Genomic DNA, 1,153,433 nt, shown 5'->3' with positions numbered 1-1,153,433 from the left:
CTTTATACAGTTGATATAAAATATTTTACTACAGTATTTGGTTCAGAATCTTTTTTTTCTAGACTTTCCTCCTTTAAAATTGGGTGCGTCTTATATTCCAGAGCGTCTTATAGGGCGAAAAATACGGTAGATTACATAAGCAGAGTATCCAGAAGTGCCCCTCCCCCCATCACACACAAGGGGGCATTTTTCTCCTATATAACTATACACGTTCACAAAATCAAACAGTAATAGAGGAAGAGGTGCGTCAGGCCCAGACGAGATTCCGCTCAGACAGAAAAACATTTTCACGTTTAGTTCCACTTTCCCCCATTGATTTAAAAAACACGAAACCAACCACAAACACATAAGGCTATAGGTGGGTTTTTATTAATAGAAGTTTGATGTGGTTATGAGGAGTTGTTTAGCCTTTGATCGATAGATCTGATATACGCGACTTTCATTACCTGAATGAATGAAATAACTGATGCAAAATGTAAATGGTGGCTTTGATTGATTGGGGCCAGTAGTGTATAAATGATTGGCTGGTTTCATGCATATTGAAATATACATCTCTTATCATGATCATTGGGCTTTGCATGCCCCAAGGTTTTTGTGTTTGTGTGTGTATGGAATATGCATGAAGTCTTCAAATAAATTGTATGCATATCATTATTAGAAATTATGGATGGGAGTTATCCCCACTTTTTTTCTTAAAGCAATACTGTCATGGGAAAACCCATCAGTTAATAGAGCTTCTCCAGCAGAATCCTGAATTGTAATCTGTCTTTCATAAAGACTAACAGATTTTTTTATATTGAATTTTGAAGCCATATTCTTCATTTCCCAGGGTGCCACAGCCATGTGACCTGTGCTCTGATAAACTTCAGTCACACTTTACTGCTGCGCTGCAAGTTGGAGTGATATCACCCCCCTCCCAGCAGCCGATCAGCAGAACAATGGGAAGGGAGCAAGATAGCAGCTCCCAGTAGGTATCAGAATAGCACTCAATAGTAAGAAATCCAAGTCCGGCTTGGGACTCCTCCAGTTACATGGGAGTAGGAGAAACAATAGGTTAGCTGAAAGCAGTTCTAATGTGTAGTGCTGGCTCCTTCTGAAAGCACAGACTCAGGCACACTTTACTGCTGCGCTGCAGGTTGGAGTAATATCCCCCCCCTCCCAGGAGTTGATCAGCAGAACAATGGGAAGTCCGGCTTGGGACTCCTCCAGTTACATGGGAGGAGAAACAATAGGTTAGCTGAAAGCAGTTCTAATGTGTAGTGCTGGCTCCTTCTGAAAGCACAGACTCAGGCACACTTTACTGCTGCGCTGCAGGTTGGAGTAATATCCCCCCCCTCCCAGGAGTTGATCAGCAGAACAATGGGAAGTCCAGCTTGGGACTCCTCCAGTTACATGGGAGTAGGAGAAACAATAGGTTCGCTGAAAGCAGTTCTAATGTGTAGCGCTGGCTGAAAGCTCAGACTCCGGCACAATGCACTGAGATGGCGCCTACACACCAATATTACAGCTACAAATACATTTGTTGGTTCAAGAATAAATTTTTACATTTTATTCATGAAAAGGGATATCATTTATTAATATTAGAATGATTTGCTAAAAAGGGATTATATATATATATATATATATATATGGAGTTTTCAAGATGTTTGGTTTCCATACAAGACATCCCATACCTGTAAAAGAAAAGAATAGTGATGAGCGATTTTCACAAGGCATGGATTCGCAGCAAATTTCCGCATTTTGCCATTGACGAAACTTCCGTGAAAATTTGCGCGGAAAAATTAGTTGCGCGGAAATTTTTTTTGTCGCGTGTCAAATTGGGCGCGGTTGTGTCAGAAAAAGGCACGGTCGTGGCAAAATTGGGCGCTGTCTCGTAAAAAAAGTTCGGGCGACAGAAAATAGACGCGGGTGACAGAAAATAGACGCGGGTGACAAAAAAAGACGTGGGCGACAAAAAAAATTGTACAACAAATGCGTTTTGCAAATTTTTCGCCGTTTCGCAAATTTTCTTGCCGTTTTGCAAATTTTCTTGCCGTTTTGCAAATTTTCTTGCCGTTTTGCAAATTTTCTTGCCGTTTTGCAAATTTTATGGCGACAGATTCGCTCATCACTAAAAGTGGAGTGTGATGTCACAGAGTCACTCAGTGCCACCCCAGAAGTGAAGCTATTATGTGGCAATCAGCAACTGGTTGATAACCTTTTCAATGTTGGAGAGTCCTGCCCGGTTTTCCTAATTTGGAGAGCCAGGCAGGCAGCTTTGAACCAGGAACCCTGGAGCTACCACCACATCTGAACCAGAGGATAGATCCAGGGTTCCCACTAGGGTTGCTACCTTTCCCCATCTGTAACTCCGGGCAGGGGGGCGGAGTGTGATGTCACAGAGTGACTCAGTGCCACTATAGGAGTGGAGCTATTATGTGGCAATCAGCGACTGGTTGATAACCTTTTCAATGTTGGAGAGTCCTGCCTGGTTTTCCTAATTTGGAGAACTGGGCAGGCAGTTTTGAACCAGGAACCGTGGAGCCACCACCACATCTGAACCAGAGGTAAGATCCAGGGTTCCCACTAGGGTTGCCACCTTTCCCCATCTGTAACTCTGGGCAGGGAGGTGGGGAATGACATCACTGGGCAGGCAGGGCAGTAACATCATGTGGATGGGGCAGTGTCATCACAGGGGTGGGACGTTGATGTAGCGATCAGCGATTGCCTAATTGCCTCGTCAATTTCAGAGAGTCAATTTTAAAGCATCAGCTGCAATTGTCTCAAGGTGTATGGCGCAGAATGCTACAGGGCATGGAATGGATCCACTTTGCTATTATGATTAAATTGTACATTGGTAAAATGTCCTTTTTTTACACTAGGGCAACACGCAATAAGCAGCACAACCAGAGCACTGACCAGGCCCATTTGGACTCCTGTAGCGCTATGAGTTGAACTGATTTTTTTTAGTGGAATAATAGACCAATTTCAGCTAATATAATTTCTTCTTTAGGATCTTCAAGAACCTATATAAATTCTTGTCCTTCAAAATAAGCTGCTGATCTTAATTTATTATAATATCATGTTTATTTTTCGTAAGACGTTATTTTGTGGCGCTTTTTTGTGGTCTTTTACAAACATTTTTAATGTAATATTAATGGTATGAGCCTCACACGAGAGATAAGCTCTTCCAGAGCATCTTGATCATGTCAATGAGTTATTATTATAGTGCTTAATTGCAGCTGCCTGTGTTTACAGAGAGAAGGATCTGGTTTAAGCGCCTAAAGGATTAAACATTTGACATTTTCAAATAATTATTTGTTTATTGAGTAAAAATAAGTTGCAACATGGCGCCAGTTCTGATCATCCCTAAACTTGTTACACAAAATACATTTTGAGCCTGGATAGTTCTGTTGTGGTTTTCAGGGAAAATGTTATTAGAGGGGACCCATCACCTTAAGAAATAATTCCAAATCCTTTTCTATCATGTTAGTTGAGCAAAATAAACTTTACTTGTATAGGTATAAGACAGGTACTGTTTTATTATTACAGAGAAAAGGGAATCATTTAACCATGAAATAAACCCAATAGGGCTGTTCTGCCCCAATAAGGGGTAATTATATCTTAGTTGGGATCAAGTACAGGTACTGTTTTATTATTACAGAGAAAAGGGAATCATTTAACCATTAAATAAACCCAATAGGGCTGTTCTGCCCCAATAAGGGGTAATTATATCTTAGTTGGGATCAAGTACAGGTACTGTTTTATTATTACAGAGAAAAGGGAATCATTTAACCATTAAATAAACCCAATAGGGCTGTTCTGCCCCAATAAGGGGTAATTATATCTTAGTTGGGATCAAGTACAGGTACTGTTTTATTATTACAGAGAAAAGGGAATCATTTAACCATTAAATAAACCCAATAGGGCTGTTCTGCCCCAATAAGGGGTAATTATATCTTAGTTGGGATCAAGTACAGGTACTGTTTTATTATTACAGAGAAAAGGGAATCATTTAACCATGAAATAAACCCAATAGGGCTGTTCTGCCCCCAATAAGGGGTAATTATATCTTAGTTTGGATCAAGTACAGGTACTGTTTTATTATTACAGAGAAAAGGGAATCATTTAACCATGAAATAAACCCAATAGGGCTGTTCTGCCCCCAGTAAGGGGTAATTATACCTTAGTTGGGATCAAGTACAGGTACTGTTTTATTATTACAGAGAAAAGGGAATCATTTAACCATGAAATAAACCCAATAGGGCTGTTCTGCCCCAATAAGGGGTAATTATATCTTAGTTGGGATCAAGTACAGGTACTGTTTTATTATTACAGAGAAAAGGGAATCATTTAACCATGAAATAAACCCAATAGGGCTGTTCTGCCCCCAATAAGGGGTAATTATATCTTAGTTGGGATCAAGTACAGGTACTGTTTTATTATTACAGAAAAAAGGGAATCATTTAACCATTAAATAAACCCAATAGGACTGTTCTGCCCCCAATAAGGGGTAATTATATCTTAGTTGGGATCAAGTACAGGTACTGTTTTATTACTACAGAGAAAAGGGAATCATTTAACCATTAAATAAACCCAATAGGGCTGTTCTGCCCCCAATAAGGGGTAATTATATCTTAGTTGGGATCAAGTACAGGTACTATTTTATTATTACAGAGGAAAAGGAAATCTTAAAATTCTGAATTATTTGATTAAAATGGAGCCTATGGGAGACAGGCTTTCCCTAATTTGGAGCTTTCTGGATTATGGGTTTCCAGATAAGGGATCCCATACCTGTACTATATAAATTGTACAGACAGAACCTGCATCCACCTATTTTGCTTGGAATCTATCACTCTCCCATACTCATAAAAAGAAACCTAAGAAGTAAGGGCTATCCCTGACATTAAGGACATTTGTGCCTATTAAGACTGACCGCGGCTAAGGCAGGGGATTTAACAAGCGACATAGTTATATACAGTATTTGTACACTGCAGAATGTTCAAATTATTTTTCCATGCTTAACAATATCACTTAGTTATATAGGAAAGGTGACAGCACAGGTCAGTAGGGCTGCCTATCATGAGATCTAATAAAAAAATATCCCCTAGATGTCTAATCCTGTCTTCCCTCCCTCATTTGAAATACTGACTGGCAGATACTAAAGAGACGGCTATGCAATTTTCCTCTCATACAGTATATGTTATTAAAATTAGAATTTAAACACGTTGCATGTTTATTATAAGACTCGCTCAGCAATTAAACATAAAAAAAAACAAGAAAAAAAAAAAAGGGAGACCTCTTGGCACCAAAGGGATTTATAAATATATAGTTTAGACATTTATATTTTGAAAAGTGCACATCAAAGTCTTTCTCCCTTCAGATGAAGTTCTGAGAATAACAAACATGGAAGGAAAAGGAACCAATGGCACAGACTGCGATTGCCGAAGACTTTGTATTTTTTTATACTGTGAGGGCGGCCAGGATTCAGCGCTTGTTTATCCAAGTAGGCAACATTTCCATAGTCTGAATTAACTTATTACATAGAAAAGATAAAGCGTGTGACTAAGCTTGTATGTTGATATTGTATTATATTGTATATTTTATGATGATATTTAGAAATGGAGACATCAGAGACGCATTCACTTACCCTTACACGGTGGGCAAAGTGCACTTTGGGGCTCAATCACGCATGTGCATAATGAGGGAGTGGGGAGATGCACTTGCATGCCAAACAACATGGCTGCCTGCATTGGGAGCTCCCTCCTGGTTGGGGACGGCTATTTCACCAACTGGAGTGCACTTTAAAGGAGAATGCAAGTCAAAATTTGAAAAAGCATACTGCCCAATAGTCCTCCTATTGTTTAGTACAGTGCTGTCCAACTTCTACGGTGCCGAGGGCCGGAATTTCTCTAGCATACATGGTGGAGGGCCGCTAATGGAAGCCAGTTTTGACCACTCCATTTTTTGAAACCACACCCACTTCAAACCACACTTATTTTATCACAATAGTGGTAGCACAGCAAAATCCCAAATGATTGGTCCTTACTGTGGGGATAACAACCATCATTCATATGTGAAAGAATTATGTCATATTAAGATATGCCCTTAAATTCCATATGCCTCCTCCTCCCCTGTGGATAGCAGAGCCTGTGGATAGCAGAACCATTTAATGGCTATTTCCAACTGCTAACAAACTCCCACAACAAACCCCTGCCAGGTTCACCTCCCACAAGCAGCATAGGGCAAGCAGAGTATGGCACACACAGGCAGCATAGGGCAAGCAGAGTATGGCACACACAGGCAGCACTCTGCCTGTCCTACCCTGCCTGTGTGTGCTATACTCTTCCTTCCCTATGCTGCCTCTGTGTGCCATACTCTGCCTGCCCTACCCTGACTGTGTGTGCCATACTCTGCCTGCCCTACCCTGACTGTGTGTGCCATACTCTGCCTTCCCTATGCTGCCTCTGTGTGCCATACTCTGCCTGCCCTACCCTGCCTGTTTGTGCCATACTCTGCCTGCCCGTGCCATACTCTGCCTGCCCTACCCTGCCTGTGTGTGCCATACTCTGCCTTCCCTATGCTGCCTCTGTGTGCCATACTCTGCCTGCCCTACCCTTCCTGTGTGTGCCATACCCTCCCTGACCTATGCTGCCTGTGTGTGCCATACTCTACCTGCACTATGCTGGCTGTATGTGCCATACTCTGCCTACAGTACCTATATCTGAGGTGTGAAGAAGTGAACAATGGGAGTGATTACAGTCTGAGCCTGAGGTGTGAACACTGCAGGGGGGTGAACAATGCAGGTATTAAAAGGTGTGAAAAACACAGGGGATTATATTTTTAAACAATACAGAGGGATTACAGCCTGAATCTGAGGTGAGAACCATGCAGGGGGCCAGTTAATCACAGTATGGATGCCATTTAATGCTTACTCAAAGGTAAGCCATCAAAGCAGCCAGACAGGTGGGGGGCCACACAGAGGGGGGTCGCGTGCCGCATGCGGCCCGCGGGCCGCCAGTTGGACAGCACTGGTTTAGTACAAACGCCACACTTTTGACTCACCTAATCACATATTTACTCAGTCACACTTACTGCACATTTTCTAGAACAGGCAGCCATCTCTAAAAAGGTATTCTCCCTTCCTTTCCCTCCTTGCTTCATACTGCACATATTTCATTCCCTCCCCCCCCCTCCCCTCTGCCAGATCCGCTTCTGATTGGCTGGTGGGCATGTGTAGCTCAGAACAGGAGACAGGATCAAGTTACACACATGCTCAGAGAATAGGAAGGCTGCCGCTGGCACCTACAGGAAGGGGAGAGAGATTTCAGTGATGTCACTGTAGGCTTCACACTGCTGTAGGCTGCCAGCACCATATCTCAGAGAAGCAAGAAGGGATCTGGGAATTTAGATATGCAGTAAGTACTTAAAAAGAATGCCTTTAGACTTACTTTTAATTAATATTAACCTTTCATTGTCCTTTAAAACAGATCAGATCATGGAGGCTTACCTGAAACAGCATGGGGAGCCAGTTTTGAGTTCCGGTCAAAAAGAATCGCTGCACAACACATACCTTATTGAAGACTAATGTTTAATCAAAGAAACGAGGTCTTTAAAAGAGACATAAGCTCAATAAAGTGAGCCCAAAATGTTTGAAGGTGTCAGTGTCACTTTATAAACTGAAAGCTTTGGCAGTTCCTTAGAGCAGTGGTCCCCAACCAGTGGCTCAGGGGTAACATGTTGCTCCCCAACCCCTTGGATGTTGATCCCTTGGCCTCAAAGTAGGTGCCCATTTTCACATTTTGGCTTGAAGGCAAGTTTTGGAGGCATGAAGACCAGGTGTACTGCCAAACAGAGCCTTCTGTAGGCTGCCAGTCCACATGGGGCTACCAATAGCCAATCACAGCCCTTACTGGTCACACCCTAGGAACTTTTTTCATGCTTGCGTTGCTCCCCAACTTTTTTTTATTTCAATGTTGCTCACAGGTAACAGTTTATAAAGAGGGAGGGTTACCTTGTTTCTGCACAAAGAGAAAAAACCCACAAAGGAAAAAAAAAAAGGCCAATACGTTTGATGAAACAAAGAGAGCAAGAGGTATTAATAATAAACATAAGGAGCTGAGTGGTGAAATGATTAGCTTAATGCATTACAAAACCTAATTCCCTGTATAAATTTAAATTAGCTTTCTTACAAAAAAAAGGATTGCAATTAATGTATCTAGGGTGATAATGCCATGGCAACTGCAATAAGTGGCACATAAGCTGTTTCCTCATTTGGTTGAAAGATTTCTTTATTTAAATGTTAAAGCTTTTTAATATATGAATGCTATGTATTATTATGTGCTAGCCACTCTACATACAAACTCCCTCCCTTTGGGAGACTGATGCATCTATACCGCACAATGAGTGCCTCTTTATATTTTATATCTATGTGCTTGTTGTCTATTACTGCATGCCACTTGGAAAGCAGAACTGGCATTTTGATCTGTTTCACACTTTCAAGGGAAAACATAATTCCAGATGGAAACCATCTTGGCAAATATATTCCGTTGATGACTTTAGTATCGGGTAAGAGACACAAAGTAAGAAGCAGAGTTAATAGCAGTCATCATTGCAGCCATTGAAGTCCCAGAGGAAACTACTGGAAATCTGAAACAAAGAAAAGCTGACAGTTAGCTTCAAAGTGAGAGAGAAATATGGAATTGCAAATGGTTGTGTGTGTGGATAAATCACTGAAAGAAGGCTGGAAACTGGATAGTGTGTACTACAAAGGAAGGGCTGTTCAGTCGGACAGAGAGGAGAGCAGCAATGGGAGAACATTAGCAGACTTACTCCTCCACCTCAACTGTGCGGCACTGAGGAAAAGCTCCCACACGATGAAGTGACTAATTGAACAGAATCCGATTCAGTCAGTTCTCCGTCTTTCAAAAGGTCAAGAGAGAAACCAGGTACTGAGGGAAAAGTAAAGTTTGTTGCTGAATAAGTTTAGTATTCCACACCACCGAGCCAACAAGAACAGATGGAAAACACTTCAAGCCTTTCCCTGATTTGTGACTTTTGGCCTTCTGTGAGCAAAGCAAGTAGAGTAGATTCAAACACTCTATACGGATTGGATGTAATAGATATTGTATAAAGGCAAGAATGTAGGGATATTAACAGTAAATATAATAAAACCATGTGTGATATGGATGAAACAATCAATCAACAAAGCACGGAACAATCGACAATTCAAAAACAACAAGTATCCACCATGAAAGGGCAGCACCATGTTTTCCTGTCCCCCACGAAGTAGTAGGATTGTGTCCAGGAAAAAAAACTCACTTTGTTAGGTCATTTTAGGAGAACAGCCACAACTTGTATTGGACTATGTCTGCCCTGCCTAAAGATGAATCAGGGAACTCCCCTGTATACTTATCAGTGCAGTAATCAGGGGCAATTCTATCCCTTTAGGCAGTGATACCCAACCAGTGGCTCAGGGGCAACATGTTGCTCCCCAACCCCTTGGATGTTGCTCTCAGTGCCCCCAAACCAGGGAGTTATTTTTGAATTCCTGACTTGGGGGCAAGTTTTGGTTGAATAAAAACAAGACTTACTACCAAATAAAGCCCCCTGTAAGCTGATAGGGTGCATAGAGGCCCCTAATAGCCAATCACAGCCCTTATTTGGCTCCTCCATGAACTTTTATGGTGCTTGTGTTGGTCTCCAAGTCTTACTCTCCACGAGTAAGAAAAGGTTGGGGACCCCTGCCCTAAGGTGAACTCCTACCTGCTGTACTTACCCTTCCAATGCTGGAGTGGGGCCACATCACAAGTGCAGAGAACTATTGCTGGATACTTACCAGGAGTGGCTTTTTGAATTTGAATGTTAATAAATCAACCCCTGCCAACTTGCAGGTTCCATATACAGTCTGTCCCTTTTAGCTTGATCCAGGGCTTAAAAATCTATGTGGTTTGGCAACTGCTAAGGAGCATACCTCCAAACATTTGAAAAGTGCAAAGAGGGACAAAAAGAAATGGTGAGCGTAGCGCGACTACATTTTTTAACCACACCCCTTTTTATGACTATATCCCCTAAATACCACTTCCATTTTACAAAATTTGGCAAGTTATGTAACATTTGAACACATTTCTGGGGGTTTGGGGGTCTTGTTTCATTTTTTATTACAGTTTAGCTTATTAGTTACTATTGTATCTCAATGCAGGGGGTAAGTATTCTGGGCTCTCTGCCAAAAGCTACTTATTTAATTAAGTTTGAGAAACTGTGTGTCTTTTTTTTTGGCGTTCAGTGCAGAAGATCAAAGGGAAATGAGGGACTTTTCAATAAGAAGACGAGACTGCGGGACGAGCTGATAATATCGGGACTGTCTTGCGTAAATTGGGACAGTTGGGAGGTATGAAGTAGTGGTGGTGGGGGTGATAACAAGACAGGACTATCATTTAATCTTGAGACTCGTATCTTATGGTGTATCTGGAGTAGAATCAGAGATGATGTGTTCCAATACAGTGTATTACAGGGTAACAGGGAGTACTTTCTCCAGACTAATGCTCCCGGCATAGTATCGTTGCTTAGGTCTCTAATTGCTGTAAGTGTCTCGCTACAAATCCTCACGTGTCACATATCTCAGAGTGATGCCGCTTTCTCTTTGCCACACATTACATTTTTCTTTTCCATTTTTCACAGTGTGAGTCTGACTTTTCCATCATGCTGTGTAAGTGTATGCAAATGGAAGAGCAGCTCAGCAGGGGCCCACCATTTTTATACTAAAAATCTAACTATGAAAAGTTATTGGTGCCCATAAATATCATATTTTTCCGAAATTTCTCTGGCACATGAGAGTCAACAGATGTGATCCATTGAAATGTTAAGAGACTTGTGTTGTTTCTCTCTCTATTATTAAAGTGACATTTGCTTCCTATTTACTTTTATGCAAGATGGGAAAGTTTTAGCAAACAAATTTGAAGTTTAAAAAAAGAATGATTGTATAGTGGAAAAGTGCTCTATATCAGGCTTTTTTTTATTAAATGGAACCAGTGAGCATCATTTACTGACGCAAGGCAAACTGGACCAGTGCAGTAACCCCTAGCAACCAATCAGAGATTTACTCTTCCTCATTCTGCTCTACTGACAGTAAGGTTCATAGTGTACCATACATAGACCCACAAACACACACACACACATATATATATATAAATAATGTAGGGTTGTGGTCTGACCGCTAGTGATGAACAAATCTGTTCTGTATCACTTTGCCATAAAATTCACGAAACGGCAGGAAAATTTGCGAAACGCATTTGTTGCCCCGCATGTTTTTTGTCGCCCGCGGCTATTTTTTGTCGCCCGCAGGTTTTTTTTACACGATTGTGTCCAATCTGACGTGGCAACGCCCTTTTTGATGCGACCGCGCCCAATTTGATTTTTCCGTGGCAAATTCTCACTGAAGTTTCACTGAATTTGCTCATCACTACTGACCACCAGTGTGAGCACACAAAACCTCTAGAGAGTATCTCAAAACCCTGTAATAATCCTGACCAACCAGTGGGTGCTGATTGGGCAACAAAATGAGCCTATGAGGTGGCAGCCCACTTAAGGACATTTGCCCAAGACTCAACACAAAATGGCGCTGGCCTGGACTAAACTGTATGCAGTTCCAGCTTTTCTGTAAGTTTCACCGAAAAGGGTCCTATTGCAACTGGTGTCTCAACCACATGCGGAACCAACTCTCCGTGATGTTAAGGGCAAAATCAGAGCAGCAACTGATGCCTTTACAACTCTCAAATGAAGGAAATGAATATTGACCTCTCCATCATAAAGCACGATTCAGAAAAACAAAGAGAATGAAAAACTGCAGTAGGGTCCCGCATCAGTAACCATCCCCATCCATCGGCTCCATTTGTAACTGACCAATAAGTTTATAAAGATTTTTTTTACAGGTCATACATGTCTTGTGGGTGCGGTTTGTGTGTGCTTACTAATTATGTTATGTTAACCATGCACCCAGGCAGTACCTGGAGTTCTCAGTGTGCAACATTCCTGGACTTTTTATATATATATATATATTTATTTATTTTTTTCCCACCAGGCATGGATTCGCGTTAAATTTCCCGCATCAAAAAAAAAAAAAAATATTGCGGACACATCAAAATAGGCATGGTTGCATCAAATCATCAAATTGGATGAATTGCATCAAAATGGGCATGGTGGCATAAAAAAAAGTTGCGTGCGACACCCGCGTTTCGCGCATTTTTCTGTCGTGTCATCAAAGTTTTCGTTAGCAAAGCAAAACGAAACAGATTCGCTCATCACTAGTAGAGAAATAATGACCCTTTCTATTTTATAAGTAGCCCAATTACTTTTGTTAGTATACTAGGGTTCATAAATACATATTTATAGAAATGTATATCTTTTGATTTAAACATCTATCTTTCTTCCACGTGAAACAGTTCTACGGCCCATTCTGAATGCACAGAAATAACAATGTGCAATACAGATATCTGTTTTTCTTTAAGTCATTATGCCTCCAAAAACACATTCAGCAGCTGTCAATAAAAACAAATACCCACCGTTACCATCACATAACCCTATTGTCAGTAGCGTCTCCCGTACAGAATAGCCACGCGGCACAATATATCTATAGCTGCAAACAAAACAATGTAATTGTAAGGCAATATAATATCCCAACTCGCTTTTGTATTCATAAAACTGCTTCCCACTGTAAAATACTGTACAACACCGAGCGGCAGTAATCAAACAGCGTTATCCTATTTTATATATTTATGCCGGTTTAATAATTTATTTGCCGAGAGACCCAACATGTTTAACTTTGCCTTGTAATGATTCAGAATCCGGCCGTTTTCATTCCATTTTATTCTAGTTACATTTTATGATTTTAAACCTAGAAAAATTTACGGAATTCTTTCATTATTATTATTATTGTTATCATTCGCAGCCTTTGTTCTTCAGCCAGTACCATTCAGATCACTTTAATTGCGTCTGTAAATTTGTTGTGTCTTCTGTCAACCGCGTGTATTGTTTTTTTTTGGTGTCTTTAAAGAATAATGTTTTTAATTATTTGCCATCTCGACAAATAACTGGGAGAAAGTGACATTTTGAGTTCAGCGAAATCATTGGTTCATAAACAAACGAATCGTGAATCACTTCGGATAATGCATTTTATGCTCTGCCCAAATGAGTAACTTCAGAATTAGGGAAACGTATTTAAAGACTCAGTCTAATTACAGCACCTCGTTGCTCGCCAACTTATAAAACAGACTGTAAATATAAAAATGATGCAGAGATCTTGGGAAATAAAATAAATCAATTTGAAGAAATTAACAAAACAAACAAGCAATGTCTTCATTTACCGACCGGTATTATTGGATTGACATTTTAGTTTAGCAAACATGGAAAGAAACATTATTTATTGATGCTAGTTCTATTTGCATGTCAATAATGCAGAGCATGTGTAGAGCCATCTGGGAAAAGTTTAGGTATAGGATTCATTATCCGGAAACTTGTTATCCAGAAAGCTCTGAATTACAGGAAGGCCACCTACCATAGACTGTAATTTAATCAATTTTTATTTTTTTAAAAAAATGATTCCCTTTATCTCTGTAATAATAAAACAGTACCTGTACTTGATCCCAACTAAGATATAATTACCCCTTATTGGGGGCAGAACAGCCCTATTGGGTTTATTTAATGGTTAAATGATTCCCTTTATCTCTGTAATAATAAAACAGTAACTGTACTTGATCCCAACTAAGATATAATTACCCCTTATTGGGGGCAGAACAGCCCTATTGGGTTTATTTAATGGTTAAATGATTCCCTTTATCTCTGTAATAATAAAACAGTACCTGTACTTGATCCCAACTAAGATATAATTACCCCTTATTGGGGGCAGAACAGCCCTATTGGGTTTACTTAATGGTTAAATGATTCCCTTTTCTCTGTAATAATAAAACAGTACCTGTACTTGATCCCAACTAAGATATAATTACCCCTTATTGGGGGCAGAACAGCCCTATTGGGTTTATTTAATGGTTAAATGATTCCCTTTTCTCTGTAATAATAAAACAGTACCTGTACTTGATCCCAACTAAGATATAATTACCCCTTATTGGGGGCAGAACAGCCCTATTGGGTTTATTTAATGGTTAAATGAATCCCTTTTCTCTGTAATAATAAAACAGTATCTGTACTTGATCCCAACTAAGATATAATTACCCCTTATTGGGGGCAGAACAGCCCTATTGGGTTTATTTAATGGTTAAATGATTCCCTTTTCTCTGTAATAATAAAACTGTACCTGTACTTGATCCCAACTAAGATATAATTACCCCTTATTGGGGGCAGAACAGCCCTATTGGGTTTATTTATTCGAGTTTTAAACTCGAAAATTCGAGTTTTCAAGTTTTTTTTAATTGCACGAGTTTCCCACTTTATTAAATAAGTGAGCATTCGATATTGGAGTTTAATCAATTTAGAAAAACAAAATCAAATTCACAAATTCAAACACTGATAAATAAGCCCCTTAAGGTATGAAGATCCAAATTACGGAAAGATCCCTTATCTGGAAAACCCCCAGGTCCCTAGCATTCTGGATAATGGGTCCCATACCTGCATAAGGAATCAAACAGGCTCTCTGTCTAGACTATAAGCTCACTCAAGCAGGGGCCTTTCAGTATTGTTTATGTCATTACGATTTCAGCTGTTTATTCCCCAAACTCTTCGGCGCGCTACGTATTTTGACTCTTTTTGAATAATGTATAACAACATTCGCAGTTTGGCAAGGCGGAACTTTTAGCTCGCAGCGTTCTTTTAATAATTTAGAATTATTAGCTCAGTTTAAAGCGTTGTAGTTACAATTTCTTTGAATACGTTTGGTTTTCAGCTGCTCCTGCCCAGAAGGTTGAAATTTTTATGTTGCGCTGCTCTGAGACCTGCAGGGTGGTTAAGGGTCATCATCTTCGTTTAGGAAGTAATCATTCGTTCTGTTAGAAAATTCTAACCACAGCGCTCTACATGGTTACTTTTAACATAAAATATTATGGGTTTTCAAGGCATGAAAGCTAATTTACTGCTGTCGTGGATGGAAAATGGGGCCCCTTGGGGGTTCCTTAGCCCAGGGCCAAAGTCTGTGCATTAAACATCTAGCTCAAGGTACAAGTAGAAGACAATAGTGATATGCAGTCTAACCTACCCAATCCCAACCCATGCCCAACCCCATTCGCCAATCCACCTATTTATAGACCCACACCTGACCTCTCCCACCTGGAGTAGATGCACACCTATAAATAGATTCTGCCCGAGGCATAGGCAGGGCATAGTAAGTTTGTGGGCAGGGAGGGTGGAAGGAAGAGTTCTGAGGTCTGAGCCTGTCTGTGACCCATAAATCTTGTGTGGATCTTGGCCCAAACTGCCTGACCCAGGGGTTTTGGGATGACCCTCACTTCACTACAAGACAACCTGGTACATAATTCCTGCCAAAGGCACGAGCTTGGGGACATTGCAGGGGACTTCTACATCCACTCACCCTTTATGCAGAGCTGCTGAATGCAGGCAGCAATGTATTCAGAACAAGGTGCCCCTCTTTGGAGTGCAAAGACTTGCCCTTTAGGGTAAAGCCTATTGGGTAGTGTGCATAGTGCAAAAAACAACTCAATCTGTGGCATTTTAGGGAACCGTAATAGTGGCGTGAATCTGCGTCCCCGCAAAATTCGCAAAACTGCAGAAAAATTCGTGAAACGGCAAAAAATTTGCGACACAATGTTACTGTGCAACTTTTTTGAAAAGAGCAACATTTTTGTTGCGGCCGTGACTTTTTTGACGCAACCGCAACTTTTTCCTCACTTGGCAAATTTCTGTCACAGCGAATTTTTGCGCTCATTTTGCGCTCATTTCCACCAATGGCTGAATGTGAAATTTCGCACAATTCCACGCCTGAATTGCGGCATTGTCGCTGCCTTCTTAAATGAGGCATACAGATTCTCTAGTGAATTTTAAATAAGGTCTATGTTCAATTTTTTGATTATGGAGGCGATTTTGGTAGCATGCACCTTTCTATGGATTTTTAACCATTTCATTTCCATGCTGAGCTTTTTTCCAGTCTTTCTAGCAGGCTATTTTTGATCTTTGATCAGGCTCCTGCAGATCTCCTATCCTACAAATGGAGACTGCATTGCTTACATGGGGCACAGAGAGAGTTCTTGCAAAACACTAGATGTGTTTCCTGCATCCTAGTTACTATGTTCCTGCCCCATCCTCCCTTTCATTTTGTAGAATTCTTGATGCTGACTTTGGTGATCTACTTCTGTGTGTCATCAGCCTCCAGGCTTAAAAGATATTGCTGATGTTTGCCACATGTCTCCACACTCTGGCCTAATTTCTCGGCTTTGCCTCCTCAACCATTGCTCGGTTTCTCCAGTAGTCAACACCATTAGTGATGAGCGAATCTGTCCCGTTTCGCTTCGCCATAAAATTTGCAAAACAAAAAAAAAATTCTGTGCGACAAATTTTTTGCAGCAATTTTCACTGAAGTTTCACAAAACAATTTGCCAATGGTGAAATGTGGAAATTCGCTGCGAATCCATGCCTGGCGAAAAAATTTGCTCATCACTAAACACTATACAACATATGCACACACACCCGCTCCATACCAGGAGATCTGGAAAAGAATACAAGTCACCAGTGGTCCATCAGGCCAATCCTTACTTTCATTTTACAAAAGCTTCTATAGTTATCAGACCTAATATCCCCTGCTTCTCGATATTATGCAGCATATGGGCTCTAGCCAATCTATACATAGATATATAGGCATAATATATAGTACATAGATGTGCTCAAATGTGCATTCAATTGAATTAGGTTCTCCTGGCCCTTTATGTATTGTACACTGAGAATACAGAAAAGATGACTATCAATTCTTCCACTGTTGACGAATGTAAACTCTTCCACTGTTGAGGAACGTCAGCTCTTCCACTGTTGAGGAACGTCAGCTCTTCCACTGTTGAGGAACGTCAACTCTTCCACTGTTGAGGAACGTCAACTCTTCCACTGTTGAGGAACGTCAGCTCTTCCACTGTTGAGGAACGTCAACTCTTCCACTGTTGAGGAACGTCAACTCTTCCACTGTTGAGGAACGTCAACTCTTCCACTGTTGAGGAACGTCAACTCTTCCACTGTTGAGGAACGTCAACTCTTCAACTGTTGAGGAAGTCAACTCTTCAACTGTTGAGGAACGTCAACTCTTCCACTGTTGAGGAACGTCAGCTCTTCAACTGTTGAGGAACGTCAACTCTTCAACTGTTGAGGAACGTCAACTCTTCAACTGTTGAGGAACGTCAACTCTTCCACTGTTGAGGAACGTCAACTCTTCAACTGTTGAGGAACGTCAACTCCCAGACTCTCCATGCTAAGCTGTTGATAATGACAACATTTGGGCCAATAACATTTTTGGGTCCCTTATGAAATAAAATAGTAATTGTCTTCATTTTACAAAAAATACAGCAAAATATGTTTTATTTTATTTTATATTTCATTTAATTTTACATTAAAGAAATAACAAATGTATTCAGCATTTTGTAATTAAAATATGAGTCTCCACAACTGTTTTCTTCTTCTCACACTTGATTTGTTCTCTGAATATATATTAGCCTTTAATTTTCAATTTCCGAATCATTCCAAGGGAGTCCTATAGCGCAATCACAGAAAGGTGTTGCATTTTTAATCACATTTGCGAATCCTGTTTGTATAGGAAGATACCTCACAATATTTGCATTCGTTTGAACCTCTGTGTAAAATGAGAGATTTACGGTTGCGGCGCTGAAAGGAAATAGCAAGGGATAAATCAAATCTATAATTTACAACTGCTATTCAGGTTTTTTTTAGAGCATGATAAAATGAATATCTGTTTCCTGTAATTAAAATGATCCATGCCTAGGAGAAGTTTCTATGTATTCAAGGATGTTAATGTTTTTTTTTTTTTAATTTAAAGTCAACAGTAAAGGCGGCCATACATGGACCAATTTCAGCTGCCGATATCAGTCCTTTAGACTCATTCGGCAACTTATCTGCCCGTGTATGGGCACCAATGACAGGTTTCCCCAACCAACATTTGGGGGCCGATTCACTAAAGGGCGATAAAGCGTTGAAAATTTTATCACTTCTTATTTTTTGCCATTATGACAGGCATCATAATTAAGAAGCGATGTTCTTTGCGTTATTTAACTCACAAAGAGCAATTTTCTTGCGTTATTTTCCGCTGCACACAATATATTTCGCCACTTGCTATATTAGCGCACGCTATTACGCACGTAACCATTACTTTCGGAAAACTACTGCTCTGAAAATGCCCATTTCCCTGCAAACTGGCGGCTGCATCACTCTGGGGCCAACACAGACTTCAATAAATCCCACTGCAAAGTCCATATTGTGTTGCCAAAAGCTCATGAACTGTACTTTTCTATAATTACCACCTGCCCCAAGTAGGGGTTAATTTTCGCACAGACTAATGCGATATATAGCGCGTCATAGGGGTATATTTATCATGCTGTGTAAAAAGTGGAGTAAAGCATTACTGGTGATGTTATCCACAGCAATTAGATTTCAACAGTTAGAAAATCAAATCAAAGCATCTGATTGACTGCTATGAGCAACATCACCGGTGATGTTTTACTCCACTTTTTACACAGCATGATAAATATACCCCTAAAGTGTTTGTGAATAGTGATGAGCGAATCTGTTCCTTTTCGCCGAAAAATTCTCGAATTTTTCAAGAGATCCGTGAAACGGCGAAAAATTCGCGAAATGGCGAAAATGTCGTGTGACAAAAAAATTGTCGCCCACAGCTATTACTTTGTCGCGCGGCTATTGTTTCGTCGCCTGCAGCTATTGTTTCGTCACCCACGGCTATTATTTTGTCGCGCGGCTATTATTTCGTTGCCCGGGGCTATTATTTCGTCGCCCGCGGCTATTATTTAGTCGCGCGACTATTATTTTCATCGCCTGCAGCTATTGTTTCGTCGCCCGCGGCTATTATTTTGTTGCGCGGCTATTATTCTGTCGCCCGCGGCTATTATTTTGACGCGCGGCTATTATTTTGTTGCCCGCGCCGATTATTTAGTCGCACGGCTATTCTTTTGTCGCCTGCGGCTATTATTTCGTTGTGCGACTATTCTTTTTTGACGCCGGCGACGAATTTTTCTGCAAATTTTTTCATCTGTTTCGCAAAACAATCCGCCAATGGCGAAACGCAGAAATTCACTGCGAATCCATGCCGGGCTATTATTTAGTCGCGCGACTATTATTTTCGTTGCCTGCAGCTATTGTTTCGTCGCCCGCGGCTATTATTTTGTTGCGCGGCTATTATTCTGTCGCCCGCGGCTATTATTTTGACGCGCGGCTATTATTTCGTTGCCCGCGCCGATTATTTAGTCGCACGGCTATTCTTTTGTCGCCCGCGGCTATTATTTCGTTGTGCGACTATTCTTTTTTGACGCCGGCGACGAATTTTTCTGCGAATTTTTTCATCTGTTTCGCAAAACAATCCGCCAATGGCGAAACGCAGAAATTCGCTGCGAATCCATGCCGGGCGAAACATTTTGCCCATCACTATTTAGGAATCATGTGTTAGTATTATTTCTATTCGCTAATTAACGCAATGCGTGAAGTAACAATTTGCGATGATGCGTTTTCTTTGTGCATGCATGCAAAATGAATTTGATGAATCGGGACTTATTTATCAAGCTCTTTTTAACGCAAAAAAGCATGTGATAAGTGTTAGCGACCTTTAGTGAATCGGCCCCTTAGTCTGATATTGGCCAGATCTCGACTGGGCCTGTTACCTTTAGACATGATGGAAGACTCTCCTTTTGAACCAGGTCAACTTTGTTTGCGTGACTTTAATACAGCACACAGTTTTGGCTCTCTTTACCTTCCTTAACTTTCTCTGCCAAAATGGCTGCTCTATTTCCTGTTCTTCTTTTCTTTACAGTATTTACTTTACTATCTCACACAACTTTATCATTTTACCTTAGAACACACTGTGTCAGGATCTGTGGGGAACCGAACCCTGGACTTTTTTGCTGAGCTACGATTGCACTTACCTACTGAGCCACAGGAGGCTCCTTGAGCAATATTGGGTCGGTTGGCCATATGTGCAATTAGCTTCTCTACCTACTTCCCTCTTGTCTCCACTAGTGATGAGCGAATCTGTTCCCTTTCGCTTCGCCGAAAAATTTGCGAATCTTTGAAAAGATCCGCAAAACAGCGAAAAATTCGCGAAACGGCGAAAATGTCGTGCGACAAAAAAAATTGTCGCCCGCGGCTATTATTTCGTCGCGCGGCTATTGTTTCGTCGCACGCGGCTCTTGTTTCGTCGCATGCGGCTCTTGTTTCGTCGCCCGCGGCTCTTGTTTCGTCGCCCGCGGCTCTTGTTTCGTCGCCCGCGGCTCTTGTTTCGTCGCCCGCGGCTCTTGTTTCGTCACGCGGCTCTTGTTTCGTTGCCCGCGCCTATTGTTTTGTTGCACGGCTATTGTTTCGTCGCGCGCGGCTATTGTTTCGTCGCGTGCGGCTCTTGTTTCGTCGCCCGCGGCTCTTGTTTCGTCGCCCGCGGCTCTTGTTTCGTCGCGCGGCTCTTGTTTCGTCGCCCGCGACTATTCTTTTTTGACGCCGGCGACAATTTTTGGACGTGCGGCGAATTTTTCCGCGGCAAAATTTTTTATCCATTTCGCAGAACAATCCGCCAATGGCGAAACGCGGAAATTCGCCGCTAATCCATGCCTGCCGAAACTTTTCGCCCATCACTAGTCTCTACCCATCTTGTTAACTACAGATGGTAATGATCAAACAATTTAGGGGCTTTATAAGCTGGCTCCTTACAACACAGAGTGCTCCATCATTGTTGTTCCTGATCCTGTTATCCATGATTTCTGATCCCTGACTCCTGATTTCTGCGTTCCCTGCCTGGTTCCTTGCTCCCGTTCTCCTGTCCCCACCTGGTACCCGTCTTTTGTGGATCCCCTGGTTTGACCTCCGGCCTGTTTATTCGACCTTGTTTGCCTGCTGCCTGCCACTGACCTCAGCCTGCCTTTGGACCTTTCCAGTCTTCTGCCAGCCCTGACCAACTTGTCTGTTTACGGACTCCAGTTACTTCCATTAAATCTATTTGCTTCACCTCACTTTGCTTTCGCTCACTATCCAGTCATTAAAGGGTGTTTGTGGGGTTACTCCAACCTGCTGGTCACCAGTGACCAGTCCTGACACACTGCCACCTAGTGGCTAAACTAATTTGTATTAACATTTCACATCCTTACAGCCAGGTTTGATTTTTCGTCGGATCACAGACTGCATCAGTTCATTGATGCGGTCTCCGATCTGACGGCGCCTATATCCGCCGTCACAAAACTAATTTTTTTCGAGTTGGCCAACCGAATTGCTGCACAAAAAACAGTGTAAAAAATCCAAAACCTGTTTCAAAGCAAAAGAAGGATCCTCCAGGGAAAGGAAGGGACATCTGCCATTGACTTCTACACGATCTTGACAACTTTTAGCTGGCGAATAGTCAGACTTTTTTATCTCTAAAATATCAGAATCGGAAAAAAAAATCTGAGCATTAGTAAATGGCCCCTTTAATCATAAATTATCAAGGCAAATATAAAATAAACAAGTATGGGATCTATCTCCCAGAAGCTTGGTTTCACAGCAATGCCATATCCCATCCTATGTCCTCTGTAAGAAGGAATAAGATTTACACACACCTGTACCTTTACACACTGTTCAAAGTGCAATTTTGAGCACAACTGCCATGTTTTTGTTCCACAATGCATTTCCCAAAATTCCACCATCATTGCAGATGCAAAGGGGCGATTCTCTTGGCACAGTTGTACTTGTGTCTGATTCACAAAAATGTATTCAACTGCACGTGCGCTTTGTTACAAATTGGGCACAATGGTGTAGAATATAATATTTCTGGTATCATTTACGGTGTTTGGTGGGGGAATGATGTCAGCCAAAATGCATTTCCCAAAATTCAAGTGTTGGCGCAAATGGGGGATTCTCTTTACACAATTGCCCTGTGTCCACCACAGTTACATCAAATTAGCCAAAATGAATGCAACTGTATGTATGCTTTATCATAAATGGAGACAAGTACATTTAATAAAACTGACTGTGGGGAAAAGCACACGTTGCCCACTGCACTTGATGACCCCCTTATCTGCAATCTAATTGCCACGATTAATGACTTTTCACTTATCATCAGTTGAGCCCCAATTGCAGGCCTTTATAAGGTCTAGTGATGAGCGAATTTTTTCGCCAAGCATGGATTCGCAGCGAATTTCCACATGTTGCCATTGGCGAATTGTTTTGCATTACTTCCGGAAAAATTTGTTGCACGGAATTTTTGTTTGTCACGCGTCAAATTGGGTGTGGCCTGCCTAAAAGGGGCATGGTCGCGTCAAAAAAGGCACGGTCACTTCACAAAAAATGGTCAAAAAAGCGTGGGCGACAAAAAAATTGACGTGGGCACAAAAAAAAAAGATGTGGGTGACAAAAAAATGCGTTTCACTAAATTTTCGCGTTTCGTAAATTTTCTTGCTGTTTATGGCGAAGCGAAACGGGACAGATTCGCTCATCACTAATAAGGTCTAATAAAACCCCAGCCATACAGCCAGCCATACGATTGTTGAGTACAGTTTTCTGTCCTTCAGTAAGCTCAACCACTATGGCTTTTCCAGGTTTACAGCAATATGTATTTGGACTTTTTTTTTCTGATTCAGATTTTTTAACCCTAAAAATTGCCAAAAAAAATTAATTTTTTTTATTTACTATGTGACAAAACTGCCAGCTAAACTTGCCAAGATCATATAGAAGTCAATGGCAGATATTCCTTCCCTTCCCTGGAGGATCCTTCTTTGCTTTGAAACTTTAGAGGTTTTTGGATTTTTGACACTGTTTTTTTTTTGTGCAACATATTAAAAAAGTTGACTTTTCTGTGACTTTATCCCACACAGACTTTTTCAATTCAGACTTTTTAGTAAATGTCATACATTCGGGGAAATTAGTTTATTCATATTTTTAAAAAGCAAAAAGTTAGAGTTCTACTAAATCTGCCCCTAAAAGACTTTACATTTTTTTAAGTAAATTTGAGCCAAATCCTGTGTCCACACCGGCTGATCTTTCCTCTTAGCACATCATTTATCACTTCTTTTAATAACAGTTTTACAGTCCCTGGAGATTCACAATGATCTCAGCAAACAATTAATTACCTGATGTTTATTAAAGGGCGAATTGTGTGCCATGAATTAAAAATTTAGCTTAGAAGCATTTCTGAGGGCATTTTCAGAGGTTAACTCAACTGAGAGCCATAAACATTTTTAGTAAAAAGAATTCCGAAAGGAGGGTTTGCTTGAGATATACGCTGTATATACTGTACATATAGTGGTTACTGAGCAGGTCCAGGTAACATATACTTTGAAAAGATTCACGAAACAGTGAAAATGTTGCATGTCAAAAAAAGCACGCAACTTTGCGCGACTAATTTTGTTGTGAAACATGGAAATTCACCAGGAATCCATGTGTCAGGATTCGATCACTGCTTGTCGTGTTTCTGGCAACCCGCATTTACCTCTTGAGCCACTGGAGGCATTTTGGGCTGATCCTGAATAAGGGGCACATTTACTAATCCACGAACGTCCGAAAAGCGTCCGAATGCGTTTTTTTCTTAATGATCGGTATTTTGCGACTTCTTCGAGCGCTCAATACGAAAGTCGCGACAATTCGCAAAAGTCGTACTGGCTATGAAAAAGTCGCGTCAATTCACGAAATTTGTAATGGCTATGGAAAAGTCGCGATAATTTGCGCAAGTCGTAACGGCTACGAAAAAGTCGCCAAAAATACGAAAAAGTCGCAAAATGTTTGTTTTCCAATCCAAATTTTTCCCATTCGGATTCGGATTCGTGGATTAGTAAATCAGCCCCTAATTCTCTTCTCTCTCTTCTACTATACTGTCTGCTCCCTTTCCTCCGCCCACCTCATTATCCTCATGTGTTTCCCATCTCCTAATCTTCACCCTTTATAAGCCTTTCCCTGACCATTGCCCCTGGCTTGGTCATTAAGTGTTTCCTGTTAGGGATGTAGCGAACATCCCCAAAAATGTTCGCGAACCCGTTCGCGGACTTTCGCCAAAACTCGCGAATATTCGCGAACTTTGCGAACCCCATAGACTTCAATGAGAAGGCGAACTTTAAAACCTAGAAAAGCCATTTCTGGCCAGAAAACTGATTTTAAAGTTGTTTAAAGGGTGCCACGACCTGGACAGTGGCATGCAGGAGGGGGATCAAGGGCAAAAATTTCTCTGAAAAAAACGCCAAAAAAAACCGCAAGCTATTCCTATGTATACGCAAAGGCGAAAAACCGAAGCGCAAAAAAAAAAACGCGGCGAACCCAAAATGGCGAACATCGCCATTAGTTCGCCGGCGAACAGTTCGCTACATCTCTATTTCCTGTGACCCTGCCGCTGTGTTCCTTGTTCCTGTGTTTCTTCTCGTGACCCCCTTCTGGTTCCAAGCTCCAGAGTCTTGTTCCTGCCCTTGCCCTGTTCCTGTTCTCTGGTACCCGTCCTTGTTCGGCTCTGATTCCCCGGTTCTGACCTTGGCCTCTCCTCGACTCCGCTTGTTTGCTGCTAGCCCTGACCTCTGGCCTGAATTGGATTACGTCTCTGCCTGCCGTTACTACTATTCAAGTGTGTGTATATTAGTGTGCACTGTTACCTTCTTCACTACGTTCATTAAAGTTCCTTTCACTAATCATCATGGCCTCTGACACCAGTTCTGTGGTATATGGTTACACTCCGGGTTACCCAGTCTTCAGGCTCCCACCTTCCTGGTACTCCAAGGCGTCTCCTCAGGGAGTTTCGTGACACCATGCCTGCCAAATTATTTTCGGACGTTCGTGGATTAGTAAATGTGCCCCTATTTGTGGGTCTTTAGAATATTCTCAAGTATATTCGTGTTCTCTCACTGAGTTTTTCTCAAATCGTAAAAAAACCGCAAACTCTAATTTTGATAAATCAGTGGAATTGGAGTGCAAATTATCAAAGAAAAAAATAAATGTCAATTGAATCTGACCCATTGTCTTATTGATGTAGTTCTCTCCTGATGGGCCGACAGTATGATCTGATCATTGCTCCAGGGTGGATCCGTTGGATTTTCCCAGAATTAAGGGGGCAAAGATCTACTAACTGTAGACACTGCCAACTTTAATATATGAACCTTTGCTTACACTATAGAATAAATATAGATAATATATATGTATATAGAAACAAAGTAATGCCTATGATACATGCAACTGATGTGGACTTTTCTACTACTAACATCTACATAGCTGGCCTTGAAACCTTGATTTCCATTGAATTCAAAAGGAAGTTTTCCTTATTTATTATATGAATCACTGACATTTCAAGCCAATCAATACACTGACTCATCAAAGTATATATAGACCATAGATAACCCCTTTTTAAGAAAAAAGTACCTTCTAAATGTGTTTTCCCCCTCTTTACACCCCTGCTAGTGTTCAGGATATGCCGATAATGCCTTGGGGAATCAATGAAGAGCAATGCATACCTAACAGAGTGTTATATAGTGATTCTCAAACAAAAGCACTTGACCTCAATTCATTCCAACTGGTTATCAAACAAGGAAAGGGGGTTTTCCCATGGGGGAGTAAAGACAGCACAGTAGGTAATGGTGGTGATAACTGCTGGATTGCCCAAGTGATTGATTGAATGGGGATGATTCTGCTCAGCTGTGAAAGTTAAACAGAATACAAGGTACGTTCACCACTTCTTGCTGATTCTCCAGTGTGATATTCACATATGGGGATACAGTACATAGAGCTTTTCTATATAACTTGACTTTTTTATATATATAATAAACAAGTGACCTGAGCCAATCTGCCTTGTCTACGCATTGCAGCCTCTGTGAACACATCATCTGACAGCTCAGTATATCATCTATTTAACACTGGAAGGTCCATATGTTATTTTTAATGAGGTGTGGAGCCCTTAGTACTGACTGTGCTTGAGGGAATCGTGTCAGATCTGAGATACCATCAAAGGCAGAACCTTAATTTAATCTCTTGAGAGGTTTTCTGCAAATCGGTGACTATTTCTTTCTTCAAATTATTTCGGTGGCAGAACATGTTAAATTGTCGATAGGAAATGAAATCGATTGTTAAGTGACTATTATACCTTCATCTTCCTTATACCCGTATTTTATTTTCCTCTTGTTTTCTATCCTCAGGATAAAGGGGTTACTGGCACAGACTGCAGTTCACACCTTGCCTAAGTAGCCATAGTTTCACTGGCATTACAACTCAAGCTCTTAATGACTTCCCATAGGCTCCATTTGTGCTTATAATTCCATTATAAATAGTGATGGGCAAAATAATTTGCCAGGCATGGATTCGCGGCGAATTTCCGCGTTTCACCATTGGCGGATTTCTCCACTTAACAGGTGACAAAATTCACAAATTTTCCAGGGAAGAGAAATGGGAGAGATTCGCTCATCACTAATTATAAGAAACTAGAAATATTGTTGCTTAGGGGCACATTTACTAACCCACGAACGGGCCGAATGCGTCCGATTGCGTTTTTTTCGTAATGATCGGTAATTTTGCGATTTTTTTCGGCGTCTTTACGATTTTTGCGTAAAAACGCGAGTTTTCCGTAGCCATTACGAAAGTTGCGCAAAGTCGCGATTTTTTCGTAGCGTTAAAACTTGCACGAAACGTTGCGCCTTTTAAGTTTTAACGCTACGAAAAAGGCGCGACTTTGCGCGCAAGTGTTAACGCTACGAAAAAATTGCAACTTTGCGCAACTTTCGTAATGGCTATGAAAAACTCGCGTTTTTACGCAAAAATCGTAAAGACGCCGAAAAACTCGCGTTTTTACGCAAAAATCGTAAAGACGCCGAAAAAATCGCAAAAAATACGAAAAAGTCGCAAAATGTTCGTTTCCAATCGGAATTTTTCCAATTCGGATTCAAAATCGTGTCTTGGTAAATCAGCCCCTTAGAGTCTCAGGAGACATTGGGGCTGATTTACTAATCCACAAATTCGAATCTGAATGGGAAAAATTCGGATTGAAAACAAACATTTTGCGACTTTTTCGTATTTTTGCGTTTTTTTTCGTCGCCGTTACGACTTTTTTGTAAATTGATGCAACTTTTTCGTAGCCATTACGACTTGTGCGAATTGTTGCAACTTTTTCGTAGCCGTTACGATTTGCTCCTATATTGTCGCAACTTTTTCGTATTGAGAAAAGTCACGATACTGAAGCTTGAATGAATCCGAAACTTTCGTACTCGGCGCAACGGCTCCGAAAAAGTCGAGACAATTCGCACAAGCCGTAATGCTCCGAAAAAGTTGCGACAATTTGCGAAAAAGTCGTACCGGCTACGAAAAAGTCGCGACAATTTGCGAAAAAGTCATAACGGCTACGACAATTTATGAAAAAATCGCAAAATACCAATCATTACAAAAAAAACGCATTTGGACGCTTTTCAGACGTTCGTGGATTCTTAAATGTGCCCCATTGACTTCCAATGTAATAAGATAGAAATAATAATATTTTTTTAAATAGAGTGACATACTGTAGAGGGAAAGGGTAAGTCATCTGAATAAAAATGTCTTGTGTCACTTGTACACGTATGGGACCTGTTATCCAGAATGTTAAGGACCTGGGGTTTTCCGAATAAGGGATCTTTCTGTAACCTGGATCACCATACTTTAAGAAGCCAAATTATCAACTTTCGGGATTTCATGGTTTTAGAGTCTTTTTTTTAAACCACGACTAAACTCATTTCCACGAATGTCAGTCATTAATCAAGAAATCCAAATTTAAAAAGCACGAACCAAAATATGCAGGAAAAATGCAAAAAACACAACTTTTTTTGAATTGTCACACAAATGACAGCGTCAAAACCCCCCAAAAAGCTTTAAAACCACAACGCAAATAAAGATCTTCCAGTTGTAAAAAGGACACCTGTCATTGACTTCTACATTATAGGTTTTAGATGGCATATTTTTGCTTTTAGAATTGTTGCCGTTTTGTCACATAGTAAAGGTGGCCATACACGAGCAGATCCGCTCGCTTGGCGATGTCGCCAAGCGAGAGGATCTTCCCCCGATATCCCCACCTACGGGTGGGCGATATCGGGGACCATTTAGGTAAAAAAAATAATAATCCGATCGTTTGGCCCTGGGACCAGACGATCGGATGATGTGGGCGGCAATGGGGCAGTCGGATCGGGGACCGCATCAACGAGCCGATGCGGTCCCCGATCCGACCAGATTTTCTAACCTGGCCGATCGAGATCTGGCCAATTTCAGGCTAGATATCGGTCGGCCAGGCCGCTCTGCTCTCCCCATACACGGGCCGATTAGCTGCCGAATCAGTCCAAGGGACCGATATCGGCAGCTATAGTCGGCCCGTGTATGGCCACCTTTAGTCACATTTTTTCCATGACAAAATTGTATTTTGGTGCAAACAAATATCAATTGTAACAAAAAAATCTAAAAAAATCTAAAAGTCTACTAAAAATGATTTAAACATGAAATAAACTCAATAGCAATGTTTTGGGGCCTGTTATGCAGAATGTTAGTGACCTGGGGTTTTTTCGAATACGGGATCTTTCTGTAATCTGGATCACCATATTAGAGGCCCAATCATCAACATTTGGATTTTTGTGGTTTTAGAGTTTTTTTGAAACCACTAGTGATGAGCGAAATGTTTTCGCCAGGCATGGATTCACAGCATATTTTCGGATTTTGCCATTGGCAAACTTTTTTGCGAAACTTCGCCGCAGAAAAATTTGTCGCACGTCAATAAAAATTGCGGTGTGTCAAATTGGGTGCGGTCACATCAAAATCAGTACAGGCAACAAAAAAGTCACGTGACAAATGTGTTTCGCGGATTTTCTGGCGTTTCGTGAATTTTCTTTTCGTTTTGCAAATTTTCCAGCGAAACGAGACAGATTTGCTCGTCACTACAAACCACGACTAAACTCATTTCAACGAATGTCAGTCATTTATCAAGAAATCCAAATTTAAAAAGAACGAACCAAAATATGCGAGGAGAAATGAAAAAAACACAACTTTTTAGAATTGTCAAAACTTTTTAGGGGTGTCAAAACCCCCCAAAAACCTCTCAAACCACAAAGCAAACTTCCAGTTGTAATAAGGACACCTGTCATTGACTTCTACATTATAGGTTTTAGATGGCGTATTTTTGCTTTTAGATTTGTTGCCATTTTGTCACATAGTAAGTCACATTTTTTCCATGACAAAGTTGTATTTTGGTGCAAAAAAATATGAACTGTACTACAGAGAGAAAGAAAATAACTAGTGACGGGCAAAATAATTCGCCAGGCTTTGATTCACGGTGAATTTCCACGGATGTTTAGGGAAACGGGCAACAAAATTGGCAGAAATTGGGAGAAAATTTGTGCTCGACAAAAAATTGTCCCGCGCGGAAAAAAATAAAAAAATTTGTTGCATGCATCGTTTTTTTGATGTGCACATCATTACAATTTTTTCACTGGTTCCTGAATCTTTTGAAAGATTTACACATTTTTTGCCTAAGCAAAACTGGACAGATTCACTCATCACTAAAATAACTTTTAAAAATATGAATTATTGGATTAAAATGGAGTCTATGGATGATGGCTAGTGATGAGCGAAACTGTCCCGTTTAGCTTCACCATAAAATTAGTGAAACGGCGAAACGCATCTGTCGCGCAATTTTTTTGGCGCCTGCATCTTTTTTGCCACCTGCGTCTATTTTTTTTTGTCGCCCACGTCTATTTTTTTTCGCCCACGTCTATTTTTTTGTCGCCCGCGCTTTTTGATGTGACCATGCCCAATTTGATGCAGCCGTGCCCAATTTGACTCGCAACAAAAAAAAATTCTGTGCGACTAATTTTTCAACGAAAAATTCCCATGAATTTTTTGGCTAGTGATGAGCAAATCTGTCCCGTTTCTCTTCACCATAAAATTTGTGAAACGGCAAAACGCATCTGTCGCGCAATTTTGTTGTCGCCTGCGTCTTTTTTGTCACCTATGTGTATTTGTTTTTGTCGACCAAATCTTTTTTGTCGCCCACGTCTATTTTTCCGCACGCGTCTATTTTTTTGTCGACCGTGCTTTTTGACGTGACCACGCCCGATTTGTTGCAGCCGTGGCCAATTTGACTCGCAACAAAAAAAAAATTCTGTGCAACTAATTTTTCAATGAAAAATTCCCGTGAATTTTCCGCGAAATGCGGAAATTCGCCGCAAATCCATGCCTGACGAAAAAAATTTGCTCATCACTAATGATGGCCTTCTCGTAAGGTGGAGCTGTCTGGATAATGGATCCCATACCTGTACTATAAATCTATGGCAGCAGAAAATGTTTTCCTTTAGCAAGCAGGATTCTGCCGGAACATTAAAGGGTATATTGTCTCTTTAATACAGTGATCCCCAACCAGTGGCTCAGGGGCAACATGTTGCTCACCAACCCCTTGGATGTTGCTCTCAGTGCCCCCAAACCAGGGAGTTATTTTTGAATTCCTGACTTGGGGGCAAGTTTTGGTTGAATAAAAACAAGATTTCCTACCAAATAAAGCCCCCTGTAAGCTGATAGGGTGCATAGAGGCCCCTAATAGCCAATCACAGCCCTTATTTGGCTCCTCCATGAACTTTTATGGTGCTTGTGTTGCTCCCCAAGTCTTTTTACATTTGACTGTGGCTCCCGAGTAAGAAAGGTTGGGGATCCCTGCTTTAATACCTGAACAAGACAGAATATCCGCACAATGCAACTGAATTGAAACAAGGAACACAAACATAAATAAGAGACCCAGGAAAAGACAAACACTTTAATATCATTATCACGAGCCCAAGTTGAAAACCTTATATAAATGGATAACGTGATTAAGGGAACCATTCTCTAAGATGAATATTAAAACAATCCATAAAGGAAATATATGGGAAGTGCCAATGGTATTTTACAGACCTTCCGCCTGATTCCTTACTAGAGATTCTGTATGCAAACTCGCGAGTTGCTGTATTATTTAAAGTAACTAATGTCTGGCTGAAAGTGCGGAGACACGTTCAGAAAGGAAATATTATGAGGTTATCCATGTGGGACAGCGATACAACATTGCACATTTTTCTTGCAAATGTCTAGTGGCTCCAATGTTTCCCAAACCTTGGAACACCAGACAAATGAATGAGACGACATTAGAATATATAAAAATATATATTAGTCGCCGCAACTTTGTGCCCAATGAACCTATCCCAGCTTTGCCCTAGTTACTCGCTCTCACCTTGCTCGCCCTTTCCTGGTTTATTTATATTTATATTTTTATATTTTACAGTGAGAACTGGTTTCAAACAGTACAATTCACTAAAATTTGGTTTTCATTGGATTTTCTCTGGCCTTGAAAGTCGTATAAACTCAACATGGTATGAATTCGAATTAAACTCGATCATTGCTATAAATTGTCATGATAATGCTTGAATCGTTCGTACGAAAATTTCGAGTTTGCATTAGAAAATCCCGAATTTAAGTAAGATTCGAGGTTAAATCGTTTCCACGAATCCTCTTTATTTTCCCAAACAGGAATTGCTCCAGCAGCCATTTTAGGAGCATTGGCGCTCTTGGGAAACAATAATGTGTTTAAGTTTCACTTGAAAATGAGTGAAACTGAAAACAATGATGGGATTAACTTCCCCTTGAAAAGTGTGAAATAGAAAACAATGAGGGGATTAAGTTCCCCTTGAAAAGTAGGAAATAGAAAACAATGATGAGATTAACTTCCCCTTGAAAAGTAGGAAATAGAAAACAATGAGGGGATTAAGTTCCCCTTGAAACTGGGTGAAACAGAAAACAATGAGGGAATTAACTTCTCCTTGAAACTGGGTGAAACTGAAAACAATGAGATTAACTTGTCCTTGAAAATGTGTCAAACCCAGGCTGTCACTGACTTCTCTATTCTAAAGGGCCGATTCATTAAAACACAAGTTTGAATCCCGAATGGGAAAAATTCGTATTGGATAAGATAATTTCTGAAGATCGCAAATATGATGAAAATGCTTCCGAAAAAATAGGATTAGTCACGATAATATCGTATTGGCGATCCGAAAGTAACGAAATTTTTGTACCAAACGATTGTAAACAGCGGCAGAACCTTTATAAATTTTTCACGCAAGTGTATGAAAAAGTCGCGTAAGGATACGAAAAAGTCGCGCAAGCGAGAAAAAATCTGCGAAAATTCGCAAGCGTTCATGTCTTAATAAATCTCCACCTAAGCCAAGTACTCAATAGTACTTGACAGTAGTGATGAGCAAATCTGTCCCATTTCGCTTCGCCAAAAAATTTGCGAAATCACAGCAAAATTCGCCAAACAGCAAAAAATTCTCGAAACTTGTTTGTTGTGCGTTTTTTTGTTGCCCGCGTCAATTTTGACGCGACTGCACGCCTATTTTGCTACAACTGCAACTTTTTTTTGACGCGCAACTAATTTTTCAGCTGCGAATTTTCTCGGAAGTTTCACGAAACAATTCGCCAATGGCGAAATGCGGAAATTCGCTGCGAATATAAGCCTGCCAAAAAAATTCGCTCATCACTACTCAACAGATCAAGCCTGTCAAATTATTTTTAACACGAAAAGTTAACTAAACATAAATAAATGTTTTATTTTTGTGGAAAAACTCGATTTTTTTGGGGAACCATTAATGAAAGAATTGAGTTCTGGCGAAAACCGATTCATATATCTCGACATTATCTAGAAGTAAGAAAAAATCTGACTTTGGTCCCTAAGGGGCTGATTTACTAATCCACGAATCCGAATGGAAAAAAATTGGATTGTAAACGAACATTTTGCGACTTTTTCGTATTTTTTGCGATTTTTTTCGTAGCCGTCGCGACTTTTTCGTGAATTGTCGTGACTTTTTTGTAGCCGTTACGACTTGTGCGAATTGTCGCGACTTTTCCGTAGCCGTTACGACTTGTGCGAATTGTCGCAACTTTTCCGTATTGAGCGCTAGTAAACGGCGGGCAAACCTTTCCGATTTTTTCGCGACGGCTACGAAAAAGTCACGACAATTCGCGCAAGTCGTAACGGCTACGAAAAAGTCGCGAAGGCGAAGAAAAAAACGCAAAATACCGATCATTGCGAAAAAAACGCATTCGGTTCGCGGATTAGTAAATTGGCCCCTACATCTGGTCGTTGGCTCTTTAAACTGTAACAAATTCAAGTATTATCCATTCCCAATTCGACTTACTGGGAGTATCAAGTACCGAGGGGTTATAATAGAATTAAATAGGAATCAAATAGAAACATATTGTTCTAGAGCTAAGGAACCACACAGATCAAGGAGGGCTCAGATGAACATTTAGATTCAGACAAAATCTGCTGATTTATTTGTATAATTTCCCAGCGCACCTAATGTTTTTATTGCCTTCCCATTGCATTCCAGCACATCACAGAGTTCCCTTTCTGCGCTATTTTCTATATGTAGATATAGTTGTCCCCCGTGTGTGTGCTTCTGTGTGTTTTGCAAGCAATTTTCTGTTATCTGGATGAGCGATGGCAAAGAACGACTTGCAAGCAGAGCGCTGAGTTATTGTGAAGTTCTGCACATTTCCGCTTTTTTCCAGTTTCTAAAGAAATCATCCCATCTTTCCGCTACTTTTCTGAGCTCCGAGGAGAGAATCTGGTGTTTCTGTATTACAGGCAGCTTTCCAAATTGCTGTTTTTTCAGCCCCAGAGTCTTTTCCAAAGGGCTTATCTTTCCCTCCCAGAATATACTTGAGTAATTTCAGTTCTTACCTTGAAAATGCTGCGTTTCCTTGATCCTTCGGCAGTGCGGCTGCTAGGGTTTTCTGGGAGAAGAAGAGAGAACTTGGAGCAATGGACTGGTTTCTCTTCTGTAATAACAAATGTGTTTATTCTAATGATACAGCAGTGTGTAAATTATACCCAATATGTTAATACGGTTGTATGAAATAAGTCTATAATAGAGTTCTGCTTTACTATATATATATATTTACACAGGTATCGGATCCCTTATCCAGAAACCCATTATCCATAAAGCTCTGAATTACGGAAAGCCCGTCTCCCATAGACTCCATATTAATCAAATAATACAGAATTTTAAAACTGATTCCCTTTTCTCTGTAATAATAAAACAGTACCTGTACTTGATCCCAACTAAGATATAATTACCCCTTATTGGGGCAGAACAGCCCTATTGGGTTTATTTAATGGTTAAATGATTCCATTTCTCTGTAATAATAAAACAGTACCTGTACTTGATCCCAACTAAGATATAATTACCCCTTATTGGGGGCAGAACAGCCCTATTGGGTTTATTTAATGGTTAAATGATTCCCTTTTCTCTGTAATAATAAAACAGTACCTGTACTTGATCCCAACTAAGATATAATTACCCCTTATTGGGGGCAGAACAGTCCTATTGGGTTTATTTAATGGTTAAATGATTCCCTTTTCTCTGTAATAATAAAACAGTACCTGTACTTGATCCCAACTAAGATATAATTACCCCTTATTGGGGGCAGAACAGCCCTATTGGGTTTATTTAATGGTTAAATGATTCCCTTTTCTCTGTAATAATAAAACAGTACCTGTACTTGATCCCAACTAAGATATAATTACCCCTTATTGGGGGCAGAACAGCCCTATTGGGATTATTTAATGGTTAAATGATTCCCTTTTCTCTGTAATAATAAAACAGTACCTGTAATTGATCCCAACTAAGATAAAATTAATCCTTATTGGATGCAAAACACTCCTACTGGGTTTACTTAATGTTTTATTGATTTTTTAGTAGACTTAAGGTATGGAGATCCAAATTATGGAAAGACCCCTTATCTGGAATACCCTTGGTACCCGGGTATAACGGGTCCTCTACCTGTACCAATAATTGAATATTGCTCAAAAATATCAAAGTATTAATTTTGTTGAAGAGGGGATAACATTTTTTATATAAGCCGAGGTACCTAATTTTACCAAAGAAAACTGGAAAAACGTATTGACTCGAGTATAAGCCTAGGGTGGGAAATGCAGCCGCTACTGCTAAGTTTCAATAATCAAATTATTAATAAAAGGACACTCAGCGTGACCCCCTGTGAACTCTACATAAATATATAATGTTGGCAGCTGCAGATTAGGGAAAGGTGGATGGAGGACCCTTTGACCCTCCTGCCTTGAAGAGTTACAGCACTGCTGATAACTTCAGGGAAAGAAAAACACTACAGCTGCATCCAAAAGCAGGTTTTTCTATGGGGCTAGGGTATATACATAAACAGAATGGAGTTGGAGCCTAAAATAATTTTACTCACCCCCATCTGGAAGGCTGTGCCCAATGCCTAGAACTTCTGATAAGCAGCTACTGTGAGCAAAGCACTGAATCTCCCACCAATCAGAGCTGTGTTCTCAACTGCTGCTTGTCAGAAGTTCTAGGTAAAGATCCTTCAGAGTAATAGGCTTCTGGATGGGGGTGAGAAAAGTTTGCCTCATAGTTTTCATGTTTATATTGTCATATATTGACTCAAGTATAAGGCGAAGGTGAGTTTTTCAGCACAGGGAATCATTTAACCATGAAATAAACCCAATAGGGCTGTTCTGCTCCAATAAGGGGTAATTATATCTTAGTTGGGATCAAGTACAGGTACTGTTTTATTATTACAGAGAAAAGGGAATCATTTAACCATTAAATAAACCCAATAGGGCTGTTCTGCCCCCAATAAGGGGTAATTATATCTTAGTTGGGATCAAGTACAGGTACTGTTTTATTATTACAGAGAAAAGGGAATCATTTAACCATTAAATAAACCCAATAGGGCTGTTCTGCCCCCAATAAGGGGTAATTATATCTTAGTTGGGATCAAGTACAGGTACTGTTTTATTATTACAGAGAAAAGGGAATCATTTAACCATTAAATAAACCCAATAGGGCTGTTCTGCCCCAATAAGGGGTAATTATATCTTAGTTGGGATCAAGTACAGGTACTGTTTTATTATTACAGAGAAAAGGGAATCATTTAACCATGAAATAAACCCAATAGGGCTGTTCTGCCCCCAATAAGGGGTAATTATATCTTAGTTGGGATCAAGTACAGGTACTGTTTTATTATTACAGGGAAAAAGGAAATCATTTTTAAAAATTAGAATAATTTTCTGGATAGTGGGTTTCCAGATAAGGGATCCCATACCTGTATAAAAAACAGCACAAATAAATATTTACTAGGTGTGACAAAATTTTTTTGGCAGATGCAGTTTTGCGGTGGAATTCGTATTTTCGACAGTGGTGTAAATGTTCTTGAATTCACTCTAGAATATTCTACCATGGCAAAAAAAACCCTCCCCTGTTAATAGCAGTAGTACAATTTTGCCAAAAATGATGTTTTTTGTGCCAGAATAAACCCCAGCAGCAGAATTTCTTAAAGCATTTTTTTTCTGATTTTTTTGCCCTTGGAAAAAATACTGAAAAAAAAACAATTCCCATTAACTCCAATATATTTGGCACGAGAAAAAACATGCAGAAAAAGGCACTGGTTTTGCAAGTTTATGGGGGAAGCGACATGGAGTGAACAGTAACTAATAGTAACAATGTAACTTGAAGTCAATTGATTAAAATTTTCAAATTAGTTAGATAAATCATGTCATTTAGTCTATAATTTGATGAAAAAATAAGTATTATTAAAACAATTGTGTAATTATTTAATCATTTTATTCAATGTAAAATACATTGATGCGTGAAAAAAATCTTTATATAAAGGTTCTACATATAAAAGGCTTTTCCATTACCAATTACATTGTGTTTGGTTAAGATTTGCTGGAAAAGCTTATTGGAAAAAAAAATATTTTTTCTTTTTTTTTGAGTAAAGATCTAACAGGAATGTAAAATACTCAATTTTTGGGGGTTTTTCATACTCATTTGCTATATACCTGGTACTTACACTTTATTATTAGAATATAGTCTATAGAGTCTAAAAAAAGACTCTGTAGATAGTGATGAGCGAATCTGTTCCATTTCAATTTGCCGAAAAATTGGCAAATCGTGACTTTGTGATTTATTATTAAATAGTAGTGATGAGCGAATCTGTTCCGTTTCAATTTGCCGAAAAATTGGCAAATCGTGACTTTGTGATTTATTATTAAATAGTAGTGATGAGCGAATCTGTTCCGTTTCGCTTCGCCAAAAAATTTGCGAATCTTTCAAAAGATCCACGAAACGGCGGAAAAATTCTCTAAACGGCGAAAATGTCGTGCGACAAAAAAAATTGTCGCCCGTGGCTATTATTTTGTCAAACGGCTATTATTTTGTCAAACGGCTATTATTTTGTCGCCCGCGGCTATTATTTTGTCGCCCGCGGCTATTATTTTGTCGCCCGCGGCTATTATTTTGTCGCGCAGCTATTATTTTGTTGCCCACGGCTATTATTTTGTCGCGCGGCTATTGTTTCATCGCCCGCGGCTATTATTTTGTCGCCCGCGACTATTCTTTTTTTAATTTTTCCACTGCAAATTATTTCATCCGTTTCGCTAAACAATCCGCCAATGGCGAAACGCAGAACTTTGCCGTGAATCCATGCCTGCCGAAACATTTCGCCCATCACTATTAAATAGTTTAAATGAGTGGTGTAAGTTAACATTTCACCACACTCAGTGGGGCCGATTCATTAAAACACGAGTTCAAATCCCGAATGGGAAAAATTCGGATTGGATACGATAATTTCTGAAGATCGCAAATATCACGAAAATGCTTACGAAAAAATCGTATTAGTCACGTATTGTATTGCCGATCCGAAAGTCACAAAATTTTCGTACCGAACGATTGTAAACAGCGGCATAATGTTTTCGAATTTTTCATGCAAGCGTACCAAAGAGTCACGCGGGCGTACGAAAAAGCCGCACAAGTGCGAAAAAATCAGCGAAAATACGCTCGGAGCGTTCGTGTCTAAATAAATATGAAGTTAGTCCGAAACATAACTTTTTCTTTACAGAATATAAATATTTTATAGCAATACCGGAGTTTAAGAACTTTTTTTTTACTGTATGTGAACCTACGATGAGGGGCAGTGATTAGATTTAGTCGTGAATACGCTAATCCACGTTACTTTGCTTCTGCTTCCCTTGACATTGACAATGTTATATTGTCTGACAATAATTATAGTATTTGATGAAGTGCAGAAAGGGATATTAAAATGTCCACTGAGTCAAAGAGGCAGAAACAATAAGGGAATTCAAAAATAATTAGAATAGACACTTAGCTAGCCGAAATATAAAAGGAGGACAAGGATCAGATTCAAACTGAATGAGTGCTGAACTAAAGTTTGTGATGAGATATTTGTTTCAGCAACTGCTCACAATCCAAACAATCCAAACAACTATATATATATATATTTATTTCTTATATACATTTTTGGGTAAAACTTGATGTACCGCAGAGCAGTGAACTTGAGCCTTCTAGAATACAGTACCCACACCTCTGATATACTGTATGCAATAAGTACAGGTATAGGACCCATTATCCAGAATGCTCGGGACCAAGGGTATTCCGGATAAGGGGTCTTTCTGTAATTTGGATCTCCATACCTTAAGTCTACTAAAAAATCAATAAAGTATTAATTAAACACAATAGGCTTGTTCTGCCCCCAATAAGGGGTAATTATATCTTAGTTGGGATCAAGTACAGGTACTGTTTTATTATTACAGAGAAAAGGGAATCATTTAACCATTAAATAAACCCAATAGGGCTGTTCTGCCCCCAATAAGGGGTAATTATATCTTAGTTGGGATCAAGTACAGGTACTGTTTTATTATTACAGAGAAAAGGGAATCATTTAACCATTAAATAAACCCAATAGGGCTGTTCTGCCCCCAATAAGGGGTAATTATATCTTAGTTGGGATCAAGTACAGGTACTGTTTTATTATTACAGAGAAAAGGGAATCATTAAATAAACCCAATAGGGCTGTTCTGCCCCCAATAAGGGGTAATTATATCTTAGTTGGGATCAAGTACAGGAACTGTTTTATTATTACAGAGAAAAAGGAAATCATTTGAATTATTTTCTTATAATGGAGTCTATGGGAGACGGGCTTTCCGTAATTTGGAACTTTCTGGATAATGGGTTTCCGGATAAGTGATTCCATACCGGTATTCTTCTCACCAGTTTCATAGTATCCTTATTCACAGTTTTTTGTTCTCCTTGAACTTTTCTTGCCTTCTCTTTGCTTTATATTTGTTTCATGCCTTCTCTTCACGTTACTTTTCTCTCTATTTTTTATGCAAAACACGATTTTATTATTGTTTTTCAGCTGCCGTTTGACACTGAACTCTATTGCGTGTCTGTTATCAACTTTTATTTCTAGAATGCTTTTCAATGCCAAATTCTTTTCAGCATTTACAATTTCATATGCAGAGTTTTATTTTTACTTTTAAAAAGGAACATAGTGAAAAACAAATTATTTTTTTCTTTATTTCTTATTTTCAATAATCACAGGGGCTATAATAATTAAGGACTACACTAGTGATGAGTTAATCTGAGTTAAATTTGCAAAACGGCGAAAAATTTTAGAAACGCATTTGTCGCACGTTATTTTTTTGTTCCCCGCATCTTTTTTTGTCACCCGTGCTCTTTTTGATGCAACCGTGCCCTTTTTTCACGCAACTGTGCCCTTTTTTCACGCAACCGTTCCCTTTTTTCACGCAACCGTGCCCTTTTTTCACGCAACTGTGCCCTTTTTTCACGCAACCGTGCCCTTTTTTCACGCAACCGTGCCCTTTTTTCACGCAGCTGTGCCCTTTTTTCATGCGACTGCAACCAATTTGAATTTTTCCAAGGCACATTTTTACGGAAGTTTCCCAAAACAATTCGCCAATGGTTACATGCTGAAATTTGCTGTGAATCCATGACGACCAAAAAATTTCGCTCATCACTAGACTAAACACACAAATAGAACTTTTCTTAAACCATCGCTAGTGGTTGGTCCCCAGGATTAGTTTACGACAAGGCTATAGATGCCTAAACACATCACTATAAGGATTATTTAGCTCTATCTGCAAGAGTATATACGGAAGAAAATGTATTTTGTAATTATCCATCTAGTCTGCTCCAACATGACACTGATACACCAATGCTATATCACTGTTATTACTATTTGGAACCATAAAGGAGATTTATAAGGAAAGAAAGAACTTTTTACAATGATGAACACATTTTTTCGCCAGGCATGGATTCGCAGTGAATTGTTTGCAAAACTTCTGCGAAAATTCACAATGAAAAAATTTGTCGCTCATCAAAAAAAGTCAAGATTGTAAGCTCTACAGGGCAGGGACCTCCTTTCTTCTGTGTCTCATACCACATGGCACTTACTCCCTGTGTATTTATACTTATTTATTGTATTTATTATATCACTTGTCCTCCCTGTGTGTAATTCTGTATATTGTAAGATTGTACAGCGCTGCGTACCCTTGTGGCACTTTATTAATAAAGTTATACATACATACATACATGTGACCGCTCCACAAATTGGCCGTGGTTATGCCAAAATGGACGCAATGAAATGGGCGTGGTCGTGTCAAAATAGGCGTGGCCGTGTCAAAATGGGCAAAAAATGTCATGCATTACAAAAGTGGCGTGACAAATACGGTTCACTGTTTTTTCACTGTTTCGAAAATTTTTCTGTCATTTCACACATTTTTTTGATGAAACGAAATGGGACAGATTCGCTCATCAATAATTTTTATTCATCAATATGGATAAAATATGCTCACATCTGCCTGAAACCCCACCCACTTTCTGGTAACCCCCTGCTCATTTTGGGTTGGCAATTTGGGACATTGCTTCCTAAATCACAACCATTAGGTGGCGCATGTGTCACAGCTGGGGCAGTTTGGGTAATTGTGTTTGCTGGGCTGTTATGGAAGGCTGTCATGGTGTCTTGGAAATGAAAAGAGATAGAGAAGCCACAGTTTTTTTGAAATGAGGTATAGAGATTTGCACTTCTTTATTTCACTGGTGTATTTGAGGTGCTAAATTACAAAAGTGCAGCGGCCCATAGAAACCAGCAAATGTTTAAACAGTCTAGTATAAGTTTTTCAAAGGAATTTATTGGTTGGTGTGGGTGACCAATAGCACCTACATTATAAATAAGTGAGCCTGACATATACTGTATAATTTGATTTTCTTAGCTAAAAATGTATACAAATGGGACCGTTGAAGTGAATACTAATATAGCTGATTTTCTGTTTAGTGCTGAGATGCATATTTACCAATATTGGAAAACTTAGGGACACATTTGCTAAAACTCATTTTTTTCTGGCTTTTAAAGTCGTCTAAACTCGACATGGGATAAATTCAAATGAAACTCGATCATTGCTGTATTTATAAAATGTCACAATCATGCTTGAATCGTTTGTATGAAAATTTCGAGTTGAAAATCCCAAATTTTTCAAGTTTCACTTGAAACTGGGTGAAACCGAAAACAATGATGGTATTAACTCTAAAGCAACTGGACTTGTTAGGTAATCATTGAAGACGTTTCACTACTATTTATTTATACTAGATATACCATGACCTGGATGGATGAAAATCTTCATAGTCAATGATGGGATTAACTTTCCCTTGAAAATGTGTGAAATAGAAAATAATGAGGGGATTAAGTTCCCCTTGAAGCTGGGTGAAACTGAAAACAATGAGGGGATTAATTTGTCCTTTAAAATGTGTCAAGGGCAGGCTGTCACTGACTATTCTCTACTATTCCTCTACTATGCCATAGTATGTAATGGTACTCAATGGTACTCGACAGATGAAATCTAAGTTAACTATCCATTAATAAATCACGAATTATGGAAGTTATTTTCGAAAAACTCGAATTTTTTGGGGAGCAATAATGAAAAAATTGTGTTCTGCCGAAAACCCATTCTGAAATCTCGAAATGATCTAGAACATAAAAATCCAACTTTATCTCAAAATTGCTAATAAATGTGCCCCCTAAATTCAGTGCCTTTGTTATACTGGTATCGGACCCCTTATCCGGAAACCCGTTATACAAAAAGCTCCGAATTACGGAAAGCCCGTCTCCCATAGACTCCACTTCAAATAATTCAGAATTTTAGAACTGATTTCCTTTTTCTATATAAAAATAAAACAGTACCTGTACTTGATCCCAACTAAGATATAATTACCCCTTATTGGGGGCAGAACAGCCCTATTGGGTTTATTTAATGGTTAAATGATTCCCTTTTCTCTGTAATAATAAAACAGTACCTGTACTTGATCCCAACTAAGATTTAATTACCCCTTATTGGGGGCAGAACAGCCCTATTGGGTTTATTTCATGGTTAAATGATTCCCTTTTCTCTGTAATAATAAAACAGTACCTGTACTTGGTCCCAACTAAGATATAATTACCCCTTATTGGGGGCAGAACAGCCCTATTGGGTTTATTTCATGGTTAAATGATTCCCTTTTCTCTGTAATAATAAAACAGTACCTGTACTTGATCCCAACTAAGATATAATTACCCCTTATTGGGGGCAGAACAGCCCTATTGGGTTTATTTAATGGTTAAATGATTCCCTTTTCTCTGTAATAATAAAACATTACCTGTACTTGATCCCAACTAATTAATCCTTATTGAATGCAAAACAATCCTATTGGGTTCAATTAATGTTTTATTGATTTTTTAGTAGACTTAAGGTATTGAGATCCAAATTACAGAAAGACCCCTTATCCGGAATACCCTTGGTCCCGAGCATTTTGGATAATGGGTCCTATACCTGTACTGGCATGTCTATCCTATGGCCCTAATAATGCCATCATATACTGCACGCTGGACATATGGCTATACCTATACAATTATTTTACTGTTTTAAATATTTGATTGGACTCATTTAATTCTAATTCATTTAAACCTTTTGCTTTCAAGAAAGGGACACGCTACAAGTTTCAATTATGGAAATACAGAATTAAAAAAAAAAAAAAAAAAGCAAGTGAGAGACAGAAAATCATGTACACAGTAATTATCCAAGTACCCAGTGGTGACCAATTAATAGCATCTGGATATTCCCGCGTGCTTATTTTATACGCAGCATGAACATGAATAGCCTTAAGTTACATAAGGAAATAAGACACCATCCAACAGTATCAGGAAAATCATATCCCTCTGTAACTTTCACACCATTTGTCGGAAATATAAAGCGAGTTCCTCAATGTGCTGCGGTTTATTGGGAGTATTTTTACATATGCAGTCATAAAAATAGAAAAAGTACTACAAATAAATGAAATACAGGTATGGGATTCCTTATCCGGAAACCCGTTATCCAGATAGCTCCGAATTACGGAAAGGCCGTCTCCCATAGACTCCATTTTAATCAAATAATTCAGAATTTTAAAACTGATTTCCTTTTTCTCTGTAATAATAAAACAGTGCCTTGTACTTGATCCCAACTAAGATATAATTACCCCTTATTGGGGCAGAACAGTCCTATTGGGTTTATTTAATGGTTAAATTATTCCCTTTTCTCTGTAATAATAAAACAGTACCTGTACTTGATCCCAACTAATATATAATTACCCCTTATTGGGGGCAGAACAGCCCTATTGGGTTTATTTCATGGTTAAATGATTCCCTTTTCTCTGTAATAATAAAACAGTACCTGTACTTGATCCCAACTAAGATATAATTACCCCTTATTGGGGCAGAACAGCCCTATTGGGTTTATTTAATGGTTAAATTATTCCCTTTTCTCTGTAATAATAAAACAGTACCTGTACTTGATCCCAACTAAGATATAATTGCCCCTTATTGGGGGCAGAACAGCCCTATTGGGTTTATTTCATGGTTAAATGATTCCCTTTTCTCTGTAATAATAAAACAGTACCTGTACTTGATCCCAACTAAGATATAATTACCCCTTATTGGATGCAAAACAATCCTATTGGGTTTAATTAATGTTTTATTGATTTTTTAGCAGAGTTAAGGTATGGAGATCCAAATTACGGAAAGACCCCTTATCCGGAATACCCTTTGTTCCGAGCATTCTGGATAAAGGGGCCTATACCTGTATTCTTATTTATCTTATTTAAAGACATATTGTCATCCTAAAGTTTCCTTTTTAAAAAAATGGTTTTATACAGTTTTCATTAGTACGGGGCAGTTTTCTGATCCACTGTAATAAAACTCTTTATATGATGTGATTTTCTTCTAAAAATTTATACAAATACTAATATAGCTGATTTTCTGATCTTCTGTTTTCTGTTCTAAAAGAACACATTTAGTGCTGAGATGCATATATACTGTACTAAGTATACTAAGTAAGCTTTATATACTAAGTAAGCTTTTATACTAAGAGTCCTCTATCAAAAGAAACACAGGATTTCTTGTCTCCTTTTTTTGTAAACACATTCTTGTGTATCTAACTTCCTCTCTCAGAAAAACCCTTCATTCCCGGGGCCAGAGTCTGCGCAGCTCTCTCCTCTCTCCCCTCTCCTGCTCTGCCCTCCCATAAGAATTCATAAAACTCACTCCTCCCACCCTTAGAAATGTGTAATCTGAGCTACCAGCATCAGCAAGCTATGAAGACCAAGCTAAAATGGCAGCGGCTATCTTAAACAAACAGAGAAACCTTCTAGGGCTCTTTACTCAGGTATGGTAAAGCTTTCTGCAGAATAAATATATTGTTCTTAATGGCATTAATGTGGCGAATCTATTGGCAGTAAAATTCCAAAATGACTTTTCTTCTCCGTTAAAGAAATTGAAAGCTTAAAAAAATTGAGAAATGCTCAATACTGCAGAAACTACCAAATATAATACAAAAAACGCAAAACCGGTTGTCCAAATGACTAAAACAATGCTCATATTACACTCAAAAAGAATCCCGTTAAGACATACTGTATATATACTGGATCATCTTCGTAATCCTATTATACAAAAGTGAAAATGACTGCAGCTTATCCTTTCCATTAGAACATGTTTCCAGCGATCGTATTACCTGCACCCGCTTCCCTTGTTCCTTTCAACTGATAATTAAACAGCTGGCTTTGAAAGCTATTTCTTTTTAATTGAATAAAAAGTGCGGCACATGCATGTATTCATTTCCATGGATGAAAAGCGGAAGCTTCCGCCGTATCTTTCCAGTTGTTTCTTTTTTAAAGGTTATTATTGTTATTGTTCAGGTGAGGATCGCTGAATTATTGGTTATAGCGGAAGTGTATTCATTCATGTTTTAGAACATAGGAAACGGAGCCAAAGCTTTTTGCTATGAAGAGCCCAGATTCCATTACATGAAAGAAGTCTTTGGCAAGACCTTGGCAATGGAACAAATATGATTAAAAATAAAAACTGGCAGCTTGTAATTAGTTATCTGATATTATTTGAAAACTTAACTTCACATAATATGAGGTCAGGATGTCTTCTAATATTTCTCTCTTAAGTCTATGCTCTGCCACGGTGTGTTTAGTCGCTTTGGTGTGTCCCTTGGGTCCCTTACTGACTCCATTAACTCATATATTGCATTGCTTTCCAAGAGACATGCTGGAGAGGCTTTAATAGGCATTTTGTTCTAAAAGGTGACTAGTGATGAGCGAATCTGTCCCGTTTCGTTTCTGCCGAAAAATTCCCAAATCTTTCAAAAGATTTGCGAAACGGCAAAAATGTCGCGCATCCAAACAATTTTTGGACGGGAGGCGAATTTTTTCATCCGTTTCGTGAAACAATCCGCCAATGGTGAAACGCGGAAATTCGCAGCGAATCCATGCCTAGTGAAACATTTCGCCCATCTCTAAAAGTGACGATGTGGAACTAATAGAATGTGTGATAGCCCAGCGACTGAGTTCCTGTACAGTAGGATCTAGGCTCATCATTAGTGACGAGTGAATCTGTCCGGTTTTGCTTCTTTGAAAAGATAGTTGTATGGCACGCCAGAAAAAAACTACAATTTCACCACGTACAAATTTGCTGCACGACAAAATACTCCACCAATGGCGAAACGTGGAAATCTGTCCTGTTTCACTTCACTGAAAAATTTGAAGCGGAAAATCATCAAAATGGCAAAAAACAACTGTAACATTTAATTCTAAAGGTGACGATTTGGAACTAATAGAATGTATGGTAGCCCAGCGACTAAGTTCCGGTACAGTAGGACCTAGGCTCATCTTAGTGATGAGTGAATCTGTCCTGTTTTGCTTCTTTGAAAAGATTCACGAAATGGCGAAAAATCGGCAAAAATGTTGCACAGAAAAAAAATTGATGTGCGTGTCAAAAAAACACATTTTTACACCGCAAATTTTGTCGCCCGTTAATGAGAAATGGCAAAAAAGTTGTGCATCAAAAAAAGTTGATGCGCACGTCAAAAAAACTACAATTTCTCCACGTAAAAATTTGCTGCACGACAAAATACTCCACCAATGGCGAAACATGGAAAAAAAAATCATCATTTGTGATGAGCAAATCTGTCCTGTTTCACTTCACTGAAAAATTTGAAGCGGAAAATCATCAAAACTGCAAAAAACAACTGTAACATTTAATTCTAAAGGTGACGATTTGGAACTAATAGAATGTGTGGTAGCCCAGCGACTGAGTTACTGTACAGTAGGATCTAGGCTCATCTTAGTGATGAGTGAATCTGTCCTGTTTTGCTTCTTTGAAAAGATTCACGAAATGGCGAAAAATCGGCAAAAATGTTGCACAGAAAAAAAATTGATGTGCGTGTCAAAAAAACACATTTTAACACCGCAAATTTTGTCGCCCGTTGATGAGAAATGGCAAAAAAGTTGTGCATCAAAAAAAGTTGATGCGCACGTCAAAAAAACTATAATTTCACCACGTAAAAATTTGCTGCACGACAAAATACTCCACCAATGGCGAAACATGGAAAAAAAAATCATTTGTGATGAGGAAAATCGTCAAAACTGCAAAAATGTTGCAGATAAAAAAAATTGACGTGTGCGTCAAAAAAAAGAGTATTTTTACACAGCGAATTTTGTCACCCGTTTCCGCAAAACAGTAAAAATCTTGTGTGTCAAAAAAAATTTATGCGCACGTCAAAAAAACTACAATTTTTTTTTTGACACAGGTGACAAAATTCGCTGCGTAAAAATTTGCTGTGTGACAAAATACTCCGCCAATGGCGAAACGTGAAAAAAAAAATCATCATTTATAATGAGCAAATCTGTCCTGTTTCGCTTCACTGAAAAATATGCGGCGGAAAATCATCAAAACTGGGAAAATATTACACATAAAAAAAAATTGACGTGCACATAAAAAAAAGAGTATTTTTACACAGCGAATTTTGTTGCCCATTTCCGTGAAATGGTGAAAAAGTTGTGCGTCAAAAAAATTTAATGCGCACGTAAAAAAAACTACAATTTTTTTAACACGGGTGACAAAATTCGCTGCGTAAAAATTTTCTGCGTGACAAAATATTCCGGCAATGGCGAAACTTGGAAAAAAATTTGACGTGCGGATATTTGCCGTGAATCCATGCCTGCCCAAGTACGTGCCCATCACTACTCATCATCCTCGCCAGTAACGAACCACCTTTGTTGTGATTTTTTTTGCTGCTGTTTATATTAGGACATTTTAACGACCATCAGTAAGAATTTCTGCCATACGCAAATCTGTTTCAGCCAAAATATGTGCTCGTCCCTAGAACTGAATAATAGACTTATAGGAACCAGTAACACCAAGTATAAAAGAAAATTAATACATACTTACCGAAATTTTCTTTTCCTGGTTAATAGATGGCATCATTTAACAAGTGGGTAATCTCCACCCCCACCTCTGACTGGACAGAGCACATGATTTAGTAATTAAAGAATAACACTCCCCTATATATGCAAGCCTCCCCCTGCGCGCCCTTGTCTTATTATTGAGCTATCTAGGGAGGGTCTTGTAAATGATGCCATCTATTAACCAGGAAAAGAAAAGTTCGGTAAGTATGTATTAATTTTCTTTTTTCCCTGGTTAATTTGGCATCATTTAACAAGTGGGATCTATTTAAGCAATCCCAAGGGAGGGTAAATATGAGAATCAAACCCAAAAGCAGTTGTATGCATGAAATTCAAAAATATTTTTATTTTGTTCTAGTCTGGACTGCGTTTAGCACACTTTGCCCAAACTCTGTCTCTGACGTTGATCTGACGTCCAACTGATAATGCTTCAAGAATGTCGCAAACGAACTCCAAGCTGCAGCTTTACAGACCTCTTCTGGTGGAACATTCGCTTCCACAGCCCATGAAGTACTCACTGCTCTGGTGGAGTGTGCCTTAATGCCCATTGGCATTCGTTTCCCCTTTGAAGTGTAGGCTCTCTGTATGGCCATTACTATCCAACGACTTATCGTTGAGATTGCTGCGGCTTGCCCTCTTTTCACTCCTGTCGGAATAACAAACAGCTGTTGTGACTTTCTGAATTCTGCTGTCCTCTTTAGGTATATTGATAGACATCTGACTAGATCTAATGTACTCCACTTCTCTTCCTGCTCTGATTGTGGTTGCTGAAAAAAAGCTGGTAGCACAATTTCTGAATTTAGATGGAAAGAAGTCATCACTTTTGGTAGAAATGCTGGATTTGCTCTGAAAATGACCTTATCTAGCAGGAATACCGTGTATGGCTCTTGAGCTGACAAAGCTTGTAGCTCACTTACTCTTTTTGCTGAGGTCACCGCCGTTAGCAGGATTGTCTTGTAAGTCATGATCGTGTCTGACACCTCCTGCAAAGGCTCAAAAGGTCGTTCCGTTAAAGCCTCTAGGACTAACGGTAGATTCCATGATGGAGAAATATTTTTTCTTGGTGGTCTAAGTCTAAGTACTGCTGCCATAAACTGAATGATCTCAGGTTCTTGTGCCCAAGCCTTCCCTGTAAAGGCTGAAATTGCTGAGACCTGCGCTTTCAAGGTTCTCATACTAAGGCCTTTCTCTAAGCCTTTTTGTAAAAAATCCAAAATCTGTACAATAGTGAACTGTTCTATTGTCACTTCTTTGCTCTGCAAATATGTCATGAACACTTTCCAAGTTTTCTGATACGTCTTATATGTGGTTCCTTTTCTTGCATTCATCATTGTTTCTATTACTGGCGATGAAAGACCTGATACCCTTAATCTTGACCTCTCAAACGCCATGCCCTGAGGGCTAGAGTATGGACCTGTGGATGTTGTACTGGTCCCTGGGTCAATAGCCATGGTGCCAATGGTAGCCTCATTGGTGCCTCTATCGCCATTCGCTTGAGCAGCGGATACCACAGCCTTCTTGGCCAATCTGGAATGACTGCTATTACTTCTGCTCGTTCCTGTCTTATTTTCCTCAATACCCTTGGTATTATTGGAATTGGCGGAAACACATACAGGAGACCTGAACTCCAATTCTGCATTAATGCATCTGTTGCCTTCGCTTTCGGTTCCCACACTCTGGAATAAAATTGTTTCACTTTCCTGTTGGATTCTGTTGCCATCAGATCTATGTCTGGCCGACCCCATCTGTGCACCATTCTCAGAACTTTTGAGAATACTCTTGGTGATGTTGCCAGGCCGAATGGCAAACATGTGAACTGGTAATGTCGATGGGCTCCGACTGTGAAACGAAGAAACTCTTGATGTGAAGATGCGACTGGCACATGCAGGTAAGCATCCTTTAAATCTATTGAAATCATCCAGTCTCCTGGTCTCACTTCTGGAATTATTGTGAACAATGACTCCATCTTGAATTTCTTTATCACCAAATATTGATTGAGTTCTCTGAGATCTAGTACTGGTCTGAAGTCTCTGTCTTTTTCTATAGCATGAACAGAGGTGAATAGAACCCCATCCTTCTCTGTGAGATGGGTACTTCTTTGACTGCTCCTTGAGCCTGCAGTTGCTCTATGTAATCCAACAAAATTTCCTTCTTTTTCCTGTTGTGTGGAATGGAGGAAATCAGAAAATGATCCTGTTGGGGGATCTCTGAAAATTCTAGAAGATATCCTCTTTCTATTGTTCTCAATACCCAGACGTCCGATATTGACTTCGCCCAGACCTCTGCAAAGTTTGATAGCCTTCTGGGAATCTTTTCGGTCTTCCCTTCTTCCAGGCCTATATGACCTTTGTTCCCTAAAGTTTGGTCTATCTCGAAAGGATTGCCTCTGTCTATCCACACTTTGTCCTGAAGAAGGAAAATTCTGTCTCCGCTCCTGAGGCAAAAAGACACTTTTCCCCCCTGTGACTCTTTTTATCAGGTCTTCCAGTTTTGATCCAAACAGCATGTCACCTTCAAAAGGCATATTGCATAAATTTGTCTTAGAGGCTTTGTCCGCATTCCAGGATCTCAACCATAGTGCCCGTCTTGCTGCAACTGATAATACGAGGGCTCTAGAAGACGTTTTGACTAGATCAATCGATGCATCTGCTACAAAGTCTGTTGCTAATTTAAAGTCTGCCAGTGATTTGACGATATCCTCTCTATCTACCCCATGTTTAATTGCCTTCTCCAGTCCATGAAGCCAGGATTGCATAGCTCGTGACACAGATGTCAACGCTATAGCTGGCCTACAAGAGGCTGCGGTTGCCAAATAACTCTTTTTCAGTACTGCTTCCATCTTCCTGTCCATTGGATTTGAAAAAGATGACACATCATCCACTGGGAGTACTGTTCTCTTTGAGAGTCTGGCTACTGCCGCATCCACTCTTGGAGGCTTTTCCCAAACCTTTTCCTGATCTGCCGAAAAGGGGTATAACCTTTGAATTTTACTCTGGACTGTAAATCTAGCATCCATCTTATCCCATTCCGTAGTAATAATCTCTTTTATAGCCTCATGTAATGGGAAGGTTGCCCGTTCTCTCTTCAAAATCTTAAAGGGGTTGCTTGTAGATGGTTGACTCTCCTGAGTCTCTGGTAATTTTAATTCTTGCCTAACTGCTTTTACTAAGGGCTCTACTTAGGCAAAATCAAATCCAGCAAACTGCTCCGGATTCTCTTCCTGTTCTTCCTCAGACAACTCTCCTGTTGAAGATTCCTCCACTGGTGATTCCTCTCTGGTGAACACTTCTCTTTCAGCCACTCTTTTTCTTATTTGCCTTGAAGTACTAGGGACTGTTGCTTCCTTTATGCCTTGAGCAACTGCTTCTTTAATCCAAGTCATGATGTCCACAGACTCTGTTGAAGTTTCTCCAGATAGTTTTTTTGCACAAGATTGACAAAATTTAGCATGCCTTGGTGCTGGATTATCACAAGCCGCACATCTTGGCCTTTCTTTAGTTCTAATTGGGGAAGACACACTGCAGAACAAGGGAGATATAAACAGAGAGAGAGCAAAAATAAACAAAAAAAAATCTTTTTTTTTTTTTCAAAAAAAAAATGATTGTACCGCCTATCCTCTCTGCCAGCACACTCTGGGCTATGGGAATGGCGAGACTCCATCTCTGTTAACAGATTAAAAAATATCCATCAGATTCTCCCAATAGAATATGTCTGCTTGTGTGTCTACTAAAAAAAAAAATCTTTCAGAGACCATACCTGTCTGCTGTATAGATGCGCTCCCAAAGACGCTCCGGTCCTAGTATGGCAGCGCCACGCGCTCGGGCTTACTTCCTTAAAAGAAAAAACGCCGTCGCGTCATAACTCCGCCCCCCGCGTGACGCTCCGCCGATGTCATACGCGGAAGTGCCGGTACTGCACAGCGCTACACGCGCTTCATCACAACTGCGTCGGCCACCAGGCAGGACGCTCAATGTGCCTTCCGCTGCTTTCCTACCAACAGGTAAGGAAGAACTCTGCAGCGCTACTTTAGTATTATAACTAGCCTGCTATTCAGCCACCAGGCATGACCTGCAGACTCTTCAGTGGGGACAGTACACTCCATGAACCCCCTGGAAAACGGAAGCCATACACCTATGAATTCCTAATCCTTTATCCAGTGTTAGTGGGACAGAGAAAAAAAAGACAAGGGCACGCAGGGGGAGGCTTGCATATATAGGGGAGTGTTATTCTTTAATTACTAAATCATGTGCTCTGTCCAGTCAGAGGTGGGGGTGGAGATTACCCACTTGTTAAATGATGCCAAATTAACCAGGGAAAAAACTATTAATCTGACTTGATGTTCTAATTATTTCTAATTTTGTACAAGCAATAAACTTTAAAGTAGAAGTTTCTAAAGTTCTGCTGTGTAAACAAAGCCCCTCTTGGCTTGTGTTCAAAAGAGCTTTAGCGTAACTGGCCAAAATTCCTACTAGAAAAATAACCAGGATTATAAATATATATACATGCTACAAAGGGTTTTTTTAAACTCTTTTATTGCTAATTCTTTAATGAAAAAACATGCTGGACTCAAAAGAAAGTAATACAGAATCATTCTCTAGAAAGTATAGAGTCCAGTCAGGGCACCCCTTAATTAAGAGGGACTATGAGCCTAAGGTGCTGCATGAACTAGCTGATAACCAGAACCCAAAGGCAACTCCATTGCATTAATATCCTAGTCCAGTGGTTCCCAACCTTCCTAATGCTGCGACCCTTTAATACAGTTCGTCATGTTGTGGTGACCCCCAACCATAAAATTATCTCTAAGACCATCGGAAATATGTGTTTTCCGATGGCCTTAGGCGACTCCTCTGAAAGGGTCGTTCCACCCCCAAAGGGGTCCCCACCCACAGGTTGAGAACCGCTGCCCTAGTCAATATAACATGCACAAAAACAACAAATGCTAATGCAGGGCTGTGCTCATAAGACCCCAGGGTGCATGCACAAATATCCAAAAAGCACACAAACCACACATTAACAATAAGATGACCCCCCACTGCCCACAACTACCCATTTAAAAGAAGGGATAGCTGTGAGCAGTGGGACTGTCCTGTAATAATAAAATTGATAAGATTGTGGTTAATTACTGTATATACTCGAGTATAAGCCTAGTTTTTCAGCAGCCAAAATGTGCTGAAAAAGTCACCCTCGGCTTCTACTCAAGCCTGGTGCCATGGGTCCCTCCAGACTAGCACCCTCTGTCCTTTGTGTGCAAATTAGGCCTCCCGCAACCAGACCCTTCAGTGCCTGTTGTTTTTGTTGACCCTCTTCTCCACTTACAGAGCTAGTTTACTGTTTTTCTTTTAAATAAATATTTGTAAACATATACCCCACTGATGCCTCAATTAATGTAATTTTATTGGTATTTATTTTGATTATTGAAACTTAGTAGTAGCGGCTGCATTTCCCACCCTAGGCTTATACTCGAGTCAATAAGTTTTTTCAGTTTTCTTAGGTAAAATTAGGTACCTCGGCTTATATTCGAATCGGCTTATACTCGAGTATATACGGTAATAGATATACCCTAATGTATGGTATAAAATATATTTTCCCAGTATTCATCTTTGTAATGATGACTAGGTACATGGCACTTTTTGTCACTGCTAGTGATGAGTGAATTTTTTTTGGCAGGCATGGATTTGCAGCGAAATCCTGCACTTTGACATTGGCAAATTGTTTTGCGAAACTTCCACGAAAATTCGCTGCAAAATGTTGTTGCGTGTCAAGTTGTGGACACTTAAAATGTGCGTGGGCACAAAAAAACAGGCGTGGTTATGGTAACATGGGCGTGGTTAAGTAAAAACATAGGGGTGCAACGAATCCAGGATTCGGTACAGGAATTATCCAAGATTCGGCCTTTTTCAGCAGGATTCAGATTCGGCCAAATCCATGCTCCTGGCCGAACCGAATCCTAAAAATCACTTTTGTCATGTAAACACGGAAGTTGAAAATGTAACCCTTGCGTACCCTAATTAGCATGTGCTAATGAAGATTTGGTTCAGCCAAATAATTGACAAAGGGTTCTGGGGTTCGGCCAAGTCCAAAAAAGTAGATTTGGTGCATCCCTAGTCAAAAATAGGCGCAGTCTTGTCAAGAAAATACACGCGCAACAAAAAAAAAGACACGCAACAACAAATTCATACAACAAATGCATCTCGCGGATTTACTGCGTTTCGCAAGTTTTTTGGTCGTTTTTCAAATTTTCGCCGAAGTGAAACAGGACATATTCACTCATCACTAGACACTGCCACTTGTTTGCCTGGGAGGCAGTGGTGTCAAAATAATAAGAATCACACTAGATCACTTACTGCTGATGTTTCCATCTTTTCCACAAAAGACTTTCCAAATGCCTGTTTCTACCAATTTTATAAGACAGCAAAATGTCCAACACAATCACCTTGTCTCTTTACGTTTCTCACACTGTCACGCTGCAAATGTATTTAACCCTAGTTCTATGAAACATACTGGGCCCGATTCACTAAAGTGCGATTTAAAGTGCGCTATTTTTAGCGTGCGTTAAAAATTTTATCGCATCTTAATTTTCGCGACTTTTCGCACGATTCACTATAAGCATACTTTTACGTGCGATATTGCATGCGTTATTTAACTCACGAAGACTATTTCAATGCGGTATTTGCCGGTACATGCGCTAAATAACGCACGTGAATAGTCGCCGCATATGAATGGTAGCTTAGAAATAGTGTATTTAAATTGTCGCCGCATATAAATGGTGTATATAAATATTAGCCACATATAAATGGTAGCATATAAATAGTAGCATATAAATGGTAGCATATAAATAGTAGCATATAAATGGTAGCATATAAATAGTAGCATATAAATGGTAGCATATAAATGGTAGCATATAAATAGTAGATGCTTATAAATAGTAGCCACTAGTGATGAGCAAATGTGTTCTGGTTTCTTTAGTGAAAAATTAGCAAATCTTTCGAAAGATCCACGAAACGGCAAAAATGTTGTGCGGGCAAAAAAATTGTTGCCGTGACTATTATTTTTTGATGCTTGTATAAATTTTTGGACGTGCGGTGAATTTTTGCGTGGCGAAATTTTTCATGCGTTTTGCCATTGGCAGATTGTTTTGCGAAACGCATGAAAAAATCCGCCGCGGAAAAATTCAACGCACGTCCAAAAATTCGCTGCGAATCCATGCCTGGCGAAACATTTCATCACTTGTAGCCGAATATAAATACTCACGCAAATGAACGCACGCCATGTTAGCCATACACGCCAATACTTGCGGAAAATTACTGTATTAAAATGACCATTTCCCTGCAAACTGGCGGCTGCGTCACTCTAGGGGAAACACAGACTTGAATAAATCCCTGTAATAAAAACAGGCTTACCGGCGCAACGGGGATGCCCGCCGCGCCGCCATCGGCGGGGACGCCCGCCGCGCTGCCCTTCCCTGGTGCCGGCTACTTCCTAGTGCGCCCCGCGCGCGCACCGCAGTGTTTTATATGCGCATTCGTGCTGACGTTATGATGTCTGCGCGCAATGGCGCGAAGTTTGAATATTTAAAGGGCTTCTGTTTACTTTTTCATTGCCCGTGATAGGATTTTGATCCTGGTGCTTTCCTGAGCCTTGTGCATTTCGTTCCTGTATCCTGCTTGTTGCCTTCCTGTGTTTTTGACCCGGCTTGCTCCTGACTATTCTGATAATCCATATCTGACCCCGGCTTGTACTTTGACTCCGATTTTGTCTCGTCCTGCTGTTTTGATTATCCGGTTTGACCCTTGCCTGTCTGACGATCCTTCTTACTGCCTGCCCCGACCCAGCCTGCCTGACTACGAACTTGCCTCATCCTTTTGTACCGTGATCTTCGGCCTAATTGACTTTAACTACAGTCGTGCCCCTTTGCTTGCCAGAACTCCTGCCTTGTTCCTCTCGTTAAGTCCAGGTGGCACCTGAGTAGCTGAGGGCTCCTCCCGAAGCCAAAGGCGGTCACAATACTGGTGAAGCCGAGCCGAGACAAGGGAACTTGGCATCTGTTCTGGTTTAGGGTGCCGACCGTGACAATCCCACTGCAAAGTCCATATTTTATTGCCAAAAGCTCATTTACTGTACTTTTCTATAATTATCGCCTGCCTGAAGTAGGTGTTAATTTTCGCATAGCCTAATGCGATATTTAGCGCGCCTAAGTTATACTGAATCATGCGATCGTATTCTTTTCAGCGCGGAAATTAACGCATGCGCTAAAACTAATGCGAAAAATACCGCATGTGAAAATGGCAACTTATCGTACACGATAATACTATGGTGAATCGCGCACTAATTATCATGACTTATTTAACGCAAAAAAGCGTGCAATAATTTTTATCGCACTTTAGTGAATCAGGCCCACTGTATTGATTTTCTTCCTCCCTTATAAACTAGAGTATAAGAGCAACTGAGCAGAATGTTATGAGGAAGATGGAGAAAGATGGAGAGACAGGCTAAAGTAGTTGTTAATCTACCTGGAAAACAGTTAGACTAAGCCAGTGGTATTACATTAATTAATTAAAACATGAAAGGCTAGACTGAGAGAGCTTACATAGTAAAAGCAGCTGCTAAAAACACAACTATTCAAACCTACAGGTTCCATCAAGGAAAATATTTTTATTGTTACATGTAACAGTGAAATGGAAATCACAAGCACAATACAAATATTCATTGCTTATAACTGGCCCTTATTTGTTGGAAAGCCATTTAACAATAAATATTTTCAGAGCAACACTTTAAAAACTGCTGCATGTTGCAGTAATGTCTTATTAGACAAACATAGGGGCTGATTCACTAAAGGGCGATAAAAATTATTGCACGCTTTTTTGCGTTAAAAAACGCAAAATAATGTGCGCACGATTCACCATAGTATTATCGCGTGCGAAAAATCGCCATTTTCTCATGGGTTATTTCTGGCACTAGTTTTACTGCATGCGTTAATTTCTGCGCTGAAAAGAATACGATCGCATGATTCACTATAACTTTTGCGCGCTAAATATCGCATTCGGCTATGCGAAAATTAACACCTACTACAGGCAGGCGAAAAATTATACAAAAGTACAGTAAATGATTTTTTGCAATAAAATATGGACTTACAGTGTTATTTATTCAAGTCTGTGTTTCCCCTAGAGTGACGCAGCCGCCAGTTTGCAGTGAAATGTTCATTTTTAATACAGTGATTTTCTGCAAGTATTGGCGTGTATGGCTAACATGGCGTGCGTTCATTTGCACGACTATTTCTATTTGGCTACAAGTGATGAAATGTTTCGCCAGGCATGGATTCACAGGAAATTTTTGGACGTGCGTTGAATTTTTTCGCGGCGGATTTTTTCATGCGTTTCACAAAACAATCCGCCAATGGCAAAACGCATGAAAAAATTCGCCACGCAAAAATTCACCGCACATACAAAAATTGATACAAGTGTCAAAAAATAATAGTCACAGCAACAATTTTTTTGCCCGCACAACATTTTTGCCGTTTTGTGGATCTTTCGAAAGATTTGCTAATTTTTCACTAAAGATAACCAGAACACATTTGCTCATCACTAGTGGCTACTATTTATAAGCATCTACTATTTATATGATACCATTTATATGCTACCATTTATATGCTACTATTTATATGCTACTATTTATATGCTACCATTTATATGCTACCATTTATATGCTACTATTTATAAGCATCTACCATTTATATGCTACCATTTATATGTGGCTAATATTTATATACACCATTTATATGCGGCGACAATTGTTATACACTATTTCTAAGCTACCATTCATATGCGGCGACAATTCGCGGGCGTAATTTAGCGCATGTACCAGCAAATACCGCATTGAAATAGTCTTTGCGAGTTAAATAACGCATGCAATATCGCGCGTAAAAAAGCGCGAGTATGCTTATAGTGAATCGTGCGAAAAATCGACAAAATTAAGACGCGGTAAAAATTTTAGCGCACAATAAAAATAGCGCACGTTTTATCGCCCTTTAGTGAATCAGGCCCATAGTATCATAATTAAGGAGATCCCAAGACATGGATGGGAACAAGCAGTAACACAGTCAGGGCTATAGCAATTTGCCATTCTGGCAGTAAGGCTTCTACAATAATATTTCATATCTCTAACGATGGTATGGCCCAATATAAATGCTGGAATTTATATAGTGACTTCAATGCAAGTTGGTCAAAGTTATGTGTCTTCCCCTAAGATTTTTAGATTTGTTCAGCTAAAGAGGGAATCCAAAGTAGGTAAATATGTCTATGAAGATTTTCATTCATCCAGGTCATGGTATATCTAGTATAAATAAATATAAATTTATTTATACTAGATATACCATGACCTGGATGAATGAAAATCTTCATAGACATATTGCCATTCATTTTGGAGAGAATACTCTAAAACTGGTTCGGGAATATGAAAGAACAGCAAGAAAACTCGCAGACTATCGGAACCATCTACGCTTCAATCTCAGATGCAGACATCAGGGACTCACTCCTTGTAGCCTACGCCTGGGTTCCACCGTAAAAGGTCACAGAGCCAGCAATATCTTACAGAAGGCCCAAAAACATCTACTAAATGAACGGGTTAGACAGATCAACTTCACCATTGAGGCCCTTAAACAGAAAATTGAACAACTGAAACAGACTCTGACAAAACAGCTACCTGATGTAACTCTGGAAAGGGTGGTTCAGTTCATTGAACATGCACAGATGGCCCAACACATTAAGAGTAAGGAGAGGCAAATAAGCAAGTTCACCAGCTTACTGTCACGTAGCAGCGGTTTGAGGACAGAAGAACTAACCTGGAGGCAGAAAGATGAGACATCCAAGAACACCAAAGATACATGGGTTAAGAACCTATCAGACAGGGTACTTACTCAGCCAGAAAAGGACGTGCTAGCCAAGGGGTTAAACTATGCAGTGACACCACAACACATCCCAGTGGTTGAGCTCATCACAGCCACAGAATCTGCCATCAATAACAACCATATAAAGGTGGAGGAAGCAGAACAACTCAGACTAAAAGTGTCAGCTGCATTGTCAAGTGCCAGAGCACCCCCCTCTAACCTTACTACACAAGAGAGGAGAGCTCTCACATCTCTCAGTAAGGACCCGAACATCACCATCCTGCCAGCAGATAAAGGGCGATGCACAGTTGTGCTAAACACAACTGACTATCACTGCAAAATGACCTCGCTACTCAGTGATAGCAATACATATGAACCTTTAAGGAGAGACCCAAGCAGCAGTTACAAGAAAAAGGTGATAGATTGCCTACAACAACTTGAAAAGGAGGAAGCCATTGATCGAGCTTTATACCACCGCCTGTACCCCAGAGAAGCTACACCATGCTTATATGGACTCCCCAAGATACATAAAGATGGAGCACCACTCAGGCCTATTGTCAGCAGCATCAATTCAGTGACTTACAGCATTGCAAAATACTTGGCCAACATCTTAGCCCCATTGGTAGGTAAAACAGTGCATCATATCCAAAATGCCAAAGAGTTTGTCACCAAGATTCAAGGAGTCAAACTAGAGGCAGAAGAAACTATGGTATCATATGATGTCACTTCACTGTTCACATGTATACCTACCACAGAGGCTACTGAGACTGTAAGAAATCGACTGCAGAAAGATGACACCCTCAGCAGCAGAACGAAACTCAGTCCCAACCAAGTATGTTTATTGTTAGATTTGTGCCTGAACACCACATACTTCAAATACAAGGACCAATTTTACAGGCAAAAACATGGCTGTGCAATGGGTTCACCAGTTTCTCCCATTGTAGCAAACTTGTATATGGAAGAAGTGGAAAGGAAGGCCCTACTCACATTCAATGGAACTACACCAAGTCACTGGTTCAGGTATGTAGATGACACGTGGGTTAAAATCAGATCCAACGAAGTGGCGGCCTTTTCAGAACACATTAACTCAGTGGACAACAACATCAAGTTCACAAGGGAGGATGTCCATGAGAACAAACTTGCTTTTTTGGACTGTTTGATATCCATTCAAGAGGGGGGTATCTTGAAAACAGAAGTATACAGGAAACCCACTCACACGGATCAATATCTGTTGTTCGATTCCCACCATCCGCTGGAACACAAACTGGGTGTCATTAGAACTCTACACCACAGGGCGGAAAGTGTAACAATTGATACAGAGTCCAAGGACAAGGAATGTAAACATCTCAGAGGAGCACTGAAAGCTTGTGGCTACCCAGACTGGGCCTTTGTCAAAACAAGAGCAACTAAGCCCAACAGGAACACCAAAAGGAATAACCGTCCTGAGGCAGAGAGAAGGCGCAATATAGTCATCCCCTATGTAGCAGGAGTGTCGGAGAAACTCAGGAGAATTTTCAACAAACACCACATCCCTGTGTTTTTCAAACCTAGCAACACACTGAGACAAAAACTTGTACACCCAAAGGATCCAACACCAAAGGAAAAACAAAGCAATGTTGTATACGCAGTCCAGTGTAGCGAGGAGTGCACAGACCTTTACATTGGTGAGACAAAGCAACTGCTCTCTAAGCGAATGGCTCAGCATAGGAGGGCGAACACTACAGGCCAGGACTCTGCTGTCTTTCTACACCTAAAAGACAAGGGACACTCCTTTGAAAATAGCAATGTCCAAATTTTGGACAAAGAAGACCGCTGGTTTGAAAGAGGTGTAAAAGAGGCCATTCATGTCAAAGTGGAGAAACCATCCCTTAACAGAGGCGGGGGACTTCGACACCATCTGTCTGCTACATACAATGCTGTTCTAACATCTGTACCCCGGCAGTTTCAGAACTCTTCACACATCCATTCATGCAACTCTAACAAGTAACACCTGTTTGAAGAGTTGCATGATACTTGGGTAATCCTTTCAAAGTAACTCCACAGCATTCACACCTCTGTGAGTTTCAGATGTCACCTTTCTGAAGAGTTACATAGTGCCATTGTGATTGGATTAGTGGAAGAGTATATATGCTAGGACTTCCCATACCAGTCAGTTGAACTGAAGAAGCTGCTCGGATGAGTAGTGAAACGTCTTCAATGATTACTAAACAAGTCCAGTTGCTTCAAATTTATTTATACTAGACAAAGTAGGTAAAGGTTCTAGGATTTTGTGAATTCTGAAAATATAAAAATGATATATAATCCAGGCGTAGATTTGTCAAGGAAAAAATGCAAGCAATGCATCACCCAACCAGAAATGCTGCTATATATACAGTGTGTCTATGTACTGGAAAACTTGGCTAACAGTGACCATTCTCATTTTATGTCTATTGCACAAACCAAGCATACATCATTACTTTATCAGCCTTACATGATTCAAAGGGTAGATTGGGCCATGAGGTATTCAGGAGGAGATGGTCATTCGTCCTCTATACAAAGCACTGGTAAGGCCCCTCTGGAATATGCAGTACATTTGGCCTCCAATGCTTAACTGGATATTAATGAAATAGAGCGGGTCCAAAGAAGAGCGACAAGGTATGGAAAAGTGTCAGTTATGAGGAAAGGTTGACCATACTGCCACTGTTTACTCTGGAGAACAGGGAATATGATAACTATGTATAAAAGGGACCATATAAGATGACTTTTTACTTATGTCTTATACTCAGAAGACATGGGGGCCGATTTACTAATCCACGAACGGATCGGAAGCGGCCAAATGCGTTTTTTTCGTAATGATCGGTATTTTGTGATTTTTTCGTCGCTGTCACAACTTTTTCGGAAATTGTCGTGACTTTTTCGTAGCCGTTACGACTTGCGCGAAGTGCCGCGACTTTTCCGTAGCTGTCGCGAAAAAAAATCGGAAAGGTTTGGCCGCCGTTTACTAGCGCTCAATACAAAAACGGCTACGAAAAAGTCACGACAATTCTCGCAAGTCGTAATGGCTATGAAAAAGTTGCGCCAATTTACGAAAAAAGTCGCAACGGCGACGAAAAATCGCAAAAGATACGAAAAAGTCGCGAAATGTTCGTTTCCAATCCGATTTTTTACAATTCGGGATTCAGATGGATTAGTAAATCAGCCCCAGAGTCTGCAGTAAATAATTAGATCAGTAATTTAATGATTAAATTATCATTATTGCCTAATTAATGTGTAGTTAGTGAACTAATGGCTCTAGCAACAGCCTATTCATTTAAAGAGGGATGTGTCTTGAATTACATAATATGCATTATTGATTTAAATGAGCTCCGTATTTCTGTAATGAAAGTAACAGTAACACCAAACAATGAAAGTATTTTTAAATAATGAAAATATAATGCAGTGTTGCCCTGCACTGGTTAAACATACAGTATGGGGCACATTTACTAATCCACAAACGTCCGAAAAGCGTCCGAATGCGTTTTTTTCGTAATGATCGGTATTTTGCGACTTTTTCGCGAATTGTCGCAAATTTTTCGAGCGCTCAATACAAAAAAATCTCGACAATTCGCGCAAGTCGTAACGGCTATGCAAAAGTCGCGACAATTCGTGCAAGTCGTAACGGCTACGAAAAAGTCGCAACGGTGACGAAAAAATCTCAAAAAATACGAAAAAGTTGCAAAATGTTCGTTTCCAATCCGATTTTTTCCCATTCGGGATTCGGATTCGTGGATTAGTAAATCAGCCCCTATGTGTTTGTTACATAGCAGATAAGATCTGTTGAATATAATGTTGTTTAGTGATGAGCGAATCTGTCCCGTTTCGCTACGACATAAAATTTGCGGAACGGTGAAAAAAATTGCGAAACACATTTGTTGCGCTTTTTTTTGTCACAGGTTTTTTTTGTCGCCCGCGACACAATATATATTTTCACTTTTATTTTTTGGTGTAACTGTTCCTTTAATAAAAGAACTTCTACTTCTTTTGGCTAGTGATGAGTGAATCTGTTTCATTGTAGTTTGCCAAAAAACTTGCGAACCTTTCTAAAGATTCGCGAAACAGCGAAAATATTGCGCATCAAAAAAATTGCCAGGCGCAACAATTTTTGTGATGCGCGAGACAATTCTTTTTGACAAGAGAGAGACAATTCTTTTGACGCACAGCAAATTTTTCCGCTTCAAATTTTGCTGCCCATTTCGAAAAAAATAAATAAAATACCGACAATGGCGAACCACGTAAATTCACTGCGAATCCATGCCTGGCGAATTTTTTCGCCCATCACTACTTTTGACCAATCAAAATCTGCCACAGGAATCTGAAGAACCTGTTTTACTAACTGCATGCAAACTAGTTTGGTTGGTGCAGTGAAACCAGGAATTTTTTTTATCTGCCAAGTATCTTCTCCATAAGGCACCAGCAAGATATGTTTCCACCACACAAATGGATCACCACTATTATTTAGGTGGCCAAATTTTTTTGGCTGTACATTGTCTATTGGCAAAAAATGCTGGAAAAAAGAAAAAAACAGGACTGGGGTCCCTTATCCGGAAACCCATTATCCAGAAAACTCCAAATTACGGAAAGCCTGTCTCCCATAGACTGCTGCTCAATCAAATAATTCAGAATTTTAAAATTGATTTCCTTTTTCTCTGTAGTAATAAAACAGTACCTGTACTTGATCCCAACTAAGATATAATTACCCCTTATTGGGGGCAGAACAGCCCTATTGGGTTTATTTAATGGTTAAATGATTCCCTTTTCTCTGTAATAATAAAACAGTACCTGTACTTGATCCCAACTAAGATATAATTACCCCTTATTGGGGCAGAACAGCCCTATTGGGTTTATTTAATGGTTAAATGATTCCCTTTTCTCTGTAATAATAAAACAGTACCTGTACTTGATCCCAACTAAGATATAATTACCCCTTATTGGGGGCAGAACAGCCTTATTGGGTTTATTTAATGGTTAAATGATTCCCTTTTCTCTATAATAATAAAACAGCACCTGTACTTGATCCCAACTAAGATATAATTACCCCTTATTGGGGGCAGAACAGCCCTATTGGGTTTATTTAATGGTTAAATGATTCCCTTTTCTCTGTAATAATAAAACAGTACCTGTACTTGATCTCAACTAAAATATAATTACCCCTTATTGGGGGCAGAACAGCCCTATTGGGTTTAATTAATCTTTAATTGATTTTTTAGTAGACTTAAGATATGGAGATCCAAATTACAGAAAGACCACTTATCCAGAATACCCTTGGTCCTGAGCATTCTGGATAACGGGTCCTATACCTGTATTAGTATGAGAGGGGCAGTCATGGTGCATCTGGAGCTCCATGGCGAGTCTTAAATAAAAAGAACTTCCATTGGTGAAGCTAAAATTAACTTTCTAACCAATCTGAAAATCAAGACAATACATTTAATTAGAAATACAAAAGCAATGTAAACATTTACCTTGTACGAACATTATGAAGAAGAATTACGAAGGTTCTCAAAAGTAAGATCTGGGCAAAGTCATTCACTGGAAAGGTGCAAGGACTAATGGAAGTCATTGTACTAAGGAAACTTATTTGTGCTTGAATGTCGGTCAAGGTGATCTGTCCCATAGTGTGCATATTTTATAGCTTACTATGGGGAAACCATTAAAAATGTTAATGAATGAAACATTCAGAGAGGGTTTTAAGGGCAGGACAAAGGGCTTACTACTGGGACCCTCACATTAGAAGCAGTATGTAAATGAACAAGCATAAAATAAGTACAGGTATAGGACCCATTATCCAGAATGCTCGGGACCAAGGGAATTCCAGATAAGGGATCTTTCCGTAATTTGGATCTCCATACCTTAAGTCTACTAAAAAACCAATAAAACATTAATTAAACCCAATAGGATTGTTCTGCCCCCAATAAGGGGTAATTATATCTTAGTTGGGATCAAGTACAGGTACTGTTTTATTATTACAGAGAAAAGGGAATCATTTAACCATTAAATAAACCCAATAGGGCTGTTCTGCCCCCAATAAGGGGTAATTATATCTTAGTTGGGATCAAGTACAGGTACTGTTTTATTATTACAGAGAAAAGGGAATCATTTAACCATGAAATAAACCCAATAGGGCTGTTTTGCCCCCAATAAGGGGTAATTATATCTTAGTTGGGATCAAGTACAGGTACTGTTTTATTATTACAGAGAAAAGGGAATCATTTAACCATGAAATAAACCCAATAGGGCTGTTCTGCCCCCAATAAGGGGTAATTATATCTTAGTTGGGATCAAGTACAGGTACTGTTTTATTATTACAGGGTAAAAGGAAATGAGTTTTAAAATTCTAAATTATTTGATTAAAATGGAGTCTATTGGAGACAGGCTTTCTGTAATTTGGAGCTTTCTGGATAACAGGTTTCCAGATAAGGGATCCCATAACTGTTCTTTTGTAAGAACTGTTCTATCACGATATATCCCAGTACTGCACAATAAGGGACTACTGGTCTGTTGGATCTCTAAGTGGAGGCCTTCATAATAAGAATGACAACTATTGGTTATTTTATTAACATGTTACCCAACCCAGGCAGCCCCAGCAGGTCAAGGGTAAACTTGTTGGATCATACGGAGCAGAAAGCAGCTTAACCCAGCAAGCGTTTGCTAAGTGAGCGCTATGTGGCACGCTCTTGCTACCTTTCTTTGCATTTTCCACACTGCTTTCTGCATTACAAATGGCTGCTAGTAACTACAATTAATACCCGCATATATACATTCTGCCTTTTTATTTGTTCATGCTTTGAAATTTTGATCTTTTATTAAATAAGTCAACATTCATGTTTTTGTAATTTGTTTATTCGTGGTAGAATAATACACAAAAATTACACAAATTTGAATTTTGATAAATCTTCCCCTAATTGTTTTTCTTTTTATTTCTGTTGGAGGCTCCAGTCTTTATGTTCTACCCTGTGCCTGTAAGGAGGCAGCAACCCTTAGGGATTCCCTAGATCAGAGGTTTCCTACCTTTCTTACTTATGAGCCACAGTCAAATGTAAAAAGACTTGGAGAGCAACACAAGCACCATAAAATTTCATGGAGGTGCCAAATAAGGGCTGTGATTGGCTATTAGGGGCCTCTATGCACCCTATCAGCTTACAGGGGGCTTTATTTGGTAGGAAATCTTGTTTTTATTCAACCAAAACTTGCCCCCAAGTCAGGAATTCAAAAATAACTCCCTGGTTTGGGGGCACTGAGAGCAACATCCAAGGGGTTGGTGACATGTTGCCCCCGAGCCACTGGTTGGGGATCACTGCCCTAGAACTTTCTAGAGAGGAGGGGGTCCTAGGTAATTCAGCTCTGAGATGTGACCAATTAGGGAAAACAGTGTTTAGGTGTGGGTTAGTCGAAACCTACGGGAACTGCCTTTGATTCAAATGGCTTATAATATACCATTATGTTACTCCACTCCAACAGATCATTATTTCATCTGTTTCTTGGCTCCATCTGTATTTGCTATGATTTACTTCTCTATATCTATTATAACTGAAATTGCTAGTATCACAATTATGGTTGTAATGTAAAAAAAAAATCAATTTTTCAATAAAGAGCTAAAACATGAAATAAAGTCAAAAACTTTTTATACAAAACAGCAGCAGTTCAAACTAGACCAGCAATGCCCTTTGAGACTGCTGGGATTGGGGAGGAGAGATGGAGAGATACCTAATACATTATATATACGTACATAGAACAATAGATCAAGAGATCCAGCATTACATTGCTAGAACCCAGGGCTTCCGGGCAACAGCGTACTAATTGAAAAGATAAACCGATACTGTATATGATTTTTGGTGTCCCCTTTTCATTACAAAAAGTCTTCCATCGTGAACATAATTACATCCGCGTAATGTAATATCACACCAAGTGGCAATAATGTTTAAATTCCTACACATTTAATAAACAAAGTGGCAGTCGGCTCCCCAAACAGTGGATATATGTTATAGCTGCAAAGAATTGTTATGCTGATTAATGATACCATTACCGGTAGTTCCAGAAATGACTTGGGTATAAACAATTAGCGCAAGGCTTTAGAGAATATTAGCAAAAATCTCTCATTAAAAACAATAAATATTAGAGTTCCTATGCTTGGGTTGGGGTCATTAGACAAATGAAAATGTAAGTCCCTTTTTAATGTGTTTAAATTGTGCAGAGAGAAATGTATATTCAATCATTTATCTTTTGTTTTTTTGCTAAATATTGCTTTATGGGAATAACAATTGTTTCCTTTGTCCAAAAGGTCAGATGGACCATTCCATGAATTAACAATGTGCTTGGGCTATTAAAGGTAGTAATCTTGAATTTTCACATGATAAAATGGAATAATGGAATCTAACCCACCCAAGCAATCTAATGTTTATGTAAATACAACTACTTCACAGAGAAAATATGACTACTACCAAGATATTTCAATCATTTTTTTTGCCCAAAACCTACATTTTACTTATATTAAGGGATGCACTTTGAGAAAAAAATACTGCTCAATATGGCAACTGATAGTATTTTTTATGATTCCATTTTTTTATCTTCTAATAGTGATTATTCTCCACTAGTGATGAGTGAATCTGTCCCGTTTCGCGAAAATGGCAAGAAAATTTGTGAAATTGTGAAAAATTAGCAAAACACATTTGTTGCACAATTTTTTTTGTCGGCCGTGCTTTTTTTGACGTGAACTTGCCCAATTTGACACGACCGTGGTTTTTTATGTGACCATGCCCAATTTTGACGTGACCACAACCTTTTTTTGACGCGCAACGAAAAATTTTTATGTGTGCCGAATTTTTCCGCAGCAATTTTTCACTGAATTTTTGTAAAACTATTCGGCAATGGCAAAATGCGGAAATTCGCTGCAAATCCATGCCTGGTAAAAAAATTTGCTCATCACTACTGGCCAGCCTTTCTTCATAACTGAGATGTTCTAAACCCCCTTTTTACCTTACCATCTTCCTTGGTCTCTTCTTTCCATAATTTTCCTTTCAGATAATGGAGATCAAACCAGTATTTCCTATTCAAGATTAGGCTTTATCATTGTTTTGAAAAGGGGGACATATCTTTTCCTAATCTATACCTCTAATACAAGGCAGCATTTTGTGGTCCCTCGGTGCTTACCGTTGCTTACTATTATACAAAAGTACTCCTAAGGCCATCAAGGACTTCACTAGATTAGACTAATTAATGGTGGACGTAGCCTGCATATTTTTATATTTAGAATGCATAACCTTACATTTAGCAATATTATAACTCATCTGCCACTTAGCACCCCAGGTTGACAGTTCAGATCCTCCTGCAAGAATGACACATCCTGAATGAATTAAATTCTTCTGGCAAACACGGATACAGTACATTGCTTTCAGTGACTTCCCATCATTAGTACACATATTAAATAAAATTGTACTCAATATGAAATCCTGTGGTACAACCACTCAAACACTAGTCTAATTAGAAAATGTATCACTGACAACTATTCTCTACACAGAATCCTTCAGCTACTGACATAATCTGTCCTTCATACCATGCTGATTGCTATCATATAACCATTACTATATACCATTACCATATAATGTCATTATCCATGAAATTATCTTCAATGACAAAAAACATACAGCAAGCCATTGGTATCATACTAGAAGTGTGGGTAATTGAGAGAAATAGAAGTACGTATGGGAATCCTGTTGCCATTCACATTGCTGTCCTGTGTCAGCCTCTGCCATATGTTTGGGCTATGCCTTCTGTGTGTGTCCTTAGCAAATTGTATCTTCACTATGTTTATATATCTTTTTGGCAAACTGATGTCCAAAAGTCACACACTTTCAGAATAGAAAGGTTCTAAACTGGAAGAGACATTGCATCCAATGGGCGTAGAAATTCCTCATAAAAGACAAAAAGAAAACAGTACAACTATAGGATCTGTTATCCAGAATGCTTGAGACCAAGGGTATTCTGGATAGGGAGTCTTTCCGTAATTTGGATCTCCATACCTTATGTCTACTATAAAAACAATAAAACATTAATTAAACCCAATAGGCTTGTTTTGCATCCAATAAGGGGTAATTATATCTTAGTTGGGATCAAGTACAGGTACTGTTTTATTATTACAGAGAAAAGGGAATCATTTAACCATTAAATAAACCCAATAGGGCTGTTCTGCCCCCAATAAGGGGTAATTATATCTTAGTTGGGATCAAGTACAGGTACTGTTTTATTATTACAGAGAAAAGGGAATCATTTAACCATGAAATAAACCCAATAGGGCTGTTCTGCCCCCAATAATGGGTAATTATATCTTAGTTGGGATCAAGTACAGGTACTGTTTTATTATTACAGAGAAAAGGGAATCATTTAACCATTAAATAAACCCAATAGGGCTGTTCTGCCCCCAATAAGGGGTAATTATATCTTAGTTGGGATCAAGTACAGGTACTGTTTTATTATTACAGAGAAAAGGGAATCATTTAACCATTAAATAAACCCAATAGGGCTGTTCTGCCCCAATAAGGGGTAATTATATCTTAGTTGGGATCAAGTACAGGTATTGTTTTATTATTACAGAGAAAAAGGAAATACATTTTAAAAATCTGAATAATTTAAAATGGAGTCAATGGGAGACAGGCTTTCCATAATTTGGAGCTTTCTGGATAATGGATCCCATACCTGTATATTGATCTTTTAATCTTTTCATTGATAAAAGATATTATGCAAACCCTACAGTACATGTTCATTTGGCTAAATAAATGATTTGGTGATTAAAGTAGAGTTTGTTCTACAGCAGAAATTCCTTCCATCCTTCCTTCCTTAGATTAGGAAAAATTGATGCATAAAATTATCAAAAATACTGCCACCAGTTGTCTGTATCCTGGCAAAACTGTTTGTATTTGTTTAATTTTTGTATTTTTTTCTATTTTGAACAACAAAACATCTGAATAACAACACAAATAATTTGTATTTTTCTCATCATAAAAAGCTTGAAAAATAACCCCCTGAGTTCTACAATACTTACATGCTGTTTGCCATCTAGGGGCAAATTTACTAAAATTCTCTGGCCTTGGAAGTCGTATAAACTGGACAAGTTATAGATTCAAATTAAACTCGATCATTGCTGCATTTATGAAATGTGTCTTGAAACTGGGTGAAACTGAAAACAATGAAGGGATTCACTTTACCTTAAAAACGTGTGAAATAGAAATCAATGATGGGATTAAATTCCCCTTGAAGCTGGGTGAAACTGGAAAACAATGAGGGATTAACTTCCCCTTGAAAACATGTGAAAAAGAAAACAGTGAGGGAATTAACTTCCCCTTGAAACTGGATGAAATAAACAACAATGAGGGGATTAACTTCCCCTTGAAGCTGGGTGAAACTAAGAACAATGAGGGGATTAACTTCCCCTTGAAGCTGGGTGAAACTAAGAACAATGAGGGGATTAACTTCCCCTTGAAGCTGGGTGAAATAAACAACAATGAGGGGATTAACTTCCCCTTGAAGCTGGGTGAAACTGAAAACATTGTCCTTGAAAATGTGTCAAGGACAGGCTGTCACTGACTATTCTACTCCTCTACTATTCTAAGCCTCCATAGGACTCAATGGTACTCGACAGATCAAACCTGACAATTTTTTCAATATACAAAAAGTTAACTAAACATTAATAAATCACAATTTATGGGAGCTATTTTCAAAAAACTTGAATTTTGGGGGGAAAATTTCAGAAAAACTTTAATTTTTCGAGAAACAGTATCAGAAAAATCTCTGTAAAAATAAAACTTTTGGATTTGATCCCAACTGAGATATAATTGTTACTGGATGCAAAATAATCCTGTTGGGTTTGATTAATGTTTTATTGATTTTTTAGTAGACTTAGGGGCACATTTACTATGGGTCGAATCCGAGTCCGAATGGAAAAAATTCAGATTGGAAACGAACGTTTTGCGATTTTTTTCGTATTTTTGCGATTTTTTCGCGCCTTTACGACTTTTCGGAAATTATCGCGACTTTTTCGTTACCAATACGATTTGCGCGAAAAAACGCGAGTTTTTCGTAGCCATTCCGAAAGTTGCGATTTTTTCGTAGCGTTAAAACTTGCGCGAAAAGTTGCGCTTTTTTCGTAGCGTTAAAACTTAAAAGGCGCGACGTTTTGCGCAAGTTTTAACACTACGAAAAAATTGCAACTTTTTGCGCAAGTTTTAACGCTACGAAAAAAATCGCAACTTTCGGAATGGCTACGAAAAACTTGCGTTTTTCCGCGAAAATCGTATTGGTAACGAAAAAGTCGCGATAATTTTCCGAAAAAATCGCAAAATACCGATCATTACGAAAAAAACGCAATCGGACACATTCGGCCCGTTCGTGAGTAAGTAAATGGGCCCCTTAAGGTATGAAGATCCAAATTACGGAAAGACCCCTTATCCGGAATACCCTTGGTCCTGAGCATTCTGGATAATGGGTCCTGTACTGGCAAAAACCCATTCGAAAATCTAGAAGTAAAAAGAAAATTACTTTTTCTCAAAATTGCTTAGTTAATGTGCCCCTTATTGTTTATATAGTGGAAGGGGGAACATCTACTGAGGCACCATTTTGAAATAAATTCAGTGTAAATGTCAGAAAAGCCCTGGAAAAAAGCCCCAGAAAAGCACATGTAGATCCACTGATTGCTTTTTTTTTTTTATACTTGAGCACTAGCATATTTAATAAATAACCTAAAAAAAAATAACCTAAACAGCCCCCAAAGTGACATACCTCTCTCCCTACATTGATTGGATGCCTTTGCAAGCTCCGCCCCCTTTCACATAGTGAGCATTCCTTCTCCTTTGAACGTTGAACAGGTCACAAAGCTGTCTACTATGCATGCCTGACTGAATTCCATTGGAATAGGAAGCTGCAAACATCATGGCAATCTGAACATATTTTTCAAACTTGGCAACTGTAAATGAGCCCCACCATTGTTAATATGCAAAGGAAGAATGCTCTATGCTATATAATGCTATATCTATAGGAGCTTTGCTTAACTCTAGTGATGAGTGAATATTCGCTGTGCCAAAACAATTACGAAACAGGGGTGTTGTGTGACCATTTTGTTGTGTGCAAATTTTTTTTACATGACGCGACCACACCCATTTATTTGTGACCACGCCCATCTTGACATGGACACACCCAATTCGCCATGGTCGCACCCATTTAGACGCAACCATAACTTTTTGTGACTCATGCTGAAATGTTTCGCGCCAAATGTTCGCAGACATTTTGCGAAATGATTCACCAATGGCGAAATGCAAAAATTTGCTGCAAAACTCCTTTTCTTAACCTTTTTTCATGGGACCCAGATAAATTCTAGGATTTAGCTTTGCTTTTGAATTGGTTTGATCTATGTCTCTAAAACATTTTTCTTGCTTTTTCCACTAGAAGAAGAAATTTTGGATAACAGGGGAAGGGGAGAACCACAGCACAAGGAACATTCTTGGGTTCTGACTCAAAGGTAAAAAACCCTGCTGGATAATCTAATATCTAAAGAGAATTCAATTACAGATTATTTCAACTAACCATCCATTGAGAGTAAAGGTTAACTTTTATTAATAAACAACATAAATGAAATGTTGAGTTATAAAGTGAAGCATCAAATCATATAATTTATCACCTAGATCTACCATAATAGACCTTTAGTCGTATAAAAGATACTTTTACATATTCTTGAGCTTCTTAGAAGCAAGTACTTCTCTTTTACTTTAAGAGTGAAGAGAAAACACTTTCATGTACAGATTTTTCCTCTCTAAATCAGCATTACAGTCTTTTGAAAATAATAATAAAGCTTAACGTTTGTTAATAAACAACATAAATGAAACTTTAAGCTATAAAGAGAGACATAAAATCATATAATTAATAGCCTGGATCCCACGTAATAGACCTTTAGTTATATAAGAGATTTACTTATTCTTGTGCTTCCTGGAACCAAACACTTCTCTCCTGCTCTGAAATTATTATAGGGTCAGTTTTCATTGAATAACATACTGTATATAGATGAATTTGATGAGCTGAATAGCCATTGGTGAATTGGCTGAGCCCTTGCTTGGTCCTCTTGTTCTTGTTCTCTTATTTATTTAGTAGCCATGATCACACAATTTATCTGCATTGTATCATGTATAATACACTAATCAGAAGGGTCGCATTCTTTCCTTGCTTTGAGCTGATAACATAACTGAGTAATTATGTTTATAAATATTTCTCAGCTTGCGAAGGAGCTTAAGTTAGTCAGTTCTGAAGAGATTTCAACAAAAATGGATAGCAAAGCAGTAAGGATAGTCTACTAGACTTATAAAAACCTTACACGGAGGCAGAAAGCATTAAGAAAGCATCAAGGGGGCAGGAATATTAGGATTTTCAGATGCAGGTATAGATGCAAGTTGGAACGTTGCGGGTCTGCAGGTCTTGTCCATATTTCTAATCTAATTACATAGTTACATAGGGTTGAAAAAAGACCTGAGTCCATCAAGTTCAACCCATCCGAGTAAACCCAGCACACACAACCCACACCTACCAATCTATACACTCACATACATAAACTACTGTATATATACAACCACTAATATTAACTGTAGATATTAGTATCACAATAGCCTTGGATATTCTAATTGTTCAAGAACTCATCCAGGTCCCTCTTATAGGCATTAACAGAATCTGCCATTACCACATCTCTTATATTAGCTATTTTAGCTATATTTTACTATTGGGATCGTGGATCGGGTTGCAGGTAAGGCAGTTGTGGGTCGAGTCAGGTAGCGGATCAAAGTGAGTAAAAATGTGGATTGCGGGGCTTGGGTCCAGGTCAAGTCTCAAAAATTGGTTCTGTGTAGGACTCTAAAACACAGTTCTTACACCAAATGGTCAAGACAAATAGACAAAATAGTTTAGATAGATATCTAAGCCCTTCCAAAGGTCACTTTGGAATTGGAAGTGGATCAATTTTCAATCGTCTAGAAAACATAAGTAATAATGTGTGTCTAAAGTGTGTATAAATAAGTAAAAATGCACTAATAAAGTATCAGAGATTTTAATGGCTCATTAGACCATTCCTGGATCACAACTGTATAAAGCTCCCAATTTACAGTTAAGACAGCATATGTTCCATGTACAGTAGGTGGGATATAATCACAAGTGTAGTCCTCACTGGAAATCTGAAGTAATAATTCGCCAGATAATTATCAATGCATTTCATTGGACTGCGGTCCAACTTCCTCAGGATTAAAGATGAGTGAACTATTTTGGCAGACATGGATTCACTGCAAAAATCTGCACTCTGCCATCGGCTATTTTTTTTGTGATCTTTCAGGACAAAAAAGGCCTGCTGACTTTAATGTATTTGGAGTGAGAAAAAAAGCTGCAGTTGCGTCAAACACATAGCAGTTGCTTTGGAAAAGTCGTGGTCACGTCAAACATACTGAGCCAAAAAGTTGAGTGGTAGCCGCATCTCATGAATTTTTTGCTGTTTCTCAAATTTCTCAAAAGTAACATGGGACTGATTTGCTTATCGTTGCTCAGGATCAGATCTGACCCTGAGGAAGTAAGACTGTGGTCCTACGAAATGTATTGGTAATTAGCTGGCAAATTATTACTTTAGAATTCCACTCATGATTATATCCCACCTACATGAAACGTATGCTTTCTTCAAAACCCACCAGTTAATAGAGCTTCTCCAGCAGAATCCTGCACTGTAATTCATTATTCAAAAACACAAACTGATTTTTTTATATTTAATTTTGAAATGTCACATGGGGCTAGCCATATTCTTCATTTCCCAGGGTGCCATAGTCATGTGATCTGTGCTCTGATAAACTTCAGTCACACTTTACTGCTGCGCTGCAAGTTGGAGTGATATCCCCCCCCCTCCCAGCAGAACAATGGGAAGGGAGCAAGATAGCAGCTCCCAGTAGATATCAGAATAGCACTCAATAGTAAGAAATCCAAGTCCGGCTTGGGACTCCTCCAGTTACATGGGAGTAGGAGAAACAATAGGTTAGCTGAAAGCAGTTCTAATGTGTAGTGCTGGCTGAAAGCTCAGACTCAGGCACAATGCACTGAGATGGCGCCTACACACCAATATTACAGCTACAAATACATTTGTTGGTTCAAGAATAATAAATGGTAGAGTGAATTATTTGCTATGTAAACAGTGTAAATTAGAAATTAATAAAGTCATGACGGTATCCCTTTAACTGTTAACTGGAAAACTGGAAATTGCCCCGTTATTACTTCTATTTTCTAGAAGTGTGAACATCCACCAAGGGAAAATACTGTAAGAAGACATAAATATCTAAAATAAGTAGGATTTCTCTTCCATTTTTCTGTAACTGTTATTGTTACAGATATGGGAGCTGTAATGTAGAATCCTTGAGACCTTTGCTTTACAGATAAGGGATCTTTACACAATTTGGATCTCCATACCTTAAGTCTACTAAAAAATTTCAAACATTAAATAAACAGGATTGCTATGTCTCCAATGAGGAATACATTTCTTAGTTGTAGGTACTGTTTTTTTCTTATAGAGAAAAAGAAAATCATTTTTTAAAAATGTGAATTATTTGATTCAAATAGAGTCTATAGGAGATGGCCTTCCCATTATTCAGAGCTTTCTACAGGTTTCCAGATAATGGATCCCATACCTGTGCTCTGTGATTGCTCATAAAATAATGCAGGCCTGACATTAAGGACAGTTTGATTATCGGGACCTAAAACACGAGGCCTTCAGAACTTATCCTTCTGACTGAACACAGGGATTTCTGCTTTATAGTATTCCTATTTATAATAAATGTACAATTCACAAAATATTTTATTGATCAAAAGAAAGAAGGATGAAAGGGCCCTTCAATCACGGAAGAAAAATGGCAAATGGAGTCATCCAACCTCAAGAATGTACAGACGTGAGATGTTAAAAGTGAAGTTCAAGAGGCAATACAAATAAAAGTCCTTGGCATTGAGTACTCAGTAAATTATGTGTTATATAAAGAATTAGATTGTATACCTACCACGATTGTCAAAATTGTACTGCATAAAATGGGCCTATAGAAAAATAAATTAATTAAATGTATTGTGACATGCTGACTGCCTGTACCCATAATTTTGGGGGAATTAGCTATGGTAGGCAGGTAAGCAGAGGATCAGGAGCATAAGGAACAGGGATACCACATGTGGCATCATGGTTTTCCCTCAAAAACAATAAACAAGTTTATTTGGGGCAAACTCCTCCCAACATAAACATAACAGTTCAGTTCATAAACAGTTCATCAGCAAACATGGTTATGAACTGTCCCTTCTTCTGGACTCTCACTTTCCAGGGTAATTCTCACACACTGGAAACTTTTCCCAGGGCTTCTCACCATCCCCAATGGCTTTCACACATCCACGGTGACTCTCCCACACGTTAACACTCTGGGCTTCGCCCTGCTGTCTCTCCACTCCTGGGATACCAGCCCACCAGGTTCTGGCACACTTTGGCTACTCACCAAGCCTCAACATTCTGGCACTCAAACACGGGGTCACGGCTCCCTCTGCTCCTCACAGTGACAGGCAGCACCCCTAGTCCCTCCTGCCCTGTGCCCTGTTCTGAGAGTGAACCCCTCTCTCTGAGTCTACAGCAACCCCCCACCTAACTCAACATAACACCCTTTTTATTTGTTGCTCACCTGCAGCCCAATCAGGCAGATACTTACAGTTGGCCAAATCAAAATGCTAAACTTGAGTACGGAATGGAGGACCTAAGCCACTTACCCTCCATTTACTCCAGGACTCGCCTATCTGGCTTTTCCTAAGCCGCTTGCATGACATTTTCCCTGGTGCTAACTTTACCCCACCATTAACAATGGTGGAAATACACCAAACAGTGTCCTTACTGCTTGTATGTCTCACAGTATGTAGGCAAAGCCAAAGTCTGTCCTGAATGGACTTGATTTCACTATATCAAATTACAATAAGCCATCTGTTGTACTGTATATAATGTTTTATTGACACTATATTAAAGAAGACCTAAAGGTATTAAAGAAGACCTAAACCCCCCAAAAAATATTGGTATAAATGCTGTATTATATACACTGAACTTACTGAAGCAGCCTGTTGGGGGGGGCGGTTACCATCTTGGGTTTTGTAAGGAGTGTCAGTGGCACTGCACATGCTCAGTGTGCTCTGGGCAGCTATTGAGAAGCTAAGGGGTTGTTCCAAATCATTAGGCAGAAAATGGAGCATTCATATTATGTCAGTGACTATACAATGTCATGCGAATCACATTAGCTTTACATTTTGACTATATTTTAAATAATGCCAATATATAGTTGGTCTCTAAACACAGGTAAGTGGCAATCAATAGAAAAAGATGGGGAGCTCTTGGGGGCATCTTGATGGACCCAGATCCTTGGCTAAAGGCTAAAGGCTAAAGTTCCCTTTAGCTGGTACAGTATGTACAATATGTGGTGTGTGTAGCCTACTTCTTTGTGAAGCTTTCATTTTCCATTAACTGTAATCTCCTAAGAAAAGCACAGTTACCCATAGCCCACAAACCTGCAGCCACCAGAAAACGTAACTTACTTGTCACTTCAGTTTATAATGACATTTATACACTTTGTATGAAGCCCTTAGCTCTGTTACCATGGCACCATGCATCCTTGGGAGAGCTATGTTGTGATTTAAAAAAGAACGAAACTTAATAGTTTGAGAATTGTAAAGTGTGGCCATGGGAAAATATGAAAATATAGTAGGAGAGCATCTTGATATAGGGGATAAAACAATTGTTTGTAATATAGTTACATAGTTAAGTTGAAAAAAGACCCATCAAATTTGACCCATATTGTAGTTCCTTATAATATATAGTGAATGAAGTACCCCCTATTGTAACATATAGGGATATTATAAGCCCCCGAGGAGTTCCTTATAATATAAAGTGAATAAAGTACCTCCTATTGTAACATATAGGGATATTATAAATCACCAAGGAGTACCTTATAATAGATAGTGAATAATATACCTCCTATTGTAAAATATAGGGATATTATAAGTCACCGAGGAGTTCCTTATAATATATAGGGAATAAAGTACCTCCTATTGTAACATATAGGGATATTATAAGTCAACGAGGAGTTCCTTATAATATATAGTGAATAAAGTACTCCCTATTGTAACATATAGGGATATTATAAGCCCCCGAGGAGTTCCTTATAATTTATAGTGAATAAAGTACTCCCTATTGTAACATATATGGATATTATAAGCCCCCGAGGAGTTCCTTATAATATATAGTGAATAAAGTACTCCCTATTGTAACATATAGGGATATTATAAGCCCCCGAGGAGTTCCTTATAATATATAGTGAATAAAGTGCCCCCTATTGTTAAATATAGGGATACTATAAGTCGGAGTTCAATGACCAGTATAAAAGCATGAGGCCTTCGGCCTTTATATAATCATGGAACTCCTCGGTGACTTCAAATATTCTCATATGTTACAACTGGGGGTACTTTATTTATTATGATATACAAGTTTGAGTGAGCCATGTGACAGAAATTACATCACTAAGCTCCGATTATAACTGATAACATCACTAAGCACAGTTTATAAGAATATAATTTACAGTTTGGCTCCATAGGGAAATTACAAAACTGTATATTATAAAGCTATAATTAACGGTGTCTAGAATTCCTAAATGGTCTTCACTTGTGAGTAGAACACAACTGGAAGGTATTTCCACCCTGGGAACATCTCTTACATTACAACAAAAAATTGCAACAAATTTTTTTGGTGCACAACATTTTTGCCATTTCTCGCAGAGGCAAAACGGGACAGATTAGCTCATCACTACTTATACATTTTAGAAATAGTTATGGATCGATTACAATCAGTTTTCTATAACAACCCATCCCTTGCGCCTTAGTATTCTTTGTTCAACAATAGTGATGAGCGAATCTGTTCCGTTTCGCTTCACCGAAAAATTCGCGAATCTTTCAAAAGATGTCGTGCGGCAAAAAAATTGTCGCCCACGACTATTCTTTTGTCACCCGCGGCTATTCTTTTGTCGCCCACGGCTATTATTTTGTCGCCCGTGGCTATTATTTTGTCGCACGGCTATTATTTTGTCGCCCACAGCTATTATTTTGTCACCCGCGGCTATTATTTTGTCGCCCGCGGCTATTATTTTGTCGCACGGCTATTGTTTTGTCACTTGCTGCTATTATTTTGTCGCACAGCTATTCTTTTGTCGCCCTCGGCTATTATTTCATCACGCGGCTATTATTTTGACGCCTACGACTATTCTTTTTTGACGCCGGCGACAATTTTTTGACGTGCACAAATTTTTCCACGGCAAATTTTTTCATCCGTTTCGCGAAACAATCCGCCAATGGCGAAACGTGGAAATTCGCTGCGAATCCATGCCTGGCGAAACATTTCGCCCATCACTATTCAACAAGCTTCGCCTCTGGGAATGAGCTTTTAAATGTTTAAGCAAGTAGAGTCCTTTAGTAGCAGGGTCGGACTGGGCCCTGGTGGGCCCCGGTGGCCCAGATCCGATTTCTGTTACCACTTCCAGTCAGGTGAGTGACGGGGGCCCCTGCAGGGGGTTAGGGGGCATGGTGGGGGCCCCTTGGGGGCCGTGCACAGGAGGTGGCCAGTGGGACACCTTGGGGCTGCGGGGACCCTTGGGAGGCAGCCCCAGTGGGCCCTGCACCCCCCCGGTCCGACCCTCTGTAGTAGTCTTTCCAATTGCCCACCCACGTACAATCTTTCAAGCATATAAATCACAAAAAGATGCAATGGTTGAATTCCATGGGATATAATAGAAACCCATATGCTCGTTTTGTTTGACATAAATTAAGGTTTGAAAAAAAAAAAAACAGTAAGCATTTTATAATTACTGTGATCCCAGGGCTTTATTTGGAAGCCCGCTGTTTTGAATCCTAATAATTTTAATTGGGCAGATGTTATCATGGAATTAGTGAATGGTGGTATGAAGTTTTTATATTTGATTGTATCTAGACGCTAACTTAATGAAGCCGGAGTTCTTACTTAATCTAAAAGAGTGCATATCTAATTAGCAGATGTAATTAATCATTCCTACGAACTATTCTCTCTTCACTCTCCTAATAAATTGAGCTTATCTGTTGATTCATTTTTTTTCCCTTCCTTATAGCAAGATTACATTCTTGGACAAAGTTGGTTATTTAAGGAATACTTTCTTCCCAGCGTGTTTCAAACGTTTGATTGATAAAAATACGAGATTTACATATGTATAAATAGACAAAGAAACACCATAAAGAAGTCTCAAAAAGCCATAAAAGTCCCCTTTACTAATTGCGACCAATAAAAGCATCAAGCAAACCTTTAAAATGTGTATTAAAAAGAAATCATGATTGAAAGAGCGACTGTGATATAATATATACAGTATATACGCAACAATAACCCTGGCGTATATGAGGTCACACTGATTGTGATGCAGTCCAGTGACATCACTGCAGTTGCAGACATACAGATGCAGCCAAGTTACTTTACCATGTTGTCATGTTATGTATTTTCCATTTCAAGGAATACTGTCAGGGGAAAACATGTTTTTTTCAAAACCCATCAGTTAATAGAGCTTCTCCAGCAGAATCCTGCATTGTAATCTGTTTTTCAAAAACACAACAAACAGATTTTTTTATATTTAATTTTGAAATGTCACATTGTGCTAGTTATATTCTTGATTTCCCAGGGTGCCTCGGCCATTTGACCTGAGCTCTGATAAACTTCAGTCACACTTTACTGTGTATACCCCCCTCCCAGCAGCCGATCAGCAGAACAATGGGAAGGGAGCAAGAGAGCAGCTCCCAGTAGGTATCAGAATAGCACTCAATAGTAAGAAATCCAAGTCCGGCTTGGGACTCCTCCAGTTACATGGGAGTAAGAGAAATAATAGGTTACCTGAAAGCAGTTCTAATGTGTAGTGCTGGCTCCTTCTGAAAGCTCAGACTCAGGCACACTTTACTGCTGCGCTGCAAGTTGGGGTGATATCCCCCCCTCCCAGCAGCCAATCAGCAGAACAATGGGAGGGGAGCAAGATAGCAGCTCTCAGTAGGTATCAGAATAGCACTCAATAGTAAGAAATCCAAGTCCGGCTTGGGACTCCTCCAGTTACATGGGAGTAGGAGAAACAATAGGTTAGCTGAAAGCAGTTCTAATGTGTATCGCTGGCTCCTTCTGAAAGCTCAGACTCAGGCACAATGCACTGAGATGGCGCCTACACGCCAATATTACAGCTACAAATACATTTATTGGTTCAAGAATAAAATGTTAAATGGCAGAGGGAATTATTTGCTATGTAACAATGTCATTTAGAAATAAAAAGTAGCCTATAGAAATCACAACAGAATCCCTTCAAGAAAGGGAAAAAAAAAAACAAAATTCACCATCAGCGCACGGTCTATGACACTTTCTGTTGTGTTTTGCTTACAAGTCTTTGCACTCTAGCACCATCTAGAGACAGGATTTAACACTCAATGGTGTCTGGACATGGTGAGACAAAATGTGAAAACTTTGTGGCTGCATATATAATTGCTACAGAGCTGTTCCATCAATGTGCTAGTACTGGAGCCAAATTTGAAATATTTAGTATATGGAGCATGTTTCACCTCAGGCACTAAAGCAGGATACGTTGGAAAATCGGAGCATGTAAATGTTTTGTGTATTGCATTTCAATGGTACAGGAGCAATTCTGCACTGTTTTACACCTCATAATTATAAATGAGCCCTACAGAATCAAAACCATATAACTATCACTTATAGGGCAAACACTTCACAATATGCCAATTTACCTACAAAACTCAATTCCATACAGCAATATGGGATCTGCAAGGTAGCAGACACACTAAGCTGAAATACAAAATGGCAGCAGAGGTTACTAGTGCCAAACGTATTAGCAGTGCAGTTTTCACATCGTGATTATGTTACGTAATGACGCTAGGCCACCTTACTTACCGTACACCTCATTTTTTGTAAAAATTATTTTTAAAGGCAAACTAAGTGCTGGCAAACTTTCTTTCTCTTTGTGTATAATTTATGGCTTTTTATCGTTTATAGCAGCTGGTCAACTCCAGATTGTGGGTTAGACCGAGCGCTGGCACAATAGTGTGTTTCTAGCAGCTGGTCAACACTACAGCGTGGGTTAGACCGAGCGCTGGCGATTTCTTTCTGTGTTTACCCTGCTACTTTTGGCTGAGAAACGCACATCACCAGCCACATGTGGTTTAATTAGCATACTGTACCAGTTACCATATTGTTATATGCAGCCCTGTGCTTAATGAATTATACTTGTTCCTCAGATCATCCTCACACCTCTAACTTGGGAGTCAGGCGCACAGTTACGCTGTATAAACACATTTTTTGCGCATTACATTTTCAGTGCATGAGCTGTTACTTCAGTGACCGTAATAAAATCTTGTGCCATGGTATGGTAAACAAAATTAATTCTAAGAGCGTTGTAATGACAAAATTATAATTACCCCTTATTGGGGGCAGAACAGCCCTATTGGGTTTATTTAATGGTTAAATGATTCCCTTTTCTCTGTAATAATAAAACAGTACCTGTACTTGATCCCAACTAAGATATAATTACCCCTTATTGGGGGCAGAACAGCCCTATTGGGTTTATTTAATGGTTAAATGATTCCCTTTTCTCTGTAATAATAAAACAGTACCTGTACTTGATCCCAACTAAGATATAATTAATCCTTATTGGGGGCAGAACAGTCCTATTGGGTTTATTTCATGGTTAAATGATTCCCTTTTCTCTGTAACAATAAAACAGTACCTGTACTTGATCCCAACTAAGATATAATTACCCCTTATTGGGGGCAGAACAGCCCTATTGGGTTTATTTCATGGTTATATGATTCCCTTTTCTCTGTAATAATAAAACAGTACCTGTACTTGATCCCAACTAAGATATAATTACCCCTTATTGAGGGCAGAACAGTCCTATTGGGTTTATTTAATGGTTAAATGATTCCCTTTTCTCTGTAATAATAAAACAGTACCTGTACTTGATCCCAACTAAGATATAATTACCCCTTATTGGGGGCAGAACAGCCCTATTGGGTTTATTTAATGGTTAAATGATTCCCTTTTCTCTGTAATAATAAAACAGTACCTGTACTTGATCCCAACTAAGATATAATTACCCCTTATTGGGGGCAGAACAGTCCTATTGGGTTTATTTAATGGTTAAATGATTCCCTTTTCTCTGTAATAATAAAACAGTACCTGTACTTGATCCCAACTAAGATATAATTACCCCTTATTGGGGGCAGAACAGCCCTATTGGGTTTATTTAACGGTTAAATGATTCCCTTTTCTCTGTAATAATAAAACAGTACCTGTACTTGATCCCAACTAAGATATAATTACCCCTTATTGGGGCAGAACAGCCCTATTGGGTTTATTTAATGGTTAAATGATTCCCTTTTCTCTGTAATAATAAAACAGTACCTGTACTTGATCCCAACTAAGATATAATTACCCCTTATTGGGGGCAGAACAGCCCTATTGGGTTTATTTAATGTTAAAATGATTCCCTTTTCTCTGTAATAATAAAACAGTACCTGTACTTGATCCCAACTAAGATATAATTACCCCTTATTGGGGGCAGAACAGCCCTATTGGGTTTATTTAATGGTTAAATGATTCCCTTTTCTCTGTAATAATAAAACAGTACCTGTACTTGATCCCAACTAAGATATAATTACCCCTTATTGGGGGCAGAACAGCCCTATTGGGTTTATTTAATGTTAAAATGATTCCCTTTTCTCTGTAATAATAAAACAGTACCTGTACTTGATCCCAACTAAGATATAAATAATCCTTATTGGATGCAAAACAATCCTATTGGGTTTAATTAAAGTTTTATTGATTTTTTTAGTAGTCTCACGGTATGCAGATCCAAATTATATATATCCGGAATACCCTTGGTCCCGAACATTCTGGATAATGGGTCCTATACCTGTATTTACTCTTGAATCTGTATTTTTAAAAATGCAACGTAAGAACGCCCCATTCTTATGTTGGTTTAAACTATCAGGAAAAGTAATTACTAAATTACTACCTCGTTATCTCTAGTAGACAAAACTGAATTCAGGTACCGAGATAACAAAACCTGCCTAACAGCAAACCTCATAAGGATAAAAAGGGTTAACAGCGAAATACAGTATAGGTGCCTTAATTTCCTAGGGGCTACATATTAAATAGCAATTACAAGAGGTTAATTATCCGTAATAACTGTAATATGTGAATTCAAACCTTATATGTCAGCGGCAATCAACAAAATGTATTTGTCAAGGTGTTTAAAATGAATTTCTTTCTAAAATAAATGATGAATAATTCAATTGTGCCTAGTTTTTCGAGAATATGTCAGGAAGGAGTAAACAAGGAAAATATTACCAGCACTTGTACCTTCCATAGTCTTTTGCAGAGATCAAACCATCAGCCACAGCTAAATGTCATTTGTGATAAGTTCTCTTGGGAATGGGGCTCATGCTAACAAATGAAAAGAAAATTTCTAAATGGCACTTGCATAGCAAATGTACAGGCTGCTCCCCTTAAAAATTATTTGGATGGTGACCTTTAGATTAATGGTATGTGACATTAATTTAATGTTACTCAGCACAAAACGAACGGACGTGTGTGCGGCAAAGCTGCTTCGGCGGTATTGTTAGCTTGCCCAGGAAGGCAGAAGTTATGGATAACAAGCAGATGATTATTCCAGCTGTATGTCATGTATATTACTCGGCCTCATTTATCAAATAAGCGGCAAAAATAAAGAGACAAGATCATCGAAATAGTTTGAATTTGTGCCAGATTATAAAGTATATTGTTTAGCCAAGTGTAAAGCTGACCAGACTGACCAGCTGATTTGAGCTGCTCATTGGGCCCCTTTAGAGTTGGTAGCTTACATGTCCATGTGTGGACCCTTCCAAACTGCCTCCTCAATAGATATCTGTCTGAAATCAGGAAAATCTATTGGGCAGGCCTACAATTATGATCCAATTGTTGGCCCAAGGACCAACTGATGGATCTGCTTGATTCCACCTAGAACAGGGGTCCCCAAACTTTCTTACTCGGTAGCCACAGGTAAATGTAAAAAGACTTGGAGAGCAACACAAGCACCATAAAAGTTCATGGAGGAGCCAAATAAGGGCTGTGATTGGCTATTAGGCAGCCTCTATGCACACTATCAGCTTACAGGGGGCTTTATTTGGTAGGAAATCTTGTTTTTATTCAACCAAAACTTGCCCCCAAGTCAGGAATTCAAAAATAACAACCTGGTTTGGGGGCACTGGGAGCAACATCCAAGGGGTTGGGGAGCAACATGTTCCCCCTGAGCCACTGGTTGTGGATCAATGACCTAGAATGTCCAAATCGGGCAATCATCTGCTTATTTGAAGTCTTGCCAAACGAGCAGATCTTAAAGTGTATGGCAGGTTAAGTCAGCAGCTTATAAGTCCATGTAAAGGGCCCTCAGCAGTTTTTTTTCTCAACCTGCCCACCAACATGGTGAGCCAAACTGGGATAATCAAGTGTAATGATCTACCTTGCAAGGGCCAAACATGGTGTTGCTTCAGTTTCCCTGTTTGCCATGAGTTTAGCTCAAGAAATGACAAAGAGGGCTGGATTTGTTAATGCGCCCCCAATACTCCCCCCGGTGTGCATAAAAATAATAATAGGCAATAAAATAATAGGCAAAAGTATGTTCAGCCCAAGCCCTGTGCATTAACCTCATACTAAATAAGGAATATATTGCCCCTTCAATGCCTGAAATAAGTTCTCTGTCACCTGAATGTGTCAGTAATTCAGTTTCAATTCACTTTATGATAAATGGGAGTCAAAATAAGATCATCATTAAGAAAAAAAAATATATATATGATATCCATCACTTTCTTCTCTAATTTTAACTACATCTCTAACACCCCCCTCTAACACCCCCCTCTTCCTATCCTGGGGTGATCAAGATTTGGTGATGAAAGTTTTGTCCATACTACAATGGTTGCATGGAAAATAATGAGACAAACCCGACATATTTCTTTGTTGCCCCCTGGACTGTCTGTGTCTCCTATTGGTGGTTTGAAGTTTCTGGGTCTCCTTCAAGCATTTTATCATTATAAGCGAGATCCATTCCTGAGCCGCTCGGCTGTATTTTACTATACTGTTTCCCATTGCCATTCATGTATCGATAATTACACCGCACATAACAGTCTGAAATGTAAACTCTGGCTGTTTGAGGTATGAAAAAAATGATCTGAACGGGAGAAATTGGCAGAATGTTTCCATTATTGTCTAACAAGAATATTTTGGAGTCCTGTGGGTACAAAATAATAGTATTTTCTGTGTTCTAACCAGCATCTTTTGTGGCAGATGATGATGGAACACGTGTATTTATAAATGCTGTTCCAATAGAAATGGCTTCATGTTGTATTTCAGAACCCAAAACCACATTGAAAAAAAAGCGTTCTTATAAAATGCTTGGAAATGGAAAAGAACTGATTTATCTGATTTAATTAAACATGACAAGCTGTGCCGTTTGATTGATGGACGCGGTAGGTAGGTACTACACAGATAGATAGGGTTGCCTGATTTTTAGGACATCTGTTCATTGTTTCCAAAATCAACACCTAAGCGTTGTTTTATAAATTATACCTTCAAATGGTCAGTTTCATGGGCAGAAAAGACATATAATTTACCCTTTGTCTCCGTTCCTACATATATTATGCACCCAACTACTGCAGGCAATCTGTATATTTCTAGATAAAGTAAAAGTAAAGTAAGCAGTGACCCTGCAAGCACTTTCCTCTTGTCTCTTTCTATATATATATATATATATATATATATATATATATATATATATATATATATATATAGCACCTATTTAGTACAGTTATGGTACAGTATATGTTATCCGGAAACCCATTATCCAGAAAGCTTCAAAGTACAGGAAGGCTTTTTTCTTTAGACTCAATTTGAATAAAATAATTCAAATTTTTGAAATCAGTTACTAATTATATCTTAGTTGGGATCAAGTACAGGTACTGTTTTATTATTACAGAGAAAAGGGAATCATTTAACCATTAAATAAACCCAATAGGGCTGTTCTGCCCCCAATAAGGGGTAATTATATCTTAGTTGGGATCAAGTACAGGTACTGTTTTATTATTACAGAGAAAAGGGAATCATTTAACCATGAAATAAACCCAATAGGGCTGTTCTGCCCCCAATAAGGGGTAATTATATCTTAGTTGGGATCAAGTACAGGTACTGTTTTATTATTACAGAGAAAAGGGAATCATTTAACCATTAAATAAACCCAATAGGGCTGTTCTGCCCCCAATAAGGGGTAATTATATCTTAGTTGGGATCAAGTACAGGTACTGTTTTATTATTACAGAGAAAAGGGAATCATTTAACCAATAAATAAACCCAATAGGGCTGTTCTGCCCCCAATAAGGGGTAATTATATCTTAGTTGGGATCAAGTACAGGTACTGTTTTATTATTACAGAGAAAAGGGAATCCTTTAAACATGAAATAAACCCAATAGGACTGTTCTGCCCCAATAAGGGGTAATTATATCTTAGTTGGGATTAAGTACAAGGAAATCATTTTTAAAAATTAGAATTATTTGCTTATAATGGAGTCTATGGGAGAAGGCCTTTCCGTAATTTGGAACTTTCTGGATAATGGGTTTCCGGATAAGGAAACCTCATACCTGTCTTAAGTACATATCTAGGTCTGTTAACAGAGCAGACAGTAACCCTTCCAACATCTTACTCCTTGGAAGATTTTCCATGGATCTTTATTACATTGTTATCAAAAGTCTTAGGGGCTTATAATAAAAAAGGCACTACTTTTGCCCAGAAGCAGTAACCCATAGCAACAAATCAGGAGGTAGAATTTACTGGTCACCTGTTAAATGCAAACATCTTGCTTGCTTATGGGTTACTGCTACTGGGCAAACTCAGTACCTTTTATTACATATGGGGGTTAAGGTTTAGTCTAGCCAGTGCTGCCATTTACTTATGCTGGTTGGCTATAGCTTTCCATATAACTTCCCTATCCCTCTTGTGGTTTTATCATTTTCATGGCAGGGAGCTGCAGGAATAATGTGAATAAGTACCCCTGTGGCACAATATGACATTATTAAGAGGTATGACCATCAGAAGAGGACCATAAATTAAATACCTCATAGTAGAGGCAACCATACAACTATTCAGAGTAGGTATTTCCTTGTACAGGTATAGGACCCATTATCCAGAATGCTCGGGACCAAGGGTATTCCGGATAAGGGGTCTTTCCGTTATTTGGATCTCAATACCTTAAGTCTACTAAAAAATCAATAAAACATTAATTAAACCCAATAGGATTGTTTTGCATCCCATAAGGATTATTTATATCTTAATTGGGATCCATTACAAGGTACAGTTTTATTTCTACATAGAAAAAGGAAATCAGTTTTAAAATTCTGAATTATTTGCTTATAATGGAGTCTATGGGAGACAGGCTTTCCGTAATTCGGAACTTTCTGGATAACGGGTTTCCGGATAAGGGGTCCGATACCTGTACTAAGTGTATTTCTTCAGGAACCACCCCCTAAATTTGCTTATAATCTGTACATATTCCCCTGCACTTAGGGCAATCCTGCAGGAACAGTTTGTTCAAAGAGCAGCACCATAATGCCCCTGTACAGGTATAGGACCCATTATCTAGAATGCTCGGGACCAAGGGTATTCCGGAAAAGTGGACTTTCCGTAATTTGGATCTCCATACCTTAAGTCCACTAAAAAATCAATTAAACATTAATTAAACCCCAATAGAACTGTTCTACCCCCAATAAGGGGTAATTATATCTTAGTTGGGATCAAGTACAGGTACTGTTTTAATTTTACAGAGAAAAGGGAATAATTTAAACATGAAATAAACCCAATAAGGCTGTTCTGCCCCCAATAAGGGGTAATTATATCTTAGTTGGGATCAAGTACAGGTACTGTTTTATTATTACAGAGAAAAGGGAATCATTTAACCATTAAATAAACCCAATAGGGCTGTTCTGCCCCAATAATGGGTAATTATATCTTAGTTGGGATCAAGTACAGGTACTGTTTTATTATTACAGAGAAAAGGGAATCATTTAACCATTAAATAAACCCAATAGGGCTGTTCTGCCCCCAATAAGGGGTAATTATATCTTAGTTGGGATCAAGTACAGGTACTGTTTTATTATTACAGAGAAAAGGGAATCATTTAACCATGAAATAAACCCAATAGGGCTGTTCTGCCCCAATAAGGGGTAATTATATCTTAGTTGGGATCAAGTACAGGTACTGTTTTATTATTACAGAGAAAAGGGAATCATTTAACCATTAAATAAACCCAATAGGATTGTTCTGCCCCCAATAAGGGGTAATTATATCTTAGTTGGGATCAAGTACAGGTACTGTTTTATTATTACAGAGAAAAGGGAATCATTTAACCATTAAATAAACCCAATAGGGCTGTTCTGCCCCAATAAGGGGTAATTATATCTTAGTTGGGATCAAGTACAGGTACTGTTTTATTATTACAGAGAAAAGGGAATCATTTAACCATTAAATAAACCCAATAGGGCTGTTCTGCCCCAATAAGGGGTAATTATATCTTAGTTGGGATCAAGTACAGGTACTGTTTTATTTCTACAGAGAAAAAGGAAATCAGTTTTAAAATTCTGAATTATTTGTTTAAAATGGAGTCTATGGGAGACAGGCTTTCCGTAATTCGAAGCTTTCTGGATAATGGGTTTCTGCATAAGGGATCCCATACGTGTACTAAACACTGATAAGTAGTAAATAGTACTAATGGTGATTTAAGTGGACAAAGATAATATCACCTCCCCTCTCACACTGTAACCAAAAGATCAGAACAGCTTCAAAAGTTTGGCATCAATGGGAATCTTGTCCTAATATCCATACTTTGGTTTTGAGGTTAATAAAGTATTCTTTTCTACTTCTTATAGAAGTGTTATTCATCAACTTCCAAAGATACACTAATTGCTAGCACCTTGCTCCCCTCAGAAAGCAAAAAAAGCTATTTTAGTATATCATTTATATTCCAGGTATTATAATATTACAACGATCAGCGAACTGCTGAGTAACTTAGAAGCTCAAAGTTGGTATAGAAAGTCCATTTTGTTGGCAGGTAACTCATCATCAGCAAAAAGTTGTGGGACTTTCTGCTTGAAAGTGGATTTTGAAATGAGGTGGCATAATGGGGTAGAGTTTCTAAGAGTCTTATGTTCCCTTAATTGTAAATGTGTCCCAATTTTGTCAAGATGTGTAATGTAAATACAACATACATTGAAAATGACCATTCTATTGAATACAATTTCTATTTATTTTTGGATGCAAAATTTAGGCATGAAATTATCCAGTATACTGTATGCCAGATAGTGGTTGAATACTGGTAAAAAATGTCTAAGGCAACTGGATTTAGATTGAGGATGGGGTCCATTTATCTCAGCTTAGCCAGTGAAAAAGAGGAGACACTACAGACAGATCAATATGTGGTTACTCCTATTACTGTTAATTGGAGCCTATGGAGTGGTGTTTCTACCATAGAACAACCCCGCTAATCTTCTTTGGTAAAACCTATCCTTTCTAAAGTATATTCATGGAGCAACTCAACAGAGGATTTAGTCCTATCACTGGCTTATCCTCATTTATAGGGGCTTCACTGATTTGTACTTCTCTTGGTCCTACCTACATGTGGCTTTGGATAGACACCTCCATATTAATGTGTTGCAAAAATCCAACATTCACTGCTTTATATAAAGTGTTAACAGACGTTTGCAATGTGAGACATACTGTATCGTATATCTATAAACCTGTGTAAAGAGAGGTGTTACAATACACCAGATGTCACCATATTAACAACACTGTACATGGGATAAATAATTATAAAGCTTTTAATGACTTTATGCAAGAGTGTAGCCAACTGGTTAATGTCACTAATGGACTATCCCCTCCTCCACAAAAATCAACCAGCCTCTTGCTCTCCACGTGCTTCAGCGATTGCATGGGAATTATACATTGACACCAAAATCTCCCTACTTCTGGGGTGATAATCCCATGTCAAAGAAAGAGTCGAAAAACTTATTTGCCTACAGAGAGATATTATTATTATTATTATTTATATAGTGCCATTAATTTACGCATCGCTTTACAAAATAGAGGGGTACAAAAGACATTAGAGTTAACATGTACATATAAACAATTCACAAAAATGTTTTGCAGTTGCATTTGGATGAGGATCGGAGACACTAGGGGGAGGGCCCTGCTCACAAGAGCTTACATTCTAAAAGAGAGGGCTGAGACATAAGGTCAGGGTAACTAGCATGGCGTTGGAGTTAATGTAGGTATGTAAAGTGACAGAGTGTTTGAGGGAAGATTAGGGGTGCTCAGCGGGTAATCTCATTTCTGAGGGTTTAGGTTATAGGCTTGAGTATAAAGGTGAGTTTTAAGAGACTTTTTAAAGGCTTGGAGAGTCTGGCAGTGCCTAATGGGACGGGGAAGAGCGTTCCAGAGGTTGGGTGCAGCGCGTGAGAAGTCCTGGATGCGAGAGTGAGAGGAGGCGATGAGTGAGGAGGAGAGAAGGAGGTCATGTGTAGAGCAAAGGTTATGTCTGTGGGTGTACTTGAGATCTGTCTTCCATCCAACTGAACATCTCTTGGATAAATTGGAGCACTGATGGCAAGCCAGTCCTGATTACCAACATCAGTGCCCAACCCCACTAATGCTTTTGTGGCTGAATGCAAATCCCAAAGCAAATCCCACCAACAGTGTTCCAATATCTAGTGGAAAGCCTTTCCAGAAGAGAAGTAGTTATGGCGGCAGCTTTATATTAGTACCCTTCATTTGGAAAGGAGATGTAGGACAGGCAGGTGTCATCATACTTAACCTAACAACTTAGCAGGCAATGTAGTGTTTATATACAATTTTATATAAAACTGTGCAGACTCAATGGTGCATTTAGCTCAGCTTTGTGAAACAGTTTTTTTTTACTGTATTCCTCTAGGACAGTGATCCCCAACCAGTGGCTCGGGGGCAACATGTTGCTCCCCAACCCCTTGGATGTTGCTCTCAGTGCCCCCAAACCAGGGAGTTATTTTTGAATTCCTGACTTGGGGGCAAGTTTTGGTTGAATAAAAACAAGATTTCCTACCAAATAAAGCCCCTGTAAGCTGATAGTGTGCATAGAGGCACCTAATAGCCAATCGCAGCCCTTATTTGGCTCCTCCATGAACTTTTATGGTGCTTGCTTTGCTCCCCAAGTCTTTTTACATTTGACTGTGGCTCAAGAGTAAGAAAGGTTGGGGATCCCTGCTCTAGGACATATTGTACAATACCAAGTCACCATTGAAGCCCACTATATTTGTAGCTGCACAATACATGCATTTATTTTATTGCAAATCAGCATTGGCAAGTAATTAATTAGACTATACTCCTGATAGTAGGTGTAACTTACATATAGTAACTAAAGATGTTGCTTCCGAGATGTTACTTCTGAGGATAGCACTCACATATACCCATCAATCGGGGTTGGTTTGATTAACATAAATGCTACCACCCTCCAACATATCTCTAAGGTGCTGGCCCATTTCTCTATTCCACCAGGGCACTGGTCTTGCATGAATATGCTGGATACCAAGGTTTTCCAGCATATAAGAGCCTTGCAGTAGCACAGTATTCGATGGGCCAGTACACAGATGGTTTAGAAAAAAAGACTTATTGACGTATTGTATTATCTCATATAAATCCAAGTTCCTTTTTGCAAGTGTCACTTTAACAGAGTAAGATGTGTTCCAAATACTGCTGGAGATTTTTATAGAGTAGCTATCATATATGTGCATGAAATAATTACTTTGACATTTAAACGTAAGGGTATTTTGTAGAAAGGCTTCCACTCTGAAATATTATGTGACATTCAAATTTACCTCTAATAGCTGGTGTTGTCTGACATTTTTCAAGAAAATAAAGAACATTGTATGATGCTGCATCATGCAATTAGTAGCAGGACGCTTCTCTTCCCTGTTGCTTTTGGTCCATAACTGTTGGTTCTGTTTAGAAAGTAAGAGAGAGAGAGATTTATCTTTCCCTTATTCTTTATCTACATAACATCCATGTAGGGTTATTACAGGAGTAATTAAAAGTATATTGTATTGTCTCTTGCCTTTATGACAACTCTAATCAGTCAGCTATAAGCTACTGTGTGGAAACCCAGCTTCTCAACTATGCTTAGCATTTCTAGCTTTAATTGCACTCTGATTGGGTTCCTTTAACTGGCTAAGTGGATGGGCATGTTGTGGGCACGCACTATGCTTCAGCTGAGAACAGTTGTAAGCTGTATTGGTGGAGAACTGGAGAAACCTGACCAATAGGCAATCACACTTCTGGGCAAGTGCACAGAGCATCAAACCATATACTGTATTTTTTTTTTTAATATGAGCTTCCACACTCTTTATATACAGTTTATGGTAAAATAAAACAAATATGGATATAGTCAACTGTGTGGTTTAGCCAACAACCATAAGTACTGGGTTTAGACAGACTACTGCTGGACTTGGATGTTGTTAGACTATTTCTGGGTTTATTTGGATGGGATTTGGATGGGATGAACTTTTTTCAACCCTGTGTAACTATGTAACTATCAGATGAATTAAGTCCCCATATATGGGTTTCCACCAGTGTGCTACCTATTAATACCTGCCTTTTATATAAACCATGCTTCCTAACAGTCTGAAAACCTGAATAAGATTACTTTACTTTGTTATACAGGTATAGGACCCATTATCCAGAATGCTCGGGACCAAGGGTATTCCGGATAAGGGGTCTTTCCGTAATTTGGATCTCAATACCTTAAGTCTACTAAAAAATCAATAAAACATTAATTAAACCCAATAGGATTGTTTTGCATCCAATAAGGGGTAATTATATCTTAGTTGGAATCAATTACAAGGTTCTGTTTTATTTCTACATAGAAAAAGGAAATCAGTTTTAAAATTCTGAATTATTTCATTAAAATGGAGTCTATGGGAGACGGGCATTCCGTAATTCGGAGCTTTCTGGATAACGGGTTTCCGGATAAGGGGTCCGATACCTGTACTTTGATATTTGACCATCTGCTCAGTGTCAGACTGGGCCGGCGGGGTCCTGGGAAAAAAACCTTGGGTGGCCCCTGCCCTCATGGCGCCACTGACAAAAGGATGGTATCCTGCCCGGGACTGGGGCGGGGGGTTAAATTTGCTGTGGCCGTGGTGGGAAAGAAGGCATCAGAGGGGGTACAGAGTAGAGGGGGCCTCATGGCTGGGGGGTTCTGAGATGGCATCTGGTGGGCCCGGCACATCCCAGTCCAAGACTGCATCTGCTTGTGATGAGTATTTGCCTATTATTTTGCCTTTTTATTTAGCAATGTAACCTTTTCTATTCCTTTCCTGGCCTGTTTGACTTTATTGTCTTCTCCATCTTAGTTCCTATATCTTTGTTTGCCACGTCTGGCCACTGGATATCTTTAGCTGTTGAGAAATGGGACTATATTGATATCTAGGTGAGCTTCCCAAAGAAGAAACCAACTGCTAAAGGCAAAAAGCACACTTACATTGGGTCCCCAATCCTAACCCTACTTTTTGGATAACAGAGGACTTGATTAAAATGTTGGCTGAAATGGTTTGCTTCTTGGTTCAGTATCTGGGGCTGAATTCCTGTTTGTTTCCAATTGGGATTTTTTCTGACTCTCTTGGGTTCAATGGTAACCAATGGGCATGTTGTTTAGCAATATCACAGTGCCATGAATATTACCAAATTAAAAAAACAGAACAATTGTTTCTAGTCGTTGTACAAATTATATAATTTAAAAACATCCTGTACATATTTTTTAAAAACTATTCTCTGAATACGTGTGGTAATCCTGAAATGTTTATTTCAATTAACAACCGTGCCCTATTTTATTTTGTTTTTCAGCTTGCGCACATCCTACAGTTCAGTTTCAATGTCTTTTCCTGAAGCAATACATTATGTAGAGTGTATATTACAAAGCAATGTTATTTAGCGAGGTATTGCCAGAAGGTATTTGAACCAATATGTCTGCTATTATTTATTTAATGCATAAGGGGATTAGTTCATTAGGCTGCAATATTTCTATCTCTGAGAAAAAAAGGCACATAATATCAGCCTTATATAATATGGAAGAAGCATTCCTCTGGTTAACCTGCATCGTGACTGCACTAATTTAGTGGGTCTGTGCTTGAGAATGAGGAGGAGGGAAAAATGTTATTTATTGCTGGGCAATGGCACTGATATGTGCAGGCTAAGTGCCTCTTTCAAACCTTATTTCAAGGTTTAATAAATTGAATATAAAAGAATAAATACCTTACATTAAGTAAATGATAATTGTGATGCAAAGTTTGGACGTCTAATATGATGGGTTGCTATGGGCAACACCCCCGGCGATGTGGGCTTACACACTCTAATAAATATGCCCATTATTACTGTCTCTCTAACTGGATGACTGGGTAGAAGGCCCATTGTTTATACCCAAGTATAAGTCTCTTATAGAGTGATTGACAGCTTTTCGTGTTCTCCAGTATCTCCACACTTTTAAAACCCCTCTTTTGTATGAGACTTGTGTTTCTATATATATATGTGATGTGACAAGTAGTGTTAACTGTACCAAGTAGGTGGGGTGTGTTGTCATTGGTCTAGAGTATTATGGGCTTTATGGGTATTCCCTCATTTATAAAGGATAGAGGGATTCCAATTTAAAGGAACAGTAACACCAAAAAATGAAAGTGTATAAAAGTAACTAAAATATAATGTGCTGCTGCCCTGCACTGGTAAAAGTTGTGTGTTTACTTCAGAAAGTCTACTATAATTTATATAAATAAGCTGCTATGTAGCCATGGGGGCAGCCATTCAAAGGAGAAAAGGCACAGGCACATAGCAGATAACAGATAAAACACTATTGTATTCTACAGAACTTATCTGTTATCTGCTATGTAACCTGTGCCTTTTCTCCTTTTTTCCAGCTTGAATGGCTGCCCCCGTGGCTACACAGCAGCTTATTACATAAACTATAGTAGTGTTACTGTAGCAAACACACCAGTTTTACCAGTGCAGGGCAACAGTGCATTATATTTTTATTACTTTAAAGCTCTTTCATTTTTTGGTGTTACTGTTCCTTTAAGCAGGGTGAGGGATCTGCTGGATACAGTAGCTTCACGGGAGGCCTCCGTAAAGGATCTAAACCCTAAAGCAGGTCAAACACCTTAGTAAACATCAGGGCCATTGACTAAGGGATTCAGCAAGTGTGAGTCTAGCAACATCTAGAAGAGTGTAACAGTCAGGAAAGCAAGTGTATGTGGTTATGCTCAACCAAAGTGCCACGATGAGGGGTTAGTACCCCAAGTGATGTCCGCCATAGTAGTGCCTGGGAAGCAACCACTGAAATAGTTGGTACTCTAAGGGCTGAACACAAATGCAGTTTCCACCTACCATAATCATATTCTTGGTTCTAAATTAAAATAAGTACCTAGGAAGTTGGTCTGACCATTCTAAAGGTACTAGACATGTACTTAAAAGGGAAATATAACAGAAATGAAAATGTAATATAAGCTACACCATACTCTAATAAGCATCACCATATAATCAATTAAAAATTCTGTGCCAGTTCTGAAATAATCAAGTTTATCTTCACTCTCCCCCTCTCAGCATCTGTTTTTCTTTATGCAGGAATTGGGTGTCACCTTTTTATTAATAGTTACATCCAATATATCTTTTTTTTGGGGGGGGGGGGGGCATATGTATTAGAGCTATAACAAGTAACTGATTCCAGCACAAACAAAACCTAGCAAAATAACTGACTCCGGCACAGATCCTGCATGTATAGAGACAGGAGGTTTGATTCACTAAAGTGCGTTAAAACAAGCGCTATTTGTAGCATGTGTTAAAAATGTTATCGCGTCTAATTTTTCGCGTTTTAACACACGATTCACTAAAAGTATATTTGCGTTAATTTAGACACGATGATGTGTTCGTTATTTAAGTAGTGAAGACTATTTTCATGCGGTATTTGACGCAACGCGCGCTAATCAATGCATTGCGCACAAATAGTCGCCGCGTGCGAAAAAACGCATGCCATATTAGCCATACATGCCATTACTTACGGAAAACTACTGTTCTGAAAATGCCAATTTCCCTGCAAACTGGCGGCTGCATCACTCTGGGGCCAACACAGACTTGAATAAATCCCACTGTAAGTCCATATTGTGTTGCCAAAAGCTCATGAACTGTACTTTTCTATAATTACCGCCTGCCCCAAGTAGGGGTTAATACTCACACAGACTAATGCGATATTTAGTGCGTCTAAGGGGCACATTTACTAATCCACGAACGTCCGAAAAAAGTCAGAATGCGTTTTTCCGTAATGATCGGTATTTTTGCGATTTTTCCGTTGCCGCCACGACTTTTTCGCAAATTTTTGTGACTTTTTCGCCGCCGTCGCGAAAAAATCAGATTTGGTTTTCCACCGTTTACAGTGGCACAATACGAAAAAAACGCGCCGGCGCCGAAAAAGTTGCACAATATAGGTTAAAGTCATGATGGCGCCGAAAAAATCGTGCAAAATACGAAAAAAACGCGACGGCGACAAAAAAGTCGCCAAATTTTCGTTTCCAATCCGATTTTTTCCCATTTGGGATTCGGATTTGTGGATTATTAAATGTGCCCCTAAGTGTTTGCGTTAGTATTATTTTGGCGCGGAAATTAACGCATGCGGTAGCGTGAAATTTAATGCACGCGATGCGTTAACGCATGCGTTAATACTTTAGCAAATCGTGCGTTTTTTTCACGTCAATTTTAACACAAAAAAGTGCAATAAAACTTATCGACCTTTAGTGAATCAACCCTAGGATTTCTTGTGATTTTAAAAGAGTGAGCTCTGATACATCTTCTAGGTGAAAGGAGCCCCCCAAAGGCTGTATCAGGTCTAACTGTCATTCAGAATCATACTCCTAACTCCTGTATGAAGAGACTAGATGCTAAGAGGGAGATAATGAAGATTAACTTAATTATTTCAGAATCGGGTCAGAATTTTTAATTACTAATAGACAATTTACTTATGAAACAGGGGACCAGGGAATGTGCATTGATCAATCCCCTTTTGTCTTTCTGTATGTTTGTAGTTAATTTGGCCAGATCAGTTGCACTTCCATTGTATTTGTATACTTTATTTAGCCTTGGAGTGCTCCCACAACCTCTTTTTGTGTATTTATGTATTTTAGCAGATTTAATTCTGCAGGAAGAATGGCCAAACTTCCATGTGGGTTCAGCACCCCCACACCCGTCCCTTTAATGGTGGTCTTATGCCTTTAAAAAGAATGGGTGTTGGTTAATGGGCAGTCTTCTCCTCTACAAGCCGCAAGCGGGGGAGGATTGGGCCTGGGGAACCAGGCAATCTCTCTCTATATAAGCAAAAGGCATGGGAGTGACTAAGCCCTCTGATTCAAACCAGCCCCCAGGTCAAGAATGGCAATAGTGCACGGGAGTGCCAGCATTTGAAAAATATGACCAGAGGTAAATAGATAGGACCACCATACGGGGTTTACCTTGACGTGGTATGGTGGCTTACCAATCTTCATCATAATTTTGTAACTAAAAACCCCTGTTTCTTGTCAATATACTGTATGCACTAGCATGAAACTAACAGACAATTTACTTATGAAACAGGGGACCAGGGAATGTGCATTGATCAATCCCTTTTGTCTTTCTGTATGTTTGTAGTTAATTTGGCCAGATCAGTTGCACTTCCATTGTATTTGTATACTTTATTTAGCCTTGGAGTGCTCCCACAACCTCTTTTTCAGAATTTTTAATTGATTATATATAGAAAATGACTTAATTCAACATGGTGAAACTTGTATTAAATTTTTGTTATAGTTCCCCTTTAAATATCAATTGCCTATAATTGGCGTTTACAATACGTACTATCTACATCTACAGGAATATAATTGTAAATGTACAATAAGAAAGGTTTCCATTTGCCGATAAGGTCTGTGCCACTCTTCTTAACTCCTAATTAGCTTCTTTTGTGCTACCAGAAAGCCTTGTACAGCAATGTAGATCAACATCTCGCTATTATTTCTGGCAAAAATATGTTCTATTTAGAGACACTTTTATTTATATTCTGCACTGTGAAATAAGTGTGATGAAATGTCACTGGCAAAATCGTATGTCCTTCAACCTACACATCACTTATAAAAACACCTCTGTCCCTGAAAGTCCTATGGCTGAAAATAAACCTGCTATACTTTAATTGGTCCCTTCAAGCTTTGAAAATTGCTTAATCAAGCACCATGTGACTTGTTTAGCTTTGTGTTAGGTCCTATGTATAATGAAATTAAATTTATAGCAGAAGTAAAGGCATAATCACAGGGGGTGCCAAATGGTAGGCACCTTCCCCCATGGTTAAAGTGCTCACCTAATACCCCAGGCTGATGCCTGCTCTCTAAGAACTGTGCCGGTCTAAGGTAATACTCAAGGAGCACCACGGTGCAATCCTCTTTCTCTTTTTTTTTGGATCTTCTCTTCATCCCGGGCCAGGTTCTCATGTGAAGTAGAGTAAAAAACTGTTTTTTTGGTGCTAAGTTTGGCTTTTCAGTCTGTTTTGCAAATGCAAAACCAGACCCAGATCGGGCCATAGAGAAGATCCAGGAAAAAGAAAAAGCAGGCAATATGGTGCTTCAAATATTTGAAGCACCATATTGCCTTCTTTTTCTTTTTCTTCTCTATGGCCCGATATGGGTGCATTTGCAACCAGACTGCATTGCAGTCTGTTTCATAGAAGATAAAGATTGAAAGGCAGAACTTAAGGTGGCCATACACGGGCTGATTTAAGCTGCTGATTTGAGTCCTTCAGAGATATTCAGCATGTTATATGCCCAGGTATGAGGACCCCCGATGGGCCTCCCTGATAGTGATGGACGAAATGTTTCGCCAGGCATGGATTCGCGGCGAATATCCGCGTTTCACCATTGGCGGATTGTTTCACGAAACGGATGAAAAAATTTGCCACGGAAAAATTCGCTGCACATCCAAAAATTGTCGCCGGCGTCAAAAAAGAATAGTCACTGGCGTCAAAAGAATAGACGCGCGACAAAATAATAGCCGCGGGCGACAAAATAAAAGCCGTGCGACAAAATAATAGCCACGGGCGACAAAATAATAGCCGGGCGACAATGCCAACCTGTCGCTGGGCATATTGGGAGCAAGATCCGCTCGTTAGGCATCTGGATCTTAATATGTATGGGCCAAAATGCACTTAATGTAATACTTCCATATAAGCCCCATGAGTATATGAATTTAAAAGAAAGATCAAATCATTTTTTTTAAGTAGTAGAGCTTGACCAAGATAACCACCTCAGGGTCCCAAATCAGTTTTACAGAACCCAGAGAGCCTCAATCCCCTACTGCTCGCCCCATGATGTTCCAATAAATGTTGGCTGATTGATGTAAGGTGTCTCTCAGACTCCGCAATCCTGTTTAGCCTACTCAGTGTTTATACATGCTCCAATAATCTTGTCTTCAATTTGTGAAAAGTCTTCCCTACATAATATCTATTACATGAAGTGGTTATAAGATAGATTACACTCTTAGAACCACAATTAATTGTTTAATATAATGTTTGGTACAAATATGTCCTCAGCATAGGATAAATTGGGCATAAACTTACATGCCTTATGTTTGCTACATCCGTACCTTCCATAAATAGGACTTTTTGTACAAAAATTGGTAAAATGGCTCAAAATCTGTCATGAAGATTAGGGGATCTACAGTAGCAGCTTTTTGGGCTATTACTCATATATTTTTCTTGTCTTCACCCAAAATGTGCCAATGTTTCTGTAGAAATGATGCACTCATTGGCCATTGGTTATTGTATGTACTAATAAGGCATATAGTAAACATATTTGATAAGTGTTTTACTATACCCCCTTTGGTGGGAGTAGGTTTCCTAAAAGGTCAGTAGACAATCTACGATCTGTTGTTATAGATATGGTCACATCTAAAAAAAAAAATCAACCCTCTCTCTACTCTTAGTTTATGTCAATAAGCATAGCAATGAACTCCATTTGCTCTCAGTCTCCAAGAAATAATGCCATATAATACCTGTATATAGAAATACGCGGCGTTTTTTGCTATTTCGCACTATTAGCACCATGGAAACGGGATTTGCTGAAAAACGCCATGTGTGACTTGTGCAGCGTTTTTAGGCCGAGAAAAAACGCAGCAGAAAAACGCCACGCAAACCCACATTGCGAACATACGCAAAAAGTTTGTGAACTTCCGAACACCCGATGTTCGCGTGAATTAGTTCGCCGGCGAACAGTTCGCTACATCTCTAGTTGCACACCAGTCTTTGTTCCCGTGCAGTTTTTATGGTGTGGGAAGTGCAGTTCTACTATTAAAAGCGTGTCTGAGTAAAGTCTCTTAGAAATGATGTAGGATGAAGCCTAGAGGTTTACTTTTTGCGAGTAAGGCTAGATGACATATATTTTACCAATCACAGGAAATTCTCTGTTAAAAAGACTGGTGTTGCCCTTCAGTCTTACCTTATTCTTTTTCTCATTTGTGATAGAAGATTGCTTTGGCCTTCAAGAGACTAATCAGCTCTTCCATTTTGATATCTGCTCTTGACCCTGTGATGCCTTCATGATCCTGCCCTGACTTGAATCATTCTGTCTTCATATGGTTACTGTCTTTTCTGTGAGTCCTGGATCCAGGGGGCTTTAAGTTGAGATTGCTTTCAGCCCCCTTCCTACATTTTACACAACAGTATATCCATGTAGAAGAAAAAGAGTTCACATTAGATTGTTTGGCAAGTCAAATTAAAGACATCTAATCAATGTTTAAAAGAAAAACAAGTGGACCAGAAGTCACAGTACATAATTAATGGCTAGATTTGGGTGAACCAAAATGATCTGACCAACAATTATATTTATCTGTCTGGTTTGGTTCATCTATATTCCAGTCCCTTGTTCTACCCTTTATGTGGCAAGTAACACAATACTGCATGTAGATAATAATTGTGTTGGCATATGTGAGAGGCCAAATTGCATTGACAGCAATGAGACTATGATAAATATACTGCGTATATAAAAAGACAACTTACCAGTTTGATTTAAAGGTAGTCAGAGTAGCTGTTGACACAAGTACGAAGTGTGATCACACAGTCCTTTGAAATTAAGAGTGCTTGAACAGGTACTTTTTCCATTGATTTCCCATGTCCTCTTGTCTTTACAAGGTTACATGTTGCCCTTCAATGTATATCTATGGAGCTTCTCTATGCTTTAGTGTGACCTTGGTTTGATATGAACATTGGTTTTACAGTAATATAAACGCTCTATAAAAACATTTAATACTGTGAAGCTATCCATGTAGTATAAAATGTTATATTTTCCATTGGGAAAAAGAGGCAGATGCAATCAGGTAGAATTCTTTAGCAGATACTCTACAAATGGACAAGGACAAGTCATGACTATTTCTCTGTGAGGGGAGCCAAAATGCCAAGCTCTGCATTTGTGGCTTGCAGTAGAGGCAAATTTTTAGCATTAGGGATGTCTGGGAAAAGGTAGGCTGAGGGGACAGCCTTTTCTAAAAGGGGTACGAGCCCAAGGAAAAAATGTGGGTAAAAACTAAGTAAGCTTTATCAGAAAGGTCTATGTAAATACAGCCATTAGCACTCACAGAAACGCTGCACTAGAGAATCCTCTATCAAAAGAATCACAGGATTTCTTGTCTCCAATGTTGTAAACATGTTGTTCGGGTGTCTGACTTCCTCTCTCAGAAAAGTACTTATTTCCTGTGGCCAGATCCTGCACAGTTCTCTCTTCTCTCCCCTCTCCTGCTCCCCCCTCCTACAAGAATGCTAAGAACTCCCTCCCCCCTCCCTTAGAAATGTGTGATCTGAGCTACAACGAACTGCAGGAAAAAAGCTACTTAAAATGGCAGCTGCTGTCTTAAGCAAACGGAGAAAGCTTCTAGGGCTGTTTACTCAGGTATGGTAATGCTTACTGCAGAATAAATACAGTGTTCTAGGTGGCACTAATGTGGCAAATCTATTGGCAGTAAATGCCAAAATGACTTTCTTTCTCCTTGAAGGAAGGACCAGCAACGGGTGAAATTCAAAATGAGAGCTTAATTGCTGTTCTATATATTTTCTATATAGGCTCTTGGCCTGCATAGGTTGCCTAGGGTGGCAGCTTTAAGGGGGGGGGGGGTGACCCCTCGGCTGCCTGTAGAGAAAAAAGCAACAGCCCACTCTTGGGTAATTCTTCCATGATTGGCAAATTCACCAATGGTGCTATGCTGTATATGCCAATAAGTAGTCCTATATATCTCTAAATGTTTTCATGAGTTATGGGGGATCTGCAAAATTTGGAGTCCCAAAAAGTAATTCTGAACCCCTAATAGTCAGAAAAAGCTGCTCTTACTGGATATCTAGTTACGACACCTGATGGTCACGCTCCAGTTGAATGAGTTGAATCTCATTGCCCAGCCACGCACAACATACTCTACTTAAATGGGCTTTTAGATTATAGGTTCACCATCTGTGCACAATATTTATAATACTTTTCAGTGAAAGCAATTGGAAATGGAAAATGAAGCATTTTTTTTTTTTATCAAACTTCTGTTTATGATGAACAAAAAAAGGCATTGAGAATTAAAAGAACAAACTCAATGAAATTACACAAAATTTGTCTCAAACTACACATTGTAAAGGGCCCCTTTCAAAGGAACATATAACTGGGATTGTCCCAAATTCTCACTGTAACTGACCTTTAGACAGACCTGTAACTGACCTTTAGACAGAGCTTGTCACTGCTCTATGCCCCCAAGGGGTACCAGCCGCAGTTTTGTGACAACCAATACACTATGGGGACCCCTGGGAAAAACTTCAGGGGGACACATCTCTCTCCTCCTATTTTTTGGGACGTCCAGGGTCGGATTGGGGGGGTGCAGAGCTCACTGGGGCTGCCGCCCAAGAGGTTCCGCACCCCCCAAGGTGCCTTCTCCAGCTGCACACCCCTAACCCCCCCCCAGGGGCCCTGTCTGACGTCCTCCCCTGAACGCGTACGCGAAACGCGTCAGGGGAGGACATCGGAGGCCAGAGGAAGCAGCAATAGGGTTGGTTCTGGGCTACTGGGGCCCTCCAGGACCAGGGCCCACCAGGTATATTCCTGGTGTCCCAGTGGCCCAGTTCGTTCCTGGACGGGGGTCTAGTGTTATGCCTAGAGTTCGTGTATGAGCCCATTAATACGTCTTTAAATAGTATTTATCTTGAAGGGGGTTAATACCCCGAAACATATTCCGTAGCACCATTCTGGATAAAACAGCCTGTTCGGTTCTGTACCGGTGACGGGTTTGCTGTCCCAAAGCAGTAATCCAGGCCAGCAGGGGTTAATGCACCTGGCTTCGCCGCTCAACTCTGAATAGAAATTTTCATCCAAAAGAAAACTCTGCTCCTACAACTGCAGCTTTTGCATGATAAAGCAGTTTAATATTGATTTTAAAGTAGAACTTTTGTCTTTTCAGCATTTCTATTTATAGATTGATGTAGGATCCTTGGTAAAGGAGAAGGTGCTGGAGCTGAACAAAAAAAGAGAAAGTTGTTTCACTCCGATGAGGAATATATATATATTAACTGTGGATTTAACTGCCCAGTTTTCCATTATTCTTGGTATACTCACACAAACAAGGGTTTTTACTTAAATAAATGATTTATGACAAACAAATACTCTCTGTATTCATTTCGGGCCACAGATCCGGAACCCTTTCCTTTCCCTCCCAAACTTCTCACTAGTTCTATCTCTTTTATTTGTATCACCCCTTCATTCTCTTCTATTGGTTCTGGCCCTTTTCCTCTCTAACTTCTCCCGTCCATATAATGAACTATATAGTGAACCATATGTTGGGTGTTCATTGGCGGCCATCACAGCCCAGGCCTATGGTTGTAAGTTGTTGAACACGGGAGGCCCAGGGTTGGACTGGGCCAGCAGGACATTGGGGTTGTATATAGTAGATAAAACCTGGTGGGCCCAGGTCCTCATGGGCCCCACTGACCCTGACCCAATCCCTGATGCTGCCACTCCTCACTGTCCTCCCTCCCCATATTGCAGCAAGTATAAGGTACATACTAGCATACTATAAGGAAGAAGGGGCTTGTGGTGGATGAGCGGGTGGCTAAAGTAGCAAGCCCAGTGGGCCTCTCACACCCCAGTCTGACCATGGGCAGGCCACATTAATATTGAATGGTAGTCCAACTGCTGAAGACACCTTTGCTGGCCTTCTTGGATTGAAAACACACTGGGGACTGGGTGGGTTATTCGAATAGTTATTAAATCTTCTGCTCACCTAGTCCTCAGTGCCGCCCCCTTGTTTGTGACATGAGCAGGGGAGGCTGGGGGCTGAAGGGCTCTGTCAAATCTCCTGACCACCCAATCTAGATGGAGAGATAGGATAGAGTGGGTGCAGAGCAGTTGGGCCTTGGATGAGAAAAATGCAAATCTAGTCCTGCAACTGCCTGCAGTCAGCAAAGTAGCAAATCAACTGCTGGGCATTTCCATGAAGGAGACCAAGTTATAAATAGGGGATAATGTACCCCCTACTGTAATTTCCACTTTCAAGTCCCACTTTGTTATTCATCTGTTCATTTGTTATTCAACATCTGCTTGTTTCCACCCTACAGTATCAGTCCCAGCTCTGGTGACATCCACTCCTCATGGTTTCCTCTGCCAGTGCTGTCGCCCCGTTATCTTCCATCAACCCCTTTATTGATGCTGCCATCCACATCTCACACCGTCAGGTCGCCTCTGCTTGTCCTTTATAGGAAGCTTTCTAGATTTTCAGGTTTTTCCCCGCAATAGATCCGTAGACCATTAAGAAAGACTAATAATGACCAGGTGGGTTGGTGAGCAACATTGGGTTTAGCAAGTGGTACAGTAACACGCACTAATGTGTGCATGTCACTTTAAGTTATAAATGATGTGTTCTGATGCCAGAGAATGTCGTTTATAAGGATATAATTTACAGTTTGATCAATAGGAAATTGATCCAACTTAGATTATATATGTATGGACACTGTCGATTGCGGAAAAATGATGCAGAATGGCATGGTGGCAATACTGCCTAGCAGTAGAGAAGGCAACACATAGACTAATACCGTCCAATTTCACATGTCTGGGGGGCCAGATTATTACAAAACAATGATGTCAAATAAAGAAGTCTATGGAGTTCTTGGTCATGCTTGGGTGCAACAAATCTCAAAGAATGCAGATATATAAATATAATGGTTGAAAAGGGGTTAAGGCAGGCAGCACTTATCATGGTCTGGAGACGGGAAGATGATCTAGGAGGGAGCACAGTATGAAGCAACATACTGAGACTGAACGGCACAGGCTGCATCAGAATAAACAGAAGCACGCTGCTGGATGCAAGAATAATTTACAAGCAATAAACACAGCACTAAGCCAATTTCCCAGATGCTCAGTTGGACATTACATGTACTGTATGCCTTGTATGTGCTTGTATGAAAGCAAGGCTTGTGTATTCACTGCACAGAGCAACGTGGATGGTACCTGCCTATAGAGGGCACTTCAGCATTTGTAATCATTTTGTTATTCCGTTACAATGAATATTCTATACCCGCCTGTTTCATGAACATTAGGAATGAGGAAAGTATTAAATAACACACCAATAGCAGAATATTTGTGTCACATTTATAGGCTGGTTTCTACTCACATTAAAAACAACATGTAAAATTTGAAGTAAATGAAAAAGTCAATGAGGTGCTAAAATGCCAAAAACCTTTTCTGCAGTAGTTTATAAATAATCCCACATTTAAGAGCAGAGATCAGCATATTTCAGTTCTGTAGCAGAGGCAGGTTCTTAACTGGGTTCAATAAAGCTGAGCAGCTGGTAGGGACAGACGTTCCACTGTCCAGTTTGTGGGTTTCACGTACTGTATTCCATCTAGCCCTTGGGTTGCAGTGATAGTGGGATTTCTGGAAGCCAAGTACACTTTGAGGGGTAATTTATGTTTACCCCAAGGATACAGAGTACAGGGCTTTTAGGGGAAAGGCAGATAGCAAGTATTGGGGTCTGCTGCCCCCCATGCTCCCTAACTTGAGAGTCTTGATGCACAAGTTGGGGGTGGAATTAGGGTCGGACTGGGCCCCCTTCAAGATAAATACTATTTAAAGATGTATTAATGGGCTCATACACGAACTCTAGGCATAATACTAACCCCCCCCAGGGTGGGACTGGGCCACCGGGACACTGGCCTTGGTTGGCCCCAGCAGCCCAGACCTGACCCTATTGCCGCTTCCTCAGTCCTCCCCGACGTGTTTCACATACGCACGTTCAGGGAAGGATTTCAGACAGGGACCCCTGCGGGGGGAGGTTAGGGGTGCGCCACAGCGGGGGATGCGGCCGGTGGAGGCAACTTTGGGGGTGCGGGGCCCCTAGGGGGGAATAGAGATCACATACGCCCTGTCCCCAGCCTGCATAAAGTCCTGTATTTATGGGTGAATAGCACTCTAGAATGCCAAACCTGTGCCCAGGGTGTAAAGTGTGGAGCATGGTGCCAAATGGTGAAAAAAAAAGGTTTGAACGTGTTATTTGCAGTTTGCAGCCTCCCCTGCACTTTATAAATTATCACTTTGGTATGTTACAGGTGTAGTAGGTTGTATTCAGCCTTTACACTGGTGTAAATTTGTAGAATTTTTCAGTTATTTACCTGTTAAAGAGATATACCTTTAGAAGGAAAACAGGTAAGTTTTCTGATGTTGCTGTGCTCAGGAAAGAGATCAGAAGCTTTAGATGCACTTTCCCACCTCCTTCCTGAGCAGAGCAACATCAGAACAATTCTCTGATTTCCTTCTAAGGGTATATCTCTTTGACTGAACAGTTATAGGAACTGACCAACAGGTGGCACTGTTACAAAATTCCTAATATTGGAAGTTAATAAAAGCTCTGAAAAATCTGTAAAAAGTGTTTACTTATCCTTTAATAATTAAAAAAAAAGACCAGCTGCAAACTGGCCTTAAAATAGTATACCTTATACATTTTTCTTAAGTAAACTAACCTTTAAAAACTCACAAAGGCTTGAGGGGGTATCCTTTTTGACATTTTCATAGCAATTTCCACCATCCTTTAGTATTTACTGTGCAGGACTAACAGGCACCCTGAGGTTTTGCCTGGAGTTAAATGAGGCTGAAAAAAAAAAGGTAGCGAGATAATCATATATCTGAAGAAGCATCACAGGGGGTCTCTGTAATATATGGAAAAATGTATTCCTTAATGTAAAGCATAATGCCATAGCAAATCAGTTAGGGGCTCTGGAACCACACAGGACATTTTATAAAATCCCCAGAACTTCAATCAGACTAAAATGTTTAGCAGGGGATGTTATCCATTATAAGGCAAGGGTGCTTTTTTATTAGAAATAAAAGGAACTGCCAGCCTGCTGTGCATCAGAGGGGAGCATATTAAATGCAAAAATCTGCAATGAATGGCTCATTAAAGCATTAGTGTATGGGAGAGTTAGATAGCTGGCGTTAGGAGTTAAATATATATATATATATATATATATATATATATATATATACACACACACACACACATATTGAATATCCAATATTGAAGTCCTATTAAATAAACCCAATAGGGCTGTTCTGCCCCAATAAGGGGTAATTATATCTTAGTTGGGATCAAGTACAGGTACTGTTTTATTATTACAGAGAAAAGGGAATCATTTAACCATTAAATAAACCCAATAGGGCTGTTCTGCCCCCAATAAGGGGTAATTATATCTTAGTTGGGATCAAGTACAGGTACTGTTTTATTATTACAGAGAAAAGGGAATCATTTAACCATTAAATAAACCCAATAGGGCTGTTCTGCCCCCAATAAGGGGTAATTATATCTTAGTTGGGATCAAGTACAGGTACTGTTTTATTATTACAGAGAAAAGGGAATCATTTAACCATTAAATAAACCCAATAAGGATGTTCTGCCCCCAATAAGGGGTAATTATATCTTAGTTGGGATCAAGTACAGGTACTGTTTTATTATTACAGAGAAAAGGGAATCATTTAACCATTAAATAAACCCAATAGGGCTGTTCTGCCCCCAATAAGGGGTAATTATATATTAGTTGGGATCAAGTACAGGTACTGTTTTATTATTACAGAGAAAAGGGAATCATTTAACCATTAAATAAACCCAATAGGGCTGTTCTGCCCCCAATAAGGGGTAATTATATATTAGTTGGGATCAAGTACAGGTACTGTTTTATTATTACAGAGAAAAGGGAATCATTTAACCATTAAATAAACCCAATAGGGCTGTTCTGCCCCCAATAAGGGGTAATTATATATTAGTTGGGATCAAGTACAGGTACTGTTTTATTATTACAGAGAAAAGGGAATCATTTAACCATTAAATAAACCCAATAGGGCTGTTCTGCCCCCAATAAGGGGTAATTATATCTTAGTTGGGATCAAGTACAGGTACTGTTTTATTATTACAGAGAAAAGGGAATCATTTAACCATTAAATAAACCCAATAGGGCTGTTCTGCCCCCAATAAGGGGTAATTATATCTTAGTTGGGATCAAGTACAGGTACTGTTTTATTATTACAGAGAAAAGGGAAATCAGTTTCAAAATTATGAATTATTTGATTAAAATGGAGTCTATGGGAGACATGATTTCCGTAATTCGGAGCTTTGTGTGTGTGTGTGCTCATTACAGAGACAGAGCCGAACAATAAAGATTGCTCATTTCTGGGCTCAGTAGCCGTATACATTTTATTATAACCAGGGAACACAAATGCGCACACACATTACATAGAATAATGGAGACTAGAGAGTATATAAAATAACATTGAATGCCATGAAGGAATTATATGATACGGGGCCATGTTCTTGCGCAAAGGTCACTGAGCTTTAAGATGATGAGCAATGCGGTTATTGCATCCAACAGACACTTGTAATGAATGGGTTGATGAGTTTAAAGACAGCACAAATTAACTTTTATAATGGTGTAGTCTGTTGGTTGATGGATTTTTTTTGGAGACCCTATCTTTGGTCAGCGCTTTCTTTAGTTTATAACAGGGATACATGTATAGAACAATATCAATCATAGTTAAGAATAAGTTAAGATATATATATAAGTAAATATTTTTTCTCCTCAAATCACAACTTGACTCAAGATTGGCCATTCCAGAGTGTCTAATGTTATGTAGTGATGAGCGAATTTTTTTGCCAGGCATGGATTCGCAGCGAATTTCCACATTTCGCCATTGGCGAATTGCTTTGCAAAACTTCTGTGAAAAGTTCGCTGCGGGAAAATTTGTTGCACGGAATATTCTTTGTCGTGCGTCAAATTGGGCTCCGTCATGTCAAAAAAGGGCGCGTGCGCGTCAAATGGGATGTGGCTGTGTTAAAAAAGGGTGCTGTTGCAGCAAAATTGCTCGTGGTCGCGTAAAAAAGCATGTGCAACAAAAAAAGTCACAGACAACAAAAAAAAAATTGTGCGACAAATGCATTTCGCAAATTTTTCGCCGTTTCGCAAATTTTATGGCAAAGCGAAACGGGACAGATTCGCTCATCACTAGAGTTATGTAGGGCAGGTAGCATTTACTGGTCACCTGTTTAAAAGCAAACATTTTATTGGTTGCTATGGGTTTCTGCTCCTGGGCAAACTTAGTGCCTTTTATTACATATGGTGGTAAGAGAGCAAATAAGCATTGGGCCTAAAGCTTACCCTTTATTATTGCTTAACAATGTGTAGTCTTCATTATTCATTGGTAAAGCATATTAGTCAATCAGTTGTTTTGGGGCCCATTACCCTTCAGTTGCAGGCTGAAAAGAGAAAGAATAGGGGGCTAATAGATTAAAATCTATAAAGAAAATTGTGGTTAAATAAAGGGACATTTTACCCTGAAAGTTCCTACATAATTGAGCTTAGTACAGAGCAACAGTTAAACTAGCAGAATTTTATGGTGTTTATTTTTTTATGTCTCTTTTTATCTATAAAAAACAGTTGGTTGCTACGCTATGAAAAGTTTAGATACCTGCTCAGATGCTCATATAACAGTGATATCAGATAATGCCTGTAAATTTGCAAGGCCAAACTTTTGGCTTATTTGTAGGGGATTATAAAGAAATAGGAGGGTTATGGGTGGTGAAAAGGAAGGTTGTAATAAGCCAGCCTGAAAGACAGTGGTAACTTACCTAAGGCTAAATATTCAAAGACTGATGGGCACCGTTTTTGTTATGTCTGATACCATTATTATTTTATAAAATGAAATAAAATACCACTTTGGTACAGAAAAGTCTGAAAAGTCATTGCAAAAGGTGCCTTTATTTACACACATAGACTGATCAAAGCTAATTTTTGTTTGTTATGGTTAAACTAACCAGCTCCTCTTTGGCTGATCCACAAGCATAGCATAGGGTTGCCACCTCTTTACCAATACTTTACCGGCTGGGATGGTCTGTTACATAAAGGGCATAGAAATGACACAAACGGAGTGGGGCCATGTCATCAGGATCATTGTAAAAAGAGAATATGTCAATTGAGCAGGTAGAAGGGGAGTTAAGATAGGGCTTTAGGGTGTATCAGAAGGGGATTTGGGGTGGAGTAGGAGGGAAGGAGGACCAGTTATTATATTACTGGTAAATTTGTTATACCAGCCCTGTTCTTGGCTGGTATTTTATTGGCTATGCCGGTGAAATACTATCTAGGTGCTACATTGCACAAGTGCCGTTGCCTATTGCAACAAGTCAGGTCTTTACTTAGGACTCGTGGCCAAAACCTATTGGTCATTGATTGCAATTGCCAACTGCACTTGTTCAATTTAGCACCTATCACATAACTTGCATTTGTGGTGTATATGATATGGGAGGAAGGCCCCTTCTTTCCAAATAACCTGTTATATCTCCACAAATGTGCAGAGCAATGCGGCACCTTCTATGTTATATCCAATGAAAGTCCTTACACCTGAAAGTCAGTGTCACCCAGCTTCAAGGGCCATGGAAGGGGGGAAAGATATGCAAAGCATTATAAATATACAACTGAGAATTAAACATGTGCCATAATTGTAATTTATGACTCTACTGCATGTGTCCTGAAAAATAAACAGCTTCTGTGGTACTGGGAATCAGAGCGCTCCTGAGGGGCTCTTTATTGCATTGCAATGGCACAGCGTGATGAATTACTGTAGTATAATCAAGAACAAGAGGTGCGAGAAATGGCTTCTTAAAGAAATGCTTATAGTTCATATTGACTAGAGATATCCCCGCCATATTGGATCCAAAAATAAGCTTTGCCAATATGCCAATAACTGACATCTCTTGCTGTCCTATTAGAAGAGAAAGCATAAGTGAACATTTAACACATACGTTCCTAAGCTTAGGGAATTATCCACTTCTTGCATTTGTAGGGGAGATAATAGGGCGGGACCCTGATGTCCAGACTTTGAAATCCATTGCACATAGTGAGTAAAATAATAAAAAAATAAATAAAACATTTTGGAAAAAAAAAACCCAAAACATTGAAAAAACCATACAAGGTACGTAAGGGGTGCCCTGTGCCAGAATAAGGGGTGTTTATATTGTAGGGACCCATAGGGTTAATACATCTCTATGGCTTTAAGCCCTACTAGTTCCTTCTTTGTCCTGTTACTGGGAGAGGCCTATGTATCTAGTGTGCCATTAGCATTTGTACCTTATTGGCTAACAGGGAGACCACTCCCTTGGCACTCTGATACAGTGCTGGGTAAAGGGGTGGGGCTCCCTCTTTGGCTGCATGTGTGGAAGTTCCTGTGAGACCAGCAGGGCCCCAGTAGCCATTATACCCTACAGGCTGCATCTCGCCCTAGTGAAGTGGGGGACAGGGATCCTGTGAGTGAGGAGTAGTGAGTATCAGGATAATTTATAAGAGCACTTTCTAGGAAAGTCAGACAGTGAGATTAGTTAGAAAGAGCAATTTTGGCTCCAACCTGGAGAGATTAGCTGGAAGTACCTTCCTTACAGGCACTGTTGCCTTAGAGTAGGACCGCGGTTAAGACACAGGTATCAGGGTAGTTTGTATCCCTGATCCATAGTCGGCTGTGAGGGATCCTTGGCTGCTAAGGGACACCCTGAGGATACAGATATTGCCTAGGCTACTCTCCGCAGGGAGGCTGTGCTAGTTGGTGGTCCTTACCTTCTCCACCCTCGGCCGAGGTGGGCTAGACCGGTGGACACAACATTTTTCTACCATCTGTGACATTATCCGATATCTCCTTTGTGTGAGTATCGCTATAACCCCGTGGATCATTGTCTTGGACAATAAACAATTTACGTTCTGGTTTACCACAAAAGAACCTTCTGGCGTCCATTCTTTCGTTTGCTTGCACACAGCCTAAGTGAGTTGTAGTCGCACTACATCCCAAGGATATTTCCCATGTGTGCCCATGTTTAGAGTCCTATATACACCATGCTCTAAAGCCATTCTAGCTGGTGATGCCTGTTTTTACAGCCAAATAGGGGTTACAATAGTATACCATTTGATATGCGTTGAATAAAATTGTAAATTGCTGAAGTCTGCAATTAATGTCCCTCAAGTTGCACCTACTACAAATTGGGCATCACATGGTCAGACAGTGAGTGCATCGTTTAATACATTTGGGGAGCTCACTGGGCAAAAGAAGTCATGTACGGTCAACATCAGGTGCTGGAAAATGCCTCCCTTGCATCTTGGTACTTTGGTCTCAAAACCAAGGGGCACAATAAGGCAGGAAAATGTAGCAGCAACTGCTTGAAATGTGTAACATGCAAAGATGCATGCTAGTAAATGAGCCCATATGTCCCTTTAGATCTCATTATCAGGCCCTAGTGGTTGTTCAGGTTCATTCAGCAGCCACGTCTAAAACAGCTGGTATATTCACTGTGTATCTGAAGCTGTATATAAACCAAGGCATATATCAGAGAACTGGGTAAATAGCGGAGAACTAGGTAAATAGATTAAATATCAGAAAACTAGGTAAATAGATTAAAGGAAAACTATACCCCTGAACAATGTAGGTCTGTATAAAAATATATTGCATAAAACAGCTCATGTGTAAAGCCCTGCTTCATCTAAATAAACCATTTTCATAAAAATATGCTTTTTTAGTACAGGTATCGGACCCCTTATCCGGAAACCCTTTATCCAGAAAGTTCCAAATTACGGAAAGGCCAACTCCCGTAGACTCCATTGTAGTCAAATAATTCACATTTTTAAAAATGATTTCCTTTTTCTCTGTAATAATAAAACAAGTACCTGTACTTGATCCCAACTAAGATATAATTACCCCTTATTGGGGCAGAACAGCCCTATTGGGTTTATTTCATGGTTAAATGATTCCCTTTTCTCTGTAATAATAAAACAGTACCTGTACTTGATCCCAACTAAGATATAATTACCCCTTATTGGGGACAGAACAGCCCTATTGGGTTTATTTAATGGTTAAATGATTCCCTTTTCTCTGTAATAATAAAACAGTACCTGTACTTGATCCCAACTAAGATATAATTACCCCTTATTGGGGGCAGAACAGCCCTATTGGGTTTATTTCATGTTTAAATTATTCCCTTTTCTCTGTAATAATAAAACAGTACCTGTACTTGATCCCAACTAAGATATAATTACCCCTTATTGGGGCAGAACAGCCCTATTGGGTTTATTTAATGGTTAAATGATTCCCTTTTCTCTGTAATAATAAAACAGTACCTGTACTTGATCCCAACTAAGATATAATTACCCCTTATTGGGGGCAGAACAGCCCTATTGGGTTTATTTCATGTTTAAATTATTCCCTTTTCTCTGTAATAATAAAACAGTACCTGTACTTGATCCCAACTAAGATATAATTACCCCTTATTGGGGGCAGAACAGCCCTATTGGGTTTATTTCATGTTTAAATTATTCCCTTTTCTCTGTAATAATAAAACAGTACCTGTACTTGATCCCAACTAAGATATAATTACCCCTTATTGGGGACAGAACAGCCCTATTGGGTTTATTTAATGGTTAAATGATTCCCTTTTCTCTGTAATAATAAAACAGTACCTGTACTTGATCCCAACTAAGATATAATTACCCCTTATTGGGGCAGAACAGCCCTATTGGGTTTATTTAATGGTTAAATGATTCCCTTTTCTCTGTAATAATAAAACAGTACCTGTACTTGATCCCAACTAAGATATAATTAATCCTTACTGAAGCTTAAACAATCCTGTTGGGGTTAATTACTGTTTAAATAATTTTATTAGCAGACTTACGGTAGGAGATCCGAATTACGGAAAGACAACCTGAAAACCCCAGGTCCAGAGCATTCTGGATAACGGGTCCCATACCTGTAGTATGTGCCATCGGATAGAAAACCACCCGGAAAGGCCATCTCCCATAGACTCCATTTTAATCAAATAATTTGGAGTTTTAAAACTGATTTCCTTATCTAATTAATGTTTAATTAATGTTTTATTGATTTTTTAGTAGACTTAAGGTATGGAGATCCAAATTACAGAAAGATCCCTTATCCGGAATACCCTTGGCCCCGAGCATGCTGGATAAATGGGTCCTATACCTGTATTTGCTTATAATGGAGTCTATAAGAGACGGCCTTTCTGTAATTCAGAACTTTCTGGATAAGGGATCCCGTAACTGTACTAAAGGTTAATCCAAAGGCAAACCACCCCTTTAACCCTTTCACAACTGGATTGCTAATGTTAGAGGACCAGCGGAACTCAAATTATACCATTAGGCCAATTTTGTATATTTGTTAAATTTTTATATTGTTTTCAGAAATACACAGACTTCATTGTATCAAAGTTGCTTTCACATTAATCCCGAGTGAGCCGGATCAGATCCTTTATTAACGACAGAATGTGTCCTACGGGGTTGGCAAAGTGAACTAGCCCTAACACCTACATATAAACAAATAACTAAATACCCTGCTTCAGCTAAGCCTTGAAACGACACAAAAAAAAACAAAAAAACAATTCATAAAAAAATAATCTAATTACTGGAGTGAAACAAAAAGGAAATAAAAAAAGCACATTCTCAAACTAGGGACCATTAAATGTTTAAGAAAAAGTTGCGCTGCCTTTGGAATAAAAAGGAATACAATCAGCCCGGTTCCTGAGGGTAGCTATTAAAATCACATACTGAGTGTGCATTAGGTATATGGATGGATAGAAGTTAAAAAAGGAACATTTAAGGAGACCATAAAAAAAGTAATTTAAATTACCAGCAATGCAGTAATACAAAACAATTCTTGTTGACACTAGGATGCTTGAAGGGGAAAATCATACAGCGTGAGCCTTTCTCTGCCAATTAGGCCGAGTCCAAACACCATCTAGAGAATAAGTGAGCCAGAAGTACAAGTGTTGTGCCCTCTGAGACTGTCTTTAGTCAGCTGGCATGAAAAGAAGCATAAAAATATTGTGCAGAATCAGTAGAGGGAGATGATGCCAGGACTAATATATCTGTCAGCTGCTTACTGCACAGACAACTGTCTGCTCTGCCACAAAAAGGGTTAACACCTTCACAGCCAAACGTTGGCGGCACACCTAGGGACACATTTATCAGTACGACAGGTCCGATTACAAAAAATTTGCGCGACTTTCTCATACTTTGAGACAATTTCCGCGACAAAATCGTATTTGACGCAACGAGCAAGAAAGTTTGGGATTCAGTCAAGCTTCGGTAAGGTTTCCCCGCCGTTTACGATCGTTTAGATACGAAAATTCCCCGACTATCGGATCGCCATTTGCAAACGATCGCTTCAGTATGAAAATTTCGGAACTTTGGGATCGTAAGTACGAAATCTTCGTATTTAAACAAACTGAATTTTCGGGACTTTTGCAATCATCAGAAATTATCGGATTTTGTGATTCGGATTTGTATTTGAATCTGGCCTCTAGGGGTTAATGAGAGTGCATAATATAGGCCAGATTCATTAAATTACGAATCCGAATCACGAAATCCGATCATTTCTGATGCTCCAACCTGGCCCAAGGAAAGTCACGATAAGCTTGAATGAATCCGAAACCTACATACTTGTTGCGACAAATGCAATTGCATTTGTCGCAAAAATTGTAGCACAAATTGTCGGAAAGTACGAAAAAGTTGCGCAAATTTATGAAAATATCGCAGAAAATACACGAAAGTTGTAAACTTTAGAAAAAATACGATTTTTTTTGTGATCGGACCTGTCGTACTTTGATAAATGTGCCCCTATGTGTTCATTATGCACAAATGAAAATTAAATAAAATGTGTTAAGAACATAGGGAACCCATTTAAGTGTCCAATCTACAGGCTTATTTTCTTTATATGGTTGCCACCTCACCCCTTAATACTGGCGACATATTTAATGCACATCCTGCATGGCTAATTAGCAATTAATTATAGGGCTGTAGAGCCCCATTGCATTTTATCCTGCGCTTCCCAGTAGCGGAACACACTCCACCTCAGGGGAACCTTTAGAGCTAGGGAGCTGTGCCACCCATACCCCTCTACTAGAAGGGACAGTCCCAAATTGTAGATCCTAAAGGGGTGGGTCCTGCTAGGAAGTGGGTTAAGTTTTGAGGATTACAGGTGTGTCTGGGCATAATCGGGCATGGCCGGGCAGATAGGGAGTTGGTCAGATTTTTACTTACCTACAGAGTTTAGTTGCGCATTTCCATGTAGCTTTCTTAAATCCATTTCATCTCAAGGGAACTCAAAAGTTAATGGAGTACATTCTTTTTTATGTTGTCTGTACCCACTGCGGAAACGCACCACTCAGCATTTCATTTGCATTCGGTGGTTCTGGGCTGGGCCATGGGTACAGGCAACTTGGGGTAGAATGGGCATTCCCTTGCAGTGGAACGCATAAAAAATAGGAACACGTGCATAAGGGCCCTAATACAGGTATAGGACCCATTATCCAGAATGCTCAGGACCAAGGGTATTCCAGATAAGGGGTCTTTCCGTAATTTGGATCTCCATACCTTAAGTCTACTAAAAAATCAATAAAACATTAATTAAACCGATTGGGATTGTTTTGCATCCAATAAGGATTATTTATATCTTAGTTGGGATCAAGTACAGGTACTGTTTTATTATTACAGAGAAAAAGGAATCATTTAACCATTAAATAAACCCAATAGGGCTGTTCTGCCCCCAATAAGGGGTAATTATATCTTAGTTGGGATCAAGTACAGGTACTGTTTTATTATTACAGAGAAAAAGGAATCATTTAACCATTAAATAAACCCAATAGGGCTGTTCTGCCCCCAATAAGGGGTAATTATATCTTAGTTGGGATCAAGTACAGGCACTGTTTTATTATTACAGAGAAAAGGGAATCATTTAACCATGAAATAAACCCAATAGGGCTGTTCTGCCCCCAATAAGGGGTAATTATATCTTAGTTGGGATCAAGTACAGGTACTGTTTTATTATTACAGAGAAAAGGGAATCATTTAACCTTGAAATAAACCCAATAGGATTGTTCTGCCCCCAATAAGGGGTAATTATATCTTAGTTGGGATCAAGTACAGGTACTGTTTTATTATTACAGAGAAAAGGGAATCATTTAACCTTGAAATAAACCCAATAGGATTGTTCTGCCCCCAATAAGGGGTAATTATATCTTAGTTGGGATCAAGTACAGGTACTGTTTTATTATTACAGAGAAAAGGGAATCATTTAACCATGAAATAAACCCAATAGGGCTGTTCTGCCCCAATAAGGGGTAATTATATCTTAGTTGGGATCAAGTACAGGTACTGTTTTATTATTACAGAGAAAAGGGAATAATTTAAACATGAAATAAACCCAATAGGATTGTTCTGCCCCCAATAAGGGGTAATTATATCTTAGTTGGGATCAAGTACAGGTACTGTTTTATTATTACAGAGAAAAGGGAATCATTTAACCATGAAATAAACCCAATAGGGCTGTTCTGCCCCAATAAGGGGTAATTATATCTTAGTTGGGATCAAGTACAGGTACTGTTTTATTATTACAGAGAAAAGGGAATAATTTAAACATGAAATAAACCCAATAGGGCTGTTCTGCCCCCAATAAGGGGTAATTATATCTTAGTTGGGATCAAGTACAGGTACTGTTTTATTACTACAGAGAAAAAGAAAATCAGTTTTAAAATTCTGAATTATTTGATTAAAATGGAGTCAATGGGAGACAGACTTTCCGTACTTCGGAGCTTTCTGGATAACGGGTTTCCGGATAAGGGATCCTATACCTGTACTGTTAAGAGCCCAAGCACATGAATATATTTTGAACCCTGTTACAAGGATACATAACCTGTGGCACCATTTTAGCTGCCCTGCTTATTAAAAGATGAATGGAAACTGGTTAACATTGCCACACTGGGCCCAAGTGCACATACCCTATGGAAACCCCTTGTTCTGCCATATTCCAGATTAGGGTTGCCATCACATGCCTTTAAAGCTGAATGAGGAATTAACTATTAATTTACATTGTAATACATGTTTGCACAATAACCAGGTGTCAGGTCATCTAAACAACCCCTAGTAGGGCAGATCTGTAGCCTAGGGGCAAGTGAATCTGCAGGGCTCAGTAGGAAGCAACTCACATGCAGACTAAGGTCAGCTCTGGTCCTATACAGAATGATCCAAATACCAGGTCAGGGCAGGCAGCTGGTAACAGGCAGGCAACAGGCAGGCAAGAAGCAGACACAAAATCAGGCAGAAAATTAATAACAAAACCTCTAGAAACAAACGCCATAATGGTGAACCCTTATACCAGTATATTCAAATATTAACTAGGGTGTTATTTTGAGAGAGGGGTGAGGTGACAACCCTATTCCAGTCACCAACACACCCTGATCCGCCCAAGCAATGCCCAGTCACACCCATTGTACAGATGATATCCCAGAGGGTGACCTTCTTTTGAGGGTGATTGTCAAATTAAACCTAATATTCAGTGATGCCCCTCCCCTCTAGGGCAATACATGGGGGGGGGGGTTAAATCTGGCAGCAGTAATAGATAAAGGGCACTAAACTGCTCACTATCATATTTACTTGGAAGCATTATTTCCCAGTTATAGATATAATGTTTGAATATGATTTATACTTTCTTTATTATGATAAACAAAAGTGAGTATAAAAGAGAAAGTCCCTAATGAGGGCAGCGCAAGCGGGTTGTATTTTCCCAGGTGACAAGACATCTCCTGTAAGCCGGTTCCACGTCACACCAGAAAAGGGCAGGGCAAGACTTAACAATCCTTGAGTCGGATTAGAAATGTATAGCTGGTCGACCTTAATATGTTCCGTGCCAAACACTTCTTGCTTTGACAGCTGATTACACCTCAGAGAAATCTGGTTTTCGCTCTCTATCTCCAGCCGCTCCCCCCCTCCCTCCTTCATCTAATGGTTTCTCCCAGTCTTTTAAGACTCCGGGGCTCTGCGCTTTGCCCCTCAGTCAGCTCGGAGCTGGCGGCGGTCGTGCTGATGTTCTGTCTATTCACATAGAATGACCTGTAATAAATACCAGCAAGCAGGGAGGAAAATAAGCCATAATCACGCCAAGCTTCCTGCGTCTTCCTCACTGAGCTTCATAACGGCTTTTTCACGCCTAGAGGCTGCTTGCTGGATCTCTCCAAGCAAGTGCACAGCAGCCCAGGCAGCAATGATTGGCTGCAGATTAATGAAAAAATAATGAAGCGTGTAGAAAAATATGAAGAGAGCGCCGGCATCGCATCTCCTGCTCTTCCCCCTGTACAATTAGACCGTACGGCGAGACCACGTGGTGTCAGGGAGCGGGTTTGTGACAGGAAAGGGGGGGTTTTACAAAATCAGTGATATTGAGACAAAATAAAAGTAGATTTTCTAACTATATTCACAATTCTCTCTCACCACTTCTGTGAATTTGTCTTTTAAACAGACAATTTCTGGATTTTATTTTCCTCAACATTTCATTTTTCTGAATTTGACCTTAGCTCAACCTCAACCTGTCAGTCTGTCATCGGGTGACTCTCATTGGGGGTACGTCTGTCTTGTACTAATGATTGTGTACTGGTATTAAAGCTCAAAAATTACCAGAGAGGCTTTGCTTTCCCTTTAAATAAAGATTTATACAATATTTTCACCCAATGCTAATACAGAACAGCCTTATTGGGTTTATTTAATGGTTAAATGATTCCCTTTTCTCTGTAATAATAAAACAGTACCTGTACTTGATCCCAACTAAGATATAATTACCCCTTATTGGGGCAGAACAGTCCTATTGGGTTTATTTAATGGTTAAATGATTCCCTTTTCTCTGTAATAATAAAACAGTACCTGTACTTGATCCCAACTAAGATATAATTACCCCTTATTGGGGCAGAACAGCCCTATTGGGTATATTTAATGGTTAAATGATTCCCTTTTCTCTGTAATAATAAAACAGTACCTGTACTTGATCCCAACTAAGATATAATTACCCCTTATTGGGGGCAGAACAGCCCTATTGGGTTTATTTCATGGTTAAATGATTCCCTTTTCTCTGTAATAATAAAACAGTACCTGTACTTGATCCCAACTAAGATATAATTACCCCTTATTGGGGCAGAACAGCCCAGAGTGGCGCAAAGGAAGAAGGAAAATCATGATGGTTCATGATGGCTCTTTGCAATAAAATAGTTCAGGCTGGTGCATTTATACATTGAAGAGGTGCTGGGCCTGGGAAGAATGATAGCACTTGGGTTTATTGGGGATGGCCAAAAAATAGCAACCTCACAGGTTTTCACATACTCGTCAGTTAAAAATATTCAGCCTTTTCATGATTTTTAATGTAATAATACGGTTTGGAACAGTTCCCTAAGCCCCGCCCCCTGTTCCCCTGCTGATCTGGCTGACTACTTTGAGACTCAAATAAAATGTAACAATAGTCGCCTGTCCTCAGCCTGCCTCCTCCCAATCCCACAATTCCCTGCACATGTGACATCAATAAGAAAAGGAACATCCCAGTGCAATGCATTGTGGGTTATGTAGTTCCTGCATGCTGTCTGTAAGCTGTAGAGAAGTTGTTACAATTTGTAACATCAGTGTTTTAGTCCCTCCTCCCCTGCCAGGATTTCAAATGATGCAGAAAGAGAACTGTTTTAGTTCAGAAGCCAGAGTTCCCCTTTAAAAGTTAAAGGGGACAGTACCGTATTTTCTATATACAGGGCCCTCTTTTTTTCTTTAGAGGCCGATCTCTGAAATATACCATTTCTGTATTAAAAGTGATTAGATGTATATTTTCTCTGGCTGCACTATACTGTTAAAACACAGCAGTGCTCAGACCCCCCCCTCCCAAATATGAAAGAGTTTCTTTATAGCTCGCCACTTTAACTGCTTTTGCATTGATTGGCTGTCGGAGCAACTTCTGAGTTATGAAGTATTTTCCCTCCTAACAAAAAATATGCTTGGTGTGCACCCAGAATTGTCTTTAAAATCTAAACATATAGATAATTACAAATGCAGAATGTGCCTGGTAGTAAATAGAATTAGGGTTGCCACCTCACCCCTTCAAGGTTGAAGACACACAGAGCTACTTAGTAGCAGCTACTTGTCGTGGCTACTAAACTCTTGAAAATCACCTGCCATAGACAATACTGAGAATTGCCTCTGCTAAAACTCACATAGAGACAATTATAGGTATTCGGAAACCCATTATCCAGAAAGTTCCAAATTTTGAAAATGTTCTTCCTTTTTCTCTCTAATAATAAATCTGTACTTGATCCCAACTAAGATATAATTACCCCTTATTGGGGCAGAACAGTCCTGTTGGGTTTATTTAATGGTTAAATGATTCCCTTTTCTCTGTAATAATAAAACAGTACCTGTACTTGATCCCAACTAAGATATAATTACCCCTTATTGGGGGCAGAACAGCCCTATTGGGTTTATTTAATGGTTAAATGATTCCCTTTTCTCTGTAATAATAAAACAGTACCTGTACTTGATCCCAACTAAGATATAATTAATCCTTATTGGGGGCAGAACAGCCCTATTGGGTTTATTTCATGGTTAAATGATTCCCTTTTCTCTGTAATAATAAAACAGTACCTGTACTTGATCCCAACTAAGATATAATTACCCCTTATTGGGGGCAGAACAGCCCTATTGGGTTTATTTAATGGTTAAATGATTCCCTTTTCTCTGTAATAATAAAACAGTATCTGTACTTGATCCCAACTAAGATATAATTACCCCTTATTGGGGGCAGAACAGCCCTATTGGGTTTATTTAATGGTTAAATGATTCCCTTTTCTCTGTAATAATAAAACAGTACCTGTACTTGATCCCAACTAAGATATAATTACCCCTTATTGGGGGCAGAACAGCCCTATTGGGTTTATTTAATGGTTAAATGATTCCCTTTTCTCTGTAATAATAAAACAGTACCTGTACTTGATCCCAACTAAGATATAATGAATGCTTATTGGAGCCAAAACAATCATGTTGGGTTCCATTACTGTTTAAATCATTTTTTTAGCAGACGTAAGGTAGGAGATCTGAATTATGGAAAGATCCCTTATCCGGAAAACCCCAGGTTCCCAGCATTCTGGATAATGGGTCCCATACCTGTATCAGTAAATTATCAGCAAGTAGCTGCTACTAGTAACTCCGTGTGTCTTCACCCTAATACCGGCCACATTTTGAATCCGCATCCTGCATGGCTAATTAGCAATTTAGATGCTTGCTACTGAACTGATCTGTGTGCAGACATGCAGCATACATCTAAATTAATTGCTAATTAGCCATGCAGTATGTGGTGTTAATAAGTGGCTGGTATTAAAGGGCAACCCTAAATGGAAGGTGCCACACAATTCATAGCAAAATAAGTGTCATTGTTTCCTATGAGGAAAGCCACATAAACTATACATGCTGGAAGAGAATAAGACCATTGGAAACAATGGAATTTATTTTCAGTCTTTCATAAGGTGCTTACATGGCACACTCCTAAGGAGGCATAAATGATTAATTTACCTGGGGCCATCTCTGCACAGAGGAAGCAATTAACCTGTTTGTTTTCATGGCTGTTACCTGTCCACCTTCCGTTGCATGCACAGTCACTAGAGAGGGGACATTATTATATTCACCACCATGGTCACTCTGCTCGAGTATGCTGCAACACAACAAAAAGATTATTTACACCGCATACTGATTGTTATTGCAGCATTGCAGAAAACACAGGAAAAAAGGTTATTTTCTTACATTGAACTGCATTAGAACGATCCGTGCTAATGGGTGATTGGTTGTTGTAGAATTACAGATTGTAATTGCATATTAGACCTGTATTAGTGAATTATTAATTACATTGAAACATGGTGACATAATAATAACCCCCACTAAAGCCTTTTGCACTTCAACTTTAATATAAAAATGATCCACTACTAGGTGGTCAAAATATGTGGATTTCTGGGAAAAAAACATTGATGAATACACGACTAAACAATGTTATCTGTTCTTAATAATAAATAAATACTTTGCTAAGGGCCCATGAGTATTTGTATGTATGTATAACTTTATTTATAAAGCGCCACAAGGGTACGCAGCGCTCTACAATCTTACAATATACACAATTACACACAGGGAGGACAAGTGTTATAATAAATACAATAAATAAATACACAGGGAGTAAGTGCCATGTGGTATGAGACACAGTAGGAAGGAGGTCCCTGCCCCATAGAGCTTACAGTCTAAGTGGTGGGGTAACATACAGGCACAAATTGGCAGATAAAAGTGGCCATACAGGGGCCGATTGTAGCTGCCTTGGACCGATTCGGCAGCTTATTGGCCCGTGTAGGGGAAACAACGATGGGCCTGCTCGACCGATATCTGGCCTGAAATCGGGCAATATCTATCGGGCAGGTAAAAAGTTCAGATGGATCAGTGACCGCATTGGCTCGTTGATGTGGTCCCCGAACTAAATGCGCCTTTAACAGTTGTTACAATTCAATTGTTTGGCCCCAGGGCCAAACGGCCGAATTAGCCTAAATTCCCCCGATATAGCCCACCTGTAGGTGGGGATATCGGAAGAAGATCCGCTCGCTTGGCGACCTCGCCAGGCAAGCGGATCTTTACGTGTATGGGGCCCTTAAGAGTGCACCAAGTAGGGCATTTGCCCTTAAACGCAGGACTAGGCAAAATAATGTTTGTAAACAAACTTCAGCTGCCCCAAGATAATAACACGTTGGGGCAGATTTATCAAAATGTAGAATTAGAGCTTTATACTTAAAAACTCACCCACATTCTATTCATTCCTATGGGATTTTTTAGAAGTGTATTTATGAAATGGTGAACTTTCACCCATCGATAAATATTTTTCTAAAAATCTTATAGGAATAAATAGGATGTGGGTGAGTTTTTACGTATAAAGCTCTAATGTTACGTTTCGAAAAATCTGCCCCCAACATCCCAACGACTTGTTTAAAGAGGTGTAAAATGACTTCATATAAACATACACAGTAAATAAGCTGACCTTACCTTTAAACAGGTGTGCTGCCTGTTGAAGCTTCGGCACAGACCAGCAGTATGCACCAGTATGTATGTACAGTATGTATATCTTTATTTATAAATTACTACTTATGTACGCAGCGCTGTACAGTAGAATACATTAATACAAACAGGGGGTTATTAAGATAATAGATAAATACAAAGTATAACAATAAATACAGATAGATACAAGATACAGTTGCAATAAGTTAAGAGTCAAAGACACAAGAGGATGGAGGTCCCTGCCCCGTAGAGCTTACAATCTAATAACCTAATTGTAGAATTTCCCTATAATGAAGATTCACCACCATATTTGTGGTGAAGATAAAGATTTCACCACTTCCACTCAGATGGAAGTGTATTCCGTACACATTGATAAGAACTTTGCAGGATATATTTTATAGTGGTTGCCGGTTAGGGTCTGTCCACTCTGCCTTTAAGAGATAACAGAAAACCTTGTCTATGTCAGGGAATGCTTATAAAAAAATCCAAGAGCTGCAGTGATATATTGAAGTTGTAACTACCTCGCAGAATGTGTTTTTATTTTTGTCCCCTGTAAAGATAAGGTGTCATCGCCTTATCTTTAAGGGATCACTGAATAGATGCCTTTACAAGCGCTGCAGTGATTTAAGGAGAGAGCTGAAGGATATATTTAGATGGATATGTTGGCGGAACATGGTGGCGCTTTATAAATAAATGTTAATAATAATAATAATGTTAATAATGGATTTAGATGGTTCATCTAGTTAGGTATGTTGGATTGCATAAACCTATTAAATAGCACAAATGGTTAAAGGGGGATCTTCATCCCACCGTTAATGAGGACGGGCTGCTCCGGAGTCCAGTTTAGGTAGGCACTGCGCTTGTACCCGCAGAGTGCTAAATTAGGCAATATTTCCTTCATTCCGAAGGGGGCAATGTGGTGTGTGACATTGTGAGTCAAGCGGTGACTGAGCAAAGAGGAGAAAAACACCAACAAGCTTGGAACACACATACCAAGAGAGGGAGGTAAAGGAGAAGAAATTCACTTGCAATCACTCAGAGGAGAAATGAGAGCGAGCAGGGCTGCGAGAGAAGGAACGGGGAGAGAAGAATGAGCCAGAGGGAGGAGGGAGAGAGAAGCACACACAGCTCTCACAAGGAAGGACGCAGCCAGTGAGAGGCGCAAAGCACTACAGAAAAGAGAAAGCATTGGAGGAGAAATTGCTACACACAGACCAACAAGCACAGAAGGTGCATCACCTCTTCTCCAATCTCATCAGAGCCAGAGTAGGAGAAAGCATGGGCACAGACAGAAAGTGCCAGCATTAGCTGAACGCAGCCAAGGATACTAAACCTGCACTTGAGCACTGATTAAAACCAGTGGAGCCCCTCAGGACAACACAAACTCAACCCCCTCAAATCTTCTCTCTGACCAGAGGAATCACAGGGAGCCGGTGGATGTGACTTACCCAAGGCTCGTGGTGGGATCATGAGAGGCTGTGAGAGATAAAGACAGCAATCCTATGGCAGGCAACGAGGTAAGGAGCTGACATTTATCTTCCCTCTGATGGATTGGCTTGGGCTCTCACTTCTGAATTGGTGATCAGATGTACCAGATTTAAATAGACAGACTGACTCCTGACACAGTGCCTGAGTCAGTGTTATTTTTTTCCCCCCCGTGCTTGTATCCTATCTAGTCAGGGTAGATCAGTCGTCTCCCCTCCCCGGCTTGGGTTCGGGAAGTTCATTTTACAGCAGTATCATTTTATTACAAGACATCTGAAGACTGCTCCCAGAGCAATCAAGTACTTTACTGGAAAAAGAAAAAAGTCAGAGTGGTGGAATAGAAGAAATAATGATATTAGGGATAAAAAACTCAATTCTCATCCGCAGGCACACTCTCTGCAGATAAGGCACGATAAATTTGTAATGGGATTTCTCTCTTACCAAAAAATATGATCCATGCATGTTGTATCTCATAAAATGCCAGAGTGGAACCTTCTGTGGATTGAGTTATTAACTACATAGCTAGATAGGTTGACTTGAAGAAAGAATAATAAACTCTACCATTTATATATATATAACTTAGTGCCCATGATATAATGACCGCAGTACCTGAATAGATACATCACCCATAGCAAGCATATTAAATAGTGAACTAACAGGTGTGCCTGCTTGCAACAGGGTAATTAAAGTACTGCATCGTTACACTGAGGATAGGGATCCATTTGCCATAGTAAGTAAACTCCATCCATGAACCTTAACTACAGGCAATGTGTCTGTTAATTAGTAAAGTATGAGAAAAGTGTCTATGCTTAAAAACTAACTTCTCACCTGTTTGCAAATTTGGGAAGCCGGAAAATTGTATGTGTTATTTCGTGCATGTCTATGGATGCCCTTTATTCACTCATTGTACTTGGTACTTAAAAGTCTTTCTACGAGTCGTGCATGGGTGGTGTTCTTTGACTCAGCAGAAAAGTAACATATTCTCCTTGGTCTTTATGGTCTAAGTTCCTGGATAACTGTAGATACCACAAGAAGTTCTCACTGTCTTGAGTAAATTCATAATGAGGGACCATACACCTAGGAATGCAGTTCTGGCAGAGGAATCTATCCGTGATAGCCTTTGGCTACATCTGTATATTTACTTTACTTGGCTAGAGTAACTTGTACTCAGAGCAAAAGGGTATACTCAGAGAAGGCTAGATTTGGATAGTTGAAGCTAATAATGAGTTGGTTACTTAAATAAAGTTTTGTAATACATGGCAGTCTCTTGAGAAGGTTGAATTTACTTAGCCTTAATTCTTCATCTAAGATGCTCAGTTCTAAACTTGCTTATACTGTATGTGCCACATAATGAAATATAATGAAGAATCAAATAACAAGGGAGTTAGGGTTTGTGTGTGTTAACACCTCCTTAATGGTAGACCCTTAGAATGGCATACTGCTAGAAATTCCTATAGTTTCATGTGACCGGTGTTTTCTAGAGGAACTCGTTCTGTCTCTTGTAAGCTACGTGTGGAGTCATGTGTCCTGTCTGAAGGTTCATTTTTTAAAAATTGCAAATCCACATTAAACGTTTAATGCTATTATAAATAAAGGAATGGTCTTTATTCTTTATTCTTTGGATCTGGGCAGTTCTGTCACAAGGTCCATTTTTGCTACTGGAAAGCATAAGTAAAGCCCATAGTAATTAAGTCAGTAATATATATAAAAGGTATGTATATAAAAGGTGCACTTTTGTGACTAGACTACTCTGTTTAAAGATATTAAAAAACTTGCTCTTCTTCCGGATCAGAACTGAATTTATATTGCATAGTAAATAGTTTAATATCTTAAAGGGGCAGTCACCCAAGTCCTACCATCACCTAAGTCCTAAGAGCTAAACCTTGAATTCTGTAAGTGAAATGAAATAAATGCATTTTGTCCTGTGATTGACTTTAATAGGTTCTGATCCCCATGATCTCCTAGACTGAACCATTTTTTAATGCATGACGTGGAAATAAGGGATTCTTCCACATCTTTAATTTTTTTTCAAACTGTTCTCTACCCATAAAATGGAAATGACTTTTTAAATAGTAAAAGCTCATTCATGTTGTTTAGTAATAAATGGATTCTGGTTTTGTGAGCCTCCAAGGACTTACAGTAGCTAAAGTCAAATCTCACACTAAAATTTAATGGAAATATAAAGTTTGCCAATTAAACTGGGAAGCTTTCTAATTTTGATGGCATAATACATGATTACTTTTGTATCCAGAGCCAATTTTTTTTTTTTTCCAAGGGATTGTAGCTAGGGTGCTTAAAAGACACATTTATGGAAAGATGAATAAAACGGCCATTAAAGAAGAAGCTTTAATATCCTGTGCAAAGCAGAGAAGATACGTCAAACCATAAAGTGCTGTACTAAGATATTTATCTGAACTCTTCCCATAATGCCTACTTAGAATGGAAGATCAAGAACCCGTAGCGGCTAAATCGATTTTGCATATGATCGTGTAATGAACTCTAATGAAGGCAGTGACACAGTTGCTGCTTGCTACAGGTGAAAAAGATGATTGAACGCTCTAGCTCTTTCTTCTTTACAAATTTGGACTGCGAGCTTGTTACACGACTGTCATCGGATAATTTTACAGGCAAGTAAAAAAAGCTGTTGGGAAGGATGGTATTCACATGTTTTATTCTCTTTTCTTATATTCATAAGATCTGCGAATGGTTCCATAATTAGGCTATCTTCTCACCAAAGTAGGACATTGTTTTTAGAAGGACTCTCTAGTGTAACCCAGGAAACAACATTTCTCTCTCCAATGCATCCGTCTGCACTAAAAACCCAAGTTTCCAATTGGAAACGTAGGATATGCTGAGTTAACCCAATAACAACCTAAATGTTGCCGCGTCCTGGTACGGATTGATTGTAAAACCACCGTAGAGGAGTTGGGTCTGATTGGTGCTGTTAGGATATTACAGTTAAGACTTTTCAAGAAAAATCAATGTTTGTGATTGAAATGTTAAATTATTTCAAGGCTGCCACTTTTAAAGATTTTATCCTGAAAGATTAGTCTACTTTGCATATAACTGATTAACAAGGTGTTCAGCCGCCGAGAGGAAGGAGACGACAGATGCAACTGATTTCATTTATAGATTGGCTTATACAGGTATGGGATCTGTTATCCAGAATGCTTAGGACCTGGGGTCTTCAGGATAAGGGATCTTTCCGTAGTGTGCATCTCCACGCTTTAAGTTTACTAAAACATAATTTAACCATGAAATAAACCCAATAGGACTGTTCTGCCCCCAATAAGGGGTAATTATATCTTAGTTGGGATCAAGTACAGGTACTGTTTTATTATTACACAGAAAAGGGAATCATTTAACCATTAAATAAACCCAATAGGGCTGTTCTGCCCCAATAAGGGGTAATTATATCTTAGTTGGGATCAAGTACAGGTACTGTTTTATTATTACAGAGAAAAGGGAATCATTTAACCATGAAATAAACCCAATAGGGCTGTTCTGCCCCAATAAGGGGTAATTATATCTTAGTTGGGATCAAGTACAGGTACTGTTTTATTTTTACAGAGAAAAGGGAATCATTTAACCATGAAATAAACCCAATAGGGCTGTTCTGCCCCCAATAAGGGGTAATTATATCTTAGTTGGGATCAAGTACAGGTACTGTTTTATTATTACAGAGAAAAGGGAATCATTTAACCATGAAATAAACCCAATAGGGCTGTTCTGCCCCCAATAAGGGGTAATTATATCTTAGTTGGGATCAAGTACAGGTACTGTTTTATTATTACAGAGAAAAGGGAATCATTTAACCATGAAATAAACCCAATAGGGCTGTTCTGCCCCAATAAGGGGTAATTATATCTTAGTTGGGATCAAGTACAGGTACTGTTTTATTTTTACAGAGAAAAGGGAATCATTTAACCATGAAATAAACCCAATAGGGCTGTTCTGCCCCAATAAGGGGTAATTATATCTTAGTTGGGATCAAGTACAGGTACTGTTTTATTTTTACAGAGAAAAGGGAATCATTTAACCATGAAATAAACCCAATAGGGCTGTTCTGCCCCCAATAAGGGGTAATTATATCTTAGTTGGGATCAAGTACAGGTACTGTTTTATTATTACAGAGAAAAGGGAATCATTTAACCATTAAATAAACCCAATAGGGCTGTTCTGCCCCCAATAAGGGGTAATTATATCTTAGTTGGGATCAAGTACAGGTACTGTTTTATTATTACAGAGAAAAGGGAATCATTTAACCATTAAATAAACCCAATAGGACTGTTCTGCCCCCAATAAGGGGTAATTATATCTTAGTTGGGATCAAGTACAGGTACTGTTTTATTATTACAGAGAAAAGGGAATCATTTAACCATTAAATAAACCCAATAGGACTGTTCTGCCCCCAACAAGGGGTAATTATAATAATAATTTCTAAAAATAAGAATCATTTCTTTAAAATGGAGTCTATGGGAGATGGCCTTTCTGTAATTCGGAACTTTCTGGATAACGGGTTTCCGGATAAGGGGTCCGATACCTGTACTTTATTTGAGGGATTTTAGTAGAGCAAACACAGTTCCTTGGTGGATGCACTGGCTGGCAATGTTTGAGTGAGGGGAAGAGAAACCATTTGGACATTTTGAAATATTCTTGATCATGTTGTTTGGCTAAGGATAGTGAGAAGGTGCAAAAAAAGTTGATCACATTCAGAAGAATGCATATGTTCATCTAATGGGCTACTAGGAGGTAAGGGTATTTGTACAGTAGAGTTGAAAGAATATTTGTTGGCTGGTAGAAATAAAGACAAGGTTGGATTATGTTACAGTAAAGGCTTATTCAAATGTAATTAATCATCTATAGATATAGAGAGTATGATAAAGTGCAGATGTTTTATATATTGGTTTCCCATTATTTTCCCACTCAGTATTCCAAGTGGCTTCTACTTTAATTCAGATTGGAATATTAACCTTTTAGTCCACCCGGCTATGCCTATTATAAATCATTGTGTTAATCACTAAAGCAGAGGTATCTGCCCTTGCCATTTAGAAACACCACATGAATCATTTTGTAGAGGATGCCGCAATAAAGGAGGATAGCGAATCTCATTCAACGTATTTTGTCTTTAGTGTAGACTCTAAGCCTTAAGGCTAGGGTTTAGATCTGACCTACACATACGTATGTACAGAATCTTTATGTTCAAATAAACAATTTGGAAACATGATAGAAGCACTGTGGATGGCAAATCTCATATAATTTATGTTTGTGCATTTAATGAAGAGTCTAAGCCTAGAGCTTAGGTCTTACATACACTGTATCTTCATGATATAAATAATCTGTAACTGTTACTACCCATTCTCTTCCAAGGCTCCTCTTCAGTATGGAATCCTCTCTCAGCTGCCAGAACCTGGTGTTGCCAGAATTAGAACAGCCCAATACACTAATTAGGATTATGAAATTATTGCCACAGGGGGGTTCTGGGGTACATTATCGTGCAGCTAGTAAGTAATTCTGTAGGGGTTTAGTTGTAATAGTAATGCAGATCAAACCTGGCTTTTATATTCCCTGAACTGAGGAACTGGAGACCGTGTATCTCTTTAGTAAACAGAGTCCCTACTAAATCCCAAAAATCCCAGTAATACAGAAGAACCCATAAGACATTCTAAGGGGGGGGGGTGAAGTTTGTTCTTTTCGGAATCAATTTGTATAAGATGTTTACCTATAAGTGCTATGATAAAACTATTTGATAGATAATGGTTTTTATTAGGGCAACAGGGAGAAACCCCTATTTGAGAACCAAATACATTGTGGATGAGCTTTGGGATCTGATTGATTATCCTTTGTACATGCAATTAGGTCAGGCAGGAATCTGTGCTGAGGTGTTAACTATGGACTGCAGACTAGGATGGCCAGACTGATATATATGACCGAAATAGCTTATCAACCTGTGCAGTGAATTACTTTTATTCTGTCAGTTGACAGTTTGCTCAAGAAGGGCCAAACTGGCAGATAAAATCTCATATCTTTACACCTTATAAGATTGGACCGACTATATCTCACATAATGTACAACCCTGGAAAGCATAGGGTATATTGATTTATTACACGATGCGTGGAATTGTTTTCCTATTTAATACACATAGGCTCCTTTTCCAAACACCAGAACAATTGTTTGTTTTCTGCTATGCACCAGTTAACCTATTGTCATCTCTGGTCCCACCAGGATATATAATAAACCTTCAGGTGGTTCAGTAGTTATAGCACCTGCTCAATCATTTATAGTAGGGATTTTTCTGGAGAAATAGATCTGACTGCAATGGATCATAGGAGATTAGAGGAGTGCGATGCCATTAAAATCCTTTTGTATCCTGATTTTGTACTGGAACTAGCTCATAATAATGCATATACCATAGGTTTTAATGCAGTCAGAACTATATAACATTGAATATTTTTCTGTATATGAGATGTGGGTGACACAAGCTATTCAAAAAGTCTGGGGCCCCCATATTAGTTGGAAAAATGCTTTAACTTCACACTAGCCCTGTTTATATGTATATACAGTATGCATTTGATACAACATTGGTATAGATTGCTAAGTATAGGTTGTGTGTACTGAGTTTACTTGGAAGGGTTGAACTTGATGGACTCTGGTCTTTTTTCAACCCTATTTAACTATGTAACTGTGTTATGTATGCTTGTATGTATGTATGTGTGTATATATATATATGTATGTATATATGTATGTATCTGTAAACCAGAAAGGGGCAAATGAAGGTATTTCATATGTTATATAATCATAACTCCAAGCATGTAAGCCTTTAGCTGTCGGAACCCAGTATTGGGAATTGTACTGGGGGGGGGGAAGGGGTTTGCAGGTTGCATATATATATTTATCCAAGTCATAGCAAATTTCCAGCCCATAGCAAATCAGTCAGAGATGAACTTTTTTTTAGCCATCAGATGGAAGAATAGTTAAAGTTCAATTTGCTATGTTGCCATGGGTTACTGCACTAGTGCTGTAAGTGTTAATATTTAATTTTCCCCAAAGTCTGACTTGTAGGTTATTGCTGTGTAGGTACAACTGAGAAGGAAGATGCTGCAGACTGCTTTTCCTCTGAGAACCAACTGTCATCAATAATGGCAGATCATTCTTTGCCTTATTACCTACCATAATCCTACCCTGATGCATATTTTTCTTCGCCTTATTGCCTACAATAGTTTCACCCTGACTCTGTTCATAAAGGATTTGTGCTACAAGGAGCCACAGTGATTTCTTCATCATGTCTGTAAAAGCCATTTATGAAACATGTAACATTTAATTAAACATTTATCAGCCCTCAAACATAGAACTCCCATTAATTCCACAGCAGCTCATTAAAAATGAAGGTAGGTAATAAAGTCAATGTTCTAAAACCTGTAATGTATAAGATATAATAGAAAAGGAAGGATAAGAAGAGAACTAGCTCTTGCATAACTGTAACAGTGGGTTATATATCAGATGATTGTCACCCCATGTGACGTGATTTTACATAAGCCATCGATTCTCTTTCTCTCTCTCTACATATATATATATTTATTTATATATATATATATATATATATATATATATATATATATATATATATATATATATATATATATATAACAGTCCACACGACAGCACCAAATATCAAAATAAAACAGCCAGCACCAAGGGTCTTTGTGTTTCAAAAAATCTCTTGTGTATTATAATTGCATGTACAACCGACGTTTTGGTCCTTTTTGGGACCTTTTTCCAGGTTTCGAGTTGCTGTATGTATTTGCACCTTGAAAAAGGTCCCAAAAGGGACCGAAACGTCGGTTGTACATGCAATTATAATACACAAGAGATTTTTTGAAACACAAAGACCCTTGGTGCTGGCTGTTTTATTTTGATATATATATATATATATATATATATATATATATATATATATATATTCAAATCAACATCTAACGTTTCGGCTGCATCCACAGCCTTTCTCAAAGACAATGTGAAACAAACAATGGTGCACTGAAAAAACCGAATTTGGCGCCAAACAATGACGTCATAGGTGTGAATACATTAGCATACAGTGTGAAAAAAATACATGCTGCACAGAACAGCCATGTTAGTTACTCATTTTCAGCAACTCCTTGATGTATATTTACCCTACTGTCCCTCATTATTTCTTATTCCTTGGGCCAGTTCGATTTTGTACATTTATAAACTTATAACTTGGGGATGTCTTTGCGACATGTGTGAGTTGCAGTTCAGCACTAGATACATAAGCGGGCTTTTTTAATACACACCCACTTTTCCTTTCCCCTGACAGTCCTTTTGTTTGTGTTCTCTGCCTAATCCATATTATCTTAACATTTTTTGTTGATTCAATGTGTTTTGAGAGCGTTTTTTTCACACTGTATGCTAATGTATTCACACCTATGACGTCATTGTTTGGCGCCAAATTCGTTTTTTTCAGTGCACCATTGTTTGTTTCACATTGTCTTTGAGAAAGGCTGTGGATGCAGCCGAAACGTTAGATGTTGATTTGAATAAAACTTCTATATTTTCTTAAGACCTGTGAGTGCGGACTCTCTCTACAGCTACTCCATCTATTATTTTGGGACTGCACCCAGGCTCCCTTGGACCTACTTATACGTGAGTGCCTGTCTTCTTGCAACATATATATATAGATATATATATAGTGAAATGACCCCAGGTGCATACGTATATATAAATATATATATATAGTCATCTCTACATGCAACATGTTGCTCGTCAACTCACTAACCCCTTGAAAAAAAAACAAAAAAACACATGTATTGCTAAACAGAAACAGAGTATTGCCAGTCCACAAAGAGGCTTTTCACAGCCATCACTTATTTGCCAACCCTTTGCCAACTTTTGTACATTTGCACCTGGGGTCATTTGTAGGGGGTGAACTTGATAGCCTTTTTGGTTGAAAAATCGATGACTTATGTAAAGCCACACAGGGTGACAATAAAGCACCCACTGTCTTGGATGTTGGCAATATGTGATTCAATAAGTTGTTTAACTTTTTTAAAGTTATGGAAAACTGTAAATTTATGTTGACCGTGCACCTCAATTTAAAGTTAGTTAAATAGTGCAGACCCAATAAAAGCACTCATGGACCATGGATCTCTTGGTAGGGAAGAAACATTGACTGTAAAGAAGCAATTTTTGCTCAGTTCTACGTGTTCCTATTGTGTTTTGGATATGAACTATTTTTGATCTCCATATTCTGCCCTCCTTATGTGTTTCACGCCATTGGGCTCTTCTAAAGAGCATGGGGATCATGTGGCATTGGGATGCACCTTCTTGTCATTTGATGATTGATACATTTTGATTATTTGCAACCAATAAATGTTTTTGTGTGAGACACTACTAAATTAATTGTTTGTGAATTGTAAAAAATTAACCATGTCCCATCACAAGCATCTTTAGGGCAGTTAAATTACCCTGGAAAAATGTATTGTGTGTAAAGCCCTAATATAGTGAATGAAGTGAACTCCAGTATCATATCCACAAGCTTTTCCACCACTGATTTCAAATATATATATATATATATATATATATATATATATATATATATATATATATATATATATATATATATATATATATGTAATAGAAAGAGTGCCGCACACATAGGGACTTGATACAAAAGAAAAAGTGGTTTTATTGAAAAAATTTCAATGTTTCAAGCACAATCTGTGCTCTTCCTTTGGTTTGTCCCTGAGGAAGAGCACAGATTGTGCTCAAAACGTTGGAATTTTTTCAATAAAACCACTTTTTCTTTTGTATCATGTCCCTATGTGTGCGGCACTCTTTCTAGTATATTTTTCTTTTTGACCTGCACAAAGGGCATTTGGACTTGTATAGGGTGTGCTCCTCCCTGTATACTATATATATATATATATATAATATATATGATAAAGATCCTACTGAGGACCAATCTATATGTGACATAATACATTTTTACTTTTTAATTCTGGAAAATTAAGTAAAGCGTTTTAAAATCACTTTAGTACCCCTGGATTTGGTCTTAACCCATTGTTTACTTTCACTTGTTCTGGTTGCTTTTAAACATACTCCAGTCATCAATAGTTAGATTATTAGTCTTGAGTCTATTAAAGGAGACATATTGGATAAATGGGGAAAAACCCTAATTTTGTAGGCAATTTTGAATAATATACGGTGCTGGTTTCCCTTTCGGCTAAAAATGAATCCTTTCTGTAAAAATGGCCCCTTTATTGGAGTTCCCTATAGAGCCTATCACTTCTCTGTCCGTGATTGAAATGAAGGGTGGGTGTGTCCTAACGGTCCCTGCTAGAAGCACAGTAGGAGGGGGAGAGCCAATCATAGCCCTGCACTAACACAAGCAAAGACAGGCTTCAGTTCCCTATCAGGTCAGCCTAGCTGCTGATTGGTTCCTATTCTACAGTGCCCTGTACTGAGAGCCCCCGGCTCATCCAGAGAATTCAGCCAGCAGGAAGTGGAACAGATGGGCGGGACTACTGGGGTTTTGGTGGAATTTCTCAATAAATAAAAACATCTTTTTTTTTTAAGCACAATCCTTCTATATCTAGAGGAGTATAATTCACTGGTACATAGCAGTTCAAAATCTCTGCTCTCATCAACCTCCCTCTTATAACTAGGGTCCCTCCATTTCATATTGGAAATAACAAAAAATGACATATTTGTGTGCTTGTATCTATATATTTAGGGTACCTGCACCACTGATGCATTTCATGACAGAAACATCTGGGGGCTCGGTGCATCATCACAAAATGTCGTTTTAATCGTTTATCACGTTGAAATACATATTTGTAATGAAACATTTTTAAAAAATAGACTTTCCAAGGACAAGTTGGCAGTGAGCATGCCTCAGTTCTGTACAATGCCCTAGGTACCAAAGGCCCACAATGCTTCTATGCATGACACACAACAAATTATTCATTGCATATTATTTATTTAGGGGCATCTAAAGAACAGTTCACAGATCTGTCTGCAGATTTATCCCTGGTAATAGGGTTTGTGTACTAAGTATGTCTTGAGCTACAGCAGCACTCTTTAAAAAGGGTCAGTGGACAACCATATCAATCTGAGCTCCATTTGAACCCACTCTTCTCTCATATCACCCTTTCACATATGCAGAGCACTTATATCATCGCTAACATGATGCGCACATTTGACACGAGTTACATTATTCCAGTTTATGATTATTATAATATACAAAAAAACTCAACATAAGTATGGACATAGGAAAAAAGCACAGCACAATATGATTAAATACTCACAATACTGTGCAAAATGCATTGGCTAAATCAATAGGGTCTGCTTCATTTGTTGTCTTTTAGAAAAAGTGAGATCTCCTATAACAAGAGCAGTAAAGGTTAGCATATAGAGCAGGGATCCCCAACCTTTCTTACTTGTGAGCCACAGTCAAATTAGAAAAGACTTGGAGAGCAACACAAGCACCATAAAAGTTCATGGAGGTGCCAAATAAGGGCTGTGATTGGCTATTAGGCAGCCTCTATGCACACTATCAGCTTACAGGGGGCTTTATTTGGTAGGAAATCTTGTTTTCATTCAACCAAAACCTGGCCTCAAGTGAGGAATTCAAAAATAACTCCCTGGTTTGGGGGCACTGAGAGCAACATCCAAGGGGTTGGGGAGCAGCATGTTACCCCTGAGCCACTGGTTGGGGATCACTGATATAGAGAATGAAAGAGGTCCAAAATGTAGAGTTGTAGAAAGTCAGTTTTTGTGTGCAACATATGGAAAGGTGTGGAGGTGTAGCTAAAGGTAAAATAGAAGGACCTTACACCTGATAGTAGGTAAGAGTGAAAGCCAAGAAAGAGAATTTAGGAGAATGTGGGTTGATATGAGTTTTGGAAAGATTCAAATAATTCTGAATACATATATAGATGTGTTCTGAATAGTAATGAGCAAATTGGCGAAATTGTCGCGTGTCAAAAAAATTTGTCGCCAGCGACTATTCTTTTGTCGCCCGTGGCTATTCTTTTGTTGCGCGGCTATTCTTTTGTCGCCCTCGTTATTCTTTTGTTGCCCACGGCTATTCTTTTGTCGCGAGGCTATTCTTTTGTCACGCGGCTATTCTTTTGTCGCCCGCAGCTATTTTTTTGTCAAGCGGCTATTCTTTTGACGTGAAAAAATTTGTGAAATGGCGAAATTGTTGCGTGTCAAAAAAAATTGTTGCTAGCGACTATTATTTTGTCACCCGCGGCTATTCTTTTGTTGCGCGGCTATTCTTTTGTCGCCCTCGGTTATTCTTTTGTCGCCCACGGCTATTCTTTTCTCATGCGGCTATTCTTTTGTCGCCCTCGGCTATTCTTTTGTCGCGAGGCTATTCTTTTGTCACACGGCTATTCTTTTGTCACCAGTGGCTATTCTTTTGTTGCCCACGGCTATTCTTTTGTCACGCGGCTATTCTTTTGACGCCCAACTATTCTTTTTTGATGCGCGACTATTCTTTTGACACGGGCGGCTGATTTTTTCATCCGTTTTGCGAAACAATCTGCCGATGGCAAAACGTGGAAATTTGCCGTGAATCCATGCCTGTCTAAACATTTTGCCCATCACTAGTTCTGAACCAGAAAGAGTGTGTAGATGTGCAGGACCTTGCAGTAGAATTGGTAACATTGCCTGAAGTGCAGAATCAAAATAGACATAGTGGTGAGTGTAATTAAAAGCAGAAACAGGATTTAGAAAGATGATGACTCCAAACTTTCCTTTGATGCTTGTGAGCAGCCGTACTGATTGCTGTCTCACTTGACTGAGTGGCATGAAAGCCGGATACAAAGAGTCCAAAAGGTCACAGCAGCTAAAGTTAGAAATTAAAGAGTAGACATCAGGCAAGATGGATCAATGGTAGCTTTTTTTCCTTAAAGAATTGTCTTAGAGGTGACAATCGAAATACACTAGTGGAAAGAGATCAATTACAGAGTCATGTAAAGGTTGGGGCAATTACCTCACCTTTGCTAGATCCTACATCATTTTCCAGTGACTGAACCATCTACTGTACCTTCTTTCCTTCCCCTCACAGTTATTGGAGCAACATGTACACAATGAATAGCAACGCCAGCTCTCATCTGCCCCAAATTAGACCCCTACAACATAGTTTCCACTAGAACAGCTAATGATCTGTTTTCTTTTTAATTCAAAGGTCACTGCTCCTTATGGATTCTGCTGGACCTATCTCTTTGTATCCTGTTCTTTGCTTAAAACTTAACAAGAATAAAACTGAATGATCATCTTTCCACCATCTTCATCTGTTCCCCTAACATAACATCCCTATCACCACACTCCCTTTCTACTTAGGAATTATTTTCAGCTCTACTAATTTGCTCTCCCCTTCCAGATGGTTCTAAAATTCCTGCTGCATTCACATAAGGAACATCTCAGATATATACATTTTCTTTCTAGAATAGTAATGTCACAGACTTATTTGTGGATTCCTTTGTCCTAACGTCACCCTCCATCATGAATATTGTTGGCAGGATCTTGCTCTTCTCAGCCAGTCACGGCATTTGCTATCTACAGTATCATATATAAAATTCTTGCATTAACTTTAAAGGAGAAGGAAAGGTAAAAACTAAGTAAGCTTTATCAGAAAGGTCTATGTAAATACAGCCATAAGCACTCACAGAAATACTGCACTGAGTCCTCTATCAAAAGAAACACAGGATTTCTTGTCTCCTTTTTTGTTAACATGTTCTTCAGGTATCTGACTTCCTCTCTCAGAAACATCCTTCATTCCCGGGGCCAGAGTCTGCGCAGCTCTCTCCTCTCTCCCCTCTTCTGCTCCCCCCTCTAATAGGAATTTATAAAACTTACTACCCTCACCCTTAGGAATGTGTAATTTGAGCTATAAGGGCTAGAGCTGCAGCAGGAAGCTACAAAGACCAAGCTAAAATGGCAGCTGCAATCTTAAACAAACAGAGCTTTTAGGGCTGTTTACTCAGGTATGGTAATGGTTTCTGCAGAATAAATATAGTGTTCTAGGTGGTACTAATGTGGCAAATCTATTGGCAGTAAAATGCCAAAATGACTTTCCTTCTTCTTTAAACTCTTCAATCTCTAAGTACAGCTCTAGATGCACAAGATCTTTTCTCCTCCAACCTCATTACTTCTTCCCACTCCATGACTTTTCTTGGGCTGTAACCATTATCTAAAACTCCAGGCCTTTGAAGGGGACCTGACACCCTTTTGAAATAATTCCAAATTCTTTTCTATCATGTTAGTTGCACAAAAAAAAAATCTTGTTTCCTTCAGTCCTGAAATTCACAATCAGGGCAAGCAGGCAGGCGTCATTTTATGCATGCTGTTATTAATACAAATTTTGCATTACCCCAAAGAGCCTGTGTATTTGCTGCATGGGGGACCTTATGCCTGTGCACAGGACACACAATTATAGACTGTGAATGAGAGGAGTATAGTGTTATCTAGGAAGTGCTGAATGGAAAGTGAAAGTAATCGACTGCCTCACCCATATGCTTGAGGCATTTATAACAGGCATGGATGTTTTAATTAAAAAAAAAAAAAATGTAGGTTTTATGTTTAATTTGCAAAGGACTTGACAGCTTTTAACGTGTGGGTGACAGGTCCCTTTCAAAAACTTGCTTCAACGTGACACAAAGCTCCCTTTTAAAAATTATAGAAGCAGTAAACATATATTATTAACTATTTATTGATCATGATGAGCAAATCTCCCCCATTTTGCTTTATTGAAAAATTGGCAAACACATTAAATCAATGGGCATTTTTGGAAGCTACAACACAACTATTTATTTTGCAAGTCTATCCCAAGACTCCATTAATTATATGTATCATCATTATTTATCTAGATCATCTCCCACACTGCTTTCGAGTAAGTGGGCATAACTGTAAAAAAAGGACATATCCCACACATAAAGTGTCAACCACTTCTATAATTTTTAAAAATGAACTTTCCACCAAACGCTACTGAATATTTAAAAATATAATTCCCTCAATTTTTTTTTCTGCATATGTTGCTAATATCATAACAAGGCTAGTTAGTTGTACCATCACTGATTTCCCTGGTACAGGTATGGGACCTGTTATGCAGAATTCTTGGGACCCGGGGCTTTCCGGATAAGGAATATTTCCGTAATTTGAAGCTCCATACCTTAAGCCTACCAAAAAATCATTTAAACCCAATAGGATTGTTTTGCCTCCAATAAGGATTAATTATATCTTAGTTGGGATCAAGTACAGGTACTGTTTTATTATTACAGAGAAAAGGGAATCATTTAACCATTAAATAAACCCAATAGGACTGTTCTGCCCCAATAAGGGGTAATTATATCTTAGTTGGGATCAAGTACAGGTTCTGTTTTATTATTACAGAGAAAAGGGAATCATTTAACCATGAAATAAACCCAATAGGGCTGTTCTGCCCCCAATAAGGGGTAATTATATCTTAGTTGGGATCAAGTACAGGTACTGTTTTATTATTACAGAGAAAAGGGAATCATTTAACCATTAAATAAACCCAATAGGGCTGTTCTGCCCCCAATAAGGGGTAATTATATCTTAGTTGGGATCAAGTACAGGTACTGTTTTATTATTACAGAGAAAAGGGAATCTTTTAACCATTAAATAAACCCAATAGGGCTGTTCTGCCCCCAATAAGGGGTAATTATATCTTAGTTGGGATCAAGTACAGGTACTGTTTTATTATTACAGAGAAAAGGGAATCATTTAACCATTAAATAAACCCAATAGGGCTGTTCTGCCCCAATAAGGGGTAATTATATCTTAGTTGGGATCAAGTACAGGTACTGTTTTATTATTACAGAGAAAAGGGAATCATTTAACCATTAAATAAACCCAATAGGGCTGTTCTGCCCCCAATAAGGGGTAATTATATCTTAGTTGGGATCAAGTACAGGTACTCCTTTATTATAACAGAGAAAAGGGATATCATTTTTAAAAATTAGAATTATTTCCTTATAATGGAGTCTATGGGAAATGGCCTTTCCATAATTCGGAACTTTCTGGATAATGGGTTTCCGGATAACAGATCCTATCCCATAACCAACTGACTCCAGCACGATTCTGAAATTTCAAATGCTTAGCTGCAAACCACAATGATCCAAGAGGAAAACAATTAGGAGGCAAGAAATCACTAATAAACCTATTACTAGTTCAAATGTTATAGAAAAAAAATAAGTAAACTAGTAAAAGGGAGTAACGGATTTAGCATCCCCTACTCATTTTCAAACATTATTATTTTCACGAAAAAAACCGTCCGGCATGAATTATTTAGTGAAAATAAGTTGAATGCTCAGTAAAACCATTTTCAATTGCGCCTTTCTTAATTATAAGTACGGAACACCCACTGGGTGCAGAATGTTTGAATAAACATTTTACATTACGATCTTTGTTTGGGAGAGGTATGTATATCATCTATTCTCTGCAGAGTAGCGCACAACAAATAACCAGCACAAACAATGACTTGGTGCTATAAAAATCATAATATTCAGCAGAGTTCAGCTCACATAGGAATAAAGATAAAGGACCCTCCTGGATATTTCTGGCATCTGCTATAGGAGCATCCCAGAATAATCTGTATGAACATTGAGGAGATGTGTGCAAGCTGCCCTGGTATATGGATATACTAATGTTACTCAAGACAAGAGATATGTTCCTAGTTTTGAACATATGAAACCTAGTTAAGGGAAAACTATACCCCAGAACAGGGTAGGTCTCTATAAAATATATTGCATAAAACTGCTCATAAGTAAAACCCTGCTTCATCTAAATAAACCATTTTGATAAAAATATACTTTTGACGTAGTATGTGCCATTGGGTAATCCTAAATAGAAAACTGCCATTTTAAGTACTAAGGGCCGCCCCCTGGGATCATAGGATTCACAGTGCTCACAAACAAGCCAAGGCACACATACATGCTAGGCCCCATCAGCCAATGAATGGGCAGAGTTCTGCCTTTTACTCCCACACTACTTCCTGTTACAGTTAGAGTTGCATCACTTCCTGTCAGGTGATCTCTGAGGGAGCACACAGCCCATCACTAAATGGTGGATCAAGGGAAAAGATGTAAAAGGGCAATATTTACTGATATATATATATATATATATATTCCAGTTTGGTACAGGTATGGGACCCGTAATCCAGAATACTCAGGATCTGGGGTTTTCTGGATAAGGGGTCTTTCTGTAATTTGGATCTCCTACCTTAAGTCTGCTAAAAAAATATTTAAACAGCAATTAAACTTAATAGGATTGTTCTGCCCCCAATAAGGGGTAATTATATCTTAGTTGGGATCAAGTACAGGTACTGTTTTATTATTACAGAGAAAAGGGAATCATTTAACCATTAAATAAACCCAATAGGGCTGTTCTGCCCCCAATAAGGGGTAATTATATCTTAGTTGGGATCAAGTACAGGTACTGTTTTATTATTACAGAGAAAAGGGGAATCATTTAACCATGAAATAAACCCAATAGGGCTGTTCTGCCCCAATAAGGGGTAATTATATCTTAGTTGGGATCAGGTACTGTTTTATTATTACAGAGAAAATGGAATCATTTAACCATTAAATAAACCCAATAGGGCTGTTCTGCCCCCAATAAGGGGTAATTATATCTTAGTTGGGATCAGGTACTGTTTTATTATTACAGAGAAAATGGAATCATTTAACCATTAAATAAACCCAATAGGGCTGTTCTGCCCCCAATAAGGGGTAATTATATCTTAGTTGGGATCAAGTACAGGTACTGTTTTATTATTACAGAGAAAAGGGAATCATTTAACCATTAAATAAACCCAATAGGGCTGTTCTGCCCCCAATAAGGGGTAATTATATCTTAGTTGGGATCAAGTACAGGTACTGTTTTATTATTACAAAGAAAAAGGAAATCAATTTTAAAAATGTGAATTATTTGATTAAAATGGAGTCTATGGGAGATGGCCTTTCCGTAATTCTGAACTTTCTGGATCATGGGTTTCCGGATAAGGGGTCCAATATTTGTAACATTCTTTAATAGGCCACTTAATATGATATAAACTAGCTGTATTCATTCTGGGGGTATAGTTTTCCTTTAAAAAGTGTCAGCTAAATGTAATGGATTTACACTAGGAAATTAATGAGGGAAGCGATACCTTTCTTGAAACCATCAGCAGGTATAAATACCCTATTGAGTAATATACCAGCAATATACACAATGAAAGACTTATGATATGTAAAGCCAATGATTGTATCTAAAACGTTTTTATACACATTAGGAATAATCAATTTCGTAAGCTTTTTTCCCCCCAATAATACCATACTATAGTTGGCTCTGTTTTGCACAAAACCTGGCGAAGACAAGATTGAAGAAAGCACTTTAAAGCAAATGCATGTGATATTATTAGCACTTTGTTAAAATAAGCCACTGCTTCACCGGAGCCTTTGTAAATCTTGGAAATAAGTACGCACTTGTTTCTTTTACTTCTCCTCCTGCATTGTTCCATTGACCTAGTTAGACCCAACCTCGGCTTCACGTTCTGTTTTCCAGCATAGCACTGGGCAAAAGCAATATTTCAGAATGCAGCAAGGGTACACTATTTTCTTTGGAGATATAACACAAACCAGAACACATTTCTAATGTACTTTTTTTTTGTTCAGCAGCCACTGCCTTCTCTGTCTCTTGGCATGAAAAGGAAAAGAAGAATTAATATTGTTTGCTAAACTGGTTATATTCACACACTTTGCCTCGGTGAAATAAAGCACTTTGTGATCTGCTTTTTGTTCTACTACTTACAGAATCTTTGGGTTCTTAAAAACAGAAGAGGTGAATAGCTAGAACGACAGAACAGAGTGAAACTTTCGGGTTAAAGGAACAGTAACACCAAGAAATGAAAGAGCTTTCAAGTAATAAAAATATAATGCACTGCTGCCCTGCACTGGTAAAACTGGTGTGTTTGCTACAGTAACACTACTATAATTTATATAATAAGCTGCTGTGTAGCCCCAGGGGCAGCCATTCAAGCTGGAAAAAAGGAGAAAAGGCACAGGTTACATAGCAGATAACAGACAAGTTCTGTAGAATACAATAGTGTTTTATCTGTTATCTGCTATGTACCTGTGCCTTTTCTCCTTTGAATGGCTGCCCCCGGGGCTACATAGCAGCTTATTTATATAAATTATAGTAGACTTTCTGAAGTAAACACACAACTTTTACCAGTGCAGGGCAGCAGAACATTATATTTTAGTTACTTTTATACACTTTCAGTTTTTGGTGTTACTGTTCCTTTAAGGGGTCTTTCTGTATGTGGAGCAGCACGGCTTAAAGATGTTGGAAAACAGGGAATTGGCCTTTACTTGTCCTTGCTTTGCAGAAAATGTACAGAGATTCTGTATTTTGTAGAAATGTACATTCTAACATAATATGAAGTTGGTTTTACCTTTTATTCTATAATATAGGAATTGTTTCATTTGTTTTGTTTAACTTTCTGTTTAGCATTTTCATCTAAACGACAGTTTGGCCTGAATACCAAATATAAAGTGCTGATAATGTCTAAAACCAGGGTCACTGATCCTAGCAACCAGAAACCATTTCAACTCCAGGTCGACTAGAAGCAGAATTTAAAGTCAAATATTGGGGAACTCCACCCAAACACAACTTAAGCTTTTTGAAAAGTAAACATAATTTCAAGCAACTTTGCAATATACATCAGTTAAAAATATGCAGCCTTTCCGTGATGTTTAATGTAATATAACATTGTAATCTAATGTAATCTGGTTTGGGACAGTCCCCTAAGCCCCGCCCCCTGTTGATCTGGCTGACTACTTTGTGACTCAAAATAAAAAACAGTAGTCGCCTGCCTTCAGCCTGCCTCCTCCCAATCCTACAATCCCCTGCTGCACCCTTGATGCCAATAAGGAAAGGAACATCCCAGTGCAATGCATTGTGGGTTATGTAGTTCCTGCAGGCTTCTTGTAAGATGTGGGGAAGTTGTTAAAATTTATAACATCAGTGTTTTAGTCCCTCCTCCCCTGCCAGGATTTCAAATGATGCAGACAGAGAAGAACTGTTTTGCAGCTGGATTTCAGTATATAAACATGGGATTGATTCCTACTGTTTGAAGGAACAGATTACAGTGATAGGTATATTAGGGGGCTGATTTACTAACCCACGAATCCGACCCGAATTGGAAAAGTTCCGACTTGAAAACGAACATTTTGCGACTTTTTCGTATGTTTTGCGATTTTTTCGGATTCTGTACGAATTTTTCGTTACCAATACGATTTTTGCGTAAAAACGCGAGTTTTTCGTATCCATTACGAAAGTTGCGTAAAAAGTTGCGCATTTTTCGTAGCGTTAAAACTTACGCGAAAAGTTGCGCATTTTTCGCGTAAGTTTTAACGCTACGAAAAATGCGCAACTTTTTACGCAACTTTCGTAATGGATACGAAAAACTCGCGTTTTTACGCAAAAATCGTATTGGTAACGAAAAATTCGTAAAGAATCCGAAAAAATCGCAAAATACCGATCATTACGAAAAAAACGCAATCGGACTCCATTCGACCCGTTCGTGGGTAAGTAAATCAGCCCCTAGGGGTTTCTGTGTTGTGTGGGGCTCTTTAACACATTTTGGTTTGGAAGCCAGAGTTCCCCTTTTGAAAAACAGCACACACAATAATAAATATATAATCCTGTGATTATGATATGTCCTCTGTTTACCAGATTTAAAGTTAATTTGGAGGAGAACATCTATTTTTTATTTCTGAGAGCTTATGAGCCACACCCCCAAAAGGTCCAATGTTGCCCATTTATGTCCTGGCCTCACTATATAAGCCTTGCCCCAGCCATTGTATATATCTGGATGACTACTGTAAAAATGTAGGTGGGTTTACCGCTCTGCATGGGCTACAGCATTGATATTTAGATAAACAATATTACACCTTAGGAGCAAATACAATTGTTTTCCCAGTTCGAGGTTGCAGTGCATTATATTTAAAATCATGCAGATCCCTTCAATGTTTTGGGGGGTACTAACCCCTTTAAATATGGGCGTTTGGGTGCATTTTTTGTGGTAGATAGTGATTATCCTATTTTTGTAACATTTATACCCAAATAGCCTGACTCTAAAAATAACCCTATAGCATTGTTTCTATTGGATATCTGTATAGCACTATGTTATAACTATAAGCCTGCAATCTCTCTGGATTAAGTCGGCTTTATGTATTATAGGACACATAGATTCAGATGTGAAATTAATTTCTGTGAGGTCAGTTATGTAATTTGATAGGTTATATGTGCCAGGGTATTTTACCGCGGATCATAGCATTGCATTATGGATATGGTTTCAGACCTGCATATAGAAATGTGCTTTTTATTTGCCTGTGAAATCCATTTTCTAATTGCTAAAACATCATTTAAACAGAAAAAAGTCCTATAAATACATAGAAATAAATGAAAACAATAATCATGTTCCTTTGGGGGGGTCATTAACTTACGTTCAGATTTTTCTTTTTTAATAATTTGGATTTTTTTAATGCCAAATAGGGATGAGCGAATCTGTCCCATTTCGCTTCTCCGAAAAATTCAAAACAACAGTAAAATTTGCAAAATATCAGCGAAACACCCATGACGCAACTTTTTTTGATGGGTGCATCTTTTTTTTTTTTGCCGCAATAGCGCCCATATTGACGTGAGCACACCCAATTTTACGTGACTGCACCCATTTTGATGTGACTGCGCCCAATGTGATGCGACCAAGTTCAATTTGACGTGACCTCCTTGACTTTTTTGACACGCAACAAATTTTTCCCCTGCAAATTTTTGCAGAAGTTTCGCGCAGGCCACCTCGCCCCTGCACCTCCCCCCCCCCCTAGCGTTTCAGCACGCATGCGCAGTTCCGGGGGAGGGGGGGGCGGCAGCTACGCGATAGTTCATTGCCCCCACCGCGTATTGACAAGCGGCGGGGGCAATGCAAAAGGAGCTAGGGGTAGGCAGGAGAGGCTGCTTGGCGCCCCCCAGTGTTTGCGCCCTAGGCAGCTGCCTCTTCTGCCTACCCCTAGTTCCGGCCCTGGTTTCGCGAAACAATTACCTTATAGTCACTAGTGCTACTAGTGTTGCAGAAAAAAGTTGCAACTTTTTATTATTATTTATATAGAGTTTACGCAGCGCTTTACAGAATAGAGGGGTACAAAAGACAGAACAGTGTACATATAAACAAATATTAACATGTACATATAAATAATTCACAAAAATGGTTTGCATTTAGCAATTAGAAAATGGATTTCACAGGCAAATAAAAAGTACATTTCTATATGCAGGTCTAATACCTTATCCATACATTTGGATGAGGATCGGAGACACTAGGGGGAGGGCCCTGCTCGCAAGAGCTTACATTCTAAAAGGGAGGGGTGAGACATAAGGTCAGGGTAACTAGCATGGCGTTAGAGTGTTACAGTGGTTAGTGAGTGTTTGAGGGAAGATTAGGGGAGCTCAGTGGGTTCTCATTTCTGAGGGTTTAGGTTATAGGTTTTTAGAGAGGCTTCAGATGGGGTTTTTTGCCTTCCTCTGGATCAACTAGTAGTTAGGCAGGTTATATATAGGCATTATGGTTGAACTTGGTGGACGTGTGTCTTTTTTCAACCTAACTTACTATGTTACTATGTTACTATGTTACTATGTTACGCATCAATATGGCTAAAACTCTGAATCCGACAATTTTCCAGCTAAAACTTGTCGAGATCGTGTATAAGTCAATGGCAGATTTCCCTTCCCTGGAGGAGCCTTCTTGGCAGGGAAACCTTAGAGGTTTTCTGATTATTGACGCTCGTTTTGTGTGCGACAATTCGAAAAAGTAGAGGTTTCGGTGCAATAATACAAGGTTTTGTGTCTTTTTTTTGTCTTTTTCAGTTCAGACAAGTTTATTCAAACTTTGAAATAAAAAATTAGAGTTTTAGCAAATCTGTCCCTTTATCATGGTATTTATTGCTCTATATGATATATGCATGAACACATCTCTTCCAAGAAGTCCTGTTTAGCTGAAGATTGTCTTCATCCTATGTATCCAAGCACAGAGCCATGAATCATTTCTGACCTCTCTCTGTTACCACTTCAGTAAGAAAACAATTGCATTGTAATTTATTCTAAATGGCTTATCGTGCATCTGTTGTGCAGCTCCAGTCCAAAAGCTCTGCCCGGTAACCTTTATATTCTGATAGGAGCTTATTTCTATGGATGATATTAGAGTTATTGAAGAAAAGACAGGATATAGATTGCAATGATGGGTCAGCAGTTCACTTGTGTGATGAGCAAAATGCAGTTTCAGGAGCATTTGTCATTTTTTCCCCCATAATGCAGCATTTTCCCCAGAATTTCAGCGAGTTTGTTTGCACCAAGGAGCATTGTGCCCTGACTAGTGATGAGCAAATTTTTGGCGAAATTTTGGCGAAATTTTTTTTTGTTGCACATCAAATAGGGATGTAGCGAACCTCAAAAAAAAATTTGCGAACCCGTTCACAAACTTACGCCAAAAAGTGTGAATATTTGCGAACTTTGCGAACCCCATAGACTTCAATGGGAAGGCGAACTTTAAAACCTAGAAAAGCCATTTCTGGCCAGAAAACTGATTGTTTAAAGGGTGCCACGACCTGGACAGTGGCATGCAGGAGGGGGATCAAGGGCAAAAATTTCTCTGAAAAATACTTTGTTGACACAGCGTTGTGTAAAACCGCAAAGGCAGCTGGCAGACCTAGCGGAAATACGCTGCGTTTTTTGCTATTTCGCACTATTAGCACCATGGAAACAGGATTTGGTGAAAAACGCCATGTGTGGCTTGTGCGGCGTTTTTAGGCCGAGAAAAAACGTAGCGGAAAAACGCCACGCGAACCCAAATTGCGAACATACGCGAAACGTTCGTGAACTTGCGAACACCCGATGTTCGCGTGAATTAGTTCACCGGCGAACAGTTCGCTACATCTCTACCGTCAAATTGGGAGTGGTCGCGTTAAAAAAAGGATGCGGTCGCATCACGTAAGGTGGTGTTGCATAAAAAAGGTTCGGTCTCATAAAACAACCACGGGCGACAAAAAAACGTGGGCAACAAAAAATAGATGCGAGTGACAAAAAAAGATGCGGGTGACAAAAAAAAAACAATTGCGCGACAAATGCGTTTTGTGAATTTTTTGCCGATTTGCGAATTTACTTGCTTCTCGCGAATTTTAGGGCGAAGTGGGACAGATTCGCTCATCACTAGCCCTGACGCTTCAAAATTAAACAACTGCGCTTGCACCTTTTTGTAAATGAAGAGCAATTGCACCAATGGGCAAGGCGTGCACTTTGACGAAATAACCTTTGATGAAAAAGAGGTTAAAGTGACTGAAAACAATGTGAATGTTTCAATAACTAATCATAAGTCTGAGAAAATTTATGGGGCATTTACTAAACTGCAATTTTTGGGGGTTTTAATGCAGGAAAAAAAATCGCAAACTCCGAAAAAGTTGCAACTTTTTAGAGATTTTATTTAATGTGTTTTTTTTCTGCAACAATTGCAAATCCAAAAACTCTCCACCTAAAACCTATTGAGGTCACGAAGTAGCCAATGGCACACGTCCCTTTTCGGGAAAATGTTTCTTTGCTTCAAACTCTTGGGATTTTTCAGATTTTTGTTGCTGGTTTTTGTGCAACAATTTGAAAAAGTTGCAGTCGTGTGGCAAGTCGAAAAGTTGCGCTTTTTTGTGACTCTTCTGTGACTTTTTCCTGCATGTGCTTTTTCACTGAGGACTTTTTGATAAATGTCTGACATTCGTGGGAAACAAGTTTATTCAGGGTTTGAAAAAAAAAATTGAACGGGATAAATTCGAGTTTTGGTAAATCTGCCCCTTAGATTTAGATTCATTTTAAAACATTCTAGCCAGTTTCTTTTTTCACGCTTTATCATATACCTGGAGGTGTCTGCATTTTCATGTGATTCTAGCTCAGTCTTACCCAAAAAATGAGTCAGAATGAGTCAAAATGGTTAGATATTATCTTATTCTCGTATCAAAAAATAATTTCTGATGGAATAGCGGATGAGGTAAGAAATAAAATGCAGTACTGTTCAAATAAATCATTTTTAAGAAAATGTGGTCATTACACATAACCGCATTAACTGTTGAACTGAATATGCAATATTAAATAAGATTGATTTAAAAACAGAAAGCTTTTACCTGCCTAGTTTCTTCTGGCAACGTTTTATGGTTTTTCATTGCTAAATTTCACTATTCAAGGTTTCAGAAAATACTAGTGTGCAGGGTTAGTCTGGGGGTGCAGGGCCCACTGGGGCTTCTGCCTCAGGGGCCCCTGCAACCCCCAATGGCCCCCGCCACCTTCACACCCCCCCCAGAGGCCACCAACACCCACTGACCCCTTCCCCCGAGTACGCCTAACTGAAACTTACCTGCAGCGCTTCGGGGGAGGGAGACCGAGGGATCGCGGGGTTCGGGTCTGGGCTGCTGGGGCCCACCCGTTTTTTTCCCGGTGCCCTGGTTGCCCAGTCCTGTGCTTGATCCCAACTAAGATATAATTACCCCTTATTGGGGGCAGAACAGCCCTATTGGGTTTATTTAATGGTTAAATGATTCCCTTTTCTCTGTAATAATAAAACAGTACCTGTACTTGATCCCAACTAAGATATAATTACCCCTTATTGGGGCAGAACAGCCCTATTGGGTTTATTTAATGGTTAAATGATTCCCTTTTCTCTGTAATAATAAAACAGTACCTGTACTTGATCCCAACTAAGATATAATTACCCCTTATTGGGGGCAGAACAGCCCTATTGGGTTTATTTAATGGTTAAATGATTCCCTTTTCTCTGTAATAATAAAACAGTACCTGTACTTGATCCCAACTAAGATATAATTACCCCTTATTGGGGGCAGAACAGCCCTATTGGGTTTATTTAATGGTTAAATGATTCCCTTTTCTCTGTAATAATAAAACAGTACCTGTACTTGATCCCAACTAAGATATAATTACCCCTTATTGGGGGCAGAACAGCCCTATTGGGTTTATTTAATGGTTAAATGATTCCCTTTTCTCTGTAATAATAAAACAGTACCTGTACTTGATCCCAACTAAGATATAATTACCCCTTATTGGGGGCAGAACAGCCCTATTGGGTTTATTTAATGGTTAAATGATTCCCTTTTCTCTGTAATAATAAAACAGTACCTGTACTTGATCCCAACTAAGATATAATTACCCCTTATTGGGGGCAGAACAGCCCTATTGGGTTTATTTAATGGTTAAATGATTCCCTTTTCTCTGTAATAATAAAACAGTACCTGTACTTGATCCCAACTAAGATATAATTACCCCTTATTGGGGCCAAAACAAATCGATTGGGTTTATTTACTGTTTAAATATTTTTTTTAGCAGACTTAAGGTAGGAGACCCCTTATTTGGAAAACCCTAGGTCTCGAGCATTCTGGATAACAAGTCCCATACCTGTACTTTCAAAATAATGCATTTAGCTATACATGTAAAGAGTGTTTTTATCATTTAGAGACCCATTACATTCTCTGCAGTTCAGTCGTTCTTTATCTCTGAGAATCTAGCTATCGTTTTTAATAGAATTTAGGCCACAGTGGTCTAAGATCCAATCAGAAACCTTTTTTTTTCATCACTATGGTTTTAAACCTTAACAGGATTAATTATCACAGTGATTGCAATAAGACAGCTTAGTAAGAAAAATAAATCTGTTCCGCAACTTTTTTTAAATATGCAGTTTCATGATAAGCGATACCTGCATAAACCAGAAAGCTGCCCATTGCTAACTAGAAATTCATAGACAATAAAATAGAAATATTTAGAAAAGCAAAATTCTGGAGTAAAGCTGGCCATTTAGGTGCACATTAATCAACATCTGAAATTAGATCCAACCAAAGAAACAATCACCTGCTCACTATTTATTCCTATTGGATTTTTTAGAAAAGTATTTATCGAAGGGCGAAGCGTTTGATAAATAGGCTTCTAAAAATCCTATAGGATTAAATAGAGAGTGGGGGATTTTTTTGTGTGGTGAGCTCTCATTTCACACTTCACATAGTATTTCCATTACTCTTTAATTTGCCTGGGTGAATGATTGTGCTGTATAAATAAGAACAATAGTACAGGTATAGGAACCATTATTCAGAATGCTTGGGACCAAGGGTATTCCGGATAAGGGGTCTTTCCGTAATTTGGATCTTCATACCTTAGGGGGCTGATTTACTAACCCACGAATCCGACCCGAATTGGAAAAGTTCCGACTTGAAAACGAACATTTTGCGACTTTTTCGTATGTTTTGCGATTTTTTCGGATTCTGTACGAATTTTTCGTTACCAATACGATTTTTGCGTAAAAACGCGAGTTTTTCGTATCCATTACGAAAGTTGCGTAAAAAGTTGCGCATTTTGCGTAGCGTTAAAACTTACGCGAAAAATGCGCAACTTTTCGCGTAAGTTTTAACGCTACGCAAAATGCGCAACTTTTTACGCAACTTTCGTAATGGATAGGAAAACTCGCGTTTTTACGCAAAAATCGTATTGGATCCGAAAAATTCGTAAAGAATCCGAAAAAATCGCAAAACATACGAAAAAATCGCAAAGTACCGATCATTACGAAAAAAACGCAATCGGACTCCATTCGACCCGTTCGTGGGTAAGTAAATCAGCCCCTAAGTCTACTAAAAATCAATAAAACATATATTAAACCCAATAGGACTGTTTTGCCCCCAATAAGGATTATTTATATCTTAGTTGGGATCAAGTACAGGTACTGTTTTATTATTACAGAGAAAAGGGAATCATTTAACCATTAAATAAACCCAATAGGACTGTTCTGCCCCCAATAAGGGGTAATTATATCTTAGTTGGGATCAAGTACAGGTACTGTTTTATTATTACAGAGAAAAGGGAATCATTTAACCATGAAATAAACCCAATAGGGCTGTTCTGCCCCAATAAGGGGTAATTATATCTTACTTGGGATCAAGTACAGGTACTGTTTTATTATTACAGAGAAAAAGGAATCATTTAACCATTAAATAAACCCAATAGGGCTGTTCTGCCCCAATAAGGGGTAATTATATCTTAGTTGGGATCAAGTACAGGTACTGTTTTATTATTACAGAGAAAAGGGAATAATTTAACCATTAAATAAACCCAATAGGGCTGTTCTGCCCCAATAAGGGGTAATTATATCTTACTTGGGATCAAATACAGGTACTGTTTTATTACTACAAAGAAAAAGGAAATTAGTTTTAAAATTCTGAATTATTTGAATTAAATGGAGTCTATGGGAGATGGGCTTTCTGTTATTGAGAGCTTTCTGGATAACGTGTTTCCGGATAAGGGATCCCATACCTGTAATTGTCTGGTTGAAAATTGCCAGATATCTATTGGACAGATTTGAAAATTTAGTCCTTGTGAGGACTGTGTCCTCTGACAATAGCCTGCATTAGTATCCATCATAATTTGATGTAAAGATTCAAGGTCCAAATGATCAGATTAGCCCAATATAGCCCAGAACATAGGAGGCCATATTGGGTAAACATCCACCTGTTTGACAACCTCATCAAAGTCTTCAGGTTTTAGGCCTCCTATTGATACCAATATGTCCCACAATTTTTTAATCAGTAATGAGTCCCAGCAGAAAGTATTGTTATAATTGCCCCTTGACATAGCAGTAGTGTTGCTGGTTAGTGATGGGCGAAAAGTTTCGCCAGGCATGGATTTGCGGCGAATTTCCACGTTTCGCCATTGGTGGATTGTTTCGCGAAACGTATGAAAAATTTCGCCGCGGAAAAATTCGGCGCACATCCAAAAATTGTCACCGGCGTCAAAAAAGAATAGTCGCGGGCGACAAAATAATAGCCACGCGACAAAATAATAGCCGCGTGCGACGAAACAATAGCCGTGCGACAAAATAATAGCCGCGGGCGACGAAACAATACCCGCGACAAAATAATAGCCGCGGGCGACAATTTTTTTTGTCGCATGACATTTTTGCCGTTTCGCAAATTTTTCGCCGATTCGCTCATCACTATTGCTGGTCCTGTAATCTGTAGTTATAATGAATACCAGAGAAATCTTTTGCTCTCCCAATGGACAATGGTTATTTGAGAGACAGTGGTACAGTTTTTCATGCTCTTTCTGTGGTTGTTGGTTGATGTTCACAGATATGAGATGCTATGTAGACATTTACCAAACAGATCAAGTTTACTCCCTTATGTGGCACAAATATACATCCATAGGCTGGTAGCCTCATATCCTTGGATGCTAAAGAGTTACATTTTGTTGGGGCTATTTTTACAACAATTTTAGTGAAAATATTGATCAAGAGACAAAGAAGGAAGGACACTGATTTTAACAGATCGGTAGCATAGATCATAGAGAACATCCATATGTCACTGTTACATTTCTAAAAACATGATGTATTTCTGGTCCAAGAAAACAGCAAAATAAATAGATTTTAGCTGTTTTAATTAGGCCAACACTGGTGCAAACATAAGAATATGAATTATTTCAATTTGATATTTAATGTTAATCTTTAAATACCCATTTTTGTCTGTACAAGGTGTAAGTTATTCAACATTATTATATGTGGAGAGGCATCAATTGGTGATTTAGGTATGATTGGGGGACGGTGAATGTTCCCTATCAGGAGGTCTGATCAGTTGCTTCCCCACAGACATTGTGTAGATGGTTATATACAGTATATATATATATATATATAGGATTTTTTTTTTTATATCCGGATTTTGGATGCTGCACCCAGGCAGAATTTGTGCTTTACACGTGAGTGCCAGTGATCTCTATTCTTGTGTATATATATATATATATATATATATATATTTATATATGTAAAAAATGCTGATGCACACCAGGAAAATTTAATCAAAAAAAGATACTTATTTTATTTAGATCGACGTTTCGGTCCTCACCAGGGACCTTTATCAAGATGTATATATATATATATATATATATTATATCGAGCTGAAACAAAGCTTAGCCATAAAATTACACAAAAAATATATAAGGCTTCAAAAACTCAGGGTTGTCTAATGATAAAATAAATGAATAGTTGTGAAGTTCAGTTATGAGATGAATTCTGATGAAATCAATTGGCAGATAATGTGGCTGTGACAATGGCAGTGCTTTGGCTTTACTAGTCCTTCCTACCTGTATTTACAGTACAGGTATAGGACCCATTATCCAGAATGCTCGGGCCCTTGGGTTTTCCGGATAAGGGATCTTTCTGTTATTTGGATCTCCATACCTTAAGTCTACTAAAAATAATTTAAAAATTAAATAAACCCAATAGGGCTGTTCTGCATCCAATAAGAATTAATTGTATCTTAGTTGGCATAAAGTAGAAAGTATTTTATTATTACAGAAAAAAAGGTAATCATTTTTAAAAATTAGAATTATTTGCTTACAATGGAGTCTATGGGAGATGGCCTTCCCGTAATTTGGAACTTTCTGGATAATGGTTTCCAGATAATGGATCCCATACCTGTACAATCAACGTTTTGTTATTAAGTTTTTAAATACCTTAAAGATTTTGCTTTGCTCATTGGAGTTGGAGATACAATTCCTTGCTTTTCCCCCAATACAGCAATGATGTATAATATAAAAATAATATTTCATACTGAGCCTCAGGCAGTCAGGTGCAACATGTGCTTAACTGCATAAGAATTCAGCCTCTCATACAGCTGAATAACTGGATAAAGCAGGGCTCAAGAGGGGTTCCATAGCCATATAGGACATGCTTTTTTTTTAATAAAAAGCCATAGCAGAATTAGAGTTAAACTCCAAAAAAATGTTGTGGCAGGAATGGTACACCGGAAGCCAGGAAGGAGGCCACATTCTACAATTCAGGACCAGTAGGAAAAATAATAGACAGACAAAAAAATGGAAAGCGGAACAGGACTGTGCAAACCTTGATCTACAGAAGCAGGAGGCCAGAGGAGTGGGAGGAAGAGGAATTATTGTAGGTAGTGATGGGCAAAATATTTCGGTGGACATGGATTAGCGGCAAATTTCCGCACTTCACCATTGGCGGATTTATTTGCGAAACAGGCAACAGAATAAGGCACAAAAATTGTCACCTGTGTCCAAAAAAATTGTTGCATGCTTAAAAAAATGACAAGTGTTAAATTTAGTTTTTTGCCCGAACAACATTTTTGCTGTTTAGCGTATCTATTGGCGAAGCAAAACAGGACAGATATATTATTATATACAGGTATGGGACCCCTTATCCGGAAACCCGTTATCCAGAAAGCTCTGAATTACGGAATGCCCGCCTCCCATAGACTCCATTTTAATCAAATAATTCAGAATTTTAAAACTGATTTCCTTTTTCTATGTAGAAATAAAACAGAACCTTGTAATTGATTCCAACGAAGATATAATTACCCCTTATTGGGGGCAGAACAGCCCTATTGGGTTTATTTCATGGTTAAATGATTCCCTTTTCTCTGTAATAATAAAACAGTACCTGTACTTGATCCCAACTAAGATATAATTACCCCTTATTGGGGGCAGAACAGCCCTATTGGGTTTATTTCATGGTTAAATGATTCCCTTTTCTCTGTAATAATAAAACAGTACCTGTACTTGATCCCAACTAAGATATAATTACCCCTTATTGGGGGCAGAACAGCCCTATTGGGTTTATTTCATGGTTAAATGATTCCCTTTTCTCTGTAATAATAAAACAGTACCTGTACTTGATCCCAACTAAGATATAATTACCCCTTATTGGGGCAGAACAGCCCTATTGGGTTTATTTCATGGTTAAATGATTCCCTTTTCTCTGTAATAATAAAACAGTACCTGTACTTCATACCAACTAAGATATAATTACCCCTTATTGGGGGCAGAACAGCCCTATTGGGTTTATTTAATGGTTAAATGATTCCCTTTTCTCTGTAATAATAAAACAGTACCTGTACTTCATACCAACTAAGATATAATTACCCCTTATTGGGGGCAGAACAGCCCTATTGGGTTTATTTAATGGTTAAATGATTCCCTTTTCTCTGTAATAATAAAACAGTACCTGTACTTGATCCCAACTAAGATATAATTACCCCTTATTGGGGGCAGAACAGCCCTGTTGGGTTTATTTAATGGTTAAATGATTCCCTTTTCTCTGTAATAATAAAACAGTACCTGTACTTGATCCCAACTAAGATATAATTAATCCTTATTGGATGCAAAACAATCCTATTGGGTTGAATTAATGTTTTATTGATTTTTTAGTAGACTTAAGGTATTGAGATCCAAATTACGGAAAGACCCCTTATTCGGAATACCCTTGGTCCCGAGCATTCTGGATAATGGGTCCTATACCTGTATTACATTAACAGAATCTTCAAGGCTGCTTATCAGTCTTCTGATTTTAGTGATTTTAGAGTTTTTTGAAACCACAACTACAGTAAGCACAAACGAATGTAAATGCAGAATGAAAACTAAACGAACATGAAAACCTTACGTGTTTTGTGTTTGTAAGAATCTTTATGGGCTTACAAATGAAAAAATCCCCCAAAAACTCCACAAATTCAACAAAGATTGTTACTATTTGCTAACGACAGCTCCCATTGACTTCTACATGACCTGGACCGCTTTTAGGTGGCAAACTTGTATATGAGTTGTGTTTTCTCTTCATCTTCTTGCTCAAGAAATATTTTTCCCATTACTGGAGATATTACTGGAAAGCTGGAGTTTCTCCGAAAATAGTCAATAGATGTACAGTAAATAAGAATCTAAAGCGAGAAATGCCACAATTCAGCCATCACTTAACCCCTGGCATTGTTGAGATGCAAAAAATACTTTCACTTTTTTTGCTTTTATTTCAGTAAAGGATTAACCTGATTTTGTGCGTATTAGCTCCTTGATGGGAGTTTTGTAATAAAAAGCTTGCCCAGTAGCAGTAACCCATAGCAACCAATCAGCAGGTAGAACGTACAGGTCACCTGTTTAAAAGAAAACATGGGTTGCTATGGGCATACACGGGCCGATTTTAGCTGCCGATATCGGTCCCTTGGACGGATTCGGCAGCTAATCGGCCCGTGTATGGGCAGAACCGAGGGGCCTGGCCGACCGATATCTGGCCTGAAATTGGCCAGATATCGATCGGCCAGGTTATAAAATCCAGTCGGATCGGGGACCGCATCGGCTCGTTGATGTGGTCCCTGAACCGACTGCCCCATTGCCGCGTGCAGAATTCGATCGTTTTCGATTCTATTTTTTTCTAAAACTTAGAAAAAATATGAAATTTTCCCATTTGGACCCAATCACAATTTGATAAATGTGCCCCTTGGGGAGTGAAAAAAAAGTTGCATGTAAAAAAAGTAGTGCGTCAAATTTGCCGCACGTGAAAGTTGCCTATTGACTTCAATATGTTTTGCAAATTTTTTAGCAGTTTTGCAGATTTTTCGGCTAATTATCATCAAAGTGTCAGCTTCACACACTCTTCCATGTCGTTAATAGCAATATTTGTATATTCAGAAAACCCTGTAAACTAAGTTAATATTTGATGGTGTATGTAAAAGTATTTTATACTGTGAAAGCTCTTTGGGCTCTAATAAAACTGCTTTATAGCCGTGTTTACAATGCATTGTCCCACCACACAGTCTAATAAAATTTTAATTGAAGAGTTGTAGATGAAAGGCCCTGCCTACAGTACAATGGCGCACCGTGAGCGAGTTGACTGGATACCGTATAACGGCGAATGGGCAAGGAGCCGCTCTGCGAGGTCCTGCGGATGGCCGGCAGCGTTCCTACAGCAATGCAAGTCGCTCTCCGTGCTGCTGAAGCTGCCTCGGCTTGGCCTTAGGCAAGAATAGCACACAGCAGGGCTCATTTGTAAAGTGTAAATTAGATCCATAGCAACAAGTCATCAGTTATATTTGATCTGCCTCGTGCCCCGTAAAGACGGGTTTGCTGCACAAGTCAGCAACTTTATGAAGTTAATGAGCCCTACATACTCCCGTTGCTGGATGGGATTTTGGAACACAAGTCCTGTTCGGTGAAGCCGGGAGTGCAAAAACCAATGAATAAATGTACAGGGAAAGTGTTCCTTACATACAGGCGCAGTGCAGCTACTGATTATGTGTGTGTCAGTGAGCTCTGCCATGTCTCTATTGGCAAACCATTTTCATATTAGCAGCCCCCTGCATATTATGTGCATTTAGCATCTGTACGAGGTCAGTGATCCCCGGGCACGCCAATATGTTCTACTAACGGTTCCTTTGTCTTACAAGTAAATGAGCCCCACACACTGTGGCTGCTGAATGCGACTCCGGAACACATGCTCATTACTCTAATGTGTGGCCTGAATAATTGTGAGAGTGCATAATCCCCTGGGAGATTCCCAGGCTTTCTACTTCATATCATTCCCATTAGCAGCAATGCTCACACAGTGCCCCTGTGTTTGTATGTTTATGTCAACTGTTATTTGGCTAAAACACACACACGTCTAGATAGATAGATAGATGGATACAGTAGATTAGATAGATAGATAGATAGATAGAGAGATGGTAGATAGATAGATAGATAGATAGATAGATAGATAGATAGGTTGATAGATAGGTTGATAGATAGATAGACTGATAGATACAGTAGATTAGATTGATATAGGTAGATAGATACAATTGATTAGAATGATAGATAGACGGATAGATAGATATGGAAGGATAGATAGATAGATAGATAGATAATTAGATAGCTAGACAGACATATAGATAGATAGACAGGCAGATAGATAATAGGTAGGTAGATATATTAGATAGATAGATAGATAGATAGATAGATACAGTAGGATAGATAAGATAGATAGATAATAGGTAGATAGAATATATTAGTATAGATAGATACAGTAGGATAGATAAGATAGATAGAGCAGATTAGATAGATAGATAGATAAATACAGTAGGATAGATAGATAGATAATTAAATAAATAGATAGACAGATAGATAATAGATAGCCAGATAGATAGAATAGGTAGATAGATAGATAGATAACAGATAGATAATTAGATAGACAGACATATAGATAATAGAATAAATAAATAGATAGATAATAGGTAGATAGAATACAGTAGATTAGATAGATACAGTAGGATAGATAGAGCAGATTAGATAGATACAGTAGGATAGATAGATAATTATATAGATAGACAGATAGATACATAGATAATAGATAGATAGATACATAGATGGATAGATAGATTGATAGATAGAATAGGTAGATAGATAATAGGTAGATAGAATGTCAACCAAGTGTGAAGCCATGTTCTAGAATAAACACCATATGTATATACAGATTGTGCCTAAATCATCTGATCGTACTCCCTTTTTCATAGTTGTTTTTTTTTTCCAAATTGATTTTGTTCCTTAAGAAGCAAATACTTTGTTTTTTTGTTTCATTCAATATGTTTCATTGTGCTTTTTAGATATAGGACTTATCTCAAAAATAACAGCTTATGCAGATAACTGAATGCGCCTATCCAACATTAAGGGGGGGGTTGGTTAGCTCTATAGTTAGTTTATGTATTTCTGCTTTATTTTTGTGCAGTGGAAGGGAATGTGCCGGGCACTCCTGTACATAGCGTGGGTTAGAGTGCATCCGGGGCCCTGACAGCCGGCAGCTACACTGGGATACAGATATGAAGCTTTTATGGAGGAATTGCTTTAATACCTGCTTTGCCGTTTAGGACCCCCTACTGTGCTCCGAATGCATAGACATGTCTTAGAGAATACTGAAGCGCGCTGGGTCGGCTAAGATATTTAAATCGGTTGTAATCTTCTTTAATTGGAAAATATTCCCTGTCTATAAATATGGATGATCCTCCATTCGGCTTCCCTCAAAGACATGAAGCTTTGAACCGTATTTTGATAACTCACAACTAGGGTTCCTCTAAGCTTTATTTGTCTTTTATTTTCTATGTCTATGTTGCATTCATTGTTCTACCTGCAGCTAGCTGAAAAAAGCCAATCACTTATTGGTTGCTATGGGCTACTGCCCATGGGCAAATTTGCCCAGTGTTGGTAAATGAGCCCCACTGTTCCTTCCCTACTGTCTACTTGTAGTCTCATTGTCTACCAGCAGTATGGTAGAAAAATGTGTAGGTTTTGGCCTCTAAAGGGGTTGTTCACCTTTCAATTAACCTTTAGTATTATTATTTATTATTATTTATATAGCGCCGTCAATTTACGCAGCGTTTTACAGAATAGAGGGGTACAAAAGACATAAGAGTTAACATGTACATATAAACAATTCACAAAAATGGTTTGCAGTTACACTGGATGAGGATCGGAGACACCAAGGGGAGGGCCCTGCTCGCAAGAGCTTACATTCTAAAAGGTATAGTATGCTGTACAGTGTGCTATTCTGCACAATTTGCAATTGATCTTTATTTTTTTTCATTATTTGTGTTTTTTGAATTACTTTGCTTGATCTTCTTCAACTCTCCAGTTGGGAATTTTCAGCAGCTATATGGTTGTTAGGGTCCAAATTACCCTAGCAACCAGGCAGTGGTTTGAATGAGAAACTGGAATAGAGTCGGAATAGAAGATAAGTAATAAAAAGTAACAATAACAATGAAGTTGTAGCCTCCAAGAGCAATAGTTTTTTGGCTGCCGGGGTCAGTGACCCCCATTTGAAAGCTGGAAAGAGTCACAGAAGAGGAAGGCAAATAATTCAAAAACAATTAAAAATGTAGACCAGCAGAAAATTTGCTTAGAACTGGCCATTCTATAACTTGCTAAGTGTTAACATGCTAAGGTTAAAGGTGAACCACTCATTTAAACTCATCAGTATTTAAGTGCTGAGTGTTTTCTCTGTGCATCTGCTTAAATCAGGGATCCCCAACCTTTCTTACTCGGGAGCCACAGGCAAATGTAAAAAGACTTGGGGAGCAACACAAGCACCATAAAAGTTCATGGAGGAGCCAAATAAGGGCTGTGATTGGCTATTAGGGGCCTCTATGCACACCATAAAATTCTCGAAACAGCAAAAAATTATCGAAAAGCATTTGTCGCACAATTTTTTTTCGTCGCCCACATCTTTTTTGTCGCCCGCGTCTTTTTTTCATCGCACTTTTTTGACGCAGCCGCGGGCAAATTGTGACGCGACCGCTGCCTTTTTTGACGCGCCCAATTTGACACGCAACAAAAAAAAATTTCATGCGTGGCAAATTTTCACAGAAGTTTGCGCAAAACAATTTTGCCAATGGCGAAATGAGGAAATTTGCTGCAAATCCATGCCTGGCGAAAAATTCACTCATCACTAGCTATAAGTCTAATGTTCAGTAGGACCCCTTGCCCAATAACCTGACATATTATTTAGAAGCTTGTTTTCACCATTACATTCCTGGCCATAGTTGAGACATAACAAGTGTAAAAATCAAAAAATCCCATCTTCCACATAATTTTAATCAGGGTAACCTCATCTATCTATCTATCTACAATATCTATCTATCATCTATCTATCTATCTATCTATCTATCTATCTATCTACAATATCTACAGTATATCTATCTATCTATCTATCATCTATCATCTATCTACCTATCTATCTATCATCTATCTATCTATCTATCTATCTACAATATCTACAGTATCTATCTATCTATCATCTATTTATCTATCTATCTATCATCTATCTATCTATCTATCTATCATCTATCTATCTATCTATCTATCTATCATCTATCTACAATATCTACAGTATCTATCTATCTATCTATCTATCTATCTATCTATCTATCTATCTATCTATCTATCTACAATATCTACAGTATCTATCTATCTATCATCTATCTATCTATCTATCTATCTATCTATCTATCTATCTATCTATCTATCATCTATCTATCTATCTATCTATCTATCTATCATCTATCTATCTATCTATCTATCTATCATCTATCTATCTATCTATCTATCTATCTATCTATCTATCTATCTATCATTTATCTACAATATCTACAGTATCTATCTATCTATCTATCTATCTATCTATCTATCTATCTATCTATCTATCTATCTATCTATCTATCTATCTATCATCTATCTACAATATCTACAGTATCTATCTATCTATCTATCTATCTATCTATCTATCTATCATCTATCATCTATCTACAATATCTACAGTATCTATCTATCTATCTATCTATCTATCTATCTATCTATCTATCTATCTATCTATCATCTATCTTATCTATCTATCCCTATACAATATAGTGTAATTCTAGATGTTACAATGGCTTTTGTCTATAAAACCGCGATTTATCCTTCATTTACAGTCCTTGCACGTTAGACATGGACCAGTACACTCCAGAGTTGGTTACCCAGTGTGAATAGCTGACCTCAGAAATACACCGATCAGACCAGCTTTATCAATCTAGACAAGACCTGAGCAAGGCAAAGCAAACAAAGATAATCAGGAAATCCATTGTGGAAATCAAAGGAGCTTGGGTGGTACATTGGATCAATGTGAATAGGGAGAGAAAGGAAACCGAAGAGTAAGACAACCCAGTCCATACTTGGTGGATATTTATCGGTTAAAGTATTTTTTATCCCTTCATTACAGTGTATGGATCAATGCAATGTATATATTGTTTGCCTTTAAAGCAGTTGTTCCCTTTAAAATCTTGTGTTAATCCGATTTGGGGACACCATGGTTCCGCTGAGATAGTTCTCTGCTATAATGATAATATGGATGTATTGTGTCTTCCCTGAAACATGATTTTACTCTTTCAAATTATAGTTTTCATAATCACGGGTTTCCTAATTTCTAGCTTCTAAAGTTTCTATAGTAACTTCACACTACGCTGGGCGTAGCAGACACATTTATTTACCCTTGCTTATCCATTGATAATTGTGTTTTAAGGACTTAATAAGCATTATCTGAGCAAAGATTCAGTGGAGGCGGAGATACCTAAGATACTAACACTTCCATTTGAGTTCTTACATTGCAGTTATGCTTATGCACCTGAAACAGTAGGGTGAGCAGCAAATCCACACAAATAAACACACAGATGTCTATCAGTTACATATACTCGATATACTGTGTATGCCATTGAGCATTCTATTATCAGTATAGGCCAGGGGTCCCTAACCTTTCCTACTCGTCAGTCAGTCAAATGTAGAAAGACTTGGGGAGCAACCATAAAAGTTCATGGAGGTGCCAAATAAGGGCTGTGATTGGCTATTAGGGGCCTCTATGCACCCTATCAGCTTACAGGGGCTTTATTTGGTAGGAAATCTTGTTTTTATTCAACCAAAACTTGCCCCCAAGTCAGGAATTCAAAAATAACTCCCTGGTTTGGGGGCACTGAGAGCAACATCCAAGGGGTTGGGGAGCAACATGTTGCCCCGGAGCCACTGGTTGGGGATCATTATAACAAAGAAAGAATAAGGACCACTAATGCATTATGTATTACATATTATATAAACTCTATTCTGCAGCAGTCGGTATAACCAATATACATACATTACAGGGAAATCTAATCAACTAGGGCTTTGCCATCTTTATTTTTATACAATTAAACTTCTGCACACCACTTGCTTGTAGAAACCTGTGATCCTCAATTCCCAGCCGCTCCATGCCCAGTATAGTCCAGGTACAAGAGGTACATGGAATTTCCTGTGGGCTGTCACAAGCTTTCAGGGACAATCCTCTTCCTTGGGTGAAAATCCATGACTTTGCATCTGATGAAGTTTGTTCCCAATTGCTTGTGCCTTCATTTCTGCTTCATAATAACTTTGTGTTCCTTCTCCCCTTTTTTCTTATAGTACAGGGATCCCTAACCCCCAACCCTAAAATGGAAAAAGTGTTGGGGAGCAACACAAGCATGGATAAAGTTCCTGGGGTGCAAATAAGGGCTGTGATTGGCTATCTGGTAGACCTATGTCCCTTTCTTTCTACTGCAACAGCTAGGCTGCTCATGCATGCTCTCATCCTATCCCGACAACTACTGTAACCTGCTACTAATCGGCCTCCCTAACTCCCATCTTCCCCCCCTACAGTCTATATTAAACACTGCTGCCAGAATTCTCCTCCTCTCATCCAGGAGAGTTCAGGCCCTTCCCCTGCTAAAGTCCTTATCGTGGCTTCCTATTAAACAAAGAATATCCTACAAACTCCTTCTCTTAACCTTCAAGGCCCTCCATTTCTCTGCTCCTCACTACATCTCTTCCCTTATGTCTTCGTACGTTCCTGGCCGACTCCTTCGTTCCTCGCAGAGCAATCGCTTGGTTGCGCCCCCAACTACTACTGCTGTTTCCCGCCTTAAACCTTTCTGCCTTGCTGCCCCTTACATTGGGAATTCCCTCCCTGATTTCCTCCGGAGAGAATCCTCCCTCAGTCTTTTTAAAACTAAACTTAAAGACTCCCTATTGGAGCACTCACCCAGCACCTGATCTGGGAACTGGCACTTATATTGTAATTTCACCCACTGTGACCTACAGCACTTATATATGCCTATTTGTATCTGTAAGTTACCCTCCCATATAGATTGTAAGCTCTATGGGGCAGGGACCTCCATCCTCTTGTGTTTTTGACTCTTAACTTATTGCAACCGTATCTTTTATTTATTTGTATTTATTGTTATACTTTGTATTCATCTATTATCTTAATAACCCCCTGTTTGTATTAATGAATTCTACTGTACAGCGCTGCGTATATAAGTAGCGCTTTATAAATAAAGATATACAAATAAATACTGGCAGCTTACAGAAGGCTCTGTTTGGCTTTACACTGGGTTTTATGCAATCAACACTTGCCTCCAAGCCAGAAATTCAAAAATGGGCACCTACTTTGAGGCCACTGAGAGCAACATCCAAGGGGTTGGGGAGCAACATGTTGCCCCTGAGCCACTGGTTGGGGATCACTGCTTTAAGTTACAGGCTCCTCAACTGTTTGGCTGGGGGGGCCTAAGTTTGGCTTTGACTTCCCATGGGAGGTCAAAGTAGTAGATGTGAGGAACCCAGCCTGACACATGTGTTTTTAGAGGTTTTTGAAACCTAAACTCATTCCACAAATGTCTACTCATTTATTAAAAGCACAAACAAATTATACTGTGGAATGAAAAAAAGCCACAAAATGTTTGTGGTTTTTACTTTTCATAAAATTTGTTGTGGACTAACATGAAAAAAACCTCTAAAACCACTAATTAAATAAAGTTTGTTACAGTTTGCCTAGGACAGCTGCCATTGACGTCTACATGACCGCGACAGTTTACACAAAAAAAAAAATCACGATTAAGCGCCAAAAAAGAACTATGAGAAAAAAACGAATAGAAATATTAGTAAATAGACCCCTTAGATATTCTTGGGCCAAGATGTCTGACAAAACAATTCTTTGTATATCTGTAATATTTTTATGGGAAAAAAGTCAGGACCACCTAAATGGTGAACTATAAGTGGGGTCTAAATCCTAAATGTATCAAAACCTGCTTTGGCTTTGCGCTCAGTCCTTTATGGCTGGAAGCAAACTTTAGAGGTCAAAACCTCTTTTAAAGTAGTAATTGGTGGAGAGTGGTGATTAAGCAATCTGATAAAATACATAACGTGCAATATTTCTGACTTATACTTGTTTTAGGCAGCTTATTTAAGCAAAGTTTCCCTGTCTGTGATTTTTCTTGCAATTGGTGGACTGTACAGTCTAAGCTCAGTCTGCTAAAGGCTCGGAAGGCCAGTTGGTTTTGCATAGTAAAGACATCTAACCACCGGTTAATGTGCCCTTCTTGGCGTCAGCCTCTTCTGAGTGCATCCAACCGTGACAAATCTGAGAAAAAAGAACTTTAAAGAGCTTTTAAAGGAAATGAATTAAATGCCTTTAAAGAAATAGCACTGCCAAGTTTGCTGATAGGCCCACAGAGACATATCGAGTAATGAATAGCTTGTGATTCTATTGCAAGAATACGGTCAGTAGGAGCATTCTGGGCTTGTCTGGAGGTAACACACAGCAAGTTGCTCAGGGAGGGACAACTCAGCAATATATATAATAAAGACCATAGTACTTCGATGGTTATAGTTTCTCATTAAGAAGATTATTTAAGAATAAATTGTAACAGTAATATGGACATTTATAATTTGCATTATATGCATCCAGTATTTATGGGGTTATGGGCAACCTGAGGTGAGAGAGAGTGTCTAAGAGACTGCAAGATAGGCTTTATCACATTCTTCTTCAAGGACTTACCAGTCTTTCTCCTGGATACAAACCATGCTTACACATTGCAGAATCCTAGCCATTACTCAATCAGTATTATCTAGATGACAAGGAGACAGCAGGGGTCTCCTTAGTGTCTAGTTAAAGAGCACTTATGTCTGGGGTGAGTCAACGTATTTTGCCCCTTGCAACACATAAAAGAACCAGAGCACAATGTTGACAGGCACAGTCCTTGTCTTAGCCTAGGCGCCTATCCCTGAAGCCTCTTGTGTTACATCTATCTGGAGATTCCTAAAACTATTCATCAAAACCTTCAGTTGACAGGCACAGTCATTTCCATCAACCCTAATCATAGCCTAGGTGCCTATCCCCTTAACCTATTATTCATCAGAGCCATCTATAAGTTCAGTTATATCCAGGATCATAATGTACTATTGTATCCCCTTATACATGTAAGAATGAACTGGAAGCTGCATATTTTGCCCCTTCTAACAGGTAAACGATCCAGCTCAAAGTGCAGAGCGCAATGTTGATAGGCAGAGTCCTTTCCTCCAGCCATTGCCTAGGTGCCTATCCCCATAACATCTCATGTTACTTCTAGCTGGAGATTATTAAAACTATTCATCAGAACCATCTATAAGTTCAGTTATATCCAGGACCATCTACTTTTGTATACCCTTATACATGTAAGAACGAACGAGAAGTTTATAAATAAATAGATGGCTTGGCTGAAATATACATAGATGACGTTATTAGTAGCACTAATCCTTCATTGAATACAGGTATCAGACCCATTATCCAGAATGCTTGGGACCTGGGGTTTTCCGGATAAGGGGTCTTTCCGTAATTTGGATCTCCTACCTTAAGTCTACCAAAAGAATTATTTAAACAGTAATTAAACCCAAAAGGATTGTTTTGGCTCCAATCAGGATTATTTATATCTTTGTTGGGATCAAGTGAAAGGTACTGTTTTATTATTACAGAGAAAAGGGAATCATTTAACCATTAAATAAACCCAATAGGGCTGTTCTGCCCCAATAAGGGGTAATTATATCTTAGTTGGGATCAAGTACAGGTACTGTTTTATTATTACAGAGAAAAGGGAATCATTTAACCATTAAATAAACCCAATAGGGCTGTTCTGCCCCCAATAAGGGGTAATTATATCTTAGTTGGCATCAAGTACAGGTACTGTTTTATTATTACAGAGAAAAGGGAATCATTTAACCATTAAATAAACCCAATAGGGCTGTTCTGCCCCCAATAAGGGGTAATTATATCTTAGTTGGGATCAAGTACAGGTACTGTTTTATTATTACAGAGAAAAGGGAATCATTTAACCATTAAATAAACCCAATAGGGCTGTTCTGCCCCCAATAAGGGGTAATTATATCTTAGTTGGGATCAAGTACAGGTACTGTTTTATTATTACAGAGAAAAGGGAATCATTTAACCATGAAATAAACCCAATAGGGCTGTTCTGCCCCCAATAAGGGGTAATTATATCTTAGTTGGGATCAAGTACAGGTACTGTTTTATTATTACAGAGAAAAGGGAATCATTTAACCATTAAATAAACCCAATAGGGCTGTTCTGCCCCCAATAAGGGGTAATTATAACTTAGTTGGGATCAAGTACAGGTACTGTTTTATTATTACAGAGAAAAGGGAATCATTTAACCATTAAATAAACCCAATAGGGCTGTTCTGCCCCCAATAAGGGGTAATTATAACTTAGTTGGGATCAAGTACAGGTACTGTTTTATTATTACAGAGAAAAGGGAATCATTTTCAAAAATGTGAATTATTTGATTAAAATGGAGCCTATGGGAGATGGCCTTTCCGTAATTTGGAACTTTCTGGATAATGGATTTCCGGATAAGGGGTCCGATACCTGTATATGCTTACTGTATTTTTTTTTACCTTGCTGATGTTTCTGGCTTTCTCAGTTCAGGATGACCAGCGAAAAACACTCAAGTCCAGTTGCGTTGACTTATTACCATAGATATACCATGACATACTGTAGATGAATGAGAACCTCCACAAACAACACATGTCATTAAATCAGTAGTGGTTCTGCCTAAGTGTATCCTCGTCCTTATCACCTAGCTCTATGATTTTTTTCTTGCTTTTCCTTTTTTTTGCCATTTCCAATAAAAGGAAACTCTACAAAAATGATCAAGGCATGTCTTGTAATATGTATGGTTGAACGTGATGGACATACGTCTTTTCTCAACCTAACTTACTATGTTACTATGTAATCTGAAATAACATAGGAGGATGACAAGCCAGCTGAAATCGCTAATAAGCCAATGAGCTGACAGAAAACAGTTACTGAGTGCCTAATGACTAGTTAGCGACGGCATAAATATTGATTTTTTTTCTTCTTTCGTAGCTGTGAGCATACGTTCCCCATACATGAGGAATCTTGAGAAAATCCAATTGCTCATTATTTGCCTGTCTCTTTTAATTGCAATTTGCTTGCAATTAAAGCAACCAGGTTTGCGCTGGTAATGGCACCAAGCAATATTAGCTCACTGCCGCCTCAGAGCCTGTGCTGACATTTAGATGCCAATAATTCATTTCCATTGCGCTGAAATGTGGGAACGGCTATGTAAATGAACTGCTTTTCCACCTTAAATGCGCACTACATCGCCGTGATTTGGGTTGGGAAAAACTCTTCCAATTTGATTATAAAGAAACAAGGTTGGGGGGGGGGGAAAAATAGCTTTCATGGTTATTTATGCTTTTTAACAACTTATTTCCATACCTTCAATGGGCAACTTTGATTTTAAACATCTATGAAAGCTTCACTAATCGGAAGATTTTAATTTACAGGATGCCTCTTTTATCTTCCGCGAAATAACTTTCTCCGGCGTGTTTGTTCTGCTAGCTCGCAGAAAGGAGCATTAATCTCTTATTCTTGTTGTTAGATAGAATAATTAACCTGTAAAACATCTTTCTCTCTGTTGTGATGGCACTGTAATTGCATCAGAAACCTCATAGCTAAGATCCTGTTGATAAAAGTCATTCCTTTTCATTAACAACCTGGTTAGTTGATGTACACGCTCCCTTGGGGGAATATGTCAGCTTTGATATGTGGGAAGTTTTGACTAGACGGATACAATTAGAAGCTGTGTGTCTGTCTGTGTAATCATGGGGGGCACGGGGGGTAGGTAATTGCTGCCTTGTGTCTCGGGGGTCTTGGGTTTGATCTGAACAGGGAATTATCTTGGGGGATTTGGTATCTGTTGTATTTATATGGGTTTCCCTCCATTGGGTTCATATTTGCTCCTATACAGTAACCCACAGATAATAAGCTTTGATCAGTCTGCTGCTTAAAGGGGACCCGTCACCCCCACATATAATAAAAGTCCTTTACAAATTAAACATGAAACCCAATTTCTATTTTTTTTAATTAAATCATCTATGCCTGTTATAAATGCATTTAAAAATCTGAGCTGTCAATCATATATTGCCTGCCTGCCTCTATGCCGCAGGCATAGAGGCAGGGCAGGCAATTTATGATTGTCAGCTTAGATTTTTAATTACAATTACTTTTACTTTCCATTAAGCACTTCCTAGATGGCAAATGCATAGAGGCGGGGCAGGCAATATATGATTGTCAGCTTAGATTTTTAATTACAATTACTTTCATTTTCCATTAAGCACTTCCTAGATATCACCTAGATGGTAAATGCATAGAGGCGGGGCAGGCAATATATGATTGTCAGCTTAGATTTTTAATTACAATTACTTTCATTTTCCATTAAGCACTTCCTAGATATCACCTAAATCGCAAATGCATAGAGGTGGGGCAGGCAATATATGATTGTCAGCTTAGATTTTTAATTACAATTACTTTCATTTTCCATTAAGCACTTCCTAGATATCACCTAGATGGCAAATGCATAGAGGCGGGGCAGGCAATTTATGATTGTCAGCTTAGATTTTTAATTACAATTACTTTCATTTTCCATTAAGCACTTCCTAGATATCACCTAAATCGCAAATGCATAGAGGCGGGGCAGGCAATATATGATTGTCAGCATAGATTTTTAATTACAACTACTTTCACTTTCCATTAAGCACTTCCTAGATATCACCTAAATCGCAAATGCATAGAGGCGGGGCTGGCAATATATGATTGTCAGCTTAGATTTTTAATTACAATTACTTTCACTTTCCATTAGGCACTTCCTAGATATCACCTAGATGGCAAATGCATATGATTTTAGGGTGATACAAAGCTTTGCCTTAGTAACACTGTTTACAAAATGGCGCCAACCTGCTGGCTGTGATTGTAAATTCCAGGACTGAAGGGAAAAAAAATTAAATAGTTTATACAGTGTAAGTAAAGTTTATTTTGCTCAGCTAACATGATAGGAAGGGATTTGGAATTATTTTTTAGGGTGACAGGTTCCCTTTAAAGAAATAATTTCTGATTGGTTGCTATGGATCAATACACAGGGGCTAATTTGCCTAGTGTTTTTAAATGACCCCCACTGGCTGGCTAATTGATTCTGATTAGTGATGCTCCAAATCCAGGATTTGGTTCAGGATTCGGCTTATTAATCACACGTTTTGCAGGATTCATATTAAGCCCAATCCCAAGTGACATTTGCCAATCATTATCAATGGAATTCAACTGGTGTAATGGGGAGAAAAAGAAAATTCCAGCAATAACTTGCTTGAATACTAAAAATATACTTCCTAATGATTTCTATGGCATTTTTAAGGTTTTTATTTTTTCAATGTTGAGTTAAAAAAGTCAAGGATTTTTTTTTTCTTCACAAATCTGGGTCATAATATATAACTCAGATTTCAATGAGTCAGTCCCTGCATATCCAGCCAAACATAATGACACTTTTAAAGTGATGTGACTTTAAAGCTCTTAATGACTCAATTTGACATTTTTGTTCTTGATTGATGCAATTTTTTACATTTTTTCTTAAATATAAATGTGGCGTTAGGGTTCCGATTTAGTTTGCAAATTGGACAAATCATTTGTAGCGTATCTAGCTGCATCCAAAAATGATGGATTCGGTGCATCCCTACTTCTAATGGAACTCTTGTTGGGGGGAATTTTGTGTATCTGTGGTAGAGAAATTATATTGTAACCTTCCTTAGGGCAGGGAATGATTTAATTTTCCCTAGAATATCTTTTGTTATATGCTGTTACTGTAGGAGTAAACTATAATAAAATCATCTTTTAATGAATATGTATAGTTACTTTCATATAGTTGAAAATTGTAAGTTTGAAAATGCTACATTTACACAGGGATCCCACTGCTTATATGCCTGTAGTATTGCAGTACATAGTCCTTTTGGATGAGTTGGCTTTACTGACTTGGGCCATGCTATCTGGACATCAGGGGTTCTAAAGGTGGCCATACATGGGCTGATTCTAGCTGCTGATATCGGTTGGTCCCTTAGACAAATTCAGCAGCTTATCGGCCTGTGTATGAGCACTAATGACGGGCCTGCCCGGCCTGAAATTGTCCAGATCTTGATTGGGCAGGTTTAAAAATTAGACGGATCAGGGACTGCATCTGCTTGTTGATGCAGTCCCCAAACAGATGGACACCTATACCTATCGTTCTAATTTGATCATTTGGCCCCAGGGCCAAACAACCCAATTAGCCCAATAATGCCCACCTGTAGGTGGGGATATCGGGAGAAGATCCACTCGCATGGCGTGTATGGCCACCCTAAGTTATACTTCATGGCCACTTCTTGTAAGAGTCCTACAATACTACCTGAAGGATATGGAACCTAAAATGGAGCATTTTGATCAACCATTGTGATTCTAGCTGCTGATATTGGTTTGTCCCTTAGACAAATTCAGCAGCTTATTGGCCTGTGTATAAGCACTAATGACGGGCCTGCCCGGCCTGAAATTGTCCAGATCTTGATTGGGCAGGTTTAAAAATTAGACGGATCAGGGACTGTATCTGCTTGTTGATGCAGTCCCCAAACACATGGACACCTATACCCATCGTTCTAATTTGATCATTTGGCCCCAGGGCCAAACAACCCAATTAGCCCAATATCGCCCACCCGTAGGTGGGGATATCGGGAGAAGATCCACTCGCTTGGCGACCTCGCCAAGCAAGTGGATCATAGCGTGTATGGCCACCCTAAGTTATACTTCATGGCCACTTCTTGTAAGAGTCCCACAATACTACCTGAAGGATATGGAACCTAAAATGGAGCATTGTGATCAACCAGCCTGGGACAGTGGCATCTTGAATAGATCTCAGATTGCAAGTGGAGTCAGTAGCACTTAAGGGGGCCATACACAGGCAGATTAAAGCTGCTGATTTGGATCCTTCAGATCATTTCAGTATCTTATCTGCCAGTGTATGGGGCCCACTGACAGGTCTCCCCAACCGATATTTGGGCCAGATATTTGCAGGCTTGATTTTTCTGCGGGGTCAAGGACCCCATTGGCTCATCGATGCAGTCCTTGCTCTGATTCATCATTGTAATGTGATCGTTTGAACCAAGGGCCAAACATTAGCACAATACCACCCACCCAAGTTTGGCATATAGGGGGAAAGATTTGCATGCTTGCCAAACTTGCCAAACAAACAAATTACAATGGGTATGACCGCCTTTACATAGAGGCCAGGCAAGAAAAGTAAAATAAAAAATACATTTTAATGTAAATACTTTGATAGAATGACATTATCAAGATGGAAGGATAACGCATTGATTCTAATCAAAAGAATCTTGCTTAGAATTGTACTTGGCCACTTCATTAGCAGCTCATTAGTAAGTTGTAATACCTGAATATTACTTAACAAATTTAGAGTACCTCATAGAGGTAACCTTGCATAGACTGACGCATGAACCTTCCCCAGCGCGGGTGTCCCTACAGACCGTAGGCATCATCATGCTTCGTCTTTCCTTAATGCATAAATTACATCTTTCGTCCATTTGAATCACCAGACGTATAAAATATGCAACAATATTCTTCCCGTGTTCCTAGATGTTTCGTTTCCCCTCCGGAAAGTTAGATATTTATCTGGCAGAGGCTGCGATTGCTGTATTTTCTTTTTGCAGTGGAGCTATTAACATCTAAAAATGATTGAGGATCAGCAATACACAGACCCAAGGTTGTGTAAATGAAATTAATCCGGTCGGTTACAAGTCTGAACTTGTAAATTCTTTGTCAATTTTTTTTTCTCGGTGACTTCGGGGACCGTACGTGTATTTCAGTTCATATGGTATTAAAAAATGGCAGTGATAATTCAAGATTAGTCTATTCTACGGGATGGTGTAGGGTGCATAATGTGCCTAGTGGGTTCAGAGTCTCTTATTTATCCCTCACTCATTTGCAGCAGGCATGCAGGGTGTTGTAGTTGGGCTAGTGTTGGGATCTCATGCTTTTAAAGGAGAAGGAAAGGCTAATAAAGAGTTAATCCCAAGCTGCAGGCATACCTTCAGTTCTCTCAATAGTGCCCTTAAGTTTCCCCATATTTCACCTGTTCAGATGATCAGAAGCCAAACAGGAAGAAAAAGCTGTGTAAAGAAAGTTCCCATAATGCCTCACTCCTGCACTGGGACCCAGACCAGGGTACATGCTCAGTTAGTTAGACTGTGAGTCAGCTTCCTGCTGATTGGCTCAGATCCACATTCCTAAGGGGGGGAGTGAGTTCTTAGCATTCTTGAGCGGGGGGGGGGGGGGCAGGAGAGAGCAGAGGGGAGAGAGCTGCGTGTCTCTGGCACAGGAAAACAGATACAACAAATCTTTTGATAGAGAAGTCAGTGCAGCGTTTCTGTGAGCGCTTATGGCTGTGTTTACAGAGACCTTTCTGATAAAGCTTACTTAGTTTTTACCTTTATTCTCCTTTAAAAATAGACATCTGCAGAACAAATATGCAAGGATGTCGTAAAATCGAGTAGTGGCTCCCTGGGGCAGGGTCAGTAGGAGTGCTACTGGCAGACCCACTGCTTATGTAAGATCTCATTTAGAAGCCTAGTTAGAAAGCTGTTTAATTAAAGCACAGAAACATCCACACATCACTACATAATAAGCAGCAGACACTGTGTTGGAAATGGATCATCTGGATCACTTTTGCCTTTGAATTTCTTCTCTGACTGAAGACCAAAGAGATTCTCATCAGATTCCCAACTACAGACCGGTTTCACCCTTCTTGGGGCTCATCAGTGTAGCGCAGGGTTTTCTGATCAGCTTAGGGAGAGCCAGGAGTGGGGATTCACAAACAAGTCAAAAAGGTTGAGGAGACCGCCACATACGTATGCAAATAGACCAAAGGGATTCTGGGAACAAATTCCTTAAGGCTCCTAAAAAAAATCCCATTTACATGGGTTTATCCTATAGGCTAAAGCTCACCCACTGGGTTTAAAGCAGAAGCCAGGATAATAGCTGATCAGATTCCCAACTACAGACCGGTTTCACCCTTCTTGGGGCTCATCAGTGTAGTGCAGGGTTTTCTGATCAGCTTAGGGAGAGCCAGAACCTATAACATTTTTGTTTTTGCCAGGTCTGAGGTGGAATAATATAACAGTTTAGGTTTTGGTGTTCAGGAGTAGTGATGGGCATGGATGCGTTGTGAATTTCGCCATTGGAGGATTTTTTTACAAAACAGGGGGACAAAATTAGCATCCAAAAATTGTTGCCTGCATCAAAAGAATTGTCTCACATCAAAAGAACTGTCTCTCGCGTCAAAAAAAATTGTCTCTCATCAACAGAATTGTCTCTTTCGCCATCGAAACCTAGAGGCCTATTAGTCAAAATTGAATTGTGTGAATTTCCAAATTCTTTTTTTTTTTATTTCCAGAGAGAAAAATCATAAATCTCAAAAAAATGATCAATTAGAAAAGTTTGAAAAATTTGAAAAGAACGCAAACACAGCTCAGTTACATTCTAATCATCATTGTCAATGACTCAAGTGATTAGTGCTGTTGCAGTAAAAAGTAGCACCGAGTAGTGATGGGCGAAAAGTTTCACGAGGCATGGATTTGCGGTGAATTTCCGCGTTTCGCCATTGGCGGATTGTTTCACGAAACGGATGAAAAATTTTGCCGCGGAAAAATTCGCTGCACGTCCAAAAATTGGCGCGGGCGTCTAATAAGAATAGTCGCGGGCGATAAAATAATAGCCGTGCGACAAAACAATAGCCACGGGCGAAGGAACAATAGCCGCGCAACAAAATAATAGCCGCGGGCGACAGAACAATAGCCGCGGCCGACAAAATAATAGCCGCGGGGGACAAAATAATAGCCGCGCGACAAAATAATAGCCGTGGGCGACGAAACAATAGCCGCGGGCAACAAAATAATAGCCGCGCGAAAAACAATAGCAGCGGGCAACAATTTTTTTTGTCGCACGACATTTTCGCCGTTTCGCAAATTTTTCTCCGTTTCGCGGATCTTTTGAAAGATTCACAAATTTTTCGGCGAAATGGAACAGATTCGCTCATCACTAGCACCGAGGGTTGAATTTCTTGGTGAGCCGCAGCCCCCCCCCCGGCCTGCCCAGTTCTGGTGACTATGAAATTGCCTTTTTTCAGTCTTAGGGGTATATTTATCATGCTGTGTAAAAAGTGGAGTAAAACATCACCGGTGATGTTGCTCATAGCAGCCAATCAGATGCTTTGCTTTGGTTTTCTAAATCGAATTACTGATTGGTTGCCCTGGGCAACATCACCGGTAATGCAGCCCCGAGGTACAAAAATCTGTCTAAGAAATCAGGATTTTAAAAAAAAATTCAGCATAAAGGAATATAGAGAACCTTTGCCCGTTAAAATATGGCTGCAACTCTTGGAGCCATGATAAGAGGTTGAGAGGTTTCTCTCACTATGGAATAAGCTAGTGTCTAATAATAGCAATGTCGTTTATAATAAGTTTTATTAACATTTTGATTCCTCCGTGAGACCATAAATAAATATTCTGCATTTGATTCCCCCCAGGATAGCAGCGCGGGCGAGTTTCAGTAATTGAGAATATTTACGTGTCTTTATTTCCATGTAGTTTGCAAGCACAGTGGGAAACATCCTGTAATATGTGACCCATAAACCACAATGCAGAGAAGATCAGTTGCCTGTTAGGGATGCTCGGTTTATAATTCACTGTAATTCTATATTTGGTTTCTAATCCACCGTTAATTGAATTTGCTTGGTTACAGATTCCATGCACTGATAAGCATTTGGGCTGTGCAGAAATCTCATACATACATAAGCCTGTTTTAGTCTGGCATCTGCTTTCTCTGAAGATAGGGAGCATTTATCTTCATACTTCTTGGCTAGTCAAAATACGTTTATGGGAGATATTGGCGATCAGTTTTGCTGTGAACATTTTAGAAAGAATTTTGTTATTGTGTTAGGGGTCGGGGAATTGTTTGTCAGCCAGCGTTAAACCCAAGTCATTAACTAGGATGTTTAGGAAAATTTAGCTTTTTTTTGGAATGTGTCATCTTTTCTCCCCTCCTTCGGTAATCTTGGGTACATGTTGAAATGCGGGTACAGGTATGGGATCCCTTATCAGGAAACCCACTATCCAGAAAGTAACGAATTACGGAAAGCCCATCTCCCATATACTCCATTTTTAAGGAAATGGCAAGCCAAAATTTATAAATAGTACCAATGGATAGAGCTACAATTGCTAAAGAAAAACGCCACCCTTTTGGCTCAATTACAGCATAAAAAATGTTTAAAAACTTACTTCTAAGTTTGTGCTCTCTGCAAAGAATGGCGCGGCCATTTTGGAAATGGTAAGCCCACTTCCTAGCCTTCACTATCTACACTGCGCATGCGCAACCTTCTCTCCCCCTTCCCCCCCAGAGCGCACCCTCCTGTGCGCATGCACAAACTTTCCTTCCCCCAGCCTAGGCGCGCGTCCAAGCGCGCTTCTAGGGGCCGGCTCAGGGGATTTGATTGACAGGGAGCGCACCTGCTTGTGCGCGCCCCCAGAAGAGCCAACTGCGCATGTGCAACTTAAATTACAAGTCCTCAAGTCCGGCCAAGCGCGAGGGATCATGGGAAATTTTATCATACTGCTCCTAGGATTTCTTTGCGTTTCTGCTTCGGTTCTACTAAACTGTGGAGATATGGGGAGACTTAAGGGCACCTTTGACACAACAGATGGTAAGCCTGCAGCCTGAAATTAACTCTTATCTAGCCTTTCCTTCTCCTTTAATCAAATAATTCCAAATAACGGAAAGACCCCTTATCCGGAATACCCTTGGTCCCGAGCATTCTGGATAACGGGCCCTATACCTGGACCATATAACCTGCCAATGAACTCCATTCTAAGTAGGCAGCAGTCAACCTTCTGGCAGAATATAGGGGTCATTTATGAATGCAAATGCTGAGTGCACTTCGGATGCAAAGTGCCATGGGTTTTACCCATAATGCTGTGCTTGGAATTGAGTTCAACGCAAATGCATCAAAACAGACACAATTGCACTTCAAATGGGGGCGGGTGTGAGTTTTTTAAATGGTGATTGCATGCAATTTACGGGACGCGAGTCTCATGCCTCATGTGACCGACTGTAGGGATACAGACTGTAGAGATACATAAAGTTCACAGCCTCAGGAGGCACAGTCGGGCACCATTTATCAGAAAAAGAGCAAGACAGAGGCATTGGCAGCTTTGTGGAAGTGTCGGGACATGTTTGAATGAAAGTAGCTTCATGCATTGCATTAATATACACTCTCTGTTATATCCATATTACAGAACCCACAGTTGAGTGTGTCCATAACTGACCTATGTTTCCAGGTTTAAGTTAACGCCATGGGAAAACATTTCACTTACCAACGTTATGCCTGGGCAAAAGCTGTCAGGTAAAGGGTTAAACACATTAGTTTTTAGCAGGCAGCTCACTATTCAGAAGGTCTGGCCACGGGTCTCTGGCCTCCCAAACAGAGTTTAGCGGCATTGGCACAAAGCAATGGGCAGAGTGCAAAACAAAAAATTACCTTTTTTGTACTTTTTATTTTTTAACATATTCCCTTGAAATAAAGACAAAGTCCTGTTTTTCTGGTATGTTTGTGGCCCTGTCTTTTATAAAGAAATTATTATTATTATTGGGCTCATTTACTGTACGCCCGCAAGTGAAGTGAGAAACATTTGGAACAGGAGGCAGGGAGGACTAAGCGCAATGTCGGACTGGGGTGTCTGGCACTTACCTGGACTGACTGGGGGCCCCCCACCCCAGTCCGGAGCTGCTACACCCCCCTTCCCCCTCCCTCACACACGTACTTGCAGCTGTGATAGGAGATATGGCACCCACTGTTTTTTCAGGGGCCCAGTCTGACCCTGACTGAGCAGCACAGAGCACAACTATACAGAAGTGCAAGGAGCACTTTTTGAAGAATGGTTTTATGGACAGCTGATTGCAGGGAAATAGATGATCGTGAATGACCCCCTTATATTTTTAATGTAATCCCTGTAATATTCCATGTTAACAAATTCAAAGGAAAGGCAATCACTAAAGAGATCAACGTGCCTGTAATGATAGCAGATCATGTTCCTTTTAATTGTTTCAAAGTGGCCCTGGAATAAAAGGAAACAAGTACCTGTACTGAAGCAAGGAAGCAGAACCTGTTTTTCACTGAAACTCTCCGTATAGCGCCGGCCGGGTGGCGCACGTTCAATAAACCCCAATCCCATTTACAGTTCACAAATAAGTGTCTGTTCTTGCTCAGCCGTTGTTTTAGCTCGCTGCTGTCAGACTGACAAAAGATAATAACGTGTCTATTGATATTAGCAGAGAGGTTTCCTTTAGTGCTGGGGAAGCGAGGGGGCCGGGGAGAGTGACAAAACTTCCACTGGGTTATAGCTTCCTGTAACTGACTGTGACTAACGTACTACTTTGCCTCTCAGCGGGATACCTTTTTTTTTCCCCAACAGATATTAAAGGCTCAATGGTTTTATAGGACAATAGAAAGGGCAAAAAAGATTATCAGTGACAGTAAAGTTTTTCTATCGTTTTCAGCTTTTTGGATAAAGAAAAAATTGCCTATAGTTTTTAACAATATATAAGGAGATATAAATTAAAGATTTTTTCTCCCGTGCTTTATTTTAATTGGTAAATAGGAATACAGGTATCCGACCGATTATCAGAATGCCTGAGACCCAGCACTTCCAAATTCTTGGGACCTGTAATTTGCTTCTCCATACCTTAAGTCTATTAAAAAAACAGTTAAACATTAAATAAACCCATTAGCATTGTACTGCCCCCAATAAGGGGTAATTTTATCTTAGTTGGGATCAAGTACAGGTACTGTTTTATTATTACAGAGAAAAGGGAATCATTTAACCATTAAATAAACCCAATAGGACTGTTCTGCCCCCAATAAGGGGTAATTATATCTTAGTTGGGATCAAGTACAGGTACTGTTTTATTATTACAGAGAAAAGGGAATCATTTAACCATTAAATAAACCCAATAGGGCTGTTCTGCCCCAATAAGGGGTAATTATATCTTAGTTGGGATCAAGTACAGGTACTGTTTTATTATTACAGAGAAAAGGGAATCATTTAACCATTAAATAAACCCAATAGGACTGTTCTGCCCCCAATAAGGGGTAATTATATCTTAGTTGGGATCAATTACAGGTACTGTTTTATTATTACAGAGAAAAGGGAATCATTTAACCATTAAATAAACCCAATAGGGCTGTTCTGCCCCCAATAAGGGGTAATTATATCTTAGTTGGGATCAAGTACAGGTACTGTTTTATTATTACAGAGAAAAGGGAATCATTTAACCATGAAATAAACCCAATAGGGCTGTTCTGCCCCAATAAGGGGTAATTATATCTTAGTTGGGATCAAGTACAGGAACTGTTTTAGTATTATTATGGAGAAAAGGGAATCATTTAAACATGAAATAAACCCAATAGGGCTGTTCTGCCCCCAATAAGGGGTAATTATATCTTAGTTGGGATCAAGTACAGGTACTGTTTTATTATTACAGAGAAAAGGGAATCACCACAAGCTAAACAAGATGAGTGTGCCTTATTCCTGTAGTTAAATTAGTTTTGTTAGACTAAGGATAGACTTTATGCACAATGGATTCCCTTCTGCTGCCAACAGTTCTTTTAAGTGCAAATTCCTCTATCTTCAACTTTTTTTTATTTCTTCTACATTAGTGTCTATCAGTGCAGCCATTTTTTCTAAAAAGAGATTTTTTTTTTTCAAATGGAACTTCCAATCAATATTCTAATCATATTTAATAAATTACCTGTGTTTTTCCTGCTAGAAGCTCTCGGAAGCACAACGCTTGGCTGATAAAGTTCAGCTGAGGCTATATTCCTCTTCTCTCTTTGAGAGCGTCACGCACTACTTAGCCATTCTTAGGCTATCCTCCATCCTAAAAATAATGCAAGGTCATGGGCTTAAAAAAATCAACTCCATCTTATTTTTACCACTGTCAGGAAGTGTCTAACCATGTGCAAATGAACGAGCAGACTGTATCATTTCTTTTCTATATATTCATTTTCTGTCAACTTCTTTTATATAAATCAGTGCCTTCCATGTGGCACCATTGCCTATCATAAAGCCAGAGGCAATTCTCAGTACAGGTATGGGATCCCTTATCCAGAAACCAGTTATCCAGAAAGTTCCGAATTACGGAAAGGCCATCTCTCATAGACTCCATTATAAGCAAATAATTCTAATTTTTAAAAATAATTTACTTTTTCTTTGTAATAATAAAACAGTACCTGTACTTGATCCCAACTAAGATATAATTACCCCTTATTGGGGCAGAACAGCCCTATTGGGTTTATTTAATGGTTAAATGATTCCCTTTTCTCTGTAATAATAAAGCAGTACCTGTACTTGATCCCAACTAAGATATAATTACCCCTTATTGGGGGCAGAACAGCCCTATTGGGTTTATTTCATGGTTAAATGATTCCCTTTTCTCTGTAATAATAAAGCAGTACCTGTACTTGATCCCAACTAAGATATAATTACCCCTAATTGGGGGCAGAACAGCCCTATTGGGTTTATTTCATGGTTAAATGATTCCCTTTTCTCTGTAATAATAAAACAGTACCTGTACTTGATCCCAACTAATTACGCGTAATTATTATTCCCTTATCTGGAAAACCTCAGGTCCCGAGCATTCTGAATAACAGGTCCCATACCTGTACTACCATATGCAAGTATCAGTGTCTCTGTTCTCTGTCTTAAAGTACAGAGACTTGCTTCAGTGTTCAATGGGCATGGCTCAAATGCAAAAAACATGGATTGATGCCTTCCTCCCTGCACTAAGTAAGTGACCCCCATGGTTTATTCGTTTCTCTCCAGTTGAACGTGACTCTACACAACCTGCCAATTGTATCATTGTTTATTGCAGCTTCTTGATTTTCCACTTGGGGTTCTGTTTGTATTGTGCACATTTTGATCCAATTTCAAATATGCTCCTTTTCATCTTTATCTTTGTTACGAACTAAAGAATACACACTTGCCTTTGGTTATTGCTTTATATATTCACTTCTAAGGACTTAATGCATGATTCTTTTAAAGCTGTCTCTGGTGCAACTTATTGTCAAGGCTCGAGTGTTTTTGCCTTGTGTATTCTGCTCCATTGCTCCATTCGTGCTCGCTGGCAGTGTCTGAATACTATTTATACCTCTCTCTGTGTTATCAGGCTTAACATCAAGCTTGAATGGATTCCACTGTTAATGGTGTCTCCCTCCAGCTTGTTATCCATAAGGTCTTTCCTTTCAATGTAAGTGCAGAAACCAAAAACGTGCACTCTACTTTCTTCTGATTTATTAAAACCTCAAATAAATCACTGGGGGGGTGGCAGGTTTTTAAGCACCCCATCATTAATAACAGTTGCTTACCTGTTACCCATGGCTGGTTCTTATCCTCCTCAAGGGTTCTGCTTCCTAAGAACAATCTTCTGGTCCTCCAGGCATCTGCCAGTCTGGGTGAGCTCTTATGCCATATGGAACTTTTACTCCTTGTTAGAATTATCCAAGGGGACGCCAGGTAGAAGAAAAAGATGGTGCCACAGCTTTCAGCCAGAATTACCCCATGCTGGTGCATTTTTTAAACAAGAGCGCAAATCAAAAACAAGAATCCCTGGGGATAGGAGGCACTTGACAACACAGCACCCTCAATAGTACCCCCAAAAAGCTTTTCTTTTACATTAAAATTAAGAGGGCCATTTGCTAATCATCAGTATTTTTTGTGATTCTGATTTTTAGCACTAGAACTTGCAGGGGAAAAAAAAGCTGCAGCATTTTCAGGATTTAAAAGTCAATGGCTGATGTCCCTTCCTAGAGAGGTTTCAGATTTTTGACGCAGGTTTATCTGCAACAATTCGAAAAAAAAAAATTGAGTTTTTGGTGCAACAATTCGAAAAAAAATCTCAGTTTCGGCAACTTTTTACTGCAAAGGCTTTTTCAGTTTGGATTTTTTTGTAAATGCCAGGCATTTGTGGCAGTCAGTTTAGTCAAATTTTTAAAAATATAAACAAATTAGAAATTTTTTTAGTAAGACTTAGGGGCACATTTATCGCTTCCAAATACAAAAAATGTTATTTTGTTCTACATTTTCGCACTGTGCGTATTTCCTGTGTTTTTTTTTGTTAATTTCAGCGACTTTTTCGTACTTTGAGACAAAATTTGTGCAACAAAATTGTATTGTCTTGCCAAGTACGAAAGTTTCGGATTCAGTCAAGTTTCGTTATTGTGACTTTCCTTGGGCCGGGTTGGAGCTGCAGAGTGCCATTGAGCCCTATGGGAGACTTTCCTTGGGCCGGGTTGGAGCTGCAGAGTGCCATTGAGCCCTATGGGAGTGCCATTGAGCCCTATGGGAGACTTTCCTTGGGCCGGGTTGGAGCTGCAGAGTGCCATTGAGCCCTATGGGAGACTTTCCTTGGGCCGGGTTGGAGCTGCAGAGTGCCATTGAGCCCTATGGGAGACTTTCCTTGGGCCGGGTTGGAGCTGCAGAGTGCCATTGAGCCCTATGGGAGACTTTCCTTGGGCCAGGTTGGAGCTGCAGAGTGCCATTGAGCCCTATGGGAGACTTTCCTTGGGTCGGGTTGGAGCTGCAGAGTGCCATTGAGCCCTATGGGAGACTTTCCTTGGGCCGGGTTGGAGCTGCAGAGTGCCACTGAGCCCTATGGGAGACTTTCCTTGGGCCGGGTTGAAGCTGCAGAGTGCCATTGAGCCCTATGGGAGACTTTCCTTGGGCCGGGTTGGAGCTGCAGAGTGCCATTGAGCCCTATGGGAGACTTTCCTTGGGCCGGGTTGGAGCTGCAGAGTGCCATTGAGCCCTATGGGAGACTTTCCTTGGGCCAGGTTGGAGCTGCAGAGTGCCATTGAGCCCTATGGGAGACTTTCCTTGGGCCGGGTTGGAGCTGCAGAGTGCCATTGAGCCCTATGGGAGACTTTCCTTGGGCCGGGTTGGAGCTGCAGAGTGCCATTGAGCCCTATGGGAGACTTTCCTTGGGCCGGGTTGGAGCTGCAGAGTGCCATTGAGCCCTATGGGAGACTTTCCTTGGGCCAGGTTGGAGCTGCAGAATGCCATTGAGCCCTATAGGAGGCTTCCAAAATCATGCACTAAAGGTTCAAAATCAGAAAGGTTTTCCCGCCGTTTACGATCGTTCAATACGAAAATTTCGTTAGTTTCGGATGGCCAATACAATATTATCGTGACTATTCTGATTTTTTCATAAGCATTTTCTTGATATTTGCAAACATCAGAAATTATCGTATCTAATCCGAATTTTATCCATTTTGGGATTCGAACTCGCACTTTGATGAATGTGCCCATAGGACTTGGCTGTTGCTTATAGGTCTCTGCCATAGGCACTACTATGTGGCCAGCTGTCATCATCAGGTCATTGGTCATTGAGAAAATGCCATTTTCCCTACTTCCACCATGCTTTTTATGACAATACCTCCCCTGTTTTGCCAGGGATTGAAAAATATAAAGTAACTGTATTTTACCCTATAGCTGCTTTTTTTTATACTATATTTTAAAAGCTACATGTGACTAGTTAGAATTCATGTACTGGCAGTTTATTATTAGATAAAAAACACGTTAGCCGGTGTAATTTTGCTGACTCGGTTACATTAAATCTGTAATGTGCTACCATTATGTTTTAAGACCAAAAAGAAGAAAGAGAGAAAGTGGAAAGTGGAATAGCGATACAGTTTATAGCTAAGAATGCTGCGGTGCGGCTAGGCATTGAATAAAACGCTTTTGGAAGCCATATGTGATTGCATATTTGTGAGCAACATAAATCTTGGCAGTTACAATCACTGATATTTACTTAGTTGCTCCGGGGATTTAGAAAGTGTTGTCATTTCCACAGGAAAAGTACAGTGAAAATGGCATCATATCTAGATGGATATCTAATACAGCTGTATTCATACATTTTCAGTAAGCCCAGCTTTTTCAAATATTACTACTCTGAAAGCTATTAATATCTGAATCTGCAAGCTGAGAAGCCCCAGCGCTGCTAAACTATGTCTCCCAGCATCACGGGGCAGGCAGCGGCCAAGATTTTTTAGCTTAGCACCAGGTGGAAAAACCAAGATCCCTGTATTAAGTCATTAATATCATTTTATTTATCTTTGGCTTTAAGAGAATGTAAAAATATTGATGAAAAGAAAACAAATCAGTTGATATATGCCAAAAATTTGTGATGTACGACTTTATCTTGCTAAGTTTGCTAATGGCTTTTAGCCCATTTTGGATTATTGCACATTTGATGGGGAGGAATAATAATGAATCATGAAAACAATAAGCATTAGTAAATGTCGCCTCTAATATTATACTGTTCTACCTCTGCTCATTAGCTAGCTAATACAGGTATGGGATCCCTTATCCGGAAACCCGTTATCCAGAACGCTCCGAAAAAGCACCAATGAAAAAATACTTTTCGTCCCACAAAAACAAGCATTAAAAAAAACCCTGAAAACTTCTAAATCCATGAAGCAAAGAAAGATCTTCTAGCTGTAAACGGAACGCCTCCCATTGACTTTTAGATGGCGTATTTGCCGAGATCATTTAGAAACCAATGGCAGAGGATCCTTCTTTTGCTTCAAAACTTTAGAGGTTTCGATTTTTGATGCTAGTTTTCATGATTTTTCTCTGACTTTTCCCGCGCTGATTTTTTTCAGTTCAGACATTTGAGGAATCAAGTTTATTCCAATTTTAAATTTGACAAAAAGAGAAATGTTAGAGTTTTAGTAAAAATGCCCCTAAATGTCACTATGCTTGGAACCCATCTCCTACAGCAGTGATCCCCAATCAGTGGCTCGGGGGGACCATGTTGCTCCCCAACCCCTTGGATGTTGCTCTCAGTGCCCCCAAACCAGGGAGTTATTTTTCAATTCCTGACTTGGGGGCAAGTTTTGGTTGAATAAAAACAAGATTTCCTACCAAATAAAGCCCCTGTAAGCTGATAGAGTGCATAGAGGCCCCTAATAACCAATCACAGCCCTTATTTGGCTCCTCCATGTACTTTTATGGTGCTTGTGTTGCTCCCCAAGTCTTTTTACATTTGACTGTGGCTCCCGAGTAAGAAAGGTTGGGGACCCCTGATGTATAGCGTATAGAGCAGGGATCCCCAACCTTTTATACCGATGAGCCACAATCCAATTTGAAAAAGTGTTGGGGAGCAACACAAGGTTCCTGTGGGTGCAAATAAGAGCTATAATTGGACTGGCAGCCTACAGAAGGCTCTGTTTGGCATTATGCTTGGTTTTTATGCAACCAAAACTTGCCTCCTTACCAGACAAGACCACTGGTAGCAAAATCTAAGGGATTGGTGAGCAACATGTTGCCCCTTAGCCACTGGTTGGGGATCACTGGTATAGAGGAACAGAGGTGTATACTGAAGGTAATTAATGAAGCAAGAAAGTAATATTGATCCCTTTAGTGCAGTAATCCCCAACCAGTAGCTCAGGGGCAACATGTTCTTCCCCAACCCCTTGGATGTTGCTCTCAGTGCCCCCAAACCAGGGAGTTATTTTTGAATTCCTGACTTGAACAAGTTTTGGTTGGATAAAAACAAGATTTCCTACCAAATAAAGCCTCCTGTAAGCTGATAGGGTGCATAGAGGCCCCTAATAGCCAATCACAGCCCTTATTTGGCTCCTCCATGAACTTTTATGGTGCTTGTGTTGCTCCCCAAGTCTTTCTACATTTGACTGTGGCTCACGAGTAAGAAAGGTTGGGGATCCCTGGCCTACAGAGATAAAAGGGTTTAGCTGTAACTGTAGATTCCTTAACATTTCTCAGCAGTTTGAATTGCATCTTTAGACACTTTCCTGATGTTTTCCAATTTCCTGTGGGTAGAAATCTTGCAACGCCATGCAGAATTCTATCAGAAACCCAACTGGTAAAACAACAGCCATTGCAATACAACTCAATGCAATTCTACGGGGCCACATTTCAAATCTGTAAAACCTTTCCTGTGTTTTATTGATCTAGTAACAATGGAAAATGGTTCTAAAATCAAAATCTAACTATCGTTACGACTGGGGGGAAACCATATTTTGTAAATCTTCCCCATAGTAATTTATTGCATTAGCCAGACAAGTTTTTTTTGTGGTTTGTTCTGTTTCTCTCTTGCATCACAAATGAATTACACCAAAACGGATGTGAAAACACTCATCCCTACAAAAAAATGTAATGTTTATGAAACACTTGGCTTTAGGGGATAAATTCATGCTCATAAAAAGGATGCATTACTCTGAAATATGCAAGGTACTGGGGTTTTGCTGTTTAATTCTCATTCTCTGTAGGGATTAAGCTCTTCTGTCAGACGAGATGCGTTTGTGTTGAGATTGTGTTTGTTCTGTTCCAGATAACCTACCTTTTTACCTTATTTTATGTCTGCTTTGTAACTGTGCGACGGCCCTGTCCAGCTATTTTATAATTGTTATTTGACTACTCTGCAATGTATTAATCAATTCCCTGGTATTGACTGGATTGAAGGAGCTTGGTTTACAGGAGTGATTTATTGTGTCGGATAAAGGTTTACTCTTGCAAGATTTTCTTTTTATTTATCTTTCTTTGAGACCTGGCTGAACTCTGTTCAATTATTTTGTCAAATATAAAAGGCGAAGGTGGTTTTATTTCAAATGCACAGTATTTATGTAGCACATTACATTTACACACAATAAGAGCGAGGCGTAAATGTCGCTCACAAACTTTAATTGAAGTACATGTAAAGAAATATTGGGTACTGCATGTATAGTTGATTTGGAATTAAAATCCCTCAAGTCCAACTCTCCAAACAAACCCCAGTGCATATACACACACACACCTATACAGACCTATCTACTCTATAACATATATAAACAATGCTCGTTATGTAATTAATCACCTAAACAGAATACAGGTACCAAGGGCCCACCAGAAAACCTTAGGCCCACTCTCCCCTTCTCTGTTCACTCAATTTCTTTAGTCTCTTAATTACTTCTTTTTACATTCTATTATCTATCCTTTCCTCCATTTCTTCTGTTTCTTCTCACATAGAATTGAGTAATGTCTATGGTATAGGCTTACAAGGCAAATGGTTGGGTGAGCAGGAGGGTCCACTGACACCTGGGCCCACCGGGAGTTTTCCTGGTATCATGGTGGGCCGGTCCAACACTGTATGAGTGCCTACTCTGTTTTAGGTTCATGTATGAAATTCTGCTGCCCTTGCTGAGGGTCTGGGGCTGGGGCACCTGGACTGTGCCATATACTTCTGTGTTATATGCTTAATTACACATAGATATGATACCATATCCCCAAATTGTGCTTGGCTGAATCATTATTTTACTGAACATGACCCACTTCTATCCATCCAAGAGTATTAAATACAATAGATAAGTAAAAACTACTAAATACACACCTTGCTGAATCCCCTTGCTATCCTTGTGTGTTTCTGTTCAGAGCCTCTGTTTACTGTTTTCTCTCTGTGTGGGTCTTTTTGGCTTTCCTACGTGTTATGCTAACAGCTCTTGGCTTGCCTTCGTGGGCGTGGGTGCAGAAACGGTGGAATCATTCAGAAATCCTCTCTGAGTGCCTTAAGAGTAGACATTAAATACAGTTACATATATTGAACAGCTTTTCACTCAGTGTAATTGGGTTACTATCCCACGAGGCTGCCAGGCAGATACCTAACCACCTAGACAAGCAAAACTAATTGGCACATTACAATGTTCAGCTGAAAAGGAATCCCCCCCTTTTAAGCGGTGACTTCTTTCCTGAACGGTTTCCCACTGTTCTCATTATTCATGTATCAGAGCCCCAGTTTATGCACTGAATTTATCATAAATGTTCTTCCTGTTTGCTTGGGCCATAATCTGTTCAACTAGTGCCCACTGTAGTTGTTATTCCATTAAAATCAATTTTTATTGTCTAGTTAAAAAAACCTCTGGCGCCCTTTCCGGGTATTGATTATAGAGTCTGAACTATATAAAGTAAAAGGCCATTTTCCAAGCAAGTGGTGGCCTGCACTCTGAGTCAATTTTGTCTGCCAGTCAATCTTGGATCCTTCAGGGTTAACCTGTTCCAGGAATACTGCTAAAATTGGCCCATTATCTATCAATAGCACAACCTTATCAAACTCCGATATTGGCCTTTGTTCCAGAGTGAGAGAATTCCTACTTTAGAGACAGTCTTTCCGATTACGTGATATGGAATGATCTAAAACTTGGAAATACCATGTTAACCATAATGTTTATTTACTGTATATCCTTTTTACCATTACTCATGAAACATCTTAACCAAGATTATATTATCAAGGCAGTGAGGCACCACAAATGTTTGCTGAAAATGCTGTGTATGGTATATTGTGACTACCAACCTATAGCCAAAAATGAAGAAGACAGCAGCACTCCGGTTGTTTTGAAAAAGTGAATCTTTACTCAAGTGCCAAAGGCAACGTTTCGGGCTTCAATCCAGCCCTTTATCAAGCCCAAAACGTTGCCTTTGGCACTTGAGTAAAGACCCGAAACGTTACCTTTGGCACTTGAGTAAAGACCCGAAATGTTGCCTTTGGCACTTGAGTAAAGATTCACATTTTTCAAAACAACCGGAGTGCTGCTGTCTTCTTCATTTTTGTATTTATTTGCCGGGGCAGTGGGTAAAGTGTGCACCTGAGGCTGCAAGAAGCTATTTTCACTGTGTAAGCACATGTTAACAGATTCTACCAACCTATAGCCACATACAGTAAATTACTGTTAAATGAGACACTCACTGGCAAATAATCTTATAATTACTTATAATTAAGTTCCAAGTTTCTGAGAAAGCACCAAACTCCCTGAGTGCATTCCTGGCTTAGTCCAGATCCATATTAACTGATAATGTAGCAGTTTTTCTCTCCGTACTTGCTTTATGATGCTCTCTAGGCCAGTGATCCCCAACCAGTGGCTCAGGGGCAACATGTTGCTCACCAACCCCTTGGATGTCGCTCCCAGTGGCCTCAATGCTGGAGCTTATTTTTTAATTCCTGGCTTTGGGGCAAGTTTTAGTTGTAAAAAAAGATCATGTGTACTGCCAAACAGTCTCTTGTAGGCTACCAGGCTACACAGGGGCTACCAATAGCCAATCACAGCCCATATTTGGCACCCCTAGGAACATTTTTGCATGTTTTCATTGCTTTCCAACTTCTTTTGACATTTGAATGTTGAATATTGATAGAATTGTTGTATAACCCTCTTCCCTGAAGGCACCATGGCTATATTTAGACAACAAAAATGTCCTGGTAGTCAAATAAAACGTTACTTTGGAGACAAGTCAATCCATTATACTTTTTGATTGTCTAGTCTATTGAAGCAGCGCACAAAAACAAAATGTTGTTCATTTTTCATCTTTAAAAGATAGTTTTTTTTATAAAAATAGCATGTTCTGCTGAACTTCAGATGTTTAGAAACAATAATTTATATATGAAGTTCAATTTAATAAATCATGGCTTTGTATTTCTGGAATATTCTGTTATTTAGTATCTTTGTGAACTACCGTAACTCGTACAATATATATATTGACTAAGAAAATTGGGTTCATGAACTTTCATGACAGTGGTTCATTCCTCCTAGACTTATTTTCTGGAATGTTCAGAACGTGGAGTTCTCCAGAAGTGTTTTCTGCAATCAGTGCAGTACAGTGCTATTCTAAAAATCCACCAAAACATACTTACAAATAAAAAGCAATGCCAAATTGATGTTGTTTGTTATCAACAGTGACAAGAAATTGCCTTGTTCTTAGAGAAGAGCAATAACGTAAGTAAAATAGAAAATAGAATAAACTAGAATTAAAATAGAAGAAGTCCTTGTTTGGAGAATTCTGAACAATAGAGTAACCAAATAAACTCTATCCAAATTTGATACCTGTTTCTATTGTACTTGTATTCTTTATTGCAGTGATCCCCAACCAGTGGCTCAGGGGCAACGTGTTGCTCCCCAACCCCTTGGATGTTGCTCCCAGTGGCCTCAAAGCAGCTGCTGATTTTTAAATTATTGGCTTGAATGCAAGTTTTGGTTGGTTTTGGCACTACCAAACAGAACTTTTTTGTCATCCATGTCTGTTTTGGTTGCCCGCGTCTGGTTTTTTTGTCGCCGGCGCTTTTTTTGACGCGACCACGCCCAATTTGACACAAAATGAATTTTTCCGCGGCGAATTTTCACTGAAGTTGCGTGAAACAATTCGCCAATGATGAAATGTGGAAATTCGCTGCGAATCCATGCCTAGCGAAAAAATTCGCTCATCACTATTATTACATCACTGTTATTAAACAAGTATTCATAGGCCAATTTTAGGGGTTTATTAATCAATTTCCAAGTTTGTGATTTCTAAATCGATTAAACCTACCTATCAAATGTTCGTTTATTTATTAAAGTGGTAAACTTGTGCGATTAAAAAAAAACGTGAATTTCTGAGTTTTAAACTCGAATACAACTCGTAAACTCGAATTACAAAGTCGAATGTAACTTAGAAACTTAAATTGACAATATGGCTTGACTTTGCTTCAGACAACTTCAGACAACATTAACCTATAGAAACTTGCAAACTTTTAGATGGCGAAGTTTTACGTTCGAGTTTTTGTTTTTTTGCGTGTAATAATGCCAGACATACTAGTTTTCGAAAGTTAAAGGAGAAGGAAAGTCATTTTGGCATTTTACTGCCAATAGATTCGCCACATTAGTGCCACCTAGAATGCTATATTTATTCAGCAGAAAGCTTTACCATACCTGAGTAAAGAGCCATAGAAGCGTCCTCTGTTTGTTAAGATAGCAGCTGCCATTTTAGCTTGGCCTTGGTAGCTTCCTGCTGCTGTTATAGCCCTTGGAAGCTCAGATCACACATTCCTAAGGGAGGGGGCAGTGAGTTCTTATGCATTATTATGGGAGGGGGAGCAGGAGAAGGGAGGGAGAAAGGAGAGAACTGAGCAGACTCATGCCCCAAATATGAAGGAGCCCTAAAAGAGAGGAAGTCTGATACTGAAGAACATGTTCCCAAAAAAGGAGACAAGAAATCCTGTGTTTCTTTTGATAGAGGACTCAGTGCAGCGTTACTGTGAGTGCTTATGGCTGTATAGACCTTTCTGATAAAGCTTACTTAGTTTTTACCTTTCCTTCTCCTTTAAGAAACATAATTTTTTTTCAGCTTTTTTGGTAATGATTGTGACATGTAGATTGTTGATAATTTGACACGTCACTTATTTAAAGGCAATTACAAGCTGTCTCGTAGGACAACTCTGTATTTTGACAGGTTAAATGGCATGTTCTTTTCCTAAAGGTTTTTGCATATTCATCTGCAAATAGTCAAGTTGGTGATATGACTCGCAATTCCCACAGTAACTTTATAATGACACTGTGACATTTGCTGAAAGTACAGAATTTGAATATGATAGACATAAGTGTTTATGAGCAATAACGCAATGTGACAATTTATGCCAAAATCCACAAAACTCAAAACGGCATGAACTTCCATTGAATCCGATGACAGATATTGCCAGACTGAATAAAAATGTAGTATATGTAAATATTGCATAATGAATCACTTTTTGTTTCTACAAAATATTTTTCTAGGCTTGAACATTTCAAATAAAATTATTTATTGCTTTTTGTCCAATTTGTAACATATACATAAACACTGCATGCATAGCATACAGCAGCTGTTTAGCAGTATAAAACTGCAAATGAAAGTTCTATTAAGTTTTAGATTACCACGTGTTGTTATTTGCTTTTAAAAGCCAAGATATAATAATTAGCGATGAGCACATTTTTTCGGCAGGCATGGATTCGCATGCGATTCTGCATTTCGCCATTGGCGAATTGTTTTGCAAAACTTCCGTGAAAATTTGCAGCGGAAAAATTCATTGTGTGGAAATTTTTTTGTTGCGTGTCAAATTGGGCATGGTCGCGTCAGAAAAAGGCATGGTCGGGTCAAAATTGGGCGCGGTCGCATAAAAAAAAAGTGCGGGTGACAAAAAAAAAAATAGACGCGGACGACAAAAAAGATACGGGCAACAAAAAAATCACGTGACAAATGCGTATCGCGAATTTTTCACCAATTCACGAATTTTCTTGCCGTTTTGAGAATTTTATGGCGAAATGAAACGGGACAGATTCGCTCATAACTAATAATGATGCAAATAGCCAAATCCACACTTTTTCCCCAAAATCTCCCCTAAAGCTCCTTATTGTTGGCCTTCATTTTGAAGTCACTTGCTTGGGAATCGCAATGGATCAGTTCCAGGTTTCTTTATTGACTACAACAATATTTTCATGAGTGAAAACATTGATTCATAAAATGGAATTTGCCACAGATTGCAATAAATTAACAAACAAGGGTTACAGAGTCATTTAGGGGGCATGGAATGGGCTTCTTTAATCAAGTAGGTGTCCAGAGAGAGTTTAAAAGTTTTTAGAAAAAGGGATAGTGTGACAGGACACAGCAGGAAAAGTCAAAGAATGGCAAAATATCTAGTGAATTCTCAAATCGGAAATGGAATGAGGGAATGGGAGGCAAAAGTTAGAAGTAGAGCATAGTAACCCCCATAGTGTTAATATGCCCCTATGGCTTTAAACCCTACCATTTCCTTCTTTATCCTGTTACTGGGCAAAGACCCATGTACTAGTTTACCATTTGCATTCTGTACCTTGGTTTATAGGTAGACCACTCCCTTTGCTCTCTAATATAGTGCTTAACAAAGGGGTGGATCCTTCTCTTTGGCTGCATCTCAGTTCTACTGAGATAGTCAGTCATGTTAGAAAGAGCGGTTTATGGCTCCAACCAGGAGAGATTAGCTGGAAGTACCCTTCCCTACAGGGACTGTTGCCTTTGTGTAGGACCACGGTTAAGACGCAGGTATCAGGTTAGTTCCTATCCCTGATCCATAGTTGGCTGCTAAGGTATACATCCTGAGGATACAGATCCTTCCAATGTGCTTTTATCTGGTAACTCCTCTGAGTGAGTATTGCAATAACCCTGTGGAATATTTGTCTTGCACAATAAACAAGTTAAGTTCTGTTTTTCTGCAAAAAAAAACATCTGGCGCCCTTCTTTCAATTACTTTGCACACAGCCTAAGTGAGTTGTAGTTGTATTTTACCCCAAGGATATTTAGACATACTGTAGTAAAAGCCTATCTTGAATTTTAGAGTTCTATATACCCGTGCTCTAAAGCCTGTCTTATGAAAAAAAGGCAGGGAGCAACACAAGCACAAAATCTTTTCTGGTAGGTGACCAATAAGGACTTAGATTGGTCAATTAGTAGCCCAATGTGGATTCGCAGACTACTAGAGGTACTGTTTAGCAGTACAAATGGCCTTAATGCCTCTGAAACATGCCTCCAAATAAGAAATTCAAAAATGGGCACCAACTTTGAGGCCACTGGGAGCAACATCCAAGGGGTTGGGGAGCAATATGTTGTCCCCGAGCCACTGGTTGGGGATCACTGCCCTATTGCATAAAACTCACCTATTCTGTTTGATTACACAGTCAGGGAAGTTACTAATCAGATCTGGCCTACTGTTGGTTTTTACCCTAATAGGGGTATTCTGATATAGAGAGCCAATGATGTTGATTCACATTAAGAGCATTTATATGGAAAGCAGAAGGAATCCTGGGAAGGAAACCCATTTGCTTTTGTTTGTTTATTTTTGTGTTGTTTTTAATAATGTTAATTATTCATTCCTACATTTAAACAAATGACTGGTTGCTAAGTTGTTAATACCATCAACCTTGTAGCTATTTATATGCTAAAGCTGAAAGCCCCTGAACCAAACAAAATCATCCAGAAACACAGAAGTAATTAAAATGGAGGTATGACTAAGTTTTCTTCACAGTCACTGCCTAAATCATATTGAGGTGTAAATGTATCAAATTCTGAATTAAATAGTACAAGTGAACTGGGTTTGGGAAAGTTTTTAGACAGTTTTATAAAAAATAGACTTTTTGGTCTTTAATACAAAACAAAAACACAAATTCAAGAGTATTGTAGAAATTATGCCTATATTGGCTAACAATAAAAACACATTGCAAGCTTCCTGAAGAAGGGGCCTATAGCCTAGCCAATAGTGATGGGCAAAATGTTTCACCAGGCATGGATTCACGGCGAATTTCTGCGTTTCGCCATTGGTGGATTGTTTCGCGAAACGGATGAAAAAATTTGCAGCGGAAAAACTCACCATACGTCCAAAAATTGTCGCCGGTGTCAAAAAAGAATAGTCACGGGGGTCAAAAGAATAGCCACGGGTGATAAAATAATAGCCGTGTGACAAAATAATAGCTGCGGGCGACAAAATCATAGCCACGGGTGACAAAATAATAGCCGTGTGACAAAATAATAGCTGCGGGCGACAAAATTATAGCCGCGGGGGACAAAATTATAGCCGTGCGACAAAATAATAGCAGCGGGCGACAAAATAATAGCCGTGTGACAAAATAATAGCCGCGGGTGACAATTTTTTTTTGCCGCACAACATTTTCGCCGTTTCGCGAATTTTTCGCCATTTCGCGGATCTTTTGAAAGATTCACAAATTTTTCGGCGAAGCGAAACGGAACAGATTCGCTCATCACTATTAGCCAATATAGGTATCATTTCTACAATACTCTTGTATTTGTGTTTTTTTTTTAAATTATTTTTGGTCTTTAATAAACATTCTCCTAAAATTTAGTTTCACCTTCACCTTAAGACGATGTCATTGGAAATTGAAAGTTGTGATTTCTCTTCAGGCGAAGTGCCCTGCGGCAGTCCTAGAACATCTCTGTATTTGTAGGAGCTTTAATCCATCTGCATGGTTCCTTATGAATGCCCTATACCAATAAGATTCAGTCTACTTTATATTTTATATATATTTCCAAGTGATATTTGTACTGTTTGCCATGTCATCACATCGCTCCCATCCATGAATAATTCACACTGCTACAATTCATCACTCCATAGTGTGGGATATTCCACAGCAAACGCTGCCCTAGTTTGAGCTCCCTGACAAAGCGATAGCAAGACGGAGTAGCCGTTCCATTACTGTACCAGAGCTTAATTTATAACATTCTCCTACATACAATTGACAGTGTTTTTTTTAATTTTTTTTATTCCAAGATTGGGATTTGTTATTTCTTAGGAACCGACTCTTGGGATTCATTATCTGTAAAGAGACACATTTGTTGAGAAAATGAAATCTATCTTCCAGTCCATGTAAAAGGAGTTTATCTGCCCATTTCTAACAATCTAACCGTTTCTTTTTTATTCATTTTTTAATTGATAAAACCGTAACTCGGCGTATTTGAAAGGTCTCGACTGGACTTAGACCAAAGCATTCACTTAAATTGAGGCTGAAGGGCAGTGTTTCCTCTGCTGTGAGATTTACATGTGGCTTTTCATTTGCTGAAATGAAATGTACAATCTGATATTTATTGTAATGCTGGTTTTGTTGCATTTGCTTGATTTTTGAGGACTTGACTGGAAACAGCTGAAACGTTAAATAATTTACAAGATAATTAGAAAAAGCAAAAACCAGAGGTTTAGAAAAGATGAGAAGGCCTTTTACCGTATATACTCGAGTATAAGCCGATCCAAATATAAGCCGAGGTAACTAATTTTACCTAAGAAAACTGGAAAAACGTATTGACTCGAGTATAAGCCTAGGGTGGGAAATGCAGCCGCTACTGCTAAGTTTCATCAAAATAAATACCAATAAAATTACATTAATTGAGGCCTCAGTGGGGTATATGTTTCTAAATATTTATTTCAAAGAAAAACAGTAAACTAGCCCTGTAAGTGAAAGAGGGTCAACAAAAACAACAGACTGGACTGGAGGGTCTGGTTGTGGGTGGCCTAATTTGCACACAAAGGACAGAGGGTGCTAGTTTGGAGGGAACCTTGGCACCTGACTCGAGTATAAGCCGAGGGTGACTTTTTCAGCACATTTTGGGTGCTGAACAACTAGGCTTATACTCGAGTATATACAGTACTTCTTTTACTTGAAGAGACATCTAGGGGAGTAACTGAGATCTCAATGAGAACATATGCTGAAATGATTAATCAGTTAGTACCCCAGAGTGCCCTCTATACATTTGATTCCCTTACACTTTACACCCTAGGAAGCTCTAGCCTATCAGCTTGTTTTCACATATTTTGGTTATCAGTCATGTTTGCTCAGAGAATGAAGTGAGTTCTTGAATAGGGATGTAGCGAACTTCAAAAAAAGTGCCAAAAAGTGCAAAAATTCGCAAACTTTGCGAACCCCATAGACTTCAATGGGAAGGCGAACTTTAAAACCTAGAAAAGCCATTTCTGGCCAGAAAACTGATTTTAAAGTTGTTTAAAGGGTGCCACGACCTGGACAGTGGCATGCAGGAGGGGGATCAAGGGCAAAAATTCCTCTGAAAAATACTTTGTTGACACAGCGTTGCGTAAAACGCAAGCTATTCCTATGTATACGCAAAGGCAGCTGGCAGACCTAGCGGAAATACGTGGCGTTTTTTGCTATTTCGCACTATTAGCACCATGGAAATGGGATTTGCTGAAAAACGCCATGTGTGGCTTGTGCGGCGTTTTTAGGCCGAAAAAAAACGCAGTGGAAAAACGCCACGCAAACCCAAATTGCGAACATACGCGAAAAGTTTGCGAACTTGCGAATACCCGATGTTCGCGCGAATTAGTTCGCCGGCGAACAGTTCGCTACATCTCTATTCTTGAACGGTGGTACTGTTGGTATCCATTTGTTTAAGGTTGTGCCAATCAGCCTTTCCCACTTTATAGTACAGGTATGGGATCCCTTATCCAGAAACCCATTATACAGAAAGTTCCGAATTATGGAAAGGCCATCTACCATAGACTCCATTTTAATTAAATAATTCACATTTTTAAACATGGTTGAGCAAATCTGTTCCAAAATAGCGAAAATGTTGCATGTCAAAAAAAAAAAAATTGCCACGCACGTCATTTTTTGATGTGCGTGTAACAAAATGATGCGTGTGACTTTTTTGACGCAGGCGCCAATTTTTTTGATGCGGGCAACAATTTTTTTATGCAAGCACTATTTTTGGACGCACAGAAAATTTTTCCGCAGCAAATTTTGTCACCCATTTGTGAAAAAATCCACCAATGGCGAAATGCAGAAATTCGCCGCAAATCCATGCCTGCCGAATTATTTCGCCCATCACTATCTATAATCTTAAAGAGAAAAAAAAATGACTGCAATGGAACCTTGTGTAGCTATTTCCAAGATGTTTGAGCCAACGCATCAGGAATCAGATTGAGATTTTGAGTACAAGTTGGGAAGATTTACTGTAACTTTTGAAAAAGTAATTTTATTTTCGCCTCCCAAGGTGCAATGACCTAAGGGAAACCTGCTGTGTTTTCTGTTTACTTACCTTGAAGAGCTTCACAGAGACTTCCAGGGGCCTGATCCCAGGAGACTATGATGGAAATGAGCTTTTTTTTTTCAATTCTGTAAGAGGGGTCAACACCTCAACTAGTCAATCACAAAGCCACAGAACATAAAACAACATTCTTACTTCATGTTCTATAGGATAGGGTCAATGGATATTTGTTCTATTTTGTATTCTTCTGTTCCATACAGCTTGCTAGATATATGAATGGGCTCATGAAAAATAAAAACAGGTTTTAATGGTTTTACTTGTATACATGTGGGCAGCGAGGTGGATCAGTGGTGAGCACTGGTGCCGTATAGCTCCAGGGTCCTGAGTTCAATTTCACCCTGGTCACTTCATCTGGATTTTGTATGTTCTGCACATATATTCTTTAGGTTTGTCTCAGTAATCCTGTTTCCGCCTACTCCAATAACATGCAGGTTAATTGACTACCGATAAAGCCGACCCTATTATGTGTCATGAATGGAATTAGGGACCTTAGAATGGAAGCTCCACTCGGGCAGGGACTTGTGTACAATGGGTTACTGCCAATGAGTCAACATCTTACTGCTTTATAAATAAGAAATAATAGGGTTGATTCACTAAAGCGTTATCACATTCTTTTTTGTGTTAAAAAAACGCGCAATATCGCATGCCTTAAGTCGCATATCGCGTGCGTTAAATAGCGTGCAACTGAATGAGTTAATTTTAACGCATTGCGTTAATTCTCGTGCAGAAATAATACTATAATAACGCATGATTCACAAACACTTAGGGGCTGATTTACTAAGACACGAATTCCGACCGAATTGGAAAAATTCCGATTGGAAAACGAAAATTTTGCGACTTTTTCGTATTTTTTGCGATTTTTTTCGGCGCCTTTACGACTTTTCGGAAATTATCACGACTTTTTCGTTACCAATACGATTTGCGCGAAAAAACGCAAGTTTTTCGTAGCCATTCCGAAAGTTGCGATTTTTTCGTAGCGTTAAAACTTGCGCGAAAAGTTGCGCTTTTTTCATAGCGTTAAAACTTAAAAGGCGCAATGTTTTGCGCAAGTTTTAACGCTACGAAAAAATCGCAACTTTTTGCGAAAGTTTTAACGCTACGAAAAAATCGCAACTTTCGGAATGGCTACGAAAAACTCGCGTTTTTCCGCAAAAATCGTATTGGTAACGAAAAAGTCGCGATAATTTTCCGAAAAAATCGCAAAATACCGATCATTACGAGAAAAACGCAATCGGACGCATTCGGCCCGTTCGTGAGTAAGTAAATGGGCCCCTTAGATGCGCTAAATATCGCATTAGTCTGTGCGAAAATGAACCCCTACTTGGGGCAGGGGGTAATTATAGAAAAGTACAGTTAATGAGCTTTTGGCAACACAATAAGGACTTTGCAGTGGGATTTATTCAGTCTGTGTTGGCCCCAGAGTGTAGAGAGTAGAATGTGGGTGAGTTATTATGAATTAAACTCTAAGCTCACATTATGGTAAATTTCCTGCCAAGTCTAACCCAATGGGGCTTATTTATCAGTGTTTGAAATATTTTTCCCATGATTCAAGTTTTTTTACGCTAAAAATCCATGAATTTGAATAATGGTTAAGAAACCAAAAAATGAAAGTGTATAAAAGTAACTAAAATATAATGTGCTGCTGCCCTGCACTGGTAAAAGTTGTGTGTTTACTTCAGAAACCCTACTATAATTTATATAAATAAGCTGCTATGTAGCCATGGGGGCAGCCATTCAAAGGAGAAAAGGCACAGGCACATAGCAGATAACAGATAAAACACTATTGTATTCTACAGAGCTATTAGTTATCTGCTATGTAACCTGTGCCTTTTCTCCTTTTTTCCAGCTTGAATGGCTGCCCCCATGGCTACACAGCAGCTTATTATATAAATTATAGTAGTGTTACTGTAGCAAACACACCAGTTTTACCAGTGCGGGGCAACAGTGCATTATATTTTTATTACTTTAAAGCTCTTTCATTTTTTGGTGTTACTGTTCCTTTAAGCCAAAAAAAAACCTTTCACCATCCAGAAGTTTACAAGATCATGTAGAAATCCATGGGAGCTGGCTTGGGCAAAAGTTGAACTTTTTAGTCAATTCGAGTTTTTGGAGTTGTTCGATTTTTTTTGTCAGCTATTATGAATTTGAGTTTTTTTACGGTTTTATATTATCGCATTTTATAATTTGTATTTTTTAGTAAATAAGGTAACGTTTACATTTTTTTTTACATTTTAAGGTTATTTGAAGTAGAAAAAAAATCACGAAAATTACACAAATACAAGATTTTGATAAATAACCCCCATGTATTTGTTTTTAACTATAACGTGTTGCTAAATATGTATGCGCCATTATAATAGAGAAAACAAAGAGAAATTACAAATTATTACCCATTTTTGGTGTTGAGAGCAAGAGTAGTGATGGGCGAAATAATTTGGCAGATCCGCGACTAATTTCTGGGGTTCGCCATCGGCGGATTATTTTTCGAAATGGGCGAAAAATTTGAGCATAAAAATTTGCCGAATGCCAAAAAAAAAATGCATGAAGAAGAAATGGCGCGCATAAAAAAAATGTTGCATGCTAGTATGTGCCCGCAACTGACTCTAACCCACCCGCTCCCAACCCGAACAATACCCGACCCACTTTCCTTCCTCTATTTATAGACCCGCCCTGCAATGATGTCACAAAAGGGGTGGAGCTTCTGGGCCCCGCCTATAAATAGAGAACCCGGAAGAGAGCTGCCAGCAGTGTAAGGTTGCAGGCAGGGAGGGCAAGTGGAAGAGTTCAGCCTGAACCCACCCACAGGTGATGTGCCGAGGTCGGCCTGGGGTATCGGGTCGGCCCGATCGCTATCGCGCACGTCATTTTTTTTATGTCCAACATTGTCACCATTTAGCGGGTTTTTCGCGGGACGGATTCGCTCATCACTATGCAAGAGGGCTCTTTGCTCACATCTAGAAGGTGACAGTTGGGATCAATGCAGTAACCCCATTGCAGCCGCTCAATTACTTACTTCCATTTTGTAATTTTCAGGCGACAGATCAAAGATGAAAGAGTTTTGGTGAGTAGAATTTAAAAATAGTTTTCCTGTCTGGGTTGTGAAACTCTGGGCTATGCGTCTGATCAGAATCAGACATAAATGCTTCATTGTTGCCCTTAGGCTAACACTCTAGCCCTTCTGTATTTGTTATCCTGTAAATAATGTACTGAAGCTGCTGGCAGCTTAGCTATTCACATTTGATTTCTTAGGCTTCTAACAATGAATGTTCAAATGCACGGCTATGTGTTTCAATTGCTCTCAAAGCCGGGTCTGTCGAACTGCCTTCTGACTGTACTGACAAGGTAACAGCTTCTTGTTATTACGTAGGTAAGCAACATTCTCACCTCCTCCACAACTTCCGCCATTCAGTTAAACACACATACAGTACATTGCTGATATACATTATTTGGTCATCTGTGGTCCAAAACTATATTTTCAAGTCTTTTTCACATCAGTTGACGTGATATAATTGCGAAAAAGCAGTGTTTGCCTGTCCTTTTCTATTCCCTGCCCTGGTGGCTCTGACTGAAACAATGTAACCCAAGGCAGCAGCCTGACAGACCTGTCTTGCTGTAGGAGACTTTTGCAATATTGTTTAAAAAGTCAATAGCATATACCTATGTAATATGTTACATACAGGTATGGGACCTGTTATCCAGAAACCTGGGGGTTTCTGGATAAGGAGTCTTTCCATAATTTGGATCTCCATACCTTAAGTCTACTAGAAAATGATTGAATCATTAAATAAACCCAATATGATTGTTTTGCATCCAATAAAGTTAAATTCTATCTTAATTGGGATCAATTACAGGTACTGTTTTATTATTACAGAGAAAAGGGAATCATTTAACCATTAAATAAACCCAATAGGGCTGTTCTGCCCCAATAAGGGGTAATTATATCTTAGTTGGGATCAAGTACAGGTACTGTTTTATTATTACAGAGAAAAGGGAATCATTTAACCATTAAATAAACCCAATAGGGCTGTTCTGCCCCCAATAAGGGGTAATTATATCTTAGTTGGGATCAAGTACAGGTACTGTTTTATTATTACAGAGAAAAGGGAATCATTTAACCATTAAATAAACCCAATAGGGCTGTTCTGCCCCCAATAAGGGGTAATTATATCTTAGTTGGGATCAAGTACAGGTACTGTTTTATTATTACAGAGAAAAGGGAATCATTTAACCATTAAATAAACCCAATAGGGCTGTTCTGCCCCCAATAAGGGGTAATTATATCTTAGTTGGGATCAAGTACAGGTACTGTTTTATTATTACAGAGAAAAGGGAATCATTTAACCATGAAATAAACCCAATAGGGCTGTTCTGCCCCCTATAAGGGGTAATTATATCTTAGTTGGGATCAAGTACAGGTACTGTTTTATTATTACAGAGAAAAAGGGAATCATTTAACCATTAAATAAACCCAATAGGGCTGTTCTGCCCCCAATAAGGGGTAATTATATCTTAGTTGGGATCAAGTACAGGTACTGTTTTATTATTACAGAGAAAAGGGAATCATTTAACCATTAAATAAACCCAATAGGGCTGTTCTACCCCCAATAAGGGGTAATTATATCTTAGTTGGGATCAAGTGCAAAACAATCCTATTGGGTTTATTTCATGGTTTATTGATTTTTTAGTAGACTTAAGGTAGGGAGATCCAAATTACGGAAAGATCCCTTATCCGGAATACCCTTGGTCCCGAGCATTCTGGATAATGGGTCCTATACTTGTAGTTATATACATCAAATATTATTTTTTTAAACAGTAGGATGATTTTACTGACCAGATGGTTAAAATGTCACAGCAGGAGAAGACTAAGATTATAGGGGATTGTACTGTAATTTTCCCATCCCCCCCATTTCACTTTTATATCTTTTTGTGCCCAATTAGTGGTTTAACAGAATCTGAAAATGACTCCAACTTGTCCCCAATTAGTAGGGCTGCAGCAAATGAAATGATTCTCTAATGGCACACATCGGTGTGATTAACAAGGAACATAAGTGAAAAGGTGCCTGGCACTCTATCAGCTTCCAGTACATACAGGATTGAGTAGAACCTCGTTTTTTCTTTTTATATTTCTGAATCTCGGCGGCGAAGTACTGTATATAAAGTTTATTAACAAACCCCATTGTTATTCATAGATTGGAGCCAAGTGCTGAATTTAGATACAAATTTAGCATCACTGGAAGCATTCCTTGTGTGTGAGGGGTATTGGCAAAATGAATATGGAATTCCCTGCCTTCTTCTATATCATATTAGTTTGTCCTTTTGTTTTTGCTTATATAGCTTTGCATGGCATGAAGTGTTATTATGCCTTGCGTGGTACATTCAGAATCCATTTCATCCTAACAACTCCATTCCAGGAACAATGCACTTAGGTGTTGCTCTTACCCTCCGCGGATAATATTCTCCTACTTTATACCCTGAAGTAGTTTGTTGTTGTTGGTCAGGCTTGTGAGTCTTCCTTGTTCTCATTGTTCTGCGGTAATGGATATAATGATATTACTTTTGTCTCTTTATTACAGGGCTGTCACTTTCAATGACTCTCCTGAGACAGGAAGGTAGTTTGTCTAGAAATGCATGACATAACGGTGTGTGCTGCCAAGAATAGACAGCAAACCAAATGCTGTAGCCTATAGCCGAGACTGCGGGGTTTTGAGTTCATTATAAGACCAGATAGGAATGCAAAAGGAGATCTCATATTGAGCTTTAGTAGCGCTGTCTAGAGTTAGATATTAATAAAACAGAGACTCCCCAGAGAAGGCGAACTAAAATGGTTGATAGTCTAAATACCAAAACCTATTCCGAACGACTTGTTGACCTTAATATGGACATGATTAAGGACAGAAAGTATAGAGGGACTATGATGGGAACATTGAATTATATAACAGAGTTCACCAGGGACACATTTTTCAGAAGAAGAATATGGCTGGTACACAACATTAAGTTACTGGCAATATAAGAAAACCCTGCTTTGCAGAAAGTACATCACATACATCACATAATCAGGGTAACGGCTTTCAGCTTCCAGACACTTTACATCCAGGGAGCAGCACTTTGTATTTAGGTAGGGACGTTTTACATTCAGGGGAAGACACTTTGCATCCAAACTGGATCACTTGATGTCCAAGGGACAATATTTTGCATCTCAGGAGGTCCACTTAACATTCATGGGCTACACTTGATATCCAGGGAGCAAAATATTTCCAGTCAGAGTGATTATCTATGGGTAGATAGGGGGGAAGAAAGTGTTTCTGATACAGATAGGGTAGACTAAAAGGGTATCCTTTACCCTGACAACACTCTACAATGACTTTCTACCCATTTTTTTGCCTTTGGTGGACTCTGTGACAAGGGCCAGAGCCCAAGGGAAGCCATGTTGTTCCTGCAGTTCTTTAACTGTAAACTAATTATCCAGCAGATTGAAGAAAGGTAAACAAACTATACAACTCATAGGCCAGTGATGTAGTAACAGTTCAAATATATATGTGAATTTTACTGAGCACATTCGTAGGGGCACATTTATCAAAGTACGAATTTCGGACATTAAAAAGCACGATGCAAAAAATTTGTATTAAATCCAATCTTTTCTGATAAAATACAAATACAATTTTGTTGCAGAAAATTGTCACAAAGTACCAAAAAATCACGCAAATTAACGAAAAAAAAAAAAACCGCAGAAAATGCGCACAGTTCTAAGATTTTGAAAAAATACAAATTTTTAGTATTCGGACTCAATCGTACATTGATGAATGTGCCCCTAAAAGTAAAACCCAAGTCAAATGAAACAGAATACAGTTCCCATTCTGACCTATGGCTGATATATACCTATTACCATGTTCCTTCTTATGTCGAATGCAAACAATACATTTATTACACCCATACTTTCCAAACAGGTGGGATATAGAACACATCTGATTTCCAGAATTCTATATGAAAATAAACTTCGGTTCCCCCCTTTATCCATGGTTGGAGTTGCCATTTTTTTAAAATGATTTTTTGTGGCTGTCAGGGTGTGGTAATAAAAGGGGGCAGGCCATAGTGTAAATTGGGGTGTGGATGATGCAAAAAGGGGCGGTGCTATGACATGATGGACAGCTAGAGGTTGGATTGAAGGGAGATCAGGAAAGGGAAAAGATAGGGTTGGTGCAGGTCGAGGGCTTTGGTGGGTGGGCTAGGTGCTACATTTAAGGATATTGCTGTTAAATTTGTAATAACGACCCTGATTTTGAGGGCATTCTTGAGGGAAGGGGGTGCAGGAGAGAGCTGCGTGTCTCTGGCACAGGAATTACAGACACAAGAAATCTTTTGACAGAGAAGTCAGTGCAGTGTTTCTGTGAGTGCTTTCTGATAAAGCTTACTGAGTTTTTACTTTTCCTTCTCCTTTAAGAGACCAGTACTAAGATAAGAAAGCCTTGGCCATATTCTTGGAGTATTTTGGGACAGGAATGAAGACACTGCCTAAAATATACTCATTCCAGCCCCTTGTCATAAGAAGCAGCCGGACTGACGGGCCCGTTTCTGTGTCACTTCAGAAATTATTTAGATTTACATTGTATAGTTAGTATTCATCACATATTATGACCTAAAAATTGTGATCTACCTTCTTTACCAACTGCTAATATGCATATTTATACATTCTACATATTTATACATTCATACATATTTATGACTTTGGGCCATTCCAGCTTGTTAGCACATATCTCGCTATTTCATAATGCCTCCTACATGATAAATGCATGCATTCCGGGGTGATTTGTATGATTAGCAGTTGCATATGGCGGACACCAATCTCATGCGAGCCTCCGTAACTGGCCAATATGACAGTAGCACTGACATAGGAAACAAGATGTACGGATAAAAGCTGACAAGGACTTTTGAAGCAGAAAAGTATATGCATGCCAATTAACCATTTTAATGCATATAAAGGCGAGATATGTTAATATATAAAAGCAACTGCCTTTATGTAGAATTTCACAATCATGTTTGTCATTTTATTCTATATTAGAAGTGAATAAATAACCAAGGTTATCGAAAGAGTGATCTGCCTCCAGTTCCTCACTGTTATGCCTGGCACTTGTATTATAATATACAGGTATCAGACCCCTTATTCGGAAACCTGTTATCCAGAAAGCTCCGAATTACGGAAAGCCTGTCTCCCATAGACTCCATTTTAATCAAATAATTCAGAATTTTAAAACTGATTTCCTTTTTCTATGTAGAAATAAAACAGAACCTTGTAATTGATTCCAACTAAGATATAATTAATCCTTATTGGGGGCAGAACAGCCCTATTGGGTTTATTTCATGTTTAAATGATTCCCTTTTCTCTGTAATAATAAAACAGTACCTGTACTTGATCCCAACTAAGATATAATTACCCCTTATTGGGGGCAGAACAGCCCTATTGGGTTTATTTAATGGTTAAATGATTCCCTTTTCTCTGTAATAATAAAACAGCACCTGTACTTGATCCCAACTAAGATATAATTACCCCTTATTGGGGGCAGAACAGCCCTATTGGGGTTATTTAATGGTTAAATTATTCCCTTTTCTCTGTAATAATAAAACAGTACCTGTACTTGATCCCAACTAAGATATAATTACCCCTTATTGGGGGCAGAACAGTCCTATTGGGTTTATTTAATGGTTAAATGATTCCCTTTTCTCTGTAATAATAAAACAGTACCTGTACTTGATCCCAACTAAGATATAATTACCCCTTATTGGATGCAAAACAATCCTATTGGGTTTAATTAATGTTTTATTGATTTTTTAGTAGACTTAAGGTATGGAGATCCAAATTACGGAAAGACCCCTTATCCGGAATACCCTTGGTCCCGAGCATTCTGGATAATGGGTCCTATACCTGTATGTATGTGTATATATTTGTACAAAGCCACTATAGACAGCTCTATACCCTGAAGTGCTACGCTCTTATTGGCCACCTTACAATGCTACTATCAAGACCATAGGGGTCATTTACGTAGTCCCAGGTAGAAGTGCAAGAGCAAGTGTTTGCTCTGGGAATGGGCAGGACTCTGCACCTTGCACAAGTTAAAAAAAAAAAGAAAAAAGATCCATTGTGAGCTACAGGGCACAGGGTTGGTGGGCACAGGCAAGTCCTGCCCTTCCCTGCTGCCATAGGGCAGGGAAGAACTACAGGGCCAAATTTCTGCATTTCTCCATTGGTGAAAATTCGCTACGGAAAAATTAATTGCACAGAATTTTTTTTGTCGCTCATCAAATTGGGTACGGTCGCGACAAAAAAGGGCACAGTCTTGTCAAAAAAAGGGCGCGGTTGCATCATAAAAAGCGCGGGTGACAAACAAATAGACGCGAGCGATAAAAATTGACGCAGGCAACAAAAAAAGACGCGGGCGGAAAAAAAATTGTGCAACAATTGCTTTTTGCTAAATTTTTGCCGTTTCGCGAATATAATGGCGAAGCAAAATGGGACAGATTCGCTCATCACTACTCCCTACCTTGCGTATCTGAATGTGCCTCCTTCCCCTCATAAAAACATTGCTGAACAGAAACAACTCTGTATTCATGGGACGGACGCAGGTCTCTACAATCGAAAAAATTGAAAGGCTCGAATTGAATGAATCGCTCAAATTTTGACAAGGACAACTCCCCTTGACTTCTACTTGAAATCACAAGCTTTTAGATGCCAAGTTTTTGGATCTTTTTGTATTTAATAAATATCTAACATTCACATTTTGGAAGCCATAATTCAATTTTGGAGTTTTGGGGCAAAACAAGTTGAATCAGAAAAAAAAATGATTTCAAACTTTGACAAATCAGGTCATTATTCTACTGTAATTGGTACTAAAGAGACAATGGGGCATTTTTATTGCAGCAGTAATTGGTTACATTCCAAAATGAAAACAAACTGCTTGATGGGCAGGATGGTGGCTTGGTGGGTATCACTTCTGCCTTTCAGTGCTGGGGTCTATGTTTGATTCCAGCCAGGAGTTTTCTCCCATTTTTCAGAACATACAGGCAGGTTAATTGGCTTCTGATAAAGACATTGACCCTTGTGCATATGATAGGGGCCTTAGATTGTAAGCTCACTGGGGCAGGGACTAATGGGAATGTGATAGGGGCCTTAGATTGTAAACTCCACTGGGGCAGGGACTGATGGGAATGTGATAGGGGCCTTAGATTGTAAGCTCACTGGGGCAGGGACTGATGGGAATGTGATAGGGGCCTTAGATTGTAATCTCACTGGGGCATGGACTGATGGGAATGTGATAGGGGCCTTAGATTGTAAGCTCACTGGGGCAGGGACTGATGGGAATGTGATAGGGGCCTTAGATTGTAAGCTCACTGGGGCATGGACTGATGGGAATGTGATAGGGACCTTAGATTGTAAGCTCACTGGGGCAGGGACTGCTGGGAATGGGATAGGGACCTTAGATTGTAAGCTCACTGGGGCAGGGACTGATGGGAATGGGATAGGGACCTTAGATTGTAAGCTCACTGGGGCAGGGACTGATGGGAATGTTATAGGGACCTTAGACTGTAAGCTCCACTGGGGAAGGGACTGATGGGAATGTGATAGGGACCTTAGATTGTAAGCTCCACTGGGGCAGGGACTGATGGGAATGTGATAGGGACCTTAGACTGTAAGCTCACTGGGGCAGGGACTGATGGGAATGGGATAGGGACCTTAGATTGTAAGCTCCACTGAAGCAGGGACTGATGGGAATGTGATAGGGACCTTAGCCTGTAAGCTCACTGGGGCAGGGGCTGATGGGAATGTGATAGGGACCTTAGATTGTAAGCTCCACTGGGGCAGGGACTGATGGGAATGATGTATAATCTCTGTAAATGTTTAGATGTGTTGGAGATATATAAATACCAGGAAATACAAATTGTCTTCCACTGACAACAATGAGAAGAGAAGTATCTCAACTTCAGGCATTTTAATTGGGTGCAGTTTCCCTGTGAAATTCACGCTGCTCAGGACACCCTTTAAACCACCGACCAAAGACTGAAATATAAAGAAATTTATCCCATACTTGATCCATTTCACATTTTACAGCACTTTCCATAACAAAGATCCTCCTTCTTTATTTTCCCACAACCAATGGATCATTTCACGAGCGCAACGTTTGCAAATTTGCCCGCGCCGGGGGAATCCATTGTAATACTTGACATTTATATTATTTAGCCTATTTTTCATCAGCAATTAATATGTTTACTGTATCCCATGCATTCCCTAAGGGTCAGCATCCAATGGCAGATGTTCCGTTCCTGAATTAATTAAGATATAGAAGCAGGCATTCGCAGCAAATCACAGACGAATACACAACTGGTATTGCCATGCTTGTATTTATTTTATCATCTGCCTTTCACCCCCCTAAGCCTAAGGACTATTTAAACCATGGAGCTTTAGTGCTTTCATTCATAGTGAATTAAAAACGTCATTAATCTGTTTCTGCCAAACTGAATCATTAATAGTTGCCGCCACTCGCTCACCAACCCCCAAAAATATTTTGCGCGCTGTCGGATCACACCTGCTGCCCCTTGCGGGGTTCCTCTGGTCTCCTTCATGGAGCAGCTGTTACTTCCAGGTGGAATTCAATGGCCTCTCTTTATTAAAGTGTCCAGAAAATAGAGCACATAAAAGAGTGCGCCGACTGCGAATCTCTCATTCTAAAGGAATTGATGGATGAGCCCAAACTAGTATTATATTGCTTTGTAGTCCTAAAAGTCTCAGCGAAAACAAAAAAAAAGGCCTTTTTTTTGTTTTCATTTTTCCGTGTTATTTAAATAAATACTTAATGTCAACAAATGGAACTCTCCGTGGGCTTAGTTCTAACTACAGAAAGGCCGTTTTATTCTCTTTGTAATCTAAAAAGCATGCCGTACATAATTCTAGACATTGAAATACAATTTCATGGTGACAGTTTGTTACTCCTAATGGAAGATGGCTGCTTTCCCTGAGTTTGTTTTTCCCAGTAGCAAAATGATGCTTCTGCTGCCTCTCCCCGAAATCGTAAATACTGTTGATTCCAATAAAAGTGTCATTTTGTGCGAAAAGGTTTTGGGGATTTTGAGTGATTTGCCAATTTGTAAAACAGTGTTAACCGGTTCTGTTCAGCACAACTTTACTCTATTGGGTCGCAGAACTTGGAATTTGTATGCGATGAATATGTTAGGGTTTGTTTACCTTTCTGTTCGTATCATTATTGTACATTAGGCTATTATTTTTATTATTTTTCCCATTATGGAAGATTGAAGACCATGATGGAAGAATAGGCCTGTGGTCATTTACAACCCCAGGGGTTGGGGGGGGGCACAAGTGCAATAGCACTTAAGGATAGTAGTGAGCAAATCTGTCCTGGCAAGAAAATTCACGAAACAGCGAAAAATTTGCGAAACGCATTTGTCGCCCATATCTATTTTTTTGTCGCAACCATTTTGACGCGGCTGCAGCCAAATTGACACGTACCAAAAAAAAATTCTGCGTGACTAATTTTCTTTGCGTTGAATTTTCACTGAAGTATCGCGAAACAATTCGCCAGTGGCGAAATGCAGCAATTCGCGGCGAATCCATGCCTGGCGAAAAAATTTGCTCATCACTACTAAAGGTCTTTTGCCCCTGGGTAGTTTCTTTCTGAATGGAAATCCAGTGCTAAATGCAGAGAACAGTGGCAGGATACACAGCTCAGCCCAGGACCCCAATGTGGGTTCACTTCCCCTGGCCCCCAATGTAACGAGGTCTAACACAGGCCGCAATAGGTTCAATCAGCAGTCCACGGGTCTTAGACGGTCTCTTCAAAGGTCTGGTTTGGCAGTGTCTTCTACTTTTTTACATAAATGTTCCATCCACCTAGGAAAGTCTGAGCACACAGCACTAATTGGCAGGTTGGGAAACCTAGTCTTCCTAGTCTTGCCCTTTGGAAGCCTGAAATTGCACACTTCGGCAAATCAGGCTTGCACTGTGAAGAAATTTAATGGCACTTAAGAGCGTTGGTTGTGCTACAATGTTATAAGTGTAGGGGACTGGTAAGAGGTCTACCTCTTTTCTCAGCCAGTCTCCTAGTGACTTAGGGTGAAGAGCTACTTAGTAGCAGCTACTTGTCACGGCTACTAAACGCCAGAAAATCCCCTGCCATAGACAATACTGGGAATTGCCTCTGCTAAAACACACGTAGAGACAATTATCAGTAAATGATCAGCATTGACTATTTTTGTAGCCGTGACAAGTAGCTGCTACTAATAGCTCTGTGTGTCTTCACCCTTAGACAGCTAAGGGGGATCCTTAGTTAAGAAGAAAGTCAAAGTATGACCTTTTGCTGTTCTCTAATTTGGTCACTAGGTGGTGTTTTGCTAAAGTATATAAGCTGGAGAAGTGCTCTGGGTCCATTTCCAGAGGAATCCCACCTGAGCAGGCAACTGAGGGAGAAGTAAAACCCAAAGTTAAGTTCAGGCCTAGTCAGTGTTAGGATATACAAATAGATCACGCTCGGCTTAGCTAGAAGACCAGCCTGATGCTACGCCAAGGAGATTTAGTGAGATTAGAGTAGGGACCAGAGTAGGGACCATGGGGTATGTTTACTAAGAATGGAGATAAATATCACCGGTGATGTTGCCTGTAGCAACCAATTAGGTCTTTGCTTTGATTTCTAACTTGTAGGAGACTGTTCAAATCTTATTGCTGATTGGTTGCTATGGGCAACATCACCGGAGATATTTATTTCCAATCTTGGTAAACATGCCCCTATGTGTATAAACCTAGGGCCAAAGACAATATGCCTGGGTTCCACTTGAAGGAAGGTCCTGAAAGCTGGGGGGGACCCATTATTAAAGAGCTAATCCTGTGTTCATTGATTGACCCTGAAGGGGAGAGTATTGTGTGAAGACATAGCTGTGGCTACACCCCTGTGCATTGTATATATTCTGCTACATTGATATACAATTACGCTTATGGGATCTAGTTTAAAGCCTTGTTGTTTGAGTTAAAGAACCGCTCATTATTGCTATTTTTACCCAAGAGATTTAGTTGCACTACACCCTGGTCTCCACTATATGTGAGGGCCCACACCTGAGAAAGAGTTTTATCCCAGACAATTATTGGTAATGCAACTTTTTACAGAAAGATGTATATTCCACCTAATAGTGCTTTGTGTGGGCTGGTCAGGCCATGGAGGCCACTGGAGTTGGGAACATTTGCTTTTGCATTGAGTCTAACTTCTCAGTCAGCTGAAATACCCAGAACGAAGTTAAATCTATCATTGTATAGCACATAGAACAGCAAATTGACTTTGGCACCATTGAATCAGTTTCCAGTCATCTGCCGCAGCAGCCTGATTGGCCAACTAAATTGATAGCCAATCAGCTGGCCATATTAGACTTAATTTTTCAGGATCCTGGAAACTGAATGTCATTCCCTTGAGCGAGCGCTTAAGTATAGGTGAAAATACGCGATTGTGCGACACTTGACAATAATGGTGGGAGGTAATTTGCAGAGTGTGGTAAAAACACGTCTAGCAGGTGAAAATGAAACGCAATGCAATTAAACGAATCTACAACCCTTCCGGCCTGTATGGGTCTGTTAAGTTATTCGGAAACTCAACACAAAACACCTCGTTGCACTTTAATCATTGTCTAATTATTAAGGAATAAATAGAAATTCTGCCAAAATGCGAATGTGTTTCAAGAGTCATCTGCAGACAGAAAGAAAAAAATGTATATTGTTTGCGCCTATCTACAGAGAGTGGGTTATTAAACTCACTGGGAAATATAATTTTAAAAAAATTAGTTTCACGATAGTGTTAAAGGAAAACTATACCCCTAAAATGAATACTTTAGTTTATATCATATAAAGTGGCCTATTAATCAATCTTACCATATATATATATATATATAATCAGTAAATATTGCCATTTTCCATTGAGCCACCATTTTGTGTGCTCCCTCAGAGATCAGCTGACAGGAAGTAAAGCAGCTCTGACTGTAACAGGAAGTAGTGTGGGAGCAAAAGGCAGAACTCTGCCCATTCATTGGCTGATGGGGCCTAGCATGTATGTGTGCCTTGGTTTGTTTGTGTGCACTGTGAAACCTATGATCCCAGGGGGCGGCACTTAGTAGGTAAAATGGCAGATTTCTATTTAGGATTACCCAATGGCACATACTACTAAAAAAGTATATTTTTATGAAAATGGTTTGTTTACAACCATTTTACATATGAGCTGTTTTATGTGATATATTTTTATGGAGACCTACATTGTTTAGGGGTATCATTTTCCTTTAAACAATTTGCCATACCATGATTGTCTAAGGACCAATATTATATGGCAAAATGCACTTATTCATTCTTAATTGCACGAGTTTGTATTATATAAACCTCTTGTTTTGCATTTCCACTATATACTCTATTTATTGTCACCCCCCCCCTTTCATTTTTTTTTCTTATAGAATTGACATAAGTCTGTCATCTTAAAACATGAAACAGGATTAGATGTTAATGTGATTCCGTGTGATCTGTTATCAAGTTGGCAGCGCCGCTCCCGCGCTATTATTGTAACTGATTTCATGGCAATCCTGTTATCGCCACTTTGCATATGTTTCTGCCATGTGTTTTTCATCACATGTAATTATGCTCAGCTAGTTTATAAATACTCCCATCCCTGGGGCTTCTTCTATGGTGTCTACCAAGGACTCAAAAGTAGACATGTACATCAATCCTGCTGCATTAATGCTTCTACTCTTGCTCTGGTGCATGGAGAGTTGGCTTTCTGAGACTTTAGAAGTGGTATCAGTATTAGTGATGAGCGAATTTTTCCGCCAGGCATGGATTCGCAGTTCGCAGCGAATTGCTTTGCAAAACTTCTGTGAAAAGTCGCTGTGGAAAAATTCGTCGCGCACATTTTTTTTCTTGCGTCAAATTAGGCGTGGTCGCATCAAAAAAGGGCGCGGCCACGTTAAAAAAAGGGCATTGACGTGTCAAAAAAGGGCGCAGTCATATCGAAATTGGGTGCAGTCGCGTAAAAAAAATGCGGCCGACAAAAAAATAGATGCAGGTGACAAAAAAATAGATGGGGGCGACAAAAAAAACGCAGGCGACAAATCCACTTCGCAAATTTTTCGCCATTTTACTAATTTTCTTGCCGTTTCGCGAATTTTATGGCGAAGCGAAATGGGACAGATTCGCTCATCACTAATCAGTATTGGTACCTTTGTTTATGTAGCACACCTTTGAGCGGGTGTGCTATTTGCGCTGTGAGGTATTATGTAGGCCTCAACTGACAACTCCCGGCAAGTCCCGGGACCTTTCTGCCCCTTGGGTGAGTTCTTACCAGTTTGTTGTGGATCCACCTAGAGAGGAATTGACCAGGAGACTGGAAGTTGCTGCTTAACCAAATGAACTTCTTTATTCAATCCAAATAGTATTCGGTAATATGATATGCAGGTTCAGGTATCTCTCTCCCTTTATCCAAACCAGAAGTTTCTCTTTCTCCAGATAATCTCCCCTCTTTGGGAATATGCTGTGACCTGAGCTAGCCACTGAATTTCCCTGAACTACGGCCAGTAATCCCGGGAGGAGATAACCTTACTGATTTCCTCGGAGGGGCTTCAGACTGCCCAACTAACTAACACTATCTATTCTTTCACTCCTTGAGTGACTATAAAATATCTAACTGATTTGTCTAACTGGATCCTGTAGCTAGCCTTTGAAAGAGGTGATGATCTTTGTTCATGGTATATCTTTAGTAGGTCAAATCAACTGGGCTTGCTGTGTTTTTTCTTGAAGACACTTCGTTAGTTATCATTTTTCAGATTTCAGAATTGAGAAGACCACTTGGATGACTGGCGAAACATCTTCAAGAAAAACACAGCAAGTCCAGTCGATTTGACGTATCCCTACAGATATGCAGGTGAAACAATTGTGGTTTTAGGGAAAAGTTGTGCTTACTTATAAATAAGCATCGTGTCATTAAAGGGACAGTAACACCAAAAAATGAAAGTGTATAAAAGTAATTAGTATATAATGTAATGCTGCCCTGCACTGGTACAACTGGTGTGTTTTCCTTAGAAAGACTACTATAGTTTATATAAGTAAGCTGCTGTGTAGCCATGGGGGCAGCCATTTACAGGAGAAAAGGCACAGGTTACTTAGCAGATAACAGATAAAACCCCATTATATTCTACAAAGCTTATCTGTTATCTGCTATGTGCCTGTGCCTTTTCTCCTTTTTCCCAGCTTCAATGGCTGCCCCCGTGTCGACATAGCAGCTCATTTATATAAACTATAGTAGCGTTTCTGTTGCAAACGTATAAGTTTTATCAGCGCAGGGCAACTGTACATTATATTTTAATTACTTTAAAACACTTTTATTTTTTGGTGTTACTGTTCCTTTAACAACAATCATTTTGTACGCCTTAATTTCCAAGCCTGTACTTACAAGGCCAAGGGGCTCTTCTAGATTTGCTGCAGTTTGAGGTAGAGGACCTGATACTACAGCTTTTTGCGCCTGTGCTTAGCTCCTAAGCTCTGAGAGACCCAAGGTGGCAGAATCAGTAGTGTAGAAAGCCTAATAGATCTCGCTACACTAAAACAAAAGTTTGGTTTCCTAGTTTGAACTTTTTTACTGCCCCTGGTTAAGTGCCACCTAAAGAAAGACTCGTGGCAAGGCTTAGATTGGCAATCTCTTCTGCTCTTCTGGCAAATGCCAGAGGGGCTGCTGTAAGATGCCATAGACAGTCACTATTTATTGGGTTAGTGGGGGCTGTTTGGGACTCTGTGTACCTGAAATGCCAGGGCCTATTCTGAAGTCCTTGACTTGTTGTCACCTTCAGTGATGAGCGAATCTGTCCCATTTCGCTTCGCCAAAAAATTTGCAAAACGGCGAAAAATTTGCGAAACACATTTGTCGCACGCTTTTTTTGTCACACGATTCTTTTTTTCGCCTGCGTCTATTTTTTGGTCGTCTGCATCTATTTTTTGGTCACCTGTGTCTATTTTTTGGTCGCCTGCGTCTATTTTTTGGTCACCTGTGTCTATTTTTTGGTCGCCTGCGTCTATTTTTTGGTCACCTGTGTCTATTTTTTGGTTGTCTGCGTCTGTTTTTTGGTCGTTTGTATCTATTTTTTGGTCGCCTGCGTCTATTCTTTGGTCACCTGCGTCTATTTTTTGGTCACCTGTGTCTATTTTTTGGTTGTCTGCGTCTGTTTTTTGGTCGTTTGTATCTATTTTTTGGTCGCCTGCGTCTATTCTTTGGTCACCTGCGTCTATTCTTTGGTCACCTGTGTCTATTTTTTGGTTGTCTCGTCTATTTTTTCGTTGCCTGCGTCTATTTTTTTTTTGACGCGACCACACCCAATTTTGACGCACCAAAAAAATTTACGCGCCAATGGTGAAATGCAAAAATTTGCTGCAAATCCATGCCTGGTGAAAAAATTCGCTCATCCCTAGTCACCTTATCTCATGGAAGAAATATCACTAATAAGGCCAAGTAAATAGTAATAGCTACAAAACTCTGGACTCTTTTTGGACCACCTACTACTCCATTATACCCTGTACTTCAATCCATGACCAGCTCCAGGGTTTGAGGACCTATGCTTCAAAAGCTCACAGCCACATATAGACATATTAAACATGTTAAACAAATATTGGTATTGTAGTTCTGCAGTATTATCAGATGTTTCTGAACTGGACTTTATTATGTGATACTGGCGGTTGTCACTACCTCCCTGTACATGTGGTTTATGTACCTAATCCCACTCCCAACAACTCTTTAATGGTGTATCAAAAGTATGAAGTGCTCCCAGTGTTGCTGTGCCATCATATTTTACTGCATGTTTATTGGAATCTATGCCAGCTGCAGTTGTAATAAGGATTTATCTTGAATACAGGGAGTCCCAGAGCAGTGGCAGACCCACAAACACATTAAGGCCATTTGTCAAATGATCTCTGACAAATGGTAAAATCAACACATAAATCCATTACATATCCAAATGCCAAATGCATTTTCAGCCAGATGTACAGGTGGTTGGAAAGTGTATTGGCAGTTGGTATTGTTTTTATTTTATCTCTCTCTCTCTCTCGTGCTCACACACTGAAACACAATTACGTATAAATAACATTTCTGAACGCAAGACAGAAATGATTCACAGACTTTGATGATTTTACATTACTGGCATAGAATCTCCGAGGTCACTGGCATATAGCACAGGTTCTGGAACTTAGTAATCTAAACATATGAAGGGAAGAATGTGCAAAACCATTGCTATACAACTGACTGTATGAAAACCCTCACAAAAAAACTGTGGAAAACCAAAGGTTTAGTTACCCTTTACTTAGGTAGTTCTCTGTCCAGCCAAGTAGGCTAAGAGTTTTGACACCTAAGTGTGGTCCTGAATTTATCTGAGTAGCTATCTATTTATCTGTCCTGGGTCAAAGTAAATTTCTGCCTTGTAGATGTCAGTGTTTTATTATATCAAAAGGAGAACACACATGTACTCCGATATCTTGGGATTTCGCCTTCCTGGAAGGGTGCAGGACTGGGCCTAGGAAGAGGCAGGCCTAGTAGGAGAAACTAGTGCCAGACTAGTTCTGTAACAGTCACTCTAGAGGTGGCCATACATGTATGTATGTATATCTTTATTTATAAAGCGCTACTTATGTACGCAGCGCTGTACAGTAGAATACATTAATACAAACAGGGGGTTATTAAGATAGCAGATAAATACAACAATAAATACAGATAAATACAAGATAAATACATTTGCAATAAGTTAAGAGTCAAAGACACAAGAGGATGGAGGTCCCTGCCCCGTAGAGCTTACAGTCTATATGTATAGAGATGTAGCGAACTGTTCGCCGGCGAACTAATTTGCGTGAACATCGGGTGTTCGCAAGTCCGCAAATTCGCGAACTTTCGGCGATGTTCGCCATTTTGGGTTCGCCGCGTTTTTTTTTGCCATTATTTTTTGGCGTTTTTTTTTTCATTATTTTTTGGCGTTTTTTTTGGCGTTATTTTTTGGCGTTTTTTTTGGCGTTTTTTTTTGGCGTTTTTTTTACAAAGTATTTTTCAGAGAAATTTTTGCTTGATCCCCCTCCTGCATGCCACTGTCCAGGTCGTGGCACCCTTTAAACAACTTTAAAATCAGTTTTCTGGCCAGAAATGGCTTTTCTAGGTTTTAAAGTTCGCCTTCCCATTGAAGTCTATGGGGTTCGCAAAGTTCGCGAATATTCGTGAGTTTTGCCGAAAGTCTGCGAACGGGTCTGCGAACATTTTTGGCGATGTTCGCTACATCCCTATATATGTACATGTATATATACATGGTGGGATCCACTTGTTTGACGAAGTCACCAAATGAGCAGATCATTTCCCGATATATACCCATCCACAGTTGCCGATATCGGGCTTATTCAATCAATTGGCCCTGGGGACTTTCTTAAAGCAGCAGCAAATGAGGTAGGTCTGGGACTGCCTTTGGCACTTCAGTAAAGATTCGCATTTTTCAAAACAACCGGAGTGCTGCTGTTTTCTTCATTTTTGTATTTATCTGGCCGGGCAGTGGGTACAGTGTGCACCTGGGGCTGCAAGAAGCTATTTTCACTGTGTAAGCACATGTTAACTGATTCTATTTGTAGGTCTGGGACGGGTTACCAGTAGTAATAAGCAATTTTTTCGGTAGACATGGATTTGCAGCGAATTTTCGCACTTTGGCAGTGTCCACGTGTCAAAAAAAAGTCACGGTCACGGCAAAATAGGCGCAGTCGCGTCAAATTGCCCATTGTCACGTCAAATTGAGCAGGGTCGCGTATAAAAGAAAAGTGCGTGCGTCAAAAAAAGTTGCGCGCCAAATGCATTTTGCCGTTACGAGAGTTTGTTGGTCTTTTCTCGAGACTGTGGAGACTTCTTCCCTCCCTACCAAAATTGTCCCCCTTGAATGTAACGCCTAGTCAAGAAAAACACGATGACCATAGCTTTTGTGGGTGGAGTTCGGCCACAGCTTTATTACAGAAATCCAACATCAGAGAAAATAGTCCTTGCCATGTATTACAAACTTTACCAAACACCGCAACAACATTTTTTATAACTGTTTATAACGAATGCCGGCCACTGCAAACACAGTGGGCATGTGAAAAGCATCACCACCAGAGATTAAATGGCCAAGGACTATCCCCCGCCATTTGCTGTGACAAACCGAAATGTAAAATATATATATAAGACTTTGAAAAACGTTTTTTTCAGAGCCTGTAAGGAAAATATATAAAACTTACCGCCCTATGGGTACTGGCTATTTGCTCTTAAACAGGGAGGGGGGGAGGGAGATGCTGCTCCGTGCCTGCCGAGTGACACTGCAGAGAAGAGCTGACAGGCAAAAAAGGGGAGGGGGAGAGTATAGCTGCTTTTTCTTCCCGCCCAAAGCTAAGCTCTTTAACTCCTTGCTTGCTGGAGGGGAATTAAGTACCGACCGGCTCCCCAGTCCCTCAGCGCTTTCTTTAGGCATTTCAGCGCCCTCCAATATTTCGGCAAAGCGAAACGGGACAGATTCGCTCACTAATTACTAGTCAGCGGATTCAAGGTGCACAGGTCTCATCTACTAATAGTTGGATTAGTTTCATCTAATGCTTGGGTTAGTTCCGTCCTTTGTTCCTTCTATTACATTACCCTTAAAAAATACCCTACAAAATGGAAATGGAAATGCCAGTTTTGGCCTCCGTGGGTAGCGGAATTGAACGGGTGAATAAAATATGGCTGATATTGTCCTTTAAAGCTCTTTCTCCCTTTACTTAGCTGCAGTGCTTTGATGGTTATTCTGCATGGGGCCACAGTTTCCAGTCATAAAGCTTCCAAATCCCTTTAGCATCTTTTTAAAAGAAACACTTTCATATGGATTCCCTTTGTATATCATAAGCACTCCACACTGTAACGGAAAGGAATACCTTTCCGCAGACTTTTTTTTTTTTACATATTCTTTTTTGCCTTTATTTATTTTTGCCTGATTGATTTTGGATTATCCTTGCTTACAAAACAGGGTGATAAACAGCAGCTGTGCAAGCAAATGACATGTTTTAGGTTCTGAAGCCAAAGATACGATTAAATACAGTAAACATTAAGAATTAAAATGAATTATTTAAATGGCTGTAAACAAAAAAACAAAAAAAAACGACAGAGAAGTCAAATGGTGATATGCATGAAATATTCTGTGATTATTCCTCGGTGATATTTCTCTGTTCTTGTCTATGTACATTTGAAAAATGATTTGGTTAAAGATAATGTAAAAAAAAAAAAAAGAAAAACATGAAACAATATATTTCAGTGTAATGAAATAAATATCTTTTTGTCTTCTGTTTTACATTGGAATAATATCTCTGCTGGTCTCCCATAATGTAATTTTTTTTTATTTTTACAAATTATTTTAATGCTTTACCAAATTAAGGCATTCATTTCTGAAAATGAGTCTAGAGCCCATCATTTAATGGGCTGCTACACCCTCAAATATTTCTGAAGAATTTCGAAATTAGAAGTTTATTATAGGGATTAGGGATGAGCGAATCTGTCCCGTTTTGGTTCGCCAGAAAATTCGCAAAACGGCAAGAAAATTTGCCAAACAACGAAAAATTCAACGCATTTTTTTTGTTGCCCGCATCTATTTTTTGTCACCCGCGCTTTTTTGATGCGACCGTGCCCAATTTGATGCGACTGCAACCTTTTTTTTGACGCAACCACTCCAAATTTGACGCGGGACAAAAAAAAATTCTGTGCAACAAATTTTTCCATGGCTAATTTTCACAGAAGTTTCGCAAAACAATTTGCCGATGGCGAAATGCGGAAATTCGCTGCGAATCCATGCCTGGAGAAAAAATTTGCTCATCAATAATTGGGATAGCTATTATTTTATATTATTTGGCCAACCAAGACTCCATTGTCCTCAGGTCATGCACCCTGGGCTGCAAATCCAAGCCCCCTACTTTTTCATTAATATACTAGGGCAGGGATAAGTTGGGGAGCAACACAAGCATGGAAAAAGTTCCTAGGGGAGGACCAATGTGGACTGCTGGCCTACAGGAGGCTCGTCTTGGAGAAAAACCGTCTCTGGGCTTCCAAAACTTTCTCCAAGCCAGAAATGTAAAAATGGGCACCTACTTTGAGGCCACTGGGAGCAACGTCAAAGGGGGTGGGGAGCAACGTGTTTCCCCCTGAGCCACTGGTTGGGGATCACTGCACTAGGAGATTATAATATAAGAATAAAGGGCAGAGATAATTAAACTATAGTAAAACTAAAGTTGGTTTTGTTTTATCTAGGGAAGAGGTGCTGTACTTGGGGGTGGGGCATAATAACAAGAGTCCATGCCTTTAGACATGAAGAACAGTCTCTTGAAGCAACACAAATGGTTCTTCTCCATGAGGATATGAAATGCTTTGCCACATGATGATATAATGGCAGGTCTCTGGGTGTAATTGTATGTTTGATACTGTTGGATACATAGTAGGGTTGAACTGATGGAGAGCTGAGTATTCAACTCAATTTAAGATGAATCAAAGAAAACATATTTAAAGACAACTGAAAATGGTGGGATTCAGCAAATTTAGTAAAGGAAACAATAAAGTTACAGATGTTGGGATCTAAGGGTTGGGTGTGAATGATATATAAAATTATTTCCCCCTGCACTCAAAACCCCTTCCCCCTCTGTAGCTGCACTAACCCCCTGGTGGCCCGCACCAACCTCCATCTGCTCGCAATACCTTCACCAGTCGGCAGTCCCTCACCCCTCTGCCATTAGTTCGAATGGAACCTTCTCCTCTTGGATTCAAGTGAATGTCAAAATCTCCCACACATTTCCAGTAAAATTGCCATGGCGCCCCCAGATCCCTGCCTCCCTAGGCCCCAGCCCATAATTCCGGTCATGATTCCATTGTGTTGCTTTGTAAAAAGTGCTATTATCATGTTGGCTAAAGTCATACAATTCAGTTAAGGTATACGGACGCCCTGGGTTATCCATTTATCTACAGAACAAAACAAACACAATGCAGCTTCATGTACAACTTAATGCTGTTTTTCAACATGGGAATCAATGCGCTGTGATTATATAATGTGAGTCAATTCGCAAGTATCTGTGCAAGTCTAGAGTGTTATTTTCTATAATGATCAGAATGTTTTCCCTTCAATGTAATGCGACAAAGAGAACACTTATACCTGTTAGAGGAACTGCCCATTTGCAGGATTATGTTTAATGTATTTGCTTAGTTAATCGAGCGAATTGCTTCATGGCGAGAAGGCCTGTTATATCTCTGAGTGCTTTGCAATTGGTACGTTGGTAAGAAGCTGCCTGGTTGGGATCCTATTGAATTAATTTCATGCCCATTAATTAAAACATTTGCCGTTCTAAAATGTCACCGCAAATCACTATGGGGCCCATTCATTAAACCACAATTTTTTGAGAAAAGATCGTATATTTCTTAGTTTATAGAACTCCACCTTCGCTCCCCCACTGCCCTCCCCCCCCCCCCCCAATCAGGTCAAAGTAAGTATTGCATGCATAGGTGGGAGTAGGGGCCCCTGGGCAACAGCCCCGGAGGGCCTCGTACACCCCAGTTTGACCCTGTTTGTACCCAAGTGTGCCACAGGATGCTGCACTGATGTGGGTGCACCATCAACAACGTAATTTGTTTGTGATTCATATGGGGCAAGGGGGAGTGCTTGTAGGGGTGATGTGCAAAAAGGAGCCATTTATTTACAACCTGGTCAATGTAGCTCTAAAGTAAGAATTTTGCAACCAATGGTGTGCCAATGTGAATGAAATAAGCCCTCTTGTTTCTCTACATGACTAAAGGGAACAATACATAACGCTAGTCAATTAATCTCCTGTTAGTCACATGATTTAGTAGCCATATTCAGATTTACGGAAAGATCTCTTATTGGGAAAACCCCAAGTCTAGTGATGTGTGGGCCGGCCCGATACTCGCAGATTAGTCGTGTCCGGACTGACCTTGGCACATCACCTCCAGGTTGCGGGCAGGGAGAGCAAGCGGAAGAGCTCAGCCTGAGACCTTACACTGCTGGCAGCTCTCTTCCAGCTTCTCTGTTTAGCTGTGGAAGCCCCACCCCTTTTGGGACGTCAGTGCAGGGCGGGCGTGGGTCCATAAATAGAGAAAGGAAGCCGGGTCGGGTTGGGAACGGGCAGGTTAGGGCTGGGTAATAGATCCTAGACATGTAGAAGTTTCTTAGAATTCCATCTGCTTTCCTTTAGGAATCCTTATTTGAATTCGGCAGGATTCAGAATCTTCCATGATGGATTTTGCTAAACCCAAACCTTAAGTTGCATATACAAATGAGCAAAATCCCAGAGTACTAAATCTAAACAGTAGCGATGAGTGAATTTTTTGCCAGGCACGGATTTGCAGTGAAATTCGGCTTTTCGTCATTGACGCATTTTTACGCGAGACTGGCGCAAATATTTGCAGCAACAAAAATTCCCTGAGTGAGGAAAAAGTCATGGTCATGGCAAACAAGTCATGAGCATCAAAAAAGGGATACAGTCAGGGTCGGACTGGGCCGGGACACCGGAAAAAATCCTAGTGGGCCCCGGCAGCCCAGACTCGACCCTTGCCAGCGCTCCCCCTGCCCGACTGTTCCTTCCCTGATGCTTTAATGCGCACTCAGGGAGGACGTCTGGTCGGAGACCCTGCTGGAGGTTAGGGGGGCGCCTGCAGGGGGGATTAGGGGACGTGGCTGGGGGGCCCCTGCGGGGGGGATTAGGGGACACAGATGACAGGGACCCCTGGGGCAGTAGCCGCATTTCATGATTTTTTTGTTGTTTTGCAAATTTTTTTGCAGTTGCGCAAATTTTTCAGCAAAGCGAAAATGGACAGATTCGCTCATCACTACTAAACAGATATGTAGAAAGTTGCTGCGCAGAATTCCCAGAATCCCTCCAGGTACTAATAGGCATGTAGTACCGGGAATGGGGAGAATTGCTTATTAAGCTTTTCTATTGACTTGTACCAACGTGTTATCGTTATTGTCACTGACTACGGAAACGGTGTTGTTTGTGGCCTGAGGGTTTATAGCACAAAGTAATTTGTGTGTGTCCTACAGAAAGAACATGCTTACGCCAACATAGCAAATGATTTTATTACATGACTTGTATTGCTTTGGGCATAATAGGCTTTACTGTTTAAAGAGACAAAGACTGCATTCTGTATAGAAATTTCCATTCTTACCAAGCCTGAAAGGTTGTTTTTTTTTGCATTTGTGCCAATGGCTGTCTCAGCGTGCCCGTGCCAAATCCATGCTCTCAGTAAATGCAAGCAGTTTTCTCTAGCGGCCAGTTAAATGCCCGGCCGGCTCCACGGAACTGACATAAATAGAAGTGAAATGGAGTCTGTTAATTACGGGTGCCCATTTGCCGTCAGAATGTTGTCAAAGCTCCTTGGCGGTCGCGGTGGGTTTTTTTTTTCCTTTTATTCATTTTTTATACAAAATATCAGGAATAAAATGATTAGGCTTAGCGGAACACAGTGACAGTCATGCAGAGAAAAATAAGGGGTTTCCAAGAACGCCATTGTGCCGGTCTTTCCATTCCAGTTTGCTTTGCTAGGTATCCATTTGTAGTTTCCATTTATCTGAAAAACTGAATGGTCAAAATTGTTTCTAAAAGCTTTTTTTTTCCCTGTGGCAGATTTTTGAAATATGAAAATGATGGGTTGAGTGTATAAGTTTCACTTTTTATACTTTTTTCTCTCACCCAGTAGCTATCTAGCACCCAACACAGACCTTAAAATTGTTCTCTTCAGTTGGCAAAAGTTTGTATCGTTCCCCTAACTTGGCTTTGTTCTTCACTACTGGGCTCAATCAGCTCACACAAGCTGTTCTTTCCTTCCCAGGCACCTCATGAGGAGTTCTCTTCCCTACTCAGTACCACAGCCAGGCCTCACAAGCTGTGCCAGATAGCCAGAAGTCATTGCATGTATGGGACGTCAAGATATACAGTTAGTTATATTAGTACAGGTATGGGACCTGTTATCCAGAATGCTCAGGACCTGGGGCTTTCTAGTTAAGAGCTCTGTCCATAATATGAATATATAAATAACCATACTTCAAGACTACTCATTTAAATGTTAAATAAACAATAAGGGGTAATTACATCTTAGTTGGGATCAAGTACAGGTACTGTTTTATTATTACAGAGAAAAGGGAATCATTTAACCATTAAATAAACCCAATAGGGCTGTTCTGCCCCCAATAAGGGGTAATTATATCTTAGTTGGGATCAAGTACAGGTACTGTTTTATTATTACAGAGAAAAGGGAATCATTTAACCATTAAATAAACCCAATAGGGCTGTTCTGCCCCCAATAAGGGGTAATTACATCTTAGTTGGGATCAAGTACAGGTACTGTTTTATTATTACAGAGAAAAGGGAATCATTTAACCATTAAATAAACCCAATAGGGCTGTTCTGCCCCCAATAAGGGGTAATTATATCTTAGTTGGGATCAAGTACAGGTACTGTTTTATTATTACAGAGAAAAGAGAATCATTTAACCATTAAATAAACCCAATAGGGCTGTTCTGCCCCAATAAGGGGTAATTATATCTTAGTTGGGATCAAGTACAGGTACTGTTTTATTATTACAGAGAAAAGGGAATCATTTAACCATTAAATAAACCCAATAGGGCTGTTCTGCCCCAATAAGGGGTAATTATATCTTAGTTGGGATCAAGTACAGGTACTGTTTTATTATTACAGAGAAAAGGGAATCATTTAACCATGGAATAAACCCAATAGGACTGTTCTGCCCCCAATAAGGGGTAATTATATCTTAGTTGGGATCAAGTACAGGTACTGTTTTATTATTACAGAAAAAAGGGAATCATTTAACCATTAAATAAACCCAATAGGGCTGTTCTGCCCCAATAAGGGGTAATTATATCTTAGTTGGGATCAAGTACAGGTACTGTTTTATTATTACAGAGAAAAGGGAATCATTTAACCATTAAATAAACCCAATTGGGCTGTTCTGCCCCAATAAGGGGTAATTATATCTTAGTTGGGATCAAGTACAGGTACTGTTTTATTATTACAGAAAAAAGGGAATCATTTAACCATTAAATAAACCCAATAGGGCTGTTCTGCCCCAATAAGGGGTAATTATATCTTAGTTGTGATCAAGTACAGGTACTGTTTTATTATTACAGAAAAAAGGGAATCATTTAACCATTAAATAAACCCAATAGGGCTGTTCTGCCCCAATAAGGGGTAATTATATCTTAGTTGGGATCAAGTACAGGTACTGTTTTATTATTACAGAGAAAAGGGAATCATTTAACCATTAAATAAACCCAATAGGGCTGTTCTGCCCCAATAAGGATTAATTATATCTTTGTTGAGATCAGTTACAAGGTAATGTTTTATTATTACAGAGAAAAAATAATTATGCTTTAAAACATTGGATTATTTGATTAAAATTGAGTCTATGGGAGACAGACTTCCCCTAATTTGGAGATTTCTGGATAATGGATCCCATACCGGTATAGGTATTATCCAGAAACCCATTATCCAGAAATCTCTGAATTCCATCACCCATAGACTTGGAGGGGTTGACTGATGGACTTTTGTCTTTTTTCAACTCAAACTATATATGTAGTTATATGATGAGCAAAATCTAAAGACTGATATGACTGATCCAATAAAAATCTGGAATTTAATTAGGTGGTAAGTTTTTTCTCCCTGAATTGATTGTGTTCCCATATGTCATCATTTTCCAGCCGTGTACCCCAAACAGATCAACTTTTCCGATACCCCACTTTGAGCAGGTCGGTTTCTGAAGTGACATATCTCTATCATCCATGTTAGCTGCTGAGACAATAGATATCGTGAAAACATCAGCAGTCCGGGGTCACGCAGAGCAAGGTTGAGCAAGATCTCCTCCCTCCCGAGGGGATACTACTTCATAAACATGAGTCTACATCCTATATTGTGTGCTGCAATGCACCAGAAGACCCTTGTTGGCTTTGCAATCTATCAAACATTTAAACAACTGCCATTTTTCTTCATAAGGAGTCATACATCTTCCTTCATTGAATTAACCCCGTTTCCAGATGTACCTGCGTCTGAAACAAAACAGATTAAATGATTGAGAAACAGGATCTCCCGAACCAATTCATCATTAAATTATCACGGGGAGTCCTACATTAACAGCCCTGGAATTTATTCAGGCTCAATTCCATCTTCATTTTTTTTTTAAAGATATGAACCAATGTTTACAAAGCTGGGATTATCATTTTCTAAAGTGTAAATTTCATCTTTTTTATGAGAGCAGAGGCTCGCTATGGAATAAGGCAGAGGGGATAAGGAAATTTGGATTTATCCGGCCTTAAGTAATGAAGAAGAAGACGTGTAAATAACGTATTCCGCGGCCAAAAGCGCCACAATAAATGGGAAGAACAAAACAGATCATGACTGACAGCACAATTTTTTTGTCAGCTGGAAATGTCCTCTTTCTTGTCATCAGTGATGAATCACCGTGATGAGATTTTAAATGTCCCCTTGTCTGCCGAAATCGTGCTTCTAGATTAAGACTGAGTTTTTGAAGAGCATGAGAGGAAAAAAAAAAAAAACCCACGGAATTCAATTTATCCTCATAGCAATGTATAACTGAGATAGTCTACAGTCACAGAATGATATAAATGGAAAGATGCCTCTGAAGTGGGGAGGGAAGAGCGGTTCGGAATCACACATGCATTCATATATTCCCAGCGAGAAGCTCTTGACTTGATTCCTATTTGATTTTCATAATCGGTAATAAAGGACATTCAGTGTTGTCTAATTGTGTCTGATTGCCGCGCCGGCTACGCAAACAAACTTCAGCCAAGTCAGATTTGTATCAAATTAAGTGCGTTTGTTCCAGGCAGAAAGAAGTTTAATTTTTTCGTTCATTTACTGTAAGTCGGTTTGTTTCAGTGTTGTATGCGGCTAGATGAGACTGCTTAGTAGGGGGTATAATCAACTAAGACAATTACGCTCACTTGCAATGTAGATTGTGCTCGCCAGAAAAAAAAAAGAATTGTGCGTTCAATTGAGTGTTCAAATGTATTTGTGCGTTCAATTGAGTGTTCAAATGTAATACTTTTTCATCCTACAAGAGAAAAGGGGCCAGATCTTGTAAAATAAAACGCACGAATACTGTAAACGGCCCAATACAGAGTATAAACACTTTTCTTTTGTACCAATCTTTCACACAATAGCCACATTCAATTGTAAAGATAAATGGGGAGCAACACAAATATGGGCTGTGATTGGCTATTTGGTAGCCCCTAAGTCAAATCTCAGCCTACAGGAGGCTCTGGTTGGCAGTACATCTGTTTTTATTCAACCAAAACTTGCCCCCAAGTCAGGAATTCAAAAATAACTCCCTGGTTTGGGGGCACTGAGAGCAACATCCAAGGGGTTGGGGAGCAACATGTTACCCCTGAGCTACTGGTTGGGAATCACTGCTGTACACCATACACAAATATGATGCATCTACTGAATAGCTTTTTAAACACAGCTGATCACCAACACAAAATGTCCATAGTATATAGATATCAGTTGGGATTGGCATGCTCAGCTGTAGCCTTGCCCAAGAAGTGAAAATAGCCCAACTTTAAAATTTGTTTTTCGTAATAATAATATTTAAGAGTGGTTTGGATGACTTCTTGGACAATCATATAACATGACCCATAAATCATAGAGAACACAGAGGTCATGACTTGATTCATATTTGATTTTAAAAGATGGCCAGACTCAGGTCAATGGCGTACAATTTGTATTCAAAACAAATGAATGCTATTAGGTCAGGGGCAGCCACAGTTGGGGGGCTGGCAGGTAGGAGCATATATGCTGTGTAATATGGAGACAAAGGGTACTTTGCTTGTTAGTAGGCCAGAAACATGTTGAGATGCTGAGACATGATTTATTATGAGGATTGAGCAAAAAGAAATACAAAGTCCATACAACAGGCCAGTGGTTAGAGGCAGACAACAACACAACACAAGTCCGTGTAGCAGGCAGGGGGTCTGGGCTGGCAGCAAACAAGGAGGGTCCGAATAACAGGCAGTGGTCAGGGGCAGGCTGAGGACAGGGAGAAGTCAAATAAATAGGCTGAGGTCAATACCGGGAAATCCAACAGAGGTCAGGGACAGGAACAGAGGGACAGGGTAAGGTGAACGGAACTATGCAGGAATCGGGCAGGAACACGGGCAGGAGTCAGGCAGGAACACGGGCAGGAACCAAGCAGGAATCAGGTGGGTAAGGTCACTGGATCACAAAAAAGGCTTAATGATCAAGCAACCAGGGGTTGCCTTGCCCAAGAAACCATTGTCCTTGAGTGGCCTTAATCATTTTATTAACATTAAAGAAGTCCTTATTATGACTGTATTGCCATTACACAAAGTGGGGGACAGCAGAACCTGATGGCCAAGGAGCCTTTACAGCATGTCGACCTGGGCCACATACGGTATGGTGCTTTTGATTCCAGTGATAACTCTTTGGGATTTATGTATCCAGTACAGAGAAACCATAAGGCTTTAACAAGGCTATAGTGGTACTTAATATCCATACACAGCTGATTAATGATAGATGAGGCTTATGGGCAAGGAAAGGAGTTCTGATACACATTATACCTATGTGTTTCAAAGTAGTGTGTAGACATTAGCCAAATAATTCATATATCTATAGCATATGATATGGATCTTTTAAATAATTTATCTTTTCTGTGTATCCCTTGATGAATACTGATTCAGTATGAAAATATGTCTAACGAATGTTTCATCTCAATGATATGCAGGTGAGACATCTTTATTATCAGAGGAGAGCTTGATTACTGTTCACATAAAAGGTTTTCTTTCTAAACAAGGAGTTTGCTTTTTTTTTATTTCATGGGAGTTTGTTAAAAATTGATTTGTATAATTTTCTAGAGTATAAAGGCATTTATTATTGTGATGGGCAGCACAATGGGTCATTGTTTAGAACTGCACACCTTGCAGCTTTGGATTTAAGTTTTAATGTCCTTTTTTAATGGCATGCTGCTTTGGCTCCACCCCCAAGGTGACCAGGGTCCTCCCACTGTTCAAAAATATGTTGGTTTACTATTGTCTGACCAAATAGCCCCAAATTGTATGTGTATTATGTGTAGTATTAAGGATATAAGAGTGTAAACCCCAGTGGGAAAGGGGATGGTGTGAATGATGGGACATTCTCTGTGCATTTCGGTTCCATTATAATATAGAAATAGACAATAAGTCCTTACTAATTAACTATCAAATACAGTACTTCATAAGGTATGGTTCCAGAAAATTGAATTGTTTGGGGTCAGGAATGAGCTGAAATGTAGGAAATCCAATGAATCATTGTTTTCCAGAGGAGACCATGGTAGACCTACTGTAGGAATAGGTCTAATAGATTGTAAGCTCTTTTGGGCAGGGCTCTCTTCACCTCCTGTATCGGTTATTGATTGCTTTATATGTTACTCTGTATGTCCAATGTATGAAATGCAGTAATTCCTTGTAGAGTGTAAGCTTTTGGGCAGGGCTCCCTTCCCCTCCTGTATCGGTTACTGACTGCTTTATATGTTACTCTGTATGTCCAATGTATGAAATGCAGTAATTCCTTGTAGATTGTAAGCTCTTTTGGGCAGGGCTCCCTTCCCCTCCTGTATCGGTTACTGATTGCTTTATATGTTACTCTGTATGTCCAATGTATGAAATGCAGTAATTCCTTGTAGAGTGTAAGCTCTTTTGGGCAGGGCTCCCTTCCCCTCCTGTATCGGTTACTGATTGCTTTATATGTTACTCTGTATGCCCAATGTATGAAACCCACTTATTGTACAGCGCTGCGGGATATGTTGGCGCTTTATAAATAAATGTTGATAATAATAATATGTTGGTATAATTAAAAGGTATCTCAATACCTCTGTACATTGTAATTGTGCAAAATAATCTACTTTGTAGTTGTTGATTTTAATATAAGTGGTTAACATTTTCTCAGTTGAGCATTTATCTCTCAGTAGGATAAACGATCAACAAGTGTTTGGAGTTATTTAACTAACTGAACATAACGTGAGTGTTTTTGAGCCATAAAAGCCCATTTCTCCGTGTTTTAATTAGTGCAGATGGCTTAACGTGGTTTACACGCCTACTGTAAGGTCACAGAGAAACAACTGCCTCACCTGCCATTTGTCTGATACCAAATGAAGCGCTAATAATTGAGCGTTATTGACACGAGCACTAACCATGAGCAAGGAAACTACAATCATTAGACAATCATCTACACAAACAGGGAAACTGATGGAGATGACATTTATATACTGTTCATTGGATATTGAGATGAAGCAAGAGGTAAAGAATAAAGCTGGCCATACATGCACCGATAATATCGTATGAAACCTCGTTTCGTACGATATTCGGTGCGTGTATGGCAAGTCGGCGAGTTGACCGATATCGCAGGAGGCTGCTGATATCGGTCGACTCGCCGATCGGGCAGGTTAAAAGATTTTGATCGGGCGCCATTGAAGGCGTCTGAGCAAAATCTGCCGTCAGGGCTGAATCGGCAGAAGGAGGTAGAAATCCTATTGTTTCTACCTCCTTATCTGCCGTTTCAGCCCTGAACGGTTTGTGGCTGATTGTGCGATCGCCACGTGTGTGGCCACCTTAAGAGGTACATGGGATAATAAGCCTTGTAATTCTGCTGTATGTAAAGGTTTGGTCCTCACCTTGGCTTTGTCTCTGTATAAAGATCTTCAGTTTGTGGCCTTCAGTTTTCCTCTCAACTGCATTAGGGAGGGGGGTGCAAGATCAGACTTCACTTATAAATGATTAAAACAGATGAACGAAATATTATCGACAGTGACTAATCCGAGGCTGAAATTGCCAAAATTTGCTTCATTGAGATTCACCAGCAGAGCTGAGAATCACAGGTAAATACTGTACAAAAACCCTACACAGTGATCCATGCCCAGGCATGATTGTGTGATCTGCACACTGCTATCATGTATTTGCACAAATACAACTTGGCAAGGGTGAGCTCAAACACATCTCAACAATATGGATTTCAAGTACAGATATCAGACACCTTATCTAGAAACCCATTATCCAGAAAGTTCCTAATTACGGAAAGGCCGTCTCCCATAGACTCCCATTTTAATCAAATAATTCACATTTTTAAAAATGGTTTCCTTAATCCCCAGCAGCAGCCAGTATCTAGTAGAATTAAAGGAACAGTAACACCAAAAAAATGAAAGAGCTTTAAAGTAATAAAAATATAATGCACTGTTGCCCTGCACTGGTAAAACTGGTGTGTTTGCTACAGTAACACTACTATTTATTATTAGTATTATTAGTATTATTTATATAATAAGCTGCTGTGTAGCCACGGGGGCAGCCATTCAAGCTGGAAAAAAGGAGAAAAGGCACAGGTTACATAGCAGATAACAGATAAGCTCTGTAGAATACAATAGTGTTTTATCTGTTATCTGCTATGTACCTGTGCCTTTTCTCCTTTGAATGGCTGCCCCCATGGCTACATAGCAGCTTATTTATATAAATTATAGTAGACTTTCTGAAGTAAACACACAACTTTTACCAGTGCAGGGCAGCAGCACATTATATTTTAGTTGCTTCTATTCACGTTCATTTTTTGGTGTTACTGTTCCTTTAAGTCTAAAACAACTGGACTTTTCTCACCACTCATCCAAGTGGCTTCTATAGTCAGAGAGTCCCCTATGTTTTATTAGGAAGAGACAACAGGGGATTGAGGAGCACGGCGGTGATCAGAATGCCACTTGTGTCCTTCTTGTGTAACACAAGCTGTCAAGGATAGGGTTAAAAGACTTGCTGAAACATAATGGAAAGAAAATAGAACTATGTTTTGTGTGTAATTTTTTTTTACCTCCTTTTTGTTGCAGAAGCACAGTGTGTGTGATACCTAAGCACAACAATTGACATTCTCTGGTTTCTCCAATAACGTATTAAGTGAGACCCTGGCTTTGTTAGGGAGTCATTCCGTTATTGTGTTGGGAATGTGTATTTTACATTATGATCCGCCGTGTATCTCTGCTTTTCTTTATTAAATCATAGCAGTCGGGTAAAAGATTATCATCTGCATTTGTCATAGAAAGAGCGATGTAAATCCAAGGACACCGATAAGACAGATCTGCTTACATCTCCCCTTGGTTTAAAAAGAAAAAAAAAGAATATTAAGCTCGGGGCCTGCGGATGGATAAGGAAGCCTCTGACAGATATTCCTAAGTAGATTTTGGAGAATAGAGTTACACCGATGCTTATCTGTGAAGAGGCGCGGGAAGAAGGATTTTTATAGCCATTCACACAAATGAGCTTGAGCAGATGATGCCCAAAATGGGACTGGATATTGAATTAGGCAAGTCGGCCATTTGTATTACTGGCTGATGTATTTGCTTGTGTTTTTGTGCGCTGTAGTTTATTGCATCTTCTCCTTGTTAGCGCTGCAAACAAATGGACTCGGGCGATGCTCATTCTAAGACAAGAAACTAGTAGTAAGAGTTATAAGAACAGCATTGTAGATGGGTGCGATTGTAAAGCTGATTTATAAAGGTAGGTGCATTCAGTAGGCACAATAATGTGTGTACAATTGCCTCCCTATATAAACTCTATTCACATTGCACTAATAATGGGTGCAACCTGGGCTCTTATGTCACTTTCTATCCTGCACAAACTGTAGCTCTGAAATCCCTCCTTAAAGGAGAAGGAAAGGTAAAAACTAAGTAAGCTTTATCAGAAGAGTCTATGTAAATACAGCCATAATACAGATAGAGTCCTCTGTCAAAAGAAACACAGGATTTCTTGTCTACATTTTTGTAAACATGTTGTTCGGGTGTCTGACTTCCTCTCTCAGAAAAGTCCTTAATTCCCATGGCCAGAGTCTGCACTCTTCCCTCTCCTGCTCACCCCTCCCACCAGAATGCTAGGAACTCCCTCCCCCCTCCCTTAGAAATGTGTGATCTCAGCTATGACGGCTAGACTGCAGGCAGGAAGCTACTTAAAATGGCAGCTGCTATCTTAAGCAAAGGGAGAAAGCTTCTAGGGCTGTTTACTCAGGTATGGCAATGGTTTCTGCAGAATAAATATAACGTTCTAGGTGGCACTAATGTGGCAAATCTATTGGCAGTAAAATGCCAAAATGACTTTCCTTCTCCTTTAAAGGAGACCTGTTACCCTACCAAATAATTCTAAGTCCTTTACTGTTATGTTTAAGCAAAATAAATTTTACTTACATCTGAAAATTACTTACATTTTATTTCTTTCAGTTTTGGAAATCACAATCACAGCAAGCAGGCAGGCGCCATTTTGTGGACACTGTTATTATTAATGCAAGTTTTGTATTTCCCCAAATGCATGCATTAGAATGGTGGACCAATGCCCATGCACAGGCTACACTGTTAGAGACCAGGGATACCCAGAATCCACTTTTATGGATTCGGCCGAACCCCCGAATACCAAACTGAATCCTAATTAGCATATCGCGTGCGGTGAAAAGTTTTCAACTTCCGTGTTTACGTGACAAAAAGTCATGTGATTTTTAGGATTCGGATTTGGTTCAGCCAGGACCCTTTGCATTTTTGCATTCCAATATGCAAAAGACTTTCACACAGAGCATATTGGGCAGGTTTTGGCCAGAAAATGCAAACACTGTCCAATCCAGCCATGTCCTCAGGTGGCAAGTGGCTCCTCCTACAATCCTGTCACTGCCTTTTCACCTCTGGAATTTTTGTGCCAGCGAAGAAAACTTAGGGGGGGATTTTTCAACATTCGAGTCAATGGGAGTTGTCCTAGGCAAAGTCAATATTGTTTATTCGAAGCTACAAAAATGACATAAAGAGGAATTTCTCACCAATCCCTTGGATGTTGCTCCCAGGGGCCTCAAAGCTGGGGCTTATTTTTGATTTCCTGGCTTGGAGTCAAGTTTTGGTTGCACAAAAACCAGGTGTACTGCCAAACAGAGCCTCCTGTAGGCTGCCAGTACACATAGGGGCTACCAAATAGCCAATCACAGCCCCTATTTGTAACCCCAGGAACATTTTTCATGCTTGTGTTGCTCCCCAACTCTTTTTGCATTTGAATGTGGCTCAGGGGTTAAAAAGGTTGGGGGCCCCTGCTCTAAGGGGGACATTTACTAATCCTCGAATCCGAATGGGAAAAAAACGAATTGGAAACGAAAATTTTGCGATTTTTCTTTCGTCACGATTGTTTCGTATTTGTCCCAACTTTTTCAGAGCCATTGCAACTTTATCGTATTTTGCGCGATTATTTTGTCGCCGTGGCGATTTTTTTGTATTGTGTTATAGTAAACGGCGGAAAAACTGAATTTTCGTGACGCCGACGAAAAAGTTGCAGAAAATATACGATAAAGTTGTAACGGCGACAAAAAAGTTGCACCAAATACGAAACAATCGCGATGGCGACGGAAAAATCGCAAAAATACCGATCATTACGAAAAAATCGCATTTGGGCGCTTTTCGGACGTTCGTCTATTTGCATACATATGAGGCAGTCTCCTCAACCCTTTTGACTTGTTCTTGAATCCCCACTCCTGGCTCTACCTAACGTCCGAAAAGCGCCCGAATGCGTTTTTTTTGTAATGATCGGTATTTTGCGACTTTTTCGAGCGCTCAATATGAAAAAGTCGCGACAATTCGCAAAAGTCGTAATGGCTATAAAAAAGTCGCGACAATTCACGAAAGGCATAATGGCTGTGAAAAAGTCATGACAATTCACGAAAGGCATAATGGCTATGAAAAAGTTGCGACAATTCACGAAATTTGCAATGGCTATGAAAAAGTCGCGACAATTCGCGCAAGTCGTAATGGCTACGAAAAAGTCGCAAAAAATACGAAAAAGTCGCAAAATGTTCGTTTTCCAATCCGAATTTTTCCCATTCGGATTCGTGGATTGGTAAATGTGCCCCTAAGTGTTGCTTTAGGCCACCTTAGGAGGGGAGGAGACAGTCTTACAGTAATTACTGCTGTACAAGGGAAGTATAGGATCCATCTCTGGGTTGTTTCTTTGAACAAGTCACCTACCAGATGATTATTGGACTATACAATTTACCAGCCTTAATAATTAATAAAGGTATCAGTCTCCAGCTTGACTACAAGTTGCGGCAGGTAATTACTCTATACAAACCCTATTTTTTCACTTTTTGCATGTTAAAAAAAAAAGAATGTTGGCACTTGCAGTAAAATTGGAAAAAAAGCTCTGCATCCCTTTCAATAAATTCTCTAAAGTCCTTTTAACCTTCTGTGCCTTTTTGTATTTTACCTTCCAAAAAATAATCGGTAATAAAAAGTGGATTGTGAGGCTAGTGAGGATGTCAGTAGGATTCCATATCAAACGGATTTCTTGCATATTCCGGTGTCGCTGTAGCAGCGGATTGACTCTATCTACCCTTAAGTAATTTGACTTCATTTCATATTTCCAGTGGCTTCAGCACTAAATTTAATCAGAAACCCTTCCCGTTTGTGGACAAAACCGCTTTTCTACATTTTTGTTTTTCTCTGTGGTTATTTTCAAAGGAACGCGATTGTTTTATACGAGAAGGGGCCGCGCTTGTTCCTCAGAACGGATCTTTAAATGACCAGCCGGAAGCCAAAATACGTTTGAAGTCACGAGAATTGTAATTACTAAGGAGCAATGTATTTCTTTCCCGATTACCGAAGACTCAGATTCCTGCTCTGTTTTACATTCCGTGCCAGTTGTTTCGGCAAATGTTAACATAAAAGAGCACAAATGCAAAGTTACAGTTTGTACAGCAAATTAATTCGAGCAGATGGAAATTCTCCGAATTCACAAATTGGCAGAAAATTTCAGCTTGTTGAGAAATCAGCGCAAATTACGAGTGGTGTTTGTGTATATAGATTTTGTGTGCTGCTAATTATGAACCGGTTTACAATTAATTAACGTTGATTGATCTGTATTAGTAAAAATTCCTAGTTATTTGAATAATTTTGAAATCATTGGAAGTGGCAGTTATGCACAATTGGGTTTGCCACTCGCAATGCCGTACTGAATAAACTGCAGCTCGGGGACTTGGCAATAATGATAAGCACATTTTTTCTGCAGCCATGGATTTGAAGCGAATTTCCGTATTTCGCCATTGGCAAATTGTTTCGGGAAACTTCAGCGGAAATTTGCTGCAAAAAATTAGTTGCGTGTCAAAAAAAGTCACGGCCGGGTCAGAATGGACTTGATCGGGTCAAAAATGATGCACGCAACAAAAGAAAGACGTGTGTGACAAAAAAGTCACGCAACAAACGCGTTTCGCAGATTTTTGGGTCGTTTCGCTAATATTTCAGCAAAGCAAAACGGGGCAGATTCGCTCATCACTACTTAGCAAGTTAAATGATATACAGGTATGGGATTTGTTATACAGAATGCTTGGGACATGGGTAATAATGACAGATCTTTTTTGCCAGAAATGGATTCATGGAGAAATTTCTCATTTCACCATCTGCAAATTTTTGCGTAAAACTGCAGAAAAAAATTGCCACAAAAAACATGAGTAATAATGACAGATATTTTTTTTGCCAGATATGGATTCATGGAGAAATTTCTCATTTCACTATCTGCAAATTTTTTTTGTTAAACCACACGGTGACTCTGCGTAAGCTGATCAGAAAACCCTGCGCTACACTGATGAGCCCCAAAAAAAGGCAAAACAGGTCTGTAGTTGGGAATCTAATCAGCTATTATCCTGGCTTCTGCTTTAAAAACCCAGTGGGTGAGCTTTAGCCTATAGGATAAACCCATGTAAATGGGATTCTTTTAGGAGCCTTAAGGAATTTGTTCCCAGAATCCCTTTGGTCTATTTGCATACATATGAGGCAGTCTCCTCAACCCTTTTGACTTGTTCTTGAATCCCCACTCCTGGCTCTACCTAAGCTGATCAGAAAACCCTGCACTACACTGATGAGCCCCAAGAAGAGCGAAACTGGTCTGTAGTTGGGAATCTGATCAGCTATTATCCTGCCTTTTGCTTTAAACCCAGTGGGTGAGCTTTAGCCTATAGGATAAACCCATGTAAATGGGATTTTTTTGTTTGGAATTCATTCCCAGAATTCCTTTTGTTTATTTGTATCTGTATGAGGCAGTCTCCTCAACCTTAATGATTCTCAACAAATACAAGAATTCTATAAGCAGAGACTGAATTTGTACATATCATGTCATTTGCTTCTGCTTTCTAGAGAGTCTGGGTACAGTATAATAAAGCTTTCGGTTGGTATTTATGTCACTATCTTCTATGTCAGCCAATTACTGTGATGCCAAGATGTTTCATCAGCTTGCATATAATAACACTGACTGTTCCTCTCTATGTTTTTAGTCACAACTGTTTTATTTGTAAACCAGGTTGGACGTGAATGTAGCTTATTTTGCTTTTTGACTTACCAGGCAAAACGCTACACACTTCTTATTGAAATGAATGATGTCCCATGTGGGCCATGGAAACAAGATGAAGAAGTAGACTGTGCTCCATGGGGACAAACAAAATATTTGTATATACATTTTTTTAAATGATATAATAACTTTTGGGCTTGCAAAGGGAATTCTTGCAAGCCCAGATAAGAGACCTTTCCACACAACACCTTAACAAAATAATTTAGACATTAAACAAACCCAAGAGAATTTTTGCCATCAATATGGGTTCATGCACCTTAGTTACCATAAATTACAAGGTACTATTTTCTTGTAGATTGTAAGCTCTTTTGGGCAGGGCCCTCTTCACCTCTTGTATCGGTTATTGATTGCTTTATATGTTACTCTGTATGTCCAGTCTATGAAACCCACCTATTGTACAGCGCTGCGGGATATGTTGGCGTTTTATAAATAAATGTTAATAATAATAATAAATAAAAAATCATTTTTAAAAATTAGAATTATTAGCTTAAAATGGGCTCTACTAAAGACGGACTTCCCATAATTTGGCACTTTCTGGATAACAGATTTCCAGATAATACATACATCTCTCATTCCCTTGTTCTCACTTTTTTACTCTAAAGCCCTGCATTATCCCAGGGGAAAAGGTGAGAACCTTGCGTCAGGCAGCAGAGAGTGGCTAATTACCAGGGGGCGGCTAAAAGCCACCTCTGGTAACTGTAAAAGTCGAATTTTGCATTTTTGAAATGGAAATTCAGCTCTTCTAGTGCAGAGAGCATAATAGCGACGCGTTCCCCCCAGGACCCGCTCCGATGTAGAAGAGGTACGCGCCAGAAACGCCACTGACAATATAGCTATAGATATACATCTATACATACATACATTGGCTTCTATTTCATCTGGGCATCTTTTTTTTAAGATTTCCATTTGATAAACCTCACAAAGTAAGTGGAAAACAATGAATGAGTTGTATTGAGATTCTCCACTTCAATTTTTTTTTTTTTTGTGAAAAACAATAAAATATAAACCCTTGCACCCCAGAGCCCCTTTTTTCTTGCTCAAAGCAGACCCACCATTCTTTCTGCCATGGCTGTTTTCCCAAGTATAGGTATGGGATCCCTTATCCGGAAACCCGTTATCCAGAAAGTTCCGAATTACGGAAAGGCCATCTCTCATAGACTCCATTGTATAAAATGATTTCCTTTTTCTCAGTAATTAAACACAATACCTTAATCCCAACTAAGATAATTATACCCCTTATTGGGGGCAGAACAGCCCTATTGGGTTTATTTTATGGTTAAATGATTCCCTTTTCTCTGTAATAATAAAACAGTACCTGTACTTGATCCCAACTAAGATATAATTACCCCTTATTGGGGGCAGAACAGCCCTATTGGGTTTATTTAATGGTTAAATGATTCCCTTGTCTCTGTAATAATAAAACAATACCTGTACTTGATCCCAACTAAGATATAATTACCCCTTATTGGGGGCAGAACAGCCCTATTGGGTTTATTTAATGGTTAAATGATTCCCTTTTCTCTGTAATAATAAAACAGTACCTGTACTTGATCCCAACTAAGATATAATTACCCCTTATTGGGGGCAGAACAGCCCTATTGGGTTTATTTAATGGTTAAATGATTCCTTTTTCTCTGTAATAATAAAACAGTACCTGTACTTGATCCCAACTAAGATATAATTACCCCTTATTGGAGGCAAAACAAGCCTATTGGGTTTATTCAATATTTAAATGATTTTCAGCAGACTTAAGTTACGGAGATCCAAATTACGGAAAGATCCCTTATCCGGAAAACCCCAGGTCCCGAGCATTCTGGGTAGCAGGTCCCATACCTGTACTTATGCTGGGACCCTAAGAAGTGACGCACATAGCCAAAAGCCCAGCCTTTCCCAAATTCCCCGCCCAAAAATGAAACGGTTTTATTTCCAGTTAATTGAGTTCTGGAAATTATTTTTTAATGTATTAATGACTCTATATCTTTCTTATTTATTCACATTAACTGCCTTTGGAGCGTAGAACAACAGTAAATCATCCCCCTCATCCCCCTGGGTTTCCTCTGTGGCTCTTTTTTTTCCCCCAAAAAAAGCTTTTATAACATGAAGGAGCCGCTCTGTTTGTATTTCGCGCAGCAGTTTCCATTTATTAGAGGAGTTTAATGACAAGCAATCTAAATGAGTTTTCAGTTTGTACATATTTTATCTGCTGGGGTGGAAAGTGTGATGTTCCCACTTGGAAAAGAAAGTTTATCAATGTTTGTGGAACGGCACATTTGTTTAGCGTAGAGGAGCGTTGGTCTTCCGAGACTACACGGGGGCTCACGTAGCGGAATTAATGATGCCTGAATCATCCATTAACCTATTTGTGGTTTTACACGGGTTATTTATAGAGTCCAGCCTGTTGTCGTCATTTGACAATTAGATATGCTGATGAGGGTTAGTTGGATAAAAATAGCTCCGGTTTTGGGGGGAAACAATCCGGTTTTGGTTAAAGCTTTCATTAACCATTTCAAATGTTTATGTATCTTATGGAAAAACTAGGAGGCAACTATCCTTCTGTGAAGGTATTGTTATCTACAGTGGCTGTTTTTGTCTTCCTGAAATATCATTGTCTCAGGTGGTTTGACCACAGCCTTCCTTTTCATCTTCCATAGCCATCTTAAGGTCCCCATACACGGGCCGATTGTAGCTGCCAATATTGGTCCTTGGACCGATTCGGCAGCTTATCGGCCCGTGTAGGGGCAGAACCAAGGGGCCTGGCCGACCGATATCTGGCCTGAAATTGGGCAGATATCGATCACCCAGGTTAGAAAATTCAGTCGGATCGGGGACCGCATCAACAAGCCAAGGCGGTCCCCGATCCAACTGAATTTTCTAACCTGGCCAATTGCCGCCCAAAATAATTCGATCGATTTAGCCTACACCAGGGGTGGGCAAAGTTTTTGGCTCGGGGGCCACATTGACTCACAGGCGGGCCAGGCCGGGCCAACGTCCCCGACCTGCGGCTCCCTCCATCGTTCGGCTGCGTCTGTTTCCCGGCTCCCCGCTGCATCCTATTTTATGGTTGCGCCCCCTGCGTATACAGCACGCATGAAGCGCAACCAATCAGGGCCCAGAAATTATTTAAAGGGACCCGGAGTCGGCGGGCCGGATTAAAAAGGCCAACGGGCCGGATGTGGCCCGCGGGCCGTAGTTTGCCCACCCCTGGCCTACACGCTCCCCATATATCGGGTGAAGATCTGCTTGCTTGGCGATCTCGCCAAGCGAGCAAATCTTAACGTGTATGGGGACCTTTAGTGTGTTTCAAAGATCCCAATAAGGGGTGTGGCTTGATATGGGGTTGTGACCAATTTGCAGGGCTGCTCATTGAGCTCTCCACAGCAAGGGCAACATTCTAGGTTAGTTCTGTCCAACTTTCCATGTAGTATCCAGTTTTCTACTGCACCCCATGTTGTGGGACCAGATTTAATACAATTATCCCATACAAAGAAGACATTGGGCAGGTTGGACACAATAGAAATCTCATGGAGGTCCACAAGTGTTTAGTTGAACAGCCCTATCAAAGGTTTTTTTGGCCTGTATAGAGAAATATCACAAATAAATGTCAGTAAAGGATTTTCTATTTGATTTTGGAGTGTGAAAAGTCAATATTTTTTTTATTATAATCTACAGTGGTTTCACAGATTGAAAATCAGAGGGTTTGCTCCTTCCTAAAATGAATATGTCACTGTGTAGAGTTTTTTATCAGGTTAAATGGAAGTCGCTGAGTAGCCAGTTTTGGAAAGTTCCATGGAACTTTATTTTCGTAAGGCTCAATATGCTCAGCATTCAACTTTCACCCCTGTATGTGTCTGGAAATGAATAAGGAGTATTTCTGTTCTAATCTGGCTTGATATGTATGTTTCACAAATGGTAATGGTCCTTGTTGTGTTGCTGTTACACCGTGAAAGCCAGTGATCCCCAACCAGTGGCTCAGGGGCACCATGTTGCTCCCCAACCCCTTGGATGTTGCTCTCAGTGCCCCCAAACCAGGTAGTTATTTTTGAATTCCTGACTTGGGGGCAAGTTTTGGTTGAATAAAAACAAGATTTCCTACCAAATAAAGCCCCCTGTAAGCTGATAGGGTGCATAGAGGCCCCTAATAGCCAATCACAGCCCTTATTTGGCTCCTCCATGAACTTTTATGGTGCTTGTGTCGCTCCCCAAGTCTTTTTACATTTGACTGTGGCTCGAGTAAGAAAGGTTGGGGAGCCCTGGTGTAATGTATATGCTATATAGGAAGATTTTAATGCTGCATACTGGAAATGACTATACTGGGAATGGCTATCCCCTGCTTGACAAGGCTATGGTACAATCCAATTATAATAACATTCTTGCTTCCTTGAAAATCAAGGGGGTAAAAAGGTATGAACCACACTAATTCTAAAGGGCCGTAACTGAGTTTATAAAACTCCAAAAGGATATTTATTACTGATTGAATTTAAAATGAATACCAATTTACTGAGTTGAAAGCAATTTTTTGTAAAAATGACCAAAAAAATATTCCAAGTATTGGTGACTAAGCTAATAGATATACAGTGTTCCTAAAATAATGGCATTTTGGCATTTTAAAAGGTTTTGTAACACAAAATATAACTCCCAGGAGCACAGTTATCACCTCCTAAATCCGTACAGGTGGCAAGTGCGATGAATAAGAGCAACGTGGGAGTCACACTTGCATTTTTAAGAGGTTTAAACTGTTTTAAAGGTTGTGTGGTTGATCTCATGGAAAATCACAGAAGTGAATACAATAAATAGGGCTTACAATTCGATTCTACCTATTCTTTTAGTTTTCCAAATGTTATGCCATTATAAAGTGCTAAATTGGACATTGGGTTATTTTCACTAAACTTTGCCAACACCCTACCTTGATAAACCTGACAGTTAGTTCAGAGCTACCTACCTACCTTTCAACAAACAAATCCCTTTCTTTTCTAAGCAGCAGCCTTTGAGCAGCTCATTATTAGGGGCTTCTCAGTGGACTGGTAAATAATTTTAGCAGCTTTTCTTGTGCTCTGTGGGATCAGGCTGCTAGAGTTTAACTTTTTGTTTAGTGTCAGAAACAATAGGTATTCACTATTTACAACAATAGGCAAAAAGTATGTTCGGCGCAAACCCTACTCATTGAGCTCATGTTGAAAAGGGCTGTACACTGTCTCTTTAAGTGATTTACTAAAACCTATATTTTGCAGACTACGGGAATTCAACTAGGTATTTTTTATTTCCATAATTTGCCAATAAACCTTATTGACTAACTTCAACAGGGCAATTCTCACCTTTGTCCAACATAAGCCAAATAAATAGGGCTGGTATTGAAAACATCTTCTGCCTATTCTTTTAATTAAAAAAAAATCTATAAATGAATTTATCTTTTATAATTATAAAGTCTATCCACTATCCTATTAACTTCCAACCTTTCCCTTACAGAACTATTTAAGTCTCATAATGAACACAGCCATCTCACATCTTGCTCATTCTATCTTTGCTTAATTGTGTTCCTCCATGAACCTAATGGCCGCCCAGCTATTTTCCCACCATAAACTTTTCCACACTGCATTGTAGATCCTTCCGGAACTTGACCATCATTATTTGTGGTCTTAGTTTGTGTGTATGTTGATTGCTATGTATCCGTTTGTACATCTCTGATGAATAGTTTATTATAATGATAATGAAAATGGATCAAAGTAGTTTTTATGGAAAACATGAGATGATGTATAAACAGGCGCTTTCTTACCCAAGTTCCAGGTCACTATATTTGTCCCAAATTTACAGATTATGAGGAGTTCATTACTCCACCACCCATAATTTCATTGAAGAACCAAGAAAGTGGGAAAATAAAATTAGTCAGAATGCATGTCTAGCATAAAGGCTTGGCAATATCCAATTACCTTTCTGGCAATAAGAAGAATGGTAATTTAAGTGGTGACTAAAGAAGTTTCTATATTATTATGCTTGGCCAGTTATGTCCAAAGTATGGTTCTCTCTGAACTTTGCTAAATATAGAGCAAGCACAAAGAGTCCTTTGCCAGGCAGTGGAAACATGGAAGAAAGGATGGGCAGACTTTTATGTACTCTGAGCTCGATGGTGCAAAACGTGCACAGAAAATAGTGTCGTTAGCGGCTCAATTCCTATTGATTTCAATGGAAGTCCAGGGTGGTGTAAAATATATATCTGCATCAATTTTAGTTTCTGGGTGCAAGAATGAATAAGTCTGTTCTATACAGGTATGGGACCCCTTATCCGGAAACCCATTATCCAGAAAGTTCCGAATTACAGAAAGGCCATCTCCCATCTCCAATAATTACCCCTTATTGGGGGCAGAACAGTCCTATCGGGTTTATTTAATGGTTAAATTATTCCCTTTTCTCTGTAATAATAAAACAGTACCTGTACTTGATCCCAACTAAGATATAATTACCCCTTATTGGGGCAGAACAGCCCTATTGGGTTTATTTAATGGTTAAATGATTCCCTTTTCTCTGTAATAATAAAACAGTACCTGTACTTGATCCCAACTAAGATATAATTACCCCTTATTGGGGGCAGAACAGCCCTATTGGGTTTATTTAATGGTTAAATGATTCCCTTTTCTCTGTAATAATAAAACAGTACCTGTACTTGATCCCAACTAAGATATAATTACCCCTTATTGGGGGCAGAACAGCCCTATTGGGTTTATTTCATGGTTAAATGATTCCCTTTTCTCTGTAATAATAAAACAGTACCTGTACTTGATCCCAACTAAGATATAATTACCCCTTATTGGGGGCAGAACAGTCCTATTGGGTTTATTTAATGGTTAAATGATTCCCTTTTCTCTGTAATAATAAAACAGTACCTGTACTTGATCCCAACTAAGATATAATTACCACTTAAATGATTTTTAGCAGACTTATGGAGATCAAAATTACGGAAGGATCCCTTATCCGGAAAACCCCAGGTCCCGAGCATTCTGAATAACAGGTCCCATACCTGTATTTTATTTAACCTCTTTGTTGCTATGTTACATTTTTAAAAAGTAAGACTTTGGAGGAAACTTCTGTGACATTCAAATCAATTCTAAAGACTCAATTAAACTCACAGGTCACAGGTCTGCAAAATATATCATTAAATGTAGAATGAACTGTATCAAAAAGAGAACGGGCTAAACTTTCAGGTTTTCAGTTTTGTTTTGTTTTTTTTCATTCAATGAGCTCTAAAAATGCTAATTGCAATCCCGTTCGGTATCATGCATATTGCTTTAAAATGCCTTCATCTCATTTCACTCTTGGTTTCGGTTGAAAACAATGAAAATGAATCTCTGGAAGAAAAAAAAAAACAACAAAAATGTCATGATTTGATAGAGATGGCAAAGCAAAACAAATGTGTTGATGTGCAAATGGCCTTTAGATGTCAGCAAGCACAGACAGGTTGGTAATAAAGTTATTCTCAGGATTAGTCTCTGACGTCCATTAAAGATGGCTACCTCTTTCATTCTGAATACACATGAACCTCGGGAAATAACCTTTTTAGCTCATGTGCAAATTATTGTATTATGGATGTTCTAAAGGCCTGATGGAATTGCCAGATAGGGGATAATCTATTTCCATTTACAGCTGATTTGATAGAATCTGAAGTTCTAAAAGTGAGGTGAAGAATCTAAAAAACTTTTCTCTTATTCATAGCAGTAACCTAGAAACTGTCCTTCCACCCAAAGATATATTTAACCCAGTGATCCCCAACCAGTAGCTCAGGGGCAACATGTTGCTCCCCAACCCCTTGGGTGTTGCTCACAGTGGTCTCAAAGTAGGTGCCAATTTTTACATTTCTGGCTTGGAGGCAAGTTATGGTAACACAGAGAAACAGTTTTACTCCAAGCAGAGCCTCCTGCAGGCCAGCAGTCCCCATGGGGCTACCAAATCACCAATCACAGCCCCTATTTGCCATCCCCAAAGAACGTTTTTTATGCTTGTGTGGCTCCCCAACACTTTTTACATCTGAGTGTGGTTCACAAGTATAAAAGATTGGGGATCCCTTTTTGTTCTATATTCTATACATGTTGCACTTTCATTGCCAGGGAGAGCATTAACCAACATGCAAGGTGCTCCAGAAAATTGCATATGCCAAGATGATTGAAGGGATTCATCATGTAATCTCAGACTTAACCCCATATGTAATTAAAGGCACTAAGATTCCCAAGTAGCAGTAACCAAAACTTAGTGTATTTTATCACATAAAACAGTGATCCCCAATCAGTGGCTCAGGGCAACATGTTACTCCCCAACCCCTTGGGTGTTGCTCTCAGTGCCCCCAAACCAGGGAGTTATTTTTGAATTCCTGACTTGGGGGCAAGTTTTGGTTGAATAAAAACAAGATTTCCTACCAAATAAAGGCCCTGTAAGCTGATAGGGTGCATAGAGGCTGCCTAATAGCCAATCACAGACCTTATTTGGCTCCTCCATGAACTTTTATGGTGCTTGTGTTGCTCCCCAAGTCTTTTGACATTTGACTGTTTGACTGTGGCTCACAAGTAAGAAAGGTTGGGGACACCTGACATAAATTTCTCTTTGACCAAAAATTTGCACAACTGAGAAAAGTTTAGGAAATGAAGAAATGTTGCCATAATTTGGCAAATGTATTGGAGTCAATGGGCATTTAATTGATTTTTTCCAGTGCAAAATATTTTTTTTTTCAGCAAAAATAAAATGCATGGAGAAATGCTAATAATGCAGTTGCCTTTTACTTGTCTTTTCCTCCACTAATAAAAATATTTTTTTTCTAGTGAAACAAAACACACGAGGGGTCATTTTTTTTTTTGTAACTTGAATTTTTTATTGAAAAGACATTTCAGTGGTTTGCATACATAAAAGAAAAAAGAAACAGTAAAAGAAGAGGTGAGAGAGAAGGAAAGGAGATAGGTAGTAGATCAGTATAACATTCGTGTTACTTTTAAGTTTCAATGGCAATTTTAGTGTTGATGTTGTTATCCATGGAGACTCAGAGGTTTGAGGCTAACATTTCCCAAGGGGATTATATTTGGAGAAAATTTGGGGTCTTGTTTTGCAGCCGGGCAATACTTGAATCAAATAGTTTGTTACTTTCCACTCTGCATTTGATTTCCGCTAACGTTGGTGGGGTGGAAGATTTCCACTTTGCCGCAATAGCGAGACTTGTGGCCATTGAGGGGTCATCCTTGACCCCAGGGGACGCTCTACTCTTTGCACCAGATGGAAAATCCGTCCCTCAGTACAGAGAGCAGTGTCCTGCCACTCAATACCTGATGTGTCTGAATGATGCACAAGGTAGGGGTGGGAAGGGGCAGGAGAGGGGAAGCCTATGTGCCTCTCCCCACCCCCCTCTCTTGGAATATGTGGCCACTATTACAGTCAGTGCTGGATCCAAAGGCTGTGGGGAAGGTCTCTGTGCTCCGAATATGCCAATGGCCACAGGCAGCCGTTGGCAGACAAGTGAAGGTATCGAGCAAAGTGCAAAAAAATTGGTGATTGCAGCCTTTCTCTTGCACTTTGCATGCTGCATTTGGCTTCACTAAAGAGAAAATATGGAGAAATACTAATAATGCCATTGGCATACTTCCTGTGTTTAAAACTATTTTTTTTCCCAGTGAAACAAAACACATAGAGAACTGTTCATAATGTCATTGTTGTAGTCTCCAGAACACAAAAAATAAGTTTTTATTTTTTTTTTCTGGATAAACAAAAAATGGCAAAAAACTGTACCAAGCAAAAAAAACTTGCTCATCCCTAGTGATAATCCTTGTTACTGATGGACAAAATAAAGGAGAAAGCAAGGTATAATGACAAGCAGAGATGTGGCGGTAGAATTACTCTTCTTCTAATAATATGTTATTCACTTGGACAAACAAGTTCCAAAAAAAACCTTAAATTGTCAGTGTCTTTGTTCTTTCTACACTTAATTATCAGATAAACTTCTCCGTTAATAAGTGCACTTTAAAATATTTGGAATATTTCATGTCATGTTGTGTAATGTACAGGTTGGGTAAACAAATATCAGTCACTGGAGACATTTTGGAATCATTACTTCTTTGGGTGGTTGACTAGTCATTAATCTTTAATGAATCCTGCCCTCTGTGTGATATTGAACACATCTACTTATATTTTAATGGGAAAAATTGCATTATTGAAGATGAAACATAGAGCGGCAATAATGAAAAATAGCCATGGAAAACAAAGAGAAGCACTTTGGACTTAATGACCTTTCCTGTTCATGAAATGGCTTATAGACTTTAATTGGAAAAGCTGTCATTTCATTAGCAGTATGTAGTATTGCTGCTTGTATTGATTGGAACACTGTCATCTCTCTGTTGCAGTGCCTTGATTTAAAATGAGCGTTTAATTGTTCCGTTTATATTTATAGCTTTTCTTGGACCACACGAGAAGGTTTATGCACGGACTGGCTTTTCTAATTCAGCAAGCGATTCTGGGAACGATCATTTTCAGAGTTAAGGATTATACTATAATGTAATGATCAGGATGTCTCTTTGGGTATTGACTGTACTGTTACAGGAGCTTCAGCAAACATACATGGTTTTTATATATATAACGTTGAGAGTTTAGGTTATAATTATAGAGAGGGTGGAACTGGGACTGGCCTTGGCCTTGAACAAAGGCTGTGGAGGTTCAGCAACGTAGGTGAGATTAGGAGTTCTAGATACTCTTGAAGATCAATAATGGTAGTTTTTTTGGACCGAGGACCATAAAAGGGCGATTGAACAAAAAGTGTCTGAATACTATAGGGTTAAAAGCAAAAACATCAAAGACTTGCCTTCAGGCACTTATCTGCTGGGCCAAATCGACTAATCTGATCATTTGGCCTTCTGGCCAACCATCGCATTATAACGGAGGCCTGTGCGGGGTCATTAGAGAAGAAGCACATCAAAACACTGATGAGATTCTCTTCCTATAGGATGTTCCACATTAGGGGAAGCCTATTTATCAAAATGTGAATTTTTGAGGTTTACGTCTACTTTAAATAAACTCAGAATGTTAAAAAAAAACTCAAATACCTTGAATTTGGGAGTTTACAAGTTCAAAACAGGCAAATGTATGTGTACAGGAACATAGACTTCTGTAGGTCGAGTTCCCAGACCTCTCTACGGGGCCCATTTATCAAAGTCTGAATTTCGGACATTTAAAAGTACAATAGAAAAAATTTGGATTAAATCCGATAATTTCTGATGTGCGTTAAAAGAACGAAAATTTTGCATCGTGGTCGTACGAAAATATTGTGGTACAATCCGAAAGTTCTAAAATGTTTGTATCCAAATGATTGTAAACAGTGCGAAAAACTTTCTGACTTTGATCCTCCAGTGCACGATTTTGGAAACCTTCCATAGGACTCAATGGCAGCTCCAACCCGGCCCAAGGAAAGTCCCCATACCGAAGCTTAAATGAATCCGAAGTACGAAAATGTCGTGGAAATTAACGAAAAAATTGCAGAAAATTGCACAGTTCTAAAACTTAGAAAAAATACAAATTTGTCCTATTCGGACCCAATAAATGTGCCCCTACATGTTTATCACAGTCAGAGACTCTGTGGAACTGACCAGACCATTTAAGGCTAATCAGGCCCAACTGGTCAGTCTCTTGCTCTACTCCAGTCCCGATTTTTGGGTTAGATATCTGTTAGGGAGGAAGTCAAGGAAGGCCCATAGATGAACAGGCCAGCTTAAATCTGCTTTATTTGTTTCACTACTACTCTGACATGGCTGTAGGAATCAGGGTCGGACTGGGGGGGGTGCAGGGCCCACTGGGGCTCCTGCCCCAGGGGCCGTGCAGGTGTCCTCGCCGGCCACGTCCCCTAACCCCCCCTCTTCCACAGGGGCCCCCACCCGACGTCCTCCCCTGAGCTTGTGTAAATTTAACGTGTCAGGGGAGGAACGGTCGGGCAGAGGGAGCACCGTAAGGGTTGGGTCTGGGTGGCCCAGTCCGACCCTGGTAGGAATACATGGAAGAACTATTCATAGGTTTTTTTTTTTTAGTATCATAAGTAAATATATTAATACACAATACAATGGGGTTAAAAAAAAATAAGGACAATACATAAAAACATGAATATCTGATCACATTGCTGAGAAAGCTGTTGAGGAATAATGAGCGATTCCGCATACTCCGTATATTCTGTACCTGATGCCTAAAGTGTTTTGCCAGATTTTCTGTTCCTAGAGATAGAAAAGCTGACCCTTGAATTTAAAGCAGGGTCCTTCATAATACCCACAGGATTAGCATTAAGCCATTTCTCCAGCCTGTTGAGGCCTTCCCTCTGGGGCACAAACAAAAGATAACCATTGTGAGTGAAACGCGTAGGGTGCACTTGGCAACGGCTATCCCTGACTTATTCTACTTTCCATCGTGATTATAATAAAAATGAGCCTTATTCCATGGGGGATTACACCGTGGACTCTTTGCCTTACAGTTATGAGCTAGAATGCATTGTTCCTGTATTGTTGCTCTGTGCTATTCTTAAATCAGAAACATCGACCTATAGGCTTTACATCCACAATATTGTGCAATAAACTATTAGAGAATATAATTGCTTATAGCATAACGCTTTCTATAGGCAATTATAATCATTTTGAAAACTAGAAAAGTTACCATATAAAACTTGGCATGGTAGAGTTGGCTGTACATGTAACTTGTGTGTGACTTACAGGGACAATATACTTATTTAAAGATGTATACACAGTTATATATAGTAACATCTTGACAACGGGTGAAGACCTACTGTGTCTGCATGAGTGCTTCCAGATTGTGGCATTACAGTTATATACTGTATAGCTATATATATATGTATTTATATAGAGTGGGAATGTGTGCAACAAAAAATAAAGACATAAATAAGGGAAATATCATTATGAGACCAAAAATGAAAGTCCACAATGAAAGGAATGTAATGTCGATCCTGAAGGAGTGATAAGGGAGACATGTTTATAGTGTTTGATATATTGCTTTTATTTCTCCCCCAATTATATAGTGAAGTAGGAAAGATAGCTTATTGTGTGGAAGGACCAGCCTTTCCCATATTTTCATATATACTTAAGGGAGAAGGAAAGGTAAAAACTAAGTAAGCTAAAATGCTGCACTGAGTCCTCTATCAAAAGAAACAGGATTTCTTGACTCCTATTTTGTAAACATGTTCTTAGGGATCTGACTTCCTCTCTCAGAAACATCCTTCATTTCTGGGGCCAGAGTCTGCAGCGTTGTTTCCTCTCTCCTGCTCCCCCCTCCCGTAAGAATTCATAAAACTCACTCCCTCCTCCCTTAGGAATGTGTATTCTGAGCTATAACGGCTAGACTGCATGCAGGAAGCTCTGAAGACCAAGCTAAAATGGCAGCTGCTATCTTAAACAAACAGAGAAAACTTCTAGGGCTGTATACTCAGGTATGGTAAAGCTTTCTGCAGAATAAATATAGCGTTCTAGGTGGCACTAATGTGCCTTCTTCTTTAATGGGAAACAGCAGAAAAAGCATGATTTATGCATGTGAAATGATAAAGTGCTACTGAAGTGTCCCAGGAAGCTTCCTTGCACAAGTCCAACAAAGTCATGAAACTCATTAACTTGCTATTCTATTGCATAGCTACATATGTGCAAGTGAGTAGGGAAACTTGTAAGCATCCTCACTCCATCTGTAGGCAACTGATGCTAAATGTCTCAGCGTGTTGTCTAGGCACTGTAGATTAAATATAAATAGTGGTAACAATAATTAGGGAGAAAATTGCATTGTACCCTATTATATACAGTAGCTACTGGACACATTTATAAAGACAAAGATGGAGCAGGAGATGCAACAGCTTGGAGATACCAGTTGTAACTAAGGGAAGCAAAAATATCATATTTTGTGTGACATTAGGAGAGTCACCGCACTTCCTCTGTGCAGCTGTGATGGGGGGAGATGGTGGCACCCGCAAATGGCGTAGGGAGTTGACTGGGTCAGCCCAGTCTGACCCTGCTGCCTACATCTGCCTCATTTTACTAATCTGTATCAGCCAATAAGAGAAGTTCTTTCACTATTCTCACTGCAATAGACAATTCAAACTGCTTATATGAATAATATACGGTGCTGGTTTCCCTTTGGGCTAAACATTAATCCTATCTGTAACAATGGCCCCTTTATTGGAGCTCCCTATAGATCCTATCACTTCTCTGTCAGAGTTTTAGTGGGCGTGTCCTAACGGTCCCTGCCAGAAGCACAGTAGGAGGGGGAGAGCCAATCACAGCCCTGCAGTCACACAAGCACAGACAGGCTTCAGTTCCCTATCCGGTCAGCCTAGCTGCTGATTGGTTCCTATCCTACAGTGCAGTGTACAGAGGGCCGCCGGCTCCCCAGCTCATCCAGAGAATTCAGCCAGCAGGAAGTGGAACAGAGGGGCGGGGCTAGTGGGGTTTTTGTGGAATTTCTCAATAAATCAGCAGGAAACACAACTTTTTAAAGCATAATCCTTCTATATCTAGAGGAGTATAATTCACTGGTACATTCATAGTTTTTATAGGATATGTCTCCTTTAAGTAGTTTATGTTCCTCCAACAATACACAGATGACAAAGGTTATGTGTTGATCATTTGGGCAACAAATAAATAAATAGAGGAGCCCTGAGCCACGCACAGGCAAAGCATAGACGCCAGCAATGTGTCAAAAGAACTCATCTGGAAACTCTGCTAATAGTGCTGATCCCGGCAGCTTGGCGGTAGCGAAAGCGCAACCCTCTGATGCCCAAGGCTCCCTGAGCGCCTCACAGCCACATATTCGGAGGTGTGAGAGCTAAGCGAAGAAAAACAATCTCAACTAAAGCACCCAGGATTTATTGCTGCTTGGCAGGCGGATTCTCTATGTGCAGTAATGCTCCACAGTTCACACAAATCAGAGTTAATTAAATGGGATTTCTTTGATGTAATGAAGACACAAAATGCACGCCAGCTTCAGCTTCTGGATCGACACGTGTGCGCTACAGTGTTAATGGCATCTGCCCCTGTGAGGAAATGGCAAGCCGTTATCCACAATCCTCACGTGGAAATGTGTTGCAACCGGGTTCTGTTTAATGCTCGCGCCGTACAGAGCTCATATTGCAGTGTCAGTGGAAACTTAGGGCTTGTAGTTATTGTGTGTATGCCGATAATTGCACTTCAGATAGAAAACTGATGTTTTGTAAAAGGCAGAGATAGAAAATGTATTTGGCAGAGAGCAGACCTTTGTCTTTATTTGTCTTCTGTGTTTGTTCTGGATGTGCCAATTGCCCTACCCTGTCTGATCCAAGTATCTACGTGGTTATTTATTCTGTACCACTTGTCTTGGTCTTGCCATGCCCTCTGTCTGGGCACTGGGCACTCATTCTCTGTATGGACATGATGCATCTGTAGTTACTTATTCTAAATGTACCACTCGCCTTGCCCTCTGTCTGGGCACTGGGCACTCATTCTCTGTATGGACATGATGCATCTGTAGTTACTTATTCTGAATGTACCACTCGCCTTGCCCTCTGTCTGGGCACTGGGCACTCAGTCTCTGTATGGACATGATGCATCTGTAGTTACTTATTCTAAATGTACCACTCGCCTTGCCCTCTGTCTGGGCACTGGGCACTCATTCTCTGTATGGACATGATGCATCTGTAGTTACTTATTCTCAATGTACCACTCGCCTTGCCCTCTGTCTGGGCACTGGGCACTCATTCTCTGTATGGACATGATGCATCTGTAGTTACTTATTCTGAATGTACCACTTGCCTTGCCCTCTGTCTGGGAATTGTGCTTTCATATTTTGTATGTGCCACTTACCTTGCCCTCTATCTATACATGTCCATTTTCCATTCGTGTACAAATAAAACTCACATTCACTCTCAGAAATAGCAAATGGAAGAAACACCATGCAGATAAATCCCGATGTAAACTCTACTTTTTAGGGCTCATTTATGTCCACAGTGGGCAACTTGACCTTTTCCCTACAGTCATTTGCGCGTAAAACTTTTATCAAAAGTACTTGTGTCAAAATGCGCTCCTTGCTCTTCCGTATAGTTGCGGTGCTTAGTCCTTCCTGCTCTCCTTCCTGCAGCTACCACTACCTCATGACCAGGCAGTACCTCCAGGGTTCCCTCAGTGCCCTGAATCAATAGGCACAGCACAATTGCACCAAAAGAATTGGGGCGCGCAAGTCACTAGAATGAAAAACACTGGGAATGAGCCCAAAAAGACCCCTAACTCATGTGCACCCCATACACTAACTACTTGCACTTACCCATAGCATAGCACTCAGGTACTAAGGTACTGTAATTAATATTTGCTCCAGTGCTCCTTGCTTGCAACTCCTTATTGATGTAAAAGGAAAAGGCGTACAACATGGCACCCATCTCTAACCCATGTGTTGCCTCTTTTGTCCTCTCCATACACTAACTTACTCCATACACTAACTTACTCCATACACTAACTATTTGCTCCATACACTCACTACTTGCTCCATACACTAACTTCTTGCACTTACCCATAGCATAGCACTCAGGTACAATAGGTACTGTAATTAATATTTGCTCCAGAGCACTTTGCATCCCCGGTGCTCCTTGCTTGCAACTCCTTATTGATGTAAAGGAAAAGGCGTACAACATGGCACCCATCTCTAACCCATGTGTTGCCTCTTTTGTCCTCTCCATACACTAACTACTTACTCCATACACTAACTACTTGCTCTTACTTTGCATCCTCAGGTGCCCCTTACTTGCCCCTTACTAGGGATGCACCAAATCCAGATTTTGGTTTGTTATTCGGCCAGGATTTGGTCTTTTTCGGCAGGGTTCAGATTTGGCCGAATCCACGGTCCTGGCCGAACTGAATCCGGATCCTAATTTGGATAATTAGGATTTGTAAGGGTTGAATGTTAGGGGGGGGGGAATAGTGCGTGCATGCAGTCAAAATACTTTGTACTCTAAAGAGACAACTCCAGCTGCATTGTGGGAAAAAAGCATGTTGCACCCATACTGACAAACGTGCCCATGTAACATCTGAGAGAGAGACAGGACGGGAGCGCCAGTGTGCATATACGAGTAGTTTCTATTGGCTGCTAAGGAAGAAACTAAACACTAGCAATAAGCATTAGGAAGCAATGCGGTTGAGCTCTATGTCCCTTTTCTTTAGGTCTGTTAATTGGATTGCGAAAGAGAAAATGGCAGTTAACAGAACGGAGTAGGTTTTCTTCCCTTACTCACTATAAAAATATGCTGCTTTAATGGAGACTTCCTGCATATTTCATGAGGCACGTATTCTCTTTAGCGTGTTTCAGTAGCAAAGGTGTAAAATGATGCCCCGATGGATGTAGGTAAAGGTTGGCGCAATAAGAAATAAACCTTCCCACAAATCAGATGAACATGTGAGGTGCCATCTCTATTAAGAAGTAATGGGATGGCGGTTTCTTGTGTTTATTGTTCTTATTGCACTTAGTGACTGTTGTCATTTCAATGCACTCCCCTTGTGCTGGATATTCAGCATTTCAATCAATGTTAAGTAGCCTTTTGTGCATCTGAACATATTACACATTTAGGGATTTAAGGGGTAAAACAGTACCTTGTTATTGATCCCAACTAAGATATAAATAATCCTTATTGGGGGCAGAACAGTCCTATTGGGTTTATTTAATGGTTAAATGATTCCCTTTTCTCTGTAATAATAAAACAGTACCTGTACTTGATCCCAACTAAGATATAATTACCCCTTATTGGGGGCAGAACAGCCCTATTGGGTTTATTTAATGGTTAAATGATTCCCTTTTCTCTGTAATAATAAAACAGTACCTGTACTTGATCCCAACTAAGATATAATTACCCCTTATTGGAGGCAGAACAGTCCTATTGGGTTTATTTCATGGTTAAATGATTCCCTTTTCTCTGTAATAATAAAACAGTACCTGTACTTGATCCCAACTAAGATATAATTACCCCTTATTGGGGGCAGAACAGTCCTATTGGGTTTATTTCATGGTTAAATGATTCCCTTTTCTCTGTAATAATAAAACAGTACCTGTACTTGATCCCAACTAAGATATAATTACCCCTTATTGGGGCAGAACAGCCCTATTGGGTTTATTTAATGGTTAAATTATTCCCTTTTCTCTGTAATAATAAAACAGTACCTGTACTTGATCCCAACTAAGAAATAAATAATCCTTATTGGATGCAAAACAATCCTGTTGAGTTCAATTAATGTTTTATTGATTTTTTAGTAGACTTAAGGTATGGAGATCCAAATTACAGAAAGACCCCTTATCCGGAATACCCTTGAGCATTCTGGATAATGGATCCTATACCTGTACATGTCTCTTACAATCCCTTCCTCACCTTTTCCTCACACCATTGTATTGGTAGGCAGCTCTTCTCCAGCCTTTTCCCACAATGCCTTGCATGTTCTGTGATTAACATGCTGGGAAGAAGGAGAAAAACAGTATGCAAGGCATTATGGGATCTGGAGCCTTGGATGGAGGAGAGCAATCACAATGCCATGTTTTTTTCCCATAATTCCAGTATGACTGCAGTCACCAGGAGGAGATGCACCTGATGATCATTAGTTGCAGTTTCATGGAAAATTTGCTAAGTCCAGTTGCCAAGTGCAACTATCTGGAACTATAGGTATGGGATCTGTTATCCAGAATCCAGGGTTTTCCAGATAAGTCATTTTGATCTCCATACTTTAAGTGGGAGAGAGGCTCCAGCGGGTGGGGGGCAGGTAGTGGGCTGGCAGGGGTCATGACTAGTGATGAGCACATCAGTCCTGTTTCCTTTATATGGTTGAGGTGACGTACAATATCCATATATTTTACAATAGGGGGTATATTATTCACTAGATAGATAGATAGATAGATAGATGATAGATTAATAAAGTAGATAGATGATAGATAGATAGAAATACAAACACACCATAAATAAATATATATATATATATATATATATATAATATATATATATATAATCTATAATATACTTGGAATACATACATACGCACACAGGGGTTATAACTTTATTTTTGTTAATTACAGCAGGAATATTATTCAGTGAAACATTTTCTCAAAAAAGAAACCAAGCAATCACTCCGAGGTCTCGGGGGATCACTTAATAATTAATATATTTTGCAATTAATATGATTTGTCATACTATCCTACATTTCATGTTAATGTTAATTAATCATGACTTACACTGTCAGGGCTGATAGGACTGAAATTAGCCTGACCCAGGGCTCGGTTCTGCAGACCGGGGAAGTCTAAAAAAAGAGCAGCCAGAAGAGCTCCATTCAGTACAATGGGGCAGGACCTTGTCTGCTCTTTCTGTGTTCAACCAACCGCACTTGTTTTAACTAGTTCTTACCAGCCAGGCTTTTCATCTACTGTCTGTTGATTTTTTTCAGTGAAATAGCGCTAAAATGGTGTCTTCTTTTGCTTTAGAGATTTCATTTAGAGATTTCATTTAGACACATCCAACCTGTAGCTCCCTAGGTGTTGCAGACTAATCTCCAGCTGTTGCTGAACTAAAACAGTAGCTGAGCAGACTGACCTACCAGAGTACCTACGGATTTCCCAGCAGGCCTTGGCCCTAGGTGGCCTCAGCAAGTTTCACTTGTGGTTGAGTATGTCAGGTTCCCTGGTGTACCCTAGGAAGCCCATTATGACATGAAGGTCCACATTTTTGAATGAGACTTTTGAACAATACAGAATGAAATCCCAAGTTGGATATCAGTCCCAAGTTGGATATCAGTCCCAAGTTTGACATCAGTCTAAGTTGGATATCAGTCCCAAGTTGGACATCAGTCCCAAGTTGAACATCAGTCCCAAGTTGAATATCAGTCCCAAGTTGGATATCAGTCCCAAGTTGGATATCAGTCCCAAGTTGGATATCAGTCCCAAGTTAGATATCACCCAAGTGTTTGCCCCAAAAGCTAACCCTCCCCTCATTCTTATTTTTATAGGAGACCAACATGTGTTTTTATGGGCAAGTTGAGGAGCTGTTTGGCCTCAAAACAGACCTGTATGTAGAATTTTGCTTGCAACTATTTCTACTTGTGAAGATGGGATAATAGCAATGACATGCAAACCATAGGTACATTACATAGCAGATACATTAGATGGATTCAAGAAGTGGTTAGATGGCTTTTTAGCAAGTGAGGGCTATGGGAGATAGCTCTTAGTACAAGTTGATCCAGGGACTGGTCCAATTGCCATCTTGGGTTCAGGAAGGAATTTTTTCCCCTCTGCGGCAAATTAGAGAGGCTTCAGATGGGGTTTTTGCCTTCCTCTGGATCAACTAGACATAAAAGGTTGAACTTGATTGATGTGTATCGTTTTTCAGCCTTACTTACTATGATACAAGATGTGAAGATGTGCTGGAAGATGTGCTCTTTGCTATATCATGGCTTGAGCAAACAGTTTCTTGTTGGGTGCAAACTCATAGAATATCTGCACTGGAATAACTTGGCATCTATTTTAGTACCCCCTGGTGTCAAAATGCATTTGGTGGGCTGTGGGGCATAATTTGATGTCAAGTACTAGTCATCCTTATATCCGCCTCCTGTTCCTTGTCATTTTGCTAGGTTATATTTTGGTTTTCCATTTTGCACCCCATTGTGTCCATCGTTGGCCCTAAGGCTAGGGTTGCCACCTTACCCCATTAATACCGGCCACATATTAAATGCACATTCTGCATGGATTATTGGCAACTAATTAAGATGCAGTCTAAGATTTGCTAATCAGCCTTCCAGGATGTATACAGGTAGGGGACCTGTTATCCAGAATGCTTGGGACCTGGGGTTGTCTGGATAAGGGGTCTTTCTGTAATTGGATCTCCATACCTTTAAGACTACTAAAAAATTGTAAACATTAAATAAACCCAATAGGATGGTTTTGCATCCAATAAGGGGTAATTATATCTTAGTTGGGATCAAGTACAGGTACTGTTTTATTATTACAGAGAAAAGGGAATCATTTAACCATTAAATAAACCCAATAGGGCTGTTCTGCCCCAATAAGGGGTAATTATATCTTAGTTGGGATCAAGTACAGGTACTGTTTTATTATTACAGAGAAAAGGGAATCATTTAACCATTAAATAAACCCAATAGGGCTGTTCTGCCCCCAATAAGGGGTAATTATATCCTAGTTGGGATCAAGTACAGGTACTGTTTTATTATTACTGAGAAAAGGGAATCATTTAACCATTAAATAAACCCAATAGGGCTGTTCTGCCCCCAATAAGGGGTAATTATATCTTAGTTGGGATCAAGTACAGGTACTGTTTTATTATTACAGAGAAAAGGGAATCATTTAACCATTAAATAAACCCAATAGGGCTGTTCTGCCCCCAATAAGGGGTAATTATATCTTAGTTGGGATCAAGTACAGGTACTGTTTTATTATTACAGAGAAAAGGGAATCATTTAACCATGAAATAAACCCAATAAGGCTGTTCTGCCCCAATAAGGGGTAATTATATCTTAGTTGGGATCAAGTACAGGTACTGTTTTATTATTACAGAGAAAAGGGAATCATTTAACCATGAAATAAACCCAATAGGGCTGTTCTGCCCCAATAAGGGGTAATTATATCTTAGTTGGGATCAAGTACAGGTACTGTTTTATTATTACAGAGAAAAGGGAATTATTTAAACATTAAAAAAAATAACTGGTTTCCAAATAAGGGATCCCATACCTGTACATAGTAATGTTTTATTAAATCAGTAAAGTAAATCAATTTAAAAAAATTCATTTATTTGCAAGGGAGATGGTCAATCTGTAATTTGAAGCTTTCTGGATAACTGGTTTCCAAATAACAGATCCCATACCTATATTTAATATGTGGGTGGTATTAAAGGGGTGAGGTGGTAGCCCTACCCAGGGCCCTGGGGGTTTAGTCCCTGTAATTACATTTCTGTAAAACAACAACAAAAAGATCCCAAACACAGCAACAATTTTGTGTGCGACGTTTCGCTACCCTCAGCCAATTTGATGAGTGACTCCCAATATGAGCCTAAAATATAAAAATGGGCCGAGGGAAAAATGATCTTCAAAAGCCAAACAAACAAACAAAAAAAAAGGTTATTTGTTTTCCTTTTTTTTTTCCACAATACACATTCCCTGCAGAAACTGTGTTCATTCTGTCCAATTTAGTGAGGAGAAAAGCAGGTTAGTTCAGCCGTTCGGAAATAAATTGCAAGATAGCCTTGCGCTTCGCTCTGGATTAGAACAAGTCATTTGCGGCCTGGCTCCGAGCCCACGCCGGCTGCCCAGATCACCTGCAACCGAAAGTGACTGAAAGCATTACTTATGGCTCCCGAAATTCCTAATGGAGAAAGGCAATATGAATTTGTCAGCGACCCTTTTGCTGACGCGCATATCTTTGCTGAAACTTACACTTTAATTGACCTGAGTCAGAATTCAGGCCAGGTGACAGCCAGTCTACCCATCACCGCTATCATTAAACAATCAGGTCGTACATCACGGAACTTTCACGCCGGTGGCTGCACTTCAGGAAACTTGCAGAGACTTATAGGAGACTCTGGGCCGCGGAACATTCTATTATCTGGCAAATGCATCTGAGAGGGGGGCTTCAGACATCCGCACAGTCACTTTGGTGTGTCGGCCTTTGTGGGATTGTGTTAAAATGGAAACAAACCTCCCTATATCCTTAGCCCTGTCTTTATTTTGGTATATTTTCCCATTTGTGGTACTGAACAAGGTGCATTTGTTTTTATTCTACTATTTCCAGAGACATGGATCTCCTTTGCCAGGCCCGGATTTCTGGCGAGGCCACAATGGCCCGGGACCGGGACCATTAAATAAACCCAATAGGACTGTTTTGCCCCCAATAAGGGGTAATTATATCTTAGTTGGGATCAAGTACAGGTACTGTTTTATTATTACAGAGAAAAGGGAATCATTTAACCATTAAATAAACCCAATAGGGCTGTTCTGCCCCCAATAAGGGGTAATTATATCTTAGTTGGGATCAAGTACAGGTACTGTTTTATTATTACAGAGAAAAGGGATTCATTTAACCATTAAATAAACCCAATAGGGCTGTTCTGCCCCAATAAGGGGTAATTATATCTTAGTTGGGATCAAGTACAGGTACTGTTTTATTATTACAGAGAAAAGGGAATCATTTAACCATTAAATAAACCCAATAGGATTGTTCTGCCCCCAATAAGGGGTAATTATATCTTAGTTGGGATCAAGTGCAGGTACTGTTTTATTATTACATAGAAAAGGGAATCATTTAACCATGAAATAAACCCAATAGGGCTGTTCTGCCCCCAATAAGGGGTAATTATATCTTAGTTGGGATCAAGTACAGGTACTGTTTTATTATTACAGAGAAAAGGGAATCATTTAACCATTAAATAAACCCAATAGGGCTGTTCTGCCCCCAATAAGGGGTAATTATATCTTAGTTGGGATCAAGTAGAGATACTGTTTTATTCTTTCACTTGTGAAAGAATCCAATGAAACATTTTCCAATCCATAATGCACCCAAATCATTGCCCTCGTCTCTTCTCGCCAAAGACTCAGCATGTCCGGAGACAGTCGAATTGAGAATCGTATGGAGCCAGAGCAACACATTTCATCTTAGGGGAAAACAAAAGAACTTGCCAGAGGTTACAACAATCAATGTTCTGAGATCTAATGGTCCCACCTTAACGATGCAACAAAGCCTCCATTTACTCCTTATCGTTGGCGTATTGATGCCTCGCTGAAACCAAACATCAGGCAGCAGGAAATAGTTCCGCTAGAGGATTAATTTCTGCGCTTCATCAGCAATGCGGCTGGGTACGTGTTAACAATCTGTTCTTGTTTCCCAATAATTAAAACATAATTTTTGTAGCAGTTTCGCTACATGCCTGCAGATTTGGAGTGCTCGCCGAGAGTGGATTGACAAAATGCTTTCAGCGCCGAAGCCAGTCAGGATAAGCCAATAACCGGTCTGCTCCTTACAGACGCTTTGATTAATTTAGTATGACTGCAATTAGTCGAACGAGCAAGAAAATGTCATATTTACAGATCGCGTCTGAACTTAAAGAAGTAGCAAACTTCCATTAAAAATGGCATTCTCGCATAAGTAAAATGATTATGGCTGAGCATTATGGTCATTAGAGACCTCTAGAATAGCCCTTATTATGCCTTCCCAATCATGTTACCGGTATATTACCTTGCAGAGGGAGCCTTAAAGTCTACAGACATTTAGACTAAAGACATTAAAACTGCTATGAAAGAGAAAAATGAAGCATGCACTTTTTTTTGGGCTTTTATTGCTCGGATAGAAAATGTGTATGGCATCTAGCGGGATGAACATCATTTTAATGCGCCGCGTATTAATCTTTATTGCCGTGCCTTGGTCTGCTTTTTAGGGAAGATCTGTAGCGCCCTATTAAAGTGACAAAAAAAGTATAGATTATTTATTTAGTTTAACAACACCGTCAAGTTTACCCACTCATAGCATTAAGATAATGCATTTTTCATCATTGGCCAATTTATCTTCTTATCTACGGCGGATATTAAATGTCAGAAGCCTTATCCTGGATCTAACAGAATATTGGAAAGGAATAGAATCAATACGCCTTTTGCCTTGGCCTTTGTGCTCTATCAGATAAAATCACCGGCTAATGTAGGTACGCCCTCTCCAACTATAGCACCTATTGGACATTGATAATGATAACATTTTGTGAAGTTATAATTATTAATGGGGCATTTACCTTGGTTTCTTTTCATTTGTTAACTACAATATGAAGAGGTGAAGGAGTAGTCATGTTCCTGTTGCAGGGCTTTCCCCATGAGCTATTGGATGCTCTCCGCCATGGCAAAGGAAAACTATACCCCCAAACAATGTAGGTTTATATAAAAACATAAACAGCTCATATGTAAAACCCTGCTTCATCTAAACAATTTTCATAAAAATATACTTTTTTAGTAGTATGTTCCATTGGGTTATCCTAAATAGAAAACTGCCATTTAAGGTACTAAAGGCCGCCCCCTGGGATCATAGGATTCACAGTGCACACAAACAAACCAAGGCACACATACATGCTAGGCCCCATCAGCCAATGAATGGGCAGAGTTCTGCCTTTTGCTCCCACACTACTTCTTGTTACAGTTAGAGCTGCATCACTTCCTGTCAGCTGATCTCTGAGGGAGCACACAGCCCATCACTAAATGGCAGCTCAAGGGAAAGGATGTAAAAGGGCAATATTTACTGATATATATATATATATATATATATTCTAGTTTAGTAAGGTTTTTTAATAGGCCACTAAATATGATATAAACTTTCTGTTGGTTAAGTATTCATTCTGTCCCAGCAAGCAACTGCTACCGTACTCAGGTATTCAAAAGGTCACCTCTTTAAGGATTAGTTCACCTTTAAATTAACTTTAAGTATTGTAACATGGTTGGAAAAGTCATAGATGTAAAGTACAGGTATGGGACCTGCTATCCAGAATGCTCGGGACCTGGGGTTTTCTGGATAAGGGGTCTTTCCGTAATTTGAATCTCCATAAGTTGTCTGCTAAAAATCATTGTAAAAATGAATAAACCCAATAGGATTGTTCTGCCCCAATAAGGGGTAATTATATCTTAGTTGGGATCAAGTACAGGTACTGTTTTATTATTACAGAGAAAAGGGAATCATTTAACCATTAAATAAACCCAATAGGGCTGTTCTGCCCCAATAAGGGGTAATTATATCTTAGTTGGGATCAAATACAGGTACGTTTTTATTATTACAGAGAAAAGGGAATCATTTAACCATTAAATAAACCCAATAGGGCTGTTCTGCCCCAATAAGGGGTAATTATATCTTAGTTGGGATCAAGTACAGGTACTGTTTTATTATTACAGAGAAAAGGGAATCATTTAACCATTAAATAAACCCAATAGGGCTGTTCTGCCCCCAATAAGGGGTAATTATATCTTAGTTGGGATCAAGTACAGGTACTGTTTTATTATTACAGAGAAAAGGGAATCATTTAACCATTAAATAAACCCAATGGGGCTGTTCTGCCCCCAATAAGGGGTAATTATATCTTAGTTGGGATCAAGTAAAGGTACTGTTTTATTATTACAGAGAAAAGGGAATCATTTAACCATTAAATAAACCCAATAGGACTGTTCTGCCCCCAATAAGGGGTAATTATATCTTAGTTGGGAGCAAGTACAGGTACTGTTTTATTATTACAGAACTTTCTGTATAACGGGTTTCCGGATAAATGATCCCATACCTGTATATCCCTCCCAGAATCCTCTATGAAGCAGCACAGAGGGCTGTGAAATTGAGGGTCTGTGCAGCTGTGAGGGCTGATTAGCCTCACCTGTAGTTAAAAGCTGCTCTCTGCTCTCTGCTCTATTCTGGGAGAGGTGAGACACTTGAGCTGGAGGGTAGAACGTATCCTGTTTGGGGAAAATATGTGTTTGGGACCTGTTGGGACCTGGTGGCTGCACAGTTATCTCTGAGCCTGAGGAATAATTATCCACAAGGGGTGGATTTCCTAGTAGCAAGGCCCAGCTACTATATTCTGCCCTAAACACTTGGGACTGAAGTGGAGCCGCTTCTGAGGAAGCGCAGGAATCCTACAAAAGACTGTGAGTGTAACCTGCATTTACTTATATTGGTTTAATCTGCCCAAGTGTGTCTGTGTGTCCCCCCCTGAGAAGGACCGGTTCAGTTTAAGCAAGACTGCTACTTATTTGTTATATTTGGATATCAGCTGTATGAACTTATATTTTCTGCCCAAACTGCTGTGATAAATAAAGTCACACCAGAATTCAGCTTGAAATCGTATATACCTGTCTCTGATCGTGAGACAGTTTGCAATAAAACTATACAAAATGAAGAATCATTGAAAAGTTGCTACCGATAGGCCATTCTATAACATACTACAAGTTAATCTGAAAGTGAAGCACCCTTATAATGGTCTGGCTCTGCTCTGCACCTATTGGGCAGGAAACATGTGCATCTGAATGAAGTGAATGGGAGGAGGGATGCCTAAGTGCCTACAAATGTCTACCCCTCATGAATAGAGCATTGCTGAACACAAGCAATAATGTATACATGGGGTACATGCAGGTCTCTAGACCTGTGGCCCTCACTACCTGCCATAGGGTTGTAAGCACAGAGCTCTGTTTAGCCTGTACCCACTAGAGCTTCCTAAATTTCATGTCTTGGTGATATCGTCATGTCTTCATCCACCTGCACCTCATGAATACAGTAGATCTAAAGGCAGGTAGTTATGTATTCATGGGGCATATACTGGTTTTTACTCCATTTCAAAGCAGTGTAAGGCAGGCAGTTTGTATACAAAAACATGGCAGATTGTACCCATTGTTTGTATTTTTCACCCAGCCCTGAACTTCATAATTGCACTTTTTATTTGAGTGTATACCCAATGGAAGTGTATTATATATAGGGACCTATTTTATAATGGTGTAAAAACAATGGTTTCTACAAACTTCAAGATCTGCAACATTTTGACATTCAGAAGTTTATGAATTACTATGAAAATCATCTAAAATCTATTGTTCTTGCTCTCTGTTCAGTATAGCAGGAGCATCACTTCATAATCTCAAATATCCAACACAATAGAATGAGTCAGTAACAAAAGAGACTTTAGCCAGCTGGAATGTTTTGTGGGATTGGTAGGATCTCCGTATTACTCAGGAGATTTTCTTCTTGCAAAATTAATGGAAAGGCTTAATCCCTATACCCTTACTACAGTAAAAAGTCACTTAGGGCATAGGATCAGATGGGCACTTTCTAGTTTGTATGTAAAATACCCAGTGCCAAGATAAAATATATTTTGTAACAGATCAACGGAATTTGCTGTGTTCACCTGAATCAGAAAATCCATCTGGGTTCTATTTTGGATTTGTCGAAATCTGTACTTTCCAAAAGTATATGGTTTTCTGGGGTCATCTTGGTGATAGAGCTTTTTATCACACTAAAATGTCAGGCAATGTACTGATTTTCCAGAAGCAGAAATGTAAGCCATGAAAATTCATATATATACTGTATATAAAATATATATACTCCTCATACACTATATATATATATATATATATATATATATATATATATATATATATGCACTAGATATATACTCTATATTTAGATTTTGGGGCTTCTACATGCCACATGCTATGGTATTCTTTGCATATTGACCCATGGCATTCTAAATTAGGATGGTTTTATTTAGTGCCTAATAATACAAGGAAAATAAGATGCTGTAAGTTGCAAAGTTTGAAAGAATTGCCATACATTTCACAATTTGCTGACTTAGTAAAGGCTTGCACTTTGGTAATTTGGAGTATAAAGACATTTTTGCCCATTTTGGATTCATCAAAAATATATTGTTTTCCTTGGTTAGCGTACAGCTAACTTAACAGCAGTGGGAATGTACTGTAACCCCAAATAGTGTGCTGAAAGGAATGGTCTGAGTTTGGGTTTTGTTGGCGAAATAAAATACCAAATTTATTATATGGCAAGGGATTTTAGTGAGTGTAGGTTCTTTGGAAAGGTGCTAAAAACAAGAGGAGACATAAAGAGCTATGAATAAATAGTGTAGAGAGAATGGCTTTTAAAGCTAGACATATTTTGAAAAAAATATAGAAAGCAGCCAGAAGCTTGAAGTTTTTAAAAAAATACTTTGTTGTGTCCCTAGGTCACTCTCTAAAGACACGACTAAAAAAATAAAGACAAATAATGTACAGTACGTTGGTCAGACTGTAATTTTGCAGCCATTTAAGCTTTACTGTAAGGCGATGATAGACATTTTCTGAGTTTTAACTTAGAAACGATTTTGAAAGTGCCATATGATATAAATGAAAGGATAGGGACTAAGATAAAATCACAGAATAAAGGTCTGTCAGGAACTGGCAGAACTCAATGATCACAAATGATAGACAGAAATAAGGTAAATGTCTTTTTCTGCTGCAGCTTAATACTAATATTTTATATGTGTCACAGGTTAGTGCTTGACAGTTTTAACTCTTGTACCACTTTTACTCCTACCTTAGCTAAAGATATAAAAGCGGCATTTACTGTGTGCAGGGCAGAGTGCAAAGTGCAAAAAACAGGTGCAGTCTGCCATGTGTTTGCACCTTGTGTCCTGCCATCCATTCAGAAGAATTGCCACCGGTCTATGGACTCAGTTTTTGACATTCGCTCCATGAATACAGCACTGTGACTTTCAGCAGCACTGTGTTCATGACTGACCCCCTAACGTCTTTAAGACACTCAAGTTAGTGCAGTATTGTCTATATACAGTAGGGGTCAGGTTTTAAATAATTAAATAATGTTTGGATTGAACTTATAAATATATCACTAACTTATTATATTTTACCAGCATCATGCACACTCAGGCATGAGTAGAGAGCTATGAAAAGTAATGGCAACTGGACCTCTTGAGTGAAGCACATGCACTACACATACACAATGGGACTCAATTAACATTACTTGGGGGGCACAAATTTCAGCCTTCAGTCAAGCAAAAAATAGTTGACCATCACAACGGTCAACTATTTTTTGCTGCACTGTGCTGGGAGTGCCGACTCTCTGGGCTGTGTACCGAGTAAGAATTGTTGGAGGAGGTAAGGGTGTGCTGGGTGAACTTTCTTTGTTGTATAGCTTTCAGTCAGTAATCGGTTTTGGTCTCTCACAGTTATTCAAGAGTTTTGGGGAGCAGATTTATGATTGCTCAAGCCTTTCAACTCAAGCAAGCAAAACGGCATCCCTACGTGAGTTAAGGAATTTTTTTGTTGGTTAAGGTATTTTTCTCCAAGTGGGTTTTCTTGAATAAAAATAGTTTGCCACCTGAAAGCTCATAGGCTTAAGGAATTATAAATCTGTGACGTGTGCCGCAAAATTACAGGGTTTTGTGGGGAAGCTAGATAGAAGTACAAAGACTGGACAAAATATTGTGTATCTCCATGAGGGGTTATGTTGAGTCTTGCTGTTCAAACAACAGCTAGAGGACTTGAGGATGGACTTTCCTACCTTATGTAATTCTCCCAAACACAGATTGAGCTCCCAGTAGTGATGAGCGAATCTGTCCTGTTTCGCTTTGCTGAAAAATTCGTGAAACGTGTTTGTCGCACGTTTTTTTTGTCACCCGTGTCTTTTTTTGTCGCCCTCGCCCATTTTACCGCAACCACGCCCTTTTTTACAACTTTTTGAGGCTTTTTTTTTGACACGAGACAAATTTTTCGCCGGCTAATTTTCTCAGAAGTTTCGCGAAACATTTCGCCAATGGCGAAATGGAGAAATTCGCTGCAAATCTATGCCTGTCAAAAAAATTCGCTCATCACTACTTCCCAGCCTTCCTTCATGCCTATGATATTGCCAGTCATAATTTACAATATATAGTACTGTGTCACCATTGGTAACCCAAAACCCAGAACAATTGCCAAGGTCCCGGTCACAGCTCACATTTTGGCTTTGGGTGGAGCCCTCCACTACTCGGGTGCCGCCAGGTCTTAAAGTGAGAGGACCAGGGCAAAGGTTCAGGATAAGCAACGGAACCAGATCTTTTGAAAATGACTGGAGGAGCTTACTAGAATTAGTCAGAGTCAGGCAGGCCAGGTTAAAACCAGAACAGTAGTGCGGTACAGAATCAGGATCCAGAAGAGAAGTCAAAGGCAGGGTCAGTCCAGGTGGAGTTCACTCAAAGTTAGGATATGGGCAAGGATTAAAACCAAATACATGGCATAGCAGCACACCCAGGAACTTTACTAGAAAGGCCTTGACTGAGTGCAGAGCAACGGGTTATATAGGCAGGTTAATGGTTAACATACTGTTACACAATTTAGCATCTCTGCTCAAGTTAGGATTTGCCAAAAAAAACCCATACACACACACACACCTAAAAAAAGCATTTTGGGAAAGCAGCCTTCCCTTCCTGAGAGTCTAAGCTGTATGTAGTGCATTAATATTTACCAATAACTTCCTTTTATCCTGAAAAGCCAAAACGAAGCTGTGAAGCGCGGCAACACGAGCTGAACTTTTCAGAGATTTCCATAAATGCTAAAGCTGAACCTTTAGATCTTTGCAAGCTTTTGTTTCTCTGGGTCGTTTTTTTAAATTTTATATAAAGTTTTCCAAGCATGGCGAAGTTTTTTCATCTCGAGAATCGCAAATGTCTTTCTTGAAAGATTTCCGAGCTGAAAAGAGCATTGCTGAAATTCTCAGAAGCCAATAAATATTTTAATGCCTTTTCTGAAGGGTGCTTGATATTTTCAGCATTCACAAGACATCTAGAGAAAATGATAATATTTTGCATGTTGTTTTTTTGTTTTTTTTTCTGGCCTATTACTTCATATCATTTGTTCAATTAGTCGTAAGGTGGATGCTTTAAAGCTACAGCTAGAGACAGAACGCCTCATATATTAATGAACCTAGTGTGGTCCTTCCCAGCTTATGTCTGTATGATTTTTGGACATTGGATATTGGATATTAGATAGTGGATATTGGTCAGACAGAGCCAATGGTGTGCCTCATACACAGACCAATAAGCTGCTGTCTTGTCCTGGATGGTCCGAGTTAGTCTTTTTTATCTGCCCATTTATGGCCAGAGGAAGACTATAACCCCAGAATGATAGTTTATATCAGGGATCCCCAACCTTTTATACCTGTGAGCCACATTTAAATGTAAAAAGTGTTGGGGAGCAACACAAGCATGAAAATGGTTCCTGGGGGTGCCAATAAGAGCTATAAATTGGCTACTTAATAGGACCTATGTGTACTGGCAGCCTACAGAAGACTCTGTTTGGCATTATACCTGGTTTTTATGCAACCAAAACTTGCCTCCTAACCAGAAATTCAAAAATGAGCACTTGCTTTTAGGCCACTGGGAGCAACATCCAAGGGGTTGGGGAGCAACATGTTGCCCAGGAGCCACTGGTTGGGGATCACTGGTTTATATTATGTTAAGGGACCTATGAAAGAATCTCTCCAGTTTGGACTATACTGTACTACACAAAGAAAGTGGTAATACTAAATTGGATGGGAAAACAATGCACCCTCAATAAAAACATGGCAAACCCTTATCAACACATCTCTCCCTTCTATTAGACTCGCATATGAAGCCTGGGACTGTCCAGCAAAATTAAAAAAAACTGGTCCCCATGGCTGGAGCTAAATCCTGCTATACCGGAGGTGGCATAAGGCTATCAGACAACCAATTTAGGCATCTTAAACCAACGGGTATATCACCCTAGTACAAGGTATACAGTATGGAAATCACGGCAAATGTCTATTAACATGCAAACTATGGGAAATACGCTCAACTTGTGCCAAAACCACTGTGTATCCATATGTATATCAATGTATGTAATCTTGTCATGTACTATACAATTGAATCTTCCGTTGCTCCCCCTTTTTTTTTTCTCCCTTTTCCCTTCTTTCTATGTTTCTTAAAATAATAAAGATGATACTTAAAAAAAAAAAAAAAGAATCTCTCCAAACTTGAATATATTTATATACTGTATATATATATATCGGTAAAATATTTTTTTTTGCTCTGCAAATTTTTCAAGGGAAATTTTGACGCCCGTTTTGCAAAACAATCCGCAGATGGCGAAACATGGAAATTCACTTCAAATCCATGCCTGCCGAATAATTGCGCCCATCACTCCTTGCTAGTAACCGCTTTCAGTGCAGTATTGTTCTTTTGCCGAACGGTGTACACTGCCCACTGGCCTTTGGATATTAAGACTATAAAGCAGGGGTCCCCAACCTTTTTTACTCATGAGCCACAGTCAAATGTAAAAAGACTTGGGGAGCAACACAAGCACCATAAAAGTTCATGGAGGAGCCAAATAAGGGCTGTGATTGGCTATTAGGGGCCTCTATGCACCCTATCAGCTTACAGGGGCTTTATTTGGTAGGAAATCTTGTTTTTATTCAACCAAAACTTGCCCCCAAGTCAGGAATTCAAAAATAACTCCCTGGTTTGGGGGCACCGAGAGCAACATCCAAGGGGTTGGGGAGCAACATGTTGCCCCCAAGCCACTGGATTAGCTTACAACTAATCCCATTGGCTTTCAAACTCTTCTGAAGTCTAGGTATCTGAGAAAGCAATTAATGGAAATGATGACTATGACACGGAAATGGGAGTGACCTCAGTCTAGAATTTAACTGTGAGCCTTGAGTATATTGTTACTTTTATATATTGTTTAGTAGACAAAGTTAGATGGAGCTAAGGGCATTGGTACCAGGAACCTTTTGATGTTGGCAGCTTTGTTATAAAGAATTGGGGTGCTCAAAATGTTCTCACCCACTGGCAGCTCTTTTGTATTCATTAGTGTGGGAGAACCATGGTCTCAAGTCAGGGTCGGACTGGGCCGCCGGGACACCGGGAAAAATCCCAGTGGGCCCCAGCGGCCCAGACCCGACCCTTGCTGGCACTCCCCCTGCCCAACCGCTCCTCCCCTGACTTGTTAAATTTACATGCTCTGGGGAGGACGTCGAGTGGGGGGCCCTGTGAGGGGGGTTAGGGGGGCCCCTGTGGTTAGGTTAGGGGACGCGGCCGGTGGGGGCACCTTCAGGGCCCCTGGGGTGGGAGCACCGGTGGGCTCTTTACCCCCCAGTCCAACCCTGTCTCAAGTGATTGGACGTACTGTCGGTCATTTATGGTACGTTTGCCACTCTACTGAAAAGGTGACAGATGATAGGAGAGAAGATTATTTTGATGGGTCTCCTTTAGGGGACCAGGGTGATTAAACAGCATGTGTACCAGTTCTGCAGGGGAAAAAAATATTTTCTTTAGACTGTTTTAGTCAAAGTTTATTTTCTTTTCATCGGCAGGAAGCAAGTTCCTGGTTTTCAGATAATGTCACACAGGTTCCGTGGGTCATATAAAGATACAGCCACAATTACCTCTGCAGCTTCAGTGAGTAATGGCTTTTATGCACGAGTCAGAGAGATCAATTCCCGTGTCATCTCCTTATGTCCTTTAATACATGGGGTTAATCTCCATGCGCGTCAGACTCTAAAACATAAAATGAAAACACTATAAAGGCAAGCGGCCTGCAAGAGAAATCTCTGTATAGTAACGTGGGAAATTAGCAGTTCTGTATAAAAATGATTATACCAAAAGGTGCATATTTTTTGCTCTCAAACATTATATTTTATTGGATTTAGCATGAGAATAGGGTATAGATAAACAACCACCTATTTTTTTAATGATTCAATATGGGATAATTTGCTAACAGTACGATAACACAGCAACATATCAGCATTCTGTACAAGTACATTAGAGGGGATTATAGGCAGATGGGGGATGTTCTTTTTACCCATAAAACGATCAACGCACCAGAGGCCCCCCCTTTAGATTAGAGGAATGGAGCTTCCATTTGAAGCAGCGTAGGGGGTTCCTCAGGGTGAGGGCAGTGAGGGGGTTGGGGAATGCCCTGCCGGGGGATGTTGGGTAGGGGGTTCCTCACAGTGAGGGCAGTGAGGGGGTTGGGGAATGCCCTGCCGGGGGATGTTGGGTAGGGGGTTCCTCACGGTGAGGGCAGTAAGGTTGGGGAATGCCCTGCCGGGGGATGTTGAGTAGGGGTTTCCTCATGTTGAGGGCAGTGAGGTTGGGGAATGTCCTGCCGGGGGATGTTGGGTAGGGGGTTCCTCACGGTGAGGGCAGTGAGGTTGGGGAATGCCCTTCCTAGTGATGCTGTAATGGCAGATTCTGTTAATGCCTTTAAGAGGGGCCTGGATGAGTTCTTGAACAAGCATAGTATTCAAGGCTATTGTGATACTAATATCTACAGTTAGTATTACTGGTTGTATATATAGTTTATGTATGTGAGTGTATAGATTGGTAAGTATAGGTGTGTGGGTGCTGGGTTTACAAAGTACTTGGATGGGTTGAACTTGATGGTCTTTTTTTCAACCCTATGAAACTATGTAACTTAACTTTGATTGGTCTTCTTCTGTTAGAATGTTGAATGCAAGCTCTTTATTGGTTACTTGGTCACGTGGCCTTTTCTAATACATTAGCTTAATACCTCTTCATCCTTATTTAATCTTATTGTAAACCACCAATGATGGACTTATAAAGCCAACTACCCATATATATACCACTTCTCTTCCTACAGGTCCAAATTTGCAAGAGTAAATAAAGTTTAAAGAAAAAGCAATTCTTTATGATTTAGGATGTCTTTTCTAACACAAACTGCAACTCATTAACTTCCTTATCTAGCATGACTTCCTTCCCTTTAAATTATAGAGTTTTCCTTCTACATTGACCGAGAAGTTAAGAGATATCTACTGTCCATGCCTGAGTGAACTACGCTCAAGCCAGAGCCAACAAGCATGTGCAGTAAACCAACTTCCTGGTCAATGGCTCAGTAAACCAAAGGGGTGGAGCTTCACGCTGGGTGAGGAAGTTGCTGATCTGAACAGCAGTTTTGAGCTTCTGTGTTTGGAAAGACATCCCACTAAGGGGAATGGGGATTTACTTCAACTCGTTTTTTTCAGATTTATATTTGTTTGAAACCATGAAAAATCTCATTTCCAAAAGATCCATCTGAAAAACCACAAAAAAAAAAAATCGAAAAGTCTTCCACTTGTTGCACAATAACCACAACTTGTTGGTATTATTGCACAAATCCAGCATCTGCCATTGACATCTACCTAATCTTGACAGGTTTTATCAATTCTGAGATTTATCAATTGAAAAAAAAAAACTAGAGAATTCTAAGGCTGATGCCACACGTGGTATAGGGCTGATTTTTTCGGCAAGCGGAAAAACGCTTGCCGAAAATTCAACCCTACTCCTGCTACTTGTGCCTGCACTGGAATGAATAAGATACGCTCGGGTGCAGGCACATGTAGCCGATATACGCATGAAAACGCGAGACTTTGCATTCTCTCGCGTTTTCATGCGTATATCGGCTACATGTGCCTGCACCCGAGCGTATCCCATTCATTCGGGTGCAGGCACAAGTAGCAGGCGTAGGGCTGAATTTTCGCCAAGCATTTTTCCGCTTGCCAAAAAAATCAGCCCTACGCCACGTGTGGCATCAGCCTAATAAAAATCTTGACAACTGAAACCTGGTGAGCTTCTATATAAGCCAACGGGAGGTATATTTTCAACACTGAAGCACTGAAGTCCTTTTTTTTTTTTTTAATGAATGGAAAAATGTAAAATTGAGGTTTTCAAATTCAAATTCATACATAGATAGTAATTAAAAAAAATTAGAAAAATAATTTGCATTTGTGATTAAACCTTACGATTGATTTTTCTTTCATTCTTCACAACTAGAAATAGAAAATGAATAAATTGCCCTCTTTGTTATAATAGCGTGAAATAAATAGAAGTACAGTATATCTGTAGTAATAAGTCTGATCAACTGGAATTGAGAACTGAGAGACTTGAGTCGGCGAAAGGTCCTTAGGAAAAACACAACAAGTCCAGTTGATTTGACTTAATACTACAGATATACCATGACCTGGATGAATGGTAACCTTACATAGTTACATAGTTACATAGGGTTGAAAAAAGACCTGTGTCCATCAAGTTCAACCCATCCAAGTAAACCCAGCACACCTAACCCACACCTACCAATCTATACACTCACATACATAAACTATAAATACAACCACTAGTACTAACTGTAGATATTAGTATCACAATAGCCTTGGATATTCTGATTGATCAAGAACTCATCCAGGCCCCTCTTAAAGGCATTAACAGAATCTGCCATTACCACATCACTAGGAAGGGCATTCCCCAACCTCACTGCCCTCACCGTGAAAAACCACCTACGCTGCTTCAAATGGAAGCTCCGTTCCTCTAATCTAAAGGGGGGGTCTCTGGTGCGTTGATTGTTTTTATGGGAAAAAAGAACATCCCCCAACTGCCTATAATCCCCTCTAATGTACTTGTACAGAGTAATCATGTCCCCTCACAAGCGCCTCTTTTCCAGAGAAAACAACCCCAACCTCGACAGTCTCACCTCATAGTTTAAATCTTCCATCCCCTTTACCAGTTTAGTTGCAGTCTCTGCACTCTCTCCAGCTCATTAATATCCTTCTTAAGGACTGGAGCCCAAAACTGCCCCCCATACTCAAGGTGAGGCCTTACCAGGGACCTATAAAGGGGCAAAATTATGTTCTCATCCCTTGAGTCAATGCCCTTTTTTATACAAGACAGCACTTTATTTGCTTTAGTAGCCACAGAATGACACTGCCTGGAATTAGACAACTTGTTATCAACAAAAACCCCTAGATCCTTCTCCATTAAGGATACCCCCAACACACTACCATTCAGTAGATAGTTTGCGTTTATATTATTTCTACCAAAGTGCATAACTTTGCACTTATCAACATTGAACCTCATTTTCCAGTTTGCTGCCCAGTTTTCCAATTTTGTCAAATCGCTCTGCAAAGCGGCAGCATCCTGCATGGAACTTATAGTTTTGCACAATTTAGTGTCATCAGCAAAAATAGAAACAGTACTGTCTATGCCCACCTCCAGGTCATTAATAAACAAGTTAAAAAGCAAAGGCCCAAGGACTGACCCCTGCGGTACTCCACTAACCACACTGGTCCAATTAGAAAATGTTCCATTTCCCCCCACTCTTTGTACTCTATCCTTCAGCCAGTTCTCTATCCTTCATTTTATTTTTTTTAAAAATCCGGCATAAATTTTCAAGACAGAATTTCTGGCTTGCTTTGTTCCACTCACTTAGATAGCAATGTGTAGAGACTGTTCGCCGGCAAACTAATTCGCACGAAAATCTGGTGTTCGCAAGTTCACAAGTTCACGAACTTTTAGCGATGTTCGCAATTTTGGGTTTGCCTTAGCTGGAGCCAAATTTTGACCTCTCACCCCAGAGCCAGCAGATACATGGCAGCCAATCAGGCAGCTCTCCCTCCTGGGCCACCTCCAGACCATTCCCTTCCATATATAAACCGAAGCCCAGCAGCCATTTTACATTCTGCCTGTGTGTGCTTGATGAGTTAGCATAGGGAGAGAGCTGTGCAGGGGTTTGAGGGACAGTTTAGGTAGCTTTGGTGACTAGTAATCTAATTTCTACTGCTCTGTATGTAGCTGCTGGGGACAGCTGTCCTGCTGATCTCATCTGCTGTAACCCAATAGTCCTTTTTATTTGTTTTTATTTTCTGATTACTGATTACAACAACGTATTTTTCAGAGAAAAGTTTGCCCTTGATCCCCCTCCTGCATGCCACTGTCCAGGTCGTGGCACCCTTTAAAATCAGTTTTCTGGCCATAAATGGCTTTTCTAGGTTTCAAAGTTCGCCTTCTCATTGAAGTCTATGGGGTTCGCAAAAGTTCGCACTTTTTGGCAGAAGTTCGCGAATGGGTTCACGAACTTTTTTTGTGAGGTTCGCTACATCTCTAGCAATGTGATACTTCAGGTCTGAGGGGGTATAAATAATGGCATACAGTATATGCTTGCCTTAGTGCGGCATAAAATGAATTACACAACTTTATAAATACCATAATTACATAGACGATTCATGAGGCATCAGTTAATGACCAGTACAGTGTTTAGTTAAACCTCAGGACAACTAATTTTGTTTTACGAAACTTTTTTTTTCATCCTTTTTACATTTTCCTGGAAGAAATCATTAAACATAATTCACATTCATGATCTTTGGCTTAACACTATTTCTTATTCAAAAGATTGGATTTTTACGTTAAAAAATATATATATATTTTTTGTCCCAGGTTTGACCAAACTCAAATTTCATTATACTCAGTCAAGTGATGGTTGAATCTGTATATCTTTGTTCTCTCTCTATGCAAGAACCTTGTCATGAATTCAGAAAGTTCCATCTGTACAAAGTGCATGTTATACAATGGCACAGCCAATAGAAAGATCATGCAATTATATCTCGCACCATTATCCCAGGTGTGCAGGATTGTGAAGGTCATTATTTGCATTTTTAGTTATGCTAAATCAATACAAAAAAAAGACAATTCAATTTTTATCAAACAAAATGAAGCAACTGATTGATCTTTCTTCCTTTGCATAACTTATCAGCTGTGAGAGTTTGGCACTCTTGCTTGGATCTGTTGTTGCTTTGCACTGTATATAAGCAAAGATGATACGGATAAGGAATGAAGTTGAATGCCTCATGTTGGAGTGATTCCTTTTATACCGTATTGACATTATTCTCAATCCCTCTTCATGGCCAAAAGTTCAAGTTTGCTTTAAAGGAGCAGCCTAATCAATAATCTAAAGATTTCCAGTTCTTCAGATTTAGAGTTAACACTTTTTTCCTCAGGAGATTTTGCTCTCTTTAGTCATGTAAATGAAATATTGTAATACATTTGCATGTTTCCAAGGAAGAGTCTCCTGATAAAACTACCCCAGAGTCTGCAGGAGATTGCTATAGAAATGGGAAAGACCAAGGTGACCAGGGCTTATCTCCAAGGGAAAGGAAACTCAAAATCTACCCTTGTTGGGATGGAAACCAATTCTGGGTTAGGCTGATGCCACACGTGGCGTTTTTACGCTGTGTATTTTCTCCACCTAAAAACGCCGCACAAGCCACACAGCCCCTGACTATGGCGTTTTTCAGCCTAGTACTGGTGATGTAGCAAATCCCGTTTCCATGGAGCTAATAGTGGGAAATAATAAAAAACGCCGCGTATTTCCGCAAGGTCTGGCAGATGCCTTAGTGTATACATAGGAATAGCTTGCTGTGCAAATAACGGCGTATTTCAGCAAACGAATGAAAAGTCCGTGGTAACGCGCTTTCTAGCGTATTTACGCAAAGGGGCACATTTACTAATCCGAAAAGCGTCCGAATGCGTTTCTTTTGTAATGATTGGTATTTCGCGACTTTTTCGCGAATTGTCACGACAATTGCATAGCCATTACGACAATTCGCGAAAGTCGTAATGGCTATGCAAAAGTCGCGACAATTCACGAAAGTCATAATGGCTATACAAAAGTCGCGACAATTCACGAAATTTGTAATGGCTATGAAAAAATCGCAAAAAATACGAAAAAGTCGCAAAATGTTCGTTTTCCAATCCGAATTTTTCTCATTCAGATTCATGGATGAGTAAAGCAGCCCCATAGTGTGTTTTCCATCGAGACTGTAAGTTATTTCTATGGATGATGATATCGTGCGTTTTTCAGCCGCCGAGAGAATTAGAAAATACGCAGCGTAAAAACGCCACGTCTGGCATCAGCCTTAAACCATCATTTGTAAACAATGGTGATAATTTCTTGTAAAACTCAAAAGTTCTCTAGATGCACCACACATTGCTACAAGATCCTACACAACTGGTAACTAAACCCTTGAACATTATCCAAAATATACCTTGGCACTTCTGCTCAATGTTTTGGAGAATGTGGAGAAGAAGGAGCTATAGGCCCTAACATAACAAGTTCTTCAAATAATGTTAATGTTCTGAAGGTTTTGCCAAAAACAATGATACCTTTAGGAGATATCAATAAACTTTACAGTCTATGATTTATCTGGTGTATGGTTTTTCTTTTGTAAGTATATGCTATTAGAAAACAAATATGGGGAAAAGTTAAACTGATGCATTTGGCACACACAGCCACATTTTTAAAAAACTGAAACAAATGGGGAAATCAGGGCTTATAATCGAGGGAAAGGAAACTTAAAATCTACCCTTGTTGGTATGTCCAATTCTGGGTAACACTTTCCTTTGTAAACAATGGTGATCATTTTTCGTAAAACTCAAAAGTTCTCCAGATGCACCACAGATCGTTACAAGATCCTACACAACTGGTACCTAAGCCCTTGAACATTATCCAATATATACCTTGGCACTTCTGCTTAATGTTTTGGAGAATGTGGAGAAGGAGATACAGCCCCTAATATAACATTTCAAGTTCTTCAAATAATGTTAATGTTCTGAAGGTTTTGCCAAAACAATGATAACTTTAGGAGATATCAATAAACTTTACAGTCTATGATTTCTCTGTATGCTTTCTCTATTGTAGGTATATGCTATTCGAAAACAAACATGGGGGCAAGTTAATCTGATGTATTTAGCACACACAACCTCATTTTTTTCCAAACTGAAATAAATGGGGAAATCAGGGCTTATAATTGAGGGAAAGGAAACTCAAAATCTACCCTTGTTGGTATAAAACCAATTCTGGGTAAAACTTTGTAAACAATGGTGATAATTTTTCATAAAACTCAAAAAGTTCTCCAGATGCACCACACATCGCTTCAAGATCCTACACAACTGGTACCCAAGCCCTTGAACATTATCCAAAATATACCTGTAGTATATAATACACTCCTTGTCAAGTAATAGTGTATGGTGCTCTCAGCAGGGGTTCCCTGGAGGACTTTCATGAAAGATAATCAAGTATAATTGCAAGGAACTCCAAATTAATTAACAAAAATAGTGTATTTACATAAAGTACACATAAGATGATTAGGGGTCTTCATCAGGGGCACGATGAAAAATGCAGGCCTGCTTTTTTCTTTGTGGCCTGATGAAGACCCCCCAAATATGTTTGGGCTTAAGTGCATTATGATAAAATGCCCTTCAACTACTTGATTATCCTAAAATAAATGGGAAGCTGTGAGCACCAAATGTGATCTGTCCGTATATTATAATTAAAAACCCAAGAACCAAGTATGGTTCATTTTTTCTATGTGACTGAGAACTTAATCCACACTTTCCTTGGATTTAAAGTTCAAATTTCACTGAATAAATTGGTTTCCTCTATCATTTTTTCATGTTTTCAGCCTCACATCTTCGTTAGATATGAAGTGCTCTCATTATATAATGATTGGAAATGTCACTTTATAATAATAGGCTCTGAAATCTGATCAAATTGCTCTATGACGTGCACAGAAATCACTTAAGAAACATTTGGACAGGTTCCAGCACCGACTAAAGTAGGATTGGTTCATTAAACTCCTCTATAATGACTGGGAGTCCATCAAGCTCAGTTGGAGATGGAACTGTGCATGGGAGTTGGCTTTGCCTTTGGGGCAGATGCACATTTAACAAAATTACTTACTGTAAAATGAAAATGAAGTGAAAGGCACATTTCACTTTAGGTCATCTAATGAGAAGTCCTTTCAACTGAAGGTCTGTAAAATAATATCATTGGCAGCATGCACATTTATTGTAAAGTGGATGAGAGATATATATAAAAAGCAAACATACAGAATATTCTTCTATACAAAATCTTTTGTGCTGTTATATTGTTTGGCATTCTGTGTAGGTTTTACTGACAGTCAGGGGGCAGACAAGTACAGTGTTATTAAATAGAACACAGGAAGAGAAAGGCATTAGTCAACCTGTACAAAGTTGCAGTACTTCTTGCAACATACCTGCTGCTGTAACAACAGCCTTATACATTAGTGATGGGCGAAAAAATTTGCCTGGCATGAATTTGCAGCGAATTTCCATGTTTCCATGTTTCGCCAAACGGGCAGGAAAATTTGCTGCACGTCCAAAAATTGTCACCCGCATCAAACTAATTGTTGCAAGCATCAAAAGAATTGTCACGCGTGACAATTTTTTTTTTTTTGACATGCGCCATTTTCATTGTTTCGCAAATCTTTTGGTGAAGGGAAAACGGTACAGATTCGCTCATCACTACTCATGAGCTGTGCATTAAGAAGCAATTAGAAAAAGAAGCATTATACCATGGGGCAGTGTTTTTCAGGCTTATTTAGTTCAAGCCCTCTTTTCAAAACAAACATCTGGCCAGGAACCTGCTTTAGCTCATAACAATCATTCAAACATATTAAAAAAATATTGACTAAGCCATTCAGCAATAGTTCCAAAAATAGAACTATTACCCTCAAATCTTGCTCTAATCAACCTCTCAGATGGGCTTCCAGGGGTATCTAGGATAGAAAACAGCTATTTTCCTACAAATCCCTCCCATGGTTTTGGAACCACTGCCATAGAGAAAGTGTTTATAAGTATTTGAAAAGGGATAAGGAAATGAGTAGTGATGAGTGATTTTTTTTTTCACCAGGCATGGATTTGCAACGAATTTCAGCATTTCACCATTGGCGAATTGTTTCGCGAAACATCAGTGAAAATTTGCTGCGGAAAAATTTGCTGCACGTCAAAAAGTCACGGTCACATCAAATTGGGCACGGTCGCGGTAAAATGGACCCCAAAAAAAAATAGGCGCGACAAAAAAAAGATGCAGACTACAAAAAAAAAAGACGCGGGCATCAAAGACGCGACAAATGTGTTTCACAGATTTTCCTCAGTTTCGCGAATTTTCCTGTCCTTTCGCAAAGCAAAACAGGACAGGTTCGCTCATCACTAGACATGAGCACTACTACAGGTAGGGCAGGTCTACCTGTTAGAAATGAGTATCAAACTTTACAGTTTGACTGGGCATGCTTGTAATACTTTTATGAACGTGGATCTAATGTGGCCCAAAAGTGAGTTGTGACCAGAATGTTGTCATGTCAACAGTTCTTCCATGTAAAGAGAAACGGCAAGTTGAATGACCCGGCAGCAAACAACAGGCCACTTATAATGAATGGTTAACGAATGGAACTGTGCCTGTGTTGTTTCAAGATGGGTTTCAAGTAACCATTGAGTGTTTTGGTAGGTCCTCCAATCAAATTTATTTCCTACAGTTATATTAGGGGAAAAATGTGCTAATGGGGCCATACCAACATTTCTTAACTTACACCCTTATAGTCCAATTTTTTCAGTGGTTGACTCTCATGGGTTTTTCATTACCAAGACAAAAGCAATGGTTTTCTAAACAGTCTGTTATCCGGGCTAAACATAACTAGTCAAGATGTACTCTGGAGTTTTTGCCTGTTTTGGGCAGGAACTACTGTAGTCTCTATAGATTATTGCAGTGGCTCATGGGATGCATTTGTAGCAACTCGCTTGGAAAGTAAAAATCAAGTGGAGAAACCTCAGGGATGCCTTGCTGCAAATAGCTTGGTTACTGATGGTAACAGATGGTATTTCCTCAGCAGATCCCAGTGCAAGCATCATCTTAGACACTACATTGTGACACCGGCACACTGAGCAGCCTTCCCTATACTCGACCCTCTGCGTTTAAATGTATAATATCAGGATTTGTTCACTATACTACTTAACCCTAATTAGTTAGGTGTCACTGTTTTAATTCCGTATTAAAAGGAGCTCACTCTGACCCCTGATATGTGCCAAATGAAATGATCATTTAGATAAAACCCACTGGCACTAGAGAGTTGAAGGCCTTGCAGTCTTATTGCTCAATCTTTGTGCCAAAGCTTCATAGTTTTGTCCTTTCCTGGTGCTTGGAGATATTGGCAGATCTTCAAGGGATTCTTGACTTTTCTCTTGCCTCGTTCCTCCAAATATCAGAAAAATGCCAGCAATTAATGGATCAAATTGCAAGACTGGATCTGTTACAGACTTTGGTAAAGAGAAATATATACACAAAACATTTGATATCAAAAACCTAAATGGGATATTTTTTTATTGAGTTTTATAAAGAAGGGAAAGGGGGGGGGGGTTAATACAAACAAAATATAAAGGCATACAGAAGATGTAAGACACATTCACTGCATTGTTTATTTTGCTGATGGTTGTTCTGCTGGCATGTTTGTTGGTGTTTGTAGATAGTGGTGTATGGAGCTTACTCTCATATCTTGGGGGGGAATATCGTTCTGTGGAGCCTTGGGGTGGTGTATTAGGGGTAGGTGATGTATCCTTTTAGTTCCCATAGGGGACCAGATGTTTAAATAGGTGGGATACTATTATTCTTTAAGCTGCAGAAGACAACTATTTAGATAAGTTGTTCTGTACCAACACAACAAATAAATACATACATTTGCTGTGCATTGATGGCATTATAATGTATTGCAACCATTGTCACCTTAATATTCTTAAGTTTCTTGAGTTTTCGTGAAACTATAGAATTATGTTGATATACATTTCAGAAGCATCTGCCATATACAGGTATGGGACCCGTTATCCAGAATGCTCGGGACCTGGGGGTTTTCTGGATAAGGGGTCTTTCTGTAATTTGGATCTCCATAACTTAAGTCTGCTAAAAATAATATAAATATTGAATAAACCCAACAGGCTTGTTTTGCCTCCAATAAGGGGTAATTATATCTTAGTTGGGATCAAGTACAGGTACTGTTTTATTATTACAGAGAAAAGGGAATCATTTAACCATTAAATAAACCCAATAGGGCTGTTCTGCCCCAATAAGGGGTAATTATATCTTAGTTGGGATCAAGTACAGGTACTGTTTTATTATTACAGAGAAAAGGGAATCATTTAACCATTAAATAAACCCAATAGGGCTGTTCTGCCCCCAATAAGGGGTAATTATATCTTAGTTGGGATCAAGTACAGGTACTGTTTTATTATTACAGAGAAAAGGGAATCATTTAACCATTAAATAAACCCAATAGGGCTGTTCTGCCCCCAATAAGGGGTAATTGTATCTTAGTTGGGATCAAGTACAGGTACTGTTTTATTATTACAGAGAAAAGGGAATCATTTAACCATTAAATAAACCCAATAGGACGGTTCTGCACCCAATAAGGGGGCGGCCTCCACCAGCAACAGCCCCAGAATCGCCACTGCCTAAAGCACATGCTTTTACTTGTAGATATGATGATTCTTTAATAATACATATTCATTGTAGAATCCCAAACACTTATTTTTTAACCTACTACTTAAATCTTTCATAATCCTACAGATGTTTTGCTTATGAATTCAAAATTGCTCTCATTTTACTCTCTCAAGAAAAAAAAATCAATATTTCTGTTTCCTTGATTCCGTATTTATGATTATGGGGCTATTAAACGCCTACAGTTGCTTCCGCGGTAATGCCGAGTATTTTGACTTAGTTTTAGTGGATTTTGGTAGCTGGTGGCTCCATTAAGCACATTAGTTGCCTGCATTTTACCAAGACTAGTTAATTATCCTAATGCAGTCTATGCTTTTAGATAGGAGACGGCATTCATTAATACCAATTGTACGCGGGAGCAATGACTACAAGTGGCAGAGATAAGAGGCAGCTATTATTGCTAATAAGGGGAAATTATAACATTTCCAAGTATTACATGATTTATTGGGTTATGCAGTAAATATGGATTTTCATTTCACTTGCTTATTTCAATACAGCTATGGGATCCCTTATCTGGAAGCCCGTTATCCAGAAATCTCCGAATTACGGAAAGCCTGTCTCCCATAGACTCCATTTTAATCAAATAATTAAGAATTGTAAAACTGATTTCCTTTTTCTCTGTAATAATAAAACAGTACCTAGTTATTGATCCCAACTAAGATATAATTACCCCTTATTGGGGGCAGAACAGCCCTATTGGGTTTATTTCATGGTTAAATGATTCCCTTTTCTCTGTAATAATAAAACAGTACCTGTACTTGATCCCAACTAAGATATAATTACCCCTTATTGGGGGCAGAACAGCCCTATTGGGTTTATTTAATGGTTAAATGATTCCCTTTTCTCTGTAATAATAAAACAGTACCTGTACTTGATCCCAACTAAGATATAATTGCCCCTTATTGGGGGCAGAACAGCCCTATTGGGTTTATTTCATGGTTAAATGATTCCCTTTTCTCTGTAATAATAAAACAGTACCTGTACTTGATCCCAACTAAGATATAATTACCTCTTATTGGGGCAGAACAGCCCTATTGGGTTTATTTCATGGTTAAATGATTCCCTTTTCTCTGTAATAATAAAACAGTACCTGTACTTGATCCCAACTAAGATATAATTACCCCTTATTGGGGGCAGAACAGCCCTATTGGGTTTATTTCATGGTTAAATGATTCCCTTTTCTCTGTAATAATAAAACAGTACCTGTACTTGATCCCAACTAAGATATAATAATTCTTATTGGATGCAAAACAATCCTATTGGGTTTAATTAATGTTTTATTGATTTTTTTAGTAGACTTGAGGTATGGAGATCCAAATTAGGGCAAGACCCCTTATCCGGAATACCCTTGGTCCCGAGCATTCTGGATAACGAGTCCTATACCTGTACTTAGGACACAAATAAGGGACAAATAAAGATATATATACATGCAGATCATTTTTATGTCTTAACAGAAAGTAGGTGCCATCGATGAGAGCCTTCAAGAGGAGAACAACCTGCCCCCAGGTTGTTCAAGGACTTATACAGTAAATGCATATATAAGTAATAGATTTCCATTCACAGTGAGAGGCTAAGAACTGGGCTTTCAGAATACACTGACATGAAGGACCATACTTAACCCTTTTCTAAATGGCTTAGAACGTCCTTCCTAGTTGTGGAAGACGCACTGCAGATTGACCCATGACAATATAAGTGTACATACTGTGTCTCAAAATATATGGTAGGATGATATCATGCTAGCATTCCTGAAAGCTTATGTATAAGGTTTGAATTTTAGTTGAAAGTTATGAAAGAAGTCAAAGATAAGGGTTAGAAGAAACAACACTTTAAAGGGTAACCACCAAGAAAACCATTTTTTTCTATGTTGTTAATGATCCCATTTTAAGAGTTTTTGGAAATATAAAGTGGTGAGAAACATGAAATGTTCTGAAGAATCTTGGTATTAATTCCTCCTTCTCCAGCACCAATACTGAACTGCAAAGATGCTCTGCTACTGGGGTTGTACTGGAGTTTTTTGTAAGCTGGTACAGGAAGCAGAGAAGGTTTCTCCTAAACCTACCAGATTCAGTTCAGCAAGAAAAAGGTTTCTCATGTGCTCATGAGAAACTTGAAATGTTCTGAAATCTCCTTCCCCAGTAGCAATACTGAACTCCAAAGGAGCTCTGCTACTGGCGTTGTACTGGAGTCCTTTGACCAGACCAGAAGAAGGTGTCTCCAAAACCTACCCCACCAGAGACAGTTCACTTTGGGTCAGATTCAGTTCAGTGAGGAACAGATTGATGGACCTGCTTGTCCATTATCTCATTAATATGAAGTTGGTCTTCCTTTGCTGTTATACCAACTTCTACTCTTGGGGGCAGAACAGCCTTATTGGGTTTATTTAATGGTTAAATGATTCCCTTTTCTCTGTAATAATAAAACAGTACCTGTACTTGATCCCAACTAAGATATAATTACCCCTTATTGGGAGCAGAACAGCCTTATTGGGTTTATTTAATGGTTAAATGATTCCCTTTTCTCTGTAATAATAAAACAGTACCTGTACTTGATCCCAACTAAGATATAATTACCCCTTATTGGGGGCAGAACAGCCCTATTGGGTTTATTTAATGGTTAAATGATTCCCTTTTCTCTGTAATAATAAAACAGTACCTGTACTTGATCCCAACTAAGATATAATTACCCCTTATTGGGGGCAGAACAGCCCTATTGGGTTTAATTAATGTTGTATTAATTTTTTAGTAGACTTAAGGTATGAAGATCGACATTAAGAAAAGACCCCTTATCCAGAATACCCTTGGTCCCAAGCATTCTGGATAACGGGTCCTATACCTGTATTCCAGTTTAAAGATTCTTTAATAGGCCACTTAATATGATATAAACTGTTGGTATTGAGGGTATTCTTTCCCTTTAAGAAACAAACTCTCTCCCAAGATGCGTGTGTCTCTGTGTATGGGGGGAGTGGGGCAGTCCCGGTGGGAGTGCTGCAGTCAGCAAATCCTGCTTGTGTGCGAGGGAAGTGATAGGAGCTGCACGTCGGCAGATTCCCCCATTCCCAGCGGTGATACCGGGGCCCTGTTATTCTGCTGGAGACGGCCCTCATAAAAAATGCAGCTGCGGATATTATCTCAACGTCTTCCTTGCTATGTTATCATGGTTCGTTTAATCAATACTCATTTTGCTCTTTAGTCGTTTGAATATTATTCACTTGCGCGCTCTCGCTGCTTATAGTATTAACCGTATTAGCAGCCATTATTGGGAGAATCATCGGCATTTATTGCTATCCTGCTGCAATCGGTCCCTGCGCTTTTTACAATTCACTGAGCACAATTTGTACCAATTCAGTGGGAAAGGGAAGACTGAATGGAACATTTGATGTATTTTGTAAAAATGTGCATTTAAACTCCAAAGTGCATATTATTATATTGCTTACAAGACACCAGCCATAAAGCGAAGCGTGTACAGGTATGGGATCCCTTATCCGGAAACCCATTATCCAGAAAGTTCCGAATTACAGAAAGGCCATCTCCCATAGACTCCATTATAAGCAAATAATTCTAATTTTAAAAAATGATTTCCTTTTTCTCTATAATAATAAAACAGTACCTGTACTTGATCCCAACTAAGATATAATTACCCCTTATTGGGGGCAGAACAGCCCTATTGGGTTTATTTAATGGTTAAATGATTCCCTTTTCTCTGTAATAATAAAACAGTACCTGTACTTGATCCCAACTAAGATATAAATAATCCTTATTGGAGGCAAAATAAGCCTATAGGGTTTATTCAATATATACATTTTTAGCAGACTTACGTTATGGAGATCCAAATTACGGAAAGATCCCTTATCATGAAAACCCCAGGTCCCAAGCATTCTGGATAACAGGTCCCATACCTGTACTAATATAAGTCCCAACCCAAACCGAGCGGATGTACCAGAAACTCAATATGCCAAGGAGTCCTGTGCCCACCAACACTCCCTAATGTGCCCAGGAGGTGGCCATTTATGTGCCTCCCCCCACCATACACTTATGAATACATCACTTCTGGACATCAGGCAGCACTGTATTCATAGGGCAAATGAGAATCTATCCAAAATGGAGCACAGAGACCTGCGGCAACCCCAATAAATCATGGCGGATTGCACCTTGTTTTGGTGCTTTGCATCCTCCCTGGCAGGTAGTAAATGACCCTTAGAGTCGCGGCTATAACCTGTGGTAAATTGTGTTGCTGCAAAGGTCCCAGATGTTAAGAGAACCTGTTCTCTAGGCATGTGTATCCCTCCCAAGTAGATATACTATAGTTAGGTGAGATCAGTATGCTCAGAATTGCTTCTATATTGGACATGATGTCAGAATGTGACCTGAGGGAGTTCATAGGGAGAATACAGATAAGGGGGGTCTGGCTGCTGTGTTTACAGATAGCTGGGCTCAGTTTGGCAGACCCCTCAAGCAACAGAAATACTGTTTGTTACTGAATAAAAGATAATGTTCTCGCTATATTTTCTTGAAGACTGGGTAGACTAATACTGGGTATGGGCATATATATACAGATACAGGGTATGGCCATGAATAAAGATACAGGGTGTGGGCATGCATACAAATACTGGGTACAGATACAGGGTATAGGGATGGATACAAGTACTGGGTATGGCCATAGATACAGATACAGGGTATAGGGATGGATACAAGTACTGGGTATGGCCATAGATACAGATACAGGGTATAGGGATGGATACAAGTACTGGGTATGGCCATAGATACTGATACAGGGTATAGGGACGGATACAAGTACTGAGTATGGCCATAGATACAGATACAGGGTATATGGACGGATACAAGTACTGGGTATGGCCATAGATACAGATACAGGGTATATGGACAGATACAAGTATTGGGTATGGCCATAGATACAGATACAGGGTATAGGGATGGATACAAGTACTGGGTATGGCCATAGATACTGATACAGGGTATAGGGATGGATACAAGTACTGGGTATGGCCATAGATACTGATACAGAGTATAGGGACGGATACAAGTACTGAGTATGGCCATAGATACAGATACAGGGTATAGGGACGGATACAAGTACTGGGTATGGCCATAGATACAGATACAGGGTATAGGGACGGATACAAGTATTGGGTATGGCCATAGATACAGATACAGGGTATAGGGACGGATACAAGTATTGGGTATGGCCATAGATACAGATACAGGGTATAGGGATGGATACAAGTACTGGGTATGGCCATAGATACAGATACAGGGTATAGGGATGGATACAAGTACTGGGTATGGCCATAGATACATATACAGGGTATAGGGACGGATGCAAGTACTGGGTATGGCCATAGATACAGATAATGGGTATAGGAATGCATACAAGTAGTAGGTATCGGCATGATATCAAGTAGTGTGTATGAACTTGCATACAAGTACTGGGTATGGGCATGCATAGAAGCAGTGGGTATGGGCATGTATGAAAGTACTGGGAATGGGCATGCATAAAAGTACTGGGTATGGGCGTGTATACAAGTACTGGGTATGGGCGTGTATACAAGTACTGGGTATGGGCGTGTATACAAGTACTGGGTATGGGCGTGTATACAAGTACTGGGTATGGGCGTGCATACAAGTACTGGGTATGGGCGTGCATACAAGTACTGGGTATGGGCGTGCATACAAGTACTGGGTATGGGCGTGCATACAAGTACTGGGTATGGGCGTGCATACAAGTACTGGGTATGGGCGTGTATACAAGTACTGGGTATGGGAGTGAATACAAGTACTGGGTATGGGCGTGCATACAAGTACTGGGTATGGGAGTGCATACAAGTACTGGGTATGGGAGTGAATACAAGTACTGGGTATGGGCGTGCATACAAGTACTGGGTATGGGCGTGCATACAAGTACTGGGTATGGGCGTGCATACAAGTACTGGGTATGGGAGTGCATACAAGTACTGGGTATGGGAGTGAATACAAGTACTGGGTATGGGCGTGCATACAAGTACTGGGTATGGGAGTGAATACAAGTACTGGGTATGGGCATGCATAGAAGCAGTGGGTATGGGCATGTATGAAAGTACTGGATATGGGCGTGTATACAAGTAGTGATCATGCAGACAAATTGGTGTGTGCCCACCATACTTTCCAGTGGGAGTAGTGTAGAAGTAATGCAATTGTTTTTAATGCATGTATTTTTGTTTCTTTCTCTTTAAGCTTTTATTATAGAAAAAAAAGTGACTAGAGCAATTCAAAAGCAGAGTAAAACCTGCACTAATCATGCGTGTGATAGTCTGTGCTCTGGCAGTATTCTCCTGTATAATTCATGGGAGGGGACAGGAGATGCATTAGCTCCTTGGTCTGTCCCCTACTGTGCTTCCAACTGCTGCTAAAGCTTCGGCTAAGAAGACTTGGAAGTGGTAAGTCGGCAGAGGCCGAAACAGGATTACTTACTAACCGCTGGAATCATACGGTATAACCCCACGCACAGCCACTGGCGTCTCCAACCAGACTCCTAAATGCATAGAAAGAAAGGAACACCTTGGGTGCAGGATAAATCAACAGAGGGGTTTCTGGCTCCTAGAAATCTGCAGCCTAATGTATATGTATATCACAAAAATATATACATTTACCAATACAGGTATAGGACCTGTTATCGGGACCCAGGGCTTTCCAGATAAGGGACCTTTCCGTAATTTGGATCTCCATACCTTAAGTCTGCTAAAAAAATCATTTAAACATCATTTAAACCCAATAGGATTGTTTTGCTTCCAATAAGGGGTAATTATATCTTAGTTGGGATCAAGTACAGGTACTGTTTTATTATTACAGAGAAAAGGGAATCATTTAACCATTAAATAAACCCAATAGGGCTGTTCTGCCCCCAATAAGGGGTAATTATATCTTAGTTGGGATCAAGTACAGGTACTGTTTTATTACAGAGAAAAGGGAATCATTTAACCATTAAATAAACCCAATAGGGCTGTTCTGCCCCCAATAAGGGGTAATTATATCTTAGTTGGGATCAAGTACAGGTACTGTTTTATTATTACAGAGAAAAGGGAATCATTTAACCATTAAATAAACCCAATAGGGCTGTTCTGCCCCAATAAGGGGTAATTATATCTTAGTTGGGATCAAGTACAGGTACTGTTTTATTATTACAGAGAAAAGGGAATCATTTAACCATTAAATAAACCCAATAGGGCTGTTCTGCCCCCAATAAGGGGTAATTATATCTTAGTTGGGATCAAGTACAGGTACTGTTTTATTATTACAGAGAAAAGGGAATCATTTAACCATTAAATAAACCCAATAGGATTGCTTTGCCCCCAATAAGGGGTAATTATATCTTAGTTGGGATCAAGTACAGGTACTGTTTTATTATTACAGAGAAAAGGGAATCATTTAACCATTAAATAAACCCAATAGGGCTGTTCTGCCCCCAATAAGGGGTAATTATATCTTAGTTGGGATCAAGTACAGGTACTGTTTTATTATTACAGAGAAAAGGGAATCATTTAACCATTAAATAAACCCAATAGGATTTGAGTCCAATGCAATTACACTGAAAGTTTTGCAGTTGGGGTTACGTCATTACCAACATTTGTCATCAAAGTGCCATCGGCAACTGATTCTATAGGCAAAAGTCTGCAGTCAACTGTAGGAATCATTGCCAACTTGAGGGTGGCAGTAGCTCCAGGGTTCTCCTAAATCAATAGACCCATGCATACAATTTGAAATAGGAACCCACTTGCGCCAAGAACAACTATAGGGAAGTAGAAAGAGCAAGTTTGGTGTTAATATGTGTAACTACTGCATGTTTGTAAAACAGCAACTATGGGTGCGGTGGTAAATGAGCCCTCTTGTCTTTTTTGTAACTGACCCCCCCCCCACCACAATTCCCATTATGATGTATTCTGCTTCCTCTTCTGCATTACTAGAAGATATTAGAGATCCTTTATGACCCTGGGGGGCTGCGTTGTACTGATTTCCAGATGACCAGCACAACATCAGTAGGGGCAACTAGCCTACGTGCCCACCCCCCCTCACCTGCCTGAACCCATTGCTGCCTACATCAGCCAGTTTTCCATTTAAAGCACTTTGCTCAGTGTGTGAGCCATTGTACATAAAGCCTATATAAAAGTTACTCATTAGAAATATACCACACTATTAAATTCATGCCCATGGCTTTCCATGGTTGAGCATGATGGCAGCACCAGCTAGCATGGAAAAGCAGTAAATAAAGGCTGCAGGCAAAAACATCTTATGCCTCTTTTGTTGAATGTCTTTTAAAGGAAATTAACCTGGAGACGCTTTCCCATTAATTTCTATGTTGCTGCACATTATTACTTTAGACACATACTGAATAAACACAGCATAATAGTCACCGAGCAAGAGCTTTTTCCAGTCTACTTGCTTCATTTTCCCATTACAGTCCGTCGCCACCCGTCCCTTTACTTAATCTTCAAGCGCTTAGCATAATTGCAACATTTTCGGCATAAAAATCATTGTCGTTACCCTGCTATTTAATTAAGGCCAATATGTAACCATTCTATTCCCCCCATGTCCCGTCCATACTCAAGTCATATAGTAAACTGCCATGTTCAACCCAAAGGAAGGTCAAATCAGTTGGACTGGGTTTTATAAAAGAAAGAAAAAAAAAATCATATATTTTACTTCTAATAAGTAGGGAGGCACCGAATCCAGGATTCGGTTTGGTATTCAGCCAGGATTCGGGCTTTTTGGGCCTTTTTTTTCCCCGAGCGCTGCATTTTTTAACCCTTCTCTATGCTAATTAGAATTCGGTTTGGTATTTGCCCGAATGCATCGGGGTGGATTCGGGGTTTCGGCTGAACCTAAAAAAACTGGGTTCAGTGCATCCCTACTAATAGGCAAACTGGAAGATGTATCATTTTTTTTTAAACGCAAATGTTTGCTTATTTATAAAAAAAAATTGAATATAAAAAACTCTCAAAAGAATTCAAAACATTTGCTCTTAAGAAACATTGAACATTTTTGTTTTGGAAACTATAAATTAAATTTTTGCCCAAAAAAAATTTGAAACGTGGAAAAAATTCTGATTATAATGTTGATAAAGCAGCCCCCCAAGATGTTGAGCTCCATCAGCAGGATGCTTGGGAAATCTGTTGTTGCCCATATTATCATAAGATAATGGTCAGTTTAAGAGTCTATGGTAGATGGGTGGGATAATAGGGCTTAAGCTGACAATGGTGAACTGGGATATGGTTCAGAGACCAATGGGAAATCATAGGGTATCACAGAATGGAGGGGGGGATCCAAATAAAAAGCACAGCTGCAATGTTGTGTGCACCACAAAAGAAAGTAGGGGTGCTTCTCTGCACTTTAGGGACAATTAGGATAAAAAGGTTAACTGGAAGGAGCACTTTGTGAAGAAGTTGTCCTTTTTATTTAAAATGGAGTATGTACTGTATGGCCAATGATACAGAGATGTGTGTAGTTGGGTTTGTGTAAGTTTACTGTACTATAGATTGCTTTTTATCCATAATTATCAAAAAGCTAATTTTATTAATAGCAGTAACCTCTGCTCTTTAGCAGGACTGGTGGGTGCAAGGCAGCCCTGTCCTTGCCTCCACTGGGCCCACTGGTGTTCCCAAAGGTGAATATCTGAATAATGCTGAGTTAGGAAACAGATAGGGGACAGGGACAGAGTGGGCTGGAGGGATACTGGGGAAAAAACCTGGTGGGCCCCACCAACCCAGGCCCACTCACCTAGGATGCTGCAGATGCTCCCCAGTCCAGGGCCACCCCCTCACCCAGTTGTAGATGCAGGTTAAAGAGGAGGAAGTTGGTAAGAGGTACACTGTACTGCGCATATGAGGAGCGGACCTTGCTAGGTCGGAACCTTGAGTTGGCAAGGAGGGCCCTTAGGGTCACAGCCCTGGTAGGCCTTGGACACCCCAGTCTGATGCTGTATGGGGAACATTACCAGCCTACTCTGCATGAATACAGCAATGGTAAATAAAGGCAGCACTGTATTCATGAGGAAAAGTGAAGGCTAGGTATTTAAGTCCAACTTATCGTAGGTGCAGAAATTCATCAAAGAAATCCAGGCAATTGTTTGGAAGTCAGATGGATAAAAAGAAGAGAGTAGAAAAGAAGGCAATAAATATAAAAACAATCAGAATTAAAATGAAGATGAACTGAAAGCTGGCTTAAACATTGGTCTGTCTATAACAACCTTTTTATACCCATGAGCCACATTCAAATGGAAAAAGAGTTGGGGAGCAACACAAGCATGGAAAAAGTTCCTGGGGGAGCAAATAAAAGCTATAATTGGCTATTTGGTAGACTGGCAGCCTACAGAAGGCTCTGTTTGGCATTATACTTGGTATTTTGCCTCCAAAACTTGCCTCCAGGCCAGGAATTCAAAAATAAGCCCCTGCTTTGAGGCCACTGGGAGCAACATCCAAGGGGTTGGTGAGCAACATGTTGCCCCCGAGCCACTGGTTGGGGATCACTGGTCTATAACATGCTAAAAATGCATTTAAATGAATTGTAAACTTCCCCTTTAATAAGTCTAGCCTTGTATTTTCTTGCTTCTATATCTATTTTACCTACCAGCACATTTACCCTGACTGTATGACAGAATTTCCGTGGTACATTGTGTGCACTCAGCCGTTACATCCCGCTCACTTATTGTTTTGGAACAAAATATTTGTATTTGTTTTGTTTTTCTGGGAGATGTAATGTTCAGCGCCATGCTTTGACTAAATTCGGCCATCTGGAATAGCTTGAATGATTTGCTGATATGGTGGAATCTGAACAAAACTACATCTGCTCTGCAATTAATTCAAGACTATCAGAAATTGACACGTCTCGCGTTTCAGCCAGGAATAATAGCCTCGAATTTCAGGTATTTCTGCCGTTGTTACGATGTGCCTACAGAATCAATCTGAGGATTAGTGGTGGCATTTAGGGCAAGCTCTTTTTAACTGTCAGCTACATTCAGATGTAAAATGGGCTGGGGAGCAACACAAGCATAAAAGAATTCCTAGGGGTGCCAAATTAGAGTCATGATTGGCTATCTGTTAGATCCTATATTGACTGGCAGCCTACAGAAGGTTGTTATTGTCAGTACACCTGGTTTTTGTGCAATGAGCCCCAGCTTTGAGGCCACTGGGAGCAAAACCCAACCAAGGGGTTGGTGAGCAACATGTTGCCCCCGAGCCACTGGTTGGGGATCACTGCTTTAGATTATAAGGAGCTGTTGAATTTTTTTACACCTACCCCAAAAAACTAACCTTATTGCCTAAAGGTTGCTTTGGATGATGCACTTAACTGAGTTTTATTTTCTTTCTGACTTTTCTGACTTTCTTTACAGTATTAATTCTGTTTTTCTGTAATTTTGTACTTATCTTACTGATTCTGGTTATAATTTGTGCTCAGCAAATAAATCATGAAACCATTTCTATTCTTATTAGCCATTATCAGAAATGGAGGTGGAAACAAAAGGGGGTTACGGGGGCCCAGTTGACCATCTCTGACTCTCCTCTCTTATATCTGCTCTCATCTCTACATACACTCCTCCCAGGCCCTGTGCTCAGCTCAGAACAATCTCTTTACAACAATATAGGCACCAAAACAGCTGAACTGTGCTCAAAATCTTTTTGCTCTACCTCCTTGCATCAGGAAAGCCCCCCACTAGTCTAGTCTTCATTGTAAGCTCTTTGGGGTAGGGACCTCATCCCAACTGGTTATTGAGAAACCTAAGCACTTTTGTAAAGCACTGCATACATTTGCGGTACAGGAATGGGACCTGTTATCCAGAATGCTCTGGACATGGGGTTTTCCGGATAAGGGGTCTTTTCGTAATTTAGATCTCCACACCTTAAGTCTACAAAAAATCATATAAATGTTAAATAAACCCAATAGGATTGTTTTGTCTTCAATAAGGATTAATCCTATCTAGGTTGGAATTACATACAATGTACTGTTTTATTACTATAGAGAAAAAGGAAATCAATTTTAAAAATTAGAATTACTTGTTTATAATGGAGTCTATGGGAGATGGCCTTTCTATAATTCAGAACTTTCTGCATAATGGGTTTCCAAATAAGCGGTCCAATACCTGTACTATATAAAAAAGTTTTCAATATAAAAAATAGAAAAAAGTTCAAAATTTGGCTCATTGCAAATGGGAAGTAAAATGTGATTTTACTGCATTTGAGTTTTTTTTAATGTTATTAAGTAAGGTTTTTTAATTTTTTTTTTTTCTATCATAAATAACTCGAGTTTCTGACTTGGTTGTAGAACCAAGTCATTAATAAGCCTGTGTCAGCTATCGCAGTGAGACCCTCATTCTTTACAATGCAACCATAGCATCTGCTGAATTACCCATGGGAATTTCAACCTAAACCCCACTGTGCCCTACAAACTATAGGGGGTCATTTACAATTTACTTAATTCATGATTTTTGCAATTATGGTTATTTTTTTTCTGTCCCCGTTAACAGAAAAACGACAACATTTTTCCATTCAGTTTATATGAATATGACTTTAATATAATTCAAGTTTTTATTAATTAGTAATGAGCGAATCTGTCCCATTTTGCTTTACCCAAAAATGAGTGAAACCGCAAAAAATCCGTGAAATGCATTTGTCGCATGTGTCTTTTTTTGCCACGGATGCACCTACTTTTGACACGACCGCCACTTTTTTTGATGTGCGCCAAATTTTTTGCGACGGATTTTTGTTGAAGTTTCTCAACACAATTCACCAATGGCGGAAATTCGTATGGCGAAAATATTTGCTCATCACTAATTATTAGTGATGAGCGAATTTTTTTGGCAGGCATGAAATTTGCAGCGAATTTCTGCATTTCGCCATTGGCGAATTGTTTCAGAAAACTTCAGTATAAATTCGCAACGGAAAAAAAAGTCGCGGTCGTGCCAAAAAAAGACGCGGGCGACAAAAAGAAAGACCTAGGCTTCAAAAAAGTCGTTTGACAAATGCTTTTCGCGGGTTGTTCGCCATTCTGCAAATTTTCTGTTTTTTTCACGAATTTTATGGCAAAGCGGAATGGGAATGGGATTTGCTCATTGCTACTAATTATAATTCAGCACTGAAAATTAACCTACTATTATCTTTAATAGAAGCTCCCCGGGTATTAGTTCCTGATTTTTTTCATTTGAACTTTCACGTTTTTTTTTTTCCACTTATAAATCAAAAAACTTGAATAAAAAAATAGTTGGATTTGCAATTTTTTGCTGCGATTTTCTCTACAATGGGTCAGTGGCTACCGGCAGGGACTGCATTGTGTAACCTATGATTGCGGAGTCTTTGCTCTTCATTCTAATTTAGAAACGGAGAAAAATGAGAAACACAGCAAAGACTCAATTACGGAATAAAGAAATATAATTTGACAGCATGTCTTTTACATTTATACTAAATTACTGCACAAACGAGTAAGTGATTCAAACGTTGCCAAATGACTGCAGGCCGGGTACCGGTGCCTTCTGTGACACATGTAATTCTACTTAATCATTATCGGGCCCATTGTTATTATTCACTGCTTTCTTGGTACCAACTTAATACTTTTTGTATTATTGGAATTTAAATATATTATAAATATTCTGATTTTATTATGAAAATAGATTTCTTCTATTCTTTATACCTATTCTAATTGATTGCAGTCTTTTTATGGTCAAGTACAGGAATGGCATCCATTATACAGAAACCCATTTTCCAGAAAAGCTCAGAATTATGGGAAGGTCATCTCCCATAGACTCCATTTTAATCAAATTATTCAGATTTTTTTTTCCTTTTCTCTGTATTAATAAAACAGTACGGTAGATATATATATATACAGGTAAGGGATCCCTTATCCGGAAACCCGATATCCAGAAAGCTCCGAATTACGGAAAGCTTGTCTCCCATAGACTCCATTTTAATCAAATAATTAATAATTTGAAAATTGATTTCCTTTTTCTCTGTAATAATAAAACAGTACCTGTACTTGATCCCAACTAAGATATAATTACCCCTTATTGGGGGCAGAACAGCCCTATTGGGTTTATTTCATGGTTAAATGATTCCCTTTTCTCTGTAATAATAAAACAGTATCTGTACTTGATCCCAACTAAGATATAATTACCCCTTATTGGGGGCAGAACAGCCCTATTGGGTTTATTTAATGGTTAAATGGTTCCCTTTTCTCTGTAATAATAAAACAGTACCTGTACTTGATCCCAACTAAGATATAATTACCCCTTATTGGGGGCAGAACAGCCCTATTGGGTTTATTTCATGGTTAAATGATTCCCTTTTCTCTGTAATAATAAAACAGTTCTTTGTATTTGATCCCAACTAAGATATAATTAATCCTTACTGGAAACAAAATAATCCTATTGGGTTTAATTAATGTTTTATTGTTTTTTTTAGTAGACTTAAGGTATGAAGATCCAAATTATGGAAAGACCCCTTATCCGGAATACCCTTGGTCCCAAACATTCTGGATAACGGGTCCTATACCTGTATATAGGTTTGGGGTATCACTAATAAACATACCACATTAATCTGAGGGGTAAAACTTTAATGAGTCCATTGGGTAAGACTTAAGTGAGTCTCCAATGTGTAAGACTTCAATGAGTCCATTTGTTAAGGCTTCAATGAGTCTCCAATGGGTCTGGCTTTAATGAGTAAAATGGGTAAAACTTCAATGAGTCTCCAATGGGTCAGGCTTTAATGAGTCCAATGGCTAAAACTTCAATGAGTCTCCAATGGGTCAGGCTTTAATGAGTCCAAAGTGTAAAACTTCAAGGAGTCTCCAATGGGTCTGGCTTCAATGAGTCCAATGGGTTAGCCTTCAGTGAGTCGAATGTGTAAGACTTCAATCAGTCCATTCTCCATTCGTTGAGACTTCAACGAGTCTCCAATGGCTAAGGCTTCAGTGAGTCCAATGTGTAAGACTTCAATCAGTCCATTCATTAAGAATTCTAGGAGTCTCCAATGGGTCAGGTTTCAATGAGTTCTATGGGTAAGACTTGTTTAAATCCTATAGGTATGGTTCTGCCTGCATTCAGCAGCACTGTATTCATGAGAGCTAGGTGGGGGGGAGACACTTATGCACCCCCTTCTGTCCCCCACATGTCATTCAAACACACAAGTTAGGGATGGAACATTGAATCTGGCATATGGGATGCCTTGTATCTGGTAGCACTGTGATCTGTACCTAGTGCCACAATTCCACTCCGGTTCTAGGTGCAGAGCATATCCAGACTCCAGTAACAAGTTTTTTAATGAGCATTAAGGGGGGGCATTCTGGGAACCTTAGTGATTTTGTACTTCCATCCTAACAATATGAAGTCAAAAGTTAATGACCCCAACCTGAACAGACATACCTGTATTCATGTTTTACCTGTGACAGTTGTTCGTACATGTAATATGCGCCATAATTGTAAATGAAAAGATAAGATAAAATCAGATTTTCTTATGAGAAAAATAATGGAAACAAAACCCTCTAAATGTGACACTACCCTAAAGGTACCGGATAAGAATAGCAAAAATGTCAGTGTAAATAAATTTCTTTTATATTTGACACTTCTGTTCCATTAAAATGACCTTGCTTTTATACTATGGCACGGGGTTGCTAAGCTCACGATCCCCAGCTGATGAATTATGTGACAAATGGCTCCAGGAGAGTTAGCCGCTGCCCCCCCAGCCTGTTTAGCTAAGCCAAATGCAGCTTAGTTGACAGGGAGAAAAGAAAACTGCATGCAATATGGGATTACTGAGCATAGAGGAAGGGAAAACGGAAAGAAATATTGGCTTCTCGCTCTCGTTTTTAGCTGATTTCCTAATACTGCTTAGCTTTCTTGGCCCCCATTGGTTTTCTGCTCACTGAACTGCATCCAATATTCCCAGTTTATTTAAAAGCCATAGACCTATTCTCAATTTCAACTAATATTCTATTTTTTTTTTCCTTCAGTTTAATGCACACTCATCTTCCAGCTCATTGAAAAACAAAGTAGATTATTGGTTGTGTTTCAGATTCCCATTGCATGTAGCCGGCTCTGTTTGGCTTGAAATCTTTTACTTTATTTATCATTTCTGCTTGAGGACACAGAGCATTTCTAATGTGATGTTCTATTGTTTCCCTAGTTTCCGCTCCGTGCAAGTCTATCTTTATTTACATGGGCTTACTTATCCATTAAAAGCTGAGATTGGAAAAATAGCATAATATATATTGAGTCTTTAAAACTATGAGCATAATCCAAAAGAATTGCATTCAATTTAGGTCTTTAATTGTTTTTTTTTCAGAAGATGCTGCCTCGCCTGGTTTTTTTTTCCTTTCTATGCCATGATCAAAATAAGGGCTATCTTAATTGAATGCATAAACAGGTATGGGATCCATTATCGAGAAACCCATAAACAAGATCAAAATTGGGCCATCTCCTTCAGACTCCATTCCAAAATTAACATCTTTTAAAATGATTCCCTTTTCTCTGTAATAATAAAACAGTACCTGTACTTGATCCAAACTAAGATATAATTACCCCTTATTGGGGGCAGAACAGCCCTATTGGGTTTATTTAATGGTTAAATGATTCCCTTTTCTCTGTAATAATAAAACAGTACCTGTACTTGATCCCAACTAAGATATAATTACCCCTTATTGGGGGCAGAACAGCCCTATTGGGTTTATTTAATGGTTAAATGATTCCCTTTTCTCTGTAATAATAAAACAGTACCTGTACTTGATCCCAACTAAGATATAATTACCCCTTATTGGGGGCAGAACAGTCCTATTGGGTTTATTTCATGGTTAAATGATTCCCTTTTCTCTGTAATAATAAAACAGTACCTGTACTTGATCCCAACTAAGATATAATTACCCCTTATTGGGGGCAGAACAGCCCTATTGGGTTTATTTCATGGTTAAATGATTCCCTTTTCTCTGTAATAATAAAACAGTACCTGTACTTGATGACAACTAAGATATAATTACCCCTTATTGGGGGCAGAACAGCCCTATTGGGTTTATTTCATGGTTAAATGATTCCCTTTTCTCTGTAATAATAAAACAGTACCTGTACTTGATGACAACTAAGATATATTCCTTATTGAAGGTAATGAAATGACAATGACAATGAATTTTTAGCACACTTAAGGTATGGAGTTCCAAATGACAAACAGGCCCCTTACCCTGAAAATGCAGGTCCCGAGAATTTTGGATATATAATTAAATATAACTGATTAAGGTACTTGCACCTTAACATGTGTTTGCATTTCCACATGGTTGCCAAAGCTTCTTCTAACTGCACAACTGTCCTTATTTATAGTGGAACACCCTGGAGCTACCAGCACCCTAGACCTCATGGTATCTCCAGGGTTCCCACAGTGAACTACATCAATACATGCTCGGATGAGTGGAGAAATGGTTTCAAGAATACTCACAAAGTCCAGTTTCTTTAGACTGATCCCTACTAGAAACTGTATATCATGACCTGGATGAATGAAAACCTCCACAGATGTCAACTTAGAATGATGCTCTTTTTGGCTCTCATAACCATTTACTGTAATATGAAGCAGATATGAGCACTTCCAGGAGTTTTTATTGCTGAAGCTTTTATTAACAGGACTGTGGCTATTCCAGTACTTACCTTAACTACCTACATTTGAGCTTGGGGTGGGGGGGAACAAAAGTGACCCTGGTGCAATGAAAGAAAAAAAAAGTTCTTTGTAAGTGCGTAAGTGCGATAACTCTTTAAATGCGAGACGATTGTGTATATTTATTGCAGTGTATAACATTGGTCGTAATTACCTGCCTTATTATTACTATGAAGAATGGGAAACTTGACAATAGTAATTCGTTAATGCTAATCCCTATGGCAATTTGCAGATAGAGCATTTGTTACTGTCCACTCTGGTGCATCATTAAGTTATGTCTCTAGACTCTGCAGTAGCTTATAACTCTCTCAGCAATGTTGTTTGGAGTTCACTGCTTCCCTCTAACTTTTACCTACAATATATACGCACAACGTTGGTGGAAAGTTTTCAATCCCAATGTGTACTGCATTTTTTTATACCCTTACTTATTCTGTGGCATTTGACTGAAGTGATATCCTTGGGGTCATAATAGGCTATAAACAAAGCATGTATTAAACACAGTATTGGGTTACACACAGGCACAACTCATAAATGCCAAGACAAGTGTTTTTTGAACAGTACCCAATGGTCAACACTGGTGACCAAACTTTGGAAAATATGGGGCCTCATTTACTAATGCCCCTGTCACAAGTGCAAGAGTTCTAAGGGGTGCTAAACCCTACAATTTGGACTTGCAGCAGGCAGTGCTGTGCTCCCTGAGAGTGCACCCTTGGGACCTGCACCTTTGGCTACCTTCTACTTTGGGTGCCTTAATGATCTGCAAGTTTGGAGATGGAGGGGGGCACATACCTCCCCACACCTGTCTCTCATGAATACAGGACTGCTAAAAGCAACAGCACTGTATTCATGGATCAGACACAGGTTTGCATCTGTCAGGCCTGGCTACTGGCTCCATTTGCAGCACCCCTAATAAACAACCTTATGACCTATTAGAGAGTAAGTAGAGTCTTGCGACATCGGCATTGGGCTGAAAGGTTGTTATCACATATTGCCCCCTGAAAACAATGCATAAATGTCAAAAATAATATCTATAGGCCTTAAGGATCCTTACTTGCTCCCCGAGAGTGCTCCATTGGGACCTGTACCTTTGGCTACCTTCTACTTTGGGTGCCTTAATGATCTGCAAGTTTGGAGATGGAGGGGGGCACATACCTCCCCACACCTGTCTCTCATGAATACAGGACTGCTAAAAGCAGACAGCACTGTATTCATGGATCAGATGCAGGTTTGCATCTGTCAGGCCTGGCTACTGGCTCCATTAGCAGCACCCCTAATAAACAACTGTGTGACCTATTAGAGAGTAAGTAGAGTCTGGCGACATCTGCATTGGGCTGAATGGGTGTTATCACATATTGTCCCCTGAAAACGATGGATAAATGTCCAAAATAATATCTATGGGCATCAAGGATCATTACTTGCTCCCTGAGAGTGCTCCCTTGGGACCAGCACCTTTGGCTACCCTCTACTTTGGTTGCCTTAATGATCTGCAAGTTTGGAGATGGGAGGGGGCATTCACCTCCCCACACCTGGCTCTCATGAATACAGTACTGCTAAAAGCAGACAGCACTGTATTCATGGACCAGATGCAGGTTTGCATCTGTCAGGCCTGGCTACTGGCTCCATATGCAGCACCCCTAAACTGTATGACCTATTAGAGGGTAAGTAGAGTCTGTATTTGGGATGAAAGGCTGTTATCACATATTGTCCCCTGAAAACAATGGATAAATGTCCAAAATAATATCTATGGGCCTCAATGATAATTACTACTAAAAAATCTTGATATTCTGTTTCTACATTATTAGAATCTGATTCAAGTACCCTTGGGAACCTGGACAACTTATCTCATATTTCTGAAAGGTTGAGGATGTCCGAAGGGCTCTAGTGTAATCACTCCTGCTTTGGTCATGACTTTTTGTTGTGCAGATCTCAATATAGTTGAAAACTGCTGCCCTAAAGGAGTCCTGTTGACTATGGAACAGGTTAATAACCACAAGGAAGATGGTCTAGATCAGTGATCCCCAACCAGTGGCTCGTGAGCAACATGTTGCTCCCCAACCCCTTGGATGTTGCTCCCAGGGGCCTCAAAGTAGGTGCCCATTTTTGAATTTCTGGCTTGGAGGCAAGTTTTGGTTGAATAAAACCCAGCGTAAAGCCAAACAGAGCCTTCTGTAGGCTGCCAGTCAACATAGAGGCTACCAAATAGCCAATTATAGCTTATTTGCACCCCAAAGAACTTTTTCCATGCTTGTGTTGCTCCCCAATACTTTTTCCATTTGAATGTGGCTCACAGGTATAAAAGGTTGGGGACCCCTGGTCTAGATTCTGCCTCTATTTCCTTCCATCTACCACAGGAAGTTCAGTCCCCTCCCAGCACTTGTACCTGAGAATCCCACAACTGTCAGTGCTTTGCTTGCTTTATGCTTTAATTAAAAAGCTCAGTTCTACTTCATTTCATACATTTCAAAGTGATTATTCTTAACTTGGTTGAGTAATTGTTTTCTCTGAATAACATCTGTTTTTTTTTTACCGAGAAAAGAGAGACCCAGGTCTTTTAAATGATATCCAAGGCAGGCTATTTAAATAGGTTTCAGAATAGTAATAGAATTGAATGTATGACAACAGCCGCCGAGGACCCGTCTAATCGCTCTCCAACAGGTCATAAAGTGCTCAGGAACATGATCATGATCTATCTTAGGCAGCCATTATGTATTTCTAACAAAGATAAATGTATATAATTTTTTATTTTTGGCACATTTATCCCTTAGCTTTCTAGTTAACAGTTGATGAGTATATTTGATTCCTTTACAGTGTCTGTAGTAATAAGTTAAATCAACTGGAGTTGCTGAGGTTTTTCTTGAAGATGTGAAAATGAATTATGTGAATTATTTGATTTAAATGGAGTCTATGGGAGATGGCCTTTCTGTAATTCGGAACTTTCTGGATAACGAGTTTTCAGATAATGGGCCCCATACTTGTATGTGTTGTACACTTATCTGGCTATCGCCCCTGTGTTGCTCCAACCTCCCAATTTGGTGCATACTCTTCAAGCTTTGTGCCATTTACTTCAAATATTAACCTAATGCAACCCTGTGGAGCTAGGGCTGAGAAACCAAAGTTCAGACCTGAGGGTAAAGGGTGAGGTTATGGCATGTAACAAGAGTGGATTCTCTATGGTTCCCTATGTCTGGATTGAGAGGGACAAGAGATCCTCTGCAGTCACCCATTATCATTATATATAAGACATTAAGTCATTTTATGCATTAAGCTATCAAGAAATGCCCTCCCATTTAAGCAAAACAGGGATTGTTTGCCCATATATTGCAATATATTCAAGTTGGCTACGTCACAGTCACCCCTGGTCTGGCCAGTCCTACACTCACTCACCCCCGGTCTGGCCAGTCCTACACTCACTCACCCCCGGTCTGGCCAGTCCTACACTCACTCACCCCCGGTCTGGCCAGTCCTACACTCACTCACCCCCGGTCTGGCCTGTCCTACACTCACTCACCCCCGGTCTGGCCAGTCCTACACTCACTCACCCCCGGTCTGGCCAGTCCTACACTCACTCACCCTCGGTCTGGCCAGTCCTACACTCACTCACCCCCGGTCTGGCCAGTCCTACACTCACTCACCCCCGGTCTGGCCAGTCCTACACTCACTCACCCCCGGTCTGGCCAGTCCTACACTCACTCACCCCCGGTCTGGCCAGTCCTACACTCACTCACCCCCGGTCTGGCCAGTCCTACACTCACTCACCCCCGGTCTGGCCAGTCCTACACTCACTCATCCCCGGTCTGGCCAGTCCTACACTCACCCACCCCCGGTCTGGCCAGTGCTACACTCACTCACCCCCGGTCTGGCCAGTGCTACACTCACTCACCCCCGGTCTGGCCAGTGCTACACTCACTCACCCCCGGTCTGGCCATTCCTACACTCACTCACCCCCAGTCTGACCAGTCCTACACTCACTCACCCCCGGTCTGGCCAGTCCTACACTCACTCACCCCCGGTCTGGCCAGTCCTACACTCACTCACCCCCGGTCTGGCCAGTGCTACACTCACTCACCCCCGGTCTGGCCAGTGCTACACTCACTCACCCCCGGTCTGGCCAGTGCTACACTCACTCACCCCCGGTCTGGCCATTCCTACACTCACTCACCCCCAGTCTGACCAGTCCTACACTCACTCACCCCCGGTCTGGCCAGTGCTACACTCACTCACCCCTGGTCTGGCCAGTCCTACACTCACCCCCGGTCTGGCCAGTCCTACACTCACCCCCGGTCTGGCAAGTCCTACATTCATTCACCCCCAGTCTGGCCTGTCTTACACTCACCCCTGGTCTGGCCAGTCCTACACTCACTCTCCCCCGGTCTGGCCAGTCCTTCACTCACTCACCCCCGGTCTGGCCAGTCCTACACTCACTCACCCCCGGTCTGGCCTGTCCTACACTTACTTACTTTACAAAGGGACTGAGTTTTAACTGCAACATCACTGTTTTTTGCTATAGTGTATACTGGAATGACGGTGGTCCTAGTGTAGTAATAAGTGAGTTGACCTTAAACTCACTATTAGGGAGAACTTATGCTTGCAAGGTTGGTAGGATGGTGGATGCAGACTGCTTTATGACAATGTGTGGGCACTGTAGCATTTTAGTATCTCCCTAGTGTTACCTTCTGTGAGTTAGACATAATTGCTCACTTCATGTAAGTTTGTTTTTATAGATTAGAAGCTTGTGTTTTCATTGGTTCTTGATTGGGATGTTGATTAAGCCATTAACATCCCAGAATATTTAGGGCTATGAATAAAATCATGGAAGTAGTATTATTATTTTTATCAGAGTACAGAAGCCCAGATGGGTTCTTGAATCATGGACAGTTTCATTTTATGTATGTAGAGTTTTCCACCAAGGGTTGGTGGTGGTGGCTACCTTTGGGGACCTGTAAAATCCAGTTTGAGTTAAATTGAATAAAGTAACAATAGGCAAAAAAATGGACTGAATGAGAGAATGAAAAAAATAGAATGAGAAGAAAATGAATGGGCAGAAGTGCCCCTGGTTTCCGATTGCCTAACGGCCCTGCCTTAACTGATAGGACCTCATGATCTTTTTTTTTTTATTTGTATTTTTCCATCCCACAATTTCACTTTCCTCCACCAAACTGAATTTCTAGCAGTACATTTCCCAGAACATTTTGTTACATATCTCAGAGCCATGAATATTTAAGAGGTGCTCACTTTAATATCTTTTATTTTTACACGCATTGTTTTTATCTGCAATTTCCATGCCACCGCATATCCTTCTTTGACCCTTCGAGATACCCAGATCGTTGCAGCCTCACGCTGCGCTGGAATTGGCATATCCTTTCAATGGTCTGACTTAAGCGATTGAGGCAGAATACTAAATATTCTCATTATATACTAGAACACACATTAGATTTGAAACATGCTCATAGGTCAGAGGCTTTTGCTTAATACTTTAATAGACATATTGAATAAGCACTCCAGGGAAATACGTGGGTACAAGCACTACAAACACATCATTTTCAAGCTCGGCCCAGCCTTTAAATACATTTTGCATTGAGCTTGGTGCAGAAAACATTTATTTCTGTTGCATAAATAGCCGACAGATGTGCCGTTTGGAGACCAAAGTCTTTCTTCTTACTTTACAAAAGGCACTGCATGCAGTTCATTCAAAAGTAGCCTCGTCGGGTCTCATAGATTGGTTTATGTTTTATTTAATTACTGTTCTTCTTCGGCCACATTGGGGGTTGCAAATAGAGATGTAGCGAACTGTTCGCCGGAAAACTAATTCGCGTGAACATTGGGTGTTCACGAACGCGCAAGTTCGCGAACTTTCCGCGTATGTTCGCAATTAGAGATGTAGCGAACTGTTCGCCGGCGAACTAATTCGTGCAAACATCGGGTGTTCGCGAAGGCGGAAATTTGCGAACTTTTGGCGATGTTCGCCATTTTGGGTTCGCCGCGGGTTTTTTTGGCGTTTTTTTTTTGGCGTTTTTTTTTTTTCCTTTCGTTATTTTTTGGCGGGTTTTTTTGGGCGTTATTTTTTGGCGTTTTTTTTGGCGTTTTTTTTGGCGTTTTTTTTACAAAGTATTTTTCAGAGAAATTTTTGCTTGATCCCCCTCCTGCATGCCACTGTCCAGGTTGTGGCACCCTTTAAACAACTTTAAAATCAGTTTTCTGGCCAGAAATGGCTTTTCTAGGTTTTAAAGTTCGCCTTCCCATTGAAGTCTATGGGGTTCGCAAAGTTCGCGAATATTCGCAAGTTTTGCCGAAAGTCCGTGAACGGGTCCGCGAACATTTTTGGCGATCTTCGCTACATCCCTATTCGCAATTTGGGTTCGCGTGGTGTTTTTCCGCTGCGTTTTTTCTCGGCCTAAAAACGCCGCGCAAGCCACACATGGCGTTTTTCAGCAAATCCAGTTTCCATGGTGGTAATAGCGCGAAATAGCAAAAAACGCCGCGTATTTCCGCTAGGTCTGCCAGCTGCTTTTGCGATTTTACGCAACGCTGTGTCAACAAAGAATTTTTCAGCTAAATTTTTGCCCTTGATCCCCCTCCTGCATGTCACTGTCCAGGTCGTGGCACCCTTTAAACAACTTTAAAATTAGTTTTCTGGCCAAAAATGACTTTTCTAGGTTTTAAAGTTCGCCTTCCTATTGAAGTCTGTGTGGTTCGCAAAGTTCGCAAATATTCGCGCTTTTTTTTGAGGTTCGCTACATCTCTAGTTGCAAATTAGCAGGCAACTCAAACGACTGGTATCTGGGATACAAAAATACTCACGGAAGTTCATATTTGAGTCATGTAGCAGACTCACTCGCTTCATAACTGTGTGTTGTTGCCCTGCTGCTTTCAATATCTAAGGGGTCCAAATCATGACTTGCACCATAGGGATTAGCAGAGCAGGCACTCCGTTCTGCATATAACTAGTGATGGGCGAAATGTTTCGCCAGGCATAGATTCACGGTGAATTTCCGCTTTTCACCATTGGTGGATTGTTTCGCGAAACGGATGAAAAAATTTGCAGCGCGTCCTAAAATTGTCACAAGTATAGTCGCAGACGTCAAAAGAATAATCGCTCGTCCAAAAATTGTCGCAAGAATAGTTGCAGGCGTCAAAAGAATAGTCGCAGGCATCAAAAGAATAGTCGCGCGTCCAAAAATTGTCACAAGAATAGTCGCAGATGTCAAAAGAATAGTCGCGCGTCCAAAAATTGTCGCAAGAATAGTTGCGTGTCCAAAAGTTGTCGCAAGAATAGTCGCAGACGTCAAAAGAATAGTCGCGCGTCCAAAAATTGTTGCAAGAATAGTCGCGGGCGGCAAAAGAATAGTTGCGCGGCAAAAGAATTGTCAAGGGCGACAATTTTTTTTTTTTTTTGCTGCGCGACATTTTCGCTGTTTCGCAAATTTTTCAGGAATTTTTCTGGCAAATCAAAATGGGACAGATTCGCTCATCTTTACATATAACCTAAGATTCTGATGGGAATGGATGTAACTGCTAAATTTCTCTATGGTTCACAGAAAATGTCAAAAAAAATAACAAGGGCTGTGTTCACTAAGGCTAAATAAGCCAGTATAGGTGAATACTGATGGGTGAAATAATTCGGCAGGCATGGCTTTGTGGCTAATTTTCGCGTTTTGCCATTGGTGGGTTGTTTCACGAAATGGGCGACAAAATTTGCAGCTAAAAAAAAATTTTTGTTGTTTTTTGGTGAAGCGAAACGGGACAGATTTGTTCATCACTACAGGTCAAGGGCTTGATGGCTCATCATCTGAGGAAAAGATGTATAGCGGATTGGGGGTTCAGAGGGGCTCCCCTGTATTTTGTGGGCTCTACAGAGTAAAAGGGGGGCTTTTGTGTGTGAGCTCTCTAACCAGGAAGTAAATAGGTGCAGCTGAGAAAAGCTATTGGTCATTTTCCTGTATGTATGTATATATACAGGTATATATATATGTATGTATGTATAACTGTATTTATAAAGCGCCACAAGGGTACGCAGCGCTGTACAATCTTACAGAATACAGAATTACACACAGGGAGGACAAGTGTTATAATAAATAAATATAATAAATATATATAAATGTTCAGGGAGTAAGTGCCAAGTGGTATGAGACACAGTAGGAAGGAGGTCCCTGCCCCGTAGAGCTTACAATCTAAGTGGTTGGGTAACATACAGGCACAAACTGGAAGGTAAGAGTGCACCAGGTATGGGCATTTGCCCTTGTTCTGTATTAAGATGCTCTAATAGTGGCTGAGGCACTGTTTCAAATCTGCTCAAGTGTCAGAAAAATTAGTTTATTTTCTTATGTTTTATAAATTGAAGAGTACCCTGTTTGTGGGAAAACTCTGCTGTGATTAAAAAGACATATACCTACTTGAAAATTACATTGGGGCTGTCGCTGTCTCTTCTTTCTGGCATTTAAAGGTGGCCATACACGTAAAGATCTGCTCGGGGGAATTTAGGCTAATTCGGTTGTTTGGCCCTGGGGCGAAACAATTGAATTCTAACAACTGGGATAGGCACAGTCGTTAGGGGAACGCATCGGCTCGTTGATGCGACTGTGCCCGATCCGAATGAATTTTTTACCCTGCCCGATCGATATGTGCCCAATTTCAGGCCAGATATCGGTCGGGCAGGCCAGTCGTTGTTTCCCCTACGCGGGCCGATAGGCTGCCGAATCGGTCCAAGGGACTGATATTGGCAGCTATAATCGGCCCGTGTATGGGGACCTTTAGTCTATTCCCACAATGTTAATAGAAATGACCACAAGAATGTAACAACTGATTTATATTCTATGCTCGGATAATCGCACTAATTTTCCCTATCGAATCTATGCTTTTTAATTTTTTTATCTTGTGTAATGTAAAGACCGCTCCTCTCAATGAAGAGAACATTTACAATGAAAACCATTGAGAGCAAATAAACTATTAGCTACTCTATTACACAGGAGAATGCAGAATCCCCGTGGGACTGGCTCTCAGAAGGATACATTAATGAGCAGTGTAATGATTATTTCATAGACGCATAATCTGTGCTGGGCTCGGTGTAGGGAACGTAATGTTTACTTTTCCCGCTGCCGACCCATTTGTATCTGCTACACGTCAGGAATGATGTTGCTGTTAAATCATAAATTCACTTTGGAGTCTAAGAGGCTGCCTCAACCAGGTAATAGATTTATAAACATCGTGGCTTGATGATCTTCCCCACTCTCCATTTGTGTTTTTTTTTTTACGTTTTATTGATTTTATGACTCACAGTAAAGACCTTTGTGACATGATTATATTTTAAGAAGGACTGTGGGTTTGTCGGAGGTGTCACAGATTCCTGCCCACGGCCATACTTTTTATATATTGGCTAACTGTTGCTATATGGTTTGGTTTCCACATAATTCAATTTGATTAGCAAAAGAAAACTGTAGTCAGCGGAGCATAGCATTATAAACCATTGGTCCCGGCTAGACACTAGCATGTTATTCCATAGACCAGCATGTTAACCTATTTCTGAGCCTTGTGCTGGGGCCTTATTGTGTTTCCAAACAGAGATGTATGGGCATATAGTGTATATACTAGTGATGGGAGAAATGTTTCACCAGGCATAGATTTGCGGCAAATTTCTGCGTTTTACCATTGACAGATTGATTCGTGAAATGGATGAAAAAATTGGCAAGAATAGACGTGGACGTCAAAAAGAATAGCTGCGTGTCCAAAATTGTCACAAGAATAGTCGCGCGTCCAAAAATTGACACATGAAAAGTCGCAGGCGTCAAAAAAATAGTTGCGCAGCAAAAGAATAGTCCCAGGCAACAATTTTTTTTCCGTGCGACATTTTCACCATTTTACAATTTTTTTTTGCAAAACTGTCACAAAAATTGGGTGCAACAGAAATTTGCAGAGTGAGTTGCACATTTTGCAAATTTTTTGCCACAACAGATATAATTACCCCTTATTGGGGGCAGAACAGCCCTATTGGGTTTATTTCATGGTTAAATGATTCCCTTTTCTCTGTAATAATAAAACAGTACCTGTACTTGATCCCAACTAAGATATAATTACCCCTTATTGGGGCAGAACAGCCCTATTGGGTTTATTTAATGTTTAAATGATTCCCTTTTCTCTGTAATAATAAAACAGTACCTGTACTTGATCCCAACTAAGATATAATTACCCCTTATTGGGGCAGAACAGCCCTATTGGGTTTATTTAATGTTTAAATGATTCCCTTTTCTCTGTAATAATAAAACAGTACCTGTACTTGATCCCAACTAAGATATAATTACCCCTTATTGGGGGCAGAACAGCCCTATTGGGTTTATTTCATGGTTAAATGATTCCCTTTTCCCTGTAATAATAAAACAGTACCTGTACTTGATCCCAACTAAGATACAATTACCCCTTATTGGGGGCAGAACAGCCCTATTGGGTTTATTTCATGGTTAAATGATTCCCTTTTCTCTGTAATAATAAAACAGTACCTGTACTTGATCCCAACTAAGATATAATTACCCTTTATTGGGGGCAGAACATCCCTATTGGGTTTATTTAATGGTTAAATATTCCCTTTTCTCTGTAATAATAAAACAGTACCTGTACTTGATCCCAACTAAGATATTATTAATCCTTATTGGGGGCAAAACAATCCTGTAGGGTTTATTTCATGTTTGAATATTTTTTTTGGTAGATTTAAGCAATGGAGATACAAAGTACGGAAAGATAACAAGTGCCTGTACTAACTAAGCTGGAATAAGGTCCCAATGAAAATTCTTTGTGACTTCTAAAACCCCTTCTACACAAGACTCTTGGCTGGACAAGATGGTCACCAATTTAATTGTATTTTTAGACCTTTTAAAAGTTCCATTTACAATTTCAGTATAAACCTCTATTTACAGACATAATAATAACAGACCTCGACTTTACTATTGTTAATAACAACTCAAAGGAATTGCAAGCGGCATCTCCAAGAGCTCTGGCATTGCTAAGTGAAGTACAGTGAGCTCTACAGAGACGACGTTTCAGAAAATAAAAGATTTAATAGCTCGGGGAGTTTTATGTATTATGGTTTAGATGAATGCAGGTGTCTCCATAAAACATAAGCCCTTTCAAGAAAAGAAGAAAACGCTCAAAATACAAGTTATTTCTCAAGTTCTAAAGTAATATGCAGAAATATGGATTTAGACATTGTGTCTATGGAAAAAACCTCAATAAATACTCAATGGATTAACCTTGAGCTTTGAGCCATAATTGCTTCTGAAGTAATTAAAATTATGACTTTTCTCTGTGGTTATTAGAAAATGGCTTTTATTCTGGTTCCCGTCTAAGAAAAGAAATAGTTTGTACAAAGTAATGTGCGTTTCTTGAGGTGGTTCTTCATTATCAAAATTTACATTCTCAGAAAGATTTAATGAATCTGATCATTTCTATTGCAAACGGTAAATGCGATATAGTAAGGAGATTGGATTCTGTGCTATTCTGAAGCTAGCCACATAGGCCAATGGTTCTGGTCGGCTGTTTTCTACAAAATAGGCATCCTGCCCTTTGTTTCAGGATTTTACCATTCATGTACAATGAATAAAGGTGCCCATATACAAGATGATAGTGGTTAATTGTTCTTCCTTTCTTGGCCGAATTGGTACCCTATGGGCCTGTTTATGGGACTAAAACAGTCTTGGTATCTGTCAAGTCTCATCAGGACCTTACATAGACCACATATGTCCAGCTATGTGGCCCACCACCATTTATGATTTTGGCCAACCAAGTATGTGTGAATACTAACACCATTACATATATGAAGAGCTAAAGTGGGAATCCCAGCAATGCTTCTGCTTGTGTATGATATGGGAGCTCTGATTGTACAAAATATATTTGTTGTTGACCATATGCATGGAAAACTGGCTACCTATCTGGTCAGTTTCCAGGCAGAAACTAATGGTTTTGCATATACACCAGTTATTACAATGCAGTAGAAATGTAAGGATGGTAATATTTGTGGGTAGTGTTAATAATAGACTGAATAATTCAGGATGTCAGGGTTGGATTGGCCCATCGAAATACTGGGAAAAACCCTGGTGGGCTCAGATCATTTTAAGCCCTTTGCCTGCCTACATGCCAGCAATCCACACACAATTTGACATCCTTCTTTATTTTTTTTCACTTGAGGTATAGTCTGATTAGAGTCAGGCAGTATGCAGCACAAAGTAAAAATGTTGAGTTCAGATATGCCAGAAAAGCAGTAGGCAAAATTTTGATGAAGTGGCAGGGTGGTGGGTCCTTGACCCAGATACCTGGTGGGCCCTAGATACCCTAGTCCGACACTGCAGGAAGTTGTCTATTATATCAGTATATGGCAGTTACTCTCTTTTGGGAGATGGAAATTCTTCTCAAGCCATTCTTATTTATCTGTCATGATTGGGACTGACTTCTCCAGAGTCTGATTCAGCTGACCCAACATCAACCGCCTATAAGTGCAACATGGAAAGACAGCCCTGTGCTTATCATGTAGTCATGTCAGTGTTAAATAAAGGGGTTACTGCTAGGGTTGCCACCTGTCTGGTTTTGACCCTGACAGCCCAGTTTTTCAAGGAGCTGTCTGGGTCAAAACCTTCTACCCAGTTTTCAACCAGTTAAAAATCCTCCAACTTGTGGACATCATAACCCCTCATGTCATCATGCGGCCAGAAATGTCATCATGTAATGATACAGTGTGATGACAAAAGTGGCTTGCACAATGGCCTTGGTGATGCACGGCACTAACATCATCACGCACTTCCCTTTGTCCAGGCTTATAACCCAGCAAAGATATCCACCCTATTTACTCAATCAGTGTATAGGCATGCCAGGATTCTGTTGCATTTCTACTTTCAGCTGCAGGTTGCACTCCTTTGCATGCAATTTAAAAGTAGTTTAAACATTTTGGCACATGGTGTGTGTATAGAAGAGTGCAAGTTACAGCAAACACATTGTGTATTGGTGGACTAGTGATCTAAAATAAGTCCTCCATAATCCAATGACTTCTAGAATGTTCTGTCTAATAATGGCCTTGCAATGCGGTGATAGAGAAACACATTTTGCATAATGTTCCAGTTCCTTCATATTGACTTTAAAGCAGGGATCCCTCAAACTTCTTTTACCTATGAGCCATATTCAAATACAGAACAGTACATGTGGTTTTTATGCCTCCAACATTTGCCTCCTAGGCAGGAATTCAAAAATAAGCACCTGCTTTGAGGCCACTGGGAGCAACATCCAAGGGGTTACATAGGGTTGAAAAAAGACCATCTAGTTCAACCCTTCCAATTAAACCCAATTTATGGGAAAAAAGAACATGCCCTATCTGCCTATAATCCCCTCTAATGTACTTGTACAGAGTAATCATGTCCCCTCGCAAGCGCCTCTTTTCCAGAGAAAACAACCCCAACTTCAACAGTCTCATCTCATAGTTTAACCCTTCCATCCCCTTTACCAGTTTAGTTGCAGTCTCTGCACTCTCTCCAGCTCATTAATATCCTTCTTAAGGACTGGAGCCCAAAAATGCCCCCCATACTCAAGGTGAGGCCTTACCAGGGACCTATAAAGGAGCAAAATTATGTTCTCATCCCTTGAGTCAATTCCCTTTTTATACAAGACAGCACTTTATTTGCTTTAGTAGCCACAGAATGACACTGCCTGGAATTAGACAACTTGTTATCTACAAAAACCCCTAGATCCTTCTCCATTAAGGAAACCCCCAACACACTACCATTCAGTAGATAGTTTGCGTTTATATTATTCCTACCAAAATGCATAACTTTGCACTTATCAACATTGAACCTCATTTTCCAGTTTGCTGCCCAGTTTTCCAATTTTGTCAAATCGCTCTGCAAAGCGGCAGCATCCTGCATGGAACTTATAGTTTTGCACAATTTAGTGTCATCAGCAAAAATAGAAACAGTACTGTCTATGCCCACCTCCAGGTCATTAATAAACAAGTTAAACAGCAAAGGACCAAGGACTGACCCCTGCGGTACCCACTAACCACACTGGCCCAATTAGAAAATGTTCCATTTCCCCCCACTCTTTGTACTCTATCCTTCAGCCAGTTCTCTATCCAATTACAAATATTATGTTCTAGGCCAATATTCCTCAATTTGATCATTAACCTTCTGTGAGGTACTGTATCAAACGCTATAGCAAAGTCCAAGTAGATCCCATCAACTGCCATTCCAGCATCGAGGTTCCTGCTCACCTCCTCATAAAAGGCGACTAAATTAGTCTGGCAAGATCTGTTGGTGAGGAACATGTTGGTGAGGAGCCACTGGTTGGGGATGACCTCATAAACCTCATAAAAACTTTATATCCTGGAACACTGTTGAGAAATGTACAGTATATTGTCCTTCAAGTCTTAATATAGATCCATATTAGCAATGCAAAATGTACTCAACCTGTTCATAGGGCACTTGTTAAATGACTCAAGAATGACTTGATGGCAACCCACAGGCCCTCTGAAGTCTGCTTTATTCCATGCTAGACACTAAAATGATAGATTTGATGTGTATCTGGCACAGCTGGCAGCACAAAGGAGCATCCCCCCTGCAATCTGGCTGATGGCACTTAGCATGGTATCTGATATTTACAGATTTACAATCCATTATCAAATCCAGAGTTGCCTTTTACTGTACATAGCAGCAGCTCTACTTTCCCTTAATCATCAGTGCCAGCTGTCATATCTGTCATTCAGATTATATAATCCCAACCCGTTATGTATTCTATTTTATTTATCCCTGTAGTTTTTAGCCGTAGCCCTTGATACTGTCTCTCCGTCCTATAAGAATCATTCTTTCCTTTGCCACTAACAACATTATCATCTGGGAACGGCTGGGACTCGGTGTCGGAGGTCCGGGAAATGTGAGTCAATTGAGGCTTTGGGTTTCGTGTATTTAGTTAAGTGATTGTCGATGCCCTTGCAGCGCGCAGACACAATTCTGTGGTCAACCTTTTACAGGTCACAAGAGGATTTATATAAGGATCCAAATAGCACCTAATTACTGGGCCATATGGAACCCAGCAGGAAGAACTGCTCTTGCCTACAATGACTATAAATAGGAGAATCTGTCATTGCTTCTGGTGTACAATGTATTCTATATCTGGCTTTGGAACTGGACTTGGCATCGCAGAGTTGCCGTTTCTATTTCGGGTGGAGAAGTGAAGCTTCTTGGGAAAAGCGGAATTTAAAATCTATAAAAACTATATTATTGCCCTATATTAATACATATGAAAAAAACTAGTTGCATGTGGATTAAAAGATGAAAAGGAGGCCAGCTGAGCTAAAGGTAATGTGACTTGTATGTATGCACTGTATGTATGTATGTATGTACAGGTATGGGATCCCTTATCCGGAAACCCATTATCCAGAAAGTTATGAATTACTGAAAGCTCCATTTTAATCAAATAATTCAGAATTTTAAAATTGATTCCCTTTTTCTCTGTAGTAATAAAACAGTACCTGTATTTGATCCCAACTAAGATATAATTACCCCTTATTGGGGGCAGAACAGCCCTATTGGGTTTATTTCATGGTTAAATGATTCCTTTTTCTCTGTAATAATAAAACAGTACCTGTACTTGATCCCAACTAAGATATAATTACCCCTTATTGGGGGCAGAACAGCCCTATTGGGTTTATTTCATGGTTAAATGATTCCCTTTTCTCTGTAATAATAAAACAGTACCTGTACTTGATCCCAACTAAGATATAATTACCCCTTATTGGGGGCAGAACAGCCCTATTGGGTTTATTTAATGGTTAAATGATTCCCTTTTCTCTGTAATAATAAAACAGTACCTGTACTTGATCCCAACTAAGATATAATTACCCCTTATTGGGGCAGAACAGCCCTATTGGGTTTATTTCATGGTTAAATGATTCCCTTTTCTCTGTAATAATAAAACAGTACCTGTACTTGATCCCAACTAAGATATAATTACCCCTTATTGGGGCAGAACAGTCCTATTGGGTTTATTTAATGGTTAAATGATTCCCTTTTCTCTGTAATAATAAAACAGTACCTGTACTTGATCCCATCTCAGATATAAATAATCCTTATTGGGTGCAAAACAATCCTATTGGTTTAATTAAAGGTCTATTGATTTTTTAGTAGACTTAAGGTATGGAGATCCAAATTACGGAAAGACCCCTTATCCGGAATACCCTTGGTCCCAAGCATTCTGAATAACGGGTCCTATACCTGTACTGTATGTATGTATGTATGTATGTATGTATAATGGGTGTCTGTGTGATGGGGGGGGGCAGAATAGTCTGGCTTCCATAAACCAGCGATTTCTTCACATTGCAGGGAGCCTACAGCAGTAGTGGTTACTTTTCCAATGTTTTTCCAAGCTTTTAACTCTGCTTTTATTCAGCAGCCCTGTAGCTCAAACATTCTACATAATAATACATCATCAGGCATCCTGTAAAAAATTCAAATAGTATTGAGCATAGAAACCAGTTACCAGTAGCACAATATGTCCCCTCAGCCTTTAGTTTGGGCACTATGGGCTAGACCAATGCTGCTCAGCCAATTGTATATAATGGGCCAGTTATTCACTATACTACACACTGAGATCATAATAAAATGATGCTGTCGCCATAATAGGTCAGTGGAGATCGTAAGCAGGCTGGGAGGGGGGGGCATTTGTCTTTGGGTTATCATTATTTAATATATTTCAATTGGTCTTTATTTGTTATAGTTTTTAAACAATTTGCCTTCCTTATCTGACTCTTTCCAGCTTTCAAAGCTGGAAGAGCTCAGCAGCCAAAACACACTTCCTATTTGATACTACAGTATTATTGTTATATTTACTTTATATTACTTATCTTTCTATTTAGGCCCTTTTCTATTCATATATTCCTGTCTCTCTTTCAAACCACTGTCTGGTTGCTAGATTACATTGAGCCCTAGCAACCAGATAGAGCTGGTGAACAAAAAATGCAAGGTGCAAAAAGTGGCGAATTGCCTGCGTTTCTTTGCACTTTGCACCCTGTGTAAATGAGATGTTTTAGATCAGTCTCCAGCAGTGCATTAGCCTAGCACTATGTTGATATAATAAATACACCGTGCTGTCTATCTGTAGGAAACAGGGCTGTTGCTCTGCGACGGCCTCTTGGATACGCTGGCAGTACGGCAGCAAAGGACAAGTTTGCCTCACAGATAATAAGCTATAGAGGCTACAAGGATAAAAGGAAGAAAGGAAAGAAAACTACTTTAAAATAAAACTTTCCAAAATAAACATGACAAAGAATTGTGAACATTGCCTAGAATTAAAAGGTTCCTTCAACTGTAGCCATTGATATTATGAGACAATTTGCAGTTGGTTTTCATGTTTTATTTTTTTTTGTGCTTTTTAAGTTATTTAGCTTTTTGTTCAGTTCGGAATCTCATTTAAACCATCTGGAATCTCATATAAACCATTGTCTGGTTTACCTTAGCAACCAGACAATGGTTTAAATGAGAAACTTGAATATAAATAGGAGAGGGGCTACATAGAAAGATAAGTAATAAAAAGTAACAATAAGAATACAATTGTAAGCTCTCAGAGCAATCGTTTTTGGCAGTTGGGGTCAGTGACCCCCTATATGAAAGATGGGGGAAGGCAAATAATTTAAAGAAAAACTATATACAGGTATATCTAGTATAAATAAATCGAAAGCAACTGGACTTGTTAAGTAATCATATACAGGTATAGAACCCCTTATCCTGAATGCTCGGGACCAAGGGGTCTTTCCATAATTTGGATCTCCATACCTAAAGTCTACTAAAAAATCAATAAAACATGCAATAAACCCAATAGGATTGCTCTGCCCCCAATAAGGGGTAATTATATCTTAGTTGGGATCAAGTACAGGTACTGTTTTATTATTACAGAGAAAAGGGAATCATTTAACCATGAAATAAACCCAATAGGGCTGTTCTGCCCCCAATAAGGGGTAATTATATCTTAGTTGGGATCAAGTACAGGTACTGTTTTATTATTACAGAGAAAAGGGAATCATTTAACCATTAAATAAACCCAATAGGGCTGTTCTGCCCCCAATAAGGGGTAATTATATCTTAGTTGGGATCAAGTACAGGTACTGTTTTATTATTACAGAGAAAAGGGAATCATTTAAACATGAAATAAACCCCAATAGGGCTGTTCTGCCCCCAATAAGGATAAATTATATCTTAGTTTGGATCAATTACAAGGTACTGTTTTATTACTGTGGAGAAAAAGGAAATCAGATGGAGTCTATGGGAGCCAGCCTTTCCGTAATGGGTTTCTGGATAAGGGATCCCATATCTGTATAATAAATAATGAAAACCAATTGCAAAGTTGTTAGGAATTGAAAAAGTGAACCACCCTATCCTAGAGTGTTTACCTTGGATGACAATAACAATTGGACTGAAATATCTATACGGGGCGATAAGGAAATATAAAACTTTCTCTGTTTCTACAAGCTATAGCTCAGTGAAATTAAGAAGGATCAGAAGACAAAATGTTTACTCATTTGGAAAGCATTCTGCCTGCTATATATATATATATATATATATATATATATATACAATTCCATCTGCGTACTAGGAGATACAAAATCAAACACAATCTTCGGGAAGTGATGAAAAACTATTACCTAGGGCACGCTTCCACTTAAAACAAACATCTCTGTGTAAAGTTGTCTACTGTTTGCAGATCTGGGGCACAACTGGCACAAATAAACAACAACAGATTCATCAAAAAAGGAATGGGTTGTTTGTCGATAGATCTTTCAGCAGAGCTGGGAAATGCTCAGAGCTTTGTGCACATCTGGCCAAATGTCACAACAAAGCGAAGGCACAGACTATGCGCATCAGAGTTACGTTTGCTCCGTGACTTGTTTCCTTCTGGGAGCAGAGGATGGGGAATGAGTGCAGAGCCGGGACCTGCAAGTACGGAACTGGATTTAATTCCTCTGAAGCTTTTGATGGAAATAATTGGAACATGTTTGTAAAGGGAGAGCCCGGGAGAGTTAACTTTGGGGTGTTTGTCTTGTAATTCGCCCACCTGCGCAACTATCAACACCACTTCCAAAATCAGATCAAAGGTAAAGAAATTCTAGAGAAATCAAGATGAACAGAAAAGCAGAAGCGAATGACTATTTGCATTTGGGCAAGTCGCTCCTGTTTGCCACAGTGATAATAAGGCTGTACTTTTTCTTATTTATGTTCTTTTGTTTTCTAGTTCATCAGATTACTGTTAGAAGTAATGTCAGTTAGAAATAATAATCATTACAATTTAAGATATAAATTGTAATTATACAATGGAATTTAATAAAAAATGACAGAAAATCTGTAGGTAAAATTGTAGTTTTATCCCTCCACTGTATAAATATAAAGTTACAAAAATATGATTGAAGATTATAGATAGTGATGAGCGAATCTGTCTGTTTCGTTCAAATGTTTTCAAAGATTCAATTTCTCGATGGGTACGCACTGCAGACACGGGTGAAGGTGGTTAAGAAATGGATTTATTCACAATAATCCTCACGCGTTTTATGTCTTTCAACACGTAGTCATAGGTGAAAGACACAAAACGCGTCAGGATTATTGTGGATAAAGCTATTTCTTAACCACCTTCACCCGTGTCTGGAATGCGTACCCCCCACTTTCCCCACTTGCAAAAATGCAAAAAAAAGTCTGCATCAAGCAAAAAAGAAAATGCTTATCCAAGTTATAGGGGCTGATTTACTAACCCACGAATCCGACCCGAATTGGAAAAGTTCCGACTTGAAAACGAACATTTTGCGACTTTTTCGTATGTTTTGCGATTTTTTCGGATTCTTTACGAATTTTTCGTTACCAATACGATTTTTGCATAAAAACGCGAGTTTTTCGTATCCATTACGAAAGTTGCGTAAAAAGTTGCGCATTTTTCGTAGCGTTAAAACTTACGCGAAAAGTTGCGCATTTTTCGTAGCGTTAAAACTTAACGCTACGAAAAATGCGCAACTTTTCGCGTAAGTTTTAACGCTACGAAAAATGTGCAACTTTTCGCGTAAGTTTTAACGCTACGAAAAATGCGCAACTTTTTACGCAACTTTCGTAATGGATACAAAAAACTCGCGTTTTTACGCAAAAATCGTATTGGTAATGAAAAATTCGTAAAGAATCCGAAAAAATCGCAAAACATACGAAAAAATCGCAAAATACCGATCATTACGAAAAAAACGCAATCGGACTCATTTCGACCCGTTCGTGGGTAAGTAAATCAGCCCCATAGACTTTATTCTCTAATTTAAAGCTTAAAATATCTAAAAAGATTAAAGGATAAGGAAGGATTAATGTAGGGGGGGGGGTGCATATTATACGGTATCTGATTGCCTACTTTGAGCCACTGGGTGATTTATAAACTATTAATCTTCCCCGTGACTTTGTCTGCTACTTGTGGTTCAAACAGAAAAGTTGTAATAAAATGTTTAAAAATAACAATTATCTTTTAAATTCCTTACATTTAACGGAAAGCATGCCAACACCATTTTCTTCCAATGTCACTCACATCATAGAAGCCCCCCCCCCCCAATGTTGAGGCTTAACAATGGAGGAACCAGAGCTTCCAGCAACATCTCACTCAGGGTCAGACTGGACTGTCTGGACACCGGAAAATAACCTGGTGGGCCCCAGTGGCCCAGACCCGATCCCTGTAGCCTCTTCCCCTGATGCATTTCACTAATGCGCGCTCAGGGGAGGATGTTGGGCAGGTGGCAGGGGCCCCTGCAGGGATAAGGGGGGCATGGTGGGGGCCCCTGCAGGGGTTAGGGGGCGTGGCGGGGGCCCATGTGAGGGGTGCAGGTGACGTTGGGTGCGGGGGGTCCTTGGGGGGTGCGGGGCCCGTGGGACACCCGCCAGTCAGACCCTGATCTCACTCCCAACTGCAAAGTCATTTTCACACAGCAAATTGTTTCAATGAGCGAAAAAACAAGAAGGGAATGTTCATTGGTCCTATATATTCTTCTGACATTCGTGTCCCACCAATGTAAGGGGTCCATTGTTAGCAGTTTGAATAGACCTTATCACAAGAATAAAATTATACACATTGGTCTATGTATTGAGTGTACAGCGCTGCAGAATATGTTGGCACTTTATAAATAAATGTTAATAATAATAATTGTAATTGTAAGCCTCCAAGGATTCAAAGTAGGGCAACACTCACTTCCTTTCTGTTTTTAGAATAAGGAAGTGCATTTAAACATAAGCCTGGATAGTGCATCGTTGTCCATCCCACTAACAGCCCTTTATGGATTAGATTTAATGAGGATGTGTATTTTACATTTGCAGCCATTACATTTGAGTAATGGGTTGTACAGATTTATTGTTCATGGATGTTACTAGTGCATATATGTGTATGAGCCTCCGCCTCCCTTTTTTTGGTGGCGATTATCATTGAAATACCTTTTAGCTAAACAATGTGATCATTTTGTATTTTATTTCAGCACTTGGCCTTTGCATTAAAGAGTAGATCTATTTTTGTTCTAATGAACTTTTCTTCCTTTTGTAAAGGTTGATTACAGGTATTAAGAATCCGAGTATGTTTCCTCCTTATTATTTATTTATTAATGAATAAATAATCTGTAGATGGAAATATGATGTGTCTATGGAAAATATCAGGATAATAACCCACAGACAGGGGCGGACTGGTCAGTCAGACGCAATCCCTGTTGCCGCTTCCCCGGCCACCGACGTCCTCCCCTGACTCATTTTACTTATGCACGCTCAGGGGGGGATGTTGGGCAGGGGATTATGGGGGGGTGCGGCGGGGGCCCCTACAGTGGGTGCAGGTGACACGGGCCCCGGTGGACCCTGCACCCCCCAGTACGACCCTTCCCACAGAGGATTATAATAGAGTCTTGTTTCTCCAGCTAACTTTTAGGTCCTACTTTCTTTTGGACGGAGAGGGCACTAGAGGGTTGTTGTTCCCCCTGCTAGGCATGCATAACATTTGGGGGGAGATTTATTAAGACACGAACAGTCCGACCGTATTTTCGCCGTTTTTTTTGCGCTTGCACAATTTTTGAGCGAAAAATTCGTAAAGGTTCTGCCGCTGTTTACAATTGTTCGGTGCAAAAATTCTGTGACTTTCGGAATCGCCAATACGATATTATCATGACTGATACGATTTTTTCCTAAGCATTTTTGTGATATTTGCGATCTTCAGAAATTATTGTATCCAATCCGTGTTTTAATGAATCGGCCCCTTTGTGTTCATGCTAAACGTTGGCCATCTCCATTTTTTTTGTTTGAGCTGCCAGTTGTAGCGAAGATATTCAGCCCTAGGGATGAAGCGAACCTCAAAAAAAAAGTTTGCCAACCCCATAGACTTCAATGGGAAGGCGAACTTTAAATCCTAGAAAAGCCATTTCTGGCCAGAAAACTGATTTTACAGTTGTTTAAAGGGTGCCACAACCTGGACAGTGGCATGCAGGAGGGAGATCAAGGGCAAAAATTTCTCTGAAAAATACTTTGTTGACACAGCGTTGCGTAAAAACGCAAGCTATTCCTATGTATACGCAAAGGCAGCTGGCAGACCTAGCGGAAATACGCGGCGTTTTTTGCTACTTCGCACTATTAGCACCATGGAAACGGGATTTGCTTACACCAGTACTAGGCTGAAAAACGCCTTGTGTGGCGTTTTTAGGCCGAGAAAACACGCAGTGGAAAAACGCCTAAGGCGAACCCAAATTGCGAACATCGCAAAAAGTTTGCGGACTTGCGAACACCCGATGTTCACACGAATTAGTTCGTCGGCGAACAGTTCGCTACATCTCTATTCAGCCCCATTCCTATATGTCCTATGTTGTAGTGGTAGATTCTAGACCTTTTCATACTTAAAAGGTATAACTGGGCTTCTCTATGGCTGGGAGGTTACTGTAGAAACCATCTTTGATTTTCAGTGTTGTACATGGGCCAACTTCATGGCAGAGTTCTGGGACTGAATAGAGACTGTTGCAAGGGAAGGCTGGGATTGCATTTATTGCATGCATGTGTATCTAATGAACTCTTCTTCCCTTTGTTGAAGTGTTGAGTAATATTGCAGCATTATAAATATATGGCAAGCTCTGTCTAATAGCAAGCTCAGCCTTTAGAAGTAGCCGTGTAATCATTTTAGACCATTAAGAAAGCTGTTTGGGGCCCTCATTAAGGCTACTTGGGTCAGCCTCTGACTAATCGCAGGGTTTCCTTCCAGGAACAGATCTGTGATTAGAATGTCACAGGGAATGACAGAGGTTACTCAAATACATTACTAGCAATCACTTCTGAAAGTTAATACTTGCGCTGTTTAATGAACCGGAGATTTATTGTTAATGATAAATGAATTTCCATACAGCAGAAAGTTTCAACTTTGCAGAAATGGGCATCGCACTACCAGATCATCTATACAATAAAGAGCTTGATTTAAACATGCTTTGGTGATTTTAGCCACTAGCCAAGGCTGGTAAACATTGCTTTTTATGAGTAGTACAACGTTGACATTCCTTTTATAGTTCTATCATATAAAAAGAATACCAATACACTATCATACTCGTTTAATGGACAATTATGTTGCTTGATAGACTCTTCAAAGCAGAGTATTCAGCCAAGTTCAAAATTAGAGTCTAAAATGCATCAGTAAGAATAGCCAGTTTATAGTGTTCAAAATGCAAAATGTTCTAGAAAGGTATAAAAATGATACTGGCAATAAGAACGGAGCTTCGGGTTTTTTGGTTGCCGGGGTCAAGACAGGGATAGTATTACAAAATGCATTCTTTTAAGAGACAAATAGAGAGGCAAATAATTCAAAAACAATAACCATATGAAAAAATCAGCTTTCAGTTCTGTTACTTAGTAACATAGTAACATAGTAAGTTAGGTTGAAAAAAGACCAAGTTCCAAGTTTTCGTGGAAGATACGGAGAGTTAAACAGAGATTGTGCCGACAGACACAATATACTTGTAGGTATGTCAATATTTATTGGGCCATCTTTCCTCATAAATCACAGTGGCAATAGATTTGTCAATTGACTTTTTATTGGGTCCATGAGTAAATCTTGACTTCTCAACAAATGCAAACAAAATGGTGTATTCGAACATGACAGGAAATCACTTTGCTGCCATCGAAGAAAAACTGTTATGAGTGGGAAAATGTCACTCTTACCAGTCAAGGAAGCCAATGAGGAAAGTCTGATTGTTTACATGTGTTTTTTTCTTCCTGCTTTACTTCTTGCAGGTTGGCTTAAAGGCTGTAATCGGATTATATTGTATTAAAACTTCTACTGGCCCCTGTTTCATGCTTTAGTAAGCCAGGCCACTGAGGATACATTGGCTAATGCATTTCACCGAGACTAATATCTCATTCATTCTAGTAGAGTTATATATTACAGGTATGGGATCCGTTGTCTGGAAACCTATTATCCAGTGAGCTCCAAATTACAGAAAGGCCAACTCCCATAGACTCCATAGTATTCAAATAATATGAATTTTCAAAATTCCTTTTTCTGTGTAATAATAAAAGAGTACCTTGTACTTGAGACCAGCAAAGATATAATTACCCCTTATTGGGGGCAGAACAGCCCTATTGGGTTTATTTAATGGTTAAATGATTCCCTTTTCTCTGTAATAATAAAACAGTACCTGTACTTGATCCCAACTAAGATATAATTACCCCTTATTGGGGGCAGAACAGCCCTATTGGGTTTATTTAATGGTTAAATGATTCCCTTTTCTCTGTAATAATAAAACAGTACCTGTACTTGATCCCAACTAAGATATAATTACCCCTTATTGGGGGCAGAACAGCCCTATTGGGTTTATTTAATGGTTAAATGATTCCCTTTTCTCTGTAATAATAAAACAGTACCTGTACTTGATCCCAACTAAGATATAATTACCCCTTATTGGGGGCAGAACAGCCCTATTGGGTTTATTTCATGGTTAAATGATTCCCTTTTCTCTGTAATAATAAAACAGTACCTGTACTTGATCCCAACTAAGATATAATTACCCCTTATTGGAGGCAAAACAATCCTATTGGGTTTATGTAATGTTTTAATGATTTTTAGTAGACAAAATATGGAGACCAAAATTATGGAAAGATCCCTTATCTGGAAAATCCCAGGTCCCAAGCATTCTGGATAACACGTCCCATACCATTAATACTATTAATACTTGTAGTGGTGACCCAGAGCTTTTTCTGCCTGTTTAGACTTCATTTTTATTACCCTAGCATTACTCATTGGTCCCTTTTCTTGCGTTTCATGTTCAGTTGGAAGGTGTATAAAGAACAACCCAATCTAACTTATCCCTTGCTATTATATTGTACATGGCAGCATTTCACATGATGTCATCATGGTGCCTTTCGGCAAGAATTCAAATAAAAAGACGCCCAGAGACCCCCAATGCCTGAATGCCCCAAATTCAATTGCCTTCCTGATGCCCCAAATTCAATTGCCTTCCTGATGCCCCAAAGTCAATTGCCTTCCTGATGCCCCAAAGTCAATTGCCTTCCCGATGCCCCAAAGTCAATTGCCTTCCTGATGCCCCAAAGTCAGTTGCCTTCCTGATGCCCCAAAGTCAATTGCCTTCCTGATGCCCCAAAGTCAATTGCCTTCCTGATGCCCCAAAGTCAGTTGCCTTCCTGATGCCCCAAAGTCAGTTGCCTTCCTGATGCCCCAAAGTCAATTGCCTTCCTGATGCCCCAAAGTCAATTGCCTTCCTGATCTGATCTACCCATTCCTGGCTCAGCTATCCTGTTCTGACTATCCTGACCTGTGCCTAAAATTGACTCTCTAAACGCTTTGGACTCCTAGTTTGTTCTAGGTGTTGCCTGCCAGTACTCCGCATCCTCCTTGGTCCCGATTCCAACCCGTTAAAGGCCCAGCAGGACCCGAAAGATTTGCTTTTTCTCTGAATTGATAATGCAGGGTTTATATTTGATGTTGTGTTGATGTTAGCTGCCATAAATCCATGTGTATTACAAAACAAGTCTAGAACTGTTCTTTCATCAAAGCCTTAGGCATGGAGTTTGAAGCCACAGAAAGACATCTTATGCAGAAAACCCAAAGTCCCAAAAATTCTTGATAATAGAAATGCCTGTGTTTGTTCATGTGTTTTAAATTTGTAGGTAGACTTCACATTTTATGGGGTCTTGTGACATCCTGGCCTTTTTTTAAATGAAACCCACCCTATGACCATCCCATTGACACAGATAAGTGTTTAAATCATCTTGCTCACTCAAGCATTCCTTCTAATAGGAAACTGTCTTTTATACCAGTAACATGATTAATCATGATAGAATATTCATCTACGGGAAGCAGCCGGGAATTTATCTGCAAAATGTCTTGATTTGATATACTAATTTATTAATTAAGATTTATGCACTTGTGCTTTTCTCATCAGAAAAATAAAACAAATAAGATTAAATAGCTTGTTTTTGCCTCTTTCCCAGGGGGCACATTGCAGGTTGTTCTAAGTAAAGAATTTTTGTTTTCAAATTTAAGAAGTAAATCTGATCTGTAACTATATTGTGTCTCTTCACTCCATTTTCACACACCCAACTCCAGACATAAAGTTTGTTTTGGACCCTAAAACCAAGTACAGGTATAGGACCCGTTATCCAGAACGCTCAGGACCAAGGGTATTCCGGATAAGGGGTCTTTCCGTAATCTTCATACCTTAAGTCTACTAAAAAATCAATAAAACAGTAATTAAACCCAATAGGATTGTTTTGCATCCATTAAGGATTATTTATATCTTAGTTGGGATCAAGTACAGGTACTGTTTTATTATTACAGAGAAAAGGGAATCATTTAACCATGAAATAAACCCAATAGGGCTGTTCTGCCCCAATAAGGGGTAATTATATCTTAGTTGGGATCAAGTACAGGTACTGTTTTATTATTACAGAGAAAAGGGAATCATTTAACCATTAAATAAACCCAATAGGGCTGTTCTGCCCCAATAAGGGGTAATTATATCTTAGTTGGGATCAAGTACAGGTACTGTTTTATTATTACAGAGAAAAGGGAATCATTTAACCATTAAATAAACCCAATAAGGCTGTTCTGCCCTCAATAAGGGGTAATTATATCTTAGTTGGGATCAAGTACAGGTACTGTTTTATTATTACAGAGAAAAGGGAATCATTTAACCATTAAATAAACCCAATAGGGCTGTTCTGCCCCCAATAAGGGGTAATTATATCTTAGTTGGGATCAAGTACAGGTACTGTTTTATTATTACAGAGAAAAGGGAATCATTTAACCATGAAATAAACCCAATAGGGCTGTTCTGCCCCCAATAAGGGGTAATTATATCTTAGTTGGGATCAAGTACAGGTACTGTTTTATTATTACAGAGAAAAGGGAATCATTTAACCATTAAATAAACCCAATAGGACTGTTCTGCCCCCAATAAGGGGTAATTATATCTTAGTTGGGATCAAGTACAGGTACTGTTTTATTATTATAGAGAAAAGGGAATCATTTAACCATGAAATAAACCCAATAGGGCTGTTCTGCCCCAATAAGGACTGATTATATCTTAGTTGGGATCAAGTACAGGTACTGTTTTATTATTACAGAGAAAAAGGAAATCATTTTAAAAATTCTGAATTATTTGATTAAAATGGAGTCTATGGGAGACAGGCTTAATGTAATTCGGAGCTTTCTGGATAATGGGTTTCCTGATAAGGGATCCCATACCTGTACAATGCTTATTAAAAGAGAGATATTTCAAATCTTACAGTCAGTTTCCCTACCTACACTTGTTTTATATTCTTTTGTGGTTTATTGGTGCGGTTTTTAGCTCTATTTGCAGGGCATTCTGTTCAAGCAATCAGACATCCCATCTGAAATCAATTTTTAGGCCACTGAATTATTTAGATCCCTTAACAACAATATTTAAATATTTTAATGATAGTGATGATTGCTTCAAGTATTGCTCATTCTGCAGATGAAGAAGCTCAAAGTCATTTAGTTGACTGCAAAAAAGCAATAAAACCGAGAGAGTTGCTACCCATTGCTGAAATGGTACTAATATGCAATAGCAACTGTGCACGAGTCTATGAAGATGATGTTCCATAGAACAAAACATGTTAATGTAACCATAGCTTATTATTTTCACAGCAATGCATATGATATTGTGACTAGGGGAGAAGTATAAAGTTCTGTTTCAATACAGTACAGTCACAGTCAGGCATGTTGTAATGTTTCCAGGCTCAGGCTCTAAGCAACGAGATGGCCCATCAGGCTCTATAAGCCTAGAGCAGATGGAGACCAAACCAAGGCCTCACCAAGCCCATTCAACTCACCCACCATCTGTAATACTTGCTAAGTTTTATTACCAGTGACTAGGGATGAGCGAATGTTTTCGCCAGGCATGGATTCGCAACGAATTTCCGCATTTCGCCATTGGCGAATTGTTTTGCGAAACTTCCATGAACATTGCGGAAAATTCGTTGCATGGAATTTTTTTGTTGTGCGGCAAATTGGGCGTGGTTGTGGCAAATCAGGCGCGGTTGTGGCAAATTGGGCACGGTCGTGTCAAAAAAGTGCGGGTGACAATAAAAATAGACAGAAAATAGACGCAGGCGACAAAGACGCGGGCTACAAAAAAAATTGTGCCACAAATGCGTTTCATGAATTTTTCACCATTTCACAAATTTTCTTGGCGTTTCGCGGATGTTATGGCAAAATGGGACAGATTCGCTCATCACTACTAGTGACACTTACATTTGGTTCTTCTAGTTCAACCAGCTGCTAGCAACATGTAGAGTAATATGTCCTCAGCCATATAGTCCTGAGCCCTGATGAAAGATTAAATGCTTGTATGTTGATATTTATGTGGATTACCCTGGCTGTAGTTTCTCTGGAGAAACTTCTAGTGCCTTCCCCTTCACAAGCAAGTGTCTAATGCCTCCAATCTATAGGGGAAACTATACCCGCAAACAATGTAGGTCTCTAGAAAATCATATTGCATAAACAGCTCAAATGTAAAACCCTGCTTCATCAAATAAACCATTTTCATAAAAATATACTTTTTGTAGCATGTGCCAATACTCCTAAATACAAAATTGCCATTTTAAGAATTAAGGGCCGCCTCCTGGGATCATAGGATTCACAGTGCACACGAACAAGCCAAGGCACACATACATGCTAGGCCCCATCAGCCAATGAACGGACACTACTTCCTGTTACAGTTAGAGCTGCATCACTTCCTGTCAGCTGATCTCTGAGGGAGCACACAGCCCATCACAAAATGGCAGCTCAAGGCAAAGGATGTAAAAGGGCAATATTTACTGATATATATATTCCAGTTTGGCGAGATTCTGTAATAGGTCACTTAACATAGTATGAACTTTCTGTTGGCTAAGAATTCATTCTGGGGGTATAGTTTTCCTTTAATACAACTCTTCTTATGAGACAGTAAGAATAAAATATACTGTATGTTTGTATCCATTGACAGTGGGTTTCTTATATAAATGTACGGTATCTGTGGTGCTAGATGAATAGAGAAAGCATCTCATAAACAAGTGGATCGCAATGTGTATGCCACCTTTAGGGGCACATTTACTAACCCACGAATCCGAATTGGAAAAATTCCGACTGGAAAACGAACATTTTGCGACTTTTTCGTATCTTTTGCGGTTTTTTTCGGCGCCTTTACGACTTTTCGGAAATTGTCGCGACTTTTTCATTACCAATACGATTTGCGCGAAAAAACGCGAGTTTTTCGTAGCCATTACGATGCGCTTGTATCTTGTCGCGACTTTTTCGTATTGAGCGCATGTAAGCGGCGGGCGAAACTTTCAGACTTAGCATGATTTTGGAAGCCCCCCATAGGACTCAATGGCACCCTGCAGCTCCAACCTGGCCCAAGAAAAGTCACCATACTGAAGCTTGAATGAATCCGAATCTTTCGTACTCGGCGTGAAGGCTACGAAAAAGTCACGACTTTTTGCGCAAGTAGTAACGCTACGAAAAAATCGCCAAATTTTGCACAACATTCGGAATGGCAACGAAAAAGTTGCGACAATTTTCTGAAAAATCGCCAAATACCGATCATTACGAAAAAAACGCAATCGGACGCATACGGTCCGTTCGTGGGTAAGTAAATGTGCCCCTTAGTCTCTTAAAAAATAAGCTCAAAGGCTACCTCTTTGGGCACTCACATAATATCTGACTCAGTATGGGCACATATAATCCCATAACAACTGTTATATATTGCAGCAATTATTAAATTCATATTTGTGCCTATATGGTACCCACCAACTTAGACTATAAAGCTTACAGTGTAAGTGGCACAAATGAGTATAATAATTCATATTTATTTGTATTATATTATTGTATTGACTTCTGTTGGATTACCTGTCTAAATACCTGTCTAAATGGCTACCAATAGTTGCCTGGATAGTCGTGCGGTATAGTTCATATCAGCCAAACTCCCCAACCCAATCTGGGCATGTACAGTCAGCTTATGAATGAAGAAATCTTCTATATACAAAATAAGAAATGTCTCCATTAAGTTTCACTTTCATTTTTGTTTTATAAAACAACATTTATATATACTTTAGATTCTATATTCTGGCTTTAAGTTTATAATTATAATGATAAAAAATCACGAGAAGAATATTCTTGATAAGTAATGTCTTGATAAGAATGAAATTACTATTAGCTAGATTAAACTATATTTTTAAACCTTGTTGCCTCCTTTTCACCATCTGTGCCATATTGTTCCCGTGAGATTATTCCCTATATATAAGATTTTTAAAAATAGTCATAATTATTAGAGTAAAAATAAAGTAATTTTTGAAAAAATCCATACGCTAAGGTTAATACTGATGGACCTATAGTGACAGCTTAATCTAACCTGTTTCCTGAGTTCTCAGTATGTAATTAGGGAGAAACTATATTAATTGCATTTATTCTAGGTTTAAGGCTAAGATTATACCACAGATTTTATACTATATATATATTTCCTATAAAAATATAAGAAAAATAGTCTTGACGGATAATGTGTTGCTAAGAATGGCGATAATAGTCGATTAAAGAAGCCATTTAATGATAGCCTGTTGCTGTATTGTTCTATTTATTATCCATATCGGAACCATGACTGTGAGACTATTCATAGGGGCACATTTACTAAGACACGAATCTGAACCGAATTGGAAAAATTCCGATTTGAAAACGAACATTTTGAGACTTTTTCGTATTTTTTGCGATTTTTTTCGGCGTCTTTACGACTTTTCGGAAATTGTCGCGACTTTTTCGTTACCAATACGATTTGCGCGAAAAAACGCGAGTTTTTCGTAGCCATTCCGAAAGTCGCAAAATCTGGCGATTTTTTCGTAGCGTTAAAACTTGAGCGAAAAGTTGCGCCTTTTTTGTAGTGTTAAAACTTAAAAGGTGCGATGTTTTGCGCAAGTTTTAACGCTACGAAAAATCGCCAGATTTTGCGCAACTTTCAGAATGGCTACGAAAAACTCACGACATTTTTCCGAAAAAATCGCAAAATACCGATCATTATGAAAAAAACGCAATTGGACGCATTCGGCCCGTTCGTGGGTTAGTAAATGTGCCCCATAGACTTTTTAAAACCTTATCACGTAATAAAAAGGGCATTTATATAAAATCCATATCCTTAAGGTTAATATTGACAGAGCCAAAGCTCAGTGGGCAGGTAATAGGAACATAAGGGAAGATAGATGGTAAAAAAAAAATAAAGTTTTACTCATCAAATTGAATTTTGGAAGTTCAGAGTTAGAATATATGGTTAATAATTGTGACTTCTTTTTCTCCTTCCCTATCTGGTACTTAGCAAAAGCTCACCACCAAGGCTGGACCTATAATAGGGGGTTTTTGGTTCTCTTCTGGTTAAATGATTTAGGTTAAAATTGCAGCATTGTGCAACTAGGTTGAACTCCTTGGGCTGTAATAAGGTTCATTAACATATGATAATATAGATTTGACAAGTTTCTACTTTTTAATTAACACAGCCCGTAAAATCTAGCACTTCATCTACAAGATGGTTTTCTGATCCCCGTGTGGAGTTAAAGACCGTACAAAGTTGTCCCACTTGGAAAGGTGATTCCTCATTCTGTGATTTTTAACCTATTGAAGTGGAGACAGAGTTATTTGGATATAGTAAAGAGTGGTCTAATAGGCTAATTGAACCTGTAGGCTATAACATGGAAAGTCTTAGTTGGGATCAAGTACAGGTACTGTTTTATTATTATAAGTTAGGATCAATTACAGGTACTGTTTTATTATTATTATTACTGATAAAACAGTACCTGTACTTGATCCCAACTAGGCTATAATTACCCCTTATTGGGGGCAGAACAGCCCTATTGGGTTTATTTAATGGTTAAATGGTTCTCTTTTCTCTGTAATAATAAAACAGTACCTTGTACTTGATCCCAACTAAGATATAATTACCCCTTATTGGGGGCAGAACAGCCCTATTGGGTTTATTTAATGGTTAAATGATTCCCTTTTCTCTGTAATAATAAAACAGTACCTGTACTTGATCCCAACTAAGATATAATTACCCCTTATTGGGGCAGAACAGCCCTATTGGGTTTATTTAATGGTTAAATGATTCCCTTTTCTCTGTAATAATAAAACAGTACCTGTACTTGATCCCAACTAAGATATAATTACCCCTTATTGGGGGCAGAACAGCCCTATTGGGTTTATTTCATGGTTAAATGATTCCCTTTTCTCTGTAATAATAAAACAGCACCTGTACTTGATCCCAACTAAGATATAATTACCCCTTATTGGGGCAGAACAGCCCTATTGGGTTTATTTAATGGTTAAATGATTCCCTTTTCTCTGTAATAATAAAACAGTACCTGTACTTGATCCCAACTAAGATACAATTAATCCTTATTGGAAGCAAAACAAGCCTATTTGGTTTAATAACCGTTTAAATATTTTTTTAGCAGACTTAATGTAGGAAAAAGAACCCGTATCCGGAAAACCCCAGGTCCCGAGCATTCTGGATAGCGGGTCCCATACATGTACATGTTACTGCTTTACAATAACAGAGAAAAGGGAAATAATTTTTCAAAAATTGAATAATTTGCTTAAAATGAAGTCTATGAGAGATAGTCTTTCTGGATAACAAGTTTCTGGATAACAGGTCCCATACCTGTGTAGTGGAAACATAAGCACTTAAGCAGGCTTTATTTAGAAGTTAAATTCAGCCTGAATTTAAAGTCTTAGGAATCAATAACACAAAGTTGTTTTGTGCTATAGAAATGTTTGTTTATGCAGTTTATACTTATTGGCACATCCGTATATTGTGCTTGCTTTACAAAGTCAAAATTGTATTGGGTAATGTTTCAAAGTGATTATTTTGTTATAAATTCCCCAGAACCCTGCCAGGGTTAGCGGTGCCGTCCTCCTCTGTAACTTGTGGGAAAATATGACAGGTACCATTTGATTTATGAAAAATAATATTGGCTGTGCCGATATATATCTCTCTTGTGTGCGCGTCTGCCGCGGCAGAAACTAATTCTGTCAGTCAATGATCCTTCAGAACAATATAAAAGTAAATGTAAACAAAGACTGGACTTCCAAAATCATTTTCATTAAAAGCTGCAATCCGAAATATTTCCCTTAAGACCAGAATTGCTGATATAATTCATTTCAACACAAATAAAACATATAGGCCAGAGGCTCTTGCTATAGAATGATAATGAATAATTTGCTCGCTGAACCGGTGGCAATGTGATCTGGAGGTTCCTAGGCGGCCCATAATATCACAATGGATGGCCACCTTTTGTAAATAGAAAATAGTACATAGAAAGGGTTAATTATGAGTAAGTGCAATGTGTGACATTTTGTCAGGGCCTGCTTGGCCTTTTCTGGGTTGAAATTGGGACCAAGGATGAAGTGGAGAACTGTCAGGCAACACAAACAAGGTATCTGAAAGGTTTAGAGCAAGGGTGGCCAATACGTCGATGGCGGTCCACCAGTGGATTTCTGGTGGACCGCGATCAAGCCGGGAATGCAGAAGTGCTGCGCAAATGCGTATGTACGATGCGTTGCATCGATCGTGACCGGGGAAAGTCTGGCCACCCCTGGTTTATAGAGTTTCTTGGTCAATTTCTGGCTAAGGTTGTGCTAGCATTGATCAGGATAGCAGGGTCAGGAACCGGTAGATCAGATCAGAAAAGCAATTTAGGACACACCCAGGCACTTATGGGATAAGTCCTATATTCAGGCATTGAACTCAGGTCTCTGGTGTCTTTTTATTTTGAATTCTTCACGCAGAAACGTGACACGAGTGCTGCCATCTTGGTACAGAACCAGAGCACTCCTGGCTCATTTGTAAGCAGCCACCCATGTATTTTAGCCACAACGCAGTATTATTTTGCAGAATTCCATATACAAAGAGGACAATGCAACTTGCCCATAATTTTCCAATGTGTTCCTCCAGAATTAGCGCAACGTCCAAAGGGAACTCTGGCTCCACCTCTTGTGTTGTTAATTCAGCCTCCCTTGTATCCTTACACTGTGTACTTTTTGCCTTGAACCTAATATTACAAAATAAGTGCACTGGGCATTTCAGAGCAATGTGTAAGTATCTAAGAGCATGTATTACCCAACTGCAATTGATTTAATATCACCGAGACTGGAAAGTGTTTAGCAACCATTTCTGATAGTGGAAAAAAGAGTTCACGCAAAAAATTACGTTTGTTCCGGAAGAGTTACAACACCTTCAAGTACATCTTAAAAGTGCATTATGTGCAATTACAATTTGAAATGCAATAACAGTCTGAAGAAGGATATTACATTGTGAAATGCAAATTTGTATTCTTATACATACACATTTTTCCCTGTTTACAACTTTTATTACATATCCCTTTATAGCTTTGGTATTAAAGAAGCTGCATTAGAATATATACCATAAAACAAATCTGGAAATTGTTTGATTGCATTGTATCACTGTTTTGTGTGGGTTACTATGTGTACAACTGTAGTATATTGAATTATTAGATAACAGTGAAAAAGATCTGTGGCTGAGACAATGTGTAGGTGTGGCTAAAAAGGGAGTGGCCAAAAAGGGGGCATGGCTTAGATAAAAATTATTGCTGCCCCTCTGCAAAGCAAACTCGTCCCTGGATTTTACTTTTAGTATCTAGTAATCTTAACAGAGAAGAAAAGGTACAATCACTTGGGGGTACCAAATGTTAGGCACCCCCCAGTAATTGTAATTACTGATGGGAGAAATAATTTGCCAGGCATGGATTCGCGGTGAATCTCCACGTTTCGCCATTGGCGGCTTATTTCTCGCAACAGGCGTCAAAATTTGCTGCAATAAAATTTGTCGTGCAACGTTTTTGCCGTTCCATGAATCTGAAATTTTTGCTAAAGCGAAATGGGACAGATTCGCTCATCATTAATTGCTTACCTGATACCCCAGGCTGGTGCTCCTGTTAGAAGAAAACTGCCCCAGCCCAGGGTACCTACGAGTGACATACCCTCTTCCTTGTTTCTTCGAGATCCCAGGGCCAACAAATGTGCAGAAGAGTGAAAAAGAAGTTTTTTGTAAAAGTTTGGCTTTTCACTCTATTGAGCATATTCAAACCCTGCGAAGACGGAAGAAGTGGGATACTCCGGGGAAATACCTACCTGGGGTATCAGTGAGGGGTGCCTGATATTTTGCCACCCCCTAGTAATTGCACCTTTCCTTCTTCTTTAATTTTGTTATGGCAAGTTTGTACTTGATTGACTATTTTCTATCTCCATGTAACTCATTTGGATAAAAGAAAACAATGTATAAATTGGATAAAAAGCTAAAATATAACAATGTATAAGGCAGCTTCCCCATAAACCCCATGAAATTCTCTTTAAGAGACTATTTTTTATTTCAGCCGGAATGTGAAGCTCTGTGATATTACAAACTATGGATTCATATTGGTGATCGTAATTAAGTTGCAATTCATTATTCTTCTTGTCAATGGGGAGTTCTACTGAGCATTCAAGTATGTTATCTGCAAAATTGCACTCCATTTATCAAAGAAAAATAATATTCATGGGATTTGAGTGTTTTGGAAAAACACATTTTGTTCATCTGTTTAGAAGTTTGCCATATTTATAGACTTTGCCTTTTTATAGACTTCCACACAATGAAAAGATCAACGCAACTTTATTAATTAATTAATACACATTTGTATATCTAATAAAGAACCGCATCTAGCTGCATTGTTTACCGTCTGAGCCACATTCTTGTGCTTTTCAACCTCAGGAAAATCAGATAAATGTAAATACTGTAGATTGGCTATTTAGCCAATCCACATCCGCCACAAGGCAGGTTTTAAGAAAGGGGCAAAACGTATTCTTTGCACTTTTTAATGAGTTCCTGAATAGTGATATGTGAAATAATTCGGCAGGCATGGATTTGGGTGGTGAATTTCCGTGTTTCGCAACCTATCTGTCCCTGTGCCTGACTGCTTGAGTCCTTATGATGGCAGAATTAACACCAGAGGGTACTAACCCTTACTAGCCTCCTCGTTGGAACCTCTGACTGCTCTACAAACTATGCTGATCCTGGTTCTCACTCCTAGAGAGATCATTTACAAATCTTTCTGGGCACTTAATTCACCTACTGGAACCTACCTCCATTCAAGACCCTATATGCACTACAACACTCCCTCCAGCAAATGGGCAGACCAGAAGCAACCAAGCTTTTTATAACCTAGGGGAAACCTGACAGCCCATTGCCGAACACTGAACTGCCAAGGGACTACTCCCAATCTCAACTGTAATTTAGGACCAAACCTAGCTGAACCCCCTTGGGAAAATTATATAAAAAGTTGTCGAAACCTATACCCTCTTCCATATAAATTAAAAAAAATCTACCAAATGAGTCTTTACAAGCATTACTGAACCCAAGAATGTAATAGTGTTGCAAATGGTTAGCTCTATGGGGCAGGGACCTCCATCCTCTTGTGTCTTTGGGGCCGATTCACTAAAGGTCGATACCGCTTATCGCATGCTTTTTTGAGTTAAAAAGCACGCAATAATTAAGTACCGGTTCATCAAAGTCATTTTGCATGCGTTAAGACTCATATCGCATGTGATAAAAAATGCAGTTATTTCTATCATATTGCGTTAATTAGCGAATAGAAATAGTACTAACGAATGATTCACAAACACACATGAAGCGTTAAATACGCTAAATATCGCATTAGTCTGTGTGAATATTAACCCCTACTTGTGGCAGGCGGTAATTATAGAAAAGTACAGTTAATGAGCTTTTGGCAACACAATATGGACTTTGCAGTGGGATTTATTCAAGTCTGTGTTGGCCCCAGAGTGATGCAGCCGCCAGTTTGCAGCGAAATCGTCAGAAAAGTAGTTTTCCAAAAGTAAAGGTTACGTGCGTAATACCGTGCGCTAATATGGCACAAGGCAAAATATATTGCGCGCAGCGGGAAGTAACACACGCGGCGGAAAATAACGCATGACGTGAGCAACGTCGGATCTTGACCCGCCTTTCTCCCAACCCTGACCCCTTTACCCCTTAATAAACACACGGACACCAATTCTTGGGATAAAATGGCCGCAGAACATTTATTAATAACAATCAACATTTTAATTTAAAACATATTATAAAGAACAAATAAGATACAAAACATCTCATGAACACAATACAAATGTTTGTATAACAAACAACCAACTTTGAATAACCATAAACCGTAACAAGCCAATAACTGCGCAGCGCAACTGGTGCTGCCAGCTGCCCTTCCAGCCCGGAACCCCCTACCCAACAAAACTCACCTCCTGATCCACTTACTTACCCCTGAGGTTCCAGGCATGCCAGCCCCAATCAACTATAAAACTCCCCTCCTAACCCAACCATTGTTTTCCCCCAACTCAATCACCCAACAACCACTCGTTGCCTCCACCTCTATTGAGGAGCGGGAACGGTTTCCACTATTTATACCTACTACAAACCAACCAATCACCCACAACTGGGAGTGGCTATGTCTGCCCTACGGCTCCGTCATGCCCGTGCTTCCCTACGTTTCCCTACGGGTCATTGGGCTACTAGAAACATGCTCAGTGCAACTTAAATAACGCAAAGAACATCACGTCTTAATTATGACACCTGTCCTTTTAGTGAATCGTCAAGTCGCAAAAAATAAGAAGTGATAACATTTTTAATACATGCTATAAATACCACTCATTTTATCGACCTTTAGTGAATCAGCCCCTTTGACTCTTAACTTATTGCAACTGTATCTTGTATTTATTTATACTTATTGTTATACTTTGTATTGATCTATTATTATCTTAATAACCCCCTCTTTGTATTAATGAATTCTACTGTACAGCACTGCGTACATAACTAGCGCTTTATAAATAAATATATACATACAGATATACATACAAATGATTCAGGTTTTTGAACCACTGGCTTTATTTATTATTTTTCTTTTTTTTTTTGCTTACCTTTGCCACTTCTGATCTATCGGCCTACAGTTATAATTTGTATTAAATAATTGTCTTTCATTTTCTAAAGAGGCACCTTTCTATCTTATCCCTGAAGGAATGGTGTTCCAGACAAAGTCCAGTCGTCATAAAAAAAAAAAATATATGATGTGTGTGAAAATGTGTTAGTAAAGAAAAAGTGTTAGTTCTTAGCTGTGAATTTTACACATCGGAAGACAATCATTTGGCTGGGAATGGGCTGTCAGTAAATCTGTATATACACAATGGCAGGATGCAGTAATGTATAAGATAAAAACAGGTTCTACTTACACTGTATTCAGTGAGCAGCGGCACTTACAAAGCTGGCGGATAACAGTCTAAGCAGCCGCTGCTCGGTATCACAGACTGATTATATTGTTTGAGGGATAACTAGTACCTCCATAGGGCTGTTGTCAGGTAGAGGAAATATATGTGGTGGCTAAGGAGTAATCTGTACAAAAGCACTGCCAAATATATGTTTTCTATCCATAATATCCTTTCAAAGAACACATAATCGTACTGGAAGCGCAGGCACAGGGAAAGACGTATGCTATTTTTATTTCTTTCCATGGCCAACAAAGGTGCAGTCCCAGCAGACTTTCATATACTGATGATGAAAAAAATAACCGTGTATATCTCTGTGCCTAAAAAAAATCAATGCCGGCAGGATTATTTGCGGCAAATATTCGCCGTAAATATATGTTTTTGAAGAAAAGGAAAAACGGGGATAAACTGGTGACCGGTCAATTTATGGGCTACTGGGATTCCGGCTAAATTGCTATTTGGTAGCAGTAAGGGAATGGTATTGTGTAGTTGTACCTTGTTGCAGAAGAAAAGGAAGGGTGTATTCTATCACTGATTATTTAACTGGTCATTTTGCAATTAAATAAGACCCCTCTACCTTGGAAATACGATCAAATTAAAGATATTCTATTATAATATTACATCAATATATGGAACGGTTTCATAAGCCCCACCCCCTATTCCCCTGCTGATCTGGCTGACTACTTTGTGACTCAAATAAAATGTAACAGTAGTCGCCTGTCCTCAGCCTGCCTTCAGCCTGCCTCCTCCCAGTCCCACAATTCCCTGCACACGTGATGTCAATAAGGAAAGGAACATCCCAGTGCAATGCATTGTGGGTTATGTAGTTCCTGCATGCTGTCTGTAAGCTGTGGAGAAGTTGTTATAATTTGTAACATCAATGTTTTAGTCCCTCCTCCCTTGCCAGGATTTCAAATGATGCAGAAAGAGAAGAACTGGTTTGCAGCTGGATTTTGGCATATACAAAATGGTATTTATTCATACTTTTTGAAGGAACAGATTACAATGATAGGTTTAATAGGGGTTTCTTTGTGTGTGGGGCTCTTTAACAAATTTTGGTTTGGAAGCCGGAATTCCCCTTAATATTAACATGGTGATATCTATATCTTTGTTACTCCTGGCCACTAAAACCAGGGGTCCCTTTAAAAATTCTATACTGTGTCTAAAATAATTAAGTTAATTTCCATTATCCCCCTCCAAAGCAATCTCTGTCTCTTTATGCAAGAGTCGGAGTCAGATTTCTATTGACAGTCAGGTCGAACACACCAACAGGTTATTAGAACTTACTATTTCAAAATAACCAACTCCAGCATAGACCCTGCATGTAGAGAGAGTCAGGGTATGTGTCAAAGTCAGATATTCTGTTAGTCGTTTTGCGAAACTTCAGCAAAAATTTGCCATGAAAAAAGATGTGCAGAGACAAAAAAGCTGCAGTGACAAAAAATGGCGAAATGCGAATCCACGCCTAGTGAAAACATTCGCTCATCACTAATAAACACGTGCAAATGTTGGAATTGAGGGAACAAACATAGGTAAATAGCATGGTGATCCGAGCCAAGTTTTCTGCTTTGCTACATGTCGCCCTTGTGTTCCTACTTTATATCTAGAGATTTGCGAAACGGCGTAAAGTTTGTGCGTCAAAAAAAATTGTCACCTGCGACTATTCTTTTGTCGCGTGGCTATTCTTTCGTCACCCGTGGCTATTCTTTCATCTTGTGGCTATTATTTTGTCGCACGGCTATTCCTTCGTTGCCTGCGGCTATTCTTTCGCCGCCCGCGGCTATTATTTTGTTGTCCGCGACTATTGTTTTGTCGCCCGCAAAATTTTTTGTCGTGCAGCAAATTTTTCCAAGCCAAATTTTTTCATCCGTTTCGCAAAAAAATACGCCAAAGGCAGGGGTGCTTCTGCCATTAGGCGAGTTGAGAAACTCGCCTCAGGCGGCAGAAGCGCCCCAGTTACCAGGGGCGGCAAAAAGCCGCTCCTGGTAACTTTAAGAGCCGAATTTCTGGTTTTTAAACCGGAAATTCGGCTCTTCTAGTGCAGAGAGCGCAATTGCGCTCTCTGCACTAGCGATCTCACCGCCCCCGGACCCGCTCCTGCGCTCAGAAGGTAAGCGCTGGGGAGCTGGGGGGGGGGGGGCGGCATCCAGGAGCCGCCTCAGGAGGCGATATGTTCAGAATCGCCCCTGGCCAAAGGCGAAATGCGGAATCCATGCCTGGTGAAACATTTCGCCCATCACTACTTATATCTCCTTTTTCTTGGATCTGACAATGAGCAATTACCGCTACGTTCCCTCTAATTTGCCGCTGATATTATAATGAGCTATCGCCATTTCAACTATTTCTAGAGCGCTTTCAATTTGTCCATAGAATCAAAAGCAACGGCCGCAAGATGACAAGGACGTCCTGGAGACGAGAGTGTGGATTTCACCGTGACGATCTTCTTCTGAAATGACATTTGCTCTGTTTTCTTCCCGTGACCCCTGAAGTAATTAAGTACAATGGCGCAAACAGACTCGCTCTTTAAGGCTCGGATGATTATCTTTATAAAAATGTCACATTCAAGAGATTTTAAAAAGGCTTTGAAGTTTGCCTCTGCCGTCTGAGACGAGATCTGAAAAATAACTGTAGGCTTATTGATTAATCAATTGCTTGCTGTGTTTTTACCTTGTTAAAAGGAACGCGTTGAACCACTGAGTTCCAAGTTCTGCTTAAATTCTTTTCAGAATGAATGGAACGCTGGGGATAAATGTATTTCGGACACTATCACCGCCATGGCTCCCGTCCCTTGTCTCTGGCTTTGGAACCAAAATTTATTAAAGAGCCCCACACAACACAGAAACCCCTAATATCCCTATCCCTGTAATATGTTCCTTCAAACAGTAGGAATAAATACCATTTGTATATGCTGAAATCCAGCTGCAAACCAGTTCTTCTCTTTCTGCATCATTTGAAATCCTGGCAGGGGAGGAGGGACTCAAACACTGATGTTACAAATTGTAACAACTTCTCCACAGCTTACAGACAGCATGCAGGAACTACATAACCCACAATGCATTGCACTGGGATGCTCCTTTCCTTATTGACATCACGTGTGCAGGGAATTGTGGGATTGGGAGGAGGCAGGATGAAGGCAGGCTGAGGGCAGGCGACTACTGTTACATTTTATTTGAGTAACAAAGTAGTCAGCCAGATCAGCAGGGGAACAGGGGGCGGGGCTTAGGGAACTGTTCCAAACCATATTATTACAATAAACATCACGGAAAGGCTGCATATTGTTTAATTGATGTATATTGAAAAGTTGCTTGAAATTATGTTTACTTTTCAAAAGGCTTAAGTTGTGTTTGGGTGGAGTTCCCCTTTAGGTGATCAGCACTGCTATTTTCTATAAGATACTGTTAACCTTTGCTATGGAGAAAGTTAATGCTAATAGGGTTGTTCATCTTAACTTAAACTGTTAGTGTGATGTAGAAAGGGATATTCTGACACAATATGCAATTTTTCATTTGATTTTCAAATTTGAAATCATTATTGAATTATCTGGTCAAAACTGAGTCTATGGGAGATGGATTTCCCATAATTCTGAGCTTTCTGGATTTGTGGTTTTTGTGCCCTTTTCTTTTTTGTTCTGCAGTTTAATTAGTTTGTGCTTTTTCAATTTGGATCTTTTCATAAATGACTAGACATTCGTGGTTTTAGTGGAAATGAGTTTAGTTGTGGTTTTGAAAACCTCTAAAACCACGAAAATCAGAATGTTAATAAATCTGCCTCTAAAGGAGAGCTGCTAAAGCTGAAGCCTGGTTTAAGCATTAGTGATGAGCATTTTTTTTTCGGCCGGCATTGATTCGCAGTGAATATCCGCATTTCGCCATTGGTGAATTGTTTTTCGAAACTTGTGAAAAATTGCCGCCTAGCAAAAAAAGTCACGGTTGCGTCAAATTAGACATGGTTGTGTCAAAATGGGCACGGTTGTGTAAAAAAAAGCTGTGCGTGACAAAATGGTTGTGCGACACCTGTGTATTTACAATTTTTTTGGTAGTTTCGCAGTCTAGTTTTTTAGCAGTCTAAAACTGCAAATATCACAGAAACCACTAAAAACTGAAAGTGAATGTTAATTACAAATATGCCCAGGGAAGCAAACACATTTTCAGACAGGGGAAAGCACAGCTGAAACAGGCAACCCTGGCTTTCCCTCTTTTATACATTTTTATGAATTCCAAAACAGAAGCTGCTAATATTATGCAAACCTTTTGAGACTCAAAGGCAAATGTTGAAATATTTGCTATTTTGTGGGAATTCTATCACATATTTGTAAACTGTTAATGCCCTTTGGCACTGCGATGTTGGCAGGGCACACTAATTCAGTGGTAGAGGATAAACAGAATTCAGAGATGATGAATAGAATCAGTACAAAGAAGGTAAATGTTTCAGCAGCACATTATAGCATTTCAATACTCTTTCTTGCTCACAGTTTAGTTATTTATTTAAGAGTAAATTGCTGGTTTGCAAAGACAATAATTATAGACACATTCCCTGCTCTGTACCATAATATCTCTGCTGCCTCGAGAGCTCTGCAATTTTTTGGCTAATGTGATTTGTTCAGAATGAAATGACTACACGGAGATGGGGATTTCTTTAGCTTGGAAAAGACTATATAATATAGGGGTATTTGAAGTCACCATTAGTGATGAGCACATTTTTTTGGCAGGCATGGATTTGCAGCGAATTTCCGCATTTCCCCATTGGCAAATTGTTTCACGAAATTTCCGGAAAAATTCACCCCAGATAATTGTCGCGCGTTGTGTAAAAAAAGGCGTGGGCACTTCAAAATTGGGCGCGGTCGCGTTTTGTCATGGGCGAATAGTTTTGCAAAACTTCCGCGAAAATTTGTCAAAAAAAGTTGCGTCAAATTGGGTGTGGGCGACAAAAAAATATGGAGGCGACAAAAAAGTTGCACAACAAATGTGTTTTGTGGATTTTTCACTGTTTTGTGAATTTTCTTGTCGTTTTGTGAATTTTACTGCGAAGCAAAATGGGACAGATTCACTCATCACTGGTCACCATGGTTTGTCCTGGGCAAAGTTGCGTAAGTATGTGGAAATGTAAGAAACAGCTAAAGTACCTGTAATGAATGGAAACCATGCCAATGAGTCCTATCTAGTCTAAAGTAGCAATGGGTGAAATCTGTTCGCTTAGTTGAGAAATTTGCAAAGCTGCTAAAAATGTGCGAAATGGCAGAAACTTCACAAAATGTATTGAAGTCATTTAGGTTATTTTTATTCAAGGCCACCACATAAGTTTATTCCCACGTGCAACTTTTTTTTCTCACTTCAAATGATTAGTGATGAGGACATTTCATGTAACCATTAAGTAAACCCAATAGGGCTGTTCTGCCCCAATAAGGGGTAATTATATCTTAGTTGGGATCAAGTACAGGTACTGTTTTATTATTACAGAGAAAAGGGAATCATTTAACCATTAAGTAAACCCAATAGGGCTGTTCTGCCCCCAATAAGGGGTAATTATATCTTAGTTGGGATCAAGTACAGGTACTGTTTTATTATTACAGAGAAAAGGGAATCATTTAACCATTAAATAAACCCAATAGGGCTGTTCTGCCCCAATAAGGGGTAATTATATCTTAGTTGGGATCAAGTACAGGTACTGTTTTATTATTACAGAGAAAAGGGAATCATTTAACCATTAAATAAACCCAATAGGGCTGTTCTGCCCCCAATAAGGGGTAATTATATCTTAGTTGGGATCAAGTACAGGTTCTGTTTAATTATTACAGAGAAAAGGGAATCATTTAACCATTAAATAAACCCAATAGGGCTGTTCTGCCCCAATAAGGGGTAATTATATCTTAGTTTGGATCAAGTACAGGTACTGTTTTATTATTACAGAGAAAAGGGAATCATTTAACCATTAAATAAACCCAATAGGGCTGTTCTGCCCCCAATAAGGGGTAATTATATCTTAGTTGGGATCAAGTACAGGTACTGTTTTATTATTACAGAGAAAAGGGAATCATTTAACCATTAAATAAACCCAATAGGACTGTTCTGCCCCAATAAGGGGTAATTATATCTTAGTTGGGATCAATTACAAGGTTCTGTTTTATTATTACAGAGAAAAAAAAATCAGTTTTAAAATTTTGAATTATTTGATTAAAATGGAGTCTATGGGAGACAGGCTTTCCGTAATTCGGAGCTTTCTGGATAACGGGTTTCCGGATAAGGGATCCCATACCTGTATTGTGTTATCTGCACTAGCTATGTGCCATTCCTTGGCCCCCTCCGATGTGAAAAAAAAAATGTGCTGAGGGGCAAAGGGCAAACGCCCCTGTATTTGGTTATGATTATTAAATTGGCAGGCCAACTAGTCAAAAGAAATATGGTGGTCATGCCTATTTACCATTGGTCATATTTTAAAACAGTTGGCACCTCCCTTCATGGTTGTTTTCCTTGGAATAAAGTCTCTTGTCCAAAGCATTGGTCTCACAACTTGATCCTTACTGCTGTAACTTTTATAACGGAGAGATTTCCAAGACCAACAACCATTAAACCACCATTAAAGGGATGAGTGAAGAAATGCTGCCATTTGAAAGTTTGTACAAGTTGTGCACCAACTTTTAAACAAAAAAAAGTGCAAAAATACACAAAAAGGGTTTTAGAAACATGTAAGTAAAATACAATGGCGGTGCCACAGCATCCCTGTGCGTATTTTAAGATGACAGAACCATTTTGTATACTTTATGTGGGTGCGACTCTTGATTAATGTGTTTAAATTCTCTTTTTTGGAAGAAGAAATAAAAAGAAAACGTTAATTTAGCTTTTTTGATGTATAATCACGCCATACAGTTGAGGTTAACCAATGATGCATCAATAAAAAAAACATGTAAAGTGATTTCTACAGTTGAATTGAATGCATGTACCAATCACATTAACCAACCAACAGTACATAGAGGCAACCTCACTAAGGCGGTTTTGTGCAACTGATTGCTGCTTGTCTGCTAAGGCTCAACTTGGACATTATGTTTCATTGCTAGAATACCGGGAGCTTAGATTACAGCCTGTTTATTGGCACCCAGAAAAAGACACCTGATTGAAAGTTTACATATTATAGAAAGCTGTTATCATCATGAATGTGAACATAATTTCTTATATATGGAAACTAATGGAAATTACTAGCAAACAGAGTTTTGTTCAATGTCTGGTCTGGAGTATGGGTTGGGGTAGGCAAAATTGTTTATCGGTGAACTATGTGCCTTTGATGCTTTTATATTATCTACTGTATATTATCTGTATTGTGCACTCTTGTTTTATTCTGATGACTCCAATAATACAGTGATAGTATGGCATATACAGTATAACGTTAATGGCTGGTAGGTGAAGTACAATTAGCTTCAAGGCCATGAGTTAAGGTCCCCATACACGGGCGAGGTCGCCAAGTGAGCGCATCTTCTCCCGATATCCCCACCTACAGGTGGGCGATATCGGCGGAATCCAGGCTAATTCGATTGTTTGGCCCTGGTATAGGCAAAGTTGGTCCCGGGACTGCATCAACGAGCCGATGCGGCCCCCGAACTGACTAGATTTTTTAACCTGTCCGATCGAGATCTGCCCGATTTCAGGCCAGATATCGGTTGGGTAGGCCCGTCGGTACTGCCCATACATGGGCCGATTAGCTGGTGAATCGGTCTAAGGGACTGATATGGGCAGCTAGAATCGGCCCGTGTATAGGGACCTTTAGACAGCTTTAATCTACACCAACAGAGGCCACTTACATTTGTGTCAAGCTTGATATAGGTTTCGAAGTGTTTAACTACAGTTGCATCAAACTCAAAACGTACGTGAAGATCTATATTTTGTATTGGAACTTGCATTTCCTTGGGTGAAGATGTACATTTTATCTGTAGAATTTGTATCTGACAGTGAACAAAGGAATTCTGGGAATGAATTCCAAACTCCTAAAAAAAAAATAAAAAAATCCCATTTACATGGGTTTATCCTATAGGCTAAAGCTCACCCACTGGGTAACCAGTGATAACCTATAGGATAAAGTCTATAAATTTTGAGTCTATAAATTGTGACTATTCCAGATATTTCATAATGTTATTACAGGTATGGGATCCCTTATCCGGAAACCAGTTATCCAGAAAATTCAGAATTACGGGAAGGTCATCTCCCATAGACTCCATTATAAGCAAATAATTCTAATTTTTAAAAAGGATTTCCTTTTTCTCTGTAATAATAAAACAGTACCTGTACTTGATCCCAACTAAGATATAATTACCCCTTATTGGGGGCAGAACAGCCCTATTGGGTTTATTTCATGGTTAAATGATTCCCTTTTCTCTGTAATAATAAAACAGTACCTGTACTTGATCCCAACTAAGATATAATTACCCCTTATTGGGGCAGAACAGTCCTATTGGGGTTATTTAATGGTTAAATGATTCCCTTTTCTCTGTAATAATAAAACAGTACCTGTACTTGATCCCAACTAAGATATAATTACCCCTTATTGGGGGCAGAACAGCCCTATTGGGTTTATTTAATGGTTAAATGATTCCCTTTTCTCTGTAATAATAAAACAGTACCTGTACTTGATCCCAACTAAGATATAATTACCCCTTATTGGGGGCAGAACAGTCCTATTGGGTTTATTTCATGGTTAAATGATTCCCTTTTCTCTGTAATAATAAAACAGTACCTGTACTTGATCCCAACTAAGATATAATTACCCCTTATTGGGGGCAAAACCATTCTATTGGGTTAATTTCATGTTTAAATGATTTTTAGCAGGCTTAAGTTATGGAGATCCAAACTACGGAAAGATCCCTTATCCGGAAAACTCCAAGTCCCGAGCATTCTGGATAACAGGTCCCATACCTGTAATAAGAAAACTTTATAGAAAACCATAATAATGAAACATATCATGGAGTCTGTTTGCCTTTGGCAGAGATTTCACTAATTGTATGTTTGTATTTTAGATTTTTTCAGATGAAATGCCTGGCGTATCCTTACTGCGTTCTGGATTTCAGTGGAAACTCTCTTGCTAAAAAGAAAACTGGTGTAAAGGTAAGACGTTTGTTTTTATCTTTTTTTGTAAGAATTATAAATACAATGAAATTAAATATAATAAATTTCTTTGTATGAACAATTTTTCATTTGAAAGTTGGTTACCGCTCAGTTAAAAAAATCACGGCCAATTTTATCTTGTCTTTGATGGAGTGATTCTTGAAAGAGTTGCTTGAATCTTTCCTTCCCCTGTGCAATTTGCAGTTGGTCCTGTTTGCTTTGGATTTTATTGTGATTGAAACAAATACTGTAAAGCCGTTTCACTATGAAAGACCTGGATTCTATATTGAGGGAGAAACAAACTACACATATATAAATGCTGAATGGGCAGTCATCCATTTTCAGCTCCCATTAACAAAAGTTAAACCAAGGCTTGTAGTATAAAGGGGGCTATAAATTAAATACCCCTGGTTTAAAGCCTACCCTGTGTTAGATAATAATTATTGGCCATTTTAGCTTTATCAGGAATATTTTTAGCTTTGAAATATCCCTTAAGGATAGAGGCCTATGAAAAATGTCCGACGTCCGCTGCTGTGATGTTGGTGTAGCTATTGGCTGTGATTTCCAGTGACTTCTTTATGTAGCAGCAAGTAGGCCAGCAACTGAATAGTGGGGTTTGGAGACTGATCTACAGTTGTATAATTTATTGAACATTGCTGTTTGATTTGTTGACCATTCCATTTCATAAAGAGCAAATTAAAGAGCCCATATACTCTATAGCAGGGGTGGGCAAACTTTTTGGCTCAGGGGCCACATTGATTTACCGACAGGCCGAGCCAGCGTCACAAATCACGGGGCCTCTCAGCTCCCCACAGCATCCCACCCAGCATTCTCCAGCTCCGCTCCCCAGCATCCTGCAGCTCCCCACCCCAGCATTCTCCAGCTCTGCTCCTCAGCATCCTCCCCAGCATCCTGCAGCTCCCCACCCCAGCATCCTCCAGCTTCACTCCCCAGCATCCTCCAGCTCCCTCCCAGCATCCTCCAACTCCACCCCCAGCATCCTCCAGCTCTCTCCAGTTCCCACCCAGCATCCTACAGCTCCACCCCCAGCATCTTCCAGCTCCCTCCCAGCATCCTCCAGCTCCACCAGCTCCATTCCCCAGCTCCTCCCCAGCTTCCTTCCCTGCATCCTCCACCCCCCCCCACCCCCCCTCCAGCTACGTCCGGCTCTGTCCATCCTCTGGCTGCTTCTGACCCCGGCTCCCGCGCTGCATCCTTTTATATGGTTGGGCGCAACCAATCGGGGGCCATAATTCTTTTAAGGGGGCACGAGTCGGTGGGCCAGATTGAAAAGGGGCCGGATATGGCCCGCGGGCTGTAGTTTGCCCACCCCTGCTCTATAACCAAGTCTAACCCCAGTGGGGGTGTAGGTTAGAAGCTCATTTACCAGTTTAATGGTTGACTCTGGGAAAGAAGGGGAGCTACAGTAGATGAAATATGGGGTACAAACAGATTAGTTGGGTGAATATATCTCAATAATTGAGTGTTTGATTTGATTCCTCATTTCAAACATAAACCAAGACTCTTTAAGTACAGAAGGAATACATTTTTTGCTGTGGTCAGAGAATGGTCTTTTCAATTTGGATTGTATGGTTTATATATTCCCCATAGACTAAGGCACTATTATGTCCACTAGTAGAGATGTAGCGAACTGTTCGCCGGAGAACTAATTCGCACGAAAATCGGGTGTTCGCAAGTTCGCAAGTTCGCGAACTTTTAGCGATGTTCGCAATTTTGGGTTCGCCTTAGCTGGAGCCAAATTTTGACCTCTCACCCCAGAGCCAGCAGATACATGGCAGCCAATCAGGCAGCTCTCCCTCCTGGACCACCCCCGGACCACTCCCTTCCATATATAAACCGAAGCCCAGCAGCCATTTTACATTCTGCGTGTGCTTGATGAGTTAGCATAGGGAGAGAGCTGTGCAGTGATTTGAGGGACAGTTTAGGTAGCTTTGCTGACTAGTAATCTACTTTCTACTGCTCTGTATGTAGCTGCTGTGGGCAGCTGTCCTACTGATCATCTGCTGTAACCCAATAGTCCTTGTAAAAGCAGTTTATTACACAAGTTTAGAAATGTAGTGTGATTTCTGCCCTTTACAGCACAAAACGCAACGCTGTGTCAACAACGTATTTTTCAGAGAAATTTTTGCCCTTGATCCCCCTCCTGCATGCCACTGTCCAGGTCGTGGCACCCTTTAAACAACTTTAAAATCAGTTTTCTGGCCAGAAATGGCTTTTCTAGGTTTTAAAGTTCGCCTTCCCATTGAAGTCTATGGGGTTCGCAAAGTTCGCAAAAGTTCGCACTTTTTGGCAGAAGTTCGCGAACTTTTTTTGTGAGGTTCGCTACATCTCTATCCACTAGGAGTGATGTGGCTCAAAGCTGTGGTCCCTATGAGCTGGGTTTAATACAATTAGGCTACAAACACAGAAAGCCAATCTCCACTCATCTGACAGTCCTACAAAATTTAAGTTAATGAAAAGCTTCTGTAGACAGGTGAATCTCATATTTACCCCAGTTAATGTGCTCCAGATGAGAAATCAGGCTCTTGAGTATTGGTGAAATCTGTGTAAATAATAAGCTATTTCCTCCTAAACATTCAAAACATATTTGCCTGAATCTGGGTTACTGAATGGAACATGCAGTGATCAGGCTAGTGGATCACGACTCAAAGGGAAACTTCAGCTTCTGAACCAAAATTTGTTAAAGAGCCCCCACACAACACAGAAACCCCTAATATCCCTATCCCTGTAATCTGTTCCTTCAAACAGTAGGAATAAATATCATTTTTATATGCTGAAATCCAGCTGCAAATCAGTTCTTCTCTTTCTGCATCATTTGAAATCCTGGCAGGGGAGGAGGGACTAAAACACTGATGTTACAAATTGTAACAACTTCACCACAGCTTACAGACAGCATGCAGGAACTACATAACCCACAATGCATTGCACTGGGATGCTCCTTTCCTTATTGACATCACGTGTGCAGCAGGGGATTGTGGGATTGGGAGGATGCAGGCTGAAGGCAGGCTGAGGACAGGCGACTACTGTTACATATTATTTGAGTCACAAAGTAGTCAACCAATCAGCAGGGGAACAGGGGGCGGGGCTTAGGGAACTGTTCCAAACCAGATTATTACATTAAACATCATGAAAAGGCTGCATATTTTTTAATTGAGAGAAAGCATTATTTTTGTCTTAGCTTGATGGGAACGATACTTTGCGGTATGCCCGAGCTGATCTTGCTAGTTAGTTGCTTCGTGAACCGGCTGCTCCTAACAACTCGCGTCCCCATGATATGGACTATGATCTTGTTTGCCGCAGTTATTACTGTGTGAATCATGCTGCTTTTTCATCGTGATCTTTTGCCATTTTGTAAATGTGCCATGTTGTATGCGAGAGGGAGAACGTCAACTCGCGACAATAGCGGAGGTGATAGAACAAGCATCTGGAGGTGCTGGTTAGGGCAGATTATGGTTTCATCAAGGACAAAAGGAAAAAGAAATAATGACACGAGAAGAAAGCGATGAGGGTTAAAGTGGCTTTAGAACTGTGCTTGAGCTAATGGATAATGAAATGCTGTATGTGATGAAGAAAAAAAAGAGGGAGAGGAATAGAAAAATGGCTACATGAAATCTACTTCATATGTTGTGAGTAAAGCTGGCAATGCAGGTTGAGATACACTTGAAGTCGCCCCATTGAGCAGATATCTCCCCCATTTGGACAACCATGTGTTGGGCCAAATGGGGTTGATACAATTGTTGGACAAGGATCATGCAACAGGTCTACACAGATTGCTCAACAAGGGCTACACCAATACCCACACCTAAGCTGCCAGACTGAAGGGCACTGCCTTGACACCTTCTATTGGCCCTATGTGGCCAACGTTAGGGAATTTGCTGACGGGTCATGGTTTGAGTTTGACGAGGATGGAGATTTCTTGGAAACTGAAATTCGCAACTTCAAAACATCATAAAATATAGCATTACTGGGGATTGAAGAAGTATCATTGAGAGAGAAGGGAAAAGAGAGAAAGGAGAAGGAAAGTCATTTCGGCATTTTATTGCCAATAGATTCATCACATTAGTGCCACCTAGAACACTATATTTATTCTGCAGTAAGCTTTACCATACCTGAGTAAAGAGCCTAGAATCTCCCTCTGTTTGTTTAAGATTGCAGCTGCCATTTTAGCTTGGTCTTCATAGCTTCCTGCTACAGCTTTAGAAGCTGGTAGCTCAGATTACACATTCCTAAGGGAGGAGGTAGTGAGTTTCATGAAGAGAGGAGAGAGCTGCACAAACTCTGGCCCCAGAAATGAAGGATGTTTCTGAGAGAGGAAGTCTGATACCGAAGAACATGTTTACAAAAAAGGAGACAAGAAATCCTGTGTTTCTTTTGATAGAGGACTCAGTGCAGCGTTTCTGTGAGTGCTTATGGCTGTATTTACATAGACCTTTGTGATAAAGCTTACTTACTGTAGTTTTTACCTTTCCTTCAATATATAAATTGCCTATTTGTAAAGTATGGGGCAAAGTGCAAAGAATTTTCTTCCTTTGTCTGTTCTTTTGGCACTCTTACTCTTGTTCAGTTCTAGGAGCCCTACAGGTGGTTGTGCTGCATACAGGCGGAGCTGTAGGGGGCAGCATGTGGGCATCTCATAGAAAATCCCCTTCATTCAGACACACAAGCTAGGGAAAGCAGGGGTCATAAAGTCCTGTTGGGTTTACTTAATTTTTAAATCATTTTTAGCAGACTTATGGTATGGAGATCCACATTATGGAAATACCCCTTATCCAGAAAACCCCAGGCCTTGAGCATTCTGGATAACAGGTCCCACACCTGTAATAAAATATATAAAAAATCTCCAGGCCACAGATGTCAGTTTATATATGTGATGACATTGCCATGTATACTGTTTCCAGCACTGTATATTGATTTTTCACTGTTCCATCTTACACCGTATACATAATTCATCTTTCTTAAAATGTATGTATAATTCATAGCACACATGTAACATTTTTGTTTAGAGGTTTTGTACATTTTTTTTTTTTTTTAGATGCGACATAGTGCTATATATTTAGCTTTTGCTCGTTTGTGTGTTCCATAGCAGCATTGATAGGTAGGTGCTAATTGTGTTGCTACGCGGCTGCCATCACCTCAGTGTGAGTGTGAGCACCATGCAAGTTTTCATTTGTCTTTTATGGTATCTTGGACAAATCTGAATAGTACATGTACTTTCCTATTATTCAGCCCTGGCTTAGTTTAAAGGAAAAGTAGTGCTGAAATAAGTGCATCTTTTTCATTGCTGCAGGGAAACTCATTATCCAGAAAGGTCCAAAGGACAGGAAGGCCATGTACCATAGACTCCATTTCAATATAAAAAAAAATCAGATTTTTAAAAATGATTTCCTATTTTTTTGTACCTTTGTAAATAAAATAAGGATTAATTATATCTTAGTTGGAATCAAGTACAGGTACTGTTTTATTATTACAGAGAAAAGGGAATCATTTAACCATTAAATAAACCCAATAGGGCTGTTCTGCCCCAATAAGGGGTAATTATATCTTAGTTGGGATCAAGTACAGGTACTGTTTTATTATTACAGAGAAAAGGGAATCATTTAACCATTAAATAAACCCAATAGGGCTGTTCTGCCCCCAATAAGGGGTAATTATATCTTAGTTGGGATCAAGTACAGGTACTGTTTTATTATTACAGAGAAAAGGGAATCATTTAACCATTAAATAAACCCAATAGGGCTGTTCTGCCCCCAATAAGGGGTAATTATATCTTAGTTGGGATCAAGTACAGGTACTGTTTTATTATTACAGAGAAAAGGGAATCATTTAACCATGAAATAAACCCAATAGGGCTGTTCTGCCCCAATAAGGGGTAATTATATCTTAGTTGGGATCAAGTACAGGTACTGTTTTATTATTACAGAGAAAAGGGAATCATTTAACCATGAAATAAACCCAATAGGGCTGTTCTGCCCCCAATAAGGGGTAATTATATCTTAGTTGGGATCAAGTACAGGTACTGTTTTATTATTACAGAGAAAAGGGAATCATTTAACCATTAAATAAACCCAATAGGGCTGTTCTGCCCCCAATAAGGGGTAATTATATCAGTGGGATGTGCTGCCCCCGTTGCTCCTTACCCATACTGTACCAGTTATACACTGGGAACGCTACAGTTAATGCTACTGGGTACCTGGGGCACCATCCAACCCCCTCCAAAGTACAAGCAGGATATAATATTTAGACAAGCTGCTATTTTAAAAACACGTATAAACAAATCTGAAAATTCCAAACAGTTTAAATGTTCTTTTCAGGAGGCATTCTAAAGAATAAACAGCCTCGCATTGCTTAGAATAAACCATTCCCTGAAGACTAAAGGTGTTACATAAAATCCCACTTTCAAATTTACCACCAGACAGGACTTTGATTGGAAGAATTAAACGCTACCAGCATCTCACTTGATTTCCCGAAGATCTGAGCAGGAGAGTAAGAGAAATTCAGATTAAAGAAGTACAAGAGCACCCACAGTCATCATAATGAAAGATTGTAACTTTAGGCGACGTGATAGCAGGTGTTGGAGCTCCCCAGCAAAACGAGTTCCTTGCTCCAAATAAATTAGTGGCTAAATTTCCACATTGCTTTAGGCTATTTTTCACAAAGTAAACTGCAAGATAGTGCCATAAAGGAGAAAGTATTTAACGTGCCTTATACGTTGCTTGGTTTTGGATAGCGACATCATTTCTATGTTAAAGCTCATAAAGACGTGCTGCATTCTCTTGGCCTCAGTAGAAATGTTCCAGGTTTACAAGTCATTGTAGAATGATAGAATGATAGAATGAAATGTGCAGTTTATATACTAAAGTGATAACTATGGATGGAGATGAGCTCAGGAGGGAGCCTCAAATTGGAATAGTAAGAGGATGTTTCGGGAGTCACACAAAACATTGTAAAACATCAATCAAACCCAGTAGGAGATATACCAGAGAGATCCAAATGGAAACTGCAGGTTTTCAATAGGCAAATCTTTCATTCAATTCTGTCAGCTTTCTAACTATTCCAGCTCACTATATTATATGTTAATCAGCAATCATAGTTATCAGATTAGATAGGTAGGTAGATAGATAGATAGATGCAGTAGGTAGATAGATAGATACAGTAGGTAGATACAGTAGATAGATAGAAGGTAGGTAGGTAGATACAGTAGGTAGATAGATACAGTAGGTAGATACAGTAGGTAGATAGATACAGTAGGTAGATAGATAAATAGACAGATAAATAGATGAATTAAACTATAGCGCAATATGGAGCCTCCATAATGTAACCAAATATAAGGGTTTGTACCACCTCCTGTCTAGCACTAGAAGCTGAACAACAACATGCAAAATGCATCCTAAATATATCAAGTCCTAAATATATCAAGAAGGAAAGCCATGAGGTGCCATACAGGTTGTCGCCAAATGAGCAGATCTTGAGGTGGGCCAAATCGGGGATTGATTGGATTGTTTGGCCTAAGGGCCATTGTTGACAGGATACAGGCTGCTGGGATGAGGACTGTATCAATGCACTAATGTGCTCTTCATTCTGCCCGATCAACATCTGCCCAACAGATATCGGTTGGGTAGGCCTGTCTGAGGGCCCTATACTCGGACTGTCGGCAGCTTTTATTGGCCTGTGTATGACTACTGTTACATGTTTCATGCTTTGGCACTTAGTCAGGAGGGTTTGTGTGTCCACAAGTACAGTGAGCAAAGTGCAATTTCAAGCTCAATTGCCACAATGCAGCATTTTATCCTAGAATTCTGGCATTACTGCCATTGCAAAGTGGGCGATGCACTTGACACAATTGTGCTACACCTACTGCAGGTACATCCGATTCATCAGAATTAATACAACTGCAAGTATGCTTCATTGTAATATTTTGGTTTTCGTTGGCATAATTTCTGTGTGAGTAAAGTGTGCCCCTATTGGCAAGTGAATTGCAGTAATTGACACAGGCCGCTAAGGGAACACTAGCACTGCAGCCTGGTCAAGAGGTTGGGGTAGCTCCCAGGTTTCCCTAAGTCAGTGATCCCCAACCAGTGACTCGGGGGCAACATGTTGCTCCCCAACCCCAAGTTTTTGTTGCATAAAAACCCATTATAATGCCAAACAGAGCCTTCTGTAGGCTGCCAGTCCACATAGGGGCTATTAAATAGCCAGTTATAGCTCTTATTGGCACCCCCAGGAACCTTTTTCAGGGTTGTGTTGCTCCCCAACACTTTTTCCACTTGAATGTGTCTCACGGGTATAAATGGTTGGGGATCCCTGCCCTAAGTCAATAGGCACAGCAGGACTCAATTTGGAATGGAAGGCACAATAGACTAAGTGGCTCATAGTTCAACTACTATATAGGAAAGTAAATGAGTCCTACAGGCTAGGAACCAATATAATACTGAAGCAAATGTGATTAAATTGTTGTCATCATTGTGTGTTGATTGTCTATTTAGCACTTCCTGCAATGTGACAAAGGTGCAGGGGGAACGGGAGACCTTTTTTGATCCTGCTTTGGACTGTTAATCACAGGTGCAAGGGAATGCACTTTGTCCCCACGTGGGGCCACCATCAGTAGATGAGGTCCACCATGTCATTACCAAAAGGTGGTCATGAAGCAAGAAGCTTGGTATTTCTTTACAATGTTGTGCAATAACCCTGAAACTCCTTCACAATACAACATATGCTCGCAAACTTCCGCCCTTCTGTCGTATATATCCCCCCATATATCTTTCACTAACTACCTATATCAATCTTGCTATGTGGCAGAGGATGTGTGCTTGATGAGCTGCATAGGAACGGAGGCGGCGTCCATAATGAACTGGAACAGTAACAGTCTGCTGAGAGAAAGGACACTTGACAGCTGCTAAGGCCACACATAAGAGACTGGATTAAAATATTGGCAGCATCATGTGTGAGAAGCATTTCTCTAGGTGGGAACAATAGAATTCTCTGAGTGACTGCTTTCCACATTGCAGGAATGAAAGCGTGATGGTACATTGGGCAAGTAGATGGTGTATTAATGCCGTAACTATCTGAGATCTGGAATTGGATCAGTAGAAAAAGACAGATTGATGCAATATATTATATCTGCCCGATTACGTTTCTGTGTTAGAACGGTGAGTTCCATTTGCCTTATAATTTCCTGTAGTGACGAAATTAAGAGAATTAAGAAACTTACTATGATACATTACGCTCAAGGGACATTCTGTTATTATGATATCTGGCTGGAAAGTCTTCAGCCCACCGGACCTTCAAGTCAAGACACCCAACAGTATTGAAAACAAGTAAAAAGTTGCCTTAGGTTGGCTGCATATGGTTAACAGTTGGCAAAACCTAAGATTAGTAAATTTAATTTTTCAGCACAGGAGGCTTTAAAGCAGTAATACAGCCATTGGTCCCATATACAAGCCAGGGGTACTATCAGACATCACTTCTGGTAATTGACTATGGTGCCCCTTGGTACAACATGGCTTCACTAGTGATGGGCGAAAAGTTTCGCCAGGCATGGATTCGCAGCAAATTTCCGCGTTTCGCCATTGGCGGATTGTTTCGTGAAAAGGATGAAAAATTTAGCCGCGGAAAAATTCGCCGCACGTCCAAAAATAGCGGCGGGCGACGAAACAATAGCCGTGCGACAAAATAATTGCCGCGGGTGACAAAATAATAGCAGCGGGCGACGAAACAATAGCCGCGTGACAAAATAAGCCGCGTGACAAAATAATAGCCGCGGGCGATGAAACAATAGCCGCGAGACAAAATAATAGCCGCGGGCGACAAAACAATAGCCGCGCGACAAAATAATAGCCGCGGGCGATGAAACAATAGGCGCGCAACAAAATAATAGCCGCGGGCGACAAATTTTTTTTGTCGCACGACATTTTCGCCGTTTCGCGATTTTTTTGCCATTTCGCGGATCTTTCCAAAGATTCGCGGATTTTTCGGCGGAGCGAAACGGAACAGATTCGCTCATCACTAGGCTTCACACATGGCTCTTGTTCTAATCACATCTCTAGTTAATCAGTAGAATCATTGCAATTTAGCTAGAGATGTGATTAGAAGTGTGAAGCCATATTGTTTCAGGGTGCACCATAAACTTGTATGTGGTTTGGTCAACTTTAAAGGAACAGTTAAGTGTAAATGCAAAATAAAAAAAAGATTTCAAAAAATGTAATCTATAAAGGCTGGAGTGGGCAGATGTATAACATAATAGCAAGAACACTACTTCCTGCTTTCAGCTCTCTAATCTCTTAGTCAGTGACTTTGGGGGGGGGGGCCACATGGGACATAACTGTTCAGTTAGTTTGTGAGAACGCAGGTCAGATTGAAAAGCAAACTTCCCCCTCAAGCCACTGATTGGTTACTGAATGCTAACAGCTTAGAGAGCTGTAAAGAAGAAAGTAGTGTTCTGGCTATTGTGTTAGGCATCTGCTCACTCCAGCCTTTATAGATTACATTTTTGCCCAACTAACTATTCTGAAAACATTTTTTTTTTATTTTGTGCAGTCTGTCTATTTTACCCAGTTTCATTTTTACACCGAACTGTTCCTTTAAAACTTATGCACAGTAAATATTCTGGTCTGACGGTAACCTTTCAATGACAAGTTGATCATTTGAACATTTGTTCAAAGAAGGAGTGATTTATTTTACATAGGTAGGATGGAGGGATGAGGACTTATGTTCTTTCCCCGTGAATACAGTGTTGCCTGTGCACAGAGACCTGTGACTTCCTTTATTTAAGTGGGGGGGATGCTTGTAGGCTTTTTTAAGATAGGGGGGGGGGGCTTCTAAAACCCTACTACAGTTTATATAAATTAGCTGCTGTATAGCCAGGGGGGCAGCCAAAGGAGAAAATGCACAGGCTACATAGTAGATAACAGATAAGCTCTATAGTTTCTCGGATCTTTTCAAAGATTCGCGAATTTTTCGGCGAAGCGAAACGGAACAGATTCGCTCATCACTAGTTATCTGCTATGTAACCTGTGCTATTTCTCCATTTTTTTTCATTTTAAATAGCTATCGCCATGGCTACAAAGAAGCTTTCTTTATATCAACTATAGTAGGGTTTCCGAAGCAAACACACATCTTTTAACTTTGCAGGACAATAGTACATAATATATTAAATACTTTCATTTTTGGGTGTTACTGTTCCTTTTAACAACCCTTATAATGTATATTATTACCACATTGGCCTCTGACGTACAGTACGACTTTATATTTATTGGATGAGCGCAGCGCAACCTCTAAACATATTCATAACTACAGATATTAAACCATTTGCCACTAACAACAAAGTTAAGGGTAATGTGCACCAAAAAGCTTTAATTGCGATGTAGATTGATGGTGTATTAGAAAGAGAGTATAGCCTGCAGGTAAGTGCATACTATAAAACATTTATTATACTTTCTATGTTTATAGTCAAGATTTTACCGCATAAGAAAACAAATATATATGAAGAAATGAAATGAAATTATGTTTCTCTTTATTTACGCATATGAATTGTTTTCCCCCCCGTTTAGCCAATTACACTGATACGCTGATTATGGTTCTTGCTAAGTAGAATAAGAGACACTGGTCCTATAAGAGTCTCTTATTGCCGTTTACTGTAGGCGAGCGACTGTAGATCATAAAGATAGAATTCAGTTCATGTAGGTCATTTACCAGCTTCACCCCAGGCCTCCCGAGCCGCAGTCTGGTATAATTCTCCAACATGTTGGAAATGTCACCTTGATTAGGATTCTTCACAAATACGGCGCCGCTCAACCTTTAATATTTTATCAAGCTATGAATTAAAGTCTCCTGTAAGTACAGGCTGCTTGCTTTTCTCTCTGTGTGAGCGTTTTATTCTGTGAATGTTGTAATCGCTCGGCGTTGCAGTAAGTACATGGAATGAATGCCGGCCTATCAGTCAGAGCGAGGGTTCCGAGGTATTAAATGCAAAGTGGCGCAGGGACTGCAATTAGTTATTGGGGGGGGTTCGTGTTGTTGTTTCCATTTAGCAGCCAAGCAGGGAAATGTACATTTAGAAAAATACTCAGGAAAAATAATAATAAGAGTCCTTATTAGGGAAAAAGGAGGCTTGGGCAATGCAGGAATGCTGGGATGTGAATGGGCATACATTATACAGATGAGTAGTGATGAGCGAATTTTTTCGCCAGGCATGGATTCGCAGGGAATGTCCTCATTCCGTCATTGGCCAATGGTTTTGCGTAAGTGAAAATTTGCAGCGGAAAAATTTGTTACGCGTCAAAAAACTTCGTTGTGTGTCAAATCGGGGTCACGTAAAAAATGGGCGTAGTCATGGGCAACAAAAAAATTGCATTTTGCGAATTTTTACCCAGTTCGCGAATTTTCTTTCCGTTTTATGGTGAAATGGCACAGATTCACTCATCACTACTGACGAGGCATATCCAACCTGAAACTACCCCATTGTTGTTCTAGAGCAGGGATCCCCACCCAGTGACTCGGGTGCAACATGTTGCTCACCAGCACTTTGATGTCAGTGTCTGTAAAATAGGAGCCCATTTTTACATTTCTGGCTTGGAGAAGCACTGAGAAGCAGTTTTACTCCAAACAGAGCCTCCTGTAGGCCAGTAGTTCACATGGGGCTACCAAATAGCCAATCACAGCCCTTATTTGGCACCCTCAAGTAACTTTTTTCATGCTTGTGTGGCTCACAAAAGGTTGTTCTACAGTTTCCAGGACATTTATTTCAATTTCCACCATATTTCTTTTCTTATTGGCGCCCCCTGCTGGGAGTCTAGAGAAAAATCTAATCTTGTTCCAGTGGAGCCTACAAATCCAATTTGCCAAGCACATGCAACCTAACGTGTGCAGGTTTAGGTCGATTTCACAAGAAGCCATTTAAACTACCATCAGGGCTCATTTACAACTGCAAGTGTAAGAGTACAAAGCACCATGTTTTCCCCACAGTTCCAGCATCATTGTCGTCAAGCATAGCAATTTTCATAGTGGGGATTCTGGTGTTAAAACAGCATTAGCTGGGATTCTTGGGCAAGCCTGTTGTGCCTATTGACACAACCAGCTGTGGGAGTTCTGGAATTATCCCCATGTTGAGGGTGGTGACAGCTTCATGGTTCCCTTGGTGTCAGTAGATGCATTTAAGGAGGCCCTACATGGTTAGATTTCTCCTGATACGCTCACCTTGGCACCGTATCGGCTCATTGGTGTGGTCCTAGCTCTGACTTTTCCTATAACCTTCATTGCAAACTAAATAAACAAAAGAAAACATAAACTGAATCAAAAAGTTAAACACAAATTCATATAACAAACAAAATTCGCTATTAATGCTGGGTTAATCAATTAAGTTCGTGCCAAGTAAAAAGGGAGGTACACACCCCGGGTCTATCACTAGTTCATAGAAAGTCAGAAACACAGCAAAATTAGTCATTAGCTTGAATCAATAAAGGCTCACCATGTTCCAAGATTGCTCCAGCCGCTTAAACCATATACGAAATGAAGACTCCAAGGAAAAACGGCAACGAGGATATCTGCTTTATTCATCCATTAAGAACATCACTCCTGACGCATTTCGTGTAGTCATAGGCAAGAAACAGGTAAGTTACATCACATTTAAATAGCACCACACTAATGATATGCATCAAAAAGCACACACCCACTCCTAAATAAAATAAAGAAAAATAAGTCGAAAAGGAATATCCTCAATAGGCCCCACTAGAGAGCCAAACCATTAGGGTGACGCATGCCCAGGACAAAAACAGGACTATAACCTTCATTGCAACCCTAGGGCCAAACAATCTTATTGCAATGAAGGTTATAGGAAAAGTCGGAGCGAGGACCACATCAATGAGCTGATGCAGTGCCTGATCCAATGGAAAATCAAGCCTTTCTGATCAACATCTCACCAAATTTTGGCCAGATATCCGTCAAGGAGGCCTGTTGGAGGGACCCAAATCGGCAGCTGAAATCTGCACGTGTATGGCCACATTTATGCATGACAGGCACTCAGTGCAACAATGCTGAGCGTGTATGAATGCAAGTACCTTTAATAATTAGCTTCAATACATTCTAAATTCATCCTTCATTAGCAACTTATTACAAAAAGAGTCCTGGGCAGATTTGAACCCAAGCCAAGGTGGGAGTCTACAATTCTAACCAGTGGATTGCCATGCTATCTGTTAGTGCCAGCACACTATTGCACTTATAGTTCAATGCAGAGCTGATATTACTCATTTGTTGCCATTTAGGGGGTCAGTTGGTGAAGGAACAGACAAATTATGGGTCTTCCTGGAAGTTATGGAAGATATGTTGGCTTCAAGGTGTGTGTTGCTTTAAATGCTGGTTTTTATTCCTTCCCAAAAACCTGTCAAAATCACATTCAGTCCGAGCCTGGAAAAACAACAGTTTTAATATGTGCCGGTAACAAATAGCGCTCATGTGGGGAACCGAGAGCCCGAGTCTCAGAGGATTTTGCCGGAGGTTTTAGACAAAGTAATGGCAGAGACAGTAGGAGGCAGACAAGTGACTTACAGCTGAGGAATTTACTAGGTGAAAGTGAACAGAATGTGCAGGCTAGCTGGAATTTACACAGCTCAGTGGCTGGATCCATATTTTAGAGACAATCATTTTGCTTGGCTTTGTGACTTAAAGGGCCACAGCACAAGTTTTCCTGGAGAATTGTGTGTGCTACAGAGGAATAACTCACTGTATAAACCTATGGCTGTATAATAACAATACTGCCTGTGTCTATATCCATAATATCTCAGAGACAAATTCATACTGCATGCTGCTTAAACGTCTCTCATCCAGATTATCTTACCCTCTTTATTCTTCCAACCCTCCTTCCTAGTGATGGGCGAAATGGTTCGCCAGGCATGGATTCGCAGCGAATTTACGCATTTCCCCATTGGTGGATTGTTTCGCGAAATGGATGAAAACGCGCATCCAAAAATTGTCACAAGAATAGTCACGCATCCAAAAATTGTCACAAGAATAGTCACGCATCCAAAAATTGTCACAAGAATAGTCACACATCCAAAAATAGTTGCAAGAATAGTCGTGCATCCAAAAATTGTTGCAAGAATAGTCACGCATCCAAAAATTGTCACAAGAATAGTCACACATCCAAAAATAGTTGTAAGAATAGTCGTGCATCCAAAAATTGTTGCAAGAATAGTCGTGCATCCAAAAATTGTTGCAAGAATAGTCGCAGGTGTCAAAAGAATAGTTACGCATCCAAAAATTGTCGCAAGAATAGTCACGCAACCAAAAATTGTCACAAGAATAGTCGCGCATCCAAAAATTGTCGCAAGAATAGTCACAGCTGTCAAAAGAATAGTCACGCGGGCGACAATTTTTTTTGCCGTGCAACATTTTCGCCGTTTTCCGAATTTTTCGGCAAATGCGAACCAGGACAGATTCGCTCATCACTGCTCCTTCCCCAAATCCAATGCACTTGCAGTTGCGGCTGTCAGTAATCAGAGTAAGGCTACGGTAAAATAGGGCCACCGGGGCTCCAAAAACTTCTCCCAGATGAGACTCTCTTCCTGGCATATATTGGAGGCCAGGGTGTAGTGGAACTATACCTCTCACCTGAGGTAAAAATAAGGGTGTGCGTTGTTCTTGAACTTAAACAGGGACAGCTTTATTCAGCTTGATCCACATAGTAGTGCTTAATCATTAGAATAGCAGGGCATATATATATATATATATATATATATATATATATATATATATATATATATACATAGAAGCCGTCGGCACTCCCGTATAATGGGATATTAGTACGCCTGGGTGCAGTCCTCAAAGGGATAATGGATCCTAAAGACTCGATGCGGTCCCCAATCCGACTAAATTTTTCTTTAATTTGTGGACATCTTCTCAATGGGTAGGGATTCTCCTAGGGCCAGTTGGTGTCTCCATTGTTTGTTTGTCCTCTGAGAAACACAAATATATATATTTTAACTTTGCTATTATACTAAAAAGGTATATGTAACATTTTCCTCTAGCAGCGACTGTAAAATCCGCATATGTTCTCAGTCACAGCCAATTCCCTCAAGCGGCTTTTTATGGTCCAATCCACAGATGAGAGCATCTGGATTAGATTTATTGATTGTGCGGTCATTTTCTCGGCGAGGCTGGTGCGTTTAGTACCTGTGCCGATCTGCACTACAAACCTTTTTTTCCTGTAATTAGCTGTGTTTTCTACACCTCGGGGTCACAGAGGGCTTCGCCGATGGTAGATCAGAAGATAAGTCTCGGATAAACTCCGCAATCTGTGCATCAGCCGTTCTTAGCATCCCTGCAGGAAAAATAGGGAATAAGCTGATCCGTATGTGCTTACATTAACGCTCAGGCCTGTAATGTACACTGTTCTTATAGCACTGAGTAATACAAAGTCTGCTGATTATCTATAGAAGCAAAGGAACCACTACGGTTAGGGTGAGAAGAACTACAAAAACTCAAATAGCCCTCTATAATGCAAGACTAGCACTGAGAGCCTTCTTAAAACAGAAGGTATTGTGCTGCACACACAGCATTACCTGAAAACCAAAAATGAGAGACTTTAATCCTTTTTTTATAGAATTTGGGGCGGGGACATGCAAATGACTCCTCCATGTCCCTGAGGCAAACTATGCATCTACAACTGCGGGTTTAATAGCTTATATTTACTGATTTTCTACAGTGATATTTGCCGAGTGTAATGAAGTGGAACCTGCAATAGATGGGAAGGTGTTAGAACTTACCCAGAGGCAGCTCTCAGCCAGGAAACGCATTTTGTGCTCCATTTACCTGTAACGGTTCCCAGTTTAGGAACAATTAATGAACTTATCTGTCCCCAAGTAAGAAAATCTTCCCTTTGTGAAGAGTTCAAGGCCTTGAGCTAAGAAATGTAACCTTTTACCTCCACAGTTTAAATTCTAGATGGCAATGGTCACATTACTTTTACTGGGCTATCTATCTATCTATCTATCTATCTATCTATCTATCTATCTATCTATCTATCTATCATCTATCTATCTATCTATCTATCTATCTATCTATCTATCATCATCCAATATTTATCTATCTATTATCTAGCTATCTATCTATCTATCTATCTATCTATCATCTCTATCTATCTATCATCTATCTATCTATCTATCTATCTATCTATCATCATCCAATATCTATCTATCTATCATCAAATATCTATCTCTCTATCTTTCGCTCTAGCTCTCTATCTACAGTATCTGTCTATCTATCTATCTATCTATCATCTATCTATCTATCATCATCATCCAATATCTATCTATCTATCTATCTATCATCAAATATCTAGCGCTCTATCTCTCTATCATCGCTCTATCTATCTCTCTATCTACAGTATCTATCGATCGATCGATCGATCTATATCTATCTATCTATCTCTATCGTATCTATCTATCTATCGTATCTATCTACTGTATCTATCTACTGTATCTATCTATCTATCTATCTATCATCTACTGTATCTATCTGTCAGGAATCGGCGACGCTCCCTACCTGGCGTGCGGCGGCGTCCTTCCTCCCGGCGCGGCGAATCCAAGATGGCGGCGCCCAGGGCTCCACGTGGGCGCAAGGACGCCGGCGCGATGACGTCACGCGCTATGGCGCCAAATTCAAACTTAAAAGAACGCCAGAGACCCAGGTTCAATGCCCGAGGATAGCTCAATTTACCTATTGTGTTCCTGGGCTTCTAATATTCCTATCTGCTTTACGGTTGCTGTCTATTTGCCTGTTCCTGACCTTGAACCTTGCTGCCTGCCTTAAGTGACCTTTGCCTGAACCGGACCTCGCTATTGGGTTATCCTGCATCTGTACTTCGCTCGGACTCGCTGGAAGCGGCCTTCCTCCTTGATCCTGACTTCTCCCCTCCCGTGGGTGCCGGAGGCCCCCGCTGACATTATACTCGGGCCATGGATCCCGAGGAAGCGGTACCGGACGTCGGAAGAGCCCTTCGCGGGCTGGCGTCCCGTATGGAGGCGTATGAATCCCAGCAAGTCAGAATTGGGCAAGTACTTGATTCCATTTTGTCCCGTTTGCCCGTTACTCCCGCTGTCGCGGAAATTCCTCCTGCTGTGGTGGTGCCTCTGCCAGCGATGCCGCCAGCTCGTGAGCCACGAATACCTCCTCCTCCGCGCTACAGTGGCAATCCGCAGGCCTGCAGGGGATTCGTGACTCAATGCCAGATTCAGTTTGAGTTCCAACCTTCCCAATTCTCCTGTGAGCGAGCGAAGGTGGGCTACGTTATGTCTCGTCTGGAGGGCAAACCACTGGAATGGGCAACTTCTCTCTGGGAGAGTCAGTCACCCCTGACATTTGATGTGAAGGAATTTCTTCTGATGTTCAGAACCATCTTTGATGCCCCTGGTCGGGTCGCTACTGCCTCTTCACGCCTGCTGCAAATCCGCCAGGGCAGTCTCGGTGCCAGTGAGTATGCCATAGACTTTAGAACCCTCATGGCGGAAACTTCCTGGAATGAGGAGGCTTATAAGGCAGTCTTCTATCAAGGCCTATCGTCCCGTCTGAAGGATGACCTGGTATCCAGAGATCTACCTGACTCCCTTGAAGATTTGATTGCTCTCGCTATTAAGGTAGACACTCGCCTTAAAGAACATCAGGCTGATAAAGAGCGGAGTAAAAAGTCTCATCCAGTCCTGGCTCCGCGCTTCCAGAACCCTATGATGCCACCGTCTTCCCCGCAGTTTACCTCTTCCCCTTCGGAGGAACCCATGCAACTTGGGAAGGCTCGACTATCTGCACAAGAGAAGCTTCGGAGACGCCTTTCCGGCCTATGTCTATACTGCGGCGGACAATCCCACTTAGCGGTTTCCTGCCCTGTCAAGCTGGGGAATACTCCTGCTTCAAGTAAGACTATTGTTTCTTTTGCTGGTAGTATTGTTCCTAAGTCAGCGGAACAATCTCACCAATTTCATGTTCCTGTGCAGATCCGGTTGCCCTCCCAGGCAATTCCAGTCTCAGCTTTCCTTGATTCCGGAGCTGCAGGAAACTTTATGGACTTGGCATTCGCGAAAAAGGTTGGCATTTCCCTCTTTCCAGTGACTCCTCCTATTCGGGTCCTCGCCATCGATGACAGACCTCTCTCCACGGACACCATTACTTTAACCACCGGTGAACTATCTGTCCAGATTGGAGCACTACATCTGGAAAAGATGTCATTCCTGATCATTCCATGTCCTTCGTCTCCTGTTGTGCTGGGGTTGCCATGGCTACGACTCCATAACCCCTCCATTGACTGGTCATCGGGTCAAATCTCCCGTTGGAGTCAGTATTGCCAAAGACATTGTTTAATTCTTCGGCCACTCCAGCGGGTTACAGTCTCCTCTACGAGTCTTTCAGCTCTGCCCTCCGTCTACAGGGACTTCTCTGATGTCTTTTGTAAAAAATCAGCAGAGTTTCTTCCCCCGCATCGGCGGTATGACTGCCCTATTGATCTCCTTCCTGGAATCATGCCACCCCGTGGGCGGACCTATCCCTTATCCCCTGCAGAGACGGCTGCCATGAAGGAGTATATCTCTGAGAATCTCCAGCGTGGATTTATCCGTCCTTCTACCTCTCCAGCAGGAGCTGGCTTCTTTTTTGTCGAAAAGAAGGACGGTGGACTCCGCCCCTGTATTGACTACCGGGGTCTCAATAAAATAACTGTTAAGAACAGATACCCTTTACCCCTTATTTCAGAACTTTTTGACCAACTAAAAGGGGCCAAGATTTTCTCTAAGTTGGATCTCCGTGGGGCCTATAATCTCATCAGGATCCGAGAGGGCGATGAGTGGAAGACGGCTTTCAATACCCGTGATGGGCATTACGAGTACCTCGTGATGCCCTTCGGCCTCTGCAACGCTCCAGCCGTCTTCCAAGAGTTCGTAAACGATATTTTTCGGGACCTCCTGGGGAAGTCTGTTGTCGTGTACCTGGATGACATCCTTATCTTCTCTCAGGATTTGGAGACCCATCGCTCCCAAGTCAAAGAAGCCCTTTCTCGCCTTAGAGAAAATTCTCTTTTCGCCAAGTTGGATAAATGCACTTTTGAAGTACCAAAGATCTCCTTCCTGGGCTACATTATCTCGTCTAGGGGCTTCGAAATGGATCCTGCCAAGGTATCTGCTATCCAGAAGTGGCCACTCCCCCAGAGTACTAAAGCAATCCAGAGGTTTATAGGATTTGCGAACTATTACCGCCAGTTCATTAAAGGCTTTTCTTCACGCATTGCTCCTATCCTTTCCCTCATCCGCAAAGGAGGGAGACCCAATTGTTGGCCTCCTGTGGCCCTTGAAGCCTTTCAGTCCCTGAAGGATGCCTTCATTTCGGCCTCTGTTCTTCGACACCCAGAGCCTCATCTACCCTTCTTTATTGAAGTCGACGCCTCTGATGTAGGAGCAGGTGCTATTCTTTCCCAGAGACATTCTGCAGATGGTAAGCTCCATCCATGTGCATACTTCTCCAAGAAGTTTTCCTCCGCCGAGCAGAATTACGACATTGGGAATCGTGAACTCCTGGCTGTCAAACTCGCCCTCGAGGAATGGCGACACCTCTTAGAGGGAGCATCTCATCCGGTCACGATCTATACCGATCATAAGAACCTAGAATTTCTACAGTCTCTAAAGAGACAGAATCCCCGTCAGGCGAGGTGGTCGCTTTTCTTCTCCCGTTTCCATTTTGTCCTGACGTATCGTCCTGGGACCAAGAATCGGAAGGCAGACGCCCTGTCCCGAAGTTTCTCCCCAGAGGATCGTCTACCTATAGAGCGAGAGCCTATCATTCCTCCATCCAGGATCATTGCCTCTGTATTGCCCCAATTCGCTGAACAAATATTGCTAAGCCAGTCTGCCGCTCCTCCAGATACTCCCATAGGGATGGCATTTGTACCTCCTGAGTTACGCCTTCCTATTCTCCAGCAGACTCATAGCTCCAAACAAGCTGGCCACCCTGGTTCTGAAAAAACTCTTGAACTTCTTCAACGCCTAGTTTGGTGGCCGACCATCCGTAAGGATGTCCGAGACTTTGTCGCAGCTTGTACTGTATGTGCCACCACTAAAGCCAGCCACTCCCGACCCTGCGGTCTTCTGCATCCATTGCCAGTACCCTCTCGCCCATGGACGCATTTGGGTATGGACTTTATTGTGGAGTTGCCGCCCTCCTGTGGTAACACTGTCATTTGGGTAGTGATAGACCGCTTCAGCAAGATGGCACACTTCGTACCCCTGAGGAAACTCCCCTCGGCTGTAGAACTGGCTCAACTCTTCATACAGCATATCTTTCGTTTGCATGGTTTCCCTGTGGAAATTGTCTCCGATAGGGGGTCTCAGTTTGTGTCCAGATTTTGGCGCTCCTTGTGCAAGTCTCTGGGAGTGTCTCTTCAGTTCTCCTCAGCCTATCACCCTCAGACCAATGGGGCAGCAGAGCGTGTAAACCAAGCTCTTGAACAATTTCTGCGAAACCATGTTTCCCTTTGCCAAGACGACTGGTCAGATTTACTCCCGTGGGCAGAATTCGCTCACAACAATGCCAGTCATTCCTCCACTGGAAGATCTCCTTTTTTGTCAGTGTATGGTCAACATCCTTTGGCCTTCCCTCAAGATTTTCTCCTCTCCGAAGTTCCCGCTGCAGATGACTTGGCGGCTCACATGTCTGTTATCTGGGCTGCCACCAAGTCTAATTTGGAGAAAAGTTCCCTGGTACACAAAACCTTCGCTGATCGTCGGAGGAAGCCTTCCCCTCCATACAAGGTTGGTGAAAAAGTCTGGCTTTCTTCCAAGAACATCCGCTTGAAGGTACCTTCTCCGAAACTGGGTCCCAAGTTCCTAGGTCCCTTCTCCATCTCTGAGGTGATCAATCCCGTGGCAGTCCGGCTACAACTTCCCCCAGAGATGCGGATTCCTAACGTGTTCCACGTCTCCTTGTTGAAACCAGTGGTGCTCAATCACTTCTCTTCTGCTCAGTCCCCTCCTTCTGCCGTCCTCGTGGATGGTCAGCAAGAGTACGAAGTTGAAAAGATTCTGGATTCTAGGCTCTCCAGGGGATCACTTCAATACCTCGTCCAATGGAAGGGATTCGGCCCTGAGGAATGCTCCTGGGAGAAAGACTCTGATGTACATGCTTCTCGTCTTGTGAAGGCATTCCATGGTCAATTTCCTCAGAAGCCTCGGCCTAGTGGTCCAGTGGCCCCCCGTGGGGGGGGGGGTACTGTCAGGAATCGGCGACGCTCCCTACCTGGCGTGCGGCGGCGTCCTTCCTCCCGGCGCGGCGAATCCAAGATGGCGGCGCCCAGGGCTCCACGTGGGCGCAAGGACGCCGGCGCGATGACGTCACGCGCTATGGCGCCAAATTCAAACTTAAAAGAACGCCAGAGACCCAGGTTCAATGCCCGAGTATAGCTCAATTTACCTATTGTGTTCCTGGGCTTCTAATATTCCTATCTGCTTTACGGTTGCTGTCTATTTGCCTGTTCCTGACCTTGAACCTTGCTGCCTGCCTTAAGTGACCTTTGCCTGAACCGGACCTCGCTATTGGGTTATCCTGCATCTGTACTTCGCTCGGACTCGCTGGAAGCGGCCTTCCTCCTTGATCCTGACTTCTCCCCTCCCGTGGGTGCCGGAGGCCCCCGCTGACACTATCTATCTATCTATCTATCTATCTATCTATCTATCTATCTATCATCTACTGTATCTATCTATCTATCTATCTATCTATCATCTACTGTATCTATCTATCTATCTATCTATCTATCTATCTATTATGTAGGCAGCAATACTGTGAATAATCTCTTTCTTACAATCAGCTCTAGAATTCCCATTAACACTTTCCCCCTCTAATTTCCTTCATTTTGGTGAAATCCACAGCTTGGCATGTACAAAGGAATAATAACAGTAGATGCTCCTAATGTAGCAATAATATATGTGTTTGCATTAATATTAGAAAACAGGGCTTTTGGCAATTCATTCCAGCGGCTTGGAAGGAGCTTCATAAATATGGATCAGGAATGGGAGAAAACAATCTGTCAGGAGACTCCTTCTGAAGCTTCTGCCCCTCTAAAAGAATAAGTGATGATAATGACAATCCCGGTTTCCCATGATACGTGTATGTATGTATGTATGTATGTATGTATAATGCTCGGTATGTATGGAGGAGGTCATTCCTTGAGGATGCGCGGGGCTAATTTACATGATTACTGTATCTGCTCGCCAATACGTTATTATCTCCTGATAAAGCAAAACAGCGGCTACGTCTAATCCATTGCCACTTACTGGGAGCCCACTTAGCCCCCTCCTAAGCAAAAAGACATTCCAAGATTTATGGTGGAACAAACTGGGGAAACATCTGAACTACATTGTGCACAGAGTCATAATAAAATGGTAACATAGTAACATAGTAACATAGTAAGTTGGGTTGAAAAAAGACATACGTCCATCACGTTCAACCATAATGCCTATATATAACCTGCCTAACTACTAGTTGATCCAGAGGAAGGCAAAAACCCCCATCTGAAGCCTCTCTAATTTGCCACAGAGGGGAAAAAATTCCTTCCTGACTCCAAGATGGCAATCGGACCAGTCCCTGGTTCAACTAGTACTAAGAGCTATCTCCCATAACCCTGTATTCCCTCACTTGCTAAGAATCCATCCAGCCCCTTCTTAAAGTTATATAATGTATCAGCCAGCACGACTGATTCAGGGAGGGAATTCCAGAACCTCACAGCTCTCACTGTAAAAAATCCTTTCCGAATGTTTAAATGGAACCTCCCTTCTTCTAAACGGAGTGGTAGATCTAGAGAAAGGAGCATAATCCTAATTAATTACATACAAAATGAAATGGACCCTGATACATTGCACATTTCTCAAAGGTAAATGTACTGCTGTTTCATTCAACAACAAGCATAGCAACTGAGCTGCCTTTGGTTATGGGGGGTTGAGGGTAAAAAAGCAACTTGTGAGCCCGATGATTATGAAGAACCTACGGCTCTTTAGCTATATTTGAACCAGGACCGGAACTAGGAGTAGGCAGAGAAACGGCCCTAGGGCACAATGTTGGTAGTGGGGCACACGTACCTCTTCTGCACCCCCAGTCCAGTTCCGTGTCCCCCCACCACAGGCACCTCAACATGCTCATGTGGGGGGTTGGGCAAGGAAGCCGTCCGGGTTGTCTAGGACACACCACCATTTTGGCCCCCATCATCCCTCTGCCAGAGCTGGATTGTGCTCTAGGCTCCATAGACTCTTATTCTGGGGGTGTTTCTCTGGGAGAGACACTACACTTCAAAAGTCGAGCATACTGGGCCGATGGAGTACCGGGAAAAACTCCAATTGGCCCCGGCCCTCGTGGGCCCAGACCCGATCCCCAGAGCTCCACACGGCTGCTGTTCTCCCCCCCCCGGGTGCTTGGGGAAGGGGGTTGAACAGGCAGAGAGCGGGTCCCTTGGGGGGGTACATGGGTCATGATGGGAGAGTGTGGGGGCCCCTGGGATGGCAGTCCTGGTGGCCTTGCACCCCCCTGATACTAGGCAAGAGGCAAGTGCTGAAGCCTTAAGGCAGGGATCCCCAACCTTTTATACCCATGAGCCACATTCAAATGGAGAAAGTTTTGGAGAGCAACACAAGCATGAAAAATGTTCTGGAGGTGCCAATTAGAGCTATATTTGGCTATTTGATAGCCCCTATGTTGACTGGCAGCCTACGGAAGGCTGTGTTTGTTACACTGGGTTTTGTGCAAATTCAAAAATAAACACCTGCTTTGAGGCCACTGGGAGCAACATCCAAGGGGTTGGGGAGCAACATGTTGCCCCTGAGCCACTGGTTGGGGATCACTGCATTAAGGGACCACAAATTGCACTTAAAACAAAAGGGGTCATTTATGAATGACCCCTTATGCACAAAAACAGGTGCAATTGCTGCAGGTCTGTGCAATCCCTCCATGAATACAGCACTGGCTTTTGGTTTTCATGAGGGTTGGGAGAGGCATGTAGGCATCTCCTTCTCATCCCCTACCTGTCCCCTAACTTGTAATTCAAAATGTACAAGGGAGATGTGGTGGGAATGGCCTCAACTGGGCCCTGTACTTACTTCCTGCCCTTGGCAATGCTTTGCCCTGTACCTTGTGTTGGATTTTCTATCTGCCAGACCCTAGGCCTCTGTAAATGACCCCCATAGACCAACACTTGTGCCCCTTGCACTTACTGCATTAGTTGCCTTGAGTCCTGTGGGCCCCTGCCTTGTGTGTCCTGAATGAGGCCCCAGTAGGCAGTGCCGCCAAGCCCAGACAGTGCTTTACACAGAGACAGAGGTGCAACAAGTTGCCTAGCAGGGTGCACTGTTTAAATAACCTATGCATCTTGCTACCCTTAGTAAATGAGTCCTATTCTTATCTCTCTCTGGCTTTTCCAACAGACCATTGTAACATATAAACAAACGGCGCTACAGTGCCACCAAAGCTTCTTGCCTATGCCCGTTCCAATGCACCGCGTAGCTTCTTTCCTAAATAATATAGTTGTACCAAGGGATCGGATGTAATTAAACCATCTATTTCATTCAGCCAAGAGAATCCCTGTCAGTTTAATTGATACTCAGTCTAAGTAATATTGATTTGATAAAAGCAAATCCATTTCTCTTCCACCAATTAAAACATTTTAAATAGGCTCCATCTCATGTTTGATGAAAGGAGATAAAACTTCTGGCGGCTCTCCGGGCCGTCGATACCAATCGTTAATAAATATGTGAGAGTCCATTTGTGTTCCGACCTGTTCTAACATCATCATATTTTACTGCTTTAGCATTTATCAGAGCAGTGTTGTCAAATGCCAGCCATTTAACTCAAATGCCTTTATGATATCTAGAAGTTTTATGGACTAGAACGGTTTCGTCGCAGCACAGTTCCGAAGCTCCCATTGTGCTCTATAGAAACTCATTAGTGGTCATTTACTAAGGCATTAAGGGGTGCAAGAGCATTCTCCATAGCACTCGTGTTTTCTTTAGGGTCTGTCTGCGTCCTGCACTTCATGCCTGATAAGAAACTTGGCGCAAGGGGCAGAGTACAGCATTGGTGGGTATATACCAGCCATACCCACCTTACTGCTTGCTGTAGGGCGGATGGTAAATACAGGCTCTGTGTCTGATGCTACTACCTAATTTTCATGTCTAAATGAAGTTTCCGGGACAAATAAGAGGGTGAGATGCGTACACTGGTCCATTTCCTGATATCACAACCTGGACCCTCAATCTATTATTTGATCTGCATGGACCTGATATCGGTACCCAACCTGATTCCTATGTCCAACCTGCAGTTGAGGCCAAGCAGCTGATACAGAAACTGGTAGAGACAATCAGGGATCCCCAATCTTTCTTACTCGTGAGCCACAGTCAAATGTAAAAAGACTTGGGGAGCAACACAAGCACCATAAAAGTTCATGGAGGAGCCAAATAAGGGCTGTGATTGGCTATTAGGGGCCTCTATGCACACTATCAGCTTACAGGGGCTTTATTTGGTAGTAAGTCTTGTTTTTATTCAGCCAAAACTTGCCCCCAAGTCAGGAATTCAAAAATAACTCCCTGGTTTGGGGGCACTGAGAGCAACATCCAAGGGGTTGGGGAGCAACATGGGGAGCAACCCCCAAGCCACTGGTTGGGGATCACTGCTCTAAATACACAGTAGTCACCTGCCTGAATCAGATCCAAATTAAATAGTGATGGTCCAACCCATGGTCAGACTGGGCCAGCAGGACGCCAACTCTTATGGGCCCAGCTGACCCAGGTCCATTCCCCTGTTCTGGCCACACTCGTCAAAGTCAGGGTGGAGGTATGTGGCGGGCAGTGAGTGGGTCCAGGGTTCTTCTCAGTGAGTACCATGGGCTGATCTTCTTGCTTCTTCTCCCTCCATAGAAAAAGACAAACTTTAAAATCAAGCTTGCTAAGAAGAACCCTAGGACAGGGCAGTTTTCTGCTAACAGGAGCACCGGTGCCTTTTGGCACACCCCAGCGATTTTCTTCTTTAAATTACCCCAATTAAATAAGAAACCTCAAACAATAGAATCCAATCCAGCACCAAGTGCAGAGCGCAGCTAGACCCTTGGACGCACCTGTTTATTTGAATAAGCCCTAAGGGGCGAGGAGTGATGAGCAAATCTGTCCTGCTTCACCGAAAAATTGGCGAAATGGCAAAAAAATGGTGAAACCTGACTTTTTTGACTCGTCTTTTTTTTTATGCGGCCTATACATATGTAACAATGGCGGTGTATTAAGCCTGGTGTTGAACATAGGACTACAATGGGAACCTTAATACTCATTCTGTAATATTTCAGGGATCATTGCTCTAAAGAAGAGATATGCGGCAGTAATGCCTCCTCCTTCTGTAGTCGGAACAATCTCTTAAGATTTGTAACCGCCGTACGTGTTGTTAAGTACAGACGGCAGAAATACGAAGTCTGTATAACAAATATAGACTTAAGTGACACTTCGATACGTATTAATTTACCAATTCTCACAGTCATTTTGTATCGCAGTTTATAATCTTTTTTTTTCCCCCTTATTTCTCTTTATTATCTTTTCACTTTGACATTTTAATTTCTAACTCGCTCCTTAGTTTGCGGCGTGTTTTTGTGTACTTTACTCAATTATACGCTGTAAGGACAATGCTGTAGAAATCAATTCCCTAATGCGTCGTGTTTGTATTGCTTATATGTGAATGTGACAGGATAAAAGCACATATTGTGGGACTCGCTAAGCAACAACCGCACTCAATTCAATTCCGCACTCCGGCACTTACAGTAAAGAAAGGAAAACATCATGTCACCTAACGCTTCAAAATAAAATTACATTTTCTGTTACATTCTTGAGTTTGAAAAACAGCTGTTTTGCTTAAGGAGCAGATTAATAAATATGTATGAGGCCAACGAGAAGGAAATCAGGAAACCTTGCGAGTGAAACTGCTACAAACAGAGGCTAATGGTTTCCAGACTGTAGCTTGTTCCCTTTCCCTCCCCTAATCCTCCTTCTTGTTCTCTGTCCATCAAGGACATACAATAGTAAAACCTAATAAAATAGTAGGTCACAAAATAAGTGTTCCCTCCAAGCCCTCTGCAAAAAAAATCTTCTGGGGGCCCGGTGCGCACAATGGAGCCGAAACCTCCCTTCCCTAGGGTAGCCACCTATCTGGTTTTGACCTGGACAGCCCGGTTTTTGGAAGGGCTGCCTGGGTCAAAACCCCCTGCCCGGTTTTCCTAAGAAAAGACAGGCAGGACTCGCTAACATTTATGCGGCGATCGGCCAATTGCTGATTGCCGTATCATAGCCCCACCCCCTGATGTCCCAGTCTGCCTCCTCTCCACCCCGCAATTCCACAGCCCCACCTCCTCCCCACCCCATGATGTCACCCCCACCCCCTGCCTGGCTTTCTTAGGCCCTCAGTCCTGGTCCATTTCCAGGTCCCCCTGGACCTCCCTCTGCTAGGGTTGCCACCAAGCTGGTATTTGACCAGCCTAGCTGGCAAATTGCCAACTAGGGCCAGTGCTGGTACAGGTATGGGATCCCTTATCCGGAAACCAGTTATCCAGAAAGTTACGAATTAAGGAAAGGCCATCTCCCATAGACTCCATTATAAGCAAATAATTCTAATTTTTAAAAACTATTTCTTTTTTCTCTGTAATTATTTAGGCAAAACAAGCCTATTGGGTTCCAAGATCCATTATCCAGTTTCCATTGGGTCCCGAGCATTCTGGATAAAAGGTCCCATACCTGTATTACAAATTTACCAGCAATATATTTGGCAGTAAATTTGTAAGGGCAGCAACCCTTCCTATAGATCCCTCCCTTTCCTGACCCTCTCTTTGGCAATCATTCCCCTTTTAAGTAGATGTCCACCTCTGCCCTGCCCTTTCCCCTACCCAGCTCACCCATTTGCCCAAGTTGTGGTTGCATCAAATAAGCATTCATGTCGAATTTGCTGTTTTGCGAATTTTTCAGCAGTTTTGCAAAATTTTTGCCAAATCAATGCTTCCCACAATCTCTGCTATTGTCTCCTAAGTATTTACCTGTACACAGACAGTGAGAAGAGACTCCTGGAGCTTTTTATGTTGGTTTTCTGGAGGAGAGTGACTGAAACAAGCCATTGCCGCTACAAATACTGAAATGGAATGCAATTGTGTCATTAGATAATTGAATTACATGTGGCAGGTGTTGGGCCACGGATGTAAATGGCTCTGTCATGGTTACAAATACAGTGGTGTGAAAAACTATTTGCCCCCTTCCTCATTTCTTATTCTTTTGCATGTTTGTCACACAAAATGTTTCTGATCATCAAACACATTTAACTATTAGTCAAAGATAACACAAGTAAACACAAAATGCAGTTTTTAAATGAGGGTTTTTATTATTTAGGGAGAAAAAAAATCCAAACCTACATGGCCCTGTGTGAAAAAGTAATTGCCCCCTGAACCTAATAACTGGTTGGGCCACCCTTAGCAGCAATAACTGCAATCAAGCGTTTGCGATAACTTGCAACGAGTCTTTTACAGCGCTCTGGAGGAATTTTGGCCCACTCATCTTTGCAGAATTGTTGTAATTCAGCTTTATTTGAGGGTTTTCTAGCATGAACCGCCTTTTTAAGGTCATGCCACAACATCTCAATAGGATTCAGGTCAGGACTTTGACTAGGCCACTCCAAAGTCTTCATTTTGTTTTTCTTCAGCCATTCAGAGGTGGATTTGCTGGTGTGTTTTGGGTCATTGTCCTGCTGCAGCACCCAAGATCGCTTCAGCTTGAGTTGATGAACAGATGGCCGGACATTCTCCTTCAGGATTTTTTGGTAGACAGTAGAATTCATGGTTCCATCTATCACAGCAAGCCTTCCAGGTCCTGAAGCAGCAAAACAACCCCAGACCATCACACTACCGCCACCATATTTTACTGTTGGTATGATGTTCTTTTTCTGAAATGCTGTGTTACTTTTACGCCAGATGTAACGGGACACGCACCTTCCAAAAAGTTCAACTTTTGTCTCGTCGGTCCACAAGATATTTTCCCAAAAGTCTTGGCAATCATTGAGATGTTTTTTAGCAAAATTGAGATGAGCCATAATGTTCTTTTTGCATAAAAGTGGTTTGCGCCTTGGAAATCTGCCATGCAGGCCGTTTTTGCCCAGTCTCTTTCTTATGGTGGAGTCGTGAACACTGACCTTAATTGAGGCAAGTGAGGCCTGCAGTTCTTTAGATGTTGTCCTGGGGTCTTTTGTGGCCTCTCGGATGAGTTGTCTCTGCGCTCTTGGGGTAATTTTGGTCGGCCGGCCACTCCTGGGAAGGTTCACCACTGTTCCATGTTTTTGCCATTTGTGGATAATGGCTCTCACTGTGGTTCGCTGGAGTCCCAAAGCTTTAGAAATGGCTTTATAACCTTTACCAGACTGATAGATCTCAATTACTTTTGTTCTCATTTGTTCCTGAATTTCTTTGGATCTTGGCATGATGTCTAGCTTTTGAGGTGCTTTTGGTCTACTTCTCTGTGTCAGGTAGCTCCTATTTAAGTGATTTCTTGATTGAAACAGGTGTGGCAGTAATCAGGCCTGGGGGTGACTACAGAAATTGATATTGAAATTGAAAATTGAAATTGATAAACCACGGTTAAGTTATTTTTTAACAAGGGGGGCAATCACTTTTTCACACAGGGCCATGTAGATTTGGAGTTTTTTTTCTCCCTTAATAACGTAAACCTTCATTTAAAAACTGCATTTTGTGTTCAATTATGTTATCTTTGACTAATAGTTAACGGTTTTTGATGATCAGAAACATTTAAGTGTGACAAACATGCAAAAGAATAAGAAATCAGGAAGGGGGCAAATAGTTTTTCACACCACTGTATGGTGCAGATGGTATGTCGTATATTCAGAGTAAATCATGCTAATTAATAACCAAATAGGAATGTAAATATTAGAGGTTCAGACTTGGGACTGGCAGTGAGGATTATGGATAGATAAGTCATAACAAGCAAAGGTCTATTTATTAGAGAAGATTTGTGTGTGTGATTCTTCTGAGGAAGAGGTGAGATAAGGAGTATTTCCAGGATTTAGCTGTATGTTGCACCGAGAGATAAGAAAGGAACATTAACAAGCGATAAACCCCTTTTCTATAATCATTATGTGGCAGATGTTTTCTTCTCTGTATGAGATGTCCCCTCAAGCTGTGATTTCCGCCAGCAGTGAGCTGATTAGCCACTGTATCCTGAGGGACCATAATCATGAGGCACAAGAAGTCTCAAGATACCTTGAGCTGGAAGGGTGGCATAGGAAACCCCTCGCGGAGTTACATGAGGCTTTTGACCCTCAAGTGGACATCACATTGGTTCATGGGGGTCAGTTTCAAAAGTGCCTTTCTTCAATGCGTTGCCTTTCTTTCGTTCATATTGTTAGCCGTAGACAGGTACATAGTTATTTCACCTTCAGACTCATTAAAATTCTTCAGGAGAAGGATAGCTTAACCAACATAATAATATCTCATTATCTTATCTGATATCTGGGGATTTGTAATTATATGCTTTTGTTCCTACGGCTGCACAGAGAGCTACGCTAGGGCATCCAAAGCGTGTGTATTTGTGCAAGTTATTCTGCACCATGGCTTGGAATATCTGTGGGACATCTGTACAGCCCAATCAAGGATGAACCTTCGGCACTGACCCATTTGTGAGAAGCACTTGGGTTTCTCTGGTATCATTGATATATTTCTGCACAAGGACATTCCTTACAACTGCAAAGCTGATACTTGTATTTTGTTACAGATTAGACAGGCAGCATGGTGGGTCCTAGGTTTGACTCCAGCCAGGGCATTATCTATAACAGGGGTGGGCAAACTACGGCCCACGGGCCACATCCGGCCCGCTGGCCTTATCAATCCGGCCCGCCGACTCATTCCCCCTTAAAAGAATTATGGCCCCTGATTGATTGCATCCAACCATATAAAAGGATGCAGCAGGGAGCTGGGGTCAGAAGCAGCCAGAGGATGGAGCGAGCCACACATAGCTAGGGGGGGAGATGGAGGATGCAGGGAAGGATGCTGGGGAGGAGCTGCGGAATGGAGCTGGAGGATGCTGGGGGTGGAGCTGGAGGATGGTGGGAGGGAGCTGAAGGATGCTGGGTGGGACCTGGAGGGAGCTGTAGGATGCTGGGGGTGGAGTTGGAGAATGCTGGGGGTGGAGTTGGAGGATGCTGGGAGGGAGCTGGAGGATGCTGGGGGGATGCTGGGGTGGGGAGCTGCAGGGTGCTGGGGAGCGGAGCTGTAGAATGCTAGGTGGGATGCTGGGGGGAGTTGAGAGGGCCCGTGATTTGTGATGCTGCCCCGGCCCATCGGTAAGTCAATGTGGCTCCTGAGCCAAAATGTTTGCCCATCCCTGATCTATAAGGAATATGCGTCTTCTCCTCATTTGTGTGGGTTTCCTCCAGGTACTACAGTTTCCCTTTGCCTTTAAAACACACAGGCTTATTTTGCCTTATTTGGTAAACATTTACTGAAGTATGAGTGTGGGAACAGGAAGGGGACTGATGTGATTGGTTTAAGTGCTTTAGAATGTGTTGGTATGGCAAAAGTAAAATAATAATAATGATAACTGACTAAAAGCCGCTAGAGATCTTGATGTTCTCTGTTTCAAAAAAGGGAATCAAAATATTTCCCAAACTCTGCTATCCCTTTGTAGGTTTATTCTACAATATCATCTAGAAAAAAATCTATGTGGTAGTAATATACGCATGATGTGTATAGGTAAAAAAAAAAAAAAATCTAAAAGAATATACTGAGCTCTGGATCCCTCTGGGTGCACCAGCTTCTAGGCTCAGAGCTCAGTACATGTTGAATTGACATCTTCTGGTAGATTCATAATGAAGCCATTAAAGGTGCAGATATTTTGTACTTGCTTGACCTTTACCATATGGTGATTAATTACTGTACTACATATTTTAGGGCTAGATCATAATGAAGTCATCCAAAGAGGTTGGTGAAGTTTTTGAACAGGCCATAAACATCTCTCGGAGTGTTTCCAGTTGGGCAGCCCTCACATACCTAACACCATAGGGTCCATTTGCTTTGACCCCCAGATACAAGTGCAAGAGCAGTAAAGGGTGCAAAAGCATGCCCCATAAAAGAACATGTAAAGCCTACATTTTCCTACCATGAGTATAAGTTGGGCACATTTCTCCCTCACCACATTATCGGTACTGCATATATCCCCTCTGTTTGCCAGCACCATAACATTTTCCTAAAATAAATAGCAGCTTTCATCCGGCGGCCATTTTCCCTCTGACATCATAAGTGACATTTACATCTGCAAACAGCACATGTGCCCTGTAAAGTCCATGAAATGAAGAATGCAGGCTTACACAGGCAGAAATTACTTTGATAAAAAGTTATGCTTGGATCGATCACTCAGGAGAGAAGGTTAGGGGGAAAACATGTTTCTCCAGCACAGCTAGAGCAAAGTTTCTATGGAAACCAGCCAGGGTCGGACTGGGGGGTGCAGGGCCCACCGGGGCTCCCGCCCCAGGGGCCCTGCAGGTGCCCCAGCCGCGTCGCCTAACCCCCCCCAGGGGCCCCCCTAACCCCCCCGCCTGATGTCCTCCCCGAGCGCGTATAAATTGAACACGTCGGGGAGGAACAGTCAGTAGGGGGAGCGCCGGCAAAGGTCGGACTGGGCCGCTGGGGCCCACTAGGGCCGGGCCCACCGAGATTTTTCCCGGTGTCCCGGCGGCCCAGTCCGACCCTGAAACCAGCAATGCCATCTCTTCATTGGCTGCTAGACTGGAGGGTTTGTTTGGTAACTGTTTGGTAGTTGAGAAGGACTGAGCATGCTCATTTAGCCAAGAGCAGCTTAGATACCCAAACACAATGCATTACAGTTTTCTGAATCTTATTTACACATCTGCTGTGCAAAAACATCCAAGTGTTTGTAAATGATCTGAAATAGACTTTTTTGGAGCAAAAAATCAAAAATAATTATAAAAAGAGGCCTACAGAGTGAGCTTTGTGTAAATAAAGAGAACCTAGACGGGGCTCCTTCTCCTGCAATTCAATGCTGCCCCATAAGGTTTCATTTCCACCGTATATGTGATTAGAGCCAAGCGTATATATAAATACAGTACAATTATTGTGAGCCAGATAGCTAGGACTTGTCTTACAAATATGCTATGCCTGTAGTTTTAATTAAAAAATGCTGTATATTAAAGCGAATGCAAAATGAAAAATATGTTCATTTCACACATGCTCCTTCCTGCCATCATTTTTTTTGAGGCTCTTCCACGGCAAAATGGTATTTAAATGCTAATCTATATTAGTACTTATTAATTATGTATTATTTAATCAGTGCATTTATTACTTACATGCAGTAAGTGTATGTAACAGCAACTGCTTTGTATACTGTAAGCGCAATGGATATTTATTTGATCACGTTGATGGGCTGATCACATGTGGGTTATTGTATTCATTTTACATAGGAATTCCGGTTCTAGGTGTGCCAAAACAGGGATGCTCAACATGGGGTCCTCAGATGTCACTAAAACTCCCAGCATGTTGTAGTCTTTTATTATTTGCTGGCAGATGCTCCAATTTAACATCAATCCGCTAGACTCATACCATCTATGCTTCAAAGGGAAAGCCAACGGAACAGCTAGAGACCAACTGATGGAAGAAAGTACATAGGGATGATGTAGAGGATGATACACGGTTACTGTAAATAAGAAGGATAATAGAGGTCACCAAGGACTTCTGTTGCTAAATAAAATAGGAGGTTAGCTGCTTTTATACAGTTCATAGAACCCTAAGGTGGCTTCTTATATCCTTCACAATCTTCTGGAGGAGATGCATTCCACCTTGTAAAAAGAAAATGGTAAGGGAACAACAAAATCTCAAGCAATCGGGTTTCCATAGTGATTAGCAGGGGAGATACCAAGCAGTAGGCTAGAAAGAATGTTCTTTTGCTGGGTGATCTTACCCTTAATGAGTTACCATTAATTATAGCCTTATCTGTAGCTGTGATTAGGGATGAGTGAGGTTTTTCACCAGGCATGGATTCGCAGCGAATTTCCGCATTTCACCATTGGCAAATTGTTTCTCGGAACTTGCGAAAAAATTTGCCACGGAAAAATTAGTTGTGTGGAAATTTTCTTTGTTGGGCGTCAAATTGGGCACAGTCACGTCAAAATTGGGCGCGGTCACGTAAAAAAGCGCAGGTGACAAAAAAAATAGATGCGGGTGACAAAAAAAATGCGTGACAAATGTGTTTCGCGATTTTTTCGTCGTGTTTAGCAAGGAGTAGCTCTTCCTTCTTCAGCCTACAGCAGTTGATCTGTGTGGAATTCCTGCAGGATCCACACGGCCCAGTGTTTGGCCCTGGGGGAAACTATCACCTCTAGAGAAGTTGGGGAGTAGAGGCCCCATGAAATAGGATTAGTTAAAAAAGCAGGTCAGTTCTTGTAATAACACGTTCGAGGAGTGTGAGTTTAGTAATAGCTAGTAGAGCACCTTGTTTTCTCCAACCAGGAGAGGTAGCAGGGAGTAGGGACCGCAGTAGTTACAAGGGTATCAGGCTTAGCTTATTCTCCCTGATCCCTGGGATCCGAGCCATTTAAGGTAGAAACCCTAATAGTGATGAGCGAATTTTTTCACCAGACATTTCACCATAGGTAAATTGTTTTGCGAAACTTCCAAGAAAATTTGCTGCAGATTTTTTTTTTGTTGCGTCGAATTGGCCGTCAAATCGGGTGCAGTCGCATCAGATTGGGCGCAGTCACGTCAAAAAAAGACGCGGGCGTGTAAAAAAAGCATGGTCGCGACAAATAGCAGCCAAGTGCTTTTTTAGAAGAAACCATGAACTGTAGGAGAAAGAGCTAAGAAGTGGGTGGACCTTTAGATTAAGTCCCTAGAAATGTTTGTTTATGCAATTTTCAGGCATGTTGGGGTTAAAGCGGAGGCTTTCATTAACCTTGACACTTATGTACAACAGAACGCCTACTATTGTATGTTTGCTGACTTGCTATACTATAAACTCATAAATGTCACCTTGCGAGCCATTTGCTGCAGGTTTTTTTTTGTTGCGCCAAATTGGCCGTCAAATCGGGCGCAGTCACGTCAAAAAAAGACGCTGGCGTGTAAAAAAAGCGCGGTCGCGACAAAAAACGCGGGCGACAAAAAAATACATGCGGGTGACACAAAAATCGTGCAACAAATGCGTTTTGCGAATATTTCAGAGACAGATTCGCTCATCACTAAACCCTAAGGACATTCTTTTACTGCCCATACTCCTCTCCACAATGCTGCATCCCTACTGTGGCTTTAAATCTGTCAACGTATTTTCTACGTCTGTATTGTGAGTATTGACAACCCTGCCTTGCATTATCTTCCACATAACAAAGTCCCATCCTTGTGTGTTACAGTCCAGTGTACCCCATGCTCTATAGTCAGCCTAGCTGGACATTGTCTGTTTTACAGCCAAAAAGAGGTTACACATATTTTTCCTAGACTGCAACAATGCAATAAGGGCCAACTGGGTCATTGTGTGGGGTTCAAACTCCATCTCCAGTTCGATACAGTTCCCAAAAGCTTTCCAATAGCAGCCAAGTGCTTTTTTTTTTTTTTTTTCTCCTCCAGTTGTAGGAGGAAGAACTAAGAAGTGGGTGGACCTTTAGATTAACTCCCTAGAAACAATTTTTGGGGGCTTTATAGTTTGTATGCAATTTTTGGGGTTAAAGCAGAGGCATTCACTAACCTTGACACTTTGTTGTGTTCTATGTACAACAGAACACCTACTATTGTATGTTTGCTGACTTGCTATACTATAAACTCATAAATGTCACCTTGCGAGCCATAGTCCTTAGAATTCATATAACTGGGCTGCTCAGCCACAATAAACACTGCAATTCAGCCCTAGTTTACATGAGCTTGGGTTGCAGCTATGATTTTGTCCAGGGAATTATGTCTGGCCAAGTCACTCAGCATGGTTTTATAGGATATAGGTATATAGATAATTTTACAGTTTTGCAATTAGCTGCTAGGAGTGGGCAAGGAAAATTCAGCAATGAAAGCTCATAAAGATGGGCAGGCCAACAGCAGTACCACTAATTAATGCAGAATTCTAATTGTTATGGGCTACTAGAGAGCCTTTTGCAATTGGGTTTTACTGCCTAAAGGGGGTTGTTGTAAAGGTGGACAGTTCATAGTCTGATATTCATAGGGTAGGTGCAATTTAAAGGATAGTTCTATGATGTAGTGATGAGCGAATATGTCTCGTTCCGTTTCGCTGAAAAATTCACAAATCTTTTAAAAGATTTGCGAAATGGCAGAAAACCTGTGAAACAGCGAAAATGTTGCGTATAACTTTTTTTTTGACGTGTGTCATTCTTTTTTTAAGTGCGCAACAATTTTTTTTTTACGCGAGCGGCATTTTTTGATGCACAGCAAATTTTCAGCCAGATATCAGTACGGTGGGTTTAAAATCCTGTCGGGACGAGGAGGGCATTGGTGCATTCATACAATGCTTATACTGATGGACTTCAGATCCTTCTAGATCCGAATGGGTGGATGCCACCATTTAATTTAACCAAAACTGCAATATAAATGGCAAAACCAAAAGGGACAAGTTTGCCAAACTAGTCCACAAAGTCTTGCAAAGATTGCCCCAAGCTCTAGTTTAGCCTTTCCGAACAACTCTTGAGAAAGGGTCCGGAGGCGCCCAAAACGTTGCTCATGTTTTTTGTATGTACTTGGGCAAATAAAACACTTTTTTACACGGCTTGCAACTTCAGTGTGCTACTGGATTGTTTTGCTTTTAGATATTGACCCCCATGTTCTTCCAGTATTTGCACCTGATACCCGTTTGGGTAAGTTAACAGGTAGTTGAGCTCCCCAATACTGCTATTTCCGAACAACTCTTGTCTTGACCTTAAGCACTGAATTCCAATTATAATCCATAAGGGCTTCTGACCCCCAGAAGGTCAAATAAAACTTGCTCAAAATGCTGTTGTTTAGGACATATAGTTACGAATTCTATTTAGTTTTTTTTCTAGTAGTTAAGATTTTAATTTGAATGAGACCGAGAACACATTATTGGAAAAACATAAGATGCCAAAAGGTAAAATATTAAAGTGCAAGCCTACTGTTTGTTTCAGAATTCCTGTTCCTTCCACCTCTAGCAGCCTATCGGTATGAAAGGTTTTAATATGTACTAAAGGGATTTAGAGGTTTTGTTCAATGTCCATACTCAGGTATTTATTATTCTATTTTGTTGCTCTTTTTACATGGGTAGGATAGGTATCCCCCACTGGTAATTATTTGTCAAAGACCCTTAAATGATTGAAGGAAACTTCAACTGTGTGTTCCTTATAAACCTGTTCTTCCCAGTACAGGTAATGTCTGAGGTGAGTGTGTCTTGGCAAATACTGCAGTTATTAATGTTAAATAGGTGGCATTTGACATTTTTATGTAGATTACTGCATTGGCCAAACATAATCACACATAGTATTGTTTCAGTATGGACAGACATCAAAAGAATGAACTTTGAATACATTTCCACAATTCTGTTTGTTAAATGAATGCTGAGTGCCTGCAAATATAGAGTTGTGCTAATTATGTTGTTTTGTTCTTGGCTATTAATAAGAGGGAAATTTATAGAGCTCCTATTGGAAAGAAAGTACCTGGTGTATTTATAGCTATTGGTGGAGAGGAGGTTGGCAGACAGCCCAGATGCCACTGCTGAGTATGTCATATCATGGGGCTCAAACTTATTAAAAAGGAAGGGCCCTGACTGTGTGAGAGAGGGTAGGGTGAGGGAGGGTAGGCAGGATAAGAAACGTGGGGGCAATGGAGGATTAAAGGCAAGGCAGCTAGGGAGGAAGGGCTGGACCAGGAGGAGGGGATAGTGAAATATAGGGAGGGCAGGAAAGGGAGTACCTGGTACAGCAGGGAAAGAGCAACATTTCACCTGTCCTCCCTTGTTTTTCAAGTTATGTTATGGGGGGGATCAAGTTTAGTGTGGGTCAAGTTACTTGTCACAGCTGCAGAGCAATGGTTGCCAGGGGTGGGGCTTAAGTCCCAGTTTTATGAATAAGGGGCACATTTACTAAAATTAGTTCTTTTGATATGGTATAAATTAACCACGATAATTTCTGAAGTTATAAAATGCCTCGACAATGCTTTTATCATTCCTACAACAATTTTGTAATTGCGTTCCAAAAGTCACAAAATTTTAGTGCCGAAATGTTTGTAAATGCCACAAAAACCTTTCTGGCTTTGATGACTCAATGGCACTCGCCAGATCAAACCTGGCGAAAAGATAGTCCCGATGAAAGTGTAACCAAAGCGTTAATGAATTCCGAAATGTTTGTATTCTTTGTGCAAAATAGTTTTTTTCCGTGGAAATTTACAGAAAACCACAAAAACCTTGTAAAATTTTAACAAACTTTTGGCATACATTCCGTTTCTATAATTTAGAAAAAATATGAATTTATCTCAAAATTGTTTAGTAAATGGGCCCCTAAGTGTGCAAAGGTTCATTATGGTCTTCTTGGACAAGGTTCCCAGTATGGTGGTGTCCTGGTTGACTGCTCCCACTTGCCCACCTATTGCTCTTGTGAAAGGTGGCTGGCATGGCAGGTAGCCGGTTGGTGTTTTTTTTCTGGGTGGGCAAGCATTCTGTGTGGGGGTGTATAATATTCATGGATGTTAGACTATTATTCTAATATTGCTATTTGGTAAAATGTAAAGATTAACAAGTTTGTTAAAAAAGCTGTGGCCTGTTATATCCCCGACTAGTTGTCTTCATATGTTTGTGGATGTTGGTGAATAGACTGAGGGATAAAAGGGTCAGCACACCGGCTTGATAATACACAGTCCTGCACCCAGAGTGAAGGAGCAAAGTACATGGTGTTCTTCAGTGATTCTTTAGTCATTAAAGGGGACCAGTCACACTAAGAAAAAATTCCAAATTCCCTTTGTTTATACAGTATATATGTGTTACTTTTCTAGTACTAGAGATGTAGCGAACTGTTCGCCGGCGTACTAATTCGCACAAACATCGGGTGTTCGCAAGTTCGGAAGTTAGCAAACTTTTTGCGTATGTTCGCAATTTGGGTTCGCGTGGCGTTTTTCCGCTGCGTTTTTTCTCGGCCTAAAAACACCGCACAAGCCACACATGGCGTTTTTCAGCAAATCCCGTTTCCATGGTGCTAATAGTGCGAAATAGCAAAAAACGCCACATATTTCCACTAGGTCTGCCAGCTGCCTTTGCGTTTTTACGCAACGCTGTGTCAACAAAGTATTTTTCAGAGAAATTTTTGCCCTTGATCCCCCTCCTGCATGCCACTGTCCAGGTCGTGGCACCCTTTAAACAACTTTAAAATCAATTTTCTGGCCAGAAATGGCTTTTCTAGGTTTTAAAGTTCGCCTTCCCATTGAAGTCTATGGGGTTCGCAAAGTTCGCGACTATTCGCACTTTTTTGCATAAGTTCGCGAACGGGTTCGCAAATTTTTTTTTTGAGGTTCGCTACATCCCTATCTAGTACCTATTTCTTCAGGGAAAATGATAGCATAACAGGTTGAGTAACACTTTCAACACTTTCCTCTTGTCGGTTGTAAAATATGAGATATTAGAAGTCAACAGGGAGTCCCATGGTCATGGACCTCGTTTGTGACTTCTAATATCCCCATGTTTTACGTAAATTATTCCCTATATATTTACAGTTATATTTGAAATTTATATATTTGATATATTTCTCTTTGGGTGTTTGTACAGTATATTTAGACGTACTCAAATGAAAAACATTTCCGTTGTAACTAAACCTCCGTTTTCTCAATGACTGAAGTTCTAAACGCCGTGTTGACATTCTCACTATGTAGAATGATAGAAATTTGAATGTAATGGATGAACGTCTTCCTTCAATAACTAAAAAAAGATACTTTATAATGTTTCTCGTGGGAATCCAAAGTGGCTTTCAATGCTTAAATATTCTTTGTGCATGATACAGAGGCGCTACGTTTGCAAACACCGTAACCAAAAGCCACTTTCATCTGTGTATAAAGGCAAAGATGGAATTAATGCAAAATGCGAGTAAATAAAATCAACACAAAACCCAATGTCTTAGGCTTCCATATGCAGGCAGCAACTAAATGAGAGTAATGTGTCAATGAAACCAAATAAAAACAAAGTTAAACAAAACTGACAGCTGTGAGGAAGTAGAGTAAAACTTACAAAGCAGGGAAATGTCTGTTTTACATGGTAAAGTAACTGCCTCGCTGGGACCCAGCAAATACTATGCATTTCATTTTAGGCAGCCCCTGCCCTGTGTAACACCAGGTCCTCCACTGAACCTTTGGCAATGCTCACAAATCATGGAAAGGAAAATGCTTTTTCAGGGTCGGACTTGGGCCACTGGGAAAAAACCCGGTGGGCGCCGGCGGCCCAGACCCAACCCTTGCCGGTGCTCCCCCGCCCAACCTGTGGGGGGGTTAGGGATGCTCGGGGGGGTTAGGGGGTGTGTGGTACATGGCATCTGCAGGGCCCCTGGGGTATGCCCCCCCAGCAAAATTCTAATTTTAAAAAATGATTTTTCTCTGTAATTGTAAAACACTAAGATATAATTACCCCTTATTGGGGGCAGAACAGCCCTATTGGGTTTATTTCATGGTTAAATGATTCCCTTTTCTCTGTAATAATAAAACAGTACCTGTACTTGATCCCAACTAAGATATAATTACCCCTTATTGGGGGCAGAACAGCCCTATTGGGTTTATTTAATGGTTAAATGATTCCCTTTTCTCTGTAATAATAAAACAGTACCTGTACTTGATCCCAACTAAGATATATAATTACCCCTTATTGGGGGCAGAACAGCCCTATTGGGTTTATTCAATGGTTAAATGATTCCCTTGTCTCTGTAATAATAAAACAGTACCTGTACTTGATCCCAACTAAATATAATTACCCCTTATTGGGGCAGAACAGTCCTATTGGGTTTATTTAATGGTTAAATGATTCCCTTTTCTCTGTAATAATAAAACAGTACCTGCACTTGATCCCAACTAAGATATAATTACCCCTTATTGGAGGCAAAACAGTCCTATTGGGTTTATTCAATATTTCAATGATTTTTAGCAGACTCAAGCTATGGAGATCTAAATTATGGAAAGATCCCTTATGCGGAAAACCCCAGATCCCGAGCATTCTGGATAACAGGTCCCATACCTGTACAACATAAAGATAAAAAATGTTGTAAGCCAATTAAATGGACTTTTATTATGGCTAATACTCATTGCTAGACTTTACATACCTTTTTATTCTAAAAAAACAGAAGTTTGTAAAGAGCCTAATAATGTGGAATTTGTATTTTTTTACAAGAGCCATTAATAGCCAGTCAGGGTACAGTGGCCCTGAGGTCTCATAATGCATTGGCAAGCAGCATTCACAAATACTAAACTAATATCAAAATCCAATCATCTAGATAATATATCCTTCTCTGGGCACTTTATCTCTCCGCTAACAGTAGGCTCCGAGAGGTAACGACCTTCTATTTGTCTGCGGAGAAATCACAGTCTTATTATGTTGTCTCTAAAGTAACCACTTTAAAATATCTTTGTGGGAGCCATTAAAATAGTTTCATTTTGTCTGTTGCATTTCATAAATGGATAATAAATGACAGTGTCGGATATAAAATCTTTATGAAAGGATGGGAGATGCGGAGGAATGTTTTATTAAAATGCATGGCTCCGATGTCAGTTCCATCAGTTAACAGTTATTTTTTGTGTAAACAAAGAGCTCTGTCCTGTGCTACAATCATAGTTTTCTTCTGGAAGTACATCATCTACTGCTTAGAACAAGAAACGCTTAAACAACATACAACATACTTAATTTGTATGTATGTATGTATAACTTTATTTATAAAGCGCCACAAGGGTACGCAGCGCTGTACAATCTTACAATATACACAATTACACACAGGGAGGACAAGTGTTATAATAAATACAACACCTTAAGTAGAATAGTAGGGTATTAAATTTCAGGGTCTATATCAGGGGTCCCCAACCTTTCTTACTCGGGAGCCACAGTCAAATGTAAAAAGACTTGGGGAGCAACACAAGCACCATAAAAGTTCATGGAGGAGCCAAATAAGGGCTGTGATTGGCTATTAGGCAGCCTCTATGCACCCTATCAGCTTACAGGGGGCTTTATTTGGTAGGAAATCTTGTTTTTATTCAACCAAAACTTGCCCCCAAGTCAGGAATTCAAAAATAACTCCCTGGTTTGGGGGCACTGGGAGCAACATCCAAGGGGTTGGGGAGCAACATGTTGCCCCTGAGCTACTGGTTGGGGATCACTGGTCTATATCAACCCACTTTTCCCAAACTTTGTTAAATTTCTCCAGGCAACCTCTTTTCATGTAGGTAATTTTGTAAAGGGGGATGTTCTTTTCTATTAATAACTCCCAGGACCTTAGGGTAGGCCTTGTTTGAGATTTCAAGTTTACGGCTATGTTCTTTTTTGCATAAAGGCACAACATAGACAATAAGGTTCGATCTGCCCTTATGGGTGATACGTCCGCCATCTGATTTAGTAGCAATACCTTGGGATCTAGTGGTAGTTGTACTAATACTGTGTATTACCTGTTGCCAAACGGTCTGGACTTGTGCCTATATCCAGCTTGGTTATGACTGCAACGTGGGCATTTTGGGATTAGGGTTGGGTTCATTTTGTGTAATCTCAGCAGAGTAAAATATACTCTGTGCAGGAAGTTTATTTGGGTCATTTTATCTTTGCTGCTTATAACCCCAGCTGTCCTTTTTTAATTGGTTAGTCTTCTTTGCCTCATGGTTTTAGAGGTTTTCCAGGTTTCTCCATTTTTTCGTGGCAAATTTTTGCACCCGTTTCGTGAAACAGTCCCCTAAGTACGAAATGCAGAAATTTGCTATGAATCCATGCTTGTCAAAACAATTTTACTTACCGCTAGTGAGGAGCAGGTCAGTAGAGGAGCGTAACACATGGGTTGGTTGGTTGATATCTAGAGATGAGTTCAGAGATGTACGGTGGGGCAGAGTTATGAATTGCTTTGAGTCATTAGTTTGAATTTCATTCTGGATGGTAGGGGAAGCCAGTGCAGGGATTGGTTAGAGTGGCACGGCAGAGGGATTGGCAGAGTGGCACGGCAGAGGGATTGGCAGAGTGGCACGGCAGAGGCATTGGCAGAGTGGCACGGCAGAGGCATTGGCAGAGTGGCACGGCAGAGGCATTGGCAGAGTGGCACGGCAGAGGCATTGGCAGAGTGGCACGGCAGAGGGATTAGCAGAGTGGCACGGCAGAGGCATTGGCAGAGTGGCACGGCAGAGGCATTGGCAGGCAGAGGGTGGCAGGGCACGGCAGAGGCATTGGCAGAGTGGCACGGCAGAGGCATTGGCAGAGTGGCACGGCAGAGGCATTGGCAGAGTGGCACGGCAGAGGCATTGGCAGAGTGGCACGGCAGAGGCATTGGCAGAGTGGCACGGCAGAGGCATTGGCAGAGTGGCACGGCAGAGGCATTGGCAGAGTGGCACGGCAGAGGCATTGGCAGAGTGGCACGGCAGAGGCATTGGCAGAGTGGCACGGCAGAGGCATTGGCAGAGTGGCACGGCAGAGGCATTGGCAGAGTGGCACGGCAGAGGCATTGGCAGAGTGGCACGGCAGAGGCATTGGCAGAGTGGCACGGCAGAGGCATTGGCAGAGTGGCACGCAAGAGCGATTGGCAGAGTGGCACGCAAGAGCGATTGGCAGAGTGGCACGGCAGAGGAGGAGCGGTTGGAGAGGTGTATGAGCCTGGCAGCAGTATTCATTATGGACTGGAGAGGGATTAAAAAATGAGCTGCTAAACTCAGAAAAAAAATATTACTATAAAACTAAAAATAATTAAATAAAAATCTGCAAACTTCCACAGCATTAATGGGTGACGAGTGATAGACAATTGAATTATCTTTAATAAATTGTTGCATTCTGTCTACAGACTCATCTTAAAATTTAGAAATCAATACTGAATAGGGACTCTGTGTATGAATGGTTATAATAATGTGCATAAATAACCCAGTCAGGCTTTGCATTGAGTTGATCAGTTTAAAGACTTTTCTGCAGATAGTGAATGCTGAGTGAGGTTACAGTAGATAGAGCTGATCCAAGTAGCACAATGTACCGTATGAAGGTTCAATTGGAGGGGATTGAATATTGAGAAATAGAAACCAAATTCTTGCTATTTATATAAGAAGTTTTGGACTGGGGTACCAGGGGCCCACCAGAAAACTTTAGATTGTGGGCCCAAACAATTTTTTTTTCTCTCTTCACTCACATTTATTTATTATTAATTATTTATTCTCACTTCTATTTAATTTCCTTGTTCTCATATAGAAATGAGAAATGACCACGGTAAAGGCATACAAGGCAAATGGTTGGGTGAGCCTGAGGGCCCAGTGGGATTTTCCTGGTGGGCCAGTCTGACACTGTATATAAGGTATTCTTAACCATCTGTCAGTCAAACTATTTTCTTCTAATCCAGTCTGAATTGACCTTCTCAGACACAAGTGTAGGCTTCTCCATATGCTAACACTGGACTTTGTACATTGGCACATTGGTAGCCTTTGGACTATTCCCTCAGATCACACCGAAATGAGTTCATACAAAATAGCTTTCTGTTTTATATTACATAATGTGCGTGTAGTCGGGATAAAATGGGAAACTCGGAACCTGTAGGAAAACCCATTTAAATAGAACGATAGCAGTAAAATAGCGGGACTTGGCACATGTTGTATTTTTCACCAATTACCGCCGTCAAAAACATTGTGTTTTTTTTTTTATCCTGTTAACAAGCCTTAACGGCGCTTGTGCCACTGATGCTGACAAACTCATTAGCTGGCAAGTTTACATAGCAACACTGCAGGCAATTGGATTGATTCCTTCTCTCAGTTCACCCAAATACTAAACAAATCATCCATCAAGCACCCAGCTATATCAGTGTGTGGCTTCTTACTGCTAACGTGTGTGATCCTGCAGCAAATGTGCTTTTAATGAAATACCCAGGTAAGGGACCTGAGGAAATTCCCAAAAACACCTCAAAGGAGAGAGTTGTAGTCTTTCTTTAGCATGTTTGCATAAAAGGCCGCTATATTTCACTTTGTATTTGTACATTAAAAAAAAAACTTGATCAAATAAAACCGTAGACCTCAAATTTATAATTTTCTCATCATTTGTAACGGGTCGGCAAGCACAAAAAATAGTTGGAAAAACTTGAATAAATAGTCGAAAGTTTGCTTCGGTCAGCTCCCATTTACTTTTATATGAACTTGCAAGCTTTCAGATGCTGATGGATTACATTCCAGTTTTTCACGGTTTTTCTCTGCTGAATAAATATTGAAAATTCAAGTTTTTTTTTTAACAATTAGTGAAAGTGAAATGAATCAAGGAAAGAATTAAAATATGAATTTTGATAAATGAACCCCCTAAGTCATGTGTATCCTCCTTTATTCTCAAGCTGACTAGCAGCAATCTTCCTATTCAGCTGCCATATGCAGTGTGGGACTGGCCCCCCAGACTACCAGGAAAACTCCCAGTGGGCCCAGGTGTCAGTGGACCCTCCTGATCCTGACTATTTGGCCTGTTTCATGGTTATTTCCTGTTTCTGAATGGGAAGAAAGAGGAGAAATAGATGGAAGAATAGATGCTAGTACGTAAATAAAAGAGACTAGGAGAATGAAGAGGTTGGGCAAGGAAATGAGGAAAAATAATTTGGAAAGTGGGCCTAGGGTCTAAGGATTTCTGGTGGGCCCCTGGGTTCCGAGTCCGACACTGGCCATATGCCTTCTATGCTGTTATCATCCAATTACAATTAATAACTGATTCAGGGATACTTTACGCCAGTGGTTCTCAACGTCCCTAATGCCACGATCCTTTAATACAGTTCCTCATGTTGTGGTGACCCCCAACCAAAAAATTATTCCTGAGATCATTGGAAATATGTGTTTTCCAATGGTCTCAGACAAGCCCTGTGAAAGGGTTGTTCCAACCCCAAAGGGGTCCCGACAGGTTAAAAACCGCTGCTTTACATATAGAATTTGCAAGAAAAAACTCCAAAAAAGCCTCCTTAGAAGATAATACCAAGATACTAAGCACATTATAGAGAATATTGGTCAATTAAACTCCCCTCTTTCCTGTCCTGCTCACCCCTATATAGACATAAAACCCACATTTCTATGGACCAATCAGATCTCCCATGAGATGTACTGTAATTACTCCTACACACATTAAACATATAAATTGGTTTTATATAGAACTACTTTGAGTTTGGCCATGTCTAGCAGATGCGGCCTTCAGGTGTTATTGTCGATATAATTATAGCAGATTCAAGTTTATGAAGAGATTATATATTTTCACTTAAAAGGTTTTTAATGAAAGTTCAACCCCAGAATATATTTTTTTCTGTGAATTAGTTGTTGATATCTGAAATTAAATAAAAATAGAATGAAGAAATGGATAAAAAAAAAGATAACTCATGTTTATGTAGGGATCCCAAAGATTTGGGCCCCTTAGGTGGGTTCCCCTTTAGACAGGCACCAGAGGGTGGCCTTATGGGTTATGGACACCTAATGGTGGTCTTGCTGTTTATGTGTGAAAAGGGAGTTTCCCTGTTATTCAGCAGCAACCACTAGGTGGCAGTGTGCTGAAGTATAAAATGGGTAATTGTGCAAGGTTTTAGTCCTGGAACCCCTCCTCTGTGAAGAGGTTATCTACAGGCTCTAGAGAGTTCTAGCGTAGGAGTTTATATTATAGTTGGCTCTAGGAGTGACAGACAGGAATATCTAGAAAGGGCAGACGAAAGCCCCACAAGGAGGTAGCGAGGTTAAGATCTCCCGGCAGGAGTACCGAGGAGAGCCCTTAGAGAGGGTCTTCTGGCGTGAGTACTGGGGGAGCTCCCAAAGAGGGTCTTCTGGCGTGAGTACTGGGGGGGAGGTCCTAAAGAGGGTCTTCAGGCGGGAGTACCAGGGGTAAGTCCAAGTGAGAGGGTCTTCAGAGAGAAGTAAAGGAGAATACCTGAACTGCATGTTACACTCTTGAATGTCCTGTGTGCACTAATAAACAAGTTATTTGGGTAATCAGCACATCCTGTCTCCTGGTCTGTTCCTCACAGTGTGGATCCTCCACTGCCTGGAAAGGGGGGCAAGGTACCGGGAGTTGCAGGGAGTCCCTGTCCAAGGAGGACAATACAGAGTTTCCCAGGGAGGGGTGTTACAGTTGAACCTCTCTCTACCCTGGGTGGAGGCACACCAAGTAACAGCAATATTATACCTTCCCCCCATAGTAAGTGGACTTGGGGCTCCTGTAGTCGGGGCTCTAAATGCGCGGTAAAAGTAGCAGCACCATATAAAGTGGGCTAAATTTACAATAAGGTTAGCAGACTTCCAAAGTAAAATCTGGGGACAGAAATGCTGGCCGTGCAACGCCCACTTTTTGGCCAATCTCCAATTGCCATTCACCTACTCAACATTGCAGTCACATATATTAATCTTAACATATTTCGCTAGAAAATTTAAAAAAAAAATAGGTAAACATATTCCTTCCATCAGCAACAGAAAAACTAGAGTGGGAAATTTGGAGGATGTAGGAGGAGGGAAAGGGGGCAGGAAACAGAGGATCCCTCCTTCCTTCTTCCTGTCCTGAAATGGCACCAATTGGCTTGGGGGATGGCTCTGTTACCACGGAGAAAGCTGGGGATGCTTGTCGGGGTTAATTTTCCACAATGACGGAATCTCAAACAGGGTCAGTCCCTCTGCAATGGGGACTGAAGGCAACTTTTGTTTACAAGAAACTTATTGTATTTTTTCTGGATTTCTTTATAATTGTTAGCATCTTCCATTAGTATATTCTCAAAACAGGAAAGTAACAAAGCCTACATTTTTTTCTTCCAGAGGCTTTTTCTTAATCTGATATATGAGTGCACTCGGCTGGCTTGGCAAACTGAAGTTCATGTGAATTAAGCTGATTAGTTTTTTTTATATACCGACAAACACAATTACAATGAATTTAATCAGACAGAAGTGAGCCACTCTCAGACCTGGAATCAGAGCATATCATTTCTGGTATTAAATATCTTTGCTTTTTAATGGTTTCTTAATTAAAAAAAAAAAAACTTATATCAATTAAACTAAAAACAGAACTAGTTTTATGTTATTATGACTGGAAGATAATTTGAAAACCACGATGAACCATAAGTCTCAACTAGACCTTTATGGATTTAGAAACAATCTTTGTACTACATTTCCTTTACATTTGGCAAAATCCACTTGTGATTTGAGCACACAGGAGGTTTGTAGTATATAAAGTAAAATATCATAATATATTACAATATAGCATTATGATTGGTTTATAATATCTTAATTTAATTGTTTTGTCCTACTCAAGCTTTATCTACATTTCCTGTATTTCTATATTAAATGGGGCACCTACAGACTTTCTGGTTGGGAAGTGGTATAAAGTCACTTGGGTTCAGATTTAGTTCTGCTGAACAGATAGTATTTAGCCAAGTCTCATCCTATGTGTAGTGATGAGTGAATCTGTCCCGTTTTGCTTGTCCGAAAAATCCGCTAAACACGTTTGTCGACTTTTTCGCTCAGTGTCTTTTTTCGATGCCCATGTCTTTTTTTGTTACCTGCGTCTTTATTTCCTTGTGCACGTCTTTTTTTGCCACGACCGTGCCCATTTTGATGCGACCGCATCCGTTTTTTAATGGCAAAATGCGGAAATTCCATGCCTGGTGAAAATAATCACTCATCACTACCTATGTGCTGAGATTTGGCTGAATCATTTATTGAATCCTGTATTTAATACATCCCTGCTTTAAGTATATTCTCCTTTACATCTGAGTAGTGATGAGTGAATCTGGCCTGTTTTGCTTTGGCGAAAAATCCACGAAACGGGGAAAATGCAAAGATTTTTTGTATGTGGGCAACACGTTTTGGTTGCACAGTGAATTTTTCCTCTGCAAATTTTGTTCCCTGTTTTGCAAAAACATCAACCAATGGCAAAATTCCGAAATTCACCCCGAAGCCATGCCTGGCAAAAAACTTTGCCCATCACTAGTCAGGATTTGTTTTGTATATCAATGTATATCAACATTGGGGGGGTTAAATAAAGCGTGAAGTCCACCATATTTTATGCACTTTGCCTCTCTAAGATGGATTGCAGAGACCTATGTTCTCTAGTGAATACAGTGCTACCTGCATTTGGCAGTGCTGTATTCATAAGGAACATGCAGAGGCACATAGGTGTAATCCTCCCGCCTCATACCCATCTCCGCACTTATTCATCATTTTGAAATGCAGCTTAGGGAGCGCTGTTGGGCAGAGGGCGCAACAAAGCCACGTGATTTATTAAAACAGCCTTTTAGAAAAAATCATGAACAAAAACAGTGCAGAAATTTTTTTTTTGTGTTTTGTAGCACAAATGAGAGCTTCAAAAAAACTTCCCAAAAACCTCTAAAACCACAAAGCAAAGAAAGAAAGTCAACTGAAAAAAGACAGTTGCCATTGTCTTCTACATGACCTCGACAGCTTTTAGATGGCGTATTTTTACATTCAGATTTGTCACAGTTTTACATAATAAATCAGGGGTCCTCCAACTTCTGTCCAAAGGGGCCGTATCAAGCCCCTCAGACTGTTGGAGGGCCGGACCGCCATCACCAGCACCTGCCCCCCCCCCCCACCGTCGGCAGACTGTGGCATTCCTTCTCTTTACCTGCCATGATCAATGCTGAATGTTTTTCTCTTCCTCCGACTTTTGTTTTCTGTCTTTAGAAAGGAATTAGCCCACACCCTCTTTCATATACCGCCCAGCCCCCCCCCGCCGCCATCATCAAACTGTGGCCCAGACTGTTCGCATTGCCCCCCAACCCCTCTCCCCCGGCGCTCAGTTCATTAATGCTGCGCCCTACCTGTATCAGTTCCCCCCCTGGTCTGCAGTCCGTCCTCCATCTCAGCTCCCCTGTGCCTCTCCATGCTGAGTCCTCTCTTTCCACTGCCAGGGGTGAGGACACAGCGGGGGGCCCCTCTCCCCTGGCGCTCAGTTCATTAATGCTGCGCCTTACCTGTATCAGTTCCCCCCCGGTCTGCAGTCCGTCCTCCATCTCAGCTCCCCTGTGCCTCTCCCTGCTGAGCCCTCTCTTTCCACTGCCAGGGGTGAGGACACAGCGGGGGGCCCCTCTCCCCTGGCGCTCAGTTCATTAACACTGCCCCCTACCTGTATCAGTTCCCCCCCGGTCTGCAGTCCGTCCTCCATCTCAGCTCCCCTGTGCCTCTCCATGCTGAGTCCTCTCTTTCCACTGCCAAGGGTGAGGACACAGCGGGGGGCCCCTCTCCCCTGGCGCTCAGTTCATTAACACTGCCCCCTACCTGTATCGGTTCCCCCCCGGTCTGCAGTCCGTCCTCCATCTCAGCTCCCCTGTGCCTCTCCATGCTGAGTCCTCTCTTTCCACTGCCAAGGGTGAGGACGCACCGGGGGCCCGGGTAAATTCCTCTGGGGGGCCGGATCCGGCCTGCGGGCCATAGTTTGGGGACCGCTGTAAGAAATGGTGAAAATATCACGCTTTTCATGAAAAAAATTGTTTTTGCAAAAAAAAATACGAATCATGAATGTCCCCCATTGTGTATATTTGATTGACCTCCCTGATATTTTTTTTGATGCTCCAGGGAATATGCTGTCTCTTTTTCTAATATTATTATTAATATAGTGCTGATTATATATTGGCCTGCCTATCTACAGAGGGACTTTGCCATAACTCACGTAATTGTATAGATCTACGTGGCTGCCAAGTTTCTGCTATATTTTCTCGTCAGTAGCGAAGACCAAGGTGAGTAAGCGAAGGTCGTTGGTTAGAACGCTATTCCTGAGCCGTAAATACATTCACATTATGCATTGAAATGATCAGTGCTTAACCCCATGCTGTGTATTTCCACTTCCCTTGATGTATATATTTTTATTTTCGCTCGGCGCCTTATTCCAGTATTTACATCTGACTGTGAAATGCGCGCATAATGCAGCGTACTGCTATGTGATTGAGTCCGACTTCGTGAATGATTACCTCGAAGGGCCATCAAGGTGAATGCAGATGCGAGTAAGGGTCCTGGAGCATTAAGGCTTTCTGCTGATTGATAACTACATTTAAGCGAAACCAATAATCAGACTTTAATGTTCCGGCAACGCAGGGATTTTAAACAAAATGAAAAACCATGAACATCTGGGGTAAATCTGTTTCCTTTTTTTTTTACAGTTCAATAATTGGTATCTCTTCTGTACCTCATTTATGCAATATAAAACATTTGAAAACAGATGGAGATTACATGGACGGCAGCACTCCTATTGAACACATGCTACGGAGAAACAAAAGAGCATATTTTAATCTTTTTATCAAACACCTTGGAACATCTTGCCATCGGAATTGTGTTGCGTCGTGAAAATAAAGAGTAGGTTTAGGCTCCTCGGGTTAAACAATTAGAGTCTGACTTAGACGAATGAAAGAAGATGCCGGCATACATTTTTCAGAATATTCTGTAATGGTTGAATAGGCCAGAGTGGAGAGGGAGTCACGTGTATAAGCGATTGTACTAAATAGATTAAAAGAAAACACCAACACTCCATTTTCCTTTGAGTGGGTGGAGGTCGGCCACAGCTTTATTGATACTAATGATATTAAACCGGTAAACGTCCTTGCCCTATTTTAAACAAAATAGTATACGCCCATATGCCAGCTACCACAACCGCGGGGGGCATGTAACCTACAATCTCTCATACCCGAAAGGGCAAGGACCAAATTCAAAAAAATACCCGCCCGCAGCTGTGACAATATAAACAAAGTAGCCATAAACAAATACAGGTATCGGACCCCTTATACAGAAACCCATTATCCAGAAAGTTCCAAATTACAGAAAGGCCATCTTCCCATAGACTCCAATGTAATCAAATAATTCACATTTTTAAAAATGATTTCCTTTTTCTCTGTAATAATAAAACAGTACCTTATACTTGATCCCAACTAAGATATAATTACCCCTTATTGGGGGCAGAACAGCCCTATTGGGTTTATTTAATGGTTAAATGATTCCCTTTTCTCTGTAATAATAAAACAGTACCTGTACTTGATCCCAACTAAGATATAATTACCCCTTATTGGGGCAGAACAGCCCTATTGGGTTTATTTAATGGTTAAATGATTCCCTTTTCTCTGTAATAATAAAACAGTACCTGTACTTGATCCCAACTAAGATATAATTACCACTTATTGGAGTCAAAACGATCCTATTGGGTTTAATTACTGTTTAAATACCTGTAATTTTTTTGTAGACTTAAGTTAGGAGATCTGAATTACGGAAAGACCCCTTATACGGAAAACCACAGGTCCCATACCTGTAGTATAAAAACAAGATAATTGTGCAAGAAACAATATATACAGTATGTACTTTTAACCAGAAACACACAGGAAAAAAGGGGGTTGGTGGATGTTAAGATCGGTTGCCATTACTGGGTGCTAGATGGGACAGGTGCCCGTGATGTGAGGGAAAAGACGGGTAAGCGTCTCCTCTTTTAACTACCACCCCCCCCTAAAACCTCCAACCAATCCTGTACTCCCTCGTAATAGCTCCCAGGGGTCCTCACAGCTCCCAGCACCTCCCCACAGTCCGAGGCACGCTTCGTTAGCCACTTTGGTGCCTGAAAGACTGTAGCTAAAAACCTGGACTTGTCACTTGAGACAAAGGTATTCTTTCTTTCTAGTAACCAACATTTCATGGGAATTAGTAGAACATTAGCTGAGGTTGGCATTGGTTAAAAAAATGTGCCATGGTAGGGCAATATTGTAGGGCTCTAAAATGGACACAAATCAAAAGTGTTGATTTGCATCCAAAATAGCACTTTGCACTGATATAAATAGACATGGCCATAGTAAAAAAGGGTAATTTACACAGTGCAAAGTGCAATTTTCTGATGCAAAACACCATCTGCAAAGCAGTGGTTTTCTGGCCTAATTGGAGCCCCATGACAAGTTGCACATTTTCAGCATGGCTTTGCAGTTATAATAGCATCAGCATGCAATTATTTTCCTGCAAGTCTGCTGTGCCAAACAACACAACCCAACATGGGAATTCTCTAATCACTGCCATGTTCAGGGTGGAGGTGGCTCCATAGTTCCCCAGCATCAATAGACACACTTGGGCACAATTCAGCAGAAGAGGCAGATAGGATGCAATAGTACTTTGCACAACTATAGGGAAGTACAAGCAGTGTGTTGGGACACAAGCACCTTTAATAAATGACATATACCCCTAATATCCCTATCCCTGTAATCTGTTCCTTCAAAAAGTATGAATAAATACCATTTTTATATGCTGAAATCCAGCTGCAAACCAGTTCTTCTCTTTCTGCATCATTTGAAATCCTGTCAGGGGAGGAGGGACTCAAACACTGATGTTACAAGTTGTAACAACTTCTCCACAGCTTACAGACAGCATGCAGGAACTACATAACCCACAATGCATTGCACTGGGATGTTCCTTTTCTTTATTGACATCTCGTGTGCAGGGAATTGTGGGATTGGGAGGAGGCAGGCTGAAGGCAGGCTGAGGGACAGGCGACTACTGTTACATTTTATTTGAGTCACAAAGTAGTCAGCCAGATCAGCAGGGGAACAGGGGGCGGGGCTTAGGGAACTGTTCCAAACCTTATTACATTAAAAATCATTAAAACAGGGCTGCATATTTTTTAATTGATGAATTTTGATTGAAATTATGTTTCCTTTGTTTAATTTGTGTTTGGGTGGAGTTCCCCTTTACTACATGCAACATTTGAGACACTTGCAGTATTAAACGACTCTTTAAAAATCTTCTATGCAGTTGGTCAATTTTTAAAACCTGGGACGGATGGACATTTTATGAGGAATACAGTCAGGCATACAGAATGTCCATGGCCAGTGTCAGACTGGCCCACCAGGATGCCAGGAAAACTCCCGGTGGGCCCAGGTGTGAGTGGGCCCTCCTGCTCTTGAACATTCAGCCTGTTTCATGGTCATTCCCTATCTCTGAATGGGAACAAAGAGGAGAAATGGATGGAAGAATATATGCTGGCATATAAATAAAAGAGTGTAGGAGAATAAAGAGGTTGGGTGAGGAAAAATAGTTTGGAAAGCGGGCCTAGGGTCTAAGGTTTTGTGGTGGGCCCCTGGGTTCCCAGTCCGACACTGTCCATGGCTATTTAAAGACTAGGGTCAAACAACCAACTGTGAGTTTATTGTGTAATTATATGTGTATTACTTGTATTCAGTACAATAAAAGAAAATGAAAACATTTGGGGGCTAAAGTGAATAAATGCTAACCCCCTGCTCCCCCTCTGTGTCAGTAAGAGAACTCCAACAGGGTAAACCCTGGCATGTCTTCTCTACAGTTGGACCAGAAACGCTGTCATTAACATGGAATTTGAACAACAAAGAATGCAATTAAATTGTAAATACAGGACAAATGGTGTTTGAGTGCAATTAGTTCAGACACTGACAATGAGTAATCATTACAAAATGAATCCTGGCTTCTCGTAATGAACAAATATGAAAGGAAGTTTCGCTTTACACAAAGATCTCCAGGAGACCAACCGAGCTTCTAATCAACAAGTTAAGTGCATGTTTCATGTACAGGGTGTGCAGCAAATCTATGGTGCCGAATTGTGTTGCCCATTCTGCGAAACAATCTGCCAATGGCGAAATGCGGAAATTTCACCGTGAAACCATGCCTGGGGAATTATTTCACCCATCACTACTGGCTAGTGATGAGTGATGAATTTTTTGCCTGGCATGTAGAGATGTAGCGAACTGTTCGCCGGAGAACTAATTCGCACGAAAATCGGGTGTTCGCAAGTTCGCGAACTTTTAGCGAAGTTCGCAATTTTGGGTTCGCCTTAGCTGGAGCCAAATTCTGACCTCTCACCCCAGAGCCAGCAGATACATGGCAGCCAATCAGGCAGCTCTCCCTCCTGGACCACCCCCAGACCACTCCATATATAAACCGAAGCCCAGCAGCCATTTTACATTCTGCCTGTGTGTACTTGATGAGTTAGCATAGGGAGAGAGCTGTGCAGGGGTTTGAGGGACAGTTTAGGTAGCTTTGCTGGCTAGTAATCTACTTTCTACTGCTCTGTATGTAGCTGCTGTGGGCAGCTGTCCTGCTGATCTGCTGTAACCCAATAGTCCTTGTAAGGACTGCTTTTATTTTCTGATAACTGTTACTCTAGTCTTCTTTTCATTGTGTACTGCAGCTCCGTCTGTGTGTGTTGGAGACAGGTGTGCTGCACATAGTAGTGCACTAAGCACCAACCACACATTGAACCGGCTGTAACCTTTACACGACTTGATTGGCATGTAGACCCCGGACGTTTTAAAGCAATTTATTACACAAGTTTAGAAATGTAGTGTGATTTCTGCCCTTTACAGCACAAAACGCAACGCTGTGTCAACAACGTATTTTTCAGATACATTTTTGCGAACTTTTTTTGTGAGGTTCGCTACATCTCTACTGGCATGGTTTCACAGCGAAATTCCTCATTTCGCTGTTGGCGGATTTTTTTCGTGAAACGGGAGCAAAAAGTGAGGTAAAAGTTGCAGTCCCATTGTCAAAAAAAGGCAGTCGCGTCAAATACATTCCCATAAAATTTGAAAAAAAATAGAGATCATGTTTTTTTGCTGCATTTTAGTTGAATTGGGGATAAAATGGATTTTTTTTTTTTATACATTTGTCCCTGAGTAGTGATGGGTGAAATAATTTACCAGGAATGGATTCATGGTGAACTTGCTTTTGCCATTGGTGGATTCTTTCACAAAACAGGTGACAAAATTCGCTGCAGAAAATTTGCCGCACATCAAAAATTTGTCGCCCGTGTCAAAAAATTGTCGCACACATAAAAAAAAAAAATATTCTTTTTGACACGGGCAATCATTTTTGACAGCCTATTCAAAACGCGGAAATTCACCACGTCATTTTCACCATTTCGTGAATTTTTCGCGAAAACGGGACAGATTCGCTCATCACTATCCCTAAGTTGTTTTTAAAGCTTCCTGCTACTGTACTTTTTTTAGGCATGGATTTGTGGCGAATTTCCACGTTTTGCCACTGGTGGATTTTTTCACGAAACAGGTAACAAAATTCGGCGCACGTCAAAAAAATTGTTGCACGTGTAAAAAACAAAATTCAATTTTTTTTTTACACGGGTGACAATTTTTTTACACCGACTACAATTTTTTGACGTGCAGTGAATTTTGTCACCTGTTTTGTGATAAAATCTGCCAATGGTGAAATACGGAAATTCGCCATGTCATTTTTGCCATTTCATGAATTTTTAAGCGAAGCGAAACGGGACATATTCGCTCATCACTATCCCTGAGTTAATGTTTTTAAAGCTTCCTGCTACTGTACCTTTTTATTATCTACTGGTTGCTGGCAATGGAATATTTGATTATTTTTGCTCCTGTTGGGAATCGTTGTTGATGTTACTATGCAGGGAGCTAATAGCAAGCCTGTAGGCAAAGGAACCGATATTTAATATATGTTTATTTGAATTGCAGTTTATGATGTTTACTTTTCCCACTTTATCTAAAACATAAACCTTGAAAAGACAAAGGTTTAAACACTTATGTATCAGGTTACTTTGAAAGCAAAGGGATCGCTGCCACTTATAAGTGATAATACAGATTTCTGCTTTTGCCTCTGGGTATTTACAATATGGAACCCGCCATTAGAAGCTGCTTGCGCTAATTGCATCACACCGATGGAACAATACCATTTGATTTGACTGATTAAACCTTTGTAGATATGCTTCCGCCATATTTCTACAACGATTTTCTTCTTTATAATGACGGATAAGTGTTTCGGAGATAGGAACCCACAATCAAACATAATTGGAAAATTCTTGTTAAAGCATAAACTAATGAATAGAACTGCTGCTTCTGTACATTTTCATCACTGGAACTTTATGTACCTAAATAACATAAAAATGCAACTGCCTAACTTTCATGTCTGGCTGGATCATGTTTGGGTTTGGGAGGTGCCTTCACCAAGCTTCCTTTTAAATACTGTATAGATCAGGGATCCCCAACCTTGTTTACTTGTGAGCCACACTCAGACATGAAAAGTGTTGGTGATCCTCACAAGCATGGGAAAAGTTATTTGGGGGTGCCAAATAAGGGCTGTGATTGGCTATTTGGTAGCCCCATAGGGACTGCTGGCCTGCAGGAGGCTCTGCTTGAAGTAAAACTGTCTCTGTGGTTCCAAAACTTGTCTCCAAGCCACAAATGTAAAAATGGCACCTACTGTCAGGCCACTGAGAGCAACACCCAAGGGGTTGGTGAGCAACATGTTGCCCCGGAGCCACTGGTTGGGGATCACTGGTATACTGTAGATTAACGCAAATGAGGTAAGAAAAGAGTTTAGACAGCTAGGTCCAAGATTGATCACTTCAAATGTTCCTATCCTGCTTTGGTATTATTAAGGCTTGTTCCCCAATAACTGGAAATTATTTAATACTTGGAATGTGAAAAAATGTATTTTTAAGCTGTAATATTGGTGTGTAGGCGCCATCTCAGTGCATTGTGCCTGAGTCTGAGCTTTCAGCCAGCGCTACACATTAGAACTGCTTTCAGCTAACCTATTGTTTCTCCTACTCCCATGTAACTGGAGGAGTCCCTTGGATTTCTTACTATTGAGTGCTATTATGATACCTACTGGGAGCTGCTATCTTGCTCCCTTCCCATTGTTCTGCTGATCGGCTGCTGGGAGGGGGGGATATCACTCCAACTTGCAGCATAGCAGTAAAGTGTGCCTGAGTCTGAGCTTTCAGAAGGAGCTAGCGCTACACATTAGAACTGCTTTCAGCTAACCTATTGTTTCTCCTACTCCCATGTAACTGGAGGAGTCCCAAGCCGGACTTGGAGTTCTTACTATTGAGTGCTATTATGATACCTACTGGGAGCTGCTATCTTGCTCCCTTCCCATTGTTCTGCTGATCGGCTGCTGGGAGGGGGGGTGGATATCACTCCAACTTGCAGCGCAGCAGTAAAGTGTCACTGAAGTTTATCAGAGCACAGGTCACATGACTGTGGCACCCTGGGAAATGAAACATATGGCTATGCCCATGGGAAATTTCAAAATTAAATATAAATATATCTGTTTGTACTTTTGAAAAACTCTATGGTTTGTACATGTCAATAACAAATGATAAAACTAAATATCTGGTGGAGGTAACAGCCTATATAGAGTTAATTCACTATATAGAAAAACAAATAACAGCTGGAATGGAATATGCAGTAGGGTTTACTCAAGTATAAAACCAGCGGATTCATTTGATAGACAGCAAATGTGACATCTGCTTCAGTCCCTCCATGGGAAGTGTGAAAAACAAGAGCTATATCCACTCGTTCTCACTGAGGTTTTTAACGCCATTGTATAAGGTGATTTCGTGCCCTTTAAAATTGCAATCACACATAGTTGCACTTATGGAGAAATGTTATTTGTAAGGATTTACGACAGAGAGCTATAACAAGTATTTAACCCCCTCTCCTGCCGCCGAGACCTATCATATTATAAATACCTGCCGATACTTTATCCGTCATGTTTGAGATACCTGAGCTAAATACAGGCCAAGTGCCACTGATACCGGCATATTGTCTCTCTTCTACTGTAAGTTTGTTGCTTTTATCATTTTTTTTAAAGAAGTATTAAAAACAAATTCAACTCAGAAACTACAATTCGAGTCACATTAAAGATGTCTGTCTTCATTTGCTTTCAAACCCAGATCTCAGGAATGAACAGATTTGTACTTAACTATATGCACATATCTTCCTGGGCCCACGCACACTTCTGAATATATGCAAGTACAATCGTCTGGACGGATATCATTGAAGAAATAGGCTGAAAATAGATATTACGGGTATGGGATCTGTTATCCAGAAAGCTTCGAGTTATGGAAAGGCCATCTTCCCATAGACTCCATTATAAGCAAATAATTGTAATTTTTAAAAATGATTTTGTTTTCCTCTGTAATAATAAAACAGTACCTGTACTTGATCCCAACTAAGATATAATTACCCCTTATTGGGGCAGAACAGCCCTATTGGGTTTATTTAATGGTTAAATGATTCCCTTTTCTCTGTAATAATAAAACAGTACCTGTACTTGATCCCAACTAAGATATAATTACCCCTTATTGGGGGTAGAACTGTCCTATTGGGTTTATTTAATGGTTAAATGATTCCCTTTTCTCTGTAATAATAAAACAGTACCTGTACTTGATCCCAACTAAGATATAATTACCCCTTATTGGGGGCAGAACAGCCCTATTGGGTTTATTTAATGGTTAAATGATTCCCTTTTCTCTGTAATAATAAAACAGTACCTGTACTTGATCCCAACTAAGATATAATTACCCCTTATTGGGGGCAGAACAGCCTTATTGGGTTTATTTAATGGTTAAATGATTCCCTTTTCTCTATAATAATAAAACAGTAACTGTACTTGATCCCAACTAAGATATAATTACCCCTTATTGGGGGCAGAACAGCCCTATTGGGTTTATTTAATGGTTAAATGATTCCCTTTTCTCTGTAATAATAAAACAGTACCTGTACTTGATCCCAACTAAGATATAATTACCCCTTATTGGGGGCAGAACAGCCTTATTGGGTTTATTTAATGGTTAAATGATTCCCTTTTCTCTGTAATAATAAAACAGTACCTGTACTTGATCCCAACTAAGATATAATTGCCCCTTATTGGGGGCAGAACAGCCCTATTGGGTTTATTTCATGTTTAAATTATTTTTTTACTAGATCGAGATAGACATTATGGAAAAATCCCTAATCCGGAAAACCCCAGGTCCCGAACATTCTGGATAACAGGTTCCATACCTGTATTAGACATTAATTATTAGATGTTAGATATGTTTGATTCTACGTGCTTATTAGAAATAAAGCATATTTGAGTCTTTAGATGTTGCTTTTTTTCAAATTGTAAAACTTTTGTGGCACAAAATTCAGACATTTTCTTCCATATTTATCTTAACATAAATATATATAAACTGCATGATTGTAGTGATGGGTGAAATAATCCACCAAGCGCCACAAGGATTGGCAGCGCTGTACAATCTTACAAAATTACACACAAGGAGGACAAGTGTTATAATAAATACAATAAATAAGTATAAATACACAGGGAATAAGTGCCATGTGGTATGAGACACAGTAGGAAGGAGGTTCCTGCCCCGTAGAGCTTACAGTCTAAGTAAAAATATATGGTATGGATCAGTTCCATAAGCCCCACCCCCTGTTCTACTGTTGTTGATGTCCCTGCTCCTATATGAAAGAGCCCAATACGACCATGTTTTCAGTTTGAGGCAACATTCTTGTGAGTTAAGGAGAAACTAAATGTTTGACTGCAAAAGGGGGACCTGTACCTAAAAAAAAAAAAAAATCTGGACTTATACCCGAAAAAAAGACGTCTGCTGTAACTCTTAATTCTATATCAGATGCACGGTAAATGGAAAAAGCGAATGAGTTCTGCAAGATCATTGTGCAGGATGAATATAGATGATAATGGCATTTGTGCCTTGGCATATGACTGCATATTTCAGAGACTCATCCATCTGTACCACTTGAATCAAATAACTGATCCAAAACTGGGCTACAGAGTGATGTATTTGATACAAAGAAGATGTGAAATGTGATTGAACTAATGGTCCAACCAGCCAACCAAATAGACCTTTAAAATATACATTATAATAATAGTCAACGTGGTCTCCATGACTGCAAGATCTAAGAGGCTTGAAGAAGTTAAACACTACAGCTCAGCATACAAATGCGGCCAACTTCCATAAGATGTGAGCCTTCCAGTAAAGCACCAGCTGGATTTGTTACAACTAGATACTTAGGGCAGGAGAAGAGCTTATCATCATAAACCTCCTATCAGAGCGGCCCATTCCCATTAGTTCATTATATGGCAATTCCAGAGACGCCAACGCAAAGCTATTTTCATAACATAATGTTTATATTATTTACAAAGCAGCAGACGTCCTCTCCAAATATATATACTAGCTCCCATAATAAATACGGGCTGTATAACCACAGTCTCCCAACTGCATTTTAGCCTCATTGATTGGCACTGAGAATTATGTTTTTGGCTTTGCGTTATCCCAGGGAATCCCTGTAGGGCTTTGCTAAGTGTAATAAGAGTGAGCTGATGATCTGAATTCCTTTTTGGGTAAAGATGGCCTTACAAGTCCAAATGTAGTCGAGTAATTTGGTTAATTTCACTCATACTGTCCGGCCAACTGGGGGCCATTTATACAGATAATCCTGTGATTCTGGTGGATGGAGAATTATCTTTCCTGGTGGAAGCTCCTCTTTGCTTCCAGCTGTTTCGCCTGAATAAAAAATGTATACTCATATGGCCCCTTGTACAGTATCCATTTATTAGACCCTCGGGAGATTATTTAGAATACTGTATGTGCACCTTCACTCTAATTCCGTTTGAAACAACTTGTTCGCTCATGTTGCATTTATTTCCCAAGGGGCCAACAGTGATCCTTCAGCCTTTCAGCCCTACCCTACAATTGCCAGCAGATGTTCTAGAACAGGGCTGTCCAACTGGAGACCTGTTGTTTGGATCTGGCCCTCAAAAGGATTTTTATGGCCCTCAGTTATCCCAGGGAATCCCTGTAGTGCTTTGCTAAGTGTAATATTAGTGAGCTGATGATCTGAATTCCTTTTTGGGTAAAGATGTCCTTACAAGTCGAAATTTAGTTGAGTAATTTGATGAATTTCACTCATACTGTCCAGCCAACTGGGGGCCATTTATACCGATAATCCTGTGATTCTGGTGGATGGAGAATTATCTGTCCTGGTGGAGGTTCCTCTTGCTTCCAGCAGTTTTGTTCATTTGCACAGTTGGCCTGAATGAACAACACATATATGGCCCCTCGTACAGTATCCATTTATTAGACCCTCGGGAGATTATTTAGAATACTGTATGTGCACCTTCACTCTTATTCCGTTTGAAACAACTTGCTTGCTCATGTTGCATTAATTTCCCAAGGGGCCAACAGTGATCTTTCAGCCTTTTCAGCCCTACCCTACAATTGCCAGCAGATGTTCTAGAACAGGGCTGTCCAACTGGAGGCCTGTGGTCCAGATGTGGCCCTCCAAAGGATTTTTATGGCCCTTAGTTAAATGTAATAAGAGTGAGCTGATGATCTGAATTCCTTTTTGGTAAAGATGTCCTTACAAGTCCAAATTTAGTTGAGTAATTTGGTGAATTTCACTCATACTGTCCGGCCAACTGGGGGCCATTTATACAGATAACCCTATGATTCTGGTGGATGGAGAATTATCTGTCATGTTGGAAGCTTCTCTTTGCTTCCACCTAAGGGGCCAACAGGGATCCTACAGCCCTTTCAGCCCTACCCTACAATTGCCAGCAGATGTTCTAGAACAGGGCTGTCCAAATGGAGGCCTGTGGTCTGGATCTGGCCCTCCAAAGAATTTTTATGGCCCTCAGTTACCCCAGGGAATCCCTGTAGTGCTTTGCTAAGTGTAAAAAGAGTGAGCTGATGATCTGAATTCCTTTTTGTGTAAAGATGTCCTTACAAGTCCAAATTTAGTTGAGTAATTTGGTGAATTTCACTCATACTGTCCGGCCAACTGGGGGCCATTTATACAGATAACCCTGTGATTCTGGTGGATGGAGAATTATCTGTCATGTTGGAAGCTTCAACAGTGATCCTACAGCCCTTTCAGCCCTACCCTACAATTGGCAGCAGATGTTCTAGAACACGGCTGTCCAACTTGTGGGCCAGATGTGGCCCTCCAAAGGATTTTTATGGCCCTCCAGTTGCTCAAAGGTTCCATAAACTTCACTTTATGAAATCATAATTTTATTATAGTCTAGCCCTTGGACATGCTATAGGAGAAGCAATCATCCCACTACATGTAATAAGTTGGACAGCACTGCTCTAGAACATACGGAAATAATTCACTTATCAACACTATGGCAACGTGCTCCTTTATGCCATGGAAAAAAAAAGTTGTTTTGAATTTAATAAATGAGCAGGTGGCTTCAGAAAGCATGTTGACTGAGCATAGTGGCTTCACACTGAGGCTAACAACGCCTTTTATTGATAATCTTCAGCCATCTGTTCTGATGATTTATTCATGCTACTGGAAGTGCAGGTGAGGGGAGAGAATGCAAATATACAGAAGATCTGATTCAGCCTGTGATTGCACAGCAGATCAATGCTATGGAAACCCTTCAGGGCAATTATAAAACTCCAACCAGGATATTGGTCTCAGCATTCTGACATTTCTCGCAGGTATCTCCCACTTTGAACTCAGCATGTCTGTTGCACATTAACAAGGCTGCAAAATGTCTGGATCGACTGAAGCGTGGAGCCAAAAATAAATATTCACACAAATATATACACTGCCAAAGATATACCGACACACACATACAGACCCACATACCCTCCTACACTTGTGCACACACACCAGCATACATATACACAAACACAGTACATATGCAAGTTATATAAATATATATAGCAGGAGTCTCCAACCTTTTTGACCGGTGAGCCTCATTTAAATGTAAAAAGAGCAACACAAGCATTCAAATGTACTTGGGGTGCCAAATAAGGGCTGTGATTAGCTATTTGGTACCCCCTATGTGGACTGGCAGCCTACAGACGGCTCTGTTTCCCAGTACACCTGGTTTTTATGCAACCAAAACTTGCCCCCAAGCCAGGAATTTAAAAATGGGCACTGACTTTGAGGCCGCTGGGAGCAACATCTAAGGGGTCATTGAGCAACATGTTGCCCCCGAGCCACTGGTTGGGGATCACAGATATATAGTTATGGCAATGGCAGATGTCCCTCCCCTGGAGGATCCTTCTTTTGCTTTGAAACTTTAGAGGTTTCGGAATTTTGAAAAAGTAAAGGTTTTGGTGTGACAATTCAAAAAATTCCAAGTTTCGCAACTTTTCTGCAACTTTGGGAAATGTTACTTTTAGTAAATGGGGCCCTAAGTAAACCCAGGATTGTTTTGCCTCAAATAAGGGTTAATTATATCTTAGGGGCAGAATTATCAAAATCGAGTTTGTGGGGGGGGAAAAAGACGACAAAAAGCCAAAGAAATAACAACACTTGTGCAACTTCTTCTTGAACACTTATTTAGGAAAAAAAAACCATGACATATTCTCTTCATCAATGAGGCTAAAAAAACCTGAATGCTTAAACTGGGAAAATAAATAAAGTTGCGGATTTTCCATTCTGATGTCCCTTCACTTCCCTGGAGGATCTTTCTTTGCTTTAAAACTTTAGAGGTTTTTGGATTGATGCTGTTTTTTAATGTGGCTATTCGGAAAAGTAGAGGTTTCAGTGCAAAAATTCAAAAAAGACTTTTTCCCTGTGCGTACTTTTTCAGTTCAGGCTTTTTTAGTAAATGTCAGACATTCGTGGAAATTAGTTTCTTCAAATTAAACAAAAAAAAATAGAAATTTTAAGCATTTTGGTAAATCTGCCTCATGAATATAGTTATATAGATATACATAGTTATAGATATGATCTTCGAACAGCGTTGGACTGGGGTGCCAAGGGCCCACCAGAAAACCTTAGCCCAGTGATCCCCAACCAGTGGCTCAGGGGTAACATGTTGCTCCCCAACCCCTTGGATGTTGCTCTCAGTGCCCCCAAACCAGGGAGTTATTTTTGAATTCCTGACTTGGGGGCAAGATTTGGTTAAATAAAAACAAGATTTCCTACCAAATAAAGGCCCTGTAAGCTGATAGGGTGCATAGAGGCCCCTAATAGCCAATCACAGCCCTTATTTGGCTTCTCCATGAACTTTTATGGTGCTTGTGTTGCTCCCCAAGACTTTTTACATCTGACTGTGGCTCACAAGTAAGAAAGGTTGGGGACCCCTGCCTTAGACCTTAGGCCCACTCTCCAGATCACCTTTCCTTCTCTATTCACTCACTTTCTTTAATTTCTTAATTACTTTTTACATTCTATTATCTATCCTTTGCTCCATTTCTTCTGTTTCTTCTTATATAGAATAGAGTAATGTCTATGGTGTAGGCATACAAGGCAAATGGTTGGGTGAGCAGGAGGGTCCACTGACACCTGGGCCCATTGGGAGTTTTCCTGGTATCCTGGTGGGCCAGTCCGACACTCTTTATTAAATGTTTTATTAATGATTTATATTATCTATTTACTAGTGCTTAGTGATGAGCAAATTTTTTCACCAGGCGTGGATTCGCAGCAAATTTCCACATTTCGCCATTGGCGAATTGTTTAGCGAAACTTCAGAGAAAATTTGCAGCAGAAAAATTTGTTGCGTGGTCGTGTCAAAATAGGCACGTGTGATAGTTCTGGTTGGTAAATAAAGTATAATTTTGGTAGGGAGACAAGTTGGTGGGGTGAAAGCATCCACTTACATGGCCTTCTGTTTCCTATGTTCTTAAAATTGTGTATGGGTGGGAGCAATGTACTCTGGGACACTATGGGGAAATAGGATTTCCTTCTTTGCAGGCCTAGTGAGTAGCAATGGGCGAAATATTCCCAGTCATGGTTTCACTGTGATTTTCCACGTTTTGCGATTGGCGGATTTTTTCGCCAAACAGGTCACAAATTTTGTCGCCGAAAAATTGTGCATTCTACGTTTTTTTTCGGCGTTCGAAACAATTTTTTTGACGAACATTTTCGCCATTTCGCGAATTTTTCAACGGGACAGATTCACTCGTCACTACTAGTGAGCCTTTGTGCTCAGACCTGCAGTAGTAACTGATATGCTTTGAATTTTACAGAACTAGAAATGTTACAAGGCTGCTTTATTTTCTGATATTTTTTGCTCTAACAAATACCTTATATCTAGGTGCTTTTTTCTGTCTTAAAAAAAACCCAAAACATTAAAATAAATAGTAAAACTGTTTTGTTAGTGATTTGGCTGCGTGAAGTTGTTAGTTTTAGATGTTTGTATTATTCTTCTGCTATTCATCAAAGTTCCATCTACCTGTGCTGAAATCAATGAAGAAGTCCAGGTCTGTTGGATCCGAGCCTTGATATCATTACTCACTCTGCTAGCTGTTCCCTATTAGAATCAATGAGAGGCCGAAAAGGTCTTGACAGACTATATTTTTCTCCTATTGATTTGATGACCAAACTGGTGCCCTAGAGTCTAACAATTGATTTCAAAAGGGAGAGCTGTCACGGTGGAGGCCAATTTGATACTATTAAACACATCAAGGCTTGTAATTAAAGCAAATGTCAGGTTGTCATATTTTACGAAATAAGCCTGGAGATAATTTTGTACACTTTAAAGCAATTAAAAACTGTGCAGACAGGCTGGAACCACAGTCGTGACTAGGTATAGACAGATTTAAGACTAGTTGCTCTACAAAAAAGATGCAAGTGTATCTGGGAAAAGAATTCATTAAGAGATCCCAAGCTTTCTGAAATTACTAACAGTACAAAATGACTTTATATAATATTTCTCATATCTAAGCACTTTACTAGATTTATGGTACTGAACTAAACAGAGTTTGGGCTCCTAGTCCATAAAATGGATTTTCATATAATTCTGTTCTAGTCTTGGATGAAGTAAGCGTTCCAGATCACACTGTCATCAATAAATAGATGAAATATAATCATATTTTGAAATAAATGAGAGTGAAACTAGAGGTTTTTTTCAGGATGGTTGCTGATCACTGAGATCTTTAACTGGCCAACGAAAATCGCTCAGTGCAACTAAGAAGGCAGCTTTAAAGGAGACATATTGGATAAATGGGAAAAACCTTAATATTGTAGGCAATTATGAATAATATACGGTGCTGGTTTCCCTTTGTTCTTAAAATGAATCCTATCTGTAACAATGGCCCCTTTATTGGAGCTCCCTATAGATCCTCTCACTTCTCTGACCATGTTTGAAATGAAGAGTGGGCGTGTACTAACGGTCCCTGCCAGAACCACAGTAGGATGGGGAGAGCCAATCACAGCCCTGCAGTCACACAAGCACAGACAGGCTTCAGTTCCCTATCAGGTCAGCCTAGTTGCTGATTGGTTCCTGTCCTACAGTGCCCTGTACTGAGAGCCGGCGGCTCCCCAGCTCATGCAGAGAACTCAGCCAGCAGGAAGTGGAACAGATGGGAGGGGCTAGTGGGGTTTTGGTGGAATTTCTCAATAAATAAGTCTGAGACACAACTTTTTTAAGCACAATCCTTCTATATTTAGAGGAGTATAATTTTTTATAGGATATGTCTCCTTTAAAACATATTACTAGTCTTGAATAACATTTTTAGTTGCAATTGCAGTAAAATACGTATACAATATGTCTAATGCATTGCAGATGTGGATGTAGTGGTTATTTCCTTGGCTCAGGAGATCCTGGTTCTGTCACCAATGCCGTGTGGGAGGGAGGTTTTTCCAACTGGACCAGGGATTTTGGGACCAGTTCCTGTTCATTGGTTGTATAATTGGAGGGTACATATGGCTCTTTATCTCTCCTGGACTCCACTCTAGCAGGAGGTCTGTCTGTCAGAGGGTCCGAGTTACATAGTAACATAGTAAGTTGGGTTGAAAAAAGACATACGTCCATCAAGTTCAACCATAATGCCTATATATAACCTGCCTAACTACTAGTTGATCCAGAGGAAGGCAAAAACCCCATCTGAAGCCTCTCTAATTTGCCACAGAGGGGAAAAAATTCCTTCCTGACTCCAAGATGGCAATCGGACCAGTCCCTGGTTCAACTAGTACTAAGAGCTATCTCCCATAACCCTGTATTCCCTCACTTGCTAAGAATCCATCCAGTTGTGAGAAGTGAATCAAATGCTTAAACGTCAAAGCACTTTAAACAATGCTTACAAAACCAAAGCCATCTGGTTATGTCTCTGTGATTTGCAATAACCTCCATGTTAAACCTAACCACAAGATCCATGTGATTTTGCCATAACCTACATGGCAAACCTAACCACAAAATCCATCCTGATGTTTTATGGGTTGAGGCTTTAGTAGACCTTATGGTAGGCATTCCATAGTGATCAACTCTAATGGAAAGCAATACTTTATTGAAATATATTAATTTTAGAGATAATCCAAATACCAAATAATCAAGAGCCATGTTATGGGCACTAGTTTAGAGCTGTTGATGTTCAAATTGGTGTTGGGGGGGTGATTTTTATATTAATATTGTTTTTGCATGGAAACTTCATTGTGGTGGCTGGCCACATTAAAATTAAAAAGGGCAATCTGATATTGTTCCTGTTATTCTATGACCATTGGTTTTTAGTTGTTGTCTCCAAATAATCGAAACCTTCATAAAGATGGAACTTAAACTGAATCAGAATCTTACTAAATGTTCTCTGCTCTGACATCATATTGGCAACATCTTCACACATCCCACTCTTGCTTTGAGTTACATTTGATGACTGTGTCCTTTACTTTGCATTTCTTAATCATGCTGTCTACACCTTTGTGGCATTTACTCCTTTCCAACTTTTTTTTCCATGAGAGTGTTAAAAAAAAAAAAAAATCTTTATGTTAGAGAGGTAGATCAGCAGATGGTATTCGTAAGTATCTAGAAAGAGCTTTCTTTATTTTCCAATATGTATTATAAATAACATGCTCCTCAGGTGTGCTCTGCTCTTCAAGTAGAAGAAGAATTGATAAGTGGTAGATTTCAATACTCGCCACAGTATGCCGAATGGCCAAGTGCTCCCGACCTGAGCCCCCACCATAATGGAGCAGAGGAACCCTATACGAAACAGAGTTAGCATACTGTCCAGTTAGGATAGGAAAATACTTATTTTAATTTGGTTTAAAAGGAAATGTATCCCTATATAGTTACATAGGATTGAAAAAAGACCAGAGTCCAGCAAGTTCAACCCTTCCAAGTAAACCCAGCACCCACACCCTATACACTGACATACATAAACTATATATAATATATATACCATATGCCAGACATAACTTGTTTTTGTCCTTAATTTTGTAAATATAAATAAGCTACATTAGGATTTCACACTTGGGGCAGATCTACTAAAACTCTAGCATTTAACTTATTTGCTCTTTAAAAATTGAACAAACTTCCGTTAGTGATGAGTGAATCCATCCCATTTCAATGTGATTCGATTCGCGAAACGCGTTTGTCGCGCAGCTATTTAGTATTTTTTTTAGTTGCCCACGGTCTTTTTTTTTTTTTGTTGCCACACATCTTCTTTTGATGCTACCACGCCCAATTTGATGCGACTGCAACCATTTTGCCATGACCGCACCCATTTCAATGCGACCGGGCCTATTTTGATGCGCCCAATTTGATGTGACTTTTTTTGACACGTTACTATTTTTTCCACGGGCAATTGTTGCATAACTTTCGCCAATAGCAAAATGCAGATCCATGCCTGGCGGAAAAATTCGCTCTTTACTAATTTCCACGATTGTCTGACATTTCTTAAAAAGTCTGAACTGAAAAGGAAAAAAGTAGCAGAAAAGTTGTGAAACTGAAAAAAAAAAAATCATAAATCTATGATACATTTTCTGCCATTTTAGCACATTTTTCTGAAGTTTGGCAAATTTTTAGCAAACAAAGCGGGACAGATTTGCTTATCACTACTAGTGAATTTTTGGATTGTTGTTATTATTTTTTTTTGGCCTATAAAAATAGAGGATATGGCCTAGAATAATGGAGCATAGCTAATAGCTCAGTTTATGTTGGTAAGTCTAGTAAACTGTTCATCAGTGGGACAACAGGGAAGGGTGTGGAGCAATCCCAAGGAATGAGAACCTTACTGCAGAGGAATAAGAGTTTCCATCAACAGAGAACCTTGTGGAACACTCTCTTCCCTCAGTAGTTTCCAGATCTAATATGATATAATTGTTTGTGGCATTATAACTAACTTTTTATATTGTAATAAAGAGAAACTTGATCCTTCAGCCCGGGTCACAAATTATTCTCCCGTCTTATACTCGACTGGCCACTGTACCGCTTCCACCTGGAGCAAATACAGTCATTTATCAAGTCTGCCTCATGATTTCCCAGATTACTTCACTTTCTCCTTGTAAACGAATTGAGGTCACTGATTCATCATTATTCTGTATAAGACTAATAGGGATTAATCTATTAACCTGGAATGGTCATCATGGTTGTCAGGGTGCAGCTGTATGTCTGTTAATAGCCGGAGTGATACAGAGTGACAGCCAGAAGGGGGGTTATTCCATCTGCAAAAAGTTAATTACAAGTCACAAGAGAGAGAAGTGAGACGAAATTTATATATATATATAGATAGATTTTTAATATATCAATGCCTCTTAAATCTGTAGAGAATGAAAAATGGCACATTCTTCAGAGCTCTTAAACCATATCAAATATAGTTATACTTGTGTGTGTGGGTGTATCTTTTTTTAGCTTTAATTGCACATAGAATTAAAACTAGATAAATTGAGTCCATTGAAGGAACATCTGGACTATTCTGTTGCTGCCCCCCAAGTTTCATCTCCTGCTGCTTCCACCTCTGCTTTGAAGACAGATAGGGACATGGGGCATTTGCTAATGCAGAGAGCTTTACTGCACTAATAAGCCAAATAGGTTGTTAAAATACTGTCTAAACACAGTAAGGTGGTATTTGTCACCAGGGTCGGATTGGGGGGGCGCGTCCCCCGCCACGTTCCCCCAATGCGCCCCCCTAACCCCCCGCAATGGTCCCCTCCCGACGTGCATAAGTGAAACACGTCAGGGGAGGACACCGGTGGCTGAGGGAGCGACAACAGGCATCAGGTCTGGTACTCTGGGGCACACTAGGGTTTTTTCCCAGTGTCCCAGCAGCCCAGTCCGACCCTGTTTGTCACCAAATCCATTTCTCATTAAATAAAACTCATTAAATAAATAACTACACTCTTTGAGTCTTCTGCAAAACTCTACTGTTTCTTTACATATGCTCTTCATGTCATCTCATTGCCAGGGCCCTTCTTAGCTCATGTATTACTCAGTCATTGCCTCTTCATCAGTCAGAAGATTTGCTAAATCTGCCTCTATGATTTGTAAAAGTGAACTCTATCTGTTCTCTACCTGTTCTCATTCAAAAGCTGGTGTTTTTTATTATTTGAAATGTGTAGTTTCTAGGCTGGTATGTGGCCAAGATGTTGTTTGTTTGAACAGTTAGGGTACTGTTGACTAATTAAACCCTAGGTTTAGTGAATTTGCTCTGTAATGGGGTAATATGTTGCAGTGCATGTGTACCTTATGCTTGCCTGGGTATTGTGCCCAGGTGGGTTCTTGTTTTGCTCAATAACATCACATGCAATCGAAGGGGGTTTAACTGTATGCTGCCCATTTACACTGTTGGCACAACTTTGTCTTAGTTGGGATCAAGTACAGGTACTGTTTTATTATTACAGAGAAAAGGGGATCATTTAACCATTAAATAAACCCAATAGGATTGTTCTGCCCCCAATAAGGGGTAATTATATCTTAGTTGGGATCAAGTACAGGTACTGTTTTATTATTACAGAGAAAAGGGAATCATTTAACCATGAAATAAACCCAATAGGGCTGTTCTGCCCCCAATAAGGGGTAATTATATCTTAGTTGGGATCAAGTACAGGTACTGTTTTATTATTACAGAGAAAAGGGAATCATTTAACCATGAAATAAACCCAATAGGGCTGTTCTGCCCCCAATAAGGGGTAATTATATCTTAGTTGGGATCAAGTACAGGTACTGTTTTATTATTACACAGAAAAGGGAATCATTTAACCATTAAATAAACCCAATAGGGCTGTTCTGCCCCAATAAGGGGTAATTATATCTTAGTTGGGATCAAGTACAGGTACTGTTTTATTATTACAGAGAAAAGGGGATCATTTAACCATTAAATAAACCCAATAGGATTGTTCTGCCCCCAATAAGGGGTAATTATATCTTAGTTGGGATCAAGTACAGGTACTGTTTTATTATTACAGAGAAAAGGGAATCATTTAACCATGAAATAAACCCAATAGGGCTGTTCTGCCCCCAATAAGGGGTAATTATATCTTAGTTGGGATCAAGTACAGGTACTGTTTTATTATTACAGAGAAAAGGGAATCATTTAACCATGAAATAAACCCAATAGGGCTGTTCTGCCCCCAATAAGGGGTAATTATATCTTAGTTGGGATCAAGTACAGGTACTGTTTTATTATTACACAGAAAAGGGAATCATTTAACCATTAAATAAACCCAATAGGGCTGTTCTGCCCCAATAAGGGGTAATTATATCTTAGTTGGGATCAAGTACAGGTACTGTTTTATTATTACAGAGAAAAGGGGATCATTTAACCATTAAATAAACCCAATAGGGCCTTTCTGCCCCAATAAGGGGTAATTATATCTTAGTTGGGATCAAGTACAGGTACTGTTTTATTATTACAGAGGTAAAGGAAGTCGTTTTTTTTTTAAATGTAAATGATTGGCTTATAAGAAAGTCTATGGGGGGTGGCCTTTCTATTATTTGGAGGTTTCTGGATAATGGGTTTTCAGATAACCATCCTTGTATCTGGTGAAAAAAAGTTTCCCGCTCCACTATTAAACTGGGAATGTGTTGCATTATGGGTAGACATGATAGTCTGATTTATTCTCTTATACGAGAGCTTGCCAGAAACTTTACAGAAAAGTTTTTTTCTCTTGCTGTAGAAGTCTCTCTTCTTTACCAACATTTCATCACAGTTTTAGTTCCATGATTTAGAGACTAATAAATGCTTGCCTTAGAAACAATTACTTTTTATTGCTCTCCACAGTGTCAGCAAAAGCTGTATTTACAGCATGCCCATAATAGTTCCTCGGTAACCAATTAATAATAAGAATTTATTCGTATGTAGGATACAAGTCTGGCACATTACAGTGGGAAATGGAACAACAGTAAAATATATATATCATCTGCACCTATACAGGGCAATAAAGTCTAGCAGTTGGGATGTATCCCTAGAGAGGCCGAGTGATAAATCACTTCCAGGGTTTGATTTATGTCGTACGGGGAGCTCTAAAATGCAGCTCCCCAGCTGTTGCTGAACTCTACCTTCCAACAATAGCCGGTTTCAGAGATCCCTGACTTATACTTTTATAAATTAGTTTATACAAGGTCCCATATTTAAGCTAATGAACTAGTTATCAAGTGATACATTGTGCACTAGCAGCCATGTAGAAGCTCGGTGCTAATAGGTTTTCTATGAAAAGAATCTTCCATTTTCAGTGGTTAGGTGAAGTCATTCAACACCATCAGCAGCCATAACAATATCAGATATGAGGAATGCATATGGAAGAGATGGGCAGATTGAGAAGACCCAGAAACACCTGACAGCACAGCTATGTCCCCTTCACCCTTTCTTGTGATTGGAAAGGATTCCCAAACTGTAGCTCTGGACTCTCTGAGGGAACCTGCAGCAGTGGTGGCTGCGGTGGTGGTGCGGGTTAGTGGGCTGAGTCTGAAGACCACTTAGGGTGAGATATTTGCAATATCATAAGTTTGACTTACTTGTGATTGGAAAGGATTCAGGGCAGTAATTCCCAAACTGTAGGTCTGAACTCTCTGAGGGAACCTGTAGCAGTGGCGGCTGCGGTGGTGATGCAGGTTGGTGGGCTGAGTCTGAAGACAACTTAGGGTGAGATATTTGCAATATCATAAGTTTGACTTTCTTGTGATTGGAAAGGATTCAGGACAGTAATTCCCAAAATGTAGGTCTGGACTCTCTGAGGGAACCTGTAGCAGTGGGGGCTGCGGTGGTGGTGCGGGTTGGTGGGCTGAGTCTGAAGACCACTTATGGTGAGATATTTGTAATATCATAAGTTTGACTTTCTTGTGATTGGAAAGGATTCAGGACAGTAATTCCCAAACTGTAGGTCTGAACTCTCTGAGGGAACCTGTAGCAGTGGGGGCTGCGGTGGTGGTGCGGGTTGGTGGGCTGAGTCTGAAGACCACTTAGGGTGAGATATTTGCAATATCATAAGTTTAACTTTCTTGTGATTGGAAAGGATTCAGGACAGTAATTCCCAAACTGTAGGTCTGGACTCTCTGAGGGAACCTGTAGCAGTGGGGGCTGCGGTGGTGGTGCAGGTTGGTGGGCTGAGTCTGAAGACCACTTAGGGTGAGATATTTGTAATATCATAAGTTTGACTTTCTTGTGATTGGAAAGGATTCAGGACAGTAATTCCCAAACTGTAGGTCTGAACTCTCTGAGGGAACCTGTAGCAGTGGGGGCTGCGGTGGTGGTGCGGGTTGGTGGGCTGAGTCTGAAGACCACTTAGGGTGAGATATTTGCAATATCATAAGTTTGACTTTCTTGTGATTGGAAAGGATTCAGGACAGTAATTCCCAAACTGTAGGTCTGGACTCTCTGAGGGAACCTGTAGCAGTGGGGGCTGCGGTGGTGGTGCGGGTTGGTGGGCTGAGTCTGAAGACCACTTAGGGTGAGATATTCGCACTCTCAGATACACCTGAAAACCCAGCTTGAAGGTCAATTGGGGTGAGATTCAGAGTGAAAAATAATTAGCTCACATAGATATTTTTGAAACTATGATTTAAAGACTGAGATATCAATGCTTTCCTGTGTCTGTAACCTTCTTATGATCTAAAGAGGGTCTCCACCAAAGGTTGATCCTGCAAAGGAAGTTAAAACTGAGAAAAATCTGACTTATTATATATATATACAGTATGTATATATATATATATATATATATATATATATATATATAAGGTGTGATATATGAAATAATAAGAGACCGTGGGGGTCATCTAAAAAGTACACTCAGCGCATATTTTTCACAAATGGTTGTTTTAAATATGTTTCCCATAAATGCTTCCATTTTGTACTTCTGTGCCCGTCTTTCCTTTTTATCCGAATCACAGTGTAATGTGAATTGCACACACAAATTCACAAATCACATTGCGAATTGCATGATGATGCCTCTGTGCGTGTTTATTGTGTGTGAATATAGCACCAATTTTCACTTTGGGAATATAAATGCGCAGTGGACGCAGAGTGCGAGCATAAATACTTGCGAAATATGCCATATTTAAAAAGCTTTTGTGGACATTCTTGTCCAACTTTATAGATATAAACATGGGCAGGGAAAATATGTTCACTGTGAGAATAATTCTGTACTGCGCAGACTTTATAAATGACCCCGTAACTAAATAAAATGGTACAACCCACCATCAATGCCTTCTGTGAATCAAAGGCTTTAGTTCAAAGTTTCCCTTGATACTACAAATTACTTCATAATATCCAAAAGGACAATTTGGTTCACAAGCGATTCAATTGTTTGCTAACAATATTCTGCACTAAATTTAGAATTAAGTGTCCATACACACAATAAAGCCTTTTTCATTAAGTCCTTGGATATAAGTCTAAACCATATGTATATCAAAGTTTGGTTTGGAGTATCCTAACGATTATCGTTTTATGTGTGTTCTTCTTAATGCTTTGTTCTTATGAGAGATAGCTGCATTATTAAAATTGTCATTGTAGTAAAATGCCAAAAAAATTGCTACACCCGCTGCTACCCTCCAAAAGGAACCCCGTGACATCAACATTTTAACAGTAACCATCCCTGTTATGCCCATTGGAATGCTTGCCCACTCCAAACCACCAACCATGGCTGCCTGCCATACCGGCCACCCTCCCGCAGCAGCTTCAGGTGGGCAAGTGAGAGCAGGTAACCAGAATCCACTACTCTCCTGGGACCCTTGTCCAAGGAGATTACCATCCACCTTTTGACACCCATCTGCCAAAACTGGGGCTTAGCCCCCACCTTCCAGCAAGCATTCCTACCGCAAGCTGTGACAGCATAAACGAACCCCTCCCCAACCCGGTCCACCTTGCTTATATTCAAGGGCGGGTGGGAGGGACTTTCCACAAGGTAATGGTACCGCCTCTTCCTGCTGTTACTTTCCCTATCCTGGTCCCTCCTCTTACTTTACCAACCCTCCTTCCCTCCAGTCTTAAGGTGCCCATACACGGGCCGATAGTAGCTGCCGATATCGGTCCCTTGGACCGATTTGGCAGCTTATCGGCCCATGTAGGGGCAGAAACGAGGGGCCTGCCCGACCAATATCTGGCCTGAAATTGGCCAGATATCGATTGGCCAGGTTAAAAGATTCTGTTGGATCAGGGACTGCATTGGCTCATTGATGCAGTCCCCGAACCGACTGCCCCATTGCCACCTATATAATTCGATCGTTTGGCCCCAGGGCCAATTGATCGAATTTAGCCTACACGTTCCCCGATATCGCCCACCTGTAGGTGGGGATATCGTGTGAAGATCCGCTCACTTGCCGATCTCGCCAAGCGAGCGAATCTTAACGTGTATGGGGACCTTTGGCCTGTATTAATTAACCCCTCCCACTCCCCCTGCTGTTCCTAGCACCATCAAGACTCCTGCTACCTTATAGGTACAGAGCATCCCTCTCTTTCTAATGTACTGTATGCTACACTATATTTAACAACACAAAATAACTTTAATGTCTCTTGGCGATTGACCCACAGAGCCAGTCCTTAATGAATTCTCTCTTGTTGACCCAATCACTGTACCCAAAGAGTGTCAAAGGTCAAAAATGATCACAGTATATCCTGTTTAGTGGGTCAGAAAATGTTATTCAGCAGTCCCTCATTAGATCTCTACACCAGTCCCTTACTGGAAAGCAGCCAGTACCAATGTGGTTTCTAAAGCATGACCATGCGTTCGAAATGTTAATATCAAGAAAGGACAAGACCTTTTTTTTTTTAATATTAATGCCCGGTGCTGGTATTACAGGATCGTGGAGAAGATTGAAAAACCCTTGTTTTACATGTCAGCACTTTAGGAAAGTATTCCACTTGTATTTCATTGCTACTTGATGTTTTTAAGCAGCAAAATACATTTCATTTTCTGGCAGGGCTTACAGTTAAAGCCCTTGTCCGTTTAATATACAGGTCCTTTTCAAAAAATTAGCATATTGTGATAAAGTTCATTATTTTCTGTAATGTACTGATAAACATTAGACTTTCATATATTTTAGATTCATTACACACAACTGAAGTAGTCCAAGCCTTTTCTTGTTTTAATATTGATGATTGTGGCATACAGCTCATGAAAACCCAAAATTCCTATCTCAAAAAATTAGCATATCATGAAAAGGTTCTCTAAACGAGCTATTAACCTAATCATCTGAATCAACTAATTAACTCTAAAAACCTTAAAAAGATTCCTGAGGCTTTTAAAAACTCCCAGCCTGGTTCATTACTCAAAACCGCAATCATGGGTAAGACTGCCGACCTGACTGCTGTCCAGAAGGCCATCATTGACACCCTCAAGCAAGAGGGTAAGACACAGAAAGAAATTTCTGAACGAATAGGCTGTTCCCAGAGTGCTGTATCAAGGCACCTCAGTGGGAAGTCTGTGGGAAGGAAAAAGTGTGGTAGAAAATGCTGCACAACGAGAAGAGGTGACTGGGCCCTGAGGAAGATTGTGGAGAAGGACCGATTCCTGACCTTGGGGGACCTGCGGAAGCAGTGGACTGAGTCTGGAGTAGAAACATCCAGAGCCACCGTGTACAGGCGCGTGCAGGAAATGGGCTACAGGTGCCGCATTCCCCAGGTCAAGCCACTTTTGAACCAGAAACAGCGGCAGAAGCGCCTGACCTGGGCTACAGAGAAGCAGCACTGGACTGTTGCTCAGTGGTCCAAAGTATGTCATTCGGAAATCAAGGTGCCAGAGTCTGGAGGAAGACTGGGGAGAGGGAAATGCCAAAATGCCTGAAGTCCAGTGTCAAGAACCCACAGTCAGTGATGGTCTGGGGTGCCATGTCAGCTGCTGGTGTTGGTCCACTGTGTTTTATCAAGGGCAGGGTCAATGCAGCTAGCTATCAGGAGATTTTGGAGCACTTCATGCTTCCATCTGCTGAAAAGCTTTATGGAGATGAAGATTTCATTTTTCAGCATGACCTGGCACCTGCTCACAGTGCCAAAACCACTGGTAAATGGTTTACTGACCATGGTATTACTGTGCTCAATTGGCCTGCCAACTCTCCTGACCTGAACCCCATAGAGAATCTGTGGGATATTGTGAAGAGAAAGTTGAGAGACACAAGACCCAACACTCTGGATGAGCTTAAGGCCGCTATTGAAGCATCCTGGGCCTCCATAACACCTGAGCAGTGCCACAGGCTGATTGCCTCCATGCCACGCCACATTGCAGCAGTCATTTCTGCAAAAGGATTCCCGACCAAGTATTGAGTGCATAAGTGAACATAATTATTTGAAGGTTGACTTTTTTTGTATTAAAAACACTTTTCTTTTATTGGTCGGATGAAATATGCTAATTTTTTGAGATAGGAATTTTGGGTTTTCATGAGCTGTATGCCACAATCATCAATATTAAAACAAGAAAAGGCTTGAACTACTTCAGTTGTGTGTAATGAATCTAAAATATATGAAAGTCTAATGTTTATCAGTACATTACAGAAAATAATGAACTTTATCACAATATGCTAATTTTTTGAAAAGGACCTGTAGCTTCTACTAATTCTCACCGCTTTCGGCCGTGCTCAAAATGCACTAGATGCAAAAAAGTTGTATCCAGTTGCTATATCCATTCCTATAGTTGATTATATATTATATGACAATTGCAGTATTTTCACTCAACCATTTTTATAAAATGCATCTGATGTCTGTAGACTGGAATATGAACTGGATTATGGGGCGTGACATCATTTATCTTTTTTGCCACCACGGTAACATGGAGTAAGAAAAAGAGACGGAATAAATGTGCGTTGTATTCATGAATCGCCAAAGCATGGCATGTTGTTCCTAAGTTACGGCGAAGTACCGCAATGGAAATATAGTCGCGGAATACAATAGAGTTCTGCTTAGACTGAATTTTCCAGGTCATTTAATTCTTTCTAGCGCCTTCAGAACCTTCCCAGCAGAGCTAATGATAACTGATTGTGATATTATCTGCCTCGTGGTAACCTGCTTTGAAGGATGACTGAAAGTCTACCCATTCTGAGTTATAGATAAAATACTGTGTCAAGTGAATCCTTTGATCAGTAGCTCTTCCTAAAGAAGTCTCAAACAATACCCTGGTGTTACTGAATGTTATACCTGTAACGCATTCCGGTCATTATTTTTTTTTTTCTATGGCTTGTGGTCAAGATATCATCTCATCATTGTTCACAAAATGTGCTACATTTTTATATATTAAATGAAAGCTACTTGGAGTGATCGTGTAGATTCGGTGGCTGTTACTATCATATTCGGTTATGTCTTTTTCTAATTCAAATTTTTGCTGAATGGTCTGGAAGTAAAGTTGGGGTGAGTTCAATTTGTGACTTACTAGTAAGGCTGGAACCCTGAAGTAGGACTGCTGGCACAATTCTGACTCCTTCGTAAAGCAGGGGAGTAGAGATGTAGTGAACCTCACAAAAAAAGTTCGCGAACCCGTTCGCGAACTTCTGCCAAAAAGTGCGAACTTTTGCGAACTTTGCGAACCCCATAGACTTCAATGGGAAGGCGAACTTTAAAACCTAGAAAAGCCATTTATGGCCAGAAAACTGATTTTAAAGTTGTTTAAATGGTGCCACGACCTGGACAGTGGCATGCAGGAGGGGGATCAAGGGCAAAAATTTCTCTGAAAAATACGTTGTTGACACAGCGTTGCGTTTTGTGCTGTAAAGGGCAGAAATCACACTAATTTCTAAACTTGTGTAATAAACTGCTTTAAAACGTCCGGCGTCTACATGCCAATCAAGTCGTGTAAAGGTTACGGCCGGTTCACACGCAAAGACAAAACGCCGCAGTAGTGGATACGGAATATATTATTGCTGGTGGAAAAACGTCGCTCAGGGGATTTTATTGCAATGCAATGTCACTACTATGTGTAACGTGTTTGGTGCACTACTATGAATAACAGCAAACAGCACTGGACACGTTAAAGAAGAGTAAGTTAAATTAAAAAAAAAAAAAAAATTAATAATAAAAAAAAAGTGATCTCTGGTTGGTGCTGCGGGTGAACTACTAGGAGCAGCACACCAGTCCCCAACACAGCTAGACTAATAGCACTGGGCTCTATAAATTACAGTAGCAAAGTAAAAAAACACAATAAAAAAAAATGATGTGAATGTGCGGTTGGTGCTTAGTGCACTACTATGAGCAGCACAGCTGTCTCCAACACACACAGACGGAGCTGCAGTACACAATGAAAAGAAGAGTAACAGTAATCAGAAAATAAAAGCAGTCCTTACAAGGACTATTGGGTTACAGCAGATGAGATCAGCAGGACAGCTGCCCACAGCAGCTACATACAGAGCAGTAGAAAGTAGATCACTAGTCAGCAAAGCTACCTAAACTGTCCCTCAAACCCCTGCACAGCTCTCTCCCTATGCTAACTCATCAAGCACACACAGACAGAATGTAAAATGGCTGCTGGGCTTCGGTTTATATATGGAAGGGAGTGGTCCGGGGGTGGTCCAGGAGGGAGAGCTGCCTGATTGGCTGCCATGTATATGCTGGCTCTGGGGTGAGAGGTCAAAAATTGGCTCCTGCTAAGGCGAACCCAAAATTGCGAACATCGCTAAAAGTTTGCGAACTTGCGAACACCCGATTTTCGTGCGAATTAGTTCTCTGGCGAACCGTTTGCTACATCTCTACAGGGGAGCCCAACTAGTCCCAGTCTTCGCCAATGTCCTATGATTAAGTACCCCCAGGTACGAAATGCGTAAGGCTTTTGTCTGTTTTTTATGGATTGAATAAACTATGACTTTTTATAAATACTATTAGCTGCTTCCTATGACTTTTTGATGCATTGTGGATACCAGAAGTGCCTGCCTGCGGTTTTTTTCCTGTGGTCTCAAGGACCAACACCGATTTTTAAAAATCATAAGGGCACCATATCCCACTATTACTTTACTTACTGTATATAAATCTATATAAATAATTATTCTACTCTTTTATCCATTGAATGAATACTACAACATGTTCTTTGGTGCACTCTGTGTGAAAACAAAGTTTGCTCCATCTGTTTACATAGCTCCAGATTTACGATTGTTCTTCTGGCTCGAGCAATCATAAAGGGAAGCACAACAACAACAACAACAAACATTTGTAAAGCGCTTTTCTCCCGTAGGACCCAAAGCGCAATACAAGTGTATTTAGGACCCCATCCAGGGTTTTGGGCAAAAATGCCTCATTAGTTCAGGTTTTTTCCCTGAACAGTCTTTCTAACTAGCTAACAAGGTATTTTTGCCCAAAACACTGAGTGAGTTCCTTAACTCACGGGGGTTTTATTTATGATTGCTCTGGCCCATAATCCTCCTTATACATACCAAAATCCTTGTTGATGGGTGCAGCTAATCACAAGCACCCTCTTTACCCCACATACTATTCTTTGGAATAGCACATATGTACCACAAATGAATATCCTATAACCTATTATTGCACTGTATATCGAAGGAAAATAAATAAGAGAAAACCTTCTTATAAATACCTTTTACTTTGCATTTAAATGGGCTTTAATATACCATAAATTGAAAAAGCTTTGAACCACCAGAATGATTACACCAGGAAATGAAAAAATCCGTAAACTCTATACCTATATATAGGGCTTATTTTCACTTTAATGAGCCCCTCTCATTTTTTTTTTAGATATTGTACGGACGTGTAATCCTTGTGCTAGATGCAAATATTCTTACGGCTTTTGAATTACATTTCTGGGCTTTTATAAGAAGCACATCAAGGGTTTTGCTCTTCTGCAACATTATTTCTGCATGAATTGAGAAGTAGAGAGCAGATAATAACCAAATGGTCTGTCTTTGCTGTTATAATTTGCAGCTGCATTTCTCAAAACCCGCTTCAATTAAGGAAGTTTTCGTTTTTTCGTTATTAACTTCTCACATACTGAAAGCAAACTATTCATTGGCCAAATGTGCCTAATTTTCAGCAGAAGCAAAGCTTGTAGTAATGCTGTACAACAATCAGTTATACATAATGGATGTTTGTAGTGTATAGATCAAGAAACAACTCAAATTGGAGTCTGAAATCATTTAGAAAAGTTAAGAGGCAGATTTATCAGCATTCAGATTTTAGCGGTTATTAGTACAGGTATGGGATCCCTTATCCGGAAATCCCGTTATCCAGAAAGCTCCGAATTACGGAATGCCCATCTCCCATAGACTCCATTTTAATCAAATAATTCAGAATTTTAAAACTGATTTCCTTTTTCGTTGTAGAACCCAATAGGATTGTTTTGCCTCTAATAAGGGGTAATTATATCTTAGTTGGGATCAAGTACAGGTACTGTTTTATTATTACAGAGAAAAGGGAATCATTTAACCATGAAATAAACCCAATAGGGCTGTTCTGCCCCAATAAGGGGTAATTATATCTTAGTTGGGATCAAGTACAGGTACTGTTTTATTATTACAGAGAAAAGGGAATCATTTAACCATTAAATAAACCCAATAGGGCTGTTCTGCCCCCAATAAGGGGTAATTATATCTTAGTTGGGATCAAGTACAGGTACTGTTTTATTATTACAGAGAAAAGGGAATCATTTAACCATTAAATAACCCAATAGGGCTGTTCTGCCCCCAATAAGGGGTAATTATATCTTAGTTGGGATCAAGTACAGGTACTGTTTTATTATTACAGAGAAAAGGGAATCATTTAACCATTAAATAAACCCAATAGGATTGTTCTGCCCCCAATAAGGGGTAATTATATCTTAGTTGGGATCAAGTACAGGTACTGTTTTATTATTACAGAGAAAAGGGAATCATTTAACCATTAAATAAACCCAATAGGGCTGTTCTGCCCCCAATAAGGGGTAATTATATCTTAGTTGGGATCAAGTACAGGTACTGTTTTATTATTACAGAGAAAAGGGAATCATTTAACCATTAAATAAACCCAATAGGACTGTTCTGCCCCCAATAAGGGGTAATTATATCTTAGTTGGGATCAAGTACAGGTACTGTTTTATTATTACAGAGAAAAGGGAATCATTTAACCATTAAATAAACCCAATAGGACTGTTCTGCCCCCAATAAGGGGTAATTATATCTTAGTTGGGATCAAGTACAGGTACTGTTTTATTATTACAGAGAAAAAGGAAATCCTTTATAAAAGGTCTATGGGAGATGACCTTCCTTTTTTGGAGCTTTCTGGATAATGGGTTTTGGGATAACAGATCCCATACCTGAATTTCTAATGAATAAAAAAATACAAGACAGGGAAAGTGAATATTATTTTGTTTTCAGATATAGGTGCCTCTTCCGAATAAAATAATTGAGCAAAGTATCCAACCCAAAGTTTAGGAGAAGTCATGAGCAGCTGGTGTTCCCATCTGGCCTATCCATCTGTATTTCTCGCGCATTTGCTTTTACGGGAAAAAAAGATCTAATATTAATTGGGTACACATACCTTTCTGTGTAGTTTAGCCCTTGAGGCCATGTTTCACGAAAAGCAAAATGTTAATATCAGTATTTTACGAGTACCGATTTCATTTCTTTAAATTTTTAATGGCTCTCTTTACGGCTACTTATTTACAGTGCGGATAACTCTCAGCTGTCCAGTTTTTAGTACATGGGTAATGGAAAGTGGGCCGTTGGCTTGCCCTGTATAGCCAGTTTGGGTTGTGGCACTTATGGTGCTTTGATCACCACTCATGAGAAACAGCGACCAAAACACAATTTCTTCAGGCAATTTTACTTTCTTTCCTCTTTATACAATATCAGCCCATTCATTGAACGGAACATTGTTATTCTTTATCCTTCCATTTCCATGGGATCTTGTAGATTGTAAGCTCTTTTGGGCAGGGCTCTCTTCACTAGTGATGAGCCAATCTGTTCCATTTCGCTTCGCTGACAAATTCGCGAATCTTTCAAAAGATCCGCGAAACGGCGAAAAATTCTCGAAATGGCGAAAATGCTGTGCGAAAAAAAAAATTGTCGCCTGCGGCTATTATTTTGTCGCCCGGCTATTGTTTCGTCGCCCGCGGCTATTATTTTGTCACGCGGCTATTGTTTCGTCGCCCGCGGCTATTATTTTGTCGCGCAGCTATTATTTTGTCGTGCGGCTATTATTTCGTCTCGCGGCTATTCTTTTGACACCTGCGACCATTCTTTTTTGACGCCGGCGACAAATTTTGGACGTGCGGCGAATTTTTCCACAGCAAATTTTTTCATCCGTTTCGCGAAACAATCTGCCAATGGCGAAACGCGAAAATTCGGCGCAAATCCATGCCTGCCGAAACATTTCGCCCATCACTACTCTTCACCTCTTGTATTGGTTATTGATTGCTTTATATGTTACTCTGTATGCCCAATGTATGAAATGCAGTAATTTCTTGTAGAGTGTAAGCTCTTTTGGGCAGGGCTCCCTTCCCCTCCTGTATCGGTTACTGATTGCTTTATATGTTACTCTGTATGTCCAATGTATGAAATGCAGTAATTCCTTGTAGAGTGTAAGCTCTTTTGGGCAGGGCTCCCTTCCCCTCCTGTATCGGTTATTGATTGCTTTATATGTTACTCTGTATGTCCAATGTATGAAATGCAGTAATTCCCTGTAGAGTGTAAGCTCTTTTGGGCAGGGCTCCCTTCCCCTCCTGTATCGGTTATTGATTGCTTTATATGTTACTCTGTATGTCCAATGTATGAAATGCAGTAATTCCCTGTAGAGTGTAAGCTCTTTTGGGCAGGGCTCCCTTCCCCTCCTGTATCGGTTACTGATTGCTTTATATGTTACTCTGTATGCCCAATGTATGAAATGCAGTAATTCCTTGTGGATTGTAAGCTCTTTTGGGCAGGGCTCTCTTCCCCTCCTGTATCGGTTATTGATTGCTTTATATGTTACTCTGTATGTCCAATGTATGAAATGCAGTAATTCCTTGTGGATTGTAAGCTCTTTTGGGCAGGGCTCTCTTCCCCTCCTGTATCGGTTACTGATTGCTTTATATGTTACTCTGTATGTCCAATGTATGAAATGCAGTAATTCCTCGTAGAGTGTAAGCTCTTTTGGGCAGGGCTCCCTTCCCCTCCTGTATCGGTTACTGATTGCTTTATATGTTACTCTGTATGCCCAATGTATGAAATGCAGTAATTCCTTGTAGAGTGTAAGCTCTTTTGGGCAGGGCTCCCTTCCCCTCCTGTATCGGTTATTGATTGCTTTATATGTTACTCTGTATGTCCAATGTATGAAACCCACTTATTGTACAGCGCTGCGGGATATGTTGGCGCTTTATAAATAAATGTTAATAATAATAATAATCTTTACCCTGCCATTATCTTTCACCAACAGCGGCTGATTTCTCCACAGGCATAGGAGCCCTGTATTGCACATTGCACCCTCTTAGAAAACTTGGAGACAATGTAATTAATATTGAACATGTACAGATAATTGGTATTATTACTCTAGAGTTAACTTGCTATAGTATTCAACCCCCTATGTAGTAAAAGGCACTACGTTTGCCCAGGAGTAGTAACCAGTAGCAACCGATACGATGTTTGCTTTCAAACAGGTGACCAGTAAATGCTTCCTGCTGACTGGTTGCTATGGGTTACTGCTCCTGGGCAAACTTAGAGACAGATTTGTTAAATTTCTAACTTTTCTCATTTAGTTCTTTCAAAAAATTCAAATAAACTCGTTTTCACGAATGTCTGGCATTTATAGCAAATCTGAAATGAAAAAACGAGGGAAAATGTCGCAGAAAAGTTAAGAAAAACATTTTCTGCTTGTTGCACAATAACTTTTTGAACTGTCACACAAAAACCTGCGCCAAAAATCTAAAACAGGGGGGAAATTATGCATCATTTCTTACACCTAGTGCTGAACCTAGCAGTTGCTATAGAGCAGAGACCCCCAACCTTTTTTACTCAGATGTAAAAAGTGTTGGGGAGCAACACAAGCATGAAAAAAGTTCTTTAGGGGTGCCAAATAAGGGCTGTGATTGGCTGTTTGTTAGCCCAATGTGGACTGCTGACCCTACAGGAGGCTTTGCTTAGGGAAAACCGTGTCTCTGTTCTTCCAAAACTTGCCTCCAGGCCAGAAATGTAAAAATGGCACCTACTTTGAGGCCACTGAGAGCAACATCCAAGGGGGTGGGGAGCAACATGTTTCCCCCGAGCCACTGGTTGGGGATCACTGCCATAGAGCATCTCTTTTTGTTCAGAGACTAATTTTTCTATTTTTCTGAAGGTAAATGAACTTATTGAAATGAACACGTTTCAGGTTTATTTTCCTATTTCTACATGCGAGTACGTAGCATTTTTTTTCTCCCAGCTTTAGAAAAGAAGATTTCAGAGGTCACTTTGAGCAATGGAAATGTTGTTAGACACGACTATTAATTATATATGATGTTACCTTCCTCGTTTCCTTTAAGTCTTCACTTTCTTTTCAGTTTCAAAACTATCTGTTAGCCATATGCTATCTGTTTATACCATACATGATATAGATATATTGTAAAAGTAAAAGTCTATATCATAGTCACAAAACACTGAAACTGACGGCCCTGAGCAACAAATGACGGGAGCCGTGTACCTTGAACTGCAATCAGGTATGAGTGGTAAATTTCTATTTCAGGTTCCATGGGCATCCAAGGAGTGTTGTTTCAGTTGCCTACCCTTTGGTAGTCCATATGGTGAGATGCTACAAGGACTGTTGCCAATTTACAAAGATGATGTTAATGGGCCTCCTTCCAGCATTTCTTACTGACTCTTTTGGTTCAAGCCTGGCTTGTGTTCCAACATCTGTTCAGCTGCCCCTCAGGTAGGGTGAAGTTACATGAGAGACAAAGAGTGATGCTTGAAACGATGATGCCATGAATTCATTGAAAGCGAGATTGTTTTGTGGATTGTGTTCACAATAATAAATGTAATAGGCATTTTAGTAAGGATAAGTCTAAATCAGTGATCCCCAACCAATGGCTCGCGAGCGTCTGGAGCCCTTACCTGTTGCTCCTGGTAGTCTCAAACCAGATGCTTATTGTTTGAATTCCTGGCTTAAAAGGAAATTTTTGGTTGCACAAACACCAGGGGGCTGATTTACTTACCCACGAACGGGTCGAATGGAGTCCGATTGCGTTTTTTTCGTAATGATCGGTACTTTGCGATTTTTTCGTATGTTTTGCGATTTTTTCGGATTCTGTACGAATTTTTCGGATCCAATACGATTTTTGTGTAAAAACGCGAGTTTTCCTATCCATTACGAAAGTTGCGTAAAAAGTTGCGCATTTTGCGTAGCGTTAAAACTTACGCGAAAAGTTGCGCATTTTTCGCGTAAGTTTTAACGCTACGCAAAATGCGCAACTTTTTACGCAACTTTCGTAATGGATACGAAAAACTCGCGTTTTTACGCAAAAATCGTATTGGATCCGAAAAATTCATACAGAATCCGAAAAAATCGCAAAACATACGAAAAAGTCGCAAAATATTCGTTTTCAAGTCGGAACTTTTCCAATTCGGGTCGGATTCGTGGGTTAGTAAATCAGCCCCCAGGTGTACTGCCAAGCAGGGCATCCCCCAGGAACTTTTTTCATGCTTGTGTTGCCCCCCAACTCTATTTATGTTTGAATGTGATTCATGGGTCAAAGGTTGGCAACGTAATTTGGAAAATGTTTCACTGCACATCCAAGTGAATTCTTCAGTTCATGAGTGCTAGGGAATACCCTGTCATTTAAAACTCATACTCATAGGTAATACAGTCACCGACACACAATCACAATGAACTTATTATGGTAAGTGTTCGCTAATCAGAAAATCCAATGGCTTTAGATTCTTCATTATTAGATAGGATATATTATGGCGTAGGAGAATGGAAATCTCCATAGGATTTATAGATAGGCTATATCATGGCATGGGAAAATGAAAATCTCCATAGGATCTATAGCTAGGATATATCATGGCGTGGGAGAATGAAAATAACCATAGGATCTATAGATAGGATATATCATGGCGTGGGAGAATGGAAATATCCATAGGATCTATAGATAGGATATATCATGGCGTGGGAGAATGGAAATATCCATAGGATCTATAGATAGGATATATCATGGCATGGGAAAATAAAAATCTCCATAGGATCTATAGCTAGGATATATCATGGCGTGGGAGAATGAAAATAACCATAGGATCTATAGATAGGATATATCATGGCGTGGGAGAATGGAAATCTCCATAGGATCTATAGATAGGATATATCATGGCGTGGGAGAATGGAAATCTCCATAGGATCTATAGATAGGATATATCATGGCATGGGAAAATAAAAATCTCCATAGGATCTATAGCTAGGATATATCATGGCGTGGGAGAATGAAAATAACCATAGGATCTATAGATAGGATATATCATGGCGTGGGAGAATGAAAATCTCCATAGGATCTATGCCTTCTAGTACAGGTATAGGATCTCTAATCCAGAAACCCGGTATCCAGAAAGCCCTGAATTATGGAAAGCCCAACCCCCCATAGAATCCATTTTTAACAAATAATTATTTTCCCCCTTTTTCTCTATAATAATAAAACAGTAGCTTGTACCTAAAGGTAAATAAGCTGCACAAATCCATATTGGTGGCAGGAATCCACACTGTTGGCAATACAGTTCTATTGGGTTTATTTCATGTCTAGAAGAGTTTTAGAAGAATAATAAAGGCATGGTGATCCAAATTACAGAAAGATCCCTTGTAGGGAAAACTTCAGGTCCTAAGCATTCTGCATAATGGATCTTACACGGTGTTCTTTGAAAATAATTATACAGGTATGGGATCCCTTATCCGGAAGCCCGTTATCCAGAAAGCCTGTCTCCCATAGACTCCATTTTAATCAAATAATACAGAATTTTGAAACTGATTTCCTTTTTCTCCAATAATAAAACAGTACCTTGTACTTGATCCCAACTAAGATATAATTACCCCTTATTGGGGGCAGAACAGTCCTATTGGGTTTATTTAATGGTTAAATGTTTCCCTTTTCTCTGTAATAATAAAACAGTACCTGTACTTGATCCCAACTAAGATATAATTACCCCTTATTGGGGGCAGAACAGCCCTATTGGGTTTATTTAATGGTTAAATGATTCCCTTTTCTCTGTAATAATAAAACAGTACCTGTACTTGATCCCAACTAAGATATAATTACCCCTTATTGGGGCAGAACAGCCCTATTGGGTTTATTTCATGGTTAAATGATTCCCTTTTCTCTGTAATAATAAAACAGTACCTGTACTTGATCCCAACTAAGATATAATTACCCCTTATTGGGGGCAGAACAGCCCTATTGGGTTTATTTCATGGTTAAATGATTCCCTTTTCTCTGTAATAATAAAACAGTACCTGTACTTGATCCCAACTAAGATATAATTACCCCTTATTGGGGGCAGAACAGCCCTATTGGGTTTATTTAATGGTTAAATGATTCCCTTTTCTCTGTAATAATAAAACAGTACCTGTACTTGATCCCAACTAAGATATAATTACCCCTTATTGGATGCAAAACAATCCTATTGGGTTTATTTAATGTTTGATTGATTTTTTAGTAGACTTAAGGTATGGAGATCCCAAGCATTCTGGATAACAGATCCTATACCTGTACAATATTAACTAGGACAAGCTTAAGTTTCTGTTAGAAATAGGAACTGCAAATAATGGTTTCCAGTTTCCCCTTAATAAGCAGCTTTCTATTTGTTTTCACCAACAAATCCCATTCCACCTCTTAAACCAACTCCTTATTTTGGGATCTGTCCAATCCGCTATAGATTTTATTTGCCGCTGACTCATTTTGGAGTTTTTTTTTTTGCTATCCTGTTCATTTAATACACTTGGGATCGGTGCAAGTTTCTCCGAGACACTGTAAAGGTGTTTTGTCTGAATCCAACTGATTAGCAGTCACGGGGAGTAGAAAGCTGTTAAAGAGTTTTCGAATTTTCTCTCAGCGCCGCGTGTCACCAGGGTGTTAAATGCTACCAGTTTTATGTCTTAGTTGTCTTGGACCTGCTTTGCTTTACATCTTTTTTGATAGTTTTATCATAAGCCCAGGTGAAAAATACACATGGGTAAACAGGTGTCATATACCGCGAGCTAGCGGAATGCTATTATAGTAATCCTGAAAGTGTCGCTTAGCCTTGTAAATCGGCTTTAGAAAATACAAGCATCTTACATCAAGTACTTTCACATTCAGCCACTTACAAGGGAAAATATACACTATTTATAAGTGAGGCTTACGCCTTTATCTTTTCATTATATGGAGATTGAGAAGTTACGGTTATAAATATGAAAAGCTAGAATACTATGCGGGTAGGGTTCCTTCTTATTTGCATTTATTAAGGGGTGGAGTCAGATTGTCGCTAATCACTAATAACGAATGGCTGCACAAACACCTGTGGGGATACCGTTCTAAAAGATTATAATTAGTGGGCGAAATGTTTCGCCAGGCATGGATTCGCAGCCAATTTCTGCGTTTCGCCATTGGTGGATTGTTTCGTGAAACGGATGAAAAAAATTTGCCGCAGAAAAATTTGCCGTGCATCCAAAAATTGTCGCAAGAATAGCTGCAGGCATCAAAAGAATAGTTGTGCATCCAAAAATTGTCACTAGAATAGTCGCGGCCGTCAAAAGAATAGTTGTGCATCCAAAAATTGTCACTAGAATAGTCGCGGCCGTCAAAAGAATAGTTATGTGTCCAAAAATTGTCGCAATAATAGTCGCGGTCGTCAAAAGAATAGTTGTGCGTCCAAAAATTGTCGCAAGAATAGCCGCAGGCGTCAAAAGAATCGTTGCGCGTCCAAAAATTGTCACTAGAATAGTCGTGGGCGTCAAAAGAATAGTTGTGCATCCAAAAATTGTCACAAGAATAGTCGCGGGCGTCAAAAGAATAGTTATGTGTCCAAAAATTGTCGCAAGAATAGTCGCGGTCGTCAAAAGAATAGTTGTGCGTCCAAAAATTGTCGCAAGAATAGCTGTAGGCGTCAAAAGAATAGTTGTGCATGCAAAACTGTACTTTAGTCGCAGGCGTCAAAAGAATAATTGTGTGTACAAAAATTTCGCAAGTATAGTCACGGGCGTCAAAAGAATAGTCGCGGGCATCAAAAACAAAATAGTAATGCATCAAAAGAATAGTCGTGGACAACAAATTTTTTTTTCGCGCAACATTTTTGCTGTTTCGCGAATTTCTTCAAAGTTTTGCGAATTTTTCGGCGAAGCAAAACGGGACAGATTTGCTCATCACTAATAATAATGAAAAATATGTGCAAATTTAATATAGGGTTTATGAACCTGTAAAAAATATCTAGTGACCCATTGCCGGTGGAGAAAAGATTTGGAAAATGATTTTGCCAGGGTCCAGAGTATGTAGTAAAAGCTCTTACTGAAAGTCATAGTACCCCAAAAACATACACCACCTATGAAAGAAATAGGCTAGAAATGCTACACAATATGTTAGGAGCTTTTATTTTAATAGCCCATGGCAACCACAGCCCTATAGCAGGGAATACCTGTGCTTCAGAAGATGCCACCAGGAGCACCCCCGGCTTTTTTTCTGCTGCTGCTGCTCTCGGCTGCTGTTGGTTATCTAAGCTTAGAGACCAAACCATAGTATACACCGGTACTGGGGGCTCTGGGCAAAATTTCACTGGTGGGCTCCCACAGCTCAAACAAATGTGTGATAAAATATCCCTCAAGCATGTGAAGTTCAATATAGTAATACAGGCAATGAAGAAATACTCTGCACTTACTGACATAGACATGATCTACAGGTATGCCGCCCTGGACCTTGGAGCCCAGGGCACACTGAGCACGTGCAGTGCAACTCACACAATAGCTAATGAGCCTCTCTATTTTTAAATTTGACTTCAGCAGATTTTTTATAAATTGACATTTTTAACAAGGATGAAAACCGGCTACTGCTTTGCAGTAGATGTTACTAATTTAATTTCCCAAACATTAACAGAAAATGAAAAAAAAATAACATTGACTCTAACACTATTTCCTTCTGTGTTCTGATACAGGAGTAGAAACAGGTATGGAATCACTAATCCCAATACCCATTACCCAGAAAGCTCCGAATTATGGAAAAAATCATCTCCCATAGAATCCATTTTAAGCAAATAATTATGATTTCTAAAAATTATAATTTCTCTGTAATAATAAAACAGTACCTGTACTTGATCCCAACTAAGATATAATTACCCCTTATTGAGGGTAGAACAGCCCTATTGGGTTTAATTAATGGTTAAATGATTCCCTTTTCTCTGTAATAATAAAACAGTACCTGTACTTGATCCCAACTAAGATATAATTACCCCTTATTGGGGCAGAACAGCCCTATTGGGTTTATTTAATGGTTAAATGATTCCCTTTTCTCTGTAATAATGAAACAGTACCTGTACTTGATCCCAACTAAGATATAATTACCCCTTATTGGGGGCAGAACAGCCCTATTGGGTTTATTTAATGGTTAAATGATTCCCTTTTCTCTGTAATAATAAAACAGTACCTGTACTTGATCCCAACTAAGATATAATTACCCCTTATTGGGGGCAGAACAGCCCTATTGGGTTTATTTCATGGTTAAATGATTCCCTTTTCTCTGTAATAACAAAACAGTACCTGTACTTGATGGTAACTAATGCTTCATGAATACATACTGGAAGCAAAACAACACTATTGGGTTTATTTCATGTTTACATTATTTTTTTTTATAGACACAGTATGATGATCCAAATTACGGTAAATCCCTTATCTGGAAAACCTCAGGTCCTGAGTATTCTAGATAAATGTTCCCGTACCTGTATAGTATAATCTACTTTTGTAAGCAAAAACTGGTTCAGTCTTAAGCTGGCTATGGGTATATGCGCATCGATATAATCATATGAATCATAATTTTTGTACGATTGGTGTCTGGCAATTAATAATGAGTTATCATTTTTAGGACTTTACTCCAACAATTTCAGTCTGAATGTTAGTTTTAGATCATATGATCAATATCTGAATGTTCATTGGGCTTTACCCAGAAACACTAGAGCTTATAGAAGGAATTTTCTTATCATAGGTTCCTTTGGATTACTGAATTTCTAGAATTTTCTTTATATCTTTATCACTCACCCATGCTTCTTTACTAAACCAGGAAAATACATTTAAAAAAAAAAGAAAAAATGTGCTTCATCAAAGCAAATAAATGCTTTTCATTTTGAAATGTATGCACTGGTTCATTCTAAGACCATTTCACAGTTATATTTACCCAGCAAAGAGAAGAAGAATTGAAAATAATGTCATTATTGCACATTGTGCTTAGGTTCATTTAGCCAAAAAATTTTCAAGCTGTTTCTTTAAACTTCACCTTCCATTTTGTGTTCTATTTATTTGAATCTATTCACCTTCTGCTACTGGGACCAATTCAGCAACCAAGAGATTTCAAGGGATAATGATGGATGTTGGTGGGAGATATAAATTAGCCCAGCATGAAGCTCCAAACATATTTATGTGGTATTTTTATAAAATACTTTTCTTGTCCATATTAGTCAAAAATTAGCCTAGCAATGCTACACTTTGGGGCTGATTAGGTAAAATGAAAATATACCCTTCGATGACAGCAGAGATCTACTGATATTTCCACCCATGCAGTGGCCAAAGTCCAAAAAATGGCAAATTGTGGCATTGTGAATAACTCTTAAGCTTTGAGCTTCTGTACCAGACCAGGGCCCCCATAGTCCTTTACCAGTGAATATCTGTGAATCCTAGTAGCCACTAGTAGCTCCATTCTCTGTCACTTGCCTGAGCTTCGGGACCCGCTCACTCCATAAACTATATAAGAAATATAAAATTCACAATACAAGGCTGCTAAGTAATACATATTATATTACATATTATAGTAGCTCAGTAACAAGTGATATCTGCATCAGAATTGATCAACCGTAAGTTCCGTAGCATCTGGTATTTTTTTGCTCGGGTGGGACTAAAGCTGGTCATTAGTGATGGGCGAAATGTTTCACCAGGCATGGATTCGCTGCGAATTTCCACCTTTCTCTATTGGCGGATTGTTTCGCGAAACGGATGAAAAAATTTGCAGCGCAAAAATTTGCTGCGGACATCAAAAGAATAGTGGTGCGTCCAAAAATTGTCTCAAGAATAGTCGTGGGTGTCAAATAATAGTCGCTCGTCAAAAGAATAGTCGCTCGTCAAAAGAATAGCCGTGGTCGACAATTTGTGCCGCGTGACATTTTCACCGTTTCGGCAATCTTTTGAAAGATTACCGGTGATGTTCAGCTCCTGAATCAGCAATTAGACTTCAACAGTTATAAAACCAAAGTAAAGCATCTGATTGGCTGCTATGAGCATCATCACCGGTGATGTTTTACTCCACTTTTTACACAGCATGATAAATATACCCCTTAGGGGCACATTTACTAATCCTCGAATCCGAATCGCGAATGGAAAAAAATCGAATTGGAAACAAAAATTTTGCGACTTTTCCGTCCCCATCACGATTTTTTCGTATTTTGCTCGATTTTTTCGTCGCCATCACGACTTTATCATATTTTGCACGACTTTTTCATCGCCGCCACAAATTTTTCATATAGAGCGATTGTAATCCGATTTTTTCGCGCCGGCGACGAAAAAGTCGTGGAAAATATATGAAAAAGTCGTAATGGCGATGAAAAAGTTGCGCAAAATACGAAAAAATCGCGACGGCGACGAAAAAGTCTCAAAAATACCAATCATCACGAAAAAAAACGCATTCGCACGCTTTCGGTCCGTTTGTGGATTAGTAAATGTGCCCCTTAGTGTATAGGGGTAGGCACTGAGGCTCGCTTGGCAGTTATAAAGCTGTAAATTGTGTATCCTGATTCCTTTCTTGCCGAGGCCAAATAATATAAATAAACAAAAGAGGCATAAACCACGGTGGCATTTCTCGAGATGCATTCTGAATGCGTAGAATTACAAAAATATACACAGCGTGAATTGATTTTTAATTTGCAGTACATGAATTGATTCCTCATAAATCGCAATCCGGTGTTTAACTGTAAGTGAACAAATTGATATGGAATCTGATTCAGACGCTTTTAATAATAACAACACTTTTTCTACATTTCAGGTCATTGCAATAATGATTTGTTTCTCGTTTTTGCCAGCTCATAAACATACCAGTCACAGTGTCTGGCCTTTGGCAAAAACAGAAAATAGACGGGCTAGATTATATATATAGATTATATTCATGCCACTCTTATGTTTCAGACACAAATGCCACCGCTTTGCTAAGGAGCCTTATAACCCTGCTCTGTTTCTTGGATGGTTCCTGTACAAACTCCCCATTTAGTGTGCATTTACTATACCTTGGAACATACCTCAACTAAACCATAGATGAGTGATCCCCAACCGGTGGCTCAGGGGCAACATGTTGCTCCCCAACCCCTTGGATTTTGCTCTCAGTGCCCCCAAACCAGGGAGTTATTTTTGAATTCCTGACTTGGGGGCAAGTTTTGGTTGAATAAAAACAAGATTTCCTACCAAATAAAGCCCCCTGTAAGCTGATAGGGTGCATAGAGGCTGCCTAATAGCCAATCACAGCCCTTATTTGGCACCTCCATGAACTTTTATGGTGCTTGTGTTGCTCCCTAAGTCTTTTTACATTTGACTGTGGCTCAAGAGTAAGAAAGGTTGGGGATCCCTGCCATAGATCCTAGGTACGCTACTCATTCTGCTAAGGTTGCCCAATGGAGCAGTCTCAGTAGATGGATGTTACAACATATCCAGTTGCATCAGACACAGATGCTACAGCTTTGCTAAGGAACCTCATGACCATGGTCTGAAATAAATTCATATACAGGTATGGGACCCGTTATCCAGAATGCTCGGGACCTTGGGGTATGCCGCATAAGGGGTCTTTCCCCCCTGTTCCATTTAAACAGTAATTAAACCCAATACAGCCTACAACAGGGAACAAAGAAAATGATGCAAATACTAATTGTGAGTTTGCCCCTTTCCCCTAGTTTAGGAGGAAAAGTTAAATCAGTCAATAACTGAAGAATCTCGTTTTTTCTAATGGTTTTCCTTGCAAATTCTGTAGCATTTCTCTTCTACTAGAAGCGCCAGAAAAATCAAAGCTCTACTGTACCGAGCTTTATATGCTGTGTATATACTTCTGATTATCCCTTTGTCTCTAAATGCTTTTCTACTGTGCACTATTAGCTGGTATAAATTAAATCTCCAATTAACTTTAAAAAGATCTATGCATGGTTAATGCCAGCCCCCTCAGGTCTGAAATTGCCTTTTTAAAAACGAATAAGGGGGTAATTAGAACTCGGCGAATACGTTCGTCTGTTTAGAAATTTGAAAGAAAAAGGTGAAGTGCAAGCGGGCACTGGGGAGAATGAGCAGCATTGTCCGGCCTCGGTTCTAATTGCAGCGATACGACCAACGCCAGAGCTGTCTCATTTGACGTGATTATTAAAGAGCAGGTAATTAGCCTCATTGTGTGGTTTTATTTTGTGCTTCTCAACATAAACTGTATGTTGCCCAGCTTCTGATTAATAGATAGGGAAATACCATTCTAATGGGAAACTGGGCTTTATATATATATCTTAATATAGCTGTATGGTGGTATCTAAATACAGTTTACTGTATATACTCGAGTATAAGCCTAGTTGTTCAGCACCCAAAATGTGCTCAAAAAGTCACCCTCGGCTTATACTCGAGTCGGGTGCCATGGGTCCCTCCAGACTAGCACCCTCTGTCCTTTGTGTGCAAATTAGGCCACCCGCAACCAGACCCTCCAGTGCCCTGGCCCTGTCCCAAATTCATTTTCATCTACCATCCTCACCTGCCCCATTCTGCACTAGACATTGCACTTTCTATTCTATATAAACTATTTATAGTTTTGAAGGATATTAACTCTTTGTGTTTTAGCTTGGTTGCTGATTGAGTACTCTTAAGGTATCATTGTTGATAAAACATTTGTTTTTGTTGACCCTCCACTTGCAGCTTTTATTTGAAATAAATATTTAAAAACATATTCCCCACTGATGCCTCATTTAATGTAATTTTATTGGTATTTATTCTGATGAAACTTGGCAGTAGCTGCTGCATTTCCCACCCTAGGCTTATACTCGAGTCAATACGTTTTTCCAGTTTTCGGATTGGCTTATACTCGAGTATATACGGTAATCAAAACCAGAAGAGGATTTTTGTGTAATTAGCTTATTTCTTGGTCAGTCTAATGGCTTGCATGCAGAGTTTCTTTCTTCTTCTTTCTTTTAAAGGTTGAAAAACAGGTCAAGAACTTTTTTGCTTAGTTTTGATTCTAATTAACTAACGGCTAAGTCTATCAAGTGGCTTGATCGAATTCACACAGGGTGGAGGCCCATTTATCAATAGTCTCATTTTTGAGGTTTTTGAAACCACGACTAAACTCATTTCTGGCATGTCTACTCCTTCATTAAAAAACCTGAATTGAAAAAGCACAAACAAGTTAAAAGGCAGAACAAAAACAGAAAGCACACATTTTTCATGGTTCTTATGTTTTTCTACAAATCTTCATGGACTTTCAAACAAAAAAACCCTGAAAAAAACTCAAAAAGCACAAATGGAATAAAGATTGTTACAATTTGCACAGTACATCTCCCATTAACTTCTACATGACCATGGCGAAGTTTTGTATTAGTGGTTTTTGTGGTCTTTATGCTTAATATATTTTTCGTGAATCGTAAAAAAAAAATATGAATGTTAGAAAATGGCCCCCATAGTGTAACTGTCATTAAAAAACAGGACATTATTCTGGCATTATTATTATATAGTATCCAATAATCACCAAACGTGACTATATCTGTAAACATGGTTATTATAATTAGTGATGGGCGAAAAAATTCGCCAGGCATGGGTTCAAAGAAATATTTTTGCTTTTCACCATTGGCGGATTTTTTCGCGAAATGGGCAACAAAATTCACCGTGGAAAAATTTGGTGCGTGTCCAAAAATTGACGCCTGTGTCAAAAGAATTGTTGCGTGTCAAAAAAGAATTGTCTGGCTTGTCAAAAGAATTGTTGCGCGTCAAATGAATTGTCTTGAGCCCAAAAGAATTGTCTCTCTCTATTTATTTTTGGCGTCTAACATTTTTACTGTTTTGCAAATCTTTTGAAAGATTCCCAAATTTTTGGGCGAAGCGAAACGGGACTGTTGGTGCCATTCAGCCTCCATCTATCGAATAGGCATCTAGGTGGACCTAACAAGGACCTAAAGTCTTTTTCTCCGTAAAGGCATTCTAATATTGTTCTGAGGAAGGATTCACCCACCATTCGTTTGTATCATACACAAAGAGAGATTCCATGGGGTACTCTTATAAATGTGTGATTTTTCAGAGGTAATCATCCTTTTTAGCTCTAATAGAAGACTGGCTGCATATATTATATAGAATCACTCCCAATGCTATATGTACCTTGGATGGTACTTTTGGTTCTATATGGTGCAAGACATTTTTCAGAATGGTGCTGGTGAGTAGGAACAGATTAAAATCTAAAGGAATCTGCGAATCTGTCCCGTTTTGCTTCACTGAAAAGATTCACAAAACGGCAAAAAAAAAAAATTGTCACCCACGACTATTCTTTTGACGTGCGACTATTTATTTTGATGCGCGACTATTCTTTTGATCCCCGTGACTATTTATTTTGACGCAAGACTATTCTATTGACGCCCGTGACTATTTATTTTGACGCAAGACTATTCTATTGAGGCCCGTGACTATTTATTTTGACACGCGACTATTCTATTGACGCCCGTGACTATTTATTTTGAAGCGAGACTATTCTTTTGACACCTGCATTCTTTTGACGCAATGTTTGGACGCGCAGCAAATTTTTCCGTGGGAAATTTTTTCAGCCGTTTCGTGATACAATCCGCCAATGGCAAAACGTGGGAATTCGCCCGGAAATCCATGCATGGCGAAACATTTCGACCATCACTAATTTTAACACATTTTTTAGTCCATTTAATAGGATTCCAGTTACAAATGCCTCAGCTTCATCCAAATGGAATTGGAATGAGCCACCTCCAAGTTAATAAGCTTAGGAAACCAGTTGCCAAAGGCAGTGATGACTATTTCTGGGATAACACTGACTACATCTGTGGTTCAGCTGTTGGGCAAATTTTTCCCATAACTATTCAATGTACAGTAGGTAAGTAATGTCTCAGAAAACTAAATTAGTGTAATAAATAAACCAACAAGTTTCATTAGAGATTAAAGTGCCTAGTTATTATGGTAAAGTCTTTTATTTACAGTCAATTTGGTCTCCAATATCGTCTTAGAATGAGATCCAATTCTCACAAGACTCAGTGGATTATCAGTATCACAAAATTGTCTTACTCAATGAACCAATCTGGCCCAGGGTTCCATTTCAGAAGTAATTGGTTAGCATCACAACATCACCAAGGATGGGTGTTCATTTACATCGGAGAACGTACGCATAGGTCTAGTGGGAACCCATTGTTTGTAGCAAATTAAGGTTGTAATGAACACTGATAACTGTCTGGTTGTAATTAAATGATTTTAATTAAATTCAGTGACTTGTCACAAAGAAGAAAATATATTTGTTATGTTGCACGAGTATCCATATAATATAATCTGTATTCGGAGACGGGGGATTCTTATATCACTTAGTGAATCCTCAAGGTGGTCTGGGCAATGAAACATAGATTATCTGGGCTCCTTTCTTCATTTTGCTTTCTTGGGATGCAATTGGAAAGTAAATCCATCATCTTGTTAATGAGAAAAAAACATATTTTGCAAAATGTCTTAGTTTGTATCATTTAGTAAGCTGCATTTGCTTTTGTGATTTAATTGACTCAAGGCACTGTTCATATAAGCACCACTTCAGACAAGGGTCTGTCTCTTTCTCTTTTTTTAGTTCTAAATAAATTAGCGATTCAACAAATATCTAATTAAAAGAAAAAACTGTTTACACAAGATGATTGCTGTCTTATTCTATTTGCCATTAATTTATTTGGTAGGGTAGTCTTCTCTCTTCAGTTATAGTGGCATGCCATATAAACAATATTCTTGAGAAGAAAACAGTAGCAAAATTCTAATTAAGAGCAGAACTATGAAATAGAGAATGTTGCATCTAACATATTACCTGTAAGAATGATTAATATGTAACAATAATTTGGGTTATATTTGTGGTAGAGAGGGATTTATTGTTCCTTTATGACCAAAGTCTTCTGTGTTATTTCCCATCATAGGGCAATACAGGAAAGGATTCTGTGTAATTGGAGATTCCAATGAGTAAACCCATCAAATGGTAAATTCCTTGCAAGAATCACCAGCCACCAGGGAATTATGGGTAAAGCTGACCAAATCTGTCAAGGTCGACAAGCAAGCGGATCTTCTCCCAATATCCCTATGTATGGGTGGGCGATATCGGGAAAATTTAGGCTAATTCGGTCGTTGGAACAGGTGCAGTCGGTTCGGGGACCGCATCGACTGAATTTTTTAAACCGCCTGATCGATATCTGGCTGACTTCAGGCCAGATATCAGTCAGGCAGGCCAGTCATTGTTTACCCTACACAGGCCAATTAGCTGCCAAATCGGTCCAAGGGACTGATATCAGCGGCTACAATTGGCCCTTGTATGGGGACCTTTATTGGATCAGAGTTGATGGAATCTTTACAGGAAAAAAACAGGTTTATGGCTCTTTATCTGTTGGTTGTCTCTGCTGTGGATATTATTTTTGAAGGATCACTTGCATAGATGCTAATTACCACTGGTGAATTATGGGTAAAGATGACCAAATCAATCAATACAATACTTACAGTATTTGATCAGAGATTGATGGAATCTTTACAGAAAAAACAGGTTTATGGCACTTTAGATGTTGGTTGGCAGGGTACTGAATATGTTGGGTCTTTATGTTCTCCCTATGGTCATCAGTGCATAGACCCAACCAAACTCGCTGAAACTGATCCCCATTTACATGTATCAAAGGGGGATCATTTAGCAACACTGGAAAGTACTGTAACTCATATCAACCAATCATGGAATAGACTTTTTTTTTAGCTAGAAGCAAAAAACAGATTGGTTTCCACTAAGGTCCAAACTTACCCAGTGTTGATAAAGAAGCCTCCGTGTCTCTGCTGTGGATATTATTTTTAAAGGATCACTTGGATAGATGCTAATTACTACTGGTGAATTATGGATAAAGATGACCACATCAATCAATACAATACTTACAGTATTTGATCAGAGATTGATGGAATCTTTACAGAAAAAAACAGGTTTATGACACTTTAGATGTTGGTTGGCAAGTTACTAAATATGTTGGGTTTTTATGTTCTCTCTGTGATTATCAGTGCATAGTCCCAACCATACTTACTGAAACTGATCCCCATTTACATGTATCAAAGGGGGACCATTAAGTAACACTGGAAAGTAACTCATATCAACCAATCATGGAATAGACTTTTTTTTAGCTAGAAGCAAAAAACAGATTGGTTTCCACTAAGGTCCAAACTTACCCAGTGTTGATGATGAAGAAGCCTCTGTGTCTCTGCTATGGATATTATTTTTGAAGGATCACTTGCATAGATGCTAAATACCACTGGTGAATTATGGGTAAAGACAACCAAATCAATCAATACAATACTTACAGTATTTGATCAGAGATTGATGGAATCTTTACAGAAAAAAAGAGGTTCAAGGCGCTGTAGATGTTGGTTGGCAGGGAACTAACTTAGTTGGGTTTTTATGTTCTCCCTGTGGTCATCAGTGCATAGTCCCAACCATACTTACTGAAACTGATTTACATGTTATATCAAAGAAGGCCCATTTTTTTACACAGGAGAGTAACCCATATCAACCAATCATGGATTAGACCTTTTTAGTCAGGGGCAGGTTTAACAATGGAAGCAAAAATCTGATTGGTTTCCACTTGGGTGCAAACTTGGCCAATATTGATAAAGAAGTCCCCGTGTCTCTGCTAAGACATACTAAGCTACTTAGTAGCAGCTACTTGTCAGCGCTACTAAGCAACAGAATATCCCCTGCCATAGACAATACTGAGAATTGCCTCTGCTTAAACACATGTAGAGACAATTATCAGTAAATGATCAGCATTGTCTATTTTAGTAGCCATGAAAAGTAGCTGCTACTAGTAGCTCCATGTGTCTTCACCCTTGAGGTTCACTGGCACTGGATGCTAATTACCAAACATTTTCTATAAAGAGCTAAGTGTAAGTAATATATGTCAACTTTATATAAACAATGCATATTTTGTAATCATAATTAAATGTATAATGAGTTATAATAAAATAATTAGCAGGCAGTTCTCTATTCTCTGTCAGATATAGCCTCATGCAGAATATTGTTTAGCAAATTATAACAGGGTTTGAAGTAAGTGACTTACAATATATAAAATGTTTGGAGACATCTATGCCTCGAGAATAGTGACAAGCGAATCTGCCCCGTTTTGCCTTGCGAAACGACACAAAAATTTGCGAAATGGGAAAAAATTTGCGAAATGCGTTTGTCACGCAACTTTTGACTATTTTTTGCCATACCTATTTTGTCGTGAATGCGCCCAATTTGACATGGCCATGCCTATTTTAACACGCCTGTGACTTTTCTTGAATGGTGACAATTTCGTTTTGCTGTGAATTTTCACAAAACAATGTCGAAATGCGGAAATTCCAAAAATTTGCTCATCCCTACTCAAGAATTGTACTTTGCACTTTTGCAAACAACCCAGCATTTCCAATGAATAACACACAATACCATATAGAGAAGACTAGTGATGAGCAAATCTGTCCTGTTTCGCTTTGCCGGAAAATTCGCGAATCTTCCAAAAGGTTCGCAAACGGCGAAAAAAAACCCGGCTATTCTTTTGTCGCCCACGGCTATTCTTTTGTCGCCCACGGCTTTTCTTTTGTCGCCCACGGCTATTCTTTTGTCGCCCACGGCTATTCATTTGTTGCGCTGCTATTCTTTTGTCGTCCGCGGCTATTCTTTTGACGTGGGAGACAATTTTTGGACGCGCGGCCTGTCCATGCCTGGCCAAACATTTTGCCCATCACTAGAAAAGACGAATACATTGCTACCCAGCAGCCTCTCTCTGTCTTTTTCACTGCCTGACCTGAACCTGCACGAGATATTTTACTCCGTTTCCAGGTATTTCCATTTCAGATGTTCAGCTACATTTTTGTCGAGGGGCCAATGTTCTATGTTTTATCCGGAAAGTGTAAAATTGAAATCTCTATGTAATACACAGTTAATTGTGAGATGAATATTTAATTGTACAATTACCTTTCCGTCTGTATTACACTTTCCGTCCCTGATACTTTGAGCTTTCTCTGTATAGAGGTTTATGGCCCTTCGGAAAACGTTGTAGCAGTTTTTTTTATGCACAAATGTACTGAAAAATGACCATCTTAGTAAGCACATTTAATGGACAATTGAAAACTGCCTTGTTTCAGCACTTGCTGCCCACAAAGCACAAAATATAAAATTCTGTTTTTTGCTGAATTACATTAGGCTATTATTTGGTTTCCATGCCTAGGGCCATTCAGCTGCACTGCACGCTGCAGTTTTAGGTTATGTTATTTGAATAATACTGCACATAAGCACGGCCTAGAAGCTATTACATGTGGCATAATCTGTGTACTATTTAACGGAGTATAATATGAGAATAAGTGGCTGTTAAACATATATATTTTGTATATTTTTTAAATAATGTAGACTTCCCTCTTATAGCTTATCCTTATCTGCCTGTCCATGTATCGTACTATCTATATAGATACACACACATATATTTATAATACATATCTATCTGTACACATACCTTTTATTATCTGGAACAGATACCCAAATCCATATGTGGCTACCCAAGTGGTAGGCCAAATAGACAGTATATAAATAGTAATTGCTTGGGCCAAACCAAAAATTTAATTACATTAAAGGCCCATGCTAAGCTATCTCCTATGGATTATATTCACAGCCATTGTGATCCTCAGCTGATAGGATATGAATCTCTGCCCAATCAATATCTGATCACATACTGCATGAACTGGGGATTTTAACCTGTTATTTTGACCTGTTTTCTAAATGACTATGAGAGGCATTTAATGTATGTTTGGTTGTGGTGACTTTTAGCTGCACAATTTATTGTTCCTCTGTGATAAAAAGACATCTGGAGGTGGTCCAGTACATAAGTAAGGTGCTTGAGGAGGACTAAAGGTGGCCATACACAGACCGACTCTAGCTGCCGATATTGGTCCTTTAGACCGATTCGCCAGCTTATTGGCCCGTGTAGGGGCACTACCGACAGGCCAGCCCGACCGATATCTGGCCTGAAATCCAGTCGGATCGGGGACCGCATCGGCTCGTTGATGCGGTCCCCGAACTGACTGCGCCTATGCCCGTTTATGCCCAATGACCAAATTAGCCTGAATTTGGCCAATATCACCACTCCCGTAGGTGGAGATATCGGGAGAAATCCGCTCGCTTGGCATCCTCGCCAAGCGAGTGGATCTTATTGTGTATGGCCACCTTAAGCTGTGCCTATTAGACATTATAGGAGGCCATAATATCAAATGTATCCATAAGGTGCTACAGACAGAGCCTTTTTTTCCAGGACCACAGAAAGGTTAAACGAAAGTGGAAAGATTTATCTCCACCACTGTTAGAAACATGGATTGGGACTATGTCCAAGGCCAAGGCCATATAAATAGATTGATGATTTTTAAATCATTTATTCAACAAAAAAATTAACAATTTTTTTTTTCAGCTGGGCAATGTGAGACAATTAATTCTTGCACGCACAGCCGATTTCTAATCCCCCACAGTATCTCGTTGGAGTTTAGATCCAGACACTGCACTTGCACTTGTAACTGACCCTTATTTTTCATTCTGGAGAACTCTATGGTAAGATAATGCTACAGTGACATCATCGGGGGGATGTTTTGGCCCATTCTATGAACTATGGGTGTTTAGGGGATTCCAGTGCGCTGTTCTGTTGGGAAGTTTTGATAAAACAAGGACTAAAATGTTGGCTTAAATCAAGACTTTGGTGGTTGGGCATCCCACTAAGTGCTTTGTATCTATTACTGGTTTATACATACAGAACATACAGGAGAATTCCTGCAATTGTATCACATGACTGGGTATTACTTTTCTTTTAAAGAAGAGCTAAAGCTAATGGAATCCTATACCCTCGTACAATGTTGGTCTCTATAAAACATATTGCATAAAACAGCTCATATGTAAAACCCTGCTAATTCTAATACTTTTTTTGCAGTATGCGCCATTGGGTAATCCAATTTAGAAAATGTAAAAGGGCATTATTTACAGTATTTATATATATATTTTATATATATTTCAGTTTGGTTAGATTTTTTTCAATAGGCCACTTAATATGATATAAATCTGTTGATCTATCTGTTGGTCTATTCATTCTGGGGGTATTATTTTTCTTTAAAAGAGAACATGGCTAGAAATGCTGTATTTTATATACTGAGCCTACAGTACCAGCCCAGAGGTCCAGCAGCCCTGTATCGGTACTGATCCTAGCCTTCAAAGTTGTGCAATTATTTTGAGCCTTAGGCACAACTTTTCCTTATTTAGCCCCATAGTTCAACTTATCTGACTTATTGCTCAGTCGCTCTTTCCACTTCTGGATTCCTTGGTAGCGATATGCACTAGGCACTTACTGTAGACACTTTGAAGACAGAGAGGCAACATCAAACAGAATATTTATTCTCTGACGGCAAACAAAACCAACGAAAAACTAAAAGCGGACCAGGCGGTTTGTAAGAATCAGTATAAAGTGGCGTTTTAGCCGACAGCCGCTATAAGCATTACTAAAGATTATTAGTGTCCCATACAGATGAAATACATAAACTCAGTAAACTCAAGAGTAAGTGATCTCTAGTAGTGATGGGCGAAATTTCCACGTTTTGCCATTGGTGGATTGTTTCGCGAAACGGATGAAAAAATTTGCCGTGGAAAATCTCACCGAGCATCCAAAAATTGTTGCCGCGACAAAAGAATAGCTGTGGGCGACAAAAGAATAGCTGCGGGCGACAAAAGAATAGCTGCGGGCGACAAAAGAATAGCCGCGTGACAAAAGAATAGCCGCGGGCGACAAAAGAATAGCTGCGGGAGACAAAAGAATTGCCGCGGGTGACAAAAGAATAGCCATGGGCGACAATTTTTTTTTGAGACATTGCGACATTTTCGCAAATTTTTTGCCGTTAAGCTAATTTTTCGGAGAAGTGAATTGGGACAGATTCGCTCATAACTAATCTTTAGTTATAAAAGTGGATTTGATTTATTTTTGTATTTTCTGCACGATTTTAGCAAAGGTTTCTTTTTGCATTTGGCCCTTGTACACAGGCTACAATCAAATAAGGGACACGTACAGGCCTTCAGAATGGCGGAATTGTCTTTTTTTTTAAAGCCGATATCTTGTAGCGAGATGCCGTGTTAAAAAAATCCTCTTATTGATGGAATTTGCTTGTAGGAACAACTTATCTTGATGGTCCTTCGTGGAAGCTTGCAACGACCCTCTCTAAAGAATGACTATTAGATTGACAGCGCCGGGTTTGTGCGCGAGCTTATCTACACAACACAAGGCTTCTGTATTCTGTCGCATCATTGTCCTCTTTGCTGATAACAGCAGAACGGTAGATTCACCTAACAGGAACCGGCCCTCCAATTACATACAGCACAATGACATCAAATACAGCGAGCACCTCTCTAGATGAAAGCGCAACCAAAAAATGGCTCTACGGTGAATTTAATTTGCCGTTCCCTTTATAACTGGGTCCAAAATTTGATTTACTCCTATTGAATCATGTTTTAGCTGATACCATGAATTTTCAAGGTGTCATATGACCGGAACGAGGATACTGCAGGCATTATCATATAACTCTGCATCGTTAAGCCTCATGTTGGTCTCACAACATTGTTTTGAAATGTGTTAATGGTTCTATGTATCTCAGAGGCATCAATCACTCTCCTAGTTGTATTCTAGATTTAAGAACCCCCTCTTAGTACATCTCCCTAGCTCATCCCTTTGTTTCAATCCCCAGTCTGGGCTTTATGGGAGATGCAACAGACAAGGCACGGGCAAGAAATATTCACAGCAGGGGCTGGAGCTGCCATATTGAAAGGTGTCAGATTCTGCAGATATAATGGCCCCAATGAGTCTAAGGGCTAAACCAAGGTTACTAGTCTGTAAATAATAATTTAACCATTTATACCCTGTAAAAAATTCATCCACATCAAGTTATAAGTACAAGATAAAAGTTGATAGCATGCAAGCCTAATCAATCAACAAAGTATTCAGTGAAATAAACAACCATTTATTGGCTTAAAATTAAACAAACAATTCAAAAAAAGCAAATATACTATACCAAACAGTGGATAGGTGCATCCCAGTGCCTCATGGTACCCACTCTCCTAACGCGTTTTGCTCCATTGGGTGCTTCATCAGAGGAGGTCAATGTGGTCAATTGTGGTCAATTGTGGTCATGCCCCCTACTGTATATATATATATTTTTTTAAGTAATAATATTGATATGATTATAAAATAATTCAGCTCGATACTGTCTTTACAGTAGTAGGTTTAACTTACTCTACAGCCCCAACAGACGTACCAATAGACTGAATGCTCATATACTGTGAGATATTTGATCTTTATTATTGAATAATTCTAATAATTCCATTTAATCTCAGGTCTTTGAGAGTTTCTATTCCTCCTCTCCCCAATATATCTTGCCATTTAAACTTGCATCATGGGCCGCCCTTTTCTAATTTCGATTTAATTTCTTCGTATAGTGGCTATATTGAAATGGGTCCCCTTGGCTTAGGTAAATGTCAGTACTTCCGTGTCTGTAAGTCTGTCAATTTGTTGCAGGACCCCTGAGTCTTCCCCCTTACTTGTATTATATTGGAACTTTATACCTTTCCCATTGTAACCAAGCATCAGTTTCCTTGTTTATTACAAAGAGCCGAAGTGAGAGCCACGTTGCGCTTATTAAATTGGATATGCCGATCCCAGAGCATACATTTATAATGTAGAAGTAGTGAGCGTATCCCACAAGACATGACAATAAGTGAGGAATTTAATGTTTTCATTGTGACACCTTGACAAAGGTTAATGTTGAATTAGAAATGTCAGCCTATGTTAATATAAATACTGTAAATCCTTCACACGGCGGAAATTCACAGGAGACTTTGTTTCATGTACCTTCTCATAAATCCAGGTCGATGTTCCACTTTCTACTGAAATGCCTTGAAAAAGTGAGAATTAGGGCCCCGGTGTTGTTATTGCAAAGGAGCCTTTCAAATTCATTGGATTAGACATGGTATGAAAATACACCTGTGGCACTGAAAACTGCTTAAGGAGCCCCTACTTGATTGGACGGTTTTATATCTCCTTCAAAACAGTTACGGTGTCCTCATTACTTTCCGGAGGCTATATATAGAGAATACACTGCATACACTATCAAAGGCAAAACTGCAGTGAAAGTTTGGGACATCTGACATTAAGGGTTTATGCATTGTCTGATTCTACAAAATAATTGGCCTTCCCTCTATAGACTCACCCTGCCAAAATCTTAACGTTCTCAACAGCTGCCTTCTTCTACCTCTGGCAGTTATGCTTGAAAGAATGAATTCTTGTTCACAAAATGATACTGGTCTGTAAGAGCGTATCCAAAAAAAGTGCTCCTCATCTTCTCGTTACAACGTATTTTATTTAAGCTCATTATATGCTCATAATAATGTTGTTTGCTCTACTTTGAAAACCACTTTCTAATATAATAGTAGGGATATAGCGAACCTCAAAAAAAAAGTTCGCGAACTTACGCCAAAAAGCGCGAATATTCGCGAACTTTGCGAACCCCATAGTCTTCAATGGGAAGGCGAACTTTAAAACTGATTTTGAAGGGTGCCACGACCTGGACAGTGGCATGCAGGAGGGGGATCAAGGGCAAAAATTTCTCTGAAAAATACTTTGTTGCGTAAAACTGCAAAGGCAGCTGGCAGACCTAGCGGAAATAAGCGGAGTTTTTTGCTATTTCGCACTATTAGCACCATGGAAACGGGATTTGCTTACACCAGTACAAGGCTGAAAAACGCCATGTGTGGCTTGTGCGTCATTTTTAGCCCGAGAAAAAATGCAGCGGAAAAAAACGCGGCGAACTCAAATTGCGAACATACGCGAAAAGTTTGCGAACTTCCAAACACCCGATGTTCGCGCGAATTAGTTGCCCGGCGAACAGTTCGCTACATCTCTATATAATAGCATTGCCATCTATAATGGCTGCCTTTGCATATGTTACACTATGGGAGACTTAAGGTGGCTATTCATAGGCTGATAAAAGCTGCAACTTTATTCTGGACTGAAAGAATTTAGGATTGAGGAGAGCACTCCTTAGGTGGAATATTGGCTGGACCAGTGAATGGGACCAGCCGATGGGCCTGTCTGACCGATATCTGGCCAAAATCAGCCATAGGGCAGGTTTGATTCTCCTGTTGAGGTGAGGACTGCATTGGCATGTTGATGAGGTCCTCTCCAGCCTGCATTGGTGGCAGTTATGATCCACTCCTTGGCCCAAGGGCCAAACAATTGTATCAGTCTGATATTACCCTCCTCAAGGTAGAAATATCAAAGAAAGATCCACTCATTTGGCAACTTCACCTAACTTAAGCATCTTAAAGGGGCAGATTTATCAAAATGGGAGTTTAGAGCTTAATACATAAAAACTCACCCACGTTCTATTCGTTCCTATGGGATTTTTAGTAGGTGAGTTTTTATGCATTAAGCTCCAAACTCACATTTTGATAAATCTGCCCCTTTAAATGTATGGGCAACTTTACAGGGCACATTCATCAAAGTACGATTGTTTCTGAATACAAAAAAATTTGTATTTTTTCTGTTTTCGTACTATGCGTATTTTTGCGACCGTTTCATTAATTTGCGCAACTTTTTCGTACTTTGCAACAAAATTTACTAAGACTAACTAAGATATAATTACCCCTTATTGGGGGCAGAACAGCCCTATTGGGTTTATTTAATGGTTAAATGATTCCCTTTTCTCTGTAATAATAAAACAGTACCTGTACTTGATCCCAACTAAGATATAATTACCCCTTATTGGGGGCAGAACAGCCCTATTGGGTTTATTTAATGGTTAAATGATTCCCTTTTCTCTGTAATAATAAAACAGTACCTGTACTTGATCCCAACTAAGATATAATTACCCCTTATTGGGGGCAGAACAGCCCTATTGGGTTTATTTAATGGTTAAATGATTCCCTTTTCTCTGTAATAATAAAACAGTACCTGTACTTGATCCCAACTAAGATATAATTACCCCTTATTGGGGGCAGAACAGTCCTATTGGGTTTATTTAATGGTTAAATGATTCCTTTTTCTTTGTAGTAATAAAACAGTACCTGTACTTGATCCCAACTAAGATATAATTACCCCTTATTGGGGGCAGAACAGCCCTATTGGGTTTATTTAATGGTTAAATGATTCCCTTTTCTCTGTAATAATAAAACAGTACCTGTACTTGATCCCAACTAAGATATAATTACCCCTTATTGGGGACAGAACAGCCCTATTGGGGTTATTTAATGGTTAAATGATTCCCTTTTCTCTGTAATAATAAAACAGTACCTGTACTTGATCCCAACTAAGATATAATTACCCCTTATTGGGGGCAGAACAGCCCTATTGGGTTTATTTCATGTTTAAATGATTCCCTTTTCTCTGTAATAATAAAACAGTACCTGTACTTGATCCCAACTAAGATATAATTACCCCTTATTGGGGGCAGAACAGCCCTATTGGGTTTATTTAATGGTTAAATGATTCCCTTTTCTCTGTAATAATAAAACAGTACCTTGTCATTGATCCCAACTAAGATATAATTAATCCTTATTGGAGGCAAAACAATCCTATTGGGTTTAATTAACGTTTTTTTTAGTAGGCTTACGGTATGGAGATCCAAATTACGGAAAGACCCCTTATCCAGAATACCCTTAGTCCCAAGCATTCTGGATAATGGGTCCTATACCTGTACTACAAATTTGACATACAGTAATTTGTCAATGTTTCCATCCAAAAACATCAACCCTAGTGTTGGGATATAACAGCACTTTAAAAGAAGCCATTTTCTTCTCTGGTGGTACCTGCTATGTTGTGGTTGTAGTTCCACTGTGTAGTCATGCAGCACAAAGCCTACAGCAGCAGTATCTAGAAGGTGAGAGATAAAAACGGTATATCTGACTGTGTGCATTCATGGGTGCAATAACATCTTCCATAGCTAGCCCTGCATGCCTCCACTTTCAGCAAAGGAAATAGTTATTTATAGTTGGGATTGTTCATGTGAAAGTTAATATACAGGGGAGCTTTGACAGGATAAACAATAGACATCTTCAAGGGTACCGTATCATTTAGTGTAGGAATGTCAACGTTGTGCAGAGGTTGTAAGCTACAGTACAATGGCTGGCTAAGGATGGAAAGGTTTAGACATTATATAAGGTTTGGGGGATCTTTGTTGTGGAATTTCAAGTCCCAGTAGGCTAGCAGAGTATATAAAGATACCAATTACATCTAGATAGATCTACCAAGGCTTGCATTATTGCATTAAATAACATACTTGGCATTCCAACCATGTTTTAAAGAGATTTTCACCAATACCATGCACATATAATAAATGTTTTATACCAAATCTGTCCTTCAGAGAGAGTGCTTGGATCTCTAGAAGGACATATGACCTTTCCTAGTATGCATGTGTATCTTCTGAAGACACGTTGAAATAAACTTGGTCTGCTAAAATAAAATACACTGTATGCCACTGAATCACCTATTTCGTATCAGCTATCTACCGTATACAGTATATACTCGAGTATAAGCCGAGTTTTTCAGCACCCAAAATGAGCTGAAAAAGTCACCCTCGGCTTATACTCGAGTCCCTCCTGACCCTAGCTAGCACCCACTAGCACCCCCTGCTACCCGATACCCCCACCAACCCTGGACCCCTCAGGTACAGTACCCACGGCTGTTAGTGTGCTCTTCTGCATGCCGCAGTAGCTCCTCCTTCATGCTTTGCTCCGCCCCAGGCATGATGAAGTGATGATGTCAATCCTATAGTTATCAGTAATCATAATTGATTGAAGTTAAACACACATGATTTAACTTAAATCAATCAATAATTACCTATAATTATTATTATTTTTACTAGTATTTTGTTATTATTATTTACCAGTATTAGCAATGCTGATCAGGTATATCCATATCATATGGTAAGCTTTGCTAATGCAGGTGAATACTGTTAATTATTATTACCGTAATTAATTTGAAGTTGAACACATACAGTACATATACCGTATACAATCTGTAGCTGCTGCATTTCCCACCCTAGGCTTATACTTGAGTCAATAAGTTTTCCAATTTTCTTAGGTAAAATGAGTTACCTCGGCTTATATTCGGATCGGCATATACTCGAGTATATACGGTAATGGCACTTTATTAGTGATGAGCGAATCTGTCCCATTACACTTCACCAAAAAATTCAATACTTTTTTTGTTGCAACCGTGACCTTTTTACACGACCACAATCTTTTTTGATGCCACCACGGCTTTTCCCCTCACTCTATGAATTTTTGTTGCGGCAAATTTTTGCAGCAGTTTTGCTAAAAAATTTGCCAATAGCGAAATCGGAATTTTGCAGAAATCCATGCCTGGTGAAAAAAATTTGCTCATCACTACACTTTAGAAAAATAACACCCAGAAACATGAAAGGGAGGAAAAGCTCAGCAGTATACACATGGGTTTGGCTGCCAAACCCTGAACCTGTATCTAAAGGGAATGGGACACCGTAGAAAACACTATTTGGGCTGCCACTCACAAAAAATTCAAAGGACACACTAAAGTAGTTTTATTTCTCAAATAATGTCCCACTTAGAGCCTTGCGTGTTTTGTGCCACTAGGCTATAAAGCCAATAATTAAGTGCCCTACGGCACAAAATGCATAACGCTCTCTGTGGGCATGTTATTTGAACAATAAAATACTTTTTTATACCTGCACATTAGAGATTTGTGAGTGCCGGCACAAATGTGTTATTGTCTCTAATATCAAGTCCTGTCCTGCTCAAAAACATTCTTACATGCTCTGGCCTTATACATTTTAGAAAAAGTTAATGTTATAGAGAACAAAAATTCCATCCCATTTTCCTGATTCCCCTTTATAGAAGGCCAGACAGATCTTTCCCAAACACAGAGAGACAGGTATGAAGCCTATTATGCAGAATGCTTGAAACTTGGGGCTTTCTGGATAGGGGATCTTTCCATAATTTGGCTCTTTATACCATAAGGGCCACATTTACTAACTTTCGTATTTTTTTTCCCCGATGTGAACTTTTTATCACCATTTTACTAATAACTCTAATCCACAAAAATTTGATATTTATTAAGTGTAAAAACCACACAACAAATTCTAATACAGAATGTTTCCATCTAGAAGCTGCCAAGATCATGTAGAAGTCAACGGAAGCCATCCATATCCAATTGTAAAATCTTTTGTAAAAATTTGAATTATTTCATTAAAATGGAATCTATGGAACGTGAATTTTCCGTAATTCAGAAGTAGTGATTAGCGAATCTGTGCTGTTTCATTTCACCCGAAAAACTTGCAAATCTTTGAAAAGATTCACGAAACGGCGAAAATGTTGCACGAAAAAAAACAATATTGCACTCGAGAATTTTTCACCACGTGCGTCGCTTTTATATACGGGCGCAGAAAAAAGTGTATTGACGTGCGACAACTTTTTGACGAATTTGCAAATTTTAACACGCCGAATTTTGACGCTCGTTTCGTGAAAACATCCGCCAATGGCGAAACTCGGAAATTCGTCACAAATCCATGCCTGCCGCATTATGTTGCCCATCAGTATTCAGCAGGCATGGATTTGTGGTGAATTTCCGCATTTTGGCTTTAGCAGATTATTCCGCAAAACGAGCAACAAAATTCAGCACTGAAAAAGTAAAAAAAAAACTGTTGCGCACATAAAAAAATGACGCGCAACATAAAAAATTGACGTGCACGTCTTTTCTTTGACAATTTTTTTCTGATGCGCAACATTTTCGCCGTTTCGCAGATTTATCGCCATTTCACAAATCTTTTTAAAGATTCGCAAATTTTTCAGCAGGGCAGATTGGCTCATCACTACTGCTGAGATACTGGACCTCAAAGGGGCACGTTTACTTATCCACAAATGCTCCGAGCGCTCGTTCAATCAATTCGTATTTTCTGCGACTTTTTCGACGATTGCACAATTTTTTCGTATTTTTATTGTAAAAAAAAGGAATGGTTTTGCCGCTGTTTACAATCGTTCGGTACGAAAATTTTGTGACTTTCAGATCACCAATATGATATTATCGCGACTAATACGATTTTTCCGTAAGCATTTTCGTGATATTTGCGATCTTCAGAAATTTCCGTTTCCAATCTGAATTTTTCCCATTCGGTATTCGAACCCGTGTTTTGAGTGGGGAATGCATTCAAAAAGTCAGAAAACCATTGCCGTATGCAGTTGCTATACAGATCGTATTCAGACTTGTGTTACTAGAGAGTAAACAGCACCAGGGTTTCCTCCGACTAATAATAAAAATAATGAGTTTTGTGTAATGCGTTTTAATCATTGATGCTGCCACTTCGGATTTGAACATCGCATTTCACAGGGGACTGAGCCAACGGCAAGGGCCCAGCCTAGAATCTAATTTGAGTTCATTGGTGCATTTACCTGTGGTCATGCTTTCTTATAAACTTTACCAGTGCTAATCACATTGTGCTGTAGTTTCTCCGCTCCCAGAATAACCTCTAAAAATAAAAGTGGCTGAATATGAAATGTACAGGTTTGACTTGATGAACCAGCGTCGCTGTGTGCTCTGTGTTCTTGAGTTATTGCAATGTTTGGGGGAAAAAATAAACCTGTCGTTTAACTCATTGCTACCCAGGGGACCTGACGGCGCAGTTCTGTCACTAAACGGGTTAAGCATTGCAACGATTTAATGGGTCACTGCTGTGTATTTGTTTAGTACGCAAGAAATTCTCCTCGGAGACTTTTAAAAACATCTGACTTTGACACCTGCTAAGTGAGGGCGCGTTTCACAAAAAAGCTTGGCCAGCCTCTGAGAAAGTCTGTTCTGCTAACAATGTTTCCTTCTGGACAGATTCATTTTCATAGATCCAACGACCTTAACATGAAGACGGAGACAAAAGTACTGCAAACATTGTACAAGGATATACTTATCCTACATTAATATGTAGGAAAGGAAGGAGCAGACATAAAGGTCTACTGCCATCATAATCAATGGTTAATTCGGGTATCTCAGTCCATGTTATATGTAATATCTGCTCAACACCCTGTAACTTGGTGTCTAAAAACCCCTTGTATTACTTGGCTGAATAACACATACGCCACCATCACAGGAACTTACACTTACACTTTAGAAGTGAATAAACTGTAGGTTCACACTCATGAACTCATGAGAACTCATGAACTAATTAGTCACCAGCACAGCTTCTAATTCCCTCAATTTTATCCACCAATAAATATCAATCAGAATAGAGGTTCCCAGGCCATTGGGTCGCAGCCTGCTGCATTCATTCCCTGCCTCTTTCTTCCTGTAAAAGACTTTGAGCCCTTGATTCTTGTGTTTGAGACACTAGGCCCTACTTAACCTCGCCCCTCTACCAGTAGGTCCCTATCTGGGGGAGATACTGCTGGTACACTGGTCCCTCTCTCACTCTTCATGGGAGCCTCAACTGTTTGACTAACATACCACTAACTCTCACCACCTACAGCAAGCTCCATGAATCTAACCTATCACTGCCTAACCATATTATCTGCTCTTCATGATTCCTCCCTTGAGGTAGTAGGCCTCAGGCTCCCTGGTGTCATGCAGTGTTCCTTCTCATTGGCCAAAAAGGATGTAGTACAGGTATGGGACCCATTATCTAGAATGCTTGGTGTTCCGGATAAGAGGTCTTTCCCTAATTTGGATCTCCATACATTAAGTCTACTAAAAAGTTATTGGAACAGTAATAAACCCAATAGGATGGTTTTGCCTCCAATAAGGGGTAATTATATCTTAGTTGGGATCAAGTACAGGTACTGTTTTATTATTACAGAGAAAAGGGAATCATTTAACCATTAAATAAACCCAATAGGGCTGTTCTGCCCCAATAAGGGTTAATTATATCTTAGTTGGGATCAAGTACAGGTACTGTTTTATTATTACAGAGAAAAAGGGAATCATTTAACCATTAAATAAACCCAATAGGGCTGTTCTGCCCCAATAAGGGGCAATTATATCTTAGTTGAGATCAAGTACAGGTACTGTTTTATTATTACAGAGAAAAGGGAATCATTTAACCATTAAATAAACCCAATAGGGCTGTTCTGCCCCAATAAGGGGCAATTATATCTTAGTTGAGATCAAGTACAGGTACTGTTTTATTATTACAGAGAAAAGGGAATCATTTAACCATTAAATAAACCCAATAGGACTGTTCTGCCCCCAATAAGGGGTAATTATATCTTAGTTGGGATCAAGTACAGGTACTGTTTTATTATTACAGAGAAAAAGGGAATCATTTTTAAAAATGTGAACTATTTGATTAAAATGGAGTCTATGGGAGATGGCCTTTCCATAATTCAGTACTTTCTGGATAATGGGTTTCCGGATAAGGGGTCCAATACCTGTACAATCTTCTCTGCCTAATAACTTCTCCCTGGGACCTGCTACCCAACATCTCCACCTACTGAGTAACTAGAAATAACAGTATTCACATAAATATAAGCTATTCAATGCCTGGCAATGCTAAACATAGAATGGCAATGTCTTCTCATTTCCCGAAGACTGACTTAGTAGCTCCTCGGTGCAGCTCAGGGCTTCCCTTTCTAACCTGTATCTGACAACATTCATGTGTGGGGGCTGAAGTCATTCTGCTAGCCATGCACAATCAAAATCATTGCATTCCCAGACTCTACTGTATCAGTGTACACAGGGACAAACTGATTCAGAAGAATTGCTGCCATGTTATAAGGCAAAATGACCCAAACATCTTGCAATATATGGCATTAAAACCATTACCAAGCCAGAATTGCCTTACAAAATCTTTAATTGGTGAATGTGGCATTTTCCCCTGGGGTCCATTAATGCAAGATAATGTTATACCTGTTTCATAGGTGAACAATGAGTTGCTCGTCTTCTGTCCATTAGACTGCAGTATATCCACAATTATTTGTCTGTGCGATGGTGAGACCCCTACACAGAGGGGCCTATTAAAAAAAAAAAAAGATGACGAAAAACAACACACATCGCCAGGCTTTGTTGAATCAAAAATGTCATACTGGTTAATAGGAAGCAAATACTATATTAAAATATGGCGTTCATCCAACATATTTTTTAATGTGTTTTTTTTACAGAGTGACAGTTATATCAGAACTTCTTGACATTTGAATCACAGATTACGTGAGGTCTGAAGTGGTGTAAAATAATGGCGTCAAATGTGGGGATTGGCATAAAATAAAACACACATCTTGATGAATTCACAGTTTATTTTACACAGTTTTTACACTGGTATTCCAATATTAGCCATACACAGCATGATGAATAAGCTGTCAAATAGGCTGACTGTCTGTAATTAGTAAGGAAATTCAATAAATGCTTCTTTTTAACTCCTTTTTTAGATTACAAATTTAAACACAGGTTAACGGAAGGGCAGGGACTGACTAGTACAATCTATAGCTGCAGAATATGTCAGCACCATATAATAATGGATAAAAATATTTCTAAATAAAAAATAGGGGGCATTTATGATACGGAAGGTAAAAAAATAGCATAATCTGTCATGTTTTTGCACTTTGCACTCTGCAAGGTGAATTAAATTTTAGACAGTCTCTGTGTTGCATAATAGGGTACAGAGACATTGGTCCGTCCCAATGAATACAGCCCTGTATGCATTTGGCAGTGCTGTATTCATGAGGAGTGGACTGGCTGGGGAGAATAACTAATAATGGATCAGCCACACTCTCAGAAATCTTAATATAGATAGAACCAATTACCCTGTCAATGGGGGTTGAACTAGGTAGCACAAAAATTGTCAGTAGCTGCCCAAATGGAATTCCAGACTCCGTGGGGCTCTTCTTTACTGAGCCACCATGGGGTCTGTAAACTCAGCCTTGGTTGGTAATTATCTTCAGAGCCTTAACCTTTGAATTTGCCACCTCCTTGTGTATCCATCTGTAACCCCTTTAGATCCTTTGCCTATAATCTTAACAAAGAGGGTTTATAAATCCATATCTTTGCCATTTGCTTGCTCCTTAAACTTCATAGTAGACCTTGCTTGTCTTGTATCCTGGATTTATAGTCACCTTAGTTATTTCTCTTGTACCTGAGGTCCCAAGTGCACCCTACCCTGGTCCCCATGTTTCTTGATTCCCTTTTTGTTCTTCAGGCTTTGTCTCCCACGTGCCCTGTCCTGTAGCCGGATTACTGTTTTTGCCTTGCTTGTCACCTACATTACTATGAGCAGCTGCTATTCTTTGCCCCTCCAATATACTCCATAGGGACCAACCTATTGATATTACCACCAGTGTCAGACTGGTCTGTGGAAAACTCCCATTGGGCCCAGGTGTCAGGGAGCCCTCTTGCTTCTAATTATTTGCTGACGTTGGCCCATGGGGGACACAGGAAAACTCCCGGGGGCCTGCTTCATGGTCATTCCCTATTCCTGTATGAGAACAAAGAGACTAGGATAATAAAGAGATTAAATAAGCAAGAGAGGAATAATAGTTTATAGAGTGGGCCCATGGTCCAAGGTTTTCTGGTGGGCCCCTGGCTTCTCAGTCCAACACTGGATATTACTCAGTATATGGCCTCCCTCCTGCTTATAGTCAGCCAATCCCTAGTGACTAAAATAATGAAACCAAGCTAAAAGAAAAATAGAATATAAAAGAAGTACCATACTAAGCACTCAGGCCTTGCCAATCTGGCAGACCCTAAGTGCTTAGTATAGTTCTTCTCTTCTCTTTTTTTTCCTTTGCTTGAACAAAAGACCTTTAGCTGTGCAGCAATCCCATAACCTGTCCTGCAACAAGCAGATAGATTTGCTGTCTAAGACATCTGCCTGGAACATCTGTGTAAGCCGTTTGTTTGCAGATTTAAATTCAGTTATGCAGAGCTCAGCTTTTACTGCTCTCCCAAGATGGTTTTGCAACAAATATGTTGGGCAATTATTTATCCAGCCATCTCACCTGCTAACGTGCTCTCACTCTACTGGATAACGAACTCCGTTCCCACATAATAGTGCTATAGAAAAGCTAATTTGTTGACTTTAGATCATTACTTAGAAAACAATGTACATACTATAAGGATAAAGATGTCTTTATTTCTGCCTGTAACACTTATGTGATCACCAGTAGCCGTAGAATGTTTGCTTTAAAGCAGTGGTGTGGACAAGGGTAGGGAGAAATGATGAGAAAAAGGACCCAAGGGAATAGGGATAAAAAAAGAAATGGGATAGAATGAAGACAATAAGGGATGAATGTGCAGAATAGACTTGGAAGAATATATGGGATTCAATGTGTAGGAGATATTGATTAGAATATGAAGGATATACTGTAATGGTGAGTGGTTTCAGTATGCACGGCAAATGATATTCATGGCTTTGTTTATTTATGTTGATCCTTTATACAGGATTATATCTCCACACACACAAACTTAAACATATCAATCAAATCCCGTCCCATCTCCATCTCTCTTTCAATCTGCCTCTCACTACATACCCAGCTTTCCATGGTACTAACCACACATATCCTCTCAATGTACCCAGGGTACAGTAGCAGGGAAGTCAATGCCGAATATGACAATGGGGTCCATCTATGTGTGGGGCATGGTGCAAAGTGTACAAAGGAGTGTTGGCTGCCATGTTTCTACCTCCTTCCCTCTATGTAGGTGAATAGCAGCAGATTGGTGTGCTCTGTTCAGCAGTGCTGTAGCCTTGAGAGGCAAAGGATGGGGGACAGATAGGTCTTCCTTCTTCCCACCAATCCACAATACACTTGCATGTCATTCAGATGTGGAATCTAGGGGCACTGGTGGGCACAGGCCACAATGGGTCGAATGAGTGCAGCCAGACCCTAGATACAAGCTCTTTGAATAAACACTAACTGCTCTTGGGCTCCCATCCAAGGTTTTGGAAAATGATCCCTAGTATCTATAAAGCTACCTTCAAGAGTGTTCATCTCATAAATATATGAACAAAATTGCCCATGGCATATGAAGGATACTTAACTGCTGATTTCATGTTAGCAAGTTACCCTCTTCCCTCTCCTACATTGAATGAATCAAGAATTGAACACTTGGTTTGCCAAGGAATCCATATAATTATGGGTAGAGATGAATGAAACTAGCATGTTTGTAAAACCCCACAAAAATTCATAAAATGGCAAAATTGTGCCAAAGTCCATTTGTGTTAATAGCAAGGTATAATTGGGGTCAAATATTTTTTTTAGCCCTACAGTAGCATATAATATATATATATATATATATATATATATATATATATAAAGCAAGACAGTGAGCTGCACACACCAGGACTTGGCAAAAAAATTATAAGTTTATTTAAGCAAAGAAATCCAACGTTTCGAGCACCAACTGTGCTATATATATAATAAAATAAAACACAACCAGCACCAAGGGTTTTATAGTTCAAACAATCTCAAGTGTATTGTATGTATGTATATCTTTATTTATAAAGCGCTACTTATGTACGCAGCGCTGTACAGTAGAATACATTAATACAAAAAGGGGGTTATTAAGATAATAGATAAATACAAAGTACAACAATAAATACAGATAGATACAAGATAAATACAGTTGCAATAAGTTAAGAGTCAAAGACACGAGGATGGAGGTCCCTGCCCCGTAGAGCTTACAATCTATAGGCATGTAAAACCAACGTTTCAGTCCCTTATATATATATATATTGCCTTATCTTGATTGATAATATCCTTTCCACTATGACACAACAGTTCCTCATAGAAAAAAAGGCTGCCAATTTCTTCCAGACCTGTAAAGGGGAGAGTTCCAATCTGATTGGTTGATGTGAAAGGCAAGGGACACATAATAATGATGCCTGTGGATACATTTTTTTTCCCCAGCACAACAGAATGCTGACAAAACCATGAATTATGTGAACAATTTGTACCGGTCGAAACTGAAAATTGTCTACAATAGATTGTATTATTATTATTTAATTTTTTTGTCATCTGTACATGACATACCAGAGTCATGGTTTTATGTTTGCTCACAATTCTAATACCCTTACTTTGTGTAAATGGATTTTTCCTTATATTATCCTGCAAAGGAAAATCATTTATATACTAAAAATGTGTCTTGTGGTTTCTTTAAGAAATGTATACATTTCTCCTGGTTTGACAAATTCCTAGAATCCTCACCACACTTCCATCGCCTTTCCATGTAAAATAACCCTGATAATCCGATGGATAAGAGAGTCCTTCAGGGCCTCCCATAGGGCCCAGTACTAGCAAGGTCTGTAGGGAGTACTGGGGAGGCAATCACTTGTGTGACCTCTGCCTTTCTCTAAAAGAAGCCAACGCAGTCGAGCCTGCTCCTTGTGAAGAGCCGCTATACTAGTCTGCTATTTCCCTGCCTGCGCTGGAGCACATTATCCCTGTAAGTCTATTTCTCATTAACCATATTAACAAAAAGACTTGTAATTGGGTTTCTTTTTTATGTTTAGCGTGCTATTGGGTGTGCTCTCCATTGCTGACATTAAACATAAATTCAGTGTATTTGTTTAAGGTGCCTTCTTTAATCATTATACCTTTGTACGTGTACATATGATACTAATGATGGTATTGATACACAGCTCATAATCCACTCAGCTTCTGGTATGGCTTCAGGCATAAAATACTGCTAAGCAACACCAGTTGGCATCTAAGCAGTCTATGGGGTTTGTATGAATCTAACCTTGTTTATGTCTTATATTGATTCCCAAACTGATTGGTCTCTTATATTTTAAATCAAAGACCAGTCGTGTTGAGAAGCATTCATACCTTCCACTTGTTCAGTTTGGTTTGGGTTTGCATCAGTGTTTTAAGGTATAGCCAGGAAGCATTTCCGTTGTGGGGATCCAGAGGCGGGTCTAGGAAGATGGGGGTCCAGAGGCGGGTCTAGGCAACTTCGCCCCTACCCCCCGCCAGGGGTAAGCGAGGGGGGGGCAGCAGGGGTAAGAGATCCTGGACTAGGGGTTGGCAAAAGGTAACTGCCTAGCACCCCCTCACCATTGCACCCTAGAGAGGTGCCTCTTCTGCCTACTCCTAGTTCCGGCAGGGTTGAGTGAATTTTTTCGGCAGGCATGGATTCGCAGTGAATTTCCGCATTTCGCCATTGGCGAATTGTTTCGTGAAAATTCATTGTGCGGATTTTTTTTTGCCGCGTGTCAAATTGGTCACATCAAAGCGGGCATGGTCACATTAAAATTGGGCACAGGCGCGTAAAAAAAAAAAGTGCGACAAAAAATATATGCGGCACAGGAGACAAAAAATATACGCGGGCGCCAAAAAATGGGCAGGGGCGACAAATGCGTTTCGTGAATTTTTCACCGTTTAGCAAACTTTCTTGCCATTTTGCGAATTTTATGGCGAAGAAAAACGGGACAGATGCGCTCATCACTATCTGTCAGTAGTAGGGGGTATAGGCATGATAAACATGATGGAGGCACATTGCTGATGTGGTACTTACCTTTGTAATGGTAATGTAATAAAAGTTACACACTTTACACAAGGTCTAGTTACCCATAGCAACCAGTTAGGTGTTTGCTTTAAATCAATGTGACTTGTAAATGATACCTGCTGATAATGAGAGCACTGCTCAATAGTCTAAAAGATGGTGTGAGACACAAGATGTGGGGATGGGCAAGATCAGGAGTCAGCAAAGTGAAAGACATGACGAAGTTGTTTTTAGCCACAGTGTAGACTGACGGAATGCAAGGCTAGATAAGGGTAAACTTCTCTAAAGAAATGGTTTTTTAAGATATAATTAAGTGCAGGATGGACTGGCAATCTGTAGATTCTGGCAAATGCCAGAGGGGCAGCTGTAAGGTGCCATAGACAAGTCACTATTTATTGGGCTGGTGAGGGGCCTATTATACTGGAAGTCCGAGTCCAGACCTGGCAGAGTGATTGGGAGAAATTCAGATGGAACTTGTTAGGGTATTCAGTCTAATCAAGTCCAACCCAGCCAACCATACTGCAGTAGACCACCAAATGGTGGCTGTTACCATTCCTTGGCAAACTCAGCAGACTATTGCACTAGATAAGCCCTTTTTTCTGCTTAAAACTCCACTAGATAATAATGGGCACAGGGAGTTTAGTGTTCTAAATTACAAGCTTAGTGTTATACCCAACTGAGCCCCTTCTCACCCTCATCCTCCTGAGATGAGGACCAAGAGTTGAACTAATTTTACATGGAAAATGCAATTATTTGCAAGTCATTCCCTATTTGCAGTTAAGATCCAAATTGAAAACTATTATCAGCGTGCTCGGTACAGTCTGGGAAACTGGGATTAAACCATCCACTTTTTTTTTTCCAGAAAACACCTTCTATTCTACAGTCAGCGAACGGCAGGCATACTCATTACTTGCGTATATTGATTGTATTGGTAGCAAGTCTCACAGAATGTCTTTTTACAACCCCTTTCTCATTACAAGGAGATGATTCATTTAAATAGGCTTTTTACTATATTGATCTATTTACTGGTATAGTGGCTGGATTCCCCTGATTGCAGCACTGAGAGTACATGCTACCTTCTTGTCTTCTGCTGATAAGTTACTTTTTTTTTTTTTTCATTCTTATATTTCTGTTGGAAACAAATAACCTTTAGTACAGCCTCTCCTTGGTTATTGTCCATTTCAGCTACTGGCTATGGCTGCAGTGTGCTTAAACAATGGTTTCTTATCATGCAAAATAATATTTATATATAACGTATATATGTATGTATGTATGGATAGATAGACAGATATTTGGCTAAATAAAAGCATAGACATTTTTATTCCGAGTCTATCTACTACAAGGTGAGGTAAGAACATCATGCAACATTGGCATATAGCCACCTTCAGAGTCGGACTGGGACCCCAGGGGCCCACCAAGAAACCTTAGACCCTAGGCCCACATTCCAAACTATTTTCCCTCCTTTCCTTACCCAACCTCTTCATTCTCCTAGTCTCTTTTATTTACATGATAGCAGCTATTCTTCCATCTATTTCTCCTCTTTTTTCCCATTCAGAAATAGGGAATGGCCATGAAACAGGCCAAATGGTCACCTGGGCCCACTGGGAGTGTTCCTGGTATCCTGATGGGCCAGTCCGACACTGGCCACCTTAGAAGTTACCTGCATTTCTATTGATAGAATGCAATTAAAATCCTAAATGTCTCTGTTTTTATTAAAGGAAAACTATACCCCCAGAATCAATACTTAACCAACATAGTTTATATCATATTAAGTGACCTATTAAAGAATAAGTAAACCTTTTTTTTCTACCAGTAAAATTACTGTAAACAGCTTCCAGAATTACCTACCTTTGTCCCAGCATTCTCTCTGACCTGGTTCCTCAGTTAGAAGTTGATCGTTTTTCATTGCTTCCTTGTGCATAGTGAAGCCCCGCCCCCACTTTCTGTTCAGGTCTCTCATAAAAAAAACCCTGCTAATGCACAGACTGGCTCCTGCTGCCTCCAGGCATGCCCAGAAGGCTCTCCAGGTTGACAACAGTAGTCGAATTGAAGAGATAACTGAACAGGAAGTGGGGGCGGGGCTTCACTCTGCACACGGAAGCAAAGAAAAACAAACACCTTCTGACTGAGGAACCAGGTCAGAGAGAATGCTGGGACAAAGGTAGGTAATTCTGGAGGCTGTTTAGAGTAATTTTACTGATAGAAAAAAAAAAGGTTTACTTATTCTTTAAAGTAAATATTGCCCTTTTATAACCTTTCCCTTAAGCTGCCATTTAGTGATGGGCTGTGTGCTCCCTCAGAGATCAGCTGACAGGAAGTGATGCAGCTCTAACTGTAACAGGAAGTAGTGTGGGAGCAAAAGGCAGAACTCTGCCCATTCATTGGCTGATGAGGCCTAGCATGTATGTGTGCCTTGGCTTGTTTGTGTGCACTGGGAATCCTATGATCCCAGGGGGCGGCACTTAGTATTTAAAATGGCAGTTTTCTATTTAGGATTATCCAATGGCACATACTACTAAAAAAGTATATTTTTATGAAAATGGTTAATTTAGCTGAAGGGGGATCCCTCTTGGGATCATAGGAGTCACAGTGCACACAAACAAGCCAAGGCACACATACATGCTAGGCCCCATCAGCCAATTAAAGGGGAACATGCTAGTGCAGCAGAGCATGGATGTGCACGTTGTGGCTGAATATGCTCAGTCCATCAAGAGATGAGAAAAGGACCTTTACATTGTTTTTTTATTCTCCCCTGTAACATTAAATAGTGATTGCTCCCTTTGTCTCGCCTATTCATGCTCCGCTTCATGCTCTAAACTGCCTCGTGCAGAAGGAAATTGCTCAATCAGACCTGTTATAAAAAGGCCCGTTTTTATTTATAGCCCCTTTAAGACGCGGGAAACTTTTTTCCAATGAAAATTAATAAATTCTGCACCTTGGCTTCCCTGTCGGGGCTTCGGTTGAGATATATTTTTTTTATTGCGCTGCAATGAATATTTTGCTCGCTGGGGCGACATGCTCCGCAGCGAGGTATCAATCTGTATTTCTGGAACTGCAGAGTGAAATATAAGGATAAACCTGTTGTTTCACTGACATTACGTTCAGCTAAATAACTCAGAAATTCTATTGGCTGTTAGCTAACCTTGTTTTGCAATGATCCCATTGATTGATTGATTAATTAAGGAAAATACAGTAATCGGCTCCACTGAATATCCGTAAATAAATCATAATTATGAAAGCTGTTTAAAACCATCATTCCATTGCTTAAAGCTGTACTGACACCTGCAGGGAAAGTCCCTCAATCTATTCCCCTATAATAATAATAATAAACAATGTTGTTACCTTTGCTCATAGTTACAGAGTAAGTTGGGTTGAAATAAGACCAAATCAAGTTCAACTCCTCCAAGTGAACCCCAATGCACTAATACAGACCCACACTGACCTATCCACTCACATACAGACCCATACTGACCTATCCACTCACATACAGACCCACACTGACCTATCTATCCACTCACATACAGACCCATACTGACCTATCTATACACTCACATACAGACCCACACTGACCTATCTATCCACTCACATACAGACCCACACTGACCTATCTATCCACTCACATACAGACCCACACTGACCTATCCACTCACATACAGACCCATACTGACCTATCCACTCACATACAGACCCATACTGACCTATCCACTCACATATAGACCCATACTGACCTATCTATCCACTCACATACAGACCCATACTGACCTATCCACTCACATACAGACCCACACTGACCTATCCACTCACATACAGACCCACACTGACCTATCCACTCACATACAGACCCATACTGACCTATCCACTCACATACAGACCCATACTGACCTATCTCTCCACTCACATACAGACCCATACTGACCTATCTATACACTCACATACAGACCCACACTGACCTATCTATCCACTCACATACAGACCCATACTGACCTATCTATACACTCACATACAGACCCACACTGACCTATCCACTCACATACAGACCCACACTGACCTATCCACTCACATACAGACCCATACTGACCTATCCACTCACATACAGACCCATACTGACCTATCTCTCCACTCACATACAGACCCATACTGACCTATCTATACACTCACATACAGACCCACACTGACCTATCTATCCACTCACATACAGACCCACACTGACCTATCCACTCACATACAGACCCACACTGACCTATCCACTCACATACAGACCCATACTGACCTATCCACTCACATACAGACCCATACTGACCTATCCACTCACATACAGACCCATACTGACCTATCCACTCACATACAGACCCATACTGACCTATCTATCCACTCACATACAGACCCATACTGACCTATCTATCCACTCACATACAGACCCATACTGACCTATCTATACACTCACATACAGACCCACACTGACCTATCTATCCACTCACATACAGACCCATACTGACCTATCTATCCACTCACATACAGACCCATACTGACCTATCTATACACTCACATACAGACCCATACTGACCTATCTATCCACTCACATACAGACCCATACTGACCTATCTATCCACTCACATACAGACCCATACTGACCTATCTCTCCACTCACATACAGACCCATACTGACCTATCTATACACTCACATACAGACCCACACTGACCTATCTATCCACTCACATACAGACCCACACTGACCTATCCACTCACATACAGACCCACACTGACCTATCCACTCACATACAGACCCATACTGACCTATCCACTCACATACAGACCCATACTGACCTATCCACTCACATACAGACCCATACTGACCTATCTATCCACTCACATACAGACCCATACTGACCTATCTCTCCACTCACATACAGACCCATACTGACCTATCTATACACTCACATACAGACCCACACTGACCTATCTATCCACTCACATACAGACCCATACTGACCTATCTATACACTCACATACAGACCCACACTGACCTATCTATCCACTCACATACAGACCCATACTGACCTATCTATCCACTCACATACAGACCCATACTGACCTATCTATCCACTCACATACAGACCCATACTGACCTATCTATCCACTCGCATACAGACCCATACTGACCTATCTATCCACTCGCATACAGACCCATACTGACCTATCTATCCACTCACATACAGACCCATACTGACCTATCTATCCACTCACATACAGACCCATACTGACCTATCTCTCCACTCACATACAGACCCATACTGACCTATCTATACACTCACATACAGACCCACACTGACCTATCTATCCACTCACATACAGACCCATACTGACCTATCTATACACTCACATACAGACCCACACTGACCTATCTATCCACTCACATACAGACCCATACTGACCTATCTATCCACTCACATACAGACCCATACTGACCTATCTATCCACTCACATACAGACCCATACTGACCTATCTATCCACTCACATACAGACCCATACTGACCTATCTATCCACTCACATACAGACCCATACTGACCTATCTATCCACTCACATACAGACCCATACTGACCTATCTATCCACTCACATACAGACCCACACTGACCTATCTATCCACTCACATACAGACCCACACTGACCTATCTATCCACTCACATACAGACCCACACTGACCTATCTATCCACTCACATACAGACCCACACTGACCTATCTATCCACTCACATACAGACCCACACTGACCTATCTATCCACTCACATACAGACCCATACTGACCTATCTATCCACTCACATACAGACCCATACTGACCTATCTATCCACTCACATACAGACCCACACTGACCTATCTATCCACTCACATACAGACCCATACTGACCTATCTATCCACTCACATACAGACCCATACTGACCTATCTATCCACTCACATACAGACCCACACTGACCTATCTATCCACTCACATACAGACCCACACTGACCTATCCACCCACATACAGACCCATACTGACCTATCTATCCACTCACATACAGACCCATACTGACCTATCTATCCACTCACATACAGACCCATACTGACCTATTTATCCACTCACATACAGACCCATACTGACCTATCTATGCGAAATTGCTTTCCCATAATTCAGAGCTTTCTGGATAACAGGTTTTCGGATCCCCACTGATTCAAGCCCCTGTAGAGCCTTATGGTAGAAGGGAACAATCTGTTCTATAAAATAATGTATATAAAGGCAGCGCATTTCCCACACGTGTGGTGCTCACGCATTTCTCTTTCTCTCCCTGGCAAAGCAACAGGCAATTTGCATGAGAAAATGGAACAAAGTGACACGGAGGAGAGGTTGAAATAAGGGTGAATAATATGTGACATTATCTTATATGGCATATTTTTATTGCACTGCTCAAGGGAAGCTGTGAGCGATGCTGATACAGTGACTCTGTCTGCACTTGGCACCGCTGTTCATGCAAACACGTTCACTCTATATTTATTCTTTTACACTAAAAAGCCCATTTGTTCTATTTTAAAGCAATTATAATGGCATACATTATGCCTTCCGCCGGGTAAGGTAAGAGCAGTATTGTCATTTTCACATTCTCCTCTAATTGCTCTACTGTGCTCCAAATCATAAGTGAACAATCCGTAAATACAGAAATACAGCGTAGAACTACAGGAATGCCCATTGTATGTCAGTAAAGGTGAACTATCATGAACATATAATATAAGCTTCATCTCACTGAAATGTGGAACTTCTTAAATGTAATCAGTTAAAAATTCTCTACTGTTTTTGAACTAATGAAGTTACTCTTCATTCATTCTCCCTCTCTCAGCATCTGTCTTTCCTCATTCTCTCTTCATGCCGGAGTCGGAGTCTGATTTTGATTGACAGTTAGGTCTAATACATCCTTTGGGGGTTGCACACTATGCCTAGAAAATGTATTAGAGCTTCCTCCTTCAAAATAACCAGTTCTGACAGAAATCCTGTTTTTTTGCATGAAAGTTTTGTTCCAGAGTTATTTCGTTAGCTTTAGTCGGTGCCGGTGTCGGTTATTTGAGTTAGCTCTAACAAAGCAGTAAAGTTTGCCTCCTGACACTGAGCTATGCTCTTCACACCAGGTTTTCAATCCAGCACAAGGAGCAGAGTGTAGATTTGCCCTGGGCACAAGTGCTTGCTAAATGGACACTATGGGGCAGATTTATTAAGACACGAACGCTCCGAGCATATTTTAGCCGAATTTTTCGTGTCTTGCGCAACTTTTTCTATGCTTGCACGACTTTTTCGTACACTTGCGCGAAAAAGCGGAAAGGTTTTACCGTTGATTACAATCGTTCGGTATGAAAATGTTGTGACTTTCGGATCGGCAATACGATATTATTGTGACTAATACGATTTTTTCGTAAGCATTTTTGGGATATTTGCGATCTTCAGAAATTTTCGGATCTAATCCGAATTTATCCCATTCGGGATTCGAACTCGCATTTTCATGAATGTGCCCCTAAGAGGTGCATTTTTGCACTTTGGGGAAAAATAACTTACCCTTTTAATTTCTTGTGTGTAGTGATGAGTGAAATTTTTTCAGCAGGTATGGATTTGCTGCGAAACTCTACATTTCACCATTGACCAATGTTTTAGCGAAAGTGTTGCAAAAATTCACCACGTCAAAAATCAACATTTACCCTTCTTTGGTCTGGCACCAACACTTCCTGTGTTATCCTACAATTGTACCTTTTGGTAGGGGGCCATTTTAAATTCCACTGGTGTTTCCTCATCTTATTTGTAGTGATGGGTGAAATAATTTGGCAGACATGGATTTGCTGCGATTTTCCATGTTTCGCCATTGGCGGAATGTTTCGTGAAATGGCTGACAAAATTTGGCCTGAAAAAACTTGCGTCAAAAAAATCGTCACCTCTGGAAAAAAAAAAAAAAAAAATTTTGACACACATCTTTGCCGTTGCGAAAATTTCTCACCATTTTGCAAATCTTTTGAAAGATTCACAAATGTTTTGTCTAAGCAAAATGAGGCAAATTTGCTCCTTACTAGTGATAATCAAATCTGTCCAGTTTTGCTTCACCACAAAAATTCACAAATCTTTCAAAAGATTCGCGAAACGGCGAAAAATTCATGAAACAGGAAAAATGACACGTCTTTTGACGAGTGAGACAATTCTTTTTGGCATGCAACAGTTCTTTTGATGCGTGACTATTCTTTTGACCAGCGAGACGCGGGTGGCAATTTTTGGACGCGCAGCAAATTTTTCTATGGGGAATTTGGTCGCCGTTTCACAAAAAATTTGCAAATGGCGAAACGCAGGAATTCGCCGTGAATCCATGCGTGCCCATCCCTACTCCTCATTGCTTATTTGTTGATATTATAGGGGTCCCATTCAGTACTGCCTTGCACCACAGTCCCCCATCAGGGGATACAAATGATAAATCTGAATTCCAATAGGAAATTTCAGTGAATCACTAAAGCTTTAGCTATCTCGGCTATGAAACTGAGTGTCAGGACCTGCCTGTACCAGAACTCTGGACTTTATGTTGGGCAGGTTCTGCATTACCTCACTGAGCCACTGGAGACTTTGGGCATCCAGCCTGAACATTCTGTTAACCCCTCTTCTTTGCTTCTGTGTTTATGTTCTCCTTCTCTTCCCTTAATTAGCCTAGATGGTTCCAATCGGTCAATTAACGGACTTTATAAGCCTGTCACAAGCAGCCCCTGGTTGCTTGATCATTAAGCCCTTTACGTTCCAGTGACCTTACCTGCTTGTTCCAGTCCCTGTTCCTGCCTGACTCCTGCCCGCATACCTGCCTGATTCCGTTACCTTACCCTGTTCTACGACTCCTGTTCCTTACCTCTGTTTGATCTCCCGGTTTTGACCTCGGCCTGATTATTGGACTCTCCCTGCCTTCAGCCTGCCTTTGATCACTGCCCGTTATTCCGGACCCTCCTTGTTTGCTGCCAGTCCTGACCCTCTGCCTGTTTTACGGATTGTTTCGTCTTCTGCCTGCCTCTGACCACTGGCCTGTTGTAAGGACTTCCATATTGTTATTACTCTATTTTCATTAATAAATCATGTTTCAGCAACATAACTTGTTTCCTGGCTATCCACAAGTGCAGTACCCCCTGTACCCATATTACACGGCATATAAGCTCCTACCTGCCAGCCACCCACCTGTGGCTGCGCCTGACACTGAGTGTTGCAGTAGGGGGGGTACTAATTTACTTTCATTTACTTTAGGCCAAACCCCTTTACTTCATCAGTTCCGAAAGTGAGGCCCCCCAAAAAAATAAAAATAGTGAGTATTTAAACCAGGGCCTAAAGCTAACAAACCACTTTCTATGATGTTGCCCATGGCGATGAGTGAGTCTTTTTGCCAAAAAATTCACAAAACAGAAAAAATTTGCAAAATGCATTGAAGCCAGCTGAATTATTTGCTCTGATGGTGTAACATCAACTTTCCCAGAAATCCATGCCTGCCGAAAAAACGTTGCTCATCACTTCCCCGTGCACTGAGGTGATGGCTGATATCAACAACATAAATTTAACAAAAACTCACAGAAAACCACATTGGGATCATTCCATTTAAACCATGTGATCAGGTAAATGACCCATCACTGGCTCATAGGTCAATAATAACATCGTAACATAGTAAATTAGGTTGAAAAATGACAAGTTGAACCTTAATGCTTATATATAACCTGCCTAACTGCTAGTTGGTAACAGTTAGAGATGAGGGAAATGGCAAAAAATCCAACAAAACATGTTCGTCGTGCAACTTTTTTGTTGCCCGTGTCTTTTCTTTTTGTCTCCTGCACCCATTTTGACGCAACCACAACTTTTTTTTTTTGACACACATCGCTAGTAACATTGGATAAAAGTAGCAAAATATTGTTATAGAAAAATGTCATAGAAAAAATACATTCTTCCATGTAACATCGTTTTTATGGTTATTGGAATGCTGGGAATTGTTTACCCATGTTTCATTTCTTCAACCCCCACCCTAAAACAATTAAGAATACGGAGCATCTTAATTCCTGTTGAATATAACAGCCTGAAGCCTCGATTCCCTTTCTTTGCTATTAAGCTATCCATTCTGTTCTGTCCCATAGTATTACCCAGAGTGTTATTTTATTCTGCCCCAATTATATTCTAAAGATAGAGATCCTTTTAATAACAGGGAATGCTAGATTAATTTATAAAGCAAATGTCAGACAGAACAATCAGTAGTTATTATCTCCTTTCAGAACTCACCCTTGCAGAGTAAAAAAAGACAAGTAAAATTTCACAGTTAATTTAGTGAGTACGTCGCCTTTGGTGTGTGCCGTGTTTTGTCTCTTCAAGAACATTCTGGAGGTTGCACAGGACAATGTATTAGTGCATATTAAAGCGGCTAATTAAATACAACGCAATTGCATACAGATTCATCATAATGACAGTCTTGATTACATGGCTAAAAAAGATGAAAAGTTTGTCAAAAATTAGCACACCCATTCAGTTATTCAGCATTACCGAGAACTGATACTGTCTGCAGTTTGCTTATGTTATTTTTGGGACCAGCCCGTAAGTCAGGGAAGGCTAGAACTTTTACTTTTTTTTTTTTTAATATATAGAACAAGTCAAGTTTAAAGCAATCTTTAAAGAAAGACTATTGTCAGAAGGTTATGTCTATACCTAAACACTAGGGGGCAAATTGGGTGAATTTTGATTAACATAGCATAAAAAATCGCCCCCCTAGGTGTTACGTTAAGGGACATTGTTTTGAGATGTTATATACTTGTCAGTTTCAATAGGAATGTGTGATGACATGGTAAAATTCCCCTCCTCTTTCTACAATACAGCAGTACAGGTATGGGATCCCTTATCCGGAAACCCATTATCCAGAAAGTTCCGAATTACGGAATGCCCGTCTCCCATAGACTCCATTATAAGCAAATAATTCTAATTTTTAAAAATGATCTCCTTTTTCCCTGTAATAATAAAACAGTACCTGTACTTGATCCCAACTAAGATATAATTACCCCTTATTGGGGGCAGAACAGCCCTATTGGGTTTATTTCATGGTTAAATGATTCCCTTTTCTCTGTAATAATAAAACAGTACCTGTACTTGATCCCAACTAAGATATAATTACCCCTTATTGGGGCAGAACAGCCCTATTGGGTTTATTTAATGGTTAAATGATTCCCTTTTCTCTGTAATAATAAAACAGTACCTGTACTTGATCCCAACTAAGATATAATTACCCCTTATTGGGGGCAGAACAGCCTTATTGGGTTTATTTAATGGTTAAATGATTCCCTTTTCTCTGTAATAATAAAACAGTACCTGTACTTGATCCCAACTAAGATATAATTACCCCTTATTGGGGGCAGAACAGCCTTATTGGGTTTATTTAATGGTTAAATGATTCCCTTTTCTCTGTAATAATAAAACAGTACCTGTACTTGGTCCCAACTAAGATATAATTACCCCTTATTGGGGGCAGAACAATCCTATTGGGTTTATTTAATGGTTAAATGATTCCCTTTTCTCTGTAATAATAAAACAGTACCTGTACTTGATCCCAACTAAGATATAATTACCCCTTATTGGGGGCAGAACAGCCCTATTGGGTTTATTCAATACTGAAATGATTTTTAGCAGACTTAAGTTATGGAGATCCAAATTACAGAAAGATCCCTTATCCGGAAAAGCCCAGGTCCCGAGCATTCTGGATAATAGGTCCCATACCTGTACTGTCATGCTTTATGTCTAAGAGTCAAGCCACCATATGTAAAAGGCACTAATTTTGCACTGGAGCAATAACCCATAGCAACCAAAAGATGTTTACTTTTATAGGTAACCAGTAAATGCTACCTGCTAATTGGTTGCATGGGTAACTTAATACCTTGTATTACATAAGCCCCATATGTACCTTTATAGAAGAGCATTCAGCACAGTGACCAATGAACCTATCCAAAAACAATTCCTTACAAGCGAGGTTCTTAGCCACTGTTTACTGTACTGTAGTAAGAAAGTAGAAAGAAGTTTCTACTGTATGGTACAGGAAGTGTTCAATTGTAGACAGACAGAAGACCACCTTGGTGAGTCCAATTTCAGTTACTTGGTTCCATCTTTGAAAGGAGGCAGAGGTCTGTGGGGAGGATTTGACTGTAAAAGAGGCCAAGTTGGGGCAAGAGGCTAAAGTGGTTTAATTTCCTAGGTAAATGTACTCTAGAGGGCTCATTTACAAACACATATCCAAATTTGCCCTTGTGTTTTCTTTCATTTTCATATTTGTAGTTGAGCATTCATTAAAAATTGCTGATAGGTTGGTGGTAGCTTTCTGTGTTCATTAATTAATTAGACAAAGACCCCTGCCATTGACTTCTACATGACTTCAGCAGCTTTTTTAGGTGGTGTATTATTTGAAATTTTGTTGAATAATCGCAAAAAATTGCTATTTTTAAGAAAAATTCTAGTATTAGCTTTAGTATTAAATGTTAGTGAATGCCCCGCTTTGTGTTGTGTACAAAGGAACAGGAGATAAAAAGCACAGCAAGTTTGATGTCAAAGGTTGCAAAACATTAAAGATTAGGGATACCATCATTTATTCTGCTCCCCAAGGGAAAAAGGATAAAATATTAACTTTTCCATTTCTAGAGGTAGAGTCGGTAAGAGCATTGGGGGGTTTCTCTGTCTGCTCCATGTCAGCAATGCCTGGTGGAACATTAAAGTGTTGGACTTGATAGACAGGTGTCTTCTTTCCACCCAAATACATTCTATAAATGGCTGTGTAAGAGTAAGGGTGCCTAGATGGAAAAAAACAGCAAATCTGAATTCTTGCATCGGTATAGAGGCAGTAAAGGACTGATATAAAGAAGAATCATGGGGGGAATGTTGGAGTGAAAACACCAATGAGAAATAATCACAAATTACTATCTCCAACCCAGAGTTCTCAGCGTTTGCTCTGCTACTTGTCTGATTCTATGTAAAAAAAAAACAGTAGCCTGGGGTAGCTGAAGAGCACGAGAAGTGTTAAAATACCTTTTGGAGAAAGAGTTTATTTCCATTAGGGGAGTATTGATCTTGGAACCACCCTGGACCAGGATAGCCAAGTGGTTGGCACACAAGATCAAGAATTGTTGATAAAAGCTAAAGCTTTTCCATGCTGGCTTACACAGCAAACCGTGACCTAAACAGCGGCTGTAAAAATATAAAAATATTTTGTACGGTAAAATGTGACCTTATACGTAGGTTGGCAGGCCAAACGAATATGCCTGGATCTATTGGGCTTTACCAGTTTCTGCAGCCTTGCCTTGCTCCCAGCTATCCCTTATGCACCAATGGAATCTAACATACTGTCAGCATATTGACCTCTGCCATGTTTCTTCTTTGTAGTCCTTTTAGCTGAGAGATGTGCTGTTCCACTCTTCTGAGCGATACTATATCCAGCATCTATTATTTATGCTCAGCTATAGTGCAGATTTCCATTACCATGCTGAAATGTCAAGGTAAATAACAAATCGAGCATCACTGCTGGAGACATCAGCGCAGGGTGGAGGAGATCTAATGGGAAAGAGCCGCTTCTCCAAAACAATGGAAAAAGCCTTACATTTAGGAACAAATCTTAAAGGGTTTAATTATTAACTTTTTGGTTGGCAATGCAATGTGTAATGCTGAAAAAAATGTATTTGGTAAAAAGTGCATTAATATAAAAGGTGAGTGTAATACATTTTATGTTGAGATATATATATATATATATCAGACAAGTAGCAGAGCAAACAGCTGAGAACTCTGGGTTGGAGATAGTGATTCATGATTGTTTCTCATTGGTCCAACTTTCCACCTGTGATTCTTCTTTATATCAGTCCTTTACTGCCTCTATAACTACTCAAGGATTAAAATGTGCAGTTTTTTTTTATATAGGCACCCTTACTCTTACACAACCATTTAAAAAATGCATTTGGGTGGAAAGAATACACCAAGTCCAACTCTTTAATGTTCCACCAGGCATTGCTGACGTTGAGCAGGCAGAGAACCCCCAAAGCTCTTTACTGCCTCTATAACTACTCAAGGATTCAGATTTGCTGTTTTTTTCCATCTAGACACCTTTACTCTTACACGGCCATTTATAAAATGCACTTGGGTGGAAAGAAGAGACCTGTCTATCAAGTCCAACTCTTTAATGTTACACCAGGCATTGATGACATTGCTGTCACACACCAGGAGAAAAAACGCTGGGCCCCAGCCCTCATGGGACCCCCTTCGGGCTGGGCCCCCTCCCCTGCCTGTGCCACCTAATGTAAGATTCAAAGTAGGAAGGAAAAAATTGCCCACAGGGGGTGGGGGTGTATGTCGGGATGGGTGGGGTTTACACTGTGAAGATTGTGAGGTGGGTCCTTCATGTCACAGCCCTGGTGGGTCATTTAACCAACCCAGTCATGCATTGTGATTGGGATTCTGTATACCACTGTGCAGGGGTCTCTTATTTACTTGGAACCACGTGAATATCTGTTGAACTAGAGCAGACAAACTACACTACTTAAAAATTGATATCATGTTTTATTTATATTTTGTAAATGGGATGAATAAGGCTAATGACACACTGGGAGGTTAGTAACTAGTACTTGCACTAGCACTGAAAATGCCTTCTTATTGTTAAGTGGTTGGGGATTGGGCAGGTTGAGCATAATAATATGGAGGATCAGAGATGTGGTTAAATTTTTAATTCTCAGATGTTGGCAGGTTTGAGCCAATCACATTTAGCAGCTGCCATTCTTCCTGTATGATGTAAATCTAGGTTGCCAAGTTTATCCCAGTCTAATGTAGCAGGCTTCATCAGCAGCAATTGTCTGTGCCGACAGATACCATGGTGTTGCCTGAGCAACAAATTGTCTGCAAATCTCCCTAGACACTCATCTGCCCACCTACAAGTATACTGCAAGCATAGTGGGGCAAAACAGGGCACTTATAGATATGCCCTACTCCTGGTATGAATTCATGGCTTAATTTAGATTTTTGCACTAGAATTTCGCCATGTGCTTTGTTTAACTCGAAAAAAAATTCCAGTTTTTAAGTGCCGGAAAAATCAACCATAGGTTTCATGGCATGGCAAATTAAGCCCATTGACTCCAATGAATTTTGCATCAGAAGCAGTGCGACAATGACTACAATGCATTTCCTGACATTTTCCGCGGTTTTGTTAATCTTTTGCCAAAGTAGAACTAGGTATTTTTGCTCATCACTAGCCATACTAGTGAAAATTGCTGGTGGGGATACTTGGTGGGGCTTCTGGATACATTTCTAGCTACCCTACCTAGCCTCACTGTCACTCCTAGGGGCACATTTACTAATCCACGAACGTCCGAAAAGCGTCCGAATGCGTTTTTTTCGTAATGATCGGTATTTTGCGACTTTTTCGCGAATTGTCGCGAATTTTCCGAGCTCAATACTCAATAATGGCTATGAAAAAGTTGCGACAATTCACGAAAGTCATAATGGCTATGAAAATGTCGCGACAATTCACGATATTTGTAATGGCTATGAAAAAGTTGCGACAATTTGCGCAAATCGTAATGGCTATGAAAAAGTCGCGCCGGTGACGAAAAAATCTCAAAAAATACGAAAAAGTTGCAAAATGTTCGTTTCCAATCCGATTTTCTCCCATTCGGGATTCAGATTCGTGGATTAGTAAATCAGCCCCCTAGAATGAGAGAGTATCAAAGGAAATAGCTCTCACTGTGGCTAGTCCTCATTCAAAGGACTCTCTGACTTCTAGCCATGAGCGAATTTTTTTGCCAGGCATGGATTCACAGCAAAATTCTGCATTTTGCCATTGGCGTATTTTTTTGCAAAACAGCCACAAAAATTCAGAGCAAAACAAATTTGGCAAGTCAAATACATTGTGGTCAAAAAAGTTGCACGGTAGCCGCCTTTCACATGTTTTTTGCTTTTTTGTCAATTTTTCCACAATCCACAAAAATTTTCGCCGGGACAAAAAAGACAAAAATGACGCTGATGCAAAATACGCCCATCGACTTGAATGCAAAAAAATTGTTGTGCGTAAAATTTGTCACACGTAAAAATTGTTGCGTGTGAAACTTAGTGCCTATTGACTTTCATTTCGGGAATTTTTAGGCTTTTTGTGAATTTTTCACAGTTTCACAATTTTTTTGCCGGTTTTGTGGATTTACCAGTGAAGCGAAATGGGACAGATTCGCTCATCACTACATACCTGTACACGGAAATGAAATGCAGAGAAATCTGTGAGACATTAAAGAACTCATTTACTTTACGAACCTAACACTTCTTTGTACAGTTAAATAAAAAACCTATTCTAATAGAGTCATCACTTAACTTCAGACTATTGACTTAGGAACTTGTGATATATGATTAATGTTAATTAACAATCTGACGCTCTCCGATAAGCCAGTAATTATCTTCATTTATAAATAGCTGAGGCCATCTTGTTCTGTTCTGTAAAGTTATTATACATTTACATGTACAGATATGGGACCTGTTATCCAGAATGATTGGGACCTGTTTTTTTTTTCCATATCTTTCCATAGTTTGGATGTCCATACTTTGTCTACTAAAAATCATTTAAACATGAATTAAACCCAATAGGACTGTTCTGCCCCAATAAGGGGTAATTATATCTTAGTTGGGATCAAGTACAGGTACTGTTTTATTATTACAGAGAAAAGGGAATCATTTAACCATTAAATAAACCCAATAGGGCTGTTCTGCCCCCAATAAGGGGTAATTATATCTTAGTTGGGATCAAGTACAGGAACTGTTTTATTATTACAGAGAAAAGGGAATCATTTAACCATTAAATAAACCAAATAGGGCTGTTCTGCCCCAATGAGGGGTAATTATATCTTAGTTGGGATCAAGTACAGGTACTGTTTTATTATTACAGAGAAAAGGGAATCATTTAACCATTAAATAAACCCAATAGGGCTGTTCTGCCCCCAATAAGGGGTAATTATATCTTAGTTGGGATCAAGTACAGGTACTGTTTTATTATTACAGAGAAAAGGGAATCATTTAACCATTAAATAAACCCAATAGGGCTGTTCTGCCCCCAATAAGGGGTAATTATATCTTAGTTGGGATCAAGTACAGGTACTGTTTTATTATTACAAAGAAAAGGGAATCATTTAACCATTGAATAAACCCAATAGGGCTGTTCTGCCCCAATAAGGGGTAATTATATCTTAGTTGGGATCAAGTACAGGAACTGTTTTATTATTACGGAGAAAAGGGAATCATTTAACTATGAAATAAACCCAATAGGGCTGTTCTGCCCCAGTAAGTGGTGCATCTGAGAGATTGGAGAAAAATAAAAGCCAGTGGGTTCAATAATTTCTTTAGATGGCCATACAGACTGATTTGGCAGCTTATCTGCCCGGGCACCCCCTACAGGCCTACCCAACCGATATCTGGCCTTGATCAGGCAGGTTTGATTTCCTGGTAGATTGAGGACCCCATTGGTTCATTGGCTTAATTCAATTGTTTGGCCCTAGTGCCAAATGATCAAATTATATCTGGTCGTTTAGCCACCTCGCCAAAAGAGCAAATCTTACCGTGTATGGCTACCTTTCGATATTCAATGTGGCAGTGGACCAGTCTTGTCTGGTCTCAGAAAAATGAATTATAATTAGCGATGATCAAATTCTTTCGCCAGGCATGGATTGGCAGCAAATTTCCGCATTTCGTCACTGGCGAATTGTTTTGCGAAACTTCCTAAAAATGTAGCTGCTGAAAACGCGCGGTCAAGTCAAAATACTGTAGGTGCGGTTACATCAAAAAAGGGTGCAGTCTTGTCAAAAATGGCACTGGCAGGTCAATAAATGGCACAGCTGCATCAAAAAGTCACGGTTCGCAAACTTTTTGCTGTTTTTGCTAATTTTTGGGCAAAATTAAACAGGGCAGATTCACTCACCACTAATTATAATTCATTGGTTGCATATGCTGTATAGAACTTAAGGCTGATGCCACACATGGCGTAGGGCTGATATTTTCGGCAAGCGGAAAAACGCTTGGGGAAAATTCAGCCCTACGCCTGCTACTTGTGCCTGCACCTGAATGAATGGAATACGCTCGGGTGCAGGCACATGTAGCCGATATACGCATGAAAACACGTGAGAATCCAAAGTCTTGTGTTTTCATGCGTATATCGGCTACATGTGCCTGCACCCGAGCGTATTCCATTAATTCAGGTGCAGGCACAAGTAGCAGGCGTAGGGCTGAATTTTTGCCAAGCGTTTTTCCGTTTGCCGAAAATATCAGCCCTACGCCTCGTGTGGCATCAGCCTAAAAGTGTGTTTTGTTAAAACCCCTGCTGTGAATAAAACACAGGTGAATACCCGTTAAAATTTCCCCTGGGTGAATTCCCGCTATCTATATACCCCAGTCCCCTAGGTGCCAGGTTCACGCTCTCCAAATTCTCATAGAAACTTCCCGAGTCTATGTATAAAAATAAAAAAGCATAATCCATATCAGCAGATTCAAACTGTGCCTCAAATTACTCTCTTCTGGCAGTAAAAGAAATACTTTCGCAATAACCATCATTTTTATTCATTTGTCTGTGATTAGCGCTGACAGAAATTCTCGTCGTAATAACTATCAATTACAGATCTATAATTGGAGGCTGATATAGATTAATTAGTGACATCAACCATGTGTGAATTTAACATTTTCAACTGGGAAAAATAGCAGAGGCCCCATTGCCCTCCACCTACACACACACGGCCAACAATTACTGGAAATCCAGCGCTGATTATAAGAGGTTAGGGCTCTGAGCTAAGAAAAATTAGAAAGTGTAAAGTTCAGTCGTGTAATGCAAAATATATAATTCCCTGTACTTTTTACATTATATATATATATATATATATATATATATATATATTGCCTAACAGATTAATTAAATATCTGCTCATTCCAAGCTATACAGTATATCCTTATTATATACAGGTATTGGACCTGCTATCCAGAATTCTCAGGACCTAGATAAGGAATCTTTCAATCTGGATTCCCAAACCATAAGTCCCCTTAAAAATCATCTCGACATTAAATAAACCCAATAGGATTTTTTTTTCCTCCAATGAGGGGTAATTATATCTTAGTTGGGATCAAGTACAGGTACTGTTTTATTATTACAGAGAAAAGGGAATCATTTAACCATTAAATAAACCCAATAGGGCTGTTCTGCCCCCAATAAGGGGTAATTATATCTTAGTTGGGATCAAGTACAGGTACTGTTTTATTATTACAGAGAAAAGGGAATCATTTAACCATTAAATAAACCCAATAGGGCTGTTCTGCCCCAATAAGGGGTAATTATATCTTAGTTGGGATCAAGTACAGGTACTGTTTCATAATTACAGAGAAAAGGGAATCATTTAACCATTAAATAAACCCAATAGGGCTGTTCTGCCCCAATAAGGGGTAATTATATCTTAGTTGGGATCAAGTACAGGTACTGTTTTATTATTACAGAGAAAAGGGAATCATTTAAACATGAAATAAACCCAATAGGGCTGTTCTGCCCCCAATAAGGGGTAATTATATCTTAGTTGGGATCAAGTACAGGTACTGTTTTATTATTACAGAGAAAAGGGAACCATTTAAACATGAAATAAACCCAATAGGACTGTTCTGCCCCAATAAGGGGTAATTATATCTTAGTTGGGATCAAGTACAGGTACTGTTTCATAATTACAGAGAAAAGGGAATCATTTAACCATTAAATAAACCCAATAGGGCTGTTCTGCCCCCAATAAGGGGTAATTATATCTTAGTTGGGATCAAGTACAGGTACTGTTTTATTATTACAGAGAAAAGGGAATCATTTAACCATGAAATAAACCCAATAGGGCTGTTCTGCCCCCAATAAGGGGTAATTATATCTTAGTTGGGATCAAGTACAGGTACTGTTTTATTATTACAGAGAAAAGGGAATCATTTAACCATTAAATAAACCCAATAGGGCTGTTCTGCCCCCAATAAGGGGTAATTATATCTTAGTTGGGATCAAGTACAGGTACTGTTTTATTATTACAGAGAAAAGGGAATCATTTAACCATGAAATTAACCCAATAGGGCTGTTCTGCCCCCAATAAGGGGTAATTATATCTTAGTTGGGATCAAGTACAGGTACTGTTTTATTATTACAGAGAAAAGGGAATCATTTAAACATGGATAACAGATCACATTCCTGTATTAATATTAATTTGGGGGGCATACAGTATTTTAATACAGGCTTGTCACTTAAGGGTTTAATCGAAGGTTTGTAATCCTAAAACCAAGGATTTCTCTCTGCTGCATTTTATATGCAAAACTGTATATAACATGTACATGTGTGGGATCCTTTATCCAGAAGCCCATTATCCAGAAAGCTCATTATTACAGGAAGGCCATCTCCCATAGAGTCTATTTGAATCAAATAATTCCAGATTTTAAAAATGGTTTCTTTTTTCTCTGTAATAATAAAACAGAACCTTCTACTTGATGGTAACTAAGCTGCATGAATCCATATCAACAGGATAACAATCTGGGTTTATTTAATGTTTAAATTATTTTTTTAACAGACTTAAGGTATGGTAATATAAATTGCAGACATATCCCTTATCTGGAAAACCCCAAGTCCCAAGGTTTCCAGATAATAGATTATATAGCTGTATAATGTGCCTCAAGGAACAGTGAACAAGGTAATGAATACAATTCAATCCTGAAGAAGGTGCATTGTCCTTGTGACCCATAGAAAGATGTATTGATGAAATTGTTTCTGTTTTTGGTCAGTGTTATTTTAAGCACCCTGTCTCCAAAGTAAACCCAATAGACTATAATTTTGGGGGCCATCAGTTTATAAGTGTGGCCCTGAACACAGTTATTGGGATCATGTAGTAAATTGAGCCCCAACTATCATGCTAAACTGGTTGTATTACAGTGTCTGAAGTTTAACCCTTTGTCTTCTAGGTAGCCTGACTTGAAAACAGGCACTAAAGTGTTTTCAAAAAACAATTATTAAGTCAAGTCTAGTTTTATTGCCATCTGTTTAAAAAAGATACAGTATATACAGTGGGATGAAATTGCACAAAGAACAGAGCAGGAAGGAGTCAAACCTACAATCTTCTGAGCCATAGTCAGACATGTTATGCATTGTGCCACTGGCTCAGTTATGTATGGGGGGGCAACACACTGCTCTTACACATGCACCCTGCACTTTGCTGAATGGCCACAGGTCTTTTCACAGCTCTATTGTTGGACCCTGCTCTACCTCACTGCGCCCTGTACCATGTATTGGATTTTTCATCCCACTAGAGGTGCAGAGCACAGATACTCCCCTACTGAATTGAAAAAGAGCTTGGTGTTCCTGCACTTCTGGTGGGGCATAAGTAAGTGGCCCCTGTGTTATTCTCACTTCCTGGTATAACACGCTTTACTGCAACACATGATATATATTGTCTGCTTTATTCATAAATGTATTACAGGTATGAGATCCCTTATCCGGAAACCCATTATCCAGAAAGCTCCGAATTATGGAAAGCCCGTCTCCCATAGACTCAATTTAATCAAATAATTCAGAATTTTAAAACTGATTTCCTTTTTCTCTGTAATAATAAAACAGTACCTGTACTTGATCCCAACTAAAATATAATTACCCCTTATTGGGGGCAGAACAACCCTATTGGGTTTATTTAATGGTTAAATGATTCCCTTTTCTCTGTAATAATAAAACAGTACCTGTACTTGATCCCAACTAAGATATAATTACCCCTTATTGGGGCAGAACAGCCCTATTGGATTTATTTAATGGTTAAATGATTCCCTTTTTCTCTGTAGTAATAAAACAGTACCTGTACTTGATCCCAACTAAGATATAATTACCCCTTATTGGGGGCAGAACAGCCCTATTGGGTTTATTTAATGGTTAAATGATTCCCTTTTCTCTGTAATAATAAAACAGTACCTGTACTTGATCCCAACTAAGATATAATTACCCCTTATTGGGGGCAGAACAGCCCTATTGGGTTTATTTAATGGTTAAATGATTCCCTTTTCTCTGTAATAATAAAACAGTACCTGTACTTGATCCCAACTAAGATATAATTACCCCTTATTGGGGGCAGAACAGCCCTATTGGGTTTATTTAATGGTTAAATGATTCCCTTTTCTCTGTAATAATAAAACAGTACCTGTACTTGATCCCAACTAAGATATAAATAATCCTTGGATGCAAAACAATCCTATTGGGTTTAATTAATGGTTTATTGATTTTTTAGTAGACTTAAGGTATGAAGATCTAAATTACGGAAAGATCCCTTATCCGGAATACCCTTGGTCCCGAGCATTCTGGATAATGGGTCCTATACCTGTATATACTTAATCGGACTCCTTTACACCCTACAGCTCAGGTTCTGGAGTCCACTTGAGCTCTTGCGCAAGTGGAATTTCAGCGCATATTGCCCCTTGCAAGGCACAGATATCAGCACTGTGGGCACAAGGTAGCCACCCTTGGGTGCACAGACTTGTTTGTATATGTTTATTTATAAAGTGCTACTTATGTACGCAGCGCTGTACAGTAGAATACATTGATACAAACAGGGGGTTATTAAGATAATAATAGATAAATACATAGTATAACAATAAATACAGATAAATTCAAGATAAATACAGTTGCAATAAGTTAAGAGTCAAAGACACAAGAAGATGGAAGTCCCTTCCCCGTAGAGCTTACAGTCTATATGACTTACATATATAGACTAACATCTAAGAGTAGAACCTGCAGGGAAGGGTGCAAAACACACATGTATTGATCAAATAGTTAAACTAACTTGCATCTAAAGATACTCCATACGTATAGTTGCACTTGGTGCCAGTGTATCCATCATCTTCCGAATAGGACACAAGTGCTCCTACTGACACAGGGGAACCCTGGGCTCACCACCACCTTCAACTGGCAGTAATTCAATGGTTCCAACTTCAGGCTGTGTCAATAGGCAAAGCTTTTATATCCCGGCTTTGTGCGTTGAAACTGAGCCCCTATAAATCAGTTATGTTGTTTAGTGTTCTGCCATGCCTGAGATACATTGCAAAGGCAGTGTCTGTAGATAAATAAAATAAATACTGCATAAACTTGGAAGTTACCAAACATACAAATCTGTATTTAAAAGTTTAAAAAGTGTAGTTTACAAGTACAAATATAGGTCATGGGCATTTTTCAGCCGGCGCCATCGAAACCCTGTAATTCAATTGTTTTGCCATTAACCTTTAAAAAGTTTTTGCTCCGAGATCTTTTTTTTGTGATCTATGGTTTCATCTAGGGGGGGAAAAAAATATATAATTTCAAATGTATAAAGAGCTTGGAAATTTTATGCTGATTTATCTGTTTGATTTGGTTCCGCAGTGAATGTGTAAATCCTGCTGCTTGTTAGAATAATAGGACTGAAGGTGATGACAGTTCTGTGAAGATTTATTTTCAAAAGGAAAATGTTAAGTAATCACTGCGCCAGGCGTCTCATCTTTGCATATTTTCCCTTTCTAGATTGGACATAAAACAATTTCCCCAAATCGGATATACAGTGTGCTGCAGGTACCATATCCCTGGCGACATATTTGAGAAGGTAAGGCCCAATCGCAATTGTATTCTCTTTTAAAGCCTATTTCATAAACCAGATTGAAAATGTAATATCTTCATGGCTCGGTCTGCCCTCCGTATAATGAAATAACTCCGGGAATTTGATGTTTAAGCGAATTCACTTTTATCGTTGTTAAAAGACCATTTCATCTACAAGACAAGATGGTCACCGGTACATTTTATAAATACAAATGCTGTACGTTATCAAACACAAGCTAATTTGATGTGTAGTGAGTACAACCCCTAATTATTGTTCTTTGTGATCATTTGGCTATTAAGGAGTTAACGCATGCACCCTTTGCTGTGACTGGTGATGAGTGAATTTTTTCCCCGGGCATGGATTTGCAGCGAATTTTCGCATTTTGTCATTGGAGAATTGTTTCCCGAAACTTCAGCGAAATTCTGCTGCAAAAAAAATCGTTGTGCACCAAAAAAAGTTGCGGTTGCATCAAAATGGTTGTGGCTGCGACAAATGGTCGCGACAAAAACAGACGTGCACGGCAACACGTTTTGCTGATTTTCCCTTGTATAACGATTTTTCCTAATTTTGCAGGGAAACTGGACAGATTCACTCATCACTAGCTATGACCCAGGGCCGGAACTAGGGGTAGGCAGAAGGGGCAGCTGCCTAGGGCGCAAAGACTGGGGGGCGCCAGACAGGAGCCTCTCCTGCCTACCCCTAACTTCTTTTTCATTGCCTCCGCCGCTTGTCAATCCCTTCCCCACGCTGAAACGCGAGGGGGGGGAAGATGCAGGGGCGAGGTGGCCATCTGGGTTGCCTAGGGCGCCTGGTAGGCTTGGCCCGCCCCTGCTATGACCTATTCATTTGGATGGCCAAATAAGAGTGATTATTTGTTTTTCCAGTAAGTTAACCTTCAAAGTGCCTGGGTCTTTTGATGTTGGTATGCGGTGTTTCCATTAAATATGGGCGTGGCATAGTAGACATTTAAAGGGTTACAGTGGAACCATTGTTGTTATAGGGATCCGCCTAGCTATAGTGGAAAGGAAACCCATACATTAACCACTGGGACCCCTCCCTTCATCCCAGCCTGACTCTGCGATGGTGATTGCTGACCAGGATGATGTGCACTTGTAGGAAGCAACATGTCGGTTGCATAGTCACTAACTGCCACCATGGGTAGAAAATGGAGCACGAAGACTTAGAAGCTACCAATTCTGCTGGTAGGCCAGGCAGGTCCAGGGAACTTGGAGAAGAAAGGGGCTTTCTCCATAATGTATTTAACCCTTGATAAAGGGCCTGTGAACATTGTTGTGTGCAGAATACTGTATATTGCATAACATTCAAGGATTCCTGATTTCTCCACTATATACTTCTTACTTACATGACTGTGTCCATGCCACAAGGGGTATACAAGATAACTGTGGTCTGATAGGGAGTGGCAGTGGATGATATTAACAAACACTTGTCAGATTGTTTCGATGAATCCACTACCAGTTAGAAAACGACACCAAAAATCTGAGGCCTTGCTAAGAAAATTTGTTCTGGGGACGTTCTTCTAAATAAGCCCCTTATGTCTTTCCTACACTTGTTAATATAAAACAGGATTGATTTGTGAGCTCCTCAACCTAACTGCTTTGTTCTGGCTGCAAACACAATTCTGCAGTGAATCAGTGACCGAATTCCCTGCCCCAATTGGCTGAGTTAGCAATTTGCAATGCACTAACAAACATCACAATAACACAAGACTAAGAAAATATTGCTGCATCCTATTGTTTTGCTATTGATTAACCCTTTATGGGTGTGCGTTAGAAATCACGGAAAGGTCTCATCCAGACTACTAATTATTAAATTGGGCAATAAGGAGTCATAATTAAAAAGATGAGAATATCATTACTGATTTGGGAGTAAGAGAAGGTGGAATATAAAACATGTTTGCAATAGAGATTATTATGTGACAAGGGAATTTGTTCATTTTTCAATTAAATTACAAATGCTTACCAAATATTTATGTGATGATATCAATAAGCAAATGCCTTGCTCTGGGGAGGCACAATAAATGAGACTAACAGAAGAACAAAATAAGAAATATACAAAAACTGGGAACCAACAGATGCTCATTCATGCTAAACAATTATGGGGCTTTACCAAAGAAATTATATTTTCTCCTTTACTGGACCTCCGTTTAGAATGCTAGCAATTATCATTTGGTGGGGCTTGTGGTTCTTCCACTGTTGTTAAGGATGGGGCGGTGAATTTCTAAAATATTGCTATAACCAGTGTCGGACCGGCCCACCAGGATACCAGGAAAACTTCCGGTGGGCCCAGGTGTCAGAAACTCAGAAAAGTCCAGTTGTTTTAGACTTAATTCTACTAGATATTTACTTACTTTACTAAAGGACTTTATACAGATTTACTTACTTACTTTACTCATTTTACCAAAGGGCTTTATAAAGCTTTACTTGCTTAGTTACTTTATTTTACTCATTTTACTAAAGGGCTTTATAATGATTTCCTTACTTTACTAAAGGGCTTTGTAAAGATTTACTTACTTAGTTACTTTACTTTACTCATTTTACTAAAGGGCTTTATAAAGATTTACTTACTTTACTACAGGGCTCTTTAAAGATTTACTTACTTTACTTACTTTACTAAAGGGCTTTATAAAGATTTACTTACTTTACTACAGGGCTTTATAAAGATTTACTTACTTTACTACAGGGCTCTTTAAAGATTTACTTACTTACTTTACTTACTTTACTAAAGGGCTTTATAAAGATTTACTTACTTTACTACAGGGCTCTTTAAAGATTTACTTACTTACTTTTTTTACTTTACTAAAGGGCTTTATAAAGATTTACTTACTTTACTTATTTTACTAAAGGGCTTTATAAAAGTTTACTTACTTTACTAAAGGGCTTTATAAAGATTTACTTACTTTACTACAGGGCTCTTTAAAGATTTACTTACTTACTTTTTTTACTTTACTAAAGGGCTTTATAAAGATTTACTTACTTTACTTATTTTACTAAAGGGCTTTATAAAAGTTTACTTACTTTACTAAAGGGCTTTATAAAGATTTACTTACTTTACTACAGAGCTTTATAAAGATTTACTTACTTTACTTACTTTACTAAAGGGCGTTATAAAGATTTACTTACTTTACTTACTTTACTAAAGGGCTTTATAAAGATTTACTTACTTTACTACAGGGCTCTTTAAAGATTTACTTACTTTACTTACTTTACTAAAGGGCTTTATAAAGATTTACTTACTTTACTACAGGGCTCTTTAAAGATTTACTTACTTACTTTATTTAATTTACTAAAGGGCTTTATCAAGATTTACTTACTTTACTTATTTTACTAAAGGGCTTTATAAAAGTTTACTTACTTTACTAAAGGGCTTTATAAAGATTTACTTACTTTACTAAAGGCATTTATAAAGGTTTAATTACTTAAGGGCGTTATAAAGATTTACTTACTTTTACTTACTTTACTAAAGGGCTTTATAAAGATTTACTTACTTTACTACAGAGCTTTATAAAGATTTACTTACTTTACTTACTTTACTAAAGGGCTTTATAAAGATTTACTTACTTTACTTATTTTACTAAAGGGCTTTATAAAGATTTACTTACTTTACTAAAGGCATTTATAAAGGTTTAATTACTTAAGGGCGTTATAAAGATTTACTTACTTTACTTACTTTACTAAAGGGCTTTATAAAGATTTACTTACTTTACTTACTTTACTACAGGGCTCTTTAAAGATTTACTTACTTACTTTACTAAAGGGCTTTATAAAGATTTACTTACTTTACTACAGAGCTTTATAAAGATTTACTTACTTTACTACAGAGCTTTATAAAGATTTACTTACTTTACTTACTTTACTAAAGGGCTTTATAAAGATGTACTTACTTTACTTATTTTACTAAAGGGCTTTATAAAGATTTACTTACTTTACTTATTTTACTAAAGGGCTTTATAAAAGTTTACTTACTTTACTAAAGGGCTTTATAAATATTTACTTACTTTACTTACTGTAGTAAAGAGCTTTATAAAAATGTAATTACTTTGCTTTACTTACTTTACTAAAGATCTTTATAAAGATTTATTTACTTTACTTACTCAACTAAAGGGCTTTATAAAGATTTACTTGCTGTAAATCAGTATGGGCTGGCCAACAATACAGGTGTTCTAACTGAAAGTTAACTAAATCCTTCTGATTTGTGCCAAGAGAGAGATGTACTTATAAAAATTCAATATCACATTTTTCTGCGGAAAAGTCTCCAATTTTTTAGCTCAAAATCTTGAGATGTATCAATCAAACAAAATCTGGAAAGTCTGATTGCATACATTTGACAGGTAACATCTGGTGAATTAACGAGAGATGCATTTTAAACATTCAAGCCAGTTTTGTTTTTTTGAAAAACAGTTCTATTTGTAAAAATGAGTTGAACAGTGTGATTTTTGTTGCTGAAGTTTTTTCGCTCGAAATAAAAGTGATCAAGTTTTTCTAATTCGAAAAAAGAAATATTGATAAAAAAAAGAACTGTTTATTGCAATTTTTTTCCCACTGAATTTTGATTGAACTTGAATTGGAAACTTAATTAGGCAGGTCTTTATTATCTTTCGAGAGTTGTTTCTTGATTACCATAAGACATGAGAAATACAATAAATATAATGTCAAACTTGCATAATTGTAATGTGTCCGGGTCTATAGATAGACACCATGGGAGACTTAATCATCTTAAGAAATGAAAGCAGCATTAGATACTAATGTATAGTATGGTGTCTATGGCCATAAACTCTAATTGGAATAAGTATCAATATAGTTAATGTTCCTAATTAGATTAGGGGGCTTAACCAATAGAATGATGCCAGTAAAAGTTATATTTCTAGCAATATTAATGACATACATTATGTTGAAATGGAAAAAGTATAACTTTATATATATATATATATACCCTGAGGTGGTACCCTCATCCTAGTGAAATTAATATGATAGAGTGGCACCCTGCATGCACAATCCATACATCACATAGAATAGAGCTCATATCTTATATAAATAGCAGATTACTTATTCTGTTTTATTATTATTATTTTTAATTCTTGCATATCCATTGGTCTACATAATTTCAAAGGCAGAAGTGGACTTAAAGAGCTTAATTAATTGTCTCTAAAGGTGGTTATTTTTCTTGACTAAGGTTTCCCATCAGACCTGAAGATGTTACACCAGAATAGAAAAGCTGTGAGGCATACCTAATTCCATCTATCTATCTATCTAGCTATCTATCTATCTATCTATCATCATCTATCATCTGTCTGCCTATCTATCTATCTATTTATCATATATCATCTATCATCTGTTTGCCTATTATCATCTATCGATCTATCTATCATCTATCTATCTATCTATCTATCTATCTATCTATCTATCCATCACCATCTATCATCTGTCTGCCTATCTATCTATCTATCTATCTATTTATCTATCATCTATCATCTGTCTGCCTATCTATCTATCTATCTATCTATCTTTCTATCTATCTATCATCTGTCTGCTATCTATCTATCTATCTATCTATCTCTATCTATCATCTGTCTGCCTATCTATCTATCTATCTATCTATCTATCTATCTATCTATCTATCTATCTATCTATCATCATCTATCATCTGTCTGCCTATCTATCTATCTATTTATCATATATCATCTATCATCTGTTTGCCTATTATCATCTATCGATCTATCTATCATCTATCTATCTATCTATCTATCTATCTATCTATCTATCCATCACCATCTATCATCTGTCTGCCTATCTATCTATCTATCTATCTATCTATTTATCTATCATCTATCATCTGTCTGCCTATCTATCTATCTATCTATCTATCTATCTATCTATCTATCTATCATCATCATCTATCATCTGTCTGCCTATCTATCTATCTATCTATCTATCTATCTATCATCTATCTATCTATCTATCTCTATCATCTATCTATCTATCTATCTATCTATCTATCTATCTATCTATCTATCTATCATCATCATCTATCATCTGTCTGCCTATCTATCTATCTATCTATCTATCTATCTATCTATCTATCTATCTATCTATCTATCTATCTATCATCTATCTATCTCTATCTATCTATCTATCTATCTATCTATCATCATCATCTATCATCTGTCTGCCTATCTCTATCTATCTATCTATCTATCTATCTATTTATCTATCATCTATCATCTGTCTGCCTATCTATCTATCTATCTATCTATCTATCTATTTATCTATCATCTATCATCTGTCTGCCTATCTATCTATCTATCTATCTATCTATCTATTTATCTATCATCTATCTATCTATCTATCTATCTATCTCTATCTATCTATCTATCTATCTATCTATCTCTATCATCTATCTATCTATCTATCTATCTATCTATCATCATCATCTATCATCTGTCTGCCTATCTATCTATCTATCTATCTATCTATCTATCTATCTATCATCTATCTATCTATCTATCTATCATCATCATCTATCATCTGTCTGCCTATCTCTATCTATCTATCTATCTATTTATCTATCATCTATCATCTGTCTGCCTATCTATCTATCTATCTATCTATCTATCTATCTATCTATCTATCTATCTATCATCTATCTATCTATCTATCATCATCATCTATCATCTGTCTGCCTATCTCTATCTATCTATCTATCTATCTATCTATCTATCTATTTATCTATCATCTATCATCTGTCTGCCTATCTATCTATCTATCTATCTATCTATCTATCTATCATCTATCATCTGCCTGCCTATCTATCTATCAATCTTTCATCATCCATATATATTCAATGTATATATATGTATTTATTGGCTGACGAGTAATTCAAGGGAATTCATATTTTATATCCTTTTTTATATCCCCCTTATTAAAATAAATGTAAAAAACAGTAGATACTATATATATCCTTATTATTATATTAAATTGTAAGAAATAGTAGATACCCATGAGCATTACAGAACCGTTTTTATCAAAGGAACAGAACATACAGTCCTTAATGAATGTCTGCTTTAAAGTTCAGTGACATTTAAACTGTTTTTTTCCACATCTAGAAACTTGGGAGCTTTAATCAATTTTACCATTAAGGAGAATCTGCTGCTTGTATCAGGTGAATGCAGATGTTTTCTAAAGAACAATACATTGCTTCCTGCTCATTATAAGGAGCCTTCTGCATTAAAGGAAAACAGAATGGCTCTACGTTGTGAGTGGTAGAGCTTAATGTTGCGTTTAATTGACTGTCAAAAGCTTTTAAGAAAATCAGAAAGGGCAGATGGCCGGACATATAAAATAGTCCAAGTATTGGGTTCTTTTATTTTATAAAATGATCATTGTGTCACTCCTGAAAAGGTTCAGCTTTGTTTGACAAAGTTCTAGATCTATGTACATATAAAGGGGAAATACACTTCCCTGCTTCTGCATATACTGATCCAAAAACCCTGCACTACACTAATAAGAGTTCAGTAATGATAGAAATGTTCTGTAGTTAGTATCTGGTTAGCAATTGCCCTAGTAGTACTTTAACATTCCATTGGGTGAGCTTAACCTATAGCCCAGTGATTCCCAACCAGTGGCTCAGGGCCAACATGTTGCTCACCAACCCCTTGGATGTTGCTACCAGTGGCCTGAAAGTAGGTGCCATTTTTACATTTCTGGCTTAGGGGCAAGTTTTTGAAGCATAGAGAGACCAAATAACCAATCACAGTCCTTATTTGGCACCCCCAAAGAACTTTTTTCATACTTGTGTGTCTGATAGACATTACTACAATAGCCTAGTTCCTTTGGGTCTTTTAGAAAGTCTTAGTTAGACTGACAGATGGGATAATATACTTCTTGAACACCAGGGATCCCCAACCTTTTCTACACAGGAGCCACGTTCAAATGTAAAAAGTATTGGGGAGCAACACAAATATGAAAAATGTTCCTGGGGATGCCAAATAAGGGCTGTGATTGGCTATTTAGTAGCCCCTCTGTGGACTGACAGCCTATAGAAGGTTCAGTTTGTCAATACACCTGTATTTTATGCAACCAAAATGTGCCTCCAAGCCCGCAATCTAAAAATAAGCACCTGCTTTGAGGACACTGGGAGCAACATCCAAGGGGTTGGGGGGCAACATGTTGTCCCCGAGCCTCTGGTTGGGGATCACTGTTGAACACCATGAAGAAAATTGGAAGCATCCTGGGTATGAGATCATTATATTGACCACTTACATAGTTACATAGGGTTGAAAAAAGACCAGAGTCCATCAAGTTCGCCTCTTTTCCAGAGAAAACAACCCCAACCCTGACAGTCTAACCTCATAGATTAACCCTTCCATCCCCTTTACCAGTTTAGTTGCAGTCTCTGCACTCTCTCCAGCTCATTAATATCCTTTTTAAGGACTGGAGCCCAAAACTGCACTGCATACTCAAGGTGAGGCCTTACCAGGGACCTATAAAGGGGCAAAATTATGTTCTTATCCCTTGAGTCAATGCCCTTTTTTATACAAGACAGCACTTTATTTGCTTTAGTAGCCACAGAATGACACTGCATGGAATTAGACTTGTTATCTACAAAAACCCCTAGATCCTTCTCCATTAAGGAAACCCCCAACACACTACCATTCAGTAGATAGCTTGTATTTATATTATTATACAACTTTGCACTTGTCCACATTGAACCTCATTTTCCAGTTTGCTGCCCAGTTTTCAATCTTTCAAGAAGTTCTCAATGAGTAAAACAAAAGCACCTCTATGACCTCTTTGACTGAATGATGCTTAAGTCAAAAGTTCTTTGTAGAATTTGCAAACTTGGAAAAGATTTGACTGAAATATCCCATGGCAACCAGAATGTAGATTTGATTGGTCTTCATAAAGTTTTTGTATGGGTTAGAACTGGGTTCTTTAACTTCCTTTGGTGAATTCCATCTATCCATCACCGGTGGGTACTGTAGTCTTTTGATGAGGGTTTAGATGCAGAGCCATCATTGGTAACTCCATCTCATATAGACAAAGAACCCAAATCTATAGACATGAAAGGAGTGCAAACAAAGTGACCTTAAAACTGAATGTTACAGTTGAGGTATAGAAGGAAATGTAGCTGACCAACAGGTTAGGCGGCACTAGCACATAGAATTACAGCTGTCTATTCAGGTTCTTTCGATCTTACTTTGATGGGAATAATTACCCTGTGCCCTCGCTGGGTAATTGCATTTTGATTGAGGTTATCGGAGTAATCAAGTCCCTAAGAGGCTCAATCCATTGGTCGGGTTAAAAATAAAAGGCAAAAGTATGTAAAGATTTGAAAATGAATACCTTGCACTGATTGTGTAGCTGTTTTATTGACTGACCTTGCACTGGTACAGCAGTTCTTAAGCAGAAATGCCTATATTTACAAGCTAAATACTGTACTTACATATCAAAACACCCACAGCAGCAAGCAATTGCCTAGTTATTCTTCAAGGCCAAATGTGTTTATTTCGCCAGTCTTTGCCATGAATGAGAGAAGAACAGATTGATCAGCCCTAATCTTGATTCCTTAAAAATCTATGCAGTTTGTTGCCGACCTGCATTGATCTTACCTCTGATTTGACTCCAATACACACAGTCGGTAGCAGATTCACACTGGGACTGATTTACACACTTTGTATTGTAAGTAACATCAGCATATGCAGTGTGTAGCTATTACTGCTATAAGAAGAACCAGGTACAGACCAGGTAATTGGCTCCTGATAAAATTGATCTTGGTGTGTTGTATGAATGTAGTGGGGGCTTTTGATAAATCATCGAGACAGGGGCTGTGTTAAAGGAGAACTCAGACTTCCAAACCAAAATGTATATTGCATTGCTTCTCCTACTCCCATGTAACTGGAGGAGTCCCAAGCCGGACTTGGATTTCTTACTATTGAGTGCTATTCCGATACCTACTGGGGGCTGCTATCTTGCTCCCTTCCCATTGTTCTGCTGATCGGCTGCTGGGGGGGTGGGGGGGGGGGTATTATCACTCCAACTTGCAGCGCAGCAGCAAAGTGTGCCTGAGTCTGAGCTTCCAGAAAGAGCCAGTGCTACACATTAGAACTGCTTTCAGCTAACCTATTGTTTCTCCTACTCCCATGTAACTGGAGGAGTCCCAAGCCGGACTTGGATTTCTTACTATTGAGTGCTATTCTGATACCTACTGGGAGCTGCTATCTTGCTCCCTTCCCATTGTTCTGCTGATCGGCTGCTGGGAGGGGGGGTGATATCACTCCAACTTGCAGCGCAGCAGTAAAGTGTGCCTGAGTCTGAGCTTCCAGAAAGAGCCAGCGTTCCAACTTGCAGTGCAGCAACTTTTTGTAAATGTGAAAAAACTTTGATCTATGAGATATAAATAGCATGCTTAGACATGTAGTAGGGCTGTGATAGTGGGAGAGGTTCTAAATGAGTCTGTGACATTACCAAATATTGTGACATTTGTACCCTCAGCATTTTTGTCCCTTATTAGTAGGTTTCATTCTAGTATTCTCACACTCAAGCTCATCAACTCCATATTAACACTAATACGAGCAGCAAATCAATACACCAGTGACTTCTCATAACATAAAATCAATCGGGCACCTCCAATTTATTCTCTAAACTTGTCTGCCTCGTGGCCCGTTCTCTTTATTAGAATGGGGATTGCGCTGATAATAGGTAGTGATGGGCGAAATGTTTTGCCAGGCATGGATTTGTGGTGAATTTACGCGTTTCGCCATTGGCGGATTGTTTCACGGAAAAAATAGTTGCGGTGTCAAAATAAACAATTGCGCGTCAAAAAAAATGTCAAACTAAATAGTTGCAGGTTGAAAGAATAGTTGCCCATCAAAATAAATAGTCGCACATCAAAAAAAAATAGTCGTCCCTCAAAATAAATAGTCACGTGCCAAAAGAATAGCGGTGTGTCAAAATAAATAGTCGCGGCGTCAAAAATAAATAGTCACAGCGTCAAAAATAAATAGTCGCATTGTCAAAAATAAATAGTCGCACATCAAAAAAAAAAGTCGCCCGTCAAAATAAATAGTCATGTGCCAAAAGAATAGTGGTGTGTCAAAATAAATAGTCGCGGCGTCAAAAATAAATAGTCACAGCGTCAAAAATAAATAGTTGCATCGTCATAAATAAATAGTCGCCGCGTCAAAAATAAATAGTCGCATCGTCAAAAATAAATAGTCGCACATCAAAAAAAAAAGTCGCCCGTCAAATTAAATAGTCATGTGCCAAAAGAATAGTTGCGCGTTGAAAGAATAGTCACGGCGCCAAAATAAATAGTCACGTGCCAAAAGAATAGTGGTGTGTCAAAAAAAATAGTCGCAGCGTCAAAAATATAAATAGTTGCGCGCCAAAATAATTGTTGTGTGCCAAAAGAATAGTTGCTGTGTCAAAAGATAAAGTTGTGGCGTCAAAATAAATAGTCGTGCAGCAAAAAAAAAAATAGTTGCGGCGGCGTCAAAAGAATAGTGGCGGGCAAAATTTTTTTTTTACGTGCTATATTTTTGCTGTTTCGCGAATCTTTTGAAAGATTCACAAATTTTTCTGTGAAGCAAAACGGGACAGATTCGCTAATCACTAATAATAGGCCTAAAAATGAACCGTTAAAAGCAATAGATAGGGAAACGGTGTCCCTTAGAAATAAATGAGCCAACTATGAATACAGCCTTAATTCTTTCTATTTGTTTAACCAGTTCTGCGGGCCATAACATTGGGAAAATGGAGATACATGGAGCAAGGGGAGAGACCTCACAAGGTCATAGCAGGCTGGCACATAGCACCAGAACACAGTCAAATTGGAAGAAAAATCTTAAATTACTCACTTGCTCTAGAAAGGATTTATTTGACAGAAGCTTTTTTTACATTGATGCCTACATCATAAATCATTGTGACAGGCCACATAATTTATTTCTTATTTATTTTTTCTTCAGCTGAAAATGCAAAGCTATTAGTCCACATAAAGGTAATTCATTATTTGGACTCCAAAGATTCTTTTTCTGAAAGATCTTTCGTTGCTGCCTTTACCTTAATTCCTTCAGCGCTTAGGAAAGAAGCTCAGTTCATTAGCCATGGAGAATTGTGTTTATTGCTCGTCGCTCTGTTCACTTTCATACAATCAGTGTGTTGTTGTACGTTTTATTAAAGGCTTTGTTAGCCCTAAAACATTAGCATTGATGTAGGAGGTAGTACAGGTATAGGACCTGTTATCCAGAATGCTCCTGGGGTTTTCCGGATAAGGGGTCTTTCCATAATTTGGATCTCCATAGCTTAAGTCTACTAAAAATCGTTTAAATATTAAATAAACCCAATAGGGCTGTTCTGCCCCCAATAAGGGGTAATTATATCTTAGTTGGGATCAAGTACAGGTACTGTTTTATTATTACAGAGAAAAGGGAATCATTTAACCATGAAATAAACCCAATAGGGCTGTTCTGCCCCCAATAAGGGGTAATTATATCTTAGTTGGGATCAAGTACAGGTACTGTTTTATTATTACAGAGAAAAGGGAATCATTTAACCATGAAATAAACCCAATAGGGCTGTTCTGCCCCCAATAAGGGGTAATTATATCTTAGTTGGGATCAAGTACAGGTACTGTTTTATTATTACAGAGAAAAGGGAATCATTTAACCATGAAATAAACCCAATAGGGCTGTTCTGCCGCCAATAAGGGGTAATTATATCTTAGTTGGGATCAAGTACAGGTACAGTTTTATTATTACAGAAAAAAAGGAAATCAATTTTAAAAATTTTAATTATTTGCTTATAATGGAGTCTATGGGAGACAGGCTTTCCGTAATTCGGAACTTTCTGGATAACGGGTTTCCGGATAAGGGATCTCATACCTGTAGTATTAAACAATAGTGAAGAGTGAATTCTTTCACCAGGCATGAATTTGCAGCGAAATTCCGCATTTCTCCATTGGCGAATTGTTTCACGAAAAAAATTGTTGCGCATTTCGCAAATCAGATTTGCTCATCTCTATAAAACAGTTGTTCATCATTTCAGACGGGTTTCTAAAACCTCCCCAAGCACCATCAGCAATCTGAAAGGAGTTTGGAAATTGGTGTGGAGAAGCACATTTCTTAGCCTGGCATGGATTTGCCATAAAATTCGCCAGTGGTAACTTTTTTACCTAAATTGCCGCAAAAATTTGTAAGGCATGGTCACATCAAAAAGTTTGCGGTCGTGTTAAAAAAAAATAAAAAATCACATGTATAAAAAAAGTTGCCTACGTCAAAAAAGTTGCAATTCTCAACTTTTCCACCATTTCGGGGCATCTTTCCTCATCACTAGGCACGAATAGAAGGTAAATTAATTTGAAAATAACTATAAAATTGAAGCCTCGCAATCATTTTTTTTCTTTCTTTTTTTTATTGGTTGCAATTTTCATTCGCAGACAAGAAAATGGTAATTTAGAAGGATAAGACCATTCTAAAAGGTTCTTAAAATAGGACCATATGTAGCTCTAATACTAATAAACACAAATTATAAACACATCACATAGGGGCTAATTTACTAATCCACGAATCCGAATCCGAATGAGAAAAATTCGGATTGGAAAACAAACATTTTGCGACTTTTTTGTATTTTTTTCGTTACGACTTTTTTAGTAAATTGTTGCAACTTTTTCGTAGCCATTACGACTTTCGTGAATTGTCGCAACTTTTTCATAGCCATTACGACTTTCGCGAATTGTCGAAACTTTTTCGTATTGAGCGCTCGAACAATTCGCGACAATTCGCGAAAAAGTCGCAAAATAACGAACATTCCGAAAAAAATGCATTTGGGCGCTTTTCGGACGTTCGTGGATTAGTAAATGTGCCCCATAGTGTAAAGCTTTGCCTGTGAAGAGACAGTTGCCAAACAGTTTGGATACTATGGTTAGAAGAATAAACTGTATTGAGTTTGAGGGTACGGCGATTGCTGGCGCCCATTTGGCAGGAGCTTTTGGGGATAGAGACTGCTCAGCTAACTGCTATGAGAAACAATGGTGTTGCCATTAAAGTCTAAGGAAAAAGCATAATTATCTGGAGGCAACTCTGTATAAATGTGCAAACTCAGTGACTGAGCATTAATTAGATATGTAAGGCATAAAGTTGGGCAACTCTGAACCGGGTCTATGTATTATCAATAAATTCAGCTTTTATTTAATATGCTTGGCACTTTATACTGGGATTTCCTTGTCATGAAGGTGTACATCATATACACTGTGGTTGCACATTCTCCCACTCTCTACAGTAGTTGTGTGTGGGTGGGACCATGCTTGGCCAATTGTAAACGTAGCTTTTCACCACCCACTGCCATATTTTTGCAATTACATCCCATGTATTGCGGTACCCTAATGCGCTCCACTTGGTGGGTCATGTTATCATGTTCATTTTCAAATGTGCTCCTGACCCAATTCATTTTTGAAAGAAGTTTTTTAAAAAAAATTGTGTTAGAGGGTGTTTTCTTGTGAAAAATGCACTGTGGTCAATGGGCTCTTGCTTTTTTCTCATGTCAAATGCATTGTAGTCAAAGGGTGTTTCTTCTGGTGTTCAATGCACTGGAATCAATTGGCTATTTTTTGCACATAATTCTTTTTCCCAGAGAAACAAAATGCGTGGCAAAATTCTAGAACAGATTTGGGAAAATTTTCATCACTCGTGAAATTGCAATTTTTACCACAAATCTGTATCAGGTGAAGAAAGAAAATGTTTTCATCCCTAATGATAAATCAAAAACGTAGAAACTGACAGTCGTTGGCATTGACTTTCTAAAGGACTGTACTAATGTGCATTTCATTGTATCATAGCCCTACTTGCAACTTTTGGCCCTATATAATGCGGATAAAGGGGGCCGATGAACGTTACTCAAAACTGCTTTTCACGACTCCACGAATACTGATTCAGATTACAAGTATGGCCTCTTTACCCCAACGCCCACACACTCAGCTCTTCTACATCTCCAACACATTCAGCAGATAGCCTATGCTCTTTGACTTGCTCCGAATGCTAATATCTCACATAGCGGCTACAGGTAGGCTGGCCATAATGAACCAAATGATACAGGTAGGCTGGCCATAATGAACCAAATGATACAGGTAGGCTGGCCATAATGAACCAAATGATACAGGTAGGCTGGCCATAATGAACCAAATGAATTACATTATCTGCAAACTAAATATAATGTAAGATTTATTACACGTTATATCATGCCCATAGTATATAACTGTTTGACAAGGTAAATGTCTTTCTTTCTTAAACTGCTATGTCAACAGCATGAGTGTGTAATGAAAACAAATTTCACTTAATAGCTGAAGCTCTTCAATAGAAATGTTCACAAAGACAAATATGACAAGAGGACTTTCTCTGCAGATGGAGCGCGGGGTGTGAAATTTTAGCTTTTCCATAACCAGCTTTGACAAGTGTAGTTAGTGGCTTTTATCTCAATTGAAGGATAATTTTGTCAAGTCAGATACATTTCTTGAAAGCATCATTCTGTTAAAGGTATTCATGGGTGAAAATGATTGATACCAGCAAACAGAAACAAGCAACTGTATATCCCCATGTGCATTCGCCTTTATATCTACTTGTAAAAAACATCCAGCTCTACTGAGCTATTGCACTGGGCCACGTTGATGAGAAATATTTAGCCAATGCCAGAGCATTAACTTTCAGCAATATCCTTAATATATGTGTGGGAACAATGAGGCAATAAATGGATTATCTGTTGGGTGGAATGGGATGAGTCCTAAAGTTTTAGGAGTTGTGCAGGGATAATCTTTTATAATGTATCTATAATATGTATCAGCTCTTTGGTAGACAAGCAATGAAGCCTATCAAATAAAAAAAAGATCTACACAAGGTAGTAGGTGCCAGTAACAATGTTATATAGCACAAGGTTCTTAATATTTATGCATTGTGGTAGAATGACCCAACAAATAAGTCAAAATGTGTGTTTTCCCATTACGTTCTCCATAGTGGGAGATGTAGGCTTGAAGGGAGATGTTACTAAACGGAGAAAAGTGCTTTGCTGTCTGATCCGGGAACCTATAATTTTCTGGAAGGAACAGGTAGACTAGACGATCCATTCCAGTAGTCCAACTCACATATTTGAGCTCACTTTCCATAGGAAGGCTGTCCTGTAGAAAGGTATTTAATTGTATAGAGAGTGTTAGGAAGGTCTCTCAGAGTGGGGCAAAGAGCAGGAAGGGTACCTGTCTGTGTAAAGAACTCCCAGAGGGGCTGGGGGTGAGGCCACTGCAAGGAGCAGAAGGAGCCATCACCAAGCCAGGAGGCCGAGAAGTCCTGCAAAGAGTCTTGTGAGGACAGGGGTGACCCCACCATTTGTGTTTTCTTACTGGTAGTCCACAAGGGGCCCAGTTTAGTGAGGGAACTAATCTAATGTGTGAAGGTAGAGCTGAAAGAACAGGATTTACTTTTATGATTTATGTTTAGTATGCTAAAATGGGCTCCCCTGTGTTACATAAACTGCCTTAAAGTGAGACTGAAGTGTCTGTTGTGGATCCCACAAGTTTACAGCATGTTAACTGTGTTTTGTAGCTAATAAAATGGCTGGTTACAAACCAAAATACCACATGAAAAGCTTCACGGAAAATGGTCCAGAAATGCGGAGACCAACAATAACCAGTTATGTAGGTGAATTGTGGCAAAAACTACATCAATAAAACTTGCCAGTCTGACTACTGCCCTAAATGTTACCAGGAGAATGTGAATATAGCTTTCTAGTATCATCCTATGAAAAAGAGGGCTCATAAATGAACACAGCGCTATGTGCAATTTTCACGCCCAAATTAAAAAGGTTTTTCATTTATTTTTTTACCCACAATGCAGCAGGGACCTTCAAGTCACAAGGTGCTAGCCACTAATTACAGACTCCCTTGTGTTGCTCATTGCAGTCTGTAATTTGTCTTTGTTCGATGAAGGTGCAGCTATTCAATGGCAATTCCTCCTATGATAAATGTTTAAAATAATTCATCTTCCCATGCCTTAGCTAGTTTACCTGCATACACCCCCTTTATTTTAATTAATGTTTCCTAAATATGCTGTGCTGTATATAAATATTATAAAGTAGGTACCTGTTAAAGGTCAAGGCTAATCTGCAATATAACAGTTATGGAATACAATATGTGTTCCCTTTCTTTCATTTCTTCCAAAGAACGAAGCTTTGTATATATGACCAATAGCGCTCATTTTCAGATCAAAAATTGTGCGCACATTGATGCTTTTGCCAATGGTACTTGCACCTTCACAAATTGAGATGTTTCTTTCTTTGAGCCTTTGGGAAATATCAATGCTTAAGTTATCTGTGCCTTCTTGTGAGTACCCATCTATCATCAGTTGGCGGCAACGTCGTTGCTTTAGGGAATATTGGTTAATGTGGAAGGCTAATCCAGTTTTCAGTAAGAAGTAGCCCTCATATAGTGGTGCTTTCTTGAGTGACATTTTGGCATGTTTTATTGAACTACTTCTCTATATCAATCTTATATTTGAGCTTTTGGGCGCTGGTTTATTTTTAGACTCTTTTCAACTTGGGGTGAGTGCCTATTTTGCTCTGATGACTTTGGCATTTCCATACCACCAACTTGAACCTCCCAGATATTCCATGGTGCCCTTAAAGGAGAAGGAAAGGCTAAAAAAGAGTTAATCTCAAGCTGCAGGCATACCTTCAGTTCTCTCAATAGTGCCCTTAAGTCTCCCAATATTTCTCCCATTCAGATGATTAGAAGCCAAACAGGAAGAAAAAACGCTGAGCTGTGTAAAGAAAGTTCCCATAATGCCTCACTCCTGCACCCAGACCGGTGTACATGCTCATTTTCTAAGATTATGGGGCTGATTTACTAAGACACGAATTCAAATCCGAATTGGAAAAATTCCGATTGTAAAACGAACATTTTGCGACTTTTTCGTATTTTTTGCGATTTTTTCTGCGCCTTTACGACTTTTCGGAAATTGTCGCGACTTTTTCATTACCAATACGATTTGCGCGAAAAAACGCGAGTTTTTCATAGCCATTACGATGCGCTCATATTTTGTCGCGACTTTTTCGTATTGAGCGCTCGTAAGTTGCGGGCGAAACTTTCAGACATGATTTTGGAAGCCTCCCATAGGACTCAATGGCACCCTGCAGCTCCAACCCGGCCCAAGGAAAGTCACCCATAGGGCTCAATGGCACTCTGCAGCTCCAACCTGGCCCAAGGAAAGTCTCCCATAGGGCTCAATGGCACTCTGTAGCTCCAACCCGGCCCAAGGAAAGTCTCCCATAGGGCTCAATGGCACTCTGCAGCTCCAACCCGGCCCAAGGAAAGTCTCCCATAGGGCTCAATGGCACTCTGCAGCTCCAACCCGGCCCAAGGAAAGTCTCCCATAGGGCTCAATGGCACTCTGCAGCTCCAACCCGGCCCAAGGAAAGTCTCCCATAGGGCTCAATGGCACTCTGCAGCTCCAACCCGGCCCAAGGAAAGTCTCCCATGGGGCTCAATGGCACTCTGCAGCTCCAACCCGGCCCAAGGAAAGTCTCCCATAGGGCTCAATGGCACCCTGCAGCTCCAACCCGGCCCAAGGAAAGTCTCCCATAGGGCTCAATGGCACTTTGCAGCTCCGACCCGGCCCAAGGAAAGTCACCATACTGAATCTTGAATGAATCCGAATCTTTCGTACTCGGCGCGAAGGCTACGAAAAAGTCGCGACTTTTCGCGCAAGTAGTAACGCTACAAAAAATCGCCAGATTTTGCGCAACATTCGGAATGGCAACGAAAAAGTTGCGACAATTTTCCGAAAAATCGCAAAATACCGATCATTACGAAAAAAACGCAATTGGACGCATTCGGCCCGTTCGTGAGTAAGTAAATTGGCCCCTATGAGTCAGCTTCCTTCTGATTGACTCAGATCCACATTCCTGGGGGGGAGAGTGAGTTCTTAGCATTCTTGAGGGAGGGGGGAGCAGGAGAGTGGGAGAGAGCTATGTGTCTCTGGCACAGGAAAACAGACACAACAAATCTTTTGACAGAGGACTCAGTGCTGCGTTTCTGTAAGTGCTTATGGCTGTATTTAACGTTTTTTAAAGCTTACTTAGTTTTTACCTTTCCTTCTCCTTTCATGGGCGGAACTAACTTATCCTTATTAAACTGGACACTATTGCTGTCACTGATGTTGCATTAGTATAGGAAAGGAAGTCTTCTCCATTATGGGAAACATTCAAAGCAACTTGCATGCAATTTACATCTGACTCCTACTTAGTGGGTGTCCGCATTGGCTCTGGAGTTGAGTGAGGTAATGCCCAATATAATATTATATTTGATCATATATAATGTATCCGTAATACTCAATATTTCCAGAGATCTAGAAGAAAATGGCCGTATAGCGAATGCCTTTATCAGAGACACCACCAGCATTCCAATATTTTCAAATTCTCTAAACACTCTTGAATAGAAGCTAATATAATTAGTGATGATTAAAACGAATCACTGCATAAACTACATGTGCGCCGAAATGATTTCGCTCCGTAGGTCAAATTTAGTTTCACAGTCATTGCTTTTTAATCAATAAAATACCATCTTACAAGCACATGTAATTTTTCCTATTTAACAACAATTTAGCTCTTTAACAGTCATTTTGCCCCTTTGGTTAATTGCAGCTATTTTTTAGTGAATTAAATCCTAAATGATGCATAGATTATTTTCTAATGATTTTTTATTCATTATTTATTTTTGTAATGGCCAGAATTATGTATTGAGACATAGATTGTTTTGAAACATCGACGGCTAGGTACATACCAACATACATACTGGCAAACACACATTCTGTACATAAAGCATCAATATTTTATTAATATTTTAAAAAATGATGGGTTCTTAGCAGAAATTAGTAAAAAATTAGAGATTGCCCTCCCTCTTTAATGACAAAACCTATTTTGCTAAGAATTTAGGTCCTTCATGAAAAATATCTATAGAGTAGAAGCCTTTTTGGCTGAACCATTAGAGCAGGGATCCCCAACCTTTCTTACTTGTGAGCCACAGTGAAATGTAAAAAGACTTGGAGAGCAACACAAGCACCATAAAAGTTCATGGAGGAGCCAAATAAGGGCTGTGATTGGCTATTGGGCAGCCTCTATGCACCCTATCAGCTTACAGGGGCTTTATTTGGTTGTAAATCTTGTTTTTATTCAACCAAAACTTGACCCCAAGTCAGAAATTCAAAAATAACTCCCTGGTTTGGGGGCACTGAGAGCAACATCCAAGGGGTTGGGGAGCAACATGTTCACCTCGAGCCACTGGTTGGGGATCACTGCATTAGAGTAAGGTCATATTAGCTCCTGAGACAACTTCTCTGTCTTGGTAGTGTGAGCAAGCTACAGTCTTGTTGGCTTCAGACAACATCTTGGACATATTCAAGAATTGCAGAATAAAAGTTGCCCCTTCTTCACCTGAATGTCTACAAAATGTATGCTAGGGTTCTGTCTAGGAGATCGTGTTCCACCATAATTTTTTAAGCACAAAGTCATAGTTCCTCCTGAGCCCTTCTGGCTTCCTGGGATGTCTATGAACCAATCATTTTGCTGTTGAGATGGAAGCATCTATAGTGACAGCTGGTAAATTAGGTCAAACTTATTACGAAGACAAGAACACTTCAAGGTTGCATAATCCACAGAACCAACCAGCAGGCAGAATTTACTGGTCTAGGACAATACATTGTTTGCTATATATTTCTGCACTACTGTTAGTACATTCTGACTGTAGCATTCGCATTTATTTTAGTAAAACAGAGCCAATAACTGCATAGCAACAGCAACACCACCAACATTTTAGTTGTTTTCTGTACACAGAGAATTATCAAGCCGATGCAAGCAAAAAAGGCAGCTCCTGTTTATAAAATATGAATAACTACCTAAGAGACTCATTGCTATTTTAAACAAAATCAATACATTTCAGAAAGGGACAAGCAGGGTTTCCAGCCTTGGAATCTTTATTTTCATTTTCTTATGAGGGTATAGGGTAAAGCCCTTCATATATAGCTTTCTGAACATATTCACATATAGCAGTGAACCCCAACCAGTTGCCCGTGGCTCCCCAACCCATTGGATGTTGCTCTCAGTGCCCCCAAACCAGGTAGTTATTTTTGAATTCCTGACTTGGGGACAAGTTTTGGTTGAATAAAAACAAGATTTCCTACCAAATAAAGCCCCTGTAAGCTGATAGGGTGCATAGAGGCCCCTAAAAGCCAATCACAGCCCTTATTTGGCTCCTCCATGAACTTTTATGGTGCTTGTGTTGCTCCCCAAGTCTTTTTACATTTGACTGTGGCTCCCGAGTAAGGTTGGGGAAGGTTGGGGATCCCTGACATATAGGTATGATAAATAAAACATTGGTATAGAAATGATGTGTTTAATTACAGTCTTTATGATATTTAGCATTGGGTGATGCATAATAAATAAATAGGCAACAATGTGACTCCTATTGTACAATATAAGCATCATATAAGCCTATGCCCAGGCCATGCAACTCCAAAGTTCATTTTTATGTTCTCATGTTTTAAAGCAGTAGGTAGGGTCTGGCTAGCCTAAGAGAGTACCAGAGGATCTACCACTGTGCTCAGGTCCTAGTTGGCCCAAGTCTGAATTCTCACCAATGCTTTCCTATTTCCAACATTAGCCTTTATAACCTCTATACTATTTGGTGTCTCCATCTTTTTGTTGTGAGCGTAGTCCTGAATATCAGATTCTCTGGTGAGTCTCAAGAGGCCCAATCTGACCTATGACAGGGGATATATATATATATAATATAATAAAGACCAAAAGCTAAGTGCTTTTAGACAAGCCATGGAACACCAAGGTGATGACCTCTTATGTCCTCATATTTTTAAAAAGGGCATAATTAATTTTTATAATAAATAAGTTTAATTTAATCATGTGACTCATGAATTACATCATTAAGCACCAAAGAGAGAAAGATGCTTTCACACTCTTCAAGACACATATAAATATTAAATATTGTATAAACACTGTACACACACATATTTTATATGTAGTAATTAGTGATTTACTATGGCATGGGTTTCGGAGTGAAATTCCGCATTTCGCCATTGGCAAATAGTTTCCGCAAAATTTTATCATCAAAAAAAGGCATGGTCGCATAAAAAAGCGCAGTCAGGTAAAAAAATGAGTGGTCACGTCAACGCATTTCGCTAATTTTCCACCATGATACAGGGACCTCCTTCATCTTGTGTTTCTGACTCTTATTGCAACTGCACTTTGTATTTATTGTATTTATTGTTGTACTTTGTATTTATCCATTATCTTTAACCCCCTGTCTGTATTAATGAATTCTACTGTACAGCGCTGCGTACATAAGTAGCGCTTTATAAATAAAGATATATATATATATATATGATACAGGACAGATTCGCTCATCGTTAGCAGTAATTATAGCAGACAATTTGCTGGTTAGTGTATGTATTTGAATGAAAAATACATATATGTATATTTTAAAATGATCGGAAATTCACAGGGTTGCGCATCCCTACACTTGACCTATATTAACGAAATGACGTAAGAAATGACTCACTTATAGCAGTTAGCGCAAAAATACAAGTTTCCACTTTAGATTGTGCTGTGTAACGTCTCTGCAGAAAATGTATTATTAATGAGCATATCTGGTGCTTTTCCATGTGAGTGACAATCGGTTCTACTGCATCCTATTCAGCTCAGCACTGATGTCTGTGTAACAAAAATGGCCAATTTGTGCCGTAACATGAGGCAAAAGAAAATTATAATTGTGGCCCTTTTTTGCCCACTGCGTGGGACATTGTGAATTTGACTTATTTTTTGCCAGACATGGATTCGCAGCGAATTTCCGCATTTCGCCATTGATGAATTGTTTTGCGAAACTTCCGTGTAAATTTGCCGCGGAAAATCAGTTGCGCAGAAATTTTTTTTCTGTCGCGCGTCAAATTCGGTGCGATCACATAAAAAAAAAAAGGCGCGGTCGTGTCAAAAAAGCGACATAAAATAGACACTGGTGACAAAAAAGACACGGACGACAAAAAAAAATGCGCGACAAATGTGTTTCACAAATTTTTCACCGTTTCGCAAATTTTATGGCGAAGTGAAACGGGACAGATTCGCTCATCACTACTTTATAGCATTTTCAGTTAGTCGACACCAATGGGTTTCTTATTTAAGCACCAACATAATCACCCCCCTCCCTGTCTTAGTGGGATCCAAAGACTATCTAATGAGGGCATTTAGGAGTACTGGGCAAATTAGGTTACCATTAGTGATGGGCGAAATGTTTCGCCAGGCATGGATTCGCGGCAAATTTCTGCGTTTCGCCATTGGTGGATTGTTTCACGAAACGGATGAAAAAATTTGCCGCAGAAAAATTCGCCGCACATCCAAAAATTGTCGCCGAAACAATAGCCGCGGGTGACGAAACAATAGCCGCGGGCGACGAAACAATAGCCGCAGACGACAAATTTTTTTGACGCACGACATTTTCGCCATTTCGCTTCACCAAAACGGCGAAAATGTCGTGCGACAAAAAAAATTTGTCGCACGCGGCTATTATTTTGTCGCGCGGCTATTGTTTCGTCGCCAGATTCGCTCATCACTAGTTACCATTCCCCCCAGTTTTGTCTTTGTCCATTATATTTAAGTGCAGAACTTTAGTTTGCCTAAGGGCTCTGGCACACGGGGAGATTAGTCGCCTGCGACAAATCTCCCTGTATGCGGGTAACTAATCTCCCCGAAATGCCATCCCACCGGCTAAAATGTAAATTGCCAGTGGGATGGCATATGCGGCGGCGCAATTTCCCTGAAATTGCGGAAGTTTCCTCTCAAGGCAACTTCCCATGGCGCCGCCGCCGCATATGCCATCCCACCGGCGATTTACATTTTAGCCGGTGGGATGGCATTTCGGGGAGATTAGTCGCCCGTGAACAGGGAGATTTGTCGCGGGCGACTAATCTCCTTGTGTGCCAGAGCCCTAAGGGAAGTATTAAGATAGCATTGAAATCTCATCTGGTGAGCAGCAATCTTAATGTCCATTGTTGAACTTATGTGACCTGAACACTAAGCAAATATATTGATCAGAAAATCTGTCAGAGTGCAGACAAATGAGCTAGTGATGAAGCTTATGGTGGCCATACAGGGGCCGATTTAAGCTGCCAATTTGGGTCCTTCAGACTGATTAAGTAGCTTATCTGCCCATTTATGGGGCCCTCTGACAGATTGATCAGCAGGCTTGATTTACCTGTTGGATCAAGGACTGCTTTGGCTCATTGATGCAGCTCCAACAACTCCAATTGTAATTCATTCATTTGGCACTAGGGCCAAATGATCGAATTAGCCTGATATCACCTTAGGTGGGCCTATCAAGAGCAAATCTTATGGTGTATGGCCACCTTTATTGGTTTTTGTAGTGCTTAGATGTGAGGACAACTACATTTTAAATGACCTGATGTTGAAGAGGTACTCTCATTGTATATCATTCACAATTTACTGGTAACAGAGGTCTTAGATGACCAGTCAAAAAGTTAATGGAATATTGCACCCAGATTAAAGGGCAAATCCGCAATCCATATCAAAATAGCATCCCGAACTCAATACAAAATCTTTACTGAAGTTAAACTCAAGTAAAGACTTTGTATTGAGCTTTGGATATTATTTTGATATGGGTTGCTCATTACATATAATACAAATGATAACTATATTATATAGGTACCAATGTATAGAAATTAGGGAATATTAGGTTCTATGATAAACGTGCAATACTTGCTTAAATCCCAGGAACCTTTAGTACCCAATTAGCAAGTGGATTTGTTGTTTCAAAGTGAACATTTGTTGGTTAGTAAACCTGGAGTAAGTTCTATACCTGATAGTATATTACCTAATGCAATTTTTTATTTTTTGTTACAACAATGCTGAAAAGGTCATTAACCACTCTTTGTACTTGTCTATTAGAATCTGGGGCATATGTATAAAAAAGTATTCCAAAAAAACCTATATAAATGAATAGGAATATGATGTCTACTTCACTGAGTTCTGGTGTGAATTGGCACTTCATTTTTCTCCCTGATAAGTATGCTCCTAACTCAGCTTGTTTCAGGCTACATTAATAGGTCATATTGCTTGCTAAAGTCTCTAGAGGATGGCTAGGTGGGGAATAGCACTTACTTATTGATCCGCTGTAAGAGAAGTCATTTGAAATCCCTTCCCCTAGTTGACCACAACCAACGATGTCAAGGACCAACCAAATGGAGCCTGTACAGCTTTTCCCTGATGTGGCCAATGTTCTATCATTTCAAGGTAATTTCTTTAAGAACCGGTTGACTTATTGCTTAAAGATAAAAGTAGCTATCCAGATTACTAGATAATTCTAAGCTTTATTAAATCATAATTTCTTATTGAACCCTCCTTCTCCAAAGCCACATTACACAGTACTGAATTTCTTCATTGATTAGCAATATATATATCCATCAAAGCCAGTCTACTGAAATTCTTTAGCACTGCAGCACTTAGAAATCAACCAATATTGCAGTAAATCTGACACAATTATAAATTCTGTTTTGTTGTTATTAACCACTCGTTTTGGTAATGAGTTATGTTATACATCAAGTAATAGGTCACATCCTATTGGCAGGCAGGAAAAATAGTTTGAATCAGTATACAATAAACAAACCGGCCTCTTGGAGTGGAAACTTTGGAAATATTTTAAAAGTCTGTATTCTGTAGTACAGGTATGGGATCCCTTATCCGGAAACCTGTTATCCAGAAAGTTCTGAATTATGGAAAGGCCATCTCCCATAGACTCCATTATAAGAAAATAATTCTAATTATTAAAAATTATTCATTTTTCTCTGTAACAATAAAACAGTACCTGTACTTGATCCCAACTAAGATATAATTACCCCTTATTGGGGGCAGAACAGCCCTATTGGGTTTATTTAATGGTTAAATGATTCCCTTTTCTCTGTAATAATAAAACAGTACCTGTACTTGATCCCAACTAAGATATAATTACCCCTTATTGGGGCAGAACAATCCTATTGGGTTTATTTCATGGTTAAATAATTCCCTTTTCTCTGTAATAATAAAACAGTACCTGTACTTGATCCCAACTAAGATATAATTACCCCTTATTGGGGGCAGAACAGCCCTATTGGGTTTATTTAATGGTTAAATGATTCCCTTTTCTCTGTAATAATAAAACAGTACCTGTACTTGATCCCAACTAAGATATAATTACCCCTTATTGGGGGCAGAACAGCCCTATTGGGTTTATTTAATGGTTAAATGATTCCCTTTTCTCTGTAATAATAAAACAGTACCTGTACTTGATCCCAACTAAGATATAATTACCCCTTATTGGGGGCAGAACAGCCCTATTGGGTTTATTTAATGGTTAAATTATTCCCTTTTCTCTGTAATAATAAAACAGTACCTGTACTTGATCCCAACTAAGACATAATTACTCCTTATTGGTGGCAAACCAATCCTATTGGATTTAAATGATGTTTACATTTTGTTTTAGTAGACATAAGGCAAGTTACGGAGATAATGGATAAGATCCCTTATCTGGAAACCCACTGGTCCCCAGCATTCTGGATAACAGGTCCTATACCTGTATATTTAATATCATACCTCCCAACATTTGGAAAATGCAAAGAGGGACAAAAAGAAATGGTACGTGTAGCACAGCGGAAATTTCTTTGTCCACACCTATTTTCTGACCACACCCCCTAAATGCCACTCCCATTTTACACAGTTTCAACACATTTCTGGGGGTTTGGGGTCATTTTATGTGTTACAATTTTACAATTTTGTTAAAAAAGCTGAAATTGCCATATAAGATGCTAGTCTCCATTCCCCCAAGAGACCTGTTTAGCTTATTAGTTACAGATGTATCTCAGTGCAGGGGGGGGGCTTGTTAACAAAAATAAACCTGAAAACAATAGTAAATAATGCTTCAGCTTCCTGAGGTACCAGATATGGATGATGCCTTCTGCATGCAAATTAGCAAGTGAAATTATGGTGTGTCCTCAAGTTAATGACCTAATTATATAAAAAAGGAATAATTATCAAAGGGAAGAAAATGTGCAATTCGAACCGGACAAAAATATGTCTGCAATTGGTCATTTTGACAGCTATTAAATATCAAACTTTCTAGAAAGTGCTTTGTTAAACAAAAATTACTCATCATGACATGCTGAAAAATTAGCACACCTAATTGCTCTGAGCCTTTGCTTCCGCAGCCCCCAGTGTATTGCCAAATAGTAAGGACACACTGTAGTGAATCACGATGGTATTGAAATCCTTGCAGCATCATCATATTAATAGCAAGTACGAGTTGGCTTAGGCAGCAAGTATGGCCCCATATAAACCAGAACAACCAGTCAGCAAGTTGCATTTACTCATTGCAAGTTGAAGACATTACATTTTATTATGAAAGGGACAATATTCCCTCACATACCCTTGGTAACATATTTAGAAAAGGCACTACATTCTTAGAATAATAATCATAACATCTGATGGGAAGATGAGTAAACTGTATAATTTAAAGTGAACAACTATGGTAGTGTAAACAAGTCTAGTCCAGAGTGTTGAACAATAACTGGATAAACACTGGAGGGAAGGTTTACTCTATGAGGCAGAGCATATGGTAAAAAAAACAAGGAGCTTGGAGTGAGCTCTTGGCCAAGGTGGAGCATGGAGTGAGCTCTTGACCAAGAAAGAGCTTGGAGTGAGCTCTTGACCAAGATGGAGCTTGGAGTGAGCTCTTGACCAAGGTGGAGCTTGGAGTAAGCTCTTGACCAAGGTGGAGCTTGGAGTAAGCTCTTGACCAAGATGGAGCTTGGAGTAAGCTCTTGACCAAGGTGGAGCATGGAGTGAGCTCTTGACCACGGTGGAGCATGGAGTGAGCTCTTGACCAAGATAGAGCTTGGAGTGAGCTCTTGACAAAGAAGTAAGGACAAGCTTGGGCAGATTAGAAAGAGTAAAGCAACTGTGGAAAAAAATTAATTTAATGGATAGAGTTGCCATAATAGTGACTGAAGAACTAACATTCTTGTTTCAGAAGAATAAATGGTAATTTGCAGTGTTTGTATATGCTGGGTTAAATCTGAAAATACCCGGTCTTGTGAAAAACCCTGCTGTGAATAAAACCCAGGTGCCTACCTGCTTAAGGTTACCTTTGGTATTGATGTATTTCATTAAAAAAGTATTGTCACTTTTCCATTGTCTGCCATCTGAGCGAACCCCACAGGTTATAGACTACTCTCTAGCAGCAGTATTGCTTACTTACACTAATTATATTATTCTGCATAAGGTATTCTTAAAAATCATATGGGATATGTGTGGAGGATTCAGTGCTGGATATAATCTAACAGATGTCAATAACTTCAAGGCTTTGACCTTGATCTTTATTCAAACACCCACTTTAGGCCAATATCGTGCAGCTGAACCCAAGGATATTGATTCCATAAATATTGAAAGTAGTCCGGCTAAAACTAAAGCTTGGAACCCTTGGGCCTTAACTGTAGTTATTTTAACCCTGTTCACCTCTTGTTAGTTAAGAATAAATAACAAGTAGTTCTTAATTATTTTTTTTAGAACGGACGACTGTCTGTCTACAGGAGTCAATGGTTTATCTCTTGAGAGACTGGAAGAGAAAATTGTATTCAATATATCAGCTTTCTCCTAGTCATCATAAATTATTTGCATCTTGCCTTTTGTTTAGAATTTTCTCGATCTGGAAAAATCTAGAATTGTTTTTCTGTTTCAGTTTTAGAAGTTTAAGCTTTGGTTTAAGGTTTTTGTTCACAATTAGCTCTTTTGTCGTTTATCAGGCCATGTTATTTTGGCATATGTCTTTTACAACATTATTAAAGGTTAACTAAACACACTTATAATTGCTAAAGGAAACCCTGCATGAGTTTGCTAACTTACGCTAGGTTTGGGGCCCTGGAATACCTCAAAAGGTATTTAGGGGCCCCAAACCCAGAGTGAGCCTGACGACTTGAGAAATCATAAATCAGGCCCTTAGTACTTCAGTATATATAATCCTATCTCCAATGTGGAAAAGCAATAATGGCAGCTTCACTTGCCAAAATTAGTGATGAGCAAATCTGTCCAATCTCGCTTCACCAAAAAATTTGCGAATATTTCAAAAGATTTGCAAAATGGTGAAAATGTAGCACGGTGAAAATGTTGCATCAAAAAAATGTCACGGACGCATCAAAAAAGTTCTGATTTGCAAATTTTTCGCTGTTTCATGATTTTTTTGAAGTTTTGCAAAATTTTTTGGCAAAGTGAAACGTGACAGATTTGCTTACCACTAAAAATAATAATAATAATAATAATAATTAAGAAAATAAAAGAAAACAGTAAGGTTACAGCAAAATGTTTAGTCTCTCCCAGTAGATTGTTTTGATACACAGGTGTGAGCTGAGCCTGTTTATAAATATTTTTTGTTGCATGACAAATTTTTATGTGGCAAATTTTGTCACCCGTTTTGTGAAATAATATGCCACTAGCAAAACGCGCAAAATCACCGCAAACCAATGCCTGACAAATTATTTCGCCCATCACTATTGCTCACTTGTTTGGGGGTTTGACATACCTTGAATTACATATTAACATTTTCCATATTGACAACTGCATTTTGGGGAGAATCTACCAGCTTTGCAAGTTGTCATTCAGGACATTAAAAAAATTGTCATTTGTTATCTGTACTAGTAGTCCCATCTCTCAAATCAATATCTGTGTAATTGGAGTACTACATTATTAACCTGCAGCCCACCCATGAAGGCTAGCTTGTGTGTCATAGAAGCTGAGTTGACCTTCTTCTTCCTCACTAATATTGATAGTTGCGACAATCTGAGAGCCATATTTTTCTCTTGGAAATCACTAACAACAAAGCTTCCACAAAGAAAAACTCTCAAATGTTTTTTTTTTTCTTTGTTCAATTAAAAAAGTGTTGCCTCTCAGGATTACTATTCTCAATGGTTATCAGTGGCAACTCATTGAACATTTGCTAAATGTTCCTAAGAGGGAGATTTAGGAAATTTCAAGAGTAACGATGAGCGAATCTGTCTCGTTTCGCTTTCATGAAAATTTAGCGAAACTTTGAAAAGATTCCAGAAACAGTGAAAAATTAATGAAACAAGGAAAATATCACGCCGGTAAAAAAGAAACAAATGCATAAAAAAATTGTGCATACAACGCGAACGGAAATTCGCTGCGAATCCATGCCTGCCTAATTATTTTGCCCATCACTATTTATATCCATTGCAGGTTGGCCATGGCCCCATATGACTGGACACAAGTAGTGATAAGCGAATCTGTCCCATTTTTGCTGCGCCAGAAAATTTGTGAATCTTTCAAAAGATTTGTAAAACAATGAAAACATTGTGAAACGGTGAAAATGTCATGATTATAAAAAAAAAATTGTCACAACAATTTTTTTTGATGTGATATTGTTGTTACCGCACAAATTTTTCCATGGCAAATTTTGCACAAATTATTTCACCCATCACTAGACAAAAGCTGTGCCTTGATAATTAATTAAATAAACTTTATAAAGATATACAAACATACATACATTTGCGGCAAAATTCCACATTTCGCCTTTGGCAAATTTTTGGCGAAACGGTAAAAATTGGCCTAAAAATTTGGCAATACAAATGCTCATTGACTTTAATGTGTTTCAAATGAGAAAAAAAGTTGCCTGAATAAAAGTCCCACCCATAATAAAAACTACTGATGTTTTTAGCAGTTTCACAAATTTTCAGATTTGCTCATCACTAGTGGTAAATTAATACCCCAATATAAAACCCCAAGTGAAGATATCCCCATTTATTAAGCATACACTTTCCTGGTGTCATACAGATTTCATTATGATAATAAAACTGTTATGAACAGCTTCAGTACCTTTACATATCGTTATTTCCATAAAGTTCTCTGAAAATAAAAAAAAAAACCCCAACATATGGCTTGTTTTAGCAAATTGCCAAATTATAGAATCTCTGTCCAAATGAGAGAATTAGGGAGCTAAATCATTGCTTCCAGCGATATTAGGAGAACTGCAATATGGAGGGCACAGAAATATACCGAAAAACTGATTACAGGGTGGCAGCTGTCAAATTGTTGATAGTTCAGCCCCCCGGTGGGGTTCCTGCCAAGGTACCAGTCTGTACATTTCTATCCTTGTTAAAATTTCAAAGAAATTTCCTACTTTCTTTAAATTAGTTTTACTGACAGAATATATATTTTTAATGCTGAGTGCTCATGTACCTTTGTGTGACTTTCTTAGCATTGGGCATGATAGGAACCCCCAGGAGAACTCATTTAGCAGGTTAACTGCTGAAAAAAAATTGCGGCTTGGATCATATTGTTTTCTTAACCTCTACTTTATTATAGCATTTCTGGGAGGCAAACTGTAAAACACTTGACAAATGATGACATAAGTTAGCACTCACAGGATTTAGCAATGGGAAAAAATTAAAAAAAGCATTATTTGGCCTTCACAGGGTCCTTTATTAAGACTGTGGCCCAAAAATGTTGAGCCCATAAATCCCATGGCCTTATCCTTTTGAAAAAAACACATTTCAATTATTATTAAGATTTTTTTTTATTCTAACATGCAGATACATGTCAAAAATAGGCAGGGTCGCATCAAAATAGGCTCGCATTTCAAAAAATTTTTACCGTTTCACAAAATCACTACAATCTAATAATAATCTGTAAACTATAACCTTGCTCCCTGATGCATATTGAGAGCAGGGAGAAAGGATACTGGCAGTGTTTTCCCCTTTGGAACCAATTGTTCCAAGCAAAAAATAAATTGTTAAATTTAGAACCGTCTGGAAAGTTCTAGCACTTGGCATAATGTTTTGAACTTTAATAAATCACTCACTATATGTTCAGTATGATTAAAACGTGTGGGATCATCATTTGTAGCTGTGGCTGACTGTAAAGGGAGTTTATCACCCAGTCTTAAAGGGTAAGTATATACCCAAAAACACCTATAAAGCACTAATTTGAAAGTTGGACTATTTTTACTGACCTTACCCCCCCCTCTTCCATAAACAGGACAATTTGTTTTACCTTTGAACAAGCAAACCCCTCCCTTCTCTAAGCATCAGCCTTTGAGCAGCTCATTATCAGGAGCTTCTCGGTAGCCTGGTAAATCATTTGATCAGCTTATCTGAAGTTCTTTGGGATCAGGAAGTACTAAACTGAAACTGGCTTCGTGGTTTTGTCAGAAATAACAGAAACCATAGATATTTTTTGTCAACAATAAAACAAGCCCTATTCATTTATTTCATGTTGAAAAGGGGTGTATACTGATCCCTTTAACCTCCATCAAAGTTGTTTCTTTATATATCATTATATATTATTATTATTTATCGTGTAGTTCAACAAACTGTTCATATCAAAATCAAATCTAAAACATCACTATGTTTTTTTTTTTATTATTGAACAGGCACATAATACTGTATAACATACATACAATAATATTTATACAGTACATAGTGATGTTATCAGTTATAGTTGTGCTAAATGGTGCCATTTGTGTCACATGACTCACTGAAACTTGTGCCAATACTGAACCCCCTGTTGTAAAATATAAGGGTATTAGAAGACACCATGGGGATCCATGACCTGTTGACTTTTAATATCCTTATATTTTAGCACTGGGGATACATAATTCTATATATTATTAATCACTTTTTCATCCACGTTCATAGGCTATACTTTAAACAGTCTTATCAGAGTCTTACTAAAAACTAGGGATGCACCGAATCCCGGATTCGGTTTGGTATTTGTGCCGATATTTCTTGATTAAAACAATAAAACAAGCCCTATTCATTTATTTCATGTTGAAAAGGGGTGTATACTGATCCCTTTAACCTCCATCAAAGTTGTTTCTTTATATATCATTATATATTATTATTATTATTTATAGTGTAGTTCAACAAACTGTTCATATCAAAATCAAATCTAAAACATCACTATGTTTTTTTTTATTATTGAACAGGCACATAATACTGTATAACATACATAAATAATATTTATACAGTACATAGTGATGTTATCCGTTATAGTTGTGCTAAATGGTGCCATTTGTGTCACATGACTCACTGAAACTTGTGCTGAACCCCCTGTTGTAAAATATAAGGATATTAGAAGTCACCATGGGGATCCATGACCTGTTGACTTATAATATCCTTATATTTTAGCACTGGGGATACATAATTATATATATTAATCACTTTTTCATCCACGTTCATAGGCTATACTTTAAACAGTCTTATCAGAGTCTTACTAAAAACTAGGGATGCACCGAATCCCGGATCGGTTTGGTATTTGTGCCGAATTCAGCAGAATCCATCAGGGTGGGTTCGGGGTTCGGCCGAACCCAAAAAAGTGGGTTTGGTGCATCCCTACTAAAAACTGTTACTTTTTGACATTGCAGTAGACTTGTTGCCCTTACCCCCACATAATAGCCTTTCCCAAGAGTACACAGAATAGGTGGTTCCATTACATGTTTGCATAAAAGGATATTTTAATATAACTTGACTAAACCTTAAGTCCAGCCACAGTGGGGCAATGTCAACGACAATTCAATATTTTCTTTAAAATGGCATCATAAATTATCCATGCAGACGTCGTTAGTATCTTAAGATGACTTCCAAATAAACTGGGCCATCTACTTTGAGTTTCAGTTGTGATTGGACCATCAGAAATGGTCTTAGAGACTATCATTTGGTATCTATGGTTCCATAACTCCGGCTACATCCATATGGAAAGGTTATCTTTTATGGAGACCATTTTGTCCCATTATCTTTTGACATGTGAATGATCCATGCAGCTGATATACAATATAAACAGAATCCACAATACTATATTTATGGCTTTTAATGCATAGGCTTCAGGTTATTTAGCTATGAAGTATGTGGGTTCCATCGGTTTGAGAGTATACTTAACTGGTAAATGCAATCTCGGTTATTGTAAAGCATTTTTGGCAAGACTTTCGCGGATATCTTCCAGTCCTAAGGGCATGATGATTTCACACTACTCTTCATCGCCTCCTAATCTGGTGGGTGGAATGTGCCAACCTTCTAGGAAAATAGAGATGTCAGAGAATACAAAGCAAGCCAAATAAATCACACACTAATCCGAGCCAATAAATGACTTGTGTAATACAAAAGGCTGCCGGTCTTACTGTACTATTTACCACTCTGAATCATTTCTAATCACTTAAAGAGAGGTGCAATACAAAAGAACAAAATTTTAATTTGTTTGGGTTTTCCATAACCTTGCAGTTAACCCATTCAGTAATGAGCTAGTCTGCCAGAATGACTTAGGTACGCTCGGGAATTGTCAAAGTGCGATTTCTTTTAATTACCGCCACAGTTCACTGCTTCCCGTCTTAGGACATCAGAGAACAGTCAGCAAAGTTCTGATACTGCAGTGAACTCAAATAAATGTATGCCGTCCGTGCAAAATCTTTATATAGGCTTGGGCAGAAACTTGCTTTAGGAATGCTGTTTGGTTTTTCTATCAGCCTAATAGTCTTACTGGCAGTTCATAAATCTAGTTTTTAATAAAATGCTGTCTTTGCAAAGTTTTTTTCCTTTATTTTTCCCTTTTCTACAATCGTTTATAATCTTTAGGACTAGCGAGCAGCAACAATATTTCAGAGAAAAAAATGTAAAACAAGTAATTGGAAACTGGTAAGCTTTAGTTTGCTTCTTGCTTGTTTTTGGGTTTGAGTTTATATTGAATTTTACCTTTTGGTTTTACTTGTTCTTGCTGAAGCTTGCCATGGATTGGGCAGATTTTGGATGTGGACTCAGTCCTATTTGGCACCTCCACAGGAACCAAAAACAATGTCAGTGCTGACTATTGGGTGGGGATCTGTTAGACCAAGGACTCATTGGGTCATGGGGCACCACAGGGAGCTGGGCAAGCAGATCATCTTGATTTGAGTGATGAACACATTTATTCTCCAGGCGTGGATTCTCAGCAAATTTCTGATCAAATTGGTTGCATCAAAATAGGCGCAGTCCTGTCAAAATGGGCACGGTCACAGTGACAAAAAAAAGGCATGCGTGCCAAAAAAAGGCACTCGACAAACATATTTTGCTGATTTTTCTCCGTTACACAATTTTTCCTGACGTTTCACACATTTTCCGGTGAAGGGAAACAGGACAGATTCACTCATCACTATTTGATAGATATATTTGGTGGAGACAGAACAAGCAGTTTATTTTGGGTTATGCCATATGTTGGCAGCCATATTGCCAATGACCAACTGTGTTGGCAACCTCACCAAACAAGTGTATCTCATGAATTTTAGAAAATTCCAGGAGGTTTGGTTGTTTTTTTTATTGTTAAATTAGTAATATATTTCAAGACAATTTATCTATCTCTTGCTAATATTTCTCCCAATGATTTCTTGAATCTACATTAATCTGCTGCTCTGGTGCTACCCTACATTACAACTATGCTATCCTTCCCCCATATTCCATGATATTCTTATTTTTCTGTGCCTGCTTTTTAATGCTAACCTAAACACTTATGAGCATTGCCATATTAATATGACTACAGGTATGGGATCTGTTATCCGGAAACCTGTGATCCAGAAATCTCCAAATTACGGAAAGCCCATCTCCCATAGACTCCATTTTAATCAAATAATTTAGATTTTTAAAACTGATTTCCTTTTTCTCTGTAATAATAAAACAGTACCTGTACTTGATCCCAACTAAGATATAATTACCCCTTATTGGGGGCAGAACAATCCTATTGGGTTTATTTAATGGTTAAATGATTCCCTTTTCTCTGTAATAATAAAACAGTACCTTGTACTTGATCCCAACTAAGATATAATTACCCCTTATTGGGGGCAGAACAGCCCTATTGGGTTTATTTAATGGTTAAATGATTCCCTTTTCTCTGTAATAATAAAACAGTACCTGTACTTGATCCCAACTAAGATATAATTACCCCTTATTGGGGGCAGAACAGCCCTATTGGGTTTATTTAATGGTTAAATGATTCCCTTTTCTCTGTAATAATAAAACAGTACCTGTACTTGATCCCAACTAAGATATAATTACCCCTTATTGGGGCAGAACAGCCCTATTGGGTTTATTTAATGGTTAAATGATTCCCTTTTCTCTGTAATAATAAAACAGTACCTTGTACTTGATCCCAACTAAGATATAATTACCCCTTATTGGGGGCAGAACAGCCCTATTGGGTTTATTTAATGGTTAAATGATTCCCTTTTCTCTGTAATAATAAAACAGTACCTGTACTTGATCCCAACTAAGATATAATTACCCCTTATTGGGGCAGAACAGCCCTATTGGGTTTATTTCATGGTTAAATGATTCCCTTTTCTCTGTAATAATAAAACAGTACCTGTACTTGATCCCAACTAAGATATAATTAATCCTTATTGGAGGCAAAACAATTCTACTTGGTTTAATTCAAGTTTTATTAATTTTCTAGTAGAAGGTATGGAGATCCAAATTACAGAGAGACCCTTTATCCAGGATCCTTGGACCTGAGCATTCTGGATAATGGGTCCTATACCTGTATAGAGGTTTTTGGGGGATCCCTTGACTCCTAATTAATTAAAAACTGATTATATAAATTGGAAGGTTTTTTTTATAGTTTTTGCTCCTATAAAATATACAGTACTGTATCCATGTAAACTAGACAGTTAGTGGACTAGAATTCTCTTGCACATGTGTTTTAGTGCACACTGAAAAAACATAGCTTTGAGCAGTTGAGGACATTCATTTTCTAAGGGGTATTAGTGCTCAGTGCAGCTTAGCAGCAACACTGACCACTAATACTCATTTAAATAGTTGATCTCTGCAGTGAAAATAGAATGCGGGGAATTATTAAATCTGTAATTATTGAGATGTTTATCGTTTGTACCTCTCATAAAGATATGGAAATGATAAATAGCCTGTGTCAGTATGCGTAGGTTTATGCGAAATTGATCTTGTCAGACACATTTCATTGACTTCTCTGAGGACATAATCAGAAACCTAGACCTTGGGGTTGCAATGGATGTGTTTAACTTACATTTTGCTTATGCATTAGATGCAGGACAGGATGATTACTGATTAAATTAAGAAATGCTGGCCTTGAACATACAATTTGTACTTGGAAAAAGAACTAGCTGAAAGATAGATTGCAAAGGGTGGTGATAAATGGAACATTCTCTGGAACTGGAACAGTTGTGTTAGTGGAGCACCTCAAGGTCTGTCCTTGGCTTTTAATTTATACATAAATGACCTAGAGGTTGGAATTGTAAGTTCTGTCTTTGTGTTTCCATGCAAGATGTTTGCACCTTGGAAAACAATTTCATTGGACATCAAACTGGTCAACGAGTTTCAGATTTGATAAATTCAATACAAATGGTAATTATAAACTAAGGGGCTGATTTGTCAATGGTCAGATTTTTTTTTTCCTGCACCAATAATCCCGATTTCTTAAACTAAAAAAAAAAAATCATGAATTTTTCCTTATTCGATTCCATTGAATAAAATTGTGGGGAAAAAAAGCTCAAATGCATCAAATTCTTATTCTAGTCATCATTTTCAGTGTGTCTGCAAACTATCAAAAAATGATAAACATTTTAAAAACTGGAATACTGGAAACTATCAAAAAATGATAAACATTTTAAAAACTGGAAAAAATTGGGAACTGGAAAAATCATGTAAATTATACCTAGGACAACTCCCATTGACTTCTGCATGAACTCGCAAGCTTTTAGATGCCAAAATTTGAGGTTTTTTTGACACTTAGGGGCTGATTTACTTACCCACGAACGGGTCGAAATGAGTCCGATTGCGTTTTTTTCGTAATGATCGGTATTTTGCGATTTTTTCGTATGTTTTGCGATTTTTTCGGATTCTTTACGAATTTTTCGTTACCAATACGATTTTTGCGTAAAAACGCGAGTTTTTCGTATCCATTACGAAAGTTGCGCATTTTTCGTAGCGTTAAAACTTACGCGAAAAGTTGCGCATTTTTCGCGTAAGTTTTAACGCTACGAAAAATGCGCAACTTTTTACGCAACTTTCGTAATGGATACGAAAAACTCGCGTTTTTACGCAAAAATCGTATTGGTAATGAAAAATTCGTAAAGAATCCGAAAAAATCGCAAAACATACGAAAAAGTCGCAAAATGTTCGTTTTCAAGTCGGAACTTTTCCAATTCGGGTCGGATTCGTGGGTTAGTAAATCAGCCCCTTAATAATTATGGAACTGTACAGTGTTGTGTACATTAGTAGTGCTATATAAATAAAACTATACATACATATATAGATTTGAGTTTTGAAAACCCTTATTCAAGTTTCAACACAAAAATTTCAAACTGCAGAGAAGAAATGGAGATGTCCTGATGGCCTCCATTGGTATTTTTCATGGAAAACAGACTTTGCAACTCTATGCAACATCAGTGTCTACTGAGGTACTTTTTTTTATAGAAGGGTGCTCTGTACCTATAAGGTAGCAGGAGCCTTGACAGTGCTAGGAACAGCAGGGGGAGTGGAAGGGGTTAATTAATACAGGCTAAGACTGGGGGAAGGAGGGTTTGGGAAGTAAGAGGAGGGACCAGGATAGGGAAGCTTCAATGTGGGCTTCCATTTTTTGTTGTGCAGCAAATTTTTCCGCGCCAAATTTTGCTGCCGTTTCCAGAAACAATTCGCCAATGGCAAAACGCAGATTTTCGCCGCAAATCCATGCCTGGTGAAGTATTTCTCCCATCACTAGACTGGAGGAAGGCTGCTTCTATCTGATAATTTTATGCCAGATTTCCATGATTAACAGTTTTATTTTCTCAACCCAAACACTTATTTTAGCAATGAATATATCATTCCGTAATTTACTAGCTCTATATAGACAATAAAACAAATGGATAGGGTTTATTTCCACTTAAATAGGCTTTTCCATGTATACTGCTCTGTTCTGACATTGTCCTTTGATTCATGGATGGACATGGATACAATCATGGCTTCCTCTATTGCTCTTACAGCTTATTTGGATGTATCACAAGCAGTATTAATGCAAAGAGCAAATAGCACAATTACATTATGCCAGATGAATAGAACAGAGCCATAATGATGAACACGTACCAAATGTCAAGTACACTGATCTCAAGTGCCACTTTGAGCGAGCCAATTTCCCCTCCCGCAGTGCAGCAGTTGTTGGCTATTTAGAAGCACAACAAAGTATTTCTAAGTCTCACAGCATGGCTTTGGGCTTTTCCGCGCAGATTGTTTGTAGAACTATCTCCATTGCACAATGTAAAAAAAAAAAACCTTTTCCACATTCTTACAGATATTACCGTATTTATCATGTTTATGCAAGACTTTAGCCTGTAGTTGGCAGCTGAGCAATCCATGTTATGTTCACATAAAGATGTTGTAAATGAAATTTAATCTATGCCACTCTAAACAGATTGTATAGTTGCCCTTATGTTGGTACTCATTAGCATTATGGCTCTGTTCAGGAATATAAATGTAATTATTTAGTTCAACCAAGAGTTAATGTTAGAAACATGTAGGCCAATACGGTTAGACCCAAGTACCAACATAAAACAGGTGAGTGCCAATGACTCTCAAGGTGAGTGGTTATAAGGGAGTCTGTTGTTCTGCAATAAAACAGATATCTAGTGTGAAGCAGAGGGAGTAGAAATGATTGGGAAATGTTTTCCATTATGTAATGACATTTTGCATGCATTGTGGCACAATTAAATATTTAGTTTGCTTCCTTCCTCTCTCACATAACACCTGGGATTTGAGTCAGGAACCTACAGGTTTCTAGGCACTCTCCTAAACCATTATGCCAGGAGAGCAGCCAGTGAGTGCTCCCATCTCGGATCTACACTCATCCTCATTTATTCTCAGGTTTTTACCTTGCCCTTCCATCACAACCCAGTAGTGTTATTAGTAAGCCAATCAGAGCTGGATAAGCCCTATTTAAGTCCTTCCTGGACCAAACTTCCCTGTCTAATGGTTTGTCTCTAATAGCTTGAACACTGTTCTTGTTCCTTTGCTCTTGCACCTATTCCTGCTCCAGTGCTGTTCCTGCATCTATGCTGCCTGATCTTTTCCCCTTGCCCACTCTACCCATTTATTACCTGTTCTTGTCTCTTTGCCCACGCTGTCCTGCTCCTACTTGTCCTGTTCCTGACTGACTGGTCACAATAGCTAGTCCTTACCTTAAGGCAGGGGTCCCCAACCTTTCTTACTCGTGATCCACTGTCAAATGTAAAAAGACTTGGGGAGCAACACAAGCACAATAAAAGTTCATGGAGGAGCCAAATAAGGGCTGTGATTGGCTATTAGGGGCCTCTATGCACACTATCAGGGGCTTACAGGGGCTTTATTTGGTAGTAAGTCTTGTTTTTATTCAAAACTTGCCCCCAAGTCAGGAATTCAAAAATAACTCCCTGGTTTGGGGGCACTGGGAGCAACATCCAAGGGATTGGGGAGCAACATGTTGCCCCCGAGCCACTGGTTGAAGATCACTGCCTTAAGGACTTACCACCCATCATATTCCCTACAGATACAGAAAAGCTATTTATGTACAGTACATGTCAGTTTTCATGTATGTTGGTTTTGTAACTACATACTACATAATTATTTTTGTAACTTCTACATACTACATACTTATTGCCTGCTGATATCTAATATTGCTCAAAAGTACCATTATTTTTAGCTGAGTGCCCAGTTCCTTATCCTACTTATACTCCATTTGCTTCAAGCCTTTCCTTTATCTACACGTTTAGAAGTCTATCAAGTAATGCACTGCAGTATGCACTATACTGGAGGGATTTGGCATTGTGCTCCTACAAAAGACACACAAAGCACATGGGTATTTTAGGAGGATGAGTGTCCGAGAGCGCAGTGCTATGATGTGATTGATTTTGACATACACAAAAGAAAAGACTACTTTATAGATGGCATAAAGTGGATACCAGAGAGATTGTCGCTGGGGATTCCTGATATAGATGCTCCATCATGTTAAATACAATCAATAGCCATTCTTGGGGCTGTTAAGATTTGACATTTTGAATTAAGGTTAATTATTTGAGAACTGGTAGTTTATATGGTTTAGATCACATAACATAACTTGTAGTCTTTTATCTCTCTCAGATCTTGTTATCAAATGAATGATGTTATAGGTGAGCCAAAGGCTTTAGTAAGATATATCCAATAATTATAAACGTGACCAGACTGCCCATTACTATATAGAAGTACAGTATATAATTTTTCTTTTGTGACTTTAGTTCTCGGTTTATTAGGAAAAAATAGGCATTGTGCTAGGACCTTAGGGAAAATAAAGATCCCCAGTTCCCAAGCATCAAGTCATAACAATATCAGGAACATTGGCATGGGCAAAACAATTTAGTTGGCCAGAATAGAATGCCTTGATCAAAGTAAACTCAGCCTACTTGGCCTTAACTGGAAATAATGATTGGAATCAGCATTTCTGCTTTCTGAATTGTTTTTAAATGAATATATCAATAATTGGGCTTTTTTCTAAAGTCCCATGAAGAAAGAAAGAAAGGAAAATGCACTTGGGATTTAATTAATTGACACACATTCAAGGAATTCGCAAGGATTCCACAAGCTGTCTTGTTAAAATGTACCTCTGTCGAGCAAGCATTCAGCTTTAGATCCGGCACAGAAGTACATAGTTAACCACAGGGGAAATAGGAAAGCATGAACAAGACATAAAATGCATGATAAAGAGCACTCAGTCAACATGCCACAAGTAGGACACATATTAAGAGCTTGGATATAATCTGTATTTCCTTTAGTTAGGCTGACGCGCTCACTTCTATACAGAATATTCATTTATTCTTGCGTGGGAAAGATTGTTGACACTGTGATGTTCAATATAATCTACAAATATTGTTAATACAGTGGAACACAAAGTTAAGGCTGGGATAAGATCTCTGGTAGACACGTAAACATGGAGACAGAAGCTCCTTTGGTGTCCAGACAAAAGGATTATATTCATATTCTGTAAATCCGACATATCTACATCTCTAATAAACAGACTCGTCTGGGCAAAAAGAGCTTTGATCAACACTTTGCTCCTTTTTACTTTGGAAGTCTCCATTCTCTGCACCTGCACACTTCCAAATAACAAAAAAACTGCATTCTCCTTATGGTTTATGTTGTCGCACTTCTACAAACAAACATAAAAATGCAAGTTTTACTATGTTGCTACAGTATTGGAAGCTCTGAACCTCAGTTGACTTTTGGAAAAGGTGGGATTTAGCACCACTGCCACTATTGTAATTGGGAGATGATTAGGTGGCACAATAAAGCCCATAACTTATGCTTGGATTATTTCAGTCTTGAGTAGGCCAGACATTTTTGATTATGTTGCATTAAAGGGGAACTCCTGCTTTTGAACCAAGTACAGCCCTGCCCAGACTGTAATTGCTTGAACCATTTTAGGTTTGGAGTTAAGGATTTTTATTAGTGAAGTAAGATAACAGATTTTGATCTAGAGGGTCCATTAGGGTTGCCAGCTCTGTCAGCTTTCTTTGCCAGTCAGGGGTGACGTCACTGGGGTGGGGAAGAGGCAGAGGTGTGATGTCATGGGGCAGATATGAGACAGGCAGTGATGTCATGGGGGTGGGGCTATGATTCAGTGAGCCGAAATTGGCCAATCGCTGCATCAATAATAGTGAATTCTGTCTGGTTTTCCTTATTTGAGAAACTGGGCAGGAGGTTTTGATCCGGACAGCCTTTCCGAAAACCGGGCAGGTCCAGGTCAAAACCGGACAGGTAGTAACCCTAGGGTCCATTATGTAGCTGTATGTATGGTTTAGGGTAAGAACCTACAGAGCAGTTCAACTGCCCACAATATATCTCTGCTATCGCAGGCGACGAACAGTTTCGAAATGGTTTTCCACCAGCAACAATGGGAGTCACCAGTGGAAAGCCCTCTGCATCGCTTCATTTTCCAAGGTCGCACGAAGTCGCCTGCAGGAGGAAACTTTACGTCGCTTCTTATTTCCGAAGCAATACGAAGGGCTTTCCACCAGCGACTCCTGCTGAGATCTATTGTGGGTGACTGAACTGATTATTAAAACTTTGCTTTTCTTTATCTATATATTTTTGGGGTAATAACTAGTGATGAGCGAATCTGTCCCGTTTCGCTTCGCCGGAAAATTTGCGAATCTTTCAAAAGATTCGCAAAACGGCGAAAATGTCACGCGTCAAAAAAAAATGTCGCCCGTGGCTAGTATTTGTCGCACAGCTATTATTTCGTTGCCCGCTGTTAATATTTCGTCGCCCGCGGCTATTATTTCGTTGCACGGCTATTATTTTGTCGCCCACGGCTATTATTTCGTCGCCCGCGGCTATTATTTAGTCGCACGGCTATTATTTAGTCGCCCGCGGCTATTATTTTGTCGCGCGGCTATTATTTCATCACACGGCTATTATTTCATCGCCCGCGGCTATTATTTTGTCGCCCGCGACAATTTTTGGACGTACGGCGAATTTTCCCGTGGCGAATTTTTTCTTCCGTTTTGCGAAACAATTCGCCAATGGCGAAACATTTCGCCCAACATTTCGCCCATCACTAGTAATAACCCATAACAACCGATCAGAAGTGTGTTCCAGTACATTCTGACAAGTAAATGCTACCTCCTAATTGGTTGCTATAAGGTGCTAGATATATAGGAAACTTTAGACAACTTATTATTTTACATGTGTTGTTTGTAAGTTTGTTAGCCTAACATTTTTTTTCCTGCTGCAATCAACCTATTCATGCTGCAAGTCACAGTCTGAATCCCCTAGTGTAAGAAAATGATTCGAGCGAGTAACTGGTTTATTACTACTACTACTACTCTGCTACTACTACTTACTAAGTTGTGCTTGTTTATAACACCATTAATGTGTTTCTTTCCGCCATCTCCCTCTCTCCCACTCTCAGGCAGGCTTTTTTGTTGGAGTTGGGTTTATTGATGGATAACTGATTGCTGAAAGTGGAATAATGAGAAACAACAATCCTACATGATTCTTAATTGAGAATATTTAGAAAACCACCTTCTATTATTTTTTTTTTCTATATGCGACTAATAGTAAAAAAGAAAACCTGTGGTTTCTATGGAGGCATTTTTACAAAGCAGTGTAGCAAACTGCGGGCATGATTTAGAGGTTTTGACTGCAACTGAATTAGCAAACCAGATTATATTTGCCTCAAGTTGTTCTGTATCATTAATCACAGCCAATTGCATCTATTAGTATGAAACGCTGGGAATTATGTTGTGACTGAGGAAACGGCAGGAGAGTGGGAACAGCACCCATTGAGTTTTCCTTTTTTTTTTCTTCAGTCAGCAACAATACAACATATTTTGTGCTGGACTTTTTCCTGAGTATGTTTTTTACCATGTCTGTGGCTGGTTGGCAGGGTATCCCCTTAGCTGGCAGATAGTACTGTGCCTTGTATACTACTCAGCCTGCTATTGCTGCATATAGCAGTTCTATATTTTATATATATATATATATACTGTATATATATATATATATATATATATATATATATATATATATATATATATATATAATATATTGGTTTGTCCCTGAGGAAGAGTACAGTCAGTACTCAAAACGTTGGATTTTTTTGAATAAACTTTTTCACTTTATTGCTAAGTCCCTGTGTGTGCGGCTCTCTGTCCATATATTCCCTCATTTTAGCCAGCACCCAGGGTGTTTGTACCCTTATAGGGTGTGCTCCACTCTTCCTTGTAGATATATATATATATATATTGTATCACTAGGTCCGCACTCCCATTACTCACTTTACTCCATATCCAATTCAAGGGTGCTGCACATGGTTGTAGCTCATATTCATTCCAATTGACAATGCGCACTCCTCATCCTTTATAATTCATTTATTGTTGCATTAAAAACATCAACGTTTCGGTCCAGGTCTAGGACCTTTATCAAGATGTTTAACATCTTGATAAAGGTCCTAGACCTGGACCGAAACGTTGATGTTTTTAATGCAACAATAAATGAATTATAAAGGATGAGGAGTGCGCATTGTCAATTGGAATGTATATATATATATATAATATATTAGATTCTGTAGATATTTCAACAAATTAATGAAGGGCCGGATAAGAGAATGACGAACAGTGACAAAGTGGGGGAAAGGAAACATGGCAATATAAATCTCAGAAAGTTACAGTAATTTATGGTTTGTAAAATGGCTTTTTATTTCTGTTCTGTACCATTTATAACAGTTTTATCCTGTTTTATGGATTTTTATTTTCCAAATAGGATTTCAGAAATAAAATAATCCAGAAATGGTGCGGAAATACATGCAGGCTATATGTAATTCCGCTGGGGTAGGGACTGAAAACTGATTGAGATTCATAAAAGGGGAAATGTACCCGACTTGTAACATTCACTTTATTAGTTTTATAGATATTAAGGTAGATATTTATACAAATGTTTTTATTTAATGCTGCCATACAGATACACAGGATTATGGACGAGAGAATTTGTTTCTCTTGCTGCAAAATTTGTGTTTTCACCAGTGCTGCAAATATATTGCAAATCGGTGCTAGAGTTTCCCATGCGTTTTTTTGTGCCAGACATTAGTGATGAGCGAATCTGTCCCGTTTCGCTTTGCTGCAAAATTCGCAAAACATGTTTGTCGCGCGATTTTTTTTCTTTGTCGCCCCGCGTCTTTTTTTGTGGACGTGCCCTTTTTTTTACATGACCACACCCTTTTTGACGCGCAACAAATGTTTTTGGCGGCGAATCTTCTTGGAGGTTTTGCGAACCAATTCACCAATGGCGAAATGCGGAAATTCGCTGCAAATCTATGCCTGGCAGAAAAATTCGCTTATCACTACCAGACATATGCCAACAACATTATTTTTGCTAAACTCACCCAAAAATTTACCTAATGAGTCAAATGCATTGGCTCTAATGCATTTGACATTTGAAAAAACATGGAGGAAAAAATGCCAATCGACTCATTTGGTAAATTTTTTTGAAATTTCACCATTTTGGAAATTTTACCTTTTTTTTCTTTTTTTTTTAAATTTCTCTGAGAAGTGAAACAGGGCTGGGGAAGTTTTGCTCATCACTAATCAGGATCTCCAGCTAAAATCTACCCATAGAACAGTGACCTTGGTTGGCCAGACTAGCTAGTAAAATGGCGGCATACTCGTTTAGCTTTTACCAAAGGATTCCTGCAACCTCTGTTGGACTTGGGAGTTGCCTTGTTTTATTCTACAATTAAAAGGATAACTATACCTCCAGAATGGATCCTTAACCAACAGATAGTTTATATTATGTTAAGTGACCTATTAAAGAATCTCGCCAAACTGGAATATATATATATCAGTAAATATTGCCCTTTTACATCTTTTCCCTTGAGCCGCCATTTAGTGATAGGCTGTGTGTTCCCTCAGAGATCAGCTGACAGGAAGTGATGCAGCTCTAACTGTAACAGGAAGTAGTGCGGGAGCAAAAGGTAGAACTCTGCCCATTCATTGGCTGATGGGGCCTAGCATGTATGTGTGCCTTGGCTTGTTTGTGTTCACTGTGAATCCTATGATCTCAGGGGGTGGCCCTTAATTCTTTTCTATTTATTATTATTATTTATTTATTTATTATTACCCAATGGCACATACTACTAAAAAAATACATTTTTATGAAAATGGTTTATTTAGATAAAGCAGGCTTTTACACAATATTTTTTTTTTATAGAGACCTACATTGTTTAGGGATATAGTTTTTGTAGTTAATCAGGATAATGTCAGCCTAATAATACTACAATCAGCCACAGGTACCGATGTTGAGGGGCGTCAGTGCATCATCAATATAAGTGCATGTAGTACTGGCTGACTGCAGCCGCATTTTTGTCATAATAATGATACTCTTATCTCTTACCATCTGGTTTACAGTCAGTGAACTCCACTAAACTACAATATATGTCAAACATAGACACACACCTGTGTGTACATGCCCTAAAACAATTTTGGCAGGTTGACAATAACAGTACTTTCTTCTTAAAGTGCACTGTCAGACTGAGCTATAAAAGCTTAGTGGGTTTTCGCATTCGATGAGAATGCCTTAGCATTACCAAAAAGGGGTTTAGGATAGATCCGACTCTGTATCTCCAACAATGAATGTGTATTTGAATTGGACTCCTCTGAGATTATAGCCTAACTGTGACATTTGCTTTTTAATTAGCTCGTTCCTTTTAGCAAGCCCGTGGTTTCCCAAAAATAGGCTCATTTCATTTTTTTCTTAAAGTTATTGGTTTACATTCTGTGCATGTGTATTCCTCATTACGTGCCATATGTAGGTTATGAAAAGGTGGGCGCTGGAGGCTAGTAGAAGGAATATGGCAGCAGTAAGAGCAATTAGATCGCTAGGAAGTTGCAGAAACGCTGACAATGACTTCTTGATGGTCATTGTCTGGGACACAGGGAACCTAATACATCGTTATTTCAATTATTTAGATGGTAAGAGACAGTTCATTCGGACTCAAAACGATGTCTTCTCCAATCAGTATTTAAGCAGGACTCAATCAGATATTAATTAGCCATAGTGGAAATCCACGGGCTGAGGATTGCTTGACTGCTTGATACATGGGCCCCTATGTCAGTGATCCCCAACCAGTGGCTCAGGGGCAACATGTTGCTCCCCAACCCCTTGGGTGTTGCTCCCAGTGGCCTCAAAGCAGGTGCTTATTTTTGAATTCCTTGGAGGCAAGTTTTGGTTGCATCAAAACCCAATATAATGCCAAACAGAGCCTCCTGTAGGCTTCCAGTCCAAATAGGAGCAATTAAATAGCCAGTTATTGCTCTTATTGGCACCCCAGGAACCTTTACCATGCTTGTGTTGCTCCCCAACACTTTTTCCATTTGAATATGGCTCATGGGTATAAAAGGTTGGGGATCCCTGTGATCCAGTCTATAGCCACTTGTTTGGTGTGAAGATAAAAAGAGTGCATTTTCAATGTATGTCCAACTAACAATGATCTCCATTTCACCAGATATAAAAAGTGGCCAGTGTTTTAGAGGATAACCTTGTGACTGAGCAGTTTTAATTAACAAAAAAATTCTCACATGGATAAATACACTCCTATTCGGCACATATCTCTATCAATCAGAAGAGTGAAAATAGATAAGCTTGATAAGGATAAGCACATTAGTTTGCCTAATAAAGATCCACGATGATTTACATTTTTGTGAGCAACACAAAAGTGGGAGTTTTCACAAATTTGAGCTTGAAATATTCACTGTGTGTTTCGTTTTGCCGGAAAACATGGATTGGAGTCAATGGGACCCATGCACTTGGCACAAGATAAAAAAGGTCCATTTGGCTTATAACCAGGGATGAGCACATTTTTTCACCAGGCATGGATTCACAGCAAATTTCCGCATTTCGCCATTGGCTAATTGTCTCCCGAAACTTTTTGTCACACATCAAAATTGGGCGCGGTCGCATCAAAAAAGACGCTGGCGCATAAAAAAAAGGTGTGGGAGCGGCAAAAAAGGGCGCAGTCGCATAAAATTGGGTGCGCCGGCATAAAAAAACAGGGGCAAAAAAAAAGACGCAGGCAACCAAAAAGACATGGGTGACAAACAAAAATGCCAATTTTTCGCCATTTTGCTAATTTTCTTGCCCTTTTGCGAATCTAATGGTGAAGCAAAACGGGGCTGATTCACTCATCACCACTTTTAACTAGTGATAGACAAAATAATTTGGCAGGCATTTGCGGCTAATTTCCGAGTTTCACCATTAACGGATTTTTTTGTGAAAGGGCTGTATCAAAAAAATTGTTAAAAAAAAAGACACGCGTCAAAAAAAAGTTGAAAGTGTTTAAAAAAAGTTGTCAAAAAATTCCATGTGCAACAACTTTTTTGTGACATTTTCACCAGCTTCACAACATTTTCACCATTTTGTGACTCTTTTCCAAGATTCGCAAATTTTGCGTGAAGCGGGACAGATTCACTCATCCCTACTTATAACAAAAAAATAAACACTGTAAAGAACTCCCAAGTGAAATGCATTTGGTGAAATTACACCATTTTGCAATTTTTTCCTTTAGTTTCAGAATATTTTTGGCAACAGGGAAGTTTCGCTCCTCACTAATGCGGGATAGTGATGAGCGAATCTGTTCCGCGAAACGGCGAAAAATTCGCGAAAATGTTGTGCAACAAAAAAAAATTAGCCGCCCGCGGCTATTATTTTGTTGCGTGGCTATTGTTTCGTCGCCCGCGGCTATTATTTTGACGCGCGGCTATTGTTTCGTCGCCCGCGGCTATTATTTTGTCGCACGGCTATTGTTTCGTCGCCCACGGCTATTGTTTTATTGCGTGGCTATTGTTTCGTCGCCAGCGCCGATTATTTCGTTGCACGGCTATTGTTTCGTTGCCAGCGGCAATTATTTTGTCGTGCGGCTATTCTTTTGATGCCCGCGACAATTCTTTTTTTACGCCCGCGACAATTTTTGCGCGTACGGTGAATTTTTCTGCTGCAAATTTTTTCATCTGTTTCGCGAAACAATCCGCCAATGGCGAAACGCGGAAATTCACCGTGAATCCATGCCTGGCGAAACATTTCATATAGTTACATAGTTACATAGGGTTGAAAAAAGACCATTGTCCATCAAGTTCAACCCATCCGAGTAAACCCAGCACACAACCTATACTAACCAATCTATACACTCACATACATAAACTATATATATACACAACCAGTAATACTAACTGTAGATATTAGTATCACAATAGCCTTGGATATTCTGCTTGTTCAAAAACTCATCCAGGCCCCTCTTAAAGGCATTAACAGAATCTGCCATTACCCCATCACTAGGAAGGGCATTCCCCAACCTCACTGCCCTCACTGTGAGGAACCCCCTACGCTGCTTCATATGGAAGCTCTGTTCCTCTAATCTATAGGGGGGGCCTCTGGTGCGTTGATTGTTTTTATGGGAAAAAAGAACATCCCCCCAACTGCCTATAATCCCCTCTAAGGGAATTTTGGCTGTTTCTCCTTTTCAAGTTCAACAATAACTGAGAAAAAAATAAGTACTGTATGTTGAGTGAAAATTATTTTGTTTTTGTATTTCAAATGACTATTCAGTAAGTAAACGATTTGGAGGTTTTATGTACCAAAAGCCAACAAATATAAAATCGAGTCTATTTAGCTGGGTAAGGCATGTATGAGCCAAGGACAACACTGGGATAAAAGTGGGTTATTGGGTTAAATTTTTCCACTGTTAGATGTTTAATTCAGCGATCTTTCAGATGAGTCCATGGCAACAAATGCCAAGCAATTTGCCAGTGATAATTATACCTGGGTCAGCTGGTTAATTAGAAGTTAATTGAGAGGCTTGGTCTGATGAATCAAGTAATTGTGACCCGGCATAATCATACGGAGATATCCAAGCAGGTGTGAAGTACCTTTTGGTTTTTTGAAAAATGAGAATTATTTAATGAAACAATGAACTTAGCGTGAAATGTCACTGTTTTAAATACAGACATCAATGATTGCTAGGCTTGGCTTTCTCTTGGGGTAGCAACTAGCAGAGCTTTTAGCCGCCAGAAATGTTTAGGGCTGAAATGTTCTGTTAATGAGGAACCCTAAGTGGACAGTTGGAGACGCCTTACTTATAAAACATAACTAATCATTTATAAGAATCTATTATATATTTTCCAGGTTTTTGTGTTACATGTACTATGGGGCATAAGAAGTTTTTTCTTCTTAAATAATGAAAAATTTGGCAGCTTAATATAAGAAAGCCCACTTTGGGAAAAAAAATCTCAAATAACGAGGTGTTTTTGCCTGTAAGGAACTCACTCTGGGTTTCCTTTATGGTTGCTTGAGCCTTTTGTGTCCCTATATGTAGATTAGAGATGCACAGGCTAGCTGACCTCCGCACATCACTTGCGGGTCACGGACGGGTTCATGTTGAGCTATTCCACTCACTCTCTCCACCTGTGTCCTAACGGCCTGGTTCTTCTGAATTTATATGTGCCCACCCACCCCACCCCTTTTATGACATTGTTGCGGGGCGGGTTGGGCATGGGTCTATAAATACAGGGCAGAAACTGGGTCGGATAGGGTTGGGAGCGGGCATGTTAGAGTTGGATGCATGGCGGGTTTGGCATGGGTCTAGAAATGCAGGGCAGAACTGGGTCGGGTAGGGTTGGGGTTGGGAGTGGGTGTGTTAGGGTTGGGTGCGGGCGGGTTGGGCATGGGTCTATAAATACAGGGCAGAAACTGGGTCAGGTAGGGTTGGGTTGGGGTTGGGAGCGGATGTGTTAGGGTTGGGTGCGGGCGGGTTGGGCATGGGTCTATAAATACAGGGCAGAAACTTGGTTGGGTAGGGTTGGGAGCGAGCGTGTTAGGGTTGGGTGTGGGCGGGTTGGGCATGGGTCTCCAAATACAGGGCAGAAACTGGGTCGGTTAGGGTTGGGAGCGGGTGTGTTAGGGTTGGGTGCGGGTGGGTTGGGCATGGGTCTACAAATACAGGGCAGAAACTTGGTCGGGTAGGGTTGGGAGCGAGCATGTTAGGGTTGGGTGTGTGCGGGTTGGGCATGGGTCTATAAATACAAGGCAGAAACTGGGTCAGGCAGGGTTGGGGTTGGGAGCGGGCATGTTAGGCTTGGGTGCGGGGTGGGTTGGGCATGCGTCTATAAATACAGGGCAGAAACTGGGTCGGGTAGGGTTGGAAGCGTGTTAGGGTTGGGTGTGGGTTGAGTTTTTCTTAACCTGCACATCACTATTGTAGATATTTGGTTACCTTTAGTGATGTGTGAATTTTTTTGGCAGGCATGGATTCGCAGCGAATTTACGCACTTCATCATTGGTGAATTGTTTTGCAAAACTTCCACAAAAATTTGCCACAGAAAAATTAGTCATGCGTCAAATTGATGATGATGCGTCGCATCAAAAAAAGACGAGTCTGCAAAAAGCAATGGGACAAATTCGCTCATGACTAGTTACTTTGGTTACGTTACATCTTGAGTATGTTGGGCTAGTAACCGTCCTTGTTTAATACTATTTATGGAATCCTACAGAAACATTTTCACTTGTATCGCACTGTTAAAAACTAAGCAGAAGATATATTGAATCATATTAACCCAGAATTCTAAAGGAGAAGTCATTTTTCTCCATTATGTTTATCTTGTTTACTATGCTGTTTTAATCATCATAAACCATAAACCATACAAGGAAAGAACGCTGAGCTTTGGAAATCATCATAATGATTGGTCTTTGTGCACTTTGTTATTTGTGCCGCTTTTTTATATGAAAAGCAGATTATTAGACCATGAGACTTGTTTAATTCTCTTTTAGAAATGCAACACAATAAAAAAAGAAATGTGTAGAGCAAAGTCATTCTGCTGCCTTGAATCAAGCAAGGGTTTTGTTTTGTAATAGATTTATGCTGAAATTTATGAGATACAATATTTATAGTGAACAGACTTAGCTATAGATTTCTCTATCACATCTGTTCTTTAATATACATTACACCAATATACGGGGGGCACCTTCCCAGCTTACATTTCATTCCAAAACCAAGGGGCACATTTACTAATCCACAAACGTCCGAAAAGCGCCCGAATGCGATTTTTCGTAATGATCGGTATTTTGCAACTTTTTCGAGTGCTCAATACAAAAGTCGCAACAATTCGCGAAAGTCGTACTGGCTATGAAAAAGTCGCGACTATTCCCGAAAGTCATAATGGCTATGAAAAAGTTGCGACAATACACGAAATTTGTAATGGCTATGAAAAAGTCGCGACAATTCGCGTAAGTCGTAACGGCTACGAAAAAGTCGAAAAAAATACGAAAAAGTCGAAAAAAATACGAAAAAGTCGCAAAATGTTCGTTTTCCAATCCGAATTTTTCCCATTCGGATTCGTGGATTAGTAAATCAGCCCCCAAGTGTATTAATATGAAGCTGGTCCTCTCTCTTTGCTTTTTAAAAAACACAAAACTCACCTACGTTCTATTCATTCCTATGTGATTTTTAGAAGCATTTTTATCAATGGGTGCAAGTTAGAATGCACCAATTGATCAATACACATCTTATAGGAAAACTAATCATCACTACTATTGTGTTTTATTAACGTTTAAATGATTTTATTAGACTTAAGGTATGGAGCTTAGTGATGAGCGAATGTTTTCGCCTGGTATGGATTTGCCGCGGAAAAATCAAAAAAGTGTCTCGCTTACGTCAAAATAGGCATGGTCACGGCAAAAAAGATGAGTGTGTGACAAAAAAAGAACGGGCGGCAAAAAAGTTTCGCAACAAATGCGTTTCGTGGCTTTTTTGCCGTTTCGCAAATTTTCCTGTTGTTTTGCAAATTTTTCGGCGATGCGAAAAGGGACATATTCGCTCATCCCTAATGGAGATCCAAATTACTGAAATCCTGAAAAACCAGTTCTGGATAACAGGTCCCATACCTGTTACAACAGTGCACACAGGGAGGACAAACATTATAATAAATATTAAATAAGCTTAAATATACAACGATCAAGTACTGTGTGGTAAGAGACACAGTAGAAAGCAAGTCCCTGCCCTGTAGATCTAGATCACTGCCATAGGATTCTAGCTGCCTCTACAGCAAACATACAGGTAGATGCATTATTTGCAGGCTATATCTAAAGCTTTATTGATTGGTGTAGATCAGTGATCCCCAACCAGAGGCTCAGGGCAGCATGTTGCTCCCCAACCCCTTGGGTGTTGCTCTCAGTGCCCCCAAACCAGGGAGTTATTTTTGAATTCCTGACTTGGGGGCAAGTTTTGGTTGAATAAAAACAAGATTTACTACCCCTGTAAACTGATAGTGTGCATAGAGACTGCCAATCTTAGCCCTTATTTGGCTCCTCCATGAACTTTTATGGTGCTTGTGTTGCTCCCCAAGTCTTTTTACATTTGACTGTGGCTCACAAGTAAGAAAGGTTGGGGAACCCAGGTGTAAAGACTTGTAACCTATGGAAGGTAATGGGATACTATAAATATATATAGTAGTTTCTATATATATATATTTAGAAAACTACAAATACTTGATAGTAATATTATATATGTTTGATATATTTGATATTCCTTCAATCAAAGCTTTAACCCTATTTCTAGTCATCTTTTATCCATTGCTATCTGGTGAGCTTATATATTGGTAGTACAAGTGGGAGTGGACTCACTGTTTTCACATTGCACCGTTGTTGCTTTGCCTATTTGATGTACATTTTGCACTATATGTCTTTTATTTTTATGTTTTTCATGCGCTTCCGTTGTCACATCTGTATACATACTATAAATATATATAGTAGATTATATTTTTATTTTAACCATCTCAACAAATACTTGATAGTAATATTATATGTATTTGATGATCAATTGATCCAGTTTCATATCTGCTGTTATTCATACACCTCATACACCTCTCCAACCGCTCCTCCTCTGCCGTGCCACTTTGCCAATCCCTGCACTGGCTTCCCCTACCATCCAGGATAAAATTCAAGCTATTGACCCTCACATTTAAAGCAGTCCATAACTCTGCCCCACCCTACATCTCTGAACTCATCTCTAGGTACCATCCAACCCGCTTGTTACGCTCCTCTACTGACCTGCTCCTCAACTCCTCTCTCATTCCCTCCTCACATGCTCGCATTCAAGACTTTGCAAGGGCTGCCCCCCTTCTCTGGAATTCGCTCCCACAAACTGTCAGACTTTCTCCCAATCTCTCTGCCTTCAAGAAATCTCTAAAAACACATTTATTTAGAGAGGCTTACCCTAATCTAGTTTAGCAATACCCTGTGCCCCACCTCTCACAACTCTGGTCATGCCCATTCCCACTCTGGTCATGCCCATTGTGTCTCAACCCTTTCTCCTTGTAGATTGTAAGCTCTTTTGGGCAGGGTTCTCTTCACCTCTTGTATCGGTTATTGATTGCTTTATATGTTACTCTGTATGCCCAATGTATGTAATGCAGTAATTCCTTGTAGAGTGTAAGCTCTTTTGGTCAGGGCTCTCTTCCCCTCCTGTATCGGTTATTGATTGCTTTATATGTTACTCTGTATGTCCAATGTACGTAACCCACTTATTGTACAGCGCTGCGGAATATGTTGGCGCTTTATAAATAAATGTTAATGTAATTCTCTTATCTTATTTTTTTTTATTGTCGACACAATTAAAGAACAAGGGGCAACTCAGGTTAGACTGAGCCACAGATGGAGCAACCTTAATAGAAACTTTTTTCTCAGAAGGCTCAACACATCCCACCATGTACAGTATCTCCATATAAAGGCGATTATTGAAACTTTTTTTTTACCGAAATGAATAAAGTGAGATGTTCGGCTGTGTTCTGCCGTAGTGCTCTTTGTGCTTGAAAGTCAAAACAAACTTTGCTCTGTTTGTAGGAATACATGACTTAAAAAAGAGAAGCGGAAGAACCATTTGGAACATTTCAGCGAACAAAACATTTCCATGCTAATTTCATTTCCTAAGCACTTTAAAAACAAACACTTGGTTGTGTGGGTTTAATCCTAGTTCTTACCAACTAATATTGTACAATGTACAGCGTAAGAGCTTCTTTTATTTTTTTTCAAGTCAGCGTTTTAGTCTAGAACATTATGTAAAATTCTATATGGAGCTTTTTTTATTTCTATATGGCTGCAGTTGTTGGTTACAAAGGGAACATCCAAACTTTTATTCTTTAGTAAGTGATGCAGGTCATGATCTGCTCGCTGTCAAACCCAACAACATTCAGAAAGATTTCTAATTAAACTCCTACGTATTTTCCTTGTATGCGTTTGCGTGTATTGTTTTTTTAATACTTTTTTTAAAAAAAAAATGCATATTAAGCTTTCAGCACAATTCATATTTTTTTCAAGTTATTAAGATATGTGCATTTGAATTCAGTGGATCTGTCTGAATCTCTACACAATAAAGTAAGCAAAACCATATTACTGCTCGGAGCATAATACAGCAGACAATAGATCTTACATCCTTTTCCCCTTCAATAAATCCTCCTTCCAACAAGAGTAGATAAAGTGTTATTTATTGTGCGTTATTGATTTATTTCAAAGGAGGATACCATGGGAGAGATTTATGTTTTTTTGGGATGGGGGGGGGAGCTTTGGAGGAGGAATTTATTACATATGAATAAAGAAAGCAAATGAGAAATTCATTGTGCCAAAATAAAACTGAGAAAGTATCAATTGCTGATGGAAAATCTTGATAATAAATATAACAAAGGACACACTGAATATTTTTGAGCTTGGGAATGTATTGGAAAGTAATAAACAAGTCAATACTCTGAGCATCTTTTTTATTTTTAATGGGCATTGAGTTGGTTTGTTCATAATGCATCTTTTTTTTTTTTGCAATAGATTTAACTTGAAACCATACTGGAATTCAGGATAATACTTATATGTTGATCTCTATTAGTAGGCTCGACAATTTCTTAAGAAACAAATACAAAGTCAAATACTGGAAGATAGCAGGTGTTTGCTACTGTGTTGGCTGTCCTTCTTAGTTTCACTTGCCTGTGTATGAACCAACTGTCCTGATTTCTATACATGGATTAATGGACTACTTGCCACTGTTACTTATTGTGAATGACTGATATGTTCATGAGAAGCTTATTTCCCTTAGCCTTGTGGGTCAGTATGCTAAAGACTAGTTTTGGAAGAATCTTGCAAGATAGCAGCTCCCAGTAGGTATCAGAATAGCACTCAATAGTAAGAAATCCAAGTCCGGCTTGGGACCCCTCCGGTTACAGAACCATATTTTATAAGGCTGTGTTGCATCTGGACACTTCTAGTCTATTCCCAGAACAAGGAGACTTTGCTTTATCTGAGAGGCATCAAGACACTTTATCAGCGATGTATTTCAGTACACATTTAGACACCAGTTGAACAAATATAAAGTATGTTGTCTGAAGGTGACAAAGACCATAAAAGAGGTCCAGCCTCTGAACATCACTTTCACGCTGGAGTAAGTATCTGTTTGTGTTGCCTAGTAGGCATGTATAGCAAAGACTTCTCAGAAAACAAAGTACTAGAAGACCTCTAGTGAGAAATCCCACAGAAGTGCATCACACAATGTAACTGTGTAACTAACCAGGCAAATATTGAAGTTTATGGGATGTTTTAAAGGAGGTTTGCTTTTTTAATTTTTAGTAATTTTATGTCAAAGTTCTACTGATCTTGTGAGATTCTTCCCAGAAGGTAGTTAGCGGAGCTAAACAACAGTTAAAGGGTCATGTGGTGGACACCAGTGATGAGCCAATCTGTCCTGTTTTGCCAATAAATTTGCGAAACTGCTGAAAAATTCATGAAACATTTGCAAAAAATGCGGCCACCGTATGACTATTTTGGTACGACCACAACTTTTTTGAAGTGACTGCAACTTTTTAGACCGCATCTCTTTTGATGCAACTTTTTTGACACAACAATATCTCTTTTGATGCAACTTTTTTGACACAACAGCATCTCTTTTGATGCGACTGCGAATTTTTGCATCAGTTTTTGATTTGACAATGGCGAAATGTGGAATTTGGTTGCGAATCCATGCCTGCCGAAAAAATTCTCTCATCACTAGTGGGTAATCCTAAATCTTAGAACAACAAGGTCTATGTTGCTCAAGGCCCCACAGCAACCGATTTAGCCCTGGACTAATGCATATTTTCTGTAAGTATTTCATACCATTTTATGTCCTGCGCACATATAATATATCTGATACAGCTAAAACATGATGTTGCCATCACCAGATAATATCTTAGAACAGTGCTGTCCAACTTCTGCGGTGCCAAGGGCCGGAATTTCTCTCGCATTTCCAACTGCTAACAAACTCCCAGAACAAACCCCTGCCAGGTTCACCTCCAACAGGCAGCATAGGACAGGCAGAGTATGGCACACACAGGCAGCACTCTGCCTGTCCTATGCTGCCTGTGTGTGCCATACTCTGCCTGTCCTATGCTGCCTGTTTGTGCCATACTCTGCCTGTCCTATGCTGCCTGCGGGTGCCATACCCTCCCTGCATTATGCTGCCTATGTGCCATACTCTGCCTGCTCTATGCTGCCTATATACAGGCAGCATAGGCCAGGCAGTACATACAATGTCTGAAGTGTGAAGAGGTGAACAATGTGGGTGATTACAGCCTGAGGTGTGAACACTGCAGGGGGTGAACAATGCAGAGATTAAAAGGTGTGAACAGTACAGGGGATTACATTTTTAAACAATACAGAGGGATTACAGCCTGAATCTGATCTGATAACCATGCAGGGGGGCCAGTTAATCTCAGTACTGATACCATTTAAATCTTACACAAAGTTAAGGCATCAAAGCAGCCAGACAGGTGGGGGGGCCACACAGAGGGGGGTCGCGGGCCGCCAGTTGGACAGCAGTGTTTTAGAAGAAAAAATGCAATAGGTTACAGAATTCTGCTTACTGCTTAATAGAATGTACAAATGGTGTCATTTTGCTGCAGACATGCTAAGTTATCTCTTTATACAGTCTGCCGCTCTGACGCCTGCCTTGGCTCCATGTAGCCCTGGGGAGGAACACTTTCCCTACAGGCATTATTTGACACTTGTCATTTTTGCCTTTTTGTCATGAAACTTCTGGAAAAAATAAGCCTTCTGTTTTGTTATTAGTGTTCTATGGCAGCAATGAAAACTTCATAAATGAAAAAATAATACTTTTTTGAAGTATCCGAATACATTTGTTTATATACATCTTGCTGCGTTGTCATATTCTATATGAAATCACATTTTTATGCCCCAAGATGTAGGTCTGCTTACCTATGCTCCTGCTTTGGCAGGCATGGATTCTCAGTGAAATTCCTGATTTAGCCATAGGAGCATCTTTACACAAAAATTTCCTGGAAAATTTGCAGTTTGCTCAAAAAAAGGTTGCGGCCACGTCAAAAACATCAGGGACGCATAAAAAAGTAGCGGGCACGTCAAAAAAGTTGAGTTTTTTTGCAAAATGCTGGCAAAATTTTGACACTGAAAATTTGCGGTCGCATCAAAAAAAGTTGTGGTCACGTCAAAAAAGTCACGGACATGCAAAGCAAAATGGGGCAGATTCTGCTCATCACTATCCAATAGTCATGTTTTTTCTATGACTGTAGTTGATACTCAGTCAGATAGCCCTGATTTTGGTTTCCAACACTGCATTCATTGTTTATTCTTTATAAAATGCTAGAATATAACCATACTAGAAGATTCTTTCCTCTATAATAGATCATACGTAAGTACTACATCCCTCAGCTGCATTTTTGGAGCTCTGGGAGCTCATTGTGCCCAGAAGCAATGTCAGCACATATCCAATATCAGCAAGATATTTTGCACAGTGGGCAAATGTACGGCACAGTGTACCTGAGCCCCCAAATATTTTCATTCATGCTTTTCCAAAAGCCTTTGAGCTGTGCCATCCAACATTGCATATAAGTGCTGGAAGACTTTCTGTGCCAAACTCTCTCCACTATATCAATTCTAACAGAAATCTAAAAAGCACATCTGTTTGTAGCATAGAAACAATAGTGTTCTTATATTTTCATATTGCCAAAGGAACTTCACATTATACTATATTCTTTTGTAGTATCTATTGTTCTTGAATTGAGTTCTTACTTTCACCCACTGATAAATATGCTTCTAATAATCCCATAGGAATGAATGGAGCGTGGGTGAGTTTTTATGTACACATATGGGATCTGTTATCCAGAATGCTCAGGACCTTTGGGTTTTCTGGACAAGAAATGTTTCTGTAATTTGGATCTCCATAACTTAAGTCTGCTAAAAATCATTTAAATATTGAATAAACCCAATAGGATTGTTTTGCCCCCAATAAGGGGTAATAATATCTTAGTTGGGATCAAGTACAGGTACTGTTTTATTATTACAGAGAAAAGGGAATCATTTAACCATTAAATAAACCCAATAGGGCTGTTCTGCCCCCAATAAGGGGTAATTATATCTTAGTTGGGATCAAGTACAGGTACTGTTTTATTATTACAGAGAAAAGGGAATCATTTAACCATTAAATAAACCCAATAGGGCTGTTCTGCCCCCAATAAGGAGTAATTATATCTTAGTTGGGATCAAGTACAGGTACTGTTTTATTATTACAGAGAAAAGGGAATCATTTAACCATTAAATAAACCCAATAGGGCTGTTCTGCCCCCAATAAGGGGTAATTATATCTTAGTTGGGATCAAGTACAGGTACTGTTTTATTATTACAGAGAAAAGGGAATCATTTAACCATTAAATAAACCCAATAGGGCTGTTCTGCCCCAATAAGGGGTAATTATATCTTAGTTGGGATCAAGTACAGGTACTGTTTTATTATTACAGAGAAAAGGGAATCATTTAACCATTAAATAAACCCAATAGGGCTGTTCTGCCCCCAATAAGGGGTAATTATATCTTAGTTGGGATCAAGTGCAGGTACTGTTTTATTATTACAGAGAAAAGGGAATCATTTAACCATGAAATAAACCCAATAGGGCTGTTCTGCCCCCAATAAGGGGTAATTATATCTTAGTTGGGATCAAGTACAGGTACTGTTTTATTATTACTACAGAGAAAAGGGAATGATTTAACCATTAAATAAACCCAATAGGACTGTTCTGCCCCAATAAGGGATAATTATATCTTAGTTGGGATCAAGTACAGGTACTGTTTTATTATTACAGAGAAAAGGGAATGATTTAACCATTAAATAAACCTAATAGGACTGTTCTGCCCCCAATAAGGGGTAATTATATCTTAGTTGGGATCAAGTACAGGTACTGTTTTATTATTACAGAGAAAAGGGAATCATTTAAACATTAAATAAACCCAATAGGGCTGTTCTGCCCCCAATAAGGGGTAATTATATCTTAGCTGGGATCAAGTACAGGTACTCCAAGTACTCCAAGATGGCAATCGGACCAGTCCCTGGATCAACTTGTACTGAGAGCTATCTCCCATAACCCTGTATTTCTTCACTTGCTAAACAGCCATCCAGCCCCTTCTTGAAGCTATCTAATGTATCAGCCATCAGATAGGTGTATTAGGGGTGTATTTGGAGCCAACAATAATTTCCCAGCAATAATGTTTTTGCCAAATTAGGCAGTAAAACACCAGCCAGGTGGAAACCCTAGAAGAAAATGTTATTTATAGCAAAGAAACATAACATAAACATTTAAACATAAACAAAAAAGCTAACATCTCATATATTATCACCAGTATAATATAGATTTTTGCTTAACTTGTTTGTCACGCCAAATGTAGAATGTTTAAATATTTAACTAACAAAACAAACAAATGCAATATTAACATCTTTCTAAATAAAGAGATTTAACTCCTTTCTGTATAACCTTGCACTGGCTGTTGGATGGCTTCAAGAGCTGCTACTGTAGAGCTGATTGCATATCTAGTGCAGAGCCATAGCCATATGGAGATTGAGAGTCAGCAAGAAAAGTGCCAGAAATGAAAATGAAAATCACCATTTGGACGGAGTCTAAATGACTTCTGCTTCTACAGTATTATAGGCACTTTATATTAACTCAATACAAATTAACTTGAGGAAATAAATACTTCTTTCCCTGACTTTATTACTATGGGAATGATGGATTCTGAAAACACTTCAAGAAAATGTGCTTTGGGAATCCAGCGTGCCGCTAAACACGCCATATCCATATAAATGGGAAAGGCACTTTGCGTAATGCACAGAGTATGGGTAATTTTGGATACACAGATGCCGATATTTTGCAAATGTCTTTGATTTCCTGCCACGTGCATATGTAGGACCAGTTATTTAACCGCTAACGCTGCGTTCTAGCTGATTGGGCAAAAGGCAAAACTGTGCCAAACAATAAATCAATGCAGAGAGTGTGGTTTTTGGACTCCGCTATCAGGGCAATTTGACCCTCCGTGAATGTGTCCAAATTGAACCAAAATCCAACTAATCAGCTTGTGAGACAATCTGTTGGGTTGTTACTGTATATTTTCATGCATCTTCATTAAAAGTGTTGTGGAAGGATAATACTTTATGAACTAGGAACTCGGACATTCTAGTAGAGGGATTATTAATCAGGGATAGAATTAATTCTATACAGTATACTGTTGTGTAGTACATACACCTTGGTAAGCTGTGTCTTTGGACATTCCTTGCACTAGAGCAAGGAATAGGGATGTAGCGAACCCGTTCGCCAACTTACGCCAAAAAGTGCGAAAGTTCGCGAACTTTGCGAACCCCATAGACTTCAATGGGAAGGCGAACTTTAAAACCTAGAAAAGCCATTTCTGGCCAGAAAACTGAAGTTGTTTAAAGGGTGCCACGACCTGGACAGTGACATGCAGGAGGGGGATCAAGGGCAAAAATTTCTCTGAAAAATACTTTGCATTGTATGTTGTCATCAACATACAATGCAGCTTTGACATCCTTACCCCGGTGGTTTCACAACAGTTCACACTTCCATTCATGTACTTTGAAGGGTTAACACCTTCATCAATGAGAATCATGGTACCATTGTGATTGGATCATACCTTCTTACACTTGTAAGTTTCAGCCAACACCTAACTGAATAAGTTCAATGGAATTATTAAGATTGGATGCCTGTGACTGTACTACCCACAAGGGTTTAAATGCCGGGGAATTCCCTACCAGTCATTTGAACTGAAGAAGCCACTCGGATGAGTGGTGAAACATTTTCAAGAAAAACTCCAGTTGTTTTAGACTTAATTCTACTAGATACTGTATATCGGGACCTGGATGAATGAGAATCTATATAGACATATTGACCTGATGGATTTTTCCCTTGAGTATAACAGGAATTTAGGCTCTCCTAGCCCAACTGGCTCTCAGCACTATCAACCAATCAGGTTGGCCACCTCTGACATTATGTACAGACACAACCCTGACTCTGTGCATTCGATGCCAAAATGGTTAGCGGAGAAATACTTCAGTATGCCATATGTATCTGTGTATATATTTATATATAGAAAGTTGCTATAAACTTCATTACTTTGCCTTTGCTTAAAACAAGTTTTACTCCACAGCAGCTGTCATGTAGTAGTGTAAAACCTTTATTTCCACCAAAGTTTCCTGCATAATAATCGCAGAGACATTACGCCGGCAACTCTTGTAATGCGTTCATCTGTGCCTTCCTACTGACTAATGGACGATAATTCTGATTTAACACCTGTTTGTTACTGGCAGATTAGCCGGCTTCTAGAGAAAAAATCAAATCAAACATTCTTGGAAGCCTCAGACATGCTCTTCCGCATTAGAACACAATAGAGACGGTGTTTTTATTGGTGGGTTATTCTGCATTCTGGGTACAGCGAGATCAAAATTAGCACTAAGGGTTTGCTCAATTTAGTTCATTGTTTCTTTGACTTTGCACAGCAGATGTTTTCCTATTGTAAAACCATTTGTTTGATTATTTTTTTTTCCGAATTTTGAAGCTAGTAACCTAGGCTAATATGCACTGCTCTGCCGGAGAAAGTGCACTGAAGCTTACGGTGAGGGTTCTGCAGGATTAGCGCTTGGAGAAGCCACCGTCGGGGAAGAAAAAAAAACAATTGACAAATGCCTGCCGCATTTTAAACGGTATTTACTGTGGATTAATAGGGATAAATGTTTTCTGAACAATGTGAAAAACTGTTTTACATACATTGAAGGGTGGCTCTTTTGCAGCAGGCAGTCCTTTATTTTTATTCATTTCATTTAACCAGTCGTACTAAATATCAAATACAGGTATGAGATCCCTTATCTGGAAACCTGTTATCCATAAAGTTCCGAAGTACGGAAAGTATCTGTACTTGATCCCAAGTAAGATATAATTACCCCTTATTGGGGGCAGAACAGCCTTATTGGGTTTATTTAATGGTTAAATGATTCCCTTTTCTCTGTAATAATAAAACAGTACCTGTACTTGATCCCAACTAAGATATAATTACCCCTTATTGGGGCAGAACAGCCCTATTGGGTTTATTTCATGGTTAAATGATTCCCTTTTCTCTGTAATAATAAAACAGTACCTGTACTTGATCCCAACTAAGATATAATTACCCCTTATTGGGGCAGAACAGCCCTATTGGGTTTATTTCATGGTTAAATGATTCCCTTTTCTCTGTAATAATAAAACAGTACCTGTACTTGATCCCAACTAAGATATAATTACCCCTTATTGGGGGCAGAACAGCCCTATTGGGTTTATTTAATGGTTAAATGATTCCCTTTTCTCTGTAATAATAAAACAGTACCTGTAGTTGATCCCAACTAAGATATAATTACCCCTTATTGGGGGCAGAACAGCCCTATTGGGTTTATTTAATGGTTAAATGATTCCCTTTTCTCTGTAATAATAAAACAGTACCTGTAGTTGATCCCAACTAAGATATAATTACCCCTTATTGGGGGCAGAACAAATACCCCACTCAGCTAAAAACATCTTGATGAGAGATGCTTTAGAAAACATGGCAGTGGTTGGTTCTAGCAGAACACTTTGGGGAGACCTATTTGCAGAGGGTAACTATAATATATAAATGAAACTTGCTTTAGTGGCAGCATATTCCTGACAATTAGTAATTCCTGGCTTGGTTGGAGGCTCAGAAATAACTCATTACTTGGCTGAGTGACTCACATCACCTTAATATATTTGCAAATGTATCATACAATAAGATATGACTCAGATCCAGTCCGGGCACATCTTCAAGACTATTTATGAATAGAACAGCATGTACTGTTAAGGTGGGCTTAAGATCTACAGAGGATGGTGGATCAAAGTTAGAGGCACTTACTTAATGTAAATTCTGGACCTATCGATAAAGCAAACTTGTTTTAAAGAGATTCTGTAACAGGAAAACATGTCTTTCAGAAAGTGCATCAGTTAATAGCCTTTTTCCAGCAGGATCTTGCATTAATCTCCATTTTTCAAAAAAAGCAAACAGATTATTTTTTATTTAATTTGGAAATTTGACATGGGACTAGCCATTCTTAGTTTCCCAGGTTCCCTCAGTCATGTGACTTGTGCGCAGATAAACTCAAGTCACTATTTACTGCTATGCTGCAAGTTGGAATGATATCACCCCACTCCCCCCCCCCCCAGCAACCATTGAGCAGAACAATGGGAAGGCAGCAAGATAACAGCTACCTAAAGTTGTATTGCTAAAAATGCTCCCATGCCCCCACCTAGTGGCAGATATAAGAATAGCACTCAATAGTAAAAATCCAAGTCTGGCTCACCTAATTCATGACTCCACCAGTTACATTAAGCAGGAGAAACAATAGCTTATCTGAAAACAATTCTATTGTGTAGTGCTGGCTCTTTCTGAAAGCTAAGGATCAGGCACTAGTAATGAGCGAATCTGTCCTGTTTGCTTTGCCAAAAAACTTGCGAAACTACAGAAAAATGTGCAAAACGGCAAAACATTCATGAAATGTGGGTGCTATGCATCTTTTTTGATACACGTAACTATTTTTGATGCGTGCAACTTTTTTGCCGCAACCGTGCAACTTTTTTGCCGTTCCCATGCTTTTTTTTTTTTTTTTTACTTTGCTCTCAGCAAAATTTTGTGCAAGGGAGACCCAGGCTGAAGGCCAACTTGGGTAGACTTTGAGAATAAGATTATTTTCTATTTTTGATATCTCTGGTGCTATAGAATAGTGTTTATTTTCACGTCAATGACCTTGTTATGATATAAAGTAATTGACCAAATGTCTATCTGCAAAAGCGGGCCTGAACCCAACATTTCTGAAGGCCTCATTTCAAATTAGTCACAACTGAGCCACAGTGAGGGGAACAGATTGTACATGGTCACTTAAATCTGAATTACATACTCCGCATTCTTAATTATGTTTCTGTTTTGCACAATGTCAACCCCTTTCTAATATACATAGTTTATCTATCACATTAGTCACCCAGTCAAAGAGAATCATCTGTGTTTGACATGATCTTCCCCCTATACAGTCATGCTGTTTAACAAATTGGTTTTCATATATTCAGGGTTATTTCCATTTAACAGACGTCCTATTAATTTATTTACTATCAGTTTTAGATTAACACATAACAACCTCCAATGTGAATTCCGTAAAGCTTAAATAATTCTGACATTTTATTAGCAGAACCGTAGTTACGGAGATAGGCACAAGAAAAAAGTAATTCCATGCATGCAAAGTCAAAGGAGACGGCTTTATGGGATCAATATGGGCAATGGGTTGGAAATTATGGGATGCCTTTATTGGATATATGAGATATATAATTCTAAAGGCTTCCCCAACAACCAGACCAATGTCTGTCTTCATATTACAGCAAATAAAAAAGTTTTGCACCCGGTCTAGTAATCAACAGCAACGCATGTATATATTCATATATATGTAGTGTGTATATGTTTGACCTGGTAATAATTTGGAAGGGTTGGAAATAAGAACTATTGTCTTTTTAAAACCACATTAACTAGGTAACTGTAAGTCCTGCCAGTTCTACATGTTAGTAATGCAGTTATCTCCAGAAGGGTTCTGTTGGTTATAGGAGACATTTTCCCTTTAGATTTTGAATTAATTGTATTTTTATGATTATTCAGTACAGGTAAAGGACCCGTTATCCAGAATGTTCGGGACCAGGGGTATTCCGGATAAGGGGTCTTTCCGTAATTTGGATCTCCATGCCTTAAGTCTATTAAAAAATCAATAAAACATTAATTAAACTCAATAAGATTATTTTGCATCCAGTAAGGATTAATTATACCTTAATTGGGATCAAGTACAGGTACTGTTTTATTATTACAGAGAAAAGGGAATCATTTAACCATTAAATAAACCCAATAGGGCTGTTCTGCCCCCAATAAGGGGTAATTATATCTTAGTTGGGATCAAGTACAGGTACTGTTTTATTATTACAGAGAAAAGGGAATCATTTAACCATTAAATAAACCCAATAGGGCTGTTCTGCCCCCAATAAGGGGTAATTATATCTTAGTTGGGATCATTTACAGGTACTATTTTATTATTACAGAGAAAAGGGAATCATTTAACCATGAAATAAACCCAATAGGGCTGTTCTGCCCCAATAAGGGGTAATTATATCTTAGTTGGGATCAAGTACAGGTACTGTTTTATTTTTACAGAGAAAAAGGAAATCAATTTTTAAAATCTGAATTATTTGCTTATAATGGAGTCTATGGGAGGCATGCTTTCCGTAATTCGGAGCTTTCTGGATAACGGGTTTCCGGATAAGGGATCCCATACCTGTACTCAGTTTGCAATGCAAGAGTTCAGTTACAGCAAAAGAATAAAGGAGTAGCAGCTGCTTTACACGTCATGCACCGCAAGCACCAAAAACTCAGTTTTTTGTTTTAAAGTCTAGTCCTCAAGTTTCCCTTTTTTATAGACTATTGTTATTTACTGTTTTTTTATGGTGTGTAAATATGTCTTTATTTATTTATTTATTTTTAATCTATTTTTTGTCACCCTTGCTTTTTGAAGCAAAATGGGACAGATTCGTTCATCACTAATGACCATGGCTGTATTTAGGTCCATTGCCACCCTAGGTACCGGACCTTAACACTCGGGTTGTAGAAGTGACATCACACCCGCACTGTGAGTGACATCACTTGCTCTACATGTAACATAGTAACAGTAATTTAGGTTGAAAAAAGACGTACATCCATCACGTTCAACCATAATGCCTATATATAACCTGCCTAACTACTAGTTGATCCAGAGAAAGGCCAAAAACCCCATCTGAAGCCTCTCTAATTTGCTTCAGAGGGGAAAAAATTCCTTCCTGACTCCAAGATGGTAATTGGTGACATCACTATTGAAGGAAGTGACGTCACTTTCCTGTCTGTTGACGCCCTATACACCCTCCCCCAGCTCTACTGCTGGATTTTAATAGGTTTGAGTTGGCGGTGGCTGGGGAGGATTTTATTTATTTATTTTTTTAAATATAGGCACCCGAGGGCCACCCCCTAAACTGTCACCCTAAGCACAGGACTTCAGGTGCCTATATATAAACATGCCCTGCTGGTGACTCTAAGAGGCCCATTTATCAACATTCTCACTTTCGGGTTTTAGAAGGTTTTGAAACCACAACTAAACTCATTTCCACTAAAACCAAAAATGTTTAGTCATGTATTAAAAGATTTGAATTGAAAAAAAAGCACAAATGAATTAAAATGCAGAACAAATGCTAAAAGAACACGAAAACCACACATTTTTCGTGGTTTTTACATTTTCCTACAAATCTTCATGAACTTTCAAATTAGAAAAAAAACCCCCTCAAAACATCTAAAAGCACAAAATAAATAGAGAGTGTTACAATTGGCCTAGGGCAGCTTCCGTTGGCTTCTACTGCACCTCGACAGCTGTTACTGTAGATGGCAACGTTTCATATTAGTTTCTTTGTTTTTTTAAGCTTAATAAATAAAAAAATTAAATTTTTTTACATGAAAAATGTAAGTTTCAGCACAAAAAAAACCATGAATCATGAAAAAAAAAAAATTACAAACAAAAATGGCCTCCTTAGGTTTGCAATATGGAATAATTTGGATTTGTGATATCTAATTTAAGAATAGTTCATTTTCACTGTTGATAAGTAGTGATGAGCAAATTTTTTCACCAGACATTGATTTTCAACGAATTTCCACATTTCGCCATTGGCAAATTGTTTGGCAAAACTTCAGCGAAAATTTGCTGCGAAAAAATTTGTCGCTCATCAAAAACAGTCAAATTGGGTGCAGTCGCGTCAAATTGAGTGCGGCTATATCAAAATGGGTGCGGGGCGACAAAAAAGTTGCACAAAATAATGAGGTTCATGGATTATTGATTAGTAGTGATGAGCAAATCTGTCCCGTTTCGCTTTGCCGAAAAGTTTGTGAATTTTGCAATTTTTTTTTATGACGCACAACTTTTTTTTTTTTTTAACGCAAGCAATAATTTCTTTTTTTTTTATATAAAATTGAGTACTTATTGTGTGAAGATGACATGGTAAAATACAATCAGCAAATTCTTCTTACTACAGACCATTCCATGGTAGAAATCTGAGGGAAGAGCTTTTCTCTTTCTCTGTATAAGTAATTTCCCCTGGTTTTTGTGTTTTCTAACTTCTATGATGATTTAGGGTGAAGACACACTGAGCTACTAGTAGCAGCTACTTGTCGTGGCTACTAAGATAGACAATGCTGATCATTTACTGATAATTGTCTCTACGTGTGTTTTAGCAGAGGCAATTCTCAGTATTGTCTATGGCAGGGGATTTTCTGGAGTTTAGTAGCCATTAAAAACTAGCTGCTACTAGTAGCTCCGTGTGTCTTCACCCTTAGACTTAAGGTGGCCATACACCTTCAGATCCGCTCGCTTGGCGATGTTGCCAAGCTAGCAGATCTTCTCCCGATATCCCCCACCTACAGGTGGGCGATATTGGAAGAATCCAGACTAATTTGATCATTTGGCCCCAATTATAACGTCCGGGCACCATATCAACGAGCCGATGCGGTTCCACGATCTGACTAGATTTTTTAACCTGCCCGATCGATATCTGGCCGATTTGAGGCCGTCGGTAGTGCCCATACACGGGCCGATTAGCTGCTGAATCTGTCTAAGGGACTGATATCGGCAGCTAGAATCGGCCTGTGTATGGGGACATAAACCTGTGTTACTATTAGAAGGCTGGAACTTCTTATTACTGCCCACAACCCACCTATTGTGCTATCATTACCTAAAGGTAGCCATGAATGATGTTCAGATGTTGTGAGCTTTGGCCTTCAAAGCAGATGACCTCTCATTGCTCATTCAATATAACTGCATGGATTATAGATATCTTACCTGTATTACAAAGGTTCTATTAGTCAAATAGGACTTAACAAATATCAGTAATTACACTGCTAGAGATATATTTTATTGGAAACAATGGGAACAATCAAAGAAGTCCCTTATGAATTTCAACCAAAACCTCTTGGCCCTGTTGACGCAGCAATAACTTTACCTTGTGATGTCAATGTTCCATTGTGTTCCATTGTATTGCAAATCTTGTTAACAAATTGACACTCTCATCCACACGTTTCTTGCTGATAAAGAGTGTGAGGATGTAATGCCTGTGACTTGTTTCATGGAAATAGAGTTATGATTGTGGGAATGTAATTAGCATCTTTTGTTTTAAAATCTTTGCAGAATGGGATCTTGTGATGTTACAAGTTTGGTTTCTGCATCAGAATATATTAAAGAAGAAACTCAATGTGTTCAAACTTTATTAAAGGGAAGTTCACCCAATTATCATCTTGTTTTTCCCCCACTCGAGTAGAAAGACAGAGACCTAACTGGGTTTTGCCCCACCATCCCCATTCTCCATCAAGTAGTATCTCAGGGTTGTGAGAGGACATTCATTATGGCTTGGAGAGGGGTCACATAGAACTAAAGTTTAGGATCTATGTCAGTGATCCCCAACCAGTGGTTCAGGGGCAACATGTTGCTCCCCAACCCCTTGGATGTTGCTCCCAGGGGCCTCAAAGCTGGGGCTTATTTTTAAATTTCAGACTTGGAGGCAAGTTTTGGAGGCATAAAGGCAGTGTGTACTGCCAAACAGAGCCTCCTGTAGGTTAGCAGTCCACATAGGGGCTACCAAATCACAGCCCTTATTGGGCACCCCCTAGGAACTTTTTTCATGCTTGTGTTGCTCCCCAAATTCTTTATATTTAAATGTGGCTTATGGGTTAAAAAAGTTGGGGACATTATTTGAATGAATCTACAATGATTGTTCTTGCTGTGTAGAAAGCTTTGCCATAGTTACATTACATTACATTAACATTTATTTATAAAGCGCCAACATATCCCGCAGCGCTGTACAATAAGTGGGTTACATACATTGGACATACAGAGTAACATATAAAGCAATCAGTAACTGATACAGGAGGGGAAGGGAGCCCTGCCCAAAAGAGCTTACACTCTACAAGGAATTACTGCATTTCATACATTGGACATACAGAGTAACATATAAAGCAATCAGTAACCAATACAGGAGGGGAAGGGAGCCCTGCCCAAAAGAGCTTACACTCTACAAGGAATTACTGCATTACATACATTGGGCATACAGAGTAACATATAAAGCAATCAGTAACCGATACAGGAGGGGAAGGGAGCCCTGCCCAAAAGAGCTTACACTCTACAAGGAATTACTGCATTACATACATTGGACATACAGAGTAACATATAAAGCAATCAATAACCGATACAAGAGGTGAAGAGAACCCTGCCCAAAAGAGCTTACAATCTACAAGGAGAAAGGGTTGAGACACAAGGTGTGGGAATGGGCATGACAGAGTTGTGAGAGGTGGGGCACAGGGTATTGCTAAACTAGATTAGGGTAAGCCTCTCTAAATAAATATGTTTTTAGAGATTTCTTGAAGGCAGAGAGATTGGGAGAAAGTCTGACAGATTGTGGGAGCGAATTCCAGAGAAGGGGGGCAGCCCTTGCAAAGTCTTGAATGCGAGCATGTGAGGGGGGAATGGAGGAACAGGTCAGTAGAGGAGCGTAACAAGCGGGTTGGATGGTACCTAGAGATGAGTTCAGAGATGTAGGGTGGGGCCTTAAGTATAATCTTAAGGTGCCCATACACAGGCCGATTCTAGCTGCCAATATGGGTCCCTTAGACTGATTCAGCAGCTAATCGGCCCATGTATGGGCACTACCGACGGGCCTGCCCGACCGATATCTGGCCTGAAATTGTGCAGATCTCGATCGGACAGGTTAAAAAATCTCGATGGATCAGGGACCCCATCGGCTCATTGATGCAGACCCCGGACCGACTTTGCCTATGCGCGTCGTTATAATTCGATCGCTTGGCGCCAGGATCAAACTATCGAATTAGCCTGGATTCTCTCGATATCGCCCACCCGTAGGTGGGGGATATTGGCAGAAGATCCGCTCCCTTGGCGACATCGCCAAGTGAGCTGAGCTTAAGGTGTATGGGGACCTTTACAGGTTTAGGTTCAGGGTTTGTGATCAGGGCCGCCATTTGGGGGGTGGGTGGGAAGGGGTACAACTGTGCCAGGCCCTGTTAAATCTTCTTTTGTAAGGGAACCCGTCCATTCTGAATCAGGTGCTGCTGTGCCTATTGATGCTTGGTCAGGAGGAGAAGGGGGTAGATCCAGGGTTCCCTTTGCATCTTGCACAGAATCAGGTCATTCACATGGTCAACGCCAGAAATCACAAGTGTCAGTTTTCTTAATTATTCGGCACAACTGTGCTGATTTGCTAAAGAAGCATGTGAAGTTGTGTCCATGTTGGCAAATCAGACACAAGTGCATCAGGCACAGAGCCTACCTGTAGCTGCAATGATTCTTGCATTCTGGGCAAAGAAAATGATAACTGCATTCAAAATTGCCCTTTGCTCACTGCATCTGTGGAAGTAAATAAGCCCTTTTGTGTACAACATTAATTGAATGCACTTGAGTTCACAATTGAGCACTCATTTGTTTCTGCATAACGGATGTGCAGATCTGAGATAAAATACAAAAAGAATATACCTGACACTGAGCTTTGTTTGAGAACACTGACGTCTGCATTGGCGGCGGCATTCTGTACCATAGGATTTATAATTGCCCTCCTAATGATTGGTAAATGGCTGCCAATGAATAAAGGAGAATGCTAGCTTTCGAACCAAAATTTGTAATCTGTTCCTGCAAAATGTATGAATAAATACCATTTTATATGCTGAAATCCAGCTGCAAATCAGTTCTTCTCTTTCTGCATCATTTGAAATCCTGGCAGGGGAGGAGGGACTAAAACACTGATGTTACAAATTGTAACAACTTCCCCACAGCTTACAGACAGCATGCAGGAACTACATAACCCACAATGCATTGCACTGGGATGATGTGTGCAGGGAATTGTGGGATTGGGAGGAGGCAGGCTGAGGGACAGGCGACTACTGTTACATTTTATTTGAGTCCCAAAGTAGTCAGCCAGACCAGCAGGGGAACAGGGGGCGGGGCTTAGGGAACTGTTCCAAACCAGATTATTACATTAAACATCATGAAAAGGCTGCATGTGTTTTAACTGAAGAATATTGCAAAGTTGCTTGAAAGTATGTTTACTTTTCAAAAAGCTTATATTTCGGTGGAGTTCCAAATGCCATACATGTCTGTTCTTTGATTTGGAATGATTTGTTCCAGTACAGAAAACAATTGTCCAAATCCCTTTTTTTGCATTGGGGAGGAAGGATTGGGTTGCTAAGAGCACCACTAAACACTATCACCATCATAGAATGGAATTCTGACAAATTGATACTAATTTGTATTTTAATACCCCTATTTATCAAATGCAATGATATGTATCAAGGTAAATACCTTGATACATATCATTCCATTTGCTAAATTGGGGCAACATATTGAATCCTTAATGGTTCCCCCATTTGGTATTTGCTAAATCCGCCCTCAAGTCTATGTCCGAGACATAAAATAAGCTTTTTCAAAGAGCAGAGACACCCCGTGCTGATTTTTGACTGTTAGAACATGCTGTTTTATATCAGCTGCTCAATTTGCATCAGATTCCCTGCGACTTCTATTAAAGGAAAAAGCGTAGCCAAGTCCTAAGAGTGTGCGTTTTTTGGAATTGAGCGCAATTCCTCATTTTCATTCCCAGAGGTAATAAAGCGATGATGGAAACTGGACTATAAATACATGTGACACATCACAAGTTGTAGACTGCAATGCAATTCAGCTGTGCCGTTACATCTTACTTCACAGGGTCCTGTGTGGGTTGCCGCGCGTTAGAACAACTATAGAACACGTGTTCTGGATTTCATTTAGTAATTATGTACCATCTCCGCGGAGTACAAATAATATGAATTCCGTCACTTAAGAAACAATCTGTCAAAAGCGGTGCCCAACTGGTTCGCCGCTGATATAGCAGAAGGCTTTACATTATATTTTAAATTAAATGTCAAATATAATTTGGCACTGAAAATATGAAGTGTATGGCTGCCCTCGGAGACTGCTTGACAGCTCCACTTCATAATTGGTGTCTGACTTGAACTGAGCCGCGCTACTTAAATAACCATTATTTGGAAGAATGCCTTGGTCGGTTGACTTCAAAGGCGAAATCTCTTAATACTAATTGTGCGGCTTTTCTTTGGATTGATAAACATGTTGTTGGGAACATCAAAAGATCCTATACACTGTTATAGTTTGACATTTGTGTAATGAGTCGGCTTCGTATATCAAAGGAGGTTTGTAAATATTACATAACTACATGACCTGTCTTCTACACTGTGTTTGTAGCTGGATAGGAAAGGTGCAGAGATGCAGATGTGCATGACATGGGCTTCAAGTCATGGCCTTGGTCTCCACCCAACCATTGGCCCCTCTCCTTTCTAAACACTCAGGTAGATCCCTCTTAATTGGTTGTAAAGGCTGCAGTTTTATTACCCAGTAAATTAACTATTTCACCCCTTTAGATTAGAGGAACGGAGCTTCCATTTGAAGCAGCGTAGGTGGTTTTTCACGGTGAGGGCAGTGAGGTTGGGGAATGCCCTGCCGGGGGATGTTGGGTAGGGGGTTCCTCACGGTGAGGGCAGTGAGGTTGGGGAATGCCCTTCCTAGTGATGTGGTAATGGCAGATTCTGTTAATGCCTATAAGAGGGGCCTGGATGAGTTCTTGAACAAGCAGAATATCCAAGGCTATTGTGATACTAATATCTACAGTTAGTATTACTGGTTGTATATATAGTTTATGTATGTGAGTGTATAGATTGGTAGGTGTGGGTTGTGTGTGCTGGGTTTACTTGGATGGGTTGAACTTGATGGACTCTGGTCTTTTTTCAACCCTATGTAACTATGTAACTATGTAACATAGTAAAAAGAATACATTCCATCCAACTGGATCCTTTCCACTAGCCGCTGTAGGCTGCTCTTAAGCAATATCTCCTGTTATCCACCATATTGCAAACTCTGAATGTAGCCCCCTTTTCTTTATCCTTTCCCTTTTAACAGCAGCAAATGTCTGCAACTTATAACCTCACACCTAAACGGTCAGTAACTTGCTGCTCTTCACTATAACTCCAAATAGCTGTGACTTTATAACTACTTGTCTCACACACAACACCCCAATAAAGGGTGGGTGGCTCTGCAAAGGTAAAATGGCTCCTGCTTACTTCTGTCCTGCCCACTAAAACCCTGTATTGCCCTCTGGCCAAACTTACTGGATTACAATCCCCATAACCCCTTGCAACCTATTCTTTACTGTTGCCACTTTCTAGCCCTGACATGAGCCCTATCCTTTTACTTCTCCCTAGTAGTGATGAGTGAATCTGTCCCTTCGCTTCGCTGGAAAATTCATGAATCTTTCAAAAGATTCACGAAATGGCAAAAATATGCAAAAAGGGGAAAATGTCACGCGTCAAAGAAACAATTTGCGCTCGACAATATGTTTGACACTAGAGACAATTCTTTTGATGAGAGAGACCATTCTTTTTGGCGCGAGACAATTCTTTGCATGAGAGACAATGCTTTTTGACACGAGAGACAATACATTGGACGCACAACAATACATTTGACGCACGACAATTCTTTTGATGAGAGAATTCTTTTTGGTGCAAGACAATTCATTTTGACACGAGAGACAATACATTTGATGGCGACAATTCTTTTGACACAGGCAACAATTTTTGGATGCACAGCGAATTTATCCACGACAAATTTTGTCACCGGTTTCATGAAAAAATCAGCCAATGAACGTGAAAATTCGCCACAAATCCATGCCTGGCAAATTTTTCCACCCATCACTACTCCCTAGCAGTTTATACAGAATAATTATGACATCAAAGGGTACCTAGACCCGCCAGCTAGGCATAACAGTTTAGCAGGGGCATCTGCTCTGTATATCAGGACAAAGCAGTTATAAGGGCAGTGAGAGGCTCTTTGATTTGTGCATAGACATTGGGGCACCACAGATCAAAGAGCTCATTGGAAAAGTAGCATCAATACAAAGAAATCTATCAAACAAAAACTCTAGGGGTCAGCTACCTAAAGCTAGATATTACAGCATTATATTTCCCTGGTAATAACAATACAAAAAAAATCAACCCTTTGCTTTGGCAAAGAGCCATGGCATGGAATAACCAATGTATTTTCTGTGAGCTTGAGAAATGTAAGGCTCATCATGAGTGTAAATGGAAATGCAGCCTTATTTTAGCGCTATTCTATACTTGTCTAAATCTCTCTAACTTCAGTGATTACATTTGCTATATCTTCTTCCACTCTGGAAATGCATTTTCTTATCGCAGTTTTGGGACTGCCGATATTACTTTCTGATGATGAATTGAAAACAAGGAAATCAGGGTTATTCTTGGTTGAGCAGATCGACTAATCAAGACCTCTACATATTAAATAGTGCTTTTAAGTTGGCCATTATATCCATTTGCAAGGTGCTCTGGAGTCATAGCAACCCAAAGAGGTGCACTGATGGGCCAGCCCTGTACCAGTTCAGGAGTTCAAACCGATCATTATCCAAGAAATGAAAATCCCAGGTCTATAATACAGATATAGCAAATATATACACCTTGACAATATTCCCAGTGAAATGAACGGCATACTGTGTGCACACACTAAACGCACCATTAAAGTCTGCTACTTCTGGATGGGCCCTATAACTCTGTTATGGCTGCTTTTTTGCTAGGAATTTTCAACCCTGTGGCCCTTCAGCTGTAGTTCACGAGCAATAGCCAGTATACCTACAGCCATCATCTGTCAAGGGACTTTACTCAATTATTTTTGAGTAGGGTCCCTTGACCCTTTTGCATCTATCCCACACCACTATATTCAAACACACCTTTACAAAATCTGTTCATTAATGAGTTGGAGTATTGTATTGGTGTATGTAGATGGCACAAAAATATTCAGACCAAATTAATCTGATTGACATCTGTACAGCAGGCTCTGGACAAACTGGCAATCTGTGAGGCAGATGATATTCAGTGTTACTAAATGTAAGGTTACGCAACTGAGTTGTAAAAATATGCAGCCATTTATACACTTAATGGAACTGTGTTGGACAAATCCATAATGGAGATGGACCTCCAGGTATTTGTAGATTAGGGATCCCCCAACCTTTTACACCCTTGAGCCATATTCAAATGGAAAAAGTGTTAGGGAGCAACACAAGCATGGAAAAAGTTCCTGGGGGTGCAAATAAGAGCTATAATTGGCTATTTGGTAGCCCCTATGTGGACTGATAGCTTATAGAAGGCTCTGTTTGGCTTTACACTGGGTTTTATGCAATCAACGCTTGCCTTCAAGCTAGGAATTCAAAAATGGGCACCTACTTTGAGGCCAATGGGGGCAACATCCAAGGGGTTGGGGAGCAACATGTTGCTCACGAAACACTGGTTGGGGATCACTCTTGTAGATAATAAACTTGGCTGTAGAAAGCAATGCCATTCAGCAGCTGCAAGGGTCAGCAACCCGGCTGTTATGAGCTGTATTAAAAGGGGCATAGAGTCACTGGAGTAGAGGGTCCTTATTCTCCTTTACAAAGAAATGGTAAGGCCCCAACTAGAATTTGCAGGTGAGTTTTGGTATCCAATGTTCAAATAGATAATTATTGAATTAGAGAGGGATTATAGGCAGTTGGGGGATGTTCTTTTTTCCCATAAAAACAATCAGCGCACCAGAGGTCACCCCTATAGATTAGAGGAACAGAGCTTCCATTTGAAGCAGCGTAGGTGGTTTTTCACGGTGAGGGCAGTGAGGTTGGGGAATGCCCTTCCTAGTGATGTGGTAATGGCAGACTCTGTTAATGCCTTTAAGAGGGGCCTGGATGAGTTTTTGAACAAGCAGAATATCCAAGGCTATTGTGATACTAATATCTACAGTTAGTACTAGTGGTTGTATATATAGTTTATGTATGTGAGTGTATAGATTGGTAGGTGTGGGTTGTGGGTGCTGGGTTTACTTGGATGGGTTGAACTTGATGGACAATGGTCTTTTTTCAACCCTATGTAACTATGTAACTATGTAACTATAAAAGAAGGGAAACCAAGCTGGTAAAGTGTATGAAAAGTCTCAGTTGGTTGGGCAAGTTGGGTTTGTTTACAATGGAGAAGAGAGTCTTAAGGCCCTTGTAAATATGAGAGGGAAATATATAACGAACTCTCTGATGTTTTATTTACCTGTAGGTCTTTCTAGCAGACATTATGGCATGTCATTGAGGTAAAAAGGGAAGATGTTTTATCGTTATATTCAAAATAAAATGATTACAGTGAAAGCTGTGAAGTTGTGGATGTACTGGCAGATGCATTAGATAGCTTCAAGAAGGGGCTGGATGGATTTTAGAAAGTAAGAAAATACAGAGTTACTGAAATGAGCTTTAAGCAAAGGGACTTCTCAAATTACCCTTCTGGGGTCAGGAATGATTTTTACCCCTTCTGAGGCAAACTGAAGAGGCTTTTTGCCTTCCTCTGGATTTTGCCTTCCTCTGGTTCAGATAGCAAAAACAATCCTTCCATGTGTTCTTTAGAACTCTTTGCTTTGTGATAGTATAAGGATGAGGGTGGTGGGGTCAATGACAGATCCCTACGCTTTTGCTCCATTTAACACCATGAAGTCCCGTGCAGTATCACTTTATCTAGCCTTCGACTATGATAGGACCATCTGTATGAGTGTTGCATTCATCGCACTCTTTGTTAATCTTCATAGCTCTAAAATTAGTTACACACTTTCCTTTCATAAGTTCCGTTGCAAGGTTTAATGAAATTGGAAGGCACAGAGAGATCTTGGAATAAAGATGCAATATAAATGCAAATCATCATAATGACTATTACAATATCATATTACAGTTGCTTATCTTTCCTTTCAATTTTTGGATGGGCCTCCCAATAGGTTGTGGCAATTTGGCTTTTTTTAAGCTTATATTACGGCATAGAGCCTTGTTTTCCTTCTTCCGGGCGAAGTGAGGACTATTGATCTGGAAAAGATATTGTCTTATGCAGGTGGCATGGCAGATAAGGGTGTCGTTGCCGTTCTGACTCCTGGAAGAGAAAATTAGTTTGAGTTGCAATTGCTGGTAAGAGCACATTTCCTCCTGCTGAATGCTGCAATTCATGGAATGAATGAACAATAAGACAGATGATTGCACTTTACAGAGGGCTTTTGTTTGTGGTAAACATAATTATCTTGGTTTTCTCTCAACTTCAGTGTTGTGCAGTGCAGCAATAGGCTTTTTTTATCAGGAGGTAAATGTGACTGGTGTCATTTTTAGGCCATCGGTATTGCTCGTTTTTTTTTTTTCTTGTGCAAGTAGAGGAATGTAAGAATGGCAGCTACTAATTCTCTTTGAAAGCACACAGTCTAGCTTGAAGCTAGGGAATAATAACAATTTGGTTTCGCTTTCCAATATGTTTGTGTTGCAAGAATGTTGGCATCTGTGTGGAGAAAATGTTTGATGTTCCAGATTTAAGACTTTATTCACAGATAGGATTCCAAGTTGATGGTAGAGTTCCATAAAAATGTTGTCTTTGTTTTCTCCATGATCATATCCATGTGGCAGCTGCCTTGGCTCTTCAGGAATGGGCATTAAACCATCAGCAAAGGAATAAGTACTCACAATAAGGTCACTGATGTGTAAGTGTACAGTGCCACCTTTCCCTAACACTAATTCTTGGAAGGGTGCCATGCACTGATGTCATTGGGTGGGCTGGGGACATTGCAGGGGCAGGGATATGATGCTGCAACTGGTGATTGGCCATTTACTGCATCAGTCGTGGAGAGTCCTGCCTCGTTTTCCTAATTTGAAAAGGTGGGCAGGCACTTCTGACTCTAACAACCCCTTTGAAAACTGGGCTGTCCATGTCAAAACTGGATAGGTGGCAACCCTAGGTAACTGTTAGTTCTTTAGATACATTTTAAAATTCACTGTATCACAAAAATTGAAATGTAATATAACCTTTATCATACTAAAATAGAATAAGACATTTTCTAAAGATAATCAATGATGAACCTTCAGCCTCCATCTCTCTTCATTCTTTTTCAAGCAGGAGTCTGATATTAATTGACAGTTAGGTCTACTACAGCCTTTGGGGGATGCTACTTTTGCCTACATTAGATGAATTAGAGCTAACTAAATAAGCAGAAATTCTGTCTCTCTACTTGAAGGATTTGTGCCAGAGTCAGTTATTCTTTTAGAGTTGGTTTGTGCTGGAATCAGTTGTGTTAGCTCTAATACATCTGCTAGGGGGGAAGTAAGCCTCCACCAAAAGAAATATTAGATCTTACAGTCAGCCAAAATCTGGCACCCAACTTCTGCACAAAAAGAGAATGAAGAGAGGGAGATGTGTGGCATTGTGGTTAGATAAGGGAATGCCAATGGTTGCATAGCTTTATGGTTCTCTTTGTAAGGTTTATCTATGAGAAAGTGTAGGTTGCTGCTCCTGCTATGGAGAATTCCATATAACGCTCTGTGGTGATGTGAGACCATGTCCACTGGGTTTTTGTTCTTCTAAGTGCAATGGCAAATGGTATGTTTTGTCGTCTGCACTTAGTATCCTCCAGCACGGGTGACAAAATGTCTAAAGATATCTTTTCAGTGGGAATCACTGGAGGTAAAACTGTTGAATCTCGTAACTGCTGGAAATTGTCTTCTCCTGCATTCTTTGGTGGTTAACCTACACAATTCATGCTGACACCAATGAATAGGTATCTTAGGATGTATTGCCACTTGTGCTAGAGGTGATTAACCACTGGTGACAAAATATACCATTTGCTATTGCCCTAAGGGATTATAAAAGGGAGGCCATCGGAAGTGATAAGAAACATTCAAAGCCAATCTTTGAGACAAGCTAAGAAAGGAGGGAGTGTAAATAGAAGTGGGAACCATATAGTTTCAGCTCAATATATTAAATGGGCAAATACAAGGGTAAAATACAAAAATATGCTACAGTGACCTATTAAGCAATACAAATACACAAGTTATTGATTTAAGCACAAGTCTGATTAGTGATCCATGGTTGAATCTGTTTGTCCTGCTGAGGTCAGGAAGAAATGTATCTTCTCCATTGAAGTTAAGTTGGCTATTGCCTTAGTGTAATTTATGTTCTTGCTTTTCCTTGTACCATTGCATACCATTTGATGGTCTTAGATAATCAAACTCACCCTTGAGAAAAAAACTGTTACATAGCTGGCCATGGATAAAAATATCACAGGAAAGACAGTTTAGGAGTTTAAAGTGTCTGAAGTGAAATGGAATATATCAGTGCTACATGAACGAAGGATTTAGATGTTTAGTGTTTAGAGCCTGTCCAGTCTCCTTTATTGTGATTATAAGAATTTAACCGGTACTCTTGAAATATAGTGATTAATGCCTTAAATAAAATCTAATAAGTACAAGCTCCATAGTGTCCCCAAAAGCATCGACCTTTATATCGGAAAGCAGCATTTTCATGAATACAAAGAGGTCACACATTCCAATATATAAGCCTTCAGAAGGTTGCTCAGTTTAATGGCCAATGACCCAGCTCCTGAAAGGCTTTTCAAACTGGCATAATGATGAAATGAATGTAGAATATAGCAGGAAATGTAATTATTTTCTCAGGGTCGCTTCTAGATGTGAGTAATGGTTTGTATCACCATCGCATAAGTATACAATTATTTTGAATTGCCGATAATGGTGGCTCTGAGTTTGGACCTCCTGGTGGTATGTAATAAGAGTGGTCTTCTGCAATGACACATACACTGAGTAAGGAACAGTCTTTCTCAGGTTTGGCCCAAATGATCTTGCGTAAAATTCCAAAAACACATGCATCTTGTAAGAAGCTGCTAGTTTGTTATATTTAACCTGTAATTTGCACCAAAAATTGATTTTCTGTTCTTAACAATTATCATTAAGATCAGGACATTCGTTTAAGTCAATCCATTTATTGACATAAAATGATTCATTTGTAATTAACTATGAACCAGTCCCTGATTCGACCACCCTAGATATTTTACTTTATGAGCAGAATTAATTTGCGTAATACATTTAGCTCCATTATTGCGTAGCCAGGGTTCTTCATCTCTGGATCTACAGTCAGATGATAATACATATCTTCTTATCCAAGGAGTCAGTAACAATATTTTACAATACAGGTATCGACCCCTTATCCTGATACCCATTATCCAGAAAGTTCCAAATTACAGAAAGGCCATCTCCCATAGACTCCATTTTAATCAAATAATTCACATTTTTAAAAAATATTTTCTTTTTCTCTGTAATAATAAAACAGTACCTGTACTTGATCCCAACTAAGATATAATTACCCCTTATTGGGTGCAGAACAACCCTATTGGGTTTATTTAATGGTTAAATGATTCCCTTTTCTCTGTAATAATAAAACAGTACCTGTACTTGATCCCAACTAAGATATAATTACCCCTTATTGGGGCAGAACAGCCCTATTGGGTTTATTTAATGGTTAAATGATTTCCTTTTCTCTGTAATAATAAAACAGTACCTGTACTTGATCCCAACTAAGATATAATTACCCCTTATTGGGGGCAGAACAGCCCTATTGGGTTTATTTAATGGTTAAATGATTTCCTTTTCTCTGTAATAATAAAACAGTACCTGTACTTGATCCCAACTAAGATATAATTACCCCTTATTGGGGGCAGAACAGCCCTATTGGGTTTATTTAATGGTTAAATGATTCTCTTTTCTCTGTAATAATAAAACAGTACCTGTACTTGATCCCAACTAAGATATAATTAATCCTTATTGGAGTTAAAACAATCCTATTGGGTTTAATTACTGTTTAAATAATTTTTTTAGTAGACTTAAGGTAGGAGATCTTAATTACGGGAAGACCCCTAATCCGGAAAACCCCAGGTCCCGAGCATTCTAGATAAAGGGTCCCATACCTGTACTAATGTTTTGATAATGAGGTAAAGCCAAGCAACCCATGCTACTAAAAGTTTAGAAGGCACTCAACAGAATTGCCACCCCATTAGCTCAAATTAGGACCATGTCACCCGACATGGAGCTCCAAAGCCATTGTAAGCTTATTTCCTCGCAGGAGCAATAATGGCTACCTTATGTGTGCCAATATGCATATGTTCATCATCAGAATCAACCCAGAATCATCTGAAATGATGACCAGGTGGATCAAATAAGAGAAGGAATAAACCTTGAGTTAAGCCTAGGCTGTTCGGTCATCATGGATTACAAACTGAATGTCCTAGGCTCATTCTTTAAACTTAATATTTCATGTGAATCTTTTTTTTTTTACTATTGTTTCATCCACAACATTCAATAGAGTTACTGCCATAAAAATAGGCTTGAATTTAATATACAGCCACTGTGTTTTTTAAACTGTTGTATTTATTGAAATATGATTTACTATTACAAAGAAATGAAAGAAACCAAAACACTCTGGGAATTGAGGAACTTTGTCCTTCCTGCATCAAGTCATGCTTTGTCTCAGAGCTTATAACAAAGAATTGAAAGTGGAAATCAATCAAGTAATTAAGCAACAAAGTGGAACAGATAAGAAATCAATCATAGTTTTGTAAAGAATAGTTTCTTCTGAGGAAAGTTTAGTGTAGAAATGAGAATGACATGATTCAGAGAGCAATGGGCCACATTTGGTCACCTGTGTTGAACTCAAAACATGTGTAGGAGACGGCCTTGGCATATAAATACGTGTGCAAGCTTCTGTATCATGTAAAGCCATGGTTTCCAGACTTTTATTTAAGACTAGACCAGGTATAAATACGCTGGATTAGATGTTTAACTGTGTTTGTTAGAAAATGTACGACTGTGAGTATGTTTTTATCCCTAAATCATACCCTTATTAACCTTCAAGCTGGACTACCAGTAGCGCCTGATAACAAAATAGGCATCATTGCCAAATTTCAGCTTAACTGGCCTGCCAGCTAAAATCCCTAGCTGTTAAGGTCCCCATACACGGGCCGATAGTAGCTGCTGATATTGGTCCCTTAGACCGATTTGGCAGCTAATCGGGCCGTGTATGGGCACTCCCAACGGGCTTAACTGACCAATATCTGGCCTGATATTGGGCAGATATCGATTGGGCAGGTTAGAAAATCTAGTCGGATCGGGGACCGCATCGGCTCGTTGATGAGATCCCTGGACCGATTTTGCCTATAATTCAAATGTTTTGCCCCAGGGCCAAACGATTGAATTACCCTGGATTCTCCTGATATCAACCACCCGTAGGTGGGGGATATCGGGAGAAGAGCCGCTCGCTTGGTGACATCACTAAGTGAGCGGATCTGCCAGTGTATGGGGACCTTTACTCCATGCTACCCCCCCTCCCCCAAGGGGACAAGCCCACAGTCTGGAAACCAGCACAACGTAATGATTCTTAACTTAAGAGTAGATATTTTTGACTGGAGCATTTGGAATTAAATCAGAAATGACCCAGTGCAACAGCCAGGGGCATAAGAGGTGTGGGGGGAGGGGGGGGGGGAATCAGCAAAATCTCTTTGGGGATCTTATTTTCTTTTTCTGCAAAGTTTTATATTACATACAAGTTAAGACCCATTGGGGCAGATTTATTACATCTCACCACAGTAAAATTCCACGATAATAATGAGCGAATCTGTCCATTTTCGCTTTGCCGCAAAATTCGTAAATCTTTCAAAAGATTTGCGAAACATCCACAAAACGGCAAAATTGTTGAGCGTCACAAAAAATGACGCTCGTGATGCGCGTCATATTCCGCACACAACAAAACAGTCTTTGATGGGGCGCCAAATTTTCCCGCGTAGAATTTTGTTGCCCAATTCACAAAACAATCCTCCAATGGCGAAACGTGGAAATTTGCTGCAAATCCACGCCTGCCGAATTATTTTGGCCATCACTATTCCCCCATCCTCTGTTTCTCTAGTGCTTTTTGACTGGTGTATTTCTCAATGGGTGAAAGTTAGAGTTCATAATTTGATAAACATGCCTCTAGAAATCCCTTGGAAATGAATAGAGAGCAGTGGATTTTTTTCCAAACTGGCACAAAAATGTGCAGAGGGAGGAAAAAAGTTGCATCAGAAAAGTTGCGGTTACATCCAAAGAGTTGCCGTAGTGTAAAAAAATTGAGGTTATGTCAAAAAAAAAGTTGTAGTCCGTCAAAAAAAAGTTGGAGGCATTCAAAAAAGTTGCACATCCAAAAAGTAGTGCGGTAGTCATATTTTGCAAATTTTCCACCATTTCGTGAATTTTTTAGCAGTTTGGTGAATTTTTTGGTGAAGCAAAATGAGACAGATTCACTCATCACTGCTCCCAACCGTCTTATACTTTGTATGGAAACTTCTAAAGAGTTTACTTTTCTGGCAACCTTTATAGAGAAGCAGACTGTTGACAAGCTTTGAGTGATTATTGTAGGATCAATAAAGAGATCATTAGGTTTCATTTATTTGTACATTTGCTAGTGAAGGATTATTACTGTACCCAGAACATATCACGTATTAGTCTCCTGAGAACAGCTCAGACAATCAATAAAGAACCAGTCTATCTTGATTTTTCCTTCTAAAAATAGCATAAGTATATTTAAAACACAGGTTTACTTTTTTGAGTTCTTTTAAACCTATTTCTGTTGCGCTGATTTTTGTTAGATTGGCACAAACATGTACTAGAACTATTGTTTAGTATCATAATGGAAACGTCTGTACTGATATCTGTTTGCGTAGTGGAGAAAAGTTAGCCTAGAAGTGGTGAGCAAGTTCAACCTAGGACACAAGGGGTCATTTATGATAACCCCCCCTTATAAATCTTCAACTAATCTCCCCGCAATGCCATCCCATGGGCTATAATATAAATCGACGGTGGGATGGCATACGCGGCGCTATGATTTGCCGAAGTCGCCCGAGGTTTCCTCTCAAGGCAACTTCGGCGACTTCGGCAAATCGGGTCACGTATGCCATTTATATTATAGCCGGAGGGATGGCATAGTGGAGAGATTAGTCGAAGATTTGTTACACGGCGACTAATGTCCGCTTGTGTCACAGCCTTTAAGGGACATAAACTCTGACCATTTAGTACTTATTGACCCTTAGCATGCTATGCTTTGTTCCCAATATAATAAATGGCGCAGAGCACAGGAGTGCATCACTGGTGGGTGCAAGGTAGGCCTGTCCTTAGCAACAACCATTGGGCTTTCCATATAGGATGAATACAGTGCTGCTGAATGCAGGGTTGGCTGTATTCATTAAAAAAATTACAAGTCCTTGGGGCTTATTTAACAACAGATTTGTAGACCATAACAACCAACCAGTGATTGGCTTTTTTTAGCCAGCTGCAGGTAGAACAATGAATGCAACAATTTAATTGGTGGCCATAGGTTAACGCCCATGGACCAAATTGCCCAGTGTTTATAAATGATCCCCCTTATGTTCCATTCTGGAGCACAAAGAGCTGAACCTGTGGGCACTCAATAATGGGTTAGGGTGCAAAGTACAGAAAATATTGAGGCTTATGCCTGTTTTTTTGCACTTTACACCCTTCCCGATGAGTGATAATTGATCCCTGCAGTGTTCACTGACCCCAAAGGATCTAATAAAAAGTCAGTGGAACTTTTTCTTTTGGCGACACCAACCATACATAAATGCAATACATAAACACATACAATGTATAGCACTACAGTAAGAGTAATCAGTAGTGATGAGCAAATCTGTTCCATTTAGCCAAAAAATTGTTGCCCGCGGCTATTCTTTTGTCGCGCGGCTATTATTTTGTTGCCCACGGCTATTATTTTGTCACACGGCTATTATTTTGTTGCCCGCAGCTATTATTTTGTCGCCCACGGCTATTCTTTTGTCGCCCATGGCTATTATTTTGTCGCCCACGGCTATTATTTTGTCGCGTGGCTAATATTTTGTCGCCCACGGCTATTATTTTGTCGCGCGGCTATTATTTTGTTGCCCGCAGCTATTATTTTGTCGCACGGCTATTATGTCGTCGTGCGGCTATTCTTTTGACGCCCGCGACTATTCTTTTTTGACGCTGGCGACAGTTTTTGGACATGCGGCGAATTTTTCCGTGGCAAATTTTTTCATCTGTTTCGCGAAACAATCCGCCAATGGCGAAACACGAAAATTCGCCACAAATCCATACCTGGAAACATTTCGCCCATCACTAGTAATCAGGTCACAGGATCCTCACCATGAATGGTATCCTTCAACACAGTGTGTAAAGTACAAAAAAAGTTGCAGATTTCAGGCTTTTTTGCACCCTAACGTCTGCAGTTAACATCCATAAGTGAAAATATCCAAAAAAGCTTTGAAATTTTTTTAGTACGAATGAGAACTGATACATGAACTAAACTACCAACAGTTTGAGCAGCTTAGTGAATGACCCCCTCTTTATCTTTTATTTTATATTCAGTGCTATTTTACACTTTTTTTTTTCCCCAGATATTTTTCCTCTGCATAATTTCAGTAAGAACAATAAGAATAGATTCAGCAGGTTATGGGAGGAGAGCAGGATGTATAAAACATTTTTCATTCTTATTGTCATTTAAATGAGCGCAGGTGGGTCTAAGTATGAATCACCGTAACGCAGTATAATGGAATGTATTAGTGCCTAATGTACGTACGGCTGTGCCTGGAATATTCCACGCTGAAATCTCAACTCCGCGTTGTTCTTGGTTACAGAATAGATAGTTGATTAGCCTTCGCTGATGTACAACGCAAACTGAATGGAAACAAGTCTTGGGTTTTACTTCAACATTTTTTTTTAATGGGTGTTTTTGAAAGTGTGTTTGCCCTCATACGATACCAACACTATAGCTGGTAGAATAAATCTGCTTTGCAAATATTCTTTATCTTTTTCCTTACAGTTTGTAATGATGTGTTTGAGCTCCTTAAACCTATTTCTTATTAATTCTGTTCCCAGAAGATCTAATGAGTTAACTTGGTGCCATGCACGACTGCCAAACAGCATGCATTAGTTCTATGCAGCAGGAAACATATAATGTTAGGAAGATGTGCATGATATATATATATGTAGGGAACCCAAAGAATTGGGCCCCTTCAGGATTAGTTCCCCTTTAGACAGGCACCATGAGGGTGGCCTTATGAGATTTGGACACCTAAAGGTGGTCCTGGGTGTTTATGTGTGAAAAGGGAGTTTCCCTGCAAGTTAACAGCCACCACTAGATGTCGCTGTGCTAAAAGTATAAAAGGGAATGACTCCCAGTTTCAGCAGGTCTTCGTCCTGGGACTGCTTCTTGTAAAGAAGCGTATAACAGGCTTGTGTTCTAGTACAGGAGGTACTGTAACAGGTCACTCTAGGAGTGACAGGCAGGCTAGAGAGAACGGGCAGTGATAGCCCCAACAGGAGAGAGAGGGGTTAAGACCCCCCAGCACTCATGGCTGGAGTTAAGGGCCTGTAGTGTGTAGTAAGAGGAGCCAAGTCAGCACCTGGGAGTGTTCCCAGTGAAGGGGCCCTACGCGTGGACCGGGGTGAGTTCCTAGGTGGAAGCATCCGGCGGGAGTACCGGGGGTAGCCCAAAGAGAGAGTGTGTGACTTGAGCCGTCTGTGTGACATACTCTGAAGTGTTCTGCCTGCATCAATAAACTAGTTCATCTGGTTTTAACCAGTGTCTTGGTGGTTCATATACTGAGGATCCTCAACTGCCTGGTAAGCAGCTACCCCAAGGGAGGGGCAAGGTACCGGGAGTTGCTGGGAGTCCGGGTCCAAGGAGGACCTCATAGAGTTTTCCCAGGGAGGAGACATATAGTTCTACCTATACCTACCCTGGGTGGAGGCACGCCATTCATTTATATTACACCTGTCCCCCATAATAAGCGGGGGCTCAGGGCTCCTGTAGCGCCACACGCAGGTGATTGCGTGTTAAAAGTACAACCGTAGCCAAAATAGGGTTACATATATATTGTGAGAGATGCAATGGGAAAGAGAGTTATTTGGTGTATTTCCACCAGTGTTTAAGGTGGGATACAAATGGCCCAAGGTAAAATACCTGGTTTTACAGCAGGTAATGCTGTGTTGGAGTAAATCTCCTTTAAGGTTTGATTTGGCCAGCTGTAGGGAGCTGCCTCATTAGGCTGCAGGTGAGCAGCCAATAAAAGGGCTGTATGATTTACACAGAGTTGGAATTGAACTGTGACAGTGTGAAGGTCACTCTCAGAGCAGGGCACAGAGCAGGAGGGCTGCCTGTGTTAGGAACTCCCAGAGGAGCTGGGGTGCCACTTGCCACTGCCAGGGAGCAGAGGGAGTTCTGACCAAACGGATGAGTGCTGAGAGGGCTCAGCAAGGCTTACTGTGAAGCCTGTGTGTTCCAGAGTGTGGAACCAACCCTGGAAGGTGAGAACCCTGAAGAAGGGACATCTCAAAACCCTGAACTGTTTACTAAACTGTCTTTATGTCTCTGTTGGGAAGAATGGGCCCTAAATAAACCTGTGTTTTGCCTGAAGACTTGGTGTCCCTGTCTCTATGCTCCAGATCCTCTGCATGCCTGCCTGCCTGCCTACCATTGCTAATTCCCCCAAAATTGCGTGTACAGGCAGTCAGCGTGTCACAATATATACAGGTATAGGATCCGTTTTCCAGAATGCTCGGGACCAAGGGTATTCCGAATATTTCGTATTTTGGATCTCCATACCTTAAGTCTACTAACAAATCAATAAAACATTAATTAAATCCAGTAGGATTGTTTTGCATCCAATAATGATTAATTATATCTTAGTTGGGATCAATTACAGGTACTGTTTTATTATTACAGAGAAAAGGGAATCATTTAACCATTAAATAAACCCAATAGGGCTGTTCTGCCCCAATAAGGGGTAATTATATCTTAGTTGGGATCAAGTACAGGTACTGTTTTATTATTACAGAGAAAAGGGAATCATTTAACCATGAAATAAACCCAATAGGGCTGTTCTGCCCCCAATAAGGGGTAATTATATCTTAGTTGGGATCAAGTACAGGTACTGTTTTATTATTACAGAGAAAAGGGAATCATTTAACCATAAAATAAACCCAATAGGGCTGTTCTGCCCCCAATAAGGGGTAATTATATCTTAGTTGGGATCAATTACAGGTACTGTTTTATTATTACAGAGAAAAGGGAATCATTTAACCATGAAATAAACCCAATAGGGCTGTTCTGCCCCCAATAAGAGGTAATTATATCTTAGTTGGGATCAAGTACAGGTACTGTTTTATTATTACAAAGAAAAGGGAATCATTTAACCATTAAATAAACCCAATAGGGCTGTTCTGCCCCCAATAATGATTAATTATATCTTAGTTGGGATCAATTACAGGTACTGTTTTATTATTACAGAGAAAAGGGAATCATTTAACCATGAAATAAACCCAATAGGGCTGTTCTGCCCCCAATAAGGGGTAATTATATCTTAGTTGGGATCAAGTACAGGTACTGTTTTATTATTACAGAGAAAAGGGAATCATTTAACCATTAAATACCATATTGTTGCCATAAAGGGTTTAAATAAATACAAGCAAGCCAATAAAAACTTGGCAATACCCCTTTCCCAAAGAAATGACCAAGGCAGAAGAATGGATATTGTACAGTCCTAAGGAATATGCCGGTGCCTAGGTTAGCAGAGCTATATGTATCAGGGGCAATCTGGCATCAATAATTAATTGAACAGTATTCCTGCGGAGATGTAGATGATTGCATTGTGACTAAAGCCACCGACTACCAATTATCTCTCACAAGGAGCGAGCTGATTTATGCACATAAGAAAGGGGGATTAAGTGCTTTCTTGTACCGGTTTACCTGTTAGGATCCCATTTGGAATCTTTACTATGTAATTGTTTGATAACGCTGGTTGATTCAAAGACATCAAAGGACCAAGGCACACTTTTAAGTTGTTCTGGATGTTGCTGAGCACAGAATTCATATCCCTTACAACTGTTCCTGGGTATTGTCTGGAATAATGCTGGAAATTCTTTAATCACGTCTCTTATTTCTGCGTGTCAGCTCACATTTTACGTTGGGAGCTTATGGTATCAGGCTTTTAATTGCTTTAGGGCTCTAGTTTGTCCTTTGAATTGCCTATCATATTATCGCCAGATGTTTTTCTCTCTCTCTCTAACGGAGACCTGTCTTGTGTCTCAATAGGCTGAGCTTTAATGAAGAAACGTCAAAGCTGTTAACAATCACGCAAACCAGGGACTCCAGCCCCAAGTGACCAAGAATGGCGTTGTCATGGAAACTGGTACTGCTCGTGTCAGTCATGGAGCATCTATCAGGTAAAACAATGATTTCATGCTCATTTTTCATAAAAGTTGCGAGGGAAAGGTAACGAACAGAACAGATGAACAAGTTGGACTGTACCAATCATTACTGTTGTCTTTGTATTCTATATACTTCCAACACTCCCTGCAGTTTATTTATACTTCATACAATGGGAATTCCGTGTTGATGTAAAGATAAATAATTATCAATGGGAAGGCAAGTTTGTTTAGTAATTGGCTACTTTTTGTGATTGTGAAGGTGGTATGGAAGCAGGGTATGGAATATAGTGTGGCTATTTGAGCTTGGAAAATTGTTTTCTTTTTTTTCTATCTCACTGCAATGGGAGGTAGTGATGAGCGAATCTGTCCCGTTTTGCTTCGCCATAAAAATTCACAAAACGGCAAAAAAATTCACGAAAATCATTTGTTGCACGATTTTTTTGTCGCCCGCATCTAATTTTTGTCGCCGGCGCTATTTGCCGCAACCACATCCCATCTGACGCGGCTGTGCCCTTTTTGACGTACGACAAAAAAATTTCCATGCGACAAATTTTTTCGCTGCAAATTTTTACAGAAGCTTCGCAAAAAAAATTGCCAATGGTGAAATGCGGAAATTCGCTGCGAATCCATGCCTGTCGAAAATATTCGCTCATCACTAATGGGAGGTATTCCCCCAAATGCTATAAGATATGTCATGGATATTTGGTATGTTGGGGTTACTAGGGGGGTTTGCACCGAATGCAAATGCACCGAATCCCGGATTCGGTTCGGAATTTTGCAGAATCCATCAGGGTGGGTTTGGGGGTTCGGTTGAAACCAAAAAAGTGGGTTCGGTACATCCCTAGTTTTGGTTGCAACGTCTGTCAGGTTTCTTGTTATCCATCACAACTGGCAGACTCTGAAACTATTGGATGTGTTGGTTTTATAAGCAAATACAAAAAAAAAACCGTCCTTATATCCCTCTGACCCTCAATATTTAATTTTAAAGTCTGAATGAATTTGGAAACTTTAAGCTATAAAAGTCAACTTGCTTCCATGACCCATTTCTTGCCGTCGGATTAATCCGTTGTTGCCGTCTCCTTCTCGGAACACAAAGACCTACATTGATTTTGACAAGTGCGAGGTTTATCTATGCCCAATGGAAGGGGGTATTGTGTTAATTAATTTAACAGATGACAGTGCAGCAGGTATCCCAGCGCAGAGAGCCTAAAAATATGCGCGAGAAATATTGCTGTGAAATTAGAACTGACATGTACAGTATTGTAATAAGTACATAGGAACCCATGAACTTCTATTTGAGAACGGGACTAATATGTGTAATGCTTTCATTGAGTCTTGTTCTTAGTTTAATGGAGATGTAAAGGCTGATGTATAAACTTTCAAGTTTTTATCTAAATCTGATTGTGTAAAAAATTGGGAATAAACACAATTGACTTTTTTTTCTATTGAAAATTCACCGCGGCAAGATTTGCCACACGTCAAAAAAGACGCGGTAGTGTCAAAATGGGTGGAGTCATGGCAAAATAGTCAAGGTCGAGGATTTTTCGCTGTTTCGCAATTTTTTTTTTTCACAACAAAAATTGTTTTGTTTCATTTCTTTTTACGAATTTGAGTGTTTCAATAAACTTGAGAAACTCGAGAAAAATAAGATATCTTGAATGCTAAAACAAGACCCTTTATTAACTTTTATAGAGGTCTCCAAGGTTTTAACTGCTAAATAGTGATAAGTAGTGATGAGCGAATCTGTCCTGCTTTGCTTTGCCGGAAAATTAGCGAAACGGGGAAAAATCCTCGAAATGCGTTTGTTGCGGGACTTTTTTGTTGCGTGACTTTTTTGTCGCCCACGTTTATTTTGGCACAACCGCACCTATTTGCAGTGACTGCACTTATTTTGACATGACCATGTCTAAGCATAGCATCATTTTGTCCCCTGTTTCTATCATATAATAATGTTTCTGCTAAAGTTGATTTCGTTAAGTGACTTTAAGGCTGAGTAATTTGGTTCAAGTTGGTTTCATTCTTTTCCAATCTGTACATTGAGCAAAACTTTAAAAAATATATTATTTTTAAAGGAGAAGGAAAGTGATTTTGGCATTTTACTGGCAACACTAAATTTATGCAGAAAGCATTACCATACCTGAGTAAAGAGCCCTAGAAACTCCCTCCGTTTGTTTAAGATTGCAGCTGCCATTTAAGCTTGGGCTTCATAGCTTCCTGCTGCAGCTTTAGCCCTTATAGCTCAGATTACACATTCCTATGGGTGGGGGGGAGTGAGTTTTATGAATTCTTATGGGAGGGGGGAGTTGCAGAAGGGAGAGAGGAGAGAGCTGTGCAGACTCTGGCCCTGGGAATGAAGGATTTTTCTGAGAGAGGAAGTCAGATACCCAATGAACATGTTTACAAAAAAGGAGACAAGAAATACTGTTTCTTTTGATAGAGGACTCAGTGCAGTGTTTCTGTGAGTGCTTATGGCTGTATTTACATAGACCTTTCTGATAAAGCTTACTTAATTTTTACCTTTCCTTCTCCTTTACGGGCTTGTTCCTTACCTTTTCCTTGGCCGATGCTGTGCAGCTGAAATCATATAAAGAATTGAGGCAGGCTTTTATGTTATTTTGAACCAAACAAACAAACCAGGTGTAACAAGAATGAACTATATAAATAGGAAGCGCATTATCTCTGAACAACACAGTCGGCTCACAGCTGTTCCACTTCCATCTTTATGATCTTATTGTTTTTATAGTCAATGCAAGTCTCCCTGTATAACCTATTCATACTGTATGTATACACAAATACATATAGCAAAAACCATTGTTTTGCTCCTTGGCTTCCATTCTCAAGGAGGTTCTCATTCAAAATCCAGATCCATATAGTAACACATCCAAGGAAATACATACGATTGTATTCAATTAAGCAGAAATGCTAAAGGACAAAGCTGCTGTGTTGACAAAGAGCTTGACTGATGATTTATCAAGAGGGGTCCTGCTTTCAGAGCTGAGACTATCTAACACACACAGAGGAGGTCCTATTGACCCAGCTGCCATGGTAGTCCTTCATTACAGCTAATTTATCGCTTGTATCTCATCTATTGGTCATATTGATTGTATGAGCTACTGTTTCAGCAGGGATCTGGCAGGAACCATGCTTTACGAATATAAGCAGGTTCTTCACTTATACATGTATGTTTATTTGTATAAACACAAGCATTTTAGGAAGGTTTTTGTAAAACTAAACCATGAAATGTAGATTGTTGGAATTGCTCAATTACAGATATGGACTTAATGAGAAATGTTAGGTGATTAAATAATTATACTTTGCTTGTTGATGGTTGAAAGCGTTCCAGTCTGCATATTTAATTCACCTGTTGCTTTAGGTATTTAATCCAGAACTTTCTATTCTGTTACAATAATATTATTAAGATTCTTATCTATGTCTTCATGTATATGTTAGATAATGGCCTGAATAATCTGTAAAATAAGTCCTTATACATAGTGCTGGGTGATAACATCAGTAAAATATATGGAAAATATAAGGATAGTAGAAGTCAACTTGGAGTTCAATAACCTTTAGGAAGGACCTGTGGGGTAACTTCTAATATCCTTATTTTTTACAATAGGAGGTATAGGCATGGGATCCCTTATCCAGAATGCTCGGGACCTAGGGTTTTCTGGATAAGGGGTCTTTCCGTAATTCGGATCTCCTACCTTAAGTCTACAAAAAAATGATTTAAACAGTAATTAAACCCAATAGGATTGTTTTTCCTCCAATAAGGATTACTTATATCTTAGTTGGGATCAAGTACAGGTACTGTTTTATTATTACAGAGAAAAGGGAATCATTTAACCATGAAATAAACCCAATAGGGCTGTTCTGCCCCCAATAAGGGGTAATTATATCTTAGTTGGGATCAAGTACAGGTACTGTTTTATTATTACAGAGAAAAGGGAATCATTTAACCATTAAATAAACCCAATAGGGCTGTTCTGCCCCCAATAAGGGGTAATTATATCTTAGTTGGGATCAAGTACAGGTACTGTTTTATTATTACAGAGAAAAGGGAATCATTTAACCATGAAATAAACCCAATAGGGCTGTTCTGCCCCCAATAAGGGGTAATTATATCTTAGTTGGGATCAAGTACAGGTACTGTTTTATTATTACAGAGAAAAGGGAAACCATTTTTAAAAACGTGAAAATGTTGAGCGTCAAAAAAAAAATTGTCGCCCGCGGCTATTCTTTTGACGCCTGTGGCTATTCTTTTGTTGCGCGGCTATTCTTTTGTCACCCGCGGCTATTCTTTTGTCGTGCGGCTATTCCTTTGATGCTCGCGGCTATTCTTTTGACACCCGCGGCTATTCTTTTGTCGCGCGGCTATTCTTTTGTCGCCCACGGCTATTCTTTTGACGCCCGCGGCTATTCTTTTGACGCACGACTATTCTTTTGATGCAGGCAACAATTTTTGGCCGCGCGGCAAATTTTCCCATCCGTTTCACGAAACAATCCACCAATGGCGAAACACAGAAATTTGCCGCAAACCCATGCCTGACGAAACATTTTGCACATCATTAGAAATTAAGTTAGGGCCAAGTTAGAAGTACCTTTGCAGAAGCAGGAATGAACTAACATACATTTATCCCTCAATATTTCCAGTCCGTGTCCCTTTAACCGCCCTCAATGTATCTTCAGTTATTTACCAGGCAGCAGAATGTCTTGACTTCTGCACAATACATATATCATAAATAGAATCTCGGGCGTATTTGGAAACAAGTTGAGCTGCAGATAGGATCGGGTTGTCAACAGAAGGTTGTGTTTCAACTCTCATGGGTTTGTCTCATTCGCCAGATTTGATAACAGCGCAGAACAATTACATCCATTGTAATGTCATTGCAGTCATTTAAACACATTCGCCGCGCTGAATAGGTCTATTGATTCTGCTTTGCATGTGTTAGCAAGTTTGGTGCGTAATCCAGGGTTGTTTGGTGTCCTTGTGTGCGATGACAGGATAATTGCAACTCAATGACATATGGAAATAGGGAGACAATAATTATCAGAGGTCATTCAAAAACTGATCGGCCGACTCGCTAAGCGAAATAAAACAAATAGATAATGCCATCTCTGGATCCGGAATGACTCCAATTTGTTTGTTTTATTATTATTACAACAAAAGAAATGGCTCCCAATGGAAAGCCTCCCTTTGCCGCGGTGTATTTATAACAACTCGGTGCCAAGGTTATATTCCGTTGCGGAGGGTTTCAGCCGCCGCTCTATCGCTTTTACTCGGCAATTATGAGTTGCGCAGAAACGCGTAAAAACAAAGGGTGCATACGTTATTGTCATTGCGTGCCCGTTTAGAAGCAGAATGGTTTAGAGGGATGTCTGCAGTCGGAACTGACATTTCATAAACTGTCAAAACAGGCAGTCGGAATGATGGGATAATTTTCTCTTTTCTTGCAATACCTTGGGTCTCTTTCATAGTCGCACAAAGCCTGTGTATCTCTTTGGATACAAAAATTACAATGTTTGAGATGTTTCCAGCTGCCTTCTTTTCATGGTTTTCATTTTGTTTTTAAATGGCCACAGTGGAAGAATTCCAATTCAGTTCTGTTGCATTAAAGAAGCTTTTTATAAAGAATTACTAAATATTTGTTACATTGTTACATAGTTACATAGAGTTGAAAAAAGAGTCCATCAAGTTCAACCCTTCCAAGTAAACCCAGCACACATAAACCCATACTGACCTATCTATCCACTCACATACAGACCCACACTGACCTATCCACTCACATACAGACCCATACTGACCTATCCACTCACATACAGACCCATACTGACCTATCTATCCACTCACATACAGACCCACACTGACCTATCTATCCACTCACATACAGACCCATACTGACCTATCTATCCACTCACATACAGACCCATACTGACCTATCTATCCACTCACATACAGACCCACACTGACCTATCTATCCACTCACATACAGACCCACACTGACCTATCTATCCACTCACATACAGACCCATACTGACCTATCCACTCACATACAGACCCATACTGACCTATCTATCCACTCACATACAGACCCATACTGACCTATCTATCCACTCACATACAGACCCATACTGACCTATCTATCCACTCACATACAGACCCATACTGACCTATCTATCCACTCACATACAGACCCACACTGACCTATCTATCCACTCACATACAGACCCATACTGACCTATGTATCCACTCACATACAGACCCACACTGACCTATCTATCCACTCACATACAGACCCATACTGACCTATCTATCCACTCACATACAGACCCACACTGACCTATCTATCCACTCACATACAGACCCATATTGACCTATCTATCCACTCACATACAGACCCACACTGACCTATCTATCCACTCACATACAGACCCATACTGACCTATCTATCCACTCACATACAGACCCATACTGACCTATCTATCCACTCACATACAGACCCACACTGACCTATCTATCCACTCACATACAGACCCACACTGACCTATCTATCCACTCACATACAGACCCATACTGACCTATCCACTCACATACAGACCCATACTGACCTATCTATCCACTCACATACAGACCCATACTGACCTATCTATCCACTCACATACAGACCCATACTGACCTATCTATCCACTCACATACAGACCCATACTGACCTATCTATCCACTCACATACAGACCCACACTGACCTATCTATCCACTCACATACAGACCCATACTGACCTATGTATCCACTCACATACAGACCCACACTGACCTATCTATCCACTCACATACAGACCCATACTGACCTATCTATCCACTCACATACAGACCCACACTGACCTATCTATCCACTCACATACAGACCCATATTGACCTATCTATCCACTCACATACAGACCCATACTGACCTATCTATCCACTCACATACAGACCCACACTGACCTATCTATCCACTCACATACAGACCCACACTGACCTATATATCCACTCACATACAGACCCACACTGACCTATCTATACACTCACATACAGACCCCCACTGACCTATCTATTCACTCACATACAGACCCACACTGACCTATCTATCCACTCACATACAGACCCACACTGACCTATCTATCCACTCACATACAGACCCACACTGACCTATCTATCCACTCACATACAGACCCACACTGACCTATCTATCCACTCACATACAGACCCACACTGACCTATCTATCCACTCACATACAGACCCACACTGACCTATCTATCCACTCACATACAGACCCATACTGACCTATCTATCCACTCACATACAGACCCACACTGACCTATCTATCCACTCACATACAGACCCATACTGACCTATCTATCCACTCACATACAGACCCACACTGACCTATCTATCCACTCACATTGGACATGTTTAATTGTGGCTTCTTGCACTCTGTTTTTTGTGAGATTACTTGGAGGTTTATTTTCAATCTGTATTTAGAAGTTAAGTTGTATTTATTTGTCTTGATTCTTACATAAGTTCATTCATCTAGCTGTTAGTGATTGCCACAATGGCACCAGTTTTTTTTTGGTAACACCTGATGGCATTACAATTGTTCTCGCCCTGGCATTGCCTTTCATTGTGTACTTGGGTACAAATCATGTACTTTTGAAAGTTGCACTGAATTTAATTACTAGTTATTAGCTAGTGAAATACTTATCTCATCTGTCAACGGCTTTGAGCTGTTAAGGCCTAGTATTGAATAGGCCTCATGGTTTTACTACTGCAAATATATGTATCCATTTGCATAGCTTTATGATAGTATTCAATATACCCGCATACAACCATTATGCTACGTGACAAATATTAGCAGCTTAATAACATGTGGTTAAGCTACGTGACATTATCAAAACAAAAAGAGAAAATTATTTGGCAGCAACACCCCCAACAGGAGGTTGAGATATTGTTATAACTTGAGAAACTTATACTTGAGAAAACTTAGAGAGAACCTTGCCTGGAGACTATTCTTAATGACCAACAAATGATGAGGTATATATTATTAGTGATGAGCGAATTTTCCAGGCATGGATTTGCAGTGAATTGCCGCATTTTGCCATTGGCGAGTAGTTTTGCGAAACTTCTGTGAAATTTGCAGTGGGAAAAATCGCCACGCGTCCAAAAAAAATCCGTTGTGCGTCAAATTGGACTTGGTCGCGTCAGAAAATGGCGCGGGCATGTAAAAAAAATGTGCAGGCGACAAAAAAAAGAAAACAGCAGGCGACAAAATAGACATGGGCAACAAAAAAAAAATGCGCGGCAAATGCGTTTCACGATTTTTTTGCAGTTTTGCAAATTTTCGTGCCATTTCTCGAATTTTATCGAGAAGCAAAATGGGACAGATTCACTCATCACTATACAGTATATTATCCAATCACGTTGAGACACATGAAACTGATATGTTACCTAGTTAATAAAACCCATTGTAATGACCAGTTGGGGAGAGATCTGTCCAAGCTGCCTAATGTTCTTGTATTCTGGGCTTGATCGATAAAGCTTCCTTCTCTGTTGAAATAATTGTTGAGACTGAAGCCCTTTGGGGAACCTACCACTGGATATTAGGACCCCAACAGGGCCCATTTTCACCCCTTTGTGCATGTATGTTTTTTTAAATAATATACCGTATATACTCGAGTATAAGCCAATCTGAATATAAGCCGAGGTACCTAATTTTACCTACGAAAACTGGAAAAACTTATTGACTCGAGTATAAGCCTAGGGTGGGAAATGCAGCAGCTACTGCTAAGTTTCAATAATCAAAATATATATTTAAAAAAATATATATTAATATATATTATATTATGTAATTTTTAAATATATATGTCAAAGAAACACGGTTAAACTAGCTCTGTAAGTGGAGAAGAGGGTCAACAAAAACAATATGAGTACTACCCCACACTCATTGTGCATTGGCAAACTTGCTGCAGACCCGGTCCCGGAGGACACATAAGGGAAAATAAATATGGGAGTGGGCCAGGGCACTGGAGGATCTGGCTGTGGGTGGCCTAATTTGCACACAAAGGACAAAGGGTGCTAGCCTGGAGGGACCCATGGCACCCGACTCAAGTATAAGCCGAGGGTGACTCTTTCAGCACATTTTGGGTGCTGAAAAACTAGGCTTATTTGCCTATTTATACAACCAAAATTTTGGTTAAGTTCCATTTTGGCCAATTTCTTATTTTTTGTCTTTTCAAAGCAACTCGAGAAGCTCAGGTTGGACCCGTCCGTGTTGAAACTGCGAAAGAAAATCATGTTTTTTAATTGCTTTTCCCTTTATGTTCTCACATTTTCTAAAAGGAGCTGCAATGAGCGTTTTTATTACCATTGTAACCATGAATAATAATCTTAATTGTGTTGTTGATTTCCTAAAAATAACTCCTGTTTGCGGCACAAGCCGATATGCAAAAGCTTTTATATTTTGAGTTTTCAAATCCCTTTTAATGAGCTGTTTTCCAGCATTATGATAGCAGAATATTTTCTTTAAGCTCCACTAGAGAATGCGCAGCGCCGACAGTAAAAGCCAGCACTTAACTAAATCCGGCACGGTGAAATATTAACCTAAAGTTCAACGTAACCCAAAGGAACTCGATGCTAACTGATAAAATGCCATCCCTTCTGCCTTGTGATATAGTGTTTAAATAGCACTTTGGGTCAAGCAAAGTACTGCAAAATCTCATTTTCCCGCGGTAACTGCTAAACAGGAAAGAAAGGTTTGGTGACAGGTAAATCCACTAGAGACCCCGATGCCCAAACCTGCATGGAAATCAAGCACTTCCAAGATCTGCGGTATAATTAGAACTTGTAGCAGTTGTATAATTAACATGACTGAATGTGAGCCAAGGATCCTGTGCGTGCAGAATCGCATTAGGCCCATAAAACCGGAGTTCCATCTGCTCCGCACACTGGCTCCATTGTCTATACAGTCTCTTTACACTATTAGTTTGGGTATGTTTAACCCAGTTTGATACAAAGGAGTATGCCAATGAAATTTGGGAAAACAATGACAAAGATAAAAATGAATGATGGAATATATTAATATGAACGCTCCACATGGTGTTTCATTTGCCTTTTTCTTGTTTTTCATCTCAGTAGGGCAGATTGGGTCTTTACTGACAAAATGATGTACAAAAGACCATAATATCCAACAGGAAATCATCTTAATACACCAATAATAATTATGACAACAACAATAACAGTCATTTTAATGAAACCACTGTCATAAATGGTTTTCTGAATGCTCAGAATATCTGGTATTTAGCTTAGCTCTTTATTTATTTATTTATTGCATAAATCAAAGGTCAACTAAGCCAATCCATTTTGAGAAAACTGGGAAGTGCAATTTATATTTGGATCACATAATTCCGCTCACAGATACTTCACTTTAACAGCTTTTTCATAATGAGTTAGAAGTAACTGTTGCTTGTACCTTGCTAAACAGTTTCCTGATGCTCCACACCGGCATGGAGTTACAGTGTTATCTTGATTCACAAACAAATCATTAGGGTTGAGGAGACTGCCTCATACAGATACTTATTAACAAAAGGAATTCTGGGAATGAATCCCAAAGAGCTCCAAAAGGCTTATCCTATAGGCCAATGATCCCCAACCAGTGACTCGTGAGCAACATGTTGCTCCCCAACCCCTTGGATGTTGCTCTCAGTGCCCCCAAACCAGGGAGTTATTTTTTAATTCCCTTATCCAGAAGACCCCAGGTCCTGAGCATTCTGGATAACAGACATAACATAACCTGTATACTTTTTGAACCTGAACCTGGAGTTTAGAGATTCTTGTTGCTTTATTCATTGATGGAAAACAAATAGCTGATAAACAGTTAAGCTGCTCAGCAGGGCCAAATGCTAGTAGACATGGCGCCTCTCCGGTGGGTCTCCAACCTTAGGTGTAGCACAGCACTACCAAGTGCTTTTCAAATGACAACCAAGGGGTTCACTTGTGTCCAGAAACTCTGTAAATGATTCCTTTTGTCACTCGTAATGTCAAAAATCGATTTCTGTCTACACCCAGGCAAGCAGGATAACAGCGAGTAGCTGTGATGCTATTATACTCTTTTGTTTGTTCAAGGGAAACATCTATGGAGGATGAGATAATTTCGGATAAATAAGGTGCATTTTCCCCTTACGGTAATCCATTTCCAGGTTGGAACTTGGCAGCTGTACTTACCTTTTATATGTCACGGAGTAAGTTTGTTTATAAAATAATGGAATACTTTGAACTGGATGCAGAGGGCTATTTGTCAGATATTTAAAAGGAACTTCAAGATGAACATTCTCAATTGCTTACTTGTCTCGGATAAAGAGGGCTAAATGGGGTTGAATGTACTTAAATAAGATTGATGCGTTAGGGAGAACAACCTGTTTTTCTTTGCTTGAAACCTGATTCTAACATGTAGTTCCAGGATAGATACCTTTTCAGACTGATAAATGATTTCTGTGGTCATTTTACATTCAACGCGATATTAATTTGATCATTCAAGCGTAATGCATTGTCCTTTAGTTGCAAACAGCTCTGCTTATCTCGCTACTGTTAAAAAGGGATAAAATTAGCGATGAGCAATAATTTTTAGCAGGCACGGATTCACAGCCAAATCCCACACATGTTTTCACAAACCTGCCGCAAAAATTTGCCATGAAAAAAATTGCAGAGACAATAGAGTCGCCAAGATAAAAGTGCCACTGAGACAAAAAATGGCTATTGACTTCAGGGTATTTGGAGTAAAAAAAAAAAGTTGCCCGCGTAAAATTTGTTGTGTGTAAAATGTGTCGCCTATTGACTTCAATGTGTTTCGCAAATTTTATTGCCATTTTGCAAATTTTTCAGCAGCTTTGTGGATTTCCATGGGACAGATTTTCTCATCACTAGATAAAATTATATAGTGAAATAACCTCAAAAAAACTCTAGAATAGTTGGAGACTGATAATCAGACATTAGGGGTTGTAATGAAAAATAATTTTTGCCTGGTTTTGCCCTAAAAAATGCCTATAGACTCCAATTGGTACAAAAAAAGTTGGGCAGAATGGAAATATTTGCCATGAGAAAACACCCGTTGACTTCAATGTGTTTCTAGAATTTTATCCATTTAACATATTTTCTGGCAAAATGGGACAGATTTGTTCATCACTATTTAGAAGACAATTAGGAATGCAACAGTAGTGTGCAAAGTGCAATTTTGGATGCAAATCATCATGGTTTGTTTTACATATAATGAAGCATTTCCCCCTAGAATTCCAGTATAATTGCACACCACTTCAAACTGCATTAGGCGCAATGCTTCCCAGTGAATTACAGAGGCTATTCCACTTATGTTTTGATGCAAAAAGTTGTGTCTAGGATTTTCAGAGTAGAGGTTGCACAACATCTGGAGCAAACATTCAAAACTGCATTTGCATCCAATTCACTGTGTGTAAATCTGGTGCACCTATTCATGCAACCTGCTGAAGGGACCTCGGAGCTACCGCCAGGTCCAGGTTGGTGGTAACTCCACAGTTTCCCTACCCACTGCTTTATAATAAACCATGTCCACGAGACTCCAATGGGGTTGATTTAGAGTGCAGAACAAAGTTTGTGAGGGCAACAAAAGGCTGCAGATGGGCATTTTTTTACACTTACAGAATGTCCATATGCATTTTAACTCAGTTTCAGAGCACAGAGACCAGCAGCTAGCACCTTACATAAATTACAAAGTGCCATTGTGATTGGATTAGTGGCTGAGTACATATGCGGAATACTTCCCATACCAGTTAGTTGAACTGAAGAAGCTGCTCGGATGAGTAGTGAAAGGTCTTCAGTGATGACTTAACAAGTCCAGTTGCTTAATACTTATACTTATACTAGATATACCATGACCTGGATGAATGAAAATCTTCATAGTCACACCTTAGATAGAGCACTCTATCCAAGAGGCTTAGGTGGAGGGTGGCACATAGACATTCCCCCTACAGGTCCTCCCTAGGTCAGATGGTGAGGACAGGGAATGTCTGAACCTCCTCACACTACCCTCTGATCCTTGTGCCAGATTTTTTCCATCCGGTACAAGGAGAGAAGTGAAGGTTTCCCAAGGTGCTTGTTACGTAAGGTGTGTGCTCTTTTGCCCTCTTAGAGTTCTAGCTCATGCTTCCTGGTGACTTGTAAATGACCCGTTCTTTAAATTTAGATGCATCTAATAGAAGAAAAAAAAATTAAATTTCTATATATGCTTTCCAATTTCTATTGTGGATTTACTGACACTGCTCCCAGTTTCTACCTAGCTAATGGCCAAAGGTTCTCCACCACTCTGGGCATGGCCTATCATGCCACAGTGTTATATAGGAAACAGACAAGGGTAGTAATGATCAAATTTTGTTCGCCAGGCATGGATTCGCAGCGAATTTCCGCATTTCGCCAATGGCGAGTTGTTTCGCGAAAGTTACGGGAAAAAAAATTGCAGCGGAAAAACTCGTTGAAATTTTTTTTTTGTTGTGCGTCAAATTGGTTGCGGCCGGGACAAAATTGGTCGCAGTCACGTAGAAAAGCGTGGGTGACAAAAAAAATAGGCGCAGGTGAGAAAAATAGACACAGACGTCAAAAAAGATGCAGGCGACAAAAAAATTGCGTGACAAATGCGTTTTGCAAATTTTTCGCCATTTCGCAAATTTTCTTGCTGTTTCGCGAATTTTATGGCAAAGCCAAGGGCCAAGGGCCATGACATGGTATCCATTACATAGAGGGTGCCTGAAAATGGCTGGAATAGAAATGACCTGGCATAGCCTCTATAGGAATAGCCTGCTTTGGGCTACATATGTTACTGGTACCTGGGTGATGTTGAGGACACAGTATCTTGACCTATTTCCATTCTAAATAGCATACTCTGTAAAATAAAGTAAAGTAATAGAGATTAGAGGGATTTGTATTCATCCAGTTTTTATTTTTGTTCATGTTTTCAGCAGTGGGTCGATCTCGCTCTTTTGTTGACTAGAAAAGTCCAGCCACCCGACATAGCAAAAAGCTTTTTTCCTAATGTGGTAGATGGAGAAAGGCAGGTATTTTTCTTTTTTGTCTATAACTGTGGCCTCTTAGCTCCGTGCGCTACTGTACAAAAAGCCCTTTAGTTCCTGCGTGGCAGGTATAATAAATTTATCTCTGAACAAACCCGTAGGTGGCTGGCTATGGCTCAGCACACAGCAGAAAATGGCTACCTATTAGGTCACCGTTGCCCGGTGTGTGGTACCATTTCAGGTATTCTCAGAACCATTACACATAGTTGTTTAATGCAGCTGTAAATACAGAGACAATTTCCAAGTAAGCATGTAATTTAGCAAAGGTTAATGCACAAGAACATTTCTGCACAATGTGAGAAGCTGTGCCTTCTGGCTTGTGCTCCTTGTGATTATTTACTTTTCTCCACATGCGATTTGATAAAAAAAACTCCTATGTGAAGTCACCGGGGAAGGAAGAAAGTGCTTTTTATACAAAAGAACATGAAACTTTCATCAAAATTATGAATGCCGAGTTGTTGTAATGAATGTTGATAAGTAGTGATAATGCGAAAGGGACTTTAGGATTTAAAGGAAAAGGCAAGGTATATTCTATAAATAATACTACAAGTGTAATAATATATTACTGTAGGGCAATGAACCCCAACCAGTGGCTCAGGGGCACCATGTTGCTCCCCAACCCCTTGGATGTTGCTCTCAGTGCCCCCAAACCAGGGAGTTATTTTTGAATTCCAGTAGCCCAATGACCCGTAGTAAAACGTAGGGAAGCAGGGGCATGACAGACGCGTTGGACAGACTTAGCCACTCCCAGTTGCAGGTGATTGGTTAGTTTGTAAGGGGTATAAAATGCTGGTAACTGTTCCCGCTTCTCACTCCATTTTAGTCAGCATAGTAAAACGCCCACCCTCCCTCCCTATAGAAGTGGAGGTAGCGGAGTGTCGTTGGCGGGGTGATTAAGTTGGGGGAAAGCAATGGTTGGGTTAGGAGGGGAGTTTTATAGTTAAGTGGGACTGGCATGCTTGGAACCTCAGGGGTAAGAAAGTGGATTAGGAGGTGAGTTTTATTGGGTAGTTGGTTCCGGGCCAGAAGGGCAGCTGGCAGCGCCAGTTGCGCTGCGCAGTTATTGGATTGTTACAGTGTTTGGCTATTTAAAAGTTGATTTGTTTGTTATACAAACATTTGTGTTATGTTTGAGATGTTGTTTCACATTTGTTATTTATGTTATGTTTTAAATTAAAACTTCACTTGTTGTTAATAAATTTTCTGCGGCCATTTTTATCCCAAGAATTGGTGTCTGTGTGTTTTATTGGGGATGGTAAGTAAAGAGGTAAAAGGGGGTTGTTGGTTGGGAGAAGGGCGGGTCAAGTTCCAACGTTGCTCATGTCATGACTTGGGGGCAAGTTTTGGTTGAATAAAAACAAGATTTCCTACCAAATAAAGCCCCTGTAAGCTGATAGTGTGCATAGAGGCTGCCTAATAGCCAATCACAGCCCTTATTTGGCTCCTCCATGAACTTTTATGGTGCTTGTGTTGCTCCCCAAGTCTTTTTACATTTGACTGTGGCTCACAAGTAAAAAAGTTTGGGGACCCCTGCTGTAGGAGCTGGTATGTGAAACCCAATGGTAAGCCCAGGGTTCTTTTGTGCCAGGGTGCAAGTGTAGAAGAGAGCATGTAGGTGCAAATAGAATGTATTTATCTGCCTTTTAGTGCCCAGTATTATACCTAGTGAATGTAAAGTAACATTATATAGATTACTAATTGGATTAAATCACTTCATGGTGGCAGCTGTTAGCCATCATTGTGTAGTCTCCGTTGAGTACTTGCCTTTTTTGGCAAGTACTTAGGATTGAAAAGAACATACTTAGTATCACCGAAAAAGTACAACATGACTGAAACTTATTCATGGTGCCTTTAGCCCTGTCAGTAGACTCCAGATCATGAAGGTGCCAGGTTAGTCTACAACAGGGCACTATCTAAATGGAGTTAAAATGTTCCTCCTTGCATGAATTTCTTCTGGATGCTTCAGTCTTCTCTAATACTTCAAAACCATAGTATACGTTCAATGGTATCTCTTTAAGCTGATCCTACTGGGTCATATTAATTATTGACTATATTCTGTATAAAAATTTCAGTGTGGTATAAAAATGCCACTGATCCACGGTGACCATACAAATAGTGCGGTGGGGGGGTTGTTTTGTTTCCAGAATGTCTATTGCTTTTGCATATAGGCTTCTCAATGACAGGTTCATGATTGCTAAGATGATTTTATATGAGCTTGTCAATGACAGATTCATGATTGCTAAGATTAAATCTATGCATTCTGCTGTTGACTCTCATCTTCATCTTTTCTACTCAACTGTCTTTGGAGCTTCTCATAATAAGTCTAAAACAGACAGCTTCAGTTCAGTCATTTGTGCTTCAAGTGTAAGGTCAGGCTTGATTTACATTTCTTTATTTTCTTTGCGGTCCGTGGTATTCTTAAAAGTTTTCACCAACACCAAAGTTCAAAGGAAAATACTTTTCCTGTCTGGCTTCTTTACTGATGAGCCTTCACATCCAAAATACCATAGCCTGGACAACTCAGATCTTTGTTTTTGTAAACACATCAGTACATTTGATCATATTTTCCAAGTCTTTCATCCTTATTCTATCAAGTGCCAATTTATGTTGCATTTTTTGGCGGCTGGATCCTTTATTGTTAGCTTTTGCCTCCTTGGATCAATTATTATCTACTTCTTCTACAGTATATCCTTATGATCCCCTCTAAAATTGGCTGCCTTTCCTACTGTCATAACCTTTGATTGTGGGGACTTCATAATTGCAAAGGTTGTTCATGTAATTTTCTTACAATGTTGAATTCTCATCATGTTTTTCTAGTCGTGTCTCTTTCATTACATGTTCAGCTCACAGACTTACATTATGCTGCCTTGTCTAACTCATTTACCAGGCTGTTTCTCCATTTATACTATGGATCTGGTTCTTGTGCAGTGTAGAGGTTTTTCATGAGAACACAAAGCGGTTTAGATACAAACCTTTTTTGTTGGGATATTGAAGATCAATACAGGTATAGGATCCCTAATCCGGAAACCCGTTATCCAGAAAGCTCCAAATTACGGAAAGCCTGCCTCCCATAGACTCAATTTTAATCAAATAATTCAGAATTTTGAAACTGTTTTTTTTTCTCTTTAGAGAGAAAAACTGCCTCCATTTACTAGAAAAATTTGTTGATCTCTGATTGTCTCACCATGTTGCATAACTTAACCCTAAACACATCAAAGTTAATTGAATATGGATAGGGATAAAAACAGATTTCAATAGGGGACAACTCTCTACACTGAGTGCTGAAATATGGTTAAGGAGTATAAATAAACCCAATAGGGCTGTTCTGCCCCAATAAGGGGTAATTATATCTTAGTTGGGATCAAGTACAGGTACTGTTTTATTATTACAGAGAAAAGGGAATCATTTAACCATTAAATAAACCCAATAGGGCTGTTCTGCCCCCAATAAGGGGTAATTATATCTTAGTTGGGATCAAGTACAGGTACTGTTTTATTATTACAGAGAAAAGGGAATCATTTAACCATTAAATAAACCCAATAGGGCTGTTCTGCCCCCAATAAGGGGTAATTATATCTTAGTTGGGATCAAGTACAGGTACTGTTTTATTATTACAGAGAAAAGGGAATCATTTAACCATGAAATAAACCCAATAGGGCTGTTCTGCCCCCAATAAGGGGTAATTATATCTTAGTTGGGATCAAGTACAGGTACTGTTTTATTATTACAGAGAAAAGGGAATCATTTAACCATGAAATAAACCCAATAGGGCTGTTCTGCCCCCAATAAGGGGTAATTATAGCTTAGTTGGGATCAAGTACAGGTACTGTTTTATTACTACAGAGAAAAGGGAATCATTTAACCATGAAATAAACCCAATAGGGCTGTTCTGCCCCCAATAAGGGGTAATTATATCTTAGTTGGGATCAAGTACAGGTACTGTTTTATTATTACAGAGAAAAGGGAATCATTTAACCATTAAATAAACCCAATAGGGCTGTTCTGCCCCCAATAAGGGGTAATTATATCTTAGTTGGGATCAAGTACAGGTACTGTTTTATTATTACAGAGAAAAGGGAATCATTTAACCATTAAATAAACCCAATAGGGCTGTTCTGCCCCCAATAAGGGGTAATTATATCTTAGTTGGGATCAAGTACAGGTACTGCTTTATTATTACAGAGAAAAGGAAATCATTTTTAAAAATTTTAAATTAAAATTATTTGCTTATAATGGAGTCTATGGGAGATGGCCTTTCCGTAATTCAGAACTTTCTGGATAACGGGTTTCCGGATAAGGGATCCCATACCTGTATATATCATTTTGTACCATGCTAGCCAGTTGAAAAGTTACAGGGTAAAACTTTTGATAGGATAAAAAAAAAAATAATCTCTAAAATGCTTTTACAAAAGTAGTTTTTCTGTCATATGAAAAAAATGCACCGAAGAAATATTTCAAGCAACACTTTTTAACATTAATCTGATTAATGAAGGAAAGTACAATTAAAAACAGCTTAATCTATGATTGTCTGCTTCTTCTTTGCTGTTAAAATAAATAACTTGCCAATGAAATACTTCATTTTGAAAGCACTCTATAACCTTTTATGTTTTGAGTTATTGAAAATCCCAAGGGTAAAAGGGCACACTCTCATTGTATTCTGTAGGTTCTTTTTGTATCCAGGATTAAATGAAATGACATTAAGTCAGGCCATTAAGAAAACATTCATAAACTTCATTTTATTGTGCTCCCTTTTATAAAACAAATGTAAAATATCTTTTAGGATAAAACAGAGATGCAAGGACTATTTCTCAGACGGTTAGTTTAATAGATGCAGCAGCGTGTCACTGAGTCCTGACCCCATACTCCTGCTTTTGTGTCTCAATTCCAGCAAATAATCAAAGTCATGGTTATGTATAAGCTGGTATTTTTCTTACAGAACAAAACTCAAAATAAAACGTTTAATGACTGTCAGTTCTAGGTAGTGATAAAGATAAATAGATAAATAGCAGGTATAGTAGGGAGAGATGGTGCCTATAGTAGCAGTGGGGGGATAATAGCCTCTGGGAAGGGACTGGGGCTGTGGGATAGCAGGTATAGTAGGGAGAGATGGTGCCTATAGTAGCAGTGGGGGGATAATAGCCTCTGGGAAGGGACTGGGGCTGTGGGATAGCAGGTATAGTAGGGAGAGATGGTGCCTATAGTAGCAGTGGGGGGATAATAGCCTCTGGGAAGGGACTGGGGCTGTGGGATAGCAGGTATAGTAGGGAGAGATGGTGCCTATAGTAGCAGTGGGGGGATAACAGCATCTGGGAAGGGACTGGGGCTGTGGGATAGCAGGTATAGTAGGGAGAGATGGTGCCTATAGTAGCAGTGGGGGGATAATAGCCTCTGGGAAGGGACTGGGGCTGTGGGATAGCAGGTATAGTAGGGAGAGATGGTGCCTATAGTAGCAGTGGGATAATAGCATCTGGGAAGGGACTGTGGCTGTGGGATAGCAGGTATAGTAGGGAGAGATGGTGCCTATAGTAGCAGTGGGGGGATAATAGCCTCTGGGAAGGGACTGGGGCTGTGGGATAGCAGGTATAGTAGGGAGAGATGGTGCCTATAGTAGCAGTGGGGGGATAATAGCCTCTGGGAAGGGACTGTGGCTGTGGGATAGCAGGTATAGTAGGGAGAGATGGTGCCTATAGTAGCAGTGGGATAATAGCCTCTGGGAAGGGACTGGGGCTGTGGGATAGCAGGTATAGTAGGGAGAGATGGTGCCTATAGTAGCAGTGGGGGGGATAATAGCCTCTGGGAAGGGACTGGGGCTGTGGGATAGCAGGTATAGTAGGGAGAGATGGTGCCTATAGTAGCAGTGGGATAATAGCCTCTGGGAAGGGACTGGGGCTGTGGGATAGCAGGTATAGTAGGGAGAGATGGTGCCTATAGTAGCAGTGGGGGGATAATAGCCTCTGGGAAGGGACTGGGGCTGTGGGATAGCAGGTATAGTAGGGAGAGATGGTGCCTATAGTAGCAGTGGGGGGATAATAGCCTCTGGGAAGGGACTGTGGCTGTGGGATAGCAGGTATAGTAGGGAGAGATGGTGCCTATAGTAGCAGTGGGGGGATAATAGCCTCTGGGAAGGGACTGGGGCTGTGGGATAGCAGGTATAGTAGGGAGAGATGGTGCCTATAGTAGCAGTGGGGGATAATAGCCTCTGGGAAGGGACTGGGGCTGTGGGATAGCTGGTATAGTAGGGAGAGATGGTGCCTATAGTAGCAGTGGGGGGATAATAGCCTCTGGGAAGGGACTGGGGCTGTGGGATAGCAGGTATAGTAGGGAGAGATGGTGCCTATAGTAGCAGTGGGGGGATAATAGCCTCTGGGAAGGGACTGGGGCTGTGGGATAGCAGGTATAGTAGGGAGAGATGGTGCCTATAGTAGCAGTGGGGGGATAATAGCCTCTGGGAAGGGACTGGGGCTGTGGGATAGCAGGTACAGTAGGGAGAGATGGTGCCTATAGTAGCAGTGGGGGATAATAGCCTCTGGGAAGGGACTGGGGCTGTGGGATAGCAGGTATAGTAGGGAGAGATGGTGCCTATAGTAGCAGTGGGGGGATAATAGCCTCTGGGAAGGGACTGGGGCTGTGGGATAGCAGGTACAGTAGGGAGAGATGGTGCCTATAGTAGCAGTGGGGGATAATAGCCTCTGGGAAGGGACTGGGGCTGTGGGATAGCAGGTATAGTAGGGAGAGATGGTGCCTATAGTAGCAGTGGGGGGATAATAGCCTCTGGGAAGGGACTGTGGCTGTGGGATAGCAGGTATAGTAGGGAGAGATGGTGCCTATAGTAGCAGTGGGGGGATAATAGCCTCTGGGAAGGGACTGGGGCTGTGGGATAGCAGGTATAGTAGGGAGAGATGGTGCCTATAGTAGCAGTGGGATAATAGCCTCTGGGAAGGGACTGGGGCTGTGGGATAGCAGGTATAGTAGGGAGAGATGGTGCCTATAGTAGCAGTGGGGGGATAATAGCCTCTGGGAAGGGACTGGGGCTGTGGGATAGCAGGTATAGTAGGGAGAGATGGTGCCTATAGTAGCAGTGGGGGGATAATAGCCTCTGGGAAGGGACTGGGGCTGTGGGATAGCAGGTATAGTAGGGAGAGATGGTGCCTATAGTAGCAGTGGGGGGATAATAGCCTCTGGGAAGGGACTGGGGCTGTGGGATAGCAGGTATAGTAGGATCAAATAATTACAATCATCAAATTATTTTTGCACTGTGCCCTCAAAGGCAGAAACTGATACAACTGTACTGCTTTAACCAGCAAGAATAGTTTTCCCTTTAAAAGTAACTTACAGTATGATCTTTTGCTCAAACACAGTCAGACTGTTGTGATAAAAATAACAGTATTTCTGCTCAATAGGATTTAATGCTCATCTGACATTCTGCATCTCTGCCTTCCACTATACATTTTCCTTTATGTGCATTCAACTCTGGATCCTATGAATTGAGAATGCTTAATGCAGCAATAGTGTTACTTGCCATCCAATAAGAAATGCCTCTTTGTTGCTACAGTGAAGTGCCTTGCTAGAGAAAATGGGGCATCCATTTATCTATAGAAAATATTCCATTCTGCGCAATGTTTCAAGTGCTCCAAACGAAGCATGTTGCTGGTGCTATTATATCCCAGAGGCATCATCAGTGGTGGAGGTCAAATGGGACACCTGTTAGTAAATGATCATTGACGTAGAACTAAGAGGGGGCCATTGAGGTTAAATGCCTACCCTCAGTAGATATCATATATATGTTTATGCCGTATTATTTCCTCTGCTCGTCACTTCTTATAGACAATGAAATCCATTTGATATTTTAGTTGCCTAGTTCCCATGTTTATGTTTTCTATCTAGTATCTACATTCTGCTGCCTAATTTAAAATAATGTGAATCAGTGACTCAGTTGGTATATGGTTAACATTGTGCTCTGATACAGTAAAGACCTCATTGTTTCATTTCTTTTTAGTCCAGTTGTCTATCTAGCTGGGTCATTGGCACCAGGTCCGATTGTTGCAGAGTTGCTTCTATATCAGTTATTCATAGTTACATATAGTTACATAGTTACATAGGGTTGAAAAAAGACCAGTGTCCATCAAGTTCAACCCATCCAAGTAAACCCAGCACCCACAACCCACACCTACCAATCTATACACTCGCATACATAAACTATAAATACAACCACTAGTACTAACTGTAGATATTAGTATCAGTATTCAGTAAGTGTTCCCTTTGGGATCTATTCAACCTCTTTCAAGTAGTCTCTTCCACTTTGCACTGGCTAAATTAGAGTATATTTAAGACAAGTCTTGTAGTTTGGTATGCTCTGGTAGGACTTATTTTGTATCTCATGGTCCTTAGGGGTTTTATGTTTTTTATTAAAAACTTCACAAGAAAAGATTAACATAACTCAGACTGACATTCTGGCCAATAATTCTAACTTACATTATACAACCAAAACTTCCCCCCCAAGTCCACTGGCAAAATGTCCTGATGAAAAACTGGACAAAAGCAGTCTCAGTTATAGAAAGAGTCTGTGCCTTTGTTGTGGATTTCCGATAGGGGATGATGGAAAATCAGAACTACAGTACATCCAGAGAAATGTGTTGCTCTCGGTGGTCTGAAGGAGCAAAAAAGTAGTGAGCTTGGCAGGTCTAGAAAGCACCAAGTCCCATGTAAGGACCAAGTCTAATAACAACGTTAACAATGACCCCCTGGTGATCACAGTTGAGACCACAAATAACTGGCATGCCAGGCAACAGCAAGCAGAATAAGGGCGGCTAAAGTGTGTTCTGGTATCATGGGATTGGGATGTGAATAGTGATGAGTGAATTTTTTTTGCCAGGCATGGATTCGCAGCAAATTTCTGCATTTCGCCATTGGAGATTTGTTTCGCAAAACTTCCGTGAAAATTGGGCACGGACGCGTCTTAATAAGGTGCGGTCACGTCCAAAAAACTCGGGCGACAAAAAAATAGATGTGGGTGTCAAAAAATATTGCGCGACAAATGCATTTCGTTAATTTTTCGCAGTTTCGCGAACTTCATGGCGAAGCGAAATGGACAGATTCGCTCATCACTAGATGTGAATCTTGGCTAGCTGGAGATGGGGCATGGTGTGTAGCAGGCATAGGAAGGGGACTTTCCTTGCCAGATCCTTACCAGATCATTTGTAAAATTGGTGATATGCTTAGAAATAGATTGACAAAATCAGAATAAAATCAAAATATATCTCAAGCCCCTTTTCACTCATGTTCTCTAGTGATAAGTGAATCTGTCCGTTTCCATGAATTCACAAATCTTTCCAAAGATTCAATAAACAGCGAAAATGATGCGCCAAATTTGGTCGCTAGTTTTGCGAAAAAATCCACCAATGGCAAAATTCGGAAATTTGTAGCGAATCCATCCCTGGCGAAAATTCCGGCCATCACTATTCATCTCAGAAGGTTCTTCTTGCATTGCTCCTTGTCCTGATGGACATACAAGCTGGAGATGCCACCTTTACTTTATGTCTGTTTAGGTAACAACGGGCAAATGGCTCAAACTATGGATCAGACCTTTATAACTGTCATTTCATAATGTGTTTTCTCAATTGTGGGGAAGGCTCACAATTCAATTACGTAGCACTAGTGATGAGTGAATCTGTCCCGCTTCGCGAAACGACAAGAAAATTAGCGAAAAATTCATGAAACGCATTTTTTGCACTATTTTTTTTTTGTCGCCCTCGTCTTTTTGTCACTTGCAGCTATTTTTTGTCGCCCGCACTTTTTTTTATGTGACCGCGCTTTTTTTGACTCGGCCAGACCCTTTTTTTGCTCCCAATTTGACGCTCAACAAAAAAAAAAATTCCGCCCAATGAATTTTTCCGCAGCAAATTTTCACGGAAGGTTTGCGAAACAATTCGCCAATGACGAAATGCAGAAATTCACAGCGAATCCATTCCTGCCGAAAAAATTTGCTCATCGCTACATAGCACCTTTGGCAACTGAAAAATGGAAAGGTTCACTGACTTCAAATATAAAAATCATCTGTATGAACACCGATTCTCTATGTACTAAAAAAAAACCATTTTGCCTGGAATTGTAAGAATCAACAAACCAGCAATTAACAAAAATCGAACTGTTTCATTTCTCCTTTATCTTTTTTTTTTAGGTTTACAAGTTCCTAGGCAAAAAGTCTCCCGTCAAAACCATCATTTTGGATTAAATACATAGTAACATAGTAACATAGTAAGTTGGGTTGAAAAAAGACATACGTCCATCAAGTTCAACCATAATGCCTATACCTAACCTGCCTAACTACAAGTTGATCCAGAGGAAGGCAAAAAACCCCATCTGAAGCCTCTCTAATTTGCCTCAGAGGGGAAAAAATTCCTTCCTGACTCCAAGATGGCAATCGGACCAGTCCCTGTATCAACTTGTACTAAGAGCTATCTCCCATAACCGTGTATTCCCTCACTTGCTAAGAATCCATCCAGCCCCTTCTTAAAGCTATATAATGTATCAGCCAGTACGACTGATTCGGGGAGGGAATTCCACAACTTCACAGCTCTCACTGTAAAAAATCCTTTCCGAATATTTAAATGGAACCTCCCTTCTTCTAAACGGAGTGGGTGCCCTCGTGTCCGTTGGAAGGACCTACTGGTAAATAAAACATTAGAGAGGTTATTATATGATCCCCTTATATATTTATACATAGTTATCATGTCACCTCTTAAGCGCCTCTTCTCCAGTGTAAACAGACCCAACTTGGCCAGTCTTTCTTCATAACCGAGACTTTCCATACCCTTTACCAGCTTAGTTGCCCTTCTCTGGACCCTCTCTAGCTCAATAATGTCCCGTTTGAGCACTGGAGACCAAAACTGAACAGCATATTCTAGATGGGGCCTTACCAGTGCTCTGTAAAGGGGAAGAATAACCCCCTCCTCCCGTGAATCTATACCCCTTTTAATACAGCTCAGAACCTTGTTTGCCCTTGCAGCTGCTGCCTGGCATTGCTTGCTACAGCCAAGTTTATTATCTACAAGGACTCCAAGATCCTTCTCCATTATGGATTTGCCTAGTGCAGTCCCATTAAGGTTATACGGGGCTTGCATATTTTTACATCCCAGGTGCATGACCTTACATTTATCCACATTAAATCTCATCTGCCACTTAGCTGCCCAGATTGCCAGTTGGTCAAGATCCTGCTGCAGGGATGTCACATCCTGGATAGAATTGACTGGTCTGCAGAGTTTTGTGTCATCTGCAAACACTGATACATTACTCATAATACCCTCCCCTAAGTCATTTATGAACAAATTAAACAAAAGTGGACCCAGTACAGAACCCTGAGGGACCCCACTGAGAACCTTACTCCAAGTAGAGAATGTGCCATTAACAACCACCCTCTGTACCCGATCCTGTAGCCAGTTTTCTATCCATGTGCAAACGACTTCACTAAGACCAATAGACCTTAGCTTAGAAAGCAGTCGTTTGTGGGGAACGGTATCAAATGCTTTGGCAAAATCCAAATAGATTATATCTACTGCATCCCCACTGTCCAGCTTCTTACTTACCTCATCATAAAAAGCAATTAAATTGGTCTGACATGACCTGTCCTTCATAAAGCCATGCTGATTACTGCTCATAATGCCATTCTCCACTACATAATTTTGAATGTGATCCCTTAACAAGCCTTCAAATAACTTGCCCACCACGGATGTCAAACTTACAGGCCTATAATTGCCAGGCTGAGATCTTATTCCCTTTTTAAATATGGGAGTGACATTCGCCTTCTTCCAATCACTAGGTACCATACCTGATGAAAGAGAGTCTGAGAATATCAGAAACAAGGGCCACTGCAATTCTGCCCCTAGCTCTCTCAGTACCCGAGGGTGTATTCCATCTGGCCCAGGTGCCTTGTTTACATTTATCGTGTGTAACCCTTTAAGCACCATATCCTGTGCCAACCACTGTGTAGTTGGAGCTGAGGCAACAGTGAAGCTATTGGGTGAGACTTGGCCCACTGGCTCCTCTACTGTATACACAGAAGAAAAGAACTGGTTAAGCACATCTGCCTTTTCTGTATCCGCTGTAACCATATTGTTATTATAACTCAATGGGGCCACACCCTCAACCTGCATCTTTTTACTATTAATATACTTAAAAAACTTTTTGGGGTTAGTCTTGGCCTCGGCCGCGATGCGCTCCTCATTTTCTATCTTTGCCTTCCGGATTGCTGTTTTACAACACTTGTTATAGTGTTTATATTCATTAAACGCAGCTACTGTCCCCTCTGACTTATATTTCTTAAAAGCTTTCCTTTTTTTCCCTATTAACTTCTTTACCTCAGAGTTAAGCCACATAGGGTGATTCTTAACACTTCTACTTTTTCTTATTAATGGAATGAATTGAGAACAGTAATGATTTAATATCATTTTAAATGACAACCATTTCTGCTCTGTATTTTTATCAGAAAACATAATGCCCCAATCTATGCCCTGAAGCGCTGCCCTTAAGGAGCTAAAATTTGCCTTCCTAAAATTCAGTGTCTTTGTTGCCCCCGTGTAAATTTGTTTCCTGCACCAAACATCAAATGAAATAACATTATGGTCACTATTACCCAGGGGTTCAACCACTTGCACATTTGCTATACGTTCTGGGTCATTAGAGATCACTAGATCTAGTATAGCATTGTTCCTGGTTGGCTCCTCAACAACCTGTGACATAAAGTTGTCGTGCAGCAAGTTTATAAACTTGTTCCCATTTACTGTCCTGGCAGTACTATTGCCCCAGTCAATATCAGGGTAATTAAAATCCCCCATTATTATCACTTGCCCCAAACTAGCAGCCTTTTCTATTTGCAACAGGAGCTGGGCCTCCTCCTCTTCGCTTACATTAGGGGGTCTATAGCATACCCCTACAATTAGCTTGGTAGATTCTTTACTATCTGTGAGAAGCTCAACCCATAAGGATTCAGCTCCCTCTGTTACCCCCATCACTTCCTCCTTAATATTTGCTTTTAAGTCGTGCTTAATGAACAGACACACTCCTCCTCCTTTCCTATTGCCCCTGTCCCTCCGAAACAATGTATACCCCCCAATATTAACAGCCCAGTCATGAGACTCATTCAACCAAGTTTCAGCAACACCAATCACATCATATTTTCGCTCCAACGCCAGTACCTCCAGCTCTCCCATTTTACCAGTCAGACTCCTTGCATTGGTAAACATACATTTAATACTGGTTCCGGCGTGAGAATGACGTGTAAACAACTTATGGGCCTCCCTGCCATTATCAGTATCCCGAAGCAAGTCTCCTCCCCCAATTTTCCTTACTATGCCCACTACCTCATCTATCCTGTCTACCACAGAATTTCCCGCTGCACCCTCCCCCCCCACTCCTAGTTTAAAATCTCCTCCAACCCTCTAGCCATCTTTTCCCCCAAAGCAGCTGCCCCATCATCATTGAGGTGCAGCCCATCCCTGGCAAAGAGCCTGTAGCCGATTGAGAAATCAGCCCAGTTCTGGAGAAACCCAAAGCCCTCCTCCCTGCACCAATCTCTCAGCCACGCATTAATCTCCCTGAGCTCCCGCTGCCTTCTTAATGTTGCTCGTGGCACAGGTAATATCTCTGAGAAAATTACCTTGGAAGTCCTCGCCCTCAACTTCGCACCTAGCTTTTTAAAATCGTTCTTGAGGACTTCCCCCCCTCCTCTAACTTTGTCATTGGTACCTATGTGTACCAAGACCGCCGGGTCTTCCCCAGCCCCTCCCAACAATCTGTCCACTCGTTCCACCACATGCCGAACCCTAGCACCAGGCAAGCAACACACAGTTCGGCATGTAGGGTCTTTGCGACAAATTACCCTATCCACCTTTCTAATAATTGAATCCCCTACAACTATAACCTGCCTTCCCTTCCTAGCACTACTCCCCCCACCTGTATTAGAGGTGCCGGCTCCCAGGGTGCTCTGAGAGTCAGCCTGCTCCATACACGCCAGCTCAGAGCTGCCTTCCCCAGCATCTTCACCTAACGCGGCAAATCTGTTGGTTTGTACAAGCTTTGAACCAGCCCCCCTACCCTTGTGTCCCCTACTGCCCCTCTTAACTGTTACAAATTTGTCTCCCTCATTAACCTCCACTGTCCCTTCTCCCCCCCCCACTACACCGGCCCCTGCCAGTGGTTGCTCAGTGAGCCTCCTGTTCTCATAGCTCAATAGCTATTGTTTTTGTTAGCATAAAGTGTTGGCAGGCATAAATGTAATTTCCAAGGACTAATTGGAAAATAAAATCCTTGAAATTGGCCAAAGAATATATCTAATAATAGAATGTTATTATGCATCAATGGTGTTGGAGGCTTTGAATAAATCAATGGATATTTCTACTGTATTTCTTTACAATAATATTTCTTTCATTTGCAGAACCTACTGTCCATATATGGTATTTCTTTACAAATTCAGTTTGAAGATAACATTGAATTCAAACCAAGTAATTTACTAAACAGTTGTAATCACAAATGCTTTATTTTGAATCAAAAACACCCTGTACATATTAGTTCTTTTTGTCAGTCCCAATAGAAGCGATTGTCTACATTGGTATTGTCTACATTTCTTAAAGGGGAACCAAAGTTCTTACCTCCACACTTGAAATGCATTGCAATTTTTTACCCACATAGTCTTATTGTGGGGATCACATCTTCAAGTTTTTCCAAAGTTGCATAGTTTGTGGTCGCCATCTTTAATGGGGATTGATATTCCCCCTCGGTCATAGCTTAATATGTTTTATTATATTATAGCTTAATACCTCCCACTTGACCCATCATCTATAGAGCTGAAAATCAACAACCTAGATCAGTGGTCCTCAAACTATGGCCTGTGGGCCAGATACGGCCCCCCAAAGTCATTTACCCCACTCCCGCTGCGTCCTCACCCCTGGCTATTACTTGTCTGCCTTAGCGTGGTCCTTGGCCCCAGCGTGTCACGTCACCGGCACTAATGACGCATCATTATGGGGGCGTAGTTTGAGAACTAACTATAGTCCAGCCCCCTAACAGTCTGAGGGACCGTGAACTTGCCCCCTGTTTAATAGGTTTGAGGACCCCTGGCCTAGATCAAGCATGAGAAAAGCATGAAAAGAGTTGAGTTTGATCTGTGCATGTGAACTTTTGTGGGACAAAGCTGTCCCATGGCGACCCCCTCCCCCCCTGATAGTTAGCAAAATTGAGAAATTTCGTTTTGGAGTCAGTGGGTGTTTTTTCTTGTGTTAAATGCATTGGAGTCAATGGGCTGTTTTTCTCTGTTATTGTACAAACAAATTCAGGGTTCTTTACTGGTGATCTGATTATCTATTTCACAAGGAACCAACATTGCTTCCGTTTACCTGATTTTAGTTTATATGAAATAACATAAAAAAACCCAATCTTTTGTGTGATTAAAGCAATAAGCAAAACTATGGTCAACACAAGTCCTTTGCTAGTTCCTCCCTTGGAGCCTATGGTTAAGTGCTGGGTAATCATAAAAACGCATTAGGCAATATATATAAGGGGTTATTGTTTCTTTTTAATGGATTGATATCAATTTGTAAAAATGTTGTACAGGTATAGGACCCGTTATCCAGAATGCTCGGGACCAAGGGTATTCCGGATAAGGGGTCTTTCTGTAATTTGGATCTCCATACCTTAGGTCTACTAAAATATCAATAAAAGATTAATAAAACCCAATAGGATTGTTTTGCATCCCATAAGGGGTAATTATATCTTAGTTGGGATCAATTACAAGGTACTGTTTTATTATTACAGAAAAAAAGGAAATCAGTTTTTAAATTCTGTATTATTTGATTAAAATGGAGTCTATGGGAGACAGGCTTTCCGTAATTTGGAGCTTTCTGGATAATGGGTTTCCGGATAAGGGATCCCATACCTGTACTAACTTTGAGTGGTATTTGAGTTTAGTTGTTTTACATCCCATTGGTCAGTAGAGAGAGTCTCTTTTACACCACTCTATGTAGTGTATGCCCACATTGACTTTAGTTCCAGGGATCCTTATATTTTTAGTGTTTTTGCCAAAAGAGAGCTCCTCAAACTTCTTTGAAAGACATTTGGGGCTGTCTTGCTAACATACTGTAGATGCTAAATTGCATCAGATCTTTGTTGTTATGTTCTACCTTGTAGGATAGAATAGAATATTTCTTTATTGTCATTGTCACATAGTAAACAACGAAATTTAAAAAGAAGCAAAGCAACTCAAAGCGAAGGCATAATAGCAGAAATACCACATACAGCTACACTTTACTATTTCATATTTAAGGCCATAATTACTTTTGGATAGTGATGTAGCGAACATTGCCGAAAATGTTCGCGAACCCGTTCGCGGACTTTCGCCAAAACTCGCGAATATTCGCGAACTTTGCGAACCCCATAGACTTCAATGGGAAGGCGAACTTTAAAACCTAGAAAAGCCATTTCTGGCCAGAAAACTGATTTTAAAGTTGTTTAAAGGGTGCCACGACCTGGACAGTGGCATGCAGGAGGGGGATCAAGCAAAAATTTCTCTGAGAAATACTTTGTAAAAAAAACGCCAAAAAAAACACACAAAAAAAACCGCAAGCTATTCCTATGTATATGCATAGGCGATAAAACGCGGTAGAAAAACGCGGCGGAAAAACCAAGGCGAAAAAACGCGGCGCCAAAAAAAAATGCGGCGAACCCAAAGTGGCGAACATCGGCAAAAGTCCGCGAATTTGCGCGAACGCCGGCGAACAGTTCGCTACATCTCTACTTTTGGATAAAAGCTATTTCTCAACCGATTTGTCCTAGCTTTCATTGGTAGAATTATGAAAATGAATTGCTAACTATTGGCATTTGCACTGGTACAGTCTGGCACCTATGTTAGTCAATGAGCCCTATTATCATTTCCTATAATATAACCCACACCCCAACATGCCTCTGTAGACAATCGAAGTTGACGTCTCTCATTCAGGCCGTGCATTTGAGTTTATTACTGCGCAGTGTACAGAGAATTTAATTTTCAATAAATTACAGAACTTGTTAAAGCAGTGGGCAAGCCAATGTTCTAGAACAACAATCCAATAAAATGTCATTGACTTGCCACTTCGTCCCTTGTGGTCCTTCCTTTTGTTATTTAAGCTCTTTTCCAGCACTTGATGTATTAGGGCCATGCCAGATTTGGTTTCTACCAAGGATATTTAACAGGATTGCTATTCACTTATCACAGCAGGGCCAAAGACACAGGAAAAAGCTTTTAAAACTTTAAGTAATTCCCTCTCTTGGGAAATAAACCAGAAGCCAACAAGAAAACTAGTATGTTGACATTTTTATTTGCCTTAAGTAATCTGACAGAAAGATTGATGACATTTGTATTGATAGCAATGCTGCTTTACATCCCATGCAAATACATTAGTGTAATGGCTTGACACTACATAATAGCCACAAAGTGAAACGCGTCCATGACACAGATGCATCAGAGGAGCGCTAGACTTGGACAAGAATTGAATCCCACAATCATGGGCTGATGACAAATGGAAAGCTATTTATGTGTGTAAAATATAAAGCATGAAAATGCCAAAAAAGTAATTTCCCAGGTTATCTCAAGGGAAATTATATAAATATATTTTTCCCCTTCTCCCTCTGCAGAATTCATCAAGATTCTTACTGAACGTTTGTCTATCTTCCCCGTAATAACAATTCCAATTATACAAATATTTGATGAGAAGGTAATATACTTTGCGTATTGTGAAGTGATTCCATTTGATTACAGAAGTGTCTTCCTGTCTCCTTTCATATATTCAGAGGGAACAGGACTATTTATTTTCTGGGGAATCAAAATGTTTCTTCCGTTGTTACCACTTTATAATAGGACTGAAGTTTGAATAAGACATATCCTTGATTTCGGACAAAGCCGTAAAAAATATCATTTACCACCATTTTAAAAGAGGAGGAAAGGCTAATAAAGAGTTAATCCCAAGCTGCAGGCATACCTTCAGTTCTCTCAATAGTGCCCTTAAGTCTCCCCATATTTCACCTGTTCAGATGATCAGAAGCCAAACAGGAAGAAAAAATGCTGAGTTGTGTAAAGGAAGTTCCCATAATGCCTCACTCCTGCACCAAGACCCAGACCAAGTAAACATGCTCAGTTAGTTAGACTATGAGTCAGCTTCCTGCTGATTGGCTCAGATCACCATTCCTAAGGGGGGGGGTGAGTTCTTAGCATTCTTGAGGGAGGGAGGGGCGTGTCTGTGGCACAGGAATAACAGACACAACTAATCTTTTGATAGAGGACTCAGTGCAGCGTTTCTGTAAGTGCTTATGGCTGTATTTGCATAGACCTTTCTGATAAAGCTTACTTAGTTTTTACCTTTCCTTCTCCTTTAATGTAAAACTAAAGAGTAGTGATGAGTGAATTTGTCCCATTTTGCTTCACCAAAAAATGAAAAACGCAAAACGGGAAAAAAGTTTGCAGAATGCCGAAAATTTTGCGCGTCAAAAAAAATGGGCACTTTTATCAGTTGTCAATTTCATGAAGCTGGCGACAGTTTTTTGATGGGGGCGACAATCATTTGTCACACTGCAAATTTTCCCTCTGCAAAGTTTGTTGCCAATGGCAAAACACGAAAATTCGCCATGAATCCATGCCTAGAAAATTATTTCGCCCATCACTACTAAAGAGTCAATGACAAATAATTAGTGATGGGCAAAATAATTCGACAGACATGGATTTGAGGCGAATGTCTGCGTTTCACCATTGGCGGATTTTTACGTGAAATAGGAGACAAAATTTGCTGCAGGAAAATTCACAGTACATCAAGAAATTGTCATCGGCGTCGAATATTTTGATGCCGAAAACCTGATTTTGTCTTAAAAAATGCCATTTAGTCTCGATTTATTATTTGACAAAACTGCAACCAATCCGAATGCAGAAATACGCCAGCTGAAACTTGTCGAGATCTTGTAGTCAATGCCAATGGGAAGATCTTTCTTTGTTTTGTGGTTTTAGAGGTTTTTCAGTTTTGGGTTTTGTGCAACAATACAAAAAAAGTAATGTTTTTTTGTGGGACAAATTTGAATTTATTGATAAATGACTGGCATTGGTAGAAATGAGTTTAGTTGTGGTTTCAAGAAATACTGTATAAAACCACAAAAATCTGAATGTTAATAAATCCTTTCCTTTATTTTTTTATAGTGTGTAATTTATTTTGCAACAGAAATTCATAAAAATAATGCCACTTTTGATCAGGTGAGATAAGGTCACTTCAGTGGAGTTTCAGAGGAGTTTTTCAGTATTGCCAATCCTGTTGTACAGCCCATATTTCTTTTCTTGCCTTAGTCAACATGCTATGAAATGCCCTTTTCAAATGAACCACAAATTGTGGAGATTTGTTATATATATAATTGCCTCTTTGGCACTCAGGACCATAAATAAGGACTGAGAGGAAACTGGCACTGGGGAACGGAAAGATCAATCAAAAGGCCAATGTTATGGTATAAAATGATTAATCATATACAGGCAGGGCAGGCAGCAATTAGAATAGCTGGCAAGGAGTCAATAAATCATGTCAGAAAATATAACCCACACCTTCATCCTGCCCCACATGTGCACCCAAAGCCCCACCCCAGCGCTCTTGGTCCACACACCAAAACACTATCATGCTTGGTCTGTATACCACTCTACTTCCCCCCATAGCTTGCTATTTATAACCCCTGTTCCTGGCTATCCTTAAGCTGGCCATACACGCACCAATATTATTGGTGCGTGTATGGCGGATCGACGAGACGGCCAATATTGCAGAGGCTGTGTGCGGTCGTCTCGTCGATCGGGTGGGACAAAAGATTTTGAACGCCTGCCGTTGAAGGCGCCTGAGCAAAATCTACGTTGAGGGCTGAATCGGTTGGTGGAGGTAGAATTCTTTTATTATTTCTACCTCCATAACTGACGATTCAGCCCTGAACAGCAATGGAGAGGAGCAGGGCATATCCAAATGATAAAAAATTACAACTTTATTTTTCAAAAAACCCAACGCGTTTCGACCCCCATTCAAAAGGAGGGGGGTCTTCGTCAGGGGAACATATAAAAAGCAGGCCTGCTTTTAATACGTTCCCCTGACGAAGACCCCTCTCCTTTTGAATGGAGGTCGAAATGCGTTGGATGTGCCCTGCTCCTCTCATGTTTTGGATTTTTTGGGGGATCTTACAGGGGACCCCTGCAATGAGCACCCACCTCATTGTATTGACTCTGTAGGTGTGCAGCATTACATACTTTTATACATACTTTTTATTTTTCTGAACGACAATGGAGGGAATGAACGAACCAATGGTCGTAGGAAAGATCATAATTGCTACGTGTATGGCCACCTTTAGTTCCAGCTTTGCCACTGGTGCAATTTATAGCACCCCTGCGCATACATCGGCTTCTACTTGTAAAAAAGCATTTTTGTTTTTCGAGCACCTGCCGCTGAGCATTAACGCCTTTGTGATCAAGTGACACAGTAAATGCTTTGATAAATGGGCCAATTCGTTAAAACGCTTTCGTGACTGTCAGGAACGCGTTTACAAATTTGATAAAATAGAAGCCATTAGGATTCCCCAGCTGGACTGCTAATAAATTTGCCCCTAAACGCCAACACAAATAATTGTACTGGTTGGATTGAAGACAATGAGTCAGGCTTATGGCTGGTTAATTCTCGGTGCTGTTGTGGAAAGGTGATGGAATTTAAGTTGTCACATGCTCCCGCAGCTTATTCTCATCCACTGACCAAACTGTAAGCAATCAGTCACTGGAAATAAGATGTCTGTGCATACGAGGAACACAGGTGTCTTGCAGGCCACTGTATTCACTCCGTATTAAATGAAAATGCCATAGATGAGACGATTCTCTTTAGAGTGAATATCAGCAGATGATCTAGGCAGTCGCCCTTTGGGCAGTAGATGGTCACTGAAGCAAAAAAATCTGTTTACTTTTCATTCTATCTCTCCAGGTTATATGTAGCATTCATTTCTGTTCATTGCGCCTTAAATAGCGAGTGAAGGATCAGGGTTTATTGTGTGCAAATAATGGTGTTTCTTGGCATACAGTATTCAGATATCCTTATGATTGGGAACTACTGAGCAGCGTCAAGGCCACCGTCGTCGTCACCATTTATTAGACCAGGGGTCGGGAACCTTTTTGGTTGAGAGAGCCATAAACATCACATATTTTAAAATGTCATTCCATGAAAGCCATACAATATGTTTGGCCTCGGATGCTGCGGGGCAAGGTAGGGTGGGTCCCAAGGATGCCAGATGCGGATGCGATGTGGAGGAGGGTGTGGCCTGCGCTCGCTTAGAACACGTCTTCTATCCACCGAGCACAGGGGCAAGGTAGGGTGGGTGCCAAGGGTGCCAAGGATGCCGGATGCGGAGGAGGACGTGGCCTGCGCTCGGCGGATAGTAGACGTGTTCTGAGGCTTAGAACATGTCTTCTATCTGCCGAGCGCAGGCCACGCCCCCCATTATTTTTTTTATTAAAGATTTGGCAGCGAGCCAGATGCAGCCATCAAAAGAGCCACATCTGGCTCCTGAGCCATAGGTTCCCTACCCCTGTATTAGACCCTCCTTTTAAGTTATAAATAATAACACTGAGCACCTGGGTGGATTGAAAAGGCCGCAGCTTTATTAACAATGTTAATCAACAATGCAAGAAATATTACAAAATAATTACTCAACTGGAATGCTTGCTCATAGTACTCCACTGAGTGAACGAGCCCCCCGCCATGCCAGCCATCCCCATGCTGCTGAACACAGAGGGGCAAGTAGAAGTGAGTAAGCCTCACTCAAACACTCCTGGGACCATAACCAGGGAGGTAACAACCAACCAACCAAGGGAGGTAAATACCGCCCCCATTCTCCACTCCTGCAAGCATTCCTCCGCCAACTGAACTGCGCCTATATACCCACCATGAACTACAGATTGTATCTCTTGACTCCTGGGCCGGTGGGCGGGATGCTGCTCCCTCTGCCGCTGGAGACATAGTGAGGCTTCCAGCCAAGTTCCTGCTCCTTTTTTGCTCATTTGACTCCTCCCCCCCACCCTCACTCTACCAGTTAACTCTCTCCTTCCTAAGCCTACCTTACCTGGTCAAAGCTTCCCTGCCTCCATTCTTACGTCCGGGGAGCTTTATTCCTTGCAAGTACCCTGAGGGCTTATATGTGTAGCTGTGTATATAAGACAAATTAACTCGGTAAGTTATATGGCGCACCAATTTATAATTTTAGAAAACGTAATTGTTATTTTTCATCTTTTGTCCATACCTGTCCTGGCTGTTTTTGAAAAGCAAGGGTTACATAAAAGGGAAAATATACCAAACATTATGACATGAGCTCATTGAGTTGGGCTTCTGTAAATATATATCTGTAAGAAAAAATGATAAAACTGAAAAATCACTGAAAGTATAGTTGATTTTTATAAAATTCCCCTTCAATATATCTAGTGGGAAATAGTGCCATAGAATATAACCCTAGCCTATTGCTTAGTCATGTGACCCATAGATCCTTTAGAGATGGGAAATAAATCATTATAGACACATATTACTATTTTTTTACCCAGTTAGTACTTGAGACTAACTTAACAGGTAGTTGATTTTTATAAAATTCCCCTTTAATGATAAATCTAGTGGGAAATGGTGCCATAACCCTAGCTTATTGCTTAGTCATGTGACCCATAGATCCTTTAGAGATAATAAAAAAAATCTTTATAGACACATATTACTATTTTTTTACCCAGTTAGTACTTGAGACTAACTTAACAGGCAGTTGATTTTTATAAAATTCCCCTGTAATGATATAATCTAGTGGGAAATGGTGCCATAACCCTAGCTTATTGCTTAGTCATGTGACTCAATGATCCTTTAGAGATGGGAAATAAATCATTATAGACACATATTACTATTTTTTACCCAGTTAGTACTTGAGACTAACTTAACAGGCAGTTGATTTTTATATAATTCCCCTTTAACGATATATCTAGTGGGAAATGGTGCCATAACCCTAGCTTATTGCTTAGTCATGTGACCCATAGATCCTTTAGAGATAATAAAATAAATCTTTATAGACACATACAGTATTACTATTTTTACCCAGTACTTGAGACTAACTTAACAGGTAATTGAATGTTCCCTTTTATTTCTTTTGGGTTTTCCCTTAATCACTGTATTATGTGCTTTTTCATAGTAAGCAGACATGAATAACATGCAATCAGCAAGTTAAAAAGGCTGCTTGTTTGTATGAAGGAAATGTAAAGGCAAAAATATAGGTAATTGTCACAAAAGTAATAGCATTGATAGCTGCGCTCGTAAAATTAAAAGACCATAATTACTATTATGTTTTATTTTTATGTTCTCATCAACGCCAAATGTCTGTTTATGATGGGGCTAATTGTGAGCTCAGGCTTAAACTGATACCAAAATAATTGTGTTTTGTTGTAAAGTAATTATACTGCCATCATTAACTTGAGATGAATGAGAATGACATGGGGGAAAAAAACAATGCAAAATTATCTGAAATAGCTTTCAGGAAATAATTGTATACACACTTACACGGTGCAGTGGATTGGATTACAAAAATGATACTATGCTTGATTTTTATTCTCAATTAACAATTCCATTTGTCATTCCACTCCTTTTCCATAAGGCCTTAATGGGGTTATGGCCAAGTTTGCCCAAGAGCAGCAACTCATGGCAACCAATCAGCAGGTAGAATTTACTGGTCACCTGTTTAAAAGCAAACTTCTTATTGGTAGCCATTGGTTACTGCTACTGGGCAGACTTAGTTGCTGTTATTACATATGGGGGGCACCAGGTGGAGCAAGCAGTAGAAACCGTGACTTCTGCAGGCTTCATTTACAAGTGCTGGAGTCCTAATGGGGCTCAAAAATTGCTCTACTTCCCATAGAAGGAGCACTTAAAATATTAATTGCAGACTTTATTCCGCCCTTTGCAATAAAATGAGGGTCATTTATCAAAATTTACATTTACTATTTCAGTTTTTGCAGAAACTTTAATTTTCAAGATGTATTAAGTGCAAAAACCTGGAAAACTCATGTATAAAAATTATTTTTCATCTTGAAGAACTTTTTTTTTTTCAATTCAAATTCCACGATTCATTTTTTTCCCCCCCCAAAAAACTCCCAAATCTGAATTATAGTTTTAAAAACTTAAATGTTTGATATTTATTAAGTGCAGAAAATTTAAAAAAAAAACTGGAATGGAATTGAAGTTTTTTTCAATTTTTAAAGTTATTTTGTGTTTGCAGACCCAGTAAAAACCACGAGTACAATATGAATTTGGTGCATTCAAGATTTTTTTTCAATTAGATTGAGTTCTTTTGATTCTTATTTTTTAATAAATAAGCTAAATATCAAGTTTGATTAAATTTCAAGTTTATTCAAATAAATTCAAATAAACTCTAAAATTCCCAAAGTGCAACTGATAAATTGCGAAATGGTGAAAATGTCACGTGTATCATTTTTTTTGAATGCACATTTTTTTTTTTGGGACGCGGGCGACAATTTTTTTTACATGGCGATTTTTGTTGCCCATTTCGTGAAAAAATCCGAAAATGGCAAAATGCAGAAATTTACCGTGAATCCATACCTGGTGAATTATTTCACCCGTCGCAATTTTTTCGCCAGGCATAGATTTGCAGTGAATTTTCTGCATTTCGGCACTGGGGAATTGTTTTGCAAAATTCCACGAAAACTAGCAACGGAAAAATTTGTTGCGAGTCAAACAAAAGTTGTGGGTACATCAAATTGGGCATGGTTGCATCAAAGTAGGCACAGTCGCATCAAATTGGGCAGGGTTAAATAAAAATGGGCATGGTTCTATAAAAAAAAAGATGCCGGCAACAAAAAAAGACGTGGGTAACAAAACAAAGTTGCGCAAGAAACACGTTCCACGGATTTTTCGACATTTCTCGAATTTTCTTGTTGTTCTTCAAATTTTATGGTGAATTGAAATGGGACAGATTCGCTCGTCACTACTATTCATCAGTAGCGGAACTCGAATAGAGAGAAGGGACAAAAAACCGCATTAGAATAGTTAAATGCTTAGCTCACTGGTATCTAAGGTAACCTACTAAGTTCACCAATAAACAGAAGTAATAAATTCCACTATTGGTTGGTAAATGTGAACAATTTCTTTTTTTATATAATTAGGTCGATGAAAGACCCTGTGACGGTGTTAACCAATTAGAACAATCGTGGTGAATCCTGATTGGATTAAACAAAAATATGCAGACCAATGTGGTTGCAAGAAAAGTTTGATCAACTTCTTTTTCTTGAAGCCTGTATGGGCATAAATGAAAGATTATTTTACTGAAAATACAATTATTTGATTATCTAATAACAGTACACTTTTGAACTAATTCTAAAGGAGTTTTATAGTTAAAAGGATAGTGCTTCATCTCTAAAGTCTGGGCAAAGGTGTGATTTAACAAGATATGCCGGAGCTATAGCTCTTTATTTAATTAGTCCGACAATTTTTCCTGATTATGTTTGAAGATTTTTACACAGAAATCCCATATCCCGGATGAGCTGACATTTTAGCCCAATTGAATATGATTCTTTTAGTAGATGAAATCTGATAATTATATCAAAATATCTAAGCGTTTTATCATTTATGCTCATTTGTGTATTTAAGACCTGTTAAAAGCGTTCATATTGCCCCCGCAGCCTTCAATAAAAAAGTAAACTTACAATCAATTTACCTTAATGAAATGCAAGCCGCGCTGAAGTACCCAATAGGGAAAGCCCCCCCCCCCCCACGCATATGAATTCATTATGAAAGCAAGCATTGCATTGGAACTACGCCATGTGTTACCGTTCTTAAAAAATACAATTTGTAGTTAAACACAAAATGGATATTGGTGGGATTGGGATATACAGGGTTAATAAATGTTGCTGGGCAATTAAAAGGCCAATATTAATGAATGTAGTTTCCATTTTAAACTTATCTAATGAACGTATTTGTAGTGGGCTAGGGATTTAGACCTTACATTAATCAAGAATTCTCCAGTTAGGGTTAATTAAACCCAACCAGGTACTGGGTCAGAGATTTAGGAGGGGGAGTTCTTCATCCATAGGTTAGACATGCCCTGGAAGAAGATGAAGCTCCCTATTGGACAGAAGTGTTATTGGTCTATAAAATTGGGCACATGCAGTGTCGAGACTGCACCCCTCCCCATTTGACCCCGACTCATACCTCCTATTTTTGAAGAAACTCAGACACCTTGGTTGGAAAGAGATGACCACAGTTGTTTATATACATCATAACTATAAAAATAACTTAACATGTATAACAATGTCAACTTGTAACCAAACCGGCAACCTTACTCGCCCCGAGGGCTGACCCTGCTCCCAACTGTAAAGCCTAGTTCCTGCCTCGTTTCTCCCCAGCCCTAAACCAGGCTGCCTACCTTCCCGTCAGGACCCCAGGCCTGCCAAACTACTTCCACTCCTTGTCAAATACCCCATTTTAACTTCCCCATGGGCTCCGTGTAAAGTTGCCCTCCTCCAACTTTAACAAAAAACACTCCGCCTCCTAGGGAGGGAGGGACACTGCAAGCTGCTGCTCCTCCTGGTGTCCTGCACCAACTGAAAGGTAAGGCCCACGTTCACTGTGTAGCTCTGCCCCCCACTAAAGCCAAAGCCCAGGAATTTTAATGACTAGCCAATCACAGCCCCTACAACTTATGGGAGGAGGGGTGCCCCTCCTAGCCCCATCAAGCCCTGCTTCCCTACAATGCATTACATGTCATTGGGCCCCAGGAATCCACTTGTTGGAAGTGGTGCATAGTGTCACTAGCCTGAAAAATGTAGGCCTCAGTAAGGAAGAAGATCACCCCAGTGAAGCTGAGTAGATGTACATCCTGAATAAGAACTACCTAGAGTGAGAGCTAGTTCCTATAATAACCCACTATTGATGCAAGAAGCTCCATCAAGAAGATGCTTCACCTAACATTGCAAACCTCTTACTATCTTAAATGTGCATACAGTTTTGGTCTTCATTGTTTATAAAGGATGTTACTGAAATAGAGAACAAGAAGGACAAAGAGAAGGAAAAGCCACTAAGTTGATAAAGGGAATGGGGAGGGGGGGGCGTCGTTGATATAAGGAAAGGTTGGCTAAGTTGGGGTTGTTTACACTGGAGGGCAGATATAACTATGTATAAACATATCATGGGGCCATATAATATAATGTATAAATACTGTATATCATGGGGCAATATCTCTATGGTTTTTATACCAGTAGTTTCTTCCAGCAGACTCTATTAGAAGGAAGGAGGATCTCCCTGAAGCAGTTACACTGGCAGATATATTAGATAGCTTCAAGAAAAGGTTGGATGGCTTTTCAAAATACGTTCAGAAAATACGTTATAAAAATTGACTCATAGTACCAAACTAATGCAAGGACTGGTCCTTTTAGGCAAAATGGAGAGGCTTCAGATATGGTTTTTCCTCTTCCTCTGGATATAATAGCAGTTAGGCAGGCTCACATAGACACAAAGGCTGAACTGTAGTGTTATGATTCTTTCTTCAACCTCATCTACTATGTTACTATGGTAATATGTTACCATGTTACGCCAGCGGAGGGACTGATCTTTTTAACTCCAATTCTTCAGGAAAAGATAAGCATATAGTGACCCTTTACACTTAATAAGATGGTTAATTTTTCTCATAATTAATGGACTGGTATTTATAGCTTCAGATATTCAGCGCATTAATTCAATTATGTCAGGTTATTCTCAATTTATTTTGCCTTGACTTTGTTGCCACATGTTGTATATTATGCATTGTCTTGGTGCACTGTGAATTAATTAGTATGGCAGTAATTACAGTATAAAAGAAGGATATCAGGATGTTTATAATTGCAGTAATTAGATAAAGGCTCACATTCCAATTAATTGGTAACGATTGAGATACGAGCAATAAGGAACTTCTTATAACCAGCTTTAAAGAGAAGCCCTGTTGCTTTTTTCTTCTGTTAAAACTGTTGTCAGGTCTGATACAATGATAGTTGGCAGGAGTATGTTTGGATGGAAATGCATTTGATGAATATTGTCAATATGCACAGCTAGTGATGAGTAGTGATGGGCGAAATGTTTCGCCAGGCATGGATTCGCAGCGAATTTCCGCGTTTCACCATTGGCGGATTGTTTCGCAAAACAGATGAAAAAATTTGCCACGGAAAAATTCGTTGCGCGTCCAAAATAATAGCCGCGGGCGACGAAATAATAGCCGCACACCGAAATAATAGCCGCGGGCGACGAAACAATAACCACGCAACAAAATAATAGCCGCGGGCGGCAATTTTTTTTTGTCGCACGACATTTTCGCCGTTTCGCAGATCTTTTGAAAGATTCGCGAATCACTAGTGATGAGCAAATCTGTCCCAAAAACTGTGCGTCAAAAACAAATTTTTTTTGATGCAAAGTGAATTTTGGCTCCTGTTTTGGGAAAAAATACGCCAATGGCGAAACGCAGAAATTCCATGCCTGCCGAATTATATCGCCCATCAATATGCACAGCCACTGTATCCATTAGACCTGTATTAGTGATTGATCACTTATGTTTTCTTCCATAGCATGATTCCTGTGCCCATCCAGATCTAGAACTTGTATGAGTGCTGAAGGATTAACAATAAACAGCTGGAACAACAACTTAATTTACTGACATAAATTTTGTGGGGGGGGGCTCTGGTGCCACATATAATGTTCAGTAGTGATGAGCGAATCTGTCCCGCTTAGCTTCACCGAACAATTTGCTTATCTATCCTTTTTCCCCTAGCCAGAAAATTTGAGAAAAACTTGCAAAACAGTGAAAATGTTGCGTGTCAATTTCTTTTGATTTGAGTCATTTTTTTACGCGCCCGACAATTTCTTTTTGACGCAGGTGAATGTTTCCGTGGCAAATTTTGCCACTGGCAAAACGTGGAAGTTTCCCCCGAATCCATGGCTGGTGAATTATTTCGTCTATCACAACTGATCAATCCAAAAATGAGCTGGCTAGTGATACGCAAATCTGTCCTGTTTTGCTTCACCGAAAGATTTGTGAAACAGCAAAAAATTTGTAAAATGGGGAAAATGTTGCGAGTCAAACAAAATTGTCAAAATTGACAATTCTTTAGGATGAGTGAGACAATTCTTTTTGGCACGAATCAATTCTTTTGATGAGAGAATTCTTTTTGATGCGAGAGACAATTCTTTTTGGTGCGAGACAATTCTTTTGATGAGCGACAATTCTTTTTGATGCGAGAGACAATTCTTTTTGATGCGAGAGACAATTCTTTTTGATGCGAGAGACAATTCTTTTTGGTGCGAGACAATTCTTTTTGATGCAAGAGACAATTCTTTTGATGAGAGACAATTCTTTTGATGCGAGAGACAATTCTTTTTGATGCGAGAGACAATTCTTTTGATGCGAGAGACAATTCTTTTTGGTGCGAGACACTTCTTTTGATGAGAGACAATTCTTTTTGGTGCAAGAGACAATTCTTTTGATGAGAGGCAATTCTTTTTGGTGCGAGACAATTCTTTTGATGAGAGGCAATTCTTTTTGGTGCGAGACAATTCTTTTGATGAGAGACAATTCTTTTGATGAGAGACAATTCTTTTTGATGCGAGAGACAATATTTTTTGACGCGAGATACAATTCTTTTTGATGCAAGAGACAATTTTTTTTGGTGCGAGACAATTCTTTTGATGAGAGACAATTATTTTTGACACGAGAGACAATTCTTTTTGGCGCAAGACAGTTTGTTTGATGTGCAACTTCTTTTGACAAGCGAGACAATTCTTTTGATGCTCACAACAATTCTCTTGACTTGGGCGACGATTTTTAGATTTTTGGCCTGTTTTGCGATAAACGAAACGTGGAAATTCGCCGCAAATCCATGCCTGGCAAATTTTTTCACCCATCACTAGAGCTGGCAGCTGGGGCACCACAAGCACACTGGGGCTTTGCGATAACCCGCAGTAGCCAGTGATTAGGTTTTTTCAGCCAGCTGCAGATAGAACATGCATGGTTCATGTATGTTACTGCCCAGGTCTTTACATACACATGCTTAGTGCACTCAGATATTAGTGTCCATTCTAATATTCACTCAATTTCCTGTTACTGTTGACCGGCTGCTTTGCTTATCAGATAAGCCAGTCATAGAAGGATTGCTTAGATTAATGATTTTGCTATTGGAACAGAGTTTAATACATTATGCTGCTAGATTCTCCACTGGTTCAGATAGAAATGAATCTAATTTCAATTACAGGCGCCTCCTGTGAGATAATGAGATGTTAGGAAAGGCCACCTTTGTAGGCATTAGATGCTTTGAGAAGCACTTGTTTCCCTCTCCTAACCTTCCTTGAATTATTGCTTTGGTTTATCGAATCTCAAGATCAGCGGTTTTGTGTCTTATTTTTGGCATTTTTTGTCATCACCATGAAAAATTTACAGGGACTATCCATTATGTATATCCTTTATCCCTTTACTTCATTTACTGCATCTAATTTTCCTCCTCAGCATAGTCAATTTCAGTTGTTAATTTATGAGGTACTCTGTATACGAGGTCCCGAGTGAAAAGAGAGACAAATTTACTCAAATAACCTGCTCCCTTTTTGCCATAATTTAAATAATAAGGTATTAAATATTTCATGTCGGATGATATTGTACACATTATACATTCCCTTTTCTACGTTAGATAGACGCTTGCGCCTTAAATCATCCTCATAACGGTCAGTAACGAGTCACTAGAATTACAGTTTTTGCTATTTTAGGATATGACTTTTGCTAGAGGGTTAATATTTCATGTTGTGTTTTATGTTGCCGTTAATATATTTACTGAAAAAATATGATCTCCAATTCCTTAAAAAGTGCATTTGGATGTAATATAACAATGAGAAGTTGTGAATCTATTCCTGCTACTTTCACTTTCCAATTACTTTCACTTTCCAATTAGCACTTCCTAGATTTTACTGCACTCCTCACTTTCCCCCTCCCCTCTCACCATCTTATTGCATAGCCAGTGCATGGGCATAGGCATCGGGTCCCCCATTCTGGCACATAAAAAAGATTTTGCCACGATACTAAGGGGCCGATTTACTAATCCACGAACGGATCGAGAGCGTCCGAATGCGGTTTTTTCGTAATGATCAGTATTTTGCGATTTTTTTCGTCGCCGTCGCAACTTTTTCGGAAATTGTCGCAACTTTTTCGTAGCCGTCGATGTTTACTAGCGCTCAATACGAAAAAGTTGCGACAATTCGCGCAAGTCGTAACAGCTACGAAAAAGTTGCGACAATTTGCGCAAGTTGAACCGGCTATGAAAAAGTCGCGACGGCGACTAAAAAATCGCAAAAAATACCAAAAATTCGCAAAATGTTCGTTTCCAATCAGATTTTTTCCCATTCGGGATTCGGATTTGTGGATAAGTAAATCAGCCCCTAAGTTGTCAGTGCCTGGTACATAGTATAAAGTTGTGACTATTGGGTATACTTGGGCTAAATCTATACATGACCTTGACAACTTTTATATGACGTATTTTTACATTCATTTTTTTATGGTTTTGGCACATAATAAATGGAGAACAATTCGCATTTACCCCAAAATACGTAAAAGAAAACACAACCACTGATAAATCTGCCCCTTAGAGTAATAATAAATTCCATCCAATTAAAGAAAAGCTTCTCATTGCCAAACCCAAACTGTAACTTGTTTATTGTTCAACACAATCTGTGTATTTGATAAGTCATCCAAGTTTCCTTGGTGTTTCTGTCAAATGCCCAGCTACGGACTGTATGCAATGCTGCAGCTGGTATCAACAGGGATCTGTTTGCTTTGTGGGATTTTCTAACAGATGTTTATTAAAAACAAACACAAGGCATACATATGAATTGTGTTTGTATTGATATAAGGACTTGTATCATGATGATGCAACCAAACCAAATGGGTTATTTAATTAAGCAAAATAATTGCTACCAAAGATGCTTTACTATCATGTTGGTAACCCAAAACCCAGAACAATTACCAGGGTCCCAGCCGCAGCTCACACTTCTGCCTATAACAGCCACCTTTGGCTTCAGGTGGAGCACTTCACTACTCAGGTGCCACCAAGTCTTAAAGTGAGAGGACCAGGGCAAAGGTTCAACAAGGGAACCAGATCGTAGGATGAGGACTAAGGTAGTTAACAAGAATCAGGCAGGCCAGGTCAAAACCAAAACAGCAGAGCAGTACAAAGTCAGGAACCAGAAGAGAAGTCAAGCAGGCAAAGAAAGTCAGTCCAGTAGAGTTCAGTCAAAGTCAGGATACAGGCAAGGGTCATAATCAGATAGAACAGAAAGTGCACCCAGGAACTAGATGGACCTATAACGGGCATGGAAGGAACTGAGAGGTGAGGATTTATAGGCTGGATAATTGGAGATTTAGAACAGGTGTGGGTAAATAGTGACCAACTATAGCCATAATTCCTGCCTGCAAAGCAGGACATTAATTAAGTGAACCAAGAACCCAGCAGTCCACTCAAATAGATGAGAGGTAAGGAAACAATCTGTCAGTTAAAGACTGAAGGAGTGTAAAGGAATCTAGTAAAAGGTAAGTTTGTTAAAGTTTGCTGTAGGCACTAGTGATGAGCGAATCTGTTCTGTTTCGCTGAAAAATTTGCGAATTTTTCAAAAGATCCACGAAACGGCGAAAATTTGCGAAACTGCGAAAATGTTGTGCGGCAAAAAAAAATTGCCGCCCGCGTCTATTATTTTGTCGCACGGCTATTCTTTTGTCGCCCGCGTCTATTATTTTGTCGCCCGTGGCTATTATTTTGTTGCACGGCTATTCATTTGTTGCCCGCGGCTTTTATTTTGTCACCCGCGGCTATTATTTTTTTGCACGGCTATTCTTTTTTGACGCCGGCGACAATTTTTGGACGTGCGGCGAATTTTTCCGCGGCAATTTTTTTTATCCTGGCGAAACATTTCGCCCAACACTAGTAGGCACCATCTATTTCAAAAGAGAAACTGGTAGTAATGCCAGTTTGTGGATGTTTAAGCACCATCTTTGAAGAAAGGGACACCCTTCCCACTCCTTCAAGTTCTGATTACATTAAGGTAACAATTGGTGCACCCATGGGTTAAATACCCTAGAATTTGCCTTAGTTTTATGTATAATTGTTGCCTGGGAAGGCAGCAGGGAACCTCAGCACTCTTTCGCACAAGGAGATTGCTTCATAATTTTTAGATTGGAAAGAACATAATGCCACCACACTTTATTGACACTTCATGTTTGGGTCTCAAGGAACCCTTTCTCTTTATGGCGCAACCTTCTCAAACAATGTATTATCCTCATATCCCACACATTCTCCCACACAGTAAGTGTACCAACCCTTCAAACAACAAATACAAGTGCCCATATACAGTGGTGTGAAAAACTATTTGCCCCCTTCCTGATTTCTTATTCTTTTGCATGTTTGTCACACTTAAATGTTTCTGCTCATCAAAAACCGTTAACTATTAGTCAAAGATAACACAAGTAAACACAAAATGCAGTTTTTAAATGAGGGTTTTTATTATTTAGGGAGAAAACAAATCCAAACCTACATGGCCCTGTGTGAAAAAGTAATTGCCCCCTGAACCTAATAACTGGTTGGGCCACCCTTAGCAGCAATAACTGCAATCAAGCGTTTGCGATAACTTGCAACGAGTCTTTTACAGCGCTCTGGAGGAATTTTGGCCCACTCATCTTTGCAGAATTGTTGTAATTCAGCTTTATTTGAGGGTTTTCTAGCATGAACCGCCTTTTTAAGGTCATGCCACAACATCTCAATAGGATTCAGGTCAGGACTTTGACTAGGCCACTCCAAAGTCTTCATTTTGTTTTTCTTCAGCCATTCAGAGGTGGATTTGCTGGTGTGTTTTGGGTCATTGTCCTGCTGCAGCACCCAAGATCGCTTCAGCTTGAGTTGACGAACAGATGGCCGGACATTCTCCTTCAGGATTTTTTGGTAGACAGTAGAATTCATGGTTCCATCTATCACAGCAAGCCTTCCAGGTCCTGAAGCAGCAAAACAACCCCAGACCATCACACTACCACCACCATATTTTACTGTTGGTATGATGTTCTTTTTTCTGAAATGCTGTGTTACTTTTACGCCAGATGTAACGGGACACGCACCTCGTCGGTCCACAAGGTATTTTCTCAAAAGTCTTGGCAATCATTGAGATGTTTTTTAGTAAAATTGAGACGAGCCATAATGTTCTTTTTGCTTAAAAGTGGTTTGCGCCTTGGAAATCTGCCATGCAGGCCGTTTTTGCCCAGTCTCTTTCTTATGGTGGAGTCGTGAACACTGACCTTAATTGAGGCAAGTGAGGCCTGCAGTTCTTTAGATGTTGTCCTGGGGTCTTTTGTGGCCTCTCGGATGAGTTGTCTCTGCGCTCTTGGGGTAATTTTGGTCGGCCGGCCACTCCTGGGAAGGTTCACCACTGTTCCATGTTTTTGCCATTTGTGGATAATGGCTCTCACTGTGGTTCGCTGGAGTCCCAAAGCTTTAGAAATGGCTTTATAACCTTTACCAGACTGATAGATCTCAATTACTTTTGTTCTCATTTGTTCCTGAATTTCTTTGGATCTTGGCATGATGTCTAGCTTTTGAGGTGCTTTTGGTCTACTTCTCTGTGTCAGGTAGCTCCTATTTAAGTGATTTCTTGATTGAAACAGGTGTGGCAGTAATCAGGCCTGGGGGTGACTACAGAAAAAAAAACTCAGGTGTGATAAACCACAGTTAAGTTATTTTTTAACAAGGGGGGCAATCACTTTTTCACACAGGGCCATGTAGATTTGGAGTTTTTTTTCTCCCTTAATAACATAAACCTTCATTTAAAAACTGCATTTTGTGTTCAATTATGTTATCTTTGACTAATAGTTAACGGTTTTTGATGAGCAGAAACATTTAAGTGTGACAAACATGCAAAAGAATAAGAAATCAGGAAGGGGGCAAATAGTTTTTCACACCACTGTAGTTAATATAGCATATTGTCCATGTTCATGTTGTGTGGGAGGATTTATAAGGATAACTGCAGTGACATATGCTCTTTTCATTATAAAATGGTACTTACAGATGTGAGTGTGTTCTCAGTGGTGTAAGATACTGGTAATTCATGAGTAATGTGGTGAGATAAATCTATGTTTTAGAGTATATGTCCAAAAAAGCCTAATTTTTTGCCACGATTCTCTGCAATCTTGGGAAAAAAAGAAATCTTAAATATAGTCCTAGCACTATTAGCAAAGCTTCACCTCATTAAGCCCTCAGTAACCTTAATGAATGTCAACCAAATGTGATTTTTGGCTTTTCAGTTCAATGAACGTAAAATGAAAGAACTAAATATGAATATGTATGTCCTGCTAGCAAAAAACATGATTGGCAATGAGTACATGAGAACATTTATTTGTTATTCAGATTGGAATGCTATTAAAATACACACATCTTGTGAAAAAAAAGGCAAGAGTCGACTGTACCACTTTTAAATGTGGGTGTATTTCGCCTTTGTCCCAACATTTCCTCAACCCCTCAACTCAAAAGTCAAATGTATCTTTGGATAGTTGAGTTTTCCCCAACAATCCAAAAACATACAGGAAGGTTAACTGATAAGCACAAGGAATTCTGCAATGGAAGACAAGGATTGATCCTAAAATTTCCATTGACATGGAATACCCCAGAGACTGAGCCTCATCCATTGGGTTTTAAATCACAGGCAGGGCAGTAGGCTGATTGGATTCCCAAATACAGACTAGTTTTGCCCTTGTTGGGGCTCATCAATGCAATGCAGGTTTTTCCAATCAGCATATAAGGAGCCAGGGAAGTGGAGTTACTAGAAAAGCATTTTGGAGAAGACATGTCCTCCGTCATATGCAAAGCAGAAGCAATTCTGAGAAGGAAGCCTAGGATCACTCCTATAAAATATCTATTTTTTCATAATTTCTCCATAATTCCTGATAAAACTGACCATAGTGTAAATGTGAATGAACTGAGGACCTTAGATTGTAAGCTCCACTGGGGCAGGGACTGATGGGAATGTGATAGGGACCTTAGATTGTAAGCTCCCCTGGGGCAGGGACTGATGGGAATGGTATAGGGACCTTAGATTGTAAGCTCCACTGGGGCAGGGACTGATGGGAATGTGATAGGGACCTTAGATTGTAAGCTCACTGGGGCAGGGACTGATGGGAATGGGATAGGGACCTTAGACTGTAAGCTCACTGGGGCAGGGACTGATGGGAAAGTGATAGGGACCTTAGATTGTAAGCTCCACTGGGGCAGGGACTGATGGTAATGTGATAGGGACCTTAGATTGTAAGCTCACTGGGGCAGGGACTGATGGGAATGTGATAGGGACCTTAGATTGTAAGCTCCCCTGGGGCAGGGACTGATGGGAATGTGATAGGGACCTTAGACTGTAAGCTCACTGGGGCAGGGACTGATGGGAAAGTGATAGGGACCTTAGATTGTAAGCTCCACTGGGGCAGGGACTGATGGGAAAGTGATAGGGACCTTAGATTGTAAGCTCCACTGGGGCAGGGACTGATGGGAATGTGATAGGGACCTTAGACTGTAAGCTCACTGGGGCAGGGACTGATGGGAAAGTGATAGGGACCTTAGATTGTAAGCTCCACTGGGGCAGGGACTGATGGGAAAGTGATAGGGACCTTAGATTGTAAGCTCCACTGGGGCAGGGACTGATGGGAATGTGATAGGGACCTTAGATTGTAAGCTCCCCTGGGGCAGGGACTGATGGTAATGTGATAGGGACCTTAGACTGTAAGCTCACTGGGGCAGGGACTGATGGGAAAGTGATAGGGACCTTAGATTGTAAGCTCACTGGGGCAGGGACTGATGGTAATGTGATAGGGACCTTAGACTGTAAGCTCACTGGGGCAGGGACTGATGGGAAAGTGATAGGGACCTTAGATTGTAAGCTCCACTGGGGCAGGGACTGATGGTAATGTGATAGGGACCTTAGATTGTAAGCTCACTGGGGCAGGGACTGATGGGAATGTGATAGGGACCTTGGATTTTAATCTCCACTGGGGCAGGGACTGATGGGAATGTGATAGGGACCTTAGATTGTAAGCGCCACTGGGGCAGGGACTGATGGGAATGGGATAGGGACCTTAGATTGTAAGCTCACTGGGGCAGGGACTGATGGTAATGTGATAGGGACCTTAGATTGTAAGCTCACTGGGGCAGGGACTGATGGGAATGTGATAGGGACCTTGGATTGTAAGCTCACTGGGGCAGGGACTGATGGGAATGTGATAGGGACCTTAGATTGTAAGCTCACTGGGGCAGGGACTGATGGGAATGTGATAGGGACCTTGGATTTTAATCTCCACTGGGGCAGGGACTGATGGGAATGTGATAGGAGCCTTAGATTGTAAGCGCCACTGGGGCAGGGACTGATGGGAATGTGATAGGGACCTTAGATTGTAAGCTCACTGGGGCAGGGACTGATGGGAATGTGATAGGGACATTGGATTTAAATCTCCACTGGGGCAGGGACTGATGGGAATGTGATAGGGACCTTAGATTGTAAGCGCCACTGGGGCAGGGACTGATGGGAATGTGATAGGGACCTTAGATTGTAAGCTTCACTGGGGCAGGGACTGATGGGAATGTGATAGGGACCTTAGATTGTAAGCTTCACTGGGGCAGGGACTGATGGGAATGTGATAGGGACCTTAGATTGTAAGCTTCACTGGGGCAGGGACTGATAGGAATGTGATAGGGACCTTAGATTGTAAGCTTCACTGGGGCAGGGACTGATAGGAATGTGATAGGGACCTTAGATTGTAAGCTCCCCTGGGGCAGGGACTGATGGGAATGTGATAGGGACCTTAGATTGTAAGCTCACTGGGGCAGGGACTGATGGGAATGTGATAGGGACCTTAGATTGTAAGCTCAGCTGGGGCAGGGACTGATGGGAATGTGATAGGGACCTTAGATTGTAAGCTCCACTGGGGCAGGGGCTGATGGGAATGTGATAGGGACCTTAGATTGTAAGCTCACTGGGGCAGGGACTGATGGGAAAGTGATAGGGACCTTAGATTGTAAGCTCCACTGGGGCAGGGACTGATGGTAATGTGATAGGGACCTTAGATTGTAAGCTCACTGGGGCAGGGACTGATGGGAATGTGATAGGGACCTTAGATTGTAAGCTCCCCTGGGGCAGGGACTGATGGGAATGTGATAGGGACCTTAGACTGTAAGCTCACTGGGGCAGGGACTGATGGGAAAGTGATAGGGACCTTAGATTGTAAGCTCCACTGGGGCAGGGACTGATGGGAAAGTGATAGGGACCTTAGATTGTAAGCTCCACTGGGGCAGGGACTGATGGGAATGTGATAGGGACCTTAGACTGTAAGCTCACTGGGGCAGGGACTGATGGGAAAGTGATAGGGACCTTAGATTGTAAGCTCCACTGGGGCAGGGACTGATGGGAAAGTGATAGGGACCTTAGATTGTAAGCTCCACTGGGGCAGGGACTGATGGGAATGTGATAGGGACCTTAGATTGTAAGCTCCCCTGGGGCAGGGACTGATGGTAATGTGATAGGGACCTTAGATTGTAAGCTCCCCTGGGGCAGGGACTGATGGTAATGTGATAGGGACCTTAGACTGTAAGCTCACTGGGGCAGGGACTGATGGGAAAGTGATAGGGACCTTAGATTGTAAGCTCACTGGGGCAGGGACTGATGGGAATGTGATAGGGACCTTAGACTGTAAGCTCACTGGGGCAGGGACTGATGGTAATGTGATAGGGACCTTAGATTGTAAGCTCACTGGGGCAGGGACTGATGGGAATGTGATAGGGACCTTGGATTTTAATCTCCACTGGGGCAGGGACTGATGGGAATGGGATAGGGACCTTAGATTGTAAGCGCCACTGGGGCAGGGACTAATGGGAATGTGATAGGGACCTTAGATTGTAAGCTCACTGGGGCAGGGACTGATGGTAATGTGATAGGGACCTTAGATTGTAAGCTCACTGGGGCAGGGACTGATGGGAATGTGATAGGGACCTTGGATTGTAAGCTCACTGGGGCAGGGACTGATGGGAATGTGATAGGGACCTTGGATTTTAATCTCCACTGGGGCAGGGACTGATGGGAATGTGATAGAGACCTTAGATTGTAAGCTCCACTGGGGCAGGGACTGATGGGAATGTGATAGAGACCTTAGATTGTAAGCTCCACTGGGGCAGGGACTGATGGGAATGTGATAGGGACCTTAGATTGTAAGCGCCACTGGGGCAGGGACTGATGGGAATGTGATAGAGACCTTAGATTGTAAGCGCCACTGGGGCAGGGACTGATGGGAATGTGATAGGGACCTTAGATTGTAAGCTTCACTGGGGCAGGGACTGATGGGAATGTGATAGGGACCTTAGATTGTAAGCTCCCCTGGGGCAGGGACTGATGGGAATGTGATAGGGACCTTAGATTGTAAGCTCACTGGGGCAGGGACTGATGGGAATGTGATAGGGACCTTAGATTGTAAGCTCAGCTGGGGCAGGGACTGATGGGAATGTGATAGGGACCTTAGATTGTAAGCTCCACTGGGGCAGGGGCTGATGGGAATGTGATAGGGACCTTAGATTGTAAGCTCACTGGGGCAGGGACTGATGGGAATGTGATAGGGACCTTAGATTGTAAGCTCCACTGGGGCAGGGACTGATGGGAATGTGATAGGGACCTTAGATTGTAAGCTCCACTGGGGCAGGGAGTGATATGAACGATGTATAATCTCTGTGGAATAAGTTGGCTCTATATAAATTAAGGATAATAATAATGATAATAAAACACATTTGAACAAGGTGTAATTATTTCCAGTGCTAGATATGATAGGTGTCTATACAAAATGCATTTGCGTACGAAAAATACTACTTTGCTCATTTTTATTGCAGACTTCAGTAAAAACAATTAGTCATTTTGTAACATGAAATCATTTTATATTAGCCATTCTCAGTTTGCATGAAAAAAAAAAAAAAGAGGCTGAGCATTGTGTGCATTGTTCCTGCTCTCCCTATTCAATTGTATCTGAATGGATACTGGGAATTGATGCAGATTCAAATCTCGAAGTCTAAGAAAACTTTGGCAGCAGCTCATTGACCAATACCGGCACATGTACTGCGGCGCCGCTTGACAGTCACACGAGGGACCTTATCATTTATACAATTTCGCTCCTCTGTTTGGATTTTGCAGCTGAATCAACAATGAGCAATTTGAAATGTAAAAAAGCCGAACATAAAAGACTGTCAATTCAGGCTTTGCACTTTCCATGTGTTGGAACATTCTGCCAAATCCATTTCAGATGCAGAGCCGAGGAATAAATGTTCTCTATTTTCTTTGTCATCTGCATTGTTCCATTTAACTACCGTCTCCTTTTTCTGTTCCAAAGTTTACAAAATAAACATTTAATATAAAAAAATGAAACAGGAACATGGAAACTACCTGGGATCGGTTAATTGGGTATTACCATACCAACGTTGGCACACTCATTCATTACTTTTTAGTGTTTGTGTTGGCATTTCTTCTTAACACCAGTGAAGCTTGTCAGTCTTTCCAGCTGTCCAACTTGCCACCCTTTAGTTATAATTAGTGATGGGCGAAATGTTTCGGCAGGCATAGATTCACGGCGAATTTCCGCGGTTCGCCATTGGTGGATTGTTTCGCGAAACGGATGAAAAAATTTGCAGTGGAAAAATTCGCAGCACATCCAAAAATTGTCGCCGGTGTCAAAAAAGAATAGTCGCAGGCGTCAAAAGAATAGCCACGTGATTAAATAATATCCGCGGACGACAAAATAATAGCCGTGAGACAAAATAATAGCCGTGAGACAAAATAATAGCCACGGGCGACAAAATAATAGCCGCGGACGACAAAAGAATATCCGCAGGCGACAAAAGAGTAGCCGGGCGTCAAAATAATAGCCGCGGGCGACAAAATAATAGCCATGAGACAAAATAATAGACACGGGCGACAAAATAATAGCCATGAGACAAAATAATAGCCATGGGCGACAAAATAATAGCCGCGGGCGACAAAAGAATAGTCGCTGATTTTTTTTGCTGCACGTCATTTTTTTGGTGAAGCGATATGGAACAGAGTCGCTCATCACTAGTTATAATCATTAGCATCATAGACACGGTGTAGTTTATCTACGGCTGAGGGGCTGGGCATTACCTACCCCCTGAGATCTCAAAGTCTAAGCTCTACCAGTGGGGTAAATCTACTCTCCCCTCTGTAATAGGCACTGCTGTGTTACCAACAATCACAAGCTAAATATGTAGAGAATAAGGGACACATTTACTAAGCAATTTTGAAATAAAGTCAGATTTTTTCCTACTTCTAGATAATTTCGACATTTATGAATGGGTGTTTGCCAGAACTCGATTTTTTCGTTATTGTTCCCCCAAAAAGTTACTCCCATAATTCATGATTTATTTATGTTTAGTTAACTTTTTTTTTGTAAAAAAAATTGTCAGGTTTGATCTGTCGAGTACCATTGAGTCCTAATGGAGGCTTAGAATAGTAGGGGAATAGAATAGTCATTGACAGCCTGTCCTTGACTTATTTTCAAGGGGACGTTAATCACCGTATTGTTTTCTATTTTACTCAGCTTCAAGGGGAAGTTAATCCCAACATTGTTTTCAGTTTCACCCAGCTTCAAGGGGAAGTTAATCCCACCATTGTTTTCAGTTTCACCCAGCTTCAAAGGGAAGTTAATCCCACCATTGTTTTCAGTTTCACCCAGCTTCAAAGGGAAGTTAATCCCACCATTGTTTTCAGTTTCACCCAGCTTCAAAGGGAAGTTAATCCCACCATTGTTTTCAGTTTCACTCAGCTTCAAAGGGAAGTTAATCCCACCATTGTTTTCAGTTTCACCCAGCTTCAAAGGGAAGTTAATCCCACCATTGTTTTCAGTTTCACCCAGCTTCAAAGGGAAGTTAATCCCACCATTGTTTTCAGTTTCACCCAGCTTCAAAGGGAAGTTAATCCCACCATTGTTTTCAGTTTCACTCAGCTTCAAAGGGAAGTTAATCCCATCATTGTTTTCCATTTCACCCAGTTTCAAGTGAAACTTAAACACATTATTGTTTTCCAAGAGCGCCAATGCTCCTACACTGGCTGCTGGAGCAATTCCTGTTGGGAAAAAATAAAGAGGATTCATGGAAACAAAAGCCATTTAAAATTCCAATTTTTTTGAGTTTTAACAATGCTTTCAACTTGAAAAATGTGGGATTTTTGAATGTAAACTTGAATGTGGTTTTCCTGCATTTAATAATATAGGAGGGGGTTTATAAAGTGACATGTTATAAATACAGCAATGATCAAGTTTAATTCGAACTTATACCGTATCGAGTTTATATGACTTTCAAGGCCTGAATAAAACAAATTTTAGCAAATGTGCCCCTAACTGAATGGTCTCTCCAATCATCCTATGTTCATCTAAATTCTAAATGCCCCCACAGTCTGTGGAATCTGCAGAAATTACTGATGATTCTAGCCCCCCTAATTAAGGGGTTTCAGGTGTGCCTGCTATAATGAGTCTCTTTTTGTTCTTGTGAAATAAATAATATCTATGAGTAACTATAAAGTATAGTATCATATCCTGCTAGTTTGCTGTATCCCCTACACACAATTGTACATTATATACCCCCTCCTATTTTATTAAGTGCAGGCAATCCACATTTAGGGGCACTAAAACTCATTTTTTGAAAGTCGTATAAACTCGACATGGTATAAATTCGAATTCAACCCCATCATTGCTATTTTTATACCACGAGAATGGGTGAATCATTTATACTAAATTTTCGAGTTTCCACTCAAAAATCCAAAAATTTTTGAGTTGAAAGTACAGGTATAGGACCCATTATCCAGAATGTTCGGGACCAAGGGTATTCCGTATAAGGGGTCTTTCCGTAATTTGGATCTCCATACCTTAAGTCTACTAAAAAATCAATAAAACATTAATTAAACCTAATAGGATTGTTTTGCATCCCATTAGGTTTTTTTTTTTATCTTATTGGGGATCATTTACAGGTACTGTTTTATTATTACAGAGAAAAGGGAATCATTTAACCATTAAATAAACCCAATAGGACTGTTCTGCCCCCAATAAGGGGTAATTATATCTTAGTTGGGATCAAGTACAGGTACTGTTTTATTATTACAGAGAAAAGGGAATCATTTAACCATTAAATAAACCCAATAGGGCTGTTCTGCCCCCAATAAGGGGTAATTATATTTTATTTGGGATCAAGTACAGGTACTGTTTTATTGTTACAGAGAAAAGGGAATCATTTAACCATGAAATAAACCCAATAGGGCTGTTCTGCCCCCAATAAGGGGTAATTATATCTTAGTTGGGATCAAGTACAGGTACTGTTTTATTATTACAGAGAAAAGGGAATCATTTAACCATTAAATAAACCCAATAGGACTGTTCTGCCCCCAATAAGGGGTAATTATATCTTAGTTGGGATCAAGTACAGGAACTGTTTTATTATTACAGAGAAAAGGGAATCATTTAACCATTAAATAAACCCAATAGGGCTGTTCTGCCCCCAATAAGGGGTAATTATATCTTAGTTGGGATCAAGTACAGGTACTGTTTTATTATTACAGAGAAAAGGGAATCATTTAACCATGAAATAAACCCAATAGGGCTGTTCTGCCCCCAATAAGGGGTAATTATATCTTAGTTGGGATCAATTACAAGGTACTGTTTTATTATTACAGAGAAAAAGGAAATCAGTTTTAAAATTATGAATTATTTGATTAAAATGGAGTCTATGGGAGACGGACTTTCCGTAATTCAGAGCTTTCTGGATAATGGGTTTCGGATAAGGGATCCCATACCTGTATTGGTAAAACTCTAAAATTTCGAGTTTAAATGGACATTAGTTTCCATGAATCCTCTTTATTTTTCCGAAACAGGAATTGCTCCAGCAGCCATTTTAGGAGCATTGGCACTCTTGGAAAACAATAATGTGTTTGTTTCACTTGAAACTGGGTGAAACTGAAAACAACAATGGGATTAAGTTCCCCTTAAAAAGGTGTGAAATAGAAAACAATGAGGGGATTAAGTTCCCCTTGAAGCTATCTGAAATTGAAAACAAAGAGGGGATTGACTTCCCCTTGAAGCTGGGTGAAACTGAAAACAATGAGGGGATTAACTTGTCCTTGAAAATGTGTCAAGGACAGGCTGTCACTGACTATTCTATTCCTCTACTATTCTAAGGGGCCCATTTACTTACTCACGAACGGGCCGAATGCATCCGATTGCGTTTTTTTCGTAATGATCGTTAGTTTGCGATTTTTTCGGAAAATTATCACGACTTTTTCGTTACCAATACGATTTTTGCGGAAAAACGCGAGTTTTTCGTAGCCATTCCAAAAGTTGCGATTTTTTCCTAGCGTTAAAACTTGCGCAAAAAGTTGCGACTTTTTCGTAGTGTTAAAACTTGCGCAAAACGTCGCGCCTTTTAAGTTTTAACGCTACGAAAAAAGCGCAACTTTTCACGCAAGTTTTAACGCTACGAAAAAATCGCAACTTTCGGAATGGCTACGAAAAACTCGCGTTTTTTCGCGCAAATCGTATTGGTAACGAAAAAGTCGCGATAATTTCCGAAAAGTCGTAAAGGCGCCGAAAAAATCGCAAAAAATACGAAAAAGTCGCAAAATGTTCGTTTTCCAATTCGATAGGAATTCGTGTCTTAGTAAACCAGCCCCTAAGCCTCCATAGTACTTGACAGATCCAACCTGCCGATTATTTTTATTTTTTTTTACAAAAAAAGTCAACTAAACATTAATAAATCACGAATTATGGTAGTTACTAATTTTTCATGGGAACACATTTTTCAGGGAACAGTACCAAAAAAAAAAAAATCAAGTTCCGTTGAAAACCCATTCATAAATCGCGAAATTATCTAGAATTCGGAAAAAATTTTTTAGGGGCTTAGTAAATCTGCTTAGTAAATGTGCCCCTAAATGTTTGATATGTGTTTTTTTTTTTTTATTTAAGCATTTAAAATGGGCTTGTTATGAACTGCGGGATATTCAGCTGTGGATATAAATAAGTACAGTTTAAAAACATGAACGCATTAAACAGATGCAAATGCCAAGAACCATTTTTATATAAAAAAAAAGCTTGAAGATGCATCGATAGTTCTGGCTTTTAACGCATTCACCATGTGTCTTTTAACTGATTTTTAAGTGGCTGCGCGCTCGTCCCCTCGGCTCTTTAATGAAACTTCGACAGTTTGTTAGAATTTACTCAAGCAAATACCGTGAATTCCGAACAAGCTCCTACCATTATTTATTTGCCCATCCAGGCTGTGAGCGTTGCATATTTTATTTTACGATGGCATTAGCGCAGATAAGAAATATTTTATTATTAAAATAGGCTCCATTTTGCTGGTAGATTATATTGCAGATTTATTAGGCTCTAGAGGCTGGCACTTAAAATTGACACCGCAGGCAATACCGGGTAAGTTATAAAATAACCGAATCAGCTCATTGGCTCCGCGTTAAAAAAAAAAAAAAATGAGGCTTAAACAATACTGAATAAGAGCAATTGCTATAAATTATGATGTATGAAAAGTCTATTGTGTCTGTTTAATGTACAGTAGGCTGAAAGCAGTGCATGTAGAAAAGTACTGAATTTTTGTGGGTTTTTTTTTATATTAATTCTTGAACTTAAATGAGCAAATATTATCCCCTTGAATGTTTAAATTTTTTTTTTCCATAATATAGTATAGGGATGCCCAACCTTTCTTACTCGTGAGCCACAGTCACATGTAAAAAGACTTGGGGAGCAACACAAGCACCATAAAAGTTCATGGAGGAGCCAAATAAGGGCTGTGATTGGCTATTAGGGGCCTCTATGCACCCTATCAGCTTACAGGGGCTTTATTTGGTAGGAAATCTTGTTTTTATTCAACCAAAACTTGCCCCCAAGTCAGGAATTCAAAAATAACTCCCTGGTTTGGGGGCACTGAGAGCAACATCCAAGGGGTTGGGGAGCAACATGTTGCCCCTGAGCCTCTGGTTGGGGATCACTGGCCTCATTACAGGTTTGAGATCTGTTGTCCAGAAATCTCAAACTACAGTAATTCAGTTTCCCATTGAGTCTTATATAAAGATTTCTTCATTTTTGACTAGTTTCATTATGCTCTGTGATAATAAAATAGTACCTTGTCCTTGGTGGGTAACTAAGCTGTACAAATGTATATTGGTGTCAAAACAGTCATATTAGTTTTTCAATATTTCAATATTTTTAGTAGCTTTAAAAAAAAAGTCACTCCATATTACAGAAATGCACTGTATTGAAAAACCCAAGGTCCTAAACATTTTGGACAACAGACGTCATGTGAGTTTTATCTTCATTGAGTTTTTGCACACATAACTTTCTCCTTCTAATTCTGTCTGGGTTTAATAACTAACATGGGTCTTTGCACCAATGCAGATACTCAGGTCCGGGCCTAGGGCGGCACAAATTTGGGGGCGGCCGCACCAAAATCTTATAATTTTTCTCCTATATGGAGCAATGGGGACCTCTCCCCCACTGCTCCATATGCAAGTGTAAAGCCACACGCGCACGCAATCACGAGTTCGTGCATGCCCGGGGGGGTGCACGCCAATCACATGTCCGTGCTTACGTGCGGGAGGGGGCGACGAACAGAGGATGGCCTTTGGGCGCTGCAGATACTCCGGCACTGCAGATACTCATAGCAACCAATCAGATCTGTCATTTTATTTTGTAACATGTAGCTGACCAGCGATCCCCTGGTTTTTTTTTAGCCACATGGAGCAACAAAAGCATGAACATTTCCTGCAGTACCAAATGAGGGCTGTTATTGGCTATTTGGTAGCCCCTATGTGGACTGGCAGCCTACAGGAGGTCATCTGATTATTATGCAACCAAAACTTGCCCTCAAGCCAAAAATTCAAAAATAAGCCCCTGTTTTGAGGGTCCTGGGAGCAACATCCAAGGGGCTGGTGAGCAACATGTTTCTTACATGCTACTGGTTAGGGATCACTGTTAGTGATGGGTGAAATGTTTCACAAGCCATGGTTTCGTGGCAAATTTCAGCAGTTTACCACTGGTGGACTTTTTTCCCGAAATGGGAAACAAAATTTGCCATGGAAAAATTCAGCGCATGACCAAACATTGTTACCCAAGTCAAAAAATACATTTTTGGACGAAGAGAAATGGAACAGATTTGCTCATCACTAATCCCTGCAGCAGACTGTTCAATACTAATTGCTGATTGGTTGTAAATGGCAATTGCACTTGTGTAATTAGCGCCTAAGTTTTCAAAGAAGCCCTTTTGTTTTCATTTTTGGAAGTTGAAGGAAAATATGTGCTAATCTATTGAAACAAAACAGGAGAAAATATTCTTACACTTGTCCCTTCTCTCCTAGAAATAACATGTTGCTAGGCTTAAATGCACATATAATATTTCTGTATTCAGCGTGCATCTGCCTGCTTTACATTGAATGTATCATGACCCGCGCACATTATTTCCTGTATTTATCTATATGGGGTCCCACCAGTCAAAACCGGATCCGAATATTGTTGTGAAACTTTTTAAAGGCAGAGAATCCCATTAATAAGAAGCATAAGCTATGAGCCGAACCAATTGCTGCATATAAATCTGTGCTGCAGCTTCACCTTGTCTATAAATAATAAAAATAGGTTTCCTAAGTTGAGGATGTCTTATTAATTTTATTACTGGCGCACAACCAGCATCTCAAGGACTTATTTCCAAACCAGATTCTAGATACCGAGAAGCCCCATAACAATGCACTGTTAAAAGAGAGACTTTAAAAAGCCCTTAGGGAATTCGCTTTACTGCTCTGTGGGATAATAACCATGTGTTATTACCAATGAGCTTTCAGTAGTTATTCATTATCTTTGGATTCCTTCACTCTTTATTTACCAAGCAAATGCACTTTGTTTTCCTGGTTAGGATTCTTCAAAAAGTGCCTTTAGCCAAAGAAAAAAGTAATATGAAACATCTCGAGTGATGAGATTGTACTATATAGGGAATCATACACCTCTATTTTAATATCTTGAGATTTTAAATGACATTATTTTATATAATACACAATTTCAGTGAGCCATGAAAAACAAGTGCTAGAATCACACCCAGAAAGCAGGCCCAATACTGTCCATTTGGTCCCTTTGGCTAGATAGATGTCAACTGTAGGCACTGCAGTCCACTGATTTTCTTTTGGGACAGAAATGTAATATAAACTTCATCTCACTGTAATAAAAAAAACTTTGTTAATAAAGTATAGTTAATAAAAATTATGTACAGTTTATTAAATAATCAAGTTACTCTCAGCAATCTGTGTCGCTTTATTCTTTCTTCATGCAGGAGGTGGAGTCAGATTTTGATTGGCAGCTAGGTCAAATACATCCTTTGAGGGTGCCATTTGTCTACCAGGATATATTAGAGTTCATTATTTTAAAATAACCAGCTTTGATGGAAATCCTGTTTCTCTACCTACAGGCTCTCTGCCAGAGTCAATTCTTTTATCAGATTTTGTTTGTGTGGAGTCAGTTATTTGTTAGAATTTGTTTGTGCTTGGAGTCTTTTATTTGTTAGATTTTGTTTGTGCTGGAGTCAGTTATTTGTTAGAATTTGTTTGTGCTGGAGTCTTTTATTTGTTAGATTTTTTTTGTGCTGGAGTCAGTTATTTGTTAGAATTTGTTTGTGCTTGGAGTCTTTTATTTGTTTGTGCTGGAGTCAGTTATTTGTTAGAATTTGTTTGTGCTTGGAGTCTTTTATTTGTTAGATTTTGTTTGTGCTGGAGTCGGTTATTTGTTAGAATTTGTTTGTGCTGGAGTCTTTTATTTGTTAGAATTTGTTTGTGCTTGGAGTCTTTTATTTGTTAGATTTTGTTTGTGCTGGAGTCGGTTATTTGTTAGAATTTGTTTGTGCTGGAGTCTTTTATTTGTTAGAATTTGTTTGTGCTTGGAGTCTTTTATTTGTTAGATTTTGTTTGTGCTGGAGTCGGTTATTTGTTAGAATTTGTTTGTGGTGGAGTCGGTTATTTGTTAGATTTTGTTTGTGCTGGAGTCGGTTATTTGTTAGATTTTGTTTGTGCCAGAGTCAGATAAAGCATATTTTCACCTAATTTTCCGTCGCTGATCTGTCGCTGTTTACAATCGTCCGGCATAAAAATTTTGTGACTTTCGGATTGCCAATACGATATTATCATGACAAATGGGATTTTTTTCGAGATATTTGCAATCTTCATACATTTTCGTATCCAATCCAAATTTATCCCATTCGGGATTCGAACTCGTGATTTCATGAATCGGCCCCTTAGAGTCCAATTCAGATTTAGCTGAGGATCACAGGTGGAAAAAGAGGGATGAACATAGGAAAAGTCTTGGACTTGGCTGGAAAACAAGAGGAGCAGATATTAAGGGTGTGAAGGTCAGTTTCTTGGCTTCTGGGTGGATAAACGCATCCCACTCACCCAGGTCTTTCATTTCATTATACTGTTCATTAATTAGTAGTTGTTCTAAATGTGTCGATATATTATGCTAGCAATTTGCATCTCTTATGTTCATCAGTGGAATTCTATTATTAGCATCATGGTTAGTCAGCAATCAAACCACTTTTACATTTTAGAAATGTTGATCCAACAAATATAACCGATCCCCAGTTGGAATTAGGGCAAAATAAATTCCTTCTCTTGAGGTTTAACTGACTATAACTTGAGAATGTACGTTTGTTATTAAGGGCTTAATGCAAAGCCCAAGTGTCCCTCTTTAACATAAATAACAGCTAAATAAAATATGTATTCTCTGTATGAGTTCATATTTACTTTAACCATAGTGAAGGGCAGTTTATATAAAGATTAAAAAAAAAAAAGAGTTCTAAGTTGCACTTATGCAGTTTCCATTAGCAAGCAATTAGCAATCAGTTATGAAACTACTGCTGAAAGTTGGAAACATCAAAACAAAAACTAAATGAAAGCAAAGATCTGATAGGTCAAACAGGAACACTGAAGCTCCTCCATGTTTGTTCTTTGAGAGGTAGATAATTAGTAGGGCTGGAACCAGGGGTAGGCAGAAGAGGCACCTGTCTACGGTGCAGCGGTGAGGGAGCGCTAGGCAGGTACCTCAGTTGCCACCCCTAGTCCGGGATCTCTTACCCCCACAGCTGATTTCCTGGTGCTCTTCTCCTGCACAGCTCCACCTCTACAGCGGCCCCTCTTGTGCCTGCATTCATGCAAGCGCACACCCGGGGGAAAGTGGTTGGGGCAAGGTGGCCAGTCGGGCCATCTAGGGCACCAAGCCAACTTGGCCCACCTCTGATAATGGGCTCCTGCTTAGAAAATAGTCACAACACAAAGTGGTAAAGGTGGTGGGTTGTACACAGGTAATGTAATTCTCAACCTCGCAAGGACCAAACATGGAGTAACTTCAGTTTCCCTGCTTGCCCCATTTAGCTCAAGAAAAAACAAAAATCATGAATATTTCCTGATTAAAACAAAAGATAAAATGTGCTCATTTACGTCCCCAAGCACAGTGACCAACTTGCACTTTTCCCTGCAACAAGCTGCGCCTAAAACCACTTTCATTAAAGGTGCTCGCATAAAAAAACCCTCTTTACTCATTCCTATAATTGCCCTCGGTGCAGCTTAGTGCTTCCTGCCTTCCATTTCATGTTGAACAAGGGGGGGGATGCTGTCCCTTTACGCAAACATTAACATGTTGAAAACATTGCCCTTTAATATCAAAGCTAGCATGGCCTGATATTTAACAAGAAAGAAATAAAAGAAGAAAAAAAAAGCTTCACATATATTAGCGCCAGGTATTTCTGTGAAATTCAGTTTTCTTCCCAGGTGGAATAATATTTGTGAATTTGATTCAGCAGAATTGTATTGCAACGTAAAAACATAACCGTTTGTCAGTAAAATGTTCCAAGTATTTACCAGAAAGAAGAAGGAAGAGACACGGGAGAGTTAGAGAGTGAATAGCCGAGCCCGGAAGGCCTCAAAGCTAAATGTTAAAAACTCCAATGGTCATAAGAACAATGCGTAATCCGTAATAGTGCACGGTGTATGCTATTAGCGCCATTCAATCAGCAGCCATTCACGGCTAATAATACTGATGAAGCACCGCACAGAGGGCAATACATTGTGGAGTTCCTGTAACCTTTAGAATGATAAACTCTTAGCCGCAAATGATGGCTTGCTCGTTCTGCAGGCTTGAACGGAAAATATTGCTTGGATGGATAACGTTCTGTTTATTTGTGGGTGCAACATATTCTGTGTGTGTAGAATACTCATTTTTTTTCTATTTCATTTGACTTCTTGGATTATTTTCCATTAACAGTTTTAGAACAGAAGCAGTAATTGTCCCAGATAAAGTCTGCAGATTATTATTGTTTTGTGTGGAACATTTTTGTCCGATAAAATAGTTGGCACATAAATAGTTGGGTGACTGAGAACATTCTAATGAATGAGTACATGGATAATGTTGGTTTGTGATTCTATTGCCATTGTAAAGCCCTGTTGTATTGAATTCATTTATAATATATCCTCCTTACCAACTGTGGACTTCTGGTAGGATAGAGGCCAGGAGCCAACAAAAACCCTAAAGTTACTTGATGATCTTCATCAACTAACTTTAGGGTAGTTCTACTGTGCAAGTAGGGATGCACCGAACCCACTTTTTTGGGTTCGGCCGGAACCCCGAACCCACCCTGAGGGATTCGGCCGAATCCCAAACTGAATCCGAATCCTAATTAAAATATGTGAATTAGGATCGGTAGGGGTTAAAAAATTTTTTTTTTAAAAATTCCCTCACCATTAACCCTTTCTGAATGCTAATTTCTGCTAATTAGGATTTGGATTCAGTTCAGCCGGGACCGCGGATTCGGACGAAACCGGATCCTTCCAAAAAAGCCTGGATTCAGCCTGAATTCCGAAACAAATCCGGGATTCGGTGCATCCCTATGCACAAGCTGCGACTCTTGCAAGGTATATAAGGCTAGGGTCCTGATTGGTCTGCATTTTTGGTTCCTCTGCTCTTGTGGTGGAAGTGTTGGATGGAAATAAAAAAGGGAAAGGTTCTCAGGGGAATGTCATCCCTTTATACAAATTAGGGTTTGTGCATTCATCAGGTTGGTGGTTCTGAGATGGAGACAAGAGTATTATCATAATGTTATGGGTTGGAATTAAACAAGACATGGCCTGACCAAAGCTGACATGTAGCCAATTGCTTTGATGGCTTTATTGTATCTATCTGTGTGGGTGAAACCAACTGAAAGTAATAACAACTGATCTAACTTCAGTCAATATTAAAGGACAAGTCAACTCAAATACACTTGGATGGGTGCTAATATTTTAGGCACCTCCCAGTGAATAAAGATTTTTTTTTTTAGACCATGGGTCAGTAATACTGTTTTTAAAAGAGTCCTGGCCAGGTTACTATACTTCATGCCTTGTGCCGCCATCTCTGCCAAAGTCACTGTGTCCTCTTTGTTGTACCAGACAAGTCCATATATGCAATAGAGATATAGCGAACTGTTCGCCGGCGAACTAATTCGCGCGAACATCGGGTGTTCGCAAATTCGCGAACTTTTGGCGATGTTCGCCATTTTGGGTTCGCTGCGGGTTTTTTTGCGCCACGTTTTTTCACCTCGGTTTTTTCCGCCGCCTTTTTTCGCTTTGGTTTTTCGCCTTTGCGTATACATAGGAATAGCTTGCATTTTTTTTTTGGCGTTATTTTTTTGGCGGTTTTTTTTTAGCGTTTTTTTTACAAAGTATTTTTCAGAGAAATTTTTGCCCTTGATCCCCCTCCTGCATGCCACTGTCCAGGTCGTGGCACCCTTTAAACAACTTTAAAATCAGTTTTCTGGCCAGAAATGGCTTTTCTAGGTTTTAAAGTTCGCCTTCCCATCGAAGTCTATGGGGTTCGCAAAGTTCGCGAATATTCGCGAGTTTTGGCGAAAGTCCGCGAACGGGTTCGCGAACATTTTTGGCGATGTTCGCTACATCCCTAATATGCAACTTTGGAGAAGCACATGTGTAACATTATAGAGTTCAGACTTTTACTGCACATAGATAGTATTTACAGTAGTTCAGAGGGTTCCTGGGACATTGGCAGAGATGACAGTGAGGTGCTTAAAGATTGTACCCTGGGCAGGTGCACTTTTCAGTAACTGGTCTGGGGTCTAAGGTAAGTGAGTATATTCTCTGGGGGGTTGCTTAGCACATTGGGACCCCAAGTGAATTAAGCTTGTCCTTTAAAATAGTCTAAACAACTAGGGTCGGACTTTGGTGTGTAGGGCCAACTGGTGCTGCCCCCCAGGGCCCCTTCAACCCGACCACTACCATATCGTCCCTCCGCCGGAGCACTCATAGCTCATACTTACCTAGGCGCCCCAGAAGGATTGTTTGTGGGTACAAGGGAGGCTTTAAAGAAAAGGGTCCCTGATAGAAGAGAACTCTGCATGTTTCTCCCAGTGCTCTATTGGTTTATGGGTAGATGACTTGTTGCAGCTCATTGTGGCAGTAATAAAAAATAAAGGGGTGATTCGGATAGCAGCCAAATGTAACATATGCTCGGTTTCTTATAAATAATATATGCAAGTGTTAATTTGCTCTATTTGAATTCACTGTAGTAAAAATGTAAATGCATGGAGACATATATTTGTATACGGGCTCAAAAGTGAGTTTGGCAGCTGCATTTAGAGACAATTAAACAGCTTTTCTACAGGCAGGCACAAATGCATGCACTCAATGTACTTGTGTTGCTGTAGAACCTAAAACACAATAGAATTTCAACTGCAGAAAAACAGTTATAGTTGTATTTGATTTGGTTCTTACTGATGCCAAATGCAATTAAAAAAAACCAAAGCATCCAGGTGTGCAGAGTTATATATGTATATATTGTATATGTGAATATGTGGAGAGAAGTATAGAATAGGAACTACTGTATATACTCTCTTTTATAACCTGAGTGTAATGAATCGGGCTTGTAGCGAACATAAGTTTTGCCTATTGTTTTAATTACTAAGTAGGAAGTTTTTTTGTTATTTCTTGCTCTGAACAGGGTAAAATTTGATAATGAAACTTACTGTAGTGGGCAGAGAAGAGCAAAAGGGCTTTCTTGGCCTGCTTTTATACACAGACAAGGACTGTACTAGTAGTAGGCCGAAGAGGCATGTGTCTAGGGTGCAATATTGGGGGGCGCTAGGCATGTACCTCTTTTTTTCTGCCTGCTCCTAGTCCAGGACGTCTTATTCGCACCACCGCAAGTCACTTTACCACCCTGCCCCCTGAGGGGAGTGAGGTATCCAGACAGGTTGCTTAGGCCGCCCAGCTGGCTTGGCCTGGATCTGTATAGAGGCCAAGAAACAACCCAGTGTGGCCACAACCTAAAACCACAATCTACTCTCCAACAAACCAGTATAAACCGCTTTCAGGTATAAACCACTTCCTTCCCCCAGCTGGAGTTCTTTTTAAAGAGCAGCTTAATATACAGAAGCTTCTCGTGCACTGCTGGTTTGATTGACTTTGCTCTTTGGAATCAGGAATTTAGTTTTATTTATAAATTTTGGCAAGTTTAGTGCAAGAAATAACAACAAAAAACAGATGTTTTCTATAAAACAAAAAAAAAAGCAAAAAGTATGTTCAGCACAATGAACCAATGTTGAAGAAGGGGGGCACTGTCCATTTTATGATAGGAACTACTGAATGTATGTAGAGGCAGTGACCCTAAACTTTATTAAGTAGTCTATTCATAGTTTGACATTTACTCAACACAAGAGAGATTGGCTGAGCAATATTGACAAACATGGCAGATGATTACGTCTGGATATACCATACTTTACCAAGTGGCGCATTTATCCTTATTTAATATTACATACCCTATAATAAAATGTCAATTTGACATTCAAGCTGCACAGGGTCCCTTCCAAAATAACCGCTCTACATACCAGCTTCATCTCTCTTTATAGGATCGGTGTTAAATAAATACATGTTGAGCTTGACTGCTTTCAGGTTCACCGCTCTCAGGACCTCCGCATACTCCTTCCAAATTTCCCAGGAAAACATATAGAATGAAAGAGCTCCTCTCTAGTTCTAAAGAGAACGTTCTTTTCCCCTCTAGTGCTCCTGTAGAATCCTCTCCCTCTGCAAAACTACTTACAGAAAAATAATAGAACATTACCCCTTGTTCTCATAAAATGCAATTCTACACCGTGGCAGAAAGCATCAAAGACCATAGGTGAACAGTAAAATCTAAAATTCTCAGAGCTAATGTTAAGCTTTTAAACCCAGTGTGCATTTTTCATTCCGATAGTGATTCAGGAGCCCAGCGCCTACAGCAACAGTCAAGCTTGAACTAACTCTCTGCATCAGCATTACATTCCTCTAAGTTAGAACTTGTTTTTTTTTTTTTTTTCGTACATGGGCGTCCAAGGAAAAAAAAGCGAGAGATAGAAAAGAGAGAAATACTCCGATCAAACAGTTTATGTTGGAAGAGAAATGGAAAAGAAAAAAAAAATGGGATGTTATGAAAGGTTCACTGTGTTGGGACTCTACTACAAATCACTGTAAAACGATTAAATTATTACGTCTGTAAAAGTTCTGCGAACTGGAGAAGCCTGGAGAGCATAAAACTTTATGGCTGCAAGATTTTGTACTGTGCTAATCATATTGCTGTAAGCTCTTTCCTAATATATGGCCAAGTAGCTAGGTTTTACTTCTACATTCTCCGTATTAGGGGATGGCCATTAGGAGCCATACTGTAGGATGTTTCTACATCTTCCTGATCAATGGGATTTGCAGCGAACAAGGAAACTTCAGCAGCCAAATACAATTTTGTCTTTATGGAATAAATATTTCTAAGCAATTTTACATTCAATTTGATTTATTTGCTTGTAATTAATAAAATATTTAACCCAATAGGACCGTTTTGCATGCAATAAGGATTAATTATATCTTAGTTGGGATCAAGTACAGGTACTGTTTTATTATTACAGAGAAAAGGGAATCATTTAACCATTAAATAAACCCAATAGGATTGTTCTGCCCCCAATAAGGGGTAATTATATCTTAGTTGGGATCAAGTACAGGTACTGTTTTATTATTACAGAGAAAAGGGAATCATTAAACCATGAAATAAACCCAATAGGGCTGTTCTGCCCCCAATAAGGGGTAATTATATCTTAGTTGGGATCAAGTACAGGTACTGTTTTATTATTACAGAGAAAAGGGAATCATTTAACCATTAAATAAACCCAATAGGGCTGTTCTGCCCCCAATAAGGGGCAATTATATCTTAGTTGGGATCAAGTACAGGTACTGTTTTATTATTACAGAGAAAAGGGAATCATTTAACCATGAAATAAACCCAATAGGGCTGTTCTGCCCCCAATAAGGGGTAATTATATCTTAGTTGGGATCAAGTACAGGTACTGTTTTATTATTACAGAGAAAAGGGAATCATTTAACCATGAAATAAACCCAATAGGGCTGTTCTGCCCCCAATAAGGGGCAATTATATCTTAGTTGGGATCAAGTACAGGTACTGTTTTATTATTACAGAGAAAAGGGAATCATTTAACCATGAAATAAACCCAATAGGGCTGTTCTGCCCCCAATAAGGGGCAATTATATCTTAGTTGGGATCAAGTACAGGTACTGTTTTATTATTACAGAGAAAAGGGAATCATTTAACCATTAAATAAACCCAATAGGATTGTTCTGCCCCCAATAAGGGGTAATTATATCTTAGTTGGGATCAAGTACAGGTACTGTTTTATTATTACAGAGAAAAGGGAATCATTTAACCATTAACCCTTTAAGTGCCAGCCGAATTCGTCATTTCGGTTCCCCCCAGTGCCAGACGTTTTTTAAGCATTTTGTACTCATTCACTTTAACAATGTTTTTTGGTAGGAAAACCTCCACGAAACTAGGGAAATTATATATCGTTTTTTTCGTCACTAATTGGGCTTCGACATACATACCAAATTTTATAACTTTTCTGGAGATATGATGTGTATTTTGGGTGAAATATGTAAAAAAAAATAAAATTATGAAAAATTTCTGTATATTTTGAGGTTTTTTTCCATAGAAAAGTTAATTTTACTCACTTTTTTTTATTGTTTGTAAAAGCCCTAATACTCCCAATTCCAACGATACCAAATATGTGGTGGTACCCCACAGTTCCTGTCCAGAAGTAACCCCCAAACTAAAGCAATACTTAGTACAATATCACACCAGAACAAAGCAGAAAAGCGCTTGTAACAGGTAATGCAGCATAACTTATATGTAAATCTAAAATATCCCCTCATGTTTGGTATCTTTAGAAACTACAGACCTTCAGGTTTCTAGGTGCAATGTAGTTTTCACTCAAAAGCCAAATACCTTTTGTCAGTTTTTTTTTTTCTAAAACGTAAACTTGGACGCATGATCAAATGTGGATTTGACAAAAAAAAATCTCATAAAAATTTTCTAACAAAGGCATATTTGAAAGACAAACTCCTCCTGAATAAAATGATGCCCCATATGTATGGGTGCACATAAAGACATGGGCACCAAACACTCCAAAGCAGGGGCAATGCACAAGGGCAATTACAGCTAAAAATGTGGGGGCTGCGCTCTATGTGCACTTCCTGCAGTTTTTCAGTGTTAACCCCCCCTACCTGTGAAATAACCCCCACAAACTATATATTTCTGAAAAGTGCACACCTTCAGCTATTCAGAGACACCACTCTTCTCTTTCTACATGGAAAATTGTGGCCGCAGTCCCTTGCAGAAGTAAGCGCTTTGGTCAGAAATCAAGGAAAAACCAGATAAAAAACCTAGATTTCTCCCCAAAATCTCCATGGCAACTACCAAAAACTTACTAAACATCGATCTGCAAGTTCCCCTGAATAAAACGATACCCCATATGTATGGGTGCACATAAAGACGTGGCCACCAAATGCCCCAAAACAGGGGCAATGCATAAGGGCAATTTCAGTTGAAATTTTGGGGGCTGCGCTCTATGTGCACTACCTGCAGTTTTTCATTGATAACCCCCCCTACCTGTGAGAAAACCCCCACAATCTATATATTTCCGAAAAGTGCACACCTTCAGCTATTCAGAGACACCACTCTTCTCTTTCTACATGGAAAATTGTGGCCGCAGTCCCTTGCAGAAGTTAGCGCTTTGGTCAGAAATCAAGGAAAAACTAGATACAAACCTAGATTTCTCCCCAAAATCTCCATGGCAACTACCAAAAACTTACTAACCATCAATCTGCAAGTTCCCCTGAATAAAACGATACCCTATATGTATGGGTGCACATAAAGACGTGGCCACCAAATGCCCCAAAACAGGGGCAATGCATAAGGGCAATTTCAGTTGAAATTTTGGAGGCTGCGCTCTATGTGCACTACCTGCAGTTTTTCAGTGATAACCCCCCCTACCTGTGAGATAACCCCCACAATCTATATATTTACGAAAAGTGCACACCTTCAGCTATTCAGAGACACCATTCTTCTCTTTCTACATGGAAAATTGTGGCCGCAGTCCCTTGCAGAAGTCAGCGCTTTGGTCAGAAATCAAGGAAAAACCAGATCCAACCCTAGATTTTGGTCAGAAATCAAGGAAAAACCAGATAAAAACCTAGGATTTCTCCCCAAAATCTCCATGGCAACTACCAAAAACTTACTAAACATCAATCTGCAAGTTCCCCTGAATAAAACGATACCCCATATGTATGGGTGCACATAAAGACGTGGCCACCAAATGCCCCAAAACAGGGGCAATGCATAAGGGCAATTTCAGTTGAAATTTTGGGGGCTGCGCTCTATGTGCACTACCTGCAGTTTTTCAGTGTTAACCCCCCCTACCTGTGAGATAACCCCCACAATCTATATATTTACGAAAAGTGCACACCTTCAGCTATTCAGAGACACCATTCTTCTCTTTCTACATGGAAAATTGTGGCCGCAGTCCCTTGCAGAAGTCAGCGCTTTGGTTAGAAATCAAGGAAAAACCAGATAAAAACCTAGATTTCTCCCCAAAATCTCCATGGCAACTACCAAAAACTTACTAAACATCAATCTGCAAGTTCCCCTGAATAAAACGATACCCCATATGTATGGGTGCACATAAAGACGTGGCCACCAAATGCCCCAAAACAGGGGCAATGCATAAGGGCAATTTCAGTTGAAATTTTGGGGGCTGCGCTCTATGTGCACTACCTGCAGTTTTTCAGTGTTAACCCCCCCTACCTGTGAGATAACCCCCACAATCTATATATTTACGAAAAGTGCACACCTTCAGCTATTCAGAGACACCATTCTTCTCTTTCTACATGGAAAATTGTGGCCGCAGTCCCTTGCAGAAGTCAGCGCTTTGGTCAGAAATCAAGGAAAAACCAGATAAAAACCTAGATTTCTCCCCAAAATCTCCATGGCAACTACCAAAAACTTACTAAACCTCAATCTGCAAGTTCCCCTGAATAAAACGATACCCCATATGTATGGGTACACATAAAGACGTGGCCACCAAATGCCCCCAAACAGGGGCAATGCATAAGGGGGGGCTGTGCTCTATCTGCAGTTATTTAGTCTAAACACCCCCATACCTGTGAAATAACCCCCGCAAACTATATATTTCTGAAAAGTGCACACCTTCAGCTATTCAGAGACGCCACTCTCCTCTTTCTACATGGAAAATTGTGGCCGCAGTGCCTTGCAGAAGTCAGCACTTTGGTCAGAAATCAAGGAAAAACCAGATACAACCCTAGATTTTGGTCAGAAATCAAGGAAAAACCAGATAAAAACCTAGATTTCTCCCCAAAATCTCCATGGCAACTACCAAAAACTTACTAAACCTCAATCTGCAAGTTCCCCTGAATAAAACGATACCCCATATGTATGGGTACACATAAAGACGTGGCCACCAAATGCCCCCAAACAGGGGCAATGCATAAGGGGGGGGGCTGTGCTCTACCTGCAGTTATTTAGTCTAAACACCCCCATACCTGTAAAATAACCCCCGCAAACTATATATTTCTGAAAAGTGCACACCTTCAGCTATTCAGAGACGCCACTCTCCTCTTTCTACATGGAAAATTGTGGCCGCAGTGCCTTGCAGAAGTCAGCGCTTTGGTCAGAAATCAAGGAAAAACCAGATACAAACCTAGATTTCTCCCCAAAATCTCCATGGCAACTACCAAAAACTTACTAAACCTCAATCTGCAAGTTCCCCTGAATAAAACGATACCCCATATGTATGGGTACACATAAAGACGTGGCCACCAAATGCCCCCAAACCGGGGCAATGCATAAGGGGGGGCTGTGCTCTATATGCTCTACCTGCAGTTATTTAGTCTAAACACCCCCATACCTGTGAAATAACCCCCGCAAACTATATATTTCTGAAAAGTGCACACCTTCAGCTATTCAGAGACGCCACTCTCCTCTTTCTACATGAAAAATTGTGGCCGCAGTCCCTTGCAGAAGTCAGCGCTTTGGTCAGAAATCAAGGAAAAACCAGATAAAAAACCTAGATTTCTCCCCAAAATCTCCATGGCAACTACCAAAAACTTACTAAACCTCAATTTGCAAGTTCCCCTGAATAAAACGATACCCCATATGTATGGGTGCACGTAAAGACGTGGCCACCAAATGCCCCAAAACAGGGGCAATGCATAAGGGCAATTTCAGTTGAAATTTTGGGGGCTGCGCTCTATGTGTACTACCTGCAGTTTTTCAGTGTTAACCCCCCCTACCTGTGAGATAACCCCCACAATCTATATATTTACGAAAAGTGCACACCTTCAGCTATTCAGAGACACCATTCTTCTCTTTCTACATGGAAAATTGTGGCCGCAGTCCCTTGCAGAAGTCAGCGCTTTGGTCAGAAATCAAGGAAAAACCAGATACAAACCTAGATTTCTCCCCAAAATCTCCATGGCAACTACCAAAAACTTACTAAACCTCAATCTGCAAGTTCCCCTGAATAAAACGATACCCCATATGTATGGGTACACATAAAGACGTGGCCACCAAATGCCCCCAAACCGGGGCAATGCATAAGGGGGGGCTGTGCTCTATCTGCAGTTATTTAGTCTAAACACCCCCATACCTGTGAAATAACCCCCGCAAACTATATATTTCTGAAAAGTGCACACCTTCAGCTATTCAGAGACACCACTCTCCTCTTTCTACATGAAAAATTGTGGCCCCAGTCCCTTGCAGAAGTCAGCGCTTTGGTCAGAAATCAAGGAAAAACCAGATAAAAAACCTAGATTTCTCCCCAAAATCTCCATGGCAACTACCAAAAACTTACTAAACCTCAATCTGCAAGTTCCCCTGAATAAAACGATACCCCATATGTATGGGTGCACGTAAAGACGTGGCCACCAAATGCCCCAAAACAGGGGCAATGCATAAGGGCAATTTCAGTTGAAATTTTGGGGGCTGCGCTCTATGTGCACTACCTGCAGTTTTTCAGTGTTAATCCCCCCTACCTGTGAGATAACCCCCACAATCTATATATTTACAAAAAGTGCACACCTTCAGCTATTCAGAGACACCATTCTTCTCTTTCTACATGGAAAATTGTGGCCGCAGTCCCTTGCAGAAGTCAGCGCTTTGGTCAGAAATCAAGGAAAAACCAGATACAACCCTAGATTTTGGTCAGAAATCAAGGAAAAACCAGATAAAAAAACCTAGATTTCTCCCCAAAATCTCCATGGCAACTACCAAAAACTTACTAACCATCAATCTGCAAGTTCCCCTGAATAAAACGATACCTATGTCTGGTTGCGCATAAGTACATGGCCACCAAACCTGAAAATGCATAATATTGGGGCTGCACTCTATGCACCCCTTTTTTTTTGCCTGCACCCGAATGAATGGGATACGCTCGGGTGCAGGCACATGTAGCCGATATACGCATGAAAACGTGTGAGAATGCAAAGTCTCGCGTTTTCATGCGTATATCGGCTACATGTGCCTGCACCCGAGCGTATCCCATTCATTCGGGTGCAGGCACAAGTAGCAAGCGTAGGGCTGAATTTTCGGCAAGCGTTTTTCCACTTGCTGAAAAAATCAGCCCTACGCCATGTGTGGCATCAGCCTAACCCTTGGCAATAGAAACTACCAGAACAATCTTAGCACCTCTGGACCTTTCTAGAACAACTGAAATCAAATGAAGTTAAAATGGAATAAAACCACTAAAAGCAATCAAAGAACAATAGTTGCAATGAAATCGGTAAGAGCCCTGGATCCACCAATGTCACTGCAAAAGCAACCTTTTTGGGGGCACTAAACACACAAAGAACAATGCAAAGATAAAACACCATAAAATCAGTAAAATCCAATAAAACCACCTAAACCAACAGAAGAACAATAATTGCAATGAAATTGGTGGTCAGAGCCCTGGATCCACCAACGTCACTGCAAATTCAGCACCCAATAGCAATAAAAAAGTTACAGTGCAATAGAATAATTCAAAAACAGAAATCAATTATGAAAATGCCAAAAAAACACTAAAATGCAACCAAATAAATCAGATAATTATAGAGCAAGATCAGAAATAAAGTTTTAGTAAAAAAAAAAAGACTGCCAGAGAAAGCAAAGAAAGAAAGAAAAGAAAAGAAAAAAGTGTAAGTGTGTGTGTAAGTGTCTGTGTGTGCTTGGGAAAGTTGTAAATAAGTGTGTATGTGTACAAAAGTGTAATAATGACAAAGATAGAAGAAAAAATTAAAAAAAAAAAAAAAAAATTTTTAGACAGTTGAGATAGAAATAAGCAAAATAAACAGTGGTAGAGAGTTGTAGTTCAGCTTACCCAAGGCAGGCAGGCGATCAGAGGCGATCAGGGGCGATCAATCCAGCAGGAAGGCAGCAGGGGAGCTCCATCTTGTCCAACGTGCGCAGCAGGAGTGAGGGAGCCGACAGTAGGCGGCGCTATTTAAAGGGACAGCAGTGGACACGTCATCAACGCGTGCCCACTGCTGTCATTGGCTGGAGGGACCGATCGGTGCGGCTGGGGGACCGGATCGGTGAGTATGTCTTACTCTGCTCGTTGCCTAGGGGGATCTGAGGGGTTTACAAGCGCTGCGCTGCTTTAAAAGTGAGCGCAGCGCTTGTAAACCCGACAGTGCCATTGGACGTAGATTCTACGTCCCATGGCACTTTGGTCCCTTGGTACCTGGGACGTAGAATCTACGTCCCTTGGCACTTAAAGGGTTAAATAAACCCAATAGGGCTGTTCTGCCCCAATAAGGGGTAATTAGATCTTAGTTGGGATCAAGTACAGGTACTGTTTTATTATTACAGAGAAAAGGGAATCATTTAAACATTAAATAAACCCAATAGGGCTGTTCTGCCCCCAATAAGGGGTAATTATATCTTAGTTGGGATCAAGTACAGGTACTGTTTTATTATTACAGGGAAAAGGGAATCATTTAACCATGAAATAAACCCAATAGGGCTGTTCTGCCCCCAATAAGGGGTAATTATATCTTAGTTGGGATCAAGTACAGGTACTGTTTTATTATTACAGGGAAAAGGGAATCATTTAACCATGAAATAAACCCAATAGGGCTGTTCTGCCCCCAATAAGGGGGTAATTATATCTTTGTTGGGATCAAGTACAGGTACTGTTTTATTATTACAGAGAAAAGGGAATCATTTAACCATGAAATAAACCCAATAGGGCTGTTCTGCCCCCAATAAAGGGTAATTATATCTTAGTTGGGATCAAGTACAGGTACTGTTTTGTTATTACAGAGAAAAGGGAATCATTTAACCATTAAATAAACCCAATAGGGCTGTTCTGCCCCAATAAGGGGTAATTATATCTTAGTTGGGATCAAGTACAGGTACTGTTTTATTATTACAGAGAAAAGGGAATCATTTAACCATTAAATAAACCCAATAGGGCTGTTCTGCCCCAATAAGGGGTAATTATATCTTAGTTGGGATCAAGTACAGGTACTGTTTTATTATTACAGAGAAAAAGGAAATCGGTTTTAACATTCTGAATTAATTGATTAAAATGGAGCCAATGGGAGATGGGCTTTCCTTAATCAGGGTTTCCGGATAAGAGATCTCATACCTGTACTTTATGTGTATGTGAATATGGAAATTGTCTCTATTAATGAGCTGTATATAAGTTTACACCATTACCTGAAAGTTGCTGTCTCTGTTGATGATAGAAAATTTAAATGTAAGGTTTAGACACAAAAGAGGTCATTTACAGCCTCCAAGCCAGTGTGAAAAGGGCAAGAATAGGTGAAATACCTTCTTCTGTTTCAGAATTGCTGCAGGTTTCTGCATTGAAAGCATAAAGACTTGGAGATATTATTCAGGCAAGTTAGGGAGCTGCAGAGGATCGATGTGTCTGCCCTAGGGTAGGCGGTAAGATCAGGGCTGGCCTGCAACCCCTGTCAATGCACTTTGCACTTAACTACAGATTTTTTGTATCCACTTCTTCCCCCGTAAGCCATAAAGTACTCAATTTGGGATGAATCCATTTGCTTATCTCTACTTGTGTTGTGTGCCCACGTAATGTCCTTCTATCTGCTAGCATCCTATTCACAGAAAGCAAAATAAAAAAAAATAAAAAACAATTGACAAAATACTAAATCCATTTTGTCTTGTATCTATCTTCGTACCTTGATTTATGTGAAGGACAAAAGGCTAAGTAACCAAACCTTCATTTTGTACTTGTCATACATAACAATGTCATTCTAAAACCTAAGCAATTGAAATGGAATGATTAGTTCCCTTTGATGGGAGCGTTGCAAAGAGATGGGAGAAAAGGTGAACATTTAATTTTCAGATTTTTCATAGATCAGTTATAACTGATGATGTGAGGCTGGGAGCCATGCACATTCATTCATCTTAATGATTCATCTTTTGTTTTTGCAGAAGCTGCTATGGAAAAATCTGCTTTTTTGTTAAGTGTAGGTCAGTGGTGAGACCTCTCCTCATTTGCACGTTATGGACAGGTTCGAAGAGTTGATCTTCATTTGCACATAAAAGCCAAAGCTGGGGAAAAGTCTAGCAGATAGAGATGTAGCGAACTGTTCGCCGGCGAACTAATTCGCGCGAACATCGGGTGTTCACAAGTTCGCGAGCTTTTTGCGTATGTTCTCAATTTGGGTTCGCGTGGCGTTTTTCCGCCGCGTTTTTTCTCGGCCTAAAAACGCCGCACAAGCCACACATGGCGTTTTTCAGCAAATCACGTTTCCATGGTGCTAATAGCGCGAAATAGCAAAAAACGCAGCGTATTTCCGCTAGGTCTGCCAGCTGCCTTTGCGTATACATAGGAATAGCTTGCGTTTTTACGCAACGCTGTGTCAACAAAGTATTTTTCAGAGAAATTTTTGCCCTTGATCCCCCTCCTGCATGCCACTGTCCAGGTCGTGGCACCCCACAACTTTAAAACCAGTTTTCTGGCCAGAAATGGCTTTTCTAGGTTCTAAAGTTCGCGTTCCTGTTGAAGTCTATGGGGTTCGCAAATTTCGCGAATATTCGCACTTTTTGGCGTAAGTTCGCGAACTTTTTTTTTGAGGTTCGCTACATTCCTACTAGCAGACAATGAGCAATGCATATTCACATTACTAAGTGGGACAGTTACCAAAGTTCAGATTTTTTTTCACGATTCGTATTTTTGTGCACAAAAATACAATTTTGTCACAAAAAAAAGGTGAAAAAGTTTTCGCTACAAAATCGAAAGAAAAAATATGCCATCTAAAAGCTGTAAGGGTCATGTAGTATTCAATGGCTAATGCCTAGGATTAAGTGTGCTTATGCACTCTGTTCTTTTAAATGAACAAATAAATTTGGATTTTAATTGACTTCCATGGATAGTCCAGGTGTGCGGACAAAGCCATTTTCTTTTTTGTGTCCATTTTGCTTACCTCTTCAAACTACGGGTTCAGGGCTTTGGCACCCAGACCACCTATTGACAGCGGTGAGTAGTGATAAGCGAATCTGTCCCATTTCGCTTCGCCGGAAAATTCACAAATCTTTCAAAAGATTTGCAAAGCGGCGGAAAATTTGCACAACGGTGAAAATGACGCACGTAAAAAAAAAATTGTTGCCCGCAGTTATTTTTTTGGTGCCCGCGACTAATTTTTTGACACACAACTACTATTTTGATGCTGCAATTATTTATTTAAACGCCGCGGCTATTTATTTTGATGCCTGCAACTATTCTTTTGACGCCCGCGACAATTTTTGGACGCATGGCAATTTTTTGCCGAAACATTTTGCTCATCACTAGCGGTGAGTTCTTTAACCTTTGGGACGTTTTTCATTTGACTTTCTATTTCACTTTACTGCCTGAACTCAGTGTTGTAAATACACCCGGGTCATTATTTCATTTGGATATGATTACTCAAAATCACTTTATAATTTCCTTTAGTTGCTGGAAGTCTCATTAAAGTCTCAAGGTAAATCATTACCTTGATAATTTGTATATATTGAACGTGGTACGAGTTTGCTTTTTCTTTATTTTTTGAGTCAATGGCTGGTGTCCTTTTTTACGACTGGAAGATATTCCTCCTTTCCTAGAGGTTTTCTGATGCTTTGATTTGTGCAACACTATAGCAAAAATTGCCATTTTTCAAAATTTTTTGAGTCTTTTTTTCATTCGTGCTATTTTCAAGAGGCTGTGGTCTTCCGTGGTTTTAGGGAAAATGAGTTTAGTCCTGGTTTCAAAAACCTCTAAAACAATGATGAGAATGTTGATAAATGGGCCTCCCTTGGACTCACCGATCCATCATCCTGGGTGCCTACTGCAGAGTCCTCGCTCGCTGCAATAAGGAGGATATGACACCCTAAATAAATAAGTGCAGAAAAGAAAGTAAACCAATTCTTATTTGACAGACTTTGCTGTATGGTGCTATTTCCTCTATGAATTTTATTTTTGAGTAGATAAACATATATTTTGAGTAGAAAAAGTGTATTTTTGCCGAAAAGTTATAAATGACAAAGCAAGTCCAACTGCACCGGGGTCAGAAGCACCGGCCTTCAGAAGGTGTTTGTGTCCCTTGTATCTTTATGTGAGATACTGCAATAGCTGCCCTCTGTGACTCTTGTTTTCTCCCATTCATCATTTGTCAGTTTGTTTTGCGCTGTTATTCCACAACGCGGTGGGATGCTGTCTGTTCATAAACAAATATTAATGGAAGCTCAGTTATAGAAATATTTTGAACAGAAATGCTGAGATGATTTCTTAGAAACACAAATGTTCATTCAGCTTGCGCACTATGAGACAGATTCCAAGAAAGTGAAATTAAAAAAGTTTCTGATACAAACTCTTAAGTTTGACCCTGAAATCAACAGTATATCTGTTATCCATTTTATCAGTTACAAACAGCCACTGGATTACATGTCCCAGGACACCAGGATATATTTAGTACGAGTATGTATATAATTATACACATAGACAGTTTCCATTGACATAATTTACACAATGCACATTATTTCTGGCATATGATTTTGATAGTGTGGTTTGGAGACCCTTGATGTTCAAGGGTGCATGTCTAACTAACATGTCTAACTAACATCATAGAGCAGGGGTCCCCAAACTTTCTTACTCATGAGCCAAAATCAAATGTAAAAAGACTTGGAGAGCAACACAAGCACCATAAAAGTTCATGGAGGTGCCAAATAAGGGCTGTGATTGGCTATTAGGGGCCTCTATGCACCCTATCAGCTTACAGGGGCTTTATTTGGTAGGAAATCTTTTTATTCAACCAAGACTTGCCCCCAAGTCAGGAATTTAAACATAACTACCTGGTTTGAGGCCACTGAGAGCAACATCCAAGGGGTTGGGGAGCAACATGTTGCCCCTGAGCCACAGGTTGGGGATCACTATTATAGAGGATGTATGTGTGACCAGCTTCTGACCTCTTGCCCCAGCATACACCTCCATATAAAACTTGATGGGTGCTGAAATTCAGTGACCCTCAGATACCAGGTGCAGAAAGGGAACTATTAGAACACATAGGGATAAATCAGGGAGGTGATAAGTATTGGTTATCAGCATAGAACAAGAAGATAGAGGAGCAATTATAAAAGTTGTCATTAATTACATGGTAAATTTGACACGCAAGGAGGTAAAATATATTTTAAATATAGGTTTTATATAAATATAGGTTTTAAATATAGGTTTTATTTATTCTGGGGTTTGTAAAGTGGGCCTCAACATTCAAGATTGGCACTTGGTTAGGATTACCACAGATGTATTAAGTTAAGTGGTCTTCAACACTCAAGGGTGGCCCTTGGTTGGGTTTCCAGAATTTTAGCATATTTGAGGGGGGAAGAAGAGTCTCATTGCAGTATCTACATGAAAATCTGTGCAGGACTTGCCAGTGGAAGGGTAGTTCTGGTGGATTTCATCTCATTGGCAAATAAGCCAATAACAAGAGACCGGCCACAATCAGGAAATTATTGACCAAGTGGTCATGCCGCTCTGGGGAAACCTGATGGGTTTGTAAGGGCAAATAACACTTGCTAAGATGGCCCCCTTGAAAGCCTCAGCAGTTTTTCTGTGGACCTAGGAAGCAATATGACTGCAATTGATGAAGAAATATCAAGTGAGACAAGAAAGCAACTTGAGACATGCAGAAAAAAACAGAGAGGGAAGGGTCTGGCTGTGGAACAGAGCTGCACAAAAACAAATAGCCAAAGGAGGCCTCATCTAGTAGTCTAACATCATTGTGGACATGACTTTTTTGGGGGGGCCCTAAATGGAACTCTTCATAGCAGTACTTAGTATGGTATTAAGCAAAATTCAGCAGGAAATTATAATTATAAGGGTATATTGGCTCTTTAAGATATGAGATTGTAGACACACTATCAGCAATAGCTCCAGCTCTTAGCAGTATGGGTGGATTTATTTAAATACCCCAAGACTCACATTACTGTGCAAACCCTCTCCTACACCGTACGGATAAATATTTGCAACTAATTCATTCTTAAATACATTTGTGGATATAAAGGAATTTATTATATTTGTGCATGGAAAGTTATATGAGCCTTATAATATGGTGTCAGCATAGATAATACAGCTCGTGTTATCATCATTTGTAAGTGGAAATTCCTATGCGTAATAATTGTATTAACCATTTAAGATATTTCACTAAAGGCAGACATATTGAATAGGTCCTAGATCCTACATAGCTGACTGCTTCATGCATCGTCTCTATGATTTGTTACCTTAGTCTTTGTTACCGACAACATATAAACCCCAACAGGACTCCGTCTCAGCTGCCTTGTTCAATGTGCGCAAGTAACAAAGCCAGATAATTTGGTCAGCAGAGTCCTTCCTTAAAGATCACATTCAGCAATAAACAAAGGTTGAAAGTAAATTGGAAAAAATAAAAATGCCCAAGTGAGATATCCATGTAAACTTTTCACAGCCCTTAACCTTGGTTTTGTCACTCGGCCAAGAGAAGGCAGCATAACTAAGCGATGTGATTATTGTTATTCTCCCAGACACAATTACAAGGAATGGCAAAATTGTGTCTGTACGTGAACCGATTTTTTGTAGTTATATAATAAAACCCTTTTGGTTAAAACTCAGATTCATGCTGAAACCCAATCAGTGGTTACTTAGGTAGCTGAATCTGTCAGGGATTAGGTATCTACAGCTACAGTATCTGTAATGTGAGAATATTTACAGTGGATTGTTGTAAAGCAGGGGCCCCCAATAGTGATGGGCGAATCTGTCCCAATTCGCTTCGCAGAAAATGTCGGAAATCTTTCAAAAGGTTTGCGAAACGGTGAAAATGTTGTGCTTGTATTTTTGACACGTGTATAAAAAAATGTTTTTTGGCAGTTTTTGAATACGCCCAACATTTTTTTTGTCATGCAGCCAATTTTTAGAAGGTGAATTTTGATGCCCGTTTCACAAAACAGTCTGCCAATGGCGAAACGCGGAAATTTGCTGCGAGTCCATGCCCGGCTAATAATTTCTCTCATCATTAATAATGGATCAATGTATGCCATAGATTGACAAGAGGGGTTTTTGGTAAGCTTATAGTTATGGCACATTTTAATTTTCACATCGGAATGACCGTGATCTATGGGCATTAGTGATGAGCGAATTTTTTCGCCAGGCATGGATTTGCAGCAAATTTCCGCATTTCATCATAGGTGAATTGTTTCGCAAAACCTCTGCGAAAATTTGCAACAGAAAAATTCACTGCTCGTAAATGTTTTCTTGCATGTCAAATTGGGAGCGGTCCCGTCAATTTGGCCACAGTTGTGTCAAAAAAGAGTGCGGTCGCATCACAAAAAGGGTGCGGTTGCGTAAAAAAACGGGTGGGCGACAAAAAAAAAGATGCGGACGACAAAAAAAATTGCGCAACAAATGTGTTTTGCAAATTTTTTGCCGTTTCATGAATTTTTGTGCCATTCCGCGAATTTTATGGCGAAACGGGACAGATCATCCCTCATCACTAATGGGCATTCCTATGATCATGTGATATGCATGCATGTGATCTATTTCAGAAATATAAATTCAGCTCTGGAGTTCCAGTTAAAACCCCCGGCAGCAATATGATGTTCTGTGAATGTTGTGCAACAGCAGTAGCAATGAGTGAATCTGTCCTGGTTCCCTTCACTGAAGAATTTTCCAAACTGATGAAAAATTTGCAAAATGTGGCTTCATTCACGAAATGGGGCTACCGCACAACTATTTTGATGTGTACAATTTTCTTTGATGTGTGTGACTTTTTTTGATGTGACCGCGACTGGTGATGAGCGAAAAAATTTCCGCATTTCACCATTGGTGGATTTTTCCGCAGCAAAGGAATTGTTGCGAGCGTCAAAAGAATTGTTGCATGCCAAAAGAATTATCTTGCGTCAAAAAGAATTGTTTCTCTCATCAAAAGAATTGTTGCGTGTCAAACGTATTGTCATGCATCCAATGTATTGTAGCGTGTATTGTCATGCGTGACAATTTTTGACACACAACATTTTCCCCATTTTGCTAATTTTTCAGCAAAATGGGACAGATTCGCTTATCACTAATCGCAACTTTTTTCATCCCACTTGTGGCAGTTTCGCAAAAAAAAAAATATCGCCAATGATGAAATGTGGAATTTAGCAGAGAATACATGCCTGGCAAAAAAATTCTCACCACTAGTGATGGGCAAAATGTTTCACCAGGCATGGATTCGCGGTGAATGGATGAAAAAATTTGCCGTGGAAAAATTCGCTGCACGCCCACAAAAGAATAGCCGCGGGTGACAAAAGAATAGCCGCGCGACAAAATAATAGCTGCACGCAATGAAATAATAGACACACGACGAAATAATAGCCGCGGGCGACAATATAATAGCTGCGGGCATCAAAAGAATAGCCACATGACGAAATAATAGCCGCGGGCGACAATATAATAGCCGCGGGCGTCAAAAGAATAGCCACGTGACGAAATAATAGCCGCGGGCGTCAAAAGAATAGCCACGTGACGAAATAATAGCCGCGGGCGACAAAATAATAGCTGCGTGACAAAATAGCCGCGGGTGACAAAAGAATAGTCGTGGGCGACAATTTTTTTTGCCGCACGACATTTTCGCCATTTCGCGGCAGATTTGCTCATCACTACTCACCACACATTATCAGGCTATATCCCAGCTCTATGTGCACCCAAACACTTTACAAATTGCAAATGTACAAGTAACCCAGATTCTAAAGGCAACCACACAAACATATTTTTTAGAAATATGATCTTCCTTGGATACTGAGCAAATGTGCACCCCTGTTTTATATGGCCCAATGGTTGCTTCCAAGAGGGATTGGAACAGTTCAATATTGCCTGGTACATTTCCTCTGCAATGAAGCCGAGAGATCTAAAGAGCACTCAGCAGGGAATTATCCAAGAGCCCATCTGCAGTGCATTTTATTCTAAGGGTAGGAGTACATAATACTTTGTTCTATTGTTTTGGCTTGCTTCTGGCTAGGGAGGGCACAAGTGATATTATAGCTGCATCCCCCCTTACACCGCCGCTGACTATGCCATTAAAATGATATTATTATTTTTTTTTTACATTGAAAAGTTCTGTTTTAATAAATGACATAACTCTTCCTATGGCTCAGTGTTCTCCTCTTATAGCCATTAAAGCAAAACATGTTCTGTTTGATTAAGAAATTATTTGCGCAAATGTACGAGAGAAAACATCTCCCTGGGAACAGTTTCAGTGATGTACTAAGTTAATTAATATATATTGTGCTTGTAACACAACTGAAGTAATAGCATGTATGTTAATGGATGCTGATAAGTAAATTAAATATACGTTTTATTTTGCAGAAATTTAATTATGTAGGTAAAATGAACTAAGTAATTTGCCCTCTGACCTTATAGGATATTATCATCTGCATTATGTGTGCTCTGTGCTTTGTACAGTGATTTGTAAAATGTATTTATTTGTATTATAAAGGAACATGAACAAATACCAGATATAATCAAAATAAACATATAAAATATAAACAAAATAGGGCAAATTTACTTTTTAGAAAGATAAGTGTGCAAAGTGCAATTTTGAGCACAATCGTCTTGTTTTTTTTTTCCCACAATGCACCATTTCCTCCCAGAATTCCAGGATCATTGTGGATGCAAATAGGCAACTCCCTTGATGCAATTGTGCTGCGAATATTTTCTGTTATTATTTCTGCAAATGGTGCGCAATGGTTTCAGCGCACGTGTGCTAAGCCTATTAAGGCAGGGAGCTACCACCTGGTCCGGAGGTGGCAATAACTAATGATTAGCGATTTTTTCGCCAGGCATGGATTCACAGCGAATTTCTGCATTTCACCATTGGCGAATTGTTTAGCGAAACTTCTGAGAAAATTTGCCTCCGGAAAATTCGCTGCACGTCAAAAAAAAGACACAGTCACATCAAATTGGGCGCGGTCACATCAAAATGGGCACGGTCACGTAAGAAAAGACGCGTGCAACAAAAAAAAGACACAGGTGACAAAAAAGTCGCGCCACAAACACGTTTCACGGATTTTTCCATCGTTTGGCAAATTTTCCTGTCATTTTCACAAAATGCAAATACTTTTTTTCTTGCAACCATGACTTTTTTTTTTTTACACAACCACAGCTATTTTGATGCAACCGCAACTTTTTCCTCACTCCGTGAATTTGTGTTGCAGCAAATTTTTGCAGCAAGTTTTGAGAAAAAATTTGCCAATGGTGACATAGGGTGGAATTTCGCAACAATTCCAGGTCTGGTGAAAAAATTAGCTCTTTACTAGGAATAACTTCAGGGTTCCACTGCATCCAATAGGTACAGCAACGCCCAATTAGGAACTTAAGAACAGAAGGACTGAGTGACAGCGAGCGCAACTATACGGAAGTGCAGAGAGTGCATTTTGATACAGGAACCTTTGCTGATAGGGGTTTAAGATTCAACTCACTGCAGGGAAAAGTGTAACTTGCCCACTGTGCTTGTGGATGTACATGAGCCTTTATGTGATACAGATACATCATTATCGTAACATAATTTCCACAGGTAGAATTATAAATCAACCGTTTTAAAGTTCTATAATTCATTGAATTTATAGCATTTGACTTGACTCATTGAATTTGTACTATATTGCAGCTTACGCATAGCAGTGGTTACTATGAGATGGAACCCACCCATCTGTGTCATCACTGAAGGGGGCAGGGCAATGCCAGCACAAGTATATAAGCTGTGACAGGTGGAGTTGGAAGCAGGGCATAATTACGTGAGTGGGCCAAGGGCAGAGTTTGACCCAAACCAGCCATGGTTGTAAATTTGCCAACCTGAACATGCCTGACCTGCAGGTCCCTCAAGGTTCGGGCTGACTTACATATCGTTACCAGAATCCAGTGGGCACAGTGTCAGGGGGCATAGCAAGCCCTATCCTTACCCTCTGCCCTATGGCAGGAAAGTGAACTTTCCTGTAGAATTTTTTTTAAATGCTGGGAATAGTGATGAGCGAATTTGTCCCGAAAAAAATCGCGAAACATTCGCGAAACTAATCTGATGCGCAGCGTAATTTTTTTCGTGGCGCGGCATAATTTCTGCGCGCGGCCAAATAAGTTGTGCGTCCTAGTTTTCCGTCACGCGGCGGAAAAATCGGCGCACACGTCAAAAATTGCCCACGCCCGCACGCAACAAAATTTGGCCGCGTGCGGCAAAAATAACCGCGCGCCAAAGATTTTTCTTGTCGTGCGACAAAATTCTGCCGCGCGGCGAAATGAGCCGCACGGCGAATTTTTGCCGCCGTTTTGAGAAACATTTCGCCAGCGGCGAAACGCGAACGTTCGCCATAAATCTAACGCTGGTGAATTTTTTCGCTCATCCCTAGCTGGGAATACTCACATAACAGTAAATCTGACCAAAATTCACATATTTATTATCACCCTTATAGTTACATGAGTATCCACAATAGAAGATACCAACTATCTGACCTAAACTAGCCTTCACGCTACCTTCATGGTACCTTGGGTGACCAGTCTCACAAAAAAGAGTTTCCACAAGAAAATATTAACATCCCTGCAACTAAACAAATTACACATGGTGATTCGGCTAAACCATTTTAATATTTGTCGCCTGTGGTAGGAAAGATTTAACCAGAGAAGACAAATCTCCTTGTATCCCATCACCCTTATCCTTTCCTTAGTATATCTCATTTGTAGACCATTCTTGATAATACCTGTTAAACACTCATCCTCCCTTTCTACCCTCTGGTTGGAAGTTGTTAGTCAAAACTCTGAGATCCTTGATTTATCGCACACCATCTAATAATATAAATATATGAGCTGCTTGAGGACATCATAATAAAATATCCTAGAGAAATTAAAAAAAAATTCCCCCCATTTAACCTATTTAATTTTTAACTGCCACAAAAGATATCTTATTGATACTTTACATAAAATATATCTTTAGAACCTAATACCAAGGGGAAATCTGATCATTAATTACAATGAATCTAATTTTACTGGCTGCCTATAAATTTCCTGCCGGCACTTGGCTGGAAGCCTTGTTCATGAAATGGAAGGCAGATAAAAATACATCCAGTTCTATTAAAAAATGCTATTGTTGTATTGGCAGCATTATTCCTTCTGCTTTGGGAAGGTATTTTCTTTCTCTGCTGCAGGAGACACAAAGTATTTTTAATGAATAAGCCATAGTAGACTAAGAAAAAAGAAATTGTCTAACCAGACGTTAAAGGCATTCAGTCCCTATGCTAGTCAAAGATGGACAAAGGGTCACGTCTTGGAGCCAACCAGGTCTTGTTCGACCCTCATCCGCCTCCTTTGGCCTCGGGGTAGCTGGACGTTGGATGAATAATGGAAGTTTAAGGTTGTCTGGTGCTAAGGGAATGTTGGATCATCAGTCCAGTTCTACATCATCCCAGTTTATTTATATACAACATGTGACCCTCCAGCTGTTTGTTGGACATCAACGGCAAACATTAAAAAGAGCTAAAGAGAGAGATCATCCCTCGTTCCTGGATATTTTATCAATAATCTAATGCATAATCCTATACACTGAAAACCTAGGATAGAATGCCATATGGTTTAGGGCAGGGGGCCCCAACCTTTTAAACCATGAGCCATATTCAAATGGAAAAAAAGTGTTGGGGAGCAACACAAGCATAAAAAGTTCAAGGGGTGCCAAATAAGGGCTGTGATTGGTTATTTGGTAGCACCTATGTGGACTGGCAGCTTACTGAAGGCTCTTTTCAGGATTAAATTAGGCTTTAATGCAACTAAAACTTGCCACCAAGTCACAAATTCAAAAATAACTACCTGCTTTGGGGGCACTGGGAGCAACATCCAAGGGGTTGGTGAGCAACATGTTGCCCCTGAGCCACTGGTTGGGGATCCCTGGTTTAGAGGATTTAGACCCAACATAGGTCCCCCATTATCACTGGCCTGAGAGCCAATATTCACCATCAAGGTTAAGCTGAATGTTTTGCTGAATGGGAGCTATCAGTCTGTAAGGGAAATCACTGTGCAGGCAGCACTGCTAAGCACTTTGTACCAGTGAGAAATGGTGGCCAAGGATAGAACTGTTGGGGGCTGTGTATCATTTAGTTCAAAATGAATACAACGAATATGCTTTGTTTCAAACATACTTTTTACCTATTGTTTTATTCACAAAAACTGTGGGGGTTTTTTTTTGTTTTTTGTTTTTTTTTATTCCTTGAGTTAAATAAGGTAAACAGCAAAATTGAAGCTACTCCATGTTTGCACCTTGATATTGAGGTTACCAGTAGAGATGAGCATATCTTTTTGCCAGGCATGGATTTGCAGCGAATTTTCTCATTTTGCCATAGGCTAATTGTTTTGCAAAACTTCCGCAAAAATTTGACTCGGAAAAATTTGTTGCCCGTCAAAAACAATCTCGGCAACATAGGCTCGGTCGTGTCAAAATGGGCGATGCATTTCACGGATTTTCCGTTGTTTTGAAAAGCTTCCTGTCGTTTCACAAAGCTTCCTGTGAAACGGGACAGAGCTTACCAGAGCTTACTAGAGATAACCCTTTGCATTATAGACAAAACAGTCACAACAAAGGTCTATGTAGGGAGTTTTATACTGGTAAATGAATGATCTACCTTGCAAAGGCCAAACATGGAATTGCTTCAGTCTCCCTGTTTGTCCTCTTTAGCTTGAGAAATAACAAAAAACATAAATGTTTACTGACAAAGGACAAAAAGTATGTTTAGCCCAAGTCCTAATCACTGAACTTTTGTTAAACTAGAGTGTATACTGACCCTTAAGTACAGGACTTGAATGACACACAAGCTAGTGGGGCATTTTAGGGGGCAACACAAATGCCCTCCAACCACCCACTCTAAATGCAGCACTAACAAATGTAGGCAGCAGCTTTGTATTGAGAGCAAGGGGAAGCTCTTTGTACCCCATTCTAGGCAAAGGATCTGCACTCTGGGTGCAAAAATGTGCACCTCATATCTCAAAGCACAAGGCATTGTCCAAAGTGCAAAAAATATGATGCTCTGTTGTTTGCACTTTGCCTATTGCCTACTGAAACTCTGCATTTCGCCATTGTCAATTCTTTTTGCCGACAAAAAAAGGTGAGAAAAACACAGCCTAAAAAAAAAACTCCCATTGACTTCAAAGCATTTGGAATGAACAAAAAAGCCCATTGACTTTAATGTATTTTGCTTAGAAAAGGTTGTGTGGTAGCCACGGAAAATAGCCCATTGACTTTAATGTATTTTGCTTAGAAAAAGTTCTGCGGTAGGCACGGGGAATAGCCCATTGGCTTTAATGTATTTCGCTTAGAAAAGGTTGTGTGGTAGCCACGGAAAATAGCCCATTGACTTTAATGTATTTTGCTTAGAAAAGGTTGTGCGGTAGGCACGGAAAATAGCCCATTGACTTTAACGTATTTTGCTTAGAAAAAGCTGTGTGGAAGCCACGGAAAATAGCCCATTGACTTTAATATATTTTGCTTAGAAAAAGTTGTGCGGTAGGCACGGGGAATAGCCCATTGACTTTAATTTATTTTGCTTAGAAAAAGTTGTGCGGTAGGCACGGGGAATAGCCCACTGACTTTAATGTATTTTGCTTAGAAAAAGTTGTGCGGTAGCCACGGAAAATAGCCTGTTGACTATAATGTATTTTGCTTAGAAAAAGCTGTGCGGAAGCCACGGAAAATAGCCCATTGACTTTAATATATTTTGCTTAGAAAAAGTTGTGCGGTAGGCACGGGGAATAGCCCATTGACTTTAATATATTTTGCCTAGAAAAAGTTTTGTGGAAGCCACGGGGAATAGCCCATTGACGTCAATGTATTATACAAATTTTTCGCAGTTTTTGCAAATTTTTTGGCTAAGCAAAACAGAACAGATTCACTCATCACTAATTACAATACACTGTATGTTAATAATGAGACAAAACTATCATTATACGGGCATTTCTATCTGAGTGAGTGTCTGTGCTCGTGCAGAATAAATATTAATACTTGCCTTGTGATAAATTCATTTTTCGGTTGGGTACCCGTAACACACGTTGTATTTACAAACAATGCATGGTAACAATAACAGCAATAAAATGTGATATAGCTGCTGGATACAACACCTTCCTCACGCTAATGATTCTTAATGAATTATTTAGTTGCATATTTTCGGTGCAGTAAATGACTGCTTTAAAAAGGAGGAAATATTCCTCTTTAAATGAAAGCATAGATATCACCACTAAAGCACTAATGTATTTTTTATAACACACTTTTACAGGGGCGGGCCAAGCCAAACGGGCGCCCTAGGCAACCCGGTTGGCCAACTCCGCCCACCTCCCCGCCCCCCCGAACGGCGCATGCGCGCCAATACACAGGAGGAGGTGCAGGGGTGGCGGTGCCATTAGATCGCTCATTGCCTCCGCCGCTAATGACAAGCGGCGGAGGCAATGACAAAGTAGCACTAGGGGGCACATTTACTAACCCACGAACGGACCGAATGCGTCCGATTGTGTTTTTTCCTAATGATCGGTATTTTGCGATTTTTTCGGAAAATTTTCGCGACTTTTTCGTTACCAATACGATTTGTGCGAAAAAACTCGAGTTTTTCGTAGCCATTCGGAAAGTTGCGCAAAATCCTGCGATTTTTCGTAGCGTTAAAAAAAAACTTTCGGAATGGCTACGAAAAACTCGCGTTTTTTCGTGCAAATCGTATTGGTAACGAAAAAGTTGCGATAATTTACGAAAAGTCGTAAAGTCGCCGAAAAAATCGAAAAAAATACGAAAAAGTGGCAAAATGTTCGTTTTCCAATCGGAATTTTTCCAATTTGAATTCGTGTCTTAGTAAATCAACCCCTAGGGGTAGGCAGGAGAGGCTCCTGCCTGGCGCCCCCCAATCGTTGCGCCCTAGGCAGCTGCCTCTTCTGCCTACCCCTAGTTCCGGCCCTGCACTTTTAGGAAAAACACTCCCCCCCTTTTGATTACCCAATAGCTGCTGATTGTGCAGAATACCCCTTCTCTACATAGATCCCCAAACGAAGACAGGTCCTCTGCACTCACCCATTATCGATATATACTGTATAGGACTAGTGATTAGTGATGAGCGAATCTGTCCCATTTCACTTCACCATAAAATTTGCGAAACAGCAAGAAAATTTGCGCAACGGCAAAAAATTCACAAAACGCATTTGTCGCACAATTTTAACCTACCCGTGCCCAATTTGCTGTCCGACAAAAATTTGTTATGTGCGGCGAATGATCATGGAAGTTTCGTGAAACAATTCGCCAATGGCGAAATGCGGAAATTGGCTGCAAATCCATGCCTGAAATCTGTTCCGTTTTGCTTCACCGGCAAATATGCGTCAAAAAAAAAATTGTCGCGAACATCAAAAAAATTGTTGCGCGTGTCAAAAGAAAATGACGCACACAGCAATTTTTTTTTACGCACATCAATAAAACTTAGATACTTAGATTGACCAAGTGGCACTATTGGATTGGATTTACCTGCTCTTATGTGTGCGGCCATTTCGAATCTCCAACTAAACCCGTGAAAATGGCTCTAATCAACCAACCATAATGGCTGACTGGTTTCTGCTTCGGTCGTTGAGTTCAGGACTTAGTCCTAATGGTTCAGGGCCGTCATCAGAAATCACGGGCCCCTCACAACAAAATTTTCTAGGCCCCACTCCTACAGGGCCCCTCCCCCAATGGCCAATCCCATCCACAGTGCTCCCCATACTCACGCTGCCCAGGGCCTCCCTAATAATGCTGGCCAGGGCCCCACATACACAGTGCCCCCCCATACACCTCCTCTGTTGGCTTCTTTAGGCTCCTCCTCCATTGGCTTCTTTGGGCTCCTCCGGCGACTTCGGGCTCCACTGGCGAGATACTTCCCGAATGACACCTCTTCACTTGTGTCTCCACGTGAAAGGAGACGGGCCTTCTATAACGTTGCGCCCCGTGCGTACTGGTGTCACACGCAACCAATCGGAATACTGATGACAGGGCCCGTAATAGATCAAAATAGATTAATAGATTAAATTTCAAAATTGCCCGGGCCGAGGACGACTATCCCCCCTGTGCCCCCCTGATGGTGGCCCTGGTTAAGTCAGTCAGTTAAAGATGGATTGTGAGGTACTATTAATCTGTATTTGGGTACAGCAGTTGACATCTTGGTGAGGAGACTGCCTCCTCTTGGCTTCATTTCCTTGATAACATCTTATATATTTTTTTCTTTTTGCTGCCGATTACTGCCACTAATGTCCTACTTTTTTATCCCAGGTAATTCAGTGTTGCTTTCTAAAGTGCGCATTATGCTTTTGTCACCGCTGACAGTTTAATCTCCCAGATTTTATACCTATAAATATATGGATTTAACTAACCGAGCTGTCTCATAATCAAGGTGCTTTAAAGTTCACTAAATGTAATTCTGTGCTCCGTATCTCAATTATTGCTCCAGACAATGGCTAATCACATTCCCATCACTCAGGTTCACGCATTTCACAAAGCTCAGATTATTAAAATCCATATTTCACGTTAACAACCATGTGTGTGAGATTAGGTTCTAAGCAGCAATGCACCTGTAATAAATACCTCAGATTAGTTATCTTCTGAATACTAGCGCTGCCAAAGATTAGAATGCATGGCAGGAATTCATAAGTAGGGAGCCCTCTGCAAGGAAGACTAAATATTGCCTGACCCATATCTTTCCTGATTAGACACCCACTGGCTTCTACACTGCAGGTTCATTGTTGGGCAAAGGGGAAATAAGGTATTATTACATTATTAAGAGTAAAGGAGTGTAGTAGATTTACTAGCATATCAAGTGCTAGTCATAAAAATGTAGTACAGGCCTAGCATGATATGACAGTTGTTACCCTATTAGTTTCAATAAGGGCAACTAGGCCCTAAAATCCTAGTCCAGAAATGATTTAGACATTTATCCCCCAATGTAATAACAGGCACTTAGTTTGTCCAGGAGCAGTAACCCATAGCAACCAATAAGATATTTGTTTTTAAACAGGTGATCAGTAAATGCTAACTGCTGATTGGTTGCTAATGGTAACATTTGTGGACCCCTGTGCCGCACCATAAAATACTTTATTTTCGTTCCCAGTATTGACAAGCTCCTTAGAGTTTGCCCCTCTGCCCCAAGTATCGTCCTTTACAGAAAAACATTTACTATTACAGATACCCAGTAATACAGCCCTATGGCCTACTTGCCCGTTGAGCACTTGCTGCCCACATGTCCTATTCCTTGTGCTATCAGCCCCATTGATTCATCCAAGAACAGCAGGCTGGCACAAGCTGAACCATCATCAGAAGTGATGCAATTTAAACATTATTTATTAATTGAACCTATTTTAGGTCAGATAGGAATTACTGTACCTGAGTAAACTTAGTGCTTTTATTTTATAACCCCATATGATTAAATGAATGTTGCTGTGCGTTGTCCATTTACACAAGTCCTGGTAGGCTAGAAGAGCATTATTTGATGTTTTATGCTGCTTTCTCTAATGGCATAAGTACTGCTTGGCAGGGCACAGTGGGAGACCTATAAGTGCTTATTTAGGCGCTAGCAAGGCAACGTGTCTACATGAACAGTACATGTTTCCCTATAATTCTACAGTTCTGTAGAAAATCAGGGAAAAATCTAGGTATTTTAGGTTGACAAATCAAAGGAGGGAGTAAATATGAGAACATAAATACATGAATGTAAAGCTGGTTCCAGTAATGATGGGCCAAAAAATTAGTCAGGCATTGATTTGTTGTGAATTTCCGCAATTGGCGGATTTATGCCGCGAGCCGGACTGCAAAATTCGCTGCGTACAAATTCGCTGCTTGTCCAAAAATTGACGTCCGCTTTAAAAGAATTTTAAGAATTGTCTCATGTCAAACATATTGTTGCTCATCACAAGAACGGTCTCTCGCATCAAAAGAATTGCCGCGTTTTTTGAAATTCTCCCCATTTTGCGAATTTTCCGCAGATTCACTAATCTTTTGAAAGATTCTCAAATTTTTCAGCGAAGTGAAACAGGACAGATTCGCTCATCACTAATCACCGGCACTCCTGGCCTCTCCAAGGTTGAGGAACCTGGTGTACAGCCAGAGGGGACGGAACCCCTTCGTAATCAAGGAAATTGGAGAAAACAGCCGGCCCAATGGGTCTTCAAGCAGCGAGATTACCCCTGCATCTTTATTTCAAATTAGTGACATTTCGGGGGCGGACCCCTTTATCAGGGGTTCGCCCCCGAAACGTCACTAATTTGAAATAAAGATGCAGGGATAATCTTGCTGCGTCAAGACCCATTGTGCCGGCTGTTTTCTCCAATAAGACCCATTGTGCTGGCTGTTTTCTCCAATAAGACCCATTGTGCCGGCTGTTTTCTCCAATAAGACCTATTGTGCCGGCTGTTTTCTTCAATAAGACCCATTGTGCCGGCTGTTTTCTCCAAGAAGACCTATTGTGCTGGCTGTTTTCTTCAATAAGACCCATTGTGCTGGCTGTTTTCTTCAATAAGACCCATTGTGCCGGCTGTTTTCTCCAATAAGACCCATTGTGCTGGCTGTTTTCTTCAATAAGACCCATTGTGCCGGCTGTTTTCTCCAATAAGACCTATTGTGCCGGCTGTTTTCTCCAATAAGACCTATTGTGCTGGCTGTTTTCTTCAATAAGACCCATTGTGCTGGCTGTTTTCTTCAATAAGACCCATTGTGCCGGCTGTTTTCTCCAATAAGACCCATTGTGCTGGCTGTTTTCTTCAATAAGACCCATTGTGCCGGCTGTTTTCTTCAATAAGACCCATTGTGCCGGCTGTTTTCTCCAATAAGACCCATTGTGCCGGCTGTTTTCTCCAATAAGACCCATTGTGCAAGCTGGTTCCTGTGCCATGAAGCTACGTTTTTACTTTGGTTATGCCAAATCAGATGAAATATCAGATTAGTCTGAATGTGGCTGATCATTTAGCATTCTGCGACCGGCATTAGTCTAACTGTCCAAATTAGTAGACCCAGCACTAGAAGGGCAGGAATGAAAACTTAGAATTTTGATAGTAATACTTACTTTAGAATGGTTCACCTGTTCTGACCACACAGGAAAATGGATTAGGTTTAACAGGCTGCAATTTCATTCATTCTGGCAGAGTCTTATGCCCTCAGCAAAGACATGCGATGCTCATACTGTACATGGTCTGTTAGCTGCATCATCACAGGGCCATCTGTGGGAATGGCACGCTGCCTGCTCTGAAGGTGGCATGGCACTCTATTATATAGAAGGCATTGCCAGCCAAAATAAAAGGTTGAAATGGGCATCAGGCATAATTTTGCATTACTAATGCCATCTGTTCTTTATCATGAAGACCTTCAAACATAATAGACATTTGTACTTTATCAGACACATTAATAGCCACATAACTCCACAAATGTTCAAACTGGAAACAGTGGCACAGTGGCAAAATATGTCAAATATTAACTGTCAGACTCTGTTTTTCCCAATATACCTCTCTTTCTTTATGTATCATTCTTGTATGTTTTATAGTTAGAAAAATATCATGTAAGCCAGAATCTGTCCTTAGGCAGGTATCACTAAACCCTCAACCCCCAACTTGCTCAATAAGCATCCATCTGCTTGAGTGAAAAGAACATTTAAGAATACTCCTGAAATCCATGAGCCAAACAGTTTATCTTTGAAAAAACAGATCTGCAATACGAGCCCATGATTATAGAAGGGAAAAGGAAAAGAAGGGATAGCAGGAGAGTTGAAAGCATGTCTACTCAAAGTCAACATTTTTTTATTTTAAAGAAACTACAAAAAAAACCTCATTTCCACGAATGGTAGTCATTTCTCAAAAGATCAGAACTAAAAAGTAGAGGTATGGGATCCATTATCCAGAATGCTCTGGGGGTTGTCTAAATAAGGGGTATTTCCATAATTTGTTTTCCAATAAGGATTATTTATATCTTTGTTGGGATCAAGTACAGATACTGTTTTATTATTACATATATAATTACCCCTTATTGGGGCATTACAGCCCTATTGGGTTTATTTAATGGTTAAATTACTCCCTTTTCTCTGTAATAATAAAACAGTACCTGTACTTGATCCCAACTAAGATATAATTACCCCTTATTGGGGGCAGAACAGCCCTATTGGGTTTATTTAATGGTTAAATGATTCCCTTTTCTCTGTAATAATAAAACAGTACCTGTACTTGATCCCAACTAAGATATAATTACCCCTTATTGGGGGCAGAACAGCCCTATTGGGTTTATTTCATGGTTAAATGATTCCCTTTTCTCTGTAATAATAAAACAGTACCTGTACTTGATCCCAACTAAGATATAATTACCCCTTATTGGGGCAGAACAGCCCTATTGGGTTTATTTCATGTTTAAATTATTCCCTTTTCTTTGTAATAATAAAACAGTACCTGTACTTGATCCCAACTAAGATATAATTACCCCTTATTGGGGCAAAACAATCCTATTGGGTTTATTTCATGTTTAAATATTTTTTTTAGTAGATTTAAGGTATGGTGATTCAAATTATGGTAAGTCTGGAAAATTCCAGATCCCCAGCATTTTGGATAAGAGATCCCATACCTCTATGACATCACTCCACTTCAGAATATAAATATAACTGATAATATCCCAACTTCACGAAGTTCTTGTTGATTGGGCCAATGAAACTTGGCAACAGTTGACAGATGTTATTGATTTCTGCTGACATTTAGCTCTCAAGCATACGTCTACATATATACCGTGACGAATACCTAAGACAGGTTTCCAGTCCCTATGTAGTATTCAGTCTGACTGATTATAAATAGCCATTAGTTGCACACTGAGTGGTTATTAAGATCTTAACGGTGCTGTATTCCCGAGAGACGGTTGTGTTGAAACAAGTATTTCACTCTAATGTACTCTCAGCTGTTAAGGTTAAATAGTTTCAAGTGACTGATGTAACAAACACAGCCATGGCTTACAGTTGCTGTCTAGCATTTTCCAGTACAGTGAGTTATAATATTAACCCCTTACACTGGGTGGAAGAACTGCATGTAGTTGGCTTATTCCTTGTTTCCTACGTCCAGTTGGTTTAGACTTGCTATAGATTCTAAATTCCCTTTATTCTATATTGAAGATATTCAAGTATCGCTGGTTACCAAAAGATGTCTCAGTACATTTGATTTTAAGGCATTTTACACACAGATTCAGCTTTTAAAGTAATAGAGAAACTCATGGGAGGTGCAGGTCCATTTTGGCCCAAAGCAAGGTTGGCCAGTAGTGATGAGCGAATCTGTCCTGTTTCGGTTCGCCGAAAAATTCGCAAATCTTTCAAAAGATCCGCGAAAATGTGATGCGGCAAAAAAAATTGTCGCCCACGACTATTCTTTTGTCGCCCGCGGGTATTATTTTGTCCCGCACGGCTATTATTTTGTCGCCCACGGCTATTATTTTGTCGCACAGCTATTCTTTCATCGCCTGCGGCTATTATTTTGTCACGCACGGCTATTATTTTGTCGTACGGCTATTATCTTGTTGCGCGCCTATACTTTTGACGCCTGCGGCTATTCTTTATTTACGCCGGCAACAATTTTTGGACGTGCGGTGAATTTTTTCGCTGCAAATTTTTTCATCCGTTTCGCGAAACAATCTGCCAGTGGCGAAACACGGAAATTTGCAGCGAATCCGTGCCTGGCGAAACATTTTGCCCATCCCTATTGGCCAGTTGTCTATAAAACACTGATACTATTTAGCACTGTCTGCATGTTTTAAGAGTGGACTTTGGATGCCAGGTTTTCTGATGGACCCTAGATGTAGCAGTCCAACACAGGCCTATCATGTTCTGTTATGTCTTCATTAATATTTTTAAGGAGAAGTTGCATGGATTCCTGGCAAGTTTATTTTAGTTGAGGGACAAAATAGATCATCTGAAGCCTAGATCAGCTGTGAGCTGGCATTTGACAATGGAATGTGTTTGATCTCAATACAAGTTTCAGCGGTTTGGTCCTTACATCTGCAACATTGACTGTAGCTGTAGCATCGTTTCAGTGGGAAGACATTTACGGCTGTCTGGACCTAGTGGAGGGGATATTTTCACCCAAAGTTCCCAGTACTATATGGTGCAGCTAAATGAAATTTCTGATCTGGTTCAGTACAGTAAGTCTCTTCACTTCCCATGGGCCAAGGATCAATACTTCCCAGTCGGGTTGGACAGAGGGGTTCCCCCACCGGTCATGGCCCCCACTGCGCCGCGCCCAAGGTCAGGCTGTCACTGACTATTCTATTCGAAATCTTCATAGGACTCAATGGTACTTGACAGATCAACCTGCTGCATTTTTTTTTTTTACAAAAAAAACTAAGCATCAATAAATCATGAATTATAGAAGTTATTTTCGAAAAACTCAAACAATAACGAAAAAATTGAGTTCTGGCAAAAACCCATTCATAAATCTCTAAATTATCTAGAAGAAAGAAAAAAATTGACTTTATCTCAAAAATGCTTAGTAAACGTGCCCCTAGATATAGCCTTTGAATAAATATACAGGGTCGGACTGGGGGGTGAAGGGCCCACCGGGGCTCCTGCCCCAGGGGCCCTGCAGGTGCCCGCACTGCCCCCTCCAGGGGCCCCCCTAACCCCCCTCGCAGGGCCCCCCATCCGACGTCCTCCCCATAGCGCATAAATTTAACGCGTCAGGGGAGGAGCGGTCGGGCAGGGGTGCGGAGGTAAGTGACGGGTCTGGGCCGCTGGGGCCCACTAGAGCTTTTTCCCGGTGTCCCAGCAGCCCAGTCCGACCCTGTAACTATAGCCTTTGGTCGCTGGGTGTTACCAACCATGGACATCAGAGATGGAACACGAAAAAAAAAAGATAATTAGCTCAAAAACCGGACTGTCCCAGAATCCCACGGTCTATATTATACAGAAAGTGAATTCTAATAGTAGCAGAAATCAGTTTCATAAATATTTCCCCTTGTTACTGGTTTGTTGCTCAGTAAGATATAGAGCAATTCATTTTTGTCTCATCTCGCATGGCGATGTACTGTAATTTATACAGCTGCTCGATGGCAGACTCAAATAAACCTGCTGGGAAACGATTATGGAAATCATAGCACTTTAATAATATGAACCAAGACGAGGTTCTTTATAACCTGGTGAGCGCTTTCATTGCGTGGGGTTTCACATGGTAGCTAGTCAACTCAAGTTAATATTTTATGACACACATATACTTACTTATTCCATTTGGATGGCAGCCACTTTAGAACTACATTATCTATTATCAGTTGAAAGGGCATTCGGGGGGGTCAAAAATGTGTTCTTTTTTTCATTTTTAAACCCCCTACCATGCTTATGTATGTAATTTTAGTTTTTGGCTCATTGCCACCTCTTTCTGCCTTAGAAAGATATCAATTATTTGTCAGCACTGAGCTCTTGGTTTTCAAAAAATTAATAATAAATAAACAGTGCCGGAAAGAAAATATGTTGCACGTGTTAGACCCCAAAATTCACATTTACTAATCCAGAAACGTCCAAAAAGCGTCCGGATTCGTTTTTTTCCGTAATGATGGGTATTTTACGACATTTTCGCGAATTGTCACGACTTTTTCGTGCGCTCAATACGAAAAAGTTGCGACAATTCGCGAAAGTCGGAATGGCTATGAAAAAGCAATTCACGAAAGTCATATTGGCTATGAAAAAGTCGCAACAATTCGCGCAAGTCGTAACGGTTACGAAAAAAATCGCAAAAAATACAAAAAATTTGCAAAATGTTCGTTTTCCAATCTGAATTTTTCGGATTTGGATTCGTGGATTAGTAAATCAGCCCCTTAGTAGTGATGAGCAAATCTGTCCCATTTCACTACGCCGGAAAACTTGCTAATCTTTGGAAAGATTCACAAAATAGCAAAAATGTTGCGCACCAAAAAAAATTGTCACGTACACATTAAAAAAGAAGCTTGCAACTTTTTTTTCTGCAGAGAATTTTGTCACCCATTTTGCGAAAAAAAACGTCAATGACGAAATGTGAAAATTCGACGCAAATCCATGTCTGACAAATTATTTCACCCCTCACTAATAGTGATGAGCTAATTTTTTTCACCAGGCATGGATTCGCAGCGAATTTCCGCATTTCGCCATTGGCAAATTGTTTTGTGAAACTTCCGTGAAAATTCACCACAGAAAAATTTGTTGCACAGAATTTTTTTTGTCGTGTGCCAAATCGGGCGCAGGTGAAAAAAAAAATCACGCGACAAATGCTTTTCGCACATTTTTCGCCGTTTCACGAATATTATTGCAAAGCGAAATGCGACAGATTCGCCCGTCACTAATCACTAACCCTTAGTAGAATGTTAGCAGCAAGTTGTTCTGTTTGATAACCCATTCAGACTGATATAAAGGAAAAGGTATTTTTAACTTTAGAATTAACTTGTAGTACAGGTATCGGACCCCTTATCCGGAAACCCGTTATCCAGAAAGCTCTTAATTACGGAAAGCCCGTCTCCCATAGACTCCATTTTAATCAAATAATTCAGAATTTTAAAACTGATTTCCTTTTTCTATGTAGAAATAAAACAGAACCTTGTAATTGATTCCAACTAAGATATAATCAATCCTTATTGGATGCAAAGCAATCCTATTGGGTTTAATTAATGTTTTATTGATTTTTTAGTAGATTTAAGGTATTGAGATCCAAATTACGGAAAGACCCCTTATCCGGAATACCCTTGGTCCCGAGCATTCTGGATAATGGGTCCTATACCTGTACTTTATGTTGTAGAATATATTTTTTTTAATTTTGTTATTGTTTAGGCCTTTTGAATTATTTAGCTATTTATTCCACAGTATTGATCAGTGAATTTTTTAGGCTGGTATGGATTTGTGAAAAAGTTTGTGTTTTTAGACTTAGTAAAAAGTTGCATGAATCTGCACTTAAATTTTGCAGTGCATTTAGTTTTAAACAGGAAAAGACTCTTAAAAAACACCCATTGACTCCAATGCATTTGGCACAATAAAAAATGCTCATTGTCTTGAATTCATTTGGTATACGAAGAACCCAAGAAAATGCTCATTAACTCGATTGCATTTGGTGAGAGAAGAACTTGCACATTTAGGGGCTTATTTACTAAAATTCTTTTTTTCTGGCCTTGAAAGTCGACATAAACTCGACATGGTATAAATTCGACTTAAACTCGATCATTGTTGTATTTATAAAATGTCACAATACTGCTTGAATCGTTCCTATGAAAATTTTGAGTATACTTTTGAAAATCGAGTTGAAAGTATTGTTGAAATTTGAGTTTAAACAGATGTTCGTTTCCATGAATCGTCTTTATTTTTCCCAAACAGGAATTGCTCCAGCAGCCATTTTAGGAGTATTGGCACAACAATGTGTTGAAGTTTTACTGAAACTGGGTGAAAATAGTGAAATAGAAAACAATGCTGGCATTCATTTCTCCTTGAAACTGGGTGAAACAGAAATCAATGAGGGGATTAACAGTTTCTTCCATCTGCAAATAAAAATAACTTTTGGGGGAGGATGTAAAGTTCTCATTTTTTCTTTTTCAAATCAAGGAAAAAAAGTCTCAAAGTTAGTGATGAGCGAATCTGTTCCGTTTTGCTCAGCTGAAAAATCAGCGAAATGGCGAAAAATCAGCAAAACATGTTTGTTACAGGACTATTTTGTCATGCCTGAATTTTTTGTTGCTCCCAACTTTTTTTGACATGAGCGTGCCCATTTTGCCGCAACCACGCCTATTTTGACACAGCCACACCCTATTTGACATAACCGAGCCCATTTGGCTGCAGCCACGACTTTTCTTGACACACAACAAATTTTCGCTGAAGTTTTGTGAAACAATTCACCAATGGTGAAATGCGGAAATTCATTGCAAATCCATGTATGGCAAAAAATTCGCTCATTAAGATTAATTAAGATGAATTATTAGATTAATTATATCTTAGTTGGGCTTTCCATAATTTGGAGCTTTTTGGATATCAGGTTTCCGGATAAGGGATCCCCATACCTGTACACACACACAAATGGAAACTTTTCTAGCAAATCTTACTTCCCTTACACACAATATTACTTTTTTAAGATCAAGCGGCTCAACAAAAAGGCGGAGAGATGTTCCCTTTATACTCCCGCCGTGGCTTTGTGACATCAGATGGATGTCTGTATTGACTGCGCGAACTCAATTTAGGAAATCTCTTCCCGTCCTCGGCAAGACTTTTATATACAGGTGAGACTAATGACTCCCAGAAGCTTATTTTTACATATATTCTCCTTTTTCATTTCACCCCTTCACTAATTTACTTCTCAGAGTAAGACAGAGACGATACAGATTTTAAAAATGCCCTAAATCTGCTACAGTCTAATTTCCCCTGGGTACAATGAGGCTTTTTTTTTTTATTTTTTATCGTTCCTGCGGCGGTGTGACAGGGCATCGGTGCAGAAATATGGGAACTTGCTTTCGTTTTTATATAAATAAAATCACAAATATTGTAAAAGCTAAACTCTCATTTTATATAGACAGATAGGATGCTAACAGTGAATAATACACAGGATCTGGTACACAGCTGTTATTTTCAGTCTTGTTGCCTGAGCCCAACAGTATCTACTTAGTCAAAAAATCCTTATATTAAATCTCAGTCCCTCCTGCAAGCAAGTTGCACTACTTTGTATTCCACATATTGCAATGTTTCGCATATGCCACTGCTTGGTTGCTAGGATAATCTCGACCCTAACAGATAACTGCTGAAATTCCAAACTGAAAAGATGCTGAACAAAAAGCCTAATAATTCAAAAATTAAAAAAAATGAAGACCAATTGCAAACTGTCTTTACATCATACTAAAATTAATTTAAACAAAGGGGCACATTTACTAATCCACGAACGTCCGAAAAGCGTCCGAATGCATTTTTTCCGTCATGATCGGTAATTTTGCGTTTTTTTCGTCACCGTCGCAACTTTTTTGTGAATTGTCGTGACTTTTTCGTCGCCTTCACAACTTTTTCGCAAATTGTCGTGACTTTTTCGTCGCCGTCGCGAAAAAATCTACATCATACTAAAATGATTTTTAACAAAGGGGCACATTTACTAATCCACAAACGTCCGAAAAGCGTCTGAATGCATTTTTTCCGTCATGATCGATAATTTTGCGATTTTTTTTCGTCGCCGTCGCGACTTTTTCGTCGCCTTCACGACTTTTTCGCGAATTGTCGCGACTTTTTTGTCATCGTCGCGAAAAAATCGGATTGTTTTTCCGCCGTTTACAATTGCTTACGACGGCGACGAAAAAGTCGCAACAATTCGTGAAAAAGTGGCGCCGGCTACGAAAAAAATAGCAAAATTTTCGTTTCCAATCCGATTTTTTCCCATTCGGATTGGTGGATTAGTAAATGTGCCCCTTTGCACATTTAATGAGTCTAATTTCAAGCTGCTAAATATATTGTAATAATAATCAATAAAGCCCCCATTAATCTTACATTACCTGAGGGTCTTAATAGTTCATAAAGTGTTTAACAGTTGTTTAGGGGCCCCTTTACTAATCTTTTTTGCGATAATTTCGTATTTTTTCCAGTTCTTTTTTTACTTACAGAACATTTTGGAATGCATGCGAATCGTTCGTTAAAATTCCACCACTTTTTTGTGGTTTTCGTTAAAAAAAACCATGAAAAAAATCGTATTTTGCGTAAAGACTACGAACATTTTGGAATTCTTTAAATTGGTTAAACTTTCCTCAGGACTATCTTTTCGCCAGGTTTGATCTGTCGAGGACCATTGAGTCCTATGAAAGGCTTCCAAAGCCAGACATGGAAAAATTTGGCGCAAAAAAAGGTTGTCATGTGTCCAAAAAAAGTTGCGGTCACATCATATTGGGTGTAGTTGTGTCAAATTGGGCGTGGTCACGTAAAAATAAGCACAGTCGCGTAAAAAAAAAAGACACGCATGTCAAAACTGTCTTGTGACAAACGCGTTTCACTGATTTTTTGCCATTCCGTTATTTTCCTGTTGTTTCGTGCATTTTTCTGCAAAGCAAAATGGGACAGATTCGCTCTTCACTAGCTATCTGCACTAGTGACGCAGCCCCCCCTTGGCCCCCTCCAAAATAAAGATCTAAGGGGCAGATTTACTAATCCACGAATCCGAATCCCGAAAGAGACAAAATCGTATTGGAAACAAAAATTTTGTGACTTTTTCGGTGCCGTCACGATTTTTTGTATTTGTCGCGTTTTTTCGTATTTGTCGCGTTTTTTTCGTCACCGTTGCGACTTTATTGTATTTTGCGTGACTAATTCATCGCCGTTGCGATTTTTTCGTATTGAGCGATAGTAAGCGGCGGAAAAACCAGTCTGATTTTTACGCGATGGCGACGGAAAAATCGCAAAAATACTGATCATTACAAAAAACCGCATTTGGACGCCTTCGGACCGTTCATGGATTAGTAAACCTCCCCCTTAGTGTGGAGCAGCAAGGTGGGGTGCCATTCCCTAGGCCACCTCGGGGCAGGGGCGGGCCAAGCCGACCGGGCGCCCTAGGTAACCCGGTCGGCCAACTCCGCCCACCCCCCCCAACCCCCCCCCCCCGAACGGCGCATGCGCGCCAAAGTACAGGGGGAGGTGCAGGGGGGGGCGGTGCAATTACATTGGTCATTGCCTCCACCGCTAATGACCAGCGGCGGAGGCAATGACAAAGTAGCACTAGGGGTAGGCAGGAGAGGCCCCTCAATCGTTGCGCCCTAGGCAGCTGCCTCTTCTGCCTACCCCTAGTTCCGGGCCCTGCCTCAGGGTGGCACTAGGGGCCACAATACCCCTGTATGGATGATAATCCTTACTTGGGAATAGTCCCAATTACCCCTTTTACAATAGACTATAAGAAATGATACTGAATCTATTAATTTGCACATGATTTATTGAGTTCCATGTCACTTACCAGTGAGAATCAACCTACAAAACGACATTAGACTGGTAGTACCGGAACACTGTCACAAACAGCAGTTTATAAAGGCTCCTAATAGCGGTGACATGACAGTTTCTGACACTGATAAACAACGCCGTTAAGTAGCGAAAGCCTCGGGTAAAACACTTTATTGAATCAGTCAGTTTTAATGGCTTGATAGTCATGAAACACTGAAATCCGGCTGCTTGCAGGAGGCACAAATAGGACCTCTTTACATATTTTATATATTTTAATATATCTTGTCATCTGTATTCACCGACAGCTCACATAGGAAGTGTTACTTCACATACAAGATGAGATATTCCTTCTTATGTATATACGTTTGAGTTTATATTGTATATAGTTTTGTTATTTATAATACACTAAGTTAAAACTAGCATGTAAGGGGTCGTTCACAAATGCACCAATTGCACGTTCTAGAGCAGTAAGTTGCATTTAACAAGCACTTGTAGCCAGGGCATTGCTGCACTGTGGACCTCACAAGATATCCTGGGCCCACCAGTAGTGATGAGCGAATCTGTTCCGTTTGCGAATCTTTCAAAAGATCCGCGAAACGGGGAAAAATTTGTGAAACGGCGAAAAGGTCGTGCGACAAAAAAAATTGTCGCCCGCGACTATTCTTTTGTCGCCTGTGGCTATTATTTTGTCGTGCGGCTATTGTTCCGTCGCCCGCAGCTATTATTTTGTCGCGCGGCTATTGTTCCGTCGCCCGCAGCTATTATTTTGTCGCGCGGCTATTGTTTCGTCGCCCGTGGCTATTATTTTGACGCGCAGCTATTGTTTCGTCGCCCGCGGCTATTATTTTGTCGCGCGGCTATTCTTTTGACGCCGGCGACAATTTTTGGATGTGCTGCGAATTTTTCCACAGCAAATTTTTTCATCCATTTCGCGAAACAATCCGCCAATGGCAAAACGTGGAAATTCACCGCGAATCCATGCTTGGCGAAACATTTCGCCCATCAATACCCACCACTTGCTCCCTAAAGGTGGCCATACCTGCTAAGATCCGCTTGTTTCGGCAAAGCCAAATGGGACAGATTCGCTCATCACTACAGGCAACCCAAGCGCAGAGTGTATAAAAGCATTGATCTCCCTTAGACCGATTCGGAAGCTTATCAGCCGGTGTATGGGCACTAACGACGGACCTGTGATTCAGTGGAAGTTTAGGATTTTCTAAATGTTTTTTAGAGGTAAAACTATTTCTGCAACCACAGAGATGTCAAGTCTCCTAAAATGTTTAGGAGTTTTCCACATATGTCCCCACACCCATGGTCACCCTTGGTAGCAGCTAGGTGTTCTGTTTTTAGGGTATCTGACTTTCGCTCTCAGAAAAATCCTTTATTCCCAGGGCCAGAGTTGGCGCAGCTCTCTCCTCTCTCCTGCTCCCCCCTCCCATAAGAATTAATAAAACTCACTCCCCCCTTCCTTAGGAATGTGTAATCTGAGCTATAAGGGCTAGCACTGCAGCAGGAAGCTATGAAGACCAAGCTAAAATGGCACCTGCAATCTTAAGCAAATGGAGGGAGCTTCTTGGGCTCTTTACTCCGGTATGGTAATGCTTTCTGCAGAATAAATATAGTGTTCTTGAACCCTACAATTTAAAATACTGTATTTTTGGAGTGTTTTTGAGCTGCATAACCCTTTATCGATATCAAATCGATATCAGATCCACTGAAATATTGTTTTATTTAGCTCCAGTGCTTTTTAACACATTAAAGCATAACTTTTTAAAAGTTAGCTATTTATTTTATTGAAATTTCCATTCCCAAACACCATCTGCTTAAGTGCTACCTATACTGTGTCTATTCAGCTTACAGTTCTCGTATGTTACAGTAAATGTGTAAACGCATTAATTTTTTGACACATATGTCTCTGTTAAATGAGTGATATCCTCCCATTATGCATCTGTTTGCACTACGCCGGGGCGCGTGACCTCTGTGTCATTTGCAAATTCAATAATACAATTATTAAACATGAGAAAAATATATTTTTATATATTTTTTTATCTCAGATAATATCAACATATGTTAAAAGACCTGAATAAACACTGCATTCCCCTATGGTTAAACACCCATTAAAGGAAAACTCCGGCTTCTGAGCCAAAATGTATTTAAGACCCCCACATAACACAGAAACCCCCAATATAATGTAATGTAATCTGCTCCTTTAAAAAGTATGAATAAATACCATTTTTATATGCTGAAATCCAGCTGCAAAACAGTTCTTCTCTTTCTGCATCAATTGAAATCTTGGCAGGGGAGGAGGGACTAAATGGAAAAAGTGTTGGGGAGCAACACAAGCCTGAAAACAGTTCTTGGGGGTGCAAATAAGAGCTATAATCGGCTATTTAGTAGCCTATGTGGACTGGCAGCCTACAGAAGGCTCTGTTTAGCTTTACATTGGGTTCTATGCAACCAAAACTTGCCTCCAAACCAGAAATTCAAAAATAAGCACCTACTTTGAGGCCACTGGGAGCAACATCCAAGGGGTCGGGGAGCAACATGTTGCCCCTGAGCTACTGGTTGGGGATCACTGAGCTACATGATGCAGAGATCACAATGCAACAACTCATTCCTAGTCCCTTCCCATTCATATGAATAGTTGACCAGTACTTGTGATGGCCAATCCCAACTGGTGGTGGATCCCTTTCAAGCAAACCTTAATGGGAGCAAACGTTATTTGAATTATTTTGTCTCAGATGACTAACCAAGTCCCTCCATTCCATATAAATTGATTATTATCAAACCTCACGTCATTGCCACGGATTCTGTGACATGTTGTTGTTGCATCATGTGGGCTGTATGATATCAAAGCCATGTTTGCTCCATCCGTTATAAGATCCACAGCAACGTGCACATTTTTGTTCCCCTCACTTTTAATTGATGTCAGACTTTAAATTGGCATCTAATTTTCTCTTCGCTCATGCTTGACGTGATTTGCATAGCCATTAGAGAGATCAATCTTTTAAAGTACTTGATTGATTGTGGGGATTGGTTCTTAACAGTTCAGCAACTTTTATTTGTTAAGTGTTTATATTTGCAGAGGAGAAAGAGTTGCTGCAATTTGGACTCCTGTGCCATTAAGGAGAAAGTTGCTGTTAAAGACGCGCAATCTTTTTATTTATGAACTTAAGAACCTGCTCTTTCTGCCAGTGGCGTAACGACTCTGCGTTGGCCCCTCAGCAAAAACAAAATTCAGAAGGGCCGGCACAGAGTAGCGCACTCACCCAGCCCCTTTTCCACCTCTCCCTGAGGGCCGATGCGTCTGCCCACCCTGACGTGTCCCCCAAATGCGTTATCATATAAATCCCTGCCCCCATACGTTCTCCTACCAGAGAGCCAGTGGTGAGCAGAGATTTTAATGCAACATTGGAGGAAGCAGACCCCATGGTCTGGGCCCCCCTAACCCTTGGACCCCCTCGTGACCAGAGGATCTGCTTTCTTTATTGTTACACTACTGCTTTCTGCTGTTCTTTCTCTTTTGAATACCTCCTTGTGTTGAGTCACATTGAGTAGTGATGAGCAAATCTGTCCCGAAACGGAGTAAAAGGAACAGATTAGGGGAAAATGTTGCACGGCAAAAAAATTGTTGCGAGACAATTCTTTTTGACGCAAGAGACAATTCTTTTTGACGCAAGAGACAATTCTTTTTGGTGCGAGACTATTCTTTTGATTAAAGAGACAATTCTTTTGATGAGAGACAATTCTTTTTGACGCAAGAGACAATTCTTTTTGGTGCGACACTATTCTTTTGATTAAAGAGACAATTCTTTTAATGAGAGAGACAATTCTTTTGATGAGAGACAATTCTTTTTGATGCAAGAGACAATTCTTTTTGACGCAAGAGACCATTCTTTTGATTAGAGAGACGATTCTTTTGACATGCAAGACAATACTTTTTGGCGCAAGACAATTTTTTTGATGAGAGACAATTCTTTTTGACGCAAGAGACAATTCTTTTTGGTGCGAGACTATTCTTTTGATTAAAGAGACAATTCTTTTTGACGCAAGAGACAATTCTTTTGATTAGAGACAATTCTCCGCATGTCCAAAAATTGTTGCGAGCAGCAAAATAATTGACACGTGACAATTATATTGACAAATGAGACAATTCTTTTTGACACACAACAATTCTTTTGACGCTCGGGCCAATTCTTTTGACGTACGGCAAATTTTCCTGCAAATCCATGTCTGCCGAATTTTTCGCCGATCACTAAAATTGAGATCTTTTCTGATATAGTAAAAACGAACCCCCCCCGCACTAAGGCACTAAGTTTGCCCATTAGCAGTAAGCCTTAGCAACCAATAAGATATTTGATTTAAAACACATTACCAGTAACTTCTATTTGCTTATTGGTTGCTATGAGTTACTGCTTCTGGGCAAACTTAGTGCCTTTTATTACATAACACCCTAATGATGGGGCATCTTATTAAAACATAGGTCTATCACAAACTGAAGCAGTTGCATGACTCTTGTACTTTTAATTGATTTGGACCCAACAGCACAGTGGAAAAGGGAATGGCAGATGTGGCTCAGTACATGTTGCATGTATGCAGAGGTTGCATATACCATATGATAACCAAGTGTTTTCCAAAAACACTTGCATGGATACCTACCTGTTGAATGTGCAAAGCTCGCATTTTAACTCTACAGCTGATTATAACTTGCCTATTTAATACAAGAACAATAACCCTATTCCATATGCAGTAAATGTCTAGATAATTCAGTGGCAGCTCATATGGGGTGCACTATACTGTACAAGCAAAGGGGATCAAAATGGGCTCTTCTTTGCCTTTGGGCACTTCCGTGATATTCTGTATTCTCAATATTTTTCCCTATACCCATTCATAAGCAATAGTCTGCCTATACCATGAGTATGACTCTACATGGATATTGTATTAATTCTATGGAGTCATTTTTCATCCCCATCTTCTGTTTGTATCATTTATTATCCAACTCCAGTGCCTTTTTTTTTTAGTTCATTTTTTTTGCTATAAGATAAAAAAGCTAAACTCATTATTTTCAAAGAATAACAAACCCAACTCAACGGCTCAGATCTGCAGCCCCTACCTGCTTTTATTAAAACTTCATCCTTTGACATTACACAGAATGAAGCCACAGTAACTACACCAATTATTTTTCTTTTGTGCCGTACATAGCGATGTTTCCTTCTGATTAGGTAATTTCCTATATGAGTGATAAATAGGCAAAGCATAACAATATGAGCGTAACAAAGGCACCTTGGTGAAGAACACGTCGGGTGTTTATTCTTGTATATTTAAGTGACATAACAGTGTCTCGGCTTTGCCTGTAATTGACACATTAATAAATTAGACTCTGGGATCTCGAAAACGTACATGCAAGCTAAATTTATCTGCGGCATACGTGACATAAATCTCTATAAACTTATTCTATCAGCGTGATTTTGTTGATATATCTCCAGCATTATAGTCTGGAAAGTAAAACTGTATTCTTACCGCCAACGTGCAAGATACATTTATCAGGGAAACGGCACTATTCGTGCGCATTGGTTGAGGCAAATGAGACATTAGAGTCAGAAGAAACTTAAATAATTGGCCGTTTTTTCACGTGGAATGACTTGCCAGCAGATGCCTCAAATTTCATGTTTTCTTATGCTTTAAAACACAATGGCGCTTATTTATAAGCACGGGGCACATTTGCACCTGGGTAGTAACCCATAGCGACCAATCTATGATTACATTTTTTTTTTCAGCCAGCTGTAGGTGGGATAATGAAAGCAAACTTCTGATTGGTTGCCATGGGTTACTGCCCACGTGCAAATTTGCGCAGTGCTTATAAATGACCCCCAGTAACCCTCAAATGGATGCAGTTGTGGTGCAGATTGATACAATTTATTAGACGTTTGCATCCCAAACCATGGACTTCACTCCTGCATGGTGCTCGGCACTTGTCCGTCCGTCCCTACTCCTGTTCCAAATCATGCCCAAGTATTTCTATTAGAGTCTGTAACAAGAGATGCAGCAGATTTGCACCTAAATAATTGGGCACATTAGTCATTTTGATGCCAAGCTTCAGACTTAGAGAAGTCTAATTGCATCTTAAAATGTGCACAAGCAATTGTGCTTGCATTGGTTGGGATTACACTGGAATTATGGGTAATAACAGACTAACCTCTGATAGCCAATGAAGGCCACAAACAATTATGGAGCCACCTCTTTTCATTCCTAGGCACAGCCTTCCTCCATAACTCATGCCCATTTCTCTGGGCCCCTTCCATCACTTTGGCCCCAGGCCTAGCTCCTGTTACACCCTACACTTCGTATTCCTCTCACTGCCCCCCCCACTGCAATTCTGCACTAATAACACCCCCATCTACTATCCCCAAGCTCTAAGGAGGGTGTGAGGGAGCTGTTCAAGGTAAAAAAGGACACCCCTTCACTTCCTTCCTTCTTTAACCCCTCGTGTCCCCATCCCTCCTAACAGGCTACCCACTGAACTACAAGACCCATAATTCCTAACTTAAACTTGTCCAGTTCCTTACCTCCTATCCCTGTCATTCCCAGTTCCCGGCACACCCCCCACAGGCATTCTAGAAATTTAAGATGGGCTATATTGCAAAACAAAGAACAATGATCCAGCACTGAGCCAGCGTAGGAGGCGGGATTATATGCACCTGGGAGCAACAATAGGCACAGAAAGAGTAGAAGGAAAAATAACAGATTAAGGTAAAGCATCCAAAGCCGCCTCTGGATCAGCGAGAAGGAATACAAACTTACAGTACAAGGTCTTAGATTCTCGACCCCACAGGTCCTAAAATAAGCTTTGGTGCAGTAACGAGCAAAATTTTTCACCAGGCATCTATTTGCGGCGAAATTCCGAATTTCGGCATTGAATTTTTTCGCGAAACAAGCGAAACATATTTGCACGTGAGAAAAAATTGCAGTAGCGTAAAAAAAAAGGTTGCACCGAAATAGTTGCCGGCGCGACGGTTGCTGCTTTTCACTCATTTTTTTGCAGTTTTGCTAGTTTTTCAGCGGGACAGATTAGCTCATCGCTACTCTGGTGTCTTCACAATGGTCCCCATAACCATTTCTGGTCCAAGGCTGGTGCAATAAACACAATCTCAAGGGCAAGTTGATTAAAATTTAAGATTTTTTCCCATGTGAGTTGAATGATCTCAAATTTTTACGATTTATCAATAATTAAATAATGCCAAAACATCAAATGAAAAAAAAAATTGGCTACTAAAACCTATTGAGCTTTTCTATAAATCAGTGTATTTTCAACATTCAAGCTATTTTATTTTTCAAGTTCTCCCGAACAAATTTTTGAAAAAGAATTTTCAATATTTTCAAGATTTTGTTTTCAAGAAGATTCTTCATACATATTCTAGTGATCAAGAAAAAAAAAATGATCTAGTTTAATCAGGCTCCGTTTCCTACCCAACCCACCCCCAAGCAAACGACTAGCCAATCAGCATTGCTTGGAACTGAAGGCCATTGTACACAAAGGAATGAACGGGTAAATGGCTTGTAATTTTCAAAAAACAGTTGAAATTAAAAATTGCGGCGGATCATATTAAACACATAAAGACTGTTTCATTTTAACTTATCTTCATTATTTACATAGTTTATTTCAAAGCTTAGCTGGTTAAATTCTAATAAACAAACATGGATTAATTTTGTAATTGCTCTATAAAGCAATGTTGCCCGTAGCAGTGGTTGGTGAATGGCCGCGTGCTGTGATCTGGGGTTAATTGCCTTTTTTTCCCTTCTGCACATAAATAAATTTCTGCTGACTGCAGCATTCGTGTGTATTAATGGAACAGGCTGCATCTTTTTATGCCCCACTATATGATTTAATCCAATAATAATCATAGCCCCCCATCTGTGTGGCAACTATTACCAAGCGCATTAACCGCTAAGAACATTGTGGTTTCTTCTTTTAATATGCTGAATTCCAGGGAACACACGTGAGTTGATTAGAGAATCTTATGTAATGAAACTATTATCTAACATTATAATTGCCATTTTTAAGTTTTGACAATAACTTTAGTTTATATAAAGCAACAATATTTGCAGAGTGCTAACCTTTACCTGTAGGTACAATGTGCAGCTTATGGAATAATTTCTAGTTATTAAGCTCAACTGTAGACAATCAGGGTCAGACTGGGCCCAGACCCAACCCATGTAGGCGCTCCCCAGCCCAAAGGTGTCCCTCCCCTGACGCGTTTCACTTACGTACAATCAAGGGAGGACACTGGGGCCCCTGCAGGAGACACACCCTGCAGTTGGCACCTTGGGTGGGTGAACCCTTCACCCCCCAGTCCAACCCTGTAGAATAGTCATCCCCAACCAGTGGCTCGGGGGCAACATGTTGCTCCCCAACCCCTTGGATGTTGCTCCCAGTGGCCCCAAACCAGGGAGTTATTTTTGAATTCCTGACTTGGGGGCAAGTTTTGGTTGGATAAAAACAAGATTTCCTACCAAATAAAGCCTCTGTAAGCTGATAGGGTGCATAGAGGCCCCTAATAGCCAATCACAGCCCTTATTTGGCTCCTCCATGAACTTTTATGGTGCTTGTGTTGCTCTCCAAGTCTTTTTACATTTGACTGTGGCTCCCGAGTAAGAAAGGTTGGGGATCCCTGCTGTAAACAATGTGCCAATCTTTGGCAAAAATTCTAAGGGGGCATCTAATAATGTTTGTATTTTTTTTTTCACAATTCGTTTTTTTTCCCTCTAAAACTCACATTTTTCATGTTAAAAAAAATAAATGTTGTATAATTTATTAAGGAGTCCATCTACTTATGGTCAGATTTTTTGTTTTCAATTCTGATTTTTTAGTGATAAAATTTGCTGGAAAAAAAAGTTTTTAGAGATTTACTATACAACAATACTGTGACAATTCCGAATCTGACTATTAACAATCTAAAACTTGTCGAGCTCATGTAGTCATCATCTTTCTATGTTTCAAAACTTCAGAGGTTTTAGAATTTTTATATGCTAGTTTTTGTGCTATAATTGGAAAAAGTCACAGTTATCATGCGACAAGTTTTTGTGACTTTTCTGTGACTTTTCCTGCATGTGCTTTTTAGTTCGGATTTTTCGATAAATGTCAGACATTCATGGAAATGAGTTGTAGAGTAGCTTGCATCATAGCAGGCTAAGGGCTGTGACAGACGGGGAGATTAGTCGCCGCGCGGCAAATCTTCATTGTCACGGACGACTAATCTCCCCAAAATGCCATCCCACCGGCTAGAATGTAAATCGCCGATGTTGCGGAAGTTGCCTTGAGAGGAAACTTCTGCGATTTGGAAGCCACGTATGCCATCCCACTGGAGATTTACATTCTAGCCGGTGGGATGGCATTTCAGGGAGATTGTCACGCGGCGACAAATCTACCCGTTTGTCACAGCCCTAAGAGTGTGTGAGTCAGAGTTGCTAGTATGAGCAGTTCTGTATCCCCCTAAAAAGGGACAGTGCATTGTTATCATCCCAGGTGACACCCACCATAGTAGGGACCCAAATTAAAATAAACTATGGTAGGTTACATGTTCCTGGAATGCATTCATTGAAATAGCCAATGCGCCAGGGCTACTGTGTTGACACTATCCTATGAAAGAACCATCATACCTCCATTTTAGTGTATACAAATACTGAATACTCTCTGATCTAACTGAAGTAACTTTATTATTGTATTATTTCTTTTTGGGAACAACTAGTGCTCCAGTTCATGTGTGTAAGGGTTATAGTTTTCCTTTACTGTTTCTTTGAGGGCTCAGCTGAGGGAGCAGCAGAATGTAACTTGGCTCCTCAATGTGCTACTACATAATATTAGAGTGATACCATGACAATTTATAGACAAACTAATTCTATCAGTACATTTCCAATCCTCATTGTTATTGCAGTAGAAGATGGGAAATCTCATTGCTGTATATCTTTGAGATACAATTTACCTTTATTTGAATGCCAAAGATTGTGCATCTCAATCAAACCTCCTATAAGCCATGTCCGTACGGCTGAAGAGTCCTTGGATAAAGGAAAGACAATATGCTTCAGTAGGAATCATTGGGAATTATCCTATAGCAGACTTTCTTTAAACAAGAAGCTATCTTCAATTTAAGGCCAGTTACACACTCCTATTTCCCCATAGATCCCAAGAATACATGATATTACCCTGCACCGGCTTTATCACAGATTATTTAGCGCATATAGTGATGACCCAGAGCAAAGTATAGTGAGATGGCAAACAAAGGAATATTAAAGGTTAGAGAGAAAAACACAAAGAAAAAAACAGACTTGATTTGACACTTCCCTTTTCCAGCTCTGGGTAGAACGATATCCAATAGGAAATAGCACAGAATCACTAACAACTTATCACCTTTATTTCACAGTACGCACATTATAAACTCAGGAAACAATAAAAGAAAAGTTAAATGCTTGAAACATAAAACAACTTTCTTGGAATATCGCCTTTCTTCTTCCACAGTTGCTTTGGAGAACAAGGAAGTGGGATCTAGTGCAAAATGAATGCACTTTCTGTTGAATGGATCTGCATTGTTTATTGTAAAGACTAGTGATGAGCGAATCTGTCTCATTTTGCTTTGCCATAAAATTCACAAAATGGCAAGAAAATTCGCAAACAATCCTATTGGGTTTATTTAATGGTTAAATGATTCCCTTTTCTCTGTAATAATAAAACAGTACCTGTACTTGATCCCAACTAAGATATAATTACCCCTTATTGGGGGCAGAACAGTCCTATTGGGTTTATTTAATGGTTAAATGATTCCCTTTTCTCTGTAATAATAAAACAGTACCTGTACTTGATCCCAACTAAGATATAATTACCCCTTATTGGGGCAGAACAGCCCTATTGGGTTTATTTAATGGTTAAATGATTCCCTTTTCTCTGTAATAATAAAACAGTACCTGTACTTGATCCCAACTAAGATATAATTACCTCTTATTGGGGGCAGAACAGTCCTATTGGGTTTATTTAATGGTTAAATGATTCCCTTTTCTCTGTAATAATAAAACAGTACCTGTACTTGATCCCAACTAAGATATAATTACCTCTTATTGGGGGCAGAACAGCCCTATTGGGTTTATTTCATGGTTAAATGATTCCCTTTTCTCTGTAATAATAAAACAGTACCTGTACTTGATCCCAACTAAGATATAATTACCCCTTATTGGGGGCAGAACAGCCCTATTGGGTTTATTTAATGGTTAAATGATTCCCTTTTCTCTGTAATAATAAAACAGTACCTGTACTTGATCCCAACTAAGATATAATTACCCCTTATTGGAGGAAAAACAATTCTATTGGGTTTAATTAATGTTTAATAGAATGAAGGTATGGAGATCCAAATTACGGAAAGACCCCTTATCTGGAAAACCCCAGGTCCTGAACATTCTGGATAATATCCATACATCTGTATCTATTCCATACCTCTACTATTGCACTAATCTAAATATTTAGAAAACGATAGATAATTGCTTTTCATTATGACTAATAAGATTTTTGATTTTACATTAAATATCTGTGTGAAAGATCTTTCTAATCTACTGACCATATCAGCATGTACCTTGTTGGCGTCATATAGCTCATGATTAAAGCAAATATTGTATTTAGTAATTTTATTAAATCTAATGAAACCTCTCTCCAAGCTATTTCTGACATTTTGTTAATAATCAACAAGTGATTCACGCACAATTAAAGGTCACATTTGCAAGTATTATTAGATGGTTTTACATCTTAATTAGGTAGCTGATAAATGTCACATGACAATGCCACTGACCAACTGCCACTTGAAATACCATTCCATAGACAATACAGTCAATGCATCACTGCTCTAGAGTATATCCTAAACAATGCAATGGGAAGTTTTCTAAAATGATCTATATAGTAGCTGAAACTGACAGTCCAAGTGATATTTGATGTTTAATTACTTTCAACTAATTAGCCATCGGAAATCCACAAGATATTCCATCTCAAGTAATAGCCTTCCAAGGCATCATTTACTTTTTCCCTTCTGTTATAGACAACAGTTCACTGTAAATAATACCTAAAATGTGTTGCCTCCTAAACTTCTGCATCTTTCTCCTTACAGTCACTTTGTACTTGGTCTTTCCCCTAAACCAGGGATCCCCAACCTTTTTTTACTTGTGAGCCACATTCGGATGTAAAAAGTGTTGGTGAGCAACACAAGCATGAAAAAAGTTCTTTGGGGGTGCCAAATGAGGGCTGTGATTGGCTATTTGGTAGCCCCATGTGAACTGCCAGCCTGCAGGAGGCTCCGACATTGAGGCCATTGGGAGCAACATCAAGGGGAGTGGTGAGCAACATGTTGCCCGCGAGCCACTGGTTGGGGATCACTGCCCTAAACTGATAACTTTCTACAAGCACTCTAGAACCGAGTAACTGTGCAAAGGCCATAACTTACACTACACATCACTGTTTGGTTGGCAGGCATAGTCAACTGTAAAGAAATCAAAATGCACAATTTTCTAAATACACCTTTTATTTTACACCACATAATATAAACAGTGTTTGGTCTTTCCCCTTGGCTTAACAATTAACACCAGCATTCTAGACATCTAGACTTGATCTTCACTCTTTCCTCTCATCTCAATCTCATCTCTTCACTACCCTGGATGTGGTATTTAACCTGACCTCACCACTCACTTCCAGCACTCTAGAATTGGGCTTACCACTAAGTTTGCCACACCCTACCACCTCTTGACTTGACTCCACAATTTAGGTCCAGCATTTTACATATAGTTACATAGTTACATAGGGTTGAAAAAAGACCAGAGTCCATCAAGTTCAACCCTTCCAAGTAAACCCAGCACCCGCAACCTATACTTACCTATCTATACACTCACATACATAAACTATACATACAGTACCAACATTAATACTAACTGTAGATATTAGTATCACAATAGCCTTGGATACTATGCTTGTTCAAGAACTCATCCAGGCCCCTCTTATAGGCATTAACAGAATCTGCCATTACAACATCACTAGGAAGGGCATTCCCCAACCTCACTGCCCTCACCGTGAGGAACCCCCTACGCTGCTTCAAATGGAAGTTCTGTTCCTCTAATCTAAAGGGACTAAAGGGTTGTTTTTATGTATGTATGTATAACTTTATTTATAAAGTTCCACAAGGGTATGCAGCACTGTACAATCTTACTAAAAAAGAACATCCCCTATCTGCCTATAATCCCCTCTAATGTACTTGTACAGAGTAATCATGTCCCCTCTGTTCTAAACAGAAAACTCAAGTAAATCCATAATGATTTGGTATTTTTATACAGCTAAGGCCAACCCAGAATGCCTGACCACATAGAAGGCTCCAGAAGTGTCTACTGTGTTTCTCTGAAACTGCATCTGAGCAGCATCAGTTGCTAGTCACACAAGGAACACCAAAGGAACAAGGAACACCAAACTCTAGTGTTGATCTCTGCCCACTGCTTGACCTCATACTGACAACTTTTGACTGCATTGTAATACCTGGTGGTGTCCTCATCTATGGTTCGATTGACAAAAAAAGCTAGTTCCTAACTAAAGCCATCTACATCAGATCAGCTTGGCTTTACAACTTTGTTAAATATGTAGCAATAGGCAAAGTAACTTTCTACGCATCTTATCTTTGGAGTAATGAGCAATAAAAATTCTCAAAACAATATGTTTTCAAGTGTGGGTGTTAACATTTAACATTTAACATTTCAGATATGTGATAACAATTTTTTATTGATACATATCATGCTAAAACAAATTATTATTTATCAATTAAATCTGATTGGTTGAATGTTTAATTGTTGAATTTATATATATATATATTTATAATTTGCCCTTGATGCCCATTAATAGCAAAACATAGTTTCCATCAGGGTTCTGCACTGCAAAGAGACTAATTTTTGGGCATTATGACTAATGATGAGCGAATCTGTCCCGTTTCGCTATAAAATTTGCGAAGCGGCAAGAAAATTCTCAAAACGCATCTGTCGCATTTTTTTTTTTTGTCACCTGCATCTTTTTTTTCGCCCCATGTTTTTTTTTTTGTCACCCGCGTCTACTTTTTTTGTCAGCTGTGGGTTTTTGACATGACTGTGCCTTTTTTGGTGTGACCGCGCCCTTTTTATGCAGCTGCATCCAATTCGACGAGCAACAAAAAAATTTTCCACGGGACAAATTTTTCCATGCCAAATTTTCACTGTAGTTTCGTGAAACAATTCGCCAATGGCCAAATGCGCAAATTCACTGCGAAACCCATACCTGCCAAAAAAATTCGCTCATCACTAATCATGACTAGTAAATCATGGGGCAAGCATATGGGGTACATGCAATAATTATGGGTCACATTAAAGCATGGGTTATTGCAAGCAACCTTGAACTATTCATGGTATATTATGAGTATTTGTAATCTCCAGTGCTCTGTTTGTATGTGACTTAACCTGTTTAATTCAGACTAATTCTCCCTATGAAGAAGGCATACTGTGGGACTATTTTAAGAAGCTGGTTAGAGCCCCCATATCCTCATAAACATATCTTACCAAGTAAAATAATGAAAGCAGGCAACAGAGATTTGTACAAGTAAAATCTATGGCAAGTAATGATCCCAACAGGACCTAACACAGTTCCAATTAAGAGTTTACAAGAATGCATAATTACAGAAATTAATTTTCTTGAGGAAAAAAAAACCAGGAAGTATTGCTGAACAAAGTAGAAACAAAAAACTCTATCGGTAACATTTTGTTCCCCGCTGCTCTTCTCTGTTTAGAGAGTCTTAAAATTAGAGTTTAGAAAGTATCAAATCAGGAATACAGTTTGGGATTTAGTGTATATATAGATATAAATATTAGGGATGCACCAAACCCACTTTTTTGGGTTCGGCCGAACCCCCAAACCCACCTTGACGCATTCTGCCGATACCCGAACCGAATTCAAAGCATTTGCTAAATAGGAAAAAAATCCCCCCTACAATTTAACCCTTCCGGATGCTAATTAGGATTAGGATTCGATTCACCCAAAACCAAATCCTTCAAAAAAAGGCTGGATTCGGCCCAAACCCCAAACCGAATCCAGGATTCGGTGCATCCCTAATAGTGATGAGTGAATCAGTCCCGTTTCGCTTTGACGAAAAAAATCCCCAATCTTTGAAAAGATTCGCGAAACGGCGAAAAATTTGTGACAAAAATGTTGCACGTAAAAAAAAATTTGTTGCCCATGACACTGCGACTATTCTTTCGACGCGCGACTATTTATTTTGACACTGCGACTATTCTTTCGACGCGCGACTATTTATTTTGACACTGCGACTATTCTTTTGACACCCGCAACAATTTTTGGATGCATGGCGAATTTTTCTGCAGCTAATTTTTTCATCCGTTTCGCAAAACAATTCCCCAATGGCGAAACGCGGAAATTCGCCTCGAATCCATGCCTGGCGAAACATTTCCCCCATCACTAATCCCTAATAAATATCTAATGGCAATGGGTTTATTGGATGCAATCCATTAAGCAATTAGAAAGCAGACTCTGCACCCAGCTATTTAGTTGGTACTGTTGTCTTTAAATGCCCTTTTATCTTTGTTTATTATGGATCAAAGGAGGGGCGGAAAAAGGTGTCAAGTTCCACAGAACGAAACGTTGGCCACCATGCACTTTAGCCATGTTTTGTTGCACCATCATAAATATGTGGCCTCTATATTGGGGGCAAAGATTTTCCATGACTGTAGTTTAATGGGAAGCAAGTTGGAAGCCACTTGGACACCTTTATCAGCACATCATTTATAAAAAATTTTGGAGCTGTGTACCTACCAGATACCTAAGACAGGTAAAATTCAAGGATATTTGGCACACATAGGTTAGGATGCACTATCTAGAGCACAAACAGCAAAAAGGTGGAGAATGCACACTATATAAGGGGCATAAGTGTTATATTCTGTATATGTGTATATGTATTCTACAACTGGGCATCAACACGCATAAAGCTTTCTTCCTTCTTTTGAAAATCGATACACCTTATATTCAATAACTGGTGACTTCAACTGAACAAAAATAATTGATGCCGATACAGTATCTGTTCTTTTATTCCATTCACTAATTTAATAATTCATTACTGAAAAAAAAAACTCCCTTCAGTTGCAGTTGACAGGAGGTGTGAAAAGTGGGGGGTTCAGCATTGATATAGTACCTGGCTCACAAGGTCATTTAGATTGTATATATCACTGGAATTTACATTTAATCAAGAATACTGGAATACCAGATAGGATTAATATTTTATAGGTAATTTTTTTTAAAGTCATACATATGTGACGTTTTGTCATGTGGTTTAGAAATTAAATAGCCAACCTTATGATTTCACATAAAATATGTGCTATTCTGTATCCCATTTGAATTAGGAGGAAAAACAACAAGGTACAGGAGAGCCGGTGTTAGTTTTTTCAGAATAAAAACAAAAGCAGATGGGATGAGCTGGGGATATATCACAATAACAATATGATAGGAATCTAGAAAGCTTAAAAAAAAAAAAACAGTAAACAAGTTTAGTAGACTATGATATAAGGTCAGATATGTCATTCTGTGAGTATCATCACAAAGCAACCCTTATAATTGATGAAATCATTAGACCATTTATAAGGATATATTTTATAGGTTATGTGTCATTTTCATCACCTTGCCCCACTGGAGAAGATGTGTTTGGGGGGTGGGGTATTATAACTATGTATAAATAGAAAAGGGGATCATATACCTTTTTTTTTTTTTCTTGAAAACGTTTCACTACTCATCCGAGTGGCTTCTTCAGTTCAAATGACTGGTAGGGAATTGCCCGGCATTTAAACCCTTGATGATAGTTCAGACACAGACATCCAATCACAATGGTTCCACTGAACTGTTGTTGTCCAATTGTGATTGGATGTCTGTGTCTGAACTACCATCAAGGGTTTAAATACCGGGCAATTCCCTACCAGTCATTTAAACTGAAGAAGCCACTTGCATGAGTGGTGAAACATTTTCAAGAAAAACTCAGAAAAGTCCAGTTGTTTTTAGACCTAATTCTACTAGATACTGTATATCATGACCTGGATGAATGAGAATCTTCATAGACATCAGATACCTCATTAATGGTTTATTTAGCAGTAGGTTCTTCCAACAGACATGAGGGCACCCATTCTGATTAGAAGAAGGGAGGTTCCATCCTAATATTCGGCAAGGGTTTGTTACAGTGAGAGCTGTGAAGTTGTGGGATTCCCTCCCTGGATCATTTGTACTGGCAGATATATTAGATAGCTTCAAGAAGGGGTTGGATGGCTTTTTTATTATACAGGGACTGGATATTCAGTCTACGCTGCTCAGATGTAAAACTGCAGGATTAATATTTATTTTACACCTTAACCCCCAAATACAGAGGCAAGGCATTCTTATATTGCATTTGATGGTGGCCAACTCAATCTATTCCAGACTGTTTTTATACATTTTTCATTCCCTTGTACTGTGAAGGGATAATAATTCCAGCCATTTGTGCAGATGGTTCTTGGTTAAAAGTGGCTTTTCTACAAAGCTGAAAATATCAGTACAAGTGGAAATATAGTAGAAAAACCCAGGCCTTGATAAGAAGTTGCTCAAGTCCCAAACCCCAACACAACATACCGCAGATGTAATCTTCATTTCTGACTCACTGCTGAATTGCCTGTTCCTAGGGGGGTTATTTGTGTTGCAGATCTCATATTAAAAGAGGATTAGAGGAGAGCCGCTTTTATTTTTCCCCACTGTATTAAAGTCCTTGTGTGTAAATACTGTAAGTCTGCGAAAGCACCGGCATTTCTTAGCAGATGTATTTCTTCCAGGCACAAAGCAAGAAAGTTATATTCTGTATCTAAATAATCAACTCAAATTTTCGGTAGTCATTTGAGGTTTTTTTAGTGCTTCTCCAATGGTCAATACTTATACTAAATGATGCAGTCTCCTAGCTAGGAATGTAGCGAACCTAAAAAAAAAAGTTCGCGGACGTGTTCGCGAACTTTGCGAACCCCATAGACTTCAATGGGAAGGCGAACTTTAAAACCTAGAAAAGTCATTTCTGGCCAGAAAAAGAATTTTAAAGTTGTTTAAAGGGTGCCACGACCTGGACAGTGGCATGCAGGAGGGGGATCAAGGGCAAAAACTTCTCTGAAAAATACTTTGTTGGCACAGAGTCTAGCAAAAATACACGGCTTTTTTGCTATGTCGCGCTAAACACCATGAAAACGGGATTTGCGGAAAAACACCATGTGTGACTTGTGCGGCGTATTGTACAATACTTTTGCGATGATAAAAAACGCGGCGGAAAACGCTGCGCGAACCCAAACTGCGACCATGCGCTGAAAGTTTGCGAACACTCGATGTTCGCGCGAATTTGTTCTCCGGCGAACAGTTCGCTACATCTCTACTCCTAGCATTTGGTTAAGACACTTATACAGGGACAAATTAAAGGTGCAGTTAAGGATTACTTTTGTCTTGATTTATCTTTGGATACATCCATCTCTTTATGGGAAGGGCCCAAGCAGCTGATCTTGGCTCCAAAGAAAGTTTTCAGTTTTTGCTTTTCCCTTCCTCCTCAGTGCCATTTCCAGATACATTGCACCAATTATCAATATATATTGGACATAAAGACATTCTGTGCATTAAGCTACCAAGAAATGCCCTCCCCTTGAAGAAAAACGGGTTTGTCCATATATTGCAATACACTTCAAACTGGCCAACTACGTCAATCTGATTTCCTTAAGAATTCTTCTGCTTCAATATACATTTTACAAAGGGACTAAGTTTTACCTGCAACTTACTTGCTTTCAAGGTTAAAATCCCCAAATGGTTGCCCTTTCATTGGCCCATTGGGGGTCACCTGACTGTAGCTGGGAAGGGTGGGAGCTACAACATGGAGTTGACCACTGCTCCTGGATAAACTATCGCAAAAAAGGGAAAGTTGTGCTCAACAACTAAATTTAAACCATTAGTTGGGGGTGCAATGAGGCTGTGACCACAAAATTCATACAGACAGAAACAAGGGGTCTTTTGCACATTCTGTGCATTAAGCTATCATTGTAAGTCACTCAATATATATATTGGACATTAAGAGATTCTGTGCATTAAGCTACCAAAAAGTGCCTTAAGCAATCTCTTTAAGCAAAACAGGGATTATTTGCCCATATATTGCCATATACCTCAAGCTGGCCAACTACACCTTGTTTCTGTCTGTACCAATTGTAATCTGATATATGGAGTCCCTGTTTTGCTTAAAGAGATTGCTTAAGGCACTTTTTGGTAGCTTTATTCACAGAATGTCTTAATGTCCAATATATATATTGAGTGACTTACAATGGAAAAATTCACTGCGTGTCCAAAAATTGTTGCGGGCGTCAAAATAAATAGTCGTGGTGTCAAAAGAATAGTTGCGGGAGACAAATTTTTTTACGCGGAAAATTGTCGCCATTTCGTTAATCTTTTGAAAGACAGATTCGCTCATCACTACTCATCACTACTAACAGATAACATTTTTTTAACCTACGCAAACTTGCACCTAGCAGTTGCCCATGCAATAATATTTGATCTGGTCTTTGTAGTTAGTTATGTTTTGTTCTTTACAAGTGTAAACACCACTTTAATCTAAATTACCTTATTGTTCTTTTTCCCAAGTTTGTACAGCGACAAAAATGCACAAATGTATTTCTGCTTGTGTTTCCCTAGTTCTTATACACATGAACCTAAAGTCAATATAGATCTGCAGTTCAAATTGCTACTGGGGAAATAAACACATAGCATTTACCTCTACAGTTTGGCCAGCAAGGATCATTTTCTGGTCGAAGAGCTGTGTGATTGGATTGGCCATCTGGTCCCTTAGTGCCTACAGCGACAGAATAAACATCAATCTCTTATTCCCTATAAAGAGACCTTATATTGGATAATTTTAGATTTGGAAAAAATTGAGTAAAACATGTTAAACATTATTGCCAATACAGTCTATTAATGGTATGTCCTGTTGCAGCTACATTGTTAGCAATACTACAGCTTCCAGTGGCAATAATAGTTAAATATATATTGGACGATTTCACTTTGTTGCCTTCCTCTGCTGAAAATATTTGTTTAATAATTTCTATGCAGTTGAACAGAGGAACTGCCTCTATGGAAGAATGATTTGAAGATCCTAGTTTGATATTTAGCTGTAAGTCTGTTGTTTCTATGACCTGATCCATTCATGATATTCCTCCACTTAGGCCCTATCCACCTGGGGGGGGGGGGGGGGGGGGTGTTGTATAAAAAAAAAAATTGATATTGGGATTTGGCCTGATTCTGGAAAACTTTTCTTTAAAAGTCACAGTGAAAAAACATGATTGGCAAAAGATACAATAGAGTTTTTTGCTGTGTCTTTTTAAGATCTTTCAAATAGTTATCATGAAAAATAATAAATGTAAATCTCGCCACCTGTGGAGATGTTATGGAAGTCAATAGGAAGTGTATTTTCGACATTCAAACAAAGTGTTGATTAATTTTGGTAGAGACACCCAGAACATCATCAAGCAGATCTGTGTTTTATTCACAGCATCTCACCATGCCCCCCCCATAAAATAGGGTACTTTTAATTCTATATAGCAAAATGCAAGCAAATTAATTAAAGTTTATATGTTTGAAACAAATACAGACCAGTCCACTAACTGTACCAAAATCTACAGAATTGGTCTTTTCCAGGGGCCTCAGTTTTCCTCACATTTTTAGGCGATTTTTGCTTTCCCAAACTGCACAAGCTCAATCCCAAAACCTGCACTGGCATTTCCAGCCTCAGTGAACACATTCCCTGTTATATTCAACATTTTTTTTCTCTCCTAAAGTCCTCCCAGATACTGAGTCACACTATGCTCATTGACTTCTATGTGTTTTATGAATTTTCCCGTATGACTAGGCACCACTAGAACATTTAAACCCAATTCCTAATTATATAACATTTTCTACCCACACAAACTTGAAGCTAATGGTTGCCCCTGCAAAAAGTTAGTTATGTTTTGTTTACAAGTGTAAAAAAAAAACACTTTAAGCCAAAGTACAGATGGACTTTGCACCCAGTTCTTATGCACATGAAGACAATATAGAGTTGCAGTTCATATTTCTGTTGGGGAAATAAACACATAGCATTTACCTCTACAGTTTGGCCAGCAAGGATCATTTTCTGGTTGAAGAGCTGTGTGATTGGATTGGCCATCTGGTCCCTTAGTGCCTACAGCGACAGAATATACATCAATCTCTTATTCCCTATAAAGAGGCAATATATTGGATAATTATAGATTTGGAAACAATGAAGAAAACATTTTTGCCATTACAGTTTATTATTGGTATGTCCTATTACAGCTACTATACATTCTAAGCAATACTATAGCTCCCAGTGCCAATGATAATAACAACAACATATATATTAGGTGATTTGCCTTTGTTTGTTTGCTTTCCCCTCAGAATTTTTTTTTTTTTAGTATTTCTATGCTGTTAAACAGTGGAACTGCTGCTGAGCAGGAATGATATGAAGATTCTAGTTTATATAGTTGTTATTCTATTTGTGTTAGTCTGTTCTGTGTAAAAAACTGAGAAAGGGCAGCAAATGGTATGTTTTATATATATAGAATGTTCCTTATATAGTAAATGTTAACAAAACAATGTTCACAGTTACAATGCATAATATACAGACCACCAATCGGCCTAAACACATTGAAGCAGAAAAAAACAGACACCCCAAAGTTTCGGAACCAAGTCCTTTGTCAAAGGGATTTAGGCCAATTGGTGGTTTGTATATTATACAGGTATAGGACCCCTTATCCAGAATGCTCGGGACCAAGGGTATTTCGGATAATGGGTCTTTCCATAATTTGGATCTCCATACCTTAAGTCTACTAAAAAATCAATAAAACAATAATTAACCCCAATAGGATTGTTTTGCATTCAATAAGGATTATTTACATCTTAGTTGAGATCAAGTACAGGTACTGTTTTATTATTACAGAGAAAAGGGAATCATTTAACCATTAAATAAACCCAATAGGGCTGTTCTGCCCCCAATAAGGGGTAATTATATCTTAGTTGGGATCAAGTACAGGTACTGTTTTATTATTACAGAGAAAAGGGAATCATTTAACCATTAAATAAACCCAATAGGGCTGTTCTGCCCCAATAAGGGGTAATTATATCTTAGTTGGGATCAAGTACAGGTACTGTTTTATTATTACAGAGAAAAGGGAATCATTTAACCATGAAATAAACCCAATAGGGCTGTTCTGCCCCCAATAAGGGGTAATTATATCTTAGTTGGGATCAAGTACAGGTACTGTTTTATTATTACAGAGAAAAAGGTAATCCGTTTTAAAATTTTGCATTATTTGATTAATATGGAGTCTATGGGAGATGGCCTTTCCGTAATTCTGAGCTTTCTGGATAATGGGTTTCCGGATAAGGGGTCCGATACCTGTACATTGTAATTGTGAAAATTGTTTTGTTAAGATTTTCTCACAGAAAGAGGCAGTAACACACAGAATATCGCCAAGAAGATCTGTGTCTGTGTTTTATTCATAACAGGAAAGTCAAATATTTCAGTTTTGCTTATATTCCTTGGGTGATTTTTCTGGTCTCCCAAACTAAAATCTCATTATTTACTTTCAACTAACTGGACAGAGACCTCTCATAGGCCCTCACCTTTTCCAATCATCAATCCCAAAACCTGCACTGGCGGTTCCAGCCTCAGTGAACACATCCCCTGTTGTTTTCAACATTTTATCCCTTGCTTTACAATTCTCCCCAGTTACTGAGCCACAGTATACTCTTTCCGAAAGGTAACACACCTCCTAAATAGTGATGGGCGAAATAATTCACCAGGATTTGCGGCGAATTTCCGCGTTGCGCACATCATTTCTTGTATCTCAGACTTTTTCGGTGAAGTGAAATGGGACAGACCACTCTTCCAAAAATATTTTGCAGGACCCTTTAGTGCCATGTTGGTTTTTCTGAAATAAAATGTTACTATTAGTGATGGGCGAAATGTTTCGCCAGGCATGGATTCGCGACGAATTTCCGCGTTTCGCCATTGGCGGATTGTTTCGCGAAACAGATGAAAAAATTTGCAGTGGAAAAATTTGCCGCACGTCCAAAAATTGTCGCCGGCGTCAAAAAAGAATTGTTGCGAGCGTCAAAAGAATAGCCGCGTGCGACGAAACAATAGCCGCGTGCGACGAAACAATAGCCGCGTGCGACGAAACAATAGCCGCGCGACAAAATAATAGCCGCGGGGGACGAAACAATAGCCGCGCGACAAAATAATAGCCGCGGGCGACGAAACAATAGCCGCGCGACAAAATAATAGCCGCGGGCGACAAATTTCTTTTGTCGCACGACATTTTCGCCTTTTTAAAGATTCGCAAATTTTTCGGCGAAGCGAAACGGAACAGATTCGCTCATCACTAGTTACTATTCAATTGAGGTAGAAGATCATTTTCTGCAGATTGTTGACTTATTGAAAGGTTATCTGCCTCATTCTTGTGCAACTTTATAAGTACATTTTAGCCATTCAAAACGGTAACCTTTTATAGGGTTAAAGAGAATTTTGAACGTTTTTATATTTAGCCGTTGCTCTTACTAACTAAAGAGTTTTGTTCCTCTCATACGCTCTTCCCATTAACAGGCAGGGGAATTGAGGTTAGAATTACAATGTCATTGGATTCCATTGTGACCTGCTGTCCTATTTAAGTTATTAGAGGGAGAGGAAACTTTTCTGCACTTGTATTGGTTGAGGAAAGCGTGTCAGCGGCCCGATGATACGCTGTGACTATCTGTAGCTCGGCTGTGCATAATATTGGAAAAGTACAATTCTTTATGTTGGAAAATGTGACACTTAAAAGTAATGCAAACTATGGAGTGTTCTGAAACTGACAAATGACATCAGGTATCTGCTCTATGGAAAACTGAGAAATGTGGTTTCATATGATAATTCAAAAACACATTATGCAAGAGGGTAACATTTTTCATCGAAGAATAACAAGGACCAGGGGGCTTATGGGAATTAAATTCATGATATTCAGGGTAAGGTTTGGCGTCTATGCTCTCATTAAGTGCCTATAACTTGTTTTGTGTCTCGTGTTGCGGCACTGAAATCACCTGCTGCGTTTGGCCAGATACTGAGATCTCTGTACAGAATATGCTGCTTCAGGAAAACTACATTTATGTCATTAAATAAATACAATATCATTATCTATAATCAACATTGACTGTATTACCTAGTCCAGTATATTTCTCCTGGACTCTTATTGGTATGTGTATCCACGCATCATGTTCTTCCTTGCATCTGGGGTTTAGTGATTGGCTGTCTGTAGTGATGAGCGAATTTTTGCACCAGGCATGGATTTGCAGCGAATTTCTGCATTACGCCTATGGTGAATTGTTTCGCGAAATTTCTGGATAAAAAATGGGACGGGAAAATTCATCATGCGGAATTTTTTTGTCGTCGCTCATCAAATTGGGCGTGGTCATGTTAAAAAAAGCATAGACGCGTCAAATTGGGTGCAGTTTAAACAAATTGGGCGCGGTCGCGTAAAAGAAGGCACGGTCGCGTCAAAAAAAGTGTGCGGACGCGTCAAAATTGGGCGCAGGCAACAAATAAAATAGACACGAGCATCAAAAAAAAGACACACACTACAAAAAAATCACGTGGCAAATGCATTTCGGGAATTTTTCGCCGTTTTTGCAAATTTTCTTGCAGTTTCACAAATTTTATGGTGAAGCTAAACGGGACAGATTCGATCATCACTATCTGTCTGTTATAGTTAGTAATGAGCGGATCTGTCCTGTTTCGATTCGCCAGAAAATGTGCAAAACTTTAAAAAAAAATTCACAAAACAGCAAAAAATCATGAAATGGGGTACCTCGCAACTTTTTTGACACAAGTGCATATTTTTGCTTGACCACACCCTTTTTGGGTGCATTCACTCCTTTTTTACCGCAAATTTTTCATGGCGAAATTTTGCAGAAGATTCACAAAACAATTTGCCAATGACAAAATGAGGAATTTAGCTGTGAATCCATGCCTGGCTAAAAAAAATTATAATAGCTTAGTCAGGGGCATATTTAGGCCCGATGCTGCCCTGGGCACCAGACCTAAAAATGCCCTTACGTCGTGCATGTGACATCATGCCTACCCACAACCCCCCCCACACTTCCCCAGCTCCATCACCCGCTTAACGAGGGAAATCCACGGCGGATGCTGGGGGCATTCCTTTTCAAAAACCAATAAAATAAGCACCCTCAGGCTGCCCCCAAACATGCCACCTTAGGCCATGGCCCTCCGGTGCCTTAATATAAATAAGCCCCTGAATTTAGTGCCAACTTTCTTGGCATAGAAGTGACGTCATGTGCCCACAACCCCCCTCACCCCCCAGCTCCATCACCGGCTTTACTATTAATAGGGTTACCTTCTGGCCGAGCCTGTAAAAATGATTCTTGATGCCAATATAATAACATTAATAAGGAAAAAACATATAAATATATGAAGACCTATCATTAAATCACATATATATTTGTGTGGTTTGAGTTTGTGGGACAGAATACTGTATATTAATTAAATAATTGTTATACAGGAAGAATATTCAGACATGGTCAGTCCAGTTCCTTTAATGGAGAGGTACCCCGTGTAGGCAGAGAAGTTCTAAAACCCCAATGGGAATTCTTGGTTGGAACAAACTTTCCCGTAGAGAAATAGAAGCTGGCTTTGTGTGAATTCAAAATAAGTATTATATGTTTAACTGCAACAAACCTGATAATAAATTCCCTCTAATTTTACCAGTCCTGTTGTTTTGCAGCGGATAAATACCCACAGTCCTTCAATTATTCAGCTTGAAAGATATTGAATCAGTAAAATGTTATTAATAAATAAAATGTTACCATTAACTGTACTAGAAACTTACAAAATACAGTAATAATTCAATTGTGTTTTTTACCTCTACATAATAGCAGTGAATACTAACAGGCCTCATTCACAAAGACAGGAGGAAATATAAAGTATTAAATTATGAAAAATATGTTTTTAATATAAAAAATAAGGAGCACCTGAAGGCTAAATCCATTTAACATTTTATTTATGTGACTTAAACTTCTGTTGTATAAAGGGAAAGAGGGATTTTGTCATTTAAAAAGCCTTTATTCCAACTTGCATGCATTATAGTTATGGCATAATGAAGGTCTACTGGTAAATGACCATGTAATTCGTTGATAAACTGGCTGTGTTTTTATGGGGAGAACAGATAAAAGTAGAAAAGCACTAGCTGCCTGAATTGTATAAAATAGATGATCTTTTCGAGAAGGTTTTCTCTGCTATATAATACCCACAATAACAAAATCAAAAACCCATCTAGACACACGGCCATTAAGATGGACAATAGTATAGGAGGGCAAGTTCAGGACTGTAAAACATTTGGCAACCCTGTAATTTTGGGCTAAAGCATTCCTTTTAGTTGACAGGATTTAATTGTGGGTATAAGACCTATGAGAGAGAGTCTGTAGACAGAAGCAGTGGCTGCTCAGCTGGACTGTAGAAGGAGATGGTAGGGAAGATATCTTATTTGTCTTATTTTGACAAAGACTAGGGGGTAGAGATGTAGCGAACTGTTCGCCGGCGAACTAATTCATGCGAACATCGGGTGTTCACAAGTTCCCGAACGTTTCATGTATGTTCGCAATTTGGGTTCGCGTGGCGTTTTTCCGCTGCGTTATTTCTCAGCCTAAAAACGCCGCACATGGCGTTTTTCAGCAAATCCCGTTTCCATGGTGCTAATAGTGCGAAATAGCAAAAAACACTGCGTATTTCCGCTAGGTCTGCCAGCTGCCTTTGCGTATACATAGGAATAGTTTGCGTTTTTACGCAACGCCGTGTCAACAAAGTATTTTTCAGAGAAATTTTTGCCCTTGATCCCCCTCCTGCATGCCACTGTCCAGGTCGTGGCACCCTTTAAACAACTTTAAAATCAGTTTTCTGGCCAGAAATGGCTTTTCTAGGTTTTAAAGTTCGCCTTCCCATTGAAGTCTATGGGGTTCGCAAAGTTTGCGAACTTTCGCACTTTTTTTTTGAGGTTCGCTACATCCCTACTAGGGGGGAACGAACAAGAGGGAGACTGATAACAGCATCTTTAATTTCAATTAAACCAACTCTGGAACCTTCCATGGAATCTGAGACTGGAAAGCTGGGATCTTACGGCACAGTGCCTTCACCAAATGGGCTCTGAGGGATACAATTGAGGGGTTCACAGGAGGAAATAAAACACAAATCTGCAGCAAATATCCTAATCCATCTGTCCCACTTGTAGATAAAACACTTTGACTGACTAACTGGAACTGTGCTTCTATTACAGCAGTCCCACAGGGGATGGCATTAATAAATACAAAGTTCATTTCCTTTTAATATGTCCCTTCCCAACAGATCCTATTGCCTAGGTAGCACTACCTTCCCCCTCAGCACAGGCACATGCAGAATCCTCTCTGATCTCTCTCACTGTGGTTGGGAGTTGCAGCAGGGGTTCCTTTATAACCTCTGGGTCTTTCTTCTTTCCCCAGAAATCCCCTGGGGCTCCTAGCATACTTTAAACACTTCTCCCACCCTTAGCCAATTGGATCACTCCCCTACCTGTAATAAGCCGGAAAGATATCACAAGGACATATATTGAAGGGTATATAATGAAGGACAATCTCTCTGATCTCCTAAATTTTGATACGCCTGGTGACTTCAAGTGTTGGAACTTTAATTGTGACAAACAAATTCTGTTTGCAACACATTTTTTACATTTATTATATCATTTCACAGTTTTTCTTTTTGGGTTCTGTGTGACCTGTTTTGGAATATATTCAAACCTACGCACAAGTGTTATGACATTATGTTTTACTTAACAGCGTCTCACGTTAATTATTTCCTCACCTTGACATAAAAGATTTAAATTCTGCAGCAAAACAGAAAACTTTTTTTATACATCTCATACATTTAATTAGTTTAACCTGTTTCACAGTTTCTTCTCTATCTTTTTTTAGATTTTACAAAGGCTATCCCGGGGCAACAGGCCGCCTATGCAGCAATCTTAAGGCTTAAAAGTGGAAGCACATCATCTATAGCATTCAACTCTATAACCAGACCGCGGTATAGAAGCTCTTCATTGGAGACACTTGATCACCCGTCGGAAATGTGGAGAGAGAGAGCAAAGCATTACAGTGCTCCACCAAACATGTACCACTTCCCTGAAGCTTTCAGGCAAGATGATGGTAAGTTTGTTAAAAGACTAAAAACCTTATTGTTTATATAACTTTGAAGATTTCCATTTTCCAGGAGGTGTAAATGGTTGTAAACCCCAAGGGTAAGGTTGTCAAAGTGGCATTGTGCATTACTAACAAGTGTCCCAACACCAAAGCACATGAAAAGTAAGGTAATCGGTGTTGTCCTTGTCCAGTATAGTGAATGACCCCAGGGGGGTGCACAAACCTATACATCGGGGAGACTAAACAACCACACAGTAAGCGAATGGCCAGACATAGAAGGGATAATTCTTTAGGACAAGACTCAGACGTCTATTGGCATCTCAAGGAAAAGGGAAACTCTAATGTGTATATTTTGGTCAGAGAAGAAAGATGATTTCAAGACGTGTTAAGAAGGCCATTTATGCCAAACTAGAAACAGAGGAGGGGACCTGCGACACCACTTGTCAGCAACGTACAATGCCGCTTTGATATCCTTACACTAGCGGCATGATGACAATTCCCACTTCCAGTTAGGAACACTGAAAACACCTTCCTTTATAAGAAACATGGTAACATTGTGACTGAATCGAACTCTCACTGCGAGTTTCAGTAACACCTACCTGAACAGTTTAATGAAACCACTGTGATTGGTTGATATTTAATATATTACCCTTAAGAGTTTAAATACCAGGAAAGTCTCTATCACTCAGTTGAACAGAAAAAGCCACTTGAATGAGTGGTGAAATGTTTTTCAGAAAACTCAGAAAGTCCATTGTTTATATATATTTGTTTTTTATTTTTGAACCTTCCATGGAATCTGGGAGAGACTGGAAAACTGGAATCTCACAGCACAGTGCCTCCACCTAATGGGCTCTGAGGGATACAACTCAGGGGTTCACAGTAGGAAATAAAACAAATCTGCAGCAAATATCCTAATCCAAAAAAATAAATAAACCCCTTCCTTAATAAGAAACACGGTAACATTGAGACTGAATCGCACTCTCACTGCGAGTTTCAGTAACACCTACCTGAACAGTTTAATGAAACCACTGTGATTGGGTGATATTTAATATATTACCCTTTAGAGTTTAAATACCAGGAAAGTCTCTATCACTCAGTTGAACAGAAAAAGCCACTTGAATGAGTGGTGAAACGTTTTTCAGAAAACTCAGAAAGTCCATTATTTATATATTTATCACCTTGACTTGGCTCTGATTTAGATTGCAAAAACATCTGTAATTATATTTTACTGAATTTACTTCAGCAGTAATAGACCAGGTAGGTAGATACTTGGTCTATTAATGCTGAAGTATATCATTTATAATTATAGAATTTATTGGACAAGTTGAAACCTCTGAAGATGCCCAGAGATGGTGTTGTAGGAAGAGCAAGAATGCTTTTTTCCCAGGAAAACATATATATTTTTTTTTGCCCAAGGAGTTAGACTCAGAACAAAGACGCTCAGTATAAGTCAACTTAAAGAGAGAGATGTCTAATCTTTCCATATACGCATACCTGTTTGTTCTCTGTAAATAATAGTGATTGTAGAACCAGATGCTGGTGTTACAGATATACGTTATATGAAGAAAAACATAGCATATGAAACAGATTTATTATCTGCAATACCCAGCCCAACAACCTTGTCACCCAACCCCTGCCATAGAGAAATAATTGGAGTCAGTCAACTGGTTCTTCTGCATGCAAGGTTTGTGTTCCTACCACTTGACACGTTCTGCCAACAAGCCAACACTGTCTGTTCTAAGAATAAAAAATGCAATACAATAAGACACAAAATGCCTTCCCTAGTTTAATAAATGGAATAAATGGAATTCTGTGCCTGCCATGCGTCAATGAGGACTATTCAATCTATTTGTCAATGTGTATAACATCAGAGTAGGAATGTCATTTGTCCAACAAAATGGTGGAGAGAAATAATGAATATATACATAGGAATACAGCTTACAACATTGTTCTTTGGGTTCAAATGGCACCTTTCAAGCTCAGAAAGAATTACATAGGGCAGGCTTTATAGATGCACCTATTGGACACAACACACAATGTACTATGTCCAATAGGTAGGTGTAGTACTGTAGGTGTCTGCATGACCCCATGTTTTTTTTGTAAGTATATATATACAGTATATATATATATATATATATATATAAAACTGGAAATACAGTAAGATAGGTAAAAAAATGTAAGGGCTTGTTTACCATTAGTGATGAATGAATCTGTCCCGTTTTGCTTAGCCAAAAAATTTGCGAAATTGTCGCCGCAAATTCTATTCTTTTGACGCCCACGACTATTCTTGCAACAATTTTTTGGACGCGCAACTATTCTTTTGACGCCTGCGACTATTCTTGCGACAATTTTTGACGTGTGACTTTTCTTTTGATGCCCACGACAATTCTTGGACGCACGACTATACTTGCGACAATTTTTGATGCGTGACTTTTCTTTTGATGCCCACGACAATTCTTGGACGCACGACTATACTTGCGAAATTTTTGATGCGTGACTTTTCTTTTGATGCCCACGACAATTCTTGGACGCACGACTATACTTGCGACAATTTTTCACATGCGACTATTCTTTTGACACCCGCGACTATTCTTGCAGCAATTTTTGACGTGCGACTATTCTTTTTGACGCCTGTGACTATTCTCGCGACAATTTTTGACGCGTGACTTTTCTTTTGACGCCCGCGACAATTCTTGGACATGCGACTATTCTTGCAACAATTTTTGGACACAATTTTTGGCTGCAAATCCATGCCTGGCGAAACATTTGGCCCATCACTATTTACCATAAATGATATCAAATTGCCCTTGTGCAGTAACCAGTAGTAACCAATAAGCAATTAGTTCCGTTTTGTTCAGGCTCATGGGTAATTGACCTACAGTAACAATGGTACAAAGGTGTTCTTGATGTTAATAAATAGCCCCCGACAGCTGAAAGGCGCTATGCAAAGCTCAGCAAATACTAAGAATCTCTGCAGGTTCTAAAAACCAATATGAAATGGTTTAAAAAAGGCCACTGTAATGTGTAGAAGCCTAACTCATCTCCTCTCCGGTGAAGGGATTACAAGCAAATAGTCATTACATTTCTGATACTTTGAATGTGTACATTAATGCATTCTTCTGTTGACATAAACCAAATTAAATTTCAAGTAAAGCTGTAACAAAATGCTGAGTTGTAACAACTCTGTTCCCACTTTAATATGAAAAACATTCTTGTTTGTTGGAAATCCCATAGCGAATACAAAGGAATATACACAGCAGATAGTAAGGTTTTAATTATCACAAGGTTTCTAGAGCGTTGGAATATAATGTGATGAAGGAAAGCTCTACATAAAAGTAGTAAAGGGGATATGGCCATTACCAATGAAGTAGGAGACTCCCATTCTACCCAAATCTACTCTATTGGCACAATATAATAGTATCTAGTAAACCATAGCAACCAATCAGATTCTCACACTTAAGCAGTAGTGATGAGCGAATCTGTCCCGTTTCATTTCACCAAAAAAATGCGTGAAAAACGACCAAAAATTCATGAAATGGCAAAAATGTTGCGCGGCAAAAAAAAAATTGTCGCCCTTCCTTTTGAAGCGGGACAATTCTTTTCACATGAGACAATTCTTTTTGGCGCGCGACAATTCTATTGATGAGTGAGACAATTCTATTGATGAGAGACACAATTCTTTTTGATGCGCGACCATTCTCTTGAACGAGTGCAACCATTTTTGGATGCGCAGTGAATTTTTCCGCGCCGAATTTTGTCTCTCATCTTTTGTTCAGAGAGACAATTCTTTTTGACGTGCAACAATTCTTTTGATGCGGGCGACAAATTTTGAATGCGCAGTGAATTTTTCCACCCGTTTCGTGAAACAATCGGCCAATGGCGAAACACAGAAATTCGCCGCAAATTCATGCCTGGCAAATTTAACTATTAAGCAGCTGACCTTGAAGAGCTGGCTTGAAGAGATAAAGAACCCAGCACCAAAAAATCTTCTAAGTGCCTACAAATGTTTTGAGGGGCCATTTTGGAATCGGTGTAGAAATAATTTTCAGGTGGGGATAAGCCATTCTTCCAGCATGATATTCTCTACATTATGAAGTTCAGCAAGCCTAGCAACCATTTTTTAGACAATGAGGTTTAAAGGGTTGAGGTAGAATAAACTAAATTTGTCGATAGTAATATAAAACAGGGTGAGTAAATTAAATACTTGGTTTGATACAAGGCTAATCATCTAGTTTTTTTTCTAAATTAGGGCTATAATGTAAAATATTTGAGTGCCAACAAATGGCATAGGTCTCTGTGAAGGTCATTTACCATGGAGGTGGTCCTGCTTTCTCCTCTCAACTGGGCTTCATATAAAAAATGAAAAGGAGAACCCTGTTATTTCAGTCTCTCAGTCGGAAAACTGAAGGACAACTAAATGTCCTAGTCCATCGGATAAATAAGGTGGTGCAGATAAGCAGTAACGTTGACATTAGTGATGAGCGAATCTGTCCCGTTTCGCTTCGCCGAAAAATTCGAAAATTTTTCAAAAGATTTGCGAACCGTGGAAAATTTGCGAAATGGCGAAAATGTTGCACGTCAAAAAAAAATTGTCGTCCGCGGCTATTCTTTTGTCGCGCGGCTATAATTTTGTTGTCCGCGGCTATAATTTTGTTGTCCGCGGCTATTATTTTGTTGTCCGCGGCTATTATTTTGTTGCACGACTATGTCGTCCGCGGCTATTATTTTGTCACGCGGCTATTGTTTTGTCGCACGGCTATTATTTTGTCGTCCGCGGCTATTATTTTGTCGCACGGCTATTATTTTGTCGCCCGCGACTGTTATTTTTCATCCGTTTCGCGAAACAATCCGCCAATGGCGAAACACGGAAATTCACCGCGAATCCATGCCTGGCGAAACATTTCGCCCATCACTAGTTGACATTAGTCCTCTTAAATATAAATAACTTAGTTCCTTCTAAACACAGAAGGAATATTCTCTCCCTAGAGAGAACTACAACCAACTACTCCTAGACATCACTAAACCACAGGGACAAACCAAAAAGCAGAGCTTCAAATGCTACTGGACCTGATAGATGCACAATCTGAATAAATCTGTGTAGGTTTCAGAAGGCTGGGAATTTCCTTCAGAATGATTTCACTGCTACTGCATCCAAGATGTATAAATTGCAATTCCTGTAGCTTGAATGGTAGCAAACAGTGCGGAATCGGAGGACTGGATGCCTTTTGGGCATTCTCACACTGACAAATTGCATCTGTGATGAACAATATTTATCACATTCTAAGGAACTGGCAGAGAAGTGTCAGACTGTTCGCACATTTGTGAAAAGAGTGAGAAAGCACATCTACTGACATATTAGAATATGGCCATATGTGATTTATAGGTCTGACAATTAAAGGGGAACTGTCCTGCATACCATTTTGTGTATTTGTAAAATATATGAACAATAAGTATTGTAGAATACATACATACATATATTGTAGAATAGAATGCATTACAAATCTTTACCATGAAGAAGTTATATCTTATTGTTTCAGGTCTCCCCCACTGTCATCCCTCAGTGCCTTCTCTCTCTGTCCGTCCCGCTTTTTCCCCATGAATGATCAAGTAGGCTGAACTGATTGACAGGGTTCCATAGCTCCTGTCATAGAGTAGGGGAATCCAATAAATTACTCATCCTGGTCATGCAATCTTTAACTGCTTCCATACAGTCTCCTAACGTTGTGCTTTAGTGCGGCCCCTCTGCCCACAGACCAGTTTACTCATTTTCTTTGCGTCTTTATTTTGACCTATAGAAGGACCACCCACTTCCCCCTGCTAATTTGAAGAGAAAAATGATTAAACTGCCAAAAGAGAGATTAAAGGGATTCTGTAGTGATTTTCATGGTACAGGTATAGGACCCGTTATCCAGAATGCTCGGGACCAAGGGTGTTCAGGATAAGGGGTCTTTCTGTAATTTGGATCTTCATGCCTTAATTCTACTAAAAAATCAATAAAACATTAATTAAACCCAATAGGATTGTTTTGCATCCAATAAGGATTAATTATATCTTAGTTGGGATCAAGTACAGGTACTGTTTTATTATTACAGAGAAAAGGGAATCATTTAACCATTAAATAAACCCAATAGGGCTGTTCTGCCCCCAATAAGGGGTAATTATATCTTAGTTGGGATCAAGTACAGGTACTGTTTTATTATTACAGAGAAAAGGGAATCATTTAACCATTAAATAAACCCAATAGGGCTGTTCTGCCCCCAATAAGGGGTAATTATATCTTAGTTGGGATCAAGTACAGGTACTGTTTTATTATTACAGAGAAAAGGGAATCATTTAAACATGAAATAAACCCAATAGGGCTGTTCTGCCCCCAATAAGGGGTAATTATATCTTAGTTGGGATCAAGTACAGGTACTGTTTTATTATTACAGAGAAAAGGGAATCATTTAACCATTAAATAAACCCAATAGGACTGTTCTGCCCCAATAAGGGGTAATTATATCTTAGTTGGGATCAAGTACAGGTACTGTTTTATTATTACAGAGAAAAGGGAATCATTTAACCATTAAATAAACCCAATAGGGCTGTTCTGCCCCCAATAAGGGGTAATTATATCTTAGTTGGGATCAAGTACAGGTACAGTTTTATTATTACAAAGAAAACGGAATCAGTTTTAAAATTCTGAATAATTTGATTAAAATGGAGTCTATGGGAGATGGCCTTTCTGTAATTTTGGAGCTTTCTGGATAACGGGTTTCCATATAAGGGATCCCATACCTGTATCATTTTTACTTCTAAATTGCGCTGTTTACATAGCAAATAATTCACTCTATTATCTAAAAAGTTATCTTTGAACCAACAAATGTATTTTTAGCTGTAATATTGGTGTGTGGAGTCTGAGCTTTCAGAAGGAGCCGGCGCTACACATTAGAACTGCTTTCAGCTAACCTATTGTTTCTCCTACTCCCATGTAACTGGAGGAGTCCCAAGCCGGACTTGGATTTCTTACTATTGAGTGCTATTCTGATACCTACTGGGAGCTGCTATCTTGCTCCCTTCCCATTGTTCTGCTGATCGGCTGCTGGGGGGGGGGATATCACTCCAACTTGCAACGCAGCAGTAAAGTGTGACTGAAGTTTGTCACGTGGCTGTGGCATTTGGAACTTTTAAACAGCTCTTTTGTCCCTTTGTTTTTTGCTTAGTTGTCACTGGTGTGTGTATGACCAATCTATTGTCCTGTATGTGAAAGCTTATACCTAAAGGGTTCCAATTGTTGCAGAAATGTGGTACAAGATATATCAGTCATACTCCCCTGGTAAAGGTGCGTGTCTCTGCATGTACATGCTCCATAACATCAGCTAAGAAAATAAAACCCGAAGATTGATAATTAAGCCCTGAAGTGCCCTGGATTTCTTGTTTGCTGAAACCACAGGATAAAACTGTTACCGTTCTCCAAGGAGAAAAGAGATCTTCCCGTGGCTGAAAGGGCAGCTTTTAGGAAAGCCTTGACAAGCTTGTTTAGATTCTTGAAGATAAACATGTTTGAGATGTTACAGATGGAAACTGCTCAGATGATTAAATGTACCAAGACTCAAGAAGAGGTTATACAAATGAAAAAGGATTGATGAAAGCCAGAACAAAAGGTTGGGTTTAAATCCCAGGAATAAAAAAGGCTGAGTGAGAATATGAACAAGTGCTACTCCAGGGGGTTAATCGGGATATATTAGCGAGCAACTATGTCAGTAAAGGATGAAATACTGAATGGTTTAGAAGTACAGCAAAGTTTATTCAGTTACAGAAACCCATAGCATTCAAACATGTTCACTTTTATCATACTACAGGTATCGGACCCCTTATCCGGAAACCCGTTATCCAGAAAGCTCCGAATTACGGAAAGCCCGTCTCCCATACACTCCATTATAAGCAAATAATTCAGAATTTTAAAACTGATTTCCTTTTTTTATGTAGAAATAAAACAGAACCTTGTAATTCATCCCAACTAAGATATAAATAATCCTTATTGGATGCAAAACAATCCTATTGGGTTTAATTAATGTTTTATTAATTTTTTAGTAGACTTAAGGTATGGAGATCCAAATTACGGAAAGACCCCTTATCCGGAATACCCTTGGTCCCGAGCATTCTGGATAATGGGTCCTATACCTGTACCTGCACTAGACCAAGTTTCAAGTTTCATGTCATATACAAATAACAATGAAGCATCATTACTGTAATGAAATATTTTTTGACCCGTGTTCCCCCCAACTTTACATAGACAAAAAAAAGAAATACAAATATTAAATTAAATAAAAGTGTGCAATAAAGGTACAAGTATTTACAATAAAAAAAAATGCAATGAAATATTTGAAATTATGCAGTGAGGATTTAAAGTGGCTTTGCTTAATGTGACACTGGGAAGAGTCCAGTAGTTTTGGGGAGGCAGAATGTCAGCAGTTCCGAAGCCTGATGGCTTGTGGGTAGAAACTGTCTCTGTATCTGCTGGTGCGGGTCTGGATGCTCCTGTACCGCCTGCCTGATGGTAGGAGCGTGAAAAGACTGTGGCTGGGGTGGCTAAATGCTGATTGGTTGCTATGGGCTACAAGACTAGGCATAATTTCACATGAAGCAGCCATTAGAGGATCCATAAATTACAAGCAGGTTGCAGAGGCAACCAGAGGAGCTTACTCTATGTTCACCATCTCACTCACTGCATAGTTAATTTTATTAGGATCCATGTGTATTTTTTGCAGTGGGAGGGAACCCAGAAAAGATCATACAGACACCCTGCATTGGTCAATCGAACATAGAACATCAGAACTGCAAAGCTTACAACCCAGGGACTACGACACCCCAATATGTTTCATTTTTAATTATGCCGCTTTAATAGGAGTTAAAGTATATTTGTATATGGTGTATGGAAAATGTTTTTTTTTACATTTTTTTATTATTCTTAAACCTAAATATATTGTTGGCAGAAGACACCCTGTAAATTAAGAGACAGCCTATTAAACAGTGGCTGCCATCATCTATGAGCATGTCATTGATCTTGCAACTTGCCTGCAACTTCTTTTTACCAAAAGAAAGTAGGAACCTCAATTTAGTTGTATGAGATATTGTTAAGGAATATTATTGACTATTTCGCTAGACATAGGCAGGGGCGGGCCAAGCTGACCGGGCGCCCTAGGCAACCCGGTCGGCCACCTCGCCCCTGCACCTGCGCATCACTTCGCACCACCGCCACCACCAGCGCCCCCCCCCGTCTGTTGGCGCGCATGCCCAGTTTTCGTGCTGGGGGGCGGGTGGGAGAGGGTGGGTTTGGGGGTGCGATACCGATCGCAACGGAGCACAGACTGCCTGCCTGGCACCCCCCCAATCGTTGCGCCCTAGGCAGCTGCCTCTTTTGCCTACCCCTAGTTCCGGCCCTGGACATAGGTGAGCACCTTTGTGCCGAACCACATCCTACATGGAACTGATAGGAAAAAAATACCTCTGCTATGTCTCCAGGACCTGATAGGCTGAATATTAAACTTTACCCCCCAAGGTTTTCTAAGTAAGTATTAAAGCAACCTGAATTATAAGGCCTGTGGGACTATGTTGTCTAGGTAATCTGCCTGTTGTCCCTATTCCCCTAGTTGAGCTCATAGAAGTTTAAATTGATTCTGGGCTGCTGTAGTTCTGAAGATAGACTAATTGGGGGGAAAGGGTGCTGTACAAATGTCCATGACGGTGCAGTGTCGAGCCTGCAACCCTTACCCCTTCCTCTAGTTAAACCCACACCTCTAACCCTTTCTCGAAAACAACACAACATGGACACTGTAGCTGGAAGAGAAGGCCTCAGTTATTTAATTATTAACATAAAAACTTAACATCAGTTAACATTTTGTAACAGTAACTTGTAACAAAACCGTTTGTATAACAAACATTTACAGTAACCAACAATCCTTACTCGCCTCCAAGGGGCTGGCCCTGAGCCCAAATGTAGCGCCTGGTTCCTGCCTCCTTTTTCCCCTAAACCGAGTCTAACTAACTTCCGATCAGGATCCCAGCCCTACCGGGCTACACTCTCCTTGTCAAGTACCCCCCTTAAACTTCCCCCTGGGGGCACAAAGTAAGGTACCCTCCGCCAACTGCGACAATAACAACCTTCTTTCTCAGGGAGGGAGGGTGGGACGCTGTGAGCTGCTGACTCTCCCTCCATCTGGATCCAATTGAGGCAAAATGGCGTCTCCTTGTTAGACCATCCCCCTTGCTGTGCCCGGGAATCTTTCTGATCACCCATTGGTTTGCCATCTGAAACCGTAAAAGGAAGGGGGGAGTGGAGGAAGGGGGGTGGGCTTGCCCTGTCATGTCCTGCTTCCCTATGCTGTGCTTCAGGTCATTGGGCCCCAAGAATAAGATATAAAAATGATCAGTGACTGACAAGCAGATATCTTAATCAGGAGACCTATTGTGATTACTGGGGTGCAACCCATGAACTGGAGAAGAGACTGACTTCCTCCCTGGTGGGTGCAGAGATTTCTCCAGAATGCTCTGCAAGAGATCACCTCCTAATCACATTGGTCAGAGTAGGACTCAGCCACAGAACAGAACTCAATGCTTTCTGTTTATGTGAATTTAGTAAGTTAATTTTTCCAAGTGATTTGTTGAGTTTGTGTCCCAGAGCTTTGAGTCCCTGGGCTGCCATCCAGAATGTCCATATAAAAGTAACCACAGAAGACAGCGACCCGGAAACCCTTCAGCAACATCAGTGTCTTCCAACCACTAGAAGCTGATTGCTGTTTAACTAAACATTCCCTTCCACATTCCACGAGATGCTGATGTTTACCTGCTAAACATTATTAAAATGCACAGTCAAATTACTCCTTAAGAGCCAGGACAAATGTGATCACGCGTAATGTGATTAACAGCAAAGCTGGAATAACAATATAAATGTTGCTAAAAAATGAGCTGTTGCACCAGCCCCAGGGATCAATGCAATCCATTGTAATGCAGACGCTGAATATTTACATACCAATGTCATGCATTATAGATTTCATCATTTATTTAATCCCTTACCTACTACTTGCAGGCATTTTCATTCTAAAGGTAAGACTATCAGGACTATATTTTCCAGGTCTATATCTTCTTGGAAAACAGAAATAGCCTCTTGCAATTCTGTCTAGGGAGGCTGGCTTAGGCAGAATGGCAAAAGTTTTGGTCTCCAGTGCTCAAACGGGACATTATTGAGTAAGAGAGGGTCCAGAGAAGGGCAACTAAGCTGGTTAAGGGTTTGGAAAGTCTCAGTTATGAAGAAAGACTGGCCAAGTTGGGTCTGTTTACACTGGGGAAGAGGCGCTTAAGAGGTGACATGATAACTATGTATAAATATATAAAGGGATCATATAATAACCTTTCTAATGCTTTATTTACCAGTAGGTCCTTCCAACGGGCACGAGGGCACCCACTCCGTTTAGAAGAAGGGAGGTTCCATTTAAATATTGGGAAAGGGTTTGTTACTGTGAGAGCTGTGAGGTTGCGGAATTCCCTCCCTTAACCAGTCGTACTGGCTGATACATTGGATAGCTTCAATTAACTAAAATCATAGATATTCCTTGATTAAAAAGATAGGCAAAACGTATGTTGAGTAGTGATGAGTGAATCTGTCCTGTTTCGATTGGCCAAAAAATTCACAAAACAGTGAAAAATTTGTCAACAAAGTCAATTGGCGTTTTTTGTGGCTATTAGTGATGAGCAAATCTGTCCCGTTTCACTTTGCTGAAGAATCTGAGAATCTTTCAAAAGATTCACGAAACGGCAAAAAAATAGTGAAATGCCGAAAAAGTCACTCGTCGAAAACAATTGGCATTTTTTTTATATGCGTAATTTTTTTGACGCACGCAACAATTTTTTTTGTGCCGGCAACAGTTTTTGGTCGTGTGGCAAATTTTGACGCCCGTTTCAAACAAAAAAAAGCCAATGGCGAAACAAGGAAATTTGCAGTTATTTTGCCCATCACTAGTGGCTATTGGACAACTTTTGCTCCTCACTCCCAATTCATCGAAGTGGATATTTATTTTTGAAGAGTTTTTCTTGCATTTTTCAGCCAAAGTTTTTTCACTGCAAATTTTCGCCACAGTTTCACAAACAAATTCACCAATGGAGAAATGCTGGATTTGGCAGCGAATCCATGCCTGGCACACAAAATGTACTCATTGTTGAGCACGAGCCCTATTCATTAAGCTTAGGTCCTAATGTTGATCTTCACAGGAAATGACTATATCATACATAGCCAAAATATTCTAGATAAATAAAGCTTGAGGGGGCTGGGATGTTTTTTTGCACACATACCACTCAAGCACAAATGCCAGGTCTGTTAGCTGGAAGTCCCAAATGGTATTACGAGAGTTAATTTGTCAAATACTGTCAGCACTACAGTAACTCTACAGTACTCCATATTCCCATTTGTCTTAGAAAAAGCCAACAGATGTTAATTTCCTGTTAATGCCCGGCTTCCGTTAATCCCACAGCAAAATTAGCAGATACAGATCATTTATTTAATGACAAAGTAATACATTACCATGTGTACTACCCATTTCCTATTAAATCCTGTTACTGTATCTATAGCTATGTTTTCCTTCCTTCTTAACCAATAAAGCATCTCAAATTCTTCAAATCCAAGAAGGAAAAAATATATATTTTTTTCCCTTCAGGTGTCTATACATTTTCTATATGTTCATTCTAGTTAAATTTATGTATATGGAAATGAATCTCACTACAGAACATTCAATAATAATTATGTTAGTGGGGCAGGTTCAAATTGCTTTGCAAGGTCACAGTCACAGAATATGGAGAATATAGAGGAATTCTCCAGTTTGGAAAGGATTGCTGGAGCTGTTATGAGTTCTAATAGAAATTCTTTGGGGATGGGAAATGATCCGTGTTATACCAGGCTATGAATGGATACAAAGGTTTCGGTGCCCAGAAAGAGATTTTAGCATGAATTGCAGATAAGAATTGTGAACCTTGGTATCTTGAGATAATGGATTACAATTACCCACAATCTGCAGCTTTAGCACATTGGAATTCATACATCATTAAAGAGATACTGACACCAGAAATTAAACCCTTTTTTGCAACTGCTATAACATTGTCTATGCATGCTTTTCATAACTTTAACATAAAAGTATTTGTTCAATGTTTTTACATTCCCTGTCTGATCCCCCATGTTTCTCTATGAGGGGGCGGCCATATTTGTGCAGCGGTAGGCTGTAGCATTAGAAGCTGTAACTGACAGGCTGGGAAGGGACAGTCAGGTTGGCAAAACAGTCAGGTTTAGGAACTTCAAGTAACAATTAGAGATGTAGCGAACTGTTTGCCGGCGAACTAATTCGCGCGAACATCGGGTGTTCGCAAGTTCGGAAGTTCGTGAACTTTTTGCGTATGTTCGCAATTTGGGTTCACCGCGTTTTTTTTCCGCTGCGTTTTTTCTCAGCCTAAAAACGCAGCACAAGCCACACATGGCGTTTTTCAGCCTAGTGCTGGTGTAAGCAAATCCTGTTTCCATGGTGCTAATAGGTCTGCCAGCTGCCTTTGCGGTTTTACGCAACTCTGTGCCAACAAAGTATTTTTCAGAGAAGTTTTTGCCCTTGATCCCCCTCCTGCATGCCCCTGTCCAGGTCGTGGCACCCTTTAAACAACTTTAAAATCAGTTTTCTGGCCAGAAATGGCTTTTCTAGGTTTTAAAGTTCACCTTCCCATTGAAGTCTATGGGGTTCGCTTTTTTGCGTAAGTTCGCGAACGGGTTCGCAAACTTTTTTTTTGAGGTTCGCTACATCCCTAGTAACAATTACTTACAAAAGCAGCCCTATCAGCAAAAAATGATCAACACGACCTATAGGCAACTTTTTACATACATTCATATTTTGAAGAGTAGATTTTTAGTGTCAGTATCACTTTAACTGGAGGCTTTTCGGTTCTTTTCCGTTTTTTAATAATCTTCCAGCAGTAATGATGAATGAATCTGTCCCGTTTTGCTTCGTCATAAAATTCACGAAACGGCAAGAAAATTTGCGAAACGGCGAAAAATTTGTGAAATGCATTTGTTGCACAATTTTTTTTTGTCGCCCGCATCTATTTTGTCACCCGCGTCTATTTTTTTTCCGCCACGTTTTTCTTTACGTAACTGCGCCCAATTTGACGCGCAACATAAAAAACATCCGCACAATAACATTTACTTCAGCAAATTTTCACGGAAGTCTCGCGAAACAATTTGCCAATGGCGAAATGCGGAAATTCGCTGCGAATCCATGCCTGGTGAAAAAATTCTCTCATCACTATCCAGCAGAACATTGTGCAGCATTAGTGGTGGGCGTAATAATTCAGCAGGGATGGATTTGCAGCAAATTTCCTCGTTTCGCCATTGGCACAGAAAAATTTGCTGTGCATCTAAAAATTGTTTCCCTCATCTAATAATTGTCTCCTGCATCCAAAAATTGTTGCCCGCATCAAACAAAAAAAAGTGGCCCACGCCATTTTTTAATGGGCGGGTTAAAAAATTGTCTCATAAAAAAAGACGCGCGCCTTGAGCTCCATGTATCTGAATACACGTAGGGTGAATTAGAATGTGACAAGAGCCAGGCCTGAGCCACAACATCAGTGCTCAATCTCTTAAGTAAGTGACCTCAACAACCTCTCAGAAGAGCTCAAAAACCAATTCCACATAGTAGCCTTGCTTTTTGGAATGAGATGTTGGACAGGAAGGGTCCACATACTTTTGGCCAAATAGCGTTAGGTCCAGTCTGAAATAACCTCCTTATAGAAATTCTTAATGGGACACTGCTCTTCCATATCCGGACTTACTAACTGTGCAAGAAATGAACTGTCTAATCGCTGTAATTAGTTCTCTAATATCGGAAGGACCATTTTCTAAGTTTTAATTCTCACCAAGTAGGCTCTCCGATACCCGGCAGCATTTTGTAAATGTTATTTTATTTTAGATCTTGCTTTCCTTGCGGAGCTGTCAGATTTAGATGCTGAGGATCAGGACGCGCCGGATGGAAATCAGACCGTTAACTTCCGAACATGACAGCCGCACTCATTATGAGTAATCAAACTATACGTGATGGATTACATTAAAATGACTCTGTCTAGTCTGCTAAAATGTCAATTGGCAATGAGCAAAAGTAGAACTTGCAAGAAATCAAAAATTTAATGAGAAACTGTGCTCTAATTATAAGAAGGGATCATAATCCATCTACTGCGTGTTCTCTTAAATGGGCAGTATAAAACTGTATAAGACTAATGCACTAAAATGGATGCAAAATTGAGTGTACATTGATACTACTCACATAGGACTTATTGCCAATAAACAATTTTTACAATCTTGCGGGAGCAGCAATGCACCCAATGTGCATGATTTTTCTCACTACTTTTGCAGAGATAGTTAAGCCTCCAGCCCATCTCAGCCTTTCTGTAGTCCTCTTGGTTACAATGTTACTTTATATTATATTTAGTAGAACTGTCATTGATCATTACTAGTGATGGGTGAAATGTATCGGCAGGCATGGATTCGCGGCAAATTTCCGCATTTCGCCATTGGCAGATTGTTTCGCAAAGCGGATGAAAAAATTTGCGGAGGAAAAATTTGTCACACGTCCAAAAATTGCCGCCGGCATCAAAAGAATAAAAGAATAGCGACAAAATAATAGCTGCGGGCGACAAAATAATAGCCGTGGGTGACAGAAGAATAGCCAAGGGGCGACAAAATAATAGCCGTGGGCGACAAAAGAATAGTCACGGGCGACAATTTTTTTTGCTGCACGACATTTTCGCCATTTCGCAAATTCTTTTGAAAGATTTGCAAATTTTTCGGCGAAACGGAACAGATTTGCTCATCACTAGTCATTACTTCCCAAGTGAGTCCACAGGGGTAATAAGATAAAAACATTCAGTCCATAGTCTTCATTTTAATGTGAAAGGTTCCTGCACTTACCTATGATCAACTACAGAAAGACCTTGGCTAGTGATGGGCGAAATAATTCGGCAGGCATGGATTCGTGGCAAATTTCCATATTTCGTCATTGCTGGATTATTTCATGAAACGTCGACAAAGTTTGGTGCGGAAAAATTCACCACACGTCCAAAAAAAATTGTTGCACATTTAAAAAATTTCTGTGCATCAAAAAAATTGTCCTGTGTGGTTTTTGTTTGAAGCGTAACATTTTTTCTGTTTCGTAAATTTTCTGCCGTTTCATGAATCTTTTGCACGATTCGCAAATTTTCCGGCAAACCGAAATGGGACAGATTTGTTTATCAGTAACCTTGGCTAGCGAAACTGCCCCGTGTATTCGCTTCATCAGAAAAATGTACAAAGCCCTGTGGAAAAATTTGCAAAATGCATTGGATTCAATGGGATTTTTTTCTACGTTTTTCTTGCACCAGATGCATTGGAGTCCGTTGGCATTTTTTCTTGCATTTTTTTCTCACACTAAATACATTAGAGCCAATGGGCATTTTTTTCTCTGCATTTTTTTCGAGTATCAAATACATTTAATTCAGCGGCAATTTTTTCTTGTGCGAAATGGAGTCAATGGCCAGATTTCTTTCCAGGTTGCAAAAATGTGCTACTCTCATGAAAACACAAATTTTGTTGCAAATTTGTAGCAGGCAAAAGTCAGGAATTTGCCTGATTCAACCTAATCTAAGGGGCACATTTACTCAAATGTAATGTTTCTCTATTTTTTATTTCCACAAATGTCTGACATTTACTTAAAAGTCTGAACTGAAAAAGTCACAGAAAAGTCATGAAACTGTGATTCTTTTTCTAATAGTCGCTTACCTCTACTTTTTTTAATTGTAGCACAAAAAAACCTGAAACCTCTAAAGCAAAAGAAGGATCCTCGAGGAAAGGAAAGGGTCAGATTCCAATTTTTAGCTGTTTTGACACATAGTAAATATTGAAAAAGTTGAGTCTTCCGAATCCTAATTAACATCAATTAGCATATGCTAAATAGCATTTGGAGGGGTTAAATGGTAGGGGAGGGGAATTATCGCCGCACGAGGCAAGTTTTAGCCAATTTGGAAGGGTTAAATGGTAGGGGAGGGGAATTATCGCCGCACGAGGCAAGTTTTAGCCAATTTGGAAGGGTTAAATGGTAGGGGAGGGGAATTATCGCCGCACGAGGCAAGTTTTAGCCCATTTGGAAGGGTTAAATGGTAGGGGAGGGGAATTATCGTCGCACGAGGCAAGTTTTAGCCAATTTGGAAGGGTTAAATGGTAGGGGAGGGGAATTATCGCCGCACGAGGCAAGTTTTAGCCCATTTGGAAGGGTTAAATGGTAGGGGAGGGGAATTATCGCCGCACGAGGTAAGTTTTAGCCCATTTGAAAGGGTTAAATGGTAGGGGAGGGGAATTATCGCCGCACGCGGCAAGTTTTAGCCCATTTGGAAGGGTTAAATGGTAGGGGAATTATCGCCACATGCGGCAAGTTTTAGCCCATTTGGAAGGGTTAAATGGTAGGGGAGGGGAATTATCGCCACACGCGGCAAGTTTTAGCCCTTTCCAATCCTAATTAGCACATGCTAATTAGGATTCGGATTAGGATTCGGTATTCGGCAGAATCCGTTTGGTGGGTTTGGTACATCCCTACTTTTAGCACAAAAAAAAAATCCAAATCGGGGAAAAATAAATCTAACTATAAATGGCCCCCCAACAATCTGGTATCTTTTCTGTGTAACCTGATACAATCTGTATATGTGGTAGTGCTGAAACGCTATAATAAGTGATACCTTTTCCATTTGTTCAAGGATGTAACCTATCTTTCCTCTTGGTGTTCAAGAAGCGCAGCACAAATTGTAACTCGAAGCAACACTTTTAGCTTAAAGAGAAGCTCCACCAGTTGATTAAAATGAGGGGTCAACAGTTTCAAGGATATGCTTCACTGAAAGTTATTCCATTTCAACCTCAATGCCTTCTCTGCAGCACAATTCAGAATCAAGCACCATTCTATTGAATTCTTGTGGAAAAAATGAAATTCACCGAAGGACTAATCGGAAGAAAGCAAGAACATTTTTGACCTGACAACATTTGCATCCATTTTGAAGTGGCATTCATAAATTAGTCTGGAAGGCTCGGTTATAGAAATAACAGTTATAGAAACTGCAAGTTAGTTCCTGACAAGGTTTTAGGTGGCTTTTTATTTTTTAAATCCTCCAATTGGTAGCACAGTGATCCCCAACCAGTGGCTCCGGGGCAACATGTTGCTCCCCAACCCCTTGGGTGTTGCTCTCAGTGCCCCCAAACCAGGGAGTTATTTTTGAATTCCTGACTTGGGGGCAAGTTTTGGTTGAATAAAAACAAGATTTCCTACCAAATAAAGCCCCTGTAAGCTGATAGGGTGCATAGAGGCCCCTAATAGCCAATCACAGCCCTTATTTGGCACCTCCATGAACTTTTATGGTGCTTGTGTTGCTCCCCAAGTCTTTTTACATCTGACTGTGGCTCACGAGTAAGAATGACTGGGGAGCCCTATGATAGATGTAGTGATGAGCGATTTTGTTGCGTTTTGCTTCACCAAAAAATTTGTAAAACTATGGAAAAATTCACAAAATGGTGAATAAAAATCTGAAAACAGTGGTGACATGCAACTTTTTTGACATGTGCAACATTTTTTTTACATACCCACGCCCTTTTTTGATGCTACTGCACCTATATTGACGTGGCTACGCCCATTTTTGATTGGACAGTGCCTATTTTGCCGCTTCATTACTCATTACCTCTAGAGATGTAGCGAACTGTTCGCCGGCAAACTAATTCGCGCGAACATCGGGTGTTCGCAAGTCCGCAAATTCGCGAACTTTTGGCGATGTTCGCCATTTTGGATTCGCTGCGGTTTTTTTTGCGCCGCATTTTTTGCCTCTGTTTTTTCCGCCGCGTTTTTTCGCTTCGGTTTTTCACCTTTTCGTATACATAGGAATAGCTTGCGTTTTTTTTTGGCGTTATTTTTTTGGCGGTTTTTTTTTTGCGTGTTTTTTTTTGCGTTTTTTTTACAAAGTATTTTTCAGAGAAATTTTTGCCCTTGATCCCCCTCCTGCATGCCACTGTCCAGGTTTTGGCACCCTTTAAACAACTTTAAAATCAGTTTTCTGGCCAGAAATGGCTTTTCTAGGTTTTAAAGTTCGCCTTCCCATTGCCTATGGGGTTCGCAAAGTTTGCGAATATTCGCAAGTTACTGTTACTCGTTTATATCATTTTTCCATTTTTCCAAGGTGGATAGGAATTAAGGTCTGTAATTGGATACAAAAAAGTCTTATGGAATTAAAATGATTGGATTACATATAAAGCGGTGTCTGCACACTGCAAGAACTATTTTCTAAATTTTTCAAAAACTGATTAGGGATTAGGCTGGTGCATTTTGCTGTAATGTAGGTTAATTGAAAGACCTTGAAGAGTCAGCACCTTGAATACAAGGAAAGTAAATGTAGAATGAATATGGGCAGTAAAGTAATTGCTTGCAAAGTTAAACCATAATGTTAAGCAACAGGTATAACATTCATGTAATTGCACACAGACCTGGATGTTTTAAAATATGTAATACCGGTCTCTGATAGAAAAAGTGATCTCAATGGTAGTGATGAGCGAATCTGTCCCGTTTCACTTTGACGGAAATGTACTGCAACAAAAAAAAAAAAATTGTCGCTTGCATCAAAAAAATTGTCTTGCGCGGCACATTTTTTCCGCTGTGAATTTTGTCGCCTGATGCAAAAAAATTCTCCAATAGTAATGAGCGAATCTGTCCCGTTTCACTTTGACGGAAATGTAATGCAACAAAAAAAAAAATTGTCGCTCATATCAAAAAAATTGTCTTGCGCGGCACATTTTTTCCACTGTGAATTTTGTCGCCCGACACAAAAAAATCCTCCAGTAGTGATGAGCGAATCTGTCCCGTTTCACCATAAAATGCGAAATGCATTTGTTGCGCAATTTTTTTGTCGTCTACGTCTTTTTTTTCGCCGCGGCTATTTTTTTGTCGCCCACTGTTTTTTGCCATGACTGCGCCCATTTTGATGCGACCGCGCCCTTATTTTGATGCGACTGCGCCCTTATTTTGATGCAACAGCGCCCTTATTTTGACGAGATCGCGCCCATTTTGACGGGACCGCACCCATTTTGCCAGAACCGCATTAAATTTTAAAGAAAATGACATTTTATTTAAGGATAGAGAAATGACATACTTATGTTTACTACACCTCATTTAATGCAGGGATCCCCAAACTTTTTTACCCGTGACCCACACTCAAATGTAAAATGAGTTGGGGAGCAACACAAACGTGAAAACTGTTCATGAGGGCAGGGTCGGACTGGGGGGTAAAGGGCCCACCGGTTCTCCTGCCCCAGGGGCCCTGCCAGTAACTTTGCCTGACAGCTCACAAGCATTAAGATAGCTAATTTTTACATTTGAATTTTCGGGTTTTTTGCAATTGCAAATGTTTAAGACGCGCATAATTGTTGGGGAAAAAATAATGACCAAAGAAGTTTTATTATATATGCCGTGCAGGTGCGCAAGCTTAAACATCTGCAATCGCTATCTTACTGTCACATGAAAAGCAGCGGGCTCGTAAATGGTGATGGGCGAAATTTTTTGGCAGGTGGATTTTTCTGCGAAACGGGCAACAAAATTCATCGCGGAAAAATTGCCACGTTAAACAGACGCATAGGTCAAAAAAATGTTGCGCGTCACCTACGGGTGGGCGATATCGGGAGAATCCAGGCTAATTAAATTGTTTGGCCCTGGGGCCAAACGATTGAATTATAACGACGGGCATAGGCAAAGTCGGTCCAGGGACCACATCAACGAGCCGATGCGGTCCCCAATCTGACTAGATTTTTAAACCTGCCCGATCAAGATCTGGACGATTTCAGGCCAGATATCGGTCGGGTAGGCCCATCGGTAGTGCCTCTACATGGGCCTATTAGCTGCCAAATCGGTCTAAGGGACCAAAGGTGGGCGATATCGGGGAACATGTAGGCTAATTCGATCGGCAATGGGGCAGTCGGTTTGGGGACCGCATCAACGAGCCGATGCAGTCCCCGATCCAACTAAATCTTTTAACCTGCCCAGTCGATATCTGGCCAATTTCAGGCCAGATATTGGTTGGGCATGCCCCTCGTTCCTGCCCCTACACAGGCCGATAAGCTGCCGAGTCTGTCTAAGGGACCAATATCAGCAGCTAGAATTGGCCCGTGTATGGGGACCTTTAGGTAGAGCCAGGGTTGTGGATCCACAGATAAATCTAAAGGGTTGAGGAGACGCCTCATACATATAATGTTGTAAGAGTCAAATATTTTATTACGTGTTTAAAATGTTATATATCTCCTTCCTTTTTCTTGCAAAGCAGCTATTGTGTGTTTATGGCTGCGATCCTATCTATTGTTACTACAGCCTTCTAACCACAGTGGTCACAGATCCTATTCACATCACTGCAGGACTGGGAGCCCTTAACATGATTAGTTAGCAGAGTGATTGAGATAAGACAGCAACACACTCTGCATGCAATGTTATTAAAACTGGATATATTTAGTCACAGGAAAAAATAGATGGGAAAAAAAAACTAAATTGAAATATTTGAAAAGTAGAAATTGGGGACAGTATAAATGTTGAAAGTAATGCGTACATGTATTATCTATGGCCATAAATTCTTCTTCTTAATGTAAAAGAAAGACTTTTATCCATAAACGTAGATGAATAAAATAACCACCAAACTGTATATCCCCATAGGTTAAGGTGGCCAATACATGGGCCAATTGTAGCTGCCGATATGGGTCCCTTGGACTGATTCGGCAGCTTATCGGCCTGTGTAGGGGCAGGAACGAGGGGCCTGTCCGACCGATATCTGACCTGAAATTGGGCAGAAATCGATCAGGCAGGTTAAGAGATTTAGTCGGATCGGGGACCACATCAGCTCGTTGATGCGGTCCCCGAACCGACTGCCCCATTTCCGCCCCTGGGGCCAAACAATCAAATTAGCCTACATGTTCCCCCGATATCGCCCACCCATAGGTAGGGATATCGGGTGAAGAACCGCTCGCTTGGCGACCTCGCCAAGCGAGCGGATCTTCACGTGTATGGGCACCTTAAGACTGACACTCTGGGATAGGGGAGACAGTATGAAAAGCAGCATGACTCCTGGGAAGGAATTCAAGGTTCAATTTGGAGTTGTAAAATAAATATTTGCATTTAACCCGTAGATTTTTTTTTTCTTTTTTTTCCCTAGAGAGTGTGAATTATGGGCCAGTGTTTGTCCAAGAGCCAGAAAACATTGTATTCCCTATGGATTCTGGGGAGAAGAAGGTGGCCCTTAATTGTGAGGCAAGAGGGGTTCCTACACCAATATATAGGTAAAACTTTTTCCTTTTTTTTTGTCCTTAACTGCTGTTCTGTGCAGTTCTAGACTGTTCTAGAGCTCTAAGCAATAATATCAACAACAGCTATGGAAATAAACTGTACATTGGGTGTTAATATTGTAAAATCCTTTGCTATATGTAGACCTTGAGAAAGCCAAGGATATAAATAGGAAACACAGAATGCTTTGCAGTAATTGCAGCTAGAAATCATACAGTGTGAATGCTATAAAGAACTCTTATCAAGATATGTTTGCCATTTATGTAGCACAGATATACTGTAGAAATTAGTAAAAGAAAAGCCAATGGGCCAATCAATTAATAAAGTAGTGTAATGTTTTCCCAGGTCTAGTAACCCATAGAAACCCATCAGTTTGTAAACATTAGTAAGTCTTACCTGCTGGTTGGTTGTTTTGGGTTAACAGACCAGTAGCTAATGTTGCTCTTTTTTTTTTTTTGCATAGGCCTTACCCTTTCCAGGCTAGATACTATTCTGATATAATACTTGCAAGTGTCTCTTTTCTCCTTATAAAAACGTGAATGATTTCTACTATATAACCCCTTATATTCCATAAAAATGATATCTATTCTTAACACAAGGCATTGTTCTTCAGCTGTAGGGCAATCTAGTATGTAGTATCTACACCAAGGGAGAAGACAAACATGACAAATAGACAGGTAGACCATTCACAATCTATTAGTAGTGATGAGTGAACCTGTTTTGTTTCGCTTCGCCGAAAAATTCTCAAATCTTTCAAAATATCCGCGAAACGGCGAAAAATTCGCTAAACAGCGAAAATGTCGTGCGGCAAAAAAAATTGTCGCCCGCAGCTATTCTTTTGTTGCCCGCGGCTATTCTTTTGTCACCCGCGGCTATTATTTTGTCGCCCGCGGCTATTATTTTGTCGCCCATGGCTATTATTTTGTCGCACGGCTATTCTTTTGTCGCACGCGGCTATTATTTTGTCGCCCGTGGCTATTATTTTATCGCCTGCGGCTATTATTTTGTCGCCCGCGGCTATTATTTCATTGCGCGGCTATTCTTTTGATGCCCGCGACTATTCTTTTTTGACGCCGGCGACAATTTGTGGACGTGCGGCAAATTTTTCCGCAGCGGAAATTCGCTGCGAATCCATGCCTGCCGAAACATTTCGCCCATCACTATCTATTAGTAATAAAGAAAGTTTTACATATACTGTATAAATACAATAAATATTTATTATTGCCCACAAGCCCTTTCTACAGAAATCAGCAACTTCCTAGCGTGAAGCTCTGCCCCCTTTAGTATACTGAGCCTTCCTGTATCTGAATAGGAAGTCGGTCAAAGAGCTGCTGTTCACACCTGATTTTCATTGGAGCAGCAAGCATGAGAAGTAGAAAGCTATTTGTCTGACTTCCTGTTTACAAAAGGGTATTTCATTTTTAAATAAAAAGTCCTACTTCTACTTTAATGTGCTTTCCTTTAGAACTTGACAATGTCTCTTTGAAGGACACTTTGCAACTGAAACTGATCTTAGGCTGCTACATAATCAGGTGTCAGAACTGCAGGAGCATTTTAAATTAATTCTCCTCTTTCTTTTTATAATTGTTTTAAAGATGGTTACGCAATGGGACAGAGATAGACTTGGAAAATGATTATCGGTACAGTATGATAGATGGAAATTTTATTATCAGCAGCCCAAATGAGATGAAAGATTCTGGTCAATATCAGTGCCTAGCCGCTAACTCCTTTGGCAGCATCCTTAGCAGAGAGGCAACCCTTCAGTTTGCATGTGAGTAATTATTGTCTTATGTTCTCATCCTCAAGGGGCTGTTTATTGATTGAAAGGTGTTTGAAGGAACACAAGTGTTATTTGCAGGTGATATATTACTGCTCAATGTGCATTCTTTATTGTGTGTGTACTTCGTTTAAAACAACCAACCGTCAGTAGACGGAGGTAGAGCTAAATGAGATCTAAATCAATTATAAGTACGTTGACATGTTACCTTGACATCATTTGATCCAACTTGCACAAGTAAGGAGCACACTGTGTGCCCAAGCATTGGGGCCAGACTGTATATCATAGCATTCTATTCTAAAGCTTACTGCTATAGGCTGCATTCACACTGGCTCAAATGCAAACTGTTGTATCCAATCTGTGGCACCAAACAACGGGCATTAGTGTAGGCTGGGAAATCTACAATGCAACTACAAAAGCCAAAATCAGGGGTTGGATGAGCTTTCTAAGACTATGTAAAATACATAAGTACAGGTATGGGATCCCTTATTCGGAAACCCGTTATCCATCTCTCATAGACTCCATTATAAGCAAATAAATCTAATTTTTAAAAATAATGTTATAATAAAACAGTACCTGTACTTGATCCCAACTAAGATATAATTACCCCTTATTGGGGGCAGAACAGTCCTATTGGGTTTATTTCATGGTTAAATGATTCCCTTTTCTCTTTAATAATAAAACAGTACCTGTACTTGATCCCAACTAAGATATAATTACCCCTTATTGGGGGCAGAACAGCCCTATTGGGTTTATTTAATGGTTAAATGATTCCCTTTTCTCTGTAATAATAAAACAGTACCTGTACTTGATCCCAACTAAGATATAATTACCCCTTATTGGGGGCAGAACAGTCCTATTGGGTTTATTTAATGGTCAAATGATTCCCTTTTCTCTGTAATAATAAAACAGTACCTGTACTTGATCCCAACTAAGATATAATTACCCCTTATTGGGAGCAGAACAGCCCTATTGGGTTTATTTAATGGTTAAATGATTCCCTTTTCTCTGTAATAATAAAACAGTACCTGTACTTGATCCCAACTAAGATATAATTACCCCTTATTGGGGGCAGAACAGCCCTATTGGGTTTATTTCATGGCTAAATGATTCCCTTTTCTCTGTAATAATAAAACAGTACCTGTACTTGATCCCATCTAAGATATAATTACCCCTTATTGGGGGCAGAACAGTCCTATTGGGTTTATTTAATGGTTAAATGATTCCCTTTTCTCTGTAATAATAAAACAGTACCTGTACTTGATCCAAACTAAGATATAATTACCCCTTATTGGGGGCAAAAAAAACAGCCCTATTGGGTTTATTTAATGGTTAAATGATTCCCTTTTCTCTGTAATAATAAAACAGTACCTGTACTTGATCCCAACTAAGATAATTACCCCTTATTGGGGCAGAACAGTCCTAGCCCCCCCCCCCAAAAAAAAAACTTGAATCGTGAAAAAAAAAATCAAACTCAAACGTTGATGAATCTCCCCTAAGTTTGCCCTGGAGCAGTAGCTCATAGCAACCAATTAGTAGAAAGCTGAAGTCAACTGTAATTAAAAATCCCTATTTTCGAAAGTATACACTTGCATAGGTAACAGGGAATGCACTGACTTTAAAAATGCTGTCATTTTGATTTAAGAGCAAGATGTCAACCTTGACTTCTAATTATCTAAGCTTGTCATAACCCAATCCCATAGTGATGATAACCTACATAATATATTTACCATAGTCTAGACCCATACTCCAATATCTAGTAACTGCTTCTACGGAGACATTCTCAACCAGAACAATCAGTATATAATGTTTTGTTACTTTATGCTCCCATCTATAGTACAGGTATGGGACCTATTATCCAGAATGACCTGGGGTTTTCCAGATTTTTCTCTTTTTTGGAAATTCATACTTTGGGGCACATTTACTTATCCACAAATGCTCCGAGCGTATTTTCTCTGACTTTTTTCGACACTTGCACAACTTTTTTTATATAATCGGAAAGGTTTTCCCGTTGTTTACAATCGTTTGGTACGAAAATTTCATGACTTTTGGATCGCCAATACGATATTGTCGTGACTAATACAATTTTTTCGCAAGCATTTTCGTGATATTTGCGATCTTCGGAAATTTTTGTATCCAATTCAAATTTTTCCCATTCGGGAATCAAACTCGTGATTTGATAAATCTGCCCCTTTGTCTATTTAAAATTGATTTAAACATTAAATAACTAAATTGTTTTGCCAGTAAGGATTAATTATATCTTAGTTGGGATCTTTTTAAAAAATAGAATTATTTACGTTAAATGGTGTCTATGGGAGATGGCCTTCCCATAATTCGGAGGTACTGGATAATGGATTCCCGGATAACGGATTCTATACCTGTAGTTACTGCCATTGATATTGATCACAGTAGAATAGCACCATCGTTAAAACACTTGGGTCCAGTTCTTTATGTGCCAAAGCTTCTTCTTCATCTTCTCATTCGCTGTCTTAATAAGGTATAATAAGTTTATTTTCATTTTGATGAGCTGTTCTCAATTTTTTTGTGTGTGTGTAAAACATATTAAAGTAATAATGTGAAACTCTATAGACAGGCAATTGACTCCAGTTTGCCATAAATAAGGGTATATTCAAATACTGTTACATCTAATATCTTTTTTTTTAATAATTCCCAATAAATATCAGCAGTTCTGTGTTAGATATCCAAGGAAAAATAATATGAAGAAATAAAGTACTCCATGGAGATTCTAAATGACTCGCAACTATAGTTACAAATCCCATCCAAGGGGGCTTCCCCATCGTCTTAAAGATCATTGGTTTTGCAAAATCATTATAAGCACAGTGGGCTGTTTGGTGTAAGGAAGACGAATGCTTCAAATTAAGGGTAGCTGGTGGGGTGGCGAATATTTATCACCAGAAAAACATCCATTTTGGTAAAAACTAACTTTAGCAAATAAACGGGAAGGTCATTGGCAACTGCATTTTATTCACATTCGTGTTTATAGATAATTGAAGACTTAAGTTTAAAAAACAGGTATGGGATCCGTTAACCGGAAACCCATTATCCAGAAAGCTCCAAATTACGCAAAGCCTGTCACCCATAGACTCCATTTTAATCAAATAATTCAGATTTTTAAAATTGATTTCCTTTTTCTCTGTAATAATAAAACAGTACCTGTACTTGATCCCAACTAAGATATAATTACCCCTTATTGGGGGCAGAACAGCCCTATTGGGTTTATTTAATGGTTAAATGATTCCCTTTTCTCTGTAATAATAAAACAGTACCTGTACTTGATCCCAACTAAGATATAATTACCCCTTATTGGGGGCAGAACAGCCCTATTGGGTTTATTTCATGGTTAAATGATTCCCTTTTCTCTGTAATAATAAAACAGTACCTGTACTTGATCCCAACTAAGATATAATTACCCCTTATTGGGGCAGAACAGCCCTATTGGGTTTATTTAATGGTTAAATGATTCCCTTTTCTCTGTAATAATAAAACAGTACCTGTACTTGATCCCAACTAAGATATAATTACCCCTTATTGGGGCAGAACAGCCCTATTGGGTTTATTTAATGGTTAAATGATTCCCTTTTCTCTGTAATAATAAAACAGTACCTGTACTTGATCCCAACTAAGATATAATTACCCCTTATTGGGGGCAGAACAGCCCTATTGGGTTTATTTCATGGTTAAATGATTCCCTTTTCTCTGTAATAATAAAACAGTACCTGTACTTGATCCCAACTAAGATATAATTACCCCTTATTGGGGCAGAACAGCCCTATTGGGTTTATTTAATGGTTAAATGATTCCCTTTTCTCTGTAATAATAAAACAGTACCTGTACTTGATCCCAACTAAGATATTATTAATCCTTATTGGGGGCAAAACAATCCTATCGGGTTTAATTATTGTTTTACTAATTTTTTAGGTGACTTAAAGGAACAGTAACACCAAAATATGAAAGCGTTTTAAAGTAATTGAAATATAATGTGCTGTGGCCCTGCACTGGTAAAACTGGGGTGTTTGCTACAGTAACACTACTATAGTTTATATAAATAAGCTGCTGTGTAGCCATGGGGGCAGCCATTCAAGCTGGAAAAAAGGAGAAAAGGCACAGGTTACATAGCAGATAACAGATAAAGACACCATTGTATTCTACAGGGTTTATCTGTTAGCTGCTATATAACCTGTGCCTTTTCTTCTTTTAAATGGCTGCCCCCATGGCTACACACCAGGGTTTATATAAACTCTAGTAATGTTTCTGAAGCAAACACAAAACTTTTACCAGTGAAGGGCAGCACTACATTATAGTTTAATTTCTTTGAAATATATACATTTTTTGTTGTTACTATTCCTTTAAGGTATGGAGATCCAAATTACGAAAAGACCCCTTATCCGGAATACCCTTGGTCCCGCGCATTCTGGATAAGCATTCTGGATAATGGGTCCTATACCTGTAGTAGACATTATTCTTACAAAAATGAATTGGTCGAACAGAACATTGCGGCTCTGTTGGTTACTTTTAAAAATATGGAGATGTTTATTGTGCTCCACAACAGATAATAAATACAATGAATAGATGGCTCTATTCCCCTGAAATCTATGTAAACGTGCCTTGGGGCAATACAACCATTGGCATTTCCAACTCATGCATAAATGGAAATATGTAGAGAAGTAAAATTCTGTGGATCAAAAGACCTATAAGGCCCCCCTTTATTGTACAAGGAGCAAGCCAGACAGAACCCAGCAGGCAATTTCTTTCACACAGGCCTTGACTTCAGCAGTTCACCTCCCTTCACTAAGCAGAAATAAAATGGAAACATGTTTGATAACTGCCTCATTAATATAATCACTGATTGTCAAAAGAGGGTAGAATACATTGATAGCAATTATGGCCAGTCTCGTTTGGCATGGGCCAAAATCATCGTGTAAAGAAGAAGCTAATTGTCTGGGAATGTGTAATATCATTGAGAATGCTGAATGTGATTATTTTTCTGTCACTTAAGGGACAGTTGTAGCTATATGTATTAGTTAATTAGTTAATTCCAAAGACTAGTCAACCTCCTTATTCAAACACTCATAAAGCTCTGTCCCAATATTAAGGCAGAGTATGTATAGTATAACCAATACCAACTTTGCACAACCCATTCCGTTGCAATGTGTGCACCTCATGATATTTCTGTTGCTATAATTTTTATTTTTTGGGGGCATAAAAAACCCAGAAAGTCCTTGGAGCAAGACTAGTGCTTTAGCCAGGCAGCAGCAGCGTAGAGATGTAGCGAACTGTTCGCCGGAGAACTAATTCGCACGAAAATCGGGTGTTCGCAAGTTCGCAAACTTTTAGCGATGTTCGCAATTTTCGGTTCGCCTTAGCTGGAGCCAAATTTTGACCTCTCACCCCATAGCCAGCAGATACATGGCAGCCAATCAGGCAGCTCTCCCTCCTGGACCACCCCCGGACCACTCCCTTCCATATATAAACCGAAGCCCAGCAGCCATTTTACATTCTGCCTGTGTGTGCTTGATGAGTTAGCATAGGGAGAGAGCTGTGCAGGGGTTTGAGGGACAGTTTAGGTAGCTTTGCTGGCTAGTAATCTACTTTCTACTGCTCTGTATGTAGCTGCTGTGGGCAGCTGTCCTGCTGATCTCATCTGCTGTAACCCAATAGTCCTTGTAAGGACTGCTTTTATTTTCTGATTACTGTTACTCTTCTTTTCATTGTGTACTGCAGCTCTGTCTGTGTGTGTTGGAGACAGGTGTGCTGCTCATAGTAGTGCACCAGCACCAACCAGAGATCACTTTTTTTTTATTATTAATTTTTTTTTTTTTTAATTTAACTTACTGTTCTTTAACGTGTCCAGTGCTGTTTGCTGTTGTTCATAGTAGTGCACCAAACACGTTACACATAGTAGTGACATTGCATTGCAATAAAATCACCTGAGCGATGTTTTTCCACCAGCAATAATATATTCCGTATCCACTACTGCGGCGTTTTGTCTTTGCGTGTGAACCGGCCGTAACCTTTACATGACATGATTGGTAGAGATGTAGCGAACTGTGCGCCGGCGAACTAATTCACGCGAACATCGGGTGTTCGCGTTCGCGCAAATTCGCGGACTTTTGCCGATGTTCGCCACTTTGGGTTCGCCGCGTTTTTTTTTTGGCGCCGCGTTTTTTCTCCTTGGTTTTCCGCCGCGTTTTTTCCGCTTCGTTTTATCGCCTATGCATATACATAGGAATAGCTTGCGGTTTTTTTTTGGCATCATTTTTTTGCGTTTTTTTTTTTTTTACGTTATTTTTTTGCGTTTTTTTTTTGGCGCTTTTTTTTGGCGTTTTTTTTACAGGTATTTTTCAGAGAAGTTTTTGCCCTTGATCCCCCTCCTGCATGCCACTGTCCAGGTCGTGGCACCCTTTAAACAACTTTAAAATCAGTTTTCTGGCCAGAAATGGCTTTTCTAGGTTTTAAAGTTCGCCTTCCCATTGAAGTCTATGGGGTTCGCGAGTTTTGGCGAAAGTCCGCGAACGGGTTCGCGAACATTTTTGCGCGGGTTCGCTACATCCCTAATGATTGGCATGTAGACGCTGGATGTTTTAAAGAAGTTTATTACACAAGCTTAGAAATGTAGTGTGATTTCTGCCCTTTACAGCACAAAACGCAACGCTGTGTCAACAACGTATTTTTCAGAGAACTTTTTGCCCTTGATCCCCCTCCTGCATGCCCCTGTCCAGTTCGTGGCACCCTTTAAACAACTTTAAAATCAGTTTTCTGGCCAGAAATGGCTTTTCTAGTTTTTAAAGTTCTCCTTCTCATTGAAGTCTATGGGGTTCGCAAAGTTCGCACTTTTTGGCGGAAGTTCGCGAACAGGTTCGCGAACTTTTTTTGTGAGGTTCGCTACATCTCTAGCAGCAGGCAGCCTACGTAACCTTCCCCGGCAGTAACAGTGGCTCCCAAACTGTGGAACTGGCTTAACCGGCGGAGGCACCTGGAGTTCATTCAGCCTGAAGTCACGTTAAGTTGAGAATTAGGGTACATTGCCAATTCTTCTCACAGATATACCTAAAAACCCAGTTTAAAAGTCAGTTAGGGCAAGATTGTGGGTGAATATGTACTTGCTGTCCTAGTTATTCTTGAACCTACGACTGAATGATTGACACAGCAGTGTCTTATAGTGATGAGCGAATCTGTCCTGTTTCCCTTTGGTGAAACATTTGTGAATCTTTGACGCGGGGCAAATTTTTACGCAGCAAATGTTGTTGTCCATTTTGCAAAATAATCCGCCAATGGAGAAACGTGAAAATCTATGTCTATAACAATTATTTCACCCATCACTAGTATCGTATTACTGTATATCTGTGCTAATTTTATGAACTAATAAGGGCTCTGGCCAAATTTTAAACCTTCGGGGGGGGGGGGGTGGAACTGGATCTTTAAATGGGGTTTAAATTAAAAAAGTTTGCAAATAACTGCCCCCTTGGGAGTGCTACTTCTTTCCTATTGAATTAAGGTAGGTGAGTTCAGGTATAAGGCTATACAGCTTTTGTATAGTGATGGGCGAAATGTTTCGCCAGGCATGGATTCGCGGCGCATTTCCGGATGAAAAAATTCACTGCAGAAAAATTTGCCGCACGTCCAAAACTTGTCACAAGAATAGTCGCGGGCATCAAAAGAATACTCGTGCATCCAAAAATTGTCGCAAGAATAGTCGCGGGCAACAATTTTTTTGCCGCCCAACATTTTCGCCGTTTTGCAATTTTTTTTTTTAGGATGCAGTAAGGATCTCCCTTCAGCCGCCATGAAATAGTACAACTTCCATGGAATAATTAATGTTCCAGAATTCCTAGCTGTGTATCTTATACATCCTCATTGGGCCTCCAAGAAATCAGCATTCTATTATGAGAGTTCGGATGCTGATGCCACTTGTACTTAATAGCGTTTGTTTAGATGTTGCTATTTTTTTAGTTTTCCTTTTAATGAGATCAAACTACGGAAATTAGCAACGCGTATAAGTACAGCGAGCCGGCAACCTTTAACGATCAGCTGTAGGGGGAATAAATAGAAACCGGGATTCATGGAAAAATATTTCATTAATCCATGTAATGCTAAAGCTGAGCTTTACTTGCCAATGTCCCCGAAGAAATCATTTATTATGAGTCAGCAAAGGTATCAGAATATGTGCTGCAAGGGAAGGGTGGGTATGAAAAATAATTCTGCCTATAAAGCGTAATGCTTTAAATCTGCCAGTAACATTATACAATAATCTCTAAAGTGCCTGCTGTGCATAAATCATCACATAATCTGTGTCTCTGTAAACTGAGTGGGTTCCTATTAGGGGCTTGACGTGTAGTAAACCGAATGATGTTCATTGGATCAACGTTATGAGAGCAATGCCTAAAAGGTCCTTGTGTTTGACAATGGCAGTATATGGCAGAATGTTTCATTCTGTATTCCACAGAGTTAAGGTGGCCATACACCTTCAGATTCGCTCGCTTGGTCGCCAAGTGAGCAGATCTTCTCCCGATATCCCCCACCTACAGGTGGGTGATATCAGGAGAATCCAGGCTAATTTGATCATTTGGCCCTGGGGCCAAATGATTGAATTATAATGACAGCATCGGCAAAGTTGGTTCGGGGACCGCATCAACGAGTCGATATGGTCCCTGATCCGACTTGATTTTTTAACCTGCCCGATCGATACCTGCTCAATTTCAGGCCAGATATCGGTTGGACAGGCCTGTCAGTAGTGCCCATACATGGGCCGATTAGCTGCCGAATTGGTCTAAGGGACCCATATCGGCAGCTTGAATCGGCCCGTGTATGGGCACCTTTAAACTGAAACAGTCCATCAGTTGATACATTTGAGATTATAATTAAGATCTAGGCGCAAACTCTAATGGTTCCGTAATGACGGCCCCATAACTTTGCCTATATGAGCAGCGGATCTGAGTTATGAGTTTGAATGGAGCTCCTGAGACACCAAAGGGTTAAGAAAGGAGGAGCCTTGACCAGGTTAGAAGGGAATCGAAGACAGTGACTAGGTGGTGGTTCCTCTTCCATCTTTGGTGCACAGGTTGGAATATACCACCCTCCCACCCTTATTGAGGTATGGGGGTTTATTGGCTGTGTTACAGCGAGGGTGTACAGTGGGGGAGGAATGCTTGCCAGGTGGGAAGGGGCTCGTATTTCCCAGTCTAGTAAAGTGCAATTCAGCACCCCCCAGGTAGGGGTCCCAGGAGGTAGTGGTGTTGAGTGAGGCTTACCTTCTCTTACTTGCCCATCACAGCATGGGTGCCTTTTGGCTGGCATGGCAGGTAGCTAGTGATGGGTGAATCTGTCCCGTTTGTCGTTGCTGAAAAATTCACAATTAGGATATGAAAATTTGAGAAATGGCGAAAAATCTGTGAAATTAGCTTGTTGCGCAAATCTTATTTTGTGGCAATCGTCTTTTTTTTTTTTTAAACAAAATTGACGCACTCGACTTTTTTTTTAATGTGTGTAATTTTTTTAATCACGCGGGCAACATTTTTTTGACACGGAAGACAATTTTTTCCGCTGCAAATTTTGTCTTTAATTTCCCCCCCAAAAAAACGTCAATGGTGAAACGCAGAGATTCGCTTTGAATCCATGCCTGCTGAATTATTTCGCCCATCACTACTACTTGAATTAAAAAAAATTGCTTAAAGTTTGTCTTGGACAGCTTCCATTGGCTTCTACACACACTCACCAGCTTTAAGATGGCAAATTTTTACATTCAAGTTTTTAATTTTGCTCTTAATAAATCTTAAACATTGGAGTTTCTAGCACACAGAAAAATGGCAGTTCAAACTCAAAATCAAACAATGATAATTCTACCCCTTATTGCTCATTTGTAGAGCACTTGTATCTGCCCCTTATGCTGAATCCAAAGCACAGTGTTGTGGGTTTAACGTAGCCCTGTTCTTAATGCCTACCATAATTCATATTTCCTCTCTTTAATGCTTATCAAATTATTTTACTTGAAGCAATATTTATATAATTTGTATTTATTTATTTACAAATTTATTACCATTTCTATATTTTTTAATACAAAATAGCATTCCACCACTGACATCCTCTCTCAGAAAAATCCTTCATTCCGGGGGCCAGAGTTTATGCAGTTCGCTCCTCTCTCCCCTCTCCTGATCCCCCCTCCCATAAGAATTCATAAAACTCACTCCCCCACCCTTAGGAATGTGTGATCTCAGCTCTAACGGCTAGAGCTGCATCAGGAAGCTACTTAAAATGGCAGCTGCAATCTTAAACAAACAGAGAAAGCTTCTAGGGCTCTTTACTCAGGTATGGTAAAGTTTTCTGCAGAATAAATATAGTGTTCTAGGTGGCACTAATGTGGCAAATCTATTGGCAGTAAAATGCCAAAATGACTTTCCTTCTCCTTTAAAGACAGCAGTAACAGAAATTCAGCAGGGAAGATTATCGCACAAACTCCTATGTTTTATGTTGGATAAAGTTCTTTCTGAGCAAATTCAGTTTAACATGACCATTTCCCTTTAAACAATCCATTTCACTAAGGAGAGTTCAGCTAACAGTATAGTTCACCCCACAGACAATCTTATTAATATTTAATGTCTTTTTAGACTCTTATTAAAACCATCAGAGCATGTCAAACCATTATTAAAGTGTGGTCATATGCCATAACATTTCCATCTTGTTTGGTGTTATTCAGCAAGCTTGTGTACAAGGGCACACATTAAAGTCATTTTTTATTAGGAAATTACTGCTTAGCCGTCAGTTTGGGAAGGGAAAATGGTAGGTGAAGATGTTCAAATAATACTGTATAGTATGTTTTTTTGTACAAAAACCCCTAATTTTTCACATTTAATTTAACTGCCTTTTTTTAAAAATAATTTTTATGAATATAGATACACTCATATGTTGTGTATATTCAAGAAAGACAAAGCATGTACACTAGCAAATCAATTTGTCCGATTCAGATGAATATTATGTACGTTATGTGTGATTATTTAATCATGTTTCTAGTGCTGAATAGTTTTTTCACGAGGCATGGATTCGCAGCGAGTTTCCGCTTTCCGCCATCGGCGAATTGTTTTGAGAAACTTCTGTGAAAATTTGTCACGGAAAAATTCATTGCACAGAAATGTTTTGTCACGCCTCAAATTGGTAGCGTCAAAAATTGGGCGCGGTCGCATGAGAAAAAGCAGCGGTTGCGTCAAAATTGGGCGTGGTCATGTCAAAAAAGTCAAGACAAAAAGGAACACCAAGAGCCCCAATAGTGTAATATGTTTTTACAAGGAGTAATGGTAGAATAAACAAATAAATACTCACAAACCAGGGTTACCAATAGGCAACCACTGTATAGGCAGGTGGGGAGATTGTCCTGACCCCACTCAGGAATAAGAAGTCGCTCTCTGTAGAAGGAAGAAAAATGGGGATGACACCCCTCCACTCGGGGTGGACTCGGTATAGTGATAAGACAAAACAGAGGCTCCTGGTGTGTATATACAAAGACACTGTTTTTTTTGTGCTTATTCTACATTGCCTGATGAAGCAGGAAATGCCTGCGAAACGCGTTGCAATATTGTTGTGAATAAACTATTACTGAAAATTACCACTTTTGTTGGTGTCTGCCTGGAGGAGGTAAGCTTACTACTACCTCCTCTGAATTACCCATTGGGTTTTTAAGTGTTTTTAGCTAATTTTATCCTTTTGGCGCCTCTGTTTTGTCTTATCACTATGTCAAAAAAGTCGCGGTTGCATAAAAAAAAGTGGGTAACAAAAAAAATACATGCGGACGACAGAAAATAGACGCGGGCAACAAAAAAAATTACGCAACAAATACGTAATGCGAATTTTCTTGCTATTTCGCAAATTTTCTTGCCGTTTCGTGAATTTTATGGCAAAGCGAAATGGGACAGATTCACTCATCACTAGTGCTGAAATATCTCCACCAATTAATGCAAGAACAGGTATTGGATCCCTTATCTAGAAACCTATTACCCAGAAAGCTCCAAATTACTGGAACCCCATCTCTAGTGATGGGCGAAATAATTTGACAGGCATGAATTTGTTGCAAATTTCCGCATTTAGCCACTGGCGGACTATTTCGCGAAACAGGCGACAAAATTCAATGTGGAAAAATGCGTCATGCTTAAAAAAAAATTGCACCATTTTGCATATTCTTTCAAAAGATTCATGTAACGGGAACAAATTCGCGAAAAACAGCGAAAATGTTGCGCGGGAAAAAAAAGTGTTGCGCATGTCAAAAAAATTGTTGCACGCGTAATTTTGTTGACATGCGCTATAATTTTTATGTGTGCAGTGAATTTTTTTGCGGCAAATTTTGTCGCCAGTTTTGCTAAACAATTTGCCAATGGTGAAACACGGAATCCACGCCTGCTGAATAATATCACACTAGTCGCAAGCATTCTGGATAATAAATCCTATACCTATACACCACTTGCCCTGGCAAAAAGAAATTTTAACTAGAATTTGTGGAGCCCAATAGGTAAACAGTCAATTTTGTTGAGCTTCTGGGATTTGTCCATGAATTATTCTGAATTGATTTTGAATTAGATGAGAACTGCTTCACAAATAAGAGTGTGAGACTGTATATATAATACTGAAGTTGTCTTTGAGTACTTTGTTCTACAATAGACAGGAAATATGAGATTCATTACAAATATAAGAGGCTGATTATTAATGTTCAATTGTGCTTAATGCTGCTATTTGTGGTTTTTATCTTATTTTTGCTCAATGGTTTTCTTGTTTTGGACCCATTACCAAAACTAATTTGCTTAGAAAACATAGGGCTAAAGGGGGTAATTATGAATGTTTGAGTTTTTTCCCTGCAATTTGCCATTTTTACATAGTAGCATAGTAAGTTACAGTAGGTTGAAAAATTACACAGGTCCATCAAGTTCAAACTGTTATGTCTATACGACACCTGCCTAATTGATAGTTGGTCCAGAGGAAGGCAAAAAACCCTTCTGAAGCCTCTAATTTGCCTCCTAACCCCAAGATGGCAAGATAATCCCTGGATCAACTCACATGCTAAGAAGCCGTCCAACCCCTTCTTGAAGCTATATAATGTATCAGCCAGCACGACTTATTCAGGGAGGGAATCCCACAATTTCACAGCTCTCACAGTAAAAAAAAAACCCTTTCCGACTGGTTAAGGGGATGGAAGAATTAAACTACGAGGTTAGACTGTCAGGGTTGGGGTTGTTTTCTCTGGAAAAGAGGCGCTTGCGAGGGGACATGATTACTCTGTACAAGTACAATAGAGGGGATTATAGGCAGATGGGGGATGTTCTTATTTCCCATAAAAACAATCAGCGCACCAGAAGCCCCCCCTTTAGATTAGAGGAACGGAGCTTCCATTTGAAGCAGCGTAGGGGGTTTCTCACGGTGAGGGCAGTGAGGTTGGGGAATGCCCTTCCTAGTGATGGGGTAATGGCAGATTCTGTTAATGCCTATAAGAGGGGCCTGGATGAGTTCTTGAACAAGCATAGTATTCAAGGCTATTGTGATACTAATATCTACAGTTAGTATTGATGTTGGTATATATAGTTTATGTATGTGAGTGTATAGATTGGTAGGTGTGGGTTGTGTGTGCTGGGTTTTCAACCCTATGTAACTATGTATTAAGATGGACCTTTCTTTCTTCTAAGACAACAACAAAAAAATAAGAAAAAATATTGATCTCAGCAAAACAAAAAAAATTGTGATCACCTTATTTTGTTGCAAATTGCAAAAAGTTGAACACTAATCAATTAGCCACCAGGGGTTTTTAGTTTTGATCATTGATTGGCTTTGTAGTCTCTTAACCAAGGGTGAATATTTGAGGTTCTTCTGCCAAAACTGGTTGAATACTTCCAAAATAATTTGTCATTCCCTGTTGGCAAGCTCAAAATAATTCTACAGTTTAATCTGTTATATAATTCCTTAGTAATAAGGTCACTAATCTGCATTTCAAGTTTGGCCAACGTAGATAAAATATCTCCCTAATAGGAGTCAGTGAGAGTTAATATCACAGCTCCGACCTTTACAAGCCTTGCATCTTTTGTACTTAATCGTTGAGGACTCACAGGAACCCTCCGCAACCTGTATGAATAGGAAACGTGTGCAAGCCTAAGTGCTTCCGAAATATCCCCATGCCGTGGTGCTGTATAATTTATGTGGGTTTCTTAAGCCCAAGTTATGGAACGTGACATTTATTTAAGACCGCGCATTCTACAAGGACATCATGGGGATTCAAACAAAGGAGAATATTATGTTAGAGAGTTGGGATTTTATAAATCAGTAATATGTTTTTGAGTGCTGATTTTTATTTTTTTTTACCCTTGGAAAAATATTGGAGCTGAAGGCTCTGTGTGGAGACAAACACGGGCACAACTCATGCAAAATGCTTTACATGCTCCTTAGTTGCCAGAACAAACTAAACCCTCAAGGGCATATAAAACAGGAATCAGCATTTGTGTAAAAGCAGAAAAAGCACAAATGGGAAAGCTCATGTTTATTATTTTTTTGACACAACCAAAACTTTTTCTTCATTCTGCAAATTTTTGCGGTAGTTTCATGAAAAGTTTCTCCAGTGGCAAAATGTGGAATTTTGCTGCGAATCCATGCCTGCCAAAAAAAATTGTATATATATATATATATATATTTCTAGAATGGAGAGCACACCACCATTCAGGAGCGATACCTGGGTGCCAGAGCAGAGAAAACAGAATAGAGAGGCAGGTGTCGGCACTCACAGGGTTCTCACGATGAAGCCACAAAGCAAAGTAGGATGCAATAGGTGAGATTTATTGGACACCTGCCTCTCTCTCTCTCTCTCTCTCTCTCTCTCTCTCTCTCTCTCTCTCTCTCTCTCTCTCTCTATATATATATATATATATATATATATATATATATATATATATATATATATATATATATATATATATAATATATCCAAGTTCTGATTACTAAAATAATATAAGAGTAATGTATATAAGGTAATAAACGAAGAAAAGCTTCCAAGCACTCCGAACCTTCTGGGTTTAAAATCTCATCTTTATTAGTCCATTAAAATACAAATGCCTAAAGCGTTTCGTGCACGTGCACACTTAATCATAGGCAGCCTATGATTAAGTGCGCACGCGCACGAAACGCGTTAGGCATTTGTATTTTAATGGACTAATAAAGATGAGATTTTAAACCCAGAAGGTTCGGAGTGCTTGGAAGCTTTTCTTCGTTTATTATTGGAATTATTCCCTTGGCTACGGGTTCGGGGCTTCGGGCACCCGGACCACTTTGGGACCCGGGTGAGTGTGCCTTGATCGTTAATTTGACTTCACAGATCTTTGTTTGGCTTATAACATTTGTGTCAGGCCCGGGGTTTTTACACCCGGACCTCACCTCTTCATTTGGTACGAATTCTTTTGTTTGTAGATTTAAAGATTTAGCCATTTTTTAATCTTTATTTTACTATTGTGACTTTTCCTAGTTTAATATGATTAATTAATTTTGTTGTTTTGTTTTTGTTTGGTGATGTATATAAGGTACACTCAATGATATTGTCACACATGGTTTCCAAACACCCAGAACAAATGGCAAGATTCCAGTCTGAGCTCACTCTTCTGCCTATAGCAGCTGCCTTTCACTTGGGAGGACTTAATGTGAGAGAACCAAGGCAAGAGTTCTGGGCAAGTGAGGGAACCAGAGTGTATCACAGGAGTAACAGGGAGAGTATGGTTAAATCACAGAGAGCAGGCCAAGGTCATAACCAGATAAGCAGCAAAGTACCAAATCAGGATCCAGAAGGCACAGTCAAAGAATGGACAAAAGGGTCAGTTTAGGCAGAAAACCTCAAAGTCAGGAATCAGGCAGAGGTCGTACACAGGAATCAGTCAAGAAATGCACCCAGGAGCTCTACAAGGCAGAACCTACAGTACATTGGGTGAAAAAAACTTGAAAAGGTTTAACCAATTTAAAACCAGTTTTGAGTTTATATACTGTAATTGGTAGAACCTACATTGGGCAATAAAAATAACACAATATAATAATACAATAATATATTTATTAATGTTACATAGTTACACTGGATCCATCAAGTTCTACCCTTCCAAACAAACCCCAGTGCACATAGTTATATAGTTAATCAGGGTTGAAAAAAGACCAAAGTCCATGAAGTTCAACCCTTCCAATGAAAACATTACGAAACAATATGGGACGTTTTGCATTCCCCATTTGCAATTGGCTTGTATAGAAATTGTCCTGAGGAAGGATGCAAATCCCTAAACTGCTGTGTTATTCCAAACACAAGTAAAGGGTCAATAGTTTTGATTTTCAAGATCCTCAAAGATGAAATTAATCTAATGTACGAACAATATGATGACAATATCAACTGGTAAATACCAAGTACAGCTTATATGTCTGACTGTATGAAAGTTGATGCATTTTAAGATGGAGTATGCATACTTAGGGAGAGATTTACTAATCCCCGAACGGTCCGAAGGCGTCCGAATGCGTTTTTTCGTAATGATCATTATTTTTGCGACATTTTCGCCGCCGTCTCAACTTTTTCGTATGTCCCGCAGATTTTTCGTCACTGTCGTGACTTTGTCGTATATTTTCCGCGACTTTTTCGTCGCCATCGCGAAAAAAAACGGATTGGTTTTTCCGCAGTTTACTATCGCTCAATACAGAAAAATCGCGACGACGAGGAAATAATCGCGCAAAATCCGATTAAAGTTGCGGCAGCGACAAAAAAGTCACGACAAATACGAGAAACAAAACAGCGACGAAAAATTTGCGAAATTTTCGTTTCCAATACGATTTTTTCCCTTTCGGGATTCGGATTCGTGGATTCGTAAATCTGCCCCTTAGTTATTCATGGGTATAACTAGGTCCAACGTTTTCAGAGATGTATTTCAGGCACTGATAGATATTTTTTATTTATTTTGGTAAAAAAAAAACAACAGGAAGTACTTTCAACAAGTTCCCCTGAGCAAGCCAACACAATTATTACAAAAGCATTGTCACTGCCAATAGTAACAATGTTCTTATAGTAAATGTGTTGGCTTGCTCAGATAAACCTGCTGACAAGGACTGGAGTGATTTCCTCAGCGCCTCAGGCTCTAAACTCGTTATAATTGATCACTGTTTTCTTTTACTTGTCCAACAATTTAGGGTCTATAGCCTTGGGGCAAACTTACATAGAGGTCTACATCAATGTCATGTCCAAGGTATCATAGAACAATGCCTTTAACTCTGTGAGCAGAAAAATGTATGGCAGGGAATAAAGGACAAAGGTGATATCTGTTTCTACTGGGTTTTTTCCCTATGTTTTTGAAAAACAGCAATTTTATAGACTTAATTAGCATTAAATTCCAGCCTGATCTGCAATATCTGTTTTTGTGTTTTTGTAAAAGTACAAAAGTCTTTTATTCATAAACATGTCCACAGAAAGTGTTATGCATTTCATGCCTTAATGCACTTCCCGTCTCCCTAGCATGCCAATACCTAAAGTTTCATATTTGGTAACTCCTGCCCTATACAGGTATGGGACCCGTTATCCAGAATGCTCAGGACCTGGGGTTCTCTGCAGAATTGGAATCTCCATACCTTAGGTCTACTAACGAGTCATTGAAACATTAAATAAACACAATAGTTCTGTTCTGCCCCAATAAGGGGTAATTAAATCTTAGTTGGGATCAAGTACAGGTACTGTTTTATTATTACAGAGAAAAGGGAATCATTTAACCATTAAATAAACCCAATAGGGCTGTTCTGCCCCCAATAAGGGGTAATTATATCTTAGTTGGGATCAAGTACAGGTACTGTTTTATTATTACAGAGAAAAGGGAATCATTTAACCATTAAATAAACCCAATAGGGCTGTTCTGCCCCCAATAAGGGGTAATTATATCTTAGTTGGGATCAAGTACAGGTACTGTTTTATTATTACAAAGAAAAGGGAATCATTTAACCATTAAATAAACCCAATAGGATTGTTCTACCCCAATAAGGGGCAATTATGTCTTAGTTGGGATCAAGTGCAGGTACTGTTTTATTATTACAGAGAAAAGGGAATCATTTAACCATTAAATAAACCCAATAGGGCTGTTCTGCCCCCAATAAGGGGTAATTATATCTTAGTTGGGATCAAGTACAGGTACTGTTTTATTATTACAGAGAAAAGGGAATCATTTAACCATTAAATAAACCCAATAGGACTGTTCTGCCCCAATAAGGGGTAATTATATCTTAGTTGGGATAAAGTACAGGTACTGTTTTATTATTACAGAGAAAAGGGAATCATTTAACCATTAAATAAACCCAATAAGGCTGTTCTGCCCCCAATAAGGGGTAATTATATCTTAGTTGGGATCAAGTACAGGTACTGTTTTATTATTACAGAGAAAATTGAATCATTTAAACATTAAATAAACCCAATAGGGCTGTTCTGCCCCCAATAAGGGGCAATTATATCTTAGTTGGGATCAAGTACAGGTACTGTTTTATTATTACAGAGAAAAGGGAATCATTTAACCATTAAATAAACCCAATAGGGCTGTTCTGCCCCCAATAAGGGGTAATTATATCTTAGTTGGGATCAAGTACAGGTACTGTTTTATTATTACAAAGAAAAGGGAATCATTTAACCATTAAATAAACCCAATAGGGCTGTTCTGCCCCCAATAAGGGGTAATTATATCTTAGTTGGGATCAAGTACAGAGAGAGGAGAGAGCTGCACAACCTCTGGCCCCGGGGAATGAAGCATTTTTCTGAGAGAGGAAATCTGATATTGAAGTACATGTGTACACAGAAAAAGACATGAAATCCTGTGTTTCTTTTGATAGAGGACTCTTCACAAACTTCTCTGAGTACTTATGGCTGTATTTACATAGACTTTTCTAATAAAGCTTACTTGGCTTTTACCTTTCCTTCTCCCTTAATTCTACCAGTACATTCTCTACCTTGCCCTTTCCTCACCAAGTTTATTTCGACACATGTTCATATAAGATATATTGTCTTTTCCACTGACAGTTAAATACCTGAACCACAACATATTTTACTCTAACGCATCAAACATAATTTGTATGCGACTCATATCTGAAATACATTTCAGTGCATATTGTAAATGCAGCCCTAATGGTGTGTAGCTAATGTGTATCAGCTAAATGGAAGAGAATAAGAATTGCTATTAATTATAGTGCCTATATTAAATATTTATTCATACCTGACCTATTCAGCTTTTACTCTTTCCATTTGTTTGCCCTAAATGAGACACACTCTTTCATTAATCACCAAGATTCTCTTGTATTTTGTAAACGCTTTGTAGCTTACAGTTCTGGTTGAATTGTTGATGTCTTTACTGATTTATTTAGCCTGTTTAGTTCAGCTCTGCTGCTGTGTTACACTTTAACATCTGTGCATTTGCTTTTCAACAAAGCTACACCGTTATCCATACATTTCCTTCTCTGTTTTTTTCTTTTCCTTTGTTCAACCCAACGTGTTTTCCTTTCTCTGATGTGGCCTCTGCAATAACCACACAATATAGGGATTAAAGGGGAACTCTGGCTTCCGAACCAAAATTTGTTAAAGAGCACCAACACAGAAACCCCTAATATACCTATCCCTGTAATCTGTTCCTTCAAACAGTAGGAATAAATGCCATTTTTAAATGCTGAAATCCAGCTGCAAATCCGTTGAAATCCTGGCAGGGGAGGAGGGACTAAAACACTGATGTTACAAATTGTAACACAGTCTCCACAGCTTACAGACAGCATGCAGGAACTACATAACCCACAATGCATTGCACTGAGATGTTCCCTTCCTTATTGACATCACGTGTGCATGTTGGATAGGACTATCAACTATCCAACATGCCAGATGTAAATCAATTGTAACATTGCTTATATATACTAAACATACACGTGGTTGAAACATATTTCAGCAGAAGATTCTTACAGTATTTGTCAAACCCTCTGCTAGTGTAATTAAAACTCCGGCTTCTGAACCAAAATCTGTTAAAGAGCCCCACACAACACAGAAACCCCTAATATCCCTATCCCTGTAATCTGTTCCTTCAAAAAGTAGGAATAAATGCCATTTTTAAATGCTGAAATCCAGCTGCAAATCCGTTGAAATCCTGGCAGGGGAGGAGGGACTAAAACACTGATGTTACAAATTGTAACACAGTCTCCACAGCTTACAGACAGCATGCAGGAACTACATAACCCACAATGCATTGCACTGAGATGTTCCCTTCCTTATTGACATCACGTGTGCATGTTGGATAGGACTATCAACTATCCAACATGCCAGATGTAAATCAATTGTAACATTGCTTATATATACTAAACATACACGTGGTTGAAACATATTTCAGCAGAAGATTCTTACAGTATTTGTCAAACCCTCTGCTAGTGTAATTAAAACTCCGGCTTCTGAACCAAAATCTGTTAAAGAGCCCCACACAACACAGAAACCCCTAATATCCCTATCCCTGTAATCTGTTCCTTCAAAAAGTAGGAATAAATACCATTTGTATATGCTGAAATCCAGCTGCAAATCAGTTCTTCTCTTTCTGCATCATTTGAAATCCTGGCAGGGGAGGAGGGACTAAAACACTGATGTTACAAATTGTAACAACTTCTCCGCAGCTTACAGACAGCATGCAGGAACTACATAACCCACAATGCATTGCACTGGGATGTTCCTTTCCTTATTGACATCACATGTGCAGGGAATTGTGGGATTGGGAGGATGCAGGCTGAAGGCAGGCTGAGGACAGGCCACTACTATTACATTTTATTTGAGTGACAAAGTAGTCAGCCAGATCAGCAGGGGAACAGGGGGCGGGGCTTAGGGAACTGTTCCAAACCAGATTATTACTAGGGATGCACCGAATCCAGGATTCGGTTCTGTATTCTGCCTTTTTTCGTCAGGGTTCGGATTCGGCCGAATCCATGGTCCTGGCCGAACCGAATCCGAATCATAATTAACCTGAATTAGCATATGCTAATTAGGATTTGGGTTAAATGTCCATGTGAACACGAAAGTGAAAAATGTTTTACCCCTTCTAAATTCGGTTCAGTATTTGGCAGAATCCATCGGGATGGATTTGGGGTTTCGGCCGAACCCAAAAAACTGGGTTCGGTGCATCCTTAATTATTACATTAAAAATCATGAAAAGGCTGCATATTTTTTAATTGATGTATGATGTAAAGTTGCTTAGAATTATGTTTACTTTTCAAATAACAAGTTGTGTTTGGGTGGCGTTCCCCTTTGAGAAGGTGGCCTACTTTATTTATCTTAGAACCTTCTTTGGTCCACCTCTTTGTTTGCAAGGTCTCGGCAGTCTGCAAAATGAATTCCTTCAAAAGAGAAGAGAAACCGTTTAGATTTTCCCAACAACCCATATTTTTAAAGCAAGGAAACACTGTATGTGCAACAATCAATTCATGATAAAAACCTAACTCAGCATAAAAATCCAAGTTACCAACATTAATACAGACAATTAATTTTCCCAGAACAGAGGAAAAAGACAAAGAATAGAGATATAAAGAGACATCAAAAGAAAATACACACATCTGGGATTTTTAAAAGCTCCTTCATCTAAAGCAAGAGCATTGTAAGGTTTTTGGTTTGTGTGAATAGGAAATGAATATTCTGCTCCCATATGTATTTGTAATAAGGGAAAGCGACTATGAAGGTTTTCATTCATCCAGGTCATGGTATATCTAGTATAAGTAAATCTAGAGCAACTGGACTTGTTAAGTAATCATTTAAGATGTTTCAGTTGAACTGAAGAAGCAGCTCAGATGAGTAGTGAAACGTCTTCAATGATTACTTAACAAGTCCAGTTGCTTTAGATTTAGCTTTAAATCACTTTTCAACTATAAACCTACCAACGTACACATAATGATCCGTTATTCTGAAACCCGTTATCCAGAGAGTCTCGGATTATGGGATTATGGGCCATCTCCCATTGACTCAATTATAAGCCAATAATTCTGATTTTTAAAAATGATTCCCTTTTCTCTGTAATAATAAAACAGTACCTGTACTTGATCCCAACTAAGATATAATTACCCCTTATTGGGGGCAGAACAGCCCTATTGGGTTTATTTCATGGTTAAATGATTCCCTTTTCTCTGTAATAATAAAACAGTACCTGTACTTGATCCCAACTAAGATATAATTACCCCTTATTGGGGCAGAACAGCCCTATTGGGTTTATTTCATGGTTAAATGATTCCCTTTTCTCTGTAATAATAAAACAGTACCTGTACTTGATCCCAACTAAGATATAATTACCCCTTATTGGGGGCAGAACAGCCCTATTGGATTTATTTAATGGTTAAATGATTCCCTTTTCCCTGTAATAATAAAACAGTACCTGTACTTGATCCCAACTAAGATATAATTACCCCTTATTGGGGGCAGAACAGCCCTATTGGGTTTATTTCATGGTTAAATGATTCCCTTTTCTCTGTAATAATAAAACAGTACCTGTACTTGATCCCAACTAAGATATAATTACCCCTTATTGGGGCAGAACAGCCCTATTGGGTTTATTTAATGGTTAAATGATTCCCTTTTCTCTGTAATAATAAAACAGTACCTGTACTTGATCCCAACTAAGATATAATTACCCCTTATTGGGGGCAGAACAGCCCTATTGGATTTATTTAATGGTTAAATGATTCCCTTTTCCCTGAAATAATAAAACAGTACCTGTACTTGATCCCAACTAAGATATAATTACCCCTTATTGGGGCAGAACAGCCCTATTGGATTTATTTAATGGTTAAATGATTTCCATTTTCTCTGTAATAATAAAACAGTACCTGTACTTGATCCCAACTAAGATATAATTACCCCTTATTGGGGGCAGAACAGCCCTATTGGGTTTATTTCATGGTTAAATGATTCCCTTTTCTCTGTAATAATAAAACAGTACCTGTACTTGATCCCAACTAAGATATAATTACCCCTTATTGGGGCAGAACAGCCCTATTGGATTTATTTAATGGTTAAATGATTTCCATTTTCTCTGTAATAATAAAACAGTACCTGTACTTGATCCCAACTAAAATATAATTACCCCTTATTGGGGCAGAACAGCCCTATTGGGTTTATTTCATGGTTAAATGATTCCCTTTTCTCTGTAATAATAAAACAGTACCTGTAATTGATCCCAACTAAGATATAATTACCCCTTATTGGGGGCAGAACAGCCCTATTGGGTTTATTTTAGGTTTAAATTATGTTTTACCCCCAGAATGAATACATAACCGACAGATAGTTCACATTATGTGAAGTGGCCTATTATTCCAAACTGGAAAATATATATCAGTAAATATTGCCCTTTTACACCCCTTTGCTTGAGCCGCCATTTAGTGCTGGGCTGTGTGCTCCCTCAGAGATCAGCTGACAGGAAATAATGCAGCTCTGACTGTAACAGGAAGTAGTGTGGGAGTAAAAGGCAGAACTCTGTCCATTCATTGGCTGATGGGGCCTAGCATGTATGTGTGCACTGTGCATGCTATGATCCCAGGAGGCGGCCCTTAATTCTTAAAATGACAATTTAGGATTACCCAATGGCACATACTGCTAAAAAAGTACATTTTTATGAAAATGGTTTATTTAGATGAAGCAGGGTTTTACGTATGAGCTTATTTATGCAATATATTTTTTATAGAGACCTAAATTGTTTGGGGGTATAGTTTTACTTTAAACTATGGAGATCCAAATTACGGATAGATCCCTTGTCCGGAAAACCCCAAGTCCCAAGCATTGTGAGTCCCACACCTGTATTTCCCATGGAGTGGGCAAAGGTTTAGCAAAGTGCGACTGTCATTGTGTGAAGCCATTGGTGACAATGGCAGGGACTTTCTATGCCACAAAATAACAATAAGCACTTTTTGGAACTAATTCTAGGAATTAATAGAAATTATTTTTGTGAAGTGAATTTTGTGAAGCACAAGGTTTCCTGTAACCGTTTGAAAATATCTCTATTCTGTCACCGGCTTTTCTGCTTCAGCAAACTGCCTCTGGTTGGGCCTGACCTCTATAATTCAAGCATATGCATCTGTCTGACCCTGCCACTGCCTTTGAGAATCTCCATTCACTGCTACTATGTTATCCCTTAGATGCCTTTAGATACAGCGACAGGGTGGAAAAAATATTTGAAAATGTTCGGGAGTTTCCACTTAATTTAAAAATGTAAAATGTTGCAAAAAGAAAGGATTTTTTTTAATTCTAAGCAACTTTCCTCTGTGTCCAAAGTTAGTTGTAAATTCAGTTGCAAAAAAAAGCAATGTCACTCCTCCCTTTGTTATTCGCTGCTTGGCTTGTCCTGACTACATGCACTAGTACTCAGCCAAAACCCAATTTCCCTCAGTGCCTTCTATACTTCTCTCCTTCTTTAACGTAGCTCTTTTAATCAGATAACATGAAAGGCATTGTTGGAACTGACTTGTATCTATGGAAGCTGCCTACTTGCAGAATAGCACATTCTAGATTCTGCTTTTTGTTGCAAATACAATTCCAAATAAATCAAAAGTACAGGTATTGGACCCCTTTTCCGGAAACCCATTATCCATAAAGTTGCAAATCACAGAAAGGCCATCTCCCATAGACTCCATTATAATCAAATAATTCTAATTTTTCAAAATGATTCCTTTTTTCTCTGTAATAATAAAACAGTACCTGTACTTGATCCCAACTAAGATATAATTACCCCTTATTGGGGGCAGAACAGCCCTATTGGGTTTATTTCATGGTTAAATGATTCCTTTTTCTCTGTAATAATAAAACAGTACCTGTACTTGATCCCAACTAAGATATAATTACCCCTTATTGGGGCAGAACAGCCCTATTGGGTTTATTTAATGGTTAAATGATTCCCTTTTCTCTGTAATAATAAAACAGTACCTGTACTTGATCCCAACTAAGATATAATTACCCCTTATTGGGGCAGAACAGCCCTATTGGGTTTATTTCATGGTTAAATGATTCCCTTTTCTCTGTAATAATAAAACAGTACCTGTACTTGATCCCAACTAAGATATAATTACCCCTTATTGGGGGCAGAACAGCCCTATTGGGTTTATTTCATGGTTAAATGATTCCCTTTTCTCTGTAATAATAAAACAGTACCTGTACTTGATCCCAACTAAGATATAATTACCCCTTATTGGGGGCAGAACAGCCCTATTGGGTTTATTTAATGGTTAAATGATTCCCTTTTCTCTGTAATAATAAAACAGTACCTGTACTTGATCCCAACTAAGATATAATTACCCCTTATTGGGGCAGAACAGCCCTATTGGGTTTATTTCATGGTTAAATGATTCCCTTTTCTCTGTAATAATAAAACAGTACCTGTACTTGATCCCAACTAAGATATAATTACCCCTTATTGGGGGCAGAACAGCCCTATTGGGTTTATTTCATGGTTAAATGATTCCCTTTTCTCTGTAATAATAAAACAGTACCTGTACTTGATCCCAGCTAAGATATAATTACCCCTTATTGGGGGCAGAACAGCCCTATTGGGTTTATTTAATGGGGGGGATTGAAAAAAGGTTTACTTATTCTTTAAGACACTGGATCAAACCCAGCTTCTAAAATGAAAGGGAAAAATAAATAAACCTCTGTGCAAACACATTGATTGTGAGCTTTTTAACAACACAGTAATCTGTGGATTTCTGTTCTTTAATCATTCAAACCTACACTTACATGTTCCGTAGCCAGACATTATCATTCCGCGCAATCTCTGCCATGTTTTATACATTAACCGCTTGTCAAGACTTGTTTTATTCCTCCTTTATATTTAAGTGACCTCCATTTTCTTCATGAAGTCGTGATTAAATTGTCCTTCAGCATAAAAAACATTAAGAAAATAAATATTTTCATCTTCTCTGCTCATTCTTATTTTATAATTCTATTTTACAATAGTATTGTAACTGTTTGCTATTGTGTTTGTCAAGTAAAATAAACTTCACTTACACTATATAAATTAATTTAATCTTATTTTAATCAGCGAGTGCATATTTTTTTTCACCTGCACGTGTTTTTTTGGACGCAAGCGGCAAAAATTGTTGTATGTGTCAAAAAAATGCAGCACGTTACAATGTTTTTTGACAGGCGGCATTTTCCCCGTTTTGGGGATTTTTCGCCATTTATCGAATCTTTTGGCGAAGCTAGATATCAACCATGAAGGCACATACTGTAAATAAATGACATGTTTTCCCATCGCCAGTTTACATTACTGCTGGTGTGAAAGCAGGGCCGCTGCTGGCCAAATGGGTGCCCTAAGCAGAAATTTACTTTTGTGCCCCCTCCCACAAATATTACGGAAATAAAAATAAAATAATAAAAAAAAAAACACCTACTATGTGGGCCCCACACACAGTGCCCCCATAGACAATGCCCCCATAGTAAGTGCCCCCAATAACCCCGTACACAGTAGCCCCCGCTGTACACAGCCGCTCCTTCTTCTGTGGCTCTGCTCCTTTTGCGGCAGTGACAGGCACAGGTTGCGCCCCATGCGTATGACGTCACACGTACCACGGGGCGCAACCTTATAAAAGGGCCTGTCACCGCCGCACAAGTTGCAGAGCAGCAGAAGAAGCCGATGGTAGGGTACAGCCAGTGCATCTCACTGTGCTTGATAGTTCAATGAATGTTCCGGAAATGCGGGACATTGATTAAACTATCTGGGACAGCGGGATGCGCTATAAAAACCGGCGGGACAGTGTTGGGGGGTATGTAATAATATATAAAAACAATTTTTTTGAGCAGCTGGGATGGTGCCCCCCTGGGAGTTGGTGCCCTATGCAGACTGAGTACTCTGCTTATAGGGAGCGGCGGCCCTGTGTGAAAGCATTAAAGGAGAAGGAAAGGTAAAAACTAAAGGGCGCATTCACTAATCCACGAACGGTCCGAAGGCGTCCAAATGCGTTTTTTTCGTAATGATCGGTATTTTTGCGTCTTTTTTCGTCGCCATCACAACCTTTTCGTATTTTCCGTGACATTTTCGTTGCGTCACAACTTTTTCGTATATTTTCCGCGACTTTTTCGTCATCGTTGCGGAAAAATTGGATTGTTTTTTCCGCTGTTTACAATTGCTCAATACGAGAAAATCACGACGTCGATGAAAAAATCGTGACAACGACGAAAAAGTTGCGCAAAATACGATAAAGTTGCGACGGCGATGAAAAAGTCGCAAAATTTTCGTTTCCAATCCGATTTTTTCCCATTCGGGATTCAGATTCGTGGATTAGTAAATGTGCCCCTAAGTAAGCTTTATCAGAAAGGTCTATGTAAATACAGCCATAAGCACTCATAGAAACGCTGCACTGAGTCCTCTGTCAAAAGAAACACAGGATTTCTTGTCTCATTTTTTGTAAACATGTTCTTAAGGTATCTGATTCCTCTCTCAGAAAAATCCTTCATTCCCAGGGCCAGAGTCTGCACAGTTCTCTCCTCTCTTCCCTCTCCTGCTCCCCCTCCCATAAGAATTCATAAAACTCACTCCCCGCTCCCTTAGGAATGTGTAATCTGAGCTATAATGGCTAGAGCTGCAGCAGGAAGCTACTGAGACCAAGCTAAAATGGCAGCTGCTATCTTAAACAAACAGAGAAAGCTTCTAGGGCTGTTTACTCAGGTATGGTAAAGCTTTCTGCAGAATAAATATAGTGTTCTAGGTGGCACTAATGTGGCAAATCTATTGGCAGTAAAATGCCAAAATGACTTTCCCTTTCTTTTATAAGTATAAAGATCCAAATGACAAAAAGTTCCCTTATCTGGAAAACCTCAGGTCCCAAGCGTTCTGGATAACAGGTCCCATACCTGCGTAATCCACAGGTAAAGGTTTTGAAAAGCAGCATATAGAAGTTCTTTCACCAAAACAGCCACCGACTGTACCTTCATGCACACAAGATAAAAAGGACATGTTTTTATTTCAGTTCTTGAAACCTATTCAGAGATGAAAGATGAAATTAGAAAAATGTCTTTACATGACAGAAGGAAAGAGAACGGTGGCAGCAGTTTTTTTTTATTATCTGAAATTCTAAAAGAAAAAAGTTACTTTGAAAATCTAGCGCTGCTTCAAAAGAATGGGAAAATAACAGAAGCTTTAATGTCTTTGGAGAAAAGGCTTTATTTACCGTAGGTGCCAAAATGTATCCATATCTATCAATATTTACTGTTAGGAAATGCCTTATATAGTGTTTATCAGTAAATAGCAGTGCTGCATTAGAAACAATGCCTTTCTAAGGACTACATGTATATACATATTTTATGTGAATATATCCTTTTATTCATTTGAAAGATTTTACTAGAATCCTTTGAGTACATTTGAACATCCAATACTTTCTTTTTTCCAACATGCCAGATGTAAATCAATTGTAACATTGCTTATATATTCTAAACATACATGTGGTTGAAACATATTTCAGCAGTGTTGGCGTAGTTAAAACTCCGGCTTCTGAACCAAAATCTGTTAAAGAGCCCCACACAACACAGAACACACAGAACACAGAAACCCCTAATATCCCTATCCCTGTGATCTGTTCCTTCAAACAGTAGGAATAAATACCATTTTTATATGCTGAAATTCCTGTCTTTCTGCATCATTTGAAATCCTTGCAGGGGAGGAGGGACTAAAACACTGATGTTACAAATTGTAACAACTTCTCCCCAGCTTACAGACAGCATGCAGGAACTACATTGCCCACAATGCATTGCACTGATGTTCCTTTCCTTATTGACATTACTTGTGCAGCAGGGGATTGTGGGATTGGGAGGAGGCAGGATGAAGGCAGGATGAAGGCAGGCTGAGGACAGGCGACTACTATTACATTTTATTTGAGTCACAAAGTAGTCAGCCAGATCAGCAGGGGAACAGGGGGCGGGGCTTAGGGAACTGTTCCAAACCATATTATTACATTAAACATCTAAAAAAAGTATCATATTTTTTAATTGATGTTTATTGCAAAGTTACTTGAATTTATGTTTTTACTTTTTAAAAAGCTTAAGTTGTGTTGAGTGGCATTTCCCATCAAAATATTATGGCTTAGTTCAGGGGTAGGGAACCTATGGCTCGGGAGCCAGATGTGGCTCTTTTGATGGCTGCATCTGGCTCGCTGCCAAATCTTTAATAAAAAAATATAATGGGGGTGTGGCCTGCACTCGGTGGATAGAAGACGTATTCTAAGCCTTAGAACATGTCTTCTATCCGCAAGGCCACGCCCTCATAGTAATTTAGTAAGTTAGGTTGAAAAAAGACGTATGTCCATCACGTTCAACCATAATGCCTTCTATCCACCGAGCGCAGGCCACGCCCTCCTCCGCATCGCATCCGGCATCCTTGGGACCCGCCCTACCTTGCCCCGCAGCATTCACGGCCAATCATATTGTATGGCTCTCACGGAATAACATTTTAAAATATGCGGTGTTTATGGCTCTCTCAGCCAAAAAGGTTCCTGACCCCTGACTTAGTTTAAATGGGTGGTTCACCCTTATTTTAACTTTTAGAATGTTACAAAATGTCCTATCAACTCTGCAATTGGTCTTTATTATTATTTATTTTTTTTTTTATAGTTTTTAAATTATTTGCCTTCTACTTCTAGATTTTTCCTGCTTTCAGATGGGGGGGGATGTCACTGACCCCAGCAGCCAAAAACTCTTACAATTGTATTATTGTTGTTACTTGTTATTACTTATCTCTCTGTTTAGTCCCTCTCCTATTTCTGTCTCTCATTTAAACTACTGACTGGTTGCTAAGGTAAAGAAGACCCTAGCAAAAAACGAAATAACTGAAAAACCACAAAAAAAAAATACATTTTATATAAACATATAAAAAATAAAAACCAATAGAATCTTTTCTCAGAATATCCGTGGCTATATCATACACTGGTCAACCGTGGAAAGCATTTCTTTCCTTAGCAAACAATGGGGAATGATCGGCCTATGACACCGACGGGGGCCTACAGATGAAGGATTTTCATGATGAACTTCATTGTTGTATTTAGAGCAGACAGTGAACAATTAAGAGCATTGGTTTCAATAGGGGAAGGGTTGCAGATGTGCGCCAGATGCTTCTATTAAGCACTCTTCATTTAAGGATTGTGCACACATGGTCTTGGGGGAAACGATCAGCCCAGATTCGCCATTCAGGCTGAAAATCCAAAAATGATATTGAGCAGTGTTTGAACTGTTTCAAAATGACTGACTTTATCGTATCCGCACAGATAGGGAAATATAGATATCTATACGATCTACATTATGGGGGTCTGTTTATTTGTATGCAAATATATATCTGTTGATGAAAGTGTGTATGGTTATTCGGTACTTCTGGCAGGAAAGTTATTATTGGTTTCATTTCCCAATAGATTAGTCCTTGGGCAAAGCATAAAAAATGTCACATGCGTCTCATAGATAGGAAAAGAGCTTAACTTGTACAAAAAGCCAGGGTTCTTACTACACACACCCCATTAGCGCCCCACTCTTGTGAGCCTAAAGGTTCCCATATACAATCAGATTTTCGGTTAGAAGTTGTCTATTGCAGGGGTCCCCAACCTTTTATAGCTGTGAGCAACTTCCAAATGGAAAAAGTGTTGGAAAGCAACACAAGCATGAAAAAAGTTCCTTGGGTGCCAAATAAGAACAGTGATTGGATATTTGGTTGCCCCTATGTGGACAGGCAGCCTACAGGAGGCTCTGTTTTGCAATATACCTGATTTTTATGCAACCAAAACTTGCCTCCAACCCAGGAATTCAAAAATAAGCAGCTGCTTTGAGGCCACTGGGAGCAACATCCAAGGGGTTGGGGAGCAACATGTTGCCCCTGAGTCACTGGTTGGGGATCACTGATTTAGTGTATTGAATTGCATTCCTGATCAGAATTTGGTTCATATGTGTGATATCAACAAACTCAGCTGAAGATGAGATCAAGTAGATAACTGAGCTATGTCCAACTACCATACATTATGGCCAAGAACACAGGACAATAATCCTCCCCTACTCTCCATAAAGCTTATTGATGTGCTTGGACCAGGAGCTATTGTGTTGACCTATGTGCAGGCTCCACATTATCTATGGAGAATCTGGCACATCTGGCAGGAGCCTAATTGGACACCAAGCATGGTTACTTTGCTGACCCAAGGACTTGGACAAGGACTTGGAACCTTGTGATGACGCATCGTCAATTGAGTCGGCTTTTTTTTAACCTGAAAGGGGTTCCCAAACTACCTTTGCCAATCCCCCCCCCCCCAAAAGGCAATAAGGACAACCAGGTTGGGATACAACAGGCCACAGCTTTATTAACAAATTACTGTTAAGATTTTTTACAATAACAATCAACATTGTATCAACATTATATCCCCACACGGAATGCTTGCCCACCAGAAGACCACCACCAACTGGGCTACCTGCCATGCCGGCCGCCTGTCACAGGAGCAACAGGTGGGCAAGTGGGAGCAGGTATCCATAAAACCACTGTCCTGGGACCCTTGTCCGAGGAAACTATATCCACCTTGGTACAATGGTGCTTAAAACTGGGGCATAAGCCCCCCACCCGTGGCAAGCATTCCTCTGCAGCTGTAGCCAATTATAATGCCCCCTCACCTGTAAATTTACCAGGGCGGGAGGGTGGGATGATGCTTGTCCTCTGCTCCACCGGAAAAGGTAGGAACTTCCTTTCCCAAGTTCCCTATACCCCATTGTCTCCTCCTTCTGCCTGCTGACTTCCAATTGCAGCCATCCAGAAGTTAACCCTTTGCAGACCTCCCCCATTTCTAGCCTGACCTTCCTCACCCAGTCAAGGTCCTTCCTTTTAATAAGTCTGAGCCCCATTTTCGCTGGTGTGCAACTTTTTTTTCCATGAAGAAATGTGACCATGAACATTCTGTTACATTTTTTTTAATGTTTTTTTTTTCATCTACTTTGAAATTGGATAAATTGGCTGCTAAATATTTGATATAGCAAGATCTGACAAATAATTAGTCAAATCCACTTTTCTGACCTGGTCCTATGAGCAGAAATTGATGTGTGTGGGCAGCTTTATGGATTGCTTATGGGGCCACTTTTATTGTGTCTTCCTGAAAGAAAATGACTTAATACAGGTATAGGACCCATTATCCAGAATGCTCAGGACCAAGGAAATTCCGGATAAGGGGTCTTTCTGTAATTTGGATCTTCATACTACTAAAAAATCAATAAAACATTAATTAAACCCAATAGGATTATTTATATCTTAGTTGGAATCAAATACAAAGCACTGTTTTATTGTTACAGAGAAAAAGCAAATTAATTTAAAAAAATCTGAATTATTTGATTAAAATGGAGTCTATGGGAGACGGCCTTTCCGTAATTCGGAGCTTTCTGGATATCGGGTTTCTGGATAAGGGATCCCATACCTGAATTCCCTTTTAAATCTGGTTAAAGAGTAAAAGAAATGAACTCCTTTCCAATGTTGGCTCGTACAACATGCATTTTTTTCCCATTTAATGTGCTTTTTGAAAAAAAGACATTAGAATTGTGAGAAGCAAAACATATCAGTTATATTGATTCATGGGAGGCCCAACAGCTGGAAATAAAAATTATACTTTTTATCTTGGCAATTTTGTTATTAATCTCACAAATCGCTCCCGCTATCTCTTCAGTCGATTCATTTATGTCTGTAGTTACATTTAAATCTACCGAATATACATTTCTCTCACCCTCTATTTCTCTAGGCTTCACCGTTCAAATACTGTAACGCTCATTTGTCTGATAAATAAACCTAGTCAACTTGGCAGATAGAATATATCATATTATTCTGCTCCTCTGAATGTTTCCTTTGATGTAATCAAGCTTCTGATTGACAAATTATCTGCGCTTTCCTGCCATTGTACTGAATACCAAAAATATCACTTGTAAAATATGGAAAGTCCCATAGCTACATGCATTTATAAAGCAGCAGGTTGGAGGAGTGGCTGCGTGGCACTGAATGTTATAGATAGACTTTAACATTAAATACTATGGCGGGGAAATCGTTATTTTTCCCATTCTTGAAGTAGGTTTCTAAAAGTGATTGCATTCGAGTTGGTTTTGGCAGTGGGAGGGGAAGAAGTATATCAACCTAAAATCACAGGAGGAGAGATTGAATGGAAGTTTTCAGTTTGATGGTCTCGACTGGCTTTTTTTGTTCATGAAAAGGATGACTACTTATCGGTTAAAAAAAGAGTCACAGGAAGTCATTCTTTCATATCACGCCATGAGGTTGAGATGAGAAAGCCGAAGCGAGAGTGTTCAGTAACGGAGGGCTTCTGTACTGCAAACCGAATCTTTTTAAGCTTTGCAGGGGTCAAGGTCTTTCATAGCAGTCGAAGCAACTACAAAATAGAAGGAAGATGCTTTGTTACTTTTCCACCGCCTCATCTTCAGGCTGCCGTCGTTTTAGTATTGAAAAAAAAAATCTATCAAGGATTATTTCATTTTAGAGTGGTGCATTTAAACACCAAGGTAGTCATAGAGCTAACATTTTTAGTTTGACATGTTGCTATGGCAGCAGGCGTAGGGCAAGGAAGAACAATGCTTAACCCTTTATGTAGTTTTATCATTTGTCAAATATTGAGAAGAAAAGGCAATCATAAATGTTTTCTTTTAAATATTCATGTGTGGTAATGTAGTAAATGTAGGCTTTTGTACTGATTTAAAGATCTACCTAACGTTCTACACAAGTTGGCATGATATGGTCTTCTGCAGATAAACCAATCAGGCATACTGTTTTTAAAGTTGGCATCCTTGTATTTTCCTCCCAGGACCAGTGAGGCCTTTGCGGAGAACAGTAGTTGCAAAGAATTGCGTTGACTCAAAACTGACATTATTGCCGGCTTCTCAAACAGCTCAAACACTTCCACATAGAATATTCTCCTTGAAGCCTGCAGGACCCCTGTCTCTTTTCACAGTGACCAAGCTCCACACTGCACTCTTTCTTTGAAGCCTTCAGGGCCCTCTCTACAGTGTCCAAGCTTCTCTTGAACTGTCACTCTCTCTCTACAGCTCCTCTACAAGGTTGCTACCCGAACCCTACACACTCTCAATCCCTGTCTAGTGCACCTCTGGGGCTTTACCCCAACAACTGACTGCTCATAGGGACTCAAGATGTCCTTGCTAGCTGTCCTGTCTAGCTCTTATTTCTACAGCAAGATATTTATCTCCCTCTACCTCTCTTTCTAGGAATGGTTTAACACCTCAATTTATAGGCTCTACAGGTGGACTTGGCGCTACCTGCTGGCTGGTCCTGCACATTGCTTACTATTTACACCTCCTTACATGTTGTCTTAGATGTTTCACTTGTAAAAGACCCAGACATAGCTCTTCAGGTTTAAATACATGTTGCATTAGATGTTTCACTTGTAGAAGACCCAGATATAGCTCTTCAGGTTTAAAGTTAGTTTAAATGTTAGTCATGGTTCAGGTCTAACTGATCTTTATACAGATCTGATCTTTTGTATTTTTGACCAGGAAAGGTCAAATTGTTAACTGTTCAAAACTATTGGGGATGCTCTGGAAGGAACCAAACTACTCCAAAAGCCTGGTGAATGGTGCAGTAAATGAAGTCAATCCTATAAGTCACAAAGGATTGGAATAAAAGTCCTCCAACAGAGTGGTAGCTCAGTCCCGATTAATAATGTTAACCCCAGGTGCTTCAGGGGTTAGTCAGACCCAATCCAATCTATAGAAAAAACACAGAGGGAAGGGTGTGCTCTCTGGTGAAGTAAATTTTAAAAATTTAATAGAAGTAAAATAATGCACTTACAACCTGCAGTGTATTACACACAATCATCAAGCAACACAGTACAGCATTCAGCCCAACGCATTTTGGCCGAAAGGGACTTCATCAGGGGATTAACATTTCCAAGTTTTACTGTTAACTAAATGTTAGGGATCTAAGGGGAAATGCACTGATTGGATAGTGGTGAGTCTATCAGGTGAGGGACTGTTTGAGAACAGGACCAAAGCAAGAGAGGATGTGACCAAGAAAGAACTAGTGCTAGGGGCAAGCCAAAGTACTCAAGCTAAAACATACACAAATATGAATTTTTATAAATAACCCCTATAGTAAATGTGTATATATTAAATAGTTTACTAAATACACTATGCAACTTTATTCTGCTGCAGTAATAATTCTTTACAGATAAGGAGCTTCCGTTACAAGGAAAACAGTCTCATATTTGCCTTAGCTCTAACTCTCCGTTAGCTAATGTAAACATCAGAGGGATAAGTAGTAATCTCTGCTGCATGCTGGCTAATGCGCGTAGCTTGTCGGGTAAATTAGGGGAGCTGCAAGCTATTGCATGTATTGAAAATTATGATTTAATAGGTATCACTGAGACCTGGTGGGATGAAAAATGCGACTGGGCTGCGAATTTAAATGGTTATACGCTTTTTAGGAGGGACAGAGGGATTAAAAAGGGTGGAGGGGTTTGTCTTTACGTAAAGTCAGACTTAAAGCCATGTAATAAAGACATTACCAATGAAAACGTTGAATCTCTTTGGGTAGAAATTTCAGTAGGGCTGAAGGTCACAAAGAAAATGGTCATTGGTGTATGCTATAAACCACCCCGTATAGATGAGGGGGATGAGGCCCAGCTACTTTTGCAAATGGAGGAGGCTTCAAAATTGGGTCAAGTTGTTATTATGGGGGACTTTAATTATCCGGACATTGACTGGAGTAATGGGGTGGCTAAGTCAGAAAAAGCTAGTAGGTTTGTAAATATGCTAAATGACAACTTTTTATTTCAGGCGGTTCAAGAACCTACTCGGAATGATTCTATTTTGGACCTGGTAATATCTAATAATACTGAACTTATCTCTAACATTTGTGTGGGTGAGCATTTGGGGAACAGTGATCACAACATGGTCTCCTTTGAGATAATGCTACAGAGACAGCTCTATAAGGGAGTAACTAAAACGCTCAATTTTAGATGTGCAGACTTTGCCAGTTTAAGGGCATCTCTGCAATGTGTCAACTGGGAAAGGCTTTTCATGGGGTTAGACACAGAAGGAAAATGGAACATCTTAAAACATTGCTTTGCAGGTATACACAACAGTATATCCCCCTTGTAAGCAAGGAGAGGCATCGCAAAGCAAAACCTTTATGGCTGAATAAAAGAGTTAAGGTCGAGGTTGGTAATAAACAACGTGCTTTTAGGGCATTCAAGTTAGCTGGGACAGCAGAAACTTTCATCAGGTACAAGGAAGCAAATAAAGCAGCAAAAAAGCTATCAGGCAAGCTAAAATAGAGATGGAAAGGGATATTGCAGCAAGGAGTAAAAAGAATCCAAAATTATTTTTTAATTATGTGAATAGTAAAAAAATGAAGCAAGAAGGGGTGGGAACTTTATTATCACGGGGGGGTAAGTTGGTTGATGAGAACGGGGAAAAAGCTGAAATTTTGAACTCTTATTTTTCATCTGTCTATACATCTGAGGAGCCAGATAATGAAGGCTTCCCTTTTAATATACCCAGTGCTAGTAATTTAGCTACTGACGCATGGGTCACTCAGGAGGAAATTCAAAAGAGACTTGAACATGTAAAGGTAAACAAAGGTCCAGGGCCGGATGGGATTCATCCCAGGGTATTAAATGAGCTGAGCACTGTGATTGCCAAACCTCTTCACTTAATTTTTCAGGATTCATTGAGGTCTGGCATGGTGCCGAGAGACTGGCGGATTGCTAATGTGGTGCCGTTATTTATAAAGGGATCCCGTTCTCAGCCTGAATACTATAGGCCTGTTAGTCTGACATCAGTAGTAGGAAAACTTTTGGAAGGGGTAATAAGGGATAGGGTACTTGAATACATTGCAGTTCACAATACTATTAGTTTGTGCCAGCATGGTTTTATGCGTAACAGATCTTGCCAGACTAATTTAGTCGCCTTTTATGAGGAGGTGAGTAGGAACCTCGATGCTGGAATGGCAGTTGATGTCATCTACTTGGACTTTGCTAAAGCGTTTGATACAGTACCTCACAGAAGGTTAATGATCAAATTGAGGAATATTGGCCTAGAACATAATATTTGTAATTGGATAGAGAACTGGCTGAAGGATAGAGTACAAAGAGTGGTTGTAAATGGAACATTTTCTAATTGGACCAGTGTGGTTAGTGGAGTACCGCAGGGGTCAGTCCTTGGTCCTTTGCTTTTTAACTTGTTTATTAATGACCTGGAGGTGGGCATAGACAGTACTGTTTCTATTTTTGCTGATGACACTAAATTGTGCAAAACTATAAGTTCCATGCAGGATGCTGCCGCTTTGCAGAGCGATTTGACAAAATTGGAAAACTGGGCAGCAAACTGGAAAATGAGGTTCAATGTTGATAAGTGCAAAGTTATGCACTTTGGTAGAAATAATATAAACGCAAACTATCTACTGAATGGTAGTGTGTTGGGGGTATCCTTAATGGAGAAGGATCTAGGGGTTTTTGTTGATAACAAGTTGTCTAATTCCAGGCAGTGTCATTCTGTGGCTACTAAAGCAAATAAAGTGCTGTCTTGTATAAAAAAGGGCATTGACTCAAGGGATGAGAACATAATTTTGCCCCTTTATAGGTCCCTGGTAAGGCCTCACCTTGAGTATGGGGGGCAGTTTTGGGCTCCAGTCCTTAAGAAGGATATTAATGCGCTGGAGAGAGTGCAGAGACTGCAACTAAACTGGTTAAGGGGATGGAAGGGTTTAACTATGAGGTTAGACTGTCGAGGTTGGGGTTGTTTTCTCTGGAAAAGAGGCGCTTGCGAGGGGACATGATTACTCTGTACAAGTACATTAGAGGGGATTATAGGCAGTTGGGGGATGTTCTTTTTTCCCATAAAAACAATCAGCGCACCAGAGGCCCCCCCTATAGATTAGAGGAACGGAGCTTCCATATGAAGCAGCGTAGGGGGTTTTTCACGGTGAGGGCAGTGAGGTTGGGGAATGCCCTTCCTAGTGATGTGGTAATGGCAGATTCTGTTAATGCCTATAAGAGGGGCCTGGATGAGTTCTTGATCAATCAGAATATCCAAGGCTATTGTGATACTAATATCTACAGTTAGTACTAGTGGTTGTATATATAGTTTATGTATGTGAGTGTATAGATTGGTAGGTGTGGGTTAGGTGTGCTGGGTTTACTTGGAAGGGTTGAACTTGATGGATACTGGTCTTTTATCAACCCTATGTAACTATGTAACTATGTAACTATGTAACAAATAAATCACTTTCACACAGAAATTATTGGTATAAATAGCAAGGATTTTGTTTAACATCACCTCTATGAAGATAAACCGTGTTCACCGCATTTCACCAATGGCAAATGTGTTCGCAAAAAATTGCTGCAATTAGGAAAAAGTTGTGGTTGCACTGAAAAAATTGCAGTCGTGTCAAGTTACTGTCACGGCAACAAAGTTGCGGACACATAAAAAAAACCTGGTTGCGTCACATAAGTTGTGTTTGCAGCATTTTGCCAATTTTTCCCAATTCCTCGAATTTTACACCGAAGAGAAACGGGACAGATTCGCTCATCACCACCAAAGCAGTATTCTATGAGTGTAGTCCAACCTTAGGAACAGCACACTTTTATATTTTTTTATATTACATATACAGGCATGGGATCCCTTATCCGGAAACCCGATATCCAGAAAGCTCCGAATTACGGAAAGCCTGTCTCCCATAGACTCCATTATAAGCAAATAATTCAGATTTTAAAAATTGATTTCCTTTTTCTCTGTAAAAATAAAGCAGTGCTTTGTATTTGATCCCAACTAAGATATAAATAATCCTTACTGGATGCAAAATAATCTTATTGAGTTTAATTAATGTTTTACTGATTTTTTAATAGACTTAAGGCATTGAGATCCAAATTACGGAAAGACCCCTTATCCGGACTACCCTTGGTCCCGGGCATTCTGGATAATGGGTCCTATATCTGTATATGTTAAGCTATTCAGAAAACTGTTGGTTTAAAAAAAATGTTTTTGCATATGTTTTAGATCTCCAAACAGGTCCAATTTAGAGAAAAAGCCCAGTATTGATGTTCCACAAAGATACAGCCAAGCATCTCCTGCATATTGACTTGCCATTGCACAATTTATGTCGTCTAACTGCATTTTCCTTCATTTCTGGCTCTAAGAACTTTATTCTTATTGTTCCCGAGAACCTACTTATCAAAGTGTCGAAGCCAATGTGCCTCTGGAATAAGAATCAGCTCTAATTTTGCATGCACGGGCTCCATTCTCTCATATTTATTACAGCCCCCACCCCGGTGCTATCTCACCATCATTTCACACAAGTTATTGTAGCAATGGAAATCTATCTCATGTGCCAATGTCATAACCTTCGTGAATCAATTTAATGCCGCCTGTTAATCCTGACTCTTCTTATGTGCTTCATGCAAAGAGACACTAATACATTTAGCAAATTTATTGTTTAATGAACTGGGGAACATATCAAAACATACTACATCAAATGTCGGAGCTGTTTACAGAGCTCCAGTGTTAATTTAATAGTGTAAAGTAAATCAGCGCTGCAATTGGGGGATGTACGTTAGCGCCCATGCATGGGAAATCAGACTCACATACTAGAAGCTAATAAAGGAAGGCTCACGTATGATTGCAGCCTTAATGCACGTCCGTAATATAAAAATGACCATATATAATTACATTATATTTTGTATTGCTTACATTGCTTATTTTGTAATATGAACAAATCTGTGAAGCAGGAACCCTGGAATTGCTTGGGAGTAGTGATGGGCCAAATGTTTCGCCAGGCATGGCTTCGCGGCAAATTTCCACGTTTCGCCTTTGGCGGATTGCTTATGCTGTGCGTCAAAAAATTGTCGCAAGAATAGTCACAGGCGTCAAAAGAATAGTTGCGCGGGCAAAATTGCCCCAACAATAGTCAAAAGAATAGTTGCGGGCAACATTTTTTTTCCGCACAACATTTTTGCCATTTCACAAATTTTTCAGTGTTTCGTGAATCTTTTAAAAGATTCGCAAATTTATTGGCAAAGCGAAACGGGTCAGATTCGTTCATCACTACTTGGGAGATCACACACGTTTGTGAGCATCGCGAATGATGGGTAGAGATGAGTGAATTTTCTCGCCAGGCATGGATTCTCACCAAATTTCTGCATTTCACCATTGGCGAATTGTTCGTAACGGATAAAATTAGTATAGAGTCAAAAAAATATCACGGTTGCATCAAATTTGTCATGGTGGCGTCAAAATAGGCAGGCGCAGTCGCGTCAAATTGGGGACGGTCGACGCTGGCGACAAAAAAGTTGTGTGACTAATGCATTTCACTGATTTTTTGCCATTTTGTGAATTTTCCTGTTTTCCTGACTGCTTGGGAGATCACACACTTTTGTGAGCAAAATGCGAGTGATGGGTAGAGATGATCAAATTTTCACCGCAGGCATGGATTCACAGCGAATTTCTGCATTTCACCATTTTCACAATTTGCCAAGGCAAGAAAAATTGTTGTTGCAGAAAATGAACTTTGACTTTAATGCATTTGGAGTGAGAAAAACAACTCCCAATGACTTTATTGCATAATGTCACACATAAAAAAGTCGCCTATTGACTTCAATGCATTTGGCAAGTGTTTCACAGTTTTGTGAATTTTTCAGCAGTTTTGCAAATTTTTTGGGGAAGCGAAACGGGACAAATTCACTCATTACTGCAAAAGACCCTTGTCAGGACTGGTTTTACCTTATGAAAGCCTAGAACTTTCTGCTGCAGACTGCCAGGGAACCAAAATATGGCAGAGTTTGGGAGGAGGGGCAAATAGTAATATTAGTTTGGTTTTTTTTTAATGCTCTCAAACTTGAATTTCTGTGGAAAAAATGTGAATTTATTTCTGCGATTTATTATGCATAAAAACTGGATTAATTAATCAGAAAGAAAAAATACCACCAAGGTCATGATGAAGTCTGTGGGCGGCTGTTTTATTTCCAATAGAAAGATCTACTTTTGCTTTGTGGTATAACAGGTTTTCGGATTTTTTGGAAGCTCCATTTGTTGAAAAATGGGGGAAAAAATCACGTTTTGATTGTCTTTTTTCAAATTGGATCTTTTAATAAGTGGCTAGACATTCATGGCTTTAGTGGAAATGAGTTTAGTCATGGTTTCAAAAAACTCTAAGGGGCCCATTTACTTACTCACGAACGGGCCGAATGCGTCCGATTGCGTTTTTTCCGTAATGATCGATATTTTGCGATTTTTTCGGAAAATTATTGCGACTTTTTCATTACCAATACGATTTTTGCGGAAAAACGTGAGTTTTTCGTAGCCATTCCGAAAGTTGCGATTTTTTCGTAGCGTTAAAACTTGCGCAAAAAGTTGCGATTTTTTCGTAGTGTTAAAACTTGCGCAAAACGTCGCGCCTTTTAAGTTTCAACGCTACGAAAAAAGCGCAACTTTTCGCGCAAGTTTTAACGCTACGAAAAAAATCGCAATTTTCGGAATGGCTACGAAAAACTCGCGTTTTTTCGCGCAAATCGTATTGGTAACGAAAAAGTCGCGATAATTTCCGAAAAGTCGTAAAGGCGCCAAAAAAATCGCAAAAAATACGAAAAAGTTGCAAAATGTTCGTTTTCCAATCGGAATTTTTCCAATTCGGATTCAAATTCGTGGGTTAGTAAATCAGCCCCTAAATGTTAATTATTGGGCCTCTAAGTCTGCTAAAATATAATTTAAACATGAATTAAACCCAATAGGATTGTTTTGCCTTCAATAAGGATTAATTACATCTTTGTTGGGCTCAAGTATAAGGAGAAAAAAGGAAATCATCTTTGAAAATTGTAATGTTTTGCTTATAATAGAGTCTATGGGAAAAGGGCTTAAATGGATAATGGACCCCATACCTACTGTATACTGTACATTCAGCCATGGAATCTGGAAGCCAGAACAATGTTCTTCCTTTCATGTCTATGGTTTCATCCATTCAAAATGTTGAATAAGCTTTGAAAGCAATGAAAGTAAAACATCCATTTACTTTTTAAAGGAGAAGGAAAGGTCAAAACTAAGTAAGCTTTATCAGAAAGGTCTATGTAAATACAGCCATAAGCACTCACAGAAACCCTGCACTGAGTCCTCTATCAAAAGAAACACAGGATTTCTTGTCTCCTTTTTTGTTTGGGCATCTAACTTCTCTCAGAAAAAATCCTTCATTCCTGGGGCCAGAGTCTGCCCGGTTCTCTACTATCTCCCCTCTCCTGCTCCCCCTCCCATAAGAATTCATAAACCTCACTCCCCACTCCCTTAGGAATGTGTAATCTGAGCTACCAGCCTCTAGATCTACAGCAGGAAGCTATGAAGACCAAGCTAAAATGGCAGCTGCTATCTTAAACAAACCGAGGGAGCTTCTAGGGCTCTTTATATAGGTATGGTAATGCTTTCTGCAGAATAAATATAGTGTTCTAGATGGCACCAATGTGGCGAATCTTTCCTTCTCCTTTCATTGCATATTTAGTAACACATCCTGTAGGAGAGTAGCAAAATCTATGGCAAATAAAGCAGTAAAGACCCTTTCTTTCTCTTCTGCCCACGCCAAGGCAAGGTTTGTCTGCGTTACATTTTCACGTAGCAGCAGAACGTTCTGCAATCATTTTGTGGAGCCGTAGAAAAGGCTGTAATTATCAACACTATTAGCTGGGATTCCATTTGTACCGCATTGATGCATGGCTTGTTTGTATATGATTGTCTATACTTTATCCTCCATTTGCTGTGTGCAAAATCATGGCTTAAATGAAACACATGCCCTGCAGCATTGCTGTTGCCGAGTGCTTTGTGAATAGTTAAAAACAAAGCGCAGGTTTGGAACATGCATTGCTGAACCCAAATGGATGCCAATGGGCCTTGTTATTGAGCCGTAACATGCTTGTAATTAACCCCCTAATGGTATATGTTTCAAACAATAGAATCCATTTTGACTCCGTATGTTTCTATATGTTCTTTATGCAAATAAAGCAAAATATTTCTGCAAAAAAATTACCTTTGCCTCAACATTAACTATTACTAATTCAACTGGATGGGAATGCGCACACAACTTTGTCTTAAAACAGAGTCCAGGGAATGAGAGTCTCTTCTCTGCTTTGTTCCACATATGTGATTCTAATGTGGTACAGGTATGGGATCCCTTATCCGTAAACCCGTTATCCAGAAAGCTCCGAATTATGGAAAGCCATCTCCAATAAACTCCATTTTAATCAAATAATTTAGAATTTTAAAACTGATTCCCTTTTCTCTGTAATAATAAAACAGTACCTGTACTTGATCCCAACTAAGATATAATTACCCCTTATTGGGGCAGAACAGCCCTAATGGGTTTATTTCATGGTTAAATGATTCCCTTTCTCTGTAATAATAAAACAGTACCTGTACTTGATCCCAACTAAGATATAATTACCCCTTATTGGGGGCAGAACAGTCCTATTGGGTTTATTTAATGGTTAAATGATTCCCTTTTCTCTGTAATAATAAAACAGTACCTGTACTTGATCCCAACTAAGATATAATTACCCCTTATTGGGGCAGAACAGCCCTAATGGGTTTATTTCATGGTTAAATGATTCCCTTTCTCTGTAATAATAAAACAGTACCTGTACTTGATCCCAACTAAGATATAATTACCCCTTATTGGGGCAGAACAGCCCTATTGGGTTTATTTAATGGTTAAATGATTCCCTTTTCTCTGTAATAATAAAACAGTACCTGTACTTGATCCCAACTAAGATATAATTACCCCTTATTGGGGCAGAACAGCCCTATTGGGTTTATTTAATGGTTAAATGATTCCCTTTTCTCTGTAATACTAAAACAGTACCTGTACTTGATCCCAACTAAGATATAATTACCCCTTATTGGATGCAAAACAATCCTATTGGGTTTAATTCATGTTTTATTGATTTTTTTTAATAGACTTAAGGTATGAAGATCCAAATTATGAAAAGATCCCCTTATACAGAATACCCTTGGTCCCGAACATTCTGGATAATGGGTCCTATACCTGTATGTGTATACTTCAGTCCTATAGTTCCATATGTTTATTTGGGTCGTGGAATTAAACAAAAATTGGCAGTTGTCGATGCTCCAAACTATTCCCAAGATGGGACACTTTCTGATAAGATTTTCAGTTTATACAGAGCAATTGCAATCTACAAGACTGTTTGCACTGCATCTGGGGTGCCCTTCATGCCAAGATGATCAGGCAATATTGCCATTATCAGCTGTTTAACCAAATCTGGTCGACTTAACTCAACTCTTAACTGGTCTTAATCTGTGGTCTGAAACTCCTTTGTTCTAATATATCACAACCTTGTAGGATAATGATCTGTTTACACCAGAATGGAGCTTATGGAAAACCAAACATGTGATTATGGTATACCCCAACCTTCCATTATCTTCCTAGGTAGTAAAGCAACACCTTGGTGGGCATAACTGACATGCCACGTGCCAGCTGTCCCATTTACTCAACAAATGTCTTCGTAACCTTGAGCTAAAGGGAAGGCTGTACTAGAGCACATTATTACTATTGAGATGAATATTAAATGGATCTAGGGAATAATGTATTCATTTCACTATCCATAGAACTAATAAATACTATAAGATATTTTTAACTTTGTCAATTCCCTCTGGTCTGTTAGTCAGTAATAAGAAGAACAACCTAGTTAACAAGTTAGCATTGGGTCATAAAAACATTTCACAGGGTTGGAAGGGCTAAGTCATATGCAGTTGCTGTAAATTCATGTTCAGAGTGTTCATATATTTGGTACTACTATATGTGGTGCAATACCACACCCAGGTAAACAAGCAATGTGTATCCCTGTGACATACAGTGTCACCCCCAAAAACTTTACTTCTTTTCAGGTTTGTGCCTTTAAAGGAGAAGGAAAGGTAAAAACTAAGTAAGCTTTATCAGAAAATGTAACTATACACATAAGCACACACATAACTGCTTCTCCAAGTCATTAGTGAAAAGAAACACCACATTTCTTTCCTTTTATCTGTATACATGATCTTCTGTGTTAGACTTCCTGCTCTCACAAAAATCCTTCAGGGCACGGTATGAGTCTACTCAGTTTGCTCCTCCCTCCCCCTTCCTTCTTCTCCTCCCCCTCCCATCTCATTTCTCTCCCCTTCCCCTCTCTGCTGTGTAATCTGAGCTCAGAGCTGTTCCAGGAACAGTGTGCAGGCAGAGAAGTCAAGTCAGACCAAGCTAAAATGGCAGCTGCTATCTTAAACAAACAGAGGGAGTTTCTATAGTTGCTTGGTATGGTATGGTAAAGCTTTCTGCAGAATAAATATAGCATTCTAGCTTGCACTATTGGGACTAATCTATTAACCAGCCTATGTCATGTACGTATATTTCCTCTCCCAGTATGACCAACAGACCTGGGACTTTAGACCCTAAGGTAATGATGGGCCTAGTGATAAGTGGGTATTAATTTAGTAAATAAGGTGACCACTAGTGATGAGTGAATTAGTTACATTTCGCTTTGGAAAAATTTGCAAAACGACAGCAAAATTCGCGAAACGGTGAAAAATCTGTGAAACGTGTTTGTCGCTCAATTTTTTTTTTGTCGCCTGCACCCATTTTTTTTACTCGACCATACCCTTTTTTGACACAACCGTGACTTTTTTTGACGCGTGTCGAATTTTTCAGCTGCAAATTTTCTTGGAAGTTTTGCAAAACAATTCGCCAATGGCGAAATGCGGAAATTCACTGCAAATCTATGCCTGTCGAAAAAAATTCGCTCATGCCTAGTGACCACTATTTTACTCAAGTTAGCAGATTGTTTTTTGGTCAGTATGACATATGATATGCTATGACTTGTGGTACATTTGTTGAGAAATGTTCAAACAGATCTAGAGGGTTGAAAAGACCATTTTTATTCTTGCCACTTGACAAAACTTTAAGATATTCCATGTCTGCGACACCCAAAGTGACCCTACAATGTTAGGATCTAAACGTTTTCTTCTCCACATTTGAAGAAAATTCAACCTCTTTTGTCGACTCGTCTAAAGCTAATAATTCCTTCAGATTCTAGCCTAACACTGTCTAACATGGACTTTTATTCTCTGCATCTTAGAAGTATCTTAATTCATTTTCTTATCATCATATAATAGTAACAGCGCTTTATGGTATTGATAAGACTCCCTAGCCAAACTCTGCAGATTGCACTGTTTAATCTCATTACATGTGCGTTATCATTTTACAAGATGGAAACTTGAAATTCCATTGATAGCTACAAGAACTATTTCCTAAAAAGCCTTAAACCACAAAAAATATAATTATATCTTTATTGCGCATTTCCAATAAATAAATCAGTGTAATGTAATAAATACATAATAATTTGGAAAATAAATCTCCCAATGATTTCTGTAGCAGTGGTGTTACCTCTTAGATGACACTTAGACACTTTGTGGCTTTATTGATATCACTAAGGGGCACATTTACTAATCCACGAAGGTCCGAAAAGTGTCCGAATGCGTTTTTTCCATAATGATCGTTTTTTTTGCGATTTTGTTCGTCGCTGTCGCGACTTTTTCGCGAATTGTCGCGACTTTTTCGTCGCTGTCACGACGTTGCAAAAAAAAAAACGGATTGGTTTTTCCGCCGTTTACAATTGCTCAATACGAAAAAATTGCGACGCTGACGAAAAAGTCACGCAAAATACGATAAAGTCGCGACGGTGAAGAAAAAATCGGACAAAATACGGAAAAAAACCGCGACAGCGTCGAAAAAGTCACAAAATTTTCGTTTCCAATCTAATTTTTTCCCATTTGGATTTGTGGATTAGTAAATGTGCCCCAAGGGTATGTTTAGTCATGAAGGTTGTAGAGAATTAATTGGTTGGGGTGAGAAGATGGCATCCCAGCCAACTTCTCACTAAAGCAACCTACAAAGTGCACATTGTGCTTGCTGGCTCTTAACATTCTTCTATTGTATTTGTTCCATCAAGCCCCACCTTCATTAGTCTGGATCCCCAATGCCTTTATGTATTGTTTTCTACTTCTCATTTTCCCATGGCGACACTCCCACTAATACTGTACCACTGATAAATATTAAGAAAAACACAATTCTCACCATATGTTAATAAAAACTAATATTGGAAACATAGCTAAAAAAGGAGCATGATCTTGCTATACTGTATATAGCGCTATATGTATTTCTTGTACCAGAGGTCCATTCATTATGAAAGCAGGAGGTTCTACGGAGAAGCTGTAGTCCTATCCCATTTCATCATTCCATCATAAGGAAAGCTCTAGTTATTAAATCTTGTCCATCTCATATAAGGATCTCACAAATGTGGTTATATGTATTATTAGTATATGTCTTCTGAGAGTATAGCAATTGTGAAATGAATTGCAAAAGGGACTTTGGGAGCAACCATTTATATCCAAAGTCAATATTTCATGTATATTAATATGAAAGGAAAGTTAGGTGGTTATTAGTAGTGTTATTATTACACATTATTTTGGTTTTTAGCTGCTGGACAATAATTGATTGTGCATGGAATAACTTGGAACCTGGAATTGTGGTTCTCTCTAATTTTAATGTTGGCACCATATATTTTACTTCCCATAGCATGTAAAGGCTTAACGCAGAATCAGGTTAGGTTAACAGAGAGTGGAAAGTAGAAACCAGGGGTCATTTGCTAAGACCCCAGATGCAAGTTCTATGGTGGAACTAAGGGGTGCAAAATGATGGCCCTAAATGCTCATTAAGAAGCCATATGCACCACCTACAGGTGCAAGGCAGCCCTATTCTTACTGCTTGTGCCTAACCGCAGTGCAGGGTATAAGTACAGGGTTCCAGTGTGGCCTGCACCTGTTGCCACTCCCCAACTAAGTATCTGAATGTTGCACAAGTTAGGAGACCTCTAGGGTGTGTGAGGGGCAGGGCCGGATTTATAAGCCCGGCGCCCCGAGGCCGCCCCCTGTCCATTGCCATCCCCGCCCCCCTCGTGTGCACATGCGCACACTCGCGATCGCGCATGTGCTGTCTTTTCAATCTCATACGGAGCAGTGGGGGAGAGGTCCCCATTGCTCCATATACGACAAAAAACTTTAATATTTTGTTGGGGCGGCATGCCCCAATTTGTGCTGCCCTAGGCCGGGGCCTTTGTGGCCTTTCCACAAATCCGGCCTTGGTGAGGGGGACACACACAGTGCTCTGGTTCCAAACTGCTTTTTAGAAAAGTTCAGGGCATGACAGGGCAAGTGAAAAAACATGGTTTTGCCAAAGCCATTCACAAATTAGGATTAGGGTACAGGTATGGGATCCCTTATCCAGAAACCCATTATCCAGAAAGTTCCAAATTACGGAAAGGCCATCTCCCATAGACTCCATTATAAGCAAATAATTTCAATTTTTTTTTAAATGATTTCCTTTTTCTCTGTAATAATAAAACAGTACCTGTACTTGATCCCAACTAAGATATAATTACCCCTTATTGGGGGCAGAACAGCCCTATTGGGTTTATTTAATGGTTAAATTATTCCCTTTTCTCTGTAATAATAAAACAGTACCTGTACTTGATCCCAACTAAGATATAATTACCCCTTATTGGGGGCAGAACAGCCCTATTGGGTTTATTTAATGGTTAAATGATTCCCTTTTCTCTGTAATAATAAAACAGTACCTGTACTTGATCCCAACTAAGATATAATTACCCCTTATTGGGGGCAGAACAGTCCTATTGGGTTTATTTAATGGTTAAATGATTCCCTTTTCTCTGTAATAATAAAACAGTACCTGTACTTGATCCCAACTAAGATATAATTACCCCTTATTGGGGGCAGAACAGTCCTATTGGGTTTATTTAATGGTTAAATGATTCCCTTTTCTCTGTAATAATAAAACAGTACCTGGATTTGATCCCAACTAAGGTAAAACTAATCCTTATTGGAGGCAAAACACTCCTATTGGGATGATTTAAATGATTTTTATTAGATTTAAGTTAAGGAGATCCAAATTACAGAAAGATCCCTTATCCGGAAAACCCCAGGTCCCTAGCATTCTGGATAACAGGTCCCATACCTGTACTAACATTCTGTCAAACTGATTCCATCCATTTGTGCATTTAATGTGGTTGTCACCTTAACCCTGCGGCAAGAGAAAAATCAGAATATATGCAGACTATATGAAATGTACCGAAAATACAACCGAACAAGACAATTTTAAAAATAACCTTAAAAATAGGAGTAGAAACACAATGTGAAGGTAGAGCAGCTCGACTAGAGTCTTGCTCGGGGACATCGGTTTCTCTGATCAGCCAGGTAGTTATTGCAGTGGAAATTCTAGAGGTGGAATCTTCAGGGAGAAGCAGTTCAGACATTGTTCTCTAGTTAGAGCACAGTTTGTACAGCGCAGTAAACAGCTTGCAGCCTCCAGACTGAATCTTAACAAAATCTCTCATTGCCTCTGACAGATACGTGCAAAAATAAATAAGCAATAATAACTTGGTGTCAGTGCCAGGCAATGGGAAAGCAGCAGTGGTCTCCGCCAGGAGAGCGCCATTTATAATTTATATTTAAAGCAGAGACTTGAAACTCTGTTCATATGTGTTTCTATGTGTTTTTAGTGAAGGTGCTCTTACCCGTGGCTATCCGTGTTCCATTCCAGGATAGGGGGGATTAGCTGGTATCCCAAAGTAACTGCACAGTCCGGATTCACATAGATCTGTAATGCACCCACATGTATGAACCGGCTGTACCCATTATACACATACAGGGAAACATGCACTTTTTTTAGCACTTTTGCCAGTACAACAAGCTGAGCCAAGCGAGATGGCCACCTCCCCGATGAGCGATTGTGACAAGCTCCTGTGACAAGTGGCGGTGGGTGAATTAGGGCCTTGACTAGTGGTAGGCAAAGAAAGAGGTTAGTGCCTACTACCCGTAATTGTTGTACCCTAGGCACTTGCCTCTTTTGCCTACCCCTAGTTCCAGCCTTGCATTACAGGTATGGGATCTGTTATCTACAAACTCCAGAAAGCTCAGAATTATGGGAAGGTCATCAGCCATAGACACCATTTTAATGAAATAATTCAAATTTTTAAATAAACAGTATCACCTTGTACTTAATCCCAACTAAGATATCATTACCCCTTATTGGAGGAAAAACAATCCTATTGGGTTTATTTCGTGTTTAAATGATTCCCTTTTCTCTGTAATAATAAAACAGTACCTGTACTTGATCCCAACTAAGATATAATTACCCCTTATTGGGGGCAGAACAGCCCTATTGGGTTTATTTAATGGTTAAATGATTCCCTTTTCTCTGTAATAATAAAACAGTACCTGTACTTGATCCCAACTAAGATATAATTACCCCTTATTGGGGGCAGAACAGCCCTATTGGGTTTATTTAATGGTTAAATGATTCCCTTTTCTCTGTAATAATAAAACAGTACCTGTACTTGATCCCAACTAAGATATAATTACCCCTTATTGGGGGCAGAACAGCCCTATTGGGTTTATTTAATGGTTAAATTATTCCCTTTTCTCTGTAATAATAAAACAGTACCTGTACTTGATCCCAACTAAGATATAATTACCCCTTATTGGGGGCAAAACAGCCCTATTGGGTTTATTTAGTAAGATTGTGCTTATTATATATATAAGGCACAGAAAACCTACTCAATGCCAGACATTTCTACAACATAATAAAAGCACTTTAATTGTATATCTTCTGAAGATTCAGCCCTGCATATGGAAAGAGAGGCAAAACTTTTTATCCTTAATTTCAGTAGGGGCTAAATGCCAATTCCATGGATTGCAGGAAGTGTTTTGCACTGGGTTATTGCATTTTTCTCTGAGCCCCATTTTTATAAACAAGGCAGATGGATTACATGAAGAGAAGCTTGATTGTAACACTCTCTTATAATTGGATAAACCCTGTTTTCTCAGGAATGTTTCCATTAAATCAGATACAATGTCATGGATCCCCCTTTGGTGGTGGTGGCAACGAAAATCCTCTGCTTGCTGGGCAGTTTATGGTTGAAAAGACTCATAATTCCCCTTTGGTGGTGGCGGCAAAGAAAATCCTCTGCTTGTTGGGCAGTTTATAGTTGAAAAGACTCACAATTCCCCTTTGGTGGTGGCGGCAACGAAAATCCTCTGCTTGTTGGGCAGTTTGTGGTTGAAAAGACTCACAATTCCCCTTTGGTGGTGGCGGCAAAGAAAATCCTCTGCTTGTTGGGCAGTTTATGGTTGAAAAGACTCATAATTCCCCTTTGGTGGTGGCGGCAAAGAAAATCCTCTGCTTGTTGGGCAGTTTATGGTTGAAAAGACTCATAATTCCTCTTTGGTTGTGGCGGCAAAGAAAATCATCTGCTTGTTGGGCAGTTTATGGTTGAAAAGACTCACAATTCCCCTTTGGTGGTGGCGGCAACGAAAATCCTCTGCTTGTTGGGCAGTTTATGGTTGAAAAGAATCATAATTCATCTTTGGTGGTGGCGGCATAGAAAATCCTCTGCTTGCTGGGCAGTTTATGGTTGAAAAGACTCATAATTCATCTTTGGTGGTGGCGGCACCGAAAATCCTCTGCTTGTTGGGCAGTTTATGTTTGAAAAGACTCATAATTCCCCTTTGGTGGTGGCAGCGGCAATGAAAATCATCTGCTTGCTGGGCAGTTTATGGTTGAAAAGACTCATAATTCATCTTTGGTGGTGGCGGCACCGAAAATCCTCTGCTTGTTGGGCAGTTTATGTTTGAAAAGACTCATAATTCCCCTTTGGTGGTGGCAGCGGCAATGAAAATCATCTGCTTGTTGGGCAGTTAATGGTTGAAAAGACTCATAATTCCTCTTTGGTGGTGGCGGCAAAGAAAATCATCTGCTTGTTGGGCAGTTTATGGTTGAAAAGACTCACAATTCCCCTTTGGTGGTGGCGGCACCGAAAATCCTCTGCTTGTTGGGCAGTTTATGGTTGAAAAGAATCATAATTCCCCTTTGGTGGTGGTGGTGGAAACGAAAATCCTCTGCTTGTTGGGCAGTTTATGGTTGAAAAGACTCATAATTCATCTTTGGTGGTGGCGGCATAGAAAATCCTCTGCTTGTTGGGCAGTTTATGGTTGAAAAGTATCATAATTCCCCTTTGGTGGCAGCGGCAAAGAAAATCCTCTGCTTGCTGGGCAGTTTATGGTTGAAAAGACTCATAATTCATCTTTGGTGGTGGCGGCACCGAAAATCCTCTGCTTGTTGGGCAGTTTATGTTTGAAAAGACTCATAATTCCCCTTTGGTGGTGGTGGCGGCAATGAAAATCATCTGCTTGGTGGGCAGTTTATGGTTGAAAAGACTCATAATTCCTCTTTGGTGGTGGCGGCAAAGAAAATCATCTGCTTGTTGGGCAGTTTATGGTTGAAAAGAATCATAATTCCCCTTTGGTGGTGGTGGTGGAAACGAAAATCCTCTGCTTGTTGGGCAGTTTATGGTTGAAAAGACTCATAATTCATCTTTGGTGGTGGCGACAAAGAAAATCCTCTGCTTGCTTGGCAGTTTATGGTTGAAAAGACTCATAATTCCCCTTTGGTGGCAGCGGCAACGAAAATCCTCTGCTTGTTGGGCAGTTTATGGTTGAAAAGACTCATAATTCATCTTTGGTGGTGGCGACAAAGAAAATCCTCTGCTTGCTGGGCAGTTTATGGTTGAAAAGACTCATAATTCATCTTTGGTGGTGGCGGCACCGAAAATCCTCTGCTTGTTGGGCAGTTTATGTTTGAAAAGACTCATAATTCCCCTTTGGTGGTGGTGGCGGCAAAGAAAATCATCTGCTTGGTGGGCAGTTTATGGTTGAAAAGACTCATAATTCCTCTTTGGTGGTGGTGGCAAAGAAAATCATCTGCTTGTTGGGCAGTTTATGGTTGAAAAGAATCATAATTCCCCTTTGGTGGTGGTGGTGGTGGAAACGAAAATCCTCTGCTTGTTGGGCAGTTTATGGTTGAAAAGACTCATAATTCATCTTTGGTGGTGGCGGCATAGAAAATCCTCTGCTTGTTGGGCAGTTTATGGTTGAAAAGTATCCTAATTCCCCTTTGGTGGCAGCGGCAAAGAAAATCCTCTGCTTGCTGGGCAGTTTATGGTTGAAAAGACTCATAATTCATCTTTGGTGGTGGCGGCACTGAAAATCCTCTGCTTGTTGGGCAGTTTATGGTTGAAAAGACTCATAATTCATCTTTGGTGGTGGCGGCACTGAAAATCCTCTGCTTGTTGGGCAGTTTATGTTTGAAAAGACTCATAATTCCCCTTTGGTGGTGGCAGCGGCAATGAAAATCATCTGCTTGTTGGGCAGTTAATGGTTGAAAAGACTCATAATTCCTCTTTGGTGGTGGCGGCAAAGAAAATCATCTGCTTGTTGGGCAGTTTATGGTTGAAAAGACTCACAATTCCCCTTTGGTGGTGGCGGCAACGAAAATCCTCTGCTTGTTGGGCAGTTTATGGTTGAAAAGAATCATAATTCCCCTTTGGTGGTGGTGGTGGAAACGAAAATCCTCTGCTTGTTGGGCAGTTTATGGTTGAAAAGACTCATAATTCATCTTTGGTGGTGGCGGCATAGAAAATCCTCTGCTTGTTGGGCAGTTTATGGTTGAAAAGTATCATAATTCCCCTTTGGTGGCAGCGGCAAAGAAAATCCTCTGCTTGCTGGGCAGTTTATGGTTGAAAAGACTCATAATTCATCTTTGGTGGTGGCGGCACCGAAAATCCTCTGCTTGTTGGGCAGTTTATGTTTGAAAAGACTCATAATTCCCCTTTGGTGGTGGTGGCGGCAATGAAAATCATCTGCTTGGTGGGCAGTTTATGGTTGAAAAGACTCATAATTCCTCTTTGGTGGTGGCGGCAAAGAAAATCATCTGCTTGTTGGGCAGTTTATGGTTGAAAAGAATCATAATTCCCCTTTGGTGGTGGTGGTGGAAACGAAAATCCTCTGCTTGTTGGGCAGTTTATGGTTGAAAAGACTCATAATTCATCTTTGGTGGTGGCGGCATAGAAAATCCTCTGCTTTTTGGGCAGTTTATGGTTGAAAAGTATCCTAATTCCCCTTTGGTGGCAGCGGCAACGAAAATCCTCTGCTTGTTGGGCAGTTTATGGTTGAAAAGACTCATAATTCCTCTTTGGTGGTGGTGACAAAGAAAATCCTCTGCTTGCTGGGCAGTTTATGGTTGAAAAGACTCATAATTCCCCTTTGGTGGCAGCGGCAACGAAAATCCTCTGCTTGTTGGGCAGTTTATGGTTGAAAAGACTCATAATTCATCTTTGGTGGTGGCGACAAAGAAAATCCTCTGCTTGCTGGGCAGTTTATGGTTGAAAAGACTCATAATTCATCTTTGGTGGTGGCGGCACCGAAAATCCTCTGCTTGTTGGGCAGTTTGTGGTTGAAAAGACTCACAATTCCCCTTTGGTGGTGGCGGCAAAGAAAATCCTCTGCTTGTTGGGCAGTTTATGGTTGAAAAGACTCATAATTCCCCTTTGGTGGTGGCGGCAAAGAAAATCCTCTGCTTGTTGGGCAGTTTATGGTTGAAAAGACTCATAATTCCTCTTTGGTTGTGGCGGCAAAGAAAATCATCTGCTTGTTGGGCAGTTTATGGTTGAAAAGACTCACAATTCCCCTTTGGTGGTGGCGGCAACGAAAATCCTCTGCTTGTTGGGCAGTTTATGGTTGAAAAGAATCATAATTCATCTTTGGTGGTGGCGGCATAGAAAATCCTCTGCTTGCTGGGCAGTTTATGGTTGAAAAGACTCATAATTCATCTTTGGTGGTGGCGGCACCGAAAATCCTCTGCTTGTTGGGCAGTTTATGTTTGAAAAGACTCATAATTCCCCTTTGGTGGTGGCAGCGGCAATGAAAATCATCTGCTTGTTGGGCAGTTAATGGTTGAAAAGACTCATAATTCCTCTTTGGTGGTGGCGGCAAAGAAAATCATCTGCTTGTTGGGCAGTTTATGGTTGAAAAGACTCACAATTCCCCTTTGGTGGTGGCGGCACCGAAAATCCTCTGCTTGTTGGGCAGTTTATGGTTGAAAAGAATCATAATTCCCCTTTGGTGGTGGTGGTGGAAACGAAAATCCTCTGCTTGTTGGGCAGTTTATGGTTGAAAAGACTCATAATTCATCTTTGGTGGTGGCGGCATAGAAAATCCTCTGCTTGTTGGGCAGTTTATGGTTGAAAAGTATCATAATTCCCCTTTGGTGGCAGCGGCAAAGAAAATCCTCTGCTTGCTGGGCAGTTTATGGTTGAAAAGACTCATAATTCATCTTTGGTGGTGGCGGCACCGAAAATCCTCTGCTTGTTGGGCAGTTTATGTTTGAAAAGACTCATAATTCCCCTTTGGTGGTGGTGGCGGCAATGAAAATCATCTGCTTGGTGGGCAGTTTATGGTTGAAAAGACTCATAATTCCTCTTTGGTGGTGGCGGCAAAGAAAATCATCTGCTTGTTGGGCAGTTTATGGTTGAAAAGAATCATAATTCCCCTTTGGTGGTGGTGGTGGAAACGAAAATCCTCTGCTTGTTGGGCAGTTTATGGTTGAAAAGACTCATAATTCATCTTTGGTGGTGGCGACAAAGAAAATCCTCTGCTTGCTTGGCAGTTTATGGTTGAAAAGACTCATAATTCCCCTTTGGTGGCAGCGGCAACGAAAATCCTCTGCTTGTTGGGCAGTTTATGGTTGAAAAGACTCATAATTCATCTTTGGTGGTGGCGACAAAGAAAATCCTCTGCTTGCTGGGCAGTTTATGGTTGAAAAGACTCATAATTCATCTTTGGTGGTGGCGGCACCGAAAATCCTCTGCTTGTTGGGCAGTTTATGTTTGAAAAGACTCATAATTCCCCTTTGGTGGTGGTGGCGGCAAAGAAAATCATCTGCTTGGTGGGCAGTTTATGGTTGAAAAGACTCATAATTCCTCTTTGGTGGTGGTGGCAAAGAAAATCATCTGCTTGTTGGGCAGTTTATGGTTGAAAAGAATCATAATTCCCCTTTGGTGGTGGTGGTGGTGGAAACGAAAATCCTCTGCTTGTTGGGCAGTTTATGGTTGAAAAGACTCATAATTCATCTTTGGTGGTGGCGGCATAGAAAATCCTCTGCTTGTTGGGCAGTTTATGGTTGAAAAGTATCCTAATTCCCCTTTGGTGGCAGCGGCAAAGAAAATCCTCTGCTTGCTGGGCAGTTTATGGTTGAAAAGACTCATAATTCATCTTTGGTGGTGGCGGCACTGAAAATCCTCTGCTTGTTGGGCAGTTTATGGTTGAAAAGACTCATAATTCATCTTTGGTGGTGGCGGCACTGAAAATCCTCTGCTTGTTGGGCAGTTTATGTTTGAAAAGACTCATAATTCCCCTTTGGTGGTGGCAGCGGCAATGAAAATCATCTGCTTGTTGGGCAGTTAATGGTTGAAAAGACTCATAATTCCTCTTTGGTGGTGGCGGCAAAGAAAATCATCTGCTTGTTGGGCAGTTTATGGTTGAAAAGACTCACAATTCCCCTTTGGTGGTGGCGGCAACGAAAATCCTCTGCTTGTTGGGCAGTTTATGGTTGAAAAGAATCATAATTCCCCTTTGGTGGTGTTGGTGGAAACGAAAATCCTCTGCTTGTTGGGCAGTTTATGGTTGAAAAGACTCATAATTCATCTTTGGTGGTGGCGGCATAGAAAATCCTCTGCTTGTTGGGCAGTTTATGGTTGAAAAGTATCATAATTCCCCTTTGGTGGCAGCGGCAAAGAAAATCCTCTGCTTGCTGGGCAGTTTATGGTTGAAAAGACTCATAATTCATCTTTGGTGGTGGCGGCACCGAAAATCCTCTGCTTGTTGGGCAGTTTATGTTTGAAAAGACTCATAATTCCCCTTTGGTGGTGGTGGCGGCAATGAAAATCATCTGCTTGGTGGGCAGTTTATGGTTGAAAAGACTCATAATTCCTCTTTGGTGGTGGCGGCAAAGAAAATCATCTGCTTGTTGGGCAGTTTATGGTTGAAAAGAATCATAATTCCCCTTTGGTGGTGGTGGTGGAAACGAAAATCCTCTGCTTGTTGGGCAGTTTATGGTTGAAAAGACTCATAATTCATCTTTGGTGGTGGCGGCATAGAAAATCCTCTGCTTTTTGGGCAGTTTATGGTTGAAAAGTATCCTAATTCCCCTTTGGTGGCAGCGGCAACGAAAATCCTCTGCTTGTTGGGCAGTTTATGGTTGAAAAGACTCATAATTCCTCTTTGGTGGTGGTGACAAAGAAAATCCTCTGCTTGCTGGGCAGTTTATGGTTGAAAAGACTCATAATTCCCCTTTGGTGGCAGCGGCAACGAAAATCCTCTGCTTGTTGGGCAGTTTATGGTTGAAAAGACTCATAATTCATCTTTGGTGGTGGCGACAAAGAAAATCCTCTGCTTGTTGGGCAGTTTATGTTTGAAAAGACTCCTAATTCCCCTTTGGTGGTGGTGGCAGCAATGAAAATCCTCTGCTTGCTGGGCAGTTTATGGTTGAAAAGACTCATAATTCATCTTTGGTGGTGGCGGCACCGAAAATCCTCTGCTTGTTGGGCAGTTTATGTTTGAAAAGACTCCTAATTCCCCTTTGGTGGTGGTGGCAGCAATGAAAATCATCTGCTTGGTGGGCAGTTTATGGTTGAAAAGACTCATAATTCCTCTTTGGTGGTGGTGGCAAAGAAAATCATCTGCTTGTTGGGCAGTTTATGGTTGAAAAGAATCATAATTCCCCTTTGGTGGTGGTGGTGGTGGAAACGAAAATCCTCTGCTTGTTGGGCAGTTTATGGTTGAAAAGACTCATAATTCATCTTTGGTGGTGGCGGCATAGAAAATCCTCTGCTTGTTGGGCAGTTTATGGTTGAAAAGACTCATAATTCATCTTTGGTGGTGGCGGCACTGAAAATCCTCTGCTTGTTGGGCAGTTTATGTTTGAAAAGACTCATAATTCCCCTTTGGTGGTGGCGGCGGCAATGAAAATCATCTGCTTGGTGGGCAGTTTATGGTTGAAAAGACTCATAATTCCCTTTGGTGGTGGCGGCGGCAACAACAAAATTCCTCTGCTTGTTGGGCAGTTTATGGTTGAAAAGACCCACTGGTTTATGGGATGTTACTTAAAAACACATTTTTTGTGCTGTACAAACAGTTCTTTTCTCTAATAACCATGACAGCAATTTTTCTAATTACTGCTAGGCATTCATAACATAATATTATCCAGCTCCAAATGTACATTTACAACACAAAGAGGGTAATGACAAATGGTTATTTGTTTCAGTTTTAAGATTAATGTTGCTCTATTCAGAACTGCTCATTAATTGCTCTGCAGATCAGTTTCTGGGAGGCAAATGCTAGCTGTGTTGCTCTACAAAATGCTGTAAGTATCACTTTGGCTATGGCCGTACAGAATACATTTAGATTACCATGTATTTGTCTGAAATAAAAAGGACTTAAAGCCAAAGTTACTCTGCTAAAGTTTAAGTCATTTTTTGGACTTCATTAATATAAAGGTAAAATACACTCTGATTATCATCAGGGTCGGCATTCTGTTATGTCTAAGCAAATAGAAAATATAACTAGTGATGGGCGATCCGTCAGGAATGGATTCGCGACGAATTTTCGCGTTTTGACATTGGCAGGTTTTTTTTGCAAAATGGGAGACAAAATTTGGCACTGCAAAATGGGATAGCTTCGCTCATCACTACCTATTTGTACAGGCCATTCTGCCTACTGGGATGCCAATGGGAAACTGTAGCTTTTTTATGTCTTTCGTGAAGAAATAATTCTTCATTTTGATTTTTTGGGGGGCAAATTTTTGAATGAATGAAAATGGGACACATTTACTAAAATTCATTTTTTTTGCTGGCCTTGAAAGTCGTATAAACTCGACATGATATAGATTCTAATTAAACTCGATCATTGCTGTATTTATAAAATGTCACAATAATATCTGAATCGTTTGTATGAAAATTTCGAGTTCACATTCGAAAGTATTAAAATTCAAGTTTAAACAGATGTTCGTTTCCAGGAGTCCTCTTTACTAGTGATGAGCGAATCTGTCCCGTTTCACTTCGCCGAAAAATTCACGGATCTTTCAAAAGATTTGTGAAATGGCGAAAATGTCGCGCAGCAAAAAAAATTGATGCCTGTGACTATTCTTTTGATGCCCACGACTATTCTTTTGACACCTGCGACTATTCTTGTGACAATTTTTGGACTAAACATTTCGCCCATCACTACTCTTTATTATCCCCAAACAGGAATTGCTCCAGCAGCCATTTTAGGAGCTCATGGAAACAATAATGTGTTAAAGTTTCACTTGAAACTGGGTGAAACTGAAAACAATGATGGGATTAACTTCCCCTTGAAAACATGTGAAACTGAAAACTAAGGGAATTAAGTTCCCCTTGAAGCTGGGTGAAACTGAACACAATGAGGGGATTAACTTCCCCTTGAATCTGGGTGCAACTGAAAACAATGACTGGATTAACTTCCCCTTGAATCTGGGTGAAACTGAAAACAATGAGGGATTAACTTCCCTTTGCAGCTGGGTGAAACGGAAAACAATGAGGGGATTAACTTGTCCTTGAAAATGTGTCAAGGACAGGCTGTCACTGACTATTCTATTCCTCTACTATTCTAAGCCTCCATACTACGCAATGGTATTCGACAGATCAAACCTGCCAAATTTTTTTTTTGACAAAAAAAAGTTAACTAAGCATTAATAAATCACGAATTATGGGAGTTATTTTCTAAAAACTCAAAATTTTCGGAAAATAATAACAGAAAAAATTGAGTTTTGGAGAAAACCCATTCATAAATCTCAAAATTATCTAGAAGTTAAAAAAAAATCCAACTTTATCTCAGAATTTCTTGGTAAATGTGCCCCAATGCATTACGGAATTACAAAATGTACCTTGTGAAAACTTGCTCCATCTGTAGATTTTTTTTTTCTCAGTTAAATATTATATTTGGAAATGTATTGCACAATAAAGCTGCAAAATATACTGTAAATGATTCATCCCGTAAACATGCAAAATTGTAACCAAAAAAAATCTTATTGTCAGTTCTACGTTCATGTGACAATGTCGGCAGGTTTTGTCGTGTTGTTTTCTAATATAGATTGATGGAAGGGCTTATGCCATACACAGTCCTGTGAAACATTGCACCTTGCTTTTACGCTGCTTCAGCTGAATGTGTTCCTTGTAAATCTCCCCTGCTATCAATCTACCCTGTCACACCTGCATGGAAATCTGACCCTGAGATGGAAAAGCAGGTTTGGCAGAACCTTGTGTAAAAAGGAATTTTGTGTTAAGAAAAAAAAAGAAAGGCAAATTTAAAATGGTTGTTTTGAAAGCATATATAAAATGTATTTACAGCAGCAGAAAGAAGTGGGTGTGGGGAATACCTACATATAGATATAATGTAAGTAACATCCAAAAGAAATTCCTCTGACTAGTGATGAACGAATGTTTCCCCCAGACATGGATTCACAGCGAATTTCCACATTTCGCCATTGGCAAATTGTTTCACAAAACTTCTGCGAAAGTTCACCGCAGAAAAAATCGTTGTGAGCAACAAAAAAATCACGCCGTTTTGCAAATTTTTCTGTTTGGTGAATTTTTTGGTGAAACGGGACAGATACGCTCATCACTACCTATGGCAATTACTAGCAACACTGCCAAAGGAAAGGAACTGTTCAATGTAAAAATGAAACTGGGTGAAATAGACAGACTGCGCAAAATAAAAAATGTTTTCAATATAGTTAGTGAGGCAAAAATGTAATCTACAGTGGAGGAAATAATTATTTGACCCCTCACTGATTTTGTAAGTTTGTCCAATGACAAAGAAATGAAAAGTCTCAGAACAGTATCATTTCAATGGTAGGTTTATTTTAACAGTGGCAGATAGCACATCAAAAGGAAAATCGAAAAAATAACTTTAAATAAAAGATAGCAACTGATTTGCATTTCATTGAGTGAAATAAGTTTTTGAACCCTCTAACAAAAAAAGACTTAATACTTAGTGGAAAAACCCTTGTTTGCAAGCACAGAGGTCAAACGTTTCTTGTAATTGATGACCAAGTTTGCGCACATTTTAGGAGGAATGTTGGTCCCACTCCTCTTTGCAGATCATCTCTAAATCCCTAAGGTTTCGAGGCCGTCTCTGTGCAACTCTGAGCTTGAGCTCCCTCCATAGGTTTTCTATTGGATTAAGGTCCGGAGACTGACTAGGCCACTCCATGACCTTAATGTGCTTCTTCTTGAGCCACTCCTTTGTTGCCTTTGCTGTATGTTTTGGGTCATTGCCCATCCACGACCCATTTTCAGTTTCCTGGCAGAGGGAAGGAGGTTGTCGTTCAGGATTTCACGATACATGGCTCCGTCCATTTTCCCGTTAATGCGAATAAGTTGTCCTGTGCCCTTAGCAGAAAAACACCCCCAAAGCAAAATGTTTCCACCCCCATGCTTGACGGTGGGGACGGTGTTTTGGGGGTCATAGGCAGCATTTTTCTTCCTCCAAACACAGTGAGTTGAGTTAATGCCAAAGAGCTCTATTTTGGTCTCATCAGACCACAGCACCTTCTCCCAGTCACTCACAGAATCATTCAGGTGTTCATTGGCAAACTTCAGACGGGCCTGCACATGTGCCTTCTTGAGCAGGGGGACCTTGCGAGCCCTGCAGGATTTTAATCCATTGCGGTGTAATGTGTTTCCAATGGTTTCTCTCTAAGCTGTTAGCAGTCAGTAGCCAATCAGTGACTTGAGGTGGGGTCATATGGGCCATAACTAGTGATGGGCAAAATAATTTGCCAGGCATAGATTTGCAGCGAATTTCCACGTTTCACCATTGCCGGATTGTTTCAGAAAACAGGCGACAAAATTTGTCATGGAAAAAAAATGGTCACCCACGTCAATAAATGTTTTCCGTTTTGCAAATCATTCAAAGGTTTGAAAATTTTTCGGCAAAGCAGAACGGGACAGATTCGCTGATCACTAGCCATTACTGTTCAGTTTGTTTGCATTTGAATCTGACCTGCGTGCTCACAAAGTAACTGAACAATTATGTTCCATGTGGCCCTCCTAAAGTCACTGACTAACTAAGAGATTAGAAAGCTGTAAAGCAGGAAGTAGTGTTCTGGCTATTATGTTAGACATCTGCCCGCTCCAGCCTTTATAGATTACATTTTGTGCCTAACTAACTATATTACAAATATTTTTTTATTTTGCGCAGTCTGTCTGTTTTACCCAGTAGAGAGCTGTAAAGCAGAAAGTAGTGTTCTGGCTATTATGTTAGACATCTGCCCACTCCAGCCTTTATACAGTACATTACATTTTGTGCCTAACTAACTATATTCCAAATTTATTTATTTTTTTATTTTGCGGTCTGTCTGTTTTACCCAGTTTCATTTTTACACTGAACTGAAGTATGGGCTAAAAAATATTTTCCTAAGAAAAGCAGTGTCTTTTGTCTTAGAAATGTCAGATGACTCCTCTCTGTTCACGAACTTCATCTTTTAGGCAGAGTACCATAACAAGACTTTGCTTTCCTCCAAAAATGTAATTTTTGTTGACTGTAGCCATCACCAGCAGCTGGCGATGTTGTTTCAAATATATTATATTATCAGAAAATGCTAACATCTTGAAACCTAAAATAAAAAAAAAATTATATCAATTGCAGTAGTGCTAAGGTTATTATTGAGAAAATGTCAAATATTCTGCTAATACATGTTTATGTTTAACCTGCCATTAGAATGATTTGTTACTAATATATTGATTTATTCTCAGATCTTGGAAACTTCAGTGGGCGGATAAGGAGCGCAGTGTCCGTGAGAGAAGGCCAGGGAGTTGTTCTGATGTGTTCTCCTCCTCATCACTCTCCAGGTACAGTCTGTCTTCTTTACTGTTCACTTTCCCTTACCCTCCTATTGAGAAAATTATATTCTTGTCTAGCTGTTAAGTAAAGTCCTTTTATTATTATTATTATTAACATTTATTTATAAAGCGCCAACATATCCCGCAGCGCTGTACAATAAGTGGGTTACATACATTGGACATACAGAGTAACATATAAAGCAATCAGTAACCGATACAAGAGGTGAAGAGAACCCTGCCCAAAAGAGCTTACAATCTACAAGGAGAAAGGGTTGAGACACAAGGTGTGGGAATGGGCAAGACCAGAGTTGTGAGAGGTGTGGCTCAGGGTGTTGCTAAACTAGATTAGGGTAAGCTTCTCTAAATAAATGCGTTTTTAGAGATATATTGAAGGCAGAGAGATTGGGAGAAAGTCTGACAGTTTGTGGGAGCGAATTCCAGAGAAGGGGGGCAGCCCTTGTAAAGTCTTGAATGCGAGCGTGTGAGGAGGGAATGAGAGAGGAGTTGAGGAGCAGGTCAGTAGAGGAGCGTAACAAGCGGGTTGGATGGTACCTAGAGATGAGTTCAGAGATGTAGGGTGGGGCAGAGTTATGGACTGCTTTAAATGTGAGGGTCAATAGCTTGAATTTTATCCTGGATGGTAGGGGAAGCCAGTGCAGGGATTGGCAGAGTGGCATGGCAGAGGAGGAGCGGTTGGAGAGGTGTATGAGCCTGGGTTCTTTTATGGTTATTGAACTGGTGTCACTTGTTACATGACTATATGGGTATGAGATCCATCATCCCAAAAGCTTCATTAGAAAGCTCCAAATACTACTGAAGTGACATTTGCCATATTGTCCTTATTAAACAAATAACTTGTAGTTTTCGACTGATTTGCATTTGTTTCTGTAATGATAAGAAAGAACCTTGTACAACCTGATTTCCAAAAAAGTTGGGACACTAAACAAATTGTGAATAAAAACTGAATGCAATGATGTGGAGGTGCCCAACTTTTTTGGAATCTGGTTTGTACTTGAAATCTAATCCATCTCGATGAAAGAAAAAGAAAAACCCTACTTGTTTTTTTTTTTTTTCCTGGTTCATGTATCTTTAAGACCCCTTATGGAAGGAGATCAAATAAAATCAGTCCCACCATAATGGCAGAAGTCATGCCTACAAGCTGCTAAATTCCCTAGCGTACTCCTTCTACTGAACCATCTAAAAGAGTCCCTGTAGGACTTAGGAACAATGTGCCCCCGGGGGTCATGTAATTCAGATTTTGTTGGGGGATCAAACATTTTGTTGTAATCCCCTTGATGGCTTTGATCTATATGAACAAAAAAAGTAAAAAAAAAAAATACAAAAGATCATTTCTCTGGGCTAATTACTAATGCACAATAAACAGAGCTTAGTTTTTATTAAAAGTCTACAGAAAAGCTTGGTTTTACTGTTCCTCTGGGAACAGCACATTAGTACTATCCCCAGGCTCGTAATGGGGTAATGTTCCCTGAAACATAATGTGTTGTTTAGTTCCCAAAGGTACAGGATAAGCAAAGTTTCCTTTTCCCTTGGTTTAGTGATTTTGTATTCTCATACATTTTGTATTTACAGTATTGATAGTCATTTTTTTTATATTTGTAGCAGTATTCATTTTGCTCAGGTGCTCTAATAAACAGTCAAGTAAAGATTGAGTGCCATATGGAAAGAGCCACTTGAAAAATAGGAAGGCGGGGCTTTTGAAAAATACACAAGGACATGTATGCCTAGATAAGGACATAGTGAGCACTACCTAGTCACGTTGGTAGAATTTGCAGATCTGAGGAATAAGTGTAGATCACAAAACAATATAATGTCAACAGTAACATACAACCAAGAGGTCCACTTTCCATTCTGCCCCTAAGTAATAAGGTAATACAAAAATGGCCAAAGTAGGTGCACAATACTTTCAATTATCGTAATTGGCTATTTAAACCACGTCCATCATTACCAACACTGGTGGAACTAAATCATACAATTACATTCTTGACAATTCAGTGAGTCCTATTTTGTGGGGGAGGCCCCTTCCTGTTTCAATAGAAATAATATCCCTCTCCACAAAACAAGGTCTATACAGAATGGATTTGCTGAGATGGTTCTGGTTTAAGTTGACTACCTACACAGAAGTCTACCCTCATCCCAAATGTATACCTGTAGGACAAATTGTATACTAGAGGCATCTGAGTGAGACCTGATCTAAAACATCAGTGTCCAACCTCTTTTGTATGTATTAAAGAAAATCCCACCAACAATGTTTCAACATCTAGCGGGAAGTCTTCCAAAAGAGTGGAGAGTAATGGCAGCAAAGAGAGGATCAACTTGATAGTAACAAATTTGGTTTTGTTATGGGATGTTGGACATGCAGGTATCCAACTACATTTAGCTATATAATGGCTCATGTACATCCACAAGTGCAGTTGCAGTTCCCACACTTTCCTTGCAGTCCGTTGCACGTAAAACCAGTTTCATTTAAGGTACATCAAAATGCGTTGCTTGCACTTCTGCATAGTTGTGTTCTGCATCACTCAGCGCCTTCTGTTCTGAATTGAGTTCTGTGCTGCCATGGGAACCCTGGAACGACTGCCATCTCCAGATTAGGTAGTAGCTCCATGGTTCCCTCAGTGCTTTACATCAATCACAGCAGTTCAGTTGTGTTGAAAGAATATGGTGCACACAACAATTGCATGGCGAAACCAGAAAGAGCACCTCATAGATACTTTCCATGTAATTGGAAAGGTTTAGGTGTATCTTTAAATTTACTACAATAATTTTATTTTTATTCATCTGTTTAAGGAGCCATAGAACAATGATGACCTAGATTTACCACCATAGAAGCTTAATTGCACCAGTAAAGTTACCTATGCCAAACAATGAAATCATTTCTTTAATTCTCCGAATTGTAGTTGTCTGACCTAAGCTCATTGCTAAAGCAATGGAATTAGCCACAGAATCTCCATTAAGGAGAAGGAAAGGTAAAAAACTAAGTAAGTTTTAGAAAGGTCTGTGTAAATACAGCCATAAGCACTTACAGAAGTGCTGCTCTGAGTCCACAGTGGGAAAAAAAATCACATTTCATTCTTTTCTGTGATCTTTGGCACAAGCCTACTAAGTTTGCTCCTCTCTCCCCCTCCCTTCTGCTCTCTCCCCCTCCCCTCTCTGCTGTAATCTGAGCTGAGAGCTGTTCCCTGCCTGAACTCTGCTGCCTGGAAGTGAAGTCAGACCAAACTAAAATGGCTGCTGCTATCTTAAACAAACAGAGGGAGCTTCCAGGACTGCAGAATATGTAAAGCATTCTAGCGTGCACTATTATTAAGTTATTGATAATAAAATGGCTGAGTAGCTTCCCTTCTCTGTTTACAAAGATCTAAGTATATAATTATCATTACAAACATTTATTTAATAATTATGGTTCTACCAGAGCCAGGAATGCCCACTAAAATCAAAAGCGTTCCTATCTGGTTTTCTATTCCTCTTTGTGTATAGACTTCCAGATGGTCATAGTCCACATGCAGTTATTTATGTTGTTTAATCCATACTACAGCTCACGCTTGGTATAAATTCTACTCGCACAGCACCAGGAGACAAAACAGGACCAGATGGTCTTTTAAATAACTATGGAATTCCTACTAAACCAATAAATACTACTTTTTACACCATTTTAAATACAGATATTGGTTGAAACTTAAATAACATAGTAAGTTTGCAGATCTGGATTTCTTTTAAGCTAAATTGATATGATTTGGTGGAGAAAGGGGTATTTTTATATTTACAGCTAGAGTTACTGTTAATCATAATGGTTCAGTGCTCCAGTGCAGCTGTGTATAACTTAGATGTTCTAATCTGTTAACCTTGTATTGTAAAGAGATTGCAAAAAAACAACATGGTTTTTATTTCAGTAGTATCCTCTGTCTAGCATATTGGGATAAATGCAATAATGTATCCCAATAATAATAGATTGGAGGTGCTGCTTTGTAGATTAATCAAAACAAACCGACAAGTGTTTGTTAATACCATCCACTGCCACTCCCTATCACAGCTATCTTGTATACCCCACTTCTGCTCATCCTGGCATGGACACAGTCATGGAAGTAAGATGCACATAGTGGAGAAAGCAGGAATCCTCTAATGTAATGCAATATATTCTGCACACAACAGTGTTCACAGGCCCTTTATTAAGGGTTAAATGATAGGACAAAAACTCAGAAGCAGGAAGTTCCACATATCAGTAATTGCCCCAGTGGAACTTATTAAAACTGCCCCCCAGTGCTATAAAGCAGCGGTGCTAAACACTGAATCCCTGTGCCATCCTCATTACTCGGATGAGACCATTTCCAATACAGTTTTTGTTGTTTTGTTTACATACAACCCAAAATTTCTTACCCAAGGCATCACATTAAGGTTTCTGTTTATGTTTAGCACAAGGGACCATTATGTCCATAGTTTTTTTTTCAAATGACTTTATTTCTCTTCATCTTGAAAAAGAATGGCAGGATTATAGTGTATATTGCCACTGGAAATAGCAATACAATTATTTATGTAGGCTATGTGGCCTCTGCTCTGGAGAACCCAGTTTATGGTCCTGTTTAGCTGGCCATTCCTCTAATGGACTTGGTGCCTTAGGTTGGTGGCCACGCGGGGGGAACTCACACAGGGTTTGGGGATGTATTATTCCTAAGCGGGTTTTCTTAAATATGAAAAAGTTTGCCACCTATTAGGTGCCAAACTTTTTCTTACTTAAGAAAGCCCCCTTAGGAAAAAATACCTCAACAAATGAGGTTTTTTTTTCACCGAAACCCTCACGTGAGGATTCCTTTATGATTACTCGAGCCGAAAGGCTCAAGCGATCATAAATCAGCACCTAAAAGTGAACGTTCAGTCGATAACACTTCATAGATTCTAGGGTATCATGCCGAGCAGGTCAGATGAGATCGCCACCCACAAGCACATCACACTAGCTGGCGGCTTACCCGAGGGTGAGACAGTGAGCACAGCAGTGAAGAGAGGCTGGAAGGCCAAATAGCGTAGTACCGAAGGAGTAGGCAGAAGAATAGTTAAACAAGTCCGGGTCGTGGCAGGCAGCAAGGATTCAACAACAACAAACATTTGTAAAGCGCTTTTCTCCCGTGGGACCCAAAGCGCATAAGCTTGTCTCATATCAGTACATATCTATGTGTGCAGAGGAAAAGTTATGTGGCCATAAATGCCAGGCTAAACAGATGGCTTTTCAGTTTTGATTTAAACGTGTCCAGGGTTGGAGCTGTCTTGATCCCGTTTGGCAAGGCATTCCACAGGGTAGGGGCAGCATGACAGAAAGCTCTGGATCCAAAGGTTTTCAGTTGAACTCTGGGGGGGTGGTCAGATTATTGGATCCATTTGATCTAAGATTGTGGGAGGTGTGATGTCGTTGCAACAAGTCCTTCAGGTATCCAGGGCCTAGGCCATGTAGGGATTTGAATGTCAGCATGCCAATTTTGAAAAGGATTCTCCATTTTATGGGTAGCCAGTGTAGTGAGAGAAGGATTGGTGTTATGTGGCAATGGCGGGGTTGGCTTGTTAGCAATCTTGCGGCAGCATTCTGTACTAGCTGCAGGCGGTGTAGGTCTTTATTTGGCAGGCCTGCATAGAGGGCATTGCAATAGTCCAGTTGTGATGTGATGAAGGCGTGAACTAGTGTTGGAAGAACCTCAGAAGGAATGAGGTGTTTAATTTTTGCAATATTCCTTAGGTTCCTAAGGTCAGGCAAGAAGGTCAAACCAGCAGGTCAATAGGATACAGGACGCTAGGCACGAGAGCTTGACAACTGAGCGCTGTTGCCTAAGTGTTTTGGCTATTTAAAGGGTTTGCATTTGGCTCAAAAATGCAATGTTCGTCAACGTAATGATACACGCGTAAATTGTTGTGTGCAGGAATAGTCTCACGCAGGAATAGTCTCGCCCAGGAATAGTCTCGCCCAGGAATAGTCTCGCCCAGGAATAGTCTCGCGCAGGAATAGTCTCGCCCAGGAATAGTCTCGCCCAGGAATAGTCTCGCGCAGGAATAGTCTCGCGCAGGAATAGTCTCGCGCAGGAATAGTCGCTCGAGTAGTGACGTCATCTCGCATGCGTTCCACTTGGCTTAGTGCTTTCCACCCGGATCCATCGCACACGCTGTGGGTGAGTGGCCTTACATAGGGTGACTTAAGCAAAAGGAAAGAAAATGGCAAATTCAACTCTTGGAATTTCCATTGGGCAAATACAGAGGTTCAATTTCAGGTACAGCAGTTTGTGTTTGGTAGTTACCGGCTCACTATTGCCTACAAGTACATAATTTGGCCAGAAGTTTGTATTATGCTTATTAAACTACATTACCCTCAACAGAAGAAGGAGGCTTGTTTATTACATATGTCTTGCTGGTTTATATGATGTAAAACAAGCTACTTTGTGTACAGCACTCCCCCATCCATGTATATGTGCCTTTGATCACTCCAAGCCCCATCTTACATTTGGAGTGTTTGTAGCTGAACGGATGAATACACATTTCAGTTGTTTATTCATTTGACATTTGTTTTTCATCTCTGTATTATTGTGAAGACAGCACTTTAACCTCCCAAATCTTCCATATGTTCTCATTTTATAGGGAATGACATTTTAAATGGAAAGTTGGGCACTCAGTAATGCATGGATAGGCAAAGTACACCAATGAGTGTTTTATCAGCAGCTTGCCAGGCTGGGAATAAACCAGAGCTGAAAGCAATAGATAATATTAATAATGCAGTACTCTGATTTTTTTTCCATTGAGAACTCCTGCAGCTTTGCGTTGCATCTTTCTTACTAATATCTATGCTTTTATTTCTCCATTCGAGCACGTTTGTATTGTTCTGGTTTATTCTGTGAGCAAGCTATCAAGCGGGCGTTGCCGGAATGGCAATAAGAGTTAAGTGGCTGTAGCCCGTATGATAGGAAGTCGGCACTGACATGTACGGCTGAATAATATTGAAGAGTAAATCTGAAACATCCCTGATTTAAGCAATTCAGAGATGTGTCACTTGATTTCCTCTGAGAGAAGGGAATTGTTAATCATTCAGCCTTCCAGTTCCTTTGGTGATAGATCAAGGGTATGCAACAATACCGGTGGGAATCACATAATCCTACAAGATCTTAATCTGAGGGTGGGCGCGACTGTGGCAGCTAACTCCCACTGCAAACCGTTGGATTTTTCAAGGTGATAACATATTTATGAAATACAATAATAAACACAGCATTGTTGCACTGCAGCCGAGGCTCAGCTACTGTTTCTCAAACTTTTCAGTAAAGCAAAAGGCGACAGATTGGCTTATCGTTAGTGAAGAGCGAATCTGTCCCGTTTCGCTTCGCCAGAAAAATTAATAAATCTTTGTAAAGATTCGCGAAATGGCAAAACTGTTGCAAAAAAAAATTGTCGCATCCGTCAAAAAACATGCTGGATATGGCTTTTTTTTTATGCATGCAACAATTTTTTTGACTCGGGCGACAATTTCAAAACATGGAAATTCGCCGCAAATCCATGCCTGGCGAATTATTTTGCCCATCACTACTCATTGTTATTTCTAATCAGTCTTATATTGTGACATTTATATAGGGATGTACCGAATCCGGGATTCGGTTCGGTATTCAGTACGCTAATTAGGATTCGGAAGGGTAAATGTCACTGCATAAACACCAAAGTGTAAAATTTTTCGCTGTGCGTGACAACATTTAACCCTTCCAAATCTTAATAAGAATATGCTTATTAGAATTCATATTGGATCGGTATTCGGCTGAATCCCTTAACATGGATTCGGGGGTTCGGCCGAACCCGAAAAACTGGGTTCGGTGCATCCCTATATTTATATTCAATATATACAGTATATTGTGACATTTATATTCTATATATACAGTATAGTGTGACATTTATATTCTATATATACACTGTATATATAGAATATAAATGTCACACAATACTGTATATATAGAATATAAATGGCACACTATACTGTATATATAGAATATAAATGGCACACTATACTGTATATTATACAGTTTAGTGTGCCATTTATATTCTATATATACAGTATAGCGTGACATTTATACTCTATATATACAGTATAGTGTGCCATTTATACTCTATATATACAGTATAGTGTGACATTTATACTCTATATATACAGTATAGTGTGACATTTATACTCTATATATACAGTATAGTGTGACATTTATACTCTATATATACAGTATAGTGTGACATTTATACTCTATATATACAGTATAGTGTGACATTTATACTCTATATATACAGTATAGTGTGACATTTATATTCTATATATACAGTATATTGTGCCATTTATATTCTATATATACAGTATAGTGTGCCATTTATATTCTATATATACAGTACAGTGTGCCATTTATATTCTATATATACAGTATAGTGTGACATTTATATTCTATATATACAGTATAGTGTGCCATTTATATTCTATATATACAGTATAGTGTGCCATTTATATTCTATATATACAGTACAGTGTGCCATTTATATTCTATATATACAGTATAGTGTGACATTTATATTCTATATATACAGTATAGTGTGCCATTTATATTCTATATATACAGTATAGTGTGCCATTTATATTCTATATATACAGTATAGTGTGACATTTATATTCTATATATACAGTATAGTGTGACATTTATATTCTATATATACAGTATAGTGTGACATTTATATTCTATATATACAGTATAGTGTGACATTTATACTCTATATACACAGTATAGTGTGACATTTATATTCTATATATACAGTATAGTGTGACATTTATATTCTATATATACAGTATAGTGTGACATTTATATTCTATATATACAGTATAGTGTGACATTTATACTCTATATATACAGTATAGTGTGACATTTATATTCCGTATATACAGTACAGGGTGACATTTATATTCCGTATATATAGTATAGTGTGACATTTATACTCTATATATACAGTACAGTGTGACATTTATATTCTGTATATACAGTACAGGGTGACATTTATATTCTATATACACAGTATAGTGTGAGTGGGCCCCTAAGCTCAGGCAAGTGACAGCAGCACAGAGTATGGGCAGGGAATCAGCAGAAAAGAAGATGGGGGGCTACTGGGGCATCAGGGGGCACAGACCTTCCCTGCTAAAGGGCTGTGGGTGCCTTAGGCTGGTATAGAAGCCCAAAACATAATATGCACCATTTCTGCCCTACTTCTTTAATTAGGCTTTAGTTCTCCTTTAATGATCACTTCCTTCTGGGGTCTGTCTGTGCTCTGCACCTAGCACCCCTTAGTCTTGCATGTCTGTCCTGAAACGCGTCTCTTTTATATATATGTACTTTATCTTTTCTAATGGATACCCCTAATGAGCTGCTTTTTACAGTGTCGGCTTGTTAACTAAATAATATAATCCGCACATATATTGCACAGAATGATTGTCAGGCCATCTCATTGTTAAGGCAGTCAAATATCTTTATCTGACTTCCGTGGCTTTTGAGAAATCCCTCATAGGGAGAAGGCCTGGTGGTTTTATTTCCTGCAGAATGCAGTGTGACATTGCAATCTCCTATAATAAATGACTAATTCCCAAAGGTCTGGCAGCAGAACACCCCATGCTGTGGTTCTGATACAAATCTAGCATTATACAGTGCAATTTTCATGTCAGCTCTAACAAAATGGCCCGCTCTATTTCCACTTATTTATACAAAAAAGGGCTTGTTCTGAACCAGCTTAATAGCCACATTTCCATTTCTGTTTGCCAGATCAATATCAGAAAAAGGTGGAGAATTCTATATACAGAGAATTTGGGAGTAGGAAAATATTACCCATATTAAAGTGTATGGATAAGTTTCAACTATAAACAAGAGGGTGATGTGTGGTATATTTACATTTATTTACAATGTGCCCGTGATCTTTCCTGTATAAACAGTTTTTGATTTTCCCTTTGATCTTTTGGTCCAGGATAGAACAGAACCATCACAATGCAAAGAGATGATTTCTGTCACCCATGTGTTCTGCCTATAGGTTTATTCATTGTTATTTTTCACACTGCTCACCGCCCCATGAAATATGCATGCACGCTCTAGTCCAAAATATACATTTTTTGTTGTTGTTGTTTATTTGTTTCCATCATTTATTATGCCCTCTGTGATGACAATGGTTTCTCTCCCTGTTATAGAGCTCATCTACAGTTGGGTTTTCAATGAGTTCCCTTCTTTTGTGGCTGAAGACAGTCGCCGCTTCATCTCCCAGCAGACAGGGAATCTCTACATTTCCAAAGCACAGGCATCTGATGTCGGCAGCTATATTTGTCTCGTGAAAAATCCGTTGACTAATACGAGGGTCATGAGCCCACCGACGCCACTGACTCTACGCAATGATGGTGAGTACGTCCTTGTACTGTAGAGATGTAGCGAACTGTTTCGCGGACTTTTGGCGATGTTCGCCATTTTGGGTTCGCTGCGTTTTTTTTTGGCGTTTTTTTTTTGGCGTTATTTTTTGGTGTTTTTTTTTCGTTATTTTTTGGCGGTTTTTTTGGCGGGTTTTTTTTGGCGGTTTTTTTACAAAGTATTTTTCAGAGAAATTTTTGCTTGATCCCCCTCCTGCATGCCACTGTCCAGGTCGTGGCACCCTTTAAACAACTTTAAAATCAGTTTTCTGGCCAGAAATGGCTTTTCTAGGTTTTAAAATTCACCTTCCCATTGAAGTCTATGGGGTTCGCAAAGTTCGCGAATATTCGCGAGTTTTGCCGAAAGTCCGCGAATGGGTCTGCGAACATTTTTGGCGATGTTCGCTACATCCCTATTGTACTGTATGAAATACGCTTGGCCCAAGAGCCACTGTAATTACAACTACAGGTTTGGGATCCCTTATCTGTAAACCCATTATCCAGAAAGTCCCAAATTAGGGAAAGGCCATCTCCATTAGACTCCATATTAATCAAATAATTCACATTTTTAAAATGGTTCCTTTTTCTCTGTAATAATAAAACAGTACCTGTACTTGATCCCAACTAAGATATAATTACCCCTTATTGGGGCAGAACAGTCCTATTGGGTTTATTTAATGGTTAAATGATTCCCTTTTCTCTGTAATAATAAAACAGTACCTGTACTTGATCCCAACTAAGATATAATTACCCCTTATTGGGGCAGAACAGCCCTATTGGGTTTATTTAATGGTTAAATGATTCCCTTTTCTCTGTAATAATAAAACAGTACCTGTACTTGATCCCAACTAAGATATAATTATCCCTTGTTGGGGGCAGAACAGTCCTATTGGGTTTATTTAATGGTTAAATGATTCCCTTTTCTCTGTAATAATAAAACAGTACCTGTACTTGATCCCAACTAAGATATAATTACCCCTTATTGGGGGCAGAACAGCCCTATTGGGTTTATTTAATGGTTAAATGATTCCCTTTTCTCTGTAATAATAAAACAGTACCTATACTTGATCCCAACTAAGATATAATTACCCCTTATTGGGGGCAGAACAGCCCTATTGGGTTTATTTAATGGTTAAATTATTCCCTTTTCTCTGTAATAATAAAACAGTACCTGTACTTGATCCCAACTAAGATATAATTACCCCTTATTGGGGGCAGAACAGCCCTATTGGGTTTATTTCATGGTTAAATGATTCCCTTTTCTCTGTAATAATAAAACAGTACCTGTACTTGATCCCAACTAAGATATAATTACCCCTTATTGGGGGCAGAACAGCCCTATTGGGTTTATGTAATGGTTAAATGATTCCCTTTTCTCTGTAATAATAAAACAGTACCTGTACTTGATCCCAACTAAGATATAATTACCCCTTATTGGGGGCAGAACAGCCCTATTGGGTTTATTTCATGGTTAAATGATTCCCTTTTCTCTGTAATAATAAAACAGTACCTGTACTTGATCCCAACTAAGATATAATTACCCCTTATTGGGGGCAGAACAGCCCTATTGGGTTTATGTAATGGTTAAATGATTCCCTTTTCTCTGTAATAATAAAACAGTACCTGTACTTGATCCCAACTAAGATATAATTACCCCTTATTGGGGGCAGAACAGTCCTATTGGGTTTATTTAATGGTTAAATGATTCCTTTTTCTCTGTAATAATAAAACAGTACCTGTACTTGATCCCAACTAAGATATAATTAATCCTTATTGCAGCCAAAACAATAATATTGCGTTAAATTTTTTTTAGTAGACTTATGGTAGGAGATCCAAATTACAGAAGGACCCCCTATCCAGAAAACCCCAGGTCTTGAGTGTTCTGGATGACGGGTCCTATACCTGTACTAATACTTACACAAGTAACAATATAATGGTCCAATTCTTTCATAATAAACTCTTCAGCCTATCATGAATCGTGTTCTGATGAAGATGGGAGTGGAATAAAGTTGTATAGGAATAGGAAACCGAGTATGGCACTGTAATAGCCTTTATTGTTGGTTGCACCTTGGAGAATTAAACCCCTTTGCCATGTATAGAAAATGACTTGTGTTGAGGCTTGCAGGCTAGAAAGCATAGTATATCCCAACATCCAACAATTTTTCATTAAAGAACCAGGGTTGAGGTATCAAAGTAGTATTTCAGATAATATTATTACCTTATGCGTGGTAATTGCCAGCCTTACCTCTGAACATAAGGGATCTTTTTGCAAGTGCAAGAACAGGGTTGGACTGGGCCACCGGGACACCAGGAAAATACCCGGTTGCTGCTTCCCCTGGCCGCCAATTTCTTCCCGCACCCCTGGCTGTCCTGCAGGGAGTGGGCTTAGGGGTGCATGGCGGGGGCCCCTGCAGGGGACGCGTCTGGCGGAGGTACCTTGGGGGATGCAGGGCCCCTGAGGCGGTAGCCCCGGTGGTCCCTGCACCCCCCAGTCTGACCCTGAGCACCAAGGACAGGGCCATGTTGTGTCCTGTGCCCTCTAGTGCTCCCTACAGGGAATGTTCATCTTCAGAAAGTAGTCTGAATTTGAAGAGCCCCTGTCAGAAAAAAAATGTAATTCATCTTCATTATTTAAAATGTTTCTTTTTAAAGCTACAGACCAGGTTCAGTGCTACTGAAACTCCCTCTGCTCTCTCCTCTCTCTTTAGAAGGGATTGCAGACACCAACTTGCATTCTGTCCACACAGGAAGTTGGCACTGAATTGGTTACTGTGCATGCCTTCTCTTTCCTGCTGCATCTGCATTTCATTGATCCCATTGGCTGAATCTTGCCAGCCAATGGTATCAAAAGTATTCAAATGAAGCAGGAGAGGGAAGACATGTTCAGAACCAGTTCAGTGTGAATTTTTTTTTTTATTTTGCTGCCTCCCAAGTCCAGCTCTGGGAAATCCCCTATAGGGAGAGCAGAGAGCAGATCAGTGAGAGTTTTAGTAGTGCTGATGCTGGACTGTATCTTCAAAACTAAGCATATGGACTATTGTCTGAACATCCTCTTTAACTTTCACATCTGACTTATTAATCTTCTGAGACAATTTGCAATTGGTCTTCATTTTTTTGTGGTTTTTTCCCCCCAGTTACTCCCCCAGGTGTTCTCCAGTAGTATTTCAGCAGTCATCTGGTTGCTGAGGTTTTATATTCCCTAGCAACCAGACAGTGATTTGATTGAGAGCCTGATATGAAAACAGGCAAAGGGCTGAACTGGAAGATAAGGATTAAAAAAAAAAAAAACAGTAAAATTATAGCCTTAGAGAGCAATCATTTTTGTTTGCTGGGGTCATTGACCCCCCCCCCCCCCCCCCCATCTGAAATATATTGAGGCAATAGCCAACTGCCTTTGGACAAATAAGTTAGATTTCCGTCTCATTTCAAGCCTCAGCAATTCATTTTTATTCACATATCCAATTTCTTAATTGTACAGCCTTGTAAAGGATTCATTGTGGTGCAGCCAGGGACCCCTGTGACTTTACATCTGCCTCAGTCAGCCAATGAGTCAGTTGTGTAACTGGGCAGATTTAGGATTGGCCACAGACAGGCAGATCAGCTAATACATTGGGTAGAAGAATAGCAAATTTTACCTTTTTTATACAGCAAAATACAATATATACACAGTATATGCCGACTTACTTTGTAATAATTTATAGGGATATCAGCATGAAACAGTCCTACTTCAGACAGACCTAACCTGTGCTACCCCAGCTGTTGGTGAACTACAATTTCAAGCTTCATGCTGGGAGTTGTAGTTCAGTAACAGCTGGAGTGGCAGGGAAAGGCAATCACTTCTGTGTGGATAATGAGCTTTTGTGCGTAATGAGGCTCCTAAACCATCCCAGCCTTTATCTCCCATGTAGTAAACTCCTCTGAACAGGATTCCTGTGTCGCTCTCTGGATATTAGTTCATTACTTAATGCCAGATATTCTTTGATTTCCTTATTAAACCCATTGGGATTATCTTCCATTGTTTAGCTTTAATAGGCAGATAAGTCTGTGACTATAGCTCATTGTATGCATAGAGCATTCCTTCTCTGCTAGTTGATAAGAAGCAGTTATGTTATTGCTATGGCCGAAGCATTCACATGTACCAAAGAAAAACACCATTAAATGACCAGTAAAACAAATTCATTTAAATAGATATGTCAGTGTGTTTTTGTTTGTATGTAATAAAATATTTTCTTTGAAGTCTGCTTAGTTAGTTTAGGCTAATGTCCCACGGAGAGATTTAGTCGCTGCGATTTTAAAGGAGACATATTGGATAAATGGAAAAAAACCCTAATTTTGTAGGCAATTATGGTTTCACTGGTTTCACTTTGGGCTAAAAATTAATCCTATCTGTAAAAATAACCTCTTTACTGGAGCTCTCTATAGATCCTCTCAGATCTCTGTACCTGTTTGAAATGAAGGGTGGGCGTGTCCTAACGGTCCCTGCCAGAAGCACAGTAGGAGGGGGAGAGCCAATCATAGCCCTGCACTCACACAAGCAAAGACAGGCTTCAGTTCCCTATCAGGTCAGCCTAGCTGCTGATTGGTTCCTATCCTACAGTGCTTGTATAATGAGAGCCGCTGGCCCCCCTGCACATCCAGAGAATTCAGCCAGCAGGAAGTGGAACAGATGGGCGGGGCTAGTGGGGTTTTGGTGGAATTTCTCAATAAATCAGTCCTAAACATTTTTTAAGCACAATCCTTCTATATCTAAGATAGAATAATTCACTGGTACATTCTTAATTTTTACATGATTTGTTTCTAAAATGTTATATATGTCCAGCGTCAAGTCGCTTGTCTTTTCCTAATAGCGATTACTAAAGATTTCCACAATGGAGCGATTCTAGCATTTACACTAAAGGGTCTTTAAGTCTCCACTCTGGAGGGGGGGGGGCAGAAATCTAATAACTAGTGATGAGTGAAATTTTTCGCCAGGCATGGAATCGCAGTGAATGTGTGCATTTCACCATTGGCGAATTGTTTCGTGAAAATTTGCAGCGGAAAAATTTGTTGCACAGAATTTTGTTGTTGAGCGTCAAATTGGGCGTGGTTGCGGCAAAATTGGGCACGGTCGCGGCAAAAAAAAAAGCGGGCGACAAAGAAAATAGATGCAAGCGTCAAAAAAAATCGAGTGACATGCATTTCGCAAATGTTTCGCCGTTTCGCAAATTTTCTGGTGAAGCAAAACGGGACAGATTCGCTAATCACTACTAATAACAGGTCAAAAACCAGGGCGTCAAGACCAATGGAGAACATTGGCGAATTGTTTTGTGAAAATTGCAGCGGAAAAATTAGGCACGTATAATTTTTTTGTTGCGCGGCAAATTGGGCATGGTCGCATCAGATTGGGCACGGTTGCAGAAAATTGGTTGCGGCAAAAAAAAAGCGGGCGACCACAAAATAGACGCAGGTGACAAAAATAAACGCGGGCGTTGAAAAAAAAATCGAGCGACACATGCGTTTCGTTAATTTTTCGCCATCTCGGAAATTTTCTTGCAGTTTCACTAATTTTCTGGTGAAGCAAAACAGGACAGATTCACTAATCACTACTAATAACAGGTAAAAAACCAGGGAGTCAAGACCAAAGGAGAACATTGGCCATTGGCGAATTGTTTTCGTGAAAATTCGCAGCAGAAAAATTAGTTGTGCTGAATTTTTTTGTTGCGTGTCAAATTGCCCGTGGTCGCGTCAGATTGGGCACGGTTGCAGAAAATTGGGCGCGGTCGCAGCAAAAAAAAAAAAAAGTGAGCGACAAAAAAATAGACGCGGGAGTTTAAAAAAAAAAAACGAGCGACACGTGCGTTTCGCTAATTTTTCACCATTTCGCAAATTTTCTTCTTTCTGGTGAAGCAAAACGGGACTGATTCACTAATCATTACTAATAACAGGTCAAAGGTCAAAAACCAGGGAGTCAAAAACAAAGGAGAACAAGGGCAGGGCAGAAACTGACTTACAGGACAGGACACTCGGACAGGACACTCGGACAGGACACTCGGACAGGATATTTGGACAGGGTACTCGGACAGGATATTTGGACAGGGTACTCGGACAGGATATTTGGACAGGACACTCGGACAGGATATTTGGACAGGACACTCGGACAGGACACTCGGACAGGACACTCGGACAGGACACTCGGACAGGATATTTGGACAGGACACTCGGACAGGACACTCGGACAGGATATTTGGACAGGACACTCGGACAGGATATTTGGACAGGACACTCAGACAGGACACTCGGAAAGGACACTCGGACAGGACACTCGGACAGGACACTCGGACAGGGTACTCGGACAGGGTACTCGGACAGGGTACTCGGACAGGATACTCGGACAGGGTACTAGGACAGGATATTTGGACAGGACACTCGGACAGGACACTCGGACAGGACACTCGGACAGGACACTCGGACAGGACACTCGGACAGGGTACTCGGACAGGATACTCGGACAGGGTACTCGGACAGGGTACTCGGACAGGATATTCGGACAGGGTACTCGGACAAGATACTTAGATAGCACTGCAAGGACAAAGCAGGAAGGCTAATGATCCAGCACAGGTTGTTGGAGGAGGCAGGGTTAAATAGCCCCTTAATGTGCTATTGCCTGCAGCTGGGTCATGGGCATTGGCCAGGAAATAGACAGGAGAGAAGTTATTTAGATAAACTGGCAGGTTACAGTCACAGTGGCTCCTATGGCTTAACCCCGGGGACAGGCGGCCACTATGTGCCAGTTCCTGACATGGGGGTATATAGAGCTCATACTGAGCCATCATACTTCACTAGGTAAGAGGGAATAAAAAGTAGTTGATCAAATGCATTTCGGCTTTTAACCCTTTCAGTACTACTAAACGTGGCTGTGAATTATACGCCCTTCATTTGCTCTTCTGGGTCTTAATACCACAATCCCACCATCCCAGTTCACGTAGTCTGATTCTGTGGGCAGCCCAAGGGGGACTGATTTAACAAATACTTCTCTCTCGCTCTTCACAACCTTTTAATCTATGGAAATAGAAGGTGATAAATCTCCATGTCAAATTCTGCAAGATTGTATTAATTTTTCTGTTATCAATCTTTTTTTTTTTTATATTATTCTCCTGTATGTCCCATTGGGGAACTTATCTTCATGATACAAAGCAAATGTAATAAAAAAAACATCCTTCAGTGGCTTTGGAATAAGCTGAATACATACCTTGTTTGTTCAGTAATGTCCTTGACTATCGTTGGGTTTTGTGCAATTCAATTTCACCTCCAGCGGGCTTACAGAGAAACAATGTAATAGTCTATCTAAAAAGATTAGAGATCCCATTGTATAAATGTAATGCCTTCTGATATTAACTTCACTAATACTCTTTTATCATTTTGCATAACTTTATTCACTAATAAAGTTTAGAGATAGAAGGAAGAAATTCTGGGTCTGTCTTTGGATCTTTTGGAATTTTGAAATTTAACAAGGGACTCGCCATATTCTTCATTTCCCAGGGTACCACAGCATGTCACCTGTGCTCTGATAAACTTCAGTTACACTTTACTGCAGTGCGGCAAGTTCGAGTGATATCCCACCCCCCCCCCCCCCCCCCAGCAGCCGATCAGCAGAACAATGGGAAGGGAGCAAGATAGCAGCTCCCAGTAGGTATCAGAATAGCACTCAATAGTAAGAAATCCAAGTCTGGCTTGGGACTCCTCCAGTTACATGGGAGTAGGAGAAACAATAGGTTAGCTGAAAGCAGTTCTAATGTGTAGCGCTGGCTCCTTCTGAAAGCTCAGACTCAGGCACACTTTACTGCTGCGCTGCAAGTTGGAGTGATAACCCCCCCTCCCCTCCCAGCAGCCAATCAGCAGAACAATGGGAAGGGAGCAAGATAGCAGCTCCCAGTAGGTATCAGAATAGCACTCAATAGTAAGAAATCCAAGTCCGGCTTGGGACTCCTCCAGTTACATGGGAGTAGGAGAAACAATAGGTTATGTCAGGACCCGCCTGTACCAGAACTCAGGACTCTATGTTAGGCAGGTTCTGCATTACCACACTGAGCCACTGGAGACCTTGGGCATCCAGCCCTGTACATTCTGTTAACCCCTCTTCTTTGCTTCTGTGTTTATGGTTTCCTTCTCCTCCCTTAATTAGCCCAGATGGTTCCAATCAGTCAATTAACGGGCTTTATAAGCCTGTCACAAGCTACCCCTGGTTGCTTGATCATTAAGCCCTTTACGTTCCTGTGACCTTACCTGCTTGTTCCAGTCCCTGTTCCTGCCTGACTCCTGCCCGCATACCTGCCTGATTCCGTTACCTTACTCTGTTCTACGACTCCTGTTCCTTACCTCTGTTTGATCTCCCGGTTTTGACCTCGGCCTGATTATTGGACTCTCCCTGCCTTCAGCCTGCCTTTGACCACTGCCCGTTATTCCGGACCCTCCTTGTTTGCTGCCAGTCCTGACCCTCTGCCTGTTTTACGGATTGTTTCGTCTTCTGCCTGCCTCTGACCACTGGCCTGTTGTAAGGACTTCCATATTGTTATTACTCTATTTTCATTAATAAATCATGTTTCAGCAACATAACTTGTTTCCTGGCTATCCATAAGTGAAGTACCCCCTGTACCCATATTACACGGCATATAAGCTCCTACCTGCCAGCCACCCATCTGTGGCTGCGCCTGACAGGTTCGCTGAAAGCAGTTCAGGAATAAAATGTTAAATGGCAGAGGGAATTATTTGCTATGTAAACAGTGTCATTTAGAAACAAAGTACATCATAAAAATTATGATAGTATCCCTTTAAGAACAAATGAAAAGTATTAATGGAAACAGCTATTAAATGGGCCTTTCAATTGTTTTCTATTAAAAGTAACGACAGGATCCTAAGCAGGATTTGGGTATAATTGGTGGGCAATGATGTCACTTGTGAGTTATGACACATTAAGGATCATTTATAACATGGAAGGCATGGGCGCAAAGTACAAAAATTAGGAGCAGTCCCCCCATGTTTTTGCACCTTGCTTTCTGCTGGTGAATTATTGAGTCTCTGTGCTCTTTTTCAGGCAGAGATCTGTGGCCTCCCCCATAAATACAGCACTTATTGAATTTAGCAGCACTGTATTCATGAGGGGGAGCCATGTTGGTATCCTCCCTCCGTCCCGCCCCTATCCATCCCATACAAGCTGAACACTAATGAGCACTAATATCTAGTGATGAGCGAATCCCGTTTCGCCGGAAAATTCACAAATCTTTTAAAAGACTCTTGAACCGGCGAAAAATTCACGAAACAGGGAAAATGTCACATGTCAAAAAATTGTTGCGCTCGACAATTTGTTTGATGTGCGACAATACGTTTGAAGCGTGACAATTCTTTTGATGAGAGAGACAATTCTTTCTGGAGCAAGAGACAATTATTTTGATGAGAGAGACCATTCTTTTTGACGTGAGAGACAATTCTTTCGATGAGAGAGACAATTCTTTTGACGCGAGAGACAATACTTTTGATGAGAGAGACAATTCTTTTTGACGCGAGAGACAATTCTTTCGATGAGAGAGACAATTCTTTTTGACGCGAGAGACAATACTTTTGATGAGAGAGACAATTCTTTTTGACGCGAGAGACAATACTTTTGATGAGAGAGACAATTCTTTTTGACGCGAGAGACAATACTTTTGATGAGAGAGACAATTCTTTTTGACGTGAGAGACAATTCTTTCGATGAGAGAGACAATTCTTTTTGACGCGAGAGACAATACTTTTGATGAGAGTGACTATTCTTTTTGACATGAGAGACAATTCTTTTGATGAGAGAGACAATTCTTTTTGGCGGAAGACCATTCTTTTGACACGCAACAATACGTTTGAAGCTCGCAACAATTCTTTTGATGCTTGTGACAATTTTTGGACGCAGGCGACAATTCTTGGATGCTCGCTGAATTTTTCCTGCGGCGAATTTTGCCGCTCGTTTTGCAAAAAAATCTGCCAATAGCAAAATGGAGAAATTTGCCCCAAATCCATTCCTGCCGAATTTTTTCACCCATCACTACTAATATCCCATTTTGCCCCCCCCCCCCTTAGTGCTCTTGCACTTCTTTCCAGGGAAATAGTAAGTGACCCTTATAATTTGCCTTTATGCTATAACTTTATGCTGCTATGTAATGGCTAACAACCAAGTATAGTTGGCTATCATCAATGTAATATAAGGTGGGTATTCATGGGATAATATTAGCTGCTGTCTCGGCCACAATAGGCAGCTTATTGCCCCAAGTATTGCCCCACATATGCCAAAACAATGGCCTTACTGAAGGGTATCAGACAGATATCTTTAGTGCAAGACTGAAAATGCCATTGGGCTCTTGATTTTGAAGGCTCTGCAGTGGTCCTTATTGTAATCCTGTGGGCCAAACAACCGAAGGTCCCCGAATGAGCATCCCCTTCAGTGTAGGGCCAGCTTTACTCTCAGCCATAAGGATATTCTGTATTTAACCTTCAGGATCACCCCCCGCTGCAGCGCTGCTTTTAGGCGTTCTTTCCTCGGGAACTGTTACCAGAGTTTTATGCTTTTCCTTTATATGTTTTTGTGATCTCTGACTCTCGCTGTATCCAAGCAATTATTTCTGGCTACCCTTAAAGTACGGGGAAGAGAAGAAATACCATTAGTGATTTATATACCTAGCTTCCAGCCTAACATTGATGTACATTTCCCTTAAGGTTTTTGAAAGTACTAAAAAATATAAATTTAATTCAATCCTCCCATAAACAGGGTCATGCAGTAATTCAGCTTTGATAATCTCAGTATTCTTTAAAATGACCAGTACCATTTTATGTATGTTTTAATCAAGCTGTCAAAATCTATCTACAGTATCTATCTATCTATCTATCTATCTATCTATCTATCTATCTATCTATCTATCTATCTAATCTATTGATTATCTTTTTATTGATCAATCTATTTATCTCTCTCTTTTTTTAACTATCTATCTATCTATCTATCTATCTATCTATCTATCTATTTATCTATCTATCTATCCACTATCTATCTATCTATCTATCTATCTATCTATCTATCTATCTATCTATCTATCTATCTATTTATCTATTTATCTATAGTATCTATCTATCTATCTATTTATCTATAGTATCTATCTATAGTATCTATCTATAGTATCTATCTATCCACTATCTATCTATCTATTGATCAATCAATATATTGATTCAATCTCTTTTTTTAACTCTCCATCTCTCTGTCTCTCTAACTCTTCATCTCTCCATACCTCTAATTTCCTACAGTATCTATATTTCTCTGCATCTCTCTAACTTTCCATCTCTATTTTAACTCATCATCTCATAATTTCTCTCTATCTTAGTGATGAGCGAATCTGTCCCATTTCGCTGAAAAATTCACAAAACATGGTACTGCGCAACATTTTTGTTGCGAACACAATTTTTTTTGACACAGCCACAACATTTTTGATGCGACTGCAACTTTTTCCTCACTCAGAAAATTTTTTTGCAAGGGATTTCGCAAAAAAAATCCACCAATGGAGAAAGTGGAATTGTGCTGCGAATCATTGCTCAGCTCCCTACAGTATCTATCTATCTATCTATCTATCTATCATCTATCTATGTAGCTATCTATCTATTTATCTATCTATCTAATCTATCTAATCTATCTAATCTATCTATCAATCTATCTATCTATCTATCTATCTATCTAATCTATCTATATGTTATCTATCTATATATCAATATGTCTATGTATTATCACTATTTATAAATCTACATATTATCTATCTATCTATCTATCTCTCTATAATCTATCTGCCTATTTGCATATCTGTGTTAATTATTATCTCAATCTAGCTACCTATCATCTTTCTTTCTTTCATCTATACATCTACATATTATCTATCTATCTATCTATCTATCTATCTATCTATCTATCTGTCATCTATCTATCTATCTATCTATCTATCCTCCCTATCATATATTTGTCTTAAACTGTATATCTATCTAGCTGACTGCCTGTCCATCCATACATCTCCATTGGTTTAATATATAGATAAGAAAAATAGTGCAATATTACTAAATATGTACATTAACTGCAACTTGCCTTTAATCTGTCATCTCCCCAACCTATACCAGACCAACCTATACCATAGGGTCTTAAAATCTAGGCAGTCAAATGAGTAAAACTTTACCCAATTGGGTCATGGATGCGGTAGATAAAATTGGGTGATATTATTTTTTAGTCCCTAGGATAACATTTAAACATAGATAAATATGTGGCTTGTTGGTTGCATAGTTTAATATATTTATATATATATATATATATATATATATATTTTTTTTATATATATATATATATATATATATCCAGATAGTGTCAGCACTCCAAGGCTCAATGTTCCACGGGGTGCACAGCCAAAATATGAGTATACAAAAAATAATCGTCCGTAGCCGGCACACCCTTCAATACTTTGTCAAAAATTTATTGAAAACATATTGTTTTTAAAAACCGACGTTTCGGTCCTCATTGGAACCTTTCTTAAGGTCCTAAGGTCCTAATGAGGACCGAAACATTGGTTTTTAAAAACAATATGTTTTCAATAAATTTTTGACAAAGTATTGAAGGGTGTGCCAGCTACGGACGATTATTTTTATATATATATATATATATATATATATATATAATATAGGGTAAACAGTACCTTGTAGTTCTATATTTCTATGTTTACTCCTCTCTTCACGGAACTACACAAAAGGGCAGTTATTTCTGTAGCTCAGTATTATTCTCTACTAAACAAATCTGACTGTTGAAATGTCTGCAGCCCAAATATTGTGTAAAAGGCAACAATGCCAAGTGACTGTTTGTGACATTATACCTGAACAGTTCTGATATGTAACAGTGCTGGGAAATATCACTCTGTGACATATTTTTCAAATTGGTCGGAATTTATAAGGGATTAGCCTGTCTCACACAATGTGGAATTTTCTACAGTCGCTTTTCTTCTAAAAGGGATCATTAGCGGATCAGTTTTCGTGGCCTCCCGCAGAAAACCTTTCTCAAGTTCTGTTATATTTTTAAAAAGGTCAGTTAAATATTTATATTTATTTTCTCACTGAAATTCTATAAGCCACACTAAACCAAAGCAAATAAACCGCTATGTATCCCCAGCCTGAGACACACACTGATTGCTTCAGTTTGTTCCGTAACAACAAAAGTAACAGATGCTGCAGCATAGGGATATACACTGTACGGCTAATTGTATGTACTAACCCATTCTCACTGTTCCCATTGGCTCCCTAACACAAAGCTATCTTGTCTGATATACAGTAAGGGCCACTATAGCATTTAATGACATTCCTGGCAACTCCTTCCTTTGTAGGAGCAGTTTGGGGAAGGTCCTTTCTGTATCAGCAGAATAATAACCCCATGCAAAATGTAAGGTCCATACAGAATGGGTTTGCTGAGATGGAAGTAGAAGAACTTAACTGCCCTGCACTGAGCCCTCACCTGATCTAAACACCCAACCAAACCCCTGTGGGATGAGTTAGAATAGCAGCTGTGAGCCAGGCCTGACCCCAAACATCAGTAGCCAACCTCACTAATGCTATCATTACTACCATACATTAACTAGAGATGCTGGCCTCTTTAAAACCCACCCCCTTTGCCCTTTGTTGTGACTGTTTAACAAATAAGCAGATGTCTATAATACATTGGCATTATATGTGTACTGGTGATCGTATTATCTACCTCATGAAGACCCCTCCATGTTTTAGTTCAGGCTTCCATATTCCTCTTTACCTTGTTTGGCTTCTTTAGCCTTACATAACCAAAAAACTATTTTAGGGATGAGCAAATGTTTTCACCTGATACAAATTTGCATCACTTTGTGCAAATGGTTAAAATACTTGTGACTTTGTGCACAATTTTCAGCACAAGTCAGTTCTCGGGACAAGTCAGTGCTCGGCACAAGTCGGTAGTCGGCACAAGTCAGTTCTCGGCACAAGTCAGTTCTCGGCACAAGTCAGTATTCAGCACAAGTCAGTACTCAGCACAAGTCAGTGCTCGGCACATGTCACTAGTTGGCACAAGTCAGTACTCTGCACAAGTCAGTACTCTGCACAAGTCAGTACTCTGCACAAGTCAGTACTCTGCACAAGTCAGTACTCTGCACAAGTCAGTACTCGGCACAAGTCAGTGCTCTGCACAAGTCAGTGCTCTGCACAAGTCAGTGCTCTGCACAAGTCAGTGCTCTGCACAAGTCAGTACTCGGCACAAGTCAGTACTCGGCACAAGTCAGTACTTTGCACAAGTCAGTACTCTGCACAAGTCAGTACTTTGCACAAGTCAGTACTCTGCACAAGTCAGTACTTGGCACAAGTCAGTACTCGGCACATGTCACTAGTACTCTGCACAAGTCAGAACTCACCACAATACTTTAATCATTAACAAAGAATGGAGGCCCTGGGCAAGGGCACCACATTGCAGTATTAGAATTAAAAAGTATAACTGAGAGATGACAGTATCCCTTTAGTAATGATTTGCAGGCTGATTTACAATAATTACAAGCTAATAATTAGGCAAAGCAACCTTGTTGGGAGCTGATAAACTAAGTAAACCCATGGGGCTGCGGTAGTTAGAAGTTTACTGCTTAACAATTGATTTGAAACATTCCTGCGCCTTAGATTTTGTGTCACTCGACAATTCATTGTTTTATGGAAACACAATCATCTTCCGCTGCCATGTCAGTCATGCATAATGCCGCCCAAACCTTTTGTCCGATTTCCCAGCACCCTGTTTCCAAGCCGAATACAGCGATAATGGATTATATCAATGTTATTACGCTCTGGGCTGCCTAATTTTAACTAACAAATGAAACCAATTCCACAAACAAAGTTCTGACATTTCTCACGGACGTTTGTGCCGTGACTATCAAAGGGTACATTTGTTGCAGAGGCAGAGATTAATACGGCCGCAGGAGCAAGAAAGAGTCTGTTGAAAAACAAATCTAAAAGAGGAAGATAAATTCTCCGCGTCTGAGAGTCTCCTGGGAGAAACAAGTTGTAGATGTGATAATCTATTTAAAGTGTGAAATGCTCCAGACACAAAGGGAAAGCGGCGAAACAAAGGGAGGATCTCGACAAACAGTTGATTTTGGTGACTAATGCATTATAGAACATGTGGAACAAACTTAAATGAACATATTTTAAGTTACTAGAGGCGACACTGTGCCGCATTGCAATGGCTCTTTGCTTTTTTTCTTGATCTAAAGTTTATAAGCCCCATTTACAAAGTTCTGGCAGGGTGCAAAGTTTAAAAAATGAGCATATTTGCACCCTGTCCTGCACATTCCATAATAGTCTCAGGTCTTGGTGCTCCAAAATTGAGCTTGTGTGTGGCAGTGCTGTATTCAGTAGTAGCAGGTAGGGGAAACAACCATCTTGCCTATTGATGAGCGAATCTGTCCCGTTTTGCTTCGCCATAAAATTTGCTAAACGGTGAAAAATTCACGAAACACATTTGTCGCGTGATTTTTTTGGGGCCTTTTTGTCCCCAAGTCTTTTGTTTTTGTCGCCGCACATTTTTGCCATGACTGTGCCCAAATTTTGAGGCAACTGTGCCCAATTTGACGCACAACAAAAAAAATTTCTGTGCAACTAATTTTTCCGCTGCAAATTTTCACAGAAGTTTCGGGAAACAATTTGCCAATGCCGAAATGCAGAAATTAGCTGCAAATCCATGCCTGGCGAAAAAATTCGCTCATCACTACTCGTGCCCCCTCATTAGGGAGTAAGGTGCAGAGTGCAGCAAGACCCCAGGCATAAGTAATTGAATGAGCACTAAAGGTGGCCACACACGTGGCCATTTTCGATCTTTCGTGCAACCATCTGTCGAACGAAAGATCGCTCCAATCGCCCACTAACCTTTAGGGCTGAAACGGCAGATAAGGAGGTAGAAACAATAGGATTTCTACCACCTTCTGCCGATTCAGCCCTGAAGGCAGATTTTGCTCGGTTGCCTTCTATGGCGCCCGATCAAAGTCTTTTAACCCACCCAATCAGTGAGTCGACCGATATCAGCAGCTTCCTGCGATATCGGTCGTCTCGCCGACTTGCCATACATGCACCGAATATCGTACGAAACGAGGTTTCATACGATATTATCGGTGCGTGTATGGCCAGCTTAAGGGCTTCACCCCTAAGCCCTCTCACACTTGCACCTAGCCTCATTATTAGAGATGTAGCGAACTGTTCGCCGGCGAACTAATTCGCGCGAACATCGTATGTTCGCAATTTGGGTTCGCCACGTTTTTTTCCGCTGCGTTTTTTCTCTGCGTTTTTTCTCAGCCTAAAAAACGCTGCACAACCACACATGGCGTTTTTCAGCCTAGTACTGGTGTAAGCAAATCCCGTTTCCATGGTGCCAATAGCGCAAAATAGCAAAAAACGCTACGTATTTCCGCTAGGTCTGCCTGTTTTTACGCAACGCTTTTTCAACAAAGTATTTATTAGAGACATTTTTGCCCTTGATCCTCCTTCTGCATGCCCCTGTCTAGGTCGTGGCACCCTTTAAACAAATTTAAAATCAGTTTTCTGGCCAGAAATGGCTTTTCTAGGTTTTAAAGTTCGCCTTCCCATTGAAGTCTATGGGGTTCGCAAAGTTCGCGAATATTCGCGCTTTTTGGCGTAAGTTTGCGAACTTTTTTTTTTAGGTTCGCTACATCCCTACTCATTATAAGGATAGAAAAGATACACTTCTTATGGAGCAGGGACCCCCAAGCAGTGGCTTACAAGTAACATGTTGCTCCTCAACCCCCTTTGATTATGTTCCCAGTGGCCTCCTGGCTTGTTGGAGGGTACAAAGACACAAAAAAAGACGCAGGGGACTAAAAAGTTGATTTTTTGCTGTTTTGTGAATTTTTCGGTGCTCGCCGCTACTAATACAGTAAAAGTAGGCATTGTGCTGCATTGCCAGAGGGTCACTCTAGCTTAGCATTTTGCTGCTATTTCTGTCTTTATCTACTATTATATGGACTGAGTCTAATGGGGAGTCTAAAGTCTAATGGTCTGTGTGATTTTTTTGCAAAATTATCAAAGTTTCCATGTTTTAATCTGCTTAATCTCCGGCACCAATGAACAGAAATAGCATTCCAGTATTGCAATGCATCTAACGAGCAGTAATTGGTCTAGTAAACTCTAGAAGCAGAGGAAACATCACATTTATGGCTTTAATTTAATACAAATATTTTAAATACACCTCCCATTGACTTAAACAGATCTTTGGTATGGGGCTGATTCATCAAAGCACGTGTTCGAATCCCGAAATGGGTAAAATTCGGATTAGATATGATAACTTCTGATGATCGGAAATGTCATGAAAATGCTTACGAAAAAATCGGAATAGTCACGATAATAACGTATTTGCACTCCGAAAGTCACAAAATTTTCGTATCCGAACAATCATAAATGGCAGGAAAACCTTTCTGACTTTGATCCTTCAGTGCATGATTTTGGGTGAATGGGCCCCTATGTTTTATATAAAAATGTTTTTCTTCCTTTTTTTTTTTTCTAATTATTTTGTTTTGAATTTTTATTGGTTTGGAAAACTTAAAAAAAATCAAGATCTCAAGAAACGTGATCTCAAATTTTGTTAAATTAGTTCCTTAGAGGCCCATTTATGTATGTGTATGTATATCTTTATTTATAAAGTGCTACTTATGTACGCAGCGCTGTACAGTAGAATACATTAATACGAACAGGGGGTTATTAAGATAATAATAGATCAATACAGAGTATAACAATAAATACAGATAAATACAAGATACAGTTGCAATAAGTTAAGAGTCAAAGACACAAGAGTATGGCGGTCCCTGCCCCGTAGAGCTTACAATCTATCAAGGTTCTGAGTTTTGTGGTTTTAGAGTTTTTTGAAACCATGAAAAAATTAATTGCCACTAAAACCATGAATGGCTAGTCCATTGAACTGAAATTGAAAAAGCACAATTGAATTCAAATGTGAAATGAAAGAAAAAACATGAAAACTAGACATTTTGGGGGGTTTTTAAGTTTTTCCACAAATCTTTGTGGACTTACAAATGAACAAAAAAAAAGACAAAACTTCTAAAATCCCAAATGATATAAAGATTATTACAGGACAACTCCCATTGACTTCTACATGACCTGGACAAACCCTTTCCGAATGTTTAAATGGAACCTCCCTTCTTCTAAACGGAGTGGGTGCCCTCGTGTCCGTTGGAAGGACCTACTGGTAAAAAAAACATTAGAGAGGTTATTATATGATCCCCTTATATATTTATACATAGTTATCATATCCCCCCAATATATTGAAAATGCATATACAGGTATAGGACCTATTATCCAGAATGCTCGGGACCAAGGGTATTCCAGAGAAGGGGTCTTTCAGTACGGTCCGAAGGTGTCCAAAGGCGTCTTTTTTTGTAATGATCGGTATTTTCGCGATTTTTTTTTTTGTCACCGTCGCGACTTTTTAGTATATTTTCCGCTACTTTTTCATCACCATCGCGAAAAAATCAGATTGGTTTTTCCGCCGTTTACTATCGCTCAATACGAAAAAATTGCGACGGCAATGAAGTAGTCGGACAAAATACGATAAAGACTCGACAGCGACTAAAAAGTTGCAACAAATACGAAAAATCGCGATGGCGACGAAAAAGTCACAAAATGTTTGTTTCGGGATCCCTTTCGGGATTCGGATTCGTGGATTAGTAAATCTGCCCCTAAGTGTACTAAAAAATCAATAAAACATTAATTAAACCCAATAGGGCTGTTCTGCCCCCAATAAGGGGTAATTATATCTTAGTTGGGATCAAGTACAGGTACTGTTTTATTATTACAGAGAAAAGGGAATCATTTAACCATTAAATAAACCCAATAGGGCTGTTCTGCCCCCAATAAGGGGTAATTATATCTTAGTTGGGATCAAGTACAGGTACTGTTTTATTATTACAGAGAAAAGGGAATCATTTAACCATTAAATAAACCCAATAGGGCTGTTCTGCCCCAATAAGGGGTAATTATATCTTAGTTGGGATCAAGTACAGGTACTGTTTTATTATTACAGAGAAAAGGGAATCATTTAACTATTAAATAAACCCAATAGGACTGTTCTGCCCCCAATAAGGGGTAATTATATCTTAGTTGGGATCAAGTACAGGTACTGTTTTATTATTACAGAGAAAAGGGAATCATTTAACCATTAAATAAACCCAATAGGGCTGTTCTGCCCCCAATAAGGGGTAATTATATCTTGGTTGGGATCAAGTACAAGGTACAGTTTTATTATTACAGAGAAAAAGGAAATCAGTTTTAAAATTCTGAATGATTTGATAAAAATGAAGTCTATGGGAGACAGGCTGTCCGTAATTCGGAGCTTTGTGGATAACGGGTTTCCGAATAAGGGGTCAGATACCTTGTATTTGGTACAAGGCCAAAGCCGTGTAGACTCCTTTCACATGAATTAGTATTTTTTCCTTTTTTAAATAATTGAACAACGCTACACTGCATATCTGTATTGTACAAAATGATTTGATGTGTATTTTATATGTTGTCATTTCATTTTACAATCAAGCGTATTTGTTCCCGCCCATAACAGTTGATTGAACCATAAAAGATTCTGCCAAACTCAAAACGCGATGTTAATTTTATACGTAAAACGACTGTTTATTTCCCAGGTGTGATGGGAGAATATGAGCCGAAAATTGAGGTCCATTTCCCTTACACATTTACAGCCGCTCAGGGAACTACTGTTAAAATGGAATGTTTCGCACTCGGCAAGTAAGTACATTTTTCATCAAATTATTAGCAACTGTTTATTAATATGTGTATTTTCTGATCTTCCTATAATCGCCAATGTTAGCTTTGCTCTTGGGTATAAGCAGCCATATTATCTCATATATCCAGGAGATACAATTATACAATGATGACATTTTTCTATTAAAGTGACCATTTAAACACATTCTTGCTAGAAAACTACAGAGAGCACTGCTTTTAATTTTAAAATTGAATGCTTCATGAAAAACATATGTTTAATAAATACCTTCGCAAGTGGTCTTTATCAGTTATTAAGTGATTATTTGGCATATAGTGTATTTAATGTTGCATAAAGAATGCTAAATTTGTAAATGATAAGAATAAAATATATATATAAGTGCAGCATTTGCACCATTAAATTGAATTAGTGGCACTTTGGCAATTTACAATAATTTCCTATTTTAAGCAGCTTCTGAGATTGTAGTCATTTTAGACATTTTTATACTGTTAGACAGGCTTCAGCTCAGCAACTTTTTGAAGGCCCAGAGTAGTTTTGCCACCTGTCTGGACAGCCGGGTTTTCGTAAGGGCTGCCTGGGTCAATACCTTCTGCCCAGTTTCCATAATTAGGAAAACCAGGCAGAACTCAACATTGACGCTGACCACTGCATCGTAGCCCCGCCCCCATGACGCCACGGCTCCACCTCCTCTCCGCCCCACAAAGTCCCCTTTGATGTCAATTTTTTTTTGTATTTATTCCTGTGTAAAGGTACTTGCTTAGCTAATATATCATGCAACAGGGAGGTGACCATGAAATATATATATATATAGATATATAATTGGCCAGATTCAGTTCATTGAGAAAACATTATTTTATGCTGTATCACATTAAAACTTATAGGCAATATTCAGTTTACATAATTCAGTTCCAGTTTTTCTTACCATTGACTTCAGTAGAGGTTTCATGTGATAAACAGTGAGAATTGCATCTGGCGCTATGGGAAAATCTGGAATTGGATTAGCAGTTTAGCTTTTCTCATCAATTGTGACCTGGCCTAATATGGCAAAAACTATAAGAAAAAAATCAACCTATTTGTCAAATTTGACAAATTTATTAAAGACCCACTACTGTTCAGTAGTGATGAGCGAATTTTTTCGGCAGGCATGGATTCGCAGCGAATTTCCGCATTTCGCCATTGGTGAATTGTTTCGCGAAACTTCCGTCGCGTGGAAAAATGTTTTTCCTTGTCCCGTGTCAATAAGTGCGCTGTCGCTTCACAAAAGGTGCGGCCGCGTCAAAATTGGGCAAAAAAAGACAAATGCGTTTTGTGAATTTTTCGCTGTTTCGTGAATTTTCTTGCCGTTTCGTGAATTTTCTTGCCGTTTCGTGAATTTTCTTGCCGTTTCGCGAATTTTATGGCGAAGCAAAACGGGACAGATTCGCTCATCACTACTGTTTAGGTCTATTTTATAACTATGGCATTTTTTAGGGTAATGTAAAACAAGGAGCAACATTTGCCTCCAGTATAGTCAGGGCCAGAACTAGGGGTAGGCAGAAGAGGCACCTGACTAGGGTGCAACAATGGGGGGCTGCAAAGCAGGTACCTCTCCTGCCTACCCCTAGTATGCACCCCCTTGTCATTGCCCCAGTCACTTTTCATTACACGGAGGGGGCAGTGACCCCCCCCACAGAGGCATTACACATGGAAAAGCAAACACACATGGGAGAGGGGGGGGTGCAGGGGCGAGGCGGCTGAGGTTCCCTAGGGTGTCCGGTGGGCTTGGCCCACCCTTAATAATCTGATTGGTTGATATAGGTATAGGTTAGATCTTGACCAGACTTAAGGGCTTCCCCAGACTAGGGATCTAAAGCTTAGCAATACTTTATTAACTTCTGGGAAGGTCTCCAATACCATTGGTTAATGTGGAAGGCAAATGATGGATAATAATGAAGGGTTACCAGATCTTTGAAAATGCAGAGACTTCTAATAAATACTTATTGAATTGAAATGAAATTGCGAGCAGTTCAGACCATCTAGCTGGATTGTGTAGGCACGCCCCTGAATTGTCACTTTTTTTTTTGTATGTTATCAATGAAAGTCTGCTTATGGCTTCTACAATAAGTTACAATATTTGTGTATCATTAATGCTTTACCAAACATGAGGCCACCATTCCGGCCTGTAATTAATTATAACTGGGAAATAAAAGCATTTCTGTTTCACTCGATATGATGTGCAATCACAAACTTTTCTCTTTGGAGGTGAGGTGTTAATAAGCAATCATTTTTCCCTTTCCTGTGAGTTGACACTTCTGTTTGTATATGACACATTTCTGCTCAACAAATTATCTTTTCTTTAGCATGGAAATGCGCGTTAAATAAATTAGGCCCTTTCTTCGCTGTTATGTTGACAGCAATTGCCCTCTAGAGATTGTATAGATGTAATATTCCGAATGTGTTCTTATCAAACCCATCTCGGCTATTCCCCAGCTTGCACTGCTCTGTGTTTCCTACCACCCCCTGGCAATGACACTATTTCAACTGCATTATCTGAAAACTTAGATCTCGGGGTTTCGGCTGCTTTTCTGTGAGATGTTTTGCAAATATCAAATAATGAGTAAACTCTACGATTACTACAAGTTTACAAACAAAATGAATGCCTGAAGAAATTCTAGTCGCTCTATAATGCGCCATTAGAATTTAGATGGGATATATCAGTGGGGTGCTTTATAGAATGTTTTTTTTCTCCCAGCGGCTGTAGCTGTTGGAAGAACATTGGTAGCATTATAATAGTAATGCAGGGATCAATAGAATGCGGAAAATCAGTCAAATCTATTACATTTCTACTGTTATGGATCAAAGTTTTGCACCAACGATCTCCACTTTGTGTGTCTTGGGCTGATGTTTCTAGAGGACTTTTATTTCTGTGGGACAGCAACTTTATCCTTTGTTTTTAATAAAGAATATGGTGATTGGGATCAGGTTTTTAAATGGATAAGCTTCTGAAAAATATTGGTGTAGGGTATTTGGAAACTTCAACACAATGCAGTTGACTTCCAAAGAAGGGGAATCAAAATGCTTGTGTGAAGGAGGGGATTATAGCGATAATTGTAGAACTATGCCTGCTTCCTTCCTGTCTCATATAGCCCTACCTACTTACATATTTTATTTGGGTTGAAAAAACACAATAGTATTATTATGTACTAATGTTGATAATTTTTGTCCCCACAATTCGTGCTTTCTTATGATAAAAACACAATTTCTTCTTAAAATAAAACAAATTTTTTGTGCTTTTCTCTGTGCTTTCAAAACTTCTCTCCAAGCCAGAAATGTAAAAAAAAGCACCGGCTTTGAGGCCACTGGGAGCAACATCCAAGGGGGCGATGAGCAACATGTTGCCCCTGAGCCACTGTTTGGGGGATCCCTGATATACAGTATCTAGTAGAATTAAGTCTAAAACAACTGGACTTTTCTGAGAATTTTTTCTTTTCTTGAAAATGTTTAACCACTCATCCAAGTGGCTTCTTCAGTTCAAATGACCGGTAGGGGTGGGTAGACAGTCCTGCTTTTTTTTTTTAAACAGTGAATTCAGTTGTAGAAAAAACACAAAAATTACACAAACATAAATTTGTATAAATCTGCCCCATCCCTAATCTAGATGTTCTCTATTTAATATGATAATTACCACAGATTTTTGACATACAAAATTGATGTTTTGAGATGTTTTACCATGTGAAACCAAAACAACAACTGCTCCATCTGTTGTTATGTTGTCTTTAATATCCCATCTCTGGCCCCAGCAGATTGGCTCAGCTGATTTGGAACAGTATAGTTTGAGGTGATTGGTCAGTACCCTGTGCTACAGCTATAATGGGTACAGACATAAGGGCAGCTTTACTGATAAGTACTCTTTGTAAAAAATAACAGTAGTTTCAGAGGTACTTGAGGTATTTTCTGTCCAATTGATAAGTCCATTTACTGAAACCCCTAACAAGCTGCAGATGGAGCAAACTTGATGTAGACCTGTGATCCCCAAACCGTAGATCATGTTGCTCACCATTCCCTATGATGTTGTTCCCAGTGGCCCCAAAGTACCAAGTTTGGCTTGGAAACAAGTTTTGGAAGCCCAGAGACACAGTTTTACTCCAAGCAGAGCCTCCTTCAGGCCAGCATTCCCCATGGGGCTACCAATTAGCCAATCACAGCCCTTATTTGGCATCCCGCAAGGAGCTCTTTTCATGCTTGTGTTGCTCAACAACACTTTTTACGCCTGAGTGCGGCTCATAAGTGGAAAAGGTTCTGAATTCCTGATCTAGATGTTCAATGCCGATAAGTAGTTATGTTTGTCTATTTAAATTAATAATTACCACCCCACATTTTTGGCACATAATTAATGCTTTTAGATGTTTTACTGTTGTGTTACCATGTGATATCAAAACAAGAACGGCTCCATCTGTTCGGGTAAGATCACACCCCTGTTAAAAATGAAAAATTGTTTCACAATATGTTCCCGTGTATTCCATGATCTTATCATCCCATCTCTGGGCACTGCAGATTGCTCCAAAGTGATTTGGATCAGTATCATTTGGGGTGATTGGTCAGTATCCTGTGTGTAGCCAATGAGTGGTGCTACTATTGTAAAGGGGTAGACACAAACAATAACAGAAGATTTGTGCCATTATAACAAAAAAAACAGATGACTGCTTGCTAGAAATGCATTTTATACCCCTGCACTCCATTCAAAAAGTCCTTTTATAATGTAAGAAGACAGAGGAATTATTCTTCATAAATTATCTTTATAGCAGAGATAACAATGGATAATTCATGCAAAGTGTACGTGTTGCCTTTAATACCTGCAATCTTCAACGTGACCTCGCTGCATTTCATTAAACCATATTTATGTTCGGCATATCACAAGTCTTCAAGGCTAACAGTCTCACATACGGTCGTCGGATCACAGCAGTTTATTTAACCTGTGTAAGTCACTCTCAAACCCTGATCTTTCATTATCACTTCTATGGAACATTCATTATATAAAACCGTTTAGTGGGGCCCAAACACAACAGCTCAGTGTAACAATAGCAGAGCCTTCGCTGAGCATATGAATAATTAAAATTGTTTGGAGGAGGTGATAATTTAAGGGTAGAAAAGGTTAATTAGGAATTTAGAAAAAAAAAAAAAAAGCAGCTTTTGGAGGAGGGGGGACTATTATACACTCCAGAGAAAGTCTTATGAATGCTGACACAAATGAGGCTCAGTGCAGCCCCATTAATCTCTGCAGAGAAGCCGATGCATAGTAAGTAGTGTCAATAGTTGCACTAAGGCTTCTATTCTGTCATGACACCCACCAGTGATAAAATAAGGATGACATGAGCCTGACATTTGCTGCTACAGTTCTGTGAGTTAATGCAGAGCTATGAGGAGGAGAACCAGAATTGTGCTGCTTAAAGAAAACGTCTATTGAGGTTAACTATTTGTTCTTATGTAGGTTCTACTAAGAAGGTTTCTGCATGTCAATCAAATTTGCTGTTTTGTACACATCTAAAAAGCTGGCCTTCAATTTGATTTCAGTTTATTGCTTTAATTTATAGGTTCCTAAAGTATGGGAGTAGCCTAGACATGATGGATAGGGACACTTGTCTCCCTAGGTGTGGTGGATAGGGACACTAGTCTCCATAGATGTGGTGGATAGGGATACTAGTCTCCCTAGGTGTGGTGGATAGGGACACTAGTCTCCCTAGATGTGGTGGATAGGAACACTAGTCTCCCTAGGTTTGGTGGATAGGGACACTAGTCTCCCTAGATGTGGTGGATAGGGACACTAGTCTCCCTAGGTTTGGTGGATAGGGACACTAGTCTCCCTAGATGTGGTGGATAGGGACACTAGTCTCCCTAGATGTGGTGGATAGGGACACTAGTCTCCCTAGATGTGGTGGATAGGGACACTAGTCTCCCTAGGTTTGGTGGATAGGGACACTAGTCTCCCTAGGTTTGGTGGATAGGGACACTAGTCTCCCTAGATGTGGTGGATAGGGACACTAGTCTCCCTAGATGTGGTGGATAGGGACACTAGTCTCCCTAGATGTGGTGGATAGGGACACTAGTCTCCCTAGATGTGGTGGATAGGGACACTAGTCCTGGGGTGGGGAGGTGGGCAGAGTTGGCCGACCGGGTTTCCTAGGGCGCCCGGTCGGCTTGGCCCGCCCCTGATAGGAACACTAGTCTCCCTAGATGTGGTGGATAGGGACACTAGCCTGAAGCCATCAGAATTAGATTTAGGGTAAATCTTGTTGGCTACCCATGCCACATTACTCAATATGCCAGTAATACCTCCAATGTGCTCCTATATACTGCTTCTTTCTCCTCCACCCCAACCCTAACAATTATGCTAACCCTAAGGTTTAACATGCATTTATAAAGCGCCAACATACTCCACAGCGATGTACAATAAGTGGGTTTATACATTGCATCTACATATTTACATACAAAGCAACCAAAAACTGCCCAAAAGAGCTTACAATCTATAAGGATATAAGGTTGCGGCACAAGGTGTGGGAATGGGCAAGATCAGAGTTAAGCAATGTAAGAGATGTAGCACAAGGTATTTCAGCCTACTGAGGTTGTGCTAAACAAAATGAGTGTAACCTTCTCTAAATCAATGTGTTTTTAGAGATCTTTTGAAGGTCCAAAGATTGGGACAAAGTCAGACAGATTGTGGGAGTGAATTCCAGAAAGGGGGTGCAGCTTTTGCAAAGTCTTGAATGCGAGCATGAGGAGGGAATGAGAGAGGAGTTGAGGAGCAGGTCAGTAGAGGAGCATAACAAGCGGGTTGGATGGTATCTAGAGATAAGTTCAGAGATGTAGGGTGGGGCAGAGTTATGAAATGCTTTAAATGTGGGGGTCAATAGTTTGAATTTCATTCTGCATGGTAGTGAAGTCAGTGCAGGGATTGGCAGAGTGGCATGGCTGGGTATGAGTGGTTGCTGAGTTATATAAGCAGGTTACAATTTTAAGGTTAGGGTTTGAGAGAGTGTTAGGGTGAGGAGGAAGGAGGACTAATAACACATTCAGTAGGGCTGACATTGCATGGAGGAGGACTGAGCATGTAGGTAGGAGTCTAAAACCATGGAGGTAGCAGAGCACATCACAGTTTCTGACAGTTTTCACATTAATTTGTTTTGAAAGCTGACAGCCAACATATTGAAATCAGCATGTAGAGAATGCAAATCGTCAGAGGATGACCTAAACTGGCCACCATACGCATTTGTCATAGGACGCCTCCTGGAGAAACTTGAATAATTATCTTTTTTTCCTTTTTATGACCTCTTTCATCTTCTCCATGTTGCTGTTGTCTCTTAATATCTCTATATGTTGCTCCTACAGTATATTCTCATACTCTATTACTCTTCCTCTTCCTCTCTACATTCTCTTTTTGCCATCTCTCTCCTCATGTCTTTCCTTCTGTCCCTCAGACATAGTGCAATTTCACCCAGAAACCATTAGCCACTGCCGAAGGGCTGCCACAATGCCAAGAAATTCATATTAGCAGAGTTTCAGAATCTGATAACAAATGTCTTTGTGCCTCTACATTAGGCAGGTAGAGGACGTGAGGAACTTGCATTGACAAATACATCTCATATTACTTTGTTCAAAGCTCATAAAATGAAAAAGTTTGCACGGATGAGTATAAATGCTCCTGTACGAAAAAAAAAGGCATGTTTAATCATGGCGTTCCCGCAATAAAACATCGTTGTAACAAAAGCTTTGTCCCATCAAGCAATTAAAGGTTATCTGAGTCAACTCCATCAATCAGCAACATAAGGATATTTTTAGAGTACAACTGCTTCTTATCTCATTTTCCAGCCATTAGCCGAAAATCAGATCACTTGTATTATTACTGTGTCTGACCAAATGCGTTTTCCATTTACAATGACATTGTATGGCGCATCTAATTTATCGCTCTACTGAAAACTCCATTTAATTTACGGCTTGCTTTTCTGCCTTCGCCAATATTCATTACATTTTCTGTTTGCCCATTACCTGTGTTTGCAGACCACAAGATGCACCTGGCTATAAAACACAAAAAAACAACTTTTTTATTTGTTATAGAGGACGACTGTGAAGAAAAGGATATTGATTGGCTTAGAGTTAAGAAAGGCTTCTGCAAAAGTTTCATAGGTAGAAAGAAACAATCTTGGAGTAACGGAAAATACAGAAAATGTAGTTATAAATTGTTCTACCCTGTCAATATAAAGGGGTGGGTGCAAGAAAACGTGCCATTTCCCCGGCTGCTCATCTGGAAAACCCATATAAATAGCCTCTAGCAAAGTCGTTTGTTGAAGTCCAATTTAAATAGAACAAAATAAAGAAGTTTTGGAGCAAAAAGAAAGCAAACTGAAACCCATGCCACACAGTTCATGATACTCTGCCACCTGTAGGATTATACCTGACCTTCTACTTGTCCTTGGATTTTACTTTGTCGGCGAGGCCAAAAGTGGCACCGTCTAGCAGGGTCGGACTCGGCCACCGGGACACTGGGAAAAATCCTAGTGGACCCCGGAAGCCCAGATCTGACCCTTGCGGTGCTCCCTCTGCCCGACCGTTCCTCCCCTCACGCGTTAAATTTGTGCACGCACAAGGGAGGGCAGTGGGTGGGGGCGGGGGACACGGCCGGCGGGGACCTGCAGGGCCCCTAGGGAAGGAGCCCCTGTGGGCCCTGCACCCCCCAGTCCGACCGTGCCGTCTTTTTAGACTTTTTTTTGATGAAGTGCATTGGTTGCAATTGTATCAGGCTCATCATCCCCCTGCAACTGGAACTACAGTTGAATTATGGAAAAACAAATAAACAAACTGCATTGTTGGTAAAAAAAAATGCAATGTGCATAGATCACCAGGGCTCATTTACATCCGCAAGTGCAGCGGGCAACTTGTGCTTTTTCCCTCAGTGGGTTGCGTGTAAAACCACTTTCATTGAAACACTTGCATTAAAATGCACTCCCCAAACTTCTATGTAGTTGTGCTCAGCTCAACTTCTATGTAGTTGTGAAACGGTCAAAAATTCTCAAACTTTTTTGGTGTGCGCAACTGCAAATTTTCCATGGCTACATTATGCGGAAGATTTCTGGGAAAAAAGATGCATTGTGGGGAAAAAACATGATTGCACTCAAGATATCATTTTGCTAATTCACTTGTCGACGTTAATGAGTCCTCGTGTTTTTTTGCTCACTTGAGTCTGGCCTTGCGCTTTTCTGATTTCTAAATTGTCCAAAATAGACCTGTATGTGCCCCATGGATACAGTGCAACCTGCCTTTAGCAGCACTGTATTCATGGGGGACAAGTGTGTATCTGAATGACATGAAGTGCAGGCCATAGAAAATCTCTCTACTTACTGCTAGGGTTACCATGTTTGCCCTTAGTTAAAACCGGGGAAAGGGGTGTGCTAATGACATCAGGGCAGGACAAGTGACTTGGGGAGGGGGTCATTAAAATATATTACACCCATATTGGTGGGATTATGATATATTGGGGTGGGGTTATGACATCCCAAGCAGAGGTTAATGCTCCACTTGTGAGCGATTGGCTGGATTTCTTCCCAGTTTTCAGAAAAAAATTGCCAGAAAGTTTTGAACTGGAAAGACACCTGAAGAACTGGGCTGTCTGGTTCAAACCAAACAGGTTGTAACCCTACTTACTGCTTTTCCTATGGATAGCTGTAAGGACAGGGTTGCCTGGCACCCACTGGTGGTATAGTCTGCAACTAGTGCCTAATAGTGCTTATACAGCACTATATAGTGCTTATACAGTACTGTATCATCTTCAGTCTATTGAAGGGGGAAAAGGCAAGCAGACATTTGTATAGCTAATGTATCAGTTGGCACACATGGTGTTAGCCATGATATCTGCATTTTATTTTGACTAACATTACAAGAAACCATAAAGAATAAATAACACCTGATCCTATTAACTTTTTTCAGCCCTGTTCCTACAATATCATGGAGAAAAGTGAGTGGCTTCATTCCTAGTAAGGCGCGTTTAAGAAAAGCCCAGGCAGTTCTTGAGATTCCAAATGTGCAACTGGAAGACGCCGGCACATACGAATGCAAAGCGGAGAATTCCCGAGGCAAGAACGCTTTCCGAGGTCAACTCCAAGTCTACAGTAAGTGCTCCGTTATTACAAGGGTCAGACTGATAATGAAGCACACAGTTTTAGTTGTTCCTATTGTGAATACTAGTTCCATACTAGTTTCTTTTATAACTATCTCATATTTGTTCAACAATACAAAACAAAGTGTGGCAAGTCATCTGCCCGGACATGTAGTTTGTGGGGGAAATTAGCTATAAATAGGCAGGTACGCAGAGGATCTGGAGCATAGAGACAGGGACACCACTTCTTCTGGCAAAAAATACAGTTTTATTTGGGGCAAACTGTTCCCAACATAAACATCACAGTTCTGTAGCATTTCAAAAAAACATATTCAAGATTTGTCTCCTCTTTCTGACTCTCATCTTCCAGGGTAACTTTCACACTTTTCAGGGTTTCTCTCCACCCCCAGTTTCACACGGCAACTCTCACACTCATGAACACTCAGGCTTCTCACCAAGCCCTGCCAACTCTCCCTTCCTGCCTACTCTCCCTCCCTGCCAACTCTCCCTTCCTGCCTACTCTCCCTTCCTGCCTACTCTCCCTTCCTACCAACTCTCCCTTCCTGCCAACTCTCCCTCCCTGCCAACTCTCCCTCCCTGCCAACTCTCCACCAGTTCACCAGCCAACTTTGGCTTTTCTCAACTCTCATACACTTTTTTACAGCTCCCTCTGCTCCTTGCAATGGCAGGCAGCACCCCTAGCCCCTCTGGGAGTCCATAACACAGGCAGGCAGCACCCCCAGCCCCTCTGGGAGTCCCTAACACAGACAGACAGCACCCCCAGCCCCTCTGGGAGTTCCTAACACAGACAGGCAGCACCCCCAGCCCCTCTGGGAGTTCCTAAGGCAGCACCCCAGCCCCTCTGGGAGTTCCTAACACAGACAGGCAGCACCCCCATCCCCTCTGGGAGTTCCTAAGGCAGCACTCCCAGCCCCCTGCTCTGAGATACCTTTATCTCTGAGTGACCCCTAGGTATGGCAACACACCCCTTTTTACATCTCCAGGCAGCTCCTCTCTCAAGGTGGCCATACACGCACCGATATTATCGTACGAAACCTCGTTTCGTACGATAATCGGTGCGTGTATGGTATGTCAGCGAGCCGACCGATGTCGCAGGAAGCTGCTGAAATCGGTCGGCTCGTCGATCGGCCAGGTTAGAAAATTTTGATCGGGCGCCATAGAAGGCGCCTGACCAAAATTCTCCCTTCAGAGCTGAATCGGCAGAAGGAGGTAGAAATCCTATTGTTTCTACCTCCTTACCTGCCGATTCAGCCCTGAATGGTGTGTGGCGGATCTGACGATGTTTCGTGCGACCGATGGTCGTACGAAACATCGTCGGATCGCCACGTGTATGGCCAGCTTCAGCTGCCTCCTAATTATCCAACTGGGAGGGGATTTTAACCCTATATGCACTAGGAATCCCCCTGCAGTCCACATCACACACCTCAAATGTATACTTTGCCATACCTTTTTAGGAAAGACAATTGTGTTTCCTAATCACAGAGTCACAAAAGATAAAATAAAACCATGATTATTCTAGTAAGTGTGGTTTTATTTACTGCAAACACCAACTGAGTGCCTTCTAGTGAATCCGATGTCTCTACAGCCCCCCCGATACATTCCTGGTCTTCACAAACCTGGGCAAATGAAGAACAGTGTTCATTATATATATATTATGGGCTGCTGGTATGATCCGGACTTGCTCCTGCCCAATTCATGTTGATACTTGAGCTGCAAAACAAAACCCAAAAAGCCGCTCTGCTGGGGACACTGTGTTTGTCATTCTTATTGCTCAGCACGACCCTTCCCAGCAAGACGCGGCCCTCGCTGTTCATGGGAATGAGGTAATGAACTGAAAAAAAAAAATGAAAAGGTGAAGGCAGAGGGACGAGGGAAGAATTTTATGATCTCCTTCATTAAGTCGCTATCTCTGCTGCCAGAGATTTTCACATGTGATTGTCATAATATTTCCTATCCATTGTAATTGTGTGTATATATATATTTATTTTTCTTGATTTCCCAGATCATTTCTCCATGGCCTATTTGTGTTTATTCCTGCTATCTTTCTAATCATGGGCAACGTGATGCTTCTTCTTTTTTAAGTTTAATCACCTTTATTCTTCCCCCACATTCCTTTATTCCAGCGAGTTACAGATTGCACCAGTCACCCACAGTGCTTCATTAGAATAGTAACCATTCCTATGTTTAACTAAGGAAAATGTGGATACAACATGGTAATAAAGAATGAGCAATAAAACAATAAGGAGGCCATAAACAAACAAAAGACTTGCCAAAAATATATGTATTTTCTACATTTAAGTTTTGATTGGGCCAATTTACTTAGAAGGTGATATATCAATCATTTATGGAAGCTTATTAAAACTTTTGCATTAATTTTATAACTGGTCGTGGAATACTAATTGCTGATTGGTTGCTATGGGCAGAAGCGGATGTGCAATTTAGCACCGGTGATGGTCCTGGTGTAACAATTCCCTGCTGTAGGTATAGATCCAGGTGACAGAGTGAAATAAAGATTCACATGATACTCCATTGCATGGAAAAAGCATATAGAACGCCCATAGGTTGCACCCTTAAACCTTTATAAGAAACACAGACATGGAATCCCTTATCTGGAAAGCATTATCTTCAAAGCAATTAATTATGGGAATGCCGCCTCTGTGATAACAAAACAGCAGCTTGTACTTGATCCTAATTAAGCTGCATTAATCTATATTGTCTATATTAGTTGATCCCAACTAAGATATAATTACACCTTATTGGGGGCAGAACAGTCCTATTGGGTTTATTTAATGGTTAAATTATTCCCTTTTCTCTGTAATAATAAAACAGTACCTGTACTTGATCCCAACTAAGATATAATTACACCTTATTGGGGGCAGAACAGCCCTATTGGGTTTATTTCATGGTTAAATGATTCCCTTTTCTCTGTAATAATAAAACAGTACCTGTACTTGATCCCAACTAAGATATAATTACCCCTTATTGGGGGCAGAACAGCCCTATTGGGTTTATTTAATGGTTAAATGATTCCCTTTTCTCTGTAATAATAAAACAGTACCTGTACTTGATCCCAACTAAGATATAATTACCCCTTATTGGGGGCAGAACAGCCCTATTGGGTTTATTTAATGGTTAAATGATTCCCTTTTCTCTGTAATAATAAAACAGTACCTGTACTTGATCCCAACTAAGATATAATTACCCCTTATTGGGGGCAGAACAGCCCTATTGGGTTTATTTAATGGTTAAATGATTCCCTTTTCTCTGTAATAATAAAACAGTACCTGTACTTGATCCCAACTAATATATAATTACCCCTTATTGGAGGCAAACCCATCCTATTGGGTTTATTCAATATTTAAATGATTTTTAGCAGATTTAAGTTATGGAGATCCAAATTACAGAAAGATTCCTTATCCGGAAAACCCCAGGTCCCGAGCATTCTGGATAACAGGTCCCATACCTGTACAAGTAAATGGATGTTATTACCACACTTTGGCCAAAATGTGTAAGCTCACGTGCCGCGTCAAGGCCCCTCATTGTACATGAGTCCTACACTGCTTATTGGCATTCTAACCCCTATATGTAATAAAAGGCACTGTTTGTCCAGAAACAAAAACCTAGAGCAACCAATAAGATAAATGCTTCCTGCTGATTGGTTGCTATGGGTTACTGCTCCTGGGCAAACTTAGAGTCTTTAATTACATAACCCCACAAGTAGTGATGGGCGAAATGTTTCGCCAGGCATGGATTCGCCTCACGTCCAAAAATTGTCGCCGTCGCCAAAAAAGAATTGTCGCGGGCGTCAAAAGAATAGCCACGCGACAAAATAATAGCCGTGGGCAACAAAATAATAGCCGCGGGCAACAAAATAATAGCCGCGTGCGACAAAACAATAGCTGCGCGACAAAATAATAGCCACGGGCGACGAAACAATAGCTGTGCAACAAAATAATAGCCGCAGGCGACGAAACAATAGCCGCACAACAAAATAATAGCTGCGGGCGACAAAACAATAGCCGTGTGACAAAATAATAGCCGCGGGCGACGAAACAATAGCCGCACGACAAAATAATAGCTGCGGGCGACGAAACAATAGCCACATGACAAAATAATAGCCGCGGGCGACAAATTTTTTTTGTCGCACAACATTTTCGCCGTTTCGCGGATCTTTTTAAAGATTCGCAAATTTTTCGGCGAAGCGAAATGGAACAGATTCGCTCATCACTACCCAAAAGTCTGTAGTGCATTTAAAATCATTAGTCCCCCAGCAAACAGTGTGATGGAGTAGTAAGACCATGTTGCACTTACCCTTAACTTTGAGTAAAGCAGATTAAAGGGAAAAGGTTAAGGACACACGGGTGAGTTCAGCAGTTCAGCTTTCTGCCATTATATGTCTTTGTATTAATGTAGCATTACCAACAATGCAATGCTTTGTAAAATTACAAACGACAGCACTGGGATCAATACAATAATAACAATTCAAGTGCATAAATATCTGCACACAAGGACGAGCCATTCTTTGCCCTGTCGAGCTTCAAACTAATTAATAAGCAAAACCACAAACATAAACAGCAGGGTAGATATAAGTGTAAAATGGATATGAAAAAGAATATTAAACCAATAAATAAAATGCTCTGCTGTCCTTTCAAAGCCCTTTGATAGATATACGGATGTGCGCGTGTTTCAGCTGAGTTCATCTCATCCCCATAGCGGTTTGATGATTTCAAAATACAATCACAAAAATCTGTGTAGGCCACTTTGGTTACTTTTGTCAAATCATTTAACTGCTCAGGCTTTATCTTGTAGTAACTTATACATTGTTATTATTATTATTGTTAGTGATAAGTGAATCTGTCCCATTTTGCTTTGCCAAAAAATTAGCGAAATGCGGCTACCGCACAACTTTTTTTGACCCAACTTTTGGGCAACTTTTTTGGTGCAACTGCAACTTTTTCTTAACTCGCTGCCAATTTTTTCTGCATTTGGCCATTGGCAAATTGTTTTGTGAAATTTTTGCCTGGAAAATTTGCGGTTGTGTAAAAAAAAAAAAAAGGCACAGTCACATCGAAAAGGCATGTTTGCCAGTGATGAGTGAAACTGTCCTGTTTCGCTTCACCAATAAATTCACAAATCTTTTGAAAGATTTGCAAAACTGCGAAAATGTCGCACACTAAAATGTTTTCGCCCGCAACTATTCTTTTGATGCACGACTATTCTTTTGACGCCTGCGACTATTCTTTTGACAAATTCAACTGCGCAACTATTCTTTTGATGCCTGCAACTATTCTTGCGTCAATTTTTGGATGCGCGAGTATTCTTGGACAATTTTGGACGTGTGACTATTCTTTTGGCGCCTGCGACTATTCTGTTGACAAATTCAACCGCGCAACTATTCTTTTGATGCCCGCAACTATTCTTGCGTCAATTTTTGGATGCGCGAGTATTCTTGCGACAATTTGGGCCGTGCAACTATTCTTTTGACGCCCGCGACTGTTCTTGCGGCAATTTTTGGGCACACGACTATTCTTGCAGCAATTTTTGGACTTTTTGCCTTTTTTATTGCCCACCATCGGGGACACCTGAGTGTAGCTGGGAAGGTTGGGAGCTACAACATGGAGCTGGCCACTGCTCCTGTTTAAACAATAGCAACAAAGGGAAAGTTGTGCTTATTTTGATGTAGTTGGCCAGCTTGAATATATTGCAATATATGGACAAACAATCCCTGTTTTGATTAAATGGAAGGGCATTGCTTGGTAGCTTAATTCACATATTGTGATTTTTCTGATTAACAAATTCACACATGTCCACAAGAACGAAAAGAAATACGCATACAGGAAAAAAAAAATAACACTTTGGGGACAGTACTAGGAGAAAGTCTCATAGAGGTACAAAGAGAAATAGATTAATGTAACAAGAGGAAGATAATTAATTTATCTCGGAACCAACCAACAGATGGTCAGATTTCTGTACTAGAGTAGAGGTTATCCTTTGTGCCCACCTCTTCATATGGAAAAGTTTGAGGTCATTTAGAACATTCAGTCGGCAAGAATCATTTTATTTTATTCATATAACTTTGAACCTATTAAGATTTTGATAGGAAGGGCAATAAAAAAACATTTTTTGATCCACATAACTCTGCTGCTTAATAAGTTGGTTAATTCTTAAATTATATAGAATAAAATAAAGCTCGGCGATACAACAAAGAGAGTTCTTCAGCTGATTCTTGGCAGCTTCGGGGCAGGATTTGAAAGCAGTTTCTTTCCTGTTTGATGGAATCTGTAGGTGCAAAGAGTAGAATCAGTAATATATGCCCTCCCAGTTATGCCCTAGTGCCAGAGCATTTGGTTTACAGTGAGGGCACCTCTAAGTTTACCTCTGGTTAAGTGTTCATTGTTGTTGCCTTTCCTTTTCATGTATCTTCAGAGAATGTCAGTGCTCACATCAGTCCCTATTAATTTAGTTTCTCCTTGTTGGACTTTTGTGACTTTACTGGTTATAGTAATACCAGTCTCAGTCAAGAGGTTCATCTCTCCATACAACTTCATCTTATTTGATCCTGAAGAACAAATTGGGATGTTTACAAGTAACTAGGTTACAGAACCCCAGCAGAGGACCATGTCAAGGTTCCTCCATCTAATAATCCTTTTTTTAAGCTCCCAAAAGACCCCTCAGGGTTTACAACAGTCAGTCATTCCTGAATGTTCTTTAGAAGATGACCCTGCTGGCTGATTTTTCCACTAGCTGAGCAATTAAAGAAATCGGCAGGCTTTTTTTCATCTTTTCTTCACTTCAGTGGCAGTGCTCACATCAGTCCCTATCAATTCAGTTTCTCCTTGTTGATCTTTTGTGACTTTACTGGTTATAGTAATCCCAGTCCTGTCTCAGCCAAGAGGTTCATCTCTCCATACAACTTCATCTCATTTGATCTTAAAGAACGAATAGGGACGTTTACAAGTAACTAGGTTACAGCCCTCCAGCAGAGCACCATGTCAAGGTTCCTCCATCTAATAATCCTTTTTTACAGCTCCTAAAAGACCCCTCAGGGGTTATAACAGTCTGTCATTCCTGGATGTTCTTTAGAAGATGACCCTGCTGGCTAATTTTACCACTAGCTGAGCAATTAAAGAAATCAGCAGGCTTTTCTTAATCTTTTCTTCACTTCAATGGCAGTGCTCACATCAGTCCCTATCAATTCAGTTTCTCCTTGTTGGACTTTTGTGACTTTACTGGTTATAGTAATCCCAGTCCTGTCTCAGCCAAGAGGTTCATCTCTCCATACAACTTCATCTTATTTGATCTTAAAGAACGAATAGGGACGTTTACAAGTAACTAGGTTACAGACCTTCAGCAGAGGACCATGTCAAGGTTCCTCCATCTAATAATCCTTTTTTTAAGCTCCCAAAAGACCCCGCAGGGTTTACAACAGTCAGTCATTCCTGGATGTTCTTTAGAAGATGACCCAGCTGGCTAATTTTACCACTAGCTGAGCAATTAAAGAAAACAGCAGGCTTTTCTTCATCAGCTTATCAATTCCACCACAATGAATATAGTTTATTTGCTGCTGTGAGAGTTATAATATGCCAGAGGGGGGGCACAATAATGTTTTGAAGGAAAACACGCAAGATATTCTTAACTGCAGAAATAATATTTTATTTATAAGTCCTAATTTTGTTGTCAGAGATGAAACACAACATGGTTGGAGTAATGTTAATAACGGTTGAACAGTTGAACACTGAACAAGAAAGAACCACGTAACAAGTTTTTTCTTCAGATCTGACCTTTTGCTCTGTGGGAAGATATATTGGTATATAAAACATCAGAGAATTTATTGTATAGTTTCCTTATATATTTATATGTAGTGATTATCTCCCCCCCCCCCCCCCTTAAGGTCCTCTTCTCCAATGTGAACAGACCTATCTTGGCCAGTCTTTCTTTATTGAGATCTTCCATACCTTTTATTAACTTTGTCACTTTTTACATATTTTTTGATGGGTCCCTACTCATATTTTGTTTTCTTCCAATTAATCTATACACTCCTTGTAATACCAAACAAAAGCTACTGATTAGTATTGACTGGGGTATGAATAAGAGGGGGCCTGAGTAGAAAGATAAGGTATAAAAGGTAACATTAAAATTGTAGCCTCACAGAGCGATAGTTTTTTTTAGCTGTCGTGGTCAGTGACCCCCATTTGAAAGCTGGAAAGATGCAGAAGAGGAAGGCAAATAATTCAAAAACTATAAAAAATATATTATGAAGGGCAATTGTGAAGTAACTAGGACTAGGACTTGCTATAACATATTAAAAGTTATTCAAAGGTGAACCGCCCCTTTATGTAGAAGGTCTAAAATGTGATTCCATTGCCATTTCATAATGAGCTCTAGACAGGATTCTGTATTAGTGACCGCGCCCAGTTTCACGTGCAACAAAAAAAATTCAGCTAGACAAATTTTCCCATGGCGAATTTTCACAGAAGTTTTGCTAAACAATTCACCAAAGGCAAATCCATGCCTGGTGAAAAAATTTGCTCATCACTAGCTGTAACCAACTAAATGTATGGGTTACCTGAGAAGCACTGGAGAATACTCTGGTCCTATACCTCCAACCATTGCGCTCGATGCTAAACCACTAATATGGTTCGGAAAACACTATCTAAGCACAGTAACACACATTGACCACAAAGATAATTGATTTTCTGAACTGAAGCACATTGAGGCTTGGTCTTCAGGGGGCCATTGCTTCAGTTGAGTATGCGAAGATTTCTACTGGACAGCATGGATGGGGCTGTCATCAGTGCAAAAGCATTATCCATCTTGGTTCCATCACACTGTGCTGCAGGCTTATTAGTAAAGGCATTCATTTGGTTGAGATTAAATCAGGCTGGTCTGTATCTGACTGAATGCTTGATCCATAATGGTAGTGAAATTTCCTCTTTAATGAAAGTATAGTATTTTGTTTAAAAAACATAAAGTGAATGGTTTATTGACTCACCGTGAGAACTTCAGTAAAACCCAATTTCATTTAATTGCATTTGCTCTTGAAACAGCACATTTAATAAAGGGACCGGGAAATTTAAGACATATTAGGTTTTATTTATGAGTTCCCTATACTAACCAAGTTGTCTGGCCGTTCGCTCGAAGCTAACGTTGAGTGCATATAAAGTTTCCAATGGGATTCTATTGTGGTCAAACCAAATATGTCAAATAAATTAAATTTAGAATCCAATTTCACTTTAAATAGTTTCAGAAGTATTTATTTTCATTCCGACTTCATTAAATGTTGGAAATTACTTTTCTCTTTCCAGCACAGCCTCAGTGGATTGAGAAGATTAACGACACCCAGTTGGATAGTGGAGACCAGCTCCGTTGGGAATGCAAGGCTGAAGCAAAGCCAAGGCCCATATACCGTTGGCTGAAGAATGGCCTTCCCTTGATGCCACAGGTACAGTGCTATTAGATAACTTGTTGGTAAGCACAAATACACCTGCTCCAGAACCAGGTCTGGACTGGGATTCAAGGCCCAACAAGCCCAATAAATAGTGACTGTCTATGGCATCTTACAGCAGCCCTTTTGGCATTTGCCAGAATCCACAGATTGCCAGTCCAGGGCGGTCTGGAACAAACAAGGATCTGGCATTGAGGGGAAATACACTCACCTCTATAATACAGATACATGGCGTTTTATACCTCAAGTCAATAGGGGTTATCTATAATGCCCTACGCAGTGTGCAAAGTACAAAAAAGGCCACGTTCGGTGCATTTTGCATATAGGCCTCTGTGCCATCTGTTTCAGATCACAGAGATACCTGCAAAATGCATTAATCAAACTAATTCTTTGTCAATTCCATTTGATGTTGCTTGTTTTCTTCTACCCCGGGGGCTTTCCAGTTATGGCACTGCACTTGATGCTTGCCTTTTTCCCATGAAGCTGTACCCTTCTGCTTTACTGAGATGCGGATTTGAATCTCTCGTGGACTTCTATTATAAAGATGCCATGTTGCGTCCTCGCTTCTAAACTTCACATGAGAAAAAATGCCATTAGACTGGGGAAATGTATAAGTATTGTGCAATTGTGACATTTAGCCCCAGAGAAATATGTCATTATAGCTGTCAGCTTTGCACCGTGTAGGCAGCTGCTTAATCTCTTTTCCAGGGAATATTCATATACTGTTAACCCATGAGAATCAATCCTAAGAATTTGGGTGGTGTTTACTGAGCGGGAAGTGCCAGATGTATTTTTTTCAACAACCTACTGTAACTTCTTTTTGGCTGTAATACAAACAAGCTCAGGGTGGATTAGAGCATGGGGTACATTGGACTCTCTGTGTACCCCAATTATGTGAAATGGATTATTATGGATGATGTTATTGAATAACAACTCCCACTGCGAGATCTAATAAAGTAAGTAAAAGGGACAATTAAGGATGTCAGAAGCTTTTTGCAACAAAACTGAACTTGGTTTATTGTCCAAGACAATGGAAAGATATGCAGGGTTCAGCAAATACTCACAACAGTTGTATATCAGAAGATGCAGGTTTAATGTCGTGCAAGTAATGGAAAGATGCACCACTGCGGAGAGTAGCTTGGGTAGTTTCCAGTTTAGTGGACTGGATTCCATACAGCAGATGTGGATCAGGGAGAAGACTATGCCTAATACCCTTGTCACTACTGCAGTCCCCTCAATAAAGCAGCAGAGCCTGTAAAGGGTTATACTCCCAGCTATCTCTCCTAGTTGGAGCCAAGAAGCTGCTCTTTCTAGCTATAACTGACTATCTCACTTTCCTATAAAGTGTTATAACATATATCTATTGTGCAATAATTAATCCTCGTTAATGGGGCCCCTGCTCCCCAACTTCACAAGAGATGGTAGCTTTCTCTAGGGCAGAACACTTCTGGGACATGTTGATCCCAGGCTTCCTGGAGCACATCCATACAGATCAACTGCTGAAGGCCAAAGAGGAAGTTCCACCCCTAACCAAACGCTATATTAAAGTGTGGCAGGAAGTAGTCATACCTATGGGCCAATAAAGTACAATATTTAAATAGGAAAAATCCATGGGCTTCTGCCCAGTAACAATGGAAATAAGGAAGGTAGAGTTTAAAGCTATAGGGTTAATCCTTGTCCTTACACTATGTTGCAACCTCTGTCTCACTGTTGGCAGAAAGCAAATTTATAGGGTAATGTTATAGTAGTTGCAAAGTTTGCACGAGGTCTAGTAACCAATTAGATGTTGGATTTCAAACAAATAACTAGTGAATGCTACTTGCCTGAACTAGGGGTGGGCAGAAGAAGCACATGCATGGGGTGGGAGGTCGCTAGGCACATACCATTTCTGTAGCCTTCCGCTGGTCTTCAAATTTTACTAAACATGGGGCCAGGAAGAGGTTGTAATTGTTAGAGTAATCATAATAGTGTCAGTCTTTACCACTTAATACAAATAATAACGATAATTATTTTTAATAGTGTCAGGCTTTGCATAGGTACAGGCTGCCGACTCATTCCTTACATGCAGCAGTAATTGCTGATTTAACAGAGCTTTACTTTATATTACAGAACAGGATTGAGATGGTTAATGGAATGCTGACAATCCATAATGTGAATCAGTCAGACGCGGGAATGTACCAGTGCTTGGCAGAAAATATATATGGGATCATCTATGGCAGCGCAGAGCTTAAGGTTTTAGGTAAGTAGCTATGGGGACCCCTTAACCAGTAACAAGGCTGCAATGTGGGGATGTGGTACACATATGATAGAATTAGTGTGCTACAATAATATGTTTTCAACTGATAGTATGTGTCGTTATTACCTTAGCGCTGTGCTTGTAACCGCAGGGATTTTCTTTGTCCAGTAGAGGGAGCTCTGGAAAACACTGTGCTCTCTATTACTTTCCAACTGCTAATACTGCATGGTAATCATGTTGGGGTCATTTTGATTGAAAATGTATTTGTATGCCAGTCATGCTAAAATGCTTTACAAAGTGAACTAACCAAGAACTAGAACTGTGTCAGAAAAGACACAGGAGAAACAAATTTAAAATTAAAGAAGCACTAAAGCTCAATGAAGGATTGGGCTATAAATTCTATATTACATGTATAGGACTTAAGAACTAGCTAAAGGCCACTAGCACTTCCAAATATACCCCCGTAGCTACCCATATTCTGTTCTGCTGGCTTACAGCTCATGTTGTGGGCTGCTTCAGTAACCTATGCTCAGTTCAAAGTGCACATGTAGACAAAGCTAGAACCTATTGTAAATCAGATTTATGTTTAAGACATTTTTTTTAATAGAAATCTTGATTATTTATCTTATCTGCAACGATCCCTTATCCGGAAAACCCCAGGTCCCGAGCATTCTGGATAATGGGTTCCATACCTGTACCAGGGACCTTCTGCAGTTCTATTGGTCTCTGAAAAGCACCTTGAAATACAATATAATCAGGGCACATTAGGCCATCACTATGCCAAGTATCTATCTCCTCTAGGGTACGCCAGATAAGTTCCTATCATGGCCTAAACCCTAATTAGGTGACAGTCCATGTTGTGTCTTCAATAGAATGTCTCTACAGCTCCTATCTAGCTATGAAGCCACAGCACGGCCTCCTTTACAAAAATTATAGATGTGTAGAACACTGACCACTGAGTCCTAACCCTTACTGAGTATAAGCATGCATTTCTACCCTAAATAATGGAGCACAACGTTTCTCACCTAGTCGTCACAAGTTTTACAGTTGGAAAATGAAGCTTATCCTTTAATCTATAGGATTATTTTTTGTGGTTAATACTGTAAAATATAGGGTTTTTATTTTAATGCCAGACTCACAAGTGAGGCAAGAGTGGACTCCTTGCTGCTCATCCATGGAAGTACCTGCCAATATTCCTTCATAGCTCTACACCAGGGATCCCCAACCTTTTTTAACCCTGAGCCACACTCAAATGTAAAACGAGTTGGAGAGCAACAAAAGCATGAAAAATGTTCATGAGGGTGCCAAATAAGGGCTATGATTGGCTATTTGGTAGCTGCTATATGGACTGGAAGCCTACAGGAGACTCTGTTTGGCAGTACAATTGGTTTGTATGCAACCAAAACTTGCCCCAAGCCAGGAATTCAAAAAACAAAAATAAGCCCCTGCTTTACTGGGAGCAACATCCAAGGGGTTGGTGAGCAACATGTTGCTCAAGAACCACTGGTTAGGGATCACTGCTCTACACTATCAAATGATTACACTCTACTAACAAAATCGTAGCCTTAACAGGCAGTGGTATTTCTAATGGAAGAAGCCTGGGGGTTCACTTTGATAGAATTCTTTAGATTCTTCACAAACTGTGGTGTTTCATATCTGTCGATTCATTTCATCTTTTTTCCTGATTTTTTTTTTTACCCATAATTTTAGCGTCAGCTCCAACATTCGAGTTAAGCCAAAAGCAAAAAACAGTTGTCATAACGAAAGGCAAGGAAGTTGTCCTGGAATGCAAACCTTCTGCCTCTCCGAAGCCGTCCATCTCCTGGATGAAAGGGGAGAAAGCCGTAAGGCAGAACAAGAGGTTAGAAATTTTTACTTCTTTATTGATTACAAGATAAAAATGATGTGTTTCTTCGATGGGGCTTGTTTGTTCCTCTCTATTCTAGGTGGTCTTGGTCCATATGATTTCTAGTGATGTTACAATAAACTACATTATAGGAGCACTAGTAACAGAATGAGACCTTTCTTACTGTATCCTTGCCTTCACATTCCAGCCATACAGAACCTGGATCCAAATGAGTTGTATTAGCATGCATAGTTTCATAGTTGAAAGAAAGACCAAAGTCCATCAATTTCAATCCCTCCAAACAAACCCCAGTGCCTACTTATACCAATCTATCTATACACTTACATATATTTACTTTGTATACTAATGCCTATACTAACTAGCTGTACATCTAAAGATCACAATAGTCTTGGATATTATGCTTGCTTAATCACCCAAGCTCCTCTTATAGGCATTAATAGAATCTGCCATCACAATATTACCTGGAAGGGAATTTCATGACTTAACTGCCACCTATGCTGCTTCTAATATAAGTTCAGATCTTCAAAGGGGCAGCCTTTGGTTCGTGTTCTTCTCTATATGAAAAAATGTTGCTGTTAGCTGTCTATAATGTCTGCTAATTTACTTGCAAAGAGAATCACAAGCACCTTTTTTCCAAAGAGAAAACCCCCAGCTTTGACAGTCTTATCTCATAGTTTAACCCTTCCATCCCCTTTACCAGTTTAGTTGCAGTCTCTGCACTCTCTCCAGCTCATTAATATCATTAGTAAGGACTCAAACCCAAAACTGCACTGTTTGTTCTGAAAATTGCTTCTAAAAACAGTCTCTAAACCAGGGATCCCCAACCATTTTTTACCTATGAGCCACATTCAACTGTAAAGAGAGTTGGGGAGCAACACAAGCATAAAAAGATCCTTGGGGAGCAAAATAAGAGCAGCCATTGGCTATGTGGTAGCCTCTCTGTGGATGGCAGCCTACAGGAGGCTCTGTTTGGCATTTTGACCTGGTTTTATGCAATCAAAACTTGCCCCCAAGTCAGGAATTCAAAAATAAACCCCTGCTTTGAGGCCACTGGGAGCAACATCCAAGGGGTTGGTGTTTTAACATGTTGCCCCTGAGCCACTGGTTGGGGATCACTGCTCTAAACAACTTGTGGGGTCCAGGGCGACTGCAGTTGTCTGAAAACCTCCAAAAACACAGCTCTGCATTTTGTTTCTATAATATTTGCCCAGAGTTAGCGGTAGATTCCAACCTGCTTTCCGTGGATGAAAATATTGCCAATGAGTTCTTTACCTTGGTGTTTAATACACTCGTATAAAACAATCGTATTGCTCTGTCAGGCACCTCATTTCGAATTCTGTATTCCCAATATGGCAAGATTTGCTCTGCGGCTGAATTATGGCGCTCTGGCTATTAATACTCCTGAAAGCCTTTTTATGGACTGCAGTAGAAACGCTTTGATATTTCGGGGGAAGTCAAGGCTTACAAGTGCTGGCATGACCTGTGTAAGCGAGCATCACCCCTCATTTATCTCTGTTGTGTTGCATCTGTTGTTTACCTGGTCATTGTCCTTTCATTTATCTCTGTTCTATCGCATCTGTTGTTTATCTGGCCCAGTGTGTCCCAAAACCTTTAAAGTTATGCAGCATTCCCTTTAATATAGACACAGCTAGGCAATATTCATTGCAATATCATTATCTACACTACAATTCCTTTTCCCATAAGGGTCATAGTTAGTTTTATATATCAGCCTTGCTGACGTCCACTATTTCTGCTAAGCAAGCCCTATTATTTAAACAGGTATAGGAACCATTATCCAGAATGCTCGGGACCAAGGGTATTCTGGATAAGGGGTATTTCTGTAATTTAGATCTCCATATCTTAAGTCTACTAAAAAATCAATAAACCATTAATTAAACCCAATAGGATTGTTTTGCATCCAATAAGGGGTAATTATATCTTAGTTGGGATCAAGTACAGGTACTGTTTTATTATTACAGAGAAAAGGGAATCATTTAACCATTAAATAAACCCAATAGGGCTGTTCTGCCCCCAATAAGGGGTAATTATATCTTAGTTGGGATCAAGTACAGGTACTGTTTTATTATTACAGAGAAAAGGGAATCATTTAACCATTAAATAAACCCAATAGGGCTGTTCTGCCCCCAATAAGGGGTAATTATATCTTAGTTGGGATCAAGTACAGGTACTGTTTTATTATTACAGAGAAAAGGGAATCATTTAACCATTAAATAAACCCAATAGGGCTGTTCTGCCCCCAATAAGGGGTAATTATATCTTAGTTGGGATCAAGTACAGGTACTGTTTTATTATTACAGAGAAAAGGGAATCATTTAACCATTAAATAAACCCAATAGGGCTGTTCTGCCCCAATAAGGGGGTAATTATATCTTAGTTGGGATCAAGTACAGGTACTGTTTTATTATTACAGAGAAAAAGGAAATTGGTTTTAAAATTCTGAATTATTTGATTAAAATGGAGTCTTTCCTTAATTCGGAGCTTTCTGGATAACGGGTTTCCGGATAAAGGATCCGATACCTGTATAAAGCAGGACTGTCTATCTATCTCTTGTTATTATTATTATTATTAACATTTATTTATAAAGTACCAACATATACCGCACGCTGTACAATCTACTGTCCCTACAGCTGTTTTTGGGCTTAAAGGGGAACTCCACCTAAACACAACTTTGCAAAATACATCAATTAACAAATATGCAGCCTTTACATGATTTTTAATGTAATAATATGGTTTGGAACAGTTCCCTAAGCCCCGCCCCCTGTTCCCCTGCTGATTGGCTGACTACTTTGTGACTCAAATAAAATGTAACAGTAGTCGCCTGTCCTCAGCCTGCCTTCAGCCTGCATCCTCCCAATCCCACAATCCCCTGCACATGTGATGTGTACAGAAGATGTGTAGAGAAGTTGTTACAATTTGTAACATCACTGATTTAGCCCCTCCTCCCCTGCCAGGATTTCAAATGATGCAGAAAGAGAAGAACTGATTTGCAGTTGGATTTCAGCATATATAAATGGTATTTATTCATACTTTTTGAAGGAACAGATTACAGGGATATGGATATTAGGGGTTTCTGTGTTGTGAGGGGCTCTTAAATAAATTTGCTTCAGAAGTTGGAGTTCCCCTTTAGCCAACTAAAGGACTACAGGTTGGGCAATGGTGATAGAAATTGGCATGGCACTTCCATTGTCGTCCATACCATATGTAAAATATACCCCTATTCCTGTCTACAACTATCTACAGAGTCCTGGGCAGTCTCGCCATTTGGACCAACTGAAGAAAAGCAGATTATAATAACCCATATATGAATTAGAAACCCTGCTAGGGAATCACAAAAATAAACATTTTATAGCAGGAAGGCAATGCACTGTGAAAATATCTCACTTGCTTGTTGGTCTTTGTTAGTCTTCCCTGCCACAACAGGCAAATTGCCTCAAACCACTCCACGCACCATTAGCCTCATAATATAGTATTTATGGTCACTAACCCATCCCAATTTGATGTTTTTTTAGATGACTATTGAGAAATGTATGTGCTGTAAATAAGTTACCATGGAAGCGCTACTATTGATAGAGATAATGGTAATAATGGGATAATAATAGCATTATATTGTGAAGGAAAGTGTCATTCTGCCTGTGTGATTATTATTCAGATAATATCTCTAATGGATTGAGATATTTATGCCCCTGCACATATATATTTAATCACTGTGCATAAATTCTACTGCCACATCTATTTTTAATATGCACACATATAATTCAATGTCCCAGATGTCCTATATGGTTCTGCCAGGCTTTCCTACTTGTAAAGTCAAACAAGTCTCGGTGCAGCTTAGAATTCAAGTGATGAATAGTTGCTTCTTCCCCTTGAATCTGCCATCTTAAAATAGGTTCCTGCAGATTAAACTCTGCTACTCGATATATACGCTAGAATACGGCATGGGGCTCAAATGAAAAGACCCATCAAATATCTCATTATCCTAAAATGCTAATGGTGTATGAGGATAATTAATGTTCCTGTTCTAAGAAAATAGCATGGTACAGAATTGTTAATTCTATATAAATGTGTTGTATAGTTATTCATAGTGTAAGTTGTGTAAGTAAAGAGTGTTGCATACACAATTTGCCTACTTGCAATTATCTATAGTAGCTATGTTGACCAATTTGACAGTTGGCTCCGCATTAGTGCACGAGGAACAGGGCTGAACGCAAAGGAGTGCTGTACCTATTAGCTATACTGACCAATAGAGATGTAGCGAACCTCACAAAAAAAGTTCGCAAACTTCTGCCAAAAAGTGCGAACTTTTGCGAACTTTGCGAACCCCATAGACTTCAATGAGAAGGCGAACTTTAAAACCTAGAAAAGCCATTTCTGGCCAGAAAACTGATTTTAAAGTTGTTTAAAGGGTGCCACGACCTGGACAGTGACATGCAGGAGGGGGATCAAGGGCAAAAATTTCTCTGAAAAATACGTTGTTGACACAGCGTTGCGTTTTGTGCTGTAAAGGGCAGAAATCACACTACATTTCTAATGAACAACAGCAAACAGCACTGGACATGTTAAAGAACAGTAAGATAAATAAAAAATTTTTTTTTTTTAAAAGTGATCTCTGGTTGGTGCTGGTGATGAACTACTAGGAGCAGCACACCAGTCCCCAACACAGCTAGACTAATAGCACTGGGCTCTATAAATTACAGTAGCAAAGTAAAAAAACACAATAGAAAAAAATGATGTGAATGTGTGGTTGGTGCTTAGTGCACTACTATGAGCAGCACACCTGTCTCCAACACACACAGACGGAGCTGCAGTACACAATGAAAAGAAGAGTAACAGTAATCAGAAAATAAAAGCAGTCCTTACAAGGACTATTGGGTTACAGCAGATGATCAGCAGGACAGCTGCCCACAGCAGCTACATACAGAGCAGTAGAAAGTAGATTACTAGCCAGCAAAGCTACCTAAACTGTCCCTCAAACCCCTGCACAGCTCTCTCCCTATGCTAACTCATCAAGCACACACAGACAGAATGTAAAATGGCTGCTGGGCTGCCATGTATCTGCTGGCTCTGGGGTGAGAGGTCAAAATTTGGCGCCAGCTAAGGCGAACCCAAAATTGCGAACATCGCTAAAAGTTCGCAAACTTGCGAACACCCAATGTTCGCGCGAATTAGTTCGCTACATCTCTACTGACCAAATGTAACTACAAGGGCCGCTTAAAGGTACCAGCAGGCCTCGTGCAATACTTTATTGGTGGGTCCCCATTACCTGAAGAAATTTGTAATAGAATAACCCTCAAGCACTTGAAGTTCAATATAGTAAGGCAGGCAGTGTCAAAACGGTCTACACTTACTGAAGTAGACGTGATCCACAGGTGTGCCGCCCTGGACCTTGGAGCAGATAAATAACAAAATGGTGATACACAGGGTCAGACTGGGCCACCAAATCCCGGTGGGCCCTGGCGGCCCAGACCCGACCCTTGCCTGTGCTCCCCCTGCCCCGACCGCTCCTCCGATGATGCGTTAAATTATGCACGCTCAGGGGAGGACGTCGGGTGAGGGGCCCTGCGAGGGGGTCAGGGTGGCCCCTGGGGGCGGGGTTAGGGGACTCGGCCGGCTAGGGCCCCTGGGTTGGGAGCCCCGGTGGGCCCTCCACCCCCCAGTCCGACCCTGGTGATACAAAACTATACAATAACCTTATTATAGACCTTACAGGTGTGCTAGTGGGCCCCCTATCCGGTAAGCACTAGGCAAATGCCCCTTGTGCCCATTTATAAAAATGTCCCTAGTGAGTACACAACTTCCATTACATGATTCACCTACTGGTGCCCAAAGCAGCACTTGTTTAATTGAGCAAATTCATTTAAAGGTACATGACACCCCTATCCTTGCACAGGCAAGTTGCACCAATTTGCACTTATTTTACCAAGTCCTCCCAATTTTAAACTACTTTGCAGCAGGCACAATTACTCTGATTTTATAGTCAGTAAATGAGCCCTTCTATTTTCACTTATGGGCTGAAAAAAAAAAGAGAGATACCATATAATTATGTCTCCTATGGGCAGCTGTCTGTGACATCAAGTCCTTTATTATTATTTCTGCAAGCAGACTATTCAATTATTTCTCTCCCTTGCACTTCTTTAGACAAGTTCCGTGATTGTTAAATGTGTCACCGCCGTGTTATTTTAGAAGTTAGGTCGCACCGCACCTTTTTTTCAGACCTTTGGGAAAGTCACACAAGGTTTTGTAGAGTCTGTGTTAAGTCACAGAAACATGGTATCAAGTCGGCAGAAAATGAGACAATTGGAAGCAAAATTAATTTAGATGACATTTGAAGTGCAGCAATTCAATTGCTGAATAAGAATTTCCAGCTTAGTTTGTCTCTTATTGCTTCCGATAACAATTCAGGAGAGGATCTTTTGCACAAGGCCAAAAATTCATTCCTTTTTTTTATCCGAAGGACTCAGATATTTCTAAGAACAGTAATTGGAAAGAATACAGGATATATATATATATATATAGAGAGAGAGAGAGAGAAAAGTCCGACAGGATGTCATATATCAGTGTTATTATAGTATAATTATAGATCTTTTCCTCTTTCCAAGGGATGCACATAGAATCTATTATTTTGTCCAATATAAAATTGTGTAAATATTTAACCAAATCTATGGGAAAACTAATGATTATCATTGTTGCCTTTGAGAAACGGGTTATTGGGTTTTATTCCAACTAGGGCAGTAAATACACAGAGTCTGAATTTCAGTGGTTTGTTCCAGTCGCTTTCCATATTCCACAGCATATAGACATGTTGATTGGCTCCTGAGGAGACTGACCCCAGTGTGTCTGTGTGCATATGGCAGGGAGGGAAATTAGATTGCAAGCTCTGATATTGCAGGGTTGAATGTGAGCATGTCTTTGATGTTGCATCCAGAGAAATTCAGGTACTGGATCTGTTATTCATAATAATATAATGTTTCCGCTAACACCATGCCTAAAACAGAAACTCTTGTAGGGTTTAAAGGAGAAGGAAAGTCATTTTTGCATTTTACTGTCAATAGATTCGCCACATTAGAATAAACAGCTTTAGAAGCTTTCTCTGTTTGCTTAAGACAGCAGCTGCCATTTTAGCTTAGCCTCCGTAGCTTCCTGCTGCAGCTCTAGCTGTTATAGCTCAGATTACACATTCCTAAGGGAGGGGGGAGTGAATTTTATGAATTCTTATGGGAGGGGGGAGCAGCAGAGGGGAGAGAGGAGGGAACTGCACAGACTCTGGCCCCGGGAATGAAGGATTTTTCTGAGTTACCCCATGAACATGTTCCCAAAAAAGGAGACAAGAAATCCTGTGTTTCTTTTGATGGAGGACTCCAGCGTTTCTGTGAGTGCTTATGGCTGTATTTACATAGACCTTTCTTATAAAGCTTACTTAGTTTTTACCTTTCCTTCTCCTTTGTAAGAATATAAAGAATCATGTTGGAGCCTGACGCATTTCATAGCACTGTGCACCCAAACTCTGTGCTACAGACACAAAATTAGAATTACAAGAATGATTTTGTTTTCCACTCTCTTAAATGTCCGCTAAGGCATTCTAAAGCCCATGTTTCTCAATTAAATACAGGGATGCCTTATTTCCAATAATTGCTGTGCCGCCGATACACGGAGATGTCATTTACTCAAAAGAGATTTACATTTCAGCCAAGTTTTTGTTCATTTGTTTATGATGTTTCTGTATAAGAAGAAAATGATTCTCCGCCGTATTGTTCTCCGTTTCAGCCTTTTGTCTGATTCTGATTTCACACGTTGCTAAATTCTGAACAACACGCATCTCTAAACCCATCATGTACTAATTTTGTGCTGACAGCCTCGTAATAGGGATTTAAACACCTTATTAGATTTTACTTGTTAGAACAAAGGAGAAATATTTACAATTTCCAATGTAATTTTAGCCAGCGTTTTATTGGCGACTCTCTTTCCCCGTAAGCCTTGGAAAAGTTACTTAGAAATTATATTTTGGGGAATAAAAGCTCAAATTCAAATCCTAATCATCACATGACTTATTGCCATATTAACACTAAAGTGGAAAATGTTTAACATTTAACTTTTTCTAAATCATTTGGTTTCGGTTCAGTATTCGGCCGAATCCCTTACGGTGGATTTGGGGGTTTGGCCGAACCCCTTAATGTTCTTCCTCACGTGGTTTAAAGAATAAGTAAACCTTTTTTTTTTCTATCAGTAAAATTACTCTAAACATCCAGAATTACCTACCTTTGTCCCAGCATTCTCTCTGACCTGGTTCCTCAGTCAGAAGGTTTTTGGGTTTTTTTGCCCCGCCCCCACTTCCTCAGTGTTCTCGGGCAGCTGTTGAGAAGCTGAGCTTATGGGTCATCACAAAATGATCAAGGATTAAATTACATAGGCCTGTAATATAAACTGATGCTACAGGGCTGATCATTCATTTCGAATCTGTCCCGTTTTGCTTCTCTGAAAAATTAGCGGAACGACAGGAAAATTTGCAAAACGGCGAAAAATACGCAAAAACAGTTTTGACGTGCATCTTATTTTGTCTTGCGCGTCTTTTTTTGTCTTGCGCATCTTTATTTGCTGTGCGCTTCCTTTTTTGATGCGACCACGACCAATTTGACACGCCCACAACTTTTTTGACGTGTGACAAATTTTCACTGAAGTTTTGCGAAACATTGGCAAAATGTGGAAATTTGCTGTGAATCCATGCCTGAAAAAATTTGCTCGCTAATATTCACAATTAAGTACTAATCAGCCTTATATTATGACATTAATATTTTGTATATACAGTATATTGTGCGTCGGTCCCTAAGCTCAGGTAAGTGACAGTTGCACTGGTGCTAATGGGAATCAGCAGAAAAGAATATGGGGGGCTACTGGGGTATCTCTGGGGGTTCAGACCTTCCCTGCTAAAGGGCTGTGGGTGCCTTGGGCTGGTACAGAAGCCCAAAACATAATGTACTACATTTCTGCCCTACTTCTTTAGTTAGGCTTTAGTTCCCCTTTAAAATGAAACATATTGAATCTATGACCCTTAAGCTTTTAGTGAATAAAACATCCCCAGGTTGCAGCTTTCTGCTGAAGCTGTTCATTATTATTTCATCCCAATTTAGCTCAATGCATTTTATGGTAATGTGCCTCAATTACATTCATGGGCAGAATAGTTGGACTGATGTTATACCTTGGCCTTTAATAAATAATTGAGAGAACTCTATAGACCTAGGTTTTTTACCTAAAAAAGATTACAGATTAGAGGCAGAGTTTTTCAGGGGTATCAAACAGAATGGTTGAACTTAACCGTTAACTTTAAAACCAAATTATTCTGTACAGGTATGGGACCTGTTATCCAGAATGCTCGGGACCCAGGGTTTTCCGGATAAGGGATCTTTCCGTAATTTGGATCTCCATAACTTAAGTCTGCTAAAAATCATTTATATATTGAATAAACCCAATAGGACTGTTCTGCCCCCAATAAGGGGTAATTATATCTTAGTTGGGATCAAGTACAGGTACTGTTTTATTATTACAGAGAAAAGGGAATCATTTAACCATTAAATAAACCCAATAGGGCTGTTCTGCCCCAATAAGGGGTAATTATATCTTAGTTGGGATCAAGTACAGGTACTGTTTTATTATTACAGAGAAAAGGGAATCATTTAACCATTAAATAAACCCAATAGGACTGTTCTGCCCCCAATAAGGGGTAATTATATCTTAGTTGGGATCAAGTACAGGTACTGTTTTATTATTACAGAGAAAAGGGAATCATTTAACCATTAAATAAACCCAATAGGACTGTTCTGCCCCCAATAAGGGGTAATTATATCTTAGTTGGGATCAAGTACAGGTACTGTTTTATTATTACAGAGAAAAGGGAATCATTTAACCATTAAATAAACCCAATAGGGCTGTTCTGCCCCCAATAAGGGGTAATTATATCTTAGTTGGGATCAAGTACAGGTACTGTTTTATTATTACAGAGAAAAGGGAATCATTTAACCATGAAATAAACCCAATAGGGCTGTTCTGCCCCAATAAGGGGTAATTATATCTTAGTTGGGATCAAGTACAGGTACTGTTTTATTATTACAGAGAAAAGGGAATCATTTAACCATGAAATAAACCCAATAGGGCTGTTCTGCCCCCAATAAGGGGTAATTATATCTTAGTTGGGATCAAGTACAGGTACTGTTTTATTATTACAGAGAAAAAGGAAATAATGAAAAAAAAATGAGAATTATTTGCTTATAATGGAGTTTATGGGAGATGGCCTTTCCGTAATTTGGAACTTTCTGGATAACGGGTTTCTGGATAAGGAAGTATATTGTTCTTTTTTCTTTGAACAATTCATAACAATAGAAATTCAAAAAGAGTTTTCGTTTTCTTTTTTGGTTGTTTTGTTGTGACTTGTAGGATCTCACAGGAGCCAAAGAGCTAATCTCCTCAGCGCTATGTGCACATCATTACTGGAGTAAAGTGAATATTCATTGAATACAGTGTAGTTCATTTTAACAGAATACATTTTCAGGATTATATTGCCCATGGGTTCCTTAAGCTGCGATGCATAAATCTTTTGCCAAATGAGCAGGAAGCATCTCGGTGTCCTGCTGAAATACAAGCGCGAAAGCAATGGGAAAAAAATAAAAAAAGGTCTGTAGCGGTGATGCTACAATGTCTGGATTATAAATATTTATAGGAGTTACCAGTAGGAATTAGCGGTACAAATGAAGGCAAAAGCCATATTTAAGCACTCTGTGTTATATAAATGATTGTTTGCTTGTTGCTTATCAATGTATATAAATACATATGTCAGAACACTATGTGCTCACATACCCAGAATGCAACAGGACATATTTTTCATTACATAGATACAGGTGTGGGACCCGTTATCCAGAATGCTTTGGAACTGGGGTTTTTCGGATATCGGATCTTTCTGTAATTCGGATCTCCTACCTTAAGTTTGCTAAAAAAAGAATTTGGCTCCAGTGAGGATTAATTATATCTTAGTTGGGATCAAGTACAGGTACTGTTTTATTATTACAGAGAAAAGGGAATCATTTAACCATTAAATAAACCCAATAGGGCTGTTCTGCCCCCAATAAGGGGTAATTATATCTTAGTTGGGATCAAGTACAGGTACTGTTTTATTATTACAGAGAAAAAGGATACCCTTTTTAAACATGTGAATTATTTAATGGGAGCTGTAACATTCTGGATAAAGGGTGTCCGGATAAGGGGTCCGATACCTGTATTCCAAACATCCAAACATCCATGCTTTATTCTCACTTTCAGTTAGTGATCAGTAGTGATGGGCGAATGGATTTGCAGTGACATTTTTGCAGTTTCCCTAATTTTTTGCCATTTCACAGTGAAATTCCACGTTTCGCCATTGGCGGATTTTTTTGTGAAACAGCTGCAAAAATTTGCGGCGAAAAAAATTCGCCAAGTGCATGTTAATAAGGAAGGGAACGTCACAGCGCAATGCATTGTGTTCTATGTAGTTCCTGCATGCTGTCTGTAAGCTGTGGAGAAGTTACAATTAGTAACAGCAATGTTTTAGTCCCTCCTCCCCTACCAGAATTTCAAATGATGCAGAAAGAGAAGAACTGTTTTGCAGCTGGATTTCAGCATATAAAATGGTATTTATTCATACATTTTGAAGGTATAGGTATATTAGGGGTTTCTGTGTTGTGTGGGGCACATTTTTGGTCTATGTTAAGTACTGTATATCTATAATACACTGCTTCATACTAGGCTACAAAAGGGCTACACAACCTTCTAAGCCCACCGCCTGTATATTCAGCTGAATGAGTTTGCTCGAAACTATTGGTCTATTATTATTACTTTCAATAAATTTTCAGAAAACCGTATTTATTCTTTATCACGCCGATATCCCACAAGAGACTTTCATGTATATTGATAGCAATAGATGGCTTTCCCCTTCATCTTTTTAGCAAAATGATATCCCGTAAATCAATTTTATAGTTAATATAAAGCTTCGGGATATTCTCTTTATGAGACACGAGGAGTCGCAGAGCGGACTGCAAACCAAGCAGGATCCTACTCGGGGCATATGTGGGGGATTTAATGCCCAGAATACTGTATTCTACACAGGGAGGCAATGATCGTCTTTATAATTAAAACCTTTTGTGTTTTGAAAAATGTACAGATAGGAAACATTTGAAACTGTTGTAGCCCATTCTAAGTTGCTCATTTATGTGCCTAGGAACATTGATGGTAACCAGGCAGCCCTCCAAATGGTATTGACCTACTATTGAACTACAACTACCCGTATCCCACTGACAGCCCAATGCTGATACTGTGGTGCGGAAATGCTATTAAATTCCAGTAATTTCACTCTACGGAATTTTAGTGAATTTTTATTAAAGAAACTGAAGAACAGACACATTGTTAAGCAACAAAAGGAGGCAAATTTATTAAAAAAATTACACACAATTAAACTTGATTGAGTTTTTCTTGATTGCTAGAATATTGACTAAAAAACTTGGATAAAAAAACTCAATTGAATGAAATTACATGGAAAAAAACAGATCGCAATGAAAATTGGACTGTTCGATACCAATAATTTGGGATCATTTTTATTTGTAGTGATGAGCGAATCTGTCCCGTTTCACTTTGCCATAAAATTTGCGAAACGACAAGAAAATTCACGAAATGGCGAAAAATCCACAAAACAACTTTTTTGTCGCCCGTATCTTTTTTTGGCATAACCATGCCCAATTTTGACGCAACCGCTGCCATTTCGACGCAACCACGGCCAATTTTGACGCAACTTTTTTCGACGCACAACAAATTTTTCCATGGCAAATTTTCACGGAAGATTTGCAAAACTCAATGCCATGATCTTGATTTTTTTTATAAATGAGAAATAAATTACTAAATTGCAGAATTTTATGGGTGAATTTAGCTAAGCATAGCAAGAAGCCACCATCCTTATATCCATTGTGGTAAATGGTAGATTATCTCTACCTACTCCGCGTTCCTCCTTATTTGTTGCTCTTTATACCCAGGAATTATAGCAGGGTGCCTGTTACACCAAGGATAATGAGCTATGGGTGAACTGACTGAAGGCCAGTTAGGGGGGGATTTGAGGTGAGTGCTTATTTGTGCCCTGGGTACCCCTGGAACTATAGCAGGGTGACTGTTACCCCAATGTTTCTATATATCTGTAACCTTGTTATGGGCTAAGGGGGCCCAGCCTGAAGGCCAGTTAGGGGGGGATTTGGGGTGAGTGCTTATTTGTGCCCTGGGTACCCCTGGAACTATAGCAGGGTGACTGTTACCCCAATGTTTCTATATATCTGTAACCTTGTTATGGGCTAAGGGGGCCCAGCCTGAAGGCCAGTTAGGGGGGGATTTGGGGTGAGTGCTTATTTGTGCCCTGAGTACCCCTGGAACTATAGCGGGGTGACTGTTACCCCAATGTTTCTATATATCTGTAACCTTGTTATGGGCTAAGGGGGCCCAGCCTGAAGGCCAGTTAGGGGGGGATTTGGGGTGAGTGCTTATTTGTGCCCTGGGTACCCCTGGAACTATAGCAGGGTGACTGTTACCCCAATGTTTCTATATATCTGTAACCTTCTTATGGGCTAAGGGGGCCCAGCCTGAAGGCCAGTTAGGGGGGATTTGGGGTGAGTGCTTATTTGTGCCCTGGGTACTCCTGGAACTATAGCGGGGTGACTGTTACCCCAATGTTTCTATATATCTGTAACCTTGTTATGGGCTAAGGGGGCCCAGCCTGAAGGCCAGTTAGGGGGGGATTTGGGGTGAGTGCTTATTTGTGCCCTGGGTACCCCTAGAACTATAGCGGGGTGACTGTTACCCCAATGTTTCTATATATCTGTAACCTTATTGTGAGCTTAAATATCAGTTATGTTGACCTTTATATCCTTATAATTCCCAGCAGGGAGACATTACAAGACATCATGACAGTGTTAGTCATACAGACATTGAAATTCCATGAAAATATAAAGAACAAGGGGCCTTAGACATAATCCTGCCTTACTGTGTTCTACATCTGTTTTTTGCATCTCTTCAGCTGATTAAAACCGTTGTTAGGAAAAAAAAAGTGAAAGGCTGAAACAGTTTTAATTACAGAATGAGAGAAGAAGGTCAGCAATTACATAGTCGTTAGTATCGTTAAGGTCAGTATCAGTATTCAGAGACAAACATCACCTGTAAATTGCAGTATTAACATTTAATGTTATGGCAACACGGATTTGTCATTGTAGGGAAGGCAGTAGACCATTACCCCACCCTTTCATGCAAAAGAGTATCTTACCAGTGTAACTGTATCAATGCCAAGTACTTCCATTATAGGGAACTGGGGACCATGATGGGAGATTTGCAAGGCAAACTACTGCATACAGCAAAGCAGATGTATATGCTGAGTACCAGACAATTATATGGGTTACATTTGGTGTTCAGCTTAAATAATAATAATGATTTTTAATATAACAATATGGTTTAACACAGTTCCCTAAGCCCCGCCCCCTGTTCCCCTGCTGATCTGGCTGACTACTTTGTGACTAAAATAAAATGTCACAGTATTCGCCTGTCCCTCAGCCTGCCTTCAGCCTGCATCCTCCCAATCCCACAATCCCCTGCTGCACAAGTGATGTCAATAAGGAAAGGAACATTGCAGTGCAATGCATTGTGGGTTATGTAGTTCCTGCATGCTGTCTGTAAGTTGTGGAGAAGTTGTTACAATTTGTAAAATTAGTGTTTTAGTCCCTCCTCCCCTGCCAGGATTTCAAATGATGCAGAAAGAGAAGAACTGTTTTGCAGCTGGATTTCAGCATATAACAATGCTATTTATTCATTCTTTTTGAAGGAGTAGATTACAGTGATAGGTATATTAGGGGCTTCTGTGATGTGTGGGGCTCTTTAAGAATTCCCCTTTAAAGTACACCTATCCCCTAAACATTATTTCCCCCATTGGAGCCTGCACTTCAAATAGAGAAAACAATAGGTAACTCCCAGTGCGGGCAGCCATGTTGGGACCATGAGCGAATGCCCTGCAAGTGAGAATAAAGGCACCCCAGTATGAATACATAGTGAATGGTGCATGTCTCAAACCATTACCCATATCAGAAGCATTGCTGGGAGTATGTTATGGGTCTCGGTACTAGACTCAAACTGATGGTGAAAAATGCAAGGATCCTGTTAACATTCTGAGTTTTTAATAAATCAAAGGACTACGGTGATCCCCAAATACTTATTTTTTTAAATATTGCTCTGATTTTTATGCAATACTGATTAATTAATACTGATTAGAAAGTGGTTAGTTTTTAGTACATATGGCCCATTTTATGACATATTTAAAGCTGCTGAGTTGTTTCCTGCTTTGCTTTCTTATATCAGTCTAATTAAGAGAACAAAGGCCAAAGAGTAGTGATAAGTTCATTTTTTTACCAGGCGAAATGACACAATTTCAGAAATATTTCAGAAACCGCTGCAAAAAAATACCCATAGACTCCAATGTATTCTGCACAGAAAAAGTAACCACAAAAAACCCCCCAAATTGCTGTGGCCATAAACTCCAATGTATTTCGTTGGAAAAAGTTGTAGCACAAACACCCATTTACTTGCATTTTGCAAACGGTCTCTGTTTCATATATGTTCCTATAGCTTTACAAATTTTTAGGCAAAGTCCAAGGAAGAACCAGACATGGTGACCATAAAGCTAAAGTTTCAATACAGGTATGGGTGACGGGTGCAACTGGGCATATGGGAGTGGGGTGGGTGCAGGAGATCTATGGATAAACCTGCGGGGAGCCTTATTCAGCAACTGAACTGTGAGTCTCAATGGAAAATTCAGTTTTTACCATAATTGCATATTGTGGCTACTCACAGTCACAGGCAATTTGCAGTGTAGTCGGTGAGAAAAAGTCCACGGTAGGCCAAATGTCTTCAAATTGTCTTGTATTTAGTGTTGAGCGAATTTTTCCGATAGGCATGGATTGGCAGCGAATTTCCATATTTCGGCGTTGATGAATTGTTTCACACGGTAATTTTTTTGTCACGCGTCAAATTGGGCACGGTCATGTCAAAATTGGGCACGGTTGCGTCACAATTGGGCTCAGTTGAATCAAAAAGGGCGCAGTCGTATCAAAATTGGGCGCAGTTGCGTCAAAAAGCGTGGGCAAAGAAAAATATACACGGGCGGCAAAAAAAATCATGCGACAAACACAAATTTTTCACCGTTGCACAAATTTTCTTGCTTTTTCGCACTACTTGTATTTATTCACACTGAATAAACTGTCACTTGGAGAGCACCCAGGTTATATTTCATATGGCAACTGAAATGCTGCCACACTCACAAGCAAAGAAAATCTGCTATATATCATTCATTTTACTTCATAATAATCCATAGCTTTGAACTTGATCTGCTCTTCATCATAATTAGTTAAAACTAAATGAAACAAATGAGGTCATCACACATTAAGTACTGCAAATATTAAGAATTTGTCATGCAGATAATTGGAGAAAAAATACCTAAACTCTTGGGTTCTTCCAATTCAAATGGGTGGGGAAATGCCAGACAGGGACCTCTTTGAAACAGTTGTGTCTGAGCCAAACTTTTCCATAGATTCTTATCCAACTCCAAATCTTTGTAAATGTTCCAGAATCGTTTGTCGCCAAAGAGGCTAGGCAACCTCCCTGGGGGGTTTCATTATTGCAGGAATGTCTGTACTTGGAATGCTTTTGTGCAGACTTTATTCTATACATTTGTTTTGATTCAGATAAAAAGTTAGATCCTAATTTAACACCATAGTAAATGGGCAAAATCATACCATATGTGGGGGGGGGGGGCACACTGTTCCCAACATACCCCTTCTTGGACAAACTAGTAGTGATGAAGACTATTATAATGGCACCCTACTGAATGTGTTTTTATAATGAGCCCTCACTTTATTTTGGTAACCTTTGTGCTATAGGCTTGACAGTTGTTAAAGCTATAATTGCATTCTCACACACTTTGAGTTGGAATAAACTGAACTTTCCCCTGGGGAACTGGTTGTGAGTCCATCTGACCCAATAGGGACAAGAAGGTTTGTGCCCTTGGGTCACTCAATGTAGCAAGAAGACGTTTAGGATAATGAGAGTGCATGGCTGGCCTCACCTTAGCTTTATTTAGGATATATCTAGAATAGCCTCTCTTTTTTAATGCTGGTAATGAAAAAGCATTGTTCTTGTGTTGTAGGTCAAAACGAATAACCCAAAACAGGGTGGACAACTGTGACTTTTAGACCTGATGAAGGGCCATGCCCTCCAAGGTGTCAGTATCCACCTTGGGACACAACAAACCACACAGGTAGATCCCAATATTGAATTGCGTTAGTGTGCCGGTTCTGTTAATGCACCAAAACCAGTTGGGGTTTTAATATAGAAACACAAGAAAAAGACAAATTCAGCATGCTGTAGTCTGAATACAAAATATATGTAAGTATAGCAAATGCCTGAAGTCTCCAAAGACTCTCTTGTAGAAATATGCATAGCAGCATAAATAGCCATTAACACGGAGTATATATGTTAATGACCTAAATAGCCCATAATTAGCCTGTGCCTGATGAAGGGAATTCAGCCCTACTGGAAAATTGCAATTAGACATCTATTCTGGCCAACATAGAGAAGCATTTGAATTCTGTTTCTTCCTGTTTCTATCACTGCTTGGTACAAATTGGTACATGTTGCTGGTACATAAATAGCCCTTAAATCTGAATATAAGAGCAATGACACTAATAGCTTATTACATTATCTAAGACCACTGCTACATAGGACTCTGCATGAGGCATTGCAGTATGAGGGAAGCATAGCAATTTATAGAGGGTTAAGCCTAAAATAGCTTAATCCTCTATATCAGGAGGAAGTGTACTTTACTGACAAGGGTGACTTTATGTCAATGCAGTGGCAATGGATTTGCTTGTATTGTGGAGGAGAGGGGGGGGGGTACATGCAGGGTTGGCATTTATATACATGGATAATCTTAATTATTGCAGAAGGTTACTTATGTGCCTTTCTGCTCCTGAGGGCTGTGTTTGGCGCCTTGCTACAGATGTAATAACAATGGATGCCTTGCACTGCACTAGGGGCTGGGGTAAATGCCAAGTGTAAGGTGTGCACAATTTTGTACCCCTTAGTACAGGTATGGGTTCTGTTATCCAGAATGCCTGGGACCTGGGGTCTTCCAGATAAGGGATTTTTTCATAGTTTAGATCTCCATGCTTTAAGTTTACTAAAAAATCATTTAAACATTTAATAAACCCAATAGGATTGTTCTGCCTCCAATAAATATTAATTATATCTTAGTTGGGATCAAGTACAGGTACTGTTTTATTATTACAGAGAAAAGGGAATCATTTAACCATGAAATAAACCCAATAGGGCTGTTCTGCCCCCAATAAGGGGTAATTATATCTTAGTTGGGATCAAGTACAGGTTCTGTTTTATTATTACAAAGAAAAGGGAATCATTTAACCATTAAATAAACCCAATAGGACTGTTCTGCCCCCAATAAGGGGTAATTATATCTTAGTTGGGATCAAGTACAGGTACTGTTTTATTATTACAAAGAAAAGGGAATCATTTAACCATTAAATAAACCCAATAGGACTGTTCTGCCCCCAATAAGGGGTAATTATATCTTAGTTGGGATCAAGTACAGGTACTGTTTTATTATTACAGAGAAAAGGGAATCATTTAACCATTAAATAAACCCAATAGGGCTGTTCTGCCCCAATAAGGGGTAATTATATCTTAGTTGGGATCAAGTACAGGTTCTGTTTTATTATTACAAAGAAAAGGGAATCATTTAACCATTAAATAAACCCAATAGGACTGTTCTGCCCCCAATAAGGGGTAATTATATCTTAGTTGGGATCAAGTACAGGTACTGTTTTATTATTACAAAGAAAAGGGAATCATTTAACCATTAAATAAACCCAATAGGACTGTTCTGCCCCCAATAAGGGGTAATTATATCTTAGTTGGGATCAAGTACAGGTATTGTTTTATTATTACAGAGAAAAGGGAATCATTTAACCATTAAATAAACCCAATAGGGCTGTTCTGCCCCAATAAGGGGTAATTATATCTTAGTTGGGATCAAGTACAGGTACTGTTTTATTATTACAGAGAAAAGGGAATCATTTAACCATTAAATAAACCCAATAGGGCTGTTCTGCCCCAATAAGGGGTAATTATATCTTAGTTGGGATCAAGTACAGGTACTGTTTTATTATTACGGAGAAAAGGGAATAATTTAACCATGAAATAAACCCAATAGGGCTGTTCTGCCCCCAATAAGGGGTAATTATATCTTAGTAGGGATCAAGTACAAGGTACTGTTTGAATATTACAGAGAAAAAGGAGATGACTTCTAAAAATTAGAATCATTTGTTTAAAATGGAGTCAATGGGAGATGGCCTTTCCGTAATTCGGAACTTTTTGGATAATGGGATAACAGATCCTATACATGTACCTACCAATACAGACTTCAGGACTACCTGTGATACATGGGCCCTGCCATTAGCTCTCTTTACTTCATTGGCCAAACTAAGGGGCATATTTATTATGCTGTGTAAAACTAATTCGCTGAAAAAAAGCAGTAAAAAGCTGTGTAAAATAAATGGAAAAGATCGCCATTTGAACACCAGATATTACACCGTTATTTTCCTTAAGTTCCGGTGGAAGAAAAAACGCGTAAAACAATTACGGCGATTTTACGCCGTTTTTACGCCATTTTTACACGCCGAAGCCTGCCGATTTTTCTCGCCGTTTTTTTACACAGCATAATAAATATGCCCCTAAGTTATAAGCAAATAGTGCAGGGCTGTCCAAGTGAAGGCCCGCAGGCTTAATGGTCTACTTAATGGAAAACCACACCCTCCTAACAATGTAGGTTTCTATAAAAATATAGAATAAAACATAAAGCAGCTCATATGTAAAACCCTGCTTCATAAAAATAAACCATTTTAATAAAAATTTACTTTTTTGTTTGTGCCATTGGGGAATCCTAAATAGAAAATAAACCTCCTGGGATCTAAGGGTTCACAGAGCACACAAATAAACTAAGGGCACACATACATGCTAGGCCCCATCAGCCAATGAATGGGCAGAGTTCTGCCTTTTACTCCCACACTACTTCCTGTTACAGTCAGAGCTGCATTACTTCCTGTCAGCTGATCTCTGAGGGAGCACACAGCCCATCACTAAATGGCGGCTCAATGGAAAAGATGTAAAAGGGCAATATGTAATGATATATATTCCAGTTTGATGAGGCTGCTTCGTATAATATAAACTATCTTTTGACTAAGTATTCATTCTGGGGGTATAGTTTTTCTCAAAATCAATATCACTTCAGCAAGGAGAGACATTTCCGAATGTCAGGGGTTCACCGTTACCTTTCAGATTAAAGCCAGTATATAAAAATTCCCAGCGGGTTCAATTTAGTCGGATTTTTAAACCAATAGTAGGAGTCAGCAACTCTAGGAAACACACTGATAATGAAGACACACAGGATATATGTGTTTTAAAAAGCACCACCGTGTAGAAATGATGGCAGTTTGACAGTGACGAGCAAACCCGGGACACGCTGAGCTGCAGGTAAATAAAAATAGGACAGATTGCATATTCTCCACATTGCGCGGATGCTGCTGTTTCATTATAATGATGCTCGCCGATATGGCGCCGCTGATAGATTTCCTAGCTTGGGGGGTAGAAGTAAGCAAAGAGGTTCCAGGCAGCTGTTTATCATGTTAATGTTGCTCCATTCTAATCATATCATTAGAGTTAATGTCACTGAGTAATGTGCCGGCTTTAGATGTAATTATGGTGCAGTTTATGGCTATTCCCTGTTTACTCCTTAACAGGCTCGTATTTCAGCTTCTTGACTTTAATTTAATCACTGCCATTTACAGTGCGGAAAAGAATGGTTTTTGGGGGGGGGGGGGCGTGCCGCCATACCATTACCTATAATGTAAGTTAAAAAGGATATAGAGGCATAAAATGGTTTTCAAGTCAGGTCATAAAATTGGGCTTCATTTTAAAATGCAGCGGTTTGTTAGAACGCAAGGACGGCAGAACACAATTCCCACTGATACACATTTATGGGCGTTAAAGGGGTTGTTCGGCTTTGAGTTAAGTATGGGGTAGAGAGTAATATTGTAAGAATTTGCATTAGGTCTTTATTTTTCTATTATTTGTGGTTTGTAAATGATTTCACTTTTTGTTAACTCTCCAGTTTGGATTTTCTGGTTGCTAGGGTTTTAAATTGCTTAGCAACCAGGGAGTGGTTTGAATGAGAGACCAATATATAAATAGGAGAGGATCTGAATAGAAAGAGAAGTAATAAAAAGTAACAATACCGATAAAATTGTAGCCTCACGGAGCAATAATGTTTGGCTGCCGGGGTCAGTGACCCCCATTTGAAAGTTGGAAAGTCAGAAGAAAAAGGCAATTTAAAAAAAACTAGAAGAAATAAACAATAAAAAAACTATTTAAAAGTTGCTTAGAATTGGCCGTCCTATAACATACTAAAGGGCTGATCCACGAATCCGAGTCCCGAATGGGAAAAAATCGGATTGGAAACAAACATTTTGCGACTTTTTCGTATTTTTTCGCGATTTTTTTGCGACTTTTTCGGGAATTGTCGCGACTTTTTCGTAGCCGTTACGACTTGCGCGAAAAAGACGCATCAATTTACGAAAAAGTCGCAACGGCGAAGAAAAAATTGCAAAATACCGATCGTTACAAAAAAACGCATTCGGCCGCTTTTGACCCATTTGTGGATTAGTAAATCGCCCCCTAAGAGTTAACTCAAATGTGAACCACCCACCCCTTCACCAAAAATATATTGTATTGTGTGTATATATATATATATACAGTATATAATGCTTTAGAACATTTTTCAAGAAATCCACAAGGTTCCCATAGATATTAAAGGTAAAGAAATTCAAGAATTTTTAATAAATGTTAACAATAGTACTGAGCAAACCTGGCAAGAAATTCAGCTACCATGCAACTTTGTTGACATGACCGCAACTTTTTTTTTATCTCATTCTGCATTTTTTTTCCACGCCATATTTTTTCGCCCGTTCTGTGAAAAAGAAAAATCTGCCAATGGCGAAATGTGGAATTCCGCTCCAAATCCATGCCTGGTAAAAAATTTCGCTTATGACTAGTTTCCAATTTTTGAGTTGACGGGGAAATAAATTATACGTACAGGAGACCTAAAATACAATGTGCTTTATACATAAATAGCTGATATAGTCACCAATAGTGATGAGCGAATCTGTTCCGTTTCGCTTCGCCGAAAAATTTGCGAATCTTTGAAAAGATCCGCGAAACGGCGAAAAATTCGCGAAACGGCAAAGTGTCGTGCGACAAAAAAAATTGTCGCCCGCGGCTATTATTTTGTCGCGCGGCTATTGTTTCGTCTCCCGCGGCTATTGTTTTGTCGCGTGGCTATTATTTCGTCGCGCGCGGCTCTTGTTTCGTCGCGCGGCTCTTGTTTCGTCGCGCGGCTCTTGTTTCGTCGCGCGGCTCTTGTTTCGTCGCCCGCGGCTATTATTTTGTTGCCCGCGACTATTCTTTTTTGACGCCAGCGACAATTTTTGGACGTGCGGCGAATTTTTCCGCGGCGAAATTTTTCATCCGTTTCACGAAACAATCCGCCAATGGCGAAACGCGGAAATTCGCCGCGAATCCATGCCTGGCGAAACTTTTCGCCCATCACTAGTCACCAATATATGGAAAGACCAGAGGAAATATGGGTATGGGATCTGTGCAAATGTAAGAATTTACTATAACAGTTGACAATTGTTAAGTACAGGGGGTAGATGAGTTTCAATTGGACCACATGCTGTTGTATACATTGGCTTGAATGGATCCCAGAAAGTTCCATGATATGTTTTTTAAAGGAGAAGGAAAGGTAAAAACTAAGTAAGCTTTATCAGAAAGGTCTATTTAAATACAGCCATAAGCACTCACAGAAACACTGCACTGAGACCTCTATCAAAAGAAACACAGGATTTCTTGTCTCCTTTTTTGTAAACATTTTCTTCTGTGTCAGACTTCCTCTCTCAGAAGAATCCTTCATTAACAGGGCCAGAGTCTGAACAGCTCTCTCTTCCCCTGTCCCCCCCCCCTCCCATAAGGATTCATAAAACTCACTCCCTCCACCCTTAGGAATGTGTCATCTGAGCTATAACGTCTAAGCTGCAGCAGGAAACTATGAAGACCAAGCTAAAATGGCAGCTGCTATCTTAAACAAACAGAGAAAGCTTCTAGGGCTCTTTATTCAGGTATGGGTAAAGCTTTCTGCAGAATAAATATAGTGTTCTAGGTGGCACTAATGTGGCAAATCTATTGGCAGTAAAATGGCGAAATGACATTCCTTCTTCTTTAATGTAAATGTGTATTGGATAAGCTGCTGTCAGCTAAAGTAGGTCTTGCATGAGTGGCAAAGCTGCCACTATCTTATGTATTTGGCACTGTAGTGCATGAGTGGGTAGATTATTTAGGTCTTTTATGGATATTAAAAGATCATTTCCATTGGCTGCTTATGAACACAAGCTTAAATACCGTCACCTGATAATATCCTTTAGAGTCCCATAACACAGAAAGCAAGATTATCATATCTTCAGATAGTAGCTGGGAAGTTAAATACAGCTGCAGCAAGGACCTTATCCGACACTTGCTCGTGAGTCACTTATATTAAAGATGCGTATCTATATAATACAGCAGAATAAGGCTACTCTCTAACCTGTCCTAGCAACCGCTGCCATTGAGGGTTGTTTCTCAGCAAGAACGTATAACCCACATTTCAATCATTTTTTTTTCCTTTTAAACTCAGATTAATTTCCAGCCACCTCCGTAAAATGAAACGAGCCATTAGATATCTAATGAAATCCTATAAAATAGCCGAGTTTTTAATTTTTTTTTTCTCTCTAGCTGGTACATGCGCCCGATTACCGAGCCTTTTATTTCTGGTCAAGTAAATCATGTTTTATGCAGTCTAAAAAGTTTTCCTCTATCCAAACAAAGCTGCTCAGCAGAATCTGTAATTAAAATTCTGATGACTTTATAATCCTTCTTGCTGGAGCTTAATATGCTTTCATATCTTATTAACGTCACATTTGGGATATCAGAACCTCTGTGAAAGCACAGGCTTGTATTGTGCAGCACAGTTGTCCTCCATTATTCTTTATGTTGGTAATGTATTATATTAAGCAATGTGCAGGGCTGACAAACAATTGCTGTCATAAAGGTTTTATAATATAATTGGATTGCCAGTATATACAGCAGCTCAGAGCGATGCTTCATCCTGGGTCAATTTGCTGTAGGCAACGAGGCTCTTCTTAAGGCACATAGTGGGAATAGAAAGTTTAATACAAGCTACATTTATCCACCACCATATACTTATTAAGTGAAACAGATGATGCACACACAAATATATATATATAAACAGGTATGGGATCCCTTATCCGGAAACCCGTTATCTAGAAAGCTCCGAATTACGGAATGCCCGTCTCCCATAGACTCCATTTTAATCAAATAATTCAGAATTTTAAAACTGATTTCCCTTTTCTCTGTAATAATAAAACAGTACCTTGTAACTGATCCCAACTAAGATATAATTACCCCTTATTGGGGGCAGAACAGCCCTATTGGGTTTATTTCATGTTTAAATGATTCCCTTTTCTCTGTAATAATAAAACAGTACCTGTACTTGATCCCAACTAAGATATAATTACCCCTTATTGGGGGCAGAACAGCCCTATTGGGTTTATTTCATGGTTAAATTATTCCCTTTTCTCTGTAATAATAAAACAGTACCTGTACTTGATCCCAACTAAGATATAATTACCCCTTATTGGGGGCAGAACAGCCCTATTGGGTTTATTTCATGGTTAAATTATTCCCTTTTCTCTGTAATAATAAAACAGTACCTGTAATTGATCCCAACTAAGATATAATTACCCCTTATTGGGGCAGAACAGCCCTATTGGGTTTATTTCATGGTTAAATTATTCCCTTTTCTCTGTAATAATAAAACAGTACCTTGTAATTGATCCCAACTAAGATACAAATAATCCTTATTGGATGCAAAACAATCCTATTGGATTTAATTGCAGTTTTATTGATTCTTTGGTAGACTTAAGGTATGGAGATCCAAATTACGGAAAGACCCCTTATCCGGAATACCCTTGGTCCCGAGCATTCTGGATAACGGGTCCTATACCTGTATATAAATAGCATAGACTTTGTAACATTTATATTGCACATGGAATTCTGCTAAGCCAAAGATAAACATATCCTATTTTGGGCACTTTGACTGACAGTTATAACTAGTTATATGTATTGGAAAACATTAGTCCATAGCATTAATATATACTGTATTGTTGTACATGTTGATAGGGGTAGTAAAAAAAATAGTCAACTTTATTGAAGCATTATAGGTACAAATACCTTTACATGTTCCATGATATCCAGTACTTAATCTTATGCACCTATTAAAGAAACACTAACCCTGGACAAGGTAGGTCTCTAGAAAAATATATCACAAAAACAACCCATTTATTTATGTCTAGAATAAACTTTTAATAAAATAATTAACTGTGGTTTGGACCATTTCTGGTCTGTTTTTTTCTATTGAGTTTTACTTCCCCTTGCTGAAGGTCTTGGGCTTTTGCACATGGATCAACTATAATACTCACTAGTACATAAAGCAGGGAAGGGATCTTTTCTGTTTTTGGACAGCGGTTCTCAGCCTGTGGGTCGGGACCCCTATAGGGGTCGAACAACCCTTTCACAGGGGTCGCCTAAGACTATTGGAAAACACATATTTCCGATGGTCTTATGAATAATTTTATGGTTGGGGGTCACCACAACATGAGGAACTGTATTAAAGGGTCGCGGCATTAGGAAGGTTGAGAACCACTGTTTAAGAGAATCTGGCTCATTTACTAATACTAAGCAAATCTGCCCCTAGGCAGTAACCCAGGTACTGTAAGCAAAACAATGAAAGGTCAAATATGATTGGCTTATTGTTTTAATGCGAATGATAGGCCTCATTGAGGTCTATGATGATGCAGACGTTCATAATAAGATGAATAGCCAGATTGGAGCGGATTTCAATGATAGGTTCTATTGAATGATAGGTGCTACATTTAACCAGTACAGTTGCCCACATCATTACATTTTTTGGATGGTAGTAAAATGGTCAAAAATGATTGGTGGAACATGTGCAATTTAACACTTTGATCTGCTTCAGCAGCAGTAGGTACATTGGGCGAGGTAGTAATACTGGACGTAAGTGAGGAGATAAATCCCCATGTAATAAAAGGCTTTGCATTTGCCTAGTAGCAGTAACCCATCACAACTAATAAGGTGTTTGCTTTTAAACAGGTGACCAGTAAATTCTACCTGCTGATTGGTCGTTATGAGTTATTGCTCCTGGGCAAACTTAGTACCTTATATTACATAACCCCCATAGTGGGGTGCCTATCTCAGTTAAAGACGTAGACGTAAATCAGCGTAGAGCAAGTTTAATGAATTAAGAAAATATCCAAGTGAGCCCTATGAGCCAATTGTCACTGCACTAACTATTACTGAACTGCGCTGATATATGTTCTTTTGAGAGGTTGTTCAATAAACCATTACTGTTTGTTTAACAACCATTGGTACCCAACACTAATTTAGTTTTAAGTGCCACATTTAGTGCTATTAGCCCATCACCTATAAATAAACCAGGCTCCTATCAGTGCGTAAGGGAGTCTGGATTTACCTCTTGTTCTTCTAAGGAGGAGCCCAATTAGTCCTATCTACTAAACTTCTGGCTCAGATATAGCTCTGTGCATCATTTTCTCCAATTAGTTCAATTTTATTTGTACCTGTATGTTAAAAAAATGGAAAGTATTGAATCCAATGCTCATTTAAAGTACAACAAAGTATTCAACCGCAACATAATGGACCAGCCTGAACTGTTTATTTGAGGCCGTAAAAAAAAGGCTTGAGCAATTATTGGCTTCAGTCTTTTATACAGTTCTAGGGAGTTGATTATGTTGTTTAAGTACCAGTTTAACAGCTGAGCCTGAGCCTTCCAATAGCTGCTCGGTCTGGGTCACGGCGCAAACCTGGAACTGCCTTCAGCTGATGGAAATGGGTTCTAGGATATCTTACATTTTATGTTGGACAAGAGCTGGATACAAATTCAGCCATATGTCACTTGATGGAAACATGTCAATTATTATTGTTAGTGATGAGCGAATCTGAATTTTCCTTCGCCAAAAAATACAACAGGTATGGGACCTGTTGTCTAGAAGGCTCGGGACCTGGGATTTTCCAGATAAGGGATCTTCCTTTTGCCATAGTTTGGATCTCCATATCTTAAGTGTACTAAAAAATCATTAAATTAAAAAAAACGTTAAATAAACCCAATAGGATTGTTCTGCCCCCAATAAGGGATAATTGTAGCTTAGTTGGGATCAAGTACAGGTACTGTTTTATTATTACATAGAAAAGGAAATCATTTAACCATGAAATAAACCCAATAAGGCTGTTCTGCCCCCAATAAGGGGTAATTGTAGCTTAGTTGGGATCAAGTACAGGTACTGTTTTATTATTACAGAGAAAAGGGAATCATTTAACCATGAAATAAACCCAATAGGGCTGTTCTGCCCCCAATAAGGGGTAATTATATCTTAGTTGGGATCAAGTACAGGTACTGTTTTATTATTACAGAGAAAAGGGAATCATTTAACCATTAAATAAACCCAATAGGGCTGTTCTGCCCCCAATAAGGGGTAATTATATCTTAGTTGGGATCAAGTACAAGGTACAGTTTTATTATTACAGAGAAAAGGGAATAATTAGAATTATTTGCTTATAATGGAGTCTATGAGAGATGGCCTTTCCATAATTCAGAGCTTTCTGAATAATGGGTTTCCGGATAACTGATCCTATACCTGTATATAACTTTGCATTAAGTCTTTTTATGTAGCAACCTGGGGTCAATAAAGAGATCAAAGTTTGCTACAGGTTTAGGAACCCATAGCCACCAATCAACAGGTTGCATTTGTTGAATGGTTTCTAGACTTACAGGGCAGGGCTGAAATTGCAAAAATGGGTACAAACCACCAAGTTCTGTGTGTCAATGCATGATTTTGGAAGCCTCCCATAGGACTCAGTAGCACTTTGCAGCTCCAACCCGGCCCAAGGAAAGTCTCCCATAGGGCTCAATGGCACTCTGCAGCTCCAACCCGGCCCAAGGAAAGTATCCCATAGGGCTCAATGGCACTCTGCAGCTCCAACCCGGCCCAAGGAAAGTCTCCCATAGGGCTCAATGGCACTCTGCAGCTCCAACCCGGCCCAAGGAAAGCCTCCCATAGGGCTCAATGGCACTCTGCAGCTCCAACCTGGCCCAAGGAAAGTCTCCCATAGGGCTCAATGGCACTCTGCAGCTCCAACCCGGCCCAAGGAAAGTCACCCATAGGGCTCAATGGCACTCTGCAGCTCCAACCCGGCCCAAGGAAAGTCTCCCATAGGGCTCAATGGCACTCTGCAGCTCCAACCCGGCCCAAGGAAAGTCACCCATAGGGCTCAATGGCACTCTGCAGCTCCAACCTGGCCCAAGGAAAGTCTCCCATAGGACTCAATGGCACTCTGCAGCTCTAACCTGGCCCAAGGAAAGTCTTTCATAGGGCTCAATGGCACTCTGCAGCTCCGACCCGGCCCAAGGAAAGTCTTTCATAGGGCTCAATGGCACTCTGCAGCTCTGACCCGGCCCAAGGAAAGCCTCCCATAGGGCTCAATGGCACTCTGCAGCTCCAACCCGGCCCAAGGAAAGTATCCCATAGGGCTCAATGGCACTCTGCAGCTCCAACCTGGCCCAAGGAAAGTCTTTCATAGGGCTCAATGGCACCCTGCAGCTCCAACCCGGCCCAAGGAAAGTCTGCCATAGGGCTCAATGGTACTCTGCAGCTCCAACCCGGCCCAAGGAAACTCTCCCATAGGGCTCAATGGCACTCTGCAGCTCCAACCCGGCCCAAGGAAAGTCTCCCATAGGGCTCAATGGCACTCTGCAGCTCCAACCCGGCCCAAGGAAAGTCTCCCATAGGGCTCAATGGCACTCTGCAGCTCCAACCCGGCCCACGGAAAGTCTCCCATAGGGCTCAATGGCACTCTGCAGCTCCAACCCGGCCCAAGGAAAGTCACCCATAGGGCTCAATGGCACTCTGCAGCTCCAACCCGGCCCAAGGAAAGCCTCCCATAGGGCTCAATGGCACTCTGCAGCTCCAACCCGGCCCAAGGAAAGTCTCCCATAGGGCTCAATGGCACTCTGCAGCTCCAACCTGGCCCAAGGAAAGCCTCCCATAGGGCTCAATGGCACTCTGCAGCTCCAACCCGGCCCAAGGAAAGTCTCCCATAGGGCTCAATGGCACTCTGCAGCTCCAACCCGGCCCAAGGAAAGTCTCCCATAGGGCTCAATGGCACTCTGCAGCTCCAACCCGGCCCAAGGAAAGTCACCCATAGGGCTCAATGGCACTCTGCAGCTCCAACCTGGCCCAAGGAAAGTCTCCCATAGGGCTCAATGGCACTCTGCAGCTCCAACCCGGCCCAAGGAAAGTCACCATACTGAAGCTTGAATGAATCCGTAACTTTTGTACTCGGCGCGAAGGTACAAAATTGTCGCAGAAAATACACTCAGTACAAAAAAAACGGATTCTGACTTGTACATTCATAAATCTGCCCCTAAGGATCAGATTTGAAAGAAAATGGTATTTAGCCATTTGCCTGCGCTACAATGTTGTAGAATTCCAAATTACGGTGCAATTGTATGTATCATTTCATGCTTTAGCATTATATAATTAGTTTGAACAAGGGCCGCTTACCTGTATTTAAATACATTAGACTCTACACTTTGTTGGTGGGTTTCTGAAAAAGCACCATCTCATTACGGAGATTAGAAAATTGATAGAAAGCAATAGCAGTTTCTGAATGCATAGCCTTGCCTGCAAGGTGTATAAATTGTACCTTCCTTTGCAATTTAGTTCCAACTGTGCAGTAAAAGAATAAGGGTTTTTTTTTTTTTCTACTAATTTGAACATCTTTTTCTGTATATAGCCTGGAATTGCTATTCATTTCTAGGTGGGTTTTCAAAGAATAATTATATACTTTGTGCTGAAATATGCATGATATCTAGTTAAGTATGTTAAATGCATGCAAATATATGCTGTTATCTTCACCAATTCTCACTTTACAGTAAAGGAGTTAATGATGTATAAAGAATGCAGAGGGGTTTTTTTTTTTTTTGGAAATCGGATCCTCTTGTGTGCCTAACATTGGGATAGCTGCTAATTTCTCAAATGTCAACAAGCCGACACCATTGGGCTTATTTACAAACAAGTTTAAAAGTGAAATCAAAGATCTGCTATGGGGAACGATATGGCTCAACAAAGTCTACAATCGTCCAAGGCACTCATGCATTTACTGTGCTTCAAGCGTATAATTTAATATAGCTATTTTTTGCCTTCAGTGTTTGTTAAATATGTTGCTGCCTCATAGTGCCGTGGATCTGAATTACTTTCAGATGCTCCAGTTTCCCCCCCAAACTCCAAAACCTACAAAAAAGTGAATTGGTGTAACCCTATCCTCACCGCTTCTGGCACTTTTGACAGTGTTACACTCCACGTGTGGCGCTTACCTGATGGCACGGGACATACCTGAATCACTCCGCAGTGGTATTGGGAGAGACTGGGTACCTGGTACTTATTAGCGCAGTGCCTCCACCTAGTGGGATCCGGGAGTGCACCTACGGGTGGCCCCACTAGGAACAATAATAATACACACACAGTACTTGATAAACGAAATAACTTTTTTCTGCAATAAAGGGGAAACTAATACACATAACCCTCCTATCAAAGTGGCAATAAGGGCCTTACTAACTATCTTTGCCAGCGCAAGCTGTCTCACTAACTATGTAAAGTCCTTTAGCTCAGTCCAAAGGAAACAGTTTATATACTTTAAATCTTCAAGCACTCCTTTATTACTGTCACTTTAATTATACTCACTAAAGGAATCTCTTTGGGCGATTCACACAGAACCTTCCCGCAGGGACCCAGCACTACCTCCCTACATTGGCTTCCAGTAAAGTTGACCCCCAAGTCAATGTTATAGGAAAAATGCAAACAGTAAGCCTCACTGGGGTATGAACCGATGAGAATTAGGATCTAGAACAGTGATCCCCAACCAGTAGCTCAGGGGCAACATGTTGCTTCCCAACCCCTTGGATGTTGCTCTCAGTGCCCCCAAACCAGGGAGTTATTTTTGAATTCCTGGCTTGGGGGCAAGTTTTGGTTGAATAAAAACAAGATTTGCTACCAAATAAAGCCCCCTGTAAGCTGATAGTGTGCATAGAGGCCCCTAATTGCCAATCACAGCCCTTATTTGGCTCCTCCATGAACTTTTATGGTGCTTGTGTTGCTCTCCAAGTGTTTTTACATCTGACTGTGGCTCACTAGTAAGAAAGGTTGGGGATCCTTGGTCTAATACCATGAACGGCTTTGGCCTATATGTATTTTTTTTTTAAAAGTTATATTCTCATTAAATGGAGAACTATAAATACTGGTCACTGAGTTAGAAGTTTTTGGGAGGATTAATCCCTCTATAACTCAACCGATATTAGTCGATCTGTAGAATATTTTTCATAGATCAGACCCTTATATTGAAATATGTCCTATGTTGGTGTTTTAAGATTATACATTATACACAATTGATCAAAGATAGTGATGAGCGAATCTGTCCCGTTTTGCTCCACTGTAAAATTCGGGAAACAACAAGAAAATTCGCAAATCTATGAAACACATTTGTTACGTGACTTTTTTGTCGCCCGCGTCTTTTTTTTGTCGCCCGCGTCTTTTTTTTGTCGCCCGTGTCTTTTTTTTAATGCGACTATTTTGCCACAATGCACTCATTTTTACAAGGCTGTGCCCAATTTGACGCAACACAACAGCAAATTTTTCTGTGGCGAATTTTTGGGAAACAATTCGCCAATGCCGAAATGCAGAAAGTCGCTGCATATCCATGCCTGGAGAAAGAAATTCGCTCATAACTTAGCGAAGATGTATTACTTTTTTTGTTCATTGTGGATTCTTCAGTTTGACTATTTGAGGAGTAAAACAGAACTAAGGATTTCACATTTTCTATTTAAAAAAAAAAAAAAAGAAAAGTGTCAGTAGATCCTAAGGCTAATGCCACACGCGGCGTAGGGCTGATTTTTTTCGGCAAGCGGAAAAACGCATGCCGAAAATTCAGCCCTACGCCTGCTACTTGTGCCTGCACCCGAATGAATGGAATACGCTCGGGTGCAGGCACATGTAGCCGATATACGCATGAAAACGCGAGAGTTTGCATTCTCTCGCGTTTTCATGCGTATATCGGCTACATATGCCTGCACCCGAGCGTATCCCATTCATTCGGGTGCAGGCACAAGTAGCAGGCGTAGGGCTGAATTTTCGGCAAGCGTTTTTCCGCTTGCCGAAAAAATCAGCCCTACGCCGCGTGTGGCATCAGCCTAAACTGATATGAAATGTCATTATCATTAAACATACCTTTCTTCCAGAGATATCCTTATTTTGTTGTTTAATCTTGCTATTTAGAGTATGTCCGACTCCGGGCCATTTGGTGCTCTGTGGATATTTCATGCCTGATTGGAAACGGCTTCCCTTAATTAATTCAGGACACCTGCAACCTGTAATTGATTTGGCACTGACAATAATTTGCTGACATCTATCCAACTATCATAGTAGTTTGGATCAAGCCATTCCTTTCATGTTCTACTTCAGAAAACCCACTGTGTAGAAAAGGTCTTTTCTTAGTTGCATGTTATAATAGCCGAGAAACAAATGTTAAAATAGCAACATATTTAGTACCTAGAGGGAGTGCAATGGAATTGTTCTGATTTGATTGACAGTTTGCATTTACAGCCACCCCCCACCTACATACTGTACTGCTGCTGGGAAGGTTATAAATATTTAAAACCAGCAAAATATTAAAAAAAAAATATCTAATATGTTTGTGGACTCGATTATATACTCATAGATTTCATTTTAATTCAGAATAAGGGAAACTGATTAATGTTCCCACATGATCAACCCAACTACAAGCCTCTAGGGTCCCTGTGAGCTAAAGAGACCTTACTCTCATTCCAAAAAATAAAAAAAAAACTACGGTATAGGTTTAATAGTCAAGCAACTATAGATGTTCTTTGACATTAGCCCACCTTTTCATGATTTCTTGGAGAATATTACATTCAAGACCAGCGGTTGTTGGTGGCTGACTTTCTCTTGGTAAGCTTAAAAGGATATCTAGAAGATATAATATTCATTCTTCATTATATTGAACCCTAATTTCAGGCTGAGCCAATCCTAGCACTGTAGCAGATGCCCCCAGAAAGGCCAGCCCAACAGTGTGGGAACCAGTACCCTAGGCCAGGGATCCCCAACCTTTCTTACTCTTGAGCCACAGTCAAATGTAAAAAGACTTGGGGAGCAACACAAGCACCATAAAAGTTCATGGAGGCGCCAAATAAGGGCTGTGATTGGCTATTAGGGGCCTCTATGCACCCTATCAGCTTACAGGGGGCTTTATTTGTTAGTAAGTCTTGTTTTTATTCAACCAAAACTTGCCCCCAAGTCAGGAATACAAAAATAACTCCCTGGTTTGGGGGCACTGAGAGCAACATCCAAGGGGTTGGGGAGCAACATGTTGCCCCTGAGCCACTGGTTGGGGATCACTCCCCTAGACTGACTGTCAATGTGTTGTGGAGAATAGAGAAGGCAGATCCCTAAACCATAGAGCCTAATGAATAGTGAGCTGTATAAAGATTAGTGATGAGCCAATCTGTCCCATTTTGTTTTGCGAAAAATTTGCGAATCTTTGAAAAGATTCTCAAAACGATGAAAATGACACGCATCCAAAAATTTGGCTTGCGTGCCAATAAAATTACCCGTGCGACAACTTTTTTTGCCACACAGCATTTTGTTTTGACGCGTGTGACAATATTTTTTGTGTATATATTTTTTTTTCCGGCAGTCCATCACTGGCGAATAATTTCAATCATCACTAATAAAGATGTTTGTCCATGCAGCTTTAGACTCAACTAGGGTCACTCTGCTTATTTTTTTATTCCATTCTCCAGGAAACACCTATTTACTCAATACATCTCTCAGCCACAATAAGGCTACTGCCTTCACTAATGAGGAGACTAACAAGTATCGAGGCAGGAAATGTCATGTGTATGACTAATACGTCTATGTGAGACGCACTTCAGCCACTAATGTTGTTTACTTGTGATCTTGGGCTTAAATGGGATAAATATTTATATAGCAGTAAAGGCATATATAGTCAGTTTTAATGTCATGATCATCATCATTATTATGACTACTCAGAGAACATAAAGTGAATAAATAATTAAAGCTTCAGTCTCTTTCTTCTTTCGTGTTGTTGGATGTTTTATGTGAAAAAGGAAGGGACTTCCTAGATTGCCAGCCTAACTCATTACACCATTTCAGCCCAGTCCTTAGCTTTACATCTATTCAGCTTGGTTCTAATTAGTCCCTTATTACTATGGTAACTGCAGAATGTTGGGTTGGGATCTTTTGGTGCTACGGAGGTGAAGGTGGCATTGCTGCTAATAAGCTTGTCATAAAACCAACTTTTTGTAGGCCAATTATCTAATAATAAGCATGACTGCTAACAGGGAAAGCAACACCCAAAGCCAGACTATACGCTGACCAGTAGTAGCCAAGCAATGTCTTGTAATTGGACAATATCTTGAAGATGGAATGCATATCAGTATAAATATAATAGCAATAAACAGCAAATAATAATAAGACTCTAATACTAAAAGGGTCTAATTTTGTGTTAAGAAGGATAGAATGTTCTTGAGGAATGAATGTATTTACAATACCTAGCCAAGATGTAATTTGGGGTTACAGTGGATGTCAAAGACTTGCTCAAATGCCTTTACAAATTGCTTTGTACTTGTTATTGAAAAGAAAATGAGGGAAGATAGGGCAATCTATTATATGCTGTAAAGTAAAGAAATAATGTTAGGCTACTGTAAGCGAAGACTTTCTTTTGTTTCATCAATGTAATGGTTATTAGCATTTGTTTATTAGTTAAAAGGAATTGCTTTGTCTAGTGTACATCTGTTTGTTGTTTCCCATTGGCACCAAAATTGATATATCTTTCAGCTCCTTTGTAGCTACATTTAACTTCTGTGGTAACATACCTGAAGGCTCTTGTGTGAATGTTACTAGGAAACCACTGCAGAAAAAAACAGAATAAATCAGGATAGTTCTAAAGCTGGCCATACAGAGGCCGATATATGTGTAAGGTAGTGATGTCCCATTTCGCTTTGCCAAAAAACTCATGAGATGCTGAAACGGCCAAAAAATGCACGTCTTTTATGATGCGTGCCACGTTTTTTTTACAAGACTGAGACTTTTTTGCCACGACCACTACTTTTTATTTTTTTTCCTTTTTTTTCCTTTTTACGGCAGTTTTGTGAAAAAATTTGAATTGCACAACAAATCTATGTCTGCCGTAAAAATTTGCCCATCACTAGTGTATGGGTATCTCCAGAATGATTTACAGGTATGAGATGGTCATCACTTGATGGGTCTGCATTGGCCTCTGCACTGCAAGTTACAAGTTGGAGTGATATCCCCCCTCCCCCCACAGCCGATCAGCAGAACAATGGGAAGGGAGCAAGATAGCAGCTCCCAGTAGGTATCAGAATAGCACTCAATAGTAAGAAATCCAAGTCTGGCTTGGGACTCCTCCAGTTACATGGGAGTAGGAGAAACAATAGGTACTCTGAAAGCAGTTCTAATGTGTAGCGCTGGCTGAAAGCTCAGACTCAGGCACACTTTACTGCTGCGCTGCAAGTTGGAGTGATATCCCCCCCCTCACCCCCAGCAGCCGATCAGCAGAACAATGGGAAGGGAGCAAGATAGCAGCTCCCAGTAGGTATCAGAATAGCACTCGATAGTAAGAAATCCAAGTCCGGCTTGGGACTCCTCCAGTTACATGGGAGTAGGAGAAACAATAGGTTAGCTGAAAGCAGTTCTAATGTGTAGCGCTGGCTGAAAGCTCAGACTCAGGCACACTTTACTGCTGCGCTGCAAGTTGGAGTGATATCCCCCCTTCCCCCAGCAGCCGATCAGCAGAACAATGGGAAGGGTTTTTATGTGTTTTTATTAAAAACGTCACAAAAAAGAATTAACAGCACTCAGACCGACATGCCAGCCAATAATTACAAGTTATAACCAAAATTCACCCCCCCAGTCCACTGGCCAAATGTCCCAATGAAGATCCTGACATATGGACAATGGGAAGGGAGCAAGATAGCAGCTCCCAGTAGGTATCAGAATAGCACTCAATAGTAAGAAATCCAAGTCCGGCTTGGGACTCCTCCAGTTACATGGGAGTAGGAGAAACAATAGGTTAGCTGAAAGCAGTTCTAATGTGTAGCGCTGGCTGAAAGCTCAGACTCAGGCACAATGCACTGAGATGGCGCCTACACACCAATATTACAGCTACAAATACATTTGTTGGTTCAAGAATAAAATGTTAAATGGCAGAGTGAATTATTTGCGATGTAAACAGTGTCATTTAGAAATAAAAATAATAGCAACATGACAGTATCTCTTTAAGAAACAACAGGTAAGAAAACAATAAGACAGGAGGGTTAGCATTCCCTTAAAAACATGGTGCTCTAAATTAAGCATTCTGGATATTCTCTTTTGAACATTTTATAAAATATTTTCTTTGCTTTTTCCTTCAAAAAGACTTGTTATTCATAAAAATGCACAGCTGATAACAAAGATACAGTAAGTGCTATCCCGTTATTCATGCCCTTATATTGTTAGTGACATCTGTTCACTTTATTAAAGCGCCGAGATATAATTGGCTCAGAGAGAATTTTATTGCCTGTAATACTTTTACTTTATTTTTTTTCCCTCCTGGATGACATGTCTCATTAATGAGAGGAGCTGTGTGATTGCATGAACTAAATCCAAGCGTTTTGCTGCTTAATTATTTTACAAGAAGCGCTGGCTAAGTCTAAACTGTGCAAGGGATTTTTTTTTGTATGTTTTGACACCTTGTGCCAAAATATGTGGTGTTTGTTCTCTCTATAAAGAAAGACATGCTGGGAAACGCAGAAAATTAAAAGCACTTGCTGCGAAAGATCATTTTAAAAAAGTTTTGAACAAAGAGTCGTCCTCGGAGTGAGAGTCGGAAGAGTCAAAAAGTCAACCAATTACTGTTTCAACATACGGTAAACAGTGAAGTATTTGGTCTAATAAATGGCTTCATTTAAACCCGGTTGAAAGCAACGCTAATCTAAACACATCATTTGCGGTTTCCTAAATATTCATCGTAAGGGTTTTTTTTTTTTTTAAATTAAATAGATACAAATTCAAAATTTAATTTTTTGTGCATTTTATTCCTACCCCTTCTCTATAAAGCTCATCAGTCATCTCTAGAGATTAGTGATGGGCGAAATAATTTACCAGGCATGGATTTGCGTTGAACAGGGCCGGAACTAGGGGTAGGCAGAAAAGGCAGCTGCCTAGGCGCAACGATTGAGGGGCGCCAGGCAGGTACCTGTGAGGCGCTCTGCTGGACCGGCGCGTTCTCCTACCTTAGGTCGCGCCGGCCGGCAGACGCGCTCTAGTAGGGCCCCGCACTTCCGGGTTCGGCAGGGACGGCGCGGCGTTACTGCGCATGCGCGATGACGCGCGGACATGCGCAGTCACGCCTTGAAGCATTAGGCGCCATCTTTGTGCAGGTTTTCCAGGTTTCCGGTTCCTTTGGTTTTGGCGCCAAATTCGGCTATTTAAACCCCTTCCTTCATTGCCCAAGCTGGCTTCTGTTATCTTCAGTACCTGCTCTTGCATTTTGTTTGTTATTTCCGGATTTGACCTTTGCCTGTACCCTGACCACGATACTTGCTACCTGCCTCGACCTTTTGCCTGTACCCCGATTACGAATATTGCTGCCAGCCCCGACTTGTGCCTGTACCCCGACTACGTTCTGCCTTTGCCTTGCCTGTACCTCGTATCTCGTCTGAACTCCGAAAGTTTGCAGGACCCCAGCTTGGACCGCAGCAGAAAGTCCAGGGCCCCAAAAGGGCGTCGGTGAAGACCGGAAAGAGCTGGGAGTTCCTGTTATATTGTAGGAGTCAGATTTTGCATACAGCGGTCGCACACTGGTTCCCTTCTAACTTGAACGTTACAGTACCTCTCCTGCCTACCCCTAGTGCTACTTTGTCATTGCCTCCGCCGCTTGTCATTAGTGGTGGAGGCAATGACCGATCTAATCGCACCGCCCCCCTGCACCTCCTCCTGTGCTTTGGCGCACATGCTCCGTTTGGGGGTGGGCGGAGTTGGCCGACCGCGTTGCCTAGGGTGCCCGGTCGGCTTGGCCTGCCCCTGGCATCGAATTCCACGTTACGCCATTGGTGGATTATTTAGCCAAACAAAGAATTGTCTTTTCATGATTTGTTCTGTGAAGCAAAACATTTTAGATGTATAATAGATGCCAAAAGTAACATTTTTTCACAAAAAAATCATATTTTTGTGCACCCACCCCCAGAAACTATAGCAAATGGGCCCCTGATTTGGATTAAATAGAAGCAAATTCAGATGTAAATCTAATTCACATTTGTGTAATATCCCCAATTCCTACAGATCTCTTTGCCCCTCTCTACATTTTGCCCATCTAGAACAACTAAATATATAATGATTAGAAAATCCAGATAGCCTTGAAGCATGAATGACCCTTCCCTAATACTGTAGTGATGAGAGAAAATTTTTGGCAGGCATGAATTCACAGCGCATTTCGCCATGTGAAAATGGTTTCCGTGAAAATTCGCAGTGGAAACATTAGTTGCACGGATTTTTTTTGTCGCACGTCAAATTTGTCACGGTCGCGTCAAAAAAGGGCACGGTCGCGTCAACAAAAATAGACGTGGGTGAAAAGAAAAAAAATACTGCGACGAATGCGTTTTGCAACATTTTCCGTTTCATGAATTTTCTTGCCGTTTCGCTTCGCCATAAAATTCGCGAAAACAGTGATTCGCTCATCACTATTCCCTAATGTTCAATGATAAGGGGAATATTTATTATAGTGTTACCCATAGCATCCAATCAGCATTTAGAATTCAACGGTCAACTACAAGTTAGAAAACCAAAGGAAAGATCACACTATAATAAATATGCCCTTAAGTACGAAATAGAGCACATTCAAGTAAATCTACAGTATTCAAACACCTACATACAAGAGAACAATTTATTTAACAGCACAGTGGGAAGATTTAGTCTTATTGATACTGAACCATATTCCCTCTCATTGACATAAACATGTTCTCTGGCATAAATCCTGCATTTATTCAGCTCTTGTTAAATAAGTACTTACTATAGAAACCTCCATCATAAAGACATCAAGAGTTTAAACACTCCCTTTGACATTGACTTGGTAAAGAAAATTGCAGTGCCTATGCCACTGGATAAGGAATACCGACAGCTCATAGTGATTATAATAAACAGGGTAGAATAACCTACATCTTTTCAACAATTTATAGTCAAACATGTACATGTAGGCTTCTGAAGCACATTCCCCATGTTTAGACTTCATGTAAAATGTGACATTTGGTCCACTTTCTTGAGGCTCACGTTATTGCTCATTTTGTCCATTTTACTGCCTTTATGGACTGCACATTTCAACCTTATGCCAATTCCTTTGTTTTCTTATGTATGATATACAGTAACCAGTGATTATAGTTACATAGGGGATGAAATGCCTTCAGCAATGTAATGTAAGTTACAAACTATAAATATCTGTTCTGCCCCCAATAAGGGGTAATTATATCTTTGTTGGGATCAAGTACAGGTACTGTTTTATTATTACAGAGAAAAGGGAATCATTTAACCATGAAATAAACCCAATAGGGCTGTTCTGCCCCCAATAAGGGGTAATTATATCTTTGTTGGGATCAAGTACAGGTACTGTTTTATTATTACAGAGAAAAGGGAATCATTTAACCATGAAATAAACCCAATAGGGCTGTTCTGCCCCCAATAAGGGGTAATTATATCTTAGTTGGGATCAAGTACAGGTACTGTTTTATTATTACAGAGAAAAGGGAATCATTTAACCATGAAATAAACCCAATAGGGCTGTTCTGCCCCCAATAAGGGGTAATTATATCTTAGTTGGGATCAAGTACAGGTACTGTTTTATTATTACAGAGAAAAGGGAATCATTTAACCATTAAATAAACCCAATAGGGCTGTTCTGCCCCCAATAAGGGGTAATTATATCTTAGTTGGGATCAAGTACAGGTACTGTTTTATTTTACAGAGAAAAAGGAAATCATTTTTAAAAATGTCAATTATTTGATTAAAATGTCTATGGGAGATAGCCTTCCCATAATTTGGAACTTTCTGGATAATGGATTTTTTGATAACAGTTCCTATACCTATAGTTGGAAATAAAGGACACTAGGTTTAGACTTTCCAAGTCCAAGTCAACATATAAATGATGCTCCTCTTACATAGTAAACCACTTAATTTTAATAGATAATGAAGACCTCATGTCTGTCATTGTCAACATTTTAATATATTGCAAATTTTATTTTTTTAATCTGAGACAAACAAAAAACCCATACAGCCCTGCACACGAAGGGTTTCATGTTTTCTGTCTTACTGACATCAAACTCACTTCAGGGCTTTAATTCATTATGGTCACAGTGCGGAGGATTCCATTTCCAAGCTGCAGAATATTCTTCACTCCTGTGGGAAACAACAAACGAAGGAACGTTGGCCTTTAAAGCCAAAGTCCTCTCTACCACCGATCCCAAGGTCACGGATTGCTTGCAAATGAACAACTCCTGCTGTGGCTTCTCCAACCTTTCCCCTGGGAAAATGAGAAGAACGTGCAACTAAATCGGAATAGAACCTTCATCTATTTCAAAGTCCATTACGCTATTACTTTACAATTACACTTAAATGTTCATATCACGCTCATATTGCTTCTATTAATTCCAAAGTAGTACAAGCTGAAATTAGAGTTAAAAGAGTAACTTTCATCATACCAACCCCATTTCCTAAAAAAAAAAAATACACTAATATAGTTTGATGCAAAATAAGAATGATAATATAAAAATTGCACTGGATGGTAATAGCCATTCTTAATTGCTTGCTACAGGCTGAATTGGTAATTTTATCGAAATCAGTTCAACACATCAGTGATACTTTTAATAATAATAAAGCAAAACTCTGACTCTCCCACTAGTACATCAGAATAAAAATGAATGTACATCGTGAAGCGATCGTTCCGGTTAAGTGAAACAACAACCTGAAATTGCCTGTATTTTTATAGATACTGTGAAATTTTGCAGTTTCGGCCACACATGTCTCCCTAGTCTGTTACTCACCACACTATAAAAAGGAAAGGTTGTGCTTGTAATAATCCTAGCTATAATTGTATTCCAAGAAGCAGTCACTTTAAAAATAGTTTTTATTAGGATGTAGACCAGTGATCCCCAACCAGTGGCTCAGGGGCAACATGTTGCTCCCCAACCCCTTGGATGTTGCTCTCAGTGCCCCCAAACCAGGGAGTTATTTTTGAATTCCTGACTTGGGGGCAAGTTTTGGTTGAATAAAAACAAGATTTCCTACCAAATAAAGCCCCTGTAAGCTGATAGGGTGCATAGAGGCCCCTAATAGCCAATCACAGCCCTTATTTGGCTCCTCCATGAACTTTTATGGTGCTTGTGCTGTTCTCCAAGTCTTTTTACATTTGACTGTGGCTCAAGAGTAAAGGTTGGGGATCCCTGGAGTGCATATGGGAATGCTCCCAGAGCTGCCAATGAAGAGCTTACTGTGCATAATTACCAACCAATGTTATTGGAGGTGGAGGGGAGAGGGGATAGAGCATTAATAATGCAAATTGCAAGATGTCTTGTTTTTATGTAGACTATTGGGGTTGGGAATATTTTTGATGGCTTTCCTTTCCCTATCAGTTTTATTTTAATGCATTATACATGGTTGTAAGACTTTTATCCTTCACTTGTGGCATCCTATCTTGTGTGTTGGCTTGTAGGTAATATTAGGAAAGGTGTTTTCTGTACAGATAAGGCATACCCTAAGTGAGTTGGGATGTCAAGTGGTGTTCATAGTCAAAACTCAAACACAAATCTCCTTCCCCCATATGTAATAAAAGGCACTAAGTTTGCACAGTAACAGCAACCCACAGCAACCAATAAGTTGCTTGCTTTTAGGGCGAAGACACACAGAGCTAGTAGTAGCACTTGTCAGGGCTACTAAAACAGACATTCATTTGCTGATAATTCTCAGTATTGTCTGTGGCAGGGAATTTTCTGGAGTTCAGTAGCCATGACAAGTAGCTGCTACTAAAGCCCTTAAACAGGTGATCAGTAAATTCTACCTGCGGATATGTTGCTATTGGTTACTGCTCCTGGGCAAACTTAGCAACTTTATTGCATAGCCCCTTTCAAACTCCAGCCATTAAAGGAAGGTGGATGGTGCTGAAAGCATACAGCAAGTGAAGGCCAGCAGGACAAGTCAAATCTCCTGGTATCCCAGCATGCAATGTGTGCCTTTTATGGCTGCCTCGCTTGCTGGGTTAAGGTTCACAAGTGAAAAGCGCTATATAAACAATTGCCTTAGATCAGGGAACCTTTCTTACTCGTGAGCCACAGTCAAATGTAAAAAGACTTGGAGAGCAACACAAGCCCCATAAAAGTTCATGGAGGAGCCAAATAAGGTTATTTGGCAATATGGATGACAATCAAATGTCAAATGTGTTAATGGGCTGGGCAAAAAAATAAATCGAAGTGCTTGAGAGTTCCCATGGACTTAGGATAGTTATCAGAGCAGTCAGAGTCATATCCATAAAAGCAGAAGGGCTAGTAGCCAAGGCATCACCTGCCGGCGTATGCATATACAGCGTAAGGTCCTCACAGTGACGCTACAAAGGAACTCTGACCACCCTGAGCCTATCTACTTGTCGCTGTGAGGACCTTACACTGTTTGGCTGGACACCTATGAGTGAGCACAACTGCTGATTCTAACTACTAACCTAGCTATTTATTGTGTGCATATAACTGTACATTGGGTTTTAAACTGCTGAGAGAAGGAGTTCCAGCAATAAAGCAGTTAATTGCTGTTTTTAAGAAGCGCTGATATTTAGGTTTGAGGACCACAAGTGTGAGAGAGCATCAGCGTAAAAGCCCATTCCTTCAACACTTCAGTAAGAGCTTGTTTAGTGGGAGATGTAAATAATGTTTACTTTATAGGGAGAAATAGAGGGTTGTTGCCAGAATAGTGTTATGTTATTGTTTGGCAATAATTGGCTTTTGTACACCAGTATCCCTGGTCCACTGGGAAATTCACAACACCCCCAGAACATGCCTAACCTGCATGGGAAACTCCTGCAACCCACTACTCTACTCCTCTCCTTACTAAAGTATGTGAGGTGGAAAGTGCAAAAACAAAGTGCAACATTGCCCTAATTCTTTGTTTTTATTTCTTCTTCAAGTCAGCCCCTAAAGGGTCTTTGGGTAGAGGATGGGGGGCTCAGACTGAAGGCTATTTGCTCTCCTAGATACACCTGAAAGCCCAGCATGAAGGTGAATTAGGGTAAAATTTTGGGGAGAAAACATGTTTGATATCTTAGATAGTCATGAAACAATGGTTGGTTGTTGACTGATACATCAATGTGATGTGTTATTACTCACAAAGCACTTTACTTTGGGTAGAGGATGGGGGCTCAGATTAAAGGCTATTTGCTCTCGTAGATATACCCGAAAGCCCAGCATTAAGGTGAATTAGGGTAAAGTTTTGGGGAGAAAACATATTTGATATCTTAGATAGTCATGAAACAATGGTTGGTTGACTGAAACCACAATGTGATGTGTTTTTACTCACAAAGCACTTTACTTTGGGTAGAGGATGGGGGCTCAGATTAAAGGCTATTTGCTCTCGTAGATACACCCGAAAGCCCAGCATTAAGGTGAATTAGGGTAAAGTTTGAGGGAGAAAACATAGTTGATATCTTAGATGAAACAATGGTTGGTTGACTGATACTCCAAAGTGACATGTTTTTACTCACAAAGCACTTTACCACCACCAAGTTTCCATCCCTTTATCCAATTCAGTTAATTCATTCACCTAAATTGTTTCTCTTCATCCCTGTTCTATATCATGAACATAATTAGCAACTTTTTACAGAAATCCCATTATTTCAATAGCATTTCAGCAACATCAAAGAAATTGTCAGGTAGAAAAAAAATATCAATTATTTCTTCTCCTATTTTGCCTAAAGAAATGTTTTCTCCTCCCATAGGAACTAATGGGATTTTGTCAGGTCTGAGCTGAGGGATTCATTTCAGTGATATTTTGGGCAAAGTCAATGCTGAAGTTCATTAAAAAAAAAGTAGAAGTTCTGTCAAGTTGCATTAGAATAAAACGTTTCCATCAACGATGAAGTTTGATAACTCAATAGTCAGCCATTTTTTTTTTTTATGAAAACCCAAGGTACATAGCATTCTGTACAGGTATGGCATGTGTTACCCAGAATGCTTGGAACCTGAAGTTTTTCAGAAGAGATCTTTCTATGATTTGAATCACCATACATTACTAAATCGGGAAAGTTGCGGGAAAAAATACGAATTTTCAAGATTTATTATGCCGCAACTTTTAAAAATGAAATAATACATCTAAAACCTGTCAAGATCATGAAGTCAATGTGTCAAGTCAAGTTGTCCCTTATACAGTTGGAAGATCTTTCATTGCTTTCATTGCAGGTTTTGGGGGGGTTTTGACACTGGCTTTTATGCGACAATGTGAAAAAGTTTCGTTTTTGTGACTTTTTCACAACTTTTTTCATTTGTGCTTTTTCAGTTTGTATCATTAGATATATGACTACCATTTGTCGAAAATCGAGTTTTAGTAAATCCCCCTAAAACTAAATATCATGTAAACATTAAGATGGAGAAGGTTTACCTGTAATTTATAGCTTTCCGGGTAATGGGTTTCCATTAGGGATGCACCGAACCTCCTGAATCCACCCTGACGGATTCTGCTGAATCCTGAACTGCAATGAATTCCCCCTACTATTTAACCCTTCAGTTCGGCCGGGACTGTGGATTCGGCCAAAACTGAATCCTTCAAAAGGAGGCTGGATTCGGCCCGAATCCCAAACCAAATCCAGGATTCGGTGCATCCCTAGTTTCCGGATGAGGGTTTCCATACCTGTATAACAGATCCCCATCTCTCCTCTTGCCAAACAGGAATATCATGGCAAATTGTGTGTGCTGTTTATATGAAAACATTGAGTTCACTTCTACAGATGACGGGCGTAATTGCCTTTATCAGGTACAAGCCAGCATTATTCACCGCATTATTTCCATTGCAATAGAAAACGGAAAGATTGTCTGCGTGTTTCTTTATCGTTTTCCTGATTGTACAATGAATAATAAACGCGAGTGTGAGAAGAATAATGGGAAATAACAGGAAAATTGCTCAGTGTTCACAGTGAAACTGTATTCCGGGTAAGAGAGGGAAAACAAAAGTCCCCCTTCATTCATCTCTGTGTGCGTCGTTGTGTCCCATTAACAAATATGTTCCATTAGCTGTCAATTGAAATGGTAACTCGCTGTTCTGCTCCTTCCTTTGCTTTTGTACTCAGTAACCTAATGCTGCAGTCAACTCAATTGGTGACAGAAGGTACTGTGTTTTGTGATGTTTAAAATCTGTTGGACTGAATGCAGAAAGGGGTTTTTTTTGGATTTTGGTAAAATGCCATTTTTTTTTAACTCTTTTTAGTGTCTGGGCCTTGAAACAAAGCAGCAGCCTAAAGCCATTTAACCTCCCTGAGCTTCTGTCAACTACCCTTGACCCCTGGGACTTCACCTTTCTAAGAGGTTAGCTACAGGAGCCAGTTTAGACAGTTCAGTTAGATATTTTATAGTCGCTCTAGTTATTTAGTTGGGCAGCTTGAGGCCCCTCCAAGGATCAGTAAGGTTATCACCTTCCGGCACTACTGGCCGTAGTTCAGGGAAATTCAGTGGCTGGCTCAAGTCACAGCATATTCCCAAAGAGGGGAGATTATCTGGAGCAAGAGAGGCTCCTGGTTTGGATATTGGGGAGAGATACCTGAATCTGCATATTATACTACTGAATGCTGTTTGGAATAAATAAAGAAGTTCCTTTGGTTAATCAGCAATCTCCAGTCTCCCCAGGCAGATCACCAGCTACCGGGTAAGCACTCACCAAGGGGACAGCAAGGTCCAGGGAGTTGCAGGGAGTTTGCCAAGTTGAGGCCTACACAAACCACCACAGCTGAAATAGCACACACGCTCAAGGATACTTATAGCCAACACTCACAGGTGTGTTACACTATTTATACTAATGGGTTAAACTGCTACCAGATATAGAACTGAGAAAACCCTATGGAGTAATTCCTGCAACTGCTACCCAGCACGCACCATCTGCTGGCCACCCTACCCAATGTACTTAGTGGGCAGCTGAAAAATGGGCAATCAGTTTCCAGATACTCACATGTGCCCTGGTTGCTAAGAGCACATTTCCTCCATTTGGCTAACCTGTCATAGATAACCTCCCTGGCCTAAGTCCCCAAAATGGCAAGCATTCCCTACCTGCTGTGACAGTGCCAAAAGGTGTCCAGCTGAACCTCCTCAACTACCAACCAAGAAAGCAAGCTTTAATTTAGTCCAGTTACCTGCTGGGAAGGAGGGATGCTTTGCAATAAGAGCACTGAGTGATGCCAGACTTCATCACTTCTGGTGAAAATGCCAAAGCCAAAAATTCGCGAAACGCATTTGTCATGTAATTTTTTTTGTCGCCCGCGTATATTTTTTGTTGCCTGTGCTTTTTGATGCAACCGCTCCTAATTGTGACGTGACCGCGCCCATTTTTTACGCGACCGCACCCTTTTTGCTGTGACCACACCCAATTTGACACACGACAAAAAAAAATTATGTGCGCCAAATTTTCACGGAAGTTTCGCGAAACAATTCGCCAATGGTGAAATGCGGAAATTAGCTGCAAATCCATGCCTGGCGAAAAAATCCTCTCATCACTACCCAGTGGTCATACTAAGCAGGAGGAAATTCCATGGAAGCTTAGGTCATAGAAGGCCAAGAACTTGGGGGTTCATTTTTGGTAACTCGGTTAGTTGAAGACTAAACATAAGTCAGACATGGTTGGAGTGAGAGTAGTTAGTGTGGGGTGGTACAAGTGTTTGTCCTGGTTGGTTAGTTGTGATACAAATTGTTATACATAGACATGTTATCAGATGGTGGTTCAGTTATAATGTTATATACTACTGTATATGGAGCTTGGTACTATGTTAAATTGGGTGTTTAATTGTAAGGGTACAATATGGAGTGAAAATGTATCCACAATGTATACAATGTTGATATGTTGCTAAATGTGTAAATAATTAAAGGTACAGCAGTGAAATTCTGGGGCTGGTCACATTAGGGGGTAGGGGGCTGGTCATGTCCCCTTCATTGACCACGCCCACATGCTGTGCTGCTGGTCCAGGATGCTCCATCAAATCCCTATCTAATCTCAATATGAAGAGGAGTGATGAATTAAAAAGGAGGGGGTGTTATTAAATGTATTATTTTATAGATAAACGATTCCAAATTCTGGGAATGTTCCTTTCTCTATATGTCCTTCTCACTGCGACGCTTTACCCTACAGGCAAGAAACACAGGTCATACATCTTTTCTATTAAAATCCTGACTTTCACATAAAACTGCTATTTCCATGCTTCTGCAGTGTTTAACAGGTTTCACCGTTGTTTAAGAGTTTTGTTAATTAGCTAAAATGTCCCAAACCATTTGGTAAACACTCTCACGTATCTGCAGTGTGTAAATCCCCATTCTAATTAGACAGATGTCCAGTAATAAAGGCAAATATTACCCTTAGCTCTGTGCCGTTATACAGTACCCTGCCTTCATTTATGGCTAGCATTTACAGGAGGAAACAGCAAAACTACAGCAATCAAGTATATTGTTAATGTTCTGTACATATCTCATTTTCATTTTGTGGGCTCTTATCAAGCTGAGAATGGGATTTCTCTATTCTGCCAAAGCACCACAAAACCAGTGTTGCACTAGGCCACTTTGTTTTAATTAATGTCTGCCCCCTCAAGCCTTGACCTCAAATCCTTCCTCATCCTATCTGCATAAAAGAGATTAAACTAGCTTATTTGTGAAGCATTCTCTGTCTCTCTCTCTGCGCACAGACTAAACACGCTCATCAGCCACCAATACTAACGGTTCAACGTACATGCTGGCATTTAAAATGTAGAAATATGGGATCTTTTATTCAGAAACCCCTTTTCCAGAAAGCTCTGAATTATGGGAATGCCATAATTTTACTTTCTCTCCCTAATAATAAAACAGTACCCTGTACTTGATCCCAACTAAGATATAGTTACCCCTTATTGGGGGCAGAACAGCCCTATTGGGTTTATTTCATGGTTAAATGATTCCCTTTTCTCTGTAATAATAAAACAGTACCTGTACTTGATCCCAACTAAGATATAATTACCCCTTATTGGGGGCAGAACAGCCCTATTGGGTTTATTTCATGGTTAAATGATTCCCTTTTCTCTGTAATAATAAAACAGTACCTGTACTTGATCCCAACTAAGATATAATTACCCCTTATTGGGGGCAGAACAGCCCTATTGGGTTTATTTAATGTGTTGTGTATTGACTGTTAATGTGTGATCACTAGATGGCGCTGTTACATGTACAAAACTGATATGTGTCATCCGGTTCTGCTAATAATTGTTTCCCCTAGCATTGCCTGTCTATCCTTGCCTTCCTCCCAACTTGTTGGCAGTTCAGCCATGTTTTGTTCTAAGTAAAGTTTGTTCCACTACAGCTGCTGTGAGCCTCTTTTATAATACTGTGTCCAGAATACAACATAATGGTTAAATGATTCCCTTTTCTCAGTAATAATAAAACAGTACCTGTACTTGATCCCAACTAAGATATAATTACCCCTTATTGGGGGCAGAACAGCCCTATTGGGTTTATTTAATGGTTAAATGATTCCCTTTTCTCTGTAATAATAAAACAGTACCTGTACTTGATCCCAACTAAGATATAATTACCCCTTATTGGGGGCAGAACAGCCCTATTGGGTTTATTTAATGGTTAAATGATTCCCCTTTCTCTGTAATAATAAAACAGTAGCTGTACTTGATCCCAACTAAGATATAATTACCCCTTATTGGGGCAGAACAGCCCTATTGGGTTTATTTAATGGTTAAATTATTCCCTTTTCTCTGTAATAATAAAACAGTACCTGTACTTGATCCCAACTAAGATATAATTACCCCTTATTGGGGCAGAACAGTCCTATTGGGTTTATTTAATGGTTAAATGTTTTTTAACCTAAGGCAGGGATCCCCAACCTTTCTTACTTGTGAGTCACAGTCAAATGTAAAAAGACTTGGAGAGCAACACAAGCACCATAAAAGTTCATGGAGGAGCCAAATAAGGGCTGTGATTGGCTATTAGGGGCCTCTATGCACACTATCAGCTTACAGGGGGCTTTATTTGGTAGTAAATCTTGTTTTTATTCAACCAAAACTTGCCACAAAGTCAGGAATTCAAAAATAACTCCCTGGTTTGGGGGCACTGAGAGCAACATCCAAGGGGTTGGGGAGCAACATGTTGCCCCAGAGCCACTGGTTGGGGATCACTGATCTAAGGTATGAAAATCCAAGTTATGGAAATATCCCTTATCTGGAAAACCCCAGGTCCCAAGCATTCCAGGTAATAGATCCTATACCTGTATTTGTTTTTAAAGCAAGTCTCTATGCCACGCCTAATAAACCGAGGATGTTGCCCATCATGGACTTAAGCTGGCCAGATATGTAGCAGTTATACACGTACCCATAATACTGGTACATGTGTGGTGGCCCGCCAATCACAACGTATATTCATGCTGGGATCCATATCGGTCAGTATGGAAGTCATGTAGGTTTGAAAATTTCATTTGTTGATGTACCAAATCTATCAGTATATGGCACATTGGCAGCTGAGGAACTTCTCTTGTCTTAGGAAAGTTGCCATACTGTGTGTAGCCTCTCTAATTTACTCTCTCAATCAGATAGGTCGGCACATACAGTATATATGTCTGGCTTTAGAAACCCTTCTCCATTACAACATACAGAACTGTATAAAGTAAGTTTAAATCAGGCTGCAGATATCTTTCTCTGGTAGATCTTAGTATGAGCACTCATGGCTTCTGATGGTACTACCCTTTGGGAACCAGAACCTCTTCTTCTCCCAAGCATCTTCCCAGCTGTTGTCCCACCTCCTTGCCAATTGGATAGCTCCCATACCAGAGACACTTCTTAATGTTACCAACACAGAGTTTGTCAGTAAAACTGCTGAAGCATCCCTCGTCTCTGTGCATCTGCCAATTCATATTAATTACAGAAGTGATCTTATTCAAACCAAGGACAACGTAGTCAATCTGTAAAGTCATGTCAGGTCTTCTGAAATAAACATAGTGCTTTTGAGGGCATTCGCCTGGGAAACAGCATCCTTAGGGCCCTTTCTGGGTAAAATATTGTTAAAGCAACAAATACCTATTAGGTGTGTGACTGCTGCTATTTGTTTTCATCATATACAGTGTATAGTGGGGTAAGACTTTCAAGATGATCTCTTTAACGCATATATTGAGGGAGATAATTTACTGACTTGGGTTCCTGTATGTAATGCATCACCACAGGGTTGGCCTGGGGGGTGCAGGTCCAATCAGGGCTACCGCCCCTATGGCCATGTACCCCACAAGGTTCCCCCGGCAGCCACATCCCCCTCCGCACACCCCTAACCCCCCACAGGGGCCCCCACCCGAAGTCCTCCCCTGAGCATGCATAAGTTAAACGGGTCAGGGGAGGACACCGGTGGCTGGGGGAGCGGCAACAGGCCTTGGGTCTGGGCCGCTGGGGCCTACTACGGCCAGGGCCCACCAGGTTTTTTCCCGTTGTCCCAGTGGCCCAGTCCAACCCTGCATCCCCAGTTACTAAAATTGTGTACTTTCTACCTTAGGCTTGGCCTTCACAAACACAATGGCCTAGAGTACTTACCAGTAGAGCTCTGCACCACTATTTTCCACTCTTCTCTTGTGTTGGCCATGGGAGGGGGGGGAGTGAATGTGACATATATTAATTTTTCAGCCTTTATTGTAATGTGCATGCACCCAGCAAGGGATACCTTGGAGTATTGCCAGTCTGGGGTATAAAACATACAATTGTAGCCACTGGACATTGCCCAACAAATCAGCACAGTATTCTCCCGGCTGCTGTAAATTTCCCATGCACTGCGCTACGTGAGTTACAATGTACTTGTTGTATTGTGTAGCCCATTTTTTTGTGATTAAATAAATTCAAAATTTAAGCAGGCATATTATTAACATGCATAATTCAAATTTGACAAATGCTTTAAGATACGGACGGCAATTACATTAAGGCAGATATCGGTAAAAGTGTAATCATTGGTCCATAACCCTTGTAAATTACTTGGCTGACTTGCTATTCGAGGAGCCTACCCTGCATAATGTAGCACAGTTAATAATTGACATTAAATGCTTCATTTTGCTGGCTGGATATTATTGAAAAAATGTGATTCAATAATGAGTGTGATTAAGGAAATGTAGAAATTGCTACTTTTTTGAGCGATACTTGTTATTTTCAATTGTGCGCAATGTCATTTTTATGTTTTGTGTGACATGCGGGTGAACTTTTTAATACAGCGACTACTCATAAAATTAAGCTCTATTATGGGGCAGATTTATCAAAGATCATATTGTTTTTTTTCCACGATTCGTGTATCTTGTGCTAAAAACACAATTTTATCATTTAAAAAAGTGAAATGCCATTTATTATACGTCAAAACTGCAAATGTAAAAACTCCATATAAAAGTCACGTAGAAGCCAATGAGCTGTGCTATGCAATATTTTTGCGGTTCTTTTACTTCGAATTATTTGATTTTTTCATATTTTGGGGGGGAGCTATTAATGCTATTTAATTTACCGTATTTTTCGCCCTATAGGACGCACCCAATTTTATTGGTTAATAAATTGTCTCTGGGCTCACACATAATGAGGCTTCCCCCAGGCCCCCCCCCAAGTATCCTTCAGCTTCCCCCAGGGCCCCCCCAAGTATCCATCAGCTTCCCCCAGGGCCCCCCCAAGTATCCTTCAGCTTCCCCCAGGGCCCCCCCCCCAAGTATCCTTCAGTGTCCCCCAGGGCCCCCCCAAGTATCCTTCAGCTTCCCCCAGGGCCCCCCCCAAGTATCCTTCAACGTCCCCCAGGGCCTCCAAGCATCCTCCAGCTCCCCCACGGCACCCCCAGCATTCTTCAGCTTCCCCCAGGACCCCCAAGCACCTTCCATTTCCCCCCTAACCTCCCCCCAGCGGCCTCCGGTTCCCATGGATCATATACATAGCAGTTATACACATACTGATAATATTGTGGTGCCCTGCCGATCGCAACTTATGCTGGGAATCATAACATTCAGTATGAAAGTCATGAAAGTTTGAAAATGTCATTTGCCGATGTACCAAGTCTACCAGTATATGGCACAATGGCAGCTGAGGAGCTTCTCTTGCCTTAGGAAAGTTGCCATACTGTGTGCAGCCTCTCTAGTTTACATTTTCAAGCCCATATATTTGTCTGACTTTAGAAACCCTACTCCATTACAAGTTTACAGAACTGTATAAAGTAAGTATAAATCAGGCTATTAGTGCTTTATGGTGCTTTAATAATGATGATTTAATAATAATAATAATAATAATAATAATAATAATAATAAAATACTTTGACGTTATATAATGTATTATCAGGGTTATGTGGCAACTGTATTGGTATGTGTCTCTGACATGTAATTATCATGAATGATGGCAGATCCTTGGGGATGAAGGTTGCTGGTTAGGAATGTATTCTAGCTATGTCATTCCTATTGTTGCTATCATTCAAACTGTTGTTAACCAACCATCCAACAGAACCGGCTGTATATGAGGTAGAAATGTATTATTATTACTTCTATACTTTACAGAGGAGACATATTATACAGCGCTTCAGAGAGAATGTCCAATCCCTCTTATCTCTGAGTGAAGCATACAATCTAATTTACCTACCCACAGGCACATACACCCCGGCTCCAACTCCCCAGCATCAGCTTCATCAGAATGGATCTAGCCTATAAATATGAGAATCTATAAATGCCAGAACCTGTCATACATGTATTGCCCTGATTTCTTGAGGAAATATGTGCCCTGCAAGTTGTCTGACACCCCATTTAACTCTTTAACTAGCTTTGCAAGTAGTAATTACTGATGAGCGAATCTGTCCTGCTTCGCTTCAGCCAAAAATGCACAAATCTTTCAAAAGATCCAGAAATCGGCAAAAAATTCCTGTGTGCGTCAATAAACATTGACGCACGTAACAATTCCTTTTGACGCAAACGACCCATTTCGTGAAACAATTGCCCAATGGCAATATGTGGAAATGAGCCGCGAATTCAGTGCCTGGCAAAAAATTCTGCCCCTTCACTAGTAGTAATTGAATACAAACTTATTGGAAAAAACCCTTTGTTCACCTTCAAGTAGAGCCTTAAAAAATGCAGAATTTGTATTGTTGTGAATAGGAAATACTATTTTTACTATTTATTATTATTGATATTCAGGTTTGGGTGATAGAATTCATAGAGTAAATGGTAATTTTAAGAAAGAAATATTAGGATGTATCCTCTGCCAAGCAAGAATACTATTTCTGGGCAGCCATTAAATAAGCAGTAGGCATATTATTATTATTATTATTATTAACATTTATTTATAAAGCGCCAACATATCCCGCAGCGCTGTACAATAAGTGGGTTTCATACATTGGACATACAGAGTAACATATAAAGCAATCAGTAACCGATACAGGAGGGGAAGGGAGCCCTGCCCAAAAGAGCTTACACTCTACAAGGAATTACTGCATTACATACATTGGACATACAGAGTAACATATAAAGCAATCAGTAACCGATACAGGAGGGGAAGGGAGCCCTGCCCAAAAGAGCTTACACTCTACAAGGAATTACTGCATTTCATACATTGGGCATACAGAGTAACATATAAAGCAATCAGTAACCGATACAGGAGGGGAAGGGAGCCCTGCCCAAAAGAGCTTACACTCTACAAGGAATTACTGCATTTCATACATTGGGCATACAGAGTAACATATAAAGCAATCAGTAACCGATACAGGAGGGGAAGGGAGCCCTGCCCAAAAGAGCTTACACTCTACAAGGAATTACTGCATTTCATACATTGGGCATACAGAGTAACATATAAAGCAATCAGTAACCGATACAGGAGGGGAAGGGAGCCCTGCCCAAAAGAGCTTACACTCTACAAGGAATTACTGCATTTCATACATTGGACATACAGAGTAACATATAAAGCAATCAGTAACCGATACAATAGGTGAAGAGGGCCCTGCCCAAAAGAGCTTACAATCTACAAGGAATTACTGCATTTCATACATTGGACATACAGAGTAACATATAAAGCAATCAATAACTGATACAAGAGGTGAAGAGAGCCCTGCCCAAAAGAGCTTACACTCTACAAGAAGAAAGGGTTGAGACACAAGGTGTGGGAATGGGCAAGACCAGTTGGGAGAGGTTTGGCACAGGGTATTGCTTTTAGCAGCACACTGAGTGAATGTTAAACTAGATTAGGGTAACCTTCTCTAAATAAATGTGTTTTTAGAGATCTCTTGAAGGCAGAGAGATTGGGAGAAAGTCTGACAGATTGTGGGAGTGAATGGCTAGTGGGGATAAAAAAATATATATGCATATGTATTTTTGGCTGTAGGTCGGATATTTACAGGTCTGGACTGAGATTCAAACTGGCATTTAATGCAGCCCCCCACTAGCCCCCTAGTGACTGTCTATGGCATCTTACAGCAGCCCCTCTGGCGTTTGCCTGAATCCACCGATTGCCGGTCCAGGCCTGGATACTTAGAAGGAATGGAGGACTGTAGACTGGTCTTATGATAAGTGATATCACTGATATATGCCGGTCAAGTTTAAGTTCCAATAAAAATGTCCTCTTTTCTTTCTTCCCCTAATTGTCTAGTAAAGCAGGTTTGTCGTTGCTATGGATTTTCTGTATACCCCGCTGCCATGTGTTGTTCTGTTAAAATATCACCACTCAAAACAGCCATTAAATGTTAAAGTATGATTTATATCCAAAATTGACTAAGTATTTGTTCTGCTGAGCTATGTACGGCGTAACTGAGAGAATCTCATATAATTTGATTGTGGAAACAGATTGTATACTTGATGAATTCAAAGAATCCAATCTACTCTATAATCTTGTGAAATAAATCTTCCGAAGGAAATTGATTTTTTTCTCATCATACAGGCGTTATCAATAGACAGCTTGTCAGTGGGATCAATTGCTCTTTAGGTCATAATGGTCGTAGTAATAAGGTTATAATATATCTTGCTCGGTGACGGCCCATTTTGGCTGTAAGGAAATATGTGTCAAAGCATCAGCAGAAAAGGGGACGATACTTTATTACCTAGAAGCCATGTCTCACCGTGATAGATTCCCTTATTCATTATTGATGTCCCAACTTCATGCATCATGCTTCTTTGACACATTTAATAATAATTAGGGTGTTGAGGAGCTTTGTTGACATTAAAGTGTGTCTGTTGTGCCTTTGTGCAAAATATGAAATACCTATAGCATATTTTCATCTTAATTAAGCATAAGGGTCTAATGGACCAAAGGGTTTCATAAAGAACATTTTATTCTTTCAGTGGTTTCTCTATCCTTCCGCTAAGTAGAAGTGTCCTTGAGAAGATACATCCAGCTAAAGTCATTATACATATCTCAGGTGATACTGTAATGTGACAGGCAACATTAAGGCATACTATTCAAAAGTTGTGTGATTTCCCTCAGCAATTAATGCAATTTTGGTCAGGACTTGTCAGTGATTCTAATATTTGCATAGAGATACTTCAGCTTGTTCTTCTTATATCAGAGATAATTACTCTAGGTGTTCTGGTTTTTTCTTATAGTCCAAAAGCATACTGGTATATTAATTGGCTTCCAATAAAAGCCCTAGCTTTGTCGGAAGTAGGGAATTTTGTAAATGATTCTCTGCAAAGTGTTGTGGAATAGGTCAGCACTATACAAATACGGGATAATTGTGCCATAATTGTACCATTTCTCATTTAATGATACCAGCTAATTGGAAATCCAGGGTTCTTCCTCTAAAGGAAGAATGAGTAAGATATATAGAAGACCTAAGAATATCAGCTAGTTGGAAATCCAGAGTTCTTCTGAAGGAAGGAAGAATGGGTAAGACATATGGGAGGCCTAAGAATACCAGCTAATTGGAAATCCAGGGTTCTTCCTCTAAAGGAAGAATGAGTAAGATATATAGAAGACCTAAGAATATCAGCTAGTTGGAAATCCAGAGTTCTTCTGAAGGAAGGAAGAATGGGTAAGACATATGGGAGACCTAAGAATACCAACTGCTTGGAAATCCACAGTTCTTCCTCTGAAGGAAGAATGGGTAAGACATATGGGAGATGTAAGAATAATGGAAAACATTACATCCATGAGAAAAGATACAGTATATGTACTCTAAATTGTATTTCCTGGAGACCATGGTTAGATTATAAAGAGATTACAGGAATATTTAATTGCAGTTATTATACCCAATTAAAATGTTTCAATTTTTCATGTTTTTGTTACACCCTTAGCATGCTGTAAAACGTGATGCATTGATTACAATGCCTCCACCATTTTAAGTGATTAAGATGTCAAAGTCAGACCAATTTCTTTTTTACATTTGTTCATTGCCCCAGTTTCTGCTTTTATCCCTTAGTTCCCTCTCCCCTTCTATTTCTATACCCCACATCCCTGCTATTTCTCCATGACTTGTGCACAATAAATACTACTGTAAATTAGACCATCAAATCGCAAACTATTCAAGCCCTACCTAAGTCTGATTGAAGCCTTGGAACTTGCCTTGCATGAACTAAAAGATGAATAGCTTACTCCAGCTTTCCAGGTGCAAAGTTCTAAAAACAGGTGCAATATTCCAAGATTTGTACACTTTGCACGCTGCCCTGCACCTTGAAAAATTGCTGCAGGTCACTTAATACAGTGATGCCTGGCATTATGGGTAGCATTATAGGCTGGGGGGCATTATTGGGGGGGGCATGTAGGCAGCCAGTGAGATTGGAAATCTGGTGCTAGGTGCAAACTTAGGGGTTTATTTACTTACCCCATGTGCTGTAGTCCCCAGTCATTGCATTCCATTTATTAAAGGTTCTTCCATATAGTTGTGCCACTTTCTTCTTCTTGTTGTGCAAGTGCGTCCATTGACATGGGAATCCTAAAGCTACCACCACCTCCGAAGGGGTCAGTAGCTCCATGGTTTCCACAGTGGATGCTTTTGCACCAATAGAATTTGTACAAAGTGCACTCATTTGACACACACTATTGTGTCAAGTGCATCACCCCATCCAGGTGCAACAATTCTAGAATTATGGGGAACGTGCTGCATTGTGGGTAAAAACCATGGCAATTTTGCACACTGCCCTTGCGGTAAGTAAATGATCCCTTTAATGAACCAAATGTATGGGACAATATATGAATGTGAGGCATAGAAAAGAAAGCCACAGCCAGTTTCAAATGTATAATGGTATACAGTGTATTTTTTAAAGATATATTTGGGTGACAGGATGCCTTTATACAGTATCAGTAGGGAATTAATAGCTCAGTATTTGTGTGACACATCCTGTGAGCATTTCATTCCATGACATTAAAATGTCAGCTTCAAATTAAAAAGAGTCAAAATAACATATTCAAGGAGTAAATATTTATGCCCAACGATATCTGAGTAACTTTGAACTGGTTCTTCAATTTGCCCAAAAAATCATTGCCTAAAGCTTCAAAAAAAACGGTCTTGTAAACAACTAATTAACGTTTTTACTATACAGGAATCTGATGGCTCTGAAGTTAAAGTTTGTGGGGCTCTGGGATAATATGTCAACAAAAAAATCTCCCATCATAATTTGGCTCTTCACAAGGTTAAAACGAATGTTATGTCTTGAAAGAGTTTGTGTCCTTCACAGTGACTGCATCATTTGTAATCACGTTGTGGAACTCATTACCCCCTTATAATTACACCCAGGGGTATATTCTACATGTTTGCTGAATTTGGTTTTGTTCCAGTAATTAAGCCATATATTTGTTAAGGGATATCTGTTGGTTTTGCACTGGGTTTGTGGTATTTTTTCTAAAATTCATACTTTTTGCCAAAAGAAAATTACAATTGTTTTGTGGAAAGAAAACCCATAATTTTTTCGCCATTTACATAGTTAAATAGTTACATAGGGTTGAAAAAAGACCTGAGTCCATCAAGTTCAACCCTTCCAAGTAAACCCATTTGTATGCATTAACAGTGAAAAATCCAAAAGTAACACCACCTAAAATCAAAGTCACGGTCATGGAAAAGTCAGTGGGACAGCTGTACTGTTTCCAATTGGAATATGTTCTTTTACTTTGTGCTATTAAAGGTTTTGGGATTTTTTTGGACACACCCTGTGTTGAAAAACGGCAATGGAAACGTTTTTTTCAAGTTTTTTGTTGGTGCTTTTTTAAAAAGGCTGGTGTAATAAACTAACTTTTAGAGAAAGTGAGCTTAATTGTGGTTTTAAAAATCACAAAAATGATAAGGGAGCCCAATGACCCAAGTAAAATGAAAGGGAAGAAGGACAAGCCCCTTCTCTCCCCCAGGCAGATCCCAATCAGTTACAGGCTCAACGCAGGGAATAAAAGCAGGACCCTCCCCGGATGCAATCTCACCAGATCTTTTCAGTGGCCAGGAGGAGCAGGAACCAACAGCATCCCTCCCTAACAGGTGGTATTCAATAGTCACAGTGTGGGGGGATGGGGGTCAACTTTGAGCCCCAGAGATAATTAAAAAAAGGTGCAGTTGGTAAGGTATCTGTGTAGGCCTGGGGTCCTCAGGGAAATGGATAATCCTAGAATGGGACTTGGATAGTAGGCAGGACACAGGCTCTGGGCCACAGTGCTGTGCAAAGTAATCAGTACAAGGTGAAACCATTACAAGGTGGTATTAAGTACCACAATGCTGTGCAAAGAAATCAGCACAAGGTGCCTCTGTATGTTTCCCATTGTTTAACTTTCAGAGAAGTGTGCCAACAAGGATAACAAGGCTACAGAAGAACTTACTAAAGGATTGATAAGCCACCAGTAAACAGCTGCTTATCAATGCACACACAACCATAATGTCATACTATGGTCCTACCACCACTCTGTTCTGGATCTTTTCTCAAGAAGGATCCCGTGTACAAATCATTCAAAATGTTTCTAGAAAGAAGAAAGAAGAAAGCTTCATAGATGAATATATATTTATAACCAATAAGGCAGAAACCAAATATGTTTGGTTGGAAATGTGTGCAACAAAGCCACAAACTGCATATAGTCAACTGCTAAGGACAAAAGTTTTGCTATCACCAAAAGCTACTGTAGGTAACAACCGTTAAACTGGGAGACCAGATTATCTCTTCCCCATAAAGAAACAATCCTTAAGTTAGATGGAGCGTGATAGGTCATCCATGTTATCCTTCTGTTACTGCAGTGCAAAGCATTGTGTGTAGGAAATTAGCTTAGATGTATCTAAGCATCTTAGTGACATCTATTTGACTTTACTTGATTTTCTATTAAGCAGCAGTTTCCGTGTAGCGCCTTCCTATAACTCTAAAAATGTTATCATAATCTCAGTAGGACAGCTTTATGCACCCAATAAAATTTAACAAGGATACTGTTGCACCCGTTACTACCTGCCCATTGATCACATCTTTGGATGTTTTCTGTTTCTATCCTTGGGCTTAGTGCCATGTAAAAGAGACATATTGTCACACCATTTCGTGTCCTAACAGAGAATTCATCTTTATTGGGGTTCTTTATCAGAATGAACACTCGGCCAGAATTATCAGTGTACGTCTATATCATGGCAATAATTGCTGGTCATTTTTCCCTATATCTAAGTATGTGGGCAAGGAATTTTTTAGGATTTAACCTTGTATGTTTGATTTGGTGCATATTACTTCATTGGTTTAGGTTGTAGTTTTCTAACACTAATGGCTTAGCTTTATTTTAGTATACTACTAATAAGGCAATTAAACCTTAAAAGGAAACATACCTATTTAGCAATATTCTAGTGTCCTAAGGCTACTATACCAGCCCATAGTATGGTTGCTACTACAGTAGTAAGCCAACGCCCCCCCTCCCGATAAAAACATACCCCAAAACATACCCCATTCTTGATGTCATTTATACCCTGGCACTTGCTCAGAGAATGCCATTAGAGTGTTGCAATCTCTTGTCTTGGATACCCCAGTTACTTCTATATTACTCATAGTCCGTTAAAAGGGGGGTGGAGTAATGTTGTCGTAAATGGGGGATCCAATACAAGGGATTGCAGCACTACTATGAAATGTCATATTACTGCCTTTATTACAACACTGGCATGAATAACAACAGCATACAGACACAGTCCTACACTCACATTTATAGAAAACATTCCTACTCAGTTTTGTTTGTCTCCATATTCCCTTCCATGCTTAAGTGGAGATAAAAGAAAGGATTATATGTTAAAAAACCATCAAAATGGCCCAACGTCATATATCAGTTGACCTAAACCATTGTTTTTATTCAACCCCTTAGTTGTTATAGTCTATAACATGGTTGTCACACTTCAATAAGGACAAAGAACAGGTGCTGGAGATGTGCCATGTATGTAACTGGGGAAAAGGCCAAGTAACTGGTCACTGTGAAATGTAGATTGGTCTTGAGTGATATAGTTGGTTGTACAATGTTATTGACCATAGAGCAATGAAATCCTTAGAAATGTGACCCAACTTAGCACTAAGTTATATGAATATAGGACTCAATGGCACTCTGCAGCTCCGACCCGGCCCAAGGAAAGTCTCCCATAGGGCTCAATGGCACTCTGCAGCTCCAACCCGGCCCAAGGAAAGTCTCCCATAGGGCTCAATGGCACTCTGCAGCTCCAACCCGGCCCAAGGAAAGTCTCCCATAGGGCTCAATGGCACTCTGCAGCTCCAACCTGGCCCAAGGGAAGCCTCCCATAGGGCTCAATGGCACTCTGCAGCTCCAACCCAGTCCAAGGAAAGTCTCCCATAGGGCTCAATGGCACTCTGCAGCTCCATCCCGGCCCAAGGAAAGCCTCCCATAGGGCTCAATGGCACTCTGCAGCTCCAACCCGGCCCAAGGGAAGCCTCCCATAGGGCTCAATGGCACTCTGCAGCTCCAACCCGGCCCAAGGGAAGCCTCCCATAGGGCTCAATGGCACTCTGCAGCTCCAACCCGGCCCAAGGGAAGCCTCCCATAGGGCTCAATGGCACTCTGCAGCTCCAACCCGGCCCAAGGAAAGTCTCCCATAGGGCTCAATGGCACTCTGCAGCTCCAACCCGGCCCAAGGAAAGTCTCCCATAGGGCTCAATGGCACTCTGCAGCTCCAACCCGGCCCAAGGAAAGTCTCCCATAGGGCTCAATGGCACTCTGCAGCTCCAACCCGGCCCAAGGAAAGTCTCCCATAGGGCTCAATGGCACTCTGCAGCTCCAACCTGGCCCAAGGAAAGTCACAATACCGAAGCTTGCATGAATCCAAAACTTTCCTACTTGGCGCGACAATATGATTTTGTCCCGTAAGTTTTGCCACAAAATACAAAAAAGTTGCAGAAAATACGCACAGTACAATCAAATACAAATCTTTTGTAATTCGTACCTGTAGACCAGTAAATACCAGCTGTTGTTTGGTTGCTATGGGTTACTAGATCCGGGTTCAAATATAGTTTACAATGGCAGCAAGAGAGTCCCATCTGCTAGCTGCAAACTGCACTTTCTCTCTATATTCACTTTAAGACCCTGAAGTGATATCCATATAGCCTAATGCAGTGAGATAGGTTGCTCGGATCAGAACTTGCGGAAATACCAAAGGCTAAATGAGTCAGTACTCTTGTACATAAAGCCAATCAGAAGCTTGATCTTTATGTTCTGAACATAATATTGTGGTCTTGCAGGGAAAGCCTTTAGGCTGTTATTTGCCATAAAGCGGCAGGCAGTTATTTCAGCAGAATACCTGGATCTTCTCATTTGTCTTTCTGCCATGGTGGTAGGAAAGAAGCCAACAATATTACAGGTCACAGGTTATGATGTGTGTCCCTTAAGTATGAGGGATATAGCCTAAGGGGGTCATTTCTCAATGTATATTTGAATGTATAAATGTGGTTGGATGCTGCCATACCCAGCCCACCGTTGGGCACCAAGTTTAGTTCATTAGTTCATAATCCATACACACAGTACGTATAAAGAGATACATTACTTTTTTCCCAATCAGCCTATTAAGAGTGTTTCAAGAGTACCAAAACATTAAATAGGCATACACCCCAAAAAGCTTATCCTGAGATGCTGTCCTTTATTTACGCAACTTTTGCCCCCCACAATTTAGAACCATTTATAATTGTAATTGATATTCTATGCAGATGTTTATGTAGAAGAAAAGGTGAAACTGGTAGACCACAATGCCCCCAAATTAAAGCCTCCTAAATGTCTTACGCTGAACTGTATGCCCCCATGCCACCATCTTTTATACTTAAGTAAATACTCATTAATTTGCCAGCAAATGCACCTGCTCTTCCCCTCCCAACCAACCCACTCTACTCAAGGCCAGTCCTCACCCTTCCCAGCCAACCTTCTCTCCGCCCTGTCAGCCTTCTTCCCTCCATGCCAGCCCTCGTCCCTTCCAGTCATTCCTTTCACCTCCCTGCCACACTTCTTATATGCAGGTCAGCCCTTTTCTTTTCTTGCTAGTCTTCTCACCTGTTTGCCAGTCTTCTTGTCTGGTTACCCCTCTCACCTCTCTGCCAACCTCCTCACCTCTGTGCCAGTCTTCTCCCCTTCTGTCACCCCTCTGACCTCTGTGCCAGCCCTCTCACCTCTGTGCCAGTCTTCTGCCCTTCTATTCACCCTTCTCACCTCTCTGCCAGCCTCCTCACCTCTTTGCCAGTCTTCAGCCCTTCTGGTCACCCCTCTCACCTCTCTGCCAGCCTCCTCACCTCTTTGCCAGTCTTTTTCCCTTCTGGTCACCCCTCTAACCTCTCGGCCAGCCTCCTCACCTCTTTGCCAGTCTTCTCCCCTTCTGGTCACCCCTCTGACCTTTGTGCCAGCCTTCTTACCTCTTTTCCAGTCTTCTCCCCTTCTGGTCACCCCTCTGACCTCTGTGCCAGCCTTCTTACCTCTTTGCCAGTCTTCTCCCCTTCTGGTCATCACTCTCATCTCTCTGCCAGCCTCCTCACCTCTTTGCCAGTCTTCTACCTTTCTGGTCACCCCTCTCACCTTCCTGCCAGCCTCCTCACCTCCTGGCCAACCTACTTCCCTCTTTGCCTGACCTATCCCAGCCAGCCTTTTTTACCCCCCCCCCCCCCCTTGCAGAACTCAGTTTGGCACATGTGCAATAGGGCTCATACACTTGAATGTTTTGCCTTCTAACAGATTACTTGCCTAATGTTGCCAATGCCCCCAGACAAAGGCTGGCAGGGAGGGAGATGGGGCAGTGTATCCTTCTAAAAAGAAAAGTTTATTTTGAGCACATCAGATGGGGCAGAGGAAAAGATATTGCTTTCAATGGCAGTTCCACTTACAAATAACCTTAAAATCACTGTAAATGTAAAATGAATGTTTATTGGAAAATTGCTTAAAAATTTCTTTTATTGGGTGTTTCATCATGCCAGATAAAGTGCAATTACCAGCGAGTAAAAGACTTGAGATTTAATAGTACAAAAATATACATTTCTTTAGAAGCAGACAACAAAATCCTAAAAAAAAATCACCTAAATGAAGATTAAATGGCTTCAACCCAAAACCATACTGTATAGTGAAGCGTTCTGTAATACTGAAAATAACAGTTTTTTATAATGTCTGTATTATTTTCTGTACCTTTCCTAAGGTAATGGTTCTCAAGGAGCTTAAATACAATCCCTTCCTCATTACTTTAACTTAAAACTAAATAAACAGTAGAAAAGGTTGTGTTGCTGCTCCTTGGAGAGCGCCTGGGACATGTTCTCCCCTTAATGAGGATGAGCAATAAAAAGCACATGTTGGAAATTAATTTTAAATGACCTTTCCATTCCTCTCTCACCCCCGGTATAATCTCTCAGTCTTGCCGTCAGCTCTTATCCTGTTGTTTGTTGAGGATGAACTGTGATCATGGATTTACAGGGGGGCCACTGCTGCTTATTAAGGTTGGGGGCTGTACATGAAATAAGATATAAAAAGCGATCATTTCATTGAATAATATAGCGAAGTAATGGAGTTATGCCTAAGCTTTACGGGTTTGCCTTAGATAACATCACTTATCTCAACAGGAATATAGAAATTACAGGCCTGTAGCATTGGAGCGTTTTAATGTGTGATATAATAATGAAGATATGTATTTATTATTATAAGAATAAGGGGCAGATTTATGACTGCTCAAGCTTTTAGGTGCCAAACATTTTCTTATTTAAGAAAGCCCACTTGGGGAAAAATACATATAGATTGTAAGCTCTACGGGACAGGGACCTCCATCCTATTGTGTCTTTGACTCTTAACTTATTGCAACTGTAACTGTATCTTGTATTTATTGTTGTACTTTGTATTTATCTATTATCTTATTAACCCCCTGTTTGTATTAATGTATTCTACTGTACAGCGCTGCGTACATAAGTAGCACTTTATAAATAAAAATATACATACATACATACATACTTTTATTTTTTTTTATGGAACTTACATGGGGTTTCCTTCATGATTGGTCAAGCCGAAAGCCTAGAGCAAACATAAATCTGCCCCCATCAGTGCGGGAAACACTGGAACTACATTAGCAGGTTGTGTGAATAACATGACATGGGCAGCGTCAAGTCTGGACCCTTTCCCCAACTCACCACCCCCTTCCTTTACTAACACTCAGAAAAGGCCACAGCCAAGTTTATTACATATAATTAACAATCATGTAAGTTTTCTATGCCAACACGTTACTATATAACACTATCCAGCGGGATCTCCAGCCCTAGCCGCTGAAGGCTGCTCCTGAGGAGATCCCTTGTTAACCAGCAGAACAAATTTCAGAGACTCCTCCCTTTATCTTCTGTCCCTCCCCTTTTACCATTGGCTAATTACCGCAACCCCTAGCCTCTGATCTGCACAACTTCCGCCATTTCTCCTACTAACTAGCTGTTTCGGTAAATTGGCACCAAATCCCCTTCTGCTCAGCCCTTTTATTTCCTCCCCTTACCCTCTATCCAATCACAGTCCAGACTACAATCCCCATAATCCCTTGTGCCCTAACACTTCCTGGGTCTTCCTCCTAGCCCTGTCATGGCCCTGTTCCTCCATTTTCTCTGGTCCTAAGGGCCTCCTCAACTGACCGGTGAAGTGTACCGGTCACTAATGCCATTATTAATATTATGCACTAGAAGTAATACCAACCAGGACTGTATTTTTGTTATGTGATGCCCTCGACAACAGATTAGATCAGATGCCCCTGCCCTATACAGTTTGCATACTGCCCGTGCATTGATGACCGGTGGAAAGGGGTTCACAGACCAGGACAATAAGTTCCCTGTGTCAACAGGCACAACACACTTGTGGCAAATGAACAATGGAAATGACGTCAGACAGACTACAAAAATATTTGCTGCAATTGTGTCCAATGTGCACCAAAGTGAACGCACATTTGTGCGTGTTTTAGTGAATGGGACACTATTACAGTAGGTGCCGCACAATTGCATAAAAAAAATTGTCTGTTTCATCCACAATGAGGCTGGAATTCAGACTCTGCATTGCGCTCAAATTTGCACTGTGTTCGCTGCATTTGCATTGTATGTTTTGTAACATGGCAAAAAAAAGTTAGATATTAAAAATCACAGCTTTTCTTCTAAATTGGGTTCTTAATTTAAAATATTCTAAAATAAACTTTATTTGGATTCCAAATCGGATCTGCAAAGATTCAAAAAAGCAGTGAATGTGAGACCGCGGTTGCTATGATAATGTGCTATATTAAACGTGATATTATTGGTGTGATAGCATAACTGTCAGTCAGCTGATGTTCTACCCCAAGACGGAATTACCACATGGGATATTTTGGGAGATGCTTAGAACATTCAGCATGCCAAACAGAACTTATCTGAAATTTTATGTCCCATTTTATTCATGAAAACAAGTTAAAGGCACATCTTGCTGTCAATAATGAAGTCATATGCTTATTAGAGTAGTTATACATTATACATACTGTAGGGCTCACAAGTGCAAAGATTGCCTGTTTTTTCTTTTTTTTTTTGGTGCTCTCTGCACATCGCATAAGATTTATTATTCGGCTCAAGCGCAGCCAGACAGCGGACTAAAGTGCTCTATGCAGAAGTGAGCCATGTCAGATGGGTGCCGTAGGCAATCTGACTGGCCCCCTTGCCCTCACCGCTTAGCCCTCCCCAACCCCCCCCCCCCAGCACGTGCGCGAACGCACAGGCGGGGACACTGTAGAGGGGGAGTGCAGTCGCTGGGCTGGGTAAGAGATCCCGGACTAGGGGTTGGCACAGAGGTACCTGCCTAGTGCCCTCTCACTGTTGCACCTTAGGCAGGTACCTCTTCTGCTTACCCCTAGTTCTGGCCCTGGCTCTATGAATCAGCAGGGCCTACTTTTGCAAACCTTACTGCTCTTCCATCTCTGTTGGGATCATAATAAATGACCCCTCCTGTTTCTGGGGACCTTTACTGGGAGGTAGTGCTGCATTGTGGGAAAAAGAACATGGTGATTTCCATTCACTTTTGTGCCTATCTCTTTGAACTCATGAAGGTTCATTTACTTTCCGGGCATGCGTCTTGCATCAAAATTGGTCTCCTTGCACCCCTGTGAAGTTGCATAGACGTAGGGGGAACCCTGGAACTAGCACAACCTCCTGACCAGGCAGTAGCCCCAGGGTGCAATAGGTGCAGCATTCTCATACCTAAAGAATCAGTTGCAGACATCACTTGAACACAGAACACCAGAAATTACAACAATAGTCTTCTGTACAATTGTGTCCCACTTGCAATGAAAATGCTTTGGGGAAAATGCTGCATTGTGGGAAAAATACATGCACTTGAAATTGCACTTACTCTCTGCATTTGCGGATGTAAATAAGCCCTATAAACTTATTAAATAGACCCTTATGTATCCATATTTATATATATATGAGAGCTTGGAACCTGTTGGTTTAAACTTGATGGTATTGGGTCTTGCTCATTCTCTGCTATTATGTGTCAACTCAAAAAATTTAAATATATTATTTTAGGAATTTTTAATTGATCTGGTAACCTTTAGAGCTTAATACATAAAAACTTTCCCACTCTATTCATCCAGTTCTATTCATTCCTATGGGATTTTTAGAAATGTACCGGTATTTATCAATAGGTGAAAGTTCACTGATAAAAACACTTAAAATCCCATAGGAATGAATTGAACGTGGGAAAGTTTTTATGTATTAAGCCAGTGATCCCCAACCAGTGGCTCGGGGCCAACATGTTGCTCCCCAACCCCTTGGATGTTGCTCTCAGTGCCCCCAAACCAGGGAGTTATTTTTGAACGGATGAAAAAATTAGCAGCGGAAAAATTTGCCGCACATCCAAAAACTGTCGCCGGTGTCAAAAAAGAATAGCCGCGGGCGATTAAACAATAGCCGTGCGCCAAAGTAATAGCCGCAGGCGATAAAACAATAGCCGCGCGCCAAAGTAATAGCCGCGAGTGACGAAACAATAGCCGTGTGACAAAATAATAGCCACAAGCGACAAAAGAATAGCCATGCGACAAAATAATAGCCACGGGCGACGAAACAATAGCCGTGCGCCAAAGTAATAGGCGCGGGCGATAAAACAATAGCTGCACGCCAAAGTAATAGTCGCGGGCGACGAAACAATAGCCGTGCGACAAAATAATAGCCACAAGCGACAAAAGAATAGCCACGGGCGACGAAACAATAGCCGTGCAACAAAATAATAGTCGTAGGCGACAAAAGAATAGTCGCGGGCGTCAATTTTTTTTGCCGCATGACATTTTCGCCGTTTCGAGGATCTTTTGAAAGATTCGCGAATTTTTCGGCGAAACAGAACAGATTCGCTCATCACTAGCCCCTATTGCATTATTCCAGTGCTATCTGCTGTCAGGAATATCCATGTTGTGATTCAAACATGGAATCCTCCATTCAGTTTCGCTTATGTGTGCAAATTCTGTTTTTTTTTTTTTTTGCAGCATTAGCACAACTTTCGGCATCTGAATAGAATATTGATGTGTAGCGGAGATTGTTTATTTTTTTTCCCTCCATTGTTTCTTTCCCATTAATTTCTTATAATGAATTGAAAGAAGCAGAGCCATTAAAATCATGCTAGAGGTGTCAATTATATTTTTATTAATACATACATTTTTTCTTTACAAAAGGCAAATAGAAGCTCTTTAGAAATGGAGTAATATATCCAAGTTCTGTGCTGAAAATAACAAATTAGCCGAGCAGGTAAATGGAGCGTTGTGCTTAGAAGTTGTTTACTAATTATCAGCGGTTTGATTTCACTTTTCCGAAAGAATAAAATGCACAGAAATACCGTGGTTTTTATTTCTTGTGTGCTTGGGTATAATACCAGCAGAAACGAGAGGACGTAATGGGGCACATCTCCATGGCAATACTAGAGAGAATTTGTTAATGCTGCAAACATTTAAATGACCGTGCCAAGGAGATGCTGGAATTTGTTACTCCTAATGTATGAAATATACTGATGCTTCATAAATAATGGATGATTTATTTTTAACTGTGATGCCTCTACAAATATCCATATGAGAAGTTCTGGACAGGCAGCAGGCAAAAAAGTCCAGGAGAAAGGCAGAAGGTCAGGGCACATGTCGGACAAACAGGAATACAAATTTGGAGCCAGGGGTCAAAAACCAGGGAGATAGATAGAGAGAATATGGTGGAACAAGGGCTAGGTAGAAGTGGACTTTGATGAGCTCTGAAGAAAGTATTAAATATCTTCTTCGTTGGGTAGTTGCCTGAAGCTGGATCCAAATGTATTTAGTAAGTAATGTAACTAGTGTGTGCCAGGCCCCCCAGCAAATAAATCTTCAGAGGGACCCAGCACTCAGAGATCCCAATCAGCCCACTCCCTGCCCACGTCCCACAGGCATCTTCCACCCACCTGTGTCTTTCCTCCCTGCTTGCAATTAGGTGGGCTGCTGGGGTAGAGGGAGTTAATTACCACTACAGAGGAAGCAGCCCAGGCCCCCTGTTCCCTACAGGGTCTGCTTCCTCTATAGCAGTGATTTCCAACCAGTGGCTCGTGAGAAACATGTTGCTCCCCATCCCCTTGGATGTTGCTCCCAGTGGCCTCAAAGTAGGTGCTTATTTTTGAACTCCTGGCTAGAAGGCAAGTTTTGGTTGCATAGAAACCAAGCATAATACTAAATAGAGCCTGCTATGGGCTGCCAGTTCACACAGGGGATACCAGATAGCCAATCATAGCTCCCACTGAACTCTTTTTTTTATGCTTGAACTGCTCCCCAACTCTTTTTACATATAAGGGTAAGAAAAAGTTTTGGGACCCCTTCTCTATTGTTACACTACTATCTTTAGGCATCAATCAGGTAAAACAAAGGCAAAGAAAAATGTCGTTAACATAAACTGCCAAGCCAAACTTCCTATGGCTCAGCCTGAAGGAACAGTGGCTAGTACACACACCAGGTCCCTCATTCTAGACCAAGGAACTATTGTGAAGTTTTACTTTTTGCACTGCAATCTAGCATTGGGATTTTTACAAAACTAATGAAGCTTTTTTGCATTCCACTATACTATAAACAACCCATGAGTATATTGCAGTATTTTGTACATCTGAACCCTGAAGCTTCTCATATTGCGAGCTTTGGCCTTTGCATAGAAAACATGACACTTTTTTTGATGCTCGCAACATTTTTTTGACACGCGTGGCAAAAAATTGTTGAGCATGTCATAAAATGACATACACGACATTTTATTTTGTACACACAACATTTTTGCCGTTTCACTGATTTTTTTGCCATTTCGCGAATCTTTTCAACGATACGCAAATTTTCCTGGCGAAGCGAAATGGGACAGATTCGCTCATCACTAGTTCCAATGACAGATACACATGTGGTAGTGATTAATACACCAGTGTGGATAGACAGGAACCAGTCTCATGGTTTATCATGTGAGAATTCATGGACAAGGTTCAATTCGAGGAGAAAAAAACGTTTCTCCTAATTCAATTCCAGCTTTTTCCCTATAGACTGAGTTTTCATGTGATGAACAGCGAGTTTTTCTGAATTGCATTGCATCTCAAATTAGAAATGACTTCATAGGCTGAGCTTGTCATGTCCCGTGGTGATCTCCTAAAGAACCTATCCAAGTTCTCTGAAGTTAGGAAACTTTACCTATACCTCATATCTTTCCCTGACTATTTCCCTTTGCCCTGAAGTTTCTTCCTTAATAATAAAGCCTAAAGGGAAGTCAAACAGAGCACAGCTTTCATCAACATGTCTGTACCATCTGCTCATGTATGTACGTGTAATTGTGTACGTCTAAAATAACGGACACTTTCTTTCAGGGTAGCTGTTCTTCCAGATGGAAGTCTACGGATCTTAAATGCTTCCAAGTCAGATGAAGGAAGATACACTTGTCGCGGGGAAAATATATTTGGTTTGGCAGAGATTGTGGCATCGGTGTTTGTTACAGGTATTTACTACATTTAGTAAATGAGTTTTTTTTTAACATAAAGCTTCATAATACAGGCATGGGGTAACTTTTTTGTTGGGGATATTTTGTTTTAAAGTTCAGTTAATTCTGTATAACAATTTAACAAATTTAGCCAGACAGATACGAAGAAAGACCTTAGTTTGTCCATATACAGCTAAGCTGGCCAACTGCATCACAGTCAAGTCCTACAATCATTCATTGGATTTATTAAGATGTAGGTTCATATTTATTATAGTGTGTAAGCCAACATCCCCGCCCATAGCAACCAATCAGCAGTTAGATTTGAACAGATTTGTTACCTACAAGCTACAAAACAAAAACAAAGATCTGATTGGTTACTATAGACAACATCTCCAGTGATGTTGGCTTACACGCTATAATAAATATGCGTGATAGAGTATTTTATTAGTTGGTTAATGTGTAAAAAAAATGTCTTAATGTCCTTGATAATGGGCGAGCGCAGAGGACCTTTTTTTTTATGATCTTTGTATGGATTTTGTGGTCGCAGCCTTATTGCACCCCCACATAATGGTTTTTAAATTTAGTGGTCGAGCACAACTTTCCAATATTGCTATAGTTTATACAGGAGCAATGGTCAGCTCCATGTTGTAGCTCCTACCCTTCCCAGCTACAGTCATGTGATCCCAGTGGCGGCCAATAAATAGGGAAATCATTTGGGCATTTTAACCTTGTAAAGCAGGGGTGGCCAGGCTTTTTCTGGTCGCGATCGACCGGACCGATGCGGTGTGAATGTGTACGGCTTGATCGCGGTCCACCAGAAATCCATGGGGGATCGACTGGTGGACCTCGATCGAGGTATTGGTCACCCCTGTTGTAAAGTAATACTGCAGGTAATGTATAATAAAGCTGTAGAATCCTTATTAAGTCCGTTAATAGTTTAGGACTGGCCAGACTGGGGATGACTGAATTGCATGAATTTTATGGTCAAACCCTCATTGCACCCCCACCTAATGGTTTAAATTTGTTAAGTGGTGAGCACATCTTTCCTTTTTTCTATCCAGAAATATTAAGTCATCCATTTACGAACCTGCTTTGCAATATGCAAAGTGAATGGGGCAAGAAAAATGTAATCCCATTTGGGATAATACCCTGTTAAATGACACTCAAACAGTTGAGGCAAAAACTAATCAACAATGAACCTGTTCTAGGTTCCGTGCCCATAAACACAGCTCCATATGTATCTGTAGATTCAGTATTCGGGTATTAAATCCAGTAATTCGGTTTTAAATACCAAGAGCATATGTATATATGGACTTGTAAAGCTGTGATAAGTAAGTAAAACCAGAACACTTACAGGCTTAGGCCAATCAGAACATAATTACACTCATAATTCAGCTCTTCATGTACGTGACTGCCGCATCCAAAATTAACAGTGAGTAAATGTGTGAAGGCATATCCCTAAATATGATATTAAGCCGAGACATCCAACTTGCTATCAATGGCAGAGCGTTTAGTACCGCGATTCATGGTGTTGTCACATTCCGCCGCCACCCCATTTAACATTTACAAAGTGAATATCAAGGTGCTATGGTGTTAAAACTCATATTTAGATTATTCTAGTCTTCACCCATTGATAATATGTTAACTTTTTTTTCTTACTATGTTACCCGTTAGTGATTTGTTAAACCTGTTAAACATTGAGTAATTAATAATTATAATATATTGCAAAATATGGTTTAGTGATCATGGAAAAGATTCATAAGTAATGCGGCGTGGGTTGGCTTATCATCATTATGTACCAAGGAGCCCCAAAGATACAGATGTGTGCTGAAAATGCTCAATTCCATTTAGATTAGATTATATTAGATTAGATTCAACTTTATTGTCATTACACATGTATCAATACAGGGTAACAAGGCATGGATTCGCGGCGAATTTCCGCGTTTCGCCATTGGCTGATTGTTTCCAGAAACGGATGAGAAAAATTCGCCGCGCGTCTAAAAATTGTCGCCGGCGTCAAAAAGGAATATAATAGGCGTGCGACAAAATAATAGCCGCGTGCGACAAAATAATAGCCGCAGGTGACAAAATAATAGGCGTGCGACAAAATAATAGCCACAGCGACAAAAGAATAGCCGCGGGCAACAAAAGAATAGTCGCAGGCGACAGTTTTTTTGCCAAACGACATTTTTGCCTGTTTCGCGGATCTTTTGAAAGATTTGACAGATTCGCTCATCACTAGTGTATACATTATAGTACACTATACAGTACAGTGAACTTGAAGTATGTACAAATACATTGGGGGCAGTATAGGCAGGTAGAAATAATTTAGGCATTAATATACATGAAGATGAGTCTACCAGTGAAGATATGGGATCCATTAGCTGGAAACCCATTATCCAAAAAGCTCAAAAATGATGGGAAGGCCATCTGCCATAGACTCCCATTTTGTTGAAATAATTTACATTTTAAAAAATGATCTGCAATAATAAAACAGAACCTTGTACTTGATCCCAATCAAGATACAGTAGACTGATTTATTATTGGAGGCAAAACAATCCTATTGGGGCATTTACCATTGCTCAGTTTTTTCAGTTCAGGTTTTTGTCCCTAAAGACGTGATTTTGTTGCAGAAAAAAATGCAGTTTATTCTGCAACAAAACTGTGACAGCTAAAACTTGTCGAGACCATGTAAAAGTCAATGGCAGGTGTCCATTTTACAACTGGAAGATCTTTCTTTGCTTTGTGGTTTTAGTGGTTTTCAGATTTTTTTGATGCTGGCGTTTGTGCAACAATACAAAACAGTTATAGTTTTCAACAAATCAAAAAAGTTTTGGATAACGTGGTTTTTTTCCAAATTTTTTTTTTCATTTGTACTTTTTCAATTCAGATATTTTAGTTTAGAATGAGTCGTGGTTTTTGTAAAAAAAAAATATAAAACCATGAAAATCCGAATGTCAATAACCCCCCGTTAATGTTTACATGTTTTTTTTGTAAACAAAGTATGGTGATTAGTGATGAGCGAAATTTTTTGTTAGGCATGGATTTGCAGTGAACTTCCGTATTTTGCCATTGGCGAATTGTTTTGTGAAACTTCGGCGAAAATGCACTGCGAAAAAATTCGGTGCACGTCAAAAAAAGTAGTGGTCGTGCCAAAATGGGTGCGGTTGCATAAAAAAAAAGACACGTGCAACAAAAAGAAATCACGTGCGACAAAAACATTTGTTTCCTGAATTTTCCAAGCGTTTCGTGAATTTTTCAGCGAAATGGGACAGATTCGCTTATCACTAATCGTGATTAGCGAATCTGTCCCGTTTTGCTTCGTCGGAAAATTCACGAATCTTTCAAAAGATTCGTGAATCGGTGAAAAAATTTGTCGCCCACGACTATTCTTTTGACGCGCGACTATTCTTTTGACGCCTGCGACAATTTTTTGGACATGCAGCTATTCTTTTGACGTCTGCGACAATTTTTGGACGCACAACTATTCTTTTGACGTCCGCGACTATTCTTGCAACAATTTTTGGATGCACAACTATTCTTTTGACGTCCGTGACTATTCTTGTGACAATTTTTGGACACGCGACTATTCTTGTGACAATTTTTGGACACGCGACTATTCTTGTGACAATTTTTGGACGCGTGACTATTCTTGTGACAATTTTTGGACGCACGACTATTCTTGTGACAATTTTTGGACACGCGACAATTCTTGTGACAATTTTTGGACACGCGACAATTCTTGTGACAATTTTTGGACGTGCGGCAAATTTTTCCATGGCAAATTTTTTCGGCCATTTCGCGAAACAATCCGCCAATGGCGAAACACAGAAATTTGCAGCGAAACCATGCCTGCCGAAACATTTCACCCATCACTAATGGTGATCTAGATTACAGAAAGATCCTTTATCCAGAACATCCCAGATCCTGAGCATTCTGGATAACAGATCCTATACCTGTATCTAGATGAAGTTAAGCAGAGCGTTTACAGTTGCAATGCAGTCATAGGGTGCAATATTATGTAGTGTAGGAAGAGGTAAAATGAGTTTATGTTGTTATTTTCTAACACTGAGTGAGCGCCGTGCAATCCATGCTATAGAAAAGCAATATAATAAAAGCAATTGAGTGACGAGTGCAAAGCTAATGCCGGCTCTAAATAGGAAAGAGTGAAAGTGAGGCTTGAGGGCAGCAGCCAACATAAAATAGAATTCAGAATGCGCTTATGAAAGGCGGCTGTGGGCATTACCATAATAATGATCTTATTTACAGAACAGGTAATGGTGTTTGAGTCTTTCCAACGCTCTGATCCGAAAGGCTCATATTGGGATCTCCCAAGGTCAAATCATGGCTAGCAGCACAGTATGTAACCGCAAATAGGTACACGGGTAGGATTGACTTGAAACTGCATATGACTAGCCTAATAACAAAGACAGATGAGCTTAAAAACGTTCCACAAATAATATATTTACAAACATCTATGAATCTCATGTTAAAGTCAAAGCTAATGTAGTATCTCCAGAAATTCACATTTGGGATTTATATTTCATCTGCAATGCAATAGGTTTGTCCTCACCTTGTCCTTCTTCTGCTTCCATTGATTGAATGAGTTTATTTTGTAATGGGCAGAGACTCTTCACCAATTGTATATGATGAATATCACTGTTTTGGTGCAATATTGAGGGATTAAATGCTGATTGACACCTCCAGGTTATTCATGGGACATTTAGGTATTTAAGTGAATTAATTTGCCACATTTCATGCAATACAATACAAATATATTACAGATAAGAAAAAAAACCAATACAAATACATTATATGTATATATATATTCACACAAAATCATTATTTCTATTTAGTTACAGTGGTGTGAAAAACTATTTGCCCCCTTCCTGATTTCTTATTCTTTTGCATGTTTGTCACACTTAAATGTTTCTGATCATCAAAAACCGTTAACTATTAGTCAAAGATAACATAATTGAACACAAAATGCAGTTTTTAAATGAAGGTTTACGTTATTAAGGGAGAAAAAAAACTCCAAATCTACATGGCCCTGTGTGAAAAAGTGATTGCCCCCCTTGTTAAAAAATAACTTAACCGTGGTTTATCAATTTCAATTTTCAATTTCAATATCAATTTCTGTAGTCACCCCCAGGCCTGATTACTGCCACACCTGTTTCAATCAAGAAATCACTTAAATAGGAGCTACCTGACACAGAGAAGTAGCCCAAAAGCACCTCAAAAGCTACACATCATGCCAAGATCCAAAGAAATTCAGGAACAAATGAGAACAAAAGTAATTGAGATCTATCAGTCTGGTAAAGGTTATAAAGCCATTTCTAAAGCTTTGGGACTCCAGCGAACCACAGTGAGAGCCATTATCCACAAATGGCAAAAACATGGAACAGTGGTGAACCTTCCCAGGAGTGGCCGGCCGACCAAAATTACCCCAAGAGCGCAGAGACAACTCATCCGAGAGGCCACAAAAGACCCCAGGACAACATCTAAAGAACTGCAGGCCTCACTTGCCTCAATTAAGGTCAGTGTTCACGACTCCACCATAAGAAAGAGACTGGGCAAAAACGGCCTGCATGGCAGATTTCCAAGGCGCAAACCACTTTTATGCAAAAAGAACATTATGGCTCATCTCAATTTTGCTAAAAAACATCTCAATGATTGCCAAGACTTTTGGGAAAATATCTTGTGGACCGACGAGACAAAAGTTGAACTTTTGGAAGGTGCGTGTCCCATTACATCTGGCGTAAAAGTAACACAGCATTTCAGAAAAAGAACATCATACCAACAGTAAAATATGGTGGCGGTAGTGTGATGGTCTGGGGTTGTTTTGCTGCTTCAGGACCTGGAAGGCTTGCTGTGATAGATGGAACCATGAATTCTACTGTCTACCAAAAAATCCTGAAGGAGAATGTCCGGCCATCTGTTCATCAACTCAAGCTGAAGCGATCTTGGGTGCTGCAGCAGGACAATGACCCAAAACACACCAGCAAATCCACCTCTGAATGGCTGAAGAAAAACAAAATGAAGACTTTGGAGTGGCCTAGTCAAAGTCCTGACCTGAATCCTATTGAGATGTTGTGGCATGACCTTAAAAAGGCGGTTCATGCTAGAAAACCCTCAAATAAAGCTGAATTACAACAATTCTGCAAAGATGAGTGGGCCAAAATTCCTCCAGAGCGCTGTAAAAGACTCGTTGCAAGTTATCGCAAACGCTTGATTGCAGTTATTGCTGCTAAGGGTGGCCCAACCAGTTATTAGGTTCAGGGGGCAATTACTTTTTCACACAGGGCCATGTAGGTTTGGATTTTTTTTCTCCCTAAATAATAAAAACCCTCATTTAAAAACTGCATTTTGTGTTTACTTGTGTTATCTTTGACTAATAGTTAAATGTGTTTGATGATCAGAAACATTTTGTGTGACAAACATGCAAAAGAATAAGAAATGAGGAAGGGGGCAAATAGTTTTTCACACCACTGTATATCACCCCATGGTTTATTATTTTACAGACACAAATGTGAAGGTAATAGTGATGAGAATCTGTCCCACGTAGCTTTAGTGAACCCTATATATTAGGTACCCCCAGTAAATATTATTATGTTTATTATTAACATTTATTTATAAAGCGCCAACATATCCCCCAGCGCTGTACAATAAGTGGGTTTCATACATTGGACATACAGAGTAACATATAAAGCAACCAATAACCGATACAAGAGGTGAAGAGGGCCCTGCCCAAAAGAGCTTACAATCTACAAGATATAAAGAATAAACCCAGGAAGATCAGCATTTCAGTACAATTAAAGTTCAAGAAAAACCCTGTTCACTGGAGGGGGCCATCATATTGCGGATACAGGGAATTCAATTGCTAAGTCTTTTCTCTGGGCCACTGCTTTTTTAAGGAAAACAATGCACCATCCCTGGAAAAAATTAGCGTAGTCCATTTTACTTACCCTTTCCAGACAACACTAGCATAGACTTAGGGGCAGATTTATGCATTTATGCACCCCTTAGTATTCTACAGTTTGAATCAAGACCCCCCCAACCTATACTTTTCAAAGTTGTTCCAATCACGTTGGATAATTGATTAAACCATCAATATAAACAAAAAAAAACCCAAATCAAAACTATTTATTGTGTTCCATTTGATATTCTTATAATAAATTTGATACTATAAATTAGTGATGAGTAGCGATGAGCGAATCTGTCCTATTTCACTTTGGCGAAAAATTTGTGAATCTTTGAAAAGATATGTGAAATGGGGAAAAATTAGCGAAATGGCGAAAATGTTACACAGGAGAAAAAAAATGTTGCATGCGTAAAAAAGACAACAGCCACAACATTTTTGTTTGACGCACATCCTTTTTTTTAGGCGTGCAACATTTTTTTTGCCGTGGGTGACAACGAACCAACAAATTTTTCCGTAGCAAATTTTGTCTCCTGTTTTGGCAAAAAATCTGCCAATGGCGAAACACAGAACTTTGGCGCAAATGCATGCCTGCTGAATTATTTCACCCATAACTATCGATGAGAGAATCTTTTTTGCCAGACATGGATTTGCAGCGAAATTCCACATATCGCCACTGGCGAATTGTATTGTGAAACTGCGGCAAAAATTAGCCAAGACGAAAAAGCTGCAAAGACAAAAATGTTGGCGAGACAAAATAGTCACCGTAAAAACGCCCATTGACTGTTTTGCATTTGGAGTAAGAAAAAAGTTGTACGTAAAAAAGTAACCTTTTGCCGAATTTTTCAGCGAAGCAAAACAGGGCCGATTTACTCATCACTATAAATTACCGCACAATTCAATATATTATATTTTTTGCAAACTAAATATAAGCATTTAATACCTATTTTTTTTATAAACCATGGCTAGTGATGAGCGAATCTGTACCATTTCACTTCGGTGAAAAATTCGTGAATCTTTAAAAAGATTAGCAAAACATCGAAAAACTTGTGAAACAGTGAAAATGTTGCGCATCAAAAAAATAGTCGTACGCGGCATTTTTTTGATGCGTCATCTTTTTTACGTACGCAACAATTTTGTTTTGACGCCTACAACAATTTTTTTACATGGGTGACAATTATTTGTCATGCAGCAAATTTTCCCGTGGTGAAGTTTGTCAGCCGTTTCACAAAAAAAAAAAACGCCAATGGCGAAACACAGAAATTTGAAGCGAATCCATGCCTGCCGAATTATGTCACCCATCACTAACCATGACATGAGGCTACTCAGGAGCTCCAAGCCTCCTCTGTTAACTGTGTGGATGTCCCTGTGTTGGGATTACCACAACCTTGAGCCATAAACCCACCCATTCACCATTAATGGGAAGCGAATAGTGGAAGTGACTTACGTTGCGTACCCTAATGTGTATTGTATTAAAAATAACGATGAGAACAAAAAAAATCATATGCTGTGACCATCATAAAGAATACATGAAATAATGGCTGCTGTTAAATTAACCAAACATAATTACTTTATTTGTGATAAAGGGATTAGAAAAACCTATATGGATATATTGGTATTAAAGTAATCAAGTCCATGAATTAATACCATTAAATATTCAGGTAATGTAATGTTTAATCGTCTTCATGCCTTGGGGGAAATATTTATTTAATTAAGACTGGATTAAGAGGAAAATAAATGTATGCTTCTAATTATGCCGGGCTGCTAATTAAACATTTTAACCTTTGCTTTCTCCACTAAGAACCAACTAAAATAGAATTAACGCCGAAGAGGACTGAACTAACCGTCGGAGAGAGCATCGTCTTGAGCTGCAAGGCGATCCATGATCCCTTACTCGATGTTTCCTTCTCCTGGATTCTGAACGGGCAACCTGTCAGCTTTGAGAAAGAAGACGGGCATTTTGAAAGCATCAGGACCGTAAGTGTCCATCCTTAATACAAGATGTTTCTCCCTTTAGTGTGAAAGAAATTGTGTCTAAGATTGACTTACTTTGCAGCTTCTCTATTACTCAAGGGACCATGTTGACAGGGTTTGAGATCATGGTCAAGTCCATGTGATAATAAATAGAATATTTTTTTGACACATCTCCTCAGGTTTGACTTTGACCTGTTTGGAGTACAGTCTACCAGAGAGTTGCTGATTTAGGCCGCCATATGTCATCCGATTCTGGGTTAATTGACAGGGTCAATCTTTAAGAGTGAAGAACTTTTAAAAAATAGGATCAAGAGAGAAGAGTCAGGACAACAGAAGTACCTCTTGGTATTACTGTATTGAACACAGATAGATAGCTTTATATCTCCTTGAAACTCTTCCACTACCTGCTATGATATTTGGTGAGCACGCCCACTGGTAGTGATGAGAGAAATAATTTGTCAGGCATGGATTTGTGGTGAATTTCCACGTTTTGCCATTGGCAGATTTTTTAGTGAAACAGGCAGCAAAATACACATCGGAAAAAATTGCCATACATCTAAATATGTCGCCTGTGTCAAAAATTGATGCCCACGCACCATTTTTTCTAATTTTCTTTGGGGCCTATTCAAGAAAGTACGAGTTCGAATGCCGAAATGGGAAAAATTCGGATTAAATACGATAATTCTTGATGATTGCAAATATCATGAAAATGTTTACGAAAAAATCACAATAATATCGTATTGGTGATCCGAAAGTCACAACATTTTCGTATCCGAACGATCGTAAACGGCGGGAAAAATTTTTCTGACTTTGAACCTTTAGTGCATGATTTTGGAAGCCTCCCATAGGGCTCAGTGGCACTCTGCAGCTCCAACCCGGCCCAAGGAAAGTCTCCCATAGGGCTCAATGGCACTCTGCAGCTCCAACCCTGCCCACGGAAAGTCTCCCATAGGGCTCAATGGCGCTCTGCAGCTCCAACCCTGCCCAAGGAAAGTCTCCCATAGGGCTCAATGGCAATCTGCAGCTCCAACCTGACCCAAGGAAAGTCTCCCATAGGGCTCAATGGCACTCTGCAACTCCAACCCGGCCCAAGGAAAGTCTCCCATAGGGCTCAATGGCACTCTGCAGCTCCAACCCGGCCCAAGGAAAGTCTCCCATAGGGCTCAATGGCACTCTGCAGCTCCAACCTGGCCCAAGGAAAGTCTCCCATAGGGCTCAATGGCACTCTGCAGCTCCAACCCGGCCCAAGGAAAGTCTCCCATAGGGCTCAATGGCACTCTGCAGCTCCAACCTGGCCCAAGGAAAGTCTCCCATAGGGCTCAATGGCACTCTGCAGCTCCAACCCAGCCCAAGGAAAGCCTCCCATAGGGCTCAATGGCACTCTGCAGCTCCAACCCGGCCCAAGGAAAGTCTCCCATAGGGCTCAATGGCACTCTGCAGCTCCAACCCAGCCCAAGGAAAGCCTCCCATAGGGCTCAATGGCACTCTGCAGCTCCAACCCGGCCCAAGGAAAGCCTCCCATAGGGCTCAATGGCACTCTGCAGCTCCAACCCGGCCCAAGGAAAGCCTCCCATAGGGCTCAATGGCACTCTGCAACTCCAACCCGGCCCAAGGAAAGTCTCCCATAGGGCTCAATGGCACTCTGCAGCTCCAACCTGGCCCAAGGAAAGTCTCCCATAGGGCTCAATGGCACTCTGCAGCTCCAACCCGGCCCAAGGAAAGTCTCCCATAGGGCTCAATGGCACTCTGCAGCTCCAACCTGGCCCAAGGAAATAGTCTTTTCAAGTCTTTGAAAAGATTTGCAAATTTTTCAGAGAAGCAAAATGTGACAGATTCGCTCATCACTACCCACTGGTCTAATTCCCAACCAAAATAAGAAAATGGGTTCCGGTATAATGGCTCCCTGCTGTATTCTCAGTCAAAATATATTCTGAACTCGATTTTCTCAATTTGTCACGCTATTCAGCAAGATTCATGAATTGCTTGATCAGCTTCATATAGATTTTCTTTTATTAAGTCTCTCTCTGACATCTACATCTTATGTATCTAGACGCCATTTTACGTCATTTTTTTTTTCCAATATCAGGACAGTTATCACAAAACTGCGGCTGTGTCAGTTTATACAATGGCCAACAGCATCATTAAAACCATTTCACACCGAAAGCGCTATACAAAAAAGCGCAGTTCTAGGGCTGAAAGTAAAATGTAACGAATACAAACAGAAAAGAAAAAAACAATATCAATATCTAATATCTTTTTATTCTGGTATTATATTGGGTTAAACCACCTAGGTTGTTTATTACAGATGAATGAATATACTTACAGTTGGTACTATATATATAGGACAGACAGAAATCACACACTCTTGTTTTAACCAGGTTGTAGCACAGACTAGGTGCTAAAAGCAACAAGACACCAACACTTACCTACACTTTAACCTTGACTGGCTGCTAAAAGTGATGTATTTCTAGCAGTTGGTCAGCTTTAATATGTAGGTTAGCTCTGACGTCCTGTCTCTTAGCGGCATATTATTGCTGCAATATGGGCTAGAATAAGGGGATGTGATTCCTTTATGTACAAACTATAGCCCAATACTACCTTCAATGCCAATGCAGCCTTTAGTGTGTGTGTGTGTATTTATAAGTCATGTATAAATTAATATGGTTGCAATAATTAATATATTACTGCACATTGTTGAAATTTGGTTCAAAGACTGTAATGGGGTTATGTAATAAAAGACACTAAGTTTGCCTAGGAGCAGTTACCCATAGCAACCACAGTGAGGGCAGTGAGGTTGGGGAATGCCCTTCCTAGTGATGGGGTAATGGCAGATTCTGTTAATGCCTATAAGAGGGACCTGGATGAGTTTTTGAACAATCAGAATATCCAAGGCTATTGTGATACTAAGATCCACACTTCGGGGCACATTTACAAAAGCACGAACGCTCCGAGCGTATTTTCGCCGATTTTTTTTGGGCGTCCGCACGACTTTTTCGTACGGCGCACGACTTTTTCGGACGTTTGCACGAAAAAATTGGAAAGGTTTTACCGTTGTTTACAATTGTTCGGTACGAAAATTTCGTGAATTTCGGATCGCCAATACGATATTATCGTGACTAATACGATTTTTTCGTAAGAATTTTCGTGATATGTGCGATCTTCTGAAATTTTCGTTTCCAATACAATTTTTTCCCATTCGTGATTCGGATTCGTGGATTAGTAAATGTGCCCCTTAGGGGCACATTTACAAAAGCACGAATGCTCGAGCGTATTTTCGCCGATTTTTTCGGGCGCCCGGACGACTTTTTCGTTCACCGCACAACTTTTTTGTACACCGCACGACTTTTTCGGACGTTTGCACGAAAAAATCAGAAAGGTTTTACCGCTGTTTACAATTGTTCGGTACGAAAATTACGTGACTTTCGGATCGCCAATACGATATTATCGTGACTGATACAATTTTTTCGTAAGCATTTTCGTGATATTTGCGATCTTCAAAAATGTTTGTTTCCAATTCGATTTTTTCCCATTTGTGATTCGGATTCGTGGATTAGTAAATGTGCCCCTTAGTTTAGTATAGTTATACATATTTTTTTTATGTAAGTCTAGTTATTTGGAGGGGTTAAGCACAATGTATAATGAGGTGCCTTGACATGGTGAGAAAAAGTTCATCTCATGGTTTATTATGTGAAAATTTACGGAAGAGAATTACAGAAATTCGAGGAGTTTCAGTTCCAGTTTCTTTCCCAAAGACATCAATAGAGATTTCATGTGATAAACCATGAGATTTTTTTTGTGGAATTGTGGATATTTTTTGTGGAATTGTGGATTTTTTTTTTTCATTTTTGTGAATTGAATTGCATCCATAAGTTTTCACGTCAAACCTTTTTCTCCCTCAACTAAATCTGAATCTAATACTAACACCCCTCTTCTTTATATAATGTATTAATGATATCATTTATAATTGTATAATAATTCTATTTTATAAGTATATCAGTGCTTGAATTGGGGTAAAAAAAGTGAAGTGATGTTATGTGCACCACACCTAGTAGGGTGTGCCAAAAATAAGCCCCTCTGGCAATTATAAACCACACCCACTGTTATAATGTAGCGTGCAACTACGCACACCAAATTTTCCTGTGGCCAATTTTTGCACCTGTTCCCAAGCCTGCCAAAAAATTTTGCTCATCACTTTAAACAAACGCTAGTAGTAGTTAAATTTCTTTTATCTTTTGGTGTTACTGTTCCCTTAAGGATTTGGAAAGCAACTCATGATTTGCAGTGGGGGGGGGGGGGGGGGGTTGTAGCGTATAATAATACAGGTATGGGATCCCTTATCCGGAAACCTGTTATACAGAAAGCTTCGAATTACGGAATGCCCATCTCCCATAGACTCCATTTTAATCAAATAATTCAGAATTTTACAACTGATTTCCTTTTTCTCTGTAGTAGACTTAAGGTATGGAGATCCAAATTACGGAAAGACCCCTTATCCGGAATACCCTTGGTCCCGAGCATTCTGGATAACAGGTCATATACCTGTATAGTGATGAGAGAATTTCTGCGAAAATTCACAACAGAAAACTTTGCTGAGCGTCAAAAAAAGTCGCGGTCGCGTCAAAATGGTCACGGTCGCATCAAAAAAGCTGATGACGTGTCAAATTGGGTGCAGTCGTGGCAAAATGGGCACGGTTGTGACAAAAAAGACGCAGACAGCAAAAAAAGTTGTGCGACAAACATGTTTCGTGGATTTTTCGCAAACGGGAAAGATTCGCTCATCACTATTGTTATATTCAAATATATTGAATCATTTTCTATGGAAACCTGCCCAACACTGTTTCATTAGCCTATCAGAGCATGCGTGACTGATTCCACTCAAATAAACAGAAATATGCACAACATTAAGGCTCAATCTATAGAAAAAGTTGCTGCCAAACATTGATAGATAAAGAAATGGACTATGTGGCCAATTATTTAAAATGGTATATTGTCATTGTAACCGATGCCTTTCTATGAAATATACACACTGGCCTATTAGAGATGCATGGATCTGGTAAGATTTGATTTCTGCCTCTATCTGCATCCGTTGGAATTGAACAATTCAGTGTGAAATGGCTGCAAATTGCCCTCAAATTAATCAGTTACTTTTCCCAGTAAGGAACAATATGTCACATTTGGATGGAGACACTGCTGCAAATGCTCCTGTGTGTGACATTATCTTTCAGGTAATCAGGATCAAAGCAAACATCCTCCTTGGCAATGGGAATCCTACCTTAGCTCAGTAGAATGTTGATTCCCTACAAACATTTTGTTTTATTCATTGACATTTGAGAAAAATGTAGGAAGTCAACATGTTTGGCCTTTGGTAGAGCTCAACGGGTGATATGAAGCCTGACGCATCACGGAATTTATCTGCTCTTTGTTGTGTTCTGCATTGTATACAGGAAGATAGGGAAATGCCACGGGCCTTTAGCATTTATATATCAAGCGCAATGCTACTCATCGCTGGCAGGAACAGCCGGGCCTTGTGTTTGCTTAGGAGCCCAGACTTTATGAAAAGAGGGCTGTGAAAATAAGAGAAGGCTTTACGTTTACATCTGGTTATGATTTAGTAAAAGGAGATAAACATGGAAGGAAAGGCATATAAAGTCAACTTAAACTGCTGTGCACCCAGGATATTACTGAAAAATAATTGTATTCACCCCCAAATTAAAATGACCAAACTTTCAACATTTTGGTCCATGTCCATTACTGCTTTGAAAAGTCAGAATAAAATGTTAGGGCAACATTTACAGCCACCACTGGGGCATTGAGGCTTTTAGATGGTAATGCATTGATTTTCTATTATTTGAGAGAGACAGACAGACAGACAGACATATGGGAGATAGATTAGACAGATAGATGAGGCAGGGACCTCCTTCCTACTGTGTCTCATACCACATGGCACTTATATATATATATATATATATATATATATATATATATATATATATATATATATATATGTATTTATTGTATTTATTTATTATATCACTTGTCCTCCCTGTGTGTAATTTTGTATTCTGTAAGACTTTACAGCGCTGCGTACCCTTGTGGCGCTTTATAAATAAAGTTATACATACATACATACATAGATAGATAGATATTAGACAGATAGATATTAGATATATATATATTAGACAGGCAGATAGGTAGATAGATATTAGATAGATGTTAGACAGATAGATAGATAGATAGATAGATATTAGACAGATAGGTAGATAGATATTAGATAGATAGTAGACAGACAGATAGATAGGTAGATAGATATTAGATAGATATTAGACAGACAGATAGGTAGATAGATATTAGACAGATAGATATTAGAAAGATATTAGACAGACAGATAGGTAGATAGATATTAGAAAGATATTAGACAGACAGATAGGTAGATAGATATTAGAAAGATATTAGACAGATAGGTAGATAGATATTAGAAAGATATTAGACAGACAGATAGGTAGATAGATATTAGAAAGATATTAGACAGACAGACAGGTAGATAGATATTAGAAAGATATTAGACAGACAGACAGGTAGATAGATATTAGACAGATAGATATTAGAAAGATATTAGACAGACAGATAGGTAGATAGATATTTGGACATGTGCTGAATTTTTTCACGGCTAATTTTGTTGCCCATTTCTTGAAATAATGCGCCAATGGCAAAACGCAGAAATTCGATGCAAATCAACGTCTGTCGAATTATTTTGCCCATCCCTAGTATTGTTTCAATTATTCCGGTTCCATTTTGCTTCTGTTGAGGGGATCTTGTTTCCAGAGGCCACAGATTAAATGTGTAAGAAAAGCTAACATTATGCTCATTTGAAGTAAATGTTTACAATTATGAGTAGCTTTAATTCTAAGCATTGTCCCTCTCTGCGGGTACCCGTGCCACATCGGGCTAGCAGCTGCCCAGCATGGCTGTTCCCAATTTAACATATATTTTTTTTAAAGATTATCACAGCTGGGTGGGAGAGCAAACAAACAGCAGAAAGAGTTTGAATGCAATCTAATTTTCTAAGAATTCATGGTAAATATAGCAATGATGGAGCACATATTAATGAGAAATAACTGATGTGCCTTAGGGGTTAGTAAAACATTTATACAGTCTCTCTGACCTAATTTGTACATACAGAAGCTCTTATTTTAGAATGTTCCTGGAAGTTCAATTCTTTAGGCAACAATATTTTATTTAGTGATGGGAGCGATAATTCACCAGGCATGGCTTTGCGGCGAATTTCCGCATTCCGCCATTGGTGGATTTTTTTGCAAAATGGGCGACAAACTTTGCCATGGAAAAATTTGCTGCCTGTCAAAACATCAGCCACATCAAAAAATTGTCACCCGCCTCCAAAATGCAAGCGCTTCGCCATTGGTGAATTTATTTGCGAAACGGGCGACAAAATTTGCCTTGGAAAAATTTGCTGCGCGTCAAAAAATTGTCACCCAAAAAAATGACGTCCACATCCAAAATGCGGGCAGCTAAATTCGCCATGGGAAAACTTGCCGCATATCAAAAAATTGTCACCCGCATCCAAAAAATTGTCACCTGTGTCAAAAATTTACAATATTTTAATTAGTGATGGGAGCGATAATTCACCAGGCATAGCTTTGCTGCGAATTTCCGCATTCCGCCATTGGTGGATTTTTTTGCGAAACGGGCGACAAAATTTGCCTTGGAAAAATTTGCTGCACGTCAAAAAATTGTCACCCAAAAAAATGACGTCCACATCCAAAATGCGGGCATTTCGCCATTGGCTGATTTTTTTGCAAAACGGGCAGCTAAATTCGCCATGGGAAAACTTGCCGCATATCAAAAAATTGTCACCCGCATCCAAAAAATTGTCACCTGTGTCAAAAATTTACAATATTTTAATTAGTGATGGGAGCGATAATTCACCAGGCATAGCTTTGCTGCGAATTTCCGCATTCCGCCATTGGTGGATTTTTTTGCGAAACGGGCGACAAAATTTGCCTTGGAAAAATTTGCTGCGCGTCAAAAAATTGTCACCCAAAAAAATGACGTCCACATCCAAAATGCGGGCATTTCGCCATTGGCTGATTTTTTTGCAAAACGGGCAGCTAAATTCGCCATGGGAAAATTTGGCGCATATCAAAAAATTGTCACCCGCATCCAAAAAATTGTCACCTGTGTCAAAAATTGACAATATTTTAATTAGTGATGGGAGCGATAATTCACCAGGCATAGCTTTGCTGCGAATTTCCGCATTCCGCCATTGGTGGATTTTTTTGCGAAACGGGCGACAAAATTTGCCTTGGAAAAATTTGCTGCGCGTCAAAAAATTGTCACCCAAAAAAATGACGTCCACATCCAAAATGCGGGCATTTCGCCATTGGCTGATTTTTTTGCAAAACGGGCAGCTAAATTCGCCATGGGAAAATTTGGCGCATATCAAAAAATTGTCACCCGCATCCAAAAAATTGTCACCTGTGTCAAAAATTGACAATATTTTAATTAGTGATGGGAGCGATAATTCACCAGGCATAGTTTTGCTGCGAATTTCCGCATTCCGCCATTGGTGGATTTTTTTGCGAAATGGCTGACAAAGTTTGCCATGGAAAAATTTGCTGCGTGTCAAAACATCGCCCACATCAAAAAATTGTCACCCGCATTCAAAATGCGAGCGCTTCGCCATTGATGGATTTTTTTTGCGAAATGGGTGACAAAATTGTTGCCTGCATCCAAAATTCGGGCGTTTCGCCATTGGTGGATTTTTTTTTGCGAAATGGGCGACAAAGTTTGCCATGGAAAAATTTGCTGCGCGTCAAAAAATTGTCACCCAAATAAATGACGCCCACATCCAAAATGCAGGCATTTCGCCATTGGCTGATTTTTTTGCGAAACGGGCAGCAAAATTTGCCAGGGGAACATTTGCTGCAGATCAAAAAATTGTCGCCCGCATTTAAAAAATTGTCGCCTGTGTCAAAAATTGACAATATTTTAATTAGTGATGGGAGCGATAATTCACCAGGCATAGCTTTGCTGCGAATTTCCGCATTCCGCCATTGGTGGATTTTTTTGCGAAATGGCTGACAAAGTTTGCCATGGAAAAATTAGCTGCGTGTCAAAACATCGCCCACATCAAAAAATTGTCACCCGTATTCAAAATGCGAGCGCTTCGCCATTGATGGATTTTTTTTGCGAAATGGGTGACAAAATTGTTGCCTGCATCCAAAATGTGGGGGTTTCGCCATTGGTGGATTTTTTTGCGAAACAGGCGACAAAATTTGCCTTGGAAAAATTTGCTGACGCCCACATCCAAAATGCGAGCATTTCGCCATTGATGGATTTTTCTGCGAAAGGGGCAACAAAATTGTTGCCCACATCAAAAATGCGGGCGTTTCGCCATTGGCTGATTTTTTTACGAGACGGGCAACAAGATTCGGCGTGGAAAAATTTGCCGCACATCAAAAAATTGTCGCCCGCATCCAAAAAATTGTCACCTGTGTCAAAAATTGACACCTGCGTCCAAAAAAAATTGACACAAAATTGTTGTGAGAATCAAAAAATTACACAACATTTTTGCCGTTTTGTCGAGGTGCAACGGAAAAGATTCGGTCATCGCTATTTTTAATCATCTTATTTAAGAGCTCTCAAAAAAAAAAAATACAATCATGATTATCTTGGCCCAACCAACTCATTTCCCATAATTCTGGTTACAAACACAAGCTCTCATTGTTAGTTTTCATATTATTTCGAATCTAGAACGACTTAAATCAGCAGGGGCAGTCTGTCTGAGAGGACATTATTCTCAATATTCTAATAATGCCAGCATGAAGAATCAACGTTTGTCTGGTCTTTACTGAGTCCAACAGAGACGACTAACAATCGCTTGAACATTTTATAAATAGTTCTTTGTTGACACAGAAGCGTGATTCCAAAGCAGAGGATTTGGCAATAATTAGCAATAACCGGCTCCAATGGTGTTTTCAGTTTTTATCTGTTCTAAAATGACTTACCTTTATTTACAGATACATTAAAAAAAAACCTTGAACTTGAAATGAAGTAGGAGAAAAATAGAAAAATAAGGCTAGAAGTTGAAAGAAAACAAACATTAAAGGAGAATGCAAGTCACAATGTAAAAAGCATACTGCCCAATAGCCCTCCTATTGTTTAGTAAAAACGCCACACTTTTGGCTCACCTAATCAGATATTTACTCAGTCACACTTACTCACATTTTCTAGAACAGGCAGCCATCTCTAAAAAGGTATTCTCCCTTCCTTTCCCTCCTTGCTTCATACTGCACATGTGTTTCATTCCCTCCCCTCCCCCCCTCTGCCAGATCCGCTTCTGATTGGCTGGTGGGCATGTGTAGCTCAGAACAGGAGACAGGATCAAGTTACACACATGCTCAGAGAATAGGAAGGCTGCCGCTGGCACCTACAGGAAGGGGAGAGAGATTTCAGTGATGTCACTGTAGGCTTCACACTGCTGTAGGCTGCCAGCACCATATCTCAGAGAAGCAAGCAGGGATCTGGGAATTTAGATATGCAGTAAGTACTTAAAAAGAATGCCTTTAGACTTACTTTTCATTTATATTAACCTTTTGATGCGACCGCACCCAATTCTAACGCAACCATGTCTAATTTGCTGCGCTTGCGCCCAATTTGCCACTGCAAATTTTCACAGAAGTTTCGCAAAACAATTCACCAATGGCGAAATGCGGAAATTCTCTGCAAATCCATGCCTGGTGAAAAAATTCACTCATCACTAATTCCTAACTGAACAGTCAATCTAACTTGATCACATTTATTTCACATACTGTAAATGTAATAAATGTAAAAAAATCTTGTGAAACACTAACATTTTTAAAATTCTGTCTACATTACAATAAAAACATTTTACGAGCGTCACGTTTTTTGACACGCAATTTTTTTTCTGCGCACAACTGTTTTTGAATATTTGCCCGCAAATTTTGTCATCCGTTATCCAAAATAATCCTCCAATGGCGAACTGCGGAAATTCACCGCAAATCCATGCCTGCCGAATTATTTTGCCCATTGCTAATTACCTGTACTGTATTATTCTTATATATCTATCCTGTGAATTAAGGCAATAAGTTCCAGATAATGTTTTATATGCCAAGATACCCTTACCTCTAAAGGAGACTGACTAAAACAAATCTTTAAAAAGAAACACTCTTTTTTTAGTTACTGTATCTTTCTAAAACGTAAAATCAATGGGCCCTGATTAATGTAAGGGGCCAGAACTGGCGATTGCAGAAACATTTTTATACTACCCTTTCAACATAAAGCAAAGAACAAATATAAAGACCAGCGTACAACATAGTGCATTTCATCTCTAAACTACTACATTGATATTCTTTGATAAATATTTGGATTTAACCTAAAGTATTTAGGTTAAATTTCCAGCTGGGATCTCTGAAGGGGGCAAAGAAAGTTATTTCTCCTTTGTTCCAAAATATGAATTCAATCTGGTCTTCATCACACAACAAGCCAAAAAGAATATATACAGGTGAAAGTAAAAGATTGGCTTGATAATGAATCTCGGATAGGCACACTCTCTGAATTTTCACGTTTGTTTGTTATTTGAAATATATTTTGTTGCTACGGTTACCCTACTAAAAAAGTTAACATATTTACAAAGACTTTGTAAAAGAATCTTATGTTGGCTGAATCCCATTGCAACTACATTATATGATAGAACTTTATGTAATGCAATGGGATGTTGCACATAGATCACAGCTATTTAGTGATGAGTGAATCTGTCCTGTTTTTCTTCAACAAAAAATTTGCGAAACGGTCAAAAATCAGCATTTGTCACGCGGCTTTTTTTGTCGCCTGCATCTTTTATTTGTTCTTGCATCTTTTTTTGCCGCAACCAAGCCTATTTTGAAGCGGTCGCAACTTTTTTTGTGCGCACATTCGCTGCAAATCCATGCCTAGCGAAAAAATTCACTCACCGCTACAGCTACAGTATTAATTAAGTGATGGAACACTGGGAGGCTGATTTATCAAAAATAAAATCATTTTTAAGGTTATTTAATTTGAAAAAAATGCAAAAAAAGTCACTAGATTCGAATATGCTCTTATTTGTTAAAAAAAACTAGAATCTTGAAAACTTGATTGTGTTAAAACTAGTGATGAGTGAATCTGTATTGTTTTGCCATGCTGGAAAATGTGTGAAATGACAGGAAAATTCGGGAAATGGCGAAAATTCTTCTTTGAGTTATTTTGATGCAAGTGCACCTATTTTGCATTGACCGTGACCATTTTGACATGAATGATGTGACTACGACTTTACCTGTGAGCCACATTCGAATGTAAAAAGAGTTGGGGAGCAACGCAAACATGAAAAATGTTCCTAGGGTTACAAATAAGGGCTGTGATTGGCTATTTGGTAGCCCCTATGTGGACTGGCAGCCTACAGGAGACTTTGGCAATACACATGGTATTATGCAACCAAAACTTGCCTCCTAACCAGGAATTAAAAAATAAGCACCGGCTTTGAGGCCACTGGGAGCAACATCCAAGGGTTTGGGGAGCAACATGTTGCCCTCGAGCCTCTGGTTGGGGATCACTGCTTTTTGAGGTTCATCTAGCCTTAAAGTCAGGGTACAAAAACATATGGCTGTTATTTGGTCTTTGCATCCTGCCTTTCAGTCATAAATGGCCCCTTATGACAGTGATCCCCAACCAGTGGCTCCGGGGCAACATGTTGCTCCCCAACCCCCAGCATCTTGCTCTCAGTGCCCCTTAACCGGGTAGTTATTTTTGAATTCCTGACTTGGGGGCAAGTTTAGGGTGAATAAAAACAAGATTTCCTACCAAATAAAGCCCCTGTAAGCTGATAGGGTGCATAGAGGCCCCTAATAGCCAATCACAGCCCTTATTTGGCTCCTCCATGAACTTTTATGGTGCTTGTGTTGCTCTCCAAGTCTTTTTACATTTGACTGTGGCTCACAAGTAAGAAAGGTTGGGGATCCCTTCCTTTGTTCCTATGTTATTTCCAGTGCATGGCTTTAAACCATCTTTAACATGTGAGTTTTTTTGTTGCTCCAATTGATGCAGCTCAGTATGGGAACCCTGGGCCTAATGGTACATTCTGACTGGGGGTAGCTCCAGGGTTCCCTAGTATCAATAAGCACACTTCTGTCGGAATCATGTAAGATATGTAAGAACAGGCACAATGGAAATTAGAGGAAATATGTGAAGTGCTAGGGCTATTGTTGGTGACTAATACCTTTAATGAATGGTCATAGCAACCTAATCACTCTCCTGCCAAGAGCTAGTTAATGCTAACAGTGATTTTTTTTATAATATATGTTTATTTACATGTATTCCTCTTTTGTTTTCTCTCTTCCCAAAGCTCTAATATCAAACATAAATGCCACTTCACACTAACACATACCAAAAGCTACAAACCAGCACGATTACGCCGTGGGCGGCATGAAGCCCAGCTCAAGTCGTAAGGCATTATGACAGTTTAAAGCACACAAAAGGTTCTCTGTTAGGCTTAACATATGATTACTGTTGATTAATGCTCAGTTACCTTAGCAGTGGGCAACTGTAACACATTTTAAAGCCAATTTATTTCTTTTTCAGCAAGCGTCTTCTGCAGATTTAATGATTAGGAACATTCTGCTGATGCATGCTGGGAGATACGGCTGCAGGGTGCAGACCACAGCGGACACTGTATCTGATGAGGCAGAAGTACTAGTTAGGGGTGAGTATACAAACTGTAATTTATTGCATAGACATGTAAGTCTTTATTGTCGTTACGGTGGAGACGATTCTTGGCATGGCTTTGATGTTATGGTGCTCAGCTGGGAAAGTATGGCTGAAACGGGCCTGCAAATATTCATGGTACCCTTATAGTATATTTTCTATGCAAAACAGAAGATGATAAACAATTTATAAGATAGCATTTTTATTTATCAATGAGCAAATAGGTTAATGGCCGGTAAGCATTAAGGTGGCCACACACGTGGCGATTTGCGATCTTTCGTGCGACCATCGTTAAATCCGCCACTAATGTTCAGGGCTGAAATGGCAGATAAGGAGGTAGAAACAATAGGATTTCTACCTCCTTCTGCCGATTCAGCCCTGACGGCAGATTTTGCTCAAGCGCCTTCTATGGCGCCCGATCAAAATCTTTTAACCCGCCTCCTGCGATATCGATCGACTCACCGACTTGCCATACACGCACCGAATATTGTACGAAACGTGGTTTCATACGATATTATCGGTGCGTGTATGGCCAGCTTTAAACTGGAGTATTGTCATGCACAGTTATTATGGGAAACTACTACCATTTGTGTCTCTGCCTCTTGTGGGTCCAGGACTGGTTTTAGAAGAGCAGAATAGATAATTGTTCTGGGTTTCTGGAAGTGGAGGGCCCACTTTTTCATTACTGTTCCCAGAAAAATTTGAGTTTTTCAAAAATAACTCCCATAATTTGTGATTTATTAATGTTTAGTTAACTTTCTTTTTTGTTAAAAAAAAAAAATCATCAGGTTTGATATGTCAAATACCATTAAGTCCTATGGAGGCATAGGATAGTAGAGAAATAGAATAGTCAGTGACAACCAGTCCTTGACCTTTCAAGGAGAAGTTAATCTTCTCATTGTTGTCAGTTTCACCAACTTGAAAGGGAACTTAATCCCCACTTTGTTTTCTATTTCACACGTTTTCAAGGGGAACTTAATTCCCCATTATTTTTAGTTTCAGCCAGTTTCAAGTGAAACTTATACACATTATTGTTTCCAAGAGTGCCAATGCTCTTAAAATGGCTGCTGGAGCAATTCCTGTTATTTCTGGAGGATAGAATGTTGGAAGTGTTCCTTCTTGAGACTTTTATAGCCAACTGGGGGTGCTTCTTAGTATGATATCTTTTAAAGTGTGAATAATTACTACCACTACTACTACTACATGGAAAACGTTAGACAGCACTGACCAAATGGTAGTTTATGATAATACATTATCACAGCCATGTTTGTATACACAGGGTCGGACTGGGGGGTGCAGGGCCCACAAGGGCTCCCGCCCCAGGGGCCCTGCAGGTGCCCCAGCCAGCCGTGTCCCCTACCCCCCCAGGGGCCCCCCTAACCCCCCCGCAGGGCCCCCACCTGACGTCCTCCCCAAGCGCGTATAAATTGAACGCGTCAGGGGAGGAACAGTCAGAAGGGAGAGCGCCGGCAAAGGTCGGACTGGGGGCCCAGTCCGACCCTGTGTATACAGGAGAGGTTTTGAAAATGGTTCTGCGACAGAAGTAAGCACCAATGTCTATAATTAAAAAAACTTGTATGCAAAATGTAAAGATCTTTAGCATCAAAGCCAGTTCTGCTCTCTGGGCCCATTACTTCTAACTGCTAAGCTTGGAAAAGTGTCAGTTCTATCCATTACTAATAAAGCTAAATACACGAGCAGCGCTACAGTTTAACATTGAGTTATTGAAAAAATATAAAATAATCTATGAATGCATCTTTTTAATATTTTGGTATAATCATTTCAGGTGTAATCAACAAGGCAAAATCAATTAGCACTCTGAGATGTGTTGCAATGAACGAGGCCATTAATCACGGAATGGCGTGACAAGCTTCCGATTTCTTTGAATGAAATATTTTGTTCCATTTGCAAGGTTTGATCATTATTCCCTAGATGACATTGTCAAGAGCGGAGATGTTATAAATTCACTATTTTTTGAAGTGCTTAATCATTTTTGCTGGAGATGATCCATCGCCTCCACTTAAAGTGCACTCTCGAGACGCACCTATATTTCACATGAAGCTATCAGCTTGTTCATTCAATATAAGACAGCTATGCATACAGGGAACAAAAGGAATTTGATCATAAAGGTACTAGAGACACAATTTGTTTGTATATGCTAGTAAAACACAAGGAATACAGCGGCAAAATTGAAAGTCCTATTATGTCATGGCAGGGATTCTAGATATAGAGTGTGAGACTGCCATTAATATCTCAGATCCTACACTACAGACCATGGACCTCATTAATAACAACAATTGGAACAATTTGCCATTTTAGAGAATGCATCATTTGTCTCAGACCTACATTGCCATTATAGTTGCCAGCTACTGTATTGCCCCCAAATCGCCAGTTGTTTGTGCATGACAAGGGCAGCATCAATGACAGCAACCACAATCTTCTCCCCTTTCTATTAAGATAACATACTAGACACCTGGAAATACTTTCAGTGAAAAAGGCCGCAGCTGGTTTAATATCAAATTTACATACATAAACCAACTTATTTGAAAATCAATTAAGTGTAAGGCAATGCAAACAATTACATTTAACAATTAACTTCCAAGAGAGGGGTCTGTCTGTTGTCCCTCCTAAGTGCTGCTTTCCTCCATAACTCATGCCCCTTGCACCAGGCCCCTTTCATCACTTTGGCCCCACTTTGGCCTGTAGGTTATGCTCTACACTTTATACCCTATCACAGGCTCCCCACACCTTACTATGCTACCCCTTTTGCTCTGGGAAGGGCAGGAGCTGTTCATGGTTAAAGAGAATATGCCCCCTTCACTTCCTTCCTAACCCTATCATAGCCCTGCCATTGCCCAGTTCCTGGCTCACTCCCATTGGGCAACCTTGAGCATCAATATCAGCATATTTGGGTACAATTCATCAGGCTAGATAACAAAAGGTAATCTGGAATTAGTATGTAATCAAAAGATAATGTTAGGTAAAGGGTTCTCTTGGTGTCTATAGCTTTCAGCTTGTACCAAATAGATTCCATATTTGTGCTTTGAACCACAAATACAACAAATAATTAAGGCCCATATATTCTTCAAGCATAAGATTTTTGTGAGGGTAATACCTACTGTATGTTAGACATTACATATTGATATATATTAATTCATCAGCTGCAAAACATTAAACTCAATTTATTATCTACAAGTCTCCATGCTCTACTCCGCCATTCTATCAAAAGTCTCCAGACACCTGCCTACCCAACATCATATTCCATATTCATGAAGATGGCCCTCCTTTTGTTGCGATAAAGCCTCTACTATTCAGGAAAGGCCTTCTATTAGATGTTGGAACATTGTTAGCATGATTTGTTTTCATCCATAAGTGCATTAGTGAGGTTGAGCACTGATACTGGGGATCAAGCCTTTCTAATTCATCCTGCAGTTGTTCCGTTGGGTTGAAGCAGGGCTCAGTGCAAGACACTCATCTTCTTCCAGTCCCATCTCAGCAACAGATTTGGCTTTGTGCAGCAATATTGCACTTTACCAGGTAAGGTCTTATACCAAACTGATGCCACAAAGTCGGAATTGTTCTCACTGAGACCTGGGGCCATAGCCCAAACCATGCCCCCCACTATCTAGGCACTTATCACTTATCTTTACACATTAAAGCTGGCCAAATTCTCTGGCATCTGCTAAACCCAGACTCTTTTGGCAGACTTTCAAGCCCAATCCCTTACTGAACTTGTCCCAGAATCCTATGGAGGTGTCTTTTACACTACTACAGTCAATGCTCTGCGTTAACCACCATGATGTTATGCTTGTGTGGAGCTGCTCACCCATAAACATGTTCATACTCAATAGTTCTTTTGCTGAAGCTGTTTTATATGTTAAGTTGTGCAGTCCCATACCCTTCTCAACACAACACCCCTAGTGCTAGTTTAAACATTTAAATGCAGTCAGCCTCACTGTTTCACATTTTTAACAAATAATTGCGGCAGGGCAAACACACTATAGAAATACCTGAAACACTAGCCCAACTCCTCACCAGGGATACTGCGGAGAAGCATCTGAACAATGCAAAATGTTCAATTTCAATATATTAACATAAAAATATTGCTTGTGAATCAGTCTTTCCCAGGGAGCAAAGCCTTTTATCATATGTTATCTCAGTGAACGTCAGGATATGCTTATTTATGTTTCTGAGTTGTTGAGATGTTAAAGGTTTATGCATTTTAATCCCAGGTTACAATACAAAGCAAGCAGAACGATATGCATAAATGTCAGGCATTTGGAATCAGTTATCTTTGTTTTCAAGCAAAACAGACGGGTGCATAAAGTTTCTTTGTTTGGGCGGCTTTTATATTTATTGACCGGGCTATTGACTGTCAAGTGAAGATGTTGACTAAAATAAATAACTGAGCAGACATAGACATAACATTCTAAGAATTTTCACCTGGCAAATAACATTTTTTAGTTATTTTTTAGGGAGTATTTACAGCAAGGAAGGCGACGTACAAAGTGCAAAAAGCTGGCACAGTTAGGGATTTTTTTTGCACACTTGAAAACAGATTTTCATGAATCCTCTTTACTTTCCCCAAACAGGAATTGCTCCAGCAGCAAGCTGGGTGAAACTGAAAACAGTGAGGGAATTAATATCCCCTTGAAGCTGGGTGAAACTGAGAACAATGAAGGGATTAACTTCCCCTTAAACCTGGGTGAAACTGAAAACAATGAGGGATTAATTTCCCCTTGAATCTGAGTGAAACAGAAAACAATGAAGGGATTAATTTCCCCTTGAATCTGAGTGAAACAGAAAACAATGAAGGGATTCATTTCCCCTTGAAGCTGGGTGAAACTGAAAACAATGAAGGGATTAACTTCCCCTTGAAGCTGGGTGAAACTGAAAACAATGAAGGGATTAACTTCCCCTTAAACCTGGGTGAAATCTGAAAACAATGAGGGATTAATTTCCCCTTGAAGCTGAGTGAAACTGAGAACAATGAAGGGATTAATTTCCCCTTGAAGCTGGGTGAAACTGAGAACAATGAAGGGATTAATTTCCCCTTGAAGCTGGGTGAAACTGAAAACAATGAAGGGATTAACTTCTCCTTAAACCTGGGTGAAACTGAAAACAATGAGGGATTAATTTCCCCTTGAAGCTGAGTGAAACTGAGAACAATGAAGGGATTAATTTCCCCTTGAAGCTGAATAAAACTGAGAACAATCAGGGGATTAACTTCCCCTTGAAGGTGGGTGAAACTGAAAACAAAGAGGGGATTAACTTCCCCTTGAAGCTGGGTGAAATTGAAAACAATGAGGGGATTAACTTCCCCTTGAAGGTGGGTGAAACTGAAAACAATGAAGGGATTAACTTCCCCTTAAACCTGGGTGAAATCTGAAAACAATGAGGGATTAATTTCCCCTTGAAGCTGAGTGAAACTGAGAACAATGAAGGGATTAATTTCCCCTTGAAGCTGGGTGAAACTGAAAACAATGAAGGGATTAACTTCCCCTTGAAGGTGGGTGAAACTGAAAACAATGAAGGGATTAACTTCCCCTTAAACCTGGGTGAAATCTGAAAACAATGAGGGATTAATTTCCCCTTGAAGCTGAGTGAAACTGAGAACAATGAAGGGATTAATTTCCCCTTGAAGCTGGGTGAAACTGAGAACAATGAAGGGATTAATTTCCCCTTGAAGCTGGGTGAAACTGAGAACAATGAAGGGATTAATTTCCCCTTGAAGCTGAATAAAACTGAGAACAATCAGGGGATTAACTTCCCCTTGAAGGTGGGTGAAACTGAAAACAAAGAGGGGATTAACTTCCCCTTGAAGCTGGGTGAAACTGAAAACAAAGAGGGGATTAACTTCCCCTTGAAGCTGGGTGAAATTGAAAACAATGAGGGGATTAACTTCCCCTTGAAGGTGGGTGAAACTGAAAACAAAGAGGGGATTAACTTCCCCTTGAAGCTGGGTGAAATTGAAAACAATGAGGGGATTAACTTCCCCTTGAAGGTGGGTGAAACTGAAAACAAAGAGGGGATTAACTTCCCCTTGAAGCTGGGTGAAATTGAAAACAAAGAGGGGATTAACTTCCCCTTGAAGGTGGGTGAAACTGAAAACAAAGAGGGGATTAACTTCCCCTTGAAGCTGGGTGAAACTGAAAACAAAGAGGGGATTAACTTCCCCTTGAAGGTGGGTGAAACTGAAAACAAAGAGGGGATTAACTTCCCCTTGAAGCTGGGTGAAACAGAAAACAATGAGGGATTAATTTCCCCTTGAAGCTGAGTGAAACTCAGAACAATGAGAGGATTTACATCCCCTTGAATCTGTGTGAAACTAAGAACAATGAGGGGATTAACTTCCCCTTGAAGCTGGGTGAAACAGAAAACAATGAGGGATTAATTTCCCCTTGAAGCTGAATGAAACTGAAAACAATCAGGGGATTAACTTCCCCTTGAAGCTGGGTGAAACTGAAAACAATGAGGGATTAATTTCCCCTTGAAGCTGGGTGAAACTGGAACCAATGAGGGGATTGACTTCTATGGGAGTTATTTTCGAAAAACTCACATCTTTCGGGGAACAATAACAAAAAAATTGAGTTCTGGCGAAAACCCATTTGTAAATCTCAAAATTATTTAGAAGTAAGAAAAAAATCTGACTTTATCTCAAAGTTGCTTAGTAAATATGCCCCTTACTGTTCTCCCTGCATATCACCAAACAGCACATTGACTAATGTAACCTTTCCCTGTAAAGACCTCGAAAACAAAGCCATTTTATAGGAAGTCTTTTGCTCCCCTGTAGAATATTATTTATATTGAATCATATTTTTGCACCATCAATTAAAAAACCTACAGGTAAGGAATCTTTTCATCAGGAATGGCTGGAGCCTGGAGTTTTTTGTATAAGGCAGTGGTATTCAATAGTGATGAGCGAATCTGTTCCGTTTCGCTTCGGCAAAAAATTTGCGAATCTTTCAAAAGATCCGCGAAACGGCAAAAATGTTGTGCGGCAAAAAAATTGTCGTCCGCGGCTATTATTTTGTCGCCCGTGGCTTTTTTTGTCGCACGGCTATTTTTTTGTCGCCTGCGGCTATTATTTCGACGCGCGGCTATTATTTTGTCGCCCACAGCTATTATTTCGTCGCCTGCCGCTATTATTTTGTCGCCCGCGGCTATTATTTCGTTGCGCAGCTATTATTTTGTCGCCCGCGGCTATTATTTCGTTGCGCAGCTATTATTTTGTCGCCCGCGGCTATTATTTTGTTGCGCAGCTATTATTTTGTTGCCCGTGGCTATTATTTTGTCGCACAGCTATTCTTTTGATGCCTACGAATGTTCTTTTTTGACGCCGGCGACAATTTTTGGACGTGTGGCAAATTTTTTCATTCGTGTCACGAAACAAACCGCCAATGGCGAAACGCGGAAATTTGCTGCGAATCCATGCCTGGCGAAACATTTCGCCCATCACTAGTTCTCAACCTTCGTAATGCCGCGACCCTCATGTTGTGGTGACCCCCACCCATAAAATTATTCCTAAAACCATCGGAAATGTGTGTTTTCCGATGGTCTTAGGCAGCCTCTGTGACCCCAAAGGGGTCTCGACCCACAGGTTGAGAAGCTTTGGTATAAAGAGTCGTCTTCAATATGGCATATTGTTTTGCCTTTACAATGAATCCATGCAGCCAGACTCTGTGGATAAGGGCATTCACTATATTGAAGTTGGTTTCAAGATAATAGATTCCATACCTCTACTTATTTTTCAGTGTATCTAAAAACATACTCATCTGACCAACTTTTTCAGTAGAAATTGTAACATTTGTTTAATAACTACAAGGAAGCAATTCCAAGGAAACAGAACATATATCTTACTTAGCCAATAATATAACACATTTTGGCTGTTCATTTTCTGTCGTATATATACACCAACCCAGCGTCGGTTTCTACCCATACCTGTGTTAACACAAGGAAAAACCATTATCTAAAGTGACAAATAACCTTTCCACTAAGTATGATGTATTTGTTTGTCAGTTGGCGCTACCCGCAGTACCCGTGTTTGTGAGCTCCGAGTAACAGAATCATTGTGCGTAATGAGGATGTGACCATTTGGGAATGACAGAGCCTATGGTCCTAAAATTAAGTGAAAACTGTAGCATAGATGATTGAATTTGATGGCTTTTAATATCAAGGGAAAACTTGGGATATCATTTCTAATGGCTTGATCTATGGTATAGTACAATATAAAAAGGGTAAGTGTAATCTGTTGCAGCTTCTGGCTATAAACAACCTATGTTCATTGTCACTGTTAATAGATTCAGTTTGGATTAGGAAATAGGTTATCCTTGCAAAAGAATACCAGGTATAGGGGATGTTCTAAAATGGTAGCGCTATTTTTATTATATTGAACATATTTAAACCAGGAACTCAACTTTTCAACTTTATTGAAATAGAACTACTCACATCTTTACCCACAGCTTTATTGTTATTTCCCATTATTGTTTTAGATATCAGTTGTTGTAAATTGTGTTGAAAATTACTGTCATCTTTTAAGTTGGTGTGGTTAAGTGATTGGTGCCCTTACAGTGTAAGTTATTGCTTATGGAACATTACAATGATTATAGTACTGATGATTATATTATATGATTATAGTATAGGCCAGTGATCCCCAACCAGTGGCTCCGGGGCAACATGTTGCTCCCCAACCCCTTGGATGTTGCTCTCAGTGCCCCCAAACCAGGGAGTTATTTTTGAATTCCTGACTTGGGGGCAAGTTTTGGTTGAATAAAAACAAGATTTCCTACCAAATAAAGCCCCCTGTAAGCTGATAGGGTGCATAGAGGCCCCTAATAGCCAATCACAGCCCTTATTTGGCCCCTCCATGAACTTTTATGGTGCTTGTGTTGCTCTCCAAGTCTTTTTATATTTGACTGTGGCTCAAAGGTTGGGGATCCCTGGTGTAAGGAATCATTCCACTGCTTTTCCTCTGCTTGGTTTGAACTGGGTACCTGCAGTATTGCAGCCTTTTGCCTTAAAGGCAAGTATAGGTTTACCCTCCTCTGAGGCTCCTTTGTCATTCCCTAGTACTGTCAGTTACACTCAGCTGCTTTGCTTTTATTGGCAGGGGCAGCCAATCTGTAGCGAACTCCCAAAACCCATATATATTCCTGATCTGATATTAGCAGTTGCCTGTTCCCAGTTTTCCTATCCTGCTAGTCACCCTGCTAGGTAGGCCCTCTGAACTTGTACCTGACTCTTGAACCTGACTCCTGTGTCTGGTTCTTCTTTAACTCTGTATTGAATTTTGCCTGTCTCTGGACTTTGGTTACCCTTGAAGTATTCCTTCCTATCTGTGCTTTCAGTCCATGCTGTTTCTGGCTTTATTATACTGGTTTTAGTGTCTCATTGCAAGTCTTCTCTGTCTCTTCTCCCATCAAAGTCTTTACTTCAAAACACTAGTGGCTCCTGTGTCATTTTATGTTGGTTTTGGGCCACTAGTTTGATGTACATATGGTTGTCCTCGGAATTTCAAATGATAAAAATAAACTTGACTTTTAAAAGTAGACTACTTAAATGTTAATTATGATATAATGCAACTTGACATAGTGGTGTAGATGATGTACTTTTTTTGATCCTTTGAAGCTCTAAAGCCGGTGCCATCAAACGTGCAAACCTGTATTAAAAATAGTCGGGTCAAGCACCTTCCTAAGGCCACAAAATATAATAATCAGATTCGGGCTTAATATTCAGGTTGAGTTTTATTTTGCAGCTAGATAAAAAAGGATTTGCCTAGTCATTTCCTCTTAGCAAACAATTCTTGAATCTTTCAGGATGTAGAGATACATCTCATTCATTCAAATTAACGCACTATTTGCAGAAAAGAAATATTTAAAAATAAAAAAAAGAACATTATGAGGGGGAAAAAGAAAAGTTGCTTAGATAGTGTTCTCTCTGCCAGGATGTTAATCTTCAAAATGATGCCCTTTCACAGCAGCCTAACCTCATGATCAATGCATGGAATAAAGCACAACACTTCTCTCTTATCATTCCTAAGCGTCTCGGTTGATTTACCAGAAAATCGGATGCACTTACACGTCTATTTTTTGTTCTGATGATGATGCATTATCATAAAAAGGCATTACATTATTTCTAGCACTTTGGAAAACAGTCCACAAAATTTGCCCAAGAACAGAACGTATAAAAATATAATAAAAGATTGCCATGTCTCTCGCTAAAAAATGTATGCAGAGCGAAGGGCGATGAAGTTTGGAGCAACATATAAAGTATTTCACAAAAGCAATCAAAAGTTTATTTACAATGAGACCTTTGGACCTTAGTTTCCTTTTCAAATCAATCATACAATATATTTATGACAAATAAGAACAACTTGACATGGGATCTAGGTTTGTGGTGGACACTAATAGAGATAGCCAGACATGAAATGATATGGTTGAGAAGCCAATCTTAGCTGTATTGCTAAGGGACATGGGGAAATGGCTAAAGGCCATCGGGGTGGATTGTGCAGAACGTCTGATGATGCCTTATAGGATTATGGGTGGGAGTATGAATTGTCTGGTTCCCTTCAGGAGGCAAATATTGCAGTAGAGAAATCTAAGTTAAGGATGTACAGTTGCAAAGTTTTTCTTTTTCAAAACTAGATCCCTTCCTGCTTGTGGTGGTAAGGAACATGGCCTGTCCAAGACTATTATTATTATTATTATTATTAACATTTATTTATAAAGCGCCAACATATCCTGCAGCGCTGTACAATAAGTGGGATTCATACATTGGACATACAGAGTAACATATAAAGCAATCAGTAACCGATACAGGAGGGGAAGGGAGCCCTGCCCAAAAGAGCTTACACTCTACAAGGAATTACTGCATTTCATACATTGGACATACAGAGTAACATATAAAGCAATCAGTAACCGATACAGGAGGGGAAGGGAGCCCTGCCCAAAAGAGCTTACACTCTACAAGGAATTACTGCATTTCATACATTGGACATACAGAGTAACATATAAAGCAATCAGTAACCGATACAGGAGGTAAAGAGAGCCCTGCCCAAAAGAGCTTACACTCTACAAGGAATTACTGCATTTCATACATTGGACATACAGAGTAACATATAAAGCAATCAGTAACCGATACAGGAGGGGAAGGGAGCCCTGCCCAAAAGAGCTTACACTCTACAAGGAATTACTGCATTTCATACATTGGGCATACAGAGTAACATATAAAGCAATCAGTAACCGATACAGGAGGGGAAGGGAGCCCTGCCCAAAAGAGCTTACACTCTACAAGGAATTACTGCATTTCATACATTGGACATACAGAGTAACATATAAAGCAATCAGTAACCGATACAAGAGGGGAAGGGAGCCCTGCCCAAAAGAGCTTACACTCTACAAGGAATTACTGCATTTCATACATTGGACATACAGAGTAACATATAAAGCAATCAGTAACCGATACAGGAGGGGAAGGGAGCCCTGCCCAAAAGAGCTTACACTCTACAAGGAATTACTGCATTTCATACATTGGGCATACAGAGTAACATATAAAGCAATCAGTAACCGATACAGGAGGGGAAGGGAGCCCTGCCCAAAAGAGCTTACACTCTACAAGGAATTACTGCATTTCATACATTGGACATACAGAGTAACATATAAAGCAATCAATAACCGATACAGGAGGGGAAGGGAGCCCTGCCCAAAAGAGCTTACACTCTACAAGGAATTACTGCATTTCATACATTGGACATACAGAGTAACATATAAAGCAATCAATAACCGATACAAGAGGTTATTGATTTCATCTTTACCCATTTCAAGGGGAACTTAATCCCGATTGTTTTCAGTTTCACCCAGCTTCAAAGGGGAATTTAATCCCCTTGTTGTTTTCAGTTTCACACCTTTCAAGGGGAAGTTAATCCCATCATTGTTTTCAGTTTCACCCAGTTTCAACTGAAACCTAAACACAATGTTTTCCAAGAATGAGTGCCAATGCTCCTAAAATGGCTGCTAGAGCAATTCCTGTTTGGAAAAAATTAAAAAGATTTATGGAAATGAACGTCCATTTCAACTAAAAAAATACAGCAATGATTGAGTTTAATTCGAATTTATACCATGTCGAGTTCATAAGACTTTCAAAGCCAGAAAAAATGAATTTTAGTAAATGTGCCCCTTAGTGCCTGCTACACATTTCCACTTACCTATTCTGGCCTGCTTCTACTCACAGCATCTGGTCTTTTTCTCCTTCTCCAACTTGGTCCCCCTTCATTTCCCTTTTATACCATTTTAGCTATAGTGCCCCCTGCTGGCTCCTATCTAAATGGTTTCTGCTGCCACCTATTGGTCATATTGGGAAAAAGCAAGCAATAATAACACAAAACATACAATCAGTATTTATCCTCCTTACAGACCTCCTTACAGACATCGTTATAAAGAAAAAAATACTATTTAGCAGGAAATTGTAATAGTCGAAATATAAAGTCATCAGTATTTCAAGTGAATGAGTGACTACAAATTGGATTAAGAAAGCCATTTTCTGGCCATGTTACATGGCATTTAGTTTGTGACAGAATTCACTGTAAGATATTTTATGATGTTGGCACTTCTATTATCTGGAACTCATTCTCCTGGCTAATATAACCTTACCCACTGAAAAGATTCCTAATTCGACAATGACTGTATGAATGATAGCAGCAGAATATAAAATGAAATGCTATTGGAAGGAAACAAATGGCATCTCGCAGCCGACGTGTCACACATTTGTCAACGGTTTCCGTTTCGTAATTTCACCGTTTAGTATTTTTGAGACTTTTACTGCATATTCAATCCCAGAATTGAATCATTTCTTTCCATTTAATCCACTGTCCACTTTAAAACATTCAAGTTGTTCAGAGATTGATGATCAATGTAAATTGACCACAGTTGTGAACATGGTAAAGTTTTTTGGTTTTTTAACCTTCTGCCCTCAAGCAAAATTATATTTTACCCATAAATATTAATACGGCTCTTCTAAGGATTTCAACAACCTCTCTGAATAAGTACAAACGGCACTCAAAATGTGCTAGAAGTTTCAATTTCTAACAGATTTAGTCAAGTAAGACAATATCTGTATCTGTGCTTTATAACAGGGCTGGCATTAGAGAATAAATGTTATATATATATATATATATATATATATGGTAACAGGACATTACTGACTAAGATGGTGTAACAACTTGGCATCTGTATACAGATGGAACGCAGGCTGTAGAAAATAAGCCCAAAAGGTGTGATCTCTGCTTATTTATTCAAAACCCGCCTTTAATTGAATGAATGGAAAGCTTACATAATACATTAATAATGCCCTCTGGCACCAATTTCCTTGCAATATGGTACATTCCATCTGTAGATTGGAGTCTATGGAGTAGCAAGCCATTAGTGCTGACTTTCAATGATAAAAGTCATTAGATGGTTGTTGGCCACCTCCTATTAGTATTAGTTTGTAGAAAACATACCTTTATATGGAAATAAGTAAAGATCCTCCATAGGGTTATTTGTATTATTAATATCTAATGAAATCAATGTTGTTTACAGTCAGCAATATACTAATATTCTCCATATACAACAGAATCTATGCTTTCTAGCACAGCAAAACACAAGGAATTATTTACTACAGTGGAACGTATGCGTTAAATATTTCATGTTTGCTAATGGTTGTTTGTAAGTACAGGTATGGGACCCATTATCCAGAATGCTCTGGACCTGGGGTTTTCCGGATAGGGGGTCTTTCTGTAATTCGGATCTCCGACCTTAAGTCTACTAAGAAAATAATTTAAACAGTATTTAAACTCAAGTACAGGTACTGTTTTATTATTACAGAGAAAAGGGAATCATTTAACCATTAAATAAACCCAATAGGGCTGTTCTGCCCCCAATAAGGGGTAATTATATCTTAGTTGGGATCAAGTACAGGTACTGTTTTATTATTACAGAGAAAAGGGAATCATTTAACCATTAAATAAACCCAATAGGGCTGTTCTGCCCCCAATAAGGGGTAATTATATCTTAGTTGGGATCAAGTACAGGTACTGTTTTATTATTACAGAGAAAAAGGAATCATTTAACCATTAAATAAACCCAATAGGGCTGTTCTGCCCCCAATAAGGGGTAATTATATCTTAGTTGGGATCAAGTACAGGTACTGTTTTATTATTACAGAGAAAAGGGAATCATTTAACCATTAAATAAACCCAATAGGGCTGTTCTGCCCCAATAAGGGGTAATTATATCTTAGTTGGGATCAAGTACAGGTACTGTTTTATTATTACAGAGAAAAGGGAATCATTTAACCATTAAATAAACCCAATAGGGCTGTTCTGCCCCCAATAAGGGGTAATTATATCTTAGTTGGGATCAAGTACAGGTACTGTTTTATTATTACAGAGAAAAGGGAAACTGTTATTAAAAATGTGAATTATTTGATTAAAATGGAGTCTATGGGAGATGGCCTTTCTGTAATTCGGAACATTCTGGATAATGGGTTTCCAGATAAGGCGTCCAATACCTGTACAGTGTGCCTCCATGCAAAAATGGAGCAGAGATGTGACAGACGTTAGAAGATTTGGGGATTTCTTATGTCAGTTAGAAGAGATGAAGGAATGAGTTGTGGAAAAAGACTACAGTACAAGATTACAGATATGAGGATTGGCTCTCACCATCAGATTTGATAATAACATTTTCTATATTTCATTTCAGGCCCACCTGGACCTCCGGGAGTGGTCATCGTAGAAGAAATAACTGAAAGTACTGCAACCCTGTCATGGAGTCCCGGAGCTGAGAATCACAGTCCTATTCTTTGTTACAATTTACAAGCTCGAAGTCCATTTTCACTTGGTTGGCAGACAGTAAAAACAGGTACAAGTTCAAATGTATTCCTGAAAAAATTATAATTGTAACGGTCCAACAAATACGTAAAGTGGACATATGTAGTTTAACATCTTGAGTCATTTGAGCAGCAGAAGAAGACTTTGGATGTGTAAGTGTTGATTTCCAAGAATAGTTCGCAATAAAACAGCATAACATGGCCACCCTCGAGTTTGTGCATGTCTTATACTGTATGTACAGATGAGCGTTTTTTTTTGCCAGGCATGGATTAGCAGCGAATTTCGTGAGTTGTTTTGCAAAACTTCTGCATAAATTTGCCACGAAAAATTTGTCACGCATCAAAAAAAAGTCATGGTCACGTAAATTTCTCACCGAAGCGAAATGGGTCAGATTCACTCATCACTACTTATATGTATTTAGGTGGTTTTGAGTGCAAATATATGCTTTATTTATATGTCTAGCATAGGAATCCCTCCCCCAGGTCTCTTAATTGCAGATAATAGATTGAGGTCTTTTGTTTAAGAAAAATCAGATTTAGTGCTGAGCAAAACTGCCTTATTTGCAAAATAAATGTAAAATATAGAAACTTTACCACATACATTGAAGTCAATTGGTGTTTTTGTGCCCCATTTTTTCTAGGGCCAAATGCATTGTAGTCAATGGCCTTTTTTTCTCAGGCCAAGTGCATTGGAGTCACTTTTTTTCTTACACCAATGACCTTAAAGTCAATTGGCATTTTTTCCGTTCCATAAAGTGCAATTTTTTTGCAAATGAAGCAAATACATAGCACAATTCTAATGCAGATTCATAAAACTTTCTCCATATACAAAAATCAGCTTAGGCTAATGTCCCCCAGAGAGATTAGTCGCTGCGAGTTCCAGCGACAAGTCGCTTGTTTTGTCGCTAAATAAAAAACAATATGAATCGCCAGTACCCAAACCGAAGATACTACTTCAAGTTGCAAATCGCTCCGAATCACTATCAGACCCTATTTTGAGCGATCTTACAAAGCCATTGAGCAGGAAGTCGCTGAGATAGTTTGCAAATTTCCCCATTGGAAATGCTGGGAATTATTATGAAGCGCTGACTGTGGGAAATAGAATCGCTCCCTTGTTGAAATCTAATTTTTTGTCTGAAATCTAATTTCTAATCTCTCCATGGGACATTAGCCTTAAGGTGGCCATACACGGGCCGACTATAGCTGCCGATATCGGTCCCTTGGACCGATTCGGCAGCTAATCGGCCCGTGTATGGGCAGGGCAGAGCGGCCTGGCCGACCGATATCTGGCCTGAAATTGGCCAGATCTCGATTGGCCAAGTTAGAAAATCCGGTCGGATCGGGGACCGCATCGGCTCGTTGATGCGGTCCCCGATCCGACTGCCCCATTGCCGCCCACATAATCCGATCGGATTATTTTTTTTTTTACCTAAATGCTCCCCGAAATCGCCCACCCGTAGGTGGGGATATCGGGGGAAGATCCGCTCGCTTGGTGACATCGCCAAGCGAGCGGATCTGCTGGTGTATGGCCACCTTTAGCCACAAGTGTGCTCATCCCAAACAGATGTCACCTTTCATAATTGACTAGTTATTTAAGCAAAGGCTTAAATAACATTAAATTACATTAATTTAGTTAAACAAGAAAATGACCCAAATTTCAATGCAACTAGAATTTTGTCAGAAAATTCGCGAAAGGACAGGAGAATTCACAAAACGCGTTTGTAGCACAACTTGCCCACGTCTTATTTTGTCGCCGTGTCTTTTTTTGTTGCATGTATCTTTTTTTGACGGGACCACGCCTATTTGGACGCAACTGTGACTTTTTTGATGGCAAATTTTCTCTGAAATTTCGTGAAACTATTAATCAATGGTGAATTGCGGAAATTCGCTTTGAATCCATGCCTGGGAAAAAAAAATTGCTCATCACTAAATACAATCTATTTATAAATAGGAAGATATTTAATAAGATAATAAGATAAATAATAAGAATATGTTACTATCATTTACCAAAAACCATGACTCATTTAAATATTTTACATTTTATTTCTACAATTTAAAAAGTTTTTTGTTGTTCTTATCTTTGACTATAATTGTCACTGATAATGTAACAACAAACAATTTGGGTACAATAATATAAAAACTCCAGTTTTACACGAGCGGGCAAATTGACAGATATGTGCGATGGCATTTCAAATAATCAATCAAATAAAACTTTAAAAAAATCACAAACAAATATAATGTTGTTGTTTAAATGAGGCTGTAAATGACGTCTATGGAAACCCGGCAGTTTTTAGTTGCTGAAGTTTATCTTTGAAAGGTTTAAAATGTTTTTGTTGAATCTGGAAACTTTGTTTAAAAAAAAAATGAATTGGCATATATTGTAGATGGAAATGTATTTATTTTATTATTATATTATGTAAAAATGCCATCTTGAATCTTAATAAATTGCAGATTGCCAACAGATGGACCAAGTTACTATTCTAGTCCCTTCAGGAGCCTTTATATATATTTATATCCTTGAAAGATGAATTACTCTGAACTTTTTTTACTAGACAGTACAACTGTAATTTGGTTAAAAAAAATGATCACATTAATGAGCAAGGACTTTGCTTTCCTGTCCTGAGCAACAGCCAATGGGTAATGAGAAGGCAAGTTTGTAAAGTAATAGTTCCATGACTTGTAAGCAGACAAACCTATTAGTTTTCCTTTGGATGCCAGGAGAACTATTGGCCTTCTTATAGAAAGAGGAGTGGCACTTATTATTGTAGACCAGTGATCCCCAACCAGTGGCTCAGGGGCAACATGTTGCTCCCCAACCCCTTGGATGTTGCTCTCAGTGCCCCCAAACCAGGGAGTTATTTTTGAATTCCTGACTTGGGGGCAAGATTTGGTTGAATAAAAACAATATTTCCTACCAAATAAAGCCCATGTAAGCTGATAGGGTGCATAGAGGCCCCTAATAGCCAATCACAGCCCTTATTTGGCACCTCCATGAACTTTTGTAATACTTATGTTGCTCTCCAAGTCTTTTTGCATTTGACTGTGGCTCATGAGTAAGAAAGGTTGGGGACCCCTGTTGTAGATGTTTGGGATACTATGGAGAATAATAAATAAGAAAGAAGTAATTAATATATGTCACATATTGGTTTGTTTCTCTGATTACCAATAAAGCTTTGTAGTTTCCAACAGACAACTCATCCAATGATATAAGAAGTAGAGAAGAGCCTACATGTAACAAGAATTAGTTGTAATGATGGAGGTTAGGCACATCTGCTACAGAGCTGTTGTTCCCGTCATAATTTTATAGTGAAAGGTACTATTATGTGCTATTACTGCAACAGAAATGCAATTACCTTCCCTGCGAGAAACATACAAATGTATTTAAAGCAAAATTAATATGCTTGTATTACAAAAATCAGTATGGTATATGATACATTGAAGTGTTCTGCTGCTGTGCCGTGCCGTAGGGCCATTTCATATGCCAGCTTGTCAGCAAAAAAAATAAAAAAGATTTAAAAGATAAACTTGTTACACTGCCGTTATAAGTGTTTATAAGAGCAACATCATAAAAAAATCACACGAACAAGCATGGGCATTGGCTGATATGGCCCAAGGGGAGGGTTTCTCCTAGAATGATAGAAAACAAGTTAAAGGAGAAGGAAAGGTAAAAACTAAGTAAGCTTTATCAGAAAGGTCTATGTAAGTACAGCCATAAGCACTCACAGAAACGCTGCACTGAGTCCTCTGTCAAAAGATTTCTTGTGTCTGTAATTCATGTGCCAGAGACACGAAGCTTTCTGCTCTCTCCCCTCTCCTGCACCCCCTCCCTCAAGAATGCTAAGAACTCACTCCCCCCCCCTTAGGAATGTGGATCTATGCCAATCAGCAGGAAGCTGACTCAGGGGGGAATTCACAAAAGTGGTGATATTCCGACACAATAAAAGTGGAGATAGATTTGTCGGATTTTCCACCTAATTCACAAACATCTATCTCCACTTTTGTGAGTTTGTCTTTTAAACAGACAGTTTTCAGATTTTGTCGTTTTCCCGACATTTTTTTTATGAATTTGCCTTTAGTTGTTAGTAAATCTGTCGGTGCCATCAAACCCAGTCCCACAGCTACAGGAGCCTTGGGGTAAGGATTTTACCAGTAGGATTTTGCATTTCATATGCCATTTGTCATTTCACTTTGGGGCATTTCCTGAGGGGTAATTTTAGTTTGCCCAGGGAAACTATACATCATTTTTTCAGGACAATCTGGGCTTTCTAATGTTTTCTATATTTCTGTGTAATTCCACTCCTGTAACAAGATTTACAGTCTTCTCTAGCCCCTACTCATTACTGGGCAGCAGCAATCCGGCCCACACACCAACATGCCCAGTGAATAGAGGTCCAAGAGGACTAGGGCCCACTGGGTTTTTATACAGTGCCCTGTTGGGGTCAGTCCAACCCTGTACCCCAATATCCCAGTTTGGGGGCCGGTGTGTATGTGCCACCAAGATGGCTGCTGGGAACAGGTGGGGCCAATGCTGTCAAGCAGCTCTGTAGTTCTGGACATGCTATGGGGGCACAGATAAGTTGGGGAAAATGTCAGTGAAGTGGTTAAAGAGGGGGCACTGCTGCTAAAACTAAACTTTTGCCTGGGAGGCTTTACTTTTCCTTTTAATAAAAATGTTTACAATATATTCACACAAAATGTTATTATTGCCTCACTGATTAAGCTAAAACTAGCATAGCAATGCAAATATGAGGTAAAAACTTTTTATATATAAGATATAAATTAAACTTTTTTTAATCAGTGTTTTACTTGTTTATAAAATGTTAATGAGGGTTGTGCACCTATTGTTCTAGGGTTAGACAGAAACTTGTCCCCTAACAATGGGCTGCTAATCCCCATTAATATGTTAATGATCCCCAATGGGGCCCCTACCTTAGGTGTGAAATGGAGACTGGGGGAAACAAAACAAAACAGAAGAGCTTAGAATTGGTCTGACAGAGTTACACTGAGCTTTACTGCATTTTGAAAATGTCGGGGAAAAATGTCGGGAAAAAATGTCGTTAAAATGTCGTTTAAAAGACAAATTCACAAAAGTGTCTGTAAACTGTCTTTCTTTCACCAAAAACAGAAAAGTGGCGGTTGAGTCTGAATTTGGGCGGATTTCTGTTTGTGAATCTGGAGAAAGTGTTTTCCACCAGTTTTTCCACCACTTTTACTACAAAAAAGGGCTACCTCCACTTTTGTGAATTCCCCCCATAGTCTAACTAACTGAGCATGTACACTTGGTCTGGGTGTCTGTGCAGGAGCGAGGCATTATGGGAACTTTCTTTACACAGCTCAGCGGGTTTTTTTCCTGTTTGGCTTCAGATCATCTGATCGGGTGAAATATGGGGAGACTTAAGGGCACTATTGAGAGAACTGAAGGTATGCCTGCAGCTTGAGATTAACTCTTTACTAGCCTTTCCTTCTCTTTTAAGTGCAACAGAGAAAGAATATGGGGTTTTGAGGATGGAGCTGAGATTGCAGACTTATGGATCTCCCCACCAAGCAACTTCTACCAGGGTTCAGAGTCAGAGTTTCTAAACTTAAATTAAAAAATTTTAAGCTGGATTTCAAAAAACAAAACTTTAAAAGTAAAATTTAAAAGTAACAAACAAACTAACAAATCTCAAAGAGCTTATTGAGGTAGTAAATCAAAAGACGGTAGAGTTTCACCCAACGCTTGAACCCTTCTTGATGATGGGGGTAATTACAGTGAATGCCATCCAGGGACAGACAGAGTGCACATGTGTCCTTTCAACTGTGGCCCCTGCACTATAGACAAGTACCACCTGGGGATTAATAGCCCCCCCTACGTCTCCTCTATGGGTCTCACACCTGCCCTTGCTCACTAACCCTGCCTGTCTTGGAGGTCTATTTATCAGCATCCATATTTGTGTCATTTTCAGATTTTTTTCTACTTCAAATAACCTTAAAATTAAAAAGTGCTACCTCACTTATTAAAGTATCCAAATTTTGAAAAAAAAACTTGAATTAATATTTTGAAAAAATTCAAAAACACTTGAATTTTCTAAATTGTTCAGTAGGGATGTAGCGAACATCGCCCAAAATGTTCGCGAACCCGTTCGCGGACTTTCGGCAAAACTCGCGAATATTCGCGAACTTTGCGAACCCCATAGACTTCAATGGGAAGGCGAACTTTAAAACCTAGAAAAGCCATTTCTGGCCAGAAAACTGATTTTAAAGTTGTTTAAAGGGTGCCACGACCTGGACAGTGGCATGCAGGAGGGGGATCAAGGGCAAAAACTTCTCTGAAAAATACTTTGTAAAAAAAACGCAAAAAAATAACGCCCAAAAAAAAACGCAAGCTATTCCTATGTATACGCAAAGGCGAAAAACCGAAGCGAAAAAACGCGGCGGAAAAAACCGAGGCAAAAAAACGCGGCGCAAAAAAAACCACGGCGAACCCAAAATGGCGAACATCGGCAAAAGTTCGCGAATTTGCGGACTTGCGAACACCCGATGTTCGCGCAAATTAGTTCGCCGGTAAACAGTTCGCTACATCTCTATTGTTCAGATTTTGCCTAGGATAGCTCCAATGACTTCTACATGACATTGCAAGATTTTCGGTGCCAAAGTCTCTTTTTCTTTGCTTTTTTTGCTTCATATATATATAGAAAATTTATATTTTTATACCATAATTCAAATTCATGATTATTAACACAAAAAACTTGAATCACTGAAAAAAATCTGAACATTGATATATAACCCCCCTGACTTATACTTTGACTGGGTCTAGTTATCACTTGCTAAATTCTCATTCAGGGGGTCCTGGTTCTGACTTAATCAATCAGTAAGGTCTCATATAGCCTCTAGATCAGGGATCCCCAACCTTTTTTACCCCGTGAGCCACACTCAAATGTAAAAAGAGTCGGGGAGCAACACAGGCATGACAAAAGTTCCTGGGGTGCCAAATAAGGGCTGTGATTGGCTATTTGGTAGTTCTTATGTGGACTGGCAGTGTTTGGCAGTACAATTCAGTTTTTAATCAACCAAAACTTGCCTCCCAGGCAGGAATTCAAAAATAAGCCCCAGCTTTGAGGCCACTGAGAGCAACATCCAAGGGTTTGGTGAGTAACATGTTGCTCACAAACTACTGGTTGGGGATCCCTGCTCTAGATCATTAGTACTCCTACCTGTTACATCACAGTGATATTGCCCATAGCAAACAATCAGATATTTGCTTTTGTTTTCCACTTTGTAGGTGACTGTTAAAATATAATTGGTTATTGGTTGCTATTGGTAACATCCGTGGTGATGTTGGCTTAAACAATCTAATAAATATGCCCTTTAATGTACAGTTATTTTGCATTTATGTGTATTTTACACATAACCCTGTCTGTACTAGAGATGTAGCGAACTGTTCGCCGACGAACTAATTCGCACGAAAATCGGGTGTTCGCAAGTTCGCGAACTTTTAGCGATGTTCGCAATTTTGGGTTCGCCTTAGCTGGAGCCAAATTTTGACCTCTCACCCCAGAGTCAGCAGATACATGGCAGCCAATCAGGCAGCTCTCCCTCCTGGACCACCCCCGGACCACTCCCTTCCATATATAAACCGAAGCCCAGCAGCCATTTTACATTCTGCCTGTGTGTGCTTGATGAGTTAGCATAGGGAGAGAGCTGTGCAGGGGTTTGAGGGGCAGTTTAGGTAGCTTTGCTGACTAGTAATCTACTTTCTACTGCTCTGTATGTAGCTGCTGGGGACAGCCGTCCTGCTGATCTCATCTGCTGTAACCCAATAGTCCTTGTAAAAGCAGTTTATTACACAAGTTTAGAAATGTAGTGGGATTTCTGCCCTTTACAGCACAAAACGCAACGCTGTGTCAACAACGTATTTTTCAGAGAAATTTTTGCCCTTGATCCCCCTCCTGCATGCCACTGTCCAGGTCGTGGCACCCTTTAAACAACTTTAAAATCAGTTTTCTGGCCAGAAATGGCTTTTCTAGGTTTTAAAGTTCGCCTTCTCATTGAAGTCTATGGGGTTCGCAAAGTTCGCAAAAGTTCGCACTTTTTGGCAGAAGTTCGCGAACTTTTTTTGTGAGGTTCGCTACATCTCTAGTCTGTACTAGTACTGTTCTGCTCTAGTGAACAGCCCGCTTGCACAAGCAGTAAAACAGTTGGGATCTACGGAACATCAATCCTCTTGTCTCTGACACCTAAATACACTTATCATACTTTGTATTTATTTTTGTCTATTATTGTAATGACCCCCATTTATTCTATCAATCTATTGTTCTGCTGCACAGAGCTGAGTACATAAGTAATGCTATATAAATAAATATATAAATAGATAAATAAATACATACCACCGAAGGTCAATTTTGAGAACTCTTATACCAGTGCTTGATTGGTCACACATTGTGTATTCAGTTTCTTATCTCATTTGCACATCAATAGCTGAATGTTAAATGTTTACATCTCCCATTCTAATATCCCTTTGTACTGGGGAATAAAAGCTTTGCTCCTCAACAGGAGTCACACAGAAACTCTGATATAATCCCTATAACTCAAAGAATATTCAGTAACAGCAGGGAAAGTCCTTTAGAATAGTGTATCTGGTATATAACCCAACGGCTAATGTTGGGCCTTTTTGCTTTAGAGCTTGTATACTTATTCAAGAACTAGAGCAATAAAGAAATAATCTTTCTATTTATGTTTTAGTTCATATTCAATATATTTTCAGCCCAACACTGTCACTGATGGTCTGTAAGTGAGAAGCGAGTGACGAGCTGAATGTACTTTGCTTTTCACAGTTCCTGAGATTATTAATGGAGAAATGGAGTCTGCGATGGTGGTTGATCTAAATCCGTGGGTAGAATATGAATTCAGAGTTGTGGCCACCAACAGTATTGGGACCGGAGACCCCAGTGTGCCGTCCAGAGTCATCAGAACAAAAGAAGCAGGTAATCCTTCTATCTAAATCTATCAAATATATCTATATATCCATTAAATACAGGTAATCATTTACCTACATTATTTTTCATTACCCTATTAAAAAAATCTCTCTCTCCTTCTGTCTATCTATCTATCATCTACAGTATCTATCTATCTATCTATCTATCTATCTATCTATCTATCTATCTATCTATCTACCTATTCTATCTATCTATAATCTATCTATCTATCTATCTATCTATCTATCTATATCTATCTATCAATCATCTATCTATCTATCATCTATCTGTCTATCTATCTATCTATCATCTATCTATCTATTTATCTATCTATCTATCTATAATCTATCTATCTATCTATCTATCTATCTATCTATCTATCTATCTATCTATCTATATCTATCTATCAATCATCTATCTATCTATCATCTATCTGTCTATCTATCTATCTATCATCTATCTATCTATTTATCTATCTATCTATCTATCTATCTATCTCTATCTATCTATCTATCTATCTATCTATCTACCTATTCTATCTATCTATCTATCTATCTATCTATCTATCTATCTATCTCTATCTATCTATCTATCTATCTATCATCTATCTATCTATCTATCTATCATCTATCTACTTTTCTATCTATCTATCTATCTATCTATCTATCTATCTATCTATCTATCTATCTCTCTATCTAACTATCTCTCTCTCTCTCTCTCTCTCTCTCTCTCTCTATCTAGCTATCTATCATCTATCTATCTATCATTTATCAAATAGGCAGGCATATATATATATTGCTCACAGTAGGAAATATATCATAATCAACACGGAACCCTTTGCTGGTTTGGAACACTATACCATAATTTTGTAGGCCCTTGTGAATTTGCCTTATAAATACTTGAAATACCGATCAAATATTTATTTTTCATTTTCTGTTTTTAGTGATGAGTGAATCTGTATTGTTTCACTTCGCCGAAAAATTTACGAAACTGCTTCACGATTTGCAAAACAGCAAACAATTTGCAAAATGCAACTTTTTTTCCTACTCCAAGTCAATGGAGTTTTTTCTCGCTCTAAATTCATTAAAGTCAAGTTTTTTTTTGCAGAGACTTTTTTTTCTCAGTGACAGTTTTGTCTGTGCAACATTTTTGGCTGTGACTTTTTTGTCTTGCTGAATCTTTTCCATGGCAAATTTTTGCCACAGTTTCGCGACAAAAATGTGAAATGTGGAATTTTGCTGCAAATCCCTGTTTGGTGAAAAAATTGGCTCATCACTGTAGTTATGAGCGCATTTTTTTGGCAGGCATGGATTTGCAGCTAATTTCCGCATTTTGCATTGGTGAATTGTTTCGCAAAACTTTTTTGCGAGAATTTGCAGTGGAAAAATTTGGCACGGGGACGCAGAATAAAGACGCAGGGGACAGAAAAAAAAGTTGCGGGCGACACAAAAGTTGTGCGACAAACGTGTTTCGTGGATTTTTCGCCATTTCGCTAATTTTAGGGTGAAGCAAAAACAGGACAGATTCACTCATCACTATCTGTTTGTCTTATCTCCATCCTATTTTATAATCCATTTAGAGCAGATACAAAGTTATGTGGCCCATTAAGGGTGTCGAGGGCCTCATCTGGGGCATGGCCAAAATATATTCTTTCTTTTATAAGGGTCAATTCCATTGTATCGTTATTACAATAGAACATATTCATTTAGGTTCAAGTTTTATTTTTTTTGATAATCAATTACCAAAAAGTAATACAATTCATTTTATAAAAAAATATTAAATATTTATATCACTTTATTGTAAGGCTGTATTTTAATCCTACAACATTCCCAAAGTTGTGAGTTCCGTATAGGAATAATTTTTTTGTCTATTAAAATGTATTGCCAGCTCCCATCTTCCTCTGCAGATTTAATAAAGCAGGTATTATAATGCAAATCAAACGAGTTCACGGATGAACTAATTTCAATGTGTACAGAAGCTGCTTGATAAAAAGAATAAATATATATGAATTCAACCATTTAAACTGTTTCCTTTGTTACGCAGGGATTCTGTTCAGTCGACTGATAGCATGCTTAAGTGAATAACCACTATACTGCTAATAGAATATATGTACTTGCAATCTGCCCTATCAGTCATTCACATAGAAATATCAATTTTATATATTCTCAAGAACGTTTTCAGGGTCAGTAATTTAGACTTGAAAAAAGCCGGCATATTCTATAGAAGCTATAAACATTGCTTTGATATATTTTCCATAGTTTATGTATTTGCATCAGAAACCTTGCAGCTTTACACTTGCACCGTGATAAGTTGCAGAATGTTTTAGGGTATCGGACCGCTTATCCAGAAAGCTCCGAATTACAGAAAGCCTATCTCCCATAAACTCCATTTTAATCAAGTAATTCAGATTTTTAAAATTGATTTCCTTTTTCTCTGTAAAAATGAAACAGTACCTGTACTTGATCCCAACTAAGATATAATTACCCCTTATTGGGGGCAGAACAGCCCTTTTGGGTTTATTTCATGGTTAAATGATTCCCTTTTCTCTGTAATAATAAAACAGTACTTGTACTTGATCCCAACTAAGATATAATTACCCCTTATTGGGGCAGAACAAGCCTATTGGGTTTATTTAATGGTTAAATGATTCCTCTTCTCTGTAATAATAAAACTGTACCTGTACTTGATCCCAACTAAGATATAATTACCCCTTATTGGGGGCAGAACAGCCCTATTGGGTTTATTTCATGGTTAAATGATTCCCTTTTCTCTGTAATAATAAAACAGTACCTGTACTTGATCCCAACTAAGATATAATTACCCCTTATTGGGGGCAGAACAGCCCTATTGGGTTTATTTAATGGTTAAATGATTCCCTTTTCTCTGTAATAATAAAACAGTACCTGTACTTGATCCCAACTAAGATATAATTACCCCTTATTGGGGGCAGAACAGCCCTATTGGGTTTATTTCATGTTTAAATGATTCCCTTTTCTCTGTAATAATAAAACAGTACCTGTAATTGATCCCAACTAAGATATAATTAATCCTTATTGGATGCGAAACAATCCTATCGGATTTAATTAGTTTTATTGATTTTTTAGTAGACTTAAGATATGAAGATTCAAATTACAGAAAGACCCCTTATCCGGAATACCCTTGGTCCCGAGCATTCTGGATAATGGGTCCTATACCTGTAACAGATTTTTTCTTTGTATGTTCAGAATTAGTCGGCATATCTAAGAAACCATGTATGTGGGACAACAGATAAGATATTGTTTTGGCATGTATGAAATAAATACCTGATTAGCGTTATTGTTATCCCTTAAAAAAAAAACATATTGCTCCAGTAAAACAACCAACTGGTTGGTTAGCTTAGCTTTTTTCTTTTCACTAAAATGATATAAATATGAACTGTAAAATGTGAACAAATAGCTGCACTTGAAAGGTATATTACAGCAAGCTGGAGTTTTCATCTCTGTACTTGAGAGTACAGTTGTAGTTATAATGAATAATGTACCCCCTGTTGTAAAATATAGAAATATTATAAGTCACAGAGGTGTTCCATGACTATGTAAAAGCACAAGGCCAAAGGCCGAGCCATTTTATACAGGTCATGGAACTCCAAAACTGAAAAACAAAGAAGAACTGCTATTTAGTGATACACCCTAGGTCAGTCGTTCCGCAGTCTGTTTTTTCTCCATGTAGAACCAATGCATAGACCAGTGATCCCCAACCAGTGGCTCAGGGGCAACATGTTGCTCCCCAACCCCCAGCATCTTGCTCTCAGTGCCCCCAAACCAGGGAGTTATTTTTGAATTCCTGACTTGGGGGCAAGTTTTGGATGAATGAAAACAAGATTTGCTACCAAATAAAGCCCCCTGTAAGCTGATAGGGTGCATAGAGGCCCCTAATAGCCAATCACAGCCCTTATTTGGCTCCTCCATGAACTTTTATGGTGCTTGTCTTGCTCCCCAAGTCTTTTTACATGTGACTGTGGCTCCCGAGTAAGAAAGGTTGGGGACCCCTGGCATAGACATTCGAGTCATTGGTGCTTGAGCTCATAATTGAGCCTTTAGCTAATTTATATCGTTCCTTTTAGCCTTAATTATGCATGAAACATCAGCAGTTTGAGCAGTCTTCATCACTGATCTGTCAATTATGCCCCAAAGATTACCCATTACTTGAGAAAATTGTTCTACAATTGATAGTAGCTACAATAAACAGCCAAAAGATCTGAAGCATGATGGTATGTTCATTAAATAACTCAAGAAGCTTAGTATGGAAGCACCGGATTTAAATATGAATTGTATTGCTCTATACATTGTAAACTAGCGGGATCCAGGACAGACACTTTCTTGGCTTTAAGGCAGTTTATTTACACAGGGGTGCCCATTTCAGCATACAAAACAAATCATAAAAATAAATCCTGCCCTCTGGGCGCTACCTTCACACATTAGATTAGTTCCCTCACTAACCTGGGCCCCTTGTGGACTACCAGTGGGAAAACACAAATGTTGGTGTCACCCCTGTACTCACAACACTTCTGGGGGATGAGCTCAGCCTCCTGGCTTTCCTTTCAGCTCCTTAGACCCTCAGTCTCTTGGCAGCTTTCTCAAGTCTGGGCTCCCTCTGCTTCTGGCAGTGGCAGGCAGCCCCCCCAGCCCCTCTGGGAGTCCTAACACAGAGAAGTATCCTTCCTGCTCTGTGCCCTGCTCTGAGAGACTGTCTCACACCTTTCTATAGCATTAAATACCTTTTCCACAGGACAGCCTTCCTGTGGAAAGTATGCTCCAATAGGCGAGCTGGACTGCTGGAATGGATCGCCTGATCCGTTTGTTCTATCCAGAACCCTATGGCTTCCAGGGCCAGACAGCACAACCTTTTAAACAGAGCAACCCTTCTCGGTTTATAATCCTCTCCCTTAGAGATTACATCTCCCACTATGGAGCACTTGAAGGGAAAACTCACCTTTTCTCTCATTTGTTGGGCCATTCTACCACAACATGTATACTATATACATAAATGCTCTGGGCTGAGTGTATGTATAGATCTGTCTATCTCTGTACACATAGGGGCACATTTACTAATCCACGAATCCGAATCCCGAACGGCAAAAATTCGTATTGGAAATGAAAATTTCGGAACTTTTTTGTCACGACTTTTTCGTATTTTTCACGACTTTTCGTCGTAAATTTTTCACATTGAACAATCGTAAACTCCGGGAAAACCTTTCTGACTTTGATCCTTCGGTGCATGTCTGCATGGGCTCGATCAGTGCACTTGCGCACGAAAGAACGTTCGTTGTGCAACGAACGTTCTTTCGTTCAATCTGAAATTTTCGGTAAGGTGATGAAAAGTCGGGAAAAATACGAAACAGTTGTGACGGCGACGAAAAAGTCGCAAAATACTGATCTTTAAGAAAAAAAATGCATTCGGACGCCTTTGGAGCGTTCGTGGATTAGTAAGTGTGCCCCCTAGTTATAATATACCCTGTATAAAATGAGTGTAGTTTACAACCTTAGATATCTTTTCTACGGCAACATCAGTAGAAGAGAAGATGAGATTTTTTTTCTGTATGTTTCTTTATCCTCTGTAAGCACCATGTGGCTTACTCATTGTAGATAACTAAAATGCCAAGCAGTGGTAGCTATCTTATGAATAGGAGATTCTGCATTCTGTACTTCCATCATAAAACCTTGCAAATTCTAGATATTTCCATTATGGCTACATTCACCATTTCTCAACACTGAATGTTCACACTTAGGGGCTGATTTACTAAGACACGAATTCGAATCCAAATTTGAAAAATTCCGATTGGAAAACGAACATTTTGCGACTTTTTCGTATTTTTTGCGAATTTTCGGCGCCTTTATGACTTTGCGGAAATTATCGCGACTTTTTCGCTACCAATGCGATTTGCGCGAAAAAACGCAAGTTTTTCGTAGCCATTACGATGTGCTCGTATCTTGTCGCAACTTTTTCGTATTGAGCGCTCGTAAGCGGCGGGCGAAACTTTCAGATTTAGCATGATTTTGGAAGCCTCCCATAGGGCTCAATGGCACTCTGCAGCTCCAACCCGGCCCAAGGAAAGTCTCCCATAGGGCTCAATGGCACTCTGCAGCTCCAACCCGGCCCAAGGAAAGTCTCCCATAGGGCTCAATGGCACTCTGCAGCTCCAACCCGGCCCAAGGAAAGTCTCCCATAGGGCTCAATGGCACCCTGCAGCTCCAACCCGGCCCAAGGAAAGTCTCCCATAGGGCTCAATGGCACTCTGCAGCTCCAACCCGGCCCAAGGAAAGTCTCCCATAGGGCTCAATGGCACTCTGCAGCTCCAACCCGGCCCAAGGAAAGTCTCCCATAGGGCTCAATGGCACTCTGCAGCTCCAACCCGGCCCAAGGAAAGTCTCCCATAGGGCTCAATGGCACTCTGCAGCTCCAACCCGGCCCAAGGAAAGTCTCCCATAGGGCTCAATGGCACTCTGCAGCTCCAACCCGGCCCAAGGAAAGTCTCCCATAGGGCTCAATGGCACTCTGCAGCTCCAACCCGGCCCAAGGAAAGTCTCCCATAGGGCTCAATGGCACTCTGCAGCTCCAACCCGGCCCAAGGAAAGTCTCCCATAGGGCTCAATGGCACTCTGCAGCTCCAACCCGGCCCAAGGAAAGTCTCCCATAGGGCTCAATGGCACTCTGCAGCTCCAACCAGGCCCAAGGAAAGCCTCCCATAGGGCTCAATGGCACTCTGCAGCTCCAACCCGGCCCAAGGAAAGTCTCCCATAGGGCTCAATGGCACTCTGCAGCTCCAACCCGGCCCAAGGAAAGTCTCCCATAGGGCTCAATGGCACTCTGCAGCTGCAACCAGGCCCAAGGAAAGTCTCCCATAGGGCTCAATGGCACTCTGCAGCTCCAACCCGGCCCAAGGAAAGTCTCCCATAGGGCTCAATGGCACTCTGCAGCTCCAACCCGGCCCAAGGAAAGTTTCCCATAGGGCTCAATGGCACTCTGCAGCTCCAACCCGGCCCAAGGAAAGTTTCCCATAGGGCTCAATGGCACTCTGCAGCTCCAACCCGGCCCAAGGAAAGTCTCCCATAGGGCTCAATGGCACTCTGCAGCTCCAACCCGGACCAAGGAAAGTCTCCCATAGGGCTCAATGGCACCCTGCAGCTCCCGATCATTACGAAAAAAACGCAATCGGAAGCATTCGGACCATTCGTGGGTTAGTAAATCAGCCCATTAGTGATGGGCGAAATGTTTCGGCAGGCATGGATTTGCGGCAAATTTCTGCGTTTCGCCATTGGCAGATTGTTTCGCAAAACGGATAAAAAAATTTGCCGCACATCCAAAAATTGTCCCCGTGCGACGAAATAATAGCTGCGGGTGACAAAATAATAGCTGCGCAACAAAAGAATAGCCGCAGGCGACAATGAATAGCCACGGGCGACAATTTTTTTTGCCGCACAACATTTTTGCCGTTTCGCGGATCTTTTGAAAGATTCACAAATTTTTCGGCAAAGCGAAACGGAACAGATTCGCTCATCACTATTCACACTCAGTGTCTTTTGACCTTTTTCTTTTTACTGAATTTCAAATTTCTGCTTCATCCATTATATAATAACTAATAAATTCATTAATTAGGATATTCTACAGTCATATGGTCAGTAGGCCCCTCTGCTAAAAGACACTTTGCAACAAGACAGCTGAAAGCATGATATGTCCGTCATCCGCGCTCAGGAAACAACCTCAATTCTCCAGCTGTAGATTTCTCTTTTGAGATATCAACCTAGCACACATTTCATTTTCAGCTGATACAAGATAACACACATTTTTTTGACCCTAATAACATCAAAAGGGGGTTGGCAACCATCCCACAGCCCCCCTAAATAATAAATATGTTCCTCCATGTACTCATGGAGCTTTTTTTCAGACTTCTTCTGACCTTGAAAGCTGCAATTGCTTGTGTATTATTCTTTCATTGGGTGCTACTTTATTACCCAGGAATGCTTTGCTTCTGAAAATATCCTGTATGAATGTAAAGGAAAGAGATTGATGCTTTACTGGAATGGATCTAGAAGAAAAGAAATGGAATCATGAAAAATGCTTTTTATTTGACAAGCATTTGGCAGAATTTACAAGCTTTTAAACCTCACAAGATGGTTTTCACCAGGTGTTTCTACCCAAAGAAGAACCTTGAGAGGTTTGAAAGCTTGTAATTTCAGTGATACGTTTTGTACAATAAAAGGCAAAATGCAATCAGTTTCCCTACTAGGGAAGCAAGAATGTTTAAATCATAAACTAGTGATGCTAAATAAGGAAAACTACACACAGGCCCAGTTGATTTATTCCGTATATAGGAAGCTTCTAAACCATCAAAACATACAGTTTATACATATAAAACACCACACACTTTTAATTTATGAGTAAAGTTCCCCATACACGGTAAGATCTGCTCGCTTGGCGAGATCGTCAAGCGAGCGGATCTTCCCCCGATATCCCCACCTACGGGTGGGCGATATCGGGGAGCTTGAAGTTAAAAAAAATAATAATCCATTCGTTTGGCTCTGGGGCCAAACGACGGGATTATGTAGGCGGCAATGGGGCAGACGGTTCGGGGACCGCATCAACGAGCCGATGCGGTCCCCGATCCGACTGAATCTTTTAACCTGGCCAATCGATATCTGGCCAATTTCAGGCCAGATATCGGTCAGCCAGCCCGCTCGTTGCTGCCCCTACACGGGCAGATAAGCTGCCGAGTCGGTCCAAGGGACCCATATCGGCAGCTTCTATCGGCCCGTGTATGGGGGCCTTAACTTCTAGCTATTCCACTGTTACTTGTCATCTTCTTCAAATCCGTAGACCTGATCAAAAAGGAGATTACAATAGATGTTTACATCCCAGTATAAACAACTAGACAAATAGAGGCGCTTTTATAAAAAAATCAGGTATCAAAAAATTGTGATCATGGTTTTTACCACTGTTTTGTTTTTTGTGAAAAACATGGATGAGTATATATAAATAATAATCACAATCATGATGAGTTGCTGCAATTGCATTTCCAAGTAAGTGAATGCTGAAGATTCAGCTTGGATGGACTTCTATGGCACTAGGTTTTTACTTTTTATATTGTTTTAAAGGAACAGTAACACCAAAAAATGTATATATTTTAAAGAAATAGAAAGAAATAATGTACTGCTGCCCTGCACTGGTAAACGTTTTGTGTTTGCTTCAGAAACATTACTAGAGTTTATATAAACCCTGGTGTGTAGCCATGGGGGCAGCCATTTAAAAGAAGAAAAGACACAGGTTATACAGCAGCTAGCAGATAAACCCTGTAGAATACAATGGTGTCTTATCTGTTATCTGCTATGTAACCTGTGCCTTTTCTCCTTTTATCAAGCTTGAATGGCTGCCCCCAGGGCTACACAGCAGCTTATTATATAAACTATAGTAGTGTTCCTGAAGCAAACACACCAGTTTTACCACTTTCATTTTTTTGGTGTTACTGTTCCTTTAATAAATCAAGCAGAGATTGCAGAAATGTTCTGCCATTTTGCCTATAATTGTGGTTGTGATTTTGCTGTGATTCTCAGCCAAAAAAATGGTTGCAGCTCATTTAACAATTGTGACATGCTGACTGCCTGTAATTTTGGGGGGGAATTAGCTATGGTAGGCAGGTAAGCAGAGGATCAGGAGCATAGAGACAGGGACACCACATGTGACATCATGTCTTTCTCTCAAAAGCATAGGTTTATTTGGGGTACACCCTTCCCAATATAAACATAACAGTTCACAGTTCATAAGCAAACAGTTGATTAATTATGATGAGCGAATTTTTTCGCCAGGCATGGATTTGCAGCGAATTTCCGCATTTCACCATTTGCCGCGGAAAAATTTGTTGCACTGATTTTTTTTGTTGTTGCCGCACGTCAAATTGGGCACGGTCACGTCAAACAATCGCAATGTATGGGAGCAAACATCTTTTTCCCTCTCCAGGCAGATCCTTCTTTAGCTGCCTCTTAATTGGCTGACTGAGAGGGATTATTATTGCTGTCTGCACAAGGAATCCCCCTGCAGTCCACATCACACACCTCAAATGTAGACTTTCTCCTACACTTTAGAAAAGACCGCTGTGTTTCCTAACCACCCTGTCACACAATATAGAATTGCACAGCAGGGTTGGCAGCCACCACCTCTTGCTGCTTCAGGGCATCTGCTGTTCAATGGGTGACAGAGGCCCGGATCAACTGCACATTCCCTTGTAGAGATCTCCAATAGAAGAGGAGCCAAAGTGGCATAAAGAGGTGTTTTTAAAGCAGGTACACATAGGGAGACACTTTTGGGAGCGGGGAGCGGGGAGCTTGGCCATTGGAGGAGACCAAAGTGGGAGGGAGGTTTATGTTTTGCTTTAATAAACATCCACACCAATTGAGTCTTTAGGGATATAACATTTCCCACTTACATATACAGTATCTAACCTAAGCCTATGTTTTATCTAGGCATATTTATAAGCCATTCTAGTTAGTATAGGGATCGCTTCATGGAAGTGTAATAAACATACTGTATATGCTTACAAGGGAAACTGTTATGCTTTTTAATAGATATTCTTTCACTTTCCCCAGGCAACAATTCAAACGTAGTTTTAAAATAATCCCTTCCTTCTTACTTTAAAGGATTTTCTTTTACTTGTATTTCAAAAATAACATCATTCATTACAGAAAGCCAAAAGCACCCAACATGCAGTTCTATCATTTCAGTGGATTGTATGTGACATTCATCTGTGGGTATTTTCATTTCGTGTTTCCCTGTAGGGTAAAGGCTGATTGGCAAATCCATTTAAACATTGCCAGCTATGAAAAATATATGCCTTTTTTTTTAATTCTTCCAAGCAAAACTAAATCTAGGAGCGCTCCAAAGAACCCCAAATATATATATATATATATATATTCTTTACACGTAGGAGCACATTTACTAATCCACGAACGTCCGAAAAGCGTCCGAATGCGTTTTTTTCGTAATGATCGGTACTTTGCAACTTTTTCGTGAATTGTCGCGACTTTTTTCAAGCTCTTAATACGAAAGTTGCGACAATTCGCGAAATTTGTAATGGCTATGAAAAAGTTGCGACAATTCGCGCAAGTCGTACTGGTTACAAAAAAGTCGCGACAATTTACGGGAAAGTCGTAACGGCAACGAAAAAAATACGAAAAAGTCGCAAAATGTTCGTTTTCCAATCCGAATTTTTCTCATTCAGATTCAGATTCGTGGATTAGTAAATCAGCCCCGTAGGGGCAGATTTATCAAAACACGAGTTTGAATCCCGAATGGGAAAAATTCGGATTGTAAACAGCGGCAGAACCTTTCCAAATCTTTCGTGCAAGCATACGAAAAAGTCGTGCGGGCCGGAAAAAATCGGCGAAGATGCGCTCGGAGTGTTCGGATGAACGCTCCAAGCGTTCGTGTATTGATAAATCTGCCCCCTAATCATATAATAAAACAATACAGCACTATAATGGATGAGATTTTTTTCTTTAATGTATATATATTTTTTTTATTTCATTTTTTTCTATTTCAGCTATAGTGAGTCATGTGACACTAGCCTTAGAGCTTCCAGATCTAATCAAACATCCCTGTAGCAACATGAACTGGTTACAGAGATCTTAGAAACAGCTTACACCCGCTTATCTATTCACTCTCGAGAAGCAAGGACAATTTTGTTTTAGTTTGTCTGTTCTGGATGTGGATATTGGCATCAGTAACTGTTCCTTATGGTCTCTTATAACGAAAACATTCAAATATTTCCACATAGATGTACTTTTCATGTGTGTGGTTCATTTGCCATTGTAACACAGTATTTAAATAGTTCTTAAATAGTGCCTGAGCAACTTCTTCTGTTAAAGGAGAAGGAAAGGTAAAAACTAAGTAAGCTTTATCAGAAAGGTCTATGTAAATACAGCCATAAGCACTTACAGTAATGCTGCACTGAGTCCTCTATCAAAAGAAACACAGGATTTATTGTCTCCTTTTTTGTAAACATGTTCTTAGGGAATCTGACTTCCTCTCTCAGAAACATCCTTCATTCCTGGGGCCAGAGTCTGTGCAGTTCTCTCCTCTCTCCCCTCTCCTGCTCCCCCTCCCACCAGAATGCTAAGAATTCTCTCCCCCCCCCCTTAGGAATGTGTGATCTGAGCTATAATGGCTAGACTGCAGGAAGGAAGCTACCTAAAATGGCAGCTGCTATCTTAAGCAAAGTCTGTGCACTTCTCTCCTCTCTCCCTTCTCCTGCTCCCCCTCCCATAAGAATTCATAAAACTCGCTCCCCCCACCCTTAGGAATGTGTGATCTGAGCTATAATGGTTAGACTGCAAGCAGGAAGCTATGGAGACCAAGCTAAAATGGCAGCTGCTATCTTAAACAAACGGAGAAAGCTTGCAGGGCTCTTTACTCAGGTATGGTAAAGCTTTTCCTTCTCCTTTAATACCATAGATTAGATCAGCACCAGAAATTCAGCCTAGACTGCAACTTCACCCACATTGGTCTTACTTAGACAAGTATAATTATCTCAAGACTACTTTCCAGCCCAAATTCTAACCACCAGCTAGTGGCCACCTTTGTCTTTCTGGTTCTTACATCACTGATTAACATCTTTCTCAGGGCTGCAAGGAGAAACCCTTGCCTCAAGTGGCAGGGAATGGCCAGTAAACAGGGGCGGCAGAAAGACATCTCTGGTAACTTTAAGAGCCGATTTTTCATTTTTAAAAATTTGTCTCTGCTATGAGAAACCCTGTGGATGTTTAATAAACACTTGTTATTTGCAAGAACCTCTATTTTTCTTTTTGTGGATTACAGCAAGAGAGATGTAGTTGCACAACCCCCTCATCTTCCTCTTCCACTTAGCGAAGGCCCATTCTGGGTGAGAGAGTACAGTGTAACCCATGTTCTACTGGTACAGGAAGGCAGTTATTGGGCTGAAATAGAGGTTACACTTTTGTTTGGGGGGACAGCAAACACATCTGCCATTAAACAAACAGAAGACTCATTTGATACCTTTAGTACCTGCTGAAAGTGTTAACGCGCAGCATTCCGGGCTGCTTTCAATGAAGCTTGCTACACGCTCCCTTTCCCGCTTCATTGGACAAAGTTAGTAGAATTTGCAATTCATCATTTTTCTGGGAAGCTAATGAATCAAATAGCAGTCATGCTAAAGCCCGAGTTATCTTCATGTATTAAAGCAGCAGCTGTTGTTATTTGATTTCATCCTGCCATTGTGGGAGAACGTATTTGTTTTATATTACTTGCCGGAATGATCAGCCTTTAGAATAGGCCTGGGAGAAGCCACGCCAATATTAAATCAAAATCTTCACGACTGTCTTTGTTATTTCTGTTCTTATGTGGTAACAACAAATGGCTGACATTATCTATATTCTAGTCACATTTACCACATTATTACAGTATATAATTCATTGCTAGGGGAAACACAGATCACTACTGTAAAGGGTGCATTGGGGTGTGTTTATGTCATAACAGCTGTGTGTCATGTTGGGTTATTAAGAATGGATTAAGCTTTTAAAGGGAAGCAAAACCCATTATCCAGAAAGCTTCAAATTACAGGAAGGCCATCTCCCACAGACTTAATTTTAATCAAAGATTTCCATTTTTAAAAACTGATATTCTTTTTCTCTGTAATAATAAGTCAGGACCTTGTACTTGATCCCAACTAAGATATAATTGCCCCTTATTGGGGGCAGAACAGCCCTATTGGGTTTATTTAATGGTTAAATGATTCCCTTTTCTCTGTAATAATAAAACAGTACCTGTACTTGATCCCAACTAAGATATAATTACCCCTTATTGGGGGCAGAACAGCCCTATTGGGTTTATTTCATGTTTAAATTATTCCCTTTTCTCTGTAATAATAAAACAGTACCTGTACTTGATCCCAACTAAGATATACTGTAATTACCCCTTATTGGGGGCAGAACAGCCCTATTGGGTTTATTTAATGGTTAAATGATTCCCTTTTCTCTGTAATAATAAAACAGTACCTGTACTTGATCCCAACTAAGATATAATTACCCCTTATTGGGGGCAGAACAGCCCTATTGGGTTTATTTAATGGTTAAATGATTCCCTTTTCTCTGTAATAATAAAACAGTACCTGTACTTGATCCCAACTAAGATATAATTACCCCTTATTGGGGGCAAAACAAGCCTATGGGGTTTATTCAATATTTGAATTATTTCTAGCAGACAAGTTATGGAGATCCAAATTATGGAAAGATCCCTTATCCGGAAAACCCCAGGTCCCAAGCATTCTAGATAGCAGTTCCCATACCTGTATAAAGATTATTTTCTTTGCTGCACAGTTCTGGTGCTGAAAATATATATTTATTGAATCTGTAGATATCATTATATATATATATATGTATATATATAATATATATATACAGTATATATATATATATATATATACCCTGTATATATTTAATAAGTGGCACACATTGGCACAGCGTGCAAAATAAATGGTTGATAAAGCATTCCCTATATCTGCGAATAAATGATAGTAATTGTAAATGAAATTTGTTTTTCTAGAGTTTGACTATAATTAGACAGTAGATAGAGGAATTTTTATGATTTCTTACCATTAATTACTGAGAGATCAGATCTGTCCCACAAACAAGCGTTCCTGTGTGATACTTTATCTGTACTTGTGCTAAACGTATTAACACAGAGTACTTTTTCAACTGACACACACACAACGTATCATTGTCTCGCTCAGGCCTAATTGACCTCTCCTTGGAATATCTTTTTTATGCACAAAAGCATAGCCAATGAACTATTCTGATGTCTCAACAGGAAATTATGGGAGCTTTCATGTTGAGTGATGATTTGTGCAGCTATGGATGTAGATGTGCATTTTAATTGCATACATTATAGTCTATCCCGTCCATATTCATTGGCAAGAAATCCCCCCCTTCAAGCAGGAGACAGGTTCTAAAGACTTGTTTCAAATGTAAATTTGCTCATTAGATTATAGAGTAGCTCAGTATATTTACACGTTGGGTTTTGTGACATCTCAAAGGGTAAAACCATCTGTATTTTAATTCACAGTAGGTATGTGTGTGTGTGTGTGTGTGTGTGTGTGTGTGTAGTCAACTGCCCTCTTAAAGGAACAGGAACACCAAAAAAAATAAATAAAATATAATGTTCTGTTGCCCTGCACTGTTATCTGCTTTGCCTTTTAGCCTTATTTCAATTTGAATAGTTACTCCTGTGGCTACAGTTAAATGTTTTGGTGTTACTTTTCCTTTAACTAGAGGGAAACACAAAAAATATATACCCCATCCCTACCTAGGGGTACTCACACCCTGACTTTTCTTTAGGCATTTTTCCCTCTTCTGTTATCCCTAGTGGCTAGTGGGGTGTTCAGATGTGAAATGGAAGGGTTTTTTAACCTATGTATCTGCAATTTGCAAAATGCAATTTCAGATGCAGTCATCCTGTTTTTTATACACCATTTGGCACTTTTTTTTTTTTTTTTTTTAAATCCAGGGGCACTCCTGCATAATCGCACTAAATGGCATCACATCCAGCATTTGGCATCAAAATGCCAGTTTGCTGTGTAAATTGATGCAGGCTACTTTGGAATTTCTGAAGCAACCACTGTAGCAGCAGGGGTTTCCTGAATAAATGCACAAACTTGAGCACAAATTCATAATAAGAGGTGGGAAGAAGACTCCAGTGCAGAGCACACTTTTATTGAAGTTGAAGGAGAAGCTTTAAATGCATGTGTAAGGCACTCTGTCTGTCCGGCGTATTCCCCTATTCCCCCCCCCCCCAAGCTGGCTTCTGGTTATCAGTTCCGGCTCTAGCCAGTTATTTGATTATTCTCCTGGTTTCTTGACTTCGGCCTGTCTCCTGTTTATGAATATTGCTGCCCGCCTTGACCTCCTGCCTGTTCCTGACTTTGAACCTGCCTGATCCTTTTCTGTACCGTGTATTTTGTATCTGTTCTCTGGAGTTTGTAGGGCCCCAGCTAGGACCGCAGCAGAAAGTTCCGGGGCCCCAAAAGGGCGTGGGTGAAGACCGGAATTAGCTGGGTGTCTCTGCTTACAGAAGGAGTCAGATTTTCACCAGCGGTATCATTCATTGGTTCCTGCCTAACTAGTATGTTACAGTTTGAATGTTGTATTTTACCCAACGACTGTGGCAAACCAACTATACTTGCGATTGTAAATAAAGCTAACTTCATCTCTTGCATTTTTGGGATCTTGAACATCTTGGGGTCACTCCTTTCCCTTTTTGTCTTGGCCAATCTAGGCAGAAGCCTGACTCACTCCAAGTGTAGGGACTAGCAACTTACATGTGCACCCCAGTTCTAAAGTGAAAAAGATCTGTGTGCTTGTAACATAATAAACTTCTACTCACCCTGTCCACTCAACTCTGGGTTCCCCAATTACCTCCAAAGAATGTTCCAGATATTCTCCAAGCCTTCTTAATCTTGTACAGGAATGCACAATCTAACCCCAAAACTTTGAACTATAATGAACATCTGGGGGCCACTCCTTTTACTTTTTTGTCTTGGGCAAACTAGGCAGAAACCTGACTCACTCCAAGTGTAGGGTCGTGCAACTTACATGTTCATCCAGTTCCAAAGTGAAAAAGATCAGTGTGTGCTTGTTGCATCAAAAACCTCTACTTGCCCTGCCCACTCAACTCTGGGTTCCCCAATTACCTCCAAAGAATTTTCCAAATATTCTCCAAGCCTTCTTAATCTTGTACATCAATGCACAATCCACCCCCAAAACTTCTAACTATACTAGAACAAATCATAATGGGGTAAACTGGTGGTTTCATTGATTTCATTGTGAAGGCCTTCCTTGTTGGTTTGTTGAGTGTTGTAGATTGCTGATGTTACATGTGTTGGTTCTATCAAATATGTATATATTCACCATTATAAAGCAACTAAAAATAGGAATAGAGGCATGAGTAGAAATATAAGAGAGCGAGACTGCCAGTGAAATATAATGACTTTTCTAGGAAAATCTCCAGAACACGTTGTTGTATTATTTTCATGTTTCACAGGTAATATCCCCTCATTTACATTGTTTCTTTATTCATATGAAATGAGTGTGAAAAGCAACTGACTGTTTGTCAAGACAACTGCTTAATCCATTTCTCTGTCCTTCTTACTGTCATTGTTTGTCACTGGATGAGAACAAATATGTCTAGAACTCTAAATACCTGGAAACGTTATTTATTATACTTTGCAGACTAAACCCTAACAAAGACGTTTTCCTAGAAATCACTCAGCCTACAATTATAAGTGAAAATAAGAATACAACAACTTGCCTTCAGCCTAACACTGTCTGGATTCAATAGTTTCTTTGATATGTAATATACAAACATGTTCCATCAAGTCCTTTTATTGCCGCTACTAGGAGGAAGGTTTCCATTGCCAAGATGAGAAAAGAAAGGGGCAACCAGGAAAGGTGGTGCAAAAATAACACATAATGTGAAAAGGAGAGATACAGAAGGTGCCAAAAAAAGTTTATTTTACATTGTGATCAAACAGTTGGTTTGCACATTACATCCTTTTTGGGGGGATGAATTAGTATCCATTAAGCATCAAAAACTGGAACTTACCCAGTCCCAATACTCAATGGATAATAAATCAGGCCTTTAGTCATACTGTATGAATAAGAGCCCATGAAGGAGATTGTTTAGTCACTATGTTCCCTAATTTAAATCTGTTAGTGAATTGGTTTGATACAGCAAATTAGGGATTACATGGTGGTCCAAATAATATAAAGACCCCTTATTGTAAGCTATTTCAATGGGTGGTGAGTCCTTCAGGTGAGGAGTGGTTATTGTAACATCAGAAATAAAACAAGATAGGATAGGGATAGGACAGAGAGAGTGAGGAGTCAGGGACAGGCAGGAGTGAGATGGAGTGGGCGAAGAGACTGGTGCAGGAAAAGAACTAGACAGGGATCATACGGGAACAGAACTAGACAGGACTGGAACAGGAAAAGAGCCAGACAGGGATGATACGGGAACAGAACTAGACAGGACTGGAACAGGAAAAGAGCCAGACAGGGATGATACGGGAACAGAACTAGACAGGACAGGAGCAGGAAAAGAACCAGACAGGACAGGAGCAGGAAAAGAACCAGACAGGACTGGAGCAGGAACAGAACTAGACAGGACTGGAACAGAACCAGGACAAGAGTGAGATCAAGGGAAGCAAGAACTAGGGACAAGCCACAGTGTTTAAGCTATCAGAGGCCAATGTTTAAATAGGGCAGAGACAGCCCTGATTGACCTACGTATAAGGCTGCTGAGTAGCCTCCCTCCTCCCTTCCCTGCTGTTCACCTAGCCTAGTGGTTAGAAAGAGCAGCCCAAAACCTAGAGGTTCCTGGCTCAAATCCCAGCAGAGCCTTACAGTATCTATAAAAACGCAGAACCCAGGCATTCCAGATAAATAATAAACTTACTGAAGGCTAATCTTGTTGTAGCCACAGTCTTTAGGGAGTGCGGCTGGTTGTGCCTCACCTTAGTAATGTGCCTGATGTCAGGAACCCCACAAGAACTTAATACACTGGTGTTTTTTGTATATTGCTGCTTTCAGACTACTTACTTTTTCTCAATTTTATCTGGAAGAATTTTTTTCATTGTCTGATTTCATTATAATTCTAGTTCAATCCAATTTTTACATTTTTTTTTCATAACTTTTGCCTTTTTTTTTTTCATTTATACACATTTACTCGCAATTGCCATCTGTACATCTGTTCCAAGCTGTCAGGCCAAGCCTGTGTGAAATGAATTGTTGTATCCTTGCAACTTGCTATTACAGCCCGACTGTCTACTTTATGTGACTCATTACAAACAATTAATATGCAGAAGACTTAGAATGTACTAATTATATGTCAATAGGAAAGTTTTATGGCCATATGAATATAGCCATAAATTGTATTGATAGTTATAATTGGAGCTGGATAATGCCTGTATGAAGTTGTGAACTGCCTGGCCTCAGCAGTTCAAAGGGAGAATTATTTCAGCACTTGTCAATAATGAACTTTTTTTTTAATGTGTATTACAAGGACATGCTCTCGACAGAGAATAGTCATTCCAGTTATGAACGTTTAGTTGGCTCTTGGGAGGCGCCAAGGGAAACACAATGTGCTTGGTAGCCCTGTATTTACCACCTGTTTATGGCAGCCAGGTCTCCCTGGAAAGAGCTAAATAGCCTGCAGTTGTGCCTTGCCTTTTTATTAATGATGATAAAGATGTCCTTAGAAACTATTATACATAGATTGTTTGGGGGTGCTGTGTTCTGCATTTTAATTGTACCTAGATACTGTCCTTATCAAGTCCAGAACTAGGGGTAGGCAGCAGAGGCATCTGTAAATGAGGCAAGTGGGGAGGGGTTCACAATTCCAAGAGACTGATTGGCCAGCATGGAGGGGTGAGTTAGCGCTAGTGTTAAGTTAGGTTGAGTAGTAGGGGTTGGAGCATGTGAACTGAGGATGCAGGGCCATGTTCCTAGTTTCCAATCACTGACGTCACATTGATCCTTCCATGTTTGGGATTATCATGAGTACAAATGGATCCGCAATCAAACCTTGTCACCCTACAGGAAGTGTGCTTAAAAATGATTCTATTATTATTATAGTATCTTTTTTTCTATAGACATTACCAAGTTTCATAGTGAAGTCAGAGCAAAATGAATGATGGAAAGAAGTGAAATGGAGGAATGTAGAACCCTTATTGCTACCGGTCTAGGTGGACCTTCACAAGGTGGACATATCTGACATTCAGATTCATTCACCTACACAGAAAACCTGGTTGCCGGGGATCAGTAGAGTCATTTATCATAAAGAAACAGACAAAGAGGAAACCTCTTCTGCACCTCCCGGACCATGCAGGCTCCCTAACAGAGGAATTGTGCCACTGCATTGCCTTTAGCAGGGTATACAGTTAAGAACTTCTTAAATGAGCCCTGACTATCTGGCAAATACCGAGGTCTCATTGTCTGTGCTACACTTCAAATCTGATGGTATTTTCTTCATTGGTATTTCAGCTTGTGCAGAAGCATCAAGAAGCACCACTTTCTATTGGTTTAATAGGAAATGTACTGGTGTTCTTTTTAGCCCCAAAATGTTTTTGATCTCTCAGAGAAGAGCCTAAAACCACCACCACTGGCTCCCTGTAATGATAGCAATGCAGCAGGTTGCTACTACATGTTACACATATTACTCGTAACATGATCAAACTTTATAGGGATCATTGACTTTCCCCAAAACATTCATTGCTACAGCACCAAGGAGCACTTAGTTCTCCTGTAACATGGGGAATGTTGTATTCGGTTCCTGTCAAGGTTGGGATTGTTTTCTCTGGAAAAAAGGTGCTTGTGAGGGGACATGATTACTCTGTACAAGTACATTAGATGGGATTATAGGCAGATGGGGGTGTTCTTTTTTTCCCATAAAACATTCAGTGCATGAGAGGCCCCCCCTTTAGATTAGAAGAATGGAACTTCCATTTGAAGCAGCGTAGGTGGTGTTTCACAGTGAGGGCAGGTTGGGGAATGCCCTTCCAGCCCTGTCCTGTCAATCTGCCATTTGCACCCCCTTTTGTGCTTTGCACCCAGGGCTGTTTATGGGCCCAGGTCTCCCTAAAGCAGTCTTCCCAGAAATTCAGCATTGGAGAGGGTCGAGGGGGCTGCATCGCTAGTGCAGATGGTTCAATCACACTCTCTGCAGTAGAAAAGCCAACATTTTGATTCAATAACCAGAATGTTGGCTCTTAAAGTTACCAGGGGTGGCTTTGTGCTGCCCCTAGGAATGGGTGGGGGTATCGATGCTACCGCCTGAGAAACGGTTCTCACCTTGCCACTTAGTAGCAGCACCCCTGTTTGCACCCTGCCCTGCATACAGTAAATGGCCCCTAGTCGCTGTCAGGAAAAATCGATTCTCTGGCATATAAACACATTTTCCATTATACAAACTTACAGAGCTTTTACGGTGAATTATAAGAAATTTCACTGCAGATGCCTTCCTCCACTTTTTCTTCTTTTTTTTGCCGGATTTAGAATTAAAGCAAATATTAAAAGAACAAAAAGAGCCGGGGGAACAATTAAGGAGACACTGACTAACTAGTTCAAATATAGGGACCTTCTGATATCTCCGGTAAATGTATCGCGCTGAACGGCTGTAACAAGGAGAATTACCGGCAGTACATGCAGATAATGTGTCACCTGTGGTAGAATCTAATTAAAGTGTACGTTTCTGCCTGCTTGTGTAATTGGCAAGTGCAAAGCACTTATCCGCTTTATCAGACTATCAGCTCATTATCTTCCGCTCTCGCCCAAAGTCACTGTTACAGCTGTTACTGTATGTTTTCAGGAGGTTCCCTGTCATTTTATGTATCGTTAAATTATAAAAAGAAGCAAAGAGCAATGTATTCTACAGCATAATGTACACCACTTGCTTTTTATTCTTTTTTTTTTTTAAACAATTCATTATTGTACAGGTATAGGTATTATTATCCAAAATGCTAGGGTCCTTAGGCTTTCCGGATAAGGGGTCTTTTCATAATTTGGATCAGCTTACTTTAAAGAAGGGATCCCCAACCTTTTTTACCCATGAGCCACATTCAAATATAAAGATTTGTGGAGCCATACAAGAATGAAAAAAGTTCCTGGGTTGCCAAATAAAGGCTGTGATAGGCTGTTTGGTAGCCCCTATGTGGATGGCAGCCTATAGAAGGCTCTGTTTGGCAGTACACCTGGTTTTTATGCAACCAAAACCGAGAATTAAAAATGAAGCACCTGCTTTGAGGCCACTGAGAGCAACACCCAAGGGGTTGAGGAGCAACATGTTGCCCCCGAGCCACTGGTTGGGGAGCACCGGCTTAAAGATATACTTATACCTGAATTGAATTTTTTAAATATATCATAACATTTCCTTTGAATGAGCTTTATAATTTTGTCATAAAAGTACTTCCTAATGCTTTTATATTACCTATCTGATCCCCCATGTTCCTCTATGAGGGGGCGGCCATATTTGTGCAGCAGGGGTCCATTAGCATTAGAAGCTATAACTGACAGGCTGAGAAGGGACAGTCAGGTTGGCAAAACAGTCAAGTTTAACAACAACTACTTACAGAAGCTGCCCTATCAGGAAAACACGATCAACATGACATACAGTACAGGGAACTTTGAATGTACATTCATATTTTTTTAAAAGGTACTGTTTTATTATTACAGAGAAAAGGGAATCATTTAACCATTAAATAAACCCAATAAGGCTGTTCTGCCCCAATAAGGGGTAATTATATCTTAGTTGGGATCAAGTACAGGTACTGTTTTATTATTACAGAGAAAAGGGAATCATTTAACCATTAAATAAACCCAAAAGGGCTGTTCTGCCCCAATAAGGGGTAATTATATCTTAGTTGGGATCAAGTACAGGTACTGTTTTATTATTACAGAGAAAAGGGAATCATTTAACCATTAAATAACCCCAATAGGGCTGTTCTGCCCCAATAAGGGGTAATTATATCTTAGTTGGGATCAAGTACAGGTACTGTTTTATTATTACAGAGAAAAGGGAATCATTTAACCATTAAATAAACCCAATAGGGCTGTTCTGCCCCCAATAAGGGGTAATTATATCTTAGTTGGGATCAAGTACAGGTACTGCTTTATTATTACAGAGAAAAGGGAATCATTTAACCATTAAATAACCCCAATAGGGCTGTTCTGCCCCAATAAGGGGTAATTATATCTTAGTTGGGATCAAGTACAGGTACTGTTTTATTATTACAGAGAAAAGGGAATCATTTAACCATTAAATAAACCCAATAGGGCTGTTCTGCCCCCAATAAGGGGTAATTATATCTTAGTTGGGATCAAGTACAGGTACTGTTTTATTATTACAGAGAAAAGGGAATCATTTAACCATTAAATAAACCCAATAGGGCTGTTCTGCCCCCAATAAGGGGTAATTATATCTTAGTTGGGATCAAGTACAGGTACTGCTTTATTATTACAGAGAAAAGGGAATCATTTAACCATTAAATAACCCCAATAGGGCTGTTCTGCCCCAATAAGGGGTAATTATATCTTAGTTGGGATCAAGTACAGGTACTGTTTTATTATTACAGAGAAAAGGGAATCATTTAACCATGAAATAAACCCAATAGGGCTGTTCTGCCCCCAATAAGGGGTAATTATATCTTAGTTGGGATCAAGTACAGGTACTGTTTTATTATTACAGAGAAAAGGGAATCATTTAACCATGAAATAAACCCAATAGGGCTGTTCTGCCCCAATAAGGGGTAATTATATCTTAGTTGGGATCAAGTACAGGTACTGTTTTATTATTACAAAGAAAAAGGGAATCATTTTTAAAAATCATAATTATTTGATTAAAATGGAGTCTTTGGGAGATGGCCTTCCTGTACTTTGTAACTTTTTGATAGTGGGTTTCCAAATAGCAGGTTCATTAAAACACTTCCAATATCTTGAAAACTAGAAAAAAAATTGTAAATTGCATAGTGCTGAAAAGAGCATGCTGAGCAATTGTACATTCGTCCGCATTGAGGGTTTACATTTTTCCAGATACATTGTTTTCCAGTACATCAAATACAGCTTGTAATATCTTGGCTTTCCCTTGCAGTTCCCAAGACCCCTCCAGCTAACGTAAGTGGTGGAAGCGGAAGGAGACATGAGCTAGTGATAACATGGGAGGTAAGAGACTGGTTTAAGCAACAAAGAAAATAGAATATAAAATGGATCTCATTGTGTTGGCACAGTAAGAATATATCTTTCCCTACCACAGTACAAGATCTGACAACCTGAAATATTGCATTTGCTTATCCTGGAAATGTAGAGTATGTCGTAGCCCCCCCTTTATTTAAGTTATCACATTTCAGCAGTTACAAAACTATCTGATATATCTGTCAATTTGCTTAATCCTTTAATAATCTTATGTGTGCCACGCGCCTATCGCCTCCGTTCCTTTCAGATAAAGAAGGAGAAAATGTATAATGTTGCTTAATCTCATTCCTTCAGTCACTTCAGCTGATAGGAATCATGCATAAACCCACACCTGAATGTATTGTGTGTGCTCAGGAATCGAGATTCCCCCTCGCTAGTGGAATCGCCAACTGTGCATCTTCTAGGAAAGCATTGCAGCACATTCAGTAAACAATGGGCATTTTTGGTGGTTGTTATGGGAACAGGAACAGAGATTTGTGCAGGGAAAATGGAAGTGAAGCTTCTCCACAGGGTCATATAGGAGCTGAGTTTAGAGTTTTTGGCAATGCAGATGCAGCCAGCAGGTTTTTACATTTTGCCCTACCATGTCCAGACACCAGTTTTTGAGTGTTAAATCCTGCCTCTAGATGGTGATAGAGTGCAAAGGCTTGCCACTCTATCACAATCTAGAGCAGGGGTAGGCAAACATTTTGGCCACATTCACTTACAGCCGGGCCAGGCCGGGCCAGAGTTACGCCCAGGGCTGCCAACAGAAATCACGGGGCCTCTCAGCTCCCCCCCCCAGCAACCTTCATTCCCCAGCATCCTGCAGCTCCCCCCTCAGGATCCTCCCCAACATCCTCTAGCTCCACTCCCCAGCTTCCTGCAGCTCCCCCCTCAGGATCCTCCCCAACATCCTGTAGCTCCACTCCCCAGCTTCCTGCAGCTCCCCACCCCAGCATCCTCCTCAACATCTTCCAGCTCCACTCCCCAGCATCCTGCAGCTCCCCACCCCAGCATCCTCCCCAACATCCTCCAGCTCCAGTCCCCAGCTTCCTGCAGCTCCCCCCCCAGCATCTTCCAGCTCCACTCCAAGCATCCTCAAGCTCCATTCCCCAGCATCCTCCTCTCAGGGACTTGCAGCTGCTTATGTCCTTGCGGCATCTTCTGACTTCTGTCCCCCAGGCATACTTTTATATGGTTGCACACGCTGACGTCACGCACAAGCATGGGGTGCAACCAATCAGGGTCCATATTTCTTTTAAGGGGCTCATGTCGGCGGGCCGGACTAAAAAGGCCAGCGGCCCGGATATTGCCCGCGGGCCATAGTTTGCCCACCCCGGTCTAGAGGCAGGATTTAACTATCTAGGAAACTAAGAATATGGTAAGCCCATGTCAAATTTCATACATTTAATATAAAATATACATTTAATATAAAAAAATCTGTTTGTGCTTTTGACAGATTACAATGCAGTATTCTGCTGGAGAAGCTCTGTTAACTGATGGGTTTAAAAACAATGATGACAGAATCCCTTTAATTGACATGCTGTCCTAGTTACAAACCATTTGAATACCGTAGCCCGGGGTTTCTGATCTAAATAGCTGAACTCTGGGAAATGGTTTCATATAAATGCACATTTCTAGTGGGGAGAGATTTGTATGCAGAAAAGTAAGAATTCTGGAAAATAAGACACATGCATATGTTTATGTTAAAAATATATTAACCTTTTTTGAGGCTTAAATATATTGGAGAAGCCTTCAATGCTCTAGACATTACATAGTAGAATAGTAACATACTGTAGTAAGTTAGGTTGAAAAAAGACGTACGTCCATCACGTTCAACCATAATGCCTATATATAACCTGCCTAACTACTAGTTGATCCAGAGGAAGGCAAAAAACCCATCTGAAGCCTCTCTAATTTGCCGCAGAGGGGAAAAAATTCCTTCCTGACTCCAAGATGGTAATCGGACCAGTCCCTGGATCAACTTGTACTGAGAGCTATCTCCCATAACCCTGTAATGTAACATTAATGGATGGGAGCATCCTTACTGAAATAAAAAAAACCATAATTAGAGATGATCAAGTGTACAGTTAACCAGGACCCTTTACAGGACCAGCACAGCCTTAACTTTACTCTTTGGGACATTGTATACAATATCAAAAGTCTGTACACTTACCAGTTGTTTTTTTTTTCACAGCCAGTTTCAGAAGAGTTCCAAAATGGCGAAGGCTTTGGGTACATTGTTGCTTTTAGACCCAATAATACACGGGGCTGGAAGGAGAAAATGGTGACCTCTTCTGACGCCTCTAAATTTATCTACAGAGATGAAAGTACCCCACCCCTCACTCCATTTGAAGTCAAAGTCGGAGTATATAATAATAAAGGAGATGGACCTTTTAGTGATATAGTTTTCATCTGCTCTGCCGAGGGAGGTGAGTCTGCAAACTTTACTTTTGGAAATGTAAATAAAAGCAAGACTAGAAAGATGGGAACTAAGGGTAATTAAGGTAATTAAGGTCTGAAGAAGTAAAGTCATTACGGTCAACAGTTGCAGGCTTTGTCTCAAACTGCATCTTAACTGACATGTGTCTCATAATGGGTGTCAGTCTTTGTGCAATAGAACATATTTCTTAATGTCACACTAAGCAGAATTAAGACACAATAATGTTGTTTTATGATGGGATTTCATGGCAGAGGGATGATATTACATTCGGAGAGGGGGATATCCTTATAGCCTGCTACTGCATAGTGTGTGAACAACTCCAACATGCCATAGGATTTTTTTTTCATTACTTACCCCCATCCCACCCTACAGGAAGCCAAATGCTTGCTACTTCTCTTCTGGTCAATATAATACCCAGTACCTTTGAGTCCATTTCCTTGCTTCTAACAGAAATATGAGATAATTCCTGGTTCCACATTTCTAAAATAATTCATACACTCTAAAACATAAAATGGGTCATTTATTATGACAAGATACAAAGTAAAAAAAAATACAAAAACCAGACACAGGCAGTGTTGGACTGGCCCACCAGGATACCAGGAAAACTCCCGGTGGGCCCAGGTGTCAGTGGGCCCTCCTGCTTTTGACCATTTGGCCTGTTTCCTGAATTTCTGAATGGGAAGAAAGAGGAGAAATAGATGGAAGAATAGATGCTAGTACGTAATTAAATGAGACTAGGAGAATGAAGAGGTTGGGTAAGGAAAGGAGGGAAAATAGTTTGGAAAGCAGGGCTAGGGTCTAAGGTTTATTGTTGGGCTCCTGGGGTCCCAGTCCGACACTGGACACAGGCCATTGTGTTTTTTGCACTTTCACCCTGTTATGTACATAGAATAATGGCCTGCAGAACACAGAGACCTGCATAACCAGATAAATACGGCACTGCCTGCATTTAGCAATGTTGTATTCATGAGGAACAAGTGGGGGGAGGCACATAGTCTTCCCTCCTTCTGCCCCGTCCATCCCCTAATTTGCACATCATGCAGATGGCAGGTAGAAAGGACTAAGCTTCCTTGTTCCCAATGACGCAGTGCGCTGGATTTTTGGAATCAGCACAAGGTGCAGAGTGCAACTAAACCACTAACAAAAGTGCTCTTTTGTTCCCGATAGTGCTATTGCACTTCTCTACGGGGTAATATTAAATGACTCCTAAAAATTCTGATTTATTTAAACTTGCAAACAGTGTTGGACTGGGATTCCAAGGGCCCACCAGAAAACCTTAAAGTGGCCATACATGGACCAATTGTAGCTGCTGATATCGGCCCCTTGGACTGATTCGGCAGCTTATCGGCCTGTGTAAGGGCAGAAATGAGGGCCATACCTGTCCGATATCTGGCCTGAAATTGGCCAGATATCGATCAGGCAGGTTAAGAGATTCAGTCGGATCGGGGACCGCATCGGCTCGTTGATGCGGTCCCTTAATCCTTAGGCCCACTCTCCCCTTCTCTGTTCACTCACTTTCTATAGTCTCTTAATTACTTCTTTTATCATACTATTATCTATCCTTTCCTCCATTTCTTCTCTTTCTTCTCATATAGAATTGAGTAATGTCTATGGTATAGGCATACAAGGTAAATGGCTGGGTGAGCAGGAGGGCCCACTGACACCTGGGCCCATTGGGAGTTTTCCTGGTATCCTGATGGGCCAGTCCGACACTGCTTGCAAAATCAATTTTCTCACCTCTTCCTAACAAAAGAATTTTGTCTTTGTTTTGAACATTTTCTTCTGTAAATCAGAGGAATTATATCATATACATTTATACACTGCCAATTTAGAAAATATAGAGCTGCAAGGGTCTGAAGAGCTATTACTTATTAAGATTTATACTTTTCAAATTAGTATAGGTTGTGAAGTAATAACATAGAGCACTCAATAATTATTTCCAAGATATCATCCAATAAACTGTCCTTGATTAATACTTTACCAGTGAAAACCTCAGTGCTTAGATCTATCATATAATTCTCATTCACTTCATATAAGGGCCTTTTTTTTTACCAAATGATGTTAAAGTTAGATTAAAATCCAATATGTTGTTAAGTTCTTTTATCCATTCTCAAAGAAGCACACCCCTCAGCTGATTGAATGGATCACAGCTAATAGTTCATGCAGCCATCTGCATTCTGCACTGGGTGAGTCTGGGATTTTGAAAATAATAAGGTTCTAAGTCTATCAGTATTTGCTCTATAGCATATAGGGTTTATATTAGGTCGCCAATGGCAATGTCCATTTTATAATTCAAATAAAGGTAAAGCCATAATGCACTGATCTTTGAGTGTCTCATCCTCCCTCCAATAAGTCCATATGTTAATACTAATATTTTTCATCTTACTGTATGACGTTATGTAACAAACAAGTCTATGTATTGAGGTTTGTTAGTTTGTCCTAAAATGACCATTTGATATTTTCTTATATGGTGCTCACCTGTTCTATGACTCTTCATTCCCAGTTTGCCAGTGAGATAAGGGGATATAAGTGGAATCGGAATTTCAATAGTATACATTTGCCTTAACAACCTGTAAAAATCAATTTACCAATACAGGTATGAGATCCCTTATCCGGAAACCCGTTATCCAGAAAGCTCCAAATTACGGAAAGCCTGTCTCCCATAGACTCCATTTTAATGAAATAATTCAGAATTTTAAAACTGATTTCCTTTTTCTCTGTAATAATAAAACAGTACCTGTACTTGATCCCAACTAAGATACAATTACCCCTTATTGGGGGCAGAACAGCCCTATTGGGTTTATTTAATGGTTAAATGATTCCCTTTTCTCTGTAATAATAAAACAGTATCTGTACTTGATCCCAACTAAGATATAATTACCCCTTATTGGGGCAGAACAGCCCTATTGGGTTTATTTAATGGTTAAATGATTCCCTTTTCTCTGTAATAATAAAACAGTACCTGTACTTGATCCCAACTAAGATATAATTACCCCTTATTGGGGGCAGAACAGCCTTATTGGGTTTATTTAATGGTTAAATGATTCCCTTTTCTCTGTAATAATAAAACAGTACCTGTACTTGATCCCAACTAAGATATAATTACCCCTTATTGGGGGCAGAACAGTCCTATTGGGTTTATTTAATGGTTAAATGATTCCCTTTTCTCTGTAATAATAAAACAGTACCTGTACTTGATCCCAACTAAGATATAATTACCCCTTATTGGGGCAGAACAGTCCTATTGGGTTTATTTCATGTTTAAATGATTCCCTTTTCTCTGTAATAATAAAACAGTACCTGTACTTGATCCCAACTAAGATATAATTACCCCTTATTGGGGGCAGAACAGCCCTATTAGGTTTATTTCATGTTTAAATGATTCCCTTTTCTCTGTAATAATAAAACAGTACCTGTACTTGATCCCAACCAAGATATAAATAATCCTTATTGGATGCTAAACAAACCAATTGGGTTTAATAAATGTTTTATTGATTTTTTAGTAGACTTAAGGTATAGAGATCCAAATTACGGAAAGACACTTTATCCGGAATACCCTTGGTCCTGAGAATTCTGGATAACGGGTCCTATACTTGTATAGGGACTGGTAAAAATTGCTTACCCTATCTCTATAAAATGAAGAAATACAATATCCTGCCCCTGGGCTACTTTGCCTTTTATCTGCTGTCCCAACCCCCAGGTCAGCCTTGCTACATTCCTGTTGCACTGGCCCAGAGCCATCCCATACTCCCCACACAAGTCTATTTCAGTCACAGGCTGTATACATGCTCTCAATTATCATAAAATGAGTTAGTGTAAAAAAATATTTGTTAATTATTTCTTGCTTTACTCTACTTTCCATTAGTCCTTTAAACTAGTAGAAAATAAAAGTAAATTCTCTCTCTTTTTGCTGTTTGTGGGGAAGAAATAACAAACAGTACCAATACAAAGGGTAGAGTTTCAGAGTTCATAGTTTCATTCCAACTGAAATATTTTATACATTAATGACCTTCTGAAGATGAGAGTGCAGACCATGGATGGATTGGGTTGGCTTAGGATGTTCACAGTTGAGAGTGTCAGGTTTGAGATCTTCTCTTATTCCTTCAGAGCTGGGTTTTAAGCTTGTCCTTCACATGACTAACCATGGATTTATTGCAGAGATATGATCTTAGGCTCAGGTCTTAGCACATGTGACAGTCTGTGAACTCAAATCGGTGATGCAGGAATATGAGACTATTTATTCAGTAGAGAAGAGACAGAAATAGACAGGCAATGACCAGCTTAACTGACCAAAACAACCTGCATATTGGGACTTGCCTCAGTCGCAGAGAATAGCCCATATTTTCTCACGAATCAGCACATATGTATAGCAGACAGCACATTTCTTAAGATAGAAATAGAATAGATAGGATAGAATGACTATTATTCATATGTTGCCAAACAGGGTCGGACTGGGGGGTGTGGGGCTCCCGCACCCCCCCCAAGGGACGCATCCCCTGCAGGGGCCCCCACTGCACACCCCTAACCCCCCCCCGCCGGACATCCTCCCCTTGAATGCACATTTGTAAACGCATCAGGGGAGGATATCGGTGGCAAGGGAAGCGCCACCAGGGCCGGGGGCCCACTAGGTATTTTCCCGGTGTCCCGGCGGCCAGTCCAACCCTGTTACCAAAAACCAACTGCCATCTTCCACTGAATGCTGATGTGTTATGGGTGTGTTGGTTGGTACCTGTAGTAGAACATCTGTGGAGGTATAGGTTGTCAATCGCTCTTGTAGATAAATATCTGACTATACAAATCTAACTTCTTTCCTTCATGTGGGTCTGTTGCTATCTGTATGACCTTGAGAGTATACCTATATGTTGGTGCACTTCAGAGCTTTGAGATGGTGTAACTTGGTGTTATTGAGCACCACATACAAGCTTTGCAGCCTATTAACCTATCACATTAAGATGAGACCTAACTTGATCTCTTGTCACCCTCGTTGAAGTCTGAGGTTATTGGCTGTTTCATGTCATTATGGTCCTTTATGTGACAGTGAGGCACTATCTAAGAGATTCTGTAATCCATAGAGCTGTTCTGTTAAACTATGTTGTATTATCGCACTTTTGGAATATTTTGTGAATGACCAATCAATTGGTGTGTAGCTTTAGTGGAGAAATATAGAGCACCAAGAAGAGATGAAAGCAATCATCTGTTTGCTTTATGTGCTGTTTGCAAAGTATATAGTGCTATATATATACCAGACACCTTAATACACTGTGAAATATGCCTGATCTTGACTGGGTTTATATCTAACTGTTGAGAACTTCAAAATCTCATTTTAAGCAATCTGTCAGTCCCATGCATGCTCACACCAAAAGCAGGAATAAAGAATATATACAATAAAGAGAAATTCAATGAAGCATGCATGTGGTTTCTTTTCACTTTAAGATACACAGGGGCATTTCTAGACTAGCCACCCCCAGATCCCCGCGCCAGAGGGGTGTCAGGGGGAGGGGGGCACATCACGGTTGCAGAAAGCACAATTGCTCTTCCTGTTTAAAATACAAAAAATGTCTCTTAAAATTACCAGGGGTGGCTTTTTGCTGCCCATGGTAACTTCCAGGGAACCTGAGCACCTGAGTTTCTGAACCTGCCTCATACTCCATACAAAATGGGTTTGACGAGATTGGAGAGTACAACATGACTGGCCTGTACAGAGCCCTGACCTCAACTCAACTAAACACTTATGGAATGAACTGGAAAACTGACCCAGGCCTTATCCCTAGCATCCATGCCTTGTGTTGTGGCCGAACGAAGGCAAATCCCACCCAACAATGGCCTATAATTTACCAAACCCTTTCCAAAAGAGTAGAAGCTGTTATAAAGCACCATCTTCATATTAATACCCTTGGTTTGGGAATGAGATATTGGGCAGGCAGAAATCTGACCTTTCAATGAGAAGTTAATCTCCTCATTGTTCTCGGTTTCACCCAGTTTTAAGGGGAAGTCCCCTTGTTGTTTTCAATTTCACCCAGCTTCATGGGGAAATGAATCCCCTCATTGTTTTCTATTTCACATGTTTTCAAGGAGAAGTTAATCTCATCATTGTTTTCTATATCACCCAGTTTCAAGTGAAACTTAAACACATTATTGTTTTCCAATAATGAGTAGCAATGTTCCTAAAATGGCTGCTGGAGTAATTCCTGTTTGGGAAAAATAAAGAGGATTTTTGAATGTAAACTCGTAAACAAACGATTCAAGCATAATCTTGACATTTTACAATGTCAAGTTCAACGTTCAAGGCCGGAAAAAAAACAAATTTTAACAAATGTGCCCCCAAGTATATAACCTAGAGAGCGGATGACAGCCCCCTTTCTATTACAGTTACTTGGACCCCTACTCCTACCCCATTTCCCTGATTTTTGTTTCTTTCCCACCCCTCCTCCATATACATTTTTAAATCTTATAATCTATGTTGTAAAACAGAAAATCTCAAATAAAAACAAAGTGAACAAAAGATAATAATAGTAATAATATAATAATAATAATAATTATATTTGCGAGTGTCTGTTAATTACAATTCTAGAAAGGGCTTCCTATAGTTCTGGCTGATGCACAGAATTACATGCAACATATAGGGGCACATTTACAAAGGCACGAATGCTCGAGCGTACATGAGAACGCTTCGAGCGTATTTTCGCCAATTTTTTCGGGCGATCGGACGACTTTTTCGTACGCCGGACGACTTTTTCGTACGCCGCACGACTTTTTCGTACGCCGCACGACTTTTTCGGACATTTGCACAAAAAAATCGGAAAGGTTTACAATTGTTCGGTACGAAAATTTCTTGACTTTCGGATCGCCAATACGATATTTTCGTGACTAATACGATTTTTTCGTAAGCATTTTCGTGATATTTGCAATCTTCAGAAATTTTCGTTTCCAATCCGATTTTTTCCCATTCGTGATTCGGATTCGTGGATTAGTAAATGTGCCCCATACACTTATAAATGTGTACTTTTTATATGCCATTTGCCATTTTATTGCTAATATTGTATATATATATATTTTTTTCAATTTTACAGAACCAACTACTGCCCCTGCAGATGTCAAGGGTACAGGCTTGTCTGCATCGGAGATCGTTGTTGCATGGAAACCAATGAAAGAGAACTTAGGAAAATCACTGGGATATGAGGTAGGCTTGGGCAATACCACATGGTCCTTCTGTTTGCAAAGCCGCCATAATTAATTGCCTGTGGGTTTGTAACTTTTCTACTAATAGGACGATGATCATTATAACGCTCTTTTCAAACTTTTCATCAGAGCTAAAGTCCTTGAATTTCACTCCGCAATTCTGTATACTTTTGGCTGCTTTCTACCGTTTCACGTTTAGGACCTGCCAATAAATCCATGCTGCTCAAACACATACACGGGGTATTTTTTGATTAAACTAGTCATGTGTAAATGTAGTTTCACATTCACAGAGCCATTGATTTGCTGTATCTCGTTGCTAACCAGCAGAAACATCTCAGGAAATAGTCCCAAATTAAAAAAAAAAGAATCTTTGGTTTATAAATAATAACAATTCAGTGTCGGAGAACTGGATGGAGACTTGAGAAGAGAATGAGAGGGGGGGGATTTTCTGGGCCCATCGAAACAATTTTGTTCTGTATCCAAAATCTAACTTGTTGACAATGACAATTATGAGATCTGACAATTGTGAAACAGGAGGAAGGGATTGCTTTTAATTAGGCTTGCCGGAGAGACAGCCTTCACTCCCTTGAGCAGTATTGGGTTTTTTTAGCCAAGGAAGTTTCATTGTTATCTATCCTCCCAAGCCCAAATCAAAACAAGGAAAAAAGAAATTGACAAAATAAAAATAACATAAGATCTCATGCTGCAAACATAAATTAATAAAAGTGGATAAAAAAATCAAAAGCTTTGATATATTTGATAAAGCTCAAAACAAGTATGATCTTTAACTTCTTTTATTAAATATTTCTTTTCTTTTTTTTTCTTTATATTCATTCCTATCCCATCAAATTAAAAGATTAAATAAAGCTATTTCTGGTTTAATTAGTTTAATTACGCTTTGCTAAATCCTACTTTGAATTTTCATTTTATTAACATTCACATATTACTATTAAAGCCACTGTTTAACCAGCACATCATTTAATTTCCCTAGTGAATAAGGTTGGATAGGCTTCCATAAAGGCTAAAACACTTTTCATTTATAATTGTCTGGAAACAACTTGTAAAATTATATGAGCAGAAGAATATAAATATATATATGTACGTATGTATGAGCACAAATACTTTTTTATTTCTATAATGAGCACTTTATTTTGTGTCGGTTCTAGCACTTTGCATTTGCTATTGTGTTTGTAAATGAGCCTCTGTTCTGTTAGAACCTGTTTGCTCCATTAAAAAGCCTGGTACAGGTATGGGATCCCTTATCCGGAAACCCGTTATCCAGAAAGCTCCGAATTATGGAAAGCCCGTCTCCCATAGACTCCATTTTAATCAAATAATTCAGAATTTTAAAACTGATTTCCTTTTTCTCTGTAATAATAAAACAGTACCTTGTAATTGATTCCAACTAAGATATAATTACCCCTTATTGGGGGCAGAACAGCCCTATTGGGTTTATTTAATGGTTAAATGATTCCCTTTTCTCTGTAATAATAAAACAGTACCTGTACTTGATCCCAACTAAGATATAATTACCCCTTATTGGGGGCAGAACAGCCCTATTGGGTTTAATTAATGGTTTATTGATTTTTTAGTAGACTTAAGGTATGGAGATCCAAATTACAGAAAGTCCCCTTATCCAGAATACCCTTGGTCCCAAGCATTCTGCATAACGGGTCCTATACCTGTACCATGTCAAGTTTATACAACTTTCAAGGTAAAAAAAAGTTTTTTTAGTAAATGTGCCACTATAGTAAAAAGCTGAATACAATCAATTAATATGTTGTGAAAATAACCCAGAACCTGCAGGATAGTAACTGGTACTCATTGGTTTACTAATATCTAACACCAGTTTTCCTGGCTTTGTGATATTAAATGAGAGGGCGTCAACCATTCTGTTCATAGGGGAGACTTACAGTTCTATGCAATGACCTACATCCCAAAGCATATCGCCAGCGCCCCAAATCTAATTTCATTCCTCTCTTGGGAAAAAGAAATGATAAGATATATTGACACACGTTATAGGGAGCTGCATTGCTTGGCATATAAAACTAAGGGGCACATTTACTTACCCACGAACGGGCCGAATGCGTCTGATTGCGTTTTTTTCGTAATGATCGGTATTTGGCGATTTTTTGGAAAATTGTCGCAACTTTTTCGTTGCCATTTCGAATGTTGCGCAAAATTTGGCAATTTTTTCGTAGCGTTACTACTTGCCCGAAAAGTCGCAACTTTTTCGTAGCTTTCGCGCCGAGTACGAAAGATTCGGATTCATTCAAGCTTCAGTATGGTGACTTTTCTTGGGCCAGGTTGGAGCTGCAGGGTGCCATTGAGCCCTATGGGAGGCTTCCCTTGGGCCGGGTTGGAGCTGCAGAGTGCCATTGAGCCCTATGGGAGACTTTCCTTGGGCCAGGTTGGAGCTGCAGAGTGCCATTGAGCCCTATGGGAGGCTTTCCTTGGGCCGGGTTGGAGCTGCAGAGTGCCATTGAGCCCTATGGGAGACTTTCCTTGGGCCGGGTTGGAGCTGCAGAGTGCCATTGAGCCCTATGGGAGACTTTCCTCGGGCCGGGTTGGAGCTGCAGAGTGCCATTGAGCCCTATGGGAGACTTTCCTTGGGCCGGGTTGGAGCTGCAGAGTGCCATTGAGCCCTATGGGAGACTTTCCTTGGGTCGGGTTGGAGCTGCAGAGTGCCATTGAGCCCTATGGGAGACTTTCCTTGGGCCGGGTTGGAGCTGCAGAGTGCCATTGAGCCCTATGGGAGACTTTCCTTGGGCCGGATTGGAGCTGCAGAGTGCCATTGAGCCCTATGGGAGACTTTCCTTGGGCCAGGTTGGAGCTGCAGAGTGCCATTGAGCCCTATGGGAGACTTTCCTTGGGCCGGGTTGGAGCTGCAGAGTGCCATTGAGCCCTATGGGAGACTTTCCTTGGGCCAGGTTGGAGCTGCAGAGTGCCATTGAGCCCTATGGGAGACTTTCCTTGGGCCGGGTTGGAGCTGCAGAGTGCCATTGAGCCCTATGGGAGACTTTCCTTGGGCCGGGTTGGAGCTGCAGAGTGCCATTGAGCCCTATGGGAGACTTTCCTTGGGTCGGGTTGGAGCTGCAGAGTGCCATTGAGCCCTATGGGAGACTTTCCTTGGGCCGGGTTGGAGCTGCAGAGTGCCATTGAGCCCTATGGGAGACTTTCCTTGGGCCAGGTTGGAGCTGCAGAGTGCCATTGAGCCCTATGGGAGACTTTCCTTGGGCCAGGTTGGAGCTGCAGAGTGCCATTGAGCCCTATGGGAGACTTTCCTTGGGCCGGGTTGGAGCTGCAGAGTGCCATTGAGCCCTATGGGAGGCTTTCCTTGGGCCGGGTTGGAGCTGCAGAGTGCCATTGAGCCCTATGGGAGACTTTCCTTGGGCCGGGTTGGAGCTGCAGAGTGCCATTGAGTCCTATGGGAGACTTTCCTTGGGCCAGGTTGGAGCTGCAGAGTGCCATTGAGCCCTATGGGAGACTTTCCTTGGGCTGGGTTGGAGCTGCAGGGTGCCATTGAGCCCTATGGGAGACTTTCCTTGGGCCGGGTTGGAGCTGCAGGGTGCCATTGAGCCCTATGGGAGACTTTCCTTGGGCCGGGTTGGAGCTGCAGGGTGCCATTGAGCCCTATGGGAGACTTTCCTTGGGCTGGGTTGGAGCTGCAGAGTGCCATTGAGTCCTATGGGAGGCTTCCAAAATCATGCTAAGTCTGAAAGTTTCGCCCGCTGCTTACGAGCGCTCAATACGAAAAAGTCGCGACAAGATACAAGCGCATCGTAATGGCTACGAAAAACTCGTGTTTTTTTGCGCAAATCGTATTGATAACGAAAAAGTCGCGACAATTTCCGAAAAGTCGTAAAGGCGTCGAAAAAATCGCAAAAAATCCGAAAAAGTCGCAAAATGTTCGTTTTCCAATTGGAATTTTTCCAATTCGGATTCATGGGTTACTGTGGTTAGGGTTATTGTGCCCCTAAATGTAAATGTCTTTCTACTTGGGGGAAACTTTCAGCAGGGTTGTTTTTATTTGATGTTTCACTGTGTCCTGTAATGCACGGTGACTTGCTTTATAGAAACAGATTGACTTGGCCGCATTGCTGCTGCATTAGGATCCTGTTTTGCCTTCCCCACCGCTGCCATTTATTTAAATGTTCTTACCGTGAACTTAGTGAATTATTATGTTCTGAAATGCTTAATGGATGCTTTCACGCTTCTGTGGCTTTTTTTATAACCTCAACTGCTTCAGAAATAAAGGCGCTGATTAGTACGAGGCCATCCTACAAGCTAAATATCTCACATCAGCAGAAAAGTTAATACCTACTCTTAAATTTTTATCCTATATGGTTTTTTTTTTTTTTTTATGATTTCACTTGCAAACATTGGGCGGCAACTGCTGATAGAAGGAAAAAAAGGAAAAAATCCGCACATTTTTATGTTGGCTGGAATAATGATGATTATAACTATAATCCTATACATAAAAGTGTAGTGCTGTACTTTTGCTCCGGTTTATAAGGCTAATATTTTGTATACCGTTGCCTTCCTTTCTTGGCTCCCTATTGTGTTATCCACCAGTTTCTAACTCCCTACCTAGTATTACAGAAATAATATATACAGGTATAGGACCTGTTATCCAGAACCAAGGGTATTCCGGATAAGTGATCTTTCCGTAATTTGGATCTTTATACCTTAAGTCTACAAAGAAATCAATAAAACATTGATTAAACCCAATAGGATTATTTTACATCCGGTAAGGATTAATTATATCTTAGTTGGGATCAAGTACAGGTACTGTTTTATTATTACAGAGAAAAGGGAATCATTTAACCATTAAATAAACCCAATAGGGCTGTTCTGCCCCCAATAAGGGGTAATTATATCTTAGTTGGGATCAAGTACAGGTACTGTTTTATTATTACAGAGAAAAGGGAATCATTTAACCATGAAATAAACCCAATAGGGCTGTTCTGCCCCCAATAAGGGGTAATTATATGTATGTGTATGTATATCTTTATTTATAAAGCGCTACTTATGTACGCAGCGCTGTACAGTAGAATTCATTAATACAGACAGGGGGTTAAAGATAATGGATAAATACAAAGTACAACAATAAATACAATAAATACAAAGTGCAGTTGCAATAAGAGTCAGAAACACAAGATGAAGGAGGTCCCTGCCCCGTAGAGCTTACAATCTATATGGGAGGGGTAACTAACAGATACAAATAGGCAGATATAAGTGCTGTAGGTCACAGTGGGTGACATTACAATATAAGTGCCAGTTCCCAGATCAGGTGCTGGGCGAGTGCTCCAAAAGGTAGTCTTTAAGTTTAGTTTTAAAAAGACTGAGGGAGGATTCTCTCCGGAGGAAATCAGGGAGGGCATTCCAAATGTAAGGGGCAGCAAGGCAGAAGGGTTTAAGGCGGGAAACAGCAGTAGTAGTGGGGGGCGCAACCAAGCGGTTGCTCTGCGAGGAATGAAGGAGTCGGCCAGGAACGTACGGAGACACCAGGGAAGAGATGTAGTGAGGAGCAGAGGAATGGAGGGCTTTGAAGGTTAAGAGAAGGAGTTTGTAAACTATTCTTTGTTTAAAGGAACAGTAACACTAAAAAATAAAAATGTTTTAAAATAATTAAAATATAATGTACTGTTGCCCTGCACTGGTAAAAGTTGTGTGTTTGCTTCAGAAAGTCTACTGTAGTTAATAGAAATAGCTGTTGTGTAGCCATGGGGGCAGCCATTTAAATTGAAAAAAGGAGAAAAGGCACAGGTTACATAAGAAGATAACAGATAAACTGTGTAGAATACAATGGGAATCTGCTACTTATCTGTTATCTGCTTAGTAACCTGTGCCTTTTCTCCTTTTTTCAATTTAAATGGCTGCCCCCATGGCTACACAGCAGGGTATTTATATAAACTGCAGTAGTGTTTATGAAGCAAACACACAACTTTTACCAGGGCAGGGCAATAGTATATAATATATTATTTTAATACACTTTAATTTTTTGGTGTTACTGTTCCTTTAACAGGAAGCCATGATAAGGCCTTTAGCAGGGGAAGGGCCTGAACTCTCCTGGGTGAGAGGAGGAGAATTCTGGCAGCGGTGTTTAATATAGACTGTAGGGGGGAAAGATGGGAATTAGGGAGGCCGGTTAGCAGCAGGTTACAATAGTCAAGTCGGGATAGGATGAGGGCGTGCATGAGCAGCCTAGCTGTTACAGTAGAAAGAAAGGGACGAATTTTGGCAATATTGCGTAAGAAAAAGTGACAGGTTTTGACAGTGGTGTTAGTATGGTCAGAGAAGGAGAGACTGGAGTCAAAGATCACCCCCAAACAACGCATGGAATTGGTTAGTTGGGATCAAATGCAAAGCACTGTTTTAATGTTTGTATGACAAAACTACGACAAATCTGAAAAAAAAAATTGCTAGCTAAAGGCTGTCAAGGTCATGAAGAAGTCAATGGCAAGTATCCTTTTACAAGTGGAAGAACTTTGTTTCTTTGTTTTGTGATTTTAGAGGTTTTTCAGGAGTTTTGTGTGAAAATATGAAAAGATTGTGTTTTTTGAAAACAAAATAGAATTTTTCAACTTGATACATGAAAACTGTGATTTTTTTTCGAATTGTCACACAAAAACCAGCATCAAAAATCCAAAAACATTTAAAGTCTTTTAGAGAAAGGAAGGCACATCTGCCATTGACTTCTACATAACCTCGGCAAGTTTTAGATGGCAAATTGTCAGAATTGTCACAGTATTGACGCATAGTAAATCTCGAAAAAGATTAGAATCAGGAAAAAAAAAATTCTGACCATTAGTAAATGGCCCCCTAAGTAATCAAATACCTTACAATAATACATTTAGGGGCAGATTTACTAAAACTCCAGCATTTCTCCTTTTTTTACTTTTTAAAAATTCAAATAAACTCATTTCCACGAATGTCTGGAATATATGATCTGGGCAAGTATTACTTGGCGAATTGTCAGATTTTTAGCTGTTTTTTGTCGCACAGTAAATCCCGAAAATGACGCAACTTTATTTCTGTAATTTTTAGAGCTAAAAAATCTGAAATCAGAAAAATCTGAATTAGAAAAAATTAAAAATCTGAGCATTAGTAAATGGCCCCCTTATAGTGCTTTATCACGGAACTAAACATAAGTGCCCTGTGCAAAGTGCACTTTCAGACCCTAATTGCTATGTTATTTAGCAGTACCCTGTGCCCCAACTCTGGTCATGCCCATTCCCACACCTTGTGTCTCAACCCTTTCTCCTTGTAGAGTGTAAGCTCTTTTGGGCAGGGCTCCCTTCCCCTCCTGTATCGGTTACTGATTGCTTTATATGTTACTCTGTATGCCCAATGTATGAAATGCAGTAATTTCTTGTAGAGTGTAAGCTCTTTTGGGCAGGGCTCCCTTCCCCTCCTGTATCGGTTATTGATTGCTTTATATGTTACTCTGTATGTCCAATGTATGAAATGCAGTAATTCCTTGTAGATTGTAAGCTCTTTTGGGCAGGGCTCCCTTCCCCTCCTGTATCGGTTATTGATTGCTTTATATGTTACTCTGTATGTCCAATGTATGAAATGCAGTAATTCCTTGTAGAGTGTAAGCTCTTTTGGGCAGGGCTCCCTTCCCCTCCTGTATCGGTTATTGATTGCTTTATATGTTACTCTGTATGCCCAATGTATGTAATGCAGTAATTCCTTGTAGAGTGTAAGCTCTTTTGGGCAGGGCTCCCTTCCCCTCCTGTATCGGTTACTGATTGCTTTATATGTTACTCTGTATGTCCAATGTATGAAACACACTTATTGTACAGCGCTGCGGGATATGTTGGCGCTTTATAAATAAATGTTAATAATAATTTACCTATAATGCTGCATTTCCCCCCATAATTCCAGGGTTATTGTAGCTGTGTTTTGAGTTTCGTTAAAATGGATGTAATTGCACTTTTATCTTGATGCAAATGGATGAAAATTGTGTCTATAATTTTAAGATTGGGGGGGGGGGTGTCATCACTTCCAGAGTGACGTAAGTCTACTGATTCAACCCACTGGGGAATTCTAAAGCTGTTCTCCAGCACCAATAGATGCACCATTCATTAGAAAATAGTCCATTTTAGAGCACCTGCACTTGTAGATATGTTTATAAATAACCCTGAACAGATTCTATAGTCCCTGTTCCTAAATGAGATCCGTACTAATATGGAATGCACACTAAAGATATGTTTGGTCATTAAAGCCGATGAAGAATTGTACACGTTCATAAGGTCACCCAACTGGTGTACTACAATTCCAATTATTTCCAAACTCAATACATTTCCTTTATCAACTGGATAACTAGACTTATAGTGTAATTGTTGGAGAGCTGCATGTTGAAGGTTCTTGTGCTTCTGAGCCAGATGAGTCTGTTCTTCTCCCCGCCTCTTGTGTTTTTTGTGTGCCTTCCTGACAAATTATTTATGTGTGAATGACTCAATATGACAAGATTCCTTCTATGTCTGCTAATATGAGTTTTTCCCGTCACACGAAATTCACATTATCTTTGAGCACATAGTGATACCCTACTGAGCTGAGAAGGTGTAAAAAAAAACCCATTGTGTTTAAAAGCACTCTGTTTGGGATGAATCCATTTAATATATCTTTAGCACAACCAATAGCAATATAGATTTTCTATAGAATATAATACCAATATACTTCGGTAGATGCCGCCATCATATGGAAAAAAGGAAACATAAGCAAATTGTGGCGAAATATTGTTTCACTTGAAAAAACATAGTCCAATCAAAGTGCATTTAACAACTTGGTATCCAATCAGTGTCGGATTGGGACCTCTGGGGCCCACTAGAAAACCTTAGATATGGGGCCCACTCTCCAAACTATTTTTCCTCCTTTCCTCACCCAACCTCTTTATTCTCCAAGTCTCTTTTATTTACATGCTAGCAGCTATTCTTCCATCTATTTCTCCTCGGAAATTGGGAATGACCATGAAACAGGCCAAATCATCAGGAGCAGAAGGGACCACTGATACCTGGACCCATCGGGAGCTTTCCTGGAATCCTGGTGGCCCAGTCCGACACTGTATCCAATTGTTATATGTTATTTGCTGTAGAGGTCTTGAGTGTTCAGATTCTCAATGGAAACAACAAAGATATCCCCTCCCTTGTGCCTTAACTTCCCAGGCATTCTCTGCAATGCAATCATGACCACCCTTGTCCAGCCATTATTCCACTAGGGGGCAAACTTCACAAGTTGGGAACCACCTATCTAAAACTTGCTGGTAAAAAAAAAGCACACAAACTTGGTCAACTTAAGCACTCACTTAAAACTGTATTATCATTGGGGGTCAAGCAATGAAAAATGCCCATTCTGTAAATGGATTCCAGATTTCTCTGTTTGGATTGCCATACATTAAGCATGCTAAAAAACGAATGTAAACACTAAATAAACCCAAGAGGATTGCTTTGCCTCCGATAATGATTCATTATACCTTAGTTATAATCAAGTACAGGTACTGTTTTATTATTACAGAGAAAAGGGAATCATTTAACCATTAAATAAACCCAATAGGACTGTTCTGCCCCCAATAAGGGGTAATTATATCTTAGTTGGGATCAAGTACAGGTACTGTTTTATTATTACAGAGAAAAGGGAATCATTTAACCATTAAATAAACCCAATAGGGCTGTTCTGCCCCCAATAAGGGGTAATTATATCTTAGTTGGGATCAAGTACAGGTACTGTTTTATTATTTCAGAGAAAAGGGAATCATTTAATCATTAAATAAACCCAATAGGGCTGTTCTGCCCCCAATAAGGGGTAATTATATCTTAGTTGGGATCAAGTACAGGTACTGTTTTATTATTTCAGAGAAAAGGGAATCATTTAACCATTAAATAAACCCAATAGGGCTGTTCTGCCCCCAATAAGGGGTAATTATATCTTAGTTGGGATCAAGTACAGGTACTGTTTTATTATTTCAGAGAAAAGGGAATCATTTAACCATTAAATAAAACCCAATAGGACTGTTCTGCCCCCCAATAAGGGGTAATTATACCTTAGTTATAAGTACATGGTACTGTTTTGTTATTAAAGAAAAAGGAAATATGTAATTTTGAATTATTTGATTAAATAGTTCAGAGCTTTTGGATAAAGGCTTTTAGATAATGGAACATACAGTACCTGTGTATATATATACATAAGTGTTATCATTGGACATAAGTATACTTAGAATATGTGAAATAAAGAAATTGGTGAATTAGTTAGAGTAGGACCCCTGAAATAAACATAAACCTTAAAAACACACACCTGGAGGTGCTTCCCAAACCGAGCAGAACCTCCATAGAGCATACACTCCACCTTCCCAGGCAAACGTCAATTTAACCGATATCAGACAGCCTTCCTAACTATCTCTGACAGACACATGTCCCACTTTGAGCAGAATTCACCTCATTCCTACTCTTCTTAATGATGTTTTCCTAAAAAGACAACCCACATATCCTTGGGTGTTCTGTCAGCCTTTATCTATCACTTTGACATGGCGCTTCTCTTGATGGAACAGGAGAAAGTAGGACATACTGCATCTGATACCTTCACGAATCACTGTACCGTGTTGCTTCTGTTTACTGGTTGGAATTGTGGTAGATCAAGGCATCTTTCAATTGCTTTATAGTCTTTTGACTATTTGTCAGTTTTTATTTTATCCTTGTTGCCCTTGCCAGCAAAACAGTCATACACTAGAGCACCGGCTGAGAGTTTCAATGAGTCATGAAGTAATAGGGTGAAATTCTGACTTCAGACATCTGGGTGGGTCACTTAATAGCATTTAGGCATAAAACCGAATCTACAAATCCCTCATGTTTAAATTAGCCGGTTAATTTTTTGACAGAAGGTCCCTTACACCACTGGGAGTCCTCTGCCTTCAATCTCACCAATAAAGAAATAAAGTGAAAACTTCACAGCTGCCAAAATTAATCTTCAATGTGGTCACTGTTGGCAGGTTAGTTACTGGAAAGATATGGAGCAAGAGGAGGCATCGGAAAAAGTGAAAACTGCAGGAAATGAGTCGTCCGTCATTCTGACAGATTTAGATGGAAATACATTGTATCACATCACAGTGAGAGCATACAACAAAGCAGGATATGGGCCACCAAGCGCCGCGGTGCGTGCCGGGACCAAGAAATCTCGTAAGTAACCTGCCTTTTCCATACGTGTCTTAGATTTGGACTTTAATAGGATCCAGTCACCTGAACCGTGAAATTGCCATGTTCTATGTACACAATCTGTTGGTATTATATTCCGACTAAACTGGGTTAAGTATTTATGACACAGAAAAAAAGAGGGATATTGAGGTATATAAGCTATGTATAGGTTCACTGAAGTATGGTAGCTTTTAAATTGGCCATTGGGTAGAAGAAAAAATACTGTAGCTTACTGGGATCCAGCTATGCAACCAGAAGCATTTTCAAAAAACAGTCTACAGAAAAATACAGCTAATTAAGGCAATACTTTTTTTCTACACAATCAGCCATTGATACCTTCAAAGGTTGCGTCAAGAAGCCTTCTCCTTCCTCTATGGAACTCTATGGAAAGGCCTTATGGAACTTGCCTTGTATCAGTTGCATGTCCTCTCTTTTAGGGTTACCTAGACTATCCTCCTTGGCTGTATTGAGCAAATTTCCCTCCTCTTCTCTTCTTTATAAAACGGCATGCCAAGATAAATTGTCTGGTCTAGCCAGATGCAAAATGATATTCTCTATTTCTTGCATCAATGACCCATAGTATACACAAGCCAACATTTTATTAGGTGCTGTAAGTATTGCTTGCCAGTTAATCCTGTTGCTTAGCTTGTTGTCTTTTGGTATTGCCTTTCTGAATTGCTATAGACTTTTTATCTATCTCTGTCTATCTATCTATCTATCTATCTATCTATCTATCTATCTATCTATCTATCTATCTATCTATGTATCTATCCTGTGTCAGTGTATGTGTCATTAATACATGTCTTTTCTTTCCTTTTCTTTTTTAGCTCCTAGTCAAGTACCAAGCATTTTGAAGTGGATCCGAAATGGTTCCCATGTGTCTTTGGGCTGGGAAGCTGTTAGGTCATTGGCAAATGAATCGGATGTCATGGGCTACAAGGTCAGACCACTTAACAATTTTTGTGGCCACCAATACATGCATACACCATCCATTAATTAATCATTAATTAAACCCAATAGGATTGTTTTGTCTCCAATAAGGATTAATTATATCTTAGTTGGGATCAAGTACAGGTACTGTTTTATTATTACAGAGAAAAGGGAATCATTTAACCATTAAATAAACCCAATAAGGCTGTTCTGCCCCAATAAGGGGTAATTATATCTTAGTTGGGATCAAGTACAGGTACTGTTTTATTATTACAGAGAAAAGGGAATCATTTAACCATGAAATAAACCCAATAGGGCTGTTCTGCCCCAATAAGGGGTAATTATATCTTAGTTGGGATCAAGTACAGGTACTGTTTTATTATTACAGAGAAAAGGGAATCATTTAACCATTAAATAAACCCAATAAGGCTGTTCTGCCCCAATAAGGGGTAATTATATCTTAGTTGGGATCAAGTACAGGTACTGTTTTATTATTACAGAGAAAAGGGAATCATTTAAACATTAAATAAACCCAATAGGGCTGTTCTGCCCCCAATAAGGGGTAATTATATCTTAGTTGGGATCAAGTACAGGTACTGTTTTATTATTACAGAGAAAAAGAGAAATAAATTATTTGATTAAAATGGAGTCTATGGGAGATGGCCTTCCCATAATTCAGAGCTTTCTGAATAACAGGTTACTGGATAACGGTCCCATACCTGTATTACAGTGTTTCTAGTTTTTTTTTCATTTTGTTCATTTAAAAGCAATCAACCAACAGCCTATTTGCCTAATGGTTTGTAAGCATTATCTAGAGATTCTTCGACTGCAAATTGATTCCAGTCCCTAAGGACGCCCGCAATAGAAATGTGTTGATAATGCTTTTACATAGGTCTAATGATCATTTTCCAGCTATTTACACATACTGAAAGATCTATTTTCACCTTTACTAACAGCGAGCATTAGTAGATTGAGGGGAATACGTAATGCTTTGTTTTTCTGCAGCTAAAAAGTCAGTACATGTATTAGAATAAGATGCCAACAACATCCCTGTATCAGGATACTTATTGGGAATTGGGCTCTTTTAACAGCACTACCTTCCCTTTCAGGGGCCACTGTCGGCTGAAAAGGTTTTATGCACAGGATGGGTGATATTTGTATTTCTTTTACATAAGTGGCAAATGTATTTAATTAAAAAATAAAATAAAAATGTTAAAAAGCTGCAGTTTTGATGCCAGTTGCACAAATCACTGCAAAATATCAATCACATATACAGGTATGGGACCAGTTATGCAGAATGCTCCGGACCTGGGGTTTTCCACATAACAGACCTTTCCATAATTTGGATCTCCATAACTGAAATCTTATTTCTTATAATGGAGTCTATGGGAGATGGCCTTTCCGTGATTTGCAACTTTCTGGATAAGGGGTTTCCAGATAAGGGATCCCATATCTGTATTCTTTTTAATTAAAAAAATGCATCAGTAGGGGGGAAATTCAATCGCAATTGATTGAATTTGGCCACAAATCATGGCAATGAAGCAGTTAATAATGAATACATGTGTCCCTATGGGGTGTATTTATTATGCTGTGTAAAACGAATTCGCCAAAAAAACGGAGTAAAACACTGTGTAAAATAAATGGAAAAGATCGCCATCTGAACGCCGGATATTACGCTGGATATTACGCCGTTATTTTCCATAAGTGCCGGTGGAAGAAAAAACGCTTAAAACAATTACACCGTTTTTACGCCATTTTTATGCGGCGATGTGTGGCGAATTTTCTCGCCGTTTTTTTACACAGCATAATAAATATGCCCCTAAGTGTGGTTTTACCAAATGGTAGCCCATAAAGGGGGGGCTTCGATACAATAAGTCTGAAACAGTTTCACTTAATTTCAGACCTAAGGGGATATAGATGCAAAAAAGAAAAAAATGATATATAGATTAAGAATTGTCACAGACCCAAATAACGTCATACAAACAGAGACACCTCCGAAATCATGGGGCCCCATAAAACTTAGTCAGGGGGAACCTCCTTGACCCCACCTGACCAGGAATCCAATCCATCCTGGCCACACCTCCCAATTCCCAAACCCCACCCCTCTCTGTCCCTTTTCTTGTCTGTCAATCAGACGGTCCCATCTATCACTGCAGTGGGGTCCCTGACAGTTCTCCCTTTTTCAGCCCTACTGTTTACTACTTAAGACTTAGAAACTGTTTATGGACTAAGCAATTTCATATTTAACTATTTCTAGGTTCTAAATTTCTAATAACACAACAAAAATGACAGGAAACTAAAATGTCATTCTCGCAATCGTTTAACTTTCTATTCAAACAATGGAATATAGCCCCGTACTTTTAAATTGGATATAGTTGCAGTTTAAAAGCCAAAGTCGTGAATAAAATGGAATTTATAGTTTAAATATTAATATTATGTATTAATAATGAATAGTTTCAGGACCATTACAGCGCAGAATTTTGTTCCGACTCAACATCTGCTAATTGGCTCGTTGCTATTCTCCTATAATAATAACCCTTCCCTGTGTCCCTCACTCCCTACATGATCTATCTACCCTCTTTATCTGGAAGTTTTCTATTCTGGTTCCATACTAGCTCCCTTTGTGCTGACTATTCCTGTTATACAATATGATTAGCCGCTAACATGTTCCGGCCTACGAGCTGGCGTATCCGTGTTTGTTGGCGTGTTTACAGTGCCTCGTACTGGTACCGAACGGCTTAATTAGAAGATGCGCTCGCTCAGGGAACATGTTCTCTCTTATCCTTTCTAAACATCCCAAGGGTAAAATGCAGCGCGTGTTATTAAATTCCAATCCGAGTTATTAAATCAAAACTTCATTCAAGTCAAAAGCCCTGTTTATATTGTGTAATGGATTTAATTAAATATCAGAATGTCATTAAAGCATAAAGAGAATTCTGTAACTACTTTGGGATCGTTTTCCTTCTGTCCCACCTGTTTTGATTTGACTACGTTTTCGCTCACAGGGATAAATTGAAAGGTTTCCTGGCTAATGTTAAAAATTCATTTACCAAAACCGCCTTTTTCTATTCATTACATCTGTAGTCACGGAGCTGTCGTGGGCTTCCAATACCCCTCCGCTGCCATTCTGGGTTCATGACTTTTCCCTAGACAGGGCCACCTTGGGCCACTATTAGTATAGTACAAATATATCCCTGTATAATGAGCCATGAAACCAGTAGTATACAGTGTTGGACAGGGGTGCCAAGGGCCCACCAGGAAACCTTAGTCCTTAGGCCCCTTCTCTGTTTACTCCCTTTCTTTAATCTCTTAATTACTTCTTTTTACATTCTATTATCTATCCTTTCCTCCATTTCTTCTGTTTCTTCTCATATAGAATTGAGAAATGGCCATGGTATAGGCATACAAGGCAAATGGTTGGGTGAGCAGGAGGGCCCACTGACACCTGGGCCCACCGGGAGTTTTTTCCTGGTATCCTGGTGGGCCAGTCCCACCTGGTAGTATATACTGTAGGCACCCATGTTTATGACCAGCTGCATTGGGCGAGTATGTAGAATCATGTAACCCTTTCTTGGAACTAACTTCCAGGACCACACTGGAGCGTTAATTGGATAGATTCCAAGCCTCTGCCAAGTGGGAGATTTGTTGGGTTTGGATAAATTATGTGTTACCACCCAGGGCTAAACCATGTATTAGTGGGCATCATCACCCTGATAAGTGCAACAGAAGTAATTACTATACCAAATGTAGTGGACAATAAACGACACAATAGGTAGATATGAAACAATTGTAATACAGTATATCAGCAAGACAATATAGATGTAATGAAATGAGAACAGTGAGATAACAATTTCAGCATAACATATTATTTGACAATATACTGGCGGATCCCCCTTTGCGTAAAAAATGTCCACTGTCACTTTAAAGGAGAATGCAAGTCACAATGTAAAAAGCATACTGCCCAATAGCCCTCCTATTGTTTAGTAAAAACGCCACACTTTTGGCTCACCTAATCAAATATTTACTCAGTCACACTTACTTCAAATTTTCTAGAACAGGCAGCCATCTCTAAAAAGGTATTCTCCTTTTCCTCCTTGCTTCATACTACACATGTGTTTCATTCCCTCCCCCCCCTCCCCTCTGCCAGATCCGCTTCTGATTGGCTGGTGGGCATGTGTAGCTCAGAACAGGAGACAGGATCAAGTTACACACATGCTCAGAGAATAGGAAGGCTGCCGCTGGCACCTACAGGAAGGGGAGAGAGATTTCAGTGATGTCACTGGCTTCACACTGCTGTAGGCTGCCAGCACCATATCTCAGAGAAGCAAGCAGGGATCTGGGAATTTAGATATGCAGTAAGTACTTGAATGCCTTTAGACTTACTTTTAATTTATATTAACCTTTCATTGTCCTTTAAGAACACTGAGGGGCATATTTATAATGCTGTGTAAAAAATGGCGAGAAAATTCCCCACATTGCAAGGCTTCACCATGTAAAAACCGGCGTAAAATCGGCATAATTGTGCGTTTTTTCTTCCTCCAGAACTTATGGGAAATAACGGTGTAAACTCTGACGTTTGGATATCGATCTTCTCCATTTATTTTACACAGCTTTTTACGCCATTTTTTCTGCGAATTCGTTTTACACAGCATAATAAATATGCCCCTATGTGTGTGCACTCACGGTCACGGGAATGATGAAGGAATCTCAGGCAGCTCTCAGTAGTATTGTCCATGCTTTCCTTCCACTCTTCTTCCTGGAAAACATCTGCCCCCTCTTATGGCTCCCACACCTCTTTCAGGGAGGTCACAAAGTCAGAAGCCAATCCCTGCTGCTGATTGGGCCAGGCTGTGACTGGGAACTGTCCCTTTGCACTACAGTCAGCAGCCATGTTTTTGGTTTTCCCAGATTTAAAGTCACAGGGTTATGTTTCCAGGGAAAGTATAAGTTAACACTTCCCTACAATTCATTCCAGATAAAGAGCCACACTCGCATCAGGGACGTATTTAGGTCCAGTGCCACCCTAGCCACCAGACCTAAATACACCTTGCAGATGATTGAAGTTATGCCACGCCCACAGATGCTTGTGACATCACTTCCTGTGAAAATGGCATCACTTCCTGTGGTGTCACATGCCTCACCCCTCCAGTTTTACAACTGGATTTTCCCCTGGGGGTAGGGATTTTGGGGGAGGGTTTTGTGTCAGCCACATGTGTACATTCGGGAGGGGGTCCCAATGTACACATGCAACATACAAGTATATATAGTTATATATTTATTTTATTATGTCTAATAGCACCCATAAAATCCTATCTTAACATTTTTGTTAACTCTTACTATCTCTTTTGCCTAAAAAGGATTCAATATTTTTTGTGCATTATGATGCCAACACTGGTTGCTTTATAACAAGCAATATGCTGCTTTATACTAATAACATCTCTGCACTAATGCTAAAAATAGGGTTAACTTGTGTGGCAAATAAACCCCAGCAAAGTACCAAGGCAGTAATTAAATATTTTGTTGCTTGGCTGCTCTGTAGCGTTAGCCTGCAGGTCTGTGCTATATATGAGCCATAATAGTCCAGTAAATTCTGCTGCAGACAGGGGATTAAGTCTTGCTAAATGATCACAAGCATTTACACAATAACGAGGCAATCATGGGCAAGGTCGCCTCTCACCCATCGCTCCCCTTCCTCTGCCCTTGAAGATTACGAGCACGCACAGTTTTGCCAGTTAACCTTTTAAAGGTGCCAGTGCCGGGGGAGCTGTAAACCTTTAGAGATATTGCTGTTTATTTTAGCGCAGGGGTGTAAAAACCACAGTGGTCCGGCTGCTGTGAACTGCGTGCCGGCAAACCTCCTGTTGCTTTAATACTCAGGACACATGATTTTCTTTTCTGAGTGCCAGCAATACAGAAGCTCAATGGTTGTTAATGGTGCAACTACATTTTAATTCTATTTAATCTGATTATATCTCCTTATGTGGAAATCCATTATACAGAAAGTTCCGAATTACGGAAAGGCCATCTCCCATAGACCCCATTATAAACAAATAATTCCGCTTTTTTGAAAATTATTTGTTTTTTCTCTGTAATAATAAAACAGTACCTGTACTTGATCCCAACTAAGATATAATTACCCCTTATTGGGGCAGAACAGCCCTATTGGGTTTATTTAATGGTTAAATGATTCCCTTTTCTCTGTAATAATAAAACAATACCTGTACTTGATCCCAACTAAGATATAATTACCCCTTATTGGGGCAGAACAGCCCTATTGGGTTTATTTAATGGTTAAATGATTCCCTTTTCTCTGTAATAATAAAACAGTACCTGTACTTGATCCCAACTAAGATATAATTACCCCTTATTGGGGGCAGAACAGCCCTATTGGGTTTATTTCAAGGTTAAATGATTCCCTTTTCTCTGTAATAATAAAACAGTACCTGTACTTGATCCCAACTAAGATATAATTACCCCTTATTGGGGCAGAACAGCCCTATTGGTTTTATTTCATGGTTAAATGATTCCCTTTTCTCTGTAATAATAAAACAGTACCTGTACTTGATCCCAACTAAGATATAATTACCCCTTATTGGGGCAGAACAGTCCTATTGGGTTTATTTAGTGGTTAAATGATTCCCTTTTCTCTGTAATAATAAAACAGTACCTGTACTTGATCCCAACTAAGATATAATTACCCCTTATTGGGGGCAGAACAGTCCTATTGGGTTTAATTACAGTTTAAATATTTTTTTTTAGCCGACTTAAGGTAGGAGATCCGAATTATGGAAAGATCCCTCTTGCAGAAAACCCCAGGTCCTGAGCATTCTGGATAACAGGTCCCATACCATACCTTAGTTGGGGGGGGGGGTAATTCTTCTGGTTAGGGCCTTGCAGACTGGAATATTAATCGGGGAGGGCCAGAATAGAAAGACAAGGAGTAACTTCCCCCAATTAAAGACAGCTATTTCAAAAGTGGTGAAATGGGATGAAATGTGTCAAAATGAAAGAGATTCTACACTTTAATAAATAGACATTCATGGTGAATTTATTGGGCAGTTGCTTTTCACTCAGTCTTCCTTGGCAAGGCTATAAGCAAGTCATTTCATATCAATGAAGTCAGGAAGGCTTATTTATCAATTTTCAAATATCTGAATTTTACAGTTTTTTTTTACTTTAATGCTTATTAAAAAAAATTAATTATAAAAAAATGATTTGCTTATAAAAAAAAAAAAAAACAAGATCAAATTAAACCATAAAAGAAAAAAAACTCCAATGCATTGAATTCATATTCTGCCTATCATTTTCTATGGGTCAAAAACTTCAGAAGCTTGAATTGCAAAACTGCATCAGTTTGGGTTAAGACGACTCCCATTGGCTTCTCTATCAACGTGTGTAAGCTTTTATAGTTGGTGAAGTTTTCCACTCCAGTTTTTCAGATTTTTGTGCTTAAAAAATAGTGAGCATTCCTGGTTTTGGAAACCATAATTTGAATTTGCAAAAAAGTCAAATTGCGGCAATAATTCTAATTTGAGCTTTAATAAATCACCCTGATAGCGCCTGTTACTGGTTTGTCAGCGTTCCGTAAGGTTTGCCTTCATGTAACAACAGGTAGGGTCATCTCAGGTGAGCTCAGCCTTAACGAGACGCCAAATAAGGTGGAAATATATTACTGGGGTGGGAGCAAAATAATCAGGTACATTATTAGTGATCCGATAGAATATGTTTTCATTATCTGGAGCAGGGATCCCCAACCTTTTATACCCATGAGCCACATTCAAATGGAAAAAGTGTTGGGGAGCAACACAAGCATGAAAAATGTTCCTGGGGTGCCAATAAGAGCTATAATTGGCTACTTAATAGCCCCTATGTGGACTGGCAGTCTATAGAAGGGTCTGTTTGGCATTATACTGGGTTTTTATGGCACCAAAACTGATCTCCTTACCAAAAATTCAAAAATAAGCACCTGCTTTGAGGCCACTGGGAGCAACATCCAAGGGGTTGGTGGGTAACATGTTGCTCACGAGCCACTGGTTGGGGAACACTGATCTGGAGCTTCCATCCTGGAGCAGATCCTTTGTAGTCAAACTAGGAAACCGGATTTATATCAGCCACCCACTTTATTCAGACCTGTAATCAAGGCAACACAGACAGAGTTTCTCTTTATCGTTTCTTTATCTGCAGGTGATGTTGAGACAAGAGGGTCACAGCAACAGTCAAGTCATTCAAACACAGAAAACAAATGCCGTCATTCTCCTTCCCGACGCCGGGTTTTATATCATAGATGTCAGAGCCGTTAGTGAAGGTGGGGATGGCATAGCCAGTTCTCAGATCCGAGTGCCGTCTTTTTCAGGTAATGCATTCGATATTGCTTTGTGTGACACTTTAAACAGCAGCGGACAAATGTCATCACTAATGGAAGGTCTGAAGCAAATGTATTTCCAACTGCATCATTCATTCTTTAGCATGTTCAGCCCATTCTATATTCTATTATATTCTCTATACCACAGGGCTCCCCAACCTTTCTTACTCGGGAGCCACAGTCAAATGTAAAAAGACTTGGGGAGCAACACAAGCACCATAAAAGTTCATGGAGGAGCCAAATAAGGGCTGTGATTGGCTATTAGGGGCCTCTATGCACCCTATCAGCTTACAGGGGCTTTATTTGGTAGGAAATCTTGTTTTTATTCAACCAAAACTTGCCCCCAAGTCAGGAATTCAAAAATAACTCCCTGGTTTGGGGGCACTGAGAGCAACACCCAAGGTGTTGGGGAGCAACATGTAATATTTAGTGATGAGCAAACTTCTTCGCCAGGCTTGGATTCTCGGCGAATTTCTGCGGTTCGCCATTGGTGGATTTGGTCATGAAATGGGTGCAAAAATTAGCAGGGGAAAAATTCTTGTCAAAAAATCTTGTCTTGGGCATCAAAAAAATTGTTTCACACTTTGCAAAACAGGACAGATTCGCTCATCACTAGTAATATTCCATTATCCTAAATATGTTTTTAGTATATGCAACAAGCCCATTGTTACGATTACCGGGAGACCAGAGCACACTCTTACCTTACATTAGTTTTGGCGCCACATCATGATGTCATCAGACGCGCTGATGTCACTTTGGTGCCAAATTCAAACTCATCCAGGCCCCTCTTATAGGCATTAACAGAATCTGCCATTACCCCATCACTAGGAAGGGCATTCCCCAACCTCACTGCCCTCACCGTGAGAAACCCCCTACGCTGCTTCAAATGGAAGCTCCTTTCCTCTAATCTAAAGGGGGGGCCTCTGGTGCGCTGATTGTTTTTATGGGAAGAAAGAACCCCCCCATCTGCCTATAATCCCCTCTAATGTACTTGTACAGAGTAATCATGTCCCCTCGCAAGCGCCTCTTTTCCAGAAAAAACAACCCCAACCCTGACAGTCTAACCTCATAGTTTAACCCTTCCATCCCCTTTAGGGCTCTGGTACACGGGGAGATTAGTCGCCCGCGGCAAAACTCCCTGCTCGCGGGCGACTAATCTCCCCGTGTACCAGAGCCCTTACCAGTTTAGTTGCAGTCTCTGCACTCTCTCCAGCTCATTAATATCATTCTTAAGGACTGGAGCCCAAAACTGCCCCCCATACTCAAGGTGAGGCCTTACCAGGGACCTATAAAGGGGCAAAATTATGTTCTCATCCCTTGAGTCAATGCCCTTTTTATACAAGACAGCACTTTATTTGCTTTAGTAGCCACAGAATGACACTGCCTGGAATTAGACAACTTGTTATCTACAAAAACCCCTAGAACCTTCTCCATTAAGGATCCCCCCAACAAACTACCATTTAGTAGATAACTCGCATTTATATTTTTTCTACATAACTTTGCACTTGTCCACTTTGAACCTCATTTTCCAGTTTGCTGCCCAGCTTTCCAGTTTAGCCAAATCGCTCTGCAAAGCGGCAGCATCCTGCATGGAACTTATAGTTTTGCACAATTTAGTGTCATCAGCAAAAATAGAAACAGTACTGTCTATGCCCACCTCCAGGTCATTAATAAACAAGTTAAAAAGCAAAGGCCCAAGGACTGACCCCTGCGGTACCCACTAACCACACTGGCCCAATTAGAAAATGTTCCATAGTTCTGTAATATCTGTGTGCGTATTTTGTTCCAGTCAGACGATAACATATTGTTCATTTTCCGAAGCATCTGTAAAAACAGATTTATTGCAAAGCACAGTTATTGTACAGTTGACTCACTGCCTCCTTTATCAAGCAGTGAAAAATGCTCATTAAATTGGCTCGCTATTGTAATCGGCATAACCTAGGGTGCAGCGAAAGATTTGATTAATGGGGTTATACCTTATAGGAGTGATTTACTTAACAAGCTTTTTCTGAGAAATACTCTGCTGATTTATCTTCCGCAATCTGCCAGCATGTAAATATTAGGCCATTACCTTTTTCAATAAATGATATCAAGCAAAGCGTAGATCAGGGATTATTATAGTCATTTAAAGCCGGGGTCGGCTTGTGGGGATAAATGTAGGCTTTGGGCATTTGGGCATATTAACTAAAGTTTCATAAATCTGACATGTGGATACACATCAGCAAGGTGCAAAAGTTTTCTTTTCTTTCTATGCTCTGAATATCTGCATTTTGATGGCAGTGAAAAGCACTGTAGAAAAGCAAAAATTTGCTGAATATTCCAAATCCATAACTTTTCTGTAGAATCCTACAAAAAACATTTGATTGAATTCCACAGGGGATCCTGGATAAATGCTTTTACACTATGGGGCACATTTACTAATCCACGAACGTCCGAAAGCGTCCGAATGCGTTTTTTTTCATAATGATCGTAATTTTTGCGATTTTTTTTCCGTCGCCGTTGCGATGTTTTCGTATTTTGTGCGACTTTTTCGTCGCCGTTACGGCTTTATCGTATATTTTCCGTGACTTTTCAGTTGCCGTCGCAAAAAATCCGTATTGGTTTTTCCGCCGTTTACAATTGCTCAATACGAAACAATCGCAACGGCGATGAAGAAGTCGCGCACAATACGATAAAGTCGTGACGGCGACAAAAAAGTTGCGCAAAATACGAACCAATCGCGACGGCGGTGAAAAAATCGCTAAATTTTTGTTTCCAATCCGATTTTTTCCCATTCGGGATTCGGATTTGAGGATTACTTAATGTGCCCCTATATTGTGCAGTCACATTGCTGGCAAAATGTACATGTAATGCTGGCTAGGGATTGGGCTGGTTAAGGGTATAGACACATGGAGCTACTTAGTAGCAGCTACTACTGCTACTAAGCCTGCGGCTTTCACACCCCCCCCCCCATAGAAGGGACCCCCACCACTTATCCGACCCCCCCCCTCCTCAGTGAGTGCGCATAAAGTAAAATATGGGGGGAGGGAGACCGGCTGATCAGTGCAACATCCTGCGGGGATCGGGTCTGGGGCACTGGGGTCCACTAGGGCCCCGTCCGTCCAGTCCAACCCTGCCCATACAGTGTAATGCCAAGCTAGGGAGGTTGCTTGGGTTATACAGGGCCATGCAGTTTATTACAAAAAATGTTTAATTAGCTGTAAAATCTGCCTGACAAGGGGGGATCTGTTAATTTCCAAAATCACTGCTCTGGCATACCATAAATAGCCTTCTGACAGGTTATTCAATGAAACTAATATCTCATTATATGGTAAAGGTCAGAGCATTAAGTAGTGCTGTTATTACATTCAGCCCATGAAGATCCCTTAACGTGACATTATCATCAGAAACAGACTTTGTAACTGAAAGCGATGGGTGATGCTTTGTGAACTCTTGTTTGGAAAAAAATTGATTTACTGGAAGTTTTAAAAAAAGTTCTAGTTAATTTGTGTTTGCAAAGTGTCTTTCCCTTTTCTGTGGCAGTTCTTGGATGAGTCCCGGTTAAGGTCCTAGGTATGCTTAGAAGAGCATTTTATAATCTTATTTACAGCTTTTTAGGGAACGCAGGAAAGAAGTGCAAATATATTTTACATGTTCTAGGCTCTTCAGAAGAATGGTGGTGTTAAACTCAGCAATAAGCAGATCTGTGAATGCAATTCATTCAGATGACTGCAGCCCTAGATGAATGTTTGCTACCATGTACAATAAGAACAGAAATAGTTGGCCCCACATTGTAGTTTAGTAAAATGTGACCAGGTTCTTGACTTACAATAGAGCCAATTTTGTTTTGATGTTCCACAGTGTAGATGGTGCACCATGGCACAATATGCTATAGCCTTTATTGCAGGGGGAAAAGGAGTGATTGAGGATGATGTTCTGCTTATATGAAGTGGTATGGTGGGACATTGATCATTCAGTTAAACCAAATGTCTAGATCAGTGGTTCTCAACCTTCCTAAAGCCGTGACCCTTTAATACAGTTCCTCATGTTGTGGTGACCCCCAACCATAGAGAAGCGGTGTCGCGGTTCATAAGACCATCAGAAATATGTTGGCTTAGGCAACCCCTGTGAAAGGGTCGTTCAACCCTCAAAGGGGTCCCGACCCACAGGTTGAGAACCACTGTTCTAGATTAAGTCAGCTGTAATCCTGAAATTGCTTGATCATGGGCCCTATTGGATCACACTACAGTCTGTTCAAACTGCTAGCAGCAAAGACTATAAATACAGCGATAGTCCGGCAGTAAGATCGATGTCAGCCGAATTGTCCAACCTGTACACGTAGGGCTACTGTACAATTCAAACACTGTCAGCCTTGGTATCTGCAATTAGAGTTCTCTTACAGACTAACCTGTACAACTCAATGTCTGAATTGGTTTTGATGGGAAAACCAAGCCTGTTACTATCTCTCTTTTTGAATTGCTGAGTTTCCCTTCTCAGTCACAGGAGTTATAAATCTATTAAGCACATTGTTCTAGAGCTCATAGAATACAAAGTAAGGAATAAGGCTGCAAGAGGCCCAGATAGTGTTATACGTTCACAGAAAGTGACAGGTGTGCTCAGTTCTGAGCAAGGCTATTAAATGCTATCTTAGCATCCCATTCATCAAATGTGCTAAGTGATCCAACAAGTGCAGACTCATTTACATGTGTAAATTATTGGTCTATCAAGGTGCTTCGCACATGTTTACAGAAAATTCTGGACCAATTTGCAATAAGGTAAGAGTTGGACATTAAGTATTTCTCTTGCTTATTGTGGATTCCTGGAACAAATGTAGAAGGTTCAGAGATAAGCATGTAAAGTAACGTCTCATTTCATTCATCAGTTTCATAAGTATTTGTCAAAGTCTATCTACCTACCCCATAGTAACTTATTGGATAGCAATTTGACTTCCATAGCAAGGCAGGTCTTTTTAGTTTGAAAACAGTTCCTACCTAAACCTTAAGATATCAAGTGATAGCCTTTGATTAAACCTTAGCTGGATTTAGGGACTGCATATTCAACAAAACAGAGCACCTCATGGGGGCAACAGGCAGGACCAAACACGAAACTTCTCTTCTAGACAGAACATTGCAAATAAGGTAGCCAGAAGCACAGAAAAAAGAAACTTACTAGCCAAAACAGTTTAACATAGGAATGAATCCCAGGTCTCCTTGAGTCTGAATTTAATGACTTACACTATGGCTTTCCAGTTACTCCTGATGCCATTATACTAGAGCTGGGTTCCCCAACCTTTCTTACTCGTGGACCACAGTAAAAAGTTTGGGAAGCAACACAAGCATCATAGAAAGCATCATGGGGTGCCAAATAAGGGCTATTTGGTAGCCTCCATGCATAATCTCAGTTTGTTAGGATTTGTTAGGAGTTCCATCATGTACATTATGCAACCAAAACTTGCCCCCAAGTCAGGAATTCAAAAATAACTCCCTGGTTTGGGGGCACTGAAAGCAACATCCAAGGGGTTGGGGAGCAACTGTACTAGAGTATCCCACTCCATAAACTGATTTGAGCCACTCAATATACTGATTTGGAGTCCCAAAGTGCCCAGTTAATGGACTGGCTCAATCCGAGAGCAACCTGTCATGACACTTGGGGATGATTATATATAAAGCCCCAGATGTTCCTGAAATATCATCTTGAAGGCCAATTAGGGTAAGACCCTTGCATTCCTTGACTGGTTCGATGGAGCTTATCCACCAACATAGTTAATGCTGATAGTCCCCTTGTCAATTTCAAGTAGATGTATAGAAGGCTGTCTATAGGTCTTATAGGTCTTAACCAAGATAATTCTCTTGTATCCACATTTCCCAACAGCTACTATTTCCTACTACGCCCCATTGTAACCCTTTTTATTTTTTTCCAGGTAAAATAACAAGCGCCCAGACATCTACGCATTGCATTTCAGCCGCCTCCTCATCTTTAATAGTCCTCCTGGCTTTGGTGATTCCCACAACGTTATTGTGAAGACGACGAGCACTTTGTTCTTTTGCTTTTATGATTATTCGTACTGACTACAAGCTAGACGTTTCTAATACATGAAGGCAATGGAACCTAGGACCTATTCCTCAATAAGACACCCAAAGACAATGTGGAAAAGACTTAGAGGAATGCGGCAAAATGATTTCTCATTTTTACCTTCAAGGATTATTTTGTATAAATGGACCGGTTTGCAAATAGTCCGTCCTTAGAAGCTTCTGTAAAGGGAAAAGTGCAGTGACTTTGGTTTAAACGCTCTGGATTTCCTTCTATGCGATTTATTCTTTTTTTTTGGTAACCTGAGTGTGTTTGTTTCTTTAGTTCAAGCAGTGACGTTCAGTGCGCATACAAACCGAGAAGGTAGGAGCTACATGATGGGTATGTTGGAACCTTAAATGCCGCTCACTGCTCTTGCTAATATACAAGATTAAACAACAATGGCTGCGTAGCTACGGTAACTGATTTACAGATATGAAGAGGCCTGTGGAATAGAATCATTATGATTTGGAAAACAAAAATCATTTCATGTTTGGAGGCTGAAACCATTTTTCTCATAGCAAGAAAAAAAAAATCAATATTTATGGTCAATAAAAAAAAAAACAGCTTTTCGAAAGTAAAGTCATATTTAAATTATTTATTTACAATCTAACTTAAATCTATTTATTTATTTATCTATCTATGTATTTATTTAGAAATTCTTGGACTGCCTACTAGAGTTTGCAGACGAGGGATAAAAGTGGCAGAAATTGAGTACAGTACTTATCCCCCCCATATAAAATAGAGTTTTGAATCCTGGATTTGACGGGTCCCTATTAGTGATGGGCAAAATAATTGGGCAGTAGTGATGGGCGAATTTTTGCGCCAGGTATGGATTTGCAGCAAATTTCCACATTTTGCCGCTGGCGAATTGTTTTGTGAAACTTCCGTGAAAATTTGCTGCAGAAAATTCCAGCGCGCGTCAAATAAATCTGTTGCGCGTCAAATTGGGCACAGTCACGTCAAAAATGGTGCGGTCGCGTCGAATTGGGCACAGCCGCCAAAAAAAAAAAATCAAGCAACAAATGTGTTTCACGAATTTTTTGCCATTTTGCTAATTTTCTCCCCGTTTCGTGAATGTTATGGCAAAATGGGACAGATTCGCTCATCACTATTCAGCAGGCATAAATTTGTTGGCAATTACTGCATTACGCCATTGGCGGATTTTTTCACTAAATAGGTGCCCAGGTCAAAAAGTTGCATGTGTCTTTTTTCTGCCGAGTCAAAAACAAAAATTTTTGTTCAACATTTTCCCGTTTCACTTAATTTTATGGGGTAGTGACCTTTTATGATCAATAGTCTGCCAGTACTATATCTGTCTGAGACGTTATGATTGCTATGTCCATAGTCAGGCACCATTACATCCATTGGTGTCATTCAAGTCTTATCCCATTAAGTCAGAGATTCTAGCAATGGGCCACAATGGGCTTGAGAATTTGACTCTTATATATTAGAGGTTCCTACTCAAAGTATCATGTGTGAGGCTCATAACAAAGATACAGATATAGTAACACTTATAGCATTCACCCAGTTATGATTTTGGATATATCCAAATGTCGTCCCAATACACCTTTAGGTTACATGCCCATGTAGTGCTTTGGGTTCCCTGATGGGGCCAGTCCGAGAGTTTGGAAACCTCTAATGGCAATACGATTACCGGTTGGTTTGGTTGGTCTAAAGCAGAATATTTCTGAGAAAAAAAAAAAGAGGTAAAGCTTCATACCCGTGTTGTATTGTTTCTAATTTTAGGAGATCGTTATTAAATGAAGATGAGCCACTTTACTAGGGAGTATTGACTTGTATTGACTTGTTAATTAATACAACTGAAAAAGAGAAAATAAATATTTGCAGTCTTAATAGAAAAAAAGTCACTCACTGTAAATATTTTGGATGTCTCATTTGTGATACAGGTATATTACCTATTGTACTAACTCAATCTACTTCTCCTGTCTTAGATATTGACAGAATAATGAGTTTCTGTTCTACTGCTACATGAATGATTTCATAGGCTCACTTGTACAAAGTTTCTATAAGCGGCACGTGGAATTATCTTATGTGTCTAGTACAGGCCAAAGTATACACTAGGCACACGGGCAGATTTACTAACACTGATATTTTATTATCTAGTAGAATTAAGTCTAAAACATCTGGACTTTTCTGAGTTTTTCTTGAAAACGTTCTTAGACCTTATTCTACTAGATACTGTATATCATGACCTAGATGAATGAGAATCTTCATAGACTCATATTTAATTCTTTTTCGCAATTCTCTTTTTTTTTGTGCTAAACTCTAATCTTTGGGGAGGGGGGGGGGGAACACAAATTGTTAACCATTTATTAAGCCACTACCCAAAAACCACTAATACAAAGCATTGTCATGTAAAAGAGGTTATGATCATGTAAATGGGAATTGTCCTAGGCAAATTGTAACAATCTCTATTTCATTCTTACTCGTAGAGATTTGGGGGTTTTGGTTATTTTTTTCTTTTGAAAGACCACGAAGATTTGTGGAAAAATATGGGTATGCGCTTTCTTTTCATTGTTGTTCTGCATTTTAATTTCTCAAACTAGTCATGGTTTTAGTAGAAATGAGCTTAGCCGTGGTTTCAAAAACCATGAAAATCAGAATGTAAATAAATCTGCCCCATCGTTTTAAGTTCTATGGTTCTTTAGAGAATTATCACAGACTAAGGGAATCGTTCTCCAATGGTGTCCAAAAGTGCTACTGTATCTTGTTTTTTCATCTGGCTCAAATGGGGGAGAAACAAGTAGGGTTATTTAACGAACTGACATGGGCAGACATTTTGGGATCAAGCAATCTTTTCTAGTCCTGTATATTCTTGCACCTCCCTTTAGCTCTTCAAATGTTGCTCTAATAGACAATCTACCCTATACCCTAAAAAAAATGGTGTCTATTCAAAATATCTCCCTAATGTCCATTGAGTAGTGATGAGCAAATCTGTTACGCTTCGCTGAAAAATTCGTGAATCTTTCAAAAGATCCACGAAACAGCGAAAAATTCGCAAAACGGCGAAAATGGCGTGCAACAAAAAAAAATTGTCATCCCCGGCTATTATTTTGTCGCGCGCCTATTGTTTTGTCGCCCGCGGCTATTATTTTGTCGTGCGGCTATTGTTTTGTCGCGCGGCTATTGTTTCGTCGCCCACGGCTATTATTTTGTATCGCGGCTATTGTTTCGTCGCCCGCGGCTATTATTTTGTCTCGCGGCTATTGTTTCATCGCCTGCGGCTATTATTTTGTCACGCGGCTATTGTTTCGTCGCCCACTGCTATTATTTCGTCGCCCGCGGCTATTATTTTGTTGCGCGGCTATTATTTCATCGCGCGGCTATTATTTCGTCGCCCGCGACTATTCTTTTTTGACGCCGCCGACAATTTTTGGACGTGCGGCGAATTTTTCCGCGGCGCAATTTTTCATCCGTTTTGCGAAACAATCCGCCAATGGCGGCAAATACATGCCTGGCGAAACTTTTCGCCCATCACTACCATTGAGGCTTGGCACCCTTATCAACTGCTTTAACTTCCATAGAGAGAAAACATGTAAGTCAGGGGAACCTCTGAGCTGGAGCTAAACGAGTTGACGTTTTTTTCTGGAGAGCATCTGTCCTGCAGCCATTGGCTGACCTGCTTACTAGTGATGAGCGAATCTTTCCCGTTTCACTTTAGCTAAATATTCGCAAAACGGCAGGAAAACTTGCAAACTGGCAAAAAATCTGTGAAACAGTTACAGCTTCTAATGCTAATGGACCCCTGCTGCACAAGTATGGCGGCCCCCTCATAGAGGAACATGGGGGATCAGCGAGGTAGTGTAAAAGCATTGGGCAAATATTTTTATGGCAAAATTATAAACAGCATGCAAAGCCAATGTTATGATAGTTGTAAAAAAAACCTTTTAAATTGAGATCTTATATTATAGTCAAGTTCTGACTGCCCCTTATAAAACTAACTGCCATGGTAGAGAGGCTTAAAAAATGCTTAGGGTGGAATACAGAAATATTCGCAGTTGGTAAAATTTTCCAAGTAAGAAAAGAGATAAACAAATCGGAAGATCTTTAATGTTCTGCTTTTTTTTTTTAGCTATTTTTTTGGTCATGGGTTGGTCCAGGTATGACAAACTGGGTGTGGGCTGCTCTACTTATAAGCCTCAGAATGATCATTGAATGACTTGGGTCTGTCCTCTAGTATTCATTTTTGAAAATCTCCTAATGTTCTCCAACGTTCTAGACTTGGACCAGTTAGTGATGTCACTGCTTGCATCATACTCACCTGACGCTGGGTTTCCATGATATGGAGGGTAGCTCAGGTGTCCTAAGCATGTATGTTTCTTTGGAGGGAGAAGTAAGCATCAGTAAAACATGTTTTTGTCCCTGATATTAGAGAATGACAAATAAATGGATTATTGAATATATGAATCTGGTTTTATTTAGGATTTATTTACCCTTTAATGAATATATAAGGAAATTAGAAGTCGTTGAGTTATTTTATGTTGTAGGTAGTGATGGGCGAAATAATTCGGCAGGCATGGATTTGCAGCAACCTTATGCAATTGGCGGATTTTTTTGCGAAACAGCATCAAAATTTGCCATGTGCCAAAAAATTGTCACCCGCATTGAAAAATTGTCAGCCATGTAAAAAAAATAACACATGTCATGTTTTTAAGCGCGACAAAAAATGACACATGCATCATTTTTGTCATTTCGCAAATGTTTTGAAAGATTCTGCAAACTAAAATGGGACGGATTTGCTCAGCACTAGTTGCAGGTCATGGGCTTGAAGGTGAATTCTAATACGCTCATGTAGTGGGCACATACATTTATATATTAAATACGTTTCGGCTAATCATGTGACACGCGTGATATCACTAAGCACCATTTCTAAAGTGATATTTTTCAGGTTATTCACTACTTTGGTGTAATATACATGGTGGCTTACTGGTACCAGTAAAGTACAACGGGCTGTGTCAAAAAAAAAATGGCGCCTGTGTCAAAAAAATTGGCGCCCGCGGCAAAAAAAATGTTTTGTGAATTTTACGCAGTTTCGTGAATCATTTTGCCGAAGTGAAACAGGACAGATTCGCTCATCACTAATGATAAGCTTATGTTGTGGTTTACTAATGAAAACTCAACTGAGATCTATGGCGAAAGTGGTAAATGAATTAAGGGAAAACTTTTTCATTATTAAATGGAATTTGCCCAATGTGCCGTAATCATTAATGTTGAAATAACCTATTTATAAAGATTCAGAAGTTGCTTAAACTAAGTGGCTGTCCATCTTCCAATAGCAATAATCCCATTCGGCAAATGTTACTGCAATTGTTGTAGTTATTATGCCACCAAAACATCCTATAAGTCGCTGTTTAGTTAAAATCTCCTGGTCACTAACTGCATTCACAAAGGGAAAAAGTATTTTTTCAGAAAAAATAAAATTGTGATTTAGATGAAAAGCAAAAAATATATCTATAAATGTATCTATGGGAATCATTTTCTGTTTATAAAAGTGTGACTAAAAGTATACTGCCCTAATTACAGTAGAAGTGTTATAAAAAACAAAGAATTACGTATATATCACAAGAGTTTAACAGTAGGGGCCACACATGTAGGGTACCCAGAGGTTCTATGACTGATTTCACTACATATTTTTATAAGAGCTCTTCTTCCAGAAGGTTTAGGGGACCCTAAAAACATTGTTGAGGGGCCTCTTAAAATGCCTTGAGGTAAAGGAATTTCCCAATATGTATAACTAGGGATGTAGCGAATCCAGGATTCGGTTTGGTATCCAGCCAAGATCCGCCCTTTTTTGGCAGGGTTCGGATTTGTCCCAACTGAATCCAAATCCCAAAAATCATGTGACTTTTTGTCACGTAAACACGGAAGTTAAAAAGTTGACACAAAGGGGCTGATTTATTAATCCACGAATCCGAATCCGAATGAGAAAAATTCGGAACATTTTGCGACTTTTTTGTATTTTTTGCGATTTTTTCGTCGCCATTACGACTTTCCCGTAAATTTTTTCGTAACCGGTACGACTTGCGCGAATTGTCGCGACTTTTTCATAGCCAGTACAAATTTCGTGAGTTGTCGCGACTTTTTCATTGCCATTATGACTTTTGAGAATTGTCGCAACTTTTTCATTGCCATTATAACTTTCGTGAATTGTCGCGACTTTTTCATAGCCATTACGACTTGCGAATTGTCGCAACTTTTGTATTGAGAGCTCGAAAAAGTCGCGACAATTTACGAAAAAATCGCAAAATACCATTCATTACCATATCATTACGAAAAATACGCATTCGGACGCTTTTCGGACGTTCGTGGATTAGTAAATGTGCCTCAAAGTGTCATTTAACCCTTCAAAAACCTAGTTAGCGTATGCTGATTCAGTTTGGTATTTGGCTGAGTATTTTATATAGTATTCAGGGGTTCCAAAAAAGTGGATTCGGTGCACCCCTTATCTATAACATCAATGGCATAAAAACCATATATTGTGTTATTTTATATTTCCTTCGTTTAGAATTAGTGATGGGCGAAATTATTCACCAGGCATGGATTTGTGGCAAATTTCCGCGTTTGGCCATTGGCAGATTGTTTTGCGAAAATGGGCGTCAAAATGGATATGGGGCTTAAGTCTAATAAGAATAGTGCACGCTGGACTTTAGAGTAATATCTGTGATTTAAGCATAGTGAGACTTCCACTTCATGTATTTTTTTACAGAATTTAAATGGAGGTGCAGCAATTTAGTTTTGTGCGGGGAATAGTAGTCTTTGAGAACAAAAAAAAATATGTAGTTATTGAAAATCGAAAAATGGTTCTATTTTAAAGGAAATAATTAATATATTCTAGAATCTATAACAAGTGTTTACAATAGGTAATCAAACACTTTATTATAAATACAGATTAACGATATTCTATGTTCCTATTATTTGATCAAGTTTTGCCTATTCAGTATTTGGAGAACATAAGGACTGACTTTTGGAGTGAGTTTGAGATACTCCATGCCTTCAGGCAGAGTCGGACTGGGCTACTGGGATATCAGGAAAAAACCCAGTGGGCCCCGGCAGCCCAAACCCGATACCTTTTACTGCTCCCCCGGCCGCCGGTGTCCTCCCCTGACGCATTGTCAGATTATCGGGAAGGTGGCAAGGGCCCCTATGGGGGTTAAGGGGGGTACAGTAGGGGCCCCTGCAGGGGGAAAGGGGGACAGCAGGGCACCTTGGGGGGTGTGGGGCCCTTAGACAGCAGCCCCGGTGGGCCTTGCACCCCCCAGTCCGACTCTGCCTTCAGAACACATTCACAACAAATTCACAACATATTAAATAAAGCTGTAATGTCCCGTGGTGTAACTTCTGAATAAGTCCAGTTAAGAATGTTCTCAGGTTTTGCCAGAACCCTTTGTTTTTGAGCTTAAAGAGCCGCAGTAGGTAGAAATGTGATGTCTATCTGCAATGAGAACAACATACGTTTGCGTATAACAAATTCTCTGCCAATAAACATGTCTCAATGTTTACGTACGTATATACCACATGCTGAATAATATATTTTGTAAAAAGATGTCCTTATTATTTTTGTAATCACCTGAAGTCTAAAGGAAAGTATTCTTTAAAGGGGTCATTTCCTACTGAACAGGCATTCGTATGCTTTAAAACTAGGCCCTGCACCCTTACCTACCACACATCACCCTACGGATACCGTAGTGTATGAAACTTCAGTCCTCTGGCTTGTACTACTATCCATCTATGGGTGTAAGGCTGCCAGAGACCCTCCAGCCCAAAGTGAAGGCTGCAGCAGTGATATAAGCAGAGAGTATGGTACTCACTGGGCCGAGTGTAGTGATGGAACCTACATTTAACACAAATATATCTCACAGGGTGTAGTTTTTAAGTGTACAGGTATGGGACCCGTTATCCAGAATGCTTGGGAACAGGGGTATTCCGGATAAGGAGTCTTTCTGTAATTCGGATCTCCTACCTTAAGTCTACTAAAAACTTTATTTAAACAGTAATTAAACCCAATAGGGCTGTTCTGCCCCCAATAAGGGGTAATTATATCTTAGTTGGGATCAAGTACAGGTATTGTTTTATTATTACAGAGAAAAGGGAATCATTTAACCATGAAATAAACCCAATAGGGCTGTTCTGCCCCCAATAAGGGGTAATTATATCTTAGTTGGGATCAAGTACAGGTACTGTTTTATTATTACAGAGAAAAGGGGGATCATTTAACCATGAAATAAACCCAATAGGACTGTTCTGCCCCCAATAAGGGGTAATTATATCTTAGTTGGGATCAAGAACAGGTACTGTTTTATTATTACAGAGAAAAGGGAATCATTTAACCATGAAATAAACCCAATAGGGCTGTTCTGCCCCCAATAAGGGGTAATTATATCTTAGTTGGGATCAAGTACAGGTACTGTTTTATTATTACAGAGAAAGGGGAATCATTTAACCATGAAATAAACCCAATAGGGCTGTTCTGCCCCCAATAAGGGGTAATTATATCTTAGTTGGGATCAAGTACAGGTACTGTTTTATTATTACAGAGAAAAGGGAATCATTTAACCATGAAATAAACCCAATAGGACTGTTCTGCCCCCAATAAGGGGTAATTATATCTTAGTTGGGATCAAGAACAGGTACTGTTTTATTATTACAGAGAAAAGGGAATCATTTAACCATTAAATAAACCCAATAGGGCTGTTCTGCCCCAATAAGGGGTAATTATATCTTAGTTGGGATCAAGAACAGGTACTGTTTTATTATTACAGAGAAAAGGGAATCATTTAACCATTAAATAAACCCAATAGGGCTGTTCTGCCCCCAATAAGGGGTAATTATATCTTATTTGGTATCAAGTACAGGTACTGTTTTATTATTACAGAGAAAAGGGAATTATTTAACCATTAAATAAACCCAATAGGACTGTTCTGCCCCCAATAAGGGGTAATTATATCTTAGTTGGGATCAAGTACAGGTACTGTTTTATTATTACAGAGAAAAGGGAATCATTTAACCATTAAATAAACCCAATAGGGCTGTTCTGCCCCAATAAGGGGTAATTATATCTTAGTTGGGATCAAGTACAGGTACTGTTTTATTATTACAGAGAAAAGGGAATCATTTAACCATTAAATAAACCCAATAGGGCTGTTCTGCCCCCAATAAGGGGTAATTATATCTTAGTTGGGATCAAGTACAGGTACTGTTTTATTATTACAGAGAAAATAGAAACCATTTTTAAAAATGGGAATTGTGAAAAATGTGAAATGTGAAATGGAGTCTATGGGAAATGGCCTTTCCGTAATTCAGAACTTTCTGGATAATGGGTTTCCGGATAAGGGGGTCTGATACCTGTACTAACATTTCCTAGGTTTGGTCAGAAGGTACCAATATTACTTTATAAGTATAGATTTCTCTTCCATTTATTTTGTTGAAAGCAGAAGGTTAGTATATAACACACTAGAAACAGTAAGAATATAAGTACAGCAACTGCAGGTCTATATGTTTATTAATTGCATTACACTATTTTGGTCAATAAGAACCCTCTGTATGATGCAGTTCTGCCAATTGGAAGGGCCAAGGGTTGCCTAATCCCTGAGAGATTGGTTTCTATTGTAGAAAGGAAAAAGATTAAAAAGACACGGTTGATATTTATGACCTTTACCCTAGGAACAAATACTATATTTCCTGTCTATAATTTGGTCAAAATGTCATGTAGAAATACATTGTCATATCAGTAGTGATGAGCAAATTTTTTCGCCAGGCATGGATTCTCAACGAATTTCTGTATTTCGCCATTGGCAAATTGTTTTGCAAAACGTCCATAAAAATTTGCTGCGCTTAAAAAAAAAAAGGTGCGGTCCCGTCAATATTGGGCACAATCGCTGCAAGAAAAAAAGTCACGGTCACAGCAAAATTGGGTGCGGTGGCGTCAAAAAAAATACGTGGGCGACAAAAAAACACAAGCGACAAAAAAATTGTGCAACAAGTGCGTTTCGCATATTTTCCGCCGTTTCGCAAATTTTATGGCGAAGTGAAATGGGACAGATTCACTCATCACTACATTTCAGCCATCCAGCTCTAGAATTGCGAAGCTTTCAATACAATTGGATCATCTGTCAGGCTTCTGTGAATCTAGGGCTGCTATTAGATATTTCCCCAATACTTTAACAACAGTAACACTTGAAAGTATTGTATTAAGTAAAAAAATCCATTCTATGCTGCACTAATGCTAGCTCTTAGTGATGAGTGAATCTGTCCTGTTTCACTTCGCCATAAAATTTGCGAAACAGCGAAAATTTTGAGAAACACATTTGTCGCGCAAATGTATTTGTCACCCATGCTTTCTGCCGTGTCCGTGCCCAATTTGATGTGACCGCACCCTTTTGACGTGCCCGATTTGACGCAGCCATGCCCTTTTTATAGGGCCGAGCCCTTTTTTTTACGTGGCCGCGCCCTTTTGACGCGCAACAAAAAAAATTCTGTGCAACAAATTTCGCTGTGAATTTTCATGGAAGTTTCACGAAACAATTCACCAATGTCAAAATGCGGAAATTCGCTGCGAATCCATGCCTGGTGAAAAAAATTCATTCATCACTACTAGCTCTATCCTGCACAAAGTTTAGTACTTTCAATGCTTGCTGAAACTCTGCATCTGGTCTACTTAATGCAGGGATCCCCAACCTTTTTTACCCAAGAGCCACATTCAAAGGTAAAAAGAGTTGGAGAGCAACACAAGCATGGAAAATGTTACAAATAGGGGCTCTGATTGGATATTAGGCAGCCCCTACATGGACTGACAGCCTACATGAGGCTCTGTTTGGCAGTACCCTTGGTTTTTATACAACCAAAACTTGCCCAAAAGCCAGGAATTAAAAAATAAGCCCCAGCTTTGAGGCCACTGGGAGCAACACCCAAGGGGTTGGGGAGCAACTGGCGAGCCACTGGTTGGGGATCACTGACTTTATGAAAGGCGATAGGGCTACATTCACTGTGCACGATCCAATAAGCATAATGCAAATGGTGCAGGATAGAGCTAGTATTAGCAGAGTAGGGTAGAATCATTAGATTATAAGAATGTTGGCATATCCTGGTGTGTGCAGACATTTGGTATTTTCCTATCTGTAGGTATTCCACATAAACCCCCATTACAAAGATTAATCTATTAATAAAGTGCTTTTGTACCAATGGGGATGCCTAAATGAGTGCTCAAGAGTTACCTCTTCATACTGAATAAATGGAAGAAAAACCTGCCTTTCAGTTGTGAAAGAGCTTCCCTTTAAACTGCAGGGATTGTGCCTCTTGGTTCCAGAGACGCCCGGATCTCCAGGCCGTGTTTGTTCTCCGATGCACAAGGGGGTATTAATGAGTTCCGTGTATCATTAGAGGCTGTATCACAACTATATGGACAACTGCCTTTAGAAAGCTATAGATCATGTTAGCAGGTCTTTAAAAAAAAAAAGAATTTGGTGGTAGATCAGGAAAATGGCTGCTGTGATGATTTCATGTGAAATGTTAGAAATGTTGTATACAATGTGTATATGCTATATATAATTGTATACTATGTGGACGAAATGGTAAATGAGTAGTCCCTGTTGTACTGTTCTTGTATCATTAGGTCTTTTTAATAAATAATTCTTTTTATTGACTTCTACCCTGTGTCCTGTCAACTGCTGGATGGGAACATCTATTATTCAGCGCTAGCAGGGATGGTGCAGTGACATTTCTAAAAAAAAATAATAACTTTTTATAAGTTCCACCAACTGAATATACTATTCCGGAACTTTCAGCCAGTCTGCATTTGTCTTATATCATGGCACCGTACTAATTCCCAAGGTTTTATTTGTTATGACGTCTATCATATTCGGATAACTGACAAACAGGCTGGGAGAGCGAGCTGCTACATTGTGGGAATCTTCATATACAGCATTGCGTCTGAATAGTTCATATATTTCAAGTAGTAAAGAATTTTTACACACCATTTACACCATATCCTTATAAGAAGGCTATAACTGCAAAATATATCAACAGCAAGGTGTATGTTATATCATAGAAACACATATATTATAATATCCATGGTATATATAGAGACTAAGGGGCTGATTTACTTATCCACGAACCCGAATGGGAAAAAATCGGATTGGAAACGAACATTTTGCGTTTTTATCGTATTTTTTGCAATTTTTTTCATGAATTGTCGCGACTTTTTCGTAGCCATTACGACTTGCACGAATTGTCGCGGCTTTTTCGTAGCTGTTACGACTTGCACAAATTGTCGCGGCTTTTTCGTAGCCGTTACGACTTGCACGAATTGTCGAGGCTTTTTCATAGCCATTACGACTTGCACAAATTGTCGCAGCTTTTTCGTAGCCGTTACGACTTGCACGAATTGTCGCAGCTTTTTCGTAGCCGTTACGACTTGCACGAATTGTCGCGGCTTTTTCGTAGCCATTACGACTTGCGCGAATTGTCGCGACTTTTTTGTATTGAGCGCTAGTAAACAGCGGGTAAACCTTTCCGTTTTTTTCGGCTACGAAAAAGTCGCGACCATTTACGAAAAAGTTGCGAAATAGCAAAATACCGATCATTATGAACAAAAACGCATTCGGACGCTTTCGATCGGTTCGTGGATTAGCAAATCGGCCCCTTAGAGCTTACATCTATAGAATGTGCCGCTCCAGCCCAAAACTAATGATCTGAAGCAGCTCAATAATATTGCTGCTCCTGTTTTTAATAGCTCCAATGCTACTACAAGGCTTTCTTGTTTTACCAACACCAGTATTTACATCTAGCTCCAGGGATCTTTCCCACTTCCATTTCCACTCAATTTTATCATGCTAGTTCCTCTACAAATAAAGGTGTTGGACCTTGGTGAAGAAAACTGGTCGTCTCTGCTCTAGATCTTGGAGGTGGAACATTTGCGGTACTAGAATTCTAACTATAAAAATAAACATAGTTCAAATGAAATACCGTATATACTCGAGTATAAGCCGATCCGAATATAAGCAGAGGAACCTGATTTTACCTAAGAAAACTGGAAAAACTTTTTGACTCGAGTATAAGCCTAGGGTGGGAAATGCAGCAGCTACTGATAAGTTTCAATAATCAAAATTAATACCAATAAAATAACATTAATTGAGGCATCAGTGGGGGATATGTTTTTAAATATGTATACAAACATAAAAACAGTAAACTAGCTCTGTAAGCGGAGAAGAGGGTCAACAAAAACAATATGAGTACTACCCCACGCTCATTGCACATTGGCAAACTGGCAGCAGACCTGGTCCCAGAGGACACGAAAGGGCAAATAAGTATTGCGACTGGGAGCAGGCCAGGGCACTGGAGGGTCTGGTTGCGGGTGGCCTAATTTGCACACAAAGGACAAAAGGTGCTAGTCTAGAGGGACCCATGGCACCCGACTCGAGTATAAGTCGAGGGTGACTTTTTCAGCACATTTTGGGTGCTGAAAAACTAGGCTTATACTCGAGTATATACAGTAACTACTGTTATACCTTTTCCATAGGCTCATAATACATAGCTAGTGTCTAATTACAGCATGCATTGATTCTTCTCTCGCATTAAGGTGTATCTGTACAATAATAAGAAATGGTATGAACCAGAATTCCTAGTCCAACATGTCATGTGTCAGAATCAGTGGATCTTCCTGCCATGTCTTGCATCATAAAAATGTCACACCAATTTCTTGCTGCATTATTGGTAAGTAGTGATGGGCAAAATATTTTGGCAGGCATGGGGGCACATTTACTAATCCACAAATCCGAATCCCGAATGGGAAAAAAATCGGATTGGAAACGAAAATTTTGCGACGTTTCGCGTTTTTTCGTATTTTGCGAAATTTTTTCATCGCCATCACGACTTTATCGTATTTTGCACGACTTTTTCGTCGCCGTCGAAATTTTTCCGTATTGAGCAATTGTAAACGGCAGAAAAACCAATCCGATTTGTTCGCGGCGGCGATGAAAAAGTCGCGACAATTCGCGACAAAGTCGTGACGGTGACGAAAATGGCACGTCAATTCACGAAAAAGTCACGACGCCAACGAAAAAAATCGCAAAAATACAGATCATTATGGAAAAAACGCATTCGGACGCTTTTCTGACGTTTGTGGATTAGTAAATGTGCCCCATGGATTCGTGGCAAATTTTTTAACCAAACGGGCGATAAAATTCAATGCAGAAAAATGACACACGTCCAAAAACAGGCACATTGTTGCCCCCTTCAAAAAATGACGCACGTCAAAAATAATTGTTGCGCTCGTCATTTTCTCGACGCGTGTAACATTTTCAGTGTTTCACAAATTTTTACCTGTTTGTTTTGTGAGTTTTTCACCGTTTCGCAAATCTTTTGGGAGAAACGAGAATTTTCCCACAAAGTGCAACAGGACAGATTCACTCGTCGCTATCGGTAAGCCTTAGTAGGCGATGTACAGAAAAGTCTGGAAATTGTAGCTTTTACTGCCATTATTTATGCTAGTAGAGGCAATTTACTAAGTAGTGAAAAATATTTTTTTCAATTACCAGATTTACCAAATTTTTGCATTCAGCAGTTTTAGATATAATGTTTCATCAAGGAGCAAAAGTGTTAAAACTTGAATTGTAATTTTTGGCTCCAAGTCCCCCCTCCAACCCAAAACTGCTGCAGTTCACAAAAATTACACCCTAACCCACAGGGATCCCCGACCTTTTATACCTGTGAGCCACAGTCAAATGGAAAAAGTGTTGGGGAGCAACACAAGCATGGAAAAGGTTCCTGGGGGTGCCAATAAGAACTATAATTGGCTACTTAATAGGCCCCATGTGGACTGGCAGCCTATAGAAGGCTCAGTTTGACATTATACTGGGTTTTTATGCAACCAAAACTTGCCCCCAAGTCAGGAATTCAAAAATAACTCCCTGGTTTGGGGGCACTGAGAGCAACACCCAAGGGGTTGGGGAGCAACATGTTGCCCCTGAGCCACTGGTTGGGGATCACTGCTCTAACCCTACAATTTTTGTCAGTCTGAGCCTTTACAGTCCAGAACATAGATGTTACAAGTTGTGGTAGTTACATGGTTACGGTTTCTGTTTTTGCAGAATGTATCCAGAAGGTCATGTATGACAGTAATTTCAGTTGTCGACTAGTGATGGGCGAAATGTTTCGCCAGGCATGGATTCGCGGCGAATTTCCGTGTTTCGCCATTGGCGGATTGTTTTGTGAAACGGATGAAGAAATTTGCCGCGGAAAAATTCGCAGTGCATCCAAAAAATTGTCGAGGGCGACGAAATAATAGCTGCGCGACGAAACAATAGCCTCGGGCGACGAAATAATAGCCGTGCAATGAAATAATAGCCGCGGGCGCCGAAATAATAGCCGCGGGCACCGAAATAATAGCCGTGCGACTAAATAATAGCCGTGCGACAAAATAATAGCCGTGGGCGACGAAATAATAGCCGTGCGACTAAATAATAGCCGTGCGACAAAATAATAGCCGTGCGACAAAATAATAGCCGTGCGACGAAATAATAGCCGCGGGTGACAATTTTTTTTGAAGCACAACATTTTCACTTTTGAAAGATTCACGAATTTTTCGGCGAAGCGAAACGGGACAGATTCGCTCATCACTATTGTCGACAAATTAGCCCACAGTCAATTGTGCATAAAACTCCTTTCATTAAAAGTACTTGCATTATAAAATGTTCTTTACACACATGTATAGTTGTGCTCGGTGTTGTCAGTGCTTCCAGTCTCCCATTCCAAATCAAGCACACTTGCACATACTGACGCCGAGGAACCCTGGAGCTACCGCTACCTTGCACAGGGGGGAGCTACAGAGTTCCTTCAGTGCTGGGTGTGAATGGGCCTAAACAACTGAGCGCGCTTGTCTCTCCCAAACCAAACACTAGAAATTATGTCAACTCGACCTGGAAAACTTTCAGCTCAATTGCAGAGCACGAGCGCAATATTAATCTTGACGCATTGTACATAATTGCATCAGGTCCAATGCCCCCTTGCATCCCCACTAACACTGGAAATCTGGGAAAAAACCACTGCATTTATGGAAATAAACCATGGTGTAAATAAGCCCTTATTTCTTGGAAACACATATCCTATTTTATACTGGCAAGCCTTTATTCTATGGAGTTAGAAAGCTATGAATGGCATTTGAACCCTGCTTCTTATGTTAGGATTGAAACATTCTACACAGTTTGTTATGAGCTATATAAACCTATGCCCTAAAGCCCTATAGCAATTCAAATGGCTACCCCATGCAAGAAGAAAAACTTAAGTAATAAAGTAAAATTCTTGAAAAAACAAATTATCCTTTGACTTTGACTATGCATTTCGATTGAGAAAATTCTTTAGAAACAACACCCTTTGCCTTTAATGCATATGGAGTAAAAAAAATCCAATGCATTAGGAGTGAGAAAATTCACCCACTGACTTCAATGCATTAGATACGAGAAACTACCGTGGTGAGAGAATAGCCAATGCATTTGACAATATTTAGGTGGAATTTCAAAAGGTTTTTCACAATTTTCTGGATTTGTTTGTGAAATCACACGGTGGCTCTCCCTAAGCTGATCAGAAAACCCTGCACTACACTGATGAGCCCCAAGAAGAGTGAAACCGGTCTGTAGTTGGGAATCTGATCAGCTATTATCCTGGCTTTTGCTTTAAACCCAGTGGGTGAGCTTTAGCCTATAGGATAAACCCATGTAAATGGGACTTTTTTAGGAGCCTTAAGAAATTTATTCCCAGAATCCCTTTGGTCTATTTGCATACGTATGAGGTGGTCTCCTCAACCCTTTTGACTTGTTGTGAATCCCCACTCCTGGCTCTCCCTAAGCTGATCAGAAAACCCTGCACTACACTGATGAGCCCCAAGAAGGGTGAAACTGGTCTGTAGTTGGGAATCTGATCAGCTATTATCCTGGCTTCTGCTTTAAACCCAGTGGGTGAGCTTTAGCCTATAGGATAAACCCATGTAAATTGTTTTTTTTTAGAGCTTGTTTGGAATTCCTTCCCAGAATTCCTTTTGTTTATTTGTATCTGTATGAGTCTCCTCAGCACTAATGATTTGTTTCTGAATTTTTCAGCAAAGCAAAACTCTTGGGGGCTGATTTACGAATCCGAATTCCGAATGGGAAAAAATCGGATTGGAAATGAACACTTTGCGACTTTTTCGTATTTTTTGCGATTTTTTTCGTCGTCGTCGGGACTTTTTCGTAGCCGTTATGACTTGCGCGAAGTGTCGCAACTTTTTCGTATTGAGCGCTAGTAAACGGCGGGCAAACCTTTCCAATTTTTTCGCGGCGGCTACGAAAAAGTTGCGACAATTCGCACAAGTGGTAACGGCTACGAAAAAGTTGCGACAATTTACGAAAAAAGGCGCGACTGCGACGGAAGAATCGCAAAATACCGATCAGTACGAAAAAACGCATTTGGATGCTTTCGATCCATTCATGGATTAGTAAATGTGCCCCTTAGTAGCTCACTAAGCACTGTGACCGGAGGCTCGAGCACTTTGCAAGCCCACTTGGTACCTTCCCTCCTTCATTTCTGTTAGCCACATATTTTCTGTGTTTAGAAAATGCCATAAAATAAAGATTTATACTGAAGACGTACAATATATAGCATTTTAACCCATTTCTTAATATACATAATTGCAAAAACACTTTGTACTTTGATCCCAAATCTGTTTTGATTGGCTAAGTGCAAATCTCGAGCTCTTGTACTTTCCAACGGTGTATAAAGCCAACATTAGCAATCATTTGAAATAACTTTGAAATACGAAAATCTATCATTTTGCTTGTAATGGGCTAATTTTAGTGATTGCGGCTGTTGAAAGTGAAATGTAGGGAACACATGATAAGGCCACAGAAAGTAAACAACATAAATAAAACACAACCCTTGGCCACAGATGAATAATTTAAATTATCTTAGCAACTGAAAAACAGCGGAGTCTAATTTGTGCCACCGGCTTCTGGGGAACTGAGGGATATCCTGATATAGACACGGTGTCATGGGCACAAAAAATGGTTAAATGATAACATTATAATGCGTTCACTCTGGTAAGTAGTTAGGTCCGGCGCCACCCTGGGCATCAAACCTAAGTACCCCCCATACGGCAGGAGTGATGTCACTGCCGGTGCCATCGAGGGGGAAATTGCACCAAACCCCTCACCCCCAGCTCTGCCTCTGGATTTCCCCTGGTAGGTTTGGTGTCAGGTGTGGAGGGTTTTTTTCTTTTCATTTTTTAAACTTTATTGATTATATAGGCACCACAAGGCTTTCCCTTTCCCCCCAAGACTGCTGCCTAGGACACAGGCCCTCAGGTACCTATACTGTATATAAATATGGCCACTGAGGGCAGTGGCACACAGGGGGGTTAGGAACCTTGACTACGTGGGCGTCTAATCTCCCTGAAATGCCTTCCTACCGCTAATAAAGTGAATCGCCAGTGGGAAGGTATAAGCGTTGCTTCATTTTCCAAAGTCACCTGCGCAGAAAACTTCAGATGACTTTTTGGAAAGGAAAGTGGCGCATCTGCCTTCCCACCAGAATTTCACTTTATTGTAGGTGGGAAGGCATTTCTGGGAGATTGGCCGGTAGCTGAGATTAAGCCAAGGGCGACTAATCTCCCTGTGTTTCACTGCCCTAAAGAGATTTTAGCAGCATATATCCACCACATGGGGTAGAACATCTCTTTTAAGAAATGCAATACTTCATGCTGTTTATGCTCTCCATGTTTTGTATTGCTATTTTTGCAGTGTTTCAGGTGGATAATCTTCCTAGCCAATCCACGTAGAGCCCTGTATGTATAGTAGATAGAGGTGGGTTGCTACTTCCACTGTCCTGCAAAACCTAGTTTTACTATTGAAGCCCCATTCAAACATGTATAACTTATGTATAATTAGCCCGATATCACCCACCCATAGGTGGGAATATTGGGAGGAGTGACCTCGCCAAGCGAGTGAATCTTAGCATGTATGGCCATGTTTAGTCTGTACACTTAAGTCCCTACTCAGCCAGGTGAGACTTAACTCCCACTCCTAGAGTGAGTTATAACAGGATTGAATCTACCTTTTCTCCTATTGAGGCCTCCTACCTCTTCAACACCACTCACTCCATCCAGCAAAAGGGCTCCAAAGAGACAAAATCACATGGTGATCCTTCTTTAAAGACTAGGAACACTGGACACCCCTGTCCAATACAATACTACCAAGGCGCTCAAACCTGGAAAGTGAAACATCTCTGCAAAACAAACGCAGCCCAATGCCTGATTAATGCTTAATGTACTCCCTGAACAGTAGGAAACGTTGCCTGCTTTACGTTCCTGCACTTAATTTTAGACATGATTTGGTCAGTTTGGGTCAAGAAACAGGTTACATTGTGGATTTAACAGGCTGTTGTAACCAGTGTCGGACTGGCCCACCAGGATACCAGGAAAACTCCCGGTGTCAGTGGGCCCTCCTGCTCCTGACTATTTGGCCTGTTTCATGGGCATTCCCTGTTTCTGTATGGGAAGAAAGAGGAGAAATAGATGGAAGAATAGATGCTAGCATGTAAATAAAAGAGATTGGGAGAATAAAGAGGTTGAGTGAGGAGTGGGCCTATGGTCTAATGTTTTCTGGGGGGCCCCTGAAATCCCAGTCCAACACTGGTTTTAAGAGGATACACTGGGGAGATTATGATTGTTACCTTATGTACAAGATGTGTAGAGCAGTGCTTGTCAGACTTTGACTTCAAGCCCCTTTGGGTCTACCTTTGCTCAGGCATTCCATTTACAAATATAGGAAAACATCAGCTGGTCAGTCATTGAGCCATAGATCCAAGGCAACTAAATATATTTTACCCTAAATCTCACCCCATTTAAGCCGGGGTCTCTAGGAAACAAATAGGCTTTCTACCCTAAATCTCAACCTTATGTGCCCTTAGGCTGTGGCCACTTCTGCTACTGCTTCAGCCCTTCAGCTTTGGAACCATTGCCCCAAAGCATAAAAGGAGAAGGAAAGGCCAATAAAGAGTTAATCCCAAGCTGCAGGCATACCTTCAGTTCTCTCAATAGTGCCCTTAAGTCTCCCCATATATCTCCCGTTCAGATGATCAAAAGCAAAACAGGAAAAAAAACCTCTGAGCTGGGTAGAAAGATTCCCATAATGCATCGCTCTTTTCCAAGACTTGGAGACTTACTATTAAAGGCGGCGCATGCGCACAAGCAGGCGCGCTCCCCCTAGCGTCTGGTTATGAGACGCTATTTGCCATTAGAAGCAGCAGCTGGGGCCATTATAGGACACAGCCGGCAGGGGCGGGGAGGCAAGCGAGGAGAGGAGCGGGGACGAGAGGACGCAGGTGCAGGGAGGGGGAAAGGTGAGCAGGGGTGAGGAACCGTGTCGGCTGGCGGTGCTGGGGCGGAGCGGTGAGCGGGACAAGAGGACGCAGGTGCAGGGAGGGGGAGAGGTGAGCAGGGGTGAGGAACCGTGTCGGCTGGCAGCGCTGGGGCGGAGATGCGAGCAGGGACCAGAGGACGCAGGTGCAGGGAGGGGGAGAGGTGAGCAGGGGTGAGGAACCGTGTCGGCTGGCGGCGCTGGGGCGGAGCGGTGAGCGGGACAAGAGGACGCAGGTGCAGGGAGGGGAGCAGTGAGGACTGACAGGTGTCGGCTGACAGGTGCTGGGGCGGAGAGGCAAGCGAGAAGAGGAGCAGGGATGAGAGGACGCAGGGAGGGGAGAGGAGCGGTGTGGAACGGTGACAGCTGACAGGTGCTGGGGGGGGAGAGGCAAGCGGGGAGGCTAGTGGAGCGCCATGTTTAAAACATGGCGGCGCAGACAAGGAGAAATAGTGTGTACTTCGGGAGGACCGTACTGGGCAAAGGAGCATTTTTAGAAGAAATTATTTCAGCGTTCAGGTAGGGGCAGGGGCCCTCTATTACATACTAAAAAATGAGTAAAACCCTTTCCTTCTCCTTTAAGGCATGGATTGAACTGTGCACTTTGCACTACTCAGATGATAACTGGGGGCATCCAAACAGTAGCGAAGTATAATCTTCTGATACTTTTCACTTGACTTATTGCATATTTTCTAGCATTTTAACTAAATAACTAGTGATGAGCGAATCTCTCCAGTTTTGCTTTTCCATAAAGTTTGCGAAATGACAAGAAAATTTGCGAAACGGCTAAAAATTTGTGAAACTCATTTGTCGCAAGATTTTTTTGGCATTTTTTGTTGCACACGCCCATTTTTGTCGCCACCGCGCCCAATTTTGCCGCGACTGTGCCCAATTTTTCCACTGCAAATTTTCACAGAAGTGAATGGCAAAATGCGGAAATTCGCTGCGAGTCCATGCCTTGCGAAAAAATTTGCTCATCACTATAAATAACATTTCTGTGCTTAGCTATTGCTCTGTTGGCCTAGTAGGGTTAAGGGTTAATCTCAAGACCCCCCCTTATTGGTAACATTGTTCCCATAGATCATCACACGTAGTAGCAAAGTTGAGCCGGCGCCGACGTACTCCTTCCCATTCACACATCGCAGCCCCTTATTAGCGGCTTAATTAAAATTCCCAAATTGGGTGGGGAGATCCCATAATTCAACTGCTGCAAATCATCACAATGGTTTGTTTGTGCATCTCCAGCCCTTGCACGTCGGAGAAGTTCTCATTTCTCCGTTATAATTACTAAAAGAAATGGCAATTAGGTCTGTAAGACAAATCAGCTCCCTGATTCATTGTGAAGTTAATGATCGCTAATGCAGCTGATTGCTGTAAACACAGTCAACAAAGCTCTCGCCCTTCATTACTTTTTCTTTGATGGGGCATCCTTATGTTTCCGTAGATAAGCCTTTCCAGAATAAATATTGTGCTGTTTTGTCCAATCATTTTTAATAACTCTAAACGATCTGTCAAATTACATAGGCAAATGTTTTCGTGGGCAGGGAAAATAGTTGAGAAATCACAGAAAAAGTAAATAACCTAAAAAAAAAAGGGGGGGAGATTTTGCCTTTTTGGATGCTATTAAAATTAATGGAGCAGATATGTGTTTGTAACATTGGGAAGATATTGTTCACAGTCCATTAAATGAGGGTTTGGTGAATCCCATTGTGATGTATATACAGGGCGAATGTGCAGCTCCCTGTGTCACAGCTCGGATAATAGCGGCGCCGGAATTAGTATTAATGGCATCAAATTAGCCTGTTACAAAATATTGGAAAGTCAATAGACTGTGCCGCTAATGCACCCTAAATATGTGCATTTATTTCACTAGATCAACATAAATCCATGGTAATAATAGCGCTGATTTTTTTTTTTCCAGGCACAGTCAACAATTATTTTTACATTGGCTGGAAAAACATGTTGCAAAATACACAACAAATGTAATGGGGGACTGTGATCGCTCACAGAAGTTTGTGTTTGTGCCCAAAAGCAATGTTCTAGGTATAGTGATGAGCGAATCTTTTTGAAGGCTTGGATTTGCGGCAAATTTCTGTATGTCACCATTGGCGAATAGTTTCGTGAAACATCACCTCGGAAAAATGAGTTGCCCGTCAAAATTGGGCACGGTTACGTCGAAAAAAGCATGGACGACAAAAAAAAAGACGCAGGCGACGCTGTTTTGCGAATTTTCTTGCCGTTTTGCACATTTTATGGCGAAGTGAAACGGGACAGATTTGCTCATAACTATCCGTGTTTACTAACACAAAGCAGGTAATTTATCAACTTTTTTCCCGATTTTAGGGGGATTTTGGCATCTAAAATCTTAAAAGTTTATGTAGCAGTCAATGGAAGTTGTCCTTGGTAGCAATGGGTGAAATGTTTCGCCAGGCATGGATTGCTGGCGAATTTCGGCATTTCGCCATTGGCGGATTGTTTCGCCATGGAAAAATTCGCTGCGCGTCCAAAAATTGTCGCCCATGGCAAAAGAATAGCCGTGGGCAACAAAAGAATAGCGGCGTGATGAAAGAATAGCGGCAGGCAACAAAAGAATAGCGGCGTGACAAAAGAATAGCCGCGGGCAACAAAAGAATAGCGGCGTGACGAAAGAATAGCCGCGGGCAACAAAAGAATAGCGGCGGGACGAAAGAATAGCCGCGGGCAACAAAAGAATAGCGGCGTGACGAAAGAATAGCCGCGGGCAACAAAAGAATAGCGGCGTGACGAAAGAATAGCCGCGGGCAACAAAAGAATAGCGGCGTGACGAAAGAATAGCCGTGGGCAACAAAAGAATAGCGGCGTGACGAAAGAATAGCCGCGGGCGACAAAAGAATAGCGGCGTGACGAAAGAATAGCGGCGGGCAACAAAAAAATAGCGGCGCGACGAAAGAATAGCCGCGGGCGACAATTTTTTTTTGACGTGCGACATTTTCATTGTTTCGTGAATTTTCCAGCGAAGCAAAACAGGACAGATTCGCTCATCACTAGTCCTGGGCAAAGTCAAGCCATACTATATCGAAGTTTGTCAACTTGTAAATTCGAGATATTCCAGTTTTGAATGAGTTTTCCATATTAATAAATAAGCAAGCATTCAATTTTTTTTTTTAAATGTAATTCACAAATTCAAAATTTGATAAATAAACCCAAAAGTGTTATTTTGTGGAATTAGATTTTGAACCTTTATAGATTGGAGGCACTGTAGTCCCAATGTAAGTCCCAATGTTTGCATTAGTTCTAGTAATGTATAGAAACCATTCAGCAGGTAGCATTTACTAGTCCCCTGCTTGAAAGTAACTGGTTGCTAGGGGTTACTAGACCTGGTGCAGACCTACATTAACTAATTAGGTGTGTTTGTAGTATTATAAATGGTTGTCCCCTTCCTATTTTGTAGGGTACAGGCAACGAGGACAGCATTTAGTCACTTAGGTGATAATGGCTCAGTTGGCAGGAACAACATTTTCGGAACCACCTCATGCACAACAATAGGTTCACTCATTTTTAGGCATTTATCATTCAGAAATATTGACTCCCTTGGCTTGCTGTGGGACCAAACACCTTATGCCCCCCCCCCCCGTGTCACGGGTGGGTTGCCACCTTTACTGGGGCTTCTTATGAGCTCTTAGGGTTGGTGAATTGGAGGGTGGTGCCATGGGGTAGGTTTATAATGGCAGGGGATGTGGTTATGATGTTGCAGGGAGGAGAGTGGGCAGATCCAGTGGGAGGAGGAGGAGGAGGGAAATTTAGGAGGTGGAAAATTGTAAGCTCTTTTGGGCAGGGCTCTCTTCACCTCTTGTATCGGTTATTGATTGCTTTATATGTTACTCTGTATGTCCAATGTATGAAATGCAGTAATTCCTTGTAGAGTGTAAGCTCTTTTGGGCAGGGCTCCCTTCCCCTCCTGTATCGGTTATTGATTGCTTTATATGTTACTCTGTATGCCCAATGTATGAAATGCAGTAATTCCTTGTAGAGTGTAAGCTCTTTTGGGCAGGGCTCCCTTCCCCTCCTGTATCGGTTACTGATTGCTTTATATGTTACTCTGTATGTCCAATGTATGAAATGCAGTAATTCCTTGTAGAGTGTAAGCTCTTTTGGGCAGGGCTCCCTTCCCCTCCTGTATCAGTTACTGATTGCTTTATATGTTACTCTGTATGTCCAATGTATGAAACCCACTTATTGTACAGCGCTGCGGAATATGTTGGCGCTTTATAAATAAATGTTAATAATAATAATCTACAAATTTACCAGCAATTGTACTGGCAGTAAATTTGCAAGCAGGTGATTTACTGGCTAAGCTGGTGAAATACCAGGGTGGCAACCGTAGCCATGGGCAATACAGTGTAGCAGTTCTGTCATGTCTGTATTTAGATCCAGGTCTGCCCTTGGCCATCAATCTGCCCCCACAGGAGAGTGTGTGAATGTAGTGATCGTGAAGATTTCCCCCTTGTAACAGCAGGGGCGGGCCAAGCAGACCTGGCAACCCGGTTGGCCCCCTCACCCCTGCCAAACACCCTTGCCCCCCCCCAAGGCCACCAACTAATGCTGCACCCCAGGCATGGGCCCTTGGTTGTTTATATAGTAAATACCTGTTCTGTTCCACTTAATGGTGATATTGTCGCTTTATTTATAGCAAAAAATCCAGACTTTGTCCTGAGATCCTATCTAAAACCCCCTGTTCAAATTATTTCAGAATTTGGATCCCTTAATAGCAATGTTATTAACATAAGAACGAATAACAAGGCAAAGGGAACGACCCCACTGCAGCTCTAGAGTATGGAACTTTACCAAACATTAATGGTAGGCCTTTGAGTAAGCAGCAATATTAACATCCAATTATAATGATCTAAAGGTTTTCTCTTCCACATATAGAATACGTATTCTCCGGCGAGTAATAAAACGTATAGTGATTCATGAAGGGAACGGGCGCCCAATGTAGCACAAGTACGGACGTGTCAGGGTTGCATTAATGTCTAATTTTCCATTTCCATTGCGGTGGATAGATATAATTAGAGAAAATTATTCTAGAAAATGAAACGAAATGAAGCAAATTAACCTAACAAGGCAATTCTTCTATTCAGCAATTAAATACTGGTGACAAGATTACATTTTTTTTCTTCTTCTGTAACTCGTTCCATGCCTGTGATAGACACACAGAGACCCTGACCCCCAACAAAATCCTTCTAAGGGCTCTGGCACAAGGAGAGATTAGTGAATATGTAAGTCGCCGGCGGGATGGCACACGCGGCGGCGCGATTCCGCGCAAATCGGCGAAAAAGACTCGCGAGTCTTACATGTTCGCCGGTCTTACATGTTCGCCGGTGGGATGGCAGGGGGAAGGCAACTCGGGGAGATTAGTCGCCCGCGAACAGGGAGTTTTGCCGCGGGCGACTAATCTCCCCGTGTGCCAGAGCCCTAAGAGGGCAATAGAAGAAAAAAAAAGAACAGAAGCAAATAGAATAGAAGAAAAACACATTGAAATGGGTAGAATAAAAATATTTTTCGGAAGCCATACATCAACTGAGAGATATATAGTGATGAGCGAATTTTTTCGCCATTGGCGAATTGTTTCGCAAAACTTCCATGAAAATTTGCAAAGGAAAAATTTGTTGCATGGAATTGTTTTTGTCGCGCATCAAATAGGGCGCGGTCACATAAAAAAAGGGTGTGGTTGCTAAAAATAGGACACGTTCACGTCAAAAAAGGGCGCAGTCACGTCAAATTGGGTGCAGTCACGTAAAAAAGGCGTGGTCGCGTCAAAAAGCGCAGGTGACAAAAAATAGACGCGGGTGACATAAAAAAAACGAGTGACAAATGTGTTTCGCAAATTTTTTGTCGTTTCGTGAATTGTCTTGCCGTTTCGCAAATTTTATGTGAAACGGCATAGATTCGCTCATCACTAGAGATATATAGATTATACACCATGAATAAGAGCCATGAATATCCTGTAACTGGTATAGTTATAATCGGTGCTTAGTGATGTCATCAGTTATAATCGGTGCTTAGTGATGTAATTTCTGTCACATGACTCATGAAACTTGCGTATTATAATAAATAATGTTCTCTCTTCTGTAAAATTTGAGGATATTAGAAGTCTAGAGTTCCATGGCCTGTATGAAAGCACACAGCCTTTGGGCTTGTACCTTTATATGCTCATAGAACTCCTCGGTGACTTGTATTATCCTTATATTTTGTAACATGGGGTACTTTATTCACTGGAGGGGGTTGTGGGAGCACCCCAAGGCTAAATAGAGTATACAAATACAATGAAAGTGCGACTGATCTGCCCAAATTAGTTACACGCATACAAAAAAGAGAGGGGGATTGATAAATGCACATTCCCTGGTCCCCTGTTTCATAAGTAAATAGATATTTTTTTAGGAGTTTGGAATTCATTCCCAGAATTCCTTTTGTTTATTTGTATCTGTATGAGGCGGTCTCCTCAACCCTAATGATTTGTTTGTGAATCCCCACTCCTGGCTCTCCCTAAGCTGATCAGAGAACCCTGCGCTACACTGATGAGCCCCAAGAAGGGTGAAACTGGTCTGTAGTTGGGAATCTGATCAGCTATTATCCTGGCTTCTGCTTTAAACCCAGTGGGTGAGCTTTAGCCTATAGGATAAACCCATGTAAATGGAACTTTTTGTTAAGGAGTTTGAAAGTCATTCCCAGAATTCCTTTTGTTTACTTTTTTTTTCCTTTTGTTTACTGTTATTTCTCTTAAATACTGAGAACCAGCTCTCATTGCGGGTAAATAATAAATCAAGTTGCATGCAAATGTTGCCCTATGAACATTGATTCTAAAATATGTTTTTATGCCAAATTATATCATAATGCATTTTGTAGTCTCCATCAGGGTATGTGACAAAGGGAGGGTAACCCCCAAACTTTGTAAATGACACTTAATTATACTGAACAAATTGATGGGCTTATTTATCAATTTTTAAGTTTGTGAATGGGAGAGTTTTTTCTATTTTGAATTAAAAAAAAAACTAAGTACAGCCATAAGCACTCACACAGTGAGTCCTCCATTAAAAGAAACACAGGATTTCTTGTCTACTTTTTTGTTAACATGTTCTTTGGGTATCTGACTTCCTCTCTCAGAAAAAATCCTTCATTCCTTCTCTCCCCTCTCCTGCTCCCCCTCCCATAAGAATTCATAAAACTCACTCCCCCCTCCCTTAGGAATGTGTGACCTGAGCTACCAGATAGAGCTAGAGCTGCAGCAGGAAGCTATGAAGACCAAGCTAAAATGGCAGCTACTATCTTAAACAAACAGAGAAAGCTTCTAGGGCTCCTTACTCAGGTATGGTAATGCTTTCTGCAGAATAAATATAGTGCCCTAGATGGCACTAATGTGGCAAATCTATTGGAAGTAAAATAAATATCGAACATTCAAGTTTTTGAACCATACTTCGAATATTGGGAGTTTTAGAATCATGAGAAATCACTTTCTTAATGTTCAGTCCATAAAGTCCAAGTTGGAAGTTCCAAAGACTCAAGTTATTCATGCGCCTACAGTAAATACCGGGGACCTTTACCTTAAGACTTCACCGGCAGTTCCTATCTCCCAGAGTTCTCTCCATTTGGAACTTTTTGATGAGTTCATTGCTGTGAGAGAGAAGGAGGCCGGCTGTTAAACACCGAGCGGCCACTTTCCTCTTGCTAAATGGCTCTGCTGTTTATTGTTGAGTTTACTTTGCCTTACAGCCTGCTGTGCCGGCTCCAGTTTCCTACATTTAACTGCTTAAAAGTTGCTTCTAAGTAATAGCGCAGAATGTAAGTGCCGCAGAAAGCTTCATTTGATGTGTATTGCAAAGGCTAGAGATATGGAACAATCATTTTCTTTTTCTGCAGGCTTTAAACCAAAAGAAGAGACATTTTTATGACTGTGACCATGTGTTTATTTTTAAAGGAAATGTTCATCTTGCCAATTCCAATCTCATTTTAGAGAGAAGAAAAAAAAAAGTTCAAAATGTGTCTCGGAATATCTTTGTCAAACAATATAAGGATAATTCTGTCTGGGAGCTGGGCTCATCTAAACCCAACAACAAAGTACATGGTTAAAAGTATGGGCATACCCATTATAACTACTGTAATTGGCTATTTAAGCTACTGATATCATTGATGACTACAACTTTCTCCCTACAATGATATTATTGGAAATTGTATGTTTCCTACTTTGTGGCAACACCTTGGGGAAGGTCCATTCTTGCTTCAGCAGAATAATAACCCCATGCACAAAGCTGGCTCCATACAGAATGGGTTGCTGAGTAGAAGAACTTTTGGCCTGCAAAGATCTCTGACCTCAACCCAACGGAATGCTACCAATAATGTTCCAACGTCTAGGGGAAAGTAGAGTCGATGGTAAAGGCTGATTTAACTGCTAACACAGGACCAACTTCATATTAAAACCCTTCCTATTGATGAGATGTTGGACAGTCGAGTGTCTATACACTTAGTCAGACAGTAGAATAAATGGGGTTGTGAAACCCAAACACCTTGGCTGAAATGACAACATTTTGCTCCGAATTTACAATAGTGAGCAAGGTCTCCATTGCATCTATATGAGCAGTGCTATGTGCCTTATGCTGGGCTATTTATACAGCACAAAGAACGCAGCTTAGTTTGCTAATACAGGTATCGGACCCCTTATCCAGAAACCCGTTATCCAGAAAGCTCCGAATTACGGAATGCCCGTCTCCCATAGACTCCATTTTAATCAAATAATTCAGAATTTTAAAACTGATTTCCTTTTTCTATGTAGAAATAAAACAGAACCTTGTACTTGATCCCAACTAAGTAATAATTAATCCTTATTGGATGCAAAACAATCCTATTGGGTTTAATTAATGTTTTATTGATTTTTTTAAGTAGACTTAGGGGCTGATTTACTAACCCACGAATCCGACCCGAATTGGAAAAGTTAAGACTTGAAAACGAACATTTTGCGACTTTTTCGTATGTTTTGCGATTTTTTCGGATTCTGTACGAATTTTTCGTTACCAATACGATTTTTGAGTAAAAACGCGAGTTTTTCGTATCCATTACGAAAGTTGCGTAAAAAGTTGCGCATTTTTCGTAGCGTTAAAACTTACGCGAAAAGTTGCGCATTTTTCGCGTAATTTTTAACGCTACGCAAAATGCGCAACTTTTTACGCAACTTTCGTAATGGATAGGAAAACTCGCGTTTTTACGCAAAAATCGTATTGGTAACGAAAAATTCGTAAAGAATCCGAAAAAATCGCAAAACATACGAAAAAGTCGCAAAGTACCGATCATTACGAAAAAAACGCAATCGGACTCCATTCGACCCGTTCGTGGGTAAGTAAATCAGCCCCTTAATGTATTGAGATCCAAATTACGGAAAGACCCCTTATCCGGAATACCCTTGGTCCCGAGCATTCTGGATAATGGGTCCTATACCTGTATAATTAATTTAAAACAACAGCATCACCTGCTGTTCATTTTGCCCAATTGGCTACACTCAGCTGAAAATTAAGTTAATGAGAAAAGCTAAATCCTTTATGTTGTTCTGCTTAGAAAATGAAGATAGTGTTTAGGCTAATGCCAGACGAGGCATAGGGCGGATATTTTCGGCAAGCGGAGAAACACTTGCCCGGCCGAAAATATCCGCCCTACACTTCGTCTGACTTTAGCCTTAATGAAGAGTCTTCTGATTAGTTCTAAGCAGAGCAACATCACAAGATGAATTTCTTGCTAAATTATTTTTCTGGCGACAGTAGCTAAATGAATGAACAGTAGGCAGCACTGTTGTTGCCTAGTCATTATATTGGCAGTTTGAAAACTGCAAATATCTTGAAAACTAGAAAAAAAGAAAGGACCAAAACTAGGGGTAGGCAGCAAAAGCTTAGGATGAACGGGGGGGGGGGTGTTAGTGGGGTGCAAGAGTAGAGAGGGTTGGTAGAGAATGAAGGAATGAGCTGCCCAGTGCCCATGGGGGGGTATTTGGGATATAGCTGGGGATTAGGTAGTATAGTATTGCCTGGGTTGCAGACAGGTGTAGAATAGCAGTTTTTACATTAATTTGTTAGCAATAAAGATTCATCTGCATGATGTCAGTGACCCTCATTAACCAAAGAAACATTACATTTTACATAAAAGAGGCAAAAATAAAAAAAAACCCAACTTAATAAATGTTAAAGTGAACTTTTCCTTTAAAGAGTCATCGTTGCAATTTACAAAGGTCCCTTGGAAAAACTATAAAATGGCGTTTGCCTCTATGTGATATTAATAAAAATGCTTTTTCCCCCTCTTCTCTCTGTATTTCCTCCGTAGCCAAACAGGCTCAAACTCTAGAACATTTTGTTTTATAAGTGGAACAGCGGATAAAAACAGGGGAATGAGAGAAATGTCTTGGTAAATGCAACCGAGGAAAGCGTGGAAATGAGCTCTATGCTTACTGGCTAAAAACTGCAGCATAAACTGCAAAGCTTTTAATGGGAAATATTAACAGCAGGCTTGGAGCATCGCTTTGAAAGTGGAGAAATACATAAAATCAGATAGACGCGAGTATAATGGTATATATAATGAGGCTTAGTAGCTGAATGCCATTACACGTTAGGCTGTTTTGCTGAGAAGCTCTATTAAAGAGACAGCAGCAGCAAAATGAAAAGTTTCTATCTGAACAGTATAGAAAGTTTAATGGAGAACAAAGCAGAGAAAGGTAACACATTGAACGGATATAAAAGGGCAACTATGCCAGGGAATACATACTCTACTTCAGGGCTCCCCAACCTTTCTTACTCGGGAGCCACAGTCAAATGTAAAAAGACTTGGGGAGCAACACAAGCACCATAAAAGTTCATGGAGGTGCCAAATAAGGGCTGTGATTGGCTATTAGGGGCCTCTATGCACCCTATCAGCTTACAGGGGCTTTATTTGGTAGGAAATCTTGTTTTTATCCAACCAAAACTTGCCCCCAAGTCAGGAATTCAAAAATAACTCCCTGGTTTGGGGCCACTGAGAGCAACATCCAAGGGGTTGGGGAGCAACTTGTTGTCCCGGAGCCACTGGTTGGGGATCACTGCTCTACTTTTTGCAAGAGTTGAAATATCCATAGTCTTTATCAGACCAACCAGTAGGCTTGATACTAACATGTATCTGTTTTTCATATCCAGCAACTCCATTTTCATGGGCGCCAGATGTTGACTACAAGCAATGTCTCATCTGTATTCAACAGCAACGGCTGCAAACCATGGATTGGATTATGTTATTTCCACATTGTAGCCTACGCAGCCTGCTGAGTCTAGCAGTATAGAGTAGTCATCAATGATATCAGTAGCTTAAATAGCTAATTACAATAGTTATAATGGGTATTCCCATACTTTTAACCATGTAATCTACTTTGTTGTTGAGTTTTGATGAGCCCAGCTCCCAGATGGAATTATACACATTTATACTTTTTGCAAGAGTTGAAATATCCATACTAGTCTTTATCAGACCAACCAGTAGGCTTGATACTAACATGTATCTGTTTTTCATATCCAGCAACTCCATTTTCATGGGCGCCAGATGTTGACTATGAGCAATGTCTCATCTGTATTCCACAGCAATGGTTGCAAACCATAGATTGGATTATGTTATATAAACATTGTAGCCTACTCAGCCTGCTGAGTCTAGCAGTATAGGGAATATGGAGCTAGCACGTAGAGTTGGGTTCCACCTTGGCGCCCAAGGGAATATCTTCGTACAGACGTATACCGACACAAATTGTATGGCATCTGGAACCAGCATCATTGATTCCTGTGAAACAGAAGTTGATACTAGTCAATGACAAGTACAGGATTTAATAAGGAACAGAATTAAGGAAAGGCCCATGATGTGCATTTTAAAGGAAAACTTTACCCCTGAACAATGTAGGTCTCTACAAAAATATATTAGATAAAACAGCTCATATGTAAAACCCTGCTTCATCTTAATAAACCATTTTCAATAAAATATACTATTTTAGTAGTATGTGCCTCTGGGTAATCCTAAATAGAAAATTGCCATTGTAAGTACTAAGTGCTGCCCCCTGGGATCATAGGATTCACAGTGCACACAAATACACACATACATGCTAGGCCCCATCAGCCAATGAATGGGCTACTAAATATGATATAGTTTCCTTCAAAGCAAATAATAATAATTTCTCCTTTTTCTCTGTAACAATAAAACAGTACCTGTACTTGATCCCAACTAAGATATAATTACCCCTTATTGGGGGCAGAACAGCCCTATTGGGTTTATTTCATGGTTAAATGATTCCCTTTTCTCTGTAATAATAAAACAGTACCTGTACTTGATCCCAACTGAGATATAATTACCCCTTATTGGGGCAGAACAGCCCTATTGGGTTTATTTCATGGTTAAATGATTCCCTTTTCTCTGTAATAATAAAACAGTACCTGTACTTGATCCCAACTAAGATAGAATTACCCCTTATTGGGGGCAGAACAGTCCTATTGGGTTTATTTAATGGTTAAATGATTCCCTTTTCTCTGTAATAAAAAAATAGTACCTGTACTTGATCCCAACTAAGATATAATTACCCCTTATTGGGGGCAGAACAGCCCTATTGGGTTTATTTAATGGTTAAATGATTCCCTTTTCTCTGTAATAATAAAACAGTACCTGTACTTGATCCCAACTAAGATATAATTACCCCTTATTGGGGGCAGAACAGCCCTATTGGGTTTATTTAATGGTTAAATAATTCCCTTTTCTCTGTAATAATAAAACAGTACCTGTACTTGATCCCAACTAAGATATAATTACCCCTTATTGGGGGCAGAACAGCCCTATTGGGTTTATTTAATGTTTAAATGATTCCCTTTTCTCTGTAATAATAAAACAGTACCTGTACTTGATCCCAACTAAGATATAATTACCCCTTATTGGAGGCAGAACAATCCTATTGGGTTTAATGATTTTTAGCAGATTTAAGTTATGGAGATCTAAATTACAGAAATATACCTTATCCGGAAAACTCCAGGTCCCGAGCATTCTGGATAACAGGTTCCATATCTGAATAACAATAAATACAAATAAATACAAGGTACAGTTGCAACAAGTTAAGCATCAAAGAGACAAGAGGATGGAGATCCCTGCCCCACAGAGCTTACAATCATTTAAAGAAGCAGCCTGAGAGACCCTAAACCTTTGTCTTGTATAGAAAGGACAAAAACATAGACATTATTTCAAGGTCTCGTGCATTTTCCGCTCTCCTAATCCCTTTGGAAACAGGGGTTAAACGAGATAGAATCACACGAAATGCAAAAGATTAAGAGAGGCAAAAGGTTTTACAGGGGAGATGTGACTTCATCCTTATCCAGTGGATCAGAAAGTGCCAGACATTAAACCTTCCAGCCCTTCGGCCCTGAGAGTGGAACATATCAAATTAATCTGATTTTCCTGCTTCACATGGCTGCATTATCGTGGTTTCCAATGGGCACAGAGTGGACCTTGAACAGAAAGAAAAAGAAGAAACATATGATTTTAGGATTTCGCTGGGCTTTAAGGGCTCTCATCCCCGAACGCTCACACCTTGAAAAACAAAAGCAGAAAGACGAGTCGTCAGGAACCGCTACGTCTGTGATATTCTGTTTAGAGGCTCCCAGCAGTCGTAGGATCTTCTGAGGCTGCCTATGGTTATTTAAATAATGACTTGGAGGAACAGAACCAATCATAGTTATACCCAGGTCCTGGAAAACTCAATGAAAACATAAAAGTTATTGCTGTTTGCATTTTATGAACCTAAGCGGTGCTCTACCCCAGGCAGAGATGAATATGTTTTACAAATCCAACTGTTGTTGAATATTATTCAGCCATAATATAGAATCTGCCTTAATGTGTCTTCACTTCCCATTAAAGGTCAAGTAAAGACTTGTATAAAAAGGCTCCTTGTGTTCAAAGCTTATTTACCCTACCTTTGCCTTCCTACCCTGCTCTCTAGCACAGGGCACGTGCCCCATCAACTGTAGGAACAGAGGAAGAGAAGGTCCTGAGGGAACAGATAACATAGCTGGCCAGATAAATGCAGTCAAGAGGCGGTGAGAACAGTCTCTTTGAAATCTTTAAATACCTGCCACTAGTGATGAGCGAATCTGTCCCGTTTTGCTTCGCCGAAAAATTTGCGAATCTTTCAAAAGATTTGTGAAACAGCGGAAATGTCACGTGTCAAAAAAAATTGTCGCCCGTGGCTATTCTTTCGTCGCGCGCCTATTTTTTCGTTGGACGCAGCTATTCTTTCGTCGGGCAGCTATTATTTCGTCGACCACGGCTATTTTCCGTTGTGCAGCTATTATTTCGTTGCCCATGGCTATTATTTTGTCGCGCAGCTATTATTTCTTCGCCCGCAGCTATTCTTTTGTCGCCCGCGGCTATTATTTTGTCGCCCGCAGCTATTATTTTGTCGCGTGGCTATTCTTTTGACGCCCGCGACAATTTTTGGGCACACTGCTAATTTTTCTGGGGCAAATTTTTTCATCCGTTTCACGAAACGCAGAAATTTGCTGCGAATCCATGTCTGGCGAAACATTTCGTCCATCACTACCTGCCACTCCTGAGATTCAAAGGTTAATAGTAAGACTGCAGCATCCCCTTAATCACTTAGGATTCCCTCTCTTTCTCTAACCCACTCAGCCCCCTCCCTCAGGAATTGATTGTGGCTCTTGACTTACTGAGCATACCCAGTTCTTACCAACTCAGGTTACCATGCAGTCTAGCAGCCAATGAAGTGATGGCACTGCTGGGTTCCATAGAAACTTGGCTCAAGCTATGTACTCTTCTGAAGAAACATGTTCTTTCTGATAACCTCCTGTCCTGAGCTCAGTTTAATAGTTACAGTACTCAATCCAAGTAGGACTGTTTATCAAAGTAAGTTCTGCCTGTGTAAGCCTGCATTCTTCATTGCATGAACTTTACAGCATACAGTATGTGTGCTGTTTGCAGATGTAAATGTCACTGAAGATGTGCAAGAAGAAAAATGGCCTCTGGGCGAAAACTATATTTTTCGGAAAATGTGATTGTGCAATACAAATGGTGTGGTTTGGATGTGCCCAATTTATACACATGGTTGGAAAATGTAGGGTTTACATGTCCTTTAATACAATGAATTGGGAGAGTGCAGACAATGTCCTTTTTATCTGTTACTCAGGTGGCATTGGGCTCCTGCGACTGGAAGCAGCACAGCAACCTTGTGTCATAAAACTGATAAGATAAAGACACCTGAGTTTCCCTGCACTTTGAGAGGTGTATAGAACATGAGTCAACACAAAAACATAAGTCCAGCTAAAATCTTATTCTTCATCATTTGTCCAACCTGATCTGTATCTGTACGACTTAGTACTTAGCAGCAGTTCATTTTGTTTGTAGCTATAGGTATATCTGGCCCTCTGGAATTAGATTTTTGTTTATACACATGCGTGCTAGAAAATTACTAGGCCCATGTAGCACTGTTCAACTTCTTGAAAGTCTACATTTATATAGGAGCAGTTACCAAACTGTTGGGCTGGGCTGGATTAGGTTTCTGGGGTTGGGTCATCTTGACTACCAGTTGAGATCGATGCTTCCTTAAGGTGGCCATACATGGTAAGATTTGCTAGTTTGGCAAGGTCACCAAGCGAGTGGACTTTCTCCCGATATGCCCACCTTTCGGGCTAATTAGATTGTTTGGTCCTAAGGCCAAATGATCGAATTACAATGGCAGGCATAGGGGGACCTCATCAACAAGCCGATGTGGTCCCCGATCCCACAGAAAATCAAACCTGCTCAATCGAGATCTGGACAATTTTGGCCCAGATTTTGGTTGGGTAGGCCCACCGGGACTGCCAAATCAGTATAAAGGACCCACGTCAGCAGCTAAAATCTGCCTATGTATGGCCACTTTTACTTTCTTAAAATCCTTATCTGTGAGATAAGGGTGGGAGCAAATATAGTAATAAAAAGGCACGGCTTGAACTATATTTCTGCTTCATGATTTGCGAGGACCCCTATGCTTGGTATTCAACAGCAGGGAGCAAACAAAATCCAAGAGGTCCTTGTTTCTTTTATGACTCAAATTTCCTTCAATCTAAAGTCTACAAAAGTTGCACAAGTTGGCAGACAACTCTAAAGATATTCCTGAACAATCCTGCTTCCATTTTGTCCCATATTCTCTTCCTCAGCATCACTTGTTTGTACCCAGTAGACTCTAATTACCGTTGTGCAGAAGGTCAAAGCACAGAGTGATGGTCAAGAATGAGCAAAGCTGGCAATTTTTTTTTTGTTGTCAATCTCACCAGTTTCCATTGTTGCCTTTATTTCCCCTTTGACGGTAAAGCTATTGTCATTCATCATACAGTTCATTCCTTTACAAATAAAGAACAAAAAGGGTAAAATATTCCCCTTTAAAAACTTCGAGAAACCCTACAGATGCAAATAAAAGACTCGGCTCAATTGTGTTTCCACCTTGAATGATGGATTTCAGATTGAGATAAAAACATAATTTTCTATTTAAGAACTTGGTCGCATAGAAAGTCCTTCATTCTTCCGAGGCTCTTAAAAATATAGTTATAAGGGCAAGCACTTGAGAAAGTGAACACTAACATCTAGGGATTTTGTATGAATATACTCTATTCTGCAAACGTCTTCCATGACAGCTGGGCTATAAACAAGCTCAGAACATTCCGGCACAATCGCACAATACTGCATTGTCTGGTATTTCTCATAATGTCAAGTGTTCCATGTATGATTTAAAAAGTTACCGTAGCTGAAGGCTTGTCTGATCCTGCACAATGACACGTCTTCATATTTGATTCAGACTGGAATAATACATCTGCAGAATACAGTTTGAATAATGGATAAATGAAGCCATTAACTTCCCTGATGGACAAACTGGCACAATTCACCTCAAATGATCACAAGGGAAAAAAAATTCTGTTCTTGAGAAATGTCCCAAAAATAGCAGAGGAATATAAAATATACTGTACATCACTGGTATTTCTTATTTGATTTCTGTAGCTACAGCTTTATCAAAGTACATATATAACTAAGGGAACATAGTTATTACCCATTGTTACCCATTAAGAAACACAATTAGGAAATGTCATTTTTTACTCCTCATATCAAAGTCTATAGAAGCCATCTGAGCTGAAACTGCATGAATAATATACAACATTTCCTTACTGGACCTAAAATGTCGGAAGAGTGTCCACAACTAAGAAACTCAACGGTCTAATTAACATGTTCAACGAAGAGCACCCTAAATAATGAGTCTGTTCTTCTATACAGCATTACTCTGGGTGCTGGTCCAAACATTGCTCTGTCTGTGTAGTTATCTGTGTGGACTGTAGGGGTGGTACTATTATTCACAGAAGCAGGGTCGGGCTGGGGGGTGCCGGGCCCACCGGGGCTTCTGCCTCAGGAGCCCCTACACCCCCCAATGACCCATGCTGCTTCACGCACACCCTCCCACAGGGGCCTCCAACACCCGTCCGAACCCTCACCTAATCACACCCAAATAAAACTTACCTAAAGTGTGTCGGGGGAGGAAGAACGGTGGATCAGTGGAGCTCCCTGCGGTGATCGGGTCTGGGCCGCCGGGGCCCACCAGGATCAGGGCCCACCAAGTTTTTTTTCCCAGCGGCCCAGTCCGACGCTGCACAGAAGGGCTCATTTACTACTGCAGTTGCAGTCAGGTAAAAATTGAGGTAGACATTGCATCAAAGATGATCCTTCCATTCCTGTACAGTTGTGTTCAGTAGTGATGAGCGAATCTGTCCCGTTTCGCTACGCCCAAAAATTTGTGAATCTTTCAAAAGATTCTCGAAACTGCGGAAAATATGCGAAACGGCAAAAATGTCGCACATCAAAAAAAATTTGTCGCCCGCGGCTATTCTTTCGTGGCCCGTGGCTATTCTTTCATCGCCCGCAGCTATTATTTTGTCGAGCAGCTATTATTTTGTCGCCCGCGGCTATTATTTTGTTGCGCAGCTATTATTTCATCGCCCGGCTATTATTTTGTCGCCCGCGGCTATTATTTTGTTGTGCGGCTATTATTTCATCCCCCGGCTATTATTTTGTCGCCCGCAGCTATTATTTTGTCGCCCGCGACAATTTTTGGACATGCAGTGAATTTTTCCGCGGCTAATTTTTTCATCCGTAAACCAATCCGCCAATGGCAAATCGTGGAAATTCGCCGCGAATCCATGCCTGGCGAAACTTTTCGCCCATCACTAGTGTTCAGCGCTGGCTCATCCTTCTGTTCAAAATCATGCAAAAGTACACTTATTGCTGAACAGACTTGTGCCTAAACAATCAAAGGCAATAGTGTTTAAACTAAAGGCTGATTAGTAGGCAATTTATATTCTCATTACATTCAGAAACCAATGCAATTTGTATCTAAATTTAATAAGCAGCCCTGTAGGATCAGCATCTGTGACAGATGAACCTCATTTTCTGCTTGATGATTTACGACGACCCATAAGCTTAGCAGCCCAGAGCCCACTGAGCATGTGCAGTGTCACTGACCTTCCTAACAAAATCCAAGATGGTGAGCTTTTATCTACAGCTTTGAAGCCTTCCATTATTACTCTTATAGAGATGCGAATTTCCGCGTTTCGCCATTGGCGTATTGTTTCGCGAAACGGATGGAAAATTTCGCCGCCGAAAAATTTGCCGCACGTCAAAAAATTGTCGCCGGCGTCAAAAAAGAATAGTCGCGGGCGACAAAATAATAGCCGCGGGCGACGAAACAAGAGCCGCGCGACGAAACAAGAGCCGCGGGCGACGAAACAAGAGCCGCGGGCGACGAAACAAGAGCCGCGCGGGACGAAACAAGAGCCGCGCGGGACGAAATAATAACCGCGCGACAAAATAATAGCCGCGGGCGACAATTTTTTTGTCGCACGACATTTTCGCCGTTTCGCGAATTTTTCGCCGTTTCGCGGATCTTTTCAAAGATTCGCGAATTTTTCGGCGAAGCGAAACGGAACAGATTCGCTCATCACTAATGCTGAATCTTTAGACTGGTGCAGTATGTTCAGTAAATAAAAAATAGCATTTTTGGATGTTCTTCATCTGCATATTGATTGCTAACATGATTGGTTCTCACACTGTGTATATTATTAACATAAATATATACAACCTGAATAAAAACCACAGTGAAAGGAAAAAAAAATCCCATGAGCCCATTTCTTCTTTTCAGTGTTTTCACGTATTAAATGAAAGCGCCTTCCCGTAATATTTTTGCATACTATCTGAATGAACTCCATGCTGAACGGGCATTTTAGATGCATGCGTTTCATTTATTTTATTTTCCTGCACGACTGTTCCCGAACAAAACAACTACATTCTAATGGGAAACTATCATTATTTTGTTGTTTGCTGAGAATAGCCCCAAAGTTGCATGCCACAATGGGAACCGAGGTCCATGCTGATTCGGAGAAAAAAGAAACACGACAGGGTGTTTTCCTTTCAGAGAGAAACACATACACATCTTGAAATTTGCTCATACAAAGTGAAAAAAAAATAATCGCTGAATAGACCCCAAAATATAAGGTACTGAAACGTAATGCTGAACTTTATTTATAAAGGGAAGCAAATAACAAACATTATGACACAATACACCAGATGGATTCATACACTTAAGTATATAGTCCAGGCTTTCCAAAAATTCAGCTATAACTGCCAGAATCATTTGTAAGTAAATGGAAGCTGCCCTATAGTTTTGAAAGAAAGTTTCAGAAACATTTTGAAAACCTGGTAAATTAGGCTATGGTTATACTGATCACTTACAATAGACAGCAAACTTGCCTAATGTATGGATGTATAACTTTATTTATAAAGCGCTACAAGGAAAAGCAGCGATGTACAGTCTTACAATATACACAATTATATATAAATATAATAAATAAATATACCATGGGGTATGAGACACAGTAGGAAGGAGGTCCCTGTCCTGTAGAGCTTACAATCTAAGTGGTTGGGTTACACACAGGCACAAACTGGAAGGTAAGAGTGCACCATGCATAGGGAATGGCCCTTAAGCGCAGGACTGGGCAAAATAATGTTTGAGTGCTTCAGAAGGTAACAGCTGAGCTGTTTTGAGTGTTCCTTTATATGCAAAGCACATACAGTACATCCAACCTCAGAAAGTGACTTACACAAGTCAAATTGATTCTTATTTCAGACGTATTGGCCCACCAGAACAGCAACAAAACTCCCACTGGGCCCTTCTGCTCACCCAACCAGTTGGCTTTATATATCTCTACCATGGTCATTTTACCATTGGTGGCTCTGAGTTACTGCTTCCAGGAAAACGTAGTGCCTTTTATTACATAACCCTGTATGTGTTCTATAGACCCTAAAGTTGTATCCATTATTGATTAGAATGTTTTATTTGCTATGTATTTTTCTTTAAATTTGCTTTATACTATAGGGGCTCTGTGACCCTGTATCTCTTCTTAACAATAGGTTACTCTAGCACCAAGAAAGCTTGACTTATAACAGGGAGTGAGTGAGAGCTGAGCAGGGGGTTATATAGGCAGGTTAATGGTTAACACCGAGTACCTTCCATGTTCTTGGAGAGTGGGAAAAAAACAAACTACCCAGTAAAAACCCACAAAAAGAAAAAGGTGAGAACATCCAAACACCTTAAAGATAATGCCCTGGCTGGAATCAAACCTAGGACCCATGCAGATTGTTTTTAATTATTATGTTTTTACTTTTTTTTCCCTAGTGGCTACCAAGCAAATGCATGGGAAATAATGAAGCAAAGCAGGCTCCCTCTTTCCTTTACTACTTATGAGAAGGTATTAATTGTTGTGAATTGTACATTATGAATCAACTGGCAAAGGGTAACATTGCATGTTGTTAAAGGGACGTGTTAAAGGGATTTGTTGGGGTATCTTTTATCAAACAATATGCGATTGTTGTAAAAACTATACAACTGGATTACCACTAGGTGGCAATGTTATATTTGATTATATAAGTGAGCTGCAGGTGTCTTAAATGATTCTTTGTTAGCTTGAGAAAGAACCAGAAGGACCGAAACGTTGCTGTGTCTGTGCCATATGTAAAATAAAGGCGGTTACTAACATGGGAACATGGGAACTCAAGGAAAGCCTACAACTAATACCCACGCTTGGTAAGAGTCATTCATAATGAAGGTCTGTACCAGAGGCTGCCCATGTCCAACCCATATGTTTCCAATGCTCTATGCATCCTTCTAAAGAGGTTCCCAAAATGTTTGCTAGGACCATTTATGATAACGAGTTCATTATATTTCCTTCATATTTCTGATTCAGGATGAGGAGTAGGTTTATAAGATTATAGAGTTTCTATCACCATGTACCTAGGTCTGTATGTATGCAAGAGGAACTGTCAATCACACGAGCAGCTAAACGCCCAATCAATTTGCGTTGTTCTTGAGAAGTTTGTCCTTCCTAGAGACAGCTTCACTTTGTGCAGTAACTTTGCTGTGTAATAAAACACAAGTAAATCTGCTTCTCTTTGTGCAATTCATTTGGGTTTGTAGCGCGTAATAGGAACTATTTGTTTTATGGGAATTACATATGCATTTTCTTCCTTCTGAAGGTCCAATTAAGAAACAAAATGTATGACAAATTGCTTTATATGCAATGCGAGATTTACTACGCCAATTTTTACTGCCTGATTTATACATTAGCAACTTAGGTTTTGCGAGCAGCAGCATACAAATAAGTCAAGGTACACCGAACAGTTGGAAAAGCAGTAATTAGAAAGCCAGCCCAACCTCTTGGGTACCGAAGCGCTTTCACGCTATTGCCAACGACTGATAGGGTTACCGGACCCTAAGTGATTTCCAACTTAGAGCTGTGCGGGGGCGAAGGAAGTTATGGAAATATACTCGAGTATAAGCCTAGTTTTTTAGCACACAAAATGTGCTGAGAAAGTCACCCTCGGCTTATACTCGAGTCTGGTGCCATAATGGCCCGTGCCCACCTTCTTTACCAGGTAGCTTCTTTAGTTTTATTTTATTTTTGAACCCCAAAAGTCTGTTTGCCCCTTTAGTTTGCTGTCCCACATTTTTTTTTCATCTTTATGCCTGAACTGTCCCCTTCTCTCTATGCTCTACCCACAGGCATCCTTCTATAGACTCTGGCTGCAACATTTTCACCTCCAGTTGCTTCATCTACCTTCCTCACCTGTCCCATTCTGCACTAGACATTGCACGTTGTATTCTATATAAACTATATATAGTTTTGAAGGATTTTAACTCTTTGTGTTTTAGCTTGGTTGCTGATTGAGCTAAGGGGGTAGAACTCGTAAGTTATCATTGTTGATACCATATTGTTTTTTGTTGACCCTCTTCTCCAGTGTTTCCCCTTGTGTATAACTACCGGGATCATGTGACTGAACTGTTTCTTTTGATTGGTCCTAGCTGTCTGAGGTGGCCAAGTTGATACCGCTCCCTCGCTACCCCCGCGTTTAGGTTTTTCGGGGTGAGGGGGGGCCGCAAAATCGTGCTCTCTAAAAATTCCAATTTAAAAATCTGAATTTCAGCTCTTTAAGTTACCAGGAGTGGAAACCCGTTATCCAGAAAGTTCCGAATTATGGAAAGACCATCTCCCATAGACTCCATTATAAGCAAATAATTCTAATTTATAAAAACTATTTCTTTTTTTCTGTAATAATAAAATAATACCTTCTACTTTATCCCAACTAAGATATAATTACCCCTTATTGGGGGCAGAACAGCCCTATTGGGTTTATTTAATGGTTAAATGATTCCCTTTTCTCTGTAATAATAAAACAGTACCTGTACTTGATCCCAACTAAGATATAATTACCCCTTATTGGGGCAGAACAGCCCTATTGGGTTTATTTAATGGTTAAATGATTCCCTTTTCTCTGTAATAATAAAACAGTACCTGTACTTGATCCCAACTAAGATATAATTACCCCTTATTGGGGGCAGAACAGTCCTATTGGGTTTATTTAATGGTTAAATGATTCCCTTTTCTCTGTAATAATAAAACAGTACCTGTACTTGATCCCAACTAAGATATAATTACCCCTTATTGGGGGCAGAACAGCCCTATTTGGTTTATTTAATGGTTAAATGATTCCCTTTTCTCTGTAATAATAAAACAGTACCTGTACTTGATCCCAACTAAGATATAATTACCCCTTATTGGGGGCAGAACAGCCCTATTGGGTTTATTTAATGGTTAAATGATTCCCTTTTCTCTATAATAATAAAACAGTACCTGTACTTGATCCCAACTAAGATATAATTACCCCTTATTGGGGGCAGAACAGCCCTATTGGGTTTATTTCATGGTTAAATTATTTTTTAGCAGACTTAGATTATAGAGATCCAAATTACAGAAAAAATCCTTATCTGGAAAACCCCAGGTCCTGAGCATTCTGGATAACAGGTCCCATACCTGTAGTTTTACATTAAAGATAATAGATTTGGAGAAACACATTAAATGTGCAGCAACAACAGCAGGCAAATACACAGCCATTGTCCTATTTCAGGCTTTTGTTACATTGGGTTTATATTCTGCTTTGGTTCCTAGCAGGCACCATTTTATTTCATCTTCACCATTTTTCCAAGGGATACACTTGCCCTTGCAGAATCTCCGTATGTAAATCTATATCTCCCACAGGGCATCAGCAATTCAGAGGCAATGTATCAAGTACAATATCCATTGTTTCAGTTAATGAATGGCAAGTCAACCAGGATCAAATTCAGCCTAAGTGAGAAATTAGAGCCATGTACACAACACGCAGCGAGTTGATTTAAATTAATCTGCAATGAATGCTGCAAAATATAATCATAACAAAAGCCTGGATTTATCCCAGAAAAAAAGGAAACTGTGCCGTGGAATACAAAATATGGTCTCTGTGGTATCAATATACAGCTGGGAAGAGTTTTTCACTAGTAAGAAATGATTTAACCCTTTTGTGCCAGGGTCAGATTGCTTTTGTCAGGCAGTACAGAACAGATCAAATAGCCGACCCACGTCGGCCCCTAACCCGCCCCTTCCAAATCCACACACGCCCCGACCCATGGCTGCATGTGAATTTATAGACCTTTTCCAGACCCGCCCCCATCTCTGATGTCACAGAGGGGGTGGGGCAGGTGCACATCTATAAATAGACACCGCCAAAGCTGGAGGCGGGCTCAGGTTACATCGCGGGTGGGGAGAGAAGCAGGATATGTGCAGATGTCAGCCCGAATTGCAGGTAAACCCATGGGTTTTAGGTTGGCCCACACATCACTATAAACACCTGAGGGCTGATTCACTAAAGTGCGTTAATTTTTATCGCAAGTTTTTTTGCGTTAAAATAGACGCGAAAATTAACGCGCGATTCACTATAGTATTAACGCGTGCGTTAAGTCGCACATCACATGCATTAAATTTCGCCCTACCGCATGCGTTAATTAGCGTGCCAAAATAACACTAACGCATGATTCACAAACACTTAGACGCGCTAAATATCGCATTAGTCTGTGTGAGTATTAACCCCTACTTGGGGCAGGCGGTAATTATAGAAAAGTACAGTTCATGAGCTTTTGGCAACACAATAAGGACTTTGCAGTGGGATTTATTCAAGTCTGTGTTGGCCCCAGAGTGATGCAGCCGCCAGTTTGCAGGGAAATGGGCATTTTCAGTACAGTAATTTTCCGTAAGTATTGGCATGTATGGCTTACATGGCGTGCGTTTTTCACACACGGCAACTATTTATACACAGTGCGTTGATTAGCGCTCGTTCCATCAAATACCGCACGAAAATAGTTTTTGCGACTAAAATAACGCAAGCAGCGTAAATTAACGCAAGTATGCTTTTAGTGATTCGCGCGTTAAGTTGTGAAAATTAGACGTGATAAAAATTTTAATGCATGCTATAAATAGCGCACGTTTTAACGCACTTTAGTGAATCGGCCCTCAGTATCCATAACTGGCACATAATCATCCCATTCAGTAAACTAATGGTTGGGGGTCACAATTGCCCTTGCTGGTTGGCCTAGTTGCCTCTTACCTCTTAGGGGAGCTGTACTGGCCTGACTAGCCTCTGACAAGCTCCTAACAAGAAACCCATTGCCCCACCTGAGCAATCTCTAAATGTCATCAGATGTTTCCCTGGCCAAAAAAATATGTGTCTGTTTCCCAATCCCCTGGGGCCTCGCAGTGATCCCCAACCAGTGGCTCTGGGGCAACATGTTGCTCCCCAACCCCTTGGATGTTGCTCTCAGTGGCCTCACAGTAGGTGCCATTTTTAAATCTCTGGCTCTCTGGTTCTACTCCAAGCAGAGTGTAGTACTGAAAGCCAGTAGCCCACATGGGGCCACCAAATAGCCAATCACAGCCCTTATTTGGCATAACGTTTTTTATGCTTGAGTGTCTCCCTAACACTTTTTACATCTGAGTGTGGCACATGAGTAAAAAAGGCAGGGGATCCCTGAATCTAAAGAAATCTAGAAAATGTCGGGTAAACAAAGTGTTAGGGTGCAAATTACAGACATTGGGGTGACTGAGTTGTTACTATGGGTGCCCAGTTGAGGGGGTTAAATACATGCGCCTCCCAAAAATTCTTAGTACATTCACATCTATATTTTCTATTTCTTTTCAAGGCAATGTCCAAAGGAGCACAGTTCTCCCTCCCCGGCCAGTTTATTTATCCACTCGGTAGAGCACAAACTGATTCCCTAGCACAGGCTGTACAGTATTTCCTTTTTGTGTATGAGATCGTGGTGATATTGGAAAGAAACTGAGATAAACATTTGTTTAAAAAGCCACAGAATTATCCACACAGAAAAATGTAACTTATTGGATTCATTATTTACAGTACAGAATGAGAACATACATAGATGTTAGAGGAAGGAAGTAGAACAAAATAATGTGCCTTTATTAACCCATCAGCTGTCTGAGCCAAAACCCCTAATATACCTATCCCTGTAATCTGTTCCTTCAAAATATAGGAATAAATACCATTTTTATATGCTGAAATCCAGCTGCAAATCAGTTCTTCTCTTTCTGCATAATCTAAATTACTGGCAGGGGAGGAGGGACTAAAACACTGATGTTATAAATTGTAACAACTTCTCCACAGCTTACAGACAGCATGGAGGACCTACATAACCCACAATGCATTGCACTGGGATGTTCCTTTCCTTATTGACATCACGTGTGCAGCAGGGAATTGTGGGATTGGGAGGAGGCAGGCTGAAGGCAGGCTGAGGACAGGCGACTACTGTTACATTTTATTTGAGTCACAAAATAGTCAGCCAGATCAGCAGGGGAACAGGGGGCGGGGCTTAGTGAACTGTTCCAAACCAGATTATTACATTAATCATCATGTAAAGGCTGCATTTTAGTTGATGTATATTGAGAGTTGCTTGAAATTATGTTCACCTTGAGTTTTTTGGGTGGAGTTCCCCTTTAAACTTCCATTTTGGGTGCATGACTATAGCTATGACAAATGCCCTGTCAGCACCATCCTCAATCTTGATGCAATAATTGGGTTTTGAAGCAAAAATCAAAATGTTGCCTGAAATAGAATATGAGACCTGCGGTGCGTTTGTACGTTCCGGCCCCTCTCTGCCTCCCACAATATACTGCACTTAATTACGGGCATAATTAGCATTCCCGCTCTTTCCACTCAGCAACGGAACACAGCATCATTTTTCATGAAACGAGAATACATAAAGTGCCTGGTGAGATTTAACTAAACTGTACAATGAAGCGCTTATGTGGCAATTCAGATCCGCAATCGGCAGCAGATGGAGAGAGGGAAGCCATAAAAGGCTTTTAAAGGGACGGGGTGTAAATAATCGATCGTAACATATGCAGAGCCGCTCCTGTTTCCTACGCAGGAGAAATGGCTTTGGTTTGAAGTGGAGAGATGTGAAGCTGAAGAATCTTCAGTCTATAATAAGCTTCCGCAATAACCATATCAAATACTATGGGACGGAGAAGTCATAACTGGACCCACCGTTTCATCAATGATGCGGTTACTGGGGGGCAAATCCAGTTCAAGGGTAAGTAAGCCAAAGCTTCTGTCGCTGATACAGAACCCCTGATATATAAACAGGAGGCTTCTTTCCAAATAAAAGGGGTGAAAGGGAAAATATACCCATATACCCCCATTTTTGTCACAGATCAGTTGGGGTTAAGTAGAGAAGGTACATAAACACTATCTGAACTTCCAGCAACAAGTACACATTTATTTTTTACCCAGACATACCTGATTCCACTAACAAAAAGAAAATCATGTTACTCTGATAACCCAACAACCCTTAGGGGCATATTTACTAATCCACAAACGGTCCGAATGCGTACAAATGCGTTTTTTTCGTAATGATCTGTATTTTTGCGACTTTTTCGTCACTGTTGCAACTTTTTCGTATTTTCTGTGACTTTTCCGTCGCCGTTGCGACTTTTTCGTATATTTTCCCCGACTTTTTCGTCGCCATCGCGAAAACATCGTATTGTTGCGCCGAATATGAAAATTTCTGATTCATTGAAGCTTCAGTATGGTGACTTTCCTTGGGCCGGGTTGGAGCTGCAGAGTGCCATTGAGTCCTATGGGAGACTTTCCTTGGGCCAGGTTGGAGCTGCAGAGTGCCACTGAGCCCTATGGGAGGCTTTCCTTGGGCCGGGTTGGAGCTGCAGAGTGCCATTGAGCCCTATGGGAGGCTTTTCTTGGGCCGGGTTGGAGCTGCAGAGTGCCATTGAGCCCTATGGGAGACTTTCCTTGGGCCGGGTTGGAGCTGCAGAGTGCCATTGAGCCCTATGGGAGGCTTTTCTTGGGCCGGGTTGGAGCTGCAGAGTGCCATTGAGCCCTATGGGAGGCTTTCCTTGGGCCGGGTTGGAGCTGCAGAGTGCCATTGAGCCCTATGGGAGGCTTTTCTTGGGCCGGGTTGGAGCTGCAGAGTGCCATTGAGCCCTATGGGAGGCTTTTCTTGGGCCGGGTTGGAGCTGCAGAGTGCCATTGAGTCCTATGGGAGGCTTTTCTTGGGCCGGGTTGGAGCTGCAGAGTGCCATTGAGCCCTATGGGAGACTTTCCTTGGGCCGGGTTGGAGCTGCAGAGTGCCATTGAGCCCTATGGGAGGCTTTTCTTGGGCCGGGTTGGAGCTGCAGAGTGCCATTGAGCCCTATGGGAGGCTTTCCTTGGGCCGGTTTGGAGCTGCAGAGTGCCATTGAGCCTTATGGGAGACTTTCCTTGGGCCGGGTTGGAGCTGCAGAGTGCCATTGAGCCCTATGGGAGACTTTCCTTGGGCCAGGTTGGGGCTGCAGAGTGCCATTGAGCCCTATGGGAGACTTTCCTTGGGCCGGGTTGGAGCTGCAGAGTGCCATTGAGCCCTATGGGAGACTTTCCTTGGGCCGGGTTGGAGCTGCAGAGTGCCATTGAGCCCTATGGGAGACTTTCCTTGGGCCGGGTTGGAGCTGCAGAGTGCCATTGAGCCCTATGGGAGGCTTTCCTTGGGCCAGGTTGGAGCTGCAGAGTGCCATTGAGCCCTATGGGAGACTTTCCTTGGGCCGGGTTGGAGCTGCAGAGTGCCATTGAGCCCTATGGGAGGCTTTCCTTGGGCCGGGTTGGAGCTGCAGAGTGCCATTGAGCCCTATGGGAGACTTTCCTTGGCCGGGTTGGAGCTGCAGAGTGCCATTGAGCCCTATGGGAGACTTTCCTTGGGCCGGGTTGGAGCTGCAGAGTGCCATTGAGCCCTATGGGAGAGTTTCCTTGGGCCGGGTTGGAGCTGCAGAGTGCCATTGAGCCCTATGGGAGACTTTCCTTGGGCCGGGTTGGAGCTGCAGAGTGCCATTGAGCCCTATGGGAGACTTTCCTTGGGCCGGGTTGGAGCTGCAGAGTGCCATTGAGCCCTATGGGAGACTTTCCTTGGGCCAGGTTGGAGCTGCAGAGTGCCATTGAGCCCTATGGGAGGCTTTCCTTGGGCTGGGTTGGAGCTGCAGAGTGCCATTGAGCCCTATGGGAGAGTTTCCTTGGGCCGGATTGGAGCTGCAGAGTGCCATTGAGCCCTATGGGAGACTTTCCTTGGGCCAGGTTGGAGCTGCAGAGTGCCATTGAGCCCTATGGGAGACTTTCCTTGGGCCGGATTGGAGCTGCAGAGTGCCATTGAGCCCTATGGGAGACTTTCCTTGGGCCGGGTTGGAGCTGCAGGGTGCCATTGAGCCCTATGGGAGACTTTCCTTGGGCCGGGTTGGAGCTGCAGGGTGCCATTGAGCCCTATGGGAGGCTTTTCTTGGGCCGGGTTGGAGCTGCAGAGTGCCATTGAGCCCTATGGGAGACTTTCCTTGGGCCGGGTTGGAGCTGCAGAGTGCCATTGAGCCTTATGGGAGGCTTTCCTTGGGCCGGGTTGGAGCTGCAGAGTGCCATTGAGCCCTATGGGAGAGTTTCCTTGGGCCGGGTTGGAGCTGCAGAGTGCCATTGAGCCTTATGGGAGACTTTCCTTGGGCCGGGTTGGAGCTGCAGAGTGCCATTGAGCCCTATGGGAGAGTTTCCTTGGGCCGGGTTGGAGCTGCAGAGTGCCATTGAGCCCTATGGGAGACTTTCCTTGGGCCGGGTTGGAGCTGCAGAGTGCCATTGAGCCCTATGGGAGACTTTCCTTGGGCCGGGTTGGAGCTGCAGAGTGCCATTGAGCCCTATGGGAGGCTTTCCTTGGGCCGGGTTGGAGCTGCAGAGTGCCATTGAGCCCTATGGGAGACTTTCCTTGGGCCGGGTTGGAGCTGCAGAGTGCCATTGAGCCCTATGGGAGACTTTCCTTGGGCCGGGTTGGAGCTGCAGAGTTCCATTGAGCCCTATGGGAGGCTTCCAAAATCATGCACAGAAGGATCAAAGTCGGAAAGGTTTTCCTGCATTTTCCAATCGCTCGGTACGAAAATTTCGTGACTTTCGGATTGCCAATACGATATTATCGTGAGTAATACGATTTTTTCGTAAGCATATTCGTGATAATCGTGAAATTATCGTATCCTATCCAAATTTGTCCCATTCGGGATTCGAACTCGTGTTTTGATAAATCTGCCCCTAGGTGAAGGTAAAGTGCCCCATCTGATCACATGAGAGGGGACAGACAGACCTCAGTGCCTCTGAATGGGGCAGTTTGCATTCAGTCACATTATTGCTATATGCAGAAATGGAGACAAAATGTTTCAAGCACAGAGACTCCCGGCCCTGTTAAGCTTACAATCTAATTTTGGATGCCTTTCTGCTCTGTTGTTTGTAACGCTAGGCTACACGTGTTAATTACCTGTGCTGTCTATGTTATAATTAAAAGAAAAGTGCTGTTTTTAATTAGGACAGCAACTGTCACTCGGCTCGTGTTTCCAAAGCCGAGAGGTGCGATCCTTCCATCACTCGGCACAGTAAGACGGCACATCCATGAACAACTTTGCAAGATGTCTTTCATTTTTCTCCCTCTAATTAACAGGTCATTAATTAAAGTGACTCTAGCATGTCTAACTCAAATTGCTGATGATACAAAGGATGCGCGCTACAGATGCACTGTATATTATTAGTCTGCAGAACAAAAAGCAGCACAGGGCTCATTTCCAATACAGAGAAAATGACTCAGTTCAGCTGTTGGATCCTCCTTCCTCCCAACAACTCACATTGTGCAGTAGGGAGTATTCCAAAGAACTGACGGTCACCAAACCTACAGTATATAAATATGCTTCCACTGCCCTTCTATAGTGCATAGTTAGTTATATAGTCAGTAATATTGAAGATCTTATCCATCTAGTTCAACCTTTGAAAAGACCCCTCGACAGTGGCTGCAACTTTTTTTGTCTCAACCACATTTTTCTTGCCGGCTTTTTTGTCTTTTTTCCCTTGGCTAATTTTTTCCGCAGTTTCACTAAAAAATGTGCAGATGGCGAAATGGGGAATTTCACTGCATGAAATGATTTGCCTGGCAAAAAAATTCACTCATCACTATTGATTAGGTCTTGGTTAAAATGTATTTCCTATTTGAACCTGATATACTCCTGTGGATAATTCCTTTCCTGCTGTGACCTTGCCTGAACCCCCAGTTCCTTTGTAAGATTTGTAAAATTGATTCCCTTTTCTCTGTAATAATAAAACAGTACCTGTACTTGATCCCAACTAAGATATAATTACCCCTTATTGGGGGCAGAACAGCCCTATTGGGTTTATTTAATGGTTAAATGATTCCCTTTTCTCTGTAATAATAAAACAGTACCTGTACTTGATCCCAACTAAGATATAATTACCCCTTATTGGGGGCAGAACAGCCCTATTGGGTTTATTTAATGGTTAAATGATTCCCTTTTCTCTGTAATAATAAAACAGTACCTGTACTTGATCCCAACTAAGATATAATTACCCCTTATTGGGGGCAGAACAGCCCTATTGAGTTTATTTAATGGTTAAATGATTCCATTTTCTCTGTAATAATAAAACAGTACCTGTACTTGATCCCAACTAAGATATAATTACCCCTTATTGGGGCAGAACAGCCCTATTGGGTTTATTCAATTCTTAAATTATTTTTAACAGACTTAAGGTCCCGAGCATTTGGCATAACAGGTCCCATACCTTTATATATATATATATATATAATGCATTCACAATGGAGACTATATCTCAGACTATATCTCAGACTATATCTCGGAGCTATTCTTGGTGCTGAAAGGTTCCCAATTGTTCAATGTGTATTTCTAGAAGCTGCTGGAGTGTCACAGTGCATTTCGCTCTGATATCAGATTCTGACACCGGGCGCATCGGTGACTTCCCCGGTCCCATGTCTGACTCTGACAGACAGCTGTCAAAACAAAGGAGTCAAAGTCTGCATCAAACACGTTTGGACGCGGAATTGTCTGCCTCTGACATGTAACATATAACACTAGTGTCTGTCAAATCATATCCTGCGACTCGTCCCTACCCGGCAGCTATTCCAACCATGGCCGGGATGCTGCACATTATACTTTTATGGTTCATAGAGCTTAAATGGGATATAAAACCAAAAATGTAATTTTGCCTAATGAAAGAAAATGTGTTTAAAGTTATTTGTAGGTTCCTTGGCAACTGAAAGCAATCTCCCCTTTTCTGCATCCATGGTTGTGACCGTTAAAACAATGCAGCAGAAGTCAGGCCCCAAAATACTTGTCTAAATAGGCCATTTATTTTATCGACCCCCACAAAAGCCCTATTATGCCCAAACAAGCCCCCCAATCCAACAAAAAACTCACCCACTCACCAGCATGCCCTGTAATCTGGACCATCATATCTCTTTAGGCCAGCTATGGGGATGGATCCCCTGACAGGAATTCTGCTTGTACCCCCATGATGGTGGCCTAACAATACTCTTGTTTCCGCAGTAATATATTGGGGGGGTGCTTGCAGGTTAAAAATAGGCCACGCCCATCGCTTCAGAAGCTGATCAGAGAGATAGAAGAAGGACTGATTTAACAGGTATAAAAAGTAGCTTTTACAGTGGCCTCTTTACTTTTTTTATGAAATATTTTCTGACACTCTGAGAGCATTGTTGGTGGATTAATGAGATTTGGACATTGAAGGTGAACAAACCCATAGATAGATAATTCGCCAGGGGAGTGCATCCTAAATTCTCATTTGTTAGCATTTAATATTAATACTAATATATGGGGGCGCATTAAGGGTTTACACAAAGATCCAGAAATGTCCAGAAAGATCCCTGAGCATGTTTGCTCCTTTTATAGACTAGGGGACCAGGAACTGATCTAAAACCTTTGGGGCAATGGGGAATCCTTCCCATCCCACAAGGCATAGGGTACTGACCAGGGCCTTTCTGAGCAGTAAGGGAAACTTCCCAACATATATTACACAATTAACTGAACATTTCTTCATTTATATTTTTTCCTTATTCTCTTTTTTATCCACTAGTACAAACAGTTCTTTTTTGGTGGTTTTAGTTCTATTAAGAGAGAACAGTCAAATGGGTGTTGGGAGACAGTGACACTCCCTAGACATACAGTATGAAGCTGATGAAATAGGAGTAGAACTCCAAAAAACCATGCAAGATTGAGAAAAGGTGCTACTTGCAAAATGTCAGCGGGTTTGGAAAAGGCAGCAGCTGCCAATGGTTTCAAAGAAGATCGATTTAGCGATACTAACAAAAGGGCTGAGCTACAGAATTGTCAGACAATCAAACTATTGCACTTATATAATTTGCTAGCAAAATGAATTACACAGCCCAGGCTGAAACACAAAAATGAACAAAAACTATCAGACGTACAGATTGGAATCCGCAGGAAGGAGCACAACAGATCAAATCTCTCATACTTGCTGGGAAATTGAAAGAAACAAGGGAGTTCAGAAAACCATATGTTTGTTTTATGGAAATTCTACTGCATATAACTGTGTTAGTCATTAAAAACTATGAATAGTTCCTGAAGAAATGAGGGTTTGGGGGTAACATCGTCTGCTAAGTGCAGAATATGTAACTAAGGGAATATTAGCCTAGTGACCCCAGAATGTTATGCCCATGGTTCAGGCAGTTCCCGTTAGTTTGGGCACCTAAGGTGGTTGAGAATTCTGTGTAGGACCGTTTTCTTTCCATGGTCATGGATCCCCAACCTTTTTTACCCATGAGCCACATTCAAAGGTAAAAAGAGTTGGGGAGCAACACAAGCATGAAAAGTGTACCTGGGGGTGCCAAATAAGGGCCGTGATTGGCTATTTGGTAGCCCTTATGTGGACTGGCAGCCTACAGTAGGTTCTGTTTGGCAGTTCACATGTTTTTTATGCAACCAAACTTGTCTCCAAGCCAGGAATTAAAAAATTAGCCCCTGCTTAGAGGCCACTGGGAGCAACATCCAAGGGGTTGGGGAGCAACATGTTGCTCCGAGCCACTGGTTGGGGATCACTGGGTTAGAGGAATACCCTGCAGTATTCAGGCTGCCGGTTCAGGGACATGAGTGGGTGAGCTTAGGGGCAAGTATAGAGAGCCAGGGGGCAAGACACTACTGTGGGAGTATACAGGGGGGTAATCATGTATGTTGCACTGTTCTTAGGAAGCTGTTCCTAATTGCTCCTTCGTATGTGTTTCTTTCACCAGAAGTTAATTACCTGAGGTTTATTAAAGATCATTTGTTTGCAAGAGACAACTGTGGTCCTGGTCATTTACCAAAGCTGTTGGTTGGTAAATATATTAATACCCACAAAACATTGATGTTACTAATTGTAACAACTTCTCCACAGCTTACAGACAGCATGCAGGAACTACATAACCCACAATGCATTGCACTGGGATGCTCCTTTCCTTATTGACATCACATGTGCAGGGGATTGTGGGATTGGGAGGATGCAGGCTGAAGGCAGGTTGAGGACAAAGTAGTCAGCCAATCAGCAGGGGAACAGGGGGCGGGGCTTAGGGAACTGTTCCAAACCATATTATTACATTAAACATCACAGAAAGGCTGCATATTGTTTGATGTATATTGTAAAGTTGCTTGAAATGATGCTTACTTGCATATTAATAGATACCAACAAGTGCTGATATTTCATGTGTCTGTCTATAGCTCTCCCACTATAACAGGACTCTCGGTTTCCAAAAAATAGCACTAACCCTTTAGACCCATGTTTAAACTACAGGTATGGGACCTGTTATCCTGAATGCTCTGGACGTAGGGTTTTCTGGATAAGGGGTCTTTTTTCGGATCTCCATACCTTAAGTCTGCTAAAAAATAATTTAAATGTTAGTTAAACCAAATAGGACTGTTCTGCCCCCAATAAGGGGTAATTATATCTTAGTTGGGATCAAGTACAGGTACTGTTTTATTATTACAGAGAAAAGGGAATCATTTAACCATTAAATAAACCCAATAGGACTGTTCTGCCCCCAATAAGGGGTAATTATATCTTAGTTGGGATCAAGTACAGGTACTGTTTTATTATTACAGAGAAAAGGGAATCATTTAACCATTAAATAAACCCAATAGGGCTGTTCTGCCCCAATAAGGGGTAATTATATCTTAGTTGGGATCAAGTACAGGTACTGTTTTATTATTACAGAGAAAAGGGAATAATTTAACCATGAAATAAACCCAATAGGGCTGTTCTGCCCCCAATAAGGGGTAATTATATCTTAGTTGGGATCAAGTACAGGTACTGTTTTATTATTACAGAGAAAAGGGAATAATTTAACCATGAAATAAACCCAATAGGGCTGTTCTGCCCCCAATAAGGGGTAATTATATCTTAGTTGGGATCAAGTACAGGTACTGTTTTATTATTACAGAGAAAAGGGAATCATTTAACCATGAAATAAACCCAATAGGGCTGTTCTGCCCCCAATAAGGGGTAATTATATCTTAGTTGGGATCAAGTACAGGTACTGTTTTATTATTACAGAGAAAAGGGAATCATTTAACCATGAAATAAACCCAATAGGGCTGTTCTGCCCCCAATAAGGGGTAATTATATCTTAGTTGGGATCAAGTACAGGTACTGTTTTATTATTACAGAGAAAAGGGAATCATTTAACCATGAAATAAACCCAATAGGGCTGTTCTGCCCCCAATAAGGGGTAATTATATCTTAGTTGGGATCAAGTACAAGGTACTGTTTTAATATTACAGAGAAAAAGTAAATACTAAAATCTGAATTATTTTATTGAAATTGAGTCTATGGAAGAAGGAATTTCGGTAATTCAGAACTTTCTGGATAATGGGTTCCGCATAATGGATCCCCTGCTTGTGGTATAATCATTTACTTGGCAGACATTATTCAAGGGATGAGTCCATATAATCTCCCGCAATGCCCAGGAGATGGTTAAAACCCTGTATTCTCCAGACTTGGAGCCTGCCTATCCCCTTTATATGTTAAACTGAAATATTTTGTATGTATTCAACATAAAATCATAATTTATATTGCTTCCTTGTTGTATTATCATTAATATTTTTGCTTCTATTCCCACTGACCATTGAGATTAAATTCCCAGTGAAAGTTCAGATATTTCTATTCAAGCCTCTCCCTTTGCAAAGACAGGGGGGGGCGGAATATGATGTAGAAACTGCAGCCATCTGTGCTACTTTATTTGCACTTCAGAAAAGTGCAGATGAGATATAATGTGCTATTCATCACTTGAAGTGGCAAAGCTTTCACCGATATGGATGGAGAATGTAAAAGGGCTCATCATAGGAAAATACTGCGAGTTGGCTTAAACTGACAGGTCTTGGTTACTTAGTGACTGCAATAATATCAAAGGGGCCAAGTGAAGTGAGCCTCTACTTTATTATTTCTCAGAAGCCTAAATAGCACATCTATTGAAGTTTCCAGGCTTGAAGAAGAAAAACATTTAATGAAATAGAGGGGGGGGGGGGAAGATCAGAAGAAGATTGTCTGAATATTGAACTAAAGACCTCATTTAAGGAGCAATTGTATTCCGCGCAATACCTTCTCCCTCGTCATGAAGCGCTTTAAATAGAAATGATCATCACATTAAAAATATCCCGGAGAAATTCTAAAGCAAAGTACAAACAAGTCGGGGCGTTTGAAGACAGTTCTGTATATTGGCGCCGGTTTTATTATAGTCGACAGTGGCATATTAACATTTAGATATGACTATTGCAATTGGCCTAGCCCTGGGAAGGATTTACTGATACTGACCACAGGCTGGTTTAGACAAATCATCTATGTTAAAGGAGCAGTTCAGTGTAAAAAGGAAACTGGGTAAAATAAAAAATGTTTTCAATATAGTTAGTCACAAATGTAATCTATAAAGATGTCTAACATAATAGCCAGAACACTACTTCCTGCTTTACAGCTCTCTAAGCTGTTTACAGTCAGTAACCAATCAGGGAGTTGAGGGGGGGGGGGGCACATGGGACATAACTGTCAGTAAGTTTGCTTTTGAATCTGACCTGTGTGCTCACAAACTAACTGAACAGTTATGTCCCATGTGCCCCCCCTAAAGTAACTAAGAGGTTAGAGAGATGAAAGCAGGAAGTAGTGTTCTGGCCATTATGTTAGATATCCGCTTGCTCCAGCCTTTATAGATTAAATGTATGCCTAATTAACTATAGTATAAATATTTTTTTTTTTTTGCACAGTCTATTTTAACCAGTTTCCTTTTTACACTAAAATGTTACTTTAAAGGAGAAGTGAAGGCTTTATCACTGGAGGGTGGCATTTTATTAGGAAGGAAGCACCGTGCCACCATCTTACTTCCAGTCTCTGTGACCCTCATTGCTGCTGTTCTGGGTTGTGCACGTGCTCATTACAGCAAAACCTTTGGCTTTCAGCTTCTAATTCCTGATTTGGGTTATTGCACATTACAGAATTGGGATTCAAACCTGGCCGGTAGTTCAGTAAAACACCAGCCAAGGCCAGGGCCACTACCAATTTGCTGATAAGTTTGTAACAACTAGACAAATTTTGTCCCAGCCTGCCTCCCATTCACCCCCAGCTTGCCCTTTTTTCCCCTCCATACTCATCTAATCCATTCATTTCAGGCTTAATGATGCAGCTCAGTCTCCATGATGATAAGACTCTGCTCATGTGACATTATCGCCCCTCTCATTTATCTCACGACCACCAACCCCACCAGCTATTGACTACCAACTATTGTAGCAAAAGAGCCAAAGAGCTTTCCCAAATCCAAGCTATGCATCAGAGCTTTCTTAAAACAGAAGGTATTCACATGCCTTCACAGAAGCTTTACAAATTATACTCAATGTCACTGTGGCCAACATTGGGTCCAGACGTGGCTTTTTAATAGCACAGATACAGCCTTATAGTTCAGAGACATTTACCAACTCTTGTTTAATAGTTTATTAATAGTTTTATTGTTTAATATATAATTGTTCAGCATGATCCAAATTTACCCGGCTGACACCTTCTACAGCTGCCCATACACAGTCAGATTTAAGCTGCCATTTTGGCCCCTTTAGACGGTATCAGAAACTTATCTGCCCATGTCAGGCCCTGACTTCCTCCCTGATATCTATCTAAAAACTTGTCAGATATCTATTTGGCAGGTTTAAAAATCTAGTCAGGGCAAGGATCGCAGCAGCTCCTTGGTGTGGACAGTACATAAGTGGTCAGACAAAGATCGACTCATTTGATGTCCTCACCAAATAAGCAGATATTTTCCTGTACGGTCACCTTAACACTCCAACTTTCCAACCTTCTTTTAAGTTAACCCTTTTGAGGTCCATGAATCAGAGTTAGATCAAGAACAACCAAACAGGTGATAGTTTTGGCCTTCTATACAAAGCCTATACCAATTCATTCTTTATTTGCTCTCTAGATATTCTTGCTCCATAATATAATTCCTGCTTTAAAATTAGGACATGTTTTGATTTATCTAAGATTAACCCAGATCATAGCCAACCACAACCATGGTCCAAATACCCTGGATCTCCATAGTTCATGTGCTATGTCTAAAGGTGCCCATACACGGGCCGATCGTAGCTGCCGATATTGGTCCCTTAGACCGATTTGGCAGCTTATTGGCCCGTGTAGGGGCAGGAACGAGTGACATGCCCGACCGATATCTGGCCTGAAATTGGCCAGATATCGATTGGGTGGGTTAAAAGAATGGCTAATTGATGAGGTCCCCGATCCGACTGCGCCCATTGCGCCTGTTATAATTTGATTGTTTGGCCCCAGGGCCATCAAATTAGCCTACATTTTCCCAATATCGCCCACCCATAGGTCATCAAGCGAGCGGATCTTAATGTGTATGGGCACCTTAAGACATGGAACCCCACCTTCACCCAACTAACCTTACAACCATAATGGCTCCTCCTCAGTAGTCTAAGACCTTAATGTTTCCTCCTCAGTAGTCTAAGACCTTAATGGTTCCTCCTCAGTAGAACCATTAAGGTCTTAGACTACTGAGGAGGAACCATTAAGGTCTTAGACTACTGAGCAGGAACCATTAAGGTCTTAGACTACTGAGGAGGAACCATTAAGGTCTTAGACTACTGAGGAGGAACCATTAAGGTCTTAGACTACTGAGGAGGAGCCATGAAGGTCTTAAGGTTAGTTGGGTGAAGGTGGGGTTTGATCTTACAGGGCTGATGGTTGTTTGTGGTGGAAAAGCAACCCTACTGAAAGCCTTAAAATAGTTGAAAACATTAATGTTATCTTGGGACTGTCGTTCCCCTTTAACATTGCACCAACAATTCATCGTTACATAGAAAACAAGAGCGAGCGGCACAAAGAGTGACAAAGTGGAAGAACTGAGTTAATATAGGAGGTCAACATTTCTTAGGACAAGATGTGCAAAGGGATTGTTTAATATACAGAAACCCAACACCATTTTTCAAAAACATGACAAGGAATAAAAAAAACAGCCCAGCAGTAGGAAAGGTCTTTTGTGGAGCGATTTAGCAAGAGAGTTCATAATAGCCAGCTCTTTATTTCTCTGACAAGAAAAATAATTGTCCATTTATCACATACTCTGTCCTGGTTTATAACTCATTTTTTAAAATCATCTGCTTTTCTATTTTTTTAAAAAATACAGCAAATGTGTTTAGCAATGTCACCCTGGTACCAGCACAAAGGGATGGAGTTATTTCTCAGCCGGATACGTTTATGCTATTTTATTCCTGCCAGTAAACCCAATGCAGTGGCAGAACTAAAGAACTAACTTAAATAAAAAGAATAAATAAATAAAGGGGATATAAACCCTGAAAACAAATGAATGTAAATGTAAGAGTGTAGTTAAATGGATGCGCTTGAAGTTCCAGATACTGTTGGCCAAGCCAATACACTTACATGCGACTCTCACTAAGGCACTAAGTTTGCCCAGGAGCAGTAACCCATAGCAACCAATCAGCAGGTAGCATTTACTGGTCACCTGATTAAAAGGAAACATCTTATTTGTTGCTATGGGTTACTGCACCTGGTCAAAATAAGTGTCTTTTATTATATATGGGGGTTAGTCTTAGGCATTCCTCCCAACATTTTGAAAACGGAAAGAGGGACAAAAATAAATGGCGCGAGTAGTGCGGCGAAATTTTCTGACCCATTTTTGCAACCACACCCCCTAAATACCTCCCATTTCACTAAATTTGGCAAGTTATTTAAAGTTTGAACACATTTCTGGGGGGTCCTGTTTTATGTGTTATTACAGTTCTGCTAATGAAGAAGAAGTTGCTCTTTAAGCTGCGAGTCTCAGTTCACCCAAGAGACCTGTTTAGCTTATTAGTTACAATTGTATCTCAGTGTGGGTGGGGGGCTTTTTACCTTCCTGGGCTCTGCCAAAAGCCCACTTATTTAATTAAATGTGAGAAACACTGTATCTAAGTGCAGGTGGTGCTCGTTAAGATTTCTGGGCTCTCTGCCAAAAGCCCACTTATTTAATTAAATGTGAGAAACAATGTATCTAAGTGCAGGTGATGCTCGTTAAGATTTCTGGGCTCTCTGCCAAAAGCTGCTTTTAATTAAATTTGTATCTTTTCTAGCTTCAGTGCAGGAGATCAAAGGAAAATGAGGGACATTTCAGTAAGAATCCAGGACTGCGGGTCCAGCTGTCAAAAGAGGGACTGTCCCGCAAAAATCGTGCCATTAGAGGAATATTGTTTCTTCTGAAATAGTTGCTATCCTCTATTCTTATGGAAAGGCTTGTTGGAACATTGTTGGTGGGATTTGCTTCCATGTAAGAGTCTGGGCAACAATGTTGAGTATCAGGTCTGGTTCACATTGGTTATTCCAATTCATCCCACAGGTGTTCAGTTGGGTTGAGGTCAGGGCTCTGTACAGGCCAGTTATGTTCTTCCTCACATCTTAGCAAACCCATTCTGTATGGACCGTAAAGGACATGTAAAGGCCAATCAAGTTTTCATCCTAAAATAGAAGTCTACTAAAAATTCAACTCTTAAGCGGCTATACACGCACCGATGATATTGTACAAAACCTCATTTCACACTATATTCAGTGTGTGTATGGCAGCTCGACGAGGCGACCGATATCACAGAAGACTGCGGATATCGGTCGACTCGTTGATCGGCCCGGTTAATAGATTTCAACAGTCCCCGAGCAAAATCTATGTTCAGGGCTGAATCGGCAGAAGGAGGTAGAATTTCTATTGATTCTGCTTCCAGATCTGATGCTTCAGCCCTGAACGTCAGTGGTCGCACGAAAGATCGAAAATTGCTACGTGTATGGCCACCTTTAGAGTGCCTTAAATACCTTAAATCACATGCATGTAGGAGCTGTTACACTAAGGGGCCCATTTACTTACTCACGAACGGGCCGAATGAGTCCGATTGCGTTTTTTCGTAATGAACGGTATTTTGCGATTTTTCAGAAAATTGTCGCGACTTTTTCTTTGCCATTCCGAATGTTGCGCAAAATCTGCCGATTTTTTCGTAGCGTTACTACTTGCGCGAAAAGGCGTGACTTTTTCGTAGCCTTCGCGCCGAGTACGAAAGATTCGGATTCATTCAAGCTTCAGTATGGTGACTTTTCTTGGGCCAGGTTGGAGCTGCAGGGTGCCATTGAGCCCTATGGGAGACTTACCTTGGGCCGGGTTGGAGCTGCAGAGTGCCATTGAGTCCTATGGGAGACTTTCCTTGGGCCAGGTTGGAGCTGCAGAGTGCCATTGAGCCCTATGGGAGACTTTCCTTGGGCCAGGTTGGAGCTGCAGAGTGCCATTGAGCCCTATGGGAGACTTTCCTTGGGCCGGGTTGGAGCTGCAGAGTGCCATTGAGCCCTATGGGAGACTTTCCTTGGGCCGGGTTGGAGCTGCAGAGTGCCATTGAGCCCTATGGGAGACTTTCCTTGGGCCGGGTTGGAGCTGCAGAGTGCCATTGAGCCCTATGGGAGACTTTCCTTGGGCCGGGTTGGAGCTGCAGAGTGCCATTGAGCCCTATGGGAGACTTTCCTTGGGCCGGGTTGGAGCTGCAGAGTGCCATTGAGCCCTATGGGAGACTTTCCTTGGGCCGGGTTGGAGCTGCAGAGTGCCATTGAGCCCTATGGGAGACTTTCCTTGGGCCGGGTTGGAGCTGCAGAGTGCCATTGAGCCCTATGGGAGACTTTCCTTGGGCCGGGTTGGAGCTGCAGAGTGCCATTGAGCCCTATGGGAGACTTTCCTTGGGCCGGGTTGGAGCTGCAGAGTGCCATTGAGCCCTATGGGAGGCTTTCCTTGGGCCGGGTTGGAGCTGCAGAGTGCCATTGAGCCCTATGGGAGGCTTTCCTTGGGCCGGATTGGAGCTGCAGAGTGCCATTGAGCCCTATGGGAGACTTTCCTTGGGCCGGGTTGGAGCTGCAGAGTGCCATTGAGCCCTATGGGAGACTTTCCTTGGGCCGGGTTGGAGCTGCAGAGTGCCATTGAGCCCTATGGGAGACTTTCCTTGGGCCGGGTTGGAGATGCAGGGTGCCATTGAGTCCTATGGGAGGCTTCCAAAATCATGCTAAGTCTGAAAGTTTCGCCCGCCGCTTAAGAGCGCTCAATACGAAAAAGTCGCGACAAGATACGAGCGCATCGTAATGACTACAAAAAACTCGCGTTTTTTTGTGCAAATCGTATTGGTAACGAAAAAGTCGCGTCAATTTCCGAAAAAGTCGTAAAGGCACCAAAAATTCGCAAAAAATACGAAAAAGTCGCAAAATGTTCGTTTTCCAATCGGAATTTTTCCAATTCGGATTCGAATTCGTTTCTTAGTAAATGTGCCCCTAAGCATCTGCCAAAACCATTGACTTCCTCTACATACCCAAAGCAACTAGGTCTTTGCCATGACCAAGACAGTGCGCAGTCGTCTTTGCCAGGAAACCAGAGCATGCGTATAATGTAGTAGCTTTCCCATGCCAACACCATCGCTGGCCTCCAGTTTGCCTTCCCTCCAAACTACAAACACCATTAGTAGTGCTAATGTTTAATTTCTAAAATAATGGCTTTCCTTGTCCTTTAATTTGTGAATGGGGGTTATTACCCTGCTGAAACAGGAAAGAACTTTCCCATATTGCTGCCACACAGTAGAAAGCACAAAATTGCCAAGAATATCATTGTATGATGCAGTGACACCTGTGCCGGCAGTGACCCATTCCAGTAATTAGACATTGGCCATATACAGTAGGGCATATAAAAATAAATGCAGCGTAACATTTGAGGAGGGATTCTACTAATATTACTCACTTAGTTTTCAGCACAGCGCCACACAATGCATTTTTCATAGCTATACCTGTATGGTTAAAAGCATATTTATGCATTACTTATATTGATCATAAATTATTTATAATATGTGAGCATTTTTATTTGGGGTAGACTGTGTTTATCATTTTGTGCAAGTTTACTCTGCCTGGTAAACAAGTGAATAGCTTGGCTCCGAGGCATGATACAATCAGCTCATTCTAGTAAACAAAAAGAAACATAAAACAACAAGTGCCTTTTGAAATATTAAACAGAAGGTCTGGCGTTCTAATTGTTAATGCAGTTTAATAGGGTCTAATTGAGGAGGCACCTACATATGATTAGGATATATAATGAAAAAAATGATATTCAATTCAGGGTTCTAGGGTTGGCATAATGAAAAAATAAGTTGATCTAGAAAACAATAAGCCAAATCCTCTAGAAGCGCTGAGGGGGTTAATCGATTAAGAAGATAATAATGTTAATTTAATCATTATACAATGCTTTTAATTTGAAGTATTATGAGAAATTGTTGCTTTTCTGCACTTGTTTTCATTATACTTCAATACCACTGGTTGTTCATTCATTGGATGCAACAGTAGTTTGAGTCTGATTGATCTGCACTTTTAATAGCTTTATAAGGATTAGGATGAAAGGCCTGCACAGAGCTGACTCTTATATATATATAGTAAACTAATGGGTTACTGGCTCAAAAAGTTCCCTGGGCCAACTGGAGATTCCTCCAGTTTGTATAACTTCAAGTAAGGCTTCCAGTGGAGGGAATTCAATATATGTATGTGTGTTTGAGTGATGAGACAAAGCCTGGGACTAGACATATTCTTACATACCAAGTGCCCTCATCCATGTGACTTGTGCACTCTTGTGACTCTTTACTGTTGCACTGCAATTTACAGTGTTATCCCCCCACTTCCATTCCAGCAGAACAATGGGAAGGTAACAAGATAACAGCTGTATGACATCCTGCATTACTAAAAATGTTTCCATGCCCCACCTAGTGGTAGATTTGAGGATAGAATGCAATAGTAAAACACCCAATGTCCAGCCATTAAGTAGAATAAACAATAGCTAATCTGAAAGCAGTTCCCTTGTGAAGTGCTCGCTCTTTCGCAAAGCTTAAGACCAGGCACAAGAGATGGCTGTCTACACACTAATATTGAAATAAAATACATTTATTGGTTTAAGAATAAAATTGTAAATGGTAGAATGAATTATTTGCAATGCGCACTGTATAATATAGTACAGGTATGAGATCCATTATCCGGAAACCCATTATCCAGAAAGTTCCAAATTACAGAAAGGTCATCTCCCATTGACTCCATTATAAGCAAATAATTCTCATTTTTAAAATTGATTCCCTTTTTCTCTGTAATAATAAAACAGTACCTGTACTTGATCCCAACTAAGATATAATTACCCCTTATTGGGGCAGAACAGCCCTATTGGGTTTATTTAATGGTTTAATGATTCCCTTTTCTCTGTAATAATAAAACAGTACCTGTACTTGATCCCAACTAAGATATAATTACCCCTTATTGGGGGCAGAACAGCCCTATTGGGTTTATTTAATGGTTTAATGATTCCCTTTTCTCTGTAATAATAAAACAGTACCTGTACTTGATCCCAACTAAGATATAATTACCCCTTATTGGGGCAGAACAGCCCTATTGGGTTTATTTCATGGTTTAATGATTCCCTTTTCTCTGTAATAATAAAACAGTACCTGTACTTGATCCCAACTAAGATATAATTACCCCTTATTGGGGGCAGAACAGCCCTATTGGGTTTATTTCATGGTTAAATGATTCCCTTTTCTCTGTAATAATAAAACAGTACCTGTACTTGATCCCAACTAAGATATAATTACCCCTTATTGGGGGCAGAACAGCCCTATTGGGTTTATTTCATGGTTAAATGATTCCCTTTTCTCTGTAATAATAAAACAGTACCTGTACTTGATCTCAACTTAGATACAATTAATCCTTATTTGAGGCAAAACAAGCCTATTGGGTTTATTCAATATTTAAATGATTTTTAGCAGACTTAAGTAATGGAGATCCAAATTATGGAAAGATCCCTTATCCGGAAAACCACAGGTCCCGAGCATTCTGGATAACAGGTCCCATACCTGTAATAAATACTACACCTACATAAAAATCATAACAGTATCCCTTTAAGCACTACTGGTTCTAAGTTTATCTTTTACCTATAACACACCAATCTGTGTAGTGATATTGCTCTGCAGGAGATTGGTCATGTTCTTTGTCCAGTCTGTCTCTTCATTTGGCAAATAATGGGAGGGGAGTACACAATGTTTTCACAAGGGCTTCACTATGAACTGTTTCTGGAATAATCAGTAGAACATGGTTTGGGCATTGTGCTGTATATTAGCAATGAGGATTGAGAAGTCAATTCTTCTTTAACAAGGTTCTTTGTTTCTTTCCTATCCACAGGGTGAAGTTCAGTTTAAATGTGGTTGAATCCTATTGAATTGGTGCTCTGTTACTAATGTGTGGCCTGAAATCAGCTAATAAATGTAAGCGGTTTGTTTTCCCGTTTAAGTCTTCTAGCGACTGGGAGCTGAAGGAGGAAGGGGAGAAAGTGACCTTTCAAGGTCTAGTGAAACACTATTGACAAAATAAATTGAGGTCAAAGCCAATTACAATTCCTTGATTGACTTTCTAGACGTTGTACCTTTAATGTAATTAAAGGCTTTACTACAAATGTGACAAATAGAAAGCCTTGTAACATAAAGTTTTGCCTACCTACAGCCCTCCGACACCCTTCATATGAGTTTTATCAAAGTTATGTTTATACTTAGTCAATCCATTGGAGTAGCCTTTGACTCATCTCTTTTTTACTCTAATGACACGATAGCCTCATTATCTAGAGTTCTTGGGACCTGGGGTTTTCTGGAGGGACATTTCTGTAAGTTGGATCTGCTAATTATACATAAACTAAACTCAATAGGATTGTTTTACCACCAATATGGATTCCTGTAGCTTAGTTACCACGAAGCACCAGGTACCATGTTATTATTACAGAGAAAAAGGAAATCATTCGTAAAAATTAGAATTATTTGCTTAAAATGGACTGTGTGGGAGATGATGGCCTTCCCGTAATTCACAGATTTCTGGATAGGGGGTTTTCAGATAAGGGATTCCATGCCTGTAGCAGTGAGCAATTTTTTTATTTTTTTTTGCCAAGCATGGATTCACTGAAAATTTCCACATGTCACCAGTGGCAATTTTTTTCGAGAAACTGCTGCAAAAAATCTTCACTTACTAGTCCTCTTCTCATATCTGTCCTATTTTGCTTTCTTCTTCCCCACTTTAAGGCTGTCCTCTGGGAAAAAATATGTATTGTGGACAGGCCCGGATTTGTGGCGAGGCCACAAAAGCCCTGGCCTAGGGCGGCACAAATTTAGGGGCGGCATGCCACCCCACCGCAATGTGTTGTGAAATTTTATGCCCACACAGAGCAATGGCCCACTGCTCCGTATCAGAGTTTAAATGGGCGCGCATGTGCGCAGCGTGGTGGAGGTGGGGATGGTGGAGAGGTTTGTTTGCGCATGTGCGCGTAGGGGGGAGGGGGCGCGATTGGGTGGGCGGCCTCAGGGCGCCCGGGTTTGAAATCCGGCCCTGATTGTGGATAAAAACAGTAAATGAGCCTTGTTATCATTTACCTTCCATGTAAGGACAACAGCACCAAAGAGCTTTTCTCATCTAGGCAATTTCCATGTTGGTGGGAACATAACAAAATGCTTGGAATCCATTACTAGTCACTGGATCCTGTAGATAGTCAGGATAGGAGGGGTACTCACAGATCAGGCAGAAGTCATTTTGACATGTGCTAGTCTGTATTTTTGAGTGACTATGGTCTGAGCCACAAATGTACCCACCAAGCCCAGGCGATGAGTATCTAGAAAAAGGTGGAATGAAATGGCTCAGGGGTCAAAAACGATCACAGAAGGCAAAATATAGTCCTTATTATTGTCATAACCATGAGCCATCACTAAAAGGCGGCTCAAGGGAAAGGATGTAAAAGGTCAATATTTACTGGTTTAATTTATTTTTTATTTTATTTTGGAATCTGCTGTTTAAGCATTCATTTTGGGGATACAGTTCTCCTTTACACATTGTTGCTGCTATTGCAATTACATGGCTTTAGTCCTTTTGTTTTCTAACATCTGTTTTTGATGGGATTTTTGGAGGTATTTGTTCCAGTCAGACACGTGTTTTCCTTCACATCCGACTCAGATTGCCACTTCCAGCAATGCTTTTACTTCTCCGGCTCTCAGACAGTTTTTGTCATTCATTATTCTCCCCTGAGATATATTTTTCCAAAAACACTGCTCTTTGAAGATTATACAGCCTTTCTGCTATTTCAGTTTGGCTGCTGATTGAGTCTGTTTGAATTTACGCTCAAGCCGTGTTGTTCATCTGAAGAGAAACTTTCCGCCGAAATGCCTGAATGCATTCTACCTGATTAATACATTGGCAGCTTGCTGGGATCCAGATCCTTTTCCTGATAAGAAATAATGTGCTTTTTGGTTTAAAACTTGCTTTGCATACAAGGAGATCAAGTTTTGTTTTGAAAGGGAAGGTGTCTGGTAGGTACAGTATGTATTCCTATGTATTCCCATGCTGGAATAGTTCCTTAGCCAAAAGGGCAGAGAAGGAAGAAGAGGCCAAGGCAGTATATTGGGTAACTTTTTTTTTTTAATTTTATTTTAACTTTTTTATTGAAGATAATAAAGTGCATGACATATACAATAACATTTCCGGTTGTGGATAATTATGTCAATAAAGAGTTCCGTTGTTGTTCAAATTTGGTTTTTGCGTGTTGTTCCTTGCGGGGGGAAAAGAGGGGATGGGAAGAGGGGTTGGGTAAGTGGGGGGGGGTGAAAATATACATGCATATGAAGAATAAACATTATGGTTTTAACTAGTTAGACTATAACTGAACCATAACTAAACCATGCCGGGTGGGGGGTTTCTCATTGCTCCTCTCCACATTTCACTTTTCTCCGGGGTCCGGGTCCGACCTGGGCTTTATTACTTTCTACTTCCATCGTGGCCTATCCCTGGGGCTCTTAGGCCATTATCTGGTTTGACTTTAACCCTTCTGCTTCCCTGCCCTCCTGTTGGAGGGGTGATTATATGATAACCTTCTATGGTTTGTATAGCTGAAGTGTCTCACATAACTTATGTAAGTTATATATGGGGAAGGCATGGTTCAAGTGGTGGAGGTAAGGTATTGTTCCCAGGGGGTCCACTCTTTTTGAAACCGTTCTTGTTTATCATTTAAGATACTGGTCAATTTTTCATTAACGTAGATCCAGTTTACCTTATTTTTTAGTTGTAGGATAGGCAGGAATGGGGATTTCCATGATCTTGCTATTGTTAATTTGGCTGCGGTGAAAATTTGGTCAGCTTCCATGTATATTTGTTTACATTGGGTATTTTCTTCCCCAATAAAGCATGTTCTGGGGATTTAGGTAGGTTAACTCCCGTTACTGAAAATATCATTTCATGGACCCTAGTCCAGAATCTTTGTACCCTGGGGCACTGCCACCATATGTGATAAACCGTGCCTTCCCCTCTACAGTTTCTAAAACATTGCGGGCTGTATTGGTTGTTTATTTTGTGTAACCTGGCTGGAACCAGGTACCAACGTAAGAGAACTTTGTATCCCGCTTCCAGCAGGGCCGTGTTGATTGAGTTATGCGCTGCTTGGTCCCATATTTTAAGCCAGTCCTTTTCATCGATTGTATGACCCAGATCTTTTTCCCAGGCTTTTACGTACGGTAAGGTAGATGAGGTATTAGTTTCGGATAGAATGTTGTATAGTTTCGACAAGACCCCTTTGGAGTATGGATATTTGGTACATATTGTTTCCAGGTACGTAGAAGGTGGTGTATTTACCTGAAAAATTCACCGGGGGGGGGGGGGAGTACAGTTGTTGGAATCTGTCCCACTTCAGGGGGCCTGAGATTCCATACATATACCTTAGTACCGTGAGACCCTTGGATACCCACCACCGGAAAGATCCCTGGTCTAGTCCTGGGCCAAATTCTGGGTTTCCCACTATCGGGACTGCTGGATAATGGGGGGAGAACAGTTTTGCTTTATGCTTTATCTTGTCCCATATAGTTAGTGTTTGTTCTAGCACAGAATAACCTTCAGGTCTGTGTACATAGGGAAGCCATATAATCGCTGCCAGTTTAGCTGGACTGATGAGTGTTTCCTCCATGGTTACCCATTTTGGAGGCGGGTTGGCGTATAGCATGGGAATGGATGCTATTTGAGCCGCTCGATAGTAATTACCAAAGTTCGGAACTCCTAGACCTCCCTTTTGTCTTGGTGCTTGCATTGTTGCTTTTGAGACTCTGGGGGGTCTAGTGTTCCAGATGTATTTCGTTACCTGTTGCTGTAATTTTTCGATGTCGGGGCCCGGTATTGAAATGGGAAGGGTTCTGAAATAGTACAGTACTTGTGGTAGAATTACCATTTTAACTGCATGGATCCGGCCGATCCAGGATGTATCCTGTTTTGTCCAGGTCTTTAGGGTAGTTATCACATTTTTCCACATGGGGGGGTAGTTAGTTCTATATAGGTCTTGTATTTGTGGAGTTATTTTAATACCTAAGTATTTTAAGTATGTTGGTTGCCACTTAAAATCAAAGTTTAATTGGAGAAGCTTGAGTTGTGGGGGTGGAAGATTAATATTCATAGCATAAGTTTTTGTGTAGTTTATCTTAAGTCCTGATATCTCCGCATATTTATCAAATGTGTTAATTAAGTTGGGTAATGTAGTGAGTGGTTTAGTTATCATTAATAGAATGTCATCTGCAAAGAGACATATTTTATGGTGGGTGGATTCTATTTGTAGGCCTGATATGTCGATGTTGTTACGAATTTGTGCGGCCAGTGGTTCCAAGGCCAGTATGAACAAAATAGGAGATAGAGGGCAGCCTTGCCTCGTACCACCTGATAATGGAAAGGTCTCTGTATAGTATGGGCCCCATCTAACATAAGCTTGGGGGTAATTGTACAATGCTTTAATGACGTGTTGGAACCTTTGTTTGAATCCCCATTTATCTAGAATATAGTGTAGGTAGGGCCATGAGACTGAGTCAAAGGCTTTACTTAGATCAATGGATAATAATAGCCCTGGTATTGCCTTGGATCTAATTGTGTGTATGAAGGTCAGAGCCCTTCCCGTTTGGGGACAAAGCCCACTTGGTCACTGTCGATTATAGAGGGGAGAAATGTATTTATTCGGTCTGCCAAGATTTTTGACAGAATTTTTACATCTATGTTCATGATTGAGATTGGCCTGTAGTTTGCACAATCTAGTGAGTCTGTATCTGGTTTTGGTATTGGGGTGACCTGTGCTAAAAGTGAGTCTCTCCCCCAAAATCCTCCGTCCATTATCTCATTTAGTGCATTTGTTAACTGGGGTGTCAGTATTTTAGCGTATTTTTTGTAGTATAAGGCCGTAAAGCCATCTGGGCCAGGCGCTTTTAATATTTTAAGTTGTTTGATAGCCTTTAGGACTTCCTCCTGGGTTATTGTATTTTCCATAAGGTTTGTTTGGGGTTCTGCCAGGTGTGGAAGATTTGCCGCTTCTATGAACCTGTTTGCTTTTTCCCTGGGGAAGGGTGTGCCTGAGGAGAATAATGATTTGTAGAATTTACCAAATTCCTCTATTATTTTGGTTGGGTTCCCCGAGATCTCCCCTTGGGAAGTTCTAATTTTATATAAAGCTGTATTTGGGGTTGGTAGTTTTTTCAATTGTTTTGCTAGTAATGTTGTAGGTTTGTTGCTTAATGAATAGTATTTTTGGGCTCTCCATCGAAGGGTGGAGGCAGCTTTGGCTGATAAGTGTAGGTCTAGTTCTGTCCTTAATTTAGATAGCTGAGCTCTTAGTGCTGGAGAGGAGACATTTTTGTTCTGTTTCTCTAGGTTCTCTAGTTTGGTTTGCATTAGAGCTGTTTGCTGATTGGATTGTTTTATTTTGTAGGAAATGGCACTTATGATGTGGCCCCTTAATACAGCTTAATGTGCTTCCCAAAGACTGACCTTTGAATTGACACTGTTTTCATTCTCTTTAAAATATTGTTCTATATGATTTTGTATTTTTTGTTGAATCTGTGGGATCTTTATAAATGTGTCATTTAATCTCCATTTTCTAGCTAAGGGCATGTGATGGAGATCTTTTAAAGCTAAGGAGAGAGGTGAATGGTCTGACCATGTAGTTGTGTATATTTTTGATGAGATAGCCTTTGGTAAAAGGGCTTGTTGTATCCAGATATGGTCAATCCGTGAGTATGTAGAATGTGGGTTGGAGTAAAAGGTGTAGTCCTTTTTCCTAGGGTTCATTTCTCTCCATACGTCTATGAGTTGCATGGAGGATAATGTTTTCTTTAGGAGCGTTAGGTCCCTGTGCGTGGGTGGGCTGTTTTGTTGGGGGGTCCCAGTCTGGTTAGACAAGCGTTGTCGTGTTAGGGATGGGTTATATCTATCTAGTGCTGGATCTAAACTTAGATTTGAGTCCCCAGCCATTAAGAGAGCCCCTTCCATGTGCTTGTGGACTATATCTAACAAGTTTATCAAGAATTGTACCTGTTCTGTATTCGGGCTATAATAGTTTACAATTGTGATTTTTTGGTCTTGGAGGTCCCCTATCAAAATCAGGTATCTGCCTTCCTGGTCTTTGATCTCGTTCCGGATCGTTAATGGGAGTCCCCTTCTCACACATACTGGCACCCCTTTTGTTTTTTTTGGCCCATTTGCGGAATAATAAGTGGGAAAAGAGGTGGAGAGAAACTTTGGGGCTGATGTAGCGGAGAAGTGTGTTTCCTGTAATAAAAGGATGTCTGCTCTGGCTGAGTGGTAATATTTAAAAGCTTTCGTCCTTTTATTAGGGGAATTAAAGCCTTGTACATTATGAGAAATAAATTTCAGTTGGGTTATCATTTTTTGTAGTTTGTGTAGGCTATATTTGTGTTGTAGGCTTGATTTCTATATTGGGCTTGGGGTCGGAACCCTGCCTGGCTTTTCCCTTTAGATCGAGATTTGTCTGAGATTACTATTACTGTAGGGGGGCTTAAGGTGTGTGCTGGTGATGCTATCATACAACTCACGTTTTGATGGTTATTGTCCCTGGATGGTAGAGGCTCTTGACCTGAAATACCCGGGACCCGGATCAATGAGGGCTGTACATCGTGGAGGCTGAGAACACCCGGCATGGGAATAAAAAAACAGGTTATTATTACATTTAACCGATACAAGAACATTTCCGGCCAAGTTGGCCAACTTTCAGGTTAAACAAAAATCTTTTTACTGTATCTTTCGATAAGTAAAAAGGAGTGTGCAGCTTTCTCGGGGGGCAGCCATGCTAACACACCGGTACTTTCATATGATTATTATATATCTATTTAAGGTAGCGTTTTCCCTTTCACTGTAGTACAAAGTTCTGTCTCGTTCGGAGGGAGGTTGGTTTAAGAGTCCAGGGTAGATTTTCCCCTTTCTCGTGGGGTGCGTTGAGTTTTTGCCCATATTGGGGATAGGTTGACTGAACGAGCTGGGCTCTGTGACGCTGGAGGAGATTGCGTTGTCGGTTCTGTCAGGCGGAGGTGTTGCAGGACTTCCATGGCATCTCCTACTGTAGACGGAGAATATTGTTTACCGGCAAGGAGCTTGTATGTGCCCAGATGCGTGCAGATCCAGGCAAACATGCACCCAAGCTCTTTACGTCACATGTCTAACCCGGTGCATGGGTGCATCTGGGCCCACACAAGTGCCTTGTCTGCCTTCTTCTCCAAGGTATACCCAACCAGACCCAGCTTAAAGAAAAATAAATATTAAAAGCTCGATGGGCCCTTGATCACACTGGCACGCAAGTGATGCATGTCTTGCCTGCTGTCTACTGGATGTCTCCAAATGGGAGTAGCCTAGAATGGGGGTCTGTGGAAAGTGTAGCCTCGGGGCCTTACATCTCATTGATCCCCACTGGTTGGTTGGCAAAGCAGTGGATTAGTGCGGTGGTTTTGGAGCTTACTGTCACTGAGGTGCCCTCAGGCCTTAGTAAGATATGGGCATAAGGTAGGACACATATGACTTGGGGGAGGGTATTATAAGTAATGTATCAGTGTTTGCAGATGACACAAAACTCTGCAGGCCAGTCAATTCTATCCAGGATGTGACATCCCTGCAGCAGGATCTTGGCCAACTGGCAATCTGGGCAGCTAAGTGGCAGATGAGATTTAATGTGGATAAATGTAAGGTCATGCACCTGGGATGTAAAAATATGCAAGGCCCGTATACCCTTAATGGGACTGCACTAGGCAAATCCATAATGGAGAAGGACCTTGGAGTCCTTGTAGATAATAAACTTGGCTGTAGCAAGCAATGCCAGGCAGCAGCTGCAAGGGCAAACAGGGTTTTGAGCTGTATTAAAAGGGGTATAGATTCACGGGAGGAGGGGGTTATTCTTCCCCTTTACAGAGCGCTGGTAAGGCCCCATCTAGAATATGCTGTTCAGTTTTGGTCTCCAGTGCTCAAACGGGACATTATTGAGCTAGAGAGGGTCCAGAGAAGGGCAACTAAGCTGGTAAAGGGTATGGGAAGTCTCAGTTATGGGGACAGACTGGCCCAGTTGGGTCTGTTTACACTGGAGAAGAGGCGCTTAAGAGGTGACATGATAACTATGTATAAATATATAAGGGGATCATATAATAACCTCTCTAATGCTTTATTTACCAGTAGGGATTTTTACTGTGAGAGCTGTGCAATTGTAGAATTCCCTCCCCGAATCAGTCCTACTGGCAAATCAGTCGTACAGTAAAGCAAGATGCTTTACTGCGGCCTTGTTGATCCCAGGCTCAGTGAAACATCCACCTGGTTCAACAGATGCCGGCCAAAAAAGAAAGTTCCACCCCCTGCTAAACACTATAATAAAGTGTGGCAGGAAGTAGTCATACCTATGGGCCAATAAAGTACAATATGTAAATAGGAAAAATAGATACATGGGCTTTTGCCCAGTAACAATGGAAATAAGGAAGGTAGCATTTAAAGCTATAGGGATTGTTAACCCTATAGGTCCCTACATATATTGCATGTATTATATAAGTGTAATTACTTTTTACCAGCCGGGCTGTGATGATGGCGTTTTTTCCACTCTATTTCCACTAATGATTATTTCCTACTAAACAGTCACTTGAAAAGAACAATTATAAAAATAAGTCCCGTTGTGGTGTCCTCACAAAACGACAGTCAATTTGTCTCATAGATAAATCTAGAAATACATTTCAAAGGCGCTCGGGAAAAAAAAACTGATAATACAATATTTTATAGCTACATAAAACTCGCGTGAACTTTACAGTGTGCGGTCAAAGTCGCATAGCTCATAAGTTTTAAGGTTCTACTTTTTTTTTTTTAGTATCCTGAGAATTCGATAAAGCGGCTATTGTGACTGCAACACAAATATTCCTACTCTGGTGTGTGACTGAAATTTTGAACAGGATTACTTGTAAAACTGGAAAAAATGCTTTTGTTAAATGCACTTTTTTTGTGGTCTAATGTACTTTTAACTTTTGTTTTCACAGTATGGTCGTAAACCCAAGCCCAAAAATACCCAACCGGAGGCCTATATTTTATATGGGGGACTGAGGTTTCTTATCTCCATCTCATGAATTCTGATGCATCTTGCCAATGTTTCTTAAAGGAGAAGGAAAGGTAAAAACTAAGTAAGCTTTATCAGAAAGGTCTATGTAAATACAGCCATAAGCACTCACAGAAACACTGCACTGAGTCATCTATCAAAAGAAACATGATTTCTTGTCTCCTTTTTTGTAAACATGTTCTTAGGGTATCTGACTTCCTCTCTCAGAAACATCCTTCATTCCCGGGGCCAGAGTCTGTGCAACTCTATCCTCTCTCTCTTCTTCAACTCCCCCCTCCCCTAAGAATTCATAAAACTCCTCGCCCCTCCCATCAGAATGTGTAATCTCAGCTAGCAATGGCTAGAGCTTCAGCAGGAAGCTATGAAGACCAAGCTAAAATGGCAGCTGCTATATTAAACAAACGGAGGGAGCTTCTAGGGCTCTTTACTCAGGTATGGTAAAGCTTTCTGCAGAATAAACATAGCGTTCTAGGTGGCACTAATGTGGCAAATCTATTGGCAGTAAAATGCCATGCCAGTTCAAGAAGTTTGAAGAAAGATATATGACCAAGTGTCATTTCAATAAGATCTTTCTAGTGACTCTCACCAGTTGTTGAGAAGATAGAAACAAGCCAAGGAGATATGTAAGGACTACTTGGGTACATGACCACTTTGTCACCTGAGTTATTAGCCTCTTGCTATTAGCTAGTTATAATAATATTGCTAGGTTCAGATGCTCATAGGCCGACCCATTCTTAGTGTGCCTTCATAAATTTCCCAAGGAGGTTGAAAGCGGAAAGACTTTTCAACCATGTCATGGTCAAGTACAATTTGGTGTAATCTGAAATGACTGAATATTTTGGCTAGAAACATTTATGCCTGGAAATTGTATCTTAAATTATATAGCTTTATCCAATTTTCAGATCTGTTGCTTTGTGCAGATCTTAAGAACTATTTTCCTTGTGTTCCACTCACTATTGGACCAGGTTTACACAGAATAGACTTTTATACTGTAGCTGAGGCCACTACCTCCAGTTGTTGGTCTGCAAGGAAGGGGTTCTGATACACTTTTCTGCACCTCTCAAAGTAGTTATTCACCTGTGTTCCATTGCAATAAGTTCAATTGCATATGACAAACAAATGAAACAGAAACTGAAGCTTCAGGGCTGTATTTAGCCTATAGTCACTTGTGGGACTGTGCCAAGGGTGGCAGCTTTACGGGGTGGCCCTAGGGTGCCCATATGTTAAAAAAATGTTTCTCCCTGCTGCTGGATACTTACCTACTCAATCCGGGTCAGAGGGGGGGGGGGGTACCTGGAGGGTCGTGGCACGCTTGCTCGGTAAGAAGTGATGTAACATGCATGCATATGATGTCACTTCCTACCATGCATGCATGCTACGTCACTTCCTACGGATGCACATTGGGGCTTGAGGATGGGTGCACTGTGGGCCAGTGCTAGGGCGGCACCAGACCAATATATATATCCCTGGGTGGTTCACTGGCAGTCTGAAAGTCTGAACATCTAAACCTCCTCTCTGTACAGTGCCTCAGTCACCACTGGAGCCTTTTAATCAAGAACATTCTGAAAATTTTTACTCACAAGCTTTTTCCTTCATTCTCTCACCTAGGCATGCACACGTTGTCCATTTTCTGCTTCCAACATTCTTCCTACATTCCACAACTATAGGGAGGAAGAAGAATATTTTGACACAAGTACCTTTAATGAAAGTAGTTGTAGGTGCAAGTGACTGCATGGAAAAGTGCACATTGCCCACTGCACTTATGATATAAATAAGCCCTATTGCATCACAAGAGGAACAATCTGACTAGAAAGAATATGACTTTGTGACAGCCCCATTTGGGGCATATTACTTCCCTACTGACTAGGAATTAGTCAATGCTTCAACCAAGCAAGGAAAGAAGCAGTTTGAGAATCCAATCTCTATACAGAGACCACTAAAGGTGGCCATACATGGGCAGATTTAAGCTGATGATTCAAGTCCTTTAGACTAATTCGTCAGCTTATCTGTCCATGTATGGGCACCCCCGATGGGCCTACCCAAACCAGATCTGGTCTAAAATTGGCCAGATCTCAATCGGGCAGGTTTGATTTTTCATCAGATTGTGAACCACATTAGCTTGTTGATCTTGTCCCCGATCCAAAAAAACCCTAATTGCAGAAAAAATATGAACATTAGTAAATGGGCCCTTTAGTGTCACACATGGTCTCCTCAAGCCCACCATGGAACCTGATATAGTAAGCAGATGGGAATTCTCCTAGGCTGTAGTCCACTACAGCCTGAGCCAACCAGGAGATCTTCTGGTACTCTGGTGGACCAGCCCAATCTTGTTTAAATTTCTAATAAAAATGTTGGTAATATATGTCCACTCCCATTCAGAATTACATTTATAGACTGTAAGCTCTACGGGGCAGGGACTTCCATCCTCTTGAGTCTTTGACTCTTATCTTATTGCTACTGTATCTTGTATTTATCTGTATTTATTGTTATACTTTGTATTTATCTATTATTATCTTAATAACCCCCTGTTTGTATTAATGTATTCTACTGTACAGCGCTGCGTACATAAGTAGCGCTTTATAAATAAAGATATACATACGTACATACATACATTAAGGGGCATATTTATTATGCTGTGTAAAACTAATTCGCCAAAAAACGGAGTAAAAAGCTGTGTAAAATAAATGGAAAAGATCGCCGTCTGAACGCCGGATATTACGCTGTTATTTTCCATAAGTTCCGGTGGAAGAAAAAACTTTAAAAAAATTACGCCAATTTTACGCCAGTTTTACGCCATTTTTACATGGCGAAGCCTGCCGATGTGTGGTGAATTTTCTCACCATTTTTTACACAGCATAATAAATATGCCCCTAAGAGTGTGCTAAAAAGGGGAGTTTTTGTTCCAACTCCAGATGGAGTATACCCCATGGTATTCCCCTCCTTGTTGGTGCTTCTCCATCAATTTACTTTGATAACCAAAGATACATGTAGCTGTACTTCATAATCTAGTTAATACTCCAACTCCCATATGTAATAAAAGGCACTACGTTTGCCCAAGAGCAGTAACCCATAGCAACCAATAAGATGTTTGATTTTAAACAGTTGACCGATAAATTCTACCTGCTGATTGGTTGCTATGGGTTACTGCATCTGGGCAAACATAGGGTCTTTAATTACATAACCACACAAATCTCACTCAAGAGAGAAACACATCTTCACAATTCATCTAACATTCTAATAATCTGCTAAATTATAAGGTAGTTGACAGATTTAATCTGTTGCGTTTATTTTATGTGGCTTTCCATCAAATAATATCTAAGACAGAAATGTGAGGCTTCACTTACACATGGCAGTCTTGGTGGTAAATCAAAGTTTCCTAGAAACTCGCTTAATAAATGCATCTCCTCTCCCCATGTTGCTTTCAATATGTTCAGTAACTTTGGTTCCGCTGAATTGATGAGACTGGGATGAGATATGACGAGTCGCCCCACTGTGCTGAATGCATTGGCATCACACTAAGCAAAGTATAAACCATCATAATGTATTTTCTGTCTATAAAGTGATCCCGGCCTCGAGGCACTGCCGTGTGTATAGTTTCACATCTATAGATGGGTTTTCATCTAAACAAAAATTGATAGCCTGATCCTTTAAAATGTAAGGCAATCCTTGCCATAGGTTGGCAACCCAGGGATTTATATCTCTTCATTTCTTCATGAACAACTCGCTGTTAGGTGGCTGTACATAATAGAAGCTGTAGTTCAACCACAGCTAATGAACCACAGGATTCCTGCCTCTGGCCCAGTGCATGCAGTGTATCATTCTTTCTTATTTCTATTGTATTCTTACAACATATATAACACGCAACATGCCCTTTAATCACTGATGGACACAGAAAATCGCTTAAGTTTCAAATTCCTGCCTCTGGGTCAGGGCATGATTTCTGTTGTATTCTTAAAATATATATATAACACACACCATATTATTTTATTCCTACAGTAGAAAGCTTATGTTCCCAGTTCAAAACAGGCAATTAATTACCCTCAATAAAGGCTATACAGTTGCAGACCAGGATTTTACAGTATATACAGGTATGGGATCCCTTATCTGGAAACCAGTTATCCAGAAAGCTACGAATTACGCACAGCCTGTCTCCCATAGACTCCATTTTAATCAAATAATCCAGAATTTTAAAACTGATTCTCTGTAATAATAAAACAGTACCTGTACTTGATCCCAACTAAGATATAATTACCCCTTATTGGGGCAGAACAGCCCTATTGGGTTTATTTCATGGTTAAATGATTCCCTTTTCTCTGTAATAATAAAACAGTACCTGTACTTGATCCCAACTAAGTTATAATTACCCCTTATTGGGGCAGAACAGCCCTATTGGGTTTATTTCATGGTTAAATGATTCCCTTTTCTCTGTAATAATAAAACAGTACCTGTACTTGATCCCAACTAAGTTATAATTACCCCTTATTGGGGGCAGAACAGTCCTATTGGGTTTATTTCATGGTTAAATTATTCCCTTTTCTCTGTAATAATAAAACAGTACCTGTACTTGATCCCAACTAAGATATAATTACCCCTTATTGGGGCAGAACAGCCCTATTGGGTTTATTTAATGGTTAAATGATTCCCTTTTCTCTGTAATAATAAAACAGTACCTGTACTTGATCCCAACTAAGATATAATTACCCCTTATTGGGGCAGAACAGCCCTATTGGGTTTATTTAATGGTTAAATGATTCCCTTTTCTCTGTAATAATAAAACAGTACCTGTACTTGATCCCAACTAAGATATAATTACCCCTTATTGGGGGCAGAACAGCCCTATTGGGTTTATTTAATGGTTAAATGATTCCCTTTTCTCTGTAATAATAAAACAGTACCTGTACTTGATCCCAACTAAGATGTAAATAATCCTTATTGGATGCAAAACAATCCTGTTGGGTTTAATTAATGTTTTATTGATTTTTTAGTAGACTTAAGGTATGGAGATCCAAATTACGGAAAGGCCCCTTATCCGGAATACCCCTGGTCCTGAGCATTCTGGATAACAGGTCCTATACCTGTATAACCCCAGTCAAACTTGAATCTAATTCTTGTGTTTCTGTATATAATTTGTCCTGCATCAGACTAACAGGCCTGTACAGATGCAGCCAAGTTCCTTTGCCATGTTGTCCCATTATGTCTCTTCCAGTTAACAAATGGAAAAAAATACCAACATTCGCCACCAGGTGGTGCATTGTCTATGGCGTTTTCTATTGTGTTTGCTGAAAAGTCTGCAGTCTAGCACCATCTAGAGGCAGGATTTAACACTCAAAAATGGTGTCTGGGCATGGTGAGACAAAATGTGAAATCTTGATGGCTACATCTGTAGTTCTCAGGCTGAGAATAGGATCCTTTTATGAATAGTGTCACCAAATTAGCATCTTATGACCCCATGCCAGAGGAATGATGAAAAATTAAGTGAATCAATTATCCATTTTCTTTAATAAGCAGATTCCGCAGTTCCCCTACCATTATTTCTGATTTTCATCACTGCTTTGCTTTCTTTTTTAAATCCTGCATCAAGGGAAGATTTATCAAACAAAAAAGCTTGAATAAAAAATAATCAGCAGCTATTGGGTATAATTCATTTTTAAACTATTTTTAAGAGACTTAAGGTATGAAGATCCAAATTATGGAAAGATCCCTTATTCGGAAAACCCCAGGTCCCGAGCATTCTGGATAACAGGTCCCATACCTGTAAATGGAGCATTTTCTTATTGGACAAGTGTTGTCAGAGGAGTTGAACTTGATGGGTTTGTTGTCTATATTCAACCGACTAACCCTACAGCAACCTTTTACCTCTCTTCCCCTCCTGTATCGGTTATTGATTGCTTTATATGTTACTCTGTATGTCCAATGTATGAAATACAGTAATTCCTTGTAGAGTGTAAGCTCTTTTGGGCAGGGCTCTCTTCCCCTCCTGTATCGGTTACTGATTGCTTTATATGTTACTCTGTATGTCCAATGTATGAAATGCAGTAATTCCTTGTAGAGTGTAAGCTCTTTTGGGCAGGGCTCTCTTCCCCTCCTGTATCGGTTACTGATTGCTTTATATGTTACTCTGTATGTCCAATGTATGAAATGCAGTAATTCCTTGTAGAGTGTAAGCTCTTTTGGGCAGGGCTCCCTTCCCCTCCTGTATCGGTTATTGATTGCTTTATATGTTACTCTGTATGTCCAATGTATGAAATGCAGTAATTCCTTGTAGAGTGTAAGCTCTTTTGGGCAGGGCTCTCTTCCCCTCCTGTATCGGTTACTGATTGCTGTATATGTTACTCTGTATGTCCAATGTATGAAATGCAGTAATTCCTTGTAGAGTGTAAGCTCTTTTGGGCAGGGCCCTCTTCCCCTCTTGTATCGGTTATTGATTGCTTTATATGTTACTCTGTATGTCCAATGTATGAAATGCAGTAATTCCTTGTAGAGTGTAAGCTCTTTTGGGCAGGGCCCTCTTCACCTCTTGTATCGGTTATTGATTGCTTTATATGTTACTCTGTATGTCCAATGTATGAAATGCAGTAATTCCTTGTAGAGTGTAAGCTCTTTTGGGCAGGGCTCCCTTCCCCTCCTGTATCGGTTATTGATTGCTTTATATGTTACTCTGTATGTCCAATGTATGAAATGCAGTAATTCCTTGTAGAGTGTAAGCTCTTTTGGGCAGGGCCCTCTTCCCCTCTTGTATCGGTTATTGATTGCTTTATATGTTACTCTGTATGTCCAATGTATGAAATGCAGTAATTCCTTGTAGAGTGTAAGCTCTTTTGGGCAGGGCTCCCTTCCCCTCCTGTATCGGTTACTGATTGCTTTATATGTTACTCTGTATGTCCAATGTATGAAACCCACTTATTGTACAGCGCTGCGGAATATGTTGGCGCTCTATAAATAAATTATAATAATAATAATTTTATACCTGTGAGCCACAGTCAAATGGAAAAAAAGTTGGGGAGCAACACAAGCATGGAAAATGTTCCTGGGGGTGCAAATAACAGCTATAATTGGCTATTTGGTAGCTCCTATGTGGACTGGCAGCCTATAGAAGGCTCTGTTTGGCTTTACACTGGGTTTTAAGCAATCAACACTTGCCTCCAAGCCAGAAATGTAAAAAATAGCACCTACTTTGAGGCCACTGGGAGCAACATCCAAGGGGTTGGGGAGCAATGTGTTGCCCCCGAACCACAGGTTGGGATTCACTGCTCTACAGAGAAGCTGACTAACCTTTTAAATAAAGCAGCATTTTCTTCCCCGAAATGTATATTTATGTGTGCCATAAAGCAAAGCTGTATAGGAGAGCAGGGTGTAGGTGCCTGCTGGTATTGACTCCTGCGTCTAACAGGAACACTTTCACTCCCGCTATCCTTTTAACAAAATCATTTCCCGAGAACCCAAAGCAAAAGTTTAAGCAAAACATAACCCATTACAAGTTGAGAAAGTGATAGATAACAAAGTATTGAAAACGACTATTTATGTTTTATGATCTTTTCTGTTTCTTGCTCGCTTTTACGAGGACTGAATTCCTGATTTATTTGCTTCACCAGAATCTAATAAAATCTACAAGGCTAGGCTGAAACCAAAGTATAAAACTATGTGCAATATCTCACTGAATCTTATTCGTATAAAGTATCCAGGGATTCCAGGCTTCTCAGTGCTGGGAACTACTTTGTATTAAAATCTACAAGCAGACTTGACAGGTTTTATAGACAGAACACAATGCCTCATTATATATATATACATTTGTATATTAATTCATTGATGCCAAAGGCTTCAGCTGAGCAGCCTGGCAAATGTCTTCAATGTTTCTATATTTTAGATAAAGTGCAATAGCTATAGCCAGTTTCTGTTTTACATTTTTTATGGAACAGGCTCAATATTTAATATACGCTGATACTGGTTGATATTCATTTAATGTTGTGCAAGGACATGTTGGGGAAGATTTATTCAATTTGGAACTGGGAATCCTGCAGGACTCTCGTGTAACATGCAATCAATCCAATTCAATCAGCTAGTTCAATCAATTCAATCAATATTGATCAAAGGTAACATTCACTATTATCCAAGCCTGTAGGATATATTATCCCAGATCAGCCAAAAGAATCATTTTTCTTGGATGTTGTATCCGATAGAAGCTATGGGCAGTGATATCATTTTATTACACTGACACTGATGGAATCCGCTTTCCTGGAATTCCAAGTTAATCCATTCGATTTGTTCTTATATTCTGCTATATACTGTACATTTCAGTGATTGTTTTGCATCAGTCATAACTGATTGTTCCATAATGGTGATCCATAAATCTGCCCAATAGTATCCATATGTTCAATAAACATTAAACGCTATTTATATGTAACACTATCACTTAAACCCCGGAACTTTCTAGGGATAGAAAATTGCATTCAATTGGGGATCTTAGCATAGAAAATTAGAGGTCAGTTTAATAGGTTATATGGTGCTCTACACACAAATATTAATGCAATTCAATACCAACAACACTTACAACACATACTGAAGTGCTTTACTCTAAAACGGCAGGGTTAAACCCCTGCTGCAAATCCATGGGGGAGCTTTAGGCTGCTCAACTAGATCTAAATGCCTTTTACTCCTAGAAGGACACAGCATAGAGATCTATCTCCAACCCAGCCAATACGCCCTAACTAGGCCCCCGGAGGCAGGCCATGAATTAAGCCCCGGAGGCAGGCCGTCATCTAGGCCCAGGAGGCAGTCTGTCAACTAGACCCAGGAGGCAGGCCGTCAACTAGGCCCAGGAGGCAGGCCGTCAACTAGGCCCAGGAGGCAGGTCGTCATTTTTAAAATGGCAATCTTTTACTCCTAGAAGGACACAGCATAGAGATCTATCTCCAACCCAGCCAATACGCCCTAACTAGGCCCCCGGAGGCAGGCCGCCAACTAGGCCCAGGAGGCAGGCCATCAATTAAGCCCCGGAGGCAGGCCATCAACTAGGCCCAGGAGGCAGGCCGTCAACTAGACCCAGGAGGCAGGCCGTCAACTAGACCCAGAAGGCACGCCATCAACTAGACCCAGGAGGCACGCCGTCAACTAGACCCAGGAGGCAGGCTGTCAACTAGACCCAGGAGGCAGGCTGTCAACTAGACCCAGGAGGCAAGCCATCAACTAGACCCAGAAGGCAAGCCATCAACTAGACCCAGAAGGCAGGCCGTCAACTAGACCCAGGAGGCAAGCCATCAACTAGACCCAGGAGGCAGGCCATCAACTAAGCCCAGGATGCAGGCCGTCAACTAGGTCCAGGAGGCAGGCCGTCAACTAGACCCAGGAGGCAGGCCGTCAACTAGGCCCAGAAGGCAGGTCGTCATTTTTAAAATGGCAATCTTTGCCAAATAGCCGAACTCTCCAGACACTTGGAATCCATAATGGTTCTTAATTTGGAGCAGATGTATAAATGTTGGAATGGATATACAAATGTTGGAGTGGATGAAAAAATGCCGGAGGTCAACAAGAATATTGCTTTCCTAACCCCCGTAGTAGCTCCTCACACGTGGAAAGCAGTAATGGGAAAGGGATGATGGGAGGAACTGACATTACATATAAGGAAGGGGAATAGAAGGGTATACAGACTATATGACCTTGGTCACTAGGTGGCAGTGTAACTATGTATATACATATAAACCATTAACTTTAAACATAATACACAAATATTAACTGCTGGGGCAGCACAATGTGTATATATGATAATATTTAATTATTATATATTTGATATTATAAGAAACACACTTTAACTGTATCTTTTTAGAGATCCCCAGTTGTACTTTTTTTATAATCTGTAAATGTTAAACTATTTAAGGTACTACATAATGTAGAATCTAACTTCAAAACATGAATTCATGTAAATAACTAATTGAGCTGCTATCATGTAGGTATTTTGAATAGAAGGAACAACTATCCATCTCAGCGGGAGCTAGCCTTCCCTGTACCCTCTTGGTATATACAGTATCTTAGCACAATCTGCTTATGAAACCTTTTTGCTGTAAGTAATATTGCACTGATTAAATACAGAGTTTCATGAAGTTACAACTGAGTAGCTGTATGAACCAATCAGTGTTATATTGTGGTACTATATAAACCAATCAGTGTTACATTGAGGTACTATAATAACCAATCATGTAATACTTTCATAAATGTTCTGTTCTATATCTTCTGACATGACGGTGTGAGGGCAGAGAATATGCTGTCTATTCCAAGCTGGTAGCTAATAAATCTGCACACTCCTGTGCTCTGTAATTGTTTTCCTATGATGCACTGAATCCTGGGGTTTACAGTTTGTATAGATTCCCTTTATATCAACCATTATTTTACTACAACTTGTTTACATATTAACTGACACCCTAGAAGGTCTTTGCATGCTAGCCAGCCGTGTGTTCAAGTATACATAGCAGTGGTTCCCAAACAGTCCCTCTAGGGGTCACGGAAAAGTGGACAGGGGGCCAAGTCTGACGGCCATTTAATATGATATTTGAGAAGAATGAGGAGATATGAGGAAAAATGCATAATTTTTCAAGATATTCCAGAAAGCATGGTTAGGAAGAGATGTGTGATAAATGATTATCTGAAGGGCCATATTGGTTGGCCTTACAGTTTGAGAAACACCATCTAAACACATAAGGTCATGGCCATACCCGCTAAGATCCACTAGCTTGGCAAGGTCGCCAAGTGAGCAGATCTTCTCCTGATACCCCCACCTATGGGAAGGCGATATCGGGCTAATTCAGTCTTTTGGCCCTGGGGCCAAGCAATCGAATTAGAACGATGGGTATAGGCGTCCATCGGCTCAGGGACCGCATCAACAAGCTGATGCAGTCCCCTATCCGACTAATTTTCAAATCTGCCTGTCGTTAGTGCCCATATACGGGCCGATAAGCTGCCGATTTAGTCTAACCGATATCTTACCTCTCTTGCCGTTAGATCAGGTTAAGGGAGGGGGCATTGCTAGTGTAGGGGACTGGAATGAGTGCCCTTGTCCCCGGCAGTCCCCTTGTAACTTAGACACCTATGGGTGGTCCTTATTGTGGAAGGGAAGTAAAACCCTTTTCTTGAGTCAAAGTAGGACCACTGTAGTTTGTAGAGCAGGGCAGCCATGTGCTCTGGGTCCATTTCATATAGAAGCCCACCTGAGCCTGCAGGAGGGGCATACCATGGAACCTAGGCCCAGGTTTAGGTCTAGATAGATCAGGATGTACTCTGTAATAGGTATGACAGGTAGTTAAAACTAGTTGAGCAGTTTTTGGCACCAACAAGGAATGTCAGTGCAATTAGAGATCCCAGGTGTACTATTGCCCAGGAGTAGGGAACAAGTGTACAGAGGTAGGGAAAGAGAAAGAGATTCCTGAAAGCTGGGGGTAACCCTTTGTTCATGGGTTGCTGAATATTGTGTAGAATCTTAAGTATTGGTGTAGCTTACTGGATGTGTGAGTGACAATTTTTACCAGTACAGAGAAAGTTGCACTCTCTGTGCTTAAAGGAGAATGCAAGCATACTGCCCAATAGTCCTCCTGTTGTTTAGTAAAAATGCCACACTTTTGGCTCACCTAATCAGATATTTACTCAGTCACACTTACTGCACATTTTCTAGAACAGGCAGCCATCTCTAAAAAGGTATTCTCCCTTCCTTTCCCTCCTTGCTTCATACTGCACATGTGTTTCATTCCCTCCCCCCCCCTCCCCTCTGGCAGATCCGCTTCTGATTGGCTGGTGGGCATGTGTAGCTCAGAACAGGAGACAGGATCAAGTTACACACATGCTCAGAGAATAGGAAGGCTGCCGCTGGCACCTACAGGAAGGGGAGAGAGATTTCAGTGATGTCACTGTAGGCTTCACACTGCTGTAGGCTGCCAGCACCATATCTCAGAGAAGCAAGAAGGGATCTGGGAATTTAGATATGCAGTAAGTACTTAAAAAGAATGCCTTTAGACTTACTTTTCATTTATATTAACCTTTCATTGCTGGCTTTCCAATTAATAGATGGAAATTCAGATCCTAAAGTTCCAGACAAGGTTCTCATTTGCCTTGTGGCAAAAGCACCTCTGGTTACAAAGTCTGCTCACAGCCTGTACAGAGAGATACAACAGAATTATGGATTTCCTTGCACTAAGCACAAAGCTTTCTGGCAAATATAGGATTACAGGATTCTACCAAACGGCTCCTATCCTGCTGCACCAAGATGGGCAAACTGTACCCCCTGTAAATGTTAAGCAACTTCTATGCCCAGCATCTCTAGGGTGTCAGGGGATTCTGGGAACTGCAGCTTAACAACATGTATAAGGTCACCATTTAAGTCCATAAATGTATTTCAAGCAAATCTTAAATATGTATTAATGTATTAAAAAGTCATCCTCTGTGTGTCAGCTTCCATAATCCCAGAATAACTGCGCTCTATTATCTTCCTAAATGACATAAAGATTGGAAGAGCTCACCAGGGAGACTAATAAAGTCAGGAATTTGCTAACGTAAAACAGAAATTAATAGGGCTTAATGAAGAAAGTTTGCTTGAAATGATTTTGCAGAATGCCACAGACAGTAACTGCTGATCCACCCTGCCCCTTGCCTTCTCCTTATGCACAGAGACAGGAAAGTGGTAGCCTGGAACTGGGCAAGAATGTACAACATTATAGATTTTTGTTATCTTAAGTGAATATGACTGCAATATCCATTGAACTTAAACCTGCTTGTTCCTTATGGTTGCCAAATATGTGAATCTTTTCCTGTTGTGGCCGTCAAAATGTTGGGCCAAATTGGTCTAGTGTTAAACTGGAGTACCTGGGGGCCTATTGGTTCAAAACATATTATAATCCTGACACAGTGAGGTCCATTTATCAACATTCTGATTTTAGTGGTTTAGACTGAAACCACAACTAAACTCATTTCCACTCATTTCCACTAAAACCACAAATGCCTAGTAATTTGTCAAAAAATCCAAATATAAAAAGCAGGAACAAAGTAAAATGCAAAATGATAATGAAAAGAACTTTACATTTTTCAGGGCTTTTAGGTTTTCGTGTTTTAGTGCAGAAAAAAAACAAACCGCAGAAAACAAATACAGTCATTAGTAAATCTGCCCCTAAATTATGTCTCTAAATGGATCTTTTTATTAATTTCACAGTTAATCACTATTAAGGGTTCTGTGAACTTTGGATTGTGTTAATATGGCAGTAATAATCCACCATTAATGATCTGGTAGCCTAGCAAGTGAGGTCTCCAAGTCTAGAGTAGACCTTCCCCTGGATCACCTTTCCAACCACGAGAAATTTTCAGGAGGTAACATAGTAAGTTAGGTTGAAAAAAGACACATGTCAATCACGTTCAACCATAATGCCTATATATAACCTGCCTAACTGCTAGTTGATCTAGAGGAAGGCAAAAAACCCATCTGAAGCCTCTCTAATTTGTCTCTGAGGGGGAAATATCCCTTCCTGACTCCAAGATTGCCCAGTCCCTGGATCAACTTGTACTTGCTAAAAACCCACCAAGCCCCTTCTTGAAGCTATCTAATTTACAGTATCAGCCAGTATGAATAATTCAGGGAGGGAATTCCACAACTTCACAGCTCTCACAGTAAAAAATCCTTTCCGAATTTTTAAATGGAACCTCCCTTCTTCTAAACGGAGTGGGTGCCCTCGTGTCCGTTGGAAGGACCTACTGGTAAATAAAACATTAGAGAGGTTATTATATGATCCCCTTATATATTTATACATAGTTATCATGTCACCTCTTAAGCGCCTCTTCTCCAGTGTAAACAGACCCAACTTGGCCATCATGACTTGCTGACATGTTCTTCAGCGATGAGACTGGGAGAGGAAAGTTTCCTACCTACAACAATGTGAATTCAGGTGATAGCAGGGTCCACAGGGATATTTTTCACTACCCGGCAGGCTAGTCCCACACTGAACTGGTTTAATCCTACTATTTAGCCATCAAGCAAAAATCATAGTATAGGTGCAAATTTATTGGTAGAGAACTGTTTCCTCACCCAACAGGAACCCCCGATCTTGACTGATACCTGAAAGATGCCTTATGAGAAATCATTCAGAAAGGCCACTTTATTGGAGGTGGTTGGAGAGGTGATGGAGATGGACCTTCTCTGGATTTGGAGGCCTCACTTTCTAGGCTAATGGCAATAAGGCTGCTGATTTCATCAAGTGAAGTTGAATTGGTGGTCAAAATCTGCCAGGTAATTACTCAGAGAAGAATTTTAAAGACTTTTGGGTCCAACATTTCACTGAGGACTCCTTCACTCAATATAATATCAAACATAAATATACCCATTTAACAGGAATGGATTTCCCAGGAAAACACATTTTGGGAACCACTAGAATAGAGATTATCCTCAGCTGACAGAAAAGAGTACATACATTTAAATTAGCTCTAGTTTTCCTTTAAAGCATCATGTTCCAAGTTCTAACGACAAATGCAGAGTACAGGTATGGGGCCTGTTATCCAGAATGCTCCAGATAAGGGATCTTTCCTTAATTTGGAAAAAAAAAAAAAACATTTAACCATTAAATGAACCCAATAGGGCTGTTCTGCCCCCAATAAGGGGTAATTATATCTTAGTTGGGATCAAGTACAGGTACTGTTTTATTATTATAGAGAAAAGGGAATCATTTAACCATTAAATAAACCCAATAGGACTGTTCTGCCCCCAATAAGGGGTAATTATATCTTAGTTGGGATCAAGTACAGGTACTGTTTTATTATTACAGAGAAAAGGGAATCATTTAACCATTAAATAAACCCAATAGGGCTGTTCTGCCCCCAATAAGGGGTAATTATATCTTAGTTGGGATCAAGTACAGGTACTGTTTTATTATTTCAGAGAAAAGGGAATCATTTAACCATTAAATAAACCCAATAGGACTGTTCTGCCCCCAATAAGGGGTAATTATATCTTAGTTGGGATCAAGTACAGGTACTGTTTTATTATTTCAGAGAAAAGGGAATCATTTAACCATTAAATAAACCCAATAGGACTGTTCTGCCCCCAATAAGGGGTAATTATATCTTAGTTGGGATCAAGTACAGGTACTGTTTTATTATTACAGAGAAAAGGGAATCATTTAACCATGAAATAAACCCAATAGGGCTGTAAGGGGTAATTATATCTTAGTTGGGATCAAGTACAGGTACTGTTTTATTATTACAGAGAAAAGGGAATCATTTAACCATTAAATAAACCCAATAGGACTGTTCTGCCCCCAATAAGGGGTAATTATATCTTAGTTGGGATCAAGTACAGGTACTGTTTTATTATTTCAGAGAAAAGGGAATCATTTAGCCATTAAATAAACCCAATAGGGCTGTTCTGCCCCCAATAAGGGGTAATTATATCTTAGTTGGGATCAAGTACAGGTACTGTTTTATTATTACAGAGAAAAGGGAATCATTTAACCATTAAATAAACCCAATAGGGCTGTTCTGCCCCCAATAAGGGGTAATTATATCTTAGTTGGGATCAAGTACAGGTACTGTTTTATTATTACAGAGAAAAGGGAATCATTTTTAAAAATTAAAATTATTTGCTTTTAATGGAGTCTATGGTAGATGGCCTTTCCGTAATTCTGAACTTTCTGGATAACAGGTTTCTGGATAAGGGACCCCATACCTGTAATAATAAAAGCCTAAGGAAAAATAAAAGTGGTAAAAAATGCAAAATTGAACTAAAAGAAAAACCCTCTCTCTTCAGCCTCGCTCACATTTTAAGAGGCTTTTTTGCATTTTTATTTTTACCTGGAAGTATTGCTGACTGGCGCACTCCTGTACAAAGTTCTTGTATCAAAGTAAACCTGAGACTTTGGTTTGCACATAATGAAATGAATTTCTCTTTGTAGAAAATGTGTGTAACTAAGAAACTTTGAGTTGCGCGTTTAATCGGAGATACGTTTTGTTGGCAGGCGTGTACGGCAAGCTTATTTGATAGTGATGCGCCGGCACAAGAAGATCCCAGCTGAAAGAACATTGCATTCTAATCATAATTGTGATGTGACTGCCTTTATATCCATTAGGAAGAAAAACGGAAACAGTGACACTTTGGCATGAAAGCAAAATGTCAGCTTCCTACATTTACATATTTTCTTTTTTTTATCCGCTCTTCTTATGCCAATCTGCAAGCCGGCAAATGGATAAAGCGGTAATCAGGACAGATGCAGGCAAAGCTGCATGGTGATCCTCTAGAAAAAGAAAATGAAACATAGAGATCTAGAAAAAACAAGGGGAAAGCCAAGGATTTTGCTATTGTAGGGGACTGGTAAGATTGTGGTACCAGCATGTGATGACAGGTAAGTGATCACAACTACTGGGAATACCAAACATTTGAAACCCTCCAGTGATTTAACCTTTCCTTTTCCTTTAAACCCTAAATATATTTTGGTAGAAATGTTATATACTAAACTATCTGTTACGCACTGTCCCAAAACCCAGAACAAATCCAAAGTCCCTGGTCTGAGCTCACTCTTCAGCCTATAACAACCACCTTTCTCTTCGGGAGGAGCCCTCCGCTACTTGGGTGCCACTAGGACTTATGTGAGAGACCAGGGCAAATGTTCTGGGCAGTCAGGGAACCTAAGCATTACTACGGAATCAGAAGGAGGAGGCAAAGTCACAAAGTCAGGCCGAGGTAAAAAAACAGTACTGACAGCGGGGTACAAAATCGAAATCCAAAAGGCGTGGTCGAGATCAGACAAAAGGGTCAGGGCAGGCAGCAATAGTCAAAGTCAGGACCAGGCAAGGTCAAACACAGAACAGTCAATGAGGAGCAGTGCGCACAGAGGGAGGCGGTGGGCATCCCCGCTGCCCCCCAGGTAACTTCACACCATCCTAAAGTTTCTGAATCTCTATAACAGTAATGATATAGGCCAGGGATCCCCATCCAGGGGCTCACAAGTAGCATGTTGCTCATCGACCTTTTTGATGTTGGTCCCAGTGACCTCAAAATAGATGCTCATTTTTACATTTCTGGCTTGAATTCAAACTTTGGAGGCATAAAGACCACATGTACTGCCAAACAGAGCCTCCTCTAGTCTCCCAGTCCACATGGAGCTACCAAATAACCAATAAGAGCCCTTACTGGGCACCCCTAGGAACTTTTTTCATGCTTTTTTTTGGTCCCCAACTTTTTTTTATATTTAAATGTGGCTCATGGGTAAAAAAAGATTGGGGACCCCTGATATAGGCCATCAGATTTGTGCATATGGGGTCACAGCATTGGATTTTGTTAGGAGTGTCAGTGACACTGCACATGCTCAGTGCACTATGAGCAGTTGCCGAGAATCTAGGTTTAGGGGTTGTCATATAAGCTGATGCTACAGGGTTGATTTTTAAATCCTGATGCTAATTGCACTGGTTTCTGAGCTGCAATGTATTAATAACCTGAATTAATTACTGATCAGCCAGTATAGTGACATTTATATTCTATATATACAGTATAGTGTGACATTTATATTCTATATAAACAGTATAGTGTGACATTTATATTCTATATATACAGTATAGAGTGACATTTATATTTTATATATACAGTATAGCGTGACATTTATATTCTATATATACAGTATAGTGTGACATTTATACTCTAAATATACAGTATAGTGTGACATTTATATTCTATATATACAGTATAGTGTGACATTTATATTCTATATATACAGTATAGCGTGACATTTATATTTTATATATACAGTATAGCGTGACATTTATATTCTATATATACAGTATAGTGTGACATTTATACTCTAAATATACAGTATAGTGTGACATTTATATTCTATATATACAGTATAGCGTGACATTTATATTCTATATATACAGTATAGAGTGACATTTATATTCTATATATACAGTATAGTGTGACATTTATATTCTATATATACAGTATAGTGTGACATTTATATTCTATATATACAGTATAGTGTGACATTTATATTCTATATATACAGTATAGCGTGCCATTTATATTCTGTATATACAGTATAGTGTGCCATTTATATTCTATATATACAGTATAGCGTGACATTTATATTCTATATATACAGTATAGCATGACATTTATACTCTATATATACAGTATAGCGTGCCATTTATATTCTATATATAAAGTATAGTGTGACATTTATATTCTATATATACAGTATAGTATGACATTTATACTTTGTATATACAGTATAGTGTGACATTTATATTCTATATATACAGTATAGTGTGACATTTATACTCTGTATATACAGTATAGTGTGACATTTATATTCTATATATACAGTATAGCGTGCCATTTATATTCTATATATACAGTATAGTGTAACATTTATACTCTGTATATACAGTATAGTGTAACATTTATACTCTGTATATACAGTATAGTGTGACATTTATATTCTATATATACAGTATAGTGTGCCATTTATACTCTATATATACAGTATAGCGTGACATTTATATTCTATATATACAGTATAGCGTGCCATTTATACTCTATATATACAGTATAGTGTGACATTTATATTCTATATATACAGTATAGTGTGACATTTATATTCTATATATACAGTATAGTGTGACATTTATACTCTGTATATACAGTATAGTGTAACATTTATACTCTGTATATACAGTATAGTGTGACATTTATATTCTATATATACAGTATAGCGTGACATTTATACTCTATATACACAGTATAGCGTGCCATTTATATTCTATATATACAGTATAGCGTGACATTTATATTCTATATATACAGTATAGCGTGACATTTATACTCTATATATACAGTATAGCGTGACATTTATACTCTATATACACAGTATAGCGTGCCATTTATATTCTATATATACAGTATAGCGTGACATTTATATTCTATATATACAGTATAGCGTGACATTTATATTCTATATATACAGTATAGAGTGACATTTATATTTTATATATACAGTATAGCGTGACATTTATATTCTATATATACAGTATAGTGTGACATTTATACTCTAAATATACAGTATAGTGTGACATTTATATTCTATATATACAGTATAGTGTGACATTTATATTCTATATATACAGTATAGCGTGACATTTATATTTTATATATACAGTATAGCGTGACATTTATATTCTATATATACAGTATAGTGTGACATTTATACTCTAAATATACAGTATAGTGTGACATTTATATTCTATATATACAGTATAGCGTGACATTTATATTCTATATATACAGTATAGAGTGACATTTATATTCTATATATACAGTATAGTGTGACATTTATATTCTATATATACAGTATAGTGTGACATTTATATTCTATATATACAGTATAGTGTGACATTTATATTCTATATATACAGTATAGCGTGCCATTTATATTCTGTATATACAGTATAGTGTGACATTTATATTCTATATATACAGTATAGTGTGACATTTATACTCTGTATATACAGTATAGTGTAACATTTATACTCTGTATATACAGTATAGAGTGACATTTATATTCTATATATACAGTATAGCGTGACATTTATACTCTATATATACAGTATAGTGTGCCATTTATATTCTATATATACAGTATAGCGTGACATTTATATTCTATATATACAGTATAGCATGACATTTATACTCTATATATACAGTATAGCGTGCCATTTATATTCTATATATAAAGTATAGTGTGACATTTATATTCTATATATACAGTATAGTATGACATTTATACTTTGTATATACAGTATAGTGTGACATTTATATTCTATATATACAGTATAGTGTGACATTTATACTCTGTATATACAGTATAGTGTGAAATTTATATTCTATATATACAGTATAGCGTGCCATTTATATTCTATATATACAGTATAGTGTAACATTTATACTCTGTATATACAGTATAGTGTAACATTTATACTCTGTATATACAGTATAGTGTGACATTTATATTCTATATATACAGTATAGTGTGCCATTTATACTCTATATATACAGTATAGCGTGACATTTATATTCTATATATACAGTATAGCGTGCCATTTATACTCTATATATACAGTATAGTGTGACATTTATATTCTATATATACAGTATAGTGTGACATTTATATTCTATATATACAGTATAGTGTGACATTTATACTCTGTATATACAGTATAGTGTAACATTTATACTCTGTATATACAGTATAGTGTGACATTTATATTCTATACAGTATAGTGTGACATTTATATTCTATATATACAGTATAGTGTGACATTTATACTCTGTATATACAGTATAGTGTAACATTTATACTCTGTATATACAGTATAGTGTAACATTTATACTCTGTATATACAGTATAGTGTAACATTTATACTCTGTATATACAGTATAGTGTAACATTTATATTCTATATATACAGTACAGTGTGACATTTATACTCTATATATACAGTATAGCGTGCCATTTATATTCTATATATAAAGTATAGTGTGACATTTATATTCTATATATACAGTATAGTGTGCCATTTATATTCTATATATACAGTATAGTGTGACATTTATACTCTATATATACAGTATAGTGTGACATTTATATTCTATATATACAGTATAGTGTGACATTTATACTCTGTATATACAGTATAGTGTGACATTTATATTCTATATATACAGTATAGCGTGCCATTTATATTCTATATATAAAGTATAGTGTGACATTTATACTCTGTATATACAGTATAGTGTGACATTTATACTCTGTATATACAGTATAGTGTGACATTTATATTCTATATATACAGTATAGTGTGACATTTATACTCTGTATATACAGTATAGTGTGACATTTATATTCTATATATACAGTATAGCGTGCCATTTATATTCTATATATAAAGTATAGTGTGACATTTATACTCTGTATATACAGTATAGTGTAACATTTATACTCTGTATATACAGTATAGTGTAACATTTATACTCTGTATATACAGTATAGAGTGACATTTATATTCTATATATACAGTATAGTGTGACATTTATACTCTATATACACAGTATAGCGTGACATTTATATTCTATATATCCAGTATAGTGTGACATTTATATTCTATATATACAGTATAGTGTGCCATTTATACTCTATATATACAGTATAGCGTGACATTTATATTCTATATATACAGTATAGCGTGCCATTTATACTCTATATATACAGTATAGTGTGACATTTATATTCTATATATACAGTATAGTGTGACATTTATATTCTATATATACAGTATAGTGTGACATTTATACTCTGTATATACAGTATAGTGTAACATTTATACTCTGTATATACAGTATAGTGTGACATTTATATTCTATATATACAGTATAGTGTGACATTTATATTCTATATATACAGTATAGTGTGACATTTATACTCTGTATATACAGTATAGTGTAACATTTATACTCTGTATATACAGTATAGTGTAACATTTATACTCTGTATATACAGTATAGTGTAACATTTATACTCTGTATATACAGTATAGTGTAACATTTATATTCTATATATACAGTACAGTGTGACATTTATATTCTATATATACAGTATAGTGTGACATTTATACTCTGTATATACAGTATAGTGTGACATTTATATTCTATATATACAGTATAGTGTGACATTTATACTCTGTATATACAGTATAGTGTGACATTTATATTCTTTATATACAGTATAGCGTGCCATTTATATTCTATATATACAGTATAGTGTAACATTTATACTCTGTATATACAGTATAGTGTAACATTTATACTCTGTATATACAGTATAGTGTGACATTTATATTCTATATATACAGTATAGTGTGCCATTTATACTCTATATATACAGTATAGCGTGACATTTATATTCTATATATACAGTATAGCGTGCCATTTATACTCTATATATACAGTATAGTGTGACATTTATATTCTATATATACAGTATAGTGTGACATTTATATTCTATATATACAGTATAGTGTGACATTTATACTCTGTATATACAGTATAGTGTAACATTTATACTCTGTATATACAGTATAGTGTGACATTTATATTCTATATATACAGTATAGTGTGACATTTATATTCTATATATACAGTATAGTGTGACATTTATATTCTATATATACAGTATAGTGTGACATTTATACTCTGTATATACAGTATAGTGTAACATTTATACTCTGTATATACAGTATAGTGTAACATTTATACTCTGTATATACAGTATAGTGTAACATTTATACTCTGTATATACAGTATAGTGTAACATTTATATTCTATATATACAGTATAGTGTGACATTTATACTCTATATATACAGTATAGCGTGCCATTTATATTCTATATATAAAGTATAGTGTGACATTTATATTCTATATATACAGTATAGTGTGCCATTTATATTCTATATATACAGTATAGTGTGACATTTATACTCTATATATACAGTATAGTGTGACATTTATACTCTATATATACAGTACAGTGTGACATTTATACTCTATATATACAGTATAGCGTGCCATTTATATTCTATATATAAAGTATAGTGTGACATTTATATTCTATATATACAGTATAGTGTGCCATTTATATTCTATATATAAAGTATAGTGTGACATTTATATTCTATATATACAGTATAGTGTGCCATTTATATTCTATATATACAGTATAGTGTGACATTTATACTCTATATATACAGTATAGTGTGACATTTATACTCTGTATATACAGTATAGTGTAACATTTATACTCTGTATATACAGTATAGTGTGACATTTATACTCTATATATACAGTATAGTGTGACATTTATACTCTGTATATACAGTATAGTGTGACATTTATACTCTGTATATACAGTATAGTGTGACATTTATACTCTGTATATACAGTATAGTGTGACATTTATACTCTATATATACAGTATAGTGTGACATTTATATTCTATATATACAGTATAGTGTGACATTTATACTCTGTATATACAGTATAGTGTGACATTTATACTCTGTATATACAGTATAGTGTGACATTTATACTCTGTATATACAGTATAGTGTTACATTTATACTCTGTATATACAGTATAGTGTGACATGTATACTCTGTATATACAGTATAGTGTGACATTTATATTCTATATATACAGTATAGTGTGACATTTATATTCTATATATACAGTATAGTGTGACATTTATATTCTATATATACAGTATAGTGTGACATTTATACTCTGTATATACAGTATAGTGTGACATTTATATTCTATATATACAGTATAGTGTGCATTTATATTCTATATATACAGTATAGTGTGACATTTATATTCTATATATACAGTATAGTGTGACATTTATACTCTGTATATACAGTATAGTGTGACATTTATATTCTATATATACAGTATAGTGTGCATTTATATTCTATATATACAGTATAGTGTGACATTTATACTCTATATATACAGTATAGTGTGACATTTATATTCTATATATACAGGATAGTGTGAGTGGGTCCCTAAGCTCAGGTAAGTGACAGCAGCACAGAGTATGGGCAGGGAATCAGCAGAAAAGAAGATGGGGGGCTACTGGGGCATCTTTGGGGACACAGATCTTCCCTGCTAAAGGGCTGTGATAGATACAATATCTATTGCCCAATTCTTTGTAAGCTTTAGTTTAATTTTAGTATAGGAAACTGAGATGTACTTTAAAAATGTAATTTTAACAGGTAAAATGCTTGTCACGTTGAAGCAGTATAAAATGAAGGATATACAGACCCGCAATAGCTTGTACTGTTTATAATGCTGGCCCTGGTTCCTCTACGGGATCAGTTTTGTGTGTAGCAATTAAGAGATGAATAGAGAGAGAGAGAGAATTACAAGTAACACAATAAATCATACAGAGCATATCGTATCTCACCTTCGCTGTATTGTCGGCAAGTAATTGTTTCACAATGCTTCGGTTTTACTCAAGCACTACGCTCCATACGGCACCTTGGTTCTTACAATGATCAAAAGATTTTAGTGAAAGTCCTTCATCCCAATGGTTTTTGCTAACAGCATAGAGACAACTTTATCTAGGTACATTCTGGCTTAGTTATTGACAAGACTCTGAAGGTGGCCATACTGTAAATGGGACATGGGTCAGATAATAGTTTATCTGCTTATGTATGGAGCCAGGCTGAAATCTGGCTGAAAATTGGGCAGATGTTGATTGGGTAGGTTTAAAAATCCCATTGGCAATGGGTGCATCAGCTTATTGATACGGTCCTTGCCCCAACAGCCTGCATCATGTCAATGCAGACTGCTGCTTCTTACAGCCATTTTGTAGGTGCATAATATATATATATATATATATATATAGCAAAAAAAGGGAAAGTTGTGCTCAACCACTAAATTTTAAACCATTAGGCGGGGGTGCAATGAGGTTGTGACCACGAAATACATAGAAACAACAACAAGAGATCCTCTGCACTCACCCATTATCAATATATAGAACATTAAGACATTCGGTGCATTTAAGCTACTAAGAAATGCCCTTCCCTTTAAGCAAAACAGGGATTGTTTGTCCATATATTGCAATATACTTCAAGCTGGCCAACTGCGTCAAAGTCATCCCTTTTGACCAGTTCCTACACTGACTTATGCGATTCATTAAGAATTCTACTGCTTCAATATACATTTAGCCAAGGGACTAAGTTTTACCTGCAACTTACTTGCTTTCAAGGTTAAAACCCCCATATGGTTGCCCTTTTATTGGCTCTACTGGGATCACCTGACTGCAGCTGGGAGGGGTGGGAGCTACAACAAGGAGCTGGCCACTGCTCCTGTATAAACTATAGCAAAAAAAGGGAAAGTTGTGCTCAACCACTAAATTTTAAACCATTAGGCGGGGGTGCAATGAGGTTGTGACCACGAAATACATAGAAACAACAACAAGAGATTTCTTAGTAGCTTAAATGCACCGAATGTCTTAATGTTCTATATATTGATAATGGGTGAGTGCAGAGGTTGTTGTTTCTATATATATATATATATATATATATATATATATATATAGAAAGATGCTAGTAGGCAGCACACCATTAGTTAAAAGTTGATACCTGGGTGCCTGTGCGCAAAAACAATATACAGGCTCGGATGACGGCACACACAGGGTTTGCATATAGATGTCACTGGGTCAAATGAAAATTAATTGCATCAGAGGTTTATTAATTCCAACGTTTCAGCTCCACACAGGAGCTTTCGTCAGGGGTACAACACCATGTGGGGAACAAACAATTATAGGCAAAAAGGGCGCCAATGCTGTTGCTAGGCAACCCAAAACATTTGCATAGAGGTTCACAAAAATAAGGGAAAAAAAAGGAAAAAACAAAGGCTTAACATCAATCAAAAAGACAACAAACAAAAGTGTAAATCTTATAAAAATGTAGTGCTAAAGAGAAGCGCGTATTTGTGCACGGACCCCTGGGCAGGCACTTCCCCGTACCAGGCAACCCGACCGAATGTGCCCCAGGTAGTAGAAGCAGCTATGCTGTAGTTTAAACGGGTCATACCTGTGGTGTGTGGCAACGTTACCCTGTGCACGGGCAGCCTCCGGCTTTTGGAAATGAGCGGCGCGTCCTGCTCGCCGTTGCTAGCCCTCGAAAGACAGTATGCGCATACTGTATCAAGCTTGCTGAACATTAACCCCACGTGTGGCATACCCACGTCTACCTGGTGACAAGAGCGAGTATAGGGGACCAAAGACGGCTCCCCCCATCCTGAGTGTGGCGTTGGTCTTTCCTAGATGGGCAAGGGCGCTAGCCGGCAAGGGTACCGGTATGTGAGTAAGTGTCTCTGGCGAAGCAGTGGCATGGTAAGACCAGCCCGAAATACGAGCGATTAGGTACCGACTTAGTGCCGTGCATGGCACAGCCGGGGACCCTGCTGTCTCAATATGGTCCCAATAATAATAAAAAACAATAAAAAAATTCCTCTGCCTGCCAGGGCATTCGGGCGCATGCGCCCGCTCACCACTGCCGGTTGCCTAGCAACGGCGAGCAGGACGCGCCGCTCATTTCCAAAAGCCGGAGGCTGCCCGTGCACAGGGTAACGTTGCCACACACCACAGGTATGACCTGTTTAAACTACAGCATAGCTGCTTCTACTACCTGGGGCACATTCGGTCGGGTTGCCTGGTACGGGGAAGTGCCTGCCCAGGGGTCCGTGCACAAATACGCGCTTCTCTTTAGCACTACATTTTTATAAGATTTACACTTTTGTTTGTTGTCTTTTTGATTGATGTTAAGCCTTTGTTTTTTCCTTTTTTTTCCCTTATTTTTGTGAACCTCTATGCAAATGTTTTGGGTTGCCTAGCAACAGCATTGGCGCCCTTTTTGCCTATAATTGTTTGTTCCCCACATGGTGTTGTACCCCTGACGAAAGCTCCTGTGTGGAGCTGAAACGTTGGAATTAATAAACCTCTGATGCAATTAATTTTCATTTGACCCAGTGACATCTATATGCAAACCCTGTGTGTGCCGCCATCCGAGCCTGTATATATATATATATATATATACTGTATATATAAGCCCCTTTTTGGCTTTTATACAGACAAGTCCAGCTAGGTTAGAGCATAGTGTACATTGGACTCTCTTTCAAAGTATGGTCCTTCGCTTTTTGATGGAGGTTATTGTTAAACTACACCTCCCACTGCCAGATGTAATAATGATGTAAAAGAAGGACCCCAGGAGTTCTTTTGTAGCAAACTCAAACAGAACCAAAACAATCAAGGCAATGCAGGGTTATCAATACTCACAATAGGCAGATGGAATGGTAGGTATCAAAAGGCACAAGATGCAGAAGTATCAAAGGATGCACCCCTATGGAGAACCAGCTGGGTTAATGCCCCTAAAATTCCAGCACACAAATTAACTTATATACACAACAATATTTTAATATCTTAAATTATATGAGTGGTCATTTATTAAAGTCCCGGAGCAGGGGATTTTTGCCGCTCTTGGAAACTTGTGAGGCACTTATGCCCTGCCCTGGAGGAAAGCGCTAGCAAACTAAGGGGCACAAAATTGCACCATATGGCACTTACTTACAGAGGAAAAATATTTACACCAGCACACCCTTACCTCCTCCAGAGAATTACTACTTGGTGCACAGCCTAGAGAGTCGGCACTCTCCACAAAGTCCGGTCAAAATATTTCAGCCAGCACAGCAAGTAAGATGCAAGCAGGGCTTAGCCCTTGCGTGTTTATTCAAACTGCAGTTTAAATAAACACGCAAAGGCTAAGCCCTGCTTGCATCTTACTTGCTGAGCTGGCTGACATATTTTGACCGGACTTAATTACAGAGCCCTTGTATCTGGAGTACAGCTGCACTCTGTACCTTACTCCATTGGAAACAAAAGGCAGAGTGTAGATTTGATGGTTCAACCAGGACTGAACTGAGCCCATGGGACACCGGTAAAATCCTGGTGGGAGTTTAGTGACCTAAACTTCACAGCACCCAACAAATTCTTCAGTGGGGATTTATGGGGGGGGGGGCAGGTGTAGGTTCCATGGCTGGGGTGGTTTGGTCCCCCCTTGAGCCCCCCAGCGGACTTCAGATTTCAGGTGCAACAGATTCCTATACTTACTACCCAAGGCATTGCTCTTTGCACTCATTGCTTTCTCTGCAGTTGCCCCTTTTCATTGCAACTAAAAAAATTCCCCCTACTTTTAAACAGAAGATAAATTGGACTGAGTTTCAGCAGCAGCTGAACCAATATATATTCTGTATATTGGACACCACAGGGATCCCCTGACTGAAGTTGGGAACCTTAGAGATAGAGTCAACCCTGGCCAATGTTCCCTTGATTTCTTCCCAAAATAAAACACACAACATAACATTACACAGTGTTGCCAGGCAGTAACACTTCTCATTCTGAGTTTTTTTCAATATTTCTTCCTACAAACCCAAACTGGCAGCTAAAAATGTCTATCATGAAGTTGCTATCGATCGTGGGTGTGGAGACTCTGAAATATTAATGCCAACTAGGTCCCCACGTGCAACTTGGTTTCTCCTGTTCGTCCAGTCGCAAGCAAATTCCAGGCGCGCTGCCATTCCCTGTGTCATCCTGGGAATTAATTAGCTCCATGGCTGTCAGTGCCGGGCCTAGGATTCCATTCTTGTAATTGCTGATTAGGGGAGTGAATAAAACCAGGGAATGCAAGGCGGCTTCTTCAAGCTCACAATCAAGTGACATTCATTGCAAGTGACTCTTTGTTATGTGTAGAAAGGAGAAAGCTTTCTATGGTGGGCTGCCCCTGAACCGGGCTTTGTCAAGTTCCACTGAAATAAAAGGGAGACTTGGGTTGGAAGGAACACTTTCATTATTCCAAAGTGGCGAGCACTGCTACAGATTGGCATCGCCCATTTATACCGTCAGTAAATAACCGGCCCCGGTGTTTATCCTGCGCTCCTAATGGCTTTCCGACATGCTGGAGTGGAGAGGAGAGAATAAGCCTTTCCTTGTGTTTCATCTTTTTTTTTTTATTCCCTCTTTTGTTCCTTCTCGCTGTGCAGAAATTGTTTGAGCGTGTCTGATATCAGCCGGCTATAATCATGCCAATTAAAAAAAAAAGGAGCCAGGAATTAACTTGTGATGAAGGTGCCCAAAGCTACCATGGGCCCTGGGGGGGAGAACAAAAAGGAATGACCAGGGTTGCGGGGCATGTGGTGCGACAGGCTTCCGCTCTGTACCTGACATTTTGTGCCGGTGGATAAGGCAGCCCTTTAATTATGTTAAACAACTTGGTGTCTTTAATCACTGCTGGTCTTATTAACATAAAACAAGCACAAGCTGGCTCATTCCACTCCGTACATTCTAATATTCAAATAAAAAATACATTATATATATAAAATAAAGGGTTAGAATTGCTTGGATGGAGGCCATTTATGTAGCCATAGGCTCTGCATTATTAATGGAGTCTAGGCCCTGTTTGGGGCGGAAGCAGAACCAGGTTGTTTCTGTTTAGGAAGGGACTGAGCAGTGGGGTCACTATAGAGAAAGCAGACCCTGAGGGGGGCCACTAGTCTGAGGTAGGGTTACCACCTGTCCAGTTTTGACAGCCCAGTTTTTGGTAGTGCTGTCTAGGTCAAAACTACCTGCCCAGTTTGGAAACCGGCAGGATTCTTGAAGACTCATGCGGCGATTGGCTATAACCACATCATAGCCCCACCCTCATGATGATGCAAGCCATGCCTGATGAAGGGGTAAGCCCCCGAAGCGTTGCTTTCTGAATAAACACGCAGGGGCTTTGCCCCGCTTGCACTTTACTTGTTGTGCCGGCTGAAATAATTTTTACTGGACTGTATTGAGAATGCCGACTCTCTGGGCCGTGCACCAAGTGGAAAACTTTTTGGAGGAGGTAAGGGTGTGCTGGTGCTAAGATTTGCTTCACAAGCCACCCCTTGACATCATGCCCCGCCTCCCTGTTTAGAGTTCCAGGGCAGTTAGGTGAGGTGGCAACCCAAGGCAGAGGGGACACAACGTGGGGTGTGGAGGTTGCAGTGCACCCCAGGCCCCTCCAAAGATTTTGGAGGGGCTTGGATTTTGGAGTAATGTGAGTTAAATGAACTAGGTGAGTTGTAGAAGGTAGGGCAAAGTGGTATCAGTCTGGGTCAGCAGCAGGACTGGGAAGGGTAAAAGAAAAAAGAAAGAGAAAGATTGTAAGATAGCTGCACACATAGGTGCACACACTCAGTTTGCAGTTGGGGAGCTTACCCCATTTATTTTGACCACCTAAGATAAATGTTTTGGGGGCATACCCTCCCTTCATCAGGATAGAAAACTAAAGTGAACACCATGTATGTACCACAACCTTCAGCCCCACCTCCCCTTCCCTCATTATCCAATCAGTCCATTGGATGACAGATTGATAAAGTCAAAAAAGGGAAGGGGTTTGGAAATAACCTTAATGACTGAGATGGATTGTGTCTTCTTTTTATAATTTATAAAGAAAAGACAGTAAGCTCTTCAGGAAAGGGACCTCATTTCAACTCTGTACTAAAACTCCTTACACTTTATTTTTCATGGTCTAATATATAATAACTATAACACTATATGTGTTGCTAGCTTGTTAACACTGAATACATTTGTGTTGCTATATTAATAAATACAATACAATTACAGCTGTCTAGTGGGGGATTCATGGTTCCACCTCCCCCCTGCGCTTTAGGAAACTGCATACACCACTAATGTGCTCAGAATGTATAACTATAATACAACTCTTCATTCAACAAGTGAGACCCATAGAGAAGCATAGGTTGTTAAACAGCACAAAACGGCCTATGTCCAGTCAAACGTGGGAATTATTCTCCCTAATTTGCCTCAAGTGATTATTATGGTCACTTTTTTTTTTAGAATACTGTAAGGCAATTGGTTGTCTTGGAAACATGGCCACTTTCTTCCTAATAACGTATGTGTTATTGGTTTCTTAAGATACATGGCAAACCTATTCAACAAGGGTAATTTTTCCACAATGCAGTATTGGTAATTGCTTGCTTGAGATGAGACATGGTCACTTCCTGTCAAATGCAGTATGGGTAATTGGCTCCTTAAGATACATGGCCACTTCCTGCCAAATGCAGTATGGGTAATTGGTTCTTACAAGCAGTTTTGCAGCAATAAAAATATAGTAAGGGGGTCTTAGCCACAGGCTGGACCTCCCAAGGGGACTTTAGCTGAAAACATCAGACACAGACGCTTACATCTAATGTGCGTCCCACGAGCCTCATACTCGGTCACTCTTTTTATTTGGATTTAGAACAGCAGGAATTCTGGGAAGGATGTTCCTCTTTTGGATTTCCCCATAGGCTGAAGCTGGCCCCCAGAATATAACCCTTTCTGTGCCAATGACAATGATTCTTCCTCTTTAGCCATGAAGGTATCAGTTGACTGGTGACACGAAATTGCATACCAATATGAGACCTTAGGTCAAGGAAAGGGTTAAAGCTCTGCCAAAGTAGCCAATGCCAACTGGAGTTTTGCCCTTTTTGGGGATTATTTAGTTCAACACAGGGCGTCTGTGATCTCCTTCATTATGGTGACATTACTTTCAGAATGAGACCCAAGCCAGTGATTGGCTGCTGAAGGTATTCTGATGGAAATATGGTGAAAAAAGAACCAAATGGAGATTTTGCAGTTCTCTATTTACTTGTAAAGGGTTTTAAGTGGTAAACTGTCACTTTTACTCCCTGATAAATATGCCCCTGGAATTCCTATACAAGGGGACTACAAACTTTCCAACTGGCAAAATGTTGCTCTTTATTTTGTAAAGGGCCCCCCAGATTTCATTGGGTTTTGAGAAAGGGGTTAGGAAACCCTGTACTAAAGGGATAAGCTCACAATTTAGGGGCCTGTTTTTCACCTTGGGTCCCCAGATTATGTTGGGCTACAATTTCCAGCATGGCTGAACCGTAGGGTTGCCGCCTAGGGTTTGGGTCTGGGGCGGACTGTGACATAATTTGGGTGTGGGGCTATGATATAAGTGACAGGAAAATGAGAAATGGGTGGGGAAATGGGCAGATTGGGCAGGGAATTAGGCAGGGAGAGATGGGCCTGTGAGTATAAAGGCTGATTGGCAGCAGGGAAGGTCAGGAAAGGGATGGCATTACAGCATATTACAAATGAAAGTACAATGACGGTAAATTAGCCCTAGCTAATGATTTTCCAGTTAAATACTGGCCAGGCAGCAACTCTATTTAACCCTTGGTTATATGTCGATGAAAACTGGGGGCTGTAGTCCAGCATCATCTAGGGAGCCAAGATTAAGCAGCAGGGAGTTAGAGAAAGGAGCTCAGGTGGCCTTCAGCCAGTGCAGAGACAAAGCACAATGGGAAAGGAGAGATAAAGAGATAGTGAGTACAGGAGGGGGGGAGATGCCAGGCCCTGTCACTTGTGTTCCAGCTCGCCAGTAAAGCAGCGTTACAGAGCCTCCCAGTCCCCCAGGAGAGACTCCCTGCAATGCTTCAGTAGCCAGTGGAGCCGAACAATAAAACAAAATGTTATAATACTTATATTCCTCATAAAGTACTGGGCAAAAAGCATGCAGTACAAATGTTTAACAACCCTGTCAAGTACAAGGTGTTGTATTGCATATTTCTTAGAGCTGGCCTGGAATTTGCAATAAACAGCTTGATGCCCTCTAAGCGAGCAGTTTGTTATAGGCATACGCCATCTAGTGGCACGGAGAGAGGATAACGTTTCACAAAAATGTCTCTTTTTTTTCCAAGTGAATGTGAGCAGCTTCGACTGAAATGCTGTGCAGCTTGTACATATCTTCTCTGTCTGTTTAAATTAGGGGTTATGGGAATGCTTATGGAACTAAAGCAACAATTCCAGCCCCTTCTTTTCATGTTTTCACTTTACTGCACTCTTTTCATCCAACCCCTATCCTCAGATGCACTTTGTCTTCTTCCCATTAATTTCCACTTAATTGTCTTGCACTTATCTCCTATTCCCTTCCCTTAGGCCAGTGGTTGTCTGATGTTTTTAGCTGAAGTCCCCTGTGAAGGTCCAGCCTTTAGTGAGGACCCCCCTTAGCTTTTAACAAGGTCACAGGTATGGAAACATATCAGTGTATCTGCAATAGAGCCATAGTTCTAACAACATATAGGGCAACCAATAATGGTCCCCCCCC

At 39.9% G+C, this 1,153,433-nt stretch overlaps 1 protein-coding gene across 1 annotated transcript; it reads left to right on the top strand.

Annotated features, from left to right (window-relative positions):
• Positions 1 to 267,845: 267,845 nt before the first annotated feature.
• Positions 267,846 to 1,046,003, top strand: cntn5 (contactin 5). The gene is made up of 26 exons (XM_018091747.2): positions 267,846 to 268,061; positions 352,574 to 352,661; positions 500,193 to 500,271; positions 591,451 to 591,581; positions 726,771 to 726,998; positions 749,244 to 749,367; positions 750,967 to 751,142; positions 813,939 to 814,034; positions 824,254 to 824,457; positions 844,191 to 844,293; positions 854,243 to 854,424; positions 863,738 to 863,874; positions 865,987 to 866,116; positions 867,824 to 867,974; positions 938,937 to 939,064; positions 947,767 to 947,942; positions 961,572 to 961,692; positions 976,430 to 976,588; positions 985,370 to 985,519; positions 1,009,190 to 1,009,260; positions 1,011,470 to 1,011,704; positions 1,018,786 to 1,018,895; positions 1,029,885 to 1,030,071; positions 1,030,914 to 1,031,026; positions 1,039,201 to 1,039,369; positions 1,045,278 to 1,046,003. The coding sequence occupies exons 4-26, from the start codon at positions 591,527 to 591,529 to the stop codon at positions 1,045,376 to 1,045,378; spliced, it is 3,306 nt and encodes a 1,101-aa protein (XP_017947236.1). The 5' UTR covers positions 267,846 to 268,061; positions 352,574 to 352,661; positions 500,193 to 500,271; positions 591,451 to 591,526; the 3' UTR covers positions 1,045,379 to 1,046,003.
• Positions 1,046,004 to 1,153,433: the final 107,430 nt, after the last annotated feature.

This window comes from Xenopus tropicalis, chromosome 2, assembly GCF_000004195.4.
Source record: "Xenopus tropicalis strain Nigerian chromosome 2, UCB_Xtro_10.0, whole genome shotgun sequence".
Taxonomy (NCBI): domain Eukaryota; kingdom Metazoa; phylum Chordata; class Amphibia; order Anura; family Pipidae; genus Xenopus; species Xenopus tropicalis.
Note: the sequence above shows the minus strand (reverse complement) of the source record. Positions and strands in the feature narration are given on the sequence as shown.

Coding starts and splice junctions, on each gene's coding strand:
- cntn5 (XM_018091747.2), top strand. CDS start 591,527: ATGGCGTTGTCATGGAAACTGGTACTGCTCGTGTCAGTCATGGAGCAT. Junction 854,425..863,737: donor AGGTCAACTCCAAGTCTACA/GTAAGTGCTCCG, acceptor TTCTCTTTCCAG/CACAGCCTCAGTGGATTGAG. Junction 1,031,027..1,039,200: donor CGGATGTCATGGGCTACAAG/GTCAGACCACTT, acceptor CTTTATCTGCAG/GTGATGTTGAGACAAGAGGG.